Here is a 1,102,437-nt window from a genome sequence, read left to right on the forward strand (position 1 = left end):
GAGCCCCAGGGACAGGAGTCTCAGATGTTTATTTTTCACCTTGCCTGGCATCCTATCAAAAACTGGCTTACCCTAGACAACCCCTTTAAGTTGCCCTACGGCAAATTTTGTTAACGTGTTTTTATCTGCCATTTTAGTATACTGTGTACAGATGTTATATTAGCAGGGTTACTTAAAGGGAACATTTTTAGGGCCCCCATCCAGCACCAGGAACTATGGTATCCAGGGTAGTATATCCGAATCCTGTCCCACTGCAGAAATCCAAAAGCCAAAGTTATTACCTTATTAAAAAGTCATCTTGGCTTATGCACATTGGCCTCAGGTAGCCTGGTGGGCGGGGCCTCTGTGCTCCTAGTCACGGTCCTGGGCGCTCCAGTTGTGATTGACAAGCAGGCCCCATCCTGTCTCGAGTCGAGCGCTGTGCGTTGCGAGGGCGGCGCATGCTCACAAACATACAAGAAGCCTTGAGAACTTCGGGCAGAAGTGGTGGTGCAGGATTTCTGATAGAAGGGGCCCGGCTGCTGGAGGATACAGTGTGAGCACAGAGGTGCCGTCCGCCAAAAAAGTTCGGCTAGGGTCACCTCTGTGCTGGGCTGTTAAAAGAGTGGTTACACGTGGATCCCAATGACTGTAATGGGGTCTGCCGGGTGTCCACTGTTCTCATACTAAAAGCCACGGAGAGAAAAGTCCTTTGTGCAGGACCTTTATCTCCACCAATTTTTGGCGGTTTCTGCAGCGGGGGTCCCAAAATAACCCCCAGGTTCCCTTTAAGTCCAAAAAACCCACATTTGATGGTATAAAAATGTAAAATAAAGCTAAAGCGCGCAGATGACCCCATCCAGAGGCGGTCACGTGATAACACGCCGTCATAGTCTCACGTGGCACGAAGCTCCCCACCCCCATTGAGTTGTGTGCGAATGCCGGCTGTCTGACGCACCCTCCAATCCTCTGTTTATCACCGGTGCGGATGATCCAATGTTGCATCATGTGTCTTTCTGCCATATTGCATCATGTCTCCTATGACGTTACATCAGGCTTTGTATCTGCAGAGTATCTTTCTATCGAACACCTTGCACATTACAATAACGTCTGCGCTTCTTATATTCCAGGGAAAGGCAGGAGCAAATTCTGGGTTACAGAAAACGTGGCCCCAAACCGAAGCACCACATCTTATCAGTAAGTTCATAGCTGTATATTAGAAATACCATTTTCTATAGAAGCTTCCCATACACTGGTTATTTACTGCCCCATACACATGCACACTTGGCCTGGCTGCATGCGTTCTGAAAGGGGGGAAGATTCTTCTCCCTGAGATCAAAAATCGAACATGTTGAAATCCAATTACCCTCTTCTCAGCATTTACAGCTATATCCATAGGAACGATATGTGTCACAACTCTTAGGGCCCGTTCACACGGGCACAGAGGGGGCGGATTATGGCGCGTAATCCACGTCCTAATCCGCCCCTTCACAATGGTGGTCTATGGAGACCGCCAGGCTACTTTTTTCCGTGAGGGGCAACAAGCGGGCTGCCCTTTCTTCAGGCGGATTCTGCGGTGTGTGCGCCTGGCGGCAGCAACCTCCGGGGTCGGCCCATTCGTTTGAGCTGACTCCGGAGGGGGAAGCTGTGACCACGACAGTCGTGGCAGGCGGGTTTTGACCCAAGAGTGACGCAGCTCCCTGCATCCCTCTCGGTGCCAAAATCCATCCCACCACCCCCCCGTGTGAACTTAGCCTTATCTTGACAGTGGGGCCAATTGAATAACAGTGGGTCACATATGCCTGATTATCTCCAATCACTTGTATAGTTCCAAAAAGAGCCAGGGGGTGCGGCCCGCATCTATCAGGCCTTATACTGAGCCTATAGCCATAACTGCCAAAATAGGAATACCCCTTTAAGGCTCTACTGTGCAGTAGTAGTGGTGCACTTTTTCAGCGAGCGTTGTGCTTGGTCTTAAAAGGGTTGTCCCACGTCGCATACTCACCAGTCTTCGATGCTATAAAATCTTCTGTCTTCCAGCTTTGTTGCGTCATTGGTGGGCGGGGTCACATATGCAAAGTCAAGCGGCGAGATGCCGCTGGCCCTGCGTGCGCGCTCATAGACCAGTCTAGCCTTCATAATGCGAATACAGACCCGACATCCGCCTCTCTATTACAGCGGATGCCGGGGTCTGTATTCGCATTGTGAAAGCTAGACTGGTCTCACCATCTATGAGCGTGCATGCAGGGCATCTCGCCGCTTGGCTTTGCATATGTGAATACAGACCCGGCATCTGCTGTAATAGAGAGGCGGATGCCGGGGAGGGTTAGACGCCAGCACAGATGCCTGCAACATCGCTATGCTCCTGCCCTGCATGAAGCCAGCAGCAGCAGAGGCGATGCTGTTATTCCGCTCCTCCGCCCCCCCCCCCCCCCCCGGAATAGCAGCACCGCTCCCGCCGCTGCTGGCTTCATGCAGGGCAGGAGCATAGCGATGTTGCTGGCATCTAACCCTCCCCGGCATCCGCCTCTCTATTACAGCGGATGCCGGGTTTGTATTGGCGGCCCCTTCCCCCCCCAAAGGGTAAACTACCCCCCCCCCCCCCAGGCTCGTTCCCGTGCACATAGCCCCTCCTCCCTCTCCCCTCAGAGCAGCAGATACATCACTTGACTTATGACCAGATAAGTCAAGGGATGTGTCCCAAAAAAAATGAATAAAGTAAGATAGTGGACAAACAAAGCAGTTTTGCCGAAGCAGTGTATTTAGGAAAAGTCTTACATTCACATTATCAAGCAGTATAGATAGGATCCTTGTGACGGGACAATGCCTTTAAGGAGGATTCTGTTTGAGATCTCACAGGGACATGAATGGGAGGCGTAAAAATGCACCTTTTACATCGGATCAGAACTAGACGCGGAATTTCGAATTTGGCCCTGCCCAATAAAAGCAAAATATAGCCGCACTTTTCTACAAATTCAGCGTCAAAATCCACTTCCATATGAGCGTCAAATTCTGACGTGTGGACACCCTTTCAGGGATAAGCTTGGATTAACAGGGCTCTTCTCTTCTATTCTAGATACCCTCTTTTGCACGAAGGTCTAATATTCTGAGTGGCCTTCAGGACTCCTCCGTGGACCACCGCCCCAAACTGGATCTAACATCCGTCAAAAAGAGCCAACCTCATCAATATCAGCTGAACAGCAAAAAGCATCACCAGTATCAGCCCAATGATCACCACGATCACGCCGAGAAGCATCACCCGAGCGGCCAGAGGAAATATTACTACCAGCTGAACAGTAAGAGGCACCATCATTACCAGCCGGATCCCAAAATGTATGATCAACAACCCTCAGGGAAAGATCAGCAGCTGGGCGCGGACCGTAACAAGGACTCATCGTGGCATCACAGTCAGTACGTGGATTTTGGCGTTCACGTAAAGAATGGTTCAGGAACCGCCTTAAACGGGGTGGATAAGACCAGTTCATCCGTCGGCACCTCCACCAGTCCGGCCAAGGAGGTGCCGGTCAATGGAATTGGGGGTAAAATGAAAATTGTGAAGAATAAAAATAAAAACGGAAGGATTGTCATAGTGATGAGTAAATACATGGAGAACGGATTGCAATCCGTCAAAATTAAATCATCGGAGGAAGATTGTGGGGCGGGCACTCCCGGAAACGGGGTGGAAACCCTGGAATCTTGTAACGGGGAAAGGACTAAGGTCTTAGAGGGAAAACAGGAACACTGGAAGAAAAGAGTGGAGTCTAAAATAAGGATAAGCGCGGCCAATGATTTTGGGAACAAAGCTGCGGCACCTCTTGCCGGCCTCCAGAGAACCTACTCCAACGTGGACCCTGCCAGTGATAAACCGCTGCAGCTCACCACCAAAAAAGAGGTCACTGGCACCAATGGGTGCAAATTTGCGGTCAGTGAGCCCTCAAAAGATATAGTGTACACAAATCCTCGAAAGCGCTGCTTGTCCCAGCTGTCTGAGCCCAACCGGTCTGGCAAACAAATGGTCACTTCTCGGAGCGTCGGCACTTCCGATAGACCGGAGAACCAGCAGAACTCTCCTGTATCTCCACAAGAGCCAGACATCATCCTCCTGGACTCCGACTTGGATGAACCTATAGACTTGCGTTGTGTAAAGTCCAGGTGTGATAGTGACCAGGACGTAGCCAAGGAAGGGGTGCAAGTGACACCCCAGGAGTTACAACCCAAGGACACGGACTGTGCAAAGGAGGAGCCACAGACTATGTTCAGGCCGTTTTTTGGGAATATTGTTATCACAGATGTCACTGCCAACTGTCTTACGGTCACTTTCAAGGAGTATATAACAACATGACCGCGCAGAGCGAATTCCTTCGTGTAACCCGCCATATTTTGGATCAGGGATAACCGCAGCGAGGGATACTTCATACTGGATTATATTTCTGCTTTCCAAACTTGACTGCCGTGAGAGAGTCGATATCCTAAAGCACTTAGCATAGAGACAGAACCGCTATATCATGTGACCCCCTCCCCCCCATCCCCCGGAAAGGTTCTGTATTTATTTGTGATATTTATATGGGTAGAGCTGACCTGGTTTTTCATTGGTTAAACCTATTTTTCTGTACAGTCCCTATTCTGTTGCTCGGAGTGTCCGCATTTACACTGTTGTACGATAATGTGTATATATTTGGTGTATTCTTGGGATACAGGAACAATGTAAATCCAGAGTGTTTGATAGGAATCTGCTGCTATTAGTCTAGGCCTAGTGCTTCCAGCAACTGAATGGATGTGAATGTACAGTGGAGAAACGTTACGGAAACGGTGTAAGCCACGGGCTTAGCCAACCTTCAGCCACGGATAATACTAGTACTAATACTGTGTAATAAAGAAAATAAAACTGCTATATAGAACGACCGATGGCTCTGGTTTGTCACTGATATGTGAAGCAGCATGTGGGAAAAAAGCAAAAAAAAAAATTGATGCATGTTTAAGGGGAAAAATCGCAGTGTTTTACAGTATCTGTAAAGTGAATGGGATTCATGTGAATCCTAAGTTCATTTTGCGTTTAAAACCGCAGTGCGGACACGCTGCGACTTCTAAAACCGGCGCAGTTTTGGAAATTGCAGAATGTCAATTATAGCTATGGAAACTGTAGATATAATGGTAACAGAAAGGCCGCGGAGGAAAACTCTGAACTTTCTGTTCAAAGCGCTGCGGGAAGAACTGTGATACGTTCCTGCCGCGGTTTTTCTTGCAGCGCTTTACCGCTGCGGATCGTCCCTTAGCCTTAAATGGATCCTATCTTTAAAACTCAATTGTTTGTGACTAACAAGAAAGGCTATTCTTCTCCTACCTTTAGATGTCTTCTCTGCGCCACTGTTCGGTATAAATCCCGGTTTTCGTCTGTATGCAAATGAGTTCTCTCGCAGCACTGGGGGCGGGCCCCAGCTTTCAAACAGCACTGGGGGCATCCCCAATGCTGTGAGAGAACTCTCCAGCGCTGCCTCCATCTTCTTCTGGAACGGCCTCTTCACGCGTCTTCTTCCGGTGCTGGGGGTCAAACTTCTAGGCCTCGGGCAGAGCCGACTGCGCATGCCCACAGGCCACAAGAAAATGGCTGCTTACTTACTGTGTAAGCGGACATTTTTCTTGTGGCCTCGGGCAGAAGCGACCTGAGGCCTAGACATTTGACCCCCAGCGCCGGAAGAAGATGCGTGAAGAGACCGTTCCTGAAGAAGATGGAGGCGGCGCTGGAGAGTTCTCTCGCAGCATTGGGGACGCCCCTAATGCTGTGAGAGAACTCATTTGCATACCAACGAAAACTGGGATTTATACCGAACGGCGGCGTGGAGAAGATATCTAAAAGTAGGAGAAGAATAACCTTTCTTAAGGCTATTCCTAGATGTTAGGGACAAAAAAATTATGTTTTAATGATGGGATCCCTTTAAGCGTTTTTTTTTTTTAGGCAAACTGGAAAAACCCTGGTGGGCAGCAGGGGTGGTGTCCGTAAAATAAGTAAGAACTGATATTCACCTGCCCTAATTCTCTGTTCCGGCCTTGAGTCCTCAGCCCGGGACTGTTTGGTCACCCCAGCCACTTCACTTCTGGGCCAATCATTGATGTGCCACGGCTAATACATCCCTGGTATGAAATATGTGACTGCTGAGGCCAATGAATGGCCGCATTGGTCACCTGATCCACTAAACTTTCAGCCTGGCAAGTGCTGGAGGGAATGGGGAACCCAATGTCGAAACGGGATCAGGCTAGGTGAACATTGCTTCTTTTTTATTTTACCCCATCCCTGGTTTCACCTGGATTTTCCAATTTGCCCCTTATGGTCACTCATAAAAGACAATAGAGTTTTTGTAAGATTTTGAAATGTAAGGGTAAGTTCATACATGGGAATTTTTGACTCTGATTTTTTTATGGAATTTGAAGCAGTTTTTTTTTTTTTTTTTTTCTACTTGTCAAAAAACAGACAGAAACTTTCATGCTAAATTTGAAGCGGAATTTGGAGAAGAGTGCCACTATATCTTGCCTATTGGTCAGTGCCAAATTCCATGAGCAGATTTTGACAAATTTTGTGCCGGTGGTGATAGTGGTATTTCCTTCCCAATTCAGTTTAATGGGATTTCTCAGGTAGGACAAGCAGGACACTTATTTTTCTATGAGTTTTTGGTGAGGATTTTGGCGCTGAAAATTCACGTGGAACCCATTGAAGTCATTGGGAGCCTTTTTTTCCCATGTGGATTTTCAGCACCAAAATCCTCACCAAAAACTCAGTGCGAATGGACCCTACTAGAATAAAAATCGGCTACTGCCTTCCATTGAAATGAATGGGAGATGACTCACATGATACTCACATGAAGGAGCCGGTTCTTGGCCTTGTGTTTAATGGTTTCATGTGGGATCCTCCTTTTTCATGGATCCTTTATCTCAATGGGTAAATTAGGTCTGTGAAAATGGACCCGAAAATCCAATCTGTTGTAGAGGTGGTCTTGAAGTCAGACCAATCGGTATATTGGATGGATTCCAAATTACGTCACACCCCGGGGCTTCGGCGATGCAATGACACAGAAACAAGATGAAGTATCGCATGTCCTATTATTTCATGGATCATGGACAACCCATGGCTGAGGATGACGGTCATGTGAATAGGCTCCTAAAGGGAATCTTATGCCTAATAAAGCAATGACAGCGCCGGGATTAGACCTACATAGAACAAACATTATTCCGGTATGCAAATGAGCTTGCAAGTGCACAGTGGGTGGTCCCATACATGGCAAGTGCTCTGGTCCTCCTTACTGACCCCGCCACAACCACTTCCCGTTATCACGATGTTGTGAGTAGATACGAAACGAGGAAGCGTCATGGCAGGTTCAGTGAGAACAGCCGGGGCATCGGTCACGCTGGGACCACTTGTTCTGCAATGGTGGTCCTGTCTTCATACAGGAGTTTGTTTTGTCTGGGGCTACTCAGTGATTCTGGCCGTAACCCTGCAACATATGAAATAATGTAAGTGAATGGGGTCACATGACCCTGAGATGCGCTGGGTCTCAAAATAATGGGTCGGGGGTTGACTTTATTTTTCTCTTACGTCACTTCGGATGTTACATGGTGACGGGACGATCTTAGCGCCCACAATGGCCTCCATTGCTGAGTAGTCCCAGCCTAATGTTATCAATGGCCACAAGTCTCTGTTTCCTCTTGTGTTTTACGTCTTCTACCCCTGTAAGTGTTTTATTGTCATTGTATTCTCACTACTAGGGGTAAAGACATTATTAGGCCTCATTTATCAAAACAAATCCTGTCTGTGTTGTCCACGGCAACCAATCAGATCTCGGCTTTCATTTTGTAGCCTGCTCTAATAATATGAAAGCTGAGCTGTGATTGGTTGCTATGGGCATCATAGACAGTTTTAACAAATCTGCCCCACTGAGGGCCTCTGGGGTATGACCGCCCATAGGCTGCGTTGCCTGTCACAAGTTGTTCACACTTAGGAGTTTGACACTGATTTGGGGGCAGATTTATTTATTTATTATGCTTACTTATATAGCGCCATCATATTCCGCAGCGCTTTACAGATATTGTCAGTCACTGTCCCATATAGGGCTCACAATCTACATTCCCTATCAGTATGTCTTTGGTGTGTGGGAGGAGACCGGAGCACCCGGAGGAAACCCACTCAAACGCGGGGAGAACATACAAACTCCTTGCAGATGTTGTCCTTGGCAGGATTTGAACCTAGGACTCCAGCGCTACAATGCTAACCACTGAGCCACCGTGCTGCCCAATTTAGATTTAGTCCTGAAACAGCAGCAGGTTCTGCTCAGACTCTGTCTTCCATTGTTTTCAATGGGAGGCAGAAATCTCAGCAAGACGCAGAAAAAATGATCATCCTGTTTGATCTTGCTCGGGCCGAGTCCACGAGATTCCTCGTTCATCGTGCCCAGCCGCGACGGAACGCCAATCATGTTCATTTTCCGTAATGTGAACGGTCCCTAACAGTTTTCACTTCCTTTCCTGGCGTTCTCCACATCCCAGCGGTGACCCTAGGCTGTAAGGTCTGCCCTTCTGACAGTGGGGAGATATCGGTGCCGAAACAAATGGTGCTGATATCTCCAGCTTCAGGGTACAGAATACCGCCAATTTCTCTGGACAAGAAAGGTCCTCTTTAAGGCTAAAGCCCATCGTAGCGAGCCAAAGCCAAAAAGCTCTGCAGAAAAGACTGCAGTTTTTTCTGCAACATTTTTCCCAGAAAGTCTGCAAAGGTTTCCTAATGTATGAGCATAATTGACTCTATATATTGTATATAAAGGGCAGCTGAAGGAAGGTAACCTCCCCGGACAGGCGACCGATGTTATATTAAGGTATTACCCGCAACATTGTGCATTCATTGGCTAGCGTGGGTGGGCGGAGTTGTACCATGTGCGGCTACACAGCAGCGGTTATGTGTGCTTACTGGTTCGGTAACAGCCCCCCCAAAAAAAAAAACAAAAAAAAAAACATGAAAATTGGGGCAACACGGTGGCTCAGTGGTTAGCACTGCAGCCTTGCAGCGCTGGAGTCCCGGGTTTGAATCCCGCCAGGAACAACATCTCCCCGGTATGTTCTCCCCGTGTTTGTGTGGATTTCCCCCCATTCTATAAAGTCATACTGACAGGGAAAAATGTACATTGTGATCCCTACATGGGGCTCACAATCTACAAAAACAAAAAATAGAGGTTGCAGGGGATACAGTGGACCCTGCAACCTCTATAAAAAAACAAAAACATAAATCCAAATAATAATAATTTTTTTTTTTTTAATAATATCACAATCGAAATTTGGTTTTTACCCTATAATAGGGTACCCAACGTACCCTATTATAATCATTACATGGAGTCCATCAGGATCTGTTAGTGTCCGTCTTATGACGCAATTTCTGTTTTCCTCGTCCTATAGGGAATAGAAATGTAAATCCAGACGGGTATGTGAACACAACCCTACTTGCCTATTTCGGTTTGTATCACCATTCCACCTCCCACCCCCTTCTGCTGGTCTGGGCACATTTTTCTCGGTGTCTGCTTGAGTTTCCCTGTTCTTTTCTGCCTGCTCAGATGTCGACCCCCTGCTGTAAGCGTTTATACAGGGCCTGCGGGCAGGGAAAAAGCCGCTGTGAGGTGCGAAGACCCCGGGAAAATATCCACTATGATCATCTGTGGACTTCATCCCTACACAATAAAGGGATTTTGGCAACAGATTGAGGATTCTGCAGGTCTTAATTTCATCAGCATACGTTTTTTGCATAAGTCTGTAGCATGTGGAATCACACAGATGGGGCGTGCAATATACACTCACCGGCCACTTTATTAGGTACACCTGTCCAACTGCTCGTTAACACTTAATTTCTAATCAGCCAATCACATGGCGGCAACTCAGTGCATTTAGGCATGTAGACATGGTCAAGACAATCTCCTGCAGTTCAAACCGAGCATCAGTATGGGGAAGAAAGGTGATTTGAGTGCCTTTGAACATGGCATGGTTGTTGGTGCCAGAAGGGCTGGTCTGAGTATTTCAGAAACTGCTGATCTACTGGGATTTTCACGCACAACCATCTCTAGGGTTTACAGAGAATGGTCCGAAAAAGAAAAAACATCCAATGAGCGGCAGTTCTGTGGGCGGAAATGCGTTGTTGATGCCAGAGGTCAGAGGAGAATGGCCAGACTGGTTCGAGCTGATAGAAAGGCAACAGTGACTGAAATAGCCACCCGTTACAACCAAGGTAGCCAGAAGAGCATCTCTGAACGCACAGTACGTCGAACTTTGAGGCAGATGGGCTACAGCAGCAGAAGACCACACCGGGTGCCACTCCTTTCAGCTAAGAACAGGAAACTGAGGCTACAATTTGCACAAGCTCATCGAAATTGGACAATTGAAGATTGGAAAAACGTTGCCTGGTCTGATGAGTCTCGGTTTCTGTTGCGACATTCGGATGGTAGGGTCAGAATTTGGCGTCAACAACATGAAAGCATGGATCCATCCTGCCTTGTATCAACGGTTCAGGCTGGTGGTGGTGGTGTCATGGTGTGGGGAATATTTTCTTAGCACTCTTTGGGCCCCTTGGTACCAATTGAGCATCGTTGCAACGCCAAAGCCTACCTGAGTATTGTTGCTGACCATGTCCATCCCTTTATGACCACAATGTACCCAACATCTGATGGCTACTTTCAGCAGGATAATGCAATGCCATGTCATAAAGCTGGAATCATCTCAGACTGGTTTCTTGAACATGACAATGAGTTCACTGTACTCCAATGGCCTCCACAGTCACCAGATCTCAATCCAATAGAGCATCTTTGGGATGTGGTGGAACGGGAGATTCGCATCATGGATGTGCAGCCGACAAATCTGCGGCAACTGTGTGATGCCATCATGTCAATATGGACCAAAATCTCTGAGGAATGCTTCCAGCACCTTGTTGTATCTATGCCACGAAGAATTGAGGCAGTTCTGAAGGCAAAAGGGGGTCCAACCCGTTACTAGCATGGTGTACCTAATAAAGTGGCCGGTGAGTGTATATTGATGTATATATTGGATATTTATACACGATCCCTATAGACCATTGCTTTTCATATCTTGTGCACCATATTACTGTGTGCATTAGGCCATAGGATGCTTCATAAGCAGACAACAGGCTGCCATAATACTTCTCTATTGCTGCCATGGGATTGGATGTATAGGACGGGCAATAAATATTGGGGGGGGGGGGGGGGCCAGCATGGATCCCATGCACTGGCTGAAGGTGCTTCTCATTTATGTATCTTGTAGCTGTCAGCAGGCATAAAGAATCAGGTCACCTTCCAGGAACATGGCAAGGGCAGAGCAAAAGTGAAAAATGTTGCAAATTTTTGTCCAACTGGGAAGGGAACACAGCACAGAATTGGCCCCATACTTGGGATCAGTAAACAAGAATGTAGCAGTCTAAGCAATCGTCTGTACAAAAACCTATTCTAACCTTGCACAGACCAGCGTGCGGGGTCAGCCTATCAAGTATCAAAAATGACACAAAAAGACATCAGGCGGGAACCCTGAAGGAGCCAAAGATCATAAGGATAGTGATTCTGGCTGCAGTGTGTGAATCCAGCCCAACACCTGCTCATGTGCAGGGTGGTAAGTTCTAGAAATATGAGGTTACCAGTGATAAAGATGACCACAGAGTCCGGGCTGGACAGGGCGAACCTCGTGTGGTAAATGCCCTTTATTTCATGCACCGCGGCTGGATGCGCCAGTCATTCCTATGCCAGTGCCTTTAGGCTTGTATATAATAGAACCAGTTTATCGGGCAGCAAATACTGTTTGTCTAAGGAAGTGCCCAATGCTCATAAAAATGCAGGTACAGGTGCAGAGCTACAAAGAACATACAGTACTTGTCAGGTCACCATCCAGGATGTACTGAACAGAAAGGATGGGTGGATGGATAGACAGATAGATAGATAGATAGATAGATAGATAGATAGATAGATAGATAGATAGATAGATAGATAGGTAGAACATTAGGGAAGACATATTGCTAGATGACTGGATATAACAGCTGACTATTGGATACAGACTGCTAGATAATAGGGAGAGATGGATATATAGATCGATAGACTGCTGGATGAATAGATATTATAAGATGGATGAGAGAGCGGCAGATACACAGCCTGACACATAGTTATTATACAGAGGACAGGCAGATATTAGGGAGGTATACAGCCGATATATAACACGGGCAGCTGAGGAGATATTCGGGTTATCCTCCATAGACAGTGCGGGGACACATGATGGCGCCTCCTCTCTGCCGCTTCCTCTCCTTATAAGGTCGCACATGGTCGCAGGCTTTGCTTTGCCTATTTGTCGCTTCTCTTCTCTCTTATTGTCGGGCTCTTCGTTTCCCTGCCGGTCATGGTGTATATATATATATACTGTATATCTCCCTGTATATTACTACTAGGAGTCCGTGTGACTCGCACTTCAGGCGGTTTGCTAGAACTGCACCGTGTGGATGATGTCCTTACATGGTATTGCCGCGGTGTCCTCTAGCCCCCGGCTCACACACGTAAGCCCCTGGTTTTGCTTAGTCTTCGTCTTGTAGCTATAACATGGAGTAGGGAACTACAAATCCCAGCACAACCTGGAGCATAGAGGAGTCCTGTCTATATATATATAGTGGGTGTTAGATCTGTACAATTAGAACTAAATCAGCCATGGTGAAGATTTTCCCATAGAAGAATTGTATATTTTGTGGTACAAGATTGTGGCGATACAATGTAATACAAGGTGACCGAAATGTACAATCAGGACATGGTCATACAAAGGAATGCAGAGAAATGCACGACGCGTTTCCACCATGGTCTTTTGGCTACGATACGGTACGGGATGAGGTTATTGCAGATTTGCCTCAATTCTCACTGCAAAATCCTGAAATTCGGCATTTTTTGTTACAGAATTCATTGTGTCATCGTTGTATGCTGAGCTGCCAAATGGTGAAAATTGCAGTAAAAAATGACAGCGTGAATTTACGTAAAAAAACTGCAGCCGTCGGGCGAAAATGGCGAATAAGGTCAATCAGAAATATAATGACTTGTACTGAACGACAAAACGACAACTGTACTTGTGATGTAAAATTGGACAAACACGGCAGCGGATGGCAAAAACATTAAAAAGCAAAACTGGATGTACAAAATGACGCGCGGTTTTTCTGTATCTGGATGTGAACAGCCCTGAAGAGAAAATGAGAGCAGTAGTAGTGTGCAGGGTGTAGTGTGAATTTACCTAAATAAATAGTGCTGCAAATGGGAGCAGACAGCCCGACACACATGGGGACCCAGCGCTCATGTCACCTGCACCTCAAAAACATCTCCAGAATACACCCTTTCCTCACCAGAGATACATTAAAGACACTTATTGTCTCTCTGATTCATTCTCGCCTTGACTACTGTAACTCCTTACTAATCGGTCTTCCCCTCACTAAAGTCTCCCCTCTACAATCTATTCTGAATGCAGCGGCCAGGCTCACCTATCAGGCTAGACCAGTGATGGGGAACCTGTTTGAGACCGAGTGCCCAAACTGCAACCCAAAACCCAATAAAGTATAGCGGAGAGCCAACACGGCAATTTAACCTTATTACTCTGTGGATCCACAATTGCAGACAGTTATGGACCCACAAATTGTCGTGTGAATGGGGCTTTACAGAGTTTGTACTGAAATGTAAAGGTCTCAGTATTTGAACAATTACATTGCACAGGATCTGTTTTATAGTGACTGTGCAATGTAATTACATCCTGAACTAATATTGTGTCTTCTATAATACAGATACTGTGTGATATAAATAGTGAGGGGACCCCACACACTACAATCTGCCCCACAGTGGCCCCCACACACACTACAATCTGCCCCACAGTGGCCCCCACACACACTACAATCTGCCCCACAGTGGCCCACACACACACTACAATCTGCCCCACAGTGGCCCCCACACACACTACAATCTGCCCCACAGTGGCCCCCACACACAGTACAATCTGCCCCACAGTGGTCCCCACACACAGTACAATCTGCCCCACAGTGGTCCCCACACACAGTACAATCTGCCACACAGTGGTCCCCACACACAGTACAATCTGCCACACAGTGGTCCCCACACACAGTACAATCTGCCACACAGTGGCCCCCACACAAAGTACAATCTGCCCCGCAGTGGCCCCCACACACAGTACAATCTGCCACACAGTGGCTCCCACACACTACAATCTGCCTCACAGTGGCCCCCACACACAGTACAATCTACCCCGCAGTGGCCCCCACAAAGGATTATACCTGTATACTCCACAGTAGTCCCCCTCCCCACACAGCATGAAATGGTCCACAGTAGCCCCCTCCCCAGACAGTACATACAAATACACGTCCTCTCTTCTGTTCAGTGCGCGCGCTGATGACTTACGTCATCACGTCAGATTGTACTGTGTGTGGGGGCCACTGCGGCGTAGATTGTACTTGTGTGGGGGCCACTGTGGGGCAGATTGTACTGTGTGTGGGGTCCCCTCACTATATCACAGAGTATCAGTTTTATAGGTGACATGATATTAGTACAGGATGTAATTACATTGCACGGTCAGTATAAAACAGATCTTGTGCAATGTAAATAGTGAACATTAATTGTTCAAAAGTACCAAATGCAAAGGCTTTTACCTTTCAGTACAAGCTCTGTAAAGCCCCATTCACACGACTGTAATTGTCCACAATTGTGGGGAATCCTGTATCGGGCGACCGCACGCATGCCATAGGTTCGCCATCACTGGTCTAGACGCTACAGCGATGCCTTGGATCTGTGCCGGTAATTACATTGGCTATCCATTATAGAATACAATATAATCTTATCCCCCTCATCCACAAGGCTCTCCGCAATGCCGCACCTCCATACATTTCCTCCCTCATCTCTGTCTACCGCCCAACCCGTGCTCTCCGTTCACTCAATGACCTAACACTTACATCCTCTATTATCAGAACCTCGCACGCTCGTATACAAGACTTCTCCCGAGCTGCACCACTTCTCTGGAATGCTCTACCCCGGACAATCAGATTAACTCCCAATTTCTACAGCTTCAAGCGCAAACTAAAGACACATCTTATCAGACTGGCCGATCAGCAGTTAGAATCCCTAAATCTATCTCTCCTCTGTTCATGCCCCCACATTATGGCTCAGAACATGACGCCTTTATCTGAGTTTAACCCTGTAGGCTCAGGTGCCTTGGACCTGCACATATAACCTCCTCAGACCTCGCATACACTGTACAACGACTTTAAACAATATAATTTCAAGGTCAAGTGAACATATTTTTTTTACATTTCTAGACTATAAATAATCTTACTTGTCCTCGTTCTATTATATTTTTACGTTGAACATAAAATATTATAAGACTTCTGGGTCTGAGGGGGTAAGAACATGGCTGGTAAGAGCTCTTGTGAGCAGGGCCCTCCCTCCTATTGGGTGAAGTGGTTTTTACTCTGTAATGTCTCATTTTGTCTGTACGATAACCCTACGATTTGTACAGCGCTGCGCAATATGTTGGCGCTATAGAAATAAAATGTATTATTATAAGATATTAGTTTTGTATTAACCATGCAGTTATGTCACACAATATCCATTGTATCCTATCATTTAATGTGCACAGCTCTTATTTCACATTTTATATTGTACAATACTTACTGACCACACACTGCACTGTATATATAGTATATTCACCACACTGTATGGGGATAAATATAACAGTCCATGGAGTCTCATCTTCCTCTTATTTCACTATACTGTATATAGTAAATGCATCACACTGTACACTATACTGTATATATAGTACATTCACCACACACTATCCTGTATATATAGTACATTCATCACACTGTATATATACCGTAGTACATTCATCACACTGTACACTATACTGTATATAGTAAATGCACCACATACTGTATACTACACTGTACTGTATATATAGTACATTCATCACACTCTATACACTATACTGTATATATAGTACATTCATCACACTGTACTGTACATATCGTACATACACCACACACTGTACTATATATATAGTACATACACCATACACTACACTGTATATATAGTACATACACCACACACTGTACTATATATATAGTACATACACCATACACTACACTGTGTATATATAGTACATACACCATACACTATACTGTATATATAGTACATACACCATACACTACACTGTGTATATATAGTACATACACCATACACTATACTGTATATATAGTACATACACCATACACTACACTGTACATATAGTACATACACCATACATTACACCGTATATAGTACATACACCATACATTACACTGTATATATAGTACATACACTACACTGTACATATAGTACATACACCATACATTACACCGTATATAGTACATACACCATACATTACACCGTATATAGTACATACACCATACATTACACCGTATATAGTACATACACCATACACTACACTGTATACAGTACATACACCATACACTACACTGTACATATAGTACATACACCATACATTACACCGTATATAGTACATACACCATACATTACACCGTATATAGTACATACACCATACTGTATATATAGTACATACACCATACACTACACTGTATATATAGTACATACACCACACACTGTACTATATATATAGTACATACACCATACACTATACTGTATATATAGTACATACACCACACTGTATACAGTACACACACCATACATTACACCGTATATAGTACATACACCATACATTACACCGTATATATAGTACATACAATACACTGTATACATAGTACATACACTACACCGTATATAGTACATACACCACACACTATACTGTATATATAGTACACACACTACACTGTATATACAGTACATACACCACACACTACACTGTATATATAGTACATACACCACACACTACACTGTATATATAGTACACACACTACACTGTATATATAGTACATACACCACACACTACACTGTATATATAGTACACACACTACACTGTATATATAGTACATACACCACACACTACACTGTATATATAGTACACACACTACACTGTATATATAGTACATACACCATACACTACACTGTATATATAGTACACACACTACACTGTATATATAGTACATACACCATACACTACACTGTATATATAGTACACACACTACACTGTATATATAGTACATACACCATACACTACACTGTATATATAGCAATACAAAGGCACCCTCAGGGAGAAGAAACAGAGGTACCTCTCCCACAAAATAGAGCAACTAGAGGACTCCCTCCAGGACAGCTCATTCTGGGAGACCTGGCACCACATGGGCACAAAGCCCAAGAAAAACTCTCTCCACATCCAAAATGGCAATATCTGGCTCAACTACTTCAGAGGTCTCTACAAAAACATCCCAGAAGAAGAACTAACTCCAGAACAGCAACAGATAATCACCAAACTGAGGGACATGGAGAAAGTCATCAAAGACTTCCAGAACCCTCTGGACTCGCCAATCACCATAAAAGATATACAGGAAAGAATTGCCCTGCTGAAAGGCAAAAAGGCCAGTGGCCCTGACGGCATCCTACCAGAGATGATCAAATACAGCCCTCCAGCAATACATGCAGCGCTGGCAAAGCTATTCACCCTCGTGCTCAATGCTGGACACTTCCCCGAAGACTGGAACAAAGGGCTCATAACCCCCATCTACAAGAATGGGGACCAATATGACCCCAACAACTACAGAGGGATCTGCGTCAGCAGCACGCTGGGGAAACTGTTCAACAGCATCATCAACAACAGAATCCTCACCTTCCTCACACAACACGGGGTCCTCAGCAAGAGCCAAGCAGGGTTCATGCCAAACCACCGCACCACAGACCATATCTACACCCTGCACAGCCTCATCAAGACGCACGTCCACAACACCAGAAGAGGCAAGATATTCGCCTGCTTCGTGGACTTTAAGAAGGCGTTTGATTCAGTATGGCACCCAGGCCTGCTCCTAAAACTCCTAGAGAGTGGAATAGGAGGAAGAACGTACGACGTCATCAAGAGCTCCTACACCGGAAACCAGTGCAGTGTGAAGGTGAATGGGAAAAGGACAGCATACTTCCAACAGGCCCGAGGGGTCAGACGAGGCTGTAGCCTGAGCCCAACGCTCTTCAACATCTATATCAATGAACTGGCTACAGCCCTGGAGGCCTCACCAACCCCAGGCCTCACCCTGAACAATCGAGAGGTGAAGTTCCTGCTATACGCCGATGACCTCCTACTCCTGGCCCCCACCGAGAAAGACCTCCAAGAAAGCCTGTCAGTGCTGGAAAAATTCAGCACCACATGGGCCCTACCCATCAACCAGAAGAAGACCAAAATCATGGTATTTCAGAAGAAGGGCCACAATAAAGCCTCCACCACCTCACAATTCACACTGAACGGCTCCACACTGGAGAAAACCAACAGCTACACCTACCTGGGGCTGGAGCTCAGCCAATCAGGAAGCTTCAAAGCAGCAATAGAAACCCTGAAAGCAAAAGCCTGCAGAACCTTCTACGCCATCAGAAGACATCTGTACCACCTCAAACCACCGGTGAGGGTCTGGCTGAAGATATTTGACGCAGTCATCTCCCCGATCCTTCTCTATGGCAGTGAGGTTTGGGGCCCAGCCACCTACCCAGACCAGTTAAAGTGGGATTCCAGCCCAACAGAGAATTTCCACCTGGAGTTCTGCAAATACCTGCTCCATGTCCATCGCAACACCACCAACATAGCCTGCAGGGCAGAGCTAGGCAGACTCCCCCTATGGCTCACCATACAGAAGAGGGCGCTAGCTTTCCAGGCACACATCCAGGGGAGCAAGCCAGACTCCTACCACCACCAAGCATGGCTAAGCCACCCAAGCAAACCAGACATTCAACAACCAAACAACAGCCAACCACCAAACCAAAAACACCAACAGATGATAACCAAGGCCGAAATAAAGGCGACCACAGAGGCAAACAGAGAGCGGTACATTGAAGAATGGAGAAACGAAATAAATAACTCCAAGAAACTCACCGTGTACCAATCCCTACAAAGGGACTACACCATGGCCACCTACCTGGAGAGAATACGCCACCCCAAGCACAGACAGACCCTGAGCCGGTACAGACTGAGCGCCCACAACCTAGAGATAGAGACGGGGCGATACAGACAGACGTACAAGCCACGGGAGAAGAGACTGTGCCAGCACTGTGACCAGGGGGTCCTAGAAGACGAGACCCACTTCCTGCTACACTGCACCAAATACTCAGCTGTGAGGGCCGTCTACTACCAAAGACTCTCTGCCCACATCCCAGACTTCATATCTGCAGACGAGAAGAGGAAACTCTACATCCTACTGAGAGAAGAAGAGGCCACTGTGGAGATCGCTGCCCAATACGTGTCCAGCTGTCACCAAACAAGAGGAAGATGAGACTCCATGGACTGTAATACTTATCCCAAAACACCCCCCCACCCCCCCCCATATAGCAGTCACCAACGAAGAGGAACACGAGACTCCACGGACTGTTATACCCCAAACCAACCGCCCCACCCCACCTCCAACCCCCCCCCATATAGCAGCCACCAACGAAGAGGAAGATGAGACTCCATGGACTGTTATAACCCAAACCCCCCCCCCCATACCCCCCCCCCCCCCCCGCCCACTTTACTAGCTTTGGCAATGCCAAATACCTATTCGGACGTGCCAATAAAGCATTTTTTATTTGATTTGATAGTACATACACCACACTGTATACAGTACACCGTATATACAGTACATACACCACACACTACACTGTATATATAGTACACACACTACACTGTATATATAGTACATACACCATACACTACACTGTATATATAGTACATACACCACACTGTATATAGTACATACACCATACACTACACTGTATATATAGTACATACACCACACTGTATATAGTACATACACCATACACTACACTGTATATATAGTACATACACCACACTGTATACAGTACACACACCATACATTACACCGTATATAGTACATACACCATACATTACACTGTATATAGTACATTACACCATACAATACACCGTATATAGTACATTACACCATACAATACACCGTATATAGTACATACACCACACACTACACTGTATATATAGTACATACACCACACACTGTATACAGTACACACACCATACAATACACCGTATATAGTACATACACCACACACTGTATACAGTACACACACCATACATTACACTGTATACAGTACACACACCGTACAATACACCGTATATAGTACATACACCACACACTGTATACAGTACACACACCATACATTACACCGTATACAGTACACACACCATACAATACACCGTATATATAGTACATACATCACACACTGTATACAGTACACACACCATACATTACACCGTATACAGTACACACACCATACATTACACTGTATATATAGTACATACACCACACACTGTATACAGTACACACACCATACATTACACCGTATACAGTACACACACCATACATTACACTGTATATAGTACACACACCATACAATACACCGTATATAGTACATACACCACACACTGTATACAGTACACACACCATACATTACACCGTATACAGTACACACACCATACAATACACCGTATATATAGTACATACACCACACACTGCATACAGTACACACACCATACATTACACTGTATACAGTACACACACCATACATTACACTGTATATACAGTACACACACCATACAATACACCGTATATATAGTACATACACCACACACTGTATACAGTACACACACCATACATTACACTGTATACAGTACACACACCATACATTACACTGTATATATAGTACATACACCACACACTGTATACAGTACACACACCATACATTACACCGTATACAGTACATACACTATACATTACACTGTATATACAGTACATACACCACACACTGTATACAGTACATTACACCATACATTACACCGTATATATAGTACATACACCATACATTACACTGTATATAGTACATTACACCATACATTACACTGTATATAGTACATTACACCATACATTACACTGTATATATAGTACATACACCACACACTGTATACAGTACACACACCATACATTACACTGTATATATAGTACATACACCACACACTGTATACAGTACACACACCATACATTACACCGTATACAGTACACACACACCATACATTACACTGTATACAGTACACACACCATACAATACACCGTATATAGTACATACACCACACACCGTATACAGTACACACACCATACATTACACTGTATATATAGTACATACACCACACACTGTATACAGTACACACACCATACATTACACCGTATACAGTACACACACCATACATTACACTGTATACAGTACACACACCATACAATACACCGTATATAGTACATACACCACACACTGTATACAGTACACACACCATACATTACACCGTATACAGTACATACACCACACACTGTATACAGTACACACACCATACATTACACTGTATACAGTACACACACCATACATTACACTGTATATATAGTACATACACCACACACTGTATACAGTACACACACCATACATTACACCGTATACAGTACATACACCATACATTACACTGTATATACAGTACATACACCACACACTGTATACAGTACATTACACCATACATTACACCGTATATATAGTACATACACCATACATTACACTGTATATAGTACATACACCATACATTACACTGTATATATAGTACATACACCATACATTACACTGTATATAGTACATTACACCATACATTACACTGTATATAGTACATTACACCATACATTACACTGTATATATAGCACATACACCATACATTACATTGTATATAGTACATTACACCATACACTACACTGTATATATAGTACATACACCACACACTGTATACAGTACATTACACCATACATTACACCGTATACAGTACATACATTACACCACACACTACACTGTATATAGTACATTACACCATAGACTACACTGTATATAGTACACACACCATACATTACACCGTATATAGTACACACACCATACATTACACCGTATATAGTACATACACCATACATTACACCGTATACAGTACATACATTACACCACACACTACACTGTATATAGTACATTACACCATACACTACACTGTATATAGTACACACACCATACATTACACCGTATATAGTACACACACCATACATTACACCGTATATAGTACATACACCATACATTACACCGTATACAGTACATACATTACACCACACACCACACTGTATATAGTACATACACCATACACTACACTGTACATATAGTACACACACCATACATTACACCGTATATAGTACATACACCATACACTACACTGTACATATAGTACACACACCATACATTACACCGTATATAGTACATACACTACACTGTACATATAGTACACACACCATACATTACACCGTATATAGTACATACACCATACACTACACTGTACATACAGTACACACACCATACATTACACCGTATATAGTACATACACTACACTGTACATATAGTACACACACCATACATTACACCGTATATAGTACATACACCATACACTACACTGTACATATAGTACACACACCATACATTACACCGTATATAGTACATTACACCATACATTACACCATACATTACACCGTATATACAGTATATTACACCATACATTACACCGCATATAGTACATACACCATACATTACACTGTATATACAGTACATTACACCATACATTACACCGTATATAGTACATACACCATACACTGTATATACAGTACACACACCATACATTACACCATACATTACACCGTGTATATATAGTACATTACACTATACATTACACCGTGTATATATAGTACATTACACCATACATTACACCATACACTACACTGTATATAGTACATACACCATACATTACACCGTATATACAGTACATTACACCATACATTACACCATACATTACACCGTGTATATATAGTACATACACCATACACTACAGTGTACATATAGTACACACACCATACATTACACCGTATACAGTACATACACCACACACCGTATACAGTACATACACCATACACTACACTGTATATATAGTACATACACCATACACTACACCGTATATAGTACATACACCATACATTACACTGTATACAGCACATACACCATACACCACACTGTATATAGTACATTACACCATACATTACACCATACATTACACCGTATATAGTACATACACCATACACTACACTGTATATACAGTACATACACCATACATTACACTGTATATATAGTACATACACCATACATTACACTGTATATATAGTACATACACCATACATTACACCATACATTACACCGTATATAGTACATACACCATACACTACACTGTATATACAGTACATACACCATACATTACACCGTATATACAGTACATTACACCATACATTACATGTATATAGTACATACACCACACACTGTATACAGTACATACACTACACTGTATACAGTACATACAGCACACACCGTATATACAGTACATACACCATACACTACACCGTATATACACCATACATTACACCGTATATAGTACATTACATCATACATTACACTGTATACAGTACATACACCATACATTACACTGTATACAGTACATACACCATACATTACACCGTATATAGTACATTACACCATACACTACACTGTATACAGTACATACACCATACATTACACCGTATATATAGCACATACACCATACACTACACTGTATATATAGTACACACACCATACAATACACCGTATATATAGTACATACACCACACACTGTATACAGTACACACACCATACATTACACCGTATACAGTACACACACCATACATTACACTGTATATACAGTACACACATCATACATTACACTGTATACAGTACACACACCATACATTACACCGTATACAGTACACACACCATACATTACACTGTATACAGTACACACACCATACAATACACCGAATATAGTACATACACCACACACTGTATACAGTACACACACCATACATTACACCGTATACAGTACACACACCATAAAATACACCGTATATATAGTACATACACCACACACTGTATACAGTACACACACCATACATTACACTGTATACAGTACACACACCATACATTACACTGTATATACAGTACACACACCATACAATACACCGTATATATAGTACATACACCACACACTGTATACAGTACACACACCATACATTACACTGTATACAGTACACACACCATACATTACACTGTATATATAGTACATACACCACACACTGTATACAGTACACACACCATACATTACACCGTATACAGTACATACACTATACATTACACTGTATATACAGTACATACACCACACACTGTATACAGTACATTACACCATACATTACACCGTATATATAGTACATACACCATACATTACACTGTATATAGTACATTACACCATACATTACACTGTATATAGTACATTACACCATACATTACACTGTATATATAGTACATACACCACACACTGTATACAGTACACACACCATACATTACACTGTATATATAGTACATACACCACACACTGTATACAGTACACACACCATACATTACACTGTATACAGTACACACACACCATACATTACACTGTATACAGTACACACACCATACAATACACCGTATATAGTACATACACCACACACCGTATACAGTACACACACCATACATTACACTGTATATATAGCACATACACCACACACTGTATACAGTACACACACCATACATTACACCGTATACAGTACACACACCATACATTACACTGTATACAGTACACACACCATACAATACACCGTATATAGTACATACACCACACACTGTATACAGTACACACACCATACATTACACCGTATACAGTACATACACCATACATTACACTGTATATACAGTACATACACCACACACTGTATACAGTACATTACACCATACATTACACCGTATATATAGTACATTACACCATACATTACACTGTATATAGTACATTACACCATACATTACACTGTATATATAGTACATACACCACACACTGTATACAGTACACACACCATACATTACACTGTATATATAGTACATACACCACACACTGTATACAGTACACACACCATACATTACACCGTATACAGTACACACACCATACATTACACTGTATACAGTACACACACCATACATTACACTGTATACAGTACACACACCATACATTACACTGTATACAGTACACACACCATACAATATACCGTATATAGTACATACACCACACACCGTATACAGTACACACACCATACATTACACTGTATATATAGTACATACACCACACACTGTATACAGTACACACACCATACATTACACCGTATACAGTACACACACCATACATTACACTGTATACAGTACACACACCATACAATACACCGTATATAGTACATACACCACACACTGTATACAGTACACACACCATACATTACACCGTATACAGTACACACACCATACAATACACCGTATATATAGTACATACACCACACACTGTATACAGTACACACACCATACATTACACTGTATACAGTACACACACCATACATTACACTGTATATATAGTACATACACCACACACTGTATACAGTACACACACCATACATTACACCGTATACAGTACATACACCATACATTACACTGTATATACAGTACATACACCACACACTGTATACAGTACATTACACCATACATTACACCGTATATATAGTACATACACCATACATTACACTGTATATAGTACATACACCATAATTACACTGTATATATAGTACATACACCATACATTACACTGTATATAGTACATTACACCATACATTACACTGTATATAGTACATTACACCATACATTACACTGTATATATAGCACATACACCATACATTACACTGTATATAGTACATTACACCATACACTACACTGTATATATAGTACATACACCACACACTGTATACAGTACATTACACCATACATTACACCGTATACAGTGCATACATTACACCACACACTACACTGTATATAGTACATTACACCATAGACTACACTGTATATAGTACACACACCATACATTACACCGTATATAGTACACACACCATACATTACACCGTATATAGTACATACACCATACATTACACCGTATACAGTACATACATTACACCACACACTACACTGTATATAGTACATTACACCATACACTACACTGTATATAGTACACACACCATACATTACACCGTATATAGTACACACACCATACATTACACCGTATATAGTACATACACCATACATTACACCGTATACAGTACATACATTACACCACACACCACACTGTATATAGTACATACACCATACATTACACTGTATATAGTACATACACCACACTGTATATAGTACATACACCATACACTACACTGTACATATAGTACACACACCATACATTACACCGTATATAGTACATACACCATACACTACACTGTACATATAGTACACACACCATACATTACACCGTATATAGTACATACACCATACACTACACTGTACATATAGTACACACACCATACATTACACCGTATATAGTACATTACACCATACATTACACCATACATTACACCGTATATACAGTACATTACACCATACATTACACCGTATATAGTACATACACCATACACTGTATATACAGTACACACACCATACATTACACCATACATTACACCGTGTATATATAGTACATTACACCATACATTACACCGTGTATATATAGTACATTACACCATACATTACACCATACACTACACTGTATATAGTACATACACCATACATTACACCATACATTACACCGTATATACAGTACATTACACCATACATTACACTGTGTATATATAGTACATACACCATATACTACAGTGTACATATAGTACACACACCATACATTACACCGTATACAGTACATACACCACACACCGTATACAGTACATACACCATACACTACACTGTATATATAGTACATACACCATACACTACACCGTATATAGTACATACACCATACATTACACTGTATACAGCACATACACCATACACCACACTGTATATAGTACATTACACCATACATTACACCATACATTACACCGTATATAGTACATACACCATACACTACACTGTATATACAGTACATACACCATACATTACACTGTATATATAGTACATACACCATACACTACACTGTATATATAGTACATACACCATACATTACACCATACATTACACCGTATATAGTACATACACCATACACTACACTGTATATACAGTACATACACCATACATTACACCGTATATACAGTACATTACACCATACATTACACTGTATATAGTACATACACCACACACTGTATACAGTACATACACTACACTGTATACAGTACATACACCACACACCGTATATACAGTACATACACCATACACTACACCGTATATACACCATACATTACACCGTATATAGTACATTACATCATACATTTCACTGTATACAGTACATACACCATACATTACACTGTATACAGTACATATACCATACATTACACCGTATATAGTACATACACCATACATTACACCGTATATAGTACATTACACCATACACTACACTGTATACAGTACATACACCATACATTACACCGTATATAGTACATTACACCATACACTACACTGTATATACAGTACATACACCATACACTACACTGTATACAGTACATACACCACACATTACACCGTATATAGTACATACACCACACACTGTATACAGTACACACACCATACATTACACTGTATATATAGTACATACACCATACATTACACCGTATATAGTACATACACCATACATTACACTGTATATATAGTACATACACCATACATTACACTGTATACAGTACATACACCATACACCGTATATACACCATACACCGTATACAGTACATTACACCATACACCACACACTGTATACAGTACACACACCATACACTACACTGTATATATAGTACATACACCATACATTACACTGTATACAGTACATACACCATACACCGTATATATAGTACATACACCGTATATACACCATACACCGTATACAGTACACACACCATACATTACACTGTATACAGTACACACACCATACATTACACTGTATACAGTACACACACCATACATTACACTGTATATATAGTACATACACCATACATTACACTGTATACAGTACATACACCATACACCGTATATAGTACATACACCATACACTACACTGTATATATAGTACATACACCACACACCGTATACAGTACATACACCATACACCGTATATAGTACATACACCATACACTACACTGTATATATAGTACATACACCACACACCGTATACAGTACATACACCATACACCGTATATACACCATACACCGTATATACACCATACACCGTATACAGTACATACACCATACACCGTATACAGTACATACACCATACACCGTATACAGTACATACACCGTATATACACCATACACCGTATATACACCATACACCACACACCGTATATACACCATACACCACACACTGTATACAGTACACACACCATACATTACACTGTATATATAGTACATACACCATACATTACACTGTATACAGTACATACACCATACATTACACTGTATACAGTACATACACCGTATATATAGTACATACACCATACACCGTATATACACCATACACCACACACCGTATACAGTACATTACACCATACACTACAAGCTGCCAGCACTAGGGAGAATATTGGTTGCCATGATACGGAGCGGCCAATCAGAGCGCTCCAGCGCACACCACAGCCCTCCGCCACTGCCTTATAAGGCGCTGTTCTCGCGCGGCCCTTCTGCCACTACCATATAAGGGCGGGAGTCCCGTCAGTACCTCAGAGCGCGGCTCAGGCACAGGATGAGCAGGGTGTGCGGCGGGACCGGAGGAGGAGCAGGGCCTCTACCTCCCGCCATCCCGGGGGGGCACTGCACCTATAGCAGACACAATGAGCCGCTGACTGATCCGGGCCGACCATTAAATGGTTAATGAGAGCTCAGTGCTGGTGGGCGGGGCCAGGGGGTGACAGGATCGCACCGTGCTGTGTGAACCATAGCCAACAGTAATCACCTCAGGATGGGAGGCCAATAACCCCGTCATGTAGGAAAATAGCCTCAGTCATTTCTAGAATTAAGGGTGTGTTCACACTTCAGGTCAAATTGATAGAAAACGTATTGTCACCATGAATGGCGTAGTGCGAGGGATGTGGCAGAGCGTTGTGGCTTCTGGAATTAACCATATAATGTGAACAGGGGTTGTCCAACTGGTTGTGAACGCCCCCTTATATTTACCTCAGAGTCACCTCACAACATGTGCAGTGAATCCGGGGTGTACTGACCCAGCGCAACTACACGTGTATGGATTATGACCGTCATCAAATGGCTCTAAAATTACTTTTATTACTATTATTTTGCTTACTTATATAGCGCCATCATATTCTGCAGCGTTTTACAGATATTGTCAGTCACCGTCCCATATAGGGCTCACAACCTACAGTCCCTATCAGTACGTCTTTGGAGTGTGGAAAGAAACCTGAATACCTGGAGGAAACTCACCAAACACAGGGAGAAATACAGACTCCTTAGGGCGGGTTCACACCTGTGCCCGGTCTCCACTTTGTGGGTTTCCGTCTTCTGCCTGAGAACCTGGACAGGAGACGGAAACCGGGCAGTCAGTGTGCACCCGTGAGCGTCTTCGTGGTGAAACCGTTTTTCTTGAACTGGACACAGTCCTGCATGTCCGGTTAAAAAATCCGGTCCACCACGGAGAGGCAAAAGACGCTCACGGGCGGACACTTTGCAAACCCATTCAAGTGAATGGGTTAGAAAACTGACTGCTGATTTCCGTCTCCTATTCAGTTTCTCCGGCAGAAGACAGAGACCGGGCGCAGGTGTGAGCCCACCCTCACAGATGTTGTCCATGGCAGGATTCGATTCCCAGGACTCCAGCTCTGCAAGACAACAGTGATAGCCACTGAGCCACCATATTGCCCACTGCTTCATCTAATTAATTTTTTTTAAAAAAATGTGACAAATTTCTCAAATAGTCACACGTGCTGGATACCCCTTCACGAGATCTGCTGTAATTGTACAACGGATGCCGGGTATCCAAATATGGCGGCCACTCAGGAGCTGAGTGTATTACATAGCAAAGACCTGTACACGATCCGTTCCTGCATTGATCGTGGGCATTAAGATTGCCGACAGCTCAGTCAAAATTAAGCAAGTTGCCATTTTCCCGACGTCGCCATTCTGGTCAGCATCGGCTGCTTGTCTGGCATGCATTTGCTTTATGCAGTCTGTCATATAAATGCCGGTATTTTGCAATGTGTTACTGATCAGATCTTTTGGGGTTCAAGACCCAAAGGTTGTGTAATAAATACAGTATTTTAAAAAAGACTAAAAATGCAAATCACCTCCTTTTCCCTGGAAACATGGGGGGGGGGGGGGGGAGCGGAATAACAGCATCGCTCCTGCCGCTGCTGGCTTCATGCAGGGCAGGAGCATAGCGATGTTGCAGGCACCTGTGCCGGTGTCTAACCCTCCCCGGCATCCGCCTCTCTATTACAGCGGATGCCGGGTCTATATTCGTATTGTGAAGGCTAGACTGGTCTCACCATCTATGAGCGTGCTCGCAGGGCCAGCGGCATGTCGCCGCTGGCTTTGCATATGTAACCCCGCCCACCAATGACGCAACAAAGCAGGAAGACAGAAGATTTTACAGCAACAAAGACTGGTGAGTATGCGACGTGGGAATACCCCTTTAATGGGTGTATTCCTATGTCCTATATTTGTCTGTTGTGAACACATCCCTAGACTTTTGTGGGATATAAAATGGCCTTGTGATAGTTCAAACAACAGGAGGAGCCCCCCGAACGGAATATCAGCGCAAGCGCTGTGCAGTTAAAGCGCACGGACCCCATAGACTATAATGGAATCCGTGCACTTTAACTGCACAGCACTCCTCCTAAACACTCTCCTCCTGCTATTCCTGGACTTGGTGACTCTCCTTTAGTCGAATAGTGGTTTCCCCTCAAACGAGCATTTTTTTCCCATAGACCATAATGGGATTCGATCGCGTAGTTGAATATTGATGCTCTACTCGAATCTTGAATATTTCACTGCTCGCTCATCTCTAATGTAATATTAGGCTGCCCATACACAGTGTGACACAGTCACATGCGATGACTTTGGCCAATTCGCACCGTGTATGATCTTGGGGCAAATTTATTATATCTTCTTTTTACACCAGTTTTCTGGTATAGAAAGACATAAAAAAAAGTTGCAATTTTTTGCTTAAATCCCTGAAAAGGGGGCGTGGTGAGAGGATGCGGTCTAGCTAGATTTCATATCGTTTATGCTAGAAATATGGCGTAAAAGATTCAGAAGATTTACTCCAGCAATGAGCTAGCATACATTTCCCTCCAGTCACACAGCCCAGGTTATTCTGACTGCGGTTAATAACTTCCCCATTTCACCTCTTCAGGACTGAGCCAATTTTAGTTTTTGCATTTCCGTTTTTTTCCTCCCCACATTCCAAGAGCCAAACTGTGGGGAAACTTTTTCAGTTCACAGAGTCACATGATGGCTTAGGTTGGGTTCACACTCCCGTTTGTGTCCGCTCAGAAGGTGTCCGTTTTAAAAAAACAAAAACGGACAGTGACTGATGGCTATCAGTTACTGTCCGTTATATGTCTGTTGCCCATAGACCTCAATGTTAAAAAAATAACAGGCACTTGCTGCCCGTTTTTTCAAACGGACAGAAAAATCCTGCATGTAGGATTTTTTTTGTCTGCTTGAAAAAACCTACATGGTTGTAAACGGACACAAGATAAAATCCCATTAAAATGAATGGAAATTGCAAACGGACCATAATCTTATACGGACACTAGCCCCGGACACTGCTGAGCGGACACCATCGGTAGTGTGAAAGCCCCCTTATTGTTTGTGGGACAATTTGTACTTTGTAAAGACCATTCAATATCCTATACAAAGTACTGGGAAGCTGGAAAAGTAATTCAGAATTAGGCGGAATTCGAAAAAAAAAAACGCATTTTCGCCAAATTCTTCTGGGTTTAATTTGTATGCATTCATTGTGTGGTAAAAATGACATGGTACCTATATTCTGAGGGTCAGGACGATCACGGCGATATCAAATATATACAGTATTTGTAATGTTTGATAACTTTAAAAATTAAAAACTTCTTTAAAATATTTCTTTTGTCGCCAAATTGTGACACATGTAACTTTTTTTTTTTATATTCATGTGTATGGAGCTGGGTGCAGCGTCTTTTTTATGCAGGACGAGATGGCGTTTTTATTGATACCATTTGGGGGAAGGTCTGATGGTTTGGTCTCTTTATTCAATTTTTTTTGGCAGGCTAAGTGTTGAAAAAACAGCCATTTGGCAATTTCATTGTTTTTCCTTGCTACGCCGTTCACCATATGGGATATATATTTTTATATTTTAATAGTTTGGGCATTTTTGAGCACGGGGTTACCTGACTTGTTTATGATCAGTTTTGTTTATTTTTATATGTGATCTAGGGAATGGGGGGAGATTTATATTTTTGTGTTTTTTTCTTATACTTTTAAAAACGTTTTACTTTTTTTTTTTACTTTTATTTTCAGACCCCTTAGGGATCTTGAACTCTAGGAGGTGTGATCGCTCATACTATACATTGCAATACTGATGTATTGCAGTGTATAGTAAAATCCATTGACTTCTATTACATGCTGCCTATGGCGTTTATTGAGTTTATTTCCCACTCTCTAGGCTCCTCCTCTTTCCCCTCTTCATATACTTCTATGTAATCTTATCTGTCTATGAACTGCAATTGTCCACCCTGAATCTCAGAGAATTGAGCAATTTAGCAGGCAGGAGAGGAGCTGATAGGAGCACTTTTCTCTGGTAAGATATATTCCAAAGATTATTATGTTGACCGAAACTATTAATTTACAAAAGCAAACTGAAGCTACAACAAGAAATTTGATCATCTTAAAACTTTATCACGTTCTTAAAGAGGACCTTTCACCACTTTTGGGCACAGGCAGTTCTATATACTGCCAGAAAGCCGACAGTGCGCTGAGTTCAGCGCACTGTCGGCTTTCCCGATCTGTGCCCAGTGTGAAGAGCTTACGGTGCCGGTACCGTAGTGCTCTATGGTCAGAAGGGCGTTTCTGACCATTAGCCAGAGACGTCCTTCTGCCTCGCGGCGCCAATCACGCTGTGCTGTGGAGCAGGGAGGAACGCCCCCTCCCTCTGCTCACAGCGCTCGCCCATAGACGAGCATTATCAGGAGCGGGAGGGGGGAGTTCCTCCCGGCTCCACAGCACAGCGTGATAGGCGCCGCGAGGCAGAAGGACGTCTCTGGCTAATGGTCAGAAACGCCCTTCTGACCATAGAGCACTACGGTACCGGCACCGTAAGCTCTTTACACCGGGCACAGATCGGGAAAGCCGACAGTGCGCTGAACTCAGCGCACTGTCGGCTTTCTGGCAGTATATAACACTGCATGTGCCCAAAAGTGGTGAAAGGTCCTCTTTAAGGGTGATACACTGCTGAAATGTACAGTACAATATACACCGAATGGCCAATTTATTAGAGACACTTGCCCCTTTCTCTATATGGAATGTAGACTCGTGACCCTGGAGTGCAGAGACCCCAAAGGCTACATACATGAATGTGTGCGTATACTGGTAAGTGAGAAAATGGCGTGGATGGCACACAGGTGGGATCCGTGTGCTATTTATATTCTCCATCTCTTCTCTTATGTAGATATAAAAATAAGTTTCTGTCTGTTCTTTATGCATGACCAAACGACTGGACCGATTTTCACCAAATTTGGCAAACAAGTACATCAGATGTCAGGGAAGGTTTTAAACAGGGTCTCAGCTCTCTAGGACGTAACATTCCTAAGATACAATATTCTCAAAACAATGACCTGCATTAGCCAATACAAACCTGCGGGTCTTTCACTCATATTCCAGCTGCTATACACACGGTCACTTATCAGCTAATAGAAGCTCGCAGGCACTTAGTCTCCATATGCACACAGCTTTACTCCAGGTTTCCATAACAACCCAGCCATTTTTCTTCACTGTTGTAGGTCAGCTTTAAAGGAGCAGGGCGCTGTGGAGGACACTGTTACACAAGGTTACATACACACAGCTTTACTCCATACACCTGTGGAAAACTGGGCAATTCTTATGGGGCCACTACACAAACAATAAATGAAATATACCCGTGTGAAGCCGGGGCCTCCTGCTAGTAGATTGATAACTTTCAATTAATACGCCTGGATCACAAAATGGACTTTTGCTTCTTGGCTACAGATGTGTTTATGGGGCTCGAAGAAATGAAAAGGTGAGTGTGCTATGCGCTAAAAACACAGCTAGCACACTGACAAAGCACACGATTGTGTGCATATAGCCTAAGCAGGAGAAAATCTAGCAATCTCAGTGACTTTGAACAAGGCCTGATCATAGGTGCTAGACTGGCCAGTATTTCAGTATTAAACAAACTGGCACCATGTGGGTTGTTCTCATTCTACGAAGTAGAGAGTATACCAAGAAAAACATCCAGCGAAAAAGGGATCCTTTGTTTGTAAACAACTAGACAGCGAAAGGGGTCAGAGGAGGTCAAGAATCGTTCTGATGATCACAAGGTACAACGCTGGTGTCCAACCAATGTGTCCGAATATACAGCTCCTCATTCCTAGCATATAGCACGGAGGGGTTATAACAGTAGATGACCAGCACAAGCGCCATAGCAGATTAGGGAAAACAGAAAGCCAAGACTCCAGGAGGAAAAAGAAGTAAACACTATCACTGAGCAGTGGAAAAACCTGGCCCTGGTCAGATGAATCCAGATTTTTCTTCATCATGCTGAAACAGGGTCAGAATTCGGCACAAGACTTATGAAACAGGTGCCAACAGTTCAGGCTGGTAGAGGTGGAGTAATGATGTGGGAAATGTTTTCTTTCCACACCCCGGTGTCAATAGTTCAAGCTGGTGGAATTCGAGTAGGGAATGTTTTTTTGGCACCTGTTTACACTATGGCAGAAGGTCATTTTCTGCAGAAGGATGCACCATGCCTCAAGAGTTGTATGGTCATGGTTCTTAGAAGAAGACAACATGTTTTCCTTGCTCCAACGACCTCCCAGTTCTTAATCCTACAGAGCATCTTTCGGAAGAGATAGGACAACCAGGTTAGAGCAGGTCAGGACAGGAGCAAGAACTGTAAGACGTAAGGTGCACAGTATGTCTAAAGTCTGTACAATTTGGGGGTATAATTCACAAATTTTTGAAACTAGAGACAATTGGATGACCATGAAAACATTTGACCACTCCATAATTCAGAGGGGCAATAGAGATGACTTGGACCGGCTGATCTGTAGCCCTAATATATTTGGTTATCATAGTGAAGTCTTTATAATGAACAGTAGCAAGGAAACGAGAACCCCTAATGGGTTAATCCCCTTCTCAGGACGTGACGTTACCGAGCCAATAATATTCTGTGGGTATTTCATTTTTGTGTGTTTCTATAAAACAAAGACCAATTTAATAAAATATTCACCAACCCACTTCTGTACACGGAGAATGTCTAACGCCTCCGTCTAATAAGATAAGATAATGCTTTAATAGTCCCACAGTGGGGAAATTTCAGCATGTTACAGCAGCATAGTAATACAGATACAGGATAATACACAGTAATATATTACAGACATAGACACACATAAGCTGAGAAGAGAAGATATACTAGGAGCCCATAGCAGCTAAGGAACAGAAGAGAAAGAAGGAGGACTTCAGGATCATTTAGTTTTCTGTGCGGAGTGATCTTCACTTGGACTGATGTAGATTATACAGCCTGGTCGCGGTTGGAAGGAAGGACCTGCGATAGCTCCTTCTCACACTTGGGGTGAAGCAGTCGGTCACTTACAGTGCTGCCAAGTCCCATCAAGGTCTCATACATGGGGTGGGATTTGTTCTCCAGCATGGAGCTCACCATGGACAGTATCCTTCTGTCACCCACCACCTGTACTGGGTCCAGGGGGCTCCCCAGGACAGAGCTGGCCCTCCTGATCAGCTTGTCAAGTCTATTTCTGTCCCTGGTTGATATACTGCTCCCCCAGCAGGCCACGATCGCCCGTCAGCTTGTTGCTGACAGGAAATAATACAAGAAACCAAAACCTTATCTCAGCTTACACATCACATTGTGACTTCTCCTAGTAGAATGTTTAAAAAAAAAAAGTTCACCGTAATAAGAACAATTCTAGAGAACAAAAAATTTCTGTATTTGCTACAGTCGCAACTTCAAGAACCAGTATAATAAAGATAACACATTACTTAAACCACACGATGAATGTAGAAAATTGGCCAAAAAATTGGCTTTTTTCATTATTCTATCAAAAAATACTAAAAGTTAATAACTAATAAGAATTTTAAGCTGGTTCTAGTAACAATGTGATTTGTTCCAAAAAGAATTAGCAAATTGGTGACAACATTGATGAAAAAATAACGTTATGGCCCATAAAAACTATTTATTTTCCCTTGAAATTTTCTATAATAGTGCAAAAATATTAGGGCCTGTGCCCACGGAGTTAACGCGAGCGTATTTTAGCATAATACACGCCCATTGACTTCAATGAAATCTTTTACACGTGTAAAAAACGTGTTGTGTTATTTTTACACACGTGTAATATGCTAAAAAACGCTCGCGTTAACTCCGTGTGCACGGGCCCTTAAAGTGTTGTAAAACCTAAACATATTTTGCAATGCCATAACTCTTCTGACCTAATGAAGGTCATGTAATTGACGTAATGTATGTTGCACGGACATCAAAAAATTGAAAACATTGGAATTGCCGTACCCCAAAATGTTGCCAATGAAAATCGAAACTTATAAAGCAAAAGAAAAAAAAATCCTCACATACCGACATAGCGGGGGAAAACAGAAAGTTATGCATCTCTGAATTTGTTCACCACAAAAATGACGGAATTCTGGCGGTCCTTAATACCAAAATAGGCTCAGCCCTTAAAGGGTTAATTCTCCATTGAATAAATTTTAGTCTTAAATTATTAAAATCCCTATTGAAGGCGAGGATTAAAAAATGTATCAAATGGATCGGTCATTAAATAACAAATAGGCCTTGTTAAAGGGTTAATGAAATGTTTAGACACCCGCAAGGAGTGTTAAATAGCACAAGCAGTAGAGGAAAGATAGGCTCTAAAGTGTTAGTAGGGGGAACAGTGACATCTAGTGTTCAGTCTTTGTAACTGCTGTAAAGAGTTGGGCAGAGATGTAATAATAGAACATTGTATTTTTATAGCGTCACCATATTCTGCAGCACTTTATTTAGAATAGATTGTAAGGGGAAGGTTTAATTAGGGAAAGACCGATTAGTAAGGAATTACAGTAGGCAAGTCTAGTGTTAGGAGTATCAGTTTTGCCGCTGTTGCTGTAAGGTTACCATGTTCACCTGGGAAGCTTTTGCAATGTAACTGGCCTTGTCCAATTACCAGCTCAGGAGACGTATTTAAAGGGATTCTACCATTACAACCTCTTTTTTTTGTAGATAAGTCGTTGGAATAGCCTTTAGAAAGGTTATTCGTCTCTTACCTTTAGATGTGATTGCCGCCGCGCCGTTCCTTAGAAATACCTTTTTAGCGGTATGTAAATTAGTTCTCTGGCAGCGATGGTGGCGGGCCCCAGTGCTGAAAATACGATGAGGGCGTCCCCACAGCTGCCCGAGAACACGATCCTGCGACGCCTCTATCTTTGGCTGGATCCTCCCCTTCTCTGTGTTCTTCCTCCGACGCCTGCGCAGTTGGCTCTGTCAGTGAGACACCAGCAGAGCCGAGTGCGAATGGCAGCCGGCGGCCATTTTTGGAAGGCCGCTCTTGCTCTTGTAGTTCAATGCAGGAGCGGCCTCCCAAAAATGGCCGCCGGCTGCCATTCGCACCCGGCTCTGCTGGTGTCTCACTGGCAGAGCCAACTGCGCAGGCGTCGGAGGTGACGCAGGAGGAAGACGACAGAGAAAGAGAGGATCCAGCCGAAGATAGAGGCGTCGCAGGATTGTGTTCTCGAGCAGCAGTGGGGACACCCCCATCGCATCTTCAGCACTGGGGCCGCCCCCGTCGCTGTGAGAGAACTAATTTGCATACTGGTAAAAAACGGTATTTCTAAGGAACGGCGCGGCGGAGATCACATCTAAAGGTAAGAGACGAATAGCCTTTCTAAAGACTATTCCGACGTCTTATCCACAAAAAAGAGGTTTTAATGGTAGAATCCCTTTAAACTTCCTTCCTCCTCAGCTCGCTGCCTGCAGTTATTTACCTTGTTTGGCTTTGTGACCTGACTCTTTGTGTATCGCCGCTTCAGACTGATCTCTTAGAAACTGAACTTTGTGACTACAATGCCCTTGTCTTCTGATTTAAACTCTGATGTGATCTCTTTGGATAGCAAACCATGAGCTTTAACCCTTTTGTTACCAGATACTACTTGATCTCTTAGAAAACTATTTTAAGATTTGTTATCCGAATATTGCTTATCTCATAGCCAGAGCCGCACCTCCCATGAGGCGACCTAAAGCTGTCCTGGACTGGCTTAGCGTCACCGTCTTAGCAGCCCGGCACGGGAAGCGAGCGGTGGCCCTGTGGACGCAGCGCTGCTCCAGCGGCCGCCCCTCACGCTTAGCAGAGAGCAGCTCCTCTCCCTGCCTGCTCTCTGTCTGCTAACGATGCTCGCTCCGCCCCGCCCCCTCCTCCGGGGGGGGGGGGTGGCTTTCTGACGTCTGCCTCAGGCGGCACAAACCCTTGGTTCACCCCTGCTCATAGCACACATCTCTTCATTAACAGTACCTGGACATTACTGCCCTGATTCATCCTCCGCATCATCCTAGTACGTTAATGGTGGATACTGGTTTTGTTATTAGATAGTGGAGTGTTTATTTCCCATACAGTTTCTGGTGGTGACAGTTTTGGTCCCCCAAATTCAGGTAAGTCCATCTGGCCACGCGCCTGGCTCAAGTAAATGCATTTGGGGGTCTGGGCCTATCTTGCAGCTCAGTATTGAATTTTACTGGAGTTGTACTTTTATTTGTCGCCATTTTTGGTTTTTATTTCCGTGTTTTGGGGTCCATGTGAAGTAACACACAATCCTATAGTATTGTTTTGCATTTTGTTTTTACGATGTTCACTCTACATTATAGATGACATGGCAGCTTTGTCCGGCGGGTCTTTACGATTACGTCGATACCAGATTTATATTAGCTTATATTACGTTTTACCACGTTTACAAATAAAACGCTACTTTTTGCTAATGAAGGATTTTCCTGCGGTCTCCGTATTCTGACGCTTATAACTTTTTTATTGCACTGTTATGTGTCAGGACTCTTTATTTGCGGGGCAAGTTCTAGTTTTTATTGGTACCAGTGTTTGGTGTGTAGGACTTTCAGATCACTTTTTATTGTTATATTTTTGGGAAAGCAAAGTGACAGAGATGAGCGAGTAGAGTTCGATCGAGTAGGTGTTCGATCAAATACTACGGTATTCGAAATACTCGTACTCGATCGAACACTACTAGCTGTTCGAAGTTTAAGGTTCGATGCAGAACCAGCGTTGATCGGCCGAATGCTATACATTGCCAATCAACGCTGGTTCTTCTCTTACCTTTCCGAAGTCTTCTCCGCGCTGCGTCCCCGTGTCTTCTTCCGGGTGGAATTCACTCTGCCTAGGCATCTGACCTAGGCAGAGCCAACTGCGCATGCACGCGCATACCCGCACATGCGCAGTCGGCTCTGCCTAGGCCAGATGCCTAGGCACAGTGAATTCCACCCGGAAGAAGACACGGGGATCCTGCAACGGGAGAAGACTTCAAGCAGAATCCAGCCCGACCGTCACTCGTGGACTTGGTAAGTATGATTTTATCGAATTTTGCGTATCCCTAAAACAAGCATTTCCCCCCCATAGACTATAATGGGGTTCGAAATCCGTTAGAACAGTTGAACAGTGTGCGGCTGTTCGAATCGGATTTCGAACCTCGGACATTTTAGTGTTCGCTCATCTCTACAAAGTGACTAAAATATGTTAATTTGCGCAATGCAGTATTTTTTTTTTTTTTTGTACAGCTTCACCGTACTGGATAATTAACTCTAATTTTGGATAGTGGTGACTCAGGCGGAATCCACCTCAAAATCTCTCAAAAAACACCTCCCATTCATTTCAATGGGAGTCAGTAGCACTTTTTTTTTCCTCTAGCTGATTTTTTCTACTAGAGAGGAAAAAAAGCGACATGACTTATTTTCAGACCAACTTTTTTTTAATAAAAATCATAATGTTTTTTTTTAGGACGAGGCCCCACGGGATGGAAACGCCACAATTTGCCGCCCATGGCAGCCCCTTGGAACCTGCAACCTTGTCACTGGGGGGTCCAATGACGATCTTGCCCCTGGATTCCCTGGATGCTGTTTCGGATAAGACGATGATAGAGACAGTCAGGTCAGATTCACGTCCATAGGAGACTCTGCCCCAGATTCCATCGAATAACAGTGGAGAGAAAAGTCCTGCATGGACTTACAGTCATTATAGTTTATGGGGTCCATGGGTCACCACTGTTTTAGTGGACGGGCTCTTTGACCTTTATATTCCCATGTGGACGCGAATGACGGAGAGCTGAACGCTAGTGTTGAACCTAAAGTCACCGGTGTTCTGTAGCAGAGTAGGAGTGATGTCACAGAATGAGGTATATAGCCGGGTGTCATCAGTATAAAGACTGTATAGAAGAAAATCCATTATACTGTGAGTGACTGCTTTATCTCATAACGGAGCATTCAGTACCACTGATAGATTAGATGGCGGTGTTCTGGGGGCCGCAATAGATGAAACCTTTCCTAGATGTTTCCCTTAAAATGAGTTAAGTGACATAACAGACAGAAGTGTGAATGATCTGGAAACCTCCGGCTGTCACTTTCCTGGCTCCGCCCACCTGACACGCCCCCATTTCCAGTCTATGCTGGAGGTTTCTTGCTCCGCCTCCGCCCCGCCCTCATGTATCATTCAGTGTTTGTATGTCCAGTCCCCTCCCTTACACTCCATATACAGAGAGCACATGGAAGTGTCCGGAAGACGCCAGAAGACACAGCAGTGAATATATAAGAAGCTGCGCTGCAGCAGCCGGCAGTACTGAGCAGCCAGAAAGCAGCCGCTGACAAACACATCGCCTCTACTCAACCAAGACAAGGAGCTTCAGCAAAACCCGCAGCAGAAGATGATTCCTGTGAGCCTTGTGCAGCCATCATACAGCCCTCTGTGTGTCTGCAGTCATCCTGCCCGCACTCTCTGGCCGGATACACAACTCATGTTTGGCCTGCTGGAAGGTGACATGACCAGCATGTGGAGAGACATGGAGAGGAGGAGGCAGCGGGCCAACCAGGCTTACCATCTACTGGCCCAGGACATGGAACGGAGGCTCCATCTGAACAGCCGCTCTGGAGACACCGACAGAAAGGCTTCCACCTCAGGAGAAGAGGGCAAGGAAAACTTTCAGCTCACCCTGGACGTCAGTGGCTTCTCTCCTGAGGAGCTGACAGTCAGAACGCAAGGCAGGAGACTCATTGTCTCAGGAAAACATGAGAAGAAGAAGGAGACAGAGAATGGCGTCTCTTTCCATGAGTCCAGAGAGTGGAGGAGTGAAGCTGAGCTCCCGCAAGACGTCAGCCCTGAGGACCTCCTGTGCTCCCTGTCCAAGGACGGCCAGCTCTGCTTTCAGGCTCCTAGACTGGCACTGCCGGCGTCTGAAGAAAGAGCCATACCTATCAATGTTACCCCCAGCCCCGCAAATGGAGAACAAAACCCCCCGGAGACCCCAACCAGTGACCCCGAGGGCCAGACAGGACTCAGCTCTTCCTGACACATCCGGACACTTCTCCTCCTTACAGTCTTGTGCACCAGATCTTTCTATTTATCTCTGTAAATTCTCCGCTCATTTTTATAGAAACTTAGAAGGAATTCTTGTACAATGAAGGATTTTTAATTTTCTTAATAAATGGTTAAAGATATTTTATTTTGGTGTCTTTCTTGTGTGGAGTGAGATACAGAATATCTTCCCGGCTGCTTTATTTCACTTTGTAGTCTAGAGCGCCATCCGGTGGCCATAACTGTGAACTACATATTGATCTTTATAAATCAGAGCTATACAATAAATCTTCCTGTCTGTTTAGTCACATTATATACAGCTCTGTATATCCTATTAATATTATAAATGTGAAAGTTTGTGAGTTTGGATGTTTGTGGGTTTGTGTGTTCGGATGTTTGTTAGTCAATCACGCAAAACCCGCTTGACCGATTTGGCAGAAATTTTCCACAAACATAGTTAATACACCCCATTGCGCAATAGGCTACTTTTCGTCACAATAGCGCACATACGTTTTTCCCAGGACCCCCACAAACCCCAAACTCACATCACTATCTCTGCAATCTCACACACTTTGGACCCCGATTTGGCTGAAATTTTCCACAAACATAGTCCCTACACTCGATTGCGCAATAGGCTACTTTTCGTCACAATAGCGCACATACGTTTTCCCCAGGACCCTTTGGATGTTCGGATCTTTGGCGGTCAATCACGCAAAAACCGCTCCACCGATTTGGCTGAAATTTTCCACAAACATAGTCCCTACACTCGATTGTGCAATAGGCTACTTTTCGTCACAATAGCTCACATACGTTTTTCCCAGGACCCCCACAAAACCCAAACTCACATCACTATCTCTGCACTCTCACACACTTTGGACCATAGCAAGCCACAAAATTCATTTTACCCCCTACAGCAGAGGTCAGCAACCCCTGGCACACATGCCAAGAGTGGCACTCCTGCCATATTTCACTGGCACGCCAGCAGCACAGGACCTGCAAGAGTTAAATGAAGTCTCTGCTAGAGCTGAGGCATAAGGACACTCCCCTTTGCGAGATGTGCAGGAAACCCAGGGGGTGGAGCTTAGTCGCTCAAGTCTCTGCCTGCTATAGTGATAGCTCCTGCCGAAGCTGCTAGCAAACTGAAAGTAAGAAACACACAGCTCCCTTCCTGTAGTTCCTATTCTCATTAATGTCAGTATTGGGGTTATCAGTTTAGTGTTAGTAACTCCATGTACCTCACATTAATAGGAATAACCCCCATCATGTCCCTCATATTAACCCCTGTGTGCCCCATATAAAGGTTACTAATATGTGAGACATGGAGGTACTAATAAAAGACCTCAGTAATAAAGATACTTAATTATTACCTCCAAGTCTCTCACATATCAGTAACTAGAGATGAGCGAGTACTGTTGGGATCAGCCAATCCGAACAGCACGCTCCATAGAAATGAATGGATGCACCTGGTACTTCCGCTTGGACGTAGCCAGCGCGCTTAACCCCCCGCGTGCCGGCTACGTCCATTCATTTCTATGCGAGCGTGCTGTTCGGATCGGCTGATCCCAACAGTACTCGCTCATCTCTATCAGTAACTCTTACACTGGGGTTAATGTGAGGGACATGATGGGGTTAATTGCTATTAATGAGAGGCGCATGGAGTTACTAAACTGTCATGCACAGGGCCAGACTTTATGTTGCTTACTCAAGAGTATCCTGTGCCCAAAACTTACATGTACTGGCGGAAAATAACAAATCATACAATGTCGTATATCGAAGTATATTAACCTGAAATACCTCTGTCCCAAAGTCACTATGTACAGTTTATACCAACACCGTATAGCGGCTGAAATACAAATTACATTCAACACAAAAGTCTCATGTGCTCTCAGAATTACAGTAACAACAAGATACACAGTTACATTTCATATCCCATACCTTATACACACTACGAAAACCTTACCCGCGCCTGTATATACCCACTTCTACAATCACCGCAGACGAAGTCGCGGGTACCAGCTACTACTTCTATAATGTACAGGGACTTATAATAGTAATCCTCCTTACATGTAGACACGCACTTAGCCTTATGGTTCATCTACACAAATAACAGACACATTGGGGAAGATTTAGTAAGTCCGGCATCGGGACGGTCTCGCAGAATCCAGGACGGTTGGGAGGTTTGGCTCTGTCTGCCCGCTCTCCGCTTCTATGTCATCCAGACTGATAATAAATGGTGTGTGAAGTGGAGAATGGGGGATGTGTTACATCTTTGGCACAAAAAAGGGAGCAAAAAAAATCTGGAGTAGATGGACTGATAAATGTCCCCTATTTGGCTATAGAGAATTTTCAGTCTGGCTGCAATGTTTTTAAAAACAGAAAAAAAGGAGTAGAAAATATCCAAGAAATAAAAATACCAAAACATCATGAATGCTGCAGTGGGATATACTTTGGCGCTCTTTCTTCCCCCAGTAGATCTGGTATAACACCCAACTGTCTCAGATTCTGGGTCCTGTCCTGGTTGGTGTGTCCCGGTATCAACTCATCTGCATCTGTAGGACATAAATCAGTTAAACACAATGGTGGTGCAGGAGCCATCCTCAGACAGCCCCTGGTTTACTATTGTGTGTGACGCACATCCCTGTGTGCTCCGGCCCCGGTAGCTGTAGGTGCGATGTGATGACGTCACTCACATCGCGCCTGCAGATTACTGAACAGTCTGAGACAAGAGACTGCACAGAGCGGGCAAGGAGAGGTAAGTATCTGTGTTTACTTATGTTAAACTGTGGGGGCAGATGAAGGTGGGTCAATTAAACTGGGGGCAGATGGAAGGGGCATTATACTAGGTGAATATGGAAGGAAGGACATTAAAATGGGGTCAGATAAATAGGAACATGAAACTAGGGGGGCAAATGAAGGGGGGGCATTAAACGGGGGGAAACTGGAGGAGGACATTAAGCCATGGGGTAACTGGAGAGGGACATATTTGCCTCTAGTTGCCCCAGTTTAATGTCCCCCTCCAGCTAACTCCATGGGTTTAATGTCCCCCTCCAGGTGCCCCAGTTCATGGTCCTCCTTTCTTCATACTGTGAGGCAACTGGAGGGGAACATCATAATGTGGGGGCATATCATATTAGGGTGACTGTAGGAAATTTATACTGAGCGGGGGAACAAAGAGAAATGGCGGAGTCAACATATCAGTGGGTGGAGCTAAATTTGCATAGCGTGCCACACTTTGTGTTCCTCTTTCTATCTTATGACAGTTGGGGGTCCGGAGCTGGTATTGGAGCTTTCCTCATCAGTGTAAATTACACCCGGTGCATTCATTATATGGGGAGTCGTAAGATTTATCTCCAGGGGAATTATACACCAAAAAGATGGGAGAGGGTTTCATCTTTGTCTTCAAAAAGTTTCAGGGTTTCTTTCCTGAGGAAAAATCGAGATATGGTGAGATGGCGCAATCCTAATAAGTGTATATGGTTAGATCTCATCTCTATTATCCTATTAATATTATAAATGTGAAAGTTTGTGGGTTTGTGTGTTTGGATGTTTGTTCCTCAATCACCGAAAAACCGCTCCACCGATTTGGCTCAAATTTTCCACAAACACAGCTAATACACAGGATTGCGCAATAGGCTACTTTTCGTCACAATAACGCACATACGTTTTTCCCACGACCCACACAAACATCCAACTCACATCACTATCTCTGCAAAATCACACACGTTGGCCCATAGCAAGCCCCTAAACTTCACATTCCTCTCTACAACCTAGCCCCTAACCACACACAATCACATTCACATATACTTCAGCACTCTCACACTCACCTTCACCATCCTGCAGGAGCCAACCTGTTTCACTCTCCGGCTCAGCCATCTTTACCGACCCCACCACTGGGAGGATCCGCGGCTCCGCCCACCAGACTACTCCACTCTCTTCACACACTGTCACAAACATGGCGGCTGGGCACATGGTTCCATACGCCGCTCATATGCCGGCCACCACACATTGCCTCCGGCCGGCATATCATACAGCAGCGGAACCCGGCCGAACACGGCTCCCAGTACTCTGCGGCTGGGAACACAGACGCCTCGGGTAGCACCACGCATGACTGCTGAAGCTGCAGCCGCGACACACACAGCTCCCCGGCATCATCATGGTAAGTGTTGTGGGGACACTGATCGACAGGTTGCTTAGCGGAGGTGGTGGGTTACAACAGGTGGTGTGTAATGGGGGGGGAGGTGGTAGTGGTTAGGGAGGGGTTCTGCTGGGGGGGAAATGGTACCACAGGGCCGAGGGTGCGTAGAGGAGGGGGCCCAGATTGCACATGTGGAAGGGAGGGTGGAGGGTTACGGTCATCGGAGTCACGGGTGGCTGGTGCTGGGTGGAAGGGGGAGATGTAGGAGGTCACTGTAATCTCAATATGGGGGCAGGGGGAGCGGGTTGTGGGTAAGGGCAGGGCCGGGGACGCAGGAAGCGGGAAAGAGGGGGGGGCTGAGGCGCAGCAGCAAGGCCGTTGCCTCCCGACCCACCATCCTGTAGGAGGGGCCCACCGCAGCCGCAAGGAAAGGGACGTGGGGGTGGCGCTGCAGGTGGTTCGCGCCAGGGTCAGGGGGCTGCGAAGGAATTCGCGGGTAGGAGGGGACAACAAACTGAGGGCAGAGATGGGGGAACAAGAAATATAAGCAGTTCACCGCCAACCCGTAGACGAAGTCGCGGGTAACTGCTAGTTACATATAATGTTCACTATTTCATACTATGTCCTATTTATTATTATATACAGTGACCTCCTTATTATTATTATATACAGTGTCCTCCTTATTATTATATACAGTGACCTCCTTATTATTATATACAGTGTCCTCCTTATTATTATATACAGTGACCTCCTTATTATTATATACAGTGTCCTCCTTATTATTATATACAGTGACCTCCTTATTATTATATACAGTGTCCTCCTTATTATTATATACAGTGACCTCCTTATTATTATATACAGTGTCCTCCTATTATTATACACAGTGACCTCCTTATTATTATATACAGTGTCCTCCTTATTATTATATACAGTGTCCTCATTATTATATACAGTGTCCTCCTTATTATTATATACAGTGACCTCCTTATTATTATATACAGTGTCCTCATTATTATTATATACAGTCTCCTCATTATTATATACAGTGTCCTCATTATTATTATATACAGTCTCCTCATTATTATATACAGTGTCCTCCTCATTATTATATACAGCGACCTCCTTATTATTATATACAGTCTCCTCCTTATTATTATTATTATTATATACAGTGACCTCTTTATTATTATATACAGTGACCTCCTTATTATTATATACAGTGACCTCCTTATTATATACAGTGTCCTGATTATTATATAGTGCCCTCCTTATTATTATGTACAGTGTCCTCCTTATTATTATATACAGTGTCCTCCTTATTATTATATACAGTGTCTTCCTTATTATTATTATATACAGTGACCTCCTTATTATTATATACAGTCTCCTCCTTATTATTATATACAGTGTCCTCCTTATTATTATATACAGTGTCTTCCTTATTATTATTATATACAGTGACCTCTTTATTATTATGTACAGTGACCTCCTTATTATTATGTACAGTGACCTCCTTATTATATACAGTGTCCTGATTATTATATAGTGTCCTCCTTATTATTATGTACAGTGTCCTCATTATTATATACAGTGACCTCCTTATTATTATATACAGTCTCCTCCTTATTATTATATACAGTGCCCTCATTATTATATAGTGACCTCATTATTATATACAGTGTCCTCCATATTATTATATACAGTCTCTTCCTTATTATTATATACAGTGTCCTCCTTATTATTATATACAGTCTCCTCCTTATTATTATATACAGTGTCCTCCTTATTATTATATACAGTGTCCTCCTTATTATTATATACAGTCTCCTTCTTTATGATTATATACAGTGTCCTTACTTATTATTATATACAGTGACCTCCTTATTATTATATACAGTGACCTCCTTATTATTATATACAGTCTCCTCCTTATTATTATATACAGTGTCCTCCTTATTATTATATACAGTGTCCTTACTTATTATTATATACAGTGACCTCCTTATTATTATATACAGTGACCTCCTTATTATTATATACAGTGTCCTCCTTATTATTATATACAGTGACCTCCTTATTATTATATACAGTGACCTCCTTATTATTATATACAGTGTCCTCATTATTATATACAGTCTCCTCCTTATTATTATATACAGTGTTCTCACTTGTCATTATATACAGTGACCTCCTTATTATTATATACAGTGACCTCCTTATTATTATATACAGTCTCCTCCTTATTATTATATACAGTTTCCTTACTTATTATTATATACAGTGTCCTCCTATTATTATATACAGTGACCTCCTTATTATTATATACAGTGTCCTCCTTATTATTATATACAGTGTCCTCCTTATTATTATATACAGTGACCTCTTTATTATATACAGTCTCCTCCTTATTATTATATACAGTGTTCTCACTTGTCATTATATACAGTGACCTCCTTATTATTATATACAGTGACCTCCTTATTATTATATACAGTCTCCTCCTTATTATTATATACAGTGTCCTCCTTATTATTATATACAGTTTCCTTACTTATTATTATATACAGTGTCCTCCTATTATTATATACAGTGACCTCCTTATTATTATATACAGTGTCCTCCTTATTATTATATACAGTGTCCTCCTTATTATTATATACAGTGACCTCTTTATTATTATATACAGTGACCTCCTTATTATTATATACAGTGTTCTCATTTGTCATTATATACAGTGACCTCTTTATTATCATATATAGTGTCCTTACTTATTATTATATAACACTGTATACATAACAGACAGAAGTGTGAATGATCTGGAAACCTCCGGCTGTCACTTTCCTGGCTCTGCCCACCTGACACGCCCCCATTTCCAGTCTATGCTGGAGGTTTCTTGCTCCGCCTCCACCCCGCCCTCATGTATCATTCAGTGTTTGTATGTCCAGTCCCCTCCCTTACACTCCATATACAGAGAGCACATGGAAGTGTCCGGAAGACGCCAGAAGACACAGCAGTGAATATATAAGAAGCTGCGCTGCAGCAGCCGGCAGTACTGAGCAGCCAGAAAGCAGCCGCTGACAAACACATCGCCTCTACTCAACCAAGACAAGGAGCTTCAGCAAAACCCGCAGCAGAAGATGATTCCTGTGAGCCTTGTGCAGCCATCATACAGCCCTCTGTGTGTCTGCAGTCATCCTGCCCGCACTCTCTGGCCGGATACACAACTCATGTTTGGCCTGCTGGAAGGTGACATGACCAGCATGTGGAGAGACATGGAGAGGAGGAGGCAGCGGGCCAACCAGGCTTACCATCTACTGGCCCAGGACATGGAACGGAGGCTCCATCTGAACAGCCGCTCTGGAGACACCGACAGAAAGGCTTCCACCTCAGGAGAAGAGGGCAAGGAAAACTTTCAGCTCACCCTGGACGTCAGTGGCTTCTCTCCCGAGGAGCTGACAGTCAGAACGCAAGGCAGGAGACTCATTGTCTCAGGAAAACATGAGAAGAAGAAGGAGACAGAGAATGGCGTCTCTTTCCATGAGTCCAGAGAGTGGAGGAGTGAAGCTGAGCTCCCGCAAGACGTCAACCCTGAGGACCTCCTGTGCTCCCTGTCCAAGGACGGCCAGCTCTGCTTTCAGGCTCCTAGACTGGCCCTGCCGGCGTCTGAAGAAAGAGCCATACCTATCAATGTTACCCCCAGCCCCGCAAATGGAGAACAAAACCCCCCGGAGACCCCAACCAGTGACCCCGAGGGCCAGACAGGACTCAGCTCTTCCTGACACATCCGGACACTTCTCCTCCTTACAGTCTTGTGCACCAGATCTTTCTATTTATCTCTGTAAATTCTCCGCTCATTTTTATAGAAACTTAGAAGGAATTCTTGTACAATGAAGGATTTTTTATTTTCTTAATAAATGGTTAAAGATATTTTATTTTGGTGTCTTTCTTGTGTGGAGTGAGATACAGAATATCTTCCCGGCTGCTTTATGAGATTGGAGGTTTCCCATGAAAAGCCGTCACTATAGAATTCTATTCCTCACTGACACTCGTAACTCTTATCCGCAATAATAAAAGGGACTCCAGTTTTCTAGATGTAAATGTAAGATGTGACTGGGTTGTCTTGGGCACAGAAAAGGAAGATATTCCCAACCCCAAAGTATCAGCTGCCCAGGACTAGCGCGTGTCCGCTTTATTAGGTCTTGTCCAGGACGTTTGTATACTTATACACATAGAGCGGATTATCACACAGGCCCGACTGGAAATAATCCAGAAAAGTCTAGAACATATAACACAATGCAGGCGCTTTATCCAGGAATATTCTCCTTGCACATCATTTTGTAATCTAGAGCGACATCCGGTGGCCATAACTGTGAACTACATATTGATCTTTATAAATCAGATCTATACAATAAATCTTCCTGTCTGTGTAGTCACATTATATACAGCTCTGTATATACTTCTATAATGTACAGGGGCTTATCATAGTAATACTCCTTACATGTAGACACGCACTTATCCTTATGGTTCATCTACACAAATAACAGACACATTGGGGCAGATTAGTCAGACTGGCATCTCGTACAATAGGCTTAATTCTAAATTCCTGTAACCTTAAAGGGGTTTCCGGGATTAATTAAAAAATAAACACTAAATTACCCCCTCCCCTGTCTAGTTTACTTAGTAAAAAAAAATATATCTTTACATACAGTATATCCCTGAGGTGATGACATTTTCATCTTTGTCTCCAAAAAGTTTAAGGGCTTGTTCCCCGAGGAAGCCTCAAGATATGGTGAGATGGTGCAATCCTAATAGGTTTATATGGTTAGGTCTCATCTCTATTATTACATATAATGTTCAGCTTAGTGTCATCACTGGGTGGTAAAGAAGCCCCCTTTTAGAGTACAGGGCTCTGAATGAGTACTGTCAGGAGGACATTCTATACAGCCCAGCTAGACTGTCAGGAATGCCCTTCTGACAGTGGGCTGAAATTGGTAACGGCACCGATACCTCCAGAAAGGGGAACATACCAGGAAAGCCAAAAGTGTACTGAATTCAGTGCACTGTCAGCTTTCTAGCGGTATATAAAACTGCATGTGCCTAAGGACATGAAAAATCCTCTTTAAAGCTAGCCTACAGCAGTGCAGAAAAATGGCTGGGTTGTTATTGAAACCTTGAGTAAATCTGTGTGCATGTGGGGACTGTGCCTGTGAGCTTCTATTGGCTGATAAGCAGTGGCGTAACTAGGAATGGCGGGGCCCCGTGGCGAACTTTTGACATGGGGGCCCCCCCCCATCCCAACTGACGCTGAAGACCTCGACCGACCCCTCCTCCGCACTCTATTATGTCCCTTACTGGCCCCTGCACACAGTATTAACCCCAATAGTGGCCCCTGCACACAGTATTAACCCCAATAGTGTCCATCTGTGGACACCCATAAACAATTATTATACTCTGGGGTCTTTTCAGACCCCAGAGTATAATAATCGGAGACCCGGGGAATAAAAACATTAAAAAAAAAAAAAACACTGTTGCTTCTTACCTGTTCCCCGGCTCCTGTGCTGTGCTGTCCTCCTGTGCTGACCATCGCTCGCGTCCTTCGTTAATGACGTCGGACGTCACATGACCCGGGAAGCATGCCGGGTTCATGTGACGTCAGAGACGTCAGACAACAGTAGGACGGAGGCCTGGCAGGATCGCGGAGAGGTAAGTAACAGTTTTTTATGTTCCTTTACCTCTCCCGATCCGCCGGTCATTATACTCGGGGGTCTGCAAAGACCCCCGAGTATAATGATAGCCCCTGTGGGGCCCGCGGTGTCACTTGCCGATCCCAGCCCAGCCAGGATCAGCAAGTGAATAGGGCCCGTAACAGCCTATTTAAAAAAAACCGCAGCGGTAGCGGCTGTCACCGGGCCCCCTAATGGCCCGTTCCCTGTGGCAGCTGCTACTGCTGCTACCACGGTAGTTACGCCACTGCTGATAAGTGACATGTAACCATGTATATGGCAGTTGGAATATGAGTGAAAGACTTGCAGGCTTCTATTGGCTAATGTAGGTCATTTTTGGGGAATACTGTATCTCAGGAACGGTACATCCGAGAGAGCTGAGACCCAGTCTAAAACCTTCCTGGACACCTGATGAACCAGTATGCCAAATTTGGTGAAGATCGGTCCAGTCGTTTGTTTGCATATAAAGAACAAACAGACAAAAACTCATATATATATATATATATATATATATATATATATATACTAGCAGGAGGACATGGCTTTGCACGGGTATATTTAATTTTTTGCTTGTGTAGTGGCCCCATTAGAATTGCCCAGTTTTGCACTGGTGTATTTTATATGACATTTGTGTATGTGTCCATATGTGTTATGTGATCATGTGTATGTCAGTTTGGATATCAGTGAAAAACCTGTGATTGGTTGTTATGGATACCTGGAGTAAAGCTGTGTGTATGTGACTTTGTGTAACAGTGTCCTCCACAGCTTCCTGCCCCTTTACTGCTGACATACAGCAGTAAAGAAAATGGCTGGATTGCTATGGAAACCTGGAGTAAAGCTCTGATATGTGTTACTCTTTGCAGAGGCTCGTATCTAATCCTCTGATGTGTGGTACTTTGTGCAGATGCGCATATCCAATCATCCGGCTTGTGGTACTGTGTGAAGACGCACGTATCTAATCCTCCGGCGTGTAACACTGTGTGCAGATGTGTGTATTTGATCCTCTGGTGTGTGGTACTGTGTGCACGTATCTAATCCTCCGGCGTGTGGTACTGTGTGAAGAGGCATGTATCTAATCCTGCAACATATGGAAATGTGTGTAGACGCGCGTATCTAATCCTTTGGCATGTGATACTTTGCTCTGAGGCGCATATATATAATCCTCACGTGTGTTGTACTGTGTGCAGACCTGTGTATCTAATCCTAAGATGTGTGGTACTTTGTGCAGACGCGCATATCCAATCATCCGGCTTGTGGTACTGTGTGCAGACACGCGTATCTAATCCTCTGATGTGTGGTACTGTGGGTAGATGTGTGTAGCTAATCCTTCAGCATGTGGTACTGTGGACAGATGCGCGTATCTAATCCTCCTGCATGTGTTTCTGTGTACAGACGCACGTATCTAATCCTCCGGCATGTAACACTGTGTGCAGATGTGTGTATCTGATCCTCTGGTGTGTGGTACTGTGTGCTTAGGCACGTATCTAATCCTCCGGCGTGTGGTACTGTGTGAAGAGGCATGTATCTACCTGCAACATATGGAAATGTGTGTAGACGCGCGTATCTAATCCTTTGGCATGTGGTACTTTGCGCTGAGGCACATATATAATCCTCACGTGTGTGGAACTGTGTGCAGACCTGTGTATTTAATCCTCCAGCGTGTGCTACTGTGTGCAGATGTACGTATCTAATCCTCGGGCATGTGGTACTGTGGGTAGATGCGCGTATCTAATCCTCTAACGTGTAGTACTTTGTGCAGAGGCGCGTATCTAATCCTCTGATACGTGTATCTCAGTGTGGATATCAGTGTTGGATTGCGCATATGAAGTGACCATGTGTATGGCAGTTGGAATATGAGTGAATGACTTGCAGGTTTGTATTGGCTAATGGGGGTCATTGCTTTGGGAATGCTGTATCTCAGCAACGGTACGTCTGAGCGAGCTGGGACTTGGTTGTAAACCTTCCCGGACACCTAAAGTATCTGTGTGCCAAATTTGGTGAATATCGGTCTAGTCGAGTGGTCGTCCATAAAGAACATACAGATAGACAGAAACTAATTTTTATAATATAGAGATAGTGCCCTATCTATTATTATATACAGTGTCCTCATTATTGTATATAGCATCATATTGTTATGTACAGTACTCTCCTCATTATATACATATATACAGTGACTTATTTATTATAATATACAGTGTGCTCCTTTTTATATAAAGTGTCCTATTTATTAATATATACAGTGTCCACCTTATTATTATATATAGTGACCTCCTTATTATTATATACAGTGTCCACCTTATTATTATATACAGTGACCTCCTTATTATTATATACAGTGACCTCCTTATTATTATATACAGTCTCCTCCTTATTATTATATACAGTGTCCTCCTTATTATTATTATATACAGTCTCCTCCATATTATTATATACAGTGTCCTACTTATTATATACAGTGACCTCCTTATTATATACAGTGTCCTCCTTATTATTATATACAGTGACCTCCTTATTATTATATACAGTTTCCTCCTTATTATTATATACAGTGTCCTCCTTATTATTATATACAGCCTCCTCCTTATTATTATATACAGCCTCCTCCTTATTATTATATACAGTGACAGCCTTATTATTATATACAGCCTCTTCCTTATTATTATATACAGCCTCCTCCTTATTATTATATACAGTGACCTCCTTATTATTATATACAGTGTCCTCCTTATTATTATATACAGTCTCCTCCTTATTATTATATACAGTGACCTCCTTATTATTATATACAGTGTCCTCCTTATTATTATATACAGTCTCCTCCTTATTATTATATACAGTGACCTCCTTATTATTATATACAGTGTTCTCACTTGTCATTATATACAGTGACCTCTTTATTATCATATATAGTGTCCTTACTTATTATTATATAACACTGTATACATAACAGACGGGGAGTGTAAATGATCTGGAAACCTCCGGCTGTCACTTTCCTGGCTCCGCCCACCTGACACGCCCCCATTTCCAGTCTATGCTGGAGGTTTCTTGCTCCGCCTCCACCCCGCCCTCATGTATCATTCAGTGTTTGTATGTCCAGTCCCCTCCCTTACACTCCATATACAGAGAGCACATGGAAGTGTCCGGAAGACGCCAGAAGACACAGCAGTGAATATATAAGAAGCTGCGCTGCAGCAGCCGGCAGTACTGAGCAGCCAGAAAGCAGCCGCTGACAAACACATCGCCTCTACTCAACCAAGACAAGGAGCTTCAGCAAAACCCGCAGCAGAAGATGATTCCTGTGAGCCTTGTGCAGCCATCATACAGCCCTCTGTGTGTCTGCAGTCATCCTGCCCGCACTCTCTGGCCGGATACACAACTCATGTTTGGCCTGCTGGAAGGTGACATGACCAGCATGTGGAGAGACATGGAGAGGAGGAGGCAGCGGGCCAACCAGGCTTACCATCTACTGGCCCAGGACATGGAACGGAGGCTCCATCTGAACAGCCGCTCTGGAGACACCGACAGAAAGGCTTCCACCTCAGGAGAAGAGGGCAAGGAAAACTTTCAGCTCACCCTGGACGTCAGTGGCTTCTCTCCCGAGGAGCTGACAGTCAGAAGGCAAGGCAGGAGACTCATTGTCTCAGGAAAACATGAGAAGAAGAAGGAGACAGAGAATGGCGTCTCTTTCCATGAGTCCAGAGAGTGGAGGAGTGAAGCTGAGCTCCCGCAAGACGTCAGCCCTGAGGACCTCCTGTGCTCCCTGTCCAAGGACGGCCAGCTCTGCTTTCAGGCTCCTAGACTGGCCCTGCCGGCGTCTGAAGAAAGAGCCATACCTATCAATGTTACCCCCAGCCCCGCAAATGGAGAACAAAACCCCCCGGAGACCCCAACCAGTGACCCCGAGGGCCAGACAGGACTCAGCTCTTCCTGACACATCCGGACACTTCTCCTCCTTACAGTCTTGTGCACCAGATCTTTTTATTTATCTCTGTAAATTCTCCGCTCATTTTTATAGAAACTTAGAAGGAATTCTTGTACAATGAAGGATTTTTTATTTTCTTAATAAATGGTTAAAGATATTTTATTTTGGTGTCTTTCTTGTGTGGAGTGAGATACAGAATATCTTCCCGGCTGCTTTATTTCACTTTGTAGTCTAGAGCGCCATCCGGTGGCCATAACTGTGAACTACATATTGATCTTTATAACTCAGAGCTATACAATAAATCTTCCTGTCTGTGTAGTCACATTATATACAGCTCTGTATATACTTCTATAATGTACAGGGGCTTATAATAGTAATCCTCCTTACATGTAGACACGCACTTATCCTTATGGTTCATCTACACAAATAACAGACACATTGGGGCAGATTAGTCAGACTGGCATCTCGTACAATAGGCTTAATTCTAAATTCCTGTAACCTTAAAGGGGCTTCCGGGATAAATTAAACACTAAACTACCCCCTCCGCTGTCTAATTTACTTAGCTAAAAAAATATATATCTTTACATACAGTATATCCCTGAGGTGATGACATTTTCATTTTTGTCTTCAAAAAGTTTAAGGGCTTGTTCTCCGAGGAAGGCTTAAGATGTGGTGAGATGGCGCAATCCTAATAAGTTTATATGGTTAGGTCTCATCTCTATTATTACATATAATGTTCAGCTTAGTGTCATCACTGGGTGGTAAAGAAGCCCCCTTTGAGAGTACAGGGCTATGAATGAGTACTGTCAGGAGGGCATTCTATACAGCCCAGCTAAACTGTCAGGAATGCCCTTCTGGGCTGAAATTGGTAGCGGCACTGATACCTCCAGCCCTGGGGCACATACCAGGAAAGCCAAAAGTGTACTGAATTCAGTGCACTGTCAGCTTTCTAGTGGTATATAAAACTGCATGTGCCTAAGGACATGAAAAATCCTCTTTAAAGCTAGCCTACAGCAGTGCAGAAAAATGGCTGGGTTGTTATTGAAACCTTGAGTAAATCTGTGTGCATGTGGAGACTGTGCCTGTGAGCTTCTATTGGCTGATAAGTGACATGTAACCATGTGTATGGCAGTTGGAATATGAGTGAAAGACTTGCAGGCTTCTATTGGCTAATGTAGGTCATTTTTGGGGAATACTGTATCTCAGGAACGGTACATCCGAGAGAGCTGAGACCCAGTCTAAAACCTTCCTGGACACCTGATGAACCAGTATGCCAAATTTGGTGAAGATCGGTCCAGTCGTTTGTTTGCATATAAAGAACAAACAGACAAAAACTCTTTTATATATATATATATATATATATATATATATATATATATTAACAGGAGGACATGGCTTCGCACGGGTATATTTAATTTTTTGCTTGTGTAGTGGCCCCATTAGAATTGCCCAGTTTTGCAGTGGTGTATTTTATATGACATTTATGTATGTGTCCATATGCGTTATGTGATCATGTGTATGTCAGTTTGGATATCAGTGAAAAACCTGTGATTGGTTGTTATGGATACCTGGAGTAAAGCTGTGTGTATGTGACTTTGTGTAACAGTGTCCTCCACAGCTTCCTGCCCCTTTAGAGCTGACATACAGCAGTAAAGAAAATGGCTGGATTGCTATGGAAACCTGGAGTAAAGCTCTGATATGTGTTACTCTTTGCAGAGGCTCGTATCTAATCCTCCGATGTGTGGTACTTTGTGCAGATGCGCATATCCAATCATCCGGCTTGTGGTACTGTGTGAAGACGCACGTATCTAATCCTCCGGCGTGTAACACTGTGTGCAGATGTGTGTATCTGATCCTCTGGTGTGTGGTACTGTGTGCTTAGGCACGTATCTAATCCTCCGGCGGGTGGTACTGTGTGAAGAGGCATGTATCTAATCCTGCAACATATGGAAATGTGTGTAGACGCGCGTATCTAATCCTTTGGCATGTGATAGTTTGTGCTGAGGCGCATATATATAATCCTCACGTGTGTTGTACTGTGTGCAGACCTGTGTATCTAATCCTAAGATGTGTGGTACTTTGTGCAGACGCACATATCCAATCATCCGGCTTGTGGTACTGTGTGCAGACACTCGTATCTAATCCTCTGACGTGTGGTACTGTGGGTAGATGTGTGTATCTAATCCTTCAGCATGTGGTACTGTGGACAGACTCGCGTATCTAATCCTCCGGCATGTAAAACTGTGCAGATGTGTGTATCTGATCCTCTGGTGTGTGGTACTGTGTGCTTAGGCATGTATCTAATCCTCCGGCGTGTGGTAATGTGTGAAGAGGCATGTATCTAATCCTGCAACATATGGAAATGTGTGTAGATGCGCATATCTAATCCTTCGGCATGTGGTACTTTGCGCTGAGGCACATATATAATCCTCAAGTGTGTGGAACTGTGTGCAGACCTGTGTATCTAATCCTCCAGCGTGTGGAACTGTGTGCAGATGCACGTATTTAATCCTTCAGCGTGTGCTACTGTGTGCAGATGTACGTATCTAATCCTCGGGCATGTGGTACTGTGGATAGATGCGCGTATCTAATCCTCTAACGTGTAATACTGTGTGCAGAGGCGTGTATCTAATACTCTGATACGTGTATCTCAGTGTGGATATCAGTGTTGGATTGTGCATGTAGAGTGACCATGTGTATGGCAGTTGGAATATGAGTGAATGACTTGCAGGTTTGTATTGGATAATGGGGGGGTCATTGCTTTGGGAATGCTGTATCTCAGCAATGGTACGTCTGAGCGAGCTGGGACTTGGTTGTAAACCTTCCCGGACAGCTAAAGTATCTTTGTGCCAAATTTGGTGAATATCGGTCTAGTCGAGTGGTCGTCCATAAAGAACATACAGATAGACAAACTCATTTTTATAATATAGAGATAGTGCCTTATCTATTATTATATACAGTGTCCTCATTATTGTATATAGCATCATATTGTTATGTACAGTACTCTCCTCATTATATACATATATACAGTGCCTTATTTATTATTATATACAGTGTGCTCCTTTTTATATAAAGTGTCCTATTTATTATTATATACGGTGTCCTCCTATTTATTATATATAGCCTAATATTTATTATTCTATACAGCGTCCTCTTTCCTATTATCTGCAGTGTCCTGCTTATTATATACAGCGACCTCCTTATTATTATATACAGTGACCTCCTTATTATATACAGTGACCTCCTTATTATATACAGTGACCTCCTTATTATTATATACAGTGACCTCCTTATTATATACAGTGTCCTCATTATTATATACAGTAACCTCATTATTATATACAGTGTCCTCCTTATTATTATTATATACAGTGTCCTCCTTATTATTATATACAGTGATCTCCTTATTATTATATACAGTGACCTCCTTATTATATACAGTGACCTCCTTATTATTATATACAGTGACCTCCTTATTATATACAGTGTCCTCATTATTATATACAGTAACCTCCTTATTATTATATATACAGTGACCTCCTTATTATTATATACAGTGACCTCCTTATTATTATATACAGTGACCTCCTTATTATATACAGTGTCCTCATTATTATATACAGTGACCTCCTTATTATTATATACAGTGACCTCCTTATTATTATATACAGTGTCCTCCTTATTATTATATACAGTGTCCTCCTTATTATTATATACAGTCTCCTCCTTATTATTATATACAGTGACCTCCTTATTATTATATACAGTGTCCTCCTTATTATTATATACAGTCTCCTCCTTATTATTATATACAGTCTCCTCCTTATTATTATATACAGTGTTCTCGCTTGTCATTATATACAGTGACCTCTTTATTATCATATATAGTGTCCTTACTTTTTATTATATAACACTGTATACATAACAGACAGAAGTGTGAATGATCTGGAAACCTCCGGCTGTCACTTTCCTGGCTCCGCCCACCTGACACGCCCCCATTTCCAGTCTATGCTGGAGGTTTCTTGCTCCGCCTCCGCCCCGCCCTCATGTATCATTCAGTGTTTGTATGTCCAGTCCCCCTCCCTTACACTCCATATACAGAGAGCACATGGAAGTGTCCGGAAGACGCCAGAAGACACAGCAGTGAATATATAAGAAGCTGCGCTGCAGCAGCCGGCAGTACTGAGCAGCCAGAAAGCAGCCGCTGACAAACACATCGCCTCTACTCAACCAAGACAAGGCGCTTCAGCAAAACCCGCAGCAGAAGATGATTCCTGTGAGCCTTGTGCAGCCATCATACAGCCCTCTGTGTGTCTGCAGTCATCCTGCCCGCACTCTCTGGCCGGATACACAACTCATGTTTGGCCTGCTGGAAGGTGACATGACCAGCATGTGGAGAGACATGGAGAGGAGGAGGCAGCGGGCCAACCAGGCTTACCATCTACTGGCCCAGGACATGGAACGGAGGCTCCATCTGAACAGCCGCTCTGGAGACACCGACAGAAAGGCTTCCACCTCAGGAGAAGAGGGCAAGGAAAACTTTCAGCTCACCCTGGACGTCAGTGGCTTCTCTCCTGAGGAGCTGACAGTCAGAAGGCAAGGCAGGAGACTCATTGTCTCAGGAAAACATGAGAAGAAGAAGGAGACAGAGAATGGCGTCTCTTTCCATGAGTCCAGAGAGTGGAGGAGTGAAGCTGAGCTCCCGCAAGACGTCAACCTTGAGGACCTCCTGTGCTCCCTGTCCAAGGACGGCCAGCTCTGCTTTCAGGCTCCTAGACTGGCCCTGCCGGCGTCTGAAGAAAGAGCCATACCTATCAATGTTACCCCCAGCCCCGCAAATGGAGAACAAAACCCCCCGGAGACCCCAACCAGTGACCCCGAGGGCCAGACAGGACTCAGCTCTTCCTGACACATCCGGACACTTCTCCTCCTTACAGTCTTGTGCACCAGATCTTTCTATTTATCTCTGTAAATTCTCCGCTCATTTTTATAGAAACTTAGAAGGAATTCTTGTACAATGAAGGATTTTTTATTTTCTTAATAAATGGTTAAAGATATTTTATTTTGGTGTCTTTCTTGTGTGGAGTGAGATACAGAATATCTTCCTGGCTGCTTTATGAGATTGGAGGTTTCCCATGAAAAGCCGTCACTATAGAATTCTATTCCTCACTGACACTCATAACTCTTATCCGCAATAATAAAAGGGACTCAGTTTCCTGGATGTAAATGTAAGATGTGACTGGGATGTCTTGGGCACAGAAAAGGAAGATATTCCCAACCCCAAAGTATCAGCTGCCCAGAACTAGCGCGTGTCCGCTTTATTAGGTGTTGTCCAGGGCAGAGGGGGCGGCTGCCCCTGGCCCACTGACTCTGGGGGGGCCATGCCCAGGCCGCCATTAATGCTTTACTTTTAACTACATTGATCTAGTTAAAACCCATCCTTGTCTTGTAAAGCGCAAACCAGCTCAGGCCTGTGGTTTACAAAACTCCTAGAGCAGACAAACCACATCTGCTCATGACATGGGCCAGCGCGATGATGTCATCGTGCGTCCTGCGTCGGGATGGAGGCGTCCTATGCGTGGACTCTGCTCATAGAGAAGAGAAGGCGGCAGCGGCTCCATTCAGCAAAGGATCACAGGTAGGTGAGTATAACTTTTTAAAAAAACATTTTCAGCACCGTTATGGGTGTTGTAATAGTATAGGAGGGTGACATATAAGGGAGGATTCGTTAGAGGGCGTTAGGACAATGGGGTGGTCATTTATATAAGGATTATATTAGGGGCATTACAAGGGGGGAGGTCATTTATATAAGGGGTCACTAGGGGTGCAGTATTTATGTCAGGGGGAATCAGGGACATAATATAAGGGGGGAATACATTTAGTTAAGGTGGCACTTGGACTTCATTAAGACTACGGCCCCACATAGCGAGCGGCAGCAAGAAAATGCAGGATAAACCATGGTAGAATCGAATCACGTTTTTTCCTGCAACGCTTTTCACAGTAAGGGGGCATTCACACTCGTAAACGCCGCCATTGAAGTGAATGGGAAGTGTTCGGCAGTCTGCCGTAACGCCGGCGTGTACGGCTGTGATACACGCCCGGCGTTACTCCGTAGTGAATGCCCCCTAAGTCTGCAGAGGTAGGAGAGAACATATCATTTGTCTGATGGATCATGTCTGGCCCTATGAGGTTTCTATTTTCGCTCATCTCTAGTAAGAAACATAAAAAACACTGTTACTTACCTCTCCACGATCCGGGCAGGCTTCGGCCTAGTCGTCTGATGTCTCATGACCCCGGCCTGCGTCCCGGGTCATGTGACGTCTGACGTAATTGAAGATAGACTACTTCGGAGGCCGACAGCGTAGAAGCCGGAAGATAGGTGAGTAACTTGAGTTTTTTTTATGTTTTTCTCCCCCTGGATCTCCGATTATTATACTCTGGGGCCACTATGGAGTACAATACTGTGTGCAGGGGCCACTATGGGGTACAATACTGTGTGCAGGAGCCACTATGGGGAATAATACTGTGTGCAGGGGCCACTATGGGGGATAATACTGTGTGCAGGCGCCACTATGGGGGAAAATACTGTGTGCAGGGGCCACTATGGGGGATAATACTGTGTGCAGGGGCCACTATGGGGGAAAATACTGTGTGCAGGGGTCACTATGGGGGATAATACTGTGTGCAGGGGCCACTATGGGGGATAATACTGTGTGCAGGGGCCACTATGGGGGATAATACTGTGTGCAGGCGCCACTATGGGGGAAAATACTGTGTGCAGGGGTCACTATGGGGGATAATACTGTGTGGAGGGGCCACTATGGGGGATAATACTGTGTGCAGGGGCCACTGTGGGGTACAATACTGTGTGCAGGGGCCACTATGGGGCATAATACTGTGTGCATGGGCCACTATGGGGTATAATACTGTGTGCAGCGTCCACTATGGGGCATAATACTGTGTGCAGGGGTAACTATGGGGCATAATAGAGCGCGCAGGTCTTCGGTGTTGGTCGGGGGGGGGGGGGGGGCATGTCAAAAGTTAGCCACGGGACCCCGCCATTCCTAGTTACGCCACTGTGCAGAGCCCTGTGTAGAGCCGATATTTACCTCTATACAGTCACCACAAAGTGATAATATCGGTATACGTAAGTTGGGGGCCCACTTGGACATATTCGCCCACTCTGGGCCGAACCCCTAGCTACGCCTCTGGTCCAGGACGTTCTTATACTTGGACACATAAAGCAGATTATCACACAGGGCCAAATGGAAATAACCCAGAAAAGGAGAGAACATATCATTTGTCTGATGGATCATGTCTGGCCCTATGAGGTTTCTATTTTCCTTTCCTATATATTCTATTTTCTATGTACACTTAGTATTTAACATTAACTTTTTTTAATAATGTATAGCGGTGTTGTCAGGGATTATTTGAATAGGAGGAGACCAGGTTTTGTATAGAGTCCAGGTGTCAGATCTTCACAGATCAGATACTAATGATCCATACCTCCCAACCATCCCTTATTCAGCAGGAAAGTCCCAGATTTCGGGTCCTGTCGCACTATCCCGGTCAGCGGAAAATATGTCCTGGCTTCAACCCATCTGCGTCTGTGTGCTCCGGGAGTAGTAAGTGCAATGTCATGACATCACTCACATCTCACCTGCAGCTCCTCGAAGCCCCTGGGAGCAGAGACTTCAGACAGAGCATCAGAGGAGTGAGGAGAGGTGAGTATTAGGTTTTTTTTTATGTTAAACTGTGGGGGTGATTGGGTGGGGACAGTAAGCTGGGGGCAACTAGAAGGGGGGCATAAAACCTGTGGTAGCTGGAGGGGAGCATTAAACTGGGGGGGGGGTCACTGGACAGGGACATTAAGTTGGGGGCAACTAGAAGGGGACATTAAACTATAGCAGTTGAAGGAGGACAATAAACTGGGGGCAGCTGGAGGGGGACATTAGTGTCATTCTTTCCAGTTCATATACCGTCATGGCAGGCCATTATAGCTTCTACTAGTTCTCTTCCTCCATATTCACTTTAATGTTTTTTTTCTCATTGCTGGCGGTATAAGTGATGATATCATGCCAAGCACTTTCCTACTAACTAGGCTTCATGTAGTCTTCTTTTCTTATTTCCTGCCCAGATTTCACTGTGGTTCTGCTTCATTTGCTCTTCACATGTACATATCAATGAGGAATTCACTAAGTCTGGTGCATAGTACGCTGGTGGCATATTAAGAAACTCTGCGCTCTAAAAGTGGTTGTCCAGGTTAACCCATTTTTGGTAAGGAAGTTGACGAAGGTGAAAAACAAAACACTCGCCTATCTCCCACCATGGTCTGGTCCTACTGTTCTGGTGCCTTGTTTTGGTAGAAGTCTTCGATGCACATGACCGCTAAGTGTAAGAAACGTGATGTCACATATATCACCTGTAATGTCCTGCGTCTGTTCCTCGGGCAATTGATTGCTCACACGCAACAGGGACTTCCGCCAAAACAGATCTGCCAACAAATATTGAATGTGTATGTTTAGCCTTAGTCTCCCATCTCTGTCTCACCGGTTGGTGGTCTTGCTTACCATTCATTTCAAGGTGTCATTTAGATCTATTTCCTGACCTTGACTTGTCTTCAACTCTCCTTCTCTCCATTGTCTTGTATCTACACTTGGTTCTTCTTGGTTGTACTTGACCTCAGCTTTGTTCTCGGCTTTGACCTCTCTCCATGTTTACTGTTTATCTTGCTGACCACCATCAATAGCTTTTGATTTGCCCCTTCTGCTACAGCTATCAGTCTGAGAACACTTTGTGGGGAATACCTGCAACAATGTTCAGATCCCTGTATAAAGGATGTGGGAGAACACCAGGGAATCACTAAGGCTAGGTTCACATCTGCCTCGGAGTCTCTGAATGGAGGACTTTTCTCTTCACCAGTTTCAGAATAAAAATGGAGGAAACACAAAGGATACCCAACAGACCCCATTATAATCGGCACATCTGAACGATGGAGAGCCCAGATGCCTAGCTCTAGACTCCGCACCTTGGTCTGGCCAGTGCCAATCACATTATGGTTTATGGGATTCATTTCCAGCATGGTCGTTCATAACATTTCCTTATATCCTATCCTATCATCCTATCCTCCTACTAATATTATAAATGTGAAAGTTTGGATGTTTGTTCCTCACGCAAAAACAGCTGAATGGATTTGGATGAAGTTTGGCACATAAGGTAGTTTGCAACCTCGTTTTAACACATAGGCAAATTACATGGCTTCACGACTGTTATGAATTTATGTTCACATACTATATTACATTGCTCTTGCAGCAGCTTATCTCAGCTTCAGATAATGCTAGGTCTGATATCTCTCTATGTAAACACACAGATAACATTGAGTCCATTGTGTACATGCATTTGCATATTATCTAATCTGCTCCAGGCAGCGTACTGACAAACATGGAAAAAGAAAATCGAATTTGTTGCAAAAATTTTAAAACAACAAGAGCTATGAAGGTAGCCAGAAGTCAACAGATTTCTCCTTAAGTGGAGCTCAGAGGAAATCGAATTTGTCGCAAAATTTCTAAATCAACGAGAGCTATGAAGGTAGCCAGAAGTCAACAGATTTCTCCTCAAGTGGAGCTCAGAGGGATTATTGTCGCCAACAACACGCTCATTATATGGTGTCCCAGCGAGCTGCTGAGATTCCAGAACAATCACAGGCACGGTACGAGAAACAAGTTCAGCGTCGGGCCAGCTTGATAGCTGCCAAATCGCCGGAGCATGCGGATCATCGACATTAACAACACACTCATTATATGGCATCCCAACAAGCTGCTGAGATGCCGGAACAATCACAGGCACGGCGCAAGGAACGAGTTCAGCAGCAGGTCAGCTTGACAGCTGCTGAAACACCGGAGCAGGCGAACCATCGACGGCAGCAATTTGCTGAATATAGGCGTATCATCGATGCCGACAACACGCAGACGAAGTTGCGGGCAGAGGCTAGTACAACATAAATTGTTGATGTCTTTGTTATTTCGATATCACTAGACAAGAAATGGAAGGGTAAGTGTAAGAGAAAGTGTAAAAGTAATGCTCTAATAACATCGTAACCCTTGTATACGTGATATATCGTGTGAAATGAAAGGCCAGGATTTAGGAATATTCATAGGGTAGACAATGAATTGTACTTGTCATCAATGTACTGTATATGACAGCAGTGCAGAAACATGTCACCCATGATCCATCTATCGGAGTATCCAGCTGGCCGTGCACAGGAAAACGTTTTGCTCACACCTACAATCAGTGAGATACAAACATGAGCAATGACGGGCAGGAGGACTGACAAATAGGACACCGTGCACACTCCCTTCTGTCTGCTCTTCATTAGTCAGCCAAACCACAGCTTAACCAATAGGAAAGAGGAATCGAGCCGAATATTCAGAAGTGCCAAGAAGAAAGTCTTTAACTCTCTAAGGACTCTCTTGTTTAGCGCAGTCACGTGGCTGTGACATCACAACGCCTTGTGTAGATCAGTTCTGTACGCCCAGGGGCGCTCTCGAGGTATTTCGGCAAATTGCTTCCTGTTGGGGGAGTATAACATTTGTTAGTGATCAGACTTCACAGCGCTGAGCAAATAATTGTAGCCTCATCTCAACTATAAGAAATATGCGAAGGCAGATGTGTCTCGCACTGAGGCCCCGACATCTCGCACAGATGTTCTGTGTTATGAAAGGCTCGAACCGGTTTATAAAATCTTGTACGTCAACTTGATTAAAACCAGGCGCCCTTATAACACTGAATGTGTTGGGGATGATTTGTGTAAGGTCTTCGCTCTTATAGACCTCTTACTGACCAGAGAGTTGGTGCCTTAAACCATGAGCCTTAGTAAACCTTACAAATATGAAGAGTGCAGAGAATTATAAGGAACTTTCTAATACCGTATTTTACGGACTATAAGGCGCACTGGACTATAAGCCGCATTGCCCATGAGCGCCTTATAGTCCGTCTCGGTTCATATATAAGGCGCACCGGACTATAAGCCGCAGTCCAGTGCGCATTATATCTTATTGAAAGCGGCGGCAGGCAGACTTTGCCAGCGGCCGCTTAACCCCCCGCGTGCCAGCCGCTTCTATTTGAAGCGCTCGGCAGGCGAGGAGGGGCTCTATCAGCAAAATCATGCTGATAGAGCCCAACCGTAAACGTTAGGTTAAACTACCCCCCCCCCCCCCCCCCGTTTTAAAATAAAAGCCTGAAACAAAATGTCAAACTTACCGAGCGGTGTAGGGTGGGCGGGCATTCAGGCCTCCTCTTCCTCCGATGTTCCGTCCTCCTCCGGCGCTCGCAAGCTGATAATGGCCAGGGCACATGCGCAGTAGAAGCATTATGATATTGCGCATGCGCCCCGGCCATTATCAGCGAGCGCCGGAGGAGAAGGACGGAACATCGGAGGCAGAGGAGGCCTGAATGCCCGCCCGCCCGCCCTGCACCGCTGGGTAAGTTTCACGTTCTGTTTCAGGCCGGCGTGACAGCAGGGCTGCCGGACACTTCCTATTCATTTCTATGGGAGCCGACATGCGAGCGCTCCCCATAGAAATGAATGGACTGCTTTTTTCCATTCATTTCTATAGGGAGCGCTCGCATGCCGGCTCCCATAGAAATGAATGGGAAGTGTCTGTCCATTCATTTCTATGGGGAGCGCTCGCATGCCTGCTCCCATAGAAATGAATAGGAAGTGTCCGGCAGCCCTGCTGTAACGCCGGCGTGTACGGCTGTGATTACACGCCGGCGTTCGGTAGTGTGAATGCACCCTTACGGTGCCTTTTATGTATGTATGGAAGCGGCATGCAGTCTTTGCCGCCGCTTCCATCCATATATAAGCCGCACCGGACTATAAGCCGCACTTACGATTTCTGAGGAAATCGTAGGTTTTTATGTGCGGCTTATAGTCCGGAAAATACGGTATATTGTATCAGAGGAAAATCACTCTCTGCTGTTTCCCTGCTTCTCCTCCCTTTCCTAAAATGACTTTCACTCTGAAAATTCTGCTGTCCTGATCAGTGGGAGATATGTCCTAACTTCAACTCATCTGTGTCTTCCAGATATTGCAATGTGAGGGCACCAGGAGGGGGACATTATAATTTGGGTCATAGTCACAGGGACATTATAATGTGGGGACATGTTCAGGTGAAGGTATAATGTGGCTGCATATATAGGGGATAGTATAATGTTGGGGCATAATTAAGGAGACATTATAATCTGGGGGCAACAGGAGAAAGGACATTATAATGTCTGGGCATATTCCGGGGGCATTATTATGTGGGGGGCACTAGAGGGGGGACATTATAAATGGGGGTGTATTCAGGGGGTACTTTAATGTTCAGGGGATTTTATAATTGTTGGGTATATTTAGGGGGATAATATAATGTGGGGGAAAATACAGGGTGATATTATAAAGTGGTGTCATATACAGGGGGATATTATAATGTGGGAACATATGCAGGGGGATCATATAATATGGAGGAATATTCAGGGGGACATAGTAATGTGTGGGTATATTGAGGAGGATATTTTAAGGCTGAGGTATATTCAGGGGGATATTATAATGCTGGTGTATATTCAGGGGGATATTATAATGCTGGGATATATTCAGGGGGATATTATAATGCTGGTGTATATTCAGGGGGATATTATAATGCTGGGGTATATTCAGGGGGATATTATAATGCTGGGGTATATTGAGGAGGATATTATAATGCTGGGGTATATTGTGGAGGATACTATAATGCTGGGGTATATTCAGGGGAATATTAGAATGCTGGGGTATAATCAGGGGGATATTATAATGCTGGGGTATATTGAGGAGGATATTATAATGCTGGGGTATATTGTGGAGGATACTATAATGCTGGGGTATATTCAGGGGGATATTAGAATGCTGGGGTATATTCAGGGGGATATTATAATGCTGGGGTATATTCAAGGATATTATAATGCTGAGGTATATTGAGGAGGATATTATAATGCTGGGGTATATTCAGGGGGATATTATAATGCTGGGGTATATTCAGGGGGATATTATAATGCTGAGGTATATTGAGGAGGATATTCTAACACGAGGGACATAATTGGGGGCATTATATCATAGTAATTTCAAGGGAACATTATACAGTTTGGGACAAGGGATAAGATACAGGGTCAGGGCCTCTATAGAGGTGCTATACTGTGTGGGGGCACTAAGGGACATGCTATCATATTTAGCTACTGTATAATATTCTGCTATATATTCTATAGATCTTTCAGCTTCACACTGTATGTTATGTTCCGGGGCTTATGGGAGCTCCACTAGGGATGGCTGATGGACAGAAAGCTCAGACCTGCCCCCTGTGGTGAGTCTGGTCAGTTATATAATGTGTTTGCCCCATATAATGTATTTTTTGGTCTAATTAGTTCTATGTCATTATTTATTTTGTAGGGGTTAATCATTATCCAGGTGATGGATACAACAAACGATGATTGTTACTAATACTCATCATACATTGTGGACATCTTTGGGTTTATAATGTGATTGTCCACCAGGGGGTGGTATATACATAACAGTCCACAACTGCCATCTTCATGGACTAAACTAGTTCAACAAAATGCCTGCACTATGATGAATGTTTAATCGCACTATTTTTAGGACGTGTTGTGTTAGTCATCGCTTGTGTTACGGTATTTTTATATTTCTCGTTGACGCGGACACTTTTAGCCCCCGATGTCTGTTGTGGAAGAGTTCAGAGATTGACTTTCACTTGCAGATGGGAGAAACTTTCCGACTATGAGAGGGGCCGAGAAGATGCTGCAATTTTGGCATCTGTTACTCACAGCATTATTATTACACTGACTGACACTCTGACCTGATAGAATCGTGAGGTGCCGCAGTCGGGCCGACACGCGCAGCACTCACTCTCTTATCCCCTGGACTTGAATGGTGTCTTTACACTGTAGACTTAAAGGGGTTGATCAGGATATTTTATTATTGCGGCAGGAGGCCAGGGGAAGGTGAGTAATAAAAAAAAAAAAAATATTCACCTCTCCCTGGTAAGCCGCTGTCCAGTCCCTTCAGTGTTCAGGGCCCCACCGCATGTGACCGCGGGATGTCACTCATGGACATCACAGGTGACGCCCTGGATCATTTCTTTAGGTCGCTGATTGTGTGTCCTCAGTACCACGTGCGGTGGAGACTTCCACCAGCATGGGACATCAGGGACAAGTGAGTATTTTTTTTATTACTTTCCCCGCCCTCCTAGAAAGTTGACAGTGTGTTGAATTCAGTGCACTGCTGGCTTTCCCGGTATATGCCCCGGTGCTGGAGATTTCAGTGCGGCACCAATATCTACCCACTGTCAGAAGGGCGGGGCTTACAGTCTGGCATCATCACTGGGCTGTGAGGAGCCTCCCCCCTGACAGTACAGGTCTATGGAAGAATCCTGTCAGGGGTTGCGCTCCTCAGAGCCTAGTGATGATGCTAGGCTGTAAGGCCCACCTCTCTGACAGTGGGTAGATATCAGTGCCGAAATTAACGGCATTGATATCTCCATCGGGGCACATGAATTCAGCACACTTTCAGCTTTCTAACGGCATATAATACCGCACATCTATGAGGACATGGAAAGGTCCTCTTTAATATCAGGCCCTCTAGGGGTGGCCCATCCCGCCCGTTCTCCTCTGTGTTCCTGCACCGTTGCTGCATTTTTAGAACCCCCATAGATGCATCCAGGCATGGAGGGTCATGTGAACTACCTTGCCCATCAGTAGTCCCCATTGGCTAACACTATATATCATATACCTGTATAATCCCTAATTTAGTGTAATTGTACAGTTACTCCTGGCAGACTTACCAGTAGTAGTAATAATGCCAACTCTTTGAAATTTGTGTCAGAAAGTTGTTTCTGAGCCTCTAGTTCCTGGCGTCGGTTTGGACACAGGTTTGGCCACTATACCACAGGCTGCGCTCTCAGTACTGACTCTGCTGCAGAAACTTTATTTCATGTGAGTGTCCATCACTGCCTTCCACTAAACAGAGGGAGACAGAATATAGCTGATTACAGCCGTCTTATAGTCCTCCACAAGAGTACGGAGAGATGGCGGAGCACTAAATTATTATACTGTATGTCTGCCATATATCCATGTACTCTAACTAGCTAAATAGCACAACCACGCCGTGACTGTCTTTATGGTCAGAATAGGGGCTCGCTCACTTATGGGGGCACCTTGGCTATCTTATGGGTACCTTGTGGCTCTCTCATGGGGATACCATGTATCACTTATAGGGGCATTGTGGCTGTCTTTTGGGGCATTGTCTGTATAATGGGGCACTATAGCTTTATCTTATGGAGCACTGTCTGTATTATGGGGCACTATGGTTCTATTAAGGGGGCACTATGGCTTATCTTACGGGGTACAATGAGTTGCTGTCTCACTGGGACACTGTGGGGAAGAATTATCAAAATGGTCTAAAAGCAAAATTATTAGTTCTTCTCAGCACAATTTCCAATTATCTGGAGAATCCACAATGGAAGCTGCTGTGACTGGTTGCTCTTGCGACTGAGACAGTTTTAATAAATTTGCCCCTGTGGATTGTGTCTTTGGGGACCATGTGGCTGTATTATGGGGCACAGTAGCTGTCTAATGGGGACGCTCTACAACGTGCAGACTTATGTGGTACTATAGCTGTATTATGGGCACTATGGCTGTTATTATGGGTACTGTGGATGTATTATGGGGTACTATGGCTGTATTATGAGATACTATGGCTGTATTATTGGGGTACTAGGGCTGTATTATGGGGCATTATGGTTGTATTATGGGATATTATGGGGTACTATGGCTGTATTATGGGGTACTATGGCTGTATTATGGGGTATTATGGGATATTATGGGGTACTATGGCTGTATTATGGGGTATTATGGCTGTATTATGGGGTACTATGGCTGTATTATTGGGTAGTATGGCTGTAATATGGGGTATTATGGCTGTATTATGGGGAACTAGGGAAGTATTATGTGGCACTATGGCTGTATTTTGGGGTACAATGGCTGATTTCCAGGGTCCCTTGCCTATATATTTTGGGGCACTAGGACTTGCTCTCTGTTTATGGAGAATATCGCAGATTATCGGACAGTGTGTATGGGGCCAGTATTCTGTGACAGAAGAGACTATCGTGATGACTGTCAGTCTATCGTGACATGTCCCCCCTCAGTGAGAGGACATTATTGTGCCCGGGGTGTGACTGTCCCCCCCTCAGTGACAGGACATTATTGTGCCCGGGATGTGACTGTCCCCCCTCAGTGACAGGACATTATTGTGCCCGGGATGTGACTGTCCCCCCCTCAGTGAGAGGACATTATTGTGCCCGGGATGTGACTGTCCCCCCCTCAGTGACAGGACATTATTGTGCCCGGGATGTGACTGTCCCCCCCTCAGTGACAGGACATTATTGTGCCCGGGGTGTGACTGTCCCCCCTCAGTGACAGGACATTATTGTGCCCGGGATGTGACTGTCCCCCCCTCAGTGACAGGACATTATTGTGCCCGGGGTGTGACTGTCCTCCCCTCAGTGACAGGACATTATTGTGGCCGGGATGTGACTGTCCCCCCCTCTGTGACAGGACATTATTGTGCCCGGGGTGTGACTGTCCCCCCCTCAGTGACAGGACATTATTGTGCCCGGGGTGTGACTGTCCCCCCCTCAGTGACAGGACATTATTGTGTCCGGGATGTGACTGTCCCCCCCTCAGTGACAGGACATTATTGTGCCCGGGGTGTGACTGTCCCCCCTCAGTGACAGGACATTATTGTGCCCGGGGTGTGACTGTCCCCCCTCAGTGACAGGACATTATTGTGCCCGGGGTGTGACTGTCCCCCCCTCAGTGACAGGACATTATTGTGCCCGGGGTGTGACTGTCCCCCCCTCAGTGACAGGACATTATTGTGCCCGGGGTGTGACTGTCCCCCCCCCTCAGTGACAGGACATTATTGTGCCCGGGATGTGACTGTCCCCCCTCAGTGACAGGACATTATTGTGCCCGGGGTGTGACTGTCCCCCCCTCAGTGACAGGACATTATTGTGCCCGGGGTGTGACTGTCCCCCCTCAGTGACAGGACATTATTGTGCCCGGGGTGTGACTGTCCCCCCCTCAGTGACAGGACATTATTGTGGCCGGGATGTGACTGTCCCCCCCTCAGTGACAGGACATTATTGTGCCCGGGGTGTGACTGTCCCCCCCTCAGTGACAGGACATTATTGTGCCCGGGGTGTGACTGTCCCCCCTCAGTGACAGGACATTATTGTGGCCGGGATGTGACTGTCCCCCCCTCAGTGACAGGACATTATTGTGCCCGGGGTGTGACTGTCCCCCCCTCAGTGACAGGACATTATTGTGCCCGGGGTGTGACTGTCCCCCCTCAGTGACAGGACATTATTGTGCCCGGGGTGTGACTGTCCCCCCCTCAGTGACAGGACATTATTGTGCCTGGGGTGTGACTGTCCCCCCTCAGTGACAGGACATTATTGTGGCCGGGATGTGACTGTCCCCCCTCAGTGACAGGACATTATTGTGTCCGGGATGTGACTGTCCCCCCTCAGTGACAGGACATTATTGTGCCCGGGGTGTGACTGTCCCCCCCTCAGTGACAGGACATTATTGTGCCCGGGATGTGACTGTCCCCCCTCAGTGACAGGACATTATTGTGCCCGGGATGTGACTGTCCCCCCTCAGTGACAGGACATTATTGTGGCCGGGATGTGACTGTCCCCCCTCAGTGACAGGACATTATTGTGGCCGGGATGTGACTGTCCCCCCTCAGTGACAGGACATTATTGTGCCCGGGATGTGACTGTCCCCCCTCAGTGACAGGACATTATTGTGGCCGGGATGTGACTGTCCCCCCCTCAGTGACAGGACATTATTGTGGCCGGGATGTGACTGTCCCCCCTCAGTGACAGGACATTATTGTGCCCGGGATGTGACTGTCCCCCCCTCAGTGACAGGACATTATTGTGTCCGGGATGTGACATGTCCCCCCTCAGTGACAGGACATTATTGTGCCCGGGATGTGACTGTCCCCCCTCAGTGACAGGACATTATTGTGCCCGGGATGTGACTGTCCCCCCCTCAGTGACAGGACATTATTGTGCCCGGGGTGTGACTGTCCCCCCCTCAGTGACAGGACATTATTGTGCCCGGGATGTGACTGTCCCCCCCTCAGTGACAGGACATTATTGTGCCCGGGATGTGACTGTCCCCCCCTCAGTGACAGGACATTATTGTGCCCGGGATGTGACTGTCCCCCCCCCTCAGTGACAGGACATTATTGTGCCCGGGATGTGACTGTCCCCCCCTCAGTGACAGGACATTATTGTGTCCGGGATGTGACATGTCCCCCCTCAGTGACAGGACATTATTGTGCCCAGGATGTGACTGTCCCCCCCTCAGTGACAGGACATTATTGTGGCCGGGATGTGACTGTCCCCCCCTCAGTGACAGGACATTATTGTGTCCGGGATGTGACATGTCCCCCCTCAGTGACAGGACATTATTGTGCCCGGGATGTGACTGTCCCCCCCTCAGTGACAGGACATTATTGTGGCCGGGATGTGACTGTCCCCCCCTCAGTGACAGGACATTATTGTGGCCGGGGTGTGACTGTCCCCCCTCAGTGACAGGACATTATTGTGCCCGGGGTGTGACTGTCCCCCCTCAGTGACAGGACATTATTGTGCCCGGGGTGTGACTGTCCCCCCCTCAGTGACAGGACATTATTGTGCCCGGGATGTGACTGTCCCCCCCTCAGTGACAGGACATTATTGTGCCCGGGATGTGACTGTCCCCCCCTCAGTGACAGGACATTATTGTGTCCGGGATGTGACATGTCCCCCCTCAGTGACAGGGCATTATTGTGCCCGGGATGTGACTGTCCCCCCTCAGTGACAGGACATTATTGTGCCCGGGGTGTGACTGTCCCCCCCTCAGTGACAGGACATTATTGTGCCCGGGATGTGACTGTCCCCCCCTCAGTGACAGGACATTATTGTGCCTGGGGTGTGACTGTCCCCCCTCAGTGACAGGACATTATTGTGCCCGGGATGTGACTGTCCCCTCTCAGTGACAGGACATTATTGTGGCCGGGATGTGACTGTCCCCCCTCAGTGACAGGATATTATTGTGCCCGGGATGTGACTGTCCCCCCCTCAGTGACAGGACATTATTGTGTCCGGGATGTGACATGTCCCCCCTCAGTGACAGGACATTATTGTGCCCGGGATGTGACTGTCCCCCCCCTCAGTGACAGGACATTATTGTGCCCGGGATGTGACTGTCCCCCCCTCAGTGACAGGACATTATTGTGTCCGGGATGTGACATGTCCCCCCTCAGTGACAGGACATTATTGTGCCCGGGATGTGACTGTCCCCCCCTCAGTGACAGGACATTATTGTGCCCGGGGTGTGACTGTCCCCCCCTCAGTGACAGGACATTATTGTGCCCGGGATGTGACTGTCCCCCCCCCCTCAGTGACAGGACATTATTGTGTCCGGGATGTGACATGTCCCCCCTCAGTGACAGGACATTATTGTGCCCGGGATGTGACTGTCCCCCCCTCAGTGACAGGACATTATTGTGGCCGGGATGTGACTGTCCCCCCCCTCAGTGACAGGACATTATTGTGTCCGGGATGTGACATGTCCCCCCTCAGTGACAGGACATTATTGTGCCGGGATGTGACTGTCCCCCCCTCAGTGACAGGACATTATTGTGGCCGGGGTGTGACTGTCCCCCCTCAGTGACAGGACATTATTGTGCCCGGGGTGTGACTGTCCCCCCCTCAGTGACAGGACATTATTGTGCCCGGGATGTGACTGTCCCCCCCTCAGTGACAGGACATTATTGTGCCCGGGATGTGACTGTCCCCCCCTCAGTGACAGGACATTATTGTGTCTGGGATGTGACATGTCCCCCCTCAGTGACAGGACATTATTGTGCCCGGGATGTGACTGTCCCCCCTCAGTGACAGGACATTATTGTGCCCGGGATGTGACTGTCCCCCCCTCAGTGACAGGACATTATTGTGCCCGGGATGTGACTGTCCCCCCTCAGTGACAGGACATTATTGTGGCCGGGATGTGACTGTTCCCCCCTCAGTGACAGGACATTATTGTGCCCGGGATGTGACTGTCCCCCCCTCAGTGAGAGGACATTATTGTGCCCGGGATGTGACTGTCCCCCCTCAGTGACAGGACATTATTGTGCCCGGGGTGTGACTGTCCCCCCCTCAGTGACAGGACATTATTGTGGCCGGGATGTGACTGTCCCCCCCTCTGTGACAGGACATTATTGTGCCCGGGGTGTGACTGTCCCCCCCTCAGTGACAGGACATTATTGTGCCCAGGGTGTGACTGTCTCCCCCTCAGTGACAGGACATTATTGTGCCCGGGGTGTGACTGTCCCCCCTCAGTGACAGGACATTATTGTGCCCGGGGTGTGACTGTCCCCCCTCAGTGACAGGACATTATTGTGCCCGGGGTGTGACTGTCCCCCCCTCAGTGACACGACATTATTGTGGCCGGGATGTGACTGTCCCCCCCTCAGTGACAGGACATTATTGTGCCCGGGGTGTGACTGTCCCCCCTTCAGTGACAGGACATTATTGTGCCCGGGGTGTGACTGTCCCCCCCTCAGTGACAGGACATTATTGTGCCCGGGATGTGACTGTCCCCCCCTCAGTGACAGGACATTATTGTGGCCGGGATGTGACTGTTCCCCCCTCAGTGACAGGACATTATTGTGCCCGGGGTGTGACTGTCCCCCCCTCAGTGACAGGACATTATTGTACCCGGGATGTGACTGTCCCCCCTCAGTGACAGGGCATTATTGTGCCCGGGGTGTGACTGTCCCCCCCTCAGTGACAGGACATTATTGTGGCCGGGATGTGACTGTTCCCCCCTCAGTGACAGGACATTATTGTGCCCGGGGTGTGACTGTCCCCCCTTCAGTGACAGGACATTATTGTGCCCGGGGTGTGACTGTCCCCCCCTCAGTGACAGGACATTATTGTGCCCGGGATGTGACTGTCCCCCCCTCAGTGACAGGACATTATTGTGGCCGGGATGTGACTGTTCCCCCCTCAGTGACAGGACATTATTGTGCCCGGGGTGTGACTGTCCCCCCCTCAGTGACAGGACATTATTGTACCCGGGATGTGACTGTCCCCCCTCAGTGACAGGGCATTATTGTGCCCGGGGTGTGACTGTCCCCCCCTCAGTGACAGGACATTATTGTGGCCGGGATGTGACTGTCCCCCCTCAGTGACAGGACATTATTGTGCCCGGGGTGTGACTGTCCCCCCTCAGTGACAGGACATTATTGTGCCCGGGGTGTGACTGTCCCCCCTCAGTGACAGGACATTATTGTGCCCGGGGTGTGACTGTCCCCCCTCAGTGACAGGACATTATTGTGTCCGGGATGTGACATGTCCCCCCTCAGTGACAGGGCATTATTGTGCCCGGGATGTGACTGTCCCCCCCTCAGTGACAGGACATTATTGTGCCCGGGATGTGACTGTCCCCCCCTCAGTGACAGGACATTATTGTGTCCGGGATGTGACATGTCCCCCCTCAGTGACAGGACATTATTGTGCCCGGGATGTGACTGTCCCCCCTCAGTGACAGGACATTATTGTGCCCGGGATGTGACTGTCCCCCCCTCAGTGACAGGACATTATTGTGCCCGGGGTGTGACTGTCCCCCCCTCAGTGACAGGACATTATTGTGCCCGGGATGTGACTGTCCCCCCCCCTCAGTGACAGGACATTATTGTGCCCGGGATGTGACTGTCCCCCCCTCAGTGACAGGACATTATTGTGTCCGGGATGTGACATGTCCCCCCTCAGTGACAGGACATTATTGTGCCCGGGATGTGACTGTCCCCCCCTCAGTGACAGGACATTATTGTGGCCGGGGTGTGACTGTCCCCCCCTCAGTGACAGGACATTATTGTGCCCGGGGTGTGACTGTCCCCCCCCCTCAGTGACAGGACATTATTGTGCCCGGGATGTGACTGTCCCCCCTCAGTGACAGGACATTATTGTGCCCGGGATGTGACTGTCCCCCCCTCAGTGACAGGACATTATTGTGCCCGGGATGTGACTGTCCCCCCCTCAGTGACAGGACATTATTGTGCCCGGGGTGTGACTGTCCCCCCCTCAGTGACAGGACATTATTGTGCCCGGGATGTGACTGTCCCCCCCTCAGTGACAGGACATTATTGTGCCCGGGATGTGACTGTCCCCCCCTCAGTGACAGGACATTATTGTGCCCGGGATGTGACTGTCCCCCCCTCAGTGACAGGACATTATTGTGCCCGGGATGTGACTGTCCCCCCCCCTCAGTGACAGGACATTATTGTGCCCGGGATGTGACTGTCCCCCCCTCAGTGACAGGACATTATTGTGTCCGGGATGTGACATGTCCCCCCTCAGTGACAGGACATTATTGTGCCCGGGATGTGACTGTCCCCCCTCAGTGACAGGACATTATTGTGGCCGGGATGTGACTGTCCCCCCCTCAGTGACAGGACATTATTGTGGCCGGGGTGTGACTGTCCCCCCTCAGTGACAGGACATTATTGTGTCTGGGATGTGACATGTCCCCCCTCAGTGACAGGACATTATTGTGCCCGGGATGTGACTGTCCCCCCCCCTCAGTGACAGGACATTATTGTGCCCGGGATGTGACTGTCCCCCCCTCAGTGACAGGACATTATTGTGCCCGGGATCTGACTGTCCCCCCTCAGTGACAGGACATTATTGTGCCCGGGATGTGACTGTCCCCCCTCAGTGACAGGACATTATTGTGTCCGGGATGTGACTGTCCCCCCTCAGTGACAGGACATTATTGTGTCCGGGATGTGACTGTCCCCACTCAGTGACAGGACATTATTGTGCCCGGGGTGTGACTGTCCCCCCCTCAGTGACAGGACATTATTGTGCCCGGGGTGTGACTGTCCCCCCCTCAGTGACAGGACATTATTGTGTCCGGGATGTGACTGTCCCCACTCAGTGACAGGACATTATTGTGCCCGGGGTGTGACTGTCCCCCCCTCAGTGACAGGACATTATTGTGCCCGGGGTGTGACTGTCCCCCCCTCAGTGACAGGACATTATTGTGCCCGGGATGTGACTGTCCTCCCCTCAGTGACAGGACATTATTGTGTCCGGGATGTGACTGTCCCCACTCAGTGACAGGACATTATTGTGCCCGGGGTGTGACTGTCCCCCCCTCAGTGACAGGACATTATTGTGCCCGGGGTGTGACTGTCTCCCCCTCAGTGACAGGACATTATTGTGCCCGGGATGTGACTGTCCCCCCCTCAGTGACAGGACATTATTGTGCCCGGGGTGTGACTGTCCCCCCCCCTCAGTGACAGGACATTATTGTGCCCGGGGTGTGACTGTCCCCCCCTCAGTGACAGGACATTATTGTGCCCGGGGTGTGACTGTCCCCCCCCCCCTCAGTGACAGGACATTATTGTGCCCGGGATGTGACTGTCCCCCCCTCAGTGACAGGACATTATTGTGCCCGGGGTGTGACTGTCCCCCCCCCTCAGTGACAGGACATTATTGTGCCCGGGGTGTGACTGTCCCCCCCCCCCCTCAGTGACAGGACATTATTGTGCCCGGGATGTGACTGTCCCCCCCCCTGCTTATTATCGGGGTGAGAGCAGATTATTCGCCGCCTTCAGGAGGAGATGAAGCGGCAGCAGTACCGGACAGGCCCCCGGGCAGACATCTTGGGCTGAGGGGCATCTGTGGTCACCTCCGCCCGTCCCTCCTCTCAGTCATCCCCGTGACTCTCGCCCTCTCTCCGCGCTCCATCTGGCCGTCTGCCCAGGAGGAGGCGGAGTCTGCGCCCCCAAAGCCCCTCTCACTTCAGGCAGGCGAGGCGTAGACACAAGGCACAGCCCGGGACAGCCAGCGATCCGCTCTCCGACAACCTGGTCCTACATGCGGCTTTGAGAATGCGGACGGCCCCGGTTTCCGGCCTCCTGGCCCCCGTGGCCCTTCTGCTTCTCCTGTGGCCCTCGGAGCGAGTGACTGACGCCTGCAGCTGCTCCCCGGTCCATCCTCAGCAGGCCTTCTGCAACGCTGACATAGGTGAGGCCGCCCGGGGAGGGTGCGCGGGCTGTCGGGTGATGGGCAGCGGCTGTCGGGTGTCAGCAGCGGGCACGGGGAGATGATGGGGCTTTGCTATGGAGCCGAGGTGGGTGCTGGGCTGGGATGAGAGAAGGCTGTGCTGGAAGCTCTGTACCTCTGCCAAACATTCCTGGCACCGAGCGGTGTGGGTATAAAGTTTCTATAAAGAATGAACCTATAAGGGACATCAGAGGGTAGTGGTCCTGGGGGCATCAGGGGGTAGTGGTCCTGGGGGCATCAGGGGGATAGTGGTCCTGGGGGCATCAGGGGGATAGTGGTCCTGGGGGCATCAGAGGGTAGTGGTCCTGGGGGCATCAGAGAAAGTGGTCCTGGGAGGACCAGAGGTGGTGGTCCTGGGGGCATCAGGGAATAGTGGTCCTGGGGGCATCAGGGGATAGTGGTCCTGGGGCATCAGGGGTAGTGGTCCTGGGGGCATCAGAGAAAGTGGTCCTGGGAGGATCAGAGGGTAGTGGTCCTGGGGGCATCAGGGGGATAGTGGTCCTGGGGGCATCAGGGGGATAGTGGTCCTGGGGGCATCAGGGGGATAGTGGTCCTGGGGGCATCAGAGGGTAGTGGTCCTGGGGGCATCAGAGAAAGTGGTCCTGGGAGGACCAGAGGTGGTGGTCCTGGGGGCATCAGGGGATAGTGGTCCTGGGGGCATCAGGGGATAGTGGTCCTGGGGCATCAGGGGTAGTGGTCCTGGGGGCATCAGAGAAAGTGGTCCTGGGAGGATCAGAGGGTAGTGGTCCTGGGGGCATCAGGGGGATAGTGGTCCTGGGGGCATCAGGGGGATAGTGGTCCTGGGGGCATCAGAGATAGTGGTCCTGGGGGCATCAGGGGGTAGTGGTCCTGGGGGCATCAGAGATAGTGGTCCTGGGGGCATCAGAGATAGTGGTCCTGGGGGCATCAGGGGGTAGTGGTCCTGGGGGCATCAGGGGGATAGTGGTCCTGGGGACATCAGAGAAAGTGGTCCTGGGAGGACCAGAGGTGGTGGTCCTGGGGGCATAAGAGGGTAGTGGTCCTGGGAGAATCAGATGGTAGTGGTCCTGGGGGCATCAGGGGGTAGTGGTCCTGGGAGAATCTGAGGGTAGTGGTCCTGGGGGCATAAGAGGGTAGTGGTCCTGGGAGAATCAGATGGTAGTGGTCCTGGGGGCATCAGGGGGTAGTGGTCCTGGGAGAATCTGAGGGTAGTGGTCCTGGGGGCATAAGAGGGTAGTGGTCCTGGGAGAATCAGATGGTAGTGGTCCTGGGAGAATCAGAGGGTAGTGGTCCTAGGAGAATCAGAGGGTAGTGGTCCTGGGGCATCAGGGGTAGTGGTCCTGGGGGCATCAGGGGGTGGTGGTCCTGGGAGAATCTGAGGGTAGTGGTCCTGGGAGAATCTGAGGGTAGTGGTCCTGGGGGCATAAGAGGGTAGTGGTCCTGGGAGAATCAGATGGTAGTGGTCCTGGGAGAATCAGAGGGTAGTGGTCCTGGGAGAATCAGATGGTAGTGGTCCTGGGGGCATAAGAGGGTAGTGGTCCTGGGAGAATCAGATGGTAGTGGTCCTGGGGACATCAGAGGTAGTGGTCCTGGGGGCATCAGAGGGTAGTGGTCCTGGGAGCATCAGGGGGTAGTGGTCCTGGGAGAATCTGATGGTAGTGGTCCTGGGGGCATAAGAGGGTAGTGGTCCTGGGAGAATCAGAGGGTAGTGGTCCTGGGAGAATCAGAGGGTAGTGGTCCTGGGAGAATCAGAGAGTAGTGGTCCTGGGGGCATAAGAGGGTAGTGGTCCTGGGAGAATCTGATGGTAGTGGTCCTGGGAGAATCAGAGGGTAGTGGTCCTGGGAGAATCAGAGGGTAGTGGTCCTGGGGGCATAAGAGGGTAGTGGTCCTGGGAGAATCTGATGGTAGTGGTCCTGGGAGAATCTGATGGTAGTGGTCCTGGGAGAATCAGAGGGTAGTGGTCCTGGGGGCATAAGAGGGTAGTGGTCCTGGGAGCATCAGAGGGTAGTGGTCCTGGGGACATCAGATGGTAGTGGTCCTGACGGCATCAGAGGATAGTGGTCCTGGGAGAATCAGAGGGTAGTGGTCTTGGGAGAATCAGATGGTAGTGGTCCTGGGGACATCAGATGGTAGTGGTCCTGACGGCATCAGAGGATAGTGGTCCTGGGAGAATCAGAGGTAGTGGTCATGGGGGTATCGGGGGGGGGTAGTGGTCCTGGGGCATCAGGGTGTAGTGGTCCTGGGAGAATCAGAGGGTAGTGGTCCTGGGGGCATCATAGGGTAGTGGTTCTGGGAGAATCAGAGGGTAGTGGTCCTGGGAGAATCAGAGGGTAGTGGTCCAGGGAGAATCAGAGGTAGTGGTCCTGGGGGCATAAGAGGGTAGTGGTCCTGGGGGTATCAGATGGTAGTGGTCCTGGGGGCATCAGGGGGTAGTGGTCCTGGGAGAATCAGAGGATAGTGGTCCTGGGGACATCAGAGGTAGTGGTCCTGGGAGAATCAGGGGGTAGTGGTCCTGGGGGTATCAGATGGTAGTGGTCCTGGGAGAATCAGAGGTAGTGGTCCTGGGAGAATCAGAGGTAGTGGTCCTGGGAGAATCAGATGGTAGTGGTCCTGGGGGCATCAGAGGGTAGTGGTCCTGGGGGCATCAGAGGATATCAGTGAGCAGGGGACCTCCAGGGTTTGGGCACCTCCATGGTCTCATCCTTTATGTCAGGGCTGGACCATTTGCTATAGATTTTAGGAGCAGGACACCTTGATCAGACTATACAGTCACACTCCGCCGCTGCACCGACTGCGATTTGTCCTGCATTTCACATAAACCCCTGTCCTCAGTTGGGGTCTGTTCACATTTGCAGGTTTTCATTGGTTTTGGTTGAGGTTTTCCATTGGAGGTTTGGATGGTAGAAGGACATTATAAAGCACTGCTGCGACTTATACGGAATCTGCTCTTAATCCTGGGCTTGTGTGAATATGGCCTTGTTGCCCCCAGGGTTTGCTGCAGCACTGTGCTGATTCTTGTGCACTGAGGGACACTTGTAAAATCTTCCTTATTTTTGGGTTTGTACCTGTGACTGTCTCAGACTATCTGCATTGCTGCTCTTCATCCTTAGAGGTGGTGGCGCCGAGGTTCTTATCGTTTCCTGTTATTTATTAAAAAAATGTCACCATTTTATTTGTGTATTGCTGATATATACCGCAGCGCTGTACTCCGGTTAATTTGGAATTTACTCTCTATCAGTATGTTTTTTGGGGTGTGGGAGGAATCCAGAGTACCCCAAGGAAACCCATGCAACATGGAGGGAACGTACAAACTCCTTACAGGTGTTGTCCTTGGTCATTTTCACACCCAGGACCCCAGCGCTGCAAGGCAACAATGCTAACCACTGAGTCACCGTGCTAACCACTGAGCCACCGTGCTAACTACTGAGCCACCGTGCTAACCATTGAGCCACCGTGCTAACTACTGAGCCACTGTGCTAACCACCGAGCCACCGTGCTAACTACTGAGCCACCGTGCTAACCACCGAGCCACTGTGCTAACTACCGAGCCACTGTGCTAACCACCAAGCCACCGTGCTAACTACTGAGCCACCGTGCTAACCACCGAGCCACCATGCTAACTACTGAGCCACCGTGCTAACCACTGAGCCACCGTTCTAACCACTGAGCCACCGTTCTAACCACTGAGCCACCGTGCTAACCACTGAGCCACCATGCTAACTACTGAGCCACCGTGCTAACCACTGAGCCACCGTTCTAACCACTGAGCCACCGTGCTAACCACTGAGCCACCGTTCTAACCACTGAGCCACCGTGCTAACCACTGAGCCACCGTTCTAACCACTGAGCCACTGTGCTAACCACCGAGCCACGTGCTAACCACCGAGCCACTGTGCTAACCATCAAGCCACCGTGCTAACCACCGAGCCACCATGCTAACCACCGAGCCACCATGCTAACCACTGAGCGCCATATTGAATTGACACTAAACCTAGGGTCGGACAACCCCCCGATTCCAGGCAGCCATTGTGCCTAAAAATTTACTACTGGAACCGAAGTTGTTTTCGGTTTTAAGAAAGTTCTCCCTGCCCGACTACTAAACACGGTATAACCGGTCCCTGAAATGGGGTAACCGGCTCCTAAAACTCGCAGCCTTCAGTCCACGCCATCCTCAACCTAGTTCTGCTGTTATTTTTAGGGTAGATCCTGCTGCGTTTCTTGCCAGAAGTTTGGAAGTCGAGGCAGGAGACGCAGCACGGAGAGCGGTCGGTCCGGTTGCCTAGTCAACTGTGCAGCTCCCGAAGCCTCTCCTGGTAAGGAGTAGGAGGCCTCAAGAGTTTGGGCGTCCTACGGTTGCCTAGTTAACCTGATAACCCGCTCTTTCATCTCTATCTCCTGCCTCCATTTTTAAACTTCTGGGTGAAGACGCCGCTGAGCTCGGAGACGGACTATAAACGGTTAATACAATATCAGTGCTGTTAAAGGGGTTGTCCAGTTAATCTTATAGACCTGTCCTTGAGGATGTCACCAGTAAAGTGAGCCTTTAAAATACCAGTGACCCCCCAGTCTGTTTTCTCTTCCTGTCTTGTCTAGTTTCAGGCTGCAGAGAGGCGGGATCTACTACCCCAACCCCCCTCCCCCCACCACCACCAATCCCATACATATTGGGCAGACACTTTATGGTGTCCAGCATTTACAACTTATTTATGAACAGCGAATTATTGGAAAAAACAAACAAACCGAACTTATAAAACAGAGTTCCTCACCTCTCCTGGGCTCCGGCGCAGCTCCCTGTTCTCTTTGGCACTTGTGCCTGATGTCAGGGACCGCTGTGTCTATGCGTCACAACTCCATGTGACCATTGTGGCCCAATCACATGGCCCCGGATGTCATTCAGAAGACCGGAAGACACCGGAACCCAGGAGAGGTGAGTATCACTTTTTTTTTATCACCTCCCCTGGGCCTCTGGCTATTATATTCTGGACCCCACAGTATAATAGAAATTTCGGTTCAAGTTGGGCGAACCTTGTTAGGCGAATCTCTACGGCCTGTTCTTTGTTTGCCTTGGCAGTCAGATCCTCCACCCATCCCTAGGATAACCCGATAATGTCAGGCAGTGGCCATGTTGTACTTATCGGGTTGGATTATAGTACCTCTATACTGGTGCACATGCAGTTTGTACGCCTGATAGCCGCCAGCTCTGGCTAGGTCCCACCTTAGCACAGTAATGATATCCAGATGGGGGGGGGGGGGTGCTGACTTCAAGGAAACATTCCATGTTTAGAAGTGGTAGTCACGCTTCCTTAAATGGGCAGTCACACATATGGGCACGGTTTATTCTGCCAGGTCAGCGGGTCTGTATTTTCACATATGTGGACATGCTTTGTGGACATTTCTAGCCTTGGAAGGAATCCAGATAGAAAGACAATCTGCAAAAACATTTCTACAAACAATAATCAGAACTTTGCTGATGAAGTGAAGAGGAAATGGTAACCTGGAAGACGTTTGGTTACGCTGTAGCCGTAGAGGATACGCTGTTTCCGGGGTACTTTATAGCATAGCATTGGGGCATCTTACTGGTCTGGTCTCACACCCAGAAAATACCTGCTCAGCCAATCCCGGCCTGATATTGTGCCGTCAGTACAGCGAGGACTTGGCGGGTCCTCTGAAGGTGTCTTGTGGTGTCCGGCAGCAGATCCTTTAAGTCCCGGTCATTGCTCGGTGGGGCGTCTACGGATGAGACTTGTTTTTTCAGAACATTTTAGAGTGGATTTTAGAGGAACTTTTTGTCAGTTCCTCAGACCGTTCCTGAACAATTCTTCTAGTCTGGCACGGGCATTAGAGGTCACGGCCATTAGGGGTGTAGTCAGTCATTGACTTTGTTTAGGGACCATCCCCATAGATGCTCATTCCACCGCCTGCTCCAGGTCACCTCCCATAGTATCATCTCTTCCCCAGGTAAGCAATGTTCTTGCACCATCTACAGACCAGGCGACCGTCTCGCGTTGCTCCATGCGCCATTTCTGCAGCTCACAGGCCCACCGTAAGTAGTGGATGGGGTCAGTCTGATCACACTATATACCCAAGCCCATTGTATGCTATCGTGTAGGATCAGACCTGATGGTTCTACTACTAAGCCACATGTTGTCCTTCCTTGGACCACGTCAGGTAGCTACTAACCCACCATTTTGGAGATACCATCACAATTTGGCCCTTGTCACGTCACATCCGCATCTTACAACACGTACTCGCCTCCGTGAGCCTGATATATACTTACAAGGTGATATTAGCTCCACTGGCAGTCTATTATATCCCAGGGTGACATTGATGGGGGGGTGTTAGTGAGCTGGGGAGGTCCGCTTGTTTTTGCTAATCTTCGATTGCCTCACGTCATGTAGCTGCACGGGTCGCTGCACCTCTCAGGGTGAACCTCTTGTGCTCGCCCGTACATTCCTCAGATCTGACTGACGAGAATCCGGCCTTGCCCGCGTCTTGTTTATACATGTCACAAAGTCCTGAAAACGAGAGGAAGTTTTCCAGGTCCATCCAGGACAAAAAGAAAGAACATTGGGATGTAATACGGGCCGGAGAGTGTTTAGATGAGAGGGGTTGTCCCCTCTCCGGCCTCTGCGATAATGGGGCCACATCATGGGTGTCCACAACAAGTCATAGCCGGGAAGGGGGTGGGGGTGTTGATACCCGAATTTTAGCAACGTCATAGCAGGCAGCAAGACAATAGTTCTCGAAGCTGATGTGCTGGAAGTAGAAAAACGGAGAAGTGGAAGAATCTGAGCGACTGCGACAAGGGCCAGATTGTGATGGGGATGTCTGGGTCAGCATTTGGATGATCTTGTGGGTGTTCCCAGTGTAAGTTGGGACCTGCCCAAAGTGGCCCAAAGAAGGATGACTAGTGAACCGTTGACTCTTTGAGGTGTATAAGGAGCACTTGCCCAAGGCTCATTGATGTGTATGGAGAGCGCTAGCACAAGGTTCATTGATGTGTATGGAGAGTGGTAGCAAAAGGTTCATTGATGTGTATGGAGAGTGGTAGCACAAGGTTCATTGATGTGTATGGAGAGCGCTAGCACAAGGATCATTGATGTGTATGGAGAGTGGTAGCACAAGGTTCATTGATGTGTATGGAGAGCGCTAGCACAAGGATCATTGATGTGTATGGAGAGTGGTAGCACAAGGTTCATTGATGTGTATGGAGAGTGGTAGCACAAGGCTCATTGATGTGTGTGGAAAGCGGTAGCACAAGGCTCATTGATGTATATGGAGAGCACTAGCACAAGGCTCATTGATGTATATGGAGAGCACTAGCACAAGGCTCATTGATGTGTATGGAAAGCGCTAGCACAAGGCTCATTAATGTGTATGGAGAGTGGTAGCACAAGGCTCATTAATGCTTATGGGGAGCGCTAGCACAAGGCTCATTGATGTGTATGGAAAGCGCTAGCACAAGGCTCATTGATGTGTATGGGGAGCGCTAGCACAAGGCTCATTGATGTGTATGGAGAGCGCTAGCACAAGGCTCATTGATGTGTATGGAGAGTGGTAGCACAAGGCTCATTGATGTGTATGGAGAGTGGTAGCATAAGGCTCATTGATGTGTATGGAGAATGTTAGCACCAGTCTCATTGATGTGTATGGGGAGCGCTAGCACCAGTCTTATTGATGTGTATGGAGAGCGCTAGCACAAGGCTCAATGATGTGTATGGAGAGCGCAAGGCTCATTGATGTCTATGGAGAGCACTAGCACCAGTCTCATTGATGTGTATGGAGAGCGCTAGCACAAGGCTCATTGATGTGTATGGGGAGCGCTAGCACCAGTCTCATTGACGTGTATGGAGAGCGCTAGCACCAGTCTCATTAATGTGTATGGAGAGTGCTAGCTCCAAAAAATGTTTCCTTTTCGGGCAGATTAGCTCACATCTTATCATTATTTCTCTTTCTTATGGATCAGCAGGTAAATAAACTTCTAGTATCCCCCCTGCCCCTCACCCACATCCTCTTCCTTCCCCCGGCTTCTGGACATGGGTCTTTCTTCATCCGTACTGTGTAATTTTCTTATAAAGGATCGGCTTCCTCGTGATCTCCTCTTCAGCAGTACGTCGAGTATTTTCAATGATTCCTTGTTTTCTCGCCTGAAACCTAAATATATTTCTCAGGAAGTATCTAAACCACATTGTGGCCAGGAGGGAGACCAGCTCATGCTAACCGGCAGCCCTGGCGCCAATAGAAAACACGCCAAAAACCTTACCGACCCCCACACACAGGCAACTTATTACTGCTCAGCTCTTTATGAAAAACAAGCATCAGGACTTATTCTTCATGTAAAGTGATATGTGCGGTAGTGGCTGAGATGAAGTCAGCGGTAGTATGGCAGATGAAGTCAGCGGTAGTATGGCAGATGAAGTCAGCGGTAGTATGGCAGATGAAGTCAGCGGTAGTATGGCAGATGAAGTCAGCGGTAGTATGGCAGATGAAGTCAGCGGTAGTATAGCAGATGAAGTCAGCGGTAGTATGGCAGATGAAGTCAGCGGTAGTACGGCAGATGAAGTCAGCGGTAGTACGGCAGATGAAGTCAGCGGTAGTATGGCAGATGATGTCAGCGGTAGTATGGCAGATGAAGTCAGCGGTAGTACGGCAGATGAAGTCAGCGGTAGTACGGCAGATGAAGTCAGCGGTAGTACGGCAGATGAAGTCAGCGGTAGTACGGCAGATGAAGTCAGCGGTAGTACGGCAGATGATGTCAGCGGTAGTATGGCAGATGATGTCAGCGGTAGTATGGCAGATGAAGTCAGCGGTAGTATGGCAGATGATGTCAGCGGTAGTATGGCAGATGAAGTCAGCGGTAGTACGGCAGATGATGTCAGCGGTAGTACGGCAGATGATGTCAGCGGTAGTATGGCAGATGATGTCAGTGGTAGTATGGCAGATGAAGTCAGCGGTAGTATGGCAGATGAAGTCAGCGGTAGTACGGCAGATGATGTCAGCGGTAGTACGGCAGATGATGTCAGCGGTAGTACGGCAGATGAAGTCAGCGGTAGTACGGCAGATGATGTCAGCGGTAGTATGGCAGATGATGTCAGCGGTAGTATGGCAGATGAAGTCAGCGGTAGTATGGCAGATGAAGTCAGCGGTAGTATGGCAGATGATGTCAGCGGTAGTATGGCAGATGAAGTCAGCGGTAGTATGGCAGATGATGTCAGCGGTAGTATGACAGATGATGTCAGCGGTAGTATGGCAGATGAAGTCAGCGGTAGTATGGCAGATGAAGTCAGCGGTAGTATGGCAGATGAAGTCAGCGGTAGTATGGCAGATGAAGTCAGCGGTAGTATGGCAGATGAAGTCAGCGGTAGTATGGCAGATGATGTCAGCGGTAGTATGGCAGATGAAGTCAGCGGTAGTATGGCAGATGAAGTCAGCGGTAGTATGGCAGATGAAGTCAGCGGTAGTATGGCAGATGATGTCAGCGGTAGTATGGCAGATGAAGTCAGCGGTAGTATGGCAGATGATGTCAGCGGTAGTATGGCAGATGATGTCAGTGGTAGTATGGCAGATGAAGTCAGCGGTAGTATGGCAGATGAAGTCAGCGGTAGTACGGCAGATGATGTCCCTGGTTGTATGGCAGATGATGTCAGCGGTAGTACGGCAGATGAAGTCAGCGGTAGTATGGCAGATGATGTCAGCGGTAGTATGGCAGATGAAGTCAGCGGTAGTATGGCAGATGAAGTCAGCGGTAGTATGGCAGATGAAGTCAGCGGTAGTACGGCAGATGATGTCCCTGGTTGTATGGCAGATGATGTCAGCGGTAGTACGGCAGATGATGTCAGCGGTAGTATGGCAGATGATGTCAGCGGTAGTATGGCAGATGAAGTCAGCGGTAGTATGGCAGATGAAGTCAGCGGTAGTATGGCAGATGATGTCAGCGGTAGTATGGCAGATGAAGTCAGTGGTAGTATGGCAGATGAAGTCAGCGGTAGTACGGCAGATGATGTCCCTGGTTGTATGGCAGATGATGTCAGCGGTAGTACGGCAGATGATGTCAGCGGTAGTACGGCAGATGATGTCACTGGTTGTATGGCAGATGAAGTCAGTGGTGGTGTCTCAGGTGATGTCAGTGGTGTCTCAGATAATGTCATTGTACTATAACTTCTATACTGCCGATTTTACTATAACTTCTGTTTCAGTGGTAGTATCTCAGATAATGTCAGCAGTAGGATGTCAATGATGTCAGTCTATTATACTCTATCTTCTATACCTTCTATATTACTATATCTTCTATACCTTCTATATTACTATATCTTCTATACCTTCTATATTACTATACCGTCTATACCTTCTATATTACTACACATCCTATAGCTTCTATTTTACCGTATGTTTGTGGATATCCAAACTAGGACGGTAGAATGCTCCAGGGGAGACCAACAAGTGTTATGTTTGTTGAGGATCTTACACAAAGGAAGTGATTCTGTGGGTCGCGGCTCATCGTGTATACCATCCCAATTGCCCACCGTATCTGTTATACCCACAAACATCTGTAGCTTTGTCTCTTTACAATCCTCCAGGTGTCAGGGACTCGGATGGATGGATGGATTGTGTTTGTGACATCCCAACTGGGACAGCTGGAAGCTCCAAGAGAGGATGGTGCACAAAGGGACTGGTCCTGTGGGTGATAAAGATCAGCTCACTGTATATACCATGCCAATAGCCCACCATATACAGAAACACTTCCATACCTTGTGTATGATATACAATCGTATATATGTATTTGTACACTTCCCTTTATACTTTCTAAATTACTCTACCTTCTATACCAGTATACTTTATTTACCTTCTAGAGCACTATACCTTCTTTACCTTCTATATTACTATATATTCTATATTCTTATACCTTCTATTTTATTACAACCCTAGAGTATAATAATAGTTTGTGGGTGGCAAAACCCAAAAATTTGTAAAATTTGTACCAAAAAGTGTATGGGGAATTGTGAGACATTATACCGTGTGCAGGGGCCTGTAGGAGACAGTCTACTGTGTGGAGGGGCCACTATGGGACATTATACTGTGTGCAGGGGCCACTATGGGGCATTATACTGTGTGGAGGGGCCACTATGGGACATTATACTGTGTGGAGGGGCCACTATGGGACATTATACTGTGTGCAGGGGCCACTATGGGGCATTATACTGTGTGGAGGGGCCACTATGGGACATTATACTGTGTGGAGGGGCCACTATGGGACATTATACTGTGTGGAGGGGCCACTATGGGACATTATACTGTGTGGAGGGGCCACTATGGGACATTATACTGTGTGGAGGGGCCACTATGGGACATTATACTGTGTGGAGGGGCCACTATGGGACATTATACTGTGTGCAGGGCCCACTATGGGGCATTATACTGTGTGGAGGGGCCACTATGGGACATTATACTGTGTGCAGGGGCCACTATGGGGCATAATACTGTGTGGAGGTCCACTATGGTCCTCTGCTGCAGTCTGTTCTGTCTCGCAACGTGCCAATATCCCCAGAAGTCCTGCGCCGCATGTGATCACTGAGGCCAGTCAGCAACATCACACCAGCAATTGCTGGCGAGGGACCAGTGATTTTCCTGGTAACATTCAACCAAGCACGCCGACTTTGTCTCAACTAGTGATTTTATAGGTCTCCGCTTATAACGTATATTATAGAAAATGTTCAGCAATCCCCTCCTTATACAATAGAAATAACATTTTCTGGTGACACATCCCCTTTAAGCTTGTGGTACATGTAGACTTTTTGTAGGAAAACTTAAAGGGATATTCTGATAATTACTATCCACTATTACTATCGATACTATCCACAGGATAGTGGGTAATTGTCTGATAAGTAGGGGTGCAAACACTGAGACCACCGATCAGGAGAATAGGGGATCCTGTGTACTCCATATGAATGGATCGGCAGGTCACGCACATTGTCTCTTCATTCAGTTCTTTTTGGCTGCAGGAAATATCATTCAGGTTTTGTTCAGTAAATGGAACAGCAGTGTCCACACGTGGCATCTACATCCACACGTGGCATCTACATCCACATGTAGCATCTACATGCACATGGGCCATCTACATCCACATGTGGCATCTACATTCATATCCGCCATCTACATCCACACGTGGCATCTACATCCACACGTGGCATCTACATGCACATGCGCCATCTACATCCACACGTGGCATCTACATCCACACGTGGCATCTACATGCACCATCTACATCCACACGTGGCATCTACATCCACACGCGCCATCTACATCCACACGCTCCATCTACATCCACACACAACATCTACATCCACATGCGCCATCTACATGCACGCGTGGCATCCATATATGATGTATATGGATGTAGATCCCACACATGGATGTAGACACTTCCCTGACCATAACGCTTCCTGTAGGTGGGCACATACTGGATATACAATATACTGTTTATAGCCAGCATTGAATCTGGCCCTCAGGACTGCTTGCACCACAGTGATCTATACCCTCCTCCCCCATGGCCCTACTACCCCACACTACAGGGCAATAGAGATATGAGGAGCAGGAACATAGATCACTATGATGCACGGAGTCCCGGTCTACAGAGCACATTCAGTCTGGGAGGTGCCTCAAGCTCCGGGCTGTATTTGCCCATGTGCAGTCAGTCTTATTGTTAGCATTTTGTTACCTGGGGCAGGTTTTCTTACATCATTACGGTGGCTCACTGCTTTGTAGCGCTGCAATCCTGGGTTCAAAAAAGCTCTACGGAATAGGGTGATAAATAATTCTGCCACATACAGGCCATATATCGGTCTAGGATGCGGGGAGACACTTTCTGACTGTTTTAGCTGCTTGGGTACATGTATTTGCCCTGTATTCACTGACCAGTGTTCCCGGATCACCTCTACTATGGTCACTTGGACTTTCCTCAGCTACTTGTTAATCACATTATGGCTGCCACTTGACAGAGTAGCTGAGTTCTTACCAGGTAGATTGTATAGTCAGATTGTCACCGGTGGCCATCAAAGACAGACAGGCGTGTTGATCTTTTTGGTCATCAGGACAGGGCTCTTTGTATAGTTACACCCCAGAAACTGTTTATTTTATAAGCTGGAATACACAAAGTACATCGATCAAAGTATAACAGGTCATTGGCATCACACTGAGAAATTAGGCAAAAATACATGTCAAAATAACCTTTATGGGTTGACATGACCCTTTTTCTAGGGTCACATTGTATGACAATGATAACATCTGATTTCCTAAATAGGACAAGGTTCAAGATTACAAACTGGACAAGAATGTCTGGTATATCAGTATCTTCAGTAGCCATATTATACTAAAATGGAGACCGAAACCTTGGTTCAGACCTTTTTCATACAAGAATATAAGTACATATACGTATAAGGAACTTTAAGGGTAAGTTCACACAGGGTTTTTTGGATCGGAACCTGAGGCGGAGGACACCTTAGGTTCCGATCCAAAAACCGGGTAGCCACAACTGAAAGCCGGTGCACTGCACTGGCATCCAGCCGCGCACTCCGCTCCGGATTAGGTCCAATGAATGGGCCTAGTTCAGAGGAGGGAGTGTCTTCAGGTCGAATTGCGAGGTGACTCGGCCTGAAGAATGAGCATCTCGCTTCTTTTTTCCGGGAGCCGGAAGAAACGGTTCCCGGAAAAAAGACCTGACCGGCTCCCATTGATTTCAGTGGGAGCCATCTTTTTGGTCAGGGTTTTGAGGCGGATACGGACTCAAAACCCTGACCAAAAAACTCAGTGTGAGCTTACCCTAACGTACACATTTTTCATTTCTCTCTGAGATGGGGGCAGACTGCTTCTTATTGCACACGCCCCCTGTCTCAGAGAGAAATGTAAAATGTACGGCAGCCATAATGTGGTTATGACAGCAGCATGAAAAATGATAGGACAACATGCTTATAAGCTTATACAGTCATAGCCCAGCAAGAGCCTGCAGAGGTTTCATTAAATACTCAAGTACCTTTTAAATTGTTTTTATTATTATTTTATAAATCCATAGTGTAAGTGAAGAGACAAACCTTGTAATATACTTTATTAGGGAAAAATGTCTGTTTTCATTTTTTTGCCTCTTTTTGCCACTGACCAGATTTGTACAATAGAAGTCTATAGAGAGGGGAGGAAGAGGAGACAGAGAAACATCTGCACAATAGAGAGACAGTTCTCTTTCACAACACAGCCGGGTTATCAGAAATGATAGACTCCTATTATCTCTCTGTCTCCTCTTCTTTTCCTACTCCCCTCTCCATAGACTTAATTGTAAACTGACATTGCTTGTCTATGGGGTACGGACTGCGATCACTCAGATAAGGAGTAATAAAGACATAAGCATGTATATTGTAATGTATCTTCCCTTCACTTGCCTTACAGATTAATGAAATACTCAATAAAAGTCACTTACACTTTAAACCGTAGCTAAACTTTCAGACAACGTTTGGTTTTCTGGCTGTATTTGTGACATTAATACATTTTGTAATATACTTTATTAATAAATTTTATCTCCTTTCTGTGAAATCCTGAATTTATTCAGACTTTCCCTATCTTCTCTATTGAGAGCTGGCCCTGCTTCTCCTGGTGTACAGTGTAGAGTCTGCGGCTGTCTATAAATATTCCAATCCTGATTGTTTTAACCAATTATATATCTTTTAATCATACAGATATGATATATACAGACCTGTATCCTTCGTGTGATGAGAATCTCCTCTTTCTATGACACCAGAAGCCAGTTTCTATGTTGTATAGAGCCTGAGATATAGCCGGGTAACCATATTTTCTATTCACACAGCCCCTATACTGTACACAATGAGAAGCAGAACAGCTCTCAGTAGGGAAGCAAGGTAAATAAAATGCAGGATTTCATAGAAAGAAGATACAATGTGTTAATATAAAATGTATTAATGACACAAATACTGCCAGAAAATCAAAAGTTGTCCAAAAGTTTAGTTAATGCTTTAAAAGATAGAGTCTTATTGCCTGAAGCCACCACTAGGAGGAGCTATTGAGTGTACTGCCTACAGGTCTATTAGTGTCCTATGTAATACTATGTCTATATAGGGGACTTTTATAGGAAATTTCTTTTTTTAAAGGGGTTTTCCAGGAGTTATGGTATATCAGTATCATAGGTCATTGGTGGGGAGCTGACACCAGGCACCCCCACAGATCAGTTGCTTGTAGTGGCAACAGCAGTCAGGTGATCATCGCTTCCACTACACAAGCCGTGTGATGTCACCTTCATCAGTCATGTGGCCTGTCTTCACCTCCGTCCATTCAAGTGACTGCAATACCAGGCACTGCCACTATACAATGTATATGTATGGGTCCTATATAGCACCCTGTAAGTCCTACAACGTCATAGACTGCACTCTATAAGCTCTATACAGTACCCCGTAAGCCCTACAGTGTCATAGATTGCACCCTATCAACCTTACACATTGCACAGACAATACCTCCATGTGTATATATCAGGGTTATAGGTGAAAGTGGTTGTGATCCAGTATTGTATACTTACTACATATGCTATGTATATGTGGTTATGACACATTATTGTATAGTTACTACGTATTCTATATATATATATATATATATATATATATATATATATATATATATATATGTGTGTGTGTGTGTGGTTGTGATCCAGTATTGTATAGTTACTGTATAATATATATATATATATATATATATATATATATATATATATAATGTATCAGGGTTATAGGTGTGGATGGTTGTGATACATTATTGTATAGTTACTATGTATTCTATGTATATGTATCAGATGTATAGGTGTAGATGGTTCTGATACAGTATTCTACAGTTACTATGTATTCCATATATATGTATCAGGCTTATAGGTGTGGATGGTTGTGATACAGTGTTGTACAGTTACTATGTATTCTGTGCATATGTGGTTGTGATACAGTATTGTATATATGTATCAGGGTTATAGGTGTGAATGGTTGTGGTACTGTAATATACAGTTCCTATATATTCTACGTATTGTGTCTATATCCTCTCGCTCTCCGTTCCTCGGCTTCCATTTACATTTCGCACTGGTTACTGGCTCTGAGTCTTTGGTTTTGGCTTGGAAATTGCAGACTCGCAGATCCCTCCACAAAGCTTCTCTGTTTCCAACAAATCCTCTCAGAGTTTGATGCATATTTGTCTAATGATTCAGCAGCACATGAGAGGGCGAGAGCTGGATCGTACTGTTACCCGCCACCATCATGTGCCTGTGCCACCCACCGCCCATCATTACCCCCCAGGCCACCCCCTTATTCATGTCGTCCTACACACCTGGACCCCCCCGCTCTATATGTCGTCTTGTATCTTTATTCCAATCTGTTTTAAGCTTTTGGATAGAACAGGAAAGAAAGATCAAGTTACTTACAGACGTGTGGAAATGCACTTAGCTATTGTCACGAGTTACCTGGAGTATGACGTGTCCTTCTCACTACAAGGGCCAAGTATGGATGAAACGCCCCTCGTACATCTATACAACCCCTTCCCATAGTAAATCTATACATCCCCTTCCTATAATAAATCCATACAACCCCTTCCCATAGTAAATATATACATCCCCTTCTCATAATAAATCTATACATTCCCTTCCCATAGTACATCCATACATTCCCTTCCTATAGTAAATCTATACATCTCCTTCTCATAATAAATCTATACATTCCCTTCCCATAATGAATCTATACATCCCCTTCCTATAGTACATCCATACAACCCCTTCCCATAATAAACCTATACATTCCCTTCCCATAGTAAATCTATACACCCATTCCCATAATGACTCTATACATCCCCTTCCTATAGTACATCCATACATCCCCTTCCCATAGTAAATCTGTATATCCTCTTTCCATAATAAATTTATACAACCCCTTCCCATATTAAATCTATACTTCCCTTTCCATAGTAAACCTATACATCCCCTTCCTATAGTAAATCTATACATTCCCTTCCCATAGTAAATCTATACATCTCCTTCCTATAGTACATCCATACATCCCCTTCCCATAATAAATCTGTATATCCTCTTTCCATAATAAATTTATACAACCCCTTCCCATAGTAAATATATACATCCCCTTCCTATAGTAAATCTATACATCCCATTCCTATAGTAAATCTATACATCCCCTTCCTATAATAAATCTATACATTCCCTTTCCATAGTAAATCTATACACTCCCTTCAGAGACTCGGTTGCAGTTCTATTTATGGGTATGGTGATGTTCGCCAAAATCATTGTAATCTTTTCTTCCCCTTACAGTGATCAGAGCGAAAGCCATTGTGGGTAAAGAGGTCGACAACGGGAATGACGTCTATGGAAACCCCATCAAAAGGATCCAGTATGAAATCAAGCAAATTAAGGTAAGAAGGCAGACGGGTGTCATGGCAGACGGGCGCGGCACCAGTTGAGTAGGGTCACGTTAGGGATTTAACGCACATTATCAAAATCCACATCAGATGAGGTGACGGTCTCCATAGACAAGGTACAGAGAACGTCACACGGACAGGAGGAAGCCAAAAATGATATCATTTCAAGCAAAACTCCAAAAATGGGCCGGACAAAATTACTGGCACCCTCAACTTGATATTTGGAAAACAAATCAATGGCTTTCTATGACCATCCACCACTCAGCTGGAATTTTGGGCCCCTCTTCTTGTGCAGACTGCTCCGGGTCTCTTATATTTGGAGACGCCTTCTTTTCTCCCAACAGCAATTTTAAGATCTCTCCATAGGCGTTCAATGGGATTTAGATCTGAGCTCATTGTTGGCCATCTCCGAACTCATCAGTGCTTTGTTTCCATCCATTTCTGAAGTATGTTTGGGGTCATTGACCCATGATCTAGGACGCAAACAAAGCTTTCGGACACTTGGGCCTACATTGAGACCCCAAATCCTTTGGTAATCTTCAGATTTCATGATGCCATGCGCACAGTCCAGGAACCAAGTGCCAGAGGCAGAAAAACTACCCCAAAACATCTTTGACCCTTCACCATGTTGGTTCTGTGTTCCTTTCTTTGTAGGCCTCATTCCAACAGTAGAATGATTGGCTTTACCAAAAAGATCTGACTTGGTCTCATATGCTCATAAGACGTTTTCCCAGAAGGTTTTTGGCTTACACACATATATTTTGGCAAACTGCAGACTAGCTTTTTATGTCTTTGTGTTAGCAGTGGGGTCCTGGTGGGTCTCCTGACAGATAGCTTGCGCTGATACTGATGCCTCCTGAGCCTGCAGGATGGCTTGAATTTCTTTGGAAATTGGGGTTGCTTATCCACTATCCTGACTATCCTGCGTTGCACCTTTCATCAATTTTTCTTTTCCATCCACGTCCAGGCAGATTAGCTACAGTGCCATGGGTTGTAAACTTCTTGATTATGTCGCACCCCTTGGACAAAGGCACATCAAGATCTCTGGAGATGGACTTGTAACCTTGAGATTGTTGATATTTTCCACAATTTTGGACAGTTCTCTTTTCTTTCTGGCTTAGTGTGGCACACACAGGCACACAATACAAAGATTGAGTCAATTTCTCTCCTTTTTATCTGGTTTCAGATGTGATTTTATATTGCCCACACCTGTTACTTGCCACAGGTGAATTAGAAGGATCATCACATGCTTGAAACAGAGTTATTTACCCACAATTTTGAAAACTATCCAACGATTTTGTCTGGCCCAGTTTTGTTTGAAATTATGTCCAATTTGGCAATTTTTGTGCTGTTCCAATACACACAAAGGAAATAAACATGTATAGATCAAAACGTGTAATTGCAGTAATTTTCTGAGAGAAATACTGGAATATTTTCTTGGAAAAATTTCAGGGATGCCAACACTTTGGGCCATGCCTGACTTTACATGGTTGAGGGGATATTGTCACTCCTTAGGGAGAGACCACCATATAGGTGTGTGGAGACTTATTAAGCCTTTAGCACTCCACTTCGCAAAGGACCATGGGAAGAATATGCAAATCTGTCTTCCATGATGTAATCAGGAAGTCAACTGCTGCCTCAGTGTTGCAAACCAATAGAGGGCGCTCACTGGAATGTGCAAGCCTGTCTTCCCTGATGTAGTTAGGAAGACAGTAGTTAGAAGTTGGTGAGGCTTAAAGAACACTAAATTGTTTCTATTCATCCTATTTCCCTAAAGTCCAGTTTGTCCAGAGGAAGGCAAATCTCTCACAAGGTAGAAGCAAATGTTTCTCGTGTTAAAGTGTCATACCAAGTAGAAAACCTCTTGCTATAAATGAATGGTGTGGGTGAAAATAAGAAGCTTTCGGATATACTTTATTAAAGAAATGTGTTTTCTTCTTCAATCACCAGGCCCCTCTCCTCCTCCTCCTCCTCACTCAGATTGTTGTCTCCAAGACAATCCACACCTGTAGAGTCATATCTTAAAGTTTCAACAGTGTTAGAAGAGCTTCCTTTATTTACAGTGTAGCAACTGAAGTTATTAGTGTGTCTTTTACTGCAGCCTCCTCCTCCTCCTCTCTCCTTAGACTTCTATGTAAAAATTCAGTTTGCTAAGTGGAAAAGAAAACTGATTTCATGAATAAGATATATTATGAAGTTTCTTATATTCACCTGGACTATTCATTTATGACAAGTGGTTTTATAATTGGAGGTGCACTTTAAAGAAAAAATCCAAATCCAGAATAAATCCACAACCCATGTCCAGTGATGTAGCTATTATAACATTCTCACACGTATATCACACATATGATGGACCTTGAGGATATTTTTAAGCTCTTTCAGTACATGATGGTGTCCTATGGTAGACAGACTCATGAAGTCACTGCTTGGACAGGGATCTCCGTCTTGCCTTCTTCTCGAAGATTTATTGCTGTATACTCACGACTACCGGGCATAAGCGTTCTGATATATAATATTATATTAGGTCCACTTGACTATATCTAATATATACCACTTGAATTCCTTTTTTTATATTTATTACTAGCCTCTGCCCGCGACTTCGTCTGCGGGTTGTTGAAGTGGATGATCCACCTATATTCAGCAAATTGCTGCTGTTGATGGTTTGCCTGTTCCGGCGTTTCGGCTCTCAAGCTGTCCTGCTGCTGAACTTGTTCCTTGCACCGTGCCTGTTATTGTTCCGGCATCTCAGCAGCTCGCTGGGACTCCATATAATGAGTGTGTTGTTGGTATTGATGATCCACCTGCTCTGGTGTTTGGACAGCTGTCAAGCTGGCCTGTCACTGAATGCGTTTCTGGCTCTGTGCCCGGATTGTTCCAGCATCTCAGCAGCTCGCTGGGATGCCATATAATGAGCGTGTTGATGGCGTTGATGATCTACATGCTCCGGCGTTTTGGAAGCTCTTAAGCTGGCCTGTTGCTGAATTCTTTCCTCACGCTGTGCTCGTGATTGTTGCGGCATCTCAGAAGCTTGCTGGGATGCCATATAATGCATGTGTTGTTGGCGTCAAAGATCCCTCTCAGCTCCGCTTATGGAGAACTGTGTGACTTCTGGCTTCCTTCATAGCTCTCGTTGTTTGCGACAAATTAAGATTTTCTTTTTCCAGGCATGTTTAAAAATCTGGGGCAGATCAGATAATATGCAAATGTGTGTACACAAACCACTGAGGGTTAGCTGAGTGTTTACACAGAGAGATAACAGCCGTGGCTGAGATAAGCTGCTGCAGGACCAGTGTAACATAGTATGTGAACATAAATTCATAACAGTCACGAAGCCATGTCATTCACCGGGATAAAAAGTAGCCTATGTTTTAATCGAAGTTACAATCTATGTATGTGCCACATTTCGTTCAGCCGTTTTTGTGTGATTGAGGAACAATATATGGTTTGTACATTTTATGGTTTTTCAGGTAATACAAATACATTTTTAGTTGAAAGAAATTCCTCCTCAATGGAAAACCTCCGTCTTGCTCCCGCATATAAGAATCACAATCAGTTATTTTTTTTCTTGTGGTTTTCAGAACTTTGTTTTTTTCCATTGAAGTCACAAGGGTGAGAGGCACGGAAAATGTGCGCGACGCCCTGAGATCAGCAGATTTTTTTTTTGGGGGGGGGGGGAGATTTTTTTTTTTTGAGTAAATAAAGGTTGCCCAATACTGGACGACCAGGTTAACCCTTCACTGCCAGAATAATGTAATTGGATAACCACTTTTAACCCTTCACCGCCAAGATGATATGATTGGATAACCAGGTTAACCCTTTGCTGCCAGGATAATGTGATTGGTTAACTCTTCACTGCCTCACTAATATTCACACTTTTGACTAACACAAATAAAACCTGATTTATAAAATGCAAAAGAAAAAAAAAAAATCATGTTCTATCTTAACTGAGCTAATGTGATGTATACAACATACCGCTAGTAAAGGCTGAAGCTGTGCAGATTCCCTCCATCTTGCCGCTGTCTACGTCTATACGTACTGAACATAACGTATCTACATGTCCCGACATGACAACATTTGGGGCTCCGATTTGATCAGACATCATATCTTCTCATATTTTCACTACTTTAGTAGAAATAAAGACCCCCCGATCCTCATAAATGGGACAGTCAGGGGAATCATCTCCTTTCTAATTTCAGCTTGAAGATGGTAGTGAAAGTCTGAGCGTCCGCGAACATTATCCAGTAGTATCTGCTCGTTGTATTCCAGAATATATTCATTATTCATGTTCCAGACAATCCTATCAGCCATTCATAGCAGCTACATCTCTTGTATGTCTCTGTAGATGTTCAAGGGACCTACGAAGGACATTGAGTACATCTTCACAGCGCCCTCCTCTGCTGTCTGCGGAGTGACACTGGAGACCGGAGGCAAGAAGGAGTATCTGATCGCAGGTTTGTTCTTCTTTTCTGGTTGTGATTGTATTGCCTTGATGTTATATTACTACTAAGGGCTCGTTCACATCTGCAGGTTTCCATTTCCTGCACGAAACAGGGCAGGAGATGGAAACCTGCAGGACTCTTTCAAAAGTGTCCGGCTGTGAGCGCCGGTGAGCGTTTTATGCGCTCTGCGTCGAAACTGTTTTTTTTTTTAACCAGACACAGAATCGGAGATGCAGTACTCTGTGTCCAGTTTAAAAAAAAAAAAACGGTTTCGCCGCAGAGCGCATAAAACGCTCACCAGCGCTCACGGCCGGACACTGTCTGACAGGTTTCCATCTGCAAGCAGAAGACGGAAACATCGGAACGGAGTCCAGACGCTGGTGTGAACCTAGCATCAGTCTCTTATAGTATCTGCCCATGACATAACTTATAAGCACCCAACTATCTCACTGCCGCTGCCGTCCCATGATCCATCGCGGGTCTCCAGTTCCCTCCAAGTCAATCACTGAAGACCACAAGATGGCGGTCACTATAGAGGATTTAGAAGGTCTGACCTGTGATTAGTTATGATTAATAGAAAAATAAGTCAAAACATCAGTAGTAGCAGGTATCCATGTCCGGGTTTGGAACCTCCAGTTGGTATAGTTTTCATTTACAGAGGACGGTCAGCTCTCCTACAACAGGGGTATACCCCTCTTATAAAGTAATGGCTTTAACGTTATGACTGGTTAGGATTTGTCCCCTGGGACCCCCACCTATCCTGGAATGAAGGGACCACAGCAGCCCTGATTCCGTCTGACTCTGCACAGTGGTGTCCATGTCCCCTGCTTCATGGGGAACCTGCAGGACAGTTGCCAGATCTGGCACAGTTGGGTGGGCAGGGCACCACTGCGAAGGGGCTGTGACCCTTCATTCCCAGGAACCAGTAGACCCCATAATCATAAGGTGATCGGTAAGGGTTCATTCTCTGGGACCTCACCAATCTTGAGAATGAAAGGACCACAACACTGAGTTTCTTCCTGTGCCTTGGTGTCCTGGCCCCCACTTCATTTAAGTGAATAGAGCTGACTAGTTCCTGCCACAGCTGGACGGCCGGGGCACCATTCTGCAGGGTCCGTGGCCCTTTATTGCTACCATCAGTGGATAAAGCAAAAGTTGGACTCCATCACCGCTGGGTGGCCGGGGCTGTGGTGCCACAATGCAGGAATAAATAGTGTAGGTCCTGGGGCTCCTTCATACACCTTTAAGAGCTCTATGGCATGTGAGTTGTTATTTACAGGGTAGGCCACATTGTATTCAGTTCATGGAAGTATTTATTTATTTTTTTAGCCAAAAACTTGGCAAAGCCGAACAAAGGCAGCTGGACGAGCAATGGAAAGGATTGCACAATCGGTTTTTAGACATCTTCAGTTTTGCTGCTGAACAGGTGGCTTGTGTTTTGTTGTGTACAGCGCCTACGCCGCTTGTCATACTCTGCCATGATAAAAATAGATCTAACATAGACCTTAGAAAATATATTATATACCCCCCTCTAATACACGTACAGATTATATACAAGGGTACGTGTAACCTTTGAAATGCAGAGGTAGCGTGTTATAGGGCCTGGAGTACGGTTGGGTTCACGTATTACAGAGCCGTTGTACTCGAGCTGTGCCCAGGTTTTCTAATATAGCTTCAAGTACTTTCATAGCCACATTGTACTGTGTAATCGTATGGCCATTAAAGGGGTGGTCCAGGATATACAGTTTCCCGCAAGGAGGCCAGGAAAGGTAGAAGGAGTCATACTCTCCTGTCCCCGGTGCTGCGGTGTCTCCCACCATGGTCTGGTTCACGTCATAGGTAGCGTATGTGAGTGACATCCCGAGTTCGTTCCTCACATTTTGCACTTTTCCTGGCCTAACTATATCCTGGACAACCCCTTTAAACATGAAGGGCGTCCTCAATGTGTAAATGCGGTTTCTAAATATTGTGCAGTAAAAAGAAGAAAAAAACAAACAAACTGGGGGGGTACAAAGTTTTTTTTTCTGACGTTTTGCAAGGCCTTGTACAGTAGAAAATTCTATAGGAAAAGCCATCCCACCAGGCCACAATGCATTACAACATAAAAAAGTCAAAAATTCTGCAAACCAAAATGTAATACTTTAAGCCTTTTAGACCACGGCATATCTTACCTCAATAAAACACGGTGGAAATGCCGCAAGATACAGCAAAACTCTGTGTTAATCCCGACTGACTTGGCTCTTGTGTGTATCATCAGACTTTCCGAGGTTATCCCACATTTTATATGTTCTGGGGATGGGAAAAAACAATTAGGATTAGTTTTGTGGCGGCTACTTGGAGTAAATCTGGAATAAATCTGCATTACATCTGAGGTCAGGTCTGTCCTGGAATATTACACCCATCATCCGAATGGTCCAGTTTGTCTCCAGTAAGAATCTAGTTTAAGTTTCGTCACCGATTCTTGTTTTCCAGGTAAAGCAGAGGGAGATGGAAAAATGCACATCACATTGTGTGACTTCATTGTGCTCTGGGATTCGCTCACCCAAACCCAAAAGAAGAGTCTCAACCAGAGATACGAGATGGGATGCGAATGTAAGGTAAGTCATCGGCGGAAAGGAAGGATCGTCTACTGACAATCTATGACGGGGGCGTGGAGTAGGGAGATGTATACTTTCGAAGCTCTCACTACAAGTATTGTAGAGTTTTACATGTGACATAAACCAGTCATTAAAGGGATTTAATGACTGGTTTATGCCTGATAGTTGTGGGCGCCACCTCTGGCACCTATCTCTTTAAAAAATCCCCCAACATCCATGCTCTGCTACTTACCCAGCTGTGACTTCTCGATGGTTGGGCTTTACAGAATCTGGTTATGAGCTTTGCTGTTTTCCATAACTCACATTGAACTGGATGGGAAACAGAGTACAACAGTACAGAAACAGAGCAAAACAGTACAGAAACAGAGCACAACTGTACAGAAACAGAGTACAACCGTACAGAAACAGAGCATAATCGTACAGAAACAGCACAACAGTACAGAAACAGAGCACAACAGTACAGAAACAGCACAATAGTACAGAAACAGAGCACAACAGTACAGAAACAGAGCACAACAGTACAGAAACAGAGCACAACAGTACAGAAACAGAGCACAACTGTACAGAAACAGAGTACAACCGTACAGAAACAGAGCATAATCGTACAGAAACAGCACAACAGTACAGAAACAGAGCACAACAGTACAGAAACAGCACAACAGTACAGAAACAGCACAACAGTACAGAAACAGAGCACAACAGTACAGAAACAGAGCACAACAGTACAGAAACAGAGCACAATAGTACAGATACAGAATGCAACAGTACAGAAACAGAGTACAACAGCACAGAAACAGAGCACAACAGTACAGAAACAGAGCACAACAGCACAGAAACAGAGCACAACAGTACAGAAACAGAGCACAACAGTACAGAAACAGAATACAACAATACAGAAACAGAGCACAACCGTACAGAAACAGAGCACATCACTACAGAAACAGAGTACAACAGTAACTCCCATTAACTATGGGAGTTACAGAAACAGTGTGATTTGGAACCATGCTGTTTCCATAAAGCCCAACCATAACTTAAAGTCTTCTCAACAAGGTCATGTCCATGTAAGTATCAAGGAACAGAGCCTGGGGGGCTCATTTAAGAGTTCGGTTCAGGATCCAGAGGTGGCACACACATTTATAAAGGTCTTTTGTTGGAAAACCCCTCTAATGCCTTAGATTTGGCTTTTACTGCGAGATCAATGTTTGCCCTTTCAACTAATACCAATAAATCGTGAATTTTCAAAAAAGTGAGATTATACTTCAATACTATATAGTGGAGACCTCTATGGAGCTGTGTAAGAGCTCTTTTTTTTTGGACAAGCTGTAGTTTCCTCTCCCACATGCTTTCCCTTATACAGACATAGAACCAGGACAACAACATGTCATGTTCCTTTTCATGGGCTTTAACTCTTTCACACTCAGCTCGGTACTATTATACTGTGCTAAGCATCAGTTATTTCATACAAAGAGTTGGGGTGGTGAAAGGTCTCCTTTAAGTTGGCCACGCACATTAGATGAACGTCAACCCAAACAGCCACCAATCTAATTCGCATTATGCAGTCCCGAGTCTTCCTTTATGGCAAATTTGTGGTCATGACTGACCCCTAGTTGTCAAAAGAGACGTTAGTACATAGGTTAGAAATCCCATTAAAACCTCTGGTTGTAGGTTTCTTATGTAGAATAGCATGGAGATGAGTCAGTGCAACCCAACGAACTCACAATACAAAAAAGTCAGCCATTACTGGGAGGGCCGAGTCTCACATTACACACACAGTTACCCCTTATTAAAAGCATGTGACAAAAGGTTTTGTGGTCGGGCGAGACGAAATTGGAACATTTTGTTCTGAGTTCAAAGTGCAACATCTGGAAGAATCTTTACAACTGTGTACGAGAAGAAAGTGTGTGAGAACGTGAAATTGTCCTTGCTCTACTGTCGTGTACCATAAATGATCGTGTTATCTGATGCCTTAAGGGGACTTCTTCACAGGATAGGTGATCGGTGTCTGAGGGCCGGGACCCCGACAGTCATGAGAACAGGGATACCATGTCCCTTATTTAAATGGACTGGTGACCAAGTATGCTCGCTGCTCGTCTGATGGACTGTCGGAGATTGCTTAGTACTTTGTATGTTCCATAGAAGTTGGTTCAAGTAGTAGCTCATAGGCTCGACAGCGTCTCCAATCAACCACCAGAACCCTTGTTCTCAAGATCAGGAGCGTCCCAAAGTTGACTAGAGATCTCGTTTTGTTGGAGCCTTCTGTCTGGGAGATTTGCCACTCTTTCCAGGACTCTAGGAGGTCATCCCTTTTAGCAGGAGCCTTCTGCAGGGCGAACCTTTTAGAGACCGAGTGCCCAATCTGCAACCCAAAACCCACTAAATTATCACAAAGAGCTAACACAGCAATTTAAGCGTAATACTGTGCGGATCCACAATTGCGGACAATTATGGACGTGCAAAATACAGTCGTGTGAATGGGGCTTTGCAGAGCTTTCAATTATTCAAGCAACTTTGAATTGCATTTGGTATAATTTTGAATAATTAATGTTCAATATTTACATCATACAGTTCTGTTTTATAGGACCATGCAATGTTATTATGACCTGTAATAATATCACATGTCTGCTATAAAACAAATACTATGTGATATAAATAGTAAAGGGTCCACACTCAGTACAATCTGCTCCACAGTGACCCCACACACAGTACAATCTGCTTCACAGTGGCCCCCACACAGTACAATCTGCTTCACAGTGACCCCCACACAGTACAATCTGCTCCACAGTGACCCCCACACAGTACAATCTGCTCCACAGTGACCCCCCACACAGTACAAACTTCTTCACAGTATCCCCCACACAGTACAATCTGATTCACAGTGGCCCCCACACAGTACAATTTGCTCCACAGTGGCCCCCACACTGTACAATCTGCTCCATATAGTGACCCCCACACAGTCCAATCTGCTTCACAGTAGCCCCCACACAGTACAAACTGCTCCACAGTGGCCACCACGCAATACAATCTGCTCCACAGTGACCCCCACACAGTACAATCTGCTCCACAGTGGCACCACACAATACAATCTGCTCCACAGTGGCCCCCACACAGTACAATCTGCTCCACAGTGGCCCCCACACAGTACAATCTGCTCCACAGTGGCCCCCACACAATACAATCTGCTCCACAGTGGCCCCCACACAGTATAAACTGTTCCACAGATGGGTGCCCACAGAGAGGGATCTGAGTGCCACCGCTCGCATCTGTGCCATAGGTTCGCCATCATGGGTCTAGGAGATTTGCCCACTCTTCCAGGACTTCTGAGGTCACTCCCATTTTCAGGGAGCCTCATAGAGGTTTCTGGAGAGTTGACAGGTTTGGCCTTATGTAGTAGAAATAATAGTAAAAAAATAATATGTAATATTTGTAATTGTCATCTATTTTGTTCCCTTAGATCTCGCGCTGTCCTTCCATCCCCTGCTATGTCTCTTCCCAAGATGAGTGTCTCTGGACAGACTGGATGACAGAGAAGAGCATAAACGGACGGCAGGCCAAACATTATGCCTGCATTAAACGTAGCGATGGATCCTGCTCCTGGTACCGGGGAACTGCCCCTCCGAAACAGGAGTTCCTCGACATAGAGGACCCATAAATCTCATTTTTGTGCAAGTCCCACTCACCAGTTCTGAGATTTTTGTTTTTTTGGTCCAGGTAAAACATCAGTTCCTGCAAGTCACATGGCTGAACAGAAGAAGCTGGACTGCAAGCTGTCATGGGACAGGGGGTTTAACCCCTTCATTGCTGAACACTGCAGCACTGAAAGGATTAAATGGATGAGAATGAGGATGGACTCTGCTTCCGGCCTAGTTCTTCGCCTTCCTTTCGCCACTTTCCCTGTCATGCAGTTTGTTGGAGCGCACAAGGCCACCTGTAGAATCCCTTTATTCTGTGTAGCTGGTCTACAGTCCTTTCCTTGACTTTCCCCAAGTGCCCTATTCCCTTGCCAAAAAGGATAAACCTGCAAAGCGAGGTCCGAGCTCTGAGTTGTTTGCCCACCTTCCCCGCTAGTGTTCTCGTGTAATGTAAGCAGGGACCGGCTTTCTGTGTCATTCCGAGAACGCTTTTATTGTACAATTTGCACCAATTTCTTCACGTTTTCAGTACCTGGTGTTCTTATTTCTGAGACTGTCTGGGGGGGTTCTTAAAGGGGCGCTAATGCTAAACTAAAGGTCGCTGTCGTAAAGATGAAGTAGGAATTTGAGGAGAGCTGACACATCCTCTCTAAAAAAAATATCATTTAGATCACATGATGGTTTCGAGAGAAAAAGCGTTTACACCAACATACAGAGATTGTATTGAGACCGGCCATTTTTGTTTTCTAGAATATACCATTCTATATTCTTCTATAGGAATTGTGAATTTACATATCAAGTGGGGCCGTTTTTCCAGCGATGCCCTCTGTGGACCATAAATAGAATTTTCTCTCGTACAGGGGTTGTCTCATGAAAGACATTACTGGCATGAAAGTGTCTGAATGAAGTCGTAAGCTCCTTGACACTTTTCCGCATGGAAAAAAAACAGAGCTCACGCGAGATGAGGTAGTGTATTGTCTCCCTAGTACGGCGTACCCATGCTGCCAACTTAAAGCATACACTACCCCACTGAAGTGCTATGAATCTTTTTGCAAATTAGCTCTTTTTCCAAAAAATGAATGCTGTGCCCCTAGTTGGAAGGCCTTGCTGGACAGTCGGCTCTCTGCATAACCTTCATACAGTGAGTACTATCAGACTCCCCGCTATTAGCCCCATGATGGCTGCAGCACATTTGCATTCTTCTCTGAGACGGGGGGCGTGTACAATACAGAACAACCTGCCCCTCCCCATCCATTATTACTACTTCTAGTTTCTTTACATGTAATTCTGCCAGGAGTTACTGTAAAATAGCAAACAGCTGAGATACGCCACGTGACGGTAATATAAGAGAACCAGAGACAACAGACTGCAAGACCAGGTTATAATGCAGCTAAAAAGATCTGTAACACAGTAAAAGAGAAATCTGAGCACAATCACGAAAGATCCTTAATATCTATGGCTAACATCACATCAGTAACAGCATAAGCAGCTAGTCAGACGTAGACAGACTCTTCTTGTACTTAGTGTAAGTTATAAGAAACTGCAGACTTCTCTCTGAGCAGTGTACACGCAGGGAGCACAGATAGGCAGTAGAGATGAGCGAACACTGTTCGGATCAGCCGTTCCGAACAGCACGCTCCCATAGAAATGAATGGAATGAAGTGTACGTGCCAGGTGCTTCCATTCATTTCTATGGGAGCGTGCTGTTCAGAACGGCTGATCCGAACAGTGTTCGCTCATCTCTAATAGGCAGATGTGTGTGTTAACAAGCAGAGGCAGTGAAGAGAGACCAGCCCCTCCACTTCCTGTGTTTCCATCTTGACCTTTTTTTTTTTTTTTTACTAAAGACGGATCTTCCCTAGTAACAGGAAGTGGACAGCAAATGAGTTAAAAGGGAGACAGTGGCAAGTACATTACATTTTTGACCCAGAATCATGCAACATGACTGCCTAGAAAGAGAGCTAATATGCATACCATAACCCCTAGGAGTACTGCATTGTCCTTAGGACAAACAGCGAATTTCTTTGCTGAGACAACCCCTTTAAATCTTGGCTGTTTCCATGGTGAACTGCCGTATGGACATTCCTCTATGCTTACTTATGTCGTTGTGCTTTCCGCCGCTTTCTATATGGAAGCAATTCAGACCAAAGCTTTAGCATTAGTGTTCCTTTAAGTGGATTGCGGTGTAAATGTGTGGCATTGTGACAGCAGCCATAAAAGCCATGTGCACTCTGCATCATATTTCAGCAGTATTCATCGTCGTAATAATATAGGACTAAACCTTGTGGAAAAAACCTGTAGATACAAGAACCTGCAATATCCTAGCCTCAGAGTACACAGGACACATAGCGCACCCCACTCTATACACTGTACCCTCTGTATTAACACGTGGTCCAATGTGCACAGGATACTCTGCCCCCTTGTGGAGTGTACACAGACCATAGCACCAAACCCTTGAAGGAGAGAATGTTAAACGTGCCTGATGTACTGTATAGCTTTTGGGACTATTTAATCCCTCATTACTAGAAATCTTTTTATCATATTTATATCATACTATTTGGTATTTCCCTTTTTATTCCTGACATGGCTTTCTGGTCCTTGTGTCGAGCCACTCCCCTTTGTACAAACAAGTATACTGTAAAGCACAGTAATGCTACTTGTAGAGTTCTTGCTTGGTAAGTATAAGACGGAATGTGTATTTTTTTTCTGCTGCAAGTATTAATTTAAAGCTTTTTTGTTATCTTTTTTTTGTGTTTTTATTAAAATTATTATTATTATTATTTTTTTGCTGAAAATAAAGTCTGAGACTTGTGGAGAGAGAAGGGGAAAGTTGCATGTTCCGTGCTTTGCACTCATTCCGATGCTCGATGACAAATTCTGTATGTGAAAGTTTCATCGGTGCCATTAAAAAAGTATTATCTGCCAATAGGAGAGGCCTTTGACCCGTTATTGTGTCACCCATCACGAAGGGTTTTTTTTTCAGTCTAGGCTTTACTCTGCACTATTACGCCAGCAGATCAGACTTTACGCCATCTTGAAGGGTTATTTCCGTATCAGAAAATTGCTTCCAAGATAAGAATAACAGCTCCGAAGCCCCGCCCCCGAGGAGTAGCAAAGCATTGCTGCTCAACACTGTTCCAGTAACTCCCATAGAGACGACAACTAGCCACGCTGCTTTTGTAACTGTGTAGTAGGGCTGGGCGATTAACCTCATTTACGATTAATGGTGATTATTTAGGTCATACCCCGCATAAACCATGCCCACTTTACAGTATGGTTAGTATGGTTAAGTGTTGGGCAAACCCTGCGAGGTCTCTGCACCTCATCCCTCCTATCCCATGTTTACTGCTAGTTACTTGTATCATGAGCATAGAAGAGGAGGGAGGAATCGGTGCAATTTGGGACTTGGGTGTTAGGTCTGATCACGTGACCCTGGGTTGCAACCAGCCCAGAGCCCAGTGGGTTCATTGCATACAAGGAAGAAGCAAACACTGATAGACTTCCTAGAGAACATAAAACCTAGAAATAAATACGGGTTTCCGTTCTTTGAGTCCGCTTGTTGATCCGCAAAAATGGAAACCCAATTTGCTTAAAAAGCGGTTACCCACGGATCCTATAGACTGTAATGGAGTCTGCCTGAAAAATGCAGGGGACTTTTCTTTCCATATTTTTCAAGTGGAATGGGGGACGGAATCCCCGAACTGTCATTGAACGCAGGTGAGAACCTGGTCTAACATACATAATAACTGCCGGGTACATGAGCTCATAGCAAAGCACTGATTCCAATTCTGTTAAAAAAAAAATGGAGGACACCTGCATGAATGGACTCTATGGCAGCTGCTCCAGACAGTTGTCCTACAGCCAGACACAAGACTGTGAGGAGGGAGCATGGCGGAGTTTCGGGGATACACAGAGGATTTTTTTATATATATATTGCAGTTTTCAATGTAATACGAGACAACATATGAATTAACGAAAGGAGGAGATGACGGAAGAAAGGGATATATATATATATAGTTTTTTAAAAATTTTGCACATTCTGTGTTCAGTAACCCTTTCATAGTCAGACTCTCTATAGTGTTGTTATTTTAGGGTTAGGCTAGGTTCACATTTGCTCTGGGCTCTCAGTCGTTCAGATCCGTCAGGGGACCTAGACGACATAGAGCCTGTCTAAAACAGAGGTTCGCCGCAGACCCCATAGACTATAATGGGGTCCAGCGGTTAGCTAAGAAACCACATGGACCCCATAGACTATAATGGTGTCCATCGGGTTTCTACCATTATTATACTGAATCCGATGGAGAGAAAAGTCCTTTGTGCAGGACTTGTCTGCTACAGAGACTCGGACGCAGATGTGAGCCTAGCCTAAAACATTTTACTATTGTATGTCTTAGGCCCGTTTCACATCTGTGTTCGGTATTCCGTACGGCGAGTCCACTTGGGGACCCTTCCAAATACGACCTATACGCATTAAAAAGTGGTTAGCAAAGAAACCATACGGACCCCATAGACTCTAATGGGGTCCGTGTGGTTTCTTAGCAAACTGCTTTTTAATGCATATAGGTTTCTGTTCGGGGGTTCCCCAAGTGGACTCGCCGTACGGAATACCAAATGCAGATGTGAACCGAGCCCGACACTACTGTTTCATACTGACCGCTATAGCAGTGCTGTCTTATTCCTGTCTTGCAGTGTACAATTCCTCCCGGGACATAAATCCATAATCCTTCTCTTCTAACTTTTCTCACGAATATTTGCTTCCGTCCAAATCTGTTGACAGAGAAATAAAAGTGTGAGCTTGTTCCCTCTGTCCTATATAAAGAGAACGCAGACCTTCAGGCGTAGACGTGATGTGTTCTGTGTATTATAGAGCGGCTGTCGTGTACCAAACGCAGCATAGTATTACTATTATTAATGCATGGAGATAAGCTGGGAGGACGGAGTCACAAGAAGCGACGGATTATGTGCCAGGGTATATCCATGTACGACAGACACGCTGCACCTTGCTGAAAATCTCTATCATATCTTCTACAGAGACAAAAACCACACTAAATACAGTCGCTTGGTGTGAAACTAATGTGGATTTGCCCCAAATTTCACCTTATTGCAAAGGGTGAAGTCTGCAGCAAAAATGACAGCTCTTATACTCCGGATACCCCAGGGAATAATAAGGTATCCCTGTGTGCAAAAACGCCCATATTTCCAGTACGGCCATTGCGGGGAAACAAAATGCCAAACCACTGTTTTCTTGCTGTTTCATTTCTGAAAAAAAATTAGAATAAAAAATTATCAAAGCAATAGACATTCCCCAAAATGGTAGAACTAAAAAGTACACCTGGCCCCGCAAAAACAGACGTCTATACATCCCCATACACGGAAATATAAAGAAGTTCCGAGTGTCATACTATGGTGACTTTAAGAAAAAAAAAATTTTTTGCAAAGTTTTAGATTTTTGTTACGTGTAATATAAATAAAACCATAATATGGTTTTATTTATATTACATTATTAATAGGGGTGCCCAAACTTTTTCATAGGACTGTATATTATACAGTCTTATGAAAAAGTTTGGGCACCCCTATTAATCTTAATCATTTTTAGTTCTAAATATTTTGGTATTTGCAACAGCCATTTCAGTTTGATATATCTAATAACTGATGGACACAGTAATATTTCAGGATTGAAATGAGGTTTATTGTACTAACAGAAAATGTGCAATATACATTAAACCAAAATTTGACCGGTGCAAAAGTATGGGCACCTCAACAGAAAAGTGACATTAATATTTAGTAGATCCTCCTTTTGCAAAGATAACAGCCTCTAGTCGCTTCCTGTAGCTTTTAATCAGTTCCTGGATCCTGGATGAAGGTATTTTGGACAAACAATTCGCGTTCAGTTCAGTTAGATGGTCGCCGAGCATGGACAGCCCGCTTCAAATCATCCCACAGATGTTCAATGATATTCAGGTCTGTGGACTGGGATGGCCATTCCAGAACATTGTAATTGTTCCTCTGCATGAATGCCTGAGTTGATTTGGAGCGGTGTTTTGGATCATTGTCTTGCTGAAATATCCATCCCCGGCGTAACTTCAACTTCGTCACTGATTCTTGAACATTATTCTCAAGAATCCGCTGATACTGAGTGGAATCCATGCGACCCTCAACTTTAACAAGATTCCCGATGCCGGCATTGGCCACACAGCCCCAAAGCATGATGGAACCTCCACCAAATTATACAGTGGGTAGCATGTGTTTTTCTTGGAATGCTGTTTCTTTTTGGACGCCATGCATAACGCCTTTTTGTATAACCAAACAACTCAATCTTTGTTTCCAAAATGAAGTTGGCTTCTCCAAATGTGCTTTTTCATACCTCAGGCAACTCTATTTGTGGCGTACATGCAGAAACGGCTTCTTTCTCATCACTCTCCCATACAGCTTCTCCTTGTGCAAAGTGCGCTGTATTGTTACCGATGCACAGTGACACCATCTGCAGCAAGATGATGCTGCAGCTCTTTGGAGGTGGTCTGTGGATTGTCCTTGACTGTTCTCACCATTCTTCTTCTCTGCCTTTCTGATATTTTTCTTGGCCTGCCACTTCTGGGCTTAACAAGAACTGTCCCTGTGGTCTTCCATTTCCTTACTATGTTCCTCACAGTGGAAACTGACAGGTTAAATCTCTGAGACAACGTTTTGTATCCTTCCCCTGAACAACTATGTTGAACAATCTTTGTTTTCAGATCATTTGAGAGCGGGCTGTCCATGTTCGGCGACCATCAAACTTAACTGAACTTGTATTGTTTTGTAGAAAGAAATGGTCCAAAATACCTTCATCCAGGATCCAGGAACTGATTAAAAGCTACAGGAAGAGACTAGAGGCTGTTATCTTTGCAAAAGGAGGATGTACTAAATATTAATGTCACTTTTCTGTTGAGGTGCCCATATTTTTGCACCGGTTAAATTTTGGTTTAATGCATATTGCGCATTTTCTGTTAGTACAATAAACCTCATTTCAATCCTGAAATATTACTGTGTCCATCAGTTATTAGATATATCAAACTGAAATGGCTGCTGCAAACACCAAAATATTTAGAACTAAAAATGATTAAGATTAATAGGGGTGCCCAAACTTTTTCATAGGACTGTAAATTTGGTATCCCCGGAATCACATCAAACACAGGTGACAGGTCATTTTGGCTGCCGAGTGAATGCTGTTATGACGAAGCCCGTAAGAAAGTCGCACAAATGCACTTTTTTTTTCCAATTCCACCCCATTCTGAATTTTTTTCCTACTTCCCAGTACATTGTACAGAATAAGAAATGGACCATTATGAGGAACAATTTGTATAAGCAAATATTAAGTCCTCAAATGGCTCTGTGGATGGAAAAATCAAAAAGTTATGGGGTTTGGAAGGCAGGGAGTCAAAAAGAGAAATCAAAAAATGTCACTGGCGGAAACATCATTAGAATCCAGTTTTAAGCTAAACCCACGTCGGAATAGCCTGAAGAAAGGCTATTCTTCCCTTACCTTTAGATGTCTTTTCCGCGTCAGCGTTCCTTAGATATCCTGTTTTTCGTCCATATGCTAGTTTTCTCGCAGCACTGGGGGCGGTCCTTAGTGTGCAAACAGCACTGGGGCATCCCTTGTGCTGCGAAAAAACTAGCACAGTTTTCTAGCACACTAGCGGCACCTTCTTCTTGTTCGGCTCCTTCGCCTCTTCTTCCTTGTCCCGTCATGTCTTCTTCAAAAAGCGCCAACGGCGCATGTCCATTGCCATCTCCATTTCGGCCACTGGAAAATGGCCAATGGACATTCGCAGTCGGCCATTTTCCTGTGGCCGAAGAGGAAAGAAGAGGAGGAGGAGCCGAACAAAAAAGAAGGTGGCACTGGAGATTTTTCTTGCAGCATTGGGGATGCCCCCAGTGCTGTTTGAGCACTGGGGACCACCCCCCGTGCTGTGAGAAAACTAATTAGCATATGTACGAAAACTGGGATATCTAAGGAACGGCGGCACGGAGAAGACATCTAAAGATAGAGGAAGAATAGCCTTTCTTAAAGAGATTCTATACTCAAAATCACATTTTTTCCTCGATCACATATAGGAATAGCCTTAAAAAAGGCTATTCTTCTCCTACCTTTAGATGTCTTCTCCGCACCGCCGTTCGATAGAAATCCCGGTTTTCGTCTGTATGCAAATGAGTTCTCTCACAGCACTGGGGGCGGTCCCGAGTGCTCAAACAGCACTGGGGGCATCCCCAATGCTGCAAGAAAAATCTCCACCATCGCCTCCATCTTCTTCAGGGCGCCTTCTTCCGGAGCTGGGTTCAAACTTCTAGGCCTCGAGCCAACTGCACATTTATTTATTATGCTTACTTATATAGCGCCACAGCACTTTACAGATATTGTCAGTCACTGTCCCATACAGGGCTCACAATCTACATTCCCTGTCAGTATGTCTTTGGTGTGTGGGAGGAAACCAGAGTACCCAGAGGAACCCCACGCAAACACGGGGAGAACATACAAACTCCTTGCAAATGTTGCCCTTGGCAGGATTTGAACCTAGGACTCCAGCGCTGCAAGGCTAACCACTGAGCCACCGTGCTGCCCACAGGCCACAAGAAAATGGCCGCTTACACAGCTTACGTCCCTTTAAGGCTATTCCGACGTGGGTTTAGCTTAAACTGGGATTCTAATGATAGAATCCCTTTAAACTGACTGAAATTGCCCCATCAGAGATTAAAATTCCATCCCAACTACAAATATGGCAACTGGACTAAGTCCTTCGATCAACATCCTATCCCAAAAAATATCTAGCTTTCAGGCCCCTCATGGACGTACAAGTTATCATGTGGCAGTGCGGACCCTAGTACATGTAGTCAATGCTGCAACCCTCCTGCTGTGAGGACATCTCATGTGCACATGCCCCGATACCTAAGATATTAATCAGACATGTTATTATTACCTACCTACCTAAACCTTTAGTTTGATGTCACCTTGTTCTAATCTCAGATTTTATAAGGCCGTCCCTATTTGCTGTGTGCAGAATTCCTGGCACATTTTGCGATCGGCGCCCATCATAGACCGTGTTATTTGGAATATATTAGAAAATGCTTTTGAAGATATTACAATGAAAATATTTGACTAAAAATAAACGTGTTTTTCTTTCTTCTCTTCGGCGCGGCTCTTGGAACCAGATTTTACACATTATCCATCTGTTGTATATCTTAGATTTCTGAAATTGTTGCTATGAGACGTTATAGTCGTCCTGGAAGAGCGAAAAAAAGGAAAACCGACGCTGGATAAATGAGGAGAAATAAGTAATAATGGGGTCCGCGGGTTTCCTACGGTAACCGCTTTTTTATGTGGATTAGGTTTCCACTTGGGGACCCCACCAAGGGAAACCCCGAACAAAGATGTGAACTGGGCCTAAGGCTGAATTCACACGGAGTATTTTGGTCAGGATTTTGAGGCCGTATCTTCTAGAGATGAGTGAACACTTTTTGGATCAGCCGACCCGAACAGCACGCTCCCATAGAAATGAATGGAAGCACCTGTGACGCTGACTTTGCCGGCGGCCGGCCGGCGTCACAGGTGCTTCCATTCATCTCTATGGGTGCGTGTTGTTCGGATCGGCTGATCCAAACAGTGTTCGCTCATCTCTAATCATTAGTATCTGATCTGGGGGCTTGAAGCTACTGCTGTGAATGGGGCCAGAATCAGCTCTGTGTCTTAAAGTAACAGGTGCATCTCTCCGCACTGGGTGCACTCCGACAAAGCTGACGGTGCGCTGAATCCTACTTTCTAGCAGTATATGTAACACCGCCTATTGCCAGAGGACGTGAAAGTTTCCCTTTAAAACAATGAAATTTATTTGGTTTGAAAAAGAGACGTCTAAGGGACATGAACAACCTGGACAAACATAGAAATGGCCCTCTGAAAAGACAAGGGGGCGCTACCGCTAACTAGAGAAAAAAGGTTTAGTCTACAGCAGTGACAAGGATTCAATACCATAAAGACTATGAATCGGTGGAATAGTCACCTCCGGAACTATCACAGCAGAAACATACAAAAGCTTCAATAAAGGCTTCTTACTGACAAACAACACTTCTATGTAGGGAGCAACACGGTGGCTCAGTGGTTAGCACTGCAGCCCCGGAGCTCGAATCCCGCCAGGAACAACATCTGCAAGGAGTTTGTATGTTCTCCCCGTGTCTGCATGGATTTCCTCCCATTCTATAAAGACATACTGATGGGAAAAAAATGTACATTGTGATCCCTATATGGGGCTCACAATCTACATTTATAAAAATAAATAAATAACAACACTTCCATGTAAATCTATTGTATAGACTTCTGTATACATGTATAGACTTCTATGTAAATGTATAGACTTCTATATAAATGTATAGACTCCTATATAAATGTATAGACTCCTATATATATAGACTTTTATGTAAATGTATAGACTCCTATATACCCTGTTTCCCCGAAAATAAGACAGTGTCTTAAATAAATTTTTGCTCCCAAAGGTGTGCTACGTCTTATTTTCAGGGGATTTCTTATCTTTTTTCAATGAAGAAGAATTCACATTTATTGCTGAACAAAAAAAATGAACATTCCTGCGTGCACTGTTATGCCCCATATTATATCCCACAGTGCCCCCTGCACACAGTATTATCCCCATAGTGGCCTATGCACACAGTATTATCCCCCATAGTGGCCCCTGCAAACAGTATTATCCCCAATAGTGGCCCCTACACACAGTATTATGCCCCATAGTGGCTCCTGCACACAGTATTATACCCCATAGTGGCTCCTGCACACAGTATTATACCCCATAGTGGCCCCTGCACACAGTAGTATGCCCCATAGTGGCCCCTGCACACAGTATTATCCCCCATAGTGGCCCCAGCACACAGTATTATGCCCCATAGTGGCCCCTGCACACAGTATTATCCCCCATAGTGGCCCCTGCACACAGTATTATTCTCCATAGTGGCCCCTGCACACAGTATTATCCCCCATAGTGGCTCCTGCACACAGTATTATCCCCCCATAGTGGCTCCTGCACACAGTATTATCCCCCATAGTGGCCCCTGAACACAGTATTATACCCCATAGTGGCTCCTGCACACAGTATTATCCCCCATAGTGGCTCCTGCACACAGTATTATCCCCCATAGTGGCCCCTGCACACAGTATTATGCCCCATAGTGGCCTCTGCACACAGTATTATGACCCATAGTGGCCCCTGCACACAGTATTATGCCCCATAGTGGCCTCTGCACACAGTATTATCCCCCATAGTGGCTCCTGCACACAGTATTATGACCCATAGTGGCCCCTGCACACAGTATTATCCCCCATAGTGGCTCCTGCACACAGTATTATCCCCCATAGTGGCCCCTGCACACAGTATTATGACCCATAGTGGCCCCTGCACACAGTATTATCCCCCATAGTGGCTCCTGCCCACAGTATTATCCCCCATAGTGGCTCCTGCACACAGTATTATGACCCATAGTGGCCCCTGCACACAGTATTATCCCCCATAGTGGCTCCTGCACACAGTATTATCCCACAGTGCCCCCTGCACACAGTATTATCCCCATAGTGGCCCTTGCACACAGTATTATCCCCCATAGTGGCCCCTGCAAAGAGTATTATCCCCATAGTGGCCCTTGCACACAGTATTATGCCCCATAGTGGTCCCTACACACAGTATTATTTCCCACTGTGAACACCCATGAACAAATATTATACTCGGGGCTCTTTTCATACCCCAGAGTATAATAATCAGAGACCCAAGGGGGATACCAACATAAAAAAAACACTGTTACTTACCTATCCCATGCTCTGCTGCACTCCTCGGTGTCGGCCATCTTAACTGACGTCACATGACCTGGGACACAGGCCCCGGTCATGTGACATCAAACATGTCTCACAACTAGGCCCGAAGCCTGTCTGGAACCCGAAAAGGTAAGTAACACTGTTTTTTATGTTCCCTTACCTCTCCCAGGCCTCCAATCATTATTCTCAGGGGTCTGAAAAGACCCCCCGAGTATAATAATAGTGTTTTTGGGGCCCGCGGCGTCACTCACCGATCCCGGCCACTGCCAGGAGGAGGGCCTATTACTGTCTGGAGTAACTCCAGCTGGTAACAGCCTTTTAAAAAAAAAATAAAAAAAAAAATTGCAGCGGTAGCGGCTGTCGCCGGGCCCCTAATGTCCTGGGCCCTGTGGCAGCTGCTACCTCTGCTACCCCGGTATTTAGGCCCCTGCAAATGAAAACTACTATGTCTTACTTTCAGGGGGTGCCTTATATTAGGCAAATCAACAAAACTCCTGCTATGTCTTACTTTCGAGGGATGACTTATTTTCGGGGAAACAGGGTATATATATACAGTATATATATATATATATATATTTATATATAGACTTCTATGTAAATGTATAGACTTCTATATAAATGTATAGACTCCTATATAAATATATAGACTTCTATGTAAATATATAGACTCCTAGATAAATAGACTTCTATGTAAATGTATAGACTCCTATATAAATGTATAGACTCCTATATAAATATATAGACTTCTGTGTAAATGTATAGACTACTATATACTTTTATGTAAATGTATAGAATTACTGCAATGAAACTTGGGATCACAAGTGATATTTCCCTTTTTAGGGCAGATTGGTCCATGTTTTAAGGGCTTCCAACTTTTTTTTTTTGTATCAAAAGGAAAAACAATTTTGTCCGGTTAGTCATACCCTTCCCTGTATCCACATCCTCTTCCTTCCCCAGTTGGACTTGATGCATGTATTGCCTTTATAAACCGTTCTACATAACTATGTAATGTTCACGGAAAAACAACCATTTTATATGGCCACAAAAACCCTTTAACTACTTCATCCCCACTGCAGAGTGAATCAGGATCTACAAGACACCAAATGTTAATCCTGCAGAGCGCCTTTTAGTTATGGTGAGACTGGCCGTTCCGAAAAAGGAATAGAGGTGTCCACAATTACAGGACCGTATCAAGTCTAAGGAATGTGTAGACTGCGCCACAAAGAACCTTTATAGGGTTTACAAAACCGTGAATGTTGTGTATTAACCTAATTTTCCATTGTTTTTTGTATGAGATCGCCACCTAGAGGTGAGGTTTGGATGGTTTTTAACATTTTTTTTCAGATCAATACAATTCCACTCACTACTGAGCTTCTCAATATCAACGTCAAACTACAAATTTCCAGCTTTTTTACATATTCTCATATTTGAATTTCCGGAATCGCTCTACAAAGCCTGCTGATGGGGACAAAGGGGGTGGGGAATTCATGAAGCTTTTTTACCAGATTTTTGGTGTATCTAGTGCCAAATCCTTATCTTTTTAGTCCTTGAATTTATTTTGGACTTTAGAAGGTTTACAAGTCTATCAGCAGCAATCTTCTAAATTTACAAGAAAATTTTCCAAACTCATTACGTAGGGGCCACTTCAGTTTTGAATAAGATTTTAAAGGTCTGTGTAGTAGAACCCCCCCCCCCCATAAATCACCACGTTGTCAAAACTGCACCCCTCAAAGAATTAAAACTCAAAATTTGGGAGGCTTGTTACATTAATGTTTGCAACTTTTTGCATATTCTTCTTCCCTGTCTTCCAAAATTCAGAACTTTTTTTTATTTTTCTGTCGACATAGCTAATTTATACTTTGTGTGATAAGTTGTAAATGTAATGATGTTTTTTTTAAAAAAAACCTTTTTTTTATTGTAAATAAATTTTCATTGCTTTGCTGCATGTCCCACAGCGGGACTTGAACCTGGGATCTCAGATACCCAGTGCAATGTCCTGCAATACATAACATTGCTCAACATCACTAATAGGCCGCCTATGGGAATTGTGCTTCGGCAGTGAGGAGGCTGTGGCCCGGCCTCCTGGCTGCCATAGTAACCCCTTAAAGGGGTTGTCCCATCACAAGGATCCTATCTATACTGCTTGTTAATGTGAATGTAAGGCCGGGTTCACACGATGTATTATGGCACGTAATGTGGTACGTAGACGGCGTGGGAGCTTTTGCGGGCCATATATGCTCCCATTGTTTTCAATGGGAGCCGGTACCGTATACGTGGCGCTAAATAGCGCCGCGTATACGGTACCGCTCCCATTCATTCCTATGGAGCGAGGTATTCGAAACTGCAGTTTCGAATACTATTCGCTCCTCTCTATCAAGCAGTATAACGACCATTTTGACCCAAAAGCGGTTTCACAGCTTTTATTAACATTGGGACGTGAAAATGAAAAATTACTTCATCAATGAAAAAACCACTCACTTTAACCCCAAATTTTTCATTTTCGAAACTATACACCTCAAAAAAATTAATCAAGGGGAATAACGATCTTTTTGACCCCAGACCGGACCACACTGGGAGACACCAAATTTAACTCCAGGGGATAAAGGTCCATATTTACTTACCAATCCCTGCTCCTGCCCACACCTACCTCTACTCCCCTTTTAGCCATCCAGGGGGCCCTTTGCATCACATATCACGTTGCTGACACTGAACAGCCTCAGGACATTGCTGACAGCGACATGATATGGAACACAAGGGGCCCTCTGAAGGGGAAGCGGAGGTGGCTGTGGGCAGGAACTGGGATCATCTCAATGTAAAGGTTGTTAAGGATGTAGTGCGACCAAATATGTGCTTTTTTTTATTATTTTTTCTTAAAAAAAAATTATATATATATATATATATATATATATATATATATATATATATGGGAGAGGGGCATGGGGGGGGTATTTATTTATTCATATTTACTTTTTACTTCTTTTTTTTGGGTCCCACTTGGCACCAATTATAGCTTGGTCCAGTAATATACACTGCTCTACTCATGTACTGCGGTGTGTTTAGGCTGACGTCTATGTACCGTATATACTCGAATATAAGCCGACCCGAATATAAGCCGATCCCCCTAATTTTACCACAAAAAACTGGGAAAACTTATTGACTCGAGTATAAGCTGACGGGGGGAAATGCAGCAGCTACTGGAAAATTTCAAAAATTAAAATGGTCGGCGTTTTTGGGTGCAGTAGTTGCTGGGGAAGGGGAGGGGGTGTCTTGGTTGTCTGTCTGCCCCTTCCCTGAGCTTGAGGACTGGGATTTTTCCCCCCCACTTGGAATTCAGTCTCGCTGACTATAGGGGATCTGCAGTGCTCCTATTAACCCCTTCCCGATGGAACAGGAGCACTGCAGATCCTCTATATTCAGTAGACCGGGCACTTTCAGACAGGGATACCTAATGTGTATTTGTTTCACAGTAATTTTCTTTTGCATATATTCTAGGGAAAGGAGGGATTTAGAACTTTTTTTTTTTTTTTTTTAAAGCTTCTTTTTTCCCCCCACTATTTTATAGGAAATTCTATACATTGATATTGCGGCTGGTCATAGATCCCCCCCTCCTAAAATTTTTTTTTTTTGCTAACTCGAGTGTAAGCCGAGAGGGGCTTTTTCAGCACAAAATCTGTGCTGAAAAATTCGGCTTATACTCGAGTATATATGGTAATCAATCCTGACTCCAGCCAAAAGTGGACAAAAAAACAACCATGGGGCTACCATGACAGCAAATTGGCACCACTTCAGAAAAAGCCCTTAGATGTTGTGGTCATGACTGACTATGGCATCTGAGGCGCTTAGTTGACACCTGCTCAGCTACTGAGTGGGGACATTGTCATGTGGTAAATATTAGAGTTGGGCAAATTTTTCAAGAATTCGATTCGACTGCTTTGCCGAATTTTCCCAAACTATTTGATTTGATTTCATTTGCTGCAAATCGCATTAAAATACAGCTATTTCCTGGCTGCAGACAGTCTGTATAATGGTGTAGAACATTGTGCCTTGTAGCACCTTGACAGAGTGGGGAGGTGGGTGGCAAAACAGTACCCGCTGACAATGGTGGCTGTAAGAAGGAGCACTTGGCATCAGAATAGTAGCTGAGGCAGGTAGCCAGGAGAAACCGATCTCTTTCGTCAAGGTTTGGGTGAGGCAGCATGGATCATTTAATCTGATGCATGAGGCATTGGTGGGTGGAAATCCTGGCTGGTCCACGCTTGATTCATCTTGACAAAGGTCAGTCTCTCCACACTTTGGGTGGACAGGGGTGTTCTCCTTGTGGTAACTAGGACTCCTACCGGACTAAACACCCACTCGGATGCCACACTACTGGCTGTGCAGGACAGCTTTTCCAGGTCAAACTCAACCAGATGAGGCCACAAATCCAGTTAGACTGCCCAGTAGTCCAGTGGATCTTCAATGACGGGTGGCAGGGTGCACTCTAAGGGTCAGTTCACACGTGAAAACCGCCTAGCTTATTTGTGCGAGGTAAAAAACCTCGAGGAGTTTTTTTGACGCTGTTTTTTGCATTCCACGCGGTTTTTGACGCGGTTTTCGCTAGGGTTTTTTTTTTTCCTATATGTGCTATAGAAACTGCAGGCGAAAACCGCGCGGTTTTTTGCAAAAAACCGCGCGGTTTTGTGTGCAAAAAACCGCGCGGTTTTTTACCGCGCGGTTTTCGCCTCCCATTCACTTCTATGCAATTCTTCAGGCGTTTTCCGCCTGAAGAAAGGTCATGTCGCTTCTTCAGGCGGAAAACGCTAGGAGGAAAAAAAAAGCTAGTGGTCTACATAGACCACCATGTTAAAGGAGAGGTTTTTGAAGCGAATTCCGCTGTCAAAAACCTCCCCTTTGCCCACGTGTGAACTAGCCCTAAGTATGCCACCACCTGCTGGTTCAGGTTACAGATGGTGATGCATAATCCCTGCAGTTATCTGTTCTAAATCCTTTTCTTGGTCCAACCAAGGGTTATGTCTGACAAACCCATCGACTCTTGGCTGGGGGTGTCTGAGGTGACTTGGGATGAAGTGGATGTCCAAGTCAACCATTCTAGAACCGCTGGGTTGCTGGTCAAGACACGACCACTAGCTGACACTGAGAGCTCAGGCTTCTGGAATTGACCCCTGCTGCCACAGCCCCTTACTCTGCTGCAACCCGTGCCAGAAAAATTTAGGCCTGTATCCCTCCCCTGTGCAGGGCCTGTCACTTCTCTGTCCGGCAATACTGTTAGCTCAAAGAAGTAAATGAAAAGGAAATTAATACAATGGTAAATAAGCCCCTTATTTTTCCCCCCATTAATAAACGCCAAGAAAAGACTTTACAACATATAACTGCACCGCACAAGGACTAATAAGACCCCGAGAATTTGAATTAGGCGAAGGCCCCACGGGACGACCCACAGCTATAAAGCACTGTTGCAAAAAACGCGGCGGCAACGCATTGCGGTTCTTCTTGCAGCACTTTAAACAGAATGTTCGCAGAGTTTTCCTCCGCGGACTTTCTGTTTCAATATCTATGGGGAACCCGCTGGCGTCTACATAGATATAATTGACATGCTGCAATTTCCAAAACCGAACCAGTTTTGGAAATCGCATTTTTTACCGCAAAGCGGGCTTGGGATTCGCAAAATCTATTTTGCAGTAACTTGAAAACGCCACGATTTGTAAAATGCTAACAAATAGATGTTAAAGGCAGATGCTGATTGTTAGCCATTAGTAATCTGTTTGTATTCCGCTTTAAATAGACCTCAATTTAACCAAAAAACATGGACTGGCTGCTGTCCGTCTGGTATCCTTATTTTTTGGATGGAGAAAAAGTGCTACAACTACTTTTTTTCTCAGCCCAAAACAGCGGATACCAGATGGAAATACTCCAAACGCTCACCTGCAGATAGTGCGAACAAGTCACTGAAACCAGCTTATGAGGATTTTTAGACGGCATCAAAAACTGATTATGCATGGAAAGCCAAATCCGTTGGACGAAAAGGGCAAAAAATGCGGAGAGAAAAGTGCTGCTAGGGGGAACGAAATCCCCCAGTGGAGAGCAGGTGTGAACATAGCCTTAGGAAGACATTGGCTCAGCTGCGGTTTTTATTGTCTCCATTGACCAGGCTGTAGAAACGGACACGAGACCTGGAAATTGCAGGAACGGGGTCTGGTGAGGGGACGGGAGACCTGGGAATAGACAGGGGTCTGGTGAGGGGACGCGAGACCTGGGTATAGACCGGGGTCTGGTGAGGGGACGCGAGACTTGGGAATAGACAGGGGTCTGGTGAGAGGAAGGGAGACCTGGGAATAGACGGGGGTCTGGTGAGGGGACGCGAGACCTGGGAATAGACAGGGGTCTGGTGAGGGGACAGGAGACCCGGGAATAGACAGGGGTCTGGTGAGGGGACGCGAGACCTGGGAATAGACAGGGGTCTGGTGAAGGGACCCGAGACCTGGGAATAGACGGGGGTCTGGTGAGGGAACGCGAGACCCGGGAATAGACAGGGGTCTGGTGAGGGGACGGGAGACCTGGGAATAGACGGGGTCTGGTGAGAGAACGCGAGACCTGGGAATAGACAGGGGTCTGGTGAGAGGACGAGACACCTGGGAATAGACAGGGTCTGGTGAGGGGACCCGAGACCTGGGAATAGACAGGGGTCTGGTGAGGGGACCCGAGACCTGGGAATAGACAGGGGTCTGGTGAGGGGACCCGAGACCTGGGAATAGATGGGGGTCTGGTGAGGGGACGCGAGACCTGGGAATAGATGGGGGTCTGGTGAGGGGACCCGAGACCTGGGAATAGATGGGGGTCTGGTGAGGGGACGTGAGACCTGGGAATAGTCAGGGGTCTGGTGAGAGGACGAGACACCTGGGAATAGACAGGGGTCTGGTGAGGGGACCCGAGACCTGGGAATAGATGGGGGTCTGGTGAGGGGACCCGAGACCTGGGAATAGACAGGGGTCTGGTGAGGGGACCCGAGACCTGGGAATAGATGGGGGTCTGGTGAGGGGACGCGAGACCTGGGAATAGATGGGGGTCTGGTGAGAGGACGAGACACCTGGGAATAGACAGGGGTCTGGTGAGGGGACGTGAGACCTGGGAATAGTCAGGGGTCTGGTGAGGGGACCCGAGACCTGGGAATAGACAGGGGTCTGGTGAGGGAACGTGAGACCTGGGAATAGTCAGGGGTCTGGTGAGGGGACCCGAGACCTGGGAATAGACAGGGGTCTGGTGAGGGAACGTGAGACCTGGGAATAGACGGGGGTCTGGTGAGGGGACGCGAAACTTGGGAATAGACAGGGGTCTGGTGAGGGGACGTGAAACTTGGGAATAGACAGGGGTCTGGTGAGGGGACCCGAGACCTGGGAATAGACAGGGGTCTGGTGAGGGGACGGGAGACCTGGGAATAGACAGGGGTCTGGTGAGGGGACCCGAGACCTGGGAATAGACGGGGGTCTGGTGAGGGGACGGGAGACCTGGGAATAGACAGGGGTCTGGTGAGGGGACCCGAGACCTGGGAATAGACGGGGGTCTGGTGAGGGGACCCGAGACCTGGGAATAGACGGGGGTCTGGTGAGGGGATGGGAGACCTGGGAATAGACAGGGGGGCAGATTCATATTTTTTTTAACCATTTAAAACTTATGGCGTTCAGAAAGCAACGACACAAAAATGGAAAAAAATTTGCACTGTCCACAAGAGATTAAATGTCATAAAGCAAATCTTAGCAAAAGTGACTTTTATCCCCAAAATTCATCCCTGTCATCCTGACTACCCTGAGGTGATTCTGTCCCTCTCAGGACGGCCGCCATGTTTATCCCTGCGGACACAGGGGGCGTCCTTGTATTACATTGCAGTAATACTTGATCTCATCGCCTCAGCCTGCCAGTAAACAGAGCTCTCAGCTCCACACACAGCCCACAAGATGGCGGCGGGCACAGACTCCTCATACATGTCCCCCAGCAGCAGCAGCTGACGACATCATCCACCAGGGGTCGCGCTGAAGCGTCATATTCCTGTCCGCACCAGCTGTGCCTCCGCCGTCTCTCGCATTGGATAGCATAGAACTCCGGGCTCCGCCATCATGGCCGCGGCGCGACCGCTCTAAAGGAGCTATTCTGGTGGCTCCGAATCGGTCTGGAGCGTTTCGGTTCCCGGGACCTCACGTTTATGTCCGGTGTACAGCCTCGGTGCCATGTGGTAGCCCTCAGCCCCGAGAACGGATATTACCAGAGCCGGAACAGGAAGTAAAAGAATCTGGAGCGGAGAAAGTGGGGACGGGTAAGTGCTGGAGCCTGGAACTAACATGTGTCTGCTGGTATATGTGTCCCGTCTCTATAGCGCCCTACTAGGGCCAGGCTGGGCTGCTGGTGACCCCGGGACCGGTCCTCTGCACCCCGGCCTGGCCGCTCATAGTGTCCGCACATGTGCACCGGAACTCTATGGCTGCATCATGTGCTCCATGTGAGCGCAGGTCCTAGGAGAGGCCACAAATACATCCCCAGGGTCTGAGACCCCCCTGTATACCTGGGGGGAGGCTTGTAGACCAGGACTCCTATAAGACCCTGTTCTCACACATATACACTGCAGGGATCACCTGTCCTGACTGCCGTGTGTAGGATTAACCCTATGATCATTCACGGGGCGAATCCTCGCCGTTACCACCCTTATATACCTACGGTTTTCGGAGACTGTCCATTTTTTCAGAAACCACATGGCGATTGTTGTCAGAGTTAGAGCTTATTCACACTGCACGCTTTCACGGCCATGTGCGAGCTGTTTGTTAACAGACGGCCCCTTAGAAAGTATTGGATATATTCACACCGGTCCGTTATCTCATAGAATGTGTCGACTGATCTTTTTAGGAAGGTTTTTTTGGACCTCGCCAAGCTTTTTTTTTGTAAAAACAGCTTAAAAAAAAAAAGCCAGGCTGTTTTCCCCTCCTGTAAAGTCAATGGGCTGAAAAAACCGCGTCACGTTTTTTTCCAAAAAAAAAGCGTCGCTTATTTTTGCAAAAAAACCACACGGTTTTCGCCTCCCATTCACTTCTATTGCTTTCTTCAGGCGGAAAACGCCTGAAGAAAGGTCATGTCGCGTATTTTTCTCTGCTAGCAGTCTACATAGACTGACGCTGGGTTCACACCTGCATTCTGGTCTCTGTTCTATGGTTTCCGTCTTCTGCATGCCAAAAGACGGAAACCATAGACCGGGTCCGGCCGTGAGCGGCGGTGAGCGTTTTATGCTCTCCGCCGTGAAACCAGATTTTTTAATCCGGACACAGAGTACTGCATGTCCGACTGTGTCCGGATTACAAAAACCCGGTTTCGCGGCGGAGAGCATAAAACGCTCACGGCCGGACATCTTTCTCACCCATTCAAATGAAAGAGTCCTGCAGGTTTCAGTCTCCTGCTCTGTTTTATGCAGGAAACGGAAACCTGCATAACGGAGAGGAGAACGCAGATGTGAACAAGCCCTGACATTGTATGGAGGAGGATTATGACATGGATTCCGCTGTCAGAATCCTCCTCCATGTCCCCGTGTGAACTAGCCCTTAGGGCCCGTTCACATGGCGTAAAAGCGCGTGTAAAAATAAGACTTCCATTGACTTCAATGACATCTTTTTACATGTGCTTTTACTCCATCTGAACGGGCCCTTAGACTCCAATGTATGAGAGATCCAAGAAACCGGCCATGAAAACCGTACAGGACCCTATAGTCTGAATAAGAACTGAAAGGGGTTCCTTGGAGGAAGTAATCTGGACTTGAGGTTCTGACCCCAGGTCGTGAGATCAGAACCAGCTCTGTCTCTTCCATGGACTGGTGGCTTTATTTTAGTCAGCCTGGCCCCCATAGCACAGGAGGCGAGTGATTTGGGTCGGAACCAGCCTGGAATCCTTGGGTCCAGTTTAATCACTGGACCAGTTCTCCTTTCTGGTGTTGGGTTCCCAATTCCATTCCGGGCCAATGGCTGGGCCCAGGGGACCACTTAAGCCAATCATATATCTTAGTGGAGATGCCTTAGCAGTGACATCACTAGTACTACACATGTGGCCGCTGGGGCCAGTGATGGATGGATGATGGTGGCCATCTGAGCTGCTCATGTCTGGCCAGTGCAGGCACGGAATGGAATGGAGAACCAGGCGTAGGTGAATATTACTTTTTTCTCTGGGTTTTCCAGCTTGAACCCCTTAAAGGGATTCTACTATTAAAACTTTTTTTTTTTTGTGGATAAGACGTCGGAATAGCCTTTAGAAAGTCTATTCGTCTCTTACCTTTAGACGTTGTCTCCGCTGCGCCGTTCCTTAGAAATACCGTTTTTTACTGGTATGCAAATGAGCTCTCTCACAGCGATGGGGGCGGGCCCCAGCGCTCAAACAGCGATGAGGGCGTCCCCACCGCTGCCAGAGAAGTGTCTCCAAGCGCCACCTCCTTCTTCGTCCGCCGCATCATGTTCAATGTCTTCTTCCAGCGCAGGCTCGTAACCTAACAGAGAAGAGCAGGCGCACAGGCCACGGGAAAATGGCCACTAACAATACTGTGCAAGTGGCCATTTTCCTGTGCGCCTGCGCAGTCTGCTCTTCTCGAAGTTACGAGTCTTCGCCGGAAGAAATTGAAGATGACGTGGTGGACGAAGAAGAAGGCAGCACTTGGAGACACTTCTCTGGTAGCGGTGGGGATGCCCCCAGTTCTGTTTGAGCGCTGGGGCCCGCCCCCCATCGCTGCGGGAGAACTCATTTGCATACCGGTAAAAACCGGTATTTCTAAGGAACGGCGCAGCGGAGACCACGTCTACAGGTAAGAGACGAATAGCCTTTCTAAAGCCTATTCCGATGTCTTATCCACAAAAAAAACGGTTTTAATGGTAGAATCCCTTTAAGACTAGGCATACACACAGAGTACTCGCAGCAGGTTAGTCGCCATGTGTTTTTTTTTTTTTTGCCATGTCTGGTTCTGCTATGGAAATCCTGCAGTGAACCCGTCCTGTAAGGCGTCTGGGTTTTCCGGGCCACGTTTCGGCTGAAAGTTGCCTCTTTGCCAAAGGTCACATGACCTAATCTTCAACAATGGGGGTCTATTTGCAGCAAGATCAGGTCATTAGATTCGGTCCACAACGAGATGTGTGACTGTAATATAGTCCGGGTAATCCAATGCAGGAGCCTTAGGGTACGTCCACATTGGAGTTATAGGCGTTAGAACTGGAGGTGCAAAATCTTCAGTGTTTACAGTAAAATGTATGGGCTATAAGAAGGTGTCACCCGCTCGCTCCAAACTAACAATGCAGTTTAAGGCTGAGGCCCCACGTTGCGGAAACGCAGCTTTTTCTGTTGCAGATTTTGCTGCGGTTTTTTTAGCCAAAGTCAGGAGCGGATTGAGCAGAAGGGAGAAAATTAAGAGCTTTCTCATAATTTAGTTTTCTCTCCCATTCTAGAGCAAGCATGCCGATTGTGGAGAAACTGAAGGATGCCCTGAAGCCGGGCCGCAAGTACTCCGATGATGTGGAGCTGGGGAAGCTGCTCACGTCCTCGGCTAAGAAGATCCTTCTACAGAAAATCGAGTTTGAACCTGCGAGTAAAAGCTTCTACTATCAGCTGGAGACCCTGAAGAGCAAATATATCCTGCTGAGCCCCGCACTACAGCCCAGCACGTCGCAGAGGTGTCTGGAGGGCGGCCAGAAACAGAGTACGTCATTGTAACATAGTAGCCCTCCATATGGGCGTATAGTGAATTAGGTTCTATATAGGGAATACAAGCTCCTGTGCTCCTTGTGTATATGGACCTGTGGTCACACATCCGCCCTACAGCTCCAAGTCTATGGGACTGACAGATGGCCGATGGCTATCCCCATCAATCCCATAGAGAGGGAATGAAGTAGCCTGTACACAGGGACACGGGGCCTGGTGATTGGTGGCGATCCCAGTGATCCTCCTACATTTCGCACCAATATCAGTGTTGCGGCTCCTGGCACCCTCACCGATCAGCTGGTTGTTAGTTCCTACACAGCTCCATACACTTTGTAGCAGCCAGCAAACGGACGTAGAGCTTAGGCCCCCCCCGCCGGTCTGATACTGGTGACCTATACTGAGAACCGAATTAACTGAAGAGACTGCAGCATTTGGCCTCGTCAGCCCTTACAAGCGTAACGTCGTACGTTGTATAGTGGTTGTGTTTAATATCGGAGCTCAGCCCATTCACTTCAATGAAAATTAGTGTGTGGTCGAACCATGTGACAGATGGCCATGACGTCGCAGGCGGACACCATGCAGACCTCACAGTTGCCTCGTTTTAAGCGGACAAGGTCTCCATCTTTTGGGTCCCCGTGCAGACTCAAACGATGGAGACCCAAACTCTAGTGTGAACCTACTATTAGTTGTACAACTTTTCATTTACAGTGATTAAAGGGGTTGTCCATCCATCTGCCCTATTCATATAGGAAGTCCCTTCTTGGGCCCCACCACTGATCCAGATTGTGGGGGGAGCAGCCTGTAGGAGTGGTGTCAGGGCTGGTGGACATGGCTATCCATCGTCACATAGCTGGCCCTCCTTGTAGTATTAAGTTTATCAGTCTGGCCACTGCTTCCACAAGCAAACATAAACATAGGCGCGTTACTGTGTGAACGTAGCCATGTGGTGCAGTTTTACTCCAAGGTTAGGTGACGTGTCACTTCCATTCTACAGACAGGCGGGTTTTTCATTACTTCATTTCTCTATCTGAATACGTTTTTTGTATTATTATTATTGTGTGAATATGCCTATGAATATATGCCAGGCCCCTATCTGCCTGTAGACCTGTGGCCTGCCAAGCCCCTAGCCACCTGTAGCCCGCCAAGCCCCTAGCCACCACTAGACCTGTAGCCCGCCAAGCCCCTAGCCACCACTAGACCTGTGGCCCGCCAAGCCCCTAGCCACCACTAGACCTGTGGCCCGCCAAGCCCCTAGCCACCACTAGACCTGTGGCCCGCCAAGCCCCTAGCCACCACTAGACCTGTGGCCCGCCAAGCCCCTAGCCACCACTAGACCTGTGGCCCGCCAAGCCCCTAGCCACCACTAGACCTGTGGCCCGCCAAGCCCCTAGCCACCACTAGACCTGTGGCCCGCCAAGCCCCTAGCCACCACTAGACCTGTGGCCCGCCAAGCCCCTAGCCACCACTAGACCTGTGGCCCGCCAAGCCCCTAGCCACCACTAGACCTGTGGCCCGCCAAGCCCCTAGCCACCACTAGACCTGTGGCCCGCCAAGCCCCTAGCCACCACTAGACCTGTGGCCCGCCAAGCCCCTAGCCACCACTAGACCTGTGGCCCGCCAAGCCCCTAGCCACCACTAGACCTGTGGCCCGCCAAGCCCCTAGCCACCACTAGACCTGTGGCCCGCCAAGCCCCTAGCCACCACTAGACCTGTGGCCCGCCAAGCCCCTAGCCACCACTAGACCTGTGGCCCGCCAAGCCCCTAGCCACCACTAGACCTGTGGCCCGCCAAGCCCCTAGCCACCACTAGACCTGTGGCCCGCCAAGCCCCTAGCCACCACTAGACCTGTGGCCCGCCAAGCCCCTAGCCACCACTAGACCTGTGGCCCGCCAAGCCCCTAGCCACCACTAGACCTGTGGCCCGCCAAGCCCCTAGCCACCACTAGACCTGTGGCCCGCCAAGCCCCTAGCCACCACTAGACCTGTGGCCCGCCAAGCCCCTAGCCACCACTAGACCTGTGGCCCGCCAAGCCCCTAGCCACCACTAGACCTGTGGCCCGCCAAGCCCCTAGCCACCACTAGACCTGTGGCCCGCCAAGCCCCTAGCCGCCACTAGACCTGTGGCCCGCCAAGCCCCTAGCCGCCACTAGACCTGTGGCCCGCCAAGCCCCTAGCCGCCACTAGACCTGTGGCCCGCCAAGCCCCTAGCCGCCACTAGACCTGTGGCCCGCCAAGCCCCTAGCCGCCACTAGACCTGTGGCCCGCCAAGCCCCTAGCCGCCACTAGACCTGTGGCCCGCCAAGCCCCTAGCCGCCACTAGACCTGTGGCCCGCCAAGCCCCTAGCCGCCACTAGACCTGTGGCCCGCCAAACCCCTAGCCATCAGTAGACCTGTGGCCCGCCAAGCCCCTAGCCATCAGTAGACCTGTGGCCCGCCAAGCCCCTAGCCACCACTAGACCAGTGGCCCACCAGACCTGTTTCCAGTATACTGTATCTCACTTTACTGCTTTGCTTTGTAGACTGAATCATCTCAATGTATAAAGGAGTTAAACATGACCTTCCCCACCCCTGACAGTAATTCTGCAGCGTTTCTCTTACCGCTCCCTTTGTTATTCTTGCTGGTATTACCATTCCCTTGTCCGACCCATGCCGACACATAAGACTTGTTAATAGCGTGTTATTACTGTTGTCAGCTTATTTATAAATTTCCAGGAGGAATAACAAAGAGAAGCTGCACAATATGGAATTCTAAGAAGAAGAATGCTTCAGAATTGTTATTTGGTGGGGAATGTTATCCAATATGATTTATCCCGATTTCGGCAATTTAACTTCCTACTTGTTGTGATGAATATGGACGGAGGAATCTGCGATGGATTTGGGAGCAGATTCCACCCCAAATTCGTCTTCCGTTGTTGTCAATCGGAGGCAGGAATCGCAGCAGGACGAAGAAAAATTCAACGTCCTGCTGGATCTTGTGTCGGATTCCTTGAGAGTCTCTACCAGTTAGGCCTCTACCAATTACCAAAGACGCGCTGGAATGCCGATGCCCTTCTAGACAGTGGCGGAAAATGAAGAGGAATTTCTCTTATTTTCCGCTGTGTGAACGCACCCTCATAGGTTAGAGATGGGGGGGGGGATGAATGTGACACTGCTCTAAGCGTTCAGCATTTTACATCTTTTAATAGCTGCTGCTCCACTGACTCCATCACAGTTGGAATTTTTTCTCTAGCTCCGACCGTTCCTGAGTTAGTTTTGGTGCCTGATATGCTAACTAGACTCTCTAATGGCAAGTGGGTGGTGTCAGGCAGGAGAGGGGTGTGATTCTGACACTCTCTACCTGTAAGATCCTGATCGGATCTTAATCAGGATCTTACAGGTGGACAGTGTAAGAGCTCAGGATCGCACCCCCCTTGCGTGTTCCTGCCTGGCACCACCCACTTGACATTAGAGAGATTAGTTATCATATCAGGCACCAAAACTAACTGCACTGATTACTCAGGAACGGTGAAAAAAAACCCCCCAACTCTGCCAGTGGAGAGGAAGCTATTGAAGGATGACATGACTTTGACGTGGTGAAAGGTGAAGACCCCACAATCATTTCCAGTTACTACAGCTGCCATAAAGCATGGCCACCTTGCTGCACTGGTGCGGGACAGAGAAGTTCTGGATAGGAGAGAAGGATCTTCTGGCCGCTCTCCCTGTGTAGGATGATGTTTCCATGGTGTTGGTGATTTATATTCATGGAGCAGAATATTATAAGATTTTATGATGTAGACGATTAGCTTCTGTGGGATTCTTCAGGAGGTCACGCGTGATAAGTGCTTGGTGTATATTTTAGGTTGCTGCTGATTCTCACCCTTCAGGTTTGTCTAAATTCTGGTATAGCAGAAAACACCTGAAATGGGATCAAATTAAAAAACACGGCTTTGTTTTACTGTAGTGCTGTACGTCGAGCCTGTTGCTGCCGGGGTGATGCCTCCATGTACAGCACCAGACTGCTGAGGCCTGTGATTGGCTGCTGTGGTCACATGCATGTACGTGACATCATCCCCCCCCCCCTCTGCCTAGTACCCAAGCAGTAGCCGTATCGCCAGAGTCCAACTGCGTTTTATGTAACACTGAAGGGTTTGGGTTCTGTTTTAATTCACTCCTCTTATTCTTGTTGTCGTAGTCGGAGACCCTCCCTCGAGCAGCTCAGATGGGATTCCACATCCTCAGAAGGTCCTCTTTCCAGTTGAGAAGTTATCCATGAAATGGGAGCGAATCTCCAGGGTGGGGGCAGGCCTCCAAAATCTGGGAAACACCTGCTTTCTAAATTCTACAGTTCAGTGTCTGACGTACACTCCTCCGCTCGCGAACTACCTATTGTCGAAGGAGCATAGTCGCAACTGTAAGTATATTCACACCTACTGCCTGCATCACGTTCTGCGATATTTGACTACGCCACGTGCCTAAACCCTGGTCTGTGATATTTTTCTTTACCTTTCCGTCTTCTCTCAGGCCAGCAGGGCGGATTCTGTATGCTGTGCATTATGCAGAACCATCTGATTCAGGCCTTCGCGAACAGCGGGAATTCTATAAAGCCGGTTTCTTTTATTCGTGAACTGAAAAGTAAGAACATGTAAAATGTGATGTAACAGGGAATAGACTAGAGCCGTGATGGCGAACCTATGGCACGGGTGGCACTCGGAGCCCTCTCTTTGGGCACCCATCTGTGGAACAGATTATATTGTGTGGGGGCCACCGTGGAGCAAATTGTACTGTGTGGGGACCACTGTGCAGCAGATTATACTGTGTGGGGGCCACTGTAGAGCAGATTGTACTGTGTGGGGGCCACTGTGGAGCAGATTGGACTGTGTGGGGTCCACTGTGCAGAAGATTATACTGTGTGGGGGACACTGTGGAGCAGATTATACTGTGTGGGGGGCCACTGTGCAGCAGATTATACTGTGTGGGGGCCACTGTGGAGCAGATTATACTGTGTGGAGGCCACTGTGCAGCAGATTATACTGTGTGGGGGCCACTGTGGAGCAGATTATACTGTGTGGGGGCCACTGTGGAGCAGATTATACTGTGTGGGGGTCACTGTGGAGCAGATTGGACTGTGTGAGGGTCACAGTGGAGCAGAAATCTCTAGAAAGCCCCATTTGTATGCCCATATTTTGCAGGTCTGTAATTGTGTGCAATTGTGGATCCGCACATTTTTAAGGTTAAATTGCCGTGTTGGCGCTTTGTGATAAATTAGTGGGTTTTGGGTTGCAGTTTGGGCACTTGGTCTCTAAAAGGTTCGCCATCACTGGACTAGAGGATAAGCAGATCTCAGGTCTTGCTGCTGGGACCTTCAGTGACTGACTGGTTGTGATCAGTTCCTCTACAATGCCACCCCAGGGAAAACTAAGCATTAAAACAACCTTCCAGGCTCCCTGATAGTAGGACTCATTCTCCATATATATATATATATATATGTATTCTGCCGTAGCTATAATAGAAACCAGCTCTCCATATACTGAGTTAGTGAGCCTGTGATGGGCTTGTGTTTGTAAGCAGGAGCCGATCACAATAGGCAGAGCTGCAGGAGGAGGGATAGATCAGCGGACACATGAGGCTTGTCCCAGACTACCAGAGACTCCCTGTAGACACTGTAGCTAAGCTGAAGTCACCGATCACATTTCTGTCCCAACCAGCAGAACAGTAAATAGCGGGTAACGTCCCTTATAGGTTCTGACTTATAGTCACTGCAGGTATCGGCGTTATTCCAGCACTTTCTATTACATGTCTGCCTTGTATTCCTCTCTAACCTACCCTTCTACTTTTATCATTCTTCATTTAGAAATCGCCCGGCATTTCCGTTTCGGGAGCCAAGAAGACGCTCATGAGTTCTTGCGGTACACAATTGACGCCATGCAAAAGGCTTGTCTAAATGGATATGCCAAGTAAGGCCCCCCACTTATCATATTTTTTATGGATATGTTATCAATATAGGGTTGAGGCTGGTAGCACCCCCTCCCCATTCATCAGCTGTTCTCAGCATCTGTTTAATGGAGAGTGTCACAGGAAGCGGACAGCACTGTTCTCTGTGTAGTGGTGGAACAGAGTCACTACAGCTTAGATTCATGAATAGAAGCTGACCTGCTGTACCTCGTCTGAAAATGTCACGTTCTTCCTAGGCTGGATCGCCAGAGTCAAGCAACAACGTTAGTTCACCAGATATTTGGGGGCTACCTGCGCTCACGAGGTGAGTAAGACAATGAGGCTTCTTACAATATACACATGGCAAGTATCTGGGTCCTATAAAGTCAATAACTATAAATGTTTCCTACTTTTTCTTTCTTTTTTAGTAAAATGTTCAGTTTGTAAGAGCGTCTCTGACACGTTTGACCCCTATCTGGATATTGCGCTGGAGATTCGGGTAAGTTTCTGTATTCTTTGAATCGGTATTCAAAGTGGGGAGTGGTAATAGCGCTGTCTGCCATCTCTACTAGTCAGTGGGGCGGAGCTGCAGCACTGGCTGGTCACGGTCGTAAGCGCAGTCTTGGCTGTTATCACTCCCAGTCTTAGGGTATGATCACACTGCGGAAAATGAGAAATTCCTCTTCATTTTCCACCATTGTATTCGGCTGCGGTATAGCTGGGACGGAGCATCGGCATTCCATCGTGGCTTTTCACTGCTGACTAGGCCCAAGTTAATAGGCCTGATCAGCAGGGAGTATCAAACCACGGAATCCACAGTAAGAGTGAGCTGCGATCTCTGCCTCCCATTGAAAACAATTAATTTGGGGTGGAATCCGACCCCAAGATCGCAGCAAATTCCTGTGTCAACCTGCCTTTACTGATCAATATCGTGCACACTGCACACGTTTGAGAGAATGTTTCCGCTCTGTTTTGTATCATGATCCAATTCATCTTATCGCTGAACTTAAACTGAAGCAAAAAATCTGCATAATTTATGGTGGAAATCCAACACAGAAAAGAATGCCACCATTGCTGAGGTTTTTGTTGGCGTAATAGCAAATTTTAATTTTTTTTGCAGTACAAAGGGAGCGAATGATATAAAAATCAAAAGAATTGATGCTCGCCTGTTACATGTGCTTTTTGGTGGTCTTTGTTTCCTTGGCTGGCGCCCATTTTCCTATGTACCTGCTGCACTGTGCACTGTCTGCAGAAGTCACATTGGTAGACGGGCACATCATTGCTGTCACCGGGAAGTGTTGAGAGTCAGGCGATATAAGGGCTCGTTCACACAGAGTTTTTTGGCAGTGGATGTTGAAGCGGAATCCGCCTCAAAATTCGCTGCCAAAAACGGCTCCCGTGTACTTCAATGGGAGCCGCTCGCTTCTTTTTTCCGCCAGCTAGTAGCGGGAATACAGTAGCGAGCTGCCCCTTCTTCCCGCGGTTTCAGCCGCGGCGTCCGCAGTGCGAGACTCCCTCCCAATTAGGCTCATTCATTCGGCCTAATCCGGAGCAGGATGCCGGTGCACTGCACCGACATCCTATCGCGGCTAACCACGCAGACTGTTGACATGTGGAATGCAAATTCCGCTGTGTGAACATACCCTAATAGCTTCATACTGTTCTTTTACTTTAATGTGGTTATCTGGTTTCTAACATCTTAAGGCTAGGCCATCAATATTAGATCTGTTGGGGTCCAACACCCAGGACCCCCACAGATCACCAGTACAGAAGCAACGTGACTCTCGGCATTGTTTACATACTGAGAACCACGTGGCTCGCTCGCCGTACAAACCATGGTGGTGAGTTTAGGTACTGCAGCACTGTCCCATAGATTTTTGGTGGTGGACCGCACACGTCTAATATCCTTTAGGATAGGTCATCAATGTTAGAAACCAGATAAACCCTTTAAGAAAATCACTTAAATATGTCTATACCAGAAAATGTAAAGTTTGTCTGCTGGAGAGATATGAGCAGTCCAGGGGCGTAATTGGAGGGGGTGCAGTTGCACCGGGGCCCAGGAGCCTTAGGGGTCCCATAAACACTGACATCAGTACTGAGGTTGCAGCTTCCATCTGGCCCATAACCCAAGGAGACCCACAGATTACCCAAACCACACTAAGGTGGATTAAACTCCTTAGCCCCTGTAACCATCACTATCAAGAATTCAGTGTAGGGATGAGGTAGGGGCCCGGACAAAAGATTGCAGCGGGGCCCACAAGACTCTAGTTACGCCACTGGAGCAGTCACACGTTTACTTAGAGCAGACAGCGTTGAGTAAGCAGGAAACAAACAAAGTAGGTCCATGGGAGCGAAACTGCAAAGTCCGTCTTGGTGACATTGAGATTATATACTTGAACTTGAAGCGAGGAAGTCAATAAAGTCCATGTTGGTTTACTTTACATACAAACAAAGCTCATATCATCACCATCCATATCATTATTTGATATTTTGTGTTATTACTATTGGATTTTTTAGTAAATTTTTTTTTTTTTTTCTTAACAGCACTCGGCAAACATAATTCGCGCCCTGGAGCTGTTTGTGAGATCAGATGTTTTAAGTGGAGAAAATGCCTACATGTGCGCAAAGTAAGAAGAGACCTACGACGGGTTCACACTTCATTCATAATGGTCTTGTACAGATGGCACAATATATAAAATAAGCAAATCCACAATAAAACAGGGCAAAGTATTATTAAAATACAGTATAAAATGATTACGGTGACCTTTTTTGCTAGTCCGCCTGAGTTTACAGTATATTTAATGATAATGCTGTATAGAGTTATGGATCTGCACATTACTAGCTGCATTGTATAGTTATATAATTGTTACTAAACTAAAGCAATCAAATCCCCTAGGGCAGTGATGGCGAACCTTTTAGAGACTGAGTGCCCAAACTGCAACCCAAACCCCACTAATTTATCACAAAGTGCCAACAAGGCAATTTAACCTTAATAATCTGCGGCTCCACAATTGCACACAATTACAGACCTGCAAAATATGGTCATACGAATGGGGCTTTATAGAGCTTTCTGCTCCACTGTGACCCTCATACAGTCCAATCTCCTTCACAGTGACCCCCACACAGTATAATCTGCTGCACAGTGACCCCCACACAGTATAATCTGCTGCACAGTGACCCCCACACAGTATAATCTGCTGCACAGTGGTCCCCACACAGTATAATCTGCTCCATAGTGGCCCCCACACAGTACAATCTGCTCCACAGTGGCCCCCACACAGTACAATCTGCTGCACAGTGACCCCTACGCAGTATAATCTGTTCCACGGATGGGTGCCCAAAGAGAGGGCTCTGAGTGCCACCTCTGGCACCCGTGCCATAGGTTCGCCATCAGGGCCCTAGGGAGGCTAAAAATTATTGTGGGAAAAATTTTAAGTATTTAAAAATAATTAAAAAACAAAACCTAAATAAACCTATCAAAATATAATAGTATATATCCCATGATTCGCGGTTACCACCCTCCAAACAATACGAAAAAATATATACAAAATAACATAATTAAATATATATTTATTAATAACTATATGTAATATAATAAAAAATAAATATATTTTATTTATTTGTGTGTGTGTGTGTATAAATTTATTAGTTTATTATTACTTTATAAAATGTATTTTTTCCATTAAAGTAATCAAACAGTAATTTGTACCCCATGATATTACTTATAAAAACATCAGCTTGTCCTGCAAAAAAAAGAGCCCTTATGCAGCTTGGTAGATGGAAACATGAAAAGGCTGTGGAAGACAGAATGAGGAGATGGGAAGAAAATTTTGTAATTAAAAAAAAAAAAAAATTGTATTACAGCATATTAAATACTATTCAAATTTAATATTGCCATGATCCGACCAATCCACAGAATAAAGGAACCATCATTTATATCGCACAGCGAATGTCTTAAAAACAAAGCCCATAAGATACTGGCATCGCTGCATTTTTTTCCCCCAATTAAACCCCTTTAAAAAATTTTTTTACTGTCTTCCAAGTACTTTGTGTAGAATACTAAATGGTGCGGATAGAAAATACAATCTGTCCCACAGAAAACAAGCCTTAGTACAACAATGTGGATAGAAATAAACAGTTTAATAGTGACTCTGACTACTTACAGTTGGACATCGCTGCTCTTTCTGTCATGTCTTACATCTGTTGTTCTTCTGTTCCTTGTAAGATGTAAGAAGAAAGTTCCGGCCACCAAGAGGTTCAGCATCCATCGCGCCTCCAACGTCCTCACTCTGTCACTGAAAAGATTCGCCAACTTCAGTGGGGGTAAAATAACCAAGGTGAGAAATGGGAATTTTTTTGTATTTTCCAGTAGTTTATCATGGAGATCGTTTACGTTAATCATTGGCCGTCTTTCTATCGTAGGATGTCGGATACCCAGAATTTTTAAACATCCGTCCGTACATGTCGCAGACCAATGGTGACCCGGTCATGTACGCGCTGTATGCCGTTCTTGTCCATTCTGGGTACAGCTGCCATGCTGGGCACTACTATTGTTATGTAAAGGTTAGTATATGCACTGGATTGTGTTATTGGTACACTGTATGTGACAACCTCGTCTCTTTACAATGTCAGCCGACCCTTTCTTACTAAGCCACTGTTTCTACTGTCATTGTAAGCAGACCTTCTTTACCCCCCTGTACACACTTTCCACACGCTCCAGATAGATGCTCCTTGACCACTGTGTTCAGCAGTTAGGTGGTGCATTATACAGTGTGCAGAGCTGTAAGCCGATAACTCCGTGCCCTATATAGTGGTGGGGCACCAATACTGCAGCTTCACTCCCGTTGTCTTCTGTTAGAGAAGAGTTGCAGTAACAACCTCCAGCCACACTGGCACTATCTGCTTCCAGCTCTGTGCACTGTATAATACACAATCCCAAAACACCTCCAAACAGCTGACCTTTGAGAGGCTGGTTGTCACTCTCCAAACAATCACATATGTATGGCCTATCCTAATAAAATAAAAATTGAAAACCCCTATAAAGTCACTACGAATAGGAGTGTATGGAATACAATCAAAAATGTATCTTCGCCATAAGAACAGTTACCTTAAACCGTACAATAGCAAGTCTGTTGACAATTCAGATGTTACAGTGAATTTCCCAATATTTTATAGCCGCCACCTTTAAGCAGTACTGTATAATCTATGTGACTCTTTGTGCCGCAGGCTAGCAATGGACAGTGGTATCAGATGAACGACTCGCTGGTACATGCCAGTAACATCAAGGTGGTGCTGAATCAGCAGGCTTACGTTCTGTTCTACTTAAGGTAGGCGTTTCTTCAGATATCTGGGTTATCATGATAGCCAACCTATAAAAGGCTCACAGGTCTGTTGTTTATATGAGCCTATTAAACTCTGCTTGAGGCAGGACCTAATAGGCTGCTTGTCTGGATAACACTGTCAGGCGTAATACACTGCAGTGCAGAAGTAATGCAGTGTATTGTAGAATGTATTTGCAAATGTTACCAAAAAACATGTCGGTAATTCTAGAACAGGGGTGCCCAATACGTCGATCGCGAAGGAAGTATGGGTCGATCACGTGATGCAGCCAGAAGCGTTCATTGCAGGTGCGGTTTGCTGTGTGGGTGGGGCCTGGGCCACAGCCCCGCCTAGTTTCCGTGTCTGACAGGAGAGCGGGGAGTGCGTCATGCCCTGGAGCTGCTGCTGCTTCTGTCCCGTGTATCTCGGTGGCGGAGCGGCCGCAGCCTTCCAGGCTGGGGGTCTGTGCTGCGGGCACTGGCATTACTGGCAGTGGTGTCGGCTCTGTGCTGGGTGCCCGGGCAGTGCCATGTGAGCTCTGAGCCAATCAGAACATCTGCATCAGAGCAGGCCCCGCCCCTTAGACTTGTTAAGCCCTACCCAGTATTGTTAGACTTGTGGGCCCCGCCCACGCAGTAGATCATTTTGTCAATTTATAAGTAGCTCAACCCCTGTACAAGTGTGAGCACCCCTGTTCTAGAACATGAGCACCATGAAACAAAATCTATAGGGTGTGTTTTGCAATCTACTTATATAGGGTCTTGTCTGGGGACTGTAATAGGTTTAGGGGGTTTGTATTTGTTTACAGGTTTTTGTCGGGGTCTGAATTTAATTACTAGTATGGTTAGTAGTCTGAATTTATTTAGGAGCATGGTCTGAATTGATGTAGAGGTCTGGGATCTGAATATCTGTGTTGCTATAGAGTCTGGCAATGGCGGAAGAAGCGAAGGGTCAAAAATATCTCTGCACCAGGAGAAGTCACCATGGAGGTCTGGGCTGGATAGATAAAGAAAGGAAGTGAGGGGTGGCAAGTGTGCGGGAACAGCTCTGGGCCCATGACTTGCTTATATATAATGTTTTGGGCATAATATCACTCCTTGAGGAGAGAGCGCCTTTGCAGGCCTGTGGAGACTTACAAAGCCATTTTTGCTCCACTGGGGGATTATGGGAAATATGTAAATCTGTTTTCCAGGATGTAATTAGGATTGATGACATTAACTGAATTCATTACCCTCCTGTAACAAAACAAGGCGCTATATGGCTAGAGCTACAGAAAAATGGCAAAGCGATGGCCAGGCTGTACAGCTCTGTATTGATCAATGTGGAAGTCCGAGTAGGGACCAATCTGTTCCCGTCCGACTCCGGTCACCGTTTTTTTTTTTTTTTCATGTCCTTAGTTTTTATCGTCTTCTTTTCTACAGGGTTCCGGAGTCCAAGAAGAGTTTTGATGCCTCAATCTGTAAAGTGTCACAAAATCAAATTCCTCGACCCAGCTCTGTCCCTCCGACCTTAAAGAAGACCCCATCCAATGGCAGCCTGTCATCCCCTCTTATTGGGAAGGTGAGTAATCCAGAGATCACGTGAAATTTTCTATTTTTTAATTTAATATTCCTCTCCCTCCATGTTGACTTGCATATATATATTTTTTAATGAATTAGCTGTGCCTGAATAGCCTTTTTAAAGGCTATTCATGCATATGTGGGGCTCATACAGCATCATTTTGCTGATAGAGCCCCTTTAACAGGAAATTTAATGAGAAATCCTGCTTAGAAAACAGGACTGTTCCTGCTGATCATTTTCATCATCTGCGGGAAGGACAGGGGACCATCTAAGGGGCAGGTCTAAATTGTACTACTGCAGAGGGGGCCTGGGGGGGAGGCTCCTGCTGCAGCCAGTTGTCTTATCTCCACCCACAGGACAGTGAGGAAAGGGAAGATAGCGACTAGAGATGATTTCTTTATACGCTGCTTAGTTTTAACTGTAATACAGGACCAAAGCACAGGAGGTGATGGAAGAACGAGATACTTGGGTATTTTTATGTATCTTTTTAAAATTTTCCATGTGTGTTTTCTGTGCTCCTTTAAAGGGGTTGTCCAGGATATTTTAGGTGAAAAATAAAATTTAAAAAAACCCAAAACATACTGACCTGTCCCAGATGCTCCGGTGTCTCAGGCCACTAGCCAGTCCCGTGGTACCCCAGGGCTTTTCTGGCAGAAATCCTAGCTGCTTGTGACCACAGAGGCCAATCAGCAGCTTAAGGAAAGGAGTCAGGATATCCACCAGAAAAGCCCCCTGGAACCGGAGAGCGGCCTGGGACACCAGAGCACCAGGACAGGTGAGTATATGGTTTTTTTTGTTTGTTGTATGTTTTTTTATTTTTTTTCGCTCTCTTTTGACGCTGTTGGCAAAGGGGATTCCTGCATTTCCATCACTGCTGGGTCTGACCTCGTGTGTCCTTGTCTTGAATTTCAGAAACCAGAGGGGTTCCATGAGAAGAAGCCGCTCAAAGTGGAAGACATTGGGATCCCGGTCAGTCACGCACACGCTTTGCCTTGCAACAGGGACCACAATGGTGTTAACCGTTCGCGGCCTCTCAGCGCGGGCCCGTCTCCTAAGCTGAGCTGTAAGACGTCCTATGCCCCTTGTTTTTTGGACGATCAGTTGAATAGAATGAAAAAACCTCTTCATGCCAAGTTAAAAACCTCTCCTGCCACTGGGCCTGCCACGAATGAAGCCGCCATGCAGGAGGATTCCAAGAACAGCTGGGATCAGGAGGATCTGTCCTCGTCTTCATCATCTGCTGCTAAATCCGGAAGTCTCGAAACTCAGGAAAGTAACAAGTCAAAGCAAGAAGATATGGAAAATGGAAAGCAGCAAGAAGCTCACATGAATGGCCAGGCCTCGACGCCAAGCACCCCCACAGCTACAAACCTGTCTCCTCCATGCTGCTCGCCAACCATGGAAGCGGAACAACCTGGGACAAGCAGCACTCTGAAGTCTAAGTCGCCCACGCTGGCTAGTGTATGTGAAGCTCTGACTACAATGTCACCACCACCTGCCAAAAAACTAGCGCTATCCGCTAAAAAGGTGAGTTTGTGACGCACTCACTATACATAATAGTCAGCTGGAGGCAATCGGGATATGGGGGGTGGGGGGTGGCTGTGGCTAAAATTACAACAGCGGTTTTGCTGTGAACAGCGCCTAGGGTGCATGTAGTTTTGGCGCACATGCATGCACAGTCACGCTCGACGCTGCAGTGAACACAGGATCCCTACCCAGCTGCTAGAAATCATGTTCTGCCCTGGGAAGCGCCTGTGTAGTAGCATGGCGGTATAGCTGAGAACCCTAAGAAGGGACTGTATTGTCAGCTGCCAGAGGGAGGAGTCGTCTGATTCTGTTCTGTGGGTCTTATCCAGGAGGGAGGAGGTTAACAATGGTTTTGTCTTGCTGCAAACAGGAAAGGGCAGAACAGAAAAGCTCCTACTCCAGCCAGTTATCTTACCTGACATAGGACGAGGGAAGGGGGCACAGAACTTTTGGGAAACACAGAGAAGACTTGTTATATATCTGTTTTAACTGTAATAGGCAACAAAATTGGGGGTGGGTGGGAGGAAGGATCTGCGATTTGTGTGTTGCTTCTTTCTTTATATCCTTTTATGTAATTTATTGATATTTTTTGTTTTAGAATTTTTTATTTTTTTTAACCCCCATCCACTCTGTATTGATTTTGCTCTGGCTGTGACCTTCCATCTCCATCTGTCTCCGTCCTTTCTCCGCACCCCTATACACATATATTTCATCTCTTCTGTGGCTGATATTAGTATATATAAAATCTCTATTTTCCCCCCCCCCCTTCTTTTTCATTTGTTTTAATTTGCCTCAAACCTCCCTTTTTTTTCTTTACACCACCAAGATTTTATTTATGTCAATAACTACAGGGCAGCATGCCGCCGAAGGGAAGCAGAAATGACGCCCGCTCCCTTCCGCCCCACTCCATCACTGCTGGCTCCTTCCATCCCATCTCTGTTTTCCCCGGTCCCACCACAGCCAAGCTGCTCCATACACATCGGTAAGTGACGCGCAGAGAATGGATTTCCTACAGATCCCGCATCATGCTTTTCACTTTTCTGATTAGTAAGATTGTCACGTGATCTGCTACATGCAATGTCGTATGTAATGTTATGTATAATGTCATATGTAATGTCATGCCATATTTTGCTTATTAGCGTAACGCTAAGTCCTGATGGATCTGAACAACTGAGATGTGGACCGCTAAAGCTGCGATTACACACAGAGCACGGCAGACCCCATTCACTATAATAGGAGTCCATCAGGTGTTCATTGTTTTTAACCAGAGGAGGAAAAAGTCCTCTGTGCAGATGTGAACGGGGCCTTAGATCTGAGATTCTTGTATATTAAAGGGATCCTATCATTGAATACCCTTTTTTTTTTTTCTCCCTAACATGTAGGATTAGCCTTAAGAAAGGCTATTCGTCTCCTACCTTTAGATGTCTTCTCCGCGTCGCCGTTCGGTAGAAATCCCGATTTTCTTCGGTATGCAAATGAGTTCTCACACAGCACTGGGGGCGTCCCCAATGCTGCGCGAGAACTCTCCAGCGCCACCTCTGTCTTCTTCTGGAACGCCCTCTCTTGTGTCTTCTTCCGTCCTCGCTTTCAGTCTTCTAGGCCACGGGCAGAGCTGACCGCGCATGCCCGGGCCACAAGAAAATGGCCGCTTACACCAGCTTACTGTGTAACCGGCCACAAAGAAATGGCCGCTTACTTTGTAAGGCCTAGAAGATTGAAACCTAGGACAGAAGAAGACACATGACGAAGCTGTTCTTAAAGAAGATGGAGGTGGCGCTGGAGATTTCTCTCAGAGCATTGAGGACGCCCCCAGTGCTGTTTGAGCGCTGGGGACCGCCCCCAGTGCTGTGAGAGAACTCATTTACATACCGAAGAAAATCGGGATTTCTACCGAACGGTGGCACGGAGAAGACATCTAAAGGTAGGAGAAGAATAGCCTTTTTTAAGGCTATTCCTACGTGTTAGAGACAAAAAAGGGTATCCAATGATAGGATCCCTTTAACCAGATTTTACTGACACGTGCCCTCCAATAATGGGGAGCGATGGCCGAGGGTGCACAGTGTCGCTCTGTTCGTGCTGCTGCTGATGTAGATAGCCAAGCTCTGTACCCAATCTGTTTGGCAGGATAGTGGACTTGTCCCCAACTAGTAGGGAGGGGGGGTGGTCTGACACCTAAACTCCATTGACCAGCGGTGACCTTTGCACTCTTTACATCGCACTCCATTCACATCAGTGACACCAGACTGTAAGTTCGTGAATCAGACCGTGTGCAATATAAACATTACAGAGGTCAGGGTGCAAGCATCGATGTACCAACATGCAGCTGATCAGCGGGGGTCCTGGGTGTCTCTTATTAATGAGCCATCCTGAGAATGTCATTTCTTCCTGGAACTCTTCCAGTAAGACCTTTTATTGGGAACGATTATGGTGCCCATGGTCATAGCTATAGGTCTCCATTCACACAGTGTTTCCCAAGTGCTGCAGGTAATGTTACTATGTAGAAGAGTATACAAGGTTTTTTATTTTGTTTTTTTTCTTGCCTTGCAGAGAATCACTTGCAGACAACTCTCCTGGGACTTGTAGCAATACCTCTAAGCATAAATCCTTCAGATTCAATGTACAGCATACACCGCACAGTGTGGACACATCCCAACACCTCCCTCCTGCCGGCCCGTCACACAGCACATCATCGCCAACCATGTCACTCCATGACACTGCAAGGGACAGATCCGAAGAAACTCCGCATACCAACTCCTCCAATGGAAAAGACAAATCCCAGTTTCAAGCACATACCTGCAATGGGGACACTGGGGTCAGTGGGGGGCGCAATGTCGTGAAGAAAAACAAGAAGAAAAAGAGGAAAGCTTTGGAAAAGGAAGGACAGACGGAAAGTGTCATCTCTCACCTGGAAACACGGACTATAACCAGTCATGAAATAAAGGAAGGTAAAATAAAACCTAAGAAATGTCAAACCCTGCAGGGCGATCGATGGACAGAACCGGGATCGGGAGCTGCACAGGACACCATAGGGAAGAAAAAGAAGAGGGAGAGTTTACAGTCTGGTCAGTCCATGGAGGACAAGCCCCACATCCAAATCAATGGGTAAGAGCTGGAATATTCCTGGTGGTGTTGTGGATTGTGTTCTTGCCTGGTCAATATTCAATATGTATGGAGAGGGTGAAATCTGCAGAGTTATTGTACAAGGATAGGTATGGGTGGGATCAGTGAGTAGGGAGCAGCGGTTGTGTCCCACCTCACCCCAGTGCTTTTGTTATGGCCCCAAAATTGGATCTCACCGTGTTGCCTGTGAGCCTTGTATTCTTAAATTACCTTATGGGGGAACAACTAGGCATAAGAAATCACACAAGTATTGCTTACTGAACCATATAGACCTGTGGTACATGTATCCTGGAGTACACGCCATGGCTGAGAACCAGTGCTCAGCTTCCAAAGTTCTTGTGAGGAGCTAATGCTGCCCAAACTATCCAGATTTTCTTCCCCACTTGATATTGGGAGCAGGATCTGTCACATGACTGACACTACAGGGTTAGTACTTGGTTTAACTTTTTTCACAAGAGGGTACTTGTACTGATATAGATGATAACAGATGGTTAACACACGGATAGGGGGGAGAGCTGCTGAGATATTGTTCAGCATAAGTGAAATTGGGTTTAACTAAATGCACTGAACAGACTTTTTCACTATATTCACAGCTACACTGCTCAGTACTTCTGTGTAATGTCCTCCATGCTGCTACTGGGAGATATGGGAGACCTCATAGGACCTTGATGGCGAACCTATGGCATGGGTGCCAGAGGTGGCTCTCAGAGTCCTCTCTTTGGGCACCCATCCGTGGAACAGATTATACTGTGTGGGGGCCACCGTGGAGCAAATTGTACTGTGTGGGCCACTGTGCAGCAGATTATACTGTGTGGGGGCCACTGTGCAGCAGATTATACTGTGTGGGGGCCACTGTGGAGCAGATTATATTGTATGGGGGGCCACTGTGGAGTAGATTGGACTGTGTGGGGGCCACTGTGCAGCAGATTGGACTGTGTGGGGGCCACTGTGCAGCAGATTATACTGTGTGGGGGCCACTGTGGAGCAGATTATATTGTATGGGGGGCCACTGTGGAGTAGATTGGACTGTGTGGGGGCCACTGTGCAGCAGATTGGACTGTGTGGGGGCCACTGTGCAGCAGATTATACTGTGTGGGGGCCACTGTGGAGCAGATTATATTGTATGGGGGGCCACTGTGGAGTAGATTGGACTGTGTGGGGGCCACTGTGCAGCAGATTGGACTGTGTGGGGGCCACTGTGGAGCAGAAGGCTCTATAAAGACCCATTCGTATGACCATATTTTACAGGTCTGTAAAGTGATAAATTAGTGGGATTTCGGTTGCAGTTTGGGCACTTGGTCTCTAAAAGGTTCGCCATCACTGTCATAGGAGCTAGTCACCATGCCAACTAGATATGGAGCTTCATGAGGGGTACACTACTAAAAATAGTCTTATAATGCTTACACATAGTCTTACTCTTCATGAACGCACATGACATCTTATTCTGAAGGGTCACCTGATAAGCTTTTATTTAAAGGGGTTTTCCAGACTAAATAATTTCTTTAGGATAGGTCATCCATGAAAGATTTTTTTTTTTTTTTTTTTACAACAAAAAGGTGTTTATAAATTTCCCCCTTGAAAATAGAAAATGTATTCTGAAATATATTGTCATCGGTTTATTACACTGATATTAATGTACACCCTCACCCCTCCTCAGTACCGCTGACCAACACCACGATGACAAGGACGTGGATCATGTGACTAAAAAAGCAAAGAAAAGAAAGCTAAAGCTGCAAGAGCAGGACAGCGGCAAGATTGTGGAAAGCGAAGCTAGTGCTAAACAGAAGCAGACGCCACAGGAAGTGAATTCTGGTAAGATGGCGCTACGGAGGATCCCTGACGGACTTTAAAATGTTTATAGATTAAGAAGCACCTATTGACCTGGCGGAATTTGGTGCTGATTTTTGTTTCAGATTCTGCCGTCCATTGCAGGGAATCGGGGACAGGGGGTAGAAAATGTCTAGGTTATCTGAGGTGGATGTCTGCCTCAAATTCCTCTTCATTTTTTGCCATGTAGCTTAATACTGTATAGTTAACCGTCCCTATGGACTAACAGCTAAAAACACCTATCACAGGGATCACAAATGTATAAAGGTAACGCGCCATATTTCTCACACACTGATGCTGGGAAAAGAAAACCTGTACGAAAAAGGTGCGACTGAATTTTTCTAGGTTCCTAGTAAATCGTATGGAAAACAAATGGTGCCAATAGAAAGTAGAGTTTGTCCTGCAGAAAACAAGCCCTCGCTGTGTGATCAGTAAAACGTATAAGTTTTGGAAGACAGAGCCAGAAGAAAGGAAAGTTGAAAGTTTGCTGCAGCAGGGGGGAGGGGATCAGATCTGTGTATGTAGTCTATATAATAATTATTGTTCACTCCCCGCTTAGATTCTGTGTTTATATGGGACACCCACATCAAAGATGGCTACAAGCGATCAAACTCAGTTAATGGTGCCGAAAAGAAGTTTCGCCCCTCTTGGGATGGTACAAAGAATTCGTCTGTTGTCCAAGAACTGCTGAAAAATTCCAACAATAAGGCATACGGGGCAGAAGGTGAGAAACGTCTGTATACACGTACGTGCCTATATGTTTGTAACACTTGGAGTAAGTTCACACTACTCATAGTAACGTCCATTTCTCAAAGTATCAGAGTAATGGATTTTAACGGGAGTAGAATGACTGATGCAGAACTGTGAAACTGCCTGACTTCTTTCCTTCCTTTTGCCTTTTTCTTTCTTTAGTTTTCTTATATTCCTTTTGCCTTTCTTCCTATTGCCTTGCTTCCTTTTTTCCTTCCATCCTTCTGCCTTTGTTCCTTCCATCTTTCTGTCTACCTTCCTTCCTTCCTATTGCCTTCCTTCCTTCATACTCCTATTAATGTCCTTTTGCTTTCCTTCCTCCCTTCCTTCCTTTTTCTTTTTTTATTCCTTTCGCCTTCCTTCCTTCCTTCCTTCGGTCATTATGGTAATGTCCGTTGCTTTCCTCCAGTTACCCATCAGAGCAACGGACACCCATAATGGTTGTCTGAACCTCCCTGAATGCCGCCATATTGGAGGGCACCAGTCTAGTGTCATTTTGTGGGATTACAGTTGCGTTTTCTTTCACAGTGCGCACTTGGGATGGAGAAGTGTCTGCTGTGAGCAAAGATGCTGCGAACTACGCAGAAGAGGCGCAGTGCAGCACCGTTATCGATGACTGGGATGAAGATTTTGACAGAGGAAAGGTAATAAAGCTGATCTAGTGAGACGATCTTAAGCGAAGTTTAGAGTCTAAGCCATTAATGGGGTTGTCTGAACAATGTCACAACCTGTAATGGCCTTTATGATGGTTGTCAAGATCTATCTATCTATCTATCTCTCTATCCATCTATCTATCTATCTATCTATCTATCTATCTATCTATCTATCTCTCTCTCTATCTCTCTATCTATCTATCTATCTATCTATCTATCTCTATCTATCTCTCTATCTATTAAGCTGGCACTGCACTGAATTCAGCAGGCTGTTGGCTTTCTGGTCGGGCCCAGAAGCAACACAGTCATCAGATCCCAAAAAGATCCTGGACTCATCACTAAACTATACGGGTCCACTCTGTACAGTCCAGGTTTCTTGTTCACAACAACCATTGAAAACGAAGGCGATAGTGTCTAGGTGTCAATAGCAGGACATGTAATGGATGACAAGACGCCAAATTTCCTCCCGCTAAGCCCTTCTATACGTCAGTAATAGTAATAAGAGGGGTTTGACGTTACGACTATTTATGGCCTTTTTTTCCCCCTTGAATTTCAGGTGAAAAAGATCAAATTTCGACGGGACAAATGGAGGATCAAAAATGGTTTTCAGTCTCTGCAGAACCGCCGTAACTTCTGGTCAGTCACTCAGTCCCCACAGTTCTCCCGGATGGCCTACAAGTACTGACAACAATATGGAGTATTACGTGTGTGACGTCCTCTTCTGTACCAATTATGAGTTACGCCAAATGGAGTAATAAAATGCAGAACTTTGGGGAGCTGTGCGACGTGTCCTAGCTCCGTTACGGGGACGGTCCATAGGATTCTGCCCTTTACCGAACATTGGCAAGAAGATAGCAATGAAAACCTAGTGATGCACTGCCATGTGATGAGCAGAAAGGGTTAACATATCCTTCAGAAGCAATATGTCCTTGTCCCATAGACCAGGTGCTAACCACGTACTCTTACCCATCATGCCACGCAGTCTGTGAGGATATCTACAAGCCCCCACGTAAATGAGTATATACTCTGAATGTATAATATACAGGTACATACCTCCGCTATGGATTCTCATGGGTTAAAAAAAATTGTATACAGCGAGTATGGGGTGAGTGATGACATTCTCCTTACTAATGTTCTCTTGAACATTTCAGATGTTGGTGCGCAGACACGGTTGCGATCTTGTACGGTCGGTGTTTCTTCCACAAAGACCTACTGTACAAAATTGACAACAAGGCAGCTAGAGGGTTAAATCTGATCGTCAATATGGGATCAGTGGGGCGGCCCTGACTATCGGTAGCCCCACCAGTCAACTGTTTGTAGGTGCTGCAGCTCTGCCCGTGCACTACCATGGACGGCCACTAGAGAACGGGACAGCACTGTGCCCGACTAATGCAGCCCCTTCACCCAGCTGATCGGTGGGGGTGCCAAGAGTCAGATCGTCCAATCCCCTGTCCTAATCCTAAAGATTGGCCCTCCATATCCCGAAAGACCCCCTTTAATAAAAAAGTTATCATAACTTTCAGCGAGGTGTTTGCGATCACACTCCGAGGATAATGTATATGCAAATGTCAGCAATATTTCCCCCCACATTGAGATCTCTTAAAGGGGTCATTCAGGAGTGTGTCAGTACTTGTTGCCCTTTGGTCCTCAGGTTGGTTCCAGCGCTTGATCTCGTCATCAGAACCATCAATGGAGTCGATCTGTATCATGTCCCATATACCCGGTAGTGATCTATAGTACGGTTTTACTATTCTAATGATGAAGTCTGCCGGCCTCCCACAGTACAGGCCCCTTGGTTGTCAGGTGCTGGTTCTGATCACATGATCACTCTTCCTGGATATTCCTCTTTAAATCCCGGACCCCTCCTTCCCTTTGGTTGAGGGTTTACGAGGAGCGGAGTCGGACGTGTCCCCGCTGCTTTACATCATGTCATTCATCGTATTGTAGGGCCTGCCCCGTATCAGGTAGTCGGGTGTGCTGTGTTTTTTCCTCCTCTTATATTTCTAGGGAATGGATTTATTTTGCAGGTATATTTTGTTTGTTGGGCTAAATCTATTTATTTTTTTATTCACTTTTACAATAAGGTTCTCATTATGGCGGGTTAATGTGACGCCAGATACAGGGTGATGAGTTCTTACAACCCGTAGACCTTTTCTCTACTTTGTCTCATCCACTATTGCACGTTCTTGGAGATTCCTCCATCTTTCAGGTTCAGTGGACGATACATTTCATTGGGTTGGCTTATAGAGACAGCCCCTGATCATGGACCCCATGAGGGTATGTGGGCAACATAGGGGGGGTGAAAGCCGATCCCGTTCCGGTATACTCAGCCCGACCACGTCTAAATAGGCTCCATGTAATACTACATGTCTCATGCATGAAATGTGTGGCTGAGTGCAATTTCCCTTAAAGGGATCCTATCATTGGATACCCTTTTTTTTCTCGATTATATGTAGGAATAGCCTTAAGAAAGGCTATTCTTCTCCTACCTTTAGATGTCTTCTCCGCTCACTAGAAAACCCGGTTTTCTTCGGTATGCAAATGAGTTCTTTTGCAGCACTGGGGGCGTCCCCAATGCTGCGAGAGAACTCTCCAGCGCCGCCTCTATCTTCTTCTGAAACGGGCTCTTCACACGTCTTCTTCCGTCCTGGTTTTCAATCTTCTAGGCCTTGGGCAGAGCTGACTGCGCATGCCCGGGCCTCAAGAAAATGGCTTACACAGTATGTTGGTGTAAGCGGCCATTTTCTTGTGGCCCGGGCATGTGCAGTCAGCTCTGCCCAAGGCCTAGAAGATTGAAAACCAGGATGGAAGAAGACGGAGGTGGCGCTGGAGAGTTCTCTCGCAGCATTGGGGACGCCCCCAGTGCTATGAGAGAACTCATTTGCATACAGACGAAAACCGGGATTTCTACAGAACGGTGGCGTGGAGAAGACATCTAAAGGTAGGAGAAGAATAACCTTTCTTAAGGCTATTCCTACGTGTTATCGAGAGAAAAAGGGTATCCAATGATAGGATTCCTTTAATAATAATAATGGCTGATCATTGGTGGTTCCATGAGCCGGACCCCTATTTGTAAGCTGACTGTGTGGCTGTTTTATAAAGATGTTATCTTCGTAAGACGAGCCTTAAAGGAGCTTTCCAGCATTCAAATATTAACAACCTATCCTTATATGTCATGTCATCATTAGCTTGGTGGGGATTACACACCTGGGACCCCCACCGATCAGCTCTTATTAGCATTGCGGCCTCTTCCCTTTGCCAGTGACATCACATTCTTTGGTCACGTGGTACAGATGCAGCTCAGTCCTATTCAAGTGAATGGGACTGAAATGCAATACCAAGCACCGCCACTATGTAATAGACGACACTGTGCTTTGTATTGAAAGAAGAGACCACGTTGCTTACCCGAATGCGTTCTCTCCCAGGTGTCGGACCCCACCAGAACTATTTGAGAATGGTATTGTATCTGCTGCTACACTGCATCTTCAGTGTACATATCATATCATAGATATTGTAAGCGAATATTGGATGTATTAGGAAGAATATGGATTCCTTTTTAGACATTAGAAACCTTAATATATCATTCTATTCTACTATATTATTAAAAAAAAAAAATACTTTATACATGTAAAAAAAATTAATATAAAAATGATGGAAAATTTAATATGAAATTTAAATAATGAAAATTGTTAAATGTGGGAGGAGCCGATCCTAGACTATGAGGAGTATTCTGTCTATATACCTGTGCTACAATGACTGGAGTGTGTGTGTGTATATATGTAATATATCTATCTATAGAAATCGATAGATATCTCTATAAATATATATATTAGTGAGTATGTGCACTCAAGGTTTAGTATCTGTCTCATTCTGCTGCCAACTCTGCTCTACTCCAGCTGCCATAGAATAGAGCAGAGCTGGTCATGTGACCGAGAGGCGGAGCATTAGCAGAGGAGACGGGAATGAGACTACTAGCCCTGCCTGCACTCTACAAAGCAAATCATCAGGGCGTCAGGGGACCGTCTGCAATACAGTGAGCATGTTTGTACTGCGCCCTGACCGCTCTGAAAAAAAAAAAAAACCTTTAAGGCTAAGGCCCCATGGGCATAATCGCAGCGCTATAGCGCTGTGGAAAGAACCGCTGCGTGAACACATTGCGGTTCTTTCCGCAGCGCTTTTAAGAGAAAGTTAAGAGTTTTCCTCCGCGGACTTTCTCTTAACATTATATCTACGGGAAAGCTGCTGGTGTTTCCGTAGATATAATTGACATGCTGCGATCTTTTCCGCAAAGTGGGGATGAGATTCGCATGAATCCCATCCACTTTGCCTGCACTGTAAAACGCCGCAATTTTTCCCGCATCGTCTCCGCTGCGGGCAAATTGCGCTGTTTACGCCCCGTGGGGCCCCGGCGGAAATGACAGCTTTTTTTTGTTGTGTTTTTTTTGCGCCAAGGCCAAGAGTGGATTGAGCAAAAGGTAAGAAGTATAAGAACTTCCTATATATTTCCCATTCCTTTTGTAACCATTTTTGGCTTTGGCTCCGAAAACCATAGCAAAATCTGCAACAAAAAAAGCTGCGTTTCCGCAACGTGGGGCCTCGGCCTAGAGGGGTTGAATGGAGCAGGTCACTAGTAGAAGGCAGCGGCAGAGCTAGGAAGCGTCACACCACTATCCAGGCTGCCATATGGGTGTTAGATCTTTTTGTTTTGATTATTTATTTTTTTTCAGACATCAGGCTCAGAATGCGTCAAAAACATTTCAGAAAGTTGTGTCTCACCATCGCCCCCCCAAGTCCCCGCTGCCCCTGCCAGGTTTCTACTGTGTATGATACACAGAAAATGCCACTCAGATGGTGGTGGTGGAGGTCAGCACTAGAGAGGAGTGAATACTATTCGAAACTCTAGTTTCAAATACCTCGCTCCATAGGAATGAATGGGAGCGTCCGTGCGCCGGCGCTTACCCCTTTGCAGTTCGCCCGCTCCCATTCTTTCCTATGGGAGCAAGGTATTTGAAACTAGAGTTTCGAATAGTATTTGCTCATCTCTAGTCAGCACATCGGCCTCTGGTTTGCGGAGTTGTCAGCCATTTTCTTTGTGTCAAGGCAGACCAGGAAGTGGACACTGGCAAGGGACCGGGTACCGTCAGAGGATCAGGAAGGGAAATGTGGCAACTTATTTTATTCTGCATTTTGAGTCTGTTGATTATATATATTTTCCATATCAGCTGGGACTATGATCTTGGCTCCACCAAGTCTTCTCAGGCCAATGGTCATGTCGCAGCTCAGTTCCAGTAAAATGAATAGGACCGAGCTGCAGTACCAGGCGCAGCCACTATAGAATGTGTGGTGCTGTGCTTTGGTCAGTAGTGAAGAGGCTACAGCAATCTATACCCTGGTCAACCGCTTTGACAGTCTTACAGACTGGTGATAGTATTGGCCTTCATAGCACTGACCCGCCTGCCTTCAGACTGTAAAGGTTGCTGTGACTTGTAGTGCTGGTGAGTAAACTCTAGATCTGGCGTCTATGGTGCCGTAGATCATAAACCAGGTGGGGTAAGATGGAGGATTGGCTCGGTCCCGTTGCATTTGATAGTCGGCCTCAGCCAGATTTTATTAGCTTATACATTTAACAATACTAAGACGTCCACAGATTTGAAGATTTCCTCTGACTTCTTGGATTTTCCCTTTCAGCTTTATGACAAGAACCACTAAGTTTTGGTTTTTTTTAAGGATGTGAATAATAAATCCTGAACAGATATAATATATAATATAATCTGCCCTTTATTCATCAAAGGGAGACTCGCTCATGTTTTCAGTGTTTTGTATTGCACAATTGTACAGGGATTGTAACTTACCCGACTGTCCCTCCAGTGGATCCCCCTCCTCCTGTGTACTCCACATACTGTACCACAGCACATCTGTAAAAATACCAATAAATATTCAACTTTACACACCTCGCCTTGTTGGGGTTTTTTTTTTGTATATTTTTATTTATTTTTTATTCTTTCATTAGTTGGCACTGTCGTAAGCTAAGAATCCTGTTCGTAGTTTTGTACGTACCAGAACGGGAGCATTTGGAGCAGTGTTGGACACCCATCGATCTGATATGGATGACCTGTTCTAGGGATAGGCATTCGATAGTGTCAATTCTTTGAATTCAATTATTTATTTTTAATATATCAATCTCCTAACCCTGAATTCGCACTCTAATGTACATCTTTGAAATATCCAGTAGATGGCGCTGTAACATGCCACTCTTATATAGTCATAGCGAAAAACCTGGACCATATTTTCATGGTGCATTTTTTAAATATGATATATTTGTTATCAACCAGTTTTACTGGTTTTACCCAAATTTATAAAACACTTGTGGCTTTGCAGTGCGGCCTGTGTGAGTAACAATAATAATTAGGCTAGGGGTCAGTGTATGTAGCAGTGAATGCCCAGCTGGGCCGGGAATGGGTCCTTTATAGAGATGAGCGAACACTGTTCGGATCAGCCGATCCGAACAGCACGCACCCATAGAAATGAATGGAAGCACCTGTGACGCTGACTTTACCGGCGGCCGGCCGGCGTCACAGGTGCTTCCATTCATTTCTATGGGTGCGTGCTGTTCGGATCGGCTGATCCGAACAGTGTTCGCTCATCTCTAGTCCTGTGTAAGTAACATTATTTGTACCTAAGGCTAAGGCCCCACGGGCCGTAAACGCAGTGATAAAGCGCTGCAGGAAGAACCGCGGCGTGATTGCATTGCAGTTCTTTCCGCAGCGCTTTGAAGAGAAAGTTCACAGAGTTTTCCTCCATGGACTTTCTCTTCCCATTATATCTACGGGAAAGCCGCTGGCGTTTCCGTAGAAATAATTGACATGCTGCGATTTGCAAAGCTGCAACGGCTTTGCAAATCGCAGCGTGTCCGTGCTGCAGTCTTTTCCACAAAGTGGAGATGGGATTCGCATGATTCGCATTCCACTTTGCCTGCACTGTACAACGCTCCGATTTTTCCTGCAGCATCTCCGCTGCAGGCAAATTGCGGCGTTTACGTCCCGTGGGGCCCCAGCCTAAAAGTCTCAGATCGGGAAAGTTCTTTTATTAGCTCTCTCACTGGACTCCTCTCCTTCATCTATACCTGTAGCCTAAGACTGATCAGTAACGTAATATCATCTATAAAATGACAGCAGAAAAAAATACTGTTTGGACCAGATCATTTATACATGTAGGTATCAATGTCCTCCAGATTCTTTTAACGTTCTAAGGCCGGGTTCACACGGGGTTTTTTGGCCCAGAACCATCAGACTGCACATACATGATCGCCCCTTTCAGGTCGCACATCAAAGACTATTCAAACCACAAATCCAAGACTTTCCAGACCGCATATCCAAGATATTTTAGACAACTACTCCTAGACGGTTCAGAGCGCACTTCCATGAAAGGGATTCTCCTGAATCTGATTATTAATGGCCTATCATTGGAATAAGTTAATATCAGATCTGTAGGTCTCACTCTTAGCCCTACAACAATTACTTATTTAGCGCTCTTCATTGAACTCCTCGGCCTCTTTATTGTTTACATTGGTCCATATATCTCCTTCTTTGACCTGGACATCCCCTCTAACTGCTTCTTGCTTCCTTCAAGTCAAACATTTCTTGTATCTTCTCCTCTTCCAGTCATGAGTTAACCAGACTGACCACCTCCTGTGCAGCCATATAGTCCTTGTAAATATCCCCGTCTCCTCCTCCTCCCATGTTTCAGTTTAGAATTCGCCCTTCAGAGCTGTAATCTCCAGACACCAGGCTCTCCGCTCCACCCATCCTCACACCTCCCCTCCTGACAAACTAACTACTAAATCTTTAACTTAAAAACCCCAAATCCACATAACCTGCAGTCACCCCGCACCATACGAGGCGTCCTCCTTACTCGTTGTCCTATTACTACACCTTCTGATTATTTTGTGCCTAGATTCTTCTGTAACCCTCGATGTTATGCTATACATTTCTATAACCTTAGTATTACATACAAATCATTTTATTTGGCATTATACAGCACATAGAAGTTACTAGTGCTATATCAGGTAGTAAAATTAGGCCCACATCTGCGTTCGGGGAGTCCAGTTAGGGACCCCCCAAACGGAAACCTATACCCATAACATTTTTGTCTACACCTGCCTAAAACTTCTGCACACACTGTATGTCAACGACCAGGTAACAAATAGATTTACTCTCAAAAAAGTTGAGATTTAGTTCACTTTAGGGAAAAAAAAGAATTCCAATACGGAGTAGTCCAATCCTGCCAGAACTAAGTGGACATTGACAAAGGGGATGTTAAAGGGATGATCCAGTTCATAAGTCCTGACAAACACTGTCCTCACCTCTCTCCGTTCAGCCGGAGACCCAGGAAAGAGTCTCTATTTGGTTCCCCGATGTTCCTGACCTGTGGCCCGGTGATGCAGACAGTGGTAGTGAGTCCATGTTCACACGGAGCTGCACCAGTGACTCGCTGTATCACACATGTGCGGGTCTTATGTCAACAAAGGTCAAAGGTCCAAATGGAGACTCTTCGCTGGATCCCCGGATGAACGGTAAAGTGAATTCAGTGCACTGTTGGCTTTCACGATCTGTGCCCCAGATGAAGGGCTATTGGTGCCGGTACTGTCGCTCTTCACAGTCAGAAGGGCCCCCTCCCCTCCTGATAGTGCTCGTCTATAGACACATACTGTGAGGAGAGGGAGGGGCGTTCCTCCATACTCTCACAGTACAGCGCTATAGGCGCTGCTGTGAAGAAGGGCGTTCCTGACTGACTGTTAGGAACACCCTTCTGACGGTGAAGAGCTACGGTACCGGCATTGATAGCTCTTCACCCGGATCGTGAAAGCCGACAGTGCGCTGCCTTTCTGTCGTCCGCCTCAGGCAGCCTCAGGCTAGGTTCACCACTGGGGAGGGGTATGGAATAGCACAATATACCTTGATATTTCCAAAAAAGAAAAAAAGTTTTAATACATGTTGCTTTTTTTGCCCATTGGGATCTTATTGGTGTCATATCTCACTGCATGTCTATCACAGTGCGATATGTCCTGGTAAGTATACGTCTTGTTGACCTGGCCATTATTGTGCAGGTACAAAGTTTCCTTCCCCTATGAGGATTAAGTAGCCGGTGACTCAGAGAGAGGATCTATAAACACATTAATATCTGATTATGATCATCGGCACATTCTTGTTTTTCAGCCATTGTAAATGTTTAACTACCTCTTTGTAGAAGATGTAACATTAATATTACTGCATCCAGTATCGTCTCATCAGGCCTGTGACTGTCTCTCAGTGCCACATGGCGTTATGGTGCATACATGTAAGCGCCGCAACACCGTGAATCACAGGCCTAAGCGTTCCCTGAAGAGCCGAAGACCAAACATAAAAACCACTGTTACCTCTCCTGGGTTCTGGTGCGACCCCCTGTTGCCTTTGGCTCTTCAGGGACCGCTTAGGCCTGTGATTCACGGTGTTGCGGCGCTCACATCTATGCACCATAACGCCACGTGGCACTGAGACAATCACAGGCCAAAGTGATCCCTGACATCGGTCAGAAGACAGCAGGGAGTCTCACCAGAGCCCAGGAGAGGTAAGTAACTGTTTTTTTTATGTTTGTCACCTCCTCTTGGCCCACAATCCCCAGAGTATAATAATAGCAGATTCAAAAATCCTATCTAGGATGATACTACACCCATAGAAAGATTAACATCACAAACATCATGCGTTTGGGCCCTTATATACCTGGACACCTCACTGCCCTCTGCAGGGGCAAAATGGACATTGGGGCTGGAGGTGGATATCGACTCAGGCTTTCATGCAGAGGAACAATTACAATGTTCTGGAATGGCCATCCCAGTCCCCAGACCTGAATATCATTGAACATCTGTGGGATGATTGGAAGCGGGCTGTCCATGCTCGGCGACCATCAAACTTACCTGAACTGGAATTGTTTTGTAAAGGGGAATGGTCCAAAATCCCTTCATCCAGGATCTGATTAAAAGCTACAGGAAGCGACTAGAGGCAAAAGGAGGATCTACTAAATATTAATGTCACTTTTCTGTTGAGGTGCCCATACTTTTGCACCGGTCAAATTTTGGTTTAATGCATATTGCACATTTTCTGTTAGTACAATAAACCTCATTTCTATCCTGAAATATTACTGTGTCCATCAGTTATTAGATGTATCAAACTGAAATGGCTGCTGCAAAACCCAAAATATTTAGAACTAAAAATGATTAAGATTAATAGGGGTGCCCAAACTTTTTCATAGGACTGTAAATATACTACCCTAATATTCTCTATTGTGTATTAAGTAACATACATTGTGTAACAGCTTACTATAAGGCCCCTTGCAGCCGACTGTGGGCAAGTTCAGTGTGTTATCCGGGTTCTTTTGGTGCTTATAAAATATAATTCTTCATGATTTATTACTTTTTGTGATGTTACTCTTTATGTGGGTGAAGTATCATCCTAGATAGGATTTTTGTTAGTTTTGGGGGGTATGACACACTGTTACAAGTAAAAGAAGTTGTTCACTTAAAAGTAATTTCAGTTTGGCCGTGTTTGTTCCAAACGAAACCATTGAGCGAACCTCATGAGATAAATCACCCTATGCATAGTCATACTGTAAAAGAGGTGTGGTTTATAAGGGGTGTGACCTAAATAACCGCCATTAATCGTAGATAAGGTAAAATATCGGATTAATCGCGCTGCACCTATTGATTATTAAGACGCTCCAACCTCTTAGTACAGTCACGCTCCTGTGCGCCATTCACGAACTTGAGTAGATTTCAGGTATAATTTACACCAGTTATCGTAAATTTATCAGGTCAAGGCCTCTCTGTGCTGTAAAAGTGGCGAGTGGGCATAACAGGAAGGATGTGCCACGTTTACACCAATCTACACTAGAAAGCTGAAGGATTAGTAAATTTCCTCCAATATTGGGGGTTAAGCCAGGCTTAGCTTAATACCCGGCCTACAGGTAGTGCAGTGAAGAGGCGGCTATGCTCCACAGACGGTCTTCATCATTCTGCTCACTGTAGTCCAGTCCTAGAGGTCAGACCACTGCCGGTCAAACCACTGACATATTGAAAATCCACCCCAAAAAATCCCTTTAGCACCAAAAAACTGAACTGACGTGGCAAAAACATTCAACCCTACTTTCATAATGAGACAAAGCGTGTGAATCTGTTCATTAAGATTTTATCCTTCCTCATTCAGGGGACAAAGATTCACAGTTTCACATTCTCTGCTGATCTGCAGACTGGTAATTGTGCCCAGAATCTTACAGCAATGTGAAAAACAAATAGCCATCGGCCGGCGGGTATTTGTCCGACTCTGCTGTAATTGGTAAAGAAACAGCGGAATGTGCGGAGTGGCCCGGGATCTCCAAGTGAGCTGCAAGATGTGGGGTCTCTAAAAAGTAAGTGGCAGGTTATTTTATTTATGTCAGTATAGGTAACAATGGTATGCTCACTTTATAAAGAGGTTCTTCAGCAGCTGCAGCTGCAGTGTGCATCACAGAGTCGATTCTTAGTGTGTGCTAAATATCATAGCACACCTCAGCTGCTGCAGAGAGGATGAGAGGCCGCTCTCGTCAAAATCTTGTATTCACTAGGAAACTAACAAAGGACTTATATGGTCCTATATCCTCCAATTTCCCCAATAATCAGGAAGACAGTGGCCCAAAAGTCCCCCTTGTAATTGGATCATCAGTGCACTTGTGTGACTAGCGCTGTATTCACTGTAATGTGCCAGCAGCCCTATAGAAGTGAATGACGCGCCGGTCAGACAAGCGCACTGGTGCTCCATTTACAAGGAGACCTTAGGGGGACTTTCATTTCCTCATTCTCCTGATCATTGGGGGACACTTATCCCCTCTCCTGCCATAGTGGCACAAGCCCTTTAAGCCACCAGGGTCTCATTATGCTTTCTTTAAACTATGTCAATATATGCATGCTAGAATTTATATAGCATTGAAATGGAGAACTCCAACCCTCCTGTTGTCGGAGGTCATCAGACGAGTCCACGCCTGCGTTTGGGTTTGCTTTCTTCAGGTCCACTTGGGGACTCGAAAAACGGAGACCCAATCCAATTAAAAACAACAACCCTACTCACCTGTCCCCGGTGTCTCCCGCCGCGTTTGGGTCCTGCTGCTCCGGGGTTGTTTTGCCAAAACAAGACCCTGGAGAACCAGCAGCACTGGACTGTGGTGGGAGACACCGGGGACAGATGAGTATGTGTTTTTATTTTTCACCTTCCCCGGTCTCTTTACCAAAAACAGGTTATCCTGGACATCCCCTTTAATGTTACACTATCTTTGAGTTTTTGGTATTGTATCTGACACCACCTTATTTCATGATATGCCTATATTTCATGCCTATGTGACTACTGGCTTTATAATAATGTCTGGTCGCTGCGTTTTCTAACCACAAAAATAGCAAAGACTGCAGTGAAGTGCAGGAAAATACTGAGATGAATATTTCATACCCTGGTAAATCTGCCAAAATGATCCGGCCTGTGGATAAATTTGTGGCATCACTTCCTGGCCATGTGCCACAAGAGTAACTGAACACCTGCTATCCGTAGGCGTAGATTTGCGGTATAATTTTTACCATTATCTGGAGTAAATTATAATAATCTGTTAAACGGACGACAGCGTCATTACCTTTCCATGAAAAACATATCTGATAGGTCTGGGTCACCCCCTCCCCCCCGTATCCACCCCTGATATACAGATCAAAATGACCAGTCAGTGACATCATGTTCATTTAGCCACCTCTCAGTTCCATTCAAGTGAATGGGGCTTAGCTGCAATACCAAACACAGCCACTATACAAAGTATGGCGCTGTATGATGAGGCTGCACCACTCACCCAAACGCTGTGGCCTTCCCCTTTTATACGGGGTCTTGGAACAATGTTTTAATTGCCTTCCGACAATGGTGTTTGTCAAATGAGGAGATGTATCAGATGGCAAGTAAATGATCAATTCTTGATGAGTGGAAAAGCAGGAAAAAGGAGCAAGTCTAAGGATGTGAGTGACCTTCACAAAGGTCAAAAATCTTAATCAAATTTTCCAGGTCTAAATCCGATTAAGCATGTGGGGAATAATATTGTTAAAAATAGTGTGGCACAAGCCTGCCCCTCACAAATGCTCCTATCTAACCTCTTTCCTAGACTATCTATTGCCGAAACAAGAACTATTCCCGACCACCATCCTGAAAAGTTCAGAGGGGCCCCCTCTTGGCTTCCATCAGGTAAATACCGTGACTATGTTTATCATACACACCAGGAACTTCCCTGGCACATATGCCAACCATAGCTACCCAAACATATCCGAATATACCCTAAAACCAGACGCGCAAGTTGAAGCCCCAATGCAAAATCTGTAACGGGGCCCCCATTCATCATGAGCCATTTGTAATATTGCTGTTTTCTTATAAGGGTGCATTCACACTACGTATAATGAAGCTTATTCTGAACGTAAAACACGTTCAGAATAAGCGGCGTATAAAGCAGCTCCATTCATTTCTATGGGAGCCGGCATACGAGCGCTCCCCATAGAAATGAATGAGCTGCTTCTTTCAGTACAAGCAGTCCCATTGAAGTGAATGGGAAGTGCCGGCGTATACGGCAAGCTCTGCTCATACCGAGCCGTACACGCCGGCACTTCCCATTCACTTCAATGGGACTGCTCGTACTGAAAGAAGCAGCCCATTCATTTCTATGGGGAGTGCTTGTATGCCGGCTCCCATAGAAATGAATGGAGCTGCTTTATACGCCGCTTATTCTGAACGTGTTTTACGTTCAGAATAAGCTTCAGTATACGTAGTGTGAATGCACCCTAACGTAGATTTTGGGCCCCCTCAGGCTCCAGGGACGGGCAGAGATTACAACCTCCGCACTCCTGATAGCTGCACCTGCCCACACAGATCCCCGAATTTCTCCATTACAATATGTTCTGTGGGGCCTGGCGGTGTTTCGTACCGTGATATAACGCCACTAATCTATATGGTCTAGTGTCAGGCATGGCGGTGTTTCGTACCGCGATATAATGCTACTATTCTATACAGTCTAGTGTAGGGCCTGGAGATGTTTCGTACCGTCATATAACGCCACTATTCTATACAGTCTAGTGTAGGGCATGGCGGTGTTTCGTACTGCAATATAACGCCACTAATCTATACGGTATAGTGTAGGGCCTGTAGATGTTTTGTACCGTGATATAACGCCACTAATCTATACGGTCTAGTGTAGGGCATGGCGGTGTTTCATACTGCGATATAACGCCACTATTCTATACAGTGTAGTGTAGGGCATGGCGGTGTTTCGTACTGTGATATAACGCCACTATTCTATACGGTCTAGTGTAGGGCCTGGAGATGTTTCGTACCGCAATATAACGCCACTATTCTATACAATGTAATGTAAGGCATGGCGACGTTTCGTACTGCGATATAACGCCACTATTCTATATGGCATAGTGTAGGGCCTGGAGATGTTTTGTACCGCCATATAACGCCACTATTCTATAGTCTAATGTAGGGCATGGCGGTGTTTCGTACCGCCATATAACAACACTATTCTATATGCCATAGTGTAGGGCTTGCGGTTTCTCTCAGTTTCCTGACAGCTCAGTCTATGGTCCATACAGGAAGGATGTCTCTCACCACAGTGTGGGTGCAGCTCAATATCTGAAGCCTACTAGCACCATTCCTGTCACAGGCCTATGGCTTCCTGTCACAACTACCTATGTTTCCCGCCTATATCTCACGGTTCCGGGCCGCAGTCCAGTCTGTGGGATTCTCTCCGCTCACAGCGCTTTATATACCCGGCGCTCAGGTGTTACAGCGAGGCTCCTCCCCCTCCTGTACGTCACAGGCCACGTCCAGACCTGCAGGGGTTAAGCGGTGCGGGTGACAGGCTCAGGGTGTGACAGCTTCACCCTCCCCCCGGGCTGACGTGTACGCCCGGCCCCGCCTCCTCGCCCTGCCGGGACTTGCAGCAGCTGTCATTACACTAAGTCCTAGTTAGCGGAGCCGCAGTGTCTGCAGGAGCCCCACAACACCTAGCCGGCAGGATGGTGCTCAATACAGATGGTGAGTGGTGAGAGATGGTGCAATTGGGAATTGTATGGAGGTGTATCACCTGTACACGGTATATACTAGCTGTACACAGTATATACTAGCTGTACACAGTATATACTACCTGTATACTATATACTACCTATACACAGTATATACTACCTGTATATACTACCTGTACACAGTATATACTACCTGTATATACTACCTGTACACAGTATATACTACCTGTATACTATATACTACCTATACACAGTATATACTACCTATACACAGTATATACTACCTGTATATACTACCTGTACACAGTATATACTGTGTACAGGTAGTATATGCTGTGTACAGTTAGTATATAACATCTACAGGTAGTAAATAATACCTGTTCATGTTATATACTACCTGTATACTTTATATACTACCTATATACTACCTGTACACAGTACATACTACCTGTAGATGTTCTATATTACTTGTACACAGTATATACTACCTGTATACTATATACTACCTGTACACAGTATATATTACCTGTATACTATATACTACCTCTACACAGTATATATTACCTGTATACTATATACTACCTGTACTCAGTATATATTACATGTATACTATATACTACATGTACACAGTATATATTACTTGTATACTATATACTACCTGTACTCAGTATATATTACCTGTACACGTCCTTGGTATTACATTGTATGTATACATGTGTTGATATATATTATTCGCACACTGTTTATGTTGCCTATAGATAATTATAAATTACCTGTATATGTTCTTTATATTTCCTGTATGGTGTGTGTGTGTGTATATACATATATATATATATATATATATATATATATATATATATATATATATATATATATATATGTCTATGGGCTCAAACACCCACACTTTTAACCCTTGATGTGCCATATGGTCTATAATTTCGCCAAGCACAGATGATCTATTTTGTGATGTGTAATCTGCAACCGATTGATCCTCAGCCAAGCAGTCAACAATTAATGATCGGTTAGAGAACGCGTCGCTCTAGCAGGGATTGTTCTTGACGTCACGATCAGTAAATGACTGGTGACGGAAATAAACTGGTTTCATAATTTATTTTTTTCCCCTCATCCAGCCTATTTTTTTTTCTTCCTCTTTTTTTTTGTTTTATATTTTTGGTTGTTTTGTCCGTCAAATAGGTTTTCTCCAATAGTGCTAAAAAATTTTTTTTTTTTCAAATTGTGGTATTTTGTAGGGGTACGTTCACACCATGCAGTCAGATTACTTTTTTGTTGTTGTTTGTGATTACCACAAATTTGTCAAAATGACCTAGCTCTTGCAAAAACTGCATCACTTTACTTCGGTTTTGCAAAAAATTTCCGTTTTTCTCAGTAACTTTATGTAGGTCAGCTCTAGGACTACTCGGGAGCAGAGAGATTGCAGTATGCTATTATGGCATTGCATCTAGTCATTGTCTGCGTGGGCACGTTGTGGTCACAGCAGGAGGCCGAGTGTCGCAACACCACTGTCACCAGAAAAATCTGAACCTGTTGTTGCACACGAGTCTGCCATCATGGACCTCACCACAAGTCACTTGTGACCTGCCTTATATGCCATGAGCTTGGCCTGTAATTGCAGGACCCCCCCCTAGGGTTTTGTCACCTGAGAGACTTGGCATAGTGTGACTACATTCATCGTGTACCCCTAACCTTATACATGGATACAAGCGGCCGCAGCGGTGGTATATATAGGAAGGTGTATGAATTTACAAGTCGATAAAAATATTGCGTGTATACATCAAGGTATATTTATTTTTATCTATTATGTTTAGTGGTCACCCAGCTTTTCCAGAAACTGAACTGGCTGAATAGCTTGTACCAATTTAGCCGGTACGGTGTATACAACTTTCCTCATGTATATAGCGATTACCTAGTACGGTGTATACAACTTTCCTCATGTACATAGCACTCACCCAGTACGGTGTATACCACTCGCCTCATGTACATAGCACTCACCCAGTACGGTGTATACCACTCGCCTCATGTACATAGCACTCACCCAGTATGGTGTATACCACTTACCTCATGTACATAGCACTCTCCTAATACGGTGTCTACCACTTACTTCATGTACATGGCACTCCCCAATACGGTGTATACTACTTACCTCATGTACATAGTGCTCACCCAATATGGTGTATAGCACTCACCTAATACGGTGTATACCACCATGTACATAGCGCTCACCCAGTACGGTGTATACCACTTACCTCATGAACATAACACTCACCTAATACGGTGTATACCACTTACCTCATGAACATAGCACTCACCTAATACGGTGTATACCACTTACCTCATGTACATGGCACTCCCCAATACGGTGTATACCACTTACCTCATGTACATAGCACTCACCTAATACGGTGTATATAACTTACCTCATGTACTTAGCGCTCACTTAATATGGTGTATATGGCCAAAGATGTTTATAACAATTTTATGCCTTTTATATTGAGAGTCCGGATGTTTCTGTATAAACAACGCTGCAGCGTTTTGTTTACTCGGTGGCCATATATCATGGTCTGGCAGCAGGTGAAGAAATCCTCCAGCAATCCATAGGATATTAGCATAACATGGAGAATGAATAGTGTAAGTCCCTGCGCTTCCTATTCAGTCCCTGGATTCACCAGTTCCCGTCCCCTTCTTCATTTATCTACAGTTGTCTCCATTTTCTCAGACTGTCCTTCACTATGTGAGCTTTGGTAGTCTAAGACACGCCCCCCTACTCTGGGATTGGCCGGTGCAGGTGGTTTTGTGATGGGTGACATTACATCAATGTAACCTCTATATGGACTTTACATAAAGGGCACCCACAAATGTGCTGCGCTTCTTATATACGTTCTGTGTGTGAACATATTACCAAGCCACATAAAGCAACAGAACCTAAAATATGTCTGGGGGACCCAAACGACTGCGATATGCGATAAAACGGTAAAGACTAAGCGTCATCTACATCAGACACTCTGTCAATAGCCTCATAGAAGATGACAAGAATTGCACAGCGTGCAGCAATATTTCTCCCATCAAAATTACAGTCTCCACGGTGAAACCCAATGGACTCCATTGTGGTCGGAGAAAGCGGTAATTGCTGCGTTATATCTACATCAGATGCCCCGTCAATAGCCTCATATTAGACGGTAAGAATTGCACAGCGTGCAGCACTATTTCTCCCTTTAGGATTACAGACTCCATGGTGAACAAAAAACCTGAAATGCCAGCACACATGTGAACTCGACCTTACTGGAAATGATGTTAAACCTTTTTAGAATTACAAATTGGTTAGGACATAGTTGTGCCATCGCACTTCTGCTTTTGTGGGCGGCTGGTGTATGACGGGCCAGATGTTACCACATCTCTGGAGCCACTGACGTCTGCAGTATAGGGAGGAGATGGATGCAGCTTCATACTACGTGAATGAGGGTTTTATGAAGCCTGTACGACGATACAAAGACTCTCTGTGGAGTTGTAGGCTGTCCAAGTATCGCCATGTGGTGCCCCAAGGTTCCTCTTGAATCAATGGCCCGTATTATAACCTGTATTTTCTTTCTGGGGAACTTTGCACGAAATATGGCGGTACGATAGGGCTGACTACATTGCTGTGGGTCCCGTATTAGCCCTCTGTTCAACTCAGAGGTTGGGAACTTTAAATGGGTTGGTCCACAAATAAACATTTATGACTTATCCACAAGTTACTGGTGTCCTGTGCCCCCCTTTTGACTGGAGCAGCGGTGAAGCATACACAATACCTCCGCATTTACTCTCTGAGATAGCCAAGCATTGTACTTGGCTATCTCCATGTGTTAGTGCATCCTTAGTGCTCCATTGTTCTCGTGACCTCTGGGGGGTCCTAGCTGTCAGACGAAAAAAAAAAATCTCAGAAAATTGTACCAAGACAAGAATAACTGGTCATAAGTCTTGGTCACCGAGGTGTGACGTACAGAAGCAGACAAGCGTCAGTGCTTTGTACTATTCCTATAACTCCCATAGAAGTGAATGAACCCACAGAAACAGTATAGCTCTGCTGTGTTACACTGTTTCTGTGGCTCCCTTTCACCTCTATGGGAGTTATAGGAATAGTACAAAGCACTGCTCACCTGTTTCCCTAAATCCTTCCCTAGTGGTCGGGACGTGAAGCCAGTTATTCCCATTTCGACATTGAAATCCCAAGTTAGAAATTGCCCTTTAAACACCCACATAAAAAAATAGTTTTTCTTATGTGGCCCATCCCCTATAATGTTCCTTTGTATACAGTGAAGTAAAACACAGTGACTTTTTGGTTTGGGTCTAAAGTGGTTTTCTGCATTTACTCATCTTAATCTTGAGGGCACTCTTAGGGTAAGTTCACACGGGGTTTTTTGGACTGGAACCTGAGGCGGAGGTCGTCTCAGGTTCCGGTCCAAAATACGTGTAGCTGCGACTGGATGCCGGTGCAGTGCAGTGCACCAGCATCCAGTCGTGCACTCCGCTCTGGATTAGGCCCCATGAATGGACCTAGTCGGGAGGAGGCAGTGTTTTCAGGCAGAGTCACGAGGCGACTCCAACTGAAGAATGAGCACGTCTGTTCTTTTTTCCGGGAGTCGGAACAAACCGCTCCTGTAAAAAAGAATTGACCGGCCCCCATTGAAATCAAAATACCAAAATACCCCGTGTGAACCCGGCTTCACTCCAATAGAGGTGTATGGACCCACAGAAACAGTATAGCTCTGCTGTGTTACACTGTTTCTGTGGCTCCTTTTCACCTGTATGGAAGTTATCTAAATAGCTGCTCACTAGTTTCCCTAAATCCTTCCCTGGTGGTCGGGACTTGAAGCCAGTTATTCCCATCTCGACATTCATATCCCAAGTTGGAAATAAGAACCCTTTAAACACCCGCATAGTGGGTAGGCACAATAGTTTTTCTTGTGTGGACCATCCCCTATAATGTGCTCTTGTATACAGTGAAGTAAAACACACTTGGGTCTACAGGGGTTTTCTGCATTTAACCCTCTTAATCTTGAGGCCACTCTTAAGGCACTTCTAAGGCTACGCGCACACGACCATGCAAAATGACTTGTATAGATCCACTACACTGGTCTGTGCTGCAAATGTAGACAAATATAGGACATGCTTCATAACGTGCAAACCCCTTCTATGGCCCTAGACAAACGTCCACAAAAAATATGGACGTATGTATGGGCCCATAGAAATGTAGGTCTTGCAAATGCCGATAAAATTACAGCCGTCTGTATGGGGCTTAAATGCTGGTTACCGAGCCGTGTCCAAAAAATGAGTTACCGATCGGATGGGAGTGGGCATACTAGGATCAGACCTGTCCAACCATTGGAATTGGACTGTTCAAAATATCAGATGTTCCAGATTACAGGGTGCCCTCTATCCAGATTATGGCCTTAGTTTCCACGAGTGCTTGACCGTTTGACTTTGGGATTTACTTAATCTGAAACACACCCGTAAATCCTTCTAGGTGGAGCCAGCTATTAGTAAGACACTGACTGAGACCGGAGTCATAAAGTTTCCTGCTTCTTTGGAAAAATGACAACCCAATACCTATTACCAGCCAAGTGGAGTTAGTCGTTGCATTATAATGTGTCTTGTGTCCCCCAAATCCTTGTCTGCACTGTCCTACATACTGGGATCTCCTAAGCAGTGAGGTTGGTTACTGGCAGACCTCGTATTACTCTCCGTGTTACACAATCGGGGGATGCCGTGTTAATCCTCTCTGTAAGATTGTCTCCTGTACGCTGAATGTCTAAGACTAATATGTCTGTACTTGTCTTAGAGGGCGGTGGAAGGAAACGTCTAATAACCACCTGGGAGTTTCCAGCTTGTTGTGTATCCTTCGGGCCCAGGTACATTACTGCAGATCTCTAGTGCGGAAGAAAACAAGGCCTTAGTGTGCAGTACATGTGTCTCCTCTAACCCAAACATTACAACTGAGAACTGCTTGAAAGCTAAACCTATAAATTCCCATCACGTGCTTATCTCCCTTGGTTGCATTTCGTTGAAATCAATGGGAGCCGGTCAGTCCTTTTTTCCGTGAGCTGTTTCTTCCGACTCCCGGAAAAAAAGAAGCGACATGCTCATTCTTCAGGCCGATTCGCCTCGTGATTCTGCCTGAAGACGCTCCCTCCTCCCGACTAGGCCCATTCATGGGGCCTAATGCGGAGCGGAGTGCACGACTGGAAGCCGGTGCAGTGCATGGGCATTCAGTCGCGGCTACCCGTTTTTTTTGGTCCGGAACCTGAGGTGGCCCCCGCCTCAGGTTCCGAACCAAAAAACTCTGTGTGCACTCAGGCTCTCTCCTGATGACCATGGTGCAAATTGTCCCTGAAAAAGGGATATTTCTCATAGCCATTTTACATCCATCGGGCCCCCCATTTTCACCGATCCCTTATAGACTTGAAGGATCCGTGAAAACTGGCAAAATTTGTTAATTTCAATAGCTCGGACCTATGGGTGGTTCAATTTTGCAATTTTGCAAGATGACTTTAATACAATTGTGAAATATGTATAAATTAGCCTTTGATAGTTACGTCATTGTATGTCATAACAGTGACCTATATCGGCCTAACCAGCTTGATGGGGCGACCTGGTTACACCCCAAATTTGTAAGTTCAGTAAATGCTTTGTTCTAGTACTAGGTGAGGCTAAGGACTCATTCACACTGTTCTATCAAACAGGCTATACAGATACATATTTTTTCCACTTTTGGTGTTAACTTTGCATGTTATTGTCCTATATTCTTGGCTCGCTAAAAAAGAAATATATCGTTTTTGTAATGTTGCTGAAGTACGGATGATAAACGACGGAACGTGAGCTTGTTAAAGGAGTATTCCCATGATGCTTGTTCACTAACCTGCAGGCTGTTGTGCTCTCTTCACTTCCTGCTTTTCTCAGCACATAGGTGGGCGGGATTTCACTTGAACAGGATTGGTTGTAAATGAATTACCAGAGTGTGAAGCTGAAGTAGCAGAGCTGGATTTGAGTCAGTTTGCATTACATACAGAGGTAACGGACTCCCTATCTCAGCCCTTATCAGCCAAATTAGATTAAACCGACTGATAAGAGCTCAGAAATCCCAGAGCTCTCACCTCCCCTATCTGAGAAGCTCGGCTACTTAAAAGACACAAACATCTCAGAGCTGCAACAATGAAGTGAATAAATTAAGATAGTGGCCAAACAAAGCAGTTTTGATAACGCAATGCATTTAGGAAAAGTCTTAAATCCACATAAACTAGCAGTATAGATAGGATCCTTGTGATGGGACAACCCCTTTAAGTAAAAAAATAAAAAATAAAAAAATTAAAGATAAAAAAATAAAAATGTGAATAAAGCCATTAAATATATTTGGGTTTATTTTTCATTGGCTATTTGAGTAGTGGGCTCTAAAACTACACATGATGTGGATGAATCCGTATCTCTACCCTGAGGACCGCGTCGTCTCCTTAGTATATTATACTGTTGCCCCTTCCGCTGTTCTGGACTTTTTGGCTTACAATGTGAATAAGGCCGTGATGGTGAACCTCTTTGGGCACACATCCGTGGAGCAGATTACACTGTGCGGGGGCCACCGTGTTGCAAATTATACTGTGTGTGGGCCACTGTGGAGCTGATTATACTGTGTGGGGGTCACAGTGGAGTAGAAAGCTTCTATAAAGCTCCATTCATATGACCATATTTTTCAGGTCTGTATTTGTGTGCAATTGTGGATCCGCACATTAATATGGTTAAATTGCCGTGTTGGCACGTTGTGATAAATTAGTGGGTTTTGGGTTGCAGTTTGGGCACTGTCTTTAAAAGGTTCGCCATCACTGGAATAAGGTTTTAGCCTGCATTCAGAGGACTGTTTTTTTCATGTCTGCTTTGGACCCAAAGGGCGGCCCTTTTCACAGATCCCTCAAAAAAGCATGACCTATATTTCAATGTACCATCAATATTTCAGAAATGTGAATAGCCCCTCTTTACATTCATTACTATGTGATGGCAGTTTCCGCTGTGCATGTGAATATAGGGTTAGTGTCAGGATCCTGTAGAAATCACTTCAGACTGACACACTGTGACACAGCTACAGCTCTGGTTTACTATTGTTCATCTACACTCACCGGCCACTTTATTAGGTACACCATGCTAGTAACGGGTTGGACCCCCTTTTGCCTTCAGAACTGCCTCAATTCTTCGTGGCATAGATACAACAAGGTGCTGGAAGCATTCCTCAGAGATTTTGGTCCATATTGACATGATGGCATCACACAGTTGCCGCAGATTTGTCGGCTGCACATCCATGATGCGAATCTCCCGTTCCACCACATCCCAAAGATGCTCTATTGGATTGAGATCTGGTGACTGTGGAGGCCATTGGAGTACAGTGAACTCATTGTCATGTTCAAGAAAGCAGTCTGAGATGATTCCAACTTTATGACATGGCGCATTATCCTGCTGAAAGTAGCCATCAGATGTTGGGTACATTGTGGTCATAAAGGGATGGACATGGTCAGCAACAATACTCAGGTAGGCTTTGGCGTTGCAACGATGCTCAATTGGTACCAAGGGGCCCAAAGAGTGCCAAGAAAATATTCCCCACACCATGACACCACCACCACCAGCCTGAACCGTTGATACAAGGCAGGATGGATCCATGCTTTCATGTTGTTGACGCCAAATTCTGACCCTACCATCCGAATGTCGCAGCAGAAATCGAGACTCATCAGACCAGGCAACGTTTTTCCAATCTTCAATTGTCCAATTTCGATGAGCTTGTGCAAATTGTAGCCTCAGTTTCCTGTTCTTAGCTGAAAGGAGTGGCACCCGGTGTGGTCTTCTGCTGCTGTAGCCCATCTGCCTCAAAGTTGGACGTACTGTGCGGCGTTCAGAGATGCTCTTCTGGCTACCTTGGTTGTAACGGGTGGCTATTTGAGTCACTGTTGCCTTTCTATCAGCTCGAACCAGTCTGGCCATTCTCCTCTGGCATCAACAACGCATTTCCGCCCACAGAACTGCCGCTCACTGGATGTTTTTTCTTTTTCGGACCATTCTCTGTAAACCCTAGAGATGGTTGTGCGTGAAAATCCCAGTAGATCAGCAGTTTCTGAAATACTCAGACCAGCCCTTCTGGCACCAACAACCATGCCACGTTCAAAGGCACTCAAATCACCTTTCTTCCCCATACTGATGCTCGGTTTGAACTGCAGGAGATTGTCTTGACCATGTCTACATTCCTAAATGCACTGAGTTGCCGCCATGTGATTGGCTGATTAGAAATTAAGTGTTAACGAGCAGTTGGACAGGTGTACCTAATAAAGTGGCCGGTGAGTGTATAGGGTTAGTGTTTCTTTAAGTGTGCGTGCTCTGTATATGCAGGAACAAGCAGATGTTTCCTTTAGATTTTCTTCCACCACACATTGATGTGCATACGGTATATGTGGAGCATTTGGCTTTCTCCGGGGTCGTCTGGTTGGTTTATTTCAGTCTGTGCTGACCCCCAGTGATTGGACGCAGGGGGCCTATCCTAACCATGGGGCACCCGTGTAAATACTGCGATGGCCTCTGTTACCGGCAGACTGACTACTTCTTGTTAGTGGTTTTTGCACTTTTCGATGACACAATGCGATGTACCAGGTCATTGAACTTCTGCTCTAAATCTTAATTCGAAACGCTTGCCTTAGGAATTTCCTGTGTCTTATGTTCGGAGCAGATCTGTCACACTCAGCAGTTTTTGCAGCTTTCACATCCCAAACGGCATTTACTGTAATTTGATAGAAATTTTTAAAGGTCAGGGCCCGGTGGTTACCTTATGGACCCGTGTCTTAGTGTCCCAAATAGCCTCCTCTTAGAGCTGTTCGTGGCCAAGATAACACATAGAAATACAGTCTGTAGGTCCATGGACCCGGCTTTTCCTGGCACCTGCGCAGATCTTTACTAAAGATGGAGAAGTCATTGCGCGTGTGCCGGACCTCAGGCTCATGTACACTGAAGACAATATGTACGTTCTTGGCTTTTGAAGAGCCAGGTAGACTCCGGAAAAGGGTTGTATTTTTTCTTATGGTTACATACAGGGTTAAATTAGAAGTGTGTGATCGATCGGCGTTGGTTCCTTCGTGTGTGTGTGAACTGTGCCTCAGTTAGGTTTCTTGGATTATGGACAGAGCAGTCAAAGACTGGGGGTTATTTATTAAGGCTGATGTGTCCTATACCAGTCTTAAAGGGATCCTATCGTTGGATACCCTTTTTTTCTCTCCCTAACACTTAGGAATAGCTTCTCCTACCTTTAGATGTCTTCTCCGCGCCGCTGTTCAGTAGAAAAACAGGTTTTCATCGGTATGCAAATGAGTTCTCTCGCAGCACTGGGGGCGGTCCCCAATGCTGCAAGAGGACTCTCCAGCACTGCCTCCATCTTTGTCTGGAACGCTCCCTCCCTGTGTCGTCTTCCGTCCTGGGTTTCAATCTTCTAGGCCTTGGGCAGAGCCGACTGCGCATGCCAGCGGTCACAAGAAAATGGCCGCTCACACAGTAAGCTGGTGTAAGCGTCTATTTTCTTGTGGCCGCTTACACAAGGCTATTCCTACATGTTAGTCAGGAAAAACGGGTATCCAATGATAGGATCCCTTTAATAAAATTCCCGACTGGCACAAGGCACGCCGGCATTACTTATCGTGTTCTTCCTCTTGATAGATCAGACGCACTGCCATGTGCCCGTCAGGACCTAGCATAGATCTCCAATGTAACGCACTAGTTTTTTGGCATTCGTTGTAATAAATATTTCAGGCCGCGGTGTCCCCACACACTGACCCTCTCTTTCCCTCTTCACAAAAAACCTTGATTGAGACACATTGTGCCGCAATGGTTACTTATGTACACAGGACAGAGAATAAGGGGCCGATCACTGGGGGCCCAAGTAATCGGGAGGACAGGGGACTGAAAGTTTCGCTTAGGCCTTCTTGTGAATAGAAGTGCGCTTATGTCACTGGCTCTCCATTTACTTCTATGTAATATTCAGTAGTATCCGCAGCCCACATGTGAATAGGGCGCCGGTCACACGAGAGCACTGGCGCTCCATTCTCAAGGAGGCCTTAGAGGGACTTTCGGTCCATCCTATTGATAACTGGTGGACCAAGCAACCCCCGTAGCGATATATGACACTGTGTTTTGATGGGGGGGTAAGTGTCCATTGATCCACAAACCTTTTAGCACCCATCTATGCCAGAAAACTGGTGTAGATGGGCTAATAAAGTCCATGTTGGGTGATGGGTAAGGAATTGGTGTAAACGTGGATGAAAGGGCTTGTAGGAATATCAGTCATGGCCTCCTTCGTCCACGGGGCCTTATGGCGGAGATTCTAGGCCTATAAATAGCCTCTCTGCATACAATGATGATAATGTGATATTACCAAATAATAATTTGTGCTTCTCCCGGCAGAACGGAGATGACACAGAACATTTCTGACGTTCTTCTGCCTCATCTTAGCTAACACTTCCCCTTTTCTGTTTTCACTTCTGCACAAGCACATGAAGACGCCGCCGCTCCTGTATAAGTCAGTGTAATAAAGGTTGTGTTCAGTGCAGGATGTTATTAGCGGGATATTATCTCCTCGGTAATGACACTGGTTATGGCCACTAATCACATAGTCCTATAATAATAATAGCAAAGGACGGAAATGACCAATGATTAATCTCCCTGACAATACAATATTACATATTAGATCGTGAACGTTTCCATGTGATCTACAGATTCTATTATACACAGTCCAGTTATATTAATGTGATCACCGCCTACATTTGACATCAATGTTAAATAACCAATGGCAGAAGGCACATGTCTTCAGCCATCTGGGTGCACTCATCATTGCGGAAGGCACGATGGATCAGCACAAGTATGCATCTATCCTTGCGGACCATGTTCACCCCTACATGCAAATTGTTTTTCCTCAGGATGATGGCATCTACCAGCAGGACAATGCGACGTGTCATAAAGCTCGCAGTGTACGTGCGTGGTTCGAGGAGCACCAGGATGAGTTTACCGCACTCCCTTGGCCAGCAAATTCCCCAGACTTGAACCCAATCAAGAATCTGTGGGACCACCTCAATCGGGTTGCTCGCGCCATGGATGCTCAACCGCAGCTGGCCACGGCACTGGAGTCGGCATGGCTCAACATCCCAGTGAACATCATCACAACATCCTCTCTCTTCCTGCACGTCTCGCAGCGCTCCGCTCTGCCCAAGATGGTTACTGGACGGTGTATATTAGATCACGAAAGTTTCCGTTTCACCTCCAGACAATGTTTGGTTTCCTCTAAGATCTTGTGCTGTATCTTAGAGTAGGGTGTATCCACTAATAACACATCCCCTACCCTCAGGAGACCCCCTGATTATGAGAACAGTGGTCCCGGGGCCCCCACATTAATGGAGTGGTAGTGTACATGTGTGACCACCAGTAGGCTATGGCATTACTCAGAGATCCAATGACTGGGCCTCTGTCCCCCACCCACTCTGAGAATGAAGGGGCTGTAGCACAATGGCAGCTACACAGTTTTCTTCTCCACCTTTTCAGTCTCCGTCCCTTCCCCATTCCCTTACACATAGGTGTGTTGAAGTTACCGGGAGCCGTGCGGTGATAGGACCCGGAGCCAAACCAGATCTATGGCCTCTTTGTTCTTCGGATAAATGGACCGTCACCGAAAAGTGATGTCATATCCGAGCAGAATGCCAACACGTGATCGGAATAAACCTAATATTCCCCCTAGTGGAGACTGTCGGCAGAATTGTATCATCGTCACAAAGAACATGATGGTTTTTTATTTTGTGTTATTTTTCACATGTAAACTTGCTTATACATATGTAAGTTATGCGTAAAAAGACATACATTGTGTGCTCATAAAACGTAAACCGCGCCTCGACCTGGATGTGAACAGAAGGTCATTGATCTCCTCGCCTCCTAATCTATATCTGTGGTCAAACAATAGCCAGCGTCTATCTTACAAACGTATGAGGGTAAAGGGTAATGGCTGAATTATACCGAGTTTTCTATTATGTGTTGTGTCAATTCCTCTGTTGAGGTTTATGGGGAAGTGAAAATCTGCGGCCCATTTGTTGCAGATGTAGCTTGTAGATTATCTGCAGGTCCTGAGAAAATTCCACAGTCCAGATAAGATTAGATAAAAACAATACTCACTATATACAGTATAATCCTTATAAATACTCATTATCAATCCTATCCTATCCTACTCCTACTATAATAATACTAATATATATATATATATATATATATATATATATATATATATATTTATTTATACTAATATTATAATAATACATACATACATACACTAATATTATAAATGTGCAACCCTCAATCACGCAAAAAACAGCTGAATGGATTTGAATGAAATTTGGCACATAGATAGTTTGTAACCTCGATTTAGCACGTAGGCTACTTTTTATCCCAGTAAATGACATGGCTTCAAGACTGTTATGAATTTATGTTCACATGGCTTCAAGACTGTTATGAATTTATGTTCACACTAGCCTCTGCCCAACGACTTCATCTGCGGGTTGTTGGTATCGATAATCCGCCTATATTCAGCAAATTGCTGCCATTGATGTTTTGCCTGCCCTGGCGTTTTGGCAGCTCTTAAGCTGTCCTGCTGGACTTGTTCCTCACGCCGTGCCTGTGATTGTTCTGGCATCTCAGCAGCTCGCTGGGACACCATATGATGAGTGTGTTGTTGGCGTTGATGATCCGCCTGCTGTGGTTTTTCGGCAGCTCTCAAGCTGTCCTGTTGCTCAACTCATTCCTCGTGCTGTGCCCGTGATTGCTCCAGCGTCTCAGCAGCTGACTGGGACACCATGAAATGAGTGTGTTGCTGGTGTAAATGATCCACCTGCTCCGGCGTTTCATCAACTGTCAAGATGGCCTGCCACTGAACTCGTTCCTTGCGCTGTGCCCGTGATTGTTCCAGCATCTCAGCAGCTCGCTGCTTGCAGGACTTTTCTCTCTGCATTTTTCATGCAGCGAGGGGAACGGAATGGCCCGAATGCAGATGTAAACCGGGCCTTACCCCAGTGGATTTCCCTGTGGCTTTTTCTGGCTTTGCTCTGTACATTTTCTGGAGCAAATCCAGCATATGTGAATGTAGGCCAAGGAAGCCTGCAGCTGTGTAAGCACGATGTGGTTTTCAGTCCTTCCTCTGCAGGTATACCATGATTCTGTCACAGTACACACTAGACAGGTTTTGCGATGACGTTACACATGAGGTCACCCGGTGATATGGATGCGACAACATTGCAGCAGCGATATCTGGTGGAGCGTATCGGTGAGTCAGGAGACTTGTATAGAACATGAGCGGATGTTATTAGGGTTTGGACTGTTGAACCAGTTTTAATAGCAAACATAGTGACACATACATGTGATATTGTTGGATGCGTGTGAATAAACAATTATAACTTTTCTCTAGTGCCCAGCGACTTGACGCCTCAAGAGAGAGAAGAATTGGAGAACATCCAGCGCAGGAAACAGAAACTGCTGGAAGATATTCAGGTGAGTGTCATCTTCACCTTGGAAAAAGTTCATTCATGTGTTGCAGCCTTAAAGGGGTTTTATATACTGATGATCTATCCATAGGATCAGTCTTCAGTCTCTGATCTGTGGGGGTCTAAGACCCAGACCCTGCACACATCTGCTATAGCAGTGGATGGGGAGCAGAAGCAGCTGTACTCCTATTCAAGTAATAGTAGTGTAGTTGTCGTTCCTCAGTGACCCTGCCATAGACTGGACGGAGCTGCAACGCTTGTCGTATTGCTTGCTGGAATAAGAACAGACTGAGTCCACTCCCTGACTCCTGACAGCGGATCAGCAGATACGAGCAGGGTCCAGGTGTCAGACCTCCACAGAGCAGATCATGATGACCTAAAACATGCATTTGGCACCAGAAACCCCCTTAAGGGTATGTTCACACAGAGCTTTGTGCAGGCCGAAAAAAAAATCTGCTTTAGGGAATGATTTTTACATGTGGTTTTTGCCATATTTTCTTATTCCAGCACACCGTTGTGTTTTTTCCACCTCCCATTGATTTTTTTTAAATGGGTTTTTCAGAGCAGAATCCTCCTGAAGATACGTTGTGTCCCTTTTATTTCCACTAGCTGAAAATATCTGCAAATCTATAGCCTGCAAAAAAAACTGTGTGTGGACATACCCTAAGGATAGGTTCACACAGGGTTTTTTTGGTCCGGAACCTCAGGTTCCGGTCCAAAATATGGGTTGCTGCGACTGGATTCCAGTGCACTGCACCAGCATCCAGTCGTGCACTCCGCTCTGGATTAGGCCCAATGAATGGGCCTAGTCGGGAGGGAGTGTCTTCAGGCGGATTCGCGAGGCGACTCCACCTGTAGAATGAGCATGTCCGTTCTTTTTTCCGGGAGCCAGAACAAACGGGAGCTGTCTTTTTGGTCCGCCTCAAAATCCTGACCAAATTACCTGTGTGAACTCAGCCTTAAGGGATTAATCAGGAAATGTTTTACCTAATAGCAGGGAATGTTTTTAAATGAAGAAAAAAATAAATAAATGACCTTTATAGCTCTTTGCTCCTTCATTGCCTCCATTCCAGGGGCCCCTGGTACTTAGAGGACCTTTCACGTCCTCGGGCACATGCAGTATTATATACCGCTAGAAAGCAGACAGTGCACTGAATTCAGCGCACTGTCATTCCGTTACCGATGTCTACCCACTGTCAGAAGGGTGTTCCTACATTTTAGCTGGGCTGTGAGGAACGCCCCTCAGAGTGTACTTGTCCATAGACTAGTACTGGGGGGGGGGGGGCGTTCCTCGTATCTTAGCGACATTGTTGGGCTGAAGGAACACCCCCTCTGACAGTACAAGGCTATGGACAAGTACAGTCAGGAGGAGCGTTCCTCACAGCCCATAGACTGTCAGGAACGCCCTTCTGACAGTGGGTAGACATCAGTAACGGCACCGATATCTCTGAATTCAGCGCACTGTCAGCTTTCTAGAGGTATATAAAACCGCATGCGCCTGAGAACATGAAAGGTCCTCTTTAAGCCGCTGTAGAGTGGTTCATTAAACTAAGCAAAAAAAACAAAACATACTAATACATATATCCTGGATAACCCTATAAAATTGCTGTACTTTGGGTATCTCCAGCACTCTAATTGAAATGAATGGAGCAGTGCATGCGCTGCCTGACCACTGCGCAACCGCAAAAATCCCCAATCCTCCTAATGCGTGAGGGTCTGAGAAATCAGGCCTTTACCATTCTATCCTATCCTAGTCTCTGGATAGTGGGTCACTTACCCGGCTAGGAAATCCCCTTTAATCTATTGCATGTATATAAAATTTTAAAGAGGACCTTTCACCAACTCCAACTCTTTGCATCATTGAATAGGCGCTATTCCACTGAATTTGGTAAAGTTGGATTTTTTTTCTGTAGTCCTTACTATTGCCGAGCAATCATTTATGTTAGTACCGTAATTATGCTCTTAGCTGTCAAGTGGGTGGTCCTACGCTAGAGCAGAAGGACAAGGACCGCCCACATGACAGTAGAGAGCATAATAGTGCTAAAACTAATAGCAATGATTGGTCTGAAACAGTGAGGGCTGGAGAGACCTGTATATATAATAAACATACACGAGACATTGGTGGCATAGGCCATTGGAGACCTTTCAAGCGAAGGAATGTTCTGTATAGTGGGCCATTGCATTATCTTGTCTGCCAGTTGGGTTGTGCTTTTTTAAATTTTATTAAATTTTTTTTCTTTTTTCTTTCTGATTTTTATTTTTTATTTTTTTAATTTTCTTTATTTTATAATTTTGCAGAGACTTAAGGAGGAGATAGCAGAAGTTACAAATGAAATTGAAAATTTGGGAACTCTGGAGGAGAGGTGAGCAAAAAGTTTCTCGCTATTGTCACGTGTAGGACGTTTTTTGGTGGTGTCTAATGTTTGCATAATTATACATATAGCTAGCATTACTATGTACTAGATCGTGTTTGTATTCCTATTTCTATTAGTTGAATGACTAGGAATAATCTATTACTTAGTTATATCCAGGACTGTTTGAATGTTTTAGGCAGATGTGGGGAAAATGATGCACAGGTTAAAAAAACAAACAAAAAACCTTCAGAAATAGAAGGGGTCATAGTTTAATTTCAACGGGTGACACCAAATATTGATGAGATTGACATTTCGGTCTTTTGTACATTGAGAAAAGTAAACCATTTACTCTTCTATTTCCAAAAGCATATAGAATTAATTTTTCCACAGCTGCCTAAAACTTTTGCACAGTACTGTTTAGCACATTGCATCTTGGTTACTGTACTGGCAAAAGATAATCTGAGCGGGGTGATTGGGCTCTGATTATTAGCTGTGTGTTGTCTTCTGTGATACTAACCATCCACTGCTCAACAGGAAAAATATGCAAAAGAATAAACAGATTGCAATGGGAAGAAAAAAATTCAATATGGACCCTAAAAAGGTACGGAGCGTGTGAAGTGTCCTATTAGTAGGGTATGTGCGGTCCATTATGTGCAGTTAGTCATGGACATACAAATAAAGTTGTTTTTGTTTTTTTGCTAGAGGATTTATTTTTTTAAACTTTTCGTCATCTCCACCAACCAAGGTTCTTTCCATCCTTCAATAGGCTCCACTTCACTGATTCCAGCACAGCTGGAATTTTTTCTCTAGCCCCCACCATTCCCGAGCAATTATTTGTGTTAGTTTCAGCACAGTTATGCTCTGTACTATCAGGTGGGCGGTCCTAGACTAGAACCGCCCACCTGACACTAGAGAACATGAAAGTGCTGAAGCATGTAACAGCATTGATTGCTCGGGAATGGTGGGGGCTAGAGAAAAAATTCCAACTGTGTCGGAATCAGCGAGGCAGCGCCTATTGAAGGATGCTAAGAGGTGGAGATGGTGAACGGTGCCCTTTAATGCAAGATGCTCTTGTTCAGGGGCATCACCTTTTTATCGTAGCCCATCCATCCTAAACACGTTTCAATTTTTGCACATTTTTTTACTGTGTTGTAGGTTATTGGGAATGAGCTGGATACAGGAGGATATACTAGTACATTCAGTGAAGATAACCCACCGCGCTTCGTTCCTGTGTCCAGAACATTCTTGTTAAAGGGGTTTTCAGAGATACTTAAAAAATGTAGGGAATTGCATTAAAACAGTAACCAAGACTTACCCGTTACATCCCCAGACACACCAGGGTCACCATTCTGGGGGTACTCGGCTGTAGAGGTAACGGGTAACGTCCCCATCTACACACGTGACCCTCTGCAGCCAATGATAGACTGTAGAAATCTGTAGTCACATCAGCAATGATCGGCAGGGGGGACCAGAGAGGTTTGGGGGGGTTACTAAGAAGTCTTGATTCTTTAGTTATGATATGCAGTTTCCTTCCTTCAGCCATTTTTGTCATCTTGTATATTTGAAATACTAAAGTCTGGATTTTGGATGACAGATTAAGGGGTTTTATCATGACCCTGTACACACACGACATCACCGAGGGATACCTGCGCTATATTAACCCTGTATCTACATCTTCTGTAGGGTATCCAGTTCTTGATTGAGAACGAACTCCTGACAAATACATGTGAGAGCATCGCCCAGTTCTTGTATAAAGGGGAAGGCTTAAACAAAACTGCTATTGGAGATTACTTGGGGGAACGGTAAGTGTTTTTTTTTTTTTTTTTTTTTTTTTTGTTTTTTTTTTTTAAAAAACCACTTCCGGACCGCACATAGAGTATAAACGTCCGGGAAGTGGTTGCCTAGTTCTGACAGGACGTACCGGTACCGGTCAGAACACAGCAGCTGCACGGAGATCGTGCAGCTGCTTTCACTGAGAGCCGGCTGTAACTTCAGCCGGAGCTCCCAGAGAGATGGCAGGGAAGGTTTATTCCTGTCCCTGCCTTCTCGATTGCTGTGTATACAGCGCTCAATGAGCGCTGTATACACGGCTATGGGCGACGCCGTGATGCCGCCACCCTCTGACCCGGCGGTCACGTGATCCGCCAGGCTCAGTGGCTTATAAGAGCTGCTGGGTCCTACAGGACCCAGATCAGCTCTGTAAGTCTAAAGAACAGTGGGCAGGAGGCTGGATTCCTCCTGCAACTGAGGCTAAATGTACCAAACTCATTTATAGGGGAAATCAGCCTCCCTAACAAAAAAAAAAAAGTGATCAGATGTCCCCAAAGGTCTCTTATGACCTTATGGGGACACAGTCTGAAAAAAAAAAAAAAAAATTAAAATAAAATAATTTTAAAAAATAAATAATATAATACACTAAGAAAACACCGTTATTAAAGGTTATCGCCCCACCCCCGACAACACCATACAAAATAAAAATTACCGTAACGGAGAGGAAAAGCTATTTTATAAAGTTTTTTAGTAGCACTTTGTGTTATTAAATAAAAAAAAAAAATAATAAAGTGAAAACCAGACACAATTTCTTCCTATTATGTTTATATTTTCCTGGATATAAAAAAAATTAAAACAAATTCGAAAATAAAAGCAACATGAAAATAAAACCCTATGTGTCCCCGAAAAAAGACGCAGAAATTAGTTGGAGAGATACGGGAAAAATGTTGCAGACCTCAAAACCGCACATACAAAAAAAAACCAAGAATGTGTCTGGTCCTGGACGACAAATTGGCCTGGTACTGAAGTGGTTAACCCCCCCCATCCTTTTTTTTTCTTTTTAGTGGGGGGAGGCTGATTTTCCCTGCAGCCTCCTGCCCATTACTGCTGAGCTGGTCTGGATCCTCTAGGACCCAGCAGTTCCAACAGTCTCTGATCCCCGGTGGATCACATGACCGCCGCATCATGGCGGCTCCCATAACTGTGTATAGAGCTCTCATTCAGACAGTGCAGTAATAAAACTTTGCTGCCTTCTCTAGAGGAGCTCCGGCTGTAGGTACAGCTGACTCCCCACTTTTGCAGGTGCAGGATTTCGTGCAGCTGCTTAAAACTGCAATGACGTAGGGGTACATCCTTGCAGAACATGAATCTGACTGCCCGGGTGTAAGTACCCAATGGGTGGTCTTGAAGTGGTTAAATCATCTTAGGTTGCTTCTTCATGAGCTGGCAAATCTGGATATGTACTAATCACTATAAAATAGCATCGGCGTCACCAAGAGCTGATCTCGGCATCACCCCAAAAACCACTTCCTGGCGGCCATTATGACTGCAGACTGTAGCATGTAGATAAGAGCAGATCACCAACGCGATTGTGAAATTTTCTAAAATTCTCTGAAAATTGATGTAATATTACAACTGAAATGGTGACTCGTACAATCTTGATATTTTTTTTTAATGCTTTTTGTATCATTTGCTCGTCTTCAGAGATGACTTCAACATCCGGATCCTTCATGCGTTCGTGGAGCTTCACGAGTTCACAGACCTTAATTTGGTGCAGGCGCTTCGGTGAGTTAATTAAATGTAATAGCTTAATAGCCTCTCATATAACATTCCCCTGGACCGTGTACTCAGTATCTGGCACTGATCTATATTACACTCAATGGCAAAAAAAAAAAAAAAAAAAAAAAACCAGCACCAAGAATTAGTTGTTGTCCTGGCCTGAAGCTTTCTTTGTGTTACGATCATCTTTAGAAGCGAATACAATATTACAGCCAAAAGAAAGGATTATTGGGGAAAACTGGACAATTGAGCACAGGCTCTAGGACCCTGTTGGCACCACTAGCCTGGATACAAGATGAAATATGGTTGGGCATGGAGGTATATACAGGATCTGTATGGTATATAGCAGTACATTTACCACAGATGTTACACCTGTAGCCTGGATACAAGATGAGATACGGCAGGACATGGAGGTATATACAGGCTCTGTATGGTATATAGCAGTACATTTACCTATACGTCAGAATGTCTTGGGGGAATATCTAGGAGTCAATGATCTCTCACCAAGAAGTACACTGCCCAAAAGTTGCCTCTGAGAGCCTTTTAGCAGCAATCCAACATTTATAATTATTTTTTATATATTTTTTTAATAATATTTTTATTTTATTATATATTTTTTGTCAATGACTGTATATTTATGTAATAACATCCTTGCAGTAAAATATCCATATAATCCCTATTGTTATTGTCTTATCTTGTCTATTTGTGCATTTCATAATACCAGCCAGATTTACGCTGTTACTTACTATGTTATTCCTCACATTATTCTGTTTTGCCTCCTTCAGTCAGTTCCTGTGGAGCTTCCGCTTACCCGGAGAAGCCCAGAAGATCGACCGCATGATGGAGGCATTTGCCCAGCGTTACTGTCAGTGTAACCCAGGAGTCTTCCAGTCCACAGGTCCATAGTTTATTTGCTGCCTTGTTTTTTTCAGTCTTCTTACATATTTTGCATGTAAACCCTAAGACCTCATATTAACCCTTGGACATAATTGTGTGTCTTGCTGTAAATGGGCATACAGTTAAATCCAGAGCTCTTGTGCTCGCACCATCCGCAGCAAGTCCTGGCTATTACATAGGGCTGATATCTGCAACCACTGGGACTGGAGATGACTCCGATCCACTATAAATTATATGCGCTCCAAGTTGGTGCCATTGAAAAATGCAGCTTACTCTCCAAAAAAAAACAAAAAACAAGCCCTCATACAGCAAGGTCACCAAATCAATACAGAGATTATGGCTCAAAAATTTTAGTTCACGCTTAAAGGGATTCTACCATTAAAAAAACCTTTTTTCTGTGGCTAACACGTTGGAATAGCCTTTAGAAAGGCTATTCGTCTACTACCTTTAGATGGGATCTCCGCCGCGCCGTTCCTTAGTAATACCGTTTTTTACCGGTATGTAAATTAGTTCTCTGGCTGTGATGAGGGCCGCATGCGCAGTCGGCTCTACTAGTGTAAGAGCTGACAGAGGGACGCTGCTGAAGAAAGAAGGGGAGGATCCAGCAGAAGACAGAGACGGCGCAGGATCCTGTTCTTGGGCAGCGGTGGGTACGCCCTCATCGCATTTTCAGCGCTGGGGCCCGCCCCCATCGCTGCCAGAGAGCTAATTTACATACCGGTAAAAAATGGTATTACTAAGGAATGGCGCGGCGGAGATCCCATCTAAAGGTAGGACATGAATAGCCTTTCTAAAGGCTATTCCGACGTGTTAGCCACAGATAAAAGTTTTTTAATGGAATCCCTTTAAGGCCGGCTTTGTTTTTAAAGGGTTAATATACCATTTCTATCTCTTATTCTGACCCCTGCGATCTGGTTTTCTTTGCCCGCAGACACGTGTTACGTGTTATCCTTTGCTATCATCATGTTAAATACCAGCCTGCACAATCCCAATGTGAAGGATAAACCAAACGCCGACCGGTTTATTGCTATGAACCGGGGTATAAACGATGGCGGCGACTTACCCGAGGATCTCTTAAAGGTTCGTACAAATAAGGAAAAAAAATCTACAGTAGAAAATATAGATTTAATATCCGTAAGAATCCAATATTTCCGCTGACGATTTGTCTCATTATATTGGGTTCTCCTGTACTATATATTTTACTTATTGACCTTTATTTTGTCTTTCTAGAATTTATACGACAGTATAAAGAACGAACCATTTAAGATTCCGGAAGATGACGGAAATGATCTCACGCACACGTTCTTCAACCCTGATCGGGAGGGCTGGCTATTAAAGCTGGGTGCGTTAGATTTGGTTCTGTATTTATTAACTGTGTAGGACATCAGAGAGGTCGGGGGGAGGAGGAGAGGAGACTGTGCACTTTATAGACAACTCCTTATATCCGCTCCAGAGTCTTAAAGGGACGGTAAACAAAGTATCTCAGTACTTCCCTTCAAACAACTTGTAATTTTTAAATTTCTATGTCTTGTTTTTCTTTTTCTATGTCTTCTCCATTTGGTCTTCACGGGTTGCTCCCCATTACAGGAGGTAGGTACCTGTAGGTTGTCTGTTCATTATATGTACACGCTGATATAGTGTTCTGACTTCTCTGCTATTTATATATTTCTTTGCATTATAAGAAGTGGTTTAAAATGACAGAAGAGAATAAAATATCTGAACGGGGAATTACAAAACTTTTAATTCTTCCAGATGTTTATGACCAAATATAATAGTTACTGGAAAATAGATGTTACATGGAAGCGATAGGTTAGGTTACTGTCACCAGAACCAGCATATCACCCCAGGCCTGCAGATAGATAGGTTAGTGTCACCAGAACCAGCATATCCCCCCAGCCCTGCAGATAGATAGGTTACTGACACCAGAACCAGCATATCACCCCAGCCCTACAGATAGATAGGTTACTGACACCAGAACCAGCATATCACCCCAGCCCTGCAGATAGATAGGTTACTGGAGTATTCCAAAAAGTAGTGGCTGCTATTTTACTCTCCCATGACCCCTTCTGTCCACCTGGGTTGACCCGGCCTCCAGGGGACACCACATAAATGTCTGGACGTCACGTCCTGATGTTGTGTGCCACTCCCTGTAGACCTATGCATATGTGGCCCTAAACACTAGTAGGGATGGATGAGTGAATAGCAAGCTTTACCTGTTGGAATAATTCAATAGGTAGCGGCCTAATGTGGGGGCCATAAAAGGGAACAGTGTACTGTGTGGGGGAGGTTTTTTTTTGACCTGTAAATGGGGAGGCATGAAAGGGGGCATAGCCTAAAAATTTTGATCAGGAGTGGGGGCTTCAAACATAATTTTGCTTTGGGCCCTGAAATGACAAACATGTCTCTGACTGTGCCTGGCAGTGACAGGGTTATCTGCTTGCCTGTCCCGCACCTTTTCCTTCTGCATTCTTCTTGCATTACTAATGCACCTTCCATATCTGACAGTCGTCCATGTTTGTCAGCAATTAATTGGCCGTCACTTTGTTTGTGCTCAGTCAGAGAACATTTCCGCTTATCTCCTTGTGTCAGATGTCTCTTCCACGGCTGAAAACCTAGACCTGAACCCTGTGGGGTTTTTTTTTGCTTTTGTTTGTTTTTTAGCACCGAATAATTTTTTGATCTACTTATGCCCTATTGTCTTGCAGGTGGCCGTGTTAAGACGTGGAAAAGACGCTGGTTCATTCTGACAGATAACTGCCTGTACTATTTCGAGTATACCACGGTGAGCGGAGCCTGTGTATATGAGACCACAGGGTATAACGTGTACTAGTCTGTATCCACACAGTGAGGTTAATCCTATATAAAGGGCTTTTCTGAGGTTTTACATTAATGGGGTCACGCTGGCGGACTTTAAATGTTTCCCTATACGCTGTAGGGGCAGGAGATTCTATATAGTCTACAATAAAAGTGCGAAACAACAACCAGCCTTATGTAGGGTGGGCTGGACAAGGATAAACTTGCCAGAGTCGACCCCATGGGAGGCCAGAACACGTTCTCTGAGTCACCGTCTGTAGAGACATTTGTAGGACTTGTGATTTACTGAACTGAAATGCAAGATCAGCGGAATAGTGAAGGCGCAGATGTCTGGACATGATCCGTGTGCTCAAGAATTTGGGACGTAACTGCTGCAAAGAAACCATGGTTACATAGACCAAAGAAAAGACACATCGGGACTTAGCCGAGGAACATGGAGGGAGAGGATTTTACTAAACAAAATGCACTAAAACACCCAGGGCACATGCCATGAACCGCATGGTGTAGACATGTTTTGTCATTGGTTGGTGTAGCTTGCATCAGCCACTGTGACCGACAACAGGAAGATATTTAGACTGTGTACAGGCTGGCTGCAGACGACTGTGGTCGTATTCAGTGTGCTATCCGTGTATTTAACACTGACCCATTCATTTCAGTGGACCTATACACACTACCGAGAATTACACGGACCCGTGTGTGGGCCGACAGTCCAGGCCGCAAAATATAGAACAGGTCCTATTCCTGTCCTATTTTATGGCCCTTGCTTCCGTGGCTCCTATTCATTGAATGAAAGGAGCCATGGAAGCGTGACCAGTGCATGGGCAACACACAGGCTTTTAATTCACGGCTGGTCGTCTGCAAACGGCCTCAGTCTAACCCCTCGTTCACATCTGCGTCGGTAATCTGTTCGGGGGAGTCCGCATGGGAACCGCCCGAACCTATTTCCGAACGCATTTGAAAGCGCTGTGCAGTAAAAGCACATGCATCCCCTAGACTATAAAGGGGTCCGTGTGCTTGCTGCCACATCTCCGCAGGGGACATTCGGACAGGAAAGTACTTCACAATTTACTTTCCTGTCCACATGTTCGATGCGGAGATCTGGCGGCAAGCACATGGACCCCATTATAGTCTATGGGGATCTGTGTGCTTTTATTGCAGCACTCGCAAATGCCTTCAGTAGTCCGGGCGGGCCCCAATCCGAACGGATTACCAAACGCAGATGTGAACGAAGGGTAAGACTCTAGAAATATTAAACAGGATAAGTAAATCCACACCTGTGAATTTATAGGCTCAGATTTACTAATAGTTAGACAGGCAGTGTGAACATGCACCAGATTTATCACAGAGACTGGTGCTGGATGATTAATCTGGATGATAATTTTTTTGTTAAATATATATAATATACACACACAATCTGGTAAGCCCTGTAACATTTGGTACCCTTCAGTGTATTTATTTTTGCATCCACTACATTTCCTATTATAAGTACTATACTGCACTATATAGAATATTAGTTATATGATGTATGGAGCAATGTACACTATCCACATAGTATGACAAGCCCTTGGATGATAAGTAACTTGCAGCACCTCCTTAGCGTATTTTAGTTTTGCATCCAGTGTAATACTATACTGCACTATATGTTGGATATTTTCCTCCGTCTCCTATTGGAGTGCATAAAGCATAAAGATGATGTTTACCCAGATGTGCCCCCTACAAGCCGCAGCAGGTCCAGCATAGTCTGCTGATTCCAGTGATGTCTGAAGCATTCCACATACATTACACTACAGGCTTTGCGGCTCTCTATGTATACAATGTACACAAACATGCTAACTATTCCTAATAAGATCATATAGGTTTTAAGCAATGTGTGTGATATATATATATATACAGTCCTATGAAAAAGTTTGGGCACCCCTATTAATCTTAATCATTTTTAGTTCTAACTAACAGCCATTTCAGTTTGATATATCTAATAACTGATGGACACAGTAATATTTCAGGATTGAAATGAGGTTTATTGTACTAACAGAAAATGTGCAATATGCATTAAACCAAAATTTGACCGGTGCAAAAATATGGGCACCTCAACAGAAAAGTGACATTAATATTTAGTAGATCCTCCTTTTGCAAAGATAACAGCCTCTAGTCGCTTCCTGTAGCTTTTAATCAGTTCCTGGATCCTGGATGAAGGTATTTTGGACCATTTCTTTCTACAAAACAATTCAAGTTCAGTTAAGTTAGATGGTCGCCGAACATGGACAGCCCGCTCTCAAATGATCTGAAAACAAAGATTGTTCAACATAGTTGTTCAGGGGAAGGATACAAAACGTTGTCTCAGAGATTTAACCTGTCAGTTTCCACTGTGAGGAACATAGTAAGGAAATGGAAGACCACAGGGACAGTTCTTGTTAAGCCCAGAAGTGGCAGGCCAAGAAAAATATCAGAAAGGCAGAGAAGAAGAATGGTGAGAACAGTCAAGGACAATCCACAGACCACCTCCAAAGAGCTGCAGCATCATCTTGCTGCAGATGGTGTCACTGTGCATCGGTCAACAATACAGCGCACTTTGCACAAGGAGAAGCTGTATGGGAGAGTGATGAGAAAGAAGCCGTTTCTGCATGTACGCCACAAATAGAGTTGCCTGAGGTATGCAAAAGCACATTTGGACAAGCCAGCTTCATTTTGGAAACAAAGATTGAGTTGTTTGGTTATAAAAAAAGGCGTTCTGCATGGCGTCCAAAAAGAAACAGCATTCCAAGAAAAACACATGCTACCCACTGTAAAATTTGGTGGAGGTTCCATCATGCTTTGGGGCTGTGTGGCCAATGCCGGCATCGGGAATCTTGTTAAAGTTGAGGGTCGCATGGATTCCACTCAATATCAGCAGATTCTTGAGAATAATGTTCAAGAATCAGTGACGAAGTTGAAGTTACGCCGGGGATAGATATTTCAGCAAGACAATGATCCAAAACACCGCTCCAAATCCTCAGGCATTCATGCAGAGGAACAATTACAATGTTCTGGAATGGCCATCCCAGTCCCCAGACCTGAATATCATTGAACATCTGTGGGATGATTGGAAGCGGGCTGTCCATGCTCGGCGACCATCTAACTTAACTGAACTTGAATTGTTTGTCCAAAATACCTTTATCCAGGATCCAGGAACTGATTAAAAGCTACAGGAAGCGACTAGAGGCTGTTATCTTTGCAAAAGGAGGATGTACTAAATATTAATGTCACTTTTCTGTTGAGGTGCCCATACTTTTGCACCGGTCAAATTTTGGTTTAATGCATATTGCGCATTTTCTGTTAGTACAATAAACCTCATTTCAATCCTGAAATATTACTGTGTCCATCAGTTATTAGATATATCAAACTGAAATGGCTGTTGCAAATACCAAAATATTTAGAACTAAAAAAAGATTAATAGGGGTGCCCAAACTTTTTCATAGGACTGTATGTATATATATATATATATATATATATATATATATATATATATATATATAATCTGGGCCAGATATGGTAATACTAGCATTACCCGCGACTTCGTCTGCGCCGCCCTTAGTCCCTTCCTAAGATGTATGTGTTTCACAGTATGTAATGAGTTTTTTAATGTGTTTGGGGAGGTTTTTATTTTTGGTCATTTTTTTTTGTAAATTTTGTTTCTGCATTTATTGCACTCTCTAGGGGTCTCGAACCCCAGGGTGTGTGATTAGTAATGCAATGCATAATACTGGCACTTTGATTGCAGGCTACGTAGCATAGGGTGCAATAGAAGCGCCGGTGTTATGCAATGCATAGGCTGCAATAGAACCGTGGGTTTTATGCTATGCTTTGCATAATACCGGTCGGTGGGCGCAATGATCGTCCACTTTAACCCTTCCAGCGCCTCAGTCACAGCTGACCGAGGCACCATTTCCTCCACCGGCGCGTGGGCGCTGCTATATTCCTTCTCCGCGCCGCCGCCCGGACCAAGCTCCGGGGTCGGCGTCACATTTCTATGGCAGCCGGGAGCGTTGCGCAGGGTCCCTGTCCTGTCGGTCTTACGCTCCTACTGCAGCCTATGCTACGTAGTCTGCAGTAGAAGTGCCGGCTTTATGCTATGCATTGCATAATAGCAGTTTCTGTTGCAGGCTACGTAGCATAGGCTGCAGTAGGAGCGAAAGACCGACAGACCGGGAACTGTGTGCAAGGCTCCCTGCTGCCATAGCAACGTGATGCCGGCCCCGGAGCTTAGTCCGGGTGCCGGCACGGAGAAGGAACATCGCAGCGCCCACGCGCTGGCGGAGGAAATGGCGCCTCGGTCAGCTGTGACTGATTCGCTGTTAGGGTTAATGGGGATTATCGTTGCGGACACCGGACACCCCCCACCCCGCTGGACTCACCTTGTGCATGCTGTCTAGGCCGCAACATCTACCGGCATGAGCAGTCCTGTGTAGACGGCCTGGGATGGTAGCGGCAGCCGGAACATGCGGGCTGCCGCCGTGTTGACTACCGTCTCCCCGGTCAATCGCCCTGCCCACATTCCGCCGGCAATGTATGGTGCCGCAGCACTGGCTCCATAGCCCGCCCATACCCTGCCATGCACCAATAGGAGGTGCGTGGAAAGACCTGGGCTGGCATAATGCCAGCGCCTACAGCAGACCCGGAGTGAACTTTTGAGGGTTGCGGTGGCGATTTGGGGTGAGTGACCCACATTTAGAGTAGCCTATCCTTCCTTCCTGGCCAATATGTTGGTGTGGGTGAAACTTCAACAAAATCCATTCAGCTGTTTGGCTGTGATTGAGGAACAAACATCCAAACTCACAAACTTTCACCTTTATAATATTAGTAGGGTTCTGTTATTGATTTATCTTTATATTTTCACTCTTTGTTCCTGCAGGACAAGGAGCCTCGGGGGATTATACCCTTAGAAAATTTGAGCATTCGAGAAGTTGAAGATTCTAAAAAACCTGTAAGTTTATTCAAAATCAACTATTACTAATCATCGTGTACACTATGCCGCAAAAAGTATTGGAGTGAGTTCACACACAGGGTTTTTGCAGGCGGATTTAGAGGTAGAATCTTCCACAAAAAAAACAACAAACATCTCCCATTCTTTTCTATGGGAGTCAGTAGCAGATTATTTTCCTCTAGTTGTTTTTTCCACCTGTCTTCTATCTGTGAATGAGAGGTGGAAAAAATGCAACACCGTATGGTTTTTGCAAAAACCGCTAATGTTTGCAGGGGATTTTCCAGGACCGTCTACAAATCTGTGTTGGAGGTAAAAAAAAAAAACGCGTCCCATAATAATTCCTTCAGCCTGCAAAAAAATTCCGTGTGAACATACCTTTTCCTAGATGTTCCGTAGGATTGGTCAGTCAAAGGGTTTACGCAGCACACTCCTCCTGGTTGCATATACATACTTGGGACTGACCACTTTCCCAATTGTTGTAGTATTCTGCAACATATAAGAAGTAGAACAGCGCACCGATTCTGGAGTTACTTGTTAAAGGGGACCTTTCATGTCCTCAGAGATGTGTGCTATTGTATACCACTAGAATGCCAACAGTGCATGGAATCTGGCTCACTGTCCGCTTACTCAGTATGCGCCCTGGTGCTGGAGATGCACCGCTATGTGTCCTGGTGCTGTTAGTTTCCGCACTGATATCTCCTCACTGTCAGAAATGCGGCCCTTACAGGTTAGCAACATCTCTAAATTGTGAGGAACATCACTCCCTTCCCCTGACAGTATGACGCTAGCCTGGAAGGCTCACCTTTCTGACAGTGGAGGGATATCGGTGCTGAAACTAACAGCACCGATTTCTCCAGCACCCAGGCACATACCGCCAAAGCTAAAAGTGCCCTGAATTCAGCACACTGTCGGCTTTCTAGCGCTATATAATACCGCCCATCTGCGAGGACATGAAAGGTGCTCTTTAAGGCTAAGGCCCCACGTAGCATCCTGCAGCAAAAAGGTGTTGAGGGTAAAACCATGGCGTTTTTTTCCGCAGCGCTTTCCTTTCCGGACTTTCTGTTTCAAATATATCTATGGGGAAATCTCCGTAGGTATGATTGACACAACGGTTTTGGAAATTGCAGCGTGTCTACTGCATGTATTTTTCCACAAAGTGGGGATGGGATTTTCTAGAATCTCATTCACTTTGTTGTGACTATATAAGGCTGTTTTTTGAAGGGGGGTTTCCGCAAACCACGGAGTTTACACCACCTGGGGCCCTGACCGTACTCAAGTTTTATTGTAGTCTCATCAAACGCCGTACAAATACAATATTTATTGTCAAATATAATGCCAACGTTTCACATGACAACCCTTCGTCAGGCAGAATTATAGATCTAAGTGGCCACTGTTGAGACTAAGGAAAGGGGTTTCTGACCACGAATGGTGGGTGTGGGAGCGGGTAAGTGGTAGCGCGGTGTAGAGCCAGTAGGTGTGTTACTGTCATAAGACAGTTACATATAGAACATGATATATATGTCTTCTGCTCTTTCTTGATGCTGATCATCATCTTCCGTTTTTCTTCAGAACTGTTTTGAGTTGTTTATACCGGACAACAAAGACCAAGTGATCAAGGCGTGCAAGACCGAGGCGGATGGGAGGGTGGTAGAGGGGAACCACACGGTGTATCGAATTTCCGCACCAACGCCTGAAGAGAAAGAGGAATGGATGAAGAGTATAAAGTAAGTATCAGTCTGATGTACCGACCATGTGAGAAGAGAATGGGGGTGACACTGTGACCACAGGAAGGGGGTGTTGATGTTCAGCGACTCCCAATGGGAAAGGGAGGGGGGGGGCGGGGGAGTCCATTGACCTTCCTAGTATAGGCCATCTATATCAGCGGTGGGTTGTAGAAAGATGGACCCCCAGTCGCCATTGCTTGTGCAGGCTCTTCTGCCTCTTCGTAGAATACACAGCCCCTTATACCGTATGGCAGTCTGTGAGCAATGTGGCACCTACAAACAGCCGATTTGCTAGAGATAGTGTTGTGAATCCAGTCATTCTCTACTTATTTTTACAGAAGTTGTAGATCAATTTTCAATTTCAATGTTCAATTTTGGAAAAATTTCATTGCATATAAACCCAGTGTGAACATACCTTAAGTAAATGGTGATGCAAGAGATCTCTGATGGTCGTCAGACTAAGCGTATCTCATCGAAGGGGGCAGCATGTTTCTGCAGGACTGTCAGTAGGCAAGCACTGTCTAACCCAAGATGACGGACTGATTTTTGTATGTGTGATTCATCGTCTCTGCCTAGAGTTCTCCTTTAACAGGTCCCAAATATTGTATATTGTACTCCTAACTCTGTCCGTGGCTGCAAAGACAACAAATAAACCTTTGGGGTAAGTTCACATGGAGGAATTTGCCGGGGATTTTGCCCCCATGGCAGAATTGGCCCAGATTGTAGCAGGACAGGGAAAAAAAAAAATTAGTCTCCTGCTCAATCTTGTCATGGATTCTGCAGCTCGAGTCTCCCCGCAGATCAGGTCCATTTATCTGGGTCAAAGCTGTGAATAAATGCCGATGTCCTGCATCCCGTCACGGGTAGCCGATGACTCTGAAAATGACGAGGAATTCCTCCTCCGTGTGAACTTACTCTTATACTTACCTAGGGATAGATCAAATAAGTCTCTTGTGCTCCCGGCACCTGTACAGCTCTTCACAGAAGATGGAGGAGGGCACCTTTGGCTTCATCGCACGTGCAAATGATGTCCAACACATGTACTGAAGCCGAGGTCACCCCCTCCCAAATACAGTAAGGAGCTGTAATAGGCATACAGGAGCTGGGTAAGTACAAAGGTTTTCTTTTAGATGCTAAATCACTGGTCTATAAGGACTTCTAGGTGGTTGAGTGGTCCAGAAAGATTGCCCTTTACGCTTTGCATTGCAAGTGTGTCTGGATATGATGAGTGATACAGGAAAGTGTGCGATACACCACGTCTGCAGGTCTGTTTGGATCCGAGTCTCATCCCAACTTGTTCGCCGTCTTCTCCTCCTTGCAGAGCTGCCATCAGCAGAGACCCCTTCTATGAGATGCTGGCCGCCCGAAAGAAGAAGGTGTCGTCTACAAAGAGACATTAGACCCATTCTGTGCAAGGCAGGAGGTGTGCGGTACACAATACAAGGGTGACCTGGCTGTCCTGGAATATTGCCATTACGTGCCTTCATTACCTATTTATTTCTATGAGTGTTTTTCATGTTCTATATGTACTGCCATATGATGTTCTATATGTACTGCCATATATATATGTACTGCCAGTTCTGTTCCAACAATTCTTCAGTGCAGTGGAGGTTTTATTGTACTTGGTGCAGTACCCTTAAAGGGGTGGTCCAGGAAATAAAGTTTTTTTTCCTGGAGGCTAGGGAACGTGAAAATTAAAAAAAACAAAAAGAAAACCTACTCTCCTGTCCTCAGTGCTCCAGTGTCCCAGGCTGCTGTCAGGTCCTGTCCCCGAACTGGACCGCGGTGGGAGACATTGGAGCATCAGAGACAAGTGAGTGTGTATGTGATTTTTTTTTTTTTTTTAACCTTCCCTGGCCTCCAGGAAAAAAACTTTATTTCCTGAACAACCCCTTTAAGTTTTACCTTAAAGTGCAAGCCACTTGCCATGAAGCAGACTGCAAGGCTAAACGACGCCCATAGTATAGCGGATGCTGTAGATAAAATGCCATGTTCGCTTCATTGACTCTGCACCACCAGGCCCAGCATGGGCAGGTCCTGAGGTCCTCAATGATGTTTTGGTGACCAAGGACCATGGTGTCTTATGACACTGTTGTGTGTTCTTACAGCTTGCACAGTTTCTTGGTCCGGTATCCTCGGCCTTTCTCCTCTCCTGTTTAGGGGAACCTGTCAGGTGGGTTTCGACTTCCAAACTTGGACAGTAAAAGGTTAACAATATTATCCTTCTGTATTCTGGCCAAAGTAGCATCACTGAAAAAGTACTTTGAGGATGGCGCCCCCTGTATTCTATTGACCCGTAAACAGTCATAGGGGTGGAGCTGCTCCTTTGAAGAGTCACGCTGGCCATGCCCCCTATCCTGACTTGAATGCCATTCCACAGGGCCCGCAACGTCTGCCCAATGCATATTGTCAGTGTCACTGGAGATGGATTGTGATCTGGCCTGTGGGATGGAGACGGGGCTGGACAGTGTTACGGATCAGACGAGTGGCTCCACCCCTATGACTACTTAGAGGTCATTAGAATTAGACAGTGCACGCGGCTTTTATAGTACATTTTCTTAGTTGTGCTGCATTGGCCAGACAAGAGAATGACGCCATCAGTCTGGGGACCTTGGTTCTCCCAACAGGTTCCCTTTAAGATGCGGAGACAGATGTAGTTATGTAACTGTGACTTATGTTATGTCTTCTAGGTATAGACTGTGTAAAATCTTGCCGCAATTTGTAGGTGGCAATGAGCGACGTCTTTTCTATATGTAGCACATACATGAATGAATAATAAACTATGTGTATAATAACCCAGTGCTTTTATGTATACTGTACAGTCACCGGCATCTCTGCAGGGGGCGCTCCTTCACCTTTTTAGCCATCGCTGTGTTCTGCATTGACCCTGCTGAAGTATACATACATACATACATACATACATACATATGTACAGTCCTATGAAAAAGTTTGGGCACCCCTATTAATCTTAATCATTTTTAGTTCTAAATATTTTGGTGTTTGCAACAGCCATTTCAGTTTGATATATCTAATAACTGATGGACACAGTAATATTTCAGGATTGAAATGAGGTTTATTGTACTAACAGAAAATGTGCAATATGCATTAAACCAAAATTTGACCGGTGCAAAAATATGGGCACCTCAACAGAAAAGTGACATTAATATTTAGTACATCCTCCTTTTGCAGAGATAACAGCCTCTAGTCGCTTCCTGTAGCTTTTAATCAGTTCCTGGATCCTGGATGAAGGTATTTTGGACCATTTCTTTCTACAAAACAATTCAAGTTCAGTTAAGTTTGATAGTCGCCGAACATGGACAGCCCGCTCTCAAATGATCTGAAAACAAAGATTGTTCAATATAGTTGTTCAGGGGAAGGATACAAAACGTTGTCTCAGAGATTTAACCTGTCAGTTTCCACTGTGAGGAACATAGTAAGGAAATGGAAGACCACAGGGACAGTTCTTGTTAAGCCCAGAAGTGGCAGGCCAAGAAAAATATCAGAAAGGCAGAGAAGAAGAATGGTGAGAACAGTCAAGGACAATCCACAGACCACCTCCAAAGAGCTGCAGCATCATCTTGCTGCAGATGGTGTCACTGTGCATCGGTAACAATACAGCGCACTTTGCACAAGGAGAAGCTGTATGGGAGAGTGATGAGAAAGAAGCCGTTTCTGCACGTACGCCACAAATAGAGTTGCCTGAGGTATGAAAAAGCACATTTGGAGAAGCCAACTTCATTTTGGAAACAAAGATTGAGTTGTTTGGTTATAAAAAAAAGGCGTTATGCATGGCGTCCAAAAAGAAACAGCATTCCAAGAAAAACACTTGCTACCCACTGTAAGATTTGGTGGAGGTTCCATCATGCTTTGGGGCTGTGTGGCCAATGCCGGCACCGGGAATCTTGTTAAAGTTGAGGGTCGCATGGATTCCACTCAGTATCAGCAGATTCTTGAGAATAATGTTCAAGAATCAGTGACGAAGTTGAAGTTACGCCGGGGATGGATATTTCAGCAAGACAATGATCCAAAACACCGCTCCAAATCCTCAGGCATTCATGCAGAGGAACAATTACAATGTTCTGGAATGGCCATCCCAGTCCCCAGACCTGAATATCATTGAACATCTGTGGGATGATTTGAAGCGGGCTGTCCATGCTCGGCGACCATCTAACTTAACTGAACTTGAATTGTTTGTCCAAAATCCCTTCATCCAGGATCCAGGAACTGATTAAAAGCTACAGGAAGCGACTAGAGGCTGTTATCTTTGCAAAAGGAGGATCTACTAAATATTAATGTCACTTTTCTGTTGAGGTGCCCATACTTTTGCACCGGTCAAATTTTGGTTTAATGCATATTGCACATTTTCTGTTAGTACAATAAACCTCATTTCAATCCTGAAATATTACTGTGTCCATCAGTTATTAGATATATCAAACTGAAATGGCTGTTGCAAATACCAAAATATTTAGAACTAAAAATGATTAAGATTAATAGGGGTGCCCAAACTTTTTCATAGGACTGTATATATGAACAAAGCCACAGACCAAAATGTATCATATGTTGAAGAATTCTAGAAAGATGTTAAAGGGGTTGTCCTGGAATCGCCTATGTACAAGCTGATAGGGGGTCCATCAGCAGAATGATACCTATTGAGCTATAAGAACAGTCAGATAAACAGGTTCACATGGATCAAAAGCTTTTTTGTGTTCTGATCGGCACCTCCGTTCAATGGCGTACCTAAAGCCTTGTGGGCCCCGATGCAGTCTTTTGTCCGGGGCCCCCTACCTGATCCCTACAGTGAATTCTTGATAGTGATGGTTACAGGACCTAAGGAGTTTAATCCACCTTAGTGTGGTTCGGGTAATCTGTGGGTTTCCTTGGCTTATGGGCCAGATGGAAGCTGCAGTCTCAATACTGATGCCAGTGCTTATGGGCCCCCTAAGGCTCCCGGGCCCGGTGTGACTGCACCCCCTCAAGTTACACTCCTGCCTCCATTGCTCATTTGGGTGCAACGAGGATGTCTCTGTTACTCTATGTCCCCAAACAGTAATGCTGTCCGGCCTCCAGTCCAACCATCCCTCCCTGCCATGACTGACATGTACACTGTCTGACCCTGTCAATCATAGTATGAAGGTAGATCTATGGCCCAGGGAGAGCGATGGTGACTCTCTTGTTATTCCAAATGGCTCATGAACATATCAGGAAAAAAGCGAATATCTCAGCAGCGGAGACAGCGATTGGGAAGGAGAAAAAAAACGTATTCATGTGAACTCTGAACATCTGACTGTACAATAGTTACTGTACTGGCTGCCTTTTTTAGGAACAATATCTGTTTGGGTTTTTTTAGGTAAAATTTATAATAAAATATGTGGTGGGGTTTTGGAAAATACATCTGCGTTCTATTGAAGTATTGGCACCAAAGACTTAGGATCTGTCATCAGTATCAGCAGATCTGTGAGGGTCCAGCACCCGGCACCCCCACCTATCATTTGTTCTCCGCAGCTCCCAGGCCTGTAGACCAGCCTCTTGGCTGTGGGACCCGGCCTGTTGTTTGTTGAGGGATTTGAAGATGTTGGAAGTTTGAGATAACAAGGGAAAAACTCTGTAAGGCCCCACAAATTTCTTTCTGCAATGTCTGCACTTCACAGGTACTGTAATACGCATCATTTTTTTGCCGCTTTGTTTCCACCGTGGCCAAAACACTGCGTGTTTGCAACATGGAGCCCTGGCCTAATATGGATAAAGATGTTAGCAGAGACTAGGGAAAAAAACAGCTTGTGGTGAGGAAATGAACAGTCAAGAGTTCTTAAGGTAAGTATGTAATAATATTATTTAAAGGTTCTAAGGCTATATTCACACATGTTGCAGATAATGGGCCCTATTTACTTACCTTTCCTGGCTCCAGGCCTACTTGTGTGACATCCCTTATGTCAGATGGTCGGGGCCTGCATCCTTATGCGTCATGACGTAGGCCTGGGTCAAGTGACATCTCGTACGTCATTGAAGATGGCTGACATCAGCAGGAACTGCACCGAAGCCAGAGATAGGTAAGTAGCTAGCGCAAAAAAGAAGCGAGCGGATCCCATTGAAGTCAATGGGAGCCCTTTTTGGCAACGGATATTGAGGCGGATTCTGTAGCAAAATCCGCTGCCAAAAAAGCCTGTGCGAACGAGCCCTAAGACAATAAAGAGGACAGTTTATATAATAATAAAGAAAAGATGATAAATAATGATGAAGAGGACACTATATAATAATAGGACACTATATAATAATGAGGGTACTGTAAATAATAGGACACTATATATAATAAGGAGGGTACTGTATATAATAAAACACTGTGTAATAAAGACACAATATAATAGAACAATGTATATATTAGTGCACTATATATAATAATGAGAACACTAATAAACGGGCAACGTACATAATAAGGAGGACACAATAATAATAACTGAATAAATGAACCATAAGGCTAAGTGCATGTCTACATGTAATGAGGATTACTATTATAAGCCCCTGTACAATATAGAAGTATATACAGAGCTGTATATAATGTGACTACACAGACAGGAAGATTTATTGTATAGCTCTGATTTATAAAGATCAATATGTAGTTCACAGTTATGGCCACCGGATGTCGCTCTAGACTACAAAGTAATAATAATAATACATTTTATTTATATAGCGCCAACATATTCCGCAGCACTGTACAATTTATAGGGTTCAGATACAGACATACATAACAAAGAACATCATTTCACACAATGGGACTGAGGGCCCTGCTCAAAAGAGCTTACAATCTATGAGGTAGAGGGGGTGACACAAGAGGTACAAGAGGTAGCAGGGGCGGCATTGCTTATACAGTGTTCAGACAATTTTGTGCATTAGGAATTGTGATAGGCTTGTCTGAAAAGATGCGTCTTTAGTTTGCGTTTGAAACTGTAGAAGTTGGGAGTTAATCTTATTGTCCGGGGTAGAGCATTCCAGAGAAGTGGTGCAGCTCGGGAGAAGTCTTGTATACGAGCATGGGAGGTTCTGATAATAGAGGATGTAAGTGTTAGGTCATTGAGTGATCGGAGAACACGGGTTGGGCGGTAGACAGAGATGAGGGAGGAGATGTAGGGAGGTGCGGCATTATGGAGAGCCTTGTGGATGAGAGTAATAACTTTATATTTTATTCTATAATGAATAGGCAGCCAATGTAGCGACTGGCACAGACCAGAGGTATCGCTGTAGCGTCTAGCCTGATAGATGAGCCTGGCCGCTGCATTCAGAATAGATTGTAGAGGAGAGAGTTTAGTGAGGGGAAGACCGATTAGTAAGGAGTTACAGTAGTCAAGGCGAGAATGAATCAGAGAGACAATAAGTGTCTTTAGTGTATCTCTGGTAAGGAAAGGGCGTATTCTGGAGATGTTTTTGAGGTGGAGGTGACTTGAACGTGTGAGTGATTCAATATGAGGGGTGAAGGAAAGGTCTGCGTCAAATCTGACCCCGAGGCAGCGGGCCTGCTGCCTAGGAGTTATAGTAAGGCCTGAAACTGCAATGGATATATCAGGGACAGATCTGTTAGATGGTGGAAACAGTAGTAGTTCAGTCTTAGAGAGATTTAGTTTCAGATAGAGCGAGGACATGATATTAGAGACAGCAGAGAGACAGTCACTGGTGTTCTGTATGAGTGCAGGGGTGATGTCACGGGAAGATGTGTATAATTGGGTGTCATCAGCATAAAGATGGTACCTGAAGCCAAATCTGGCGATGGTTTGTCCAATGGGGGCTGTGTAGAGAGAAAAGAGCAGGGGGCCGAGGACCGAGCCCTGAGGAACCCCAACAGCAAGGGAAAGAGGGGAGGAAACAGAGCCCGCGAATGATACACTGAAAGTGCGGTCTGAGAGATAAGAGGAGAACCAGGAGAGCGCAGTGTCATTGAGCCCGACTGAGCGGAGCATAGTGAGGAGAAGTTGATGGTCAACAGTGTCAAAAGCTGCAGAGAGGTCCAGAAGAATAAGAAGAGAGAAGTCACCATTGGATTTAGCCTTTAGTAGATCATTAGAGACTTTTGTGAGAGCTGTTTCAGTAGAGTGCAGAGCGCGGAAACCAGATTGTAAGGGGTCAAGCAGAGAGTTAGCAGAGAGATAACGGATTAACCGAGAATAAACCAGGCGTTCCAAAAGTTTAGAGATGAAGGGGAGGTTAGAGACAGGTCAATAGTTAGCAGCACAGGATGGGTCCAGGGAGGGTTTTTTCAGTAGCGGGGTTATAACAGCATGCTTGAAGGAGGATGGGAAGATTCCAGAAGAGAGAGAGAGAGGTTAAATATTTTAGTAAGGTAAATAGTGACAGCAGGGGACAGAGATTGGAGAAGGTGTGAGGGGAAGGGGTCACTACTGCAGGTTGTGGGGCGAGATGAAGAAAGTAGCTGGGAGACTTCCTCTTCTGTGACCGGTTCAAAAGATGAGAATGGACAGTCTGAAGTGTGGCTGGTGAGGGGAACAGTACTATCGTAGGTGTGGGAGTCAATGCCACCTGGGGCTTGGGCAGTAATTTCCTGACGGATCTTATCAATTTTATCATGGAAATACATGGCCAGGTCATCAGCACTAAGGTCTGTGAATGGCGTCTGCACCTTGGGTGTGAGTAAGGAGTGAAAGGTTTCAAAAAGCCTTTTAGGGTTGCTGGAGAGAGAAGAGATGAGGGCGGTGAAATAGTCTTGTTTGGCGAGGTGAAGGGCAGAGCTATATGTTTTAAGCATAAACTTGAAGTGGAAGAAATCTGCAGGTGAGCGTGATTTTCTCCAGAGACGTTCGGCACACCTAGAGCAGCGCTGAAGAAATCGTGTCTGTGGCGTGTGCCAGGGCTGCTGCCTCCTATGTGGGACTTTACGAGTGGAGGGGGGAGCAACCTCATCCAATGCATTTTTGAGGGTTTCATTATAGTGACTGGTGGCCAGATTGGGACAGGAGATTGAGGAGATGGGGGACAGGGAGGACTGTAGAGTATCTGAGAGGTGCTGGGTGTCAATAGCACGCAAGTTCCTATATGTGTGATGGGTAGGGGCGTCTTGTGAAGGGGAGAGAGCACTGATGGTGAGAGATAGAAGATTGTGGTCAGAAAGCGGCAGAGAAGAGTTAGAAAATTTAGAGACTGTGAGGAGTCGATGGAAGACTAGATCAATCGTGTTACCGTCTATATGTGTGGCGGAAGAAGAACATTGTGAGAGACCAAGAGAAGTGGTTAATGAGAGAAACTGTGAGGCAGCCGGGGAGTGAGGGGGGGCAATAGGGATGTTAAAGTCAGCCATGATGAGGGTAGGAATGTCACTGGATAAAAAGTGGGGAAGCCAAGAAGCAAAGTGGTCCAAAAATTGGTAGGGTGAGCCAGGTGGACGGTAGATCACGGCTACACGTAAGGAGAGTGGGCGGAAAAGTCTGATAGCATGGACTTCAAATGAGGAGAACGTCAGTGAGGGGACCGGGGGAATGGACTGAAAAATGCACTGTGGTGACAGGAGTAAGCCTACCCCACCACCCTGCCTATTATCAGGCCTAGAGGTGTGTGCGAATTGTAGGCCACCATGACACAGAGCAGCAGGGGAGGCTGTATCTGACTGCTGGAACCAAGTCTCAGTAAGGGCGAGCAGGCCGAGGGATTTACTAAGGAATAAGTCATTAATGTATTCTAGTTTGTTACACACTGAGCGGGCGTTCCAGAGAGAGCAGTTATAAGAGACAGGGGAGAGATGAGGGGAAGGAACACGGTAAATATTGATGAGGTTTGTAGGCCTTCTATGTGTGCAGGGAGAAGAGTTAGTGAAGGAAGGAATGCCGGGGTTAGGAGAGATGTCCCCAGCAGCCAGGAGGAGTAACATGGACAGAGACAGAAGGTGGTTCAGGGATTTATGTGGGTGCTTCTGTTTGGTGTCACTGCTAAAAGAAATAAAGGGATGATTACAGAGTGTGAAAAGTGTGTGAGAGCTGTACATGGGAGAAGGAAGAAAAGAGGGACTGATATGGATGGTGTGTACTGGTGGTAGAGGTGGAGGAGAGATCTGCAGGAAGACAATGGCTAAGATAGTAAGAGACAGTGCAGCTACAGGATACCATGTGGTAAAACTTGTTGTTTTAGGTTGAAATTTACCTGGTGTTCTGCCATGGTTAGCCTGATCCGTGCCCTGTTGAAGTGCCATGTATAAGTGCACTTTGGTTAATTTGCACTTCGGTTAAGATGCATGCTGCAGATGAGATGCCCCCGCATATGAGATGCACCCCATAAGCTATATCTACTTATATAGGAAAGCACAGCTTCAGACTAGCACTAATTTAAGTCGTTAACTAATTAATCTACAAACTGTGACACATGAGGAGACTGGCAGTGTGGATCCAAGTAAACACTTGGCCAGAAACACCAATAAAATCAGTGAAGATCAAAAGACTGACACTAGTGCAGATAAGAAGACATGGAAGTGCAAAAAATATACAGCCTGGATGAAATGCTAGGATATAGTTCAGTAATCAGGCAGAGGTGAAATACAGGATTATATACCATTGAATATTACAGCAGATGATCGAAGGGAGAATTCAGACAGCAAGCAGAGGTGGGTTCAATAGCAGATTATATAGTGAAATAAAGCAGCCGGGAAGATATTCTGTATCTCACTCCACACAAGAAAGACACCAAAATAAAATCTCTTTAACCATTTATTAAGAAAATAAAAAATCCTTCATTGTACAAGAATTCCTTTTAAGTTTCTATAAAAATGAGCGGAGAATTTACAGAGGTAAATAGAAAGATCTGGTGCACAAGACTGTAAGGAGGAGAAGTGTCCGGATGTGTCAGGAAGAGCTGAGTCCTGTCTGGCCCTCGGGGTCACTGGTTGGGGTCTCCGGGGGGTTTTGTTCTCCATTTGCGGGGCTGGGGGTAACATTGATAGGTATGGCTCTTTCTTCAGACGCCGGCAGGGCCAGTCTAGGAGCCTGAAAGCAGAGCTGGCCGTCCTTGGACAGGGAGCACAGGAGGTCCTCAAGGTTGACGTCTTGCGGGAGCTCAGCTTCACTCCTCCACTCTCTGGACTCATGGAAAGAGACGCCATTCTCTGTCTCCTTCTTCTTCTCATGTTTTCCTGAGACAATGAGTCTCCTGCCTTGCGTTCTGACTGTCAGCTCCTCGGGAGAGAAGCCACTGACGTCCAGGGTGAGCTGAAAGTTTTCCTTGCCCTCTTCTCCTGAGGTGGAAGCCTTTCTGTCGGTGTCTCCAGAGCGGCTGTTCAGATGGAGCCTCCGTTCCATGTCCTGGGCCAGTAGATGGTAAGCCTGGTTGGCCCGCTGCCTCCTCCTCTCCATGTCTCTCCACATGCTGGTCATGTCACCTTCCAGCAGGCCAAACATGAGTTGTGTATCCGGCCAGAGAGTGCGGGCAGGATGACTGCAGACACACAGAGGGCTGTATGATGGCTGCACAAGGCTCACAGGAATCATCTTCTGCTGCGGGTTTTGCTGAAGCGCCTTGTCTTGGTTGAGTAGAGGCGATGTGTTTGTCAGCGGCTGCTTTCTGGCTGCTCAGTACTGCCGGCTGCTGCAGCGCAGCTTCTTATATATTCACTGCTGTGTCTTCTGGCGTCTTCCGGACACTTCCATGTGCTCTCTGTATATGGAGTGTAAGGGAGGGGACTGGACATACAAACACTGAATGATACATGAGGGCGGGGTGGAGGCGGAGCAAGAAACCTCCAGCATAGACTGGAAATGGGGGCGTGTCAGGTGGGCGGAGCCAGGAAAGTGACAGCCGGAGGTTTCCAGATCATTCACACTTCTGTCTGTTATGTATACAGTGTTATATAATAAGTAAGGACACTATATATGATAATAAGGAGGTCACTATATATAATAATAAGGAGGATACTGTATATAATAAGGAGGTCACTGTATATAATAATAAGGAGGACACTATATAATAAGGAGGAGACTGTATATAATAATAAGGAGGACACTGTATAGAATAATAAGGAGGTCACTGTATAGAATAATAAGGAGGAGACTGTATATAATAATGAGGAGGTCACTGTATATAATAATAAGTAAGGACACTATATCCTACTAATATTATAAGTGTGAAAGTTTGTGTGTTTGGATGTTTGTTCCTCAATCACGCTAAAACGCCTGGACGGATTTGCGTGCAATTTTCCACAAACGTAGTTTTCCCTCAGGATGGAGTCACAGGCTACTTTTGGTGCCACTAAACAACATGGCTTCCTAGCAGGAGACTCACAAAAGCAGGACTCCTAGCCCCAGCTATAGACTCACACACACTGCCTGGCATTTCCTGCCTCAACCTGCCTGCACACTCCTTACTGTCACCTCAGGAGTAGCCCTCACTCTACTCACTCACATTTACATATAGCTTTCCACTATATAACACATCACATACACAATACAACACATCACATCACATTTGCTAGCCCACCAAACTTTTTAAAGCACTTTTACAGTTTCACACGTCTGTGTCCGCCCAATTCTCAAATCACCGCAGACGAAGTCGCGGGTAAAAGCTAGTATATAATAATAAGGAGGTCACTGTATATAATAATAAGGAGGACACTGTATATAATAATAAGGAGGTCACTGTATATAATAATAATACGGAGGACACTGAATATAATAATAAGGAGGTCACTGTATATAATAACAAGGTGGACATTGTATATAATAAGGAGGTCACTGTATATAATAATGAGGAGAACACTGTATATAATAATAAGGAGGTCACTGTATATAAAAATAAGGAGGACACTGAATATAATAATAAGGAGGACACTGTATATAAGGAGGACACTGTATATAATAAGGAGGACACTGAATATAATAATAAGGAGGTCACTGTATATAATAATAAGGAGGTCACTGTATATAATAATGAGGAGGACACTGTATATAATAAGGAGGACACTATATAATAAGGAGGACACTGAATATAATAATAAGGAGGTCACTGTATATAATACTGTATATAATAAGGAGGACACTGTATATAATAATAAGGAGGAGACTGTATATAATAACTAAGGAGGACACTGTATATAATAATGAGGTCACTGTATATAATAATAAGGAGGTCACTGTATATAATAATAAGGAGGAGACTGTATAAAATAATAAGGAGGAGACTGTATATAATAATGAGGAGGTCACTGTATATAATAATGAGGAGGACACTGTATATAATAAGGAGGACACTGTATATAATAATAAGGAGGAGACTGTATATAATAATGAGGTCACTGTATATAATAATAAGGAGGAGACTGTATATAATAACTAAGGAGGACACTGTATATAATAATGAGGAGGACACTGTATATAATAAGGAGGACACTGTATATAATAAGGAGGACACTGTATATAATAAGGAGGACACTGAATATAATAATAAGGAGGTCACTGTATATAATAATAAGGAGGACACTGTATATAATAATAAGGAGTTCACTGTACATAATAATAATACGGAGGACACTGAATATAATAATAAGGAGGTCACTGTATATAATAATAAGGTGGACATTGTATATAATAAGGAGGTCACTGTATATAATAATGAGGAGAACACTGTATATAATAATAAGGAGGTCACTGTATATAAAAATAAGGAGGACACTGAATATAATAATAAGGAGGACACTGTATATAAGGAGGACACTGTATATAATAAGGAGGACACTGAATATAATAATAAGGAGGTCACTGTATATAATAATAAGGAGGTCACTGTATATAATAATGAGGAGGACACTGTATATAATAAGGAGGACACTATATAATAAGGAGGACACTGAATATAATAATAAGGAGGTCACTGTATATAATAATGAGGAGGACACTGTATATAATAATAAGGAGGAGACTGTATATAATAATAAGGAGGTCACTGTATATAATAATAAGGAGGTCACTGTATATAATAATAAGGAGGAGACTGTATAAAATAATAAGGAGGAGACTGTATATAATAATGAGGAGGTCACTGTATATAATAATGAGGAGGACACTGTATATAATAAGGAGGAGACTGTATATAATAATAAGGAGGTCACTGTATATAATAATAAGGATGAGACTGTATATAATAACTAAGGAGGACACTGTATATAATAATGAGGAGGACACTGTATATAATAAGGAGGACACTGAATATAATAAGGAGGACACTGAATATAATAAGGAGGTCACTGTATATAATAAGGAGGACACTGTATATAATAATAAGGAGGAGACTGCATATAATAACTAAGGAGGACACTGTATATAATAATGAGGTCACTGTATATAATAATAAGGAGGAGACTGTATATAATAATAAGGAGGAGACTGTATATAATAAGGAGGTCACTGTATATAATAATGAGGAGGACACTGTATATAATAAGGAGGACACTGTATATAATAATAAGGAGGACACTGTATATAATAATAAGGAGGAGACTGTATATAATAACTAAGGAGGACACTGTATATAATAATAAGGAGGTCACTGTATATAATAATAAGGAGGTCACTGTATATAATAATGAGGAGGAGACTGTATATAATAATAAGGAGGAGACTGTATATAATAATAAGGAGGTCACTGTATATAATAATGAGGAGGACACTGTATATAATAAGGAGGACACTGTATATAATAATAAGGAGGAGACTGTATATAATAACTAAGGAGGACACTGTATATAATAATAAGGAGGACACTGTATATAATAATAAGGAGGTCACTGTATATAATAATAAGGAGGAGACTGTATATAATAATAAGGAGGAGACTATATATAATAATGAGGTCACTGTATATAATAATGAGGACACTGTATATAATAATAATGATGATACTATATCCTATTAATATTATAAATGTGAAATGTTTGTGAGTTTGTGACTTTGGATGTTCGGATGTTTGGCGGTCAATCACGCAAAACCCGCTCCACCGATTTGGCTGAAATTTTCCACAAACATAGTTAATACACACGATTGCGCAATAGGCTACTTTTGGACACAATAACCCACATACGTTTTCCACACGAACCCCACAAAAAACAAACTGACATCACCATCTCTGCAATCTCAAACACTTTGGACCATAGCAAGCCCCTAAACTTCACATTACCCCCTACAGCCTAGCCCCTAACCCCACACATTCACATTCACATATACTTTCCCACTTTCACCCTCACCTTCACCATCCTGCAGGAGCCTACCTCTGTCACTCTCCGGACCAGCCATGTTTGCCGACCCCCACCGCTGGGAGGATCCGCGCCACCGCCCACCACACTACTCCACTAGCTTCACAGGAGCATGCGCACTTTGCACACATAAACAACGTGTTACTAGCACACCACCATTTTGCCCCTCTACCTTAGGCCGCAGCACACGAAATCCTGCCTCCAGCCCGCAACAGTACCCGACGCCGCTATCACCTCCCTGCTGTTTCCTCTGCACGATCCATCCACCAGCTCGACACTGGTAAGTTCACGTACACCATAGCCCTTCCCTTACACAATCGCGCATACACTGCGCTACCCCCGTCATGTCTCCGGTTCCTGCCAACTTTGCGTCCTCCGCCGCCTTCTCTTACCTGTCCCGCGGCTCCCGTCTGTCCCTCGCTGTGCGGAGGCATCCTCCTGCTCATCTCCGCTGCCTACACTGGGCTAGGCTGCCGCCGCGAAGGTTCTTATAGCAGCTGCTAGCTCTCCCACACAGCTCAGTGTGTCCAGGCTGCTGCAGGCTATGCTACGTAGCGTGCAATAGCACTGGCACGATTATGCACTACATAGCAATACATTACGATTGCAATGCATTGCATTGTTCAGGACACCCCCTGCTGGTGTACAACGGTATTGTTTTGCAAGCTGCTGAATGCAGCCTGCAACCCTCATTAGCATTAAAATAAAAAAACACAAAAATAATACTGTGAAACACACACATTACCTATCCCCGCCTCCGAAATCCCCCACTCTACTAACTAAGCTAAACATTACGCCTGCATACACTCACACTATTAGGCAATGCATTGCAATACATTACTATTAGGCAATGCATTGCATTATTCAGTGCACCCCCCTGCTCTTCTTCACACCCACTAAACGCCCATGTAGTTGCTGAAAATACACGTCTACAAATACACGTGTAAGGGTCCATTCACACGGCGTAACGCAGCGCTCATTTGGTGCTTATTTTTACGCCGAGCTCAGCGTTATGGGAGCGTTTGCGCTGCGCTATTTACAGTGCGCGTTTACGGTCGCGTGTACACGGCGTTAACGCCGCGTAAACCCGATCGTAAAATTTCACCCGCGACTCGATTTACACACTTCTACAATCACCGCAGACGAAGTCGCGGGTAGCAGCTAGTATAGAATAAAGATATAGGACACTGCAAATAATAGGAAGGAGAACATAACAAAAAAATATGAATAGGACACTATATAATAACAAGGAGGAGACTGTATATAATAATAAATATGATACTGTATATAATAATGAGGACACTGGATATAATTAGATGGTGAACATTATATGTAACCAGGGCTGGCGTAAGGGGGAGGGAAACTGGGCAATTGCACAGGGCCCCCATCCCGAACCGGGCCCCCAGGATCCGAAGCCTGATGACTTTGGATCCCCGAGTCATGCCCGGCCATATCAATAACAGAAAAGGATCCAGTGTCATGTGCTGCAGGGCCCATTTCCAAGTTGAGTATATATCAAACATTTTTACTCACCTGTCCTAGGCATCCAACGCCATCTTCTGGTGTTCCAGACGTCACCTGGCAGTGTGCCCCATGCAACTGCTTAGGCCCAATCACAGGGCTCAGTGGTGACGTCCAGAATGTGTGACTTCAGCTGCAGTTGATAACAGTAATAACAGTTTGTTATTTTCCCCCTACCTCCCCTGGGACTTTGATTATTATACTCTGGAGTCTGAAGAGACCCCAGAACATAATATAATAATAGCACTGAGGAAGTCTGTAAGGCCACTTTGGAGCATTATACTGGGTTGACCCCTCTGGAGAGCATATTATACTGTTTTGGCCCACTGTGGAGCATAGTGGGGAAACATCTCTGGGCAGTATAATATACTATGTGCAGGCAATTGTGGAGCATGTTATACTGTGTGGGGTCACTGTGGAGCATTATTTTGAGGGGGCCCTCTGTAAAGCATATTATACTGCGTGGTGCCCACTGTGGAGCATTATACTGGGGGGCCCCTCTGGAGAGCATATTATACTGCGTGGTGCCCACTGTGGAACATTATACTGGGGGGCCCCTCTGGAGAGCATATTATACTGCGTGGTGCCCACTGTGGAACATTATACTGGGGGGCCCCTCTGGAGAGCATATTATACTGTGTGGGGCCACTGTGGGGCCCCTCTGGAGAGCATATTATACTGTGTGGGGCCACTGTGGGGCATACTAGGGGAATGTCTCTGGGCAGTATATTATACTATGTGGAGGCAATTATGGAGCATATTATACTGTGTGGAGCCTTATATACCATGTGAGACCAAAGATGTGACACATCCCCTGCCCTGCACCTCGCTCACCACGTTTTGCCAGTGTGGGTGAAGTAGGGCGGAGAGCGGGCAGACAGAGCTGGAGACGTCTTAGCCTGATATACTTATTATATCTCAGGACAGTTTTCTGGCATTAATATTACAGGAATTCTCTGCCGGTTCCTGGCTGTTGTAGATTTCCATTCTTGCATCGGTTGGGCCCTTTATTAAGCCTATTGTACGAGATGCCAGTCTGACTAATCTGCCCCAATGTGTCTGTTATTTGTGTAGATGAACCATAAGGTTAAGTGCGTGTCTACATGTAAGGAGGATTACTATGATAAGCCCCTGTACATTATAGAAGTATATACAGAGCTGTATATAATGTGACTACACAGACAGGAAGATTTATTGTATAGCTCGGATTTATAAAGATCAATATGTAGTTCACAGTTATGGCCACCGGATGGCGCTCTAGACTACAAAGTGAAATAAAGCAGCCGGGAAGATATTCTGTATCTCACTCCACACAAGAAAGACACCAAAATAAAATATCTTTAACCATTTATTAAGTAAATAAAAAATCCTTCATTGTACAAGAATTCCTTCTAAGTTTCTATAAAAATGAGCGGAGAATTTACAGAGATAAATAGAAAGATCTGGTGCACAAGACTGTAAGGAGGAGAAGTGTCCGGATGTGTCAGGAAGAGCTGAGTCCTGTCTGGCCCTCGGGGTCACTGGTTGGGGTCTCCGGGGGGTTTTGTTCTCCATTTGCGGGGCTGGGGGTAACATTGATAGGTATGGCTCTTTCTTCAGACGCCGGCAGTGCCAGTCTAGGAGCCTGAAAGCAGAGCTGGCCGTCCTTGGACAGGGAGCACAGGATGTCCTCAGGGCTGACGTCTTGCGGGAGCTCAGCTTCACTCCTCCACTCTCTGGACTCATGGAAAGAGACGCCATTCTCTGTCTCCTTCTTCTTCTCATGTTTTCCTGAGACAATGAGTCTCCTGCCTTGCGTTCTGACTGTCAGCTCCTCGGGAGAGAAGCCACTGACGTCCAGGGTGAGCTGAAAGTTTTCCTTGCCCTCTTCTCCTGAGGTGGAAGCCTTTCTGTCGGTGTCTCCAGAGCGGCTGTTCAGATGGAGCCTCCGTTCCATGTCCTGGGCCAGTAGATGGTAAGCCTGGTTGGCCCGCTGCCTCCTCCTCTCCATGTCTCTCCACATGCTGGTCATGTCACCTTCCAGCAGGCCAAACATGAGTTGTGTATCCGGCCAGAGAGTGCGGGCAGGATGACTGCAGACACACAGAGGGCTGTATGATGGCTGCACAAGGCTCACAGGAATCATCTTCTGCTGCGGGTTTTGCTGAAGCGCCTTGTCTTGGTTGAGTAGAGGCGATGTGTTTGTCAGCGGCTGCTTTCTGGCTGCTCAGTACTGCCGGCTGCTGCAGCGCAGCTTCTTATATATTCACTGCTGTGTCTTCTGGCGTCTTCCGGACAGTTCCATGTGCTCTCTGTATATGGAGTGTAAGGGAGGGGGACTGGACATACAAACACTGAATGATACATGAGGGCGGGGCGGAGGCGGAGCAAGAAACCTCCAGCATAGACTGGAAATGGGGGCGTGTCAGGTGGGCGGAGCCAGGAAAGTGACAGCCGGAGGATTCCAGATCATTCACACTTCTGTCTGTTATGTATACAGTGTTATATAATAATAAGGAAGGACACTATATATGATAATAAAGAGGTCACTGTATATAATGACAAGTGAGAACACTGTATATAATAATAAGGAGGTCACTGTATATAATAATAATAAGGTAATGAAGAAGATCCCACCACGAGACAAATATACTTTGTTTAGAATGCTTATTTATTTTTCAAAGGATTCAATAATGCTTGGTGAAATTCACCAAGCATTATTGAATCCTTTGAAAAATAAATAAGCATTCTAAACAAAGTATATTTGTCTCGTGGTGGGATCTTCTTCATTATATGATAAGGATTGGGACCCTATCTCACCATCCTCCCAGCCAAATCCGTTGCACTCCTGCACTAATAATAATAAGGAGGACACTGTATATAATAATGAGGAGGAGACTGTATATAATAATAAGGAGGACACTGTATATAATAATAAGGAGGTCACTGTATATAATAAGGAGGAGGACACTGTATATAGTAATAAGGAGGAGACTGTATATAATAATAAGGAGGTTACTGTATATAATAATGATGAGGACACTATATAATAAGGAGGAGGACACTGTATATAATAATAAGGTCACTGTATATAATAATAAGGAGGTCACTGTATATAATAATAAGGAGGAGACTGTATATAATAAGGAGGAGACTGTATATAATAATAAGGAGGTCACTATATATAATAATAAGGAGGAGACTTTATATAATAAAGAGGAGACTGTATATAATAATAAGGAGGAGACTGTATATAATAAGGAGGAGACTGTATATAATAATAAGGAGGTCACTGTATATAATAATAAGGAGGAGACTGTATATAATAATAAGGAGGTCACTGTATATAATAATAATAAGGAGGACACTGTATATAATAATGAGGAGGAGACTGTATATAATAATAAGGAGGACACTGTATATAATAATAAGGAGGTCACTGTATATAATAAGGAGGAGGACACTGTATATAGTAATAAGGAGGAGACTGTATATAATAATAAGGAGGTTACTGTATATAATAATGATGAGGACACTATATAATAAGGAGGAGGACACTGTATATAATAATAAGGTCACTGTATATAATAATAAGGAGGTCACTGTATATAATAATGAGGAGACTGTATATAATAAGGAGGAGACTGTATATAATAATAAGGAGGTCACTATATATAATAATAAGGAGGAGACTTTATATAATAAAGAGGAGACTGTATATAATAATAAGGAGGAGACTGTATATAATAAGGAGGAGACTGTATATAATAATAAGGAGGTCACTGTATATAATAATAAGGAGGAGACTGTATATAATAATAAGGAGGAGACTGTATATAATAATAAGGAGGTCACTGTATATAATAATAATAAGGAGGAGACTGTATATAATAATAAGGAGGAGACTGTATATAATAAGGAGGAGACAGTATATAATAATAAGGAGGACACTGTATATAATAATAAGGAGGAGACTGTATATAATAATAAGGAGGAGACTATATAATAAAGAGGACACTGTATATAATAATAAGGAGGAGACTTATAATAAGGAGGAGACTGTATATAATAATGAGGAGACTGTATATAATAATAAGGAGGTCACTGTATATAATAATGAGGTTACTGTATATAATGAGAAGGAGGACACTGTATATAATAAGGAGGAGGACACTATATAATAATAAGGAGGAGAATGTATATAATAATAAGGAGGTCACTGTATATAATAATTAGGAGGAGACTGTATATAATAATAAGGAGGACACTATATATAATAAGGAGGACACTGTATATAATAAGGAGGACACTATATATAATAAGGAGGACACTGTATACAATAATAAGGAGGACACTATAATAAGGAGGAGACTGTATATAATAAGGAGGAGACTGTATATAATAATGAGGTCACTGTATATAATAATAAGGAGGAGACTGTATATAATAATAAGGAGGAGACTATATAATAATAAGGAGGTCACTGTATATAATAAGGAGGAGGACACTGTATATAATAATAAGGAGGAGACTGTATATAATAATAAGGAGGTTACTGTATATAATAATAAGGAGGATACTGTATATAATAATAAGGAGGTCACTGTATATAATAATAAGGAGGAGACTGTATATAATAATAAGGAGGAGACTGTATATAATAATAAGGAGGAGACTGTATATAATAATGAGGAGGACACTGTATATAATAATAAGGAGGACACTGTATATAATTAGATGGTGAACATTATATGTAGTAATAGAGATGAGACCTAACCATATACACCTATTAAGATTGTGCCATCTCACCATATCTTGAGCATTCCTTGGGCAACAAACCCTAAAACCTTTTGAAAGCAAAGATGGATTGGGGTAAATATAGATTTTTTTTATAATGAAATTAGAAGTTAGGTGGGGGAGGGGGTAGTTTAGTGTTTAGTTTTTAATTTATCCCCGACAACCCCTTTAATATTACAGGAATTCTCTGCCGGTTCCTGACTGTTGTAGATTTTCATTCTTGCATCTGCCCCAATGTGTCTGTTATTTGTGTAGATGAACCATAAGGATAAGTGCGTGTCTACATGTAAGGAGTATTACTATGATAAGCCCCTGTACATTATAGAAGTATATACAGAGCTGTATATAATGTGACTACACAGACAGGAAGATTTATTGTATAGATCTGATTTATAAAGATCAATATGTAGTTCACAGTTCTGGCCACAGGATGTCGCTCTAGATTACAAAATGATGTGCAAGGAAACTATTCCTGGATAAAGCGCCTGCATTGTGTTATATGTTCTAGACTTTTCTGGATTATTTTCAGTCGGCTCTGTGTGATAATCCGCTCTATGTGTAAAAGTATAAGAACGTCCTGGACCAGACCTAGTAAAGCGGACATGTGCTAGTTCTGGGCAGTTTATGACGATGGGCTGTAAGGCCCGCCTTTCTGACAGTGGAGGGATATTGGTGCTGAAACTATCTTTATCGATATTTCTGAGCGCACTGAATTTTTCACATTTTTTCACAATTTTTTGCATTTTCACTTTATTTGGTAATAACTTTAGAAACCCTTCAAGTGATTGTTTTATTAACAAAACTCGACATTAATGATAAATTGTGGTTGAAGTGTTTTTACATTTATTTACTTTAAAAATTACAACATTTGCAGAAAATTTAAAAAAAATAGACATTTCATGCTGAAAACTCAATAACAGTCTACTTTACGTTGCCATCGTTTCGTAGACATCTTTGTATTTTTTCAGGGTGTTTTTTTTTTTTTGGGAAGTCTCACAATGTTAAATATTATTTCATTATTTTCAAGAAACATTTCTGGAATCTTCTTTTTCAGGGACCAAGTCAGGACTGAAGTGACTTTGAGAGGCCTATGTAATAGAAATCCCCCATATTTTAGACACTGAAGCCCTCAATTTTTCTTAACTTTGATTTTAGGAACATTGTTAACCCTTTAGATGTTGCATGGTAATTCAAGCTAAATGGAGGTGAAATTGAAAATTTTTTTTTTTCTTCAGATTTTCCATTTTTACACTATTCCCTCAAGGATTAGTCACAAGTTAAATATTTATTAGGCTTTATTCATATCATGTTTTTGATATCCGTTTAACGGATGCAACAAACAAACGCAAGCAGATGGTCGTTCATTTACATAGACATCGACGTGATTTTTGGGAGGACACAGAAACGGAGTGTACCATACTTTTGTCTGTCCAAAAAGAAACAGACATGATTTTGGGGGGGAAGGGGGAGGGGAGTGACAAATCACCTAAAATATATGTGGCCTCTCAATTCTACCTTGATGGCTGATGTTGGGGGAGAGAAGGGTTGGTCGTGCTGGTTTTCGACATTCCGTTCTGTTCTCTTCCCTTTAAGAACATAAATAGGAACAGTGGGAGCTATCGAATGTGTATGACCAGCCTGACTCAGTATTAGCTATATCATGTGTGTGATCGGCCTCACTCGATGTTAGCTATCTGATGTGTATGATCGGCCTCACTCGATGTTAGCTATCTGATGTGTGTGATCGGCCTCACTCGATGTTAGCTATCTGATGTGTATGATCGGCCTCACTCGATGATAGCTATCTGATGTGTGTGATCGGCCTCACTCGATGTTAGCTATCTGATGTATGATCGGCCTCACTCGATGTTAGCTATCTGACGTGTGTGATCGGCCTCACTCGATGTTAGCTATCTGACGCGTATGATCGGCCTCACTCGATGTTAGCTATCTGATGCGTATGATCGGCCTCACTCGATGTTAGCTATCTGATGCGTATGATCGGCCTCACTCGATGTTAGCTATCTGACGTGCGTGATCGGCCTCACTCGATGTTAGCTATCTGATGCGTATGATCGGCCTCACTCGATGTTAGCTATCTGACGTGCGTGATCGGCCTCACTCGATGTTAGCTATCTGACGTGTGTGATCGGCCTCACTCGATGTTAGCTATCTGATGCGTATGATCGGCCTCACTCGATGTTAGCTATCTGATGTGTGATCAGCCTCACTTGATGCGAAATATCTCATGTGTATGACCAGCCAGGGAAAATGAATTTATATACAGATAGATATATAACACAAACAAATGCAGAAACACTCTGTAGTGGGCGCTACGACCATAGGCAAACATTAGTATATGAAGCTTAACTTATTATAAATGTGAGGTTCTTGGTGCGCCATTTGTGAGAACCCATCTGCCAAGGTGAACTCATTTAGGCTGGGGGCCCATGTGACGTAAATGCCGCGGTTTGGCTGCGGTGGAAAAAAACCTGAAGTTTTACAGTCCCTGCATAGTGGATGGGATTCTGGCGAATCCCATACCCACACTACAGAAAAATACACACAGCAGACACACTGAGATTTCTAAAGCCATTATGGTTTCTCGAAATCGCAGCATGTCAATTATACCTAAGGATACAACGGTGGTTTCCCTTATAGGTTTTTCCTGCACTGCTTTTACTACATCGGGCCTTAACCTCAGATGGGAACCTACACTATACAGACTTGCCCGTCTAGATTATGGTATTAGGCCTATAAAGTGAATTTACTGGAAACCGGATCCAGTGACAAATCCCATATCCACAATCCAAAAGTCAAAAAGTCAGACCGCACCTCCATAGCAAAATACAGTTGCAAGTTGCTACAACGACAATACAAACACAAAGGGTGCAGCCTCATTGTTTAGAGGGCACTAAGACATATGCAAATAATAAGTGTATGAAGTTTAACCCTTTCCTGATGCATTTTAGATTTTTTTTACTCCATGTCTTCTACAGACTGTAACTTTTTTTAAAAAAAAATTCCATTCACAGTGTTGTGAGACTGGCTTATTTTTTTGCAGGACAGATTGTACCAAAAAAAATTCACTAGGCAGCCAAAATGGCGTGTTACCTGTATTCTGCGGGTCTTTATGATACAAAGATACCAAATAGTTGTAGTTTTTGTGATGTTTTAATACCTGAACAAAAATTCTAAAAACATTCTTGGAGAATTTTAAGTATTTTTGTTATATTTTTGCATATGGGGCTGCTTAAGGAGTCTTTTTTTTAAGGCTGGGTGTACTTTTTATTTTTATAATTTTGGGAAGAGACATATTTAGGGACACAAAAAGAAGCTACTGTATATGGAGACTGTGAAACATCTACGACTGATGTAATGGGCAATGGTTTGGCACATTAAAATTGCAGAACGTTAAGCTTATAACTAGAGATGGTTCGCAACAAATCACATTCAACCCAAATTTTCCAAATTTAGAGTTTGATTGCAGAGTATATACCCCAGAATATAAGAATTTCACTTCTAGTTCTATCCAAACAAGTTCAGCCGAACTCGGAGATTGCTTCGTCTGAACACAGCACGAAGAGGATCTTCTGAAGGTTCACCCATCTTTACTTATAGCACAGTCTTTTCGATATTTTACTTATCAATTTTAATCCAGGCTTTCTCGTTTAAGTAAAAACCTGCAAAAAGAGGTTCCGTGAAAGTAGCAGAAAATGTATGAAGGTGTTGGATTGAGTCGGACACTTCATAAAAGGACACAACCCCGCCATCGTAATCCAGGTATATCCCGATATCTGGACTGGCTCTAGAGGAATGTACATAATAATATTCCTCATTATGATCTGCTGTAAGTTCTTCATCAGACCAGTTCAAGCACCAGGATTTCGGGTTATCGCCGATAAGAGAACCATCGCCCTTCCTCCTCACACTGTTATAGGTGACTCCGGCAGACCATTCTCCATGATCACTGGTCTTAATTTCCCAGTAATGTTTTCCAGACGTGAACCTCTTGGTGGATAAAACTTGCTGCGTGACGAATCTTTCCGGGTGGTGGGGGAGGGATTTTTCTCTATCGGTGTCGGTGGCTTTTTTCAGATCATACGATAGAGCGATATAGTTGTTTGCGGTATTGGCATTGAAGATCATGTCGGTAGAGTCTCCCAGATTGAAGTCATATCTAGTCTTCACTTGAGGAATAAGGTCAGACAGCTTGTATAAAGCCCGCGCCAAGGTCACACTTATTAATTCTTCATTCAGGCCATTGGCATTAAATGGAGGCACTTGCTCGAGATCCGCGCTTATAGCGTCTTGCTTCAGGAACGTCAGGGGATCTGGGATCTTACAGACGTCTTCCATGTGACTTTTTCTCTTGTATATTTCATGGATGTGTTTCTCGAGTTTCTGAATGTGTTCGGAGTAGGAGGCTGAAACACAAGTTTCCTGCTTCGTGATTTCTTCAAGGACTTTATTTTCCAGATCATTCAGTTCATTTCTAATGGCTCCAAAAAGACTGCTGGCTCTTTCTTTAAGACTGGCAGACTTTTTCTGGAGGTTGCTCTTGTCTTCCTCTAGACAGTGAAATGTTTTTTCGCTGTTGTTTGCTTTTGAGGACAACATTTTAATCATTTCCTTCAGTTGTACTTTCCCCTTCTCACTCGCCTCGTGCAGCAGCTCGGTTTTATGGTCTTTGTGCTTCCAGCTTATAGTACAACTGGTGCAAAGCAAGGAAGAGTCCTGGACACAAATATATTTTATGACTTCATGGTGGACAGGACATCTTCTGTCCTCTGGAGAACTAATGGCGTCAATCATGGTGTGGTTTGTAGACTTACTGTGGTTCTTCAGGTGAAGGTCACAAAAAGAGGCTTCACAATGTAGACATGTCTGAACGGCAAGCACTCGAGAGGAAACACAATATGTACAGAAGATCTTGGGCTCTCCTGGGTTCTCGTAAGTGGAGCGATAATGTTCAACAATATTGCACAGCTTCAGGTTCTTCTGTAACACAGGACGAGGCGCAAACTCTGCTCTGCATTCAGGACACGAGTAAGATCTCCTCTGGCCCATCCATGTTTTTGTAATGCAGTCCTCACAGAAGTTATGGCCGCAGGTTAGCATTACAGGGTTGGTGTATATGCTGAGGCAGATGGAGCAGCTCAGCTCTTCACTTAGGTCAGACAAAGCCATTATTACCCGCACCAAGAGGAAACGAAACTTACAATAACCTCACAGCTTAGGGTGGAGCAAAACTCAACATTAGTAAAAGAGTTAACTCCTAAATACCCATGAACTTGGACGGCCAAGAACACGGCATACAGAACCTGTCCCTGTCAGTAAAAAACAATACATAGTAAAAATACGGCACACAGCATAAAGTATGTATAGTAAATAGTAAGAATACAGCGCACAGTAAGAATGCAATACACAGTAAGAATGCAATACATAGTAAGAATGCAATACACAGCATACAGTACAGTATGCAGGGGCGTAACTATCGAGGTAGCAGCTGCCACAGGGCCTGGGACATTAGGGGCCCGGCGACAGCCGCTACCGCTGCGTTTTTTTTTTTCCTTTTCTTAATAGGCCGTTTACTGGCTAGAGTTACTCCAGTCGGTAACGGGCCCCATTTACTTACCAATCCTGGCACGGGCCCCACAAACACTATTATTATACTTGGGGGTCTTTTCAGACAGCTGTTTATGTGATAGGGGTCACTTTCATTACACATATATAGAACTGTATGAGCCCTCACCAGTCAGTATGCATTAATGTGCAGATGGTGCTTGGACATATAAAGTTAGCCAGAAATGGCATCATATTGTGTGGGGTAATGTGGGAGCGGGGACAGAGGAGGGTTAATTATAGGGATTCTAATTATAGTATGGAAGGGTTTACATTAGGAATTGTGATCGGCCTGTCTGATAAGATGTGACTTTAGTTTGCGCTTGAAACTGTAGAAATTGGGAGGTAATGTGATTGTCCGGGGTAGCTGCATTCCAGAGAAGTGGTGCAGCTCGGGAGAAGTCTTGTATACGAGCGTGGGAGTTTCTGATAATAGAGGATGTAAGTGTTAGGTCATTGAGTGAACGGAGAGTATGGGTTGGGTGGTAGACAGAGATGAGGGAGGAAATGTATGGAGGTGCGGCATTATGGAGAGCCTTGTGGATGAGGGGGATAACTTTATATTTTATTCTATAATGAATAGGCAGCCAATGTAACGACTGGCACAGACCAGAGGCATCGCTGTAGTGTCTAGCCTGATAGATGAGCCTGGCCGCTGCATTCAGAATAGATTGTAGAGGGGAGACTTTAGTGAGGGGAAGACCGATTAGTAAGGAGTTACAGTAGTCAAGGTGAGAATGAATCAGAGAGACAATAAGTGTCTTTAATATAACTCTGGTAAGGTAAGGGTGAATTCTGGAGATGGTTTTAAGGTAAAAATGAAATTAGCGTGCGAGTGCTTGGATATTGGGGGGGGGGGGGAGGTCTGAGTCAAACACAATGGGCATTCTGCCTAGGAATTATAGTAAGGGATGAGGTATTTAGTTGGGTGTCGTCAGCATAAAGATGGTAACGGAAGCCAAATCTGAAGATAGTTCGTCCAACAGGGGCAGTATAGAGAGAAAAGGACTGAGCCCTGAGGAACCCCAACAGCAAGGGGAAGGGACAGAGCCTGCAAATGATAAGAGGAGAACTGAGAAATAAGAGGAGAACCAGGAGAGCACAGTGTCCGTGAGGCCGACTGAGCGGAGCATAGTGAAGAAGAGTTGATGGTCATCAGTGTCAAATCCTGCAGAGAGATCCAGAAGAATAAGAAGAGAGAAGTCACCATTGGATTTAGCAGCCAGGAGATCATTGGAGACTTTTGTGAGGGCCGTTTCAGTAGAAACAGATTGTAAAGGCTCAAGAAGATGGCAAAAGATAATAAACGAGAATAGACCAAGTGTTCCAAAATTTTGGAGATGAAGGGGAGGTTAGAGATGGGTAATAGCTAACAACACGAGACGGGTCAAAGGAAGATTTCTTCAGTAGCGGGGTTATGACAGCGTGTTTGTAAGAGGATGGAAAAATTCCAGATGAGATTGGTATGAGGGGAAGGGGTCACTACTGCAGGTTGTAGTGTGAGAAGAAGAAAGGAGCCGGGAGACTTCCTCTTCTGTAACAGGTTCAAAGGATGAGAATGAACAGTCTGAAGTGCAGTAGGTGAGGGGATCGGTACTATGGTAGGTGTGGGACTCAATGCCACCGGGGGATTGGGCAGTTATTTCCTGACGGATCTTATCAGCACTAAGGTCTGTGAATGGCGTCTTCACCTTGGAAGTATCAGAGTATTTTAGGGTTACAGGAGAGAAATGAGAGCGGTGAGGAAGCTTGTTTGGCGAGATAAAAGGGCAGAGTTATAGGACTTGAGCATAAACTTCTAGTGGAGGAAATCTGCTGCTGGTGTCTGCGATTTTCTCCATATACGTTTAACACACTGCACAGATTATACGCTGAAGAAAATGTGCTTGTGGCACGTGCCAGGGTTGCTGCCTCATGCATCGAAATTTTTGAGTTTAGGGGGGCCGCCTCATTCAGTGCACTTTAAAGAGTTTCATTATAGTGACTGGTGGCCGGATTGGGACAAGAGAGAGCAGAGATGGGGACAGAGAGGACTGTAGAGTGTCTGAGAGGTGCTGGGTGTCAATAGCACATAAATTCCTATATGTATAATAGGTAGGTGTGTCCTGCGAAGGAGAAAAAATACTGATAGAGAGACAGAGGTTACGATCAGAGAGCGGCAGATAAACCTTAGTAAATTTAGAGTCAAAGGAAGACAATATTTTTTTCCACAATTTTGGTTCTCAGACAGTTCTCTTCTCCTCTTTCTGTTCTCCAGGCTTAATGTGACACACACAGACACGCACTACAATTTCTCCCCCTTTTATCTGGTTTCAGGTGTGATTTTTATATTGCCCACACCTGTCACTTGCCACAGGTGAGTTTGAGTGAGCATCACATGCTTGTGAGGGCAGGTTCACACCAGCACTCAGTCTTCGCTTTGCAGGTTTCCGTCTTCTGCCTGAAAAACTGGACAGGAGACGGAAACCTGGCAGTCAATTTTTGAACCCAATCACTTGAATGGGTTTGCAAAGTGACTGCCCGTGAGCGTTTTGTGTACACACACAGCTCTGCTCCATACGTGGCACACGGCCCTGCTCCGTACACATCAAACGCAGACGGCCCTGCTCTGTACATGTGACGGCCCTGCTCCATACGCGTCACAAGTAGAGATGAGCGAACACTGTTCGGATCAGCCGATCCGAACAGCATGCACCCATAGAAATGAATGGAAGCACCTGTGACGCCGGCCGCCCGCCTGCAAAGTCAGCGTCACAGGTGCTTCCATTCATTTCTATGGGAGTGTGCTGTTCGCTCATCTCTAGTCACAAGCACATGGCCCTGCTCTGTACGCGTCACCCGCACACGGCCCTGCTCCTTACGCGTCACATGCACACGGCCCTGCTCCGTACGCGTCACACGCACACGGCCCTGCTCCGTACGCGTCACACGCATACGACTCTGCTACGTACGCGTCACACGCAAATGGCCCTGCAACGAACGCGTCATACGCATACGACTCTGCTACGTACGCGTCACACGCATACGACTCTGCTACGTACGCGTCACACACACACGGCCCTGCTACGAACGCGTCATACGCACACGGCTCTCCTACATACATACACGTCATACGCACACAGCTCTGCTCCGTACACGTCATACGCACACAGCTCTGCTCCGTACACGTCATACGCACACAGCTCTGCTCCGTACACGTCATACGCACACAGCTCTGCTCCGTACACGTCATACGCACACAGCTCTGCTCCGTACACGTCATACGCACACAGCTCTGCTCCGTACACGTCATACGCACACAGCTCTGCTCCGTACACGTCATACGCACACAGCTCTGCTCCGTACACGTCATACGCACACAGCTCTGCTCCGTACACGTCATACACACAGCTCTGCTCCGTACACGTCACACACACACAGCTCTGCTTCGTACACGTCATACACACACAGCAATGCTCCGTACACGTCATACACACACAGCTCTGCTCCGTACACGTCATACACACACAGCAATGCTCCGTACACGTCATACATACACAGCTCTGCTCCGTACACGTCATACACACAAAGCTCTGCTCCGTACACGTCAAACATACACAGCTCTGCTCCGTACACATCATACACTCTGTAACTACACCCATATCCTGTCACGCGTCCTGTGTACACTGAGCATATAACCAAATAACACCTCATAATAATGCAATCTCTTGACTCCTCCCACATATGTTGATTAATCACATGACTATGACATTTCACAGGTCCTTTAGCTGTTCCAGCAAAATAACGAGCAGTCTGACTCCTCCCACACTGACTGATGACATGATCATGACATCATCACAGGTCCTTTAGTTCTTGCAGCACAACAGCAGTAGGATTACTCCTCCCCTATATATATAGTGACCAGGCGGAGGTATGTGTGTGTATATATATAATGTGTATGTACAGTCATTGTGTGTCAGGGTTACAGAGCCACATTTTATCGCTGGCCCAGACATGGTTATGTGCTCAGCACACAGTGTATTGTCCCTCTCAGCCCCAATGTACAAGCTTCTCCTTATTCTGCTCCCCACAGTATAATGTCCCCTCATTGAGGTCCCCATACAGTATCATGTCCAGGTCATTGTTGTCCTAGATAGAATAATCCCCCTCCCCCCTCAGATGAGGTTTCCTCACTATAATGTTCCCTCATTGTGGTCAGCACAGAGAAATGTACAAACAAAAAGAAGTAATACACCCCCCCATCTACTGTGAGCAGAGACAGGGACTGAATGATCCTTCACCATTGTCCTCCATCTGCATTGTACAGGACACAGATGGGGCTGAAGTCCCTTCCTTTCTTCTTTATTAGTGAGCCTATTATGGAGATTTTACATTACTGTGTTGCAGCAGCCAGAACTGTATTACTCATCCACTGTAGATGTATGAGGACTTGTTTATCACAGGACAAGTTGTAATTTTTAATGGCGATATTGTCTGGTACATATAATTTATTGATTGACTTTTTTGGGGAATGGTTGGGGGACGAAAAACAAACAAACCATGTACAGTGAAGCAGTAAAAAAAGAACCTGATCCATTTTCCTGTGGGTCAGGTCTATCATGGTAAATAATATTATATTCTCCTGTTGCAGTAATCCAAGAGCTGCACATGGGCTTGGTTTTTGTGTAGAACGAGTTATAGTTTTTCATGAATTATTCTGGGGTATATTACTATTTTTCAAACCATTCACCATGTAGCTTAAAGCAAAATCTTTGTCGTACTAGGGGCCCCTCATACTGTATCAGTAATAAACTGACAGTCTATTAGACCACAAACTGTCATGGCCACCTACTTGCTGTGGCCACTATTGATCTCAGCGCTTAAAGGGGGAGTCCAGCTGTTATTTACTGCCATGATAAGTGTGTGCATACTAAGACCAGGAATTAGCTTCAGCACAAGCCAGGTTCGACTTGGATATCACAAATTATCATCTCGAGTGAACTAAAATGGCCACCGCAACATGCACTTTGGTAAATTATTATACTCAGACTCCAAAGTATAAAAGGTGGAGGCCCAGGAAGGTGAAAAAAAATTATATTCACCTTTCCTCACCACTTTTGGACCTCCTCGTAGCATCTGATGCTCTCCTGGTGATATCATGGCTCAGGGTCACCACTGAGGCCTGTGATTTGGGTAAAGCAGTCACATGGGCATAAAATGATTTATATTTTGTATGCCTCCCCTGGGCCTCCACCTATTATATCTGAAGAGACCTAAAAGTGTAATAATTTTATTTCCTTTTCCACCCAAAACAAATGTTGGGTAAGTAAGACCATATAGTGACAGTGATGCAATAATATGTCATCATTGAAGTGAGATACAGTTACTTCAAGCTGTAAGAAGGGGTTACAGGAGCTTATTCACATTACACTTTGTCAACTATCCACAGGAGAGAGCTGAATGGAGCGACTGTCAGGTACGTGTTCATTTACCCAGCACATATCCACACAAACTGCTGTAAAGAGTTATTCAGCTCCTGCCCCAATCCATGTACAGAGAGAGAATATACAAGATCTACCCGTATTATCTCCTCATGTTATATCTTATTATCTCCAGGAATTGTCTATATTTACATGGGATTTTGTATGACTTTATATTGACTTAATGTCTTTCCAATCATGTTCCTACAGTATAGGCTCCTCTCAGTGGAGATCTTTTAATCAACCCATCAAGGGTGGATAGCGATCAGGACAAGATGGTGGAAAATATATTAAATCTGACCCTAGAGATCCTGTACCAGCTTACAGGAGAGGTGAGAGATTCTGATGATGTCACATTACATCATTCTTACCTATAGTAATAACAGATGATATGACTGGAGAGGTGAGGGACTCTGGGAATGGATGGAGTGATATTTATTAATGTGTCTCTCCATAAACAGGATTATACAGTAGTGAAGAAGACCTCTAGTGGGCGCTGTCAGGTTCCTGTATCTGAAGGATGGGGGAGAACCCTGAGCCCAATCCCGGGGCCTCCACCTCACTCCCTGATACATGAGGAGATCAATGGACAGAAGATCCTAGAACTCACCAACAAGATGATTGAGCTGCTGACTGGAGAGGTGACACTGCTGGGAATGCTGGGACATTATACAGGAGCGCTATGAAGGGATCTGGTGATGACTGTATCATTGTGTTGTCAGGTTCCTATAAGGTGTCAGGATGTCACTGTCTATTTCTCCATGGAGGAGTGGGAGTATTTAGAAGGACACAAAGATGTGTACAAGGAGGTGATGATGGAGGATCAGCAGCCCCTCACATCAGCAGGTAATAGACATGACTAAATACACACGGCCTCTCATTATCTGTATGGAAAGAATGAATTCAGTCCCTGTATGTGTTTCCTCCAGTTCCATCCAGTAAGAGAACATCACCGGAGAGATGTCCCAGTCCTCTTCTACCACAGGACTGTAAGGAAGAAAATGTCCTCCAGGATGATCAGGTAGATGGAGATAAGGTGACATGAAATCTTCCTCTGCCCTGTAGAAGGGCTGTGAAGGTCTCGTGGTCAGTCTGGTTTTATCCCACAGTATTAGATGTTTTCTACTTGTGTAATGAGAAAGGTGGAGATGGCAGGATAAAGCTGACCATAGACATGACATGTTGTTTGGATCTTCTCACAGTTTTCTGACTATGGAGGCTGCTGGATGAGTAGTCGAACTCCAGAGAGATGTCCCAGTCCTCTTCTACCACAGGACTGTAATGAAGAAAATGTCCTCCAGGATGATCAGGTAGATGACAACATGGTGGATTTATCCAGGAGACCTGCAGCTATTTGGTCAGATATCTCCTGCTATCACTTTTGGTGGTCATGATAATGAATTATCTTTTCTTATCCTATAAAACATCCCACGTGACTTCTCCATCCGTCTGGTGACTTTTACAATATTTGCTTCACAGCTTTTGTATCCGGGTGAAGATCTGAACAATATTAATGTTCCGGAGACTTATGTGAGGGGTGATGAGGAGAGTAAGGAGGACATTCCTACAGGTGATTGCCCAGGTGAGTAGTAACTAGAGATGAGGAATTGGTTCATAATAAGCCAGTTCGTTATGAATTTTCAAACAAACACTTTGGGTTCAGCCAAACTTGATATTTTTTTTTTAGAGTCCTCAACCTGCAAACCAAAGTATTGCAAAAATTACTGCACATTTATTACAGGCTGCATAAGATAAGATAATCCTTTAATAGTCCCACCATGGGAAAATTCAATATGTTACAGCAGCATAGATAATACAATAATATATTTCAAGAAAGAACACATGTAAAAGCTCAGAATAGCAGATAGAAAGATACTAAGAATCATAGCAACTAAGAAGAAGAAAAAAGACTCAGGATCATTTAGTTCTCTGTGCAGAGTGATCTCTGTTTAGCCTGATGTAGATTATACAACCTGACCGCGGTTGGGATCAAGGATCTCCAATAGCGCTCCTTCTCACACGTGGGGTGAAGCAGTCGGCCACTGACAGTACTGCCCAGTCCTATCATGGTCTCATACATGGGATGGGAGTTGTTCTCCAGCATGGAGCTCACTACGGACAGCATCCTTCTGTCACCCACCACCTGTACTGGGTCCACCTGGCCCTTCTAATCAGTCTGTCAAGTCTATTTCTGTCCCTGGCTGATATACTGCTCCCCCAGTTGACCACTCTGAAGAAGATGGCTGATGCTACCACAGAGTTGAAAAAGGCCCTAGAAAGTGGCCCCTGGACTCCAAAGACCCTCAGCCTCCTGAGCAGGTAGAGCCTGCTGTGACCATTTCTGTGCAGCGCATCCAGGTGATCTGCCCAGTCCAGCTCCAGCCTGTAATAGAAGTAATACAAAGACAAGGCTGGGAGGCTTAAATAAGCTATTATAACTGTCATCACAATGCATTGCCATCCCAATTTACTGTTCTAGGGGCCAGCAATTCACCCTAAAACGGTGGCACCCATGCACCCCTTAGAAAATGACATCCAAGTCCGCTTTGACTGAGGTGCTTGGGGGAGTGTTAATGTGAGCGAACACTGTGGGCATTAATGCCAGGTCTCTCTATAATACAGCTGAGTCTTGATGACTAAATCTATTGTCACAACAGACCCTGTTTTTGGAAATTCCAACTCGCAGAATGCTTTTTCTGACTTTGCTTTCACCATCTTATGTCACACTATGTAAGCACATTTGGCTCTTGAAAAATGAAAGTTACTTTGATGGTTACTCTGGACAATAAGCCAGTCTTGCTTTGATTTTTAGCCTCTGACCATTTACCACTGATGTTCCTAGAAGTACAGGCCGCTGCTTTTGCACCTTCCTTTTTGAATCACCCTGTAGTAAGGACTATGTAGCAGAATACGGCAAAAATGCTTGTAAAATGCCAGACTAGTGGGGGAAAGTCATTGGACCCAATTATAGTCAGTGGGATTGGTCAGACACAGTTGGGATTCATCATCTTAAGAATCCAATGTTTCAGTTATAGTTTCATTGTTCTTCTCCTATAATGGAGCAAAACAAGTGGAATAACAATGCTTATGTGAACAGAGCCTAAGTCAGGTAGTCGCTGAATTTATGGGCTTTGTAATTTTTTTGGACATTATTATAAAGAAATGCTATAAAATCTCAATATAATGTTAATGATATAATATTCATACATTATAAAATCAGTTTTCTTCTTCACAGATGACTGTACCAGGAGCTCAGAGGGACATCTCATATCTTCAGATTATAATGCAGATGATGGCGGTATCACACAAGATACATATGAAGAACATGTCATTACCCCAGATATTCCCTCAGCCCTTTACAGCCAAGGTCTGTCATCTGATCCTTCTATACAGGTCCTATCTTCTGATCCATCACAGACTGTGATACAAGATAAAAGACACAGAATGGGTGTTAAACATCAAATAATTAATGCAGGGAAGAAGCCATATTCATGTTCAGAATGTGGGAAATGCTTTGATGCTCAGTCAAAACTTGCTAGACATAAGAGAATTCACACAGGGGAGAAGCCATATTCATGTTCCGAATGCGGGAAATGTTTTAAACAGAAATCAGGGCTTGAAATACATAGGAAAATTCACACAGGAGAAAAACCTTATTCATGTTCTGAATGTGGGAAATGTTTTGTAGCCCAGTCAAATCTTCTTAGACATGAGCGGATTCACACAGGAGAGAAACCATATTCATGTTTAGAATGTGGAAAATGTTTTGCTTGGAAAGCCATTCTTATTGCACATCAGACAAGTCACACAGGGGAAAAACCATTTTCATGTTTAGAATGTGGGAAATGTTTCAAACAGAGATCATCTCTTGCGAAACATCACAAAAGTCACACAGGGGAAAAACCATATTCTTGCTCAGAATGTGGGAAATGTTTTAAACAGAAGTCAGATCTTGTCATTCATGATAGACGTCATACAGGGGAGAAGCCTTATTCATGTTCAGAATGTGGAAACTGTTTCAAACAGCGATCATCTCTTATGAAACACCAGAGAATTCACACAGGGGAAAAACCATTTTCATGTTCAGAATGTGGGAAATGTTTTAAACAGAAGTCAGATCTCGCCATTCATGAGAGAATTCACACAGGGGAGAAGCCATATTCATGTTCAGAATGTGGGAAATGTTTTAGCCGTAAATCAGGTCTGCTTAAACATGATAAAAGTCACACACGGGAGAAACCACTTTCATATTCAGAAATCAGAATGTTGGAAACATTTTAAAAATGGATCAGATCTTGTTAAACATCAGAGAAGTCACGCAGGAGAGACGTATGTTATGTTCATGTAACAAATGTTTTCAGCATGTGTAAAGGGAAAAATGAATTGCAAAATGGACATAAACTGACTAGGGAGCTTTCACACCTGCGCTCGTTGTCCAGTTTGTGCAATCCGTCCGTTTCTGTCTTCTGACCCGCGAAACTGGACTGGAGATGGAAACCCGGCGGTCAGGTTTTAAACCCATTCACTTGAATGGGTTTGCAAAGGTTATCGCCCGTGATCGTCTTCTGCCTGTCCGCGGGGAAACCGTTTTTTTTAGTCGGACATTCAGGACTTTGTGTCCGGTTAAAAAAAACAGTTTCCCCGCGGACAGGCAGTAGACTTACATGGGCGATCACCTTTGCAAACCTATTTGAGTGAATGGGTTTGAAAACTGACTGCCGGGTTTCCGTCTCCAGTCCAGTTTCACGGGGCAGTAGACGGAAACTGGTCGGATTGCACAAACTGGACAACGAGCGCAGGTGTGAAAGTGCCCTTACAATCGGCCTTCCATAGACCGCAAAACGGTTTTGATGTGGTCCGTCATGTATCTGTTTTTTTTCGATCTAAGACAAAGTGTTGCAAGTCAGAGTTTGGTCTCCGTCCAAAAGAGCGGATACATGGCAGAAATGCTCAAAACGCAGACCTGTGGATTGTTTTAAAAACTCATTGAAATCAATAGTGTTTTTTTTTTTTTTTTTTTTTTTACAAACTGTTTTGAATCAGTGTTTGTGATCTTTAGATGGATTACCAAAAATTGATTACATGCGAAGAGCGCAACGCATGTGTGAACTCATCCGATGAAGAAGACCAAGAACTTAGGCACTGTTTTACTCCAAAACTTTTTGTTGGTACCATATTGGGCGACATAAAATGTTTGGATTAGGTGTTTTATTATATTTTATTTGTGTGGGGTTTATTACAGCAATATCACATTTATATAAATTTTATTATGTTTTACCACTGTTATTGAATAAAACACAATGTAGCTGTATTAAACTATTTACTAGGGGTCAGTGTTTTCTGATGTCCTTAGCCTTTTTACTTTTTTGATGATGGACCTATGTTGGTTTTTTTTTTTTGCGGGACAACCTGTAGTTTTTGGGGTCCAATCAACATTTTATTAAACTTTTTTTTTTTTTTTTTCATTTTTCTTTAACAAACCTGAGATGTCTTGATCACTTGTATAATACAGTGTAATACTTCTGTAACACCGATATTCAGTCTTTTAGCCTTTGGCAGGGCCTAATAGGCTTTCGTACATGGCAGTATAGGAGAGCATGGCCAGATCTCTATGGTTTCCATGGCATCCTTTCAGCACCCCATGGGAGGCCTAGGGGTTAGCAGAAGGAACCTCTTTAAGGGTTAATAAGGGATCTGAGTCATCCATCTGTGGCAGGAACATGGCTATGTGTATCAGCCGCAGTCCTGCTGGTGATCGTAGGGGTTCACTGCCAGGGCCTTCAGAATCACAATGATGAATATACAGTAGTTTTTATGGAGCAGAAGGGGGATAAATGGTACAGATTAAAAAAAAAAAAAATCTGACTGACTGTTTCACAAGGGGACTTGGGATTTTTTGATCCCCTGTATCGTGTACTTCAATACTCCTGCATTGCAGTACATTGCTGATATATTCGCTATCTTATTGGGAATGTCATTCAGACTAAGAAACCAAATGGTGTAAAGGACAGCGCTGTACTATAAGGCCGAGTTCACACGGGGTATTTTGGACTGGAATTTGACGCGGAGGCCGCCTCAAATTCCGGTCCAAAAAACGGGTAGCCGCAAGTGGATGCCGGTGCAGTGCACCAGCATCCAGTTGCAGCACTCCACTCTGAATTAGGCCCAAATGAATGGGCCTAGTTGAGAGGGAGAGTGTCTTCAGGACATCCGGCCGTGGCATCCGCCTGAAGAATGAGCATGTCTCTGGGAGCTGGAACAAACCACTTGCTGAAAAAAGAACTGACCGGCTCCCATTGATTTCAATGAGAGATGTTTTTTTGATAAGGATTTTGAGGTGGAGTCCGTCTCAAAATCCTGACCAAAAAACCCAGTGGGAACTCAGCCTTATGGCCCAGCACATTAACTCTCCACGCAGCACCATGTAATATTACAACACTCATTGGGAATGGTGTAACCTCAGGAGTTACCTAAGGTTACACCTATTTACCTCTACAGAAGTTAGAGAAACTGTAGAACAGCCGCATTTGGCTGTCTGTGCCACATCTGGTCTGAGCCACGAGACGGTGAAATGGAATAACCTTTTAATTTTAAGGATGCCTTAATGTTAGTGTGTTTTGGTCCTCATGAACTCACTCATTTAGAATCTTTGGGGTCTTATATTTCATAAAATACCGTTGGTGTACCTATTGGTGGTTAACCTGAAGGCACAATACAGAACATTTAAGCTATCCCACTATATTTTGTTAGCAGCCCCTGTATGAATAACCTATTTATAAGTGAAACATAGAGTGGCTATCATAACTACTGTACATATGAAAAAACTGAAGCTATTTGATAAGGTATGGCAGCCTTACAACCCCTGGCAAAAAATATGGAATCACCAGTCCCTGAGGTTATTCCTTCAGTTGTTTAAGTGTGTAGAAAAAAAGCAGATCACAGCCATGAAAAAAAACCAAAACCTAAAGGCCTTTCATATGGCAACTTTCTGGCTTTAAGAAACACTAAAAGAAATCAAGACAAATAATTGTGGTAGCCAGTAACAGTTAGATTTTTAGAACAAGCACAGGGTATAAATTATAGAATCACTGAATTCTGAGGAAAAAATGACTGAATCGTGAAAAACAAACAAAATAAGACTCCAACACATCACCAGTACTTTGTTGCACCACCTCTGGCTTTTATAACTGCTTGCAGTCTCTGAGGCATCGACTTTATGAGTGATAAACAGGACTCTTCAAAGATGGGATTTACATACAGAAAAGCTAATAGAAAGCCATCACTAACACCTAAACAGAAAAAAACAAGGTTACAGTGGGCTAAGGAAAGACAATTGTGGACTGTGGATGAAAGTCATATTTAGTGATGAATCTTGAATCTGCATTGGGCAAGGTGATGATGCTGGAACTTTTGTTTGGTGCCTTCCATTGAGATTTATGCAGACAACTGCCTGAAGAAAACATGCAAATTTCTACAGTCATCTATGATATGGGGCTGCATGTCAGGTAAATGCACTGGGGAGATGGCTGTCATCAAATCTTCAATAAATGCACAGGTTTACATTGACATTTTGGACACTTTTCTTATCTCATCTATCGAAAGGATGGGGATGATGAAATCATTTTTCAAAATGATAATGCATCTTGCCTTAGAGCAAAAACTGTGAAAACACTCCTTGAAGAAAGACACATAAGGTCAATGTCATGGCCTGCAAAAAGTCCATATCTCAATCCAATTGAAAATCTGAAAATGGTCCATGACAAGGTTCCAACCTGCAAAGCTGATCTGGCAACAGCAATGGCTGCAGCCAGACTGATGAAGAGTACTGTTTACCACTCATGAAGTCAATGCCTCAGAGGCTGCAAGCGGTTACTAAAGCCAGAGGTGGTGCAACAAAGTGTTAGTGATGTGTTGGCGTTATTTTGTTTGTTTGTTTTTCATGATTCCATATTTTTTCCTCAGAATTGACTGATTCCATAATTTATTCCATGTGCTTGTTCTAAAAATCTAACTGTTACTGGCTACCACAATTATTTTTCTTGATTTATTTTTGTGTTTCTTAAAGCCAGAAAGTTGCCATTTGAAATCTGCTTTTTTACTACACAATTAAATAACTGAAGGAGGCGGGGGCGTGGCTTGGCATGCACGCGAGCGGTCGCATGGTTTAAGTGCTCCGCTCCGTGCTCCGACTCTTGTGGACTTCTCTGCACACCGATGGACAAAACTAGGGGCAAAAAGGCTCAGGGGGACTCCCTACATCCAGAGGGTCCCATCTCCAACTTCTTCACCCCAAGGACGGGACACCGCCAGCCGGGGGCCTCTGTGGCCTACTTCGGCGTGCGAGCGCCATCTCCTCCGCCGGCTCCCACGCGCTCCAGGGCTCAGCAACGCCCCTCCTCCTCTGCCTCTCTGCCTGGTCTCCGGCGCCGAGACACTACTGATGCCAGGCCTGTTGTTACTGAACCGGACCCGACTCAGGTACCGGTTCCCTCCGCTTCTACTCCTGCCCTGTCTCCTGGTCCCATGCGGTCCCCCCCTCAACAGGCAGCAGTTACCCAGCAGGGATCAGGGGCGCCGCTGATCTCCACCGTCTCACCTCCCCCAACCGATGCTGGAGGCTCTCAGAGGTCACTACTAATGACCCCCCGTTTACTCCACCAGGGGGATTGGCATAATGGGGTGGCTGCTACTCACCAAGATTGGGGAATGGACCCCCCCTGTATAAGAGATCCCTATTAGCCACCCCGGGCATAGCCCATGGATCCCACTCGCAGACTCCTGACCTCTCCTCTGAGGAATATTTGCCCCCCCCCCCCCCTGAAACCTGCAGGAAGGTCCCTGAATCCGGCGTCACTGCGGCGGCCCTGCGTGCTGAGACACCTGCCTTTGTTTCCTGTCTCCCACCACCTGAGGAAGCGGCCCTCACTCTGCAGAGATTTCCAGAACAACAGGCTGTTCTTGCCCTGAGTAGGAGAGATATGGACGGTCTTGCTAGTGATTTGAAGAGGGCCTGGCGACAGGACTTGAGAGTGGCAAAGTCTGATATCTTTGATCTTCAGCAGTGGGTGCAGGCCTTGGAGGACTTCTGTTCCTCTGTCACCACCTCCATGGACTCTCTGCGACAGCAATCCACTGTACACTCTGCCCAGGTCGGTCACCTCGTCTTACACATGGACGATTGAGAACTGTAACCGCCGCAATAACATCTGGATACGCAGTCTGCCTGAATCTGTGCAAACGGCGGATCTTGTCCCCACGCTTACTGGCATCTTCAATTCCTTGCTCGGCCAGCCGCCTGCCTCGTATATTGAGATGGACCGGGCTCACCGTGTCCTGCACCCGCGCAGCTCTGACCCTTCCAAACCCAGAGATGTGATCTGCAGGATTCATTTCTATGCAATTAAGGAGGAAATTATGCACAGGGTCCGTAATAGTAGAACTGTAGACTTTGAGGGTGCGTCCCTATCTATTTTTCTGGATTTGTCCAGATACACCCTCAGACAACGGGCCGCTCTGAAACCCCTGCTCTCCATGCTGCAGGACCGCAAAATCCCCTATACTTGGGGCTTCCCGTTTGCTCTCCAAGTACGCCGGGGTGACCGGATCCTCTCTCTGGCCCACCCGGAGGACCTACCCAGATTCTTCCACTCCCTGGGCCTTCCAACTGTGCAACTGCCTGAATGGACTTTGCTATTGGCTAACCCCAACTGCTCCAGCCCACTTCTCCTGCGTTGGGATGCCTTGGACGCGACTGTTCCTGGTTCTTCTCGGCCTCGGAAATCTCATCGTCCTAGGGAGCCGCTTCCGGATCATGAACCTCCAACCTGAGTACCTTCCCTGTACAGGCTCCCTCCCCGGATGGACTTTGTGAGTTTGTTCCATGCTGCATATCTCTGTTTTGATGTGACTTCTCGTTCATGGATGTGCCCATTGTTATTTAACACTCTTTAGTTGCAGGTTCCTCTGTTTATTGTCTGTATATTACCTTCATTCTGTTGTGGAGTCGGAGCCGGAGTGGTTCTTGTTTATGTTACTTTTCTGCTCTACTGTCTCTTACGATTGTGCCCTGTCTTGTGGCTCGCCTTCTTCATTCCCACGTAATTTGGTGCCGCTTAGCGGAACCGCTTGGAGACCTGTGCTCCGACTTCCTCTAGTTACTCCCGTGGGCGTAATTTGCCTTTCGTGCCCACTCTTATTTGTTTTGTTTGTTGCTTTTTGTGGTTTGTTTTTGTTGGTCTTCCCTGTTCGTCTTTGCCTGTTCCTTGTGCTCTTTCCTCCTCCCCCTGTTCCCCTCCCACATATCTCTATCTCCTCATTTAATGTCAAGGGTCTTAATGTCCCTGAGAAGCGGTCCCAGATTTTGTATTATGCGCACAAGCGGAAAGTGCAGGTACTGTGTTTGCAGGAGATGCATTTTGCTTCTGATCGTATCCCAGTGATCAGGAATCGGTATTTTCCGCAGTGGTTCCATTGTAGTAGTCCCTCAGGCAAGGTTCGTGGAGTGGCCACTTTCTTTCACAAGAATTTGCCTGTAAAAGTGCTAGACTCCAAGTCTGATGGGGAAGCTAGATATTTGTTCTTGATCTGTGAAATTTATGGCTCAGTCTATACCATTGCTAATATTTATGCCCCCAATTCTGACCAGGTACCCTTGCTTTTGTCTGCCCTGGCTTCGGTCTTTCAGTTGATTGTGGTGACTTTAATCTCCCTCTTAACCCCGTAATTGATACTTCCTCAGGTAGGTCTTCCATTTCTTATGGTGCGCTGAACAAAGTGAGGAGACTCCTAAACTCCATGTTGCTGTGTGATGTATGGCGGATCCTTCGTCCGCTTGATATAGACTACTCCTTCCTTTCTCTGCCTCATAACGCGTATAGTAGAATCGCTTATGTTTTCATCTCGCATAACCTCTTTTCATTTGTTACCTCAGCTAAGATCGATTCTGCTTTCCTTTCTGACCACTCTTCGGTCACCTGTGCTTTCCGCCCCCCTTCTTCCTCTGGTCCCCGTGCCAATACCTGGAGACTTAACGAGTCGCTCCTTCTTGACATCCAGTGCTTGGAGGATTTGAAGCTTTCGGTTTCCCACTTTCTTCAGGACCACATGGAAGACGACACCGCTCCGCATACTCAATGGGAAGCTCTGAAATGTGTCCTCCATGGTGTCCTGATGAAACATGGGGCACGCTTGAAGAGAGAGGCTGGGCAGCGATTCCGGACCCTTCTGAGTGACTTGGCATCCCTGGAGGCCCACCATAAACAGACTCTGACGGCCACCCGACAGGAGCTCAAGTCTTTGTTTGAGTGCAAGCAGCAGCGGTTGCGGCAGTTGGGCAAGCGTTTCTTCTATGAATGGGGAAACAAGGCGGGACGACTCCTGGTGGGGGTGGTGAGGGAGCGCCAGGTGGCCTCCCATGTGCTCGCGGTCAAAACATCCTCAGGGATGCTCACTCACCTTACTGCTGATATCGCCTCTGCTTTTCAGGAGTGTTATGCCTCGCTTTATCATCTGCCCCTGCCAGGATCTGTCCATCCGGCCCCCGCTCTCTCGCTTTCACAGTACGTTGCGGCTACGGCCCTTCCTTCCCTTCCTCCCGGAGACGTGTCTCTGCTTGAGGCACCTTTTTTGGCTCAGGAGTTAGAACAGGGTATCTCCTCTCTTCAGAGTGGTAAAAGTCCCGGACTGGACGGTGATACCACTCGATTTTTTTAAGAGCTTGAAGTCAGAACTGATCCCCCACTGTTGAAGGCGTTAATCATACAAATCCTTTTTTTTCTGAGTAACATGTCGGAAAGGGTATTCTTCTTCTACCCTTCATTGTTTTCTCAGCGCCGCTGTTCCATAGGAATCCCGGTTCTTGTCAGTATGCAAATGAGTTCTCTTGCAGCACTGGGGGCGTCCCCAATGCTGCGAGAGAAATCTCCAGCAACGCATCCACCTTCGTCAGCAGCGTCCTCTTCTTCCGGTGGTGGCTTGTAACTTCTAGGCCTTGGGCAGAGCAGACTGCGCAAGCCCACAGGCCATGAGAAAATGGCCACTTGCAATACTGTGGAAGCGGCCATTTTTCTTGTGGCCGTGGGCATGCGCAGTCGACTTGCCCTAGGCCTGAGGCCTAGAAGTAAGAAGACGCCGCCGGAAGAAGGTACGGTGAAGACCTCGCTCCAGTAGAAGATGGAGGTGGCGCTGAAGAGTTCTCTGGCAGCATTGGGGACGCCCCCAGTGCTGCGAGAGAGCTCATTTACATACCGAGAAAATCTGGGATTGCAGGCGAACAGCGGCGTGGAGAAGAAAAGGAAAGGTAGGAGAAGAATAGCCCTTTCTTAAAGCTATTCTGACATGTTAGTGAGAAAAAATTGTGTTTAAAAGATAGGATCGCTTTAAACTGTGGGGAAGATGAAGGAGGACATTAAAGTGTGGGTACATATCATATTAGGGTGACTGAATGGGTTTTATACTGTGAGGGATACAAAGAGAAATGGATGGGAGTATGTGGATTCAAAGTGGAAGAGGATTCGGGCTAAAGTCGCCGCAACACACACAGCACAACGCACATTCTTTCCCGCTTTCAGTCCTTTAAAGGTTGCGAGGTATAACACAGTAACAATATCGTATTTTTCGGACTATAAGACGCACTTTTTTCCCCAAAATCTGGGGGGAAAATGAGGGTGCGTCTTACAGTCCGAACGTGGACTATCGCTATGTTCCTGCTGCTGCTGGCTTCCTGCAGCGACAGCAGCGTGGCAATGCTGCAGGCCCGGCACCTGTGCCGACGTCTAAAACCCCCTTCCCGGCATCCACTGTTCTATTGCTGGGATGACGAGTCTGTAAGAATAATGGCGGCCGCTCTGCTGCAGAGCGGTCACCATAGCAACCGGGTCTCAGCTATACGCGGAGGCCCAAAGCTAATGCCTGCAATTAGAATGCATTCTAATTGCGGGCATTAAAACTTAACCCCCCCTTCCCCCCAAAGTGTAGAATACCACCCCTATACCTGTTCTGCGGCGAGGTCGCAGGAGCCGACCTGTTCTGGTGATAGCCGGGAGCCAACTGAAGGCTTCCAGGCCTGTCACTGCTATATTACTATTGCGGTTGGTCTATGACCAGCCGTAATAGTAATGTAGAGAATCTCTCATAGAAGTGTATTGCCGTCTATAGGACTTGCAATCAAATGATTGCAGGTTCAAGCCACCTAGGGGGAAGGGGTAATAAAATAGTGAAAAAAAAAAAAACTTTAAAAAATAAATAAATAAATAAAAGTTGTAAATCCCTCCTTTACCTAGAATACATATAAAAGTAGAAAATGACTGTGAAACACAAACACATTAGGAATCCCTGTGTCCGAAAATGCCCGCTCTACTGATATTTTTCAAACCGCCGTGTTTTTTTTTCCCACCATTTTGCCTTTGATTTAAATAAAGGGTGATCTAAGCAATAGACATTCCCCAAAGTGGTATAAACTAAAAAGTACATCCGGCCCCGCAAAAAAAACACTCTATGCATCCCCGTACAGAGGCAGGGTGACCTGTCAATGTGGCCTTGCAGCTGTTGCAAAACTACAACTCCCATATATTAAATAATTTACCCTTTTTTTTTTTTTGCTTCAAAATTCCCCCCCCCCCTATCTTCCTCCTCTAAAACCTAGATGCGTCTTATAGTCCGAAAAATACGGTACATCCTGATCCTGACACGTACACTTCAGTTCATCCAGCACCGACCACAACTAGCACAGCAGAGTCCTCTATACAGTGAGTACGTAACCCGGTAAGACATCATGTGATCCTTTGACTCCTCCCAGATGTGACTGATCACATGACTATGACATCATCACAGGTCCTTTAGCTCCTCTGGCAGTGTAACATGGAGCCTGACTCCTCCCACACATGATCACATGGTCATGACATCATCACAAGTCCTTTAGCTCTTCCAGCAGTCGGATTCCTCCCTCCCATGTGTGGAGTGTACAGGTGCAGGTAAGTATATATATATATTATATATATATATATATAGCGTGAACCCAGGGTCAAATCTAAATCCTTTAATCGTCCCACAATGGGGAAATTTCAGTGATACAGCATCATGGATAGTACAGTAGTATATAGCAAGAGAGAACACATACAGGCTCACGGCAGATAAAGAGATACCAGGAGTCCTAGCAACAAACTAAAGAAAGAAAGGGGAAAAAACTTCAGGATCATTTAGTTCTCTGTGTGAAGTGATGTTGATAACACAGCCCGACTGCGGTTGGAGGACACGAGGGTGGGCACAGCATGTAGACATAGGTGGGGGACATATGCAGCTATCCCGATAACATGTGATAGCTCCTTTGCTAGGTAGTAGGATCTCAAACATACCTTTATACTGTATCAGTAATAAACTGACAGACAATCTATTAGACTATGGCTTAGACCACAAACTGTCATGGCCACCTACTTGCTGTGGTCACTATTGATTCCAGCACTTCCAGTTTTATCCAAACTTGTTGAAACTCAAATGCGTTGTTAGGTTTACCCATTTCTAAGTAAGACCATGTAGTGACAGTGATGCAATAATATGTCACCATGTGCTACATAGACGTGAGATACAGTTACTTCTGCTGTAAGAAGGGGTTACAGGAGCTTATTCACATTACACTTTGTCAACTATCCACAGGAGAGAGCTGAATGGAGCGGCTGTCAGGTATGTGTTCATTTACCCAGCCCATATCCACACAAACTGCTGTAAAGAGTTATTCAGCTCCTGCCCCAATCCATGTACAGAGAGAGAATATACAAGATCTACCCCGTATTATCTCCTCATGTTATATCTTATTATCTCCAGGAATTGTCTATATTTACATGGGATTGTATATGATCTTACACTGACTTAAAAGGGTTGTCCCATCACAAGGATCCTATCTATACTGCTTGTTAATGTGAATGTAAGACTTTTCCTAAATACACTGCTTCAGCAAAACTGCTTTGTTTGTCCACTATCTTACTTTATTCAATTTTTTGTGGCCAAAGCCCTGACCTAGCTGCTCCTGAGTCAAGTGATGCATCTGCTGCTCTCAGGGGGGAGGGAGGAGGGGCTAAGTGCAGGGAGCGAGCCTGTGTATCTAGCTATTCCTGTGTCTACACCACCTGACCTAGGTCCTGCACTCAGATAGAGGAGAGGAGCTGCTTTCATTTCTTCTGTTCTCCCAGTTATCAGGCTAGCTAATTCAATTGTGTTCATTATGGCAGAGACAGGCAGTCTCTGTATGTAACACAGAATGGAGTTGCTGCTGCCTGTACTTCATAGTCCAATGTGGGTAGGCGGAGCTACATGCGAATTTGGGGGCGGAGCTAAACGGCAGGTTGCCTGTGAACCCCGCCCACCAAATGATGCAAGAAACCAGGAAGAAAGAAGATTTTAAAAGAGTGAAGACTGCTGAGTATGTAAGGTGGGAATACCCCTTTAACATTGATCCAATCATGTTCCTACAGTATAGGATCCTCTCAGTGGATAAGGACAAGATGGCGGAGAAAATATTACATCTCACCTTAGAGATCCTGCACCAGCTTACTGGAGAGGTGAGAGATTCTGATGATGTCACATTACATCATTCTTATCTATAGTAATAACAGATGATATGACTGGAGAGGTGAGGGACTCTGGGAATGGATGGAGTGATATTTATTAATGTGTCTCTCCATAAACAGGATTACACAGTAGTGAAGAAGACCTCTAGAGGGCGCCGTCAGGATCCTGTATCTGAAGAATGGGGGAGAACCCTGAGCCGAATCCCAGGGCCTCCACCTGATTCCCTGATACAGGAGGAGATCAATGGACAGAAGATCCTAGAACTCACCAACAAGATGATTGAGCTGCTGACTGGAGAGGTGACACTGCTGGGAATGCTGGGACATTATACAGGAGCGCTATGAAGGGATCTGGTGATGACTGTATCATTGTGTTGTCAGGTTCCTATAAGGTGTCAGGATGTCACTGTCTATTTCTCCATGGAGGAGTGGGAGTATTTAGAAGGACACAAAGATGTGTACAAGGAGGTGATGATGGAGGATCAGCAGCCCCTCACATCAGCAGGTAATAGACATGACTAAATACACACGGCCTCTCATTATCTGTATGGAAAGAATGAATTCAGTCCCTGTATGTGTTTCCTCCAGTTCCATCCAGTAAGAGAACATCACCGGAGAGATGTCCCAGTCCTCTTCTACCACAGGACTGTAAGGAAGAAAATGTCCTCCAGGATGATCAGGTAGATGGAGATAAGGTGACATGAAATCTTCCTCTGTCCTGTAGAAGGGCTGTGAAGGTCTCGTGGTCAGTCTGGTTTTATCCCACAGTATTAGATGTTTTCTACTTGTGTAATGAGAAAGGTGGAGATGGCAGGATAAAGCTGACCAAGACATGACATGTTGTCTGGATCTTCTCACAGTTCTCTGGCTATGGAGGCTGCTGGATGAGTAGTGGAGCAACAGAGAGATGTCCCAGTCCTCTTCTACCACAGGATTGTAAGGAAGAAAATGTCCTCCAGGATGATCAGGTAGATGACAACATGGTGGATTTATCCCGGAGACCTTCAGCTATTTGGTCAGATAACTCCTGCTGTCACTTTTGGTGGTCATGATAATGAATGATCTTTTCTTCTATAAAACATCCCACGTGACTTCTCCATCCGTCTGGTGACTTTACAATATTTGTTTTGCAGTTTTTGTATCCGGGTGAAGATTTGAACAATATTAATGTTCCAGAGACATATGTGAGGGGTGATGAGGAGAGTAAGGAGGACATTCATACAGGTGACCACCCAGGTGAGTAGTGACTAGAGATGAGGAATTGGTTCATAATGAATTTTTTCAAACACTTTGGGTTCAACCAAACCTGAAATTTTCGGGATCTTCACCCACAAACCAATGCATTGCAAAACTTACTGCATATCTATTACAGGCCGCATACACCAGCTTGTAATAGAAGCAGTACAAAGACAAGCCTGGGATCCTTCAGTAGACTTCTAGCTGTCATGGCAATGGATACTGTTTCAAGGGCCGCCAATCTACCCCAAAACGGTGGTGCAAGAAGCGTAGCTAGTAGAGATGAGCGAACAGTAAAATGTCCGAGGTTCGATATTCGTTTCGATTAGCCCCTCAATATCTGACTACTCGAATCGAATATCGAACCCTATTATAGTCTATGGGGGGGAAAATGCACGTTTCAGGGGTAGGCAACGTTTGATCAAATTATACTTACCAAGTCCAGGAGTGAGGGTCGGGCTGGATCCTCCGTGCAGTCTTCTCCTTGCAGCGTCCCCGCGGAGTCTTCTGGCTCTTCATTCATTCTTCCAGGCATCGGGCCTGGGCAGAGCCGACTGCGCATGCCCGCACTACAAGCGGACATGCGCAGTCCTCTCCTTCTTTCGTCGTCTTTCTTCAGCATCACCTTCGACGCCTGCGCAGTTGGCTCTGCCAGTGACTGTGCATGCCGGCTGACGGCCGTAGTTCCGAGGCCGCAATTGCGCGCATGTGCAGTCGGCTCTACTAGTGTCTCACTGGCAGAGCCAACTGCGCAGGCGTCGAAGGTGACGCTGAAGAAAGACGACGAAAGAAGGAGAGGATCCAGCCGAAGATGGAGGCGGCGCTGGAGCCTGTTCTCGAGCAGCAGTGGGGACGCCCCCATCGCATTTCTAGTGCTGGAGCCCGCCCCCATCGCTGCAAGAGAACTAATTTGCATACCGGTAAAAAACGGTATTTCTAACGAATGGCGTGGCAGAGATCACATCTAAAGGTATTAGATGAATAGCCTTTCTAAAGGCTATTCCAACGTGTGATCGCCAAAAAAAAGGGTTTTAATGGTAGAATCCCTTTAAATAAGTTGGGGGCATTGAATGAAAAAAAAAGCATACTCTCCTGTTTCTGTTGCTCCAGTGTCCTCCCACGGCTCCTGGTTCATCTGCTTCAGCAGCGTCTTCTGGCGTTGAGCTGAAGCAGCTGATCAGTGAAGGGTCTGGATGTCACTGTGACATTGGAGGTCCTCTTCCTGAGGTTGCTAATTGGCCTCAGCGGTCACAGGGACAGGTGAGTATCCTTTTTTTTTTTTTTTATTACTGCCACCAGCAGATTTAAACATTAAAAGTTTTGCCTGGACAACCCCTTTAAATGACTATAGCCCAATACCCATAAGTTAATACTACCTTAAATGCCGCTTCTCAATTCCCCCTTATATTAATAATACCCCCTAATGGCCTATTACCTCTGTTAGCCCCGATGACTCCTTATATTAATAAACCTTATATTGTTATTGGCCCTAATATTAAGTTTCCCCCACCCAACCTAAAAAATAAAAAAAAATACTTACCTGCCTTCAATCCCTGATGCACGGACTTGCCGCTGTCACTTCTTCGCTACCCATTCCAGTTACCGTCAGCGTCCTGGCTCAGGAGGCACAGTGTAGTGATGTCATCGCGCCCTGGGTCAGGATGCTGACGTCTTTAGTGGTTACAAGTATACCTGGAGGCCACAAGCTCCTACATGCCTGCAGCCTCCAGGTTAACAGAATAGTAGAGCAGGAAGCTGTTTTTCCTGCTCTACTATGTACTTCATCTGTATCGGTGTCCTGAAGAGGCCAATACAGATGAAATACCTGCTGTATAATACAGCGGAGACTCGATGACTATGGTGGCCACTCATCTCCTTAGTGACTTCCATATTTAAATACCCGACATCTGCCGTACTATAGTGGATATCAGGAAAGGGTTAAGTGCCTTAAATGTGAATAAATAGAAAACAGACACTGAAGTTTTTTCCTCCTATAAATCCTGAGCAGATTATACAGCAATAGGAAATGAAGTGATAGCACATTTACTAAATTTATTCTGGCACAAGAGACCCTATTTTTGGAAATTCCAACTCGCAGAATGCTTTTTCTTACTTTGTTGCTTTCACCATCTTATGTCACACTATGTAAGCACATTTGCCTCTTACAAAATAAAAGTTACTTTGGTGGTTACTCTGGACAATAAGCCAGTCTTGCTTTGATTTTTAGCCTCTGACCATTTACCACTGATGTTCCTAGAAGTACAGGCCGCTGCTTTTGCACCTTCCTTTTTGAATCACCCTGTAGTAAGGACTATGTAGCAGAATACGGCAAAAATGCTTGTAAAATGCCAGGCTAGTGGGGGAAAGTCATTGGACCTAATTATAGTCAGTGGGATTGGTCAGACGCAGTTGGAAGTCATCATCTTAAGAATTCAATGTTTCAGTTATAGTTTCATTGTTCTTCTCCTATGATGGAGCAAAACAAGAGGAATAACAATGCTTATGTGAACAGAGCCTAAGTCAGGTAGTCGCTGAATTTCACTCAATGCCTTGTAATTTGTTTGGACATTATTATATAGAAATGCTGTAAAATCTCATATAATATTCATACATTATAAAATCAGTTTTCTTCTTGGCAGATGACTGTACCAGGAGCTCAGAGGGACATCTCATATCTTCAGATTATAAAGCAGATGGTGGTATCACACAAGATACATATGAAGAACATGTTGTTATCTCAGATATTCCCTCACCCCTTCACAGCCAAGATCTATCATCTCTTTCTTCTATACACATCCTATCTTCTAATCCATCACAGACTGTGACACAAGAAAAGATTCAAACAGAGGAAAAGCCATATTCATGTTCAGTATGTGGGAAATGTTTTACATGTAAATCAAATCTTGTGATCCATATGAGAATTCACACAGGGGAAAAGCCATATTCATGTTCAGAATGTGGGAAATGTTTTAAACATAAATCAGCTTTCGTGATCCATAAGAGAGTTCACACAGGGGAGAAGCCTTATTCATGTTCAGAATGTGTAAAATGTTTTGCATCTAAATCAGGTCTTGTTAAACATCAGAATACTCACACAGAGGAGAAGCCATATTTATGCTCAGAATGTGGAAAATGTTGTAAACGTAAATCAGCTCTTGTGATCCATAAGAGAATTCACACAGGGGAGAAGCCATATTCATGTTTAGAATGTGGGAAATGTTTTCCATATGAATCACAATTTTTGATGCATAAGAGAATTCACACAAGAGAGAAGCCATATTCATGTTCAGAATGTGGGAAATGTTTTGCACGTAAATCAAATCTTTTTAAACATCAGAAAACTCACACAGGGGAGAAGCCATATTCATGTTCAGAATGTGGGAAATGTTTTACATGTAAATCAAGTCTTGTTAAACATCACAGATCTCACACAGGGGAGAAGCCATATTCATGTTCAGAATGTGGGAAATGTTTTACATCTAAATCAGATCTTGTTAAACATCAGAGATATCATACAGGGGAGAAGCCATATTCATGTCCAGAATGTGGGAAATCTTATACAAGTAAATCAGATCTTGTTAAACATCAGAGAACTCACACAGGGGAGAAGCCATATTCATGTTCAGAATGTGGAAAATGTTTTACAAGTAAAGCAGATCTTGTTAAACATCAGAGAACTCACACAGGGGAGAAGCCATATTCATGTTCAGAATGTGGGAAATGTTTTACATGTAAATCAAATCTTGTTACACATCAGAGAATCCACACTGGGGAGAAGTTACATTCATGTGCAGAATGTGGGAAATATTTTAGGCTGAAATCAGGGCTTATTAAACATCAGAGAAGTCATTGTAAACCATTGTCGTGTTTGGAAATTTGAACCTGGGAGATATTCAACAAAAATTTCTGGTTATACAGCAGAGAAGTCTTTTATGTTCAGAATGTGGGACATGTTTAATTTATATCTTCCCCCCCCCCCCCTATCAGTATGTCAGAGTGTGGGAGGAAATCCACGCAAAAACGGGCAGTAGATAGAAACTCTTTGCAGGGGGGAAGTGTATAATTTATATGGTGATTTTCATGTTTTATTAATCTTGCATGATAGAAACATTTTTGTAAATATAAAAAAATAAATAAAAATAAATATTTTGTTTTTGCAGCACCATATTCTAAGTGCTACAACTTTTTCATTTTTCAATCGATCAAGCTTTACACGGGGCATATATTTTGCAGGACAAGCTGTAGTTTTCATCTCTGGGGCACATTCAACATTTTATTAAACTTTTTTTTTTTTTTTACATGATTTACATTTTTTTTTAGTCCCACTAGGGGACAAACCTGAGATGCCTTGATCACTTGTATAATACAGTGTAATACTTCTGTAACACTGATATTCAGTCTATTAGGCATAATAGTCCTATGTACATGGCAGTCCAGGAGGCTACAGCTAGACTTCAGGCTGGCATGGCTACTGCAGTACCCCACGGTAGGCCTATGGGCTGGCAGAGGGAACTCCTTTAACCCCTTCCTGACGGTAAACACCCAGTGCTAATGCCCCTGGTTGGTGCCAGCACCGATCGCGGGCATTAACCACTGCGGCGTCTTGGTTAAAGGTGACCGAGATGCCATTTTCCTGACGGCGCATAGGCGCCTCCATTTTCCCTTTTATCGCCGGCTCACGTTGCCATGACAGCGGGTAGCCTTGTCAAGGCTCTCTGGCCTATCATGCAATGGATTCTATTGCAGGCTACTCTATGTAGCCTGCAATAGAAGCCCAGCTATTTTCAATGCATTAGCATTGTAATGCATTGCATTAGTGCTCAGATCCTCCTGGAGTTCAAGACCCCAAGGCGGTATCTCAAATGCAAAAAAAAGTTTTTAAAAAGTAAAAAAAGTTAAACATATTAAAAGTTCAAATCACCCCCCCTTTCCCTAGAACACATAAAAGTACTTAAATACTGTCAAACACATACCCTGTTTCCCCCAAAATAAGTCATCCCCCAAAATAAGACATAGCAGACATCCCCCAAAAAACCATTGCAGCCGGCTGAACACTGTGCGCGATGTTCCGTGTGCACAGGAAAGTAAACTGCTGCCTCTGCTGTGATACCGTATGTTGTATCCACTGTTTCTGCTGCTGTAGGATGAGCTGGGAGATGCCCGCTGTGCATACACTAAGCATCGTATGCTGTGGGGAGTCCACTCTCCCAGCTTATCCCATAGCAGCAGGAACAGTGGATACAACTTACGGTTTCACAGCAGAGGCAGCAGCCGATTTTCCTGTGCTCATGGAGCACAGTGTTCAGTCGACTGCAATGTTTTGCTTCATACAGTCTTTGCACCGCAACTACATCTCAGCGTAGCACAGTGGTGGCAGCAGCACACAAAAATAAAATAAGACATCCCCAGAAAATAAGACATAGCATATCTTTAGGACCAACATTTAATATAAGACACTGTCTTATTTTCAGGGAAACACGGTACTCATTAGTTATCTCTGTGTCCGGAAACTCACGGTCTACAAATCTATAAAAATATTTTTCCCGTACGGTAATCACTGTAATGGGAGAAAAAGTAAAAAGTGCCAAACTGCTGTTATTTCACTGTTTTGCCTCTGATAAAAATAGCAAAAGCTATTCCCCAAAATGGTATAATTAAAAAAGAACCCCCGGCCCCGCAAAAAAACCCAAAAAACGCCCTATGTATTCCCATTCACGGAAGTATAAAAAAGTTACGGGTGTCAGAATGTGGCGACTTTAATAAAAAAAAAAAAAAAAACTTTTGAACACAGTTTTGGATTTTTGTTAAGGGGTTGAGATGTAAATAAAACCATATGAATTTGGTATCCCTGGAATCGTACCGAAACATAGAATACAGGTGACATGTGACTTTGGCTGCACAGTGAACACCGTAAATACGAAGCCCGTAAAAAAGTCGCAAAAATTTACTTTTTCTTCAGATCCACCCCATTCTGTATTTTTTTCCAGCTTCCCAGTACATTATATAGAATACTTAATGGCGGCATCATGAAGAACAATTTGTCCCGCAAACATTAAGACGTCATATGGCTCTGAGAGTGGAGAAATAAAAAAAGTTATGAGGTTTGGAAGGAGGGGAGTCAAAATTGAATATCGAAATTTGCTGTCGGTGGGAAGGGGTTAAGAAATCAGATTCATTCATTCACGATAGTTGCGACAGGGATAATAATAATAAAGACATACTTTATATATAGCACCAACATATTCCGCAGCGCTGTACAATTTGTAGGGTTCAAGTACAGACAAAAGGATACATTACAAAGAAATAGTCACTTCACACAATGGGACTGAGGGCCCTGCTCGCAAGAGCTTACAATCTATGAGGTAGAGGAGGTGACACGAGGTAGCAGGGGCGGCATCAGAAGTAGCATTGCTCATACAATAGTCAGACAATTTTATAATAGAGGTTACTGTCATTACACAAACATAAATCTATGAGCCGCACTAATCATGTCCTTAAACATGCAGCTTGTGCCTGGACATATATATACCGTGTATACTCGAGTATAAGCTGAGTTCTTCAGCACAGTTTTTATGCTGAAAAAGCCCCCTTGGCGTATACTCGAGTCAGGGTATATTCAGCACAGAGAACTGAAGGACCTGCATAAATTAAATGAAGGGGGGGGGGGGGTCCTTTAGTGCTACTGCTCTGTGATTGGCTTTGTCATGTAGGTCACGTGACTGTGATGTCATCAAAGGTCCTGTAGCCACTAGTATGTAACATCTACAGATAAGTCAGTGGCCACTATGTGCAGGACTCATTATGTCTTATAGAAGATGTCTGTCGTATGGAGGAGAGGAAGCTACAGTACAGTGAAAGTAAAACACACAGGTACCTGCTGGAGTTACTATGCCTATAAATGTTAGGCATTTGGGGTTATTAATTTAGTTTCAGTAACTCCATGTGCCTCACATTAATAGCAGTTAACCCCATCATGTCCCTCATATTATCCCCTGTGTACCCTATATAAGGGTTACTAATATGTGAGACACATGGGGCTACTAATAAAGGACCTTAATTATGAAGATACCTAGTTATTACCTCCATATGTCCCACATATTAGTAACTGTTATGTGAGGCACACAGGGGGTTAATGTGAGGGACATAATGGGGTTAACTGCTATTACTGTGAGGCACATGGAGTTACTAAGCTGTAATGCACATGACCAGACTTTTTATCTGCAATGGTGGATTTCCCCCCCCCCCTCGGCTTATACGTGAGTCACTAAGTTTTCCCAGTTTTTTGTGGTAAAATTAGGGGCCTTATATTCGGGTCGGCTTATACTCGAGTATATACCGTAGTCTGAGATGGCATCATATAGTGTGGGGTTATGTGGGAGTGTGAACAAAGAAGGATTTATTTTAGGGATTCTAATTACGCTACGAAGGGTTTACATTAGGAATTGTGATCAGTCTGTCTGTGTCTTTAGTTTGCCCTTAAAGCTGTAGAAATTGGGAGTTAATCTGATTGTCCAGGGTAGAGCATTCCAGAGAGGTGGTGCAGCTCGGGAGAAGTCTTGTATACGAGCGTGGGAGGTTCTGATAATAGAGGATGTAAGTGTTAGGTCATTGAGTGAACAGAGAGCACGGGTTGGGCAATAGACAGAGATGAGGGAGGAAATGTGGGGAAGTGCGGCATTGCGGAGAGCCTTATGGATGAGGGTGATAAGATTATATTGTATTCTGTAATGAATAGGCAGCCAATGTAGTGACTGGCACAGACTGAAGGCATCGCTGTAGCGTCGAGACCAGTGATGGCAAACCTTTTTGAGATTGAGTGCCCAAACTGCAACCCAAAACCCACTAAATTATCGCAAGGTGCCAACACGGCAATTTAATCTTACTACTCTGTGGATCCACAATTGCGGACAGTTACGGACCCACAAATTACAGTCGTGTGAATGGGGCTTTACAGAGTTTGCACTGAAAGGTAAAATTCTTTGCATTTGGTACTTTTTAACAATTAATGTTCACTATTTACATTGTACAGGATCTGTTTTATAGTGACCGTGCAATGTAATTACATCCTGTACTAATATCATGTCTTCTATAAAACAGATACTGTGTGATATAAATAGTGAGGGGACCACACACACTACAATCTGCCCCACAGTGGCCCCCAGACAGAATTATATGCTCCACAGTAGGGCCCCCCCATAGTATTATATGCTCCACAGTAGCCCCTCCCACAGTATTATATTCTCCACTTTGGGCCCCACACAGTATTATATACTCCACAGTAGCCCCTTCCCCACACAGTATTAAATGCTCCACAGTAGCCCCTTCCCCACACAGTATTAAATGCTTCACAGTAGCCCCTTCCCCACACAGTATTAAATGCTCCACAGTAGCCCTCTCCCTACACATTATTAAATGCTCCATAGTAGCCCCCCCTCCCCACACACACAGCAGACACACACAATTATACTTACCTCAAGTCCCATGAAGAGCCGCCAGACGTCCTCCTGCTTTTGTCTGCAGTCACTGATGACTTACGTCATCACGCCTGCATCGGGGCAGAGGTCACACTCTGCATATACATTTGAAAGAAGGGATCGTTCACTAACGTGGAATCCTGTACCGGATTCCCTGTTAGCGAGCGATGGTGAGCGTGCCAAGTGAGAGAGCCCTGCATGCCCTCTCTGGCATGTGTTTCATAGGTTCGCCATCATGGGTCTAGACTGATAGATGAGCCTGGCCACTGCATTATGGAATCATGTGGATACACTGGCACGATCACCATGACAAATTGTCATGAATCAGGAAGGGTACTTTAACCTGGGATTTTCAAATCTTCTGTATCATGTACTGCAATACTCCTGCACTGCAGTACAATGCCGATATATTCGCTATTTTATTGGGATTGTTAGTCAGACCTCATCGCAGGGAACCGAGTGGTGAATACGATTATATTGTATTCTGTAATGGATAGGCAGCCAAAGTAAGTGCCTGGTACAGTCCGGAGGGATCGCTGTAGCGTCTAAACCTAAATCTAAATTTGCACAGGCGCCTTGGCCTCTTTAATCAGAAGAGTGGAGTCCACTGAGAATAGATCATCAAATAAAAATGAGTTGAAAAGCCCTTTTAAGAAAGCCTATGTGCACCCTAATTATATTAATTGCCCCTTATATTATGACCTCTGACATAAATACAGTCGATCCCCTAATGATCTTTATATAATTGATGCTCCTTCTATTCACAATGGCCCCTTATATAAATGATCCCTTATGTTCACAATATCCCCTAATGAGCCCTAATATAAATGTTCCTTTTATAGCCATAATGCCCCATAATTACCCTTTTTATATTAGGCCGGGGAAGGTAAAAAAAAATTCTTAAAATCACACTCGCCTGTCGCCAGTGCTCCGGTATCTTAGGGAGCGTTCACAGACAGCCACCAAACCTCAGGAATATGGTTACTAGCAGCTCACTGTCACCTCCAACTAACAAAGGAACATTTCCATGTGGACAGAAGAGGTACAAAACCTGCCCTCACATACTGACTACGGACAAAATAAAGATCCCGAACTCTGATCAACACTACAAGATCCCAGGTAACTTCACCTGCAGCACACCTAATGTGGTGTATTTAATAATGTGTACCAAGTGTCCTGGGGGCCTGTATGTAGGTGAGACAGGACAGACACTTAGGATGAGGATGAACTCACATAGACATATGATTAGAGAGCAGAGAATGGACCTCCCTGTGACAAAACATTTCTGCAATGAAAATCATAATATCACCAAGGATATGAAGATCCTGATACTAAGAAGAAATTTCAGAAACAGAAAGGATCGCCGCATATGGGAGATTAAACTCATGATGACCTTCAACACTCTCCAAAGGGGATTAAATCAGGCACAGGGTTTTATGACGTTTTACAACAACTAGACACCACGTAACTGATCAAATGAAGCAATAAACCCAGAGAACTTTTCCTGTGAACTGATATACTGTATATGGTTTTTTAAACTGTTTATTCACATGTTCTATTTTGCATCTAACACTCCATTCCTGTATATATATATATATATATATATATATATATATATATATATATATATATGCCTACCTTCAGGAATTGTGTTATACCATCCTGATGAAGGGACCTAGTAGTCCGGAAAGCTCGATATGTCATCAGAATTTTTTTAAGTTAGCCATTAAAAAAGGTATCAACTACTGAAGACTTCTCTAAAAAAATTTTTTTCATTTCATATCCACTGGCTAACATGGCACAAGGATATTTTTTCTTATATCGAATATCCAGATAATCTATTTTTGGTTGGCTGTTGTTAAATATTCTGTATTTGCGGTGAGATTTGTGCCACGTGTTGTAGGCCTTATCCACGATGGGAAGAAGTCAGCTTGTTATAAATCAGTGTAGGGGTTTATTAAGATGTTGAAGGAAAACACAGGAACAGGGAAAATGTCCAAAATAACACAAATATCAGTCAATGTCAATATAGCTTACATCTTCAGAGGAGTTAAAGTTCTTCATCTGGATATCCTGTAGTTACAGCTTGGTTCATGCTTGTCATTTGGTTGGTGGACTTGGGCTGCTTATGGCATCCATGGATGTCCATCTGCCTGGACCACCCACCCTGGTCTTCCCAAGGATAGACCTAGACATGTGTATTTCTTACTCATTTATATTCATGGGGTGGGTGTTACCCATTATTCTGTGCTTGTTTCTTCTATATTAGGATAACTCTAAAATAGTGTACCCTTATCACACCCATGTAGCATGAAGTCAGCAGACTGGAATGTTAACCCAATGTATGCCAGGAATATTGTAATATCATACTATTTAACAGCTGTGTGTTTAATTTTTTTTTCTATGAAGATTATGGAATAAAGTTTTTCATACATTGAATTTTGGTCTGAAATGTATTATATTACAATTTGTGATGGGACTACCCAAATACTTTTGGCATCCATTTATTGGAATAATTTGTTCCCCTGTAAGGAGTGCATATCTTTTGTATATATTTGCCTCCTCTTCTTAAGCTGCGATCTATGCGCCATAATCACATATAGGACGTCTGTGTCTCAGCTCAGGAGGAGCGATGTTGTGACGTTATCGCGCCCGTCTGTGCTGAGGAGCAGACATCTTGTCTTTTCCCTTGGCAACTTGTAAAGTGCAATCCTGAAGTGTCTTGTGGTTTACAAGATAACAGTAGGATGCATCTTACCTAGATCAGTGTCCTGGAGATGCCGATCTAGTTAAAAGTACCGAGAGTATTAATGACGGCCCCGGAAGCAGAAGAGGAGAGGCCACGAGCAGGAGCGGGGAAAGGTAAGTGAACAGGATCCGTTACTGGACCTCAGCAGAGGACCGGTAGAGCCCCCTAAAGACATGGTGCCCAGCAGGGGGATTTACCGGTACGCACGCGCAATACAGACAACTAATGAGGGGGTCTCGGTGTCTCTCTCTTTCCCTCCCTCAGGCGCTTACACTTCGTTCAGCAGCAGCATCTCCGATGATCTCTCTGTCTCTCTCACGTGCGCGCTTTGTGATACCCGATGGTGTTCTCTGCTCTGCCGTTGCCTCAGGAGTTTTAGTTCGGTCGGTTTTGTTTGTGAAGGAAAATGTGGGAAGGGGGGCGGGAGGAGGAGCAAGCTGGAGAGTCGGAAAGGGACACGAAACAACGATTTGACGAGGAACTGTCCAAAATTCAAGGGAACGCTGACAAATCCAGTATTTGCTTAAGCCAAACTACTTACCAGAAGTTAATCAATGATATCTAAAACACGCACACCAAAACATGACTACTAAGGAGGAACCCAGGGACTATCGGTTGCTGAATCGCTACGTATGTGATGATGAGGAAACAAAAGCAACTCATTGATCCTGTTACAGAAGGAGTCAGTACTATCCAGTATGATGTCACGGACTGTTATCACTACATTTCACGCCACTTCATGGAGCAGCTCGTTTTGGTTCATACTTTGCCTAAATAGCATTCGGCCTTCTATACAATGTCTAGGCAACGTACGGAACGATTCTCTCATCTCATACATTGCCTACAAATGCCGGGCACTGACTATGACATCATCACAGGTCCTTTAGCTGTTCCAGCAGAGTAACAAGGAACCTGACTCCTCCCACATATGATCACATGGTTATGACATCATCACAGGTCCTTTAGCTCTTCCAGGACAACAGCAGGACGATTCCTCCTCTCCTATATATATAGTGTACAGGTGGAGGTCAGTGTGTATATATCTATATATATAATGTGTGTGTATAGTCACGGTCATTGTTAGGATTACTGAGCCACATCAACCCGCACATGCCCCAATATGCCCCTTTAGTAGCCCAGACATGGCATTGTGACCAACACACAATGTAATGTCCCAGTCATTCATATCCCAGATACTATAATGTCCTGCCTTGTTTAGTTCCCCACACGGTATTAAGCCCCCTCATTGTGCTCCCTGCAGTATAATGCCCTCTCATTGTGTTCCCTGCAGTATAATGCCCCCTCATTGTGCACCCTGCAGTATAATGCCCCCTCATTGTGCTCCCCACAGTATAATGCCCCCTCATTGTGCTCCCCGCAGTATAATGTCTTCTCCTTCTGTTCCCCACAGAAAAATACACAAATAAAAACTAACACTCCCCTTCCCCCTCCACAGTCCACTCTGATCTCTACTTCCGGTGGTTTGGGAGCAGAAGGTACAATGTCACTACATCTCCTCTGCTGCTTCTAATCTGCTGTGAGCAGAGACAGGGACTGAATGATCCTTCACCATTGTCCTCCATCTGCATTGTACAGGACACAGATGGGGCTGAAGTCTCTTCCTTTCTCCTTTATTACTGAGCCTATTATGAGAGATTTTACATTACTGTGTTCCAGCAGCCAGAACTATATTACTTGTCCACTGTAGATGTATGGGGACTTGTTTTTCACAGGACAAGTTGTAATTTTTAATGGCAATATTGTCTGGTACATATAATTTATTGATTGACTTTTTGGGGAATGGTTGGGGGACAGAAAACAAAACAGAACATTATTTCCACCATTACTTTACACTATTTACAGAGCAGCAGAAAACAAAAACCTGATCCTTTTGCCTCTGGGTCAGGTCTATCATGGTAAATAATATTAGATTTTTGTGTTCCAGTAAGAGCTGCACATGGGCTTGGTTTTTTTTGCAGATCGAGTTAATTTTTTTCATTAGCTATTCTGGGGTATACTATATTGTTTTACAATTTTTTTTTAGGACAAGATGGCGGAGAAAATATTACATCTCACCTTAGAGATCCTGCACCAGCTTACTGGAGAGGTGAGAGATTCTGATGATGTCACATTACATCATTCTTATCTATAGTAATAACAGATGATATGACTGGAGAGGTGAGGGACTCTGGGAATGGATGGAGTGATATTTATTAATGTGTCTCTCCATAAACAGGATTACACAGTAGTGAAGAAGACCTCTAGTGGGCGCTGTCAGGCTCCTGTATCTGAAGGATGGGGGAGAACCCTGAGCCCAATCCCGGGGCCTCCACCTCACTCCCTGATACATGAGGAGATCAATGGACAGAAGATCCTAGAACTCACCAACAAGATGATTGAGCTGCTGACTGGAGAGGTGACACTGCTGGGAATGCTGGGACATTATACAGGAGCGCTATGAAGGGATCTGGTGATGACTGTATCATTGTGTTGTCAGGTTCCTATAAGGTGTCAGGATATCACTGTCTATTTCTCCATGGAGGAGTGGGAGTATTTAGAAGGACACAAAGATGTGTACAAGGAGGTGATGATGGAGGATCAGCAGCCCCTCACATCAGCAGGTAATAGACATGACTAAATACACACGGCCTCTCATTATCTGTATGGAAAGAATGAATTCAGTCCCTGTATGTGTTTCCTCCAGTTCCATCCAGTAAGAGAACATCACCGGAGAGATGTCCCAGTCCTCTTCTACCACAGGACTGTAAGGAAGAAAATGTCCTCCAGGATGATCAGGTAGATGGAGATAAGGTGACATGAAATCTTCCTCCGCCCTGTAGAAGGGCTGTGAAGGTCTCGTGGTCAGTCTGGTTTTATCCCACAGTATTAGATGTTTTCTACTTGTGTAATGAGAAAGGTGGAGATGGCAGGATAAAGCTGACCATAGACATGACATGTTATCTGGATCTTCTCATAGTTTTCTGGCTATGGAGGCTGCTGGTTGAACAGTGGAGCAACAGAGAGATGTCCCAGTCCTCTTCTACCACAGGACTGTAAGGAAGAAAATGTCCTCCAGGATGATCAGGTAGATGACAACATGGTGGATTTATCCCGGAGACCTTCAGCTATTTGGTCAGATAACTCCTGCTGTCACTTTTGGTGGTCATGATAATGAATGATCTTTTCTTCTCGTATAAAACATCCCACGTGACTTCTCCATCCATCTGGTGACTTTACAATATTTGTTTCACAGTTTTTGTATTCGGGTGAAGATCTGAACATTATTAATGTTCCGGAGACATATGTGAGGGGTAAGGAGGAGAGTAAGGAGGACATTCCTAGAGGTGACCGCCCAGGTGAGTAGTAACTAGAGATGAGGAATTGGTTCATAATGAATTTTTTCAAAAACTTTGGTTTCAACCAAACCTGAAATTTTCGGGATCTCCACCCACAAACCAATACATTGCAAGAATTTCTGCATATCTATTACAGGCCGCATACACCAGCTTGTAATAGAAGCAGTACAGAGACAAGCCTGGGATCGTTCAGTAGACTTCTAGCTATCATGGCAATGGATACTATTTCAGGGGCCAGCAATCTACCCCAAAACGGTGGTGCGAGAAGTGTAGCTAAGGGTTTGGCACAGGGGGACAAACGTATCCAAGTGGGCCCCCAAACAGTTCTATTGATATTATTACTATGCACAGTGGTAGATATCGGCTCTACAGACCATTTGGGTGAATACAGCGCAGTTACATTTTGTGAGTTACATGTGATGTCTTGTTCACATTTCTCGTCTCTTCCCTCTGGACCGCCATGAACAATTCTTCCAGCAGTGACTTGTCTCTGTAAAGTTTTCAGCACAGACTTCTTTGGCTTCTCACTTTTCCAGGCACCTGACCCACATTATCCTCACCTACATAAAGTCCCCATCCTGCTACTACCCCAATGCTAAAATATAATGTTCTGTATACATACAAGGTGACAGCCAACCCAGCACAGGTAAAGAGGGAACAATAGGTTATAACCCTCCCCTGCTGCAAGCGTTAGAAGTTATGACCTGGGAAGAAGATTTGATTGATTTGGTTTAAGTATTGATTTGGACAAACTATCTCGTAATCTGATTGGTCCCTTATCTGGAATAGAGGGTCTAAAACCGCGAGCTACTTTATCCATAAGGAAAACTTCTTTAAGATGCTGATGCACTGGTACCACACACCAGCCCTCCTGCATTCCATTGAAAGGTCTCTCCCGGATTGCTGCTGGTGTTGTGGTGCCCGTCCCGCGCACATCTTTCATTTGTTTTGGTTCTGTCCTTCGCTTGTCCCTTACTGGTGCTGGGTTCGGGATCTCTTGGACCGGGTGTTAGGAGTGTGTTTCCCTCTTTCTCCTAGGACGTACCTCCTTAATCTCCCCCCAGTTAAACTGCGTAAACCAGCCCTGCGTCTCTTCTCACCTCTGCCAGGTGCTTTATTGCTAAGCACTGGCGCCAATCGGCTCCCCCATCTCTCGAAGAATTATACTGCAGGATCAGGAACAAGCGTTCTCTAGAATATCTGACAGCTGTGCTTAAAGGGGCTCGATCATTGGGAAAAGTCATTTTTAACTAATCACATCTTTGCATAAGCTTTAGAAAGGCTATTCCACACCTACTTTTAGTATGTAGATTGCTTCAGTGGTTTCTGAATAAGTCCATTTTTATTCATATGCTAATTAGACTGGTGCACGATACATCGTGCACTCCTCTCCTGTTGTTTCCTATGGGAGGCTGCTGCTGCTGATGACTCAGCTTCCTGTTGCACACACACATTGGAGATAATAGAAAAGAGAAGGCTGCTGGGAACTTCCTGTACTGGCTGGAAGCTCATTAGCATATGAATAAAAACGGACTTATTCAGAAACCACTGAGGCAATCTACATACTAAAGGTAGGTGTGGAATAGCATCTCTAAAGCCTATGCAAGGATGTGATTAGTTAAAATTGACTTCCCAGTGATAGAGCCCCTTTAATAATGAGGAGGAGCGATTTTGTACCGTTTGGAATTTGTGGGACACATTTTGGGTTACCCAGCCCTTGTGATTATGCTGACCCTTGGAGTCTCACGGTATCCCTTTGTTGTTTCCCCCCCCCCCCCCCCCCTGTTTCTTTGTCTTGTCTTCGTCTGTTAATCCCGTTTAGTTTTTGTTATTCCTGGATTATTTCTAGTGTTCTTAATGTGTAAACGATATATTTGACCATTTCCAAACCGGTACTGGTGTATCGGTCTTGTTGTACTCTCTTATTGTTAAAACCTTTCAAAATAAACAATTTAAAAAAAAAAGTTTTGCCTGGACAACCCCTTTAAATGAATATAGCCCAATACCCATAAGTTAATACTACCTTAAATGCTGCTTCTCAATTCCCCCTTATATTAATAATACCCCCTAATGACCTATTACCTCTGTTAGCCCCGATGACTCCTTATATTAATAATACCACCTTATATTGTTGTTGGCCCTAATATTAAGTTTCCCCCACCCAACCTAAAAATAAAAAAATACTTACCTGCCTTCAATCCCTGATGCACGGACTTGCCACTGTCACTTCTTCACTATCCACTCCAGTTACCGTCAGCGTCCTGGCTCAGGAGGCACAGTGTAGTGACCTGATCGCGCCCTGGGTCAGGATGCTGATGTCTTTAGTGGTTACAAGTATACCTGGAGGCCTCAAGCTCATACATGCCTGCAGCCTCCAGGTTAACAGAATAGTAGAGCAGGAAGCTGTTTTCCTGCTCTACTATGTATTTCATCTGTATCGGTGTCCTGGAGACGCCAATACAGATGAAATACCTGCTGTATAATACAGCGGAGACTCGATGACTATGGTGGCCACTCATCTCCTTAGTGGCTTCCATATTTAAATACCAGACATCTGCCATACTATTATAGTGGATATCAGGAAAGGGTTAAGTGCCTTAAATATGAATAAATAGAAAACAGACACTGACGTTTTTTCCTTCTATAAATCCTGAGCAGATTATACAGCAATAGGAAATGAAGTGATAGCACATTTACTAAATTTATTCTGGCACAACAGACCCCGTTTCTGGAAATTCCAACTCGCAGAATACTTTTTCTTACTTTGCTTTCACCATGTTAGATAAGATAAGATAATCCTTTAATAGTCCCACAATGGGGAAATTTCAATGATACAGTTTCATAGATGGTACAGTAGTTTATAATGAGAGAAACACATACAAGATCATGGCAGATAGAGAAATCCTAGGAATCATAGCAACTAAAAAAGAAAGAAACAAAGACACACTGCAGGATCATTTAGTTCTCTGTGTGAAGTGATGTTAATAATACAGCCTGACCGTGGTTGGAGGACATGAGGAGGGGTCACAGCATGTAGATATAACAGGTAGAAACATTTTTTGCAGAGGTGGGGGACATAGGCAGCTATCACAATAACATGTGGTAGTTCTTTGGTAGGTAGTGAGATCTCCTGCTCACAGCTGATAGTTTGGTATCTTGTATCAGCACTATTGTCCATTAACCACAAAAAATGCTGCAAATGTCCTTCATCACAGCCCTCCTCCTTTCTTCTTACGACTGTGTTCTACTGCTCAAAGATGTCTGAAGCCATCCCGGTAAACGGCGTGCTGCACTCTTGCCAAGCTTCCATAAACACATGGGGTAGGTGGGTGATGGTAGGTTCCCAGGCTGTAACAGAGTCCCAGGTGTCCACAGTAATAGAAAGAAATACCAGTCAGCTGTAGGCATCTTCACACATCAACAATAGACTCCAGAAATCATCTCCTTGAGAGAAGAAGTCCACACGTCCATGCAGGTTTCTCCTCCATGCCTCATGGTGAAACATGCTGTCCTTAGCTCCTGGGGGGATGGTAACAGGCACATGTGCAAACAGGAAAACTCCAGCTGATTCAGGTCTTGGGTCTTGTCCATGCTTAATAATAGAAACAAAAGGAAAAATATACTCCACAGGGTCTTCCATTCGATTTATAGTTGTTAATTCATAGTGCTAGTTTGCTTGGTTAGAGGATTCTTGAAGATAAAGACAAAAACAGTGAAAAAGGAAGATAAAGGTTGCTCCCAGCTTGGAGCTCTGTATCGAGGCAGCCACTCAAGGCGGTGCCATGATAAGAATGTCACACTATGTAAGCACATTTGGCTCTTGAAAAATGAAAGTTACTTTGGTGGTTACTATGGACAATAAGCCAGTATTGCTTTGATTTTTAGCCTCTGACCATTTACTATTGATGTTCCTAGAAATACAGGCCGCTACTTTTCTGCTTTTGCACCTTTACCAGGCTAGTCGGGGAAAGTCATTGGATCCAATTATAGTGAAAGGGATTGGTCAGACGCAGTAGGGATTCATCATCTTAAGAAACCAATGTTTTAGTTATAGTTTCATTGTTCTTCTCCTATAATGGAGCAAAACAAGAGGAATAACATTGTTTATGTGAACAGAGCCTAAGTCAGTTAGTCATTGTATTTCGCTTAATGCCTTGTAATTTGTATGGACATTTTTATATAGAAATGCTATGAAATCTCAATATAATGTTAATGATATAATATACATTATAAAATCAGTTTTCTTCTTGGCAGATGACTGTACCAGAAGCTCAGAGGGACATCTCATATCTTCAGATTATAAAGCAGATGATGGTGGTATCACACAAGATACATATGAAGAACATGTTGTTATCTCAGATATTCCCTCACCCCTTCACAGCCAAGATCTATCATCTTTTTTTTCTATACACATCCTATCTTCTAATCCATCACAAACTGTTACACAAGAAAAGATTCAAACAGAGGAGAAGCTATATTCATGTTCAGTATGTGGGAAATGTTTTACATGTAAATCAAATCTTGTGATCCATATGAGAATTCACACAGGAGAGAAGCCATATTCATGTTCAGAATGTGGGAAATGTTTTACATCTAAATCAGGTCTTGTTAAACATCAGAAAAGTCACACAGGGGAGAAGCCATATTCATGTTCAGAATGTGGGAAATGTTTTAAACATAAATCAGCTATTGTGTTCCATAAGAGAATTCACACAGGGGAGAAGCCATATTCATGTTCAGAATGTGGGAAATGTTTTACATCTAAATCAGAGCTTGTTAAACATCAGAAAACTCACACAGGGGAGAAGCCATATTCATGTTCAGAATGTGGGAAATTTTTTCCATATGAATCACAATTTTTGATGCATAAGAGAATTCACACAGGGGAGAAACCATATTCATGTTCACAATGTGGGAAATATTTTACACGTAAATCAAATGTTGTTAAACATCAGAAAACTCACACAGGGGAGAAGCCATATTCATGTTCAGAATGTGGGAAATGTTTTACATGTAAATCAAATCTTGTTAAACATCACAGAACTCACACAGGGGAGAAGCCATATTCATGTTCAGAATGTGGGAAATGTTTTACATGTAAATCAGATCTTGTTACACATCAGAGAATCCACACTGGAGAGAAGTCATATTCATGTTCAGAGTGTGGGAAGTCTTATACAAGTAAATCAGAGCTTGTTAAACATCAGAGAACTCACACAGGGGAGAATCCATATTCATGTTCAGAATGTGGGAAATGTTTTACATCTAAATCAGATCTTGTTAAACATCACAGAACTCACACAGGGGAGAAGCCATATTCATGTTCAGAATGTGGGAAATGTTTTACATGTAAATCAAATCTTGTTACACATCAGAGAATCCACACTGGGGAGAAGTCACATTCATGTGCAGAATGTGGGAAATGTTTTCTACATAAATCAAACCTTTTGACACATAAGAAAACTCACACAAGGGAGAAGCCATATTCTTGTTCAGAATGTGGTAAATATTTTAGGCAGAAATCAGGGCTTATTAAACACCAGAGAAGTCATTGTAAACCATTTTAATGTTCGGAAATTTAAATCTGGGAGATATTCAACAGAATTTTCTTGTTATACATCAGAGAAGACTTTTATGTTCAGAATGTGGGAAGAGTATAATTTATATATTTTTTCCCCCCTATCAGTATGTCTTTGGAGTCTGGGAGGAAACCCACGCAAAAACGGGGAGAACATAGAAACTCTTTGCAGGGGGGAAGTGTATAATTTATATGGTGATTTTCATGTTTTATTAAACTTGCATGATAGAAACAATTTTGTAAAATAAATATTTTCTTTTTGCCTCATCATATTCTAAATGCTCCAACTTTTACATTTTTCAATCGATCAAGCTTTACACGGAGCATATATTTTGCAGGACAAGCTGTAGTTTTTATCTCTTTGGGGCACATTCAACATTTTATTAAACTTTTTTTTTTACATGATTTACATTTTTCTTTAGTCCTACTAGGGGACAAACCTGAGATGCCTTGATCACTTGTATAATACAGTGTAATACTTCTGTAACACTGATATTCAGTCTTTTAGGCATAATAGTCCTTGTACATGTAATGTACATGGCAGTCCAGGAGAGTACAGCCAGGCTTCAGGCTGGCATGGCTACTGCAGTACCCTGCGGTAGGCCTATGGGCTGGCAGAAGGAACTCCTTTAACCCCTTCCTGACAGTAAACATCCAACGCTAATGCCCCTGGTCGGTGCCAGCACCGATTGTGAGCATTAACCACTCCATTTTCCTGGCAGCGCATAGGCACCACCATTTTCCCTGTTATCGCCGGCTCACTTTGCCATGACAGCAGGTAGACTTGTCAAGGCTCTCTGGCCTATCATGCAATGGATTCTATTGCAGGCTATTCTATGTAGCCTGCAATAGAAGCCCAGGTATTTTGCAAAGCATTAGCAGTGTAATGCATTGCATTAGTGATCAGATCCTCCTGGAGTTCAAGACCCCAAGGGGATATATCAAATGCAAAAAAAAAAAGTTTTTTAAAAGGAAAAAAAAAATTAAAATATTAAAAGTTAAAATCACCCCCCTTTCCCTCGAACACATATAAACCTACTTAAATACTGTGAAACAGATACACATTAGGTATCTCTGTGTCCGGAAACTCACACTCTACAAATCTATGTAACCCCTATGTGCAGTTCAAAGCAACGAGGTGTTAACAGTTTGCAGACATTATGCATGTGGGATGAAAGCAATTGTGTTTGTTTATCAAATCCTTGAAGGATAGGAGGGGCTGCTTTGCAAGGAAGACCATGTGCTCAATCTGTCTGCAGGATAGAGGGATCACAGGTGGATGCAAGTGGAGGATCTCTTGAGCTCACAGAGACTGAAAGCAAAAGGAAAGAGGATTTAATACCTTCAGAGAAAAGGTTACCGGCTTCACAGGAGGATCTGCTGAAGAGACTGGGTGTTTATACCTTCCACAACGGACGGAGGCGCTTCCCAGCTACACCTGAACGTTCTTCCAGACTTATCCCTTTGGCAGCCTGTTGGATGGGACGTGGTTAATCCCTCTGGGACTGTAAGTGTACCACCAGCATTCTTATTTTGACTGAATCCTATGATCCAGGAGTAAATGGTTCTTGCTAGAGTAATCTTCCTCTCTGAGTAAGAGACTTGTTTCATGCAGATATATGCTGTGCTGCCATGTCATATTACAAGGGTAGAGCTTGCTGCTGCTGATAGATGATTGTAGCCAGTATTGGATTTTCTGCAGTGTACTAAATCATCTGCACTAAAGAATCTCACCCTGCTAAGATTTAAAGGAGCATTATTAACTTCTGATATATTTCATGTGCACCAACGAACGAAGACCTTGTATTAAGACTGAGTTTTTTGTGATTGTTATACATTGTCCTAGGGCTTTGCCACATAGACTTGCCATTTTCTAGATAGGTTTATCGCTTAAAGAGGTTGTCCCATCACAAGGATCCTATCTATACTGCTTGTTAATGTGAATGTAAGACTTTTTCTAAATACACTGCTTCAGCAAAACTGCTTTGTTTGTCCACTATCTTGCTTTATTCAATTTATTGTTGACACAGCCCTTGACTTATCTGCTCAAAAGTTTTTTGTGGTAAAATTAGGGGCCTCGGCATACATTCGGGTTAGCTTATACTCGAGTATATACAATAGTCTGAGACGGCATCATATAGTGTGGGGTTATGTGGGAGTGTGAACAAAGATGGATTAATTTCAGGGATTCTAATTACGGTACGGAAGGGTTTACATTAGGAATTGTGATCAGTCTGTCTGAAAAGATGCGTCTTTAGTTGAAGTTGTAGAAATTGGGAGTTAATCTGATTGTCCGGGGTAGAGCATTCCAGAGAAGTGGTGCAACTTGGGAAAAGTCTTGTATATGAGCGTGGGAGGTTCTGAAAATAGAGGATGTAAGTCTTAGGTCATTGAGTGAACGGAGAGCACGGGTTGGGCAATAGACAGAGATAAGGGAGGAAATGTAGGGAGGTGCGGCATTATGGAGAGCCTTGTGGATGAGAGGGATAAGATTATATTGTATTCTGTTATGAATAGGCAGCTAATGTAGTGACTGTCACAGACTGGAGGCATCGCTGTAGCGTCTAGACCAGTGATAGTGAATCTTTTTGAGATTGAGTGCCCAAACTGCAACCCAAAACCCACTAAATTATCGCAAGGTGCCAACACCACAATTTAACCTTACTACTCTGTCGATGCACAATTGTGGACAGTTACGGACCCACAAATTACATCCTGTACTAATATTGTGTGTGATATAAATAGTGAAGGGACTCCACACAGTACAATCTGCCCCACAGTGGCCCCCAGAGAGTATTATATGCTCCACAGTAGACCCCCACACACAGTATTATATGCTCCACTTTGGGCCCCCCACAGTATTATATACTCCACAGTAGCCCCCTCCCCACACAGTATTAAATGCTCCACAGTAGGCCCCCCTCCCCACACACAGCAGACACACACAATTATACTTACCTCAAGTCCCATGAAGAGCTGATAGACGTCCTCCTCCTTTTGACTGCAGTCACTGATGACTTATGTCATCACGCCTGCATCGGGGCAGAGGTCACACTCTGCATATACAGCTGAAAGAGGGGATCGCTCACTAACGTGGAAGCCTGTACCAGATTCCCTGTTAGTGAGCGATGGCGAGCGTGCCAAGTGAGAGAGCCCTGTGTGCCCTCTCTGGCATGCGTGTCATAGGTTCGTCTTAATGGGTCTAGACTGATAGATGAGCCTGGCCACTGCATCTTGGGATCATGTGGATACATTGGCACGATTACCATGACAAATTGTCATGAATCAGGAAGGGAACTTAAACCTGGGATTTGCAGAGCCCCTATATCATGTACTGCAATACTCCTGCACTGCAGTACAATGCCGATATATTCCTTATGTTATTGGGATTGTTAGTCAGACCTCATTGCAGGGAACCGAGTGGTGAAAAGGACAGCGCCGTACTATTATCGGATTCATTGGGAAGAGCTTATCCTCAAGAGTTACGTAAAGTTACTACCATTTACCTCTCCTGGAGTTAAAGAAATGTTGTAGAACAGCCGCATTTGGCTGTCTGTGCCACATCAGGGAGGTAGAGACAGGACTATTCCCATCTGAGCCATGAAAGGCTACTTACGTTTCTTTAAGCTCAAACTCCTCTTGCTATTAGGTAAAAACTTTTTTCTTTTTTCATTTCCTGTTATTGCAGAATATTATTTTTTTTTATTTTATTTAAATAGATGTCATCCTCGGCCTCTGGTGATGGGGAGTCCTTTAGAAGAAAAACATCTTCCAAATGGAAATATCTCTCCTGCAGAGTTTTTCAGATACCGCTACCTGACAGATATGATCAGTATCGTGCCAATGGTCCCTCTGATGAACTGCCCATCATAGATATGGTAATTTGGGTAAAGGAATATGTCCAAGACTCAACGAAGGAGCTAAAGGATTCTACATCCTAAAAATCCCAGACGCGCTTAGCTTAGATCAGTATTACATTTGGATGAGGAGTTCCAAGTTCTAGATGAAACCTATTCTTCAGAAGCTTATTAAATCTATCAGCCCAGGCAACCTTGATGTTGATCCTGGGGAAGCTTCAGCATCCACCTCTAGGTGTTTCCTAATTAGGGCTAAGACTCCACATTGCAGAAACGCAGCTTTTTTTTGTTGCAGATTTTGCTGCGTTTTTTGAGCCAAAGACAAGAATGGCTACAAAAGGAATGGGAAATATATTGGAAGTTCTTTTACTTCTCCTTTCTGCTCTATCCACTCTTGGCTTTGGCTCAAAAAACCTCAACAAAATTTGCACAGGCGCCTTGGCCTCTTCAATCAGAATAGTGGAGTCCACTGAGAATAGATCATTAATAAAAATGAGTTGGAAAGCCCCTTTGATAAAGCCCATGTGCACCCTAATTATATTAATTGCCCCTTATATTATGACCTCTGACATAGATAAGGTCGACCCTTAATGATCTTTATATAATTGATGCTCCTTCTATTCACAATGGCCCCTTATATAAATGATCCCTTATGTTCATAATATCCCCTAATGAGCCCTTATATAGATGATCCTCCCTTTTATAGCCATAATGCCCCATAATTACCCTTTTTATATTAGGCCGGGGAAGGTGAAAAATTTTTCTTAAAAAAATCATACTCGCCTGTCGCCAGTCCTCTGCTATGTTAGGTGGCGTTCACACTACCGTTGGTGACTGTCAACAATGTCCGTGGCTATTGTCCCTTACAAGATTTTGGCAACAAACACTAGCTGAACTGTCAGAAATAAAATTTCCAGTTAAAATTTCCATTCATTTCAATGGGATTTTATCTTGTATCTGTTTACACCCAAGTCTGTTTTTTTCCAGCGAACAAAAAAATCCTGCACGCAGGACTTATCTGTCCATTAGAAAAAACGTACGGCAAGTGTCTGTTATTTTTTTTTTAACGTTGAAGTCTATGGGCAACAGACTTATAACGTACAGTAACTTATAGCCATCAGTTACTGTCTGTTTGTGTCCGTTATAATAGGTGCTTGTTTTTTGTTTTTTTTTTAAATGGACACCTTCATAACGGAATCCAACAGAGGTCATTGATTGGCCTCAGAGGTCATGTGCTGCAGGAACTTTCCCCACAAGAAAACACTAGAGCAGCAGGACTGGATCGAGCTGGGTAAAATCTGAGCAGCGGGAACGGGTGAATGGGTTTTTTTGTTTGTTTTTTCACCTTCCCTGGCCTTTGAAGGACGGGGACAGAGCAGCCGCCTCCTCTTCTAGTTGTAGTATAATACATCAGCACACCAAAATTCAATGTATCAAAAACTTTATTCCATAATCTTTGTTTTTTGTCTCACTGCTGTACTTCATTTGAATTCTATAGTATTTGTATATTGTGTGACTTTTTTATATACTTGATGATTATGGTGTTATACTTTTATATTAACACCCAAATTTTGAAGTCACATGGTTTTTATTACTTTATCTGATTACACTAAATATGATAATATATGGCTAATGTATATTCTAATTTTAGATGTCATGCAGATGAAGGTCCTTGAGACCAAAACATTCAGACTTTGACATCGAATATCCAGATACTCTATTATTGATTGGCTGTGTGCTTAACTTTTTTCTATGAAGATTGTGGAATAAAGTTTTTCATACATTGAATTTTGGTCTGAAATGTATTATATTACAATTTGTGATGGGACTACCCAAATACTTTTTGGCATCCATTTATGGGAATAATTTGTTCCCCTGTAAGGAGTGCATATCTTTTGTATATATTTGCCTCCTCTTCTTAAGGTGCGATCTATGCGCCATAATCACATATAGGACGTCTGTGTCTCAGCTCAGGAGGAGCGATGTTGTGACGTTATCGCGCCCGTCTGTGCTGAGGAGCAGACATCTTGTCTCTTCTCTTGGTAACTTGTAAACCGCAAGCCTGAAGCGTCTTGCGATTTACAAGGTACCACATCAGCAGGATGCATCTTACCTAGATCAGTGTCCTGGAGATACCAATCTAGTTAAAAGTACCGAGAGTATTAATGACGGCCAGGGGTGGACACCCACAGAGTCACATGGGGGTCCCTGGCAGCTGAAGAGGAGAGGCCACGTGCAGGAGCGGGGAGAGGTAAGGGAATAGGGTCCGTTACTGGACCTCAGCGGAGGACCGGTAGAGTCCCCTGAAGACATGGTGCCCATCAGGGGGATTTACCAGTACCCTGGTGGCCAGTCTGACCCTGGCTCTGCTCCATACACATCATACACACACAGCTCTGCTCCGTACACATCATACACACACAGCTCTGCTACATCCACACTGTAACTACATCCTGATTCTGACACGTACACTTCAGCTCATCCAGCACCGACCACAACCAGCACAGCAGAGTCCTGTATACACTGAGCACGTGACCTGGTAACACCTCACCATGTGATCACTTGACTCCTCCTACTGATCACATTACAGTGACATCATCACAGGTCCTTTAGCTCTTCCAGGACTACAGTAGTAGATTCCTCCTCTCCTATATATGGTGTACAGGTAGAGGTAAGTGTCTATATATATATATATATATATATATATATATATTAATAAATAATAAATTTTATTTATATAGCGCCAACATATTCCGCAGCACTGCACAATTTGTAGGGTTCAGATACAGACAGATACAAAACAAAGAACGTCATTTCACACAATGGGACAGAGGGCCCTGCTCACAAGAGCTTACAATCTATGAGGTAGAGAGGATGACACAAGAGGTAGCAGGGGCGGCATTGCTTATACAGTGTTCAGACAATTTTGTAATAGAGGTTACTGTCATTACACAAACAAAGCTTTATGGGCCGTCATTAGTAGTGTCCTTTAACATGTGGATAGAGCATGGACAAATATGTTAGGCTGAAAAGGCATCAAGAAGGGTTTGCATTAGGAATTGTGATAGGCCTGTCTGAAAAAATGCGTCTTTAGTTTGCGTTTGAAACTGTAGAAATTGGGAGTTAATCTGATTGTCCGGGGTAGAGCATTCCAGAGAAGTGGTGCAGCTCGGGAGAAGTCTTGTATACGAGCGTGGGAGGTTCTGATAATAGAGGATGTAAGTGTTAGGTCATTGAGTGAGCGGAGAACACGGGTTGGGCGGTAGACAGAGATGAGGGAGGAAATGTAGGGAGGTGCAGCATTATGGAGAGCCTTGTGGATGAGGGGGATAACTTTATATTTTATTCTATATTGAATAGGCAGCCAATGTAGCATATATGTATATCTACATTTGTACTTGAGAAACGTTCCGGTGAGGACCGATACGTGGTGTAATGCTTTTTCCAATAAAAGGACATTTTTCCATCCATACAAGTTGTTGACAGACTGGATTTTTTTTTTTTTTGTATATATCTGATGTGTGTGTATAGTCACGGTCATTGTCAGGCTTCCTGAGCCACATCAACCTGCACATGGCCACCTACTTGCTGTGGTCACTATTGATCTCAGCGCTTAAAGTGGGAGTCCAGCTGTGATTTACTGCCATGATAAGTGTGTGCATACTAAGACTAGAGATGGGTGAACTGATTCTGGGCCTCCACCTATTATATCTGAAGAGACCCAATAGTATAATAATTTCACTTCCAGTTTTATTCGAACTTGTTCAATCTGAAACGCGTCTTGTGAGATTCGCCCATCTCTAAGTAAGACCATGTAGTGCAAGGATGGACCAAGTTGCCGATTTTGCAGTTACAAATCCGGAACAAGAAGGACCCGCGCTGAATGGTTAGGTGAATAACGACTTTTTATTGAACAACACACTACGCGTTTCGGGCATTCACTCTGCCCTTCCTCAGGTGCAATAGTTCTGATGGAAAATGTGGAATAAACAGGCCAGACCGACCCTGCTTAGCTTTACGTCTCAGAGCCAAAGTATGATAAGGACCTTTGTTGCGATGTTCCCTGATGGAAAACAGGCCAAACCCAATACTTCAGAGATTAGCTCTTTTTTTTAAAAAATTCTTTATTTAAATATAAACCAAAACAAATACAACAAAAAGGCAGGGGAAGGCCGAAAGACCAACCCAGCCAGAGTCGAAACAAAAAAGAGCACGGCCAGTATGAATGGGAATAACAAGGGAAGCAGCAAGGGGAAGATCAGAACGAGACAAAACACAGTAAATAAATTACAATCACAGTATGAAGAACCAGTGAGGAAGGGGAAGAGAAAGAGAAAAAAAAAAAAAAAAGGGGGGGACCCAGGGCTCTGGGAGCAAAATCTCACTAACTGTTCGCCGAGGGTCTCAACCAACAATATCTCTGTAGGATTGAGTGCCCTGGAAAAGAAACCAGGGCATCCAGGCAACCATATAGGCCACATATACGTCACGGAGAGAAGCAGTGAGGTCCTCCATGGTCCTGATATCTTCCACTTTATGAACCCAATAGCGGAGGGAGGGGGGATTAGTAGATTTCCAGAGGGCCAGAATACACACCCTAGCTGCATTAAGCATATGGCTCATAGAGGATTTGCGATATGAGCGAAGAGGAAGATCCGACAAATGGAGCAAAAAGAAGGCCGGGATGAAGGGAAGAGTGGAAAACTTGACAGAGAACCCTGTGAACTCCAGTCCAGAAATCAGTGAGAGCAGGACAATCCCAAAACACATGTAAGAGGGTCCCCTCCCCAGAGCCACAGCACCAATAAACAGAAGAAGAGGCGAGAAAAATTTTATGCAGCCTCGAGGGGACGAGGTACCATCGGACTTGGACTCTGTAAAACAACTATGGTAAGCATCAGGGAACCTAGAGGAGGAAAGAGAGGGTGAAGGCCCCCTCACGGAAATGGGTTTCCTGGATAAAGGCAACCTGGGTTCTCTTACCCCAGAGCATGCGGAGCAAGGAGGACCGTTTCTCGGGAGTGTTGAGGCCGTTGGCTATCATTTGTGTGAAATGACTTTCTTTGTAATGTATCTTTCTGTCTGTATTTGAACCCTACAAATTGTACAGCGCTGCGGAATATGTTGGAATATCTATAAGTCCCGCCTGAATCCAGGATGCGTTGTAAGGTAGGTTTCAGAAGCCGTCTCATGGCCAAAGTACGGCGGGAAACGTCTGGGAGGAGGGAGACTTGGCCATCTAAGAAAGGAACCGGACCATGCTTCCAAGCCGCTTGGAGGATCTCTTCCTTCTCCCTATAAAAGTGTACCCTGCAAAGGACATATCGGGGTTCCAAAGAGGTGGCACGTCTGCACCCTGTCAATATTTATCTCCGAGTCCATCGGGCAGGAGAGGACAGTGTTAAAGATGGAGACCGCAATAGAACACAACTCAGCAGTACCAACAGCGTCTGGGATACCACGCAGCTTTATATTATTTCTTCTGCCCCTGTTTTCCTGATTGTCCACCTGAAGCAAGATATGTCGGTTAAAGTCACGCTGGGAGGCCAAGGATTTTTCAACCGCCTCCAGGCGGTGATCAATGGAAACGGTATTTTGTTGTTGGACAGTGACTTGCTCAGACAATGACTGGAGCTTGGCCTTAAACCCAGAGAAAATCTTATCTTGCCTCTCCTCCACTCTGCGTACAAACCCCTCCAGGTCACTTTTAGTAGGCATGTTGTGAAGAAGCTGCCAGATGTCAGACAATTTAGGACGCTTGGAGCGGCAAGCGGCCGATAAGGAATCCTGTTGGGAAGAGTCAGAAGAGCGAGGGGTGTGCTGTTTCATCTAGATGTAATCATACCGTTCATACATACTGTAGATTGTATCCTTTGTAATCCATGCTGCCACCTGCTGTCCTTTTTTTCGTATGACAACCTGTAGTTAATTAATTCTGTACATGCCTTCGCTTCCTGGTTCAAGGGTAACTGTTTTCTGTTTTCACTATCACTAGTCTCCATTTTCTCTGGGAGAGAAACACTTGGACTGAGCAGCAGAAGGCATCAGTTTTCGACCACACTCACACTTATCACAAACTACACTTATAAGTAGTTGCCTGCATTCCTGGAGAAGTGCTGCATTACCATCACATGCTGCATGTCCAGTCTTCCAAATAAACAAGCCTGAACTTCACCATTCCTGATGTGCATCATCTCTCTGGACTCTGAGCAACATGGTCCTGTCTGCCCTGCATTGAGGAAACGAAGGTAGGACCTCTCCCAGCCCCTATCCACCTGCCACATCTTCATTCACCTCATGTGGGGACAGAACAAGGGGCGCGAAGGACTGCTGGAGTAGAAGAAAAGTCCATCTCCTGTCCGGATGTTGACGCAGCAGTAGAAGCCAACTGCGGCGGTATGGAGGTCAGAGGCTCCTCAGTAAGGGCCAGGGGGTCCAAGGAGACGCAGGGTAGAACAGGTACCCCCACGTGGAGGGATACAGACCCAGGAGGCCGGGGGGAGGCCTTGGACTCAGGACAAACAGCAGCTATGGATCCCCTGCAGGTTTGGAGAGGCTATGGAGCAGGGATGCACTGTAGAGCATGAGGGAGCACAGGAGACTGCAGGGGGGCGACAACAGGCAGTAATACAGAGTCCTCAGGAGCAGGTAAGACAGAAGCACCTGTGAGGGGCTGGGAGGCGACAGATGTAGGACACAGTTCAGTGGGCTGAAGGAGGAGGGCAGGAGGAACAGAGCAGCCGCCATTTTGAGTGCCAGAGGGGGAGACAGATGGTACCTGCATATCCATGGGCGCAGAGCCAGGCACAGTGGAGGGCGAAGGGAGCCGATCTCCGGGTCCCTGGGAGTTCCGCTGCAGGGATCCCGTCTGCGCAAACACAGAGGAAGCTGTCGGCAGGACCGGAGCATTGGCGGAAGAGGCGCGCGCCGTCGCCATTTTGGAGCGGAGAGGCTGCGCTGTCGGCATCGAAATGGGCCATTTGCGGCTCTAATCGGGCTGAAGAGGGAGCCTTTCGTCCCAGGCGACGCACCATCGCTTGGCAAGGCTTGTGGAAAGGCTGTTGGGGTCCGGGAGCTCCTGTAGGACACGTCTTCACGCTTGCATGTCTAGGCCACGCCCCCCGAAAAGCAGACATCTTGTCTCTTCTCTTGGCAACATGTAAAGTGCAAGCCTGAAGTGTTACAAGATAACAGTAGGATACCTCTTACCTAGATCAGTGTCCTGGAGATGCCTAGATGATCTAGTTAAAAGTACCAAGAGTATTAATGACGGCCCCTGGAAGTAGAAGAGGAGAGGCCACGAGCAGGAGTGGGGAAAGGTAAGTGAATAGGATCCGTTACTGGACCTCAGCAGAGGACTGGTAGAGCCCCCTAAAGACATGGTGCCCAGCAGGGGGATTTACCGGTACGCACACGCGCAATACAGACAACGAATGAGGGGGTCTCGGTGTCTCTCTCTTTCCCTCCCTCAGGCGCTTACACTTCGTTCAGCAGCAGCATCTCCGATGATCTCTCTGTCTCTCTCACGTGCGCGCTTTGTGATACCCAATGGTGTTCTCTGCTCTGCTGTTGCCTCAGGAGTTTTTGTTCGTGAAGGAAAATGTGGGAAGGGGGGCGGGAGGAGGAGCAAGCTGGAGAGTCGGAAAAGGACACAAAACAACGATTTGACGAGGAACTGTCCAAAATTCAAGGGAACGCTGACAAATCCAGTATTTGCTTAAGCCAAACTACTTACCAGAAGTTAATCAATGATATCTAAAACACGCACACCAAAACATGACTACTAAGAAGGAACCCAGGGACTATCGGTTGCTGAATCGCTACGTATGTGATGATGATGATTGTAGGAAACAAAAGTCAACTCATTGATCCTGTTACAGAAGGAGTCAGTACTATCCAGTATGATGTCACGGACTGTTATCACTACATTTCACGCCACTTCATGGAGCAGCTCGTTTTGGTTCATACTTTGCCTAAATAGCATTGGGCCTTCTATACAACATCTAGGCAACGTACGGAACGATTCTCTCATCTCATACATTGCCTACAAATGCCGGGCACTGACTATGACATCATCACAGGTCCTTTAGCTGTTCCAGCAGAGTAACAAGGAACCTGACTCCTCCCACACATGATCACATGGTCATGACATCATCACAGGTCCTTTAACTCTTCCAGGACAACAGCAGGACGATTCCTCCTCTCCTATATATATATAGTGTACAGGTGGAGGTCAGTGTGTATATATCTATATATATAATGTGTGTGTATAATCACGGTCATTGTTAGGATTACTGAGCCACATCAACCCGCACATGCCCCAATTTGCCCCTTTAGTAGCCCAGACATGGCATTGTGACCAACACACAGTGTAATGTCCCAGTCATTCATGTCCCAGATAGAATAATGTCCCGCCTTGTTTAGTTCCCCACACGGTATAATGCCCTCTCATTGTGCTCCCCGCAGTATAATGCCCCCTCATTGTGCTCCCTGCAGTATAATGCCCCCTCATTGTGCTCCCCGCAGTATAATGCCCCCTCATTGTGCTCCCCGCAGTATAATGCCCCCTCATTGTGCTCCCCGCAGTATAATGCCCCCTCATTGTGCTCCTTCCCTGCGGCTGACAGCCTTTTTTGCTGCGCATTACAACTATTCATATTTTAATTTCTTCTCCACGGAGAGAGCGGGCCTCGGAACGGTGGCGGCAGAGGTTTTTGGATTTCTCCCCACCTCCAGACCATAGTCATCTGTGACCTTTACCAACATCATACAGAGCCTGAGGAAGGTCTACTCGGACCGAAAACGTTTGCTCCATTAAGCTCTACTAGAGATGAGCGAACACTAAAATGTTCGAGGTTCGAAATTCGATTCGAACGGCCGCTCACTGTTCGAGTGTTCGAATGGGTTTCGAACCCCATTATAGTCTATGGGGAACATAAACTCGTTAAGGGGGAAACCCAAATTCGTGTCTGGAGGGTCACCAAGTCCACTATGACATCCCAGGAAATGATACCAACACCCTGGAATGACACTGGGACAGCAGGGGAAGCATGTCTGGGGGCATAAAAGTCACTTTATTTCATGGAAATCCCTGTCAGTTTGCGATTTTCGCAAGCTAACTTTTCCCCATAGAAATGCATTGGCCAGTGCTGATTGGCCAGAGTACGGAACTCGACCAATCAGCGCTGGCTCTGCTGGAGGAGGCGGAGTCTAAGATCGCTCCACACCAGTCTCCATTCAGGTCCGACCATAGACTCCGCCTCCTCCGGCAGAGCCAGCGCTGATTGGCCGAAGGCTGGCCAATGCATTCCTATGCGAATGCAGAGACTTAGCAGTGCTGAGTCAGTTTTGCTCAACTACACATCTGATGCACACTCGGCACTGCTACATCAGATGTAGCAATCTGATGTAGCAGAGCCGAGGGTGCACTAGAACCCCTGTGCAAACTCAGTTCACGCTAATAGAATGCATAGGCCAGCGCTGATTGGCCAATGCATTCTATTAGCCCGATGAAGTAGAGCTGAATGTGTGTGCTAAGCACACACATTCAGCACTGCTTCATCACGCCAATACAATGCATTAGCCAGTGCTGATTGGCCAGAGTACGGAATTCGGCCAATCAGCGCTGGCTCTGCTGGAGGAGGCGGAGTCTAAGGTCGGACCTGAATGGAGACTGGTGTGGAGCGATCTTAGACTCCGCCTCCTCCAGCAGAGCCAGCGCTGATTGGCCGAATTCCGTACTCTGGCCAATCAGCGCTGGCCAATGCATTCTATTAGCCCGATGAAGTAGAGCTGAATGTGTGTGCTTAGCACACACATTCAGCTCTACTTCATCGGGCTAATAGAATGCATTGGCCAATCAGCGCTGGCCAATGCATTCTATTAGCTTGATGAAGCAGAGTGTGCACAAGGGTTCAAGCGCACCCTCGGCTCTGATGTAGCAGAGCCGAGGGTGCACAAGGGTTCAAGTGCACCCTCGGCTCTCCTACATCAGAGCCGAGGGTGCGCTTGAACCCTTGTGCAGCCTCGGCTCTGCTACATCAGAGCCGAGGGTGCGCTTGAACCCTTGTGCACACTCTGCTTCATCAAGCTAATAGAATGCATTGGCCAGCACTGATTGGCCAGAGTACGGAATTCGGCCAATCAGCGCTGGCCAATGCATCCCTATGGGAAAAAGTTTATCTCACAAAAATCACAATTACACACCCGATAGAGCCCCAAAAAGTTATTTTTAATAACATTCCCCCCTAAATAAAGGTTATCCCTAGCTATCCTTGACTGTACAGCTATCCCTGTCTCATAGTCACAAAGTTCACATTCTCATATGACCCGGATTTGAAATCCACTATTCGTCTAAAATGGAGGTCACCTGATTTCGGCAGCCAATGACTTTTTCCAATTTTTTTCAATGCCCCCGGTGTCGTAGTTCCTGTCCCACCTCCCCTGCGCTGTTATTGGTGCAAAAAAGGCGCCAGGGAAGGTGGGAGGGGAATCGAATTTTGGCGCACTTTACCACGCGGTGTTCGATTCGATTCGAACATGGCGAACACCCTGATATCCGATCGAACATGTGTTCGATAGAACACTGTTCACTCATCTCTAAGCTCTACCAATAAACACATTTGTTGGGTTGACACGTACACCTGTTTGAAGCTCTTTCTTTGTCCTCTTATTGTGCTCCCTGCAGTATAATGCCCACTCATTGTGCTCCCCGCAGTATAATGCCCCCTCATTGTGCTCCTTGCAGTATAATGCCCCCTCATTGTGCTCCCCACAGTATAATGCCCCCTCATTGTGCTCCTTGCAGTATAATGCCCCCTCATTGTGCTCCCTGCAGTATAATGCCCCCTCATTGTGCTCCCCGCAGTATAATGCCCCCTCATTGTGTTCCCCGCAGTATAATGCCCCCTCATTGTGCTCCTTGCAGTATAATACCCCCTCATTGTGCTCCCCGCAGTATAATGTCTTCTCCTTCTGTTCCCCACAGAAAAATACACAAATAAAAACTAACACTCCCCTTCCCCCACTGCAGTCCACTCTGATCTCTACTTCAGGTGGTTTGGGAGCAGAAGATACAATGTCACTACATCTCCTCTGCTGCTTCTAATCTGCTTTGAGCAGAGACAGGGACTGAATGATCCTTCACCATTGTCCTCCATCTGCATTGTACAGGACACAGATGGGGCTGAAGTCCCTTCCTTTCCTCTTTATTACTGAGCCTATTATGGAGATTTTACATTACTGTGTTCCAGCAGCCAGAACTATATTACTTGTCCACTGTAGATGTATGGGCACTTGTTTTTCACAGGACAAGTTGTCATTTTTCATGGCAATATTGTCTGGTACATATAATTTATTGACTGACTTTTTGGGGAATGGTTGGGGGACAGAAAACAAAACATTATTTCCACCATTACTTTACACTATTTACAGAGCAGCAGAAAAAACCTGATCCTTTTTCCTCTGGGTCAGGTCTATCATGGTAAATAATATTAGATTTTTGTGTTCCAGTAAGAGCTGCACATGGGCTTGTTTTTTGTTTTTGCAGATTCAGTTAAATATTTTCAGGAACTATTCTGGGGTATACTATATTGTTTTTACAATTTTATTTATACCATTCACCATGTGATTTAATTGCAAAATCTTTGTCATACATAGAGGCCTCTTGGGGTATGTTCACATGGCAGAAATTGGATTCCACGTGTGAACCATACCACGCAGTTAGCCACAATGCAGTGCACCAGCATCCCGTTGTTGCATTCCGCTCCAGATTAGGCCTGAATGAATGGGCCTAATTGGTAGGGAGTCTCGCGCCACGGACGCTGTGGCTGAGTCAGCCGCGGAATCCACAACAAGATAGATCATCTCGCTTTTTTTTCCCACTACTAGTTAGCAGAAAAAAGAAGTGAGCGGCTCCCACTGAAGTCAATAATAATAATTTCACTTCCAGTTTTATCCGAACTTGTTCAACCTGAAACACATCTTGTTAGGTTTGCCCATCTCTAAGTAAGACCATGTAGTGACAGTGATGCAATAATATGTCACCATGTGCTACATAGCGGCTGTCAAGTACGTGTTCATTTACCCAGCCCATATCCACACAAACTACTGTAAAGAGTTATTCAGCTCCTGCCCCAATCCATATACAGAGAGAGAATATAAAAGATCTACCCCGTATTATCTCCTCACATGTTATATGTTATTATCTTCAGGAATTGTCTATATTTGCATGGGATTGTATATGACTTTACATTGACTTAAATTCTTTCCAATCATGTTCCTACGGTATAGGAGCCTCTCAATGGATAAGGACAAGATGACGGAGAAAATATTACATCTCACCCTAGAGATCCTGCACCAGCTTACTGGAGAGGTGAGAGATTCTGATGATGTCACATTACATCATTCTTATCTATAGTAATAACAGATGATATGACTGGAGAGGTGAGGGACTCTGGGACTGGATGGAGTGATATTTATTAATGTGTCTCTCCATAAACAGGATTACACAGTAGTGAAGAAGACCTCTAGTGGGCGCTGTCAGGCTCCTGTATCTGAAGGATGGGGGAGAACCCTGAGCCCAATCCCGGGGCCTCCACCTCACTCCCTGATACGTGAGGAGATCAATGGACAGAAGATCCTAGAACTCACCAACAAGATGATTGAGCTGCTGACTGGAGAGGTGACACTGCTGGGAATGCTGGGACATTATACAGGAGCTCTATGAAGGGATCTGGTGATGACTGTATCATTGTGTTGTCAGGTTCCTATAAGGTGTCAGGATGTCACTGTCTATTTCTCCATGGAGGAGTGGGAGTATTTAGAAGGACACAAAGATGTGTACAAGGAGGTGATGATGGAGGATCAGCAGCCCCTCACATCAGCAGGTAATAGACATGACTAAATACACACGGCCTCTCATTATCTGTATGGAAAGAATGAATTCAGTCCCTGTATGTGTTTCCTCCAGTTCCATCCAGTAAGAGAACATCACCGGAGAGATGTCCCAGTCCTCTTCTACTACAGGACTGTAAGGAAGAAAATGTCCTCCAGGATGATCAGGTAGATGAAGATAAGGTGACATAAGATCTTCCTCTGCCCTGTAGAAGGGCTGTGAAGGTCTCGTGGTCAGTCTGGTTTTATCCCACAGTATTAGATGTTTTCCACTTGTGTAATGAGAAAAGTGGAGATGGCAGGATAAAGCTGACCATAGACATGACATGTTGTCTGGATCTTCTCACAGTTCTCTGGCTATGGAGGCTGCTGGTTGGAATAAGAAACCAACATGGTGGATTTATCAAGGAGACCTACAGCTATTTGGTCAGATAACTCCTGCTGTCATTTTTGGTGATCATGATAATGAATGATCTTTTCTTCTCCTATAAAATATTCCATGTGACTTCTCCAACCGTCTGGTGACTTTACAATATTTGTTTCACAGCTTTTGTATCTGGTTGAAGATCTGAACAATATTAATGCTCCGGAGACATATGTGAGGGGTAAGGAGGAGAGTACGGAGGACATTCCTACAGGTGACCGCCCAGGTGAGTAGTAACTAGAGATGAGGAATTGGTTCATAATGAGCCAGTTCTTTATGAATTTTTTCAAACAAACACTTTAGGTTCAACCAAACCTGAATTTTTTTTGGTTCTCCACCCACAAATCAATGCATTGCAAAAATTACTGCACATCTATTGGAGACTGCACAGAGGAGCTTGTAATAGAAGCAGTACAAAGACAAGCCTGGGATCCTTCAGTAGGCTTCTAGCTGTCATGGCAATGGATACTGTTTCAGGGGCCAGCAATCTACCCCAAAACAGTGGTGCCAGAGGCGTAGCTAAGGGTTTGGCACAGGGGGACAAACATATCCACGTGAGCCCCCAAGCAGTTCTATCGATATTATTACTATGCAGTGACCGCACAGTGGTAGATATCGGCTCTACAGACCATTTGGGTGAATAAAGCGCAGTTACATTTTGTGAGTTACATGTGACGTCTTGTTCACATTTCTCGTCTCTTCCCTCTGGACCGCCATGAACAATTCTTCCAGCAGTGTCTTGTCTCTGTAAAGTTTTCAGCACAGACATCTTTGGCTCCTCACTTTTCCTGACACCTGACCCACATTATCCTCACCTACATAGAATCCCCATCCTGCTACTACCCCAATTCTAAGGGTCCTTCCCACGATGTGACGCAGAGTTGATTCTGACATGTAAACTTGTGTCAAAGTCAGCGCTGCAAAACAGAATCCCATTGATTTCAATGTGTTACGTGCGCTAAATGGGGTGCGTTAAGGACAAAACCGTATAGGGTAAAAATAGGGATTTTCTGTTCTTCCCTATGATGCTCCACCAATGTGGATACCCCGCCTATTGACATTGGTAAGACTTCCAATTTCTTTTATTCTATGTTCACCATTATACTGCTGTAGTGACAATTGGAATTGAGGGTATTTTAAGGATCCAGTTTTAGTAATTAATATTAACAATAACAATGGACAATAAGCCAGTCTTGCCTTGATTTTTAGCCTCTGACCATTTACCACTGATGTTCCTAGAAGTACAGGCCGATAGTTTTGCACCTTCCTTTTTGAATCACCCTGTAGTAAGGACTATGTAGCAGAATACGGCAAAACTGCTTGTAAAATGCCAGGCTAGTGGGGGAAAGTCATTGGACCCAATTATAGTCAATGAGATTGGTCAGACACAGTTGGGATTCTTCATAGAAACCAATGTTTCAGTTATAGTTTCATTGTTCTTCTCCTATAATGGAGCAAAACAAGAGGAATAAAAATGTTTATGTGAACAGAGCCTAAGTCAGTTAGTCACTGAATTTCACTCAATGCCTTGTAATTTGTATGGACATTTTTATATAGAAATGCTATAAAATCTTAATATAATGTTAATGATATAATATTCATACATTATAAAATCAGTTTTCTTCTTGGCAGATGACTGTACCAGGAGCTCAGAGGAACATCTCATATCTTCAAATTATAAAGCAGATGACGGTGGTATCACACAAGATACATATGAAGAACATGCCATTATCCCAAATATTCCCTCACCCCTTCACAGCCAAGATCTATCATCTCTTTCTTCTATACACATCCTATCTTCTAATCCATCACAGACTGTTACACAAGAAAAGATTCACAAAGAGGAGAAGCCATATTCATGTTCAGAATGTGGGAAATGTTTTACATCTAAATCAGATCTTGTTAAACATCAGAAAACTCATAAAGGGGAGAAGCCATATTTATGTTCAGAATGTGGGAAATGTTTTTCATATGAATCAAAATTTTTGATGCATAAGAGATCTCACACAGGGGAGAAGCCATATTCATGTTCAGAATGTGGGAAATGTTTTACATCTAAATCAGATCTTGTTAAACATCAGAGAATTCACACAGGGGAGAAGCCATATTCATGTTCAGAATGTGGGAATTGTTTTACAAGTAAATCAAATCTTGTTACACATCGCAGATTTCACACAGGGGAGAAGCCATATTCATGTTCAGAATGTGGGAAATGTTTTACAATTAAATCAGATCTTGTTAAACATCACAGATCTCACACAGGGGAGAAGCCATATTCATGTTCAGAATGTGGGAAATGTTTTACAAGTAAATCAGATCTTGTTAAACATCACAGTTCTCACACAGGAGAGAAGCCATATTCATGTTCAGAATGTGGGAAATGTTTTACAAGAAAATCAGTTCTTGTTAAACATTACAGATCTCACACAGGGGAGAAGCCATATTCATGTTCAGAATGTGGAAAATGTTTTATATCTAAATCAAATCTTGTTACACATCAAAGAATTCACACAGGGGAGAAGCCATATTCTTGTTCAGAATGTGGGGAATATTTTAGGTGGAAGTCACATTTTGTTACACATCAGAGAATTCACACAAGGGGTAAACCATTGTCATGTTCAGAAATTTGAACGTGGGAAACATTCAACAAAAATTTCTTGTGGGAATGTGGGAAGTATTTAATTTATATCTTTTTTTTTATTCAAGTATTTTTATTAGGGTTTTCAAAAGTACATAAGGGGGGGGAACAGATCAAGAAATTGTGCTCACGTCACATCACAAGGTGAAAGTGAGCAGGCTAAACAATTTATACAAAGAAAAAGGTAACAATGTCGTATAAACAGGGCAGAACAATTTCTCTAGTAAGTCAGATATATAGCAGTGCAAACTGTAAGAACACAAAATAGGGAAAACATTCGGGCCGCTAATAACCCATAACTTGAGTCTATACGACTGAGACATGAGTCTCAACGAAAACGCATGTAGAGAAAGGCACAATAAGGGGATTAATTTATATCTTTTTTCCCCTTATCAGTATGTCTTTGGAGTCTGGGAGGAAACCCACGCAAAAACGGGCAGTACATAGAAACTCTTTGCAGGGGTGAAGTGTATAATTTATATGGTGATTTTCATGTTTTATTAATCTTGCATGATAGAAACATTTTTGTAAAATAAATATTTTCTTTCTGCGGCGTCATATTCTAAATGCTACAACTTTTTAATTTTTCAATCGATCAAGCTTTACACAGGGCATATATTTTGCAGGACAAGCTGTAGTTTTTATCTCTTTGGGGCACATTCAACATTTTATTAAACTTTTGTTTTTACATGATTTACATTTTTCTTTAGTCCCCCTAGGGGACAAACCTGAGATGCCTTGATCACTTGTATAATACAGTGTAATACTTCTGTAACACTGATATTCAGTTTATTAGGCATAATAGGACTATGTACATGGCAGTCCAGAAGGCTACAGCTAGGCTTCAGGCTGGTAGAGGGAACTCCTTTAACCCCTTCCCGACAGTAGATACCCAGCACTAATGCCCCCGGTCGTTGCCAACACCGATCGCGGGCGTTAACCACTCCGGCGCCACGGTCAAAGCTGACCAAGGCGCCATTTTTCTGGCGACGCATGGGCGCCACCATTTTCCCTGTGATCGCCGACACCCGATACAAGGTCCGGAGCCGGTGTCATGTTGCCATGACAGCAAGGAGCCTTGTGAAGGCTCCCCGGGATGTCATACAAAGGATTAGCATTCTTCTGCATTGCATTAGTGATCAGATCCCCTGGTGTTCAAGACCGCAAGGGGGTATATGAAATGCAAAAAAAAGTTTTTAAAAAAGTAAAAAAAAAAAAAAATATATATACAGTCCTATGAAAAAGTTTGGGCACCCCTATTAATCTTAATCATTTTTAGTTCTAAATATTTTGGTATTTGCAACAGCCATTTCAGTTTGATATATCTAATAACTGATGGACACAGTAATATTTCAGGATTGAAATGAGGTTTATTGTACTAACAGAAAATGTGCAATATGCATTAAACCAAAATTTGACCGGTGCAAAAGTATGGGCACCTCAACAGAAAAGTGACATTAATATTTAGTACATCCTCCTTTTGCAAAGATAACAGCCTCTAGTCGCTTCCTGTAGCTTTTAATCAGTTCCTGGATCCTGGATGAAGGTATTTTGGACAAACAATTCAAGTTCAGTTAAGTTAGATGGTCGCCGAGCATGGACAGCCCGCTTCAAATCATCCCACAGATGTTCAATGATATTCAGGTCTGGGGACTGGGATGGCCATTCCAGAACATTGTAATTGTTCCTCTGCATGAATGCCTGAGGATTTGGAGCGGTGTTTTGGATCATTGTCTTGCTGAAATATCCATCCCCGGCGTAACTTCAACTTCGTCACTGATTCTTGAACATTATTCTCAAGAATCTGCTGATACTGAGTGGAATCCATGCGACTCTCAACTTTAACAAGATTCCCGGTGCCGGCATTGGCCACACAGCCCCAAAGCATGATGGAACCTCCACCAAATTTTACAGTGGGTAGCATGTGTTTTTCTTGGAATGCTGTTTCTTTTTGGACGCCATGCATAACGCCTTTTTTTTATAACCAAACAACTCAATTTTTGTTTCCAAAATGAAGCTGCCTTGTCCAAATGTGCTTTTTCATACCTCAGGCAACTCTATTTGTGGCGTACGTGCAGAAACGGCTTCTTTCTCATCACTCTCCCATACAGCTTCTATTTGTGCAAAGTGCGCTGTATAGTTGACCGATGCAGTGACACCATCTGCAGCAAGATGATGCTGCAGCTCTTTGGAGGTGGTCTGTGGATTGTCCTTGACTGTTCTCACCATTCTTCTTCTCTGCCTTTCTGATATTTTTCTTGGCCTGCCACTTCTGGGCTTAACAAGAACTGTCCCTGTGGTCTTCCATTTCCTTACTATGTTCCTCACAGTGGAAACTGACAGGTTAAATCTCTGAGACAGCGTTTTGTATCCTTCCGCTGAACAACTATGTTGAACAATCTTTGTTTTCAGATCATTTGAGAGTTGTTTTGAGTAGCCCATGATGCCACTCTTCAGAGGAGAGTCAAATAGTAGAACAACTTGCAATTGGCCACCTTAAATACCTTTTCTCATGATTGGATACACCTGGCTATGAAGTTCAAAGCTCAGTGAGGTTACAAAACCAATTTTGTGCTTCAGTAAGTCAGTAAAAAGTAGTTAGGAGTATTCAAATCAATAAAATGATAAGGGTGCCCATACTTTTGCACCGGTCAAATTTTGGTTTAATGCATATTGCGCATTTTCTGTTAGTACAATAAACCTCATTTCAATCCTGAAATATTACTGTGTCCATCAGTTATTAGATATATCAAACTGAAATGGCTGTTGCAAACACCAAAATATTTAGAACTAAAAATGATTAAGATTAATAGGGGTGCCCAAACTTTTTCATAGGACTGTATGTTTAAATATATTAAAAGTTCAAATCACCCCCCTTCCCTAGAATGCATATAAAAGTACTTAAATACTGTGAAACACATAGACATTAGTTATCCCTGTGTCTGTAAACTCATGCGCTAGAAATCTATAAAAGTATTTGTCCCGTACGATAAACGCTATAGCGGGACAAAAAGTCAAAAGTGCCAAACCGCCAGTTTTGCCTCTGATAAAAATCGTAATAAAAAGTGATCAAAGCAAAAGTTATTCCCCAAAATCATATAATTTAAGACACCTTATGCATCCCTATTCACGGAAGTATAAAAAAGTTACAGGTTGTTAAGGGGTTGAAATGTAAATAAAACCATATAAATTTGGTATCTCTGGAATCGTACTGAAATATGGAATACAGGTGACATGTCATTTAGGCTGCACAGTGAACGCCGTAAAAACGAAGCCCGTAAGAAAGTCGCACGAATGCACCTTTTCTTCAGATCCACCTCATTCTGACTTTTTTTTCCAGCTTCCCAGTACGTTATATAGAATAATTAATGGCGGCATCATGAAGAACAATTTGTTCCGCAAACATTAAGACGTCATATGGCTCTGAGAGTGGAGAAATAAAAAAGTTATGGGGTCTGGAAGGAGGGGAGTCAAAAACGAAAATCGAAATATGCCGTCGGGGAAGGGGTTAAGAAATCAGATTCATTCATTCACTATAGTTGCCACAGGGATAATAATAATAGATTTTATTTATGGGATACAGCGCCAACATATTCCGCAGCACTGTACAATTTGTGGGGTTCAAGTACAGACATAAAGATTAGAGATGAGCGAACACTGTTCGGAACAGCACGCTCACAGCACGTTCCCATAGAAATTAATGGAAGCGGCCGGCACGCGGGGGGTTAAGATAAGATAATCCTTTAATAGTCCCACAGTGGGGAAATTTCAGTATGTTACAGCTGCATAGTAATACAGATACAGGATAATACACAGTAATATATTACAGAAATAGTAGACACACAAATGCTGAGAAAGATATCCTAGGAGTCCATAGCAGCTAGGGAACAGAGAAGAAAGAAGGAAGACATTCATAGTCATTTAGTTCTCTGTGCGGAGTGATCTTCGCTTGGTCTGATGTAGATTATACAGCCTGATCGCGGTTGGAAGGAAGGACTTGCGATAGCGCTCCTTCTCACACTTGGGGTGAAGCAGACGGTCACTTACAGTGCTGCCAAGTCCCATCAAGGTCTCATACATGGGGTGGGATTTGTTCTCCTGCATGGAGGTCACCACAGACAGTATCCTGTCACCCACCACCTGTACTGGGTCCAAGGGGCTCCCCAGGACAGAGCTAGCCCTCCTGATCAGCCTGTCAAGTCTATTTCTGTCCCTGGTTGATATACTGCTCCCCCAGCAGGCTACACCAAAAAAGATAGCTGAAGCAACCACCGAGTTGAAAAAGGGCCTAAGAAGTGTCCCCTGGACTCCGAAGGCCCTCAGCCTCCTGAGCAGGTAGAGTCTGCTGTGGCCCTTTCTGTGCAGCGCCTCCAGGTGATCAGCCCAGTCTAGTTTATTATTGAGGATCACGCCCAGATACTTATAGGTCCTGACTATCTCAATGCATGTCCCCTGGATCTCCACCAGGGTTGGAGCACTCCTCCATTTCCCAAAGTCCACCACCATCTCCTTGGTCTTCCCAGCATTAATCCTGAGATGGTTCTGCTGGCACCATTCAACAAAATCCCGGTTTAAGTCTCTGTATTCCCTATCGTCGCCATCAGTGATAAGGCCGACTATAGCAGAGTCATCAGAGTACTTCTGTAAGTAACAGCTGGATGAGTTGTGCCTAAAGTCAGCAGTATACAGTGTGAAGAGGAATGGGGCAAGAACTGTACCTTGTGGTGCCACCGTACTACAGATCACAGTGTCAGACACACAGTCCTGGGCTCTCACATACTGAGGGCGGTTTGTCAGGTAGTCTAGTATCCAGTTGGACAGGTGATGGTCCACTCCACCAAGGTTCAACTTCTCCCTCAGTAGCTCTGGCTGAATGGTGTTGAAAGCACTGGAGAATTCAAAGAACATTATTCTCACAGTGTTCCCGGGTTTCTCCAGGTGAGAGAGAGCTCTATGAAGAAGGTGGATAATGGCGTCATCTACCCCAATGCCCAGCCGATAGGCAAACTGGAGGGGGTCCAGAGCGGAGCACACTAGAGGGCGTAGGTGTGTCAGAACCAGTCTCTCTAGGACCTTCATCAGGTGGGATGTCAGTGCTACAGGTCGGTAGTCATTGTAGTCCATTGGGTTGGGTTTCTTTGGGACTGGTACCACACAAGATGTTTTCCACAGTTGAGGTACCACTCCCAGCTTTAGACTCATATTGTACATGTGCGTAATAATACCACACAGCTGGTCACTGCACATTTTCAGAACTCTTGCGCTTATCCCATCGGGTCCGCCGGCCTTGTCTGCTTTAATCCTCTTGATTTCCCGACACACCAGAGACTCCTTGAGGATCAGGCATTCGGATTGCAATTTACTGCCAGTCAGTGGGGGTTGGGTCTTGGTGTGTGGGGGGGAGGGGGGTTGCTTGTGAGGGGGGAGTTGGTTTGGAGTCAAATCTATTGAAGAATAGATTAAGCTCATTAAGCCACTTCCTTTCACCTTCTATCTGATGAGCTGTCTTTTGTTTGTGTCCGGATATCACCTTCAGGCTGTCCCAGACCTTTGAGACTCTACCCTCCCCCATCTGTAGTTCCATCTTCCGCCTGTAGTTGGCTTTCCCTTCTCTGATCAATTGTCTTAGCTGTTTTTGCATCTCCCCCAGGGCATTTCTGTCCCCAGACCTAAAGATTTTTTTTTCTGCTTGAGGAGGGTTTTAATTTCAGAGTTGATCCATGGTTTGTTATTGGAGAAACACCTCACCTTGCTAGTTGGTACCGTGCTGTCCACGCAGAAATTAATGTAGTCTGTTATGCACTGTGTGAGCCCCTCAATGTCCTCTGGAAATGAGTCTTGAAATACTTCCCATAAAGTTATATTAAAACAGTCCTTTAGAGACTCGACACTTCCCTCTGACCAAATCTTCACTGTACGGGTAACCGCTGGTTCTCTGCGCACCAGTGGAATGTATGTGGGTCGCAGATGTACCAGGTTGTGATCTGATCTGCCTAGGGGTGGTAGGGCACATGAGTTATATGCATCCCTTACATTGGCAAAGAGCAAGTCCAGTGTTTTGTTGTCTCTTGTATGGCAGGATACATACTGGGTGAAGCCTGGTAAAGTGGATGCTGGGGAGACGTGGTTGAAATCTCCCGACACTAGGAGCAGGGCATGGGGGTGAGATGATTGCAGCTCGCTTATAGCAGCATAGAGGACTTCACAGGCAGCATCAGTTTTTGCAGAGGGGGGTATATAGGCAGCTAGTACGATAACATGTGATAGTTCCCTTGGCAGGTAATAAGGTCTCATGCTCACGGCTAGCAGTTCAATATCCTTTCCACACAATTGTTTCTTAACTACAACATGTCCTGGATTACACCATCTCTCATTCACAAATATTGCGATCCCTCCTCCCTTGCGCTTACCACTCTCCAGCGTCCTGTCCGCACGAAGAAGCTTGAAGCCCGCCAAGGAGGCGAGTGTGTCCGGAGTGATTTCAGTAAGCCAAGTCTCTGTACAAACCATCATACTGCACTCACGAAACTCCTGTTGATGTCTGGTCAGTGCTGTCAGTTCATCCATCTTATTCACAATTGATCTCACATTCCCCATGATAGCTGGAATCACATGCTTGTTGCGATTTTTCCTTGCCTGTTTTGACACACCGGCCCGCCGTCCACGTTTCCTAAATCGCCTGAGTTTTCTTCTTAGCTCATGTGGGATGATGAGACCATGCTTGCTGTCCTGTGGCATGTCTGCAGCCATAAGCTGTAACAAAGCCTGCTTTGTGTACACAAGCCTCCCCTGTGTGTGTGAAGGCATTGTCCCGCACAAACAAAGGCTCAAAAGATTCCTTTGAAAAAGTGTTCTGCCGCAATTTCAGTCCAGCAATATTAGTCCAGCAGATCCAGCATACTAATGTTCCTTATAGTGATAGACAAGGAGTGTAAGATAGGAAAGGAGAGAGAAAGATCAGTTTAGTTTGTAGCAGCTGAAACAAAGGCTGCCACACATGAGGGCGCCTGGTTACAGCGACCGGCCGCCGTCAAAGCGTACGTGCCAGGTGCTTCCATTCATTTCTATGGGAGCGTGCTGTTCGGATTGGCTGATCCGAACAGTGTTTGCTCATCTCTAGTAAAGATACATTACAAAGAAGTAGTCACTTCACACAATGGGACTAAGGGCCCTGCTCGCAAGAGCTTAGAATCTATGAGGTAGAGGGGGTGACACATGAGGTAGCAGGGGCGGCATTGCTTATACAATAGTCAGACAATTCTGTAATAGAGGTTACTGTCATTACACAAACATAAAACTGTATGAGCTGTCACCAGTCGTGTCCTTTAATGTGCAGATGGTGCCTGGACATATAAAGTTAGTCTGAAATGGCATCATATCATGTGGGGATATGTGGGAGCTGAAACAGAGAAGGGTTCATATTAGGGATTCTAATGATGGTACAGAAGAGTTTACATTAGAAATTGTGATAGGCCTGTCTGAAAAGATGTGTCTTTACTTTGCACTTGAAGCTGTAGAAATTGGGAGTTAATCTGATTGTCCGGGGTAGAGCATTCCAGAGAAGTGGTGCAGCTAGGGAGAAGTCTTGTATACGAGCGTGCGAAGTTCTGATAATAGAGGATGTAAGTGTTAGGTCATTGAGTGAACGGAGAACACGGGTTGGTAGACGGAGATGAGGGAGGAAATGTAGGGAGGTGCTGCATTGTGGAGAGCCTTGTGGATGAAGGTGATAAGATTATATTGTATTCTATAATGGATAGGCAGCCAATGTAAGTGACTGGCACAGCCCTGAGGGATTGCGGTAGCGTCTAGACCAGTGATGGCGAACCATTTTGAGACCGAGTGACCAAACTGCAACCCAAAACCCACTAAATTATTGCAAGGTGTCAACACGGCAATTTAACCTTACTACTCTGCGGATCCACAATTGCAGACAGTTACGTATCCACAAATTACAGTCATGTGAATGGGGCTTTACAGAGCTTGTACTGAAAGGTAAAAGTCTTTGCATTTGGTACTTTTGAACAATTAATGTTCACTATTTACATTGCACAGGATCTGTTTTATAGTGACCGTGCAATGTAATTACGTCCTGTAGTAATATTATGTCTGCTATAAAACAAATACTGTGTGATATAAATAGTGAGGGGGACCCACACAGTACAATTTGCCCCACATTCTTCCTCACACAGTACAATCTGCCCCACAGTCTTCCCCACACAGTACAATCTGCCCCACAGTCTTCCCCACACTATACAATCTGCCCCACAGTGGCTCACACACAGTATTATATGCTCCACAGTAGCCCCTCCCCACACAGTATTAAATGCTCCACAGTGGCCCCCCTCCCCACACAGTATTAAATGCTCCACAGTGGCCCCCCTCCCCACACAGTATTAAATGCTCCACAGTGGCCCCCCTCTCCACACAGTATTAAATGCTCCACAGTAGCCACCTCTCCCCACACACACAGAGCAGACACACACAATTATACTTACCTCAAGTCCCATGAAGAGCCGCTAAACATGCTCCTCCTTTTGACTTAGGTCATCACGCCTGTATTGGGGCAGAGGTCACACTCTGCACATACAGTTGAAAGAAGGGATCTTTCCCAGATTCCCTGTTAGTGAGCGATACGGGCAATGGTGAGCGTGTCAAGTGAGATGGCTCTTTGTGCCCTCTCTGGCACGCGTGTCATAGGTTCGCCATCATGGGTCTAGCCCTTTTCTTTCCAAGGACGTAGCTCTACATCCTCCCAGCGTGTCACTTGCCTAGCTGAGGACGTAGCTGCTACGTCCTTACTTCTAATACCCATATCGCTGGACTTGTTTGGACTATAAAGATAATTTTAGATTCATTTTAAAGGTGAGAGTCTCATCTGTAAAATGATATCAAGTTCTTCATGTTAATCTTTACTGTGCCAAAGGGATTCACTGTTGAAAACGCTATTGGAGATTGAGATCTCATTGAAGATCTCAATTCCCGACAGAGTTTTTAACAGCAATGCGCTAAAAATCTGTTATTAAGATCTTTAAGAGATTCTCATCTTTAAAATGAATCTAAAATTATCTTCATAGCCCAAACGAGTCCTGAGATACAGGACTTTAAATTGTCCCCCCCTCCTGTCTCAGAAAGCATTAGTGAAACAGGAAAGGGGGAGGAGGAGCAGCCTGCACAGAGACAGAGAGACAGAGAAGCATTTTCTCTGTTCCTGTGCACAACCTGTATGCGACCCTGGGGGGGGGGGGAGGGGTGATTCAGTCCCTATTTCCCCCCCTTCTGTCAATCAAAGAGCATACTGTACTTTTGCTCTTTGATTGTCACATACAGGTATAATATAATTCCCCCTAGCTTTACTAGTGGGATATTCTTATGTTATACCCCCTTAACATAACCATTATTATTGTTTATTTATATAGCACCATTAATTCCATGGTGCTTTACATTTGGGGGTTTACATACAATACACAAAATATACAGGTAGATATAATACTAACAGTGACCGACTAGTACGGTGGGGTAGAGGGCCCTGCCCGCGAGAGATTACAATCTATGGGGGAAGGGGGTAGACACAGAAGGAGAGGGGGAGACAGTTCAGATGGTGGTGTGGTGATAGTGTTATTGGAAGTTGTAGGCCTTCCTGAATAGGTGAGCCTTCAGGGCCTTCTTGAATCCTGTGATTGTGGGGATCAGTCTTATGTGTCTTGGTAGGGAGTTCCAGAGTATGGGGGATGCACAGGAGAAATCTTGGAGGCGGTTGTGTGAGGAACGGATGAGAGCAGAGCGGAGTAGGAGGTCATTGGAGGATGTGAGGTTACGTGTGGACAGGTTGTGGATGAGGTCAGAGATATATGGAGGGGACAGGTTGTGGATCGCTTTGAATGTTAACGTTAATAGCTTGAACTCAATTTGCTGGGCTATAGGTAGCCAGTGGAGGAACTGGCAGAGGGGAGCAGCCAATGAAGATTAGGGGGGGGGGGTTAGGTGGATTAAGCGAGCAGCACAGTTTAAGGTGGACTGGAGGGGGGCGAGGGTGTTTGCTGGGAGTCCATGGAGAAGGGTGTTGCAGTATTCTAAACGGGAGATTATGAGGGCCTGGACGAGCATCTTGGTAGTGCAACACTCAGGAGGGGCCAGGGCTGGTATCACGGTAATATATCCGATGTGGCCGGCTTGCAGGGAGTCCCTGGGTCCCGAATGTGCACCAAATCTCCCTTTTGATGTCCCCGACTACCCTCCCCTGCGTGATATCTGACAATGACAACAGACAACCAGGCTTCGGGGGTAATCGTTGCTTTTCCTTTTTTTTACTAGCAGGACAAAGTAATACACATGTACATATGGAGGACTTCTTCACATACAATACAGCGATCTTTGTAGGTAGTGTCCAATTAGCAGAGGATGGGGCAGAATGCTTTGGATAGTAGTTGCTTGGCAGTTAACTTGTATATACTTGTAAAGATGGCCTGTATCCAGGGGGTTAGTCCTCAACAAACTGGGTACACGTATATAGAAGAGGAGATACAATTTGGCAGCGGGATACCCTCAATTTCTGCCAGACTAACTATGGGTTTCTTAACGATAGATTTGTCCCAAAGACTTACTTGGATAGAGATATACGTGTGAGGTCCCAGATGTACGGATAAGACAAGTCCATCAACTTCAGCGCTTGTAAGATTAGAGCTTCAGAGGAAAACACTCTCTGAGAAGGGCCTTGAGGACAGAGGAGAAGGCATCTCTGCTTGGTGTACCCTGATAGTGGGCAGCCATCATCCGTGCTCCATGTGCTCAGTCTGCTAGCTGTATCATGTCTTAGACTTGTAGCCCCACACAAAAGAAATCAGCCAAAAACGTCCCCAACCCCCTCTAGAGAGGGTGGTCACTCAACTCTCCCTCCAGGCCAGTCAAGGGAGCCTGATTGGTCCTGGAGGTCAGCTAATCATAATGGACACTCCCTTTACAGTAACAACTCAAATTACAATGGCAAAGTATAGGCAGGTGCAGTTCACAAAAAACATCCACAAGATGGCGCATTAATAGACCCCCTGTGTGCTGGCTCTGGAAGAATAGAAATATATAGAAGGAATGAAGGGGGAGGAAAATATTTACCTTATATGAAAATGTCCATGCTATCTCGGTCTGCAGTAGAGCGAATTGGACTAGCAGTACCGGGACATTACATACACCCCCACTAAGAAAAGAGCCGTCCTCGGCGACTAACCAGCGCGGAGGAACCTAGAGAGATGGGATGCGCACAGGTAGTAGGGCTGGATACCTGAGGAACAATAAACAGAATAATGGCAAACAACAATGTGACATGACTTATGTACAAGAACGATACCCCGTGATTATATGCAAAACCAAAACATAATAAACAGTGGAAACATAATGCCAATAGGTGAGTAGAGTCTCTTTCAGCAATAGGGCATTGTCCATGGAAAGGCTCAGGGTAGGCACCATGTGGCAAAAATACAGTCCTCAGTAGTCCATAGGCTGTAAAGAAATATGTAATGCAAAACAAGAACATAACAAAATGCTTGGGATTACCCAGGTACGGAGGCTTAAACGGTTGTTAACTAACTAATTAATAAGAACATAGGTATATGAAAGAGGCAAAGTATATATACATGAAAGGATATGGTTGCTCAGTCTCTATAGCGAGCTGGTAGAGTTCCCTTGGTACTTCGCTCTGATCGCCTCAGCACTTGGTCTTCTACTTGCGTAGGAACACTGGAAACTGGAACTCCATCTTGTGCTGGTTCAGGAGCAGCAATTGGAGCAGCAACACTGGAGTCCGGAATTTCATCTGGTGTTGATTCAGGAGCAGCAACACTGGAGTCCGGAATTTCATCTTGTGTTGGTTCAGGAGCAGCAATTGGAGCAGCAACACTGGAGTCCGGCATTCCCTCTTGTGTTGGTTCCGGGGCAACAATTGGAACCGGAACATGAGTCGGGATAGGAACTGGAACAGGGACAAACTGGTAAAAGCCAGGGATAAGAAATTGAGATCTGAAGATCGATTCATCTATAGAAGGCTGTCTTGGAGGAGTTGCCATCACAGGAACTGGTTGGTAGACAGTTGTAGCTTGTGGTGGTGCTGACATCCTCAGTGAGTCCTCTCTGGTGCACAATTTGATATGGTTCCGATGCACTGTTTGTGGAGCCATGCCTGGTTTCTTTACTTCATAAACATCGGACTCTGGATAGGGAATTGCTGTAATGGTGTATGGCTCTGTTTCCCAAAGGGAATCAAGTTTTCCAGTTCTGTGGTACTTCTTTAACCATACTTTGTCACCAATGTGTAAAGGTGTAGCATTAGCTCTTTGGTTGTAGTTCTCTTCTTGTCGTCTGTGAGCTTCCTTCATGCGACAGTCGACTATCTCTTGCGCTTCTTGCATTCGGCGCTGATGTTCTAGAACCCAATCAGTCTTTGGCAGAGGGTTGATCACATCTGGTATCTGAATTCCTAAAGCACGGTCTTTTGGAAGTTGACCTTGTCTTCCAAACATTAAGAAGTATGGTGAATAGCCTGTAGAACAGTGGGTAGTGTTATTGTAGATCTCCACTAATTCATCAAGTAGTTGAGGCCATTCTGCTTGTTTGGTGACAGATGCCGTTCTCAGCATGTTGATGAAGATCTGGTTAACCTTCTCACAAAGTCCATTCCCTTGGGGATGGTAGGCAGTTGTTCTCAGCTTTTTGCATTCATGGAACTGGCATAGTTCTTGGAAAAGCTGTGACTCGAATGCAGGTCCTCTGTCAGTTAGGACTGCTTCAGGACACCCGTAGTGTCTCACATATTCGCGGTAGAATGTGATGGCTGTGGTACGTGCGGTGAGGTCTTTAACTGGCACAACGACAACCCACTTGGAGTAGTGGTCCACCATGGTAAGGGCATATGAGTAGCCTGAATGAGTCGGGGCCAACTTCACATGGTCAAGAGCAACTAGTTCGTTTGGTCTCTGAGTATGGATGGGATGTAGTGGTGCTCTAGCATCCTTCTTACCAGTCTTTGTAAGGTTGCAGGCTGGGCATTCACTACACCAACTCTCAATGTCAGCACGCATTCCAATCCAATAGAAGCGTTGGCGTATGGTGGCTTCAGTTTTCTGCACTCCAAAGTGTCCAGATTGATCGTGGTAGGCATCAAGAATGATCTTGGCATCCCGCCTAGGAATGGGAATTTGGTGCAACCTCTCACCGGAAACAGGATCTAAGGTGTTGCGCAGAATCAAGCCTTTCTGGATGAAAAGTCTTTTGCGCTGCCTCCATAGGCGTTTGAGCTCAGTATCCGTATACCGTCTTCTGAGTCTGACAGGTATTCTTCCAGTGATTAGGTAATCATAGATTTCACCTATGACACGAGATTCTTTCTGGAGGGTTTGCCATCTAGATAGTTCTTGAAGTGGGTCAGATTTCTCTTGAGGACCTTCTTCAGGCTGTGTAGCAGCAATGACGTCCTGCGTAGCAAACTTCTGATAGAAGGGAGGCATCTCAACATCTTCCCACATGTCTTCTTCAGGAGGTTCCTCTGCTATAGGCAAACGGGATAACGCATCAGCGTTTACGTTGGTCTTACCACTGCGGTATTTGAGGTTGAAATAATAGTTCGCCAATCTGGAAGCCCATCTCTGTTCGAGAGCACCTAGCCGTGCTGTGTTTAGGTGAGCTAGAGGATTGTTGTCTGTGTAAACGGTAAATGGTGTAACCGCAAGGTAGTCTTTGAATTTCTCTGTGACGGCCCACACAACAGCAAGTAGCTCTAACTTGAACGAACTGTAATTGTGATCGTTCTTCTCAGCACCTCTCAAGCTTCGGCTGGCATAAGCGATAACTCTCTCTTTGTTGTCCTGGACTTGTGACAGTACAGCTCCTAGGCCTTGATAGCTGGCATCTGTATAGAGACGGAAAGGATGGCTGTAGTCAGGATAAGCCAGAATTGGAGGAGAAGTCAATAAGGCTTTCAAAGTCTGGAATGCAATTTCTTGTCTTTCAGACCAATCAATTAGGAGTCTTCTGTTTGAGTTTTCTTTAGGACAACCACGTAGCAATTCTGTCAGTGGTTCCGCTACCTGTGCAAAGTGAGGTATAAAGCGGCGGTAGTAGCCCGCGAATCCTAGAAAACTTCTGACTTCCTTTACTGTCCTTGGAGTTTCCCAGTCTTTGACAGCAGAGATCTTGTCAGGATCAGGCTGGATACCTTCAGCACTGACTACATGGCCTAAGTAATTGACCTTTGGTTTTAGCAGGTGGCATTTTGAAGGTTTTATCTTCAGGCCGTGTTCAATAAGAACCTGGAACACTTCTGCTAGGTTGTTCAGATGGTCTTCATAAGTGCGAGAATACACAACAACATCGTCAAGATACAGCAAAACACTCTGGAAATTGAGGTGGCCAAGACATCTCTCCATGAGTCGCTGGAATGTTGCTGGGGCGTTGCACAACCCAAAAGGCATGCTATTAAACTCATAAAGTCCCATCGGGGTGGTAAAAGCTGTCTTTTCTCTATCCTCAGGAGCCATGGGGACCTGCCAGTAGCCACTGGTTAGGTCGAGAGTTGAGAAGTATGCAGCTGAACCAAGAGCAGTGAGGGATTCTTCAATCCGTGGAAGAGGATAGGCATCTTTATGTGTGATGTCGTTCAATCTTCTGTAGTCAACACAGAATCTGATGTTACCATCCTTCTTTCTTACCAAAACGATAGGTGCTGCCCAAGGACTTTGACTTTCTTGGATGACTTTGGTGTCTTTCATCTCCTTTATCAGCTTCTTTACTTGCTGGTAGTTAGCAGGAGGTATTGGACGGTATCTTTCCTTGATAGGAGGATGATCACCTGTGTTGATTTTATGCTGGATCAAAGAGGTTTTCCCAAAATCAAGTGGATGCTTGCTGAAAGCTTGGCTGTGCCGTTTCGCAACTTTGATGACACCATTGATGTGTTCCCTAGGGGTATTCGCATCCCCAATGTTGAGTTCATTCCACCAGAAGGTAGTAGGTTTGTGAGTACCTCCGGCAGGGACATGAATTGACTTTTGATAAGCAAGTGCTTCATCATCTAGGATGTCTTCTGAATCGAGTTGATACAGTTGAGCAACGGACTTAAACTTGTGCAATTCGATAGGTGCATCACTTAGGTTGACTAGCCGTACTGGTACTTTACCGTTGGAGACGGTGACGATGCTTCTGGCGGCTTTCACCAGCGGCTGTCCTTCAATCTGAATAGGATCAAGAAGAGCTTCGTAATCTTCGTTGTTAATGCCTGGACGAACTCGGCACCAGATGAGAGTCTCACTGTTAGGAGTCAGAGTGACGGGTCGGGCATCCTGGATACGGACACGACAGATTTCACCATTACGGTTAGCAAACTTCTGCTGGGCACAGAGCACTTTGATGGTACGTTGTACAGCTTGCCTGTAAGAAAGAGTAGCAGTAGGGAGAGAAGCATGCAAAGCATCTAGCAATTCAGTGAATACATGAATTGTATTCACATGTATTCACATTGTATTCAGTATGTAACAATTACACCTTGTCGTGGTAATTCACGATCACCAATACGAATGGTAGGTTCCCAGTAACCTAGTTGGGATATAGGCTGACCATTACTTGCAATCAAACGTAACTTCGCTTTACCCCCTGAATTTAGTATGTCAGAGTCCCAATATTTCTCAAAGGCTTGTTGCCCAATAGTTGTTACTTGTGACCCAGTGTCCACTAAAGCTTCTAATGGTACACCCTCAATCCAAATAGTTATGTACGGGCACTTGGAGACGAATCTGGATGTCCATGGCGATTGTCCCCCTGGGCCTTTGGATTCACCTCCCAAGGGGCGGCCCTTGGCCTCGGTGGTGTCCCGTTTAACTTAAAGCACTGGTATTTGTAATGCCCAACACGCTCACAGTAAGTACAATAAGGACGTTCACGTGGTGAAGACCGGTCAGGAGGAAGTCTATCAGGACTTGGGCGGCTAGAGTGAGGCTCTGCAGGCAATGTTCTAGATAAAGAGGACTCACATGATGTAGACTGGCCTTTTAATTCCTTTAGGGCTTGGCAAAGAGATTCCACTACCTGAGCAAGAACATCGGTGGTAGAGGGCGTAGTGGCAGGAGTAGGAGCCTGTACAGTCTGAGTGGCCTGCATGGGCACAATAGGAGGTAATTGAGATGCAGCGGAGATTCCACCAGCCAGGTCTGGGGAATATGTGGCAGAGTAATAATTAGCACAAGGTGCATCAGTTCCCACTATTCATAAGGCCAAAGTCTTAAAATATAGAAAAGACATGTCTGGATTTTGGGCTGCTAGCATGCGGAGTTGACTCTGTATTAGTCGTGAGTCCACACCTTCTATGAACCTGTCTGTAATAATGCTTTCTGCAGCAGTAGGATCAATGTTGTCAACTTGGCGCAGAGCCCTATATGCTGACTGGAGGGCAAGTGCATAGTCTCTGAGGGTCTCACCTGGTATCTGACGTCTGTCATAGAATTTAAGACGAACCTCAGTTGGTGATTGGACTTCGAATTCTTTTCTCAGACGAGTGAGGATCTGGTCAACGGTGGTCTTTTCTGTCGGTGGCCAGGAACGAACTTCCTCAGCAGCTGGACCTTCAAGTTGTCCTAAGAGAAGCTGTACCTGCTGCTTGGGAGAAAGTGATACAAGTTCAAGAGTACGCAATATCTTTTCCTGAAACTCAGCAAGGGTATGAGGATCCCCTCTGTAACTTGGAAGACTGGAGGGTCCTATAAAGAAAGGCAAGCCTGTCGCTATAACAGGAGTTGAAGCAGAGATGGTAGCTGTCTCCTGAGGTGCAGGAGAACTGGAGGATGATGTTGTATGGTTATCTGCTTCAAGCAGGTCATCTTGAGACGATGTAGACATTTTTGCAAAGATTAGGATACTGTCTCTTTAAGTAAAATAATAAGGCTTCTGTTCCTTTTATGAAATGCAAATCTCAGCAAATACAAAGTCACTTTATAAAATGCACTTATCTGTATCCCAGGAATGGCAGGTAACAGCAGACAATGGCAGTGGAGGTTCTGGTAGGAGCTGCAGGCAGGATGAAGGTCACTTTGATCCTTGAAGAGATAAGGAGTCTTTGCAAAAAAAAAAAATTGGGGGCAGGGGAGCTGGAGTCCTGTTACAGTTTAGATGGATTTGGATTCAGTGCTTTAGTAAAGATGGCAACACCCAGTTTTGGCACTTGGGGGAAGTTTGGTGGGTGGAGTTTACTCCTGCTGAATTGCTCAAGTAGCTAGTCAATCCAAAATGGTGGAATATACAGTCTTTGAGGCAGGCACAGAAATACAATGCTTTAACCCCCGCTTTGTAGAGAGTACTGGTGATCAAGGTTATGCTGGGAGCAGTACTTCTACAGAGATAACATACAGTTTTTATTAGGCAGGCACAGAGGCACAATCCTGTTCGTGATGCCACAAAAAGGAATAGGGTTGCAACACTCAGGAGGGGCCAGGGCTAGTATCACGGTAATATATCCGATGTGGCCGGCTTGCAGGGAGTCCCTGGGTCCCGAATGTGCACCAAATCTCCTTTTTGATGTCCCCGACTACCCTCCCCTGCATGATATCTGACAATGACAACAGACAACCAGGCTTCGGGGGTAATCGTTGCTTTTCCTTTTTTTTACTAGCAGGACAAAGTAATACAAATGTACATATGGAGGACTTCTTCACATACAATACAGCGATCTTTGTAGGTAGTGTCCAATTAGCAGAGGATGGGGCAGAATGCTTTGGATAGTAGTTGCTTGGCAGTTAACTTGTATATACTTGTAAAGATGGCCTGTATCCAGGGGGTTAGTCCTCAACAAACATCATGTCTTAGACTTGTAGCCCCACACAAAAGAAATCAGCCAAAAATGTCCCCAACCCCCTCTAGAGAGGGTGGTCACTCAACTCTCCCTCCAGGCCAGTCAAGGGAGCCTGATTGGTCCTGGAGGTCAGCTAATCATAATGGACACTCCCTTTACAGTAACAACTCAAATTACAATGGCAAAGTATAGGCAGGTGCAGTTCACAAAAACATCCACAAGATGGCGCATTAATAGACCCCCTGTGTGCTGGCTCTGGAAGAATAGAAATATATAGAAGGAATGAAGGGGGAGGAAAATATTTACCTTATATGAAAATGTCCATGCTATCTCGGTCTGCAGTAGAGCGAATTGGACTAGCAGTACCGGGACATTACAGTAGTTTCAGGGGTGAGGAATGAGCAGATTCGATGGATGTTCTTGAGCTGGAGGCGGCAGGAGGTGTTGAGGGTTTGAACGTTTGACTTGAAGGATAGGTCAGAGTCCAGGGTTACCCCAAGACATCGGGCCTGTGAGACAGGGGTAATTGTGGTTCTGTTAACTTTGATAGATGGGTCAGGTGGAGGGGCCACATGGGGTGGGATGAAAATGATGAACTCCGTTTTCTCCATGTTCAGTTTGAGAAAGCGGGAGGAGAGGAAGGAGACTACAGCCGCTAAGCAATCTGGAACTCTGGCCAGCAAGGAGGTAATGTCTGGTCCAGAGATGTATATTTGGGTGTCATCGGCATAGCAATGGTGTTGAAAACCATGAGATTCTATGAGCTGGCCTAGGCCAAGGGTGTAGATGGAGAACAGGAGGGGTCCTAGGACTTGGGGGACACGTACAGAGAGAGGGCGTGGTGAGGAGGTGGTGTGCGAGGAAGTTTATTGGTGCTGTGACCCACACATTTACCATTGTCCAGGTCGCAGCGCAAAAAAAAAAAGTCGCACCAAACACTTAAACTACAAAATCATGAATAAAATCATGGATAAAGTTTAAATTTCACTCAATCCCTGTTCTGTCCATACCTGAACTTTTTAGAGTAAAATGCATCTCTAGTGATATCTGTTACATGCTAAAATAATAGTGATAACGATTATCACTAGAGATGAACGTATAGGTTACTAAAATTTTTATAGGGGATGGAAAATAATATTTTTATGTAAAGTCCTATTTAATTTGCATGCACAAAATGGGTTGGCGCATTTCTGCGATTTTGGCGTTTATTTAACTCCCGCCCCTGTAAATCTATACATGTATGGTGTATATGAATTCCTCACATATTGCAGTTTTTTAGAAAGTACATTTTGTTTGCAGAAAGGGATTGCTTGGGTCACACTTTAGCGGAAAGATTGAATTTTTGCGCAATTTTTGCTAGCAAGCTCTGTTTGCCACAACATTGCATGAAGGTGGTTGTATATATGAAACATTAAGTTGTGTTTTTATATATGGTATATATGGTATGCTGTGCAATCTCAAAAAAGTTAGATTTTTTAGGTGCAGTATAGATTTTTATCGTATTAGTGAATAACAACAAAATCCTGCTTATCTTTTGTATTCATGTTTTTGGGAGTCCGAGCTCTTGTTGTAGTTGATGTTTGCGGTACATATAGTATATATACACATTGTACACACCATAAGCTATTATTATAATTGTATTTAGTATACGAATGTGAGATTGAACATGAGTTTTAAGCACAAATATGTGTTTTAGTGCATTTTTTCAAAAAATGTTTTGTGTTTGTCACAAAGTTGCATGAAGGTGGATGTGGCTATTGATGACCTATTGAGACATATGTAATCTTCAAGTTGTCTACTTTCTAAAAATATATAGGGTTTAGGGGTTCACTTACTTTTCACAGTGTGTATTCCCTACATTTTATAGGATGATACTTTTTAACATTTCTAGCTTCAAAGCAGTTTTTTGTTCCTTCCGGTTCTGGTGATTTTCTGAAGACACGTGCATGCGGGTGCAGGCTATAGTGATATGTATGAACTCTACACATGTTGAACTGTTAGGAGGTTTTGTGCATATAATTTATTGTTTGGTTTCCACTTTTAACAACTAATATACATTTATTTGCATTTTTTCATAAAACATTCATTTTGAATCAAAATTGCATGAAGGTGCCTGTTCGTAAACAGTACCAAGTGGCATTGAGACAATGCTGCAGGTGTCTACTTTAAGAAAATATATAGGTATGGGGGGTTGGATGCTTTTTTAATGTTGCAATTTAGCTTTGATTTACCCATCTCAAAACTGTGAAAATTGCTCTGGCTAATGGAGGTGCAAAATTTCCAGAGACCCTTGGCAGTGAAAGGGCTAGATTGATAGATGAGCCTGGCTGCTGCATCATGGGATCATGTGGATACATTAGCATTACCTGCACGACCACCGTGACAAATATATTTGTCATGAATCAGAAAGGGAACTTAAACCTGGGATTTGCAGAGCCCCTATATCATGTACTGCAATACTCCTGCACTGCAGTACAATGCCGATATATTCGCTATGTTATTGGGATTGTTAGTCAGACCTCATCGCACGGAGCCGAATGGTGAAAAGGACAGCGCTGCACTGTTATGGGAATCATTGGGAAGGGCTTAAACTCAGGAGTTACGTAAAGTTACTACCATTTACCTCTCCCAGAATTAAAGAAATGTTGTAGAACAGCCGCATTTGGCTGTCTGTGCCACATCAGGGAGGTAGAGACAGGACTTTTCCCATCTGAGCCATGAAAGGCCACTTACGTTTCTTTAAGCTCAAACTCCTCTTGCTATTAGGTAAAAACTTTTTTCTTTTTTAATTTCCTGTTATTGCAGAATATTATTTTTTAATTCTATCTAAATAGATGTCATCCTCGGCCTCTGATGATGGGGAGTCCTTTAGAAGAAAAACATCTTCCAAACGGATATCTCTCCTGCAGAATTTTTGAGATTCCGCTACCTGACAGATCTGAGTAGAACACCTGCCTTCAGTATCGTCCCAAGGGTCCCTCTGATGAACAGTCTATCAAAGATGTAGTAATTTGGGTAAAGGAATATGTCCAAGACTGAACAAAGGAGCTAAAGGATTCTACATCTTAAAAAGCCCAGACGCGCTGAGCCATTTAGATCAGTATTACACTTGGATGAGGAGTTCCAAGTTCTAGATGAGACCTATTCTTCAGAAGCTTATTAAATCTATCATCTCAGGTGACCTTGATGTTGATCCTGGGGAAGCTTCAGCATAGGGGGCTTAGGGCATTTACAGTGGATGCAAGTTGCAAAAAGCAATGATGGCTGAATGAAAGCACCCGGAGAGAGCCGTTGTACTATCCAGGAATTTTTAAACCTTATTTCCTAGGACAAGTTTGTGAAATGGGGTTCACCACCAATAGTCTATATTGAGGTAATGAAGATTTCTTGCTGCCTATACTACCCTCGGATGATGGATCCAACCTACAGGATCCGATGGACAGGAGGGCAGAATGCTTTCTTAGGTGATCTTATTCAGCTGCTTCTGACCATTGCTCTGTTGGGGTCACTTCCAGTGAGGGAGCTATGCGGAAGGTCAGGTTATCATCTGCTAGGAAGTACTTCAAAAATCAGTTACAGAAGATCTGCAGAAATATGTAATGAAGGAGGTCCCAGTTCTTCATCGAGGGTCTGGCATCTATTCTCCAGATTTCTTGGTGCCAAATTCTTCAGGGGACTGGAGAATGATAATCAACTTAAGATACTTCAACAGACATAGCCTCAAAAGAAGACTCCGCATGGAGACAGTAAGATCTGCCATATCCATTCTGCAGCAGGGAGATTACATGGTCACACTCGATCTCAAGGACGCTTATTTGCACATCCCAATTTTTCCTCCACACAGAAAGTATTTGAGAAGCACTGGGGTCATAGAAGGTCACCTAAGGCATCTTGAGTTTACCTCTCTCCCTTTCGGCATAACTTCAGCTCTGTACGTTTTCACCAGTCGCTGTGGCCCTCAGAATCCAAGGGGTTTCCATAGTCCCATATCTGGACAACTGCTAATAAAAGCTTCCTCCAGACTAGGCCTTCAACATCACCTACTGATTGCTTTAGGTAAATAGTGAATTGGGACAAGTATATTAAAAGTTCCGTTCTGTCCTACCAGCACACAGGGGCAGAAATACCCCATCATTGTGCTGCTGCTGGGACTAAGGAAAAACAGATTAATATCATAATCAATGTTCATTTTGGTCCTGGCCGCCTCAGGGGTAGCTCCAATTTATAGCCAACATCTTTAAAGGGGTTGTCTGGGCCTAATTTTTTATGGCCACTTCACTGGTCCAACTTATTGTAGTGTTGGGTCACCGCACTGAGACGTCCCGTGTCCCTTTCCTGTGGTCGCTGATTAGCCTCAGAGGTCATGTGCGGCAGGAACTTTCCCCACAAGAAAACACTAGAGCAGCAGGACCGAATCGAGCTGCGAGAAACCAGAGCAGCAGGGACAGGTGAGTGTTTTTGCTTAATTTTTTTTATTTTTTCACCTTCCCTGGCCTAATATAAAAAATTGTTATTCTGGACAACCTAATGATTCCATCTTTTATAGCCATAATGCCCCATAATTACCCTTTACAGTCCTATGAAAAAGTTTGGGCACCCCTATTAATCTTAATCATTTTTAGTTCTAAATATTTTGGTGTTTGCAGCAGCCATTTCAGTTTGATATATCTAATAACTGATGGACACAGTAATATTTCAGGATTGAAATGAGGTTTATTGTACTTACAGAAAATGTGCAATATGCATTAAACCAAAATTTGACCGGTGCAAAAGTATGGGCACCTCAACAGAAAAGTGACATTAATATTTAGTAGACCCTCCTTTTGCAAAGATAACAGCCTCTAGTCGCTTCCTGTAGCTTTTAATCAGTTCCTGGATCCTGGATGAAGGGATTTTGGACCATTCCTCTTTACAAAACAATTCAAGTTCAGTTAAGTCTGATGGTCGCCGAGCATGGACAGCCCGCTCTCAAATGATCTGAAAACAAAGATTGTTCAACATAGTTGTTCAGGGTAAGGATACAAAACGTTGTCTCAGAGATTTAACCTGTCAGTTTCCACTGTGAGGAACATAGTAAGGAAATGGAAGACCACAGGGACAGTTCTTGTTAAGCCCAGAAGTGGCAGGCCAAGAAAAATATCAGAAAGGCACAGAAGGACAATGGTGAGAACAGTGAAGGACAATCCACAGACCACCTCCAAAGAGCTGCAGCATCATCTTGCTGCAGATGGTGTCACTGTGCATTGGTCAGCAATACAGCGCACTTTGCACAAGGAGAAGCTGTATGGGAGAGTGATGAGAAAGAAGCCGTTTCTGCACGTACGCCACAAATAGAGTTGCCTGAGGTATGCAAAAGCACATTTGGACAAGCCAGCTTCATTTTGGAAGAAGGTCCTGTGGACTGATTGAGTTGTTTGGTCATACAAAAAGGCGTTATGCATGGTGTCCAAAAAAAACAGCATTCCAAGAAAAACACATGCTACCCACTGTAAAATTTGGTGGAGGTTCCATCATGCTTTGGGGCTTTATGGCCAATGCCGGCACCGGGAATCTTGTTAAAGTTGAGGGTCGCATGGATTCCACTCAGTATCAGCAGATTCCTGAGAATAATGTTCAAGAATCAGTGACGAAGTTGAAGTTATGCCGGGGATGGATATTTCAGCAATACAATGATCCAAAACACCGCTCCAAATCCTCAGGCATTCATGCAGAGGAACAATTACAATGTTCTGGAATGGCCATCCCAGTCCCCAGACCTGAATATCATTGAATATCTGTGGGATGATTTGAAGCGGGCTGTCCATGCTCGGCGACCATCTAACTTAACTGAACTTGAATTGTTTTGTAAAGAGGAATGGTCCAAAATACCTTCATCCAGGATCCAGGAACTGATTAAAAGCTACAGGAAGCGACTAGAGGCTGTTATCTGTGCAAAAGGAGGATCTACTAAATATTAATGTCACTTTTCTGTTGAGGTGCCCATACTTTTGCACCGGTCAAATTTTGGTTTAATGCATATTACACATTTTGTGTTAGTACAATAAACCTCATTTCAATCCAGAAATATTACTGTGTCCATCAGTTATTAGATATATCAAACTGAAATGGCTGTTATAAACACCAAAATATTTAGAACTAAAAATGATTAAGATTAATAGGGGTGCCCAAACTTTTTCATAGGACTGTATATAAATGATCCTCTTTATAGCTATAATGCTCCATAAATACCCCCCCACAGAAAAATTCATAGTTGTACTCGCCTACCTGCGATCCTTTGAAGGACGGGGACAGAGCAGCCGCCTCCTCTTCTAGTTGTAGTATAATACATCAGCACACCAAAATTCAATGTATCAAAAACTTTATTCCATAATCTTTTTTTTGTCTTTTGTCTTACTGCTGTACTTCATTTGAATTCTATAGTATTTGTATATTGTGTGACTTTTTTATATACTTGATGATTATGGTGTTATACTTTTATATTAATACCCAAATTTTGAAGTCACATGGTTTTTATTACTTTATCTGATTACACTAAATATGATAATATATGGCTAATGTATATTCTAATTTTAGATGTCATGCAGATGAAGGTCCTTGAGACCGAAACATTTAGACTTTGACATTGAATATCCAGATACTCTATTTTGTGTGTTTAACTTTTTTCTATGAAGATTATGGAATAAAGTTTTTCATACATTGAATTTTGGTCTGCAATGTATTATATTACAATTTGTGATGGGACTACCCAAATACTTTTTGGCATCAATGTATTGGAATAATTTGTTCCCCTGTAAGGAGTGCATATGTTTTGTATATATTTGCCTCCTCTTCTTAAGCTGCGATCTATGCGCCATAATCACATATAGGACGTCTGTGTCTCAGCTCAGGAGAAGTGATGCTGTGACGTTATCGCGCCCGTCTGTGCTGAGGAGCAGACATCTTGTCTCTTCTCTTGGCAACTTGTAAAGTGCAAGCCTGAAGTGTCTTGTGGTTTACAAGATAACAGTAGGATATGTGGGGGGCTAATAATATCTTATGAAAAATTGTGTATAGAGGTGGGGGCTGAGATTGTTCTATCTGTCCAGAGATGAGCAATTTGGAGACTTGCCAGACTGGTTATGTAAATACTATGCTCTGTGTATTGGGTGATGCTATCTTACAAAGGTAGGAGACAGATCATCTGGAACCAGGGGCATTGTTAGGAAAGGATCAAAGACCAAAGACCCTTTTAAAGATAAAGGGACAAGAGAAGGGTAATTAAGCTAATTGTCTCCAACAAGGATGTCTATTGTCTTTAGAATACCATGAGATAGACATCTAGGGTGTGTATTTGAGACATGTGCTGTTGGCTGCCATTTTGATACCATGCAACCACCATGCGGTCACTGACTCCATTTTAGAGTAGCGCTAGCCCTTAGGGGGGTGTGACCTCTCTACAGTTTCTTATCCAATAGGTATGCATCAGGGCTATTGTTACAAACTTCTCCACCAATAGATGTTACGTTAATTATACTAGCCAATCCTGTTTTGTCTATGCCATGGGATATATACTGTTGTTCTAGCCACCATTAAACAGAATCCATTTTGATACACCACCACCATGTGTCTTCGTGATTCTCCAGGCTAAAGATGGCTGTAGCCAATCTTGGCCTGTTAATTAATTTTCCTTTACAGACAGCATATCTCTGGGGTATTATGATTCCCCCAACAGATACCTCTTACCTAGATCAGTGTCCTGGAGATGCCGATCTAGATAAAAGATAAAAGAGTATTAATGAAGACCCCGGAAGCATGTGGGCCCCTGAAAGCAGAAGAGGAGAGGCCACGAGCAGGAGCGGGGAAAGGTAAGTGAATAGGATCCGCTACTGGACCTCAGCAGAGGACCGGTAGAGCCCCCTAAAGACATGGTGCCCAGCAGGGGGATTTACCGGTACGCACACGCAATACTGACAATGAGGGGGGGGGGTGTCTCGGTGTCTCTCTCTTTCCCTCCCTCAGGCGCTTACACTTCGTTCAGCAGCAGCATCTCCGATGATCTCTCTGTCTCTCTCACGTGCGCGCTTTGTGATACCCGATGGTGTTCTCTGCTCTGCCGTTGCCTCAGGAGTTTTAGTTCGGTCGGTTTTGTTTGTGAAGGAAAATGTGGGAAGGGGGGCGGGAGGAGGAGCAAGCTGGAGAGTCGGAAAGGGACACGAAACAACGATTTGACGAGGAACTGTCCAAAATTCAAGGGAACGCTGACAAATCCAGTATTTGCTTAAGCCAAACTACTTACCAGAAGTTAATCAATGATATCTAAAACACGCACACCAAAACATGACTACTAAGGAGGAACCCAGGGACTATCGGTTGCTGAATCGCTACGTATGTGATGATGAGGAAACAAAAGCAACTCATTGATCCTGTTACAGAAGGAGTCAGTACTATCCAGTATGATGTCACGGACTGTTATCACTACATTTCACGCCACTTCATGGAGCAGCTCGTTTTGGTTCATACTTTGCCTAAATAGCATTCGGCCTTCTATACAACATCTAGGCAACGTACGGAACGATTCTCTCATCTCATACATTGCCTACAAATGCCGGGCACTGACTATGACATCATCACAGGTCCTTTAGCTGTTCCAGCAAAGTAACAAGGAATCTGACTCCTCCCACACATGATAACATGGTCATGACATCATCACAGGTCCTTTAGCTCTTCCAGGACAACAGCAGGACGATTCCTCCTCTCCTATATATATAGTGTACAGGTGGAGGTCAGTGTGTATATATCTATATATATAATGTGTGTGTATAGTCACGGTCATTGTTAGGATTACTGAGCCACATCAACCCGCACATGCCCCAATATGCCCCTTTAGTGGCCCAGACATGGCATTGTGACCAACACACAGTGTAATGTCCTAGTCATTCATGTCCCAGATACTATAATGTCCCGCCTTGTTTAGTTTCCCACACGGTATTAACCCTTTCTCGCCGATGGCATTTTTTGATTTTCGTTTTTGACTCCCCTCCTTCTAAACCCCATAACTTTTTTATTTCTCCGCTCTCAGAGCCATATGAGGTCTTAATTTTTGCGGGACAAATTTTTCTTCATGATGCCACCATTAATTATTCTGTAGAATGTACTGGGAAGCTGGAAAAAAAATCAGAATGGGGTGGATTTGAAGAAAAAATGCATTTCTGCGACTTACTTACGGGCTTTGGTTTTATGGCGTTCACTGTGCAGCCAAAATGACATGTCCCCTGTATTCTGTGTTTCGTTATGGGTCCAGGGATACCAAATTTATATGGTTGTATTTACATTTTGATCCCTTAAAAAAAATCCAAAACTGTGTTAAAAAATTTTTTTCTAAAAGTCGCCACATTCCGACAGCCGTGACTTTTTTATTCGTCAGTGTACGGGGATGCATGGGGCGTCTTTTTTTGCGGGGCCGGCTGTACTTTTTAGTTCTACCATTTTCAGGAAATGTTATTGCTTTGATCACTTTTTATTCATATTTTTATCAGAATCAAAACAGTGAAAATATGTCGGTTTGGCACTTTTGACTATTTTTCCCGTTATGGCGTTTACCGAACAGGAAAAATATTTTTATAGATTTGTAGAGCGGGCGATTTAGGACACAGTGATACCTAACATGTATGTGCTTCAGTTTTTAACTACTTTTTTTTTTTAAAAAACTCGTTTTATTGAAGGAGGTGTAACAAATTGAACAATACAATCAGGAGAACACATATACAGAGTAAAAATAAGGTAACAGTAAAAAAAAAAGGCATCAAACAAACAGAGATCCGTCACAGCACCATCCCCACCCATGTCCAACCATACCACACACAAGAGAAAGAACAAGAACAAAACACCTTGGTGTCAAAAGTCACACAGGGATCCAACCCAAAAGACTCAGCTCCATTCAGCAAATCACCCATTCAGGACTCAAAGGCGCCCAGAGCTGAGCACATCAAGGGGGCGGAGTACTGGGTAAGAGGAGAATCGCACCACGTTCCTTAAACCTTGATGAATTTCTGGGGGCAGCCCCTACCTTTATATATGATTTGGTTGAACGGAAGGATGGAATTAACCACCTTCCGCCATTGAGACACAGACGGGGATCGCGAGGCCATCCACCGCAAGGCGATGGCTTTTCTGGCGTAGAATAAACATTCCCTAAGAAAAATTCGGACATGGTGTTGCCACATCTCCTCGTCCAATACACCGAACAAACAAACTTCAGGAGAAAACAGGACAGGGCCATGTAGGACATCTGTTAGGAGGTCCACCACCTCGCCAGAAGTTATATATAACCGAGCAACTCCACATCATGTGCCAAAAATCTGCCCGGGGGTGCGAACATCTAAGGCAACTAGGACTCGGCAGCTGACCCATCTTGTAAAGACGGGCTGGGGTCAAGTAACATTGATGTAGAATAAATATTTGAATCAGCCTGTTATTGGCTGAGGGTAAAATGTACAGGGGGATTCCAAAATATCCTGGAACGTCTTCTCCGTCAGCTCAGGAATATTGGTGCGCCAACGTGTCAGGTCCGGGACCTCAGATGCAGACACCTTAGCATGGATTAAATGATCATAGAGAGCCGAAATGAGGCCCCCCGGACCCTGAGAGCGCAGCACCCCAATCAGCGGATATTCGGAGATAGCACACGGCTGGGTGGGGAATAAAGAGAGGGCATGACGTATTTGGAGGAAACGGAAGAATTGGTGGCAAGGAATTTCACGGGAGGCGGCTAAAAAATCAAATGTGACAAAAATACCCTGCACGTATAAGTCCGTCAGAAAGGACACACCAAAACGGGACCAAGAACGAGCATCAGGTAACTCATACAGGTCAGGCAGACTAGGATTGTCCCATAGGGGGGTCTCCGCAGGGGTGTCAGAATAGGAAGACACCACCCGGGCCTGTTGCCAGACCCGCGCCGCCAGAGTGTGGAGGGGCAAAAGCTTGCCTCTAAACAATTGAGGGCGAGCCAGCACCGGCCACAAAATATGCAAGTCCAGGTGGTGAGCCAAATGCGCCTCAGGGCCCCGGAGAGACTCCGAAGAAAGCCAAGGCTTAAGGAAACGAAGCTGGCCGGCTAAATCGTAAAGGAACAGGTCAAGAAGAGAAGCCCCCCCAAGCTGTTTCGGCCTCTGTAGGGCGGACAATCTCAGTTTGGGTCTGGAGTGGCCCCACACAAAGGAAGACATCAAAGATTCTAGCTGTTTAAAAAACCGGAGAGGCACAGGCATGGCCGAGTGACTCAAGACACACAAGCAATTGGGTAAGACGATCATCTTAATCAAATTAATCCGACCCGCTACAGACAGGGGCAGAGCAGCCCAGGTATGGAACTTAGCTCTAAAGTATGAAATAAGCGGGAATATATTCAGGTCTAAAAACTTCCCATGGTCGCTAGAGAGTATTATACCCAGATACTTGGAGGAAGATACTACCGGCAATCCACATAGCATTCCTCCCCCCACCGCCGCTGAAGCACGGCCAATATGCATGAAAGAAGATTTGGCCCAATTGGTACGTAAACCTGAATAATTGCCAAATTCATCTATGAGCGCCATAGCGCGGGGCAAGGATACAGAAGGGTCAGACATGAAGAAGAGGAGGTCGTCATCATACAGTGCGACTCTTTCTTCTCGAGGGCCAATGAGTATTCCCCGATAAACAGGGTTACGTCTAAGGAGAATGGCTAGGGGCTCTACAGCTAAAGCAAACAGCAGCGGTGAGAGTGGACAGCCCTGCCGTGTGCCCCTACCTAGGGAGAAGTATGGAGAAAGCGAACCATTAATAGATAACGCTGCCCTAGGGGCATGATATAAAAGGGATACCCAAGTCGTGAAGCCATCACCAAACCCATATCTACGTAAGGACTGCAAAAGAAAAGGCCATTCAACTGAATCAAAGGCTTTGGTCGCATCAAGGGAAGCTAATGCCCAGTCCCCAGAAGAGACCGATCCAATCTGGGTCACCACCTGGACTCGTCGCAGATTATCAAAACACCGCTCCAAATCGACTCAGGCATTCATGCAGAGGAACAATTACAATGTTCTGGAATGGCCATCCCAGTCCCTAGACCTGAATATCATTGAACATCTGTGGGATGATTTGAAGCGGGCTGTCCATGCTCGGTGACCATCAAACTTAACTGAACTTGAATTGTTTTGTAAAGAGGAATGGTCCAAAATCCCTTCATCCAGGATCCAGGAACTGACTAAAAGCTACAGGAAGCGACTAGAGGCTGTTATCATTGCAAAAGGAGGATCTACTAAATATTAATGTCACTTTTCTGTTGAGGTGCCCATACTTTTGCACCGGTCAAATTTTGGTTTAATGCATATTGCAAATTTTGTGTTAGTACAATAAACCTCATTTCAATCCTGAAATATTACTGTGTCCATCAGTTATTAGATATATCAAACTGGAATGGCTGTAGCAAACACCAAAATATTTAGAACTAAAAATGATTAAATTTAATAGGGGTGCCCAAACTTTTTCATAGGACTGTATAACACTCCAGCAGCACAGGGAGAAGCAAATCTTTATACAGGGCGTACACCTCCACTGGGATGCCATCTGGGCCCGGAGATTTCCCCCTTGCCATACCTGACAGCGCCTCCGTCAACTCCTCCAGAGTAAAGGGGAGTCCAAAAAAGCGCGCTGCTCAGCAGACAAGGTGGGAAAAGGAACGGAATCGAGATAGGTAGACATCTCCAGATCGCTAACCCTAAGTTTGGAACAATACAGCTCACTGTAGTATTGGTGAAATCTATCACAGATATATCGGCTATTGGATACAGTGTCGCCCGTGTCCGAGCGTACACGAAGGATAGCGGGGGAAGCTGTATTCTGGTGCACCAGGTGGGCTAGTAAACTGCTCGATTGATTGCCCAATTCATAAAACCTCTGCTTATTAAAGAACAGGGATATACGAGCTTTATCATGTAGAGCATGCAGATACTGTCTACCCGCATGTAACCATTGAGATCTAGTCTCGTCAGTTGGGTTGGCAACATATGCCGCCTCTAGATCGGTACACTGGGTAGCCAGGGTAGTCTCCAGGTGTGAAGATTCTCATTTGATAAAAGAAATGGAAGACTTAATGCAGCCTCTAAGGAAAGCCTTAGTGGTTTCCCACAAAAGGGATGGGGGAGTGGCCGGGGAGTTAATCTCCAGAAACACCTGAAGTTGGTCCGGAATCCTATCATTAGGTAAGAACAATTTGAGCCAGAGGGGTGTATGCGACTGCTCCGGTGCGTCCCAACAGTGTCACCATGGTTCAGCGTAACTAACAGGGGAGAGTGGTCAGAGACCGCCCTAGGTAGGTAGGATGCTGAGTGTAAAATAGAACATGCTTTCACATTCCCAAAGACATAATCTATACGGGACAGGGCGTGTCTATGGGCGGAATGACAGAAGAAGACTTGAGAGTCGGGGGACAGTATCCTCCACAAGTCCTGCCAACCCAACCGCGCCATAGGAGTGGGGCGAGAGGAGGGCGGAGGATCCGAGCTAACATGAAACCTGTCCAGAGCATTATTAATCACTTTATTAAAGTCTCCTAGGCAAAGTACTACTGCGCCAGGAAATTTAGATACAAATTGGGCCGCTGTTTGTAGCACAGAGAGGTCAGACGCAAGAGGCAAATAGACACCCAGAATTACATACAAAGTCGAATCAATCCATGCCTGAACATACACATACCGGCCCTCAGGATCTCTCTCAACCACTCGTAGCCACTTTTCCACAATAGAACGAGGCTCAGCACCCTCTGCCCACTCCGGAAGACCCAAGATACGAAGGTTATTGCGGCGCAGTCTGTTCTCCAAGTCATCTGCCCTCTGTGTCCAGAGGCTAGCCGCCCACTCCAGTTCCTGAATTTTAGCAGGGAGAGGTTGAATGGAATCCTCAGCCCGGGATACACGGTCCTCCACCTCACTGACTCTACCCCGCAAAGTTTGAAAGTCTTGGCGAAGGAGACCAAGGTCAATTTTAACCTCCTCAGTTTTGCCAGTCAGAGAAGTAGTTCCGGCCTGGATCGCCTCCAGAAGCTGAGCAGTCACTTGCGCCATGAAGGGGTCAGGAGGGGAGGCCTCTGGTGAAGCAGGGGCTGGGGGTGGGGGTGGCGGACCTAGCAAGCCCCCGTAAGCGTTCAGAAGCAGAGGTTGACTGTGAACGATTCATCTGGGAGGGCTTGCTGCCGCCCTTCTTGCGTGTTGCGGAGGTAGGTATGGTGGCGGATACACAGGACCAATCCACAAGGGACGAGGCACACCAAGCTCAGTAATATAAACAAATAACACAGGATGAAGCTTGTAGCAGGCGTATATAGATATATGCACAAAGAAGTCTGAAGAAACGGTGCAAAATGCAGTCAATATGGAAAGAAACTAAGGACCGCCGTATAACGCCTGAGGGCCAGTAGGGACAACAGTAGGTGCAGGTCAAATCCACAGGAAGAGAGGGACCACTAGGCAGGCAAGGAGGTAGATGGGGCAGCACATTACCTCAGATGGGGACACAAAAATCCGCAGGCAGCACAGACGGGCACAGAGAGCAGGTCCCAGCAAGCTGACCAGAGAGGCTGATGGAGGGTCACCAACACAGGCAGGCCAAGGATGCTGGAGGAGACCAGGCACATCTCAACAGGAAACAACAGGTCTCGTGGATGCAGGAGAAGATGGGCCCCAGCCGGAGCTACTCACACCAGCGACTGCAGGAGGACAGGCTAGCTGTGGACCAAGAACCACCGGAGCCGCGGAGCTTGTCCCAGGAAGAAACAGGAAGTCGGGAGGCCGAGAAGCGTGGCAAACCCGGGAAGCAGCTGTGAGGCCGCACCGCGCCACCCTACCGGAAGTGGAGAAGATGGCCGACGGGCCGGTGAGGAAGGAGTAGGCCGCAGTCTTCACAGGCGTATCCCGCGGTGGAATCGCCGTTCCAGAGGTCCCAGGGAAACGGTTCAGCTCTGGAGGTAAGGAACTTGGGATAGAAGGCCCAGGACACCGAATGGCAGGATGGAAGCAGGATTATGTAGTTGGCTCAGGACGGAGCTCTAACTACATGCTGCCGTCCAGCTCCGTGCGCAAGCCACGCCCCCGTTTTTAACTACTTTTATATGTGTTCTAGGGAAAGGGGGGTATTTTTTTTTTGCCTTTATTAAACCCCCCCAGGGGTCTTGAACCCCAGGGGGTCTGATCGCTAATGCAATGCATTACAATGCTAATGCATTGCAATGCATTGCAAAAAATCATCCTCTCTTTTGTAGGCTGCATTGACCAGCCTGCAAAAGATAGAGATTGCAGACCGGCCGGGGAGCCTTGTAAAGGCTCCCAGCTGTCATGGCAACATGACGTCGGCCCTGGAGCATGCTCCAGGAGCCGGCGATCACTGACAAAATGGCGGCACCCATGCGCCGCCGGGAAAATGGCGCCTCTGGCGCATTTGACTGTGGCGCCGGAGGGGTTAATGCCTTAGAGCCGCTTGTCTACTGCTTAAAGCAGTAGACACCCGGCGACTATGGCGGTCGCCATAGTTACACATCCGACATGCACCGTACTATTACGGCGGATGTCGGGAAGGGGTTAAGCCCCCTCATTGTGCTCCCTGCAGTATAATGCCCCCTCATTGTGCTCCCCGCAGTATAATGCCCCCTCATTGTGCTCCCCGCAGTATAATGCCCTCTTATTGTGCTCCCTGCAGTATAACCCCCACCGCAGTCCACTCTGATCTCTACTTCCGGTGGTTTGGGAGCAGAAGATACAATGTCACTACATCACCTCTGCTGCTTCTAATCTGCTTTGAGCAGAGACAGGGACTGAATGATCCTTCACCATTGTCCTCCATCTGCATTGTACAGGACACAGATGGGGCTGAAGTCCCTTCCTTTCTCCTTTATTACTGAGCCCATTATGGAGATTTTACATTACTGTGTTCCAGCAGCCAGAGCTGTATTACTTGTCCACTGTAGATGTATGGGGACTTGTTTTTCACAGGACAAGTTGTCATTTTTCATGGCAATATTGTCTGGTACATATACTGTAATTTATTGATTGACTTTTTGGGGAATGGTTGGGGGACAGAAAACAAAACATTATTTCCACCATTACTTTACACTATTTACAGAGCAGCAGAAAAAAAACTGATCCTTTTTCCTCTGGGTCAGGTCTATCATGGTAAATAATATTATAATTTTGTGTTCCAGTAAGAGCTGCACATGGGCTTGGTTTTTTTTGCAGATTCAGTTAAATATTTTCAGGAACTATTCTGGGGAATCCTATATTGTTTTACAATTTTTTTTATACCATTCACCATGTGATTTAATTGCAAAATCTTTGTCATACTAGAGGCCCCTTGGGGTATGTTCACATGGCAGAAATTGGATTCCACGTGTGAACCATACCAGGCGGCTAGCCACAATGCAGTGCACCAGCATCCCGTTGTTGCATTCCGCTCCAGATTAGGCCTGAATGAATGGGCCTAATTGAAAGGGAGTCTCGCGCCACGGACGCTGTGGGTGAGTCAGTTGCAGAATCTGCAACAAGATAGATCATCTCGCTTCTTTTTTCCACTACTAGCTAGCAGAAAAAAGAAGTGAGCGGCTCCCACTGAAGTCAATAATAATAATTTCACTTCCAGTTTTATCCGAACTTGATCAACCTGAAACACATCTTGTTAGGTTTGCCCATCTCTAAGTAAGACCATGTAGTGACAGTGATGCAATAATATGTCACCATGTGCTACATAGCGGCTGTCAGGTACATGTTCATTTACCCAGCCCATATCCACACAAACTACTGTAAAGAGTTATTCAGCTCCTGCCCCAATCCATATACAGAGAGAGAATATACAAGATCTACCCCGTATTATCTCCTCATGTTATATCTTATTATCTCCAGGAATTGTCTATATATACATGGGATTGTATATGACTTTACATTGACTTATATTCTTTCCAATCATGTTCCTACAGTATAGGATCCTCTCAGTGGATAAGGGCAAGATGGCGGAGAAAATATTACATCTCACCTTAGAGATCCTGCACCAGCTTACTGGAGAGGTGAGAGATTCTGATGATGTCACATTACATCATTCTTACCTATAGTAATAACAGATGATATGACTGGAGAGGTGAGGGACTCTGGGAATGGATGGAGTGATATTTATTAATGTGTCTCTCCATAAACAGGATTACACAGTAGTGAAGAAGACCTCTAGTGGGCGCTGTCAGGCTCCTGTATCTGAAGGATGGGGGAGAACCCTGAGCCCAATCCCGGAGCCTCCACCTCACTCCCTGATACATGCGGAGATCAATAGACAGAAGATCCTAGAACTCACCAACAAGATGATTGAGCTGCTGACTGGAGAGGTGACACTGCTGGGAATGCTGGGACATTATACAGGAGCGCTATGAAGGGATCTGGTGATGACTGTATCATTGTGTTGTCAGGTTCCTATAAGGTGTCAGGATGTCACTGTCTATTTCTCCATGGAGGAGTGGGAGTATTTAGAAGGACACAAAGATGTGTACAAGGAGGTGATGATGGAGGATCAGCAGCCCCTCACATCAGCAGGTAATAGACATGACTAAATACACACGGCCTCTCATTATCTGTATGGAAAGAATGAATTCAGTCCCTGTATGTGTTTCCTCCAGTTCCATCCAGTAAGAGAACATCACCGGAGAGATGTCCCAGTCCTCTTCTACTACAGAATTGTAATGAAGAAAATGTCCTCCAGGATGATCAGGTAGATGGAGATAAGGTGACATGAAATCTTCCTCTGTCCTGTAGAAGGGCTGTGAAGGTCTCGTGGTCAGTCTGGTTTTATCCCACAGTATTAGATGTTTTCTACTTGTGTAATGAGAAAGGTGGAGATGGCAGGATAAAGCTGACCATAGACATGATATGTTCTATGGATCTTCTCACAGTTTTCTGTCTATGGAGGCTTCTGGTTGAACAGTGGAGCAATGGAGAGATGTCCCAGTCCTCTTCTACTACAGGACTGTAAGGAGGAAAATGTCCTCCAGGATGATCAGGTAGATAACAACATGGTGGATTTATCCAGGAGACCTGCAGCTATTTGGTCAGATAACTCCTGCTGTCACTTTTGGTGGCCATGATAATGAATGATCTTTTCTTATCCTATAAAACATCCCACGTGACTTCTCCATCCGTCTGGTGACTTTTACAATATTTGTTTCACAGCTTTTGTATCCGGGTGAAGATCTGAACAATGTTAATGTTCTGGAGACATATGTGAGGGGTGATGAGGAGAGTAAGGAGGACATTCCTACAGGTGACCGCCCAGGTGAGTAGTAAGTAGAGATGAGGAATTGGTTCATAATGAATTTTTTCAAAAACTTTGGGTTCAACCAAACCTGAATTTTTTAGGGTTCTCCACCCACAAACCAATGCATTGCAAAACTTACTGCACATCTATTATAGGCCGCATACACCAGCTTGTAATAGAAGCAGTACAAAGACAAGCCTGGGATCCTTCAGTAGACTTCTAGCTTTCATGGCAATGGATACTGTTTCAGGGGCCAGCAATCTACCCCAAAACGGTGGCACTAAGGGTTTGGCACAGGGGGACAAACATATCCACGTGGGCCCCCAAGCAGTTCTTTCGATATTATTACTATACAGTGACCGCACAGTGGTAGATATCGGCTCTACAGACCATTTGGGTGAATACAGCGCAGTTACATTTTGTGAGTTACATGTGACGTCTTGTTCACATTTCTCGTCTCTTCCCTCTGGACCGTCATGAACAATTCTTCCAGCAGTGTCTTGTCTCTGTAAGGTTTTCAGCACAGACATCTTTGGCTCCTCACTTTTCCAAACACCTGACCCACATTATGCTCACCTACATAAAGTCCCCATCCTGCTACTACCCCAAATCTAAGGGTCCTTCCCACGATGTGACGCAGAGTTGATTCTGACATGTAAACTCGGTGTTAACACCGCGTTAAATCGTGGGAACGGACCCTTAAATATATAGTACGAAAATCCCCTGTAAATGAATAATGCCCCTGTGTGCTTCCTCAGTTAATAATACCTCCTGTGTTTCCTCTTAGAGGTTGCCCAGGATCAGACATTTTAATGCACGCAGCATGGGAGGCTTATAAAATAATAATGCACTAACACTTACCTGCATGCTCGGCTCTCCCCCACCTGGTTACCACCGGTCACCTTCACTCCCCTGTATATGAAGCGGCTGCAGCATTGATGTCAAACTAATGGGACCTCTACAGCCAATCCCCACTCTCAGCAGTCCAGCAGTATACAGTGTTTGGCTGCCTATGCTCTTGTCGACATCACCACTGCAGTTGTTCTGTATACATACAAGGTGACAGCCAACCCAACACAGGTAAAGAGGGAATAATACGTTATAACCCTCCCCTGCTGCCTGCATTAGAAGTTATGACCTGGGAAGAAGAGTGCCCATCAATTAATAATGTCCATTGTGTTCCCCATAATTAATAATACTCCTGCATATCCCCTATAAAGAGGTTGACCAGGATAAACCATTTTTGGCAAGGAGGCTAGTGAAGGTGAAAAAAAAAACATATTCACCTGTCATCAGAGTCTCCCACCGCCGTCTGGTCCTGCTGCTTCTAGGGTCTTTTTCCAGTGAAAGTCCTCGCTGCAAGTGACGGCGGACACCAAATAGCGGCCTAACTAAAGGAAACGGGATGTTACATGTGACGTGTGCAAGTGACTTTCCAGTTCCTTTTCTCAGTGGTCACATGCGGTGAGGACTTCCACTTGTAGAGGCACTGCAGCGCTGCTGGAGTGGACTATGGTGGGAGACACCGGAGACAGGTGAGTATGTTCATTTGTTTGGTTTTTTTACCTTGCCAAAAACAGTTTATCCTGGACATCCTCTTTAAAAAGGGTTGACCCAGAATTTCAGAAGTCAGGGAGGAAGTCGGGGAAGGTGAAACATAAAAAACAAAAAAACATACTCCCATATCTCCAGTGCCCCAGCCAGCACATGCCATGCCTTTGCCGACAGAAGTCTTACACTACATTTGACTACTGAGTCCAGTCAGCGGCCACAGGAAAGGAACGGGTGACATATGTAAGTGACCTGTGAGCTGATTGACCTAAGCAGTCATGTGCAGTGCCAGACTTCCACCTGGCAAAGGCAAAACGCACACGGACAGGACAATGGTGGTGGTCATCGAAGCGCCAGAGACAGGTATCCTCCTCTCTGAAATTCCTGGACCCCCTTTAAATCAATAATGCTTATCTTAAAGTTTAAATAGGTTGGGGACATTGAAAAAAAAAGTATGCTCACCTGTCTCTGTTGCTCCAGTGTCCTCCTGCGTCTCCTGGTTCATCTGCTTCAGCAGCGTCCTTCGGCGTTGTGCTGAAGCAGCTGATCAGCGAAGGGCCTGGATGTCACTAACCTCTTACTGAGGTTGCTAATGAGATGAGACTAATCAGTGGCTTCAGCACAATGCCGGAACAGACGCGGGAGAGCAAACAAACCGGAAGGCGCGGGAGGACACCGAGGCAACGGGGACAGGTGAGTATATATTTTTTTTTTTCACTGCCCCCAACAGATTTAAACATTTTAAAGTTTTGCCTGGACAACCCCTTTAAATGAATATAGCTCAATACCCATAAGTTAATACTACCTTAAATGCTGCTTCTCAATTCCCCTGTATATTAATAATACCCCCTAATGGCCTATTACCTCTGTTAGCCCCGATGACTCCTTATATTAATAATATCACCTTATATTGTTATTGGCCCTAATATTAAGCTACTCCCCCCCCCCCACAACCAAAAAATAGGCAGGCAGGAATCACCGGTGAGGGCCGTCACGAGTCGAGGCCCAGAACGGCCACCACCAGGGCAAAATAACCTTTCGAGTCAGAGAAAAGAAGAGAGAATGCAAAAAGAAGAAGAAAACATTAGATAAGGCACAAAATAGTCCAACTGTATATCAAAGTCCCAGCTAGGGAACCACAGGAAAAAAGATATCTTCCTCAGTACAATGGAGAAAGTAACTTCCCGGAGCGTAATGTTTGGCGGGCCAGTGAGGAGGAAGAGGAGCTCTCCAGTGGCAGGGCAGAGGGAAGAGGATAGTCCAGCCAGTCCGGCAGGGTAATGTCAGGAAGATCCAGGAACTGAGCAGAGGAGGACACTTGGTCTGGAGAATGAAGGGTAAACAAGGCCCCATTGCGACGTATTTGGAGATGAAAAGGGTGGCCCCACCGGTAAGTAGCCCCAGAGTCCAGGACAACTCATAGAACTGGTTTCAAAAGCCTCCTCATGGCCAAGGTGCGGCGGGAGACGTCTGGGAGCAGTTCCACGGGATTGTCCTTGAAAGTCACAGGACCGTGTCTCCAAGCAGCCTGAAGGATATCCTCCTTCTCCCTGGGGGGAGGGAGCAGACACAGCTCCAGGAGGATACAGCAAGGCAGGAGAGGGTCCCAGGAGCCTGTAACAGGGCTTTGCTTTCACCATCTTATGTCACACTATGTAAGCACACTTGGCTCTTCAAAAATTAATGTTACTTGGTGGTTACTATGGGCAAACATAGCCAGCAAAAACAAATCTAGCAGCAGTGTATTTACTAGAGTCCCAGAAAAACACCTGTTTGCAGCAAACAAATATAACATGTCTTTCAAGCACTGTTGCAACAAATAAAACTTAACATTTAATATTAATTATTAAAACTGGATCCTTAAAATACCCTCAATTTCAATTGTCACTACAGAAGTATAATGGTGAACATAGAATGAAAGAAATTGGAACAGTCTTACCAATGTTAATAGGTGGGGTATCCACATTGGGGGTGCATCATAAAGAAGAATAAAAAAATCCCTATTTTTACCCTGTATGGTTTTGTCCTTAACGCTCCCCAAATACTCCCGACCTTATAACGGCCGTACCAAACTGACCCCTAAAATGTCCCTGCACGTTTCCTGGTACAGTGATGCACCATTTATCAGGGGACCTATTATATACTTACTGATGTATATTCAAAGAATACTGTCTGCAGTGGCAAGAAACAGTATAAACAACCCCATGGTGGGGGAAATTAGATGACTACCTAACTCTCCCTGCAGTAACAGAAGTAGCACTGAATATAGGCGCTGACTCACCTTAAATAAAGTGGAGTAACTCCATCCTCTCATATGCAGTGCCATTACAAACCGAGGACCCGATCATCTGGCGCAAAAACGGCGCATCCCGATAATATCACAGAGGCCGCGTCATCTTACTGCATCCCACAGGCCTCAGTGTGACTGGCCGCGTACGCACATGCACGTGATGACGTCACCCGCCTGCGTTCCGGCTCGACGGCACGGTGTGATGACCTCACGCCCATATGCCATCTCACTGGTGAGGATCACGCTCCTTATACCAACATCTCAATGGGAGGGGGCTCATCCAAACCACAATTCCTCCATTCATATCCTCGGTTATTATTATTATTATTATTATATTCTTTTAATATACATCAGTAAGTTTATAATAGGTCCCCTGATAAATAGTGCATCACCGTAACAGGAATCGCGTAAGGGCATTTTAGGGTCATCTGAAGGGTCAGTTTGGTACTGCTCTTGTAAGGGCGGGAGTATTTGGGGTGCGTTAAGGACAAAACTGTACAGGGTAAAAATAGGGATTTTCTATTCTTCCCTATGATGCACCTCCAATGTGGATACCCCGCCTATTGACATTGGTAAGACTTACAATTTCTTTCATTCTATGTTCACCGTTATACTGCTGTAGTGACAATTGGAATTGAGGGTATTTTAACCACTTCTGGACCGCCCATAGACTTTATACGTCCGGGAAGTGGTTGCCTAGTTCTGACAGGACGTACCAGCTATGGACGCTGCCATGATTCAGCCACGCTCTGTCCCGGCGGTCACGTGATCCGCCGGGAGAAGCGTCTTGCAAGAGCTGCTGGGTCCTACAGGACCTAGATCAGCTCAGTAAGCTGTATATACAGCGTGCAGGAGGCTGTATTTCTCCTGCAACTGAGGCTAAATGTACCAGCCCCAGTTATAGGAGAAATCAGCCTCCAGTACAAAAAAAAAAAGTGATCAGATGTCCCCAAAGGTCTCTTATCACCTTATGGGGACACAATCTGAAAAAAAAAAAAAAAAAAAAAAATATATATATATATATATATATATATATATATATATATATATATATAATAAAAAAGTTTAAAAAATAATGTAAATAAAATAATAATAGAAAAAAAAATGCTAATAAAACGCCATTATTAAAGGTTATAGCCCCACAATGCTTATGTGAACAGAGCCTAAGTCAGTTAGTCACTGAATTTCACTCAATGCCTTGTAATTTGTATGGACATTTTTATACAGAAATGCTATAAAATCTTAATATAATGTTAATGATATAATATTCATACATTATAAAATCAGTTTTCTTCTTGGCAGATGACGGTACCAGGAGCTCAGAGGAACATCTCATATCTTCAGATTATAAAGCAGATGACGGTATCACACAAGATACATATGAAGAACATGTTGTTATCTCAGATATTCCCTCACCCCTTCACAGCCAAGATCTATCATCTTTTTTTTTCTATACTCATCCTATCTTCTAATCCATCACAAACTGTTACACAAGAAAAGATTCAAACAGAGGAGAAGCCATATTCATGTTCAGTATGTGGGAAATGTTTTACATATAACTCAGCTCTTGTGATCCATAAGAGAATTCACACAGGAGAGAAGCCATATTCATGTTCAGAATGTGGGAAATGTTTTACATCTAAATCAGGTCTTGTTAAACATCAGAAAAGTCACACAGGGGAGAAGCCATATTCATGTTCAGAATGTGGGAAATGTTTTACATGTAAATCACATCTTGTTACACATCACAGATTTCACACAGGGGAGAAGCCATATTCATGTTTAGAATGTGGGAAATGTTTTACAATTAAATCAGATCTTGTTAAACATCACAGATCTCACACAGGGGAGAAGCCATATTCATGTTCAGAATGTGGGAAATGTTTTACAATTAAATCAGAGCTTGTTGAACATCACAGATCTCACACAGGGGAGAAGCCATATTTATGTTCAGAATGTGGGAAATGTTTTACAAGAAAATCAGATCTTGTTAAACATCACAGATCTCATACAGGGGAGAAGCCATATTCATGTTCAGAGTGTGGGAAATGTTGTACAAGAAAATCAGATCTTGTTAAACATTACAGATCTCACACAGGGGAGAAGCCATATCCATGTTTAGATTGTGGGAAATGTTTTACAATTAAATCAGATCTTGTTAAACATCACAGATCTCACACAGAGGAGAAGCCATCATGTTCAGAATGTGGGAAATGTTTTACGTCTAAATCATATCTTGTTACACATCAGAGAATTCACACAGGGGAGAAGCCATATTCATGTTCAGAATGTGGGAAATATTTTGGGCGGAAATCACATCTTGTTGCACATCAGAGAATTCACACAAGGGGTAAACCATTGTCATGTTCAGAAATTTGAACGTGGAAAACATTCAACAAAAATTTCTTGTTATACATCAGAGAAGTCTTTTATGTTCAGAATGTGGGAAGTGTTTAATTTATATCTTTTTTTGGAGTGTGGGAGGAAACTTACGCAAAAACGGGGAGAACATAGAAACTCTTTGCAGGGGCACATTCAACATTTTATTAAACTTTTGTTTTTACATGATTTACATTTTTCTTTAGTTTCACTAGGGGACAAACCTGAGATGCCTTGATCACTTGTATAATACAGTGTAATACTTCTGTAACACTGATATTCAGTCTTTTAGGCATAATAGGAGTATGTACATGGCAGTCCAGAAGGCTACAGCCAGGCTTCAGGCTGGCATGGCTACTGCAGTAGCCCGCGGTTGGCCTATGGGCTGGTAGAGGGAACTCTTTTAACCCCTTCCTGACAGTAGACACCCAGCACTAATGCCCCCGGTTGTTGCCAACACCGATCGCGGGCATTAACCACTCCGGCACCTCGGTCAAAGATGACCAAGGCACCATTTTCCTGGTGACGCATGGGCGCCACCATTTTCCCTGTGATCGCCAGCACCCGGAGCAAGGTCCGGAGTCGGCGTCACATTGCCATGACAGCAAGGAGCCTTGTGAAGGCTCCCTGGGATGTCATACAATGGATTAGCATTCTTCTGCATTGCATTAGTGATCAGATCCCCTGGAGTTCAAGACCGCAAGGGGGTATATGAAATGCAAAAAAAAGTTTTTTAAAAAGTAAAAAAAAATAATAATATATAGGTGAAAGTTTGTGGGTTTGTGTGTTTGGATGTTTGTTCCTCAATCACAGCCAAACGGCTGAATGGATTTTGGGGAAATTTCACACACACCTACATATTTTCCAGGAAAAGGTAGTAGGCTACTTTAATTGAGGTCACTCACCCCAAATCGCCACTGTGACCCTCCAAAGATTCCTCCGGCACGGGCTGTAGAAGCTGGCATTCGGCCAGCGTTGGTCTGTCCATGCACCTCCTATTGGTGTATGGCAGGCTGTGGGCGGGCTCTGGAGCCAGGGCTGTGGCACCATAGGTTGGGGGCTGAATGTGGGCATGCCGATTAAGCAGGGGAAGACGGAGTAACATGGCGGCAGCACACATGCTCCCGGCGCCGCAGCTACACCAGGCCCCCTACACAGCTCGCGTACGGAGGAGGCTGCTGTACCCGACACACCACAGGTCAGTGCAGCGGGTACAGTGGGTTGGGGAGGGGAGGGGGTGTCCCGGAGGGGGGGGTCACCTCTTGCCCCAGCTTCATGCCCCAGCTTCGATGGACTCACCTTGCCGCGTTCCCCCGATGCTCTCTCCCCTTGCTCGCTGCACGTAGGTGTCGGGCGGCTGGCTGCGTATGGCAGGTACACTGCAGTCTACCTGCCTAGGCTGCAATACAAGCGCACGCCTGACAGGCCAGGGAGGCAGCGCGAGGCTCCGGCTGTCATAGCAACATGGCGCTGGCCCTCGCTCTGCCTCCTATACGCCACACGCGGCCAGCCGCCCGACACCGTTGTGAAGCGAGCGAGCGGAGAGAGCGGCGTGGGAGTGTGGCAGGGTGAGTCCAACTACACTGGGGATGAGGTGCTGGTGGGGGGGAATGAAGCTGGGAGCAGAGATGGGGGACCATGAATCTGGGGGCAGAGATGGGGGGCCATGAATCTGGGGGCAGAGATGGGGGGCCATGAATCTGGGGGCAGAGATGGGGGGCCATGAATCTGGGGGCAGAGATGGGGGGGCCATGAATCTGGGGGCAGAGATGGAGGGGACATGAATATGGAGGAAGAGATGGAGAACATGAATCTGGGGGCAGATGAATGGGGGAACAAAACCTGGTGGAAGATGAAGGGGGGACAAGCACCTAGAGGCAGAGATGTGGGGGGGGGGACAACAAACTGGGGGCAGAGATACAGGGAGACAAGAAACTGGGGCCAGAAATGGTGGGAAAAAAAATTGCGGGCAGGGATGGGGGTACAAGAAACTGGGGGCAGAGCTAGGGGGACAAGAAACTGGGGGCAGATGCAGGGAGGGAAAAGAAACTGGGGGCAGAAATAGGGGCACAAGAAACTGGGGGCAGAGCTAGGGGGACAAGAAACTGGGGGCAGATGCAGGGAGGGAAAAGAAACTGGGGGCAGAGATAGGGGCACAAGAAACTGGGGGCAGAGCTAGGGGGACAAGAAACTGGGGGCAGAGATAGGGGCACAAGAAACTGGGGGCAGAGCTAGGGGGACAAGAAACTGGGGGCAGAGATGGGGGTAATGTGGGTAACTGCTAATATATATATATATATATATATATATATATATGTATACATATATATACACTCACCGGCCACTTTATTAGGTACACCATGCTAGTAACGGGTTGGACCCCCTTTTGCCTTCAGAACTGCCTCAATTCTTCGTGGCATAGATACAACAAGGTGCTGGAAGCATTCCTCAGAGATTTTGGTCCATATTGAAATGATGGCATCACACAGTTGCCGCAGATTTGTCGGCTGCACATCCATGATGCGAATCTCCCGTTCCACCACATCCCAAAGATGCTCTATTGGATTGAGATCTGGTGACTGTGGAGGCCATTGGAGTACAGTGAACTCATTGTCATGTTCAAGAAACCAGTCTGAGATGATTCCAGCTTTATGACATGGCGCATTATCCTGCTGAAAGTAGCCATCAGATGGACATGGTCAGCAACAATACTCAGGTAGGCTTTGGCGTTGCAACGATGCTCAATTGGTACCAAGGGGCCCAAAGAGTGCCAAGAAAATATTCCCCACACCATGACACCACCACCACCAGCCTGAACCGTTGATACAAGGCAGGATGGATCCATGCTTTCATGTTGTTGACGCCAAATTCTGACCCTACCATCCGAATGTCGCAGCAGAAATTGAGACTCATCAGACCAGGCAACGTTTTTCCAATCTTCAATTGTCCAATTTCGATGAGCTTGTGCAAATTGTAGCCTCAGTTTCCTGTTCTTAGCTGAAAGGAGTGGCACCCGGTGTGGTCTTCTGCTGCTGTAGCCCATCTGCCTCAAAGTTCGACGTACTGTGCGTTCAGAGATGCTCTTCTGGCTACCTTGGTTGTAACGGGTGGCTATTTGAGTCACTGTTGCCTTTCTATCAGCTCAAACCAGTCTGGCCATTCTCCTCTGACCTCTGGCATCAACAACGCATTTCCGCCCACAGAACTGCCGCTCACTGGATGTTTTTTCTTTTTCGGACCATTCTCTGTAAACCCTAGAGATGGTTGTGCGTGAAAATCCCAGTAGATCAGCAGTTTCTCAAAATACTCAGACCAGCCCTTCTGGCACCAACAACCATGCCACGTTCAAAGGCACTCAAATCACCTTTCTTCCCCATACTGATGCTCGGTTTGAACTGCAGGAGATTGTCTTGACCATGTCTACATGCCTAAATGCACTGAGTTGCCGCCATGTGATTGGCTGATTAAAAATTAAGTGTTAATGAGCAGTTGGACAGGTGTACCTAATAAAGTGGCCGGTGAGTGTGTATATATATATATATATATATATATATATATATATATATATATATATATATTTTGGTAAAGTGTAAGGTGGTGGATGGAGTGTATATCTCTCCTCATCTTCTAGCAGAGCATAGTCTGCTGGAGCTCTTGTTCCTTATTATGGGCTGGCTTTTCTGGACTGGTGGGCAGGTTGGTAGTGGGAGCCTTCCAGTCCACACCCTTACTCCACCACGGGTTTTGCCCTGAGTCCAGGGCATTCACAGGTGAGCTTCCTTAGGGCTATTTACGGGGGAAGGAAGCTCAGTTATGCCTGATACACACAAGGAGTGTGTGAGGAAAACACTCCTGAGGAAAACAGGTACCTTGTGGACTTTGACCGGCTAATATGGTGACTCAACCTGCTGTAGGTCAGAGAGGTAACCTGCTGTATAGGTAGAGCCGGACAAGGCTTAGGGTTTTTTGTTGTTTTGTTTCTTTGCGGGTACAGTGTTTTATGCTGAAAACCCAAATAAAACACTGGACTTGTTTATCGTACTACTTGTCTGCATGGTGTCATTGCCGTTCCCAACCGTGTGAGCTGAACCCCTTACAATATATATATATATGTTTAAATATGTTAAAAGTTCAAATCACCCTCCTTCCCTAGAACGCATATAAAAGTACTTAAATACTGTGAAACACATAGACATTAGTTATCCCTGTGTCTGTAAACTCACGCTCTAGAAATCTATAAAAATATTTGTCCCGTACGATAAACGCTATAGCGGGAGAAAAAGCCAAAAGTGCCAAATCGGGTGTCAGAATATCGCAACTGTTAAAATAAAAAAATTTTTTAACACAGTTTTGGATTTTTGTTAAGGGGTTGAAATGTAAATAAAACCATATAAATTTGGTATCCCTGGAATCGTACTGAAATATGGAATACAGGTGACATGTCATTTTTGCTGCACAGTGAACGCCGTAAAAACGAAGCCCGTAAGAATGTCGCACAAATGCACCTTTTCTTCAGATCCACCTCATTCTGACTTTTTTTTCCAGCTTCCCAGTACATTATATAGAATACTTAATGGCGGCATCATGAAGAACAATTTGTTCCGCAAACATTAAGACCTCATATGGCTCTGAGAGTGGAGAAATAAAAAAGTTATGGGGTCTGGAAGGAGGGGAGTCAAAAACGAAAATGAAATATGCCGTCGGGGGAAGGGGTTAAGAAATCAGATTTATTCATTCACTATAGTTGCGACAGGGATAATAATAATACATTTTATTTATGGTATATAGCGCCAACATATTCCGCAGCGCTGTACAATTTGTGGGGTTCAAGTACAGACATAAAGATACATTACAAAGAAGTAGTCACTTCACACAATGGGACTGAGGGCCCTGCTCGCAAGACCTTACAATCTATGAGGTAGAGGGGGTGACACATGAGGTAGCAGGGGTGGCATCGGAGGTAGAATTGCTTATACAATGGTCAGACAATTCTGTAATAGAGGTGACTGTCATTACACAAACATAAAACTATGAGCTGTCACCAGTCGTGTCCTTTAATGTGTAGATGGTGCCTGGATATATAAAGTTAGTCTAAAATGGCATCATATCATGTGGGGTAATGTGGGAGCTGAAACAGAGGAGGGTTCATTTTAGGGATTCTAATGATGGTACTGAAGAGTTTACATTAGGAATTGTGATAGGCCTGTCTGAAAAGATGTGTCTTTAGTTTGCGCTTGAAGCTGTAGAAATTGGGAGTTAATCTGATTGTCCGGGGTAGAGCATTCCAGAGAAGTGGTGCAACTCGGGAGAAGTCTTGTATACGAGCGTGGGAGGTTCTGATAATAGAGGATGTAAGTGTTAGGTCATTGAATGAACGAAGAGCACGGGTTGGTAGACGGAGATGAGGGAGGAAATGTAGGGAAGTGCAGCATTATGGAGAGCCTTGTGGATGAAGGTGATTGTATTGTATTCTGTAATGGATAGGCAGCCAATGTAAGTGACTGGCACAGCCCGGAGGGATTGCGGTAGCGTCTAGACCAGTGATGGTGAACCTTTTTGAGACCGAGTGACCAAACTGCAACCCAAAACCCACTAAATTAGTGCAAGGTGTCAACACGGCAATTTAACCTTACTACTCTGCGGATCCACAATTGCAGACAGTTACGTATCCACAAATTACAGTCGTGTGAATGGGGCTTTACAGAGTTTGTACTGAAAGGTAAAAGTCTTTGCATTTGGTACTTTTGAACAATTAATGTTCACTATTTACATTGCACAGGATCTGTTTTATAGTGACTGTGCAATGTAATTACATCCTGTACTAATATTATGTCTGCTATAAAACAAATACTGTGTGATATAAATAGTGAGGGGAACCCACACAGTACAATCTGCCCCACAGTCTTCCCCACACAGTACAATCTGCCCCACAGTCTTCCCCACACTGTACAATCTGCCCCACAGTGGCTCACACAGTATTATATGCTCCACAGTAGCCCCTCCCCACACAGTATTAAATGCTCCACAGTAGCCACCTCTCCCCACACACACAGCAGACCCACACAATTATACTTAGCTCAAGTCCCATGAAGAGCCGCTAAACATGCTCCTCCTTTTGACTTACGTCATCACGCCTGCATCGGGGCAGAGGTCACACTCAGCACATACAACTGAAAGAAGGGATCTGTCCCAGATTCTCTGTTAGTGAGCGATCCGGGCAATGGCGAGAGTGTCAAGTGAGATGGCTATTTGTGCCCTCTCTGGCACGTGTGTCATAGGTTCGCCATCATGGGTCTAGCCCTTTTCTTTCCAAGGACGTAGCTCTACATCCTCCCAGCGTGTCACTTGCCTAGCCGAGGACGTAGCTGCTACGTCCTTACTTCTAATACCCATATCTCTGGACTCTTTTGGACTATGAAGATAATTTTAGATTCATTTTAAAGGTGAGAATCTCATCTGTAAAATGATATCAAGTTCTTCATGTTAATCTTTACTGTGCCAAAGGGATTCACTGTTGAAAACGCTATTGGAGATTGAGATCTCATTGAGATCTCAATTCCCGACAGCGTTTTTAACAGCAATTCGCTAAAAATCTGTAAGGGCTATTATTAAGATCTTGGTATTATTTTAAAAATGAGATTCTCATCTTTAAAATGAATCTAAAATTATTTTCATAGCCCAAACGAGTCATGAGATACAGGACTTCAAATCCCCCCCCCTCCTGTCCCAGGAAACATCAGTGAAACAGGAAGGGGGAGGAGGAGCAGCCTGCAGCATGCACAGAGACAGAGAAGCATTTTCTCTGTCCCTGTGCACAACCTGTATGTGACCGGGGGGGGGGCTGATTCAGTCCCTATTTCCCCCCTTCTGTCAATCAAAGAGCATACTGTACTTTTGCTCTTTGATTGTCACATACAGGTATAATATAATTCCCCCCTGAGCTTTACTAGTGGGGTATTCTTATGTTATACCCCCTTAACATAACCAGGAAGTTTATTGGTGCTGTGACCCACACATTTACCATTGTCCAGGTCGCAACGCCAAAAAAAAGTCGCACCAAACACTTACACTACAAAATCATGAATAAAGTCATGAATAAAGTTTACATTTCACCCAATCCCTGTCCTGTCCATACCTGAACTTTCTAGAGTAAAATGCGTCTCTAGTGATATCTGTTACACGCTAAAATAATAGTGATAACGATTATCACTAGAGATGAACGTATAGATTGCTAAAATTTTTATAGGGGATGGAAAATAATATTTTTATGTAAAGTCCTATTTAACCACTTCAATACCGGGCCAATTTGTGGTCTAGGACCAAACACATTTTAGGTTTATTTTGTATGTGCGATTTTGGGGGCTGTAACATTTTTCCCGTATGTCTCAGTCAACTAATTTTTGCGTTTTTTTTCGGGGCTTTATTTTTATGTTGCTTTTATTTTCAAATGTGTTTTAATTTTTTTATATCCGGGAAAATATAAACATAATAGGAGGGAAATTGTGTCTGGTTTTCAATTTTTTTTTTTTTTTTTATTTAACCCCTTCCCGACATGCGCTGTAATAGTATGGCGCATGTCGGGTCTGTAACTATGGCGACCGCCCGGGAGCCGGGCGGCCGCCATAGCCGCCGGGTGTCCCCGGACCGATCGGAGGCATTAACCCCTCCGGCGCCGCGGTCAAAGGCGCATGGGCTCCGCCATTTTGGCCGGGATCGCCGGCTCCTGGAGCATGCTCCAGGGCTGACGTCCCGTTGCCATGACAGCCGGGAGCCTTGTACAGGCTCCCAGGCTTGTCTGCAAAGCCTCTCTTTTGCAGGCTGGTCTATGCAGCCTGCAAAAGAAAGGATGCTTTTTTGCAATGCATTGCAATGCATTAGCATTGTAATGCATTGCATTAGTGATCAGACCCCCTGGGGTTCAACACCCCTAGGGGGTCTAATAAATGCAAAAAAATAAATAAAAAAAAGTAAAAAAAAATATAAAAAAATATAAAAAGAATTAAAAGTTCAAATCACCCCCCTTTCCCTAGAACACATATAAAAGTAGTTAAAAACTGTGAAACATATACATGTTAGGTATCCCCGCGTCTGAAATCGCCCGCTCTACAAATCTATAAAAATATTTTTCCTGTTCGGTAAACACCGTAGCGGGAAAAATAGTCGAAAGTGCCAAACCGCCGTTTTTTCACTGTTTTGATTCTGATAAAAATTTGAATAAAAAGTGATCAAAGCAATAACATTTCCCGAAAATGGTAGAACTAAAAAGTACACCCGGCCCCGCAAAAAAGACGCCCTATGCATCCCCGTACACTTACGTATAAAAAAGTTACGTCTGTCGGAATATGGCAACTTTTAGAAAAAAATTTTTTTAACACAGTTTTGGAATTTTTTTTATGGGTCAAAATGTAAATAAAACCATATAAATTTGGTATCCCTGGAACCATACCGAAACACAGAATATAGGGGACATGTCATTTTGGCTGCACAGTGAACGCCGTAAAACTAAAGCTCGTAAGAAAGTCGCAGAAATGCATTTTTTCTTCAAATCCACCCCATTCTGAATTTTTTTCCTGCTTCGCAGTACATTATATAGAATAATTAATGGTAGCATCATGAAGAAAAATTTGTCCCGCAAAAATTAAGACCTCATATGGCTCTGGGAGCGGAGAAATAAAAAAGTTATGGGGTTTAGAAGGAGGGGAGTCAAAAACGAAAAACGAAAATCAAAAAATGCCATCGGCGGGAAGGGGTTAATAACACAAAGTGTCACTGAAAAACTTTATAATATAGTTTTTCTTCTCCGGTTACGGTAATTTTTATTTTGTATGGTGTTGTTTTGGGTGGGGCTGTAACCTTTAATAACGGCGTTTTATTAGCGTATTATTCATTTTTTTTAATTATTATTTTATTTACATTTTTTTTTAACTTTTTTATTGTATATTTATTTATTTATTTTTTCAGATTGTGTCCCCATAAGGTAATAAGAGTCCTTTGGGGACATCTGATCACTTTTTTTTTTGTACTGGAGGCTGATTTCTCCTATAATTGGGGCTGCTACATTTTTTTTTTTAATTGTAATTTTTATTGAAAGGATTTTTGTAAAATACAATACAACACAAGAGTTGAAAACCTAAAAAACATAAACATGAAGCAATGCATATACCGTCAAATAGACTGGAAATGTATACACATCACAAAAAACTGAGAGTAGAAATGAGGGGGTGGGGGAGGAAGGGAAGGGGAAGGAGTCAGCAGAGATCATTCAAAATACAGTATGCGTCCCAAGATGACCATATAGCCTGGAACGCTTCAACAGTATGGTTAAGTGTGGCTGTCAAGTTCTCCATGCTACGGACATCCTTAACTCGGGCTACAAGATCAGAGCCAGAGGGAGGAGAGGCACTCTTCCATCGGAGAGCGATGAGAGTTTTGGCTGCGGTACAGAGATAAAGAAACAAATTAGAGGTGTGCTTACCCAGATGAGCAGGGGGGAGATTGAGGAGATAGATGAAGGGGTCTAAAGGGACACCTTGAATAAATAGAGACTTGACCTCCAGCCAGAACAGACGGATCCCTGGACAGTCCCAAAAAATACGATACAGGGTACCCACTCCTGCCCGGCAACGCCAATACTGGGAAGAAATGTTAGGATTAAGGGAGTGGAGCAAGGCTGGGGTATGGTACCAGTGCATAAGTAGCTTGTACCGAGTCTTCCTGAACGTAACACAGGTGGAGGATTTAGCTGCACGGGACCAGATCATTTGCCATTGGTTTGGGGAGATCTGCCTGTTCAAGGCCCCAGACCACCATTTCCATATATTTATGCGATATGGGGTCCTGCCGTCCAGAGGAGGAGAGGATACCATAAATGCCAGAGATAAGGCCTGCAGTAGAGGTGCCCGCAGTTTTTCAAAGACAGTCGGTGGGGACACCATCAGAGAGCCGTACTGGGTAAAAGCAAAATGGACAATCTGCTGGTAATGCAACCATTCAGTGGCAGGTAGATGTAGATGTAGTTCTGACACAAAATACTCAAAGGGCCTAAGCACCAACGTCAGCGGGTCTATTAAGTCAGCAACACGGAAAAGGCCAAGCCTACTCCATGGTCGCACCAAAGCTGACGTATGTCCCTCCGGTAAGAGGGGGTTGTACAAAAAGGAAATCATAGACGAACACTGGGAGGCCAGGGGAAAGATTTTAGAGCAGGTAATCCAAATGGCCCTTGTGAAGCGTATAGGACCCAAAAGAGGAGTGGACGGAAGGAGAGAGGAACGGGACCACAGAAACGCATTGGGATGCATCGGAGCCATCCAGAGTTTCTCTATCTCAACTCATTTGGTATAGGCCTGCCGGGCTGACCAAAATGGTAGGCAGCGCAAGTGAGTAGCCCAATAATAATGCAATACGTGCGGTACCGCCAATCCCCCCTCCTCCCTACCAGGTATGGTATGTATGAACTCCTCATATATTGCAGTTTTTTAGAAAGTACATTTTGTTTGCAGAAAGGGATTGCTTGAGTCACACTTTAGTGGAAAGATTGAATTTTTGCACAATTTTTGCTAGGAATCTCTGTTTGCCACAACGTTGCATGAAGGTGGTTGTATATATGAAACATTAAGTTGTGTTTTTATATATGGTATATATGGTAAAAGTTAGATTTTTTAGGTGCAGTATAGATTTTTATCATATTAGTGAATAATAGAGATGAGCGAACAGTGTTCTATCGAACACATGTTCGATCGGATATCACACTGTTCGCCATGTTCGAATCGAACACCGCGTGGTAAAGTGCGCCATTACTCGATTCCCCTCCCACCTTCCCTGGAGCCTTTTTTGCTCCAATAACAGCGCAGGGTAGGTGGGACAGGAACTACGACACCGGTGACGTTGAAAAAAGTAGGCAAAACCCATTGGCTGCCGAAAACACGTGTCCACTGATTTAAAAGAACAGCGACGCCCAGGTTTGCGTCATTCTGAGCTTGCAATTCACCGGGGACGGAAGTTTCCGTCCAGTTAGCTAGGGCTAAGATTCTGGTAGGCAGGGGTAGAATAGGATAGGAAGGAGAAGATAACCAACAGCTCTTGTAAGAGCTAAATTCCAGGGAGAAGCTTGTTAGTGTAACGTGGCACTGACGGGCTCAATCGCCGCAACCCAGCTTTCCCAGGATCCTGAATGGAATACACTGACAGTGTATTCCCGTATACCCTATATATACCCCCGATCCACGTTCCAATGGTGAGCCCCCCCACCTTCACCCCAGAAATACACTGGAAGTCCCCTAGCAATAGAATTGGGGGTATATACACCCACTATGTTTGCTACTGCCATATAGTGCCATTGTCTGACTGGAAATTCAAAGAATATATTGGGGTTATGTGCACCCACAATTTTTGCTACTGGTATATAGTGCCATTTTCTGACTGGGAATTCAAAGACTATATTGGGGTTACGTGCACCCACAATTTTTGCTACTGCCATATAGTGCCAGTTTCTGAGTGGAAATTCCCCAAATAATTTGGGGATACATTCACCCTACATCTCAGGCTCTTTCCATATTCACCCAGGTTGTCAGTGCTGCACCAGCTCGTTCCCAGACAGGCCCCAGGTGTAGCAGGGAAAAAAAAATGCCATCTCAGCCAGGATGGCATCCCTGACCTCGGAGGCACTGTGCTGTCTGTCCCCCAAGCTGATGAGCTTCAGCACGGCCTGCTGATGTCTCCCCACGCCAGTGTTCTGGGGTGGAGGTTGCAGCGTCGTAGGGTTTCAGTCTACCCCTGCCATGAATTTTGGCCTGGGAGAGGAGATAGGGTACCTCAGTTTGCACCCCGGGACCAGACTCCACCACATTCACCCTGCCTGTCCTTAAAGATAAGCAGCATCCCTGACCACAGGCGCTTGTCCAAGTGTCGGTGGTCAAGTGGACCTTGCAGCAAAGCGCGGAACTAATGGCTCACCTGATGTTGAGTGACACGTGCTGGTGCAAGGCGGGGACGCCACACCGGGAGAAGTTGTGACGGCTAGGGACGGCATAGCGAGGTGCCACAGTTACCATCAGGTCCGGGAAGGCCGGAGTTTCAACAAGCCGGAACGCCAACATCTCCTGGGCTAGCAGTTTAGCGATGTTGGCGTTCAAGGCTTGCGTGGGTGGGTGGTTAGCGGTGTATTTCTGCCGGCGCTCCAATGTCTGAGAGATGGTGGGTTGTTGTAAAGAAGCACCTGATGGTGCCTTTGATGGTACAGGAGAAGGAGATAAGACAGGAACAGGGGAGGATGAGGGAGAAGTCAACAAAGTGGCGGAGGCAGATGAAGTGATGTCCTGGCTTGTCCTCTGGAGTGCATCGCCAGCACTGTGAGCAGAGGCAGTGGCATGAACGGTGGGCGACGTTTGTCCTGCCGTTGCTGCCTGCCACTGATTCCAGTGCTTGGATTCCAAATGACGGTGCATTGAAGTGGTGGACATATTGCTCTTCTCAGAGCCCCTACTCGATTTCGAGAGGCAAATTGTGCAGACGACACTATATCTGTCCTCGGCGCATTCCTTGAAAAACTCCACACCTTCGAGAAACGTGCCCTCAAGGCGGGAGTTTTTCGGGGCTGAGTACAAACTGGAACATCTTGGGAGATTCCGGGTGTGGCCTGGCTTCGCCTAAGCTGCTGACGTCTGCCTCTAGCTACCCTTTTTGGTGCTGCACCTGCCTCAACATCCACACTACTTTCCCAGCTTGACATCCGCCTTGTCCAGGTGGGGTCGGTGTCCTCGTCGTCCACCACCTCCTCTTCCAACTCCTGTCTCACCTCCTCCTCCTGCACAATGCGCATGTCAACTGGCTGCCCTGACAGCAACTGCGTCTCATCGTCGTCGATGAGGGTGGGTTGCTGGTCATCCGCCACCAAATCGACCGGAGATGGAGGAGACTCTAGTGTTTGAGCATCTGGACACAGATACTCGTCTGTTAGGTCCGTGGAATCACGAAATGGAGGGGCAGGTTGCGGTACAGTCAAAGGAAGGGAGAACAGCTCTGGGGAGCAGGGACAGTTGGGGTTATTGTTCTGGGAAGATTGGGAATTTTGGGTGGAAGGAGGACAAGACTGTTGGGTAAGAGGAGGAGAGGAGGTAGAGGCTGACTAGCTGGTGGACAATGTGCTTTAAGCGTTATCCGACAGCCATTGCAAGACCTGTTCCTGGTTCTTGGGCCTACTAAGGTTTGTACCATTCAGCCTAGTTAATGTGGAACTTTTGTGCAAAGCGCAGAACTTAGGGCCCGCCTGATGTTAAGGGACACACGCTGGTACAAGGCTCAACTCACCCTAAGGGCCAAAAACACTGCTGGTGCAAGGCTCTACTCATGCCAAGGGCCTCAATCTCTGCTGGTAGCTCAGTTTAAGGTCCTGTAACTTTGTTTGGAAGGGCTCATGTTAAGGGCTAGAAAAGTCAATTTTGGAAGGTCTTACCACATCACACACACACACACACACACACACACACACACACACTCAAAATGACAGTTAAGGGTGAGGGCTTTTGGATTTCCCATTGACTATTCCATCCGTGGTTGTCATGGGGAACGTGATTTAAAGGGGTGGTTGTTACTGTTTGTTGAGCTTAAATTGGGGTTTGTGTCCATCCATTTGGGGAGTAAAGAAGGTTTCCAGGTATTTTCCCACTTTGATAGAGGTTTTTTGGAGTGTGTAAAGTGTGTAGTTGTTAGGCTGTGATGTTGGGGTAATAGAGGGTCTTTGGTGTGTTAGATGCCCCCAGACATGCTTGCCCTGCTGTCCCAGTGTCATTCCAGAGGTGTTGGCATAATTTCCTATGGTGTCATAGTGGACTTGGTGACCCTCCTGAGACGGATTTGGGTTTCCCCCTTAACGAGTATATGTTCCCCATAGACTATAATGGGGTTTGAAACCCGTTCGAACACTCGAACAGTGAGCGGCTGTTCGAATCGGATTTCGAACCTCGAACATTTTAGTGTTCGCTCATCTCTAGTGAATAACAGCAAAATTTTGCTTGTCTTCTGTATTCGTGTTTTTGGGAGTCCGAGCTCTTGTTGTAGTTGTTTGCAGTACATATAGTATATATACACATTGTCTATACCTTAAACTATTATTATAAATGTATTTTGTATATGAATGTTAGATTGAATATGAGTTTTAAGCGCAAATATGTGTTTTAGTGTATTTTTTCAAAAATGTCACAAAGTTGCATGAAGGTGGAGGTGGCTATTGATGATTCATTGAGACATATACCGTGTTTCCACGAAAATAGGACGTACCCCGAAAGTAAGGCATGGAAGACATTTTGCTGCCTTGCCTAATATAAGGCGCTCCCCCGAAAATAAGGCGTACTGAATAGAAATGAATGGAAGTAGCCGGCAAGCGGGGGGTTAATCGGCGTGCCGGGCGCTTCCATTCATTTCTATGGGAGCGTGTGTGGGCACCGACCGGAGGCATTAGCGCTGGGTGTCTGCTGACACCAGCAGACACCAGGCGGCTATGGCGGCCGCCCGACTCCCGGGTGGCCGGCATAGTTAAACACCCGGATCCTGCCGGGTGTTTAACTATGCCAGCCACTCGGGAGTCGGGCGGCCGCCATAGCCACCTGGTGTCAGCAGACATCCAGCGCTAATGCCTCCGGTCGGTGCCCACACCGACCGTGGGCATTAACCCTTCTGGCGCCGGTGATCGCCGGCACCTGGAGCATGCTCCAGGGCCGACATCATGTTGGCATGACAGCCGGGAGCCTTGTAAAAGCTCCCCGGCCTGTCTGCACTGCTTTTCTTTTGCAGGCTGCTCTATGCAGCCTGCAAAAGAAATGATGATTTTTTTGCAATGCAATTGCAAAGGTCTGATCACTAATGCATTACATTGCATTAGTGATCAGACCTTTATAATTGCATTGCAAAAAATCGTCATTTCTTTTGAAGGCAGGTTGCCTGTCTGTAATGTATTACAGGGGGTTAATAAATGCAAAAAAAGAAAAAAAAATATATATATAAAAAAATAAAAGTATTAAAAATTCAAATCAACCCATTTCCCTAGAACACATATAAAAGTATGTAAATACTGTGAAACACATACCGTACATGTTAGGTACCCCTGTGTCCAAAATCGCCTGCTCTACAAATCTATAAAAATATTTTTATACTGTACAGAATTTAATAAATTTTAATTTTTATATTTAGCAATATATGTGAATTCTTCTTTGAAAAAAAATAAGACACCCCCTGAAAATAAGACATGGCGCATCTTTGGGAGCAAAAATTAATATAAGACACCGTCTTATTTTCGGGGAAACAGGGTATAATTTTCAAGTTGTCTACTTTCAAAAAATATATAGGGTTTAGGGGTTCACTTACTTTTCACAGTGTGTATTCCCTACATTTTATAGGATGATACTGATAGGGACATATGGATCCCTCCGTATGTTGTAGAGGCCCTAATTAGATAATTAATTAACAGGCCTAGATGGACTGAAGCCATCTTTCTTTTAGGCCTGGAGAACTGATTAAGACACAAGATGATGGTGTATTAAAAGAGTTCTGATTTTATTGTAAGAAAAAGGTAGTTTAAATACATTACAGACAAAGAGCTGGCTTGGCTATTCTAATCAGTACAATCATGATTGGTTATAGAGATATAAGACAAGCCTGGCACATGGCTATTGGCTGAGGCTCATTATAATCTGCATCTCATTATAGCTTTCCACACTGGGATGGACTTTCCCATGAAACAAAGAAGGATTCAAAATACTTATGTGTGAGCTAACATCCCAGACTATGTCTATATGTATATATCATGGCAAAAGAGATAAGATGACACGTTCCATAGACTCTGTGTCTATACACACACTAAGTGACCTTCATATACCATAAAATATGACAGAGTGCCCAGATACCATAAGATTAATACTTTTGTTGGTTATGTGTCCATACATCATGTAAAGGAGATAAAAGATATACAAAATCAGCTGCATCTTCTCAAAATGAGGCCCTTGAGAGATAAGGATTAGCAACCTATGCATTAACGTTCATTATCACATTCCTTAAAGTCTAACAAGGGGCCTCCTTGACTTAAGCAGAAAAATACATACTTATACAGTTTATATGTGAAAGATTACAAGATGGCTGCCAAAATACAAAGATGGAGGACTTAACTCTAACAATACTTCTTAACATTTCCAGCTTCAAAGCAGATTTTTGTTCCTTCCAGTTCTAGTGATTTTCTGAAGACACGTGCATGCGGGTGTAGGCCATAGTGATATGAATGAACACTGCACATGTTGAACTCTCAGGAGGTTTTGTGAATATAATTTATTGTTTGGTTTCCACTTTTAACAACTAATATACATTTATTTGCATTTTTTCATAAAACATTCACTTTGAATCAAAATTGCATGAAGGTGCCTGTTCGTAAACAGTACCAAGTGGCATTGAGACATTGCTGCAGGTGTCTACTTTAAGAAGATATATAGGTATGGATGCTTTTTTAATGTTGCAATTTAGCTTTGATTTACCCATCTCAAAACTGTGAAAATTGCTCTGGCTAATGGAGGTGCAAAATTTCCAGAGACCCTTGGCAGTGAAAGGGCTAGACTGATAGATGACCCTGGCCGCTGCATCATGGGATCATGTGGATACATTAGCATTACCTGCACGACCACCATGACAAATATATTTGTCATGAATCAGAAAGGGAACTTAAACCTGGGATTTGCAGAGCCCCTATATCATGTACTGCAATACTCCTGCACTGCAGTACAATGCCGATATATTCCTTATGTTATTGGGATTGTTAGTCAGACCTCATCGCAAGGAGCCGAGTGGTGAAAAGGACAGCGCTGCACTGTTATGGGAATCATTGGGAAGGGCTTAACCTCAGGAGTTACGTAAAGTTACTACCATTTACCTCTCCTGGAGTTAAAGAAACGGTGTAAACCTGTCGCATTTGGCTGTCTGTGCCACATCAGGGAGGTAGAGACAGGACTATTCCCATCTGAGCCATGAAAGGCCACTTACGTTTCTTTAAGCTCAAACTCCTCTTGCTATTAGGTAAAAACTTTTTTCATTTCCTGTTATTGCAGAATATTATTTTTTATTCTATTTAAATAGATGTCATCCTCGGCCTCTGGTGATGGGGAGTCCTTTAGAAGAAAAACATCTTCCAAACGGAAATATCTCTGCAGAATTTTTGAGATTCCGCTACCTGACAGATCTGAGTAGAACACCTGCCGTCAGTATCGTCCCAAGGGTCCCTCTGATGAACCGTCTATCAAAGATGTAGTAATTTGGGTAAAGGAATATCTCCAAGACTGAAAGAAGGAGCTAAAGGATTCTACATCTTAAAAAGCCCAGACGCGCTGAGCCATTTAGATCAGTATTACACTTGGATGAGGAGTTCCAAGTTCTAGATGAGACCTATTCTTCAGAAGCTTATTAAATCTATCATCTCAGGTGACCTTGATGTTGATCCTGGGGAAGCTTCAGCATAGGGGGCTTAGGGCATTTACAGTGGATGCAAGTTGCAAAAAGCAATGATGGCTGAATGAAAGCACCCGGAGAGAGCCGTTGTACTATCCAGGAATTTTTAAACCTTATTTCCTAGGACAAGTTTGTGAAATGGGGTTCACCACCAATAGTCTATATTGAGGTAATGAAGATTTCTTGCTGCCTATACTACCCTCGGATGATGGATCCAACCTACAGGATCCGATGGACAGGAGGGCAGAATGCTTTCTTAGGTGATCTTATTCAGCTGCTTCTGACCATTGCTCTGTTGGGGTCACTTCCAGTGAGGGAGCTATGCGGAAGGTCAGGTTATCATCTGCTAGGAAGTACTTCAAAAATCAGTAACGGAAGATCTGCAGAAATATGTAATGAAGGAGGTCCCAGTTCTTCATCGAGGGTCTGGCATCTATTCTCCAGATTTCTTGGTGCCAAATTCTTCAGGGGACTGGAGAATGATAATCAACTTAAGATACTTCAACAGACATAGCCTCAAAAGAAGACTCGATCTCAAGGACGCTTATTTGCACATCCCAATTTTTCCTCCACACAGAAAGTATTTGAGAAGCACTGGGGTCAGAAAGGTCACCTAAGGCATCTTGAGTTTACCTCTCTCCCTTTCGGCATAACTTCAGCTCTGTACGTTTTCACCAGTCGCTGTGGCCCTCAGAATCCAAGGGGTTTCCATAGTCCCATATCTGGACAACTGCTAATAAAAGCTTCCTCCAGACTAGGCCTTCAACATCACCTACTGATTGCTTTAGGTAAATAGTGAATTGGGACAAGTATATTAAAAGTTCTGTTCTGTCCTACCAGCACACAGGGGCAGAAATACCCCATCATTGTGCTGCTGCTGGGACTAAGGAAAAACAGATTAATATCATAATCAATGTTCGTTTTGGTCCTGGCCGCCTCAGGGGTAGCTCCAATTTATAGCCAACATCTTTAAAGAGGTTGTCTGGGCATAATTTTTTATGGCCACTTCACTGGTCCAACTTATTGTAGTGTTGGGTCACCGCACTGAGACGTCCCGTGTCCCTTTCCTGTGGTCGCTGATTGGCCTCAGAGGTCATGTGCGGCAGGAACTTTCCCCACAAGAAAACACTAGAGCAGCAGGACCGGATCGAGCTGCGAGAAACCAGAGCAGCAGGGACAGGTGAGTGTTTTTGCTTAATTTTTTTTATTTTTTCACCTTCCCTGGCCTCATATAAAAAATTGTTATCCTGGACAACCTAATGATTCCACCTTTTATAGCCATAATGCCCCATAATTACCCTTTATATAAATGATCCTCTTTATAGCTATAATGCTCCATAAATACCCCCCCAACAGAAAAATTCATAGTTGTACTCGCCTACCTGCGATCCTTTGAAGGACGGGGACAGAGCAGCCGCCTCCTCTTCTAGTTGTAGTATAATACATTGAATTTTGGTGTGCTGATGTATCAAAAACTTTTATTCCATAATCTTTGTTTTTTGTCTCACTGCTGTACTTCATTTGAATTCTATAGTATTTGTATATTGTGTGACTTTTTTATATACTTGATGATTATGGTGTTATACTTTTATATTTATACCCAAATTTTGAAGTCACATGGTTTTTATTACTTTATCTGATTACACTAAATATGATAATATATGGCTAATGTATATTCTAATTTTAGATGTCATGCAGATGAAGGTCCTTGAGACCAAAACATTCAGACTTTGACATCGAATATCCAGATACTCTATTATTGATTGGCTGTGTGTTTAACTTTTTTTTCTATGAAGATTATGGAATAAAGTTTTTCATACATTGAATTTTGGTCTGAAATGTATTATATTACAGTTTGTGATGGGACTTCCCAAATACTTTTGGCATCCATTTATTGGAATCATTTGTTCCCCTGTAAGGAGTGCATATCTTTTGTATATATTTGCCTCCTCTTCTTAAGCTGCGATCTATGCGCCATAATCACATATAGGACGTCTGTGTCTCAGCTCAGGAGGAGCGATGTTGTGACGTTATCGCGCCAGTCTGTGCTGAGGAGCAGACATCTTGTCTCTTCTCTTGGCAACTTGTAAACCGCAAGCCTGAAGCGTCTTGTGGTTTACAAGATAACAGTAGGATGCCTCTTACCTAGATCAGTGTCCTGGAGATGCCGATCTAGTTAAAAGTACCGAGAGTATTAATGACGGCCCCGGAAGCAGAAGAGGAGAGGCCACAAGCAGGAGCGGGGAAAGGTAAGTGAACAGGATCCGTTACTGGACCTCAGCAGAGGACTGGTAGAGCCCCCTAAAGACATGGTGCCCAGCAGGGGGATTTACCGGTACGCACACGCGCAATACAGACAACTAATGAGGGGGTCTCGGTGTCTCTCTCTCTTTCCCTCCCTCAGGCGCTTACACTTCGTTCAGCAGCAGCATCTCCGATGATCTCTCTGTCTCTCTCACGTGCGCGCTTTGTGATACCCGATGGTGTTCTCTGCTCTGCCGTTGCCTCAGGAGTTTTAGTTCGGTCGGTTTTGTTTGTGAAGGAAAATGTGGGAAGGGGGGCGGGAGGAGGAGCAAGCTGGAGAGTCGGAAAGGGACACGAAACAACGATTTGACGAGGAACTGTCCAAAATTCAAGGGAACGCTGACAAATCCAGTATTTGCTTAAAGAGGACCTTTCACCATATCTGGGCACATGCAGTGTTATATACTGCCGGAAAGCTAACAGTGCGCTGAATTCAGCACACTGTCGGCTTTCCCGATCTGTGCCCGGTGTGAAGAGCTTACGGTCCAGTACCGTAGCTCTTCTATGGTCAGAAGGGCGTTTCTGACCATTAGCCAGAGACGTCCTTCTGCCTCGCGGCGCCTATCGCGCTGTACTGTGGAGCGGGGAGGAACGCCCCCTCCCTCCCTGATAATACTCGTCTATGGACGAGCGCTGTGAGCAGAGGGTTCCTCCCCGCTCCACAGCACAGCGTGATAGGCGCCGCGAGGCAGAAGGACGTGGTAAAGGCTAAATACTAGACACCGTAAGGACCTTCTGACATCACAAGGTCACATGACCGGATAGGCGTGTCTTTAATTGTAAGCAGGACCTTCCACTGTATCCTGTGTAGTGGAGCGACATGGAGAGCTGCTGTGAGGTGCACGAGGTAGTGAAGGGGGAAGATACAGTAGGTGGCCTGCAACGAGTAGTGGAGAGGGGGAGAGATGTGGGGTGCAGGGTGTAGTGTGGGGGAGAGATGGTGGGGTGCAGGGTGTAGTGTGGGGGCAGGGTGTGGGTGCAGGGTATAGTGTGGGGGAGAGATGTGGGGTGCAGGGTGTAGTGTGGGAGAGAGATGGTGGGGTGCAGGGTGTAGTGTGGGGGAGAGATGGTGGGGTGCAGGGTGTAGTGTGGGGGAGAGATGGTGGGGTGCAGGGTATAGTGTGGGGGAGAGATGTGGGGTGCAGGGTGTAGTGTGGGGGCAGGGTGTGGGTGCAGGGTATAGTGTGGGGGAGAGATGGTGGGGTGCAGGGTGTAGTGTGGGGGCAGGGTGTGGGTGCAGGGTATAGTGTGGGGGAGAGATGTGGGGTGCAGGGTGTAGTGTGGGAGAGAGATGGTGGGGTGCAGGGTGTAGTGTGGGGGAGTGCAGGGTGTAGTGTGGGGGAGAGATGTGGGGGCAGGGTGTAGTGTGGGGGAGAGATGTGGGGGCAGGGTGTAGTGTGGGGGAGAGATGTGGGGGCAGGGTGTAGTGTGGGGGAGAGATGTGTGGGGGAGAGATGGTGGGGTGCAGGGTGTAGTGTGGGGGAGTGCAGGGTGTAGTGTGGGGGAGAGATGTGGGGGCAGGGTGTAGTGTGGGGGAGAGATGTGTGGGGGAGAGATGGTGGGGTGCAGGGTGTAGTGTGGGTGCAGGGTGTAGTGTGGGGGAGAGATGTGGGGTGTAGTGTGGGGGAGAGATGGTGGGGTACAGGGTGTAGTGTGGGGGAGTGCAGGGTGTAGTGTGGGGGAGTGCAGGGTGTAGTGTGGGGGAGTGCAGGGTGTAGTGTGGGGGAGTGCAGGGTGTAGTGTGGGGGAGAGATGGTGGGGTGCAGGGTGTAGTATGGTGGGGTGCAGGGTGTAGTGTGGGGGAGTGCAGGGCGTAGTGTGGGGGAGAGACGGTGGGGGGCAGGGCGTAGTGTGGGGGAGAGAGGGTGGGGGGCAGGGCGTAGTGGGGGGCAGGGCGTAGTGTGGGGGAGAGAGGGTGGGGGGCAGGGCGTAGTGTGGGGGAGAGAGGGTGGGGGGCAGGGCGTAGTGTGGGGGAGAGAGGGTGGGGGGCAGGGCGTAGTGTGGGGGAGAGACGGTGGGGGGCAGGGCGTAGTGTGGGGGAGAGACGGTGGGGGGCAGGGCGTAGTGTGGGGGAGAGACGGTGGGGGGCAGGGCGTAGTGTGGGGGAGAGACGGTGGGGGGCAGGGCGTAGTGTGGGGGAGAGACGGTGGGGGGCAGGGCGTAGTGTGGGGGAGAGACGGTGGGGGGCAGGGCGTAGTGTGGGGGAGAGACGGTGGGGGGCAGGGCGTAGTGTGGGGGAGAGACGGTGGGGGGCAGGGCGTAGTGTGGGGGAGAGACGGTGGGGGGCAGGGCGTAGTGTGGGGGAGAGACGGTGGGGGGCAGGGCGTAGTGTGGGGGAGAGAGGGTGGGGGGCAGGGCGTAGTGTGGGGGAGAGAGGGTGGGGGGCAGGGCGTAGTGTGGGGGAGAGAGGGTGGGGGGCAGGGCGTAGTGTGGGGGAGAGAGGGTGGGGGGCAGGGCGCAGTGTGGGGGAGAGAGGGTGGGGGGCAGGGCGCAGTGTGGGGGAGAGAGGGTGGGGGGCAGGGCGCAGTGTGGGGGAGAGAGGGTGGGGGGCAGGGCGCAGTGTGGGGGAGAGAGGGTGGGGGGCAGGGCGCAGTGTGGGGGAGAGAGGGTGGGGGGCAGGGCGCAGTGTGGGGGAGAGAGGGTGGGGGGCAGGGCGCAGTGTGGGGGAGAGAGGGTGGGGGGCAGGGCGCAGTGTGGGGGAGAGAGGGTGGGGGGCAGGGCGCAGTGTGGGGGAGAGAGGGTGGGGGGCAGGGCGCAGTGTGGGGGAGAGAGGGTGGGGGGCAGGGCGCAGTGTGGGGGAGAGAGGGTGGGGGGCAGGGCGCAGTGTGGGGGAGAGAGGGTGGGGGGCAGGGCGCAGTGTGGGGGAGAGAGGGTGGGGGGCAGGGCGCAGTGTGGGGGAGAGAGGGTGGGGGGCAGGGCGCAGTGGGGGAGAGAGGGTGGGGGGCAGGGCGCAGTGTGGGGGGCAGGGCGCAGTGTGGGGGGCAGGGCGCAGTGTGGGGGGCAGGGCGCAGTGTGGGGGGCAGGGCGCAGTTTGGGGGAGAGAGGGTGGGGGGCAGGGCGCAGTGTGGGGGAGAGAGGGTGGGGGGCAGGGCGCAGTGTGGGGGAGAGAGGGTGGGGGGCAGGGCGCAGTGTGGGGGAGAGAGGGTGGGGGGCAGGGCGCAGTGTGGGGGAGAGAGGGTGGGGGGCAGGGCGCAGTGTGGGGGAGAGAGGGTGGGGGGCAGGGCGCAGTGTGGGGGAGAGAGGGTGGGGGGCAGGGCGCAGTGTGGGGGAGAGAGGGTGGGGGGCAGGGCGCAGTGTGGGGGAGAGAGGGTGGGGGGCAGGGCGCAGTGTGGGGGAGAGAGGGTGGGGGGCAGGGCGCAGTGTGGGGGAGAGAGGGTGGGGGGCAGGGCGCAGTGTGGGGGAGAGAGGGTGGGGGGCAGGGCGCAGTGTGGGGGAGAGAGGGTGGGGGGCAGGGCGCAGTGTGGGGGAGAGAGGGTGGGGGGCAGGGCGCAGTGTGGGGGAGAGAGGGTGGGGGGCAGGGCGCAGTGTGGGGGAGAGAGGGTGGGGGGCAGGGCGCAGTGTGGGGGAGAGAGGGTGGGGGGCAGGGCGCAGTGTGGGGGAGAGAGGGTGGGGGGCAGGGCGCAGTGTGGGAGGAGAGAGGGTGGGGGGCAGGGCGTAGTGTGGGAGGAGAGATGCAGGGTGTACTGTGGGGGGGGGGGGTGTAGTCCTCCAGACTAGGCCCATTCATTTGGACCTAATACGGAGCGGAGTGCGCTTCACTGACATCCAGTTGCGGCTACCCGTATTTTGTACCGAAACCTGAGGCAGCCTTCGTCTCATGTTCCGGTCCAAAATACCCCATGTGAACCCGGCCTAAGGTTTGCATAAGAGGCGCAAAGAAACTCCTCCATTGGTGGTGCAGAGGTGATTGACAATGTGCTTTAGGTTAAAGACCCACATAGGGGGCCACAGCCAAAAAGTCCTGCAGGAAAAACCTCTATGGAAACACATTGCGATCTTCCCACAGCGCCATAAAATGCGCAGTTTTCCTCTGTGGACTTTCCACTTTCGATTTACTTATAGGGAGTCTGCCAGCGTTTCCATAGATATAGTTTCCATTGCTGCAACGTCCATAAACTCCCCAGGTATTTTCTGATATTTGTGGATGGGATTCGCTAGACTCCTATCCACTTTGCAGGGCCTGTAAACGCTGCGGTTTTTGCTGTGGTGTTTCTGCCACGTTGGGCTTCAGCCTTAATAGACACATGGGGAGCTGTGGGAAACTTGTTTGGGGGGCTCTGAGCTGTGGAGTGCTTAACCCTATGGGGGTGCACTAGAGAGCTGTAGACTGCTTGTGAGGGGGTGCACAGGAAATATATGGATATTGGTGAAATGCTAGCATTGCGGGGGCAGGCTTAAAGGAGCTATCTGGTCACCACAAGGTAACCCCTCCCCGTGGGCATCATGCACAGGGGTGATAAGAGTTTGGGTGTTTTGCACACCAGTCTGAATGGAATGGCTGCTCTTTAAGGTTCATGGGGGATAGTAACAGTGTGGGGGCAAACTGGAAGGACATGGAGGACAGTGCGGTGCTTGTTAGTAATGTGGGGTACACTGGAAGGACATGGAGGACAGTGCGGTGCTTGTTAGTAATGTGGGGTACACTGGAGGGACATGGAGGACAGTGCGGTGCTTGTTAGTAATGTGGGGTACACTGGAGGGACATGGGGGATAGTGCGGTGCTTGTTAGTAATGTGGGGTACACTGGAAGGACATGGAGGACAGTGCGGTGCTTGTTAGTAATGTGGGGTACACTGGAGGGACATGGGGGATAGTGCGGTGCTTGTTAGTAATGTGGGGATACACCGGAGGGACATGGAGGATAGTGCGGTGCTTGTTAGTAATGTGGGGATACACCGGAGGGACATGGGGGATAGTGCGGTGCTTGTTAGTAATGTGGGGTACACTGGAGGGACATGGGAGATAGTGAGGTGCTTGTTAGTAATGTGGGGATAGTGCGGTGCTTGTTAGTAATGTGGGGATACACCGGAGGGACATGGAGGATAGTGCGGTGCTTGTTAGTAATGTGGGGTACACTGGAGGGACATGGAGGACAGTGCGGTGCTTGTTAGTAATGTGGGGATACACCGGAGGGACATGTGGGATAGTGCGGTGCTTGTTAGTAATTTGGGGTACACTGGAGGGACATGGAGGACAGTGCGGTGCTTGTTAGTAATGTGGGGTACACTGGAGGGACATGGAGGACAGTGCGGTGCTTGTTAGTAATGTGGGGATACACCGGAGGGACATGGAGGATAGTGTGGTGCTTGTTAGTAATGTGGGGTACACTGGAGAGACTTGGGGGGGGGGGGGATAGTAGGATGATTGTTAGTAATGTGGGATACACTGGAGGGACATGGAGGACAGTGCGGTGCTTGTTAGTAATGTGGGGATACACCGGAGGGACATGGAGGACAGTGTGGTGCTTGTTAGTAATGTGGGGTACACTGGAGGGACATAGGAGATAGTGAGGTGCTTGTTAGTAATGTGGGGTACACTGGAGGGACATGGAGGACAGTGCGGTGCTTGTTAGTAATGTGGGGTACACTGGAGGGACATGGAGGACAGTGCGGTGCTTGTTAGTAATGTGGGGTACACTGGAGGGACATGGAGGACAGTGCGGTGCTTGTTAGTAATGTGGGGTACACTGGAGGGACATGGAGGACAGTGCGGTGCTTGTTAGTAATGTGGGGTACACTGGAGGGACATGGAGGACAGTGCGGTGCTTGTTAGTAATGTGGGGTACACTGGAGGGACATGGAGGACAGTGCGGTGCTTGTTAGTAATGTGGGGATACACCGGAGGGACATGGAGGATAGTGTGGTGCTTGTTAGTAATGTGGGGTACACTGGAGGGACATGGAGGACAGTGCGGTGCTTGTTAGTAATGTGGGGTACACTGGAGGGACATGGAGGACAGTGCGGTGCTTGTTAGTAATGTGGGGTACACTGGAGGGACATGGAGGACAGTGCGGTGCTTGTTAGTAATGTGGGGTACACTGGAGGGACATGGAGGACAGTGCGGTGCTTGTTAGTAATGTGGGGTACACTGGAGGGACATGGGGGATAGTGTGGTGCTTGTTAGTAATGTGGGGTACACTGGAGGGACTTGGGGGGGGGGGGGGGGGATAGTAGGATGATTGTTAGTAATGTGGGATACACTGGAGGGACATGGGGGATAGTGGGATATACCTGGATGTAGTTATATCTGCACTCATTAGTATCGGGTCTCCATTATACAATACTGTGAAGACCCAGTGGCTATGATGGCCGCCATCTTTAAAGGTCCAACATGTACTATTACGGATGTCGGGAAGGGGTACAATTATTTAAAGGGATCCTATCATTCAAACGCATTTTTTATGACTAACATGTCGGAATAGCCTTAAAGGGATCCTATCATTTAAACACTTTTTTTTCTAGCTGACACGTCAGAATAGCCTTAAGAAAGGCTATTCGTCTCCGGCCCGCCATTCGGTAAAAATAGTTTTTTACCGGTATGCAAATGAGTTCTTTCGCAGCAGCGCTCAGACAGCACTGGGGGCGTCCCCAATGCTGCCAGAGAACTCTCTCCAGCGACGCCTCCATCTTCAACAGCAACCGCCTCTTCTGCGTCTTCTCTTGGGTCACACTCCGGCGCCTGCGAAGTCGGTTCTGCCAATGGGACGCAGGCAAGAGCGGAGTGCACAGGCCGGCTGGCAGCTATTTTTTTGGAGGCCGCTACGCACGCATATGCAGTAGGCTCCTGTTCTCCATACAACTACAGGAGCGTACTGTGCATGCGTGCGTAGCGGCCTCCAAAATAATGGCCACCGGCCAGCCTGTGCACTTGCATTTGAATGATAGGATCCCTTTAAAAAGTGACCTTGAGTTTGTTCATGTTTTGCTGTTATTTTGTTGTTTTTACTTTATGTATGTTTTATTTTTTTGCCCCCAAAATAAAATTTTACAAAAATAAAAGTGTAAATAGTGTTTTCTGAGTGTCATAGCTTTAATAGTAAGAAATCCAACAATTAGCCATAACTTACCCCACCCCCACCTCTTGTGTCACCAAAGCGACTCTGACCCATCAAGGCACAACAAGATCTCTGCATACAGTAGTGGAAGACCTAGAACATGATGGAGTAAGGTTACGTTCACACTACTGTTATACATGTCCGTTACTGTCATCTGTCATAGGATGAGAGCAACAGACATAGATGGAGCCTCCTCATCCTCCTGTGTCTGTTCCCATTGACTAGAATGTTACAAAAAACCCATTAAGGACGCCGTCTTCTTATCCTTTTTCTGTCTCTTGTGTTTCTTCCGTTATTTTTGTAAAGGAAGGAAAATGTCCGGTGCGGCCAACTTATTCTACAGTCAGAAAACTAAACGTAAATGATGGAAGATGGAGGAGAGACGGAGGACAGATGGGAGACAGCGTCCATCATGTTCTTTACATTAGTGTTAATGGGAATGGTCACTGACTGTCTCTGTCCATTTCTCTGCTGCAGTTTATGTTCGTTGCTGTCGGCCATCAATGGACATTAACAAGGGCAGCCTGAACCCGCCCTAGGGCTGCTATTACACAGGTGGGTTTTTGATCAGCGTAGAAACAGCAGCACATGCGCTAATGTGAATAAAGACCACACGTGTAATGGCACCCTAAGGCCGGCTTCACATGGATACATTTTGTTGTCAGCAGTATAGTTGTTAATGATGTTAGGAGTCTCTGCTTCATCGCAGCTTCAGTGTCTCATACTGTAATGTCTGTGTGAAGCCGGCCTAAGGGTGAGTAAACACGGAGTAAAGTGCCGCGTGATGTGGCATGTATATGCCGTGTGAGCTTTTGTGGGCCGTATACGCTCCCATTGATTTCAATGCAGTTATCTACTACATATAAGCAGTATACAGTACTCATATTATAAGCCTACATTCACACCACACTGAATAATGGCCATGTCGTCTCATGGCAGTCTTACATTCAATGAGGGGATTCACATTATCTGGGTCACGGACCGTCAAACAATACAACATGTTCTCTTTCCTCACAGATCTCTTCATACACTGACTATATACTATCTTATACCATCTGACACCTCCTAAGTACAGTATATGATACATGGATACAGTGTGAGACATAAGAAAAGGTCCTTACGGAGTATAGTAAATAGCCAGTTCAGTGTGAGACAGCTAAATACTATCACTGGAAAGGACCTCACCGGTATGAAACCTTGTAAGTATAGGATACATGGAAAAGGTCCTTACGGAGTATAGTAAATAGCCAGTTCAGTGTGAGACCGCTAAATACTATCTCAGTTAAGGACCCGACCACTAGGGGGCATAAAGGTCCTTACCAGTAATGGGAAATAGACAGCTCACACTGAGCTGGCTAAATACTAGACGCCGTAAGGACCAGGTCCTTACGGCGTCTAGTATTTAGTCACAACCATTCATACATTGCCTACAAACGCCGGGCACTGACTATGACATCATCACAGGTCCTTTAGCTATTCCAGCAGAGTAACAAGAAACCTGACTCCTCCCACATATGATCACATGGTCATGACATCATCACAGGTCCTTTAGCTCTTCCAGGACAACAGCAGGACGATTCCTCCTCTCCTATATATATAGTGTACAGGTGGAGGTCAGTGTGTATATATCTATATATATAATGTGTGTGTATAATCACGGTCATTGTTAGGATTACTGAGCCACATCAACCCGCACATGCCCCAATATGCCCCTTTAGTAGCCCAGACATGGCATTGTGACCAACACACAATGTAATGTCCCAGTCATTCATGTCCCAGATATATAACGTATATAACGTCCCGCCTTGTTTAGTTCCCCACACGGTATTAACCCTTTCCCGCCGATGACATTTTTTGATTTTTGTTTTTTGACTCCCCTCCTTCTATACCCCATAACTTTTTTATTTCTCCGCTCTCAGAGCCATATGAGGTCTTAATTTTTGCGGGACAAATTTTTCTTCATGATGCCGCCATTAATTATTCTGTAGAATGTACTGGGAAGCTGGAAAAAAAATCAGAATGTGGTGGATTTGAAGAAAAAATGCATTTCTGCGACTTACTTACGGGCTTTGGTTTTACGGTGTTCACTGTGCAGCCAAAATGACATGTCCCCTGTATTCTGTGTTTCGGTACGGTTCCAGGGATACCAAATTTATACGGTTGTATTTACATTTTGACCCCTTAAAAAAAGGGCGTCTTTTTTTGCGGGGCCGGGTGTACTTTTTAGTTCTACCATTTTCGGGAAATATTATTGCTTTGATCACTTTTTATTCAAATTTTTATCAATCAAAAGAGTGAAAAAACGGCGGTTTGGCACTTTTGACTATTTTTCCCGCTACGGTGTTTACCGAACAGGAAAAATATTTTTATAGCTTTGTAGAGCGGGCGATTTCAGACAAAGGGATACCTAACATGTATGTGTTTCACAGTTTTTAACTACTTTTATATGTGTTCTAGGGAAAGGGGGGTGATTTTAATTTTTAATACTTTTTATAATTTTTTATATTTTTTTTTTACTTTTTTTAACATTTTTTTTTGCATTTATTAGACCCCCTAGGGGTCTTAAACCCCAGGGGGTCTGATCACTAATGCAATGCATTACAATGCTAATGCATTGTAAAAAAATCATCCTCTCTTTTGCAGGCTGCATAGACCAGCCTGCAAAAGATAGAGCTTGTAGACCGGCCGGGGAGCCTTGTAAAGGCTCCCGGCTGTCATGACAACGTGATGTAGGCCCTGGAGTATGTGCCGCCGGGAAAATGGCGCCTCTAGCGCCTTTGACCATGGCGCTGGAGGGGCTAATGCCTCCGATCGGTTCGGGGACCGATCAGATACATTAGAGCCGGTTGTCTACAGCTTAAAGCAGTAGACACCCGGCGGCTATGGCGGTTGCCATAGTTACACACCCGACATGCGCCATACTATTACGGTGGATATCGGGAAGGGGTTAAGCCCCCTCATTGTGCTCCCCGCAGTATAATGCCCCCTCATTGTGCTCCCCGCAGTATAATGCCCCCTCATTGTGCTCCCTGTAGTATAATGCCCCCTCATTGTGCTCCCCGCAGTATAATGCCCCCTCATTGTGTTCCCCGCAGTATAATGCCCCCTCATTGTGCTTCTTGCAGTATAATGCCCCCTCATTGTGCTCCTTGCAGTATAATGCCCCCTCATTGTGCTCCTTGCAGTATAATGCCCCCTCATTGTGCTCCCTGCAGTATAATGCCCCCTCATTGTGCTCCTTGCAGTATAATGCCCCCTCATTGTGCTCCTTGCAGTATAATGCCCCCTCATTGTGCTCCTTGCAGTATAATGCCCCCTCATTGTGCTCCCCGCAGTATAATGCCCCCTCATTGTGCTCCCCGCAGTATAATGCCCCCTCATTGTGCTCCCCGCAGTATAATGCCCCCTCATTGTGCTTCTTGCAGTATAATGCCCCCTCATTGTGCTCCTTGCAGTATAATGCCCCCTCATTGTGCTCCCTGCAGTATAATGCCCCCTCATTGTGCTCCCTGCAGTATAATGCCCCCTCATTGTGCTCCCCGCAGTATAATGTCTTCTCCTTCTGTTCCCCACAGAAAAATACACAAATAAAAACTAACACTCCCCTTCCCCCACCGCAGTCCACTCTGATCTCTACTTCCGGTGGTTTGGGAGCAGAAGGTATAATGTCACTACATCTCCTCTGCTGCTTCTAATCTGCTGTGAGCAGAGACAGGGACTGAATGATCCTTCACCATTGTCCTCCATCTGCATTGTACAGGACACAGATGGGGCTGAAGTCCCTTCCTTTCTCCTTTATTACTGAGCCCATTATGGAGATTTTACATTACTGTGTTCCAGCAGCCAGAACTATATTACTTGTCCACTGTAGATGTATGGGGACTTGTTTTTCACGGGACAAGTTGTCATTTTTCATGGCAATATTGTCTGGTACATATAATTTATTGATTGACTTTTTGGGGAATGGTTGGGGGACAGAAAACAAAACAGAACATTATTTCCACCATTACTTTACACTATTTACAGAGCAGCAGAAAACAAAAACCTGATCCTTTTTCCTCTGGGTCAGGTCTATCATGGTAAATAATATTAGATTTTTGTGTTCCAGTAAGAGCTGCACATGGGCTTGGTTTTTTTTTGCAGATTCAGTTAAATATTTTCATGAACTATTCTGGGGTATACTATATTGTTTTACAATTTTATTTATACCATTCACCATGTGATTTAATTGCAAAATCTTTGTCATACTAGAGGCCCCTTGGGGTATGTTCACATGGCAGAAATTGGATTCCACGTGTGAACCATACCACGCAGTTAGCCACAATGCAGTGCACCAGCATCCCGTTGTTGCATTCCGCTCCAGATTAGGCCTGAATGAATGGGCCTAATTGGTAGGGAGTCTCGCGCCACGGACGCTGTGGCTGAGTCAGCCGCGGAATCCACAACAAGATAGATCATCTCGCTTTTTTTTCCCACTACTAGTTAGCAGAAAAAAGAAGTGAGCGGCTCCCACTGAAGTCAATAATAATAATTTCACTTCCAGTTTTATCCAAACTTGTTCAACCTGAAACACATCTTGTTAGGTTTGCCCATCTCTAAGTAAGACCATGTAGTGACAGTGATGCAATAATACGTCACCATGTGCTACATAGCGGCTGTCAAGTACGTGTTCATTTACCCAGCCCATATCCACACAAACTACTGTTATTCAGCTCCTGCCCCAATCCATATACAGAGAGAGAATATACAAGATCTACCCGTATTATCTCCTCATGTTATATCTTATTATCTCCAGGAATAGTCTATATATACATGGCATTGTATATGACTTTACATTGACTTATATTCTTTCCAATCATGTTCCTACAGTATAGGATCCTCTCAGTGGATAAGGACAAGATGGCAGAGAAAATATTACATCTCACCTTAGAGATCCTGCAGCAGCTTACTGGAGAGGTGAGAGATTCTGATGATGTCACATTACATCATTCTTATCTATAGTAATAACAGATGATATGACTGGAGAGGTGAGGGACTCTGGGAATGGATGGAGTGATATTTATTAATGTGTCTCTCCATAAACAGGAATACACAGTAGTGAAGAAGACCTCTAGTGGGCGCCGTCAGGATCCTGTATCTGAAGAATGGGGGAGAACCCTGAGCCGAATCCCAGGGCCTCCACCTGATTCCCTGATACAGGAGGAGATCAATGGACAGAAGATCCTAGAACTCACCAACAAGATGATTGAGCTGCTGACTGGAGAGGTGACACTGCTGGGAATGCTGGGACATTATACAGGAGCTCTATGAAGGGATCTGATGATGACTGTATCATTGTGTTGTCAGGTTCCTATAAGGTGTCAGGATGTCACTGTCTATTTCTCCATGGAGGAGTGGGAGTATTTAGAAGGACACAAAGATGTGTACAAGGAGGTGATGATGGAGGATCAGCAGCCCCTCACATCAGCAGGTAATAGACATGACTAAATACACACGGCCTCTCATTATCTGTATGGAAAGAATGAATTCAGCCCCTGTATGTGTTTCCTCCAGTTCCATCCAGTAAGAGAACATCACCGGAGAGATGTCCCAGTCCTCTTCTACTACAGGACTGTAAGGAAGAAAATGTCCTCCAGGATGATCAGATAGATGGAGATAAGGTGACATGAAATCTTCCTCTGCCCTGTAGAAGGGCTGTACAGGTCTCGTGGTCAGTCTGGTTTTATCTCACAGTATTAGATGTTTTGTACTTGTGTAATGAGAAAGATGGAGATGGCAGGATAAAGCTGACCATAGACATGAGACATAGACATCAGGTAGATGACAACATGGTGGATTTATCCCGGAGACCTGCAGCTATTTTTTCAGATAACTCCTGCTGTCATTTTTGGTGGTCATGATAATGAATGATCTTTTCTTCTCCTATAAAACATCCCACGTGACTTCTCCATCCGTCTGGTGACTTTACACTATTTGTTTCACAGCTTTTGTATCTGGGTGAAGATCTGAACAATATTAATGCTCCGGAGACATATGTGAGGGGTAAGGAGGAGATTTCTACAGGTGATTGCCCAGGTGAGTAGTAACTAGAGATGAGGAATTGGTTCATAATGAGCCAGTTCTTTATGAATTTTTTCAAACAAACACTTTGGGTTCAACCAAACCTGAATTTTTTATGGTTCTCCACCCACAAATCAATGCATTGCAAAAATTACTGCACATCTATTATAGGCCGCATACACCAGCTTGTAATAGAAGCAGTACAAAGACAAGCCTGAGATCCTTCAGTAGACTTCTAGCTTTCATGGCAATGGATACTGTTTCAGAGGCCAGCAATCTACCCCAAAACGGTGGCACTAAGGGTTTGGCACAGGGGGACAAACATATCCACGTGGGCCCCCAAGCAGTTCTATCGATATTATTACTATACAGTGACCACACAGTAGTAGATTTCGGCTCTACAGACCATTTAGGTGAATACAGTGCAGTTACATTTTGTGAGTTACATGTGACGTCTGGTTCACATTTCTCGTCTCTTCCCTCTGGACCGCCATGAACAATTCTTCCAGCAGTGACTTGTCTCTGTAAAGTTTTCAGCACAGACATCTTTGACACCTGACCCACATTATCCTCACCTACATAAAGTCCCCATCCTGTTACTACCCCAATTCTAAAATATAATGTTCTGTATACATACAAGGTGACAGCCAGCCCAGCACAGGTAAAGATGGAACAATACGTTATATCCTCACCTACATAGAATCCCCATCCTGCTACTACCCCAATTCTAAGGGTCCTTCCCACGATGTAACGCAGAGTTGATTCTGACATGTAAACTCGTGTCAGAGTGAGCGCTGCAAAACAGAATCCCATTGATTTCAATGGGTTCTGTTTAGCGCGTGTAACACATTGAAATCAATGGGAAGCTTTTTAACCCATTGATTTCAATGTGTTACGTGCGCTAAATGGGGTGCGTTAAGGACAAAACCGTATAGGGTAAAAATAGGGATTTTCTGTTCTTCCCTATGATGCTCCACCAATGTGGATACCCCGCCTATTGACATTGGTAAGACTTCCAATTTCTTTCATTCTATGTTCACCATTATACTGCTGTAGTGACAATTAGAATTGAGGGTATTTTAAGGATCCAGTTTTAATAATTAATATTAACAATAACAATGGACCATAAGCCAGTCTTGCCTTGATTTTTAGCCTCTGACCATTTACCACTGATGTTCCTAGAAGTACAGGCCGATAGTTTTGCACCTTCCTTTTTGAATCATCCTGTAGTAAGGACTATGTAGCGGAATATGGAAAAAATGCCAGGCTAGTGGGGGAATGTCATTGGACACAATTATAGTCAATGGGATTGGTCAGACGCAGTTGGGATTCATCATAGAAACCAATGTTTCAGTTATAGTTTCATTGTTCTTCTCCTATAATGGAGCAAAACAAGAGGAATAACAATGCTTATGTGAATAGAGCCTAAGTCAGTTAGTCACTGAATTTCACTCAATGCCTTGTAATTTGTATGGACATTTTTATATAGAAATGCTATAAAATCTTAATATAATGTTAATGATATAATATTCATACATTATAAAATCAGTTTTCTTCTTGGCAGATGACTGTACCAGGAGCTCAGAGGAACATCTGATATCTTCAGATTATAAAGCAGATGATGGTGGTATCACACAAGATACATATGAAGAACATGCCATTACCCCAGATATTCCCTCAGCCCTTCACAGCCAAGATCTATCATTTCTTTCTTCTATACACATCCTATCTTCTAATCCATCACAGACTGTTACACAAGAAAAGATTCACAAAGAGGTGAAGCCATATTCATGTTCAGAATGTGGGAAATGTTTTACATCTAAATCAGATCTTGTTACACATCAGAGAATTCACACAGGGGAGAAGCCATATTCATGTTCAGAATGTGGGAATTGTTTTACAAGTAAATCAAATCTTGTTACACATCACAGAATTCACACAGGGGAGAAGCCATATTCATGTTCAGAATGTGGGAATTGTTTTACAAGTAAATCAAATCTTGTTACACATCACAGAATTCACACAGGGGAGAAGCCATATTCATGTTCAGAATGTGGGAAATGTTTTACAAGAAAATCAGTTCTTGTTGAACATTACAGATCTCACGCAGGGGAGAAGCAATATTCATGTTCAGAATGTGGGAAATGTTTTATAACTAAATCAAATCTTGTTACACATCAGAGAATTCACACAGGGGAGAAGCCATATTCTTGTTCAGAATGTGGGGAATATTTTAGGTGGAAGTCAAATTTTGTTACACATCAGAGAATTCACACAAGGGGTAAACCATTGTCATGTTCAGAAATTTGAATGTGGGAAACATTCAACAAAAATTTCTTGTGGGAAGTATTTAATTTATATCTTTTTTTTATTCAAGTATTTTTATTAGGGTTTTCAAAAGTACATAAGGGGGGGGAACAGATCAAGAATTTGTGCTCACGTCACATCACAAGGTGAAAGTGAGCAGGCTAAACAATTTATACAAAGAAAAAGGTAACAATGTCGTATAAACAGGGCATAACAATTTCTCTAGTAAGTCAGATATATAGCAGTGCAAACTGTAAGAACACAAAATAGGGAAAACATTCGGGCCGCTAATCCAACTAATATGTTTGTTCCTTAATCACGCTAAAACGGCTGAACGGATTTTCCTCAAATTTTCCACAAATATACTTTATAGTCAGGATTGAAACATAGGCTACTTTTCCGGAGGCTAAAGGACATGGCTTCTTGCCAGGAGGGTCACAAAACCAGGACAGATTACAGCAGCTCCACAATCACACACACTTCTTAGTAGTTCCACCCACAAACTCTGTATTGTCGCCTCTCAGGTAGCCCCTAACCCCACTGACTGGCATTTACTGATATTTAAAGACCTTTCAGACTGAGTTTCGGGTCACATACTTCAGCAGCCTACCTCCCCCACGCTCCGGGAATGGCATGTTTGATGAAGACCAGCACACTACGCGCCCTAGAGAATTTTCTATCCGCTCCACTTTTTAAAGTACGCAAACATTTAACAAATCTGTATCCACCCAATTCTCAAATCACCGCTGACGAAGTCGCGGGTAACAGCTAGTAACCCATAACTTGAGTCTATACGACTGAGACATGAGTCTCAACGAAAACGCATGTAGAGAAAGGCACAATAAGGGGATTAATTTATATCTTTTTTCCCCCTATCAGTATGTCTTTGGAGTCTGGGAGGAAACCCACGCAAAAACGGGCAGTACATAGAAACTCTTTGCAGGGGGGAAGTGTATAATGTATATGGTGATTTTCATGTTTTATTAATCTTGCATGATAGAAACATTTTGGTAAAATAAATATTTTCTTTTTGCGGCGTCATATTCTAAATGCTACAACTTTTTAATTTTTCAATCGATCAAGCTTTACACGGGGCATATATTTTGCAGGACAAGCTGTAGTTTTTATCTCTTTAGGGCACATTCAACATTTTAGTAAACTTTTGTTTTTACATGATTTACATTTTTCTTTAGTCCCCCTAGGGGACAAACCTGAGTTGCCTTGATCACTTGTATAATACAGTGTAATACTTCTGTAACACTGATATTCAGTCTATTAGGCATAATAGGACTATGTACATGGCAGTCCAGAAGGCTACAGCTAGGCTTCAGGCTGGCATGGCTACTGCAGTACCCTGCGGTAGGCCTATGGGCTGGTAGAGGGAACTCCTTTAACCCCTTCCCGACAGTAGATACCCAGCACTAATGCCCCCGGTCGTTGCCAACACCGATCGCGGGCATTAAAGAGGACCTTTCACCATTTTTCCCAAAGGCAGAGTTATATACTGCCGGAAAGCTGACAGTGCACTGAGTTCAGTGCACTGTCGGCTTTCCCGATCTGTGCCCGGTGTGAAGAGCTTACGGTCCGGTACCGTAGCTCTTCTATGGTCAGAAGGGCGTTTCTGACCATTAGCCAGAGACGTCCTTCTGCCTCGCGGCACCTATCGCGCTGTACTGTGGAGCCGGGAGGAACGCCCCCTCCCTCTGCTCACACAGCTCGTCTATAGACGGGTATTATCAGGAGAGGGAGGTGGCGTTCCTCCCGGCTCCACAGTACAGCGCGATTGACGCCGTGAGGCAGAAGGACATTCCTGGCTAATGGTCAGAAACGCCCTTCTGACCATAGAAGAGCTACGGTACCGGACCGTAAGCTCTTCACACCGGGCACAGATCGGGAAAGCTGACAGTGCGCTGAACTCAGCGCACTGTCAGCTTTCCGGCGGTATATAACACTGCCTTTGGGAAAAATGGTGAAAGGTCCTCTTTAACCACTCCGGTGCCTCGGTTAAAGGTGGCAGCACATAGGCACCACCATTTTCCCTGTTATCACCAGCTCATGTTGCCATGACAGCAGGTGGACTTGTCAAGGCTCCCCGATCTCAAGGCGCCATTTTCCTGGCGACGCATGGGCGCCACCATTTCCCTGTGATCGCCGACACCCGGAACAAGGTCCGGAGCCGGCGTCATGTTGCCATGACAGCAAGGAGCTTTGTGAAGGCTCCCCGGGATGTCATACAATGGATTAGCATTCTTCTGCATTGCATTAGTGATCAGATCCCCTGGAGTTCAAGACCGCAAGGGGGTATATGAAATTCAAAAAAAAGTTTTTAAAAAGTAAAAAAAAATATATAGTTCAAATCACCCCCCTTCCCTAGAACGCATATAAAAGTACTTAAATACTGTGAAACACATAGACATTAGTTATCCCTGTGTCTGTAAACTCACGCTCTAGAAATCTATACAAATATTTGTCCCGTACGATAAACGCTATAGTCAAAACTGCCAAACCGCCAGTTTTGCCTCTGATAAAAATTTTAATAAAAAGTGATCAAAGCAAAAGTTATTCCCCAAAATCATATAATTTAAGACACCTTATGCATCCCTATTCACGGAATTATAAAAAAGTTACGGGTGTCAGAATATCGCAACTGTTAGAACAAAAAAATTTTAACACAGTTTTGGATTTTTGTTAAGGGGTTGAAATGTAAATAAAACCGTATAAATTTGGTATCCCTGGAATCGTACTGAAATATAGAATAATAATAATAAAATTTTTTATTTATATAGCGCCAACATATTCCGCAGCACTGTACAATTTGTAGGGTTCAAATACAGACAGAAAGATACATTACAAAGAAAGTCATTTCACACAATGGGACTGAGGGCCCTGCTCACAAGAGCTTACAATCTATGAGGTAGAGGGGGTGACACAAGAGGTAGCAGGGGCGGCATTGCTTATACAGGGGTCAGACACTTTTGTAATAGAGGTGACTGTCATTACATAAACCGTCGACAGTCGTGTAAGTTAACATGTGGATGGAGCTTGGACCTATAAAGTTAGCATGAGATGACATCATATCATGTGGGGAAATGTGGGAGCGGGGACAGAAGAGGGTTAAGGGTTTACGTTAGACATTGTGATAGGCCTGTCTGAAATGATGCGTCTTTAGTTTGCGTTTGAAACTGTAGAAATTGGGAGTTAATCTGATTGTCCGGGGTAGAGCATTCCAGAGAAGTGGTGCAGCTCGGGAGAAGTCTTGTATACGAGCGTGGGAGGTTCTGATAATAGAGGATGTAAGTGTTAGGTCATTAAGTGAACGGAGTACACGGGTTGGGCGGTAGACAGAGATGAGGGAGGAAATGTAGGGAGGTGCGGCATTATGGAGAGCCTTGTGGATGAGGGGGATAACTTTATATTTTATTCTATAATGAATAGGCAGCCAATGTAGCGACTGGCACAGACCAGAGGCATCGCTGTAGCATCTAGACTGATAGATGAGCCTGGCCGCTGTAACAGGTTCAAAAGATGAGAATGGACAGTCTGAAGTGCGGTTGGTGAGGAGATCAATGCCACCTGGGGCTTGGGCAGTAATTTCCTGACGGATCTTATCAATTTTATCATGGAAATAAGTGGCAAGGTCATCAGCACTAAGGTCTGTGAATGGCGTCTGCACCTTGAGTGTGAGTAAGGAGTGAAAAATTTCAAAAAGCCTTTTAGGGTTGCTGGAGAGAGAAGAGATGAGGAAGGTGAAATAGTCTTGTTTAGCGAGGTAAAGGGCAGAACTATATGTTTTAAGCATAAATTTGAAGTGGAGGAAATCTGCAGGTGAACGTGATTTTCTCCAGAGACGTTCGGCACACCTAGAGCACCGCTGAAGAAATCGTGTCTGTGGCGTGTGCCAGGGTTGCTGCCTCCTACATGGGACTTTACGAGTGGAGGGGGGAGCCACCACATCCAATGCATTTTTAAGGGTTTCATTATAGTGACTGGTGGCCAGATTGGGACAGGAGATTGAAGAGATGGGGGACAGAGAGGACTGTAGAGTATCTGAGAGGTGCTGGGTGTCGATAGCACGTAAGTTCCTATATGTGTGTTGGGTAGGTGTATCTTGTGAAGGGGAGAGGGCACTGATGGTGAGAGACAGAAGGTTATGATCAGAGAGGGGCAGAGCAGAGTTAATAAATTTAGAAACTGTGAAGAGTCGATGGAAGACAAGATCAATCGTGTTACCATCTATATGTGTGGCAGAAGAAGAACATTGTGAAAGACCAAGAGAAGTGGTTAATGAGAGAAACTGTGAGGCAGCTGGGGAGTGAGGGGTGTCAATAGGAATGTTAAAGTCACCCATGATGAGGGTAGGAATGTCACTGGATAAAAAGTGGGGAAGCCAAGAAGCAAAGTGATCCAAGAATTGGTAGGGTGAGCCAGGTGGATGGTAGATCACAGCTACACGTAAGGAGAGTGGGCGGAAAAGTCTGATAGCATGGACTTCAAATGAGGAGAACGTCAGTGAGGGGACCGGGGGAATGGACTGAAAAATGCACTGTGGTGACTGAAGTAAGCCTACCCCACCACCCTGCCTGTTGTCAGGCCTAGAGGTATGTGAGAATTGTAGGCCACCATGAGACAGAGCAGCAGGGGAGGCTGTGTCTGCTTGCTGGATCCAAGTTTCAGTAAGGGTGAGTAGGCTGAAGGAATAACTCATTAATATATTCTAGTTTGTTGCACACTGAGCGGGCATTCCAGAGAGAGCAGTTAAAAGAGACAGGGGAGGGGTGAGGGGAAGGAACACGGTAAATATTGATGAGGTTTGTAGGCCTTCTATGTGTGCAGGAATAAGAGTTAGTGAAGGAAGGAGGGCCGGGGTTAGGAGAGATGTCCCCAGCAGCCAGGAGGAGTAACATGGACAGAGACAGAAGGTAGTTCAGGGATTTATGTGGGCGCTTCTGTTTGGTGTCACTGCTAAAAGAAATAAAGGGGATATTAAAGAGACTGAAAAGTGTGTGAGAGCTGTACATGGGAGAGGGAAGAAGAGAGGGACTGACATGGATGGAGTGTACTGGTGGTAGAGATGGAGGAGAGGTCTGCAGGAAGACAATGGCTAAGATAGTAAGAGACAGTGTAGCTATAGCATACCATGAGGTAAAACTTATTGTTTTAGGTTGCAATTTACCTGGTGTTCTGCCATGGTTAGCCTGATCCGTGCCCTGTTGAAGTGCCATGTATAAGTGCACTTTGGTTAATCTGCACTTCGGTTAAGATGCAATTTGGTTAAGATGCATGCTGCAAATGAAATGCCCCTGCATGAAATGCTTCCCATATGCTATATCTACTTATATAGGAAAGCAGAGCTTCAGAACTAGCACTAATTTAAGTTGTTAACTAATTAATCTACAAACTGTGACACATGAGGAGACTGGCAGAGTGGCTCCAAGTAAACACTTGATCAGGATCAGCCATAAAGTCAGTGAGGGTCAAAAGAATGACACTAGTACAGATAAGAACACATGGAAATGCAAATATACAGCCTGAGTGAAATGCTAAAATATAGTTCAGTGATCGAGCAGAGGTGGATGAAATAGATGATCATATACCATTCAGTAGTACAGCAGATGATTGAAGGGAGATGCAGAACAGCAAGCAGAGGTGGATGAAATAGATGATCATATACCATTCAGTATTACAGCAGATGATTGAAGGGAGATGCAGAACAGCAAGCAGAGGTGGCATATCATTTTGGCTGCACAGTGAACGCCGTAAAAACGAAGCCCCTAAAAAAGTCGCACAAATGTACTTTTTCTTCAGATCCACCTCATTCTGACTCTTTTTTTTGCAGCTTCCCAGTACATTATATAGAATAATTAATGGTAGCATCATGAAGAACAATTTGTCCTTGTCATGAGATACAGGACTTTAAATTGTCCCCCCCTCCTATCTCAGGAAGCATTAGTGAAAGAGGAAGGGGGGAGGAGGAGCAGCGTGCACAGAGACAGAGAAGCATTTTCTCTGTCCCTGTGCATAACCTGTATGTGACCCCAGGGGGTGGGGGGGACTGATTCAGTCCCTATTTCCCCCCTTCTGTCAATCAAAGAGCATACTGTACTTTTGCTCTTTGATTGTCACATACAGGTATAATATAATTCCCCCCTGAGCTTTACTAGTGGGGTATTCTTATGTTATACCCCCTTAACATAACCAGGAAGTTTATTGGTGCTGTGACCCACACACTTACCATTGTCCAGGTCGCAGCATCAAAAAAAGTCGCACCAAACACTTACACTACAAAATCATGAATAAAGTTTAAATTTCACTCAATCCCTGTCCTGTCCATACCTGAACTTTCTAGAGTAAAATACGTCTCTAGTGATATTTGTTACATGCTAAAATAATAGTGATAACGATTATCACTAGAGATGAACGTATAGATTGCTAAAATTTTTATAGGGGATGGAAAATAATATTTTTATGTAAAGTCCTATTTAATTTGCATGCACAAAATGGGATGGCGCATTTCTGCGATTTTGGCGTTTATTTAACACCCTCCCCTGTAAATATATACATGTATGGTATGTATGAACTCCTCACATATTGCAGTTTTTTAAAAAGTACATTTTGTTTGCAGAAAGGGATTGCTTGGGTCACACTTTAGTGGAAAGATTGAATCTTTGCGCAGTTTTTTCTAGCAATCTCTGTTTGCCACAACGTTGCATGAAGGTGGTTGTATATATGAAACATTAAGTTGTGTTTTTATATATGGTATGCTGTGCAATCTCAAAAAAGTTAGATTTTTTAGTTGCAGTATAGATTTTTATAAAGCAGATTTTTGTTCCTTCCGGTTCTGGTGATTTTCTGAAGACACGTGCATGCGGGTGTAGGCCATAGTGATATGAATGAACTCTGCACATGCTGAACTCTTAGGAGGTTTTGTGCATATCATTTATTGTTTGGTTTCCACTTTTAACAACTAATATACATTTATTTGCATTTTTTCATAAAACATTCACTTTAAATCAAAATTGCATGAAGGTGCCTGTTTGTAAACAGTACCAAGTGGCATTGAGACAATGCTGCAGGTGTCTACTTAAAGAAAATATATAGGTATGGATGCTTTTTTTTTTTTTTTTTAGTTGTTTATTTATGAGATTTAAACAATAAAGTAGAACAGCAAGACCGACAAACCAGTATCAGTCCAAAAACATTACAATGCAAATACAAATAGTAAACCGCTAATAAAATAAAAGGACATGGATGACAAACACGGACAAGATAAGACAGGGAAACGGGAAGGGTAGAAACAACAAGGGCAAAACCAGAGGTTCCAGGGGTTGGTACAATCATAAAGGCTGAGTGGCCCAAAACAAGTCCCATAGATTCCAGACAGTATGAAACCGCTCCTCTTCATCATTAAGCACAGCCATCAGGTATTCCAGAGATCGCACATTCCTGATCCTGTGGTATAGCTCCTCTAAAGATGGGGGAGCCGGCTGACGCCAATGTTTAGCAACCAAGCATCTAGCAGAGGTGAGAAGAAATAGAAAAAGTCGCAGGGCTGGTTTACGCAGCTTCACCAGGGGGAGATTAAGGAGATACGTCTTGGGGGATCAAGACACCAATAGGGGACCAGGGAGGGGCAGGACCAGAACAAATGGAAAATATGTGCAGGACGGGCACCACAACGCCAGCAGCAGTCTGGAATAGATCTATCAAAGGAATGGAGAAATGCTGGCGTGTGGTACCAATGCATCAGCATTTTAAAGAAATTTTCCTTATGGACCACACAGCTCGAGGTCTTAGAACCTCTTTTCCAGATAAGAGACCATTCTACTTTCGAGATAGGTTGTCCCAGGTAGGTCTCCCAACGTGACATATACGGGTGTGCGGGCAGGACGTCAGGCTCGGGATCAGATAGGAGATGATATATATCCGAGACCAACCCCCTCATTCTAGTACCAGCTTTACAAATTCTCTCAAACAACGTAGGGACAGGCGCTACAGGACCCCGGAAAATAAAAGAAGCAAGGTGGGAAATCTGGATATATGTGAACTCACTGGACCCGGGAAGACCAAATCTGGATCGGATCTCAGCAAAGGGTAGTACAGTGCGGGTCCTATAATCAATGATATCAGCGAGCCGAAAGAGGCCCGCCTTCAGCCAAGGTCCAGCCACAGGCCCAGTGAGTCCAGGTGGAAAGTGAGGATGCAGAAGGAAGGCTGTCATGGAAGAGCCAGAGGAAGAAATAGGAAAGCGGGCCAGGCAGGTGCGCCAAACATCTCTAGTGAGCGCTATGGGGCCCAATAGGTTATCTTTAGGGGGTGAATGTGGATTAGACCAAATCAGCGAACTGGGGTGGTGCGGAGCCAACCATAATTTTTCGATTTCCATCCATTTGGAATAGGCATGAAGAGCAGACCAAGCCGGGATTCTACGCAACTGGGCAGCCCAGTAATATAATACCAGATTTGGAAAAGAGAGACCACCTCTCGATTTTGGAGTCATCAGATGCCGTGAAAGCCGATGTCTCCCTCCGGCCCACACAAACTGAAGAAGCGAGCCCTGCAGCGCCCGAAGATCCTTAAGAGGGACAGGAATCGGGAGGGTCTCGAAGAGATAAAGCAACTTAGGCAACACAGTCATCTTAACTGCGGCTATGCGGCCAAAGAGGGACAAAGGCAGACTCCGCCACCTGGAAAGGAGAGCCTGAACATGCCTATAGAGTGGAGGAAAGTTTGCCTGATATAGTTGAGAGAAAGACCCAGTCAAATATATGCCTAAATATTTTAAGGAGGAAGACCTCCATGTATACGGGAAGGAAGCCTGAAGGCCAGCCAAAGTAGAGGGGGGAACACGAATAGGGAGCGCCTCAGTCTTGGAGGTGTTAACTTTGTAACCGGATAGATGACTAAATTTAGATAGGATGACATGGAGGTTGGGGAGGGAGACATGAAGATTAGTGAGGGTAAGGAGAATATCATCTGCGAACAGGGAAAGCTTAAACTCCTTGTCACGAACCCGGACCCCAGAAATATCAGGGCATAGCCGAATGGCCGCCGCTAGGGGCTCAATACAGAGGACAAAAAGAAGGGGGGACAACGGACAGCCCTGCCTAGTTCCATTGCCTAGACGGAATGGGGGAGACGAAGCGTGAGGAAGCTTAATCGTAGCGGAGGGGGATGAGTAGAGGTTCTTAACGGCCGATAGAAAGGGCCCCTGAAAGCCATAAGAGGCAAGAGTGTCAAAGAGGAAAGGCCAACCCAGACAATCAAATGCCTTTTCTGCATCTAAACTGAGGACCAGCAGCTCTGACTCAGATCGCGAAACTACGTCAATAAGATCAATAGTTCTAGTATTATCGCCGCCTTGGCGGCAGGGTACAAATCCAACTTGATCCTTATGGACCAGAGAGGAAAGACACATATTCAGTCTAGAGGCCAGGAGCTTGGTGAATAGCTTAAAATCCGTGTTCAAAAGCGAGATAGGCCTATAATTACGACAGTCAAGGTGATCTTTACCGGGTTTCGGGATAAGTGTGAGAAAGGAGTGAGAGAAGGAGTCCAGGATGGACTCACCTGCCATAAAAGCCGAGAAAAGTGAGACAAGATGGGGGAGAAGCTCTGTCCCAAATACTTTGTAATATAGGTAAGTAAGACCGTCAGGACCCGGAGATTTCCCATTAGGAAGTTCCTGAAGGAGATGAGAGACCTCATCAGCTGAGATAGGCATATTAAGGCAGGCCAGGTCATCAGAAGAAAGAGTGGGGAGGCAGCAGGAGGACAAAAAATCTTGGAGGAGTGTAGAACGTGTTTGGGGATCTGCAGGAAGATCTGATGGGAGGGAATATAAGTCGGAATAATAAGCGTGAAATAGACAGGCTATTTCCTCCGGGTCATAGACCACCGCGCCATCAGAGCGTCACAGAGCGTATGCCGAACTCCCTTCCCGTTGATCACGTAACTGGCGGGCTAGGAGGGTATAGGGTTTATTAGCTCGATCATAGTAACGCTGCCTAGTGTACAGTAGCAATTTGGAAGTTTTCTGCAATAGGGCTTCTCGGATTTGGGCTCGTAGATCAATGAGAGTCCTGAGAAGAGCCCTAGATGGGCGAGAAGCCAAATCATCCTCCACTCGGCGCAACTGGGACCTCAAGTGCACAAGGCGGGCATTAGCATCCCTTTTAAGGTGAGTGCCAACAGCAATGCAATGCCCTCTCATCACAGCCTTATGGGCTTCCCACAACATCGCAATCGAGGAAACCGAGCCCATATTAAGATAAAAAAAAGGTTTTAAGGTGCTGGCGAAGCTCCTCACGGGTCTGCGCCTTCTGAAGGAGGCTCTCATTAAGCCGCCAATGGAAAAGTTGGGTATGGACAGGGCCCGCGCGGAGCTCTACAGAGACTGGTGCGTGGTCCGACCAAGTAATAGAGCGAACTGAGGCGTCCCTAAGGAGGCGCAGAGCTAAGGCATTGCCAAAAAATAGTCAATCCTGGAGTGAGATATGTGTGGAGCCGAGTAGAAGGTGAATGAGCGAGTAGACGGGTAGTTAATCCTCCAGAGATCATACAGGGAATACCGCTGAATAATACGACGGAATTGAGTCGAGAGTCTACGCCGGGTAAGACGCCGCGAGTTCCCGGAGAAGGATTGATGGTCCATACAATCCGAAAATGACATGTTAATGTCCCCTCTGACAAAAAGAGCAGCAGGGGGAAGCGAGTCTAGCTTATTGAGGACCTTGACTAAAAAATCAGGTTGAGAGGAGTTAGGGGCATAAAGATTGCATAGAGTAATTGGCTGGCCCGCAAACTTCCCATGTAAAATAACATATCTACCTTTGGGGCCAAGGACGGAGGTAACAACTTCGAAGGGGCAAGAGGAGGAGATAAGGATAGCCGTCCCTCCCCGTTTCTTAGAGTGAGTGGCAGAATAAACAGTAGGGTAAAAATGGAGAGCAAAGTTAAAGGTACAGGAACTATCGAAGTGGGTCTCTTGTAAAAAAAAAAAGCTATATATGCCTTAAGGGTGCGGAACTCCGTCAAGGCTAACTTACGTTTGATATGCAAGCCGGCTTGCTGTATAAGCCAGCCGGATATTGAGCGGCCGTTAGTGACCTATGCCCTTCCCCTCAAGGGGGTTTTCTTTCCCATTCATTGGTGGCCCGGGGAGGGGGGCGGGGCCTCCCACAGGATTATCCAGGGCAGCTCTGGGTGGGGAATTCCTTTTGGAATCCGGCCAGAGCTGACAAAGCAACCCTACTCTCCCTGCTGACCCCTTTTGTCTGCCTTCCAACCACATGCTATGCTATGGAGCCTGCACAGGACTATCAACGGCTATTAGATCAGCTGCTGCTTAAAGTAAGTCAGAAAGGAACAGCATGGCTTGAGTCCCTGCTCCAGGAGAGCGAGGATTCAGCCCAGACACCCTCCCTCCCTCAGCAGACAGTGGAGCACATGGCCCGTCCAGCAAGGACAGCCAGGCAACCAGCTCGCCTATCCCCAAGCCCCCCAGCTAAAGCCCCCAAAAATAGAGCAACCCGGGCCCGTAAAGGGAGGGTGGTTAGACGGAAACAATGCCAGCCATCTGACCCTGCCTCAATAAGGGCACAGGCCAGAAAGGCCAGGCGGACCAAGGGCCTGGTAGGCCCTGGGGTCAGCACATGGCAGCCAGCAGGAAGCCAGATGCAAATAGCTTTACCCCCTCCTAGCCAGCCCCAATGTAGTCCACCCTCCACACAGTTATATTTACCCCCACACCCCCAGGCCCAGTATGATAGGAACCCAAGGGAGGCGACTATTTTGGGTTCAATAGCCAACGGCCCCCTGGAAAACTCAGTGCTGATTGGCACAGACCACGGTGGTGGGGAGCTATTGTTGGGCAATAATGCCCCATGCACCTAGACGATCCAGAAGGACCACTAGGTCCTGCAACTCCCAGCGCCAGGCTGAAACAGCTATTAGGTCCAGCACCCCAACACATAACAGTAGGAGCCCCCACCGCAGTCGGCATAGATCCTTCAGAGGATCATCTGCTGGGAGTCCCTTAAGTCAGCTTAGCATGAGGTCCCGAATGCAAGGCGGCAGGCGTCATCGTGGTTATAGCAGGGAGAGGTCAGCATCACACTCATCTGGCACATCTTCGTGGGATTCAGACGTGGAAGGAAGGCCACATGGCCAGGTGGAATCCAAAAATCGGAGTATGGAGCCCACAGCCACCCAGGAACCGTTAGCAAATGGATCAATGCTGCTGCAGCCACCCGCAGACAACGCACATCCGACCATCATTCCAACCGGTGAGTTTGCTTGCTCGAAAGCTTGGTCTGCACAGACCTCAACTGGTGGGGATGTCTTGGATATGTGTAAGGCTATGCTAGCTAAGCTGGAGGGGAGGGCACCGCTTACAACTAGTGAGGCCACACAGCACCAGAATAATGGCGTTGTGATACAGATGTTGAAGGCAATCCTAGATAAGCTGGAAACTACACCCCCCCCTCCTAAGTCTGCAACGGGTGTGGCTGCGCAGCTGCCAGAAAGTTGGTTATGGAATGATACATTCTTCTGTGGAGTGGCACCACTGGGTACGCACGTGCCAGGGGACGTGCGGGAAAAAATTATAAAAGGGGAATTCTTGGATATATGGTCGCTGATATCTCAGGACCAACCTACAGTGGATAAAGAGCGGGAGTACAGGAGAGGAGAGGACAAAAAGCCCAGGGTGGCAAAGACTTTTAACAATTGGATCCAGGCCTTTAGCACAATGTCATGTATACTTTGCCAGGCTAAGCCAGAGAAAGCACCTGAGCTGTTTGTATATCAGAATATCATTCTCTCAGCATATAATGTGTATGGTGGTTCAACATGGTGGAGGTATGACGAGGAATTTCGGCGGCGCTTGGCTCTGCGCCAAGAGGTAGGATGGGCCTCAAAAGCTACTGATGTATGGTTTCAAATAATGATGAACCCCAAGCTGGCAAGGAATCCCTTTCGGCCCGCAGCCGCTGCAGGAGCATGGGTGCCCGCAGCGGCAACACACAAGACGGGTTCATATTGGATGTATAATGAAGGGTACTGTAGATTCCATGCCTCCTGTCGTTTTAAACATGAATGCACCACCTGTGGGGGGGCCCATGCAGACTTGCGATGTGCAAGAAGGTTTAAGTCCCCCAAAAGGGTGCAGTGTCAGCCGGAGGACACCGGTGATCGTAGAAAGGATGCGCCCCTGGCTCGACAGATACCCAAGGAGGCGAGAGGCAGATATGCTCATTAATGGTTTCACGGTTGGTTTCTACATACCCCATTTACAAAGTTCATCTGTTACACTAGCGGACAATCTACGTTCAATTAAAAGGGACATGAGCACAGCACGTGCAAAAATTGAGAAAGAGGTGACCTTGGGCCGCATGGCGGGCCCCTTTACCGAACCCCCATTTAAAAACCTGAGAGTGTCGCCACTGGGCCTGGTTCCCAAAAAAGAGGAAGGAAAATTCAGACTTATCCATCACCTATCCTTCCCACATGGAGAATCTGTCAATGATGGTATCCCTAAGGAGGAAACAGCAGTGTCCTATGTATCCTTTGACAAGGCAGTGTCCCTGGTAGTGAGTGCAGGACGCGGCGCTCTGCTTGCAAAAACAGACATAGAATCTGCCTTCCGGCTCCTACCTGTACACCCAGAGTGTTTTCACTTGCTGGGTTGTCAGCTTGAAGGGAGTTTCTACTATGATATGTGCTTACCCATGGGGTGCTCCATCTCTTGCCGTTATTTTGAGGTTTTCAGTACTTTCCTAGAGTGGGTACTGCGGCAGGAGGCAGGCTCCTCTTCGGTAATACATTACCTGGATGATTTTCTATTTGTCGGTCCTAAGAGCTCCCCACAATGCCTTTATTTACTCAACATGTTCCGTTTCCTTGCAGATAAGTTCGGAGTCCCTTTGGCCAGTGGAAAAACGGAGGGACCAGCGTCGTGCCTCTCTTTCCTGGGAATCCTGATTGACACTGACAGGATGGTTCTTCAGCTCCCGCAGGACAAGCTCATCAGGTTAAAACAGGACATAGAGGTGTGCCGCAGTGCAAAGAAAGTTCCATTGGTCCGGTTGCAGTCGCTACTGGGGCAATTGACCTTTGCATGCAGAATATTTCCTATGGGCAGGGTTTTTTCCAGGCGTCTGGCCATGGCCACCGCCGGAAAGAGAATGCCCCACCACTATGTCCATATAACCAGTGTCATGCGGGATGATTTGGAAGTCTGGAAGTCCTTTCTGTCTGACTATGTGGGCATATCATGCTTCCCAGAGAAGGAGTTGTCGAACTCGGACCTCCAGTTATATACCGACGCGGCTGGCTCAACAGGCTATGGTGCAGTGTTTGGCGAATGTTGGTCAGCGGCCCCATGGCCACAGGGTTGGGTAACTGCCGGTGCAACAAAGAACATGACCCTGCTGGAGCTGTTCCCAATAGTGGTATCGCTGGAGCTATGGGCGCCAGCCATGACTAACAAGCGCATTTTGTTTTGGTGTGACAATGAAAGTGTCGTCCTGGCAATTAACCACTTGTCTTCCAGCTCCCTACCAGTCCTAGCTCTTTTGAGGCACCTGGTATTACGTTGCCTGCAATTTAACATAGTGTTTAAAGCAAGACATGTCCCTGGTGTTGAAAACGTTGTTGCTGACTCTCTCGTTTCCAGTTGGAGCGCTTCAGGGATTACCATCCGAAGGCGGAGTTGGAGGGCTCCCCGTGCCCGCCTTTCCTATGGGACTTGGGGCTCCAATATTGACACGGCTACTGAAGGACGCGATAACAGCCTCTACCTGGGCAGGCCACGAGAAATCGTGGAGAGAGTGGTTATCATTAGGCCCTCCTGGCAGGGCAATGGACGCAGCGGGCTGCAGGGTTTTGACGTATGAGTACGTTGCTCATTTAGCAGCAGCAGGGGTGTCCGCCGCAACCGCGGCAAGGCGCCTATCTGGCGTGGCATTTGGGTTAAAATTGCTAGGCCTCCCCGATGTAACAAAAGAGTTCCCAATTCAGCTGATACTAAAAGGGCTAAAAAAGGCCAGGAGAAAGAAGGATCACCGGCGGCCAGTATCATTCCTCCTATTGCGGCGCCTGGTGGACGTCACTATAACGGTTTGCACAACACCATACGAAGCAGTCCTTATGTCCTGTGCCTTTGTTTTAGCCTTTTTTGGAGCACTAAGAATTGGGGAGCTAGTAGCTAGATCCCGGCGGGTAGCAACAGGTTTAGCAGCAGAGGACGTAGTCATTCTCCCGGAGTCACTCAGGCTTAGGGTCCGCCGATCTAAAACTGACATTTACGGCCAAGGGGCATGGTTATCAATAGCTAAGCTCAGCGGGCCATTGTGCCCGGTCAAAACGGTTAAGACATATGCGGTATCCCGACCAGCCGCTACCCAGTTTTTAGTCCACAAGGATGGTTCCCCCTTAACAAGGTTCCAGTTTGAAGCAGTGTTCAAGAAGTGTCTAGAAGCCAATGGGGTATCGCCAACAGAGTTTGGTACCCACTCCTTCCGCATCGGGGCTGCGACGGCTGCCGATGCGGCAGGCCTGGCAGAGGAAGAGGTGAAACGCATAGGACGATGGCGCTCCAACTGCTATAAGCGTTACGTCAGACCTGGTTTAATCATCAGTTTAAAAAAAAAAAAAGGGGGGGTTTATATATATAAAGGGGGGATGGGGGGGCCCCAAAAGTTTGGTTTGCTTGATGATTCGTTGTTTTTAACCCATGTTGTTGTTCACATGGTCCCCCACCGTGGTTTGGATCATCGGACACTCCTATGTCTTTTGGGCCGCAAAGCGAGCAGCAGTCCAGCCGATGGGCCTCCAGCTGGGTTTCAGAAACGTCCAGGTGCAGTGGCTCGGCATACGGGGCATGAAGTGGGAACAAGTCTTTCCGGAGGTCCTCAACGCTAGTAGAGCCACTCAGGTCCCGGTGGTGTTAGTAATCCATGCAGGTGGCAACGACATGGTCTCCATCCGGCGGCCGGAACTAATTGCCAGGATGCGAGCGGATTTCTGCAGGTTTCCCAGCCCTAGTCCCCGTATGGTCTGAGATGATTCCGAGGTCACAGTGGCACGGCGCTGTTAGTCCGCCCGCGCTTGAGAGAACAAGAAAAGCCCTCAACAGAGTAATATCACACCACATACAGACACTGGGCGGGGTAGTGGTCAGGCACTACCAGCTTGAAGGGGACAATCGGATGCTGCTGCGAAAAGATGGGGTACACCTGAATAATACTGGGTTGGACCTTTTTCTTTCCGGGATTCAAGGTGGCATAGAAAGGGCGCTGTTCCTGCTAGGGGGGGTCGGACCTCGTTGTAGGTTACACCGAGATCCGGTGGCATAGTAGCAGGACCTTGGCCCCCTTTCTCAGCGAGGTAGAGTACCAGCGACGTGCCCCACCGGGGGGCACACACCAAAACGTTCGCTGAGGAGGAGGGGAACAGGGGTTACTGCTTATGTCAGATAATATATACTTAATAAAGCTGTGGCCGACCCCACCCATTCAAAGGTAACTTGGTCTGTATTTATGAGAAGATCACACACAAGGGGTTTAGTGAGGGGAAGGGGGGTTTTGGTTTGGTCTTGATAAAGTCAAATACGGCCGGTCTGCAAGCCGGCTTGCTGTATAAGCCAGCCGGATATTGAGCGGCCGTTAGTGACCTATGCCCTTCCCCTCAAGGGGGTTTTCTTTCCCATTCATTGGTGGCCCGGGGAGGGGGGCGGGGCCTCCCACAGGATTATCCAGGGCAGCTCTGGGTGGGGAATTCCTTTTGGAATCCGGCCAGAGCTGACAAAGCAACCCCCCACCCACCCACACCTAAACCGAGCCGCTAAGTTATTTTCTTTTCAATTATGATTGTACCCCTCTTTCCTTGGATGCCCCTTTTTTCTTGAAGAGTAAAATATAACAGGTTATGGACTCTAGAATTTTAAGGACATGTTGATCTAGGGTTTCATACTGACTGCCAGATTTGGAGTCGGAAAGCAATTTTCCCCCTGAAATAGGGCAAATTGGCATGAGCCTCATGGGGTTTTTCGCCTTCCTCTGGATCAACACTGTAGCATTTATAGGGAATAATGTCCTTATCCAACCTCATTGACTATGTAACTATGTACCGTGCAGATAAAAGTTTTATTTGTTTTCTTCTTTATGTTAGCAAAATGACATGCTGTAAATATATATTTGCATTAAATTGTTGTCACAGCAGGCATAGTAGCAGGACCTTGACCCCCTTTCTCAGCGAGGTAGAGTACCAGCGACGTGCCCCACCGGGGGGCACACACCAAAACGTTCGCTGAGGAGGAGGGGAACAGGGGTTACTGCTTATGTCAGATAATATATACTTAATAAAGCTGTGGCCGACCCCACCCATTCAAAGGTAACTTGGTCTGTATTTATGAGAAGATCACACACAAGGGGTTTAGTGAGGGGAAGGGGGGTTTTGGTTTGGTCTTGATAAAGTCAAATACGGCCGGTCTTAGAATTAAGGCCCTTAACATTGAGGGAAACTATCTTAGCCATGGAATAATAAGGGAAAGGCAGGCGCAAATGAGGCAAAACTCACCACAGGATCCAGGAATTGCCGGGCCAGCAAGGTTGAAGAAGGCAATAAGGAGGATCTGCAAATCACAGCGATGCGTACAAGGAAGCAATCTGGAACGCAAAAGGAAAGAACACCAAGGAGGGGAGGGGGAGACAAGACAACAAAAACAACACAAAAAAACCATATTATCCAATACTATCATTAGAACAGGGGAGAAAACCCCCACAGGGGGCACAGAGGGCCTGCGGGGGCGCAAAGCCACCGCAAGTCCAACCAAAACAAAAAGTCGTGCATAAAAACAATAGCCACGGCAAAAAGCCCCCCTGGGGGGGGGGGAGGCAAGGGCGGAAGGAGAGGCACCCAGAGCAAAACAGTCATCAATTCAAGGGCCCCAACCACCCGACCCCCCCCACCACCACCGTGCACCTGTAGAAAATGACCACAAAGTAAAGAAACAAGCGTGAAACCATTATAAACAAGTAAGCAAGAATATAAGCAGTGAAACAGGGAAAAACAGGAAATACAATTTCAAAGCATTTTAGCAAGGAGATCCCCGGTGTTGCAAGCGGGGGGAGCCAGAACCCGAATCCAGAGAGGGCAGGCGACGCCGCTTAGACTGCACCACAGTCCATACAGGGGGAGGAGGGGGAGGAAGAGCGGCAGAGTCCCAGTCCTCGACATGGGGGGTCGGAATGTCCAAGAATGAATAAAAGCCCTCCAAATCCGCATGGGATTTCAGAGTGGCAGTGCGACCATTCTTATGAACTGTCAAGGCGAAGGGGAACCCCCATCTATACTGAAGCTGATTATCTCTTAGGACTGAGAGAAGGGGGCGGAGCATGCGTCGCTTCTGCAAGGTAATCCAGGATAAATCAGGGAATAGTTGTATCTTGACGCCATCAAAATCAAAATCCCGTTTAGTGCGAGCCTGCTGCATAATGGCCTCCTTTATTTCAAAGTCCTGATGATGTCTCTCGGGGTGGTAGTAGCGCCTTTGGGGCGGAGGGCCCTATGTGCCCTATCAAGCTTAATACGATGTTCATGCGGTTTACCAAGAAGCATATTGAAGATGGCTGCCAGGGTAATTTTCAGGTCTTCTTCATTTGTGGCTTCCGGGAGGCCACGAACTCTAATATTATGACGTCTACCACGATTGTCCAGGTCCTCAAGGTGTCTAGTTGTAGCCTTGAGGATTTCAGAATGAGTCGAAACCACCTCCTGGACTTGAGAAACATAGGTACGAGTCTCGTCTTGGGAGGATTCCACGGAGTCCACTCGAACAGATAGCTGACGTAAATCAGCGCGGACACCCGCCAGCTCCTGTTTAAAAGTTGACTTAACTTCATCAATGAGAAGCTTGAAATCCTGTTGAAAATCCTGTCTGGTAGAAAGTTGTTGAAGAAGAAAGCGCCAGTCTATGGGAAGGTCGGGGAGGGAAGTGGGAGGTTGACACGGGACCTGATGTTTGCGTATCCCCAGGGCTCTCCACCACTGCCAAGCCCCCCACCTCCCCAGATGTTGAAGGCGTGGGCGATCCCGTCACCTGAAGGTCGGCCGGACCAGAAAAATTAGAGGGGGCACCCCAGGAAGGAGGGGCACTAGCCCGGGCATCGCCAGAGTCCATAGTGCAATCCGAGAACGAAGCGTCCAGTAAAGAGTTGCTGAAAGAGGAATTACTGTCCTCACCAGTACAGGGGTAAGAGAGAGAGCGCACGGATCCCCTGGTTGTCGGGGTCGGCACTGAAGTTTGGGGCCGGCGCTGTAGGAAAGGATCAATTGTGGAGGGGGTTCTACTGCTCCCCACGGTAGTAGAGGATTTCTTAATAACAAGCTTCCTCCCCATAGGGGCCGTCTGGTTTCACAGCAAATGTAGGTACAGGCAGGGAGGGACAGGCTGCAAAGTCTATGCAAACATGGCAGCTAACAGGTTAAAGACACAAGGGAATTCCAGGGCTGGCTGCTATTCACAGCTAGTGAAGCAGGGGGTGTCGTCCAGCAGGCACACAGGAGCACTCAGCAGACCAGGAGAATGGAGGAGCTGGAGAGGTGCCGAGGAGGAAAGAGTCCCTGTAGAGCTGCAGGAGAAGGACAAACGGACCCAGGATAGATGCTGGATAGATGCTGCAGGCTCCAAGATGGCGGCACCACACACTGCAGCAGGGAGTGAACCGCAGGTCCCAGCCAGAGGTCTGAGGAGGATTGAGCAGGGTACCGGCACCCAGCGGAGGAGCACAGAATCCAGCCCAGAAAGCGGAGGTACCCGGGAAGCAGTGTCCTACACTCACCAGCCACTTTATTAGGTACACCTGTCCAACTGCTGGTTAACACTTAATTTCTAATCAGCCAATCACATGGCGGCAACTCAGTGCATTTAGGCTTGTAGACATGGTCAAGACAATCTCCTGCAGTTCAAACCGAGCATCAGTATGGGGAAGAAAGGTGATTTGAGTGCCTTTGAACGTGGCATGGTTGTTGGTGCCAGAAGGGCTGGTCTGAGTATTTCAGAAACTGCTGATCTACTGGGATTTTCACGCACAACCATCTCTAGGGTTTACAGAGAATGGTCCGAAAAAGAAAAAACATCCAGTGAGCGGCAGTTCTGTGGGCGGAAATGCGTTGTTGATGCCAGAGGTCAGAGGAGAATGGCCAGACTGGTTCGAGCTGATAGAAAGGCAACAGTGACTCAAATAGCCACCCGTTACAACCAAGGTAGCCAGAAGAGCATCTCTGAACGCACAGTACGTCGAACTTTGAGGCAGATGGGCTACAGCAGCAGAAGACCACACCGGGTGCCACTCCTTTCAGCTAAGAACAGGAAACTGAGGCTACAATTTGCACAAGCTCATCGAAATTGGACAATTGAAGATTGGAAAAACGTTGCCTGGTCTGATGAGTCTCGATTTCTGCTGCGACATTCGGATGGTAGGGTCAGAATTTGGCGTCAACAACATGAAAGCATGGATCCATCCTGCCTTGTATCAACGGTTCAGGCTGGTGGTGGTGGTGTCATGGTGTGGGGAATATTTTCTTGGCACTCTTTGGGCCCCTTGGTACCAATTGAGCATCGTTGCAACGCCAAAGCCTACCTGAGTATTGTTGCTGACCATGTCCATCCCTTTATGACCACAATGTACCCAACATCTGATGGCTACTTTCAGCAGGATAATGCGCCATGTCATAAAGCTGGAATCATCTCAGACTGGTGCCACGAAGAATTGAGGCAGTTCTGAAGGCAAAAGGGGGTCCAACCCGTTACTAGCATGGTGTACCTAATAAAGTGGCCGGTGAGTGTAGAGCTGACGAGCTGCTGCAGAGTCCGGGAGCAGGTAGGCCGCAGACCCAAGATGGCGGGCGGAGCAACCGGTGGAGAAGGCCGCGCTGCAGATAAAGGCAGGGTACAGCACGGGGAAGCTCCAAAAAGCCATGGGGGGAACGCATGGGAGCCGGGGGGACACCGTGGTGTCGGTGTAGCAGGGCCTCGGATGACGGAGGTTGCCGCCGGAATCCAATACAGTCCAGCGGAGCTCAGGAGAAGCACGTCTGGTCCCTTTGCACGCTAGCCACGCCCCCCCCCCCCCCCCCCCCCCCGGATGCTTTTTTAATGTTGCAATTTAGCTTTGATTTATCCATCTCAAAACTGTGCAAATTGCTCTGGCTAATGGAGGTGCAAAATTTCCAGAGACCCTTGGCAGTGAAAGGGCTAGACTGATAGATGAGCCTGGCTGCTGCATCATGGGATCATGTGGATACATTAGCATTACCTGCACGACCACCATGACAAATATATTTGTCATGAATCAGAAAGGGAACTTAAACCTGGGATTTGCAGAGCCCCTATATCATGTACTGCAATACTCCTGCACTGCAGTACAATGCCGATATATTCGCTATGTTATTGGGATTGTTAGTCAGACCTCATCGCAAGGAGCCGAATGGTGAAAAGGACAGCGCTGTACTGTTATGGGAATCATTGGGAAGGGCTTAAACTCAGGAGTTACGTAAAGTTACTACCATTTACCTCTCCTGGAGTTAAAGAAACGGTGTAAACCTGTCGCATTTGGCTGTCTGTGCCACATCAGGGAGGTAGAGACAGGACTATTCCCATCTGAGCCATGAAAGGCCACTTACGTTTCGTTAAGCTCAAACTCCTCTTGCTATTAGGTAAAAACTTTTTTCTTTTTTCATTTCCTGTTATTGCAGAATATTATTTTTTATTCTGTTTAATTAGATGTCATCCTCGGCCTCTGGTGATGGGGAGTCCTTTAGAAGAAAAAGATCTTCCAAACGGAAATATCTCTCCTGCAGAATTTTTGAGATTCCGCTACCTGACAGATCTGAGTAGAACACCTGCCTTCAGTATCGTCCCAAGGGTCCCTCTGATGAACAGTCTATCAAAGATGTAGTAATTTGGGTAAAGGAATATATCCAAGACTGAACAAAGGAGCTAAAGGATTCTACATCTTAAAAAGCCCAGACGCGCTGAGCCATTTAGATCAGTATTACATTTGGATGAGGAGTTCTAAGTTCTAGATGAGACCTATTCTTCAGAAGCTTATTAAATCTATCAGCTCAGGTGACCTTGATGTTGATCCTGGGGAAGCTTCAGCATAGGGGGCTTAGGGCATTTACAGTGGATGCAAGTTGCAAAAAGCAATGATGGCTGAATGAAAGCACCCGGAGAGAGCCGTTGTACTATCCAGGAATTTTTAAACCTTATTTCCTATTTCCTAGGACAAGTTTGTGAAATGGGGTTCACCACCAATAGTCTATATTGAGGTAATGAAGATTTCTTGCTGCCTATACTACCCTCGGATGATGGATCCAACCTACAGGATCCGATGGACAGGAGGGCAGAATGCTTTCTTAGGTGATCTTATTCAGCTGCTTCTGACCATTGCTCTGTTGGGGTCACTTCCAGTGAGGGAGCTATGTGCGGATCTTTCCCAGTTATGGAAAGATATTGATTCTGGAGTTTCCAGAGATGACTTGTTGTCATCAATGAAGAACATCTTTTTAGGAGCTGACTTTATGAACAAAGCTTCCATGCGAAAGGTCAGGTTATCATCTGCTAGGAAGTACTTCAAAAATCAGTTACGGAAGATCTGCAGAAATATGTATTGAAGGAGGTCCCAGTTCTTCATCGAGGGTCTGGCATCTATTCTCCATATTTCTTGGTGCCAAATTCTTCAGGGGACTGGAGAATGATAATCAACTTAAGATACTTCAATAGACATAGCCTCAAAAGAAGACTCCGCGTGGAGACAGTAAGATCTGCCATATCCATTCTGCAGCAGGGAGATTACATGGTCACACTCGATCTCAAGGACGCTTATTAGCACATCCCAATTTTTCCTCCACACAGAAAGTATTTGAGAAGCACTGGGGTCATAGAAGGTCACCTAAGGCATCTTGAGTTAACCTCTCTCCCTTTCGGCATAACTTCAGCTCTGTATGTTTTCACCAGTCGCTGTGTCCCTCAGAATCCAAGGGGTATCCATAGTCCCATATCTGGACAACTGCTAATAAAAGCTTCCTCCTGTCTAGGCCTTCAACATCACCTACTGATTGCTTTAGGTAAATAGTGAATTGGGACAAGTATATTAAAAGTTCCATTCTGTCCTACCAGCACACAGGGCCACAAATACCCCATCATTGTGCTGCTGCTGGGACTAAGGAAAAACAGATTAATATCATAATCAATATTCGTTTTGGTCCTGGTCGCCTCAGGGGTAGCTCCAATTTATAGCAACCTCTTTAACCCCTTAACGCTCTGGTCAGTAATAGTACGTCCTGGCAAGTAGCACGTTCGCGCTCAGGTCAGTACTATTACTGACCAGTAATGGCGCCGGCACAGAAGCTGTGCCGGCGCCATTACACCCGGCACTCGGCTGCATTACACAGCCGAGGGCCAGGACAAGCTGCCCATGTGAACTGCCGGTCGGAGCTCCGCTCCGATCGGCGGTATTAACCCTCCCGATGCCGCGGACACATGTCCGCGACATCAAGAGCGTTTTCTGTGACATCACACCCCCCCGGGCACCCCCCGCAGCGAGATCGGGGGGTGCCCTGATGAATTTTATGTAGCCCGGGGTCTGGTTAGTGACCCCGGGCTGCTAGGACCCCCACTTACCTGGTGATCCTGCCTTGATGCCCGGAAGTGTGTCTGTGCGTCTGCAGAGTAGGAGAACTCTGCTCTACAGAATAAATTTATGTTTCCTCGCATTCTCCAAGTGTGTCGTTCCATTCAATACCATACATTGGGTTGGGACCCTACGACCACGAAGCTCCACTTTACTGGACCTTGCATCCCTTTTGTGCGTCTGCAGAGACACACTTCCTATATAGCCTGCAATACACGTGTATTGCAGGCTATAGTACTGGACCAGCAATCAGAGTATTGCTGGTTCAAGTACACTAATAGGACAAGTGAAAAATAAATAAAGTGTGTGAAATAAATTAATAAAGCCCAAAAATTCACTTTTTCTATAGCAAATGAGTTATTAAAAAAAAAACACCTAAAAAATAATAAAAACAATGCATATTTGGTATCGCCGCGTCCGTAACAACCTGTACCATAAAACTAAAACATTATTTCACCTATATGGTAAATGTCAAAAAAAAAAACGCCGGAAATAATGATTTTTTTGCCATCTCACCTTAAAAAATATGCTATAAAAAGTGATCAAAAAGTCATATGTACACCAAAATAGTACAAATGAAAAGCACAGATTGTCTCGCAATAAATAAGCCCTCAACCAACTCTTTCAATCGAAAAATAAAAATGTTACGCATCTCAGAAGATGGCGATGCAAAAAACATTGATTTATGTCCTCAAATGAGTTTTTGTTCGGCAAAATTACTAACGCATAAAAAAACCTATAAATGAGGTATCGCCGTAACCGTACCGACCCGCAGAATATAGTTCACATGATACTTATGCTGTACGCCATGTGGAAAAACATTTAAAAAGTAAAATGCAATGCCAGAATTAATTGATTTTTTTTTTATCCAGCAAAAAAAGAGTTAATAAAAAATAGCCAATAAGCTATAGGCACCCAAAAATGGAGTCATTACAAAATGCATCATATCCCAGAAAAATAAAAGCACTCATATGGCCACATCAACACAAAAATAAAAAAATATAGCTTGAATAATGTGAAGACAAAAAAATCCCCAAAATCGCCAAATGTGCCAGGAGGGGAATGTGTAAACGGTGTGAGCGTATATCAGGGTACAGACCAGTTTTGCAGCTTACAAGAAAAAAAACAATAGAAGAGACCCCCAAAGTGACCCCCCCCCCCCAATCATAGGAGCTACTGGGACATAGTAGGGAATTTGGTGCTTCCAATGTCCTCCGCACCGCTTACATATTCCCTCTTCACCATCCGCTGTGCATTCACGTCTGGGATACTAATACTCACTACACCCCCTGATAAATTCTTTGAGGGGTGCAGTTTCCAAAATGGGGTACTTGTAGGGGTTTCCCACTATTGTGGTACTTCTAGGGCTCGTTAAATGCAACATGGGATCTAAAATCCATCCTAATGAAATTGCTGCCTGAAATCCCTAAAGGTGCTCTTTGATTTTGAGGACACGTATTGAGTCACGTTGCACAGAAGGGCCACATATGGGATATTTCTACAAACTGCAGAATCAGAGAAATCAATATTATGGTATGTTTTGCTGTTAACCCCTTCATTGTTACGGAAAAATGTGGTTTGAAATGGAAAATGTGCATAAAAAAAGTGACTTTTGGAAATTTCACCTTCATTTTGCATTAATTCCTGTGGAACACCTAAAGGGTTAATAAAGTTCTTATATACAATTTTGCATAGTTTGAAGACTACCGTTTCAAAAATGGGGTAATTTATGGGTCTTTTCTATTATATAGGCCCTTCAAAGTCACTTCACAACTAAATAGGTCCCTAGAATACAAAATCTTAAAATTTCTTGAAAATCTGACAATTTGCTACTAAAGTTATAAGCCTTCTAACTTCCTAGGAAAGTAAAAGGACATTGAAGAAACAATGCCAATATAAAGTAGACATATGGGAAATGTTAATTAGGAAGAATTTTGTGTGATAGGACTGTCTGTGTTTTCACGAGAATAACAGAAACTTTCAAAATTGATAATTTTATGTAATTTTCAGTATATTTGTCCTTTTTTTAACAAACAAGCGCAAAGTAAAATGACCAAAATTTACCACCAACATAAACTACAATGTGTCACGAAAAAACAATCTTGGAATCACCTGGATAGGTAAATGCATTATGAAGCTATCCTCACATAAAGTAAAAGAAGTCATATTTGAAAAACAGGTTCTGAGCCTTAAGGCCCAAAGTACCCTGCGTCCTTAGGGGTTGTCTGGGCCTAATTTTTTATGGCCACTTCACTGGTCCAACTTATTGTAGTGTTGGGTCACCCTAATGATCTTTATATAATTGATGCCCCCTTCTATTCACAATGGCCCCTTATATAAATGATCCCTTATGTTCATAATGTCCCCTAATAAGCTCATATATAAATGTTCCTCTCTTTTATAGCCATAATGCCCCATTACGTCCCTTTTTATATTCGGCCAAGAAAGGTGAAAATTTTTCTTAAAAAAACCCACACTCACCAGTCTCCGGTGCTCTAGTATCTTAGGGGGCATTCACACTACCGTGACCGTCAGCAATGTCCGTAGCAAGATTTTAGCAATGTACACTAAATAAACCATCAGAAATCCATTATAATTTCCATTCATTTCAATGGGATTTTATCTTGTGTCCATTTATACCCAAGTCCTTTTTTTTCCTGCGGACAAAAAAAATCCTACATGCAGGACTTTTCTTTCCGTTAGAAAAAACAGACGGATGTGTCTGTTATTTCTTTAATGTTGAAGTCTGTTTGTGTCCATTACAATAGTTGTTCGTTTTTTGTTTTTTTTTAAAAGAACACCTTCATAACAGAATCCAACGGCTGTGTGAACCCTTCCTTACAGCGCGTTCTGGTCCGCTCTGGTGTTTTCATGTGGCGGAAATTCTCGCCGCACTGAGACGTCCCGTGTCCCTTTCCTGTGGTCGCTGATTGGCCTCAGAGGTCATGTGCGGCAGGAACTTTCCCCACAAGAAAACACTAGAGCAGCAGGACCGGATCGAGCTGCGAGAAACCAGAGCAGCAGGGACAGGTGAGTGTTTTTGCTTATTTTTTTTTTATTTTTTCACCTTCCCTGGCCTAATATAAAAAAATTGTTATCCTGGACAACCTAATGATTCCACCTTTTATAGCCATAATGCCCCATAATTACCCTTTATATAAATGATCCTCAGTGGCGGATCCAGGCTTTGCGGGGCCCTGGGCAATTGACTGTCGCGGGGCTCTACTTACAAAAAGCCGACATGTAAGTTTTTTCTGTCCGCTTGAAAAGTCGGACATCTTTAGGACAGGCACGGAGTGTAAAACAATGCACCCGATGTCCATTTAAAGGGTCTCTATCAGCAAAATTATGCTAATAGAGCCCCACATATGCGTGAATAGCCTTTAAAAAGGCTATTCAAGCACCGTAAATGTTATATTAACCCCCAGTCCCGTTTTTAAATAAAAGCATAAAAACATATATGCAAATCTTACTGAACGTGCACCGGAGGCGGTGATGCACGATGCAGCGTCATCTTCGGGCACGCCTGCCTCTTCTGTCTTCTTGGAGCGATGCCCTCTGGTCCCGTCTCTTCTGCTGGCTTCCTATTGGTCTTCTTCCGGCTTGAGGTCTTCAAATCTCACGCCTGCGTAGTAGCGCTTCCCTCCGGATCGCTACTGCGCAGGCTCACTCACCATTTTACTTAATGGCAGTTCGCAAGAGTGCAGTACGCTCGTGTAGTTCTACGGGGACTGGCAAGTGAGCCTGCGCAGTATTGCTCCGGAGGGAAGTGCTACTATGCAGGCGTGGGATTTGAAGACAAGAAGACGGAAGAAGACACGGAACCAGAGGGTGTAACTACAAGAAGACAGAAGAGGCAGGCGTGCCCGAAGATGACGTAGCATCGTGCATCCCCGCCCATGGTGCACGTTCAGATACGATTAGCATATATGTTTTAATGCTTTTATTTAAAAATGGAACCGGGGTTTAAAGGGATTCTACCATTAAAAAACTTTTTTTTCTAGGTAACACGTCGGAATAGCCTTTAGAAAGGCTATTCGTCTCCTACCTTTGGAAGTGATATCCGCCGCGCCGTTCATTCAAAATACCGGTTTGCTAATTAGTTCTCTCGCAGCGATGGGGGCGTCCCCATTGCTGCTCGAAAACCGACTCCAGCGCCGCCTCTATATTCTTCTGCATCCTCCCCTTCCTTCTTCAGCTTGACGTCGGACGCTCTGTTCGACGAACTTGCGGTGTCGGAGTTCACCGACGTCAAGCCGAAGAAGGAAGGGGAGGATGCAGAAGAAGATAGAGGCGGCGCTGGAGTCGGTTTTCGAGCAGCAATGGGGATGCCCCCATCGCATCTCCTGCACTGGGGGACGCCCCCATCGCTGCGAGAGAACTAATTAGCATACCGGTACAAACCGGTATTTTGAACGAATGGCGCGGCGGAGATCACTTCCAAAGGTAAGAAACGAATAGCCTTTCTAAAGGCTATTCCGACGTGTTACCTAGAAAAAAAAGTTTTTTAATGGTAGAATCCCTTTAATATAACATTTACGGGGCCTGAATAGCCTTTTTAAAAGCAAAGTAACAAGGAACCTGACTCCTCCCACACATGATCACATGGTCATGACATCTTCACAGGTCCTTTAGCTCTTCCAGGACAACAGCAGGACGATTCCTCCTCTCCTATATATATAGTGTACAGGTGGAGGTCAGTGTGTATATATCTATATATATAATGTGTGCGTATAGTCACGGTCATTGTCAGGATTACTGAGCCACATCAACCCGCACATGTCCCAATTTGCCCCTTTAGTAGCCCAGACATGGCATTGTGACCAACACACAGTGTAATGTCCTAGTCATTCATATCCCAGATAGTATAATGTCCTGCCTTGTTTAGTTCCCCACACGGTATTAAGCCCCCTCATTGTGCTCCCTGCAGTATAATGCCCCCTCATTGTGCTCCCTGCAGTATAATGCCCCCTCATTGTGCTCCTTGCAGTATAATGCCCCTCATTGTGCTCCTTGCAGTATAATGCCCGTTCATTGTGCTCCCCGCAGTATAATGCCCCCTCATTGTGCTCCCCGCAGTATAATGCCCCCTCATTGTGCTTCTTGCAGTATTATGCCCCCTCATTGTGCTCCTTGCAGTATTATGCCCCCTCATTGTGCTCCTTGCAGTATTATGCCCCCTCATTGTGCTCCTTGCAGTATTATGCCCCCTCATTGTGCTCCCCACAGTATAATGCCCGTTCATTGTGCTCCCCACAGTATAATGCCGTTCATTGTACTCCCCGCAGTATAATGCCCCCTCATTGTGCTCCCCGCAGTATAATGTCTTCTCCTTCTGTTCCCCACAGAAAAATACACAAATAAAAACTAACACTCCCCTTCCCCCACCGCAGTCCACTCTGATCTCTACTTCCGGTGGTTTGGGAGCAGAAGGTACAATGTCACTACATCTCCTCTGCTGCTTCCAATCTGCTGTGAGCAGAGACAGGGACTGAATGATCCTTCACCATTGTCCTCCATCTGCATTGTACAGGACACAGATGGGGCTGAAGTCCCTTCCTTTCTCCTTTATTACTGAGCCTATTATGGAGATTTTACATTACTGTGGTCCAGCAGCCAGAACTATATTACTTGTCCACTGTAGATGTATGGGGACTTGTTTTTCACGGGACAACTTGTAATTTTTCATGGCAATATTGTCTGGTACATATAATTTATTGATTGACTTTTTGGGGAATGGTTGGGGGACAGAAAACAAAACAGATCATTATTTCCACCATTACTTTACACTATTCACACATTCACATGGCGGAAAATGGATTCCGTGTGTGAACCATACCACGCGGTTAGCCACAATGCTGTGCACCAGCATCCCGTTGGGGCATTCCGCTCCAGATTATGCCTGAATGAATGGGCCTAATTGGTAGGGAGTCTCGCGCCACGGACGCTGTGGCTGAGTCAGTTGCGGAATCTGCGGCAAGATAGATCATCTCGCTTCTTTTTTCCGCTACTAGCTATATAATAATAATAATTTTACTTCAGTTTTATCCAAACTTGTTCAACCTGAAACACATCTTGTTAGGTTTGCCCATCTCTAAGTAAGACCATGTAGTGACAGTGATGCAATAATATGTCACCATGTGCTACATAGCGGCTGTCAGGTACGTGTTCATTTACCCAGCCCATATCCACACAAACTACTGTAAAGAGTTATTCAGCTCCTGCCCCAATCCATATACAGAGAGAGAATATAAAAGATCTACCCCGTATTATCTCCTCATGTTATATCTTATTATCTCCAGGAATTGTCTATATATACATGGGATTGTATATGACTTTACATTGACTTATATTCTTTCCAATCATGTTCCTACAGTATAGGATCCTCTCAGTGGATAAGGACAAGATGGCAGAGAAAATATTACATCTCACCTTAGAGATCCTGCACCAGCTTACTGGAGAGGTGAGAGATTCTGATGATGTCACATTACATCATTCTTATCTATAGTAATAACAGATGATATGACTGGAGAGGTGAGGGACTCTGGGAATGGATGGAGTGATATTTATTAATGTGTCTCTCCATAAACAGGATTACACAGTAGTGAAGAAGACCTCTAGTGGGCGCTGTCAGGCTCCTGTATCTGAAGGATGGGGGAGAACCCTGCGCCCAATCCTGGGGCCTCCACCTCACTCCCTGATACATGAGGAGATCAATGGACAGAAGATCCTAGAACTCACCAACAAGATGATTGAGCTGCTGACTGGAGAGGTGACAGTGCTGGGAATGCTGGGACATTATACAGGAGCGCTATGAAGGGATCTGGTGATGACTGTATCATTGTGTTGTCAGGTTCCTATAAGGTGTCAGGATGTCACTGTCTATTTCTCCATGGAGGAGTGGGAGTATTTAGAAGGACACAAAGATGTGTACAAGGAGGTGATGATGGAGGATCAGCAGCCCCTCACATCAGCAGGTAATAGACATGACTAAATACACACGGCCTCTCATTATCTGTATGGAAAGAATGAATTCAGTCCCTGTATGTGTTTCCTCCAGTTCCATCCAGTAAGAGAACATCACCGGAGAGATGTCCCAGTCCTCTTCTACCACAGGACTGTAAGGAAGAAAATGTCCTCCAGGATGATCAGGTAGATGGAGATAAGGTGACATGAAATCTTCCTCTGTCCTGTAGAAGGGCTGTGAAGGTCTCGTGGTCAGTCTGGTTTTATCCCACAGTATTAGATTTTTTCTACTTGTGTAATGAGAAAGATGGAGATGGCAGGATAAAGCTGACCATAGACATGACATGTTCTCTGGATCTTCTCACAGTTCTCTGGCTATGGAGGCTGCTGGTTGAACAGTGGAGCAACAGAGAGATGTCCCAGTACTCTTCTACCACAGGACTGTAAGGAGGAAAATGTCCTCCAGGATGATCAGGTAGATGACAACATGGTGGATTTATCCAGGAGACCTGCAGCTATTTGGTCAGATAACTCCTGCTGTCACTTTTGGTGGTCATGATAATGAATGATCTTTTCTTCTCCTATAAAACATCCCACGTGACTTCTCCATCCGTCTGGTGACTTTTACAATATTTGTTTCACAGCTTTTGTATTCGGGAGAAGATCTGAACAATATTAATATTCCGGAGACATATGTGAGGGGTGATGAGGAGAGTAAGGAGGACATTCCTACAGGTGACCGCCCAGGTGAGTAGTAAGTAGAGATGAGGAATTGGTTCATAATGAATTTTTTCAAAAACTTTGGGTTCAACCAAACCTGAATTTTTTTGGGTTCTCCACCCACAAACCAATGCATTGCAAAACTTACTGCACATGTATTACAGGCCGCATACACCAGCTTGTAATAGAAGCAGTACAAAGACAAGTCTGGGATCCTTCAGTAGATTTCTAGCTATCATGGCAATGGATACTGTTTCAGGGGCCAGCAATCTACCCCAAAACGGTGGCACTAAGAGTTTGGCACAGGGGGACAAACATATCCACGTGGGCCCCCAAGCAGTTCTATCAATATCATTACTATACAGTAACCGTACAATGGCAGATATCGGCTCTACAGACCATTTAGGTGAATACAGTGCAATTACATTTTGTGAGTTACATGTGACGTCTTGTTCACATTTCTCGTCTCTTCCCTCTGGACCGTCATGAACAATTCTTCCAGCAGTGACTTGTCTCTGTAAGGTTTTCAGCACAGACATCTTTGGCTCCTCACTTTTCCAAACACCTGACCCACATTATCCTCACCTACATAAAGTCCCCATCCTGCTACTACCCCAAATCTAAGGGTCCTTCCCACGATGTGACACAGAGTTGATTCTGACATGTAAACTCGTGTCAGAGTCAGTGCTGCAAAACAGAATCCCGTTTATTTCAATGGGTTCTAAAACCCCATTTAGCGCACGTAACACATTGAAGTCAATGGGATTCTGTTTTGCAGTGCTGACTCTGACATGAGTTTATGTGTCAGAATCAACACCGCGTTAAATCGTGGGAACGGACCCTTAAATATATAGTACGAAAATCCCCTGTAAATGAATAATGCCCCTGTGTGCTTCCTCAGTTAATAATACCTCCTGTGTTTCCTCTTAGAGGTTGCCCAGGATCAGACATTCTAATGCACGCAGCATGGGAGGCTTATAAAATAATAATGCACTAACACTTACCTGCATGCTCGGCTCTCCCCCACCTGGTTACCACCGGTCACCTTCACTCCCCTGTATATGAAGCGGCTGCAGCATTGATGTCAAACTAATGGGACCTCTACAGCCAATCCCCACTCTCAGCAATCCAGCAGTATACAGTGTTTGGCTGCCTATGCTCTTATCGACATCACCACTGCAGTTGTTCTGTATACATACAAGGTGACAGCCAACCCAACACAGGTAAAGAGGGAATAATACGTTACAACCCTCCCCTGCTGCCTGCATTAGAAGTTATGACCTGGGAAGAAGAGTGCCCATCAATTAATAATGTGCATTGTGTTCCCCATAATTAATAATACTCCTGCATATCCCCTAAAAAGGGGTTCACCAGGATAAACCATTTTTGGCAAGGAGGCTAGTGAAGGTGAAAAAAAAACATATTAACCTGTCACCAGAGTCTCCCACCTTCCAGTGAAAGTCCTCGCTGCAAGTGACGGCGGACACCAAATAGCGGCCTAACTAAAGGAAACAGGATGTTACATGTGACGTGTGCAAGTGACTTTCCAGTTCCTTTTCTCAGTGGTCACGTGCGGTGAGGACTTCCACTTGTAGAGGCACTGCAGCGCTGCTGGAGTGGACTATGGTGGGAGACACCGGAGAGAGGTGAGTATGTTCATTTGTTTGGTTTTTTTACCTTGCCAAAAACAGTTTATCCTGGACATCCTCTTTAAAAAGGGTTGACCCAGAATTTCAGAAGTCAGGGAGGAAGTCGGGGAAGGTGAAACATAAAAAACAAAAAAACATACTCCCATATCTCCAGTGCCCCAGCCAGCACATGCCATGCCTTTGCCGACAGAAGTCTTACACTACATTTGACTACTGAGTCCAGTCAGCGGCCACAGGAAAGGAACGGGTGACATATGTAAGTGACCTGTGAGCTGATTGACCTAAGCAGTCATGTGCAGTGCCAGACTTCCACCTGGCAAAGGCAAAACGCACACGGACAGGACAATGGTGGTGGTCATCGAAGCGCCAGAGACAGGTATCCTCCTCTCTGAAATTCCTGGACCCCCTTTAAATCAATAATGCTTATCTTAAAGTTTAAATAGGTTGGGGACATTGAAAAAAAAAGTATGCTCACCTGTCTCTGTTGTTCCAGTGTCCTCCTGCATCTCCTGGTTCATCTGCTTCAGCAGCGTCCTTCGGCGTTGTGCTGAAGCAGCTGATCAGCGAAGGGCCTGGATGTCACTAACTGTGACATTACAGGTCCTCTTCCTGAGGTTGCTAATGAGCTGAGACTAATCAATGGCTTCAGCACAACGCCGGAACAGACGCGGGAGAGCAAACAAACCGGAAGGCGCGGGAGGACACCGAGGCAACGGGGACAGGTGAGTGTATATTTTTTTTTTTTTCACTGCCCCCAACAGATTTAAACATTTTAAAGTTTTGCCTGTACAACCCCTTTAAATGAATATAGCTCAATACCCATAAGTTAATACTACCTTAAATGCTGCTTCTCAATTCCCCCTTATACTAATAATACCCCCTAATGGCCTATTACCTCTGTTAGCCCCGATGTCTCCTTATATTAATAATACCACCTTATATTGTTATTGGCCCTAATATTAAGCTACTCCCCCCCCCCCACAACCAAAAAATAAAAAAATACTTACCTGCCTTCAATCCCTGATGCACGGACTTGCCACTGTCACTTCTTCACTATCCACTCCAGTTACTGTCAGCATCCTGACTCAGGAGGCACAGTGTAGTGATGTCATCGCGCCCTGGGTCAGGACGCTGATGTCTTTAGTGGCTACAAGTATACCTGGAAGCTGCAAGCTCCTACATGCCTGCAGCCTACAGGTTAACAGAATAGTAGACAAACAAGAAACGCAGAACCAAAGAGGGTCGCATAAAAATTACAAAAAAGATATTTATTAAATATTCCAAAAGATAAAAAAACATGTAAGACAATGGAGGACAACAGAGGAGGGTCCACCTAGATGTTTGGCGGACAAATACGTCAACCCTCCCACTAATGGCCAACTGGAAGTAACCCCTAAATATATAAGATATATATGTAAACCCAAATAATACAGAAGAAAATATACAAATACATGTACACTGTCTTCAAAAAAATATTGTTCAAATGTCAGCATACATACATAGTACAGTATAGTGGCTGGTCCAAGTAATAGACAATAATTACCTAGGCATCATACAAATACCAAAAATCAGGCACTTGTAGCACAGAATTAGATATTTTCAATAAGAGAACCTACTACAATCAATATTGATACATACCAATTGACATACTGACAGTGTAACACTATACAGGGGAAGACTCCCAGGGTGCCACTCGTGGGACAAGAGAAACGCGCGTCGGGCATTCTCTCTTTGGGGGGGAAGAGGGAATGGGGTACAGCTCTGATCACCGGCCAGGCAACCAGCAAACACATAAGTCACAACAACCAGCCAGGTCTATGTACCTATGGGTACCTTTAAAGAAAATCCATGAGGTCCAATCCTCCACATAAGCCTCTCGAGCAGTTGTCTAACAATACTAGGGGAACTCGGGATGGAGATGAGGAAGTGTGACACTGACAAAAAGAAACCTACACGAAGCATCCATGAAAGCCGCAGTAAGCTACCAGGTAACGGAGCAAGTAAGCAGTACTTCTACCCCCCTGAACTGAGAGTCAGGGCAACAACTACGATACAAATCAGGAGATCTAGAGGACGATAGTACAGGGGCCGAACCTCCTCTAAAAGGCGGTACACGAGCAAAGGCTACGTAGATTCACACCTCCCCCAAAGTAGATTAGGCAAAAAAGGACGTTACCCCGGGGTATTAAGACCATAAGAGTGGATGAGGCTACGTAGTCCATGGACGGCAGCGGGGGCGGGAGTGAGAAGAGGAAGTAGGAAAAGGGTCGGAAGAGGGGAAGAAACAGGACGGAAAACGCAAGGGGGAAAGGAGGCAAGACGAACAGCAAATTAAAGGAACACACACAAGACACCAAAAGCCAAACAAATAGCCGGACCAAACCCAGCTAGCCCGGGTCAGACCACAAAAAAACAGTGGGAAACTACCCACTAATGCAGGTCTTGAGGGCACACCGCAGTACACCCTCAAAGAGCTGCCAAATCTAACTAGCTGAAACTAATTAGCGGGGGAGAGGTAGAACGACAATAAAGTGCCACTCATTCCCCCAGCAGTATAACTGAGTGCCCGAAGGCAAGAAATAAGAAGGGGTCTAGAACCAAAGATGCAAAACCAACGTAATGGAGCCAACAAGGCTCAAAGAACTAGGACAGAAGGGCTGCACATCGGAGAGCCGGCAACCAAAAAAAAAAAGGGGGAAGTGACCCACTGACCGAGGCACAACCCTCCGTGCGAAGGGCAGGCAGGAATCACCGGTGAGGGCCATCACGAGTCGAGGCCCAGAACGGCCACCACCAGGGCAAAATAACCTTTTGAGTCAGGGAAACGAAGAGAGAATGCAAAAAGAAGAAGAAAACATTAGATAAGGCACAAAATAGTCCAACTGTATATCAAAGTCCCAGCTAGGGAACCACAGGAAAAAAGATATCTTCCTCAGGACAATGGAGAAGGTAACTTCCCGGAGCGTAATGGTTGGCGGGCCAGTGCGAAGGAAGAGGAGCTCTCCAGTGGCAGGGCAGAGGGAAGAGGATAGTCCAGCCAGTCCGGCAGGGTAATGTCAGGAAGATCCAGGAACTGAGCAGAGGAGGACACTTGGTCTGGAGAATGAAGGGTAAACAAGGCCACATTGCGACGTATTTGGAGATGAAAAGGGTGGCCCTACCGGTAAGTAGCCCCAGAGTCCAGGACAACTCATAGAACTGGTTTCAAAAGCCTCCTCATGGCCAAGGTGCGGCGGGAGACGTCTGGGAGCAGTTCCACGGGATTGTCCTTGAAAGTCACAGGACCCTGTCTCCAAGCAGCCTGAAGGATATCCTCCTTCTCCCTGGGGGGAGGGAGCAGACACAGCTCCAGGAGGATACAGCAAGGCAGGAGAGGGTCCCAGGAGCCTGTAACAGGGCTTTGCTTTCACCATCTTATGTCACACTATGTAAGCACACTTGGCTCTTCAAAAATTAATGTTACTTTGGTGGTTACTATGGGCAAACATAGCCAGCAAAAACAAATCTAGCAGCAGTGTATTTACTAGAGTCCCAGAAAAACACCTGTTTGCAGCAAACAAATATAACATGTCTTTCAAGCACTGTTGCAACAAATAAAACTTAACATTTAATATTAATTATTAAAACTGGATACTTAAAATACCCTCAATTCCAATTGTCACTACAGAAGTATAATGGTGAACATAGAATGAAAGAAATTGGAACAGTCTTACCAATGTCAATAAGTGGGATATCCACATTGGGGGAGCATCATAAGGAAGAATAAAAAATCCCTATTTTTACCCTGTATGGTTTTGTCCTTAACGCTCCCCAAATACTCCCGACCTTATTCATCCTGAAATTAGATGACTACCTAACTCTCCCTGCAGTAACAGAAGTAGCACTGAATATAGGCGCTGACTCACCTTAAATAAAGTGGAGTAACTCCATCCTCTCACATGCAGTGCCATTACAAACCGAGGACCCGATCATCTGGCGCAAAAATGGCGCATCCTGATGACGTCACAGAGGCCGCGTCATCTTACTGCGTCCCACAGGCCTCAGTGTGACTGGCCGCGTACACACATGCATGTGATGACGTCACCCGCCTGCGTTCCGGCTCGACGGCACGGTGTGATGACCTCACGCCCATATGCCATCTCACTGGTGAGGATCACGCTCCTTATACCAACATCTCAATGGGAGGGGGCTCATCCAAACCACACTTCCTCCATTCATATCCTCGGTTATTATTATTATATTATTATATATATAATTATTATTATTATTATTATTATTATTATATTCTTTTAATTATTATATTCTTTTAATATACATCAGTATATATAATAGTGCATCACCGTACCAGGAATCGCGTAAGGGCAATTTAGGTTCATCTGAAGGGTCAGTTTGGTACTGCTCTTGTAAGGGCGGGATTATTTGGGGTGCGTTAAGGACAAAACCGTACAGGGTAAAAATAGGGATTTTCTATTCTTCCCTATGATGCACCTCCAATGTGGATACCCCGCCTATTGACATTAGTAAGACTGTTCCAATTTCTTTCATTCTATGTTCACCGTTATACTGCTGTAGTGACAATTGGAATTGAGGGTATTTTAACCACTTCCGGACCGCCCATAGACTTTATACGTCCGGGAAGTGGTTGCCTAGTTCTGACAGGACGTACCAGCTATGGACGCTGCCATGATTCAGCCACCCTCTGACCTGGCGGTCACGTGATCCGCCGGGAGAAGCGTCTTGCAAGAGCTGCTGGGTCCTACAGGACCCAGATCAGCTCAGTAAGCTGTATATACAGCGTGCAGAAGGCTGTATTTCTCCTGCAACTGAGGCTAAATGTACCAGCCCCAGTTATAGGAGAAATCAGCCTCCAGTACAAAAAAAAAGTGATCAGATGTCCCCAAAGGTCTCTTATCACCTTATGGGGACACAATCTGAAAAAAAAAAAAAAAATATTATATATGTATATATATATTAAAAAAGTTTTAAAAAAATGTAAATAAAATAATAATAGAAAAAAAATACGCTAATAAAACGCCGTTATTAAAGATTATAGCCCCACCCCCGACGACACCATACAAAATAAAAATTACCGTAACAGAGGGGAAAAACTATATTATAAAGTTTTTCAGTGACACTTTGTGTTGTTAAATAAAATAAAAATAATAAATTGAAAACCAGACACAATTTCCCTCCTATTTTGTTTATATTTTCCCGGATATAAAAAAAATTAAAACACATTTGAAAATAAAAACAAGATAAAAATAAAGCCCTACGTGTCCCCGAAAAAAGACGTAAAAATTAGTTGACTGAGACATACGAGAAAAATGTTACAGCCCTCAAAACCGCACATACAAAATAAACCTAAAATGCGTCTGGTCCTGGAGCACAAATTGGCCCGGTACTGAAGTGGTTAAGGATCCAGTTTTAGTAATTAATATTAATAATAACAATGGACAATAAGCCAGTCTTGCTTTGATTTTTAGCCTCTGACCATTTACCACTGATGTTCCTAGAAGTACAGGCCGCTACTTTTTCACCTTCCTTTTTGAATCACCCTGTAGTAAAGACTATGTAGCAGAATACGGCAAAACTGCTTGTAAAATGCCAGACTAGTGGGGGAAAGTCATTGGACCCAATTATAGTCAGTGGGATTGGTCAGACACAGTTGGGATTCATCATAGAAGCCAATGTTTCAGTTATAGTTTTATTGTTCTTCTCCTATATTGGAGCAAAAAAAGAGGAATAACAATGCTTATGTGAACAGAGCCTAAGTCAGTTAGTCACTGAATTTCACTCAATGCCTTGTAATTTGTATGGACATTATTATATAGAAATGCTATAAAATCTTAATATAATGTTAATGATATAATATTCATAAAATATAAAATCAGTTTTCTTCTTGGCAGATGACTGTACCAGGAGCTCAGAGGAACATCTCATATCTTCAGATTATAAAGCAGATGACGGTGGTATCACACAAGATACATATGAAGAACATGCCATTACCCCAGATATACCCTCAGCCCTTCACAGCCAAGATCTATCATCTCTTTCTTCTATACAAATCCTATCTTCTAATCCAAAACAGACTGTTACACAAGAAAAGATTCACAAAGAGGTGAAGCCATATTCATGTTCAGAATGTGGGAAATGTTTTTCATATGAATCTAAATTTTTGATGCATAAGAGATTTCACACAGGGGAGAAGCCATATTCATGTTCAGAATGTGGGAAATGTGATACATGTAAATCACATCTTGTTAAACATCAGAGAATTCACACAGGGGAGAAGCCATATTCATGCTCAGAGTGTGGGAAATGTTTTACATGTAAATCAAATCTTGTTATACACCACAGATTTCACACAGGGGAGAAGCCATATTCATGTTTAGAATGTGGGAAATGTTTTACAATTAAATCAGATCTTATTAAACATCACAGATCTCACACAGGGGAGAAGCCATATTCATGTTTAGAATGTGGGAAATGTTTTACAATTCAATCAGATCTTGTTAAACATCACAGATCTCACACAGGGGAGAAGCCATATTCATGTTCAGAATGTGGAAAATGTTTTATAAGAAAATCAGATCTTGTTAAACATCATAGATCTCACACAGAGGAGAAGCCATATTCATGTTTAGAATGTGGGAAATGTTTTACAATTCAATCAGATCTTGTTAAACATCATAGATCTCACACAGAGGAGAAGCCATATTCATGTTCAGAATGTGGGAAATGTTTTATGTCTAAATCAAATCTTGTTACACATCAGAGAATTCACACAGGGGAGAAGCCATATTCATGTTCAGAATGTGGGAAATATTTTAGGCGGAAATCACATCTTGTTGCACATCAGAGAATTCACACAAGGGATAAACCATTGTCATGTTCAGAAATTTGAACGTGGAAAACATTCAACAAAAATTTCTTGTTATACATCAGAGAAGTCTTTTATGTTCAGAATGTGGGAAGTGTTTAATTTATATATTTTTTTGGAGTCTGGGAGGAAACTTACACAAAACCGGGGAGAACATAGAAACTCTTTGCAGGGGCACATTCAACATTTTATTAAACTTTTGTTTTTACATGATTTACATTTTTCTTTAGTTCCACTAGGGGACAAACCTGAGATGCCTTGATCACTTGTATAATACAGTGTAATACTTCTGTAACACTGATATTCAGTCTATTAGGCATAATAGGACTATGTACATGGCAGTCCAGAAGGCTACAGCCAGGCTTCAGGCTGGCATGGCTACTGCAGTAGCCCGCGGTTGGCCTATGGGCTGGTAGAGGGAACTCTTTTAACCCCTTCCTGACAGTAGACACCCAGCACTAATGCCCCCGGTTGTTGCCAACACCGATTGCGGGCATTAACCACTCCGGCGCCTCGGTCAAAGATGACCAAGGCGCCATTTTCCTGGCGACGTATGGGCGCCACCATTTTCCCTGTGATCGCGGTACCCGGAGCAGGGTCCAGAGTTGGCGTCATGTTGCCAAGACAGCAAGGAGCCTTGTGAAGGCTCCCCGGGATGTCATACAATGGATTAGCATTCTTCTGCATTGCATTAGTGATCAGATCCCCTGGAGTTCAAGACCGCAAGGGGGTATATGAAATGCAAAAAAAAGTTTAAAATATATATATATATATATATATATATATATATATATATATATGTATATATATATATATATATATATATATTTTAAAATATATTAAAAGTTCAAATCACCCCCCTTCCCTAGAAAGCATATAAAATTACTTAAATACTGTGAAACACATAGACATTACTTATCCCTGTGTCTGTATACTCACGCTCTAGAAATCTATAAAAATATTTGTCCCGTACGATAAACGCTATATCGGGAGAAAAAGTCAAAAGTGCCAAACTGCCAGTTTTGCCTCTGATAAAAATCTTAATAAAAAGTGATCAAAGCAAAAGTTATTCCCCAAAATCATATAATTTAAGACACCCTATGCATCCCCATTCACGGAAGTATAAAAAAGTTACGGTGTTAGAATATGGCGACTTTTAGAAAAAACATTTTTTAACACAGTTTTGGATTTTTGTTAAGGGTTTGAAATGTAAATAAAACCGTATAAATTTGGTATCTCTGGAGTCGTACTGAAATATGGAATACAGGTGACATGTCATTTAGGCTGCACAGTGAACACCTTAAAAACTAAGCCCGTAAGAATGTCGCACAAATGCACCTTTTCTTCAGATCCACCTCATTCTGACTTTTTTTCCAGCTTCCCAGTACATTATATAGAATACTTAATGGCGGCATCATGAAGAACAATTTGTTCCGCAAACATTAAGACCTCATATGGCTCTGAAAGTGGAGAAATAAAAAAGTTATGGGGTCTGGAAGGAGGGGAGTCAAAAACGAAAATCAAAATATGCCGTCGGGGGAAGGGGTTAAGAAATCAGATTTATTCATTCACTATAGTTGCGACAGGGATAATAATAATAGATTTTATTTACGGTATATAGCGCCAACATATTCTGCAGCACTGTACAATTTGTGGGGTTCAAGTACAGACATAAAGATATATTACAAAGAAGTAGTCACTTCACACAATAGGACTGAGGCCCTGCTCGCAAGACCTTACAATCTATGAGGTAGAGGGGGTGACACATGAGGTAGCAGGGGTGGCATCGGAGGTAGCATTGCTTATACAATAGTCAGACAATTCTGTAATAGAGGTGACTGTCATTACACAAACATAAAACTGTATGAGCTGTCACCAGTCGTGTCCTTTAATGTGCAGATGGTGCCTGGACATATAAAGTTAGTCTGAAATGGCATCATATCATGTGGGGATATGTGGGAGCTGAAACAGAGAAGGGTTCATATTAGGGATTCTAATGATGGTACAGAAGAGTTTACATTAGGAATTGCGATCGGCCTGTCTGAAAAGATGTGTCTTTAGTTTGCGCTTGAAGCTGTAGAAATTGGGAGTTAATCTGATTGTCCGGGGTAGAGCATTCCAGAGAAGTGGTGCAGCTCGGGAGAAGTCTTGTATACGAGCGTGCGAGGTTCTGATAATAGAGGATGTAAGTGTTAGGTCATTGAATGAACGAAGAGCACGGGTTGGTAGACGGAGATGAGGGAGGAAATGTAGGGAAGTGCAGCATTATGGAGAGCCTTGTGGATGAAGGTGATAAGATTATATTGTATTCTGTAATGGATAGGCAGCCAATGTAAGTGACTGGCACAGCCCGGAGGGATTGCGGTAGCGTCTAGACCAGTGATGGAGAACCTTTTTGAGACCGAGTGACCAAACTGCAACCCAAAACCCACTAAATTATTGCAAGGTGTCAACACGGCAGTTTAACCTTACTACTCTGCGGATCCACAATTGCAGACAGTTACGTATCCACAAATGACAGTCATGTGAATGGGGCTTTACAGAGCTTGTCCTGAAAGGTAAAAGCCTTTGCATTTGGTGCTTTTGAACAATTAATCCTATTAATATTATAAAGGTGAAGGTTTGTGAGTTTGGATGTTTGTGGGTTTGTGTGTTTGGATGTTTGTTCCTCAATCACAGCTGAATGGATTTTGGGGAAACTTCACACACACATTTTTGCCAGAAAACGGTAGTAGGCTACTTTAAATGTGGGTCACTCACCCCAAATCGCCACCGTGACCCTCCAAACAATCCTCCGGCTCGGCTGCAGCAGCTGGCATTCTGCCAGCGCTGGTCTGTGCAAGCACCTCCTATTGGTGCATGGCAGGCTGTGGGCGGGCTCTGGAGCCAGGGCTGCGGCACCATAGGTTGAGGCTGAAGGTGGGCGTGCCGATTCAGCAGGGAAGCACTGAGGAAGATGGCGGCAGCCCACATGCTTCCGGCGCCGCAGCTGTCCCAGCCCACCTACACAGCTCTCGGAAGGAGGAGACTGCTGCACCCGACATACTACAGGTACGTGCAGCGGGTACAAGGGATTGGGGTGTCCTGGGATGGGGGAAACAACATTCCCCTGCTTCATTGGCCCCAGTGTAGTTGGACTCACCTTGCCACACTTCCCCGACGCTCTCTCCGCTTGCTCGCTGCACATAGGTGTCCGGCGGCTGGCTACACATGGCAAGGAACCCTGCAATCCAGGCGCCGGTATTCGGAAATGCACTGTATGATACCAGCGCCTGGATTGCAGTGTACCTGCCTAGGCTGCAATACAAGCGCATGCCTGACAGGGCAGGGAGGCAGAGCGAGGCTCCGGCTGTCATAGCAACCTGACGCCCTCGCTCTGCCTCCTATACGCCACACGCAGCTAGCCGCCCGACACTGATGAACAGCAAGGGAGCGGAGAGAGCAGCGCTGGAGTGTGACAAAGTAAGGCCAACTACACTGGGGACGATGTGTGTGTGGGGGGGGGGGCAGAGGCTGGGAGCAGAGATGGGGGGGAGGGGGCCTGAGGCTGGGAGCAGAGATGGGGAGGGGGGCCTGAGGCTGGGAGCAGAGATGGGGGAGGGGGGGCCTGAGGCTGGGAGCAGAGATGGGGGAGGGGGGGCCTGAGACTGGGAGCAGAGATGGGGGAGGGGAGAGGCCTGAGACTGAGAGCAGAGATGGGGGAGGAGGGGCCTGAGACTGGGAACAGGATGGGGGAGTAGGGGCCTGAGACTGGGAACAGAGATGGGGGAGGGGGGGCCTGAGGCTGGGAGCAGAGATGGAGGAGGGGGGGCCTGAGACTGGGAGCAGAGATGGGGGAGGGGGGCCTGAGGCTGGGAGCAGAGATGGGGGAGGGGGGCCTGAGGCTGGGAGCACAGATGGGGGGTGGCCTGAGGCTGGGAGCAGAGATGGGGGGCCTGAGGCTGGAAGCAGAGAATTGGGGGTCCTGTGGCTGGGGTCAGATGAAGGGGGGACAAGCATCTGGGGGCAGAGATGGGGGTACAAGCAACTGGAGGCAGAGATGGTAGGACAACTGTCACGGGATGGTTAGAGTCTATACTATAGGCAATGTGTAATATATATTTCATGTGGAATGTATTCTCTAACCTGTTGTAAACATCAGTGTGTAGTTGGCTGATTCGGGTCTAGTGTGTTAGCACATTGTATGCAAATACCTCTAACTAGTGAGGACAATGGGTGGAGATAATCTGATCAGTGTCTCCAAGAAGATGTTGGATGGTGCATTGTCCATAGTAGACAGGGAGTCTGCTCTCCTTGGCATAGGTGAGGGGGGAAGGATCTGTGGCTCAGCCCTTCCCACCCCCAGGTATAGGTGTAACAGTTTAGTATATAGTATATAGCTAGCAGTTAGTATGTGTTAGCCGGCCTGTGCACAGCTCTGCAGAGAGCCAGAATTTAGTTACAGGACCAAGGAACCAAAGCTATCATTGGATTGTGACTTCTGTGGACTTATTGTTATTACGGTTGATGTGACCGCCGCCGGCTACTAACTTTGTGGATTACAATAAATTGCTGTTGTCTCCCGACCTCTTGCGTCCCTGTTGATTCAAAAGACCATCCGGAGGAAGACGTATACCTTTGCTCCGTGACAACTGGTTGGCAGCGGTGGGATCAACAGCGGATAGCGAGATGGACTACAGCAGCCCAGCGATTAATGGAGCCACAACCTCAGAATACAGGAACTGGACTATGGCAAGTCTACAAGTAAGGGCCCGGGAACTAAACCTGAGTTACCAGGGAAGAACGAAAGAGCAACTGATCGAGGCACTGGAGGAGATGACCCTGCAAAGCGACCATGAGGAGGGCTGCCCCCAGGAGACAGTAGAGATACAGGAGTGGCAGGTACAGACCCAAAAGAGCAGATGGGTTGTTTTGTATGAGGAGGAATTGGCAGTGCTGGGGCTAGGAGCAACTGCAGAGCAAAGGAGTAGAGCATTACAGAGGGCTCAGGAAACGGAGAAGGAGGAACAGAGAATGGCGCATGAAAAGGAAAGAATGGCGCATGAAATGCGAATGGCTGAGATAACTATGAGGAATTATAATCAAACGTCGACCCCCAGCCCAACAGTGAGAGAACCACCATATGTCTCCCATAAACACTTCAAGACCTTTGAGGAAGCGGCTGGGGATGTTGATGGATATTTTCAGGACTTCGAACACCAGTGCCACCTGATGGAAGTCCCAGAGAAGGATTGGGTCCGGTATCTGGTGGGGCACCTACGAGATGGGGCTGCGGAAGCTCTCAGAGCCATGGACCCTAGTGATCAGCGGGACTATGAGGCCATTAAAAGAGCGGTGCAGAAGTATTATGCAGTCACTCCAGAGACCTACCGAGTTCAGTTCCGCTCTTTGTCTTACAATGGGGGAAGCTCCTTCCACATGTTCGCCCACAAGTTGAAGCAAGCATGCAAGCGCTGGCTAGAAGGAGAGGAGGCTGTCACAGTCGATAAGATCCTCCAAGTCATACTTAAGGAACAGTTCTTTTCCCAGTGCCCCGCTGAGATCCGTGAGTGGGTGCTGGAACGGAACCCAGCCACAGTTGAGCAAGCTGCTTCTCTTGCAGATGAGGGCCTGACCATCAAGCCGCAGTGGAAGAGGTTGTTTGCAGAGGAGCGGAAAACTACCACAGTCCGCCAGACACCCTTCAGCCAGCCAACCACCTTTCGTGCCCGGCCTCAGGATTACAATTCCCCCTCTACCCCTGCCCCAGCCCATCGGCCTCCAGCTATGAACAACCCTGTCCCTAGACAACGACCTACTGGAAGAATGCTAGAGCGCAGATGTTTTGGGTGCGGGCGGCCTGGACATTTGCAAGCTAGTTGCCCTGTTAACATGGGGGCACGGGCCACCGTGGCATCCCGGCCTATTCACTACCTGGGAACCACTCCTAGGACAGAAAGTTTGGCCCCATTTCCAGATGACTCCATGAATGACACATCTGTTCCACCTCCAGGGGTCTATGGGATTCAGCCTTCCGCCACACATCCCGCAAACCTTCAGAGGAAGCACTTGCAGGAGGTCCTACTGGATGGCCGAACAGTTGTTGGATTCCGGGACTCGGGAGCTTTCCTAACGGTAGCGGACCCCCGAGTTGTGCGACCCGAGGCCCTAGAGGAGGGTCCTGGCATTTCTATCAAGTTGGCAGGGGGTACTCAAAGACGTATTCCTAAAGCTACCGTGGAACTCGACTATGGTTATGGACCAAAACGATGCACAATTGGTGTGATGAGCGGGCTGCCGGCCGATGTTCTGTTAGGCAACGATGTTGGAAATCTACAGTGCCACTTTGTGGGAGCAGTGACCCGAAGCCAAGCTCAGGGAGAAGCCAACATGGATCCACCGGATTTTCTGACAGATGCCAGCCCTTCAACCCTACAACTTTACCATTCAGTACCGCCGAGGGAACCAACACCAGAACGCGGATGGGTTATCCCGGCAGGAGGACATATGAGCTATAGAGACTGATGTGCATTCCCCAATTTACCTGTGTAGGCCAATTGTGTCATGCACATGTTTTGAGAGGGGGAGGGGTTGTCACGGGATGGTTAGAGTCTATACTATAGGCAATGTGTAATATATATTTCATGTGGAATGTATTCTCTAACCTGTTGTAAACATCAGTGTGTAGTTGGCTGATTCGGGTCTAGTGTGTTAGCACATTGTATGCAAATACCTCTAACTAGTGAGGACAATGGGTGGAGATAATCTGATCAGTGTCTCCAAGAAGATGTTGGATGGTGCATTGTCCATAGTAGACAGGGAGTCTGCTCTCCTTGGCATAGGTGAGGGGGGAAGGATCTGTGGCTCAGCCCTTCCCACCCCCAGGTATAGGTGTAACAGTTTAGTATATAGTATATAGCTAGCAGTTAGTATGTGTTAGCCGGCCTGTGCACAGCTCTGCAGAGAGCCAGAATTTAGTTACAGGACCAAGGAACCAAAGCTATCATTGGATTGTGACTTCTGTGGACTTATTGTTATTACGGTTGATGTGACCGCCGCCGGCTACTAACTTTGTGGATTACAATAAATTGCTGTTGTCTCCCGACCTCTTGCGTCCCTGTTGATTCAAAAGACCATCCGGAGGAAGACGTATACCTTTGCTCCGTGACAACAACAAACTGGGGGCAAAGATGGGGGGCAAGAAACTGGGGTCAGAGATAGGGGGACAAGAAACTGGGGTCAGATGAAAGGAAGGGACAAGAAACTGGGGGCAGATGAAGGGGGGGACATGAAACTGGGGGTAGAGATAGGGGGGACAAGAAACTGGGGGCAGACATGGGAGAACAAGAAATATAAGCGGTTCAGCGCCACCGCCAACCCCCGGACGAAGTCGCGGGTAACTGCTAGTGTTTACTATTTACATTGCACAGGATCTGTTTTATAGTGACTGTGCAATGTAATTACATCCTGTACTAATATTAGGTCTGCTATAAAACAAATACTGTGTGATATAAATAGTGAGGGGAACCCACACAGTACAATCTGCCCCACAGTCTTCCCCACACAGTACAATCTGCCCCACACAGTACAATCTGCCCCACAGTGGCCCACACACAGTATTATATGCTCCACAGTAGCCCCCTCCCCACACAGTATTAAATGCTCCACAGTAGCCACCTCTCCCCACACACAGAGCAGACCCACACAATTATACTTACCTCAAGTCCCATGAAGAGCCGCTAAACATGCTCCTCCTTTTGACTTACGTCGTCACGCCTGTATTGGGGCACACTGCACATACAGTTGAAAGAAGGGATCTGTCCCAGATTCCCTGTTAGTGAGCGATATGGGCAATGGTGAGCGTGTCAAGTGAGATGGCTCTTTGTGCCTTCTCTGGCACGCGTGTCATAGGTTTGCCATCATGGGTCTAGCCCTTTTCTTTCCAAGGATGTAGCTCTACATCCTCCCAGCGTGTCACTTGCCTAGCCGAGGACGTAGCTGCTACGTCCTTACTTCTAATACCCATATCGCTGGACTAGTTTGGACTATGAAGATAATTTTAGATTCATTTTAAAGGTGAGAATCTCATCTGTAAAATATCAAGTTCTTCATGTTAACCTTTACTGTGCCAGAGGGATTCACTGTTGAAAACGCTATTGGAGATTGAGATCTCATTGAAGATCTCAATTCCCGACAGCATTTTTAACAGCAATTCGCTAAAAATCTGTAAGGGCTATTATTAAGATATTGGTATTATTTAAAGATGAGATTCTCATAGCCCAAACGAGTCCTGAGATACAGGACTTTAAATTGTCCCCCCCCCCTCCTGTCTCAGGAAGCATTAGTGAAACAGGAAGGGGAGAGGAGGGGCAGCCTGCAGCGTGCACAGAGACAGAGAAGCATTTTCTCTGTCCCTGTGCACAACCTGTATGTGACCGGGGGAGGGGGGGGGGCTGATTCAGTCCCTATTTCCCCCCTTCTGTCAATCAAAGAGCATACTGTACTTTTGCAGTCTGATTGTCACATGGAGGTATAATATAATTCCCCCCTGAGCTTTACTAGTGGGATATTCTTATGTTATACCCCCTTAACATAACCAGGAAGTTTATTGGTGCTGTGACCCACACATTTACCATTGTCCAGGCCGCAGTGCCAAAAAAAAGTTGCACCAAACACACTACAAAATCATGAATAAAGTTTAAATTTCACTCAATCCCTGTTCTGTCAATACCTGAACTTTCTAGAGTAAAATGTGTCTCTAGTGATGTCTGTTACACGCTAAAATAATAGTGATAACGATTATCACTAGAGATGAACGTATAGGTTGCTAAAATTTTTATAGGGGATGGAAAATATTTTTATGTAAAGTCCTATTTAATTTGCATGCACAAAATGGGTTGGCGTATTTCTGCGATTTTGGCGTTTATTTAACACCCGCCCCTGTAAATATATACATGTATGGTCTGTAGGAACTCCTCACATATTGCAGTTTTTTAGAAAGTACATTTTGTTTGCAGAAAGGGATTGCTTGAGTTACACTTTAGTGGAAATATTGAATTTTTGCGCAATTTTTGCTAGCAATCTCTGCTTGCTACAACGTTGCATGGAGGTGGTTGTATATATGAAACATTAAGTTGTGTTTTTATATATGGTATATATGGTATGCTGTGCAATCTCAAGAAAGTTAGATTTTTTAGGTGCAGTATAGATTTTTATCATATTAGTGAATAACAGCAAAATCCTGCTTGTCTTTTGTATTCATGTTTTTGGGAGTCCGAGCTCTTGTTGTAGTTGATGTTTGAGGTACATATAGTATATATATACACATTGTACACACCATAAGCTATTATTATAAATGTACTAGCTGGTACCCGCGACTTCGTCTGCGGTGATTGTAGCAGTGGGTATATACAGGCGCGGGTAAGGTTTTCGTAGTGTGTATAAGGGATGGGATATGAAATGTAAGTTTGTATCTTGTTTTTGCTGTAATTCAGAGAATACGTGAGACTTTTGTGTTGAAGGTAATTTGTATTTGAGCTGCTATATATACGGTGTTGTGAGAAACTTTACATAGTGACTTTGGGACAGAGGTATTTGAAGTTAACCCTTTCCCGCCGATGGCATTTTTTGATTTTCGTTTTTGACTCCCCTCCTTCTAAACCCCATAACTTTTTTATTTCTCCGCTCCCAGAGCCATATGAGGTCTTAATTTTTGCGGGACAAATTTTTCTTCATGATGCCGCCAATAATTATTCTATATAATGTACTGGGAAGCAGGGAAAAAATTCAAAATGGGGTGGATTTCAAGAAAAAATGCATTTCCCCGACTTTCTTACGGGCTTTGGTTTTACGGCGTTCACTGTGCAACCAAAATGACATGTCCCCTGTATTCTGTGTTTCATTACGATTCCGGGAATACCAAATATATATGGTTTTAGTTACATTTTGACCCCTTAAAAACAAATCCAAAACTGTTAAAAACATTTTTTTCTAAAAGTCGCCATATTCCAACAGCCGTAACTTTTTTATACGTGCATGTACGGGGATGTATATGGCGTCTTTTTTTGCGGGACTGGGTGTACTTTGTAGTTCTACCATCTTCAGGAAATGTTATTGCTTTGATCACTTTTTATTCAAATTTTTATCAGAATCAAAACAGTGAAAAAACGGTGGTTTGGCACTTTTGACCATTTTTCCCGCTACAGCGTTTACCGAACAGGAAAAATATTTGTATAGCTTTGTAGAGCAGGTGATTTTGGACGCGGGGATACCTAACATGTATGTGTTTCACAGTTTTTAACTACTTTTATATGTGTTCTAGGGAAAGGGGGGTGATTTGAATTTTTAATCCTTTTTTTTTGTTTTTAATATTTTTTTTACTTTTTTTAAAAAAATTTTTTTGCATTTATTAGACCGCCTAGGGGTATTGACATGGGTTGGTGGTGTCGCGGATTGTCATAGCGGTGGGGGTTGGCAAACATGGCTGCTCCGGAGCGTTAAAGAGAGCCTCCTGGAGTATCGTTAAGGTGAGGGGCAAAGTGGTAAAGTATATGTATATGAGATTGTGTGGGGTTAGGGGCGAGGCTGCAGAGGGCAATATGAATTTTGTGGCTTGCTATGGTCCAAAGTGTGTGAGATTGCAGAGATGGTGATGTGAGTTTGGGGTTTGTGGGGGTCCTGGGAAAAACATATGTGCGCTATTGTGACGAAAAGTAGCCTATTGCGCAATGGGGTGTATTAACTATGTTTGTGCAAAATTTCAGCCAAATCGGTCGAGCGGGTTTTGCGTGATTGACTAACAAACATCCGAACACACAAACCCACAAACATCCAAACTCACAAACTTTCACACTTATAATATTAATAGGATTTTGTATATGAATGTGAGACTGAACATGAGTTTTAGATGCAAATATGTGTTTTAGTGCATTTTTTCAAAAAATGTTTTGTGTTTGTCCAGGGCTGTGGAATTGGAGTCGTGGAGTCGGAGTTAGTTTTGGTTGGAGTCAGAGTCGGAGTCGGCAGAAATGTACCGACTCCGACTCCAGCTTTAAAATAAAGTATTAATATTTCATAATTGAATTTTCATATGAATTTTATAAATGTTACTCAAATATATATGTTCTATCAAACTATGAACAACAGTGATAAGCAGTTCTTCTGGAGATAGAGACATTTCTTACTTCTTGTGTGTCACTGTTCTACACTGCCCTTATGTATTTTTATACTTGGTTAACCTTGCTGCCCCAACCCCCCTACTTACAATGTATGAAATGAAACTGAAAGTGATAATGTGTTGCAAATTCTTAGTAGTAAAGCTCCTCCTCTAGACTAGATGTTTACTAGGTGTGCGTCTTCCAAACATCTCACAGCTGCCTGCTACTCAGAACAGGAAGATTGTAAGAAGTATTATCCTTTCAACAGCTTTGCATCAGTTAACGGTAAGTACATGAGGAATAATAACAGTATTACTGACCACTATATCAGTTGTACGACCTGGCAATAATTTTGTACAATTGTTTTTAGGAAAAACAATTGTCATTTGGATTGTGAAAGCAGAATTAACCCCTTCCCGCCGATGGCATTCTTTGATTTTCGTTTTTCGTTTTTGACTCCCCTCCTTCTAAACCCCATAACTTTTTTATTTCTCCGCTCCCAGAGCCATAGGAGGTCTTAATTTTTGCGGGACAAATTTTTCTTCATGATGCTACCATTAATTATTTTATATAATGTACTGGGAAGCAGGAAAAAAATTCAGAATGGGGTGGATTTGAAGAAAAAATGCATTTCTGCGACTTTCTTACGGGCTTTGGTTTTACGGCGTTCACTGCAGCCAAAATGACATGTCCCCTATATTGTGTGTTTCGGTACGGTTCCAGGGATACCAAATTTATATGGTTTTATTTACATTTTGACCCCTAAAAAAAATTCCAAAACTGTGTTAAAAAATTTTTTTTCTAAAAGTCGCCATATTCCGACGGCCGTAACTTTTTTATACGTAAGTGTACGGGGATGCATAGGGCGTCTTTTTTTGCGGGGCCGGTTGTACTTTTTAGTTCTACCATTTTCGGGAAATGTTATTGCTTTGATCACTTTTTATTCAAATTTTTATCAAATCAAAACAGTGAAAAAACTGCGGTTTGGCACTTTCGACTATTTTTCCCGCTACGGCGTTTACCGAACAGGAAAAATATTTTTATAGATTTGTAGAGCGGGCGATTTCGGACGCGGGGATACCTAACATGTATATGTTTCACAGTTTTTAACTACTTTTATATGTGTTCTAGGGAAAGGGGGGTGATTTGAACTTTTAATTCTTTTTATATTTTTTTATATTTTTTTTTATCGTTTTTTTTAAATTTTTTATTTGCATTTATTAGACCCCCTAGGGGTGTTGAACCCCAGGGGGTCTGATCACTAATGCAATGCATTACAATGCTAATGCATTGCAATGCATTGCAAAAAAGCATCCTTTCTTTTGCAGGCTGCATAGACCAGCCTGTAAAAGAGAGGATTTGCAGACAAGCCTGGGAGTCTGTACAAGGCTCCCGGCTGTCATGGCAACGGGACGTCAGCCCTGGAGCATGCTCCAGGAGCTGGTGATCCCGGCCAAAATGGCGGCGCCCATGAGCCGCCGGGAAAATGGCGCCTCCGGCGCCTTTGACCGCGGCGCCAGAGGGGTTAATGCCTCCGATCGGTCCGGGGACCGATCGGAGGCATTAGAGCCGGTTAAAGCTTAAAGCAGTAGACACCCGGCGGCTATGGCGGCCGCCCGGCTCCCGGGCGGTCGCCATAATTACAGACCCGACATGCGCCGTACTATTACGGCGCATGTCGGGAAGGGGTTAAAAACCTGAGAATGTCAAAGAAGCGTCACATTAAATCATCTGTATTTGAACATTTCACCATCACTCAAGATAGAAAACATTATGTCTGTCAGTGTATAACAAATGATCCAGGCGAAAACAAATGCTGTGAAGCCAAGATTAGTGCATATTCAGGCAAAGATAAAAATGCTCCTACCAGAGCTTCTAATCTAAAGAGACATTTACAGCGCTTTCATCCAGAAGTACTGAAAGCAGTGGATGAGAAAGACTGCATCCAAACCAATGAACCAGTGCCCAGCTCTTCCAGCCAAACAAAGGAGCAGAGAACTTTGCAGCCATCAGTTGCAAGATATTTTGTCAGTGACAAAGTTACTGTGACAATGACAGTACATACATTTAAAAAACAGATCATAGAGCTTGTTGTAAAGGATAGTGTGCTGCCTATTTCATTATTTTCACGACCAGGTTTTATGTGTCTAAATGGGGAAATGGCCCGCAAGCTTGGTGTTTCTCTGGAGAGAGAGAGTATTCGAAAATTAGTAACCGAAGAAGCTTTTAAACAAAAGGAAGAGCTTAAAAAAACTCTCAAGGGACGCTTTCTGTTTCTTAAAATGGATGCCTGCACACGTCACAGAGTGAACTATTTTGCCATCAATGTCCGATTTGTTTGTGACAAAAATGAAATAGTTACCAAGACATTGGCAGTAAAAGACACCAAAGCTCATCACACCAGTGAGTTTCTCCAGGTCTTGGTGGAAATGGTTCTGCAAGACTATGAACTTAAAAAAGAGCAAGTTCTTTCTGTCGTAACTGACAATGCTTCAGATATGATAAGTACTATTAAGCTAATGAATGAGAGTAATGATGGTGACCAGCAGCTAGAAGAACATTCTGGGTTCACAGACACAGAAATGTTTGAAATAGAGAAACACAGTATTGTAACTGAGGAGCAAACTGAAGTTGCTTCAGATGAACAGCAACATGATAGCTTAGATGATCTTGTTGAAACTGTGTCAATACGTTCTTTCATTCATCACATGCGCTGTGTTGTGCATACGCTACAGCTGGCTATAAGAGACAGTCTGCAAGAAGGACATGCTGCTGCACTGATTGGCAAGGTGAGAAAATTGGCTACTGTTGCCAGAACCCCTAAAGTTGACTCAATTTTGAAGAGACGTGCTGGAAAAGGGGCAATTATTGATCAAGCCACACGATGGGGCAGTACTTACTTAATGATTCAGCGCTTGGTTGAACTGAAACCCTTTCTTGTAGACATGGCTAACCCTCAACTGACGCTAAATGAAAGTCAGTGGAATCAGGTGACTGAGCTGGAAAAATTGCTAGAGCACCCATTTACAGTGACTAAAAGATTACAAGCAGAGGACTTTACTCCAGGTATTTTCTTAAAGGAGTGGAAGAACCTGATGTTTCGCCTGTCCCAAAGAGGAGGGTTAATTGCAAGTGGCATTGCTACATCAATGAAACGGAGAGAGGAGCTCCTATTACAAAATAACGTCCCTTTGGCAGCTGTTTATGTAGACCCAATGCATCGGATTCTTCTAGATGATCAACAGCTAACTAAAGGTAAAGAAGCTCTGCTTGAAATAGCAGTAAGGATCCTCTTGTAGTTCTATAGAGGAGCATAGAGAGGCCACCCCAAAATGGCCACCGGCAGGCTCCTGTATTGAACTGCAAGAGCGGCTCTTGCAGTTTAATTCAGGAGCTGGCCGGCGGCCATTTTGGGGTAGCCGCTCTTGCAGTTCAATAAAGGAGCTGGCCGGCGGCCATTTTGGGGTGGCCTCTTTATGCTCCTCTATAGAACTACAAGAGCAAGAGAAGCCAGAAGAGGCGGAGTTGCTGCAGAAGAAGGAGGCGGCGCAGGAAAGAGCTCTCTGGCAGCAATGGGGATGCGCTCATCGGCCTTTCAGTGCTGGGGCCCGCCCTGATTGCTGCGGAGAGCTCATTTGCAGACCGGTTAAAACCGGTATTTCTACGGAATGGTGCGGCGGAGACCACGTCTAAAGGTAGGAGACAAATAGCCTTTCTTAAGGCTATTCCGACGTGTTCATTAGAAAAAAAAGTAGTTTAATGGTAGAATCCCTTTAACCTCAGGAGTTACGTAAAGTTACTACTAGAGATGAGCGAACACTAAAATGTTTGAGGTTCGAAATTCGATTCGAACAGCCGCTCACTGTTCGAGTGTTCGAATGGGTTTCGAACCCCATTATAGTCTATGGGGAACATAAACTCGTTAAGGGGGAAACCCAAATTCGTGTCTGGAGGGTCACCAAGTCCACTATGACACCCCAGGAAATGATACCAACACCCTGGAATGACACTGGGACAGCAGGGGAAGCATGTCTGGGGGCATAAAAGTCACTTTATTTCATGGAAATCCCTGTCAGTTTGCGATTTTCGCAAGCTAACTTTTCCCCATAGAAATGCATTGGCCAGTGCTGATTGGCCAGAGTACGGAACTCGACCAATCAGCGCTGGCTCTGCTGGAGGAGGCGGAGTCTAAGATCGCTCCACACCAGTCTCCATTCAGGTCCGACCTTAGACTCCGCCTCCTCCGGCAGAGCCAGCGCTGATTAGCCGAAGGCTGGCCAATGCATTCCTATGCGAATGCAGAGACTTAGCAGTGCTGAGTCAGTTTTGCTCAACTACACATCTGATGCACACTCGGCACTGCTACATCAGATGTAGCAATCTGATGTAGCAGAGCCGAGGGTGCACTAGAACCCCTGTGCAAACTCAGTTCACGCTAATAGAATGCATTGGCCAGCGCTGATTGGCCAATGCATTCTATTAGCCCGATGAAGTAGAGCTGAATGTGTGTGCTAAGCACACACATTCAGCACTGCTTCATCACGCCAATACAATGCATTAGCCAGTGCTGATTGGCCAGAGTACGGAATTCGGCCAATCAGCGCTGGCTCTGCTGGAGGAGGCGGAGTCTAAGGTCGGACCTGAATGGAGACTGGTGTGGAGCGATCTTAGACTCCGCCTCCTCCAGCAGAGCCAGCGCTGATTGGCCGAATTCCGTACTCTGGCCAATCAGCGCTGGCCAATGCATTCTATTAGCCCGATGAAGTAGAGCTGAATGTGTGTGCTTAGCACACACATTCAGCTCTACTTCATCGGGCTAATAGAATGCATTGGCCAATCAGCGCTGGCCAATGCATTCTATTAGCTTGATGAAGCAGTGTGTGCACAAGGGTTCAAGCGCACCCTCGGCTCTGATGTAGCAGAGCCGAGGGTGCACAAGGGTTCAAGTGCACCCTCGGCTCTCCTACATCAGAGCCGAGGGTGCGCTTGAACCCTTGTGCAGCCTCGGCTCTGCTACATCAGAGCCGAGGGTGCGCTTGAACCCTTTTGCACACTCTGCTTCATCAAGCTAATAGAATGCATTGGCCAGCACTGATTGGCCAGAGTACGGAATTCGGCCAATCAGCGCTGGCCAATGCATCCCTATGGGAAAAAGTTTATCTCACAAAAATCACAATTACACACCCGATAGAGCCCCAAAAAGTTATTTTTAATAACATTCCCCCCTAAATAAAGGTTATCCCTAGCTATCCCTGCCTGTACAGCTATCCCTGTCTCATAGTCACAAAGTTCACATTCTCATATGACCCGGATTTGAAATCCACTATTCGTCTAAAATGGAGGTCACCTGATTTCGGCAGCCAATGACTTTTTCCAATTTTTTTCAATGCCCCCGGTGTCGTAGTTCCTGTCCCACCTCCCCTGCGCTGTTATTGGTGCAAAAAAGGGAAGGTGGGAGGGGAATCGAATTTTGGCGCACTTTACCACGCGGTGTTCGATTCGATTCGAACATGGCGAACACCCTGATATCCGATCGAACATGTGTTCGATAGAACACTGTTCGCTCATCTCTAGTTACTACCATTTACCTCTCCCGGAGTTAAAGAAACGGTGTAAACCTGTCGCATTTGGCTGTCTGTGCCACATCAGGGAGGTAGAGACAGGACTATTCCCATCTGGGCCATGAAAGGCCACTTACGTTTCTTTATGCTCAAACTCCTCTTGCTATTATTTTTTCTTTTTTCATTTCCTGTTATTGCAGAATATTATTTTTTATTCTATTTAAATAGATGTCATCCTCGGCCTCTGGTGATGGGGAGTCCTTTAGAAGAAAAACATCTTCCAAATGGAAATATCTCTCCTGCAGAATTTTTGAGATTCCGCTACCTGACAGATCTGAGTAGAACACCTGCCGTCAGTATCGTCCCAAGGGTCCCGCTGATGAACCGTCTATCAAAGATGTAGTAATTTGGGTAAAGGAATATGTCCAAGACTGAACGAAGGAGCTAAAGGATTCTACATCTTAAAAAGCCCAGACGCGCTGAGCCATTTAGATCAGTATTACACTTGGATGAGGAGTTCTAAGTTCTAGATGAGACCTATTCTTCAGAAGCTTATTAAATCTATCAGCTCAGGTTGATGTTGATCCTGTGGAAGCTTCAGCATAGGGGGCTTAGGGCATTTACAGTGGATGCAAGTTGCAAAAAGCAATGATGGCTGAATGAAAGCACCCGGAGAGAGCCGTTGTACTATCCAGGAATTATTAAACTTTATTTCCTATTTCCTAGGACAAGTTTGTGAAATGGGGTTCACCACCAATAGTCTATATTGAGGTAATGAAGTTTTCTTGCTGCCTATACTACCCTCGGATGATGGATCCAACCTACAGGATCCGATGGACAGGAGGGCAGAATGCTTTCTTAGGTGATCTTATTCAGCTGCTTCTGACCATTGCTCTGTTGGGGTCACTTCCAGTGAGGGAGCTATGTGCGGATCTTTCCCAGTTATGGAAAGATATTGATTCCGGAGTTTCCAGAGATGACTTGTTGTCCTCAATGAAGAACATTTGTTTAGGATCTGATTTTATGAACAAAGCTTCCATGCGGAAGGTCAGGTTATCATCTGCTAGGAAGTACTTCAAAAATCAGTTACGGAAGATCTGCAGAAATATGTATTGAAGGAGGTCCCAGTTCTTCATCGAGGGTCTGGCATCTATTCTCCAGATTTATTGGTGCCAAATTCTTCAGGGGACTGGAGAATGATAATCAACTTAAGATACTTCAACAGACATAGCCTCAAAAGAAGACTCCGCATGGAGACAGTAAGATCTGCCATATCCATTCTGCAACAGGGACATTACATGGTCACACTCTAGATCTCAAGGACACCACAAAAACCACACTCGCCAGTCTCCGGTGCTCTAGTATGTTAGGGGGCATTCACACTACCGTGACCGTTAGCAATGTCCGTAGCAAGATTTTAGCAATGTACACTAAATAAACCATCAGAAATCCATTAAAATTTCCATTCATTTCAATGGGATTTTATCTTGTGTCCATTTATACCCAAGTCCGTTTTTTTTCCAGCGGACAAAAAAAATCCTACATGCAGGACTTTTCTTTCCGTTAGAAAAAACAGACGGATGTGTCTGTTATTTTTTGAATGTTGAAGTCTGTTTGTGTCCATTACAATAGGTGTTCGTTTTTTTAAAAAGAACACCTTCATAACAGAATCCAACGGTGGTGTGAACCCTTCCTTACAGCGCGTTCTGGTCCGCTCTGGTGTTTTCATGTGGCGGAAATTCTCACTGCACTGAGACGTCCCGTGTCCCTTTCCTGTGGTCGCTGATTGGCCTCAGAGGTCATGTGCGGCAGGAACTTTCCCCACAAGAAAACACTAGAGCAGCAGGACCGGATCAAGCTGCGAGAAACCAGAGCAGCAGGGACAGGTGAGTGTTTTTGCTTAATTTTTTTTTATTTTTTCACCTTCCCTGGCCTAATATAAAAAATTGTTATCCTGGACAACCTAATGATTCCACCTTTTATAGCCATAATGCCCCATAATTACCCTTAATATAAATGATCCTCTTTATAACCATAATGCTCCATAAATAACCCCCCCCAAACAGAAAAATTCATAGTTGTACTCGCCTACCTGCGATCCTTTGAAGGACGGGGACAGAGCAGCCGCCTCCTCTTCTAGTTGTAGTATAATACATCAGCACACCAAAATTCAATGTATCAAAAACTTTATTCCATAATCTTTGTTTTTTGTCTCACTGCTGTACTTCATTTGAATTCTATAGTATTTGTATATTGTGTGACTTTTTTATATACTTGATGATTATGGTGTTATACTTTTATATTAACACCCAAATTTTGAAGTCACATGGTTTTTATTACTTTATCTGATTACACTAAATATGATAATATATGGCTAATGTATATTCTAATTTTAGATGTCATGCAGATGAAGGTCCTTGAGACCGAAACATTCAGACTTTGACATCGAATATCCAATCGGTTGCTGAATCGCTACGTATGTGATGATGATGATTGTAGGAAACAAAGTCAACTCATTGATCCTGTTACAGAAGGAGTCAGTACTATCCAGTATGATGTCACGGACTGTTATCACTACATTTCACGCCACTTCACGGAGCAGCTCGTTTTGGTTCATACTTTGCCTAAATAGCATTCGGCCTTCTATACAACATCTAGGCAACGTACGGAACGATTCTCTCATCTCATACATTGCCTACAAATGCCGGGCACTGACTATGACATCATCACAGGTCCTTTAGCTGTTCCAGCAAAGTAACAAGGAATCTGACTCCTCCCACACATGATAACATGGTCATGACATCATCACAGGTCCTTTAGCTCTTCCAGGACAACAGCAGGACGATTCCTCCTCTCCTATATATATAGTGTACAGGTGGAGGTCAGTGTGTATATATCTATATATATAATGTGTGCGTATAGTCACGGTCATTGTTAGGATTACTGAGCCACATCAACCCGCACATGCCCCAATATGCCCCTTTAGTAGCCCAGACATGGCATTGTGACCAACACACAGTGTAATGTCCCAGTCATTCATGTCCCATTTTTGTTTTTTGACTCCCCTCCTTCTAAACCCCATAACTTTTTTATTTCTCCGCTCTCAGAGCCATATGAGGTCTTAATTTTTGCGGGACAAATTTTTTTTCATGATGCCGCCATTAATTATTCTGTAGAATGTACTGGGAAGCTGGAAAAAAAATCAGAATGGGGTGGATTTGAAGAAAAAATGCATTTCTGCGACTTACTTACGGGCTTTGGTTTTACGGTGTTCACTGTGCAGCCAAAATGACATGTCCCCTGTATTCTGTGTTTCGGTACGGTTCCAGGGATACCAAATTTATATGGTTGTATTTACATTTTGACCCCTTAAAAAAGGGCGTCTTTTTTTGCGGGGCCGGGTGTACTTTTTAGTTCTACCATTTTCGGGAAATATTATTGCTTTAATCACTTTTTATTCAAATTTTTATCAGAATCAAAAGAGTGAAAAAACGGCGGTTTGGCACTTTTGACTATATTTCCTGCTACGGCGTTTACCGAACAGGAAAAATATTTTTATAGATTTGTAGAGCGGGCGATTTCGGACAAACGGATACCTAACATGTATGTGTTTCACAGTTTTTAACTACTTTTATATGTGTTCTAGGGAAAGGGGGGTGATTTTAATTTTTAATACTTTTTATAATTTTTTATATTTTTTTTTTACTTTTTTTAACATTTTTTTTTGCATTTATTAGACCCCCTAGGGGTCTTAAACCCCAGGGGGTCTGATCACTAATGCAATGCATTACAATGCTAATGCATTGTAAAAAAATCATCCTCTCTTTTGCAGGCTGCATAGACCAGCCTGCAAAAGATAGAGCTTGTAGACCGGCCGGGGAGCCTTGTAAAGGCTCCCGGCTGTCATGACAACGTGATGTCGGCCCTGGAGCATGCTCCAGGAGCCGGCGATCACCGGCAAAATGGCGGCGCCCATGTGCCGCCGGGAAAATGGCGCCTCTGGCTCCTTTGACCGTGGCGCTGGAGGGGTTAATGCCTCCGATCGGTTCGGGGACCAATCGGATACATTAGAGCCGGTTGTCTACAGCTTAAAGCAGTAGACACCCGGCGGCTATGGCGGTTGCCATAGTTACACACCCGACATGCGCCATACTATTACGGAGGATGTCGGGAAGGGGTTAAGCCCCCTCATTGTGCTCCCCGCAGTATAATGCCCCCTCATTGTGCTCCCCACAGTATAATGCCCCCTCATTGTGCTCCCTGCAGTATAATGCCCCCTCATTGTGCTCCCCGCAGTATAATGCCCCCTCATTGTGCTCCCTGCAGTATAATGCACCCTCATTGTGCTCCCCGCAGTATAATGCCCCCTCATTGTGCTCCCCGCAGTATAATGCCCCCTCATTGTGCTCCCTGCAGTATAATGCACCCTCATTGTGCTCCCCGCAGTATAATGCCCCCTCATTGTGCTCCCTGCAGTATAATGCACCCTCATTGTGCTCCCCGCAGTATAATGCCCCCTCATTGTGCTCCCCGCAGTATAATGCCCCCTCATTGTGCTCCCTGCAGTATAATGCACCCTCATTGTGCTCCCCGCAGTATAATGCCCCCTCATTGTGCTCCCCGCAGTATAATGCCCCCTCATTGTGCTCCCCGCAGTATAATGTCTTCTCCTTCTGTTCCCCACAGACAATACACAAATAAAAACTAACACTCCCCTTCCCCCACCGCAGTCCACTCTGATCTCTGCTTCCGGTGGTTTGGGAGCAGAAGGTACAATGTCACTACATCTCCTCTGCTGCTTCCAATCTGCTACGAGCAGAGACAGGGACTGAATGATCCTTCACCATTGTCCTCCATCTGCATTGTACAGGACACAGATGGGGCTGAAGTCCCTTCCTTTCCTCTTTATTACTGAGCCCATTATGGAGATTTTACATTACTGTGTTCCAGCAGCCAGAGCTGTATTACTTGTCCACTGTAGATGTATGAGGACTTGTTTTTCACGGGACAAGTTGTCATTTTTCATGGCAATATTGTCTGGTACATATAATTTATTGATTGACTTTTTGGGGAATGGTTGGGGGACAGAAAACAAAACATTATTTCCACCATTACTTTACACTATTTACAGAGCAGCAGAAAAAAAATGATCCTTTTTCCTCTGGGTCAGGTCTATCATGGTAAATAATATTAGATTTTTGTGTTCCAGTAAGAGCTGCACATGGGCTTGGGTTTTTTTGCAGATTCAGTTAAATATTTTCAGGAACTATTCTGGGGTATACTATATTGTTTTACAATTGTATTTATACCATTCACCATGTGATTTAATTGCAAAATCTTTGTCATACATAGAGGCCTCTTGGGGTATGTTCACATGGCGGAAATTGGATTCCACGTGTGAACCATACCAGGCGGCTAGCCACAATGCAGTGCACCAGCATCCCGTTGTTGCATTCCGCTCCAGATTAGGCCTGAATGAATGGGACTAATTGAAAGGGAGTCTCGCGCCACGGATGCTGTGGCTGAGTCAGTTGCGGAATCTGCGGCAAGATAGATCATCTCGCTTTTTTTTCCCACTACTAGTTAGCAGAAAAAAGAAGTGAGCGGCTCCCACTGAAGTCAATAATAATAATTTCACTTCCAGTTTTATCCGAACTTGTTCAACCTGAAACACATCTTGTTAGGTTTGCCCATCTCTAAGTAAGACCATGTAGTGACAGTGATGCAATAATACGTCACCATGTGCTACATAGCGGCTGTCAAGTACGTGTTCATTTACCCAGCCCATATCCACACAAACTACTGTAAAGAGTTATTCAGCTTCTGCCCCAATCCATATACAGAGAGAGAATATACAAGATCTACCCGTATTATCTCCTCATGTTATATCTTATTATCTCCAGGAATAGTCTATATATACATGGCATTGTATATGACTTTACATTGACTTATATTCTTTCCAATCATGTTCCTACAGTATAGGATCCTCTCAGTGGATAAGGACAAGATGGCGGAGAAAATATTACATCTCACCTTAGAGATCCTGCACCAGCTTACTGGAGAGGTGAGAGATTCTGATGATGTCACATTACATCATTCTTATCTATAGTAATAACAGATGATATGACTGGAGAGGTGAGGGACTCTGGGAATGGATGGAGTGATATTTATTAATGTGTCTCTCCATAAACAGGATTACACAGTAGTGAAGAAGACCTCTAGTGGGCGCTGTCAGGCTCCTGTATCTGAAAGATGGGGGAGAACCCTGAGCCCAATCCCGGGGCCTCTACCTCACCCACTGATACAGGAGGAGATCAATGGACAGAAGATCCTAGAACTCACCAACAAGATGATTGAGCTGCTGACTGGAGAGGTGACACTGCTGGGAATGCTGGGACATTATACAGGAGCTCTATGAAGGGATCTGCTGATGACTGTATCATTGTGTTGTCAGGTTCCTATAAGGTGTCAGGATGTCACTGTCTATTTCTCCGTGGAGGAGTGGGAGTATTTAGAAGGACACAAAGATGTGTACAAGGAGGTGATGATGGAGGATCAGCAGCCCCTCACATCAGCAGGTAATAGCCATGACTAAATACACACGGCCTCTCATTATCTGTATGGAAAGAATGAATTCAGTCCCTGTATGTGTTTCCTCCAGTTCCATCCAGTAAGAGAACATCACTGGAGAGATGCCCCAGTCCTCTTCTACCACAGGACTGTAAGGAAGAAAATGTCCTCCAGGATGATCAGGTAGATGGAGATAAGGTGACATGAAATCTTCCTCCGCCCTGTAGAAGGGCTGTGAAGGTCTCGTGGTCAGTCTGGTTTTATCTCACAGTATTAGATGTTTTGTACTTGTGTAATAAGAAAGGTGGAGATGGCAAGATAAAGATGACCATAGACATGACATGTTGTCTGGATCTTCTCACAGTTCTCTTGCTATGGAGGCTGCTGGTTGGAATAAGGAACCAACATGGTGGATTTATCCAGGAGACCTACAGCTATTTGGTCAGATAACTCCTGCTGTCATTTTTGGTGGTCATGATAATGAATGATCTTTTCTTCTCCTATAAAACATCCCATGTGACTTCTCCATCTGGTGACTTTACAATATTTGTTTCACAGCTTTTGTATCTGGGTGAAGATCTGAACAATATTAATGCTCCGGAGACTTATGTGAGGGGTGATGAGGAGAGTACGGAGGACATTCCTACAGGTGATTGCCCAGGTGAGTAGTAACTAGAGATGAGGAATTGGTTCATAATGAGCCAGTTCTTTATGAATTTTATCAAACAACCACTTTGGGTTCAACCAAACCTTAATTTTTTTTGGTTCTCCACCCACAAATCAATGCATTGCAAAAATTACTGCACATCTATTGGAGACTGCACAGAGGAGCTTGTAATAGAAGCTGTACAAAGGCAAGCCTGGGATCCTTCAGTAGGCTTCTAGCTGTCATGGCAATGGATACTGTTTCAGGGGCCAGCAATCTACCCCAAAACGGTGGTGCCAGAGGCATAGCTAATGGTTTGGCACAGGGGACAAACATATCCACGTGGGCCCCCAAGCAGTTCTATCGATATTATTACTATACAGTGACCGTACAATGGCAGATATCGGCTCTACAGATCATTTAGGTGAATACAGTGCAGTTACATTTTGTGAGTTACATGTGACGTCTGGTTCACATTTCTCGTCTCTTCCCTCTGGACCGCCATGAACAATTCTTCCAGCAGTGACTTGTCTCTGTAAAGTTTTCAGCACAGACATCTTTGACACCTGACCCACATTATCCTCACCTACATAAAGTCCCCATCCTGTTACTACCCCAATTCTAAAATATAATGTTCTGTATACATACAAGGTGACAGCCAGCCCAGCACAGGTAAAGATGGAACAATACGTTATATCCTCACCTACATAGAATCCCGATCCTGCTACTACCCCAATTCTAAGGGTCCTTCCCACTATGTAACGCAGAGTTGATTCTGACATGTAAACTCATGTCAGAGTCAGCGCTGCAAAACAGAATCCCATTGATTTCAATGTGTTACGTGTGCTAAATGGGGTGCGTTAAGGACAAAACCGTATAGGGTAAAAATAGGGATTTTCTGTTCTTCCCTATGATGCTCCACCAATGTGGATACCCCTCCTATTGACTTTGGTAAGACTTCCAATTTCTTTCATTCTATGTTCACCATTATACTGCTGTAGTGACAATTGGAATTTAGGGTATTTTAAGGATCCAGTTTTAATAATTAATATTAACAATAACAATGGACTATAAGCCAGTTTTGCCTTGATTTTTAGCCTCTGACCATTTACCACTGATGTTCCTAGAAGTACAGGCCGATAGTTTTGCACCTTCCTTTTTGAATCACCCTGTAGTAAGGACTATGTAGCAGAATACGGCAAAACTGCTTATAAAATACCAGGCTAGTGGGGGAAAGTCATTGGACCCAATTATAGTCAGTGGGATTGGTCAGACGCAGTTGGGATTCATCATAGAAACCAACGTTTCAGTTATAGTTTCATTGTATAGTTTCAATGTTTTACATCTAAATCAGATCTTGTTAAACATCACAGATCTCACACAGGGGAGAAGCCATATTCATGTTCAGAATGTGGGAAATGTTTTAAAATTAAATCATATCTTGTTAAACATCACAGATCTCATACAGGGGAGAAGCCATATTCATGTTCAGAATGTGGGAAATGTTTTACAAGAAAATCAGTTCTTGCTAACCATTACAGTTCTCACACAGGAGAGAAGCCATATTCATGTTCAGAATGTGGGAAATGTTTTACAAGAAAATCAGTTCTTGTTAAACATTACAGATCTCACACAGGAGAGAAGCCATATTCATGTTCAGAATGTGGGAAATGTTTTACAAGAAAATCAGTTCTTGTTAAACATTACAGATCTCACACAGGGGAGAAGCCATATTCATGTTCAGAATGTGGGAAATGTTTTATATCTAAATCAAATCTTGTTACACATCAGAAAATTCACACAGGGGAGAAGCCATATTCTTGTTCAGAATGTGGAGAATATTTTAGGTGGAAATCACATTTTGTTACACATCAGAGAATTCACACAAGAGGTAAACCATTGTCATGTTCAGAAATTTGAACGTGGGAAACATTCAACAAAATTTTCTTGTGGGAAGTATGTGGGAATGTGGGAAGTATTTAATTTATATTTTTTTTTTTTCAAGTATTTTTATTAGGGTTTTCAAAAGTACATAAGGGGGGGGACAGATCAAGAAATTGTGCTCACGTCACATCACAAGGTGAAAGTGAGCAGGCTAAACAATTTATACAAAGAAAAAGGTAACAATGTCGTATAAACAGGGCAGAACAATTTCTCTAGTAAGTCAGATATATAGCAGTGCAAACTGTAAGAACACAAAATAGGGAAAACATTCGGGCCGCTAATAACCCATAACTTGAGTCTATACGACTGAGACATGAGTCTCAACGAAAACGCATGTAGAGAAAGGCACAATAAGGGGATTAATTTATATCTTTTTTTTTCCCCTATCAGTATGTCTTTGGAGTCTGGGAGGAAACCCATGCAAAAACGGGCAGTAGATAGAAACTCTTTGCAGGGGGGAAGTGTATAATTTATATGGTGATTTTCATGTTTTATTAATCTTGCATGATAGAAACATTTTTGTAAAATAAATATTTTCTTTTTGCGGCGTCATATTCTAAATGCTACAACTTTTTAATTTTTCAATCGATCAAGCTTTACACGGGGCATATATTTTGCAGGACAAGCTGTAGTTTTCATCTCATTCAACATTTTATTAAACTTTTGTTTTTACATGATTTACATTTTTCTTTAGTCCCCCTGAGATGCCTTGATCACTTGTATAATACAGTGTAATACTGATATTCAGTCTTTTAGGCATAATAGTACTATGTACATGGCAGTACAGAAGGCTACAGCCAGGCTTCAGGCTGGCATGGCTACTGCAGTATGTGGAAAAATATGGCATGCACTCAGCCCCTTAATAATGAAGCAGTTGTTAGACAGTGCCAAAATAAAAAAGAAGAAAAACTGTTGACTTACAGTTCCATTTTTACGGTGTTCTCCTGGAGAGTCCTCCTGGATGCACAGGTAATGGGATCCCTCCGGCTGGAGCCGTAGCAATTGCAGTAGAGGAAAAAGGATCCAGCACCCAGAACTCTTGTAAATGATAATTGGATTAAAACTTCGCTTTTATTGTTCACATTAAAAGTTCGGACATCTCAAAGTGATCATAGCCATGATTAAGGTGACACGGCACTGAAATGCGTCGGCGTTAAACAGTACCACCTCTGCATATGGACTATATCACTTTGAGATGTCCGAACTTTTAATGTGAACAATAAAAGCGAAGTTTTAATCCAATTATCATTTACAAGAGTTCTGGGTGCTGGATCCTTTTTTTCCTCTACTGCAATGGCTACTGCAGTACCCTGCGGTAGGCCTATGGGCTGGTAGAGGGAACTCCTTTAACCCCTTCCCGACAGTAGACACCCAGCACTAATGCCCCCGGTCGTTGCCAACACCGATCGCGGGCATTAACCACTCCGGCGCCACAGTCAAAGCTGACCAAGGCGCCATTTTCCTGGCGACGCATGGGCGCCACCATTTTCCCTGTGATCGCCAACACCCGGAACAAGGTCCGGAGCGGGCGTCATGTTGCCATGACAGCAAGGAGCCTTGTGAAGGCTCCCCGGGATGTCATACGATGGATTAGATCAGATCCCCTGGAGTTCAAGACCACAAGGGGGTATATGAAATGCAAAAAAAAGTTTTTAAAAAAGTAAAAAAAAATATATATGTATATATATTTTTAAATATATTAAAAGTTCAAATCACCCCCCTTCCCTAGAACGCATATAAAATTACTTAAATACTGTGAAACACATAGACATTAGTTATCCCTGTGTCTGTAAACTCACGGTCTAGAAATCTATACAAATATTTGTCCCGTACGATAAACGCTATAGCGGGAGAATAAGTCAAAAGTGCCAAACCGCCAGTTTTGCCTCTGATAAAAATCTTAATAAAAAGTGATCAAAGCAAAAGTTATTCCCCAAAATCATATAATTTAAGACACCTTATGCATCCCTATTCACGGAAGTATAAAAAAGTTACGGGTGTCAGAATATCGCAACTGTTAGAGCAAAATTTTTTTAACACAGTTTTGGATTTTTGTTAAGGGTTTGAAATGTAAATAAAACCATATAAATTTGGTATCCCTGGAGTCGTACTGAAATATAGAATACAGGTGACATGTCATTTAGGCTGCACAGTGAACACCGTAAAAACTAAGCCCGTAAGAATGTCGCACAAATGCACCTTTTCTTCAGATCCACTTCATTCTGACTTTTTTTTCCAGCTTCCCAGTACATTATAAGATAATCCTTTTAATAGTCCCACAGTGGGGAAATTTCAGTATGTTTCAGCTGCATAGTAATACAGATACATGATAATACACTGTAAATATTACAGAAGTAGTAGACACACATATGCTGAGAAAGATATACTAGGAGTCCTAAGTAAGGGCTAGTTCACACGTGAGTATAAGGGGAGGTTTTTGACAGCGGATTTCGCGTCCAAAACCTCCCCTTATAATGGTGGTCTATGGAGACCGCCGGGCTTCTGTTCTCCGCTAGCGGCGAGCTGCTGCTTCCGCCCCCCGCAGCTCCCTCCTATGTCGGCTCATTCATTTGAGCCGACAGCAGAGGGTTAAGCCGCGACAGCGATGGTCGCGGCGGGCGGGTTTTGACAAGAGAGAGACGCGGCTCGCCGCGTCTCTCTCTGTGTCAAAACCCGCGCGGGCAGTTCACGTGTGAACTAGCCCTAACAGAGCAGCTAAGGAACAGAGAAGAAAGAAGGAGGACATTCATAATCATTAGTTCTCTGTGCGGAGTGATCTTCGCTTGGTCTGATGTAGATTATACAGCCTGGTCGCGGTTGGAAGAAAGGACTTGCGATAGCGCTCCTTCTCACACTTGGGGTGGAGCAGACGGTCACTTACAGTGCTGCCAAGTGCCATCAAGGTCTCATACATGGGGTGGGATTTGTTCTCCCACATGGAGGTCACCACGGACAGTATCCTTCTGTCACCCACCACCTGTACTGGGTCCAAGGGGATCCCCAGGACAGAGCTGGCCCTCCTGATCAGCCTGTCAAGTCTATTTCTGTCCCTGGTTGATATACTGCTCCCCCAGCAGGCCACACTGAAAAAGATGGCTGAGGCAACCACAGAGTTGAAGAAGGCCCTAAGAAGTGTCCCCTGGACTCCGAAGGCCCTCAGCCTCCTGAGCAGGTAGAGTCTGCTGTGGCCCTTTCTGTGCAGCGCCTCCAGGTGATCAGCCCAGTCTAGTTTATTATTGAGGAGCACACCCAGATACTTATAGGTCCTGACTATCGCAATACATGTTCCTTGGATCTCCACCGGGGTCGGAGCACTCCTCCGTTTCCCAAAGTCCACCACCATCTCCTTGGTCTTCCCAGCATTAATCCTGAGATGGTTCTGCTGGCACCATTCAACAAAATCCCGGGTAAGTCTCTGTATTCCTTATCGTCGCCATCAGTGATAAGGCCGACTATAGCAGAGTCATCAGAGTACTTCTGTAAGTAACAGCTGGAGGAGTTGTGCCTAAAGTCAGCAGTGTAGAGTGTGAAGAGAAATGGGGCAAGAACTGTACCTTGTGGTGCCCCCGTACTACAGATCACAGTGTCAGACACACAGTCCTGGGCTCTCACATACTGAGGGCGATTTGTCAGGTAGTCTAGGATCCAGTTGGACAGGTGATGGTCCACTCCACCAAGGTTCAGCTTCTCCCTCAGTAGCTCTGGCTGAATGGTGTTGAACGCACTGGAGAAATCAAAGAACATTATTCTCACAGTGTTCCCGGGTTTCTCCAGGTGAGAGAGAGCTCTATGAAGAAGGTGGATGATGGCGTCATCTACCCCAATGCCCGGCCGGTAGGCAAACTGGAGGGGGTCCAGAGCGGAGCTCACTAGGTGGCGTAGGTGTGTCAGGACCAGTCTCTCTAGGACCTTCATCAGGTGGGATGTCAGTGCTACAGGTCGGTAGTCATTGTAGTCCATCGGGTTGGGTTTCTTTGGGACTGGTACCACACAAGATGTTTTCCACAGTTGAGGTACCACTCCCAGCTTTAGACTCATATTGTACATGTGCATAATAATACAACACAGCTGGTCACTGCACATTTTAAGAACTCTTGCGCTTATCCCATCGGGCCCTCCGGCCTTGTCTGCCTTAATCCTCTTGATTTCCCAACACACCAGAGACTCTTTGAGGATCAGACATTCGGATTGCAAATTACTGCCAGTCGGAGGGGGTTGGGTCTTGGTGTGTGAGGGGAGGGGGATTGCTTGTGAGGGGGGAGTTGGTTTGGAGTCGAATCTATTGAAGAATAGATTAAGCTCATTAAGCCACTTCCTGTCAGCTTCAATCTGATGAGCTGCCATTTGTTTATGTCCGGATATCACCTTCAGACTGTCCCAGACCTTTGAGACTCTACCCTCCCCCATCTGTAGTTCCATCTTCCGCCTGTAGTTGGCTTTCCCTTCTCTGATCAGTTGTCTTAGTTGTTTCTGCACCGCCCCCAGGCCATTTATGTCCCCAGACCTAAAAATTCGCTTTTTCTCCTTAAGAAGAGTTTTAATCTCAGAGTTGATCCATGGTTTGTTATTGGAGAAACACCTCACCTTTCTAGTTGGTACCGTGCTGTCCACACAGAAATTAATGTAGTCTGTTATGCACTGTGTGAGCCCCTCAATGTCCTCTGGAAATGAGTCTTGAAACACTTCCCATAGAGTTATATTAAAACAGTCCTTTAGAGACTCGACACTTCCCTCTGACCAAATCTTCACTGTACAGGTAACCGCCGGTTCTCTGCGCACCAGTGGAATGTATGTGGGTCACAGATGTACCAGGTTGTGATCTGATCTGCCTAGGGGCGGTAGGGCAGATGAGTTATATGCATCCCTTACATTGGCAAAGAGCAAGTCCAGCGTTTTGCTGTCTCTTGTATGGCAGGTTACATACTGGGTGAAGCCTGGTAGAGTGGATGCTGGGGAGACGTGGTTGAAGTCTCCAGACACTAGGAGCAGGGCATGGGGGTGAGATGATTGCAGCTCGCTCACAGCAGCATGGAGGACCTCTCAGGCAGTGTCAGCTTTAGCAGAGGGGGGGACATATGCAGCTAGTACGATAACATGTGATAGTTCCCTTGGCAGGTAATAAGGTCTCATGCTCACGGCTAGCAGTTCAATATCCTTTCCACACATTTGTTTCTTAACTACAACATGTCCTGGATTACACCATCTCTCATTCACAAATATTGCGACCCCTCCTCCCTTGCGCTTACCGCTCTCCAGCGTCCTGTCCGCACGAAGAAGTTTGAAGCCCACCAAGGAGGCGAGTGTGTCCGGAGTGATTTCAGTAAGCCAAGTCTCTGTAAAAACCATCATACTGCACTCACGAAACTCCTGTTGATGTCTGGTCAGTTCATCCATCTTATTCACAATTGATCTCACATTCCCCATGATAGCCGTAATCACATGCTTGTTGTAATTTTTCCTTGCCTGTTTTGACACACCGGCCCGCCATCCATGTTTCCTAAAACGCCTGAGTTTCCTTCTTAGCTCATGTGGGATGATGAGACCATGCTTGCTGTCCTGTCCTGCAGCCATAAGCTGTAACAAAGCCTGCTTTGTGTACACACGTCTCCCCTGTGTGTGTGAAGACATTGTCCCACACAAACAAAAGGCTCAAAAGATTCCTTTGAAAAAGTGTTCTGCCGCAATTTCAGTCCAGCAATATTAGTCCAGCAGATCCAGCATACTAATGTTCCTTATAGTGATAGACAAGGAGTGTAAGATAGGAAAGGAGAGAGAAGATCAGTTTAGTTTGTAGCAGCTGAAACAAAGGCTGCCACACATGAGGGCGCACAGAGAAAAAAAATAAAATAGAATATATATAGAATAATTAATGGCGGCATCATGGAGAACAATTTGTCCCGCAAACATTAAGATGTCATATGGCTCCGAGAGTGGAGACATAAAAAAGTTATGGGGTCTGGAAGGAGGGGAGTCAAAAACGAAAATCAAAATATGCCGTCGGGGGATGGGGTTAAGAAATCAGATTCATTCATTCACGATAGTTGCGACAGGGATAATAATAATAAAGACAGATTTTATTTATATTGCACCAACATATTCCACAGCACTGTACAATTTGTGGGGTTCAAGTACAGACATAAAGATACATTACAAAGAAGTAGTCACTTCACACAATGGGACTGAGGGCCCTGCTCGCAAGAGCTTAGAATCTATGAGGTAGAGGGGGTGACACATGAGGTAGCAGGGGCAGCATCGGAGGTAGCATTGCTTATACAGAGGTCAGACAATTCTGTAATAGAGGTTACTGTCATTACACAAACATAAAACTGTATGAGCTGTCACCAGTCGTGTCCTTAATGTGTAGATGGTGCCTGGATATATAAAGTTAGTCTGAAATGGCATCATATCATGTGGGGTAATGTGGGAGCTGAAACAGAGAAGGGTTCATTTTAGGGATTCTAATGATGGTACTGAAGAGTTTACATTAGGAATTGTGATAGGCCTGTCTGAAAAGATGTGTCTTTAGTTTGCGCTTGAAGCTGTAGAAATTGGGAGTTAATCTGATTGTCCGGGGTAGAGCATTCCAGAGAAGTGGTGCAGCTCGGGAGAAGTCTTTTATACGAGCGTGCGAGGTTCTGATAATAGAGGATGTAAGTGTTAGGTCCTTGAATGAATGGAGAGCACGGGTTGGTAGACGGAGATGAGGGAGGAAATGTAGGGAAGTGCAGCATTATGGAGAGCCTTGTGGATGAAGGTGATAAGATTATATTGTATTCTGTAATGGATAGGCAGCCAATGTAAGTGACTGGCACAGCCAGGAGGGATTGCGGTAGCGTTTAGACCAGTGATGGTGAACCTTTTTGAGACCGAGTGACCAAACTGCAACCCAAAACCCACTAAATTATTGCAAGGTGTCAACACGGCAATTTAACCTTACTACTCTGCGGATCCACAATTGCAGACAGTTACGTATCCACAAATTACAGTCATGTGAATGGGGCTTTACAGAGCTTGTCCTGAAAGGTAAAAGCCTTTGCATTTGGTACTTTTGAACAATTAATGTTCACTATTTACATTGCACAGGATCTGTTTTATAGTGAGCGTGCAATGTAATTACATCCTGTACTAATATTATGTCTGCTATAAAACAAATACTGTGTGATATAAATAGTGAGGGGAACCCACACGGTACAATCTGCCCCACAGTGGCCCACACACAGTATTATATGCTCCACAGTAGCCCCCTCCCCACACAGTATTAAATGCTCCACAGTAGCCACCTCTCCCCACACACAGAGCAGACACACACAATTATACTTACCTCAAGTCCCATGAAGAGTCGCTAAACATGCTCCACTTTTGACTTACATCGTCACGCCTGTATTGAGGCAGAGGTCACACTCTGCACATACAGTTGAAAGAAGGGATCTTTCCCAGATTCCCTGTTAGTGAGCGATCCGGGCAATGGTGAGCGTGTCAAGTGAGATGGCTCTTTGTGCCCTCTCTGGCACGCGTGTCATAGGTTCGCCATCACGGGTCTAGCCCTTTTCTTTCCAAGGATGTAGCTCTACATCCTCCCAGCGTGTCACTTGCCTAGCCGAGGACGTAGCTGCTACGTCCTTATTTCTAATACCCATATCGCTGGACTCGTTTGGACTATGAAGATAATTTTAGATTCATTTTAAAGGTGAGAATCTCATCTGTAAAATATTATCAAGTTCTTCATGTTAATCTTTACTGTGCCAAAGGGATTCACTGTTGAAAACGCTATTGGAGATTGAGATCTCATTGAAGATCTCAATTCCCGACAGCGTTTTTAACAGCAATTCGCTAAAAATCTGTAAGGGCTATTATTAAGATCTTTAAGAGATTCTCATCTTTAAAATGAATCTAAAATTATCTTCATAGCCCAAACGAATCCTGAGATACAGGACTTTAAATTGTCCCCACCTCCTGTCTCAGGACGCATTAGTGAAACAGGAAGGGGGGAGGAGGAGCAGCCTGCACAGAGACAGAGAGACAGAGAAGCATTTTCTCTGTCCCTGTGCACAACCTGTATGCGACCCGGGGGGGGGGGGGTGATTCAGTCCCTATTTCCCCCCTTCTGTCAATCAAAGAGCATACTATACTTTTGTCTTTGATTGTCACATACAGGTATAATATAATTCCCCCTAGCTTTACTAGTGGGATATTCTTATGTTATACCCCCTTAACATAACCATTATTATTATTATTGTTGTTTATTTATATAGCACCATTAATTCCATGGTGCTTTACATTTGGGGGTTTACATACAATACACAAAATATACAGGTAGATATAATACTAACAGTGACCGACTAGCACGGTGGGGTAGAGGGCCTTGCCCGTGAGGGATTACAATCTATGGGGGAAGGGGGTAGAAACAGAAGGAGAGGGGGAGACAGTTCAGATGGTGGTGTGGTGATAGTGTTATTGGAAGTTGTAGGCCTTCCTGAATAGGTGAGTCCTCAGGGCCTTCTTGAATCCTGTGATTGTGGGGATCAGTCTTATGTGTCTTGGTAGGGAGTTCCAGAGTATGGGAGATGCACGGGAGAAATCTTGGAGGCGGTTGTGTGAGGAGCGGATGAGAAAAGAGCGTAATAGGAGGTCATTGGAGGATCTGAGGTTACGTGTGGGCAGGTAGTGGACATTAGTTCAGAGATATATGAAGGGGACAGGTTGTGGATCGCTTTGAATGTTAACGTTAATAGCTTGAACTCAATTCGCTGGGCTATAGGTAGCCAGTGGAGGGACTGGCAGAGGGGAGCAGCCGATGAAGATGGGGGGGTTAGGTGGATTAAGCGAGCAGCACAGTTTAAGGTGGACTGGAGAAGGGCGAGGGTGTTTGCTGGGAGTCCATGGAGAAGGGTGTTGCAGTAGTCTAGGCGGGAGATTATGAGGGCCTGGACGAGCATCTTGGTAGTTTCCTGGGTGAGGAAGGGGCGAATTCGGTGGATGTTCTTGAGCTGGAGGCGGCAGGAGGTGTTGAGGGCTTGAATATGTGGCTTGAAGGATAGGTCAGAGTCCAGGGTTACCCCAAGGCATCGGGCCTGTGGGACAGGGGTAATTGTGGTTCCATTAACTTTGATAGATGGGTCAGGTGGAGGGGCCATACAGGATGGGCTGAAGATGATAAACTCTGTTTTCTCCATGTTGAGTTTGAGAAAGCGGGAGGAGAAGAAGGAGGCTACGGCCGCTAAACAATCTGGAATTCTGGCCAGCAGAGAGAGGGCGAGGTGAGGAGGTGGTGTGCGAGTGGGAGACGCTGAATGTGCGGTCGGTGAGGTATGAGGAGATCCAGGAATGGGCCTGGTCTGAGATACCAAGGGATGAGAGAATTTCTAACAGGAGGGAGTGGTCAACTGTGTCAAAGGCAGAGGAGAGGTCGAGGAGAAGGAGGACAGAGTAATGGCGCTTGGCTTTGGCAGTTAGCAGATTATTAGTGACTTTTGTTAGGGCAGTTTCAGTGGAGTGCCGGCGTCTGAAGCCTGACTGTAGTCTGTCAAAGAGCAGGTTGGATGAGAAATAGGAGGAGAGTTCGGATTGGACATGCTGCACAAGAAGTTTTGAGGCGTACGGGAGCAGTGAGATGGGACGATAGTTGGCAGGAGAGGACGGGTATATTAAAAGTTCTGTTCTGTCCTACCAGCACACAGGGGCAGAAATACCCCATCATTGTGCTGCTGCTGGGACTAAGGAAAAACAGATTAATATCATAATCAATGTTCGTTTTGGTCCTGGCCGCCTCAGGGGTAGCTCCAATTTATAGCCAACATCTTTAAAGGGGTTGTCTGGGCCTAATTTTTTATGGCCACTTCACTGGCCCAACTTATTGTAGTGTTGGGTCACCGCACTGAGACGTCCCGTGTCCCTTTCCTGTGGTCGCTGATTGGCCTCAGAGGTCATGTGCGGCAGGAACTTTCCCCACAAGAAAACACTAGAGCAGCAGGACCGGATCGAGTTGCGAGAAACCAGAGCAGCAGGGACAGGTGAGTGTTTTTGCTTAATTTTTTTTTATTTTTTCACCTTCCCTGGCCTAATATAAAAAATTGTTATCCTGGACAACCTAATGATTCCACCTTTTATAGCCATAATGCCCCATAATTACCCTTTATATAAATGATCCTCTTTATAGCTATAATGCCCCATAAATAACCCCCCCCAAAACAGAAAAATTCATAGTTGTACTCGCCTACCTGCGATCCTTTGAAGGACGGGGACAGAGCAGCTGCCTCCTCTTCTAGTTGTAGTATAATACATCAGCACACCAAAATTCAATGTATCAAAAACTTTATTCCGTAATCTTTTTTTTGTTTTTTGTCTCACTGCTGTACTTCATTTGAATTCTATAGTATTTGTATATTGTGTGACTTTTTTATATACTTGATGATTATGGTGTTATACTTTTATATTAACACCCAAATTTTGAAGTCACATGGTTTTTATTACTTTATCTGATTACACTAAATATGATAATATATGGCTAATGTATATTCTAATTTTAGATGTCATGCAGATGAAGGTCCTTGAGACCAAAACATTCAGACTTTGACATCGAATATCCAGATACTCTATTTTGTGTGTTTAACTTTTTTCTATGAAGATTATGGAATAAAGTTTTTCATACATTGAATTTTGGTCTGAAATGTATTATATTACAATTTGTGATGGGACTACCCAAATACTTTTTGGCATCCATTTATGGGAATAATTTGTTCCCCTGTAAGGAGTGCATATCTTTTGTATATATTTGCCTCCTCTTCTTAAGGTGCGATCTATGCGCCATAATCACATATAGGACGTCTGTGTCTCAGCTCAGGAGGAGCGATGTTGTGACGTTATCGCGCCCGTCTGTGCTGAGGAGCAGACATCTTGTCTCTTCTCTTGGTAACTTGTAAACCGCAAGCCTGAAGCGTCTTGCGATTTACAAGGTACCACATCAGCAGGATGCATCTTACCTAGATCAGTGTCCTGGAGATACCAATCTAGTTAAAAGTACCGAGAGTATTAATGACGGCCAGGGGTGGACACCCACAGAGTCACATGGGGGTCCCTGGCAGCTGAAGAGGAGAGGCCACGTGCAGGAGCGGGGAGAGGTAAGGGAATAGGGTCCGTTACTGGACCTCAGCGGAGGACCGGTAGAGTCCCCTGAAGACATGGTGCCCATCAGGGGGATTTACCAGTACCCTGGTGGCCAGTCTGACCCTGGCTCTGCTCCATACACATCATACACACACAGCTCTGCTCCGTACACATCATACACACACAGCTCTGCTACATCCACACTGTAACTACATCCTGATTCTGACACGTACACTTCAGCTCATCCAGCACCGACCACAACCAGCACAGCAGAGTCCTGTATACACTGAGCACGTGACCTGGTAACACCTCACCATGTGATCACTTGACTCCTCCTACTGATCACATTACAGTGACATCATCACAGGTCCTTTAGCTCTTCCAGGACTACAGTAGTAGATTCCTCCTCTCCTATATATGGTGTACAGGTAGAGGTAAGTGTCTATATATATATATATATATATATATATATATATTAATAAATAATAAATTTTATTTATATAGCGCCAACATATTCCGCAGCACTGCACAATTTGTAGGGTTCAGATACAGACAGATACAAAACAAAGAACGTCATTTCACACAATGGGACAGAGGGCCCTGCTCACAAGAGCTTACAATCTATGAGGTAGAGAGGATGACACAAGAGGTAGCAGGGGCGGCATTGCTTATACAGTGTTCAGACAATTTTGTAATAGAGGTTACTGTCATTACACAAACAAAGCTTTATGGGCCGTCATTAGTAGTGTCCTTTAACATGTGGATAGAGCATGGACAAATATGTTAGGCTGAAAAGGCATCAAGAAGGGTTTGCATTAGGAATTGTGATAGGCCTGTCTGAAAAAATGCGTCTTTAGTTTGCGTTTGAAACTGTAGAAATTGGGAGTTAATCTGATTGTCCGGGGTAGAGCATTCCAGAGAAGTGGTGCAGCTCGGGAGAAGTCTTGTATACGAGCGTGGGAGGTTCTGATAATAGAGGATGTAAGTGTTAGGTCATTGAGTGAGCGGAGAACACGGGTTGGGCGGTAGACAGAGATGAGGGAGGAAATGTAGGGAGGTGCAGCATTATGGAGAGCCTTGTGGATGAGGGGGATAACTTTATATTTTATTCTATATTGAATAGGCAGCCAATGTAGCATATATGTATATCTACATTTGTACTTGAGAAACGTTCCGGTGAGGACCGATACGTGGTGTAATGCTTTTTCCAATAAAAGGACATTTTTCCATCCATACAAGTTGTTGACAGACTGGATTTTTTTTTTTTTTGTATATATCTGATGTGTGTGTATAGTCACGGTCATTGTCAGGCTTCCTGAGCCACATCAACCTGCACATGGCCACCTACTTGCTGTGGTCACTATTGATCTCAGCGCTTAAAGTGGGAGTCCAGCTGTGATTTACTGCCATGATAAGTGTGTGCATACTAAGACTAGAGATGGGTGAACTGATTCTGGGCCTCCACCTATTATATCTGAAGAGACCCAATAGTATAATAATTTCACTTCCAGTTTTATTCGAACTTGTTCAATCTGAAACGCGTCTTGTGAGATTCGCCCATCTCTAAGTAAGACCATGTAGTGCAAGGATGGACCAAGTTGCCGATTTTGCAGTTACAAATCCGGAACAAGAAGGACCCGCGCTGAATGGTTAGGTGAATAACGACTTTTTATTGAACAACACACTACGCGTTTCGGGCATTCACTCTGCCCTTCCTCAGGTGCAATAGTTCTGATGGAAAATGTGGAATAAACAGGCCAGACCGACCCTGCTTAGCTTTACGTCTCAGAGCCAAAGTATGATAAGGACCTTTGTTGCGATGTTCCCTGATGGAAAACAGGCCAAACCCAATACTTCAGAGATTAGCTCTTTTTTTTAAAAAATTCTTTATTTAAATATAAACCAAAACAAATACAACAAAAAGGCAGGGGAAGGCCGAAAGACCAACCCAGCCAGAGTCGAAACAAAAAAGAGCACGGCCAGTATGAATGGGAATAACAAGGGAAGCAGCAAGGGGAAGATCAGAACGAGACAAAACACAGTAAATAAATTACAATCACAGTATGAAGAACCAGTGAGGAAGGGGAAGAGAAAGAGAAAAAAAAAAAAAAAAGGGGGGGACCCAGGGCTCTGGGAGCAAAATCTCACTAACTGTTCGCCGAGGGTCTCAACCAACAATATCTCTGTAGGATTGAGTGCCCTGGAAAAGAAACCAGGGCATCCAGGCAACCATATAGGCCACATATACGTCACGGAGAGAAGCAGTGAGGTCCTCCATGGTCCTGATATCTTCCACTTTATGAACCCAATAGCGGAGGGAGGGGGGATTAGTAGATTTCCAGAGGGCCAGAATACACACCCTAGCTGCATTAAGCATATGGCTCATAGAGGATTTGCGATATGAGCGAAGAGGAAGATCCGACAAATGGAGCAAAAAGAAGGCCGGGATGAAGGGAAGAGTGGAAAACTTGACAGAGAACCCTGTGAACTCCAGTCCAGAAATCAGTGAGAGCAGGACAATCCCAAAACACATGTAAGAGGGTCCCCTCCCCAGAGCCACAGCACCAATAAACAGAAGAAGAGGCGAGAAAAATTTTATGCAGCCTCGAGGGGACGAGGTACCATCGGACTTGGACTCTGTAAAACAACTATGGTAAGCATCAGGGAACCTAGAGGAGGAAAGAGAGGGTGAAGGCCCCCTCACGGAAATGGGTTTCCTGGATAAAGGCAACCTGGGTTCTCTTACCCCAGAGCATGCGGAGCAAGGAGGACCGTTTCTCGGGAGTGTTGAGGCCGTTGGCTATCATTTGTGTGAAATGACTTTCTTTGTAATGTATCTTTCTGTCTGTATTTGAACCCTACAAATTGTACAGCGCTGCGGAATATGTTGGAATATCTATAAGTCCCGCCTGAATCCAGGATGCGTTGTAAGGTAGGTTTCAGAAGCCGTCTCATGGCCAAAGTACGGCGGGAAACGTCTGGGAGGAGGGAGACTTGGCCATCTAAGAAAGGAACCGGACCATGCTTCCAAGCCGCTTGGAGGATCTCTTCCTTCTCCCTATAAAAGTGTACCCTGCAAAGGACATATCGGGGTTCCAAAGAGGTGGCACGTCTGCACCCTGTCAATATTTATCTCCGAGTCCATCGGGCAGGAGAGGACAGTGTTAAAGATGGAGACCGCAATAGAACACAACTCAGCAGTACCAACAGCGTCTGGGATACCACGCAGCTTTATATTATTTCTTCTGCCCCTGTTTTCCTGATTGTCCACCTGAAGCAAGATATGTCGGTTAAAGTCACGCTGGGAGGCCAAGGATTTTTCAACCGCCTCCAGGCGGTGATCAATGGAAACGGTATTTTGTTGTTGGACAGTGACTTGCTCAGACAATGACTGGAGCTTGGCCTTAAACCCAGAGAAAATCTTATCTTGCCTCTCCTCCACTCTGCGTACAAACCCCTCCAGGTCACTTTTAGTAGGCATGTTGTGAAGAAGCTGCCAGATGTCAGACAATTTAGGACGCTTGGAGCGGCAAGCGGCCGATAAGGAATCCTGTTGGGAAGAGTCAGAAGAGCGAGGGGTGTGCTGTTTCATCTAGATGTAATCATACCGTTCATACATACTGTAGATTGTATCCTTTGTAATCCATGCTGCCACCTGCTGTCCTTTTTTTCGTATGACAACCTGTAGTTAATTAATTCTGTACATGCCTTCGCTTCCTGGTTCAAGGGTAACTGTTTTCTGTTTTCACTATCACTAGTCTCCATTTTCTCTGGGAGAGAAACACTTGGACTGAGCAGCAGAAGGCATCAGTTTTCGACCACACTCACACTTATCACAAACTACACTTATAAGTAGTTGCCTGCATTCCTGGAGAAGTGCTGCATTACCATCACATGCTGCATGTCCAGTCTTCCAAATAAACAAGCCTGAACTTCACCATTCCTGATGTGCATCATCTCTCTGGACTCTGAGCAACATGGTCCTGTCTGCCCTGCATTGAGGAAACGAAGGTAGGACCTCTCCCAGCCCCTATCCACCTGCCACATCTTCATTCACCTCATGTGGGGACAGAACAAGGGGCGCGAAGGACTGCTGGAGTAGAAGAAAAGTCCATCTCCTGTCCGGATGTTGACGCAGCAGTAGAAGCCAACTGCGGCGGTATGGAGGTCAGAGGCTCCTCAGTAAGGGCCAGGGGGTCCAAGGAGACGCAGGGTAGAACAGGTACCCCCACGTGGAGGGATACAGACCCAGGAGGCCGGGGGGAGGCCTTGGACTCAGGACAAACAGCAGCTATGGATCCCCTGCAGGTTTGGAGAGGCTATGGAGCAGGGATGCACTGTAGAGCATGAGGGAGCACAGGAGACTGCAGGGGGGCGACAACAGGCAGTAATACAGAGTCCTCAGGAGCAGGTAAGACAGAAGCACCTGTGAGGGGCTGGGAGGCGACAGATGTAGGACACAGTTCAGTGGGCTGAAGGAGGAGGGCAGGAGGAACAGAGCAGCCGCCATTTTGAGTGCCAGAGGGGGAGACAGATGGTACCTGCATATCCATGGGCGCAGAGCCAGGCACAGTGGAGGGCGAAGGGAGCCGATCTCCGGGTCCCTGGGAGTTCCGCTGCAGGGATCCCGTCTGCGCAAACACAGAGGAAGCTGTCGGCAGGACCGGAGCATTGGCGGAAGAGGCGCGCGCCGTCGCCATTTTGGAGCGGAGAGGCTGCGCTGTCGGCATCGAAATGGGCCATTTGCGGCTCTAATCGGGCTGAAGAGGGAGCCTTTCGTCCCAGGCGACGCACCATCGCTTGGCAAGGCTTGTGGAAAGGCTGTTGGGGTCCGGGAGCTCCTGTAGGACACGTCTTCACGCTTGCATGTCTAGGCCACGCCCCCCGAAAAGCAGACCTCTTGTCTCTTCTCTTGGCAACATGTAAAGTGCAAGCCTGAAGTGTTACAAGATAACAGTAGGATACCTCTTACCTAGATCAGTGTCCTGGAGATGCCTAGATGATCTAGTTAAAAGTACCAAGAGTATTAATGACGGCCCCTGGAAGTAGAAGAGGAGAGGCCACGAGCAGGAGTGGGGAAAGGTAAGTGAATAGGATCCGTTACTGGACCTCAGCAGAGGACTGGTAGAGCCCCCTAAAGACATGGTGCCCAGCAGGGGGATTTACCGGTACGCACACGCGCAATACAGACAACGAATGAGGGGGTCTCGGTGTCTCTCTCTCTTTCCCTCCCTCAGGCGCTTACACTTCGTTCAGCAGCAGCATCTCCGATGATCTCTCTGTCTCTCTCACGTGCGCGCTTTGTGATACCCAATGGTGTTCTCTGCTCTGCTGTTGCCTCAGGAGTTTTTGTTCGTGAAGGAAAATGTGGGAAGGGGGGCGGGAGGAGGAGCAAGCTGGAGAGTCGGAAAAGGACACAAAACAACGATTTGACGAGGAACTGTCCAAAATTCAAGGGAACGCTGACAAATCCAGTATTTGCTTAAGCCAAACTACTTACCAGAAGTTAATCAATGATATCTAAAACACGCACACCAAAACATGACTACTAAGAAGGAACCCAGGGACTATCGGTTGCTGAATCGCTACGTATGTGATGATGATGATTGTAGGAAACAAAAGTCAACTCATTGATCCTGTTACAGAAGGAGTCAGTACTATCCAGTATGATGTCACGGACTGTTATCACTACATTTCACGCCACTTCATGGAGCAGCTCGTTTTGGTTCATACTTTGCCTAAATAGCATTGGGCCTTCTATACAACATCTAGGCAACGTACGGAACGATTCTCTCATCTCATACATTGCCTACAAATGCCGGGCACTGACTATGACATCATCACAGGTCCTTTAGCTGTTCCAGCAGAGTAACAAGGAACCTGACTCCTCCCACACATGATCACATGGTCATGACATCATCACAGGTCCTTTAACTCTTCCAGGACAACAGCAGGACGATTCCTCCTCTCCTATATATATATAGTGTACAGGTGGAGGTCAGTGTGTATATATCTATATATATAATGTGTGTGTATAATCACGGTCATTGTTAGGATTACTGAGCCACATCAACCCGCACATGCCCCAATTTGCCCCTTTAGTAGCCCAGACATGGCATTGTGACCAACACACAGTGTAATGTCCCAGTCATTCATGTCCCAGATAGAATAATGTCCCGCCTTGTTTAGTTCCCCACACGGTATAATGCCCTCTCATTGTGCTCCCCGCAGTATAATGCCCCCTCATTGTGCTCCCTGCAGTATAATGCCCCCTCATTGTGCTCCCCGCAGTATAATGCCCCCTCATTGTGCTCCCCGCAGTATAATGCCCCCTCATTGTGCTCCCCGCAGTATAATGCCCCCTCATTGTGCTCCTTCCCTGCGGCTGACAGCCTTTTTTGCTGCGCATTACAACTATTCATATTTTAATTTCTTCTCCACGGAGAGAGCGGGCCTCGGAACGGTGGCGGCAGAGGTTTTTGGATTTCTCCCCACCTCCAGACCATAGTCATCTGTGACCTTTACCAACATCATACAGAGCCTGAGGAAGGTCTACTCGGACCGAAAACGTTTGCTCCATTAAGCTCTACTAGAGATGAGCGAACACTAAAATGTTCGAGGTTCGAAATTCGATTCGAACAGCCGCTCACTGTTCGAGTGTTCGAATGGGTTTCGAACCCCATTATAGTCTATGGGGAACATAAACTCGTTAAGGGGGAAACCCAAATTCGTGTCTGGAGGGTCACCAAGTCCACTATGACATCCCAGGAAATGATACCAACACCCTGGAATGACACTGGGACAGCAGGGGAAGCATGTCTGGGGGCATAAAAGTCACTTTATTTCATGGAAATCCCTGTCAGTTTGCGATTTTCGCAAGCTAACTTTTCCCCATAGAAATGCATTGGCCAGTGCTGATTGGCCAGAGTACGGAACTCGACCAATCAGCGCTGGCTCTGCTGGAGGAGGCGGAGTCTAAGATCGCTCCACACCAGTCTCCATTCAGGTCCGACCATAGACTCCGCCTCCTCCGGCAGAGCCAGCGCTGATTGGCCGAAGGCTGGCCAATGCATTCCTATGCGAATGCAGAGACTTAGCAGTGCTGAGTCAGTTTTGCTCAACTACACATCTGATGCACACTCGGCACTGCTACATCAGATGTAGCAATCTGATGTAGCAGAGCCGAGGGTGCACTAGAACCCCTGTGCAAACTCAGTTCACGCTAATAGAATGCATAGGCCAGCGCTGATTGGCCAATGCATTCTATTAGCCCGATGAAGTAGAGCTGAATGTGTGTGCTAAGCACACACATTCAGCACTGCTTCATCACGCCAATACAATGCATTAGCCAGTGCTGATTGGCCAGAGTACGGAATTCGGCCAATCAGCGCTGGCTCTGCTGGAGGAGGCGGAGTCTAAGGTCGGACCTGAATGGAGACTGGTGTGGAGCGATCTTAGACTCCGCCTCCTCCAGCAGAGCCAGCGCTGATTGGCCGAATTCCGTACTCTGGCCAATCAGCGCTGGCCAATGCATTCTATTAGCCCGATGAAGTAGAGCTGAATGTGTGTGCTTAGCACACACATTCAGCTCTACTTCATCGGGCTAATAGAATGCATTGGCCAATCAGCGCTGGCCAATGCATTCTATTAGCTTGATGAAGCAGAGTGTGCACAAGGGTTCAAGCGCACCCTCGGCTCTGATGTAGCAGAGCCGAGGGTGCACAAGGGTTCAAGTGCACCCTCGGCTCTCCTACATCAGAGCCGAGGGTGCGCTTGAACCCTTGTGCAGCCTCGGCTCTGCTACATCAGAGCCGAGGGTGCGCTTGAACCCTTGTGCACACTCTGCTTCATCAAGCTAATAGAATGCATTGGCCAGCACTGATTGGCCAGAGTACGGAATTCGGCCAATCAGCGCTGGCCAATGCATCCCTATGGGAAAAAGTTTATCTCACAAAAATCACAATTACACACCCGATAGAGCCCCAAAAAGTTATTTTTAATAACATTCCCCCCTAAATAAAGGTTATCCCTAGCTATCCTTGACTGTACAGCTATCCCTGTCTCATAGTCACAAAGTTCACATTCTCATATGACCCGGATTTGAAATCCACTATTCGTCTAAAATGGAGGTCACCTGATTTCGGCAGCCAATGACTTTTTCCAATTTTTTTCAATGCCCCCGGTGTCGTAGTTCCTGTCCCACCTCCCCTGCGCTGTTATTGGTGCAAAAAAGGCGCCAGGGAAGGTGGGAGGGGAATCGAATTTTGGCGCACTTTACCACGCGGTGTTCGATTCGATTCGAACATGGCGAACACCCTGATATCCGATCGAACATGTGTTCGATAGAACACTGTTCACTCATCTCTAAGCTCTACCAATAAACACATTTGTTGGGTTGACACGTACACCTGTTTGAAGCTCTTTCTTTGTCCTCTTATTGTGCTCCCTGCAGTATAATGCCCACTCATTGTGCTCCCCGCAGTATAATGCCCCCTCATTGTGCTCCTTGCAGTATAATGCCCCCTCATTGTGCTCCCCACAGTATAATGCCCCCTCATTGTGCTCCTTGCAGTATAATGCCCCCTCATTGTGCTCCCTGCAGTATAATGCCCCCTCATTGTGCTCCCCGCAGTATAATGCCCCCTCATTGTGTTCCCCGCAGTATAATGCCCCCTCATTGTGCTCCTTGCAGTATAATACCCCCTCATTGTGCTCCCCGCAGTATAATGTCTTCTCCTTCTGTTCCCCACAGAAAAATACACAAATAAAAACTAACACTCCCCTTCCCCCACTGCAGTCCACTCTGATCTCTACTTCAGGTGGTTTGGGAGCAGAAGATACAATGTCACTACATCTCCTCTGCTGCTTCTAATCTGCTTTGAGCAGAGACAGGGACTGAATGATCCTTCACCATTGTCCTCCATCTGCATTGTACAGGACACAGATGGGGCTGAAGTCCCTTCCTTTCTCCTTTATTACTGAGCCTATTATGGAGATTTTACATTACTGTGTTCCAGCAGCCAGAACTATATTACTTGTCCACTGTAGATGTATGGGCACTTGTTTTTCACAGGACAAGTTGTCATTTTTCATGGCAATATTGTCTGGTACATATAATTTATTGACTGACTTTTTGGGGAATGGTTGGGGGACAGAAAACAAAACATTATTTCCACCATTACTTTACACTATTTACAGAGCAGCAGAAAAAACCTGATCCTTTTTCCTCTGGGTCAGGTCTATCATGGTAAATAATATTAGATTTTTGTGTTCCAGTAAGAGCTGCACATGGGCTTGTTTTTTGTTTTTGCAGATTCAGTTAAATATTTTCAGGAACTATTCTGGGGTATACTATATTGTTTTTACAATTTTATTTATACCATTCACCATGTGATTTAATTGCAAAATCTTTGTCATACATAGAGGCCTCTTGGGGTATGTTCACATGGCAGAAAATGGATTCCACGTGTGAACCATACCACGCAGTTAGCCACAATGCAGTGCACCAGCATCCCGTTGTTGCATTCCGCTCCAGATTAGGCCTGAATGAATGGGCCTAATTGGTAGGGAGTCTCGCGCCACGGACGCTGTGGCTGAGTCAGCCGCGGAATCCACAACAAGATAGATCATCTCGCTTTTTTTTCCCACTACTAGTTAGCAGAAAAAAGAAGTGAGCGGCTCCCACTGAAGTCAATAATAATAATTTCACTTCCAGTTTTATCCGAACTTGTTCAACCTGAAACACATCTTGTTAGGTTTGCCCATCTCTAAGTAAGACCATGTAGTGACAGTGATGCAATAATATGTCACCATGTGCTACATAGCGGCTGTCAAGTACGTGTTCATTTACCCAGCCCATATCCACACAAACTACTGTAAAGAGTTATTCAGCTCCTGCCCCAATCCATATACAGAGAGAGAATATAAAAGATCTACCCCGTATTATCTCCTCACATGTTATATGTTATTATCTTCAGGAATTGTCTATATTTGCATGGGATTGTATATGACTTTACATTGACTTAAATTCTTTCCAATCATGTTCCTACGGTATAGGAGCCTCTCAATGGATAAGGACAAGATGACGGAGAAAATATTACATCTCACCCTAGAGATCCTGCACCAGCTTACTGGAGAGGTGAGAGATTCTGATGATGTCACATTACATCATTCTTATCTATAGTAATAACAGATGATATGACTGGAGAGGTGAGGGACTCTGGGACTGGATGGAGTGATATTTATTAATGTGTCTCTCCATAAACAGGATTACACAGTAGTGAAGAAGACCTCTAGTGGGCGCTGTCAGGCTCCTGTATCTGAAGGATGGGGGAGAACCCTGAGCCCAATCCCGGGGCCTCCACCTCACTCCCTGATACATGAGGAGATCAATGGACAGAAGATCCTAGAACTCACCAACAAGATGATTGAGCTGCTGACTGGAGAGGTGACACTGCTGGGAATGCTGGGACATTATACAGGAGCTCTATGAAGGGATCTGGTGATGACTGTATCATTGTGTTGTCAGGTTCCTATAAGGTGTCAGGATGTCACTGTCTATTTCTCCATGGAGGAGTGGGAGTATTTAGAAGGACACAAAGATGTGTACAAGGAGGTGATGATGGAGGATCAGCAGCCCCTCACATCAGCAGGTAATAGACATGACTAAATACACACGGCCTCTCATTATCTGTATGGAAAGAATGAATTCAGTCCCTGTATGTGTTTCCTCCAGTTCCATCCAGTAAGAGAACATCACCGGAGAGATGTCCCAGTCCTCTTCTACTACAGGACTGTAAGGAAGAAAATGTCCTCCAGGATGATCAGGTAGATGAAGATAAGGTGACATAAGATCTTCCTCTGCCCTGTAGAAGGGCTGTACAGGTCTCGTGGTCAGTCTGGTTTTATCCCACAGTATTAGATGTTTTCCACTTGTGTAATGAGAAAAGTGGAGATGGCAGGATAAAGCTGACCATAGACATGACATGTTGTCTGGATCTTCTCACAGTTCTCTGGCTATGGAGGCTGCTGGTTGGAATAAGAAACCAACATGGTGGATTTATCAAGGAGACCTACAGCTATTTGGTCAGATAACTCCTGCTGTCATTTTTGGTGATCATGATAATGAATGATCTTTTCTTCTCCTATAAAATATTCCATGTGACTTCTCCAACCGTCTGGTGACTTTACAATATTTGTTTCACAGCTTTTGTATCTGGTTGAAGATCTGAACAATATTAATGCTCCGGAGACATATGTGAGGGGTAAGGAGGAGAGTACGGAGGACATTCCTACAGGTGACCGCCCAGGTGAGTAGTAACTAGAGATGAGGAATTGGTTCATAATGAGCCAGTTCTTTATGAATTTTTTCAAACAAACACTTTAGGTTCAACCAAACCTGAATTTTTTTTGGTTCTCCACCCACAAATCAATGCATTGCAAAAATTACTGCACATCTATTGGAGACTGCACAGAGGAGCTTGTAATAGAAGCAGTACAAAGACAAGCCTGGGATCCTTCAGTAGGCTTCTAGCTGTCATGGCAATGGATACTGTTTCAGGGGCCAGCAATCTACCCCAAAACAGTGGTGCCAGAGGCATAGCTAATGGTTTGGCACAGGGGACAAACATATCCACGTGAGCCCCCAAGCAGTTCTATCGATATTATTACTATGCAGTGACCGCACAGTGGTAGATATCGGCTCTACAGACCATTTGGGTGAATAAAGCGCAGTTACATTTTGTGAGTTACATGTGACGTCTTGTTCACATTTCTCGTCTCTTCCCTCTGGACCGCCATGAACAATTCTTCCAGCAGTGTCTTGTCTCTGTAAAGTTTTCAGCACAGACATCTTTGGCTCCTCACTTTTCCTGACACCTGACCCACATTATCCTCACCTACATAGAATCCCCATCCTGCTACTACCCCAATTCTAAGGGTCCTTCCCACGATGTGACGCAGAGTTGATTCTGACATGTAAACTTGTGTCAAAGTCAGCGCTGCAAAACAGAATCCCATTGATTTCAATGTGTTACGTGCGCTAAATGGGGTGCGTTAAGGACAAAACCGTATAGGGTAAAAATAGGGATTTTCTGTTCTTCCCTATGATGCTCCACCAATGTGGATACCCCGCCTATTGACATTGGTAAGACTTCCAATTTCTTTTATTCTATGTTCACCATTATACTGCTGTAGTGACAATTGGAATTGAGGGTATTTTAAGGATCCAGTTTTAGTAATTAATATTAACAATAACAATGGACAATAAGCCAGTCTTGCCTTGATTTTTAGCCTCTGACCATTTACCACTGATGTTCCTAGAAGTACAGGCCGATAGTTTTGCACCTTCCTTTTTGAATCACCCTGTAGTAAGGACTATGTAGCAGAATACGGCAAAACTGCTTGTAAAATGCCAGGCTAGTGGGGGAAAGTCATTGGACCCAATTATAGTCAATGAGATTGGTCAGACACAGTTGGGATTCTTCATAGAAACCAATGTTTCAGTTATAGTTTCATTGTTCTTCTCCTATAATGGAGCAAAACAAGAGGAATAAAAATGTTTATGTGAACAGAGCCTAAGTCAGTTAGTCACTGAATTTCACTCAATGCCTTGTAATTTGTATGGACATTTTTATATAGAAATGCTATAAAATCTTAATATAATGTTAATGATATAATATTCATACATTATAAAATCAGTTTTCTTCTTGGCAGATGACTGTACCAGGAGCTCAGAGGAACATCTCATATCTTCAAATTATAAAGCAGATGACGGTGGTATCACACAAGATACATATGAAGAACATGCCATTATCCCAAATATTCCCTCACCCCTTCACAGCCAAGATCTATCATCTCTTTCTTCTATACACATCCTATCTTCTAATCCATCACAGACTGTTACACAAGAAAAGATTCACAAAGAGGAGAAGCCATATTCATGTTCAGAATGTGGGAAATGTTTTACATCTAAATCAGATCTTGTTAAACATCAGAAAACTCATAAAGGGGAGAAGCCATATTTATGTTCAGAATGTGGGAAATGTTTTTCATATGAATCAAAATTTTTGATGCATAAGAGATCTCACACAGGGGAGAAGCCATATTCATGTTCAGAATGTGGGAAATGTTTTACATCTAAATCAGATCTTGTTAAACATCAGAGAATTCACACAGGGGAGAAGCCATATTCATGTTCAGAATGTGGGAATTGTTTTACAAGTAAATCAAATCTTGTTACACATCGCAGATTTCACACAGGGGAGAAGCCATATTCATGTTCAGAATGTGGGAAATGTTTTACAATTAAATCAGATCTTGTTAAACATCACAGATCTCACACAGGGGAGAAGCCATATTCATGTTCAGAATGTGGGAAATGTTTTACAAGTAAATCAGATCTTGTTAAACATCACAGTTCTCACACAGGAGAGAAGCCATATTCATGTTCAGAATGTGGGAAATGTTTTACAAGAAAATCAGTTCTTGTTAAACATTACAGATCTCACACAGGGGAGAAGCCATATTCATGTTCAGAATGTGGAAAATGTTTTATATCTAAATCAAATCTTGTTACACATCAAAGAATTCACACAGGGGAGAAGCCATATTCTTGTTCAGAATGTGGGGAATATTTTAGGTGGAAGTCACATTTTGTTACACATCAGAGAATTCACACAAGGGGTAAACCATTGTCATGTTCAGAAATTTGAACGTGGGAAACATTCAACAAAAATTTCTTGTGGGAATGTGGGAAGTATTTAATTTATATCTTTTTTTTTATTCAAGTATTTTTATTAGGGTTTTCAAAAGTACATAAGGGGGGGGAACAGATCAAGAAATTGTGCTCACGTCACATCACAAGGTGAAAGTGAGCAGGCTAAACAATTTATACAAAGAAAAAGGTAACAATGTCGTATAAACAGGGCAGAACAATTTCTCTAGTAAGTCAGATATATAGCAGTGCAAACTGTAAGAACACAAAATAGGGAAAACATTCGGGCCGCTAATAACCCATAACTTGAGTCTATACGACTGAGACATGAGTCTCAACGAAAACGCATGTAGAGAAAGGCACAATAAGGGGATTAATTTATATCTTTTTTCCCCTTATCAGTATGTCTTTGGAGTCTGGGAGGAAACCCACGCAAAAACGGGCAGTACATAGAAACTCTTTGCAGGGGTGAAGTGTATAATTTATATGGTGATTTTCATGTTTTATTAATCTTGCATGATAGAAACATTTTTGTAAAATAAATATTTTCTTTCTGCGGCGTCATATTCTAAATGCTACAACTTTTTAATTTTTCAATCGATCAAGCTTTACACAGGGCATATATTTTGCAGGACAAGCTGTAGTTTTTATCTCTTTGGGGCACATTCAACATTTTATTAAACTTTTGTTTTTACATGATTTACATTTTTCTTTAGTCCCCCTAGGGGACAAACCTGAGATGCCTTGATCACTTGTATAATACAGTGTAATACTTCTGTAACACTGATATTCAGTTTATTAGGCATAATAGGACTATGTACATGGCAGTCCAGAAGGCTACAGCTAGGCTTCAGGCTGGTAGAGGGAACTCCTTTAACCCCTTCCCGACAGTAGATACCCAGCACTAATGCCCCCGGTCGTTGCCAACACCGATCGCGGGCGTTAACCACTCCGGCGCCACGGTCAAAGCTGACCAAGGCGCCATTTTTCTGGCGACGCATGGGCGCCACCATTTTCCCTGTGATCGCCGACACCCGATACAAGGTCCGGAGCCGGTGTCATGTTGCCATGACAGCAAGGAGCCTTGTGAAGGCTCCCCGGGATGTCATACAAAGGATTAGCATTCTTCTGCATTGCATTAGTGATCAGATCCCCTGGTGTTCAAGACCGCAAGGGGGTATATGAAATGCAAAAAAAAGTTTTTAAAAAAGTAAAAAAAAAAAAATATATATATACAGTCCTATGAAAAAGTTTGGGCACCCCTATTAATCTTAATCATTTTTAGTTCTAAATATTTTGGTATTTGCAACAGCCATTTCAGTTTGATATATCTAATAACTGATGGACACAGTAATATTTCAGGATTGAAATGAGGTTTATTGTACTAACAGAAAATGTGCAATATGCATTAAACCAAAATTTGACCGGTGCAAAAGTATGGGCACCTCAACAGAAAAGTGACATTAATATTTAGTACATCCTCCTTTTGCAAAGATAACAGCCTCTAGTCGCTTCCTGTAGCTTTTAATCAGTTCCTGGATCCTGGATGAAGGTATTTTGGACAAACAATTCAAGTTCAGTTAAGTTAGATGGTCGCCGAGCATGGACAGCCCGCTTCAAATCATCCCACAGATGTTCAATGATATTCAGGTCTGGGGACTGGGATGGCCATTCCAGAACATTGTAATTGTTCCTCTGCATGAATGCCTGAGGATTTGGAGCGGTGTTTTGGATCATTGTCTTGCTGAAATATCCATCCCCGGCGTAACTTCAACTTCGTCACTGATTCTTGAACATTATTCTCAAGAATCCGCTGATACTGAGTGGAATCCATGCGACTCTCAACTTTAACAAGATTCCCGATGCCGGCATTGGCCACACAGCCCCAAAGCATGATGGAACCTCCACCAAATTTTACAGTGGGTAGCATGTGTTTTTCTTGGAATGCTGTTTCTTTTTGGACGCCATGCATAACGCCTTTTTTTATAACCAAACAACTCAATTTTTGTTTCCAAAATGAAGCTGCCTTGTCCAAATGTGCTTTTTCATACCTCAGGCAACTCTATTTGTGGCGTACGTGCAGAAACGGCTTCTTTCTCATCACTCTCCCATACAGCTTCTATTTGTGCAAAGTGCGCTGTATAGTTGACCGATGCAGTGACACCATCTGCAGCAAGATGATGCTGCAGCTCTTTGGAGGTGGTCTGTGGATTGTCCTTGACTGTTCTCACCATTCTTCTTCTCTGCCTTTCTGATATTTTTCTTGGCCTGCCACTTCTGGGCTTAACAAGAACTGTCCCTGTGGTCTTCCATTTCCTTACTATGTTCCTCACAGTGGAAACTGACAGGTTAAATCTCTGAGACAGCGTTTTGTATCCTTCCGCTGAACAACTATGTTGAACAATCTTTGTTTTCAGATCATTTGAGAGTTGTTTTGAGTAGCCCATGATGCCACTCTTCAGAGGAGAGTCAAATAGTAGAACAACTTGCAATTGGCCACCTTAAATACCTTTTCTCATGATTGGATACACCTGGCTATGAAGTTCAAAGCTCAGTGAGGTTACAAAACCAATTTTGTGCTTCAGTAAGTCAGTAAAAAGTAGTTAGGAGTATTCAAATCAATAAAATGATAAGGGTGCCCATACTTTTGCACCGGTCAAATTTTGGTTTAATGCATATTGCGCATTTTCTGTTAGTACAATAAACCTCATTTCAATCCTGAAATATTACTGTGTCCATCAGTTATTAGATATATCAAACTGAAATGGCTGTTGCAAACACCAAAATATTTAGAACTAAAAATGATTAAGATTAATAGGGGTGCCCAAACTTTTTCATAGGACTGTATGTTTAAATATATTAAAAGTTCAAATCACCCCCCTTCCCTAGAATGCATATAAAAGTACTTAAATACTGTGAAACACATAGACATTAGTTATCCCTGTGTCTGTAAACTCATGCGCTAGAAATCTATAAAAGTATTTGTCCCGTACGATAAACGCTATAGCGGGACAAAAAGTCAAAAGTGCCAAACCGCCAGTTTTGCCTCTGATAAAAATCGTAATAAAAAGTGATCAAAGCAAAAGTTATTCCCCAAAATCATATAATTTAAGACACCTTATGCATCCCTATTCACGGAAGTATAAAAAAGTTACAGGTTGTTAAGGGGTTGAAATGTAAATAAAACCATATAAATTTGGTATCTCTGGAATCGTACTGAAATATGGAATACAGGTGACATGTCATTTAGGCTGCACAGTGAACGCCGTAAAAACGAAGCCCGTAAGAAAGTCGCACGAATGCACCTTTTCTTCAGATCCACCTCATTCTGACTTTTTTTTCCAGCTTCCCAGTACGTTATATAGAATAATTAATGGCGGCATCATGAAGAACAATTTGTTCCGCAAACATTAAGACGTCATATGGCTCTGAGAGTGGAGAAATAAAAAAGTTATGGGGTCTGGAAGGAGGGGAGTCAAAAACGAAAATCGAAATATGCCGTCGGGGAAGGGGTTAAGAAATCAGATTCATTCATTCACTATAGTTGCCACAGGGATAATAATAATAGATTTTATTTATGGGATACAGCGCCAACATATTCCGCAGCACTGTACAATTTGTGGGGTTCAAGTACAGACATAAAGATTAGAGATGAGCGAACACTGTTCGGAACAGCACGCTCACAGCACGTTCCCATAGAAATTAATGGAAGCGGCCGGCACGCGGGGGGTTAAGATAAGATAATCCTTTAATAGTCCCACAGTGGGGAAATTTCAGTATGTTACAGCTGCATAGTAATACAGATACAGGATAATACACAGTAATATATTACAGAAATAGTAGACACACAAATGCTGAGAAAGATATCCTAGGAGTCCATAGCAGCTAGGGAACAGAGAAGAAAGAAGGAAGACATTCATAGTCATTTAGTTCTCTGTGCGGAGTGATCTTCGCTTGGTCTGATGTAGATTATACAGCCTGATCGCGGTTGGAAGGAAGGACTTGCGATAGCGCTCCTTCTCACACTTGGGGTGAAGCAGACGGTCACTTACAGTGCTGCCAAGTCCCATCAAGGTCTCATACATGGGGTGGGATTTGTTCTCCTGCATGGAGGTCACCACAGACAGTATCCTGTCACCCACCACCTGTACTGGGTCCAAGGGGCTCCCCAGGACAGAGCTAGCCCTCCTGATCAGCCTGTCAAGTCTATTTCTGTCCCTGGTTGATATACTGCTCCCCCAGCAGGCTACACCAAAAAAGATAGCTGAAGCAACCACCGAGTTGAAAAAGGGCCTAAGAAGTGTCCCCTGGACTCCGAAGGCCCTCAGCCTCCTGAGCAGGTAGAGTCTGCTGTGGCCCTTTCTGTGCAGCGCCTCCAGGTGATCAGCCCAGTCTAGTTTATTATTGAGGATCACGCCCAGATACTTATAGGTCCTGACTATCTCAATGCATGTCCCCTGGATCTCCACCAGGGTTGGAGCACTCCTCCATTTCCCAAAGTCCACCACCATCTCCTTGGTCTTCCCAGCATTAATCCTGAGATGGTTCTGCTGGCACCATTCAACAAAATCCCGGTTTAAGTCTCTGTATTCCCTATCGTCGCCATCAGTGATAAGGCCGACTATAGCAGAGTCATCAGAGTACTTCTGTAAGTAACAGCTGGATGAGTTGTGCCTAAAGTCAGCAGTATACAGTGTGAAGAGGAATGGGGCAAGAACTGTACCTTGTGGTGCCACCGTACTACAGATCACAGTGTCAGACACACAGTCCTGGGCTCTCACATACTGAGGGCGGTTTGTCAGGTAGTCTAGTATCCAGTTGGACAGGTGATGGTCCACTCCACCAAGGTTCAACTTCTCCCTCAGTAGCTCTGGCTGAATGGTGTTGAAAGCACTGGAGAATTCAAAGAACATTATTCTCACAGTGTTCCCGGGTTTCTCCAGGTGAGAGAGAGCTCTATGAAGAAGGTGGATAATGGCGTCATCTACCCCAATGCCCAGCCGATAGGCAAACTGGAGGGGGTCCAGAGCGGAGCACACTAGAGGGCGTAGGTGTGTCAGAACCAGTCTCTCTAGGACCTTCATCAGGTGGGATGTCAGTGCTACAGGTCGGTAGTCATTGTAGTCCATTGGGTTGGGTTTCTTTGGGACTGGTACCACACAAGATGTTTTCCACAGTTGAGGTACCACTCCCAGCTTTAGACTCATATTGTACATGTGCGTAATAATACCACACAGCTGGTCACTGCACATTTTCAGAACTCTTGCGCTTATCCCATCGGGTCCGCCGGCCTTGTCTGCTTTAATCCTCTTGATTTCCCGACACACCAGAGACTCCTTGAGGATCAGGCATTCGGATTGCAATTTACTGCCAGTCAGTGGGGGTTGGGTCTTGGTGTGTGGGGGGGAGGGGGGTTGCTTGTGAGGGGGGAGTTGGTTTGGAGTCAAATCTATTGAAGAATAGATTAAGCTCATTAAGCCACTTCCTTTCACCTTCTATCTGATGAGCTGTCTTTTGTTTGTGTCCGGATATCACCTTCAGGCTGTCCCAGACCTTTGAGACTCTACCCTCCCCCATCTGTAGTTCCATCTTCCGCCTGTAGTTGGCTTTCCCTTCTCTGATCAATTGTCTTAGCTGTTTTTGCATCTCCCCCAGGGCATTTCTGTCCCCAGACCTAAAGATTTTTTTTTCTGCTTGAGGAGGGTTTTAATTTCAGAGTTGATCCATGGTTTGTTATTGGAGAAACACCTCACCTTGCTAGTTGGTACCGTGCTGTCCACGCAGAAATTAATGTAGTCTGTTATGCACTGTGTGAGCCCCTCAATGTCCTCTGGAAATGAGTCTTGAAATACTTCCCATAAAGTTATATTAAAACAGTCCTTTAGAGACTCGACACTTCCCTCTGACCAAATCTTCACTGTACGGGTAACCGCTGGTTCTCTGCGCACCAGTGGAATGTATGTGGGTCGCAGATGTACCAGGTTGTGATCTGATCTGCCTAGGGGTGGTAGGGCACATGAGTTATATGCATCCCTTACATTGGCAAAGAGCAAGTCCAGTGTTTTGTTGTCTCTTGTATGGCAGGATACATACTGGGTGAAGCCTGGTAAAGTGGATGCTGGGGAGACGTGGTTGAAATCTCCCGACACTAGGAGCAGGGCATGGGGGTGAGATGATTGCAGCTCGCTTATAGCAGCATAGAGGACTTCACAGGCAGCATCAGTTTTTGCAGAGGGGGGTATATAGGCAGCTAGTACGATAACATGTGATAGTTCCCTTGGCAGGTAATAAGGTCTCATGCTCACGGCTAGCAGTTCAATATCCTTTCCACACAATTGTTTCTTAACTACAACATGTCCTGGATTACACCATCTCTCATTCACAAATATTGAGATCCCTCCTCCCTTGCGCTTACCACTCTCCAGCGTCCTGTCCGCACGAAGAAGCTTGAAGCCCGCCAAGGAGGCGAGTGTGTCCGGAGTGATTTCAGTAAGCCAAGTCTCTGTACAAACCATCATACTGCACTCACGAAACTCCTGTTGATGTCTGGTCAGTGCTGTCAGTTCATCCATCTTATTCACAATTGATCTCACATTCCCCATGATAGCTGGAATCACATGCTTGTTGCGATTTTTCCTTGCCTGTTTTGACACACCGGCCCGCCGTCCACGTTTCCTAAATCGCCTGAGTTTTCTTCTTAGCTCATGTGGGATGATGAGACCATGCTTGCTGTCCTGTGGCATGTCTGCAGCCATAAGCTGTAACAAAGCCTGCTTTGTGTACACAAGCCTCCCCTGTGTGTGTGAAGGCATTGTCCCGCACAAACAAAGGCTCAAAAGATTCCTTTGAAAAAGTGTTCTGCCGCAATTTCAGTCCAGCAATATTAGTCCAGCAGATCCAGCATACTAATGTTCCTTATAGTGATAGACAAGGAGTGTAAGATAGGAAAGGAGAGAGAAAGATCAGTTTAGTTTGTAGCAGCTGAAACAAAGGCTGCCACACATGAGGGCGCCTGGTTACAGCGACCGGCCGCCGTCAAAGCGTACGTGCCAGGTGCTTCCATTCATTTCTATGGGAGCGTGCTGTTCGGATTGGCTGATCCGAACAGTGTTTGCTCATCTCTAGTAAAGATACATTACAAAGAAGTAGTCACTTCACACAATGGGACTAAGGGCCCTGCTCGCAAGAGCTTAGAATCTATGAGGTAGAGGGGGTGACACATGAGGTAGCAGGGGCGGCATTGCTTATACAATAGTCAGACAATTCTGTAATAGAGGTTACTGTCATTACACAAACATAAAACTGTATGAGCTGTCACCAGTCGTGTCCTTTAATGTGCAGATGGTGCCTGGACATATAAAGTTAGTCTGAAATGGCATCATATCATGTGGGGATATGTGGGAGCTGAAACAGAGAAGGGTTCATATTAGGGATTCTAATGATGGTACAGAAGAGTTTACATTAGAAATTGTGATAGGCCTGTCTGAAAAGATGTGTCTTTACTTTGCACTTGAAGCTGTAGAAATTGGGAGTTAATCTGATTGTCCGGGGTAGAGCATTCCAGAGAAGTGGTGCAGCTAGGGAGAAGTCTTGTATACGAGCGTGCGAAGTTCTGATAATAGAGGATGTAAGTGTTAGGTCATTGAGTGAACGGAGAACACGGGTTGGTAGACGGAGATGAGGGAGGAAATGTAGGGAGGTGCTGCATTGTGGAGAGCCTTGTGGATGAAGGTGATAAGATTATATTGTATTCTATAATGGATAGGCAGCCAATGTAAGTGACTGGCACAGCCCTGAGGGATTGCGGTAGCGTCTAGACCAGTGATGGCGAACCATTTTGAGACCGAGTGACCAAACTGCAACCCAAAACCCACTAAATTATTGCAAGGTGTCAACACGGCAATTTAACCTTACTACTCTGCGGATCCACAATTGCAGACAGTTACGTATCCACAAATTACAGTCATGTGAATGGGGCTTTACAGAGCTTGTACTGAAAGGTAAAAGTCTTTGCATTTGGTACTTTTGAACAATTAATGTTCACTATTTACATTGCACAGGATCTGTTTTATAGTGACCGTGCAATGTAATTACGTCCTGTAGTAATATTATGTCTGCTATAAAACAAATACTGTGTGATATAAATAGTGAGGGGGACCCACACAGTACAATTTGCCCCACATTCTTCCTCACACAGTACAATCTGCCCCACAGTCTTCCCCACACAGTACAATCTGCCCCACAGTCTTCCCCACACTATACAATCTGCCCCACAGTGGCTCACACACAGTATTATATGCTCCACAGTAGCCCCTCCCCACACAGTATTAAATGCTCCACAGTGGCCCCCCTCCCCACACAGTATTAAATGCTCCACAGTGGCCCCCCTCCCCACACAGTATTAAATGCTCCACAGTGGCCCCCCTCTCCACACAGTATTAAATGCTCCACAGTAGCCACCTCTCCCCACACACACAGAGCAGACACACACAATTATACTTACCTCAAGTCCCATGAAGAGCCGCTAAACATGCTCCTCCTTTTGACTTAGGTCATCACGCCTGTATTGGGGCAGAGGTCACACTCTGCACATACAGTTGAAAGAAGGGATCTTTCCCAGATTCCCTGTTAGTGAGCGATACGGGCAATGGTGAGCGTGTCAAGTGAGATGGCTCTTTGTGCCCTCTCTGGCACGCGTGTCATAGGTTCGCCATCATGGGTCTAGCCCTTTTCTTTCCAAGGACGTAGCTCTACATCCTCCCAGCGTGTCACTTGCCTAGCTGAGGACGTAGCTGCTACGTCCTTACTTCTAATACCCATATCGCTGGACTTGTTTGGACTATAAAGATAATTTTAGATTCATTTTAAAGGTGAGAGTCTCATCTGTAAAATGATATCAAGTTCTTCATGTTAATCTTTACTGTGCCAAAGGGATTCACTGTTGAAAACGCTATTGGAGATTGAGATCTCATTGAAGATCTCAATTCCCGACAGAGTTTTTAACAGCAATGCGCTAAAAATCTGTTATTAAGATCTTTAAGAGATTCTCATCTTTAAAATGAATCTAAAATTATCTTCATAGCCCAAACGAGTCCTGAGATACAGGACTTTAAATTGTCCCCCCCTCCTGTCTCAGAAAGCATTAGTGAAACAGGAAAGGGGGAGGAGGAGCAGCCTGCACAGAGACAGAGAGACAGAGAAGCATTTTCTCTGTTCCTGTGCACAACCTGTATGCGACCCTGGGGGGGGGGGGAGGGGTGATTCAGTCCCTATTTCCCCCCCTTCTGTCAATCAAAGAGCATACTGTACTTTTGCTCTTTGATTGTCACATACAGGTATAATATAATTCCCCCTAGCTTTACTAGTGGGATATTCTTATGTTATACCCCCTTAACATAACCATTATTATTGTTTATTTATATAGCACCATTAATTCCATGGTGCTTTACATTTGGGGGTTTACATACAATACACAAAATATACAGGTAGATATAATACTAACAGTGACCGACTAGTACGGTGGGGTAGAGGGCCCTGCCCGCGAGAGATTACAATCTATGGGGGAAGGGGGTAGACACAGAAGGAGAGGGGGAGACAGTTCAGATGGTGGTGTGGTGATAGTGTTATTGGAAGTTGTAGGCCTTCCTGAATAGGTGAGCCTTCAGGGCCTTCTTGAATCCTGTGATTGTGGGGATCAGTCTTATGTGTCTTGGTAGGGAGTTCCAGAGTATGGGGGATGCACAGGAGAAATCTTGGAGGCGGTTGTGTGAGGAACGGATGAGAGCAGAGCGGAGTAGGAGGTCATTGGAGGATGTGAGGTTACGTGTGGACAGGTTGTGGATGAGGTCAGAGATATATGGAGGGGACAGGTTGTGGATCGCTTTGAATGTTAACGTTAATAGCTTGAACTCAATTTGCTGGGCTATAGGTAGCCAGTGGAGGGACTGGCAGAGGGGAGCAGCCAATGAAGATTAGGGGGGGGGGGTTAGGTGGATTAAGCGAGCAGCACAGTTTAAGGTGGACTGGAGGGGGGCGAGGGTGTTTGCTGGGAGTCCATGGAGAAGGGTGTTGCAGTATTCTAAACGGGAGATTATGAGGGCCTGGACGAGCATCTTGGTAGTGCAACACTCAGGAGGGGCCAGGGCTGGTATCACGGTAATATATCCGATGTGGCCGGCTTGCAGGGAGTCCCTGGGTCCCGAATGTGCACCAAATCTCCCTTTTGATGTCCCCGACTACCCTCCCCTGCGTGATATCTGACAATGACAACAGACAACCAGGCTTCGGGGGTAATCGTTGCTTTTCCTTTTTTTTACTAGCAGGACAAAGTAATACACATGTACATATGGAGGACTTCTTCACATACAATACAGCGATCTTTGTAGGTAGTGTCCAATTAGCAGAGGATGGGGCAGAATGCTTTGGATAGTAGTTGCTTGGCAGTTAACTTGTATATACTTGTAAAGATGGCCTGTATCCAGGGGGTTAGTCCTCAACAAACTGGGTACACGTATATAGAAGAGGAGATACAATTTGGCAGCGGGATACCCTCAATTTCTGCCAGACTAGCTATGGGTTTCTTAACGATAGATTTGTCCCAAAGACTTACTTGGATAGAGATATACGTGTGAGGTCCCAGATGTACGGATAAGACAAGTCCATCAACTTCAGCGCTTGTAAGATTAGAGCTTCAGAGGAAAACACTCTCTGAGAAGGGCCTTGAGGACAGAGGAGAAGGCATCTCTGCTTGGTGTACCCTGATAGTGGGCAGCCATCATCCGTGCTCCATGTGCTCAGTCTGCTAGCTGTATCATGTCTTAGACTTGTAGCCCCACACAAAAGAAATCAGCCAAAAACGTCCCCAACCCCCTCTAGAGAGGGTGGTCACTCAACTCTCCCTCCAGGCCAGTCAAGGGAGCCTGATTGGTCCTGGAGGTCAGCTAATCATAATGGACACTCCCTTTACAGTAACAACTCAAATTACAATGGCAAAGTATAGGCAGGTGCAGTTCACAAAAAACATCCACAAGATGGCGCATTAATAGACCCCCTGTGTGCTGGCTCTGGAAGAATAGAAATATATAGAAGGAATGAAGGGGGAGGAAAATATTTACCTTATATGAAAATGTCCATGCTATCTCGGTCTGCAGTAGAGCGAATTGGACTAGCAGTACCGGGACATTACATACACCCCCACTAAGAAAAGAGCCGTCCTCGGCGACTAACCAGCGCGGAGGAACCTAGAGAGATGGGATGCGCACAGGTAGTAGGGCTGGATACCTGAGGAACAATAAACAGAATAATGGCAAACAACAATGTGACATGACTTATGTACAAGAACGATACCCCGTGATTATATGCAAAACCAAAACATAATAAACAGTGGAAACATAATGCCAATAGGTGAGTAGAGTCTCTTTCAGCAATAGGGCATTGTCCATGGAAAGGCTCAGGGTAGGCACCATGTGGCAAAAATACAGTCCTCAGTAGTCCATAGGCTGTAAAGAAATATGTAATGCAAAACAAGAACATAACAAAATGCTTGGGATTACCCAGGTACGGAGGCTTAAACGGTTGTTAACTAACTAATTAATAAGAACATAGGTATATGAAAGAGGCAAAGTATATATACATGAAAGGATATGGTTGCTCAGTCTCTATAGCGAGCTGGTAGAGTTCCCTTGGTACTTCGCTCTGATCGCCTCAGCACTTGGTCTTCTACTTGCGTAGGAACACTGGAAACTGGAACTCCATCTTGTGCTGGTTCAGGAGCAGCAATTGGAGCAGCAACACTGGAGTCCGGAATTTCATCTGGTGTTGATTCAGGAGCAGCAACACTGGAGTCCGGAATTTCATCTTGTGTTGGTTCAGGAGCAGCAATTGGAGCAGCAACACTGGAGTCCGGCATTCCCTCTTGTGTTGGTTCCGGGGCAACAATTGGAACCGGAACATGAGTCGGGATAGGAACTGGAACAGGGACAAACTGGTAAAAGCCAGGGATAAGAAATTGAGATCTGAAGATCGATTCATCTATAGAAGGCTGTCTTGGAGGAGTTGCCATCACAGGAACTGGTTGGTAGACAGTTGTAGCTTGTGGTGGTGCTGACATCCTCAGTGAGTCCTCTCTGGTGCACAATTTGATATGGTTCCGATGCACTGTTTGTGGAGCCATGCCTGGTTTCTTTACTTCATAAACATCGGACTCTGGATAGGGAATTGCTGTAATGGTGTATGGCTCTGTTTCCCAAAGGGAATCAAGTTTTCCAGTTCTGTGGTACTTCTTTAACCATACTTTGTCACCAATGTGTAAAGGTGTAGCATTAGCTCTTTGGTTGTAGTTCTCTTCTTGTCGTCTGTGAGCTTCCTTCATGCGACAGTCGACTATCTCTTGCGCTTCTTGCATTCGGCGCTGATGTTCTAGAACCCAATCAGTCTTTGGCAGAGGGTTGATCACATCTGGTATCTGAATTCCTAAAGCACGGTCTTTTGGAAGTTGACCTTGTCTTCCAAACATTAAGAAGTATGGTGAATAGCCTGTAGAACAGTGGGTAGTGTTATTGTAGATCTCCACTAATTCATCAAGTAGTTGAGGCCATTCTGCTTGTTTGGTGACAGATGCCGTTCTCAGCATGTTGATGAAGATCTGGTTAACCTTCTCACAAAGTCCATTCCCTTGGGGATGGTAGGCAGTTGTTCTCAGCTTTTTGCATTCATGGAACTGGCATAGTTCTTGGAAAAGCTGTGACTCGAATGCAGGTCCTCTGTCAGTTAGGACTGCTTCAGGACACCCGTAGTGTCTCACATATTCGCGGTAGAATGTGATGGCTGTGGTACGTGCGGTGAGGTCTTTAACTGGCACAACGACAACCCACTTGGAGTAGTGGTCCACCATGGTAAGGGCATATGAGTAGCCTGAATGAGTCGGGGCCAACTTCACATGGTCAAGAGCAACTAGTTCGTTTGGTCTCTGAGTATGGATGGGATGTAGTGGTGCTCTAGCATCCTTCTTACCAGTCTTTGTAAGGTTGCAGGCTGGGCATTCACTACACCAACTCTCAATGTCAGCACACATTCCAATCCAATAGAAGCGTTGGCGTATGGTGGCTTCAGTTTTCTGCACTCCAAAGTGTCCAGATTGATCGTGGTAGGCATCAAGAATGATCTTGGCATCCCGCCTAGGAATGGGAATTTGGTGCAACCTCTCACCGGAAACAGGATCTAAGGTGTTGCGCAGAATCAAGCCTTTCTGGATGAAAAGTCTTTTGCGCTGCCTCCATAGGCGTTTGAGCTCAGTATCCGTATACCGTCTTCTGAGTCTGACAGGTATTCTTCCAGTGATTAGGTAATCATAGATTTCACCTATGACACGAGATTCTTTCTGGAGGGTTTGCCATCTAGATAGTTCTTGAAGTGGGTCAGATTTCTCTTGAGGACCTTCTTCAGGCTGTGTAGCAGCAATGACGTCCTGCGTAGCAAACTTCTGATAGAAGGGAGGCATCTCAACATCTTCCCACATGTCTTCTTCAGGAGGTTCCTCTGCTATAGGCAAACGGGATAACGCATCAGCGTTTACGTTGGTCTTACCACTGCGGTATTTGAGGTTGAAATAATAGTTCGCCAATCTGGAAGCCCATCTCTGTTCGAGAGCACCTAGCCGTGCTGTGTTTAGGTGAGCTAGAGGATTGTTGTCTGTGTAAACGGTAAATGGTGTAACCGCAAGGTAGTCTTTGAATTTCTCTGTGACGGCCCACACAACAGCAAGTAGCTCTAACTTGAACGAACTGTAATTGTGATCGTTCTTCTCAGCACCTCTCAAGCTTCGGCTGGCATAAGCGATAACTCTCTCTTTGTTGTCCTGGACTTGTGACAGTACAGCTCCTAGGCCTTGATAGCTGGCATCTGTATAGAGACGGAAAGGATGGCTGTAGTCAGGATAAGCCAGAATTGGAGGAGAAGTCAATAAGGCTTTCAAAGTCTGGAATGCAATTTCTTGTCTTTCAGACCAATCAATTAGGAGTCTTCTGTTTGAGTTTTCTTTAGGACAACCACGTAGCAATTCTGTCAGTGGTTCCGCTACCTGTGCAAAGTGAGGTATAAAGCGGCGGTAGTAGCCCGCGAATCCTAGAAAACTTCTGACTTCCTTTACTGTCCTTGGAGTTTCCCAGTCTTTGACAGCAGAGATCTTGTCAGGATCAGGCTGGATACCTTCAGCACTGACTACATGGCCTAAGTAATTGACCTTTGGTTTTAGCAGGTGGCATTTTGAAGGTTTTATCTTCAGGCCGTGTTCAATAAGAACCTGGAACACTTCTGCTAGGTTGTTCAGATGGTCTTCATAAGTGCGAGAATACACAACAACATCGTCAAGATACAGCAAAACACTCTGGAAATTGAGGTGGCCAAGACATCTCTCCATGAGTCGCTGGAATGTTGCTGGGGCGTTGCACAACCCAAAAGGCATGCTATTAAACTCATAAAGTCCCATCGGGGTGGTAAAAGCTGTCTTTTCTCTATCCTCAGGAGCCATGGGGACCTGCCAGTAGCCACTGGTTAGGTCGAGAGTTGAGAAGTATGCAGCTGAACCAAGAGCAGTGAGGGATTCTTCAATCCGTGGAAGAGGATAGGCATCTTTATGTGTGATGTCGTTCAATCTTCTGTAGTCAACACAGAATCTGATGTTACCATCCTTCTTTCTTACCAAAACGATAGGTGCTGCCCAAGGACTTTGACTTTCTTTGATGACTTTGGTGTCTTTCATCTCCTTTATCAGCTTCTTTACTTGCTGGTAGTTAGCAGGAGGGATTGGACGGTATCTTTCCTTGATAGGAGGATGATCACCTGTGTTGATTTTATGCTGGATCAAAGAGGTTTTCCCAAAATCAAGTGGATGCTTGCTGAAAGCTTGGCTGTGCCGTTTCGCAACTTTGATGACACCATTGATGTGTTCCCTAGGGGTATTCGCATCCCCAATGTTGAGTTCATTCCACCAGAAGGTAGTAGGTTTGTGAGTACCTCCGGCAGGGACATGAATTGACTTTTGATAAGCAAGTGCTTCATCATCTAGGATGTCTTCTGAATCGAGTTGATACAGTTGAGCAACGGACTTAAACTTGTGCAATTCAATAGGTGCATCACTTAGGTTGACTAGCCGTACTGGTACTTTACCGTTGGAGACGGTGACGATGCTTCTGGCGGCTTTCACCAGCGGCTGTCCTTCAATCTGAATAGGATCAAGAAGAGCTTCGTAATCTTCGTTGTTAATGCCTGGACGAACTCGGCACCAGATGAGAGTCTCACTGTTAGGAGTCAGAGTGACGGGTCGGGCATCCTGGATACGGACACGACAGATTTCACCATTACGGTTAGCAAACTTCTGCTGGGCACAGAGCACTTTGATGGTACGTTGTACAGCTTGCCTGTAAGAAAGAGTAGCAGTAGGGAGAGAAGCATGCAAAGCATCTAGCAATTCAGTGAATACATGAATTGTATTCACATGTATTCACATTGTATTCAGTATGTAACAATTACACCTTGTCGTGGTAATTCACGATCACCAATACGAATGGTAGGTTCCCAGTAACCTAGTTGGGATATAGGCTGACCATTACTTGCAATCAAACGTAACTTCGCTTTACCCCCTGAATTTAGTATGTCAGAGTCCCAATATTTCTCAAAGGCTTGTTGCCCAATAGTTGTTACTTGTGACCCAGTGTCCACTAAAGCTTCTAATGGTACACCCTCAATCCAAATAGTTATGTACGGGCACTTGGAGACGAATCTGGATGTCCATGGCGATTGTCCCCCTGGGCCTTTGGATTCACCTCCCAAGGGGCGGCCCTTGGCCTCGGTGGTGTCCCGTTTAACTTAAAGCACTGGTATTTGTAATGCCCAACACGCTCACAGTAAGTACAATAAGGACGTTCACGTGGTGAAGACCGGTCAGGAGGAAGTCTATCAGGACTTGGGCGGCTAGAGTGAGGCTCTGCAGGCAATGTTCTAGATAAAGAGGACTCACATGATGTAGACTGGCCTTTTAATTCCTTTAGGGCTTGGCAAAGAGATTCCACTACCTGAGCAAGAACATCGGTGGTAGAGGGCGTAGTGGCAGGAGTAGGAGCCTGTACAGTCTGAGTGGCCTGCATGGGCACAATAGGAGGTAATTGAGATGCAGCGGAGATTCCACCAGCCAGGTCTGGGGAATATGTGGCAGAGTAATAATTAGCACAAGGTGCATCAGTTCCCACTATTCATAAGGCCAAAGTCTTAAAATCTAGAAAAGACATGTCTGGATTTTGGGCTGCTAGCATGCGGAGTTGACTCTGTATTAGTCGTGAGTCCACACCTTCTATGAACCTGTCTGTAATAATGCTTTCTGCAGCAGTAGGATCAATGTTGTCAACTTGGCGCAGAGCCCTATATGCTGACTGGAGGGCAAGTGCATAGTCTCTGAGGGTCTCACCTGGTATCTGACGTCTGTCATAGAATTTAAGACGAACCTCAGTTGGTGATTGGACTTCGAATTCTTTTCTCAGACGAGTGAGGATCTGGTCAACGGTGGTCTTTTCTGTCGGTGGCCAGGAACGAACTTCCTCAGCAGCTGGACCTTCAAGTTGTCCTAAGAGAAGCTGTACCTGCTGCTTGGGAGAAAGTGATACAAGTTCAAGAGTACGCAATATCTTTTCCTGAAACTCAGCAAGGGTATGAGGATCCCCTCTGTAACTTGGAAGACTGGAGGGTCCTATAAAGAAAGGCAAGCCTGTCGCTATAACAGGAGTTGAAGCAGAGATGGTAGCTGTCTCCTGAGGTGCAGGAGAACTGGAGGATGATGTTGTATGGTTATCTGCTTCAAGCAGGTCATCTTGAGACGATGTAGACATTTTTGCAAAGATTAGGATACTGTCTCTTTAAGTAAAATAATAAGGCTTCTGTTCCTTTTATGAAATGCAAATCTCAGCAAATACAAAGTCACTTTATAAAATGCACTTATCTGTATCCCAGGAATGGCAGGTAACAGCAGACAATGGCAGTGGAGGTTCTGGTAGGAGCTGCAGGCAGGATGAAGGTCACTTTGATCCTTGAAGAGATAAGGAGTCTTTGCAAAAAAAAAAAATTGGGGGCAGGGGAGCTGGAGTCCTGTTACAGTTTAGATGGATTTGGATTCAGTGCTTTAGTAAAGATGGCAACACCCAGTTTTGGCACTTGGGGGAAGTTTGGTGGGTGGAGTTTACTCCTGCTGAATTGCTCAAGTAGCTAGTCAATCCAAAATGGTGGAATATACAGTCTTTGAGGCAGGCACAGAAATACAATGCTTTAACCCCCGCTTTGTAGAGAGTACTGGTGATCAAGGTTATGCTGGGAGCAGTACTTCTACAGAGATAACATACAGTTTTTATTAGGCAGGCACAGAGGCACAATCCTGTTCGTGATGCCACAAAAAGGAATAGGGTTGCAACACTCAGGAGGGGCCAGGGCTAGTATCACGGTAATATATCCGATGTGGCCGGCTTGCAGGGAGTCCCTGGGTCCCGAATGTGCACCAAATCTCCTTTTTGATGTCCCCGACTACCCTCCCCTGCATGATATCTGACAATGACAACAGACAACCAGGCTTCGGGGGTAATCGTTGCTTTTCCTTTTTTTTACTAGCAGGACAAAGTAATACAAATGTACATATGGAGGACTTCTTCACATACAATACAGCGATCTTTGTAGGTAGTGTCCAATTAGCAGAGGATGGGGCAGAATGCTTTGGATAGTAGTTGCTTGGCAGTTAACTTGTATATACTTGTAAAGATGGCCTGTATCCAGGGGGTTAGTCCTCAACAAACATCATGTCTTAGACTTGTAGCCCCACACAAAAGAAATCAGCCAAAAATGTCCCCAACCCCCTCTAGAGAGGGTGGTCACTCAACTCTCCCTCCAGGCCAGTCAAGGGAGCCTGATTGGTCCTGGAGGTCAGCTAATCATAATGGACACTCCCTTTACAGTAACAACTCAAATTACAATGGCAAAGTATAGGCAGGTGCAGTTCACAAAAACATCCACAAGATGGCGCATTAATAGACCCCCTGTGTGCTGGCTCTGGAAGAATAGAAATATATAGAAGGAATGAAGGGGGAGGAAAATATTTACCTTATATGAAAATGTCCATGCTATCTCGGTCTGCAGTAGAGCGAATTGGACTAGCAGTACCGGGACATTACAGTAGTTTCAGGGGTGAGGAATGAGCAGATTCGATGGATGTTCTTGAGCTGGAGGCGGCAGGAGGTGTTGAGGGTTTGAACGTTTGACTTGAAGGATAGGTCAGAGTCCAGGGTTACCCCAAGACATCGGGCCTGTGAGACAGGGGTAATTGTGGTTCTGTTAACTTTGATAGATGGGTCAGGTGGAGGGGCCACATGGGGTGGGATGAAAATGATGAACTCCGTTTTCTCCATGTTCAGTTTGAGAAAGCGGGAGGAGAGGAAGGAGACTACAGCCGCTAAGCAATCTGGAACTCTGGCCAGCAAGGAGGTAATGTCTGGTCCAGAGATGTATATTTGGGTGTCATCGGCATAGCAATGGTGTTGAAAACCATGAGATTCTATGAGCTGGCCTAGGCCAAGGGTGTAGATGGAGAACAGGAGGGGTCCTAGGACTTGGGGGACACGTACAGAGAGAGGGCGTGGTGAGGAGGTGGTGTGCGAGGAAGTTTATTGGTGCTGTGACCCACACATTTACCATTGTCCAGGTCGCAGCGCAAAAAAAAAAGTCGCACCAAACACTTAAACTACAAAATCATGAATAAAATCATGGATAAAGTTTAAATTTCACTCAATCCCTGTTCTGTCCATACCTGAACTTTTTAGAGTAAAATGCATCTCTAGTGATATCTGTTACATGCTAAAATAATAGTGATAACGATTATCACTAGAGATGAACGTATAGGTTACTAAAATTTTTATAGGGGATGGAAAATAATATTTTTATGTAAAGTCCTATTTAATTTGCATGCACAAAATGGGTTGGCGCATTTCTGCGATTTTGGCGTTTATTTAACTCCCGCCCCTGTAAATCTATACATGTATGGTGTATATGAATTCCTCACATATTGCAGTTTTTTAGAAAGTACATTTTGTTTGCAGAAAGGGATTGCTTGGGTCACACTTTAGCGGAAAGATTGAATTTTTGCGCAATTTTTGCTAGCAAGCTCTGTTTGCCACAACATTGCATGAAGGTGGTTGTATATATGAAACATTAAGTTGTGTTTTTATATATGGTATATATGGTATGCTGTGCAATCTCAAAAAAGTTAGATTTTTTAGGTGCAGTATAGATTTTTATCGTATTAGTGAATAACAACAAAATCCTGCTTATCTTTTGTATTCATGTTTTTGGGAGTCCGAGCTCTTGTTGTAGTTGATGTTTGCGGTACATATAGTATATATACACATTGTACACACCATAAGCTATTATTATAATTGTATTTAGTATACGAATGTGAGATTGAACATGAGTTTTAAGCACAAATATGTGTTTTAGTGCATTTTTTCAAAAAATGTTTTGTGTTTGTCACAAAGTTGCATGAAGGTGGATGTGGCTATTGATGACCTATTGAGACATATGTAATCTTCAAGTTGTCTACTTTCTAAAAATATATAGGGTTTAGGGGTTCACTTACTTTTCACAGTGTGTATTCCCTACATTTTATAGGATGATACTTTTTAACATTTCTAGCTTCAAAGCAGTTTTTTGTTCCTTCCGGTTCTGGTGATTTTCTGAAGACACGTGCATGCGGGTGCAGGCTATAGTGATATGTATGAACTCTACACATGTTGAACTGTTAGGAGGTTTTGTGCATATAATTTATTGTTTGGTTTCCACTTTTAACAACTAATATACATTTATTTGCATTTTTTCATAAAACATTCATTTTGAATCAAAATTGCATGAAGGTGCCTGTTCGTAAACAGTACCAAGTGGCATTGAGACAATGCTGCAGGTGTCTACTTTAAGAAAATATATAGGTATGGGGGGTTGGATGCTTTTTTAATGTTGCAATTTAGCTTTGATTTACCCATCTCAAAACTGTGAAAATTGCTCTGGCTAATGGAGGTGCAAAATTTCCAGAGACCCTTGGCAGTGAAAGGGCTAGATTGATAGATGAGCCTGGCTGCTGCATCATGGGATCATGTGGATACATTAGCATTACCTGCACGACCACCGTGACAAATATATTTGTCATGAATCAGAAAGGGAACTTAAACCTGGGATTTGCAGAGCCCCTATATCATGTACTGCAATACTCCTGCACTGCAGTACAATGCCGATATATTCGCTATGTTATTGGGATTGTTAGTCAGACCTCATCGCACGGAGCCGAATGGTGAAAAGGACAGCGCTGCACTGTTATGGGAATCATTGGGAAGGGCTTAAACTCAGGAGTTACGTAAAGTTACTACCATTTACCTCTCCCAGAATTAAAGAAATGTTGTAGAACAGCCGCATTTGGCTGTCTGTGCCACATCAGGGAGGTAGAGACAGGACTTTTCCCATCTGAGCCATGAAAGGCCACTTACGTTTCTTTAAGCTCAAACTCCTCTTGCTATTAGGTAAAAACTTTTTTCTTTTTTCATTTCCTGTTATTGCAGAATATTATTTTTTAATTCTATCTAAATAGATGTCATCCTCGGCCTCTGATGATGGGGAGTCCTTTAGAAGAAAAACATCTTCCAAACGGATATCTCTCCTGCAGAATTTTTGAGATTCCGCTACCTGACAGATCTGAGTAGAACACCTGCCTTCAGTATCGTCCCAAGGGTCCCTCTGATGAACCGTCTATCAAAGATGTAGTAATTTGGGTAAAGGAATATGTCCAAGACTGAACAAAGGAGCTAAAGGATTCTACATCTTAAAAAGCCCAGACGCGCTGAGCCATTTAGATCAGTATTACACTTGGATGAGGAGTTCCAAGTTCTAGATGAGACCTATTCTTCAGAAGCTTATTAAATCTATCATCTCAGGTGACCTTGATGTTGATCCTGGGGAAGCTTCAGCATAGGGGGCTTAGGGCATTTACAGTGGATGCAAGTTGCAAAAAGCAATGATGGCTGAATGAAAGCACCCGGAGAGAGCCGTTGTACTATCCAGGAATTTTTAAACCTTATTTCCTAGGACAAGTTTGTGAAATGGGGTTCACCACCAATAGTCTATATTGAGGTAATGAAGATTTCTTGCTGCCTATACTACCCTCGGATGATGGATCCAACCTACAGGATCCGATGGACAGGAGGGCAGAATGCTTTCTTAGGTGATCTTATTCAGCTGCTTCTGACCATTGCTCTGTTGGGGTCACTTCCAGTGAGGGAGCTATGCGGAAGGTCAGGTTATCATCTGCTAGGAAGTACTTCAAAAATCAGTTACAGAAGATCTGCAGAAATATGTAATGAAGGAGGTCTCAGTTCTTCATCGAGGGTCTGGCATCTATTCTCCAGATTTCTTGGTGCCAAATTCTTCAGGGGACTGGAGAATGATAATCAACTTAAGATACTTCAACAGACATAGCCTCAAAAGAAGACTCCGCATGGAGACAGTAAGATCTGCCATATCCATTCTGCAGCAGGGAGATTACATGGTCACACTCGATCTCAAGGACGCTTATTTGCACATCCCAATTTTTCCTCCACACAGAAAGTATTTGAGAAGCACTGGGGTCATAGAAGGTCACCTAAGGCATCTTGAGTTTACCTCTCTCCCTTTCGGCATAACTTCAGCTCTGTACGTTTTCACCAGTCGCTGTGGCCCTCAGAATCCAAGGGGTTTCCATAGTCCCATATCTGGACAACTGCTAATAAAAGCTTCCTCCAGACTAGGCCTTCAACATCACCTACTGATTGCTTTAGGTAAATAGTGAATTGGGACAAGTATATTAAAAGTTCCGTTCTGTCCTACCAGCACACAGGGGCAGAAATACCCCATCATTGTGCTGCTGCTGGGACTAAGGAAAAACAGATTAATATCATAATCAATGTTCATTTTGGTCCTGGCCGCCTCAGGGGTAGCTCCAATTTATAGCCAACATCTTTAAAGGGGTTGTCTGGGCCTAATTTTTTATGGCCACTTCACTGGTCCAACTTATTGTAGTGTTGGGTCACCGCACTGAGACGTCCCGTGTCCCTTTCCTGTGGTCGCTGATTAGCCTCAGAGGTCATGTGCGGCAGGAACTTTCCCCACAAGAAAACACTAGAGCAGCAGGACCGAATCGAGCTGCGAGAAACCAGAGCAGCAGGGACAGGTGAGTGTTTTTGCTTAATTTTTTTTATTTTTTCACCTTCCCTGGCCTAATATAAAAAATTGTTATTCTGGACAACCTAATGATTCCATCTTTTATAGCCATAATGCCCCATAATTACCCTTTACAGTCCTATGAAAAAGTTTGGGCACCCCTATTAATCTTAATCATTTTTAGTTCTAAATATTTTGGTGTTTGCAGCAGCCATTTCAGTTTGATATATCTAATAACTGATGGACACAGTAATATTTCAGGATTGAAATGAGGTTTATTGTACTTACAGAAAATGTGCAATATGCATTAAACCAAAATTTGACCGGTGCAAAAGTATGGGCACCTCAACAGAAAAGTGACATTAATATTTAGTAGACCCTCCTTTTGCAAAGATAACAGCCTCTAGTCGCTTCCTGTAGCTTTTAATCAGTTCCTGGATCCTGGATGAAGGGATTTTGGACCATTCCTCTTTACAAAACAATTCAAGTTCAGTTAAGTCTGATGGTCGCCGAGCATGGACAGCCCGCTCTCAAATGATCTGAAAACAAAGATTGTTCAACATAGTTGTTCAGGGTAAGGATACAAAACGTTGTCTCAGAGATTTAACCTGTCAGTTTCCACTGTGAGGAACATAGTAAGGAAATGGAAGACCACAGGGACAGTTCTTGTTAAGCCCAGAAGTGGCAGGCCAAGAAAAATATCAGAAAGGCACAGAAGGACAATGGTGAGAACAGTGAAGGACAATCCACAGACCACCTCCAAAGAGCTGCAGCATCATCTTGCTGCAGATGGTGTCACTGTGCATTGGTCAGCAATACAGCGCACTTTGCACAAGGAGAAGCTGTATGGGAGAGTGATGAGAAAGAAGCCGTTTCTGCACGTACGCCACAAATAGAGTTGCCTGAGGTATGCAAAAGCACATTTGGACAAGCCAGCTTCATTTTGGAAGAAGGTCCTGTGGACTGATTGAGTTGTTTGGTCATACAAAAAGGCGTTATGCATGGTGTCCAAAAAAAACAGCATTCCAAGAAAAACACATGCTACCCACTGTAAAATTTGGTGGAGGTTCCATCATGCTTTGGGGCTTTATGGCCAATGCCGGCACCGGGAATCTTGTTAAAGTTGAGGGTCGCATGGATTCCACTCAGTATCAGCAGATTCCTGAGAATAATGTTCAAGAATCAGTGACGAAGTTGAAGTTATGCCGGGGATGGATATTTCAGCAATACAATGATCCAAAACACCGCTCCAAATCCTCAGGCATTCATGCAGAGGAACAATTACAATGTTCTGGAATGGCCATCCCAGTCCCCAGACCTGAATATCATTGAATATCTGTGGGATGATTTGAAGCGGGCTGTCCATGCTCGGCGACCATCTAACTTAACTGAACTTGAATTGTTTTGTAAAGAGGAATGGTCCAAAATACCTTCATCCAGGATCCAGGAACTGATTAAAAGCTACAGGAAGCGACTAGAGGCTGTTATCTGTGCAAAAGGAGGATCTACTAAATATTAATGTCACTTTTCTGTTGAGGTGCCCATACTTTTGCACCGGTCAAATTTTGGTTTAATGCATATTACACATTTTGTGTTAGTACAATAAACCTCATTTCAATCCAGAAATATTACTGTGTCCATCAGTTATTAGATATATCAAACTGAAATGGCTGTTATAAACACCAAAATATTTAGAACTAAAAATGATTAAGATTAATAGGGGTGCCCAAACTTTTTCATAGGACTGTATATAAATGATCCTCTTTATAGCTATAATGCTCCATAAATACCCCCCCACAGAAAAATTCATAGTTGTACTCGCCTACCTGCGATCCTTTGAAGGACGGGGACAGAGCAGCCGCCTCCTCTTCTAGTTGTAGTATAATACATCAGCACACCAAAATTCAATGTATCAAAAACTTTATTCCATAATCTTTTTTTTGTCTTTTGTCTTACTGCTGTACTTCATTTGAATTCTATAGTATTTGTATATTGTGTGACTTTTTTATATACTTGATGATTATGGTGTTATACTTTTATATTAATACCCAAATTTTGAAGTCACATGGTTTTTATTACTTTATCTGATTACACTAAATATGATAATATATGGCTAATGTATATTCTAATTTTAGATGTCATGCAGATGAAGGTCCTTGAGACCGAAACATTTAGACTTTGACATTGAATATCCAGATACTCTATTTTGTGTGTTTAACTTTTTTCTATGAAGATTATGGAATAAAGTTTTTCATACATTGAATTTTGGTCTGCAATGTATTATATTACAATTTGTGATGGGACTACCCAAATACTTTTTGGCATCAATGTATTGGAATAATTTGTTCCCCTGTAAGGAGTGCATATGTTTTGTATATATTTGCCTCCTCTTCTTAAGCTGCGATCTATGCGCCATAATCACATATAGGACGTCTGTGTCTCAGCTCAGGAGAAGTGATGCTGTGACGTTATCGCGCCCGTCTGTGCTGAGGAGCAGACATCTTGTCTCTTCTCTTGGCAACTTGTAAAGTGCAAGCCTGAAGTGTCTTGTGGTTTACAAGATAACAGTAGGATATGTGGGGGGCTAATAATATCTTATGAAAAATTGTGTATAGAGGTGGGGGCTGAGATTGTTCTATCTGTCCAGAGATGAGCAATTTGGAGACTTGCCAGACTGGTTATGTAAATACTATGCTCTGTGTATTGGGTGATGCTATCTTACAAAGGTAGGAGACAGATCATCTGGAACCAGGGGCATTGTTAGGAAAGGATCAAAGACCAAAGACCCTTTTAAAGATAAAGGGACAAGAGAAGGGTAATTAAGCTAATTGTCTCCAACAAGGATGTCTATTGTCTTTAGAATACCATGAGATAGACATCTAGGGTGTGTATTTGAGACATGTGCTGTTGGCTGCCATTTTGATACCATGCAACCACCATGCGGTCACTGACTCCATTTTAGAGTAGCGCTAGCCCTTAGGGGGGTGTGACCTCTCTACAGTTTCTTATCCAATAGGTATGCATCAGGGCTATTGTTACAAACTTCTCCACCAATAGATGTTACGTTAATTATACTAGCCAATCCTGTTTTGTCTATGCCATGGGATATATACTGTTGTTCTAGCCACCATTAAACAGAATCCATTTTGATACACCACCACCATGTGTCTTCGTGATTCTCCAGGCTAAAGATGGCTGTAGCCAATCTTGGCCTGTTAATTAATTTTCCTTTACAGACAGCATATCTCTGGGGTATTATGATTCCCCCAACAGATACCTCTTACCTAGATCAGTGTCCTGGAGATGCCGATCTAGATAAAAGATAAAAGAGTATTAATGAAGACCCCGGAAGCATGTGGGCCCCTGAAAGCAGAAGAGGAGAGGCCACGAGCAGGAGCGGGGAAAGGTAAGTGAATAGGATCCGCTACTGGACCTCAGCAGAGGACCGGTAGAGCCCCCTAAAGACATGGTGCCCAGCAGGGGGATTTACCGGTACGCACACGCAATACTGACAATGAGGGGGGGGGGTGTCTCGGTGTCTCTCTCTTTCCCTCCCTCAGGCGCTTACACTTCGTTCAGCAGCAGCATCTCCGATGATCTCTCTGTCTCTCTCACGTGCGCGCTTTGTGATACCCGATGGTGTTCTCTGCTCTGCCGTTGCCTCAGGAGTTTTAGTTCGGTCGGTTTTGTTTGTGAAGGAAAATGTGGGAAGGGGGGCGGGAGGAGGAGCAAGCTGGAGAGTCGGAAAGGGACACGAAACAACGATTTGACGAGGAACTGTCCAAAATTCAAGGGAACGCTGACAAATCCAGTATTTGCTTAAGCCAAACTACTTACCAGAAGTTAATCAATGATATCTAAAACACGCACACCAAAACATGACTACTAAGGAGGAACCCAGGGACTATCGGTTGCTGAATCGCTACGTATGTGATGATGAGGAAACAAAAGCAACTCATTGATCCTGTTACAGAAGGAGTCAGTACTATCCAGTATGATGTCACGGACTGTTATCACTACATTTCACGCCACTTCATGGAGCAGCTCGTTTTGGTTCATACTTTGCCTAAATAGCATTCGGCCTTCTATACAACATCTAGGCAACGTACGGAACGATTCTCTCATCTCATACATTGCCTACAAATGCCGGGCACTGACTATGACATCATCACAGGTCCTTTAGCTGTTCCAGCAAAGTAACAAGGAATCTGACTCCTCCCACACATGATAACATGGTCATGACATCATCACAGGTCCTTTAGCTCTTCCAGGACAACAGCAGGACGATTCCTCCTCTCCTATATATATAGTGTACAGGTGGAGGTCAGTGTGTATATATCTATATATATAATGTGTGTGTATAGTCACGGTCATTGTTAGGATTACTGAGCCACATCAACCCGCACATGCCCCAATATGCCCCTTTAGTGGCCCAGACATGGCATTGTGACCAACACACAGTGTAATGTCCTAGTCATTCATGTCCCAGATACTATAATGTCCCGCCTTGTTTAGTTCCCCACACGGTATTAACCCTTTCTCGCCGATGGCATTTTTTGATTTTCGTTTTTGACTCCCCTCCTTCTAAACCCCATAACTTTTTTATTTCTCCGCTCTCAGAGCCATATGAGGTCTTAATTTTTGCGGGACAAATTTTTCTTCATGATGCCACCATTAATTATTCTGTAGAATGTACTGGGAAGCTGGAAAAAAAATCAGAATGGGGTGGATTTGAAGAAAAAATGCATTTCTGCGACTTACTTACGGGCTTTGGTTTTATGGCGTTCACTGTGCAGCCAAAATGACATGTCCCCTGTATTCTGTGTTTCGTTATGGGTCCAGGGATACCAAATTTATATGGTTGTATTTACATTTTGATCCCTTAAAAAAAATCCAAAACTGTGTTAAAAAATTTTTTTCTAAAAGTCGCCACATTCCGACAGCCGTGACTTTTTTATTCGTCAGTGTACGGGGATGCATGGGGCGTCTTTTTTTGCGGGGCCGGCTGTACTTTTTAGTTCTACCATTTTCAGGAAATGTTATTGCTTTGATCACTTTTTATTCATATTTTTATCAGAATCAAAACAGTGAAAATATGTCGGTTTGGCACTTTTGACTATTTTTCCCGTTATGGCGTTTACCGAACAGGAAAAATATTTTTATAGATTTGTAGAGCGGGCGATTTAGGACACAGTGATACCTAACATGTATGTGCTTCAGTTTTTAACTACTTTTTTTTTTTTAAAAAACTCGTTTTATTGAAGGAGGTGTAACAAATTGAACAATACAATCAGGAGAACACATATACAGAGTAAAAATAAGGTAACAGTAAAAAAAAAAGGCATCAAACAAACAGAGATCCGTCACAGCACCATCCCCACCCATGTCCAACCATACCACACACAAGAGAAAGAACAAGAACAAAACACCTTGGTGTCAAAAGTCACACAGGGATCCAACCCAAAAGACTCAGCTCCATTCAGCAAATCACCCATTCAGGACTCAAAGGCGCCCAGAGCTGAGCACATCAAGGGGGCGGAGTACTGGGTAAGAGGAGAATCGCACCACGTTCCTTAAACCTTGATGAATTTCTGGGGGCAGCCCCTACCTTTATATATGATTTGGTTGAACGGAAGGATGGAATTAACCACCTTCCGCCATTGAGACACAGACGGGGATCGCGAGGCCATCCACCGCAAGGCGATGGCTTTTCTGGCGTAGAATAAACATTCCCTAAGAAAAATTCGGACATGGTGTTGCCACATCTCCTCGTCCAATACACCGAACAAACAAACTTCAGGAGAAAACAGGACAGGGCCATGTAGGACATCTGTTAGGAGGTCCACCACCTCGCCAGAAGTTATATATAACCGAGCAACTCCACATCATGTGCCAAAAATCTGCCCGGGGGTGCGAACATCTAAGGCAACTAGGACTCGGCAGCTGACCCATCTTGTAAAGACGGGCTGGGGTCAAGTAACATTGATGTAGAATAAATATTTGAATCAGCCTGTTATTGGCTGAGGGTAAAATGTACAGGGGGATTCCAAAATATCCTGGAACGTCTTCTCCGTCAGCTCAGGAATATTGGTGCGCCAACGTGTCAGGTCCGGGACCTCAGATGCAGACACCTTAGCATGGATTAAATGATCATAGAGAGCCGAAATGAGGCCCCCCGGACCCTGAGAGCGCAGCACCCCAATCAGCGGATATTCGGAGATAGCACACGGCTGGGTGGGGAATAAAGAGAGGGCATGACGTATTTGGAGGAAACGGAAGAATTGGTGGCAAGGAATTTCACGGGAGGCGGCTAAAAAATCAAATGTGACAAAAATACCCTGCACGTATAAGTCCGTCAGAAAGGACACACCAAAACGGGACCAAGAACGAGCATCAGGTAACTCATACAGGTCAGGCAGACTAGGATTGTCCCATAGGGGGGTCTCCGCAGGGGTGTCAGAATAGGAAGACACCACCCGGGCCTGTTGCCAGACCCGCGCCGCCAGAGTGTGGAGGGGCAAAAGCTTGCCTCTAAACAATTGAGGGCGAGCCAGCACCGGCCACAAAATATGCAAGTCCAGGTGGTGAGCCAAATGCGCCTCAGGGCCCCGGAGAGACTCCGAAGAAAGCCAAGGCTTAAGGAAACGAAGCTGGCCGGCTAAATCGTAAAGGAACAGGTCAAGAAGAGAAGCCCCCCCAAGCTGTTTCGGCCTCTGTAGGGCGGACAATCTCAGTTTGGGTCTGGAGTGGCCCCACACAAAGGAAGACATCAAAGATTCTAGCTGTTTAAAAAACCGGAGAGGCACAGGCATGGCCGAGTGACTCAAGACACACAAGCAATTGGGTAAGACGATCATCTTAATCAAATTAATCCGACCCGCTACAGACAGGGGCAGAGCAGCCCAGGTATGGAACTTAGCTCTAAAGTATGAAATAAGCGGGAATATATTCAGGTCTAAAAACTTCCCATGGTCGCTAGAGAGTATTATACCCAGATACTTGGAGGAAGATACTACCGGCAATCCACATAGCATTCCTCCCCCCACCGCCGCTGAAGCACGGCCAATATGCATGAAAGAAGATTTGGCCCAATTGGTACGTAAACCTGAATAATTGCCAAATTCATCTATGAGCGCCATAGCGCGGGGCAAGGATACAGAAGGGTCAGACATGAAGAAGAGGAGGTCGTCATCATACAGTGCGACTCTTTCTTCTCGAGGGCCAATGAGTATTCCCCGATAAACAGGGTTACGTCTAAGGAGAATGGCTAGGGGCTCTACAGCTAAAGCAAACAGCAGCGGTGAGAGTGGACAGCCCTGCCGTGTGCCCCTACCTAGGGAGAAGTATGGAGAAAGCGAACCATTAATAGATAACGCTGCCCTAGGGGCATGATATAAAAGGGATACCCAAGTCGTGAAGCCATCACCAAACCCATATCTACGTAAGGACTGCAAAAGAAAAGGCCATTCAACTGAATCAAAGGCTTTGGTCGCATCAAGGGAAGCTAATGCCCAGTCCCCAGAAGAGACCGATCCAATCTGGGTCACCACCTGGACTCGTCGCAGATTATCAAAACACCGCTCCAAATCGACTCAGGCATTCATGCAGAGGAACAATTACAATGTTCTGGAATGGCCATCCCAGTCCCTAGACCTGAATATCATTGAACATCTGTGGGATGATTTGAAGCGGGCTGTCCATGCTCGGTGACCATCAAACTTAACTGAACTTGAATTGTTTTGTAAAGAGGAATGGTCCAAAATCCCTTCATCCAGGATCCAGGAACTGACTAAAAGCTACAGGAAGCGACTAGAGGCTGTTATCATTGCAAAAGGAGGATCTACTAAATATTAATGTCACTTTTCTGTTGAGGTGCCCATACTTTTGCACCGGTCAAATTTTGGTTTAATGCATATTGCAAATTTTGTGTTAGTACAATAAACCTCATTTCAATCCTGAAATATTACTGTGTCCATCAGTTATTAGATATATCAAACTGGAATGGCTGTAGCAAACACCAAAATATTTAGAACTAAAAATGATTAAATTTAATAGGGGTGCCCAAACTTTTTCATAGGACTGTATAACACTCCAGCAGCACAGGGAGAAGCAAATCTTTATACAGGGCGTACACCTCCACTGGGATGCCATCTGGGCCCGGAGATTTCCCCCTTGCCATACCTGACAGCGCCTCCGTCAACTCCTCCAGAGTAAAGGGGAGTCCAAAAAAGCGCGCTGCTCAGCAGACAAGGTGGGAAAAGGAACGGAATCGAGATAGGTAGACATCTCCAGATCGCTAACCCTAAGTTTGGAACAATACAGCTCACTGTAGTATTGGTGAAATCTATCACAGATATATCGGCTATTGGATACAGTGTCGCCCGTGTCCGAGCGTACACGAAGGATAGCGGGGGAAGCTGTATTCTGGTGCACCAGGTGGGCTAGTAAACTGCTCGATTGATTGCCCAATTCATAAAACCTCTGCTTATTAAAGAACAGGGATATACGAGCTTTATCATGTAGAGCATGCAGATACTGTCTACCCGCATGTAACCATTGAGATCTAGTCTCGTCAGTTGGGTTGGCAACATATGCCGCCTCTAGATCGGTACACTGGGTAGCCAGGGTAGTCTCCAGGTGTGAAGATTCTCATTTGATAAAAGAAATGGAAGACTTAATGCAGCCTCTAAGGAAAGCCTTAGTGGTTTCCCACAAAAGGGATGGGGGAGTGGCCGGGGAGTTAATCTCCAGAAACACCTGAAGTTGGTCCGGAATCCTATCATTAGGTAAGAACAATTTGAGCCAGAGGGGTGTATGCGACTGCTCCGGTGCGTCCCAACAGTGTCACCATGGTTCAGCGTAACTAACAGGGGAGAGTGGTCAGAGACCGCCCTAGGTAGGTAGGATGCTGAGTGTAAAATAGAACATGCTTTCACATTCCCAAAGACATAATCTATACGGGACAGGGCGTGTCTATGGGCGGAATGACAGAAGAAGACTTGAGAGTCGGGGGACAGTATCCTCCACAAGTCCTGCCAACCCAACCGCGCCATAGGAGTGGGGCGAGAGGAGGGCGGAGGATCCGAGCTAACATGAAACCTGTCCAGAGCATTATTAATCACTTTATTAAAGTCTCCTAGGCAAAGTACTACTGCGCCAGGAAATTTAGATACAAATTGGGCCGCTGTTTGTAGCACAGAGAGGTCAGACGCAAGAGGCAAATAGACACCCAGAATTACATACAAAGTCGAATCAATCCATGCCTGAACATACACATACCGGCCCTCAGGATCTCTCTCAACCACTCGTAGCCACTTTTCCACAATAGAACGAGGCTCAGCACCCTCTGCCCACTCCGGAAGACCCAAGATACGAAGGTTATTGCGGCGCAGTCTGTTCTCCAAGTCATCTGCCCTCTGTGTCCAGAGGCTAGCCGCCCACTCCAGTTCCTGAATTTTAGCAGGGAGAGGTTGAATGGAATCCTCAGCCCGGGATACACGGTCCTCCACCTCACTGACTCTACCCCGCAAAGTTTGAAAGTCTTGGCGAAGGAGACCAAGGTCAATTTTAACCTCCTCAGTTTTGCCAGTCAGAGAAGTAGTTCCGGCCTGGATCGCCTCCAGAAGCTGAGCAGTCACTTGCGCCATGAAGGGGTCAGGAGGGGAGGCCTCTGGTGAAGCAGGGGCTGGGGGTGGGGGTGGCGGACCTAGCAAGCCCCCGTAAGCGTTCAGAAGCAGAGGTTGACTGTGAACGATTCATCTGGGAGGGCTTGCTGCCGCCCTTCTTGCGTGTTGCGGAGGTAGGTATGGTGGCGGATACACAGGACCAATCCACAAGGGACGAGGCACACCAAGCTCAGTAATATAAACAAATAACACAGGATGAAGCTTGTAGCAGGCGTATATAGATATATGCACAAAGAAGTCTGAAGAAACGGTGCAAAATGCAGTCAATATGGAAAGAAACTAAGGACCGCCGTATAACGCCTGAGGGCCAGTAGGGACAACAGTAGGTGCAGGTCAAATCCACAGGAAGAGAGGGACCACTAGGCAGGCAAGGAGGTAGATGGGGCAGCACATTACCTCAGATGGGGACACAAAAATCCGCAGGCAGCACAGACGGGCACAGAGAGCAGGTCCCAGCAAGCTGACCAGAGAGGCTGATGGAGGGTCACCAACACAGGCAGGCCAAGGATGCTGGAGGAGACCAGGCACATCTCAACAGGAAACAACAGGTCTCGTGGATGCAGGAGAAGATGGGCCCCAGCCGGAGCTACTCACACCAGCGACTGCAGGAGGACAGGCTAGCTGTGGACCAAGAACCACCGGAGCCGCGGAGCTTGTCCCAGGAAGAAACAGGAAGTCGGGAGGCCGAGAAGCGTGGCAAACCCGGGAAGCAGCTGTGAGGCCGCACCGCGCCACCCTACCGGAGGTGGAGAAGATGGCCGACGGGCCGGTGAGGAAGGAGTAGGCCGCAGTCTTCACAGGCGTATCCCGCGGTGGAATCGCCGTTCCAGAGGTCCCAGGGAAACGGTTCAGCTCTGGAGGTAAGGAACTTGGGATAGAAGGCCCAGGACACCGAATGGCAGGATGGAAGCAGGATTATGTAGTTGGCTCAGGACGGAGCTCTAACTACATGCTGCCGTCCAGCTCCGTGCGCAAGCCACGCCCCCGTTTTTAACTACTTTTATATGTGTTCTAGGGAAAGGGGGGTATTTTTTTTTTGCCTTTATTAAACCCCCCCAGGGGTCTTGAACCCCAGGGGGTCTGATCGCTAATGCAATGCATTACAATGCTAATGCATTGCAATGCATTGCAAAAAATCATCCTCTCTTTTGTAGGCTGCATTGACCAGCCTGCAAAAGATAGAGATTGCAGACCGGCCGGGGAGCCTTGTAAAGGCTCCCAGCTGTCATGGCAACATGACGTCGGCCCTGGAGCATGCTCCAGGAGCCGGCGATCACTGACAAAATGGCGGCACCCATGCGCCGCCGGGAAAATGGCGCCTCTGGCGCATTTGACTGTGGCGCCGGAGGGGTTAATGCCTTAGAGCCGCTTGTCTACTGCTTAAAGCAGTAGACACCCGGCGACTATGGCGGTCGCCATAGTTACACATCCGACATGCACCGTACTATTACGGCGGATGTCGGGAAGGGGTTAAGCCCCCTCATTGTGCTCCCTGCAGTATAATGCCCCCTCATTGTGCTCCCCGCAGTATAATGCCCCCTCATTGTGCTCCCCGCAGTATAATGCCCTCTTATTGTGCTCCCTGCAGTATAACCCCCACCGCAGTCCACTCTGATCTCTACTTCCGGTGGTTTGGGAGCAGAAGATACAATGTCACTACATCACCTCTGCTGCTTCTAATCTGCTTTGAGCAGAGACAGGGACTGAATGATCCTTCACCATTGTCCTCCATCTGCATTGTACAGGACACAGATGGGGCTGAAGTCCCTTCCTTTCTCCTTTATTACTGAGCCCATTATGGAGATTTTACATTACTGTGTTCCAGCAGCCAGAGCTGTATTACTTGTCCACTGTAGATGTATGGGGACTTGTTTTTCACAGGACAAGTTGTCATTTTTCATGGCAATATTGTCTGGTACATATACTGTAATTTATTGATTGACTTTTTGGGGAATGGTTGGGGGACAGAAAACAAAACATTATTTCCACCATTACTTTACACTATTTACAGAGCAGCAGAAAAAAAACTGATCCTTTTTCCTCTGGGTCAGGTCTATCATGGTAAATAATATTATAATTTTGTGTTCCAGTAAGAGCTGCACATGGGCTTGGTTTTTTTTGCAGATTCAGTTAAATATTTTCAGGAACTATTCTGGGGAATCCTATATTGTTTTACAATTTTTTTTATACCATTCACCATGTGATTTAATTGCAAAATCTTTGTCATACTAGAGGCCCCTTGGGGTATGTTCACATGGCAGAAATTGGATTCCACGTGTGAACCATACCAGGCGGCTAGCCACAATGCAGTGCACCAGCATCCCGTTGTTGCATTCCGCTCCAGATTAGGCCTGAATGAATGGGCCTAATTGAAAGGGAGTCTCGCGCCACGGACGCTGTGGGTGAGTCAGTTGCAGAATCTGCAACAAGATAGATCATCTCGCTTCTTTTTTCCACTACTAGCTAGCAGAAAAAAGAAGTGAGCGGCTCCCACTGAAGTCAATAATAATAATTTCACTTCCAGTTTTATCCGAACTTGATCAACCTGAAACACATCTTGTTAGGTTTGCCCATCTCTAAGTAAGACCATGTAGTGACAGTGATGCAATAATATGTCACCATGTGCTACATAGCGGCTGTCAGGTACATGTTCATTTACCCAGCCCATATCCACACAAACTACTGTAAAGAGTTATTCAGCTCCTGCCCCAATCCATATACAGAGAGAGAATATACAAGATCTACCCCGTATTATCTCCTCATGTTATATCTTATTATCTCCAGGAATTGTCTATATATACATGGGATTGTATATGACTTTACATTGACTTATATTCTTTCCAATCATGTTCCTACAGTATAGGATCCTCTCAGTGGATAAGGGCAAGATGGCGGAGAAAATATTACATCTCACCTTAGAGATCCTGCACCAGCTTACTGGAGAGGTGAGAGATTCTGATGATGTCACATTACATCATTCTTATCTATAGTAATAACAGATGATATGACTGGAGAGGTGAGGGACTCTGGGAATGGATGGAGTGATATGTATTAATGTGTCTCTCCATAACCAGGATTACATAGTATTAAAGAAGAACATTAGTTGGCGCTGTCAGGCTCCTGTGTCTAAAGGATGGGGGAGAACCCTGAGCCCAATCCCGGAGCCTCCACCTCACTCCCTGATACATGCGGAGATCAATAGACAGAAGATCCTAGAACTCACCAACAAGATGATTGAGCTGCTGACTGGAGAGGTGACACTGCTGGGAATGCTGGGACATTATACAGGAGCGCTATGAAGGGATCTGGTGATGACTGTATCATTGTGTTGTCAGGTTCCTATAAGGTGTCAGGATGTCACTGTCTATTTCTCCATGGAGGAGTGGGAGTATTTAGAAGGACACAAAGATGTGTACAAGGAGGTGATGATGGAGGATCAGCAGCCCCTCACATCAGCAGGTAATAGACATGACTAAATACACACGGCCTCTCATTATCTGTATGGAAAGAATGAATTCAGTCCCTGTATGTGTTTCCTCCAGTTCCATCCAGTAAGAGAACATCACCGGAGAGATGTCCCAGTCCTCTTCTACTACAGAATTGTAATGAAGAAAATGTCCTCCAGGATGATCAGGTAGATGGAGATAAGGTGACATGAAATCTTCCTCTGTCCTGTAGAAGGGCTGTGAAGGTCTCGTGGTCAGTCTGGTTTTATCCCACAGTATTAGATGTTTTCTACTTGTGTAATGAGAAAGGTGGAGATGGCAGGATAAAGCTGACCATAGACATGATATGTTCTATGGATCTTCTCACAGTTTTCTGTCTATGGAGGCTTCTGGTTGAACAGTGGAGCAATGGAGAGATGTCCCAGTCCTCTTCTACTACAGGACTGTAAGGAGGAAAATGTCCTCCAGGATGATCAGGTAGATAACAACATGGTGGATTTATCCAGGAGACCTGCAGCTATTTGGTCAGATAACTCCTGCTGTCACTTTTGGTGGCCATGATAATGAATGATCTTTTCTTATCCTATAAAACATCCCACGTGACTTCTCCATCCGTCTGGTGACTTTTACAATATTTGTTTCACAGCTTTTGTATCCGGGTGAAGATCTGAACAATGTTAATGTTCTGGAGACATATGTGAGGGGTGATGAGGAGAGTAAGGAGGACATTCCTACAGGTGACCGCCCAGGTGAGTAGTAAGTAGAGATGAGGAATTGGTTCATAATGAATTTTTTCAAAAACTTTGGGTTCAACCAAACCTGAATTTTTTAGGGTTCTCCACCCACAAACCAATGCATTGCAAAACTTACTGCACATCTATTATAGGCCGCATACACCAGCTTGTAATAGAAGCAGTACAAAGACAAGCCTGGGATCCTTCAGTAGACTTCTAGCTTTCATGGCAATGGATACTGTTTCAGGGGCCAGCAATCTACCCCAAAACGGTGGCACTAAGGGTTTGGCACAGGGGGACAAACATATCCACGTGGGCCCCCAAGCAGTTCTTTCGATATTATTACTATACAGTGACCGCACAGTGGTAGATATCGGCTCTACAGACCATTTGGGTGAATACAGCGCAGTTACATTTTGTGAGTTACATGTGACGTCTTGTTCACATTTCTCGTCTCTTCCCTCTGGACCGTCATGAACAATTCTTCCAGCAGTGTCTTGTCTCTGTAAGGTTTTCAGCACAGACATCTTTGGCTCCTCACTTTTCCAAACACCTGACCCACATTATGCTCACCTACATAAAGTCCCCATCCTGCTACTACCCCAAATCTAAGGGTCCTTCCCACGATGTGACGCAGAGTTGATTCTGACATGTAAACTCGGTGTTAACACCGCGTTAAATCGTGGGAACGGACCCTTAAATATATAGTACGAAAATCCCCTGTAAATGAATAATGCCCCTGTGTGCTTCCTCAGTTAATAATACCTCCTGTGTTTCCTCTTAGAGGTTGCCCAGGATCAGACATTTTAATGCACGCAGCATGGGAGGCTTATAAAATAATAATGCACTAACACTTACCTGCATGCTCGGCTCTCCCCCACCTGGTTACCACCGGTCACCTTCACTCCCCTGTATATGAAGCGGCTGCAGCATTGATGTCAAACTAATGGGACCTCTACAGCCAATCCCCACTCTCAGCAGTCCAGCAGTATACAGTGTTTGGCTGCCTATGCTCTTGTCGACATCACCACTGCAGTTGTTCTGTATACATACAAGGTGACAGCCAACCCAACACAGGTAAAGAGGGAATAATACGTTATAACCCTCCCCTGCTGCCTGCATTAGAAGTTATGACCTGGGAAGAAGAGTGCCCATCAATTAATAATGTCCATTGTGTTCCCCATAATTAATAATACTCCTGCATATCCCCTATAAAGAGGTTGACCAGGATAAACCATTTTTGGCAAGGAGGCTAGTGAAGGTGAAAAAAAAAACATATTCACCTGTCATCAGAGTCTCCCACCGCCGTCTGGTCCTGCTGCTTCTAGGGTCTTTTTCCAGTGAAAGTCCTCGCTGCAAGTGACGGCGGACACCAAATAGCGGCCTAACTAAAGGAAACGGGATGTTACATGTGACGTGTGCAAGTGACTTTCCAGTTCCTTTTCTCAGTGGTCACATGCGGTGAGGACTTCCACTTGTAGAGGCACTGCAGCGCTGCTGGAGTGGACTATGGTGGGAGACACCGGAGACAGGTGAGTATGTTCATTTGTTTGGTTTTTTTACCTTGCCAAAAACAGTTTATCCTGGACATCCTCTTTAAAAAGGGTTGACCCAGAATTTCAGAAGTCAGGGAGGAAGTCGGGGAAGGTGAAACATAAAAAACAAAAAAACATACTCCCATATCTCCAGTGCCCCAGCCAGCACATGCCATGCCTTTGCCGACAGAAGTCTTACACTACATTTGACTACTGAGTCCAGTCAACGGCCACAGGAAAGGAACGGGTGACATATGTAAGTGACCTGTGAGCTGATTGACCTAAGCAGTCATGTGCAGTGCCAGACTTCCACCTGGCAAAGGCAAAACGCACACGGACAGGACAATGGTGGTGGTCATCGAAGCGCCAGAGACAGGTATCCTCCTCTCTGAAATTCCTGGACCCCCTTTAAATCAATAATGCTTATCTTAAAGTTTAAATAGGTTGGGGACATTGAAAAAAAAAGTATGCTCACCTGTCTCTGTTGCTCCAGTGTCCTCCTGCGTCTCCTGGTTCATCTGCTTCAGCAGCGTCCTTCGGCGTTGTGCTGAAGCAGCTGATCAGCGAAGGGCCTGGATGTCACTAACCTCTTACTGAGGTTGCTAATGAGATGAGACTAATCAGTGGCTTCAGCACAATGCCGGAACAGACGCGGGAGAGCAAACAAACCGGAAGGCGCGGGAGGACACCGAGGCAACGGGGACAGGTGAGTATATATTTTTTTTTTTCACTGCCCCCAACAGATTTAAACATTTTAAAGTTTTGCCTGGACAACCCCTTTAAATGAATATAGCTCAATACCCATAAGTTAATACTACCTTAAATGCTGCTTCTCAATTCCCCTGTATATTAATAATACCCCCTAATGGCCTATTACCTCTGTTAGCCCCGATGACTCCTTATATTAATAATATCACCTTATATTGTTATTGGCCCTAATATTAAGCTACTCCCCCCCCCCCACAACCAAAAAATAGGCAGGCAGGAATCACCGGTGAGGGCCGTCACGAGTCGAGGCCCAGAACGGCCACCACCAGGGCAAAATAACCTTTCGAGTCAGAGAAAAGAAGAGAGAATGCAAAAAGAAGAAGAAAACATTAGATAAGGCACAAAATAGTCCAACTGTATATCAAAGTCCCAGCTAGGGAACCACAGGAAAAAAGATATCTTCCTCAGTACAATGGAGAAAGTAACTTCCCGGAGCGTAATGTTTGGCGGGCCAGTGAGGAGGAAGAGGAGCTCTCCAGTGGCAGGGCAGAGGGAAGAGGATAGTCCAGCCAGTCCGGCAGGGTAATGTCAGGAAGATCCAGGAACTGAGCAGAGGAGGACACTTGGTCTGGAGAATGAAGGGTAAACAAGGCCCCATTGCGACGTATTTGGAGATGAAAAGGGTGGCCCCACCGGTAAGTAGCCCCAGAGTCCAGGACAACTCATAGAACTGGTTTCAAAAGCCTCCTCATGGCCAAGGTGCGGCGGGAGACGTCTGGGAGCAGTTCCACGGGATTGTCCTTGAAAGTCACAGGACCGTGTCTCCAAGCAGCCTGAAGGATATCCTCCTTCTCCCTGGGGGGAGGGAGCAGACACAGCTCCAGGAGGATACAGCAAGGCAGGAGAGGGTCCCAGGAGCCTGTAACAGGGCTTTGCTTTCACCATCTTATGTCACACTATGTAAGCACACTTGGCTCTTCAAAAATTAATGTTACTTGGTGGTTACTATGGGCAAACATAGCCAGCAAAAACAAATCTAGCAGCAGTGTATTTACTAGAGTCCCAGAAAAACACCTGTTTGCAGCAAACAAATATAACATGTCTTTCAAGCACTGTTGCAACAAATAAAACTTAACATTTAATATTAATTATTAAAACTGGATCCTTAAAATACCCTCAATTTCAATTGTCACTACAGAAGTATAATGGTGAACATAGAATGAAAGAAATTGGAACAGTCTTACCAATGTTAATAGGTGGGGTATCCACATTGGGGGTGCATCATAAAGAAGAATAAAAAAATCCCTATTTTTACCCTGTATGGTTTTGTCCTTAACGCTCCCCAAATACTCCCGACCTTATAACGGCCGTACCAAACTGACCCCTAAAATGTCCCTGCACGTTTCCTGGTACAGTGATGCACCATTTATCAGGGGACCTATTATATACTTACTGATGTATATTCAAAGAATACTGTCTGCAGTGGCAAGAAACAGTATAAACAACCCCATGGTGGGGGAAATTAGATGACTACCTAACTCTCCCTGCAGTAACAGAAGTAGCACTGAATATAGGCGCTGACTCACCTTAAATAAAGTGGAGTAACTCCATCCTCTCATATGCAGTGCCATTACAAACCGAGGACCCGATCATCTGGCGCAAAAACGGCGCATCCCGATAATATCACAGAGGCCGCGTCATCTTACTGCATCCCACAGGCCTCAGTGTGACTGGCCGCGTACGCACATGCACGTGATGACGTCACCCGCCTGCGTTCCGGCTCGACGGCACGGTGTGATGACCTCACGCCCATATGCCATCTCACTGGTGAGGATCACGCTCCTTATACCAACATCTCAATGGGAGGGGGCTCATCCAAACCACAATTCCTCCATTCATATCCTCGGTTATTATTATTATTATTATTATATTCTTTTAATATACATCAGTAAGTTTATAATAGGTCCCCTGATAAATAGTGCATCACCGTAACAGGAATCGCGTAAGGGCATTTTAGGGTCATCTGAAGGGTCAGTTTGGTACTGCTCTTGTAAGGGCGGGAGTATTTGGGGTGCGTTAAGGACAAAACTGTACAGGGTAAAAATAGGGATTTTCTATTCTTCCCTATGATGCACCTCCAATGTGGATACCCCGCCTATTGACATTAGTAAGACTGTTCCAATTTCTTTCATTCTATGTTCACCGTTATACTGCTGTAGTGACAATTGGAATTGAGGGTATTTTAACCACTTCTGGACCGCCCATAGACTTTATACGTCCGGGAAGTGGTTGCCTAGTTCTGACAGGACGTACCAGCTATGGACGCTGCCATGATTCAGCCACGCTCTGTCCCGGCGGTCACGTGATCCGCCGGGAGAAGCGTCTTGCAAGAGCTGCTGGGTCCTACAGGACCTAGATCAGCTCAGTAAGCTGTATATACAGCGTGCAGGAGGCTGTATTTCTCCTGCAACTGAGGCTAAATGTACCAGCCCCAGTTATAGGAGAAATCAGCCTCCAGTACAAAAAAAAAAAGTGATCAGATGTCCCCAAAGGTCTCTTATCACCTTATGGGGACACAATCTGAAAAAAAAAAAAAAAAAATATATATATATATATATATATATATATATATATATATATATATAATAAAAAAGTTTAAAAAATAATGTAAATAAAATAATAATAGAAAAAAAAATGCTAATAAAACGCCATTATTAAAGGTTATAGCCCCACAATGCTTATGTGAACAGAGCCTAAGTCAGTTAGTCACTGAATTTCACTCAATGCCTTGTAATTTGTATGGACATTTTTATACAGAAATGCTATAAAATCTTAATATAATGTTAATGATATAATATTCATACATTATAAAATCAGTTTTCTTCTTGGCAGATGACGGTACCAGGAGCTCAGAGGAACATCTCATATCTTCAGATTATAAAGCAGATGACGGTATCACACAAGATACATATGAAGAACATGTTGTTATCTCAGATATTCCCTCACCCCTTCACAGCCAAGATCTATCATCTTTTTTTTCTATACTCATCCTATCTTCTAATCCATCACAAACTGTTACACAAGAAAAGATTCAAACAGAGGAGAAGCCATATTCATGTTCAGTATGTGGGAAATGTTTTACATATAACTCAGCTCTTGTGATCCATAAGAGAATTCACACAGGAGAGAAGCCATATTCATGTTCAGAATGTGGGAAATGTTTTACATCTAAATCAGGTCTTGTTAAACATCAGAAAAGTCACACAGGGGAGAAGCCATATTCATGTTCAGAATGTGGGAAATGTTTTACATGTAAATCACATCTTGTTACACATCACAGATTTCACACAGGGGAGAAGCCATATTCATGTTTAGAATGTGGGAAATGTTTTACAATTAAATCAGATCTTGTTAAACATCACAGATCTCACACAGGGGAGAAGCCATATTCATGTTCAGAATGTGGGAAATGTTTTACAATTAAATCAGAGCTTGTTGAACATCACAGATCTCACACAGGGGAGAAGCCATATTTATGTTCAGAATGTGGGAAATGTTTTACAAGAAAATCAGATCTTGTTAAACATCACAGATCTCATACAGGGGAGAAGCCATATTCATGTTCAGAGTGTGGGAAATGTTGTACAAGAAAATCAGATCTTGTTAAACATTACAGATCTCACACAGGGGAGAAGCCATATCCATGTTTAGATTGTGGGAAATGTTTTACAATTAAATCAGATCTTGTTAAACATCACAGATCTCACACAGAGGAGAAGCCATCATGTTCAGAATGTGGGAAATGTTTTACGTCTAAATCATATCTTGTTACACATCAGAGAATTCACACAGGGGAGAAGCCATATTCATGTTCAGAATGTGGGAAATATTTTGGGCGGAAATCACATCTTGTTGCACATCAGAGAATTCACACAAGGGGTAAACCATTGTCATGTTCAGAAATTTGAACGTGGAAAACATTCAACAAAAATTTCTTGTTATACATCAGAGAAGTCTTTTATGTTCAGAATGTGGGAAGTGTTTAATTTATATCTTTTTTTGGAGTGTGGGAGGAAACTTACGCAAAAACGGGGAGAACATAGAAACTCTTTGCAGGGGCACATTCAACATTTTATTAAACTTTTGTTTTTACATGATTTACATTTTTCTTTAGTTTCACTAGGGGACAAACCTGAGATGCCTTGATCACTTGTATAATACAGTGTAATACTTCTGTAACACTGATATTCAGTCTTTTAGGCATAATAGGAGTATGTACATGGCAGTCCAGAAGGCTACAGCCAGGCTTCAGGCTGGCATGGCTACTGCAGTAGCCCGCGGTTGGCCTATGGGCTGGTAGAGGGAACTCTTTTAACCCCTTCCTGACAGTAGACACCCAGCACTAATGCCCCCGGTTGTTGCCAACACCGATCGCGGGCATTAACCACTCCGGCACCTCGGTCAAAGATGACCAAGGCACCATTTTCCTGGTGACGCATGGGCGCCACCATTTTCCCTGTGATCGCCAGCACCCGGAGCAAGGTCCGGAGTCGGCGTCACATTGCCATGACAGCAAGGAGCCTTGTGAAGGCTCCCTGGGATGTCATACAATGGATTAGCATTCTTCTGCATTGCATTAGTGATCAGATCCCCTGGAGTTCAAGACCGCAAGGGGGTATATGAAATGCAAAAAAAAGTTTTTTAAAAAGTAAAAAAAAATAATAATATATAGGTGAAAGTTTGTGGGTTTGTGTGTTTGGATGTTTGTTCCTCAATCACAGCCAAACGGCTGAATGGATTTTGGGGAAATTTCACACACACCTACATATTTTCCAGGAAAAGGTAGTAGGCTACTTTAATTGAGGTCACTCACCCCAAATCGCCACTGTGACCCTCCAAAGATTCCTCCGGCACGGGCTGTAGAAGCTGGCATTCGGCCAGCGTTGGTCTGTCCATGCACCTCCTATTGGTGTATGGCAGGCTGTGGGCGGGCTCTGGAGCCAGGGCTGTGGCACCATAGGTTGGGGGCTGAATGTGGGCATGCCGATTAAGCAGGGGAAGACGGAGTAACATGGCGGCAGCACACATGCTCCCGGCGCCGCAGCTACACCAGGCCCCCTACACAGCTCGCGTACGGAGGAGGCTGCTGTACCCGACACACCACAGGTCAGTGCAGCGGGTACAGTGGGTTGGGGAGGGGAGGGGGTGTCCCGGAGGGGGGGGTCACCTCTTGCCCCAGCTTCATGCCCCAGCTTCGATGGACTCACCTTGCCGCGTTCCCCCGATGCTCTCTCCCCTTGCTTGCTGCACGTAGGTGTCGGGCGGCTGGCTGCGTATGGCAGGTACACTGCAGTCTACCTGCCTAGGCTGCAATACAAGCGCACGCCTGACAGGCCAGGGAGGCAGCGCGAGGCTCCGGCTGTCATAGCAACATGGCGCTGGCCCTCGCTCTGCCTCCTATACGCCACACGCGGCCAGCCGCCCGACACCGTTGTGAAGCGAGCGAGCGGAGAGAGCGGCGTGGGAGTGTGGCAGGGTGAGTCCAACTACACTGGGGATGAGGTGCTGGTGGGGGGGAATGAAGCTGGGAGCAGAGATGGGGGACCATGAATCTGGGGGCAGAGATGGGGGGCCATGAATCTGGGGGCAGAGATGGGGGGCCATGAATCTGGGGGCAGAGATGGGGGGCCATGAATCTGGGGGCAGAGATGGGGGGGCCATGAATCTGGGGGCAGAGATGGAGGGGACATGAATATGGAGGAAGAGATGGAGAACATGAATCTGGGGGCAGATGAATGGGGGAACAAAACCTGGTGGAAGATGAAGGGGGGACAAGCACCTAGAGGCAGAGATGTGGGGGGGGGGACAACAAACTGGGGGCAGAGATACAGGGAGACAAGAAACTGGGGCCAGAAATGGTGGGAAAAAAAATTGCGGGCAGGGATGGGGGTACAAGAAACTGGGGGCAGAGCTAGGGGGACAAGAAACTGGGGGCAGATGCAGGGAGGGAAAAGAAACTGGGGGCAGAAATAGGGGCACAAGAAACTGGGGGCAGAGCTAGGGGGACAAGAAACTGGGGGCAGATGCAGGGAGGGAAAAGAAACTGGGGGCAGAGATAGGGGCACAAGAAACTGGGGGCAGAGCTAGGGGGACAAGAAACTGGGGGCAGAGATAGGGGCACAAGAAACTGGGGGCAGAGCTAGGGGGACAAGAAACTGGGGGCAGAGATGGGGGTAATGCGGGTAACTGCTAATATATATATATATATATATATATATATATATATGTATACATATATATACACTCACCGGCCACTTTATTAGGTACACCATGCTAGTAACGGGTTGGACCCCCTTTTGCCTTCAGAACTGCCTCAATTCTTCGTGGCATAGATACAACAAGGTGCTGGAAGCATTCCTCAGAGATTTTGGTCCATATTGAAATGATGGCATCACACAGTTGCCGCAGATTTGTCGGCTGCACATCCATGATGCGAATCTCCCGTTCCACCACATCCCAAAGATGCTCTATTGGATTGAGATCTGGTGACTGTGGAGGCCATTGGAGTACAGTGAACTCATTGTCATGTTCAAGAAACCAGTCTGAGATGATTCCAGCTTTATGACATGGCGCATTATCCTGCTGAAAGTAGCCATCAGATGGACATGGTCAGCAACAATACTCAGGTAGGCTTTGGCGTTGCAACGATGCTCAATTGGTACCAAGGGGCCCAAAGAGTGCCAAGAAAATATTCCCCACACCATGACACCACCACCACCAGCCTGAACCGTTGATACAAGGCAGGATGGATCCATGCTTTCATGTTGTTGACGCCAAATTCTGACCCTACCATCCGAATGTCGCAGCAGAAATTGAGACTCATCAGACCAGGCAACGTTTTTCCAATCTTCAATTGTCCAATTTCGATGAGCTTGTGCAAATTGTAGCCTCAGTTTCCTGTTCTTAGCTGAAAGGAGTGGCACCCGGTGTGGTCTTCTGCTGCTGTAGCCCATCTGCCTCAAAGTTCGACGTACTGTGCGTTCAGAGATGCTCTTCTGGCTACCTTGGTTGTAACGGGTGGCTATTTGAGTCACTGTTGCCTTTCTATCAGCTCAAACCAGTCTGGCCATTCTCCTCTGACCTCTGGCATCAACAACGCATTTCCGCCCACAGAACTGCCGCTCACTGGATGTTTTTTCTTTTTCGGACCATTCTCTGTAAACCCTAGAGATGGTTGTGCGTGAAAATCCCAGTAGATCAGCAGTTTCTCAAAATACTCAGACCAGCCCTTCTGGCACCAACAACCATGCCACGTTCAAAGGCACTCAAATCACCTTTCTTCCCCATACTGATGCTCGGTTTGAACTGCAGGAGATTGTCTTGACCATGTCTACATGCCTAAATGCACTGAGTTGCCGCCATGTGATTGGCTGATTAAAAATTAAGTGTTAATGAGCAGTTGGACAGGTGTACCTAATAAAGTGGCCGGTGAGTGTGTATATATATATATATATATATATATATATATATATATATTTTGGTAAAGTGTAAGGTGGTGGATGGAGTGTATATCTCTCCTCATCTTCTAGCAGAGCATAGTCTGCTGGAGCTCTTGTTCCTTATTATGGGCTGGCTTTTCTGGACTGGTGGGCAGGTTGGTAGTGGGAGCCTTCCAGTCCACACCCTTACTCCACCACGGGTTTTGCCCTGAGTCCAGGGCATTCACAGGTGAGCTTCCTTAGGGCTATTTACGGGGGAAGGAAGCTCAGTTATGCCTGATACACACAAGGAGTGTGTGAGGAAAACACTCCTGAGGAAAACAGGTACCTTGTGGACTTTGACCGGCTAATATGGTGACTCAACCTGCTGTAGGTCAGAGAGGTAACCTGCTGTATAGGTAGAGCCGGACAAGGCTTAGGGTTTTTTGTTGTTTTGTTTCTTTGCGGGTACAGTGTTTTATGCTGAAAACCCAAATAAAACACTGGACTTGTTTATCGTACTACTTGTCTGCATGGTGTCATTGCCGTTCCCAACCGTGTGAGCTGAACCCCTTACAATATATATATATATGTTTAAATATGTTAAAAGTTCAAATCACCCTCCTTCCCTAGAACGCATATAAAAGTACTTAAATACTGTGAAACACATAGACATTAGTTATCCCTGTGTCTGTAAACTCACGCTCTAGAAATCTATAAAAATATTTGTCCCGTACGATAAACGCTATAGCGGGAGAAAAAGCCAAAAGTGCCAAATCGGGTGTCAGAATATCGCAACTGTTAAAATAAAAAATTTTTTTAACACAGTTTTGGATTTTTGTTAAGGGGTTGAAATGTAAATAAAACCATATAAATTTGGTATCCCTGGAATCGTACTGAAATATGGAATACAGGTGACATGTCATTTTTGCTGCACAGTGAACGCCGTAAAAACGAAGCCCGTAAGAATGTCGCACAAATGCACCTTTTCTTCAGATCCACCTCATTCTGACTTTTTTTTCCAGCTTCCCAGTACATTATATAGAATACTTAATGGCGGCATCATGAAGAACAATTTGTTCCGCAAACATTAAGACCTCATATGGCTCTGAGAGTGGAGAAATAAAAAAGTTATGGGGTCTGGAAGGAGGGGAGTCAAAAACGAAAATGAAATATGCCGTCGGGGGAAGGGGTTAAGAAATCAGATTTATTCATTCACTATAGTTGCGACAGGGATAATAATAATACATTTTATTTATGGTATATAGCGCCAACATATTCCGCAGCGCTGTACAATTTGTGGGGTTCAAGTACAGACATAAAGATACATTACAAAGAAGTAGTCACTTCACACAATGGGACTGAGGGCCCTGCTCGCAAGACCTTACAATCTATGAGGTAGAGGGGGTGACACATGAGGTAGCAGGGGTGGCATCGGAGGTAGAATTGCTTATACAATGGTCAGACAATTCTGTAATAGAGGTGACTGTCATTACACAAACATAAAACTATGAGCTGTCACCAGTCGTGTCCTTTAATGTGTAGATGGTGCCTGGATATATAAAGTTAGTCTAAAATGGCATCATATCATGTGGGGTAATGTGGGAGCTGAAACAGAGGAGGGTTCATTTTAGGGATTCTAATGATGGTACTGAAGAGTTTACATTAGGAATTGTGATAGGCCTGTCTGAAAAGATGTGTCTTTAGTTTGCGCTTGAAGCTGTAGAAATTGGGAGTTAATCTGATTGTCCGGGGTAGAGCATTCCAGAGAAGTGGTGCAACTCGGGAGAAGTCTTGTATACGAGCGTGGGAGGTTCTGATAATAGAGGATGTAAGTGTTAGGTCATTGAATGAACGAAGAGCACGGGTTGGTAGACGGAGATGAGGGAGGAAATGTAGGGAAGTGCAGCATTATGGAGAGCCTTGTGGATGAAGGTGATTGTATTGTATTCTGTAATGGATAGGCAGCCAATGTAAGTGACTGGCACAGCCCGGAGGGATTGCGGTAGCGTCTAGACCAGTGATGGTGAACCTTTTTGAGACCGAGTGACCAAACTGCAACCCAAAACCCACTAAATTAGTGCAAGGTGTCAACACGGCAATTTAACCTTACTACTCTGCGGATCCACAATTGCAGACAGTTACGTATCCACAAATTACAGTCGTGTGAATGGGGCTTTACAGAGTTTGTACTGAAAGGTAAAAGTCTTTGCATTTGGTACTTTTGAACAATTAATGTTCACTATTTACATTGCACAGGATCTGTTTTATAGTGACTGTGCAATGTAATTACATCCTGTACTAATATTATGTCTGCTATAAAACAAATACTGTGTGATATAAATAGTGAGGGGAACCCACACAATACAATCTGCCCCACAGTCTTCCCCACACAGTACAATCTGCCCCACAGTCTTCCCCACACTGTACAATCTGCCCCACAGTGGCTCACACAGTATTATATGCTCCACAGTAGCCCCTCCCCACACAGTATTAAATGCTCCACAGTAGCCACCTCTCCCCACACACACAGCAGACCCACACAATTATACTTAGCTCAAGTCCCATGAAGAGCCGCTAAACATGCTCCTCCTTTTGACTTACGTCATCACGCCTGCATCGGGGCAGAGGTCACACTCAGCACATACAACTGAAAGAAGGGATCTGTCCCAGATTCTCTGTTAGTGAGCGATCCGGGCAATGGCGAGAGTGTCAAGTGAGATGGCTATTTGTGCCCTCTCTGGCACGTGTGTCATAGGTTCGCCATCACGGGTCTAGCCCTTTTCTTTCCAAGGACGTAGCTCTACATCCTCCCAGCGTGTCACTTGCCTAGCCGAGGACGTAGCTGCTACGTCCTTACTTCTAATACCCATATCTCTGGACTCTTTTGGACTATGAAGATAATTTTAGATTCATTTTAAAGGTGAGAATCTCATCTGTAAAATGATATCAAGTTCTTCATGTTAATCTTTACTGTGCCAAAGGGATTCACTGTTGAAAACGCTATTGGAGATTGAGATCTCATTGAGATCTCAATTCCCGACAGCGTTTTTAACAGCAATTCGCTAAAAATCTGTAAGGGCTATTATTAAGATCTTGGTATTATTTTAAAAATGAGATTCTCATCTTTAAAATGAATCTAAAATTATTTTCATAGCCCAAACGAGTCATGAGATACAGGACTTCAAATCCCCCCCCCTCCTGTCCCAGGAAACATCAGTGAAACAGGAAGGGGGAGGAGGAGCAGCCTGCAGCATGCACAGAGACAGAGAAGCATTTTCTCTGTCCCTGTGCACAACCTGTATGTGACCGGGGGGGGGCTGATTCAGTCCCTATTTCCCCCCTTCTGTCAATCAAAGAGCATACTGTACTTTTGCTCTTTGATTGTCACATACAGGTATAATATAATTCCCCCCTGAGCTTTACTAGTGGGGTATTCTTATGTTATACCCCCTTAACATAACCAGGAAGTTTATTGGTGCTGTGACCCACACATTTACCATTGTCCAGGTCGCAACGCCAAAAAAAAGTCGCACCAAACACTTACACTACAAAATCATGAATAAAGTCATGAATAAAGTTTACATTTCACCCAATCCCTGTCCTGTCCATACCTGAACTTTCTAGAGTAAAATGCGTCTCTAGTGATATCTGTTACACGCTAAAATAATAGTGATAACGATTATCACTAGAGATGAACGTATAGATTGCTAAAATTTTTATAGGGGATGGAAAATAATATTTTTATGTAAAGTCCTATTTAACCACTTCAATACCGGGCCAATTTGTGGTCTAGGACCAAACACATTTTAGGTTTATTTTGTATGTGCGATTTTGGGGGCTGTAACATTTTTCCCGTATGTCTCAGTCAACTAATTTTTGCGTTTTTTTTCGGGGCTTTATTTTTATGTTGCTTTTATTTTCAAATGTGTTTTAATTTTTTTATATCCGGGAAAATATAAACATAATAGGAGGGAAATTGTGTCTGGTTTTCAATTTTTTTTTTTTTTTTTATTTAACCCCTTCCCGACATGCGCTGTAATAGTATGGCGCATGTCGGGTCTGTAACTATGGCGACCGCCCGGGAGCCGGGCGGCCGCCATAGCCGCCGGGTGTCCCCGGACCGATCGGAGGCATTAACCCCTCCGGCGCCGCGGTCAAAGGCGCATGGGCTCCGCCATTTTGGCCGGGATCGCCGGCTCCTGGAGCATGCTCCAGGGCTGACGTCCCGTTGCCATGACAGCCGGGAGCCTTGTACAGGCTCCCAGGCTTGTCTGCAAAGCCTCTCTTTTGCAGGCTGGTCTATGCAGCCTGCAAAAGAAAGGATGCTTTTTTGCAATGCATTGCAATGCATTAGCATTGTAATGCATTGCATTAGTGATCAGACCCCCTGGGGTTCAACACCCCTAGGGGGTCTAATAAATGCAAAAAAATAAATAAAAAAAGTAAAAAAAAATATAAAAAAAATATAAAAAGAATTAAAAGTTCAAATCACCCCCCTTTCCCTAGAACACATATAAAAGTAGTTAAAAACTGTGAAACATATACATGTTAGGTATCCCCGCGTCTGAAATCGCCCGCTCTACAAATCTATAAAAATATTTTTCCTGTTCGGTAAACACCGTAGCGGGAAAAATAGTCGAAAGTGCCAAACCGCCGTTTTTTCACTGTTTTGATTCTGATAAAAATTTGAATAAAAAGTGATCAAAGCAATAACATTTCCCGAAAATGGTAGAACTAAAAAGTACACCCGGCCCCGCAAAAAAGACGCCCTATGCATCCCCGTACACTTACGTATAAAAAAGTTACGTCCGTCGGAATATGGCAACTTTTAGAAAAAAAATTTTTTAACACAGTTTTGGAATTTTTTTTATGGGTCAAAATGTAAATAAAACCATATAAATTTGGTATCCCTGGAACCATACCGAAACACAGAATATAGGGGACATGTCATTTTGGCTGCACAGTGAACGCCGTAAAACTAAAGCTCGTAAGAAAGTCGCAGAAATGCATTTTTTCTTCAAATCCACCCCATTCTGAATTTTTTTCCTGCTTCGCAGTACATTATATAGAATAATTAATGGTAGCATCATGAAGAAAAATTTGTCCCGCAAAAATTAAGACCTCATATGGCTCTGGGAGCGGAGAAATAAAAAAGTTATGGGGTTTAGAAGGAGGGGAGTCAAAAACGAAAAACGAAAATCAAAAAATGCCATCGGCGGGAAGGGGTTAATAACACAAAGTGTCACTGAAAAACTTTATAATATAGTTTTTCTTCTCCGGTTACGGTAATTTTTATTTTGTATGGTGTTGTTTTGGGTGGGGCTGTAACCTTTAATAACGGCGTTTTATTAGCGTATTATTCATTTTTTTTAATTATTATTTTATTTACATTTTTTTTTAACTTTTTTATTGTATATTTATTTATTTATTTTTTCAGATTGTGTCCCCATAAGGTAATAAGAGTCCTTTGGGGACATCTGATCACTTTTTTTTTTGTACTGGAGGCTGATTTCTCCTATAATTGGGGCTGCTACATTTTTTTTTTTAATTGTAATTTTTATTGAAAGGATTTTTGTAAAATACAATACAACACAAGAGTTGAAAACCTAAAAAACATAAACATGAAGCAATGCATATACCGTCAAATAGACTGGAAATGTATACACATCACAAAAAACTGAGAGTAGAAATGAGGGGGTGGGGGAGGAAGGAAAGGGGAAGGAGTCAGCAGAGATCATTCAAAATACAGTATGCGTCCCAAGATGACCATATAGCCTGGAACGCTTCAACAGTATGGTTAAGTGTGGCTGTCAAGTTCTCCATGCTACGGACATCCTTAACTCGGGCTACAAGATCAGAGCCAGAGGGAGGAGAGGCACTCTTCCATCGGAGAGCGATGAGAGTTTTGGCTGCGGTACAGAGATAAAGAAACAAATTAGAGGTGTGCTTACCCAGATGAGCAGGGGGGAGATTGAGGAGATAGATGAGGGGGTCTAAAGGGACACCTTGAATAAATAGAGACTTGACCTCCAGCCAGAACAGACGGATCCCTGGACAGTCCCAAAAAATACGATACAGGGTACCCACTCCTGCCCGGCAACGCCAATACTGGGAAGAAATGTTAGGATTAAGGGAGTGGAGCAAGGCTGGGGTATGGTACCAGTGCATAAGTAGCTTGTACCGAGTCTTCCTGAACGTAACACAGGTGGAGGATTTAGCTGCACGGGACCAGATCATTTGCCATTGGTTTGGGGAGATCTGCCTGTTCAAGGCCCCAGACCACCATTTCCATATATTTATGCGATATGGGGTCCTGCCGTCCAGAGGAGGAGAGGATACCATAAATGCCAGAGATAAGGCCTGCAGTAGAGGTGCCCGCAGTTTTTCAAAGACAGTCGGTGGGGACACCATCAGAGAGCCGTACTGGGTAAAAGCAAAATGGACAATCTGCTGGTAATGCAACCATTCAGTGGCAGGTAGATGTAGATGTAGTTCTGACACAAAATACTCAAAGGGCCTAAGCACCAACGTCAGCGGGTCTATTAAGTCAGCAACACGGAAAAGGCCAAGCCTACTCCATGGTCGCACCAAAGCTGACGTATGTCCCTCCGGTAAGAGGGGGTTGTACAAAAAGGAAATCATAGACGAACACTGGGAGGCCAGGGGAAAGATTTTAGAGCAGGTAATCCAAATGGCCCTTGTGAAGCGTATAGGACCCAAAAGAGGAGTGGACGGAAGGAGAGAGGAACGGGACCACAGAAACGCATTGGGATGCATCGGAGCCATCCAGAGTTTCTCTATCTCAACTCATTTGGTATAGGCCTGCCGGGCTGACCAAAATGGTAGGCAGCGCAAGTGAGTAGCCCAATAATAATGCAATACGTGCGGTACCGCCAATCCCCCCTCCTCCCTACCAGGTATGGTATGTATGAACTCCTCATATATTGCAGTTTTTTAGAAAGTACATTTTGTTTGCAGAAAGGGATTGCTTGAGTCACACTTTAGTGGAAAGATTGAATTTTTGCACAATTTTTGCTAGGAATCTCTGTTTGCCACAACGTTGCATGAAGGTGGTTGTATATATGAAACATTAAGTTGTGTTTTTATATATGGTATATATGGTAAAAGTTAGATTTTTTAGGTGCAGTATAGATTTTTATCATATTAGTGAATAATAGAGATGAGCGAACAGTGTTCTATCGAACACATGTTCGATCGGATATCACACTGTTCGCCATGTTCGAATCGAACACCGCGTGGTAAAGTGCGCCATTACTCGATTCCCCTCCCACCTTCCCTGGAGCCTTTTTTGCTCCAATAACAGCGCAGGGTAGGTGGGACAGGAACTACGACACCGGTGACGTTGAAAAAAGTAGGCAAAACCCATTGGCTGCCGAAAACACGTGTCCACTGATTTAAAAGAACAGCGACGCCCAGGTTTGCGTCATTCTGAGCTTGCAATTCACCGGGGACGGAAGTTTCCGTCCAGTTAGCTAGGGCTAAGATTCTGGTAGGCAGGGGTAGAATAGGATAGGAAGGAGAAGATAACCAACAGCTCTTGTAAGAGCTAAATTCCAGGGAGAAGCTTGTCAGTGTAACGTGGCACTGACGGGCTCAATCGCCGCAACCCAGCTTTCCCAGGATCCTGAATGGAATACACTGACAGTGTATTCCCGTATACCCTATATATACCCCCGATCCACGTTCCAATGGTGAGCCCCCCCACCTTCACCCCAGAAATACACTGGAAGTCCCCTAGCAATAGAATTGGGGGTATATACACCCACTATGTTTGCTACTGCCATATAGTGCCATTGTCTGACTGGAAATTCAAAGAATATATTGGGGTTATGTGCACCCACAATTTTTGCTACTGGTATATAGTGCCATTTTCTGACTGGGAATTCAAAGACTATATTGGGGTTACGTGCACCCACAATTTTTGCTACTGCCATATAGTGCCAGTTTCTGAGTGGAAATTCCCCAAATAATTTGGGGATACATTCACCCTACATCTCAGGCTCTTTCCATATTCACCCAGGTTGTCAGTGCTGCACCAGCTCGTTCCCAGACAGGCCCCAGGTGTAGCAGGGAAAAAAAAATGCCATCTCAGCCAGGATGGCATCCCTGACCTCGGAGGCACTGTGCTGTCTGTCCCCCAAGCTGATGAGCTTCAGCACGGCCTGCTGATGTCTCCCCACGCCAGTGTTCTGGGGTGGAGGTTGCAGCGTCGTAGGGTTTCAGTCTACCCCTGCCATGAATTTTGGCCTGGGAGAGGAGATAGGGTACCTCAGTTTGCACCCCGGGACCAGACTCCACCACATTCACCCTGCCTGTCCTTAAAGATAAGCAGCATCCCTGACCACAGGCGCTTGTCCAAGTGTCGGTGGTCAAGTGGACCTTGCAGCAAAGCGCGGAACTAATGGCTCACCTGATGTTGAGTGACACGTGCTGGTGCAAGGCGGGGACGCCACACCGGGAGAAGTTGTGACGGCTAGGGACGGCATAGCGAGGTGCCACAGTTACCATCAGGTCCGGGAAGGCCGGAGTTTCAACAAGCCGGAACGCCAACATCTCCTGGGCTAGCAGTTTAGCGATGTTGGCGTTCAAGGCTTGCGTGGGTGGGTGGTTAGCGGTGTATTTCTGCCGGCGCTCCAATGTCTGAGAGATGGTGGGTTGTTGTAAAGAAGCACCTGATGGTGCCTTTGATGGTACAGGAGAAGGAGATAAGACAGGAACAGGGGAGGATGAGGGAGAAGTCAACAAAGTGGCGGAGGCAGATGAAGTGATGTCCTGGCTTGTCCTCTGGAGTGCATCGCCAGCACTGTGAGCAGAGGCAGTGGCATGAACGGTGGGCGACGTTTGTCCTGCCGTTGCTGCCTGCCACTGATTCCAGTGCTTGGATTCCAAATGACGGTGCATTGAAGTGGTGGACATATTGCTCTTCTCAGAGCCCCTACTCGATTTCGAGAGGCAAATTGTGCAGACGACACTATATCTGTCCTCGGCGCATTCCTTGAAAAACTCCACACCTTCGAGAAACGTGCCCTCAAGGCGGGAGTTTTTCGGGGCTGAGTACAAACTGGAACATCTTGGGAGATTCCGGGTGTGGCCTGGCTTCGCCTAAGCTGCTGACGTCTGCCTCTAGCTACCCTTTTTGGTGCTGCACCTGCCTCAACATCCACACTACTTTCCCAGCTTGACATCCGCCTTGTCCAGGTGGGGTCGGTGTCCTCGTCGTCCACCACCTCCTCTTCCAACTCCTGTCTCACCTCCTCCTCCTGCACAATGCGCATGTCAACTGGCTGCCCTGACAGCAACTGCGTCTCATCGTCGTCGATGAGGGTGGGTTGCTGGTCATCCGCCACCAAATCGACCGGAGATGGAGGAGACTCTAGTGTTTGAGCATCTGGACACAGATACTCGTCTGTTAGGTCCGTGGAATCACGAAATGGAGGGGCAGGTTGCGGTACAGTCAAAGGAAGGGAGAACAGCTCTGGGGAGCAGGGACAGTTGGGGTTATTGTTCTGGGAAGATTGGGAATTTTGGGTGGAAGGAGGACAAGACTGTTGGGTAAGAGGAGGAGAGGAGGTAGAGGCTGACTAGCTGGTGGACAATGTGCTTTAAGCGTTATCCGACAGCCATTGCAAGACCTGTTCCTGGTTCTTGGGCCTACTAAGGTTTGTACCATTCAGCCTAGTTAATGTGGAACTTTTGTGCAAAGCGCAGAACTTAGGGCCCGCCTGATGTTAAGGGACACACGCTGGTACAAGGCTCAACTCACCCTAAGGGCCAAAAACACTGCTGGTGCAAGGCTCTACTCATGCCAAGGGCCTCAATCTCTGCTGGTAGCTCAGTTTAAGGTCCTGTAACTTTGTTTGGAAGGGCTCATGTTAAGGGCTAGAAAAGTCAATTTTGGAAGGTCTTACCACATCACACACACACACACACACACACACACACACACACACACACACACACTCAAAATGACAGTTAAGGGTGAGGGCTTTTGGATTTCCCATTGACTATTCCATCCGTGGTTGTCATGGGGAACGTGATTTAAAGGGGTGGTTGTTACTGTTTGTTGAGCTTAAATTGGGGTTTGTGTCCATCCATTTGGGGAGTAAAGAAGGTTTCCAGGTATTTTCCCACTTTGATAGAGGTTTTTTGGAGTGTGTAAAGTGTGTAGTTGTTAGGCTGTGATGTTGGGGTAATAGAGGGTCTTTGGTGTGTTAGATGCCCCCAGACATGCTTGCCCTGCTGTCCCAGTGTCATTCCAGAGGTGTTGGCATAATTTCCTATGGTGTCATAGTGGACTTGGTGACCCTCCTGAGACGGATTTGGGTTTCCCCCTTAACGAGTATATGTTCCCCATAGACTATAATGGGGTTTGAAACCCGTTCGAACACTCGAACAGTGAGCGGCTGTTCGAATCGGATTTCGAACCTCGAACATTTTAGTGTTCGCTCATCTCTAGTGAATAACAGCAAAATTTTGCTTGTCTTCTGTATTCGTGTTTTTGGGAGTCCGAGCTCTTGTTGTAGTTGTTTGCAGTACATATAGTATATATACACATTGTCTATACCTTAAACTATTATTATAAATGTATTTTGTATATGAATGTTAGATTGAATATGAGTTTTAAGCGCAAATATGTGTTTTAGTGTATTTTTTCAAAAATGTCACAAAGTTGCATGAAGGTGGAGGTGGCTATTGATGATTCATTGAGACATATACCGTGTTTCCACGAAAATAGGACGTACCCCGAAAGTAAGGCATGGAAGACATTTTGCTGCCTTGCCTAATATAAGGCGCTCCCCCGAAAATAAGGCGTACTGAATAGAAATGAATGGAAGTAGCCGGCAAGCGGGGGGTTAATCGGCGTGCCGGGCGCTTCCATTCATTTCTATGGGAGCGTGTGTGGGCACCGACCGGAGGCATTAGCGCTGGGTGTCTGCTGACACCAGCAGACACCAGGCGGCTATGGCGGCCGCCCGACTCCCGGGTGGCCGGCATAGTTAAACACCCGGATCCTGCCGGGTGTTTAACTATGCCAGCCACTCGGGAGTCGGGCGGCCGCCATAGCCACCTGGTGTCAGCAGACATCCAGCGCTAATGCCTCCGGTCGGTGCCCACACCGACCGTGGGCATTAACCCTTCTGGCGCCGGTGATCGCCGGCACCTGGAGCATGCTCCAGGGCCGACATCATGTTGGCATGACAGCCGGGAGCCTTGTAAAAGCTCCCCGGCCTGTCTGCACTGCTTTTCTTTTGCAGGCTGCTCTATGCAGCCTGCAAAAGAAATGATGATTTTTTTGCAATGCAATTGCAAAGGTCTGATCACTAATGCATTACATTGCATTAGTGATCAGACCTTTATAATTGCATTGCAAAAAATCGTCATTTCTTTTGAAGGCAGGTTGCCTGTCTGTAATGTATTACAGGGGGTTAATAAATGCAAAAAAAGAAAAAAAAATATATATATAAAAAAATAAAAGTATTAAAAATTCAAATCAACCCATTTCCCTAGAACACATATAAAAGTATGTAAATACTGTGAAACACATACCGTACATGTTAGGTACCCCTGTGTCCAAAATCGCCTGCTCTACAAATCTATAAAAATATTTTTATACTGTACAGAATTTAATAAATTTTAATTTTTATATTTAGCAATATATGTGAATTCTTCTTTGAAAAAAAATAAGACACCCCCTGAAAATAAGACATGGCGCATCTTTGGGAGCAAAAATTAATATAAGACACCGTCTTATTTTCGGGGAAACAGGGTATAATTTTCAAGTTGTCTACTTTCAAAAAATATATAGGGTTTAGGGGTTCACTTACTTTTCACAGTGTGTATTCCCTACATTTTATAGGATGATACTGATAGGGACATATGGATCCCTCCGTATGTTGTAGAGGCCCTAATTAGATAATTAATTAACAGGCCTAGATGGACTGAAGCCATCTTTCTTTTAGGCCTGGAGAACTGATTAAGACACAAGATGATGGTGTATTAAAAGAGTTCTGATTTTATTGTAAGAAAAAGGTAGTTTAAATACATTACAGACAAAGAGCTGGCTTGGCTATTCTAATCAGTACAATCATGATTGGTTATAGAGATATAAGACAAGCCTGGCACATGGCTATTGGCTGAGGCTCATTATAATCTGCATCTCATTATAGCTTTCCACACTGGGATGGACTTTCCCATGAAACAAAGAAGGATTCAAAATACTTATGTGTGAGCTAACATCCCAGACTATGTCTATATGTATATATCATGGCAAAAGAGATAAGATGACACGTTCCATAGACTCTGTGTCTATACACACACTAAGTGACCTTCATATACCATAAAATATGACAGAGTGCCCAGATACCATAAGATTAATACTTTTGTTGGTTATGTGTCCATACATCATGTAAAGGAGATAAAAGATATACAAAATCAGCTGCATCTTCTCAAAATGAGGCCCTTGAGAGATAAGGATTAGCAACCTATGCATTAACGTTCATTATCACATTCCTTAAAGTCTAACAAGGGGCCTCCTTGACTTAAGCAGAAAAATACATACTTATACAGTTTATATGTGAAAGATTACAAGATGGCTGCCAAAATACAAAGATGGAGGACTTAACTCTAACAATACTTCTTAACATTTCCAGCTTCAAAGCAGATTTTTGTTCCTTCCAGTTCTAGTGATTTTCTGAAGACACGTGCATGCGGGTGTAGGCCATAGTGATATGAATGAACACTGCACATGTTGAACTCTCAGGAGGTTTTGTGAATATAATTTATTGTTTGGTTTCCACTTTTAACAACTAATATACATTTATTTGCATTTTTTCATAAAACATTCACTTTGAATCAAAATTGCATGAAGGTGCCTGTTCGTAAACAGTACCAAGTGGCATTGAGACATTGCTGCAGGTGTCTACTTTAAGAAGATATATAGGTATGGATGCTTTTTTAATGTTGCAATTTAGCTTTGATTTACCCATCTCAAAACTGTGAAAATTGCTCTGGCTAATGGAGGTGCAAAATTTCCAGAGACCCTTGGCAGTGAAAGGGCTAGACTGATAGATGACCCTGGCCGCTGCATCATGGGATCATGTGGATACATTAGCATTACCTGCACGACCACCATGACAAATATATTTGTCATGAATCAGAAAGGGAACTTAAACCTGGGATTTGCAGAGCCCCTATATCATGTACTGCAATACTCCTGCACTGCAGTACAATGCCGATATATTCCTTATGTTATTGGGATTGTTAGTCAGACCTCATCGCAAGGAGCCGAGTGGTGAAAAGGACAGCGCTGCACTGTTATGGGAATCATTGGGAAGGGCTTAACCTCAGGAGTTACGTAAAGTTACTACCATTTACCTCTCCTGGAGTTAAAGAAACGGTGTAAACCTGTCGCATTTGGCTGTCTGTGCCACATCAGGGAGGTAGAGACAGGACTATTCCCATCTGAGCCATGAAAGGCCACTTACGTTTCTTTAAGCTCAAACTCCTCTTGCTATTAGGTAAAAACTTTTTTCATTTCCTGTTATTGCAGAATATTATTTTTTATTCTATTTAAATAGATGTCATCCTCGGCCTCTGGTGATGGGGAGTCCTTTAGAAGAAAAACATCTTCCAAACGGATATCTCTCCTGCAGAATTTTTGAGATTCCGCTACCTGACAGATCTGAGTAGAACACCTGCCGTCAGTATCGTCCCAAGGGTCCCTCTGATGAACCGTCTATCAAAGATGTAGTAATTTGGGTAAAGGAATATCTCCAAGACTGAACGAAGGAGCTAAAGGATTCTACATCTTAAAAAGCCCAGACGCGCTGAGCCATTTAGATCAGTATTACACTTGGATGAGGAGTTCCAAGTTCTAGATGAGACCTATTCTTCAGAAGCTTATTAAATCTATCATCTCAGGTGACCTTGATGTTGATCCTGGGGAAGCTTCAGCATAGGGGGCTTAGGGCATTTACAGTGGATGCAAGTTGCAAAAAGCAATGATGGCTGAATGAAAGCACCCGGAGAGAGCCGTTGTACTATCCAGGAATTTTTAAACCTTATTTCCTAGGACAAGTTTGTGAAATGGGGTTCACCACCAATAGTCTATATTGAGGTAATGAAGATTTCTTGCTGCCTATACTACCCTCGGATGATGGATCCAACCTACAGGATCCGATGGACAGGAGGGCAGAATGCTTTCTTAGGTGATCTTATTCAGCTGCTTCTGACCATTGCTCTGTTGGGGTCACTTCCAGTGAGGGAGCTATGCGGAAGGTCAGGTTATCATCTGCTAGGAAGTACTTCAAAAATCAGTAACGGAAGATCTGCAGAAATATGTAATGAAGGAGGTCCCAGTTCTTCATCGAGGGTCTGGCATCTATTCTCCAGATTTCTTGGTGCCAAATTCTTCAGGGGACTGGAGAATGATAATCAACTTAAGATACTTCAACAGACATAGCCTCAAAAGAAGACTCCGCATGGAGACAGTAAGATCTGCCATATCCATTCTGCAGCAGGGAGATTACATGGTCACACTCGATCTCAAGGACGCTTATTTGCACATCCCAATTTTTCCTCCACACAGAAAGTATTTGAGAAGCACTGGGGTCAGAAAGGTCACCTAAGGCATCTTGAGTTTACCTCTCTCCCTTTCGGCATAACTTCAGCTCTGTACGTTTTCACCAGTCGCTGTGGCCCTCAGAATCCAAGGGGTTTCCATAGTCCCATATCTGGACAACTGCTAATAAAAGCTTCCTCCAGACTAGGCCTTCAACATCACCTACTGATTGCTTTAGGTAAATAGTGAATTGGGACAAGTATATTAAAAGTTCTGTTCTGTCCTACCAGCACACAGGGGCAGAAATACCCCATCATTGTGCTGCTGCTGGGACTAAGGAAAAACAGATTAATATCATAATCAATGTTCGTTTTGGTCCTGGCCGCCTCAGGGGTAGCTCCAATTTATAGCCAACATCTTTAAAGAGGTTGTCTGGGCATAATTTTTTATGGCCACTTCACTGGTCCAACTTATTGTAGTGTTGGGTCACCGCACTGAGACGTCCCGTGTCCCTTTCCTGTGGTCGCTGATTGGCCTCAGAGGTCATGTGCGGCAGGAACTTTCCCCACAAGAAAACACTAGAGCAGCAGGACCGGATCGAGCTGCGAGAAACCAGAGCAGCAGGGACAGGTGAGTGTTTTTGCTTAATTTTTTTTATTTTTTCACCTTCCCTGGCCTCATATAAAAAATTGTTATCCTGGACAACCTAATGATTCCACCTTTTATAGCCATAATGCCCCATAATTACCCTTTATATAAATGATCCTCTTTATAGCTATAATGCTCCATAAATACCCCCCCAACAGAAAAATTCATAGTTGTACTCGCCTACCTGCGATCCTTTGAAGGACGGGGACAGAGCAGCCGCCTCCTCTTCTAGTTGTAGTATAATACATTGAATTTTGGTGTGCTGATGTATCAAAAACTTTTATTCCATAATCTTTGTTTTTTGTCTCACTGCTGTACTTCATTTGAATTCTATAGTATTTGTATATTGTGTGACTTTTTTATATACTTGATGATTATGGTGTTATACTTTTATATTTATACCCAAATTTTGAAGTCACATGGTTTTTATTACTTTATCTGATTACACTAAATATGATAATATATGGCTAATGTATATTCTAATTTTAGATGTCATGCAGATGAAGGTCCTTGAGACCAAAACATTCAGACTTTGACATCGAATATCCAGATACTCTATTATTGATTGGCTGTGTGTTTAACTTTTTTTTCTATGAAGATTATGGAATAAAGTTTTTCATACATTGAATTTTGGTCTGAAATGTATTATATTACAGTTTGTGATGGGACTTCCCAAATACTTTTGGCATCCATTTATTGGAATCATTTGTTCCCCTGTAAGGAGTGCATATCTTTTGTATATATTTGCCTCCTCTTCTTAAGCTGCGATCTATGCGCCATAATCACATATAGGACGTCTGTGTCTCAGCTCAGGAGGAGCGATGTTGTGACGTTATCGCGCCAGTCTGTGCTGAGGAGCAGACATCTTGTCTCTTCTCTTGGCAACTTGTAAACCGCAAGCCTGAAGCGTCTTGTGGTTTACAAGATAACAGTAGGATGCCTCTTACCTAGATCAGTGTCCTGGAGATGCCGATCTAGTTAAAAGTACCGAGAGTATTAATGACGGCCCCGGAAGCAGAAGAGGAGAGGCCACAAGCAGGAGCGGGGAAAGGTAAGTGAACAGGATCCGTTACTGGACCTCAGCAGAGGACTGGTAGAGCCCCCTAAAGACATGGTGCCCAGCAGGGGGATTTACCGGTACGCACACGCGCAATACAGACAACTAATGAGGGGGTCTCGGTGTCTCTCTCTCTTTCCCTCCCTCAGGCGCTTACATTTCGTTCAGCAGCAGCATCTCCGATGATCTCTCTGTCTCTCTCACGTGCGCGCTTTGTGATACCCGATGGTGTTCTCTGCTCTGCCGTTGCTTCAGGAGTTTTAGTTCGGTCGGTTTTGTTTGTGAAGGAAAATGTGGGAAGGGGGGCGGGAGGAGGAGCAAGCTGGAGAGTCGGAAAGGGACACGAAACAACGATTTGACGAGGAACTGTCCAAAATTCAAGGGAACGCTGACAAATCCAGTATTTGCTTAAAGAGGACCTTTCACCATATCTGGGCACATGCAGTGTTATATACTGCCGGAAAGCTAACAGTGCGCTGAATTCAGCACACTGTCGGCTTTCCCGATCTGTGCCCGGTGTGAAGAGCTTACGGTCCAGTACCGTAGCTCTTCTATGGTCAGAAGGGCGTTTCTGACCATTAGCCAGAGACGTCCTTCTGCCTCGCGGCGCCTATCGCGCTGTACTGTGGAGCGGGGAGGAACGCCCCCTCCCTCCCTGATAATACTCGTCTATGGACGAGCGCTGTGAGCAGAGGGTTCCTCCCCGCTCCACAGCACAGCGTGATAGGCGCCGCGAGGCAGAAGGACGTGGTAAAGGCTAAATACTAGACACCGTAAGGACCTTCTGACATCACAAGGTCACATGACCGGATAGGCGTGTCTTTAATTGTAAGCAGGACCTTCCACTGTATCCTGTGTAGTGGAGCGACATGGAGAGCTGCTGTGAGGTGCACGAGGTAGTGAAGGGGGAAGATACAGTAGGTGGCCTGCAACGAGTAGTGGAGAGGGGGAGAGATGTGGGGTGCAGGGTGTAGTGTGGGGGAGAGATGTGGGGTGCAGGGTGTAGTGTGGGGGAGAGATGGTGGGGTGCAGGGTGTAGTGTGGGGGCAGGGTGTGGGTGCAGGGTATAGTGTGGGGGAGAGATGTGGGGTGCAGGGTGTAGTGTGGGAGAGATGGTGGGGTGCAGGGTGTAGTGTGGGGGAGAGATGGTGGGGTGCAGGGTATAGTGTGGGGGAGAGATGTGGGGTGCAGGGTGTAGTGTGGGGGCAGGGTGTGGGTGCAGGGTATAGTGTGGGGGAGAGATGGTGGGGTGCAGGGTGTAGTGTGGGGGCAGGGTGTGGGTGCAGGGTATAGTGTGGGGGAGAGATGTGGGGTGCAGGGTGTAGTGTGGGAGAGAGATGGTGGGGTGCAGGGTGTAGTGTGGGGGAGTGCAGGGTGTAGTGTGGGGGAGAGATGTGGGGGCAGGGTGTAGTGTGGGGGAGAGATGTGGGGGCAGGGTGTAGTGTGGGGGAGAGATGTGTGGGGGAGAGATGGTGGGGTGCAGGGTGTAGTGTGGGGGAGTGCAGGGTGTAGTGTGGGGGAGAGATGTGGGGGCAGGGTGTAGTGTGGGGGAGAGATGTGTGGGGGAGAGATGGTGGGGTGCAGGGTGTAGTGTGGGTGCAGGGTGTAGTGTGGGGGAGAGATGTGGGGTGTAGTGTGGGGGAGAGATGGTGGGGTACAGGGTGTAGTGTGGGGGAGTGCAGGGTGTAGTGTGGGGGAGTACAGGGTGTAGTGTGGGGGAGTGCAGGGTGTAGTGTGGGGGAGTGCAGGGTGTAGTGTGGGGGAGAGATGGTGGGGTGCAGGGTGTAGTATGGTGGGGTGCAGGGTGTAGTGTGGGGGAGTGCAGGGCGTAGTGTGGGGGAGAGACGGTGGGGGGCAGGGCGTAGTGTGGGGGAGAGAGGGTGGGGGGCAGGGCGTAGTGGGGGGCAGGGCGTAGTGTGGGGGAGAGAGGGTGGGGGGCAGGGCGTAGTGTGGGGGAGAGAGGGTGGGGGGCAGGGCGTAGTGTGGGGGAGAGACGGTGGGGGGCAGGGCGTAGTGTGGGGGAGAGACGGTGGGGGGCAGGGCGTAGTGTGGGGGAGAGACGGTGGGGGGCAGGGCGTAGTGTGGGGGAGAGACGGTGGGGGGCAGGGCGTAGTGTGGGGGAGAGACGGTGGGGGGCAGGGCGTAGTGTGGGGGAGAGACGGTGGGGGGCAGGGCGTAGTGTGGGGGAGAGACGGTGGGGGGCAGGGCGTAGTGTGGGGGAGAGACGGTGGGGGGCAGGGCGTAGTGTGGGGGAGAGACGGTGGGGGGCAGGGCGTAGTGTGGGGGAGAGACGGTGGGGGGCAGGGCGTAGTGTGGGGGAGAGACGGTGGGGGGCAGGGCGTAGTGTGGGGGAGAGACGGTGGGGGGCAGGGCGTAGTGTGGGGGAGAGACGGTGGGGGGCAGGGCGTAGTGTGGGGGAGAGACGGTGGGGGGCAGGGCGTAGTGTGGGGGAGAGACGGTGGGGGGCAGGGCGTAGTGTGGGGGAGAGACGGTGGGGGGCAGGGCGTAGTGTGGGGGAGAGACGGTGGGGGGCAGGGCGTAGTGTGGGGGAGAGACGGTGGGGGAGAGAGGGTGGGGGGCAGGGCGTAGTGTGGGGGAGAGAGGGTGGGGGGCAGGGCGTAGTGTGGGGGAGAGACGGTGGGGGGCAGGGCGTAGTGTGGGGGAGAGACGGTGGGGGGCAGGGCGTAGTGTGGGGGAGAGACGGTGGGGGGCAGGGCGTAGTGTGGGGGAGAGAGGGTGGGGGGCAGGGCGTAGTGTGGGGGAGAGAGGGTGGGGGGCAGGGCGTAGTGTGGGGGAGAGAGGGTGGGGGGCAGGGCGCAGTGTGGGGGAGAGAGGGTGGGGGGCAGGGCGCAGTGTGGGGGGCAGGGCGCAGTGTGGGGGGCAGGGCGCAGTGTGGGGGGCAGGGCGCAGTGTGGGGGAGAGAGGGTGGGGGGCAGGGCGCAGTGTGGGGGAGAGAGGGTGGGGGGCAGGGCGCAGTGTGGGGGAGAGAGGGTGGGGGGCAGGGCGCAGTGTGGGGGAGAGAGGGTGGGGGGCAGGGCGCAGTGTGGGGGAGAGAGGGTGGGGGGCAGGGCGCAGTGTGGGGGAGAGAGGGTGGGGGGCAGGGCGCAGTGTGGGGGAGAGAGGGTGGGGGGCAGGGCGCAGTGTGGGGGAGAGAGGGTGGGGGGCAGGGCGCAGTGTGGGGGAGAGAGGGTGGGGGGCAGGGCGCAGTGTGGGGGAGAGAGGGTGGGGGGCAGGGCGCAGTGTGGGGGAGAGAGGGTGGGGGGCAGGGCGCAGTGTGGGGGAGAGACGGTGGGGGGCAGGGCGTAGTGTGGGGGAGAGACGGTGGGGGGCAGGGCGTAGTGTGGGGGAGAGACGGTGGGGGGCAGGGCGTAGTGTGGGGGAGAGACGGTGGGGGGCAGGGCGTAGTGTGGGGGAGAGACGGTGGGGGGCAGGGCGTAGTGTGGGGGAGAGACGGTGGGGGGCAGGGCGTAGTGTGGGGGAGAGACGGTGGGGGGCAGGGCGTAGTGTGGGGGAGAGACGGTGGGGGAGAGAGGGTGGGGGGCAGGGCGTAGTGTGGGGGAGAGAGGGTGGGGGGCAGGGCGCAGTGTGGGGGAGAGAGGGTGGGGGGCAGGGCGCAGTGTGGGGGAGAGAGGGTGGGGGGCAGGGCGCAGTGTGGGGGAGAGAGGGTGGGGGGCAGGGCGCAGTGTGGGGGGCAGGGCGCAGTGTGGGGGGCAGGGCGCAGTGTGGGGGGCAGGGCGCAGTGTGGGGGAGAGAGGGTGGGGGGCAGGGCGCAGTGTGGGGGAGAGAGGGTGGGGGGCAGGGCGCAGTGTGGGGGAGAGAGGGTGGGGGGCAGGGCGCAGTGTGGGGGAGAGAGGGTGGGGGGCAGGGCGCAGTGTGGGGGAGAGAGGGTGGGGGGCAGGGCGCAGTGTGGGGGAGAGAGGGTGGGGGGCAGGGCGCAGTGTGGGGGAGAGAGGGTGGGGGGCAGGGCGCAGTGTGGGGGAGAGAGGGTGGGGGGCAGGGCGCAGTGTGGGAGGAGAGAGGGTGGGGGGCAGGGCGTAGTGTGGGAGGAGAGATGCAGGGTGTACTGGGGGGGGGGGGGGTGTAGTCCTCCAGACTAGGCCCATTCATTTGGACCTAATACGGAGCGGAGTGCGCTTCACTGACATCCAGTTGCGGCTACCCGTATTTTGTACCGAAACCTGAGGCAGCCTTCGTCTCATGTTCCGGTCCAAAATACCCCATGTGAACCCGGCCTAAGGTTTGCATAAGAGGCGCAAAGAAACTCCTCCATTGGTGGTGCAGAGGTGATTGACAATGTGCTTTAGGTTAAAGACCCACATAGGGGGCCACAGCCAAAAAGTCCTGCAGGAAAAACCTCTATGGAAACACATTGCGATCTTCCCACAGCGCCATAAAATGCGCAGTTTTCCTCTGTGGACTTTCCACTTTCGATTTACTTATAGGGAGTCTGCCAGCGTTTCCATAGATATAGTTTCCATTGCTGCAACGTCCATAAACTCCCCAGGTATTTTCTGATATTTGTGGATGGGATTCGCTAGACTCCTATCCACTTTGCAGGGCCTGTAAACGCTGCGGTTTTTGCTGTGGTGTTTCTGCCACGTTGGGCTTCAGCCTTAATAGACACATGGGGAGCTGTGGGAAACTTGTTTGGGGGGCTCTGAGCTGTGGAATGCTTAACCCTATGGGGGTGCACTAGAGAGCTGTAGACTGCTTGTGAGGGGGTGCACAGGAAATATATGGATATTGGTGAAATGCTAGCATTGCGGGGGCAGGCTTAAAGGAGCTATCTGGTCACCACAAGGTAACCCCTCCCCGTGGGCATCATGCACAGGGGTGATAAGAGTTTGGGTGTTTTGCACACCAGTCTGAATGGAATGGCTGCTCTTTAAGGTTCATGGGGGATAGTAACAGTGTGGGGGCAAACTGGAAGGACATGGAGGACAGTGCGGTGCTTGTTAGTAATGTGGGGTACACTGGAAGGACATGGAGGACAGTGCGGTGCTTGTTAGTAATGTGGGGTACACTGGAGGGACATGGAGGACAGTGCGGTGCTTGTTAGTAATGTGGGGTACACTGGAGGGACATGGAGGACAGTGCGGTGCTTGTTAGTAATGTGGGGTACACTGGAGGGACATGGAGGACAGTGCGGTGCTTGTTAGTAATGTGGGGTACACTGGAAGGACATGGAGGACAGTGCGGTGCTTGTTAGTAATGTGGGGTACACTGGAGGGACATGGAGGACAGTGCGGTGCTTGTTAGTAATGTGGGGTACACTGGAGGGACATGGAGGACAGTGCGGTGCTTGTTAGTAATGTGGGGTACACTGGAGGGACATGGAGGACAGTGCGGTGCTTGTTAGTAATGTGGGGTACACTGGAGGGACATGGGGGATAGTGCGGTGCTTGTTAGTAATGTGGGGTACACTGGAAGGACATGGAGGACAGTGCGGTGCTTGTTAGTAATGTGGGGTACACTGGAGGGACATGGGGGATAGTGCGGTGCTTGTTAGTAATGTGGGGATACACCGGAGGGACATGGAGGATAGTGCGGTGCTTGTTAGTAATGTGGGGATACACCGGAGGGACATGGGGGATAGTGCGGTGCTTGTTAGTAATGTGGGGTACACTGGAGGGACATGGGAGATAGTGAGGTGCTTGTTAGTAATGTGGGGATAGTGCGGTGCTTGTTAGTAATGTGGGGATACACCGGAGGGACATGGAGGATAGTGCGGTGCTTGTTAGTAATGTGGGGTACACTGGAGGGACATGGAGGACAGTGCGGTGCTTGTTAGTAATGTGGGGATACACCGGAGGGACATGTGGGATAGTGCGGTGCTTGTTAGTAATTTGGGGTACACTGGAGGGACATGGAGGACAGTGCGGTGCTTGTTAGTAATGTGGGGTACACTGGAGGGACATGGAGGACAGTGCGGTGCTTGTTAGTAATGTGGGGATACACCGGAGGGACATGGAGGATAGTGTGGTGCTTGTTAGTAATGTGGGGTACACTGGAGAGACTTGGGGGGGGGGGGGGGATAGTAGGATGATTGTTAGTAATGTGGGATACACTGGAGGGACATGGAGGACAGTGCGGTGCTTGTTAGTAATGTGGGGATACACCGGAGGGACATGGAGGACAGTGTGGTGCTTGTTAGTAATGTGGGGTACACTGGAGGGACATAGGAGATAGTGAGGTGCTTGTTAGTAATGTGGGGTACACTGGAGGGACATGGAGGACAGTGCGGTGCTTGTTAGTAATGTGGGGTACACTGGAGGGACATGGAGGACAGTGCGGTGCTTGTTAGTAATGTGGGGTACACTGGAGGGACATGGAGGACAGTGCGGTGCTTGTTAGTAATGTGGGGTACACTGGAGGGACATGGAGGACAGTGCGGTGCTTGTTAGTAATGTGGGGTACACTGGAGGGACATGGAGGACAGTGCGGTGCTTGTTAGTAATGTGGGGATACACCGGAGGGACATGGAGGATAGTGTGGTGCTTGTTAGTAATGTGGGGTACACTGGAGAGACTTGGGGGGGGGGGGGGGATAGTAGGATGATTGTTAGTAATGTGGGGTACACTGGAGGGACATGGGGGATAGTGGGATATACCTGGATGTAGTTATATCTGCACTCATTAGTATCGGGTCTCCATTATACAATACTGTGAAGACCCAGTGGCTATGATGGCCGCCATCTTTAAAGGTCCAACATGTACTATTACGGATGTCGGGAAGGGGTACAATTATTTAAAGGGATCCTATCATTCAAACGCATTTTTTATGACTAACATGTCGGAATAGCCTTAAAGGGATCCTATCATTTAAACACTTTTTTTTCTAGCTGACACGTCAGAATAGCCTTAAGAAAGGCTATTCGTCTCCGGCCCGCCATTCGGTAAAAATAGTTTTTTACCGGTATGCAAATGAGTTCTTTCGCAGCAGCGCTCAGACAGCACTGGGGGCGTCCCCAATGCTGCCAGAGAACTCTCTCCAGCGACGCCTCCATCTTCAACAGCAACCGCCTCTTCTGCGTCTTCTCTTGGGTCACACTCCGGCGCCTGCGAAGTCGGTTCTGCCAATGGGACGCAGGCAAGAGCGGAGTGCACAGGCCGGCTGGCAGCTATTTTTTTGGAGGCCGCTACGCACGCATATGCAGTAGGCTCCTGTTCTCCATACAACTACAGGAGCGTACTGTGCATGCGTGCGTAGCGGCCTCCAAAATAATGGCCACCGGCCAGCCTGTGCACTTGCATTTGAATGATAGGATCCCTTTAAAAAGTGACCTTGAGTTTGTTCATGTTTTGCTGTTATTTTGTTGTTTTTACTTTATGTATGTTTTATTTTTTTGCCCCCAAAATAAAATTTTACAAAAATAAAAGTGTAAATAGTGTTTTCTGAGTGTCATAGCTTTAATAGTAAGAAATCCAACAATTAGCCATAACTTACCCCACCCCCACCTCTTGTGTCACCAAAGCGACTCTGACCCATCAAGGCACAACAAGATCTCTGCATACAGTAGTGGAAGACCTAGAACATGATGGAGTAAGGTTACGTTCACACTACTGTTATACATGTCCGTTACTGTCATCTGTCATAGGATGAGAGCAACAGACATAGATGGAGCCTCCTCATCCTCCTGTGTCTGTTCCCATTGACTAGAATGTTACAAAAAACCCATTAAGGACGCCGTCTTCTTATCCTTTTTCTGTCTCTTGTGTTTCTTCCGTTATTTTTGTAAAGGAAGGAAAATGTCCGGTGCGGCCAACTTATTCTACAGTCAGAAAACTAAACGTAAATGATGGAAGATGGAGGAGAGACGGAGGACAGATGGGAGACAGCGTCCATCATGTTCTTTACATTAGTGTTAATGGGAATGGTCACTGACTGTCTCTGTCCATTTCTCTGCTGCAGTTTATGTTCGTTGCTGTCGGCCATCAATGGACATTAACAAGGGCAGCCTGAACCCGCCCTAGGGCTGCTATTACACAGGTGGGTTTTTGATCAGCGTAGAAACAGCAGCACATGCGCTAATGTGAATAAAGACCACACGTGTAATGGCACCCTAAGGCCGGCTTCACATGGATACATTTCGTTGTCAGCAGTATAGTTGTTAATGATGTTAGGAGTCTCTGCTTCATCGCAGCTTCAGTGTCTCATACTGTAATGTCTGTGTGAAGCCGGCCTAAGGGTGAGTAAACACGGAGTAAAGTGCCGCGTGATGTGGCATGTATATGCCGTGTGAGCTTTTGTGGGCCGTATACGCTCCCATTGATTTCAATGCAGTTATCTACTACATATAAGCAGTATACAGTACTCATATTATAAGCCTACATTCACACCACACTGAATAATGGCCATGTCGTCTCATGGCAGTCTTACATTCAATGAGGGGATTCACATTATCTGGGTCACGGACCGTCAAACAATACAACATGTTCTCTTTCCTCACAGATCTCTTCATACACTGACTATATACTATCTTATACCATCTGACACCTCCTAAGTACAGTATATGATACATGGATACAGTGTGAGACATAAGAAAAGGTCCTTACGGAGTATAGTAAATAGCCAGTTCAGTGTGAGACAGCTAAATACTATCACTGGAAAGGACCTCACCGGTATGAAACCTTGTAAGTATAGGATACATGGAAAAGGTCCTTACGGAGTATAGTAAATAGCCAGTTCAGTGTGAGACCGCTAAATACTATCTCAGTTAAGGACCCGACCACTAGGGGGCATAAAGGTCCTTACCAGTAATGGGAAATAGACAGCTCACACTGAGCTGGCTAAATACTAGACGCCGTAAGGACCAGGTCCTTACGGCGTCTAGTATTTAGTCACAACCATTCATACATTGCCTACAAACGCCGGGCACTGACTATGACATCATCACAGGTCCTTTAGCTATTCCAGCAGAGTAACAAGAAACCTGACTCCTCCCACATATGATCACATGGTCATGACATCATCACAGGTCCTTTAGCTCTTCCAGGACAACAGCAGGACGATTCCTCCTCTCCTATATATATAGTGTACAGGTGGAGGTCAGTGTGTATATATCTATATATATAATGTGTGTGTATAATCACGGTCATTGTTAGGATTACTGAGCCACATCAACCCGCACATGCCCCAATATGCCCCTTTAGTAGCCCAGACATGGCATTGTGACCAACACACAGTGTAATGTCCCAGTCATTCATGTCCCAGATATATAACGTATATAACGTCCCGCCTTGTTTAGTTCCCCACACGGTATTAACCCTTTCCCGCCGATGACATTTTTTGATTTTTGTTTTTTGACTCCCCTCCTTCTATACCCCATAACTTTTTTATTTCTCCGCTCTCAGAGCCATATGAGGTCTTAATTTTTGCGGGACAAATTTTTCTTCATGATGCCGCCATTAATTATTCTGTAGAATGTACTGGGAAGCTGGAAAAAAAATCAGAATGTGGTGGATTTGAAGAAAAAATGCATTTCTGCGACTTACTTACGGGCTTTGGTTTTACGGTGTTCACTGTGCAGCCAAAATGACATGTCCCCTGTATTCTGTGTTTCGGTACGGTTCCAGGGATACCAAATTTATACGGTTGTATTTACATTTTGACCCCTTAAAAAAAGGGCGTCTTTTTTTGCGGGGCCGGGTGTACTTTTTAGTTCTACCATTTTCGGGAAATATTATTGCTTTGATCACTTTTTATTCAAATTTTTATCAATCAAAAGAGTGAAAAAACGGCGGTTTGGCACTTTTGACTATTTTTCCCGCTACGGTGTTTACCGAACAGGAAAAATATTTTTATAGCTTTGTAGAGCGGGCGATTTCAGACAAAGGGATACCTAACATGTATGTGTTTCACAGTTTTTAACTACTTTTATATGTGTTCTAGGGAAAGGGGGGTGATTTTAATTTTTAATACTTTTTATAATTTTTTATATTTTTTTTTTACTTTTTTTAACATTTTTTTTTGCATTTATTAGACCCCCTAGGGGTCTTAAACCCCAGGGGGTCTGATCACTAATGCAATGCATTACAATGCTAATGCATTGTAAAAAAATCATCCTCTCTTTTGCAGGCTGCATAGACCAGCCTGCAAAAGATAGAGCTTGTAGACCGGCCGGGGAGCCTTGTAAAGGCTCCCGGCTGTCATGACAACGTGATGTAGGCCCTGGAGTATGTGCCGCCGGGAAAATGGCGCCTCTAGCGCCTTTGACCATGGCGCTGGAGGGGCTAATGCCTCCGATCGGTTCGGGGACCGATCAGATACATTAGAGCCGGTTGTCTACAGCTTAAAGCAGTAGACACCCGGCGGCTATGGCGGTTGCCATAGTTACACACCCGACATGCGCCATACTATTACGGTGGATATCGGGAAGGGGTTAAGCCCCCTCATTGTGCTCCCCGCAGTATAATGCCCCCTCATTGTGCTCCCCGCAGTATAATGCCCCCTCATTGTGCTCCCTGTAGTATAATGCCCCCTCATTGTGCTCCCCGCAGTATAATGCCCCCTCATTGTGTTCCCCGCAGTATAATGCCCCCTCATTGTGCTTCTTGCAGTATAATGCCCCCTCATTGTGCTCCTTGCAGTATAATGCCCCCTCATTGTGCTCCTTGCAGTATAATGCCCCCTCATTGTGCTCCCTGCAGTATAATGCCCCCTCATTGTGCTCCTTGCAGTATAATGCCCCCTCATTGTGCTCCTTGCAGTATAATGCCCCCTCATTGTGCTCCTTGCAGTATAATGCCCCCTCATTGTGCTCCCCGCAGTATAATGCCCCCTCATTGTGCTCCCCGCAGTATAATGCCCCCTCATTGTGCTCCCCGCAGTATAATGCCCCCTCATTGTGCTTCTTGCAGTATAATGCCCCCTCATTGTGCTCCTTGCAGTATAATGCCCCCTCATTGTGCTCCCTGCAGTATAATGCCCCCTCATTGTGCTCCCTGCAGTATAATGCCCCCTCATTGTGCTCCCCGCAGTATAATGTCTTCTCCTTCTGTTCCCCACAGAAAAATACACAAATAAAAACTAACACTCCCCTTCCCCCACCGCAGTCCACTCTGATCTCTACTTCCGGTGGTTTGGGAGCAGAAGGTATAATGTCACTACATCTCCTCTGCTGCTTCTAATCTGCTGTGAGCAGAGACAGGGACTGAATGATCCTTCACCATTGTCCTCCATCTGCATTGTACAGGACACAGATGGGGCTGAAGTCCCTTCCTTTCTCCTTTATTACTGAGCCCATTATGGAGATTTTACATTACTGTGTTCCAGCAGCCAGAACTATATTACTTGTCCACTGTAGATGTATGGGGACTTGTTTTTCACGGGACAAGTTGTCATTTTTCATGGCAATATTGTCTGGTACATATAATTTATTGATTGACTTTTTGGGGAATGGTTGGGGGACAGAAAACAAAACAGAACATTATTTCCACCATTACTTTACACTATTTACAGAGCAGCAGAAAACAAAAACCTGATCCTTTTTCCTCTGGGTCAGGTCTATCATGGTAAATAATATTAGATTTTTGTGTTCCAGTAAGAGCTGCACATGGGCTTGGTTTTTTTTTGCAGATTCAGTTAAATATTTTCATGAACTATTCTGGGGTATACTATATTGTTTTACAATTTTATTTATACCATTCACCATGTGATTTAATTGCAAAATCTTTGTCATACTAGAGGCCCCTTGGGGTATGTTCACATGGCAGAAATTGGATTCCACGTGTGAACCATACCACGCAGTTAGCCACAATGCAGTGCACCAGCATCCCGTTGTTGCATTCCGCTCCAGATTAGGCCTGAATGAATGGGCCTAATTGGTAGGGAGTCTCGCGCCACGGACGCTGTGGCTGAGTCAGCCGCGGAATCCACAACAAGATAGATCATCTCGCTTTTTTTTCCCACTACTAGTTAGCAGAAAAAAGAAGTGAGCGGCTCCCACTGAAGTCAATAATAATAATTTCACTTCCAGTTTTATCCAAACTTGTTCAACCTGAAACACATCTTGTTAGGTTTGCCCATCTCTAAGTAAGACCATGTAGTGACAGTGATGCAATAATACGTCACCATGTGCTACATAGCGGCTGTCAAGTACGTGTTCATTTACCCAGCCCATATCCACACAAACTACTGTTATTCAGCTCCTGCCCCAATCCATATACAGAGAGAGAATATACAAGATCTACCCGTATTATCTCCTCATGTTATATCTTATTATCTCCAGGAATAGTCTATATATACATGGCATTGTATATGACTTTACATTGACTTATATTCTTTCCAATCATGTTCCTACAGTATAGGATCCTCTCAGTGGATAAGGACAAGATGGCAGAGAAAATATTACATCTCACCTTAGAGATCCTGCAGCAGCTTACTGGAGAGGTGAGAGATTCTGATGATGTCACATTACATCATTCTTATCTATAGTAATAACAGATGATATGACTGGAGAGGTGAGGGACTCTGGGAATGGATGGAGTGATATTTATTAATGTGTCTCTCCATAAACAGGAATACACAGTAGTGAAGAAGACCTCTAGTGGGCGCCGTCAGGATCCTGTATCTGAAGAATGGGGGAGAACCCTGAGCCGAATCCCAGGGCCTCCACCTGATTCCCTGATACAGGAGGAGATCAATGGACAGAAGATCCTAGAACTCACCAACAAGATGATTGAGCTGCTGACTGGAGAGGTGACACTGCTGGGAATGCTGGGACATTATACAGGAGCGCTATGAAGGGATCTGGTGATGACTGTATCATTGTGTTGTCAGGTTCCTATAAGGTGTCAGGATGTCACTGTCTATTTCTCCATGGAGGAGTGGGAGTATTTAGAAGGACACAAAGATGTGTACAAGGAGGTGATGATGGAGGATCAGCAGCCCCTCACATCAGCAGGTAATAGACATGACTAAATACACACGGCCTCTCATTATCTGTATGGAAAGAATGAATTCAGCCCCTGTATGTGTTTCCTCCAGTTCCATCCAGTAAGAGAACATCACCGGAGAGATGTCCCAGTCCTCTTCTACTACAGGACTGTAAGGAAGAAAATGTCCTCCAGGATGATCAGATAGATGGAGATAAGGTGACATGAAATCTTCCTCTGCCCTGTAGAAGGCCTGTGAAGGTCTCGTGGTCAGTCTGGTTTTATCTCACAGTATTAGATGTTTTGTACTTGTGTAATGAGAAAGATGGAGATGGCAGGATAAAGCTGACCATAGACATGAGACATAGACATCAGGTAGATGACAACATGGTGGATTTATCCCGGAGACCTGCAGCTATTTTTTCAGATAACTCCTGCTGTCATTTTTGGTGGTCATGATAATGAATGATCTTTTCTTCTCCTATAAAACATCCCACGTGACTTCTCCATCCGTCTGGTGACTTTACACTATTTGTTTCACAGCTTTTGTATCTGGGTGAAGATCTGAACAATATTAATGCTCCGGAGACATATGTGAGGGGTAAGGAGGAGATTTCTACAGGTGATTGCCCAGGTGAGTAGTAACTAGAGATGAGGAATTGGTTCATAATGAGCCAGTTCTTTATGAATTTTTTCAAACAAACACTTTGGGTTCAACCAAACCTGAATTTTTTATGGTTCTCCACCCACAAATCAATGCATTGCAAAAATTACTGCACATCTATTATAGGCCGCATACACCAGCTTGTAATAGAAGCAGTACAAAGACAAGCCTGAGATCCTTCAGTAGACTTCTAGCTTTCATGGCAATGGATACTGTTTCAGAGGCCAGCAATCTACCCCAAAACGGTGGCACTAAGGGTTTGGCACAGGGGGACAAACATATCCACGTGGGCCCCCAAGCAGTTCTATCGATATTATTACTATACAGTGACCACACAGTAGTAGATTTCGGCTCTACAGACCATTTAGGTGAATACAGTGCAGTTACATTTTGTGAGTTACATGTGACGTCTGGTTCACATTTCTCGTCTCTTCCCTCTGGACCGCCATGAACAATTCTTCCAGCAGTGACTTGTCTCTGTAAAGTTTTCAGCACAGACATCTTTGACACCTGACCCACATTATCCTCACCTACATAAAGTCCCCATCCTGTTACTACCCCAATTCTAAAATATAATGTTCTGTATACATACAAGGTGACAGCCAGCCCAGCACAGGTAAAGATGGAACAATACGTTATATCCTCACCTACATAGAATCCCCATCCTGCTACTACCCCAATTCTAAGGGTCCTTCCCACGATGTAACGCAGAGTTGATTCTGACATGTAAACTCGTGTCAGAGTGAGCGCTGCAAAACAGAATCCCATTGATTTCAATGGGTTCTGTTTAGCGCGTGTAACACATTGAAATCAATGGGAAGCTTTTTAACCCATTGATTTCAATGTGTTACGTGCGCTAAATGGGGTGCGTTAAGGACAAAACCGTATAGGGTAAAAATAGGGATTTTCTGTTCTTCCCTATGATGCTCCACCAATGTGGATACCCCGCCTATTGACATTGGTAAGACTTCCAATTTCTTTCATTCTATGTTCACCATTATACTGCTGTAGTGACAATTAGAATTGAGGGTATTTTAAGGATCCAGTTTTAATAATTAATATTAACAATAACAATGGACCATAAGCCAGTCTTGCCTTGATTTTTAGCCTCTGACCATTTACCACTGATGTTCCTAGAAGTACAGGCCGATAGTTTTGCACCTTCCTTTTTGAATCATCCTGTAGTAAGGACTATGTAGCGGAATATGGAAAAAATGCCAGGCTAGTGGGGGAATGTCATTGGACACAATTATAGTCAATGGGATTGGTCAGACGCAGTTGGGATTCATCATAGAAACCAATGTTTCAGTTATAGTTTCATTGTTCTTCTCCTATAATGGAGCAAAACAAGAGGAATAACAATGCTTATGTGAATAGAGCCTAAGTCAGTTAGTCACTGAATTTCACTCAATGCCTTGTAATTTGTATGGACATTTTTATATAGAAATGCTATAAAATCTTAATATAATGTTAATGATATAATATTCATACATTATAAAATCAGTTTTCTTCTTGGCAGATGACTGTACCAGGAGCTCAGAGGAACATCTGATATCTTCAGATTATAAAGCAGATGATGGTGGTATCACACAAGATACATATGAAGAACATGCCATTACCCCAGATATTCCCTCAGCCCTTCACAGCCAAGATCTATCATTTCTTTCTTCTATACACATCCTATCTTCTAATCCATCACAGACTGTTACACAAGAAAAGATTCACAAAGAGGTGAAGCCATATTCATGTTCAGAATGTGGGAAATGTTTTACATCTAAATCAGATCTTGTTACACATCAGAGAATTCACACAGGGGAGAAGCCATATTCATGTTCAGAATGTGGGAATTGTTTTACAAGTAAATCAAATCTTGTTACACATCACAGAATTCACACAGGGGAGAAGCCATATTCATGTTCAGAATGTGGGAATTGTTTTACAAGTAAATCAAATCTTGTTACACATCACAGAATTCACACAGGGGAGAAGCCATATTCATGTTCAGAATGTGGGAAATGTTTTACAAGAAAATCAGTTCTTGTTGAACATTACAGATCTCACGCAGGGGAGAAGCAATATTCATGTTCAGAATGTGGGAAATGTTTTATAACTAAATCAAATCTTGTTACACATCAGAGAATTCACACAGGGGAGAAGCCATATTCTTGTTCAGAATGTGGGGAATATTTTAGGTGGAAGTCAAATTTTGTTACACATCAGAGAATTCACACAAGGGGTAAACCATTGTCATGTTCAGAAATTTGAATGTGGGAAACATTCAACAAAAATTTCTTGTGGGAAGTATTTAATTTATATCTTTTTTTTATTCAAGTATTTTTATTAGGGTTTTCAAAAGTACATAAGGGGGGGGAACAGATCAAGAATTTGTGCTCACGTCACATCACAAGGTGAAAGTGAGCAGGCTAAACAATTTATACAAAGAAAAAGGTAACAATGTCGTATAAACAGGGCATAACAATTTCTCTAGTAAGTCAGATATATAGCAGTGCAAACTGTAAGAACACAAAATAGGGAAAACATTCGGGCCGCTAATCCAACTAATATGTTTGTTCCTTAATCACGCTAAAACGGCTGAACGGATTTTCCTCAAATTTTCCACAAATATACTTTATAGTCAGGATTGAAACATAGGCTACTTTTCCGGAGGCTAAAGGACATGGCTTCTTGCCAGGAGGGTCACAAAACCAGGACAGATTACAGCAGCTCCACAATCACACACACTTCTTAGTAGTTCCACCCACAAACTCTGTATTGTCGCCTCTCAGGTAGCCCCTAACCCCACTGACTGGCATTTACTGATATTTAAAGACCTTTCAGACTGAGTTTCGGGTCACATACTTCAGCAGCCTACCTCCCCCACGCTCCGGGAATGGCATGTTTGATGAAGACCAGCACACTACGCGCCCTAGAGAATTTTCTATCCGCTCCACTTTTTAAAGTACGCAAACATTTAACAAATCTGTATCCACCCAATTCTCAAATCACCGCTGACGAAGTCGCGGGTAACAGCTAGTAACCCATAACTTGAGTCTATACGACTGAGACATGAGTCTCAACGAAAACGCATGTAGAGAAAGGCACAATAAGGGGATTAATTTATATCTTTTTTCCCCCTATCAGTATGTCTTTGGAGTCTGGGAGGAAACCCACGCAAAAACGGGCAGTACATAGAAACTCTTTGCAGGGGGGAAGTGTATAATGTATATGGTGATTTTCATGTTTTATTAATCTTGCATGATAGAAACATTTTGGTAAAATAAATATTTTCTTTTTGCGGCGTCATATTCTAAATGCTACAACTTTTTAATTTTTCAATCGATCAAGCTTTACACGGGGCATATATTTTGCAGGACAAGCTGTAGTTTTTATCTCTTTAGGGCACATTCAACATTTTAGTAAACTTTTGTTTTTACATGATTTACATTTTTCTTTAGTCCCCCTAGGGGACAAACCTGAGTTGCCTTGATCACTTGTATAATACAGTGTAATACTTCTGTAACACTGATATTCAGTCTATTAGGCATAATAGGACTATGTACATGGCAGTCCAGAAGGCTACAGCTAGGCTTCAGGCTGGCATGGCTACTGCAGTACCCTGCGGTAGGCCTATGGGCTGGTAGAGGGAACTCCTTTAACCCCTTCCCGACAGTAGATACCCAGCACTAATGCCCCCGGTCGTTGCCAACACCGATCGCGGGCATTAAAGAGGACCTTTCACCATTTTTCCCAAAGGCAGAGTTATATACTGCCGGAAAGCTGACAGTGCGCTGAGTTCAGCGCACTGTCGGCTTTCCCGATCTGTGCCCGGTGTGAAGAGCTTACGGTCCGGTACCGTAGCTCTTCTATGGTCAGAAGGGCGTTTCTGACCATTAGCCAGAGACGTCCTTCTGCCTCGCGGCACCTATCGCGCTGTACTGTGGAGCCGGGAGGAACGCCCCCTCCCTCTGCTCACACAGCTCGTCTATAGACGGGTATTATCAGGAGAGGGAGGGGGCGTTCCTCCCGGCTCCACAGTACAGCGCGATTGACGCCGTGAGGCAGAAGGACATTCCTGGCTAATGGTCAGAAACGCCCTTCTGACCATAGAAGAGCTACGGTACCGGACCGTAAGCTCTTCACACCGGGCACAGATCGGGAAAGCCGACAGTGCGCTGAACTCAGCGCACTGTCAGCTTTCCGGCGGTATATAACACTGCCTTTGGGAAAAATGGTGAAAGGTCCTCTTTAACCACTCCGGTGCCTCGGTTAAAGGTGGCAGCACATAGGCACCACCATTTTCCCTGTTATCACCAGCTCATGTTGCCATGACAGCAGGTGGACTTGTCAAGGCTCCCCGATCTCAAGGCGCCATTTTCCTGGCGACGCATGGGCGCCACCATTTCCCTGTGATCGCCGACACCCGGAACAAGGTCCGGAGCCGGCGTCATGTTGCCATGACAGCAAGGAGCTTTGTGAAGGCTCCCCGGGATGTCATACAATGGATTAGCATTCTTCTGCATTGCATTAGTGATCAGATCCCCTGGAGTTCAAGACCGCAAGGGGGTATATGAAATTCAAAAAAAAGTTTTTAAAAAGTAAAAAAAAATATATAGTTCAAATCACCCCCCTTCCCTAGAACGCATATAAAAGTACTTAAATACTGTGAAACACATAGACATTAGTTATCCCTGTGTCTGTAAACTCACGCTCTAGAAATCTATACAAATATTTGTCCCGTACGATAAACGCTATAGTCAAAACTGCCAAACCGCCAGTTTTGCCTCTGATAAAAATTTTAATAAAAAGTGATCAAAGCAAAAGTTATTCCCCAAAATCATATAATTTAAGACACCTTATGCATCCCTATTCACGGAATTATAAAAAAGTTACGGGTGTCAGAATATCGCAACTGTTAGAACAAAAAAATTTTAACACAGTTTTGGATTTTTGTTAAGGGGTTGAAATGTAAATAAAACCGTATAAATTTGGTATCCCTGGAATCGTACTGAAATATAGAATAATAATAATAAAATTTTTTATTTATATAGCGCCAACATATTCCGCAGCACTGTACAATTTGTAGGGTTCAAATACAGACAGAAAGATACATTACAAAGAAAGTCATTTCACACAATGGGACTGAGGGCCCTGCTCACAAGAGCTTACAATCTATGAGGTAGAGGGGGTGACACAAGAGGTAGCAGGGGCGGCATTGCTTATACAGGGGTCAGACACTTTTGTAATAGAGGTGACTGTCATTACATAAACCGTCGACAGTCGTGTAAGTTAACATGTGGATGGAGCTTGGACCTATAAAGTTAGCATGAGATGACATCATATCATGTGGGGAAATGTGGGAGCGGGGACAGAAGAGGGTTAAGGGTTTACGTTAGACATTGTGATAGGCCTGTCTGAAATGATGCGTCTTTAGTTTGCGTTTGAAACTGTAGAAATTGGGAGTTAATCTGATTGTCCGGGGTAGAGCATTCCAGAGAAGTGGTGCAGCTCGGGAGAAGTCTTGTATACGAGCGTGGGAGGTTCTGATAATAGAGGATGTAAGTGTTAGGTCATTAAGTGAACGGAGTACACGGGTTGGGCGGTAGACAGAGATGAGGGAGGAAATGTAGGGAGGTGCGGCATTATGGAGAGCCTTGTGGATGAGGGGGATAACTTTATATTTTATTCTATAATGAATAGGCAGCCAATGTAGCGACTGGCACAGACCAGAGGCATCGCTGTAGCATCTAGACTGATAGATGAGCCTGGCCGCTGTAACAGGTTCAAAAGATGAGAATGGACAGTCTGAAGTGCGGTTGGTGAGGAGATCAATGCCACCTGGGGCTTGGGCAGTAATTTCCTGACGGATCTTATCAATTTTATCATGGAAATAAGTGGCAAGGTCATCAGCACTAAGGTCTGTGAATGGCGTCTGCACCTTGAGTGTGAGTAAGGAGTGAAAAATTTCAAAAAGCCTTTTAGGGTTGCTGGAGAGAGAAGAGATGAGGAAGGTGAAATAGTCTTGTTTAGCGAGGTAAAGGGCAGAACTATATGTTTTAAGCATAAATTTGAAGTGGAGGAAATCTGCAGGTGAACGTGATTTTCTCCAGAGACGTTCGGCACACCTAGAGCACCGCTGAAGAAATCGTGTCTGTGGCGTGTGCCAGGGTTGCTGCCTCCTACATGGGACTTTACGAGTGGAGGGGGGAGCCACCACATCCAATGCATTTTTAAGGGTTTCATTATAGTGACTGGTGGCCAGATTGGGACAGGAGATTGAAGAGATGGGGGACAGAGAGGACTGTAGAGTATCTGAGAGGTGCTGGGTGTCGATAGCACGTAAGTTCCTATATGTGTGTTGGGTAGGTGTATCTTGTGAAGGGGAGAGGGCACTGATGGTGAGAGACAGAAGGTTATGATCAGAGAGGGGCAGAGCAGAGTTAATAAATTTAGAAACTGTGAAGAGTCGATGGAAGACAAGATCAATCGTGTTACCATCTATATGTGTGGCAGAAGAAGAACATTGTGAAAGACCAAGAGAAGTGGTTAATGAGAGAAACTGTGAGGCAGCTGGGGAGTGAGGGGTGTCAATAGGAATGTTAAAGTCACCCATGATGAGGGTAGGAATGTCACTGGATAAAAAGTGGGGAAGCCAAGAAGCAAAGTGATCCAAGAATTGGTAGGGTGAGCCAGGTGGATGGTAGATCACAGCTACACGTAAGGAGAGTGGGCGGAAAAGTCTGATAGCATGGACTTCAAATGAGGAGAACGTCAGTGAGGGGACCGGGGGAATGGACTGAAAAATGCACTGTGGTGACTGAAGTAAGCCTACCCCACCACCCTGCCTGTTGTCAGGCCTAGAGGTATGTGAGAATTGTAGGCCACCATGAGACAGAGCAGCAGGGGAGGCTGTGTCTGCTTGCTGGATCCAAGTTTCAGTAAGGGTGAGTAGGCTGAAGGAATAACTCATTAATATATTCTAGTTTGTTGCACACTGAGCGGGCATTCCAGAGAGAGCAGTTAAAAGAGACAGGGGAGGGGTGAGGGGAAGGAACACGGTAAATATTGATGAGGTTTGTAGGCCTTCTATGTGTGCAGGAATAAGAGTTAGTGAAGGAAGGAGGGCCGGGGTTAGGAGAGATGTCCCCAGCAGCCAGGAGGAGTAACATGGACAGAGACAGAAGGTAGTTCAGGGATTTATGTGGGCGCTTCTGTTTGGTGTCACTGCTAAAAGAAATAAAGGGGATATTAAAGAGACTGAAAAGTGTGTGAGAGCTGTACATGGGAGAGGGAAGAAGAGAGGGACTGACATGGATGGAGTGTACTGGTGGTAGAGATGGAGGAGAGGTCTGCAGGAAGACAATGGCTAAGATAGTAAGAGACAGTGTAGCTATAGCATACCATGAGGTAAAACTTATTGTTTTAGGTTGCAATTTACCTGGTGTTCTGCCATGGTTAGCCTGATCCGTGCCCTGTTGAAGTGCCATGTATAAGTGCACTTTGGTTAATCTGCACTTCGGTTAAGATGCAATTTGGTTAAGATGCATGCTGCAAATGAAATGCCCCTGCATGAAATGCTTCCCATATGCTATATCTACTTATATAGGAAAGCAGAGCTTCAGAACTAGCACTAATTTAAGTTGTTAACTAATTAATCTACAAACTGTGACACATGAGGAGACTGGCAGAGTGGCTCCAAGTAAACACTTGATCAGGATCAGCCATAAAGTCAGTGAGGGTCAAAAGAATGACACTAGTACAGATAAGAACACATGGAAATGCAAATATACAGCCTGAGTGAAATGCTAAAATATAGTTCAGTGATCGAGCAGAGGTGGATGAAATAGATGATCATATACCATTCAGTAGTACAGCAGATGATTGAAGGGAGATGCAGAACAGCAAGCAGAGGTGGATGAAATAGATGATCATATACCATTCAGTATTACAGCAGATGATTGAAGGGAGATGCAGAACAGCAAGCAGAGGTGGCATATCATTTTGGCTGCACAGTGAACGCCGTAAAAACGAAGCCCCTAAAAAAGTCGCACAAATGTACTTTTTCTTCAGATCCACCTCATTCTGACTCTTTTTTTTGCAGCTTCCCAGTACATTATATAGAATAATTAATGGTAGCATCATGAAGAACAATTTGTCCTTGTCATGAGATACAGGACTTTAAATTGTCCCCCCCTCCTATCTCAGGAAGCATTAGTGAAAGAGGAAGGGGGGAGGAGGAGCAGCGTGCACAGAGACAGAGAAGCATTTTCTCTGTCCCTGTGCATAACCTGTATGTGACCCCAGGGGGTGGGGGGGACTGATTCAGTCCCTATTTCCCCCCTTCTGTCAATCAAAGAGCATACTGTACTTTTGCTCTTTGATTGTCACATACAGGTATAATATAATTCCCCCCTGAGCTTTACTAGTGGGGTATTCTTATGTTATACCCCCTTAACATAACCAGGAAGTTTATTGGTGCTGTGACCCACACACTTACCATTGTCCAGGTCGCAGCATCAAAAAAAGTCGCACCAAACACTTACACTACAAAATCATGAATAAAGTTTAAATTTCACTCAATCCCTGTCCTGTCCATACCTGAACTTTCTAGAGTAAAATACGTCTCTAGTGATATTTGTTACATGCTAAAATAATAGTGATAACGATTATCACTAGAGATGAACGTATAGATTGCTAAAATTTTTATAGGGGATGGAAAATAATATTTTTATGTAAAGTCCTATTTAATTTGCATGCACAAAATGGGATGGCGCATTTCTGCGATTTTGGCGTTTATTTAACACCCTCCCCTGTAAATATATACATGTATGGTATGTATGAACTCCTCACATATTGCAGTTTTTTAAAAAGTACATTTTGTTTGCAGAAAGGGATTGCTTGGGTCACACTTTAGTGGAAAGATTGAATCTTTGCGCAGTTTTTTCTAGCAATCTCTGTTTGCCACAACGTTGCATGAAGGTGGTTGTATATATGAAACATTAAGTTGTGTTTTTATATATGGTATGCTGTGCAATCTCAAAAAAGTTAGATTTTTTAGTTGCAGTATAGATTTTTATAAAGCAGATTTTTGTTCCTTCCGGTTCTGGTGATTTTCTGAAGACACGTGCATGCGGGTGTAGGCCATAGTGATATGAATGAACTCTGCACATGCTGAACTCTTAGGAGGTTTTGTGCATATCATTTATTGTTTGGTTTCCACTTTTAACAACTAATATACATTTATTTGCATTTTTTCATAAAACATTCACTTTAAATCAAAATTGCATGAAGGTGCCTGTTTGTAAACAGTACCAAGTGGCATTGAGACAATGCTGCAGGTGTCTACTTAAAGAAAATATATAGGTATGGATGCTTTTTTTTTTTTTTTTTAGTTGTTTATTTATGAGATTTAAACAATAAAGTAGAACAGCAAGACCGACAAACCAGTATCAGTCCAAAAACATTACAATGCAAATACAAATAGTAAACCGCTAATAAAATAAAAGGACATGGATGACAAACACGGACAAGATAAGACAGGGAAACGGGAAGGGTAGAAACAACAAGGGCAAAACCAGAGGTTCCAGGGGTTGGTACAATCATAAAGGCTGAGTGGCCCAAAACAAGTCCCATAGATTCCAGACAGTATGAAACCGCTCCTCTTCATCATTAAGCACAGCCATCAGGTATTCCAGAGATCGCACATTCCTGATCCTGTGGTATAGCTCCTCTAAAGATGGGGGAGCCGGCTGACGCCAATGTTTAGCAACCAAGCATCTAGCAGAGGTGAGAAGAAATAGAAAAAGTCGCAGGGCTGGTTTACGCAGCTTCACCAGGGGGAGATTAAGGAGATACGTCTTGGGGGATCAAGACACCAATAGGGGACCAGGGAGGGGCAGGACCAGAACAAATGGAAAATATGTGCAGGACGGGCACCACAACGCCAGCAGCAGTCTGGAATAGATCTATCAAAGGAATGGAGAAATGCTGGCGTGTGGTACCAATGCATCAGCATTTTAAAGAAATTTTCCTTATGGACCACACAGCTCGAGGTCTTAGAACCTCTTTTCCAGATAAGAGACCATTCTACTTTCGAGATAGGTTGTCCCAGGTAGGTCTCCCAACGTGACATATACGGGTGTGCGGGCAGGACGTCAGGCTCGGGATCAGATAGGAGATGATATATATCCGAGACCAACCCCCTCATTCTAGTACCAGCTTTACAAATTCTCTCAAACAACGTAGGGACAGGCGCTACAGGACCCCGGAAAATAAAAGAAGCAAGGTGGGAAATCTGGATATATGTGAACTCACTGGACCCGGGAAGACCAAATCTGGATCGGATCTCAGCAAAGGGTAGTACAGTGCGGGTCCTATAATCAATGATATCAGCGAGCCGAAAGAGGCCCGCCTTCAGCCAAGGTCCAGCCACAGGCCCAGTGAGTCCAGGTGGAAAGTGAGGATGCAGAAGGAAGGCTGTCATGGAAGAGCCAGAGGAAGAAATAGGAAAGCGGGCCAGGCAGGTGCGCCAAACATCTCTAGTGAGCGCTATGGGGCCCAATAGGTTATCTTTAGGGGGTGAATGTGGATTAGACCAAATCAGCGAACTGGGGTGGTGCGGAGCCAACCATAATTTTTCGATTTCCATCCATTTGGAATAGGCATGAAGAGCAGACCAAGCCGGGATTCTACGCAACTGGGCAGCCCAGTAATATAATACCAGATTTGGAAAAGAGAGACCACCTCTCGATTTTGGAGTCATCAGATGCCGTGAAAGCCGATGTCTCCCTCCGGCCCACACAAACTGAAGAAGCGAGCCCTGCAGCGCCCGAAGATCCTTAAGAGGGACAGGAATCGGGAGGGTCTCGAAGAGATAAAGCAACTTAGGCAACACAGTCATCTTAACTGCGGCTATGCGGCCAAAGAGGGACAAAGGCAGACTCCGCCACCTGGAAAGGAGAGCCTGAACATGCCTATAGAGTGGAGGAAAGTTTGCCTGATATAGTTGAGAGAAAGACCCAGTCAAATATATGCCTAAATATTTTAAGGAGGAAGACCTCCATGTATACGGGAAGGAAGCCTGAAGGCCAGCCAAAGTAGAGGGGGGAACACGAATAGGGAGCGCCTCAGTCTTGGAGGTGTTAACTTTGTAACCGGATAGATGACTAAATTTAGATAGGATGACATGGAGGTTGGGGAGGGAGACATGAAGATTAGTGAGGGTAAGGAGAATATCATCTGCGAACAGGGAAAGCTTAAACTCCTTGTCACGAACCCGGACCCCAGAAATATCAGGGCATAGCCGAATGGCCGCCGCTAGGGGCTCAATACAGAGGACAAAAAGAAGGGGGGACAACGGACAGCCCTGCCTAGTTCCATTGCCTAGACGGAATGGGGGAGACGAAGCGTGAGGAAGCTTAATCGTAGCGGAGGGGGATGAGTAGAGGTTCTTAACGGCCGATAGAAAGGGCCCCTGAAAGCCATAAGAGGCAAGAGTGTCAAAGAGGAAAGGCCAACCCAGACAATCAAATGCCTTTTCTGCATCTAAACTGAGGACCAGCAGCTCTGACTCAGATCGCGAAACTACGTCAATAAGATCAATAGTTCTAGTATTATCGCCGCCTTGGCGGCAGGGTACAAATCCAACTTGATCCTTATGGACCAGAGAGGAAAGACACATATTCAGTCTAGAGGCCAGGAGCTTGGTGAATAGCTTAAAATCCGTGTTCAAAAGCGAGATAGGCCTATAATTACGACAGTCAAGGTGATCTTTACCGGGTTTCGGGATAAGTGTGAGAAAGGAGTGAGAGAAGGAGTCCAGGATGGACTCACCTGCCATAAAAGCCGAGAAAAGTGAGACAAGATGGGGGAGAAGCTCTGTCCCAAATACTTTGTAATATAGGTAAGTAAGACCGTCAGGACCCGGAGATTTCCCATTAGGAAGTTCCTGAAGGAGATGAGAGACCTCATCAGCTGAGATAGGCATATTAAGGCAGGCCAGGTCATCAGAAGAAAGAGTGGGGAGGCAGCAGGAGGACAAAAAATCTTGGAGGAGTGTAGAACGTGTTTGGGGATCTGCAGGAAGATCTGATGGGAGGGAATATAAGTCGGAATAATAAGCGTGAAATAGACAGGCTATTTCCTCCGGGTCATAGACCACCGCGCCATCAGAGCGTCACAGAGCGTATGCCGAACTCCCTTCCCGTTGATCACGTAACTGGCGGGCTAGGAGGGTATAGGGTTTATTAGCTCGATCATAGTAACGCTGCCTAGTGTACAGTAGCAATTTGGAAGTTTTCTGCAATAGGGCTTCTCGGATTTGGGCTCGTAGATCAATGAGAGTCCTGAGAAGAGCCCTAGATGGGCGAGAAGCCAAATCATCCTCCACTCGGCGCAACTGGGACCTCAAGTGCACAAGGCGGGCATTAGCATCCCTTTTAAGGTGAGTGCCAACAGCAATGCAATGCCCTCTCATCACAGCCTTATGGGCTTCCCACAACATCGCAATCGAGGAAACCGAGCCCATATTAAGATAAAAAAAAGGTTTTAAGGTGCTGGCGAAGCTCCTCACGGGTCTGCGCCTTCTGAAGGAGGCTCTCATTAAGCCGCCAATGGAAAAGTTGGGTATGGACAGGGCCCGCGCGGAGCTCTACAGAGACTGGTGCGTGGTCCGACCAAGTAATAGAGCGAACTGAGGCGTCCCTAAGGAGGCGCAGAGCTAAGGCATTGCCAAAAAATAGTCAATCCTGGAGTGAGATATGTGTGGAGCCGAGTAGAAGGTGAATGAGCGAGTAGACGGGTAGTTAATCCTCCAGAGATCATACAGGGAATACCGCTGAATAATACGACGGAATTGAGTCGAGAGTCTACGCCGGGTAAGACGCCGCGAGTTCCCGGAGAAGGATTGATGGTCCATACAATCCGAAAATGACATGTTAATGTCCCCTCCGACAAAAAGAGCAGCAGGGGGAAGCGAGTCTAGCTTATTGAGGACCTTGACTAAAAAATCAGGTTGAGAGGAGTTAGGGGCATAAAGATTGCATAGAGTAATTGGCTGGCCCGCAAACTTCCCATGTAAAATAACATATCTACCTTTGGGGCCAAGGACGGAGGTAACAACTTCGAAGGGGCAAGAGGAGGAGATAAGGATAGCCGTCCCTCCCCGTTTCTTAGAGTGAGTGGCAGAATAAACAGTAGGGTAAAAATGGAGAGCAAAGTTAAAGGTACAGGAACTATCGAAGTGGGTCTCTTGTAAAAAAAAAAAGCTATATATGCCTTAAGGGTGCGGAACTCCGTCAAGGCTAACTTACGTTTGATATGCAAGCCGGCTTGCTGTATAAGCCAGCCGGATATTGAGCGGCCGTTAGTGACCTATGCCCTTCCCCTCAAGGGGGTTTTCTTTCCCATTCATTGGTGGCCCGGGGAGGGGGGCGGGGCCTCCCACAGGATTATCCAGGGCAGCTCTGGGTGGGGAATTCCTTTTGGAATCCGGCCAGAGCTGACAAAGCAACCCTACTCTCCCTGCTGACCCCTTTTGTCTGCCTTCCAACCACATGCTATGCTATGGAGCCTGCACAGGACTATCAACGGCTATTAGATCAGCTGCTGCTTAAAGTAAGTCAGAAAGGAACAGCATGGCTTGAGTCCCTGCTCCAGGAGAGCGGGGATTCAGCCCAGACACCCTCCCTCCCTCAGCAGACAGTGGAGCACATGGCCCGTCCAGCAAGGACAGCCAGGCAACCAGCTCGCCTATCCCCAAGCCCCCCAGCTAAAGCCCCCAAAAATAGAGCAACCCGGGCCCGTAAAGGGAGGGTGGTTAGACGGAAACAATGCCAGCCATCTGACCCTGCCTCAATAAGGGCACAGGCCAGAAAGGCCAGGCGGACCAAGGGCCTGGTAGGCCCTGGGGTCAGCACATGGCAGCCAGCAGGAAGCCAGATGCAAATAGCTTTACCCCCTCCTAGCCAGCCCCAATGTAGTCCACCCTCCACACAGTTATATTTACCCCCACACCCCCAGGCCCAGTATGATAGGAACCCAAGGGAGGCGACTATTTTGGGTTCAATAGCCAACGGCCCCCTGGAAAACTCAGTGCTGATTGGCACAGACCACGGTGGTGGGGAGCTATTGTTGGGCAATAATGCCCCATGCACCTAGACGATCCAGAAGGACCACTAGGTCCTGCAACTCCCAGCGCCAGGCTGAAACAGCTATTAGGTCCAGCACCCCAACACATAACAGTAGGAGCCCCCACCGCAGTCGGCATAGATCCTTCAGAGGATCATCTGCTGGGAGTCCCTTAAGTCAGCTTAGCATGAGGTCCCGAATGCAAGGCGGCAGGCGTCATCGTGGTTATAGCAGGGAGAGGTCAGCATCACACTCATCTGGCACATCTTCGTGGGATTCAGACGTGGAAGGAAGGCCACATGGCCAGGTGGAATCCAAAAATCGGAGTATGGAGCCCACAGCCACCCAGGAACCGTTAGCAAATGGATCAATGCTGCTGCAGCCACCCGCAGACAACGCACATCCGACCATCATTCCAACCGGTGAGTTTGCTTGCTCGAAAGCTTGGTCTGCACAGACCTCAACTGGTGGGGATGTCTTGGATATGTGTAAGGCTATGCTAGCTAAGCTGGAGGGGAGGGCACCGCTTACAACTAGTGAGGCCACACAGCACCAGAATAATGGCGTTGTGATACAGATGTTGAAGGCAATCCTAGATAAGCTGGAAACTACACCCCCCCCTCCTAAGTCTGCAACGGGTGTGGCTGCGCAGCTGCCAGAAAGTTGGTTATGGAATGATACATTCTTCTGTGGAGTGGCACCACTGGGCACGCACGTGCCAGGGGACGTGCGGGAAAAAATTATAAAAGGGGAATTCTTGGATATATGGTCGCTGATATCTCAGGACCAACCTACAGTGGATAAAGAGCGGGAGTACAGGAGAGGAGAGGACAAAAAGCCCAGGGTGGCAAAGACTTTTAACAATTGGATCCAGGCCTTTAGCACAATGTCATGTATACTTTGCCAGGCTAAGCCAGAGAAAGCACCTGAGCTGTTTGTATATCAGAATATCATTCTCTCAGCATATAATGTGTATGGTGGTTCAACATGGTGGAGGTATGACGAGGAATTTCGGCGGCGCTTGGCTCTGCGCCAAGAGGTAGGATGGGCCTCAAAAGCTACTGATGTATGGTTTCAAATAATGATGAACCCCAAGCTGGCAAGGAATCCCTTTCGGCCCGCAGCCGCTGCAGGAGCATGGGTGCCCGCAGCGGCAACACACAAGACGGGTTCATATTGGATGTATAATGAAGGGTACTGTAGATTCCATGCCTCCTGTCGTTTTAAACATGAATGCACCACCTGTGGGGGGGCCCATGCAGACTTGCGATGTGCAAGAAGGTTTAAGTCCCCCAAAAGGGTGCAGTGTCAGCCGGAGGACACCGGTGATCGTAGAAAGGATGCGCCCCTGGCTCGACAGATACCCAAGGAGGCGAGAGGCAGATATGCTCATTAATGGTTTCACGGTTGGTTTCTACATACCCCATTTACAAAGTTCATCTGTTACACTAGCGGACAATCTACGTTCAATTAAAAGGGACATGAGCACAGCACGTGCAAAAATTGAGAAAGAGGTGACCTTGGGCCGCATGGCGGGCCCCTTTACCGAACCCCCATTTAAAAACCTGAGAGTGTCGCCACTGGGCCTGGTTCCCAAAAAAGAGGAAGGAAAATTCAGACTTATCCATCACCTATCCTTCCCACATGGAGAATCTGTCAATGATGGTATCCCTAAGGAGGAAACAGCAGTGTCCTATGTATCCTTTGACAAGGCAGTGTCCCTGGTAGTGAGTGCAGGACGCGGCGCTCTGCTTGCAAAAACAGACATAGAATCTGCCTTCCGGCTCCTACCTGTACACCCAGAGTGTTTTCACTTGCTGGGTTGTCAGCTTGAAGGGAGTTTCTACTATGATATGTGCTTACCCATGGGGTGCTCCATCTCTTGCCGTTATTTTGAGGTTTTCAGTACTTTCCTAGAGTGGGTACTGCGGCAGGAGGCAGGCTCCTCTTCGGTAATACATTACCTGGATGATTTTCTATTTGTCGGTCCTAAGAGCTCCCCACAATGCCTTTATTTACTCAACATGTTCCGTTTCCTTGCAGATAAGTTCGGAGTCCCTTTGGCCAGTGGAAAAACGGAGGGACCAGCGTCGTGCCTCTCTTTCCTGGGAATCCTGATTGACACTGACAGGATGGTTCTTCAGCTCCCGCAGGACAAGCTCATCAGGTTAAAACAGGACATAGAGGTGTGCCGCAGTGCAAAGAAAGTTCCATTGGTCCGGTTGCAGTCGCTACTGGGGCAATTGACCTTTGCATGCAGAATATTTCCTATGGGCAGGGTTTTTTCCAGGCGTCTGGCCATGGCCACCGCCGGAAAGAGAATGCCCCACCACTATGTCCATATAACCAGTGTCATGCGGGATGATTTGGAAGTCTGGAAGTCCTTTCTGTCTGACTATGTGGGCATATCATGCTTCCCAGAGAAGGAGTTGTCGAACTCGGACCTCCAGTTATATACCGACGCGGCTGGCTCAACAGGCTATGGTGCAGTGTTTGGCGAATGTTGGTCAGCGGCCCCATGGCCACAGGGTTGGGTAACTGCCGGTGCAACAAAGAACATGACCCTGCTGGAGCTGTTCCCAATAGTGGTATCGCTGGAGCTATGGGCGCCAGCCATGACTAACAAGCGCATTTTGTTTTGGTGTGACAATGAAAGTGTCGTCCTGGCAATTAACCACTTGTCTTCCAGCTCCCTACCAGTCCTAGCTCTTTTGAGGCACCTGGTATTACGTTGCCTGCAATTTAACATAGTGTTTAAAGCAAGACATGTCCCTGGTGTTGAAAACGTTGTTGCTGACTCTCTTTCTCGTTTCCAGTTGGAGCGCTTCAGGGATTACCATCCGAAGGCGGAGTTGGAGGGCTCCCCGTGCCCGCCTTTCCTATGGGACTTGGGGCTCCAATATTGACACGGCTACTGAAGGACGCGATAACAGCCTCTACCTGGGCAGGCCACGAGAAATCGTGGAGAGAGTGGTTATCATTAGGCCCTCCTGGCAGGGCAATGGACGCAGCGGGCTGCAGGGTTTTGACGTATGAGTACGTTGCTCATTTAGCAGCAGCAGGGGTGTCCGCCGCAACCGCGGCAAGGCGCCTATCTGGCGTGGCATTTGGGTTAAAATTGCTAGGCCTCCCCGATGTAACAAAAGAGTTCCCAATTCAGCTGATACTAAAAGGGCTAAAAAAGGCCAGGAGAAAGAAGGATCACCGGCGGCCAGTATCATTCCTCCTATTGCGGCGCCTGGTGGACGTCACTATAACGGTTTGCACAACACCATACGAAGCAGTCCTTATGTCCTGTGCCTTTGTTTTAGCCTTTTTTGGAGCACTAAGAATTGGGGAGCTAGTAGCTAGATCCCGGCGGGTAGCAACAGGTTTAGCAGCAGAGGACGTAGTCATTCTCCCGGAGTCACTCAGGCTTAGGGTCCGCCGATCTAAAACTGACATTTACGGCCAAGGGGCATGGTTATCAATAGCTAAGCTCAGCGGCCCGTTGTGCCCGGTCAAAACGGTTAAGACATATGCGGTATCCCGACCAGCCGCTACCCAGTTTTTAGTCCACAAGGATGGTTCCCCCTTAACAAGGTTCCAGTTTGAAGCAGTGTTCAAGAAGTGTCTAGAAGCCAATGGGGTATCGCCAACAGAGTTTGGTACCCACTCCTTCCGCATCGGGGCTGCGACGGCTGCCGATGCGGCAGGCCTGGCAGAGGAAGAGGTGAAACGCATAGGACGATGGCGCTCCAACTGCTATAAGCGTTACGTCAGACCTGGTTTAATCATCAGTTTAAAAAAAAAAAAAGGGGGGTTTTATATATATAAAGGGGGGATGGGGGGGCCCCAAAAGTTTGGTTTGCTTGATGATTCGTTGTTTTTAACCCATGTTGTTGTTCACATGGTCCCCCACCGTGGTTTGGATCATCGGACACTCCTATGTCTTTTGGGCCGCAAAGCGAGCAGCAGTCCAGCCGATGGGCCTCCAGCTGGGTTTCAGAAACGTCCAGGTGCAGTGGCTCGGCATACGGGGCATGAAGTGGGAACAAGTCTTTCCGGAGGTCCTCAACGCTAGTAGAGCCACTCAGGTCCCGGTGGTGTTAGTAATCCATGCAGGTGGCAACGACATGGTCTCCATCCGGCGGCCGGAACTAATTGCCAGGATGCGAGCGGATTTCTGCAGGTTTCCCAGCCCTAGTCCCCGTATGGTCTGAGATGATTCCGAGGTCACAGTGGCACGGCGCTGTTAGTCCGCCCGCGCTTGAGAGAACAAGAAAAGCCCTCAACAGAGTAATATCACACCACATACAGACACTGGGCGGGGTAGTGGTCAGGCACTACCAGCTTGAAGGGGACAATCGGATGCTGCTGCGAAAAGATGGGGTACACCTGAATAATACTGGGTTGGACCTTTTTCTTTCCGGGATTCAAGGTGGCATAGAAAGGGCGCTGTTCCTGCTAGGGGGGGTCGGACCTCGTTGTAGGTTACACCGAGATCCGGTGGCATAGTAGCAGGACCTTGGCCCCCTTTCTCAGCGAGGTAGAGTACCAGCGACGTGCCCCACCGGGGGGCACACACCAAAACGTTCGCTGAGGAGGAGGGGAACAGGGGTTACTGCTTATGTCAGATAATATATACTTAATAAAGCTGTGGCCGACCCCACCCATTCAAAGGTAACTTGGTCTGTATTTATGAGAAGATCACACACAAGGGGTTTAGTGAGGGGAAGGGGGGTTTTGGTTTGGTCTTGATAAAGTCAAATACGGCCGGTCTGCAAGCCGGCTTGCTGTATAAGCCAGCCGGATATTGAGCGGCCGTTAGTGACCTATGCCCTTCCCCTCAAGGGGGTTTTCTTTCCCATTCATTGGTGGCCCGGGGAGGGGGGCGGGGCCTCCCACAGGATTATCCAGGGCAGCTCTGGGTGGGGAATTCCTTTTGGAATCCGGCCAGAGCTGACAAAGCAACCCCCCACCCACCCACACCTAAACCGAGCCGCTAAGTTATTTTCTTTTCAATTATGATTGTACCCCTCTTTCCTTGGATGCCCCTTTTTTCTTGAAGAGTAAAATATAACAGGTTATGGACTCTAGAATTTTAAGGACATGTTGATCTAGGGTTTCATACTGACTGCCAGATTTGGAGTCGGAAAGCAATTTTCCCCCTGAAATAGGGCAAATTGGCATGAGCCTCATGGGGTTTTTCGCCTTCCTCTGGATCAACACTGTAGCATTTATAGGGAATAATGTCCTTATCCAACCTCATTGACTATGTAACTATGTACCGTGCAGATAAAAGTTTTATTTGTTTTCTTCTTTATGTTAGCAAAATGACATGCTGTAAATATATATTTGCATTAAATTGTTGTCACAGCAGGCATAGTAGCAGGACCTTGACCCCCTTTCTCAGCGAGGTAGAGTACCAGCGACGTGCCCCACCGGGGGGCACACACCAAAACGTTCGCTGAGGAGGAGGGGAACAGGGGTTACTGCTTATGTCAGATAATATATACTTAATAAAGCTGTGGCCGACCCCACCCATTCAAAGGTAACTTGGTCTGTATTTATGAGAAGATCACACACAAGGGGTTTAGTGAGGGGAAGGGGGGTTTTGGTTTGGTCTTGATAAAGTCAAATACGGCCGGTCTTAGAATTAAGGCCCTTAACATTGAGGGAAACTATCTTAGCCATGGAATAATAAGGGAAAGGCAGGCGCAAATGAGGCAAAACTCACCACAGGATCCAGGAATTGCCGGGCCAGCAAGGTTGAAGAAGGCAATAAGGAGGATCTGCAAATCACAGCGATGCGTACAAGGAAGCAATCTGGAACGCAAAAGGAAAGAACACCAAGGAGGGGAGGGGGAGACAAGACAACAAAAACAACACAAAAAAACCATATTATCCAATACTATCATTAGAACAGGGGAGAAAACCCCCACAGGGGGCACAGAGGGCCTGCGGGGGCGCAAAGCCACCGCAAGTCCAACCAAAACAAAAAGTCGTGCATAAAAACAATAGCCACGGCAAAAAGCCCCCCTGGGGGGGGGGGAGGCAAGGGCGGAAGGAGAGGCACCCAGAGCAAAACAGTCATCAATTCAAGGGCCCCAACCACCCGACCCCCCCCACCACCACCGTGCACCTGTAGAAAATGACCACAAAGTAAAGAAACAAGCGTGAAACCATTATAAACAAGTAAGCAAGAATATAAGCAGTGAAACAGGGAAAAACAGGAAATACAATTTCAAAGCATTTTAGCAAGGAGATCCCCGGTGTTGCAAGCGGGGGGAGCCAGAACCCGAATCCAGAGAGGGCAGGCGACGCCGCTTAGACTGCACCACAGTCCATACAGGGGGAGGAGGGGGAGGAAGAGCGGCAGAGTCCCAGTCCTCGACATGGGGGGTCGGAATGTCCAAGAATGAATAAAAGCCCTCCAAATCCGCATGGGATTTCAGAGTGGCAGTGCGACCATTCTTATGAACTGTCAAGGCGAAGGGGAACCCCCATCTATACTGAAGCTGATTATCTCTTAGGACTGAGAGAAGGGGGCGGAGCATGCGTCGCTTCTGCAAGGTAATCCAGGATAAATCAGGGAATAGTTGTATCTTGACGCCATCAAAATCAAAATCCCGTTTAGTGCGAGCCTGCTGCATAATGGCCTCCTTTATTTCAAAGTCCTGATGATGTCTCTCGGGGTGGTAGTAGCGCCTTTGGGGCGGAGGGCCCTATGTGCCCTATCAAGCTTAATACGATGTTCATGCGGTTTACCAAGAAGCATATTGAAGATGGCTGCCAGGGTAATTTTCAGGTCTTCTTCATTTGTGGCTTCCGGGAGGCCACGAACTCTAATATTATGACGTCTACCACGATTGTCCAGGTCCTCAAGGTGTCTAGTTGTAGCCTTGAGGATTTCAGAATGAGTCGAAACCACCTCCTGGACTTGAGAAACATAGGTACGAGTCTCGTCTTGGGAGGATTCCACGGAGTCCACTCGAACAGATAGCTGACGTAAATCAGCGCGGACACCCGCCAGCTCCTGTTTAAAAGTTGACTTAACTTCATCAATGAGAAGCTTGAAATCCTGTTGAAAATCCTGTCTGGTAGAAAGTTGTTGAAGAAGAAAGCGCCAGTCTATGGGAAGGTCGGGGAGGGAAGTGGGAGGTTGACACGGGACCTGATGTTTGCGTATCCCCAGGGCTCTCCACCACTGCCAAGCCCCCCACCTCCCCAGATGTTGAAGGCGTGGGCGATCCCGTCACCTGAAGGTCGGCCGGACCAGAAAAATTAGAGGGGGCACCCCAGGAAGGAGGGGCACTAGCCCGGGCATCGCCAGAGTCCATAGTGCAATCCGAGAACGAAGCGTCCAGTAAAGAGTTGCTGAAAGAGGAATTACTGTCCTCACCAGTACAGGGGTAAGAGAGAGAGCGCACGGATCCCCTGGTTGTCGGGGTCGGCACTGAAGTTTGGGGCCGGCGCTGTAGGAAAGGATCAATTGTGGAGGGGGTTCTACTGCTCCCCACGGTAGTAGAGGATTTCTTAATAACAAGCTTCCTCCCCATAGGGGCCGTCTGGTTTCACAGCAAATGTAGGTACAGGCAGGGAGGGACAGGCTGCAAAGTCTATGCAAACATGGCAGCTAACAGGTTAAAGACACAAGGGAATTCCAGGGCTGGCTGCTATTCACAGCTAGTGAAGCAGGGGGTGTCGTCCAGCAGGCACACAGGAGCACTCAGCAGACCAGGAGAATGGAGGAGCTGGAGAGGTGCCGAGGAGGAAAGAGTCCCTGTAGAGCTGCAGGAGAAGGACAAACGGACCCAGGATAGATGCTGGATAGATGCTGCAGGCTCCAAGATGGCGGCACCACACACTGCAGCAGGGAGTGAACCGCAGGTCCCAGCCAGAGGTCTGAGGAGGATTGAGCAGGGTACCGGCACCCAGCGGAGGAGCACAGAATCCAGCCCAGAAAGCGGAGGTACCCGGGAAGCAGTGTCCTACACTCACCAGCCACTTTATTAGGTACACCTGTCCAACTGCTGGTTAACACTTAATTTCTAATCAGCCAATCACATGGCGGCAACTCAGTGCATTTAGGCTTGTAGACATGGTCAAGACAATCTCCTGCAGTTCAAACCGAGCATCAGTATGGGGAAGAAAGGTGATTTGAGTGCCTTTGAACGTGGCATGGTTGTTGGTGCCAGAAGGGCTGGTCTGAGTATTTCAGAAACTGCTGATCTACTGGGATTTTCACGCACAACCATCTCTAGGGTTTACAGAGAATGGTCCGAAAAAGAAAAAACATCCAGTGAGCGGCAGTTCTGTGGGCGGAAATGCGTTGTTGATGCCAGAGGTCAGAGGAGAATGGCCAGACTGGTTCGAGCTGATAGAAAGGCAACAGTGACTCAAATAGCCACCCGTTACAACCAAGGTAGCCAGAAGAGCATCTCTGAACGCCGCACAGTACGTCCAACTTTGAGGCAGATGGGCTACAGCAGCAGAAGACCACACCGGGTGCCACTCCTTTCAGCTAAGAACAGGAAACTGAGGCTACAATTTGCACAAGCTCATCGAAATTGGACAATTGAAGATTGGAAAAACGTTGCCTGGTCTGATGAGTCTCGATTTCTGCTGCGACATTCGGATGGTAGGGTCAGAATTTGGCGTCAACAACATGAAAGCATGGATCCATCCTGCCTTGTATCAACGGTTCAGGCTGGTGGTGGTGGTGTCATGGTGTGGGGAATATTTTCTTGGCACTCTTTGGGCCCCTTGGTACCAATTGAGCATCGTTGCAACGCCAAAGCCTACCTGAGTATTGTTGCTGACCATGTCCATCCCTTTATGACCACAATGTACCCAACATCTGATGGCTACTTTCAGCAGGATAATGCGCCATGTCATAAAGCTGGAATCATCTCAGACTGGTGCCACGAAGAATTGAGGCAGTTCTGAAGGCAAAAGGGGGTCCAACCCGTTACTAGCATGGTGTACCTAATAAAGTGGCCGGTGAGTGTAGAGCTGACGAGCTGCTGCAGAGTCCGGGAGCAGGTAGGCCGCAGACCCAAGATGGCGGGCGGAGCAACCGGTGGAGAAGGCCGCGCTGCAGATAAAGGCAGGGTACAGCACGGGGAAGCTCCAAAAAGCCATGGGGGGAACGCATGGGAGCCGGGGGGACACCGTGGTGTCGGTGTAGCAGGGCCTCGGATGACGGAGGTTGCCGCCGGAATCCAATACAGTCCAGCGGAGCTCAGGAGAAGCACGTCTGGTCCCTTTGCACGCTAGCCACGCCCCCCCCCCCCCCCCCCCGATGCTTTTTTAATGTTGCAATTTAGCTTTGATTTATCCATCTCAAAACTGTGCAAATTGCTCTGGCTAATGGAGGTGCAAAATTTCCAGAGACCCTTGGCAGTGAAAGGGCTAGACTGATAGATGAGCCTGGCTGCTGCATCATGGGATCATGTGGATACATTAGCATTACCTGCACGACCACCATGACAAATATATTTGTCATGAATCAGAAAGGGAACTTAAACCTGGGATTTGCAGAGCCCCTATATCATGTACTGCAATACTCCTGCACTGCAGTACAATGCCGATATATTCGCTATGTTATTGGGATTGTTAGTCAGACCTCATCGCAAGGAGCCGAATGGTGAAAAGGACAGCGCTGTACTGTTATGGGAATCATTGGGAAGGGCTTAAACTCAGGAGTTACGTAAAGTTACTACCATTTACCTCTCCTGGAGTTAAAGAAACGGTGTAAACCTGTCGCATTTGGCTGTCTGTGCCACATCAGGGAGGTAGAGACTGGACTATTCCCTCTGAGCCATGAAAGGCCACTTACGTTTCGTTAAGCTCAAACTCCTCTTGCTATTAGGTAAAAACTTTTTTCTTTTTTCATTTCCTGTTATTGCAGAATATTATTTTTTATTCTGTTTAATTAGATGTCATCCTCGGCCTCTGGTGATGGGGAGTCCTTTAGAAGAAAAAGATCTTCCAAACGGAAATATCTCTCCTGCAGAATTTTTGAGATTCCGCTACCTGACAGATCTGAGTAGAACACCTGCCTTCAGTATCGTCCCAAGGGTCCCTCTGATGAACAGTCTATCAAAGATGTAGTAATTTGGGTAAAGGAATATATCCAAGACTGAACAAAGGAGCTAAAGGATTCTACATCTTAAAAAGCCCAGACGCGCTGAGCCATTTAGATCAGTATTACATTTGGATGAGGAGTTCTAAGTTCTAGATGAGACCTATTCTTCAGAAGCTTATTAAATCTATCAGCTCAGGTGACCTTGATGTTGATCCTGGGGAAGCTTCAGCATAGGGGGCTTAGGGCATTTACAGTGGATGCAAGTTGCAAAAAGCAATGATGGCTGAATGAAAGCACCCGGAGAGAGCCGTTGTACTATCCAGGAATTTTTAAACCTTATTTCCTATTTCCTAGGACAAGTTTGTGAAATGGGGTTCACCACCAATAGTCTATATTGAGGTAATGAAGATTTCTTGCTGCCTATACTACCCTCGGATGATGGATCCAACCTACAGGATCCGATGGACAGGAGGGCAGAATGCTTTCTTAGGTGATCTTATTCAGCTGCTTCTGACCATTGCTCTGTTGGGGTCACTTCCAGTGAGGGAGCTATGTGCGGATCTTTCCCAGTTATGGAAAGATATTGATTCTGGAGTTTCCAGAGATGACTTGTTGTCATCAATGAAGAACATCTTTTTAGGAGCTGACTTTATGAACAAAGCTTCCATGCGAAAGGTCAGGTTATCATCTGCTAGGAAGTACTTCAAAAATCAGTTACGGAAGATCTGCAGAAATATGTATTGAAGGAGGTCCCAGTTCTTCATCGAGGGTCTGGCATCTATTCTCCATATTTCTTGGTGCCAAATTCTTCAGGGGACTGGAGAATGATAATCAACTTAAGATACTTCAATAGACATAGCCTCAAAAGAAGACTCCGCGTGGAGACAGTAAGATCTGCCATATCCATTCTGCAGCAGGGAGATTACATGGTCACACTCGATCTCAAGGACGCTTATTAGCACATCCCAATTTTTCCTCCACACAGAAAGTATTTGAGAAGCACTGGGGTCATAGAAGGTCACCTAAGGCATCTTGAGTTAACCTCTCTCCCTTTCGGCATAACTTCAGCTCTGTATGTTTTCACCAGTCGCTGTGTCCCTCAGAATCCAAGGGGTATCCATAGTCCCATATCTGGACAACTGCTAATAAAAGCTTCCTCCTGTCTAGGCCTTCAACATCACCTACTGATTGCTTTAGGTAAATAGTGAATTGGGACAAGTATATTAAAAGTTCCATTCTGTCCTACCAGCACACAGGGCCACAAATACCCCATCATTGTGCTGCTGCTGGGACTAAGGAAAAACAGATTAATATCATAATCAATATTCGTTTTGGTCCTGGTCGCCTCAGGGGTAGCTCCAATTTATAGCAACCTCTTTAACCCCTTAACGCTCTGGTCAGTAATAGTACGTCCTGGCAAGTAGCACGTTCGCGCTCAGGTCAGTACTATTACTGACCAGTAATGGCGCCGGCACAGAAGCTGTGCCGGCGCCATTACACCCGGCACTCGGCTGCATTACACAGCCGAGGGCCAGGACAAGCTGCCCATGTGAACTGCCGGTCGGAGCTCCGCTCCGATCGGCGGTATTAACCCTCCCGATGCCGCGGACACATGTCCGCGACATCAAGAGCGTTTTCTGTGACATCACACCCCCCCGGGCACCCCCCGCAGCGAGATCGGGGGGTGCCCTGATGAATTTTATGTAGCCCGGGGTCTGGTTAGTGACCCCGGGCTGCTAGGACCCCCACTTACCTGGTGATCCTGCCTTGATGCCCGGAAGTGTGTCTGTGCGTCTGCAGAGTAGGAGAACTCTGCTCTACAGAATAAATTTATGTTTCCTCGCATTCTCCAAGTGTGTCGTTCCATTCAATACCATACATTGGGTTGGGACCCTACGACCACGAAGCTCCACTTTACTGGACCTTGCATCCCTTTTGTGCGTCTGCAGAGACACACTTCCTATATAGCCTGCAATACACGTGTATTGCAGGCTATAGTACTGGACCAGCAATCAGAGTATTGCTGGTTCAAGTACACTAATAGGACAAGTGAAAAATAAATAAAGTGTGTGAAATAAATTAATAAAGCCCAAAAATTCACTTTTTCTATAGCAAATGAGTTATTAAAAAAAAAACACCTAAAAAATAATAAAAACAATGCATATTTGGTATCGCCGCGTCCGTAACAACCTGTACCATAAAACTAAAACATTATTTCACCTATATGGTAAATGTCAAAAAAAAAAACGCCGGAAATAATGATTTTTTTGCCATCTCACCTTAAAAAATATGCTATAAAAAGTGATCAAAAAGTCATATGTACACCAAAATAGTACAAATGAAAAGCACAGATTGTCTCGCAATAAATAAGCCCTCAACCAACTCTTTCAATCGAAAAATAAAAATGTTACGCATCTCAGAAGATGGCGATGCAAAAAACATTGATTTATGTCCTCAAATGAGTTTTTGTTCGGCAAAATTACTAACGCATAAAAAAACCTATAAATGAGGTATCGCCGTAACCGTACCGACCCGCAGAATATAGTTCACATGATACTTATGCTGTACGCCATGTGGAAAAACATTTAAAAAGTAAAATGCAATGCCAGAATTAATTGATTTTTTTTTTATCCAGCAAAAAAAGAGTTAATAAAAAATAGCCAATAAGCTATAGGCACCCAAAAATGGAGTCATTACAAAATGCATCATATCCCAGAAAAATAAAAGCACTCATATGGCCACATCAACACAAAAATAAAAAAATATAGCTTGAATAATGTGAAGACAAAAAAATCCCCAAAATCGCCAAATGTGCCAGGAGGGGAATGTGTAAACGGTGTGAGCGTATATCAGGGTACAGACCAGTTTTGCAGCTTACAAGAAAAAAAACAATAGAAGAGACCCCCAAAGTGACCCCCCCCCCCCCCCAATCATAGGAGCTACTGGGACATAGTAGGGAATTTGGTGCTTCCAATGTCCTCCGCACCGCTTACATATTCCCTCTTCACCATCCGCTGTGCATTCACGTCTGGGATACTAATACTCACTACACCCCCTGATAAATTCTTTGAGGGGTGCAGTTTCCAAAATGGGGTACTTGTAGGGGTTTCCCACTATTGTGGTACTTCTAGGGCTCGTTAAATGCAACATGGGATCTAAAATCCATCCTAATGAAATTGCTGCCTGAAATCCCTAAAGGTGCTCTTTGATTTTGAGGACACGTATTGAGTCACGTTGCACAGAAGGGCCACATATGGGATATTTCTACAAACTGCAGAATCAGAGAAATCAATATTATGGTATGTTTTGCTGTTAACCCCTTCATTGTTACGGAAAAATGTGGTTTGAAATGGAAAATGTGCATAAAAAAAGTGACTTTTGGAAATTTCACCTTCATTTTGCATTAATTCCTGTGGAACACCTAAAGGGTTAATAAAGTTCTTATATACAATTTTGCATAGTTTGAAGACTACCGTTTCAAAAATGGGGTAATTTATGGGTCTTTTCTATTATATAGGCCCTTCAAAGTCACTTCACAACTAAATAGGTCCCTAGAATACAAAATCTTAAAATTTCTTGAAAATCTGACAATTTGCTACTAAAGTTATAAGCCTTCTAACTTCCTAGGAAAGTAAAAGGACATTGAAGAAACAATGCCAATATAAAGTAGACATATGGGAAATGTTAATTAGGAAGAATTTTGTGTGATAGGACTGTCTGTGTTTTCACGAGAATAACAGAAACTTTCAAAATTGATAATTTTATGTAATTTTCAGTATATTTGTCCTTTTTTTAACAAACAAGCGCAAAGTAAAATGACCAAAATTTACCACCAACATAAACTACAATGTGTCACGAAAAAACAATCTTGGAATCACCTGGATAGGTAAATGCATTATGAAGCTATCCTCACATAAAGTAAAAGAAGTCATATTTGAAAAACAGGTTCTGAGCCTTAAGGCCCAAAGTACCCTGCGTCCTTAGGGGTTGTCTGGGCCTAATTTTTTATGGCCACTTCACTGGTCCAACTTATTGTAGTGTTGGGTCACCCTAATGATCTTTATATAATTGATGCCCCCTTCTATTCACAATGGCCCCTTATATAAATGATCCCTTATGTTCATAATGTCCCCTAATAAGCTCATATATAAATGTTCCTCTCTTTTATAGCCATAATGCCCCATTACGTCCCTTTTTATATTCGGCCAAGAAAGGTGAAAATTTTTCTTAAAAAAACCCACACTCACCAGTCTCCGGTGCTCTAGTATCTTAGGGGGCATTCACACTACCGTGACCGTCAGCAATGTCCGTAGCAAGATTTTAGCAATGTACACTAAATAAACCATCAGAAATCCATTATAATTTCCATTCATTTCAATGGGATTTTATCTTGTGTCCATTTATACCCAAGTCCTTTTTTTTCCTGCGGACAAAAAAAATCCTACATGCAGGACTTTTCTTTCCGTTAGAAAAAACAGACGGATGTGTCTGTTATTTCTTTAATGTTGAAGTCTGTTTGTGTCCATTACAATAGTTGTTCGTTTTTTGTTTTTTTTTAAAAGAACACCTTCATAACAGAATCCAACGGCTGTGTGAACCCTTCCTTACAGCGCGTTCTGGTCCGCTCTGGTGTTTTCATGTGGCGGAAATTCTCGCCGCACTGAGACGTCCCGTGTCCCTTTCCTGTGGTCGCTGATTGGCCTCAGAGGTCATGTGCGGCAGGAACTTTCCCCACAAGAAAACACTAGAGCAGCAGGACCGGATCGAGCTGCGAGAAACCAGAGCAGCAGGGACAGGTGAGTGTTTTTGCTTATTTTTTTTTTATTTTTTCACCTTCCCTGGCCTAATATAAAAAAATTGTTATCCTGGACAACCTAATGATTCCACCTTTTATAGCCATAATGCCCCATAATTACCCTTTATATAAATGATCCTCAGTGGCGGATCCAGGCTTTGCGGGGCCCTGGGCAATTGACTGTCGCGGGGCTCTACTTACAAAAAGCCGACATGTAAGTTTTTTCTGTCCGCTTGAAAAGTCGGACATCTTTAGGACAGGCACGGAGTGTAAAACAATGCACCCGATGTCCATTTAAAGGGTCTCTATCAGCAAAATTATGCTAATAGAGCCCCACATATGCGTGAATAGCCTTTAAAAAGGCTATTCAAGCACCGTAAATGTTATATTAACCCCCAGTCCCGTTTTTAAATAAAAGCATAAAAACATATATGCAAATCTTACTGAACGTGCACCGGAGGCGGTGATGCACGATGCAGCGTCATCTTCGGGCACGCCTGCCTCTTCTGTCTTCTTGGAGCGATGCCCTCTGGTCCCGTCTCTTCTGCTGGCTTCCTATTGGTCTTCTTCCGGCTTGAGGTCTTCAAATCTCACGCCTGCGTAGTAGCGCTTCCCTCCGGATCGCTACTGCGCAGGCTCACTCACCATTTTACTTAATGGCAGTTCGCAAGAGTGCAGTACGCTCGTGTAGTTCTACGGGGACTGGCAAGTGAGCCTGCGCAGTATTGCTCCGGAGGGAAGTGCTACTATGCAGGCGTGGGATTTGAAGACAAGAAGACGGAAGAAGACACGGAACCAGAGGGTGTAACTACAAGAAGACAGAAGAGGCAGGCGTGCCCGAAGATGACGTAGCATCGTGCATCCCCGCCCATGGTGCACGTTCAGATACGATTAGCATATATGTTTTAATGCTTTTATTTAAAAATGGAACCGGGGTTTAAAGGGATTCTACCATTAAAAAACTTTTTTTTCTAGGTAACACGTCGGAATAGCCTTTAGAAAGGCTATTCGTCTCCTACCTTTGGAAGTGATATCCGCCGCGCCGTTCATTCAAAATACCGGTTTGCTAATTAGTTCTCTCGCAGCGATGGGGGCGTCCCCATTGCTGCTCGAAAACCGACTCCAGCGCCGCCTCTATATTCTTCTGCATCCTCCCCTTCCTTCTTCAGCTTGACGTCGGACGCTCTGTTCGACGAACTTGCGGTGTCGGAGTTCGCCGACGTCAAGCCGAAGAAGGAAGGGGAGGATGCAGAAGAAGATAGAGGCGGCGCTGGAGTCGGTTTTCGAGCAGCAATGGGGATGCCCCCATCGCATCTCCTGCACTGGGGGACGCCCCCATCGCTGCGAGAGAACTAATTAGCATACCGGTACAAACCGGTATTTTGAACGAATGGCGCGGCGGAGATCACTTCCAAAGGTAAGAAACGAATAGCCTTTCTAAAGGCTATTCCGACGTGTTACCTAGAAAAAAAAGTTTTTTAATGGTAGAATCCCTTTAATATAACATTTACGGGGCCTGAATAGCCTTTTTAAAAGCAAAGTAACAAGGAACCTGACTCCTCCCACACATGATCACATGGTCATGACATCTTCACAGGTCCTTTAGCTCTTCCAGGACAACAGCAGGACGATTCCTCCTCTCCTATATATATAGTGTACAGGTGGAGGTCAGTGTGTATATATCTATATATATAATGTGTGCGTATAGTCACGGTCATTGTCAGGATTACTGAGCCACATCAACCCGCACATGTCCCAATTTGCCCCTTTAGTAGCCCAGACATGGCATTGTGACCAACACACAGTGTAATGTCCTAGTCATTCATATCCCAGATAGTATAATGTCCTGCCTTGTTTAGTTCCCCACACGGTATTAAGCCCCCTCATTGTGCTCCCTGCAGTATAATGCCCCCTCATTGTGCTCCCTGCAGTATAATGCCCCCTCATTGTGCTCCTTGCAGTATAATGCCCCTCATTGTGCTCCTTGCAGTATAATGCCCGTTCATTGTGCTCCCCGCAGTATAATGCCCCCTCATTGTGCTCCCCGCAGTATAATGCCCCCTCATTGTGCTTCTTGCAGTATTATGCCCCCTCATTGTGCTCCTTGCAGTATTATGCCCCCTCATTGTGCTCCTTGCAGTATTATGCCCCCTCATTGTGCTCCTTGCAGTATTATGCCCCCTCATTGTGCTCCCCACAGTATAATGCCCGTTCATTGTGCTCCCCACAGTATAATGCCGTTCATTGTACTCCCCGCAGTATAATGCCCCCTCATTGTGCTCCCCGCAGTATAATGTCTTCTCCTTCTGTTCCCCACAGAAAAATACACAAATAAAAACTAACACTCCCCTTCCCCCACCGCAGTCCACTCTGATCTCTACTTCCGGTGGTTTGGGAGCAGAAGGTACAATGTCACTACATCTCCTCTGCTGCTTCCAATCTGCTGTGAGCAGAGACAGGGACTGAATGATCCTTCACCATTGTCCTCCATCTGCATTGTACAGGACACAGATGGGGCTGAAGTCCCTTCCTTTCTCCTTTATTACTGAGCCTATTATGGAGATTTTACATTACTGTGGTCCAGCAGCCAGAACTATATTACTTGTCCACTGTAGATGTATGGGGACTTGTTTTTCACGGGACAACTTGTAATTTTTCATGGCAATATTGTCTGGTACATATAATTTATTGATTGACTTTTTGGGGAATGGTTGGGGGACAGAAAACAAAACAGATCATTATTTCCACCATTACTTTACACTATTCACACATTCACATGGCGGAAAATGGATTCCGTGTGTGAACCATACCACGCGGTTAGCCACAATGCTGTGCACCAGCATCCCGTTGGGGCATTCCGCTCCAGATTATGCCTGAATGAATGGGCCTAATTGGTAGGGAGTCTCGCGCCACGGACGCTGTGGCTGAGTCAGTTGCGGAATCTGCGGCAAGATAGATCATCTCGCTTCTTTTTTCCGCTACTAGCTATATAATAATAATAATTTTACTTCAGTTTTATCCAAACTTGTTCAACCTGAAACACATCTTGTTAGGTTTGCCCATCTCTAAGTAAGACCATGTAGTGACAGTGATGCAATAATATGTCACCATGTGCTACATAGCGGCTGTCAGGTACGTGTTCATTTACCCAGCCCATATCCACACAAACTACTGTAAAGAGTTATTCAGCTCCTGCCCCAATCCATGTACAGAGAGAGAATATACAAGATCTACCCCGTATTATCTCCTCATGTTATATCTTATTATCTCCAGGAATTGTCTATATATACATGGGATTGTATATGACTTTACATTGACTTATATTCTTTCCAATCATGTTCCTACAGTATAGGATCCTCTCAGTGGATAAGGACAAGATGGCAGAGAAAATATTACATCTCACCTTAGAGATCCTGCACCAGCTTACTGGAGAGGTGAGAGATTCTGATGATGTCACATTACATCATTCTTATCTATAGTAATAACAGATGATATGACTGGAGAGGTGAGGGACTCTGGGAATGGATGGAGTGATATTTATTAATGTGTCTCTCCATAAACAGGATTACACAGTAGTGAAGAAGACCTCTAGTGGGCGCTGTCAGGCTCCTGTATCTGAAGGATGGGGGAGAACCCTGCGCCCAATCCTGGGGCCTCCACCTCACTCCCTGATACATGAGGAGATCAATGGACAGAAGATCCTAGAACTCACCAACAAGATGATTGAGCTGCTGACTGGAGAGGTGACAGTGCTGGGAATGCTGGGACATTATACAGGAGCGCTATGAAGGGATCTGGTGATGACTGTATCATTGTGTTGTCAGGTTCCTATAAGGTGTCAGGATGTCACTGTCTATTTCTCCATGGAGGAGTGGGAGTATTTAGAAGGACACAAAGATGTGTACAAGGAGGTGATGATGGAGGATCAGCAGCCCCTCACATCAGCAGGTAATAGACATGACTAAATACACACGGCCTCTCATTATCTGTATGGAAAGAATGAATTCAGTCCCTGTATGTGTTTCCTCCAGTTCCATCCAGTAAGAGAACATCACCGGAGAGATGTCCCAGTCCTCTTCTACCACAGGACTGTAAGGAAGAAAATGTCCTCCAGGATGATCAGGTAGATGGAGATAAGGTGACATGAAATCTTCCTCTGTCCTGTAGAAGGGCTGTGAAGGTCTCGTGGTCAGTCTGGTTTTATCCCACAGTATTAGATTTTTTCTACTTGTGTAATGAGAAAGATGGAGATGGCAGGATAAAGCTGACCATAGACATGACATGTTCTCTGGATCTTCTCACAGTTCTCTGGCTATGGAGGCTGCTGGTTGAACAGTGGAGCAACAGAGAGATGTCCCAGTACTCTTCTACCACAGGACTGTAAGGAGGAAAATGTCCTCCAGGATGATCAGGTAGATGACAACATGGTGGATTTATCCAGGAGACCTGCAGCTATTTGGTCAGATAACTCCTGCTGTCACTTTTGGTGGTCATGATAATGAATGATCTTTTCTTCTCCTATAAAACATCCCACGTGACTTCTCCATCCGTCTGGTGACTTTTACAATATTTGTTTCACAGCTTTTGTATTCGGGAGAAGATCTGAACAATATTAATATTCCGGAGACATATGTGAGGGGTGATGAGGAGAGTAAGGAGGACATTCCTACAGGTGACCGCCCAGGTGAGTAGTAAGTAGAGATGAGGAATTGGTTCATAATGAATTTTTTCAAAAACTTTGGGTTCAACCAAACCTGAATTTTTTTGGGTTCTCCACCCACAAACCAATGCATTGCAAAACTTACTGCACATGTATTACAGGCCGCATACACCAGCTTGTAATAGAAACAGTACAAAGACAAGTCTGGGATCCTTCAGTAGATTTCTAGCTATCATGGCAATGGATACTGTTTCAGGGGCCAGCAATCTACCCCAAAACGGTGGCACTAAGAGTTTGGCACAGGGGGACAAACATATCCACGTGGGCCCCCAAGCAGTTCTATCAATATCATTACTATACAGTAACCGTACAATGGCAGATATCGGCTCTACAGACCATTTAGGTGAATACAGTGCAATTACATTTTGTGAGTTACATGTGACGTCTTGTTCACATTTCTCGTCTCTTCCCTCTGGACCGTCATGAACAATTCTTCCAGCAGTGACTTGTCTCTGTAAGGTTTTCAGCACAGACATCTTTGGCTCCTCACTTTTCCAAACACCTGACCCACATTATCCTCACCTACATAAAGTCCCCATCCTGCTACTACCCCAAATCTAAGGGTCCTTCCCACGATGTGACACAGAGTTGATTCTGACATGTAAACTCGTGTCAGAGTCAGTGCTGCAAAACAGAATCCCGTTTATTTCAATGGGTTCTAAAACCCCATTTAGCGCACGTAACACATTGAAGTCAATGGGATTCTGTTTTGCAGTGCTGACTCTGACATGAGTTTATGTGTCAGAATCAACACCGCGTTAAATCGTGGGAACGGACCCTTAAATATATAGTACGAAAATCCCCTGTAAATGAATAATGCCCCTGTGTGCTTCCTCAGTTAATAATACCTCCTGTGTTTCCTCTTAGAGGTTGCCCAGGATCAGACATTCTAATGCACGCAGCATGGGAGGCTTATAAAATAATAATGCACTAACACTTACCTGCATGCTCGGCTCTCCCCCACCTGGTTACCACCGGTCACCTTCACTCCCCTGTATATGAAGCGGCTGCAGCATTGATGTCAAACTAATGGGACCTCTACAGCCAATCCCCACTCTCAGCAATCCAGCAGTATACAGTGTTTGGCTGCCTATGCTCTTATCGACATCACCACTGCAGTTGTTCTGTATACATACAAGGTGACAGCCAACCCAACACAGGTAAAGAGGGAATAATACGTTACAACCCTCCCCTGCTGCCTGCATTAGAAGTTATGACCTGGGAAGAAGAGTGCCCATCAATTAATAATGTGCATTGTGTTCCCCATAATTAATAATACTCCTGCATATCCCCTAAAAAGGGGTTCACCAGGATAAACCATTTTTGGCAAGGAGGCTAGTGAAGGTGAAAAAAAAACATATTAACCTGTCACCAGAGTCTCCCACCTTCCAGTGAAAGTCCTCGCTGCAAGTGACGGCGGACACCAAATAGCGGCCTAACTAAAGGAAACAGGATGTTACATGTGACGTGTGCAAGTGACTTTCCAGTTCCTTTTCTCAGTGGTCACGTGCGGTGAGGACTTCCACTTGTAGAGGCACTGCAGCGCTGCTGGAGTGGACTATGGTGGGAGACACCGGAGAGAGGTGAGTATGTTCATTTGTTTGGTTTTTTTACCTTGCCAAAAACAGTTTATCCTGGACATCCTCTTTAAAAAGGGTTGACCCAGAATTTCAGAAGTCAGGGAGGAAGTCGGGGAAGGTGAAACATAAAAAACAAAAAAACATACTCCCATATCTCCAGTGCCCCAGCCAGCACATGCCATGCCTTTGCCGACAGAAGTCTTACACTACATTTGACTACTGAGTCCAGTCAGCGGCCACAGGAAAGGAACGGGTGACATATGTAAGTGACCTGTGAGCTGATTGACCTAAGCAGTCATGTGCAGTGCCAGACTTCCACCTGGCAAAGGCAAAACGCACACGGACAGGACAATGGTGGTGGTCATCGAAGCGCCAGAGACAGGTATCCTCCTCTCTGAAATTCCTGGACCCCCTTTAAATCAATAATGCTTATCTTAAAGTTTAAATAGGTTGGGGACATTGAAAAAAAAAGTATGCTCACCTGTCTCTGTTGTTCCAGTGTCCTCCTGCATCTCCTGGTTCATCTGCTTCAGCAGCGTCCTTCGGCGTTGTGCTGAAGCAGCTGATCAGCGAAGGGCCTGGATGTCACTAACTGTGACATTACAGGTCCTCTTCCTGAGGTTGCTAATGAGCTGAGACTAATCAATGGCTTCAGCACAACGCCGGAACAGACGCGGGAGAGCAAACAAACCGGAAGGCGCGGGAGGACACCGAGGCAACGGGGACAGGTGAGTGTATATTTTTTTTTTTTTCACTGCCCCCAACAGATTTAAACATTTTAAAGTTTTGCCTGTACAACCCCTTTAAATGAATATAGCTCAATACCCATAAGTTAATACTACCTTAAATGCTGCTTCTCAATTCCCCCTTATACTAATAATACCCCCTAATGGCCTATTACCTCTGTTAGCCCCGATGTCTCCTTATATTAATAATACCACCTTATATTGTTATTGGCCCTAATATTAAGCTACTCCCCCCCCCCCACAACCAAAAAATAAAAAAATACTTACCTGCCTTCAATCCCTGATGCACGGACTTGCCACTGTCACTTCTTCACTATCCACTCCAGTTACTGTCAGCATCCTGGCTCAGGAGGCACAGTGTAGTGATGTCATCGCGCCCTGGGTCAGGACGCTGATGTCTTTAGTGGCTACAAGTATACCTGGAAGCTGCAAGCTCCTACATGCCTGCAGCCTACAGGTTAACAGAATAGTAGACAAACAAGAAACGCAGAACCAAAGAGGGTCGCATAAAAATTACAAAAAAGATATTTATTAAATATTCCAAAAGATAAAAAAACATGTAAGACAATGGAGGACAACAGAGGAGGGTCCACCTAGATGTTTGGCGGACAAATACGTCAACCCTCCCACTAATGGCCAACTGGAAGTAACCCCTAAATATATAAGATATATATGTAAACCCAAATAATACAGAAGAAAATATACAAATACATGTACACTGTCTTCAAAAAAATATTGTTCAAATGTCAGCATACATACATAGTACAGTATAGTGGCTGGTCCAAGTAATAGACAATAATTACCTAGGCATCATACAAATACCAAAAATCAGGCACTTGTAGCACAGAATTAGATATTTTCAATAAGAGAACCTACTACAATCAATATTGATACATACCAATTGACATACTGACAGTGTAACACTATACAGGGGAAGACTCCCAGGGTGCCACTCGTGGGACAAGAGAAACGCGCGTCGGGCATTCTCTCTTTGGGGGGGAAGAGGGAATGGGGTACAGCTCTGATCACCGGCCAGGCAACCAGCAAACACATAAGTCACAACAACCAGCCAGGTCTATGTACCTATGGGTACCTTTAAAGAAAATCCATGAGGTCCAATCCTCCACATAAGCCTCTCGAGCAGTTGTCTAACAATACTAGGGGAACTCGGGATGGAGATGAGGAAGTGTGACACTGACAAAAAGAAACCTACACGAAGCATCCATGAAAGCCGCAGTAAGCTACCAGGTAACGGAGCAAGTAAGCAGTACTTCTACCCCCCTGAACTGAGAGTCAGGGCAACAACTACGATACAAATCAGGAGATCTAGAGGACGATAGTACAGGGGCCGAACCTCCTCTAAAAGGCGGTACACGAGCAAAGGCTACGTAGATTCACACCTCCCCCAAAGTAGATTAGGCAAAAAAGGACGTTACCCCGGGGTATTAAGACCATAAGAGTGGATGAGGCTACGTAGTCCATGGACGGCAGCGGGGGCGGGAGTGAGAAGAGGAAGTAGGAAAAGGGTCGGAAGAGGGGAAGAAACAGGACGGAAAACGCAAGGGGGAAAGGAGGCAAGACGAACAGCAAATTAAAGGAACACACACAAGACACCAAAAGCCAAACAAATAGCCGGACCAAACCCAGCTAGCCCGGGTCAGACCACAAAAAAACAGTGGGAAACTACCCACTAATGCAGGTCTTGAGGGCACACCGCAGTACACCCTCAAAGAGCTGCCAAATCTAACTAGCTGAAACTAATTAGCGGGGGAGAGGTAGAACGACAATAAAGTGCCACTCATTCCCCCAGCAGTATAACTGAGTGCCCGAAGGCAAGAAATAAGAAGGGGTCTAGAACCAAAGATGCAAAACCAACGTAATGGAGCCAACAAGGCTCAAAGAACTAGGACAGAAGGGCTGCACATCGGAGAGCCGGCAACCAAAAAAAAAAAGGGGGAAGTGACCCACTGACCGAGGCACAACCCTCCGTGCGAAGGGCAGGCAGGAATCACCGGTGAGGGCCATCACGAGTCGAGGCCCAGAACGGCCACCACCAGGGCAAAATAACCTTTTGAGTCAGGGAAACGAAGAGAGAATGCAAAAAGAAGAAGAAAACATTAGATAAGGCACAAAATAGTCCAACTGTATATCAAAGTCCCAGCTAGGGAACCACAGGAAAAAAGATATCTTCCTCAGGACAATGGAGAAGGTAACTTCCCGGAGCGTAATGGTTGGCGGGCCAGTGCGAAGGAAGAGGAGCTCTCCAGTGGCAGGGCAGAGGGAAGAGGATAGTCCAGCCAGTCCGGCAGGGTAATGTCAGGAAGATCCAGGAACTGAGCAGAGGAGGACACTTGGTCTGGAGAATGAAGGGTAAACAAGGCCACATTGCGACGTATTTGGAGATGAAAAGGGTGGCCCTACCGGTAAGTAGCCCCAGAGTCCAGGACAACTCATAGAACTGGTTTCAAAAGCCTCCTCATGGCCAAGGTGCGGCGGGAGACGTCTGGGAGCAGTTCCACGGGATTGTCCTTGAAAGTCACAGGACCCTGTCTCCAAGCAGCCTGAAGGATATCCTCCTTCTCCCTGGGGGGAGGGAGCAGACACAGCTCCAGGAGGATACAGCAAGGCAGGAGAGGGTCCCAGGAGCCTGTAACAGGGCTTTGCTTTCACCATCTTATGTCACACTATGTAAGCACACTTGGCTCTTCAAAAATTAATGTTACTTTGGTGGTTACTATGGGCAAACATAGCCAGCAAAAACAAATCTAGCAGCAGTGTATTTACTAGAGTCCCAGAAAAACACCTGTTTGCAGCAAACAAATATAACATGTCTTTCAAGCACTGTTGCAACAAATAAAACTTAACATTTAATATTAATTATTAAAACTGGATACTTAAAATACCCTCAATTCCAATTGTCACTACAGAAGTATAATGGTGAACATAGAATGAAAGAAATTGGAACAGTCTTACCAATGTCAATAAGTGGGATATCCACATTGGGGGAGCATCATAAGGAAGAATAAAAAATCCCTATTTTTACCCTGTATGGTTTTGTCCTTAACGCTCCCCAAATACTCCCGACCTTATTCATCCTGAAATTAGATGACTACCTAACTCTCCCTGCAGTAACAGAAGTAGCACTGAATATAGGCGCTGACTCACCTTAAATAAAGTGGAGTAACTCCATCCTCTCACATGCAGTGCCATTACAAACCGAGGACCCGATCATCTGGCGCAAAAATGGCGCATCCTGATGACGTCACAGAGGCCGCGTCATCTTACTGCGTCCCACAGGCCTCAGTGTGACTGGCCGCGTACACACATGCATGTGATGACGTCACCCGCCTGCGTTCCGGCTCGACGGCACGGTGTGATGACCTCACGCCCATATGCCATCTCACTGGTGAGGATCACGCTCCTTATACCAACATCTCAATGGGAGGGGGCTCATCCAAACCACACTTCCTCCATTCATATCCTCGGTTATTATTATTATATTATTATATATATAATTATTATTATTATTATTATTATTATTATATTCTTTTAATTATTATATTCTTTTAATATACATCAGTATATATAATAGTGCATCACCGTACCAGGAATCGCGTAAGGGCAATTTAGGTTCATCTGAAGGGTCAGTTTGGTACTGCTCTTGTAAGGGCGGGATTATTTGGGGTGCGTTAAGGACAAAACCGTACAGGGTAAAAATAGGGATTTTCTATTCTTCCCTATGATGCACCTCCAATGTGGATACCCCGCCTATTGACATTAGTAAGACTGTTCCAATTTCTTTCATTCTATGTTCACCGTTATACTGCTGTAGTGACAATTGGAATTGAGGGTATTTTAACCACTTCCGGACCGCCCATAGACTTTATACGTCCGGGAAGTGGTTGCCTAGTTCTGACAGGACGTACCAGCTATGGACGCTGCCATGATTCAGCCACCCTCTGACCTGGCGGTCACGTGATCCGCCAGGAGAAGCGTCTTGCAAGAGCTGCTGGGTCCTACAGGACCCAGATCAGCTCAGTAAGCTGTATATACAGCGTGCAGAAGGCTGTATTTCTCCTGCAACTGAGGCTAAATGTACCAGCCCCAGTTATAGGAGAAATCAGCCTCCAGTACAAAAAAAAAGTGATCAGATGTCCCCAAAGGTCTCTTATCACCTTATGGGGACACAATCTGAAAAAAAAAAAAAAAATATTATATATGTATATATATATTAAAAAAGTTTTAAAAAAATGTAAATAAAATAATAATAGAAAAAAAATACGCTAATAAAACGCCGTTATTAAAGATTATAGCCCCACCCCCGACGACACCATACAAAATAAAAATTACCGTAACAGAGGGGAAAAACTATATTATAAAGTTTTTCAGTGACACTTTGTGTTGTTAAATAAAATAAAAATAATAAATTGAAAACCAGACACAATTTCCCTCCTATTTTGTTTATATTTTCCCGGATATAAAAAAAATTAAAACACATTTGAAAATAAAAACAAGATAAAAATAAAGCCCTACGTGTCCCCGAAAAAAGACGTAAAAATTAGTTGACTGAGACATACGAGAAAAATGTTACAGCCCTCAAAACCGCACATACAAAATAAACCTAAAATGCGTCTGGTCCTGGAGCACAAATTGGCCCGGTACTGAAGTGGTTAAGGATCCAGTTTTAGTAATTAATATTAATAATAACAATGGACAATAAGCCAGTCTTGCTTTGATTTTTAGCCTCTGACCATTTACCACTGATGTTCCTAGAAGTACAGGCCGCTACTTTTTCACCTTCCTTTTTGAATCACCCTGTAGTAAAGACTATGTAGCAGAATACGGCAAAACTGCTTGTAAAATGCCAGACTAGTGGGGGAAAGTCATTGGACCCAATTATAGTCAGTGGGATTGGTCAGACACAGTTGGGATTCATCATAGAAGCCAATGTTTCAGTTATAGTTTTATTGTTCTTCTCCTATATTGGAGCAAAAAAAGAGGAATAACAATGCTTATGTGAATAGAGCCTAAGTCAGTTAGTCACTGAATTTCACTCAATGCCTTGTAATTTGTATGGACATTATTATATAGAAATGCTATAAAATCTTAATATAATGTTAATGATATAATATTCATAAAATATAAAATCAGTTTTCTTCTTGGCAGATGACTGTACCAGGAGCTCAGAGGAACATCTCATATCTTCAGATTATAAAGCAGATGACGGTGGTATCACACAAGATACATATGAAGAACATGCCATTACCCCAGATATACCCTCAGCCCTTCACAGCCAAGATCTATCATCTCTTTCTTCTATACAAATCCTATCTTCTAATCCAAAACAGACTGTTACACAAGAAAAGATTCACAAAGAGGTGAAGCCATATTCATGTTCAGAATGTGGGAAATGTTTTTCATATGAATCTAAATTTTTGATGCATAAGAGATTTCACACAGGGGAGAAGCCATATTCATGTTCAGAATGTGGGAAATGTGATACATGTAAATCACATCTTGTTAAACATCAGAGAATTCACACAGGGGAGAAGCCATATTCATGCTCAGAGTGTGGGAAATGTTTTACATGTAAATCAAATCTTGTTATACACCACAGATTTCACACAGGGGAGAAGCCATATTCATGTTTAGAATGTGGGAAATGTTTTACAATTAAATCAGATCTTATTAAACATCACAGATCTCACACAGGGGAGAAGCCATATTCATGTTTAGAATGTGGGAAATGTTTTACAATTCAATCAGATCTTGTTAAACATCACAGATCTCACACAGGGGAGAAGCCATATTCATGTTCAGAATGTGGAAAATGTTTTATAAGAAAATCAGATCTTGTTAAACATCATAGATCTCACACAGAGGAGAAGCCATATTCATGTTTAGAATGTGGGAAATGTTTTACAATTCAATCAGATCTTGTTAAACATCATAGATCTCACACAGAGGAGAAGCCATATTCATGTTCAGAATGTGGGAAATGTTTTATGTCTAAATCAAATCTTGTTACACATCAGAGAATTCACACAGGGGAGAAGCCATATTCATGTTCAGAATGTGGGAAATATTTTAGGCGGAAATCACATCTTGTTGCACATCAGAGAATTCACACAAGGGATAAACCATTGTCATGTTCAGAAATTTGAACGTGGAAAACATTCAACAAAAATTTCTTGTTATACATCAGAGAAGTCTTTTATGTTCAGAATGTGGGAAGTGTTTAATTTATATATTTTTTTGGAGTCTGGGAGGAAACTTACACAAAACCGGGGAGAACATAGAAACTCTTTGCAGGGGCACATTCAACATTTTATTAAACTTTTGTTTTTACATGATTTACATTTTTCTTTAGTTCCACTAGGGGACAAACCTGAGATGCCTTGATCACTTGTATAATACAGTGTAATACTTCTGTAACACTGATATTCAGTCTATTAGGCATAATAGGACTATGTACATGGCAGTCCAGAAGGCTACAGCCAGGCTTCAGGCTGGCATGGCTACTGCAGTAGCCCGCGGTTGGCCTATGGGCTGGTAGAGGGAACTCTTTTAACCCCTTCCTGACAGTAGACACCCAGCACTAATGCCCCCGGTTGTTGCCAACACCGATTGCGGGCATTAACCACTCCGGCGCCTCGGTCAAAGATGACCAAGGCGCCATTTTCCTGGCGACGTATGGGCGCCACCATTTTCCCTGTGATCGCGGTACCCGGAGCAGGGTCCAGAGTTGGCGTCATGTTGCCAAGACAGCAAGGAGCCTTGTGAAGGCTCCCCGGGATGTCATACAATGGATTAGCATTCTTCTGCATTGCATTAGTGATCAGATCCCCTGGAGTTCAAGACCGCAAGGGGGTATATGAAATGCAAAAAAAAGTTTAAAATATATATATATATATATATATATATATATATATATATATATATATATGTATATATATATATATATATATATATATTTTAAAATATATTAAAAGTTCAAATCACCCCCCTTCCCTAGAAAGCATATAAAATTACTTAAATACTGTGAAACACATAGACATTACTTATCCCTGTGTCTGTATACTCACGCTCTAGAAATCTATAAAAATATTTGTCCCGTACGATAAACGCTATATCGGGAGAAAAAGTCAAAAGTGCCAAACTGCCAGTTTTGCCTCTGATAAAAATCTTAATAAAAAGTGATCAAAGCAAAAGTTATTCCCCAAAATCATATAATTTAAGACACCCTATGCATCCCCATTCACGGAAGTATAAAAAAGTTACGGTGTTAGAATATGGCGACTTTTAGAAAAAACATTTTTTAACACAGTTTTGGATTTTTGTTAAGGGTTTGAAATGTAAATAAAACCGTATAAATTTGGTATCTCTGGAGTCGTACTGAAATATGGAATACAGGTGACATGTCATTTAGGCTGCACAGTGAACACCTTAAAAACTAAGCCCGTAAGAATGTCGCACAAATGCACCTTTTCTTCAGATCCACCTCATTCTGACTTTTTTTCCAGCTTCCCAGTACATTATATAGAATACTTAATGGCGGCATCATGAAGAACAATTTGTTCCGCAAACATTAAGACCTCATATGGCTCTGAAAGTGGAGAAATAAAAAAGTTATGGGGTCTGGAAGGAGGGGAGTCAAAAACGAAAATCAAAATATGCCGTCGGGGGAAGGGGTTAAGAAATCAGATTTATTCATTCACTATAGTTGCGACAGGGATAATAATAATAGATTTTATTTACGGTATATAGCGCCAACATATTCTGCAGCACTGTACAATTTGTGGGGTTCAAGTACAGACATAAAGATATATTACAAAGAAGTAGTCACTTCACACAATAGGACTGAGGCCCTGCTCGCAAGACCTTACAATCTATGAGGTAGAGGGGGTGACACATGAGGTAGCAGGGGTGGCATCGGAGGTAGCATTGCTTATACAATAGTCAGACAATTCTGTAATAGAGGTGACTGTCATTACACAAACATAAAACTGTATGAGCTGTCACCAGTCGTGTCCTTTAATGTGCAGATGGTGCCTGGACATATAAAGTTAGTCTGAAATGGCATCATATCATGTGGGGATATGTGGGAGCTGAAACAGAGAAGGGTTCATATTAGGGATTCTAATGATGGTACAGAAGAGTTTACATTAGGAATTGCGATCGGCCTGTCTGAAAAGATGTGTCTTTAGTTTGCGCTTGAAGCTGTAGAAATTGGGAGTTAATCTGATTGTCCGGGGTAGAGCATTCCAGAGAAGTGGTGCAGCTCGGGAGAAGTCTTGTATACGAGCGTGCGAGGTTCTGATAATAGAGGATGTAAGTGTTAGGTCATTGAATGAACGAAGAGCACGGGTTGGTAGACGGAGATGAGGGAGGAAATGTAGGGAAGTGCAGCATTATGGAGAGCCTTGTGGATGAAGGTGATAAGATTATATTGTATTCTGTAATGGATAGGCAGCCAATGTAAGTGACTGGCACAGCCCGGAGGGATTGCGGTAGCGTCTAGACCAGTGATGGAGAACCTTTTTGAGACCGAGTGACCAAACTGCAACCCAAAACCCACTAAATTATTGCAAGGTGTCAACACGGCAGTTTAACCTTACTACTCTGCGGATCCACAATTGCAGACAGTTACGTATCCACAAATGACAGTCATGTGAATGGGGCTTTACAGAGCTTGTCCTGAAAGGTAAAAGCCTTTGCATTTGGTGCTTTTGAACAATTAATCCTATTAATATTATAAAGGTGAAGGTTTGTGAGTTTGGATGTTTGTGGGTTTGTGTGTTTGGATGTTTGTTCCTCAATCACAGCTGAATGGATTTTGGGGAAACTTCACACACACATTTTTGCCAGAAAACGGTAGTAGGCTACTTTAAATGTGGGTCACTCACCCCAAATCGCCACCGTGACCCTCCAAACAATCCTCCGGCTCGGCTGCAGCAGCTGGCATTCTGCCAGCGCTGGTCTGTGCAAGCACCTCCTATTGGTGCATGGCAGGCTGTGGGCGGGCTCTGGAGCCAGGGCTGCGGCACCATAGGTTGAGGCTGAAGGTGGGCGTGCCGATTCAGCAGGGAAGCACTGAGGAAGATGGCGGCAGCCCACATGCTTCCGGCGCCGCAGCTGTCCCAGCCCACCTACACAGCTCTCGGAAGGAGGAGACTGCTGCACCCGACATACTACAGGTACGTGCAGCGGGTACAAGGGATTGGGGTGTCCTGGGATGGGGGAAACAACATTCCCCTGCTTCATTGGCCCCAGTGTAGTTGGACTCACCTTGCCACACTTCCCCGACGCTCTCTCCGCTTGCTCGCTGCACATAGGTGTCCGGCGGCTGGCTACACATGGCAAGGAACCCTGCAATCCAGGCGCCGGTATTCGGAAATGCACTGTATGATACCAGCGCCTGGATTGCAGTGTACCTGCCTAGGCTGCAATACAAGCGCATGCCTGACAGGGCAGGGAGGCAGAGCGAGGCTCCGGCTGTCATAGCAACCTGACGCCCTCGCTCTGCCTCCTATACGCCACACGCAGCTAGCCGCCCGACACTGATGAACAGCAAGGGAGCGGAGAGAGCAGCGCTGGAGTGTGACAAAGTAAGGCCAACTACACTGGGGACGATGTGTGTGTGGGGGGGGGGGGGCAGAGGCTGGGAGCAGAGATGGGGGGGAGGGGGCCTGAGGCTGGGAGCAGAGATGGGGAGGGGGGCCTGAGGCTGGGAGCAGAGATGGGGGAGGGGGGGCCTGAGGCTGGGAGCAGAGATGGGGGAGGGGGGGCCTGAGACTGGGAGCAGAGATGGGGGAGGGGAGAGGCCTGAGACTGAGAGCAGAGATGGGGGAGGAGGGGCCTGAGACTGGGAACAGGATGGGGGAGTAGGGGCCTGAGACTGGGAACAGAGATGGGGGAGGGGGGGCCTGAGGCTGGGAGCAGAGATGGAGGAGGGGGGGCCTGAGACTGGGAGCAGAGATGGGGGAGGGGGGCCTGAGGCTGGGAGCAGAGATGGGGGAGGGGGGCCTGAGGCTGGGAGCACAGATGGGGGGTGGCCTGAGGCTGGGAGCAGAGATGGGGGGCCTGAGGCTGGAAGCAGAGAATTGGGGGTCCTGTGGCTGGGGTCAGATGAAGGGGGGACAAGCATCTGGGGGCAGAGATGGGGGTACAAGCAACTGGAGGCAGAGATGGTAGGACAACAAACTGGGGGCAAAGATGGGGGGCAAGAAACTGGGGTCAGAGATAGGGGGACAAGAAACTGGGGTCAGATGAAAGGAAGGGACAAGAAACTGGGGGCAGATGAAGGGGGGGACATGAAACTGGGGGTAGAGATAGGGGGGACAAGAAACTGGGGGCAGACATGGGAGAACAAGAAATATAAGCGGTTCAGCGCCACCGCCAACCCCCGGACGAAGTCGCGGGTAACTGCTAGTGTTTACTATTTACATTGCACAGGATCTGTTTTATAGTGACTGTGCAATGTAATTACATCCTGTACTAATATTAGGTCTGCTATAAAACAAATACTGTGTGATATAAATAGTGAGGGGAACCCACACAGTACAATCTGCCCCACAGTCTTCCCCACACAGTACAATCTGCCCCACACAGTACAATCTGCCCCACAGTGGCCCACACACAGTATTATATGCTCCACAGTAGCCCCCTCCCCACACAGTATTAAATGCTCCACAGTAGCCACCTCTCCCCACACACAGAGCAGACCCACACAATTATACTTACCTCAAGTCCCATGAAGAGCCGCTAAACATGCTCCTCCTTTTGACTTACGTCGTCACGCCTGTATTGGGGCACACTGCACATACAGTTGAAAGAAGGGATCTGTCCCAGATTCCCTGTTAGTGAGCGATATGGGCAATGGTGAGCGTGTCAAGTGAGATGGCTCTTTGTGCCTTCTCTGGCACGCGTGTCATAGGTTTGCCATCATGGGTCTAGCCCTTTTCTTTCCAAGGATGTAGCTCTACATCCTCCCAGCGTGTCACTTGCCTAGCCGAGGACGTAGCTGCTACGTCCTTACTTCTAATACCCATATCGCTGGACTAGTTTGGACTATGAAGATAATTTTAGATTCATTTTAAAGGTGAGAATCTCATCTGTAAAATATCAAGTTCTTCATGTTAACCTTTACTGTGCCAGAGGGATTCACTGTTGAAAACGCTATTGGAGATTGAGATCTCATTGAAGATCTCAATTCCCGACAGCATTTTTAACAGCAATTCGCTAAAAATCTGTAAGGGCTATTATTAAGATATTGGTATTATTTAAAGATGAGATTCTCATAGCCCAAACGAGTCCTGAGATACAGGACTTTAAATTGTCCCCCCCCCCTCCTGTCTCAGGAAGCATTAGTGAAACAGGAAGGGGAGAGGAGGGGCAGCCTGCAGCGTGCACAGAGACAGAGAAGCATTTTCTCTGTCCCTGTGCACAACCTGTATGTGACCGGGGGAGGGGGGGGGGCTGATTCAGTCCCTATTTCCCCCCTTCTGTCAATCAAAGAGCATACTGTACTTTTGCAGTCTGATTGTCACATGGAGGTATAATATAATTCCCCCCTGAGCTTTACTAGTGGGATATTCTTATGTTATACCCCCTTAACATAACCAGGAAGTTTATTGGTGCTGTGACCCACACATTTACCATTGTCCAGGCCGCAGTGCCAAAAAAAAGTTGCACCAAACACACTACAAAATCATGAATAAAGTTTAAATTTCACTCAATCCCTGTTCTGTCAATACCTGAACTTTCTAGAGTAAAATGTGTCTCTAGTGATGTCTGTTACACGCTAAAATAATAGTGATAACGATTATCACTAGAGATGAACGTATAGGTTGCTAAAATTTTTATAGGGGATGGAAAATATTTTTATGTAAAGTCCTATTTAATTTGCATGCACAAAATGGGTTGGCGTATTTCTGCGATTTTGGCGTTTATTTAACACCCGCCCCTGTAAATATATACATGTATGGTCTGTAGGAACTCCTCACATATTGCAGTTTTTTAGAAAGTACATTTTGTTTGCAGAAAGGGATTGCTTGAGTTACACTTTAGTGGAAATATTGAATTTTTGCGCAATTTTTGCTAGCAATCTCTGCTTGCTACAACGTTGCATGGAGGTGGTTGTATATATGAAACATTAAGTTGTGTTTTTATATATGGTATATATGGTATGCTGTGCAATCTCAAGAAAGTTAGATTTTTTAGGTGCAGTATAGATTTTTATCATATTAGTGAATAACAGCAAAATCCTGCTTGTCTTTTGTATTCATGTTTTTGGGAGTCCGAGCTCTTGTTGTAGTTGATGTTTGAGGTACATATAGTATATATATACACATTGTACACACCATAAGCTATTATTATAAATGTACTAGCTGGTACCCGCGACTTCGTCTGCGGTGATTGTAGCAGTGGGTATATACAGGCGCGGGTAAGGTTTTCGTAGTGTGTATAAGGGATGGGATATGAAATGTAAGTTTGTATCTTGTTTTTGCTGTAATTCAGAGAATACGTGAGACTTTTGTGTTGAAGGTAATTTGTATTTGAGCTGCTATATATACGGTGTTGTGAGAAACTTTACATAGTGACTTTGGGACAGAGGTATTTGAAGTTAACCCTTTCCCGCCGATGGCATTTTTTGATTTTCGTTTTTGACTCCCCTCCTTCTAAACCCCATAACTTTTTTATTTCTCCGCTCCCAGAGCCATATGAGGTCTTAATTTTTGCGGGACAAATTTTTCTTCATGATGCCGCCAATAATTATTCTATATAATGTACTGGGAAGCAGGGAAAAAATTCAAAATGGGGTGGATTTCAAGAAAAAATGCATTTCCCCGACTTTCTTACGGGCTTTGGTTTTACGGCGTTCACTGTGCAACCAAAATGACATGTCCCCTGTATTCTGTGTTTCATTACGATTCCGGGAATACCAAATATATATGGTTTTAGTTACATTTTGACCCCTTAAAAACAAATCCAAAACTGTTAAAAACATTTTTTTCTAAAAGTCGCCATATTCCAACAGCCGTAACTTTTTTATACGTGCATGTACGGGGATGTATATGGCGTCTTTTTTTGCGGGACTGGGTGTACTTTGTAGTTCTACCATCTTCAGGAAATGTTATTGCTTTGATCACTTTTTATTCAAATTTTTATCAGAATCAAAACAGTGAAAAAACGGTGGTTTGGCACTTTTGACCATTTTTCCCGCTACAGCGTTTACCGAACAGGAAAAATATTTGTATAGCTTTGTAGAGCAGGTGATTTTGGACGCGGGGATACCTAACATGTATGTGTTTCACAGTTTTTAACTACTTTTATATGTGTTCTAGGGAAAGGGGGGTGATTTGAATTTTTAATCCTTTTTTTTTTGTTTTTAATATTTTTTTTACTTTTTTTAAAAAAATTTTTTTGCATTTATTAGACCGCCTAGGGGTATTGACATGGGTTGGTGGTGTCGCGGATTGTCATAGCGGTGGGGGTTGGCAAACATGGCTGCTCCGGAGCGTTAAAGAGAGCCTCCTGGAGTATCGTTAAGGTGAGGGGCAAAGTGGTAAAGTATATGTATATGAGATTGTGTGGGGTTAGGGGCGAGGCTGCAGAGGGCAATATGAATTTTGTGGCTTGCTATGGTCCAAAGTGTGTGAGATTGCAGAGATGGTGATGTGAGTTTGGGGTTTGTGGGGGTCCTGGGAAAAACATATGTGCGCTATTGTGACGAAAAGTAGCCTATTGCGCAATGGGGTGTATTAACTATGTTTGTGCAAAATTTCAGCCAAATCGGTCGAGCGGGTTTTGCGTGATTGACTAACAAACATCCGAACACACAAACCCACAAACATCCAAACTCACAAACTTTCACACTTATAATATTAATAGGATTTTGTATATGAATGTGAGACTGAACATGAGTTTTAGATGCAAATATGTGTTTTAGTGCATTTTTTCAAAAAATGTTTTGTGTTTGTCCAGGGCTGTGGAATTGGAGTCGTGGAGTCGGAGTTAGTTTTGGTTGGAGTCAGAGTCGGAGTCGGCAGAAATGTACCGACTCCGACTCCAGCTTTAAAATAAAGTATTAATATTTCATAATTGAATTTTCATATGAATTTTATAAATGTTACTCAAATATATATGTTCTATCAAACTATGAACAACAGTGATAAGCAGTTCTTCTGGAGATAGAGACATTTCTTACTTCTTGTGTGTCACTGTTCTACACTGCCCTTATGTATTTTTATACTTGGTTAACCTTGCTGCCCCAACCCCCCTACTTACAATGTATGAAATGAAACTGAAAGTGATAATGTGTTGCAAATTCTTAGTAGTAAAGCTCCTCCTCTAGACTAGATGTTTACTAGGTGTGCGTCTTCCAAACATCTCACAGCTGCCTGCTACTCAGAACAGGAAGATTGTAAGAAGTATTATCCTTTCAACAGCTTTGCATCAGTTAACGGTAAGTACATGAGGAATAATAACAGTATTACTGACCACTATATCAGTTGTACGACCTGGCAATAATTTTGTACAATTGTTTTTAGGAAAAACAATTGTCATTTGGATTGTGAAAGCAGAATTAACCCCTTCCCGCCGATGGCATTCTTTGATTTTCGTTTTTCGTTTTTGACTCCCCTCCTTCTAAACCCCATAACTTTTTTATTTCTCCGCTCCCAGAGCCATAGGAGGTCTTAATTTTTGCGGGACAAATTTTTCTTCATGATGCTACCATTAATTATTTTATATAATGTACTGGGAAGCAGGAAAAAAATTCAGAATGGGGTGGATTTGAAGAAAAAATGCATTTCTGCGACTTTCTTACGGGCTTTGGTTTTACGGCGTTCACTGCAGCCAAAATGACATGTCCCCTATATTGTGTGTTTCGGTACGGTTCCAGGGATACCAAATTTATATGGTTTTATTTACATTTTGACCCCTAAAAAAAATTCCAAAACTGTGTTAAAAAATTTTTTTTCTAAAAGTCGCCATATTCCGACGGCCGTAACTTTTTTATACGTAAGTGTACGGGGATGCATAGGGCGTCTTTTTTTGCGGGGCCGGTTGTACTTTTTAGTTCTACCATTTTCGGGAAATGTTATTGCTTTGATCACTTTTTATTCAAATTTTTATCAAATCAAAACAGTGAAAAAACTGCGGTTTGGCACTTTCGACTATTTTTCCCGCTACGGCGTTTACCGAACAGGAAAAATATTTTTATAGATTTGTAGAGCGGGCGATTTCGGACGCGGGGATACCTAACATGTATATGTTTCACAGTTTTTAACTACTTTTATATGTGTTCTAGGGAAAGGGGGGTGATTTGAACTTTTAATTCTTTTTATATTTTTTTATATTTTTTTTTATCGTTTTTTTTAAATTTTTTATTTGCATTTATTAGACCCCCTAGGGGTGTTGAACCCCAGGGGGTCTGATCACTAATGCAATGCATTACAATGCTAATGCATTGCAATGCATTGCAAAAAAGCATCCTTTCTTTTGCAGGCTGCATAGACCAGCCTGTAAAAGAGAGGATTTGCAGACAAGCCTGGGAGTCTGTACAAGGCTCCCGGCTGTCATGGCAACGGGACGTCAGCCCTGGAGCATGCTCCAGGAGCTGGTGATCCCGGCCAAAATGGCGGCGCCCATGAGCCGCCGGGAAAATGGCGCCTCCGGCGCCTTTGACCGCGGCGCCAGAGGGGTTAATGCCTCCGATCGGTCCGGGGACCGATCGGAGGCATTAGAGCCGGTTAAAGCTTAAAGCAGTAGACACCCGGCGGCTATGGCGGCCGCCCGGCTCCCGGGCGGTCGCCATAATTACAGACCCGACATGCGCCGTACTATTACGGCGCATGTCGGGAAGGGGTTAAAAACCTGAGAATGTCAAAGAAGCGTCACATTAAATCATCTGTATTTGAACATTTCACCATCACTCAAGATAGAAAACATTATGTCTGTCAGTGTATAACAAATGATCCAGGCGAAAACAAATGCTGTGAAGCCAAGATTAGTGCATATTCAGGCAAAGATAAAAATGCTCCTACCAGAGCTTCTAATCTAAAGAGACATTTACAGCGCTTTCATCCAGAAGTACTGAAAGCAGTGGATGAGAAAGACTGCATCCAAACCAATGAACCAGTGCCCAGCTCTTCCAGCCAAACAAAGGAGCAGAGAACTTTGCAGCCATCAGTTGCAAGATATTTTGTCAGTGACAAAGTTACTGTGACAATGACAGTACATACATTTAAAAAACAGATCATAGAGCTTGTTGTAAAGGATAGTGTGCTGCCTATTTCATTATTTTCACGACCAGGTTTTATGTGTCTAAATGGGGAAATGGCCCGCAAGCTTGGTGTTTCTCTGGAGAGAGAGAGTATTCGAAAATTAGTAACCGAAGAAGCTTTTAAACAAAAGGAAGAGCTTAAAAAAACTCTCAAGGGACGCTTTCTGTTTCTTAAAATGGATGCCTGCACACGTCACAGAGTGAACTATTTTGCCATCAATGTCCGATTTGTTTGTGACAAAAATGAAATAGTTACCAAGACATTGGCAGTAAAAGACACCAAAGCTCATCACACCAGTGAGTTTCTCCAGGTCTTGGTGGAAATGGTTCTGCAAGACTATGAACTTAAAAAAGAGCAAGTTCTTTCTGTCGTAACTGACAATGCTTCAGATATGATAAGTACTATTAAGCTAATGAATGAGAGTAATGATGGTGACCAGCAGCTAGAAGAACATTCTGGGTTCACAGACACAGAAATGTTTGAAATAGAGAAACACAGTATTGTAACTGAGGAGCAAACTGAAGTTGCTTCAGATGAACAGCAACATGATAGCTTAGATGATCTTGTTGAAACTGTGTCAATACGTTCTTTCATTCATCACATGCGCTGTGTTGTGCATACGCTACAGCTGGCTATAAGAGACAGTCTGCAAGAAGGACATGCTGCTGCACTGATTGGCAAGGTGAGAAAATTGGCTACTGTTGCCAGAACCCCTAAAGTTGACTCAATTTTGAAGAGACGTGCTGGAAAAGGGGCAATTATTGATCAAGCCACACGATGGGGCAGTACTTACTTAATGATTCAGCGCTTGGTTGAACTGAAACCCTTTCTTGTAGACATGGCTAACCCTCAACTGACGCTAAATGAAAGTCAGTGGAATCAGGTGACTGAGCTGGAAAAATTGCTAGAGCACCCATTTACAGTGACTAAAAGATTACAAGCAGAGGACTTTACTCCAGGTATTTTCTTAAAGGAGTGGAAGAACCTGATGTTTCGCCTGTCCCAAAGAGGAGGGTTAATTGCAAGTGGCATTGCTACATCAATGAAACGGAGAGAGGAGCTCCTATTACAAAATAACGTCCCTTTGGCAGCTGTTTATGTAGACCCAATGCATCGGATTCTTCTAGATGATCAACAGCTAACTAAAGGTAAAGAAGCTCTGCTTGAAATAGCAGTAAGGATCCTCTTGTAGTTCTATAGAGGAGCATAGAGAGGCCACCCCAAAATGGCCACCGGCAGGCTCCTGTATTGAACTGCAAGAGCGGCTCTTGCAGTTTAATACAGGAGCTGGCCGGCGGCCATTTTGGGGTAGCCGCTCTTGCAGTTCAATAAAGGAGCTGGCCGGCGGCCATTTTGGGGTGGCCTCTTTATGCTCCTCTATAGAACTACAAGAGCAAGAGAAGCCAGAAGAGGCGGAGTTGCTGCAGAAGAAGGAGGCGGCGCAGGAAAGAGCTCTCTGGCAGCAATGGGGATGCGCTCATCGGCCTTTCAGTGCTGGGGCCCGCCCTGATTGCTGCGGAGAGCTCATTTGCAGACCGGTTAAAACCGGTATTTCTACGGAATGGTGCGGCGGAGACCACGTCTAAAGGTAGGAGACAAATAGCCTTTCTTAAGGCTATTCCGACGTGTTCATTAGAAAAAAAAGTAGTTTAATGGTAGAATCCCTTTAACCTCAGGAGTTACGTAAAGTTACTACTAGAGATGAGCGAACACTAAAATGTTTGAGGTTCGAAATTCGATTCGAACAGCCGCTCACTGTTCGAGTGTTCGAATGGGTTTCGAACCCCATTATAGTCTATGGGGAACATAAACTCGTTAAGGGGGAAACCCAAATTCGTGTCTGGAGGGTCACCAAGTCCACTATGACACCCCAGGAAATGATACCAACACCCTGGAATGACACTGGGACAGCAGGGGAAGCATGTCTGGGGGCATAAAAGTCACTTTATTTCATGGAAATCCCTGTCAGTTTGCGATTTTCGCAAGCTAACTTTTCCCCATAGAAATGCATTGGCCAGTGCTGATTGGCCAGAGTACGGAACTCGACCAATCAGCGCTGGCTCTGCTGGAGGAGGCGGAGTCTAAGATCGCTCCACACCAGTCTCCATTCAGGTCCGACCTTAGACTCCGCCTCCTCCGGCAGAGCCAGCGCTGATTAGCCGAAGGCTGGCCAATGCATTCCTATGCGAATGCAGAGACTTAGCAGTGCTGAGTCAGTTTTGCTCAACTACACATCTGATGCACACTCGGCACTGCTACATCAGATGTAGCAATCTGATGTAGCAGAGCCGAGGGTGCACTAGAACCCCTGTGCAAACTCAGTTCACGCTAATAGAATGCATTGGCCAGCGCTGATTGGCCAATGCATTCTATTAGCCCGATGAAGTAGAGCTGAATGTGTGTGCTAAGCACACACATTCAGCACTGCTTCATCACGCCAATACAATGCATTAGCCAGTGCTGATTGGCCAGAGTACGGAATTCGGCCAATCAGCGCTGGCTCTGCTGGAGGAGGCGGAGTCTAAGGTCGGACCTGAATGGAGACTGGTGTGGAGCGATCTTAGACTCCGCCTCCTCCAGCAGAGCCAGCGCTGATTGGCCGAATTCCGTACTCTGGCCAATCAGCGCTGGCCAATGCATTCTATTAGCCCGATGAAGTAGAGCTGAATGTGTGTGCTTAGCACACACATTCAGCTCTACTTCATCGGGCTAATAGAATGCATTGGCCAATCAGCGCTGGCCAATGCATTCTATTAGCTTGATGAAGCAGTGTGTGCACAAGGGTTCAAGCGCACCCTCGGCTCTGATGTAGCAGAGCCGAGGGTGCACAAGGGTTCAAGTGCACCCTCGGCTCTCCTACATCAGAGCCGAGGGTGCGCTTGAACCCTTGTGCAGCCTCGGCTCTGCTACATCAGAGCCGAGGGTGCGCTTGAACCCTTTTGCACACTCTGCTTCATCAAGCTAATAGAATGCATTGGCCAGCACTGATTGGCCAGAGTACGGAATTCGGCCAATCAGCGCTGGCCAATGCATCCCTATGGGAAAAAGTTTATCTCACAAAAATCACAATTACACACCCGATAGAGCCCCAAAAAGTTATTTTTAATAACATTCCCCCCTAAATAAAGGTTATCCCTAGCTATCCCTGCCTGTACAGCTATCCCTGTCTCATAGTCACAAAGTTCACATTCTCATATGACCCGGATTTGAAATCCACTATTCGTCTAAAATGGAGGTCACCTGATTTCGGCAGCCAATGACTTTTTCCAATTTTTTTCAATGCCCCCGGTGTCGTAGTTCCTGTCCCACCTCCCCTGCGCTGTTATTGGTGCAAAAAAGGGAAGGTGGGAGGGGAATCGAATTTTGGCGCACTTTACCACGCGGTGTTCGATTCGATTCGAACATGGCGAACACCCTGATATCCGATCGAACATGTGTTCGATAGAACACTGTTCGCTCATCTCTAGTTACTACCATTTACCTCTCCCGGAGTTAAAGAAACGGTGTAAACCTGTCGCATTTGGCTGTCTGTGCCACATCAGGGAGGTAGAGACAGGACTATTCCCATCTGGGCCATGAAAGGCCACTTACGTTTCTTTATGCTCAAACTCCTCTTGCTATTATTTTTTCTTTTTTCATTTCCTGTTATTGCAGAATATTATTTTTTATTCTATTTAAATAGATGTCATCCTCGGCCTCTGGTGATGGGGAGTCCTTTAGAAGAAAAACATCTTCCAAATGGAAATATCTCTCCTGCAGAATTTTTGAGATTCCGCTACCTGACAGATCTGAGTAGAACACCTGCCGTCAGTATCGTCCCAAGGGTCCCGCTGATGAACCGTCTATCAAAGATGTAGTAATTTGGGTAAAGGAATATGTCCAAGACTGAACGAAGGAGCTAAAGGATTCTACATCTTAAAAAGCCCAGACGCGCTGAGCCATTTAGATCAGTATTACACTTGGATGAGGAGTTCTAAGTTCTAGATGAGACCTATTCTTCAGAAGCTTATTAAATCTATCAGCTCAGGTTGATGTTGATCCTGTGGAAGCTTCAGCATAGGGGGCTTAGGGCATTTACAGTGGATGCAAGTTGCAAAAAGCAATGATGGCTGAATGAAAGCACCCGGAGAGAGCCGTTGTACTATCCAGGAATTATTAAACTTTATTTCCTATTTCCTAGGACAAGTTTGTGAAATGGGGTTCACCACCAATAGTCTATATTGAGGTAATGAAGTTTTCTTGCTGCCTATACTACCCTCGGATGATGGATCCAACCTACAGGATCCGATGGACAGGAGGGCAGAATGCTTTCTTAGGTGATCTTATTCAGCTGCTTCTGACCATTGCTCTGTTGGGGTCACTTCCAGTGAGGGAGCTATGTGCGGATCTTTCCCAGTTATGGAAAGATATTGATTCCGGAGTTTCCAGAGATGACTTGTTGTCCTCAATGAAGAACATTTGTTTAGGATCTGATTTTATGAACAAAGCTTCCATGCGGAAGGTCAGGTTATCATCTGCTAGGAAGTACTTCAAAAATCAGTTACGGAAGATCTGCAGAAATATGTATTGAAGGAGGTCCCAGTTCTTCATCGAGGGTCTGGCATCTATTCTCCAGATTTATTGGTGCCAAATTCTTCAGGGGACTGGAGAATGATAATCAACTTAAGATACTTCAACAGACATAGCCTCAAAAGAAGACTCCGCATGGAGACAGTAAGATCTGCCATATCCATTCTGCAACAGGGACATTACATGGTCACACTCTAGATCTCAAGGACACCACAAAAACCACACTCGCCAGTCTCCGGTGCTCTAGTATGTTAGGGGGCATTCACACTACCGTGACCGTCAGCAATGTCCGTAGCAAGATTTTAGCAATGTACACTAAATAAACCATCAGAAATCCATTAAAATTTCCATTCATTTCAATGGGATTTTATCTTGTGTCCATTTATACCCAAGTCCGTTTTTTTTCCAGCGGACAAAAAAAATCCTACATGCAGGACTTTTCTTTCCGTTAGAAAAAACAGACGGATGTGTCTGTTATTTTTTGAATGTTGAAGTCTGTTTGTGTCCATTACAATAGGTGTTCGTTTTTTTAAAAAGAACACCTTCATAACAGAATCCAACGGTGGTGTGAACCCTTCCTTACAGCGCGTTCTGGTCCGCTCTGGTGTTTTCATGTGGCGGAAATTCTCACTGCACTGAGACGTCCCGTGTCCCTTTCCTGTGGTCGCTGATTGGCCTCAGAGGTCATGTGCGGCAGGAACTTTCCCCACAAGAAAACACTAGAGCAGCAGGACCGGATCAAGCTGCGAGAAACCAGAGCAGCAGGGACAGGTGAGTGTTTTTGCTTAATTTTTTTTTATTTTTTCACCTTCCCTGGCCTAATATAAAAAATTGTTATCCTGGACAACCTAATGATTCCACCTTTTATAGCCATAATGCCCCATAATTACCCTTAATATAAATGATCCTCTTTATAACCATAATGCTCCATAAATAACCCCCCCCCCCAAACAGAAAAATTCATAGTTGTACTCGCCTACCTGCGATCCTTTGAAGGACGGGGACAGAGCAGCCGCCTCCTCTTCTAGTTGTAGTATAATACATCAGCACACCAAAATTCAATGTATCAAAAACTTTATTCCATAATCTTTTTTTTGTCTTTTGTCTTACTGCTGTACTTCATTTGAATTCTATAGTATTTGTATATTGTGTGACTTTTTTATATACTTGATGATTATGGTGTTATACTTTTATATTAATACCCAAATTTTGAAGTCACATGGTTTTTATTACTTTATCTGATTACACTAAATATGATAATATATGGCTAATGTATATTCTAATTTTAGATGTCATGCAGATGAAGGTCCTTGAGACCGAAACATTCAGACTTTGACATCGAATATCCAATCGGTTGCTGAATCGCTACGTATGTGATGATGATGATTGTAGGAAACAAAGTCAACTCATTGATCCTGTTACAGAAGGAGTCAGTACTATCCAGTATGATGTCACGGACTGTTATCACTACATTTCACGCCACTTCACGGAGCAGCTCGTTTTGGTTCATACTTTGCCTAAATAGCATTCGGCCTTCTATACAACATCTAGGCAACGTACGGAACGATTCTCTCATTTCATACATTGCCTACAAATGCCGGGCACTGACTATGACATCATCACAGGTCCTTTAGCTGTTCCAGCAAAGTAACAAGGAATCTGACTCCTCCCACACATGATAACATGGTCATGACATCATCACAGGTCCTTTAGCTCTTCCAGGACAACAGCAGGACGATTCCTCCTCTCCTATATATATAGTGTACAGGTGGAGGTCAGTGTGTATATATCTATATATATAATGTGTGCGTATAGTCACGGTCATTGTTAGGATTACTGAGCCACATCAACCCGCACATGCCCCAATATGCCCCTTTAGTAGCCCAGACATGGCATTGTGACCAACACACAGTGTAATGTCCCAGTCATTCATGTCCCATTTTTGTTTTTTGACTCCCCTCCTTCTAAACCCCATAACTTTTTTATTTCTCCGCTCTCAGAGCCATATGAGGTCTTAATTTTTGCGGGACAAATTTTTTTTCATGATGCCGCCATTAATTATTCTGTAGAATGTACTGGGAAGCTGGAAAAAAAATCAGAATGGGGTGGATTTGAAGAAAAAATGCATTTCTGCGACTTACTTACGGGCTTTGGTTTTACGGTGTTCACTGTGCAGCCAAAATGACATGTCCCCTGTATTCTGTGTTTCGGTACGGTTCCAGGGATACCAAATTTATATGGTTGTATTTACATTTTGACCCCTTAAAAAAGGGCGTCTTTTTTTGCGGGGCCGGGTGTACTTTTTAGTTCTACCATTTTCGGGAAATATTATTGCTTTAATCACTTTTTATTCAAATTTTTATCAGAATCAAAAGAGTGAAAAAACGGCGGTTTGGCACTTTTGACTATATTTCCTGCTACGGCGTTTACCGAACAGGAAAAATATTTTTATAGATTTGTAGAGCGGGCGATTTCGGACAAACGGATACCTAACATGTATGTGTTTCACAGTTTTTAACTACTTTTATATGTGTTCTAGGGAAAGGGGGGTGATTTTAATTTTTAATACTTTTTATAATTTTTTATATTTTTTTTTTACTTTTTTTAACATTTTTTTTTGCATTTATTAGACCCCCTAGGGGTCTTAAACCCCAGGGGGTCTGATCACTAATGCAATGCATTACAATGCTAATGCATTGTAAAAAAATCATCCTCTCTTTTGCAGGCTGCATAGACCAGCCTGCAAAAGATAGAGCTTGTAGACCGGCCGGGGAGCCTTGTAAAGGCTCCCGGCTGTCATGACAACGTGATGTCGGCCCTGGAGCATGCTCCAGGAGCCGGCGATCACCGGCAAAATGGCGGCGCCCATGTGCCGCCGGGAAAATGGCGCCTCTGGCTCCTTTGACCGTGGCGCTGGAGGGGTTAATGCCTCCGATCGGTTCGGGGACCAATCGGATACATTAGAGCCGGTTGTCTACAGCTTAAAGCAGTAGACACCCGGCGGCTATGGCGGTTGCCATAGTTACACACCCGACATGCGCCATACTATTACGGAGGATGTCGGGAAGGGGTTAAGCCCCCTCATTGTGCTCCCCGCAGTATAATGCCCCCTCATTGTGCTCCCCACAGTATAATGCCCCCTCATTGTGCTCCCTGCAGTATAATGCCCCCTCATTGTGCTCCCCGCAGTATAATGCCCCCTCATTGTGCTCCCTGCAGTATAATGCACCCTCATTGTGCTCCCCGCAGTATAATGCCCCCTCATTGTGCTCCCCGCAGTATAATGCCCCCTCATTGTGCTCCCTGCAGTATAATGCACCCTCATTGTGCTCCCCGCAGTATAATGCCCCCTCATTGTGCTCCCTGCAGTATAATGCACCCTCATTGTGCTCCCCGCAGTATAATGCCCCCTCATTGTGCTCCCCGCAGTATAATGCCCCCTCATTGTGCTCCCTGCAGTATAATGCACCCTCATTGTGCTCCCCGCAGTATAATGCCCCCTCATTGTGCTCCCCGCAGTATAATGCCCCCTCATTGTGCTCCCCGCAGTATAATGTCTTCTCCTTCTGTTCCCCACAGACAATACACAAATAAAAACTAACACTCCCCTTCCCCCACCGCAGTCCACTCTGATCTCTGCTTCCGGTGGTTTGGGAGCAGAAGGTACAATGTCACTACATCTCCTCTGCTGCTTCCAATCTGCTACGAGCAGAGACAGGGACTGAATGATCCTTCACCATTGTCCTCCATCTGCATTGTACAGGACACAGATGGGGCTGAAGTCCCTTCCTTTCCTCTTTATTACTGAGCCCATTATGGAGATTTTACATTACTGTGTTCCAGCAGCCAGAGCTGTATTACTTGTCCACTGTAGATGTATGAGGACTTGTTTTTCACGGGACAAGTTGTCATTTTTCATGGCAATATTGTCTGGTACATATAATTTATTGATTGACTTTTTGGGGAATGGTTGGGGGACAGAAAACAAAACATTATTTCCACCATTACTTTACACTATTTACAGAGCAGCAGAAAAAAAATGATCCTTTTTCCTCTGGGTCAGGTCTATCATGGTAAATAATATTAGATTTTTGTGTTCCAGTAAGAGCTGCACATGGGCTTGGGTTTTTTTGCAGATTCAGTTAAATATTTTCAGGAACTATTCTGGGGTATACTATATTGTTTTACAATTGTATTTATACCATTCACCATGTGATTTAATTGCAAAATCTTTGTCATACATAGAGGCCTCTTGGGGTATGTTCACATGGCGGAAATTGGATTCCACGTGTGAACCATACCAGGCGGCTAGCCACAATGCAGTGCACCAGCATCCCGTTGTTGCATTCCGCTCCAGATTAGGCCTGAATGAATGGGACTAATTGAAAGGGAGTCTCGCGCCACGGATGCTGTGGCTGAGTCAGTTGCGGAATCTGCGGCAAGATAGATCATCTCGCTTTTTTTTCCCACTACTAGTTAGCAGAAAAAAGAAGTGAGCGGCTCCCACTGAAGTCAATAATAATAATTTCACTTCCAGTTTTATCCGAACTTGTTCAACCTGAAACACATCTTGTTAGGTTTGCCCATCTCTAAGTAAGACCATGTAGTGACAGTGATGCAATAATACGTCACCATGTGCTACATAGCGGCTGTCAAGTACGTGTTCATTTACCCAGCCCATATCCACACAAACTACTGTAAAGAGTTATTCAGCTTCTGCCCCAATCCATATACAGAGAGAGAATATACAAGATCTACCCGTATTATCTCCTCATGTTATATCTTATTATCTCCAGGAATAGTCTATATATACATGGCATTGTATATGACTTTACATTGACTTATATTCTTTCCAATCATGTTCCTACAGTATAGGATCCTCTCAGTGGATAAGGACAAGATGGCGGAGAAAATATTACATCTCACCTTAGAGATCCTGCACCAGCTTACTGGAGAGGTGAGAGATTCTGATGATGTCACATTACATCATTCTTATCTATAGTAATAACAGATGATATGACTGGAGAGGTGAGGGACTCTGGGAATGGATGGAGTGATATTTATTAATGTGTCTCTCCATAAACAGGATTACACAGTAGTGAAGAAGACCTCTAGTGGGCGCTGTCAGGCTCCTGTATCTGAAAGATGGGGGAGAACCCTGAGCCCAATCCCGGGGCCTCTACCTCACCCACTGATACAGGAGGAGATCAATGGACAGAAGATCCTAGAACTCACCAACAAGATGATTGAGCTGCTGACTGGAGAGGTGACACTGCTGGGAATGCTGGGACATTATACAGGAGCTCTATGAAGGGATCTGCTGATGACTGTATCATTGTGTTGTCAGGTTCCTATAAGGTGTCAGGATGTCACTGTCTATTTCTCCGTGGAGGAGTGGGAGTATTTAGAAGGACACAAAGATGTGTACAAGGAGGTGATGATGGAGGATCAGCAGCCCCTCACATCAGCAGGTAATAGCCATGACTAAATACACACGGCCTCTCATTATCTGTATGGAAAGAATGAATTCAGTCCCTGTATGTGTTTCCTCCAGTTCCATCCAGTAAGAGAACATCACTGGAGAGATGTCCAAGTCCTCTTCTACCACAGGACTGTAAGGAAGAAAATGTCCTCCAGGATGATCAGGTAGATGGAGATAAGGTGACATGAAATCTTCCTCCGCCCTGTAGAAGGGCTGTGAAGGTCTCGTGGTCAGTCTGGTTTTATCTCACAGTATTAGATGTTTTGTACTTGTGTAATAAGAAAGGTGGAGATGGCAAGATAAAGATGACCATAGACATGACATGTTGTCTGGATCTTCTCACAGTTCTCTTGCTATGGAGGCTGCTGGTTGGAATAAGGAACCAACATGGTGGATTTATCCAGGAGACCTACAGCTATTTGGTCAGATAACTCCTGCTGTCATTTTTGGTGGTCATGATAATGAATGATCTTTTCTTCTCCTATAAAACATCCCATGTGACTTCTCCATCTGGTGACTTTACAATATTTGTTTCACAGCTTTTGTATCTGGGTGAAGATCTGAACAATATTAATGCTCCGGAGACTTATGTGAGGGGTGATGAGGAGAGTACGGAGGACATTCCTACAGGTGATTGCCCAGGTGAGTAGTAACTAGAGATGAGGAATTGGTTCATAATGAGCCAGTTCTTTATGAATTTTATCAAACAACCACTTTGGGTTCAACCAAACCTTAATTTTTTTTGGTTCTCCACCCACAAATCAATGCATTGCAAAAATTACTGCACATCTATTGGAGACTGCACAGAGGAGCTTGTAATAGAAGCTGTACAAAGGCAAGCCTGGGATCCTTCAGTAGGCTTCTAGCTGTCATGGCAATGGATACTGTTTCAGGGGCCAGCAATCTACCCCAAAACGGTGGTGCCAGAGGCATAGCTAATGGTTTGGCACAGGGGACAAACATATCCACGTGGGCCCCCAAGCAGTTCTATCGATATTATTACTATACAGTGACCGTACAATGGCAGATATCGGCTCTACAGATCATTTAGGTGAATACAGTGCAGTTACATTTTGTGAGTTACATGTGACGTCTGGTTCACATTTCTCGTCTCTTCCCTCTGGACCGCCATGAACAATTCTTCCAGCAGTGACTTGTCTCTGTAAAGTTTTCAGCACAGACATCTTTGACACCTGACCCACATTATCCTCACCTACATAAAGTCCCCATCCTGTTACTACCCCAATTCTAAAATATAATGTTCTGTATACATACAAGGTGACAGCCAGCCCAGCACAGGTAAAGATGGAACAATACGTTATATCCTCACCTACATAGAATCCCGATCCTGCTACTACCCCAATTCTAAGGGTCCTTCCCACTATGTAACGCAGAGTTGATTCTGACATGTAAACTCATGTCAGAGTCAGCGCTGCAAAACAGAATCCCATTGATTTCAATGTGTTACGTGTGCTAAATGGGGTGCGTTAAGGACAAAACCGTATAGGGTAAAAATAGGGATTTTCTGTTCTTCCCTATGATGCTCCACCAATGTGGATACCCCTCCTATTGACTTTGGTAAGACTTCCAATTTCTTTCATTCTATGTTCACCATTATACTGCTGTAGTGACAATTGGAATTTAGGGTATTTTAAGGATCCAGTTTTAATAATTAATATTAACAATAACAATGGACTATAAGCCAGTTTTGCCTTGATTTTTAGCCTCTGACCATTTACCACTGATGTTCCTAGAAGTACAGGCCGATAGTTTTGCACCTTCCTTTTTGAATCACCCTGTAGTAAGGACTATGTAGCAGAATACGGCAAAACTGCTTATAAAATACCAGGCTAGTGGGGGAAAGTCATTGGACCCAATTATAGTCAGTGGGATTGGTCAGACGCAGTTGGGATTCATCATAGAAACCAACGTTTCAGTTATAGTTTCATTGTATAGTTTCAATGTTTTACATCTAAATCAGATCTTGTTAAACATCACAGATCTCACACAGGGGAGAAGCCATATTCATGTTCAGAATGTGGGAAATGTTTTAAAATTAAATCATATCTTGTTAAACATCACAGATCTCATACAGGGGAGAAGCCATATTCATGTTCAGAATGTGGGAAATGTTTTACAAGAAAATCAGTTCTTGCTAACCATTACAGTTCTCACACAGGAGAGAAGCCATATTCATGTTCAGAATGTGGGAAATGTTTTACAAGAAAATCAGTTCTTGTTAAACATTACAGATCTCACACAGGAGAGAAGCCATATTCATGTTCAGAATGTGGGAAATGTTTTACAAGAAAATCAGTTCTTGTTAAACATTACAGATCTCACACAGGGGAGAAGCCATATTCATGTTCAGAATGTGGGAAATGTTTTATATCTAAATCAAATCTTGTTACACATCAGAAAATTCACACAGGGGAGAAGCCATATTCTTGTTCAGAATGTGGAGAATATTTTAGGTGGAAATCACATTTTGTTACACATCAGAGAATTCACACAAGAGGTAAACCATTGTCATGTTCAGAAATTTGAACGTGGGAAACATTCAACAAAATTTTCTTGTGGGAAGTATGTGGGAATGTGGGAAGTATTTAATTTATATTTTTTTTTTTTTCAAGTATTTTTATTAGGGTTTTCAAAAGTACATAAGGGGGGGGACAGATCAAGAAATTGTGCTCACGTCACATCACAAGGTGAAAGTGAGCAGGCTAAACAATTTATACAAAGAAAAAGGTAACAATGTCGTATAAACAGGGCAGAACAATTTCTCTAGTAAGTCAGATATATAGCAGTGCAAACTGTAAGAACACAAAATAGGGAAAACATTCGGGCCGCTAATAACCCATAACTTGAGTCTATACGACTGAGACATGAGTCTCAACGAAAACGCATGTAGAGAAAGGCACAATAAGGGGATTAATTTATATCTTTTTTTTTCCCCTATCAGTATGTCTTTGGAGTCTGGGAGGAAACCCATGCAAAAACGGGCAGTAGATAGAAACTCTTTGCAGGGGGGAAGTGTATAATTTATATGGTGATTTTCATGTTTTATTAATCTTGCATGATAGAAACATTTTTGTAAAATAAATATTTTCTTTTTGCGGCGTCATATTCTAAATGCTACAACTTTTTAATTTTTCAATCGATCAAGCTTTACACGGGGCATATATTTTGCAGGACAAGCTGTAGTTTTCATCTCATTCAACATTTTATTAAACTTTTGTTTTTACATGATTTACATTTTTCTTTAGTCCCCCTGAGATGCCTTGATCACTTGTATAATACAGTGTAATACTGATATTCAGTCTTTTAGGCATAATAGTACTATGTACATGGCAGTACAGAAGGCTACAGCCAGGCTTCAGGCTGGCATGGCTACTGCAGTATGTGGAAAAATATGGCATGCACTCAGCCCCTTAATAATGAAGCAGTTGTTAGACAGTGCCAAAATAAAAAAGAAGAAAAACTGTTGACTTACAGTTCCATTTTTACGGTGTTCTCCTGGAGAGTCCTCCTGGATGCACAGGTAATGGGATCCCTCCGGCTGGAGCCGTAGCAATTGCAGTAGAGGAAAAAGGATCCAGCACCCAGAACTCTTGTAAATGATAATTGGATTAAAACTTCGCTTTTATTGTTCACATTAAAAGTTCGGACATCTCAAAGTGATCATAGCCATGATTAAGGTGACACGGCACTGAAATGCGTCGGCGTTAAACAGTACCACCTCTGCATATGGACTATATCACTTTGAGATGTCCGAACTTTTAATGTGAACAATAAAAGCGAAGTTTTAATCCAATTATCATTTACAAGAGTTCTGGGTGCTGGATCCTTTTTTTCCTCTACTGCAATGGCTACTGCAGTACCCTGCGGTAGGCCTATGGGCTGGTAGAGGGAACTCCTTTAACCCCTTCCCGACAGTAGACACCCAGCACTAATGCCCCCGGTCGTTGCCAACACCGATCGCGGGCATTAACCACTCCGGCGCCACAGTCAAAGCTGACCAAGGCGCCATTTTCCTGGCGACGCATGGGCGCCACCATTTTCCCTGTGATCGCCAACACCCGGAACAAGGTCCGGAGCGGGCGTCATGTTGCCATGACAGCAAGGAGCCTTGTGAAGGCTCCCCGGGATGTCATACGATGGATTAGATCAGATCCCCTGGAGTTCAAGACCACAAGGGGGTATATGAAATGCAAAAAAAAGTTTTTAAAAAAGTAAAAAAAAATATATATGTATATATATTTTTAAATATATTAAAAGTTCAAATCACCCCCCTTCCCTAGAACGCATATAAAATTACTTAAATACTGTGAAACACATAGACATTAGTTATCCCTGTGTCTGTAAACTCACGGTCTAGAAATCTATACAAATATTTGTCCCGTACGATAAACGCTATAGCGGGAGAATAAGTCAAAAGTGCCAAACCGCCAGTTTTGCCTCTGATAAAAATCTTAATAAAAAGTGATCAAAGCAAAAGTTATTCCCCAAAATCATATAATTTAAGACACCTTATGCATCCCTATTCACGGAAGTATAAAAAAGTTACGGGTGTCAGAATATCGCAACTGTTAGAGCAAAATTTTTTTAACACAGTTTTGGATTTTTGTTAAGGGTTTGAAATGTAAATAAAACCATATAAATTTGGTATCCCTGGAGTCGTACTGAAATATAGAATACAGGTGACATGTCATTTAGGCTGCACAGTGAACGCCGTAAAAACTAAGCCCGTAAGAATGTCGCACAAATGCACCTTTTCTTCAGATCCACTTCATTCTGACTTTTTTTTCCAGCTTCCCAGTACATTATAAGATAATCCTTTTAATAGTCCCACAGTGGGGAAATTTCAGTATGTTTCAGCTGCATAGTAATACAGATACATGATAATACACTGTAAATATTACAGAAGTAGTAGACACACATATGCTGAGAAAGATATACTAGGAGTCCTAAGTAAGGGCTAGTTCACACGTGAGTATAAGGGGAGGTTTTTGACAGCGGATTTCGCGTCCAAAACCTCCCCTTATAATGGTGGTCTATGGAGACCGCCGGGCTTCTGTTCTCCGCTAGCGGCGAGCTGCTGCTTCCGCCCCCCGCAGCTCCCTCCTATGTCGGCTCATTCATTTGAGCCGACAGCAGAGGGTTAAGCCGCGACAGCGATGGTCGCGGCGGGCGGGTTTTGACAAGAGAGAGACGCGGCTCGCCGCGTCTCTCTCTGTGTCAAAACCCGCGCGGGCAGTTCACGTGTGAACTAGCCCTAACAGAGCAGCTAAGGAACAGAGAAGAAAGAAGGAGGACATTCATAATCATTAGTTCTCTGTGCGGAGTGATCTTCGCTTGGTCTGATGTAGATTATACAGCCTGGTCGCGGTTGGAAGAAAGGACTTGCGATAGCGCTCCTTCTCACACTTGGGGTGGAGCAGACGGTCACTTACAGTGCTGCCAAGTGCCATCAAGGTCTCATACATGGGGTGGGATTTGTTCTCCCACATGGAGGTCACCACGGACAGTATCCTTCTGTCACCCACCACCTGTACTGGGTCCAAGGGGATCCCCAGGACAGAGCTGGCCCTCCTGATCAGCCTGTCAAGTCTATTTCTGTCCCTGGTTGATATACTGCTCCCCCAGCAGGCCACACTGAAAAAGATGGCTGAGGCAACCACAGAGTTGAAGAAGGCCCTAAGAAGTGTCCCCTGGACTCCGAAGGCCCTCAGCCTCCTGAGCAGGTAGAGTCTGCTGTGGCCCTTTCTGTGCAGCGCCTCCAGGTGATCAGCCCAGTCTAGTTTATTATTGAGGAGCACACCCAGATACTTATAGGTCCTGACTATCGCAATACATGTTCCTTGGATCTCCACCGGGGTCGGAGCACTCCTCCGTTTCCCAAAGTCCACCACCATCTCCTTGGTCTTCCCAGCATTAATCCTGAGATGGTTCTGCTGGCACCATTCAACAAAATCCCGGGTAAGTCTCTGTATTCCTTATCGTCGCCATCAGTGATAAGGCCGACTATAGCAGAGTCATCAGAGTACTTCTGTAAGTAACAGCTGGAGGAGTTGTGCCTAAAGTCAGCAGTGTAGAGTGTGAAGAGAAATGGGGCAAGAACTGTACCTTGTGGTGCCCCCGTACTACAGATCACAGTGTCAGACACACAGTCCTGGGCTCTCACATACTGAGGGCGATTTGTCAGGTAGTCTAGGATCCAGTTGGACAGGTGATGGTCCACTCCACCAAGGTTCAGCTTCTCCCTCAGTAGCTCTGGCTGAATGGTGTTGAACGCACTGGAGAAATCAAAGAACATTATTCTCACAGTGTTCCCGGGTTTCTCCAGGTGAGAGAGAGCTCTATGAAGAAGGTGGATGATGGCGTCATCTACCCCAATGCCCGGCCGGTAGGCAAACTGGAGGGGGTCCAGAGCGGAGCTCACTAGGTGGCGTAGGTGTGTCAGGACCAGTCTCTCTAGGACCTTCATCAGGTGGGATGTCAGTGCTACAGGTCGGTAGTCATTGTAGTCCATCGGGTTGGGTTTCTTTGGGACTGGTACCACACAAGATGTTTTCCACAGTTGAGGTACCACTCCCAGCTTTAGACTCATATTGTACATGTGCATAATAATACAACACAGCTGGTCACTGCACATTTTAAGAACTCTTGCGCTTATCCCATCGGGCCCTCCGGCCTTGTCTGCCTTAATCCTCTTGATTTCCCAACACACCAGAGACTCTTTGAGGATCAGACATTCGGATTGCAAATTACTGCCAGTCGGAGGGGGTTGGGTCTTGGTGTGTGAGGGGAGGGGGATTGCTTGTGAGGGGGGAGTTGGTTTGGAGTCGAATCTATTGAAGAATAGATTAAGCTCATTAAGCCACTTCCTGTCAGCTTCAATCTGATGAGCTGCCATTTGTTTATGTCCGGATATCACCTTCAGACTGTCCCAGACCTTTGAGACTCTACCCTCCCCCATCTGTAGTTCCATCTTCCGCCTGTAGTTGGCTTTCCCTTCTCTGATCAGTTGTCTTAGTTGTTTCTGCACCGCCCCCAGGCCATTTTTGTCCCCAGACCTAAAAATTCGCTTTTTCTCCTTAAGAAGAGTTTTAATCTCAGAGTTGATCCATGGTTTGTTATTGGAGAAACACCTCACCTTTCTAGTTGGTACCGTGCTGTCCACACAGAAATTAATGTAGTCTGTTATGCAGTGTGTGAGCCCCTCAATGTCCTCTGGAAATGAGTCTTGAAACACTTCCCATAGAGTTATATTAAAACAGTCCTTTAGAGACTCGACACTTCCCTCTGACCAAATCTTCACTGTACAGGTAACCGCCGGTTCTCTGCGCACCAGTGGAATGTATGTGGGTCACAGATGTACCAGGTTGTGATCTGATCTGCCTAGGGGCGGTAGGGCAGATGAGTTATATGCATCCCTTACATTGGCAAAGAGCAAGTCCAGCGTTTTGCTGTCTCTTGTATGGCAGGTTACATACTGGGTGAAGCCTGGTAGAGTGGATGCTGGGGAGACGTGGTTGAAGTCTCCAGACACTAGGAGCAGGGCATGGGGGTGAGATGATTGCAGCTCGCTCACAGCAGCATGGAGGACCTCTCAGGCAGTGTCAGCTTTAGCAGAGGGGGGAACATATGCAGCTAGTACGATAACATGTGATAGTTCCCTTGGCAGGTAATAAGGTCTCATGCTCACGGCTAGCAGTTCAATATCCTTTCCACACATTTGTTTCTTAACTACAACATGTCCTGGATTACACCATCTCTCATTCACAAATATTGCGACCCCTCCTCCCTTGCGCTTACCGCTCTCCAGCGTCCTGTCCGCACGAAGAAGTTTGAAGCCCACCAAGGAGGCGAGTGTGTCCGGAGTGATTTCAGTAAGCCAAGTCTCTGTAAAAACCATCATACTGCACTCACGAAACTCCTGTTGATGTCTGGTCAGTGCTGTCAGTTCATCCATCTTATTCACAATTGATCTCACATTCCCCATGATAGCCGTAATCACATGCTTGTTGTAATTTTTCCTTGCCTGTTTTGACACACCGGCCCGCCATCCATGTTTCCTAAAACGCCTGAGTTTCCTTCTTAGCTCATGTGGGATGATGAGAGTGTGCTTGCTGTCCTGTCCTGCAGCCATAAGCTGTAACAAAGCCTGCTTTGTGTACACACGTCTCCCCTGTGTGTGTGAAGACATTGTCCCACACAAACAAAAGGCTCAAAAGATTCCTTTGAAAAAGTGTTCTGCCGCAATTTCAGTCCAGCAATATTAGTCCAGCAGATCCAGCATACTAATGTTCCTTATAGTGATAGACAAGGAGTGTAAGATAGGAAAGGAGAGAGAAAGATCAGTTTAGTTTGTAGCAGCTGAAACAAAAGGCAGCCACACATGAGGGCGCACAGAGAAAAAAAATAAAATAGAATATATATAGAATAATTAATGGCGGCATCATGGAGAACAATTTGTCCCGCAAACATTAAGATGTCATATGGCTCCGAGAGTGGAGACATAAAAAAGTTATGGGGTCTGGAAGGAGGGGAGTCAAAAACGAAAATCAAAATATGCCGTCGGGGGATGGGGTTAAGAAATCAGATTCATTCATTCACGATAGTTGCGACAGGGATAATAATAATAAAGACAGATTTTATTTATATTGCACCAACATATTCCACAGCACTGTACAATTTGTGGGGTTCAAGTACAGACATAAAGATACATTACAAAGAAGTAGTCACTTCACACAATGGGACTGAGGGCCCTGCTCGCAAGAGCTTAGAATCTATGAGGTAAAGGGGGTGACACATGAGGTAGCAGGGGCGGCATTGCTTATACAGAGGTCAGACAATTCTGTAGTAGAGGTGACTGTCATTACACAAACATAAAACTGTATGAGCTGTCACCAGTCGTGTCCTTAATGTGTAGATGGTGCCTGGATATATAAAGTTAGTCTGAAATGGCATCATATCATGTGGGGTAATGTGGGAGCTGGAACAGAGGAGGGTTCATTTTAGGGATTCTAATGATGGTACTGAAGAGTTTACATTAGGAATTGTGATAGGGCTGTCTGAAAAGATGTGTCTTTAGTTTGCGCTTGAAGCTGTAGAAATTGGGAGTTAATCTGATTGTCCGGGGTAGAGCATTCCAGAGAAGTGGTGCAGCTCGGGAGAAGTCTTTTATACGAGCGTGCGAGGTTCTGATAATAGAGGATGTAAGTGTTAGGTCCTTGAATGAATGGAGAGCACGGGTTGGTAGACAGAGATGAGGGAGGAAATGTAGGGAAGTGCAGCATTATGGAGAGCCTTGTGGATGAAGGTGATAAGATTATATTGTATTCTGTAATGGATAGGCAGCCAATGTAAGTGACTGGCACAGCCAGGAGGGATTGCGGTAGCGTTTAGACCAGTGATGGTGAACCTTTTTGAGACCGAGTGACCAAACTGCAACCCAAAACCCACTAAATTATTGCAAGGTGTCAACACGGCAATTTAACCTTACTACTCTGCGGATCCACAATTGCAGACAGTTACGTATCCACAAATTACAGTCATGTGAATGGGGCTTTACAGAGCTTGTCCTGAAAGGTAAAAGCCTTTGCATTTGGTACTTTTGAACAATTAATGTTCACTATTTACATTGCACAGGATCTGTTTTATAGTGAGCGTGCAATGTAATTACATCCTGTACTAATATTATGTCTGCTATAAAACAAATACTGTGTGATATAAATAGTGAGGGGAACCCACACGGTACAATCTGCCCCACAGTGGCCCACACACAGTATTATATGCTCCACAGTAGCCCCCTCCCCACACAGTATTAAATGCTCCACAGTAGCCACCTCTCCCCACACACAGAGCAGACACACACAATTATACTTACCTCAAGTCCCATGAAGAGTCGCTAAACATGCTCCACTTTTGACTTACATCGTCACGCCTGTATTGAGGCAGAGGTCACACTCTGCACATACAGTTGAAAGAAGGGATCTTTCCCAGATTCCCTGTTAGTGAGCGATCCGGGCAATGGTGAGCGTGTCAAGTGAGATGGCTCTTTGTGCCCTCTCTGGCACGCGTGTCATAGGTTCGCCATCACGGGTCTAGCCCTTTTCTTTCCAAGGATGTAGCTCTACATCCTCCCAGCGTGTCACTTGCCTAGCCGAGGACGTAGCTGCTACGTCCTTATTTCTAATACCCATATCGCTGGACTCGTTTGGACTATGAAGATAATTTTAGATTCATTTTAAAGGTGAGAATCTCATCTGTAAAATATTATCAAGTTCTTCATGTTAATCTTTACTGTGCCAAAGGGATTCACTGTTGAAAACGCTATTGGAGATTGAGATCTCATTGAAGATCTCAATTCCCGACAGCGTTTTTAACAGCAATTCGCTAAAAATCTGTAAGGGCTATTATTAAGATCTTTAAGAGATTCTCATCTTTAAAATGAATCTAAAATTATCTTCATAGCCCAAACGAATCCTGAGATACAGGACTTTAAATTGTCCCCACCTCCTGTCTCAGGACGCATTAGTGAAACAGGAAGGGGGGAGGAGGAGCAGCCTGCACAGAGACAGAGAGACAGAGAAGCATTTTCTCTGTCCCTGTGCACAACCTGTATGCGACCCTGGGGGGGGGGGGGGGGTGATTCAGTCCCTATTTCCCCCCTTCTGTCAATCAAAGAGCATACTATACTTTTGTCTTTGATTGTCACATACAGGTATAATATAATTCCCCCTAGCTTTACTAGTGGGATATTCTTATGTTATACCCCCTTAACATAACCATTATTATTATTATTGTTGTTTATTTATATAGCACCATTAATTCCATGGTGCTTTACATTTGGGGGTTTACATACAATACACAAAATATACAGGTAGATATAATACTAACAGTGACCGACTAGCACGGTGGGGTAGAGGGCCTTGCCCGTGAGGGATTACAATCTATGGGGGAAGGGGGTAGAGACAGAAGGAGAGGGGGAGACAGTTCAGATGGTGGTGTGGTGATAGTGTTATTGGAAGTTGTAGGCCTTCCTGAATAGGTGAGTCCTCAGGGCCTTCTTGAATCCTGTGATTGTGGGGATCAGTCTTATGTGTCTTGGTAGGGAGTTCCAGAGTATGGGAGATGCACGGGAGAAATCTTGGAGGCGGTTGTGTGAGGAGCGGATGAGAAAAGAGCGTAATAGGAGGTCATTGGAGGATCTGAGGTTACGTGTGGGCAGGTAGTGGACATTAGTTCAGAGATATATGAAGGGGACAGGTTGTGGATCGCTTTGAATGTTAACGTTAATAGCTTGAACTCAATTCGCTGGGCTATAGGTAGCCAGTGGAGGGACTGGCAGAGGGGAGCAGCCGATGAAGATGGGGGGGTTAGGTGGATTAAGCGAGCAGCACAGTTTAAGGTGGACTGGAGAAGGGCGAGGGTGTTTGCTGGGAGTCCATGGAGAAGGGTGTTGCAGTAGTCTAGGCGGGAGATTATGAGGGCCTGGACGAGCATCTTGGTAGTTTCCTGGGTGAGGAAGGGGCGAATTCGGTGGATGTTCTTGAGCTGGAGGTGTTGAGGGCTTGAATATGTGGCTTGAAGGATAGGTCAGAGTCCAGGGTTACCCCAAGGCATCGGGCCTGTGGGACAGGGGTAATTGTGGTTCCATTAACTTTGATAGATGGGTCAGGTGGAGGGGCCATACAGGATGGGCTGAAGATGATAAACTCTGTTTTCTCCATGTTGAGTTTGAGAAAGCGGGAGGAGAAGAAGGAGGCTACGGCCGCTAAACAATCTGGAATTCTGGCCAGCAGAGAGAGGGCGAGGTGAGGAGGTGGTGTGCGAGTGGGAGACGCTGAATGTGCGGTCGGTGAGGTATGAGGAGATCCAGGAATGGGCCTGGTCTGAGATACCAAGGGATGAGAGAATTTCTAACAGGAGGGAGTGGTCAACTGTGTCAAAGGCAGAGGAGAGGTCGAGGAGAAGGAGGACAGAGTAATGGCGCTTGGCTTTGGCAGTTAGCAGATTATTAGTGACTTTTGTTAGGGCAGTTTCAGTGGAGTGCCGGCGTCTGAAGCCTGACTGTAGTCTGTCAAAGAGCAGGTTGGATGAGAAATAGGAGGAGAGTTCGGATTGGACATGCTGCACAAGAAGTTTTGAGGCGTACGGGAGCAGTGAGATGGGACGATAGTTGGCAGGAGAGGACGGGTATATTAAAAGTTCTGTTCTGTCCTACCAGCACACAGGGGCAGAAATACCCCATCATTGTGCTGCTGCTGGGACTAAGGAAAAACTGATTAATATCATAATCAATGTTCGTTTTGGTCCTGGCCGCCTCAGGGGTAGCTCCAATTTATAGCCAACATCTTTAAAGGGGTTGTCTGGGCCTAATTTTTTATGGCCACTTCACTGGCCCAACTTATTGTAGTGTTGGGTCACCGCACTGAGACGTCCCGTGTCCCTTTCCTGTGGTCGCTGATTGGCCTCAGAGGTCATGTGCGGCAGGAACTTTCCCCACAAGAAAACACTAGAGCAGCAGGACCGGATCGAGCTGCGAGAAACCAGAGCAGCAGGGACAGGTGAGTGTTTTTGCTTATTTTTTTTTTATTTTTTCACCTTCCCTGGCCTAATATAAAAAATTGTTATCCTGGACAACCTAATGATTCCACCTTTTATAGCCATAATGCCCCATAATTACCCTTTATATAAATGATCCTCTTTATAGCTATAATGCCCCATAAATAACCCCCCCCAAACAGAAAAATTCATAGTTGTACTCGCCTACCTGCGATCCTTTGAAGGACGGGGACAGAGCAGCTGCCTCCTCTTCTAGTTGTAGTATAATACATCAGCACACCAAAATTCAATGTATCAAAAACTTTATTCCGTAATCTTTTTTTTGTCTTTTGTCTCACTGCTGTACTTCATTTGAATTCTATAGTATTTGTATATTGTGTGACTTTTTTATATACTTGATGATTATGGTGTTATACTTTTATATTAATACCCAAATTTTGAAGTCACATGGTTTTTATTACTTTATCTGATTACACTATATATGATAATATATGGCTAATGTATATTCTAATTTTAGATGTCATGCAGATGAAGGTCCTTGAGACCGAAACATTCAGACTTTGACATTGAATATCCAGATACTCTATTTTGTGTGTTTAACTTTTTTCTATGAAGATTATGGAATAAAGTTTTTCATACATTGAATTTTGGTCTGAAATGTATTATATTACAATTTGTGATGGGACTACCCAAATACTTTTTGGCATCAATTTATTGGAATAATTTGTTCCCCTGTAAGGAGTGCATATCTTTTGTATATATTTGCCTCCTCTTCTTAAGGTGCGATCTATGCGCCATAATCACATATAGGACGTCTGTGTCTCAGCTCAGGAGGAGCGATGTTGTGACGTTATCGCGCCCGTCTGTGCTGAGGAGCAGACATCTTGTCTCTTCTCTTGGCAACTTGTAAACCGCAAGCCTGAAGTGTCTTGCGATTTACAAGGTACCACATCAGCAGGATGCATCTTACCTAGATCTGTGTCCTGGAGATGCCAATCTAGTTAGGGCTAGTTCACACGTGGGCAAAGGGGCGGATTTTGACAGCGGATTTCGCTTCAAAATCCGCCCCTTTACAATGGTGGTCTATGCAGACCGCCAGGCTTCTTTTTTCCGCTAGCGGCGGGCTGCCACTAGCGGAGAAAAGAAGCGACCTGCCCTATCTTCAGGCGGAAGCCGTGCGGCTTCCGCCCCCGGCAGCACCCTCCTATGTCGGCTCATTCATGTCAAAACCCGCGCGGGCAGTTCACGTGTGAACTAGCCCTTAAAAGTACCGAGAGTATTAATGACGGCCAGGGGTGGACACCCACAGAGTCACATGGGGGTTCCTGGCAGCTGAAGAGGAGAGGCCACGTGCAGGAGCGGGGAGAGGTAAGGGAATAGGGTCCGTTACTGGACCTCAGCGGAGGACTGGTAGAGTCCCCTGAAGACATGGTGCCCATCAGGGGGATTTACCAGTACCCTGGTGGCCAGTCTGACCCTGGCTCTGCTCCATACACATCATACACACACAGCTCTGCTCCGTACACATCATACACACACAGCTCTGCTCCATACACATCATACACACACAGCTCTGCTCCGTACACATCATACACACACAGCTCTGCTCTGTACACATCATACACACACGGCTCTGCTACATCCACACTGTAACTACATCCTGATCCTGACACGTACACTTCAGCTCATCCAGCACCGACCACAACCAGCACAGCAGAGTCCTGTATACACTGAGCACGTGACCTGGTAACACCTCACCATGTGATCACTTGACTCCTCCTACTGATCACATTACAGTGACATCATCACAGGTCCTTTAGCTGTTCCAGGACTACAGTAGTAGATTCCTCCTCTCCTATATATGGTGTACAGGTAGAGGTAAGTGTATATATATATACACTCACCGGCCACTTTATTAGGTACACCATGCTAGTAACGGGTTGGACCCCCTTTTGCCTTCAGAACTGCCTCAATTCTTCGTGGCATAGATTCAACAAGGTGCTGGAAGCATTCCTCAGAGATTTTGGTCCATATTGACATGATGGCATCACACAGTTGCCGCAGATTTGTCGGCTGCACATCCATGATGCGAATCTCCCGTTCCACCACATCCCAAAGATGCTCTATTGGATTGAGATCTGGTGACTGTGGAGGCCATTGGAGTACAGTGAACTCATTGTCATGTTCAAGAAACCAGTCTGAGATGATTCCAGCTTTATGACATGGCATTGCATTATCCTGCTGAAAGTAGCCATCAGATGTTGGGTACATTGTGGTCATAAAGGGATGGACATGGTCAGCAACAATACTCAGGTAGGCTTTGGCGTTGCAACGATGCTCAATTGGTACCAAGGGGCCCAAAGAGTGCCAAGAAAATATTCCCCACACCATGACACCACCACCACCAGCCTGAACCGTTGATACAAGGCAGGATGGATCCATGCTTTCATGTTGATGACGCCAAATTCTGACCCTACCATCCGAATGTCGCAGCAGAAATTGAGACTCATCAGACCAGGCAACGTTTTTCCAATCTTCAATTGTCCAATTTCGATGAGCTTGTGCAAATTGTAGCCTCAGTTTCCTGTTCTTAGCTGAAAGGAGTGGCACCCGGTGTGGTCTTCTGCTGCTGTAGCCCATCTGCCTCAAAGTTGGACGTACTGTGCGTTCAGAGATGCTCTTCTGGCTACCTTGGTTGTAACGGGTGGCTATTTGAGTCACTGTTGCCTTTCTATCAGCTCGAACCAGTCTGGCCATTCTCCTCTGACCTCTGGCATCAACAACGCATTTCCGCCCACAGAACTGCCGCTCACTGGATGTTTTTTCTTTTTCGGACCATTCTCTGTAAACCCTAGAGATGGTTGTGCGTGAAAATCCCAGTAGATCAGCAGTTTCTGAAATACTCAGACCAGCCCTTCTGGCACCAACAACCATGCCACGTTCAAAGGCACTCAAATCACCTTTCTTCCCCATACTGATGCTCGGTTTGAACTGCAGGAGATTGTCTTGACCATGTCTACATGCCTAAATGCACTGAGTTGCCGCCATGTGATTGGCTGATTAGAAATTAAGTGTTAACGAGCAGTTGGACTGGTGTACCTAATAAAGTGGCCGGTGAGTGTACATTGGCTGCCTATCCATTACAGAATACAATATAATCATATTCACCACTCGGTTCCCTGCGATGAGGCCTGACTAACAATCCCAATAAAATAGCGAATATATCAGCATTGTACTGCAGTGCAGGAGTATTGCAGTACATGATACAGAAGATTTGAAAATCCCAGGTTAAAGTACCCTTCCTGATTCATGACAATTTGTCATGGTGATTGTGCCAGTGTATCCACATGATTCCATAATGCAGTGGCCAGGCTCATCTATCAGTCTAGACCCATGATGGCGAACCTATTAGAGATGAGCGAACAGTGTTCTATCGAACACATGTTCGATCGGATATCAGGGTGTTCGCCATGTTCGAATCGAATCGAACACCACGTGGTAAAGTGCGCCAAAATTCGATTCCCCTCCCACCTTCCCTGGCGCCTTTTTTGCACCAATAACAGCGCAGGGGAGGTGGGACAGGAACTACGACACTGGGGGCATTGAAAAAAATTGGAAAAAGTCATTGGCTGCCGAAATCAGGTGACCTCCATTTTAGACGAATAGTGGATTTCAAATCCGGGTCATATGAGAATGTGAACTTTGTGACTATGAGACAGGGATAGCTGTACAGTCAGGGATAGCTAGGGATAACCTTTATTTAGGGGGGAATGTTATTAAAAATAACTTTTTGGGGCTCTATCGGGTGTGTAATTGTGATTTTTGTGAGATAAACTTTTTCCCATAGGGATGCATTGGCCAGCGCTGATTGGCCGAATTCCGTACTCTGGCCAATCAGTGCTGGCCAATGCATTCTATTAGCTTGATGAAGCAGAGTGTGCACAAGGGTTCAAGCGCACCCTCGGCTCTGATGTAGCAGAGCCGAGGCTGCACAAGGGTTCAAGCGCACCCTCGGCTCTGATGTAGGAGAGCCGAGGGTGCACTTGAACCCTTGTGCACCCTCAGCTCTGCTACATCAGAGCCGAGGGTGCGCTTGAACCCTTGTGCACACTCTGCTTCATCAAGCTAATAGAATGCATTGGCCAGCGCTGATTGGCCAATGTATTCTATTAGCCTGATGAAGTAGAGCTGAATGTGTGTGCTAAGCACACACATTCAGCTCTACTTCATCGGGCTAATAGAATGCATTGGCCAGCGCTGATTGGCCAGAGTACGGAACTCTGGCCAATCAGCACTGGCTAATGCATTGTATTGGCTTGATGAAGCAGTGCTGAATGTGTGTGCTTAGCACACACATTCAGCTCTACTTCATCGGGCTAATAGAATGCATTGGCCAATCAGCGCTGGCCAATGCATTCTATTAGCGTGAACTGAGTTTGCACAGGGGTTCTAGTGCACCCTCGGCTCTGCTACATCAGATTGCTACATCTGATGTAGCAGTGCCGAGTGTGCATCAGATGTGTAGTTGAGCAAAACTGACTCAGCACTGCTAAGTCTGCATTCGCATAGGAATGCATTGGCCAGCCTTCGGCCAATCAGCGCTGGCTCTGCCGGAGGAGGCGGAGTCTAAGGTCGGACCTGAATGGAGACTGGTGTGGAGCGATCTTAGACTCCGCCTCCTCCAGCAGAGCCAGCGCTGATTGGTCGAGTTCCGTACTCTGGCCAATCAGCACTGGCCAATGCATTTCTATGGGGAAAAGTTAGCTTGCGAAAATCGCAAACTGACAGGGATTTCCATGAAATAAAGTGACTTTTATGCCCCCAGACATGCTTCCCCTGCTGTCCCAGTGTCATTCCAGGGTGTTGGTATCATTTCCTGGGGTGTCATAGTGGACTTGGTGACCCTCCAGACACGAATTTGGGTTTCCCCCTTAACGAGTTTATGTTCCCCATAGACTATAATGGGGTTCGAAACCCATTCGAACACTCGAACAGTGAGCGGCTGTTCGAATCGAATTTCGAACCTCGAACATTTTAGTGTTCGCTCATCTCTAGAACCTATGAAACACATGCCAGAGAGGGCACGCAGGGCTCTCTCACTTGGCACGCTCGCCATCGCTCACTAACAGGGAATCTGGTACAGGATTCCACGTTAGTGAGCGATCCCTTCTTTCATCTGTATATGCAGAGTGTGGCCGCCATGTGATTGGCTGATTAGAAATTAAGTGTTAACGAGCAGTTGGACAGGTGTACCTAATAAAGTGGCCGGTGAGTGTATATATATATATATATATATATATATATATATATATCTACATTTGTACTTGAGAAACGTTCCGGTGAGGACCGATACGTGGTGTAATGCTTTTTCCAATAAAAGGACATTTTTCCATCCATACAAGTTGTTGACAGACCGGATTTTTTTTTCTTTTATATATCTAATGTGTGTGTATAGTCACGGTCATTGTCAGGCTTCCTGAGCCACATCAACCCGCACATGGCCACCTACTTGCTGTGGTCACTATTGATCTCAGCGCTTAAAGTGGGAGTCCAGCTGTGATTTACTGCCATGATAAGTGTGTGCATACTAAGACTAGAGATGGGTGAACTGATTCTGGGCCTCCACCTATTATATCTGAAGAGACCCAATAGTATAATAATTTCACTTCCAATTTTATCCAAACCTGTTCAACCTGAAACGCATCTTGGGCGGTTCGCCGATCTCTAAGTAAGACCATGTAGTGACAGTGATGCAATAATATGTCACCATGTGCTACATAGACATGAGATACAGTTACTTCTGCTATAAGAAGGGGTTACAGGAGCTTATTCACATTACACTTTGTCAACTATCCACAGGAGAGAGCTGAATGGAGCGGCTGTCAGGTACGTGTTCATTTACCCAGCCCATATCCACACAAACTGCTGTAAAGAGTTATTCAGCTCCTGCCCCAATCCATGTACAGAGAGAGAATATACAAGATCTACCCCGTATTATCTCCTCATGTTATATCTTATTATCTCCAGGAATTGTCTATATTTACATGGGATTGTGTATGATTTTATATTGACTTAACATTGATCCAATCATGTTCCTACAGTATAGGATCCTGTCAGTGGATAAGGACAAGATGGCGGAGAAAATATTACATCTCACCTTGGAGATCCTGTACCAGCTTACTGGAGAGGTGAGAGATTCTGATGATGTCACATTACATCATTCTTATCTATAGTAATAACAGATGATATAACTGGAGAGGTGAGGGACTCTGGGAATGGATGGAGTGATATTTATTAAAGGGATTCTCCTATTAAAACTTCTTTTTTTTTGGCAATCACACGTCAAAATAGCCTTTAGAAAGGCTATTTGTCTCTTACCTTTAGACGTGGTCTCTGCTGCGCCGTTCCTTGGAAATACCGGTTTCTACCGGTATGCAAACAAGTTCTCTGGCAGCGATGGGGCGGGCCCCAGCGCTCAAACAGCGATGAGGGCGTCCCCACCACTGCCAGAGAAGCGTCTCCAAGCGCCGCCTCCTTCTTCATCCGCCGTGTCATCTTCAATGTCTTCCGGCGCAGGCTTGTAACTTCTAGCAGAGCAGACTGCACAGGCGCACAGGTCACGGGAAAATGGCCGCTTGCACAGTATTGTTAGCGGCCATTTTCCTGTGGCCTGTGCAGTCTGCTCTGCTAGGTTACGAGCCTGCGCCGGAAGAAGACATTGAAGATGACGCGGTGGACAAAGAAGGAGGCGGCGCTTGGAGATACTTCTCTGGCAGCGGTGGGGACGCCTCCATCGCTGTTTGAGCGCTGGGGCCCGCCCCCATTGCTGCGGGAGAACTCATTTGCATACTGGTAAAAACAGTATTTCTAAGGACCGGTGCAGCGGAGACCACGCCTAAAGGTAAGAGATGAACAGTCTTTCTAGAGGCTATTCCGACGTGTGATCGCCGAAAAAAAAAAGTTTTAATGGTAGAATCCCTTTAATGTGTCTCCATAAACAGGATTACACAATAGTGAAGACCTCTAGTGGGCGCTGTCAGGCTCCTGTGTCTGAAGGATGGGGGAGAACCCTGCGCCCAATCCTGGGGCCTCCACCTCACTCCCTGATACATGAGGAGATCAATGGACAGAAGATCCTAGAACTCGCCAACAAGATGATTGAGCTGCTGACTGGAGAGGTGACACTGCTGGGAATGCTGGGACATTATACAGGAGCTATGAAGGGATCTGGTGATGACTGTATCATTGTGTTGTCAGGTTCCTATAAGGTGTCAGGATGTCACTGTCTATTTCTCCATGGAGGAGTGGGAGTATTTAGAAGGACACAAAGATGTGTACAAGGAGGTGATGATGGAGGATCAGCAGCCCCTCACATCAGCAGGTAATAGACATGACTAAATACACACGGCCTCTCATTATCTGTATGGAAAGAATGAATTCAGTCCCTGTATGTGTTTCCTCCAGTTCCATCCAGTAAGAGAACATCACCGGAGAGATGTCCCAGTCCTCTTCTATCACAGGACTGTAAGGAAGAAAATGTCCTCCAGGATGATCAGGTAGATGGAGATAAGGTGACATGAAATCTTCCTCTGTCCTTTAGAAGGGCTGTGAAGTTCTCGTGGTCAGTCTGGTTTTATCCCATAGTATCCAGGCTGTCAGGTTGAGTCTCCTTGGATCCTGGCATCTCAGCTCTCCTTGACTTACCAGGTCCGAGAGGGGAGGAAGCCTCCAGTATATGCCTTGACTCATCTGTTTGAGCTGGGCAAACCAAGCCCTTTTTGGCCAGAACGGGATTATGGCAATTCCCAAGTCCTGTCTTATTTTTATCAATACCTTCGGTATGATTGATATTGGAGGGAAGATGTAGAACAGCCCTTCTTCTGCTAAAATCCGGACTGACGCATCTCCACACGGAGAAAGCTCCGGATCACCCGAAAATCCAGAGAGACAAGGCTGCAGGCCACGGCACTTCCGGTCCACGCAGACCGGCCGGGACTCAACAGAGCCGCCACAAACTAAGAAGCCAGCAGCACGACGCCACTGGCATCCTGCCGGCAACCAGGGCCGGACAGGCACTCTCATAGAGGGGAGAGGGGATGGAGCGTCCCCTATCTTCCAGGGGAAAGACGACGAAAAGAAAGAGAAGAATAAGATCAAGAAAAAAGGGCCAGAATGAGGTAAGCTCTGAAAAGAGAAAAAACAACCTCAGACTGGTAACCCCAGAAGGACACAAGTCCTCCGCACCTGTCCCTGTCCACACAGGACAGAAAAAAACACGCAGGGGGAGGTCCTTGTGCCCTCTTATAGGGCAAGCCATGTATTTAATTGGCTAATTAAAGAATTCCGCCTGTCCTACCAGCACACAGGGGCAGAAAATACCCCATATTGTGCTGCTGGACTGGACGACAGGGAACAGATGTTTTCTACTTGTGTAATGAAAAAGGTGGAGATGGCAGGATAAAGCTGACCATAGACATGACATGTTGTCTGGATCTTCTCACAGTTTTCTGGCTATGTAGGCTGCTGGTTGGAATAAGGAACCAACATGGTGGATTTATCCAGGAGACCTGCAGCTATTTGGTCAGATAACTCCTGCTGTCATTTTTGGTGGTCATGATAATGAATGATCTTTTCTTCTATAAAACATCCCACGTGACTTCTCCATCCGTCTGGTGACTTTACAATATTTGTTTCACAGCTTTTGTATCCGGGTGAAGATCTGAACAATATTAATGCTCCGGAGACATATGTGAGGGGTAAGGAGGAGAGTACAGAGGACATTCCTACAGGTGATTGCCCAGGTGAGTAGTAACTAGAGATGAGGAATTGGTTCATAATGAGCCAGTTCTTTATGAATTTTCTCAAACACACACTTTGGGTTCAACCAAACCTGAATTTTTTTGGGCTCTCCACCCACAAACCAATGCATTGAAAAAAATACTTCACATCTATTACAGGCTACATAGAGCATTTTAATGATAGGATCCCTTTAATGTTACTTTGGTGGTTACTACGGGCAATAAGCCAGTCTTGCTTAATTTTTAGCCTCTGACCATTTACCACTGATGTTCCTAGAAGTACAGGCCGCTGCTTTTGCACCTTCCTTTTTGATTCACCCTGTAGTAAGGACTATGTAGCAGAACATGGAAAAAATGCTTGTAAAATGCCAGACCAGTGGGGGGAAATTATTAAACCCAATTATAGTCAATGGGATTGGTCAGACTCAGTTGGGATTCATCATCTTAAAAAAAAACAACGTTTCAGTTATAGTTTCATTGTTCTTCTCCTGTAATGGAGCAAAAAAGAGGAATTACAATGCTTATGTGAACAGAACCGAAGTCAGTCACTGATTTTCGCTCAATGCCTTGTAATTTGTATGGACATTTGGACAGAGAAATGCTATAAAATCTCAATATAATGTTAATGATATAATAGTCATACATTATAAAATCAGTTTTCTTCTTCACAGATGACTGTACCAGGAGCTCAGAGAAACATCTCCTATCTTCAGTTTATAAAGCAGATGATGGTGGTATCACACAAAATACATATGAAGAACATGTTGTCATCCCAGATATTCCCTCACCCCTTCACAGCCAAGATCTATCATCTTTTTCTTCCATACACATCCTATCTTCTAATCCATCACAGACTGTGACACAAGAAAAGATTCACACACAGGAGAAACCATATTCATGCTCAGAATGTGGGAAATGTTTTATATATAAATCAGCTCTTGTGATCCATAAGAGAATTCACACAGGGGAGAAGCCATATTCATGTTCAGAATGTGGGAAATGTTTTCCATCTAAATCAAATCTTGTTAAACATCAGAAAACTCACACAGGGGAGAAGCCATATTCATGTTCAGAATGTGGGAAATGTTTTACCTCTAAATCAGATCTTATTAAACATCAGAAAACTCACACAGGGGAGAAGCCATATTCATGTTCAGAATGTGGGAAATGTTTTACATGTAAATCAGATCTTGTTAAACATCACAGATCTCACACAGGGGAGAAGCCATATTCATGTTCAGAATGTGGGAAATGTTTTCCATCTAAATCAAATCTTGTTAAACATCAGAGAACTCACACAGTGGAGAAGCCATATTCATGTTCAGTATGTGGGAAATGTTTTGCATGGAAATCAAATCTTGCCAAACATCAGAAGAATCACACAGTGAAGAAGTTATATTCATGTTCAGAATGTGGGAAATGTTTTACATATAAATCAGCTCTTGTGATACATAAGAGAATTCACACAGGGGAGAAGCCATATTCATGTTCAGAATGTGGGAAATGTTTTACATGTAAATCAAATCTTGCTAAACATCAGAAAAATCACACAGGGGAGAAGCCATATTCATGTTCAAAATGTGGGAAATATTTTAGGCAGAAATCAGGGCTTATTACACATCAGAGAAGTCACACAAAGGGTAAACTATTGTCATGTTCAGAAATTTGAACGTGGGAGACATTCAACAAAAATTTCTTGTTATACATCAGAGAAGTCTTTTATGTTCAGAATGTGGGAAGTGTTTAATTTATATCTTTTTTCCCCCCTATCAGTATGTCTTTGGAGTGTGGGAGGAAACCCACGCAAAAACGTGGAGAACATAGAAACTCTTTTCAGGAGGGAAGTGTTTAATTGGTGATTTTTTATGTTTTATTAATCTTGTATGATAGAAACATTTTTATAAAATAAATATTTTGTTTTTGCAGCGCCATATTGTAAATGCTACAACTTTTACATTTTTCAATTGATCAAGCTTTATACGGGGCATATATTTTGCAGGACAAGCTGTAGTTTTCATCTCTACTCTTTGGGGTACATTCAACATTTTACTAAACTTTTCTTTTCCATGACGTCCACCATGAAGGAAACACAAGGAATGTTGACCTCTGATTCTCTGTAGGGACAGGAACTGAGAGACTCGTTAAAGGGACTCTAGCGCTGGATTTTCGTTATTTTAGATAAACATATGCCTGAATAGCCTTTAAAAAGGCTATTCAAGTCCTGCTAATCGTTTGTTGAAAGACTCCCCCGTTTTAGTGAATTACCTTTTAAACGTATATGTAAATGAGCCCTACCGTGCACCGTGGGCGTTCCCATGCACTCCTCATGTCATACTCTGTTCACACCTTCCTCTCTTGGTTCTTCTATGTAAGTCCCTCTTCCTGCTTTGGATTCACCAGCGCCAACTCTCTCTTCCCGGACGAGTGGAAAAGCAGGTTTTCAATACTGCTCTGTGATTGGCCTGTCCCTGTGATGACGTTACTACAAGGTCCTTTGTCGTCTTCTAAGTAGTGATCTATGCAGAGCTGGGGCTGCAGCTCCCTGTATCTATTATAGCATAGATCTACTGTGCATATCCCCATAGCGGTAGAGTCCCAGCAGTATCTGAGATTTGCGATTTAGTCCCACTCTTCAGAGGTCCTCCAATATCAGTTCGTGGCTCTACCCTTAGGGATCTCTTCCGCCAAGAGGGTGTTCACCAAGGTGGAGGTGGCATCCTCTCTAATACAGCAAGACTGTCTCATTATCCCATATCTAGATGACCTTCTGATAGTAGCAGAGTCATCCAAGGACTTAATCAAGGAAAGAGATTTTGTAATCCAGTTCTTGAAGGTCCTAGGTTGGATTATAAATTATCCAAATTCAGATCTTCTCCTTCAGAAGGAAAAGAGGTTCTTAGGGGTACTCCTAGACTCGGGAAGGCAGGAATCCTTTCTGCCCCTGGAAAAAAGCCAGCATTCTATCCTTTCAAAAGGCAAGAAGGTGCAGGATAAGACAGGCCATGAGTCTTCTGGGACAGCTATCAACCTGTATCCCTTGCGTCAGATGGGCTCAAAATCACACTCGGTGTGTTCAGAGGTAAAACCTAGATTCCTGGAACCGTTCTCCATCCTCCCTAGATACCTTTATCCACATCCCTCAAAGAGTGAAGGACTCCCTGGGCTGGTAGGTAAAAAAGAAGCAATTTAGTTGTAGGGGCTCCATGGCATTTCTGGCCAGTCACTTTGGTTTAGACCAACGCAAGTTTACAAGGTTAGGGGGCAAAGATAGGCCCAGTTTACCTTCAGGGGACTTGGTCCTGCACAGTAAGGGTGCAGTCGTCAAACTAAAGAGAGTTAAGGGCAGTTTGGGAGACGTTAAAAGCAGGGGCATTTATGCTTCAGGGTCAGAATGTCCGGATTCTCTCAAACAACATCACAACTGTGTCTTATATCCACAGACAAGGAGGCACAAGATCCTCTTCCCCATCTTCTTTGTCTTACAAGATCCTCGGTTGGGCAGAAGAAAACCTCAGCTCCCTATCTGCTACTCATCTGAACGATCCAGAAAATCGGGAGGTGGACTTCTTGAGTCGCCAAAGACTTGATCCAAACGTTTGGAGCCTAAACCATCAAGTTTTTCTGATGCTGGCTCAACACTGGGGTCTTCCTCAGGTGGACTTGGTGTCGAACCCTGACAGATTACATACTGTCATACCAATGAGCTGTCCTGTGGATATTATCAGTGTAAAAAAAATAGGCTGGAAAAACCCCTATACTCATACCTCGCAACGTTTGAAGAACAGAAAGAGGGACATAGTGCGCCACGGCAAATTTAGCTCTGCCCATTTTTCTGTTGACTCCACCCATTCTCATTCATTTTTCATGTGCCCCCACACAGTATAATCCTACAGTCACCCGTACATTATATGTCCCCACATTATAATGTTCCCTTCCAACTGCAGTATGCAACACAGTATTAAGTCCCTTTCCTGGTGCCCCAGTTTAAGCTGGGGTAAACTACTGTAGAGGGGACATGAAACTGGGGTAGTTGGAGGGGGACATGAAACTGGGGGCAACTAGAGGGAGACATTAAACTCGGGCAGCTAGAAGCAGACATTAAACCGTAGGTGTAGCTGGAGGGTGACATTAAACTGGAGGCAACTAGAGGCAGACATGTCCCCTTTCAGCTACTCCCACAGTTGTCCCCAGTTTAATGTCCCCCCAGTTTCATGTCCCCCCTCCATGCCCCCAGTTTAATCTCCCCCCAAGTTTCATGCTCCCCCTCATCTCTGCCCCAGTTTCTTGCTCCCCCTCATCTCTGCCCCCAGTTTCATGTCCTCCCCTCCATCTCTGCCCCCAGTATAATGTTCCCCTTCTATCTGTGCCCCCAGTTTCATGTGCTACACACACACTCACTCTCTCCCTCCACCCTGCATCTCTTATCCCCCTCCCCTCAGTACCATCTCTCTATCTCTCCATGTCTTGACTGCACTGGACACTGACACACCCACCTAGTCATGTGATCGGGTGATGTCACACAGGTCCTTGTACAGTAGTGAAGCTTCCCTTCTCTTGTACAGTAGTAAAACACTTCAGGGACAGAGTGGGACATGCGGTAAGCTGCGCGGGACTGGAGCTTAAAATCATGACTGTCCCACTAAATGCGGGACAGTTGGGAGCTATGCCTATACTTGATCTGATGCTTGTTAGGATAAAAGTCTGTGCAGTGCACAACTACCTCATGGGGACCATCACTGTGTCGAGGTAGTGTGCTACCGGGCCTAATATAGAGGTATTACAGGTCTTTATATGATGTGTTTTGTTTGGTAATCATCTGTATAGTAGTAATAATTCTCCCCAGTATTGGGGTACACACATAGTGGTGGATACATGGTGGTTTCACAACTAGATATATATGTTTACATTTTTCCCCCCTGATCTTTTAAGACTATATCAATGCCACTGGAAATGCAGCCCTGACTTCTGAAATGACTACATGTGACAATGTTGTTGGTATGTCAGGATTTGGGCCCCGCTTTTAATTTTGACCAGGGCCCCATTTTGGCTACAACTGGCCCTGATTGTACGGACACTATAAAACAGACAGCCTCAGGCGTCCACTAATCTCTTATTGATGATCTATCCTGAAACTCATGTTCAAGCTTACATTCATATACAAAACATATTTAAAATAATAGCTTAAGGTGTGTACAATGTGTATATATACTATATGTACTGCAAACATCAACTACAAGAGCTCGGACTCCCCAAAACAGTAATACAGAAGATAGGCAGGATATTGCTGTTATTCACTAATATGTTAAAAATCTATACTGCACCTACCAAACGTGACTGTGATACCAAAATCTAGCTTTTTTCATATTACAAAGCATACCATATATAAAAACACAATTTAATAATTCATATATACAACCACCTTCATGCAACTTTGAAGCAAACAGAGATTGCAAGCAAAAATTGCACAACAATTCAAATTTGCCACTAAAGTGCTCAAGAAATCCCTTTCTGCAAACACATTGTACTTTCCATAAAACTGCAATATGTGAGGAGTTCCTACATACCACACGTGTATATATTTACAGGGGCGGGTGTTAAAGAAATGCCAAAATCGCAAAAATGCGCCGTCCCATTTTGTGCATGCAAATTAAATAGGAATTTACATAAAAATGTTATTTTCCATCCCCCTATAAAATTTTTTAGCAAAACAGACTTTCATATCTAATGATAATCGTTATTACTATTATTTTAGCGTGTAACGGACATCACTAGAGACGTATTTTACTGTAGAACGCTCAGGTATGCACAGGGATTGGGTGAAATGTAAACTTTATTCATGACTTTGTGTGTGTGTGTTTGGTGCGCCTTTTTTTTTGGCGCTGCAACCTGGACAATGTTGATCGTCTGGTCACAGCGCCAATAAACTTCCTGGTTATGTTTAGAGGGTATTACATAACAATACCCCACTAGTAAAACTCAGGGGAAATTACATTATACTTGTATGTGACAATCAGAGTGCAAAGGAATAGTATGCACTCTGGTGTCACATACAAGTTATGCACATATAATGATGATCATTAATTATCTCTGTGCACACTGCTGGGCTGCTCCCCCCCCCCCTCCCGTTCTGCTACAGTTCACTCATACTTCCCAAGACAGGAGGGGGGGGGGGCATTTTAGAGCCCTATATCTCTGGGCTACATGAAGATATTTCGATTCTTTAAAATGCATTTTAAACATGAGAATCTCATCTTTGAAATTATATCATAATAGCATTTGATGTTAGAACTTATAGTTTTGGAGCGAATCACTGTTGAAATGCAGTCGGGAATTGAGATCTGCAGTTGTGTATTCAACAGTGAATTGGTCCAAAACTATAACTTCTATCAGCAAGTGCTAGGTATCATTTTAAAGATGAGATTCTCATCTTTAAAATTAATCTTAAACCATCCAGATATCTGCATGCAGTCATGAGATATCGGCATTAATAGGGAGGATGTAGTAGCTACGTCCTCCGCTACTGAAGTGCCACCCTGGGAGGATGTAGAGCTGATGTCCTTGGCAGGGAAAGGGTTAATGACGGCCCCAGAGTAGACACCCACAGTGTCGCATGGGGGTGCTGGAAGATGAAGAGGAGAGGTCACGAGCAGGAGCAGGGAGAGGTAAGTGAATAAGATCTATTACTGGACCTCAGCGCAGAACTGGTAGAGCCCCTTAAAGGCACAGGGCCCACCAGGGGGATTTAACGGTACCCTGGTGGGCCAGTCTGACCCTGCCCCATACACATCATACAAACACAGTTCTGCTTTGTACACATCATACACACACAGCTCTTCTCTGTACACATCATACACACACAGCTCTGCTCCATACACGTCATACACACACAGCCCTGCTCTGTACACGTCATACACACACAGCTCTGCTCCATACACGTCATACACACACAGCCCTGCTCTGTACACGTCATACACACACAGCTCTGCTCCATACACGTCATACACACACAGGTCTGCTCAATACACATCAGATACAAACAGCTCTGCTCCGTACACATCAGATACAAACAGCTCTGCTCCGTACACATCATACACGTACAGCTCTGCTCCACACACATCATACACGTACAGCTCTGCTCCGTACACATCATACACACACAGCTCTGCTCCGCACACATCATACACGTACAGCTCTGCTCCGTACACGTCATACACGTATAGCTCTGCTCCGTACACGTCATACACACACAGCCTGCTCCATACACATCATACACACACAACTCTTCTCCATACACATCATACACACACAGCTCTGCTCCATACTGTTGGTATATACATATATGCGACAGATATAGACTTATTGTGTTATACTGTGTTGGAGGAACTTACAGCTTCCGGACATTAGCTGGCGATGTTATTATTGTTATGTGCTGAATACATGTAATGATATGCTATGGAGACTTGTCTGTATCTCACATTGCTGCATCTATTCTATGGTTAGTTCTTTACAGTGTATTCCTTGTATATTGCTGTATGGACATGCTGATGTATGTTACCTCATGTTCTGAGAAGTAAACTGAAGATTAACCCATATAATCTACTCTGAAGCTTTCCTTCCCCTCAAACCAGGGACCTCTAAAGCAAATGGGGAGGACCTGGCCTGGTAACTTAGTATAGCAGAGAATTTGGAGACTAAATAACCCTGGGGCCATGCTGCATCTGGGCTCCTATGAAGCTGTAGGGTAGACAATTGTTTAACACTACACAGGGAGAGATGGAACTACGGCTTGTGGCTAGGCTGCAGTGATAGGAAGTGCTCCACACAGGCTCCACAATATAGAAATACCTAGCAGCATATGTGAACATCACTGCAAAACGTGATGAATGGAGCTATTTAAGGTCTGGCTGGGACCTATTGTGCCACAGCCAGCCTTGCATATGTAGTAAATAGACCACAGAGCTTTCATTCACCTGTTGGGAGATGTTGATTGCTACCTGATCAACTGGGTCTCTGTTCTCTGCATTTGTTAGTATCCAGATATCAAGGGGTAAACTGTGTGGTTCTCAACAAACTATCTGAGAGCTACATATGGGAAAAAAGATATTTTGTAGATGACTGTATAGGGAAGGCAATAAAAATATTAATTGTTGCCTGATAATAGTGAAGTCATACTGCAATTGTGTTATTATTTTATTTAGGCTAATTTTAAAGAAATATCAGTAAAAGTTATGTTTTAGTATTATTTACTCCTACAGTGATCTAGTTAAGTCACATGACAAGTAATAAATGTTTCTTTACTGAGCTTGATTTGGATAAGAAGGAAGCAATTTATCTTGCAGATGGGAGCAGAATAACAGCAGAAGGTATTGAATAAGGAATGTTGATCTGTTCTGATAAATCTGGAAATAATGTAAAAGTACTATTAAAGGATATATTGTATGTTCCAGAACTAGAAGGAGGGTTGTTATCCGTTAAATGTCTAACAGCTAAAGGACTTACTGTAAAATTCAAAGATGATAACTGTACAATCCTAGCAGGAGACAAGGTTATAGTCAACGTAAATGCAGGAGACCAATTATATCATCTAGACACAGTACAGGAACAGTTGAAGTTATGTACACATGATGATCACAAGAATTGTATTCATGTATGGCATAGACGTCTAGGCCACAGACATCCTGAAAGTATAATGGCATTACAGAAGAAACATTTGACAAAAGATGTATTATCTAATTGCTCAATGACCATGAAGTGTGAATGTTGTATAAAATCAAAAGCTACAAGAGTGTCAATATCTAAAGAAAGTGAAACAAAAAGCAAAAGACCACTTGACTTGGTACATACTGACGTATGTGGACCCATGAAAGTGACCACATCAGGAGGCAATAGATACATGGTGACCTTCATAGATGACTATTCAAGATACACAGTCACGTACTTGATAAAGAACAAAAGTGAAGTTTTCAGTAAATTACAAGACTATGTGACAAAGTCAAGTAACAAGTTTCAAAGGAAGCCAATCATCATTAGAAGTGATAATGGAGGTGAATTTACAGGACACCAAATAGAAAACTACTTAAAACAGAATGGAATAGAGCATCAAAAGACTGTTCCATACACACCCGAGCAGAATGGGGTAGCAGAAAGAAAAAACAGAACTTTCGAGTGAAATGATAAGATGTATGCTGACAGATTCCAAACTACCAGAGAAATATTGGGGTGAAGCAGCAATGACGGCCACTTATCTGCAAAACAGACTTTTTTCAAGAAAACTGAAAAAGACCCCATATGAGCTATGGCAAGGTAATAAACCAAGTGTGAAGCATTTAAGAGTTTTTGGTTGTAAAGCCTTTGTGTTTATTCCAGAAGAGAAACGATCCAAACTTCAAAACAGAGCCGTAGAAGGAATATTTGTTGGATACAGTGAAAACTGCAAAGGATACAGACTCCTAGATCCCAAGACAGACAGAGTTACAGTGAGTAACAGTGTGACATTTATTGAGGATCTAAATGATGACATAATGACATCACTGGAAATGAGAAATGATGAAAGCAGTGATATCAATGCAGGAATATCTGATGAGAAAGAAGTGGAAATTGACAAAAATCAAAACACTGAAAGTAAAGAGATACAACAACAGACAAACAATGAACCAAGACGTTCAATAAGAGAGAACAAGGGAAAACCACCTGTACGTCTTTCATACAAGGCGAGTACAAACAAGATATATGAACCTACATCTTGGGAAGACATGTCAAAACTTTCAGAAGAAGAAGCTAACAAATGCATAAAAGCAACAGAAATGAAATCCATGCACGATAATAAGGCCTGGCACAGCTGAACGATATCGAGCGAGACTCGTAGCTAAAGGTTATACTCAGAAATATGGAGAAGACTATGATGAAGTTTTTGCACCAGTCGTCAAACATACTACAATTAGAACCTTGTTTGCAGTTGCAGCAACAAAACAAATGCAATTGAAACATGTGGATGTAAAGACAGCGTTCCTAAATGGAGATTTAACAGAAGATATCTACATGGAACAACCTCCAGGATACAAAGATAAAAGAAAACCAAACATAGTTTGTAAGCTACAGAAAAGTATCTATGGTTTAAAGCAAGCCGCTAAAGCCTGGAATGATAAAGTCACAGAAGTGCTCACAAATGAACATTTTCAAAGAAGTAAAGCAGATCCGTGTCTATACACAAAGAAACTGGGAGACAGATGGATCTATGTACTGATATATGTGGACGATATTTTAGTTTGTTTTGAAAAAGAAAGGGATGTAACAGAAATACTGAAAATTCTGGATCAACACTTTGAGATCAAAGATTTGGGAAATGTGAAACAGTACCTAGGGATACAGATAGAAAGAGAAGAAGATGGAAGTTATCTTCTTAACCAAAGTCACATGATTCAAGACATTATTGAAACATTTGGATTGAAAGATGCGAAACCAATAAAAACTCCAATGGAAATCAACTATCTGAAGGAGATGAACAGTGAACAAAATATGTTACCAGACAACGAACAGTACAGAAAGGCAATGGGAAAATTACTGTATCTTGCGACTGTTACAAGACCAGACATTGCAGCAGCAGTAGGAATCTTGAGCAGAAAAGTGTCAAAACCAAATAAAATGGACTGGAATGCCATGAAGAGAGTAATACATTACTTGAAAGGAACTATTGATGTTAAACTAAAACTACCTGCAAGTGACAAATGCATTTTAACTGGATACGTGGATGCAGACTAGGCTGGAGATACACTTGACAGAAAATCTACCAGTGGTTATATTTTCTTACTCTCAGGTGGGCCAATTAGTTGGGCTAGTAAAAAACAATCAATAGTGACACTGTCGACAACAGAAGCAGAGTATGTTGCCGCAGCACAAGCAGCTCAAGAAGTCTTATGGTTGAGACAACTACTGACAGACTTAGGAGAACAACTGTTGGAACCAACAAAGTTGTATGAAGACAATCAAGGTTGTATTGTTCTTTCTCAGATGGAAAGAGTCAATCCAAGAACAAAACACATTGATATAAAGTTTCATTTTTTGAGGGATTACCAGGAGCAAGGAATGCTGAAGTTAGAATATTGTCCAACTGAAGATATGACAGCCGATATTCTTACTAAGGCATTGAATGCTGAAAGACATCAGAAACTGATGAAGAAATTAAGTTTGACTGAATAAGTCTTTATTGTTGAGAAAGGGTGTTGGTATATACATATATGCAACAGATATAGACTTATTGTATTATACTGTGTTGGAAGAACTTACAGCTTCCGGACATTAGATGGCGATGTTATTATTGTTATGTGCTGAATACATGTAATGATATGCTATGGAGACTTGTCTGTATCTCACATTGCTGCATCTATTCTAAGGTTAGTTCTTTCCAGTGTATTCCTTGTATATTGCTGTATAGACATGCTGATGTTGTTACCTCATGTTCTGAGAAGTAAACTGAAGATTAACCCATATAATCTACTCTGAAGCTTTCCTCTGTGACTACACTGTCACTTTCCACTGTGACACACACAGCTCTACTCCATACACATCATAAACACACAGCTCTGCTCCGTACACATCATACACACACAGCTCTGCTCTGTACACATCATGCACACACAGCTTTGCTCCATACATGTCATACACAAACAGCTCTGCTCCGTACACGTCATACACACACAGCTCTGCTCCGTACACGTCATACACACACAGCTCTGCTCCGTACACGTCATACACACACAGCTCTGCTCCGTACACGTCATACACACACAGCTCTGCTCCGTACACGTCATATACACACAGCTCTACTCCGTACACATCATACACATACAGCTCTGCTCCGTACACGTCATACACACACAGCTCTGCTCCGTACACGTCATACACACACAGCTCTGCTCCGTACACGTCATAAACACACAGCTCTGCTCCGTACACGTCATACACACACAGCTCTGCTCCGTACACGTCATACACACACAGCTGTGCTCCGTACATATCAGACAATACACAGCTCTGCTCCGTACACGTCATACACACACAGCTCTGCTCCTTACACGTCATACACACACAGCTCTGCTCCGTACACGTCATACACACACAGCTCTGCTCCGTTCACGTCATACACACACAGCTCTGCTCCATACATATCAGACAATACACAGCTCTGCTCCGTACACATCAGACAATACACAGCTCTGCTCCATAAAATTCTGCACCGACCACAATCAGCACAACAGAGTCCTGTATACACTGAGTTTGTAACCCAGTAGCACGTGATCATGTGATCACTTGACTCCCCCCACACACATGATCACATGACTATGACATCATCACAGGTCCTTTAGCTCCTCAGCACTACAATAGAAGGATTCCTCCTCTCCTACATATATAGTGTACAGGTGGAGGTAAGTGTATATATATATATAGTGTGTGTGTGTGTGTGCGCGCGCGTGTGTGCGCGTGCCACATCACACCGCACAGTCCCACTTTGTTCCTTTAGTAGCCCAGACATGGCATTGTGATCAACACACGGTGTAATGTTCCAGTCAGGGGCGTAACTACCGGGGTGGCAGTGGCAGTAACTCCAAGAAACTCACCGTGTACCAATCCCTACAAAGGGACTACACCATGGCCACCTACCTGGAGAGAATACGCCACCCCAAGCACAGACAGACCCTGAGCCGGTACAGACTGAGCGCCCACAACCTAGAGATAGAGACGGGGCGATACAGGCAGACGTACAAGCCACGGGAGAAGAGACTGTGCTAGCACTGTGACCAGGGGGTCCTAGAAGACGAGACCCACTTCCTGCTACACTGCACCAAATACTCAGCTGTGAGGGCCGTCTACTACCAAAGACTCTCTGCCCACATCCCAGACTTCATATCTGCAGACGAGAAGAGGAAACTCTACATCCTACTGGGAGAAGAAGAGGCCACTGTGGAGATCGCTGCCCAATATGTGTCCAGCTGTCACCAAATAAGAGGAAGATGAGACTCCACGGACTGTTATATTTATCCCAAAACACCCGCCCCACCCCACCCCACCTCCCCATATAGCAGTCACCAACGAAGAGGAAGATGAGACTCCACGGACTGTTATACCCCAAACCAACCGCCCCACCCCACCTCCCCATATAACGGTCACCAACGAAGAGGAAGATGAGACTCCATGGACTGTTATACCCCAAACCACCCACACCACCCCCACCACTCACCCACCCGAGTCCAACTCTCCCCCCCCCCACTCTACTAGCTTTGGCAATGCCAAATATCTATTCGGACGTGCCAATAAAGCTTTTTTGATTTGATTTGACCCAGGACATTAGGGGGGCCCCTCTTTTTTTCTTTTTGTTAAATATGCCGTTACCTGCTAGAGAACATGGACCCCGCCTGTCATTTGGGGGGGGGGGGGACTCCGTGTCAGGTGTTTGCCTTGTGGACCTGACTTTCCACATTCCAGTGACATTATGCCACTGGTCCCAGTCATTCATGTCCCAGATACTATAATGTCCTGCCTTGTTTAGTTCCCCGCACGGTATAATGCCCCCTCATTGTGCTCCCTGCAGTATAATGCCCCCTGATTGTGCTCCCCACAGGTAATGCCCCCTCATTATGCTCCCCACAGTATAATGCCCCCTCATTATGCTCCCCACATTATAATGCCGCCTCATTGTGCTCCCTGCAGTATAATGCCTCCTCATTGTGCTCCCAACAGTATAATGCCCCCTCATTGTGCTCCTCACAGTATAATGTCTTCTCCTTGTGTTCCCCACAGAAAAATGCACAAATAAAAAAGACGCAATACTCACCTCACCTTGTTCCCCGCAGTCCACTCTCATCTCTGCTTCTGGTGGTTTGGGAGCAGAAGATACAATGTCACTACATCTCCTCAGCTGCTTCCCATCTGGTGCGAGCAGAGACAGGGACTGAACAATCCTTCACCATTGTCCTCCATCTGCATTGTACAGGACACAGATGGGGCTGAAGTCCCTTCCTTTCTCCTTTATGGGCCTATTATGGAGATTTTACAATACTGTGTTCCAGCAGCCAGAACTATATTACTTGTCCACTGTAGATGTATGGGGACTTATTTTTCACAGGGCAAGTTGTAATTTTTAATGGCGATATTGTCTGTTACATATAATTTATTGATTGACTTTTTTGGGGAATGGTTGGAGGACAAAAAATAAGCAAAAAAAGCCAAACAGCATTATGTCCAGTGGCGTAACTACCGCCATAGCAGTAGAGGCAGCTGCCACATGGCCCGGGACATTAGGGGCCCGGTGACAGCTGCTACCACTGTGTTTTTTTTTAATACCGATCCTGGCTGGGCCGGGATTGGTAAGTGACACCACGGGCCCCATAAAGACTATCATTATACTCGGGGGTCTTTGTAGACCCCCGAGTATAACCCTCGGAGGCTTGGCGGAGGTAAGAAACATAAAAAACACTGTTACTTACCTCTCCACGATCCGGGCAGGCTTTCAGGCCTAGTCGTCTGACATCTCTGACGTCACATGACTCCGGCCTGCGTCCTGGGTCATGTGACGTCTGACGTCACTGAACAAGGACGGCAGCGGAGGCCGACAGCATAGATGCCGGAGGACAGGTAAGTAACAGTAGTTTTTTATGTTTTTATTCCCCTGATCTCCGATTATTATAGTATATGATCAGACCACAGCAGCCTCCATTGTGGTCCGATCTTAGACTCCGTCTCCTCACAGACGAGCCTCTGGCAGAACCAGTGTTGATTGGCCGAATGCTGTACACTGGCCAATCAACGCTGGTCAATTCATTCCTATGAGAAAAAGTCAGCTCACTCGTAACAGCAAGCTGCCAGCTCTTCCGACTAGTAAGGATGAGCCTGCTGCAGATCCAGTGTTGATTTGCCGAATGCTATACACTGTATAGCATTTGGCCAATCAATGCTGGTTCTGAATCGAATATTTACTGCGAATAGCTAGTAGTATTCTATCGAGTATGAATATTTTGAATACTGTAGTATTCAATCGAATACCATAACTCTACCATAACATAACATAACCTACTCGATCGAATACTACTCGCTCATCTCTATTATTATCTATAATATTTTTGTGTTCCAGTAATACAAGAGGTGCACATGGGCTTGTTTTTTTTTGCAGAACGAGTTATATTTTTTCATTAATTATTTTGAGGTATATTACAATTACCATTCACCATGTGGTTCACTACAAAATCCTTGTTGTACTTGGGGCCCCTTATACTGTCTCAGTAATCTTAGGCTATGGCTTAGACCACAAACTGTCATGGCCGCCTAGTTGCTGTGGTTACTAATGATTAGAGATGGGTGAACTGATTTGACACAAGCCAGGCTCGACTTCAATATTGCAAATTGTTCAGTTTTTAACAAATCCAAAAAAATTGGGAATTTGTCTCAAACAAACTAAAATCGTTGCCGTAAAATGCATTGTGGTAAATTATTATACTTTGGGGACTCTTCAGTTTGGATAAAACTGGAAGTGAAATTATTATACTTTTAGGCCTCTTCAGATACAACCCCTGGCAAAAATTATGGAATCACCAGTCCCTGAGGATGTTCCTTCAGTTGTTTAATTTTGTAGAAAAAAAGCAGATGAAAAAAAACGGCCATGAAAAAAAACTAAAGGCATCTCATATGGCAACTTTCTGGCTTTAAGAAACACTAAAAGAAACCCAGAAAAATAATTGTGGTAGCCAGTAACAGTTAGATTTTTAGAGCAAGCACAGGGAATAAATTATGGAATCACTCAATTCTGAGGAATAAATATGGAATCATGAAAAAAAAAAAAAAAAAATAACACTCCAGCACATCACTAGGACTTTGTTGCACCACCTCTGGCTTTTATAACTGCTTGCAGTCTCTGAGGCATTGACTTCATGAGTGATAAACAGTACTCTTCATCAATCTGGCATCAGCCATTGCTGTTGCTAGATCAGCTTTGCAGGTTGGAGCCTTGTCATGGACCATTTTCTTTCACTTCCACCGCAGATTTTCAATTGGATTGAGATCTGGACTGTTTGCAGTTCATGACATTGACCTTATGTGTCTTTTCACAGTTTTTGCTCCATGGCAAGATGCAATATCATCTTGAAAAAATGATTTTATCATCCCCAAACATCCTTTCGATAGATGGGATAAGAAGTGTCTAAAATGTCGATGTAAACCTGTGCATTTATTGAAGATTTAATGACAGCCATCTCCCCAGTGCATTTACCTGACATGCATCCCCATATCATAGATGACTGTAGAAATTTGCATGTTTTCTTCAGACAGTTGTCTGCATAAATCTCATTGGAAGGCACCAAACAAAGGTTCCAGCATCATCACCTTGCCCAATGCAGATTCCAGATCATCACTGAATATGACTTTCATCCACAGTACACAATTGTCTTTCCTTAGCCCACTGTAACCTTGTTTTTTTCTGTTTAGGTGTTAGTGATGGCTTTCTATTAACTTTTCTGTATGTAAATCCCATCTTTGAAGAGTCCTGTTTATCACTCATTAAGTCAATGCCTCAGAGACTGCAAGCAGTTATAAAAGCCAGAGATGGTGCAACAAAGTACTTGTGATGTGTTGGAGTATTATTTTATTTGATTTTCATGATTCCATAATTTTTTCCTCAGAACTGAGTGATTCTATAATTTATACCCTGTGCTTGTTCAAAAAATCTAACTGTTACTGGCTACCACAATTAATTTTCTTAATTTCTTTTAGTGTTTCTTAAAGCCAGAAAGTTGCCATTTGAAATGCCTTTAGTTTTTCTTCATGGCTGTGATCTACTTTATTTCTACAAAATTAAACAACTGAAGGAACATCCTCAGGGACTGGTGATTCCATCATTTTTGCCAGAGGTTGTATAATAGGTGAAAGCCCAAGGGAGGGGTAAAAACAATTAATACTCCCCTTCCTTCACCACTTTTGGGCCTCCTCACAGCATCTGGTTCTCTCCTAGTGATCGCCACTGAGGCCTGTGATTTGGTCACAGCAATCACATGGGCATAAAAATGTTTGTATTTTTTTACCTGGGCCTCCACCTATTATATATGAAAAAGACCTAAAAGTATAATAATTTCACTTCCAGTTTTATCCAAATTTGTTCAACCTGAAATGCATTTTGGGAGGTACGTAAGACCATGTAGTGACAGTGATGCAATAATATGTCACCATGTGCTACATAGACGTGAGATACAGTTACTTCAAGATGTAAGAAGGGGTTACAGGAGCTTATTCACATTACACTTTGTCAACTATCCACAGGAGAGAGAATATACAAGATCTACCCCGTATTATCTCCTCATGTTATATCTTATTATTAGAGATGAGCGAACAGTAAAATATTCGATGTTCGTTATTCGTTACGAATAGCATCTCAAAATTCGACGGTTGGGAGTTATGCTATTCGAACAAATATCGAACCCCATTATAGTCTATGGGAGAAAATTCTTTGTTTCAGGGGATCCCACCATTCGACTCAAGAGGGTCACCAAGGCCACTATCACACCTCAGCAAATGATGCCAACACCTCTAAAATGCAACTGGGACAGCAGGGGAAGCATGCCTGGGGGCATCTAACACACCAAAGTCCCTCTATTACCCCACTATCACAGCCTAACAACTACACACTTTCCACATTAAAAAAAAAAACCTCTATCAAAGTGGGAAATTACCTGGAAACCTTCTTTACTCCCCAAATGGATGGACACAAACCCAAATTTAAGCTCAACAAACATTAACAAGCACCCCTTTAAATCACGTTTCCCATGACAACCACAGATGGAATAGACAATGGGAAATCCTTCAGTCCCCACCCTGAACTGTCATTGTGGATGTGTGTGATGTGGTAAGACCTTCCAAAATTCACTTTTAAGGCCCTTAACATGAGCCCTTCCAAACAAAGTTACAGGCCCTTAAGCTGAGCTACCAGCAGAGATTGAGGCCCTTCAGGTGACTTTAGTCTTCTACCTGCAGAGTTTTAGGCCCTTTAACTTAGTTCAGCCTTGCACCAGCAGAGATTTCTTGGTTCTTTGGTTGAGTAGAGCCTTTAAAATACAGTGTTGTTGGCCCTTGGGGTGACAAGAGCCAAGGCAGCAGCAGTTTTTCATTTTTTGGCCCTTGAGGTGACTAGAGCCTTGTAGCAGTATTGCTTTATTTTTTGGCCCTTGGGGTGACCCCTAAAAAATTAGATTTCAGGCCCTTGGGGGTGAGCCCTAAAACATTAATTTTTCATGACCTTTGGGGAGCCCCAAAACATAAATTTTCAGGCCCTTGGGGGGAGTCCTACAACATTAATTTTCAGGCCTTTGGGGGAGCCCTAAAACATTAATTTGCAGTCCCCTGTGGGGGGATCCCTAAAAAATTGTTTTGCATGCCCCTGTGGGGGGTATGCATGAAAAAAATTATTTTAATTAAAAAAAAAAAAAAAAAAAATTTCCAACATTCAGTAGTAGGGGAGGAGGAAGAGGATGAGAAGGATGAGGAAGAGTAAATTGGTTGCTGACTGAATCTCTCCAGTACCTGGGCTATGGAGTGAATACCCAGCTGGATATCCATGTCCTCACCCATGTCCCCTGCTGCTGCTGACAGCCTCTCTCCAGTACATCGACTCTGGAGTTGATACCCAGCTGGGTATCCACTTCCACGTCCTCTCCTACGTCCCCTGCTGCTACCGGCGAGAGGCACTTCTGGCAGTCTTTCTCCAGTACCTGGACTCTGAAGCTGATACCCAGCTAGGTATCCACATCCATGTCCTCGCACCCTGGTGCTGGCAAGGGGCACTGCTGGCAGCCCCTCTCCAGTACGTGGAATCTGGAGCTGATACCCAGCTGGGTATCCACGTCCTCTCCCACGAACCCTGGTGCTGGCGAGGGGCACTGCTGGAAGCCCCTCTCCAGTACCTGGACTCTGGAACTGATACCCAGCTGGGTATCCACGTCCACGTGCTCGCACCCTGGTGCTGGCGAGGGGCACTGCTGGCAGCCCCTCTCCAGTACGTGAACTCTGGAGCTGATACCCAGCTGGGTATCGACTTCTACGTCCAAGTACCCTGCTGCTACGCTGCATGATTTTCTAGCTAGCTAGCTATTATTGAGCTCTGAAAAGAGCTGTTATTATTGACAATTCCTGCCTAACCAAAGCACTGTATCGCACTGACAGTCTGACACCACACTCTCTCTATCACTCCAAAATGAGAATGAGATGAAGATGGCCGACGCTATTCTTATGAATTGGGAGGTCACATGTTTTCGGCAGCCAATGGGTTTTTCCAATTTTTTTCACTGCCTCCGTTGTCGTAGTTCCTGTCCCACCTGCCCTGCACAGTTATTGATGCAAAAAACACGCCAGGGAAGGTGGGAGGGGATACGAATTTTTACTGCGTATGCAGCCTTGTATTCGATTGTGAACGAATACATCGAACGCCATGATATTCGATCGAATACCTATTCGATCGAACGGCGTTTGCTCATCTCTACTTATTATCTCCAGGAATTGTCTATTTTTACATGGGATTGTGTATGATTTTACATTCTCTTATATTCTTTCCAATCATGTTCCTATAGTATAGGATCCTCTCAGTGGATAAGGACAAGATGGCAGAGAAAATATTACATCTCACCTTAGAGATCCTGCAGCAGCTTACTGGAGAGGTGAGAGATTCTGATGATGTCACATTACATCATTCTTATCTATAGTAATAACAGATGATATGACTGGAGAGGTGAGGGACTCTGGGAATGGATGGAGTGATATTTATTAATGTGTCTCTCCATAAACAGGATTACACAGTAGTGAAGAAGACCTCTAGTGGGCGCTGTCAGGCTCCTCTATCTGAAGGATGGGGGAGAACCCTGAGCCCAATCCTGGGGCCTCCACCTCACTCCCTGATACATGAGGAGATCAATGGACAGAAGATCCTAGAACTCACCAACAAGATCATTGAGCTGCTGACTGGAGAGGTGACACTGCTGGGAATGCTGGGACATTATACAGGAGTGCTATGAAGGGATCTGGTGATGACTGTATCATTGTGTTGTCAGGTTCCTATAAGGTGTCAGGATGTCACTGTCTATTTCTCCATGGAGGAGTGGGAGTATTTAGAAGGCCACAAAGATGTGTACAAGGAGGTGATGATGGAGGATCAGCAGCCCCTCACATCAGCAGGTAATAGACATGACTAAATACACACGGCCTCTCATTATCTGTATGGAAAGAATGAATTCAGTCCCTGTATGTGTTTCCTCCAGTTCCATCCAGTAAGAGAACATCACTGGAGAGATGTCCCAGTCCTCTTCTACTACAGAATTGTAATGAAGAAAATGTCCTCCAGGATGATCAGGTAGATGACAACATGGTGGATTTATCCAGGAGACCTGCAGCTATTTGGTCAGATAACTCCTGCTGTCATTTTTGGTGGTCATGATAATGAATGATCTTTTCTTCTCCTATAAAACATCCCACATGACTTCTCCATCCGTCTGGTGACTTTTACAATATTTGTTTCACAGCTTTTGTATTCGGGTGAAGATCTGAACATTGTTATTGTTCCGGAGACATATGTGAGGGGTGATGAGGAGGGTATGAAGGACATTCCTACAAGTGACCGCCCAGGTGAGTAGTAACTAGAGATGAGGAATTGGTTCATAATGAGCCAGTTCTTTATGAATTGTCTCAAACAAACCCTTTGGGTTCCACCCACAAACCAATGCATTGCAAAAATTACTGCACATATATATTCTCCCTGTGTTTGGGCCCCTTCACACGGCGTAAGCGCACCGCTCATTTAGGCCCGTACACGCGAGCACTTCAAACACATCCCATAATGGAGCAAAACAAGAGGAATAACAATGTTTATATGAACAGAGCCTAAGTCAGGTAGTCACCAAATTTCGCTCAATGCCTTGCAATTTGTATGGACATTTTTATATAGAAATGATATAAAATCTCAATATAATGTTAATGATATAATATTCATACATTATAAAATCAGTTTTCTTCTTGGCAGATGCCTGTACCAGGAGCTCAGAGGGACATCTCATATCTTCAGATTATAATGCAGATGATGGTGGTATCACACAAGATACATATGAAGAACATGCCATTATCCCAGATATACCCTCAGCCCTTCACGGCAAAGGTTTATCTTATGATCCATCACAATCTGTGACGCAAGATAAAAGTTATGGAGTGGATGTTAGGTATCAAAAAATTCACACAGGGGATCCGACATATTCATGTTTAGAATGTGGGAAATATTTTACATGTAAATATAATCTGGTTACTCATCAGATAGTTCACACAGGGGAGAAGCCATTTTCATGTTCAGAATGTGGAAAATGTTTTGCACGTAAATCAAATCTTGTTAATCATCAGAGAATTCACACAGGGGAGAAGCCATATTCATGTTCAGAATGTGGGAAATGTTTTGCATTTACATCATATCTTGTTAGTCATCAGAGAATTCACACAGGGGAGAAGCCATATTCATGTTCAGAATGTGGGAAATGCTATACAACTAAATCAACGCTTGTGGTTCATAAGAGAACTCACACAGGGGAAAAGCCATATTTATGTTCAGAATGTGGAAAATGTTTTATATGTAAATCAGAACTTGTTAAACATCAGAGAACTCACACAGGGGAGAAGCCACATTCATGTTCAGAATGTGGAAAATATTTTAAGAAGAAATCAGATCTTGTGATACATCAGAGAATTCACACAGGAGTGAACCCATATTCATGCTTCGTATGTGGGGAATGTTTTAACCTGAAATCAGATCTTGACGTACATCAGAGAATTCATACAGGAGAGAGCCATATTCATGCTCAGAATGAGGGAAATGTTTTACATGTAAATCACATCCTGTTAACCATCAGTGAAGCCATATAGAGGAGAAGCCATATTCATTTTCATGAATGTGGTAAATATTTTAGGCATTAATCAGGGCTTCTTAACTGGTTGATAACCGCCGGCTGTAAATTTACGGCCGGTGGTCCTAGTCTCTGAAGTACAGTCAATAGTAAAAATATGGCCGGCACTTGAGAGACACCTTGACGGGGATCTGGAGCGGGTGTTAGCTATTACTGACAGCTCAGCTCCAACTGGATGTTTTAACCCTTTGACATCCAAGGGTTTCTGCATCTAGCCTTTTCCCCCTAGCACTTCCCTTGGCGAGATCAGGGAGGTGCCAGTATCTATAATCTGCAGTCTGGCCAGTGACCCCAGGCTGCCTGAAGCCCTCCAGTACCTTGTTGATCCTGCCAGGACCAGAGGAAGTCAGCATATGCATCTGCATGTGTTGACTTCCTCTATATACTGCAAGACACGTGTATGCCGTGTGTTGCAATCTAGTACTGAATCATCAAGTAAAGGATCGCTGGTTCAAGTGTCCTAAAGGGACATATAAAAAAGTGAAAAAAATAAAGTGTATGAAAAAATTTTATAAAGTTATAGTTTTTTCTTGTCCTCTTCCTCTGCCTATTCTAGAATTGATTTATTTTTGACTGATAAAATTTGGCTGCTGCAGACAGAATCATCTCAAATTGGGACTATTACCTGGACAGACCATGCTCCAATATCCCTGACTCTTTGTGAAAAGTTTTCCACAGCCTTCCCTTCCCACACCATGACACCTGAGCGAGTACATTTTAGACTACCCTTCCAATAGTACTCGCCTCCAGGAGGCCCTTGTGGAGTATTTTACTCTTAACGCCCCTACTACTGCAGACCCTTACACCCTCTGGAATGCCCATAAGGCGTATATGCCCGGGATTCTTATCCAGGCCTGCGCTAGAGCTAAGAAGGAGCAGTCTAAGGAGGTGGACAGGCTGCTTCCCTTTCCTCTTTATCAACGTCTAACAAGTTAAACCTCACCCCCATCGTTTCTGCTGAAATCCAAAAATGTAAGCTGCAATTACAGGGACTGCTGACTCACCAACATGATCTCGCCTTCAAAAGGTTTCAGTGCTAAGTGTATGTCCACAATAAGGCTAGTGCTTTTTTGGCTAGGAAGATAAAGCAGGCCCAACCTAAGTCACGTATAGCTTATCTGCTGAATTTTCAGGGTGAGAATGTTATCGACCCCCGTCTAATTGCAGAACAATTTCATTCCTATTACAATTCCCTATACAATCTTAGAGAGGACCCGGGAACGTATCAACCATCTACATGGGAAATTGATGAGTTTTTGGATTCGTGTCCCTCTCCCGCCTTTCCCCTGCGCAGGCACAATCATTAGCTACACCTAATCACCCTATTGGAGATTCATGGCGCTATATCTTCATTGAAACCATTAAAATCTCCTGTCCCCGATGGATTCTCCAGAATCTACTGTAAGAGATTTGCGGAGGCCCTATCCCCCCATCTTCTGCAGGTATTTAGGAAGGCTGCGGAGGATCAGTGTTTCCCAGCTGAGATGTTGACTGCTACCGTTGTAACCCTCTCAAAACCAGGCAAAACTTCCACTGTACCCGCTAATTTCAGGCCCATCTCACTCCTAAATGTGGATGCTAAATTATTTGCCAAAATTCTAGCTGAAAGGCTGTTGCGACTCCTCCCTCACTTGATTAAGCCGGATCAGGCGGATTTTGTTCTTGGCAGGCAGGCCCCGGATGGCACTCGCAGGTTTATCAACCTTATATAAAAAGCGGAGCAGGATGGAATACTGTCCTTGCTTCTAGCCTTAGATGCCGAAAAGGCATTCGATAGAGTCCATTGGAGCTATCTGGACTGACTTTTAGATAAATTTGGCATGGGCCTGGTTTTCAGATCTGCTATATTAGCTCTATACTCGTGCCCATCTGCACATGTTTTATCCTCAGAGTTCCAGGCAAATGCATTAGAGCGGACGATGATATCAAAGGTATCACAGTTGGCCGTCATCATCACAAAATAGGATTGTATGCTGATGATGTCATTCTCTCCCTGACCTGCCCGGATACCTCCCTAAGTGCTGCTACGAATGCTCTTGACAATTTTGGGAAAATTTCCTACTACAAGGTAAACCCCTCCAAATCCCAAATCCTCCCTATTATTAGCTCTCCTGCTCTACGAGCTGACCTGGGTAATACTTTCCCCATCAGTGGAAAGCTGACTGTATTACTTACTTAGGTATCTCTCTGACATCACCTAGTTCTAGTCTGTTCTCCTCAAACTATACCCCCCTCTTGTCTAAGGTGTCCTCCCTGCTGACCACATTCTCAAAACCCATGCTTTCCTGGGCGAGCAGAATCGCTATTGTCAAGATGATGGTGCTGCCCATAATTTTATACTTGTTTCGTATAGTGATCATCCCTATTCCCGACTCCTAGCTAGCTAAGCTCCAACGTAATCTATCTCAATTTATTTAGGAGGGGAAAAAATCTAGGGTCTGTTTTCAGATCATGACCAGACCTTGGACTAGGGGAGGGGCTGGGGTGCCAGATGTCAGGAGGTATTATGTGATTATGTGGCTATGGTTTTGAAGCAGCTTAGAACTTGATGGGACGAATCTTCTAATTGGTGCTCGGCGGAGATTGAAGAGGATATGCTAAGGGTACCGCTTATCAGTTTATTATGTCCAAAGGAGTTGTTGGGCCCTCCTCCTGTGCCGACCCCCTTTTAAGTGTGCAAACCTCAATTTGGTCGTGGCGATACTTACTATTGTAGACCTCTTTGGAAGATCTAGCTCCCCTGATAAAACTCCCGCTACTCTATTTGGTTACATATACCCCACAATTGGAGATACGGGGGTCTTTGCAAAATTGCTCAATTGTATGTGGATGGACATTTCAAAACATTTTCTATGCTGGAGGAGCAGTTTGATCTTCCAAAGAACGACTTCTTTAAATACTTACAAATCAGGCATCTCTTCCAGACCTATGATGTATCAAGGCTTGAATTCCCCAGGGTGGCCCTACGTCTGTGGAGACAGCTTAACCCCACAAAAAGTGGCACCTCAACGCTTTACAGTTTCCTCTCTGTACCATCCACTTAGTCCATACCTGTATATCTGCTGAGGTGGGAATCCGACCTCGCGAGACCTATCTTTCTTCAAGAGTGGTATGACGCCAGTGGTTTTGTTAAGAGCGTATCGAAAGGTGCAGCTCATTGGGAGACGGCGCTAAAAATTTTGCTGCGCTAGTATAGGACCCCTAACCAGCTGACACATGTAGATCCCACTTACTCGAAGTTTTGCTGGAGAGGATGTGGTCAGGTAGGCTCCCTCATCCATATGTGGTGGTGTGGAGGATGTCAGCTTGTGTAACTTCCATTTTGTATTTGAGATGTGTGCTGACGGCCACCATTTTCTGAGACCATGCAGACACCATGCAGTCACCGTACCATGTGCTCACAGACTCCATTTTGGATTTTGAGGCAATGTGGTCTTTTACAACTCTCTCCAGTTTCTTATCCAATAGACATGCATCAGGACTATTGTTATAACTTCTCCACCAATCATGTTATGCTAATTATGCAAATCCAACCTGTTTTGTCTATGCAATGTGTTATATACTGCCTCATTGTTACCATTAAAGACAAAATACACTTCACACACAGAAGCTGTTTGTGGAGTGAGTTTCTCTGAGCCTGGCTTATGAAAAGGAAAAGACAACTTTATTAATTTGGACTTCAATAGTGATACTTAGAGTGAATTGCGCTCACAGTGGGAATGCCTCCCGATTCAGGCCTTTTGGGTGGCTGTTTTTCAACTCATGTCTTCTGTGTTTGGCCTCACTATCTCACCATCACCAAGTCTGGCACTCTGTTTCCTAGATACTGGTACATTCCCAGACGGTTCTCACACTGTCATAGGTCAGATTATCTTAGTGGCCAAGTTCATGATTTTTGGCCAGTGGTGGACTTTGCCTTGTTTAACTGTGAACGAATTGGTCCATCATGTCAATTTAGCCTGTACTCTGGAAAGAATGCTAGCCTCTAAAAATCATACCTTTCCCAAATTCCGCTCTAGGGAGCCTTCACGTGGAGTTACGCTGCGCTCCTTCTGAACGTAAAAACACGTTCAGAATGAGCGCGTAAAAAGCAGCTCCCATTGACTTGAATGGGAGCCGGCATACGTGCGCTCCCCATTGAAATCAATGGCAGGCTTTTTTCCCTATCGCTTTCAATGTATTACGCGCATATGAACAGTAAAGGAAATCCCCCCACCCTGCCCATACTGCTCTCCCTACTAGATACTGACCTCTGTTTTTTGCGGGTCCTGAAATACTCTATCGGGCACACATCTGTACCAGTTTAAGGCAGGGTATAACTTTGTATTGAGCTATGCATTGTTGTACTATGCATTATTAATGTAACTTGTTTGTGTTTTTTACCCCCTATTATTGTCACTGTTTACCCCCCTCTCTTATTTTACACTTGGACTGTATGATTGCATGAATAATACAGTAGTAATGTATTTTGTTCTTGTTTTCTCTTTCATTTTCTTTCTCTGTATGATGTACAGTTTTGCTATTTCTATATCTTCAAAAAATTCAATAAAAACTAAATTTAAAATAATAAAGTTATAAAGCCTAAAAATTCCCTTTTTCTATATAAAAAATATTATATAAAAAAAACCTAAAAATTAATAAAAACAATACACATTTGGTATTGCTGCATCTGTAACGGCCTGTACAATAAAACTGAAACAATATTTAATGTACACAGTGAATGCCGGGGAAAAAATATTTTAAAAAAAACCAAAAACGCCAGAAGTAGTGATTTTTCGCCATCTCACCTTACAAAATATGCTATAAAAAGTGGTCAAAAAGTCTTAGGTACTCCAAAAGTACCAATAGAAAGCACAGGTTGTCTCGCAAAAAATAAGCCCTCAACCAATGCTGTCAACTGAAAAATAAAAATGTTACACCTCTCAGAAGATGGCGATGCAAACACAACTGGCTGCGGCAGGAAAAGAATGTATAAGCTGTGCATGCGTATATCAGGGGACACCCCATATTTAGAGCTTACGAGGGAAAATAAACTAACCCCCCCCCCCCCCCGAAGAAATGTATCCAAGAGTTACTAACAGGGGCGCACTGCTAATGAGGTAAGGTGAGGTGAGGCGGCAGGTGGAACATTGGAGGGGCGGCAATTGTACAATTTTTTTTTTTTTTTACATTTTTTTTCTAAACCAGTCCAACACAGGCTGTCAAGCCAAACTGAGCGGACCTGTCCTGGGCTGACTTAGATCTCTGCGTCTAAAACATCGTCATGCCCTACTGCGCTGAGAAGCAGACGTCTGCACGGGTGAATGAAGAGGAGGCGACAACTCCATCTCCATCAAGGGATCGCAGGTAATTGATACCTTTTTTTTTTTTTATCCCCAGCAAGTAGCGGCTTATTTCCCTACCTCCCCGATCCTGCTCATGGCTGCCCCACTCTTCCCCTTCTTCTATATGATGCAGAAGAGGGGGAGCAGAAATTGTTGTGAGCAGGAGCAGGCCTGCTAACCCCAACAACTACCACAATTATTATACTCCGGGGTCTTTTCAGGGTCCGGAGGAGGAGACTCGGGGGAGGTGAAGAAACATACTAAACACTGTTACTTACCTCTCCTAGATCCAATGTTACTCCTGAAAAGACCCCTAGAGTATAATAATAGTTCATGGGTGGGCCACAATGGGGCATGATAGAGGTTGGCTGAGTCACTGCAACCTCTATTATGCCCCACACCGGCCCCTGCAACCTCCATTATGCCCCACAAATGGTGTGTCATTGGAAAGATTGCAATTTTCCCTTTTCAGTATCAGCTGCCCAATCATTTATTGAAATTAAATGAATGCAATTCTCAAGGGTTAAAAATGCTCATTACCCACCTTAATTAATCCCTTGAGGGGTGTAGGTTCCAAAATAGGGTCACAAGTCTGCAGAATCCACTTTACTGGCAATTCAGGGGCTCTGCATAAGTGGCATGATGTCCAACCAAAATAGCGCTCTTTCCCTTCTGTGCTCAGCTAAGCCCAAACAGCCATTTATACCCACCCTTATAATTGCCTCTACAAAATGGGTTCACCTCTTGCAAAATTCCAATTTACTGGAATCTCCTGGGCTTTGCAAAATAAACATGGGGTCCAGAAAGTCCTTCTAAATCTGTACTCCAAAAACGAAAAAGTGCAGCGCTCCTTCCCTTCTGAGGCCTGTTGTGTGCCCAAGCAGAAATTTATGTATGTATGAAGGTGTGATGGATGTGGTCTTGGGTATAGATGGGATAGGGTCCCAACCCGTATCTGATATTATAAAGGATCCCACCGGGAGACAGTAATTCTATATGCGTGATTCTTTTATTCTCAAGATTTTAACAATGCTTGGTGCAAAACGAAAATGAATAAACGTTTTCGGCCTATCGGGCCTTCGTCAGACTCATATCCGTTTAAGAGTATTCCTGGAAATAAGAAAGGTTTTTCCAAGGGAATGTAGAAGCCCGAAGTTAATTGTATAGGTAGTGGGCTGTCAATTGTATATATTTTTACAGGTATGGTACCCGAAGTATTTCCTTGCTGAGGTGCCTAATGGAGAAGCGTAAAGCAATGCCAAGCTTGGTTGACCAGGAGGCTGGTATATTAAATGATGCAAGTTTGAAGTGGCCTTCCTTACAGGGGTAGTAACATTAGTTGTGCTGTGTCCCCTGTTTGTGGAGGTCTGGGGTGGCTCCCCTTACAGGGGCAGTTGCATTGGTGGTGCAGTGTTCCCTATGGTGGAGGTCCGTGATGCGTCCTCTCTCATACCACCAATGAGAGAGGACGCATCACGGACCTCCACCATAGGGAACACTGCACCACCAATGCAACTGCCCCTGTAAGGGGAGCCACCCCAGACCTCCACAAACAAGGGACACAGCACAACTAATGTTACTACCCCTGTAAGGAAGGCCACTTCAAACTTGCATCATTTAATATACCAGCCTCCTGGTCAACCAAGCTTGGCATTGCTTTACGCGTCTCCATTAGGCACCTCAGCAAGGAAATACTTTGGGTACCATACCTGTAAAAATATATACAATTGACAGCCCACTACCTATACAATTAACTTCGGGCTTCTACATTCCCTTGGAAAAACCTTTCTTATTTCCAGGAATACTCTTAAACGGATATGAGTCTGACGAAGGCCCGATAGGCCGAAAACGTTTATTCATTTTCGTTTTGCACCAAGCATTGTTAAAATCTTGAGAATAAAAGAATCACGCATATAGAATTACTGTCTCCCGGTGGGATCCTTTATAATAACAAGCAGAAATTTACACCCACATATATAACTTTTTTTTTCCTTGATTCTGCCTGTTATGTCTACATGCTGTGCCCACCCTCGTGTCCTCCAACCGCAGTCGGGCTGTGTTATCAACATCACTTCACACAGAGAACTAAATGATCCTGAAGTTTTTTTTTCTTTCTTTCTTTAGTTTGTTGCTATGACTCCTAGTATTTCATCTGCCATGAGTGTGTATGTGTTCTCTCTTGCTATATAGGACTGTACTATCCATGATGCTGTATCACACTGAATTTCCCCATTGTGGGACTATTAAAGGATTATCTTATCTTATGGTTTACAAGATAACACATCAGCAGGATGCATTTTAACTAGATCAGTGTCCTGGAGATGCCAATATAGTTAAAATTACAGAGCGTATTAATGACAGCCCCGGGATGGACACCTACAGAGTCACATGTGGGCCCCAGGAAGATGAAGAGAAGCCGTGAGCAAGAGTGGGGAGAGGTAAGTAAATGGGGTCCGTTACTGGACCTCCACTAGTCTGGTAGGGCCCCCTAAAGGCACAGGGCCAACCGGTACCGGATTTACTGCTACCCAGGTGGGACAATCCGACCCTGGCTCTGCTCCATATACGTCATACACACACAGCTCTGCTCCATACACGTCATACACACACAGCTCTGCTCCGTACACGTCATACACACACAGCTCTGCTCCTTACACGTCATACACACACAGCTCTGCTCAGTACACGTCATACACACACAGCTCTGCTCCGTACACGTCATACACACACAGCTCTGCAACATACACATCATACACACACAGCTCTGCTCCGTACACATCATACACACACAGCTCTGCTCAGTACACGTCATACACACACAGCTCTGCTCCGTACACGTCATACACACACAGCTCTGCAACATACACATCATACACACACAGCTCTGCTCCGTACACATCATACACACACAGCTCTGCTCCGTACACGTCATACACACACAGCTCTGCTCCGTACATGTCATACACACACAGCTCTGCTCCGTACACATCATACACACACAGCTCTGCTCCGTACACATTATACACACACAGCTCTGCGCTGTACACATCAGACAATACACAGCTCTGCTCCATAAAATTCTGCACCAACCACAATAAGCACAGCAGAGTCCTGTATACACTGAGTTTGTAACCCAGTAACACCTGATCATGTGGTCACTTGACTCCCCACACACATGATCACATGACTATGACATCATCACAGGTCCTTTAGCTCCTCAGCATTACAATAGAAGGATTCCTCTTCTCCTACATATATATAGTGTACAGGTGGAGGTAAGTATATATATATATATATATATATATATATATATATATATATATATATATATATATATGTTAGTGTGTGTGTGTCAGCCACATCAGACCGCACAAGTCCCACTTTATTCCTTTAGTAGCCCAGACATGGCATTGTGATCAACACACATGTAATGTCCCAGTCATTCATGTCCCAGATACTATAATAAGAGAAGAAGAAAAATATGGAACCGAGCCGACCCTAGTGTAGTAAATTCAGCACAAGTATGAGTAAAGGTAAGCAAATGGAAAGCCGCTCACCTTAGGGGGTTATGTAGGACACAACAACCCCAACATTTAAAAATATGTTAGAAACCGAGAGGGAAGCAGCTGGAAGAAACGTCACTGGGTTGAAGAGGCATCAACAGACTGGAATCTTCAGAAGGTTTGGCAAGGAGAAGTGCTCACCCAATTGGATAACGATATGTTTATTAAGGCACGACGCGTTTCAGGCACTTAGGACATTTATCAAGTGCAATAAATCACCTTCCCAGAGCAGCTGGAGTCTCAATGAGGGTGCATTATACTGTGGGGAGCACAATGAGGGGGCATTATACCGTGCGGGGAACTAAACAAGGCAGGACATTATAGTATCTGGGACATGAATGACTGGGACCAGTGGCATAATGTCATATTGTGCACTTTTCTGTTACTGGCTACCACAATTAATTTTCTTGATTTCTTTTAGTGTTTCTTAAAGCCAGAAAGTTGCCATTTGAAATGCCTTTAGTTTTTCTTCATGGCTGTTATCTGCTTTTTTTCTACAAAATTAAACAACTGAAGGAACATCCTCAGGGACTGGTGATTCCATCATTTTTGCCAGGGGTTGTATAATAGGTGAAGGCCCAAGGGAGGGGTAAAAACTAGAGATGAGCGAACAGTGTTCTATCGAACACATGTTCGATCGGATATCAGGGTGTTCGCCATGTTCGAATCGAATCGAACACCGCGTGGTAAAGTGCGCCAAAATTCGATTCCCCTCCCACCTTCCCTGGCGCCTTTTTTGCACCAATAACAGCGCAGGGGAGGTGGGACAGGAACTACGACATCGGGGGCATTGAAAAAAATTGGAAAAAGTCATTGGCTGCCGAAATCAGGTGACCTCCATTTTAGACGAATAGTGGATTTCAAATCCGGGTCATATGAGAATGTGAACTTTGTGACTATGAGACAGGGATAGCTGTACAGGCAGGGATAGCTAGGGATAACCTTTATTTAGGGGGGAATGTTATTAAAAATAACTTTTTGGGGCTCTATCGGGTGTGTAATTGTGATTTTTGTGAGATAAACTTTTTCCCATAGGGATGCATTGGCCAGCGCTGATTGGCCGAATTCCGTACTCTGGCCAATCAGTGCTGGCCAATGCATTCTATTAGCTTGATGAAGCAGAGTGTGCACAAGGGTTCAAGCGCACCCTCGGCTCTGATGTAGCAGAGCTGAGGCTGCACAAGGGTTCAAGCGCACCCTCGGCTCTGATGTAGGAGAGCCGAGGGTGCACTTGAACCCTTGTGCACCCTCGGCTCTGCTACATCAGAGCCGAGGGTGCGCTTGAACCCTTGTGCACACTCTGCTTCATCAAGCTAATAGAATGCATTGGCCAGCGCTGATTGGCCAATGCATTCTATTAGCCCGATGAAGTAGAGCTGAATGTGTGTGCTAAGCACACACATTCAGCTCTACTTCATCGGGCTAATAGAATGCATTGGCCAGCGCTGATTGGCCAGAGTACGGAATTCGGCCAATCAGCGCTGGCTCTGCTGGAGGAGGCGGAGTCTAAGATCGCTCCACACCAGTCTCCATTCAGGTCCGACCTTAGACTCCGCCTCCTCCAGCAGAGCCAGCGCTGATTGGCCGAATTCCGTACTCTGGCCAATCAGCACTGGCTAATGCATTGTATTGGCGTGATGAAGCAGTGCTGAATGTGTGTGCTTAGCACACACATTCAGCTCTACTTCATCGGGCTAATAGAATGCATTGGCCAATCAGCGCTGGCCAATGCATTCTATTAGCGTGAATTGAGTTTGCACAGGGGTTCTAGTGCACCCTCGGCTCTGCTACATCAGATTGCTACATCTGATGTAGCAGTGCCGAGTGTGCATCAGATGTGTAGTTGAGCAAAACTGACTCAGCACAGCTAAGTCTCTGCATTCGCATAGGAATGCATTGGCCAGCCTTCGGCCAATCAGCGCTGGCTCTGCCGGAGGAGGCGGAGTCTAAGGTCGGACCTGAATGGAGACTGGTGTGGAGCGATCTTAGACTCCGCCTCCTCCAGCAGAGCCAGCGCTGATTGGTCGAGTTCCGTACTCTGGCCAATCAGCACTGGCCAATGCATTTCTATGGGGAAAAGTTAGCTTGCGAAAATCGCAAACTGACAGGGATTTCCATGAAATAAAGTGACTTTTATGCCCCCAGACATGCTTCCCCTGCTGTCCCAGTGTCATTCCAGGGTGTTGGTATCATTTCCTGGGGTGTCATAGTGGACTTGGTGACCCTCCAGACACGAATTTGGGTTTCCCCCTTAACGAGTTTATGTTCCCCATAGACTATAATGGGGTTCGAAACCCATTCGAACACTCGAACAGTGAGCGGCTGTTCGAATCGAATTTCGAACCTCGAACATTTTAGTGTTCGCTCATCTCTAGTAAAAACAATTAATACTCCCCTTCCTTCACCACTTTTGGGCCTCCTCACAGCATCTGGTTCTCTCCTAGTGATCGCCACTGAGGCCTGTGATTTGGTCAAAGCAATCACATGGGCATAAAAATGTTAGTATTTTTTTTTTTACCTGGGCCTCCACCTATTATATTTGAAGAGACCTAAAAGTATAATAATTTCACTTCCAGTTTTATCCAAATTTGTTCAACCTGAAACGCATTTTGGGAGGTACGTAAGACCATGTAGTGACAGTGATGCAATAATATGTCACCATGTGCTACATAGACATGAGATACAGTTACTTCAAGCTATAAGAAGGGCTTACAGGAGCTTATTCACATTACACTTTGTCAACTATCCACAGAATAGAGAATATACAAGATCTACCCCCTATTATCTCCTCACATGTTATATCTTATTACTAGAGATGAGCGAACAGTAAAATATTCGATGTTCGTTATTCGTTAGGAATAGCATCTCAATATTCGACGGTTGGGAGTTATGCTATTCGAACGAATATCGAACCCCATTATAGTCTATGGGAGAAAATGCTTTGTTTCAGGGGATCCCACCATACGACTCAGGACGGTCACCAAGGCCACTATCACACCTCAGCAAATTATGCCAACACCTCTAAAATGCAACTGGGACAGCAGGGGAAGCATGTCTGGGGGCATCTAACACACCAAAGACCCTCTATTACCCCACTATCACAGCCTAACAACTACACACTTTCCACACTCAAAAAAAACCTCTATCAAAGTGGGAAAATACCTGGAAACCTTCTTTACTCCCCAAATGGATGGACACAAACCCAAATTTAAGCTCAACAAACATTAACAAGCGCCCCTTTAAATCACGTTGCCCATGACAACCACAGATGGAATAGACAATGGGAAATCCTTCAGTCCCCACCCTGAACTGTCATTGTGGATGTGTGTGATGTGGTGAGACCTTCCAAAATTCACTTTTAAGGCCCTTAACATGAGCCCTTCCAAACAAAGTTACAGGCCCTTAAGCTGAGCTACCAGCAGAGATTGAGGCCCTTCAGGTGACTTCAGTCTTCTACCTGCAGAGTTTTAGGCCCTTTACCTTAGTTCAGCCTTGCACCAGCAGAGATTTCTTGGTTCTTTGGGTGAGTGGAGCCTTTAAAATACAGTGTTGTTGGCCCTTGGGGTGACTAGAGCCTTGTAGCAGCATTGCTTTATTTTTTGGCCCTTGGGGTGACTCCTAAAAAATTAGATTTCAGGCCCTTGGGGGTGAGCCCTAAAACATTATTTTTTTATGACCTTTGGGGAGCCCCAAAACATTAATTTTCAGGCCCTTGGGGGAGCCCTAAAACATTAATTTGCAGGCCCCTGTGGGGGGAGCCCTAAAAAATTGTTTTGCATGCCCCTGTGGGGGATATGCATGAAAAAAATTATTTTAATTAAAAAGAAATATATATTTTTTTTCCAACATTCAGTAGTAGGGGAGGAGGAAGAGGATGAGAAGGATGAGGAAGAGTAAATTGGTTGCTGACTGAATCTCTCCAGTACCTGGGCTATGGAGTGAATACCCAGCTGGATATCCATGTCCTCACCCATGTCCCCTGCTGCTGGCAGCCCCTCTCCAGTACCTGGACTCTGGAGTGGATATTCAGCTGGGTATCCACGTCCTCACACCCTGGTGCTGGCGAGGGGCACTGCTGACAGCCTCTCTCCAGTACATCGACTCTGGAGTTGATACCCAGCTGGGTATCCACTTCCACGTCCTCTCCTACGTCCCCTGCTGCTACCGGCGAGGGGCACTTCTGGCAGCCTTTCTCCAGTACCTGGACTCTGGAGCTGATACCCAGCTGGGTATCTACGTCCTCTCCCACGAACCCTGGTGCTGGCGAGGGGCACTGCTGGAAGCCCCTCTCCAGTACCTGGACTCTGGAACTGATACCCAGCTGGGTATCCACGTCCACGTCCAAGTACCCTGCTGCTACGCTGCATGATTTTCTAGCTAGCTAGCTATTATTGAGCTCTGAAAAGAGCTGTTATTATTGACAATTCCTGCCTAACCAAAGCACTGTATCGCACTGACAGTCTGACACCACACTCTCTCTATCACTCCAAAATGAGAATGAGACGAAGATGGCCGACGCTATTCTTATGAATTGGGAGGTCACATGTTTTCGGCAGCCAATGGGTTTTTCCAATTTTTTTCACTGCCTCCGTTGTCGTAGTTTCTGTCCCACCTGCCCTGCACAGTTATTGATGCAAAAAACACGCCAGGGAAGGTGGGAGGGGATACGAATTTTTACTGCGTATGCAGCCTTGTATTCGATTGTGAACGAATACATCGAACGCCATGATATTCGATCGAATACCTATTCAATCGAACGGCGTTCGCTCATCTCTACTTATTATCTCCAGGAATTGTCTATTTTTACATGGGATTGTGTATGATTTTACATTTGCTTATATTCTTTCCAATCATGTTCCTACAGTATAGGATCCTCTCAGTGGATAAGGACAAGATGGCAGAGAAAATATTACATCTCACCTTAGAGATCCTGCACCAGCTTACTGGAGAGGTGAGAGATTCTGATGATGTCACATTACATCATTCTTATCTATAGTAATAACAGATGATATGACTGGAGAGGTGAGGGACTCTGGGAATGGATGGAGTGATATTTATTAATGTGTCTCTCCATAAACAGGATTACACAGTAGTGAAGAAGACCTCTAGTGGGCGCCGTCAGGATCCTGTATCTGAAGAATGGGGGAGAACCCTGAGCCCAATCCCGGGGCCTCCACCTCACTCCCTGATACATGAGGAGGTCAATGGACAGAAGATCCTAGATCTCACCAACAAGATCATTGAGCTGCTGACTGGAGAGGTGACACTGCTGGGAATGCTGGGACATTATACAGGAGCGCTATGAAGGGATCTGGTGCTGACTGTATCATTGTGTTGTCAGGTTCCTATAAGGTGTCAGGATGTCACTGTCTATTTCTCCATGGAGGAGTGGGAGTATTTAGAAGGACACAAAGATGTGTACAAGGAGGTGATGATGGAGGATCAGCAGCCCCTCACATCAGCAGGTAATAGACATGACTAAATACACACGGCCTCTCATTATCTGTATGGAAAGAATGAATTCAGTCCCTGTATGTGTTTCCTCCAGTTCCATCCAGTAAGAGAACATCACCGGAGAGATGTCCCAGTCCTCTTCTACCACAGGACTGTAAGGAAGAAAATGTCCTCCAGGATGATCAGGTAGATGACAACATGGTGGATTTATCCAGGAGACCTGCAGCTATTTGGTCAGATAACTCCTGCTATCACTTTTGGTGGTCATGATAATGAATGATCTTTTCTTCTCCTATAAAACATCCCACATGACTTCTCCATCCGTCTGGTGACTTTTACAATATTTGTTTCACAGCTTTTGTATTCGGGTGAAGATCTGAACATTGTTATTGTTCCGGAGACATATGTGAGGGGTGATGAGGAGAGTATGAAGGACATTCCTACAAGTGACCGCCCAGGTGAGTAGTAACTAGAGATGAGGAATTGGTTCATAATGAGCCAGTTCTTTATGAATTGTCTCAAACAAACCCTTTGGGTTCCACCCACAAACCAATGCATTGCAAAAATTACTGCACATATATATTCTCCCTGTGTTTGGGCCCCTTCACACGGCGTAAGCGCACTGCTCATTTAGGCCCGTACACGCGAGCGCTTCAAAACACATCCCATTCACTTCAATGGGAGCGCGTGTAAAGCCGGCTTTACGTGCGCTTCCTTTGAAGTGAATGGGATGTGTTTTGAAGCGCTCGCCCGTACGGGTCTAAATGAGCGGCGCGCTTACGCCGTGTGAAGGGGCCCTTTGCGTGGATTTCCTCCCATTTTACAAAAAGACATACTGATAGGAAAAAATATACATTGTGATCCCTATATGGGGCTCACCATCTACATTAAAAAAAAAAAAAATACTGCACATGTATTTCAGGCCGAATAGACCAGCTTGTAATAGAAGTAATAAAAAGACAAACCTGGGAGCCTTCAATATGCTTCTAGCTGTATCAACAATGGATTGCCACCCTGGATACTGTTTCAGGGGCCAGCAATCTACTGCAAAGCTTTGACTGAGGTGCTGGGGGGAGAGTTAATGCTAACAATCAGTGTGGGCATTGCTGCCAGGTCTCTGCTGTATAATACAGTTGAGACTCGATGACTATGGTGGCCGCTCATCTCCTTAGTGTCTTCCATATTTAATTACCGAACATCTACGGTAATGTTACAGTGGATGTCAGGAAAGGGTTAAGTGCAGAGAACAGATACTGACGTTTTTTCTTCATATAAATCCTGAGCAGATTATACAGTGATAGGAAATGAAGTGATAGCACATTTACCAAATTTATTCTGGCACAGCAGACCTCATTTTTGGAAATTCCAACTCGCAGAATGCTTTTTCTTACTTTGTTGCTTTCACCATCTTATGTCACACTATGTAAGCACATTTGCCTCTTGAAAAATAGAAGTTACTTTGGTGGTTACTCTGGACAATAAGCCAGTCTTGCTTTGATTTTTAGTCTCAGACCATTTACCACTGATGTTCCTAGAAGTACAGGCCGCTGCTTTTGCACCTTCCTTTTTGAATCACCCTGTAGTAAGGACCATGTAGCAGAATACGGCAAAAATGCTTGTAAAATGCCAGACTAGTGGGGGAAAGTCATTGGACACAATTATAGTCAATGGGATTGGTCAGACACAATTGGGATTCATTATCTTAAGAATCCAATGTTTCAGTTATTTTCATCATTCTTCTCCTATAATGGAGCAAAACAAGAGGAATAACAATGTTTATGTGAACAGAGCCTAAGTCAGGTAGTCACTAAATTTCGTTCAATGCCTTGTAATTTGTATGGACATTTTGTTATAGAGAAATGCTATAAAATCTCAATATAATGTTAATGATATAATACTCATACATTATAAAATCAGTTTTCTTCTCGGCAGATGACTGTACCAGGAGCTCAGAGGAACATCTCATATCTTCAGATTATAAAGCAGATGATGGAATCACACAAGATACATATGAAGAACATGCCATTACCCCAGATATACCCTCAGCCCTTCACAGCAAAGGTTTATCTTATGATCCATCACAATCTGTGACGCAAGATAAAAGTTGTGGAGTGGATGTTAGGTATCAAAAAATTCACACAGGGGATCCGACATATTCATGTTTAGAATGTGGGAAATATTTTACATGTAAATATAATCTGGTTACTCATCAGCTAGTTCACACAGGGGAGAAGCCATATTCATGTTCAGAATGTGGAAAATGTTTTGGACGTAAATCAAATCTTGTTAATCATCAGAGAATTCACACAGGGGAGAAGCCATATTCATGTTCAGAATGTCAGAAATGTTTTGCATCTACATCAAATCTTGTTAGTCATCAGAGAATTCACACAGGGGAGAAGCCATATTTATGTTCAGAATGTGGGAAATGTTATACAAATAAATCAACGCTTGTGGTTCATAAGAGAACTCACACAGGGGAAAAGCCATATTTATGTTCAGAATGTGGAAAATGTTTTATATGTAAATCGGAACTTGTTAAACATCAGAGAACTCACACAGGGGAGAAGCCATATTCATGTTCAGAATGTGGAAAATATTTTAAGAAGAAATCAGATATTGTGATACATAAGAGAATTCACACAGGAGTGAACCCATATTCATGCTTCGTATGTGGGGAATGTTTTAACCTGAAATCAGATCTTGAGGTACATCAGAGAATTCATACAGGAGAGAGCCATATTCATGCTCAGAATGAGGGAAATGTTTTACATGTAAATCACATCCTGTTAACCATCAGTGAAGCCATATAGAGGAGAAGCCATATTCATTTTCATGAATGTGGTAAATATTTTAGGCATTAATTAGGGCTTCTTAACTGGTTGACGACCGCCGGCTGTAACTTTACAACCGGTGTTCCTAGTCTCTGAAGTCCGGTCAATAGTAAAAATATGGCTGGCACTTGAGAGACACCTTGACGGGGATCTGAAGCGGGTGTTAGCTATTACTGACAGCTCATCTCCAACTGGATGTTTTAACCCTTTGACATCCAAGGGTTTCTGCATCTTGCCTTTTCCCCTAGCACCTCCCTTGGCGAGATCAGGGAGGTGCCAGTATCTACAATCTGCAGCTGGGGTCTGGCCAGTGACCCCAGGCTGCCTGAAGCCCTCCAGTACCTTGTTGATCCTGCCAGGACCAGAGGAAGTCAGCATATGCGTCTCACCAACATGATCTCGTCTTCAAAAGGTTTCAGTGCCAAGTGTATGTCCACAATAAGGCTAGTACTTATTTGGCTAGGAAGATAAAGCAGGCCCAACCTAAGTCACGTATAGCTTATCTGCTGAATTTTCAGGGTGAGAATGTTATCGACCTGCGTCTAATTGCAGAATAATTTCGTTCCTATTACAATTTCCTATACAACCTTAGAGAGGACCCGGGAACGTATCAACCCTCTACACGGGAAATTGATGAGTTTTTGGATTCAGTGTCCCTCTCCCGCCTTTCCCCTGCGCAGGCACAATCGTTAGCTACACCTATCACCCTATTGGAGATTCATGGAGCTATATCTTCATTGAAATCTCCTAGGCCCCGATGGATTCTCCAGAATCTACTATAAGATATTTGCGGAGGCCCTATCCCCCCATCTTCTGCAGGTATTTAGGAAGGCTGCGGAGGATCAGTGTTTCCCAGCTGAGATGTTGACTGCTACCGCTGTGACCCTCCCAAAACCAGGCAAACCTCCCACTGTACCCGCTAATTTCAGGCCCATCTCACTCCTAAATGTGGATGCTAAATTATTTGCTAAAATTCTAGCTGAAAGGCTGTTGCAACTCCTCCCCCACTTGATTAAGCCGGATCAGGTGAATTTTGTTCTTGGCAGGCAGGCCCCGGATGGCACTCGCAGGTTTATCAACCTTATATAAAAAGCGGAGCGGGATGGAATACTGTCCTTGCTTCTAGCCTTAGATGCCGAAACGGCATTCGATAGAGTCCATTGGAGCTATCTGGACCGACTTTTAGATAAATTTGGCATGGGCCTGGTTTTCAGATCTGCTATATTAGCTCTATACTCGTGCCCATCTGGACGTGTTTTATCCTCAGGGTTCCTGTCCGAACCCTTCCTAATTTCAAATGGAACCCGCCAGGGCTGCCCCCTTTCCCCCATCATATTCGCATTGGCAAATGCATTAGAGCGGACGATGATATCAAATGTATCACAGTTGGCTGTCATTATCACAAAATAGGATTGTATGCTGATGATGTCATTCTCTCCCTGACCTGCCCGGATACCTCCCTATGTGCTGCTACGAATGCTCTTGACCATTTTGGGAAAATTTCCTACTACAAGGTAAACCCCTCCAAATACCAAATCCTCCCCATTATTATCCCTCCCACTGTGCGAGCTGACCTGGGTAATACTTTCTCCATCAGTGGAACTCTCATCCAATAGACATGCATCAGGACTATTGTTACAACTTCTCCACCAATCATGTTATGCTAATTATGCAAATCCAACCTGTTTTGTCTATGCAATGTGTTATATACTACCTCAGTGTTACCATTAAAGACAAAATACACTTCACACACACACAAGCTGTTTGTGGAGTGAGTTTCTCTGAGCCTGGCTTATGAAAAGGAAAAGACAACTTTATTAATTTGGACTTCAATACGGTGATACTTAGAGTGAATTGCGCTCACAGTGGGAATGCCCCCGGTTCAGGCCTTTTGGGTGGCTGTTTTTCAACTCATGTCTTCTGTGTTTGGCCTCAATATCTCACCATCACCAAGTCTGGCACTCTGTTTCCTAGATACTGGCACATTCCCAGACGGTTCTCACACTGTCTTAGGTCAGATTATCTTAGTGGCCAAGTTCATGATTGTTGGCCAGTGGTGGACTTTGCCTTGTTTAACTGTGAACAAATTGGTCCATCATGTCAATTTAGCCTGTACTCTGGAAAGAATGCTAGCCTCTAAAAATCATACCTTTCCCAAATTCCGCTCTAAGGGAGCCTTCACACGGAGTTACGCTGCGCTCATTGTGAATGTAAAAACACGTTCAGAATGAGCGCGTAAAAAGCAGCTCCCATTGACTTGAATGGGAGCCGGCATACGTGCGCTCCCCATTGAAATCAATGGGAGGTTTTTTTTCCCTATTGCTTTCAATGTATTACGCACGTATGCCGGCACCCATTCAAGTCAATGGGAGCTGCTTTTTACGCGCTCATTCTGAACGTGTTTTTACATTCAGAATGAGCGCAGCGTAACTCCGTGTGAAGGTTCCCTTAATGGACCCTTTGGCTCTCCCTTATGAACAGTAAGGGAAATCCCCCCACCCTGCCCATACTGCTCTCCCTACTAGATACTAACCTCTGTTTTCTGCGGGTCCTGAAGTACTCTATCGGGCACACATCTGTACCAGTTTAAGGCAGGGTATAACTTTGTATTGAGCTATGCATTGTTGTACTATGCATTATTAATGTAACTTGTTTGTGTTTTTTACCCCCTATTATTGTCACTGTTCCCCCCCCTCTCTTATTTTACTACTGCCGAAGATGCCAATTGCCCATCTTGTAGGTCAAACATTGCGGATTGTACACCCCCGCTGTCTGTTGCGATTTCCGCAAATTTTGATTTTGATTGCTATTTTCGGTTCTGCACTTGGACTGTGTGATTGCGGACCTGTTTATTTTCATTCGCATGTCTAATACCATAGTAATGTATTTTGTTCTTGTTTTCTCTTTCATTTTCTTTCTCTGTATGATGTACAGTTTTTCTATATCTTCAAAAAATTTCAATAAAAACTAAATTTAAAATAGTTATAAAGCCTAAAAATTCCCTTTCTATATAAAAAGTATCATATAAAAAAAACCTAAAAATTTATAAAAACAATACACATTTGGTATCGCTGCATCTGTAACAGCCTGTACAATAAAACTGAAACAATATTTAATGTACACAGTGAATGCCAGGGAAGAAATATTTTTTTAAAAAAACGCCAAAAGTAGTGATTTTTGCCATCTCACCTTACAAAATATGCTATAAAAAGTGATCAAAAAGTCTTAGGTACTCCAAAAGTACCAATAGAAAGCACAGGTTGTCTCGCAAAAAATAAGCCCTCAACCAATTCTGTCAACTGAAAAATAAAAATGTTACACCTCTCAGAAGATGGCGATGCAAACACAACTGGCTGTGGCAGGAAAAGAATGTACAGTCCTATGAAAAAGTTTGGGCACCCCTATTAATCTTAATCATTTTTAGTTCTAAATATTTTGGTATTTGCAGCAGCCATTTCAGTTTGATATATCTAATAACTGATGGACACAGTAATATTTCAGGATTGAAATGAGGTTTATTGTACTAACAGAAAATGTGCAATATGCATTAAACCAAAATTTGACCTGTGCAAAAGTATGGGCACCTCAACAGAAAAGTGACATTAATATTTAGTAGATCCTCCTTTTGCAAAGATAACAGCCTCTAGTCGCTTCCTGTAGCTTTTAATCAGTTCCTGGATCCTGGATGAAGGTATTCTGGACCATTCCTCTTTACAAAACAATTCAAGTTCAGTTAAGTTTGATGGTCGCCGAGCATGATGGTCGCCGAGCCCGCTTCCAATCATCCCACAGATGTTCAATGATATTCAGGTCTGTGGACTGGGATGGCCATTCCAGAACATTGTAATTGTTCCTCTGCATGAATGCCTGAGTCGATTTGGAGCGGTGTTTTGGATCATTGTCTTGCTGAAATATCCATCCCCGGCGTAACTTCAACTTCGTCACTGATTCTTGAACATTATTCTCAAGAATCTGCTGTGACCCTCAACTTTAACAAGATTCCTGGTGCCAGCATTGGCCAAACAGCCCCAAAGCATGATGGAACCTCCACCAAATTTTACAGTGGGTAGCAAGTGTTTTTCTTGGAATGCTGTTTTTTTTGGACGCCATGCATAACGCCTTTTTGTATGACCAAACAACTCAATCTTTGTTTCATCAGTCCACAGGACCTTCTTCCAAAATGAAGCTGCCTTGTCCAAATGTGCTTTTGCATACCTCAGGCGACTCTGTTTGTGGCGTGCTTGCAGAAACGGCTTCTTTCTCATCACTCTGCCATACAGCTTCTCCTTGTGCAAAGTGTGCTGTATTGTTGACCGATGCACAGTGACACCATCTGCAGCAAGATGATGCTGCAGCTCTTTGGAGGTGGTCTGTGGATTGTCCTTGACTGTTCTCACCATTCTTCTTCTCTGCCTTTCTGATATTTTTCTTGGCCTGACACTTCTGGGCTTAACAAGAACTGTCCCTGTAGTCTTCAATTTCCTTACTATGTTCCTCACAGTGGAAACTGACAGGTTAAATCTCTGAGATAACGTTTTGTATCCTTCCCCTGAACAACTATGTTGAACAATCTTTGTTTTCAGATCATTTGAGAGCGGGCTGTCCATGCTCGGCAACCATCAAACTTAACTGAACTTGTATTGTTTTGTAAAGAGGAATGGTCCAAAATACCTTCATCCAGGATCCAGGAACTGATTAAAAGCTACAGGAAGCGACTAGAGGATGTTATCTTTGCAAAAGGAGGATCTACTAAATATTAATGTCACTTTTCTGTTGAGGTGCCCATACTTTTGCACCGGTCAAATTTTGGTTTAATGCATATTGCACATTTTCTGTTAATACAATAAACCTCATTTCAATCCTGAAATATTACTGTGTCCATCAGTTATTAGATATATCAAACTGAAATGGCTGCTGCAAACACCAAAATATTTAGAACTAAAAATGATTAAGATTAATAGGGGGGCCCAAACTTTTTCATAGGACTGTATAAGCTGTGCATGCATATATCAGGGGACACCCCATATTTAGAGCTTATGAGGGAAAATAAACTAAAAGTGACCCCCAGAGTGAACACCCGATCATAGAAGCTATCGGGGACATAGTAGGGAGTTTGGTGTACCCAATGTACCCCGCACAGCGTATGTATTCACTTTTCACCATCCGCTCTGCAGTCACGTCTGGGATACTAATACTCTCTGCACCCCCTGATAAATTATTTGAGGGGCTCAGTTTTCAAAATGAGGTCATTCCTTAGAGGATTCCACTTTTCTGGTACCTTACAGGCTCTGCAGACATGACATGGCGTCCAGATACCAAACATTTGAATCTGCACTCCAAAAGCCACATAGTGCTTCTTCCTTCTGCGCCCTGCTGTGTGCCCAAACTGCAGTTTATGCCCCATGTATATCACTGGTGTACCCAGGATAACGTACGTAATGTAGTATGTGGGTATAAACTGCAACCTCTATTATGCCCCACAGCGGCCCCTGCAACCTCTATTATGCCCCACAAATGGTGTATCATTGGAAAGATCGCAATTTTCCCTTTTCAGTATCAGCTGCCCCATCATTTATTGAAATTAAATTAATGCAATTCTCAAGGGTTAAAAATGCTCATTACCCACCTTGATTAATCCCTTGAGGGGTGTAGGTTCTAAAATAGGGTCACAAGTCTGCAGAATCCACTTTACTGGCAATTCAGGGGCTCTGCAAAAGTGGCATGATGTCCAACCAAACCAAAATAGCGCTCTTTCCCTTCTGTGCCCAGCTAAGCCCAAACAGCCATTTATACCCACATATGACATTAAGTATGTTATCCTGGGTACACCAGTGTCATACATGAGGGCGTATACTGCCATTTGAAGCATAGCAGGGCGCAGATGTGAAATAGCGCTATGTGGCACTTGGAGCATAGATTTAGTTGGTTGGACTTTGGACGTTATAATTGCCTCTACAAAATGGGGTCACTTCTTGGAAAATTCCAATTTACTAGCATGGCTAGTAAAGGGCTTTGCAAAAACAACATGGTATCCAGAAAGTCCTTCTAAATCTGTACTCCAAAACCTAAAAAGTGCAGCGCTTCTTCCCTTTTGAGGCCTGTTGTGTGCCCAAGCAGCAATTTACACCCACATATATAACTTTTTTTCCTTGATTCTGACTGTTATGTCTACATGCTGTGCCCACCCTCGTGTCCTCCAACCGCAGTCGGGCTGTGTTATCAACATCACTTCACACAGAGAACTAAATGATCCTGAAGTTTTTTTTCCTTTCCCCCTACGCCCAACAGCAGCACAACTGGGGTATTTCTGCCCCTATGAGCTGTTAGGACAGGTGGAATTTTTAATTACCTAACAGCTTTTGACCCCTATAAGAGGCCGGAAGACCTGCTCCTCCCTTGTGTTTTTTTCTGTCCTGTGGGACACAGGTGGTCAGGGGGGAGCAGGTGTTCTGACCTCTCATAGGGGTCCACTGCTCTCCCCCTTCCTTACCTGACAGCGGAAGACCTTCATTTTTTCCTTTTCATTAGGAGGTTTCTTCTTCTTCCTGGCGGGGGAACCTGCCGCTTCATGCGCGCTTCTGAGCTCTGTCGCGTCCTCGGGTCCGCCGGCTAACTGGTCCGCCGCGCATGCGCAGTGCGCAGTCTCGTGGCAGACATAGAAAGAAACCCCTAGACGCGAGCATTTGCCGTGGAGATTTGGGGGGGGGGGGGCCCTCCCTGTTCCTGGGGATCCCAGGCCTGAGTTGGATCCCCCTGCCCCCCCCTCTCTTTTTTAGATTCATATTGCCTCCTTTGCAGTCCCCGCCCGCTTTGGGCGTTGCTCCGAACAAACCCCGCCCCCTGGCCTATTTAAAGTCCCACTAGACCATCATTCAGTGCTTGTCGCTCCGGTTACAAGCACATCAACTGGAGAAGCTCCTCGGTCATTCATTTGCTCTGGAAAGCTGTGCTTCGTTGATTAAGGTTTGGTGGACATGGCCAGGGGGGGAGGGGAAAAGCAGGTGTTGGTGTTATCCCTGGGAGCAGTAAGTTGTTAGTGGATCTCTCTTTCTTCCTCCTCAGAATGTCTTCCTCTTCCTCCTCCACTATTCCTCCTCGAAGGAAAGTTGCATCCAAAAGGAAGCATCTGGCGTGCGCTACCTGTAAGGTTCCGCTTCCTGACGACTCCCAGTACCGGTTCTGTCAGGGGTGCAGAGCCCCCCCCTCTGAAACAACTCCCATGTGAGAGATGGTTTCCTGTGTGAAGGGGTATGTCCAGGACTCCATGAAGAGGATGGAATCCGTCTCCCTGCCCAAGAGACCGCGCCTGGACTGTGAGTTGACCCTGCCGCCCCTGGAAAAATTGCGCCTCAGGGACGTGGAATCGTTATCAAGTACTGAGGAGGAGAAGGAGATTTTTCCCCTGGACAAGATGTCCAGAGTATTCAGGACCCTGAGAATCAGAGACCGGGAAGGCGGGGAAGGTTCAAGCCGCAGGTCCCGCACTTTCAGGCCCTCTTCGGAGATGCTCCGCCTGATGGAGCGTGAATGGAGGCACCTGGAGAGATCCTTTGCGCCATCCAGGCGTTTTAAGTTGCTTTTTCCCGTCTCTGAGAGTCAGCTGAAGACGTGGGGTCCTCCACCAAAAGTGGACATCACCGTGGCCAAATTATCAAGGTGCACCGTCCTCCCATCTGAGGACGGGTCTGGTCTCAGGGATCCCATGTATCGTCGAGTGGAAGGATCTCTGAGGCGGGTGTATTCGGCCGCCTCTGCCCAGGCCTCTTTGGGTATTGTCATGAATGAGGTAGCGACTGGCTTACGGGCAGAGCTTTCATCTCTTGCCAAGGACATCGATTCCAGCGTGGATCGAGATGATCTCCTCGCGGCAATGTCGGACATCACTTTACTGGTGGATCACCTGACCGAGGCTGCCCATTTCCAGACCCGTCTGGCGGCCAGATCCATGGCGCTGGCTACTGTGGCTCGCCGACCCCTGTGGCTGAAGCCCTGGAAGGTTGATCTCACCTCCAAAAACAGTCTGTGTGGTCTCCCCTTTGAGCCCGCACGGCTGTTCGGGAGGGAGCTCGACCACATCATGGAAGGATTGGCCGACTCCAAAGGCAAGAATCTGCCACAGTCTCTTGAAGGTCGGAGTTCCTCCTTTCGAGGAAGAGGCGCCACCAGGAGAGGAACCAGAGACCAGCGGCGATCCGGCAGAGGAAGAGGTCGGGGCTTATCTCGTGGGCGTAAGAATGCCCCCTTCTAACTCCCCCACATTACCCCTCCCTCCCCCCCCCCTCCCCTGTGGTGGGCGGTCGTCTTTCCCACTATGTGGATGCCTGGCGCCAGAATATTCGGGACCCCTGGGTCATCCAGACGATCCAGGAGGGCTATAAAATTAATTTTGTTTCCCAGCCGCCAGAGAAGATGGTAAGAACCCGCCCTCTTCAGGGCCCCAAACAACTTCATCGGGAGAAATTGAATCAGGAGTACGTGGACAAAGCCGCGCTGGAGGTGGTTCCTCGCGCAGAGCAAGGCACAGGCGTCTATTCTCCAGTCTTCTTGGTCCCCAAGTCATCAGGCGAGTGGCGTATGCTCATCGATCTCAGGTATCTGAATCGCTTCATCCGCAAGCTGCGGTTCCGCATGGAGACCATCAGGTCAGTGCTACCTTTCCTGCACCCTGGAGATCACTTTGTCACTCTGGACCTGAAGGAGGCCTATCTCCACGTACCCATCTTTCCCGCACACCGAAAGTTCCTAAGGATTGCCGTATACATAGAAGGGAAAGAGGCGCACTTCCAGTTCGCAGCCCTCCCGTTCGGCATATCCTCCGCCCCCCACACCTTCACAAAGGTTATAGCTCTGGTCGCTGCCGCCCTGCTCCCTCAAGGCATATTCATATTCCCGTACCTGGACGACTGGCTTCTGAAGGCTCATTCAAAGGAGGTTCTTACCAGGCAGGTGCAGAGCGTCGTAGCTCTACTAGACAAGCTGGGGTGGCTGGTAAACTGGCAGAAGTCAGTAATGGTGCCATCAACACAAGTTCAGTTCCTGGGACTTATTGTAGACTCTCTCAACATGATGGTCTCTCTACCCTCTCCTCGCAAAAGGAAAATCGCTCGGGCAGCACATCATTTGTCTTCTACACAGAAGGTCACCATCAGGACGGCTATGAAGGTCCTTAGATTGATGTCTGCTACCCTAGATGCAGTTCCTTGGGCCCTATGGCATATGCGCCCTCTACAGAACGAGATCTTGAGAGTCTGGAATCACAGTCCTTCAGGTTTACAGAAGCCAATCCAGTTAACCATCAGCAAACCTTGCCCTGGTGGACCCATCTGCGAGATGGGAAGTCCTCGGTCCAGCCCGCCTGGACCCTGTTGACGACAGATACCTCCCTCACAGGTTGGGGAGCTCATCTGGGGGAGACCCCGGTTCAAGGTACATGGAATCAGCGGGAGAGGACGCACTCATCCAACTGGCGCGAGCTTACCGCAGTTCATCGAGCCCTTCTGTCATTTGCACCACTTCTACGAAGGAAAGCGGTCAAAGTAAGATCAGACAATCTGACGACAGTCCACTATATCAACAAGCAGGGAGGAACCAGGTCCCCCTCGCTCCTGCAAGTCACCAACCTGATCTTCTCCTGGGCAGAACGGAACCTCTCCCAGCTGGCCGCGGTACATATCCTGGGCCGCCTAAACATCCTAGCGGATCAACTCAGCAGAGGCCGCCCGACCGCAGGCGAATGGTCCTTGAATCAGGACATCTTCCACTACCTGACCAGGAGATGGGGTCTCCCTGAGGTGGATCTGATGGCCACCCAACACAATGCCAAAGTAGAAAGGTTTTGCTCCCTGTACCGGGAAGACAACCCTTTGGCTGTGGATGCCCTGTCAATACCATGGAGGTTCGAACTGGCATACGTGTTCCCTCCCATCCCATGATCCCAAAGGTATTGGCGAAACTCAGGCAGGACCAGACTTCGGCAATAGTGATCATGCCGTTCTGGCCAAAAAGGGCATGGTTCACCAACCTTATCCTTATGAGTCGGGGGAACTACTGGAGGCTTCCACCAGTCAGGAACCTGGTGTCACTGAACAGTCGGCCGTGCCTGGGCCTAGACAAATTCAACCTCACTGCCTGGAGGTTAACCGCGCCATACGCGCAGACAGAGGATTGTCCCAGGGAGTTCTAAGTCCCTAAGTCCCATTCAAGAGCAGAGGCAACCAATCAGAGCTACCAAAGGATCGCCCGGATATTCCGAGATTGGTGTACAGGCAGCCACCGAGATCCAGACAGAGATGCAGTCCTAGAGTTCTTACAGAACGGCCTGGAGAGAGGACTAGCACCTGCCACCCTCAAGGTTCAAGTGTCAGCTCTATCTGCTCTCCTGGAGACACGGTTATCACAAGATCCTCTTGTCAAACAGTTCCTTAGGGGGGCTACCAGGCTCCGCCCCCAGGTACGGCCCCCTGTCCTCAGGTGGGACCTGGCCGCGGTTCTACAAGGGCTGTGTGCGCCCCCCTTCAAACCATTATCTGAAGTGGACTGGAAGTACCTGTCATTTAAGGTGACTTTCCTGCTGGCAATAACCTCCACCAAGAGGGTTGGCGAATTGCAGGCCCCAACGGCCTCTGAACCTTTCATAACCTTCTTCCCTGACAGGGTACAGCTAAGGTTCGTTCCGGGATTTTTGCCAAAGGTACCAACACTTCAGAACACCAACCAAGTGATCACCCTACCGGGTTTCTTTCCCTCTCCTGCTACGGAGCAGGAGGAGAAGCTACACACACTGGATCTGGTAAGAGCACTACGTATTTACCTAGACCGTACAGCACCGTTCCGAAGATCAGAGAATCTTCTAGTTAATGTGTTTGGCCACAATAGAGGCGCTAAAGCATCAAAGGTAACCCTGTCGAGATGGATCGGAGAAGCTATCAGCTGTTCCCTGCGGGCCCAGAATCTTCCTGTTCCAGATTTCCTATGAGCCCATGCCACCCGAGCAGTGGCGACATCATGGGCAGAGACACGGTTCCTCTCTCTAGAGCAGATATGTGCTGCAGCCTCCTGGAGCTCACAGCTGACTTTTGCCAAACATTACAGACTGGACTGGCGTACGGCCGATGCTACAGCATTTGGGCACTCCGTCTTGGCATCAGCCTGCCAGGAGGACCCGCCCTAGGGGGAACAATACTTGCTAAATCCCCAGTTGTGCTGCTGTTGGGCGTAGGGGGAAAGAAGGATTATGAATGATAATCTGTTTTCCCTTAGCCCAAACAGCAGCACAAGGCTCCCTCCCTAGGAGGTACTATTGTACAAATATGTTGTGTATTATATAAATATGTGTGTGTATCACCTTTATAAATTATGCTTTGTATATCATACATGTTACTAACACAAGGGAGGAGCAGGTCTTCCGGCCTCTTATAGGGGGTCAAAAGCTGTTAGGTAATTAAAAATTCCACCTGTCCTAACAGCTCATAGGGGCAGGAATACCCCAGTTGTGCTGCTGTTTGGGCTAAGGGAAAACAGATTATCATTCATAATCTTTCTTTCTTTCTTTCTTTAGTTTGTTGCTATGACTCCTAGTATCTCTTTATCTGCCATGAGCCTGTATGTGTTCTTTCTTGCTATATACTACTGTACTATCCATGATGCTGTATCACACTGAATTTCCCCATTGTGGGACTATTAAAGGATTATCTTATCTTATCTTGTGGTTTACAAGATAACACATCAGCAGGATGCATTTTAACTAGATCAGTGTCCTGGAGGTGCCAATATAATTAAAATTACAGAGTGTATTAACCTTTTCGCTGCCAAGGGTCTCTGGAAATTTTGCACCTCTAGTAGCCAGAGCAATTTTCACAGTTTTGAGATGGATAAATCAAAGCTAAATTGCAACATTAAAAAAGCATCCAACCCCCCATACCTATATATTTTCTTAAAGTAGACACCTGCAGCATTGTCAGAATGCCACTTGGTACTGTATACGAACAGGCACCTTCATGCAATTTTGATTTAAAGTGAATGTTTTATGAAAAAATGCAAATAAATTTATATTAGCTGTTAAAAGTGGAAACCAAACAATAAATTATATGCACCAAACCTCCTAAAAATAAGAGTTCAACATGTGCAGAGTTCATACATATCACTATGGCCTGGACCCGCATGCATGTGTCTTCAGAAAATTGCTAGAACTGGAAGGAACAAAAATCTGCTTTGAAGCTGGAAATGCTAAAAAAGTATCATCCTATAAAATGTAGGGATTACACACCATGAAAAGCAAGTGAACCCTAAACCCTATATATTTTTTGAACGTAGACAACCTGAAGATTACATATGTCTCAATGGGTCATCAATAGCCACATCCACCTTCATGCAACTTTGTGAAAAACACAAAACATTTTTTTTTTTAAAAAAAAAATGTACTAAAACACATATTTGAGTCACTGACGGGTAATTTACTCAAGGTACTAAACTAGATCACTGTAGGAGTAAATACTAAAACATAACTTTTACTAATATTTGTTTAAAATTGGCCTAAATAAAATGATAACACAATTGCAGTATGACTTCACTATTATCAGGCAACAATTAGTATTTTTATTGCCTTCCCTATACAGTCATCTACAAAATAACTTTTTCCCATATGTAGCTCTCAGTTTGTTGAGAACCACACAGTTTACCCCTTGATATCTGGGTACTAACAAATGCAGAGAGCAGAGACCCAGTTGATCAGGTAGCAATCAACATCTCCCACCAGGTGAATGAAAGCTCTGTGGTCTATATACTACATATGCAAGGCTGGCTGTGGCACAACAGGTCCCAGCCAGACCTTAAATAGCTCCATTCATCACAACGTTTTGCAGTGATGTTCACATATGCTGCTAGGTATTTCTATATTGTGGAGCCTGTATTTAGCATTGCATCCACAGTATACCAATAATAAGGTCTGGAGCACTTCCTAGCACTGCAGCCTAGCCACAAGCCGTAGTTTCATCTCTCCCTGTGTAGTGTTAGTCAAACTGTCTACCTTACAGCCTCATAGGAGCCCAGATGCAGCACGGCCCCAGAGTTATTTAGTCTCCAATTTCTCTGCTATACTAAGTTACCAGGTCCTCCCCATTTGCTTTAGAGGTCCCTGGTTTCCCCTCTACGCAGCGTTTCGCTAGGGTAACTAGCTCATCAGGAGGATATTGATATGGGAAACGATGTCTCTGCAGTTAAAACTGCAATTCCCGTGCCCCTGATGGTGGGACACGGTACCTCTGTACTGCGTAGAGGGGAAACCAGGGACCTCTAAAGCAAATGGGGAGGACCTGGTAACTTAGTATAGCAGAGAAATTGGAGACTAAATAACTCTGGGGCCGTGCTGCATCTGGGCTCCTATGAGGCTGTAAGGTAGACAGTTTGACTAACACTACACAGGGAGAAATGAAACTACGGCTTGTGGCTAGGCTGCAGTGCTAGGAAGTGCTCCAGACCTTATTATTGGTATACTGTGGATGCAATGCTAAATACAGGCTCCACAATATAGAAATACCTAGCAGCATATGTGAACATCACTGCAAAACGTTGTGACTGGTATAATGTGGATGCAATGCTAAATCTAGGCTCCACAATATAGAAATACCTAGCAGCATATGTGAACATCACTGCAAAACGTTGTGATGAATGGAGCTATTTAAGGTCTGGCTGGGACCTGTTGTGCCACAGCCAGCCTTGCATATGTAGTATATAGACCACAGAGCTTTCATTCACCTGGTGGGAGATGTTGATTGCTACCTGATCAACTGGGTCTCTGCTCTCTGCATTTGTTAGTACCCAGATATCAAGGGGTAAACTGTGTGGTTCTCAACAAACTGAGAGCTACATATGGGAAAAAGTTATTTTGTAGATGACTGTATAGGGAAGGCAATAAAAATACTAATTGTTGCCTGATAATAGTGAAGTCATACTGCAATTGTGTTATCATTTTATTTAGGCCAATTTTAAACAAATATTAGTAAAAGTTATGTTTTAGTATTTACTCCTACAGTGATCTAAAACACATATTTGCACCTAAAACTCATGTTCAATCTCAGATTCATATACAAAATACATTTAAAATAATAAGTTAAGGTGTGTACAATGTGTATATATACTATACTGTATGTACCGCAAACATCAACTACAACAAGAGCTCGGACTCCCAAAAACCCTAATACAGAAGATAGGCAGGATTTTGCTGTTATTCACTAATATGTTATAAAGCTATACTACACCTACCAAACTGTGACTGTGATACCAAAATCTAACTTTTTTGTGATTGCACAGCATACCGTATATAAAAACACAATTTAACAGTTCATATATACAACCACCTTCATGCAATGTTGTGGCAAACAGAGATTGCTAGCAAAAATTGCGCAATAATTCAATCTTTCCACTAAAGTGTGACCCAAGCAATCCCTTTCTGCAAACAAAATGTACTTTCCAAAAAACTGCAATATGTGAGGAGTTCATACATACCACACATGTATATATTTACAGGGGCGGGTGTTAAAGAAACGCCAAAATTGCAGAAATGCGCCATTCCATTTTGTGCATGCAAATTAAATAGGACTTTACATAAAAATAGTATTTTCCATCCCCCTATAAAAATTTTAGGAAACTATACGTTCATCTCTAGTGATAATAGCTATTAGGGTGCATTCACACTGAGTAAACGCTAGCTTATTCTGAACGTAAAACACGTTCAGAATAAGCGGCGTCTAAAGCAGCTCCATTCATTTCTATGGGAGCGGGGATACGAGCGCTCCCCATAGAAATGAATGGGCTGCTTCTTTCACTCCGTGCAGTCCCATTGAAGTGAATGGGGAGTGCCGGCGTGTACGCTCCGGCATGAGCAGAGCTTGCCGTATACGCTGGCACTCCCCATTCACTTCAATGGGACTGCACAGAGTGAAAGAAGCAGCCCATTCATTTCTATGGGGAGCGCTCGTATCCCCGCTCCCATAGAAATGAATGGAGCTGCTTTAGACACCGCTTATTCTGAACGTGTTTTACGTTCAGAATAAGCTAGCGTTTACTCAGTGTAAATTCACCCTTACTATTATTTTAGCGTGTAACGGATATCGCTTGAGGCGTATTTTACTCTAGAAAGCTCAGATATAGACAGGGATTGGGTGAAATGTAAACTTTATTCATGACTTTGTATTTGTTGTGTAAGTGTTTGGTGCGACTTTTTTTTTTGGCGCTGTGACCTGGATAATGGTAAATGTCTGGGTGACAGCGCCAATAACCTTCCTGGTTGTGTTCAGGAGGTATAACAAAAGAATACCCCACTAGTAAAGCTCAGGGGGAATTATATTATACCTGTATGTGACAATCAGACTGCAAATCAGTATGCTATCTGATTGACAGGAGGGGGGAAATAGGGACTTAATCCCTCCTCCCCCCTCCTCCTAGGGTCAAATAGAGGTTGTCCACAAAGATCAGAGAAAAAGCTTCTCTATCTCTGTGTCTCCGTACAAGCTGCTGCAGCTGCAAGTCCTTCTCCCCTTCCTGTTTCACTAATACTTCCCGAGACAGGAGGGGGGCAGGACAATTTAAAGTCCTGTATCTCACGACTCGTTTGGCCTATGAAGATAATTTTAGATTCATTTTAAAGATGAGAATCTCATCTTTAAAATGACACCAAGAGCTTCATAATAGCACTTACAGATTTTTAGCGAATTGCTGTTAAAAACGCTGTCGGGGATTGAGATCTTCAATGAGATCTAAATCCCCAATAGCGATTTCAACAGTGAATCGCTTTGGCACAGTAAGGGTTAACATGAAGATCTTGGTGTCATTTTAAAGATGAGATTCTCATCTTTAAAATGAATCTAAAATTATCTTCATAGGCTGAACGAGTCAGGAGATATGGTCATCAGAATTAAAGCACGTACCTCTACGTCCTCGGCTATGCAAGTGACACCCTGGGAGGACGTAGAGCTACGTGCTTGGCGACAAAAGGGTTAATGACAGCCCCGGAGTGGACACCTACAGAGTCACATGTGGGCCCCAGGAAGATGAAGAGAAGCCCTGAGCAAGAGCGAGGAGAGGTAAGTAAATAGGGTCTGTTACTGGACCTCCATTATAAACAGCAGCAGAAGTCTGGTAGGGCCCCCTAAAGGCACAGGGCCAACCGGTACCGGATTTACTGCGACCCAGGTGGGACAATCCGACCCTGGCTCTGCTCTATACATGTAGTACACACACAAAACTTTGCTCTATACACATCATACACACACAGCTCTGCTCCATACACATCATACACACACAGCTCTGCTCCATACACATCATACACACACAGCTCTGCTCAGTACACATCAGATACAAACAGCTCTGCTCCGTATACATCATACACACACAGCTCTGCTCTGTACACATCATACACACACAGCTCTGCTCCGTACACATCATACACACACAGCTCTGCTCCGTACACATCATACACACACACAGCTCTGCTCCATACACGTCATACACATACAGCTCTGCACCGTACACGTCATACACGCCCAGCTCTGCACCGTACACGTCATACACGCCCAGCTCTGCTCCGTACACGTCATACACATACAGCTCTGCTCCGTACACGTCATACACATACAGCTCTGCTCCATACACGTCATACTCGTACAGCTCTGCTCCGTACACGTCATACTCGTACAGCTCTGCTCCGTACACGTCATACACGCACAGCTCTGCTCCGTGCATGTCATACACGTACAGCTCTGCTACGTACACGTCATACTCGTACAGCTCTGCTCCGTACACGTCATACACGCACAGCTCTGCTCCCTGCATGTCATACACGTACAGCTCTGCTACGTACACATCATACACACACAGCTCTGCTACGTACACATCATACACACACAGCTCTGCTACGTACACATCATACACACACAGCTCTGCTACGTACACATCATACACACACACATCAGACACACACAGCTCTGCTCCGTACACGTCATACACACACAGCTCTGCTCCGTACACATCATACACACACAGCTCTGCTCCGTACACATCATACACACACACATCAGACACACACAGCTCTGCTCCGTACACGTCATACACACACAGCTCTGCTTCGTACACGTCATACACATACAGCTCTGCTCCGTACACGTCATACACATACAGCTCTGCTCCGTACACGTCATACACATACAGCTCTGCTCCGTACAGCTCTGCTCCGTACACGTCATACACGCACAGCTCTGCTCCGTACATGTCATACACGTACAGCTCTGCTACGTACACATCATACACACACAGCTCTGCTCCGTACACGTCATACTCATACAACTCTGTTCCGTACACGTCATACACCTATAGCTCTGCTCCGTACACGTCATACACGTACAGCTCTGCTCCATAAAATTCTACACCGACCGCAATCTTCACAACAGAGTCCTGTATACACTTAGTTTGTAACCCAGTAACACCTCATCATGTGATCACTTGACTCCCCCCACACACATGATCACATGACTATGACATCATCACAGGTCCTTTCGCTCCTCAGCACTACAATAGAAGGATTCCTCCTCTCCTATATATATATATATATATATATATATATATATATAGTGTACAGGTGGAGGTAAGTGTATATATATCTCGCTATATATATTGTGTGTGCGTATAGTCATGGTCATTGTCAGGATCACTGAGCCACATGAACCCGCATATGGCCCAATCTGCTCCTTTAGTAGCCCAGACATGGGATTGTGGTCAACACACAGTGTAATGTCCCAGGTAGGGAGGGTTCACACCTGCGCCCGGTCTCCGCTTTGCGGGTTTCCATCTTCTGCCCTGAGAAACTGGACAGGGGACGGAAACCTGGCAGTCAGTTTTCAAATCCATTCAAGTGAATGCCCGTGAGCGTTTTGTACCACTCCGCGGCGAAACACATTTTTTTTAACTGGACACAAAGTTGGGCATGAAGAAAAAAACGTTTCGCCACGTGGATGTCTGGATCGGCGCATAGAACTGATTCAGGAGATAGAACCTTTTTGCTCTGAACAGATAAATTTGGAGATGGAACCATTATGCATTCACATTTTCTCAGTGTATATCACAGATAATGCTATACCACTCAGACAGCATGTAGATTGATGCACAAAGAACCATGTGCCATTGTTAACTAATTTTTGACAAAAAGTGGCGATAGAACCTTTTTGATCTAAACGCGGTGATTCCCTAAAATGGTACAACTAACAAGTATATCTGGACCTGCAAGAAAAGTCGCCCTATGCATTGGCTTTGCATCTGTGGCAAAACTACAACTCCCATATAATAAATATTTTACCATTTTTTTACTTCAATTTTTTTTCCTTATTTTCCTCCTCTAAAACCTAGGTGCGTCTTCTGGTCTGCTGCATCTTATAGTCTGAAAAATACGGTAATTTATCAATCAATTTTTTGGGGGAGAATGGGGGGGACGACAACCCCCCCCTCCCCCCTTATTTCCACCATTATTTTTGCCATTTTACACCATGAACAGAGCAGTGGCAAAAAAAAACCTGATCCTTTTTCCTCTGGGTCAGTTGTATCATGGTAAATAAAATTATACTTTTCTGTTCCAGGAATCCCAGAGGTGCACATGGGCTTGATTTTTTTTTTTTTTTTTTGTAGAAAGAGTTATATTTTTTTCATGAACTATTCTGGGGTATATTACTATTTTTTCATACCATTCACCATGTGGTATAACTGCAAAATCTTTGTTGTACTATAGGCCCCATATACTGTATCAGTATTAACCTGCAGACAATCTATTAGGCTGTGAGAGAAAAAATATCTGTGAAAAGAGAGAGAGATTAGTTTTCCGCCATCTCGGTCTGCAATTTGTTCTCATATTCTCCATTATATAACAAGTTGTCTCTCGTGAAGTTTGCTTAAACCTTGAGATTTGCAGTTCTGCTCTCTCGTCTTATTTAGAAGAAAAGGTTGGAATGTTCTCAAGATATGGAGTCAGTCTAAACCAGTTCTAATAGATCAAGGACAGACCATCCATCTTAGAGGTCTGTGCAAATACTTTCATAAGACTAAAATGGTGGACACGGACAATCATGAGTTGCCTCATGGATTATGTATGAACATATTTATCATTTGTAAATGCCCATTCTATACTCTGACCAATGATAATTCATATTTCTATGTGATGTAGTTTGTTATGCCTAAATTAGCGTACAGCCATTATTCCTCTATTAAAGCTAAGGGCTCGTTCACATCAGCGTTGTGAACTCCGTTATGCAGGTTTCCGTTTCCTGCATAAAACAGAGGCAGGAGACGGAAACCTGCAGGAGTCTCTCTCACCCATTCATTTGAATGGGTGAGAGAGATGTCTGGCCGTGAGCGGCGGTGAGCGTTTTATGCTCTCCGCCGCGAAACCGGGTTTTATAATCCGGACACAGAGTCGGACATGCAGTACTCTGTGTCCGGATAAAAAAAATCCGGTTTCGCGGCGGAGAGCATAAAACGCTCACGGCCGGACCCGGTCTGTGCTTTCCGTCTTCTGGCATGCAGAAGACGGAAAGCACAGAACGGAAAGAAGAACGCAGGTGTGAACCTAGCGTCAGTAACATGTAATAAACTTCTGAACACTTTGATATACAGTATCTGAGTATGTGTGTCTTTGTGTTCCCTGAGCTCGGCAGCCATTTTGTTTTTATTTGGAACCTACAGCATGTACTCACTGGGGTGTTCCCCCAACAAGGCTATGGCTTAGACCATAAACCGTCATGGCCACCTATTTGCTGTGTGTCACTATTGATCGCAGCGCTTAAAGTGGGAGTCCAGCTGTTATATCTGAAGAGACCTAAAAGTATAATACTTTCACTTCTAGTTTTATCAGAACTTATTCAACCTGAAACACATCTTGTTAGGTTCGCCGATCTCTAAGTAAGACCATGTAGTGACAGTGATGCAATAATATGTCACCATGTGCTACATAGACGTGAGATACAGTTACTTCAAGCTGTAAGAAGGGGTTACAGGAGCTTATTCACATTACACTTTGTCAACTATCCACAGGAGAGAGAATATACAAGATCTACCCCGTATTATCTCCTCATGTTATATCTTATTATCTCCAGGAATTGTCTATATTTATATGGGATTGTATATGATTTTACATTGACTTATATTCTTTCCAATCATGTTCCTACAGTATAGGATCCTCTCAGTGGATAAGGACAAGATGGCGGAGAAAATATTACATCTCACCTTAGAGATCCTGCACCAGCTTACTGGAGAGGTGAGAGATTCTGATGATGTCACATTACATCATTCTTATCTATAGTAATAACAGATGATATGACTGGAGAGGTGAGGGACTCTGGGAATGGATGGAGTGAGATTTATTAATGTGTCTCTCCATAAACAGGATTACACAGTAGTGAAGAAGACCTCTAGTGGGCGCTGTCAAGCTCCTGTATCTGAAGGATGGGGGAGAACCCTGAGCCCAATCCCGGGGCCTCCACCTCACCCCCTGATACATGAGGAGATCAATGGACAGAAGATCCTAGAACTCACCAACAAGATCATTGAGCTGCTGACTGGAGAGGTGACACTGCTGGGAATGCTGGGACATTATACAGGAGCGCTATGAAGGGATCTGATGATGACTGTATCATTGTGTTGTCAGGTTCCTATAAGGTGTCAGGATGTCACTGTCTATTTCTCCATGGAGGAGTGGGAGTATTTAGAAGGACACAAAGATGTGTACAAGGAGGTGATGATGGAGGATCAGCAGCCCCTCACATCAGCAGGTAATAGACATGACTAAATACACACGGCCTCTCATTATCTGTATGGAAAGAATGAATTCAGCCCCTGTATGTGTTTCCTCCAGTTCCATCCAGTAAGAGAACATCACCGGAGAGATGTCCCAGTCCTCTTCTACCACAGGACTGTAAGGAAGAAAATGTCCTCCAGGATGATCAGGTAGATGGAGATAAGGTGACATGAAATCTTCCTCTGCCCTGTAGAAGGGCTGTGAAGGTCTCGTGGTCAGTCTGGTTTTATCCCACAGTATTAGATGTTTTCTACTTGTGTAATGAGAAAGGTGGAGATGGCAGGATAAAGCTGACCATAGACATGATATATTGTCTGGATCTTCTTACAGTTTTCTGGCTGTGGAAGCTGCTGGTTGGAATAAGGATCCAACATGGTGGTTTTATCCAGGAGACCTGCAGCTATTTGGTCAGATAACTCCTGCTGTCACTTTTGGTGGTCATGATAATGAATGATTTTTTTTCTCCTCTAAAACATGCCATGTGACTTCTCCATCCGTCTGGTGACATTTACAATTTGTTTCACAGGTTTTGTATCCAGGTGAAGATCTGAACATTATTATTGTTCCGGAGACATATGTGAGGGGTGATGAGGAGTGTATGGAGGACATTCCTACAGGTGACCGCCCAGGTGAGTAGTAACTAGAGATGAGGAATTGGTTCATAATGAGCCTGGTTCATTATGAATTTTTCAAACAAACACTTTGGGTTCAACCAAACCTGATTTTTTTGGGCTCTCCACCCACAAACCAATGCATTGCAAAAATTACTGCACATGTATTTCAGGCTGCATAGAGCAGCCTGTAATAGAAGTAATAAAAAGACAAGCCTGGGAGCCTTCCATATACTTCTAGCTGTAATAGCAATGGATTGCCACCCCGGATACTATTTCAGGGGCCTGCAATCTACTGCAAAGCTTTGACTGAGGTGCTGGGGGGAGAGGTAATGCTAGCGATCAGTGTGGGCATTGCTGCCGGGTCTCTATATAATACATCTATATTGGACAAGGAACTACCATAATCTCATAAAAATACAAAAGGGGTACCCTCAATTGGATCAAAATGGATAAAATATAACTTTTATTATTTAAATTAAAATCAGAGTAGGCGAACGGAGTGATCTCGGATTTTTTTCCGGTCCGCAATGGTACCCGCCAAGGTTGCCCCCTCTCGCCTTTGCTCTTTGCCTTGGTGATGGAGCATCTGGCGGTGGCGTTGTGTCGTTGCCCCGATGTCCACGGTATACAGTTGGGTTCCCGTATGGTCAAGGCGGCACTATATGCGGATGATCTTCTGCTGTATGTCTCTGAACCACGGGTTTCGTTTCCGGCTGTCTTACGTGAATTCTCCCGCTTTGGTGCCCTTAGCAATTTTAAGGTCAATTTATCTAAGAGCGAGGCTCACTTCCCCCTTCTGAGGCTGAGTTCCTGTCTCGGTCTTTTCCGTTTCGGTGGCAACCCTCTTCTTTCAAATACTTGGGGATCCGTATTTCTCCTGATCCTGCTTCCCTGTTCCAACTTAATTATCTCCCGCTTTTGGATACTATTACCTCTGATCTTCGTTCCTATGGAGCTCGTCTCCCCTCTTGGTTTAGTCGCATTCATGCCCTTAAGATGGATGTCCTCCCTCAGTTCCTGTACCTATTCCAGGCCTTGCCCATCCCTCTTCCCCGCGCTTTTTTAGCCAGGGTACAGTCGTTGTTCGGGAAGTTTGTGTGGGGTTCCTCTCGGAGCAGACTGGGGTTCAGTACTCTTGTCCGGCGTAAATATAGGGGTGGCGTTGGTCTCCCGGATGTGCGCCTTTACTATCGTGCCTCGGTTTTGCTTCGTCTGTTCGATTGGCAGTTCCGTCGCCATGATAAGCAGTGGGTTTCCATCGAATTTGATCTGATTTCGTCTTCGCTTTCCTCTTGGCCATGGATCCCTCCGCACTTTCGTCCTAAATCCCCTGGCCTCTACGTTCTCCCTTCGCATTTTTTGAAAGTATGGGATCTGGTCTGTTCTTCTGGCCGCTTGGCCCGTGTCCCGGGCACTTTGACTCCCCTCTTTGACAACCCTATGTTCCCTCCTGGTTGCTCGGTTGACCGGTTCCTCTGCTGGGACCGAGCGGATTCTACTTGTCTTCAGGAGGTGGCGGATGATTCTCCGCTCCTTCCGTTCGCCCAGCTGTGTAGTTCTCACCCTGACCTGCGCCTCTCGTGGTTGGAGTACGCTCAACTCCAGTCCTTTCTGAAGCAGTTTTCGCTCACTCCTCGCCTCTCTTCTCCTCCATTAGCCCTTGAATCCTATGTCGGGCGTCAGACCTCCCCCTCTCGCGCCCTTTCGCTTCTGTATGATGTTCTCCTCTCGGATGTCACTGCGGAACTCCCTCCCTACGTCGCCGCTTGGAACGCCGACCTTCCTGTGGGTTTGTCATCTGCGGATTGGGACCGGTCCTTTTTGCTCTCTCACAAGCTGGCCCTCCCTTGTAGTGCTCAGGAGAAGAATTATAAGATTCTGTCCCGGTGGTATAGGTGTCCAGTGCTTCTCCATAGGATTTTTCCCACTGTTCCGGACTTATGTTGGTGCTGTGGCTCCGCTAGGGGTACTATGTTGCACATATGGTGGGACTGTGACGTTCTGCGCCCCTTTTGGGACGCGGTGTTTTCTTTGTATTCCAGGGTCAGTGGGCGCTCGGTGACTGTCTCTCCCCAGCTGGCACTTCTGTCGGTTATCCCTGGTAAGCTGTCGGAGATTAAGAGGGACCTCCTGGGGCACTTTCTCGTGGCCGCCAGGACCGTCATCCCCAGACACTGGCGCAGCCCTACCCCTCCCTCCTTGATTGAGTTCCTCCAGGAGTTCCTTCTTATTCAGCGAATGGAGACCTTGGTGGCGGAAGATTCCCCTGACTATTCCAAGTTTGAACTTCGTTGGCGTCCCTGGGTTATGTTCCAGGAGTCGTCTGCCTTCTCTTCTGCCTTTGCTTGAGTGTGACATGGCCATCTGTTTTCTTCTCCTTTTCTTCTTTTGCTTCCGTTGTGGTTCTTTTAGTCTTCGTCTTGTGTTTGTTTGTTTGTTTCTTGTCTATTCCTTTTCCCTTTTTCCCTTTCTCGTTGGGCTGTATTTGATTTGTGCGGAGGGGGGTCTTTTTGGCCTCCCTGTCCCCGGACTGTTATGTTTTTTCATTATTGCTCGACTTCATGTTTGTTGTTTGTTCTGTATTATTTTGAAAAATCTTTAATAAAACCCGTTTAAGCATAAAATCAGAGTAGGCAAACAACAGCCCCCTAAAATATGTAAATATACAATTTGGCCTAATACTGGTATTGAGCTAAGTTCTGATGCAGCAGTAAATTCTCCTATAAGAGAGAGGCAAGGGGAAAAAGAAAGGTTAAATTGACCCACCTCGGTGGTTGCTGCAATACTGTTTCTATGGTGCAGCGGACACCCAATGTTGCTGTAGAGAGGTCAGCCTCTACTAAGTATTGGGACCCACCATCGGGATCCCAAGAACTACTGTTTTGACCGCAACAATCTTTAGGGTGGAACACTGAATTAGGTCTCCTGATAAGCTAGGACATACTAGCGAAACGCGTAGAGACGCTATCAGACCTATACAGGCATGTTATCTTAGGAATTCACTGTCAGGGGGATGGTGAACTTTTGATGCGGGTGGATATAGCTCATCATCAGCTGAATGATCAAGCTAATTTGACTGAAGCCACACACAGGGTGAGTACTGCAGGCAGCAGAGGTTCACTACTAGGCCAATAGGATTCATTAATCTACCAGGATGTATTGGTATGAACGAGGATATGGGTGGCCCTAGTGTACATCACTCAGTATTGTGGCACATATATCTTAAGCTTACATACCTCTCTATCTAATATCGCTCTCTCCCACCCATATTCACCACCCTCTTTTTGAGTGCAGCCGACAATATCATATAATTGTGCAACTGTCTGCCCTTTTAGAACACCCTTCTTATTAGTAAAAAGGTACAGGAGGCGGGGGATATCTGAATATATACGGCAACATTGGGTGTCCGCTGCACCATAGAAACAGTATTGCAGCAACCAACAGGGCGGGTTAATTTAACCCTTCTTTTTCCCCTTGCCTCTCCCTTATAGGAGAATTTACTCCTGCATCAGAAATTAGCTCAGTACCAGTATTTGGCTAAGTTGTATATTTACATATTTTAGGGGGCTGTTGTTTGCCTACTCTGATTTTAATTTAAATAATAAAAGTTATATTTTATCCATATAGATCCAATTGAGGGTACCCGTTTTGTATTTTTATGTCTCTGTATAATACAGTTGAGACTCGATGACTATGGTGGCCGCTCATTTCCTTAGTGGGTTCCATATTTAAAGAGGACCTTTCACCGATTTGGGCACAGGCAGTTCTATATACTGCTGGAAAGCTGACAGTGCGCTGAATTCAGCGCCCCCTCCCCTCCTGATAATTCGCGTCTATGGACGAGCACTGTGAGTCAATGGGATTGGTCACACACAATTGGGATTCATCATCCTAAGAATCCAATGTTTCAGTTATATTCCTTGTTATTCTCCTATAATGAAGCAAAACAAGAGGAATAACAATGTTTATATGAACAGAGCCTAAGTCAGGTAGTCGCTGAATTTCGTTCAATGCCTTGTAATTTGTATGGACATTTTTATATAGAAATGCTATAAAATCTCAATATAGTGTTAATGATATAATATTCATACATTATGAAATCCGTTCTCTTCTTGGCAGATATCTGTACCAGGAGCTCAGAGGAACAACTCATATCTTCAGATTATAAAGCAGATGATGGTGGTATCACACAAGATACATATGAAGGACATGTCATTATCCAAGATATACCCTCAGCCCTTCACAGCAAAGGTCTATTTTATGATCCATCACAATCTGTGACGCAAGATAAAAGTTATGGAGTGGATGTTAGTTATCAAAAAATTCACATAGGGGATCCAACATATTCATGTTTAGAATGTGGGAAATATTTTACATGTAAATATAATCTGGTTACTCATCAGATAGTTCACACAGGGGAGAAGCCATATTCATGTTCAGAATGTGGAAAATGTTTTGGACGTAAATCAAATCTTGTTAATCATCAGAGAATTCACACAGGGGAGAAGCCATATTCATGTTCAGAATGTGGAAAACGTTATAACCATATATCAAATCTCATAAAACATCAGAGAATTCACACAGGGGAGAAGCCATATTTATGTTCAGAATGTGGGAAATGTTATACAAATAAATCAACACTTGTGGTTCATAGGAGAACTCACACAGGGGAGAAGCCATATTTATGTTCAGAATGTGGAAAATGTTTTCCATGTAAATCAGAACTTGTTAAACATCAGAGAACTCACACAGGGGAGAAGCCACATTCATGTTCAGAATGTGGAAAATATTTTAAGAAGAAATCAGATCTTGTGGTACATCAGAGAATTCATAGAGGAGAGAAGCCATATTCAATCTCGGAATAAAGGAAATGTTTAACATGTAAATCACATCTTGCTAACCATCAGAGAACTCACATAGAAGAGAAGCCATATTCTTTTTCATGAATGTGGTAAATATTTTAGGCATTAATCAGGGCATTACTCAGGGCTTCTTAACTGGTTGACGACCTACAGCTGTAAATTTACGGCCGGTGGTCCTAGTCTTTGAAGTCCGGCCAATAGTTAAAATATGACCGGCACTTCAGAGACACCTTGACGGGGATCTGGAGCAGGTGTTAACTGTTACTAACAGCTCGGCTCCAACTGGATGTTTTAACCCTTTGACATCCAAGGGTTTCTGCATCTTGCCTTTCCCCCTGGCACCTCCCTTGGCGAGATCAGGGAGGTGCCAGTATCTATAATCTGCAGCTCGAGGTCTGGCCAGTGACCCCAGGTTGCCTGAAGCCCCCCCAGTACCTAGTTGATCCTGCCAGGACCAGAGGAAGACAGCCTATGCGTCTGCATGTGTTGACTTCCTCTGTAGACTGCAAGACACATATATGCTGTGTTCAAATGTCCTAAAGGATCATTAAAAAAAGGGGGAAAAAAATTAGTGTATGAAAAAATTTTTATAAAGTTATAAAGCCCCAAAATTCCCTTTTTCTATATAAAAAGTATTATATATAAAAGACCCTAAAAATTTATAAAAACAATACATATTTGGTATCGCTGAATCTTTAAAACCTGTACAATAAAACTGAAACAATATTTAATGTACACGGTGAACATCAGGAAAAACATTAAAAAAAAAAAAAGTAGTGATTTTTCGCCATCTCACCTTACAAAATATGCTATAAAAGTGATCAAAAAGTCTTAGGCACTCCAAAACAGTACCAATAAAAAGTACAGGGTGCCCCGCAAAAAATAAGCCTTCAACCAATGCTGTCAACTGCAAAATAAAAATGTTACGCCTCTCATAAGATGGCAATGTAAAAAACACTGATTTATGTCCCTAAATGGGTTTTTGTTCTGCAGAATTAGTAAGGCATAAAAAAATAATATAAATGAGGTATCGCAGTAATCACACTGACCCGCAGAATAAAGGTCACATGTTACTTATACTGTACACTGCATGGCGAAAAATTAAAAGGTAAAAAGCAATGCCAGAATTGATGTTTTTTGTTTGTTTTTTTAAATCCACCCAGAAAAAGTTAATATAAGTTATTCAATAAGTTCTAGGCACCCAAACATATGGTGTCATTAAAAAATACATCTCATTCCTCAAAAAATTAGCCCTCATATGGCCACATCACCAGAAAAATAAAGAAAATATAGCATCTAGCAATGTGAGAACAAAAACCAAAAAAATCTCCAAATCATTAGAACACAACTGGCTGCAGCAGGAAAAGAATGAACAAGCTGTGCGAGCGAATATCAGGGGACACCCCAGATTTACAGCTTACGAGGGAAAATAAACTAAAAGTGACCCCCAGAATGAACCCCCGATCAGAGGAGCTATTGGGGACATAGTAGGGAATTTGGTCTTCCCAATGTACTCCACACAGCTTATGGATTCACTTTTCCAATTTTCCAATTTTTTTTTCTAAACAAGCCTAACACAGGCAGCTCTGAAAACCAAACTGAGCGGACGTCTGCGTCTCATTGCAGACCGTGACGATAAGACGTCATCACACCTGCTGCGCTGAGAAGCAGACGTCTGCACGGGTGAATGTAGAGAAGGTGGCAACTCCATCTCCATCAAGTAATTCACAGAGAGGGGGAATGGTGTACATAGACAAAATATAAATGAAATAAAATAGAACTTTTAATGTCTATTAAAATGGTGCAAAAATAGGACATCTACACACAAACACACATATGGAGACTCAGGGTAATGTGTAAAAAGCACAGGACTCATAATGATGGGGGTGTAGAGTAATTGTTTTGCGCCAGGATAGTGTACTGTTTCTATATACCTGGTGCCATCCTACCCTCTGTGAGAAAGTGAAGGGTGTGGTCTGGGAAGACAGATATGTTCCGGCCAGGAAGCTAAAGGGTGTTTGGTATGACCCACACCAGGGAGGTTAGCTGACTAATCAGAGTCTGATAATAGTCTGTATGTGAAGGCTAGGAGTGTGGCACCACACTGACAGAGCTGACCTGTCCAGACCAAACCTACAAAGCAGGAACTGTGTCACATGTTGTTGCCAAGGCGGGAGTCTGGTAGCCAGGCTCCTGTATAGTCAGGGAACAGTTTTCTTATGTTTAGTTAGTTCTCAGCCGAGAAGGTTTTTGTTTTGTTTATTTGTGCCTTTGCAAAGGCAATGTACATACTACAAGTGAATAAAGACTGAACTTATTTGCAACCCAGTGTCTGTGTCCCTGTTTACTGCACTGCTACCGAGCATCTACCTGAGCGGTTCCCCACATCTCCTTCTTAATCCACCCTAAACCACCCAACTAATAATTCTAAATCAAAAGTGACAAGTGATATCGTATATTGTGTCACTAAAACTCATAGACATGGAGATTATAGTCAGATTATTGCTCTCTCTAACAAATAGCAATATATTCCCATTTAATATTCACAATTGAAGGAACATATAAACTGTATTAAAAAATGGAGTGGTGAAGAAACTGTAACCACTACCCCTATAAATGCTTTAGCCCTTGATTACAGAGTCTCCATACAAACACTGTGTCGCTGTTTAACCATCCATTTCAGCCTAGTGTAACAGTGTATATAAAACAGGGATAATCACTGGACGATACGCTGAAAATTAAACCTCAAAGCCAGCGATCGCCGAATAGTGTAATTTCAGACACATATGAGGCACTGCTGACTCTTAAGGCCTTGAATCCCGGCGTGCTACTCCGAGTTAGTAGGGACACAAAAAAGACTAGCTACGTTGTCATGCTAATCTCTTAACAATAGCTTATTAAACCTTTACGTGTTTATCCCGAATTTTAGGGGTCATCAGGATTGTATAAGGCTAACACAAGATCCCTATCAGTTGCAAACGAAGATATAGCCATACATTTGCAGTGAAAACTGCATTTTCCGATAGACTCTGATGGTGAGTCTTGGATATGGTTCTTGCATTGTCTGTCCTGGCGCAATACAATTACTCTATCCCCCCATCATTATGAGTCCTGTGCTTTTTACACATTACCCTGAGTCTCCATATGTGTGTTTGTGTGTAGACATCCTATTTTTTACACCATTTTAATAGACAATATTAAAAGTTATATTTTATTTCATTCATATTTCGTCTATGTACACCATTCCCCTCTCTGTGAATTACTCAATTTTGAATGACTGGTGATCCACTGTGAGTTCCATCTCCATCAAGGGATCGCAGGTGAGTGATACCTTTTTTTTTTTTTTTTTTAAATAGGCTGCTAGCGGCCTATTTCCCTACCTTCCTGATCCTGCTTATGGTTGCCCCCCGCTTCCCCTTTTGCTATAGAATGCAGAAGAGGGGAGCAGAAGCGGCTGTGAGTAGGAGTGGGCCTGCTAACCCCAACAACTACCACTATTATGAGACCGGGGGAAGTGAAGAAACGTAATAAATACTGTTACTCACCTCTCCTGGATCCAATGTTACTCCTGAAAAGACCCCAGAGTATAATAATAGTTCATGGGTGGGCCACTAAGGGGTATAATAGAGGTTGGGTGGGCAACTGTGGGGCATAACAGAGGTTGCAGTGGTTCCTGCAACCTCTCTTATGCCCCACAGCGCCCCGTGCAACCTCTATTTTGCCCCACAAATGGCATTTCTCTGGAAAGACTGCAATTTTTCCTTTTCAATATCAGCTGCACATTCATTTATTGAAATTAAATGAATGCTATACTCAAGGGTTAAAAATGCTCGTTACCCACCTTGATAAATCCCTTGAGGGGTCTAGGTTCCAAAATGGGGTCACAAGTCTGCAGAATCCACTTTACTGGCAATTCAGGGGCTCTGCATAAGTGGCATGATGTCCAACCAAACCAAAATAGCACTCTTTCCCTTCTGTGCATAAACAGCAGTTTATACCCACATATGACATTAAGTCCATTATCCTGGGTACACCAGTGACATACATGTGGGTGTAAACTGCCATTTGGGCACATAGCAGGGCTCAGATGTGAAGCAGCGCTATGTGGCTTTTGAAGCATAGGTTTAGATGGTTGGATTTTGGACACCATGTCACATTTGCAGAGACCTTATAATTGCCCCTACGAAATGGAGTCACTTCTTGGAGAATTCCAGTTTACTGGCATCTCCAGGGCTCTGCAAAAACAACATGGCGTCCAGAAAGCCCCTCTAAATCTGTACTCCAAAAATTAAAAAGTGCAGTGCTCCTTCCCTTCTGAGCCCTGCTGTGTGCCCAAGCAGCAATTTACACCCACATATAACTTTTTATACCCAGGATGGCCCACTTAATATTTTTAGGAGTGCAGGTCTCTGATGACTCAAAGTGGATACAATGTATTGGACACCAAAATGGCATATTTCTTTAAAAATGTAAATTTTCATATGGTACATTAATTTTTGGGAAGCATTTTTGGGCTGAAAATGATAATACGCCTTGGGAAATTCCTTGAGGGGTGTAGTCTCTAAAATGGCGTCACTTTTGACAGATTTACATTGTATTGGTACTTTAGGGGCTCTGCAAATACAATATGGTACCTGAAAACTATTCCAGCAAAATCTGCTTTCTAAAAGCAAAATAGTGCTCTTTCCATTCTGATCCCGACCATGTCCCCATACAGCAGATTACAACCACACATAGGGTATTGCTGTGTTCAGGAGAGATTGTGTAACAAGCTTTGAGGGGTTTTCTCTTTTTTAACCCCTTGTGAAAATGAAAACTTTGGGGATAAGTGATGTTTTAGAAATTTTCAATTGTTGTACTTCCTGAGAATGAACTGTAAGCCGATGGCCAGCAAAATAATGGAGGGGGTGTATATCTCGCCAAGACTACTCAGGTGGGCAAGATGAGAGAAAGTCCAGGAATGACTTGTTCTCAGCAGACAGCTTTTGTCTGCTGAGCATTTTGTTACATGCTCAGTATTGGGCTGGATTTTTTAGGAATGGCAGGTAGGATTGGCAGTGGGACCTGTCATTCCACACCCACTCCAGTCCACACATTGTGGATGTTTCTGCAGCGTGTCAGCTGTTGTGGATTGCCCTCATCAAGGAGGTTTAAAAGGTCAGCTCCAGCAGCAAGACTTTGGACAGAGATGGGCTACAGGGCCAGCTGGAAGGTCACACAGTGGGAGCTGTGTCTTATACCATTCAATTTTGCTATTGAATCTGCCATTATAGGTGAGATAACCTATTTATGTGTGTAATTAGAGCCTAGCCGGGCAGGTATTTATTTTGTATTGTTTTTTTGTCTTTTTTTGTTGCTATACTGTTTCTTGTGGAGTAAAAATAAAACTAACTTTTTGGACTAAGAATCTGTACTTCTGTGTCCATGCCACCCCACCTAGCAACCTCAGACCCTGACAGAACATAAAGTTTTTGATGACTTAGCTCGCACATTTCAGTCTCAGGCATATATTGCATCCAAGAGTGATGTGACCTTGAATCAGGCTTTAATGTGTTCCTCCTCTTGTAATTTACCACAGGTCCTTTCTGGACTGTCAACCATGTTTCCTTCATCTTCTTCAAGATCTTTATAGTAGTGAGGTGGTGTCTGCAGAGAAACTTATTTCTCCTAGTCAGAACAGTCTTCCTCCTTTTTTTGATGAACTAGCTGAGAACAGCCGGCATTGTTTGCAGTAAAGGAGACATAGAGAGACATGACTGTTAGTAAAAATGATGAAGGTGTGCAGTAATCCCATGGCTTTTGTGGATAGAACCTGTTTATCAGGTCAGGGTGACAAGGTGACATCAGAGATATAGGGTGGCAGCAGTGATGATAGTAACGATTTCAGCTAATTCGCAGTCCCAACAACCCAAAGGCCTGCTTGGGACAGAAGCTCATGGATGGGAGTTGAGACACTGGTGTTGGTAGCAGCAACTACATACAGTTATCAATTTTTTTGAGCAAGGACAAATTTAGGAACAACATCTCTACGTACTCCCATGAAAAGGCATCACCAGCTTATTTAGCAAAATAGACTTAGCAGTGGCATTGACAGGACAAGTGAGCAAAACCGTCATAGTCCTTGTCCCCGTGATCTTACTTGTAGACAGGCCTTGTAGTTACGTAGCTGCCATTATATCACCAGACTGCCAAAAGTGGAAGTCGGGGGTCATCTAAGTAATAGTGACCTCAAGATGCTAAGTTTTCATGTACACTTTAAAAAGCTGTTTAGTAGAGTGGTACAAAACCACAAAACTTTGGACTTTTTCATAAACATCCTAAATAGGGCCAGCGAGAGACATATTTTTAATTCCCAATTTGTATTGATTTTTTTTTTTTTACACTAACAAAGAAGAAAATGCAACATAAAATGAAGTCACCATTTAGAAGTATAGGAAAGTTTGAACATAAATTGTACATTAATGGAGTATGTCGGAGATCCTAATTTATCCGCATAGAGTCACACAAATAACACAATCTCAGCATGTAGGAGTAACTGGTTCCAGAACAAAAAGCTGCAAAACAGCAGTCTTAGATGTGACTAAAATAAGACAGTTTCACGGCCAAACGTACACCCCCCAGGGAAAAGAGACAGGGAGGGGAGGTGGGTGAATAGGGTGATAATGGGGAGAGGTGGGAAAAAAAGAGACCAAGATAGAAACAAGCGAAGTATTAGAAAAGGAAGAAGAAAACCGAAAGTAAGAAGAAGAGAGAGAGATATGCCAACCAAGGAGACCAGATCTTTAAGAAGCGGTCAAGTGTTCTATTAGCCCAACTCAACAGCTCTTCAAACCTGGCTATCTGATTAACTTTCTCCTTCCACTGGACTATCATAGGGGCAGTGGTTTGCAACCAATAGAGTGGTACTAGGGCTTTCGCAGCTGTCAAAAGATGAGAGATAAGGAGATGCTTCTTCGGTTTATAAACAGCAGATGGAAGGGATAGGAAGAGACTAGCCCCAGTGAGTTCAAAGTCCAGGTCACCCAAGTTCCTGATGGTATCCTGGATCTTATCCCAATAGGGTCAGATCTCAGGACAGGTCCACTAGATGTGGAGATAAGTCTCCAAGGGGCCTGAACATCTCCAGCAATTGTCTGAAGCACATAGATTCAGCCAGTGATGCCACGTCAGTGTTCTATACCAGTGAGATAGCAACTTATAATGGCACTCTTGGATCCATATGCACCTAGAGAAGCCATGAGAATGATTAAGGACGAATTCAATTTTCTCTTCAGTTAGAGAAATCTGCAGGTCCTCCTCCGATGCAAATATGAATGTTGGCTTGCGGTGGGCATATGGGTCAACATAATGACGAAGTAGTCTGGAGGTTTTCCTCAAGAGTGAAGTTTTAGATACGAGCATTTTCTCAAATTCCGTGAGCTGATGGAGTATCTTATACTGTTGGGCGAATGAGTCCAAATAGGCTTTTATATGATGCCTATGTAGGAATGACAAAGAAATGTCTGGGAGCAATCCCAAAATGTCTTTCACAGACATGAGGCCAGAGTCTGTGGTGATATCACGTAAGGTTAAGGAGTTCAATCTGGTCCATAGAAAGCCATAAGGATTGGCTCCCTTCCCTAAGAGAGATGGAATCAAGCCTACAGGCATAAGTGGAGAAGGGCATAGAGCTAACGGTGCACCCAGTTCTGACCAAACCTCCTGTGGGCCCTGTAGAAGTGAACAAGAGTCGAGTCCTCTCCCTGAGGTGAACGATGGGATCCAGAGGTCGGCAAGGAAAGATGTTGACCACGATTGCCGAAAGAGACTAGCTAGGAGCAAGGACCTAAGGGGAGCCACTAATTCTATCCAACATGACAATTGAACGACTATGTAGAATTTGTGCATGTCTCGGAGACCAATGCCACCCTCATGACTGCTTTTAGTTAATTTATTCCAAGCCTAGGGATTTTCATGGAATTGAAGAAACAGCACGGAAGTGGAATTGGCAACATGGAAATTTTATAGAGTATCTTTGGAACTAAATAAGTCAGAACCAAGTTCTTCCTCCCGAACCATGACAAAGGAAGAGTGGTATGAGCCAGCAAATAATGAGAGACATATACCATATGGGTATAAGGGGGTTAGAAATCAGAGAAAACCAATGTGGTTGACGTAAATGGTAAAGAATGCAATGAGGAATAAAAATGAAAAAGTTTTCAATACTAAAACAAGAAAGTAATGAGTAAAAAATTATACAGAAAAATAAATTGTGTAAAAGACAAAGGTGGCAAAATTCAAGGCAAAGTCAATAATAGGCAATGAAAGTAAAAATAATCCCAAACTTATAACTACATAAAAATTAATAAACTCAAAACTGACAATGTGGGCATTCTCAATGTGCTCCATACACATAATATACATCATACACGCACAGCTGTGCTCCATACACATCATACACACATGGCTCTACTCCGTACACATCATACACACATGGCTCTGCTCCGTACACATCATACACACATGGCTCTGCTCCGTACACATCATACACACATGGCTCTGCTCCGTACACATCGTACACACACGGCTCTGCCCCATACACATCTTACACACAAGGCTCTGCTCCATACACATTATACACACACGGCTCTGCTCCATACACATCATACACACACAGCTCTGCTCCATACACATCATACACACACGGCTCTGCTCCATACACATCATACACACACGGCTCTGCTCCATACACATCTTACACACACGACTCTGCTCCGTACACGTCATACACTCACAGCTCTGCTCCATACACATCATACACACACAGTTCTGCTCCAATGGCTACCGACCTGTAGCATTGACATCTCACCTGATGAAGGTCCTAGAGACATTGGTCCTGACACATCTATGCCCTCTAGTGTTTTCTGCTCTGGACCCCCTCCAGTTTGCCTATCGGCCGGGCATTGGGGTGGATGATGCCATCCTCCACCTTCTTCACAGAGCTCACTCTCACCTAGACAAACCATGAAAAAAAATATTGAGAGAAGGCCTCAGTAGTTGATACCTTTTTTAATGGCTAACTTAAAAAAAATTTGATGACTTATTTTGAGCTTTCGGGACTACTAGGAAATATGTCATCAAAATTTTTTTTAAGTTAGCCATTAAAAACGGTATCAACTACTGAGGACTTCTCTCAAAAAATGTTTTCATTTCATATCCACTGGCTAACATGGTACAAGGATATTTTTTCTTATACTAGATAAACCAGGGAACACTGGTACAGTTCTTTCCCCTTTCTTCTTCCCACTGTACACTGCTGACTTTAGGCACAACTCATCCAGCTGTTACTTACAGAAGTACTCCGATGACTCTCCAATAGTAGGCCTCATCACTGATGGTGACGATAGGGAATACAGAGACTTAAACCAGGATTTTGTGGAATGGTGTCAGCAGAACCACTTCAGGATTAATGCTGGGAAGACCAAGGAGGTGGTGGTGGACTCTAGTAAGCGGTGACGTCACTACATCGCTTCATCTGCACCGGGCACGAGAATGCAACTACTGGAGAAAATGTCAGCTGCTCCAGTCATCGGGGGATTGGGATAAGGTGAGTATAAGATTTATTGTTTTTTGTTTTAAAGGCAAAGGGGGCACTTACTTCTTTACATGGACACATTATTTATAGGAGGGTATTATCTATAATGGGGGAACTATTATTTTTAAGGAGGCCGATTATAAAGGGGGAATTATTATTTCTAAGGGGAGTATATTATTAAAATGGGAAAATATTATAAACAATAGTTCCCCCTTAAAAAAGTCCTTAAAAATAAGTTTGTCCCACATAAAAGTTCTCTAGTAAATGTAGAACTATTATTTATAACAGGGAGGGGGGCTATTAGTTATAAAAGGGGACTATTATTTAGAAGAAGCCTTGCAGCGTTTTTTTCTTTGCATTTTTCAAGCAGAAAGGGAACAGAATCCTCGAACGGAGTTCCAGCACTGGTGTGAATATAGCCTTAGGTTCCCTTTTAAATAATTGCCCCTGCTTATAAATAATGACCGCCTTATAAATACTATCGATAAGGGGGCAGTTACCTGTGAACAGGAAATATTATTTATAAGGGGGGGCTATTATTTATAAGTGTAGGGTCATGGCCACATATACTGTATGGGGACAGTAAGAAGGAATTATACTATGTGGGGGCCATTTTTAATTTTGGTGGGTCGGGTATGTTTCAAGCTGAGTTCACACGGGGTATTTTGGTCAGGATTTTGAGGCTGTATCTGCCTTAAAATCCTAACCAAAAAGACGGCTCCCATTGAAATTCCGGACCAAAAAACCCCGTATGAACCCGGCATAAGTGTTGGTGATGAGGGGGGCCCACTTATAAAACTTTTGCACTGGGACCACCAGTGGGTTAAAATGGCCCTGACTGACACGTACACTGCAGCTCATCCAGCACAGCAGTAACTCGGTAACATCTTATCATATGATCACTTGACTCCTCCCACTGATCACATGTCTATGACATCATCACAGGTCCTTTAGCTCTTCCAGGACAACAGCAGTAGATTCCTCCTCTCCTATATATATATATATAGTGTACAGGTGGAGGTAAGTGTGTATATATATATATATATATATATATATATATATATATATATATATATATATATATAATGTGTGCGTATAGTCACGGTCATTGTTAGGATTACTGAGCCACATCAGCCCACACATGTCCAAATTTGCCCCTTTAGTGTAACATCTCTGCCTGTTCGGGTCACTGCGCCGCCCTCTGCTCGCATGCTGCGGCGCCGGAGGCGTGTGCAGTTTGACAATCTGCTTAAGGTTTTTAGTTGCACTGTGTGAACACGGCTCTAGTCCTTGTTTAAAGTGAGCCTTTAGCGCGGACTCACACCAACCTGCCGTTACACTGTACTTACGGAACTCAGAGCAATACTCCTCTGCAGAGCGTTTTCCCTGCCGCATGGTGAGGAGTTGCGATTCCGCAAGCGCAATGTGGTCTGGCTCAGCATAGATAGAGCCCAGGGACTTAAAATTTTTTTTCCAGATCAACCCACTCCTCAGCCTCAGCAGGGAGTTTAAGGGCCCAAGCTTGTGGGTCCCCCTGTAAAAGAGATAGGTACTATTCCGTTATCGGGCCAGCAGCAGCGCAGTTCAGCAGCAGCTTTCGGGACAGCAGTTCAGCAGCGGGAATTACAATGACATCCGAGGACTGCTGGCCCGATGCTTGTGCCCAGTAACCAGTACATCGATGACCCCCCTCCCCCATCCTTCTCCTCCTGCCAGTGCTGCCCCCCAGCTCTCCTTACATCTTCCCCGTACCCTCTCCCCGCCACACGACTAGGCCTCACCTCAGCGCTAGTACCGAGACCGAAAGGAAAGACACCGGGGCTCAATCCAGGCCCTGACAAGAAACACGCCGACTATAGGAACGGTGAGCTACAGCGAGCCGGAGGGACAAACTTTCTGCAGCGTCCGGCGGCTATCTAGTAGCATTCATTGCTCAAGATTTACGGTGAGGCCTATTACAGGGAGAGGGTACGGGGCAGATGTAAGAAGAGCTGGGGGGCAGCACTGGAAGGAAGAGGAGGATGAGGGCATCGATCGATGTACTGCCTACTACACACAAGCACGGCCTCTATCATCGGGCCAGCATCGGCTTAGTCATGTGGCGGGGAGAGGGTACGGGGTAGATGTAAGGAGAGCTGGGGGGCAGCACTGGAAGGAGGAGGAGATGGAGGGGGGGTCATTGATGTACTGGCTACTGGGCACAAGCATCGGGCCAGCAGTCCTCGGATGTCATTGTAATTCCCGCTGCTGAACTGAACTGCTGTCCCGAAAGCTGGTGCTGAAATGCGCTGCTGCTGGCCCGATAACGGAATAGTACCAAGAGATATAACCACTCCCACCATTTGGGCCTGAGTAGCATGTGGATTAACACGGAAGTACAGGCGACAAGACTCCCTGAAAGTTTCAAATTTTGCACGGTCCCCTGAAAAACGGTCCGGGAGTAGCATCTTGACCTTATAAGGTGCCAAAACAGCTGGGGATGGTGCAGCAGCCTCAGTTAGGGTCTGAACCTGTTTAGCAAGCTCAGCTACCAGGCCTGTCAATCCCTCCAACTTTGCTGCAAGGCACTGGATAGGATCCATGCTTATCTGTAGGGAAGCAATGGATGTAGGTTTTAGGCCAGTTATTCTGTTAGGGAATAGCAGATGATAATTCCCCAGAAGCTGCTGGTGAACCCTGGAGGGAGGGGCACAAGCGACAGTGAGCCCTAAACTGAAGCCCCCCGCTTTCCCTTCCTATTGCCAGACCCTATCCTAGGTGATAGGCGACAACCACGAGGACAAACCCTCCCTGAATACGTGAAACACAAAACGCAGACAAGACGCACAACAACAAAGGGAGGTCAGGTAGCCAGGGTTCGGTAACAAGAGAGCGATGCAGTGCCAAATCGGAGTCAAGAGGATAGTCAGTAGGAAAGCCAGAGGTCAAGGATCAGCATACAAGTAAATAAACGCAAGAGAAACCAGAAAGCTAGAGGCAATAACCGGCACCAGTGTGACTGTGAGCCAAGACTAAATAGGGAAGGAAGAACCCGCCCAGAACCTGACAGGAAGAAAAGCTGTCAATCACAGGCAAGACAGATTAACCACTTAATGAACAGAGGGAACCTTGGCAGAAGACGGGTGTGGTGCAAATCCAATTAAGGACTAGAGCCGTGTTCACACAGTGCAACTAAAAACCTTAAGCAGATTGTCAAACTGCACACGCCTCCGACGCCGCAGCATGCGAGCAGAGGGCGGCGCAGTGACCCGAACAGGCAGAGATGTTACATTTAGTAGCCCAGACATGGCATTGTGGTCAACACACAGTGTAATGTCCCAGTCATTTATGTCCTAGATATTATAATGTCCCGCCTTGTTTAGTTCCCCATAGTATAATGCCCCCTCATTGTGCTCCCCACAGTATAATGCCCCCTCATTGTGCTCCCCACAGTATAATGTCTTCTCCTTGTGATCCCCATAGAAAAATGCAGAAATAAAAAAATAACTAACAATCCCCTCACCCTATTTCCCCCCATTTCCCCTCCTCCCTGCAGTCCACTCTGATCTCTGCTTCCGGTGGTTTACGAGCAGACGGTACAATATCTTGACATCACCTATTCACAACGTAGTTTACCTGCAAAATCTTTGTCATACTAGAGGCCCCATATACTGCGTCAGTAATAACCTGTCAGACAATCTATTAGGCTATGGCTTAGACCACAAACTGTCATGGCCACCTACTTGCTGTGCTGTGTCACTGTTGATTCCCATGCTTAAAAGGGCTCTATCAGCAAAATTATACTAATAGAGCCCCACACATGCATGAATAGCCTTTAAAAAGGCTATTCAGGCACCGTAAATGTTATACAAGTTGTACAAAAATATATTCCAGTCCGCACTCCTGAGATGTCCTTTTAAAATTTAACTTTTAATCTTTTATGTAAAAATGGGCAGGTACAATGCAAACAAACGTGACAGTGAAGACACACAAAAAGTGTTTTTAAAAACCCATAATATGGATCTGGCTGACGCGTTTCTGGGTATGCTTACCCCTTAGTCATAGCCTCATAAACTACTAACATTCTCTGTCTTAAAGGGGTATTCCCACCTCGCATACTCACCAGTCTTCACTGCTGTAAAATCTTCTTTCTTCCTGGTTTCTTGCATCATTTGGTGGGCGGGATTTCACACGCAACCTGCCGTTTAGCTCCACCCCCAAATTAGTGTGTAGCTCCGCACACCCATATTGGACTATGAAGTAAAGGCAGTACCAACTCCATTCTGTGTTACATACAGAGACTGCCTGTCTCTGCCATAATGAACACAATTGAATTAGCTAGCCTGATAACTGGGAGAACAGAAGAAATGAAAGCAGCTCCTCTCCCCTATCTGAAAGCAGTAAGCTAGGTCACATGGTGTAGACACAGGAATAGCCAGAAACATAGGCTCGCTCCCGTGCACTTAGCCCCTCCTCCCTCCCCCCTGAGAGCAGGCAGATACATCACTTGACTTTTGAGCAGATAAGTCAGGGCTGTGTCAACAATGAATTGAATAAAGTAAGATAGTGGACAAACAAAGCAGTTTATTTAGGAAAAGTCTTAAATCCACATTAACAAGCAGTATAGATAGGATCCTTGTAATGGGACAACCCCTTTAAAAAAGGCTATTCTTCTACCTTTAGATGTCTTCTCCACGCCGCTGTTCGGTAGAAATTCCACCATCTCTATCTTCACCTTGAACAGCCTCTTCCTGCATCTTCTTCTGGTGCTCGCTTCAAACTTCTAGACATGCGCAGTTGACTCTGCCATCAGGCCTCGGGCAGAGCCGACTACGTATTCCTGCAACCATTTTCTTGTGGCCGCTTACCCCAGCTTACTGTGTAAGTGGCCACAGGAAAATTGCCGCAGGCATGCGCAGTAAGCTCTGCCCAAGGCCTGATGGCAGAGCGGACTGTGCATGCCTAGAAGTTTGAAGCGAGTGCCCAAAGAAGACAAAGGGAGAGGCTGTTCGAGGTGAAGATAGAGGCGGCGCTGGAGATTTCTCTCAAAGCATTGGGGACACCCTCAGTGCTATGAGAGAACTCATTTGCATACAGAAGAAAACTGAGATTTCTACCGAACGGTGGCACGGAGAAAGCATCAAAAGGTAGCAGAAGAATAGCCTTTCTTAAAGCTATTTCTACATTTTTAGGGAGAAAATATTGCATTTTAATGATTGAATCCCTTTAAACACGCCCCGACGCGTGTTTCGCCATCTCTTGACTTATCTTCTTTTCATTCATGTTTCATTCACGATCCTCTCAGTGGATAAAGACAAGATGGCGGAGAAAATTTTACATCTCACCTTAGAGATCCTGTACCAGCTTACTGGAGAGGTGAGAGATTCTGATGATGTCACATTACATCATTCTTATCTATAGTAATAACAGATGATATGACTGGAGAGGTGAGGGACTCTGGGAATGGATGGAGTGATATTTATTAATGTGTCTCTCCATAACCAGGATTACACAGTAGTGAAGAAGACCTCTAGTGGGCGCTGTCAGGCTCCTGTATCTGAAGGATGGGGGAGAACCCTGAGCCCAATCCCGGGGCCTCCACCTCACTCCCTGATACATGAGGAGATCAATGGACAGAAGATCCTAGAACTCACCAACAAGATGATTGAGCTGCTGACTGGAGAGGTGACACTGCTGGGAATGCTGGGACATTATACAGGAGCGCTATGAAGGGATCTGCTGATGACTGTATCATTGTGTTGTCAGGTTCCTATAAGGTGTCAGGATGTCACTGTCTATTTCTCCATGGAGGAGTGGGAGTATTTAGAAGGACACAAAGATGTGTACAAGGAGGTGATGATGGAGGATCAGCAGCCCCTCACATCAGCAGGTAATAGACATGACTAAATACACACGGCCTCTCATTATCTGTATGGAAAGAATGAATTCAGTCCCTGTATGTGTTTCCTCCAGTTCCATCCAGTAAGAGAACATCACCGGAGAGATGTCCCAGTCCTCTTCTACCACAGGACTGTAAGGAAGAAAATGTCCTCCAGGATGATCAGGTAGATGGAGATAAGGTGACATGAAATCTTCCTCTGCCCTGTAGAAGGGCTGTGAAGGTCTCGTGGTCAGTCTGGTTTTATCCCACAGTATTAGATGTTTTCTACTTGAGTAATGAGAAAGGTGGAGATGGCAGGATAAAGATGACCATAGACATGACATGTTGTCTGGATCTTCTCACAGTTTTCTGGCTATGGAGGCTGCTGGTTGGAATAAGGAACCAACACGGTGGATTTATCCAGGAGACCTGCAGCTATTTGGTCAGATAACTCCTGCTGTCACTTTTGGTGGTCATGATAATGAATGATCTTTTCTTCTCCTATAAAACATCCCACGTGACTTCTCCATCCGTCTGGTGACTTTTACAATATTTGTTTCACAGCTTTTGCATCTGGGTGAAGATCTGAACATTATTATTGTTCCGGAGACATATGTGAGGGGTGATGAGAAGTGTAAGGAGGACATTCCTACAGGTTACTGGCCAGGTGAGTAGTAACTAAAGGTGAGGAATTGGTTCATAATGAGCCCGGTTCATTATTAATTTTTCAAACAAACACTTTGGGTTCAACCAAGCTTAAATCATTTAAAAAATTACTGCACATCTATTACAGGCTGCACAGAGCAGTAATACAAAGACAAGCCTGGGATCCGTCAATAGGCTTCTAGCTGTCATGGCAATGGATTTCCACCCCGGATACTGTTCCAGGGGCTTGTAATCTACCGCAAAACAGTTCCGTCCATGCACCCCTGAGAAAATAACATCTAAGTCAGCTTTGACTGAGGTGCTGGGGGGAGATTTATTGCTAGAGATCAGTATAGGCATTGCTTCTGGGTCTTTGTATAATACAGCGGAGACTCGATGACTATGGTGGCCGCTCATCTCCTTAGTGTCTTCCTTATTTAATTACCAGACATCTGCCGTACTGTTATAGTGGATATCGGGAAAGGGTTAAGTGCCTTAAATGTGAATGAATGGAAAACAGACACTGACGTTTTTTCTTCATATAAATCCTGAGCAGATTATACAGCGATAGGAAATGAAGTGATAGCACATTTACCAAATTTATTGTCACAACAGACCCCGTTTTTGGAAATTCCAACTCGCAGAATGCTGTGTCTTACTTTGTTGCTTTCACCATCTTATGTCACACTATGTAAGCACATTTGGCTCTGGAAAAATGAAAGTTACTTTGGTGGTTACTCTGGGCAATAAGCCAGTCTTGCTTTGATTTTTAGTCTCTGACCATTTACCACTGATGTTCCTAGAAGTACAGGTTGTTTGCTCACAATCGGGTAATAACAGAATTTGGGAACATGCTTTGTAATTTGTAGGAACATTTTCTATTACAAGTGTATAAAATATTAATACAATTTTTGAAGTTGCATTATTCATAAATAATAAAATATTTTTTGTTCTCGGCAGATGACTGTACCAGGAGCTCAGAGGGACATCTCATATCTTCAGATTATAAAGCAGATGATGGTGGTATCACACAAGATACATATGAAGAACATGTCATTATCCCAGATATACCCTCAGCCCTTCACAGCAAAGGTTTATCTTATGATCCATCACAATCTGTGATGCAAGATAAAATATGTAGAGTGGGTGTTGGGCATCAAAAACTTCACATAGGAGAAAAACCATATTCATGTTCAGAATGTGGGAAATGTTTTACATGTAAATATAATCTTGTTAATCATCAGATAGTTCACACAGGGGAGAAGCCATATTCATGTTCAGAATGTGGAAAATGTTTTAGACGTAAATCAAATCTTGTTACACATCAGAGAATTCACACAGGGGAGAAGCCATATTCATGTTCAGAATGTGGGAAAAGTTATAACCATATATCAAATCTCATTAAACATCAGAGAATTCACACAGGGGAGAAGCCATATTCATGCTCTGAGTGTGAGAAATGTTTCACACAGAAATCGGAGCTTGTAATACATCAGAGAATTCACACTGGAGAGCAGCCATTTTCATGTTCAGAGTGTGGGAAATACTTTATATGTAAATCAAAGCTTTCTAAACATCACAAAACTCACACAGGGGAGAAGCCATATTCATGTTCAGAATGTGGGAAAAATTTCAATAAGAAATCAAATCTTGTGATACATCAGAGAATTCACACAGGAGTGAAACCATATTCATGCTTAGTTTGTGGGAAATGTTTTAACCTGAAATCAGATCTTGAGATACATCAGAGAATTCATACAGGAGAGAAGCCATTTTCATGCTCAGAATGTGGGAAATGTTTTACATGTAAATCTCATCTTGTTAGTCATCAGAGAATCCACACAGGGATGAAGCCATATTCTTTTTCATGAATGTGGTAAATATTTTAGGCATTAATCAGGGCTTCTTAACTGGTGGACGGCTGGTAGTCCTAGACTCTGAAGTTCGGCCAATAGTAAAACTATGGCCGGCACTTCAGAGACACTTTGGTGGGGATCTGGAGCGAGTATTAGCTGTTACTGATAGCTCAGCTCCGACCGTACGTTTCAACCCTTTGGCATCCCAGGGTTTCTGCCATCTTGCCTTTCCCCTTGGCACCCCCCTCGGCGAGATTAGAGGAAGTGAGCCTATGCAGCTGCGTGGGTTGACTTCCTCTGTAGACTGCAAGACATGTCTATGCCGTGTCTTGCAGTCTATAGTACTGAACCATGAATTAATGGATTACCGTATATACTCAAGTATAAGCCAACTTTTTCAGAACAGGTTTTATGCTGAAAAAGCCCCCCTTGTCTTATACTCGAGTCAGGGTCTAACCAGCACCGCCCTGGAGACAACGCTGCTTCACCATTCACCTATCGGCAGCAGCGCTGCTCCAGCGGCCGCCCACAGTCAGCAGCGGGCCACGTAAGCTCAGGCCCGCACCCGACGTGTGTCTGCTTCCTGCCCAGTCTCCAGTCTAAAATCTCCAGACCACTTCTGCAGTTTGAAAATAATAGTAAGAGTGATTTTTCAAGTATTTATCCCTATCCTTGATGTAGTTTTCAGGCGCTATGTCTCATTTGCAAAGCCCCTAGAGTACTAAAACAATTGCATAACAAACTGTGAGATGTATTTTCTACTTTAACCCTTTGTGAATGTGTTAGTTTTAGCTCTAAATGAATGTGTTAGTGAAAAAAAATTAATGTCTAAATTTCAGCTCCATGTTATTTTTATTCTTATATAAAATTCTTAAAGGGTTAACAAACATCCCAAATGCTGTTTTGAATTATTTGAGGGGTGCAGTTTGGAAAATGTGGTGCTTTATGGGGGTTACTAATATATAAGCTTTTATAATCCTCTTCAGATCTGAAGTGGTCCCTAAAAAATTAGCTTGGGGAATTTTCTTGTAAATCTAGAAAATCGCTGTTACACTTGTAAGCTTTATAATGTCCAAAATAAATTAAAAGACAATCAAAAGATGATGCCAATGTAAAGCAGAGATATGGGAGATAATGTTTATTCATGTATTTGGTTGGTATGACTATCTGCCTGAAAAGCAGAGAATTTCACATTTTGAAAATTGCGACTTTTTTTCCAAATTTTCATCAAATTTCATCAAATGGAGGAGCGGAATAACAGCATCGCTTCTGCCACTGCTGGCTTCATGCAGGGCAGAAGCATAGCGATGTTGCTGGCTTCACCTGTGCCGGCGTCTAACTGTCCCCAGCATCCGCTGTAATAGAGAGGCGGATGCCGGGGACAGAGACGCCGGCACAGGTGAAGCCAGCAACATTGCTATGCTTCTGCCCTGCATGAAGCCAGCAGTGGCAGAAGCGATGCTGTTATTCCGCTCCATTCCGGGGTCACATATGCAAAGCCAAGCGGCGAGATGCCGCCGGCCATGCGTGCACGCTCATAGTCCAGTCTAGCCTTCACAATGTGAATACAGACCCGACACCCTGTCGGGTCTGTATTTGCATTGTGAAGGCTAGACTGGTGTATGAGCGCGCACGCAGGGCCGGCGGCATCTCGCCGCTTGGCTTTGCATATGTGACCCCGCCCACCAATGACGAAACAAAACCGGAAGACAGAAGATTTCAAAGAAACGAAGACTGGTGAGTATGCGATGTGGGAATACCCCTTTAAGGAGTTAAATAGATGTCATCCTCGGCCTCTGGTAATGGTGAGTCCTTTAGAAGAAAAACATCTTCGAAACGGAAACATCTCTCCTGCAGAGTTTTTGAGATACTGCCCCCTGACAGATATGAGTAGAACACCTGCCGTCAGTATCGTCTCAAGGGTCCCTCTGATAATCCATCCATAAAAGATGTGATAATTTGGGTAAAGGAATATGTCCAAGACTCAATGAAGGAGCTAAAGGATTCTATATCCTAAGAGGCCCAGACACACTGTACCATCTAGATCAGCAGTACAATTGGATGAGGAGTTCTGAGATCTAGATGAGATCTATTCTTCCTCTATAGATTCCTACCTGGAAACGCTCTTAAAAAAATTCAGAAGCTTATTAAATCCGTCAGGTCAGGTGACCTTGATGTTGATCCTGGGGAAGCTCCTGCGTCCACTTCTAGGGGTCCTAGGGCAATTACAGTTGATGCAAGTTTCAAAAAGCATTGATGGCTGAATGGAAGCACCTGGAGAAAGCCTTTGTACTATCCAAGGAATGTGAAACCTTTCTTTTTCTTATTTCTGAGGAACAATTTGAGAAATGGGATTCACCGCCAATAGTTGATCTGGAGATAACAGAATGCTCTCTTAGGTGATCTTATTCAGCTGCCTCTGTCCAATGCACTGTCGGGGTCATTTCTAGTGAGGAAGCTATGTTCCTCCCCTTTATAGCCATAACACCCGATAATTACTCTTTTTATAGTAGGCCAGGGAAGGTGAATTTTTATTTTTTTTAAAAAACACACTCGCCTGTCTCCAGTGCTTCAGTGTCTTCCAGTGGGTTCCGATGTTGCCACTCCGGGGGTGGAAGTCCTCGCCACACTGAGACGTCTCCTGTCCCTTTCCTTGGGCCACTGATTGGCCTCAGTGGGAATATGCGGCAGGGACTTTCCCAGGAAGAAAACACTAGAGCAGCAGGACAGGACCGAGTCGGGAGAAACCAGAGCAGTAGGGACAGGAGAGTGTTTTGTTTATTTTTTTTTCCCCTTCCCTGGCTTAATATAAAAAAAAAGGTTACCCTGGACAACCCTTTTAATGATTCCACCTTTTATAGGTATAATGCCCCACACTTACCCTTTATATAAATGATTCCCCCCTTTATATCTATAATGCCCCATAAATACTCCTCCCATCCTCCTTACAAAGAAAAAAAAATAAAAGTTGTATTTGCCTGTCTGCGATCCTTTGAAGGAGGGGGACGGAGCAGCCGCCTCCTCTTCTTAAGCTGCGCTCTATGCGCCGTAATCACACACAGGACGTTTGTGTCTCAGCACAGGAGGAGTGATGTTGTGACGCTATTGCATCCGCCTTTGCTGAGAAACAGACATCTTATCTCGTCTCTTGGCATCTTGTAAACCACAAGTCTGAGGTGTCTTTCTTTCCAAGATGGCACCATGTGAGTGACAGCCTGATGCAGATGCTGCAAGCTGAAGGCCACCTTTATCTTTCCTTTTCACTCTTTTTGTCTGTATTTCAAGAATCCTCTACTCAAGTACCCTTGCACTATGAATAGCTAAGTATTTGGAATGATAACACCTGCGGAGTTATCCTTTGTGTCTATTGTTTATGCTTGGAAGATGCCTGCAGTTGTCTAAATGGAACTTCCTGTGTACATGCAGAAGGCTTTGTTATAGCCTTGTTACCATCCCCCCACAAGCTAAGGGGAGCATGGACAACGAGAGGCAGACAAAGCATGGAGGAGACACTAGCATGAAATTGCAGACTCCTTCTTTCAAGGAAATCTTTAGGCGTCTATTGTTTATGCTTGGAAGATGCCTACGGTCAGCTGACTGGAAGTTCTTTTTCCTGTGGACACGTGGAGACTTTATTATAGCCTTTGTTACCATTCCCCCCATGAGTTAAGGAAGCATGGCAAGGAGATGCAGATAGTATGAAGGAATAATCAGCACCCTGTCTCCCTGTATGGCTTCAGCCTTCTTCTGGCGGCTAGAACATGTGACAGCGTAAGAGGATAAGAGGGGGATTGCAATGAAACATGGTGCACTTTTGGGGGATTTTTTTTGGTTAAGGAACAATAGTGCTGATACAAGATATCAAACTATCAGCTGTGAGCATGAGATCCTACTACCTACCAAAGGAACTACCACAAGTTATCATGATAGCTGCATTTGTCCCTCACCTCTGCAAAATAACTGATTCTACCTGTTATGTCTAAATACTGCCACCCTCCTCGCGTCCTCCAACACAGTTGGACTGTATTATCAACATCACTTCGCACAGACCCTACCCCAACGCACGTTTCGGCGATGCCCCGGAAGAAGGCATCGCCGAAATGTGCGTTGGGGTAGGGTCTCCCCTCACTGGTCTCTGATTAAGTCATCCACGGGTATGTGTCATTGCTATTTAGGGCCACTTAACTGACTCTATCCTACAACCTTGTTTTATACTTCTGCCTGTGGTTACGCTTTACCCTATATGCTGCCATTTACCCAGTAAGTCTATACACCATTATATACCGTTACTGTTGACTTTATGCAGCTCTTTTCTCACCACAGGCTTGCTATACCTTATGTAGGTAGCTGGCTATACACTGCTCATTTGCTACCATGCTGATTTAACCCTTACTTTGGACTATTGTACTGATTCTTACACTGTTAGGGTGCATTCACACAATGTCTTTTGGCACGTAACCTGGCACGTTTACGCCGTGGGAGCTTTTGCGGGCCGTATACACTCCCATTGATTTCAATGGGAGCCGGGATCGTATACGCGGCGCTATTTTGCGGTTGCAAAATCACGGCCGCAAAATAGCGCCGCGTATACGATCCCGGCTCCCATTGAAATCAATGGGAGCGTATACGGCCCGCAAAAGCTCCTGCGGCGTAGACGTGACACATTATGCGCCAAAAGACATTGTGTGAATGCACCCTTAGGCTGCCTTCACATGGAGTAACGCCGGGCTTGTAAAAATCTTCATTCACAGCCGTACACGCGAGCGCTGCGGAAGGCTCCCGAACACTTCCCATTCACTTCAATGGGAGCGCTCGTAACGCCGGCTTTATATTACTCCATGTGAAGGCAGCCTTATACTAATTCCTGTATTTGTATTATATGCTCATATTGTCACACTATATATTATATATTGGTACACTTGTCATGTTCCATTTGGAACTTTTGATAGCTCTGAATAACCGGCTATTTACTATACTTTAGCACTGATTATAACAGTTATTTATCCGGTAATCCATTGATTCGATGGTATTGCATGTCAGTTGACACCTACCTGGTTACCGGTCTCCAGTGTTTAGGTTGACCCCTTTTGTCTTTTGGTTACTTTCCTTCCCTGCTTTTAACATTATATTAATAAAGTATATTTAAATCTATATTGAGTATTCTTTTCAGTTTTTTATTTTTCTCTAGTTTATCCTGTATAGAAATACACTGGTCATGATGTGACCCATACAGAGGGAACGTGGTATGCTTTATGATTTTTCTGTTCCTTTGATGTTATGTTTGTCTTATAACTAGTATCTCTCTATCTGCCATGAGCGTGTATGTGTTCTCTCTTGCTATATACTACTGTACTATCCATGATGCTGTATCACACTGAATTTCCCCATTGTGGGACTATTAAAGGATTATCTTATCTTTCGGTTTTACAAGATAACACATCAGCAGGATGCATTTTAACTAGTGTCCTGGAGATGCCAATATAGTTAAAATTACAGAGAGTATTAATGACAGCCCCGGGGTGGACACCTACAGAGTCACATGTGGGCCCCTGGAAGATGAAGAGGAGAGGCCGTGAGCAAGAGCTGGGAGAGGTAAGTAACTAGGGTCTGTTACCAGACCCCCACTATAAAATGCAGGGGAAGTCCAGTAGGGCTCCCTAAAGGCACAGGGCCAACCGGTACCGGATTTGATGGTACCCCAGTGGGTAAATCTGACCTGGCTCTGCTCCATACACATACAGCTCTGCTCTATACACATCATACACACACTGCTCAGCTCCGTACACATCATACACACACAGCTCTACACCATACACACAGCTCTGCTCCGTACACATCATATACACACACAGCTCTGCTCTGTACACATCATATACACACAGATCTGCTCTATACACGTCATACACACACAGCTCTGCTCCATACACATCATACACACACAGCTCTGCTCTAAACACATCACACACACACAGCTCTGCTCCGTACACATCATACACACACAGCTCTGCTCCATACACATCATACACACACACAGCTCTGCTCTGTACACATCATATACACACACAGCTCTTCTTCGTACACATCATATACACACAGCTCTGCTCTATACACGTCATACACACACAGCTCTGCTCCATACACATCATACACACACAGCTCTGCTCTAAACACATCACACAAACACAGCTCTGCTCCGTACACATCATACACACACAGCTCTGCTCCATACACATCATACACACACAGCTCTGCTCTAAACACATCACACACACACGCAGCTCTGCTCCGTACACATCACACACACAGGTCTGCTCCATACACGTCATACACACACAGCTCTGCTCCATACACATCATACACACACAGCTCTGCTCCTTACACATCATACACACACAGCTCTGCTCCTTACACATCATACACACACAGCTCTGCTCCATACACAACATACACACACGGATCTGCTCCTTACACATCATACACACGGCTCTGCTCCTTACACATCATACACACATGGCTCTGCTCCTTACACATAATACACACACGGCTCTGCTCCTTACACATCATACACACACGGCTCTGCTCCTTACACATCATACACACACGGCTCTGCTCCTTACACATCATACACACACGGCTCTGCTCCTTACACATCATACACACACAGCTCTGCTGCATACACATCATACACACACAGCTCTGCTCCATATACATGATCAGGGCCAGCATTAAGGGGGGGCAAAATGGGCATTTGTCCAGTGCCCCAGCACATACAGGGGCCCCCTGGCGGTGGAATATTTCCCCTATTAATATAGAGAAAGTATATGTCTGGAGAACAGAGTGTGCAGCTGAAGCATCAAAGCAGGGGTTGGAAATCTGCAGATATTGATAGAGCACCAATGAGGGGGGTGAGGAAAACCCAGGAGGTGGAGCTTATCACTATACAGCACAAGGACTCTGCTGAGCTCCTGCCATTACATACTGCACAGAAGAGAAGGAGCAGAGGGGAGCTCTGAGGTAAAGTGAAAGTAAACAAAAGACACCAGGTACATGCTGGAGTTACTATGCCTATTACTGTCAGGCATTTGGGGTTATTTATTTAGTTTTAGTAACTCCATGTGCCTCACATTAATGGTAATTAACCCCATCATGTCCCTCACATTAACCCCTGTGTGCTTAACATAAGGGCTACTAATATGTGAGATATATGGAGGTACTAATAATGAAGATACCTTATTATTACCTCTATGTCCCTTACATATCAGTAACTCTTATTGAGGCACACGGGGGTTAATGTGAGGGACATGATGGGATTAAAGGGATCCTATCATTTAAACTCAATTTTTTCTGCCTATCACGTAGGAATAGCCTTAAGAAAGGCTATTCCTCTCCTACCTTTAGATGTCTTTTCCACGCTGCCATTCCGTAGAAATCCCGGTTTTCGACAGTATGCAAATTAGTTCTCTAGGAGCACTGGGGGCGTCCCAATGCTGTGAGAGAACTCTCCAGCGCCAACTTCATTCCTGGGCTGTGAGGAACACCCTCCTGACTGTACTGCTCCATAGCCTTGTACTGTCAGTGGGCGTTAGAGATATCGGTGCTGAAACTAACTGAACCAATATCTTGATGATGGCGAATACCAACAAAGTTGACACTTCACTGAATTCAGTTGGTTTTCTAGCAATATATAATACCGCACATCTCTGAGGACATGAAAGGTTCTCTTTACATGCACTTCAACTCCTTCAGTTCCCTGTTTGGGGAATCTTGCAGTAAGTGGCTGACGTGACAGTATTTAGTCCTGGTATAGCGGGTGATGTGACAGTATTTAGTCCTGGTATAGCGGTCAGCGCGTGACGTGACAGTATTTAGTCCTGGTATAGCGGACAGTGGGTGACATGACAGTATTTAGTCCTGGTATAGCGGTCAGCGGGTGACGTGACAGTATTTAGTCCTGGTATAGCGGGTGATGTGACAGTATTTAGTCCTAGTATAGCAGTCAGTGGGTGACGTGACAGTATTTAGTCCTGGTATAGCGGGTGACGTGACAGTATTTAGTCCTGGTATAGCGGTCAGTGAGTGATGTGACAGTATTTAGTCCTGGTATAGCGGTCAGTGAGTGACGTGACAGTATTTAGTCCTGGTATAGCGGTCAGTGGGTGACGTGACAGTATTTAGTCCTGGTATAGCAGTCAGTGGCTGATGTGACAGTATTTAGTCCTGGTATAGTGGTCAGTGGGTGACGTGACAGTATTTAGTCCTGGTATAGTGGTCAGTGGCTGACGTGACAGTATTTAGTCCTGGTATAGTGGTCAGTGGCTGACGTGACAGTATTTAGTCCTAATATAGCGGTCAGTGGCTGACGTGACAGTATTTAGTCCTGGTATAGCGGTCAGTGAGTGACGTGACAGTATTTAGTCCTGGTATAGTGGTCAGTGGCTGACGTGACAGTATTTAGTCCTGGTATAGTGGTCAGTGGCTGACGTGACAGTATTTAGTCCTGGTATAGCAGTCCTATTTGATAACTCTGTATGTATACAAATATTTTTTAGTATATAGGGAAGGGCATCTGCCTTGTTGCTTTAGCACCTGATCTTTAAAGATAAGGCTCACAAGCAACTAGTTTGCCAAGGCAAAAAAAAACTTACAATTTTACAAACAACCACTTAAACTACATTAAGAACACCCCTGTAAGTACCAGTGATAGGAAGCGCAACACATTGAATTAACAGAATGTGACTATGTTGTATGTACAATATTTCATTATTTGGGGTCCCACTTTTAATTTTGCCCAGGGCCTCATTTTGTCTAAAACCGGCCCTGCACATCATACACACACGGCTCTGCTACATCCACTCTATAACTAGATACTGATCCTGACACGTACACTTCAGCTCATCCAGCACAGCAGAGTCCTGTACACTGAGCACGTAACCTGGTAACGCCTCATTATGTGATCACTTGACTCCACCCACTGATCACATGATTGTAACATCATCACAGGTCCTTTAGCTCTTCCAGGACTACAGCAGTCGGATTCCTCCTCTCCTATATATATATATATAGTGTACAGGTGGAGGTAAGTGTATATATATATATATAATGTGTGTGTATAGTCACAGTCATTGTCAGGATTACTGAGCCACATGAAACCGCACATGTCCCATTTGGCCCCTTTAGTAGCCACACAAGGTATTGTGGTCAACACACAGTGTAATGTCCCAGTCATTCATGTCCCAGATACTATAATGTCCCTCCTTGTTTATTTCCCCACACAGTATAATTCCCCCTCATTGTGCTCCTAGACCCCCTGCTCTTTTATCTCTACACAGCCCCCATTGGACAACCTATCACCAGATTTGGCTTCCGGTACCATCTTTATGCTGATGACACCCAATTATACACATCTTCCCGTGACATCACCCCTGCACTCATACAGAACACCAGTGACTGTCTCTCTGCCGTCTCTAATATCATGTCCTCGCTCTATCTGAAACTAAATCTCTCTAAGACTGAACTACTACTGTTTCCTCCATCTAATAGATATATCCATTGCAGTCTCAGGCCTTACTATAACTCCTAGGCAGCAGGCCCACTGCCTCGGGGTCATGTTTGACGCAGACCTTTCCTTCACCCCTCATATTGAATCACTCGCACGTTCATGTCACCTCACCTCAAAAACATCTCCAGAATACACCCTTTCCTTACCAGAGATACATTAAAAACACTTATTGTCTCTCTGATTCATTCTCGCCTTGACTACTGTAACTCCTTACTAATCGGTCTTCCCCTCACTAAACTCTCCCCTCTACAATCTATAATGCTGTCGCCAGGCTCATCTATCAGGCTAGACGCTACAGCGAAGCCTCTGGTCTGTGCCAGTCGCTACATTGGCTGCCTATTCATTATAGAATAAAATATAAAGTTATCCCCCTCCTCCACAAGGCTCTCCATAATGCCGCACCTCCATACATTTCCTCCCTCATCTCTGTCTACCGCCCAACCCGTGCTCTCCGTTCACTTAATGACCTAACACCTACATCCTCTATTATCAGAACCTCCAACGTTCGTAAACAAGACTTCTCCCGAGCTGCACCACTTCTCTGGAATGCTCTACCCCGGACAATCAGATTAACTCCCAATTTCTACAGCTTCAAGCGCAAACTAAAGTCACATCTTATCAGACAGGCCTATCACAATTCCTAATATAAACCCTTCCGTACTATAATTTTAATCCCTAAAATTTGACCCTCCTCTGTCCCCACTCCCACATTTCCCCACATGATATGATGCCATTTCAGGCTAACTTTATATGTCCAAGCTCCATCCACATGTTACAGGACACGACTGGTGACAGCTCATAAAGTCTTATGTTTGTGTAATGACAGTCACCTCTATTACAAAAGTGTCTGACCACTGTATAAGCAATGCCGCCCCTGCTACCTCTTGTGTCACCCCCCCCACCACCACCACCTCATAGATTGTAAGCTCTTGCGAGCAGGGCCCTCAGTCCCATTGTGTGAAATGACTTTCTTTGTAATGTATCTTTCTTGTCTGCATTTGAACCCTACAAATTGTACAGCGCTGCGGAATATGTTGGCGCTATATATAAATAAAATGTATTATTATTATTGTTATCCTAGTGTTCCCCATAGAAAAATGCACAAATAAAAAAGACGCAATACTCACCTCACCCTGTTCCCCGCAGTCCACTCTGATCTCTACTTCCGGTGGTTTGGGAGCAGAAGGTACAATGTCACTACATCTCCTCTGCTGCTTCTAATCTGCTGTGAGCAGAGACAGGGACTGAATGATCCTTCACCATTGTCCTCCATCTGCATTGTACAGGACACAGATGGAGCTGAAGTCCCATCCTTTCTCCTTTATTACTGAGCCTATTATGGAGATTTTACATTACTTTTTTTTTACAACAGGCAGAACTGTATTACTCGTCCACTGTAGATGTATGGGGACTTGTTTTTCACAGGACAAGTTGTAATTTTTAATGGTGATATTGTCTAGTGCATATACTATATTTTTTGGACTATATGACGCATTTTTTTCCTCCAAATTTGGGAGGAAAATGTGAGTGTGCCATATAGTCTGAATGTGTGTTGGGGAGAGGAGCAGCGTGGGCGCAGCATCGCCCAACTCCTGCCACTGCTGGCTTCCTGCAGCGGAAGGACTGGGACGATGCTGCGGACCATGGGATTGTCCAGTACGAACCCTCCTCGGCATCCGCCATGCATTTACAGCGGATTCTGGTCGCCATAGCTATCGAGAATCCGCTGTAATGTATACTGGAGACCCAAAGCTAATGCCTGCGATCAGAGTGGCTTTAGTACCTGTAACACCCCCCCAAAGGTATTAGATTTCCCCCCTGGCCTGTTGCTATCTTTTTAGTTGCAGGCCGGCTCCTGAGCGGCGAGTTCGCAGGAGCCAACCAATTTCCTAATGAAGGCTCCCAGGCCTATCATAGTAATATTACTATTGGGACTGGTCTGTGACCAGCCACAACAGTAATGTATAGACTCTCCCATAGACTGCAATACACTTGTATTGCAGTCTATGGGACTTGCAATCAAATGATTGCAGGTTCAAGCCCCCTAGGCGGGGGCTAATAAAATAGTAAAAAAAGAAAAATAAATAAAAAATTAAAAGTTCTAAATAACCCCTTTGCCTAGAATACATATAAAAGTAGAAAATTACTGTGAATCACATGCATACTAGGTACTCCTGTGTCCGATAATGTCCGCTCTACAAACCTATAAAATATTTTACCCTTGGGGTGAACTTCGTAGCTGGAAAGAAAATCAAAAGTACCGAACTGCCATTTTGTTTCGATGTTTCACCTCTGATTTAAATAAAAAGTGATGTAAGCAATAGACATTAGCTGTGTTAGAGCAGATGGGTTCTATCTCCACACAACCTGTTTTTCGGAAAATTGATCTTGAAGTTTTAAACATTATAATTGTTAAATAAGTACATAAGTAATGAAAGTAATTATAGGAAGAGTTTTTTCATCTAAATTGTTTATACTTTAATATAAGCAATGACTTTTGGGGATAGAACCTTATTGTTTCAGAAAATATCAAATGTCGTCACTTTTACTGTGGAAATAGAACCTTTTTGCTTTGTAATAACATAATTAATGAGAAAACTAGGCTCAGATAACCTTTAGAGGAATCCTATCATTGGATACCCTTTTTTACTGACTAACACGTAGGAATACCCATTTGAATGGGTTTGAAAAGTGTCCGCCCATGAGCGTCTTCTGCTCTCCGCCTTACTGCCATGATAAGTGTGTGCATACTAAGACTACAGTCATGGCCAAAAGTTTTGAGAATGACACAAATCTTCTATTTTCACATGATCTGCTGCCTTCTAGTTTTTATGTGTGTTTGTCAGATGTTTTTATCACATACAGAAATATAATTGCAATCATATTATGAGTAACAAAAGCTTATATTGACAGTTAGAATGAGTTACTGCAGCGTTGCAATATTTGCAGTGTTGCCCCTTCTTCTTCAGGACCTCTGCAATTCTCCCTGGCATGCTCTCAATCAACTTCTGGACCAAATCCTGACTGATAGCAGTCCATTCTTGCACAATCAATGCTTGCATTTTGTCAGAATTTGTAGGTTTTTGTTTGTCCACCCGTCTCTTGATGATTGACCACAAGTTCTCAATGGGATTAAGATCTGGGGAGTTTCCAGGCCATGGACCCAAAATCTCTATGTTTTGTTCCCTGAGCCATTTAGTTATCACCTTTGCTTTATGGCAAGGTGCTCCATCATGCTGGTAAAAGGCACTGTTGATCGCCAAACTGCTCTTGGACGGTTGGGAGAAGTTGATCTTGGAGGACATTCTGGTCCCATTCTTTATTCATGGCTGTGTTTTTAGGCAAGACTGTGAGAGAGCCGATTCCCTTGGCTGAGAAGCAACCCCACACATGAATGGTTTCAGGATGCTTTACAGTTGGCATGAGACAAGACTGGTGGTAGCGCTCACCTCGTCTTCTCCCAATAAGCTGTTTTCCAGATGTCCCAAACAATCGAAAAGGGGATTCATCAGAGAAAATGACTTTACCCCAGTCCTCAGCAGTCCACTCCCTGTACCTTTTGCAGAATATCAGTCTGTCCCTGATGTTTTTTCTGGAGAGAAGTGGCTTCTTTGCTGCCCTCCTTGAGACCAGGCCTTGCTCCAAGAGTCTCCGCCTCACAGTGCGTGCAGATGCACTCACACCTGCCTGCTGCCATTCCTGAGCAAGCTCTGCACTGCTGGTAGCCCGATCCCGCAGCTGAAACACTTTTAAGAGACGGTCCTGGCGCTTGCTGGTCTTTCTTGGGCGGCCTGGAGCCTTTTTGCCAACAATGGAACCTCTCTCCTTGAAGTTCTTGATGATGCGATAGATTGTTGACTGAGGTGCAATCTTTCTAGCTGCGATACTCTTCCCTGTTAGGCCATTTTTGTGCAGTACAATGATTACTGCATGTGTTTCTTTAGAGATAACCATGGTTAACAGAAGAGAAACAATGATGCCAAGCACCAGCCTCCTAAGTGTCTAGTAGTGTCATTCTTACTTAATCATGACAGATTGATCTCCAGCCCTGTCCTCATCAACACCCACACCTGTGTTACTGGAGCAATCACTGAAACGATGTTTGCTGGTCCTTTTAAGGCAGGGCTGCAATGATGTTGAAATGTGTTTTGGGGGATAAAGTTCATTTTCTAGGCAATTATTGACTTTGCAAGTAATTGCTGTTAAGCTGATCACTCTTTATAACATTCTGGAGTATATGCAAATTGCCATTAGGAAAACTGAAGCAGTAGACTTTGTAAAAATTAATATTTGTATCATTCTCAAAACTTTTGGCCATGACTGTAGAGATGGGTGGAACCGATTTGGCACGAGCCAGGCTCGGCTTGAATATTACAGATTGTTTTGTTTTTAACAAATTCTGAATAAATGAAGATTTGTCTTGGACAAACTAAAATTGCCGCCGTAACATGCGTTGTGGTAAATTATTATATGCTAGGGACTCCAGACCTAAGAGTATGATAGGCGGAGGCCCAGGGGAGGTGGCAAAACTTAACACCCACCACTTTCCCTCACCACTTTTGGGCCTCTTCACAGCATCTGGAACTCTCCTGGTGATGTCATATGCCTAGGGTCACCACTAAGGCCTGTGATGTGACCAGAGCAATCACATGGGTATAAAATGTTTTGTATTTTTTACCTGGGCCTCCACCTATTACATCTGAAGAGACCTAAAAGTATAATAATTTCACTTCCAGTTTTATCCAAACTTGTTCAACCTGAAACGCTTCTTGAGAGGTTCGCCGATCTCTAAGTAAGACCATGTAGTGACAGTGATGCAATAATATGTCACCATGTGCTACATAGACGTGAGATACAGTTACTTCAAGCTGTAAGAAGGGGTTACAGGAGCTTATTCACATTACACTTTGTCAACTATTCACAGGAGAGAGAATATACAAGATCTACCCCGTATTATCTCCTCATGTTATATCTTATTATCTCCAGGAATTGTCTATATTTACATGGGATTGTGTATGATTTTACATTGACTTATATTCTTTCCAATCAAGTTCCTACAGTATAGGATCCTCTCAGTGGATAAGGACAAGATGGCGGAGAAAATATTACATCTCACCTTAGAGATCCTGCACCAGCTTACTGGAGAGGTGAGAGATTCTGATGATGTCACATTACATCATTCTTATCTATAGTAATAACAGATGATATGACTGGAGAGGTGAGGGACTCTGGGAATGGATGGAGTGATATTTATTAATGTGTCTCTCCATAAACAGGATTACACAGTAGTGAAGAAGACCTCTAGTGGGCGCTGTCAGGCTCCTCTATCTGAAGGATGGGGGAGAACCCTGAGCCCAATCCCGGGGCCTCCACCTCACTCCCTGATACATGAGGAGATCAATGGACAGAAGATCCTAGAACTCACCAACAAGATGATTGAGCTGCTGACTGGAGAGGTGACACTGCTGGGAATGCTGGGACATTATACAGGAGCTCTATGAAGGGATCTGGTGATGACTGTATCATTGTGTTGTCAGGTTCCTATAAGGTGTCAGGATGTCACTGTCTATTTCTCCATGGAGGAGTGGGAGTATTTAGAAGGACACAAAGATGTGTACAAGGAGGTGATGATGGAGGATCAGCAGCCCCTCACATCAGCAGGTAATAGACATGACTAAACACACACAGCCTCTCATTATCTGTATGGAAAGAATGAATTCAGTCCCTGTATGTGTTTCCTCCAGTTCCATCCAGTAAGAGAACATCACCGGAGAGATGTCCCAGTCCTCTTCTACCACAGGACTGTAAGGAAGAAAATGTCCTCAAGGATGATCAGGTAGATGGAGATAAGGTGACATGAAATCTTTCTCTGCCCTGTAGAAGGGCTGTACAGGTCTCGTGGTCAGTCTGGTTTTATCCCACAGTATTAGGGCTTGTTCACATCTGAGCCCCAGTCTCCGCTCATACAGGTTTCCGTTTCCTGCCCGAAACGGGCCAGGAGGCAGAATCTTGCAGGCATTTTTCAAACCCATTCATTTGAATGAGTTTGAAAATTGTCCGGCCGTGAGCACTGGTGAGCGTTTTGAGCTCTCCGTGGCGAAACCAGTTTTTTTTTAACCGGACATGCAGGACTTTGTGTTCGGTTTAAAAAACGGTTTTGCCGCGGAGAGCTCAAAACGCTCACCAGTGCTCACGGCTGGACCTGGTCTGACAGGTTTCCGTCTTCTGCCGGCAGAAGATGGAAAACCTGACTACAGACACCGAATGCTGGTGTGAACCCGGCGTCAGATGTTTTCTACTTGTGTAATGAGAAAGATGGAGATGGCAGGATAAAGCTGACCATAGACATGACATGTTGTCTGGATCTTCTCACAGTTTTCTGGCTATGGAGGCTGCTGGTTGAACAGTGGAGCAACAGAGAGATGTCCCAGTCCTCTTCTATTACAGGATTGTAAGGAAGAAGATGACTCCCAGGATGATCAGGTAGATGACAACATGGTGGATTTATCCAGGAGACCTGCAGCTATTTGGTCAGATAACTCCTGCTGTCACTTTTGGTGGTCATGATAATGAATGATCTTTTATTATCCTATAAAACATCCCACGTGACTTCTCCATCCGTCTGGTGACTTTTTCAATATTTGCTTCACAGTTTTTGTATCCGGGTGAAGATCTGAACATTATTATTGTTCCAGAGACATATGTGAGGGGTGATGAGGAATGTAAGGAGGACATTCCTACAAGTTACTGGCCAGGTGAGTAGTAACTAGAAATGAGGAATTGGTTCATAATGAGTCGGGATCATTATGAATTTTCCAAACAAATACTTTGGATTCAACCAAAACTGAATTTTTTTGGACTCTCCACCCACAAATCAATGCATTGCAAAAATTACTGCACATCTATTACAGACTGCATAGAGCAGCCTGTAATAGAAGTAATACAAAGACAACCTTGGGATCCCTCAATAGGCTTCTAGCAGTCAAGGCAATGGATTGCCACCCTGTATACTGTTTCAGGTGCTAGCAATCCACCACAAAACGGTGGTGCCCATGCACCGCTGAGAAAATTACATCTAAGTCAGCTTTTTTTAAAAAAAAAAAATAATAATAATAATGTAGATTGTGAACCACATATAGATCACAATGTACATTTATCCCTATCAGTATGTCTTTGGAGTATGGGATGGAAATCCACGCAAACACAGGGAGAACATATAAACTCCTTGCAGATGTTTTTTTGCCCTTGGCGGGATGCGAACCGAGGACTCCAGCGCTGCAAGGCTGCAGTGCTAGCCACTGAGCCACCGTGTGGCCCCTATCTAAGTCAGATTTGACTGAGGTGCTGGGGGGAGCGTTAATGCTAGCGATCAGTGTGGGCATTGCTGCTGGGTCTCTGCTGTATAATACAGTTGAGACTCAATGACTATGGTGGCCGCTCATCTGCTTAGTGGCTTTCATATTTAATTACCAAACATCTACCGTACTGTTACAGTGGATGTCGAGACATGGCAAAGTGCCTTAAATGTGAATAAATAGAAAACAGATACTGAGCAGATTATACAGTGATAGGAAATGAAGTGATAGCACATTTACCAAATTTATTCTGGCACAATAGACCCCAGTTTTGGAAATTCCAACTCGCAGAATGCTTTTTCTTACTTTGTTGCTTTCACCATCTTATGTCACACTATGTAAGCACATTTGGCTCTTGAAAAATGAAAGTTACTGTGGTGGTTATTATGGACAATAAGCCAGTATTGCTTTGATTTTTAGCCTCTGACCATTTACCACTGATGTTCCTAGAAGTACAGGCCGCTGCTTTTCCACCTTCCATTTTGAATCACCATGTAGTAAGGACTATGTAGCAGAATACGGCAAAAATGCTTGTAAAATGCCAGGCTAGTGGGGGAAAGTCATTGGACCTAATTATAGTCAGTGGGATCGGTCAGACGCAGTTGGGATTCATCATTTTAAGAAACCAACGTTTCAGTTATTTTCATTGTTGTTCTTCTATAATGGAGCAAAACAAGAGGAGTAACCATGCTTATGTGAACAGAGCCTAAGTAAGGTAATCACTGAACTTCGTTCAATGCCTTGTAATTTGTATGGACATTTTTATATAGAAATGCTATAAAATTTCAATATAATGTTAATGATATAATATTCATACATTATAAAATCCTTTCTCTTCTTGGCAGATGACTGTACCAGAAGCTCAGAGGAACATGTCATATCTTCAGATTATGAGGCAGATGATGGTGGTATCATACAAGATACATTTGAAGAACATGTCATTATCCCAGATATACCCTCAGCCCTTCACAGAAAAGATCTATCATTGGTTCCTTCTATACAGGAACTATCTTCTAATCCATCACAGACTGTGACGCAAGAAAAAAATCACACAGGAGAGAAGCCATATTCATGCCCAGAATGTGGGAAATGTTTTACATGTAAATCAAAGCTTGTGAAACATCAGAGAACTCACACTGGCGAGAAGCCATATTCATGCTCAGAATGTGGGAAATGTTTTACATGTAAATCAACACTTGTGAAACATCACAGATCTCACACTGGGGAGAAGCCATATTCGTGTTCAGAATGTGAGAAAAGTTATAACCAGAAATCAGATCTTGTGATACATATGAGAATTCACACAGGGGAGAAGCCATATTCATGTTCTGAATGTGGGAATAGTTTTAAACAGAAATCAGAGCTAGTGATACATCAGAGAATTCACACTGGAGAGCAGCCATATTCATGTTCAGAGTGTGGGAAATATTTTACATGTAAATCAAAGCTTGTGAAACATCAGAGAACTCACACTGGGGAGAAGCCATATTCATGTTCAGAATGTGGGAAATGTTATACAAATAAATCAACGCTTGTGATTCATAAGAGGATTCACACAGGGGAGAAGCCATATTCATGTTCAGAATGTGGAAAATGTTTTCCATGTAAATCAGAACTTGTTAAACACCAGAGAATTCACACAGGGGAAAAGCCATATTCATGTTCAGAATGTGGGAAATGTTTTGCATATAAATCAGATCTTGTAGCACATCAGAGAATTCACACAGGAGAGAAGCCATATACGTGCTTCGTATGTGGGAAATGTTTTACACAAAGATCAGAGCTTGTGGTACATCAGAGAATTCACACAGGGGAGAAGCCATATTCATGTCCAGAATGTGGGAAACGTGTTGCATGTAAATCAAATCTTATTAAACATCGTAGAATTCACACAAAGGAGAGGCCATATTCATGTTTATGAATGTGGGAAATATTTTAGGCAGAAATCAGGGCTTATTAAACATGAGTGAACTCACACAAGGAGGTAAACCATTGTCATGTTCCGAAATTTGAATGTGGGAGATATTAAACAAAAAGTTTTTGTTATACATCAGAGAAATCTTTTATGTTCTGAATGCGGGAAGTGTATAATTTATATAGTGTAATAAAACTCTTGCATGATAGAAACATTTTGATAAAATAAATATTTTGTTTTTGCAGCGCCATATTCTAAGAGCTATAACTTTTTAATTTTTCAATCGATCAAGCTTTATACGGGGCATATATTTTGCAGGGAAAGCTGTAGTTTTCATCTCTACTCTTTGGGGTACATTATATTTTATTAACCCTTTTTTTTTTTTTTTTTTGCATGTATTACATTTTTCATTAGCCCCACTAGGGGACAAACCTGAGATGCCTTGATCACATGTATAATACAGTGCAAAACTTCTGTAACACTGATATTCAGTCTTTTACGCATAATAGGCAGTGCAGGAGGCCACAGCCAGGCTTCATGCTGTCATCGCAACTGTTCAGCACCCTGCGGGAGGCTTATGGGCTGGCAGAGGGAACTCCTTCAGAGTCATTCATCCGTGGTAGTTGCGACAGGGACATTGCTGTGTGTGCCACTCGACTTCCTGCTGGTGATCATGCGGATACACTGGCATTACCTGGACAATCACCATGACGAATTTATTTTTCATGGAGCAGGAAGGAAATTTAAACCTGGGATTTGCAGATCCCCGGTATCATGTACTGCAATACTCCTGCATTGCAGTACAATGCCGATATATTCGGTATGTTACTGGGAATGTCAGTTAGACCTCATCACAGGGAGTGGTGAAAAGCACAGCGCCGTAATGTTATGGTGCAGAACATTAACTATCCACGCAGCAAAATGTAATTTTATGGCAATCATTGGCAAGGGCTTAACCTCAGGAGTTACGTAAAGTTACTCCTATTTACCTCTCCCGGAGTTAAAGAAACGATGTAGAACAGTTGCATTTGGCTGTCTGCGCCACATCAGGGAGGTAGAGACAGGACTATTCCCATCTGAGCCACAAAAGGCCACTTACATTTCTATATGATCAAACTCCTCTTGCTATTAGGTAAAAAGGTTTAATTTTTTTTCCCGTTATTGCAGAATATTTTTTTTAAAAAATTCTATTTAAATAGATGTCATCCCCGGCCTCTGGTGATGGGGAGTCCTTTAGCACAAAAACATCTTCCAAACGAAAACATCTCTTCTGCAGAACACCGGCCGTCAGTATCGTCCCAAGGTTCTCTCTGATAAACCGTTCATCAGAGATATGGTAATTTGGGTAAAGGAATATGTACAAGACTCAACGAAGGAGATAGAGCATTTCATATCCTAAAAAGCCCAGATGCACTGAGCCATTTAGATCAGTAGTACACTTGGATGAGGAGTTCCGAGTTCTAGATGAGACCTATTCTTCAGGAGGTTAATAAATCCATCAGCTCAGGCAACCTTGATGTTAATCCTGAGGAAGCTCCAGCGTCCACCTCTAGGGGGCCTAGGGCCTTTACAGTGGATGCAAGTTTCAAAAAGCAATGATGGCTGAATGGTAGCATCCAGAGAAAGCCGTTGTACTATCCAGGAAATTTAAAACCAGTTTGAGAAATAGGATTCAACACCAATAGTTGATATGGAGGTAGTGAAGTCTCTTTCCTGCCTATACTACCCTTGGATAATGGATCCAACCTATAGAATCCAAAGGACAGGAGGGCAGAATGCTCTCTTAGGTGATCTTATTCAGCTGTCTCTGCCTAATGCTCTGTTGGGGTCACTTCCAGTGAGGAAGCTATGTGCGGATCTTTCCCAGTTACAGAAAGATATTGAGTCCAGAAATGACTTGATGACATCCATGAAGAACATCTGTTTAGGAGGTGATTTTCTGAACAAAGCTTCCTTGCAGCAGGTCAAGTTGTCATTTAAGGCCATGGCGTTGCTAACTACTGCTCGTAGACCCTTGTGGCTCAAGCCACGGATGGCCAATAACACATCCAAATTTTGTATTTCTGGCTTTCCATATGAACCAGGTAAACTGTTTGGACAAGAGCAGGACAGGATAATGGAGGGTTTAGCATACAAGAAGTCTTCCTCAGTTGTTTAGTGGATGAGATAGGCAATGAAGGAGAGGTTGTCACCTCAGAGACCTCAGCAGTCCATGGGCCAATACCAAGAATGTACAAGATTTCAAAGAAGTCCTGCCTTACGATTCCCGGAGATTATGGAGAAAAAACTGTTTTGATGCTCAACTACGTCCTCCAACTCAGATATTCCTGTAGGAGGCTGACTTTCTTTCTTTCTAAATACCTGGGAAGGAGAAATTTAAGACTATAGGGTCGTAGAAATATTTCACTTGTCTTCCTACCATCCGCCAGGAAGTACTTAAAAAAATGGTAATGGAAGATCTGCAGAATCATGTATTGGAGGAGGTCCCAGTTCTTCATCGAGGGTCTGGCATCTATTCTCCAGTTCTCCTGGTACGAAATTCTTTAAGGGACTGGAGAATGATAATCGACTTAAGATATCTCAATAGACATATCCTGAAAAGAAGACTCCGCATGGAGACAGTAAGATCTGTCAAATCCATTCTGCAGCAGGGAAATTACATGGCCACACTCGATCTCATGGATGCTTATCTTCTCCTCCACACAGAAAGTATTTGAAGAGCACTGGGGTTATAGAAGGTCACCTAAGGCACCTTGAGATTACCTCTCTCCCTTTTTGCATAATTTCAGCTCCGTACATTTTCTCCATTCGCTGTGGCCCTCAGAATCAAAGGGATGTCCATAGTTCCATATCTGCACAACTGGCTAATAAAAGCTTCCTCCAATCTAGGCCTTCAACATCACCTACGGATTGCTTTCGATGTTATCCAATGTTTAGGTTAAATAGTGAATTGAGACAAGTATATTAAAAGTTCCAGTCTGTCCTACCAGCACAGTGGGGCAGAAATACCCCATCATTGTGCTGCTGCTGGGACTAAGGAAAAACAGATTAATATCATTATCAATGTGTGTTTTGGTCCTCCATAAGCTCAGTCCTTTAGAATCTTTGGGGTCTTACTTTTAATAAAATACCGTTGATGTACCTAATGGTGATAAACCTGAAGGCACAAGACTTTCTTTCTTTACAAGAAGAACTTTCACCACTTACATCAACTCCTATGGTTTGCATTCCTTAGTAAGTTCTCCTCCCCATTGATTCTGATATAGCTGGAACTTTTTCTCTAGTGCCAGCAGGGAAAATTAATTAAGAGTGGTGGAAGAAACAGTGGTCTTATAGGATTTTTCCAGCCCCAAATTGATTTTTCATACCAATGACCTATCCACAGAATCTGTTGGACTCAGAGTCCCAGACACCACAGCGATCAGTTGTTGTGCTGCCTCCCGGTGCCATAAACTGCTAGTGGACTTGAGGTGCATGCAGCACTACTCTTACTCAAATAAGGTATAAGATGATATAAGTACATACTGTAAGATGCTGTGGGCAGGAAGACGAAGGCATTCTAGTGATACCCAAGGGATGAACGAGTTATATATCACGGTATGATCCAAAGCACTCATGTGTAACACAGCAGCAAAACTTGTAACATTTCCTTCCTCATCTCTGTCTACCGCCCAACCCATGCTCTCCGTTCACTCAATTACCTAACACTTACATCCTCTATTATCAGAACCTCGCACGCTCGTATACAAGACTTCTCCCGAGCTGCACCACTTCTCTGGAATACTCTATCCCAGACAATCAGATTAACTCCCAATTTCTACAGCTTCAAGCGCAAATTAAAGACATCTTTTCAGACAGGCCTATCACAATTCCTAATGTAAACCCTTCCGTACCATCATCAGAATCCCCAACATTTAACCCTCCTCTGTTCCAGCTCCCACATTACCCCACATGATATGATGCCATTTCAGACTAACTCTATATGTCCAAGCACCATCCACATGTTAAAGGACACGACTGATGACGGCTCAAAGTTTTATGTTTGTGTAATGATAGTAACCTCTATTACAAAATTGTCTGACTATTGTATGAGCAATACCGCCCCTGCTACCTCTTGTGTCACCCCCTCTACCTTATAGATTGTAAGCTCTTGCGAGCAGGGCCCTCAGTCCCATTGTGTGAAATGACTTTTCTTGTAATGTATCTTTGTCTGTATTTGAACCCTACTAATTGTACAGTGCTGCGGAATATGTTGGCGCTATATAAATAAAATGTATTATTATTATTAACAGAGCTTCAAAGGAGTAGGAGAAGTAGAAAGAAGTTTAGTCAGACTTAGTCAATTAAAGCAATTTAATCTGTAACTGTCTACAAAGTATCTTAAATTTTCGAGACAAATTTAGTCCCAAATCTCTATTTCTTAACATTTATTTTGTTACCCAATAAATAGTGATGCAGCCTGCTAATCTGAAAAAGATCTTTGTTAAAGGATTTTATTTTGTTTGGCTACCTAATAATCAAGAGTATTGCCACTCAAGCTCTCTGTTGGTTTATTGCCTAATCTGTGTTGTTCTATACCTTCCTTGTTTGAAAGGTCAGAATTTTCTTTTATGGTCTTTTTTTCTGGGTATTAACCCTTTGTCTCCCTTTTTTTTATTTGTTTACTAGTAAAGATGAGCGGATGGCATTCGATCGAATTGATGTTGGATCGAATATCAGGCTGTTCGAGGTGTTCGATTCCAATCAAACACCAGGTGGCAAACTCACTAAAAATTCGATTCCCCTCCCACCTTCCCTGGTACGTTTTTTGCACCAATAACTGCGCAGGGGAGGTGGGACAGGAACCACGACAACGGAGGCAGTTAAAAAAATTGAAAAAACCCATTGGCTGCCGAAAACATGTGACCTCCAATTTAGACGAATGGTGAATTTACCATTCGTTTAATTTGGAGCAGTGAACTATATGAATGTGAGACAGGGACAGATCTACAGGCAGGGTTAGCTAGGGATTACCTTTAGGGAATGTCACTCACCCAGCTCTTTTGGGCTCTATCTTGTTGGGATCCCTGTCAGCTTGCTGACATTTTCCCATAGGAATGCATTGACCAGCGTTGATTGGCCAAATGCCCGTACAGTGGACAATCAACGCTGGTCAATGCATTCCTATGGCTCGGAACTACTAAAGGAATAGCTGAGCTGAACGTGTTAGTACTACTAAGGAATAGCCGTGATGAGTGTTCAGTATGGGACAATACTGTGCGAGATTATCCTATTCACTACACAGCACCACATATACCCCATGCTATGTAGTGATTAACACCCTCCCCCCCACCTCCAACAGTGTCCGCTTACCTGCAGCTCCCTGCTCTTGGTCCACTTCGGTCCATGGTCCCGGTTTCAGAGCGCCCTGCCGCCCTGCCACTCTCCTAAGCCCCGCCTTCTCTATAATACGAGTCTGGAGAGGGGTGGGGCTTAGAAGAGTGTGGGTGGGGAGACAGTACCCGCCCACAGTCTCCTAAGCCCGCCTTCTCTATAATAATAGTCTGGAGAGGGGGGCAGGGCGCTCTGAAACCGGGACCATGGACCGAACTGGAGCAAGAGAAAAGAGTTGCAGGTAAGCGAACACCGGGGAGGGGGTTAATCACTGCACAAAGTGGGGTCCAACAATTTTTGGACTACATTCTGTGTAATGTATAGGATCATCTTTAAAATCCCAGCTCTGCTTCATCGCCCACTTAACACTGCACACTCAGCTCAACTATTCCGGATGTAGAGCTGGACTGCTAACATCGGCCAGCTCTGCACTACACCCAACCATCCCTCCATCTACTCCTCTTGTCACACACATCTCATATGTAGCCAAGCTCAGCACACACTCAGCTCTACTACATCTCTACAAAAGAGTGTATAGATGTAGCAGAGCTGAGTGTGTGTTGAGTTCTGTTACACCAGAGATGTGTGTGACAGGAGGAGGAGCTGGAGGGATGGTTGGGTGTAGTTCAGAGCTCTTTCATCTCCGGTGTCCGAAGTAGCTGGGCTAACCGCACGGGCTCTGCTATATCTCACTATAGAAATGCATTGACCAGCGTTGATTGGCCACTGTATGGGCATTCGGCCAATCAACGCTGGTCAATGCATTCCTATGGGAAAAAGTTAGCTCTGGCATATCGCAAGCTGACGGGGATCCCGACATAATAAAGGTACTTGATGCCCCCAGACATGCTTCACCTGCTGTCCCAGTTACTTTCCAGGGTGTTGGCATCATTTCCTGGGATGTCTTAGTGGACTTGGTGACTCTCCTGAGTCGAATGGTGGAATCCCCTGTAGCGAAGCATTTTCTCCCATAGACTATAATGGGGTTCGATATTCGTTCGAATAGTCGAATATTGAGATGCTATTCGTAACAAATATTGAATCTCGAACATTTTACTGCTTGCTCATCTCTATTTACTAGATGTCGTCCTCATCCTCTCCCTCCCAGGAGAAAACCAGGAGGAAGACGTCTTCTAAGCGCAGGCATCTTGCCTGCAGAAAATGTGACATACCATTATGATTATCAGTGTTGGTATCCGTGCCGTGGGCCCCCTACCGAGGATATGTCTGTCTGTGACGTGTTTGGATGGGTAAGGGACTTTGTAGAGGAGTCCATGAGGGAGGTGAAGAAATCCATATCCCATATCATTGATGAGGTTTCCTCTGAAGAAGATACAGAGGAGTTTGAAAGACCCATCTTTCTAGTAGAAAAGATGTCGAAATTGTTGAAGGGTATATGGGCCACTGACTGGGATGGTGATTTTTCTGAGCCCAGGTCCTCTAGAGGCCCCTGGATCTTTAGGGTCAATACTGATTTGGTTACTAAGATGGAGGCTGAGTGGAAGCGTCCTGAGAGGGCATTTAACGTCTCTAGACGTTTCAGAGCCTTATTCCTCATTCCTGAATCCCAGCTGGGGTCTTGGGGGTTCCCTCCTCACGTTGATATGGCTGTAGCCAAGCTTACAAAGTGAATGGAGGTTCCGGCTGAAGATGAATCCAATCTTCAGGACGCTATGGATCGCCGCACCGAAGGTTCTCTCAGGCGTATATATACTCCACCTCAGTTGCCCAAGCCTCTGTGGGCATGGCCTCCTCTGAAGTGGTAACTAAATTATACTGTCTACAGCGGTGAGACGTCCCCTATGGCTCAAGCCATGGCGGGCTGATAACGCCTATAAATTTAACCTCTGTGCTCTCCCGTTTGAGCCGGGCAGGCTATTTGGTTCAGAACTAGACCACATCATGGAGGGTCTGTCATATTCTAAAGGAAAGAGTCTTCCCCAGTACTCTAGAGGAAGACAACGTTCTTCCTTTCGGGGCCGTGGGTTCTCAAGAGGAGCACCTAGAGGTCAATCTCAATGGCGTCCCGGAGGCCAGAGGTGGCGGTCATGGGGCCTCCCGCAACGCTGACAAGAAGAGTCCCTTCTGACTCTTTCCATCTCCCCCGTGAATTTGTGGCGGTAGGAGGTCATCTTTCTTTCCATTTTCTCACCTGGCTTCGTTTAATTCAAGATCCCTGGGTCCTCCAACTCAGTGGTCCCCAACCTTTTTTCCACCAGGGACCAGTTTTAGCAAGACAATTTTACTATGGCCTGGTGGGGGCGGGGAAGGGTTTGGTTGGGGGCAGGGTTAAGCATGGGGGTGTAGATTACTGATGACGGACAGTGCAGGTTATGAAGATGGTTACTGATGACAGACACTGTTATGAAGATGGATACTGATGACGGATATCACTCCTAATGCTGCTATTAACTTCACTACAGCCTCACTACAGCTACCTTACATGTCACAGGGACAAGTGACGTGTAATGTAGTTGCCCAAAGTTTGGTAGGTAGTGCGGGGTTGGAGCCAAGACCTGCTGCATGTCCTGCATAGTACTAGTATCCCGGACATACAGCGGGTCCCGGCTCAAACCCGCACTTTGCTCACCTTATCTCAATAAGCAACAACCAAGTGCCAGTGTTGCAGCTGCTGACTCCTCGCCGCTGGTACGCGGACCGGTGCAACATACCCCGAGGCCCAGTACTGGTCCGCAGACTGGTGGTTGGGGACCCCTGCTCCAACTGGTACAGTATGGTTACAAGATCAGTTTTTCTTCTCCTCCAGGAAGATACGTAGAGACCCACCCTCTTCGTGAAAAACAGTGGGTTCCTCTGATGAGGAAAAAAAAGGAGGAAAAACTGCGATGACTCCTGAAACTCCACCTAGGGCGCCAGAAAGTATCAAACTTGGAGGGATCAGGGGAGTCCTCCGCGACCAGGGCCCCCATTCTTCTTAGGAGGATACGCTTCTGTAGGAATTTAACCAGGGAGGGCGGAGCAGTGCTACGCCAATGACTGTGAATGACGGTTCTAAACCTTTAATTGATGTGATGTTTATTAGGTTAGGAGTCTGTGTAGTGCTCGGCTATGGGCTTTGATTCACTATATAATGTAATGGCGGTAGTCACAGTAAGTACTGTCCGGGCCTTGCGTAGAGGTGGTGTTGGTCTATACATGATGTGTATTGTCTGGTAATTATCTGTATGGTGGTAATAATTCTCCGCAGTATAGCGGACACACAGAGCAGTTTCACATCTATATATATATTTACAAATTTTTTTTTTGTACTACTGATTTTTTGAGACTATATCACTTCTGCTGGTAGTGCAGCCCTGACTTCCGAAATAACCGAATATGATGGTGTTTGTATGTCAGGATATGGGGGCCCCACTTTTCGTTTTGCCCAGGGCCCCACTTTGTCTGAAACCAGCCCTGCCAGCACCGACCACAACCAGCACAGCGGAGTCCTGTATAGCCTGAGCACATAACCCGGTAACACCTCATCATGTGATCGCTTGACTCCTCCCACTGATCACATGATTGTGACATCATCACAGGTCCTTTAGCTCTCCCAGGACTACAGTAGTAGAATTCCTTCTCTTCTGTGTGTATATAGTGTGCAGGTGGAGGTAAGTGTCTATATATATCTAAGGTGTGTGTGTATAGTCATTGTCAGGGTTACTGAACCACAACAACCCGCACATGTTCCATTTTACCACTTTAGTAGCCCAGACATGGTATTGTGGTAATGTCCCAGTCAGGGGCGTAACTACCAGGGTATCAGCTGCCACATGACCTGGGACATTAGGGGTCCCAGTGGGCCCCCGATGTGTTTTTTTTTTAAATAGGCCATTACCTGCGGGAGTAACTCTAACAGATAACAGGCCCTATTTACTTACTGATCCTCGCTCCTGCTCACGGCCGCTGGTGTTTCCCCTTCTGCGGAGGCGGCTCTGAGCAGGAGGGAGATCGGTAAATAAGGTCATGGGCCCCGCAAACACCGCTATCATTATACTAGGAGACTCATTTCAGACCCCTGAGTATAAGGTTAGGAGGGCTATGAAAGTTGAGGTGCCATGTCAAATGTTTGCCTTGGGGCCCCGCCATTTTTTAGTTATGCCACTGGTCCCAGTCATTCATATAGTATAGTAGTATAATGCCCCCCGTTGAGGTTTCTATAGTATAATGCTCCCTACAGTATAATGCCCCCTCATTGTGCTCCCCATAGTATAATGCCCCCTCATTGTGCTCCTTGCAGTATAATGCTCCCTCATTGTGCTCCCTACAGTGTAATACCCCCTCATTCTGCTCCCCGCAGTATAATGTCTTCTCCTTGTGTTCCCCACAGAAAAATACACAAATAAAAAAAGACGCAATACTCACCTCACCCTGTTCCCCACAATACACTCTGATCTCTACTTCCGGTGGTTTGGGAGCAGAAGATACAATGTCACTACATCACCTCTGCTGCTTCTAATCTGCTGCGAGCAGAGACAGGGACTGAATGATCCTTCACCATTGTCCTCCATCTGCATTGTACAGGACACAGATGGGGCTGAAGTCCCTTCCTTTCCTCTTTATTACTGAGCCCATTTTGGAGATTTTACATTACTGTGTTCCAGCAGCCAGAACTATATTACTTGTCCACTGTAGATGTATGAGGACTTGTTTTTCACAGGACAAGTTGTAATTTTTAATGGCGATATTGTCTGGTACATATAATTTATTGATTGACTTTTTTGAGGAGGCAAAAAACAACACAACAAAACAAACAGCAGCAGTAAAAAAAATCTGATCCTTTTACCTCTGGGTCAGTTCTATCGTGGTAAATAAAATTATATTTTTGTTTTCCAGTAAGCTAAGAGGTGCACATGGGCTTGGTTTTTTGTAGAAAGAGTTATATTTTTTTTTCATGAACTATTCAATATCACACAATATCAAATATAACACAATATCAAATACACTACATTAGGTGTGCTGCAGGTGAGGTTACCTGGGATCTTGTAGTGTCGATCAGAGTTCGGGATCTTTATTTTATCCATAGTCAGTGTGTGCAGGCAGTATTTTATTCCATTTACCATGTGGTTTAACTCGTACTAGAGGCCCCTTATACTGTATCAGTAATAAACTGACAGACAATCTATTAGGCTATGGCTTAGTTAGACCACAAACTGTCATGGCCACCTACTTGCTTTGGCCATTATTGATTCCAGCACTTAAAGTGGGAGTCCAGCTGTTATTTATTGCCATGATAAGTGTGTGCAAACTAAGACTAGAGATGGGTGAACCAATTTGGCATGGGCCAGGCTCGATTTGAGTATTACAAATTGTTCAGTTAACAAATTCAAAATAAACGGGGATTTGTCTCGGACAAACTAAAACAGCTGCCATAAAATGCATTGCAGTAAATTACTATACTCTGGGGACTCTTCAGACCCAAAAGTATAAGAGGTAGAGGCCCAAGGAAGGTGAAAAAAATAATAATACTCCCCTTCCCTCACCACTTTTGGGCCTCCGCACAACATCTGGCACTCCTGGTGATGTCATACGCCTATGATTTGGCCACAGCTGTCACATGGGCATAAAATGTTTTGGTTTTTTCACCCCTCCCCCTGGGCCTCCACCTATTATATCTGAAGAGACCTAAAAGTATAATAATTTCACTTCCAGTTTTAGGGTGCATTCACACTGAGTAAACGCTAGCTTATTTTGTAGAGTAAAATTACACTTGTAAATTTTGCTATCCCATTGACTTCAATGACATTTTACAGGCGTATTTTTTAGACTTGTAAAAAAATATCATTGAAGTCAATGGGATTATACTGTCCTCATACACGTGACTGAGGTGTGTAATAGACATGTAGCTAAACCCCCTGTCTTCTTAAGAAAAAGGCTTGTGACGTGGTAAACCTCTTTATTGGAAGTTGATGAGAAGACAGGAAAGGTGAAACTATAGGAAGAAATAATGGCACTTAGAATACAATCTGTACAGTGCATATACAGTATATGAGATACATATACAGATACAGATAATCTCAAGTAAGGTATAACATGAGGTAGTAATACAGGATATACAGGCTATGAACAGAACTATGTAATGCATGAAACAAACAGTAAAACAAGGCATAGTGACAGAAGTATAACTCTCTTACCGACTATGCTTGAAACAGGCTTGAGATAGCAAACAACATGGCACAGGTGGAATGGAGTGACCTCCTCACTCAGAGAGATGATGTAAAATGGTGGCTGGAGAGGAAGGAAGTAGAAAAAACCCGGGCACTACCCATAATGCATAGGGCTAGAACTGAGAAGAGGTTACAGTGAATGACCAGTAGATGGTGCTGTTACCACACAATACAAATTTTGCCTATGAGGGCAGAACACTCCCCGCTTGACGTCGGTCGACGTCACTACTAGGTTCGTTAGATGAAAACAAAGGAACAAGTTCTCCCACTAGTCTCAAGAACAATTTGGTCTCACCTTGTTTCCGAATTTTAACCTCTACCTTACGTATAATTCCATCTGTACTCTTGAATGTTTTGGTGATGAAGACACCAAGGGGCCACTCATTACGGTGTGTCTGACAATCTTTCATTAACATCACATCACCAAGCTGGAGGTTAGACTCGCCAGTTTGCCACTTTTTCCTAGGTTGTAGGGTAGGAATGTATTCCTTTTTCCACTTGCCCCAGAAGGCGTTGGAAAGACTTTGTACTACTTGGGCAATTACATTCTTAGGTTGCTCCAGATCAAGAGCTGTGTAAACACGTTTACAATGGTGCCAGCCTGTGTAGACTTTCTCTTTAACCAAGGAGGTAGTCTTGTATGACCAAAATAAGTGAGTCAGGCAGGTGATGGCAAGGATAAGGAATCTCCAAGTAAAGACATTACTGAAGCGATGGGATCCTAGCTGACAGTCTACAGTCTCTGTGTTCAGTACAGATACCTGAGGGCGTAACTCAACATCAGCATGGGGGTCTATGAGCTCAAACATGGTGGTTCTTCTAATGCTGGACTTTGGTCTATACAAGAACGTAGGTCCAGTAAACCACATCGTGTCTTTGAGGCGATTGGCGGCAACGGATCTGGTTGCTAGATCTGCTGGGTTGAAATGTATAGGCACATACTGCCATTGTCCGGAAGAGGTAGACCTTCTGATCCTTAAAACTCTGTTGTTGACGTATACGTAGAAACGTCTAGCTTCATTATAGATGTATCCTAAAACTATCTTGCTGTCAGTATAGAACTTGGCTTCTTTAATGTCCAGATTCATCTCTGCTGTGACCAATTCAGCCAACTCTACTAACACAGCGGTACAAAGTTCCAGACGTGGTATCGTGTGTTCATGGAGCGGCGTCAGCTTTGCTCTGCTCATGATGAACCCTACATGGCATTGTCCACTGGTGTCTATTGTCTTCAAATAAGCTACGGCAGCAATCGCCTTGACTGATGCATCAGAGAAGACACAAAGGGTTTGTGTTGCAACCTTGACAGTTGATACAGAAACATAAGAGCGTCCAATGTGAAGATTTGATAAGGCTGATAGGGAATTCCTCCAGGACAACCAGTTGGCTTTTTCCTGTATGGGGAGAGGAGTGTCCCAGTCCGTCACCTCTTTGGTGAAGTCTCTTAACATAGCTTTGCCTTCGATGATTACTGGAGCTGCAAAACCCAGTGGGTCGTATAGACTGCTTATAGTCGATAGCACTCCTCTGCGTGTGAAGGGCTTTTCGTCTTTGCCAACCTGGAAGGTAAAGGTGTCAGCTTTAATGTCCCAGAGTAGGCCAAGACTTTGTTGCATAGGAAGGGGATCGACACCTAGATCCAAATCCTTTAAATCATTTGAACGGTCCTGAGAAGGAAAGGCTTCCATCAATTTCTGGCAGTTAGAAGCAATTTTGTGTAACCTTAAGTTATATAGAGCAAGCGTTTCCTTGGCTCTCTTTAGAAGACTAATCGCGGACTCAATTGTGGGCATGGATTTCAAACAGTCATCCACATAGAAATCCTTTTCTACGAAGAGTCTGACATCTGTTCCGTACTCTGCTTCGACTTCCTGAGCCGCGCGTCTCAGCCCGTAGATGGCGACCGCAGGAGAAGGGCTATTACCAAAGATGTGTACCTTCATCCGATATTCCGTAATGTCTTTAGACAGGTCGCTATCCTCGAACCACAAGAATCTCAGAAAATTCCTATGTTCTTTCTTGACAAGAAAACAATGGAACATCTGTTGGATGTCGGCTGTAAATGCAATGGAATCTTGGCGAAAGTGTAAGAGTACTCCTATGAGCTTGTTGTTCAGATCTGGGCCTGACAGCAGGACGTCATTCAATGAGACACCTTCGTATTTGGCGCTTGAATCAAACACCACTCTGATCTGACCAGGCTTCTTTGGGTGATAGACCCCGAACATGGGCAGGTACCAGCGTTCTTCAGAGTCTGGAAGAGTAGGTGCTAACTCTGCGTGACCATTCTGGAATATCTTTTCCATGAAGGTAAAGAAATGATCTCTCATCTCTGGCTTGCTTTGTAGTCTGTGCTTGAGGGAGACAAATCGTTTGTACGCTTGTCCTCTATTGTCCGGTAAGCGTTGCCTCTGAGGCTTGAATGGTAGGGGTGCAACCCAACTCTTTGTTTCATCTTGCACCATTCCGTTATCCATTATATCAAGGAACAGTTTATCTTCAAATGACATTGCTATATGATCGTCTTTTCTTGTCTTGTGAAAAACTGTGCACCCTAAGTGATCTTGATTGCTTTCCCATATGCAGTCATCACAGGCAGGACTACACATGATATTTGGTGGTGAAGTGCTATGTGGCAGTTCCTTCATGAAGAAGTGATTTTCACATGGTTGGAGGAGAGATGGACGTCCACACTCGAGTGTATTGGTAAGCATGCTGTTGACTGTTGTGGGTTTGTGTAGACCTCCCAAACAGACCTCTCCTACGATGACCCATCCTAGGTCCAGTCTCTGGGCATAAGGAGTGTTGTGGGGACCATTGATCTGTTGTCTAACCTTGTGGACTTGCAGAATATCTCTACCAAGGAGCAAGACTATCTGAGCCTCTGGATCAAGGTTCGGAATCAGATGTGCAATATGCTTCAGATGAGGTTGATGCACTGCTGCCTCAGGGGTGGGTATCTCAGGTCTATTGTCTGGAATTTGGTTGCATTCCAGTATAGTTGGCAGGGGCAGACACACCTTGCCATCTATGGACTCTACTACGTAGTCTCTTGCTCTCCTTCCAGCCGTCTGTACCATACCGGCACATGTTTTCAGAGAGTAGGGTGCACTGGGTCCTTCAATATTAAAGCTATCAAAGAAGGCAGACTTGGCTAACGACCTATTACTTTGATCGTCCAGAATTGCGTACACTTTGATGGCCTTGTTCCGGTCACTTGCTGGGTAGATTCTCACTAGAGAGATTTTAGAGCAGGACCTGCCTCCTCTGAGGCCTCCACATACCTCTGTACATTTAGAAGTGACTGCTGGAGTGTCCGTATTAATGTCTTTTGACTCCCCGCTATGCTCTTGGGTTTGGGGAACAGTCCGCTGTGGTGGTCCAGGGTGTATAGCTGAGTTATGTTCTGAGCTGTCACATTCGGAACACTTTGGATTGACCTCGCAGTCTCTAGCGAAATGTGAAGTTGAAGAGCAGCATTTGAAGCAGATGTTGTTCTCCTTAAGGAAGGCTTTCCAGTCCTCCAGTGACTTTTCCCTGAAGGTTCTACACTTAAGTAGGGAATGTGGCTTCTTGTGTAAGGGACACTGTCTGCTTGGGTCCTTGTCTAGACATGGGCTAGACTCTTGGCTGACTGAACCTGTGGAGGAAACGTTAGTTTTGTGCACTTCAACCAATGCTCTATGAGGTTTACTAACATGGGTGGTACCACATGACAACATGAAATCAAAGCTTGGATCATTTCTGATTTTTGCTTGTTCAGAGACAAAATCTACAAATACATCAAATGGGGGAAATGGCACTTTGTGAACCTGTTTATAGTGAGAACCATGCATAACCCACTTCTCTTGTAAATTATATGGGAGTTTCTGAACTATGGGGTTAACACCTCTGGCAGTATCAAGAAATGTCAATCCTACCAAATCTCCTCCTGCCTTTGCTACACACAACTCCGATAACAAGTCACTTAACCCTCTAAGCTTTGGATAGTCTCTGTTAGCTATCTTAGGAAAGTCCTTGATTCTTTTGAATAAGGCACTTTCTATGACCTCAGGTGAGCCATAGCACTCATTAAGTCTATCTCAGACTGTCACGGAGCAAAGGTATACGTCTTCCTTTGGATGGTCTTTTGAATCAACACGGACGCAAGAGGTCGGGAGACAACAGCAATTTATTGTAATCCACAAAGTTAGTAGCCGGCGGCGGTCACATCAACCGTAATAACAATAAGTCCACAGAAGTCACAATCCAATGATAGCTTTGGCTCCTTGGTCCTGTAACTAAATCCTGGCTCTCTGCAGAGCTGTGCACAGGCCGGCTAACACATACTAACTGCTAGCTACAACTATATACTAAGACTGTTACACCTATATCTGTGGGTGGGAAGGGCTGAGTCACAGATCCTTCCCCCCTCACCTATACCAAGGAGAGCAGACTCCCTGTCTACTATGGACAATGCACCCTCCAACATCTTCTTGGAGACACTGATCAGATTATCTCCACCCATTGTCCTCACTGGTTCTCACTAGTTAGAGGTATTTGCATACAATGTGCTAACACACTAGACCCTAATCAGCCAACTACACATTGATGTATATAACAGGTTAGAGAATACATTCCACATGAAATATATATTACACATTGCCTATAGTATAGACTCTAACCATCCCGTGACAACCCCTCCCCCTCTCAAAACATGTGCATGACACAATTGGCCTACACAGGTAAATTGGGGAATGCACATCAGTCTCTATAGCTCATATGTCCTGCTGGGATAACCCATCCGCGTTCTGGTGTTGGTTCCCTCGGCGGTACTGAATGGTAAAGTTGTAGGGTTGAAGGGCTGGCATCTGGCAGAAAATCCGGTCGATCCATGTTGGCGTCTCTCTGAGCTTGGCTTCGGGTCACTGCTCCCACAAAGTGGCACTGTAGATTTCCAACATCGTTGCCTAACAGAACATCGGCCGGCAGCCCGCTCATCACACCAATTGTGCATCGTTTTGGTCCATAACCATAGTCGAGTTCCACGGTAGCTTTAGGAATACGTTTCCGAGTACCTCCTGCCAACTCGATAGAAAGGCCAGGGCCCTCCTCTAGGGCCTCGGGTCGAACTACTCGGGGGTCCGCTACCGTTAGGAAAGCTCCCGAGTCCTGGAATCCAACAACTGTTCGGCCATCCAGTAGGACCTCCTGCAAGTGCTTCCGCTGAGGGTTTGCGGGATGTGTGGCAGAGGGCTGAATCCCATAGACCCCTGGAGGTGGAACAGATGGGTCATTCATGGAGTCATCTGGAAATGGGGCCAAACTTTCTGTCCTAGAGGTGGTTCCCAGGTAGTGAATAGGCCGGGATGCCACGGTGGCCCGTGCCCCCATGTTAATAGGGCAACTAGCTTGCAAATGTCCAGGCCGCCCGCACCCAAAACATCTGCACTCTAGCATTCTTCCAGTAGGTCGTTGTCTAGGGACAGGGTTGTTCATAGCTGGAGGCCGATGGGCTGGGGCAGGGGTAGAGGGGGAATTGTAATCCTGAGGCCGGGCACGAAAGGTGGGTGGCTGGATGAAGGGTGTCTGGCGGACTGTAGTAGTTTTCCGCTCCTCTGCAAACAACCTCTTCCACTGCGGCTTGATGGTCAGGCCCTCATCTGCAAGGGAAGCAGCTTGCTCCACTGTGGCTGGGTTCCGTTCCAGCACCCACTCACGGATCTCAGCGGGGCACTGGGAAAAGAACTGTTCCTTAAGTATGACTTGGAGGATCTTATCGACTGTGACAGCCTCCTCTCCTTCTAGCCAGCGCTTGCATGCTTGCTTCAACTTGTGGGCGAACATGTGGAAGGAGCTTCCCCCATTGTAAGACAAAGAGCGGAACTGAACTCGGTAGGTCTCTGGAGTGACTGCATAATACTTCTGTACCGCTCTTTTAATGGCCTCATAGTCCCGCTGATCACTAGGGTCCATGGCTCTGAAAGCTTCCGCAGCCCCATCTCGTAGGTGCCCCACCAGATACCGGACCCAATCCTTCTCTGGGACTTCCATCAGGTGGCACTGGTGTTCGAAGTCCTGAAAATATCCATCAACATCCCCAGCCGCTTCATCAAAGGTCTTGAAGTGTTTATGGGAGACATATGGTGGTTCTCTCACTGTTGGGCTGGGGGTCGACGTTTGATTATAATTCCGCATAGTTATCTCAGCCATTCGCATTTCATGCGCCATTCTTTCCTTTTCATGCGCCATTCTCTGTTCCTCCTTCTCCGTTTCCTGAGCCCTCTGTAATGCTCTACTCCTTTGCTCTGCAGTTGCTCCTTGCCCCAGCACTGCCAATTCCTCCTCATACAAAACAACCCATCTGCTCTTTTGGGTCTGTACCTGCCACTCCCGTATCTCTACTGTCTCCTGGGGGCAGCCCTCCTCATGGTCGCTTTGCAGGGTCATCTCCTCCAGTGCCTCGATCAGTTGATCTTTCGTTCTTCCCTGGTAACTCAGGTTTAGTTCCCGGGCCCTTACTTGTAGACTTGCCATAGTCCAGTTCCTGTATTCTGAGGTTGTGGCTCCATTAATCGCTGAGCTGCTGTAGTCCATCTCGCTGTCCGCTGTTGATCCCACCGCTGCCAACCAGTTGTCACGGAGCAAAGGTATACGTCTTCCTTTGGATGGTCTTTTGAATCAACACGGACGCAAGAGGTCGGGAGACAACAGCAATTTATTGTAATCCACAAAGTTAGTAGCCGGCGGCGGTCACATCAACCGTAATAACAATAAGTCCACAGAAGTCACAATCCAATGATAGCTTTGGCTCCTTGGTCCTGTAACTAAATCCTGGCTCTCTGCAGAGCTGTGCACAGGCCGGCTAACACATACTAACTGCTAGCTACAACTATATACTAAGACTGTTACACCTATATCTGTGGGTGGGAAGGGCTGAGTCACAGATCCTTCCCCCCTCACCTATACCAAGGAGAGCAGACTCCCTGTCTACTATGGACAATGCACCCTCCAACATCTTCTTGGAGACACTGATCAGATTATCTCCACCCATTGTCCTCACTGGTCCTCACTAGTTAGAGGTATTTGCATACAATGTGCTAACACACTAGACCCTAATCAGCCAACTACACATGGATGTATATAACAGGTTAGAGAATACATTCCACATGAAATATATATTACACATTGCCTATAGTATAGACTCTAACCATCCCGTGACACAGACCATTTTGAGACCGACATCTGGGCGATATATATTGATGTCTCTGATTCTCTTAGCATGTTCTGCAGATTCATTTCCCAACCACTTTACCAGGAGATCCAGTTCCTCACTACATGATAGACCTATGTCTCTGGTGGCGTTTTGGAAAGAGGCTCGCCAGGCTCTGTAGTTTTCAGCACGATCAGTGAACTTTACAAGTCCCTGGGTGACCAACTCACGTCGAGCAAGGAACCTGGCAAAGTTCATGGTGGCTGGAACAGCATTAGAACCAGCTGCTGGTGTGTTGTCAAAGTACCTGCGTGGTGTGTGGTCATACCTGGTGGATGTCTCTGGTTTAGTCCAATCTGTGTAGTACCTTTCAGAAGCAAAGGGTGTCTCTCTAAGTTGGGAAGTATTTCGGATCTTCCGTTCTGGGGGGCAGTTGTTGTAGCCAGTCTTGCATTGATGTGCGTTCTCTGGTTTGTAGTAAGCAGAGTGGTAGTAGTCTTCCTGGCGATCTGAATAATCAGGTTCACTTGGTCTGTTAATGAAGGGCTTTGTATCACGCTCTGCATCTAAGTCGTCATCTGACTTGGAATATTGATAGACGTATTGTGAAGTACGTTGATCTGGATCTTGGAGTTCAAGTTCTGGCTGGAGAACGTCGCGATGAATCTCGGATTCTGAAAGTTCTGCGGCTTCTAAGAATTCAGCTTTTGCTAAGGCGGCTGCTGTCTCTTTCTCAGCATCAAGGCGTGCTTTCTCGGCGTCAAGGCGTGCATTTTCCATCCTTAACTGTATCTCTTTTTCTGTGAAGCTAGCTTTCGCTTTTGCTGCTTCCGCTTCTGCACGGGCAATGGTGGCAGCTTCTCTGATAGATGTCCTGCTAGAGCCATTTGTCAGGGACCTTGTCTTAACTGAAGATGCTCGGCTTTGAGACATGATGTGACCGTTAGGAGGTAGCTGTGTTACCCGTATGCTGACTCTGCGTGGATAATGGCGGGCTCCGTCTGGTCGGATCTCCTCAGCTTGTAATCAGCAGTCGTTTCACTGATCTCGTGAGTCTGCTATAAGCAGTCGTTTCACTATACTGTCCTCATACACGTGACTGAGGTGTGTAATAGACATGTAGCTAAACCCCCTGTCTTCTTAAGAAAAAGGCTTGTGACGTGGTAAACCTCTTTATTGGAAGTTGATGAGAAGACAGGAAAGGTGAAACTATAGGAAGAAATAATGGCACTTAGAATACAATCTGTACAGTGCATATACAGTATATGAGATACATATACAGATACAGATAATCTCAAGTAAGGTATAACATGAGGTAGTAATACAGGATATACAGGCTATGAACAGAACTATGTAATGCATGAAACAAACAGTAAAACAAGGCATAGTGACAGAAGTATAACTCTCTTACCGACTATGCTTGAAACAGGCTTGAGATAGCAAACAACATGGCACAGGTGGAATGGAGTGACCTCCTCACTCAGAGAGATGATGTAAAATGGTGGCTGGAGAGGAAGGAAGTAGAAAAAACCCGGGCACTACCCATAATGCATAGGGCTAGAACTGAGAAGAGGTTACAGTGAATGACCAGTAGATGGTGCTGTTACCACACAATACAAATTTTGCCTATGAGGGCAGAACACTCCCCGCTTGACGTCGGTCGACGTCACTACTAGGTTCGTTAGATGAAAACAAAGGAACAAGTTCTCCCACTAGTCTCAAGAACAATTTGGTCTCACCTTGTTTCCGAATTTTAACCTCTACCTTACGTATAATTCCATCTGTACTCTTGAATGTTTTGGTGATGAAGACACCAAGGGGCCACTCATTACGGTGTGTCTGACAATCTTTCATTAACATCACATCACCAAGCTGGAGGTTAGACTCGCCAGTTTGCCACTTTTTCCTAGGTTGTAGGGTAGGAATGTATTCCTTTTTCCACTTGCCCCAGAAGGCGTTGGAAAGACTTTGTACTACTTGGGCAATTACATTCTTAGGTTGCTCCAGATCAAGAGCTGTGTAAACACGTTTACAATGGTGCCAGCCTGTGTAGACTTTCTCTTTAACCAAGGAGGTAGTCTTGTATGACCAAAATAAGTGAGTCAGGCAGGTGATGGCAAGGATAAGGAATCTCCAAGTAAAGACATTACTGAAGCGATGGGATCCTAGCTGACAGTCTACAGTCTCTGTGTTCAGTACAGATACCTGAGGGCGTAACTCAACATCAGCATGGGGGTCTATGAGCTCAAACATGGTGGTTCTTCTAATGCTGGACTTTGGTCTATACAAGAACGTAGGTCCAGTAAACCACATCGTGTCTTTGAGGCGATTGGCGGCAACGGATCTGGTTGCTAGATCTGCTGGGTTGAAATGTATAGGCACATACTGCCATTGTCCGGAAGAGGTAGACCTTCTGATCCTTAAAACTCTGTTGTTGACGTATACGTAGAAACGTCTAGCTTCATTATAGATGTATCCTAAAACTATCTTGCTGTCAGTATAGAACTTGGCTTCTTTAATGTCCAGATTCATCTCTGCTGTGACCAATTCAGCCAACTCTACTAACACAGCGGTACAAAGTTCCAGACGTGGTATCGTGTGTTCATGGAGCGGCGTCAGCTTTGCTCTGCTCATGATGAACCCTACATGGCATTGTCCACTGGTGTCTATTGTCTTCAAATAAGCTACGGCAGCAATCGCCTTGACTGATGCATCAGAGAAGACACAAAGGGTTTGTGTTGCAACCTTGACAGTTGATACAGAAACATAAGAGCGTCCAATGTGAAGATTTGATAAGGCTGATAGGGAATTCCTCCAGGACAACCAGTTGGCTTTTTCCTGTATGGGGAGAGGAGTGTCCCAGTCCGTCACCTCTTTGGTGAAGTCTCTTAACATAGCTTTGCCTTCGATGATTACTGGAGCTGCAAAACCCAGTGGGTCGTATAGACTGCTTATAGTCGATAGCACTCCTCTGCGTGTGAAGGGCTTTTCGTCTTTGCCAACCTGGAAGGTAAAGGTGTCAGCTTTAATGTCCCAGAGTAGGCCAAGACTTTGTTGCATAGGAAGGGGATCGACACCTAGATCCAAATCCTTTAAATCATTTGAACGGTCCTGAGAAGGAAAGGCTTCCATCAATTTCTGGCAGTTAGAAGCAATTTTGTGTAACCTTAAGTTATATAGAGCAAGCGTTTCCTTGGCTCTCTTTAGAAGACTAATCGCGGACTCAATTGTGGGCATGGATTTCAAACAGTCATCCACATAGAAATCCTTTTCTACGAAGAGTCTGACATCTGTTCCGTACTCTGCTTCGACTTCCTGAGCCGCGCGTCTCAGCCCGTAGATGGCGACCGCAGGAGAAGGGCTATTACCAAAGATGTGTACCTTCATCCGATATTCCGTAATGTCTTTAGACAGGTCGCTATCCTCGAACCACAAGAATCTCAGAAAATTCCTATGTTCTTTCTTGACAAGAAAACAATGGAACATCTGTTGGATGTCGGCTGTAAATGCAATGGAATCTTGGCGAAAGTGTAAGAGTACTCCTATGAGCTTGTTGTTCAGATCTGGGCCTGACAGCAGGACGTCATTCAATGAGACACCTTCGTATTTGGCGCTTGAATCAAACACCACTCTGATCTGACCAGGCTTCTTTGGGTGATAGACCCCGAACATGGGCAGGTACCAGCGTTCTTCAGAGTCTGGAAGAGTAGGTGCTAACTCTGCGTGACCATTCTGGAATATCTTTTCCATGAAGGTAAAGAAATGATCTCTCATCTCTGGCTTGCTTTGTAGTCTGTGCTTGAGGGAGACAAATCGTTTGTACGCTTGTCCTCTATTGTCCGGTAAGCGTTGCCTCTGAGGCTTGAATGGTAGGGGTGCAACCCAACTCTTTGTTTCATCTTGCACCATTCCGTTATCCATTATATCAAGGAACAGTTTATCTTCAAATGACATTGCTATATGATCGTCTTTTCTTGTCTTGTGAAAAACTGTGCACCCTAAGTGATCTTGATTGCTTTCCCATATGCAGTCATCACAGGCAGGACTACACATGATATTTGGTGGTGAAGTGCTATGTGGCAGTTCCTTCATGAAGAAGTGATTTTCACATGGTTGGAGGAGAGATGGACGTCCACACTCGAGTGTATTGGTAAGCATGCTGTTGACTGTTGTGGGTTTGTGTAGACCTCCCAAACAGACCTCTCCTACGATGACCCATCCTAGGTCCAGTCTCTGGGCATAAGGAGTGTTGTGGGGACCATTGATCTGTTGTCTAACCTTGTGGACTTGCAGAATATCTCTACCAAGGAGCAAGACTATCTGAGCCTCTGGATCAAGGTTCGGAATCAGATGTGCAATATGCTTCAGATGAGGTTGATGCACTGCTGCCTCAGGGGTGGGTATCTCAGGTCTATTGTCTGGAATTTGGTTGCATTCCAGTATAGTTGGCAGGGGCAGACACACCTTGCCATCTATGGACTCTACTACGTAGTCTCTTGCTCTCCTTCCAGCCGTCTGTACCATACCGGCACATGTTTTCAGAGAGTAGGGTGCACTGGGTCCTTCAATATTAAAGCTATCAAAGAAGGCAGACTTGGCTAACGACCTATTACTTTGATCGTCCAGAATTGCGTACACTTTGATGGCCTTGTTCCGGTCACTTGCTGGGTAGATTCTCACTAGAGAGATTTTAGAGCAGGACCTGCCTCCTCTGAGGCCTCCACATACCTCTGTACATTTAGAAGTGACTGCTGGAGTGTCCGTATTAATGTCTTTTGACTCCCCGCTATGCTCTTGGGTTTGGGGAACAGTCCGCTGTGGTGGTCCAGGGTGTATAGCTGAGTTATGTTCTGAGCTGTCACATTCGGAACACTTTGGATTGACCTCGCAGTCTCTAGCGAAATGTGAAGTTGAAGAGCAGCATTTGAAGCAGATGTTGTTCTCCTTAAGGAAGGCTTTCCAGTCCTCCAGTGACTTTTCCCTGAAGGTTCTACACTTAAGTAGGGAATGTGGCTTCTTGTGTAAGGGACACTGTCTGCTTGGGTCCTTGTCTAGACATGGGCTAGACTCTTGGCTGACTGAACCTGTGGAGGAAACGTTAGTTTTGTGCACTTCAACCAATGCTCTATGAGGTTTACTAACATGGGTGGTACCACATGACAACATGAAATCAAAGCTTGGATCATTTCTGATTTTTGCTTGTTCAGAGACAAAATCTACAAATACATCAAATGGGGGAAATGGCACTTTGTGAACCTGTTTATAGTGAGAACCATGCATAACCCACTTCTCTTGTAAATTATATGGGAGTTTCTGAACTATGGGGTTAACACCTCTGGCAGTATCAAGAAATGTCAATCCTACCAAATCTCCTCCTGCCTTTGCTACACACAACTCCGATAACAAGTCACTTAACCCTCTAAGCTTTGGATAGTCTCTGTTAGCTATCTTAGGAAAGTCCTTGATTCTTTTGAATAAGGCACTTTCTATGACCTCAGGTGAGCCATAGCACTCATTAAGTCTATCTCAGACTGTCACGGAGCAAAGGTATACGTCTTCCTTTGGATGGTCTTTTGAATCAACACGGACGCAAGAGGTCGGGAGACAACAGCAATTTATTGTAATCCACAAAGTTAGTAGCCGGCGGCGGTCACATCAACCGTAATAACAATAAGTCCACAGAAGTCACAATCCAATGATAGCTTTGGCTCCTTGGTCCTGTAACTAAATCCTGGCTCTCTGCAGAGCTGTGCACAGGCCGGCTAACACATACTAACTGCTAGCTACAACTATATACTAAGACTGTTACACCTATATCTGTGGGTGGGAAGGGCTGAGTCACAGATCCTTCCCCCCTCACCTATACCAAGGAGAGCAGACTCCCTGTCTACTATGGACAATGCACCCTCCAACATCTTCTTGGAGACACTGATCAGATTATCTCCACCCATTGTCCTCACTGGTTCTCACTAGTTAGAGGTATTTGCATACAATGTGCTAACACACTAGACCCTAATCAGCCAACTACACATTGATGTATATAACAGGTTAGAGAATACATTCCACATGAAATATATATTACACATTGCCTATAGTATAGACTCTAACCATCCCGTGACAACCCCTCCCCCTCTCAAAACATGTGCATGACACAATTGGCCTACACAGGTAAATTGGGGAATGCACATCAGTCTCTATAGCTCATATGTCCTGCTGGGATAACCCATCCGCGTTCTGGTGTTGGTTCCCTCGGCGGTACTGAATGGTAAAGTTGTAGGGTTGAAGGGCTGGCATCTGGCAGAAAATCCGGTCGATCCATGTTGGCGTCTCTCTGAGCTTGGCTTCGGGTCACTGCTCCCACAAAGTGGCACTGTAGATTTCCAACATCGTTGCCTAACAGAACATCGGCCGGCAGCCCGCTCATCACACCAATTGTGCATCGTTTTGGTCCATAACCATAGTCGAGTTCCACGGTAGCTTTAGGAATACGTTTCCGAGTACCTCCTGCCAACTCGATAGAAAGGCCAGGGCCCTCCTCTAGGGCCTCGGGTCGAACTACTCGGGGGTCCGCTACCGTTAGGAAAGCTCCCGAGTCCTGGAATCCAACAACTGTTCGGCCATCCAGTAGGACCTCCTGCAAGTGCTTCCGCTGAGGGTTTGCGGGATGTGTGGCAGAGGGCTGAATCCCATAGACCCCTGGAGGTGGAACAGATGGGTCATTCATGGAGTCATCTGGAAATGGGGCCAAACTTTCTGTCCTAGAGGTGGTTCCCAGGTAGTGAATAGGCCGGGATGCCACGGTGGCCCGTGCCCCCATGTTAATAGGGCAACTAGCTTGCAAATGTCCAGGCCGCCCGCACCCAAAACATCTGCACTCTAGCATTCTTCCAGTAGGTCGTTGTCTAGGGACAGGGTTGTTCATAGCTGGAGGCCGATGGGCTGGGGCAGGGGTAGAGGGGGAATTGTAATCCTGAGGCCGGGCACGAAAGGTGGGTGGCTGGATGAAGGGTGTCTGGCGGACTGTAGTAGTTTTCCGCTCCTCTGCAAACAACCTCTTCCACTGCGGCTTGATGGTCAGGCCCTCATCTGCAAGGGAAGCAGCTTGCTCCACTGTGGCTGGGTTCCGTTCCAGCACCCACTCACGGATCTCAGCGGGGCACTGGGAAAAGAACTGTTCCTTAAGTATGACTTGGAGGATCTTATCGACTGTGACAGCCTCCTCTCCTTCTAGCCAGCGCTTGCATGCTTGCTTCAACTTGTGGGCGAACATGTGGAAGGAGCTTCCCCCATTGTAAGACAAAGAGCGGAACTGAACTCGGTAGGTCTCTGGATGACTGCATAATACTTCTGTACCGCTCTTTTAATGGCCTCATAGTCCCGCTGATCACTAGGGTCCATGGCTCTGAAAGCTTCCGCAGCCCCATCTCGTAGGTGCCCCACCAGATACCGGACCCAATCCTTCTCTGGGACTTCCATCAGGTGGCACTGGTGTTCGAAGTCCTGAAAATATCCATCAACATCCCCAGCCGCTTCATCAAAGGTCTTGAAGTGTTTATGGGAGACATATGGTGGTTCTCTCACTGTTGGGCTGGGGGTCGACGTTTGATTATAATTCCGCATAGTTATCTCAGCCATTCGCATTTCATGCGCCATTCTTTCCTTTTCATGCGCCATTCTCTGTTCCTCCTTCTCCGTTTCCTGAGCCCTCTGTAATGCTCTACTCCTTTGCTCTGCAGTTGCTCCTTGCCCCAGCACTGCCAATTCCTCCTCATACAAAACAACCCATCTGCTCTTTTGGGTCTGTACCTGCCACTCCCGTATCTCTACTGTCTCCTGGGGGCAGCCCTCCTCATGGTCGCTTTGCAGGGTCATCTCCTCCAGTGCCTCGATCAGTTGATCTTTCGTTCTTCCCTGGTAACTCAGGTTTAGTTCCCGGGCCCTTACTTGTAGACTTGCCATAGTCCAGTTCCTGTATTCTGAGGTTGTGGCTCCATTAATCGCTGAGCTGCTGTAGTCCATCTCGCTGTCCGCTGTTGATCCCACCGCTGCCAACCAGTTGTCACGGAGCAAAGGTATACGTCTTCCTTTGGATGGTCTTTTGAATCAACACGGACGCAAGAGGTCGGGAGACAACAGCAATTTATTGTAATCCACAAAGTTAGTAGCCGGCGGCGGTCACATCAACCGTAATAACAATAAGTCCACAGAAGTCACAATCCAATGATAGCTTTGGCTCCTTGGTCCTGTAACTAAATCCTGGCTCTCTGCAGAGCTGTGCACAGGCCGGCTAACACATACTAACTGCTAGCTACAACTATATACTAAGACTGTTACACCTATATCTGTGGGTGGGAAGGGCTGAGTCACAGATCCTTCCCCCCTCACCTATACCAAGGAGAGCAGACTCCCTGTCTACTATGGACAATGCACCCTCCAACATCTTCTTGGAGACACTGATCAGATTATCTCCACCCATTGTCCTCACTGGTCCTCACTAGTTAGAGGTATTTGCATACAATGTGCTAACACACTAGACCCTAATCAGCCAACTACACATGGATGTATATAACAGGTTAGAGAATACATTCCACATGAAATATATATTACACATTGCCTATAGTATAGACTCTAACCATCCCGTGACACAGACCATTTTGAGACCGACATCTGGGCGATATATATTGATGTCTCTGATTCTCTTAGCATGTTCTGCAGATTCATTTCCCAACCACTTTACCAGGAGATCCAGTTCCTCACTACATGATAGACCTATGTCTCTGGTGGCGTTTTGGAAAGAGGCTCGCCAGGCTCTGTAGTTTTCAGCACGATCAGTGAACTTTACAAGTCCCTGGGTGACCAACTCACGTCGAGCAAGGAACCTGGCAAAGTTCATGGTGGCTGGAACAGCATTAGAACCAGCTGCTGGTGTGTTGTCAAAGTACCTGCGTGGTGTGTGGTCATACCTGGTGGATGTCTCTGGTTTAGTCCAATCTGTGTAGTACCTTTCAGAAGCAAAGGGTGTCTCTCTAAGTTGGGAAGTATTTTGGATCTTCCGTTCTGGGGGGCAGTTGTTGTAGCCAGTCTTGCATTGATGTGCGTTCTCTGGTTTGTAGTAAGCAGAGTGGTAGTAGTCTTCCTGGCGATCTGAATAATCAGGTTCACTTGGTCTGTTAATGAAGGGCTTTGTATCACGCTCTGCATCTAAGTCGTCATCTGACTTGGAATATTGATAGACGTATTGTGAAGTACGTTGATCTGGATCTTGGAGTTCAAGTTCTGGCTGGAGAACGTCGCGATGAATCTCGGATTCTGAAAGTTCTGCGGCTTCTAAGAATTCAGCTTTTGCTAAGGCGGCTGCTGTCTCTTTCTCAGCATCAAGGCGTGCTTTCTCGGCGTCAAGGCGTGCATTTTCCATCCTTAACTGTATCTCTTTTTCTGTGAAGCTAGCTTTCGCTTTTGCTGCTTCCGCTTCTGCACGGGCAATGGTGGCAGCTTCTCTGATAGATGTCCTGCTAGAGCCATTTGTCAGGGACCTTGTCTTAACTGAAGATGCTCGGCTTTGAGACATGATGTGACCGTTAGGAGGTAGCTGTGTTACCCGTATGCTGACTCTGCGTGGATAATGGCGGGCTCCGTCTGGTCGGATCTCCTCAGCTTGTAATCAGCAGTCGTTTCACTGATCTCGTGAGTCTGCTATAAGCAGTCGTTTCACTATACTGTCCTCATACACGTGACTGAGGTGTGTAATAGACATGTAGCTAAACCCCCTGTCTTCTTAAGAAAAAGGCTTGTGACGTGGTAAACCTCTTTATTGGAAGTTGATGGGAAGACAGGAAAGGTGAAACTATAGGAAGAAATAATGGCACTTAGAATACAATCTGTACAGTGCATATACAGTATATGAGATACATATACAGATACATATACAGATAATCTCAAGTAAGGTATAACATGAGGTAGTAATACAGGATATACAGGCTATGAACAGAACTATGTAATGCATGAAACAAACAGTAAAACAAGGCATAGTGACAGAAGTATAACTCTCTTACCGACTATGCTTGAAACAGGCTTGAGATAGCAAACAACATGGCACAGGTGGAATGGAGTGACCTCCTCACTCAGAGAGATGATGTAAAATGGTGGCTGGAGAAGAAGGAAGTAGAAAAAAACCCGGGCACTACCCATAATGCATAGGGCTAGAACTGAGAAGAGGTTACAGTGAATGACCAGTAGATGGTGCTGTTACCACACAATACAAATTTTGCCTATGAGGGCAGAACAGGAATATCAAAATTTACAAGTGTAATTTTACTCTACAAAATAAGCTAGCGTTTACTCAGTGTGAATGCACCCTTATTCGAACTTGTTCAATCTGAAACACATCTTGTTAGGTTCACCCATCTCTAAGTAAGACTATGTAGTGACAGTGATGCAAAAATATGTCACCATGTGCTACATAGACGTGAGATACAGTTACTTCAAGCTGTAAGAAGGGGTTACAGGAGCTTATTCACATTACACTTTGTCAACTATCCACAGGAGAGAGAATATACAAGATCTACCCCGTATTATCTCCTCATGTTATATCTTATTATCTCCAGGAATTGTCTATTTCTACATGGGATTGTATATGATTTTACATTGACTTCCAATCATGTTCCTACAGTATAGGATCCTCTCAGTGGATAAGGGCAAGATGGCGGAGAAAATATTACATCTCACCTTAGAGATCCTGCACCAGCTTACTGGAGAGGTGAGAGATTCTGATGATGTCACATTACATCATTCTTATCTATAGTAATAACAGATGATATGACTGGAGAGGTGAGGGACTCTGGGAATGGATGGAGTGAGATTTATTAATGTGTCTCTCCATAAACAGGATTACACAGTAGTGAAGAAGACCTCTAGTGGGCGCTGTCAAGCTCCTGTATGTGAAGGATGGGGGAGAACCCAGAGCCCAATCCCGGGGCCTCCACCTCACTCCCTGATACATGAGGAGATCAATGGACAGAAGATCCTAGAACTCACCAACAAGATGATTGAGCTGCTGACTGGAGAGGTGACACTGCTGGGACATTATACAGGAGCGCTATGAAGGGATCTGGTGATGACTGTATCATTGTGTTGTCAGGTTCCTATAAGGTGTCAGGATGTCACTGTCTATTTCTCCATGGAGGAGTGGGAGTATTTAGAAGGACACAAAGATGTGTACAAGGAGGTGATGATGGAGGATCAGCAGCCCCTCACATCAGCAGGTAATAGACATGACTAAATACACACGGCCTCTCATTATCTGTATGGAAAGAATGAATTCAGTCCCTGTATGTGTTTCCTCCAGTTCCATCCAGTAAGAGAACATCACCGGAGAGATGTCCTAGTCCTCTTCTACTACAGGACTGTAAGGAAGAAAATGTCCTCCAGGATGATCAGGTAGATGGTGTCAGGGTCTGGGGTTGCTAGGTGGGGTGGCATAGACACAAAAGTCCAGATTCTTTAGTCCAAAACAAGGGTAGAGTTTATTTTCACTCATAAAGGTAGTGCAGCAACTAAAGGAAACAATAAAAAAAATAAATACCTGCCCGGCTAGGCTCTAACTCAACATAGGTTACCTCACCTATAATAGCAGACTCAACAGTAGGTTGCATCAACCAGGACAGCTCCAACAGTCTGACCTTCCTGCTGTGTCTCCAGCCAAGTTCTCTCCACAGTCTTGCTGCTGGAACTGACCTTTTAAACCTCACTGATGAGGACAATTGACAGCAACTGACACACTGCAGAAACATCCACAATGTGTGGACTGGAGGGGGTTGGAATAACAGGTCCCACTACCAACCTATCTGCCATTCCTAAAAATCCAGCCCAATAGAGAACTTGAATAACGCTCAGCAGACAAAAGTTATCTGCTAAGAACCAGTCTTTCTGGAGTTTTTCATCTCACCCACCTGAGTAGTCTGGGTGATATGTACATCCCCTCCATTATCTGACCAGCCATCGGCTTACAATGGAGATAAGGTGACATGAAATCTTCCTCTGCCCTGTAGAAGGGCTGTGAAAGGGCCCTGTGAAGGGCTCGTGGTCAGTCTGGTTTTATCCCACACTATTAGATGTTTTCTACTTGTGTAATGAGAAAGGTGGAGATGGCAGGATAAAGCCGACCATAGACATGACATGTTGTCTGGATCTTCTCACAGTTTTCTGGCTATGGAGGCTGCTGGTTGGAATAAGGAACCAACATGGTGGATTTATCCAGGAGACCTGCAGCTATTTGGTCATATAACTCCTGCTGACATTTTTGGTGGTCATAATGAATGATCTTTTCTTCTCCTATAAAACATCCCACGTGACTTCTCCATCTGTCTGACTTTTAAAATTCTTGTTTCACAGCTTTTGCATCTGGGTGAAGATCTGAACATTATTGTTGTTCCAGAGACTTATGTGAGGGGTGATGAGGAGTGTAAGGAGGACATTCCTACAGGTTACTGGCCAGGTGAGTAGTAACTAGAGATGAGAAATTGGTTCATAATGAGTCAGTTCTTTATTAATTTTTTCAAACAAAAAATCTCATCTCCTTAGTGGTTTCCATATTTAATTACCAGACATCTGCCGTACTATTACAGCAGATATCGGGAAAGGGTTAAAGGGGTATTCCCACGTCGCATACTCACCAGTCATCACTGCTGTAAAATCTTCTTTCTTCCTGGTTTCTTGTGTCATTTGGTGGGCGGGGTTTCATGCAACCTGCCATTTGGCTCCGCCACAAATTAGTGTGTTGCTCCGCCCACCGCATAGCGTGATCCTATGGGACAACTGAAGGACCTGTGATGTCATCAAAGGTCCTCAAACAACACAATATGCACAATACTGCCTGTATTGCCATAATGAACACAATTGAATTTGCTAACCTGAGAAATGGGAGAACAGAAGACAAGTCCAGAAATGCAAGCAGCTCCTCTCCCCTATCTGATAGCAGGGATGTAGGTCAGGTGGTGTAGACATAGGAATAGCTAGAAACACAGGCTGGCTCCCGTGCACTTAGCCCCTCCTCCCTCCCCCCTGAGAGCAGCAGATACATCACTTGACTTTTGAGCAGATAAGTCAAGGGCTGTGTCAACAATGAATTGAATAAAGTAAGATAGTGGACAAACAAAGCAGTTTTGCTGAAGCAGTGTATTTAGGAAAAGGTGGTTACTATGGACAAAAAGCCAGTCCTGCTTTGCTTTTTAGCCTCTGACCATTTACCACTGATGTTCCTAGAAGTACAGGCCGCTGCCTTTGTGCCTTCTTTTTTGAATCACCCTGTAGTAAGGACTATGTAGCAGAATACGGCAACAAATGCTTGTAACATGCCAGGCTAGTGGGGGAAAATCATTGGACCTAATTTCAATTAATGGGATTGGTCAGACGCAGTTACGGTCATCATTGTTTCATTGTTTTTCTACTACAATGGGGCAGAAGAAGAGGAATAACAATGCTTATGTGAACAGAGCCTAAGTCAGTTAGTCACTGAATTTCTCTTAATGCCTTGTAACTTGTATGGGCATTTTGAGATACAAATGCTATAAAATCTCAATATAATTTTTATGATAGGTTGTATTATTGAAAAATCTAAATCTTGATAGAATTGTAATGTTATATTTTTCGTAAATAATCCGTTCTTTTCTTGGCAGATGACTGTACCAGGAGCTCGGAGGGACATCTCATATCTTCAGATTATAAAGCAGATGATGGTGGTATCACACAAGATACATATGAAGAGCAAGTCATTATCCCAGATATACCCTCAGCCCTTTGCAGTAAAGGTCTATCTTATGATGCATCTCAATCTGTGATGCAAGATAAAAGTCGTACAGTGGGTATTAGGCGTCAAAAAATTCACAAAGGAGAGAAGCCATTTTCATGTTCAGAATGCGGGAAATGTTTTGCATTAAAATCAACACTTGCTAAACATCAGAGAGGTCACACAGGGGAGAAGCCATATTCATGTTTAGAATGTGGGAAATGTTTTACATGTAAATCAAATCTTGTTACTCATCAGAGAATTCACACAGGTGAGAGGCCATATTCATGTTCAGAATGTGGGAAATGTTTTACATGCAAATCAAATCTTGTTACTCATCAGAGAATTCACACAGGGAATAAGCCATATTCATGTTCAGAATGTGGGAAATGTTATATCCAGAATTCAGATCTTGTGATACATATGAGAATTCACACAGGAGAGAAGCCATATTCATGTTCAGAATGTGAGAAATGTTTTAAACAGAAATCAGAACTTGTGATACATCAGAGAATTCACACTAGAGAGCAGCCATTTTCATGTTCAGAGTGTGGGAAATATTTTACATGTAGATCAAAGCTTTCTAGACATCACAGAATTCACACCGGGGAGAAGCCATATTCATGTTCAGAATGCGGAAAATATTTCAACAAGAGATCAGATGTTGTGATACATAAGAGAATTCATGCAGGGGTGAAACCGTATTCATGCTCAGTATGTGGGAAATGTTGTAACCAGAAATCGGATCTTGAGATACATCAGAGAATTCATACAGGAGAGAAGCCATATTCATGTTCAGAATGTGGGAAATGTTTTACATGTAAATCAAATCTTGTTAATCACCAGATAATTCATACAGGGGAGAAGCCATATTCATGTTCAGAATGTGGGAAATGTTATAACCATATATCAAATCTTGTTAAACATCAGAGAATTCACACAGGGGAGAAGCCATATTCATGTTCAGAATGTGGGAAAAGTTATAACTATTCATCAGATCTTGTTATACATAAGAGAACTCACACAGGGGAGAAGCCATATTCATGTTCAGAATGTGGGAAGTGTTATATAAGTAAATCAGCGCTTGTGATTCATAAGAGGATTCACACAGGGGAAAAGCCATATTCATGTTCATGAATGTGGTAAATAGTTTAGGCATTAATCATGGTTTCTTAAACTTGAGAGAAGTCACACAAGGGGAAAACCATTGTCATGTTAAGAAATTTTATATGGGAAACATTCAACAAAAAATTCTTGTTATACATGATAGAAGTATTTTATGTTCAGAATGAGGGAAGTGTATACAGGTAGTCCTTGGGTTACGATGGTCTCGGGTTACGACGTTTCGTGGTTACGACTAGAGATGAGCATAAAAAGTAAAGCTCCCTCGTAACAGAAAGCTGCCAGCACTCCCGACTAGCAAGGACGAGCCTGCGGCAAATCAACGCTGGTTCTTCAGCAGGCTCGTCCTTGTTCGTCAGAAGAGAGCTGGCAGCTTGCTGTTACAAGGGAGCTTACTTTTACTCATAGGAATGAATTGACCAGCGTTGATTGGCCAGTGTACAGCATTCGGCCAATCAATGCTGGTTCTGCCGGAGGCTCGTATGTGAGGAAGCAAGTCTAAGATCAGACCACAGCAGTCTCCATTGTAGTCCGATTTTAGACTCCGCCTCCTAGCCAGCGTTGATTGGCCAAATGCTGTACACTGGCCAATCAACGCTGGCCAATGCATTCCTAAGATAAAAAGTAAGCTCCCGCATAAACGCAAGCTGCCAGCTCTCCCTGTACAGTACGTGATTTAGTGTGCAGCGGCTTGGAACCGAGGAAGACTGTACTGTACATTGATCCGTTCCTACGCGTCGTCGTATGGTATGTTTCCGACTTACGCCGAAATTCGGTTTACGACACCTCGTAAGAACGCGGACTACCTGTAATATATATGGTGATTTTTTGTTTTATTACTCTTGCATGATAAAAACATTTTTATTATAAAATAAATAATTTCTTTTTGCCACACCATATTCTAAGAGCTACAACTTTTTCATTTCTCAATTGATCGAGCTTTGTAGGGGCATATATTTTGCAGAACAAGGTGTAGTTTTCATCTTTACTCTTTGGGGTACATTCAACATTTAATTAAACTTTTTTTTTACATTTTTACTAGGGGACAAACCTGCGATTGATCACTTGTATAATACAGTGCAATACGTCTGTAACATGGATATTCAGTCTTTTAGGGCTTTGAACATGGCAGTGCAGGAGGCCACAACCCGGCTTCAGGCTGTCATAGAAACTGTTCAGAACCCCCTGGGAGGCCTATGGGCTGGCAGAGGGAACGCCTTTAAGAAATCAAAGTCATTCATCCGCAGTAGTTGCGGCAGGGACATTGCTGTGTGTGTCAGAGTTCCTGCTGCTGATCATACGAATAAACTGGCATTACCTGCACGATCACCATGACGAATATATTTGTCATGAAGCAGGAAGGGGACTTAAACCTGGGATTTCCAGATCCTCTGTATCATGTACTGCAATACTCCTGCATTGCGGTACAATGCTGATATAGTCGCTATGTTATTGGGATTATTAGGGCCCCTTCACACGGAGGATACGCTGGCTGATTCTGAACGTGAAAAAAGCAGCCCATTCATATTTATGGGGAGCACACGTCTCTCAGACTCACTACGAGCACTGCAGCCCACCACCAGGGCTGCAGGAATTGTGGTTTTCACCGCAGCTCTTTATTATTTTATTTACTACTCCACTCTGCTATTAAGTATCGCTCTCCTGATGAACCTTTTTGAGGCGAAACGCGTCGAGAGATAGAGAGATAAATGAGAAATATGATGTATTGATAGACAACTGTAGCACTGTTAGACTGGCCAGGAATTAGCTGGGCTGCATGAATATGGTTTTTTTTGTCTAGTCCTGCATATAAACAGGCCACTTGTGTTACTGACCCACAAGAGACACTATGGGTGTTGCCCCCATTGCAGTTAACCCTTAGCAATTAACCCTTTGTTGGCCATACAGTGCTGTTTGTCCGGTTTTACATGGTGTGGTATTAGGAAGGGGTCACATGGAAAGGGGTTTCTTGACAGTTAAAATAATCCAGTGAAACCACCAACTGGATTCTAAACCCTTGAACTGATAGGAACCAACCCCCTCCTAAGTTATTTTCACTTATAGGGACCAGGTGGAATATAGGGTCCTGGGTGTGTATGTGTTTGTGTAGTGGGAATATTAAGAATGAATTTTAGCAAATTATTTAATAAAAGTTAGGTTTTAGCCATCAAGTAAGGGGTACCCTTTGTGATAATAGTTGAATTTTGGTACCACCAACCCAGTGCATGTCTCAGTCCTTATCAGCCAAATTCAATTAAACCGGCTGATAAGTGGAAAAGCTGAAGATAGACAGCACAGTAATCCCGGAGCTCTCCCCTCCTCCTATATGAGGAGCTCCGTTGCTTGTCAGCCCCTCCCCCCTGAGAGCAGGCAGCTACGTCACTTGTCAAATGAGCAGATAATCCCAAGGGCCAGTGTCAACAATGAAGTGAATAAATTAAGATAGTGGCCAAACAAAGCAGTTTTGATAAAGCAATGTATTTAGGAAAAGTCTTATGTCCTCATAAACTAGCAGTATAGATAGGATCCTTGTTACGGGACAACCCCTTTAACACTGTTGGATGATACAATCACAGACATAAATTAAAATGAAAAGTATAGGCAGTTGCAGTTCACCAAACTTCCACAAGATAGTAAATTAATAGACCCCAATGTGTGCTGGTTCTTGTGAAATAAATAATATACCGTATTTTTCGGACTATAAGACGCACTTTTTTCCCCAAAAATTTGGGGGGAAAAGAAGGGTGCGTCTTATAGGCCGAATGTGGCGCCTGGCATCCGCTGTAATAGAGAGGCGGAAGCCGGAAAGGGATAGACGCCGGGGCCTGAGACATCGCTGTGCTCCTCTACCCTGCATGAAGCCAGCAGCGGGAGGAGTCATGCTATTCGGCTCCTCCGTCCCCCCGCCGCTGGCTTCATACAGGGCAGGGCAGCGATGTCTCAGGCCCCGGCGTCTATCCCTCCCCGGCATCCGCCTCTCTAGTACAGCGGATGCCGGGTCTGCAGTCTGTATCAGCGGCCTCTTCTCCCCCAGGGCCGGTCCCCACCGGCCCCGTACCTGTGAAGTTGCAGGCCGGCTCCTGCACGGCGATATCGCAGGAGCCGACCTGTTCGGGTGACAGCCGGGAGCCTAATGAGGCTCCCCGGCCTGTCACTGCTATATTAGTATTGCGGCTGGTCTCTATGACCAGCCGTAATACTAATAGACAGAATGTCCCATAGACGGCAATACAGTTGTATTGCCCTCTATGGGACTTGCAATCAAGTGACCGCAGGCTCAAGCCCCGGGGGGGGGAATAAAATAGTAAAAAAAAAAAAAGCTTTAAAAATATGAAATAAATAAAAGTTCTAAATCACCTCCTGTCCCTAGAATATATATATAAAAGTAGAAAATCATATATCATAAACCACCGGGTTTTTTTTTTCAATACAAGGTGATCTAAGCAATAGATATTCCCCAAAATGGTATAACTAAAAAGTACTTCTGGCCCCGCAAAAAAAACCACTCTATGCATCCCCGTACAGCTGCAGGGTCACCTGTCAATGTGGCCTTGCAGCTGTTGCAAAACTACAACTCCCATATATTAAATATTTTACCAGTTTTTGCTTCAAAATTTTTTTCCCCTATTCTCCTCCTCTAAAACCTAGGTGCGTCTTATAGTCCGAAAAATACGGTATATATATATATATATATATATATATATATATATGTATATACATATATACCTCTTTACCTCATATGCAAATGTCCATACCATCTAGGTCTGCAAGGACTATTAATGGGAATGGGACAAGCAGTACTGGGACATTACACAAGTTTCAAAAAACGCAATGATGGCTGAATGGAAGCATCCAGAGAAAGCCTTTGTACTATCTAGGAAATTTGAAAAAATTACTGTATTTTCTATTTCTGAGGACCGGTTTAAGACTTGAGATTCACCACCAATAGTCGATTTGGAGATAGCAGAATGCTCTCTTAGGTGATCTTATTCAGCTTCCTCTGCCCAATGCACTGTTGGAGTCACTTCCAGTGAGGAAGCTATGCATCTGGAAAGATATTGATTCCAGAGATGACTTGTTGTCATCCATGAAGAACATCTGTTTAGGAAATGATTTTTTGAACAAAGCTTCCTTGCAGTAGGTCAAGTGTTGTCTACTACAGCTCATAGACTCTTGTGGCTCAAACCAGTGGCGTAACTAGGATTGGCGGGGCCCCGTGGCGAACTTTTGACATGGCCCCCCACAAACCGACGCCGAAGACCTCAACCGACCCCCTCCTCCGCACTCTATTATGTCCCTTAGTAAACCCTGCACACAGTATTATGTCCATTAGTGGCCCCTGCGCACAGTATTATGTCCCTTAGTGGCCCCTGCACACAGTATTATCCCCAATAGTGTCACCTGCACACAGTATTATCCCCCATAGTGTCCCCTGCACACACAGTATTATCCCCAATAGTGTCCCCTGTACACACAGTATTAACCCCAATAGTGTCCCCTGCACACAGTATTATCCCCCATAGTGGCCCCTGCACACAGTATTATCCCAATAGTGTCGCCTGCACACACAGTATTATCCCCAATAGTGTCCCCTGCACACACAGTATTATCCCCAATAGTGTCCCCTGCACACAGTATTAACCCCAATAGTGTCCCCTGCACACAGTATTATCCCCCATAGTGGCCCCTGCACACAGTATTATCACAATATTGTCCCCTGCACACACAGTATTATCCCCCATAGTGTCCCCTGCACACACAGTATTAACCCCTATAGTGTCCAATGCACACAGAATTAACCCCAATAGTGTCCCCTGCACACACAGTATTAACCCCAATAGTGTCCCCTGTGCACAGTATTAACCCCAATAGTGTCCCCTGCACACAGTATTATCCCCAATAGTGGCCCCTGTGCACAGTATTAATCCCAATAGTGTCCCCTGCACACAGTATTATCCCCAATAGTGTCGCCTGCACACAGTATCAACCCCAATAGTGGTCCCTGCACACAGTATTAACCCCAATAGTGTCGCCTGCACACACAGTATTATCCCCCATAGTGTATGTCCCACTGTGGACACCTATAAACAATTATTATACTCTGGGGTCTGAAAAGAACCCAGAGTATAATAATCGGAGACCCGGGGGAATAAAAACATCAGAAACAGTTGCTTACCTGTTCCTGTCGGCCGCCGCTCTTGTCCTGCTTTAATGACGTAGGACGTCACATGACCCGGGAAGCAGGCCTGGGTCATGTGACGTCAGAGATGTCAGACACGAATGACGGAGGCCTGACAGGATCGAGGAGAGGTAAGTAACACTGTTTTTTATGTTTCTTACCTCTCCCGGTCCGCCGATCATTATACTCAGGGGTCTGCAAAGACCCCCGAGTATAATGATAGTGTTTGTGGGGCCCGCGGTTCACTTACCAATCCCGGCCCAGCCAGGATCGGGAAGTGAATAGGGCCCGTAACGGACTATTGAAAAAAAACAAAAAAACCCGCAGCGGTAGTGGCTGTCACCGGGCACCCTAATGGCCCGGGCCCTGTGGCAGCCGCCTCCGCTGCCTCTGCGGTAGTTACGCCACTGGCTCAAACCATAGATGGCCAATAACATATCCAAATTTAATATTTGCGACTTTCCATATGAGCCAAGCAAACTGGCCAAGAGCAGAACAGGAAAATGGAGGGTCTAGCGTACAAGAAGCCTTCCTCAGTTGTTTAGTAGATGTGATAGACGACAAAGGAGAGGTCATCACCTCATAGACCTCAGCAGTCCAGGGGCCAATACCAAGAGTGTACAAGATTTTAAAGAAGAAATCCTGCCTGACGATTCCCAGAGATGATGGGGGGGGGGGGGGGGAACAGTTATATTGATCAACTACATCCTCCAAATCGGATATTCCTGTAGGCGGTTGTCTTTCTTTCTTTGTAGGTAACTGGGAAAAAGAAATTTCAGACCATTGGGTCTTAGAAATTTTTCACCTATCTTTCTAACATGCATCAAGAACTACTTCAAAAAAAGTACTACCACAGAATAGAACAGAGCAGGCCTCGCACACGGATCTGTTTTCACGGTCGTGTGCGGGAAGCCTTAAGTATATTAGTCCGGCCCTCTGAAACCATTCCAATTTCTAATGTGGCCCCATGGGAAAATTAGCTTGGAGAGCTACAAAATGCTTGGTTGCAACATGAGCGTCAAGTTGCATTTTCTGCATAGTCATCTTGCTGCCTTCCCACAAAACCTGGGTGCAGTCAGTGATGAGCAAGGAGAAAGATTCCACCAAGATTTGAAGGTCATGGAGGCACGGTATCAGGGTAGATGGGATGTTCATATGATGGCTGACTATTGTTGGAGCATCAGGCGAGATTGTCCACAGATGGAACATTCCAGGAAAAGTTATAAGCGTAAATTTCTACCTTAATATATCTGCTTTGTATCAAAACTTTACTACTTCTAAAACAATAGACCAAACTGAGCAATAAATAGCAATTGTAGGAATAAAATAACTCTAGTATATTAAGATTAATTTCTGCTTCATTGTCATCTAAGTGTATATTTTGTAAGATTTTCACGAAAAATGGAGGGTATCCTGTATCTTAAAAACTTGACGTGCTAGAGAAAAACAGGGGTCATTTTTGGAAGCAAGAGCTAAAAGTAAGTCTGAAACAAGTGTCAGATCTAAGTCAACAAAAATTGTGTTCCCCTAATTGTCCCTGCCTATAAATAATGACCGCCTTATAAATACTATCGACCCTGCTCCGGGTTGTGCTCTCTGTTTGACCTTCCTCCCTCTCCCTTTGATTCTGTTACACCTTCTGTTTGTTCCCCCCCTGTGTCCTGTGCTTTCGACTTGTCCTGTCCTCCCCCCCTTCTTGCCTCTTGGTTTGAAGCTTTTTTATTTTTTGGCCCATGTTCTTCCTGTTGGGGTTTTTCCCACGTTCTGTGCCTTTTCTTTCGACCCTGCGCGGTCGTTTTGTCATGTTCCTGAGACTTGTTTCCCCCTCCCTGTGGTTCTGTTATATTGTATGTTTGTTTTCTTTTACTGCAAAAACCTTAATAAAATCTGATTACACATGATTACATTGCTGGTTGTTGCCTGATCTGCGCTGAAAAAAAAAGCCTCCCATTGACTTCAATGGGTTCCTTTTTCTGCAAAGCAACCCATTGAAGTCAATGGGAGGCTTTTTTTTAGCGCTGAATCTAATGCAGATTCCACACCAAATTCACCAGTATTTTCCGCTGTGTGAATGCACCCTAACAATAACAACACAATGACAAGAGACCGGGAGCAGGTAATCATAAGCAGACAGGCCTCCTGCACTGTACAATGCGGCAAGAGAATGGTGCAGGAGTTCGAACGGGTGAGGACGTAACATGAGTATAATTTTTTTAATTATGATGTGTTTTTTCTCTTTCAGGTTACGATGATCCATTGGATTATGTTGGATTCCATCGATGATCATCATTTTTGTTTTATTTTTTTAAAATTCTTTAATAAAATGGTCAATGATTTGTCTATTGCAATAAAAACAAATTTCTTTCATGTCTCGAGTTTTTATAAATACTTTCTTACCCCTTAGTAATGGCGACTGATAGACGGCATCCATTACTAAGGTGTGGCTTAGCATTAGTGGTGAATATTCTAGCACTAACCCTACAATTATTATCCCACTACCTAATTCTGAGAAGAATTGGTTATCATCCAATATCCGGCTGTTTAAAAGAGACTGCTGAGGATTGGGGCAGTCGCAGGCTGGAATTATTAGGTTCAGTGCACACTGAATTTTTTGGTGCTTATTTTGATGCTGAATCTGCCTCAAAATCAGCCTCCAAAAAAAGCCTCACAATAGAACTCAACATGAGCACCAAAAAACTCAGTGTGCACTGACCCTTAGGCTGGAAAAGACTGAAAACAACAGGCTGGTATTATAAGGCTGGGAAGGGCCAAAAACCATGCCATTTCCACCCTTGTAATGTCAGGATACTGCTTGTTATATCTGTCTGGCTCAGATATATTGGGGGGATTTTTTGTCACCAGCCAGATATAACAAGCAGCAGCAGCAGCCTGACATTACAAGGGTGGTAAGGGCCATATTTTTTGGCCCTTCCCAACCTTATAATACCAGCCTGCGACCACCCCAATCCCCAGAAGTCTCTTTAGACAGCTGGGTATTGGCCGATGCCCAGCTCTTCCCGGCACCCCTGATGGTGTTGGGTGTCGGGGTAATAATTGGAGGGTTAGTGCTAGAATATTCACCAGCTAACACTAATCCACACCTTAGTAATGGATGCTGTCTATCAGACAGTCGCCATTTCTAAGGGGGTAAGAAAGTATTTAAATAAAAAAAACAAGAGACATGAGAGAATTTTTTTTTACTGAAATAAAAACTCCATCAAAAAACCCTCGTTGACCATTTTATTTTTAAAAAAAATAAAAAAATAATGATCATCGATAGAGTCCAACGAATCCGATGTAATCCAAGCGATCCATCATAACCTGAAAGATAAAAAAAAAGCCTGGATGACGGAGAGATTGCCGCTGATGTGAACGTAGCATAAGGCTATGGCTACACTACTACTTCCGTCATGCAACCAAAGATCGCAGTGTTGCTTTGGGACTCTTTCACATTAGTGAATGGAGTCGCATTGGGTCCCTCAGGTTGCATTGTGACTCGATTCACTAACATAAGTGAAAGAATCACAGGGCGACACATCTTTGGTTGTATGACAGAAGTTACAGTGTAGCCATAGCCTAATGCTAGGTTCACAACAGCAGCAAGCTCTCAGTCATACAGGTCCACCATGGGACCAGAATGACGGAGAGGTGGACTGTCAAAATGGCGGTTACACACAGACAGTGGCAGACCTCATTAACATAATGAGGCCTGCCAGGTGTCAGCCATTTTCAAAATGACAGGCAGATAAGTCCTCAGATAAGGGCACCAGCATAACAATAGTGGGACATTATCTATGGGGTGGGTGGACTACAACTCTCAGCAGCTCCAGGGCATCTGGAGCTGCTGAGAGTTGTCCCCTATTTTGCCCCCAAATCTTTCAATTACTACAACTCCCAGCAGCTCACAAAACTGTTTTTTGTGTTTGTAAAATTGGTACTTACCTTCTCACTGCAGGTCGTCTGGCCTCCGCTGCAGGAATACAGCCGCCGCACTCAGCGTCAGGACATCGATGACGCTTGAAGAAAAGAGATGAAACTGGATTGGCTGATCACAGCTGCCAATCCGGAGTTACTAGGTTACAGGGGGCGGGCCCAAATTGCTAGGGACATTCTCCTGCCGCTGCACTACGCCGGCAGCCGGCCATTTTTATGTAGCGTAGCTGCCCGCCTCACCTGTCAAATCTCCTCTGACTTAGGCAGAGGCCCGATTGAAATGTCAGGGCCCCGATCGGGCCCCTAACCATCCTGATCCAGCCCATAATCATGCAGATCGGGCCCCTGCCTATGCTTTTGCTAAATTAATTTGAACAGCAGTATAGTCGGGGCCCGGAGCCCACCAGGGCATTCCCCGGCGCCCCAGCGGGCCAGTCCGACTCTGACCCAGGGTGCCAGAAAGTGTCAAACTTGGAGGGATCGGGGGAGTCCTCCGCGACCAGGACCCCCATTCTTCTTAGGAGGATATGCTTCTATAGGAATTTAACCAGGGAGGGCGGAGCAGTGCTACGCCAATGACTGTGAATGACGGTACTAAACCTTTAATTGATGTGATGTTTATTAGGTTAGGAGTCTGTGTAGTGCTCGGCTATAGGCTTTGATTCACTCTATAACAGGGGTAGGCAACCTTTTTTGTTCAGCGTGCCGATTTAAATAAAAAAATCAAAGATGAGGTCCTCGGAGTGCCGGGCAATAATTGTAAAGCTGACGACATTGAACTAAAGTCATATAACACAAACCACAACATAGGGGTGCTGTCATACTGCGCTCCCAGCCACATGCGCTTACTACTATTTGCCTGGATACACATGTTCTTTTCCATTAGAAGCAATGTAACATATGTAATCCACAATTAGTGGTAATGTATGTGACTGGGAGCAGAGTGAGGTCATACCTGTAAGGGCTCGTTCACATCTGCGTTCATCTGTCCTTATTGCAGGTTTCCGTTTCCTGCATAAAACAGATGCAGGTGACGGAAGCCTGCAGGAGACTTTCTTACCCATTCATTTGAATGGGTGAGAAAGCTGTCCGGCCGTGAGCGGCGGTGAGCGTTTTGCGCTCTCCGCCGCAAAACCGGGTTTTATAATCCGGACACAGAGTCGGACATGCAGTACTCTGTGTCCGGATAAAAAAATCCAGTTTCGCGGCGGAGAGCCTAATACGCTGACCGCCGCTCACGGCCGGACCCGGTCTATGGTTTCCGTCTTCTGCCATGCAGAGGCCCCACATTACAAAAATGCAGCTTTTTTTGTTGCAGATTTAGCTGCGTTTTTTTTCCGTCAAAACCAAGAATGGCTAGAAAAGGAACGGGAAATATATAGGAAGCTTCTTATATGTCTCCCTTCTGCTCAATCCACTCCTGGCTTCGGCTCAAAAAACACAGCAAAATCTGCAACAACAAAAAAAAAGCTGTTTCTGCAACGTGGGGCTTTAGCCTAAGGCTGAGGCCCCCACGTTGTGAGAACACAGCTTTTTTGTTGAATATTTTGCTGCGTTTTTCTGAGCCTAAGGGCTCGTTCACATCTGCGCCCGGTCTCCGTTCTGCAGGTTTCCGTTTCCTGCACAAAACAGAGGCAGGAGACGGAAACCTGCAGGACTCTTTCATACCCATTCATTTGAATGGGTATGAAAGATGTCCAGTTGTGAGCGGCGAGGCGCGTTTTATGCTCTCCGCCGCCAAACCGTTTTTTTTAAATCGGACACAGAGTCGGACATGCAGTACTCTGTGTCCGATTTTAAAAACCGGTTTCGCAGCAGAGAGCATAAAACGCTCACCGCCGCTCACGTCTGGACCCAGTCTGACAGCTTTCCGTCTTCTGCGTGCAGAAAGCTGAGAACGGAGATTGAACGCTAGTGTGAACCTAGCGAAAGCCAGGAGTGGATTGAGCAGAAGGGAGACATATAAGAAGCTTCCTATATATTTCTCATTCCTTCTGTAGCCATTTTTAGCTTTGGTTGAAATAAACTGCATCAAAATCTACAACAAAAACGCTGCGTTTCTGCAACGTGGGGCCTCAGCCTTACGCCTCCTGCACACAAATGGCACGGATGTGGTTTTCACTGACCTATATGTTAAAAATGAATTGACAAGGCGGAAAATGCAGACAGATATAGGGGATGTATAGGACAGATATAGGTTACGTATAGGACAGATATAGGACCTGCTCCATAATTTTTAGCTCTTCATTTTGGCCCAGATACACAGCCACAAAAAATTGCTGTATATATGGGTCAATTGAAATGTATAGGTCTGTACTCTTATCCAAAGTTGTGGATAAAAAGTCTGGTCATGTATATTACAGCTTAGTAACTCATATTAATAGCAGTTAACCCCATCATGTCCCTCACATTAACCAACTGTGTGCTTTACATAAGGGATACTGATATGTGAGACATATGGAGGTAATAAGTGAATATCTTCATTATATAGGTCCTTTATTAGTACCCCCATATGTCTCATACATCAGTAATAGAGATGAGCGAACAGTGTTCTATCGAACTCATGTTCGATCGGATATTAGGCTGTTCGGCATGTTCGAATCGAATCGAACACCGCGTGGTAAAGTGCGCCATTACTCGATTCCCCTCCCACCTTCCCTGGCGCCTTTTTTGCTCCAATAACAGCGCTGGGTAGGTGGGACAGGAACTACGACACCGGTGACGTTGAAAAAAGTAGGCAAAACCCATTGGCTGCCGAAAACATGTGACCTCTAATTTAAAAGAACAGCGACGCCCAGCTTCGCGTCATTCTGAGCTTGCAATTCACCGAGGACGGAGGTTTCCGTCCAGCTAGCTAGGGCTTAGATTCTGGGTAGGCAGGGACAGGCTAGGATAGGAAGGAGAAGACAACCAACAGCTCTTGTAAGAGCTAAATTCCAGGGAGAAGCTTGTCAGTGTAACGTGGCACTGACGGGCTCAATCGCCGCAACCCAGCTTTCCCAGGATCCTGAATGGAATACACTGTCAGTGTATTCCCGTATACCCGATATATACCCCGATACCCGTTCCAACGGTGTGCCCCCCCACCTTCACCCCAGAAATACCCTGCAAGTCCCCTAGCAATAGAATTGGGGCTATATACACCCACAATTTTTACTACTGGTATACAGTGCCATTGTCTGACTGGGAATTCAAAGAATATATTGGGAATACAAATACCCTCATTTCTTGCTACTGCCATATAGTGCCAGTTTCTGACTGGTAATTCAAAGAATATATTGGGGTTACGTGCACCCACAATTTTTACTACTGGTATACAGTGCCATTGTCTGACTGGGAATTCAAAGAATATATTGGGAATACAAATACCCTCATTTCTTGCTACTGCCATATAGTGCCAGTGTCTGACTGGGAATTCAAAGAATATATTGGGGTTACGTGCACCCACAATTTTTACTACTGGTATACAGTGCCATTGTCTGACTGGGAATTCAAAGAGTATATTGGGAATACAAATACCCTCATTTCTTGCTACTGCCATATAGTGCCAGTTTCTGACTGGGAATTCAAAGAATATATTGGGGTTACGTGCACCCACAATTTTTACTACTGGTATACAGTGCCATTGTCTGACTGGGAATTCAAAGAATATATTGGGGTTATAAATACCCTCATTTCTTGCTACTGCCATATAGTGCCAGTTTCTGACTGGGAATTCAAAGAATATATTGGGGTTACGTGCACCCACAATTTTTACTACTGGTATACAGTGCCATTGTCTGACTGGGAATTCAAAGAGTATATTGGGAATACAAATACCCTCATTTCTTGCTACTGCCATATAGTGCCAGTTTCTGACTGGGAATTCAAAGAATATATTGGGGTTACGTGCACCCACAATTTTTACTACTGGTATACAGTGCCATTGTCTGACTGGGAATTCAAAGAGTATATTGGGAATACAAATACCCTCATTTCTTGCTACTGCCATATAGTGCCAGTTTCTGACTGGGAATTCAAAGAATATATTGGGGTTACGTGCACCCACAATTTTTACTACTGGTATACAGTGCCATTGTCTGACTGGGAATTCAAAGAATATATTGGGGTTATAAATACCCTCATTTCTTGCTACTGCCATATAGTGCCAGTTTCTGACTGGGAATTCAAAGAATATATTGGGGTTACGTGCACCCACAATTTTTACTACTGGTATACAGTGCCATTGTCTGACTGGGAATTCAAAGAATATATTGGGGTTATAAATACCCTCATTTCTTGCTACTGCCATATAGTGCCAGTTTCTGACTGGTAATTCAAAGAATATATTGGGGTTACGTGCACCCACAATTTTTACTACTGGTATACAGTGCCATTGTCTGACTGGGAATTCAAAGAGTATATTGGGAATACAAATACCCTCATTTCTTGCTACTGCCATATAGTGCCAGTGTCTGACTGGGAATTCAAAGAATATATTGGGGTTACGTGCACCCACAATTTTTACTACTGGTATACAGTGCCATTGTCTGACTGGGAATTCAAAGAGTATATTGGGAATACAAATACCCTCATTTCTTGCTACTGCCATATAGTGCCAGTTTCTGACTGGGAATTCAAAGAATATATTGGGGTTACGTGCACCCACAATTTTTACTACTGGTATACAGTGCCATTGTCTGACTGGGAATTCAAAGAGTATATTGGGAATACAAATACCCTCATTTCTTGCTACTGCCATATAGTGCCAGTGTCTGACTGGGAATTCAAAGAATATATTGGGGTTACGTGCACCCACAATTTTTACTACTGGTATACAGTGCCAATTTCTAACTAGGAATTCAAAATGCGCAAGGCTCCCGGAAAGGGACGTGGACGAGGCCGTGGGCGAGGTCGGGGGAATGGTTCTGGGGAGCAAGGTAGCAGTGAAGCCACAGGGCGTCCCGTGCCTACTCCTGTGGGGCAGCAAGCATTGCGCCACTCCACAGTGCCAGGGTTGCTTGCCACATTAACTAAACTGCAGGGTACAAACCTTAGTAGGCCCGAGAACCAGGAACAGGTCTTGCAATGGCTGTCAGAGAACGCTTACAGCACATTGTCCAGCAGCCAGTCAGACTCTGCCTCCTCTCCTCCTATTACCCAACAGTCTTGTCTTCCTTCCTCCCAAAATTCCGAAGCTTTACAGAACAATAACCCAAACTGTCCCTGCTCCCCAGAGCTGTTCTCCGCTCCTTTCATTGTCCCTCAACCTGCCTCTCCACGTCACGATTCCACGAACCTAACAGAGGAGCATCTGTATCCAGATGCTCAAACACTAGAGTCTCCTCCATCTCCGTTCGATTTGGTGGTGGATGACCAGCAACCCACCCTCATCGACGATGATGTGACGCAGTTGCCGTCAGGGCATCCAGTTGACCGGCGCATTGTGCGGGAGGAGGAGATGAGACAGGAGTTGGAAGAGGAAGTGGTGGATGATGAGGACACTGACCCGACCTGGACAGGGGGGATGTCAAGCGGGGAAAGTAGTGTGGATGTTGAGGCAGGTGCAGCACCAAAAAGGGTAGCTAGAGGCAGAGGCAGAGGTCAGCAGCTTAGGCGAAGCCAGGCCACACCCGGAATCTCCCAAGATGTTCCAGTTCGTACCCAGCCCCGAAAAACTCCCACCTCGAGGGCACGTTTCTCGAAGGTGTGGAGTTTTTTCAAGGAATGCGCCGAGGACAGATATAGTGTTGTCTGCACAATTTGCCTCTCGAAATTGATTAGGGGCTCTGAGAAGAGCAACCTGTCCACCACTTCAATGCGCCGTCATTTGGAATCCAAGCACTGGAATCAGTGGCAGGCAGCAACGGCAGGACAAAGGCCGACTGCCGTTCACGCCACTGCCACTGCCTCTGCCTCTGCCTCTGCCACTGCCACTGCTGACTGTGCTGGCGATGCACTCCAGAGGACGAGCCAGGACACCACTTCATCTGCCTCCGCCACTTTGTTGACTTCTACCTCATCCTCCCCTGGTCCTGTCTTATCTCCTTCTCCTGCACCATCAAAGGCACCATCAGGCGTTTCTTTACAACAACCCACCATCTCTCAGACATTGGAGCGGCGGCAGAAATACACTGCTAACCACCCACACGCGCAAGCCTTGAACGCCAACATCGCTAAACTGCTGGCCCAGGAGATGTTGGCGTTCCGGCTTGTTGAAACTCCCGCCTTCCTGGACCTGATGGCAACTGCGGCACCTCGCTATGCCGTCCCTAGCCGTCACTACTTCTCCCGGTGTGCCGTCCCCGCCTTGCACCAGCACGTGTCACTCAACATCAGGCGGGCCCTTAGTTCCGCGCTTTGCACAAAGGTCCACTTGACCACCGACGCGTGGACAAGTGCATGCGGACAGGGACGCTACATTTCACTGACGGCACACTGGGTGAATGTAGTTGAGGCTGGGACTGCTTCCCAAACTGGCCCGGTGTACCTCGTCTCCCCGCCTAACATTCCTGGCAGGGACACGAGAAGAACACCCCCCTCCTCCTCCTCCTCCTCTACCGCCTCCTCCTCCGCCACCGCCTCCTCCTCCGCCACCGCCTCCTCCTCCGCTGTTAGATTGACCCCAGCTACGAGTTGGAAACGTTGCAGCACTGGCGTTGGTAGACGTCAGCAGGCTGTGCTGAAGCTGATCAGCTTGGGGGACAGACAGCACACTGCCTCCGAGGTGAGGGATGCCCTCCTCGATGAGACGGCAATATGGTTTGAGCCGCTGCACCTGGGCCCAGGCATGGTCGTTTGTGATAACGGCCGGAACCTGGTAGCAGCTCTGGAGCTTGCCGGACTCCAACATGTTCCATGCCTGGCCCACGTCTTCAACCTAGTGGTGCAACGTTTCCTAAAGAGCTACCCCAATGTTCCAGAGCTACTGGTGAAAGTGCGGCGCATGTGCGCCCACTTTCGCAAGTCGACAGTAGCCGCTGCTAGCTTAAAATCTCTCCAGCAACGCCTGCATGTGCCACAACACCGGCTTTTGTGCGACGTCCCCACACGCTGGAACTCAACGTTTCAGATGTTGAATAGAGTGGTTGAGCAGCAGAGACCTTTGATGGAATACCAGCTACAAAACCCTAGGGTGCCACAAAGTCAGCTGCCTCAGTTTCACATCCATGAGTGGCCATGGATGAGAGACCTTTGTGACATCCTACGGGTCTTTGAGGAGTCCACAAGGAGGGTGAGCTCTGAGGATGCGATGGTGAGCCTTACAATCCCGCTCTTGTGTGTTCTGAGAGAATCCCTGATTGACATCAGGGATAACTCAGATCACACAGAGGAGTTAGGGATAGCATCCGATCCGTCACAGCTGGAGAGTAGGTCCACACATCTGTCCGCTTCACTGCGTTTAATGGAGGAGGAGGAGGAGGAGGAGGAGGAAGAAGAGTTGTCCGATGATGTGATGGTGATACAGGAGGCTTCCGGGCAACTTCGAATCGTCCCATTGTTGCAGCGCGGATGGGTAGACATGGAGGATGAGGAGGAAATGGAGATTGAACTTTCCGGTGGGGCCAGAGGAGTCATGCCAACTAACACTGTGGCAGACATGGCTGAGTTCATGTTGGGGTGCTTTACAACCGACAAGCGTATTGTCAAAATCATGGAGGACAACCAGTACTGGATCTTTGCTATCCTTGACCCCCGGTATAAAAACAACATCTCGTCTTTTATTCCGGTAGAGGGGAGGGCCAATCGCATCAATGCTTGCCACAGGCAATTGGTGCAGAATATGATGGAGATGTTTCCAGCATGTGACGTTGGCGGCAGGGAGGGCAGTTCCTCCAGTAGGCAACCAAGTTCTCACCGGTCCACACAAACGAGGGGCACACTGTCTAAGGTCTGGGACACCTTGATGGCACCCCCTCGCCAAAGTGCCGCCACGGAGGGTCCTAGTGTCACCAGGCGTGAGAAGTATAGGCGCATGTTGCGGGAATACCTTTCCGACCACAGCCCTGTCCTCTCCGACCCCTCTGCGCCCTACACGTATTGGGTGTCGAAGTTGGACCTGTGGCTTGAACTTGCCCTATATGCCTTGGAGGTGCTGTCCTGTCCTGCCGCCAGCGTCCTATCTGAGAGGGTGTTCAGTGCAGCCGGTGGCATCATCACTGACAAGCGCACCCGTCTGTCAGCTGAGAGTGCCGACCGGCTCACTTTGATAAAAATGAACCACCACTGGGTAGAGCCGTCATTTTTGTGCCCACCTGTGTAAAGCACCCCAACATGAAACTCCATGTCTGTACTCAACCTCTCCAATTCCTCCGCATCCTCATACTCATCCACCATAAGCGTTGCACAATTCTGCTAATACTAGGCTCCCTCCACCCTGATTTCCCCCAACTCTGCTGGTTAGAGGCTCCCTCCACCATGAATTTGCCCAAACTGGGCTGTTTAGAGGCTCCCTCCACCATGAATTGGTCCAAACTGGGTTTTTTAGAGGCTCCCTCCACCATGAATTTGCCCAAACTGGGCTGTTTAGAGGCTCCCTCCACCATGAATTGGTCCAAACTGGGCTGGTTAGAGGCTCCCTCCACCATGAATTTCCCAAAACTTGGCTGTTTAGAGGCTCCCTCCACCATGAATTTGCCCAAACTGGGCTGTTTAGAGGCTCCCTCCACCATTAATTGGTCCAAACTGGGCTGGTTAGAGGCTCCCTCCACCATGAATTTGCCCAAACTGGGGTGGTTAGAGGCTCCCTCCACCATTAATTGGTCCAAACTGGGCTGGTTAGAGGCTCCCTCCACCATGAATTTCCCAAAACTTGGCTGTTTAGAGGCTCCCTCCACCATTAATTGGTCCAAACTGGGCTGGTTAGAGGCTCCCTCCACCATGAATTTGCCCAAACTGGGCTGTTTAGAGGCTCCCTCCACCATTAATTGGTCCAAACTGGGCTGGTTAGAGGCTCCCTCCACCATGAATTTGCCCAAACTGGGCTGTTTAGAGGCTCCCTCCACCATGAATTGGTCCAAACTGGGGTGGTTAGAGGCTCCCTCCACCATGAATTGGTCCAAACTGGGGTGGTTAGAGGCTCCCTCCACCATTAATTGGTCCAAACTGGGCTGGTTAGAGGCTCCCTCCACAATTAATTGGTCCAAACTGGGCTAATTAGAGGCTCCCTCCACCATGAATTGGTCCAAACTGGGTTTTTTAGAGGCTCCCTCCACCATGAATTTGCCCAAACTGGGCTGTTTAGAGGCTCCCTCCACCATGAATTGGTCCAAACTGGGCTGGTTAGAGGCTCCCTCCACCATGAATTGGTCCAAACTGGGGTGGTTAGAGGCTCCCTCCACCATTAATTGGTCCAAACTGGGCTGGTTAGAGGCTCCCTCCACCATTAATTGGTCCAAACTGGGCTGGTTAGAGGCTCCCTCCACCATGAATTTGCCCAAACTGGGGTGGTTAGAGGCTCCCTCCACCATTAATTGGTCCAAACTGGGCTGGTTAGAGGCTCCCTCCACAATTAATTGGTCCAAACTGGGCTAATTAGAGGCTCCCTCCACCATGAATTGGTCCAAACTGGGTTTTTTAGAGGCTCCCTCCACCATGAATTTGCCCAAACTGGGCTGTTTAGAGGCTCCCTCCACCATGAATTGGTCCAAACTGGGCTGGTTAGAGGCTCCCTCCACCATGAATTTCCCAAAACTTGGCTGTTTAGAGGCTCCCTCCACCATTAATTGGTCCAAACTGGGCTGGTTAGAGGCTCCCTCCACCATTAATTGGTCCAAACTGGGCTGGTTAGAGGCTCCCTCCACCATTAATTGGTCCAAACTGGGCTGGTTAGAGGCTCCCTCCACCATGAATTTCCCAAAACTTGGCTGTTTAGAGGCTCCCTCCACCATTAATTGGTCCAAACTGGGCTGGTTAGAGGCTCCCTCCACCATGAATTTGCCCAAACTGGGCTGTTTAGAGGCTCCCTCCACCATGAATTGGTCCAAACTGGGTTTTTTAGAGGCTCCCTCCACCATTAATTGGTCCAAACTGGGCTGGTTAGAGGCTCCCTCCACAATTAATTGGTCCAAACTGGGCTAATTAGAGGCTCCCTCCACCATGAATTGGTCCAAACTGGGTTTTTTAGAGGCTCCCTCCACCATGAATTTGCCCAAACTGGGCTGTTTAGAGGCTCCCTCCACCATGAATTGGTCCAAACTGGGCTGGTTAGAGGCTCCCTCCACCATGAATTGGTCCAAACTGGGGTGGTTAGAGGCTCCCTCCACCATTAATTGGTCCAAACTGGGCTGGTTAGAGGCTCCCTCCACCATTAATTGGTCCAAACTGGGCTGGTTAGAGGCTCCCTCCACCATGAATTTGCCCAAACTGGGGTGGTTAGAGGCTCCCTCCACCATTAATTGGTCCAAACTGGGCTGGTTAGAGGCTCCCTCCACAATTAATTGGTCCAAACTGGGCTAATTAGAGGCTCCCTCCACCATGAATTGGTCCAAACTGGGTTTTTTAGAGGCTCCCTCCACCATGAATTTGCCCAAACTGGGCTGTTTAGAGGCTCCCTCCACCATGAATTGGTCCAAACTGGGCTGGTTAGAGGCTCCCTCCACCATGAATTTCCCAAAACTTGGCTGTTTAGAGGCTCCCTCCACCATGAATTTGCCCAAACTGGGCTGTTTAGAGGCTCCCTCCACCATTAATTGGTCCAAACTGGGCTGGTTAGAGGCTCCCTCCACCATGAATTTGCCCAAACTGGGGTGGTTAGAGGCTCCCTCCACCATTAATTGGTCCAAACTGGGCTGGTTAGAGGCTCCCTCCACCATGAATTTCCCAAAACTTGGCTGTTTAGAGGCTCCCTCCACCATTAATTGGTCCAAACTGGGCTGGTTAGAGGCTCCCTCCACCATGAATTTGCCCAAACTGGGCTGTTTAGAGGCTCCCTCCACCATTAATTGGTCCAAACTGGGCTGGTTAGAGGCTCCCTCCACCATGAATTTGCCCAAACTGGGCTGTTTAGAGGCTCCCTCCACCATGAATTGGTCCAAACTGGGGTGGTTAGAGGCTCCCTCCACCATGAATTGGTCCAAACTGGGGTGGTTAGAGGCTCCCTCCACCATTAATTGGTCCAAACTGGGCTGGTTAGAGGCTCCCTCCACAATTAATTGGTCCAAACTGGGCTAATTAGAGGCTCCCTCCACCATGAATTGGTCCAAACTGGGTTTTTTAGAGGCTCCCTCCACCATTAATTGGTCCAAACTGGGCTGGTTAGAGGCTCCCTCCACAATTAATTGGTCCAAACTGGGCTAATTAGAGGCTCCCTCCACCATGAATTGGTCCAAACTGGGTTTTTTAGAGGCTCCCTCCACCATGAATTTGCCCAAACTGGGCTGTTTAGAGGCTCCCTCCACCATTAATTGGTCCAAACTTGGCTGTTTAGAGGCTCCCTCCACCATGAATTTGCCCAAACTGGGCTGTTTAGAGGCTCCCTCCACCATTAATTGGTCCAAACTGGGCTGGTTAGAGGCTCCCTCCACCATGAATTTGCCCAAACTGGGGTGGTTAGAGGCTCCCTCCACCATTAATTGGTCCAAACTGGGCTGGTTAGAGGCTCCCTCCACCATTAATTGGTCCAAACTGGGCTGGTTAGAGGCTCCCTCCACCATGAATTTGCCCAAACTGGGCTGTTTAGAGGCTCCCTCCACCATGAATTGGTCCAAACTGGGCTGGTTAGAGGCTCCCTCCACCATGAATTTCCCAAAACTTGGCTGTTTAGAGGCTCCCTCCACCATTAATTGGTCCAAACTGGGCTGGTTAGAGGCTCCCTCCACCATGAATTGGTCCAAACTGGGGTTTTTAGAGGCTCCCTCCACCATGAATTGGTCCAAACTGGGGTTTTTAGAGTCTCCCTCCACCATGAATTGGTCCAAACTGGGGTTTTTAGAGTCTCCCTCCACCATGAATTGGTCCAAACTGGGGTTTTTAGAGGCTCCCTCCACCATGAATTTGCCCAAACTCTGCTGGTTAGAGGCTCAATCCACCCTGATTTTCAAAACAAATGTTGGTGCCAACCTCAACTTACTACAAGGGCCAAATTCACTGCTGGTGACAAGCTCTCCTCACTGCAAGTGCCAAATACACATGTTTCAAGGTGTTTTCCTACTGTCAGAGAGGTGGTATTGAGTGTGTAAAGTGTGTAGTTGTTAGGCTGTGATGTTGGGGTAATAGAGGGTCTTTGGTGTGTTAGATGCCCCCAGACATGCTTCCCCTGCTGTCCCAGTGTCATTCCAGAGGTGTTGGCATCATTTCCTGGGGTGTCATAGTGGACTTGGTGACCCTCCAGACACGGATTTGGGTTTCCCCCTTAACGAGTATCTGTTCCCCATAGACTATAATGGGGTTCGAAACCCGTTCGAACACACGAACATTGAGCGGCTGTTCGAATCGAATTTCGAACCTCGAACATTTTAGTGTTCGCTCATCTCTAATCAGTAACCCTTATGTGAGCCACACAGGGGTTAATATGAGGGATATGATGGGGTTAACTGTTATTAATGTGAGGCACATGGAGTTACTAAAACTAAATTAATAACCCCAAATGCCTGACATTAATAAGAATAGTTAGTAACACACACGTACCTGGTGTTTTTACTTTCACTTTGCTTCCTCTCCTCCTCAGGGCTGCAGACGGCAGGAGCTCCTCACGTGTAGCAGCAGGTCCAGGGATCCCTTATCCTGTGCAGTGAGAGGCTCACCTCTGATTGGTGGCAGGGAGAGAAGGGGGCGTGTCCTACACCTCGGCTTTAGCCGAGCTTCTGAAGGGACGCTCTCTCTCTCAATTTAGTGCATGAAGGTTGCAGGCTGGCTGCCGTGCCAGCAAAATATGCCTCGCATGCCACTCTTGGCACGCGTGCCAGGGGTTGCCGACCCCTGCTCTATAATGTAATGGCGGTAGTCACAGTAAGTACTGTCCGGGCCTTGCGTAGAGGTGGTGTTGGTCTATACATGATGTGTATTGTCTGGTAATTATCTGTATGGTGGTAATAATTCTCCACAGTATAGCGGAACACACAGAGCAGTTTCACATCTATATATATCTTTACATTTTTTTTTTCGTATTCCTGATTTTTTGAGACTATATCACTGATGCTGGTAGTGCAGCCCTGACTTCTGAAATAACCGAATATGATGGTGTTTGTATGTCAGGATATGGGGCCCCACTTTTCATTTTGCCCAGGGCCCCACTTTGTCTGAAACCAGCCCTGCCAGCACCGACCACAACCAGCACAGCGGAGTCCTGTATAGACTGAGCACGTAACCCGATAACACCTCATCATGTGATCACTTGACTCCGCCCACTTATCACATGATCGTGACATCATCACAGGTCCTTTAGCTCTCCCAGGACTACAGCAGTAGATTCCTCCTCTCCTATGTATATAGTGTGCAGGTGGAGGTAAGTGTCTATATATATATCTAAAGTGTGTGTGTATAGTCATTGTCAGGATTACTGAACCACAACAACCCGCACATGGTCCATTTTACCACTTTAGTAGCCCAGACATGGTATTGTGGTAATGTCCCAGTCAGGGGCGTAACTACCAGGGTATCAGCTGCCACATGACCTGGGACATTAGGGGTCCCAGTGGGCCCCGATGTGTTTTCTTTTTTTTTTTAAATAGGCCATTACCTGCGGGAGTAACTCTAGTAGGTAACAGGCCTTATTTACTTGTTGAGGTGCCATGTCAAATGTTTGCCTTGGGGCCCCACCATTCTTAGTTATGCCACTGGTCCCAGTCATTCATGTCACAGATATTATAATGTCCCTCCTTGTTTAGTTCCGCACACAGTATAATGCCCCCTCATTGTGCTCCCCATAGTATAATGCCCCCTGTTGAGGTTTCTACAGTATAATGCCCCCTCATTGTGCTCCCTACAGCAGGCATGTCAAACTCGGGGTACCCCGAGGGCCACATGAGTAACAAGAGGTTGTTGCGAGGGCCGCACACAGCAGCTAATGTCACACACGTATTTTAACAGCAGTCATGAAAACAAGATATGAAGAAGTAATATGTAACAGCAACTAATATATTTAACAAAAATACAGCAATTAAAAACTAAACATTTATTTGCTATCATTTTATTCAATCATTTTTAGTGTTTTGTCCTGAGGCTTGACACCTCTTTGTGCTAACAATTGTTGGTGTATCAGGCTGAAATGACAACGCGGTGCCTACTTTGATCAAAGATGATCAGTGGTGATCAGTCAGCCTTGTTCTCTGAGAAGATTTTGTTAGTTTCATAAAAGAAAATAACTGTTCGCAAACATAGGTTGAACCAAACATTGCCATAATCTTTGTGGCAAACTTTTTAAAGTTGTTAAACTTTTCAGGAAGGTATGAAAAGAAACCAGGTATTCCCACTTCAAGATACTTTGCTCTGAGTGTAGAATCAGATTGTATTTCTAAAAGTTCCATCTGCAGGCTTTCTTCTGCCTTTTGCAACATCAAAGGTGAATGGTGCTGAGAATAAGCCTAAGCACACAGCTTCCCAAAATGCAGTTAATGGTCACATACAGGAGGGCCACTCACTTCCTTGGACTTTGCCTGTGCGGCAGTGGGTCCCTTCTTCCTCAGCACGGTCACAGTATCCCAGTCACTCTCAGCCACGACTCTTCCTCCGCTCACAACAAAACTGACTTAGGTGCATCAGCAGCCACAGATGTACAAAACTCACGATCAGCACTTCCGGCTCTTCATTCATTGGCCCATATCCCTGCATATGACCTGCTTACGTGATCAGCAGCCAACCAAAGTACACATGTCATGGATCGACACGGAGCTAGTTGGTGGGCTGCTGATCACGTAAGCGGGTCATATGCAGGGATATGGGCCAATGAATGAAGAGCCGGAAGTGCTGATTGTGAGTTTTGTACATCTGCGGCCCGCACAAAAGTCTCAATTTTAGAGACAAAGTTTGAGACTTTTGTGCGGGCCGCAGATATGCCTGTAAAGGGCCGCATGCTTGACATTCCTGCCCTACAGTATAATGCCCCCTCATTGTGCTCCCTACAGTGTAATACCCCCTCATTCTGCTCCCCGCAGTATAATGTCTTCTCCTTGTGTTCCCCACAGAAAAATACACAAATAAAAAAAGACGCAATACTCACCTCACCCTGTTCCCCGCAATACACTCAGATCTCTGCCTCCGGTGGTTTGGGAGCAGAAGGTACAATGTCACTACATCACCTCTGCTGCTTCTAATCTGCTGTGAGCAGAGACAGGGACTGAATGATCCTTCACCATTGCTCCATCTGCATTGTACAGGACACAGATGGGGCTGAAGTCCCTTCCTTTCCTCTTTATTACTGAGCCCATTATGGAGATTTTACATTACTGTGTTCCACAGCCAGAACTATATTACTTGTCCACTGTAGATGTATGAGAACTTGTTTTTCACGGGACAAGTTGTAATTTTTAATGGCGATATTGTCTGGTACATATAATTTATTGATTGACTTTTTTGAGGAATGGTTGGGGGACAAAAAACAACACAAAACAAAAAAACAAACAGCAGCAGTAAAAAATCTGATCCTTTTACCTCTGGGTCAGTTCTATCATGGTAAATAAAATAATATTTTTGTTTTCCAGTAAGCTAAGAGGTGCACATGGGCTTGGTTTTTTGTAGAAAGAGTTATATTTTTTTCATGAACTATTCTGGGGTATATTACTATTTTTTTTTATACCATTTACCATGTGGTTTAACTCGTACTCGGGGGCCCCTTATACTGTATCAGTAATAAACTGACAATCTATTAGGCTATGGCTTAGTTAGACCACAAACTGTCATGGCCACCTACTTGCTTTGGCCATTATTGATTCCAGCACTTAAAGTGGGAGTCCAGCTGTTATTTACTGCCATGATAAGTGTGTGCAAACTAAGACTAGAGATGGGTGAACCGATTTGGCATGGGCCAGGCTCGATTTGAGTATTACAAATTGTTCAGTTTTTAACAAATTCAAAATAAATGGGGATTTGTCTCGGACAAACTAAAACAGCTGCCATAAAATGCATTGTGGTAAATTATTATACTCTGGGGACTCTTCAGACCCAAAAGTATAAGAGGTGGAGGCCCAAGGAAGGTGAAAAAAAAATAATACTCCCCTTCCCTCACCACTTTTGAGCCTCCTCACAACATCTGGCACTCCTGGTGATGTCATACGCCTATGATTTGGCCACAGCCGTCACATGGGCATAAAATGTTTTGTTTTTTTCACCCCTCCCCCCTGGGCCTCTACCTATTATATCTGAAGATATGTCAGGTTTTTCTGTCCACTTGAAAAGTCGGACATCTTTACATGTGGACAGTGAAGGAAGGGCACGGAGTGCAAAAGAACGCACCCGATCGCCATTTAAGTGAATGACAAGTGTCACGGACACATTTAGTGTCCGCTCCTAATGTCCTTGCAAGATTTTGAACGGACACTAGGAGCGGACACTGCCTGTCGGACACTGACGGTAGTGTGAACGCCCCCTTATATCTTATTATCCCCAGGAATTGTCTATATTTACATGGGATTGTGTATGATTTTACATCGACTTATATTCTTTCCAATCATGTTCCTACAGTATAGGATCCTCTCAGTGGATAAGGACAAGATGGCGGAGAAAATATTACATCTCACCTTAGAGATCCTGCACCAGCTTACTGGAGAGGTGAGAGATTCTGATGATGTCACATTACATCATTCTTACCTATAGTAATAACAGATGATATGACTGGAGAGGTGAGGGACTCTGGGAATGGATGGAGTGATATGTATTAATGTGTCTCTCCATAACCAGGATTACACAGTAGTGAAGAAGACCTCTAGTGGGCGCTGTCAGGCTCCTGTATCTGAAGGATGGGGGAGAACCCTGAGCCCAATCCCGGGGCTTCCACCTCACTCCCTGATACTTGAGGAGATCAATGGACAGAAGATTCTAGAACTCACCAACAAGATGATTGAGCTGCTGACTGGAGAGGTGACACTGCTGGGAATGCTGGGACATTATACAGGAGCGCTATGAAGGGATCTGGTGATGACTGTATCATTGTGTTGTCAGGTTCCTATAAGGTGTCAGGATGTCACTGTCTATTTCTCCATGGAGGAGTGGGAGTATTTAGAAGGACACAAAGATGTGTACAAGGAGGTGATGATGGAGGATCAGCAGCCCCTCACATCAGCAGGTAATAGACATGACTAAATACACACGGCCTCTCATTATCTGTATGGAAAGAATGAATTCAGTCCCTGTATGTGTTTCCTCCAGTTCCATCCAGTAAGAGAACATCACCGGAGAGATGTCCCAGTCCTCTTCTACCACAGGACTGTAAGGAAGAAAATGTCCTCCAGGATGATCAGGTAGATGGTGTCAGGGTCTGGGATTGCTAGGTGGGGTGGCATAGACACAAAAGTCCAGATTCTTTTGTCCAAAACAAAGGTAGAGTTTATTTTCACTCATAAAGGTAGTGCAGCAACAAAAGGAAAAAATACAAAAATAAATACCTGCCCGGCTAGGCTCTAACTCAACATAGGTTACCTCACCTATAATAGCAGACTCAACAGTAGGTTGCATCAACCAGGACAGCTCCAACAGTCTGACCTTCCTGCTGTGTCTCCAGCCAAGCTCTGTCCACAGTCTTGTTGCTGGAGCTGACCTTTTAAACCTCATGAGGACAATTGACAGCAGCTGACGCTGCAGAAACATCCACAATGTGTGGACTGGAGGGGGTTGGAATGACAGGTCCCACTACCAACCTACCTGCCATTCCTAAAAATCCAGCCCAATAGAGAGAACTTGAATAATGCTCAGCAGACAAAATATATCAGCTGAGAACCAGTCTTTCTGGAGTTTTCTTATCTCACCCACCTGAGTAGTCTGGGTGAGATGTACACCCCCCTCCATTACCTGACCAGCCATCGGCTTACATATCGACCCCTCTTCTCCAGACCGGAGGGCTGAGCATTTGTGGCCATCATACAATGCACCCTTGACAGTGCATCAGCTTTTCCTATTAATTTCCCTTGCCTGTGTCCTTCATCAAACACAAAATTTTGCAGAGACAGGAACCATCGGGTAACCCTAGCATTTCTGTTCTTATTGATTTTCATCCATGTCAGGGGAGCAGGTTCAGTGATCAATTTAAACTTTCTCCACAGGAGGTAATACCTCAGAGCATTCAGCGCCCTCTTAATAGACAAACATTCTCTTTCCACGATGGCATAATTTTTCTCTGCATTAGACAGCTTCCTGCTCAGGTACATCACTAGATGCTCCTCACCTTAGCTTCTGGAATGCCTCCTCTGCCTCTGGTGTCCAGTGGATCATCACTGACTTCCCACCTTTTGTCAGGTCAATGAGATGAGCTGTAATAGAGGCAAAGTTTGGCACAAACCTCCGATAGTAGCCTGCAATGCCAAGAAACACTCTGACCTGCTTCTTGGTCAGTGGTCTTGGCCAGTTTTGTATTGCCTCCACCTTATTGATTTGGGGCCAATGACATAGCCCAGGTACTTGGCTTCCTCTAGCCCTAAAGCACATTTCTCAGGGTTGATAGTAAGGCCTGCCTCTCTTATGGAGTCTAGTACTGCCTGCACCTTACAGAGGTGACTTCCCCAGTCTGGGCTATGAATGACCACATCGTCCAGGTAAGCCGCTGCGTAGTCACAATGTGGCCGCAAGATCTGGTCTATCAACCTCTGAAAGCTCCATGCAAACCAAATGGCATAACCCTGTACTGAAACAACAAAGGCAAACAATCCCCGGACCGATCGGAGGCATTAACCCCTCCGGCGCCGCGGTCAAAGGCGCCGGAGGCGCCATTTTTCTGGCAGCGCATGGGCGCCGCCATTTTGGCCGGGATCGCCGGCTCCTGGAGCATGCTCCAGGGCTGACGTCCCATTGCCATGACAGCCGGGAGCCTTGTACAGGCTCCCAGGCTTGTCTGCAAATCCTTTCTTTTGCAGGCTGGTCTATGCAGCCTGCAAAAGAAAGGATGCTTTTTTGCAATGCATTGCAATGCATTAGCATTGTAATGCATTGCATTAGTGATCAGACCCCCTGGGGTTCAACACCCCTAGGGGGTCTAATAAATGCAAAAAAAAAAAAAAAGTTAAAAAAAAATATAAAAAAATATAAAAAGAATTAAAAGTTCAAATCACCCCCCTTTCCCTAGAACACATATAAAAGTAGTTAAAAACTGTGAAACATATACATGTTAGGTATCCCCGCGTCTGAAATCGCCTGCTCTACAAATCTATAAAAATATTTTTCCTGTTCAGTAAACTCCGTAGCGGGAAAAATAGTCGAAAGTGCCAAACCGCCGTTTTTTCACTGTTTTGATTCTGATAAAAATTTGAATAAAAAGTGATCAAAGCAATAACATTTCCCGAAAATGGTAGAACTAAAAAGTACACCTGGCCCCGCAATAAAAAGACGCCCTATGCATCCCCGTACACTTACGTATAAAAAAGTTACGGCCGTCGGAATATGGCGACTTTTAGAAAAAAAGATTTTTAGCACAGTTTTGGAATTTTTTTTTAGGGGTCAAAATGTAAATAAAACCATATAAATTTGGTATCCCTGGAACCGTACTGAAACACAGAATATAGGGGACATGTCATTTTGGCTGCACAGTGAACGCCGTAAAACCAAAGCCCGTAAGAAAGTCGCAGAAATGCATTTTTTCTTCAAATCCACCCCATTCTGAATTTTTTTTCCTGCTTACCAGTACATTATATACAATAAATAATGGTGGCATCATGAAGAAAAAATTGTCCCGCAAAAATTAAGACCTCATATGGCTCTGGGAGCGGAGAAATAAAAAAGTTATGGGGTTTAGAAGGAGGGGAGTCAAAAACGAAAATCAAAAAATGCCATCGGCGGGAAGGGGTTAAGCATATGCTTGAGAGTCTTATTAAAGCGCTCCACTAACCCATCTGTTTGGGGGTGATACACAGAGGTCCGTATGTGGGTAATTTTAAACAGCTTGCATAGCTCTTTCATCACCTTTGACATGAAGGGCGTGCCTTGGTAGGTCAGTATCTTTTTAGGTATGCCTGTCCTTGAGAACATGTAGAACAACTCACGGGCAATACTCTTTGATGTCGTATTACGCAAGGGAACCGCCTCAGGATAGCGAGTAGCGTAATCTAAGACAACCAGAATATATTGGTGACCTCTAGCTAACTTGACTATTGGATCGACCAAGTCCATACCAATCCTTTCAAAAGGCACTTCAATGATGGGCAGGAGAACCAAGGGACTACGGAATGTGGGGCTGGGGCATGTACCTGACACATAGGACAGGACGCACAGTAGTCCTTCACTTACCTGTGCACGCCTGGCCAATAAAATCTTTGGAGAATCCTCTCCTGTGTTTTCTCCGCCCCTAGTTGTCCCCCAAGGACATGATTATGGGCAATATCAAGTACCACACAGCGGTATGGCTTTGGTACCAGAAGCTGCTCCACAATTTCCCCATTACTTTTTGCAACCCGATACAACAGGTCATTATTCATAGCAAAATATGGGAATTGGTGGTCAGCATCAGGTTCCTGAGGCACATTGTTAACAACTGTCACATTATCACGAGCATTAGCAAGAGTGGGATCTCTCAACTGTGCAGTACCAAAATTTTCCTGTGAGACCTCAAATTCAGGTATATTAGGCTCAGGGGATGGGGAAGAGGATTCATCTTCCTCTCCAGCTAGGACCTGTAACAGAAAGGGGTCACTCTCCTCATGCACTTTGGGTGTAGGTGGGGTTTCCACATTAGATTTTGTAGTTTTACCTTTTCCCCACAAATTCCAGAACAACGTGAAGTCATGTCCCAAAATTACATTATGCATAAGGTTTTTTACAACACCCACTTCATAATAAACAGATCCTACTATAGTCTCTATTTTGACATTAGACACGGGGTAGTCCTTGGTATCGCCATGAATGCAAAGTACACTCATACGTTTCTTTGGAACAAAGTCCCCAGCTATCAAGCTAGCATGCACCAGAGGGACCAGGCTACCAGAATTCAGCAACACCTGGACAGGACAAACATTCACTGCAATGTTACAGACCTGCGGCTCAGTCTCTAGTCCCTGTGCCGCAGCACAGGCAGGAACTGCAAATAATGGTTGACGCTTACTAGCGTCACAATCCATTGGCTCAGAGGTGACTGGGCACTGGGCAGCAATATGTCCCTGCTCATGGCATCTCCAACATTGTATCAGCCCTAGTTTCTCCAACCGAGAGTCCCTTTTTGGGCTGGTGGACTGCCTGGAAGACACATCTAGAGCTTTTTTCCCTCACTCTCAAACATCGGAACAGTCTTACCAGGGGGTGCCCTCCACCAGGTGTTCCTGGGAGATGGTCGCTCTGTATGATCACCACAGAGTTCAGCCTCAGTCGCCAGGTACCTCTCCAGAAGGCTGACAAGTTGGTTGGCATCTTTGGGGTCTCCATGTCCAACCCAGCGGTGCAACGCAGGAGGAAGAGCTCTGGTGAACCGGTCTAGGACCATCTTCTCAACCATTTTTGCAGGGGTACAGGTGTGTGGTTCCAGTCACTTTTTCACCAGGTGAATCAGGTTGTACATCTGGGATCTGGCAGGCTTGTCCATATGGTAGCTCCAGGTATGTACCCACTGGGCATGGACAGCAGTGGTTATCCCCAGCCGAGCAAGAATTTCCACCTTTATTTTGTCATAGTCCTGGACATCTTGCTGGCAGAGGTCATAATAGGACTTCTGGGGTTCACCGATCAAATAGGGTGCAATGACGTCTACCCAGTCAGCAGCTGGCAGTGTCTCCCGTTCGGCCACTCTCTCAAACACAGTCAGGATGGCCTCCACGTCATCATCTGGGGTCATCTTCTGCAAAGCTCTTTGCACAGCCCGCTTCTCATCTCTGTGCTCCACAGGTCTCTGCAGGCCAGTGACACCAGTCTCTTTAAGGAGCGCAATTTGCTCCATCAGCAAACGATTCGTTTCTTGTTGCTGCAGCTTGGACTGCACGAGATGCTTCAGTATCTCCTCCATAGTCTGGGTCTGTATAGTGGCAGCAGCCTTCACCCAGGACATTAAAAAAAAAAAAATTTCTCCAGCAAGGAGTGGACGTGTCGTTGCCCCTAGCAACCGCTGTCTGCCCGTGTCCTCCACCAATTCAGGGTCTGGGGTTGCTAGGTGGGGTGGCATAGACACAAAAGTCCAGGTTCTTTAGTCCAAAACAAGGGTAGAGTTTATTTTAACTCATAAAGGTAGTGCAGCAACTAAAGGAAACAATAAAAAAATAAATACCTGCCCGACTAGGCTCTAACTCAACATAGGTTACCTCACCTATAATAGCAGACTCAACAGTAGGTTGCATCAACCAGGACAGCTCCAACAGTCTGACCTTCCTGCTGTGTCTCCAGCCAAGTTCTGTCCACAGTCTTGTTGCTGGAGCTGACCTTTTAAACCTCACTGATGAGGACAATTGACAGCAGCTGACACGCTGCAGAAACATCCACAATGTGTGGACTGGAGGGGGTTGGAATGACAGGTCCCACTACCAACCTACCTGCCATTCCTAAAAATCCAGCCCAATAGAGAAAACTTGAATAACGCTCAGCAGACAAAAGTTATCTGCTAAGAACCAGTCTTTCTGGAGTTTTTCATCTCACCCACCTGAGTAGTCTGGGTGATATGTACATCCCCTCCATTATCTGACCAGCCATCGGCTTACAATGGAGATAAGGTGACATGAAATCTTCCTCTGCCCTGTAGAAGGGCTGTGAAGGTCTCGTGGTCAGTCTGGTTTTATCCCACAGTATTAGATGTTTTCTACTTGTGTAATGAGAAAGGTGGAGATGGCAGGATAAAGCTGACCATAGACATGACATGTTGTCTGGATCTTCTCACAGTTCTCTGGCTATGGAGGCTGCTGGTTGGAATAAGGAACCAACATGGTGGATTTATCCAGGAGACCTGCAGCTATTTGGTCAGATAACTCCTGCTGTCATTTTTGGTGGTCATGATAATGAATGATCTTTTCTTCTCCTATAAAACATCCCACGTGACTTCTCCATCCATCTGGTGACTTTTACAATATTTGTTTCACAGCTTTTGTATTCGGGTGAAGATCTGAACAATATTAATGCTCCGGAGACATATGTGAGTGGTGATGAGGAGTGTAAGGAGGACATTCCTACAGGTTACTGGCCAGGTGAGTAGTAACTAGAGATGAGGAATTGGTTCATAATGAGTCAGTTCTTTATGAATTTTTTCAAACAAACACTTCGGGTTCCACCAAACCTTATTTTTTGGGGGGCTCTCCACCCACAAACCAATGCATTGCAAAAAAAGCTGCACATCTATTACAGGCTGCATAGAAAAGCCTCTAATAGAAGTAATACAAAGACAATCCTGGGATCCTTCAATAGGCTTCTAGTTGTCATGGCAATGGATTGTGACCCTGGATACTGTTTCAGGGGCCAGCAATCTACCGCAAAACGGTGGCACCTATGCACCACTGTGAAAATTACATCTAAGTCAGCTTTGACTGAGGCGCTGGGGGAAGAGTTAATGCTAGAGATCAGTGTCGGCATTGCTGCCGAGTCTCTGCTGTATAATACAGTTGAGGCTCAATGACTATGGTGGCCACTCATCTCCTTAGTGGTTTCCATATTTAATTACCAGACATCTGCCGTACTATTACAGCAGATATAGGGAAAGGGTTAAAGGGGACTTCCCAGGTCGCATACTCACCAGTCTTCACTGCTGTAAAATCTTCTGTCTTCCTGGTTTCTTGCATCATTTGGTGGGCGGGGTTTCATGCAACCTGACGTTTGGCTCCGCCCCGCCCCCAAATTAGCGTGTAGCTCCGCCCACCGCATAGCGTGATCCTATGAGGCGGCTGAAGGACCTTTGATGTCATCAAAAGTCCTCAAACAACACAATATGCACAATACTGCCTGTCTCTGCCATAATGAACACAATTGAATTTGCTAACCTGATAAATGGGAGAACAGAAGACAAGTCCAGAAATGCAAGCAGCTCCTCTCCCCTATCTGATAGCAGGGATGTAGGTCAGGTGGTGTAGACATAGGAATAGCTAGAAACACAGGCTGGCTCCCGTGCACTTAGCCCCTCCTCCCTCCCCCCTGAGAGCAGCAGATACATCACTTGACTTTTGAGCAGATAAGTCAAGGGCTGTGTCAACAATGAATTGAATAAAGTAAGATAGTGGACAAACAAAGCAGTTTTGCTGAAGCAATGTATTTAGGAAAAGTCTTACATCCACATTAACAAGCAGTATAGATAGGATCCTTGTGATGGGACAAGTCCTTTAAGTGCCTTAAATGTGAGTGAATGGAAAACAGACACTGATGTTTTTTTCCTATAAATCCTGAGCAGATTAAACAGCAATAGGAAATGAAGTGATAGCAGATTTAGCAAATTTATTCTGTCACAACAGACCCCGTTCTTAGAAATTCCAACTCGCAGAATGCTTTTTCTTACTTTGTTGCTTTCACCATCTTATGTCACACTATGTAAGCACATTTGGCCCTTGAAAAATGAAAGTTACTTTGGTGGTTACTATGGACAATAAGCCAGTCTTGCTTTGATTTTTAGCCTCTGACCATTTACCACTGATGTTCCTAGAAGTACAGGCCGCTGCTTTTGCACCTTCCTTTTTGAATCACCCTGTAGTAAGGACCATGTAGCAGAATACGGCAACAAATGCATATAAAACAACATGCTAGTGGGGGAAAAATCATTGGACCTAATTTCAATTAATGGGATTGGTCAGACGCAGTTACGGTCATCATTGTTTCATTGTTTTTCTACTATAATGGGGCAGAAGAAGAGGAATAACAATGCTTATGTGAACAGAGCCTAAGTCAGTTAGTCACTGAATTTCGCTTAATGCCTTGTAACTTGTATGGGCATTTTGAGATACAAATGCTATAAAATCTCAATATAATTTTTATGATAGGTTGTATTATTGAAAAATCTAAATCTTGATAGAATTGTAATGTTAGATTTTTCATAAATAATCCGTTCCTTTCTTGGCAGATGACTGTACCAGGAGCTCGGAGGGACATCTCATATCTTCAGATTATAAAGCAGATGATGGTGGTATCACACAAGATACATATGAAGAGCATGTCATTATCCCAGATATACCCTCAGCCCTTTGCAGTAAAGGTCTATCTTATGATCCATCACAATCTGTGATGCAAGATAAAAGTCGTACAGTGGGTATTAGGCATCAAAAAATTCACAAAGGAGAGAAGCCATTTTCATGTTCACAATGTGGGAAATGTTTTGCATTAAAATCAACACTTGCTAAACATCAGAGAGGTCACACAGGGGAGAAGCCATATTCATGTTTAGAATGTGGGAAATGTTTTACATGTAAATCAAATCTTGCTATTCATCAGAGAATTCACACAGGTGAGAGGCCATATTCATGTTCAGAATGTGGGAAATGTTTTACATGCAAATCAAATCTTGTTACTCATCAGAGAATTCACACAGGGAATAAGCCATATTCATGTTCAGAATGTGGGAAATGTTTTATCCAGAATTCAGATCTTGTGATACATATGAGAATTCACACAGGAGAGAAGCCATATTCATGTTCAGAATGTGAGAAATGTTTTAAACAGAAATCAGAACTTGTGATACATCAGAGATTTCACACTGGAGAGCAGCCATTTTCATGTTCAGAGTGTGGGAAATATTTTACATGTAGATCAAAGCTTTCTAGTCATCACAGAATTCACACCAAGGAGAAGCCATATTCATGTTCAGAATGCGGAAAATATTTCAACAATAGATCAGAGGTTGTGATACATAAGAGAACTCATGCAGGAGTGAAACCGTATTCATGCTCAGTATGTGGGAAATGTTGTATCCAGAAATCAGATCTTGAGAAACATCAGAGAATTCATACAGGAGAGAAGCCATATTCATGTTCAGAATGTGGGAAATGTTTTACATGTAAATCAAATCTTGTTAATCACCAGAGAATTCATACAGGGGAGAAGCCATATTCATGTTCAGAATGTGGGAAATGTTATAACCATATATCAAATCTTGTTAAACATCAGAGAAATCACACAGGGGAGAAGCCATATTCATGTTCAGAATGTGGGAAAAGTTATAACTATTCATCAGATCTTGTTATACATAAGAGAACTCACACAGGGGAGAAGCCATATTCATGTTCAGAATGTGGGAAATGTTATACAAATAAATCAACACTTGTGATTCATAAGAGGATTCACACAGGGGAGAAGCCATATTCATGTTCAGAATGTGGAAAATGTTTTGCATGTAAATCAGAACTTGTTAAACATCAGAGATCTCACACAGGGGAGAAGCCATATTCATGTTCAGAATGTGGAAAATGTTTTCCATTTAAATCAAGTCTTGTTAAACATCAGAGAACTCACACAGGGGAAAAGCCATATTCATGTTCATGAATGTGGTAAATAGTTTAGGCATTAATCATGGTTTCTTAAACTTGAGAGAAGTCACACAAGGGGAAAACCATTGTCATGTTAAGAAATTTGAATATGGGAGACATTCAACAAAAAATTCTTGTTATACATGATAGAAGTCTTTTATGTTCAGAATGTGGGAAGTGTATACAGGTAGTCCTTGGGTTACGACGTTTCATGGTTACAACTAGGGATGAGCTAAAAAGTAAAGCTCCCTCGTAACAGAAAGCTGCCAGCACTCCCGACTAGCAAGGACGAGCCTGCGGCAAATCAACGCTGGTTCTTCAGCAGGCTCGTCCTTGTTCGTCAGAAGAGAGCTGGCAGCTTGCTGTTACAAGGGAGCTTACTTTTACTCATAGGAATGAATTGACCAGCGTTGATTGGCCAGTGTACAGCATTCGGCCAATCAACGTTGGTTCTGCCGGAGGCTCATATGTGAGGAGGCGGAGTCTAAGATCGGACCACAGCAGTCTCCATTGTAGTCCGATTTTAGACTCCGCCTCCTGGCCAGCGTTGATTGGCCGAATGCTGTACACTGGCCAATCAACGCTGGCCAATGCATTCCTAAGATAAAAAGTAAACTCCCGCATAAACGAAAGCTGCCAGCTCTCCCTGTACAGTACGTGATTTAGTGTGCAGCGGCTCGGAACCGAGGAAGACTGTACTGTACGTTGATCCATTCCTACGCGTCGTCGTATGGTATGTTTCTGACTTACGTCGAAATTTGGTTTACGACGCCGCATAAGAACCCGTACTACCTGTAATATATATGGTGATTTTTCTGTTTTATTACTCTTGCATGATAAAAACATTTTTATTATAAAATAAATAATTTCTTTTTGCCACACCATATTCTAAGAGCTACAACTTTTTCATTTCTCAATTGATCGAGCTTTGTAGGGGCATATATTTTGCAGAACAAGATGTAGTTTTCATCTTTACTCTTTGGGGTACATTCAACATTTAATTAAACTTTTTTACATTTTTACTAGGGGACAAACCTGCGATTGATCACTTGTATAATACAGTGCAATACTTCTGTAACATGGATATTCAGTCTTTTAGGGCTTTGAACATGGCAGTGCAGGAGGCCACAACCCGGCTTCAGGCTGTCATAGAAACTGTTCAGAACCCCCTGGGAGGCCTATGGGCTGGCAGAGGGAACGCCTTTAAGAAATCAAAGTCATTCATCCGCAGTAGTTGCGGCAGGGACATTGCTGTGTGTGTCAGAGTTCCTGCTGCTGATCATGCGAATACACTGACATTACCTGCACGATCACCATGACAAATATATTTGTCATGAAGCAGGAAGGGGACTTAAACCTGGGATTTCCAGATCCTCTGTATCATGTAATGCAATACTCCTGCATTGCGGTACAATGCTGATATAGTCGCTATGTTATTGGGATTATTAGGGCCCCTTCACACGGAGGATACGCTGGCTGATTCTGAACGTGAAAAAAGCAGCCCATTCATATTTATGGGGAGCGCACGTATGCCGGCTCCCATAGAAAGCAATGGGATCTGTTTTAAACGCCGCTGATTTGGAACGTTTACACGTTCAGAATCAGCCAGCGTATCCTCCGTGTGAAGGGGGCCTTAGTTAGACCTCAATGTGCGGAGTCGAGTGGTGAAAAGGACAGCGCTGTACTGCTATGGGAATCATTGGGAAGGGCTTAACCTCAGGGGTTACGTAAAGTTACAACTATTTACCTCTACCGGAGTTAAAGAAACGGTGTAGAACAGCCGCATTTTGCTGTCTGTACCACATCAGGGAAGTAGAGGCAGGAGTATTCCCATCTCAGCTATGAAAGGCCACTTGTGTTTCTTAATGCTCAAACTCCTCTTGCTATTAGGTAAAAACAATTTTCTTTCTTTTCAAGTTTTTGCAGAATATTATTGTTTTTTATTCTATTTAAATAGATGTCATCCTCAGCCTCTAGTGATGGTGAGTCCTTTGGAAGAAAGATATTTTCCAAACAAACGTCTCGTCTGCATAATTTTTGAGATACCGCTACCTGACAGATATGAGTAGAACACAAGGGTCCCTTTCATGAACTGTCTATCAAAGATGTGATAATTTGGGTAAAGGAATATGTCTAAGACTCAATGAAGAAGCTAAAGGATTCTATATCCTAACAGGCCCAGACACGCTGTACCATCTAGATCAGTAGTACAATTGGATGAAAATTTCTGAGATCTAGATGAGACCTATTCTTCCTCTAAAGATTCTAACCAGGATGTAGGGCAAGCGCTCTTTTCTGTTGACATAATTCAGAAGCTTATTAAATCCATCTGCTCAGGCAACCTTGATTTTGATCCTGGGGGAGCTTCTGCGTCCACCTCTAGGGGTCCTAAGGCATTTACAGTGGATGCAAGTGCAACACTCAGGAGGGCCAGGGCTGATGTCACGGGTAGTATGTAAGATGTGGCCGACTTATAGAATGACCCTTGATCCCAAATGTGCACAAAGCCTTTTTAATGTTTCTTGACTACCCGCTTCCACGTGGTACCTGACAATGACAACAGGCAACCAGGTCTTGGGGGTAGTCGTTGCGCTTTTACTAGCAGAACGAAGTAATACAAATGTACAGATGATGGAGTAATTCTTCACATAAAATACTGTGATCCCTGCAGGTAGTATCCAGTTAAGTAGGTGATGTAGCTTGGAGCAAAGATACTTGATTAACTAGTAGTTGCTTGGGTAGTTTAACTTGTATATACCTTTAGATATGGCCTGTATCCAGGGGGTTATTCCTCAACAAACTGGGTACATGTATGTAGAAGAGGAAACAGGAGTGTTGACAACGGGAGATCCTCAAATTCTGTCATACTAGCTATGGGCTCCTTGAATATCTATTTGTCCTAAAGACTTACTTGCAGAGAGATACGTGCGGAGTTCCCAGATGTATGGATAACAGGTCAGTATACTTTAGTACTTGCAGACTTGGGATTTCAGAGAAAAACACTCTCTGAGAAGAATCTTTAGCACAGAGGAAGAGACATCTCTGGTTGAAGTGCACTGATGCCTGACTAACATGTTCAACTCTGCTTCACATGTGCAGATCTCTGCACACACCGATCAACAGGGTTTTCCAACCCAGAGAGGACTGTAACTCGACTCCTCCTCCAGGCCAATCAAGGGAGCTTGATTGGTACTGAAGGTCACTTGATCATACTGGACACTCCTTTACATTAAAGGGGTATTCCCGTAACTCTTGTTCTGCAGCCTGAAGGCTCTGTACTCTCTTCACTTTCTGGATTTCTTGCACATTGGTGGGTGGGGTTTCACTTGCTCTATCTGCTATGATCCACAGTATGACGCCGATGTGGAAACTGATGTAGTAGAGCTGGATTTGAGTCAGCTTGCATTACATAGAGAGGTAACAGACTCTTATCTCAGTACTTATCAGCCAAATTCAATTAAACCGGCTGATAAGTGGAAAAGCTGAAGATGGACAGCACAGTAATCCCGGAGCTCTCACCTCCCCTTCCCCTATATGAGGAGCTCTGTTGCTTGTCAGCCCCTCCCCCCTGAGAGCAGGCAGCTACGTCACTTGACAAATGAGCAGATAATCCCAAGGGCCAGTGTCAACAATGAAGTGAATAAATTAAGATAGTGGCCAAACAAAGCAGTTTTGATAAAGCAATGTATTTAGGAAAAGTCTTATATCCACATAAACTAGCAGTATAGATAGGATCCTTATTATGAGACAACCCCTTTAACACTGTAGGATGATACAATCACAGACATAAATTAAAATGAAAAGTATAGGCAGTTGCAGTTCACCAAACATCCACAAGATGGTGAATTAATAGACCCCAATGTGTGCTGGTTCTTGTGAAAGAAATATATATATTAAATATATCAGAAGAAATGGGGAGATACCTCTTTACCTCATATGCAAATGTCCATACCATCTAGGTCTGCAAGGACTATTAAAGGGAATGGGACAAGCAGTACTGGGACATTACACAAGTTTCAAAAAACGCAATGATGGCTGAATGGAAGCATCCAGAGAAAGCCTTAGTACTATCTAGGAAATTTAAAAAAATTACTGTATTTCCTATTTCTGAGGACCGGTTTAAGACTTGAGATTCACCACCAATCCAAAGTAAAAATATGTAAATTTCCAGCTCACCCTGCTGTGATAACTAATTTTTCGTCCTGTGTTGCACGGATAGAGGATGAACTGTATCCCCAAGAAGCCAACCAATTCCAGACCGAAGAAAATCCAGCATCCAACAGGCGAAATTCTTAAAATTCCAGCTTTATTGATTCATTTAAAATACCATCACAGGTTCATCCAAGATACATGCAGATATTGTAGCATGGTAAACGACTGCGCGCTTCGGGACTGCAACACGTCCCTTCTACTTGCCAAGTAGAAGGGACGTGTTGCAGTCCCGAAGCGCCCAGCCGTTTACCATGCTACAATATCTGCATGTATCTTGGATGAACCTGTGATGGTATTTTAAATGAATCAATAAAGCTGGAATTTTAAGAATTTCGCCTGTTGGATGCTGGATTTTCTTCGGTCTGGAATTGATTCACCACCAATAGTCAATTTGGAGATAGCAGAATGCTCTCTTAGGTGATCTTATTCAGCTTCCTCTGCCCAATGCTCTGTTGGAGTCACTTCCAGTGAGGAAGCTATGCATCTGGAAAGATATTAATTCCAGAGATGACTTGTCATCCATGAAGAACATCTGTTTAGAAAATGATTTTTTGAACAAAGCTTCCTTGCAGTAGGTCAAGTGTTGTCTACTACAGCTCATAGACTCTCGTGGCTCAAACCATAGATGGCCAATAACATATCTAAATTTAATATTTGCGACTTTCGATATGAGCCAGGCAAACTGTTTGGCCAAGAGCAGGACAGGGAAATGGAGGGTCTAGCGTACAAGAAGCCTTCCTCAGTCGTTTAGTGGATGTGATAAACAACAAAGGAGAGGTCATCAGTCCTGCCTTACGATTCCCAGAGATGATGGAGAAAAAACCTGTTTTGATGATCAACTACATCCTCCAACTCGGATATTCCTGTAGGTGGTTGCCTTTCTTTCTAAATATCTGGGAAGGAGAAATTTAAGACTATTGGGTCATAGAAATATTTCACCTGTCTTCCTAGGAAACAGAGGAGAGGTTGTCATAGTCCTCAGCAATCCATGGGCCAAAACCAAGGGTATACAAGATTTTAAAGAAGAAATCCTGCCAGATGATTCCCAGAAATGATGGGGGGGAACAGTTATATTGATCAACTACATCCTCCAAATCGGATATTCCTGTAGGCGGTTGTCTTTCTTTCTTTGTAGGTAACTGGGAAAAAGAAATTTCAGACCATTGGGTCTTAGAATTTTTTCACCTATCTTTCTAACATGCATCAAGAAGTACCAGCGCCGCACCTCCCATGAGGCGACCTGAAGCAAGCGCTTCAGGCGGGGCTATGTCAAGGCCCCAGGGAGGGCGGCATTTTTGCTTCCCTAAGCCAGTCCAGGACAAGCTGTCCTGGACTGGCTTAGCACCGAGCGGTGGATTGAGGAGGCCACTGGAGCAGCGCTGCTCCAGCAGCCTCCCCTCACGCTCAGGCAGAGAGCAGGTCATCTCCGTGCCTGCTCTCTGCCTACAAACGGCGCTAAGCCCCGCCCCCTCCGCTCGGCCACGTCCCCTCCTCTTGGGGGGGGGGGGGCGGCTTTCTGTAGTTCGCCTCAGGCGGCGAAAGGAGAAGGTTCACCCCTGAGAAGTACTTCAAAAATCGGTAATGGAAGTTCTTCATCGAGGCAGACCTTGGGAACTGACAATTGTTTACTTGTATGTACCAATAACATTGTACTCCTATGTGCCCATTTGTACATAAATATGCATCCTTCAGAAATTGTTTTTAAATATACCTGAGGAAGAAGCCGAGAGCTTAGAAAGCTTGTAATCTGGCATCATTATTAGTTATCCATTAAAAAAGGTATCAACTAGTGAAGACTTCCAAGTTTTGTTTTTTTATATTTGATACCCACTGGCTAACATGGTACAAAAACAAACTTTTTCCTAAATTTTCCCTTTTTACTAAATAGGGCCAGTGAGAGACATATACCTTATGGGAATAAATGGGTTAGAAATCATAGAAAACCAATGTGGTTAACTTAAATGAATAGTGAGAGATAAAAAAAGAAAACGTTTTCAATACTAAAACAAAGTAGTGATGTAGGATTAAAAAATTATACAGAAAAATTAATTGTGTAAAAGACACAGGTGGCAAAGTTCAAGGCAGAGTCAATAATAGACAATGAAAGTAAAAATAATCCAAAGTTATTCTTCAACTACATAAAAATTAATAAATTTAAAACTGAGAATGTGGGACTTCTCAATGTGTCGTCATAGTTACATAGTAGATGAGGTTGGATGAAGACATCAGTCTATCAACTCCAACTTATAACCCTACAATCGCCTACAGTGTTGATCCAGAGGATGCCAAAAAAACCCATGAGGAACATGCCAATTGACCCATTTCGGGGGAATAAAATTCCTTCCCGACTCCAACCTGGCAGTCAGTATAAAAAACCTGGATCGACTGGGACTCCGACCTGTGCTCCCGTTTATCTGCTGCTGATTGGGAACGCTCCTTTATCTTGACTCAAAAACTGCCTATGCCCTGTAGTACGCAGTAGAAGAATTATAAGATCTTGTCTCGCTGGTACTGTTGTCCAACCCTTTTGCATCGCATTTTTCCTTCTGTGTTGGAGGAATGTTGGCGCTGTGGATCCGCGGTGGGATCCCTCCTTCATATTTGGTGGGACTGCAGAAAGATTCAGGAGTTTTGGTCGTCTGTCTTCTCCCTGTATTCTAAGATTAGTGGTTGCAATGTGTCCCCCTCCCCCCAATTGGCCCTCCTCTCTCTTATTCCTGGAAAGATTTCCAGGGTAAAGTGTGACTTGCTACGCCACGTTCTTACGGCTGCCAGAACGGTCATTCCACGCCATTGGCGCAGCACAGTAACTCCCTCCTTGTCAGAGTGGCTCCGTGAATTCATCCTAATTAGGAGGATGGAAGCTTTAGTCACGGAGGACCTGGTGGACTCGTCTAAATTTGAGTCCCTCTGGCGGCCGTGGATCATATTTCAGGATTCGTCTGAGTTTTCCTCTCTTTTCCCCTAACTTTTTTGGTTTGTTCCTTCTTGGGGTCTCTCTTGGCGTCTTATTGTCCTTCTTGCTTCTATGTCATTTGTTGTTTTCTTTCTCCCTTTTGTTTTCTGTCCTTGTGGTGTATCGTCGCTCCTCAGTTTTGTGTCTTGTTGTTCCTGCCCTCGGGGCCGTGTTGCGCCTGTGGATGCGCCTTCTGTGTTGTTTGGTGTTGTATGCTCATGGTGAATGTTCATCTTATTTGGCCCACTTCAGGCGATGTGTGGTTGTTCCCGTGATATTAGACCTGCCCATGGTTGGTTCTCATTTTGCATTATTGCAATACCCTGTGACTTTGTTTGTTCCTTTTTTTTTGAAAAATTTTCAATAAAATACAGTTTACACATAAAAAACCTGGATCAACGTGTCCTTATACGAGGGGAGTTCAATGTATTCTCGGTATAGGCATGAAGGAAAAAGCCAAAAATTCTGAATAAATTTTATTCTTCAATGTAGCCCCCCATAACCTCAATACATTGGTTTGATCCATAGATGTCATACACACACAGCTCTGCTTCATATACGTGATACACAGACAGCTCTGCTCCATAAATGCCATACACACACAACTCTGCTCTATGCACATCATACACACACAGCTCTGCTTCATACATGTCATACACACACAGCTCTGCTTCATACATGTCATACACACACAGCTCTGCTCCATACACATCATACACACACAGCTCTGCTTCATACATGTCATACACACACAGCTCTGCTCCATACACATACACACACAGCTATGCTCCGTACACATCATACACACACAGCTCTGCTCCGTACACATCATACACACACAGCTCTGCTCCGTACACATCGTACACACACAGCTCTGCTCCGTACACATCATACACACACAGCACTGCTCCGTACACATCATACACACACAGCTCAGTTCAGTGTCAGACCGGGATGTCTAAGGGCTAGTTCACACGGGGCACGGAATGGTGTATTATGATCCTGATTCTGATGCGGGAACCCTTCAAAATAAGTTTCCCTTTCATAAGAGTTCTCCCTAGTAAATGTAGAACTATTATTTATAACAGGGAGGGGCTATTAGTTATAAAAGGGGGCTAGTATTTAGAAGAGGCCTTGCAGCGCTTTTATTCCCAAACGGCATCCCCTAACGGAGTTCCAGCACTGGTGTGAACCCAGCCTTAGCCCCTTTTTAAATAATTGCCCCTGCTTATAAATAATGACCGCCTTATAAATACTATCAATAAGGGGGCAGTTACCTGTGAACAGGAAATATTATTTATAAGGGGGGGCTATTATTTATAAGTGTAGGGTCATGGCCACATATACTGTATGGGGACAATAAGAAGGAATTATACTATGTGGGGGCATATTCATTTTGGTGGATCGGGTATGTTTAAGTGTTGGTGATGAGGGGGGGGGCACTTACGAAACTTTTGCACTGGGACCACCAGTGGGTTAAAATGGCCCTGACTGACACATACACTGCAGCTCATCCAGCACAGCAGTAACCCGGGAACATCTTATCATGTGATCACTTGACTTTGACTCCGCCCACACATGATCACTTGACTATTACATCATCACAGGTCCTTTAGCTCTTCCAGGACTACAGCAGCAGGATTCCTTCTCTCATATATATATATATATATATATATATATATATATATATATATATATATATATATATATATATATATAGTACAGGTGGAGGTAAGTGTGTGTGTGTGTATATATGTGTGTATATATATATATATATTTATAATGTGTGTGTGTATAGTCACAGTCAGGATTACTGAGCCACATCAATCCACACATGCTCCATTTGGCCCCTTTAGAATATGACGTTTCGAAGCTTCCTCTGAGCTTCTTCTTCAGATATATCTAAAAACACTTTCTGCAGGCTGCATATATATATATATATATATATATATATATATATATCTGGATACAGGGATAGGATTACAGGAGGAGGGGGGGGGAAGAGGCTTATTACTATATACATATAAAGAAGAAGAAGCTAGCCATTAAAGAAGGTATCACCTACTGAAGACTTGCAAGTTTTTTGTTTTTTATATTTCATAATCACTGGCTAACACGTTTTCCTTTGCCCAGACATGGCATTGTGGTCAGCACACAGTGTTATTTCCCAGTCATTCATGTCGCTGATACTATAATGCCCCTCCTTATTTACTTCTCCACACAGTATAATACTCCCTATTGAGGTTTACACAGTATAATGCCCCCTCATTGTGCTCCCCGCAGTATAATGCCCCCTCATTGTGCTCCCCGCAGTATAATGCCCCCTCATTGTGCTCCCTGTAGTATAATGCCCCCTCATTGTGCTCCCCGCAGTATAATGTCTCCTTGTGCTCCCCATAGAAAAATACACAAAAAATAACTAACACTCCCCTTCCCCCTACAGTCCATTCTGATCTCTGCTTCCAGTGGTTTGGGAGCAGACGGTACGATGGTTCGACATCACCCATTCAACATGTAGTTTACCTGCAAAATCTTTGTCGTACTAGAGGCCCCTTATACTGTATCAGTAATAACAAGCTATTATGGCTTAGTTAGACCACAAACTGTCATGCCCACCTAGTTGCTGTGGTCACTATTGATCCCAGTGTTTAAAGTGGGAGTCCAGCTGTTATTTACTGCCATGAAAAGTGTGCGCATACTAAGATTAGAGATAGGTGAACTGATTCCGCACGAAACAGGCTCGACTTGAATATTCCAAATTGTTCAGTTTTTAACAAATTCAAACAAATGGAAATTTGTCTCGGACAAACTAAAATAGCTGCTGTAATATGCATTGTGGTAAATTATTATATTCTGGGGACTCTTCAGACCCAAGAGTATAATAGGTGGAGGTCCAAGGGAGGTGAAAAAGAATATATACTTCCCTCACCACGTTTAGACCACCACATCTGGTGCTCTCCTGGTGATGTCATATGCCTAGGGTCACCACTAAGGCCTGTGCCTCATGGGCATAAAATGTTTTGTATTTTTTACCCCTCCCCTGGGCCTCCACCTATTATATCTGAAGAGACCTAAAAGTATAATAATTTCACTTCCAATATTATCCAAACCTGTTCAACCTGAAACGCATCTTGGGAGGTTCGCCAATCTCTAAGTAAGACCATGTAGTGACAGTGATGCAATAATATGTCACCATGTGCTACATAGACGTGAGATACAGTTACTTCAAGCTGTAAGAAGGGGTTACAGGAGCTTATTCACATTACACTTTGTCAACTATCCACAGGAGAGAGCTGAATGGAGCGGCTGTCAGGTACGTGTTCATTTACCCAGCACATATCCACACAAACTGCTGTAAAGAGTTATTCAGCTCCTGCCCCAATCCATGTACAGAGAGAGAATATACAAGATCTACCCCGTATTATCTCCTCATGTTATATCTTATCTCCAGGAATTGTCTATATTTACATGGGATTGTGTATGATTTTACACTGACTTAACATTGATCCAATCATGTTCCTACAGTATAGGATCCTCTCAGTGGATAAGGACAAGATGGCAGAGAAAATATTACATCTCACCTTAGAGATCCTGCACCAGCTTACTGGAGAGGTGAGAGATTCTGATGATGTCACATTACATCATTCTTATCTATAGTAATAACAGATGATATAACTGGAGAGGTGAGGGACTCTGGGAATGGATGGAGTGATATTTATTAATGTGTCTCTCCATAAACAGGATTACACAGTAGTGAAGAAGACCTCTAGTGGGCGCTGTCAGGCTCCTGTATCTGAAGGATGGGGGAAAACCCTGAACCCAATCCCGGGGCCTCCACCTCACTCCCTGATACAGGAGGAGATCAATGGACAGAAGATCCTAGAACTCACCAACAAGATCATTGAGCTGCTGACTGGAGAGGTGACACTGCTGGGACATTATACAGGAGCGCTATGAAGGGATCTGGTGATGACTGTATCATTGTGTTGTCAGGTTCCTATAAGGTGTCAGGATGTCACTGTCTATTTCTCCATGGAGGAGTGGGAGTATTTAGAAGGACACAAAGATGTGTACAAGGAGGTGATGATGGAGGATCAGCAGCCCCTCACATCAGCAGGTAATAGACATGACTAAATACACACGGCCTCTCATTATCTGTATGGAAAGAATGAATTCAGTCCCTGTATGTGTTTCCTCCAGTTCCATCCAGTAAGAGAACATCACCGGAGAGATGTCCCAGTCCTCTTCTACCACAGGACTGTAAGGAAGAAAATGTCCTCCAGGATGATCAGGTAGATGGAGATAAGGTGACATGAAATCTTCCTCTGCCCTGTAGAAGGTCTGTGAAGGTCTCGTGGTCAGTCTGGTTTTATTCCACAGTATTAGATGTTTTCTACTTGTGTAATGAGAAAGGTGCAGATGGCAGGATGAAGCTGACCATAGACATGACATGTTGTCTGGATCTTCTCACACTTTTTTGGCTATGGAGGCTGCTGTTTGGGATAACAAACCAACATGGTGGATTTATCCAGGAGACCTGCAGCTATTTGGTCAGATATCTCCTGCTGCCATTTTTGATGGTCATGATAATGAATGATCATTTCTTCTCCTATAAAACATCCCACGTGACTTTTCCATCCATCTGGTGACTTTTTCAATATTTGCTTCACAGCTTTTGTATCTGGGTGAAGATCTGAACATTATTGTTGTTCCGGAGACATATGTGAGGGGTGATGAGGAGTGTAAGGAGGACATTTATGCAAGTGACCGCCCAGGTGAGTAGTAACTAGAGATGATGAATTGGTTCATAATAAGTCAGTTCTTTATGAATTTTTTCAAACAAACACTTTGGGTTTCACGAAACCTGAATTTTTTTGGGCTCTCCAGCCACAAACCAATGCATTGCAAAAAATTACTGCATATCCATTACAGGCTGCATAGAGCAGTCTGTAATAGTAGTAATACAAAGAGAAGCCTGGGATCTTTCAATAGCCTTTTAGCTGTTATGACAATGGATTGCCAATCTGGATACCACAGAAATCTACCACAAAACAATGATGCCCATGCACCCCTGAGAAAATGACGTCTATGTCAGCTTTGACTGAGGCACTGGGAAAAGAGTTAATGCGAGTGAACACTGTAGGCATTGATGTCAGGTCTCTGCTGTATAATACATTTGAGACTCGATGATGGTAGCAGCTCTCTTTAGTGGCTTCCATCTTTAAATTCCAAACATCTGACGTACTACTACAGCAGATGTCAGGAAAGGGATAAGTGTCTTAAATGTGAATAAATGAAAAACAGATACTGACGTTTTTTCCTCCTATAAATCCTGAGCAGATTATAAAGCAATAGGAAATGAAGTGATAGCACATTCACCAAATTTATTCTGTCACAAGAGACCCTTTTTTGGAAATTCCAACTCGCAGAATGCTTTTTCTTACTTTGTTGCTTTCACCATCTTATGTCACACTATGTAAGCACATTTGCCTCTTGAAAAATGAAAGTTACTTTGGTGGTTACTCTGGACAATAAGCCAGTCTTGCTTTGATTTTTAGCCTCTGACCATTTACCACTGATGTTCCTAGAAGTACAGGCCGCTGCTTTTGCACCTTCCTTTTTGAATCACCCTGTAGTAAGGACTATGTAGCAGAATACGGCAAAAATGCTTGTAAAATACCAGGCTAGTGGGGGAAAGTCATTGGACCCAATTATAGTCAATGGGATTGGTCAGACGCAGTTGGGATTCATCATCTTACGAAACCAAAGTTTAAGATAAGTTTAATTGTTCTTTTGTTATATTGGAGCAAAAGCAGAGGAATAACAATGCTTATGTGAACCGAGCCTAAGTCAGTTAGTCACTGAATTTTGCTCAATGCCTTGTAATTTGTATGGACATTTTTAGCTAGAAATGCTATAAAATCTTAATATAATTTTAATGATATAATATTCATTCATTATAAAATCCATTTTCCTCTTTGCAGATGACTGTACCAGGAGCTCAGAGGAACATCTCATATCTTCAGATTATAAAGCTGATGATGGTGGGAACACACAAGATACATATGAAGAACATGTCATTATCCCAGATATTCCCACAGCCCTTCAAAGCCAAGATCTATCATCTCATCCTTCTATACACATCCTATCCTCTAATCCATCACAAACTGTGACGCAAGTAAATGTTCACACAGGGAAGAAGCCATTTTCATGCTCAGAATGTGGTAAATGTTTTTCAAGGAAATCATCGCTTGTGATACATAAGGTGATTCACACAGGGGAAAAGCCATTTTCATGTTCAGAATGTGGGAAATGTTTCATATGTAAATCAGAACTTGTTAGACATCAGAGAACTCACACTGGGGAGAAGCCATATTCATGCTCAGAATGTGGGAAATGTTTTTCAAGGAAATCATCGCTTGTGATACATAAGGGGATTCACACAGGGGAAAAGCCATTTTCATGTTCAGAATGTGGGAAATGTTTTGCATATAAAGCAGATCTTGTGGCACATCAGAGAATTCACACAGGAGTGAAACCATATTCATGCTTAGTATGTAGGAAATGTTTTACACAGAAATCAGAGCTTGTGGTACATCAGAGAATTCATACAGGGGAGAAGCCATATTTATGTCTAGAATGTGGGAAATGTTTTACGTGTAAATCAAATCTTGTTAAACATCAGAGAATTCACACAGGGGAGAAGCCTTATCCATGCTTAGTATGTGGGAAATGTTTTACACAGAAATCAGAAGTTGCGGTACACCAGAGAATTCACACAAGGGAGAGGCCATATTCATGTTCATGAATGTGGGAAAATTTTCGGCAGAGATCAGAGATTATTAAACATGAGAGAAGTCACACAAGGGGGACATGACACATTGTCATGTTCAACAATTTGAATGTGGGAGACATTCAACAAAAAGTTCTTGTGATACATCAAAGCAGTCTTTTATGTTCAGAATGTGTGAAGTGTTTAATTTATATGGTGATTTTTATGTTTTATTACCCTTGCATGATAGAAACTATAAATAAATATTTTGTTTTTGAAATACCATATTCTTTTTTTTTTTTTTTTTTTTTAAACTGTAATTTTTATTAAGAAATATATATATATATATATATATATATATATATATATATATATATATATATATCAAACAGAGAAATCAAATTAAATCAACATAACAAAGAGTGATCCAAAAGACAATAAAGGTGAAAAAAGAGAAAAAACAAAAGGAAAGGCATGGGCGGGGAGGAGAGGGGAAGGAAGGGGGGGAGGAGTCAGAGACCTTGGAGAATACAATATGTGTCCCAGGAGGACCACACAGCCTGGAAGGCGTTCAATGTATGGTTAAGGGAAGCAGTCAGGAATTCCATACTGCGCACATCTTTCATTCTAGCTATGAGGTCTGAGTCTGTGGGAGGGGAGCGTCTCTTCCAATGAAGAGCTATAAGTGTCTTAGCAGCTGTCCAGAGATATAGAAACATCTTTGAGGTCTGTTTGCCCAAATGTCTAGGGGGAAAGTTCAGTAGGTAGACAAGGGGGTCCAGAGGAACACCCTGAATGAAGAGGGCTTCAGTAATGGATTGGACTGTAGACCAGAAAGGGCGAAAACACGAGCATTTCCAAAAGATATGATACAGTGAACCTATTTCTGTTGGGCACTGCCAACACTGAGGGGGGATACTAGGGTTCAGGGAATGGAGAAGGGTAGGAGTATGGTACCAGTACATAAACAGGTTATATTGGGTTTCACAAAACAAAATGCAAGTGCTTGAGTTAGCCGCACGGGACTAAATAATCTGCCACTTATCGGGTGAGATCTGCCTATCCACGGCCCCGGACCATGTATCCATGTACCTGTGGGGAACAAAAGGTCTCCCCTCAGGGAAAGAAAGCAGTCTATAAATATCAGAAATAAGGCCAACCGTGGAGGTACCCACCCAACACACTTTGTCAAAAGTGTTGGGTGGAGAAACCCTCAAGGAGCCAAACTGGGAAAACACAAAATGAACAATCTGCTGGTAGTGTAGCCATTCAGAGGCAGGCAAGCGTAGTTCAGAAGTCAAATATTGGAAGGGCCTGAGCTCCAAAGTCTGAGGGTCCACAAGATCAGCAATATGGAAGAGACCAAGTTTACTTAACCATAGCCTACGCAAGACCCCTGGTGAGGAGTGGATTATACAAAAATGAGATCATCGAAGAGTATTGGGATGCTAAGTGGAAAAGTTTAGTACAAGTCAGCCAAATAGCTCGCGTGAATCAGATGGGACCTAAAAGAGGGACGGAGGGAGAGGGTGGAGAGCGGGACCACTGAAAGGCATTAGGATGGACCGGAGCCAGCCAAAGCTTCTCAATTTCAACCCACTTCGTATAAGAGTGATGAGAGGCCCAAAAGGGAATACAGTGTAAGTGGGAGGCCCAATAATAATGTACAAGGTGAGGGACCGCCAACTCCCCCTCACTTCTGCTCGAAAGCATCACCGAACAGGGGATGCAATGACACTTACCATTCCAAATAAACTGGAAGATCGATCTCTGAAGGGCACGCAACTCTGATTGTGGAACCACCACTGGGAGCGTCTCAAAAAAATATAGGAGTTTAAGGAGAAGGGTCATTTTCACAGCTGCAATGTGGCCTAGAAGGGAGATGGGCAGAGGACGTGGCGTCAAGGAGAGCCTGCAGGTCACTAAACAGGCGGGGGAAGTTGACCGAATATAGGGTCAAGTAGGAAGAGGAAAGCTGGAACCGTAGGTAACAGAGAGAGAGAGAGAGAGCGCCACTGAAAGTCAAAGTTGGATTGGAGAAGCCGGAGAGTCGCACTAGGGACATTAAGAGGGAGAGCCTCAGTCTTAGTAGGGTTTACCTTGTAGCCAGAAAGATCCCCATAGGTCTTTAGTTCTCGCATGAGGACAGGGAGGGTGGTATAAAGGGTGGTGAGTGTTAGAAGGACATCGTCCGCAAAGAGGCTAATCTTATCATGAATCTGCGAGGCTAATGGTTCAATACACAGTGCAAATATAAGGGGAGAAAGACGACACCCCTTTTGCGTCCCGTTATGAATAGGAAATGTTGAAGAAGTGGAGCTGGGAAGTTTCACCACAGCCGAAGGAGAGGAATACAGAGCTCCGACTGCTGTGAGGAAAGCCCCCAAAAATCCAAACCTAGTGAGAGTAGCAGACATAAAGGACCAATCTAGATGTTAAAAGCCTTTTCTGCATCAAGGCTCAAGAGGAGTGCAGGAGTAGTTGAGCGGTTGACTACATCAATCAAATCCACAGTCCTTATAGTGTTGTCTCAACCTTGGTGACAAGGGACAAAGCCCACTTGGTCCTTGTGGATCAACGATGGAAGCCAAGAGTTGTGTCTATTAGCTAGAATTTTGGTGAAAAGTTTCAAATCAGTGTTCAACAAGGAAATAAAACGATAATTACAGCACTCCTGATGGTCACGCAACGTTTTAGCTAACAGGGAGTGGGCGTTATTGCCTCTCTCATAATAGTGTTGGTGACTATACAGCAGGAGGCGCTGAACATTCCGATTAGCTAATTCAGCTCTAGCCGTGACTAGGTGGTGAAGGATAGATAACGAAGGAGATGAAGACAGGCGAGCCGACAGGGCCCATACTTGAGACACCAAAGCGGCTTCCCTAGCCTTTCTATCCTTTTTCTGTAGCCAATGCTATGCAGTGACCCCTGCGACAGAGACAGATTGGGTATTAAGAGTAAAGTACTCCTGGAGATGGGCACGGAGGGTGTCGCAGGAAGCCTGGGAGTGTAGGAGAGATTCATTCAATCTTCAGTGGCAATGTTTAGTGTGGGTGGAGGCCGAGGACAACGACAACAAAACAGGGGAATGATCTGACCACGAGATGGGGCCAATCTCAGCGTCTGCGAAAAGCCTGAGGGACAGAATATTACCGAAAAAGTAGCCTATCCTGGTATGAGTCTTATGAGGATGGGAATAGAAGGTGTACGACCGGCCAGTGGGGTTGCACACCCTTCGGAGATCAAAGAGAGAGGAAGACCTAATTAAGCGGCGAGAGTCTCTGGCAAAGCGAAGCTACGGGGCAGAAGAAGGAACACCAGACATGGTCAGTCTATTGGAATGTTCGGAGGACAATAGGCTAGCCATGAAGAAGACCCTCAAGAATAATATAACGCCCGTCAGGATCTAAGTGTGAGGCAGAGATCAAAAACGGGCAGGATCGGGTGAGCAAAATGGCCACCCATCCCTTCCTGTGGGGTTGTAAGCAGAGTATGCATTTGGAAAGTAGGGGCGAGCCCTGACCCAGCATGAAATTGAGGCTTTGGAAGCCTTAAGCCCCTTGTGTCTCCCCAGAAAGTTGATGAGGAGGTTTCCTGACTTTCTGAAGGAACGTGTATGCTGGAGGTAGATCCTCAGGCATCTCATGAGGTCCAGTGTATGGAACTTTTCTTCGTCAGCAGAGGAAGGAGCTGGAAAAAAGCTGGTAAGGTGATCAGCTGGTTTATATTTATGGTGGAAGGAATTTTGGGTCTGAAGCCCGTAAGGAACCTAAGCGGAACCTGATCCGGAAGGAGGAGATATATAGCTTCTCCGAAGACAGAGCTTGTAGCTCACTGACCCTTTTGGCTGATGCTATAGCCAGAAGAATTGCTGTTTTGTAGGTCAGGAACTTTAGTTTGACCTCTTCCAGCGGCTCAAAAGGCTTTGTGAGTAGTGCCGAAAGGACCGTATTAAGGTCCCACTGGTGGACAAGTGTGGTAACCACAGGTCTCAGCCTAGTTGCCCATTTCATAAAGGTGCTTACTAAAGGATCTTGAGACAAACGCCTCCCCAGATAGGTGGACAAAGCGGCTACATGTACCTTTAGGGTGGCAGCAGCGAGCCCTCTGTCTAGTCTGTTTTGAAGAAAATCCAGGATCACCCTCACTGGGGAATCGGAGGAGTCCACTTCATGTTCAGACACCAGGCATTGAAGATTTTACCAATTCTTCTATAGATGGTTTTAGTAGGCCCAGCTCGGGTGCTTGCGAGAATCTTCAGAACGGCTTGAGACAGTCTTCTATTCCTTAATAGGGACTGGTCAACCTCCAGGCTGTCACGTTGAGTCTCCTCAGATCCTGGCATCTCAGCTCTACTTGGGTTACCAGGTCTGGGAGGGAGGGGAAGCCTCCAGTATATGCCTTGACTCATCCACATGAGCTGGGCAAACCAAGCCCTTTTTGGCCAGAACGGGATTATGGCAATTCCCGAGGCTTGGTCCTGTCTTATTTTATCAATACCCCATGGTATGATTGGAATTGGAGGGAGATGTATCAGCCTGAACCTCCATGGGATGGACAGGGCATCCACTGCCAAGGGATTGTCCTTCTGGTACAGAGCGCAGAAGGTCCCCACCTTGGCGTTGAGTCAGGTTGCCATAAGATCGACCTCTGGGAGACACCATCTCTGGATGATCAGTTGAAATATGTCTGAACTGAGTGACCATTCACCACATACAGTGATACCCCGACTCAACTGATCCGCTACTATGTTCAGGGAGCCTTTGATGTGAATAGCGGATAACTGGGTCAAATTCTTTCCTGCCCAGGAAATATACAAGCTTCGCCTTTCTCAGCAGGGCTGGAGATCTAGTGCCATCTTGTTTGTTCATGTAGATTACAGTGGTCATGTTGTCTGAACAAACCTTCACAGCTTTGCAAAGTGAAGAATAGCCAGATAGACTGCTCTGGGCTCTTTGATTGGACGTTCCCAACTCCGGTCTACTCCAACGACCTTGCACAGTCTTGTCTTCCAGATGGGCTCCCCATCCCAAATGAGATGCATCTATTGTCAACAGGGTCCACACTGTCAGGACCGAGGACCTTCCGTCTTTTGGGTGTATCACCATCTGAGGGAAAGACGGGTACTGGGAGAAAAGCAGATCTTCTTGTGCAATCCCTGTGGAGAGCCATTCCAGGTTCTCAACACTTCAGTCTGAAGGGTACGCAAATTCCATAAAGCCCAAGGGACCGCCCTGGCCGAGGATGACATCAGGCCGAGGACTCTCATGGCGGTGCGGATGGTAACTCGCCGGGTCCGAAATAGGTAGCAGGCGGCAGCCTCTATACACAACCTCCTTGGGCTGGAAGGAAGATCTGCATCAACTCTGGATCCACAATAAAACCCAGGAACCTCTTCCGGGTAGCTGGCACGATCTCTGATTTCTGCCAATTGACTATCCAACTTAACTTCTGTAGGAGGTTGATAGCTATCTGGAGGTGTTGGAGGATTGCAGCAGACTGAGCTTTTATGAGCCCGTTGTTCAAGTAGGGAACGATGAATAGGCCTTGTAGCCTGAGGGCGGTGGCGACCGGAGCGACCACCTTGATGAATACGAAAGGGGCTGAGAAAATGCCAACTGGCAGTGCGGTGACTTGATAATGCTCTCTGTAGTGGGCCATATAAATGGCGATTCTGGTGATGCTTCCTGTGAGAACTAAAATTAGGGACCTAGAGATACGCGTCTTTGAGATCTAGAGTGATCATTACTTCTCCCTGCTGTAGATAAAATGTTACAGTGTCTACCAACTCCAACCGGCCAGTCGGAAGGTAGATGATCGAACTCTATAGAATAACCGCGTTCTACCACCAGTAGAACCCAAAGATCTTCTATGTGGGTTCTCCATACCACAGAAAAAAACGGAAAGACGTCCTCCAACATGAATGATGGCCACAGAGAGCGGTGCCCCATAACAATTCAGGCTTCTTTTTGGGGTCATCCCCAGATTACCACTACCCGCGCCTCTAGGACGATATCTAGACCGCCGTTGTTGCTGGCGACTAAGGCCAGATGTTGACCCTCGACCCCTAGGAGGGGGAGGTCTCCTTCCTCTGGAGGCTTGCGGCAGGGATTCCCCTTTGCCCTCAACTAGATCTTCCATGAGGTCATCCAGCCCTCAGCCGAATACTTTCCCAGGCTCAAAGGGAAGGGAGCAGAGTGCGAATTTTGAGGCGAGATCAGCTCTCCAAAGTTTTAACCATAGAGGCCTCATGCGGCCGTAGACATAGCCATGGAACTGGAGGCGAGCCTTAGCTGTTGTCTAGACGAGATGTAGTCCACTGCTCTGTGGAGGCTTCCGTTCAAGTTGAGAAAGACGGGTCCGCAGATAATCGGACACAGCAGTTGAGGCTATGGCTACTGAGGCCTGAGCTGACCAGGCGGAATACACTTTCTTTAGGTTGAAGTCCGCTTTGCGATCCCAGAGGTCCTGAAAATTTGAGCCATCTTCTAAGGTCTATCTTCGGGGAAGGCCCCCACTTGTCCCATTGTGATGGGTCCTGGGGAACAGGGACCTGACTCTCATAGAGGAAGGTCCCTTCTCAGGTTGTTTCCATTGCTGAAGCATGATGCTGGCCAGAGATGCGTCTGCATGGAAGGTAATTTACCCCCACAGGTAGACATGGAGGCTTCCCCGTCAACATCCTTAGTCCACTGTAGACTGGATGGACTTCAGCAGCCTGGTCTGGTCCTAATAGGAGATAGGTCTGCTGGAATGAGTCATCGTCTTCCTGGAGCCTCATAGAGGGGAGCGACAGGGAAAGCCTTCCAGGGCATGGCTTCTTTGCGAGCTGAGACAAGGAAGTACGGATGTCTACTAGAAGTGAGGAAATGCTTTCACTTTATTCCAGATCCGTACTCACCAAACCACCTCCTTGAGGAGGGTCTATAATCTGCACCAGCAATGTGCTTCTGCTCATGATGCTCCTACAGGAGCAGAGGTAGCAGGTACTCAAGGCAGGTATCCCTCACTAGGAGGCCAGTAGCCGAGTCAGGCAGATGCTGCAGATGGCTGCCCAAGTAGGCAGCAGTGCGATGAGCCAGGTAGTCAAGGAAGCCCACAGGCAGATGGTGCAGATGGCAGCAGGCAGGTCCAACCTTCGGATAGAGTACAAACAGTATAGAACTCTAGACCCGGTGCACTCAACATAAAAGTCTGTTTCCTTACAGACAGAAGCAAAAAAAAAAAAAAAAAAAACCTTTTATTTTTTTATTTTTTAAAGGGCCTTGTTCACTCACAAAAGTAGTCTTGATGCACCTTCAGCTTACCTCACCAGAGCTGTGGGAGTTGCTGGAAAACTCACTGCCATCTCATAGGCTGCTGTTCCCATTAGCTGCGCTTTATAGCAGCGGGCGAAACCCGGCCAGCTAGGTGCGCACAAGCCCTAGCAATCGCACAGGCCATCGCAATAGACATGCACAATTCCATGCTTGACTGTAACACAGACAGACATATACAGGCCATCTCAATAGACATAAGTGCTCAGACTATGCATTAAGCATAAAGGGAACGCTGTAAGCTGCCACACCATTTCCATGCCTGTGAATGTAACACAGACAGGCACATACAGGCCATCGCAATAGACATAAGTGCTCAGACTATGCACTAAGCATAAAAGGGAACGATGGAAGCTCCCACAATTTCCATGCCTGTGACTGTAACACAAACAGGTACATACAGGCCATTGCAATAAACATAAGTGCTCAGACTATGCACTAAGCATAAAGGGAACGCTGGAAGCTCCCACACCATTTCCATGGCTGTGAATGTAACACAGACAGGCAGATACAGGCCATCTCATAACAAAGTGCCCATAGCAAAAGTATTAGTGCTTTTAGTTTGCACTAAACACAGAGGAAAGCTGGAGCTAGGACTCAGCTTACCTTACTGGGCAGTGAATGAGCTGTGCACAGCTGAGCCATCAGAACACCCTGCAGAGCAGGTAAGACAAAACCTAAATCTTTCTCTCAGGAGGAAAGAAAAGGGAAAGAGAAAAAAGGGGGAGAAGAAGGGTTAACAGAAACCTTCTTCCTACCCCTACAGGAGGCCACAGGCCTCCTCACCACCTGTCCAGTCACACAGGACAGATAAAAACACGCGGGGGGGGGTTCTTGGGCCCTCTTGTACGGCAAGCCATGATTAATTAATTGGCTAATTAAAAATCCGCCTGTCCTACCAGCACACAGGGGCAGAAATACCCCATATTGTGCCACTGTAGGACGACAGGGAATGTAGATTGTAAGACCCAATGTATGTAAGACCCATATAGGAATATATATATATGTACATTTCCCCCCATTTACCCCCTCCCCCTATCAGTATGTCTTTTGTAGTATGCGAGGAAATCCACGCAAACACGGGGAGAACATACAAACTCCTTGCAGATTTTGTTCCTGGCGGGATTCAAACTCTGGACTTCAGCACTGCAAGGCTGCAGTGCTAACCACTGAGCTAACGTGTTGCCCCTGTTTTGTTTTTTGCACATTTCACATTTTTCTTTAGTCCCACTAGAGGACAAACGTGCGATGCCTTGATCACCGAAGCCTTAACACAGTGCAATACATTTGTAACACTGATATTCAGTCTTTTAGAGGAAATAGGCTTTTATACAGTACATGGCAGAGCAGGAGGCCACAACCTGACTTCAGGCTGTCATAGCAACTGTTCAGCACCCCGCTGAAGGATACTTAAACCTGGGATTTCCAGATCCCCTGTATCATGTACTACAATACTCCTGCACTGCAGTACAATGCCGATATATTCGCTATGTTATTAGTATTGTTAGTCAGACCTCATCGAGCTGAGTGGTGAAAAGGACAGCACTGTACTATTATCGGAATCATTGGTAAGAGCTTAACCTCAGGAGTTATGTAAAGTTACTCCTATTTAGCTCTACCGGAGTTAAAGAAATGGTTTAGAACAGCCGCATTTGGCTGTCTGAGCCACATCAGGTAGGTAGAGACAGGACTTCCTATCTGAACCATGAAAGGCCACTTACGTTTCTTTATGCTCAAACTCTTCTTGATATTAGGTAAAAACATTTTTATTTTTCTGTTATTGCAGAATATTATTTTTTTTATTTCTATTTAAATAGATGTCATCCTCAGCCTCTGGTGATCGGGAGTCCCTTAGAAGAAAAAACATCTTCCAAACGGACACATCTCTCCTGCAGAGTGTTATGGAATTGCTAGGACAACAATTCCCCAGTAGCTGCTGGAAACCATGGGGCGGGGCACAAGAGACAGTGAGCCCTAAGCTGAAGCCCCCCACTGTCCCTTTCTATTGCCAGGCCCTATGCTACGTAATAGGCGGCAACTCGAAGACGATCCCTTCCTATATATATGATATACAAAACGCAGACAAGACGAACAACAACAAAGGGAGGTCAGCTAGCCAAGGGTCAGGAAACAGTCGAGCAATGCAGTGCCAAATCGAAGTCCAAAAGAATAGTCAGTAGGTAAAGCCAGAGGTCAAGGATTAGAATTCAAGTAATAACAGCGACAGAAAAAAGCAAGTATTCACAAGGCAATAGCAAGCACCAATGTGAATGTAAGCCTAGAATAAATAGGGAGGAAAAACTCGCCCTGGAGAGGATAGGCGGATAGGCTGTCAATCACAGGGCAAGACTGAAATTATCTATTGGAGGAGCAGAGGGAAATGAAGTTGAAGGAGATGGGTGTGGTGGAAAATCAATTACCAAGGTGAAAGAATAGGACAGTGTTCAGACGATGCAAGAAGAACCCAAGGAAAGAAATCACAGCCGAACACGCCTCTTGTGCCGCAGCATGCGGCCAGACAATGACGCCAAAGCCCGAACAGGCAAAGATGTTACGCAAAGTTTTTGAGATACTGCTACATGACAGATATGAGTAGAACACCTGTCGTCAGTATCGACCTAATGGTCCCTTTGATGAACTGTTCATCAGAGATGGTAATTTGGGTAAAGGAATATGTCCAAGGGTCAACGAAGGAGCTAAAGGATTCTATATCCAAAGAAACCCAGGCGCACTGAGCCATTTAGATCAGTAGTACACTTGGATGAGGAGTTCCGGGTTCTAGATGAGACCTATTCTTCAGAAGCTTAATAAATCCGTCTGCTCAGGTAACCTTAATGTTGATCCTGAGGAAGCTCCAGCATCCTCCTCTAGGGGTCCTAGGGCCTTTACAGTGGATGCAAGTTGCAAAAAGCTGAATGGAAGCCTCTGAAGAAAGCCTTTGTTCTATCCAGGAAATTTAAAACCTTTGAAACCAGTTTGAGTAATAGGATTCACCACCAATAGTCGAAATTGAGGTAGTGAAGCCTTCTTGCCACATTATACAACTCTTGAATGGTGGATCAAACCCATAGGATCCAATGGACAGGAGGGAAGAATGCTCTCTTATACAGCTGCCTCTGACCATTGCTCTGTCTGGGTCACTTCTACGGTGAGGAAGCTATGTGTGGATCTTTCCCAGTTACAGAAAGATATTGATTCTGGAGTTTCCAGAGATGACTTGTCATCCATGAAGAACATCTTGTTAGGAGATGATTTTCTGAACAAAGCTTCCTTGCAGCGGGTCCAGCTGTCATCTAAGGCCATGGCGTTGTCTACTCCTGCTCGTAGACCCTTGTGATTCAAGCCACAGATGATCAACAATACATCGAAAGTAAATATTTGTGGCTTTCCATATGAGCCAGACAAACTGTTTGGCCAAGAGCAGGACAGGATATTGCCTTCCCCAGTCATTTGGTGGATGTGATAGGCAACGGAGGTGAGGTCATCGCCTCAGAAACCTCAGCAATCTATGAGCTAATACCAAGAGTGTACAAAATTCCTGCCTTGCAGACTTGCAGTGCTGGAGTCCTGTATTTGCATCCCGCCAGGAACAACATGTGCAAGGAGTTTGTATGTTCTCCCCATGTTTGTGTGGCTTTCCTCCCATTCTACGAAGACATAATAATAGAAAAAAAATGTACATTGTGATCCCTATATGGGGTTCACAATCTACATTTGCAAAAAAACATCGGTAATGGAACATCTGAAGAATCATGTATTGGAGGAGGTCCCAGTTCTTTTTTCATCAATTCTTAATTTATAACAGTAAACAGTTACAGAATGCTGAAACAGTGGTGAAGTACAAGTGATTATGAAGATAATCTTGTTTCCCTTAGTCCTAACAGCGGAACAACTGCGGTATTTTCTGCCCCTGTGTACTGGTAGGACAGGCAGATTTTTGATTAGCCAGTATTAATTTCACATGTCTAGGATCCCTTAACCCTTTCGCTGCCAGGCATGTACGCTATACGTGCTCCCAAGGTGGCACTTCAGTAGCGGAGGATGTAGTTACTACATCCTCCCTACTAATGCCCATATCTCTGGACTACATCAACATATCTTGATGCTTTAAAATGCATTTTAAAGAAGAGACTCTCATCTTTAAAATTATACCAGGGACTTGATGATTTTACTTACAGTCTTGGAACGATTCACTGTTGAAAACACTATTTGGCATTGAGATCCAACTGCAGATCTCAATTCCCGACAGCGTTTCAACAGTGAATTTCTCCAAAACTGTACATCCAATCATCGAGTTCTTGATACCATTTTAAAGATGAGATTCTCCTCTTTAAAATGCAATTGAAAGCATCAAGATATGTTGATGCAGTCCAAAGATATAGAGCTCCAAATTGTGCCCCCCCCCCTCCTGTCTAAGCGAGCAATTTGCGATCTATAACAGGAAAGGGAGAGGGACAGGAGCAGTTCAGAAGAGAGAGACAGACTCTGTACATACCCTGTATGTGACAGCAGGAGGGGGGTGGCAGGGACTCTATTGTCCCTATTAACCCTTCTCCTGCCAATCAGAGCGTATACTATACATTTGTCTCTGATTGTCACATACAGTTATAATGTAATTCCCCCCTGAGCTTTACTAGTGGGGTATTCTTATGTTATGCCTCCTGAACATAACCAGGAAGTTTATTGGCGCTGTGACCCAGACGTTTACCATTGTCCAGGTCGCATCGCCAAAAAAAAAAGTCGCACCAAACACTTATACAACATATACATAAAGTCGCAAATAAAGTTTACATTTCACCCAATCCCTGTCCTGTGTATACCTGAGCTTTCTACAGTAAAATACGTCTCTAGTGATGTCCGTTACACACTAAAATAATAGTAATAACGATTATCACTAGAGATGAACGTATAGGTTGCTAAAATTTTTATAGGGGGATGGAAAATAACATTTTTATGTAAAGTCCTATTTAATTTGCATGCACAAAATGGGATGGCGCATTTCTGCGATTTTGGTGATTCTTTAACACCCGCCCCTGTAAATATATACATGTGTGGTATGTATGAACTCCTCACATATTGCAGTTTTATGGACAGTACATTATGTTTGCAGAAAGGGATTTCTTGAGCCGCACTTTAGTGGCAAATTTGAATTTTTTGCGCAATTTTTGCTAGCAATCTCTGTTTGTGGCAAAGTTGAATGAAGGTGGTTGTATATATAAACTATTAAATTGTGTTTTTATATACGGTATGCTGTGTACTCTGAAAAAAGTTAGATTTTGGTATCACAGTCACAGTTTGGTAGGTGCAATATAGCTTTTTAACATATTAGTGAACAACAGCAAAATCCTGCTTGTCTTCTGTATTCGTGTTTTTGGGAGTCTGAGCTCTTGTTGTAGTTGATGTTTGCAGTAGATATAGTATATTTACACATTGTATACACCATAAGCTATTATTTTAAAAGTATTTTGTATATGAATGTGAGATTGAACATGAGTTTTAGGTGCAAATATGTGTTTTAGCGTATTTTTTCAAAAAATTATTTGTGTTGGTCGCAAAGTTGCATGAAGGTGGATGTGGCTATCGATGACCCATTAAGACATTTGTAATCTTCAGATTGTCTACTTTCAAAAAATATATAGGGTTTAGGGGTTCACTTACTTTTCATGGTGTGTAATCCCTACATTTTATAGGATGATACTTTTTTAACATTTCCAGCTTCAAAGCAGATTTTTGTTCCTTCCAGTTCTAGCGATTTTCTGAAGACACGTGCATGCGGGTTCAGGCCATAGTGATATGTATGAACTCTGCACATGTTGAACTCTTATTTTTAGGAGGTTTGGTGCATTTAATTTTTTGTTTGGTTTCCGCTTTTAACAACTAATATACATTTATTTGCATTTTTTCATAAAACATTCACTTTAAATCAAAATTGCATGAAGGTGCCTGTTCGTATACAGTACCAAGTGGCATTCTGACAATGCTGCAGGTGTCTACTTTAAGAAAATATATAGGTAGGGGGGGGGGGGGTTGGATGCTTTTTTTAATGTTGCAATTTAGGTTTGATTTGTCCATCTCAAAACTGTGAAAATTGCTCTGGCTACTAGAGGTGCAAAATTTCCAGAGACCCTTGGCAGCGAAAAGGTTAAAAGGACACAGCTTCCTCCCCCAAAACGTGTACATACCAGAGTAATATCAGGTAATATATACAACATCAAGCATAAGCATATAACACATTTTGTGGTTTTCCCCCTTTTTTATTTATTTATTTTTTTTAATAGGGTGGGAAGTCTTGTGCCGCTGTTAGAACTAAGGGAAACAAGATTATCTTCATAATCACTTGTTCCCTGTCGTCCCTACCAGCGGCACAACTGGGGAGATACCATGTAATCCCTTCAGGGCGGGAGTTGACTGCAGACCGAGCTTAAGACAGCTCGCCCGAAGGCAGTAGATTCGGTAGAGCGAGAGCTCAGACGGTAGTGGCTTATGAACGTGGTCTCTGAAGACCAGGAAGCAGCTGTGCAAATCTGGTCCAGAGATAGCGCCTTATTCTCTGCCCAGGAAGTAGCCACAGCCCTGGTTGAGGCGGTAACCCTAGGTCTGTAAATGAAGCTTTTATGACTTCTCTTACCCAGCATGCTATAGACGCTTTTGATGCCTTGAGGCCTTTCCGGCTACCAAGGTAGTTGATCAGAAAGTTTTCAGACCTTCTGAAGGGGTGAGTGCGCTGCAAATAAATTTGAAGGCATCTGACCACATCTAAGGTGTGAAACGTCTGCTCTTCCGGAGAGGAGGGAGATGGGTAAAAGACAGGCAAACAAATGAGCTGATTTATGTTTGTACTTGAAGGCACTTTGGGCTTAAACCCCGGGAGGAACTGGGGTTGAACCTGGATCTCAAAGAACGAGGTGTAGGGTGGTTCTGAGGAAAGTGCCTGGAGCTCACTCACTCTCTTTGCAGATGTTATTGTGAGGAGAAATGCGACTTTGTAAGTCAAAAATTTTGGTCCACCTCTTCCAGAGGTTCGAAGGGAGCGATGCACAGTACCGAAATGACCGAAGTAAGGTCCCATTGGTGGATGGGAGCAGTAACTGATGGTCTCAGCCTAGTTGCCCCTTTAATAAAGGTGCTCACCAAAGGATCCTGAGACAAACGCCTCCCCAGATAGGCGGACAAAGTGGCAACATGTACCTTCAGTATGAGGCAGCCAGTCCTTTGTCTAGACCGTCCTGAAGAAAGTCCAGGATCACCCTCACTGGGGGATCGGAGGAGTCCACTTCATGTTCAAGACACCAGGCATTAAAAATGTTACCGATCCTACGGTAGCTCCGGTTTGTAGATTCAGCTCTGGCGCTAGCAAGGGTCTTCAGGACGTTCCGGGACAGTCCTCTATTCCTTAATAGGGACTGGTCAACCTCCAGGCTGTCAGGTTGAGTCTCCTCAGATCCTGGCATCTCAGCTGTCCTTGGGTCACCAGATCTGGGAGGGGGGGAAGCCTCCAATACATGCCTTGACTCATCCACATGAGCTGGGCAAACCAAGTCCTTTTTGGCGAGAACGGGATTATGGCGTTTCCCGAGACTTGATCCTGTCTTATTTTTATCAATACCCTCGGGATGATGGAAATTGGAGGGAAGATGTATACCAGCCTGAACTTCCAAGGAATGGACAGGGCATCCACTGCTAAGGGATTGTCCTCCTGGTACAGAGAGCAAAAGGTCCTTACCTTGGTGTTGAGTCGGGTTGCCATAAGATTGACCTCTGGGAGACTCCATCTCTGGACGATCTGTTGAAATACGTATTGATTGAGAGACCATTCTCCTGATACCGTAATACCCCGACTCAACTGATGCACTACTATGTTCAAGGAGCCCATGATGTGAACAGCGGATAAGTGGGACAGGTTCTTTTCTACCCACATAAAAATAAGGTTCGCCTCTTTCAGTAGGGCTGGAGATCTGGTGCCGCCTTGTTTGTTGAGGTATATCACGGTGGTCATATTGTCTGACCGCACCTTCACAGCATTCCCTTTGAGAAAACAAGAAAAAGAGAGCAGCACCGAGCAGTATCTAGTGTAGTAATTTCGGTGAGAGACAGCACAATGAAAGTACATTAAAACTCTCACCTGGACAGGTTGTGAAACTACTACTACAACTACTACTACTACTGTTCACAACTACTTATAGCGCTTAGGAATCGATCATAGAGGGTTCCCTCCCTGGGTGGATTGTAGCAGCAGATATCTCATCACTGGTGGTGAGGACAAACAATGCAAGGACCAAAGAACAATCTGCACTTCACCCGTTGAACAAATTCTTTTATTAGTTCGGACACACAACACGTTTCGGGCACGAATTTGCCCTTTCTCAAGTGCAATGAACTGAAGTCTCTTTGCTGTTTTTGAACTATCTGGCCTGGTTGCAAAAAAACACCTTTTTATTCCTTACACGAGTTTATTGGTGCACCGGGGTGTCTGCTCTTCATGCCTCACTCCTGTGGTATCAGAGGATGGGTCAACCGAAGAGGCCCCCTCATCATCGACCTGGAGCCTCTCCAGGGATGGCAGGGACTCAGAGGGCTTATCCAGCCTTTATTTTTTTTGTCAGCTGAGAAAAAGACTAACGGATGTCCTTCAGGGAATCATCCTGAAATAGAGGGAATGTAATAACAGTTTGAGCGGAAATCAAGGTTCCGTGTTGCAAATATGGTTACTCACCATGTACTCCTTGACCCATGTCACTACTTCAGAGGTGGAGGAATAATCATAGCCTTAATGAAAACAAAAACCAGACATAGAGTAACCAGGAAAATAATTTTTTTTTCTTTACTAAAGAAAATAAGACAGAAACCACCACCTACCATTCACTTGCTTGGAGCCTGTAGCAGCCAGACTAGGCGACTTAGGCAACCCGCCAGAGATTCTGGAAAGCAAGGAGGAGACAAACCGATGCCTCTTTAAGGTGTAGGGGAGGAAGGGGAGGGCTAAGCATCCGTCAGTTTTTAGGATTCCACATATCCCTTATTATAGGAGCCCAACTTTCAGGGCTTCCTAGGAACACACTAAGCATCCGTCCCCCTGATCTTTCTATTCCCTGCAGCCTAACCAGCAGCGGGGAGAACTTAATTCATGTGACCGTCCGGAAACAGGGAAGCTCAATGAGGTTCAGCCTGAGAACAAGCACGGTCGGCTCCTGAGGGAGGGAGGAGAGCCGGCATAAGCTCTGAAAACGGCCGACATGACTCCAAAGCAAGGTAAGCGGCCGTAGGTCTGCTGGGAGCCTTTTAGAAAAGTATCTTAATAATCTTTGTTTGAAGCATGTCGCAAGGAAGCTGTGGAACAAACACCTGGCCAGGTAACTGTTCAGACCTGATCCCTTAGGAAGACACAATGTCCTCTCCACCTGTCCTGGTCCACACAGGACAGAAAAAAACACGTTTTGGGGGAGAAAGCTGTGTCCTTTTAAGGGATCCTAGCCATGTGAAATTAATACTGGCTAATTAAAAATCCGCCTGTCCTAACAGTACACAGGGGCAGAAAATACCCCAGTTGTGCCGCTGGTAGGGATGACAGGGAACAAGTGTTACTGCACGAGAAAAAGCCTGAACTGCCTCTTCTCAAACAAGATTTTTTTTTCTTTTTTTTAAATTTTACAAACATAAATACATTGGGGGAGGGGGAAGATGGTGGAACAGGCGGTACAGGCACCAATAGTAAATGAAATTGAATTAAATTTAGCTAGATTAAATAAAATTAAGTTAAACATTAAAAAATAAACCCGTATTAAATGTAAATTAACATGTTTGAGACCCAGTAATAATCCTGCTGCCGAGTGGTGACAATTCAGTTGTCACTGTGCAAGCAAATGAGCATGTATCAGGCCATTTGCACAAGTGACTCCAAGGTACTTCCTGCATCCATCTGCACTGTATACTGCCATGGTGAGTCTGGGTCATCTGCCACATCCTCCTCATGCCCCTCTTGCTGTTTTGATTGCTTCTGATCCCCCTCTCCACCCATTTGGCTACACATTGCTTGTGCTCTAATATCCTCCACTTCCACCTCCAGGAAAGCCCCCACAAAGCTCGTGTAGCCTCATGTTGGCACCACATCTTTAGTCCCCTGACCAGCCAGATCGAAAAGCATCTTTTCCAAGATGTGATTCAGTGAAATGATGTTGTTCATCCTGGCGACTGACTAACAAAGTGGCCTCTTCAAAAGGAATGAGCAAACAGCAAGTGTCACGCATGAGCTGCCACTGGGTAACATTAAAGGGGCTCTATCATTGGGAAAAGTCATTTTTAACTAATCACATACTTGCACAGCCTTTAGAAAGGATATTCCACACCTACCTTTTGTATGTAAATTGCCTCAGTGGTTTTTGAATAAGTCATTTTTTATTCATATGCTAATTAGCTTCCAGCCAGCACAGGAAGTTCCCAGCAGCACTCGTCTCTGCTATTCTCTCCTATCTGTGTGTGCAAGCAGGAAGTCATCAGCAGCAGCAGCCTGTGCTGTATACACCCATAAGAAACAATAGCAAAGAGGGTGGAGATGGTGCATCAAGAGTCTAATTAGCATATGAATAAAAATGGACTTATTCAACAACCACTGAGGCAATTTACATACTAAAGGTAGGTGTGAAATAGCCTTTCTAAAGGCTATACAAGTAAGTGATTAGTTAAAAAATTTTCTCAATAATAGAGCCCCTTTAAAGTTACACAGGGGGATATGTTTGTCCGCTTCTATCATCAAGAAATCATTTATGGCTTTTCTCTGTACATATAGTCGATCCAACATAAGTAGGGTTGAATTCCAATAAGGGAAAACATCGTATATCAGCCTATGTTGTTGAAGGCCGTTCTTCTGCTGCAGCTCAAAGAGGGTGTTCTTCGCTGAGTACAAGTGGCTGAAGTGCATGCAAAGTTTCCTTGCCATTTTTCGATGTCTTGAAGATGAGTGGAACACTTAAGGAAACGTGTGCCATTCCTCGGCCGAGAGGAAGGGACATTTTGTTCCCGAAACATGTCGCTATGTTTGGATATTTATCTGCTCTATTGGTGACCATGTAAACCGTTTTTATGGATTTCTAAATAAAAGTTAAATTTTATATATTCATCGCAATTTTGGATTTCATCACCGGGTTGAAGCTGGAGTGTGTTTTATATTCGTTTGCTGCATTGATCCAGGAGTAGTCCACCTGATATCCGGGCTTCCCACGGTGACTGTGTTATGTTACGGTGAGCTGAAAAAGTTTTTTTGTATCTGCCATATGGCATAAACCTCTGAGTTCTGAGGGAATTATTCACAGAGATAGACAGATCCTTATATCTAATATTTAAGTATTCAGTAATAACCAGGTTTTTTCTACACAATTGGTACATGGCAAATATGGTGTCAACTTTTTAAAAGAAGTTTAAAAGTGATACTGGAAACTTTTGGGTTAGTTCACACGGGGGGGCGGTATAGTGGGTTTTGGCATCGAGAGTGACGCGGGGAGCCGCGTCACTCTTGGTTCAAAACCTGCCTGCCACGACTGCTGCGGCTTCACCCCTGGAGTCGGCTCCAATAAAAGGGCTGACTCCAGAGGTTGCTGCCACTAGGCCTGAAGAAAGGATCCGCCTGAATAAAGGGCAGCCTGCTTCTTTTTTCAGTGAGTGGCAGCATGCCGCTCACGGAGAAAAGAAGCCTGGCGGTCTACATAGACTACCATTGTGAGGGGGTGGATTATGATGTGGATTACGCACCATAATCCACCCCCTCTGTGCCCATGTGAAAGGGCCCTTTAAGTTTGACTTCAGTGGTGGAAAAAATATTTGTAATTTTTCTAACACTAGTTTCACACCTGCGCTTGGGTTTTTGTTCTTTGTGTCTGCTTAGAGAACTGAAAACAGAAACCCAACTCGCTTAAACAACATTCTGACAGGTTTCCAAACAAAAAATGCGAAGAGACAAGTGCTGCTTTCAGCAAATTTCTCTCTGCATTGTTCAAGTAGAATGAAGGATGGAATCCCCAAATGGAAATGGGTATTTCAATAAGACAATGACCCTAAACACACCATTAAATGAGCAAAATCTTGGTTCCAGTCCAACAACATTGAAGTTATGGAGGGGTCAGCCCAATCCCCAGACCTTAATCCAATAGAACACTTGTGGGATGATGTAAAAAATGACGTTTTTGAGGCAAAACCAAGAAATGCAAATAAATTATGGGAAGAAGTCAAAGCATCCAGGGCTGGAATACCAGGTGACAGGCGCCGGAGGTTGGTTGACTCTATGCAACATGGATGCGAAGCAATTCTAAAAAAGTGTGGTTATACAACTAAATATTATGTTAGTAATTCACAGGAACGCTAAAAATGCCATCTTTTGAGTTTGTAAAAAGAAATGTAGGCACTGCTATTTTTTATAACACCCCAATATTAATTTTTTGTTATTTTCTGTAAAGTAATTAACAATTATCTACATCTCTCTTCATGTTTTGATTTAGAAAACCATGAGCAATGTTCCCAGTGCAAGGAAATAAAAACTAGTATAAAGATTCTGTGCTTAACTCAAGTTTTTGAACACAATGCTATTATTTTGAACAATACTGTAACTCTCACAGCTCTGCTCCACTCACATCGACACATCAGCTAATATGATCTCCAATGTTTTAAAATGGAAAGAAAACCCGAGAGACGAGGAATAAAACGGAAGATTTCCATTCGAATAAATCGAAGACTATCTAGAATGGCAAAAGCTCAGCCAATGATCAGCTCCAGGATGATCAAAGACAGTCTCAAGTTAACTGTGAGTACTGTGACAGTTAGAAGACTCCTTTGTGAAGGTAATCTATTAGCAAGAAGTCGCCGCAAAGTCCCACTATTAAAAAATAGACACGTACTGAAGCGGATACAAGTTGCCAAAGAACACATTATCTGTATGATTCTAGTCTATTCTGAAGTGTCTTGCAGTTTACAAGATACCACATCAGTAGGATGCATTTTAACTATATCAGTGTCCTGGAGATGCCAATTTAGTTAAAATTACAAGAGTATTAATGATGGCCCTGGGGGGGACACCCACAGAGTTGCATAGGGGGCCCCTAGAACTGAAGAGGAAAAGGCCATGAGCATGTAAGTAAATAGGGTCCGTGACCGGACCTCCACCGCCGATTATAAAAACTGCAGAGATCTGGTAGGGCCCCACATAGGCATGGGGCCCACCGGGGGATTTACTGGTACCCAGGTGGGTGAGTCTGACCCTGGTTCTGCTCCGTACACATCATACACACACAGCTCTGTCCCGTACACATCATACACACACAGCTCTGCTGCATCCACACTGTAACTACATCCTGATCCTAACACGTACACTTCAGCTCATCCAGCACCAACCACAACCTGCACAGCAGAGTCCTGTATACACTGAGCACGTAACCCAATAACACCTCATCTGATCACTTGACTCCTCCCACACATGATCACATGACTATGACATCATCACAGGTCCTTTAGCTCTTCCAGGACTTCAGCCGTCGGGTTCCTCCTCTCCTATATATATAGTTTACAGCTAGAGGTAAGTGTATATAATATAATATATATATAAATATATATATATAATGTGTGCGTATAGTCACGGTCATTGTTAGGATTACTGAGCCATATCAACCCACACATGCCCCATTTGGCCCCTTTAGGGTAAGTTCACACAGAGATTTTTGTCAGGATTTTGAGGCCGTATCTGCCTCAAAATCCTGACCAAAAAGACGGCTCCATTGATATCAATGGGAGCCGCTCAGGAATTTTTGTCCAGAAGCCATTCTTCAGGCCGTTTCGCCTTGCAATTTGGCCTGAAGACACTCCTGACCAGGCTCATTCATTGGGCCTAATCTGGAGCGGAGTGCGCGGCTGGATGCCGGTGAAGTGCACCAGCTTTCAGTCGCGGCTACCCGGCTTTTGGTCCGGAACCTGAGGCGGCCTCCTCCTCAGTTTCCGGACGAAAAAACTCCGTCTGAACTTAGTCTTAGTAGCCTAGACATGGCCTTGTAGTCAACACACAGTGTAATGACCAAGTCATCAATGTCCCAGATAGTATAATGTCCCGAGTTGTTTAGTTCCCCACACAGTATAATGCCCTCCGTTGAAGTTTCCACACAGTATAATGCCCCCTCATTGTGCTCCCCGCAGTATAATGTCTTCTCCTTCTGTTCCTCACAGAAAAATGCACAAATAAAAAATAACTAATACTTCCCTCACCCTGTTCCCAGCAGTCCACTCTGATCCAACAGCCAGAACTATTTTCCTTGTCCACTGTAGATGTATGGGGACTTGTTTTTCACAGGACATGTTGTAATTTTTAATGGCAATATTGTCTGGTACATATAATCTATTAATTAACTTTTTGGAGAATGGTTGGGGGACAAAAAAAATAAAAAACTCAAAAAAACCAAAACATTATTTCCGCCATTATTTTATACCATTTGCTGAACAGCAGAAAAAACATGATTCGATTTCCTCTGGGTCAGTTCTATCACGGCAAATAAAATTATAATTTTGTGCTGCAGTAATCCAAGAGGTGCACATGGGCTTGGTTTTTTTTGCCGAATGAGTTATATTTTTTTCATGAACTATACTGAGGTATATTACTATTTTTTTTATACCATTCACCATGTGGTTTCACTAAAAATTCTTTGTCGTACTAGGGGCCCCTTATACTGTATCAGTAATAAACTGATAGACAATCTATTAGGCTATGGCTTAGTTAGACCTCAAACTGTCATGGCCACCTAGTTGCTGTGGTCACTATTGATTATTTACTGCCATGATAAGTGTGTACATACTAAGACTAAAGATGGGTGAACAAATTTGACAGGAGCAAGGTTCGACTTCAATATTCAAAATTTTTCAGTTTTTAACAAATAATCTCGGATAAACTAAAATAGCTGTCATAAAATTCATTTTGGATGAAAAAAATTATGCTCTCCTTCCCTCACCACTTTTGGGCCTTCTCACAACATTTGGCACTCTCCTGGTGATGTAATATGCCTAGGGTTACCACTGAGGCCTGTGTGCGGGTTCAGCACCAGTACCACTATGATAGATATTGTAAATGAAAAGGGGCCCCGGCAAGTCACCAGGCACCTTTTCAATAGATACGAGCCAGGGGCGATGGCTTAAAATAATAAATAGATATACTCACCTCTCCAATGTTTTCCATCATGTGATCAGGCCCCAATGGTCACATGGGACACAGTGGCGTAATGACGGTCAGTGTGCCTCCATGTGACTGCTGAAGAATCACACGCAGCCGGAGCCAGGATGCCCAGGAAAGGTGCAGCAAGGTGAGTATCAGTGTTTGTTATTTTTATTCTCCTTCCCAGGGCCTCCGATTATTATACTCTGGGGTCTGAAGAGACCTCAGAGTATAATAATAGCACCAGAGCGGAGGAGGGCTGATGGGAGCATATAATACGGTGTGTGGGGGGACACTGCTGGGCATGTAATACTGTGTGTTTGGGGGGGAAACTGCTGGGCATGTAATACTGTGTGTGCGTGGGGGGGAAACATTGCTAGGCATGTAATACTTTATGAGGAGGGGCACTGCTGGGCATATAATACTGTGTGTGCGGCACTTCTGAGCATATAATACTGTGGGGGGGCACTGCTGGGCTTATAGTACTGTGTGGAGGGCACTACTAGGCATATAATATTGTGTGGAGGGGCACTGTGTGTGGGTCCACCAGGCCCACAAGACACTTGTTACGCCACTGGCCACAGCAGTCACATTGGCATAAAAAGATTTGTATTTTTTACCCCTCCCCTGGGCCTCCACCTATTATATCTGAAGAGACCTAAAAGTATAATAATTTCACTTCCAATTTTATCCAAACCTGTTCAACCTGAAACGCATCTTGGGAGGTTCGCCAATCTCTAAGTAAGACCATGTAGTGACAGTGATGCAATAATATGTCACCATGTGCTACATAGACGTGAGATACAGTTACTTCAAGCTGTAAGAAGGGGTTACAGGAGCTTATTCACATTACACTTTGTCAACTATCCACAGGAGAGAGCTGAATGGAGCGGCTGTCAGGTATGTGTTCATTTACCCAGCACATATCCACACAAATTGCTGTAAAGAGTTATTCAGCTCCTGTCCAAATCCATGTACAGAGAGAGAATATACAAGATCTACCCGTATTATCTCCTCATGTTATATCTTATTATCTCCAGGAATTGTCTATATTTACATGGGATTTTGTATGATTTTACACTGACTTAACATTGATCCAATCATAAGAACGTCTGAAAAAACTACCACACAATCAAATTTTTCTTAATACAATAATTTTTATTAAATACTTATTAAAACGTTGACAAAACAGTATCATAATAATTACATATATAAATAAATATTGGGGGATATAGTCATCAATTAGTACCAGAGACCAATAACTGGTATTCAGGTAGTGGAAAGCCAATAACTATTGAAGCATATTATAACATAGATAGGTTTCACATACTACAAACTATATTATTATTTAATAGAGGACGAAGCCCACTGGTAGGTGGGTGAAACGCGCGTCGGGCGTTTTTTTTACTTGGTACGGGTATGTGTGGATGATAGCCATCGTTACTTCTTCCTACATATTATATTTAGAATGGTGGGTTTTTTCACTAATCTATATGTCTGTTTATCTGGAGAGGTGTCCTCTATTAAATAATAACATAGTTTGTAGTATGTGAAACCTATCTATGTTATAGTATGCTTCGATAGTTATTGGTCTCTGGTACTAATTGATGACTATATCCTCCAATATTTATTTATATATGTAATTATTATGATACTGTTTTGTCAACGCTTTTAATAAGTATTTAATAAAAAATTATTGTATTAAGAAAAATTTGATTGTGTGGTAGTTTTTTCAGACGTTCTTAGGTGTTCCCACAAATATATTGGTAATGTTTCCTCTGTTGGTGTTATAACATTGATCCAATCATGTTCCTACAGTATAGGATCCTCTCAGTGGATAAGGACAAGATGGCAGAGAAAATATTACATCTCACCTTAGAGATCCTGCACCAGCTTACTGGAGAGGTGAGAGATTCTGATGATGTCACATTACATCATTCTTATCTATAGTAATAACAGATGATATGACTGGAGAGGTGAGGGACTCTGGGAATGGATGGAGTGATATTTATTAATGTGTCTCTCCATAAACAGGATTACACAGTAGTGAAGAAGACCTCTAGTGGGCGCTGTCAGACTCCTGTATCTGATGGATGGGGGAGAACCCTGAACCCAATCCCGGGGCCTCCACCTCACTCCCTGATACAGGAGGAGATCAATGGACAGAAGATCCTAGAACTCACCAACAAGATCATTGAGCTGCTGACTGGAGAGGTGACACTGCTGGGAATGCTGGGACATTATACAGGAGCGCTATGAAGGGATCTGGTGATGACTGTATCATTGTGTTGTCAGGTTCCTATAAGGTGTCAGGATGTCACTGTCTATTTCTCCATGGAGGAGTGGGAGTATTTAGAAGGACACAAAGATGTGTACAAGGAGGTGATGATGGAGGATCAGCAGCCCCTCACATCAGCAGGTAATAGACATGACTAAATACACACGGCCTCTCATTATCTGTATGGAAAGAATGAATTCAGTCCCTGTATGTGTTTCCTCCAGTTCCATCCAGTAAGAGAACATCACCGGAGAGATGTCCCAGTCCTCTTCTACCACAGGACTGTAAGGAAGAAAATGTCCTCCAGGATGATCAGGTAGATGGAGAGAAGGTGACATGAAATCTTCCTCTGCCCTGTAGAAGGGCTGTGAAGGTCTCGTGGTCAGTCTGGTTTTATCCCACAGTATTAGATGTTTTCTACTTGTGTAATGAGAAAAGTGGAGATGGCAGGATAAAGCTGACCATAGACATTATTATTATTATTATTTATCTATATAGCCATTAATTCCATGGTGCTTTACATTTGGGGGTTACATACAGTACACAAAATATACAGGCAGATATAAAACTAACAGTGACCGACTGGAACAGTGGGGTAGAGGGCCCTGCCTGCAAGGGTTTACAATCTATGAGGGAAGGGGGTAGAGACAGAAGGAGAGGGGGAGACAGTTCAGATGGCGGTGTGGTGATAGTGGTATTGGAGGTTGTAGGCCTTCCTGAATAGGTGAGCCTTCAGGGCCTACATGTGACATGTTGTCTGGATCTTCTCACAGTTTTCTGGCTATGGAGGCTGTTGCTTCAAATAAGTAACCAACATGGTGGATTTATCCAGGAGACCTGCAGCTATTTGGTCAGATAACTCCTGCTGTCATTTTTGGTGGTCATGATAATGAATGATCTTTTCTTCTCCTATAAAACATCCCACGTGACTTCTCCATCCATCTGGTGACTTTTCCAATATTTGTTTCACAGCTTTTGTATCTGGGTGAAGATCTGAACATTATTATTGTTCCAGACACATATGGGACAGGTGGTGAGGAGTGTACGGTGGACATTCCTACTGGTGACCGACCACGTGAGTAGTAACTAGAGATGAGAAATTGGTTTCTTATGAGCTGTGCTCGCTATGAATTTTTCAAACAAGCACTTTAAGTCCAACCAAATCTGAATATTTTTGGGCTCTCCACCCACAAACCAATGCATTGCAAAATTACTGCACATTAATTACAGGCCGCATAGAGCAGACTTTAATAGAAGTAATACAAAGACAAGCCTGAGATCCTTCAATAGGCTTCTAGCTGTAATAGCAATGGGTTTCCACCCCAGATACTGTTTCAGGGGCCAGCAATCTACCACAAAACGGTGGTGCCTATGCACCCTTGTTAAAATTACATCTAAGTCAGCTTTGACTGAGGCATTGGGGGAGATTAAATGCTAGGGATCGGTGTGGGCATTGCTGCCAGGTATGTGCCAGGTATGTGCTGAGACTTGACTCCTTAGTGGCTTCCATCTTTAAATTGCAGACATCTGCTATACTATTACATCGGATGTCGGGTCATTCCGTGTCAAGTGAACCAATGATTTTTCCCTCTATATTTTTAATTCTTTTGAGATTTTGTTATTTGGTAATAGTGTGTCAGAGAATGCAAAATGTGAAGAAAAAAAAATTCTAGAAATTTTTTTTGATTTTTAATTGATTTTCAAAGTTCAGAAAAAGTGCGAATTTCTGTGTTGCCTGCCTTTACATTTCTCCTCATAACTTAGGCTAGAAAAAAGATAGAGAAACAAAATAAACGCCATTCTACTCAGAACTATACAGGCTTTCACCAAATATGTCACAAGAGTATCTTTGTTTACCCATGTGAACGCAAAATTTTAAAACGCATTTCCGAAAAAAAACCTTTTATTTAAAAATTTCAATAAAATGCACATGGGCCTGCTATGCCCTTAGCCACATCTGTACCAAAATTCAAGTTGGGATCGCGATGGGATATTTTAAATTATAACTATTACAGTGTCATTCTGAAAATCTTGAATTCAGATCTGTTCAGCCTGTGGTCTAAAAGTGTGGGGTCTATATGTGAGATATGTACAGAGAATGATCCACCTCACAAAATGTTAATGTTAACTAGTGTCAGACTAGCAGTATACAGGTCCTGTAATATGACACTAGAGTGGGACCATCTCTCTCAGAGGTGTGTTTCTGGTGGGACACTTATTGTAGTTCACCTCAGATAATCACAAGAAGGGAGGTCCTAATCTTCATGTTTGATGCATGTCCCTTATTATTAAAGGTAGAGTAGAGTAATTAATACAGAAGTCATGTTGTTATGTTCTCATATTGCATTGCTCAGTATATGTTGATGCAGTCACTGATGTAAGCAATGACTGAGGACTTGATGCTAATGTACAATTACTAGGTAGTATGGAAGGACACTTATTGTAGTGCACCTCAGATAACAAGGAGAAGGGAGGTCCTAATCTCCATGTTTGATGCATGTCCCTTATTATTACAGATGAATGTTAATAAAGGATATAACCCCCCCCCCCCCCAACCACACCAGTGTCAACTCATTAGGTGTGCAACATATAATTACCAAATAATCCATGATTTTTAGATATCACTGTATTATTTTATTATGTTACAGCTTAGAAGCAGGAGAGGACAGAGGAGAAAGCTTTGTTAGGGCTCAACCTGAGAATGAACAGGGGTAGACAGTGAATGCAGAGCAGATGACAGGCCAGCAACTCTGTCAGTCATGTGAAGTATCTGTCCACCGCAGAGTCAGGAAGTCAGACAGAGCTTCAGAACTTTCATGTCCTAACAGGCCTGGCCATGTTCACTCTTGCTCAAACAGTAGTCTCTACACAGGCATCAAGGGAGTCTGTGTACAATATTGGTGTGTGTGTTTAAAGGGGCTCTATCAGCAAAATTTTGCTGTATGAGCCCCACATATGCATGAATAGCCTTTAAAAAGGCTATTCAGGCACTGCTAGCAGGGACGGACTGGCCCTCCGGAGCACCGGGGAATCCCCCGGTGGGCCCCGGGCCCCGACTATACTGCTGCTCATTTTACATAGCATAGGCAGGGGCCCGATCTTGATGATCATGGCCTGGATCGGGATGGTTAGGGGCCCGATCGGGGCCCTGACATTTCAATCGGGCCCCTGCCCATGTCAGAGAAGGATTAGGGGAGGCGCTTAGGGCAGCAAACCGGGCGTTTTTTGTTTTTTTTCCCTCCAGCGCCAGGAGAGCTGCCGCTCTCCTTGTGCTGGTTCAGACATCTAAGTATCAGCGTAGGCGGCGTCATCACGCCGCCTACGCTGATACACAGATGTCTGAGAGAAGAGGATACGGCAGCGGGAGCAGCAGCAGCGCACGGTCGGTAAGTATAACTTTTTTTGTTTTATAATAGGCCGCTGCCTGCTGGAGTATCTACCAGCAGGCAGCGGCCTATTTACCAACCCGGACCTGTTCACTGCCGCCCCCGCTTCCCCTTGTACTTTAGCCCGCGGTGGGCAGTAGTGAATAGGCCCGGGCCAGGCCGTGATCCCACTGCCACTGATATTATACTCGGGGGTCTTTTCAGACCCCCGGGTATAATAATCGGAGCCCCAGGGGAGGTGAGAGAACATAATAAACACTGTTACTCACCTCTCCGGGATCCGGTGTTAATCCAAGCAGGCTTCGGGGCTATATGGTAATGTCCCAGACGTCACGTAGTCTGGGATATTACCATATAGGCCCGAAGCCTGTGCTAGCAGTACCATACAGGCCCGAAGCCTGTGGTAGTAGTAATAACCTGTTACTGCGAGCACAGGCTTTTGGCCTGTATGGTAACAGGCTGTTACTGCTACCACAGGCTTTGGGCCTATATGGTACTGCTAGCACAGGCTTTGGGCCTATATGGTATTATCCCAGACCACGTGACGTCTGACACATTACCATATAGGCCCGAAGCCTGCTAGGAGTAACATCAGATCCCGGAGAGGTGAGTATCAGTGTTTATTATGTTCCCTCACCTCCCCTGGCGCTCCGATTATACTCGGGGTCTGAAAAGACCCCTGAGTATAATAGTTCATGAGTGTGCAACTGTGGGGCATAATAGAGCTTGAAGGGTCCACTGTGGCCCCTGTAGCCTCTATTATGCCCCAACAGCGCCCCCCCTGCAACCTCTATTATGCCCCACAGTCTATTGTGCCACTGTGGGGCATAATATAGGCTGCAGCGGCTGCTGTGAGATAATATTATATACTGTGTATATATCTATAGGGGTTGGATGTGTGGAGAAGTGAGGAGTCAAAGATGTCTGTGTTTCAAACTTTACAGAGTCAAGTCACAGCTGGAAGAAGTGGTCATGGCGGTCCAAAGGGAAGAGACGGGAAATGTGGGAAGACGTCTCCTGTGAGTATTACTGCACAAAATATCACATTGCATTGTATTTATTGTAATGTTGTAATTTATTGTAATGGTACTGCTAGCACCCCCAATCCCCCCGCTGTCTGAGGCGGACGATAAAAAGATGAACAACCCCCCCAACGTGCATAATGGCAAAAACTGGAGGGGCGATATTACATATGGCAGTAGGGTAGGCCCCTGGAAATAATCCCACTGGTGGGCCCTAGGCACGCCAGTCCGACCCTGACTATTAGTCTTACTTTAAACCTCCCCATCCTTTTAAAATAAAACTATAAAAACATAGATGTAAATCATACCTATGTATATATTTTATAAAAAGCCACCATCGTTTTCACTAGCGATTTAAAAAAAAACAAAAAACTAATGCAGATATTGTGAAAACTCGGTAGAAAAATGCTGCCAAAACCGCAGCGTTTATCCGCAGACAGAAAAAGCTGTGTATGCGCTAGCCCTAATACTCACTTTATAGTAACACAGTTATATCTCAAGTGTACTATAAATCTTTATTTTTACTACCCATCTTCTTTACTTAATATTAACTGTATTTTTCTCACACAGCAATGGCTGCTTCTTCTGAAGGAAGAGCATTTTATAATATATGTTGTTGCAATCCTTTTGAAAAATCTGCACACACAACAAGAAAAAATCTTAGGCCGGTACAAGATTGGATGTTACATATAAATCCATCAATCAATGCCGGCATGAAAATTTGTGACAGTTGTAGAAAGCAACTTGCAAAAGAGAAAAATACTCTACAGTCAGAAAATTTCGAACAACCTGTTACTTCCAATACAGAGGATTTTATAAATCCTGATTTAACAATAGTATTTAAATAAATCACTTTCTAGCATCGAAGAATCACCCATTGCAAAAAAAAGAATGCATTATCCAGGTTATTGCCTAAACCAGGCAAAACATTAGATGAAGCTATAGTGGGTAAAGTAAAAGATTTTTACAATAGTGATGAAGTGAGCCGAATTATGCCTGGCAAGAAAGATTGTGTGTCTTGGAAAGTGGACGGTAAGAAAACTCATGTCCAGAAGAGGCTTGTTCTTACCAATTTGAAAGAAACCTATGAACTTTTTAAAGAAAAAAATTCCACTTCTGCTAAAATAGGATTTTCAAAATCTTAAGAAACACTCATTTATAGCTCCCCAACAGTCTGACTACTACAATCACCTCAAAGAAAGCATGAAACAGAATGAGGCAGTAATAAGCTTAGACTTTTCAGAGAACTATTCCTTTGTTGTTCAGGATGAAGCACAGTCATTTCACTGGAACAATGAACAAGCAACTGTGCACCCTTTTGCGATTTATTATAATGAGAATGGAGAAATAAAGTACAAAACTTTAGTTATGATATCCGAGTGCTTACGTCATGATTCAATAGCTGTTAATTTGTTCCAAAAAAAATTGATTTCAGTGATAAAAACGGACATCTTACCAAGTTTGAGCAAGGTCTACTACTTCTCGGATGGCTCTTCTGCACAGTATAAAAACAGGAAAAACTTTATAAATGTATGCCACCACAAGAAAGATTTTGGAGTGGAAGCTGAATGGCACTTTTTTTGCCACCACTCATGGCAAAGGTGTATGTGATGGTTTAGGAGGCACCGTGAAACGCCTTGCAGCTCGAGCTAGCCTCCAGAGGCCATATTCAGACCAAATCTTAACACCCATGCAACTTTTCAAATGGAGTGAGAGAAATATTCTTAACATCCAGTTCATGTATTGTACAAACCAGGACTATGAAGAGGAGGAGAGTTTGTTAAAACATCGGTTACAGGAAGCAGAACCCATCCAAGGGACTCATTAATACCACACTTTCATTCCATGTAGTGAAACAGAAATAAAAACAAGGATTTTTTCATTCAGCAATGACAGTGAAGTCCATGAAGTGGTAGAAGGCGGCACAAGATTGGCAATGGATGACATAACTGGTTATGTGACCTGTGAATATGATCGGCGCTGGTGGCTGGCTACTGTACTCTCCAAAGATTGTGAAAATGAAGACATAAAATTGACTTTTTTGCATCCTTCTGGTCCAGCACCATCATTTGTGTATCCAAGAAAACCAGACATTTTACAAGTCAACGAAAATCAGATATTAACTCAGGTGGAGCCTAACAGCATGACAGGCCGTACATACTCTTTGACACAAAAGGAAATGGTCATTGCTAGTAAGCGCTTATGGACAAGATTACATTTCACTCACTAGAAAGGACAAATTGATGATAAAAGGCCAGTAGTTTAAAAATGTCCTATTAATTGTTTGATTAGTTCTTATTTTATAGAATGAGGATTTATCTACTGGACTATTTTTCTTAATAAATTACATGTTTAGTGATATAATAAAAAACAATTGTTACATGTAGAAATAGGTGTTATAAATATTGGTTCTTGTACTCTTGTTAACATATAATTAGGATGAGACTATTTAGAAAATCGCACTTGAGGATATGAGCAGCTTTTTTCTTTCGGTTTGTTCAATGCATTCAGGTTGAAAATGCTGAACAAGCTGTGTTCTGATGATAAGATGTATTTGTTCTGGCACTTACAGTATTTGTTTTTTATGTTTTTTTATTGTTGCATATAAATGTTGAATTCAGCAAGTTGTAATTTGAAAAGAAAAAAGGAAGAAGCTCACACAAACATAAAATCAGATGATTCAAGGCTTAAAAAAAAAATAAAAAAAAATTGATCCCAATTTGGTCCCAAGTTGAAAACCTGTACAAATATAACCGAGAACACAAGTAACACAAATGCATTTTTTTCACAATTTTAAAACATACGTTTTTTTCACAATTGCGCATCAAAATTTTGAATTTGATTTTTCCAAAACAAAATATAAAGAAACATCGTCTTGTGACATATCAAATGAAAGCCGGTACCGCTCTGAGAAAAATGATGCCTCTCCCACCTATTTATCTTAATTCTAGCCCAAGATATGTTAAAAAATGTAAAGCCATACCAGGCCAAAATTCACACTTTTTCAAAACTTTCGAAGTCTATAAAAAATTAACTGATGAAACTTTTTATTTGTAATTAACTTAAGTTGTACTTCATAAAAAATAAAAAAAAATCTAAAGACGTCAGGTAAAAAAAATATTCCTATTTGGATCACTTGATATGGAATGACCCTGTCCGGAAAGGGTTAAGTACCTTAAATGTGAATAAATGGAAAACAGATACTGACGTTTTTTCCTCAAATAAATCCAGAGCAGATTATGCAACAATAGGAAATAAAGCAATAGCAGATTTATTAAATTTATTGTCACAACAGTCCCTGTTCTTGAAAATTCCAAAATGCAAAATGCTTTTTCTTAATTTGTTGCTTTCACCATCTTATATCACACTATGTAAGCACAATTGGCTCTTCAAAAATTAAAGTGACTTTGGTGGTTACAATAGGCATTATGTTGGGTAAGCAATGTTTCAGTTATTTTCACTGTTCTTCTCCTATAATGGACCAAAGCAAGAGGAATAACAATGCTTATGTAAAACAAGCCTAAGTCAGTTAATCACTAAATTTCGCACAATGCCTTGTAATTTGTATGGAAATCTTTTTATAGAAATGCTATAAAATTTCAATATAATGTTAATGATATAATAGTCATACATTATAAAATCCATTTTCTTCTTAGCAGATGACTATACCAGGATCTCAGAGGACCATCTCATATCTTCAGATTATAAAGCAGATGATGGTGGTATCACACAAGATACATATGAAGAACATGTCATTATCCCAGCCCTTCATATCAAAGATTTATCATTTGTCCCTTCTATACAGGAACTATCTTCTAATCCATCACAAACTGTGACACAAGAAAAAATTCATACAGGGGAGAAGCCATATTTATGTTCAGAATGTGGGAAATGTTTTACATGTAAATCAAAGCTTGTGAAACATCAGAGAACTCACACAGGGGAGAAGCCATATTCATGTTCAGAATGTGAAAAACGTTATAACCAGAAATCAGATCTTGTGATACACAAGAGAACTCACACTGGGGAGAAGCCATATTCATGTTCAGAATGTGAGAAATGTTTTAAACAGAAATCAGAGCTTGTGCTACATAAGAGAATTCATACAGGGGAGAAGCCATATTTATGTTCAGAATGTGGGAAATGTTTTACATGTAAATCAAAGCTTGTTAAACATCAGAGAACTCACACAGGGGAAAAACCATATTTATGTTCAGAATGTGGAAAATACTATAACCAGAAATCAGATCTTGTGATACATAAGAGAATTCACACAGGAGTGAAACCATATTCATGCCTAGTATGTGGGAAATGTTTTACACAGAAATCAGAGCTTGTGATACATCAGAGAATTCATACAGGGGAGAAGCCATATTCATGTCCAGAATGTGGAAAATGTTTTACATGTAAATCAAATCTTGTTAAACATCAGAGAATTCACACAGGGGAGAGGCCTTATCCATGCTTAGTATGTGGGAAATGTTTTAAACAGAAATCAGAGGTTGTGGTACATCAGAGAATTCACACAGGAGAGAGGCCATATTCATGTTCAGAATGTGGGAAATGTTATAATCAGACATCAGATCTTGTGATACATAAGAGAACTCACACAGGGGAGAAGCCATATTCATGTTCAGAATGTGGGAAATGTTTTACATGTAAATCAAATCTTGTTAAACATCAGAGAACTCACACGGAGGAGCAGCCATGTTCATGAATGTGGGAAATATTTTACTCAGAAATCAGGGCTTCTTAAACATTAGAGTCACACAAGGGGTAAATCCTTGTCATGTTCAGAAATTTGAATATGGTAGAAATTCAACAAAAAGTTCTAGTTCTACATCAGAGAACTCTTTTTCAGAATGTGGTAAGTGTATAAATTATATAGTAATTTTATGTTTTATTATTCTTATATAATAAAAACATTTTTATAAAATAAATATTTTGTTTTTTCAATGTCATATTCTGAGCTACAACTTTTTAATTTTTCAATCGATTGAGCTTTGTAGGGGCATATAGTTTACAGGACAAGCTGTAGTTTTCATCTGTACTCTTTGGGGTACATTCAACATTTTATTTAAACTTTTTCTTACATGTTTTACTGGAAGTGGACTTAAACTTCTAAATGGCAAAAATGTGAATTAAAACTCAACTTTTATTGGAAATATTAAAACTACATATATATAGTGTGGTGTGATATCAACTCCCAAATTCAATAAACCTCACAGCCTAGTGTTTTAAGATATCTTCCACATCAGTGAGGATTTTAGGAGTCAATTAAAGCACACCCATTCCTGGTTTGCTTCTTCAGTGAGATAAAAAAACACTCTGATAAAAGTATTTTATATCCACGTGACTTGAGTGTTTATGCACAGGGAAATTTAAGATATCAATCCTCTACCAAGTGACTCTAGTCATAAAATCAGAGTCAGCAGTCTTAGGATAGGATACCATATGAGTCCTGTATAGAGGAATTGATATTTTGTCCTCTCAGCAATTATAGGTCACATACATAACCTTCTTCCCCTGACTGAGTTTACCACTTAGTGAGCCACCTGCTCAACTGGTCATAATATATTCTGCATCAAATAGCAGGTTTCACTGTGGTTTGTTTCCTACAGCATAAATAATGACTATTACAATCTACATCCTAGTCATTCACTCACACGTTAGATATTATACAAAATAAGGGGTTGAATAGAGATACAAAGTTGCTATTCATCCCTATTCAAGAACATATAGTTCAGCAGTTCACATAGCACCAATACATCCCACTGGCTATTAATATTCAAGCCTAGGTGAATTCAGTCTATGCTCAGCTCATTGATGTCTATTGTTAATAGAGGTTACTGTCATTAGACAAACATAAAACTGTATGAACCGCACCAGTCATGTCCTTTAACATGCAGATGGTGCCTGGACATATAAAGTTAGTCTGAAATGGCATCATATCATGTGGGGTAATGTGGAAGGTGGAACAGAGGAGGGTTTGTTTTAGGGATTCTAATTACAGTACGGAAGGGTTTACATTAGGAAGTGTGATAGGCCTGTCTGAAAAGATGTGTCTTTAGTTTGAGCTTTAAGATGTAGAAATTGAGAGTTGATCTCATTATACGGTATAGAGCATTCCAGAGGAGTGGTGCAACTCGGGAGAAGTCTTGTATGTGAGTGTAAGAGGTTCTGATAATAGAGAATATTAGTCTTAGGTCATTGAGTGAAAAAAGAGCACAGGTTGGGTGGTAGACAGAGATGAGGGAGGAAATGTAGGGAGGTGCGGCATTATGGAGAGCCTTGTGGATGAGGGCGATAACTTTATATTGTATTCTGTAATGAATAGGCAGCCAATGTAGTGACCGGCACAGACCACAGTTATTGCTGTAGTGTCTAGACTGATAGATGAGCCTGGCCGTTGCATATGGAATAGATTGTAGGGGAAAGAGTTTAGTAAGTGGAAGAGCGATTAGTAAGGAGTTACAGTAGTCAAGGCGAGAATGAATCAGAGAGACAATAAGTGTCTTTAATGTATCTCTGGTAAGGAAAGGGCTTATTCTGGAGATGTTTTTGAGGTGGAGATGACATGAGGTTATTAATTTTTAGGTGGCTGAGGGGACATTACAATTTAATATTTCCGATTTAAAGGTATTAAGCTTAAGACTCGAGAGTCAGACAAACAAATAAAGGGGAGTGTAATAAGGGGTCGCATGATAGTAAGCAATATATTGTCAGCAAACAAGTTGGTTTTATTTTTATAACTTCCGATCTGTACACCTGCAATATCAGGATGAGATCGAATAACAATAGCTAAGTGTTCTGGTTCTATGGCAAGGGTGAATAATGCTGGAAATGGGTGACAACCTTTCCAAGTGCCACGGCTTATCTGGATAGGGTGCGGAAAGTTAGTGTTTCAGATTGGCTATGGAGTCCCAGTAAAGTGTTCAAAGGGCTTGTTGTAAGTGGCCAGTTATTCCCATAAACCTCAAAAATGGCTAAGGTAGTGCCATGATAGACTGTCAAAAGCTTTTTCAATGTCTAAGGACAGAAGGAAGACCAGCTCCATGTGGAAATTGACCCAATGAATAATGTTGCACAGTTTCCTGACATTATCCAAGGCTTGTATACCTGGACCACTTGGTCAGGATGTATGAAGGATGGGAGTAGGCCATTCAAGTGAGTGGTGAGGATGGAGCAGAATAACTTTGTGTCCAAATTTAGAAGTGACATGGGTCTATAGTTGGTGGGAGTAATGGTGTCTTTACCCGGTTTGGGAATAATTGTTATGTATGAGAATGTCTTAGGGGAATTTGTTGCCCTGTAAGACAATCTCTTCTATACCTATTAAGGTTGCTACAAGTATTAGCTACAGTAAGGGACTGGAAAGCAGTATGAATCTCTCCCTTGGCCTTAGATGAGAAGATCTGAAGAGGTGAAGGAGCAGATCTGAAGAGGTGAAGGAGCAGTCCAGGATCCCTGCACCAAACTAAAAAAAAAAAAAAAAATGACGCAACACAGCGCTCTGCTTGTGGAAAAACTCATTGGAACCATAGGAATTGGCTAAGTATACTTGTTGACCATAATGTTGATATTGAATGATAATGTATCGCTTTTGAGGATCTACCGTCATAGAAAGGGGGCAGAATCCCTAGGGGGCAACACGGTGGCTCAGTGGTTAGCACTGCAGCCTTGCAGCACTGGAGTCCTGGGTTCATATCCCGCCAGGAACAACATCTGCAAGGAGTTTGTATGTTCCCACCATGTTTCCGTGGATTTCCTCCCATTCTACAAAGACATACTGATAGGTAAAAAAGTACATTGTGATCCCTATATGGGGCTCACAATCTACATTAAAAAAAAAAAAAAAAAAAAAAAGGAGACAGAATTCCTGACTAGGTCACTACTTGTTTGCTATTGGATTCATTGGGAGCATGAGCAACAAGGGTATAACTAGAATGGAAGAATTTAGAGAACAAGGTGGAGGTAATATGGAATTCTTGTATGAAGAAAATACCAGGTTGCAGTTTCTCATTTTGTAGAAACGCCTTACGACATTTCTGAAGAGAATTATATCCCTTAAATTATGTGAGATAATTTGCCACTCTGTGAGATATGTACATTTGTAAAATGTGCGGCAAAAGGATGGAACTCATTTGACCCACGAACCTTCCTATTCTTGAGGGCATTGATAGCTGAATCTAATTCTATTGTAATAGAGTTATTAAATTAGTTTACTTACCTAATTACAGTCGCTACCTTTGGAAGAGGGAGGGATCAGAGAAAGGAACTCTCCAAGGGACTGGTGGAGGTGGGGCGGAGTATAAATTCTGGTAAAACTGGTGGAAATGTGAATAAATAGAATTGTGTTTAGAAGTACGGTAAGTCTGTCACCAGACTTTTGTGTTTGGTATATAACGTTCAGTCTCTGACGAGCTCATAACTTAGAGGCTAATAGTTTATCAGGTTTATTTGCAAGTTTATAAAATCTTGCCTGGTTCCAAGGAATAGGAATAAGGATGGAATCAAGTTGGAGTATAATATGTCTGATACAGTTAGACAGGTAGCGGAAGGGGTGGAGCTGATTAACAGTTTCTAATTTTAAAAGTTTGTGCTCTAAGTCCATCTGTACTTTAGATCGTTCTTTTTTCAAGCGGGAATCCTCAGCCATAAGGGTGCTCTAATTGTAGCCTTACGGGCTGCCCAATTAATAGCTGGGTCAGTGTCCGATGCAAAGACCTGGGTGAGAGCGTTAGATGTAAGTCAGTTATAAACCCCCCACCATGCCTCATTCCCTGACTTCATTGATCAAATATAGAACATCCACAATCTGGAATTTCTGACGGCTAGTCTAAACAATATGGTGCCAACATTTGATGCAATCTGGTCCCTATGTGACACCTATTGTATGCTGCATGACCTCTGATCTGCTTCTCCTCCACTTTTTACTTGCCCTAGTGTTTTATCTGTTTTGCCTCCTTCTTTTTATTCATTTTCCACTTTATTGTATTTCTCCTAAGCACTTTTGTATTTACTGATTGTTTATTATATCGTAAACTTGACTAAAAATTACAGTTTAAAAAAAAGAAATAAGATGACAGTATGACAGTGCTATATGGCAGTGTCCATTTCCATAGCTTGAGAGGTATTCACATACAGCATAGCCCTTTCAGGCTTCTTTTCTGTAGATCATTTCTCTCTCTCCTGAGGGTATAACAAGCTCTTCCATCTCATATAAGTAAGCCAGTAGTGATATGGAGTGACACAAATCAGATTCACATAACGTCTTAAGTCTTCTTTGGGCTATTGATAAAGAAGTAATTGCTTCATTTTCCTCAGAAATGACAACTGAGCTCAATTGAGCATCTGAGGTGTTTAGATGATATAAACCAATAATGGAGCAACCACTTTGATCACAGACAGCAGCCATAGCATCATGGAAATGACTCTTTAAACACTTCTGGACCACCCATAGACTATAAACGTCCGGAAAGTGGTTGCCTTGTTCTGACAGGACGTACTGGTACATCCCGTCAAAACACAGCAGGAGCACGAGATCGTGCAGCTGCTGATACTGGGAGCTCCGGCTGAAGTTACAGTATATTACCTTCTCTGCCTTCTCGATCGCTGTGTATACAGCGCACAATGAGCGCTGTATACATAGCTAAGTGCGCCGCCATGATGGGGCCACCTTCTGACCCGGAGGTCACATGATCTGCCGGTGTCAGTATCTTACAAGAGCTGCTGGGTCCTACAGGACCCAGGTCAGCTTTGTAAGTGTAATGAACAGCGGGAAGGAGGCTGTATTCCTCCTGCAACTGGCGCTAAATGTACCAGCCACAGTTGCAGGGGAAATAAGCCTCCATAACAAAGAAAAAAAACGTGATCAGATGTCCCCAAAAGGTCACTTATGACCTTATGGGGACACAATTTGAAAATAAAAATAAATAAATAAATAAATAAATGTTTTTTTTTAAAAAAAAGTAAATAAAAGAATTTAAAAAAATGACTAAAATAATAAAGCTCTGTTATTAAAGGTTATAACCCCACCCCCGGCGACACCATACAAAATAAAAATTGCCGTAACGGAGAGGAAAAACTATTTTATAAAGTTTTTCAGTAGCACTTTGTGTTATTAAATTAAAAAAAAAAAAGTGAAAATCAGACACAATTTCCTTCCTATTTTGTTTATATTTTCCAGGAAATAATAAAAATTAAAACACATTCAAAAATAAAAAGAACATAAAAATAAAGACCTATGTGTCCCCGAAAAAAGACGCAAAAATTAGCTGAATGAGACAAATGAGAAAAATGTTACAGCCCTCAAAACTGCATATACAAAAAAAAACTAGAATGTGTCTGGTCCTGGAGCACAAATTGGCCCAGTACTGAAGTGGTTAAACTTCAACCATTCATCTTTTTGGGGAATATCCACAGAGAATTAGGGTCCATTGACACTATTGTGCTCATTTAGGCACAATACACATGTAAAGAATACACGTGTAATAATAAGACTCCCATTGACTTCAATGACATTTTTTACGCGTGTCAAAAAACACGTTGCGTTTTTTGGCTCATTTTTTTACACGTGTAAAAAATATCATTAAAGTCAATGGGAGTCTTATTATTACACGCGTATTCTTTACATGTGTATTGTGCCTAAATGAGCGCGCGTTTACTCCGTGTGAATGAACCCTTAGTCATATCAGAGGTTAAACCAAACAGAGAGCTGGACCTCTGCTTTAGCGGTTACACATGGACACCGGCAGACCCCATATAATGGATGGACATCCCCATGAAGGATTTACCTCAGAAACCTGTGGTAATAATCTGCAGGTGTGGGTAATAATCTGCAGACAACAGTCACAGCCACCCCTTGGATGTATGGCGGTAGTACAGTTAGGCTCGGTTCACATCTGCCCATGGGTTTCCGTTTGGGGAGTCTACATAGGGTACGGAATGGCCCAAATGCTGACTCTAATGTAGTATATAGCCAACAACACAGATCAAACTGGTTACTGTCATATATTAGTCAGAATTACCTCAGGCATAAATACACAAGAAATTCCCTCAGTAATTCTGGTCCAGCCGTCTGACTAGAGATTTCCCAGGATATTAGTAAAGAGCTGACAACAAATATACATTGCTGGTTACACATAAACAACATGTAGTAAATTAGGAACAATTGTGAGGTAAAAATCCTCAGAATTTGCTGCTCTACCTCAGGACACATCTGTACCTGAACCCGCCAGAAACATTCTGAGGAGAAGCCTTGCCTGGGCGGAGTCTCACCAGAGGGAAGCTCCGCCCTAATCAGGGCTAACGCAGCGATCACAGTATGTAGTCAGGCGTCTGTACCAGCTCTTGCTAGGTGACTGTCTCCTCATCATGTGATTCCTGCCTCCTCCCAAACATGTGACTGGTCACATGACTGTGACATCATCACAGGTCCTTTAGCTCCTCCAACAATATAGCCTGAAGCCTGACTCCTCCCACACATGGTTATGACATCATGACAGGTCCTTTACCCCAGTAGGATCCTTCCTCACCAATATATGACCACAGTGTACAGCTTTGCAGGTGGAGGTACGTCCATAGTCACCAATTACTGGGCCACAACACCCCAAGCATGCCATGTTTGCCCCAACCCAATCCCAGCCATGTTCTTTTGTGCTCCTACAGAGTATGATACCCCTTTAGTGGCCCAGACATGGTATCGTGCTCCCTTGTGGTGCCCACACATTATAATAACCCCATTATTGTGTTTCCTAAACCGTATAATGCCACGTTATTATGGTCTCCAAAGAGTATAATGTCATCCTATATGTGGCCCTCACACAGTATAATGCACCTATCATTGCGGTACCCACTCAGTATAATGCCCACTTTACTGCGGTCCCCACACAGTGTAATACCCCCCCGCATTGTGGAGCCCCACATAGTATAATGCCCCCCCTCTTTGTGGACCTCACACTGTATAATCCCTCCCTCATTGTAGTTATTTACTGCCAGGCTCTCTGTATGTGCATACTAAGACCATGTAGTGACAATGATGCAATAATTTGTCACCATGTAGAACATGCCGTTACTTCAGAGTGCAAGAAAGGTTATAGGGGCTTTTGCACTTTTGTGTCCACACATATTATGTGCCAGTCTAGTCACAAAGAGAGAATATACATCTACACTTTATTATCTCCAGTAATTGTATATATTTATATTGATTTATCTTCTTTCCATTCAGGTTCCTACAGTATAGGATCTTCTCAGTGAATAAGGACAAGATGGCGGAGAAAATATTACATCTCACCTTAGAGATCCTGCACCAGCTTACTGGAGAGGTGAGAGATTCTGATGATGTCACATTACATCATTCTTATCTATAGTAATAACAGATGATATGACTGGAGAGGTGAGGGACTCTGGGAATGGATGGAGTGATATTTATTAATGTGTCTCTCCATAAACAGGATTATACAGTAGTGAAGAAGACCTCTAGTGGGCGCTGTCAGGTTCCTGTCACTGAAGGATGGGCGAAGACCCTGAGCCCAATCCTGGGGCCTCCACCGCACTCCCTGATACATGAGGAGATCAATGGACAGAAGATCCTAGAACTCACCAACAAGATGATTGAGCTGCTGACTGGAGAGGTGACACTGCTGGGAATGCTGGGACATTATACAGGAGCGCTATGAAGGGATCTGGTGATGACTGTATCATTGTGTTGTCAGGTTCCTATAAGGTGTCAGGATGTCACTGTCTATTTCTCCATGGAGGAGTGGGAGTATTTAGAAGGACACAAAGATGTGTACAAGGAGGTGATGATGGAGGATCAGCAGCCCCTCACATCAGCAGGTAATAGACATGACTAAATACACACGGCCTCTCATTATCTGTATGGAAAGAATGAATTCAGTCCCTGTATGTGTTTCCTCCAGTTCCATCCAGTAAGAGAACATCACCGGAGAGATGTCCCAGTCCTCTTCTACCACAGGATTGTAATAGTCAAAATTATATTCTTGTACATTCAGGCTCCTACAATACAGGATCCTCTCTCTGGACATCTAGGATACGTAAGCCAATATTCCCAAATGACCCATCAAGGATGGATAGAAAAAGGAACAAGATGGCCGAAAGTATATTAAATCTCACCTTAGAGATCCTGCACCAGCTTACTGGAGAGGTGAGAGATTCTGATGATGTCACATTACAGCATTCTTATCTATAGTAATAACAGATGATATGACTGGAGAGGTGAGGGACTCTGGGAATGGATGGAGTGATATTTATTAATGTGTCTCTCCATAAACAGGATTACACAGTAGTGAAGAAGACCTCTAGTGGGCGCTGTCAGGCTCCTGTCACTGAAGGATGGGCGAAGACCCTGAGCCCAATCCTGGGGCCTCCACCTCACTCCCTGATACATGAGGGGATCAATGGACAGAAGATCCTAGAACTCACCAACAAGATGATTGAGCTGCTGACTGGAGAGGTGACACTGCTGGGAATGCTGGGACATTATACAGGAGCGCTATGAAGGGATCTGGTGATGACTGTATCATTGTGTTGTCAGGTTCCTATAAGGTGTCAGGATGTCACTGTCTATTTCTCCATGGAGGAGTGGGAGTATTTAGAAGGACACAAAGATGTGTACAAGGAGGTGATGATGGAGGATCAGCAGCCCCTCACATCAGCAGGTAATAGACATGACTAAATACACACGGCCTCTCATTATCTGTATGGAAAGAATGAATTCAGTCCCTGTATGTGTTTCCTCCAGTTCCATCCAGTAAGAGAACATCACCGGAGAGCTATCCAAGTCCTCTTCTACCACAGGACTGTAAGGAAGAAAATGTACTCCAGGATGATCAGGTAGATGGAGAGAAGGTGACATGAAATCTTCCTCTGCCCTGTAGAAGGGCTGTGAAGGTCTCGTGGTCAGTCTGGTTTTATCCCACAGTATTAGATGTTTTCTACTTGTGTAATGAGAAAGGTGGAGATGGCAGGATAAAGCTGACCAAGACATGACATGTTGTCTGGATCTTCTCAGTTTTCTGGCTATGGAGGCTGCTGGTTGGAATAAGGAACCAACATGGTGGATTTATCCAGAAGACCTGCAGCTATTTGGTCAGATAACTCCTGCTGTCACTTTTGGTGGTCATGATAATGAATGATCTTTTCTTATCCTATAAAACATCCCATGTGACTTCTCCATCCGTCTGGTGACTTTTACAATATTTGTTTTACAGTTTTTGTATCTGGGTGAAGATCTGAACATTATTGTTGTTTCGGAGACATACGTGAGGGATGATGAGGAGAGTAAGGAGGACATTCCTACAGGTGACCGCCCAGGTGAGTAGTAATCACTAAATAGGGGCCTGTTCGTATTATATTTCTCTGTCCTGTTATAATTTCTTTGTGAATCCAATAACAGATCCATACTCCATCTTTCATGGGGATTCCATCATATTTTTTAGCACCATTTTTTCCATTTGTCAAGTTTACATCAGGATCTTCAGTCTTCATCAGTGTCTTAGGATAGACCATGTTATGAGGACTAGCTAGCCCTGCCTGGTTTATTTGGGTGTACTTGCTGATGGCTGAGCCTATTTCTATCCAGAACTTGTTCCATTCTGGTTGTCGGGTATATTCCTTGCCATGTATATTTCCTTCCAGACTCCAGTATTCTGATCTTACATAGTGTTTTTACTGTGCATTCTGGAATCTGACCTGTAGATCTATGGAGTCTAGCGTCTTTGCTTTATATTCTTAGATCTGTAGTTCCACAGGGTTGACTTTGGTTCTGGCCGTAGCTTTGCTGCTGTTCATTGTTCATTATGGCATATATCTACCTTCAACTTTTCTACCAGTATGGCTGCATGCTTCAATAATGTGGTTTTTTTGATCATCTGGTTGTTATGCATCTTATCCTCTCTATAACTACTGGGATACTTGAGTACCATATGGCAACGTTAGAAAGTGTGAAAGTCGACTTTGCTAGGTCCTTACCGAAGATTGGCATGTCTAGTTGTTTTGTGTATGTGTTTGTACTCTGTGTGTCCTATTGTGCATTGTTTTTTTGTGCAATATGCTGTATATTGCTGTATATGCTGGTGACTTGCTGCACTGTATGATACAACTTTAGAGGTATTGGGTCAGTAGGGACTGGCTCCGGGGGACTATTTTTACACTTTGGGGGGGAGGTGTCTATGAAATATTAATGCCCGCGATCAGAGTGCTATGGTGACCCCTCTGCAGCAGACCATCCGCCGTTATCTTTACATACCCAGCATCTGCTGTAATAGCACAGCAGATGCCGGGGAGAGAGAGTGCTGCCCTAACAAGCGCCAGGACCACAGCATTGCTCCATTCCTGCCACTGCAGGAAGCCAGAGGCAGCAGGAGCATGGCAATATAGCGATCCCACTCCTCTGCCCCCCTTCCCCTGCCAAAACTACCTACACTTACCATATACCCGGCGTATAAGATGACCTCCGACTTTACAGAAGATTTTCAGGGGTTAAAAAGTCATCTTATAAGCCAGAAAATATGGTATATGGTTTTGCAACACAAATCGCTGCATTCCCTCAACGTAGGGCCGTAGCCTTGGAGGGTGAGATACTTGGAGAGATTTCCAAGAACACAGAGTTTATATACATAAAGCAATCACAGGCAACAATTTATCTAAGTATGAAGGATATTGTATAATTAGATGTATAGTTTGTTACATGTTTTCTCCATAGAAATTTAAACAGTAGGTTTTTTTTGTATTAGAGAGGTTTTACGTCTTCTGTCTGACTATGGCAGTCAGCCTGCCATTTATGAAAGAGTTGAAGTCCAGCTGAGAAAATGCTGAGCAATTCAATAAGTCTTGCCTAGGGTTGAGCCGATCTTGAGATTTCAGGATCGTTTTTAAAATCCGATTTCCGATCATTTTCCATCCGATCCTGATCCCAATTCTGATCTTATGCAAGTCAATGGGATCAAAGATCGGATTTTAAAAACGATCCTATTCACTACACAGCATGGGGTCCAAAAGTTGAAGGCTTTATTTTATGGACTCCACGCTGTGTAGTGATTAAAAAAAAATCCGCCGGCTACTTAGTCCCCCCTGGTGTCTGCTTACCTGCACAGATCCGCTGCCAGTCCCCGTTTTTCTCGCTCCTTGTCTCTCTCATTCACATATCTTCAGAGCGCCGTGCGTGCCCCCGCCTCTCATTCTAGTGTTAGATGCTGGCAGTAGGCGGGGCTTGTTGTGGCTTAGGAGAGTGTGGGTGGGTACAGGGCGGGGAGATGTGAGTGCATCACTCACGTCTCCACTCCCAGTACCTGCCCACACTCTCCTAAGCCTCAAGCCCCGCCTTCTCCCAGCATCTCTAACACTAGCCTAGGGAGACGGGGGCGTGCCTGCGCTCTGAAGACATGTGAATGAGAGAGAAGAGGATCAAAAAGAACAAGGAGCGGCAGCAGCAGTGGATCTGTGCAGGTAAGTTGAGCGATCGGGATCAGAATTCCGTTCCCGATCTTTTTTTAGGCGGGATCAGATCGCGATCGTGAAATTTACTCGATCGCTGATCGGGATCCGATCTTTTCCGATCCCGATCGCTCAACCCTAGTCTTATCTGCTCAAATTAATCTAGATTTCTGTTGCGCCATGCTGCTGGAAGGATCAGAATTTGGAAACACCATGAATGTATGAATCCTTCCAGTCAGGTGTCAACAGTTCAGGCCAGTGAAGGTGACATGATGGTGTTTGGTGGAATTTTTGGTGGTGTGTTTTCTTGGCACAAACGATTCATCTGATACCTGTGCATGCCTTGAGGAATTTTTGTGGCCTCAAATGTCAAAGAAGGTGGAATTAAATAGGTATCTCTTAACACATTCATTGTCTGTAACTATCTGGGGTTGTGAAATGGACGCCAACTAATAGATTCACTATAAGAGAGAGATAACGAGCAGTGACACATGAACCTAGGAAGATGTTGACTGTAAGACAGAAGAGGAGAACAGCCTGGTGGCCAAACATCATCATCTACTGGTCCAAGCTCTGAGGTCAACTGTTACATTGTCATCTGTTTGGTCATATTGGGTAATAACAGAATTTGGGAACATGGTTTGTAATTTGTATGGACATTTTCTATTGCAACTGTATAAAATATGAATACAATTTTTGAAGTTGCATAATTCACAAATAATAAAATATTTTTTGTTCTCGGCAGATGAGTGTGCTAGAAGATCAGAGGGACATCTCATATCTTCAGATTATAAAGCAGAGGATGGTGGTATCGCACAAGATACATATGAAGAACATGTCATTATCCCAGATATACCCTCAGCCCTTCACAACAAAGATCCATCATCTGTTCCTTCTATACAGGTCCGATCTTTTGATCCATCACAGACTGTGACGCAAGATAAAATTTGCAAAAAGAATGTAAAACATCAGAGAACTCACACAGAGGATAAGCCATATTCATGTTCAGAATGTGGAAAATGTTTTAAATTGAAATCCGTTCTTGTTAGACATGAAAGACGTCATACAGGGGAGAAGCCATTTTCATGTTCAGAATGTGGAAAAAGTTATAACGATAAATCAGTGCTGGTTAGACATCAGAGGATTCACACAGGACAGAGGCCATTTTCGTGTTCAATATGTGGGAAATGTTTTCATCAGAAATCAAGTCTTGTTGAACATAAGAGAATCCACACTGGGGAGAAGCCATTTTCATGTTCAGAATGTGGGAAATGTTTTTCAAGCAAAACAAACGTCCTTAAACATGAGAGACGTCACACAGGGGAGATGGCATTTCCATGTCCAGAATGTGAGAAATGTTTTCAACATAAATCTGAATTTGTTAGACATCAGAGAATTCACACAGGAGAAAAGCCATATTCATGTTCAGAATGTGGGAAAAGCTTTATCTACAAACCAGATCTTGTTAAACATCAACGAATTCATTCCGGGCAGACACCATTTTCGTGCTTAGAGTGTGGGAAATATTTTTACTGTAAATCAGATCTTGTTACACATCATAAAATTCACACAGGGGAGAAACCGTTTTCATGTTCCGAATGTGGTAAATGTTTTTACCATAAATCAGACCTTGTTAAGCATCATAGAAGTCACACAGGGGAGAAGCCATATTCATGTTTAGAGTGTGGGAAATCTTTCAGTGATACATCAGTGCTTGTTAGACATCAGAGAATTCACACAGGGCAGAAACCATTTTCATGTTCAGTATGCGGGAAATGTTTTCATCAAAAATCAAGTCTTGTACAACATCAAAAAATTCACACAGATGAGAAGCCGTTTACTTGTTCAGAATGTGGAAAATGCTTTCATCAGAAACCAAGTCTTGTTGCGCATCAAATGATTCACACTGGAGAGAGGCCATTTTCTTGTTCAGAATGTGGGAAATGTTTTACACACAAATCAAATCTTGTTAAACATGAGAAATGTCACACAACTCAGGGAATTCATAATGGGGAGAAGCCATTTTCATGTACGGTATGCGGGAAAAGTTTTAACCGGAAATCAACTCTCGTTATGCATCTTAGAATTCACACAGGAGAGAAGCCATATTCATGTTCAGAATGTGAGAAATGTTTTTATCAGAAATCAGATCTTGTGAAACATTGGAGAATTCACACAAGGGAGAAGCCACATCCATGTTCATAATATGGAAAATATTGTATTTAGTAAGCTATCATTTAGAAATATACAGTCTCAATAATTAATAAAATACATTGTCAACCCTTTCTGTTTCCCAGTGGCTATTCTAATCACTGCCCTACCACGTCAATATTTTGCTCCACTGCTTCCCTGGAGTCTGACCAGTTTTAGCATAATCTGCCAGGGAGTAATAAAGCATATCAGTGCATTATTACTAATGTAAACCCCAGAGTTTCATACATTACTTTTGTGGATGGCAGTGGGGAGGCTATAACTCTTGTTCCTGTCTCCCCTGCCGCTGCTCTGACTCTTGATCACATGAGCAACTCCATTCTACTAAATGGATCTTGGCAAGCAGATGCCAAGACAGAATGTCCAAAATCTACGGCCTCGGAACTGCGCCAATCTAATCTGTAATGCCTCGCGAACGTCAGGTGAGAACTCCAGGATGCGGCAGAATACGCAAGAATTCAGGTACTGGTAGGTCTTGAGCCCGACGAGAGCAAGCAATGGCCTCCCTGATCCATCTTGACAGGGTGGTCTTAGAGGCCTTGATACCTTTGTTATGACCGTAGGTATTAATAAGCAGATTCTCTGATCTTCGGAAAGAGGTTGTACGATCCAAATATATGCGCAATGCTCTTATCAAGTCCAACTTGTGCATTCTCTCCTCCAACTCAGAAGTGGGAGAGGGAAAGAAGGTTGGTAAAGTTATAACTTGATTTATATTACCAAAGGTAGGGACCTTAGTTAAAAACCCCTGGACAAACCTAAGTTGAACTCTATCTGGGAAAAAAGTAATGTATGGCTCAGAGGCAGCCAAAACTTGTAATTCACCAATCCTCTTGGCAGAGGTAATAGCCAGCAAGAAGGTCACCTTGTGGGAAAGATATCTCCAATCCACATCCGTTAATGGTTCAAAGGGAGGAGAACATAGCCCCTGTAGGACCGAGGCCATGTCCTATTGCGGGACAGCGGGCTGTACCTGAGGGCGGAGCCTAGAGGACCCTTTAAGGAATTGCTATATCAGAGGATTTTGAGATAACCGGGTCCCCAGAAGAGTGGAAAGTGCCGAATCATGAACCTTTAGGGTAGTTGGAGTCAATCCCTTATCCAGGCCACTTTGCAGAAACTCCAGGACTGATTCGATAGCAGAATTGTTAATCTGCCTATCAGTGCACCAATCCTGTATATTCGGGAAATCCTCTGGTAGCTCCGGTTAGTGGAATCCGCTCTTGAGTGTGCCAATGTCCTTAGGACGGCCTGTGACAATCCGCTATCTCCACATACGGTGCGGTCAACCTCCAGGCACTGAGGTTGAACCTGTCCAGGTCCTGGCAGAACTGTCTGTTTAGAGTTACCAGGTTTTGGACTTATGGAAGCCTCCAGTAGGTCCCTCAACTCATCAGAATGAGGTGGGTAAACCATGCCCTTTTTGGCGAGAATGGGATGATCAATATTGCCAAAGTCTGGTCCTGCCTGAGTTTCTCCAATAACTTCGGGATCATGGGAATCGGAGGAAAAATGTACGCCAGTTTGAACCTCCAAGGTATTGACAGGGCATCTACTGCCAAAGGATTGTCTTCCAGGTAGAAGGAGCAAAACTTCACTTTGGCATTGTACTGGGTGGCCATCAGATCCACCTCAGGAAGACCCCACATCTCGGTGAGATGATGAAAGATGTCCAGATTCAGGGACCATTCGCATGACGTGACCAAGCCTCTGTTTAGCTGATCCGCAAGGATATTCAGCCGACCCTGAATATGAACTACTGAAAGTTGACAGATTCTTCTCCACCCAGGAGAAAATTAGGTTCGTCACCTGCAGAAGTGAGGGGGATCTGGTTCCTCCCTGTTTGTTGATATAACAGACTGCTGTTAAGTTGTCTGTTCTCACTCTCACAGCTTTTCTCTGCAGGTGGGGTGCAAACATCAGAAATGCCCGGTGCACTGCAGTGAGTTCTCGCTAGTTGAATGAATGTGACCTCTCCAGCTGGTTCCAGGTCCCACAAACTGGGGTCTCCCCCAGATGCGCTCCCCATCCTGAGAGGGAGGCATCCGTGGTCAACAGGGTCAAGGATGTCTGGACTGTGGACCTCCCGTCTCTGAGCTGGGGCCACCAAGCAAGTGATCGACGGGTTCTGATGGATAACTGGATAGGCTTCTGTAGCCCGAAGGGCTGTGGTTCCAGACTCTCAGGATCTCGCATTGTAATGGGCGCATATGCCACAGGGCCCAAGGAACTGCCTCAACGGCTGAGGACATGACCTAGGACCTTCATGGCGGTCCTGATAGTTACCTTCCGTGTTATGGACAGGTGATGAGCCGCTCAACCAATCTTCTCCTTCTGAGGAGAGGGCAGGGAGATCGTCAAGCTGAGAGAATCCTGGATGAACCCTAGAAATTGAATCCAGGTAGATGGAACCACTACTGACTTCTGCCAGTTTACTAGCCAGCCCAACTCACTTAGAAAAACCACTGTGGACTCCAACTGCGTGGTAAGAACCTTCTTTGACCGGGCTTTTAGGAGCCAGTTATCTAGGTATGAGACAATAAAAATCCCTTGGAGGCACAGGGTGGCTACGACCGGGGCCACTACCTTTGTAAAGGTGTGGGGGGGCCAAAGATATGCCGAATGGGAGAATCGTAAACTGGAAATGAAGTAATCTTCCGTTTAGGTAAACAGCAATTCTTAAAAATTTCCTGTGAGGAGGGTAGATGGGTAAGTAGAGCATCCCTTAGGTCTAGGGTGACAAAATAATCTCCGGGTTGCAGGAAGGGAAGCACTGATCTGATGGTTTCCATACGAAACCGTACCCTGTGAATAAATCGATTCAGATACCGGAGATCGTTAATCATGCGCCATCCTCCTGATGACTTTGGTACCAGAAATACCGGAGAATACACGCCTTGACCTTTTTCTGCGAAGGGAACAGGCTCCAATGCACCATACCGTTTTGCGTGACAATTTTTTCACCGCAAGATCCACTTTCGGGGGAGGTCCCCACGGATCCAGTTGGGATGGTACAATTGGAAACTCTAGTGGCCAACTGGGCCCTTTTAGGCTGTTTCCACTCATGCTCCATGACCGTAGACAGAGCAGTGTCCACTTGGAAGGCGCTTTGCCTCTAGAGGTGGACGCAGAGGCTTCCCCATCAACATCCAGGTCCCAATGGAAAATAGGTCTGCTGGAAACAATAGACTCCTCGTTGTCCGGAACCATGGAGTCCTCCTCTACATGAAGTCTTTCCGTGGAGGGTAAGGAAAGTGAGTGTCTTCCTGTACCTGTTTTTTTGTGAGCTGAGCCAGATAAGAGAGAGAGGATGCTTACCAGAAGTGAGGAAGATACTTTCACTATTATTCCGGATCCGTACTTACCAAACCACCTCCTTGTGGAAGGTCTTTAATCTGCGCCTGCAAGATGCTTCTGCTCATGATGCTCCCCACAGGAGCAGAGGTAGCAGGTACTCAAGGTAGGTAGCCACCCCTAGGAGGCCAGTAGCCAAGTCAGACAGATGCCACAGATGGCTGCCCAAGTAGCCCACAATGAGATGAGCGCAGGTAGACAAGCAGACACAATAGGTGTCAGTAGGTAAGTGGCAGGCAGATGTTGCAGATGGCAGCAGGCAGATCCAGTCTTTGGGTAGAGTACAAACAGTATTGAATCCTAGAGCCGGTGCACCCAACATAAAAGTCTGTTTCCCTACAGACTGAACTACATAAAAAACATCCTTTTTTTTAAAAAAAAAAAAAAAAAAGGGGGGACTTTCTCACTCACAAGAGTAGACTAGGTGCACTAAACATAAAGGGAAGCTCTCTTATAGGGGAATCTGTTAGTTAATTAAAAGTTCCACCTGTCCTAACAGCACACAGGGGCAGTAATATCCCATCTTGTGCTGCTGTTGGGCGTAGGGGGAATGATAATGTCTGTGGCCTCACTTACCAATCCTGGCTCCTGCTCGCAGCCTCCGCAGAAGAAGAAGCGTGGCAGAACCCAAGATCGGTAAGTAAATAGGGCCCGTTATCTGCTAGAGTTACTCCAGCAGGTATCGGACTATTAAAAAAATAATAATCTGCAGCAATAGCGGCTTCCACCAGGCCCCCCAATGTCTTGGGCCCTGTGGCAGCTGCTACCCCAGAAGATACGCCCATGTTTCTGTTTTATACACATCATATACACACAGCTCTGCTCCATACACATCATACACACACAGCTCTGATCCATACACATCATACACACACAGCTCTGCTCTGTACACGTCATACACACACAGCTCTGCTCTGTACACATCATACACACACAGCTCTGCTCCGTACACGTCATACACACACAGCTCTGCTCCGTACACGTCATACACACACAGCTCTGCTCTGTACACATCATACACACAGAGCTCTGCTCCGTACACGTCATACACACACAGCTCTGCTCCGTACACGTCATACACACACAGCTCTGCTCCGTACACGTCATACACACACAGCTCTGCTCCATACACATCATACACACACAACTCTGCTCCATCCACACTGTAACTACATCCTGATCCTGACACGTACACTTCAGCTCATCCAGCACCGACCACAACCAGCCCAGCACAGCCTGTATATACTGAGCACGTAACCAGGTAACACCTCATCATGTGATCACTTGACTCCTCCCACACATCTGATTGCTCACATGACAGTGACATCATCACAGGTCCTTTAGCTCTTTCCTGCTGTACTATGTATACAGTGTACAGCTGTATATGTGGAGGTATGTGTGTGTATATATATATGTGTATAGTCTTGTCACTTCTCATCCCATATAGATGTCTGAGGGCTTTTTGCAGGATGTTTGTAATTTTTAATGTCACAATTTTAAGGTACATAAAACGTATTCATTAATATATTTGGTTTGGGTTCACGGACAGTGACAAAATAAACTGAAATTCTGACATTGTTTTGACAATTTACACCGATCAAAGAGCCGGCAGTGACCTCAGGGTCAGTGTGAGGAAACTGATTAACAAATATATACAGGGGTTTTTGACTTTTATGACTTTTGTAAAATGGAAACATCCAAGCCCTGAAACCGCTCAATTTATTCTTCTTGTCACTACGGTTAGGCGGTGAGGAGGAACAGGGAAAATGGAAGCCCCAAAAAACTATCCTTGGAAACTTCAAAAGTTATTCATCTCCTGCCCCAATCCATTTACAAAGAGAGAATATACAAGATCTACCCGTATTTTCTCCTCATGTTATATTTTATTATCTCCAGGAATTGTCTATATTTACATGGGATTGTGTATGATTTTATATTGACTTAACGTTGAGCCAATCATGTTCCTACAGTATAGGATCCTCTCAGTAGATAAGGACAAGATGGCAGAGAAAATATTACATCTCACCCTAGAGATCCTGCACCAGCTTACTGGAGAGGTGAGAGATTCTGATGATGTCACATTACATCATTCTTATCTATAGTAATAACAGATGATATGACTGGAGAGGTGAGGGACTCTGGGAATGGATGGAGTGAGATTTATTAATGTGTCTCTCCATAAACAGGATTACACAGTAGTGAAGAAGACCTCTAGTGGGCGCTGTCAGGCTCCTGTATCTGAAGGATGGGGGAGAACCCAGAGCCCAATCCCGGGGCCTCCACCTCACTCCCTGATGCATGAGGAGATCAATGGACAGAAGATCCTAGAACTCACCAACAAGATGATTGAGCTGCTGACTGGAGAGGTGACACTGCTGGGAATGCTGGGACATTATACAGGAGCGTTATGAAGGGATCTGGTGATGACTGTATCATTGTGTTGTCAGGTTCCTATAAGGTGTCAGGATGTCACTGTCTATTTGTCCATGGAGGAGTGGGAGTATTTAGAAGGACACAAAGATGTGTACAAGGAGGTGATGATGGAGGATCAGCAGCCCCTCACATCAGCAGGTAATAGACATGACTAAATACACACGGCCTCTCATTATCTGTATGGAAAGAATGAATTCAGTCCCTGTATGTGTTTCCTCCAGTTCCATCCAGTAAGAGAAAATCACCGGAGAGATGTCCCAGTCCTCTTCTACCACAGGACTGTAAGGAAGAAAATGTCCTCCAGGATGATCAGGTAGATGGAGATAAGGTGACATGAAATCTTCCTCTGCCCTGTAGAAGGGCTGTGAAGGTCTCGTGGTCAGTCTGGTTTTATCCCACAGTATTAGATGTTTTCTACTTGTGTAATGAGAAAGGTGGAGATGGGAGGATAAAGCTGACCATAGACATGACATGTCTGGATCTTCTCACAGTTTTCTGGCTATGGAGGTTGCTGGTTGGAATATGGAACCAACATGGTGGATTTATCCAGTAGACCTGCAACTATTTGGTCAGATAACTCCTGGTGTCACTTTTTGTGGTCATGATAATGAATGATCTTTTCTTCTCCTATAAAACATACCACGTGACTTCTCCAGCTTTTGTATCTGGGTGAAGATCTGAACGTTATTATTGTTCCGGAGACATATGTGAGGGGTGATGAGGAGTGTAAGGAGGACATTCCTACAAGTGATCGCTCAGGTGAGTAGTTTTATCATAGGGATTCCATCATGTTTTTCGCATCAGTTTTTTTCCATTTGACAAATTTCATTAGAATCTATGTTTTGGGATAGACAATGTTGCGAGGACTTTCCACTGCTTTATAATTCTTAGTTACCATTCTGCTTGGACATTGCTATATTATGTCTTGCACCTGAATCTGGATTTGGTTGTTCATTGGGTTAGAGTTACTTATTTTATTTATTTTTCCTGTACGATGAACGTAGCAGAAAAAAAAAAGCACCGAGCCACCATTTTTTTGCTGTTTTGCCTCTGATAAAAATTTTAATAAAACGTGATCAAAGCAAAAACCATTCCCCAAAATAGTACAACTAAAAAGTACACTTGGCCCTGCAAAAAAGACGCCCTATGCATCCCTGAACACAGAAATATAAAAAAGTTACAGGTGTCTGAATATGGCGACTTTTAGAAAATACAAATGTTATTATTGATATTATTATTATATGTGTTGGATTTTTGTTAAGGGGTTAAAGTGTAAATAAAACTATATAAATTTGGTATCCCCGGAATTGTACCCAAACATAGAATACAGGCGATATGTCATTTTGGCTGCAGTGTCAACACTATAAAAATAAAGCCCGTAAGAAAGACGCACAAATGCAATTTTTTTTTCCTATTCTACCTTACTCTATTTTCCAGCTTCAAAGTATATTGTAGAGAATAATAAATGCTACAATTATGAAGAGCAATTTATCCGGCAAACATTAAGCCCTCATATGGCTCTGAGAACGGAAAACTAAAAAAGTTATGGCGTTTGGAGGGCCAACGAAAATCCAAAAATGCCACCAGTGGGAAAGGGTTAAATATAAATAACATTAACATTTTTTTACTCCAATAAAGGCATCAAACTTGAGACCATTTTTTCAGTAAACTATGTAGAAGCTGTCAAGAAATGGGGATGAGGAAACCAATTAAGTCAATTCTGAGTGGTAGAGATGGTATCAAGTACTCCATCAGAGACCTCACTAGTTGTTACACAAAGGCTCCATTAGTTATGGTTTTGAGTGAATTAAACTAGATTGGAGGGGGGGGGGGGGTAATTGTATTTACCAAATTTCACAAGCTAAATCCCGGTGGATATTTATTCTAAACACTTTGGTACTAATAGAGTTAAACAGTGATATCGAATTGTTTGCATTCTAGCCCCTTAAGTAATGATAGGGTTACTATGATGATGAGATTTTGGTGGGAGTTTGTATTTATTTATTGCATGTTGAAAGTGGCTACCGACAATGTAGAGATAACTCTTCATGTCCTCCTGCACATGTGGTTTTACACACCGCTAGAAGGCCAACAGTGCCCTGAATTCAGCGCACTGTCTTCTTTTCCGCTATGCGCCCGGATACCAGAGATATCGGTGCTCTTAGTTTCGGCACCGGCATCTCCCCACTATCAAAAAGGTAGATAGGTTCATCACTGGACTGAGGAAGGCCCCACCCTGACTGTACTCTAACATAACCTTGAAATGTCAGGGGGACATTTCTCCCAGGCCAGGAATGATGCTAGGCTGTAAGGCCCACCTTTCTAGCAGTGGAAAGAGTTTTGTGCAGCGTTTTTTTGTTGCAGTCTGCTACATGGGGCTTTAGCCCAAGATAGTTTTTCTTTCTTTAAATCTCTTCAATAAATAATCAGTTTTCTTCTTCACAGATGACTGTATCAGGACCTCAGAGGGACATCTCATATCTTCAGGTTATAAAGCAGATGATGGTGGTATCACACAAGATACATATGAAGAACATGTCATTATCCCAGATATACCCTCAGCCCTTCACAGCAAAGATCTATCATCTGATCCTTCTACACAGGTCCAATCTTCTGATGCATCACAGACTGAGAAGAAGGATAAAAGCCACAGAAGGAGTGGTGTACATTGGAGAAATTACTCAAAAACATATCCTTGTTCTGCATGTGGAAAATGTTTTATCCAGAAATCAGATCTTGCTAGACATGAGAGAATTCACACAGGAGAGAAGCCATATTCATGCTCAAAATGTGGGAAAATATTTAGCTATAAATCAGTGCTTGATAGACATCAGAGAATTCACACTGGGGAGAAACCATTTTCATGTTCAGTATGCGGGAAATGTTTTAATCACAAATCAGGTCTAGTTGAACATCAGAGCATTCATACAGGAGAGAAGCCGTTTTTGTGTTCAGTATGTGGGAAATGTTTTTATCACAAAGCAGGTTTAGTTAAGCATCAGAGCATTCATAAGTTGGAGAAGCCATTTTCGTGCTCAGAATGTGGGAAATATTTTCGACAGAAATCAGAATTACTTAAACACCAAATAATTCACACAGGGGAGAAACCATTTTTGTGTTCAGCATGCGGGAAGTGTTTTTGTTACAAATCAGGTCTAGTCAAACACCAGAGAATTCACACAGGGGAGAAGCCATTTTCATGTTTAGTGTGTGGAAAAACTTTTAATGATACCTCAGTGCTTGCTAAACATCGAAGAATTCACACAGGACAGAAACCATTTTCTTGTTCAGAATGTAACAAATGTTTTTACTCTAAATCAGATCTTGTCAAACATCAGAGAATTCACACAGGGGAGAAGCCATATTCATGTTCAGAATGTGGGAAATGTTTTAATACTACATCATCACTTGTTAAACATCAGAGGATTCACACAGGGGAGAAGCCATTTTCATGTTTAGAATGTGGGAAATGCTTTACAAACAAATCAACACTTGTTAGACATCAGAGTGTTCACACAGGAGAAAAGCCATATTCATGTTCAGAATGTGGAAAATGTTATACTAACAAATCAAATCTTGTTCAACATGAGAAACGTCACATAGAGAAGAAACCATATTCATGTTCCATATGTGGGAAATGTTTTAACCATAAATCAGTTCTTGTTAAACATCGGAGAAGTCACACAGGAGAGAAGCCATATTCATGTTCAGAGGGTGGAAAACATTTTAGTTATACATCAGTTCTTGTACACCAGAGAATTGATGCAGGAGAGAAACCGTTTTCATGTTCAGAATGTGAGAAATGTTTTTCACAGGAATCAGATCTTATTAGACATGTGAGGACACACACAGAGGATCAGCCATCAGCCACGTAAACTATCTTTGTTGACATCAAAACAACCTCACACAAAGTGACGCAATCATGTACTTTTTTCTAAACTTATTTTCACATGAAATTAAACATTGTCAACTTACTCTAATCCCGATTGGTCTTTCTGGTTATTGCTCTCCCATAGGGTTGAGCGATTGGGATTGGAAAAGATCGGATCCCGATCGGTGATTGAGCAAATTTCACGACCAGGATTGGCTGGAAAATGATCGAAAATCGAATTTTGAAATCTCAAGATCGGCTCAACCCTACTGTATATATAATATACAATTAGGGTTGAGCGATCGGGAAAGATCAGATCCCGATCGTCGATTGAGCAAATTTCACGATCGGGATCGGCTGGAAAATGATCGGAAATTGGATTTTAAAATTGATCCTGAAATCTCAAGATCGGCTCAACCCTACTCTCCCACTAAATGCGTAAATCTTTTGCTCCACCACTCCCCTCGGGCTATGAGCATTCTCTGTATATAAGATCCAAAAATATGTTATGGTAGCTCCCTCTAATGGTCTTTTTGTTAAAGGGATTTTACCATTAACCTTTTCGCTGCCAAGGGTCTCTGGAAATTTTGCACCTCCAGTTGCCAGAGCAATTTTCACAGTTTTGAGATGGACAACTCAAACCTAAATTGCAACATTAAAAAAAAGCATCCAACCCCCCCATACCTATATATTTTCTTAAATTAGACACCTGCAGCATTGTCAGAATGCCACTTGGTACTGTATACGAACAGGCACCTTCATGCAATTTTGATTTAAAGTGAATGTTTTATGAAAAAATGCAAATAAATGTATATTAGTTGTTAAAAGCGGAAACCAAACAAAAAATTAAATGCACCAAACCTCCTAAAAATATGAGTTCAACATGTGCAGAGTTCATACATATCACTATGGCCTGAACCCGCATGCACGTGTCTTCAGAAAATCGCTAGAACTGGAAGGAACAAAAATCTGCTTTGAAGCTGGAAATGTTAAAAAAGTATCATCCTATAAAATGTAGGGATTACACACCATGAAAAGTAAGTGAACCCCTAAACCCTATATATTTTTTGAAAGTAGACAACCTGAAGATTACAAATGTCTTAATGGGTCATCGATAGCCACATCCACCTTCATGCAACTTTGCGACCAACACAAATAATTTTTTGAAAAAATACGCTAAAACACATATTTGCACCTAAAACTCATGTTCAATCTCTCACATTCATATACAAAATACTTTTAAAATAATAGATTATGGTGTATACAATGTGTAAATATACTATATCTACTGCAAACATCAACTACAACAAGAGCTCGGACTCTCAAAAACACAAATACAGAAGACAAGCAGGATTTTGCTGTTGTTCCCTAATATGTTAAAAAGCTATACTACACCTACCAAACTGTGACTGTGATACCAAAATCTATCTTTTTTCAGAGTACACAGCATACCGTATATAAAAACACAATTTAATAGTTTATATATACAACCACCTTCATTCAACTTTGCCGCAAACAGATTGCTAGCAAAAATTGCGCAAAAATTCAAATTTGCCACTAAAGTGCGGCTCAAGAAATCCCTTTCTGCAAACATAATGTACTGTCCATAAAACTGCAATATGTGAGGAGTTCATACATACCACACATGTATATATTTACAGGGGTGGGTGGTAAAGAATCGCCAAAATCGCAGAAATGCGCCATCCCATTTTGTGCATGCAAATTAAATAGGACTTTACATAAAAATGTTATTTTCCATCCCCCTATAAAAATTTTAGCAATCTATACGTTCATCTCTAGTGATAATCGTTATTACTATTATTTTAGTGTGTAACGGACATCACTAGAGACGTATTTTACTGTAGAAAGCTCAGGTATAGACAGGACAGGGATTGGGTGAAATGTAAACTTTATTTGCGACTTTATGTATATGTTGTGTAAGTGTTTGGTGCAACTTTTTTTTGGGGGGGCTGCGACCTGGACAATGGTAAACGTCTGGGTCACAGCGCCAATAAACTTCCTGGTTATGTTCAGGAGGTATAACATAAGAATAGCCCACTAGTAAAGCTCAGGGGGGAATTACATTATAACTGTATGTGACAATCAGAGACAAATGTATAGTATACGCTCTGATTGGCAGGAGAAGGGTTAATAGGGACAATAGAGTCCCTGCCACCCCCCTCCTGCTGTCACATACAAGTTATGCAGAGAGTCTGATCGTTTCTCTGTCTCTCTCTCTCTCTCTGCTGAAATGCTCCGTGTCCCTCTCCCTTTCCTGTTATAGATCGCAAATTGCTTGCTTAGACAGGAGGAGGGGGGGGGTACACTTTGGAGCTCTATATCTTTGGACTGCATCAACATATCTTGATGCTTTCAATTGCATTTTAAATAGGAGAATCTTATCTTTAAAATGATATCAAGTACTCGATGATTGGATGTACAGTTTTGGAGCAATTCACTGTTGAAACGCTGTCGGGAATTGAGATCTGCAGTTGGATCTCAATGCCAAATAGTGTTTTCAACAGTGAATCGTTCCAAGACTGTAAGTAAAATCATCAAGTCCCTGGTATCATTTTAAAGATGAGAGTCTCTTCTTTAAAATGCATTTTAAAGCGTCAAGATATGTTGATGCAGTCCAGAGATATGGGCATTAGTAGGGAGGATGTAGTAACTACGTCCTCCGCTACTGAAGTGCCACCTTGGGAGCACGTACAGTGTACGTGCCTGGCATTGAAAGGGTTAAAACCTCTTTTTTTTGTGGATAAGACGTAGGTTTAGCCTTTAGAAAGGCTATTCGTCTCTTACCTTTAGACGTAGTCTCCGCTGCGCCGTTCCTTAGAAATACCAGTTTTTACCGATATGCAAATGAGTTCTCTTGTAGCGATGGGGGCGGGCCCCAGTGCTCAAACAGCGCCCCCACAGTATAATAATACGAGTTTAGTTTCGGCTGTGTTTGGTCCGATCAAAACTGCTGAATGAGGACTCAGGCTGCCCATGTCAGGTAAATAAGCCTCACGTGCCAAGAGTGGTTGCGACCCCTGCCCTATACTAATGTTGTAAATCTTCCATCCATATGTGGCGTATCCCTTTTCTCAGCATGAACCTTGCCGATCACCATCCTATGTAGAAGTGAGCAGTTTGTATACTGTAAGCTCGTTCTATGCAGGTGCCTTCATTGTGAAGTCATCAAGGTTGGGGATGTCATAATGATTTTAGAATTCCAATGCCAAAGGTCAATCTCATTTTTATTTTAAATTTAATTTAATATTTATTGAGAAAAAAAAATTTCAAATAAGGGAAAAAGAATGCAGGGGAAATAACATGATCCTACAACAGACCATGGAAGGAGTGACATCATACATATAATACCAGTGTACAGTTGAAGAATAAGAACAACTGCACACCACATGAGTAAGTACGACTCTTTCCGTCGACAACTCAAGGTCGCGTCAACTGGATCTGGGAGCTGAGAAAAAAGAAAGGGAGGGAAGGAAGGGGGAGGGAGGATGTGAGAAAACAGTAAAATAATAACAACCGCAACAACATAATAGAATGAACACTTATCTACGTCCAACTTATCTACGTCCACAGCATATAAAATTTAAATCTCGGTCAAGAGACTAAGGAGGTGCCCAGCGGTACAGTCACCACTAACTCAATTAAGAAAAGCTGCTATCAGGGAGCTCCAGAGGAAGGAGGCAAAATCCGGGGTTGGGAGTCCCTTTTGTTCCTTACATAAGAAGACCAAAGGGTCCGTTTGGTCTGAAATTTAGAAAAAGTGTGCCCTTTACTGGCCAGCATACATTCCAGTATAAAAGCTAGGTTGACATGATGGAACAGCTCATTTACAGTCAAACATAATGCTGATTTCCATTGCCGGGCAATCATGGACCTAGCCGCTAGGATTATGTGGCCCAAGACAACCTGCGTACCCGTTGGAAAAGAGCCGGGATCCAAGAAACACAGCGCTAATCCTGGGGAGGGAGGAATAGGGAGACCAACAATGGAAGACATGAACTGAAACACTGCTACCCAAAACGCCTGAATTGGGGGACACTCCCACCACATATGAATAAATGAGCCTACACGACCCCAGCCCTGCCAACATAGCCTTGAGGTAGAGGAATTCATTTGACCCAATTGAACAGGAGTCCTCTACTAGTGCAGCCTAATTTTTTGTGCCGTCTCCCAATGGGAAGCACCCCTGGACACCTTCTTAACAAATCCAAAGGCCTCATGCCACTCCGTCAGGGGAATGGTTCTGGCTAGGTCAGCTTCCCAACGCAATAGGCAAAGGGGTTTGACCTGCGTAGATGGAGTCGAGAGAACACTATAGAATGCAGAGGTGCCACCTCGGGCAGGAGGAGACTGTCTTCATAACCGAAAGGCAGGTCAAATTCATTTTTATAATTAGCAAAACATTTGATTTTTTTAAACTAAGAGAAACCCTTTAATAATCCTTAGACATGTCCTTGTATTTATTTTTTTTCTATTACGTTATATTTCTATAGCCCTGAGTTAAGAAATATAGAACAAGTCTGTTATATATAGAACTTCCTATAAGCTATAACATGAAACCCCTAGACAGTACTGAGTACACATCCAGGGAACAGGCATTGAGATAGTCAGGACCTATACAGTCCTATGAAAAAGTTTGGGCACCCCTATTAATCTTAATCATTTTTAGTTCTAAATATTTTGGTGTTTGCAGCAGCCATTTCAGTTTGATATATCTAATAACTGATGGACACAGTAATATTTCAGGATTGAAATGAGGTTTATTGTACTAACAGAAAATGTGCAATATGCATTAAACCAGAATTTGACCGGTGCAAAAGTATGGGCACCTCAACAGAAAAGTGACATTAATATTTAGTAGATCCTCCTTTTGCAAAGATAACAGCCTCTAGTCGCTTCCTGTAGCTTTTAATCAGTTCCTGGATCCTGGATGAAGGGATTTTGGACCATTCCTCTTTACAAAACTATTCAAGTTCAGTTAAGTTTGATGGCCCGCATAATTCATTCGTATGGGCAGTGTGCGGCAAGCACACGAAGCCCATTATAGTCTATGGGCTCCATGTGCTTTGCAAGCACATCGCTTGCAATTGCGATTACATTCCGTCCGTGGGGTTCTCCATGCGGATGGAATACAAGCGCTAGTGTGAACCAACCCTTAGGGCCTTTTTCAACTCTGTGGTAGCATTAGCCATTTTCTTCGGAGTGGCCTTCTGGGGGAGCAGTATATCAGCCAGGGACAGAAATAGACCTGACAGGCTGATTAGAAGGGCCAGCTCTGTCCTGGGGAGCCCCGTGGTCACAGTACAGGTGGTGGGTGACAGAAGGATACTGTCTGTGGTGACTTCCATGCTGGAAAACAACTGCCATCTCATGTATGAGACCGTGATAGCACTGGGCAGTACTGTCAGTGACTGACTGCTTCACCCCAAGTGTGAGATGGAGCGGTATCGGAGATCCTTCCTCCCAACCGCGGTCAGGCTGTATAATCTACATCAGACCAAGGGGAAATCACTCCGCACAGAAAACTAAATTATCCTGAGTCTTTCTTTTTCTTCTTAGTTGCTATGACTCCTAGTATCTTTTCTATCTGCTATGAGCTTGTATGTGTTCTTTATTATAATATACAATTACTGTATAATCCATGGTGCTGTAACACACTGAATTTCCCCATGGTGGGACTATTAAAGGAAAGGGATTATCTTATAACAGCTCTGCAAATACCCATTACACACATACAACACATATATGTGTGCATTACAGACAGTGCCCTGTAGAAGGCTTATATAATACACACACAGCTCTGCTACGTACACATCATACACACACAGTTCTTATCCATACACATCATACACACACAGCTCTACTCCGTACACATCATACACACACGGCTCTGCTCCATACATGTCATACACACACAGCTCTGCTCCGTACACATCATACACACACAGCTCTGCTCCGTACACATCATACACACAGAGATCTGCTCCATACACATCATACACACACAGCTCTGCTCCGTACACATCATACACACACAGCTCTGCTCCGTAAACATCATACACACACAGCTCTGCTCCGTACACATCATACACATACAGCTCTGCTCCATACACGTCATACACACACGGCTCTGCTCCGTACACATCATACACACACAGCTCTGCTCCGTACACATCATGCACACACAGCTCTGCTCCATACACATCATACACACACAGCTCTGCTCCGTACACATCATACACATACAGCTTTGCTCCATACACGTCATACACACACAGCTCTGCTCCATACACATCATACACACACAGCTCTGCTCAGTACACATCATACACACACAGCTCTGCTCAGTACACATCATACACACACAGTTCTGCTCCATCCACACTGTAACTACATCCTGATCCTGACACGTACACTTCAGCTCATCCAGCACCGACCACAACCAGCACAGCAGAGTTCTGTATACACTGAGCAGAGTGCATAACCCTGATCATGTGATTGATTGACTCCTCCCACACGTGACTGATCACATGACTATGACATCATCACAGGTCCTGTAACCCCAGAGTGAGTATATTCTTAGTATATAGCTGTACAGGTGGAGGTATGTGTGTGTGTATATGTATACCTATATATCTATAGTTACCGTTGCTGGCTTTCAGGATATTTACTGGACCAAATGTCGCATTAACCCTTTCATTACTGGAGTGGTAACCTCCATCTTTTATTACTGAATCTATTTTGGCGCATTCCAAGAGCCAGAAATTTTCTTTCCTTGTGTAGCCGTATGAGAGAGATTTCCCGCGTTCCTTGTGCGTTGTATATTCAGGTCAGTATTGTTGTAGTAATTCCATATATATGTAAGTTTTATCTATTTTACTAAATAATATTGTAAGTTGGCGGGTCCAGTATTTGGCAATGTCTTTGTTCTTTGAGACTGGTCATTTGTATTAACTTTTTAACCTATTGTCAGCCAAAATCTGCCATTCGTGAAGAGTTGTATGTGTATGACCAGATTAAGAGGGTAATTGGTACTGAAGACCAATCCACAGGACAGGTCATCTGTATCAGACTGGTCGGGGTGCGATATCTGGACCCCGTTCCGATTATCTGTTTGAGCTGCTGGAATCCATATAATAGGTCTACAGCTGGAAGCAGCGACCGGAGCAGGGCTACTTCTGGTCATGTGTTACGGCCAGAGTAAGAAGCAAGATATAGAAAAAAAAATCCTAAAAATGTTTCCTTCTCCAGGAGATCAGGATTAAAAAAGGTATAACAATTGAGACATAAGTATATCCCGATGTTACCTATATATGCCTCAAGGAGGTCTGTCTGTCCCTCAACTCAAGTAACGTAATTTTCGTATCTAATTTGGTTTATTGTGATAATGAAGGTAAGATAATACTAAGTAATCCTAAAGATCAGACACACAATAAGATATCCTGTAGGTATAAAAAGACTCAGAAGACTAGGGCCACATGTGTGTCGGGCTCTCTGTTGTTGGGATCCACTGGGAGAGCGGGTTAGCTGGACAGCAAAAACAGTGGTTACCCGTAGATATCGGACGACTCTATTGGCTCTAATAATTATAGCTGTTATGTTCTCATTTATGTTCAGGTTCCTAGAATACAGGAGTCTCTCTGTGGACATTCTCCTGATTGACCCATCAAGGATGGAGAGAGACAGGGGCAAGAAGGCAGAAAGTATATTAACTGTCACCCTAGAGATCCTGTACCAGCTTACTGGAGAGGTGAGAGATTCTGATGATGTCACATTACATCATTCTTATCTATAGTAATAACAGATGATATGACTGGAGAGGTGAGGGACTCTGGGAATGGATGGAGTGATATTTATTAATGTGCCTCTCCATAAACAGGATTACACAGTAGTGAAGAAGACCTCTAGTGGGCACTGTCAGGTTCCTGTATCTGAAGGATGGGGGAGAACCCTGAGCCCAATCCCAGGGCCTCCACCTCATTCCCTGATACATGAGGACATCAATGGACAGAAGATCCTAGAACTCACCAACAAGATTATTGAGCTGCTGACTGGAGAGGTGACACTGCTGGGAATGCTGGGACATTATACAGGAGCGCTATGAAGGGATCTGGTGATGACTGTATCATTGTGTTGTCAGGTTCCTATAAGGTGTCAGGATGTCACTGTCTATTTCTCCATGGAGGAGTGGGAGTATTTAGAAGGACACAAAGATGTGTACAAGGAGGTGATGATGGAGGATCAGCAGCCCCTCACATCAGCAGGTAATAGACATGACTAAATACACACGGCCTCTCATTATCTGTATGGAAAGAATGAATTCAGTCCCTGTATGTGTTTCCTCCAGTTCCATCCAGTAAGAGAACATCACCGGAGAGATGTCCCAGTCCTCTTCTACCACATGACTGTAAGGAAGAAAATGTCCTCCAGGATGATCAGGTAGATGGAGATAAGGTGACATGAAATCTTCCTCTGCCCTGTAGAAGGGCTCTGAAGGTCTCGTGGTCATTCTGGTTTTATCCCACAGTATTAGATGTTTTCTACTTGTGTAATGAGAAAGGTGGAGATGGCAGGATAAAGCTGACCATAGACATGACATGTTGTCTGGATCTTCTCACAGTTTTCTGGCTATGGAGGCTGCTGGTTCTAACAAGGACCCAACATGGTGGATTTATCCAGGAGACCTGCAGCTATTTGGTCAGATAACTCCTGCTGTCACTTTTGGTGGTCATGATAATGAATGATCTTTTCTTCTCCTATAAAACATCCCACGTGACTTCTCCATCCGTCTGGTGACCTTTACAATATTTGTTTCACAGCTTTTGTATCTGGGTGAAGATCTGAACATTATTAATGCTCCGGAGACATATGTGAGGGGTGATGAGGAGAGTACGGAGGAGATTCCTACAGGTGACCGCCCAGGTGAGTGGTTATCATTAAATAGGGGCCTGTTTACATTATATTTTAATATGGTTTTTTTTTCAGTGATTAATGTATCTATAGGTTTTCACTGGGAATTCCATCATGTTTCTAAGTGTCTTGTTCTCATTCATGAAGTTGTCTGTGTCTATCAGGATATTTCTACGTAATAGAACAGACAAATTGTAAAGTGAGGCTACAATAACATCTGCCTAGGATTGTCTATGCAAATCGTCCATTGCAGATTCTTTTAACAATTATTAGAAAAAAAAATTAGCGCAGCTTCTTGGTTAAGGGCATGTAAACTTGCAATAGGTAAAACAAGCCATTGTATCAATTCCCAGTAGAAAAGTCCACTGTAATCTGCCAGCATCTGCCCCATCATGGAGGATGCCATGGTAAAGTCCATTGAGAGGAAACTTCTGCTATAGCTGCCTTGGTGTGATGGTATATTGTGCTTCCTGTCATTCTTGCTAAGGAATCCAACACTATTCCCCCCCATCCTAGGGGCTTTGACGCTAAGATATCTGGTGGCCAGACATCATCATCTACTGGTCCTCACTCCGAATTCTACTGATAGATCGTCATCTGTTTTGTAACTACTGTTAAAATTCTTTGATCCATGCCATGTTATACAATATCTACAGTTATAAAAAAAAAATGACTTTTGTCTTTTTAGCAGGTGACTGCACCAGGAGAACAAAGGGATATCTCACTTCTTCAGATTATAAAGCAGATGATGGTGGTATCACACAAGATACATATGAAGAACAAGCCATTATCCCAGATATACCCTCAGCCCTTCACAGCAAAGATCCATCATCTGATCCAAGTCACAAAATGAGTATTGTATATCCAAAAAATTGCACAAAGGAGAATCCATATTCATGTTATGAATGTGGGGAATGTTTTGATGCTCAATCAAATCTTCTTGTACATCAAAGAAGTCACACAGGGGAAAAACTATTTAGATGTTCCGAATGTGGTAAAAGTTATAGCAACAAAGCAGCTCTTGTTAGACATCAGAGAATTCACACAGGGGTGAAACCATTTTCATGTTCACAATGTGGGAAATGTTTTTATCAGAAATCAGATCTTGTTAAGCATGAGAGAATTCACACTGGGGAGAAGCCATATTCATGTTCACAATGTGGGAAACGCCTTGGTGATAAATCGGCTCTTGCTAGACATGAAAGAATTCACACAGAGGAGTGGCCATTTTCATGTTCACAGTGTGGAAAATGTTATAGTGATAAACCAAATCTTATTAGGCATCAGAGAATTCACACAGGTGAGGAGCCATTTGCATGCCAAGAATGTGGGAAATGTTTTAACCAAAAAGCATATCTTCTTGCTCATCAAAGAAGTCATGCAGGGGAAAAGCCATTTACATGTTCAGAATGTGGGAAATGTTTCATTCAGAAATCGGATCTTGCTAAACATGAGAGAATTCACACAGGGGAGAAGCCATATTCGTGTTCAGTATGTGGAAAATGTTTTACAGACAAATCAAATCTTATAAAACATGAGAGAAGTCACATAGGAGAGAAGCTATTTTCATGTTCAGAATGTGGGAAACGTTGTTGCAATAAATCAGCTCTTGTTATACATCAGAGAATTCACACAGGAGAGAAGCCATTCTCATGTTCACAATGTGGGAAATGTTTTAGCAACAAACCAAATCTTGTTAGACATCAGAGAACTCACACAGGGGAGAAGCCGTTTTCATGTTCTGAATGTGGGAAATGTTTTATCCAGAAATCAGATCTTGTGAAACATGAGAGAATTCACACAGTAGAGAAGCCATTTATATGTTGATAATTTGAGATCTGATTTATATAGTAAGGCCTCGTTTAGTTGCAATCAAGGCGAATGTGCCAAGTGCGAGCGCTGATTGACTTACTAATAGTCCATGGCAATACTGGCAGAAAATCTAAAATTTTAAAGGGCAAAGCCAAATTTACATTCTGAGTTTAAGAATGTTCAGCCACATTGTCTCATACGTCGATAAACGAGAAGTAGCTATTTATTTTTTTTCAAATTTCTTTTTTTCTTGTCAAATAACACAGTGGCCGCTTACTCTTCTTCCCGCTGACCATTCTGCTTACTGCCTTAGTGCTACAGATTTCATCATTATTCCCCAGCGCCGGGGCTCTGAGCTGTCTCACTATACTGGACCCCAAAACATTTTACGGCAGTTCTGTCTAATGATTTCTTTGTTGGCACTGCAGTGAGTACCCGAGGTATAACATGACAGTCTATAGAAATATGTTATGTTATAATTTGCATGTATAGAGGATCAGTTCTATATTTGCAATACTTTGTGAGTTATTGAAATTCTGCTTCATGTGATATTTTTGGGAAAAAGAAGATATCGGCGCAGAAAAGCCCAAATTTAGATTGGACGTTTACCATTGAAGTATTTATGACGTGGTCTGTGTACTCGTATTCCTCCAGGATAATAAAGGCAGATAACTCACTGTTGTCCTCTTTATCCTCATCATTATTAGAGATGAGCGAACAGTGTTCTATCGAACTCATGTTCGATCGGATATTAGGCTGTTCGGCATGTTCGAATCGAATCGAACACCGCGTGGTAAAGTGCGCCATTACTCGATTCCCCTCCCACCTTCCCTGGCGCCTTTTTTGCTCCAATAACAGCGCAGGGTAGGTGGGACAGGAACTACGACACCGGTGACGTTGAAAAAAGTAGGCAAAACCCATTGGCTGCCGAAAACATGTGACCTCTAATTTAAAAGAACAGCGCCGCCCAGGTTCGCGTCATTCTGAGCTTGCAATTCACCGAGGACGGAGGTTTCCGTCCAGCTAGCTAGGGCTTAGATTCTGGGTAGGCAGGGACAGGCTAGGATAGGAAGGAGAAGACAACCAACAGCTCTTGTAAGAGCTAAATTCCAGGGAGAAGCTTGTCAGTGTAACGTGGCACTGACGGGCTCAATCGCCGCAACCCAGCTTTCCCAGGATCCTGAATGGAATACACTGTCAGTGTATTCCCGTATACCCGATATATACCCCGATACCCGTTCCAACGGTGTGCCCCCCCACCTTCACCCCAGAAATACCCTGCAAGTCCCCTAGCAATAGAATTGGGGCTATATACACCCACAATTTTTACTACTGGTATACAGTGCCATTGTCTGACTGGGAATTCAAAGAATATATTGGGAATACAAATACCCTCATTTCTTGCTACTGCCATATAGTGCCAGTGTCTGACTGGGAATTCAAAGAATATATTGGGGTTACGTGCACCCACAATTTTTACTACTGGTATACAGTGCCATTGTCTGACTGGGAATTCAAAGAATATATTGGGAATACAAATACCCTCATTTCTTGCTACTGCCATATAGTGCCAGTTTCTGACTGGTAATTCAAAGAATATATTGGGGTTACGTGCACCCACAATTTTTACTACTGGTATACAGTGCCATTGTCTGACTGGGAATTCAAAGAATATATTGGGGTTATAAATACCCTCATTTCTTGCTACTGCCATATAGTGCCAGTTTCTGACTGGTAATTCAAAGAATATATTGGGGTTACGTGCACCCACAATTTTTACTACTGGTATACAGTGCCATTGTCTGACTGGGAATTCAAAGAGTATATTGGGAATACAAATACCCTCATTTCTTGCTACTGCCATATAGTGCCAGTTTCTGACTGGTAATTCAAAGAATATATTGGGGTTACGTGCACCCACAATTTTTACTACTGGTATACAGTGCCATTGTCTGACTGGGAATTCAAAGAATATATTGGGGTTATAAATACCCTCATTTCTTGCTACTGCCATATAGTGCCAGTTTCTGACTGGTAATTCAAAGAATATATTGGGGTTACGTGCACCCACAATTTTTACTACTGGTATACAGTGCCATTGTCTGACTGGGAATTCAAAGAGTATATTGGGAATACAAATACCCTCATTTCTTGCTACTGCCATATAGTGCCAGTTTCTGACTGGTAATTCAAAGAATATATTGGGGTTACGTGCACCCACAATTTTTACTACTGGTATACAGTGCCATTGTCTGACTGGGAATTCAAAGAGTATATTGGGAATACAAATACCCTCATTTCTTGCTACTGCCATATAGTGCCAGTGTCTGACTGGGAATTCAAAGAATATATTGGGGTTACGTGCACCCACAATTTTTACTACTGGTATACAGTGCCATTGTCTGACTGGGAATTCAAAGAATATATTGGGGTTATAAATACCCTCATTTCTTGCTACTGCCATATAGTGCCAGTTTCTGACTGGTAATTCAAAGAATATATTGGGGTTACGTGCACCCACAATTTTTACTACTGGTATACAGTGCCATTGTCTGACTGGGAATTCAAAGAGTATATTGGGAATACAAATACCCTCATTTCTTGCTACTGCCATATAGTGCCAGTTTCTGACTGGTAATTCAAAGAATATATTGGGGTTACGTGCACCCACAATTTTTACTACTGGTATACAGTGCCATTGTCTGACTGGGAATTCAAAGAATATATTGGGGTTATAAATACCCTCATTTCTTGCTACTGCCATATAGTGCCAGTTTCTGACTGGTAATTCAAAGAATATATTGGGGTTACGTGCACCCACAATTTTTACTACTGGTATACAGTGCCATTGTTTGACTGGGAATTCAAAGAGTATATTGGGAATACAAATACCCTCATTTCTTGCTACTGCCATATAGTGCCAGTTTCTGACTGGGAATTCAAAGAATATATTGGGGTTACGTGCACCCACAATTTTTACTACTGGTATACAGTGCCATTGTCTGACTGGGAATTCAAAGAATATATTGGGGTTATAAATACCCTCATTTCTTGCTACTGCCATATAGTGCCAGTTTCTGACTGGTAATTCAAAGAATATATTGGGGTTACGTGCACCCACAATTTTTACTACTGGTATACAGTGCCATTGTCTGACTGGGAATTCAAAGAGTATATTGGGAATACAAATACCCTCATTTCTTGCTACTGCCATATAGTGCCAGTTTCTGACTGGTAATTCAAAGAATATATTGGGGTTACGTGCACCCACAATTTTTTCTACTGGTATACAGTGCCATTGTCTGACTGGGAATTCAAAGAATATATTGGGGTTATAAATACCCTCATTTCTTGCTACTGCCATATAGTGCCAGTTTCTGACTGGTAATTCAAAGAATATATTGGGGTTACGTGCACCCACAATTTTTACTACTGGTATACAGTGCCATTGTCTGACTGGGAATTCAAAGAGTATATTGGGAATACAAATACCCTCATTTCTTGCTACTGCCATATAGTGCCAGTTTCTGACTGGTAATTCAAAGAATATATTGGGGTTACGTGCACCCACAATTTTTACTACTGGTATACAGTGCCATTGTCTGACTGGGAATTCAAAGAATATATTGGGGTTATAAATACCCTCATTTCTTGCTACTGCCATATAGTGCCAGTTTCTGACTGGTAATTCAAAGAATATATTGGGGTTACGTGCACCCACAATTTTTACTACTGGTATACAGTGCCATTGTCTGACTGGGAATTCAAAGAGTATATTGGGAATACAAATACCCTCATTTCTTGCTACTGCCATATAGTGCCAGTTTCTGACTGGGAATTCAAAGAATATATTGGGGTTACGTGCACCCACAATTTTTACTACTGGTATACAGTGCCATTGTCTGACTGGGAATTCAAAGAATATATTGGGGTTATAAATACCCTCATTTCTTGCTACTGCCATATAGTGCCAGTTTCTGACTGGTAATTCAAAGAATATATTGGGGTTACGTGCACCCACAATTTTTACTACTGGTATACAGTGCCATTGTCTGACTGGGAATTCAAAGAGTATATTGGGAATACAAATACCCTCATTTCTTGCTACTGCCATATAGTGCCAGTTTCTGACTGGGAATTCAAAGAATATATTGGGGTTACGTGCACCCACAATTTTTACTACTGGTATACAGTGCCATTGTCTGACTGGGAATTCAAAGAATATATTGGGGTTATAAATACCCTCATTTCTTGCTACTGCCATATAGTGCCAGTTTCTGACTGGTAATTCAAAGAATATATTGGGGTTACGTGCACCCACAATTTTTACTACTGGTATACAGTGCCATTGTCTGACTGGGAATTCAAAGAGTATATTGGGAATACAAATACCCTCATTTCTTGCTACTGCCATATAGTGCCAGTTTCTGACTGGGAATTCAAAGAATATATTGGGGTTACGTGCACCCACAATTTTTACTACTGGTATACAGTGCCATTGTCTGACTGGGAATTCAAAGAATATATTGGGGTTATAAATACCCTCATTTCTTGCTACTGCCATATAGTGCCAGTTTCTGACTGGTAATTCAAAGAATATATTGGGGTTACGTGCACCCACAATTTTTACTACTGGTATACAGTGCCATTGTCTGACTGGGAATTCAAAGAATATATTGGGGTTATAAATACCCTCATTTCTTGCTACTGCCATATAGTGCCAGTGTCTGACTGGGAATTCAAAGAATATATTGGGGTTACGTGCACCCACAATTTTTACTACTGGTATACAGTGCCAATTTCTAACTAGGAATTCAAAATGCGCAAGGCTCCCGGAAAGGGACGTGGACGAGGCCGTGGGCGAGGTCGGGGGAATGGTTCTGGGGAGCAAGGTAGCAGTGAAGCCACAGGGCGTCCCGTGCCTACTCCTGTGGGGCAGCAAGCATTGCGCCACTCCACAGTGCCAGGGTTGCTTGCCACATTAACTAAACTGCAGGGTACAAACCTTAGTAGGCCCGAGAACCAGGAACAGGTCTTGCAATGGCTGTCAGAGAACGCTTACAGCACATTGTCCAGCAGCCAGTCAGACTCTGCCTCCTCTCCTCCTATTACCCAACAGTCTTGTCTTCCTTCCTCCCAAAATTCCGAAGCTTTACAGAACAATAACCCAAACTGTCCCTGCTCCCCAGAGCTGTTCTCCGCTCCTTTCATTGTCCCTCAACCTGCCTCTCCACGTCACGATTCCACGAACCTAACAGAGGAGCATCTGTGTCCAGATGCTCAAACACTAGAGTCTCCTCCATCTCCGTTCGATTTGGTGGTGGATGACCAGCAACCCACCCTCATCGACGATGATGTGACGCAGTTGCCGTCAGGGCATCCAGTTGACCGGCGCATTGTGCGGGAGGAGGAGATGAGACAGGAGTTGGAAGAGGAAGTGGTGGATGATGAGGACACTGACCCGACCTGGACAGGGGGGATGTCAAGCGGGGAAAGTAGTGTGGATGTTGAGGCAGGTGCAGCACCAAAAAGGGTAGCTAGAGGCAGAGGCAGAGGTCAGCAGCTTAGGCGAAGCCAGGCCACACCCGGAATCTCCCAAGATGTTCCAGTTCGTACCCAGCCCCGAAAAACTCCCACCTCGAGGGCACGTTTCTCGAAGGTGTGGAGTTTTTTCAAGGAATGCGCCGAGGACAGATATAGTGTTGTCTGCACAATTTGCCTCTCGAAATTGATTAGGGGCTCTGAGAAGAGCAACCTGTCCACCACTTCAATGCGCCGTCATTTGGAATCCAAGCACTGGAATCAGTGGCAGGCAGCAACGGCAGGACAAAGGCCGCCTGCCGTTCACGCCACTGCCACTGCCTCTGCCACTGCCTCTGCCACTGCCACTGCTGACTGTGCTGGCGATGCACTCCAGAGGACGAGCCAGGACACCACTTCATCTGCCTCCGCCACTTTGTTGACTTCTACCTCATCCTCCCCTGGTCCTGTCTTATCTCCTTCTCCTGCACCATCCAAGGCACCATCAGGCGTTTCTTTACAACAACCCACCATCTCTCAGACATTGGAGCGGCGGCAGAAATACACTGCTAACCACCCACACGCGCAAGCCTTGAACGCCAACATCGCTAAACTGCTGGCCCAGGAGATGTTGGCGTTCCGGCTTGTTGAAACTCCCGCCTTCCTGGACCTGATGGCAACTGCGGCACCTCGCTATGCCGTCCCTAGCCGTCACTACTTCTCCCGGTGTGCCGTCCCCGCCTTGCACCAGCACGTGTCACTCAACATCAGGCGGGCCCTTAGTTCCGCGCTTTGCACAAAGGTCCACTTGACCACCGACGCGTGGACAAGTGCATGCGGACAGGGACGCTACATTTCACTGACGGCACACTGGGTGAATGTAGTTGAGGCTGGGACTGCTTCCCAAACTGGCCCGGTGTACCTCGTCTCCCCGCCTAACATTCCTGGCAGGGACACGAGAAGAACACCCCCCTCCTCCTCCTCTACCGCCTCCTCCTCCGCCACCGCCTCCTCCTCCGCCACCGCCTCCTCCTCCGCTGTTAGATTGACCCCAGCTACGAGTTGGAAACGTTGCAGCACTGGCGTTGGTAGACGTCAGCAGGCTGTGCTGAAGCTGATCAGCTTGGGGGACAGACAGCACACTGCCTCCGAGGTGAGGGATGCCCTCCTCGATGAGACGGCAATATGGTTTGAGCCGCTGCACCTGGGCCCAGGCATGGTCGTTTGTGATAACGGCCGGAACCTGGTAGCAGCTCTGGAGCTTGCCGGACTCCAACATGTTCCATGCCTGGCCCACGTCTTCAACCTAGTGGTGCAACGTTTCCTAAAGAGCTACCCCAATGTTCCAGAGCTACTGGTGAAAGTGCGGCGCATGTGCGCCCACTTTCGCAAGTCGACAGTAGCCGCTGCTAGCTTAAAATCTCTCCAGCAACGCCTGCATGTGCCACAACACCGGCTTTTGTGCGACGTCCCCACACGCTGGAACTCAACGTTTCAGATGTTGAATAGAGTGGTTGAGCAGCAGAGACCTTTGATGGAATACCAGCTACAAAACCCTAGGGTGCCACAAAGTCAGCTGCCTCAGTTTCACATCCATGAGTGGCCATGGATGAGAGACCTTTGTGACATCCTACGGGTCTTTGAGGAGTCCACAAGGAGGGTGAGCTCTGAGGATGCGATGGTGAGCCTTACAATCCCGCTCTTGTGTGTTCTGAGAGAATCCCTGATTGACATCAGGGATAACTCAGATCACACAGAGGAGTTAGGGATAGCATCCGATCCGTCACAGCTGGAGAGTAGGTCCACACATCTGTCCGCTTCACTGCGTTTAATGGAGGAGGAGGAGGAGGAGGAGGAGGAGGAAGAAGAGTTGTCCGATGATGTGATGGTGATACAGGAGGCTTCCGGGCAACTTCGAATCGTCCCATTGTTGCAGCGCGGATGGGTAAACATGGAGGATGAGGAGGAAATGGAGATTGAACTTTCCGGTGGGGCCAGAGGAGTCATGCCAACTAACACTGTGGCAGACATGGCTGAGTTCATGTTGGGGTGCTTTACAACCGACAAGCGTATTGTCAAAATCATGGAGGACAACCAGTACTGGATCTTTGCTATCCTTGACCCCCGGTATAAAAACAACATCTCGTCTTTTATTCCGGTAGAGGGGAGGGCCAATCGCATCAATGCTTGCCACAGGCAATTGGTGCAGAATATGATGGAGATGTTTCCAGCATGTGACGTTGGCGGCAGGGAGGGCAGTTCCTCCAGTAGGCAACCAAGTTCTCACCGGTCCACACAAACGAGGGGCACACTGTCTAAGGTCTGGGACACCTTGATGGCACCCCCTCGCCAAAGTGCCGCCACGGAGGGTCCTAGTGTCACCAGGCGTGAGAAGTATAGGCGCATGTTGCGGGAATACCTTTCCGACCACAGCCCTGTCCTCTCCGACCCCTCTGCGCCCTACACGTATTGGGTGTCGAAGTTGGACCTGTGGCTTGAACTTGCCCTATATGCCTTGGAGGTGCTGTCCTGTCCTGCCGCCAGCGTCCTATCTGAGAGGGTGTTCAGTGCAGCCGGTGGCATCATCACTGACAAGCGCACCCGTCTGTCAGCTGAGAGTGCCGACCGGCTCACTTTGATAAAAATGAACCACCACTGGATAGAGCCTTCATTTTTGTGCCCACCTGTGTAAAGCACCCCAACATGAAACTCCATGTCTGTACTCAACCTCTCCAATTCCTCCGCATCCTCATACTCATCCACCATAAGCGTTGCACAATTCTGCTAATACTAGGCTCCCTCCAACATGATTTCCCCCAACTCTGCTGGTTAGAGGCTCCCTCCACCCTGATTTCCACCAACTCTGCTGGTTAGAGGCTCCCTCCACCCTGCTTTCCCACAACTCTGCTGGTTAGAGGCTCCTTCCACCATGAATTTGCCCAAACTGGGCTGTTTAGAGGCTCCCTCCACCATGAATTGGTCCAAACTGGGCTGGTTAGAGGCTCCCTCCACCATTAATTGGTCCAAACTGGGCTGGTTAGAGGCTCCCTCCACCATGAATTTGCCCAAACTGGGCTGTTTAGAGGCTCCCTCCACCATGAATTTGCCCAAACTGGGCTGTTTAGAGGCTCCCTCCACCATGAATTGGTCCAAACTGGGTTTTTTAGAGGCTCCCTCCACCATGAATTGGTCCAAACTGGGCTGGTTAGAGGCTCCCTCCACCATGAATTGGTCCAAACTGGGGTGGTTAGAGGCTCCCTCCACCATTAATTGGTCCAAACTGGGCTGGTTAGAGGCTCCCTCCACCATTAATTGGTCCAAACTGGGCTGGTTAGAGGCTCCCTCCACCATTAATTGGTCCAAACTGGGCTGGTTAGAGGCTCCCTCCACCATGAATTTGCCCAAACTGGGCTGTTTAGAGGCTCCCTCCACCATGAATTTGCCCAAACTGGGCTGGTTAGAGGCTCCCTCCACCATGAATTGGTCCAAACTGGGGTTTTTAGAGGCTCCCTCCACCATGAATTGGTCCAAACTTGGCTGTTTAGAGGCTCCCTCCACCATGAATTGGTCCAAACTGGGGTGGTTAGAGGCTCCCTCCACCATTAATTGGTCCAAACTGGGCTGGTTAGAGGCTCCCTCCACCATTAATTGGTCCAAACTGGGCTGGTTAGAGGCTCCCTCCACCATGAATTGGTCCAAACTGGGTTTTTTAGAGGCTCCCTCCACCATGAATTTGCCCAAACTGGGCTGTTTAGAGGCTCCCTCCACCATGAATTGGTCCAAACTGGGCTGGTTAGAGGCTCCCTCCACCATGAATTTCCCAAAACTTGGCTGTTTAGAGGCTCCCTCCACCATTAATTGGTCCAAACTGGGCTGGTTAGAGGCTCCCTCCACCATGAATTGGTCCAAACTGGGGTTTTTAGAGGCTCCCTCCACCATGAATTGGTCCAAACTTGGCTGTTTAGAGGCTCCCTCCACCATGAATTGGTCCAAACTGGGGTGGTTAGAGGCTCCCTCCACCATTAATTGGTCCAAACTGGGCTGGTTAGAGGCTCCCTCCACCATTAATTGGTCCAAACTGGGCTGGTTAGAGGCTCCCTCCACCATGAATTTGCCCAAACTGGGCTGTTTAGAGGCTCCCTCCACCATGAATTTGCCCAAACTGGGCTGGTTAGAGGCTCCCTCCACCATGAATTGGTCCAAACGGGTTTTTAGAGGCTCCCTTCACCATGAATTGGTCCAAACTTGGCTGTTTAGAGGCTCCCTCCACCATGAATTGGTCCAAACTGGGGTGGTTAGAGGCTCCCTCCACCATTAATTGGTCCAAACTGGGCTGGTTAGAGGCTCCCTCCACCATTAATTGGTCCAAACTGGGCTGGTTAGAGGCTCCCTCCACCATGAATTGGTCCAAACTGGGGTTTTTAGAGGCTCCCTCCACCATGAATTGGTCCAAACTTGGCTGTTTAGAGGCTCCCTCCACCATTAATTGGTCCAAACTGGGCTGGTTAGAGGCTCCCTCCACCATGAATTGGTCCAAACTGGGTTTTTTAGAGGCTCCCTCCACCATGAATTTGCCCAAACTGGGCTGTTTAGAGGCTCCCTCCACCATGAATTGGTCCAAACTGGGTTTTTTAGAGGCTCCCTCCACCATGAATTGGTCCAAACTGGGCTGGTTAGAGGCTCCCTCCACCATGAATTGGTCCAAACTGGGGTTTTTAGAGGCTCCCTCCACCATGAATTGGTCCAAACTTGGCTGTTTAGAGGCTCCCTCCACCATGAATTGGTCCAAACTGGGGTGGTTAGAGGCTCCCTCCACCATTAATTGGTCCAAACTGGGCTGGTTAGAGGCTCCCTCCACCATTAATTGGTCCAAACTGGGCTGGTTAGAGGCTCCCTCCACCATGAATTTGCCCAAACTGGGCTGTTTAGAGGCTCCCTCCACCATGAATTTGCCCAAACTGGGCTGGTTAGAGGCTCCCTCCACCATGAATTGGTCCAAACGGGTTTTTAGAGGCTCCCTTCACCATGAATTGGTCCAAACTTGGCTGTTTAGAGGCTCCCTCCACCATGAATTGGTCCAAACTGGGGTGGTTAGAGGCTCCCTCCACCATTAATTGGTCCAAACTGGGCTGGTTAGAGGCTCCCTCCACCATTAATTGGTCCAAACTGGGCTGGTTAGAGGCTCCCTCCACCATGAATTGGTCCAAACTGGGGTTTTTAGAGGCTCCCTCCACCATGAATTGGTCCAAACTTGGCTGTTTAGAGGCTCCCTCCACCATTAATTGGTCCAAACTGGGCTGGTTAGAGGCTCCCTCCACCATGAATTGGTCCAAACTGGGTTTTTTAGAGGCTCCCTCCACCATGAATTTGCCCAAACTGGGCTGTTTAGAGGCTCCCTCCACCATGAATTGGTCCAAACTGGGTTTTTTAGAGGCTCCCTCCACCATGAATTGGTCCAAACTGGGCTGGTTAGAGGCTCCCTCCACCATGAATTGGTCCAAACTGGGGTGGTTAGAGGCTCCCTCCACCATTAATTGGTCCAAACTGGGCTGGTTAGAGGCTCCCTCCACCATTAATTGGTCCAAACTGGGCTGGTTAGAGGCTCCCTCCACCATTAATTGGTCCAAACTGGGCTGGTTAGAGGCTCCCTCCACCATGAATTTGCCCAAACTGGGCTGTTTAGAGGCTCCCTCCACCATGAATTTGCCCAAACTGGGCTGGTTAGAGGCTCCCTCCACCATGAATTGGTCCAAACTGGGGTTTTTAGAGGCTCCCTCCACCATGAATTGGTCCAAACTTGGCTGTTTAGAGGCTCCCTCCACCATTAATTGGTCCAAACTGGGCTGGTTAGAGGCTCCCTCCACCATGAATTGGTCCAAACTGGGTTTTTTAGAGGCTCCCTCCACCATGAATTTGCCCAAACTGGGCTGTTTAGAGGCTCCCTCCACCATGAATTGGTCCAAACTGGGGTGGTTAGAGGCTCCCTCCACCATTAATTGGTCCAAACTGGGCTGGTTAGAGGCTCCCTCCACCATTAATTGGTCCAAACTGGGCTGTTTAGAGGCTCCCTCCACCATGAATTTGCCCAAACTGGGCTGGTTAGAGGCTCCCTCCACCATGAATTGGTCCAAACTGGGTTTTTTAGAGGCTCCCTCCACCATGAATTTGCCCAAACTGGGCTGGTTAGAGGCTCCCTCCACCATGAATTGGTCCAAACTGGGGTTTTTAGAGGCTCCCTCCACCATGAATTTGCCCAAACTCTGCTGGTTAGAGGCTCAATCCACCCTGATTTTCAAAACAAATGTTGGTGCCAACCTCAACTTACTACAAGGGCCAAATTCACTGCTGGTGACAAGCTCTCCTCACTGCAAGTGCCAAATACACATGTTTCAAGGTGTTTTCCTACTGTCAGAGAGGTGGTATTGAGTGTGTAAAGTGTGTAGTTGTTAGGCTGTGATGTTGGGGTAATAGAGGGTCTTTGGTGTGTTAGATGCCCCCAGACATGCTTCCCCTGCTGTCCCAGTGTCATTCCAGAGGTGTTGGCATCATTTCCTGGGGTGTCATAGTGGACTTGGTGACCCTCCAGACACGGATTTGGGTTTCCCCCTTAACGAGTATCTGTTCCCCATAGACTATAATGGGGTTCGAAACCCGTTCGAACACACGAACATTGAGCGGCTGTTCGAATCGAATTTCGAACCTCGAACATTTTAGTGTTCGCTCATCTCTAATCATTATATCATGGTATAACCTAGAGGAAATATTGTATAATATGAGTACTTTATTTTTTGTTATCACGTTATTCTCATTTCGCTTTATTTATTTTTCTTTCGGCAGGATATGTCATCAATAAAAAAATTAATTAGAATATCCCTTTAACGGGGGTTGTACAGCATCTACAAATAAATGTTATTGTTTGTGTAATTAAAAGTTGTACAATTTTCCAATATACTTCTTGTATCACTTCTTCACGGTTTTCTAGCTCTCTGTTTGCTGTAGTTTATTTTTTTTTTTTATTTCCAGTGATAAACAGTCCATAGTCATGTGATTTCTATCCACCACAAACTGAAAAATTGTATAAAATTTCAATACACACAAAATAACATTTATTTGCTGAAACTGGACAACCCTTTTAAGGACGCAGAGTATTTTGGACGTTAATGCTCCACGACTTTTTTTCACAGTTTCCTTCCCCCACCTTCAAGCACTGTCAGGCGGGTCGTTACAATTAAAGCGATACCATTTTTATATTGGTTTAACCACTTCAGTATCGGGCCAATTTGTGGTCCAGGACCAGACTCTTTTTAGGGGTTTTTCTATGTGCAGTTTTGAGGGCTTTAATATTTTTATCATTTGGATTATTCAACTCATTTCTGCGTCTTTTTTTGGTGACACATAGGGCTTTATTTATTTTAAAATGTAGATTATGAGCCCCCATATAGGGACCACAATGTCCCTTTTTTCCCCCTATCAGTATGTCTTTATAGAATGGGAGGAAATCCACGCAAACACGGGGAGAACATGCAAACTCCTTGCATATGTTGTTCCTGGCGGAATTCAAATCCAGGACTCCAGCGCTGCAAGGCTGCAGTGCTAACCACTGAGTCACCATGTTACTGAGTCTACACATAGTGCTTTATTTTTATGTTTTTTTATTTTTGCAGGTGTTTTAAAAAAAATAAAAATAATTTCATATCCGATAAAATATAAACAAGAGGAGGGAAATCCTGTCTGTTTTTCACTTTTCTTTTTTTTTTATTTAATAACACAAAGTGCTACTAAAAAAACTTTTAAAATAGTTTTTTCTCTCCGTTACGGCAATTTTTAGTTTGTATGGTGTCGGCGGGAGTGGGGCAAGAGAACATGTAAAACAACTCCTGAGCAATATTTTTGGATGCCATATTTAAGGGTACTGCCTCTGGGTATTGGGTGGCATAGTCCAATACAACCAGAAAGTATTTGTGCTCCCTAGCAGATTTGACTATGCGCTCCACCAGGTCCATTGCGATTCTCTCAAATGGCACTTCAATGATGTGAAGAGGTACCAAGGGGCTACCAAAATGTGTTGTTGGGGCACTTAACTGGAATGTGGGACCTGACTCACAGTACCTCCTCACTTCTTCATGTACCTCAGGCCAAAAAAAAAATTTGGAGGACCCTATTATACGTTTTGCTAGTCCCCAAATGTCCGCCAAATACATGGTTATTAGCTATGTCTAGCACCATGCATCAGTTTGGACTTGGCACCAGAAGCTGTTCCACAATTTCATTGCTAACCATGGTGACCTGATACTCCAGATCCCCATTCATGGCAAAATGTGGAAATTTCTGGTCAGCCTCTGATTCCTGTGGTACACCACTTATTACCGTAACATTGGCCCGGGCAGTACTCAGAGTGGGGTCTTTCACTTGCTTTGTCCCAAAGTTTCCCCGACATATTTCTAAATCTAACACCTGCTGACCAGGTAGGGAAGTTTCTTTTTCTTCCCCAGCTAACACCTGCAGGGGGAAAAAGTCATCAACATACATTTCAGGGAAATTCACTTTTCCATTTTCCCCTCATTGGCATTACTGTTTCCAATGGTCATTTCACCTCACCCATTAGTTACAGGGGAATGTACAGATTGTGCTGGAGTTTCTTCACTGGCAGCAGAAATATTACCCTTCATCCACAAGTCCCAGAGCAGCAGGAAATCACAGCCTAATATTATGTCATACGCTTTTTTACAACCCTGACTTTGTAAGTCACAGTTCCAGAGTTACCAATTTAACAGGGGCCACGGGGTAAGTTACAATATCCCCATGGATGCATAACACTTTTAGGCACATAGTCCCCAACCACAAGGTTGGCCCGAACCAAAGTCACCAGGCTACCAGAGTCCAGAAGGGCCTTCACGGAGCGGTCATTTCACTTCTCCATACAAACATGGAGCTCTCTTCTCCATACACATCATACAGACAGCTCTGCTCCAAACACATGATACACACACAGCTCTGCTCCATACAAATGATACACACACAGCTCTGCTCCATACAAATGATACACACACAGCTCTGCTCCATACACATGATACACACACAGCTCTGCTCCATACACATGATACACACACAGCTCTGCTCCGTACACATGATACACACACAGCTCTGCTCCGTACACATGATACACACACAGCTCTGCTCCGTACACGATACACACACAGCTCTGCTCCGTACATATGATACACACACAGCTCTGCTCCGTACACATGATACACACACAGCTCTGCTCCGTACACATGATACACACACAGCTCTGCTCCGTACACGTCATACACACACAGCTCTGCTCCGTACACATGATACACACACAGCTCTGCTCCGTACACGTCATACACACACAGCTCTGCTCCGTACACATGATACACACACAGCTCTGCTCCGTACATATGATACACACACAGCTCTGCTCCGTACACATCATACACACACAGCTCTGCTCCATACATGTCATACACACACAGCCTGCTCCATAAACATAATACACACACAGCTCTGCTCCATACACATCACACAGCTCTGCTCCATACACATCATACACACACAGCTCTGCTCCGTACACATGATACACACACAGCTCTGCTCCATACACATCATACACACACAGCTCTGCTCCGTACATATCATACACACACAGCTCTGCTCCGTACATCATACACACACAGCCTGCTCCATAAACATAATACACACACAGCTCTGCTCCATACACATCACACAGCTCTGCTCCATACACATCATACACACACAGCTCTGCTCCATACACATCATACACACACACAGCTCTGCTCCATACACATCATACACACACAGCCCTGCTACATCCACACTGTAACTACATCCTGATCCTGACACGTACACTTCAGCTCATCCAGCACCGACCACAACCAGCACAGCAGAGTCCTGTATACACTGAGCACGTGACCTGGTAACACCTCATCATGTGATCACTTGGCTCCTCCCACACAAGTGACTGATCACATGACATCATTACAGGTCCTGTAACCCCAAACCTACCAGATATATAGTGTACAGACAGAGGTATGTGTGTTCATATATATATATATATATATATATATATATATATATATATATATATATATATATATATATATATTTGTATATGTATATAGCTTACAGGTGGGAGTATATCTGTGTGTTTGTACTGTGTATATATATATATTTATTTATTATGTATATATTTAGTGTATAGGTGGGAGTATATGTGCCTATATATATATATATATATATATATATATACTGTATGTATGCTTTAACCCCTTCCCACCGCAGCCATTTTTCGATTTTGTTTTTTACGCTCAACCTTACATATGCGATAACCGTGTGTTTGTAGAACATGTAGTACTTTGTAATGGTAATGATCTACTGAGAAAGCTGGAAAAACGGGGGAATTAGATTTTCTTACAGCGTTCATTTTATAGATGTTACCTGAGTTCTGGTGGTCACAGTAATACCAAATTTATATCGGTTTTGGAACATATAAAGCCTTAAAAAATATAAAAACAATTTTTTTGGACCCATATTCTGACACCTGTATCTTTTTAATATTTCCATATATGAGGTGGCATAAGACTTTGTTTTGTGAGGCCCGATGCACTTTTTATTTAGGCCAATTTTGGGAATGTTCAATGTTTTTCATTAAAATTTTTATGGGAGCTGAAACGATACGATTTGGTTCATTGGATTTTTCCCTTTTCCCATGACTGTACCAAAGAGAGAGGATTCGCCCAGGAAACCTACAGGATGGAAAAAAGGTGGTGCCCTCTCTCCTATCAGTAGTTTCCTGTCACCAGAGAGTAGATCTACCTGGGTCCTATCGTGGTCGCCCAAAGGATGTGTTATAGTCTATGGGGTCCTTTTGCTTTCACTGGCACACCGCTTGCAGTTGCGTCCGGTATTCCGTTCGGGGGATCCTCATGCGGACTCCCCTAGACGGAATACCAATGCAGATGTGAACGAGGCCTTACAGAGCATGAGGACATTAGTCCTTGATCTGCCTCCAAGAGTAGTCTGGCCAGATGGGCTAGGTTGGCTATTTCTTTTGCCTACAGTTCCTCTGAGGTGTCCCAAGGTGCAAAAGGAATTGAGAATTGTAAACACACAGACAGAAAACTCATCGAAAACAGAAATGTGAAGGTTAAGGGTGCATGCACACTACGTAACGCCGGGCGTGTATGAGAGCCGTACACGCCGGCATTACAGCAGACTGCCGAACACTTCCCATTCACTTTAATGGGAGCGCTCGTAACAGCGGCGTTTACGAGCGCTCCCATTGAAGTGAATGGGAAGTGTTCGGCAGCCCTGCTGTAACGCCAGCGTGTACGGCTCTCATACACGCCCGGCGTTACGTAGTGTGCATGCACCCTAAGGCTGTGTTCACACAGAAGAATATGGTTCAGGAAATCTAATACTTTATAAAGTATGGGACAGTGCAGCCTGGGACTGTGATGCAAAGAGTCTTGGTCTCCTGACTGGATCCAGGCCAGAAAATTATGCCAATGTACAGATCTGATTTTCCAGAATGTATTTTGAAGTGTGGATGGGGTCCAAAGGTGCCTTCACTTGCAACAGGCTTTCTTGCAGAAATGTTTAGGGTTTAAAATCTGCAACATTTATCCAAACTGCCAGAGAAGGAGTCCTTCATGAGTACAAGCCCAAGCAGTCCGATGATGAAGCAGGGGTAGTATTAAGATACTGAGCAAATCTATGTAATGGGTTGTCCACTTGTTAAAAAATATTACATTGAAGCTGATTTTTTGTTCAGGTTCCTACAATAAATGGTCCTCCCTGTGGACCTCTTGGACACATGAGATCAGCTTCCTATTTAACCTTCTAAGGATGGAGAAAGATAAGGGCACAATGGCCAAAAGTATCATAAATCTTACCCTAGAGATCCTGCACCATCTTACTGGAGAGGTGAGAGATTCTGATGATGTCACATTACATCATTCTTATCTATAGTAATAACAGATGATATGACTGGAGAGGTGAGGGACTCTGGGAATGGATGGAGTGATATTTATTAATGTGCCTCTCCATAAACAGGATTACACAGTAGTGAAGAAGACCTCTAGTGGGCGCTGTCAGGCTCCTGTGTCTGAAGGATGGGGGAGAACCCTGAGCCCAATCCCGGGGCCTCCACCTCACTCCCTGATACAGGAGGAGATCAATGGACAGAAGATCCTAGAACTCACCAACAAGATGATTGAGCTGCTGACTGGAGAGGTGACACTGCTGGGAATGCTGGGACATTATACAGGAGCGCTATGAAGGGATCTGGTGATGACTGTATCATTGTGTTGTCAGGTTCCTATAAGGTGTCAGGATGTCACTGTCTATTTCTCCATGGAGGAGTGGGAGTATTTAGAAGGACACAAAGATGTGTACAAGGAGGTGATGATGGAGGATCAGCAGCCCCTCACATCAGCAGGTAATAGACATGACTAAATACACACGGCCTCTCATTATCTGTATGGAAAGAATGAATTCAGTCCCTGTATGTTTCCTCCAGTTCCATCCAGTAAGAGAACATCACCGGAGAGATGTCCCAGTCCTCTTCTACCACAGGACTGTAAGGAAGAAAATGTCCTCCAGGATGATCAGGTAGATGACAACATGGTGGATTTATCCAGGAGACCTGCAGCTATTTGGTCAGATAACTCCTGCAGTCACTTTTGGTGGACATGATAACGAATGATCTTTTCTTCTCCTATAAAACATCCCATGTGACTTCTCCATCCGTCTGGTGACTTTTACAATATTTGTTTCACAGCTTTTGTATCCGGGTGAAGATCTGAATATTGTTATTGTTCCAGAGACATATGTGAGGGGTGATGAGGAGGGTAAGGAGGACATTCCTACAAGTGACCGCCCAGGTGAGTAGTGTCCACTAAATATGGGCCTGCTCATTTCATATGCGTTTGTCTTGTAATTTTTTTTTTTTTTTCAAATTGATTAACCCCTTCCTGTCAAAGCCATTTTATAAAAGCCATAACTTTAAAAAATAACTTTTTTTGTACACAGAGCCATATGACCATTGGTAGATTGTACATTGTAATGGAATTAGAGAAAAACTGCGTTTGCTCAAATTTCTTACAGACTTTGTTTTTACAGTATTCACTGTGCAGCCAATGACATGCCACCTGTATTTTATGGGTCAGTACAATTACAGGAATCCCAAATTTATATAGTTTTTTTTTTTTATATTTTAACCACCTAAACAAAATCCATAATTTTTTTATTTATTTAAATCTTGGATTTGCAATATTCTGACACCTGTAACTTTTTTTTATATTTCCATGTACGGGCCCAGATGTATTTTTTATTTACACTATTTTGAGTAACGTCTATTGTTGTGATTGCTTTTTCTTCAAATTTTTTTTTTTTTTTTTTTTTAATGTAGATTGTGAGCCCCACATAGAGCTCACAATGTACATTTTTCCCTATCAGTATGTCTTTTTTGGAAGATGGGATGGAAATCCATGCAAACACGGGGAGAACATACAAACTCCTTGCAGATGGTTTTTTGCCCTTGGTGGGATTTGAACACCAGGACCCCAGCGCTGCAAGGCTGCAGTGCTAACCACTGAGCCACCATGTGGCCCCGCTTTTTCTTCAAATTTTATGGGTGGTGAGACAGAGAAAAAATGGCGGTTCAGCTCTGTTGATTTTTTTTGGTTTTGTAACAGTGTTCACCATATGGGAAACATATTTATATAATGTTGTTTTTGGACAGAGATATATCTAATGTGAAGGTGTTTTACATATTTTCTTTTACTTTTATATGTGTTTTATGGATTTGAATTTTTACTTTTTAGTTTTCTTTGTTTTTAGATTTTCTTTTCTTTTGTTTTTTTGTTTCTAAATTTATACTTTTATTTTTAGACCCCTCCAGAGTTCTTGAATCCCAATAGGACAGATCTCTAATTCAATACACTGCAATGCTAATGTACTGAGAAATATCTATACTTCCTATTCCTATAGAATATCGATAGGGCATAATAGAAAACTGCATGTACTAATCCAGCCTTATACCTGCCATGACATCTTTACACTTGACCACACTTTTCCTACCCATGTCATGTCTGTATTAAAGTGCATGTAGTCAGGGGGTGTATGAGATGAATCCTGCTTAATAGAACTGACTCACAGGAGCCTTTATGATGATATAAAATATCAATATAATTGTAAAGTTGTAATACTCCTAAATAATTAAATCAGTTTTCTTCTTGGCAGATGGCTGTACCACAAGCTCAGAGGGACATCTCATATCTTCAGATTATAAAGCAGATGATGGTGGTATCACAAAAAATACATATGAAGAACATGCCATTATCCCAGATATACCCTCAGTCCTTCATAGTAAAGGTTTATCATCTGACCTGTCAATTCAGGTCCTATCTTCTGATCCATCACAGAGAAACAAAAGTCACAGATGGAGTGTTGAACATCAAAGTACACAACAATTAAGTATTTTTAATCATCAAAAAACTCACACCAAGGTGAGGCCGTATTCATGTCCTGAATGTGGAAAATGTTTTAAGGGTCAGTCCAATCTTGCTATTCATCAGAGAATTCACACAGGAGAGAAGCCATATTCATGTTCAGAATGTGGAAAATGTTTTAACCAGAAATCAGATCTTTCGAAACATAAGAGGACTCACACAGGAGAGAAGCCATTCTCATGTTCAGAATGTGGGAAATGTTTTAACCAGAATTCAGATCGTATTACACATGAGAGAATTCACACTGGAGAGAAGCCATATTCATGTCTGGAATGTGGAAAATGTTTTACAGATAAATCAAATCTTGGTAAGCATCAAAAACGTCACACTGGGGAGAAGGCGTATTCATGTTCAGAATGTGGGAAATGTTATGAGAAAAAATCAGATCTAGTTATACATCAAAGAAGTCACACAGGGGAGAAGCCATTTTCATGTTCAGAATGCGGGAAAACCTATAATGATAAATCATCACTTGTTAGACATCACAGAATTCACACTGGAGAGAAGCCATTTTCATGTTCAGAATGTGGGAAATCTTTTTACCAGAGATCAGATTTTGTTAAACATCAGAGAATTCACACAGGGGAGAGGCCATTTCCGTGTACAAAATGTGGGAAATGTTTTTATCAGAAATCATATCTTATTAGACATGAGAGAGTTCATACAGGGCAGAAACCATATTCATGTTCACAATGTGAGAAATGTTATAGTGATAAACCAGCTCTTGTTAAGCATCAAAGAATTCACACAGAGGAAAATTCATTTTCATGTCCATAATTTGCCCCAAGTGGATAAAACTAGACAGGACCCAACTGCATATCTTTTGGAGCTGCTGCTGGCTCAGATGATTCTGTATTGATGTAGAAATGATCATCCATGACATTACGGATCGCTCCCTAGATAATACGTCCTGGATATTTCTCCATCACCATAACATTTCCCTTGGTGGATACAATTGATCTCTTATTAGACAACATCACTTCGAGATGGAGATCTTCTGAGTCCCCAATGATACCTCATTGGTTGGAAAGAGTGAACAAAATCCACCACATGAAAAATCTACTCTTTATCATTCCTAGAAGTGCGAAACTATTTGAGAAGACATGGCATTGCTGGACCACCTGTCGCCAAGCTCCTGGGTCTTGCCTCGGATTCCCCATGTGCTGACTGAGAATCTCACTCCACCTTGAAATTCCCTTCCTTTTTGTTTTCTCACTTCTCTCCTTTCCTCTTTCTTTCCTTCTTCCCCTCCTTGTCCTATTTTCCCGACCCCACCGTACTCCATTCCCTTGGTCCTTTTCTTTCGCTACTTCCCTTTGAGGCACGACCTGTATTCATTCATGTCGGTTAACCAGTGTTGGATGAGGCGGAGATACATCTTAAATATCGACAATGACATCCTCACTCCTGCCATTCTTCCAGAGACATATCACGGTCTAAGCGTTACTGATTAACTTTCTTGGTGGACTCCGCGTTGATTTGCCATATTCTTAACCCTATGTGTTATGTTCCCTTCTCTCCCTGGTTTCTTGTACACTGTTCATAAAAAACCAATAAAATCGTATAATGTAAAAAAAAAAAAAGGTAGATAAAACTAGATATAAGTGAATCTTTCAGACCTCAACTTTGAGATTTGTACTATTATTTTAACCTTTTTATTGATTTTCAAAAATAATAATTTCAAAACCAAAAGTAAATAAATACACGTTGTCGAGCTCCATCGGTGGTAGAACACATTCTGTGTTTCCTGGCTTCCCATTATGCCAGCCGTTTTGGTATATTAGAGAGACGTGTAGAAGAGCTGCGAAGGGCTATGGGCATGTCAGCTCCTTTTCGAGTGGCGTATTTGAGCGGAAACTAGTATTATTTAATATACGATAAGATAATCCTTTATTATTTCCACAATCGGGAAATTTCAGTATGTTACAGCAGCATAGTAATAAAGATACAGGATAATACACAGTAATATATTACAGAAGTAGACACATATGCTTAGATAAAGAAGATATACTAGGAGTCCATAGCAGGTAAGTAAGAGAAGAAAGAAGGAAGACTTCAGGGTCACTTAGTTCTCTGTGCAGAGTGATCTTCGCTTGGTCTGATGTAGATTATGTAGCCTGATCACGGTTGGGAGGAAGGACCTACGATAGCGCTTCTTCTCACACTTGGGGTGAAGCAGTGCTGCCAAGTGTCGTCAAGGTCTCATACGTGGGGTGGGATTTATTCTCCCACATGGAGCTCACCACGGACAGTGTCCTTCTGTCACCCCCCACTTGTACTAGGTCCAGGGGGCTCCCCAGGACAGAGCTGGCCCCTCTGATCAGCCTGTCAAGTCTGTTTCTGTCCCTGGTTGATATACTGCTCCCCCAGCAGGCTACACCAAAAAAGATGGCTGAAGCAACCATTTCTGTGCAGCGCCTCCAGGTGAGCAGCCCAGCCCAGTTTATTATTGAGGAGCACACCCAGGTACTTATAGGTCTTGACTATCTCAATGAAAGTCCCTGGGTTTGGAGTAATTCTCCGTTTACTAAAGTCCACCACCATCTCCTTGGTCTTCCCAGCATTAATCCTGAGCTAGTTCAGCTGACACAATTCAACAATATCTCAGTTTAAGTCTCTGTATTCCCTATCACCACCATCAGTGATAAGGCCTACTATTGCAGAGTTATCGGAGTACTTCTGTAAGTAACAGCTGGATGAGTTGTGCCTAAAGTCAGTAGTGTACAGTTTAAAGAGAAATGGGGCAAGAACTTACCCATTTATTATTTACACAAACCCCCTGCCTTTATCTTGGGCAACATTGGCTTCCTTTTGGTGGTACTCGGGAGCTTACGTGCCTACAGAAAAGTCGTAAAAGCGCATACAACATTTTTAACATCCCCATGTTTGGGCAAAAGAGGAATAGTCTGCAGATGTTGAAGGAGAAAATCGACATCTTTATAAGGTGATAGTTTGCCAGCAGGGAAAGCATAAAGGTCAATTCACATGGAGGAAAATAGTGAGGAATTTGGTGTGGAGTTTCAGTGCTGAAAAAAAATCCTCCCATTAACTTCAATGGGTTCTAGCTAGTAGTGTTGGTCAGTATTTACGGTGAGGCCTAGTCGTGTGGCGGGGAGGGTAAGGGGCAGATGTAAGGAGAGCTAGGGGGCAGCACTGGGAGGATGGATGGATGGGGGCATCGAAGTACTGGCTACTAGTGACAGGGCACAAGCATCAGGCCAGCAGTCCTCGGATGTAAGTCCCGATGCTGCTGACTGCTGCTGGCCCAATAACGGAAAAGTATCATCCGTTTTTTCAAGCAGACAAAAAAATCCTACAGGCAGGACTTTTCAGTCCGTTTCAAAAAACGGACAAGTGTCCGTTATTTTTTTAAGGTCATAGATATAATACAATACAACACAAGAGTTGAAAACATAAAAAACATGAACGTGAAGCAATGCATATACTGTCAAATAGACTGGGAATGTATACACATCACAAAAACCTGAGCGTGGAAATGAGGGGGTGGGGGAGGAAGGGAAAGAGTCAGCAGAGACCATTCAAAATACAGTATGCGTCCCAAGATGACCATATAGCCTGGAACGCCTCAACAGTATGGTTAAGTGTGGCTGTCAAGTTCTCCATACTACGAACATCCTTAACTCGGGCTACAAGATCAGAGCCAGAGGGAGGAGAGGCACTCTTCCATCGGAGAGCGATGAGAGTTTTGGCTGCGGTACAGAGATAAAGAAACAAATTAGAAGTGTGCTTACCCAGATGAGCAGGGGGGAGATTGAGGAGATAGATGAGGGGGTCTAAAGGGACACCTTGGATAAATAGAGCGTCTGTAAGGGACTTGACCTCCAGCCAGAAAGGATGGATCCCTGGACAGTCCCCAAAAAATATGATAAAGGGTACCCACTCCTGCCTGGCAACACCAACCCTGGGAAGAGATGTTAGGATTAAGTGAGTGGAGCAAGGCTGGGGTATGGTACCAGTGCATAAGTAGCTGGGTCTCCCGGAACTTAACACAGGTGAATGATTTAGCTGCACGGGACCAGATCATTTGCCATTGGTTCGGTGAGATCTGCCCCAGACCACCTCTCCATATATTTATGCGATATGGGGTCCTGCCGTCCAGAGGAGGAGAGGATACCATAAATACCAGAGATAAGGCCTGCAGTAGACAGTCGGTGGGGACACCTTCAGAGAGCCGAATTGGGTAAAAACAAAATGGACAATCTGCTGGTAATGCAACCATTCAGTGGTGGGTAGATGTAGTTCTGACACAAAATACTCAAAGGGCCTAAGCACCAACGTCAGCGGGTGTATTAAGTCAGCGACACGGAAAAGGCCAAGCCTACACCGAAGCTGACGTAACTCCCTCCGGTAAGAGGCGATTGTACAAAAAGGAAATCATGGACGAATACTGAGAGGCCAGGGAAAGATTTTAGAGCAGGTAATCCAAATGGCCCTTGTGAAGCGTATAGGACCCAAAAGGGGAGTGTACGGAAGGAGAGAGGAACGGGACCACAGAAACGCATTGGGATGCATCGGAGCCAACCCGAGTTTCTCTATCTCAACCCATTTGGTATAGGCCTGCGGGGCTGTCCAAAATGGTAGGCAGCGCAAGTGAGTAGCCCAATAATAATGCAATACGTGCGGTACCGCCAATCCCCCCTCCTCCCTACCAGACAGCATCACCAAACGGGGTATGCGGTGACACTTGCCATTCCATGGATGGCTTTTTATGTCAGCGTTAGTAACTTGGTGTGCGTGGGGAAGACGACTCGCATATCTTCTACTACCTTCGCTGGCTAGGATAGAAAGGTGTCGAAGGTGTCGGAATTGCACGTTAATGAGCGCTGTACACACTGAGCTCATAACCCTGTCACATCTCATCATGTGATCACTTGACTCCTCCCCCTACTTGGTTATGACATCACCAAAAGGTCCTTTAGCACCTTTAGTAGCACAGTCTGACTCCTCCCATATCTGTGCCTGATCACATGACAGTGACATCATCACAGGTCCTGTAGCCCCAGAACAAGTAATCTATATATATATTCAGTATACAGCTGGAGGTAAGTGTATAGTCTCACTTATTATTAACCTCTTCATTAGTGGCGAAATTGACTTATGTAGCCTTATGAATGATATTTCTTTCCATGTTTGTTGCGTTTTTTTTGTTTGTTTTTGAGACTGAGGATACATGTTGGGTTTTTGTTGCTTTTTTTTAATGCAGATTTTTACTGCTTTGTTTTGAGCCAAAGCCTGGAGCGGATTCCAGAAGAATAAGTCATCTCAAGGAAGGATTTCTGCTTCGCCCTTCTGCTAAATCCACTCCTGCCTTTGGCTCAAGAAAAAAATAGCAAAATCTGCATAAAAAAAGCATTGTGTGTCTTCAACGTGATACCATTTAGTATTTCTAGGGCATTAGGGCATAAGGTTTATGGGAAAAAAAATATTTTACTGTTGTAAATTTTACAATTTATTCATAATATTTCTATTTTTGATTTTGATTATTTTTACCATTACTTATTTACCCAATGAGTATGTATGCTACAATGTGATCTCCCGATGTCATATGGTACGTCACAATAGTGTTGCCTCTTTGTTGTTTGGGTCTGTCAGGAGACAGACAGATTTTTGGTGGATACTGCAACTCCGCAGCTGTGAATGCAGCCTTATCTAATCCTTTATTCTCCTCAGTATACCTGTTTAAGGCCGGGTTCATACCTGTGCCCGATCTCCGCTTTGCAGGTTTCTGTCTTCTGCCCAAGAAATTTGGACCAGTAATGAAAGGGGAGTAAATAAAGTTGTTTTTTTTTTGTTTTTGTTTGTTTTTTTTTTAATTCAGGTTCCTACAATAATAGATGCTCTCTGTGGATGTCTTGGACATATAAGATAATCTTCCTATTTGACCTTTAAAGGATGGAGAGAGACAGAGGCCCAATGGCAAAAAGTATAATAAATCTGACCCTAGAAATCCTGCACCAACTTACTGGAGAGGTGAGAGATTCTGGTGATATCACATTACATCATTCTTATCTATAGTAATAACAGATGATATGACTGGAGAGGTGAAGGACTCTGGGAATGGATGGAGTGATATTTACATACCTCCCAACTTTTGAAGAACCGAAAGAGGGACAAAATGTGCTTAGCGCGCCGCTGCAAATTTAGCCCCACCCACTTTTGTGTTGACCGCCCATTCTCATTGATTTTTCATGTGCCCGCACACAGTATAATCCTCCTACAGTCACCCGTAAATTATATGTCCCCCCTCCATCTCTGCCCCAGTTTCATATACACCCTTTATCTGCCCCCAGTTTCATGCACCCCTCCATCTCTGCCCCCAGTTTCATGTCCCCTCCATCTCTGCCCCCAGATTCATGTCCCCCCATCTCTGCCCCCAGATTCATGTCCCCCCATCTCTGCCCAGATTCATGTCCCTCCATCTCTGTCCCCAGATTCATATCCCCCATCTCTGCCCACAGATTCATGTCCCCCCTCCATCTCTGCCCCCAGATTCATGTCCCTCCATCTCTGCCCCCAGATTCATGTCCCCTCCATCTCTGCCCCCAGATTCATGTCCCCTCCATCTCTGCCCCCAGATTCATGTCCCCTCCATCTCTGCCCCCAGATTCATGTCCCCTCCATCTCTGCCCCCAGATTCATGTCTCCACATCTCTGCCCCCAGATTCATGTCCCTCCATCTCTGCCCCAGATTCATGTCTCCACATCTCTGCCCCCAGATTCATGTCCCCACATTTCTGCCCCCAGTGTCATGCTGTCCTCTCCTTCATCTGCCCCCAGTTTCACGTTCCACCTCTGTGTACACATTACACTTACCTTCTCCTTGTTCCCTCACTGCTCTCTCTCTCACGCGCACAGTTGTAGACACGATGTGACATCATCACATCGCGTCTACACAGCCAGTAGGCGGCGTGCAGCGGCGAAGCAAGGAGCTGAACTGTGACAGCTCCTTGCTTCAGTCGCATATGTGTTCAACTCAGATCTGCGTCCTCTGGGACCGGGGGACACGTCACCGGAATCGTGAATGTCCCGCGGAAATCGAGACGGTTGGGAGGTATGTATTTATTAATGTGTCTCTCCATAAACAGGACTACACAGTAGTGAAGAAGACCTCTAGTGGGCGCTGTCAGGCTCCTGTGTGTAAAGGATGGGGGAGAACCCTGAGCCCAATCCCAGGGCCTCCACCTCACTCCCTGATACATGAGGAGATCAATGGACAGAAGATCCTAGAACTCACCAACAAGATCATTGAGCTGCTGACTGGAGAGGTGACACTGCTGGGAATGCTGGGACATTATACAGGAGCGCTATGAAGGGATCTGGTGATGACTGTATCATTGTGTTGTCAGGTTCCTATAAGGTGTCAGGATGTCACTGTCTATTTCTCCATGGAGGAGTGGGAGTATTTAGAAGGACACAAAGATGTGTACAAGGAGGTGATGATGGAGGATCTGCAGCCCCTCACATCAGCAGGTAATAGACATGACTAAATACACACGGCCTCTCATTATCTGTATGGAAAGAATGAATTCAGTCCCTGTATGTGTTTCCTCCAGTTCCATCCAGTAAGAGAACATCACCGGAGAGATGTCCCAGTCCTCTTCTACCACAGGACTGTAAGGAAGAAAATGTCCTCCAGGATGATCAGGTAGATGACAACATGGTGGATTTATCCAGGAGACCTGCAGCTAACATGAACTTCGAAATTCCCATTGCCCTGCAGATTAGTGGGACAACACCCTAAATGGCATTCTGTTTTTTTCTTTTATTTGAGTTTATTATTGCTTCATGCCTATGTGCCTTCATGTTCTATAATCTGATGCCTTCGGTCAGGGACGCTCTCCTGTTATGTTGATTTTTGTAGGCCGGGGGAGCGTTTGCCCTCTTATGTGGTGCCTTATCCGGATCTGTGTCTTTGGACTTTATGGGGCATGGATCCGCCCCTATCCTCGGAGTTGTAGAGGACTGTTTAAATCTTTTTTTTGTGTTAATGTTTTTGTTGTGTAATACCTTCTGCTCTTTTTTTATTGGAGACATGTTTCTGATCTATACTATGCTAAAGCCTTCTTTTGGGTCAGGATATAGTGGGGGTGGTGAGTTCCTATTGCATATCCTTACATTTCTATATCTATGGCTCCAGCTGTTAATGTAGTGGCCTGGAATGTGAGGGGCCTTGGTGATGCCACAAAGAGATGTGCTATATTCTCCTGGCTCCAGCAGTTCCAGCCGGCGATAGTATGTCTCTCTGAGACTCACTTGGTGAAGGATTCTGTACGGTTGATACACCGGGTGTGGATAGGACACTCATTCCATTCTACGTTCTCGGCTCATGCCCGTGGGGTTAGTGTCTTAGTTCACAAGAATATCCCCTTTCAGTGTACGAAGGTGGTGGAGGATGAGGAGGGGTAGATATGTTAGTATTATTTGTACAATCTATTCCCAGCCATTACATCTTATAGCATTATATATACCACCGCCTTATTCAGGTTTGGCTATTAAACGCATACTTCCACTGCTCTCAGGTGCTCCTGGGGTTCCTGTCCTTCTTATTGGGGATTTCAATTCATACCTTTCTCCTCATTTAGATAAGTTCCACACGGGCTCTATCCCCCAAACTGCAACTCCTACTTCTCTATATAAGTTAATTGCAGAGGTCGGGTTGGTTGATATATGGCGCTTGCGATACCCAGGAGACCTGCAGCTATTTGGTCAGATAACTCCTGCTGTCACTTTTGGTGGTCATGATAATGAATGATCTTTTCTTCTCCTATAAAACATCCCACTTGACTTCTCCATCCGTCTGGTGACTTTTACAATATTTGTTTCACAGCTTTTGTATCCGGGTGAAGATCTGAACAATATTAATTTTCCGGAGACATCTGTGAGGGGTGATGAGGAGAGTAAGGAGGACATTCCTACAGGTTATTGGCCAGGTGAGTGGTGATCATTCAATACTCGTCTTATACATATGTATATGGCTATGAGTAAGAGGCTCGAGGGCCTTGAAACACGTAAGCAGAAATTCATGGATATGTTTCCACCATTTTAAATGAGTAAATAAAAGTTTTTAGCTGTAACTGTTTTCAATACTGGACACAACTATTGTAACTGACCCTATGAAGATACTGGCTGCACTACAGAACACCGAACACCAGGATCTGCTTCTTCTCACTCTGATGTCTACTTTTACATTGTCACCTGTTTTGTCACCATTTTCTTAATTACGTTTTGCTCCATGCCTTGTAATCTGTATGGGCATTTTATATAAAAATGATATAAAATGTCAATATAATTTCAGAATTGTAATATTCATAAATAGTAACATCAGTTTTCTTCTTGGCAGATGACTGTACCAGGAGCTCAGAGGAACATCTCATATCTTCAGATTATAAAGCAGATGATGATGGTATCGCACAAGATACATATGAAGAACATGTTATTATCCCAGATATACCCTCAGCCCTTCACAGCCAAGATCCATCATCTGATCCCTCTATACAGGTCCTATATTATTATGATCCGTCACAGAGAGATAAAAATCACAGATGGAATGTTATACATCAAAGAACTCATATGGAACAACCATTTTTTCCCTCAGAATGTTTTACTCAACATCTTTTTGATCACCACAAAACTCACACAGAGGTTAAACCATTTTCATGTCCTGAATGTGGGAAATGTTTTAGAGCGCGATCAAATCTTGTCATACATCAGAGAGTCCACACAGGAGAGAAGCCATATTCTTGTTCTGAATGTGGGAAATGTTTTAAAGCTCATTCCATTCTGGTTACACATCAACGAATTCACACAGGGGAAAAGCCATTTTTCTGTTCAGAATGTGGGAAATGTTTTAACCAGAGATCAGATCTTGTGAAACATAAGAGAATTCACACAGGAGTGAAGCCATATTCATGTTCAGAGTGTGGAAAACGTTTTACAGATAAATCAAATCTTCTTAAACATGAGAGACGTCACACCGGGGAGAAGCCATTTTCTTGTTCAGAATGTGGGAAAAGTTTTCGAAAAAAATCAGATCTTTCTATACATCAAAGAAGTCACACGGGCGAGAAGCCATATTCATGTTCAGAATGTGGGAAATGTTATAATGATAAATCAGCTCTTGTGAGACATCAGAGAATTCACAAAGGGGAGAAACCATATTCGTGCTCAGAATGTGGGAAATCTTTTTATCAGAAATCAGATGTTATTAAGCATCAGAGAATTCACACAAAGGAGACACCATTTTCATGTTCAGAATGTGGGAAATGTTATAGCGATAGACCAGCTCTTGTTAGACATAAAAAAATTCACACAGTAGAGAAGCCATTTTCATGGCAATAATTTGTCATATGCAGTCACAATATTTGCTCCAAGTGGATAATGCTAGTGAGCGCTATAAATGGCTGAACCTATTTGGACCCGAACGTTCCAAAAACTTGAGCTTTGTTCTAGTCTGAATTTGCATGAGCCATCTGAAATGGTAGCTGCCTTGACCTCAGGGATCAGAAGGGCTTCCGTATATTACCCTGTGGTAAGGGACAGCCAGTCATGAGGAACCTAGGTCTAAGGTCATTCATGACTCATAATTAAAAAACAAAGAGGTGGTGCCCATTTTATAGGGACAAATTAGGGAGATAGGAACATCTTGGGCACTCCAAGAACAGCTTATTTAGTCCCACCACATGGATTCTTTTTGTACATATCTGGATATCGTCTTCTTTTCCAAACACCAAAACCCAGTGAAGATATATACTCCATCTTTAACTTTTTTCCCCTGAAAGCGCTACGTAAAATGTGGCCTGTTTTTTCTCTTACCAAAGACAAAAATACTCCCCAGTGAACATATTGACTCTAGATTAGTCTGACTTTTGAATTTATGATGCATAAACATGATTCTGTAAAATTTGGCTTGTTATTTTCTTTGCCAAACAAAAAAGGTGATGTTATATACACTACACTATTACCTCTTTTATTGAATTTTTGCTGTATAAAAGTGCCTGAATAAAAAATGTCTGGTAAATCTGGATGGCAAAATGTGGAGTAATGTAGGTTTTTCGTCTTCCCTGACCCCTTGTGAGGTTCTATTTTCCCAGAATGGACAATACTTAAGTGGCTGATGCAAATTAGGATATTCCTTAAGGTATTGTTCTGAAGTTTGATGAGCTTGATAAGAAATGTCAGGATTTGGACTGTGAGGGAAGTTGGATCATGCAGAGGTGGAGGACATGACTTGTTGCTGGTACTAGTGGAACTTGTTGGTCTGTTAGGGTTGGTACTGGTTGGGACACATGTTGAGCTAATGTTGGAAAAAACAAATTGGCAGTGGGTGAAAAGACCCCAGAGTATAGTAATTTACTGCAGTGCAGCCATTTTAGTTTTACCTAGATGTATCCCAAATTGTTCGGTTTTGTTAAAAACCAAACAATTTGGGAAATTCGGCTTGAGCATTGCTTGTGCCGAAGCAGTTCGCCCATAGATCAGTTTTTAAACGGACTACAAGTCTTTGGAATCACTTGTCTATAGACATCTATGGAGTGGAGAAGAGTGAGCAGTGGAAGATAGAGATGGCATCAGAAACACAGGTTTAGTCGGATACTGGGGCTAGATTGAAAGATTATGAATGATAATCTGTTTTCCCTTAGCCCAAGCAGCAGCACAACTGGGGTATTCCTGCCCCTATGAGCTGTTAGGACAGGTGGAATTTTTAATTACCTAACAGCTTTTGACCTCTATAAGAGGCCGGAAGACCAACTCCCCCTTGTGTCAGTAGCAAGTATAAAGTACCACGTATATTTCACAGAAATTATACAAAGTAATACAACCTAGTACAAAATACAGCATAGGGAGGGAGCCTTGTGCTGCTGTTTGGGCTAAGGGAAAACAGATTATCATTCATAATCTTTCATTCCCCCTACGCCCTTTGGTAGCTCTGATTAGTTGATTCTGCTCTTAAATGTGCTAGGGTCCTTACCACTCCCTGGGACAATCCTCCTTCTCCGCATATGGCATTGTTAACCTCCAGGCAGTGAGGTTGAACTTGTCCAGGCCCTGGCACGGACGGCTGTTTAGAGTTACCAGGTTTTGGACTGTTGGAAGCCTCCAGTAGTTCCCCCGACTCATAAGGATGAGGTCGGTGAACCATGCCCTTTTTGGCCAGAACGGCATGATCACTATTGCCGAGGTCTGGTCCTGCCTGAGTTTCGGCAATACCTTCAGAATCATCGGAATGGGAGGAAAAACATATGCCAGTTTGAACCTCCAAGGTATTGACAGGGCTCCACCGCCAAAGGGTTGTCTTCCTGGTACAGGGAGCAAAACCTTTCTACTTTGGCGTTGTATTGGGTGGCCATCAGATTCACCTCGGGGAGACCCCACATCCTGGTGAGATGGTGAAAGATGTCTTGGTTTAGAGACCATTCTCCTGAGGTTGTCAAGCCTCTGCTGAGTTGATCCGCCAGGATGTTCAGACAACCTCAGATGTGTACTGCCAACAACTGGAGAAGATTCTGTTCTGCCCAGACAAAGATCAAGTTGGTGACCTGCAGAAGAGAGGGGGACCTGGTTCCCCCTTGCTTGTTGATGTAATGGACTGCCGTCAGGTTGTCCGTCCGTATCTTGACTGCTTTCCCCCGCAGAACAGGCGCAAATGTCAGAAGTGCTCGGTGAACTGCCGTAAGCTTGCGCCAATTGGATGAGCGCATTCTCTCCAGATGGTTCCATGTACCTTGCGCCGGGGTCTCCCCCAGATGAGCTCCCCATCCTGTGAGGGAGGAATACCCCAGTTGTGCTGCTGTTAGGCGTAGGGGGAAAGGAGCTTTATATCACAACCAAAGTACTTTCACATCAGTACAGGTCAGTACTTCTCTAAATGTGATCCTGGATGAATGTAGAAAGTTATGAAGTAGATTCTTCTCTACTTGCCTTAGCAAGTTATTTGGTGCTCACTACAGATGAGTCAAGACTTAAAAATTCATCTTGTTTTGATTTCTGCTGGTTGAGACCAAAAGTTCTAATGGGGTCTGAACAGGAACAGAAAATTGCCTTAAACAGTTTTATATGGTACTCTGAGGACTTCCTAAGACTCTGTTCATTACCATGGCTGTGCATCATTGGGTTGGTGATAATTAGCCAGGGCTACCCTCACTGTCAGCAATGGCAGAACCTATAGGGGCATCAGCCATAGGTGTGTAGAAATCCTCCTGGATCCATGCCTGATTCATCTTCACAAATGTAAGTTTTTCCCGACAACTTTACCCACTTTGGTGTGATGATGCCAGTTGCCATGCTGATTAACCTCTGACATTATACTGGAGGTTGGACCAAGATATTTCACCTGCAACATAGTGGGACAGTTCCTGCTACTGGTCCAAACTGCTGCCCCCGAAGTCAATAGAATTAGGGTTCTAGGCATCTGCCAACAACTGAGCAGGGTGGGCCACTGCTTTGTTTGTTCATCTGCATCAGGTTCGCATTGTGGATCAGAAAGCAACTGGTTCATGTAGAAACTGTATAACTGCTTGTAGTAGTACCACTGCCATAGGTAGTAATTTGTAGAGAAATTCACAACACTCCTATTGGTTCTAAGGGGTTCTGATAGGGTTTCACCCCACTCACTTAGGAAAATATTTCAGCACTCAAGTACTTAGTAATAAAGCAATGACTCAATGGGGAGCAGAGAAGGGTCTACTGTGGAGTTCCCAGTTGGTAGTGGTCATTGCCTACTGAAATGAATAACATGGTTATAGGCATCAAGACTCTTTGATGTGTGTAGGGCAAAGAACATGCAACCATCACCCATAACCTTAAGAAAGCATCTCTTGACCCATCTTCTATGTCAAACTACTGTTTCATCTCATTCGTCTCATTTGCCTCAAAACATGTCCACCTCAAGCTATCTTCTTAAACTTGCTGCTTGAAAAGTTACAATCTAGCTTAATGTTCCATTACTTCATGGAGGCCACCCTCACCAAAGTCACAAATGATCTACTTTTAGCCAAAGGCAAATAATTCTACTCTGTTTTCCTCCTCCCTGATCTTTCCTTTGTTCATTTCCTCCTGCTAGACACTCTCTCATCCCTTGGTATCACAGAATTTGCCAACTCCTGGATCTCTTCATAACTCACCTATAGCACTTTTAGTGTCTATCACTCACACCCCACCTCTACACCTCCCCCTTTCTCCGTCGGTGTCCCACCAGGCTCTGTCGTATGACTTCTACTCTTCATCTACACATTGTAATTAGGACAGCTTATAAAATTCCATATCAATGCTATGTTGATCACTCTCAAATGTGTTCATGTGGCCCAGACATCGCCCCTCTGATACCCCGAGTTACAGAGTCTCTATCAGCTGTAACCTCTCACTTGTCCTCCCGCTTCCAAAAACTCAACTTGGTCAAACTGAGTTCATCACCTTTCCCCTTTCTCACTTAACCCCCCTACACAACCTATCAGTCACAGATGATGGTTCCACCAGTCTCACAATTCCGGTGTCTCTGACTTCTCGGAATTCTGCTCTCTCTCTCTCAAGCCAATCACCCAAACTCTTAGTACTTCTTTCCACCTACACCTCAAAAACATCTCTTGTACCCACTTCTTCCTCACCCCAGAGCCTACAAAAATTCTAGTCAATGCCGTTATCATCTCACATCTAGACTATTGCAACTTCCTTCTCTGTGGAGTCCAAGCTAAATATCTTACACCCCTCAAATCCATCCTTAACTCTGCTGCCTGGTTAGTTCCTTTGTTATTCATCATCCTCTCCACTCTCACTGGTTACTCTCACCAAATTCAATTATAGATATGTTACAACGCACAAAGCTGTCCACAACTTGTGCCCTCCATACATCTCTGACCTAATCTCCCGCTACCTCCCCACACCTAATCTCCTCTGCTATGATTTGATCTTCACACAATCACCTCCAAAATTTCTCAAGTGCATCGTTCTCCATGATAACAAACCCCTTGTAAAAGCTACCTCTTTATAATAGCGTAAAAACACAGGGTAACCCTTCTATCACTATACTGCCATACGTGTAACTATTACCCTCCACCTAACTTCCCACATAGATTGTAAGCCTGTGGGCAGGGTGCTCCTTACTTCGTGTATTAAAGTGGTCATCTTCTTAGTTTTGAGTTTATTGTACTTGTTATCTGTACTATCCATGTAAACCCCTTCAATAAATATACAGCACCATGAAATTAATGGAATAAATAGTAATAATAATACACTCGATAATTACATCCTCATCCTGACGCCCAATATTGAGCCTTCTGTTACCCATATGACGTGCCACACTAAAAAAGTGCACAATAATGCGGTCTATTGCAAGCCCTCTCTTATAAGAAAAGAGGCCCCGACCACCCCTACCCTCCGAGCCAAAAGAAGACTATAATTTCGCCACGCTGAAACAAGCTAGACCCAACTTTCTCCTAACCTCCACATGGATTCTCATCCCAGTGTACTACCAGGTGCCTACAACTAGGTGAGCCTAACTCGACAGAAGCAGAGGTGGGCCAGGGCACAGGGAACCTCACGGGCACACAACTCCTGCACCTGAAGCTCAGGAGGGTCCCAAAAGGGCATCCGTATCCTTCAATCTAAGTGATAAACGTGACAGAAAAGAGTGAAAAAACACATAAATAAATGGGAGGAGTGCTCTGTAATACGGCCCGATATTCCCGCCTTGACCAAACAAAAATAACTACATCCTGATCCTGACACGTACACTTCAGCTCATCCACCACTGACCACAACAGAGTCCTGTATACACTGAGCACGTAACTCGGTAACACCTCACCATGTGATCACTTGACTCCTCCCATATATGAGACTGATCACATGGTCATGACATCATCACAGGTCCTGTAACCCTAAAGCGAATATATATTTAGTATACAGCTGTACAGGTGGAGGTATGTGTGTGTATATATGTGTACAGTCACCGTCATTGTCTGTCAGGATTATTGGGCCACATGTACCATTAACCCCTTCATTATCAAGAAGTTTACCGCCTCCATCTTTGATTATAGAGTCTATTGTGGGGTTTTTGTATTGCCGCATTCTAAGGGACAGAACTACTTTACTTGTGTAGTCTGTGTCGTTCTACCCGGGAGATTTTTTTGCAAATTTTTTTGTGGTTTTTTTTTTTTTTTTGTTCCTTTTATGAAGATTTTGAGGGGTTTTTTTTAGCCAAAGCTAGGAGTGGGTTAAATAGGATTGTGGGATCTAATGTGTTAATAGGTATGAGATGTGAATACTCCAGTATTGGTGTCCTATAGGACAGTCTTACATGACTAATAGCTTCAACATTAGACGTTATATTATAGATGAGTGGACACAATGTATAATGTCTGCTAATAGCAGTTGAATTGTAAAAGTGAGCAGAATGCAGACAGGGGAACCTTGGACTGACATCTTGTTATAACTAGAGATGAGCGAACACTGTTCGGATCAACCGTTCCGAACAGCACGCTCCCATAGAAATGAATGGATGTAGCCGGCACGCGGGGGGTTAAGCAACCGGCCGCTGGCAAAGTGTACATGCCAGCTGCTTCCATTCATTTCTATGGGAGCGTGTTGTTCGGAAAGGCTGATCCGAACAGTGTTCGCTCATCTCTAGTTATAACTCACAATAGGGTAAACTGTCCAATGGCCATGTGATAGGATTGTCCACTTCTTAAAAAAAAAGATGTAAGCTGAATGTGTTGTAAATCCCTCTTCACTGCTTGGTCCACATCAAAATGGTGTACAGTGAACCCTGACAGTAAATAAAATCTTTTTTTTCAGGTTCCTACAAGTCGGGATCCTCTCTGTAGACATTTTGGACGTCTAAGATAAACTTCCTATTTGACCTTTTAAAGATGGAGAGACACAAAGGCACGATGGCAAAACATATAATAAATCTCACCCTAGAGATCCTGCACCAGCTTACTGGAGAGGTGAGAGATTCTGATGATGTCACATTACATCATTCTTATCTATAGTAATAACAGATGATATGACTGGAGAGGTGAGGGACTCTGGGAATGGATGGAGTGATATTTATTAATGTGTCTCTCCATAAACAGGATTACACAGTAGTGAAGAAGACCTCTAGTGGGCGCTGTCAGGTTCCTGTATCTGAAGGATGGGGGAGAACCCTGAGCCCAATCCCGGAGCCTCCACCTCACTCCCTGATACATGAGGAGATCAATGGACAGAAGATCCTAGAACTCACCAACAAGATGATTGAGCTGCTGACTGGAGAGGTGACACTGCTGGGAATGCTGGGACATTATACAGGAGCGCTATGAAGGGATCTGGTGATGACTGTATCATTGTGTTGTCAGGTTCCTATAAGGTGTCAGGATGTCACTGTCTATTTCTCCATGGAGGAGTGGGAGTATTTAGAAGGACACAAAGATGTGTACAAGGAGGTGATGATGGAGGATCAGCAGCCCCTCACATCAGCAGGTAATAGACATGACTAAATACACACGGCCTCTCATTATCTGTATGGAAAGAATGAATTCAGTCCCTGTATGTGTTTCCTCCAGTTCCATCCAGTAAGAGAACATCACCGGAGAGATGTCCCAGTCCTCTTCTACCACCGGACTGTAAGGAAGAAAATGTCCTCCAGGATGATCAGGTAGATGACAACATGGTGGATTTATCCAGGAGACTTGCAGCTATTTGGTCAGATACCTCCTGCTGTCATTTTTGGTGGCCATGATAATGAATGATCTTTTCTTCTATAAAACATCCCACGTGACTTCTCCATCCATCTGGTGACTTTTACAATATTTGTTTCACAGCTTTTGTATCCGGGTGAAGATCTGAACATTATTATTGTTCCAGAGACATATGTGAGGGGTGATGAGGAGTGTATGGAGGATATTCCTACAGGTAAGTAGTCACCACTAAGTAGGGATCTGTTCCTATTATACTTGATCTAACACTGCAGATATATGTTTATTGCTCATTTCACTCTCTCAGCCTAGCTATTACTTTGTTGATAGAAGGTTTTGGATAAACTAAAGGCAATACCTAAATTTGCTAAATTTTCAAAATCTAATTAGAAAGTGTGAACATGTCAGATGAATATTTTCGGGTACCATGAAGTCCCACCACTTTTGAGCAGCCAGTTTGTTATCAGGGTAAGCCATTTAAGGAAATAAAATGTGGCATTCGTTGTCCACAACAACCCAAATGGTATCCTACCCCCAGATTTGGGCAACTCAATAAATATGTGTGTCCATGGTTTCTTGGGAGTGGACAAAGGTCTTCATTAGAGATGAGCGAACACTAAAATGTTCGAGGTTCGAAATTCGATTCGAACAGCCGCTCACTGTTCGAGTGTTCGAATGGGTTTCGAACCCCATTATAGTCTATGGGGAACATAAACTCGTTAAGGGGGAAACCCAAATTCGTGTCTGGAGGGTCACCAAGTCCACTATGACACCCCAGGAAATGATACCAACACCCTGGAATGACACTGGGACAGCAGGGGAAGCATGTCTGGGGGCATAAAAGTCACTTTATTTCATGGAAATCCCTGTCAGTTTGCGATTTTCGCAAGCTAACTTTTCCCCATAGAAATGCATTGGCCAGTGCTGATTGGCCAGAGTACGGAACTCGACCAATCAGCGCTGGCTCTGCTGGAGGAGGCGGAGTCTAAGATCGCTCCACACCAGTCTCCATTCAGGTCCGACCTTAGACTCCGCCTCCTCCAGCAGAGCCAGCGCTGATTGGCCGAATTCCGTACTCTGGCCAATCAGCACTGGCTAATGCATTGTATTGGCGTGATGAAGCAGTGCTGAATGTGTGTGCTTAGCACACACATTCAGCTCTACTTCATCGGGCTAATAGAATGCATTGGCCAATCAGCGCTGGCCAATGCATTCTATTAGCGTGAACTGAGTTTGCACAGGGGTTCTAGTGCACCCTCGGCTCTGCTACATCAGATTGCTACATCTGATGTAGCAGTGCCGAGTGTGCATCAGATGTGTAGTTGAGCAAAACTGACTCAGCACTGCTAAGTCTGCATTCGCATAGGAATACATTGGCCAGCCTTCGGCCAATCAGCGCTGGCTCTGCCGGAGGAGGCGGAGTCTAAGGTCGGACCTGAATGGAGACTGGTGTGGAGCGGTCTTAGACTCCGCCTCCTCCAGCAGAGCCAGCGCTGATTGGTCGAGTTCCGTACTCTGGCCAATCAGCGCTGGCCAATGCATTCTATTAGCCCGATGAAGTAGAGCTGAATGTGTGTGCTTAGCACACACATTCAGCTCTACTTCATCAGGCTAATAGAATACATTGGCCAATCAGCGCTGGCCAATGCATTCTATTAGCTTGATGAAGCAGAGTGTGCACAAGGGTTCAAGCGCACCCTCGGCTCTGATGTAGCAGAGCTGAGGGTGCACAAGGGTTCAAGTGCACCCTCGGCTCTCCTACATCAGAGCCGAGGGTGCGCTTGAACCCTTGTGCAGCCTCGGCTCTGCTACATCAGAGCCGAGGGTGCGCTTGAACCCTTGTGCACACTCTGCTTCATCAAGCTAATAGAATGCATTGGCCAGCACTGATTGGCCAGAGTACGGAATTCGGCCAATCAGCGCTGGCCAATGCATCCCTATGGGAAAAAGTTTATCTCACAAAAATCACAATTACACACCCGATAGAGCCCCAAAAAGTTATTTTTAATAACATTCCCCCCTAAATAAAGGTTATCCCTAGCTATCCCTGCCTGTACAGCTATCCCTGTCTCATAGTCACAAAGTTCACATTCTCATATGACCCGGATTTGAAATCCACTATTCGTCTAAAATGGAGGTCACCTGATTTCGGCAGCCAATGACTTTTTCCAATTTTTTTCAATGCCCCCGGTGTCGTAGTTCCTGTCCCACCTCCCCTGCGCTGTTATTGGTGCAAAAAAGGCGCCAGGGAAGGTGGGAGGGAAATCGAATTTTGGCGCACTTTACCACGTGGTGTTCGATTCGATTCGAACATGGCGAACACCCTGATATCCGATCGAACATGTGTTCGATAGAACACTGTTCGCTCATCTCTAGTCTTCATTGACAAAATTGTAAGCATCTGAATGTCTTATTTTGGGCTCAGATGTTACATTCCCTAATTTACTGATAGATTATCATCTGTTCTGTTACCACAGTTTGTATGGAAATTTAAAATATATAAATATTGTAAAATATCAATATAATTTAAGGTTATGTTATGCAAAAATAATAATCTGTATAATTATTGGCAGATGACTGTATCAGGAGCTCAGAGGAACATCTCATATCTTCAGGTTATAAAGCAGATGATGGTGGTATCACACAAGATACGTATGAAGAACATGCCATTGTCCCAGATGTATCCTCAGCCCTTTACAGCAAAGATCTATCATCTGATCCTTCTATACAGGTCCTATCTTCTGATCCATCACAGACTGAGAACTCCTACAGAACAGGTGTCCTACATCTAAGTGTTCACAAAATGGAGAAGCCATATTCATGTTCAGAATGTGGTAAAAGTTATTGCGGTAAAAAAGCTCTTGTTAAACATCAGAGAATTCACACAGAGGGGAAAACATTTTCATGTTCAGAATGTGGGAGATGTTTTTATCAGAAAGCAAATCTTATTACACATGAGAGAATTCATACAGGAGAGCGGCCATATTCATGTTCAGAATGTGGAAAATGTTATAGCTTTAAATCAGCCCTTGTGAGACATCAGCGAGTTCATACAGGTGAAAAGCCGTTCTCATGTTCAGAATGCGGCAAATGTTTTTATCAGAAATCAGATCTTGTAACACATTGGAGAATTCACACAGGAGAGAAGCCTTATTCATGTTCAGAATGTGGGAAATGTTATAGCGATAAACGAGCCCTTGTAAAACATCAGAGAATTCACACAGAGGAGAAAACATTTTCATGTTTAGAATGTGGGAAATGTTTTTATCAGAAAGCAAATCTTGTTACACATGAACGAAGTCACACAGGGGAGAGACCATATTTATGTTCAGAATGTGGGAAATGTTATAGCAATAAAGCAGCGCTTGTTAGACATCAGAGAAGTCACACAGGGGATAAACCATTTTCATGTTCAGAATGTGGGAAATGTTTTTATCAGAAATCAGATCTGGTTAAACATCAGAGAATTCACACAGGAGAGAAGCCATATTCATGTTCAGAATGTGGGAAAAATTATAACGATAAACCAGGTCTTATTAGACATCAGAGAATTCACACAGGGGAGAACCATTTTCATGACCAGAATTTGTATATTTTAGATACATACAGTCATGACGACTCTTCCATGTAGTTTATGCTGACCATCAGTTATTGTAATCACCAATTGACTTGTTAATATTGTCAGTACTCATTAACCCCTTTCCACAACAGCAATTTTTCAGTTCAGTTTTTTTTTTCCATTACAGATACATATCAGAATTTATTTTGTGCCATCTTCTTATGGGTTTAATTTATATGGCATTCACGAAGCGGTAAAAATGAAGTTTCTTATATTCTTTGTGTCAGCATGATCACAGCAATTCCAAATCTATATAGTTTATATCATGTTTTAATACCTTCAAAAAAATCCAAAACTTTGAAAAATGCAAAAATGTATTTTAGTTGCCATATTAACATGTTGTTTTTTTGTATGCTGTCTTATTTGTGGTACAAGGTGTATTTTTTTATACTAATTTTGGGAATGTACAACTTTTTGATCGCTCTTTATTCAATTTTATTTGGGAGGCAAAATGGAATGATGATTGTGATTTTTTTAATGTTTTTTAGTTTAGGTTTAAAAAAAAAATTTTTTTTAGAAAAACTTAATTTTTTTTAGCCCCTCCCCTATCCAGGAAGCTTGAAACTGTGATCATTAGCTAGTATAACTACATAACTATTAAAGGGATCCTATCATTAGAATCCTTTTTTCTGACTAACATGTAGGAATAGCCTTAAGAAAGGCTATTCTTCTCCTACCGTTAGATGTCTTCTCTGCGCCGCCGTTCGGTAGATATTCTGTTTTCCGTCTTTATGCAAATTAATTCTGTCACAGCACTGGCGGCGGTCCTCAGCAATCAAACAGCACTGAGAGTGTCCCCAATGCTGCAAGAGAACTCTCCAGCGCCACCTCCATCTTCTTCAGGAACCGGTCTCTACGGGTCATCTTTCGGCCTGGCTTTCAACCTTCTATGCATGCGTAGTCGGCTCTGCCAGCGGGCCTTGGGCAGAGCCGACTACACCTACGCGCGGCCATATTTTTGTGGCCGCTTACTACAAGAGCTCGCGTAAGCGGCTACAAAAAATAGCTGGCCAAGGCCCACTGGCAGAGCCGACTGCGCACGCATAGAAGATTGAAAGTCAGGCCGGAAGACGATGCGTAGAGGCCGGTTTCTGAAGAAGATGGAAGCGGCGCTGGATAGCGTTCTCTTGCAGCATTGGGGACGCCACCAGTGCTGCGAGATAACTCATTTTCATAAAGACAGAAAACGAAATATCTACCGAACGGCGGCGCAGAGAAGACATCTAAATGTAGGAGAAGAATAGCCTTTCTTAACGCTATTTCGACGTGTTAGTTAGAAAAAAAGGGATTCTAATGATAGGATCCCTTTAACGCCTGCCCTGCTACAAGGCTCCTGGCTGTCAGGCCGGTTCCAAATGATCATGCTGCAACCAACCTAACATAAATTAGAGGCATGGACTGCAGACGGGGGACACGAGGAAGTCCACCGGTGTCGCCCGTGCACGGGCCTTGGGGCCTTGCTTTCGCAGTTCCTTTTATTACATGAATAAGAGCCACGAAAGCATGGGTTGCAAAATAGGGCAAGAATAGGAGCTGTCCTATCTGATGTGGCCAGGACTATCGGCCCGCACATGGGACCATGAAAATTATGGTCGTGTGTACAGACTCATACAAAAATGGGTCAGTGTGTTATCCGTGAAATACACGGATAGCACATTGACCCACACCATGGTTATCAACAAAGGGCCTTATGGGAATAGTGGGGACAGCACCAGGGACATAATTCAGATAACTTGATATGCTTCCCACTAACCCTTCTATTTACTGCCCTCCCCCACTCCACTTCAGGGGGTATATTAGTCAGCATACACTTGAAGTAACATGACAGCCTATAGAATTATTACATGTAGTAGTGTATATATATAGAGAAGGGCAGTTCTATATTTGCCATACATTGTGTGTTATTGCAATCCTATTTCATATGAATTTTTTTGAAAAAGAGAAACTAATCTTGGTGCAGAGGTAGCCGAAATGTAGATTGGACATTTATCACTGCAGTATGTATAGCCCAGTCTTTGTATAATCCCATTCTTCCAAGATACATAAGGATGGATAACTCACTGTTGTCCTCTTTATCCTCTGCTCATTACAGTAGTCCGATATCACCGTATGGCCCAGGCGAATACAACATGAATATTGTATAATGTGAGACGTGATTTGTCATGTTATGTTCAGTCCACGGGTTCTATTATTTTTGTTCTTTTAGCTCAGGTATTGGGTACTGCCTTTGTCATTTATTACATCTACATGTATTCTTATATACGGTATCTTTACTGGACATATTTGCAACAGTTTCATACTTTTCAATAAAAAAAGATTGTGTTGAATTTAGAATGTAAATCTGTGTTCCCATAGCCCTGTCAACAGCACGATATATGGTAATTCTATGCCAGCGAGCTGATGAGACAGGTGAAATTTTTAGGAACACTTTCACACTATATAGGGTGTGACAATCTCTGCCCCCTTTGTGTATTTGAAATAAATTTGTGCATTGACCTGGGAAAGGGCCTGATATGTGTATTTGTAAACTACACTAATAAAGGATCTTACAAAATTAATCTACTGTATCTACTACATGCGAAGGTTTGATGGTCGGTGCCGCCGGGAGAGAGGTGTTTTTTTATAACAAATTCTAGCCTTGTGCTGCTGATCAGACTGAGGCTTTGTTCACATCTGTGTCAGAGTCTCTGTAAGGCCTCGTTCTCATCTGCAATCCGTTCGCATGGGGACCCTCCCGAACGGTCTACTCCACGCATTGGCAAGTGGTGTACAGTAAAAGCACACAGACCCCGTAGACTATAAAGGGGTCCATGTGCTTTCCGCACAGAACATGCGAACAGAAAAGTACTTCACGATCTACTTTCCTGTCCGCATTACTCGTGCGGCAAGCACTCGGACCCCATTATATAGTCTATGGGGTCCGTGTGCTTTCACTGTACACCGCTTCCCAATGCGTTTGGTAGTCCGTTCGGGGAGGGGGGTCCCCATGCGGACTCCCCCGAATGGATTACAGACGCAGATGTGAACAAGGCCTAAGAGACTCCATCGCCGAGTCTTCCATTAACTGATTAAGAGAAAAGTCATGCACATAGGACTTTTTTCTCCCCATTATAGTCTATGGGATCTGCGGGTGTTCGTGGGTAACTGATGTCTTAGCGAGTGGGCTCTCTGTCGTTTGGATCCCACGGCCGATACAAATGACTAAGAGCATGTCACAAGTGTTAACCTAGCTTAAAGAGGACAGGTTTACATTGTTAATCTAACACGTTTCTTCTATACCTTACAGCAGCACAATGCATAGGAAGTAGCCAGTAGGGTGAACCTAATCTCAAAATTGACTGCCAAAGTAGTCTCTTTGTAGATCTGAAGTCTAAGGGACCATTCACACAGAGTTTTTTTTACGAGGATTTTGGCGCTAAAAATCCAGGTGGAAAAAAAGCCTCCCATTGACTTTAGCGGAAAAAGGAACCCATTGAAGTCAATGGGAGGCTTTTTTCCACGTGGATTTTCAGCACCAAATCCTCGCCAAAAAACTCTGTGTGAATGGACCCTTATCCTGAGTAGGGAAATGAATAAGTAATGGTCTCAGAACACCTTAAACTTTGATACATCTATATGTGAGATTGCACTCAGGCCCCACGTTGCAGAAAAGCAGCTTTTTTTGTTGCAGATTTTGCTGCTGTTTTTTTTAAGCCAAAGCCAAGAATGGCTACAAAAGGAATGTGAAATATATAGGAAGTTGTTATATGTCTACCTTCTGCTCCATCCACTCCTGGCTTTGACTCTATATCTTTCATTGGCTTTTTTTGCATAATACAACGCCACAGCATACCATCAGATCCAAATCAAAGACCACCTGTCAAATCTTGTGGAGAAGGCTTTAGGCCTCGTTCACATCTTTGTTGGTATTCTGTACGGGGGAGTCCGCAGGGCTCATGTAGGTAAAACATAGGGTAAGACATCTATGAGCACAGTCAGTAAAGCTGCTGCTTTCTGTGAATAATATCCCACCTGTAATGACTAGAATATTCCATGCGTTTAACCCCTTGGTGTTCGGCCGCTTACACGCACACCTATGGCGGGGAGGTATTCGATTGAATACTACTCGCTCATCTCTAGTAACCACACAAGCATACAGGAGAATTTTCTTACAATGTAAGCTGTGAGATTTGCAGAATGTTTAGTCCTTTGCATAGAGCAAGCAGTTCACAGACGTTTGTGTGCAAGCTGTGAGGAAAACAACTTCTCCCATCTGCATTCACTGTATGAAGAGACCAGCCCACCCTTCACTCACATTAGATAAGTATCCATGTCCAAATCTTGCCTAACAACAGGGAATGAACTGTAAATGAGCTAGAAGAGAGATATCTAGAGGCAGGTACTTTAGGCCGGGGCCCCACGGTCCAGAAACGCCTGCGGGAAAAATTGCGGTATCAATTTAATCTTACTGACCCAGGGAATAAGTTTATCAAGATTTTAAGCCACATGGTGAAGAGAGCAAAATTTATAGCATAAAAATAGTAATGGCAAAGTTGCTGGGTTTCTTTTTCTATTCCTTCAAGAAATAGTTAATTAACGAAGTATATCTATGCCAATAAACACAACAACTTGTCCCCCAAAAAACACATACCCTCATAGTGTTACATTGACGGAAAAATAAAACAAAAGTATAGGGCTTGGTATGTGATGATGGGGAAAAAAAAACGCAAAAAATGGTTTGGTCATCAAGGCCTAAATCGGGCCGGTCACCGAAGGGTTAACATTCTCCCCAAAGGTCTACTATGGGGAGCACAACTTACAAAAAAAAAAAATCAATGAAAAAAACCCCAGAGCTTCACTAGATCCACATCACAGGTTCCAGCCCTACTCATGGTGACACAAAGTGTGTGGCAAATGCAGTAAAATCTCTAAAAAAAAAAACAAACAAACAAAAAAAAACACTATTAAAAAATAATTTTTTTGTAGTATTTTGTGCTATTAAAAAGAGAATAATGTGAAAAACAGCCATTTTCCTATACTTGTTTTCTACTTTTATATGGATATTTCGAAGAAAAATAAAAAATGACAAATATAAATCTGTGTATTACCAAAAAAAATTACGTATTGACTTGTGATGACTTATTTCATAGAATTATTTGAATGAACAAAATAAAAAAATTATACAGCTCTGCCCCATACACATCATACACACACAGCTCTGCCCCATACACATCATACACACACAGCTCTGCTCCATACACGCCATACACACACAACTCTACTCTGTACACGTCATACACACACAGCTCTGCTCCATACACGTCATACACAGACAGCTCTGCTCCGTACACATCATGCACACACAGCTCTGCACCATACACGTCATACACACACAGCTCCGCTCCATACACGTCATACACACACAGCTCTGCTCCATACACGTCATACACACACAGTTCTACTCCATACACATCATACGTACACAGATCTGCTCTATACACATCATACACACACAGCTCTGCCCCGTACACGTCATACACACACAGCTCTGCTCCATACACATCATACACACACAGTTATGCTCCATACACATCATAAACACACAGCTCTGCGCTGTACACATCATACACACACAGCTCTGCTCCGTACACATCATACATACACATCCCTGCCCTGTATATGCCATACGCACACAGCTCTGCTCCATACACATCATACACACACAGCTCTACTCCGTACACATCATACACACACAGCTCTGCTCCGTACACATCATACACACACAGCTCTGCTCCGTACACATCATACACACACAGCTCTGCTCCGTACACATCATACACACACAGCTCTGCTCCGTACACATCATACACACACAGCTCTGCTCCGTACACATCATACACACACAGCTCTGCTCCGTACACATCATACACACACAGCATCGACTGCAACCAGCACATGTGATCACTTGACTCCTCCCACTGATCAAATGACAGTGACATCATCACAGGTCCTGTAGCCCCAAGTATAAATACAGTGTGCAGCTGTACAGGTGGAGGTATGTATGTAGTCACCGCCATTGTCTAACTGACTAGTAGGGCACATATATCATTAACCCCTTCACTACTGGACAGTTCACCCCCGCATCTTTTATTTTTATACTGCAGTTTTACATGTCCACATTCTAACAGACAGGTCATAGCTATATGCTATTGTTATTTTTTTTATATTTTTTTGTTTTAAGGTTGAAAGCTCATGTCATGGTTTTTTCGGTGCACATTTTATTTAGTTTTTTCATGCCAAAGACAGGAGTGTATTCAATAGGAAAGGGAAATCTCAAGGAATGGCGTATATTTCTTTGTTCACTCCTGGCTTTGTCTCTAGAACACGCCCTAAAATTTTCATTAAAAAGCCACAAAAATCAGGGCTGTGGAGTTGGAGTTGGAACTAATTTTGGTTGGAATTGGAAAAAATTTACTGACTCAAAATAAAACAATCAGAATAAAATGATTATTTTGAATTATATTGTAGAATTATTAATTAATATTATATTATTACATGTATAGTTTGTTACATATTTATTGTCATAGGAATCAATCATTGGCTTTTTAATAAATTAGAGGATCTTTACTGCTTCGGTCCCAAAATCGAAGCGTCACAGTCAGTGGTTTGGCCTAGCGATTCTACAGAACTGACAAAAACTGAATGGGGCTGTGATCTGGAGAGGAAGAGTTGGAACAAAAAATGTGGACTGAGAGAAAATCTGTCCTCGAAAACTGGCTACAAGACCTATCCCTTTAAAAGCTGAGTTCACACAGAGTTTTTCGGAACGGATTTTGACTCAGAATCCGCCTTCGAAAAATGCCTCCCATGGCTAGCCATGACCAGATGCCGGTGAAGTACAAAATATTCTTTTATCTGCCCATGTGTGTATCTCCAGCCTAATTTTTTTGTTTTTTGTTTTTTTCCCCCACTTTTTTTCCTGCATTTATTTCCATCGAATCTCATGCCCACTTTGCGGTTAAAACCACAGCGCGGGCATGCTATGATTTCCAAAACCGGTGCGGTTTTGGAAATCGCAGCATGACAACTATATCTACAGAAAAGCCGGCGGCTTTCCCGTAGATATAATAGTAACAAAAAGTCAGCGGAGGAAAACTCAGTGAAGTTTCTTTTCAAAGTGCTGCGGGAAGAAATGCGATGCGTTCCCGCTGCAATTTTTCCCACAGCGCTGTGTATTGTCCCGTACAGCCTTAGCCCTAAGGTGTAAACTCTTCTCCCTTCTTTACAGTGTGCAGAGGACCAGGTGTTATAGCATCCCCAAAAGACAGCCTGTGGTCTGGAGAGGAAGAGTTGGAACAAAAAGTGTCAACTGAGAGAATATCTGTCCTGGGAACTGGCTACAAGACCTATCCCTTTAAGACTGCTAGGGTGAGAAGAATGGTGGGACATGGGGAAAATTATAGTAAATTCTTCTTCTACCTTCTAAGTACTTGAAGCAAATGTGTATAGAATTATACTTTATATCCTACAAGTCCTTCCTGCATGTTTACTATTAAGTATACTTGAGTAGATGCCACAGACCTCCAATGTCCGCTCACTAAGTGTCTCTGTCAGTGGATTCTCTATGTGTCAAAAAAAAATTGTAAACTGAATATGTGTTAAATCCCCCATTACTCCTATTTGGCCCTCTTTAATCTATTTTCATCACTGACCAACATCACGTGACCAGTCATGGTCACAACTGTCACAGAAATAGATTTGTTTCTACATTCATGTTCCTACAGGATCCTGGAAGTGAAAGATAATGTTCCTGATTGACCCATCAAGGATGGATAGAGACAGAGATAAGATGGTAGAAAGTATAATAAATCTCACCCTAGAGATCCTGCAGCAGCTTACTGGAGAGGTGAGAGATTCTGATGATGTCACATTACATCATTCTTATCTATAGTAATAACAGATGATATGACTGGAGAGGTGAGGGACTCTGGGAATGGATGGAGTGATATTTATTAATGTGTCTCTCCATAAACAGGAATACACAGTAGTGAAGAAGACCTCTAGTGGGCGCCGTCAGGATCCTGTATCTGAAGAATGGGGGAGAACCCTGAGCCCAATCCCGGAGCCTCCACCTCACTCCCTGATACATGAGGAGATCAATGGACAGAAGATCCTAGAACTCACCAACAAGATGATTGAGCTGCTGACTGGAGAGGTGACACTGCTGGGAATGCTGGGACATTATACAGGAGCGCTATGAAGGGATCTGCTGATGACTGTATCATTGTGTTGTCAGGTTCCTATAAGGTGTCAGGATGTCACTGTCTATTTCTCCATGGAGGAGTGGGAGTATTTAGCAGGACACAAAGATGTGTACAAGGAGGTGATGATGGAGGATCAGCAGCCCCTCACATCAGCAGGTAATAGACATGACTAAATACACACGGCCTCTCATTATCTGTATGGAAAGAATGAATTCAGTCCCTGTATGTGTTTCCTCCAGTTCCATCCAGTAAGAGAACATCACCGGAGAGATGTCCCAGTCCTCTTCTACCACAGGACTGTAAGGAAGAAAATGTCCTCCAGGATGATCAGGTAGATGGAGATAAGGTGACATGAAATCTTCCTCTGCCCTGTAGAAGGGCTGTGAAGGTCTCGTGGTCAGTCTGGTTTTATCCCACAGTATTAGATGTTTTCTACTTATGTAATGAGAAAGGTGGAGATGGCAGGATAAAGCTGACCATAGACATGATATGTTGTCTGGATCTTCTCACAGTTTTCTGGCTATGGAGGCTGCTGTTTGGAATAAGGAACCAACATGGTGGATTTATCCAGGAGACCTGCAGTTATTTGGTCAGATAACTCCTGCTGTCACTTTTGGTGGTCATGATAATGAATGATCTTTTCTTCTCCTATAAAACATCCCACGTGACTTCTCCATCCGTCTGGTGACTTTTACAATATTTGTTTCACAGTTTTTGTATTCGGGTGAAGATCTGAACATTATTATTGCTCCGGAGACATATGTGAGGGGTGATGAGGAGTGTAAGGAGGACATTCCTACAGGTGACCACCCAGGTGAGTAGTCACCACCGAATAGGGGCCTGTTCATATTATGTTTGGATATTCTTTTGTGATTTATTTAGTTTATAATCATATGCTGTGCATGACTGTGTGTTTGGAGGTTGTACTTTTAAGAAAAGTTAGCCCTCTAAAGTTTTATTGATTTAGTTTACTTCTATAGCGGCATTATATTCCACAGCACTTTACAGGCATTGTCAAAAGTTAGGGTAAGTTCACACGATGTAACATGCTGCGTGATCTGGCACGTATACGGCGTGTGAGAGTTTGCGTCCCGTAAAAGCTCCCATTGATTTCAATGGGAGTTAGGAGCGTATACGCCGCGTTATTTTGCGGCCGCAAAATCACGGGCGCAAAATAACGCAGCGTATACGCTCCTAACTCCCATTGAAATCAATGGGAGCTTTTACGGCGCGCAAACTCTCACACGCCGTATACGTGCCAGATCACGCGGCATGTTACATCGCGTGAACTTACCCTTAATCTTTTAAGGACTCGGGGTAGTTTGTACATCGCCTTCCAAAATTCATAACTTGTTTATTTTTCTGTTGTCATAGCTATGTGAGATATTATTCTTTGCATGACGAGTTGTATTTTTATTTGACAACTTAAAAAGGACATAGCAGCTTTGTCATTACGTTTACGGCGATACCAGATTTATATTAGTTTTATTATCATTTTCTCAGGAAGGATTTTCCTGGGGTCACTGTATTCTGACGCCTATAATATTTCTACTGTTTAGTTGATGGAGATATTTCAGGGCTCTTTATTTGCGGGCAAGTTGTAGTTTTTATTGTTAGCAATTTTTGTTATTTATGACTTTATGATCACTTTTTATAGCTATTTTAGAGGGAAGCAAGGTGTCCAAAATACATTATTTTGTTTATTGCGGTATATTCTATATACAACGTTCACCATATGGAATAAGTAATGCTAGTATTTGGATAGTGGGATGTATAAAAACATAGTGATACCTAACATGTTTGTTTGCATTATGTGTTTTCTGTTTTATTCTTGGCAGACAAATGTATTAGGAACCCAGAGGAACATCTCATATCTTTAGATTATAAAGCAGATGATGGTGATGTCACACAAGATACATATGAAGAACAAGCCATTATCCCAAATATACCCTCAGTCCATCTATCATCTGATCCTTCTATACAGATCCTATCTTCTGATTCAAAACAACAACAAAGAATTCACATGGGAGAGAAGTCATATCCATGCTCAGAATGTGGGAAATGTTTTGCTCAAAAATCAAAACTTACCCGCCATCAGAGGATTCACACAGGGGAGAGACCATATTTATGTACAGAATGTGGTAGATGTTTTAATGTTAAATCAATCCTTGTTACTCATCAGAGAATTCACACAGGGGAGAGGCCATTTTCATGTTCGGAATGTGGGAAACATTGTATCGATAAATCAACTCTTGCTAGGCATCAGAGAGTTCACACAGGGGAGAAGCCGTATTTATGTTCAGAATGTGGGAAACGTTATAGCGATAAACAAACTCTTCTTAGACATCAGAAAATTCATACAGGAGAGAAAGTATTTTTGTGCCTAGGATGTGGAAAAAGCTTCAATTGGAAATCAGATTTTCTTGTTCATAAGAGAAGTCACACAGGTGAAAAAACGTTTTCATGTTCAGAACGTGGGAAAAGTTTTACAGACAAATCAAATCTTGTTAAACATGAGAAATGTCACACAGGGGAGAAGCCATATTCATGTTCAGAATGCAAGAAATGTTTCTATCAGAAATCAGATCTTGTTAAACATCAAAGAATTCACACAGGAGAGAAGCCATATTCATGTTCAGAATGTGGGAAACATTGTAGAGATAAATCAACTCTTGTTAGACATCAGAGAAGTCACACAGTGGAGAAGCCATTTTCATGCCAAGAATGTGGAAAAAGTTTTAAACATAAATCCGATCTTGTTATACACCAGAAAAGTCACACAGGAGAGAAGCCATATTCATGTTTACAATGTGATAAACGTTATAGTGTTAAATCAGATCTTGCTAGACATCTGAGAATTCACACAGGGAAGAAGCCAGTTTCATGTCAATAATCTGGAACGTCATTAAGCAGAATTTCAGCATTCCGCTATGGCTTTCTGCTAGATAAGACCCAAATGAATGGACCTTATCAGTGAAACTGCCTGGAGTTGAGTCATGGACTCTGCAGCTGAAACAGTTGCAGCAAGATCAAACTGGCCTCTTATTTTGGCCTCTTATTTTTTCAGAGTTCTGTCTTATGGGAGACAGAACCAGAGTGGAATTTTGGGGTAGAATACGCCTCCGTGGAATCAAAATCAGCGGCAAATTTTGCCATGTGCAGGCCCTTAAGGTCTTTAGTGGGAACAGTAAGCAGATTGTATTATACTCAGAACCAAAAAAAAATAACAATTCAACTATGTTAAAAATACTTGTAAAATAGGTTTTCCCATTTTTTGGAATGATCCTAAAATACCATATTATATGCACATGAGACAATAATATATAATTAAATCTCAAAAATGCTAATCGTCTCACAGGTATCATTCCAAAATATGGCAAAAATATAATTTTGAAATATTCTTTTCAATGAATTAACATTTTCAAAGTGGTGTTTTTTACTTAGTTCTGAAATTTATTTTTGGGTTTTATTGTATTAGTAGAGTGCTCTGTTATTTAGTGTATTGTGTGGTTTGTCTCAGTGGCGTAATGAGGAATGGCAGGGCCCCGTGGCGAACTTTGACTGAAGACCTTGACCGACCCCCTCCTACACATTCCTGCGCATTCTATTATCCCCATAGTGGCCCCTGCACACAGTATAATGTCCCATAGTGGCCCCTGCACACAGTAATATCTCCAATAGTGGCCCCTGCACACAGTATTATGCCCCATAGTGGCCCCTGCACACAGTATTATCCCCAATAGTGGCTCCTGCACACAGTATTATCCCCCATAGTGGCCCCTGCACACAGTATTATGCCCCATAGTGGCCCTGCACACAGTATTATCCCTCCCCCATAGTGGCCCCTGCACACAGTATTATCCCCCATAGTGGCCCCTGCACACAGTATAATGTCCCATAGTGGCTCCTGCACACAGTATTATCCCCCATAGTCGCCCCTGCACACAGTATTATGTCACACTGTGGACACCCATAAACAATTATTAGAGATGAGCGAACACTGTTCGGATCAGCCGATCCGAACAGCACGCTCCCATAGAAATGAATGGAAGCACCTGTGACGCTGATTTTGCCGGCGGCCGGCATCACAGGTGCTTCCATTCATTTCTATGGGAGCGTGCTGTTCGGATCGGCTGATCCGAACAGTGTTCGCTCATCTCTAACAATTATTATACTCTGGGGTCTTTTCAGACCCCAGAGTATAATAATCGGAGACCTGCGGGTATAAAAACATAAAAAACTGCTGTCTCTTACCTGTCCCCCGGCTCCTACTCTGTCTTCTCCGCTGCTGTCATTCTTCTATGACATCGGACGTCACATGACCCGGGACGCAGGCCGGGTTCATAGGACGTCAGGAAGGAGGCCTGGCCAGGATTGTGGAGAGGTAAGTAACAGTGTTTTTTATGTTTCTTACCTCTCCCAGTCCGAAAAGACCCCCGAGTATAATGATAGCAGCGGAAGCGGCTGTCACCGGGGCCCTAATGTCCCGGGCCCTGTGGCAGCTGCCTCCGCTGCCTCAGCGGTAGTTATGCCCCTGGTTTGTCTCTAGACTAGTTACTTTGGGTATTCATTTGTACACTCTTAAAGGGAATCTGTCACCAGACCAGCATATCATCCCAGCCCTGCAGATAGGTTAGTGTCACCAGAACCAGCATATCATCCAGCCCTGCAGATAGTTAAATAGTGTTTCACAAGGTTGAAACACTGAGTCAGGTGACCCTGACCAATCTATTTGCCGGCTTGGGTTGATATGCTGGTGAAACACTCCCTTTAAGAGCTTCATGTCATTCTTTCTCTGTAAGAGTAGGTTCACATTTGCGTCGTTGTCTCTGTAGTTCTCAGCAGAGAGAAAAGTTCTGCACAGACCTCATTCTAGTCCATGAGGTCTGTGGGTGTCCATGGGTAACTGCTGCTTTAGCTAGGGAGCTCACTGTCATTTGGTGGACCTGAACAATGGAGAGCCTAAGTATAAACCTAGCCTAAGGACAGGATGAGGGATCTCCGTCTATGTTCTACCTTTAATGGAGTCTTAGATAAGTTGTGGATGATAATGTGAATATATAAAGATGATATTAATTCTTTAGGTCCCTGTATGTGTAATATGTATGTTCATTGCTCCTGACCCAATGGTTTCATCCCTAATGGGATTTCACCAAATGTTGCATCGTTCTATAACTTCTTCACTCCATGACTTCTTCCTTACAAGTTGTGTCTGATGAAGGGTTTGTAACCTGAAATTTTGCATTCTGTTTTTAGATATACTTGAATTACATTGACATTCCTGATGTGATCCTTTATTTTCTTACTAGCCTCTGCCCGCTACTTCGTCTGTGTGTTGTTGGCGTCGATAATCCACCTATATTCAGCACTATGGGCAGCACGGTGGCTCAGTGGTTAGCACTGCAGCCTTGCAGCGCTGGAGTCCTGGCTTCAAATCCCGCCCAGGACAACATCTGCAAGGAGTTTGTATGTTCTCCCCATGTTTGCGTGGGTTTCCTCCAGGTACTCCGGTTTCCTCCCACACATCAAAGACATACTGATAGGGAATTTAGATTGTGAGCCCTATATGGGACAGTGACTGTTAATGTCTGTAAAGCGCTGTGGAATATGATGGCGCTATATAAGTAAGCATAATTAAATAAATAAATTGCTGCTGTCGATGGTTTGCCTGCTCCGGCATTTCGGCATCTCTTAAGCTGGCCTGCTGCTGAACTTGTTCATCACTCTGTGTCTGTGATTGTTCCGGCATCTCAGCAGTTCACTGAGACACCATATAATGAGCGTGTTGTTCATCCGCCTGCTCCGGCATTTCGTCAGCTGTCAAGCTGGTCTGCCGCTGAATTCATTCCTCACGCTGTGCCCGTATCCGGTATCTCAACAGTTCTCAGGGAAGCCATATAATGAGCGTATTGTTGGCATCGATGATCCACCTACTCTGGCGTTTCATCAGCTGTCAAGCTGGCTTGCCGCTGAACTCGTTCCTTGCGCTGTGCCCGTGATTGTTCCAGCATCTCAGCAGCTCGCTGGGACGCCATATAATGAGCATTTTGTTGGCGCCGATGATCCCCCGTTAGCTCCGCTTGAGGAGAACTCTGTGACTTCTGGCTACGTTCATAGCTCTCGTGGTTTTAGAAATTTGTGACAAATTAGATTTTCATTTTCCCAGCATGTTTAAAAGTAGCAAACTGCCAATTTGGATTAAAGGTGTTTTCCCTTTCATTGTGTCAGCATGTTACCTGGAGCAGATCAGATAATATGCAAATGCATGTACAGAATGGACTGAGTGTTTACATAGAGAGATAACAGACTTGGCTTTGTTAAAACCTGAGATATGCTTCTGCAAAAGAGCAGTTTAATATAGTATGTGAATTCATAACAGTCGTGAAGCCATGTCATTTACTAGGATAAAAAGTAGCCTATGTATTAATCAAGGTTACAAACTATCTATGTGCCAAATTACATTCAAATCCGTTCAGCTGTTTTTGCGTGATTGAGGGACATAATATTAGTAGGATTAGTAAGATACAAGCAGAGAATCCCTTGGAGTCCTGTTCCATTTCTTCTTTATTGGATTGTTACTTGGCATTTGGTCAGCCCTCCTCAGGAACATACACCTAGTAGCCATATACTGCCAAAAAGATTTAAGGAGATAGTACTGTAAATTACACTCATATTGGGGAAAAAAATTAAAATTCTGCACCCAGGTAGAAATATTAGAATTGCTGCAAAACTCCCCCTGCAGTTCTGTCTCAGTCAGATATGTAAATTATTACAGGTGTGGTCTGATCAGACACTGAGTCTTGCCACGGAAGAGCATAAAAGTGCTTCCCCTGTTGCTCAATAAAAAGTATATCAAAGGCTACTTTTGGGTAGTGTATCTCTTGGTGAGAGGTCGTTGACTGCTGCAGTAGACATGCTTCCATGATGCCCTTGAAGACATTTTGCCCAGTTTAAGAGGGGGAACATCATTGGTTTGCGAGAAGCAGGATCATTATTTCAACAAACTGCTTGCCAACTACGAAGTCCGGAAGACCCCCACACACCACCAGTTGGGAGGATCTTATGATCCGCCAACAAGTACGTGTAGCTTCTTTACTTGCCCATCAGCCAGACACAGCTGGAACTTGTATTATACACCACTGTCTCTACAGTGACCATTTTCAAGCACTTGAGAAGGAATTTTGGTATCACAGACCCTATTACATATCCTGCCATTGACAGTCAGCCAGTGTTACCTTTGTTTACAGTGCTGTTATTTTTGTGATCTGATGACAGTCGGATGCGAGTATGAAGGCCTTATGGTGAGCGTGTTAGAGATAATTCTCCATGAGTAGTCCTCTATTTTGTATCTATCATCCATTTTGTATTCTAATATATATACTAACAATTATATATAAATGCTACGAGGTGAGGTCACTCTGAATGTGAAAGGATGTAGACATGGACATGTCTGTAAGCTGCTGATTCTTATCTTGGAGGCCTGGTTGTGAGAGGACACATCTGTGTCCTCAGTATTGTTCTTATCTTCTTTTTTTTGTCAATGAAACCTACACCTATTAATCTTGAATGTCTAGACAGTTTCCCAGGAAAGCACTATAAGAATTGGACATATTGATAAAATAAACAGAATTCATGTGATTCACTAGCAGAGTTGTTTGTGTGAGATGTTTTTCCCTTCAGGCCTGAATAACCTATATTAATTTGGAATTCTACAGCCTAGGCCAGAGGGAACATCTTGTCCCTAACAAGCGCTTTTATCTTGCCTTTGCTATGGAGTGGCATAATGCCCCAACTACTATTGTGATGAAGGGGGGGGCAGATGAAGATGTGGGGGGGGGGGGGGCATGACACTGGGGCAGATGAAGGGGGGGAGAACGGCATGACACTAAGGCAGATGAAGGGGGGGGAGAACAGCATGACACTGGGGCAGATGAAGGGGGAGAGAACGGCATGACACTGGGGCAGATGAAGGGGATAGAACAACATGACACTGGGGCAGATGAAGGGGGGAAGAATGGCATGATACTGGGGCAGAGACGGGGGGGACATGAAACTGTGGGCAGATGAAGGGCGGGAGAATGGCATGAAATTGGGCAGAAACGGGAGGACATGAAACTGGGGACAGAGATGGAGGGGGGACATGAAACTAGGGGCAGATGAAGGGTGTATATGAAACTGGGGGAGAGATGGAGGGGGGACATATAATTTACGGGTGACTGTAGGAGAATTATACTGTGTGGAAGTACATGAAAAATGAATGAGAATGGGCGGAGTTAACTTAAAAGTGGGCGGATCAAGTTTGCCGCTGCGCACGCCGCACATTTTGTCCCTCTGTCTAATCTTCAAAAGTTGGGAGGTATGGGTTAGAAGCGCGAGGCCCTTAAAGGGGTATTCCCATGTCCCTTACTCACCAGTCTTCGCTGCTGTAAACTCTTCTTTCTTCCTGGTTTTCTTGCGTCAATTGGTGGGCGGGGTTTCATATGCAAAGCCAGCAGTGAGATGACGTCGCTTCTATGCCACTGGCCTTGCATGCGCGGTCCCAATGCAGCTAATACCCCCCAGACCCCCTGGTAAGTAGGGCCCCGACAAAGTCAATTGGCCAGAACCCCGCAAAGCCTGGATCCGCCACTGTGTCCAGTAATACTAGATAATAAATAATACTTAACATTTATTTGGTCCATATAAAATACCAAGATACTCCCAACAAAACCACCACATACAATCGATAGATAGTAAACACTCTATTTGAGATCAATGTAGGTATCAAACACATCAAACCAGGGGAAGAGAAAAGCCCATAGTCTAGAGATGAGAAGCAGCGATCCCTACACTGCCCCTCAGACAACTACCCTGTCACCCACTATTGACTTCTGATTGTACAAGGGCAGCACCACAATCGCACGTGACCCTACAAGTTCCTACGCGTTTCCTGGCACTTCTGTGCCATTCATCAGGTGACCTCACTATCTGGGGGCTTCAGAGTAAAAAGTTACCACAATGGTGGATCGTTCCAAGAATAAATAAAGGGATACTACCCCCACAGTGGTAGGTTAAGTTACTATATTTGCAAAAGAGACCCCGCTGTTTATTTGCTCTCAAATTTTTTATTTAATCCCGAAGATTTTTTTGATCTCCAACTCCTCATTTTCATTATTTAGAATTCCTAAAAAAAAAAATAAAATAAAATAAATCCTTTCCCCAGCATGATGCTGACCCCTATGTGTCACAGTGGGGATGGTGTGTTCAGGGGAATGAGTAGGGTAACTTTTCTGCCACATATAGGGCTTTGCATTTAGTCCAAAAAGTTCCCTTTTGGTCTCCTCTGGCCAGATCACCTTCTTCCACATTTGCTCTGTCCCCTATATGGCTTGTGGATTTCCTATGTCTTTTCTTTCAAATATGATTTTCTTCTCGCCACTCTTCCAGATTTGTGGAGTGCACAACTTATAGTTGTCCTGTGGACAGATTCTCCCCGTACCTGAGCTGTGGATTTCTGCAGAGCGACCAGGGGCCTCTTGGCTGCTTCTCTAACCAATGCTCTCCTTGCTCGATCTGTCAGTTTAGGTGGATGACCATGTCTTGGTAGGTTTGCAGTTGTAGAATACGTTTCCATTTTTGGATGATGGATTGAACAGTGCTCCTTGGGATGCTCAAAGCTTGAGATAATTTTTTTTTTTATAATCTAACTCTGCTTTAAACTTCTCCACAACTTTATCTCTGACCTGTCTGGTGAGTTCCTTGGTCTTCAAGATGCTGTTTGTTCACTAGTGTTTTCTAATAAACCACTGTGGTCTTCACAGAACAGGTGGATTTATACTGAGACTACATTACACACAGCCTGACTTTATTAACTCATTCAGGGACTTCTGAAAGAAATTGCGCTTGTGTGCACTGGAGTTTATTTAGCGGTATCAGAGTGCAGGAGGCTGAAGACTTTTGCATGTCACGCTTTTCAGATTGTTATTTGATTAAAATGTTGAAAACCAGGAATCAATTTCCTTCCACTTTACAATTACCAGCTACTTTGTGTTGGTTATCACTGAAAATCTCAATAAAATACATTTGTTTGTCTTTGTAAAAAGTTCAAGGGGTGTAAATATTTTTGCAAGCCAGTGTTCATGTACACAACACCTCTGCTGTGTATATATATACAGCCCTCTACATAAACATTACACACATACAGCAACCATATTTCATATACACAGTTCTGATTTTACACGCCATACACACGCAGCTCTGCCCCGTACACATTATACACACTCAGCTCTGCTCCACACACACACAGCTCTGCTCCACACACACACAGCTCTGCTCCACACACACACAGCTCTGCTCCACACACACACAGCTCTGCTCCACACACACACAGCTCTGCTCCACACACACACAGCTCTGCTCCACACACACCATACACACACAGCTCTGCTCCGTACACATCATACACACACAGCTCTGCTCCACACACACCATACACACACAGCTCTGCTCCGTACACATCATACGCACACAGCTCTGCTACATACACATCATACACACAACTCTGCTCCATACACACACAGCTCTGCTCCGTACACATACACACACAGCTCTGCTCCGTACACATCATACGCACACAGCTCTGCTACATACACATCATACACACAACTCTGCTCCATACACACACAGCCCTGCTCCGTACACATACACACACAGCTCTGCTACATACACATCATACACACAACTCTGCTCCATACACACACAGCCCTGCTCCGTACACATACACACACACCTCTGCTCCATACACATCATACACACACAGCACTGCTCCTTACACATCATAGACAGCTCTTCTCCATACACATCATACACACACAGCTCTTCTCCATACACGTCATACACACACAGCTCTGCTCCATACACGTCATACACACACAGCTCTGCTCCGTACACACTGTAACTACATCCTATACACTGAGCATGTAACCCGGTAACACCTCATCTTGTGATCATTTAACTCCTTCCACTTGTGACTGATCACATGACTATGACATCATCACAGGTCCTTTAGCTCCACCAGCTATTTAACAAGAAATCTGACTCCTCCCACACAGTAGGAATTCTCCTTCCCCATATATATATATATATATATATATATATATATATATATATATATATATATATATATATCTACCTAGTGTACAGCTGGAGGTATGTGTATATGTATCTAGTGTGGTGTACAGTATACGGGCTGAGGTATATGTAGATATATAAGATAAGATAGTCCCACCATGGGGAAATTCAGCGTTGGACATATAGTGTGTACAGGCGTTTTTAGATGTAGATTTAGATAGTGTACTAGCAGGAGGACCCATGGGTCGCACGGTTATATTCCATTTTTTGTTTGTGTAGTGGCCCCATAAGAATTGTCCAGTTTTGTACTGGTGCATTTTGTATGTTGTTTGTATGTGTCCATAAGCATCATGTGTATCTCAGTTAGGATATCAGTGAAAAACCTGTGATTTTTATGTTGTTTTTTCCAGGTTGTTATGGATACCTGGAGTAAAGTTTTGTGAATGTGACCTTGTGTAAAGTGTCATCCACAGCGCACTGCCTCTTTAATCACTTCAGTACTGGGCCAATTTGTGGTCCAGGACCAGACACATTTTAGGTTTATTTTGTATTTGCGGTTTTGAGGGCTGTAACGCATACCTCCCAATCGTCCCGATTTCCGTGGGACAGTCACGATTTGGGTGACATGTCCCGCGGTCCCGGTTGGAGGGAGGTATGTCCCGATTTCAACTCAGATCTGCGTCCAGAGGACGCAGATCTGAGTTGAACACATATGCGGCTGAAGCAAGGAGCTGACACAGGTCAGCTCCTCGCTTCGCCGCTGCCCGCCTCTCTCCCTGACATATGCGGCTGAAGCTGCTCGCGTGCTCGCTTCGCCGCTGCGTCTCTCTCTCTCGCTGACACATGCGGCTGAAGCGAGGAGCTGACCTGTGTCAGCTCCTCGCTTCGCCGCTGCCGCCGGCTCCTGGCTTGTAGACGTGATGTACAAGCCAGGAGCCGGCGGCAGCAGCGAAGCTTCAGCGAAGCTTCGCTTCAGCCGCATGTGTCAGCGAGACATGAATCTGGGGGCAGAGATGGAGGGACATGAATCTGGGGGCAGAGATGGAGGGACATGAATCTGGGGGCAGAGATGGAGGGACATGAATCTGGGGGCAGAGATGGAGGGACATGAATCTGGGGGCAGAGATGTGGGACATGAATCTGGGGGCAGAGATGTGGGGACATGAATCTGGGGGCAGAGATGGAGAGGACATGATTTTGGGGGCAGAGATGGAGGGACATGAATCTGGGGGCAGAGATGGAAGAGGGACATGAAACTGGGGGCAGATGAAAGGTGTATATGAAACTGGGGGAGAGATAGAGAGGGGACATATAATTTACGGGTGACTGTAGGAGGATTATACTGTGTGCGGGCACATGAAAAATTAACAAGTGGGCGGGGTCAACACAAAAGTGGGCGGGGCTAAAATGCGCGCCGCACATTTTGTCCCTCTTTCGGTTCTTCAAAAGTTGGGAGGTATGCTGTAACGTTTTTCTCTTACAGCTCATTCAACTAATTTTTGGGTCTTTTTTCGGCGACACATAGGGCTTTATTTTTATGTTGTTTTTATTTTCGAATGTGTTTTAATTTTTTTTTTTTATATCCGGGAACATATAAACAAAATAGGAGGGAAATTGTGTCTGGTTTTCACTTTTCTTTTTTTATTTCATAACACACAGTGCTACCGAAAAACTTTATAAAATAGTTTTTCCTCTCCATTACGGTAATTTTTATTTTACATGGTGTCATTGGGGGGTGGGGCTATAACCTTTAATAACGGCATTTTTATTGCCGGATTATTTTGCTTATTTTTTTAAATTATTATTTATTTTTTTTTACTTTTTTATTAATTTTTTTTTTATATATATATTTTCAGATGGTGTCCCCATAAAATCATAAGAGACCTTTGGGGACATCTGATCACTTTTTCTTTGTTAGGGAGTCTGATTTCCCCTGCAACTGGGGCTGGTACAATTAGCCCCAGTTGCAGGAGAAATACAGCCTTCTGCACGTTGTATACACAGTATACCCAGCAGCTCTTGCAAGACACTGCTCCCGACGGATCACGTGACTACCAGGTCAGAGGGCAGCCACATGATGGCAGCGCCCATAGCTATGTATACTGTCAGAACAAGGCAACCACTTCCCGGATGTATATAACCTATGGGCAGTCCGGAAGTGGTGATGACATACAGCAGTGAAGAAAAAAGGCAATGGAAACCTGGAGTAAAGCTCTGATGTGTGATACTGTGTGCAGAGCATATCTAATCCTCCGGCATGTGGTATTGTGTGCTGACGCACGTATCTTATCCTCTGGCATACAGTACTGTGTGCTGATGTGTGTATCTATTGCTCAGGCATATAGAACTGTGTGCAGACCCAGATATATAATCCACCGGCATGTGGAACTATGTGCAGATGCTCATATCTAATCCTCTGACATGTAGATCTGTTGTAGATGGGCGCATCTAATCCTCCGATGTGTGGTATTGTGTGCTGAGCCATGTATCTAATGCTCTGATGTGTGTATCTCAGTTTGGATATAAGTGTTAGATGGTACATGTGGGGTGACTGTCTATATGGCAGTTGGAATATGAGTTAAAGACTTGCAGGTTTGTATCGGCCAATTGGGGTCATTGTTTTGGGAAAGCTGCATCTCCGGAACGGTACATCCGAGCAAGTTGAGGCCTCGTCTTAAACCTTCCCGGACACCTGAAGTATCTGTGTGTCAAATTTGGTGAAGATTGGTCCAGTCGTTTGGTTGCGCACGCATAAAGAACAGACAGACAGAAACTCATTTTTATAATATATAGAGATAAGATAATCTTTTAATACAAATTAAGCTATATGTAGATATACATAATGTGTACAGGCAGAAGTGTATGTATATATATATATATAATATATATATATATATATATATATATATATATATATATATATATATATATGAAAACATATGTATAGTGTACAGGTGTCTGTTTATAGTCATTGTCATTATCTGTCCATATCACCCTGGCAACATGTAGCATTAACCCTTTCATTACCAGGGAGTTTACTCCCCTTCTTTTATTACTGACCCATTTTTGTCATCACCAAGTCGTAAGAGTAGCCATAGCATGGACATGGTGTCATGTGATTTTTTTGATTTATTTGATATGGGGGGTAAACTCTTCTTCCTCTTTCCACTCATTTCTTTCCTCTCTCTTTACATATATCTTGTGTCTCTTTGTGATGCTCTTTTCCCTCATGTCAGGTGTTCGGTTTTGGGCCCAGCCATTCCTAGTTACGCCACTGACTAAGACTTTTGTTGGTTTTTCATAAATCAGATTTCTGTAGAAATAATCTCCTATTTTGTTGATTTTTTTTTGGAAAAAAACATTTCAGTGCAAGTAATATGATGTACTGTCTGTTTTTAAAACAAAACATGATGGAAATTGTTAGAGAAGCCGCTTTATACAAGGAGAAAATATACAACGTATAAACTGTATTATCTCCTCACAAGTTGTGTCTAGAATTGTATTTTTTTCACATTTAGGATTCGACAGTATTGCATCTCCTCTGTGGACATCTTTGATAGATAGAGACAGAGGCAAGATGGCAGAAATTATATTTAATCTGACCCTAGAGATCCTGCACCAGCTTACTGGAGAGGTGAGAGATTCTGATGATGTCACATTACATCATTCTTATCTATAGTAATAACAGATGATATGACTGGAGAGGTGAGGGACTCTGGGAATGGATGGAGTGATATTTATTAATGTGTCTCTCCATAAACAGGATTACACAGTAGTGAAGAAGACCTCTAGTGGGCGCTGTCAGGCTCCTGTATCTGAAGGATGGGGGAGAACCCTGAGCCCAATCCCGGAGCCTCCACCTCACTCCCTGATACATGAGGAGATCAATGGACAGAAGATCCTAGAACTCACCAACAAGATGATTGAGCTACTGACTGGAGAGGTGACACTGCTGGGAATGCTGGGACATTATACAGGAGCGTTATGAAGGGATCTGGTGATGACTGTATCATTGTGTTGTCAGGTTCCTATAAGGTGTCAGGATGTCACTGTCTATTTCTCCATGGAGGAGTGGGAGTATTTAGAAGGACACAAGGATCAGTACAAGGAGGTGATGATGGAGGATCAGCAGCCCCTCACATCAGCAGGTAATAGACATGACTAAATACACACGGCCTCTCATTATCTGTATGGAAAGAATGAATTCAGTCCCTGTATGTGTTTCCTCCAGTTCCATCCAGTAAGAGAACATCACCGGAGAGATGTCCCAGTCCTCTTCTACTACAGGACTGTAAGGAAGAAAACGTCCTCCAGGATGATCAGGTAGATGACAACATGGTGGATTTATCCAGGAGACCTGCAGCTATTTGGTCAGATAACTCCTGCTGTCACTTTTGGTGGTCATGATAATGAATGATCTTTTCTTCTCCTATAAAACATCCCACGTGACTTCTCCATCCGTCTGGTGACTTTTACAATATTTGTTTCACAGCTTTTGTATCTGGGTGAAGATCTGAACAATATTAATGCTCCGGAGACATATGTGAGGGGTGATGAGGAGAGTAAGGAGGAGATTCCTACAGGGAGCCACTCAGGTGAGAAGTAATGTCTAAATAGAGGCCAGGAAGTTTTTGGTAGTCTGATCACTCAGTTGCTACTTATGGTGGAATTTCGGTGCAGGAGAAGATGAGTGTTGGTCCCATGTGATGCAATCCACTGACGTTAGATACCACTTCGCTTGGGCAGTCTTTATACCATATATTGGTCCTTGCTCCATTTCGTTTGTCGGATATGAGTGTATGGCAATGTGTATTTCTTTGCAGATTCTTTTACTCTGATCTTTTTAGCCATATCATATGTGATCACAGAATTTAGCTGATCAGATTTAGGCCAGGGGGTGTGATTCTGAGCTCTGACACTGGCTGCCTCTGACAGGGACTTTGAATTACGCCCCCTACCTGACACCGCCATTCTGACATTAGAGAGCCTAAATAGCACATCAGGCACCAAAACTAACTGTGCTTGTTGCTCAGGATTGGTGGGGGCTAGAGAGAAAATTCCAACTGATTTCAGTGGAGTGGCATCTATTAATAGAGGCTAAATACTTGAATTCCTTGAGGTGGTGAAATATATTCTTTAAGCAGCAACAACCCCAATAGACCTTGAAGAATGAACTGTATTGACCCTTTAGGGAGCTCTTACATCATAAACCTAGGAAGATGGTAGCTACTGCACAGAAGAGAAAAAAAACTACAAGAGAACGGCCTGGTGCCCGAACATCATGATCTACTAGTGCTCACTCTGAGGTCCACTGTTAAAATTTCTTTTTCTTTTTTGTCACCACTGTCGTAGTTTAATGTGGCTATATGATTTCATACATATATGGGCATATTTTTATAGAAATGTAGTTAAATATCAATATAATTTTAAGTTTTACTATACAGAAGTGTTAGGGTAAGTTCACACGGAGTAAAATGGAGTGTATTATGGAGTGTAATTTTACACGTGTAAAAAATTTACGCGCGTATTTTGGAGTGTTTTTTCACACGTGGCGTTTACGGAGCGTTTTTTGGACCGTTTACAGAAGCGTGTTTTTCTACATGCGTAAACGCTCCCGAAAACACTCCGTAAACGCCACGTGTAAAAAAAAAACGCTCCAAAATACGCGCGTAAATTTTTTTACACTTGTAAAATTACACTCCAAAATACACTCCATTTTACTCCTTGTGAACTTACCCTTAAGATAACTATTCTTCTTGGCAGATGACTGTACCAGGAGCTCAGAGGGACATCAGTTATCTTCAGATTATAAAGCAGATGATGGTGGTATCGCACAAGATACATATGAAGAACATGTCATTATCCCAGATATACCCTCAGCCCTTCACGGCAAAGATCTGTCATCTGATCCTTCTATACAGGTCCGATCTTCTGATTCAGCACAGACTGAGAAGCAAAATGAAAGCCACAGACGAAGTCACACAGGGGACAAACCATATTCATGTTCAGAATGTAGGAAATGTTTCAAACAAGAATCAGATCTTGTTAGACATGAGAGAATTCACACAGGGGAGAAGCCATTTTTATGTTTAGAATGTGGAAAATGTTTTACCCAAAAATCAGACCTGGTTAAACATGAGAGAATTCACACAGGGGAGAAGCCATTTTTATGTTTAGAATGTGGGAAATGTTTCAACCAAAAATCATCTCTTATCGGACATCAAAGAATTCATACGGGTGAGAAACCATTTTCATGCTCAGAATGTGGGAAATGTTTTATCCAGAAATCAATTCTTGTTGCACATCAGAGAATTCATACCAAGGAGAAGCCATATTCTTGTTCACAGTGTGGAAAAGGTTTAGCAAACAAGCTGAATCTTATTAACCATGAGAGAAGTCATACAGGCGAGAAACCATTTTCATGTTCACATTGTGAGAAATGTTACAGCGCTAAATCAGATCTCGTTAGACATGAGAGAATTCACACAGGACTGAAGCTATTTACATGCTCAGAATGTGGGAAAAGTTATAACCAGAAATCAGACCTTGTAATACATCAGAGACTTCACACAGGAGAGAAGCCATTTTCATGTTCGGAATGTGGGAAATGCTTCACAGACAAATCAAGCCTTGTTAAACATGAGAGAATTCACACAGAGGAAAAGCCATTTTCCTGTTCAGAATGTGGGAAATGTTTCAAACAAGCATCAGATCTTGTTAGACATGAGAGAATTCACACAGGGGAGAAGCCATATTCATGTTTAGAATGTGGGAAACGTTTCAGCCAAACATCAGATCTTGTTAAACATGTGAGAAGTCACACTGGGGAGAAACCATTTCCATGTTCAGAATGTGGAAAATGTTATAGCGCTAAATCAGATCTTGTTAGACATCAGAGAATTCACACAGGGGTGAAACCATTTTCGTGTTCAGAATGTGGGAAATGTTTTTATCAGAAATCAGATATGATTAACCATCAAAGAACTCACACAGGGGAGAAGCCACTTCGTGTTCAGGATGTGGGTAACATAGAGCTAAATCAGGTCATCAGCGAAATCACACAGGATTGAAGCCATTATCATGTTACGAATGTGGGATTTTTTTTTATTTTTATTAGAATTAGAATAGACTTGTTAAACATCCAAGAAGAACAGGATAAGCTATGCTTATAATTTGGGAATTATTGTATGTAGTGAACTGCTACCCTGGGACCTCTACAATCTCACTAAATGGGGTCCAAAAATATTTCATTACGAGGCACCATGATCTTCTCTTTTTACGACATTTCGATTCAAAATATTTCATAGCATACTGAAATCCTTCATATTATATTTGCGAAAATGAGGAAACCTCTGCAGACTTTCTGTGAAAATTGCTGTGGGAAAAACTGCAATGCGTTGACACTGCGGTTTTTCCCACAACGCTTTTTTGCTGCTACATGGAGCCGTAGCCTAATAATGAAATTCTCAGATGGATCCAATGTGTGTGAATTTTGACACTGCAACTCACAATGTACAGGTATATGGCCTACATGTGTCTGCATACACTAACAGCTGTGTCCTGAAGGATCTCCCAGACCTGAATTGGTATCAGTGAAATCCTGAAAAGTTTTTGTGGTACTATTTCGTAGTGTTCCAGAGGTTCTCAATTAAACTTAGGTCTAGGGCCAGTCACAGGTATCAGGACCGATTAGACTACCATAAGGTCTGAAATTGGCTCTTAAGATGTCATCCAACTACCAAAAAGCATTCAGATTACTGTTGGCCGTTACGTGAAAGTTTGTGTAACCACCAGTCAATATTCCCCTTCAAACCATTACTGATCCACCACCAAACTGGTCCTACTGCATGAAGTTTAAGTTAGCGTCAGATCTTATGGTATAACCTAGGCGAATTTAACTGTATTTCTTTACATTGACTTGAATTCTTACATATATCTTTACTGGAAATATTTTCTACATTGTCTGGGAACTATTGAAAAATGTTTTTAATAAAGGAGGATACAATATAAATAATGAACTCCGTAAGTAGAGATGAGCGAACCAATTGAAGCTATTATCGTCACTTTCACGCTTGAGGTATATACGTGGGTTGAGATTTTAATAGTGGCATCTATTTATTTATAATGTATAAAAATATATACAGGTATGAAAATTTTATTGTCCTTTAATGCAGTAACCAGTATGGTGTACAACTCGGTGCCAAACTGTGGAAATCATAGGATACCTATAGCTGTGCCTTTTCTGTTGATAGTTAGATGTTCCTGACAGAAATGCTAAAACACTCCTTACCGTTATTTTACGCGTGGTTCGCCCAGGTTCGATGGTGCACAGTGATTCCTAGTCCGCCTATAAGAATATTTAACCACTGCTGAATTTGAGTCATGAACGCGTTACTTACAGGGATCAAAATTGTGTTATTATTTTGAGATTATTTCATTAGTTTTGTCACCTTCTAAAGCTCTTTGAGGAGGCCACCAGATTTGTCAATAGAGATAAATATATCATCACTGATGTCATCTCCTGATGGAGGAACAACAATAATACATCATACGTTTTATCTCTTTGACCAAAATGCATGACCTTATATTTGTCTACAATAAACTTTATTTACCAGGTCTCCGCCCAAGCTTCCAGCTTCTCTAGATCCCCCTGTACTATTCTAGTATTTGCCTCAATTTTGATTATTTTACCGAGCTTAGTGTTGTTGGGGTCATAATAGCCCCAGAGCTTATGTTGTTGTAGTTTCAAATTAAATAACAGGCCAAGATCGGCTACAGCCATCCTTAGCCTGGAGAACCACAAGACACAGATGGTAGTGTATCAAAATGGATTCTGATTTATTGTTACAGAAAGTTAGCATTTATACAGACAAAAGCAGGTTGGACTTTGACATGATTGGTTATAACATAAGCTGTGGCACATGACTATTGGATAAGGTCTGCATCTCATTATTACACTCCAACCTGGGATGACCTTTCTCATGACATACAGAAGAATCTATGATATTTATGTGTAAACCAACATCTTACACTAATTCTAGATGTATATATCACAGCACGAGAGATAATGATCACATGCTATCTGACCAGTCCGGTTTGTGGCTAAGGATCACCACAAACAGATAAGGAGTTATAACCCAACCATCAACATTCCACATGCCTTATCCCCTAAATGGGTCTCTTAGACTCTAAACTGACATCCTTATGAAGCTTATATAAGAAAAAGGTTACAAGATGGCTGACAAAAATACAAGATGGAGGATGTGATCCTAACAGTGTCATCTGCAAATATGGATATGGGCAACCAGACTAAGCCAGTCTTAAAGAGACATACACAAGTTGTTGTTTTTTTTTCCTTCTCTCTCCTTATGTCCTGGGTGAAGGCTGCAGGAGCTTAAAAAGGAAACTGACAATTGGAGGACTTTGTTAAGTAGTTTGAGCAGGTCATCCTTCAGGAACAACACATGTTATTGCAGAAGCAAGCCCAGGAGGAAGTTGAGAAATGAAAGCAGCAAGCCCTGGCAGAGGCCGAAAAATGGCAGCAACAGACCCAAGCTAAATAGCAGGAGCAGATCTTAATCCTGAAGCTGGCAATGCTTAGTGAGGCTTTGGTCACTCAGAGGACAGCAGGGAAAAGTTCTGGTGAACAAGAGACTCAAAGAGTGCTAACAGCTGGTCGAACTGTCATAAAAATTTCTTTGCAAAAGATGATGTCCACAGATGATGTGGGGTGTATCTCAGGGGATTTGAGAGAGTTGCCAAGTGAGAGAAGTTGCCAGTGGATCAGTTGGCAGATGTGGTGGCACATTTGTTGACCAGAAAACCTCAATAAGCCTACTATGACCTATGTGAGTAGGAGGCTAAAGACTACTCAAAGTTGAAAGGAGAGATATTGGCACATCTTGGTGTGAGTATGTATGTACAAGCTGGGAGAGTGTACCACTGGACTTTCTCGAGAGTCTGCTGCCTCAGTCAAAGATGCATGACTTGGTGTATCTAGTAAAAAAGTGGCTGCAACCTGAGGAGACCACTACAGGCTAATTAGTGGAAAGAGTTGTCATGAACAAGTTCACCAGATGTCTACTGTCTAAGATTCAGCACTGGGTTGGACAAGCAGGACCTACAATGGCTGACCAGGTGTTGAGCTATGTGGAACGATACAGAGCCACAGAAGAACTACTCCATATGTCTCCCAGACATGATACCCTCAGGAACAACAAATTCCCCAGGACTAATAAGACAGTACCAACCACAAGGGGCGTGGTGAAAAAACTTGGGGAGGAAGTTTAGAGGGGGAACAGGCAGCTGGGACTATAATAACTAGGCCTAGGTTTCCAAATGGAGACCAATACTGCATCCAATGTTGGAGGAACTTGGACATGTCGCTCCTTATTGTCCCCTGACAACTGAACCCATGGAATGAAGTAATTCTAGGCATGTATTTCTTTTTGCTGATCCTGCTTGTTCTGCAGAAACTGTGATTGAGCTAGAACCAAAAATGTGTACTATAACCATGGGGAAGGGACTTACTCTCCTGGACTCTGGAAGCTTGTTAACCCTGGTGCATAATACTTTAGTAGAACCTGCATCATAAAGTGAACATATTGTACTGCTTAACCCAGGAAGAATTGCGGAGTTCTCTTAAAAACACTAGAATAGACAAATCACCAGGCCCCAATGGTTTGCAGCCCCAAGTTCTGAGGGAACATACAGACCTATGTATCTAATTATTTCAGTACTCTCTAGAAACAGGGTATGTCCTGCAAGACTGGCACATAGCAAATGTTGTGTCAATATATAAAAAAGGGTCAAAAGGTTATCTTGGAAACTATAGGCCAACAAGTCTTAACAAGTCTTACATCTGTGGTTTGTAAAATAATTGAAGTTTTTGAGCTATTCTGGAGTATCTTAGTGTAGATAACCTTATAACACCCAATCAGCATGGTATTATGAGGAATCAGTCATGTCAGACTGATCTGATCAGCTTCTATGAAGATAACAGGTTTGAACTGGACATGGGTAATTCGGGGGATGTGGAGCATCTGAACTTTTCAAAGGATTTTGATACTGTACCATATAAATGGTTGGTATTCAAAATGAGAATGTTGGGACTGGGGGAAAACCTATGCCTTTGGGTTTGTAACTGGATCATTGATAGGAAACAGAGGGTACTTGTTAATGGTAAATACTCAGACTGGGTCACAGTCACCAGTGGGGTGCCACAGGGGTCAGTATTGGCAGGGTCACAGTCACCAGTGGAGTGAGTATTGGGCCCTGTCCTTTTTACTATGTTTATTAATGACTTGTGTGGGAAATTAGCTTGGGAGCAGCAACAGAGCGGACCCGAACAGGCAAACAGCGTCTGGTGAAAACAGGGTTTTGCCGCTGTGTTTTATTTTGGAAAAAAAAATAAACAAATAAATAAAATACAACCTTAAGGCCTAGTTCACATCAGCATTCGGTATTCCGTTCGGGGAATCTGTTTGGGGACCCCCTGAACAGAATACCAAACGCATTTTCCGTGTGTTTTCCGCACAGTGTCCACTGAGTCATGCAGAGAGAAAAGTATTTCAAGAACTACTTTGCTCTCCGCATGACTTGGGTGGACACCACACAGAAAACACACACGGATCTCATTATAGTCTATAGGGTCTATTTGCTGTATTCTATTTGGGGAGTCGACTTGGAGACTCTTCCTCCAGCGTTGCAGCACTGGGTTGGACATGGAGACCTCAAAGATGCCAACCAGCTCGTCAGCCTTCTGGAAAGGTACCTGGCGACTGAGGCGGAACTCCGTGATGACCCTACAGCACGACCATCCCCCAGGAACACCCGGCGGAGTGCACCTCCCGGTAAGACTGTTCCGTTATTTGAGAGCAAAGGGAAAAGAGCTGGAGATGTGTTTTCTAGGCAGTCCACCAACCCAAGAAGGGACTCCCTGCTGGAGAAACCAGGGCTGGTACAGTGTTGGAGATGCCATGAGCGGGGACATATTGTTGCCCTGTGCCCAGTCACCTCTGAGCTAATGGACTGTGATGCTGGTGGGCGTTGATCATTATTTGCCAGACCTGTCTGTGCTGCGGCACCTGGACTAGAGACTGGGCCTCAGGTCTGTTGACTTCAAGTGAATGGCCATTCTGTCCAGGCGTTGTTGGACTCTTGTAGCCTGGTCACTCTGGTGCATGCCAGCTTGATAGCTGGGGACTTTATCCCGGACAAACGTATGAGTGTTTGTTGCATCCATGGGGATATCAAGGACTACCCCATGTCCAATGTCAAAATAGAGACTATATTAGGATTTGTTTATTATGAAGTGGGTGTTGTAAAAAACCTTATGCATAATGTGATTTTGGGACCTTTCCGTTACAGGTCCTAGCTGGAGAGGAGGATGATGCCTCTTCCCCAGCTCCTGAACCTAACATACCTGAATTAGAGGTCTCACGGGATAATTTTGGTACTGCACAGTTGAGAGAGCTCACTCTTGCTAATGTTTGTGATAATGTGACAGTTGTTAACAATGTGCCTCAGGAACCTGATGCTGACCACCAATTCCCACATTTTGCTATGAATAATGATCTCTTGTATCAGGTTGCAAAAAGTAATGGCGAAATTGTGGAGCAGCTTGTAACAAAGCCATACCGCCATGTGGTACTTGATATGGCCCATAATCATGTCCTTGGGGGACACCTAGGGGCAGGAGAGGATTCTCCAAAGATTTTATTGGCCAGGCGTGTACAGGTAAGTGAAGGACTGTCCTATGTGTCAGGTACATGCCCCAGCCCCACATTTCCGTAGTCCTTTGGTTCCCCTGCCCATCATTGAAGTGTCTTTTGAAAGGATTGGTATGGACTTGGTTGGTCCAATAGTCAAGTCAGCTAGAGGTCACCAATATATTCTGGTTGTCTTAGATTACGCTAATCGCTATCCTGAGGTGGTTCCCTTGCGTAATACGACATCAAAGAGTATTGCCCGTGAGTTATTCTATATGTTTTCAAGAAGAGGCACACCTAAAAAGATACTGACCTACCAAGGCACGCCCTTCATGTCAAAGGTGATGAAAGAGCTATGCAAGCTGTTTAAAATTACCCACATACGGACCTCTGTGTATCACCCCCAAACAGATGGGTTAGTGGAGCGCTTTAATAAGACTCTCAAGCATATGCTTAAAAAGGTGGTAGAAAAAGATGGTCGTGACTGGGATTCTCTGCTGCCATACCTGATGTTCTCTATTAGAGAGGTTCCACAAGCATCTACAGGTTTTTCCCCTTTTGAATTAGTAATGGTAGACACCCCAGGGGCTTACTAGATATAGCCAAAGAAACCTGGGAAATGGAGGCTACCCCATACCGTAGTGTCAGAGAGCATGTAGCTCAAATGCAGGACCGCATTTCAACAGTCATGCTAATTGTAAAAGAACATCTGCAAAGAGCAACAAGAGGCCCAAAGCAGAATTTACAATTGTTCTGCCAGAGTCCGAGAGTTTATCCCAGGGGACAGGGTCCTTATTTTGGTGCCTACTGTGGAGAGCAAGTTTTTAGCGAAATGGCAAGGCCCATATGAAATTGTGGAAAAAGTAGGGCCAGTTAACTATAAGGTTCACCAACCAGGGAAAAGGAAGCCTTTTCAAATCTACCATGTGAACTTGATTAAGCCCTGGAACCAAAAGGAATCCTTGGTGGCCTCAAATACAGAGGTGGGTGATTCGTTGCCACCAATCCCTCCAGTCCGTGTGAATGAGACCCTCTCAGTGCCCCAGCAACAGGAGGCAAGAGAGTTCCTCCAGAAAAATAGACGCAAGTTCTCTGATCTACCAGGGCGTACACACCTGATAGAGAACCATGTAGAGACAGAACCTGGGAGGAAAGTAAACCTCAAACCCTACAGAATACCAGAGGCACGTAGGGAGGTGGTGTCAGCTGAGGTTAAACATTTGCTGGAATTAGGTGTAATTGAGGAATCCAAAAGTGAGTGGTATAACCCAATTGTATTGATAGCAAAGCCCAATGGTACTTGGCGTTCTGCAATGATTTTAGAAAATTTAATGAGAATTCCAAGTTTGACGCTTATCCCATGCCCAGGGTTGATGAGCTGATTGAGAAGTTGGGTAATGCCAGGTACATAACCACACTGGACCTTACAAAAGGTTACTGGCAAATACCTTTGTTTAAAGAAGCCAAGGAGAGAACTGCCTTTGTTGTTCCCGAAGGTCTGTTACAGTACAGGGTTATGCCTTTTGGTTTGCATGGAGCTCCTGCTACCCTTCAGAGGTTGATGGACCAAAATTACGCGCATTATACGCCCATAACGACCAATTGAAATTAATGGGATCTGTTTTGAGCACTCACATTGTGACACGTGTATACATGCCAGAATGCGCGCCCGTAAACTCCGTGTGAACTGGCCTTAATGGCGGTAGTCACAGTGCGGAGGTCGTGTACTGTCTGGGCCTTGTATGGTCTATAAATTATGTGTATTGTCTGGTAATTGTCTGTATGGTGGTATTAATTCTCCACAGTATAGCGGAACACACAGAGCAGTTTCACAACTATATACATCTTTACATTTTTTTTTTTGTATTCCTGATCTTTTGAGACTATATCACTGCAGCTGGAAGTGCAGCCCTGACTTCTGAAATGCCTGAATATGATGGTGATGGTATGTCAGGATATGGGGCCCCGCTTTTAGTTTTGCCCAGGGCCACACTTTGTCTAAACCCGGCCCTGGCTATGCTCCATACACATCATACACACACAGCTCTACTTCTTACACATCATACACACACAGCTCTGCTCCATACACATCATACACACACAGCTCTACTCCATACACATCATACACACAGCTCTGCTCCATACACCTCATACACACACAGCTCTGCTCCATACACGTCATACACACACAGCTCTGCTCCATACACGTCATACACACACAGCTCTGCTCCATAGACGTCATACACACACAGCTCTGCTCCATACACATCATACACACACAGCTCTGCTCCATACACGTCATACACACACAGCTCTGCTCCATACACATCATACACACACAGCTCTGCTCCGTACACATCATACACACACAGCTCTGCTCCGTACACGTCATACACACACAGCTCAACTCCATACACATCATACACACACAGCTCTGCTCCGTACACATCATACACAGCTCTGCTCCATACACATCATACACACACAGCTCTGCTCCATACACATCATACACACACAGCTCTGCTCCGTACACATCATACACACACAGCTCTGCTCCGTACACATCATATGCACACAGCTCTGCAACATACATATCATATGCACACAGCTCTGCTCCGTACACATCATACACACACAGCTCTGCTCCATACACATCATACACACACAGCTCTGCTCCGTACACATCATACACAGCTCTGCTCCATACACATCATACACACACAGCTCTGCTCCGTACACATCATACACACACAGCTCTGCTCCGTACACATCATATGCACACAGCTCTGCAACATACATATCATACACACACAGCTCTGCTCCATACACATCATACACACACAGCACTGCTCCTTACACATCATACACAGACAGCACTGCTCCTTACACATCATACACAGCTCTGCTCCATACACAGGTCTGCTGTATACACATCATACACACACAGCTCTGCTCCGTACACACTGTAACTACATCCTATACACAGAGCATGTAACCCGGTAACACCTCATCCTGTGATCATTTAACTCCTCCCACTTGTGACTGATCACATGACTGTGACATCATCACAGGTCTTTTAGCTCCACCAGCTGTTTAACCAGAAATCTGACTCCTCCCACACAGTAGGAATTCTCCTTCCCCATATATATATATATATATATATATATATATATATATATATATATATATATCTCTACCTAGTGTACAGCTGGAGGTATGTGTATATGTATCTAGTGTGGTGTACAGTATACGGGCTGAGGTATATGTAGATATATAAGATAAGATAGTCCCACCATGGGGAAATTCAGCGTTGGACATATAGTGTGTACAGGCGTTTTTAGATGTAGATTTAGATAGTGTACTAGCAGGAGGACCCATGGGTCGCACGGTTATATTCCATTTTTTGTTTGTGTAGTGGCCCCATAAGAATTGTCCAGTTTTGTACTGGTGCATTTTGTATGTTGTTTGTATGTGTCCATAAGCATCATGTGTATCTCAGTTAGGATATCAGTGAAAAACCTGTGATTTTTATGTTGTTTTTTCCAGGTTGTTATGGATACCTGGAGTAAAGTTTTGTGAATGTGACCTTGTGTAAAGTGTCATCCACAGCGCACTGCCTCTTTAATCACTTCAGTACTGGGCCAATTTGTGGTCCAGGACCAGACACATTTTAGGTTTATTTTGTATTTGCGGTTTTGAGGGCTGTAACGTTTTTCTCATACATCTTATTCAACTAATTTTTGGGTCTTTTTTCGGCGACACATAGGGCTTTATTTTTATGTTGTTTTTATTTTCGAATGTGTTTTAATTTTATTTTTTTTTTATATCCGGGAACATATAAACAAAATAGGAGGGAAATTGTGTCTGGTTTTCACTTTTCTTTTTTTTTTTTTCATTTAAAACACACAGTGCTACTGAAAAACTTTATAAAATAGTTTTTCCTCTCCATTACGGTAATTTTTATTTTATATGGTGTCATTGGGGGTGGGGCTATAACCTTTAATAATGGCATATTTATTTATTTATTAAGATTATTTTACTTATTTTTTTAAAAAATTTTAATTTAAAAATTTAATTTTTTTAAATAAATCTTTTTTTTCAGATGGTGTCCCCATAAAATCATAAGAGACCTTTGGGGACATCTGATCACTTTTTCTTTGTTTAGGAGGCTGATTTCCCCTGCAACTGGGCTGGTACAATTAGCCCCAGTTGCAGGAGGAATACAGCCTCCTGCACGTTGTATACCCAGCAGCTCTTGCAAGACACTGCTCCCGGCGGATCACGTGACTGCCGGGTCAGAGGGCGGCCGCATGATGGCGGCGCCCATAGCTATGTATACTGTCAGAACAAGGCAACCACTTCCTGGTTGTATGTAATCTATGGGCAGTCCGGAAGTGGTTAAAGATGACATACAGCAGTGAAGAAAAATGGCAATGGAAACCTGGAGTAAAACTCTGATGTGTGATACTGTGTGCAGAGCATATCTAATCCTCCGGCATGTGGTATTGTGTGCTGACGCGCGTATCTTATCCTCTGGTGTACAGTACTGTGTGCTGATGTGTGTATCTATTGCTCCGGCATGTGGAACTGTGTGCATACCCAGATATATAATCCACCGGCATGTGGAACTGTGTGCAGATGCTCATATCTAATCCTCCGACGTGTAGAACTGTGGTAGATGCGAGCATCTAATCCTCCGATGTGTGGTATTGTTTACTGAGCCATTTATCTAATGCTCTGATGCGTGTATCTCAGTTTGGATATAAGTGTTGGATTGTACATGTGGGGTGACTGTGTATTTGGCCGTTAGAATATGAGTGAAAGACTTGCAGGTTTGTATTGGCTAATGGGGGTCATTGTTTTAGGAAAGCTGTATCTCTGGAACGGTACATCCGAGCGAGTTGAGGCCTCATCTTAAACCTTCTCGGACACCTGATGTATCTGTGTGTCAAATTTGGTGAAGATCGGTCCAGTCGTTTGGTTGCGCATAAAGAACAGACAGACAGAAACTCATTTTTATAATATAGAGAGATAAGATAATCTTTTAATACAAACTAAGGTATATGTAGATATATATAGTGTGTACAGGCAGAGGTGTGTGTGTGTATTTATATGAAAATATATGTATAGTGTACAGGTGTCTGTTTATAGTCACTGTCATTATCTGTCCATATCACCCTGGCAACATGTAGCATTAACCCTTTCATTACCAGGGAGTTTACTCCCCTTCTTTTATTACTGACCCATTTTTAAATTTTGTCATCACCGAGTTGTAAAAGTAGCCATAGCATGGACATGGTGTCATGTGATTTTTTTTTATTTATTTGATATGGTGTAAACTCTTCTTCCTCTTTCCACTCATTTCTTTCCTCTCTCTTTACATATATCTTGTGTCTCTTTGTGATGCTCTTTTCCTCTATGTCAGATGTTCTTGATGCTTTTGGGCCCAGCCATTACTAGTTACGCCACTGACTGGAAAAAAACATTTCAGTGCAAGTAATATGATGTGCTGTCTGTTTTTCAAATAAAACATGGTGGAAATTTTTAGATAAACCACTTTATACAAGGAGAAAATATACAACGTCTACACTGTATTATCTCCTCACAAGTTGTGTCTAGAAATTGTATTTTTTTCACATTTAGGATTCGACAGTATTGCATCTCCTCTGTGGACATCTTGGATGGATAGAGAAAGAGGCAAGATGGCAGAAAGTATAGTAAATGTCACCCTAGAGATCCTGCACCAGCTTACTGGAGAGGTGAGAGATTCTGATGATGTCACATTACATCATTCTTATCTATAGTAATAACAGATGATATGACTGGAGAGGTGAGGGACTCTGGGAATGGATGGAGTGATATTTATTAATGTGTCTCTCCATAACCAGGATTACACAGTAGTGAAGAAGACCTCTAGTGGGCGCTGTCAGGCTCCTGTATCTGAAGGATGGGGGAGAACCCTGAGCCCAATCCCGGAGCCTCCACCTCACTCCCTGATACATGAGGAGATCAATGGACAGAAGATCCTAGAACTCACTAACAAGATGATTGAGCTGCTGACTGGAGAGGTGACACTGCTGGGAATGCTGGGACATTATACAGGAGTGCTATGAAGGGATCTGGTGATGATTGTATCATTGTGTTGTCAGGTTCCTATAAGGTGTCAGGATGTCACTGTCTATTTCTCCATGGAGGAGTGGGAGTATTTAGAAGGACACAAAGATGTGTACAAGGAGGTGATGATGGAGGATCAGCAGCCCCTCACATCAGCAGGTAATAGACATGACTAAATACACACGGCCTCTCATTATCTGTATGGAAAGAATGAATTCAGTCCCTGTATGTGTTTCCTCCAGTTCCATCCAGTAAGAGAACATCACCGGAGAGATGTCCCAGTCCTCTTCTACTACAGGATTGTAAGGAAGAAAATGTCCTCCAGGATGATCAGGTAGATGACAACATGGTGGATTTATCCAGGAGACCTGCAGCTATTTGGTCAGATAACTCCTGCTGTCACTTATGGTGGTCATGATAATGAATGATCTTTTCTTCTCCTATAAAACATCCCATGTGACTTCTCCATCCGTCTGGTGACTTTACAATATTTGTTTCACAGCTTTTGTATCCGGGTGAAGATCTGAACATTATTAATGCTCCGGAGACATATGTGAGGGGTGATGAGGAGAGTAAGGAGGAGATTCCTACAGGGAGCCACTCAGGTGAGAAGTAATGTCTAAATAGAGGCCAGGAAGTTTTTGGTTGTCTGATCACTCAGTTGCTACTTATGGTGGAATTTCGGTGCAGGGGACGATGAGTGTTGGTCCCATGTGATGCAATCCTTTATACGATATATTGGTCCTTGCTCCATTTCGGTTGTCGGATATGAGTGTATGGCAATGTGTATTTCTTTGAAGATTCTTTTACTCTGATCTTTTTCTTGCCCTGAGTGTTCTCTGCATATATTGGCACCCGTAGTTCTCGCAGTGCTTAGTGCCTGTTGCTGTGCTTCTTTTCATACTTCCTGTTTTCTGGGTTGTATTCAGATTGGGACAGTTCAGTATTGCTTCTTTTCTATTTCCTTTCATCTGGTATTACCTATATGTCATCTATCTGCCATCCATTGTTGTCCATCCATACCATCTTCAGCTTCCGCAACCCTCAGCATTTGATTCTTCTCATCTATCTGTGAGCTGTTCATGTGTCATCCTATTTTCCAGTATTGATGTGCGCTCTGATGATGTGGTTTTGCAACTATTCAGTCGTACATTTTACCCTCACTGTAAATCCTGGGGGTATCTGAGTATTATCAAGCACGGATAGGGTGTGGGGAAGTCAACTGCTATAGCTAAAGTCCACATTTACTTTTGAGCAGTACCAGCACTGTACAGTGTAGTCGACCCTAGTGGAAGCCATATCATATGTGATCACAGAATTTAGCTGATCAGATTTAGGCCAGGGGGTGTGATTCTGAGCTCTGACACTGGCTGCCTCTGACAAGGACTTTGAATCACGCCCCCTACCTGACACCGCCACTCTGACATTACAGAGCCTAAATAGCACATCAGGCACCAAAACTAACTGTGCTTGTTGCTCAGGATTGGTGGGGGCTAGAGAGAAAATTCCAACTGATTTCAGTGGAGTGGCGTCTATTAATAGAGGCTAAGTACTTGAATTCCTTGAGGCGGTGAAATATATTCTTTAAGCAGCAACAACCCCACTAGACCTTGAAGAATGAACTGTATTGACCCTTTAGGGAGCTCTTACAACATAAACCTAGGAAGATGGTAGCTGCTGCACAGAAGAGAAAAAAAACTACAAGAGAACGGCCTGGTGCCCGAACATCATGATCTACTGGTCCTCACTCTGAGGTCCACTGTTAAAATTTCTTTTTCTTTTTTGTCACCACTGTCGTAGTTGAATGTGGCTATATGATTTCCTACATATATGGGCATATTTTTATAGAAATGTTAAATATTAATATAATTTTAAGTTTTACTATACAAAAGTGTTAAGATAACTATTCTTCTTGGCAGATGTCTGTGCCAGGAGCTCAGAGGGACATCAGTTATCTTCAGATTATAAAGCAGATGATGGTGGTATCACACAAGATACATATGAAGAACATATCCTTATCCCAGATATACCCTCAGCCCTTCACGGCAAAGATCTGTCATCTGATCCTTCTATACAGGTCCGATCTTCTGATTCAGCACAGACTGAGAAGCAAAATGAAAGCCACAGACGAAGTCACACAGGGGACAAACCATATTCATGTTCAGACTGTAGGAAATGTTTCAAACAAGAATCAGATCTTGTTAGACATGAGAGAATTCACACTGGGGAGAAGCCATATTCATGTTCAGAATGTGGAAAATGTTTTAACCAAAAATCAGACCTGGTTAAACATGAGAGAATTCACACAGGGGAAAGGCCATTTCTATGTTCAGAATGTGGAAAATGTTTCACAGACAGATCAAATCTTGTTAAACATAAGAGACTTCATACAGGTGAGAAGCCGTATTCATGTTCAGAATGTGGAAAATGCTTCAACCAGAAATCAGATCTTGTGATCCATAGGAGAATTCACACAGGAGAGAAACCATTTTCATGTCCAGAATGTGGGAGTTATTTTACAGACAAATCAAACCTTGTTAAACATGAAAAATGTCATTCAGGGGAGAATCCATTTATATGTTCAGAATGTGGAAAAAGTTATAATGGAATATCTGCGCTTGTTAGACATCAGAGAACTCACACAGGAGAAAAAACATTTTCATGTTCAGAATGTGGGAAATGTTTCAGAGACAAATCGGATCTCATTAGACATGATAGATGCCACACAGGGGAGAAGCCATTTTCATGTTCAGAATGTGGAAAAAGTTATAATTGTATATCAGCGCTTCATAGACATCACAGAATTCACACAGGGGAGAAGCCATTTTTATGTTTAGAATGTGGGAAATGTTTCAACCAGAAATCATCTCTTATCGGACATCAAAGAATTCATACGGGTGAGAAACCATTTTCATGCTCAGAATGTGGGAAATGTTTTATCCAGAAATCAATTCTTGTTGCACATCAGAGAATTCATACCAAGGAGAAGCCATATTCTTGTTCACAATGTGGAAAAGGTTTAGCAAACAAGCTGAATCTTATTAACCATGAGAGAAGTCATACAGGCGAGAAACCATTTTCATGTTCACATTGTGAGAAATGTTACAGCGCTAAATCAGATCTCGTTAGACATGAGAGAATTCACACAGGACTGAAGCTATTTACATGCTCAGAATGTGGGAAAAGTTATAACCAGAAATCAGACCTTGTAATACATCAGAGACTTCACACAGGAGAGAAGCCATTTTCATGTTCGGAATGTGGGAAATGCTTCACAGACAAATCAAGCCTTGTTAAACATGAGAGAATTCACACAGAGGAAAAGCCATTTTCCTGTTCAGAATGTGGGAAATGTTTCAAACAAGCATCAGATCTTGTTAGACATGAGAGAATTCACACAGGGGAGAAGCCATATTCATGTTTAGAATGTGGGAAACGTTTCAACCAAACATCAGATCTTGTTAAACATGTGAGAAGTCACACTGGGGAGAAACCATTTCCATGTTCAGAATGTGGAAAATGCTTTAGCGATAAATCAGATCTTGTTAGACATCAGAGAATTCACACAGGGGTAAAACCATTTTCGTGTTCAGAATGTGGGAAATGTTTTTATCAGAAATCAGATATGATTAACCATCAAAGAACTCACACAGGGGAGAAGCCACTTCGTGTTCAGGATGTGGGTAACATAGAGCTAAATCAGGTCATCAGCGAAATCACACAGGATTGAAGCCATTATCATGTTACGAATGTGGGATTTTTTAATTTTTATTAGAATTAGAATAGACTCTTGTTAAACATCAAAGAAGAACAGGATAAGCTATGCTTATAATTTGGGAATTATTGTATGTAGTGAACTGCTACCCTGGGACCTCTACAATCTCACTAAATGGGGTCCAAAAATATTTCATTACGAGGCACCATGATCTTCTCTTTTTACAACATTTCGATTCAAAATATTTCATAGCATACTGAAATCCTTCATATTATATTTGCGAAAATGAGGAAACCTCTGCAGACTTTCTGTGAAAATTGCTGTGGGAAAAACTGCGATGCATTGCCACTGCGGTTTTTCCCACAACGCTTTTTTGCTGCTACATGGAGCCGTAGCCTAATAATGAAATTCTCAGATGGATCCAATGTGTGTGGATTTTGACACTGCAACTCACAATGTACAGGTATATGGCCTACATGTGTCTGCATACACTAACAGCTGTGTCCTGAAGGATCTCCCAGACCTGAATTGGTATCAGTGAAATCCTGAAAAGTTTTTGTGGTACTATTTCGTAATGTTCCAGAGGTTCTCAATTAAATTTAGGTCTAGGGCCAGTCACAGGTATCAGGACCGATTAGACTCCCGTAAGGTCTGAAAATGGCTCTTAAGATGTCATCCAACTACCAAAAAGCATTCAGATTACTGTTGGCCGTTACGTGAAAGTCTGTGTAACCACCATTCAATATTCCCCTTCAAACCATTACTGATCCACCACCAAACTGGTCCTACTGCATGATGTTTAAGTTAGCGTCAGATCTTATGGTATAACCTAGGCAAATTTAACTGTATTTCTTTACATTGACTTGAATTCTTACATATATCTTTACTGGAAATATTTTCTACATTGTCTGGGAACTATTGAAAAATGTTTTTAATAAAGGAGGATACGATATAAATAATGAACTCCGTAAGTACAGATGAGCGAACCAATTGAAGCTATTATCGTCACTTTCACGCTTGAGGTATATACGTGGGTCGAGATCTTAATAGTGGCATCTATTTATTTATAATGGATATAAAATATATACAGGTATGAAAGTTTTATTGTCCTTTAATGCAGTAACCAGTATGGTGTACAACTCAGTACCAAACTGTGGAAATCATAGGATACCTATAGCTGTGCCTTTTCTGTTGATAGTTAGATGTTCCTAACAGAAATGCTAAAACACTCCTTACCGTTATTTTACGCGTGGTTCGCCCAGGTTCGATGGTGCACAGTGATTCCTAGTCTGCCTATAAGAATATTAACCAGCAATGAATTTGAGTCATGAACGCGTTACTTACAGGGATCAAAATTGTGTTATTATTTTGAGATTATTTCATTAGTTTTGTCACCTTCTAAAGCTCTTTGAGGAGGCCACCAGATTTGTCAATAGAGATAAATATATCATCACTGATGTCATCTCCTGATGGAGGAACAACAATAATACATCATGCGTTTTATCTCTTTGACCAAAATGCATGACCTTATATTTGTATACAATAAACTTTATTTACCAGGTCTCCACCCAAGCTTCCAGCTTCTCTAGATCCCCCTGTACTATTCTAGTATTTGCCTCAATTTTGATTATTTTACAGAGCTTAGTGTCATCTGCAAATATGGATATGGGCAACAAGACTAAGCTAGTCTTAGAGACATACACAAGTTGTTTTTTTTTTTTTCATACGCCAATACTGTGGCCAGTGACATTTATAATAAGAGCAGGGACTACAGCTCTCTGCTCTGCATAGATCACTGAACAGAAGACGGAGAAGGACCTGTGGTGACGTCATTACAGATCCTTCTACGGTGTCCACAAGCAGGGAGAGACTTTAGCATCAGGACACAGCAGGGAGCTTGGGAAGGTAAGTTAAACTGTTATTGTTTTTCTGAGACATTACATGGCTTTATTACTGATAAGGGGGCACATAATTACTAACAGGGATTAGTTTTAATCATTTCAGGGTAATTTATAAGGAGGATTTATTGCTAATAGCCCTATTGGAGCTGTTATGTACGGATGGGGGGAATGGGATAATTCACCTAGCTTTTTTTAACAATAGATCATCCTTCTAATCCCTCCTTACATTTAATACGAATAGTTCCTTTTATACAAACCCCTCCCTTATATAATTGTTCCCCAGCTTTATTATTAATAATAGTTATAGTTATTCTAGTTCATACATATATATAATATAATAATAATAATAATAATAATAAACTATTATTAATAAAGTTGGGAGAACTAGTAGCCCCCCTCATTAATAATAATTCCCCCAGCCTTATTAACCCCTTCCCGCCGATGGCATTTTTTGATTTTCGTTTTTGACTCCCCTCCTTCTAAACCCCATAACTTTTTTATTTCTCCGCTCCCAGAGCCATATGAGGTCTTAATTTTTGCGGAACAAATTTTTCTTCATGATGCTACCATTAATTATTCTGTAGAATGTACTGGGAAGCAGGAAAAAAATTCAGAATGGGGTGGATTTGAAGAAAAAATGCATTTCTGCGACTTTCTTACGGGCTTTGGATTTACGGCGTTCACTGTGCAGCCAAAATGACATATCCCCTATATTGTGTGTTTCGGTATGGTTCCAGGGATACCAAATTTATATGGTTTTATTTACATTTTGACCCCTAAAAATTTTTCCAAAACTGTGTTAAAAATTTTTTTCTCTAAAAGTCACCATATTCCGACAGCCGTAACTTTTTTATACATAAGTGTACAGGGATGCATAGGGCGTATTTTTTTGCGGGGCCGGGTGTACTTTTTAGTTCTACCATTTTCGGGAAATGTTATTGCTTTGATCACTTTTTATTCAAATTTTTATCAGAATCAAAACAGTGAAAAAAAGGCGGTTTGGCACTTTCGACTATTTTTCCCGCTACGACGTTTACCGAACAGGAAAAATATTTTTATAGATTTGTAGAGCGGGCGATTTCGGACGCGGGGATACCTAACATGTATATGTTTCACAGTTTTTAACTACTTTTATATGTGTTCTAGGGAAAGCGGGGTGATTTGAACTTTTAATACTTTTTATATTTTTTTATATTTTTTTTAACTTTTTATTTATTTATTTTTTTTGCATTTATTAGACCCCCTAGGGGTGTTGAACCCCAGGGGATCTGATCACTAATGCAATGCATTACAATGCTAATGCATTGAATTGCATTGCAAAAAATCATCTTTTCTTTTGCAGGCTGCATAGACCAGGGCGGTCGCCATAGTTACAGACCCGACATGCGCCGTACTATTACGGTGGAGGATGTGGGCATACAGCGGTTGCTAGGAGCAACGACACGTCCACTCTTTGCTGGAGAATTTTTTTTTTTATGTCCTGGGTAAAGGCTGCTGCTATACAACCCGGACTATGGAGGAGATACTGAAGCATCTCGTGCAGTCCAATGTGCAGCAGCAGGAGACCAACCGTTTGCTGTTGGAGCAGATTACGCTCCTTAAAGAGACTGGTGTCACTGGCCTGCAGAGACCTGTGGAGCACAGAGATGAGAAGCGGGCTGTGCAAAGAGCTTTGCACAAGATGACCCCAGATGATGACGTGGAGGCCTTCCTGACTGTGTTTGAGAGAGTGGCCGAACGGGAGACACTGCCAGCTGCTGACTGGGTAGACGTCATTGCACCCTATTTGACCGGTGAACCCCAGAAGGCCTATTATGACCTCTGCCAGCAAGATGTCTAGGACTATGATAAACTAAAGGTGGAAATTCTTGCTTGGCTGGGGGTAACCACTGCTGTCCGTGCCCGGCGGGTACATACCTGGAGCTACCATATGGACAAGCCTGCCAGATCCCAGATTTACGACCTGATTCACCTGGTGAAAAAGTGGCTGGAACCAGACACCTGTACCCCTGCAAAGATGGTGGAGATGGTCCTAGACCGGTTCACCAGAGCTCTTCCTCCTGCGTTGCAGCGCTGGGTTGGACATGGAGATCTCAAAGATGCCAACCAGCTCATCAGCCTTCTGGAAAGGTACCTGGCGGAACTCCGAGATGACCCTACAGCACGACCATCCCCCAGGAACACCCAGCGGAGGGCACCTCCCGGGAAGACTGTTATTTGAGAGCGGAGGGAAAAGAGCTGAAGATGTGTTTTCTAGGCAGTCCACCAGCCCAAGAAAGGACTCTCTGCTGGAGAAACCAGGGCTGGTACAGTGTTGGAGATGCCATGAGCGGGGACATATTGTTGCCCTGTGCCCAGTCACCTCTGAGCTAATGGACTGTGACGCTGGTGGGCGTCGATCATTATTTGCCAGACCTGTCTGCGCTGTGGCACCGGGACTAGAGACTGGGCCTCATGTCTGTCGACTTGAAGTGAATGGCCATTCTGTCCAGGCGTGTTGGACTCTGGTAGCATGGTCACTCTGGTGCATGCCAGCTTGATAGCTGGGGACTTTATCCCGGACAAACGTATGAGTGTTTGTTGCATCCATGGGGATATCAAGGACTACCCCATGTCCAAGGTCACAATAGAGACTATATTAGGATCTGTTTATTTTGAAGTGGGTGTTGTAAAAAACCTTATGCATAATGTGATTTTGGGACGTGATTTCCCTTTGTTCTGGGATTTGTGGGGAAAAGATACAACCACACAGCCAAAGGTGTAAACCCCGCCTACGCCCAAAGTACATGAGGAGGGCGACACCTTTCCGTTACAGGTCCTAGCTGAAGAGGAGGATGATGCCTCTTCCCCAGCTCCTGAACCTAACATACCTGAATTAGAGGTCTCACGGGATAATTTTGGTACTGCACAGTTGAGAGATCCCACTCTTGCTAATGTTTGTGATAATGTGACAGTTGTTAATGTGCCTCAGGAACCTGATGCTGACCACCAATTCCCACATTTTGCTATGAATAATGCCCTCTTGTTTCGGGTTGCAAAAAGTAATGGGGAAATTGTGGAACAGCTTCTTGTAACAAAGCCATACCGCTGTGTGGTACTTGATATGCCCCATAATCATGTGCTTGGGGGACACCTAGGGGCCGAGAAAACACAGGAGAGGATTCTCCAAAGATTTTATTGGCCAGGCGTGTACAGGTAAGTGAAAGACTGTCCTATGTGTCAGGTACATGCCCCAGTCCCACATTTCCGTAGACCCTTGGATCCCCTGCCCGTCATTGAAGTGCCTTTTGTAAGGATTGGTATGGACTTGGTTGGTCCAATAGTCAAGTCAGCTAGAGATCACCAATATATTCTGGTTGTCTAAGATTACGCTACTCGCTATCCTGAGGTTCCCTTGCATAATACGACATCAGAGTATTGCCCGTGAGTTGTTCTACATGTTCTCAAGAACAGGCACACCTAAAAAGATACTGACCTACCAAGGCACGCCCTTCATGTCAAAGATAATGAAAGATCTATGCAAGCTGTTTAAAATTACCCACATACGGACCTCTGTGTATCACCCCCAAACAGATCGGTTAGTGGAGCGCTTTAATAAGACTCTCAAGCATATGCTTAAAAAGATGGTAGAAAAAGATACCCCAGGGGCTTACTAGATATAGCCAAAGAAACCTGGGAAATGGAGGCTACCCCATACCGTAGTGTCAGAGAGCATGTAGCTCAAATGCAGGACCGCATTTCAACAGTCATGCCAATTGTAAAAGAACATCTGCAAAGAGCAACAAGAGGCCCAAAGCAGAATTTACAATTGTTCTGCCAGAGTCCGAGAGTTTATCCCAGGGGACAGGGTCCTTATTTTGGTGCCTACTGTGGAGAGCAAGTTTTTAGCGAAATGGCAAGGCCCATATGAAATTGTGGAAAAAGTAGGGCCAGTTAACTATAAGGTTCACCAACCAGGGAAAAGGAAGCCTTTTCAAATCTACCATGTGAACTTGATTAAGCCCTGGAACCAAAAGGAATCCTTGGTGGCCTCAAATACAGAGGTGGGTGATTCGTTGCCACCAATCCCTCCAGTCCGTGTGAATGAGACCCTCTCAGTGCCCCAACAACAGGAGGCAAGAGAGTTCCTCCAGAAAAATAGACGCAAGTTCTGCAATGATTTTAGAAAATTGAATGAGAATTCCAAGTTTGACGCTTATCCCATGCCCAGGGTTGATGAGCTGATTGAGAAGTTGGGTAATGCCAGGTACATAACCACACTGGACCTTACAAAAGGTTACTGGCAAATACCTTTGTTTAAAGAAGCCAAGGAGAGAACTGCCTTTGTTGTTCCCGAAGGTCTGTTCCAGTACAGGGTTATGCCTTTTGGTTTGCATGGAGCTCCTGCTACCCTTCAGAGGTTGATGGATCAAAATTACGCGCATTATACGCCCATAACGACCAATTGAAATTAATGGGATCTGTTTTGAGCACTCACATTGTGACACGTGTATACATGCCAGAATGCGCGCCCGTAAACTCCGTGTGAACTGGCCTTAATGGCGGTAGTCACAGTGCGGAGGTCGTGTACTGTCTGGGCCTTGTATGGTCTATAAATTATGTGTATTGTCTGGTAATTGTCTGTATGGTGGTATTAATTCTCCACAGTATAGCGGAACACACAGAGCAGTTTCACAACTATATACATCTTTACATTTTTTTTTGTATTCCTGATCTTTTGAGACTATATCACTGCAGCTGGAAGTGCAGCCCTGACTTCTGAAATGCCTGAATATGATGGTGATGGTATGTCAGGATATGGGGCCCCGCTTTTAGTTTTGCCCAGGGCCACACTTTGTCTAAAACCGGCCCTGGCTATCAGGGGTGAACCTACCCCTTTCGCCGCCCGAGGCGAACTACAGAAAGCCGCCCCCCCGGAGGGGGCGGAACGAAGGGGCGTGGCTGAGCGAAGGGGGCAGGGCTTAGCGCCGTTTGCAGGCAGAGAGCAGGCACGGAGAGGACCTGCTCTCTGCCTGAGCGTGAGGGGAGGCTGCTGGAGCAGCACTGCTCCAGTGGCCTCCCCAAACCAACGCTCGGTGCTAAGCTGTCCTGGACTGGCTTAGGTAATCAAAAATGCCGCCCTCCCTGGGACCCTGACATAGCGCCGCCTGAAGCACTCGCTTCAGGTCGCCTCATGGGAGGTGCAGCGCTGCTGGCTATGCTCCATACACATCATACACACACAGCTCTACTTCTTACACATCATACACACACAGCTCTGCTCCATACACATCATACACACACTGCTCTGCTCCATACACATCAAATACACACAGCTCTGCTTCATACACATCATACACACACAGCTCTGCTCCATACATATCATACACACACAGCTCTGCTCCATACACATCAAATACACACAGCTCTGCTCCATACACGTCATACACACACAGCTCTGCTCCATACACGTCATACACACACAGCGCTGCTCCATACACATCATACACACAGCTCTGCTCCATACACGTCATACACACACAGCTCTACTACATCCATACTGTAGTTACATCCTGATCCTGACACGTACACTTCAGCTCAACCAGCACAGCAGAGTCCTGTATACACTGAGCACGTAACCTGGTAATACCTCATCATGTGCAACAACAATCTCTTGACTCCTCCCACATGTGACTGATCACATGACGATGACATCATCACAGGTCCTGTGGCCCCAGAGTAAGTAGATACATAGTATACAGCTGTACAGTTAGAGGGATGTGTGTAGCCGCTGTCATTGTCTGGCATGGTTACTGGGCCACCTATCATTAACCCCTTCACTACCATATCTGGAACGTCTTTCGATTGTGAAGCCGTACGAGCTACGATTTTCTGCAGTTTTCTGTGCGGTGTAAATCCAGGTCGGTATGATTCCAGTAAATAATACCAGTGTTATGGCAAAAAATATTTTTTTTACTATATTTTACTATGAATTTCACACCTACGGGTCGGTCACTGTAATAACGGGGCCTATCAGCTCCATCAGCAACCCCCCCTCCCCCCCCCCCGGTTTTAAAATAAAACCATAAAAACGATTTTAAAAACGATTAGTATAATTGACATATATGTTTTTATGGTTTTATTTTAAAATGGGGAGGGGTTAAAATAACATTAGTGGTGCCTGAAAAGCCTTTTTAAAGGCTATTCACGCATATGTGGGGCTCATACAGAATAATTTTGCTGATAGAGCCCCTTTAAAGGGCATTGAATTCATGGTCCTCTGCTTGTGTCTCTAGCATGGTTTATTGTGATGTTGATCTCAATGTTAAGATAATGCTATGTATTCCTCAAGTCCAGACACACTATAGGTTATCATGAAGGTATAAAGGGACTCAAAATAAGACACAAGGCCCAAAATAAGACACAGATGGATGATATGGCCAACTATTCATCTCATGTCACAATTACTGTTTATGAAAAGCGAGAATATACAAGATCTACAGAATATTATCTCCTCTCAAGTTTTATCTTGTTATACCTATTATGTCTTCTTTTAGATTCAGGTTCCTACAACACAGAATCCTCCGTGTGGACATCTTAGACATATAAGAGACTTCTCCTGATTGACCTGTCAAGGATCGACAGAAACCGAGACAAGATGTCAGAAAGTATATTAAATCTCACCCTAGAGATCCTGCACCAGCTTACTGGAGAGGTGAGAGATTCTGATGATGTCACATTACATCATTCTTATCTATAGTGATAACAGATGATATGACTGGAGAGGTGAGGGACTCTGGGAATGGATGGAGTGATATTTATTAATGTGTCTCTCCATAAACAGGATTACACAGTAGTGAAGAAGACCTCTAGTGGGCGCTGTCAGGCTCCTGTATCTGAAGGATGGGGGAGAACCCTGAGCCCAATCCCGGGGCCTCCACCTCACTCCCTGATACATGAGGAGATCAATGGACAGAAGATCCTAGAACTCACCAACAAGATCATTGAGTTGCTGACTGGAGAGGTGACACTGCTGGGAATGCTGGGACATTATACAGGAGCACTATGAAGGGATCTGATGATGACTGTATCATTGTGTTGTCAGGTTCCTATAAGGTGTCAGGATGTCACTGTCTATTTCTCCATGGAGGAGTGGGAGTATTTAGAAGGACACAAAGATGTGTACAAGGAGGTGATGATGGAGGATCAGCAGCCCCTCACATCAGCAGGTAATAGACATGACTAAATACACACGGCCTCTCATTATCTGTATGGAAAGAATGAATTCAGTCCCTGTATGTGTTTCCTCCAGTTCCATCCAGTAAGAGAACATCACCGGAGAGATGTCCCAGTCCTCTTCTACCACAGGATTGTAAGGAAGAAAATGTCCTCCAGGATGATCAGGTAGATGGAGAGAAGGTGACATGAAATCTTCCTCTGCCCTGTAGAAGGGCTGTGAAGGTCTCGTGGTCAGTCTGGTTTTATCCCACAGTATTAGATGTTTTCTACTTGTGTAATGAGAAAGGTAGAGATGGCAGGATAAAGCAGACCATAGATATGACATGTTGTCTGGATCTTCTCACAGTTTTCTGGCTATGGAGGCTGCTGGTTGGAATGGGGAACAAACATGGTGGATTTATCCAGGAGACCTGCAGCTATTTGGTCAGATGACTCCTGCTTTCATTTTTGGTGGTCATGATAATGAATGATCTTTTCTTCTCTTATAAAACATCCCACGTGACTTCTCCATCCATCTGGTGACTTTTTCAATATTTGTTTCACAGTTTTTGTACCTGGATGAAAATCTGAACAATATTAATGCTCCGAAGACATATGTGAGGGGTGATGAGGAGTGTGAGGAGGACATTCCTACAGGTGACCGCCCAGGTGAGTAGTCACCACTAAATAGTGGCCTGTTCACATTATATTTTAGATGAAGACACCAATCCATCAAGTCCAACTGATAACCCTACAGTGTTGATCTAGAGGAAGGCTAAATAAACCCATGTGGCTTATGGCAATTGTCCTATGCCCAGTGAAAAGATTCCTTCCTGACTCCAATCTGGCAATCAGTATAAAATCCTGACTCACCTTTTCCTTACCAAAGTCTAAAACCCGTAATATTTTTCGGTTCCAGAAAAGCATCCAGGCCCTCTTTGGGCTTGAACGATGAATCCATTATTGCCACATCCTATGCTAGTGAGCTCCACAGTCTCACTGCTCTTACAGTAAAGAATCTCTGTCTATGCTGCTGGTGCAATGTTCTTTCCTCTAGACATAGTGGATGTCACCTTGTCACTGTCACAGGGCTAGGTCTAAATAGACCATCAGAAAGTTATTTTTGCTGTTCCTTCATGTATTTGTGCATTTTTATTATGTCTCCGTTTAGATGTCTTTTTTTTAAACGGAATAACCCCAAATTAGTTAATCTGTCTTTGTCCTCAAATTTTCCCATTCCCCTAATAAACTTGGTCACCTTCTCTGCTCTTTCCGGTTCAGTGATGTTCTTGTTGTACACTAAGGCCCAAAATTGTGCACAATAGTCTGTGTGGCCATACAAGGGATTTTGATAGAGACATAGCTATGTTCTTGTCATGAGCGTATAGGCCCGTTTTGATGCATCCCATAATTTTATTTGCCTTGGCAGCAGCTGCTTGGCACTGGTCACTAAAGGTAAACTTACTGTCCACCAAAATCCCCAAGTCTTTTTCAGTGGCAGTCTTACCCAGTAATTTACTATAAAGTACATAATCTTTTGTGGATGTAGGGTTGCTCCAATCCTTCTTTCTCTTCATGTCATCCCAGACAAACTAAATGAAGTTGAGGTCAGGGCTATTTGGGGACCATATCATCACTTCAATGACCTTTTGTTTTTCTCTACACTGAAGATAGTTCTTAATGACAATGACTGAATTTTTGGGATCGTTTTCCTGCAAAAGAATTGATTTGGAGCCAATCTGATGCCTCCCTGCCAGTATTGCATGATGGATATATGTAAGTAAGAATGATGTTTCTTTCATCTGCTACGCCAAGTTTCTTGGCGGCCCACTTCAATTCCCAGCATTGCCTGTTTCTTTGTGCTTCTTCAAAGGAGCTTGAACAGCACATCTTGAGACCCACATTTGCTTTGAATTGTTTTCCTAGGATAGACCTTTCTATTCCTGAGAAAAACGCCAAATATACAATCAATGTCATGAAGAACTGTCTTCAGTGTCAAGAGCAAGGAGACCTGGAAGCGAACAAGAGCTATTATCTGAATGCAATCCAGTCTGTCTGGGATTGCACTAAGAGACAGAAGGATTAGAGCAAGCCTACATCCACAAAAGCATTTTTCTGACCCTGCCTAAAACGTTTGCACAATGCTTAAATTTTAAGGTAATATTATTCAAAAATAATACAGTGATTTTTCTTCTTAGCAGATAACTTTACCAGGAGCTCAGAGGAACATCTCATATCTTCAGATTATAAAGCAGATGATGGTGGTACCACACAAGATACATATGAAGAACATGTCATTATCCCAGATATAACCTCAGCCCTTCACAGCAACGATCCATCATCTGATCTTTATATACAGGTCTTATCTTCTGATTCATCACAGTCCATGATGGAAAATGAAAGTTACAGAATGGGTTTTGTATATCAGAGAATGCACACAGAGGAGAAACCATACTCATGTTCACAATGTGGAAAACGTTATAGCAATGAATCAGCATGTGTCAGGCATCAGAGAATTCACACAGGGGAGAAGCCGTTTTCATGTTCACAATGTGGGAAGTGTTTTTATCAGAAATCAGATCTTGTTATACATCAGAGACGTCACACGGGAGAGAAACCATTTTCATGTTCAGAATGTGGGAAATGTTATAGTGATAAACCAAATCTTGTTAGACATCAGAGAATTCACACAGGCGAGTGGCCATTTTCATGCCCAGAATGTGGGAAATGTTTTAGTGATAAACCAAATCTTGTTAGACATCAGAGAATTCACACGGGAGAGAAACCATTTTCATGCTCAGAATGTGGAAAATGTTTTAACCAGAAATCAGCTCTTCTTACACATCAAAGAAGTCACACAGGAGAGGAGCATCCATTTTCCTGTTCAGAATGCGGTAAATGTTTTATCCAGAAATCACATCTTGTTACACATCAGAGAATTCACACAGGTGAGAAGCCATTCTCATGCTCGCAATGTGGGAAATGTTTTGCAGACAAATCAAATTTTCTAAAGCATGAGAGAAGTCACACAGGGGAGAAGCCATTTTCATGTTCACAGTGTGGGAAATGTTGTAGTAGTAAGTTAGGTCTTGTTATACATCAGAGAATTCACACAGGCGAGAAGCCATTTTCATGTTCAAAGTGTGGGAAATGTTTTAGCAATAAATCAACTCATATTAGACATGAGAGAAGTCACACGGGGGAGAAACCATTTTCATGTTCAGAATGTGGAAAGTGTTTTATCCAGAAATCAGATCTTGTTAAACATGAGAGAATTCACACAGGAGAGAAGCCATATTCATATTAACAATGTGGAAAACATACTGTACATCTTCTTTACTTTTGTATTCATGTTCAGATTATGGGAAATGTTTCATGTAGAAAACCATTGTTCTATCATATCTGGTTGCAATAAAGTGGCTACTTGCTCTACTTCCCGCTGATAATTTTGCTTACTGCCCTCCAGCTAAAAACTGGAAAAACTTCTTTCATCCACTTCCCTGGGGCTCTGACCAGTCTATCTGTATGGGATCCTGAAATATCTCATAGCAGCTCTGTCTAATGGTCACTTTTTTGATACTGAACATTGTTGATAAGAATGGATAAAGATACAGGTCCATTAAGTCTTACTTATAAACTCACCAATTAGACCCATCAGGAAAAAAAATCTGCTGAGGGTTTGTCCCCACATAGACTTTACGATTATGGGATTGAACTCTTTCCTGAAACTCCAAACCCTGAAGGAAGGCTCTTCAATCTTTCTGCTCCTGAAAGTGAGACTATGCGGAAATACGTTTAGGATAGTCTTCTTAAAGGTCATATCCGTCCATCTAAATCCTCCATGGGGGCTGGGTTAATTTTTGTTAAAAAAAAAAAAAAAAAGATGGCTAATTGTGGCCATGCATTGACTATTGGGAATTAAAATTATGGTAAAAAATAAGTAGCCTCTTCCTCTTATCCCTGATCTTTTTAATCAGATAGTGGGTGACCGCTGGTTTTTTAAAATCGATCTCCACAGGGCCTTCAATATAATTCGGATTAAAGAAGAAGACGAATGGAAGACTGCCTTTAACCCCCTGAAATTTACTTTGAATATTTGGTAATGCACCCACATTTTTTTAAACATGTTGTTAATGATATTTTTAGAGATTTGCTCGGCCATTATGTGGTTGTCTATCTGGATGTCATTCTGATTTTCTCTCCTGATTGGGCTACACACATTGAACATGTTAGGAGTGTTTTGCTACTTTTGCGTCAAAACTGTCTCTTTGCTAATCTGTCCAAATGTTGGTTCGGAGTCCAAAGGGTCACCTTCCTCAATTACTCCAGACTCTTTTTGTATGGAACCAAAGAAGGTCTTGACTATTAATAACTGGGAATGCCCCTCCAACCTTAGGGCCATACAATGTTTCTTGGATTTTCCAATTGTTATTGAAAATTTATTAAAAATTTCTTTACCATATTCAAGCCGTTGACAGATCTCGTGAAGAAAGGTGCCAATCTGACCAATTGGACTTCTGAGGCTGAACAAGCATTTGTGTGACTCAAGGAATGTTATGTTGAGGCTCCTGTTTTAGTGCCTCCAGACTTAGATCGCCCATTTGTTATTGAGGTTGATGTCTCTGAAGTGGGGGTTGGTGCAGTGTTGTCTCAGGGCTCTGAAAAATTTTCACGTTAACAACCTGTGGCTGCCTTTTTGAAGAAATTCTCACCTTCACAGCACAACTACTGTGTAGATAATCGGGAACTTCTAGCCATTAAATGAGCGTTTGAGGAGTGGAGACATTTCCTTGAGGGGGCCAAACACCAGATCACTGTATTAACTGATCACAAGAACTTACCGTATCTGGACAGCGCTAAGCAACTGTCTCCCAGGCAGGCTCGTTGGGCACTGTTCTTCACACATTTTAACTTTGTTGTGACTTATTGTCCAAGCACAAAAAATATACTGGCAAATCCCCTATCTTGTATTTTTGGGGCAAGAGATGCCCCAAAGGATGTCCCAGAAAATATCCTGCTCCCTGGAGTGGTTCTTGCCACTATTACTCATGTTCTTGCTGATTCAGTTGTTTTATTCGGCAGATCTTAAAAAATTGTTTGTGCCACCTAATCTTAATTTTTTGTGTTTTGGAAGAAAGTCATGGTTAAACCGTAGCGTAACATCACGGCTTCGTTGGTGCTAAATACCTTCTCTCCCGCTCTTACTGGTGGTCTTCTTGGTTTTGAGATGTTCATGAATTTGTTTCTGCCTGTGAGATGTGCGCTAGGAAGAAGGTACTTAGAAGGTAAACAGAGGGCTTTCTCCATCCTCTTCCGATACCTAAAAAAACTTGGTTCAAAAACATTGATATGGTTGGTTGTGAACAGGTTCTCTAAAATGTGTCATTTTATACCCCTAAAGAAACTTCCAATTGCTCGACTCCTAGCCTCGCTCCTCATTAATCACATACTTCTCCTGCATAGTATACCAGAAAATAATGTATGTGATCGGGGTGTACAATTTGTCTCTAAATTCTGGAAGGAATTTTGTGGTTGTCTGGGGGTCTCTCTCTGTCTTTCTCTTTCGCATTTCACCATGAGACCAATGGTCAGACGGAGAGACTCAATTAGACTCTTGAACAATATTTGAGATGTTTTGTGTCCGATGCTCAAGAAAAGTGTAGCAGAGTTTGCGATAAATAGAGTGAATGCAGCCAATAAAACTTCTCCATTTTATTGCAACAATGGTTTTAATCTCAGGTACTTGTCTCTCCAGAGTACTGAATAGGTTAATCCCACCATCGAACAAACTTATGAACAACTGTACTTTGCTGAGCCTCGAAAAAACCCAGGAGTATCACAATGCATTTATCAACAGGCAAATAAAAGACGTTTAGCTGGTCCTGAGTACAAGGTGGGAGATCGAGTTTGGTTGTCCACTAAGAATCTGCATCTTAGGGTTGCGTTTGGGAAATTTCTACCATGTTACATTGGGCAGTTTGTCATTACCGAGTTCACAAATCCAGTCTCATTTAAATTACAACTTCCCAGTTCTTTCCATATTCGCCATATTTTCTACAAGTCTCTTTTGAAAAAATATGTCACACCTGTCCTAACATCGTCCAGTCCATCAGGTGGTTCAAGGAGAACTTAAGTACGAGGTGGAGAAGACCCTAGATTCCTGGGTGCAGAATTCTGTCCAGCACCTCATACACTGGAAGGGTTATGGCCCTGAAGAGCGAATTTGGGTTTCTGGTAAAGATCGTCATGCCCCACATTTGATTAGACTGTTCCATCGACAGAACCCTTTGAAAGCTGGTTTATCTTGTGAGGGCTGGTGGTCGCATGCTTCGGCGCAGGAGGTATGTTCATTTTTGATCCTTTGCCTATCCTTGACCCTTGGCTTTTTCTTGTGACTACTCTCTTGGATTCTGATTCTGTACTTCGCTGCTCAACTGGTTCCGACCCCCTTGGCTAGCCTGACCACCCATTTGTGGTTGTTTATCTTCTCTGTATTCTGTGTACTCACATCATAGGAAGAGACTATCACTAAGTTGTCTTCTACCGAATAGGGTAATTGAGGCAAATAGGCAGGGACTGGGGGTGGGTTCAGTACTAGGACTCACCGTCTCTGTCATTCCCCTTCCTTCCAGGCTCCAGCAGTAGTTACTGGGGAATTGCTCATCTAGCAATTCCCTAAACATTTATATAACAGTCTCTGTATAATCCCATCCTTCCAAGATACATAAATGCAGATACCTTCTCTTTTATCATCTGTCGTTGCAACAATTGGGTAACTTAACAAATTTGACATTAGGAAATATTGTATAACTAGCTTTTACCCGTGGAATCCCGACCTCCTGCAGGACTCACCTGGAGCGGTGCGCAGGCTTGTTCCTTTGTCTTTTGTCCGCAGCAGGCCTTTCCTACACCTGTGGGTCCATGGACCCTCGGGGCCCACCCTGCAGCCCGCTGGAACTGTTTACCTCCTCTCCCTCCTGGCGCCCACCACCCCCCCTTTCTCCCTACCCACTTCCCCATGTGGTCACTCCTTCCTCCTACCCTGTGCCCCCCAGGAACGTGCCCCCTTCCCCCCAACCCCATGCCCCCTTCTCCCGTGTTACCTACTCCGTGCCCCCTTTTTCCCCCTACCTCATGCCCCCTTCCCCCTGTCTTACCTACCCCGTGCCCCCCCACCCTGCGGCCCGCTGGAATTATTTACCTGGTCTCCCTCCTGGCGCCCGCCACCCCCCTTTGTCCCTACCCGCTTCCCCATGTGGTCACTCCTTCCTCCTACCCCATTCCCCCGTCTTACCTACCCCGTGTTCTCTTTTCCCCCCACCAGACCCTGCCGATTGTGTGTCCCCTTTCCTCCTACCAGCCTGTGGCCCCGTCCTCATCACACCCTGGGCTTCCCGTGCACCAATGTTCCGACTTGTAGTGTCCAGAGACTGCAGACGCTGCAGGACAGCTGGCCGAACTGGTGTTCCAGAGCGCGGCGCAGGTGACCCCCTGTCCGGCGGTCCCGTGGTGAGGCCACACAGGTGGGGCAGCGTATGGACTTGTTGCTGCCCCAGAGTAGAGGCCCTTGTGCAGTACGCGCCGGACCTCTCAGAGACGCCATGTTGGTGTGGACAGCGGCCGGACGATAACTCCGCCCACATAGAGAAAAGGCACCCAATGAGGTGAGCTGCTGAAAGGCCTGGGATGATGTCATCCCAGGTCCTACAGTGTGCCAGGTTCTGCAGCGAATTGAGCCGTGAGAAGCACTGGGCATGGGAGTGAATTACAGTGGTGTATGGGAATTCCATGTAGTCAATCGTTCAATCCGAGACCCAAGGTGTGTATGTGCGCAATTTCAGACAAATCCTTTCGCCCGTATAGGTGTGATTGAAGAACAAACATCCAAACACACATACTTACACTTTTATAATATTAGTAGGACATTAGTAGGATATGAGAAGTGATTTGTCATGTGACTTTAGTTTTCTTTTATATCTACATTCTTTTTCTTTTGGTAGAGTTGGAAGGGACCTCAAGGGCCATCGAGTCCAACCCCCTGCGAGTGCAGGTCTTCCTAAATCATCCCAGCTATATGTTTATCCAGATTCCGCTTGAAGATTTCCATTGATGGAGCGCCCACCACTTCCCGTGGCAGCCTATTCCACTCTCTCACTACCCTCACTGTCAGAAAGTTTTTCCTAATGTCTAATCTGTATCTCTTTCCCTTTAGTTTCATCCCATTGCTTCTTGTACTTCCTTGTGCTAATGAGAATAGGGTAGATCCCTCTGCACTGTGACTACCTTTCAGATATTTGTAGACTGCTATTAAATCTCCCCTCAGCCTTCTCTTCTGCAAACTAAACAATCCCAGTTCTTTTAGCCGCTCCTCATAGGACATGGTTTGCAGACCTTCCACCATTTTGGTTGCTCTTCTCTGGACTTGCTCCAATATATCGATGTCTTTCTTGAATTGAGGCGCCCAGAACTGTACACAGTATTCCAGGTGTGGTCTGACCAGGGAAGAGTACAGCGGAATAATGACCTCTCTTGATCTAGATTCAATGCTTGTCTTAATACATCCCAGAATTTTATTAGCTTTTTTTGCAGCAGCACCGCACTGTTGGCTCATGTTGAATTTGTGATCTACTATTATGCCCAAGTCCTTTTCCCCTATGCTATCACTTAGTTCTATTCCTCCCATACTATATATGTTTTTTACATTTCTGTTACCCAGATGTAGAACTTTGCATTTGTCCCTGTTAAATACCATTTTGTTCGCCTCAGCCCATTGTTCCAGTGTGTCTAAGTCCTTTTGAATACACTCTCTCTCCTCTCTAGTGTTGGCTCTTCCTCCTATCTTCATATCATCTGCAAATTTTATGAGTTCCCCAATAATTTCATCGTCCAGATCATTTATAAAGATATTAAAAAGTACTGGGCCCAGAACAGAGCCCTACATGTATTCTTATACTCAAAATAATCTTGAGTAAACTTTACTCAAAATAATTTCTACGTTTTCATGAAGCTGTTAAACATTTTTCAATAACAAGAACGTGCTAAAATACTAACGGGCCAATTACCAGAACTTGGCACAAGAGATGATAAGTTATTTATCTGTTATCACAATCTTGAATAAAAAAGTTAATCCATTTTTCATTTCTTTAAAGTTTCTTTGGGTTTAAGAAAAATGGGAATTTTTTTCCTTTCCAAAATGGGGGCAAACTGGCAAATGATCGGGATGGGTGCCGCGGGTGGTGTCGTCACACTGAAGCAGTCATGGTTGTTCTCTGCAAATGTGGAAGACATTACATTGGAGAAAAAGAATCTGGCTTTGATCTGAGAACACTTACACAAACCTTCCCAAAAGGTCTCTTCAAGAACAACAGAGGGAGAAAAATTTGGGAATTCAAGCGGACCACAACCAGCACAGCAGAGTCCTGTATACACTCAGCATGTAACCTCGGTAACACCTCATGTGAGGCGTCAACCCCATGGGAGGAGTCAACCACATGTGACTGATCACATGACATCATCAAAGGTCCTTGTGCTCCTCCAGCAGCACAGCCTGACTCCTCCCACATATGTGACTGATCACATGGTCATGACATCATCACAGGTCCTTTACCAAGTATATATAGTATACAGTCTGTATAGGTGGAGGTATGTCACTGCCTGGATTACTGGGGCGCATGTAGCATTAACCCTTTCATTACTGGAAAGTCTTATTACTAAGCCTATTTTGGATTTTATTCTTCGCCGTATTCCAAGAGCCAGAACTTTTTCACTTATATGGAGTATAATGTCAGTGATATATTGTGTTGTGAATATTTTTTTGACTTTCCGTTAATGTTATGCAATTTTAACTAATCCCATCATTTTAAATCCGTTACCTCTCCCGAAGAAATCCATTCTTCTGTTTTTCCAAAAAACAATTGCTCCTATATGCAAATGAATCTTCTTGGATCACAGGGGGTGTTACCCCAGAGCTCCGAGCACACCCACGTCATCAGCAATGCTCCTTCTTCACTGCCCCTTCTTCAGGTTCGGCCTCTTCCTCTTTACTATGTCTTACAATTATTTTTGAACTACACAAGCAAGCACAGTAAGTTTGTATAAGAAGAAATCTAAGGTGGCGCACGGAGCATGCACTGTATGCTGGCCCGAAGCCAAAGTGCTAACTCCCCCCTGTGCTCCAAGAAGATTAATTTGCATATAGGACAAAGTGTTTAGTTTTTTTTTTAAAACAGAGGAATGGATTTCTTCTGGAGACGTATGTCTAGAATAGACTTTCTAAGGGCTGTATACTGATGGAATTAGTTAAAATTGCATAATACTAATGATAGACTCCCTTTAAGGCTACATTCACATCCACATCGGAGTCTCCATTCATGGATGAAAAACTTAATGCAAGTTTGGCTTTTTCATCTGGTGATATCTATTACGGCTAGTTCATACGAGCAAAGAGGGGATGGATTAGGGCGCTGAATCCTGTCATAATCCACCCCCTCACAATGGAGGCCTATGTAGACCACCAGGCTACTTGCCACTCACGGAAAAAAGAAACAAGCTTGAGCTTGATTCAGCCCTGCCATCCGCCTTGCGGCAGCACCCTCCGGAATAGGCCCATTCATTTGAGCCTACTCCAGAGGGGGAAGCCGCGACCATTGTGGCAGGCGCATTTTGGCCCGAGAGTGACGCGGCTTGCCGCGCCACTCTCGGGGCCAAAATCCGCCCATCCGCTCCCCGTGAGAGTGGGGCCTTAAAAAACAATGACCCCATTTTAGTTGGGATCCGTTGCTATCTGTCATTTTAAGGACCATATTTCAGTTCTTCTTTTTAACCCCTTCCCACTCAGGGCTCAGACAACAGAAATTTATTTCTATATATACTGCTATAGCAGGGTGCATTAGAAGATTAAAATGACCATTCTGAAAGCTTTCAATAAGAGTTCTTTCAAATGCCAAGAAATGTATACAGTGCATTAAAAAAAATAACATGGAAATGTTCTTACGTGGTGTCCAAAGGAGCAAGGAAAGAGATGAAAATGTAATACCACACTGTACTGTAGAGAGGCGCTACTAGTCAGCCAATCAGTGCATGTGCTATAGTAATACATGGATAACCAGAGACATGACCATGAAGATTTATTGCTACCTCCAGCCAAATATTGTATGTGGAGTTTGGTTTCAAGGTACAGTGGACCAGAAAAGACCACTGTGTGGTGAAAAAATTATATCCTGAGGCCCGACCCCAGCGATCACTTACCCTCTGTTCTGTGGATAGTGGATAAGTGTCCTTAATGGAACAATTCCTTTAATGCTAAGTGTTTTGTGGTCAAACACACTATGGGATATCTTGGGACATAAAGGGACTCAAAATAAGAAACAAAGTCCCAGGAGATATTAGGGCTGTACTTATTATGTTCTTTATCACTTTCAGGTTCCTACAATATAGCATCCTCTCTAAGGACACCTTGGAGACAAGATGGCAGAGAATATATTAAATCTTACCTTAGAGATCCTGTACCAGCTTACTGGAGAGGTGAGAGATTCTGATGAGGTCACATTACAGCATTCTTATCTATAGTAATAACAGATGATATGACTGGAGCAGTGGCGTAACTAGGAAGGGCGGGTCCCCGTGGCAAACTTTTGTCATGGGGCCCCCCCCCAACCAACGCCGAAGACCTCGATCGACCCCCTCCTCTGCACTCTATTATGTCCCTTAGTAAGCCCTGCACAGAGTATTATGTCCATTAGTGGCCCCTGCACACAGTATTATGTCCCTTAGTGGCCCCTGCACACAGTATTATGTCCCTTAGTGGCCCCTGCACACAGTATTATGTCCATTAGTGGCCCCTGCACACAATATTATGTCCCTTAGTGGCCCCTGCACACAGTATTATGTCCATTAGTGGCCCCTGCACACAGTATTATGTCCCTTAGTGGCCCTGCACACAGTATTATCCCCCATAGTGGCCCCTGCACACAGTATTATCCCCCATAGTGGCCCCTGCCCACAGTATTATCCCCAATAGTGGCCCCTGCACACAGTATTATCCCCAATAGTGTCCCCTGCACACAGTATTATGTCCCACTGTGGACACCAATAAACAATTATTAGAATCTGGGGTCTTTTCAGACCCCAGAGTATAATAATCGGAGACCCGGGGGAATAAAAACATTAAAAAAAACAGTTGCTTACCTTTCCCCTGGCTGCTATGCTGTCGGCCGCCGCTCTCGTCCTTCTTTAATGACGTCAGACGTCACATGACCCGGGAAGCAGGCCGGGTGCATGTGACGTCAGAGACGTCAGACAAGTATGAAGGAGGCCTGGCAGGATCGTGGAGAGGTAAGTAACAGTATTTTTTACGTTCCCTTACCTCTCCCGGTCCGCCGATCATTATACTCGGGGGTCTGCCAAGATCGGAAAGTAAATAGGGCCTGTAACGGCCTATTAAGAAAATAATAATAATCCGCAGCGGTAGCGGCTGTCACCGGGCCCCCTAATGGCCCGGGCCCTGTGGCAGCTGCCTCCGCTGCCTCTATGGTAGTTATGCCCCTGGACTGGAGAGGTGAGGGACTCTGGGAATGGAAGTAATGATATTTATTAATGTGTCTCTCCATAAACAGGATTACACAGTAGTGAAGAAGACCTCTAGTGGGCGCTGTCAGGCTCCTGTATCTGAAGGATGGGGGAGAACCCTGAACCTAATCCCGGGGCCTCCACCGCACTGCCTGATACATGAGGAGATCAATGGACAGAAGATCCTAGAACTCACCAACAAGATGATTGAGCTGCTGACTGGAGAGGTGACACTGCTGGGAATGCTGGGACATTATACAGGAGCTCTATGAAGGGATCTGGTGATGACTGTATCATTGTGTTGTCAGGTTCCTATAAGGTGTCAGGATGTCACTGTCTATTTCTCCATGGAGGAGTGGGAGTATTTAGAAGGACACAAAGATGTGTACAAGGAGGTGATGATGGAGGATCAGCAGCCCCTCACATCAGCAGGTAATAGACATGACTAAATACACACGGCCTCTCATTATCTGTATGGAAAGAATGAATTCAGTCCCTGTATGTGTTTCCTCCAGTTCCATCCAGTAAGAGAACATCACCGGAGAGATGTCCCAGTCCTCTTCTACCACAGGACTGTAAGGAAGAAAATGTCCTCCAGGATGGTCAGGTAGATGGAGATAAGGTGACATGAAATCTTCCTCTGCCCTGTAGAAGGGCTGTGAAGGTCTCGTGGTCAGTCTGATTTTATCCCACAGTATTAGCGCTCGTGCACACGGAGTTAATGCGAGCGTATTTTAGCATAAATACGTGTATAGAATACTCGTGTAAAAATAACACTCCCATTGACTTCAATGAAATCTTTTACACGTGTAAAAAAAGGCGTCAAAAAATGCACCAAAAAACGTGACACATTTTTTAAACGTGTAAAAGATTTCATTGAAGTCAATGGGACTGTTATTTTTACACGAGTATTCTATACATGTGTTTTATGCTAAAATACGCACGCATTAACTCCGTGTGCACGAGCCCTTAGATGTTTTCTACTTGTGTAATGAGAAAGGTGGAGATGGCAGGATAAAGCTGACCATAGACATGACATGTTGTCTGGATCTTCTCACAGTTTTCTGGCTATGGAGGCTGCTGGTTGGAATAAGGAACAAACAAGGTGGATTTATCCAGGAGACCTGCAGCTATTTGGTCAGATACCTCCTGCTGTCAATTTTGGTGGTCATGATAATGAATGATCTTTTCTTCTCCTATAAAACATCCCACGTGACTTCTCCATCCATCTGGTGACTTTTACAATATTTGTTTCACAGCTTTTGTATCCGGGTGAAGATCTGAACAATATTAATACTCCGGAGACATATGTGAGGGGTGATGAGGAGTGTATGGAGGAGATTCGTACAGGTGATCGCCCAGGTGAGTAGTATCCACTAAATAGGATCCTGTTTACATTATAAGTTGGATTAAGACACCAGTCCATCAAGTCCAACCAATAACCCTACAGTGTTGATCTAGAAGAAGGCAAAATAAACCCATGAGGCTTATGGCAATTGTCCTATGCCCAGTGAAAAGATTCCTTCCTGACTACAATCTGGCAATCAGTATAAAATCCTGGATCACCTTTTCCTTACCAAAGTCTAAAACTCGTAATATTTTTCTGTTCGAGAAAACCATCCAGGCCCTCTTTGAGCTTGAACTATGGATCCATTATTACCACTATCCTGTGTTAGTGAGCTCCACAGTCTCACTGCTCTTACAGTAAAGAATCTCTGTCTATGCTGCTGGTGAAATGTTATTTCCTCCAGATGTAGAGTATGTCACCTTGTCACTGTCACAGGCCTAGGTGTAAAAAGAGCATCGTAAAGTTCTTTGTGCTGTCCCTTCATGTATTTATACATTGTTATTAGGTCTCCCTTTAGATGTATTTTTTTTCTAAATGTAATAACCCCAAATTAGTTAATCTGTCTCTGCCCTCTAGTTCTCCCATTCCCCGTAATAATCTTGGTGGCCTTCTCTGCTCTTTCTGGTTTAGTTATGTCCTTCTTGTACACTAAGGCCCAAAATTGTGCACAATAGTCAGTGTGGCCTTACAAGGGATTTTCATAGAGGCATAACTATGTTCTTGTCATGAGCGTATAGGCCCATTTTGATGAATCCCATAATTGTATTTGCCTTGGCAGTAGCTGCCTGGCACTGGTCACTAAAGGTAAACTTACTGTACACTAGGGTTGAGCGATCGGGATTTGAAAACATCAGATTCTGATCGGCGATCGAGTAAATTTCACAATCGCAATCGGAATTCCGACCCGATCTTTTCCAGCGGGATCGAGGTTGGAGATTATTTCAAGATTGGCTCAACCCTCACGTGACTTTTCCCATAGAGAAGCATTGACTAGGGTTGAGGATCAGAATCAGAAAAGATTGGATCCCGATCGGAGACCGAGCAAATTTCACGATCGGGATCGGCTGGAAAATGATTGGAAAGCAGATTTTGAAATAGATCCTGAAATCTCATGATCGTCTCAACCCTACTGTCCACCAAAATACTCAAGTCTTTTTTAGTGGCAGTCTTACCCAGTAATTTACTATTAGGTACATAATCTTCTGTGGATGTAGGTTTGCTCCAATCCTTCTTTCTCTTCATGTCATCCAAGACAAACTAAATGAAGTTGAGGTCAGGACTCTTTGGGGACCATATCATCACTTCGAGTTCCTTTTGTTCTTCTCTACGCTGAAGATAGCTCTTATTTAGAGATGAGCAAACACCGTTCGATCGAATATCAGGCCTTTCGAGGTATTTGATTCCAATCGAATATCACGCGGCAAACGCAGTAAAAATTCGTATCCCCTCCCACCTTCCCTGGCGCTTTTTTTGCACCAATAACTGCGCAGGGGAGGTGGGACAGGAACTACGACAACGTAGGCAGTGAAAAAAATTGAAAAAACCCATTGGCTGGCGAAAACATGTGACCTCCCATTTATAAGAAAGGCTGCCGCCCTATTCGCCATTTTTGCATTCAGAGATAGGGAGAGAAACATATATGCTGAGGGCTAGATAGCGATTAGCTCCAGATAGGCAGGGAAGAACTAAAGAAGAAAACAAACAGCTCTTCTCAGAGCTATACACTGCAGGGACATCAGTCCAGCTTTCCCCGGACAGTGGAAAACGGGGACACAGAACAGTTACAACTTCATATATAGTGGAGAAGCAGCTTTCATTTTTGGCTGTCCACACACAGAATAGCCGGAATACACAGCAGTTACAAGTTCATATAAAGCTGAAAAAAGCCGTTCATTTTGGGGTTTCTTGAAAAATAGCAGCAATCCACTGCATTTACAAGCTCATATAGCTGAAAAAAGCTGAAAAAAGCCTTGAATTTTGGGGGGGCCTGAAAAATAGCAGCAATCCACTGTATTTACAAGTTCATATAGCTGAAAAAAAAAACTTGCATTTTGGGGTTTCTTGAAAAATTGCAGCAATCCACTGCATTTACAAGTTCATATAGCTGATAAAAACCTTCCCAGCAACCTAATCCCACCTTTCCCACCTCCCAGGAGCTGTTTTCGGCTCCATTCACTGTCCCTCTCTCTGTCCCACCACGTCCTGAATCACCAGAGGTAACAGATGAGTTACCTGATGCACAAACACTGGAGCATCCGTTATCTCCTGTTGTTGTTGTTGACCAGCAATCGTCCCTCAGTGACGACGATGACGAGACACAGTTGCCATTAGGGCAGTCTGTTGCCGTCGTCGGTGCGCAAGAGGAGGAGGAGGAGGAGCCGTCAGAGAATTTGGAAGAGGAGGTGGTGGACGATGAGGCCACTGACCCGACCTGGACAGGGCGGATGTCAAGCGAGGAGAGCAGTGGAGATGTGGAGGGAAGTGCAGCACCAAAGAGGGTGGCTAGAGGCAGAGGTATGTCCAGAGGCAGAGGACAACTGCTTCACTGAAGCCAGGCCACAGCCAACAGAGCCTAAAATGTTCCCTCTTGTAGCCAGCCTAGAAAAACTCCCACATTGAGGCCACAGTCTTCGGTGGTATGTAATTTTTTTTTATGTATGTGCTTTGGACAAATATAGTGCCGTTTGCACACTCTGCAACGAAAAATTGAGTAGGGGCTCTGAAAAGAGCAACCTTACAACCACTGCCATGCGCCGTCATTTGGAAGGCAAGCACTGGGCTCAGTGGCAGAGAGAAAATGCAGGACAAGGACGGGGACACTACATTTCACTGACGGCACACTGGGTGAATGTAGTTGAGGCTGGGAGCGGGTCACAATCTGGAGCGGTCTACCTCATTTCCCCGCCCAACATTCTTGGCAGGGGCTCTGAACCACCACCCTCCTCCTCTTCCACTTCCTCTGCCATGACATTGACCCCAGCTACCAGTTGGAAACGGTGCAGCACTGGCATGGGGAGACATCAGCAGGCCGTGCTGAAGCTCATAAACTTGGGGGACAGACAGCACACTGCCTCAGAGGTGAGGGATGCCCTCCTTGATGAGACAGCAACATGGTTTGCACCTGGGCCCAGGCATGGTCATGTGTGATAACGGCCTCAACCTGGTAGCGGCTCTGGAGCTTGCCAACCTCCGACACATTCCATGCCTGGCATATGTGTTCAATTTAGTGGTGTAACGGTTTTTGAAAACATACCTCAATGTAGCCGAGCTACTGGGGAAAGTGCGGCGCTTGTGTGCCCACTTTCGCAAGTCCACAGTAGCTGCTGCTAGCCTCCGAAGCCTCCAGCCAAGCCTCCATCTGCCAGAACACCGGCTGATGTGCGACGTCCCCACACGCTGGAACTCGACGTACCACATGTTGAGTAGAGTGTGAGCAGCGAGACCCTTGATGGAGTACCATCTCCAAAACCCAAGGGTTCCTCAGAGTCAGCTTCCGCAGTTTCTGCACCATGAGTGGCCATTAATGGCAGAGTTATGCGAGATCTTGCGTGTCTTTGAGGAGTCAACCATGAGGGTCAGTTGTGATGACGCAATTGTGAGTGTCACAATCCCCCTCCTATGTGTGATGCGAGAATCCCTCATCGCCATCAGGGATAACGCATTGGACACTGAGGAGTCGGGCATAGGTTCTGAAACATCCCAGCAGGATATTCATGGCACACTCCTGTCCGCTTCACAGCGTACATTGAGGGAGGAGGAGGAGGATGAAGTGGCAGATCTCATTGTCACACAGGAGGCTAGCAGGGCAGTTCATTGCGTCCCATTGCTGCAGCGCGGTTGGGGCGAAATGGAGGAGGATGAGGAAATGGAGAGTGAGCATTTCGGTGGGGGCAGCCAAGTGACGCCAAGTAACACTCTGGCACACATGTCTGAATACATGTTGGAGTGCTTTGCAACTGACAAACGCATTGCCAAAATCCTGGAGAGCAACGACTACTGGATTTTTGCAATCCTCAGCCCTGTCCTCTCTCCGATCCCTCTGCGGCCTATACTTATTGGGTCTCCAAGTTGGTGGATTTGTGGCTGGAACTTGCACTGTACGCATTGGTGGTCCTTTCCTGCCCTGCCACCAGTGTGCTTTCGGAAAGGGTCTTCAGCGCTGCCGGTGGCATAATTATGGATAAGCGCAGCCGACTGTCAGCTGACAGTGCTAACCGGCTGACGCTCATAAAATTAAATAGCCACTGGATAGACACATCATTTTCATGTCCACCGGTGTCAAGCACCCCGACATGAAATTGCATGTGTGTGCTCAAGCTCTACAATTCCTCCTCCTCCTCATACTCCTCCACCATCAGCGCTGCACAATTCTGATCCCACTAGGATCAATCCACCCTGATTCCCCCCAACTCTGCTGGTTAGAGTCCGAATCCACCCTGATTCCCCCCAACTCTGCTGGTTAGAGTCTGAATCCACCCTGATTCCCCCCAACTCTGCTGGTTAGAGTGTCAATCCACCCTGATTCCCCCAACTCTGCTGGTTAGAGTGTCAATTCCCCCTGATTCCTCCAACTCTGCTGGTTAAAGTATCAATCCACCCTGATTCCCTCCAACTCTGCTGGTTAGAGTCTGAATCCACCCTGATTCCCCCCAACTCTGCTGCTTAGAGTGTCAATTCACCCTGATTCCCCCCAACTCTGCTGGTTAGAGTGTCAATCCACCTTGATTCCCCCCAACTCTGCTGGTTAAAGTATCAATCCACCCTGATTCCCTCCAACTCTGCTGGTTAGAGTCTGAATCCACCCTGATTCCCCCCCAACTCTGCTGGTTAGAGTCTCTACTCACTCCAAGTGCCAAAAACACTGCTGGTGCAAGGCCCTACTCACTCCAAGGGCCAAAAACACTGTATTTTAAAGGCTCTACTCACACCAAGGGCCAAAAACACTGCTTTTTAAAGGCTCTACTCACTCCAAGGGCCAAAAACACTGCTGGTGCAAGGCCCTACTCACTCCAAGGGCCAAAAATACTGTATTTTAAAGACTCTACTCACTCCAACGGCCAAAAGCACTGTATTTTAAAGGCTCTACTCACACCAAGGGCCAAAAACACTGCTTTTTAAAGGCTCTACTCACTCCAAGGGCCAAAAACACTGCTGGTGCAAGGCTCTACTCACTCCAAGGGCCAAAAGCACTGTATTTTAAAGACTCTACTCACTCCAAGGGCCAAAAACACTGCTGGTGCAAGGCTCTACTCACTCCAAGGGCCAAAAACATGGCTTTTTAAAGGCCCTACTCACTCCAAGGACCAAAAGCACTGTATTTTAAAGGCTCTACTCACTCCAAGGGCCAAAAACACTGCTGGTACAAGGCTATTCTCGCTCCAAGGGCCCAAAACACAGTTTTTTAAAGGCTCTACTCATTCTAAGGGCTCAAGTAAAGAACTAAAGAAGGTTTCCAGGTATTTTCCCACTTTGATACAGGTTTTTTTGAATGTGGAAAGTGTGTAGTTGTTAGGCTGTGATAGTGGGGTAATACAGGGACTTTGGTGTGTTAGATGCCCCCAGGCATGCTTCCCCTGCTGTCCCAGTTGCATTGCAGAGGTGTTGGCATCATTTGCTGAGGTGTGATAGTGGACTTGGTAACCCTCCTGAAGCAAATCCCCTGAAATGAAGCATTTTCTCCCATAGACTATAATGGGGTTCAATATTTGTTCGACTAGTCGAATATTGAGCGGCTATTCGAAACGAATATCGAATATTTTACTGTTTGCTCATCTCTATTCTTTTTGACATTGACTGAATTTTGTGGTCATTGTCCTGCAGCAAAATGAATTTGGAGCTAATCTGATGCATCCCTGACAGTGTAGGTATGAGCTAAGTTTTAAGGTATGAGCTTACACCACTCCATAGTACTTTTTGATATTGTATTCACTTTGTCACTTATTCCTACATTGTTTTGGTATACTAGTACATTGATTTATTCCCCTGTATGTATTCTGAATTCAATTTTTCTGTATGCTACGTGCCTTTTATAGATTTTTAGTGGATATTAATAACATTTATTTTATTTTATTATAATTCTATGTGTGGTAGTTTCTTTGGATATTTGATACAGTAGTTCCCACATATGTTTTTCATATTAGCCTCTTTTGTGTATTATTGACTACTAGCTTTTACCCGCGACTTCGTCTGCGGTGATTTGAGAATTGGGCGGACACAGACGTGTGAAACTGTAAAAGTGCTTTAAAAAGTTTGGTGGGCTAGCAAATGTGATGTGATGTGTTATATTGTGTATGTCGTGATAGAGACAATGTGATGTGTTGTATTGTGTATGTCGTGATAGAGACAATGTGATGTGTTGTATTGTGTATGTCGTGATAGAGACAATGTGATGTGTTGTATTGTGTATGTCGTGATAGAGACAATGTGATGTGTTGTATTGTGTCAGACAATGTGATGTGTTGTATTGTGTAAGTCGTGATACAGACAATGTGATGTGTTGTATTGTGTCAGACAATGTGATGTGTTGTATTGTGTCAGACAATGTGATGTGTTGTATTGTGTCAGACAATGTGATGTGTTGTATTTTGTCAGACAATGTGATGTGTTGTATTGTGTCAGACAATGTGATGTGTTGTATTGTGTATGTCGTGATAGAGACAATGTGATGTGTTATATAGTCATACCTCCCAACTTTTGAAGAACCGAAAGAGGGACAAAATGTGCGGCGCGCGTAGCGTGCCGCGGCAAATTTAGCCCCGCCCACTTTTGTGTTGACCCCGCCCACTCGTTAATTTTTCATGTGCCCGCACACAGTATAATCCTCCTACAGTCACCCGTAAATTATATGTCCCCCCTCTATCTCTCCCCCAGTTTCATATACACCCTTCATCTGCCCCCAGTTTCATGTCCCTCTTCCAGCTCTGCCCCCAGATTCATGTCCCTCCATCTCTGCCCCCAGATTCATGTCCTCTCCATCTCTGCCCCCAGATTCATGTCCCTCCATCTCTGCCCCCAGATTCATGTCCCTCCATCTCTGCCCCCAGATTCATGTCCCTCCATCTCTGCCCCCAGATTCATGTCCTCTCCATCTCTGCCCCCAGATTCATGTCTCCCATCTCTGCCCCCAGATTCATGTCCCCCATCTCTGCCCTCAGATTCATGTCCCTCCATCTCTGCCCCCAGATTCATGTCCCCCATCTCTGCCCCCAGTTTCATGTCCCCACATCTCTGCCCCCAGATTCATGTCCCTCCATCTCTGCCCCCAGATTCATGTCCTCTCCATCTCTGCCCCCAGATTCATGTCCTCTCCATCTCTGCCCCCAGATTCATGTCCCCCATCTCTGCCCCCAGTTTCATGTCCCCACATCTCTGCCCCCAGATTCATGTCCCCTCCATCTCTGCCCCCAGATTCATGTCCCCCATCTCTGCCCCCAGTTTCATGTCCCCACATCTCTGCCCCCAGATTCATGTCCCTTCATCTCTGCCCCCAGATTCATGTCCCCTCCATCTCTGCCCCCAGATTCATGTCCTCTCCATCTCTGCCCCCAGATTCATGTCCTCTCCATCTCTGCCCCCAGATTCATGTCCACCCATCTCTGCCCCCAGATTCATGTCCCCTCCATCTCTGCCCCCAGTTTCATGTCCACTCCATCTCTGCCCCCAGATTCATGTCCCTCCATATCTGCCCCCAGATTCATGTCCCTCCATCTCTGCCCCCAGATTCATGTCCCCCATCTCTGCCCCAGATTCATGTCCTCTCCACCTCTGCCCCCAGTGTCATGCCATCCTCTCCTTCATCTGCCCCCATATTCACTTTCCACCTCCACATTAAACTTACCTTCTCCTCCGCTTCCTCGCCGCTCTCTGCCCGCCTCTCTCCCTGACACACGCGGCTGAAGCTGCTCACGTGCTCGCTTCGCCGCTGCGTCTCTCTCTCGCTGACACATGCGGCTGAAGCAAGGAGCTGACCTGTGTCAGCTCCTCGCTTCGCTGCTGCCGGCTCCTGGCTTGTACATCGCGTCTACAAGCCAGGAGCCGGCGGCAGCAGCTAAGCGAGGAGCTGACACAGGTCAGCTCCTCGCTTCAGCCGCATGTGTCAGCGAGAGAGAGAGACGCAGTGGCGAAGCGAGCACGCGAGCAGCTTCAGCCGCGTGTGTCAGGGAGAGAGGCGGGCAGCGGCGAAGCGAAGAGCTGACCTGTGACAGCTCCTCGCTTCAGCCGCATATGTGTTCAACTCAGATCTGCGTCCTCTGGACGCAGATCTGAGTTGAAATCGGGACATACCTCCCTCCAACCGGGACCGCGGAACATGTCACCCAAATCGGGACTGTCCCGCGGAAATCGGGACGGTTGGGAGGTATGTATAGTGGAAAGCTATATGTAAAATGTGAGTGAGCAGAGTGAGGGCTACTCCTGAGGTGACAGTAAGGAGAGTGCAGGCAGGTTGAGGCAGGAAATGCCAGGCAGTGTGTGTGAGTGTGTATGTAGTGATACAGACAATGTGATGTGTTGTGTATGTAGTGATACAGACAATGTGATGTGTTATGTGAGTGAGTAGAGTGAGGGCTACTCCTGAGGTGACAGTAAGGAGTGTGCAGGCAGGTTGAGGCAGGAAATGCCAGGCAGTGTGTGTGAGTCTATAGCTGGGGCTAGGAGTCCTGCTTTTGTGAGTCTCCTGCTAGGAAGCCATGTTGCTTAGTGGCACCAAAAGTAGCCTGTGACTCAATCCTAAGGGAAAACTATGTTTGTGGAAAATTGCATGCAAATCCGTCCAGGCGTTTTAGCGTGATTGAGGAACAAACATCCAAACTCACAAACATCCAAACACACAAACTTTCACACTTATAATATTAGTAGGATTTTTCTGCCCCTGCCTAAAACGTTTGCACAATGCTTAAATTTTAAGGTAATATTATTCAAAAATAATACAGTGATTTTCCTTCTTAGCAGATAACTTTACCAGGAGCACACAAGGACATCTCATATCTTCAGATTATAAAGCAGATGATGGTGGTATCATACAAGATACATATGCAGAACATGCCATTATCCCAGATATACCCTCAGCCCTTCACAGCAAAGATCTATCATCTGATCCTTCTATACAGGTCCGATCTTCTGATCCATCACAGTCCATGATGGAAAATGAAAGTTACAGAAAGAGTTTTGTATATCAGAGAATGCACACAGAGGAGAAGCCATATTCATGTTCACAATGTGGAAAACGTTATAGCAATGAATCAGCATGTGTCAGACATCAGAGAAATCACACAAGAGAGAAGCCATTTTCATGTTCACAATGTGAGAAGTGTTTTTATCAGAAATCAGATCTTGTTATACATCAGAGACGTCACACGGGAGAGAAGCCATTTTCATGCCCAGAATGTGGGAAATGTTTTAGTGATAAACCAAATTTTGTTAGACATCTGAGAATTCACACGGGAGAGAAACCATTTTCATGCTCAGAATGTGGAAAATGTTATTTCCAGAAATCAGCTCTTCTTACACATCAAAGAAGTCACACAGGAGAGGAGCATCCATTTTTATGCTCAGAATGTGGGAAATGTTTTATACAGAAATCACATCTTGTTACACATCAGAGAATTCACACAGGGGAGAAGCCATATTCATGTTCGCAGTGTGGGAAATGTTTTGCAGACAAATCTTATCTTCTAAAGCATGAGAGAAGTCACACAGGGGAGAAGCCATTTTCATGTTCGCAGTGTGGGAAATATTATAGCAGTAAATCAGCTCTTGTTAAACATCAGAGAATTCACACAGGCGAGAAGCCATATTCATGTTCTGAATGTGGGAAATGTTTTAGCAGTAAATCATCTTATGTTAGACATGAGAGAAGTCACACTGGGGAGAAGCCATTTTCGTGTTCAGAATGTGGGAAATGTTTTATCCAGAAATCAGATCTTGTTAAACATGAAAGCATTCACACTGGGGAGAAGCCATATTTATATTAACAATGTGGAGAACATAAAACTTCTTTACTTTTGCATTTCTTGGTCAGTTTTTGGGAGATGTTTCATGTAGAAAACCATCGTTCCATCATATATGGATGCAATAAAATGGCTACTTGCTCTGCTTCCCGCTGATCATTTTGCTTACTGCCCTCCCACTAAAGACTGTCAAATTTCTTTCCTCCACTTCCCTGGGGCTCTGACCAGTCTGTCTGTATGGGATCCTGAAATATCTCATAGCAGCTCTGTCTAATGGTCACTTTGTTGATACTGAACATTGTAGATAAGGATGGATAAAGATACAAGTCCATCAAGTCTTACTTATAAACCCACCGAGTTGACCCAGCAGACGAAAAAAATCTGCTGAGGGTTTGTCCCCACATAGACTTTACGGTTATGGGATTGAACTCTTTCCTGAAACTACATACCCTGAAGGAAGGATCTTCAATCATTCTGCTCCTGAAAGTGAGGCTATGCGAGAATACATTCAGGATAGTCTTCTTAAAGGTCATGTCCGTCCATCTAACACCCCCATGGGGGCTGGGTTCTTTTTTGTTAAAAAAAAATAAAAAAAATGGCGGATTGCGTCTATGCATTAACTATCGGGAATTTTAATAACATTACGGTCAAAAATCTTCCTCTTATCCCTGATCTTTTTAATCAGATAGTGGGTACTCGCTGTTTTTTTTTTTTTTTACTTGATCTCTGTGGGGCCTACAATCTGATTTGGATTAAAGAAAAAGATGAATGGAAGACTGCCTTTAACACCCTGAAAGGTTACTTTGAATATTTGGTAAGGCCTTTCAGGTTGTGTAATGTACGCGCACTTTTTCAACACTTTGTCAATGATATTTTTAGAGATTTGCTCGGCCATTATGTGGTTGTCTATCTGGATGACATTCTGATTTTCTTTCCTGATTGGGCCACACACATTGAACATGTTAGGAGTGTTTTGCTACTTTTGTGTCAAAACTGTCTCTTTGCTAAACTGTCCAAATGTCTCCAAAGGGTCACCTTCTTCGGTTACGTCATTACTCCCGACTCTTTTTTGTATGGATCCACTCAAGGTCACGACTATTCGACTATTAATAACTGGAAATACCCCTCCAACCAATATTTCTTGGGTTTTTCCAATTATTATCAAAAATGTATTAAAAATTTCTCTACCATAGTCAAGCTGTTGACAGATCTCATGAAGAAAGGTGCCAATCTGACCAATTGGACTTCTGAGGCTGAACAGGCATTTGTGCTACTCAAGAAATGTTATGTTGAGGCTCCTGCTTTAGTGCCTCCAGATTTAGATTGCCCATTTGTTATTGAGGTTGATGTCTCTGAAGTGGGGGTCGGTGCAGTGTTGTCTCAGGGCTCTGAAAACTTTACACGTTTACAGCCTGTGGCCTTCTTATTGAGGAAATTCTCCCCTTCGCAGCGCAACTACTATGTAGGTAATAGGGAATTTCTAGCCATTAAAGAGGACATTTCATCAGATTGGGCACAGGCAGTTCCATATACTGCTGGAAAGCTGACAGTGCGCTGAATTCAGCTCACTGTCGGCTATCCCGATCTGTGCCCCGGGTAAAGCGCTATCAGTCTCCGTACCGTAGCGCTTAACAGTCAGAAGGGCGTTTCTGACAGTTAGCCAGGGACGCCCTTCTCCACAGCAGTGCCTATCACGCTGTACAGTGTGAGCGGGGAGGAACTCCCCCCTCCCCTCCTGATAATACTCGACTATGGACGAGCTCTGTGAGCACAGGGAGGGGACATTCCTCCCCGCTCACACAGCACAGCGCGATAGGCGCTGATGTGGAGAAGGGCGTCCCTGGCTAACTGTCAGAAACGACCTTCTGACTGTAAAGCGCTACGGTACCAGGACCGATAGCGCTTTACCCAGGGCAGAGATCAGCGCACTGTCAGCTTTCCAGCAGTATATGGAACTGCCTGTGCCCAATCTGATGAAAGGTCCTCTTTAAATGAGCGTTCGAGGAGTGGAGACATTTCCTTGAGGGGGCCAAACACCAGATCACTGTATTTACTGATCACAAGAACTTACTGTATGTGTACAGCGCTAAGCGACTGTCTCTCAGGCAGGCTCGTTGGGCACTGTTCTTCACACATTTTAACTTTGTTGTGACTTATTGTCCAGGCACTAAAAATATACTGGCAGATCCCCTATCTTGTAGTTTTAGTGCAAGAGATGCCCCAAAGGATGTTTCAGAAAATATCCTGCTCCCTGGAATGGTTCTTGTCACTATTACTCCTGTTCTTACTACTTTAGTTGTTTAATTCGCAAGATCTTGCTCCCAGAAAAACCCCCACTGGAAAATTGTTTGTGCCACCTAGTCTTCATCTTCCTGTTTTGGAAGAAAGTCGTGGTTCAACTGTAGCGTGACATCACGTCTTCCCTGGTGCTAAATACCTTCTCATTCGCTCTTACTGGTGTGGTCTTCTTGGTCTCTAGATGTTCATGAATTTGTTTCTGCCTGTGAGACGTGTGCTAGGATGAAGGTACTGAAGGCCTTCTCCATCCTCTTCCAATACCTAAAAAACCGTGGTCCAAAAACATTGATATGGTTCGTTGTGGACAGGTTCTCTAAAATGTGTCATTTTATACCCCTAAAGAAACTTCCAATTGCCCGACTTCTAGCCTCACTCCTCATTAATCACATACTTCTCTTGCATGGTATACCAGAAAATATTGTATCTGATCAGGGTGCACAATTTGTCTCTAAGTTCTGGAAGGAATTTTGTGGTTGTCTGGGGGTCTCTCTCTGTCTTTCTCTTCTGCTTTTCAACCTGAGACTCAATCAGACTCTTGAACAATATTTTGAGATGTTTTGTGTCCAATTCTCAAGAAAAGTGAAGAAGGTTTCTCCCCCTAGCAGAGTTGGCAATAAATAACAGAGAGAATGCAACCACTAAAATGTCTCCATTTGGGGGGCGTGGCTTGGCCATGGAGGAGTGAGGACGTGTGTTGCCTCTGCTCCGTCTCTGGCCCTCGGTGAAAAGCCGTTTTGCAGCTGACCAGCACGACTTTCACTCACCTGGAGATGGGGAAGAACCGTAGGCCTTCCCAGCGGTCCTCTTCTACCCCTCCTGGATCTTCTGGACCGACGTCTATTGCCCGCTTCCTCCGGGTACCGCGCTGTGAAGAGGTCTTCTCCCCGGCCGGATCCAAGATGGCGCCCGTCACTGCAGCTGCTCCACGCGGCCGGCCTGCCGCATCGCCGACTTGCTATCCGGCTGCCTCCGAAGACGCTGGCTGCTGTTCCTCTGCCTCCCATGATGGTCCGGTCGTCTCGCCTTCGGATGAATCCCGTCCACCGGCGCTTCTCTCCTGCGGCTCTGCTCTCCTCTCCCCTGGAGTGACTGATGTCGGTCAGGTAGGCCGCGACTCTCCCCTGCCTTCCCTCCTGCCTGCACATGGTGCGGATAGCTCCTGGCCGTCTCTGCCGCCCTCTCCTGCAGCCCCACTTCTGTCCCCCACTCTGGAGCCTATGCAGGTCGCCCCTGGGGCCCCTGCTTGGGGTGAGAACAGGCCTGCCTGGCTTTCTACTCTGTCCCCCCCCTCACAGCTGGACCCTGCATCCCCTCCAGGCTCTACTGGTCTGTCCCTGGATCCTGGGACTGTACCCCGGTGTCACTCGGCCCTGGACTGTGCCCCTCCTGAGGACTATGGCCTATCCTCCTCGCCTGCTGATCCCAGGGGTTCTGGCTCCCCTCCTGTTGCTCCTTCCCGGCCTCCCCAAAGTCATCTTGCCTCTACTGCTTCCTTGCCGGTCCCTCCTGGATTATCTTCTGTTGTTGTGGATTGTGGGCCGCGTTCTTGTATTGCTAATGGGCCTGCTAGTGCTTCCCCTGCCTCCATTGCTGATACTCTTGAAGAGTTACGCCGCCTTAGTGCCCACTTGGCGGCTGTCCCCACTAAGTCGGATATGGAGGACTATGTGGTACGACTCGAGCAGTCTTACAAATCGGAACTCTCCGCTGTCCGTTCTTCTGTACAACAACTGGAGACCAAAGTGGATTCCCTTGAGGCGGCCTCTGCTTCCCACGATTCACGACTCTCCACCCATGAAGCGACCATTGCTTCTCACACTCAACAGCTGCGGTTTCTGTCCGACATGTTGGATGACCTGGAGAATCGTAACCGGCGTAATAACATTAGAGTGCGGGGCCTTCCTGAATCCGTTGAGTCGCAACATCTGGATACTACCCTGCGCACCATCTTCAATTCCATTCTGGGAGCCCCCCTTGATTCGCCCGTTGAACTTGACCGCGCGCACCGCTCTCTGGGTGCACGCCCTCCTGATGACAATCGGCCTCGAGATGTTATTTGCAGGGTTCACCGCTACCAGCTGAAGGAGGCAATTATGTGCAAAGTCCGGGAAGCCCCGAAGGTTCTGTTCCAGGACACGGAGATACAGTTACTTCCGGACTTGTCTCGCCTTACCCTTGCTAAGCGGAGGGCACTGAAGCCTCTCTTGGAAGTTCTCAACCAGCAGCAAGTACCGTATACCTGGGGCTTCCCCTTCCGTCTGCAGGTCCGTCATGGTGGTCGTGTTGTCTCCATGTCCCATCCGGATGAACTTTACAATTTTGCCTCTACCTTGGGCCTCCCATCGGTCCCTGCCCTTTCTTGGCCTCCGTTCCCTGGTGATCTCCTGTCGGCTCCACCTGCTCGCCCCCAGAGGCGCTCTAGGAGGCATCGTAAGACCCGCTCCCCGGAGGGGGCGGATCTATCTCTGGTTGCTTCTGGTGCTCCCACCTGATTGCTATTGTTGCTGGAGCCGTTCCTGTTTGTTTGCAGTGGACTCTCTTTCTGTTTTTGGGACATTTATGGGAGGGTACTGGGATATGTCTTGTTGGTGATTTTTCTTTTGCAGGGTTCCCACCCTCTCCACGGAACAGTTTTTTCGTATGGTCTGCTCTCTCCATCTTCTCTGTTTTTGTTTTTGCAGAGACGCCTTGGGGAGCGTCATGCGGACCTCTGAGGTTCTATTTCGCTTCTGGTTCCTACCCTCTCTAAGGTTTGGTTGTTTTTGTTTGGTCCGCCTGTATTTTTCTTTCCTTTTTGCTAAGCTGCCCTGAGCGGCGTTGTGCGGACCCCTGATGTGCTATTTTGTTGGTCAGCATTTTATTTCGTATTAGATTGTTCATGGTATTGGTGTTTTCGCCTGGGGGCCCGGGATGGGGTGCCGGCTTCTTTATTTGGAAAAGCCCGTTTCCCACCGGGGTCTCCACGCTTTCTGTTTGCGTGGTCTTTGGCAACTCTTTTCTTTGCCGTTTCCCCACCCTTCTTTTGTGTGGAGTTCTTCCCTCCACCCCACTTAGTTGGTCTTGTTTGTCTATTTCTCGTTTATTTTCCTTCTCCTTTTTCTTTTCTCATTTGTTTCCTTTGCTTGTTCTTCGTTTGTCCCTTTGTGGTCTCGTTCTTTTTGTTCCTCTTCTTTTTTTTCCTTGGCCATGTCCTCTGTTAACTTTTGTACCCTCAATGCTAGGGGTCTCAATGTCCCCCAAAAACGTAATCAGATTTTGTATCAGTTGCATAAACAGCGCTCACATGTCCTTGTTTTGCAGGAAACTCATTTTAAGAAGGACCACGTCCCGGATATCCGCAGCCGTTACTTCCCTAAGTGGTTCCACAGTGTCAACCCAGTTGCTAAGTCCAAGGGGGTCTCGATTGCTATCCACCGTTCGCTGCAGCATGAGGTTCTGGACACCTGTATCGACTCCGAGGGTAGGTTCCTCTTCCTGAAATTGCGCACCGGTGGTACGATTCTCACCGTGGCGGGTTGCTACCTTCCAAATCAGGGTCAGTTGGCGTATTGTAGGTCCCTTATCCGCAGATTGGCAGACTTTAGTGAGGGGGTCGTGGTTTTGGGTGGTGATTTTAATTTTGTCCTGGACCCTCAGGTTGACTCCTCCCCCCCGCGCCCCTCCCACGCTCCCTCGCAATTGCGCCGCTTGTTGTCGGCTCTTCATAACTCCCAATTGGTCGATGTTTGGCGCATTCTAAATCCTCAGGGTCGAGATTATACTTATTTCTCCCCGGCTCATAACTCGCATAGTCGCATTGATTTTTTCCTGACTAGCCATCATGCCCTTTCATGGTCCCCGGTAGTTCGTATTGATTCAGTTCTTTGGTCGGACCATGCTCCAGTCCTTTTGTCCCTGGACATTCCTGGCCTGTCACGGCGCCCCTTTAACTGGCGCTTGAATGAGGGCCTTTTGAAAGACATCCCCTGTAAGGAGGCTGTCGGGGAGACCATTCGGAATTTTTGGCTAGACTATGCTCTTGATCCCACTTCTCTCCCTATGCAATGGGAGGCTATGAAGTGCGTGGTGAGGGGTGTTCTTATCCAACACGGCGCTCGTCTTAAGAGAGAGCGAGCCGCTGGGGTTACCGCCCTTTTAGACCGTATTCATGGCCTGGAGCTGTCCCACAAACAGTCTGGCTCCCGTTAAACCTTTACGGAGCTTCTTAATGCGAGGGAGGAACTTCGCGCCCTCTTGGACGGGAAATATCTGCGCTTTAGGGACCGCGTTAAGAAACACTACTATGAGTTTGCTGATAAATGTGGTCGCTCGCTGGCTCGTCGTCTTCATCCGCGAGATTCCCCTGCGTATGTTCCGCGCTTGCGTACTGGGTCGGGTGGTCTTGTTCATAACCCCACTGATATTGCTGCGGAGTTCCGCTCGTTTTACTCAAACTTGTATGATATTCACGGTCATTACGCGGATTTGGACCCGTCGGTGCTTAAAGACAAGATCCGACAGTATGTAGCCGACACTGCTCTTCCCTCTCTTTCTGGCTCTGACGCGGAAGCCCTTGAGTCGCCATTTACGTTAGAAGAAGTCGTCGCGGTAATTCAGTCTACACCCGCGGGTAAAGCGCCGGGACCGGACGGGTTCTCTGCTCGCTTTTATAAATGTTTCAGTTCCCTCCTTTCCCCGAATCTGGCGCGGGTGTTTAATAGTGTGGGGGATTCGTCTCCGTTCTCTGCGCAATCCTTGTCTGCCCTGATCACTGTGCTTCCTAAGCCTGGTAAGGACCCTGTATGCCCGGGGAGTTACCGGCCTATTTCCTTAATCAATATTGATGTGAAATTATATGCGAAATTGTTGGCGAATCGCCTCTCTTCCTTCATGCCTGCTTTGGTTCATAGTGATCAGGTCGGCTTTATCCCGGGTCGGGAAGCGCGTGATAACGTTTGCAAAACTGTTCTGGCCATCTCTATAGCCCGCTCCTCTAAGGTTCCTCTTTGTTTGCTCTCAATCGATGCCGAGAAGGCGTTTGATCGCATTCATTGGGGTTTTCTTCGGGAGACCCTTGCACAGATCGGGGTTGGCTCCGGTTTCCTGGGCAAGATTTTAGCTCTATATGGGACTGCGTCGGCGCGAGTCCGGGTGAACGGAGTGATCTCGGATTTTTTTCCGGTCCGCAATGGTACCCGCCAAGGTTGCCCCCTCTCGCCTTTGCTCTTTGCCTTGGTGATGGAGCATCTGGCGGTGGCGTTGCGTCGTTGCCCCGATGTCCACGGTATACAGTTGGGTTCCCGTATGGTTAAGGCGGCGTTATATGCGGATGATCTTCTGCTATTTGTCTCTAAACCGCGGGTCTCGTTTCCGGCTGTCTTACGTGAATTCTCCTGCTTTGGTGCCCTTAGCAATTTCAAGGTCAATTTATCTAAGAGCGAGGCTCTTAATGTCTCACTTCCCCCTTCTGAAGCTGAGTTCCTGTCCCGGTCTTTTCCGTTTCGGTGGCAACCCTCTTCCTTCAAATACTTGGGGATCCGTATTTCTCCTGATCCTGCTTCCCTGTTCCAACTTAATTATCTCCCGCTTTTGGATACTATTACCTCTGATCTACGTTCCTATGGAGCTCGTCTCCCCTCTTGGTTTAGTCGCATTCATGCCCTTAAGATGGATGTCCTCCCTCGGTTCTTGTACCTATTCCAGGCCTTGCCCATCCCTCTTCCCCGCGCCTTTTTAGCCAGGGTACAGTCGTTGTTCGGGAAATTTGTGTGGGGTTCCTCTCGGAGCAGACTGGGATTTAGTACTCTTGTCCGGCGTAAATGCAGGGGTGGCGTTGGTCTCCCGGATGTGCGCCTTTACTATCGTGCCTCGGTTTTGCTTCGTCTGTTCGATTGGCAGTTTCGTCGCCATGATAAGCAGTGGGTTTCCATTGAATTTGATCTGATTTCGTCTTCGCTTTCCTCTTGGCCATGGATCCCTCCACACTTTCGTCCTACATCCCCTGGCCTATCCGTTCTCCCTTCGCATTTTCTGAAAGTATGGGATCTGGTCTGTTCTTCTGGCCGCTTGGCCCGGGTCCCGGGCCCTTTGACTCCCCTCTTCGACAACCCTATGTTCCCTCCTGGTTGCTCGGTTGACCGGTTCCTCTGCTGGGACCGAGCGGATTCTACTTGTCTTCAGGAGGTGGCGGGTGATTCTCCGCTCCTTCCGTTCGCCCTGCTGTGTAGTTCTCACCCTGTCCTGCGCCTCTCGTGGTTGGAGTACGCTCAACTCCAGTCCTTTCTGAAGCAGTTTTCGCTCACTCCTCGCCTCTCTTCTCCTCTATTAGCCCTTGAATCCTATGTCGGGCGTCAGACCTCCCCCTCTCGTGCCCTCTCGCTTCTGTATGATGTTCTCCTCTCGGATGTCACTGCGGAACTCCCTCCCTACGTCGCCGCTTGGAACGCCGACCTTCCTGTGGGTTTGTCATCTGCGGATTGGGACCGGTCCTTTTTGCTCTCTCACAAGTTGGCCCTCCCTTGTAGTGCTCAGGAGAGGAATTATAAGATTCTGTCCCGATGGTACAGGTGTCCAGTGCTTCTCCATAGGATTTTTCCCGCTGTTCCGGACTTGTGTTGGCGCTGTGGCTCCGCTAGGGGTACTATGTTGCACATATGGTGGGAATGTGACGTTCTGCGCCCCTTTTGGGACGCGGTGTTTTCTTTGTATTCCAGGGTCAGTGGGCGCTCGGTGACTGTCTCTCCCCAGCTGGCACTTCTGTCGGTTATCCCTGGTAAGCTGTCGGAGATTAAGAAGGACCTCCTGGGGCTCTTTCTCGTGGCCGCCAGGACCGTCATCCCCAGACACTGGCGCAGCCCTACCCCTCCCTCCTTGATTGAGTTCCTCCAGGAGTTCCTTCTTATTCAGCGGATGGAGACCTTGGTGGTGGAGGATTCCCCTGACTATTCCAAGTTTGAACTTCGTTGGCGTCCCTGGGTTATGTTCCAGGAGTCGTCTGCTTTCTCTTCTGCCTTTGCTTGAGTGTGACATGGCCGTCTGGTTTCTTCTCCTTTTCTTCTTTTGCTTCCGTTGTGGTTCTTTTAGTCTTCGTCTTGTGTTTGTTTGTTTGTTTCTTGTCTATTCCTTTTCTCTTTTTCCCTTTCTCGTTGGGCTGTACTTGATTTGTGCGGAGGGGGGTCTTTTTTTTGGCCTCCCTGTCCGCGAACTGTGATGTTTTTTTTCATTTTTGCTCGACTTCATGTTTGTTGTTTGCTCTGTATTATTTTGAAAAATCTTTAATAAAACCCGTTTAAGCATAAAATGTCTCCATTTTATTGCAACTATGGTTTTAATCTCTGGTACTTGCCTCTCTGGAGCACTGAATAGGTTAATCTCATCACAAAACAAATTTATGAACAACTGTGCACAGTCTGGGCCCAGGATCTGCTGAGCCTGGTAAAAGCCCAGGAGTATCACAAAGCATTTATCAACAGGCAAATAAAAGACGTTTAGCTGGTCCTGAGTACAAGGTGGGAGATCGAGATTGGTTGTCCACTAAGAATCTGCATCTTAGGGTTCCGTTTTGGAAATTTCCACCATGTTACATTGGGCCGTATGTCATTACCGAGGTCATAAATCCAATCTCATTTAAATTACAACTTCCCAGTTCTTTCCGTATTCACCATGTTTTCCACAAGTCTCTTTAGAAATAATCTGTCACACCTGTCCCAACATCATCCAGTCCATCAGGTGGTTCAAGGAGAACTTGAGTACGAGGTGGAGAAGACCCTAGATTCCCATTGGGTGCAGAATTCTGTCCAGTACCTCCTACACTGGAAGGGTTATGGCCCTGAGGAGCGAACGTGGGTTTCTGGTAAAGATAGTCATGCCCCACATTTCATTAGAATGTTCCATCGACAGAATCCTTTGAAAGCTGGTTCATCTTGTGAGGGCTGGTGGTCGCATGCTTCGGCGCAGGAGGTATGTTCATTTTTGATCCTTTGCACTTGTTGTAGCACAGCTGAGTATTCGTTGCTGTATGTCAATCTAGCCAGTGCTCTATTTCCTTTGGTCATTTTGGAGTTAACTTAGTAGATTTTGATTGACATTCCTCCTGGCCAATCAAGTCTATTGCCGATTCCTTTATGTACATTTCCAGACTACTCCCTAATGCTTGCTATTGCCTTTCTGTGCATGGTGGCTGTTTATATGTATATCCTTGACCCTTGGCTTTTTCTTGTGACTACTCTCTTGGATTCTGATTCTGTACTTCGCTGCTCATCTGCTTCCGACCCCCTTGGCTAGCCTGACCACTCGTTTATTGTTGTTTATTTTCTCTGCATTCTATGTTCTCACTCACATCATAGGAAGGGACTTTCACCAAGTTGTCTTCTATCGAATACAGTAGTTGAGGCAAATAGGCAGGGACTGGGGGTGGGTTCAGTACTAGGACTGACCGTTTCTGTAATTTTCCTTCCTTCCAGGCTCCAGCAGCAGATACTGGGGAATTGCTCATCTAGAAATTCCCTAACAATTTATGTAACAGTCTCTGTATAATCCCATCCTTACAAGATACATAAATGCAGATACCTCCTCTTTTATCATCTGTTGTTGCAACAATCGGGTAACTTAACAAATTTGACATTAGGAAATATTGTATAATGTGAGAAGTGATTTGTCATGTGACTTTTGTTTTCTTTTATATCTACATGTATTCTTATTCATCCTCACTCAAAATAATTTCTACGTTTTCATGAAATCAATTTAAACATTTTTCAAAATAATAACGGGCCAATTACCAGAACCTGGCACAAGAGATGATAAATAATAGTTACTTATCTGTTATCACAATCTTAAAAGAAAAAGAACAGTTGATCCATTTTTCATTTTCACTACTTTATATTTTCTTTGGGTTTAAGAAAAATGGGAATTCCCCCTTTCCCAAATGGGGGCAAACTGGCGAATGATCGGGATATTTTCTCATCTGTCACCAAGCAGACGCCTGACAGCTGCAGGTCTGATCAGATACCGTGAGCTTCGGCCCCATGGTCTTCTGCTTCACCTTGCACTGTCTTCTCTGCTCTCCAGTGTCAGAGAGGATATTCAGCGCCGCGGGTGGTGTCGTCACACTGAAGCAGTCATGGTTGTTCTCAAATGTGGAAGACATTACATTGGAGAAAAAGAATCTGGCTTTGAGCTGAGAACACTTACATAAACCTTCCCAAAAGGTCTCTTCATCAACAACAGAGGGAGAAAAATTTGGGAATTCAAGCTGATAAAATTCAGATTATTAACATAAGGATTCAATTTCTGAGCCCCTACATGGACACAATTCACCCCCTCCATCAAACTATCTCCAGCTCATCCAGCACCAACCACAACCAGCACAGCAGTCCTGTATACACTCAGCATGTAACCTCGATAACGCCTCATGTGAGGTGTCAACCCCATGTGACTGACCACATGACATCATCAAAGGTCCTTGTGCTTCTCCGGCAGCACAGCCTGACTCCTCCCACATATTTGACTGATCACATGGTCATGGCATCATCACAGGTCCTTTACCAAGAATATATAATACTAGCTGGTACCTGCGACTTCGTCTGCGGTGATTGTAGAAGTGGGTAAATACAGGCGCGGGTAAGGTTTTAGTAGTGTGTAAAAGGTATGGGATATGAAATGTAACTTTGTATCTTGTGTCTTTTTTTGTGGGGCCGGGTGTAGTTTTTAGTTGTAGCATTTTCTGGAAATGCTATTGGTTTGATCACTTTTTATTGATATTTGTATGATAATGAAAATAGTGAAAAAATGGCGGTTTGGGACTTTTCAGTATGTTTGCGGCTACGGCGTTAAGTGTCCAGGAAAAATAGTTGTATAGCTTTGTAGAGCGGGCGATTTCGGACACAGGGATACCTAACATGTATGTGTTTCACAGTATTTAAGTACTTTTATATGTGTTCTAGGGAAAGGGGGGTGATTTGAATTTGTAATACTTTTGACGCCGGCAGGGTAGCTCAGTGTGAGTGGCGGAGATCAACAGGAGGATGCCTATGCACAGCGGGGGACAGACCGGAGGCGCAGTACAGGTATGTGGTAGGCGCAGGAAAGGGTAATGTCCACGCTTGCTGTGGGCACCGACTGGGGACATTACGGCGGCTTGACAACTGTATGAAATATTAGGAAACCGGAGGGCTATGGCGACCTTCCGACTCCCGGGCGGCTGCCATAGCGAAAACCGCCGCCATGCACCGTAGTACAACGGCATATGTCGGCAAGGAGTTAAGTGAGCGGCAGTAGCGAACCATCCAGCGGCTATGCCAGGCGCTTGCTATAGCAACACAGCCAGCATGGGCCGTAGTACTACGGCGTATGTCGGCAAGGGGTGAAGTGAGCTTCAAGTGAATGTGTGGTGTTTTTCGGAGGAGAAATTGATGGAGAGGGCAGAAAGGCAGATAGGCAGATTGGTGAGATATTATGGGCCGTAACGTGTCTGTGGTGTGTTGAAAGGGTACAGCGGAGTATAGAGGAGAGAAGGAGTGATCGCGGATGTGGAGCCGCTGTCCCAATGCAAGTATGTTTGGGAACTTACCAGTGTGGCGTGGACACCTACGGAAGGTGGATGGATCGTGAACACGAAACAGCAGTGAGGTGAGAGTGCCGTCGGGGAGTGTGGCGGCCTGGAGAGAGTATTTCGGGCGTGCAGCCTACGGTGGAGGCACAAAATGGTGGCGTGCAGGAAGACATTCTGTAGGTGGATAAGATGCGCATGCTCCTGCCAACACAGTGGAGTGGCTGGGTGGGCGGTGTCGCAGATCGTAAAAGGGGTGGAAGGTCGGCAAACATGGCTGCTCTAGAGCATTAAAGAGGTAGCCTCCTGGAGTATCGTTAAGGTGAGGGCAAAGTGGTAAAGTATATGTAAATGTGATTGTGTGGGGTCAGAGGCTAGGCTGTAGAGGGCAATAGGAATTTTAAGGTTTACTATGGTCCAAAGTGTGTGAGATTGCAGAGATAGTGATGTGAGTTTGTGTTTTGTGGGGGTCCTGGCAAAAACGGATGTGAGCTATTGTGACGAAAAGTAGCCTATTGCGCACTCCAGTGTAGTAACTATGTTTGTGGAAACTTTCAGAGTTTTGCGTGAACAAACATCCAAACTCACAAACTTTCACCTTTATAATATTAATAGGATACAGCTGTATAGGTGGAGGTATGTCACTGTCTGGATTACTGGGGCACATGTAGCATTAACCCTTTCATTACTAGAAAGTCTTATTACTAAACCAATTTTGGATTTAATTGTTCGCCGTATTCCAAGAGCCAGAACTTTTTCACTTATATGGAGTATAATGTCAGTGATATATTGTGTTGTGAATATTTTTTTATGACTGTTCGTTAAAGGGAGTCTATCATTGATATTATTCAATTTTAACTAATCCCATCATTATAAAGCTGTTACCTCTCCCGAAGAAATACATTCCTCTGTTTTTCCAAATTTACCAATTGCTCCTATATGCAAATGAATCTTCTTGGATCACAGGGGGTGTTACCCCAGAGCTCCGAGCACACCCAAGTCATCAGCAATGATCCTTCTTCACTGCCCCTTCTTCAGGTCGGGCCTCTTCATCTTTACTATGTCTTACAATTATTTTTGAACTACACAAGCAGGCACAGTAAATTCGTATAAGAAAAGATCTAAGGTGGCGCACAGAACATGCACTGTATGCTGGCCCGAAGCCAAAGTGCTAACGCCCCCCTGTGTTCCAAGAAGATTAATTTGCATATAGGACAAAGTGTTTAGTTTTTTTTTTAAAACAGAGGAATGGATTTCTTCTGGAGACGTATGTCTAGAATAGACTTTCTAAGGGCTGTATACTGACGGAATTAGTTAAATAAGTTGCATAATACTAATGATAGACTCCCTTTAAGGCTACATTCACATCCACATCGGAGTCTCCATTCATGGATGAAAAACTGAATGCAAGTTTGGCTTTTTCATCTGGTGATATCTATTAGGGCTAGTTCACACGGGCAAAGAGGGGGCAGATTATGTCGCTGAATCCATGTTGTAATCCACCCCCTCACAATGGACGTCTATGTAGACCACCAGGCTACTTGCTACTCACGGAAAAAAGAAATGAGCTTGATTCAGCCCCGTAGTCCGCCTTGCGGCAGCACCCTGTAGAATGGGCCCATTCATTTGAGCCTACTCCAGAGGGGGAAGCCGCGACTGTCGGAAGCCGCGACAGTCATGGCAGGCGTATTTTGGCCCGAGAGTGACCCGGCTTGCCGTGCCACTCTCAGGGCCAAAATCCGCCCATCCGCTCCCCATGCGAATGGGGCCTTAAAAAACAATGACCCCATTTTAGTTGGGATCCGTTGCTATCTGTCATTTTAAGGACCATATTTCAGTTCTTCTTTTTAACCCCTTCCCACTCAGGGCTCAGACAACAGAAATTTATTTCTATATATACTTACAGCTATAGCAGGGTGCATTAGAAGATTAAAATGACCATTCTGAAAGCCTTTAATAAGAGTTCTTTCAAGTGCCAAGAAATGTATACAGTGCATAAAAAAAAAAAAAAAACATGGAAATGTTCTTACGTGGTGTCCAAAGGAGCAAGGAAAGAGATGAAAATGTAGTACCACACTGTACTGTAGAGAGGCGCTACTAGTCAGCCAATCAGTGCATGTGCTATAGTAATACATGGATAACCAGAGACATGACCATGAAGATTTATTGCTACCTCCAGCCAAATATTGTATGTGGAGTCTAGTTTCAAGATACAGTGGACCAGAAAAGACCACTGTGTGGTGAAAAAATTATATCCTGAGGCCCGACCCCAGCGATCACTTACCCTCTGTTCTGTGGATAGCGGATAAGTGTCCTTAATGGAACAATGCCTTTAATGCTAAGTGTTTTGTGGTCAAACACACTATGGGATATCTTGGGACATAAAGGGACTCAAAATAAGAAACAAAGTCCCAGGATATATTAGGGCTGTACTTATCATGTTCTTTATCACTTTCAGGTTCCTACAATATAGCATCCTCTCTAAGGACACCTTGGAGACAAGATGGCAGAGAATATATTAAATCTTACCTTAGAGATCCTGCAGCAGCTTACTGGAGAGGTGAGAGATTCTGATGAGGTCACATTACAGCATTCTTATCTATAGTAATAACAGATGATATGACTGGAGAGGTGAGGGACTCTGGGAATGGATGGAGTGATATTTATTAATGTGTCTCTCCATAAACAGGATTACACAGTAGTGAAGAAGACCTCTAGTGGGCGCTGTCAGGCTCCTGTATCTGAAGGATGGGGGAGAACCCTGAGCCCAATCCCAGGGCCTCCACCTCACTCCCTGATACAGGAGGAGATCAATGGACAGAAGATCCTAGAACTCACCAACAAGATCATTGAGCTGCTGACTGGAGAGGTGACACTGTTGGGAATGCTGGGACATTATACAGGAGCGCTATGAAGGGATCTGCTGATGACTGTATCATTGTGTTGTCAGGTTCCTATAAGGTGTCAGGATGTCACTGTCTATTTCTCCATGGAGGAGTGGGAGTATTTAGAAGGCCACAAAGATGTGTACAAGGAGGTGATGATGGAGGATCAGCAGCCCCTCACATCAGCAGGTAATAGACATGACTAAATACACACGGCCTCTCATTATCTGTATGGAAAGAATGAATTCAGTCCCTGTATGTGTTTCCTCCAGTTCCATCCAGTAAGAGAACATCACCGGAGAGATGTCCCAGTCCTCTTCTACCACAGGACTGTAAGGAAGAAAATGTCCTCCAGGATGGTCAGGTAGATGGAGATAAGGTGACATGAAATCTTCCTCTGCCCTGTAGAAGGGCTGTACAGGTCTCGTGGTCAGTCTGGTTTTATCCCACATTATTAGGGCTCGTGCACACGGAGTTAACGCGAGCATATTTTAGTACTTCAATTAAATCTTTTACACGTGTAAAAAAACGTGTCAAAAAACGCGACGTGTTATGTAATGAGAAAGGTGGAGATGGCAGGATAAAGCTGACCATAGACATGACATGTTGTCTGGATCTTCTCACAGTTTTCTGGCTATGGAGGCTGCTGGTTGGAATAAGGAACCAACATGGTGGATTTATCCAGGAGACCTGCAGCTATTTGGTCAGATGACTCCTGCTGTCACTTTTAGTGGTCATGATAATGAATGATCTTTTCTTCTCCTATAAAACATCCCACGTGACTTCTCCATCCGTCTGGTGACTTTTACAATATTTGTTTCACAGCTTTTGTATCCGGGTGAAGATCTGAACAATATTAATACTCCGGAGACATATGTGAGGGGTGATGAGGAGTGTAAGGAGGACATTCCTACAGGTGATCGCCCAGGTGAGTAGTATCCACTAAATAGGATCCTGTTTACATTATAGGTTGGATGAAGACACAAGTCCATCAAGTTCAACCAATAACCCCACAGTGTTGATCTAGAGGAAGGCAAAGTAAACCCATGTGACTTATGGCAATTGCCCTATGCCCAGTGAAAAGATTCCTTCCTGACTACAATCTGGCAATCAGTATAAAATCCTGGATCACCTTTTCCTTACCAAAGTCTAAAACTTGTAATATTTTTCTGTTCGAGAAAAGCATCCAGGCCCTCTTTGAGCTTGAACTATGGATCCATTATTACCACTATCCTGTGATAGTGAGCTCCACAGTCTTACTGCTCTTACAGTAAAGAATCTCTGTCTATGCTGCTGGTGAAATGTTATTTCCTCCAGATGTAGAGTATGTCACCTTGTCACTGTCACAGGCCTAGGTGTAAAAAGAGCATCATAAAGTTCTTTGTGCTGTCCCTTCATGTATTTGTACATTGTTTTTAGGTCTCCCTTTAGATGTATTTTTTTTCTAAATGGAATAACCCCAAATTAGTTAATCTGTCTCTGCCCTCTAGTTCTCCCATTCCCGTAATAATCTTGGTGGCTTTCTCTGCTCTTTCTGGTTTAGTTATGTCCTTCTTGTACACTAAGGCCCAAAATTCTGGACAATAGTCAGTGTGGCCTTACAAGGGATTTTCATAGAGGCATAACTATGTTCTTGTCATGAGAGTATAGGCCCATTTTGATGAATCCCATAATTGTATTTGCCTTGGCAGTAGCTGCCTGGCACTGGTCACTAAAGGTAAACTTACTGTCCACTAGCTTTGAGCAATTGGGATCTGAAAAGATCGGATTCTGATCGGTGATCAAGTAAATTTCACAATCGTGATCGGAATTCCGACCCGATATTTTCCAGCGGGATCGAGGTTGGAGATTATTTCAAGATCGGCTCAACCCTCAAGTGACTTTTTCCATAGAGAAGCATTGACTAGGGTTGAGGATCGGGATCGGAAAAGATCGGATCCCGATCGGAGATCGAGCAAATTTCACGATCGGGATCGGCTGGAAAATGATCGGAAATCGGATTTTGAAATCGATCCTGAAATCTCAAGATCGGCTCAACCCTACTGTCCACCAAAATTCCCAAGTCATTTTCAGTGGCAGTCTTACCCAGTAATTTACTATTAAGTACATAATCTTCTGTGGATGTAGGGTTGCTCCAATCCTTCTGTCTCTTCATGTATTTCCTGACAGACTTTATGAAGTTGAGGTCAGAGCTTTTCTAGAATCTCGGTACTTGCAGACAGTTTTTGAAGGAACTCGGCAGGGAGGTTGCTCTGCTCCCACCATCTTGGAGAACTAAGCACTGATCTTCTGTGGATGTAGGCTTGCTCCAATCCTTTCTCTTCATGTCATCCAAGACAAACTAAATGAAGTTGAGGTCAGGGCTCTTTGGGGACCAGATCATCACTTCGAGGACCTTTTGTTCTTCTCTACACTGAAGATAGTTTTTATTGACATTGACTGAATTTTTGTGGTCATTGTCCTGCAGCAAAATAAATTTGGAGCTAATCTGATGCATCCCTGACAGTGTAGGTGTGTGCTAAGTTTTATATGGAGGATATTACTGATGAAGTGGTGTTTCTTATTTATTCTACTATAATTGTGATGGCGTAGCATACACATTTTTGTGTTATAGACTTGCCGGTAATTACTTACACCACTCCATAGTACTTTTTGATATTGTATTCACTTTGTCACTTATTCCTACATTGTTTTGGTATACTAATACATTGATTTATTCCCTGTATGTATTCTGAATTCAATTTTTCTGTATGTTACATGTCTTTTGTAGATTTTTAGTGGATATTAATAAAATTTATTATATTTTATTATAATTCTATGTTTGGTAGTTTCTTTGGATATTTGATACAGTAGTTCCCATATGTTTTACATATTAGCCTCTTTTATGTATTATTGACTATTTTTCTGCCCCTGCCTAAAACGTTTGCACAATGCTTAAATTTTAAGGTAATATTATTCAAAAATAATACAGTGATTTTTCTTCTTAGCAGATAAGTTTACCAGGAGCGCACCAGGACATATCATATCTTCAGATTATAAAGCAGATGATGGTGGTATCACACAAGATACATATGAAGAACATGTCATTATCCCAGATATACCCTCCGCCCTTCACAGCAACGATCCATCATCTGATCCATCTATACAGGTCCGATCTTCTGATCCATCACAGTCCATGATGGAAAATGAAAGTTACAGAAAGGGTTTTGTACATCAGAGAATGCAGACAGAGGAGAAACCATATTCATGTTCACAATGTGGAAAACGATTTAGCAATGAATCAGCATGTGTCAGACATCGGAGAATTCACACAAGGGAGAAGCCATTTTCATGTTCACAATGTGGAAAGTGTTTTCATCAGAAATCAGATCTTGTTATACATCAGAGACGTCACACGGGAGAGAAGCCATTTTCATGCCCAGAATGTGGGAAATGTTTTAGTAATAAACCAAATTTTGGTAGACATCTGAGAATTCACACGGGAGAGAAACCATTTTCATGCTCAGAATGTGGAAAATGTTTTTACCAGAAATCACATCTTATTACACATCAAAGAAGTCACACAGGAGAGGAGCATCCATTTTCATGCTCAGAATGTGGTAAATGTTTTATACAGAAATCACATCTTGTTACACATCAGAGAATTCACACAGGGGAGAAGCCATTTTCATGTTCGTTTTGTGGGAAATGTTTTGCACACAAAACTAGGTTTCTAACGCATGAGAGAAGTCACACAGGGGAGAAGCCATTTTTATGTTCGCAGTGTGGGAAATATTATAGCAGTAAGTCAGCTCTTGTTATACATCAGAGAATTCACACAGGCGAGAAGCCATATTCATGTTCACAATGTGGGAAATGTTTTAGCTATAAATCAACTCATGTTAGACATGAGAGAAGTCACACTGGGGAGAAGCCATTTTCGTGTTCAGAATGTGGGAAATGTTTTATCCAGAAATCAGATCTTGTTAAACATGAGAGCATTCACATTGGGGAGAAGCCATATTCATATTAACAATGTGGAGAACATAAAACTTTCTTACTTTTGCATTTCTTGGTCAGATTTTGGGAGATGTTTCATGTAGAAAACCATTGTTCCATCATATATGGATGCAATAAAATGGCTACTTGCTCTGCTTCTCGCTGATCATTTTGCTTACTGCCCTCCCACTAAAGACTGTCAAATTTCTTTCCTCCACTTCCCTGGGGCTCTGACCAGTCTATCTGTATGGGATCCTGAAATATCTAATAGCAGCTCTGTCTAATGGTCACTTTGTTGATACTGAACATTGTAAATAAGGATGGATAAAGATACAAGTCCATCAAGTCTTACTTATAACCCCACCAAGTTGACCCAGCGAACCAAAAAAATCTGCTGAGGGTTTGTCCCTGCATAGACTTTACGATTATGGGATTGAACTCTTTCCTGAAACTACATACCCTGAAGGAAGGAACTTCAATCAATCTGCTCCTAAAAGTGAGGCTATGCAAGAAAACATTCAGGATAGTCTTCTTAAAGGTCATGTCCATCCATCTAAGACCCCCATGGGGGCTGGGTTCTTTTTTGTTAAAAAAACCAAAAAAAAAACGACAGTGGATTGCGGCCATGCATTAACTATCGGGAATTTTAATAAAATTACGGTCAAAAATCTTCCTCTTATCCCTGAACTTTTTAATCAGATAGTGGGTACTCGCTGTTTTTTTTTTTTTTTTTAAATTGATCTCCGTGGGGCCTACAATCTGATTTGGATTTAAGGAAAAAGACGAATGGAAGACTGCCTTTAACACCCTGAAAGGTTACTTCGAATATTTGGTAAGGCCTTTCAGGTTGTGTAATGCACGCGCACTTTTTCAACACTTTGTCAATGATATTTTTAGAGATTTGCTTGGTCGTTATGTGGTTGTCTATCTGGATGACATTCTGATTTTCTCTCCTGATTGGGCCACACACATTGAACATGTTAGGAGTGTTTTGCTACTTTTGCATCAAAACTGTCTCTTTGTTAAACTGTCCAAATGTCTGTTCGGACTCCAAAGGTCACCTTCTTCGGTTACGTCATTACTCCCGACTCTTTTTGTATGGATCCACTCAAGGTCACGACTATTCGACTATTAATAACTGGAAATACCCCTCCAACCAATGTTTCTTGGGTTTTTCCAATTATTATCGAACATTTGTTAAAAATTTCTCTACCATAGTCAAGCCGTTGACAGATCTCATGAAGAAAGGTGCCAATCTGACCAATTGGACTTCTGAGGCTGAACAGGCATTTGTGCTACTCAAGAAATGTTATGTTGAGGCTCCTGCTTTAGTGCCTCCAGACTTAGATTGTGCACTTGTTATTGAGGTTGATGTCTCTGAAGTGGGGGTTGGTGCAGTGTTGTCTCAGGTCTCTGAAAACTTTACACGTTTACAGCCTGTGGCCTTCTTCTTGAGGAAATTCTCCCCTTTGCAGTGCAACTATTATGTAGGTAATAGGGAACTTCTAGCCATTAAAGAGGACCTTTCATCAGATTGGGCACAGGAAGTTCCATATACTGCTAGAAAGCTGACAGTGCGCTGAATTCAGTTCACTGGTGGCTTTCCAGATCTGTGCCCCGGGTAAAGCGCTATCGGTCCCGGTACCGTAGCGCTTTACAGTCAGAAGGGCGTTTCTGACAGTTAGCCAGGGACGCCCTTCTCCACAGCAGTGCCTATCACGCTGTACAGTGTGAGCGGGGATCCAGGCACTAAACATATACTGGCAGATCCCCTATCTTGTAGTTTTAGTGCAAGAGATGCCCCAAAGGATGTTTCAGAAAATATCCTGCTCCCTGGAATGGTTCTTGCCACTATTTCTCCTGTTCTTACTACTTTAGTTGTTTAATTCGCAAGATCTTGCTCCCAGAAATACCCCCCACTGGAAAACTGTTTGTGCCAGCTAGTCTTCATCTTCGTGGTTCAACTGTAGCGTGACATCACAGCTTCCCTGGTGCTAAATACCTTCTCACCCGCAATTACTGGTGGTCTTCTTGGTCTCTAGATGTTCATGAATTTGTTTCTGCCTGTGAGACGTGTGCTAGGATGAAGGTACTGAAGGCCTTCTCCATCCTCTTCCGATACCTAAAAAACCGTGGTCCAAAAACATTGATATGGTTGGTTGTGGACAGGTTCTCTAAAATGTGTTATTTTATACCCCTAAAGAAACTTCCAATTACTCGACTGCTAGCCACACTCCTCATTAATCACATACTTCTCTTGCATGGTATACCAGAAAATATTGTATCTGATCAGGGTGCACAATTTGTCTCTAAATTCTGGAAGGAATTTTGTGGTTGTCTGGGGGTCTCTCTCTGTCTTTCTCTTCTGCTTTTCAACCTGAGACTCAATCAGACTCTTGAACAATATTTTGAGATGTTTTGTGTCCAATGCTCAAGAAAAGTGAAGAAGGTTTCTCCCCCTAGCAGAGTTGGCAATAAATAACAGAGAGAATGCAACCACTAAAATGTCTCCATTTTATTGCAACTATGGTTTTAATCTCTGGTACTTGCCTCTCTGGAGCACTGAATAGGTTAATCTCATCACCGAACAAATTTATGAACAACTGTGCACAGTCTGGGCCCAGGATCTGCTGAGCCTGTAAAAGCCCAGGAGTATCACAAAGCATTTATCAACAGGCAAATAAAAGACGTTTAGCTGGTCCTGAGTACAAGGTGGGAGATCGAGATTGGTTGTCCACTAAGAATCTGCATCTTAGGGTTCCGTTTTGGAAATTTCCACCATGTTACATTGGGCCGTATGTCATTACCGAGGTCATAAATCCAATCTCATTTAAATTACAACTTCCCAGTTCTTTCCGTATTCACCATGTTTTCCACAAGTCTCTTTAGAAATAATCTGTCACACCTGTCCTAACATCATCCAGTCCATCAGGTGGTTCAAGGAGAACTTGAGTACGAGGTGGAGAAGACCCTAGATTCCCATTGGGTGCAGAATTCTGTCCAGTACCTCATACACTGGAAGGGTTATGTCCCTGAGGAGCGTACGTGGGTTTCTGGTAAAGATAGTCATGCCCCACATTTCATTAGACTGTTCCATCGACAGAATCCTTTGAAAGCTGGTTCATCTTGTGAGGGCTGGTGGTCGCACGCTTCGGCGCAGGAGGCATGTTCATTTTTGATCCTATGCACTTGTTGTAGCACAGCTGAGTATTTGTTGCTGTATGTCAATCTAGACAGTGCTCTATTTCCTTTGGTCATTTTGGAGTTAACTTAGTAGATTTTGATTGACATTCCTCCTGGCCAATCAAGTCTATGGCGGATTCCTTTATGTACATTTCCAGACTACTCCCTAATACTTGCTATTGCCTTTCTGTGCATGGTGGCTGTATCCAGTTTGCTGTTTATATTTATATCCTTGACCCTTGGCTTTTTCTTGTGACTACTGTCTTGGATTCTGATTCTGTACTTTGCTGCTCATCTGCTTCCGACCCTCTTGGCTAGCCTGACCACTCGTTTATTGTTATTTTCTCTGCATTCTATGTTCTCACTTACATCATAGGAAGGGACTTTCACCAAGTTGTCTTCTATCGAATACAGTAGTTGAGGCAAATAGGCAGGGACTGGGGGTGGGTTCAGTACTAGGACTCACCGTTTCTGTAATTTTCCTTCCTTCCAGGCTCCAGCAGCAGTTACTGGGGAATTGCTCATCTAGAAATTCCCTAACAATCTATATAACAGTCTCTGTATAATCCCATCCTTCCAAGATACATAAATGCAGATACCTCCTCTTTTATTATCTGTCGTTGCAGCAATTGGGTAACTTAACAAATTTGACATTAGGAAATATTGTATAATCTGAGAAGTGATTTGTCATGTGACTTTCGTTTTCTTTTATATCTACATGTATTCTTATTCATCTTTACTCAAAATAATTTCTACGTTTTCATGAAATCAATTAAAGATTTTTCAATAAACGAGAACGTGCTAAAATAATAACGGGCCAATTACCAGAACCTGGAGATGATAAATAATAGTTACTTATCTGTTATCACAATCTTAAAAGAAAAAGAAAAAAAGTTGATCCATTTTTCATTCTCATTACTTTATAGTTTCTTTGGGTTTAAGAAAAATGGGAATTTTTTTTTCCTTTGCAAAATGGGGGCAAACAGGCGAATGATCGGGATATTTTCTCATCTGTCACCAAGCAGACGCCTGACAGCTGTAGGTCTGATCAGATACCGTGAGCTTCGGCCCCATGGTCTTCTGCTTCACCTTGCACTGTCTTCTCCGCTCTCCAGTGTCAGAGAGGATATTCAGCGCCGCGGGTGGTGTCGTCACACTGAAGCAGTCATGGTTGTTCTCTACAAATGTGGAAGGCGTTACATTGGAGAAAAAGAATCTGGCTTTGATCTGAGAACACTTACACAAACCTTCCCAAAAGGTCTCTTCATCAACAACAGAGGGAGAAAAATTTGGGAATTCAAGCTGATAAAATTCAGATTATTAACATAAGGATTCAATTTCTGAGCCCCTACATGGACACAATTCACCCCCTCCATCAAACTATCTCCAGCTCATCCAGCACCGACCACAACCAGCACAGCAGTCCTGTATACACTCAGCATGTAACCTCGGTAACACCTCATGTGAGGTGTCAACCCCATGGGAGGAGTCATCCCCATGTGACTGATCACATGACATCAAAGGTCCTTGTGCTCCTCCAGCAGCACAGCCTGACTCCTCCCACATATGTGACTGATCACATGGTCATGACATCATCACAGGTCCTTTACCAAGTATATATAGTATACAGTCTGTATAGGTGGAGGTATGTCACTGCCTGGATTACTGGGGCGCATGTAGCATTAACCCTTTCATTACTAGGAAGTCTTATTACTAAGCCTATTTTGGATTTAATTCTTCGCCGTATTCCAAGAGCCAGAACTTTTTCACTTATATGGAGTATAATGTCAGTGATATATTGTGTTGTGAATATTTTTTTATGGCTGTCTGTTAAAGGGAGTCTATCATTGATATTATTCAATTTTAACTAATCCCATCATTATAAAGCCGTTACCTCTCCCGAAGAAATACATTCCTCTGTTTTTCCAAAAATACCAATTGATCCTATATGCAAATGAATCTTCTTGGATCACAGGGGGTGTTACCCCAGAGCTCCGAGCACACCCAAGTCATCAGCAATGATCCTTCTTCACTGCCCCTTCTTCAGGTTCGGCCTCTTCCTCTTTACTATGTCTTACAATTATTTTTGAACTACACAAGCAGGCGCAGTAAATTCGTATAAGAAGAAATCTAAGGTGGCGCACGGAGCATGCACTGTATGCTGGCCCGAAGCCAAAGTGCTAACGCCCCCCTGTGCTCCAAGAAGATTCATTTGCATATAGGACAAAGTGTTTAGTTTTTTAAAAAAAAATAGAGGAATGGATTTCTTCTGGAGATGTATGTCTAATATAGACTTTCTAAGAGCTGTATACTGATGGGATTAGTTAAAATTGCATAATACTAATGATAGACTCCCTTTAAGGCTACATTCACATTCACATCAGAGTCTCCATTCATGGATGAAAAACTTAATGCAAGTTTGGCTTTTTCATATGGTGATATCTATTAGGGCTAGTTCACATGGGTAAAGAGGGGGCAGATTATGGCGCTGAATCCATGTCGTAATCCACCCCCTCACAATGGACGTCTATGTAGACCACCAGGCTACTTGCCACTCATGGAAAAAAGAAATGAGCTTGATTCAGCCCCGTCGTCCAGCACCCTCTGGAATGGGCCCATTCATTTGAGCCTACTCCAGAGGGGGAAGCCGCGACTGTCGGAAGCCGCGACAGTCATGGCAGGCGTATTTTGGCCCGAGAGTGACCCGGCTTGCTGTGACACTCTCGGGGCCAAAATCCACCCATCCGCTCCCCATGCGAATGGGGCCTTAAAAAACAATGACCCCATTTTAGTTGGGATCCGTTGCTATCTGTCATTTTAAGGACCATATTTCAGTTCTTCTTTTTAACCCCTTCCCACTCAGGGCTCAGACAACAGAAATTTATTTCTATATATACTTACAGCTATAGCAGGGTGCATTAGAAGATTAAAATGACCATTCTGAAAGCCTTTAATAAGAGTTCTTTCAAGTGCCAAGAAATGTATACAGTGCATATAAAAAATAACATGGAAATGTTCTTACGTGGTGTCCAAAGGAGCAAGGAAAGAGATGAAAATGTAGTACCACACTGTACTGTAGAGAGGCGCTACTAGTCAGCCAATCAGTGCATGTGCTATAGTAATACATGGCTAACCAGAGACATAACCATGAAGATTTATTGCTACCTCCAGCCAAATATTGTATGTGGAGTCTGGTTGTAAGATACAGTGGACCAGAAAAGACCACTGTGTGGTGAAAAAATTATATCCTGAGGCCCGACCCCAGCGATCACTTACCCTCTGTTCTGTGGATAGTGGATAAGTGTCCTTAATGGAACAATGCCTTTAATGCTAAGTGTTTTGTGGTCAAACACGCTATGGGATATCTTGGGACATAAAGGGACTCAAAATAAGAAACAAAGTCCCAGGATATATTAGGGCTGTACTTATTATGTTCTTTATCACTTTCAGGTTCCTACAATATAGCATCCTCTCTAAGGACACCTTGGAGACAAGATGGCAGAGAATATATTAAATCTCACCTTAGAGATCCTGCACCAGCTTACTGGAGAGGTGAGAGATTCTGATGATGTCACATTACATCATTCTTATCTATAGTAATAACAGATGATATGACTGGAGAGGTGAGGGACTCTGGGAATGGATGGAGTGATATTTATTAATGTGTCTCTCCATAAACAGGATTACACAGTAGTGAAGAAGACCTCTAGTGGGCGCTGTCAGGCTCCTGTATCTGAAGGATGGGGGAAAACCCTGAGTCCAATCCCAGGGCCTCCACCTCACTCCCTGATACAGGAGGAGATCAATAGACAGAAGATCCTAGAACTCACCAACAAGATGATTGAGCTGCTGACTGGAGAGGTGACACTGCTGGGAATGCTGGGACATTATACAGGAGCGCTATGAAGGGATCTGGTGATGACTGTATCATTGTGTTGTCAGGTTCCTATAAGGTGTCAGGATGTCACTGTCTATTTCTCCATGGAGGAGTGGGAGTATTTAGAAGGACACAAAGATGTGTACAAGGAGGTGATGATGGAGGATCAGCAGCCCCTCACATCAGCAGGTAATAGACATGACTAAATACACACAGCCTCTCATTATCTGTATGGAAAGAATGAATTCAGTCCCTGTATGTGTTTCCTCCAGTTCCATCCAGTAAGAGAACATCACCGGAGAGATGTCCCAGTCCTCTTCTACCACAGGACTGTAAGGAAGAAAATGTCCTCCAGGATGATCAGGTAGATGGAGATAAGGTGACATGAAATCTTCCTCTGCCCTGTAGAAGGGCTGTACAGGTCTCGTGGTCAGTCTGGTTTTATCCCACAGTATTAGGGTTCGTGCACACGGAGTTAACGCGAGCATATTTTAGTACTTCAATTAAATCTTTTACACGTGTAAAAAAACGCATCAAAAAACGCGACGCGTTATGTAATGAGAAAGGTGGAGATGGCAGGATAAAGCTGACCCTAGACATGACATGTTGTCTGGATCTTCTCACAGTTTTCTGGCTATGGAGGCTGCTGGTTGGAATAAGGAACCAACATGGTGGATTTATCCAGGAGACCTGCAGCTATTTGGTCAGATGACTCCTGCTGTCACTTTTGGTGGTCATGATAATGAATGATCTTTTCTTCTCCTATAAAACATCCCACGTGACTTCTCCATCCGTCTGGTGACTTTTACAATATTTGTTTCACAGCTTTTGTATCTGGGTAAAGATCTGAACAATATTAATACTCCGGAGACATATGTGAGGGGTGATGAGGAGTGTAAGGAGGAGATTCGTACAGGTGATCGCCCAGGTGAGTAGTATCCACTAAATAGGATCCTGTTTACATTATAGGTTGGATGAAGACACCAGTCCATCAAGTTCAACCAATAACCCCACAGTGTTGATCTAGAGGAAGGCAAAGTAAACCCATGTGGCTTATGGCAATTGCCCTATGCCCAGTGAAAAGATTCCTTCCTGACTACAATCTGGCAATCAGTATAAAATCCTGGATCACCTTTTCCTTACCAAAGTCTAAAACTTGTAATATTTTTCTGTTCGAGAAAAGCATCCAGGCCCTCTTTGAGCTTGAACTATGGATCCATTATTACCACTATCCTGTGATAGTGAGCTCCACAGTCTTACTGCTCTTACAGTAAAGAATCTCTGTCTATGCTGCTGGTGAAATGTTATTTCCTCCAGATGTAGAGTATGTCACCTTGTCACTGTCACAGGCCTAGGTGTAAAAAAAAAGCATCGTAAAGTTCTTTGTGCTGTCCCTTCATGTATTTGTACATTGTTATTAGGTCTCCCTTTAGATGTCTTTTTTTTTTCTAAATGGAATAACCCCAAATTAGTTAATCTGTCTCTGCCCTGTAGTTCTCCCATTCCCTGTAATAATCTTGGTGGCCTTCTCTGCTCTTTCTGGTTTAGTTATGTCCTTCTTGTACACTAAGGCCCAAAATTCTGGACAATAGTCAGTGTGGCCTTACAAGGGATTTTCATAGAGGCATAACTATGTTCTTGTCATGAGAGTATAGGCCCATTTTGATGAATCCCATAATTGTATTTGCCTTGGCAGTAGCTGCCTGGCACTGGTCACTAAAGGTAAACTTACTGTCCACTAGCGTTGAGCGATTGGGATCTGAAAAGATCGGATTCTGATCGGTGATCAAGTAAATTTCACAATCGTGATCGGAATTCCGACCCGATATTTTCCAGCGGGATCGAGGTTGGAGATTATTTCAAGATCAGCTCAACTCTCAAGTGACTTTTCCCATAGAGAAGCATTGACTAGGGTTGAGGATCGGGATCGGAAAAGATCGGATCCCGATCGGAGATCGAGCAAATTTCACGATCGGGATCGGCTGGAAAATGATCGGAAATCGGATTTTGAAATCGATCCTGAAATCTCAAGATCGGCTCAACCCTACTGTCCACCAAAAATTCCCAAGTCTTTTTCAGTGGCAGTCTTACCCAGTAATTTACTATTAAGTACATAATCTTCTGTGGATGTAGGGTTGCTCCAATTCTTCTGTATCTTCATGTATTTCCTGACAGACTTTATGAAGTTGAGGTCAGAGCTTTTCTAGAATCTCGGTACTTGCAGACAGTTTTTGAAGGAACTCGGCAGGGAGGTTGCTCTGCTCCCACCATCTTGGAGAACTAAGCACTGATCTTCTGTGGATGTAGGCTTGCTCCAATCCTTTCTCTTCATGTCATCCAAGACAAACTAAATGAAGTTGAGGTCAGGGCTCTTTGGGGACCAGATCATCACTTCGAGGACCTTTTGTTCTTCTCTACACTGAAGATAGTTTTTATTGACATTGACTGAATTTTTGTGGTCATTGTCCTGCAGCAAAATAAATTTGGAGCTAATCTGATGCATCCCTGACAGTGTAGGTGTGTGCTAAGTTTTATATGGAGGATATTACTGATGAAGTGGTGTTTCTTATTTATTCTACTATAATTGTGATGGCGTAGCATACACATTTTTGTGTTATAGACTTGCCGGTAATTACTTACACCACTCCATAGTACTTTTTGTTATTGTATTAACTTTGTCACTTACTCCTCCATTGTTTTGGTATACTAGTACATTGATTTATTCCCTGTATGTATTCTGAATTCAATTTTTCTGTATGTTACATGTCTTTTTGTAGATTTTTTGGTGGATATTAATAACATTTATTATATTTTATTATAATTCTATGTGTGGTAGTTTCTTTGGATATTTGATACAGTAGTTCCCACATATGTTTTTTCATATTAGCTTCTTTTATGTATTATTGACTATTTTTCTGCCCCTGCCTAAAACGTTTGCACAATGCTTAAATTTTAAGGTAATATTATTCAAAAATAATACAGTGATTTTTCTTCTTAGCAGATAACTTTACCAGGAGCGCACAAGGACATTTCATATCTTCAGATTATAAAGCAGATGATGGTGGTACCACACAAGATACATATGAAGAACATGTCATTATCCCAGATATACCATCCACCTTTCACAGCAACGATCCATCATCTGATCTTTATATACAGGTCCGATCTTCAGAGCCATCACAGTCCATGATGGAAAATGAAAGTTACAGAAAGGGTTTTGTATATCAGAGAATGCACACAGAGGAGAAGCCATATTCATGTTCACAATGTGGAAAACGATTTAGCAATGAATCAGCATGTGTCAGACATCGGAGAATTCACACAAGGGAGAAGCCATTTTCATGCTCACAATGTGGAAAGTGTTTTCATCAGAAATCAGATCTTGTTAAACATCAGAGACGTCACACGGGAGAGAAGCCATTTTCATGCCCAGAATGTGGGAAATGTTTTAGTAATAAAGCAAATTTTGGTAGACATCTGAGACTTCACACGGGAGAGAAACCATTTTCATGCTCAGAATGTGGAAAATGTTTTTACCAGAAATCACATCTTGTTACACATCAAAGAAGTCACACAGGAGAGGAGCATCCATTTTCATGCTCAGAATGTGGGAGATGTTTTATACAGAAATCACATCTTGTTTCACATCAGAGAATTCACACAGGGGAGAAGCCATTTTCATGTTTGCAGTGTGGGAAATGTTTTGCATACAAAACTAGTTTTCTAACGCATGAGAGAAGTCACACAGGGGAGAAGCCATTTTCATGTTCGCAGTGTGGGAAATGTTTTAGCGGTAAATCATATCTTGTTATACATCAAAGAATTCACACAGGCGAGAAGCCATATTCATGTTCAGAATGTGGGAAATGTTTTAGCTATAAATCAACTTATGTTAGACATGAGAGAAGTCACACTGGGGAGAAGCCATTTTCGTGTTCAGAAAGTGGGAAATGTTTTATCCAGAAATCAGATCTTGTTAAACATGAGAGCATTCACATTGGGGAGAAGCCATATTCATATTAACAATGTGGAGAACATAAAACTTCTTTACTTTTGCATTTCTTGGTCAGATTTTGGGAGATGTTTAATAAAATGGCTACTTGCTCTGCTTCCCGCTGATCATTTTGCTTACTGCCCTCCCACTAAAGACGGTCAGATTTCTTTCCTCCACTTCCCTGGGGCTCTGACCAGTCTGTCTGCTGAAATATCTCATAGCAGCTCTGTCTAGTGGTCACTTTGTTGATACTGAACATTGTAGATAAGGATGGATAAAGATACAAGTCCATCAAGTCTTACTTATAAACCCACCAAGTTGACCCAGCGGACGAAAAAAATCTGCTGAGGGTTTGTCCCCACATAGACTTTACGATTATGGGATTGAACTCTTTCCTGAAACTACATACCCTGAAGGAAGGATCTTCAATCATTCTGCTCCTAAAAGTGAGGCTATGCGAGAATACATTCAGGATAGTCTTCTTAAAGGTCATTTCCATCCATCTAACACCCCCATGGGGGCTGGGTTCTTTTTTGTTAAAAAAAAAAAAAAAAGACGGCGGATTGCGGCCATGCATTAACCATCGGGAATTTTAATAAAATTATGGTCAAAAATCTTCTTCTTATCCCTGATCTTTTTAATCAGATAGTGGGTACTCGCTGTTTTTTTTTTTTTAACTTGATCTCTGTGGGGCCTACAATCTGATTTGGATTAAAGAAAAAGATGAATGGAAGACTGCCTTTAACACCCTGAAAGGTTACTTTGAATATTTGGTAAGGCCTTTCAGGTTGTGTAATGTACGCGCACTTTTTCAACACTTTGTCAATGATATTTTTAGAGATTTGCTCGGCCATTATGTGGTTGTCTATCTGGATGACATTCTGATTTTCTCTCCTGATTGGGCCACACACATTGAACATGTTAGGAGTGTTTTGCTACTTTTGCATCAAAACTGTCTCTTTGCTAAACTGTCCAAATGTCTGTTCGGAGTTCAAAGGATCCACTCAAGGTCACGATTATTCGACTATTAATAACTGGAAATACCCCTCCAACCAATGTTTCTTGGGTTTTTTCAATTATTATCGAAAATTTATGAAAAATTTCTCTACCATAGTCAAGCCATTGACAGATCTCATGAAGAAAGGTGCCAATCTGACCAATTGGACATCTGAGGCTGAGAAGGCATTTTTGCGACTTAAGAAATGTTATGTTGAGGCTCCTGCTTTAGTGCCTCCAGACTTAGATTGCACATTTGTTATTGAGGTTGATGTCTCTGAAGTGGGGGTTGGTGCAGTATTGTCAATTTTACACAATTACAACCTGTGGCTGCCTTTTCGAAGAAATTCTCCCCTTCGCAGCACAACTACTGTGTAGATAATCGGGAACTTCTAGCCATTAAATGAGCGTTTGAGGAGTGGAGACATTTCCTTGAGGGGGCCAAACACCAGATCACTGTATTTACTGATCACAAGAACTTACTGTATGTGTACAGTGCTAAGCGACTGTCTCCCAGGCAGGCTTGTTGGGCACTGTTTTTCATACATTTTAACTTTGCTGTGGCTTATTGTTCAAGCACTAAAAATATATTGGCAGTTCCCCTATCTTGTAGTTTTGGTGCAAGAGATGCCCCAAAGGATTTTTCCAGAAAATATCCTGCTCCCTGGAATGGTTCTTGCCACTATTACTCCTGTTCTTACTACTTTAGTTGTTTTATTCACAAGATCTTGCTCCCAGAAATACCCCCACTGGAAAATTGTTTGTGCCACCTAATCTTCATTTTCATGTTTTGGAAGAAAGTCGCTGGTACTAAATAACTTCTCTCCCGCTATTACTGGTGGCCTTACTTGTCTCGAGATGTTCATGAATTTGTTTCTGCCTGTAAGACGTGTGCTAGGATGAAGGTACCTAGAAGGAAAACAGAGAGCTTTTTCCATCCTCTTCCGATACCTAAAAAATTGTGGTCCAAAAACATTGATATGGGTGGTTGTGGACAGATTCTCTAAAATGTGTCATTTTATACCCCTAAAGAAACTTCCAATTGCTCGACTCCTAGCTTCACTCCTCATTAATCACATACTTCTGCTGCATGGTATACCAGAAAATAATGCATGTGATCGGGGTGTACAATTTGTTTCTAATTTCTGGATGGAATTTTGTGATTGTCTAGGGGGTCTCTCTCTGTCTTTCTCTTTTGCGTTTCACCATGAGACCAATGGTCAGACGGAGAGACTCAATTAGACTCTTGAACAAGTGATTATGAAGATAATCTTGTTTCCCTTAGTCCTAACAGCGGCACAATGTGGGGTATTTCTGCCCCTGTGTGCTGGTAGGACAGGCGGATATTTAATTAGCCAATCAAATGCGTAGCAGGCCCTATAAGAGGGCACAAGAACCTCCCCTCTGCGTGTAAATACAAAAGTACCTCCATAACATTTATATACAGTTTTATACATAAGATATGATTCCCAGGGTGGGAAATCTTGTGCCGCTGTTAGGACTAAGGGAAACAAGATTATCTTCATAATCACTTGTTCCCTGTCGTCCGTACCAGCGGCACAATGTGGGGATATAGCAAGCAGGTCCCCAAGATGGGTGGGACAAACCCATGACCGAACTTAAAACGGTCTGGGCAAAGGCAGTGGAATCTGCCACTTGGTCCTTCAGGCGGTAATGCCGAATGAAGGTGGATTCAGATGCCCAAGAGGCAGCTGCGCATATTTGGTCCACAGACAAAGCACTTCTTTCTGCCCGTGAAGTGGACACTGCCCTGGTTGAATGGGCATGAAGGAAAGATGGAGCCGACAGCCCTTGGGCGGTATAGGCAACTCTAATAGTCTCGGTAACCCACTGGGATATTGTAGTTTTGGCGGCTTTGGCGCCCTTGTTTTTCCCCGTGTAGCTGATCAACAGGTTTTCAGTCCGCCTAAAGGGGCGAGTGCACTGCAAGTAGATCTGCAGGCATCTAACCACATCCAGCTTGTGCCATCTTTCTTCTTCAGCAGAAGAAGGGAACGGAAAAAATACTGGAAGGGAAATCAGTTGGTTCCTGTTTACAGCAGATGGCACCTTGGGACGAAACCCAGGGAGGAACCTAAGCTGTACATGGTCAGAGAAAAAGGTGGTATATGGCTCCTCAGCGGACAAAGCTCGTAGTTCACTAACGCGTTTGGCAGTTGTGACTGCCAATAGCAGCGCCATTTTAGCGACTTGAGGGAGACCTCTTCCAGAGGTTCAAATGGCTGGCCACATAGGGCGTTCAGGACCGGAATAAGGTCCCATTGGTGGACAGGGGTGTTTACCACCGGTCTCAGCCTAGTTGCCCCTTTAATAAAGGTGCTCACTAAGGAATCCTGAGACAAACGCCTCCCCAGATAGGCGGACAGGGCCGCTACGTGTACCTTGAGTGTGGCCGCAGCAAGACCTCTGTCTAGTCCGTCTTGAAGGAAGTCCAGGATCGCCTCCGTAGGGGGATCGGTGGAGTCCACTTGATTCTGCAGACACCAGGCATTAAAGATGTTACCTATTCGACGGTAGTTCCTGTTAGTCGAATCTGCTCTGGCGCTGGATAGGGTCTTCAAGACGGCTTGTGACAGTCCTCTATTTCTCAATAGGGACTGGTCAACCTCCAGGCTGTCAGGTTGAGTCTCCTCAGATCCTGGCATCTCAGCTCTCCTTGGGTTACCAGGTCTGGGAGTGGGGGAAGCCTCCAATATATGCCCTGACTCATTTGTATGAGCTGAGCAAACCAAGCCCTTTTTGGCCAGAACGGGATTATGGCTATTCCCGAGGCTTGGTCCTGTCTTATTTTTATCAATACCTTCAGTATGATTGGAATTGGAGGGAATATGTAAAACAGCCTGAACCTCCATGGGATGGACAGGGCATCCACCGCCAAGGGATTGTCCTCCTGGTACAGAGAGCAGAAGGTCCCCACCTTGGCGTTGAGTCGGGTAGCCATAAGATCGACCTCTGGGAGACCTCATCTCTGGACGATCTGTTGAAATACGTCTGGATTGAGAGACCATTCTCCTGATACGGTAATACCCCGACCCAGCTGATCCGCTACTATGTTCAGGGAGCCCTTTATGTGAACAGCGGATAACTGGACCAGATTCTTCTCCGCCCAGGCAAATATGAGATTCGTCTCTCTCAGCAAGGTTGGTGATCTGGTGCCCCCTTGTTTGTTTATATAGACTACCACTGTCATATTGTCTGACCGGATTTTGACAGACTTGCCTTTCAATTCTGGGGCAAAGTGTACTAGGGCCAGGTACACTGCTCTGAGTTCCTTGAGATTGGATGACCCCAGCTCCGGACATCTCCATCGTCCTTGTACAGTTTTGTCTTGACAATGGGCTCCCCATCCCCACTGGGATGCATCTGTTGTCAACAGGGTCCACACTGTCGGGACCGTGGACCTTCCGTCTTTCAGGTGTATCCACCATCTGAGGGAAAGACGGGTAGCGGGAGAAAGGCAGATCTTCTTGTGCAATCCCCGTGGAGATCTGTTCCAGGTTCTCAACACTTCCATCTGCAGAGGACGCAAATGCCATAAAGCCCAAGGGACCGCCCTGGCCGAGGATGACATCAGGCCCAGGACTCTCATGGCGGTCCGGATGGTTACCTGCCGAGTGAGCAATAGGAATCGTGCACTGGCTTGGATTCTTTCCTTCCTTGGACTGGAGAGGAAGATCTGCATCGCTTCTGAATCCACTATAAATCCGAGGAATTTTCTTCGGGTGGATGGAACGATTTCGGACTTCTCCCAATTGATAATCCTAACTCCTGTAGGAAGTTGATGGCAAGGTTGAGCTGCTGGAGGAGGGCAGCAGGAGACTGAGCTTTCAGTAGCCAGTCGTCTAGATAAGGGACGATGAAAAGACCCTGAAGTCTGAGGGCCGCGGCGACCGGAGCAATCACTTTGGTGAATACCAGTGGGGCGGATGTGATGCCGAATGGCAGAGCTGTGAATTGATAGTGCTCCCTGTGGCCGGCCATAGCGACGGCAATCCTGAGGAACTTCCTGTGGAAATGAGCAATGGGGACATGTAGATAGGCGTCCTTCAAATCGAGGGTAACCATCACCTCTCCTGGCTGAAGAAACACAGCCACGGAATCCACGGTTTCTATTCGAAATGACCTCTTCCTGATAAACCGATTGAGGTACCTCAGATCTATTATCATCCTCCAGCCCCCTTTTGGGGACCAGAAAGACGGGGGAGTAGACTCCCAGACCGTGGTCTGAGGCTGGTACCTTCTCCAGGGTGCCCTTGGTAACATATTCGGCAACCGAGGCTTCTAGACTGGCCTGCTGAGAAGGTGGAAGAGTTTGAAACGAACCGATCTGGAGGTGGAAGATGAAATTCGATGTGATACCCATGCTGTATGATCTTCAACACCCATGGGTCTTGGATATGGGTGAACCATGCTCTGGAAAAGGAGGAAAGACGTCCTCCCACAGGAAGGGGGGCCACAGGGAGCTGCCCCATGTCAAAACTCAGGCTTCCTCTTGGTGTCCTCTTTGGAAGCGCCATGACCAGCTCCCCTAGGGCGATATCTAGAACGCCGTTGTTGGGAAGGGAGTTTATAATTAGAGGAAGAACCTCTGCCTCTAGAGGGAGCACGTCTGCCCCTGGATGCTTGAGGTAGGGACCCTCCCCTACCTTCAGCTAATCCCTCCATAATGGCGTCTAAGCTTTGGCCAAACACCCTTCCCGGCTCAAAGGGGAGAGCACAGAGAGCTGCTTTAGACGCAAAATCTGCCCACCAAGGCTTTAGCCAAAGGGGTCTATGGGCCGCAGTAGACAACGCCATAGATTTGGCGGAGATTTTTAATTGATGGCGGGAGGATTCCGCCAAATAATCTGCAGCCCTATGAACTCTTTTCATAGAGGCCAGAATCTCATCTCTGTCTACGCCCGAGTCTATATCCCGCTCCAAGGCGGCTAAGCGGTTGCGCAAAAAGTCACCAAACGTAGAGGAGGCTATGGCCACAGAGGCTTGCGCGGAGGAAGCTGAGTAGACCTTCTTCAGAACGGAGTCCGCCCTACGATCCAGAGGGTCCTGAAGATTTGAACCATCTTCCAAGGGCACCAGGGTTCTGCGGGACAGCTTTGCTACGGCCAAATCCACCTTCGGGGGAGGCCCCCAGGAATCCCACTGGGAAGTGTAAACAGGAAACAAACTCATGAAGATCCTGGAAAGCGAATGTCCTTTCTCTGGCTGTTTCCACTGCTGCGCCATAAGGTCGGTCAGCGTGGCGTCCGCATGGAAGGCAATATGTCCCCCAGAGGCAGACGTGGAGGCTTCCCCGTCAACATCTCGGCCCACTGTAGACCGGATGGACTTCAGCAGCCTGCCCGTTTGTTCATAATGGAACGCAGGTCTGCTGGAAATGACTGAGTCGTCCTCGGAGGAATCATCCTCTGCCACCCGCAAGTGTTCCAAGGGGGGGAGAGACGAGGAACGGTGCTCAGAGCATGGTCTCTTGGTGAGCTGAGACAAGGTGCAATGGATCCCTTTGAGGGAATCATCCTGCAAAACAAAAAGGAGAGTACAAGCAAGGGAAAAACTATTTACCCAAGCGATGCCCAAACTCACCATCTCCTTGACCCAGGCCATCATATCTCTGGGAGAGGGCTCCACCGGTGGAGGACCTCTGCACCCGCGACAACGGGCCCACTCATAGCCTGAAAATAGGCAAGTTATAGGACCAGTAGTACCCCGCAGGGCACAACCTTTCAAGCCGCTACCTACCATCAGGGAGCTGTGTGTCGCAATCGAAGCAGGAAAGATGTTTCTTCTTGGAAGAGATTTTCCTCCTACCATCCCCAGGAGGGGTAGTAGAGGATGACATATCCTACAGAGAGAGATAATAGACCATGCAACACTGTCACCATGACATCATACCAGCTTTAAATCTTACCAGGTCCTGTAGACCGGACAGCGAGGTGACGGATCCCAATAAAGTTTGCAAACTGGCAAAGAGTTCAAGATCAATGAACACCACAATCGCACGCCTTCAGCAGATACTGCAGGAAGGTCTCTGACACCAGGCCAGCCAGCCTCTTAATTCTGGCCGGCTGGAAGTGGGCGGAGCCACAATCAAAGCAGGTGAGGCAACCTGCCCAGACAACTACTCCTGTAATCAGGGTTCTGCAAAGATATACATTCCCGCCCACCAAGAGGCCCCTAACCCGGGCACTTACCCCCACATCTCGCCATCTTTTCCGGCCTTTAATAAGGCCTGAATCTCCCCTGAGTGAGTGGCCGCCAGCGCCAGGTTGTTGCCATGGCGCCATGATACTTCCGGCGAAACCAGAAGTGCGCGCCTACCGCGGCCGGCGGGGAACAGGATACACAACAGTGTGGTTCCACCGGCCGGCAGTCCGCGCGGCCACCAGAGGCGGCATGCGGAGTCCCCGGACTCTCACCAAAATGTCAGGTAAGTCACAAGGAGAGGGGGAAGCGAAGGAGAGGGGGAAGCGGAGGAGAGGGGGGTAGCCACACATGGCTAACAAGCACCTTCTCCCCGCAGGGCACAGAAGGTGACAAGAAGAAAACAACCGCTCAGGAGGTGAGTGATCCTGCTGAGCTTCTCTAAGAGGACACAAGTCCTCCCACCTGTCCTCTGTCCACACAGGACAGAAAAAAACACGCAGAGGGGAGGTTCTTGTGCCCTCTTATAGGGCCTGCCACGCATTTGATTGGCTAATTAAATATCCGCCTGTCCTACCAGCACACAGGGGCAGAAATACCCCACATTGTGCCGCTGGTACGGACGACAGGGAACAATATTTGAGATGTTTTTTGTCCGATGCTCAAGAAAAGTGTAGCAGAGTTTGCGATAAACAACAGAGTGAATGCAGCCAATAAAACTTCTCAATTTTATTGCAACAATGGTTTTAATCTCAGGTACTTGTCTCTCCAGAGCACTGAATAGGTTAATCCCACCACCGAACAAACTTATAAACAACTGTGCCCTGCTGAGCCTGGTAAAAGCCCAGGAGTATCACAAAGCATTCATCCACAGGCAAATAAAAGACGTTTCGCTGGTCCTGAATACAAGGTGGGAGATCGAGTTTGGTTGTCCACTAAGAATCTGCGTCTTAGGGTTGCATTTGGGAAATTTCCACCAAGTTACATTGGGTCGTATGTCATTACTGAGGTCATAAATCCAATCTCATTTAAACTACAACTTCCCAGTTCTTTCCATATTCACCATGTTTTGCACAAGTCTCTTTTGAAAAAATATGTCACACCTGTCCTAACATCGTCCAGTCCAGCAGCGCCTGTGTTGGTTCAGGGAGAACTTGAGTACAAGGTGGAGAAGACACTATATTTTCGCTGGGTGCAGAATTCTGTCCAGTACCTTGTACACTGGAAGGGTTATGGCCCTGATAAGCGAATGTAAGCTTCTGGTAAAGATCGTCATGCCCCACGTTTGAGTAGACTGTTCCATTAACAGAATCCTTCAAAAGCTGGTTTGTCTTGTGAGGGATGGTGGTCACGCTTCGGCACAGGAGGCATGTTCATTTTTGATCCTATGCACTTGTTGTAGCACAGCTGAGGATTCATTGCTGTGTGTCAATCTAGCCAGTGCTCTAGTTCCTTTGGTCATTTTGGAGTTAACTTAGTAGATTTTGATTGACATTCCTCCTGGTCAATCAAGTCTATGGCGGATTCCTTTATGTACATTTCCAGACTACTCCCTAATGCTTGCTATTGCCTTCCTGTACATGCTGGTTGTATCCTGTTTTCTGTTTATATTTATATCCTTGACCCTTGGCTTTTTCTTGTGACTACTCTCTTGCATTGTGATTCTGTACTTCATCGTTCAACTGGTGCCAACCCACTTGACTTGCCTGACCACCCGTTTGTTGTTGTTTATCTTCTCTGCATTCTATGTTCTCAATCACATCATAGGAAGGGGCTGTCAGCCAGTTGTCCTCTACCACCTAGAGTAGTTGAGGCAAATAGGCAGGGACTGGGGGGGGGGGTTCAGTATTAGGACTCACCGTCTCTGTCATTCCTCTTCCTTCTAGGCTCCAGCAGCAGTTACTGGGGAATTGCTCATCTAGCAATTCCCTAACAATTTATATAACAGTCTCTGTACAATCCCATTCTTCCAAGATACATACATGCAGATACCTCACTATTGTCCTCTTTATCATCTGCTGCTGCAACAATCGGGTAACTTAACAAATTTGACATTAAGAAATATTGTATAATCTGAGAAGTGATTTGTCATGTGACTTTTGTTTTCTTTTATATCTACATGTATTCTCATTAATCTTTACTCAAAATAATTTCTACGTTTTCATGAAATCAATTAAACATTTTTCAATAAACAAGAATGTCCTTAACCCCTTAAGGACGCAGGGTACTTTGGGCCTTAAGGCTCAGACCCTGTTTTTCAAATATGACATCTTTTACTTTATGTGAGGATAGCTTCATAATGCATTTACCTATCCAGGTGATTCCAAGACTGCTTTTTCATGACACATTGTAGTTTATGTTGGTGATAAATTTTAGTCATTTTACTTTGCGTTTGTTTGTTAAAAAAAAAAAAGACAATATACTGAAAATGTCATAAAATTATCAATTTTGAAAGTTTGTTATTCTCGTGAAAACACAGACAGTCATAACACACAAAATTCTTCCTAATTAACATTTCCTATATGTCTACTTTATATTGGCATTGTTTCTTCAATGTCCTTTTACTTTTCTAGAATGTTAGAAGGCTTATAACTTTAGTAGCAAATGGTCAGATTTTCAAGAAAATTTCAAGATTTTGTTTTTGAGGGACCTATTTAGTTGTGAAGTGACTTTGAGGGGTCTCTATAATAGAAAACTCCCACAAATGACCCCATTTTCTAAACTGTAGTCTTCAAACCATTCAAAATTGTATATACAGTAGGAACTTTATTAACCCTTTAGGTGTTCCACAGGATTTAATGCAAATAGAGATGAGCGAACACTAAAATGTTCGAGGTTCAAAATCCGATTCGAACAGCCGCTCACTGTTCGAATGGGTTTCGAACCCCATTATAGTCTATGGGGAACATATAAGGGGGAAACCCAAATCTGTCTCTGGAGGGTCATGCAAATGCTTCATTTCAGGGGATCCCACCATTCGACTCAGGAGGGTCACCAAGTCCACTATCACACCTCAGCAAATGATGCCAACACCTCTGGAATGCAACTGGGACAGCAGGGGAAGCATGCCTGGGGGCTTCTAACACACCAAAGACCCTCTATTACCCCAACATCACAGCCTAACAACTACACACTTTCCACATTCACAAAAACCTCTATCAAAGTGGGAAAATACCTGGAAACCTTCTTTACTCCCCAAATGGATGGACACAAACCCAAATTTAAGCTCAACAAACAGTAACAACCACCCCTTTAAATCACGTTCCCCATGACAACCACGGATGGAATAGACAATGGGAAATCCAAAAGCCCTCACCCTTAACTGTCATTTTGAGTGTGAGTGTGTGTGTGTGATGTGGTAAGACCTTCCAAAATTCACTTTTCTAGCCCTTAACATGAGCCCTTCCAAACAAAGTTACAGGACCTTAAGCTGAGCTACCAGCAGAGATTGAGGCCCTTGGCATGAGTAGAGCCTTGCACCAGCAGTGTTTTTGGCCCTTGGAGTGAGTAGAGCCTTCAAAATACAGTGCTTTTGGCCCTTGGAGTGAGTAGAGCCTTGCACCAGCAGTGTTTTTGGCCCTTGGAGTGAGTAGAGCCTTCAAAATACAGTGCTTTTGGCCCTTGGAGTGAGTAGAGCCTTGCACCAGCAGTGTTTTTGGCCCTTGGAGTGAGTAAAGCCTTGCACCAGCAGAGTGTTAGCCCCTTTAAAACTCTTTGCCCCTAAAACAGTGGTTCCAGAACCATCACTCTCATTGTGTTGGATTGATGCAGTGGATTGGACTGAAGACCCAGACATTGACCTTCATTTTGACTGTCAAATTGATAACATTTTGGCATCAAATCCTGGGGGTAACTTTGATTTAGAGGACCGCAAAAGAGGAGAATTGGCTGCAACCACTACTAGCGGTAATGGTCCTCTAATATCGGACTCTACATTACCTATACAGGGTTCTGATCAGGTGTTAATTGTCCAAACAACACGCTCCAGTACTTTAGATGTAGATCAGAAACCACTTTCCCTTGCAACACCAGATTTAACCAAGCTTCACCATCATCATCCTGCTGAGATGGAGCCACTAAATGAAACCTTGCCTTCAAAGGCATGTCCTGGAGCTGCGACTGAGCCAAATGTAAACACAGAGTCCTTTTGAACTGAACAAAATTCACCAGCAGTGTTTTTGGCCCTTAGTGTGAGTTGAGCCTTGCACCAGTGTGTGTCCCGTAACATCAGGTGGGCCCTAAGTTCTGCACTTTGCACAAAAGTTCCACTTGACGAGGCGTGGACAAGTGCATGCGGCCAGGGATGCTACATCTCAATCACGGCACACTGGCTGAATGTAGTTGAGGCTGGGACCGGGTCGCAAACTGTGGCGGCCTGCCTTGTCTCCCCGCCCAATATTCCTGGCAGGAGTGCTGAAACACCACCCTCCTCCGCCCTTGAATCGACCCCAGCTACTGCCGTGGGGAGACGTCAGCAGGCCGCGATGAAGCTCATCAGCTTGGGGGACAGACAGCACACTGCCTCCGAGGTCAGGGATGCCATCCTGGCTGAGATGGCAATGTGTTTTTTCCTGCTGCACCTGGGGCCAGGCATTTTTGTCATGTGTGATAACGGCAGGAACCTGGTAGCGGCTCTGGAGCTTGCCAGCCTCCAACACATTCCATGCTTGGCCCACGTCTAACTTAGTGGTGCAACATTTTTCGAAAACATACCCAAATGTCTACGAGCTACTGGTGAAAATGCAGCGCTTGTGTGCCCACTTTCGCAAGTGTACAGGAGCCGCTGCTAGCCTCAAAACACTCCAGCAATGCCTACATCTGTCCGAACACCGGCTGTTGTCCATCGTCCACACACGCTGAAACCCTACATACCATATCTTGACCAGAGTGTGTGAGCTGCACAGACCTTTGATGGAGTTCCATCTATAAAACCCAAGGGTTCCTCAAAGTCAGCTCCCTCAGTTTATGCACCATGAGTTTCCAGGGGTGGCAGAGTTATGGCTAGAGGCAGAGGCATGGATAGGGGTGATGTCTAGGGGCAAAAGCAGTGTGGATGTGGAGGCAAGCTAAGCAGCAAAAACTGGGGATACAAGCATAGGCATGGACTGGGGTGATGTCTAGGGGCAAAAGCATTGTGGGTGTGGAGGCAAGCTAAGCAGCAAAAACTGGGGGTACAAGCAGAGGCATGGACTGGGGTGATGTCTAGGGGCAAAAGCAGTGTGGATGTGGAGGCAAGCTAAGCAGCAAAAACTGGGGGTACAAGATTAGGCATGGATTAGGGTGATGTCTAGGGGCAAAAGCAGTGTGAATGTGGAGGCAAGCTAAGCAGAGAAAAAGGTGGCTAGAGTCAGAGGCATGTCCAGAGTCATAGGACAGTTGCATGACAGAAGCTAGGCCTGAGCCAGCAAGGCCCAAGATGCTCTCTTTTCTAGCCTTCTTAGAAAAATTCCCCCATCGAGGCCACGTTCCTCGCTGGGGGAGATAATTTCTAAACGTATAGGTTGAGGACAAACTGAGTGTGGTTTACACACTTTGCAATGTGACTCCCCATCTCCCAGGCCTTTCATTGTAGGCTAAAGTACAGCGCAACCCACCCACATGCCCAAGGCTTCAACGGCCTCATTTCAAAAATTCTGGCCCAGGATATGTTGGGATCCCAGCTTGTGGACACTCTGCCCTTTTTGGGCCTGCTGGCTACTGCACCACCTCACTGTGCCGTCCACACTAGCACTTTTCCCCAAACATGAGGCGGTCCCTAAGTTCAGCGCTTAGCCCAAAAGTTCCACGTGACCAGCTACGCATGGACAAGTGCATGCGGACAGGGACGCTACCTTTCAATCTTGGCACAGTGGTTGAATGTACTTGAGGCGGGGACCGGGTCGCAAAATGTGGTGGACTGACTTGTCTCCCCACACAACATTCCTGGGAGGAGGGCTGAAACACCACCCTCCTCCTCCGCCGTTAAGTGGACCCCAGGTACGAGCTGGAAATGCTGCAACACTGGCATGGGGAGACGTCAGCAGGCCCTGTAGAAGCTCATCAGCTTTGGGGCCAGACAGCACACTGCCTACAAAGTGAGTCATGCCATCCTCGATGACACGGCAATGTGGTTTTTGCCACTGCACCTGGGCCCAGGCATGTTGTCATGTGTGATAATGGCCGTAACCTGGGATCGTCTCTGTAGCTTGGCAGCCTGCAACATGTTCCATGCCTGGACCACGTTTTTAACTCATTGCTGCTAATCTTTTTAAAAAAGTACCCCAATGTTCCTGAGCTACTGGTGAAAGTGCGGCGCTTGTGCGGATAGTTTTGAAAGTCTATAGTAGCCGCTGCTAGCCTCTATGCACTCCTACAACGCCTGTATCTGCCCGAACAATGGCTGTTGTGCGACGTCTCCACACTGCTGGAACTAAACATATCATCTGTTGAGCAGAGTGTGTGAGCAGCACAGACCTTTGATGGAGTTCCAACTCCAAAACCCTAGGGTTCATTAAAGTCAGCTCCCTCAGTTGCTCAACCATGAGTGGCCATGGGTGGCGGACTTATGTAAAATCCCATCCCATCCATTGCACTGGACACGAAACATTATGCACTCATCACAGCTCCGGATATGGCAGCTGCGTTAAGCAGGGTGCAGGGTACAACACAGACCAGGCCCGAGCACCAGGAACAGGTGTTAGAAATACTGCAGCATCCGCCATTTCCTTCAAATTTTGTGGTTGTGGACCCACCACCGACTTTTCTGGACCTCAGTGGGGATGATGAGACACAGTTGCCATCGGGGCAAGCTGTGGTTATGTGCGGTTTGCAGTAAGGGCACAGTGCGCAATTGGAAGAGGAGTTGGTGGACGACGAGGCCACCGACCCCACATGGACAGGGGTGATGTTTAGGGGCAAAAGCAGTGTAGATGTGGAGGGAAGCTAAATCAATAAAAAGAGCTGGGTAGAAGCAGAGGTATAAACTGGGGTGATGTTTAGGGGCAAAAGCAGTTTAGATGTGGAGGGAAGCTAAGCAGCAAAAATAGTGGGTAGAGGCAAAGGCTTGCAAAACTCTAGGCTGTTGGAAGACTTATTCCTAGGTCTGGGACACGTTAATGGCCCCCATGGACAAATTACCGCCACTCAGGGGCCTACTGTCACCAGGAGGGACACGTTAATGGCCCCCCCTGGCCAAATTACCGCCACTGAGGGGTCTAGTGTCACCAGGAGGGACAAGTATAGGCGCATTTTGTGGGAGTACCTGGCCGACCACAGCTCTGTCCTCTCCGATCCCTCTGTGCCCTACACTTATTTTCTAATAATTTTTTCTGCAATACACATGTCCTGTGAAGTTCCCTTGGGATCTCAGAGGAGTTGGCCTCAGTGCTGTTCATCTGAGTTCCCTTGGCAATTAGCTGTAAGAGAACCCTGGAGCTGTATTAAGTGACCATAGCATCCAGCATGGCTAAATGCATGACAAAAACGTGTACCACTTACATGCATGGTAACTTCAGTGCTGGAGTTGTCAATGGACAGTGTAACGGGATTAGCTGAGGGATCGCTGTCTTAACCACTTTTTGGCACAAAATGAAAGTCCAAAGCCAAGTATGGTGCAAGGATATGATGCAAGGATACGTACACATCTGTCTCTGACACATTGGGGAGTTCACCCTCATCCGCCCTTTTGGCCTGCACCATCATGCGCCTCTTTCGAGCCACTCCACATCTCCCAGGCTTTTCATTGCAGGCAGAAGTACAGCACAACCCACCCCCATGCCCAAGCCTTTAACAGCCTCATCAAAAAACTTCTGGCCCTTTAGATGTTGGCGTTTAGGCTTCTGGATACCCAGGCCTTCCGTCAGCAGATGGCAGCTGGGGCACCTCCCTATGCTGGGCCTAGCTGTTACTACTTCTCCTGGTGTGCTGTCCCTGCCTTGCACCTGCATGTGTCCCATAACATCAGTCGGGCACAGAGCTCCGCGCTTTGCTGCAAGGTCCACTTGACCACCGACACATGGGCAAGCGCCTGTGGTCAGGGATGCTGCTTATCTTTAATGACAGGCAGGGTGAATGTAGTGGAGTCTGGGCCCGGGGTGCAAACTGGGGTGGCCTATCTCCTCTCCCACGCCAAAATTCATGGCAGGAGTAGACTGAAACCCTACTACGCTGCAACCTCCACCCCAGCTACTAGCGCCTAACGCTGTAACACTGGCGTGGGGAGATGTCAGCAGGACGTGCTGAAGCTCATCAGCTTGGGAGACAGACAGCACACTGCCTCCGAGGTCAGGGATGCCATCCTGGCTGAGATGGCAATGTTTGTTTCCCTGCTAAACCTGGGGCCGGGCATTTTTGCGCCTGTGATAATGGCCGGAACCTGCTAGCACATGGTCCTGATAGGAACCTGGAGCTTGCCAGACGCAAACACGGTCCACACATGGCCCATGTTTTCAACTTGTTGGTGCCATGTGTTTTTGAAACTTACACCATTGTGACTGATATACAGGTCAAAGTGTGTCCATTTTCGTAAGTGAGACGTAGCCTCTGCTAGGCAGAAAACATTCAGAGCACACTCCTCTCATCTTCGCACCATTGGCTGGCGGAGGAAGACGAGGGGGATGGAGTGGCATCTGATGTCCCTGTCCCACACGAGGCTAGAGGGTGCACTTCAGTGCATCCCATTGCTTCACCACAGATGGTGTGAAGGGGAGTGGAAAATGGAGGAAATGTAGAGTGACCCTTACAGTTGGGGCCAGCAAAGGCATGCCAAGTAACACACTGGCACACATGGCTGACTTGATGTCTGGTTGCTTTTCAAGAGTCTAACGCATACTTCACATCATGGAGAGCAAATAATACTGGATTTTTGCAAGCCTCGAACCCCGGTATAGGTCTAATGTCTGTTCCTTTGTTATATTAGGGGAGAGGAAGAAAAAAAAAAAGTGATGCGTTTAGCGTACATAGACTGACTAACGACTATTAATGTGTATCCCACTTAGTGTTGTTGGGGTTACACACTGTCACAACCTGGCTAAAGCTTCTATAGCTGTTACTAAAGTCAACATAACTTTACAGTATCCAAAAAGACAGCTGGTACTGACAGAGAGCAATACAAATGTCAACAAAAGCTGTGAGCTCCGAACACCCACAGTGACTTTGGCGTCATCATTATAAGGGAGCAAGTGGTAATAAATAACTTGGCAGTGCCTAAAACCCAACAAGTTTACAACTATATTTACATTAAGATACACAAATGACACTTTTAAGGAGCATGTCATGAGACAAGCTGATAAGATCTTCCTTTGTGCAGTGCTATTTGAAAGTTAATAGCTGCCTTCATTTTAATTAAGGAGAAGGTGCAGACAGATTAGATTTAGAACATATTGTCTTCATTGTCAGAATCCTCTATATAGGTAATGGGTGTTTTGGGCCGAGCTGTCTGGGAATGAGCTGGTGCAGCACTGACAACCTGGGTGAATATGGCAAGAGCCTGAGATGTAGGGTGAATGTATCCCAAAAGTATTTGGGGAATTACCAGTCAGAAACTGGCACTATATGCCAATAGCAAGAATTGAGGGTGGCATGAAAGCCCCAATATATTTTTTCCATTACCAGTCAGATCCTGGCACTATATGCTAATAGCAAGAATTGAGGGTGTATGTAGCCCCAATATATGTTTTGAATTCCCAGTCAGACCCTGGCACTATATGGCAGTAGCAAGAATTGAGGGTGTATGTAGCGCCAATATATTCTTTGAATTCCCAGTCAGACCCTGGCACTATATGCCAATAGCAAGAATTGAGGGTGTATGTAGCCCCAATTCTATTGTTAGGGGAATTACAGTGTATTCAAGTTAGTTTCTGGGGTGGAGGTGGGGGGGCACACTGTTGGAACATGGATCGGGGGTATATAGGGTATATGGGAATACACTTTCAGTGTATTCCATTCAGGATCCTCAACACTGCGGAAAGCTGGGTTGCGCAGATTGAGCCCGTCAATGCCACGTTACACTGACAAGCTTCTCCCTGGAATTTAGCTCTTAACCCCTTCCCGACATGCGCCGTAATAGTACGGCACATGTCGGGTCTGTAACTATGGCGACCCCCCGGGAGCCCCGGACCGATTGGAGGCATTAACCCCCTCCGGCGCCGCGGTCAAAGGCGCCAGAGGCGCCATTTTCTCGGCGGTGCATGGACGCCGCCATTTTGCCCGGGGTCGCCGGCTCCTGGAGCATGCTCCAGGGTCGACGTCATGTTGCCATGACAGCCGGGAGCCTGTACAAGGCTCCCAGGCTTGTCTGCAAATTGTCTCTTTTGCAGGCTGGTCTATGCAGCCTGCAAAAGAAAGGATGATTTTTTGCAATGCATTACAATGCATTAGCATTGTAATGCATTGCATTAGTGATCAGACCCCCTGGGGTTCAACACCCCTAGGGGGTCTAATAAATGCAAAAAAAATTTTTTTTAAAAAGTAAAAAAAAATATAAAAAAAATATAAAAAGTATTAAAAGTTCAAATCACCCCCCTTTCCCTAGAACACATATAAAAGTAGTTAAAAACTGTGAAACACATACATGTTAGGTATCCCCGCGTCCGAAATCGCCCGCTCTACAAATCTATAAAAATATTTTTCCTGTTCGGTAAACGCCGTAGCGGTAAAAATAGTCGAAAGTGCCGTTTTTTCACTGTTTTGATTCTGATAAAAATTTTAATAAAAAGTGATCAAAGCAATAACATTTCCCGAAAATGGTAGAACTAAAAAGTAAACCCGGCCCCGCAAAAAAGAAGCCCTATGCACCCCCCTACACTTCCATATAAAAAAATTACGGCCGTCGGAATATGGCGACTTTTAGAAAAAAAATTTTTTAACACAGTTTCGGATTTTTTAAGGGGTCAAAATGTAAATAAAACCATATAAATTTGGTATCCCTGGAGCCGTACCGAAACACAGAATATAGGGGACATGTCATTTTGGCTGCACAGTGAACGCCGTAAAACCAAAGCCCGTAAGAAAGTCGCAGAAATGCATTTTTTCTTCAAATCCACCCCATTCTGAATTTTTTTCCTGCTTCCCAGTACATTATATAGAATAATTAATGGTGGCATCATGAAGAAAAATTTGTCCCGCAAAAATTAAGACCTCATATGGCTCTGGGAGCGGAGAAATAAAAAAGTTATGGGGTTTAGAAGGAGGGGAGTCAAAAACGAAAAACGAAAATCAAAAAATGCCATCGGCGGGAAGGGGTTAAAAGAGCTGTTGGTTCTCTTCTCCTTCCTATCCTATTCTATCCCTGCCTACCAGAATCTAATCCCTAGCTAAATGGACAGAGACCTCTGTCTCCGGTGAATTGCAAGCTCTCTCTGACTCGAAGATGGCCGCCGCTGTTCTTCTGAATCAGAGGTCACATGTTTTCGGCAGTCAATGGGATTTTAGTATTTTTTTCAATGTCCCTGTTGTCGTACTTCCTGACCTCAGGTGGGAGGGGAATCAAGTTTTCGCGCACTTTACCACGTGGTGTTCGATTCGAACATGGCGAACAGCGTAATATCCGATCGAACATGTGTTCGATAGAACACTGGTCGCTCATCTCTAAATGCAAAATGAAGGTGAAATTTCCAAATGCCACTTTTTTATGCACATTTTCCATTTCAAACCACATTTTTCTGTAACAAAGAAGGGGTTAACAGCAAAACATAGCATAATATTGATTTCTCTGATTCTGCAGTTTGTAGAAATATTCCATACATTCCCTTCTGTGCAATGTGACTCAATATGTGTCCTCAGAAATCAAAGAGCACCTTTAGGGATTTCGGGCAGCAATTTCATTAGGATGGTTTTTAGACACCATATTGCATTTACAGATCCCTAGAAGTACCACAATAGTGGGAAACCCCTACAAGTACCCCATTTTGGAAACTGCACCCCTCAAAGAATTTATCAGGGGGTGTAGTGAGTATTAGTATCCCAGACGTGAATGCACAGCGGATGGTGAAGAGGTAATATGTAAGCGGTGCGGAGGACATTGGGAGCACCAAATTCCCTACTATGTCCCAGTAGCTCCTATGATTGGGGGGGGGGTCACTTTGGGGGTCTCTTCTATTGTATTTTCTCTTGTAAGCTGCAAAACTGGTCTGTACCCTGATATACGCTCGCACCGCTTACACATTCCCCTCCTGGCACATTTTTTTGTCTTCACATTATTCAAGCTATATTTTTTATTTTTGTGGTGACGTGAGTGCTTGTATTTTTCCGGGATATGATGCATTTTGTAATGACACCATTTTTGGGTGCCTTTAACTTATTGACTATTTTTTATTAACTCTTTTTTGCTGGATAAAAAAAAAAAAAAAAATTCTGACATTGCATTTTACTTTTTAGATGCATTAAACTTTTTTCCACCCGGCGTACGGCATAAGTATCATGTGACCTTTATTCTGCAGGTCGGTACGGTTACAGCGATACCTCATTTATAGTTTTTTTTATGTGTTAGTAATTTTGCAGAACAAAAACCCATTAGGGGACATAAATCTTTTGCATCGCCATATTCTGAAATGCGTAACATTTTTATTTTTCGATTGACAGAGTTGGTTGAGGGCTTATTTTTTGCGGGACAACCTGTGCTTTTCATTGGTACTATTTTGGTGTACATACGACTTTTTGATCACTTTTTATAGCATATTTTTTAGGGTGAGATGGCAAAAAATCATTATTTCTGGCCGTTTTTTTACGTTGTTTTTTCTCAACGTTTACCATATAGGTGAAATAATGTTTTAGTTTTATGTTATAGGTTGTTACGGACGTGGTGATACCAAATATGCGTTGTTTTTATTAATTTTTAGGTGTTTTTTTATTTAACTAATTTGATATAGGAAAAGGGAATTTTGGGGCTTTATTCATTTATTTCATACACTTTATTAATGTATTTTTACACTTTTTTGGCATTTTTTATTTGTTCTATAAGTATACTTGGACCAGCAATACTCTGATTGCTGGTCCAGTACTATAGCCTGCAATACATGTGTATTGCAGACTATAGAGGAAGTGTGTCTATGGAGACGCATAGAAACACTTCCGGCATCACGGCAGGATCAACCAGGTACGAGGGGGTCCTAGCAGCCCGGGGTCACTAACCAGATCCTGGGCTACATAAAATTCATCAGGGCACCCCCTGATCTCACTGCGGGGGGTGCCCAGGGGAAACCACAAACAAAACAACTCTCTCGATGTCGCGGACATGTGTCTGCGGCATCAAAAGGGTTAATACCGCCGATTTTCTTTGGGTTTAAGAAAAATGGGATTTTTTTCTCCTTTGCAAAATGGGGGCAAACTGGCGAATGATCGGGATATGGTCTGAGCTGTCACCGAGCAGACGCCTGACAGCTGCAGGTCTGATCAGATACCGTGAGCTTCGGACCCATGGTCTTCTGCTTCACCTTGCACTGTCTTCTCCACTCTCCAGTGTCAGAGAGGATATTCAGCGCCGCGGGTGGTGTCATCACACTGAAGCAGTCATGGTTGTTCTCTGCAAATGTGGAAGACATTACATTGGAGAAAAAGAATCTGACTTTCATCTGTGAACACTTACACAAACCTTCGGCTGGTGCTAATGAATAGATCTGACAGCGAGGACTGAATAGTTATCATTCTCCGCCACTGCTGCCATCTCCTTGACGCTCATTTTCACTCTCACTACTGCCCCTATACAACTAGACTGCAGCCAGTCCTGATACCAAAAGGTTTCTTGAAGAACGACAGAGAAAAATTTGGGAATTCAGGCAGATAAAATTCAGGTCACTGACAAAAGGATTCAATTTCTGAGCCCCTACATGGACACAATTCACCCCCTCCATGAAACTAACTCCAGCTCATCCAGCACCGACCACAACCAGCACAGCAGTCCTGTATACACTCAACATGTAACCTCGGTAACACCTCATGGGAGGTGTCAACCCCATGTGACTGATCACATGACATCATCAAAGGTCCTTGTGCTCATCCAGCAGCACCGCCTGACTCCTCCCACATATGTGATCACATGGTCATGACATCATCACAGGTCCTTTAACCTGTATTATTCCTCCTTTCGTGTGTGGTAGAGTCTAAATCAGGGGTAGGGAACCTTTGGCTCTCCAGCTGCTGTGAAACTACAACTCCCAGCATGCTCCATTCACTTCCATGGGAGTTCCCAGAACAGCAGAGCCAGTATGCATGCTGGGAGTTGTAGTTTTGCAACAGCTGGAGAGCCGTACGTTCCCTACCCCTGCTCTATGCTATAGATGGGGCCTCTATTAGGAAACAAGGTGGGAGAGACATTCCCTTTAAGATCATTTTAAAGAGGGTTTTGATGACCAGGCATCTTTTACTGTTCCATCATACAAGATTCAGGGGAAATGTGCGCCATCTTGTAGCCGCCATACGTTTCCCCCATCATTTACGCCACATTTCAGGTGTAAATGATGGTAAATCTGATGGGGCCTCCTTGGAAAAGTGGCACGGGCAGCACAGAACCAAATAAAAAAAAAAAAAAATTGTGCAAATTGCCTTTTAAGGGTGCATGCACACTACGTAACGCCGGGCGTGTATACCCCTGGTATAGAGAATAAATACCTGATCAGTGGGGTCTGAACACTGAGACCCCCACTTATCCCAAGAACAGGAGATTATTTTCCCCTCCTGCACATTGAGGCATGAATGGTAGTGGACAGCGCCCCCATTCTCTTCAGTGGGTGCACCGGAGATAGCCAAAGTCCAACATTCAGTGATATCTGACGCCGTCCACCACCAGATACACCTACATTCAGCCTGACTTTGATCAGGCTCAATGCAAAGCAGGTGAAAAGAACCCCCTCAACTCTCGGGACCGGTGGGGGACGCAGCCGTCAGACCCACACCGATCAGATATTTGTCACTTATCCTGTGGACAGATATACTTTTCATGGCATAATCCTATTTACAAGGTTTTATTTTAAGCTTAGTACCTATTACAGCGGCCAATCCCCGCAGCTCTGACACTAATCTATCCTGACCACTAGGACCCCCACCATCATCAAAACAGGGGTCCTACATTTGTACTACTGCGCCATTCATCTCTATGGGACTGCTGAAAAGAAGTAGAGATCAGAATTATTATCTCTGGCATCTCAAAGAAATGAACGAATCAGCAGCGCACATTGTGGATCATATAGGGGGGAAACAGGACATGTGATCAGTGGGGGCCCAATAGACAGATCCCCAGTGATCGACTTCTTATTCCTAGAGGCAATAGAGGCCTCTGGTGCTGGAAGCCGACATCTGTGTCCCTGGTATAGCGGTGGTGCTGGAGGACTACAGCCCTGCCCCCAATGACTAGGAACACAGCTGCAGTATTCACCACCGCCTATATACAGTGAACAGAACTGTAGTATTAACCACCGTCTATATACAGTGAACACAGCTGTAGTATTAACCACCACCTATATACAGTGAACAGAACTGTAGTATTAACCACCACATATATACAGTGAACACAGCTGTAGTATTCACCACCACCTACATACAGTGTACAGAGCTGTAGTATTCTACCCCGCTTATATACAGTGTACAGAGCTGTAGTATTCTACCCCGCTTATATACAGTGTAAAGAGCTGTAGTATTAACCAGAAGCTATATAGTGTCTACAGAGCCTTCTAGGTTCTAGCACTGGAGACTGGCTGGAAGTGCTGAGCCCCACTGATCCAATATTGGTGACCCTATCCTAACAGGGGACATCAGCCCAGAAAACCTGTTTGATGAAAGTTTTTTTTATAAACTACAGAGAAAACAAAAATGAAAACAGAACAATGAATATTTTTAGTTAAAAATCGATTTTAATTACATATTTAGTATCAAAAAGATATTCATTAAAATACAAAGAAAACATTACATTGGTACAAGATATAGAAAACCCCGTGCAGGGGGCATACAAATAAAGATCACATATAAAAACCTATAATGTACAGCATAATTGAAGGTAAAAAATTTTTTTTACAAACCTACAAAAGAAAGACCGAGGAGGAGGGGAAGACCCAAATAAACAAGGAATAGGAAGGGGAGAGGCGGGGGAAGGGAATTCTAGACCACATCACGTTAAAGGAGTATATAGTATATACTTAATAATGGACATCTCATGGGGGTAACAGCTAGTGTCAGATCCTGAGGGGTCGCACCTACACTGCACTGGGATTGGTTGTTACTAGCAATAGGTGGATTCACACCTGCAATATTTCCATTGGGGGTCTCTGTCCCCGTTCCACTTGAAAAATGTGGAGAGAAATCCTACAAGCAGCACTTTTCTCTCCGCATGATTCGTGTGGAAATTACACAGACCCCATTATAGCCTGTGGGGTCCGTGTGGTTTCATTGCTCATCGCTTTTTAATGCGTTCAATATTTCATTCAGAGGGCATCCCCAAATGGAATACCAAACACTGATGTGAACCAGGCTTTAGCAAATGCATCATGGTACGTGTAGGCTGACTCGCACTACCTCAACCTCCATCTCTCTAGCTATCCTCCCAACTACTAGACCTTCTCAACTAACTTAGCCCACCGCCCCATCATACTTGCCTCTCTCTTACTTCCAGACTTCCTCCGGCGAGATAGCTCCTCCCTCTTTTCTGACTCTGCCGGAGCACGCAATAGTCCCGCCACTGCTCTTTGCTCTGCAGTCGGCAATCCACCTCTACAACACAAGCATGGGAGGCTATTGTTGTTTTAATGGCATTTACTCTGTAGCCAAAAATGACGTCACCTGTAGTCTATGTTTTGGTACAATTCCAAGGAAAACAAATTTATATGGTTTTATTTACATTTTAACCCCTTAACAAAACCCCAAAATTGTGCCAAATTTTTTTCCTTCTTAAAGTCGCCATATTATGACACTCATAACTTTTTTTTCTAATTCTGTGTATGGGGGTGCATAGGACAGGTGTACCCCCTGGGGGCCTTGAACCCCAGGGAGTCTGATCCCTAATGTAATGCATTACAAAATATTGGCACTTCTACTGCAGGCTGCATACATGTAGAGGCAGAGTAAGGGCCATTATATTACATGTTGGTCGGTGTGGGGCCATTATATTACACGTGGGCACTGAAGGGGGGGGGGGGCCATCAAATAACTGTTACTGAAGGCTCCAAACAAAGCCGTATTTTATAAACCTTTACAAGTGATGCCTATGTGGAGGTGCCCGGTTGAGACATTTGAGCACTAGGGGGCACTTCGCTTGGTCTAGAACACTGGCACCTAATGATCTTGTAGCGGGGTCTTCACACCATTGAGATCTCACATAAACCTAGAAACAAACAAAAACCTAGAGAAACATTGTTTTGAGATTTATTTTTAGTGAAATGTATAAAAAAACCAAAAAAAACAACAGAGGACATTCTGGAATTTGATGTGGCAGCAGAGACACAACCCCATGTAAAACAATGAATAACCCTCCCCCCCCATATGTTAAGTGTTCCCTTCATGAGACTGACCCATTTGTCACACATCCTGCACCTCTCCCTCTCACACAGCCTGAACCCCGCCCCCCTCTTGCTTACACATGCAGTCTCTTCTCTCCATCTTACTTTCCAGCCTCCATTCACTGCAGCCTTCTCTTCCTGTGTAACTCGGCACTGTCTTGAATAGCTCCGCCCACACCAGAGGCTGATCACATGGTCACGACGTCACCGGAAGTCCTTTAGCTCCCTAGGATTTAGCAGCGGTAGAGTCTAAATCCTAGTGGGCTAAAGGACCTGGACCCTCTGCTCACTTGGATTTAGCTTGTTCTATATAGAGCCGGCTATATCCTAGTGGGCTGAGGGACCTGCTCCTTCTATCCACTAGCTATTAGCCGGCTCTATATAAGAAAGCTAAATCCAAGTGGGCAGAGGGACCAGGTCCTTTAGCCCACTAGGATTTAGTCTGTTTTATATAAGAAAGCTAAATCGTATGTGGCAAAAGGACCTGTAATATATACAGAAATCTATTTTTTTTTTTAAATATAAAAATGTTTTATTTTCATTTATTTATATTTTTTGATGGCGCCAAAGTATTCCAACATATTTGTTTCATGTTCTTGGTCCATTTTATTGATGGATTATCTGATCAATTTATATTTCATGGGACTTTCATCAGCATTTTGGACCTGCAGTGACGTTCGCGAAAACCGTTTACAATTTATTGGCCGTATGACGTAAGTCACATGACTTGATTGCAACTCGGTCCCATTCAAATAAATAAGCTGAGCTGTAAAATCAAGCACAGTTCACGTGAACGCTGATCCGCTGTAGACTCCTGACAATCTGTAATTTCCCCCTAGAGATATAGTTTTCAGTAGAAGGACCAGGTCCCTTAGCCCACTAGGATTTAGCCAGCTCTATATAAGGATGCTAAATCCTAGTGGGCTAAAGGACCAGGTCCCTCAGCCCCCTAGATATAGCTAGTAGAAGGACCAGGTCCCTCAGCCCCCTAGATATAGCTAGTAGAAGGACCAGGTCCCTTAGCCCACTAGGATTTAGCCGGCTCTATATAAGGATGCTAAATCCTAGTGGGCTAAAGGACCAGGTCCCTCAGCCCCCTAGAGATACACAGTTTTCAGTAGAAGGACCAGGTCCCTTAGCCCACTAGGATTTAGCCGGCTCTATATAAGGATGCTAAATCCTAGTGGGCTAAAGGACCAGGTCCCTCAGCCCCCAAGAGATACACAATTTTCAGTAGAAGGACCAGGTCCCTTAGCCCACTAGGATTTAGCTAGCTCTATATAAGGATGCTAAATCCTAGTGGGCTAAATGACTAGGTCCCTCAGCCCCCTAGATATAGCTAGTTTTGAGTAGAAGGACCAGGTCCCTTAGCCCACTAGGATTTAGCCAGCTCTATATAAGGATGCTAAATCCTAGTGGGCTAAAGGACCAGGTCCCTCAGCCCCCTAGATATAGCTAGTAGAAGGACCAGGTCCCTCAGCCCCCTAGATATAGCTAGTTTTCAGTAGAAGGACCAGGTCCCTTAGCCCACTAGGATTTAGATGGCTCTATATAAGGATGCTAAATCCTAGTGGGCTAAAGGACCAGGTCCCTCAGCCCCCTAGAGATACACAGTTTTCAGTAGAAGGACCAGGTCCTTTAGCCCACTAGCATTTAGCCTGTTTTATATAAGAAAGCTAAATCTTATTTGGCTAAAGGACTTGTTATATACAGAAATCTAATTTTTTTATAGTTTTTTTTTTATTTGAATATAAAAACGGTTTATTTTGATTTATTTATATTTTCTGATAGCGCTGATGTATTCCAACACATTTTCAGGTTCTTGGTCCAGTTTATTGATGCCTTATCTGATCACTTTATATCCCATGGGGCTTTCATCAGCAGTTTGAAGCTGCAGTGACGCTCGCAGAAACTGTTTTCATTTTATTGGTCCTATGACGTAAGTCACATGACTTGATCGCAGCTCAGTACCATTCAAATAAATGAGCTGAGCTGTGAAACACGTGAACGCTGATCCGCTGTGGACTTCTGTCAGTCTGTATTTGCCAACTAGAGATAGTTTTCAGACTAAATCCTAGTGGGCTGAGGGACCTGGTCCTTCTACTCAAATCTAGCTATCTCTAGTGGGTAAAGGCACCAGGTCCTTCAGCCCACTAGGATTTAGCCTGCTGTATTTAAGAATGGCAAATCCTATGGGGGCTGAAGGACCAGGTGCCTTTACCCACTAGAGATAGCTAGATTTGAGCAGAAGGATCAGGTCCCTCTGCCCTCTTGGATATAGCCTGCCCTATATAGATAAGATAAATCCTACTACTTCGGTTTGTCTCCTTCTTCTTGCTCTGTATCTGCATCTCCTCTCACAATTTGAGCCTATTGGCAGATTTAGATGTCCACATATGGTCTGGACAAAATGGCTGATGTATTGGCTGCATTTCAGTGAGTGACCCTGGGTCAGATGAGCAAAACTCCCTCTAATATACATCACTATGACACAGTAAGTTTAGTTCAGATGAATTGCAGCTCAGCCTCAGCCACTTGAATAGGAGTGAACTGTAACCAGGCCATGTGATTGATGTGATGACCGGTGTCATACCGCCGATATGTGAGGGGGAGGGTGGTAACTTGGTGTCATACCACTGATATGTAAGTTGGGGCCCGGTGTCATATTGCTGATATATATTGGGGGACCCGGCGTCATACTGCCAATATGTGTGTGTGTGTGGGGGCCCGGTGTCATACCGCCAATACGTGAGGGAACCCAGTGTTATACCGCTGCTATAATACTGATGACCTATCCACACCCTGCCTTCTTTCCAGAAAGTGCTAATAGTGGTGTCAAAGAGGCGATTTGCAAATAAAAAAGTTTGCAACTTTTTTTCGCCATAAGCACAAGGGGTTGATGAATTTCCCAGTGAGTTCAAAGCAAGAAAAAAGCAAGAGTAAAAACACACACTGACGTGGGTCAAACTGTGGTGACCACATTTATGGGGGATGGGGGGCATCTCCAATATAGCTGGTTTTGTGGGATGTTCATGGTATATTTTAGTTAGTACCTACCAAAAGTGCTACAAGGAAGGACAACCAATGAAACAGCAACGGGGTCATAATGTCTTCTGTCCATCGTTAAACATTTCCATCAGAATTGTATGATGGAACAGTAAAAGATGCCTGGTCATCAAAACCCCCTTAAAGGATCTTAAAGGGAATGTCTCTCCCACCTTGTTTCCCAATAGAGACCCCATCTATAGTATAGAGCAGGGGTAGGGAACGTACGGCTCTCCAGCTGTTACACTACACTTTCACAGCAGCTGGAGAGCCGAAGGTTCCCTACCCCTGGTATAGAGAATAAATACCTGATCAGTGGGGTCTGAACACTGAAACCCCCACTTATCCCAAGAACAGGAGATTATTTTCCCCTCCTGCACATTGAGGCATGACTGGTAGTGGCCGGCGCCCCCATTCTCTTCAGTGGGTGCACCGGAGATAGCCAAAGTTCAGCATTTAGTGATATCTGACGCCGTCCACCACCAGATACACCTACATTCAGCCTGACTTTGATCAGGCTCAATGCAAAGCAGGTGAAAAGAACCCCCTCAACTCTCGGGACCTGTGGGGGACGCAGCCGTCAGACCCACACCGATCAGATATTTGTCGCCTATCCTGTGGACAGATAAATATTTTTCATGGCATAATCCTATTTACAGGGTTTTATTTTAAGCTTAGTACCTATTACAGCGGCCAATCCCCACAGCTCTGACACTAATCTATCCTGACCACTAGGACCCCCACCATCATCAAAACGGGTCCTACATTTGTACTACTGCGCCATTCATCTCTATGGGACTGCTGAAAAGAAGTAGAGATCAGAATTATTATCTCTGGCATCTCAAAGAGATGAACGAATCATCAGCGCACATTGTGGATCATATAGGGGAGAAACAGGGCATGTGATCAGTGGGGGTCCCAATAGACAGATCCCCAGTGATCTAATTTTTATTCCTAGAGGGAATAGCTTGTTGCCTCTGGTGCTGGAAGCCGACATCTGTGTCCCTGGTATAGCGTTGGTGCTGGAGGACTACAGGCCTGACCCCAATGACTAGGAACACAGCTGCAGTATTCACCACCGCCTATATACAGTGTACACAGCTGCAGTATTCACCACCACCTATATACAGTGTACACAGCTGCAGTATTCACCACCACCTATATACAGTGTACACAGCTGCAGTATTCACCACCGTCTATATACAGTGAACACAGCTGCAGTATTCACCACCGTCTATATACAGTGTACACAGCTGCAGTATTCACCACCGTCTATATACAGTGAACACAGCTGCAGTATTCACCAACACCTATATACAGTGTACAGAGCTGTAGTATTAACCACTGCCTATATACAGTGTACACAGCTGCAGTATTCACCACCACCTATATACAGTGTACACAGCTGCAGTATTCACCACCGTCTATATACAGTGTACACAGCTGCAGTATTCACCACCACCTATATACAGTGTACACAGCTGCAGTATTCACCACCACCTATATACAGTGTACACAGCTGCAGTATTCACCACCGTCTATATACAGTGTACACAGCTGCAGTATTCACCACCGTCTATATACAGTGTACACAGCTGCAGTATTCACCACCACCTATATACAGTGTACACAGCTGCAGTATTCACCACCGTCTATATACAGTGAACACAGCTGCAGTATTCACCACTGCCTATTTAGGCTGGTCTTACACGACCGTAATGATTCTACGGTCCGCATGTTGCTGATCGGCAACATACACTCCACAGATGTCCTGCTGCACTCGCCCATACAGTTCTATGGGCGAGTCCGTGCAGTGCCGCAATTCACGGGCATTACGGACATGCTCTACAAATTGCAGACCACGGTTTCAGCCCGGCCACACCATGGATAAAATATCCGGTGGTGTAAGAGGCCGCATTGAGTATAATGTGTCCGCAATTGAAAACCCTCAATTGCAGACCATTTGCACCAGCCATACAGTGAACAGAACTGTAGTATTAACCACCGCCTATATACAGCGATCAGAGCTGTAGTATTGTACCCCGCCTATATACAGTCTACAGAGCCTTCGAGGTTCTAGCACTGGAGACTGGCTGGAAGTGCTGAGTGCTGGGCCCCACTGATCGAATATTGGTGACCTTATCCTAAGGGGGGGTGGGGGGAACATCAAAATGAAAACAGTACAATGAATATATTTAGTTAAAAATCGATTTTAATTTCATATTTAGTATCAAAAAGGTATTCATTCATACAAAGAAAACATTATATATGTAAATATAGAAAACCCCGTGCAGGGGGCATACAAATAAAGATCACATATAAAAACCCATAATGTATAGCATAATTTATTTTTTTTTCTTTCTTTTTTTTAATGAAGATTGTGAGCCCCACATAGAGCTCACAATGTACATTTTTCCCTATCAGTATGTCTTTGGAATATGGGATGGAAATCCATGCAAACACGGGGAGAACATACAAGCTCCTTGCAGATGGTTTTATGCCCTTGGCGGGATTTGAACACCAGGACTTCAGCGCTGCAAGGCTGCAGTGCTAACCACTGAGCCACCGTGTGGCCCCTGTATAGCATAATTTAAGACAAAAAAAATTAAAAACCTACATAAGAAAGACCGAGGAGGAGGGGAAGACCCAAATAAACAAGGAATGGAAATAGGAAGGGAAGAGGCGGGGGAAGGGAATTCTAGACCACATCACGGCCAAAAGTATTGGCACCCCTGCAATTCTGTCAGATAATACTCGTGTTCTTCCAGATAATGATTGCAGTCACAAATTCTTTGGAATTATTATCTTCATTTAATTTGTCTTCAATGGAAAACCAGAAAAAGAATTGTCAAAAAGCCAAATTGGATATAATTCCACACCAAACATAAAAAAGGGGGTGGACAAAAGTATTGGCACTGTTTGAAAAATCATGTGATGCTTCTCTAATTTGTGTAATTAACAGCACCTGTTACTTACCTGAGGCACCTAACAGGTGGTGGCAATAATCACACTTGCAGCCAGTTGAAATGGATTAAAGTTGACTCCACCTCTGTCCTGTGTCCTTGTGTGTACCACATTGAGCATGGAGAAAAGAAAGAAGACCAAAGAACTGTCTGAGGACTTGAGAAGCAAAATTGTGAGGAAGCCTGAGCAATCTCAAGGCTACAAGTCCATCTCCAAAGACCTGAATGTTCCTGTGTCTACCGTGTGCAGTGTCATCAAGAAGTTTAAAGCCCATGGCACTGTGGCTAACCTCCCTAGATGTGGACGCAAAAGAAAAATTGACTTGAGATTTCAATGCAAGATTGTGCGGATGGCGGATAAAGAACCTCGACTAACATCCAAACAAGTCCAAGCTGCCCTGCAGTCCGAGGGTACAACAGTGTCACCCCGTACTATCCAGTGTCAGCGTCTGAATGAGAAGGGACTGTATCGTAGGAGACCCAGGAAGACCCCACTTCTTACCCACAGACATAAGCCAGGCTGGAGTTTGCCAAAACTTACCTGAGAAAGCCAAAAACGTTCTGGAAGAATGTTCTCTGGTCAGAGGAGACAAAAGTAGGAAAAGGCCTCAACATAGAGTTTACAGGGAAAAAAGAGGCCTTCAAAGAAAAGAAGACGCCCCCTACAGTCAGACATGGCGGAGGTCCCTGATGTTTTGGGGTTGCTTTGCTGCCTCTGGCACTGGACTGCTTGACCGTGTGCATGGCATTATGAAGTCTGAAGACGACCAACACATTGTGCAGCATCATGTAGGGCCCAGTGTGAGAAAGCTGGGTCTCCCTCAGATGTCAGGGCTCTTCCAGCAGGACAATGACCCAAAACACACTTCAGGTCAGCACTAGAAAATGGTGGTGAGAGAAAGCCCTGGGGACTTCTAAAGCGGCCAGCAATGAGTCCAGCCCTGAACCCCATAGAACACCTGTGGGGGAGGGGGAGAGATCTCTTGGTGGCAGTTTGGAGAAGGCCCCCTTCACATCTCAGGGGGGACCTGGAGCAGTTTGCCAAAGAAGAATGGTCTAAGATTCCAGCAGAGCCTTGTAAAAAACTCATTGCTGGTTACCGGAAGCGGTTGTGCGCAGTTATTGTGTCTAAAGGTTGTGCTACCAAGTATTAGGCTGAGGGGGCCAATACTTCTGTCCGGCCCAGTTTTGGAGTTTTGTGTAAAATGATCAATGATTTGACTTTTTTTCATTCTCTTTTGTGTTTTTTCATTGCAAACAAAATAAATGAAGATATTAATACCAAAGAGTTTGTGCTTGCAATCATTTTCTGGAAGACACCGAGGATTATCTGACAGAACTGCAGGGGTGCCAATACTTTTGGCCAACACTGTAATAATAATGGACATCTCATGGGGCCGGGGTAACAGCTAGTGTCAGATCCTGAGGGGTCGCGCCTACACTGCACTGGGATTGGTTGTTACTAGCAATAGGTGGATTCACACCTGCGATATTTCCTTTGGGGGTCTCTGTCCCCTATTCCGCTTGAAAAATGTGGAGAGAAAAATCCTACAAGCAGCACTTTTCTCTCCGCATGATTCGTGTGGAAAATACACAGACCCCATTATAGCCTGTGGGGTCCATGTGGTTTCATTGCTTATCGCTTTTTAATGCGTTCAATATTACGTTCAGAGGGCATCCCCGAGTGGACTCCCTGAATGGAATACCTAACACAGATGTGAACCAGGCCTTAGCAAATGCATCATGGTACGTGTAGGCTGACTCGCACTACCTCAACCTCCATCTCTCTAGCTATCCCGCCCACTACTAGACCTTCCCAACTAACTTAGCCCACCGCCCCCGCCCCATCATACTTGCCTCTCTCTTACTTCCAGACTTCCTCCGGCGAGACAGCTTCCCTCTCTTTTCTGACTCTGCCGGAGCACGCAATAGTCCCGCCGCTGCTCTTTGCTCTGCAGTCGGCAATCCACCTCTACAACGCAGCCATCAGAGGCTATTGCTCCCACACCTGCATAGTAGAGGTGGATTGACAGCAAAGAGGGAGAAGACATCCTGCAGGAGGATGTCTAAAAGGAGAGAGGTAAGTATGATGGGGTGGAGAGAGAAGGGGTGGGGGGAGTAGTACTAACGTTCTGTTTCCGGAAACGGAACGTCACCAGTAACCAGAAAATGTCCCTGGGGCGGTCACATGATCACCATAGGGATATGGGTAATTATGTATTTTTGATAAATTATGTAATTTAGAAAGTAGTCGGGGGTGGGTGTTTATATTAGTGTAGGAATTACATTTTATCCTGGACCACTCCTTTAATGTTTACGGGACAAATTTATTCTTCATAAAGGTGCCATTTATTATTCTGTACAATGTGCTGTGAAGCTGGAAAAAAAATTCAGAATGGGGTGGAATTTGAGAAAAACTGCATTTGTGCAACTTTTTTACGGGCTTTGTTTTAATGGCATTTACTCTGTAGCCAAAAACGACACATGCCCCCTGTATTCTATGTGTCCCCCCTGTATTCTATGTGTCCCCCCTGTATTCTATGTGTCCCCCCTGTATTCTATGTGTCCCCCCTGTATTCTATGTGTCCCCCCTGTATTCTATGTGTCCTCCCTGTATTCTATGTGTCCTCCTGTATTCTATGTGTCCCCCCCTGTATTCTATGTGTCCCCCCTGTATTCTATGTGTCCTCCTGTATTCTATGTGCCCCCCCTGTATTCTATGTGTCCTCCTGTATTCTATGTGTCCTCCTGTATTCTATGTGTCCCCCCTGTATTCTATGTGTCCCCCCTGTATTCTATGTGTCCCCCCTGTATTCTATGTCCGTCCCCCCCCGTATTCTATGTGTCCTCCCTGTATTCTATGTGTCCTCCCTGTATTCTATGTGTCCTCCCTGTATTCTATGTGTCCCCCCTGTATTCTATGTGTCCTCCTGTATTCTATGTGTCCCCCCTGTATTCTATGTGTCCCCCCTGTATTCTGTGTCCCTCCTGTATTCTATGTGTCCCCCCTGTATTCTATGTGCCCCCTGTATTCTATGTGTCCTCCTGTATTCTATGTGTCCCCCCTGTATTCTATGTGTCCTCCTGTATTCTATGTGCCCCCCCTGTATTCTATGTATCCCCCTGTATTCTATGTGTCCTCCTGTATTCTATGTGTCCCTCCTGTATTCTATGTGTCCCCCCTGTATTCTATGTGTCCCCCTGTATTCTATGTGTCCCCCTGTATTCTATGTGCCCCCCCCCCTGTATTCTATGTGTCCTCCTGTATTCTATGTGTCCCCTCCTGTATTCTATGTGTCCTCCCTGTATTCTATGTGTCCCCTCTGTATTCTATGTGTCCCCTGTATTCTATGTGTCCCCTGTATTCTATGTGTCCCCCTGTATTCTATGTGCCCCCCTGTATTCTATGTGTCCTCCCTGTATTCTATGTGTCCCCCCTGTATTCTATGTGTCCCCCTGTATTCTGTGTCCTCCTGTATTCTGTGTCCTCCTGTATTCTGTGTCCCCCCTGTATTCTATGTGTCCTCCTGTATTCTATGTGTCCTCCTGTATTCTATGTGTCCCCCTGTATTCTATGTGCCCCCCCCTGTATTCTATGTGTCCCCCCTGTATTCTATGTGTCCCCCCTGTATTCTATGTGTCCCCCTGTATTCTATGTGCCCCCCCTGTATTCTATGTGCCCCCCCTGTATTCTATGTGTCCCCCCTGTATTCTATGTGTCCCCCCTGTATTCTATGTGTCCCCCCCTGTATTCTATGTGTCCCCCCTGTATTCTATGTGTCCCCCCTGTATTCTATGTGTCCTCCTGTATTCTATGTGTCCTCCTGTATTCTATGTGTCCTCTGTATTCTATGTGTCCCCCCTGTATTATATGTGTCCCCCTGTATTCTATGTGTCCTCCTGTATTCTATGTGTCCTCCCTGTATTCTATGTGTCCTCCTGTATTCTATGTGTCCCCCCTGTATTCTATGTGTCCCCCCTGTATTCTATGTGTCCCCCCTGTATTCTATGTGTCCCCCCTGTATTCTATGTGTCCCCCCTGTATTCTATGTGTCCTCCTGTATTCTATGTGTCCTCCTGTATTCTATGTGTCCTCCTGTATTCTATGTGCCCCCCCCTGTATTCTATGTGCCCCCCCCCTGTATTCTATGTGTCCCCCCTGTATTCTATGTGTCCTCCTGTATTCTGTGTCCTCCTGTATTCTGTGTCCTCCTGTATTCTGTGTCCTCCTGTATTCTATGTGTCCCCCCTGTATTCTATGTGTCCCCCCTGTATTCTATGTGTCCCCCCTGTATTCTATGTGTCCCCCCTGTATTCTATGTGTCCCCCCCTGTATTCTATGTCCCCCCCCTGTATTCTATGTGTCCTCCTGTATTCTATGTGTCCTCCTGTATTCTGTGTCCTCCTGTATTCTATGTGTCCCCCCTGTATTCTATGTGTCCCCCCCTGTATTCTATGTGTCCTCCTGTATTCTTTGTGTCCCCCCCTGTATTCTATGTGTCCCCCCTGTATTCTATGTGTCCCCCCTGTATTCTATGTGTCCCCCCTGTATTCTATGTGTCCCCCCTGTATTCTATGTGTCCCCCCTGTATTCTGTGTCCTCCTGTATTCTATGTGTCCTCCTGTATTCTATGTGTCCCCCCTGTATTCTATGTGTCCCCCCTGTATTCTATGTGTCCCCCCTGTATTCTATGTGTCCCCCCTGTATTCTATGTGTCCCCCCTGTATTCTATGTGTCCCCCCTGTATTCTATGTGTCCTCCTGTATTCTATGTGTCCTCCTGTATTCTATGTGTCCTCCCTGTATTCTATGTGTATCCTCCTGTATTCTAGGTGTGTCCTCCTGTATTCTAGGTGTGTCCTCCTGTATTCTAGGTGTGTCCTCCTGTATTCTATGTGTCCCCCCTGTATTCTATGTGTCCCCCCTGTATTCTGTGTGTCTCCCCCGTATTATATATGTGTCCCTTGTATTCTATGTGTCACCTGTATTCTATGTTTCGGTACAATTCCAGGGAAAACAAATTTATATGGTTTTATTTACATTTTAATCCCTTAACAAAAATCCAAAACTGTGGCAAAATTTTTTTCTTCTTGAAGTCGCCATATTATGACACCCATAACTTTTTTCTAATTCTGTGTATGGGGGTGCATAAGGCAGGTGTACCCCCTGGGGGCCTTGAATCCCAGGGAGTCTGATCCCTAATGTAATGCATTACAAAATATTGGCACTTCTACTACAGGCTGCATACATGTAGAGGCAGAGTAAGGGACATTATATACCGTGTGGGCACTGAAAGGGGGGGGGGCACTGAGGGGGCCATCAAATAAATGTTACTGAAGGCTCCAAACAAAGCCTTGTTATATAAACCTTTATAAGTGTTGCCTATTTGGAGGTGCCCGGTTGAGACATTTGAGCACTAGGGGGCACTTCGCTTGGTCTAGAGCACTGGCACCTAATGATCTTGTAGCGGGGTCTTCACACCATTGAGATCTCACATAAACCTAGAAGCAAAAAAAATAAACCTAGATAAACATTGTTTTGAGGTTTAATTTTACTCAAATGTATTAAAAAAAAATCAGAGGACATTCTGCAATTTGATGTGACAGCAGAGACACAAGCCCCATGTAAAACAATGAATAAACCCCCCCCCCATATGTTACGTGTTCCCTTCATGAGACTGACCCATTTGTCACACATCCTGCACCTCTCCCTCTTCCCCTCACACAGCCTGAACCCCGTTTCCCTTTCTCACACAGAGCTATACTCTCAATGTACCCCTTTTATCACGCAAGCTGCAACCTCAATTCTCCATCTTGGGCAGCCTGCACCCCCATCTCCTCTTTATTTCTCAAGCATCCTGTACATCCCCCTCTATTTTTAACACAAAGTGCTCCCCACGCCCTCTTTTGCTCATACACAGCCTGAACCCCACTATCATGCTCACATATAGCCTGTACCGTTCTATCATGCTCATACACAGCCTGAACCCCACTATCATGCTCACATACACAGCCTGAACCCCACTATCATGCTCACATACACAGCCACACACAGCCTGAACCCCACTATCATGCTCACATACACAGCCTGAACCCCACTATCATGCTCACATACACAGCCTGAACCCCACTATCATGCTCACATACACAGCCACACACAGCCTGAACCCCACTATCATGCTCACATACAGTCTGAACCCCACTATCATGCTCACATACACAGCCTGAACCCCACTATCATGCTCACATACATAGCCTGAACCCCACTATCATGCTCACATACACAGCCTGAACCCCACTATCATGCTCATACACAGCCTGAACCCCACTATCATGCTCACATACACAGCCTGAACCCCGCTATCATGTTCACATACACAGCCTGAACCCCGCTATCATGCTCACATACACAGCCTGAACCCCACTGTCATGCTCACATACACAGCCTGAACCCCACTATCATGCTCACATACACAGTCTGAACCCCACTATCATGCTCATACACAGTCTGAACCCCTCTATCATGCTCATACATAGCCTGAACCCCACTATCATGCTCACATACACAGCCTGAACCCCACTATCATGCTCATACACAGCCTGAACCCCACTATCATGCTCACATACACAGCCTGAACCCCACTATCATGCTCACATACACAGCCTGAACCCCACTATCATGCTCATATACACAGCCTGAACCCCACTATCATGCTCACATACACAGTCTGAACCCCACTATCATGCTCATACACAGTCTGAACCCCACTATCATGCTCATACACAGATTGAACTCCACTATCATGCTCACATACACAGCCTGAACCCCACTATCATGCTCACATACAGTCTGAACCCCACTATCATGCTCACATACACAGCCTGAACCCCACTATCATGCTCACATACACAGCCTGAACCCCACTACCATGCTCACATACACAGCCTGAACCCCACTATCATGCTCATACATAGCCTGAACCCCACTATCATGCTCACATACACAGCCTGAACCCCACTATCATGCTCATACACAGCCTGAACCCCGCTATCATGCTCACATACACAGCCTGAACCCCGCTATCATGCTCACATACACAGCCTGAACCCCGCTATCATGCTCACATACACAGCCTGAACCCCAATATCATGCTCACATACACAGCCTGAACCCCACTGTCATGCTCACATACACAACCTGAACCCCACTATCATGCTCACATACACAGTCTGAACCCCACTATCATGCTCATACACAGCCTGAACCCCACTATCATGCTCACATACACAGTCTGAACCCCACTATCATGCTCATACACAGTCTGAACCCCTCTATCATGCTCATACATAGCCTGAACCCCACTATCATGCTCACATACACAGCCTGAACCCCACTATCATGCTCATACACAGCCTGAACCCCACTATCATGCTCACATACACAGCCTGAACCCCACTATCATGCTCACATACACAGCCTGAACCCCACTATCATGCTCACATACACAGTCTGAACCCCGCTATCATGCTCACACACAGCCTGAAACCCACTATCATGCTCACACACAACTTGAACCCCACTATCATGCTCACATACACAGCCTGAACCCCACTATCATGCTCACATACACAGCCTGAACCCCACTATTATGCTCACATACACAGCCACACACAGCCTGAACCCCACTATCATGCTCACATACAGTCTGAACCCCACTATCATGCTCACACACAGCCTGAACCCCACTATCATGCTCACATACACAGCCTGAACCCCTCTATCATGCTCATACATAGCCTGAACCCCACTATCATGCTCACATACACAGCCTGAACCCCGCTATCATGCTCATACACAGCCTGAACCCCGCTATCATGCTCACATACACAGCCTGAACCCCGCTATCATGCTCACATACACAGCCTGAACCCCGCTATCATGCTCACATACACAGCCTGAACCCCACTGTCATGCTCACATACACAGCCTGAACCCCACTATCATGCTCACATACACAGTCTGAACCCCACTATCATGCTCATACACAGTCTGAACCCCACTATCATGCTCATACACAGCCTGAACCCCAGTATCATGCTCACATACACAGCCTGAACCCCACTATCATGCTCACATATACAGCCTGAACCCCACTATCATGCTCACATACACAGCCTGAACCCCACTATCATGCTCACATACACAGCCTGAACCCCACTATCATGCTCACATACACAGCCTGAACCCCACTATCATGCTCACATACACAGCCTGAACCCCACTATCATGCTCACATACACAGCCTGAACCCCACTATCATGCTCACATACACAGCCTGAACCCCACTATCATGCTCACATACACAGCCTGAACCCCACTATCATGCTCACATACACAGCCTGAACCCCACTATCATGCTCACATACACAGCCTGAACCCCACTATCATGCTCACATACACAGCCTGAACCCCACTATCATTGCTCACATACACAGCCTGAACCCCACTATCATGCTTACATACACAGCCTGAACCCCGCTATCATGCTCACATACACAGCCTGAACCCCGCTATCATGCTTACACATGCAGTCTCTTCTCTCCATTTTACCTTCCAGCCTCCATTCACTGCAGCCTTCTCTTCCTGTGTAACTCGGCACTGTCTTGAATAGCTCCGCCCACACCAGAGGCTGGTCACATGGTCACGACGTCACCGGAAGTCCTTTAGCCCACTAGGATTTAGCAGCTTCCATCCCGGGACATTGCAGGCTCAGATCCTGGAGCTGTTCTGTCTGCTGGAGTAAGTGGTGTGCAGGGGATGTCATATCAGCCGGGTGATGGGATAGGGGAAGATGCCGGATAGAAATCACTTGGGTTTTCTGATTCCCCCTATAGTGAATATAAGACCTAATCTACCTGGTATTTCTCTGTCTCTGCCTAGCACTGTCTGTACTGAGCAATCTCCTCTCCTCCTACAAAAAGATCTATACTAGATATCAAACCTAGTTATATGACCTGCTCCATTACATTACTGCTTAAAGCTAAGACAAAGTCATTGTAATTTTTTACATGGAATTTTTTTATGATTTTACATTGACTCATCTTCTTTCCATTTAGGCCACTACAGTATAGAATCTCCTGAGTAGATGTCTTCGATATAAGATCATTTTCCTGATTTGCCCATCAAGGATGGATAGAGAGAAAGACAAGATGGCAGAAAGTATATTACATCTCACCCTGGAGATCCTGCACCAGCTTACTGGAGAGGTGAGAGATTCTGATGATGTCACATTACATCATTCTTATCTATAGTAATAACAGATGATATGACTGGAGAGGTGAGGGACTCTGGGAATGGATGGAGTGATATTTATTAATGTGTCTCCATAAACAGGATTACACAGTAGTGAAGAAGACCTCTAGTGGGCGCTGTCAGGCTCCTGTATCTGAAGGATGGGGGAGAACCCTGAGCCCAATCCCGGGGCCTCCACCTCACTCCCTGATACATGAGGAGATCAATGGACAGAAGATCCTAGAACTCACCAACAAGATGATTGAGCTGCTGACTGGAGAGGTGACACTGCTGGGAATGCTGGGACATTATACAGGAGCGCTATGAAGGGATCTGGTGATGACTGTATCATTGTGTTGTCAGGTTCCTATAAGGTGTCAGGATGTCACTGTCTATTTCTCCATGGAGGAGTGGGAGTATTTAGAAGGACACAAAGATGTGTACAAGGAGGTGATGATGGAGGATCAGCAGCCCCTCACATCAGCAGGTAATAGACATGACTAAATACACACGGCCTCTCATTATCTGTATGGAAAGAATGAATTCAGTCCCTGTATGTGTTTCCTCCAGTTCCATCCAGTAAGAGAACATCACCGGAGATATGTCCCAGTCCTCTTCTACCACAGGACTGTAAGGAAGAAAATGTCCTCCAGGATGATCAGGTAGATGGAGATAAGGTGACATGAAATCTTCCTTTGCCCTGTAGAAGGGCTGTGAAGGTCTCGTGGTCAGTCTGGTTTTATCCCACAGTATTAGATGTTTTCTACTTGTGTAATGAGAAAGGTGGAGATGGCAGGATAAAGCTGACCATAGACATGACATGTTGTCTGGATCTTCTCACAGTTTTCTGGCTATGGAGGCTTCTGGTTGAGTAGTGGAGGAACGGAGAGATGTCCCAGTCCTCTTCTATTACAGGATTGCAAGGAAGAAGACGACTCCCAGGATGATCAGGTAGATGACAACATGGTGGATTTATCCAGGAGACCTGCAGCTATTTGGTCAGATAACTCCTGCTGTCACTTTTGGTGGTCATGATAATGAATGATCTTTTCTTCTCCTATAAAACATCCCATGTGACTTCTCCATCCGTCTGGTGACTTTTACAATATTTCTTTCACAGCTTTTGTATCCGGGTGAAGATCTGAACATTATTAATGTTCCAGAGACGTCTGTGAGGGGCGATGAGGAGTGTAAGGAGGAGATTCGCCCAGGTGACCACCCGGGTGAGTAGTCTCCATTAAGTACACAATAATCACAGATTCTCCTCATTCTCCAGCTACAAATCATGTGATGCTTTTTTTAATGTGATTCCATTACATTGTGCATTTACAAACCTATATCAATATAAACTTACCCCTGCGATATGGGCATGAAATAATTCTAGGTACATGAGGCCTATTACTTTCTGCTCTCACAAGGGATAAGTAAAAAGCATTTGCCTGTTTTTAGGACCTGTATCAAATAACCAGTGGTCATTGACCTATAATTCTATATATCAGTGCCTGTGGGTGGCCTAGAGACCAGTATAACAATAAGTAGTTCACTATACAATACTTGCAAACCGTTTATCTAAAAACTTAATGTTTAATTAGTTGTTTAACAGCACTAAAGTAGAATAAAACACATCAGGTGATAGAAACCAAAATATAATGTTTCCAGAGGACACAGCGGTAACCCACCGGATGATGGAAAGAAGAAGAAAAACCGTTGACTATAATAACCGCATGACGTGTTTTTCAATTTGCCCTAGCCAGCTGAAATGGTTGCGGGTATGTGAAAGCATGGATAAAGCAGAGAAAGATCACATGACCTCGGGGAGCAGGAACGCTAACCCATAATGCCTAGTAAGCAGCCCTCCTGGCAATGGACAGCTGATTATGATCTATAGCTCTATGGTCATTGGTGACATATATCTTCGGGAGGAGAAGGTCTCCATTTTTGTGAGGAGAGATTAGACAGATAGGATAATTTCAGACAGTTAAAATGAGACAGATAATAGGTCACCAGTATGTAATATGTCGGGGTCCAACATCCGGACCCCGCACAGATCAGCTGTCGTAACAGCCTCTGGTGCTGAAGCTGGTAGTGGACAGACAGCAAGTAATTGGAGCTGTGATACAATTCCCCGGGGTTACTGCCATACAGTGGACAGATCTGCCGCTCCGCTCCCATTTAAGCAATAAACCTTAATAGGAGCGGTAAGTAAGGGTGGTAAACTAAGATACCAGGGTAATGTAGGAGAAGAAAACTATTGGAAGCAATTGTAGACTAGATTTTTTAAGTGTTTATTTTGGTGTATCGGTGGAGGCATCTCGTGGGTGGGATTTTTTTTTTTTTTTTTTACATTGCCACACAACAGCTCCTTCTCAGTGTGCCAAATCTGCAGGCAGAAAGTAAGGCGCGGTCCAAATACATGTGTAGGAAGTTTAGGAATCACAACTCGGAACATGTATCTGCATCTCATGGGCATATTGGAAACACAGATTGGTGGTGGAGGAGGCAAGGCAAACACGGTGACCATACTTCCCCCCCCCCCCCCCCCCTTCCCCCTACCTTTGATCATTCTTGTAGTCAGGGCACTTCCACATAATACATGGTTGTTATCATTGCTGTCCGCTTTTCCTAGTCCTTATCCTACTCCTTTACATTGTCAATCATCAATAACATAATGCAAAGAACAATGTACGCCCAGTCATCCATATATTCGTTGGTTGAGCTCATTATCTGGCCATGTTGCTGATAGTTCAGTCACTTGTGTTGAACTTAGTGCATTCTATTGCTTTTAACTCCTTAACAAACAGTGACATACCAGGAGCTCAGCCCTCTCCATACAAGGCAGTTACCGGCGGTCTAATATAGCCAGCGCCCACCGCTAACAGCCACGATCTTTGCCGACACAGATTGCGGCTGTTAACACTTTAGATGCCGCTGTAAAAGTGACCACAGCATCTAAAGTGCGCAGACACCATCAGTTGCTATGACAGCCAGGTGCCTATTGAAGGCTCCCAGGCTAGTCATTACCATAGTTCTATAGGCAGCATGTAATAGAAGGCAGTGGATGTTACTAGACATTGCAATACTAATAAACACTTTAGGTATCCCGGGGCTCAAATATGCAACAACTATTAAAATATAAAAATATTTATCCCATATGGTGAATATCAACAGGAAAAAAAATTGCCAAATGGCAGTTTCTTTTTTTTTTTTTTAACACTTTGTCTCCTAAAAAAAATGTAATAAAAAGTGATCAAATCATCAGACCTTCCCCCAAATGGTATCATCAAAACGACTTCCCGAATAGAAAGATGCCTCACCCAGCTAAACACATTTAAATTTGCTGAAGTTAGAGGTGTCACAATATGGCGACACAAATTTTTTTTTTCTATTTTGCAAAGTTTTTAAAATTTTTTTAAGGTATCAAAACATTACAAATACTATATAAATTTGGTATCGCCATGCTCGTATTGACCGACAGAATAAAGGTAACATCATTTTTACCACATAGTGAATGCTGTAAAATTGAAACCCATAAGAAATTGGTACAAATGCGTTTTTTTTTCCAATTCCACCTCATTCTAATTTTTTTTCCAGCTTTCCATTACATTGTACAGGGTATTAATTGATGCCATGACAAAGTACAATTTGGCCCATAAAAAATATGCCGTCATGTGAATCTGTGAACTTGTTAAAAAAAAAAAAAAAGGGTCTTTGAAGGCGGGGAGTTAAAAAACAGATATGCGAAAACGAAAATTGTCCCGGTCTTTAATGGGTTAAGCAACTGATGCCACATGCATAACTTCAATGGCGAATACCTATCTGCCGTTACTCCCTACCTTATACCATCTTGGCGGACAACCTGGGCCGCTACTTGGACCTTTTTTATAAAAAAAAAAAAAAAAAGTAAAAAAAACCTGTTACTTCTTGTTATCATCCATTTACACATAGCCTTATACCTTTTGCTGTCACTTTGACATTACTAAGCCTATGTTTGTGTTAGAGAGTTAAAAAGACCTAAGGAGCTCAAGATAGGTACGCTCATGTCTACCTCCATCTCACAGGAGCCTTTATGGTTCTCCACTGAGCATTACACGAAAAGAGAGAGGTGACAGGAGCAGTGACACATGAACCTAGGAAGATGGTGGCTGCAATATGGAGGAGAACCGCCTGATGGCCTACCATCATCATCTACTGGTCCTCACTCTGAGGTCTACTAGGTCATCTGTTTTGTCACCAATGTCTTAGAAATACAAATGTTGTCAATTGTTTTTTTAAAAATAATAAAATCAGTTTTCTTCTTATCAGATGTCTGTACATGGAGGTCAGAGGAACATCTCATATCTTCAGATTATAAAGCAGAGGATGGTGGTATCACACAAGATACATACGAAGAACAAGTTATTATCCCAAATATGCCCTCAGCCCTTCACAGCAAAGATCTATCATCTGATCCTTCTATGCAGGTCCGATCTTCTGATTTATCACAAAATGAAAGCCTCAAAAGGACTGTTATACATCAAAGAAGTCACACGAAGGAGAAATCATATTTATGTGTACAGTGTGGGAAATATTTTCACCAGAAATCGGCTGTTGATATACATCAGAGAATTCACACAGGGGAGAAGCCATTTTCATGCTCAGAATGTGGGAAATGTTTTAGACAGAAATCAACTCTTGTTACACACCAGAGAACTCACACAGGGGAGAGGCCATATTCATGCTCAGAATGTGGGAAATGTTTTACAAATAAATCCTATCTTGTTAAACACCAGAGAACTCACACAGGGGAGAAGCCATTCCCATGTTCAGAATGTGGGAAATTTTTTAGCGACAAATCAAATCTTGCGATGCATAAGAGAATTCACACAGGGGAGATGCCATTTTCATGCTCAAAATGTGGGAAACGTTTTACAAGTAAACCACAACTTGCTAAACATGAGTTAATTCACACAAAGAAGTGTCCCGATTACCGCAGACTGCTGCCCCGCGGTCCCGGACAGCTTACTACATGCCTTGCTATTCCCGTGATGCGTGTCTTCATGAATACACCTTAGTACACTATTGGATAAAAGCTAATACTACGATCCCGCAAGGACTTGCTGATGACATCAGACGTCACATGACGAGGGGGCGTGTCTATGCTTGTAACACGATCCTTTACATGAAGAAGAGTTACATCAGTGGAGGAAAATGGAGAAACCTCGAGTGCCTGGTGTACTGTGTGAGGGGGCAGAGATGTGGGGTGCAGGGTGTACTGAATATGATATGAAACTGGGGGCAGATGGAAGGGGGACTATTAAACTGGTAGCAGATGAAGGGGGGGTTATTAAACTGGTGGCAAATGGAGGGAGTGGGGACATTAACTAGGGGAGATTTAGAGGGACATTAAACTGGAGACAGCTGGAGAAGGACATTAAAAAATAAGGGTTAGTGGATAGAGACATTAAGCTGGGGGCAATTGGAAAGGGACATTAAACTGTGGACAATATGTCCGCCTCTAGTTGCCCCCAGTTTAATGTCCCCTTCCAGCTACCCCAGTTTAATCTCTTTCTCTAGTTGCACCCAGTTTAATGTTCACTCCAGCTGCCATTAATTTGTCCCCCTCCAACTACCCCATTGTTTAATGTCCCCTCCAGCTGCCTCCAATGACTGTAGAACGTAACAAAACCAATAAAACTCAATTTTCTTTTCATTTTTGTTACGATTGGTTAATGGTGTAATCTTTGGCGTCTCTCAAGAATTTGTTTTCTTCTTTTTCTCCTGTCCCTGTCTGTAGTTTGATAGAGTAGAATCCACTTTATTTTTCAATGTTGAAAATTCAGATTCAGTGAAGGTTGATTGGAGTTGTGATTCAATACTCTTGATTTTCTCCTGTTGTTCAGATATAGATTTCTGTAGGTAGTCAACTGTTAGGGTCACCAGGTCCAAAGAGCATTTGTTAAGGATTTGTTCAAACAACGAATAGTATTCCATATTTTCTCTGAAGATGGTGGGCCGAAGGTGAGACCGTATTCCCCTTGGGATCATCTGTGTCTTGAGGTACTCTGTGAGGGTCACACAGGAGGGTTTTTGATACCTTCTCATAATCCCTGGAACGTAGTTCAGTGGGAGCAATATGTAGAAATCCACCTATTCCCATTATGTCAGAGGGTGCTGGGTGCTCTTGGACTTGGGGCCATACCCCTTTTTGGGGGCGTGGCTCCCAGTCTGACGGTGCCAATACACCCCACTCCTCTCTACTATGATTACTCCATCTGACCTGGACGTCATACCATTTATTCCTTGGCTTCGACTTCACTCTTCCACCATTATACCGGTAAGATTGTACAGGATTTTATATTTGTATAGGACTTTACCCATTGTATTAGTAAGCTGGGCACCCTTCCTCTTATTACATTTGGTTCGCTATATTATCCAACATTGTATCCATCTGTGTTCATTTTGGTGCATGTTACATGATTTCCTATACACATTGATACTTAGGCTTTTTTATACCGTCCATTTATTGAGACACCTCCAACTTTTTGGGGGATTCTCAATTCTCAGATGTTAGAGTTATCGGTCATTATATGTATATCTATGCACTTGGTATAATCTTTTTTGTATTTGTTTCGTTATTCCTTTTCTATTATTATTTTTATATTGTGGACTGGTTTTTCTTATTTTCATTTTGTATGTTTATTTTGTATCTTTTAAAGTCACACTGAAGAAGGTCTATATCAGACTGAAACGTTTGTTCACTATTGTCGGATGTTAATAAATTACATACCTTGGAAGCTTGAATTTTGACTGCCGGAAATTCTTTCTACTGTATACTATGGCAGTGAAAAGCCGTTTCCTGGCACGTTACACCTAATACCGAGTGACAGTATATTATCACTACCAAGTATGGTATAAATCATTTATGGATTGCATGTTCAAATATAATACAAATATTGTAAAAAAAATTAACAGTAGAAGGAATGAAAATTTTACTCACCTCCCTTTCACAATTTTACAAATGAAAGTAAATTTTAAAAAATTTGAAAAAAAAAAACACATTGGGATCATCACTTCTGAAAGTGTCCAAAATAGAAATATAAAAGTGTTTATCCCTTATGCTTGGTTCACATCTGCATTGGTATTCCGTCCAGGGGAGTCTGCATGGGGACCCCAAAAGGAATACCAAACGCAATTGCAAGCGCTGTGCAGTAAAATCACACGGGGTCCGGGCTTGTCGCACACTGCCCACACAAATCATGCGGACAGGAAAGTAGATTGTGAACTACTTTCCTGTCTGCATGATCCCTGTGGAGATCTGGCGGCAAGCACACGGACCCCATTATAGTCTATGGGGTCCATGTGTTTCACAGGCACACCGCTTGCAGTTGCGTTCTGTATTCAGTTCGGGGGGGTCCTCATGCGTACTCCCCTGGATGGAATACCAACACAGATATGAACGAGGCTTTACAGCGAATATCTTAATGTAAAAAATCTAGATGTCTCTTCATACAAAAACACCTCACATTATATCAAAATATGGCTTGAAAATAGATCATACAGACAACACGAAAAAAGCACAAGCCAATCAATAATCAAACTACTAGGTAGTGTAAAAATCTCAAATATTTATGAAATACTAAGGAAATAGTTACCATTTAAAACCATAATACAGCAGGGCAGATGGATAAAGCCAAACAGACACAAAAATAGATACACAGAATAAAAGACTCAAGGCGCTGTGCTGCACCATATTAAATATCAATATTGAATACAGGTATATGGAATGTCCGGACTCTATGATAGTAATGATAAGGGGCTTTTACATATGCAACAACAATTACCGCACATCTCTCACATAAAAGGAGAATATATCTAAAAAATTAGTACACCATCAGTACCACACAAATAACAATGAGAGATGTGCCAAAAGGCAAATGCACATAAGGTATGAAAAGCACTCAAAAAATAATGCTATGGGAAATACCTGTCAATCACATAATAATATTAGTATATCACAACCCAGGTATTGCCCCAGCAACCTATACAGAGCCAAACAATCCGTATATAGTCATAGTCAATACAATGGTCGATTCAATTACCTGAAGTCATATTGCAGAGTTTGAAAGTGGTCAGCTAAGCACCCACATGTTACTGACATGTAGAAGGACCACCCCTACGCGTTTCACCAAAGACTGGCTTCCTCAGGAGGTGACCATTCTGGGTAAAAAATATGCAAATCTATTCTCCAGGATATAATTAGGACGGCGGCGGCGTACAGAGTGCACTGTTCTCCTAATTACATCCTGGAGAATAGATTTGCATATTTTTTACCCAGAATCCCTAGCGGAGCAGGAATGACTTGTAAGTCTCCGTACTGCCTATGTAGGCAAACACTCTCCCTGATGTGTACGATTATCCCCTGACCCTGGTCTATAGTCTCTCACTCTGCCAAATCAGTATCCCTGTACTATGCTGAGGAGACCCAATAGGCCAAAACAGCGCTGTCCATAGCTGGGAATCTGTTCCTTTTGGGACAGAAATACTAATTTGGCAATTAAATCCACATCATGATTAATTAGACTTATTAACTGAGTCATGCATGATGTTAAGGATGCTGCCCTCTAGAGGGTGGCGTACAGAGTGCACTGTTCTCCTAATTACATCCTGGAGAATAGTTTTGCATATTTTTTTACCCAGAGTCCCTAGTGGAGCAGGAATGACTTGTAAATCTCCGTACTGCCTATGTAGGCAAACACTCTCCCTGATGTGTACGATTATTCCCTGACTCTGGTATTGTATGAAAGAGAAGGATCTCATCTTATATATGACACTAAGGACAGGTTCACACAGGGCTTTTTGGTCCGGAATTTGAGGCGGAGGTCGCGTCAGTTTCTGGACCAAAAAACGAGAAGCTTCGACTTGAGGCCAATGCAGTGCACTGGCCTCCAGTTGCGGCACTCCGCTCCAGATTAGACCCAAATGAATGGACCTAGTTGGGAGGAGGGAGTGTCTTCAGGCGGATGCTGCGAGGCGAATCCAACTAAAGAATGAACATATCCCTTCTTTTTTCCGGGAGCCAGAACAAACCGCTCCTGAAAAAAAGATCTGACCATCCCCCATTGATTTCAATGGGAGCCGTTTTTTTGGTCAGGATTTTGAGGTCGATTCCGCCTCAAAATCCTGACCAAAATACCCCATGTGAACTCAGCCTAAGACTAAGGCGCAAGCAGCCAGTAAAAACAGAGTTTTTTTTTTAGTTAGGCTTCATGTCTGTTTGTATTGTCTGAACCTTGCTGTCTGGTGGGACATCCTTACCATCCTGTGACTGTCCAAGACAGGCATTAAAATGTCTCCATAGTCTACTAAGGTAACAATATTTGGCCCCTTGTATTAGAGCACTACTCTTCAGCCCCCAAGACTTGATCATATTTTCTTCAAGATTCTCAGTTGTCTTCAGCACATTGAACTTATTATGTTGGGCAGTTACGTCAAATACTAAGTGATTTGCATAATCCAGTCTTGCCTTCCTCACCTGAACACCATGTCTTTGTAACACAGTCTACATGCTGGTGATTGGATGGTGGTCAGATGACATCTTGCCAAGTCCTTTTAACCCAGATGGTAGGATCTTTTCCAGAAATTGCTGATGACATCTGCAGACAAGCTAGAGGGCAAGTCCACCTAGATCCATGCCTGTCACTGTGAAAAGTTTCCACTCTGTCCAAAAGACCGAAGAGGCAACATCCCCCTGCTGACTTCATGTTGATCTCAATATATAAAAAATTGTTTCTGTTGTCTGTTCATTATACACGGCCAAATAAAAGGTGCAATCGTCACCAAATTTAGCACATAGATAGATCAGGCACTTCCCAAAGGTTTTAGACCAGATTTCAATTCCCGAGAACCTACTATTCTCAAGATATTCACAGAACCAAAAGGAGCCCCACTGTCTTCAACAACAAGGACCTTCCTCCATCTCACATCACATGACGTGTATTAGCCAGCAGGTCCTTCATTCTTAGCCTCACTGACGTAACTATTATCAGAGGATCGCAATACTCATTGTTGTTCTCTGTTATCAGCCATTATCAAGAGGATTGAAAAATATATATGTATATGCTGCGATGCCTGTATTATACCACTGGGAAATTGGAATTCGTTTGGCATAGTCTGATATGCTGGTTTTTATTTTCTACATTTTACCAGTAGCATGTCGTGCACTTTACTACATAATCCTACATGGGCAGGTACAGCAGAGTCGTTGTTTTTAATTAAGAAGTTAGTTGCTAGGGTTGAGCCGATCTTGAGATTTCAGGGTCGATTTAAAAATCCGATTTCCGATCATTTTCCAGCTGATCCCGATCGTGAAATTTGCTCAATCGTTGAACAGGATCCGATTTTTTCCGATCCCGATCGCTCAACCCTAGTCAATGCTTCTCTATGGGAAGAGTCACTTTTAGGGTTGAGCCGATCTTGAGAGTTCAAAATCCGATTTCCGATCATTTTCCAGCTGATCGCAATTGTGAAATTTGCTCGATCGCCGATCGGGATCCAATCTTTTCTGAACCCGATCGCTCAACCCTATTATTTGCATTTTCCTTTCCCATATTATCCGCACTGTAACTACATCCTGACCCTGACACGTACACTTCAGCTCATCCACCACAGCACAGTCCTGTATACACCGAGCACGTAACCCGGTAACACCTCATCACATGCAACGACAATCATTTGACTCCTCCCACATGTGACTAATCACATGACTATGACATCATCACAGGTCCTGTAGCCCAAGAGCAAGTAGATACATAGTGTCCAGCTCTGTAAGTGGAGTTATCAGTGTGTATATATAGTGTACAGGTGGAGGTGTGTGTGTGTGTATATATATATATATATATATATATATATATATATATATATATATATATATTATACAGGGGTGTAACTAGGAGAGACTGGGTCCCATAGAGCATAGTTCCCCTTTCCTGGCCCCCACACAGTATAATGCCCCATTTACACATGCTATAATGTCCCAAAGTGGCCTTCAGACAGTATAATGTCCCATAGTGGCCCCTGTACACAGTATAATGTCCCATAGTGGCCCCTGCGCACAGTATTAAGCCCCATAGTGGCCCCTGCACACAGTATAATGTCCCAAAGTGACCCCTCCACAGTATAATGTCCCACAGTGGCCCCTTCACACAGTATTATGTCCCATAGTGGCCCCTGTGCACAGTATTAAGCCCCATAGTGGCCCCTTCACACAGTATAATGTCCCATAGTGGCCCCTGCACACAGTATTATGCCCCCGTAGTGGCCCCTGCACACAGTATTCCCTGTCGTCCCTACCAGCGGCACAATGTGGGGTATTTCGTGCCCCTGTGTGCTGGTAGGACAGGCGGAATTTTAATTAGCCATGTATTAATTTCACATGGCTTGTTCCCTTTAAGAGGGCACAGATACCTCCCCCCTGTGCGTTTTTTTCTGTCCTGTGTAAAGGATCGGACAGGTGGGGAGGACTCTGTGTCCTCCTAAAGAGAAAGAGTAAGAAGAAGTTTCAGGTACTTACCTGCTCAGACCTGTTCAGGTGTCTTCAATGATGCACTCTGCCCCTTTGGACTTCTGTCGGTCCTGCAAAGAGAATAGGTAAGATTAAAGTTACCTATTTTGCCCACCTCCCTCACGCAATCCTACCTCCTGTTCCCCGGCATCCAGTCCTGCTGGGCTTCGGAGCCGCGCGCAGCCAGCCGGCGTGTTCGCGCGGCTCCATGAGGGGAACTTCCGGTTTTCGCGGAACCTTTCCTCTGTGTAGGAGGGTTCCGGCCGGTCGTTTAGAAGTGTAACACCGGCAACTTCCGGTTTTCGGCATTCGCCGCTCCGGGACCACGCGAACAGCAGCGTTGGACACTGGAGGTCCTCAGGAGATTAAGGTACGTGCCAATGTAGTTGGCTCAAAGGGGGAGCGTGACTTGAAGGGCTAGGAGTGTTATGAAGGGCAAAGGAACGGAGCTTTTGACTAAGGCCACGCCCCTTCCGGATATGGGGCTGTAAAAAAGGGGGCAGGTTGCATCCCTCATTGCCTGCTAGTCTAATCCCTAGCTGGTTTCCCCCCCTCCCAGATCTGGTGACACAAGGAGAGCTGAGACACCACGATCTGAGGAGATTCAATCTGACAGCCTGGAGGTTGACCAGTCCCTATTAAGGAATAGAGGACTGTCTCAAGGCGTCCTAAGGACTTTAGCCAGCGCCAGAGCCACCTCGACCAATAAGAATTACCGTAGGATCGGTAATATTTTCCAGGCCTGGTGCACGGAACACGAAGTGGACTCCTCCGATCCCCCTGTGAGGGCGATCCTGGATTTCCTGCAGGACGGCCTAGACAGAGGGCTTGCAGCTTCTACCCTGAAGGTACATGTAGCCGCTTTGTCCGCCTATCTGGGGAGGCGGTTGTCTCAGGATCCTTTAGTGAGCACCTTTATCAAAGGGGCAACTAGGCTGAGACCAGCAGTTTCTGCTCCTGTCCACCAATGGGACCTCAGCAAGGTCCTAACGGCACTTTGTGTTGCTCCATTCGAACCTCTGGAGGAGGTGGATCTAAAGTGGCTGACCTATAAGGTATCTTTTCTCCTCGCTATCACCTCGGCAAAAAGAGTAGGGGAGCTTCAAGCACTCTCATCGGAAGCTCCTTACATTGCCTTCTTTGAAGACCGTGTTCAGTTGAGATTTCTGCCAGGATTCAGGCCGAAAGTTTCTTCTAGGGCGAATGTGAGTCAGCTCATTTGCTTGCCAACCTTTTTTCCCGTGCCCACTTCCCCTGAGGAGGAGAAGTGGCATACCCTAGATTTAGTCCGGAACCTGCAGATTTACCTTCAGCGCACACGCGCTTTCAGGAGATCTGAGAACTTGTTAATAAATTATGTAGGGGGCCATAAAGGCCGCAAGGCTTCTAAGGTCACCATCTCTCGCTGGGTGAAGGAAGCAATCAAGTTGGCGTTTGTGAGTCAGAACTTACCTCCGCCGACCGTCCTAAGGGCCCATTCGACGCGGGCAGTATCGACCTCTTGGGCAGAGGTCAAGGCTCTCACCTTGGACCAGATTTGTGCAGCAGCATCCTGGTCTTCAGAATTGACCTTTGTGAAGCACTACCGACTTGATCGGTATGGCTCAGAAGCTACTGCCTTCGGGCGTACTGTATTACATTCTGCTTGTGTTTAATCTCCCACCCTTGTGGGGATTACTTGCTATTTCCCCACATTGTGCCGCTGGTAGGGACGACAGGGAACAAAGGATTATGTAGATAATCTTGTTTCCCTTAGTCCTAACAGCGGCACAAGGATTCCCCCCCTATTGTTGTTTATTTTGGAATGTATGTATTATTACTTGTTATTTACGCACAGGGGGGAGGTATCTGTGCCCTCTTAAAGGGAACAAGCCATGTGAAATTAATACATGGCTAATTAAAATTCCGCCTGTCCTACCAGCACACAGGGGCACGAAATACCCCACATTGTGCCGCTGTTAGGACTAAGGGAAACAAGATTATCTACATAATCCTTTGTTATCCCCCATAGTGGCCCCTGCACACGGTATTATGCCCCATAGTGGCCCCTGCACACAGTATTATCCCCCATAGTGGCCCCTGCACACAGTATAATGTCCCATAGTGGCCCCTGCACACAGTATAATGTCCCATAGTGGCCCCTGCACACAGTATTATGCCCCCGTAGTGGCCCCTGCACACAGTATTATCCCCCATAGTGGCCCCTGCACACAGTATTATGCCCCATAGTGGCCCCTCCACAGTATAATGTCCCACAGTGGCCCCTTCACACAGTATAATGTCTCATAGTGGCCCCTGCACACAGTGTTATGTCCCATGGTGGCCCCTGCACACAGTATTATGTCCCATGGTGGCCCCTGCACACAGTATAATGTTCTATAGTGGCCCCTGCACACAGTATTATGCCCCATAGTGGCCCCTCCACAGTATAATGTCCCACAGTGGCCCCTTCACACAGTATAATGTCTCATAGTGGCCCCTGCACACAGTGTTATGTCCCATGGTGGCCCCTGCACACAGTATTATGTCCCATGGTGGCCCCTGCACACAGTATAATGTTCTATAGTGGCCCCTGCACACAGTATAATGTCCCTTACTGGCCCCTTCACACAGTATAATGTCCCATAGTGGCCCCTACACACAGTATAATTTCCCATAGTGACCCCTACAGTGTTTGTTGCAAATATTGCAAAAATGTTACTTTCGTCGGAACTCGAAATTTTGTGAGTACACACCCTTGAATTGTTGTTATACTTAGGTGTCTCTTCAGACCATGGCATATAATGATTGCAGGCCCATGGGGGAGGTGACAAACATAAAAACCAGTAATACTCACCTTTCCTGGGCTCCATCACAACTCCCTGCTGTTTTCATCCCACTTCAATGACGTAGGTTACGGCAGGGTCATTATGTGTCGCGACACCAACAAAGACATGACCAACATGACGCCTGTGACGTCACTATAGAGTCTTGAAGACAGCCTGGAGTTGTGCTGGAGCCCAGAACAGGTGAGTAACACTGGTTTTTATGTTTGCTCACCTCCCCTGGGCCTCCAAACATTATACCTTGAAATCTGAAGAGACTTCAATGTATGGTTTGTCCAACAAGTATCTTGCTGCGGGCACACGGCATTACTTTGCGATCCCTGCTTGTGCTCAAGCCGCCTCCGCTTCCCCTTCTTACCTCCAGGGAACCAAAGCAACGTGATATGAAATGCACGGGGCATCCTGGAGGGCAGAGGGGGAGCAGAAATGGCTGTGAGCAGGCGGTCGGTTAGTAAATAGGGCCCGTTACTTGCTGTGGGCCCTGTAGAAGCTTCTATGGCAGTACTTATGCCACTGTATATATTTAGTCTACAAGTGGAGGTATATGTGTGTATGTGAATATTCACCGATATTGTCTGTGAAAACCAGTTATTGTGATGTTGATATCCTGTCTTCTCTCTGTATTGTGTGGATGAAATCATGAATCTATCACGACAAGTCACTCATCAAATGTTCTCTCAACAAAGCAGTGTTGAAATTCAGATCCTAGGAAAGTTGGGTAGTTGTATGTGGAGCACTGCCTCTTAGTGTTAATACATAAGGAAATCCACTGAAGATAGATAATCATATCTTTATTATGATACACTGAGGAGTTGTTCACCCGGAGTGGATTTCTTCTTGTGAGGCTGCACTCCACTTATAACTGCCCAACTTTCCTAAGATCTGAATTTATGTAAAGGGAGAACACGAGATCAACACTTTATTACTTTATCATCTCCTCACATGTTTCCTCCTGTTATCTTATTATAGCTATTATGTTCTTTTTACATTCAATTTCTTATAATACAGGATCTTCTGTGGGGACATATGAGATCATTTTCTTAACTGACCGAACAAGATGGTGAGAGACAGAGATAAAATGGCAGAAAATATATTAACTGTCACCCTAGAGATCCTGCACCAGCTTACTGGAGAGGTGAGAGATTCTGATGATGTCACATTACATCAGTCTTATCTATAGTAATAACAGATGATATGACTGGAGAGGTGAGGGACTCTGGGAATGGATGGAGTGATATTTATTAATGTGTCTCTCCATAAACAGGATTACACAGTAGTGAAGAAGACCTCTAGTGGGCGCTGTCAGGCTCCTGTATCTGAAGGATGGGGGAGAACCCTGAGCCCAATCCCAGGGCCTCCACCTCACTCCCTGATACATGAGGAGATCAATGGACAGAAGATCCTAGAACTCACCAACAAGATGATTGAGCTGCTGACTGGAGAGGTGACACTGCTGGGAATGCTGGGACATTATACAGGAGCGCTATGAAGGGATCTGGTGATGACTGTATCATTGTGTTGTCAGGTTCCTATAAGGTGTCAGGATGTCACTGTCTATTTCTCCATGGAGGAGTGGGAGTATTTAGAAGGACACAAAGATGTGTACAAGGAGGTGATGATGGAGGATCAGCCGCCCCTCACATCAGCAGGTAATAGACATGACTAAATACACACGGCCTCTCATTATCTGTATGGAAAGAATGAATTCAGTCCCTGTATGTGTTTCCTCCAGTTCCATCCAGTAAGAGAACATCACCGGAGAGATGTCCCAGTCCTCTTCTACCACAGGACTGTAAGGAAGAAAATTATATTTTCAGAAATTTAGGCTCCTACAATACAGGATCTTCTCTGTGGCTGTATAACCAGTGGCTATATAACACAATATTTCTGAATGACCCATCAAAGATGGAGAGAAACAGTGACAAGATGGCAGAAAGTATAGTAAATCTCACCTTAGAGATCCTGCACCAGCTTACTGGAGAGGTGAGAGATTCTGATGATGTCACATTACATCATTCTTATCTATAGTAATAACAGATGGATCTGAGTAGAGATGGACGAACCTGTAAAAATTCGTTTCTTTTCGGTTTCGGATTAAAAAAGCTCTGTATGAATCACAACTTAAATTGGCTTACATAGTGAATAACACTACCTATCTATATATTTCTAGCTGTGTAAGGCAAACATAGCCAAGGTTATGTGAAAGTGACCTGTATGTCTATGGAAAAACATAGTAAGCAGAGGATACAAACTCTGCCTTCACTATACACTGTGCTGACACCTGCTTTTATGCATTTTAACATTTAAAATACTCCAAAAATGACTCATTTATTGGGGAAAGGTGCTTGTCTGGTTTTTATGGGAAGAATATGCAAATCTGCCTTCCATGATGTAATTAGGAAGACAGTTGCTGCCTCAGTATTGCAAACCAATAGAGGGCGCTCACTGGAATGTGCAAACCTGTCTTAAGACAGGATTCCAGTGAAATAACCCAATAATGGCTGCTCCCTTTAGCCTCATGCCCGACCTTCCAAGAGGCCTTTGTTTTGCAATGACGCTGGGATTATTACCAGGTATAGTCTCTCAATCGAGGACAGCTGTTTCGATCTACTTGGATCTCTTCAGCCCGATGTAGAGAGGACTATAACCTGGTAGAGGTGAGAGGCTTAGACAGGGTTAAGGGGATATTGTCACTCCTTAGGGAGAGACCACCATATACGTGTGTGGAGACTTGTTAAGCCTTTAGCACTCCACTTTGCAAGGAACTATGGGAAGAATATGCAAATCTGCCTTCCATGATGTAATTAGGAAGACAGTTTGCTGCCTCAGTGTTGCAAACCAATAGAGAGCGCTCCCTGGAATGTGCAAGCATGTCTGGTTTTTAGACACACATGCCAGTTATATTGCAAAAAGCAATGTTATTCTTTAGAAAAATTTGCCCATTTTGATGACTTGTATGTTTACAGGCTTGTTGTTATGTGGGAGACAAATTTGTGGCCACATGAAAAATGATGTGTTGGGCTTTCAAAAAAAAATAAAAACCCACCAGAAATTGTCACTTGATGGGAGCAGATGTAAAGTAAGCCATCCAGTACTCATCACTCTTCTTTATGCTAATAACACACTAGGAGATGAAACTGTTCCTCCTTTTTCATCGTGGTGCATGAATGTGTTTCCTGTAAAATATAGACTAGAGGAATCACATTGCTGATGCTGCAGTTGTCCCCAGTGACAAATTTGGTGGCTTCTTCAAAGGGCTTCAGAAGCTGACACACTTCCCATGATATCAAGTTGGAGCTGGCAAGGAGCCATCCAGCGGGATACTTTGAAGCAACTCCGCCACTGTAGAGCTTTTCTGATCCAGGCTCATTAATTGTAAAACCGTATGTCATTGCTTCACCTTACATCCATGAAACAAGGGGGGAAGAGGAGTGGAAACAACAACTTGCTCCTTTGAAGATGATTGCAGGAAAAGCTTCAGGGAGGAGGATCCAGAGGAGTTGGATGGGCCCTGCATGGTGTTGGAACTGGGCCTGGTCAATAAGGGTGGAAATAGCAACGGACCTTTCTGTGTTTCTGGAATGTGGTTGCTGCTGTTCAAAAAACTGACACAATGAGCTGTGGAAGCCATGTATTTTCCTTGCTGCGCCTCTTTTTGACAGTGGCATGCAGCTTTCCCAGACTGATATATCAAAGGAAAGGCCCACGTTCTCCCACTCATGATGATATAAAGTAGGATCAGCTCTCCTACAGAAATAATAGCGACTAAGTATCCTCCATCAAGGTTTATTTAATGCAATCAGTTGGCGAAATGCAATGAATCAACTAAGTGGTATGGTAGTGACTGCACGGCAAGGTGTTTGGCCAGGTGAGAGTTAAAGATGCAGAGCAGGCGGATGACTAGCGCATATTACTGTTTACTGACACACAGGTGAAATGATTGTAAAAAAAAATCTAAAAATGTGGAATACTCAAGACTACACTGGCTTCTGCTGAAGTAGTTTGACAATTTCTAGATATTACTGGATAGGTGAGGGACTCTGCAAATGTATGTAGTGATATTTATTAACATATCTCTCCATAAACAGGATTACACAGTAGTGAAGAAGACCTCTAGTGGGCGCTGTCAGACTCCTGTATCTGATGGATGGGGGAGAACCCTGAGCCCAATCCCGGGGCCTCCACCTCACTCCCTGATACAGGAGGAGATCAATGGACAGAAGATCCTAGAACTCACCAACAAGATCATTGAGCTGCTGACTGGAGAGGTGACACTGCTGGGAATGCTGGGACATTATACAGGAGCGCTATGAAGGGATCAGGTGATGACTGTATCATTGTGTTGTCAGGTTCCTATAAGGTGTCAGGATGTCACTGTCTATTTCTCCATGGAGGAGTGGGAGTATTTAGAAGGACACAAAGATGTGTACAAGGAGGTGATGATGGAGGATCAGCAGCCCCTCACATCAGCAGGTAATAGACATGACTAAATACACACGGCCTCTCATTATCTGTATGAAAAGAATGAATTCACTGTTATGGGTTTCCTCCAGTTCCATCCAGTTTTTCTACATCCCAGTCCTTTGTCACATCTCGACATTTATGTCGGATGTTGTGTTTGGTGCCCATTTAAAAACATGACAGGCACCAAAGCTCATGCGTAAATCTACTGGCAGTGTGATCAGAGATAACTAATCATGGATATTTAACTTCTCAGATGTAACTGCTGCTTCTAAGGGATTATTTTGAGGAAGGAAACTCCCTCTGGCATTATTCTGCCCCCTTTCTCATGCCGATATCACAGGAGCCATTTAGTTGCTATTGCATTCAATAGCTTAAAGGGTCCTAGGCTTGCCAAAAAGTTCTTCTTGGGCTTTATTCCAACTTTCTGTAACAAATTACTGTTATGGTTAGTAGAGATGTACTTGGCAGATCGAGACCCAGATTAAACTTGAAAAGAGATGCACATGCAAACTAGAGACCAGACCAGCCAAACAATGTAAGACATACAATCCAGATCAAATCCAGGAGAGAGCAAGAGTATAACAGAAGAAGAATAACAGGGTCCAAGCCAGGGTTAGGAGTTCATGGGTAATGCTAAATCAGCAAGAAATCAGATAACCAGGGAAACAAGCAAAACTCATTAACTAGAGATACAAAAGATGTTCAGATAAACTGAAGAAATATTTTTTTCTTCTTGGCAGATGACTGTTCCAGGAGCTCAGAAGAACATCTCATATCGTCAGATTATAAAGCAGATGATGTTGGTATCACAGAACATAAAAATGAAGAACATGTCATTATCCCAGATATACCCTCAGCCCTTCACAGCAAAGATCTATCATCTGATCCATCAAAAATTGTGAAGAAAAATAAAAGCCTCAGAAGGAGTGTTAAACATCAGAGAATTCACACAGTAGAGAAACAATGTTCATGCTCAGAATGTGGGAAATGTTTTAAATATAAAGCACATCTAGTGAAACATCAAAGAATACACACAGGGGAGAAGCCATATTCATGTTCAGAATGTGGGAAATGCTTTAATCAGAAATCACATCTTGTTAGACATATAAGAATTCATACAGGGGCAAAGACATATTCATGTTCAGAATGTGGGAAATGTTTTAGTGTTAAATCAAGTCTTGTCACACATCAGAGACTTCACACAGGAGAGAAGCCATATTCATGTTCAGAATGTGGGAAATGTTTTAGTGGTAAATCAGATCTTGTTCAACATCGGAGACTTCACACAGGGGAAAAGCCATATATATGTCCAGAATGTGGAAAATGTTTTAGTGGTAAAACAAGTCTTGTTACACATCAGAGACTTCATACAGGGGAGAAGCCATATTCTTGTTCAGAGTGTGGGAAATGTTTTAACCATAAACCACATCTAGTTACACATATGAGAATTCATACAGGGGAGAAAACATTTTCATGCTCAGAATGTGGAACATGTTTTAGTGTTAAATCAAGTCTTGTTACACATCAAAGAATTCACACAGGAGAGAAACCATATTCTTGTTCAGAATGTGGAAAATGTTTTAACCAAAAATCACATCTTGTTAAACATACGAGAATTCACACAGGGGCAAAAACTTATTCATGTTCAGAATGTGGGAAATGTTTCAGTGTTAAATCAAGCCTTCTAACACATCAGAGACTTCACACAGGGGAAAAGCCATACTCTTGTTCAGAATGTGGAAAATGTTTTCGTGGTAAATCTGATCTTGTTCTACATCAAAGACTTCACACTGGAGAGAAGCCATATTCATGTTCAGAATGTGGGAGCTCTTTTAGTGTTAAATCAAGTCTTGTTACACATCAGAGACTTCACACAGGGGAGAAGCCATATTCATGTTCAGAATGTGGGAAATGTTTTCGTATTAAAAGAGATCTTAATATACATCAGAGAATTCACAATGGGGAGAAAAGCTTTGAACAAAAGACAAATCTTATTATGAATCAAGGAAATCAAACAGGAGAAAAGCCATATGTATGTTCAGAATGTGGGAAATGTTTTAGTGTTAAATCAAGTCTTGATGCTCATCAGAGAATTCACAGAGGAGAGAAGCCATATTCGTGTTCAGAATGTGGGAAATGCTTTAACCAGAAATCACATCTTACGACGCATCAAAGGACTCACACAGGTGAAAAGCCATATATATGTTCAGAATGTGGAAAGTGTTTTTCACAAAAAGTAAATCTTATTAGCCATCAAAAAACTCACACGAGAAAAAGCCATATGTATGTTAATGTGAGAAATATTTTCATGTGAGAGCTCGTCTTCGTAAACATCAAAGAATACACACAAGGGAGAAGACAAATTTATGTTCAGAATGTGACAAATTATTTGTCTTGACATACAGTGACAGTAATTTGGGAATGTTTTATGTACTAAACACATACAATCTGGTAAAGGAAAGTAATCATTACTAATAATCGATGGCTAATACATTGGTATATATGTATACTGCTAATTCGTATATTACTGACTCACTTGTGGCCTTGTTATTCTTTTCAAGAATGTTCATCTATGAACTAATCATTCAGAACCTACCAAGCCCAGAAACCTTGGGTGAAGGCTTTCTTGGGAGAAAACAAGCCTTAAGTTTAGGCCACAAGATTTTTTATTTTTTTTTACAGTTAGAGTGAATAAAGTTTTTGAACAACTTTTGAGTTTCTGGCAGCATTTGTGACATTACGAAATTTTATAATATATTTTATTAACAATTTTTGTTTTCTTTCTGTGAAATCCTGAATTTCTTGATTCCTCCCCTTGCTGCTTCCTTCCCTCTCTTGAACTGTACAACTCCAGGCAAAAATTATGGAATCACCAGTCCCTGAGGATGTTCCTTGAGTTGTTTAAATTGTGTAGAAAAAAAGCAGATCACAGCCATGAAAAAGGCATTTCATATGGCAACTTTCTGGCTTTAAAAAACAACTAAAAGAAATCAAGAAAAATATTTGTGGTAGCCAGTAACAGTTAGATTTTTAGAACAAGCACAGGGAATAAATTATGGAATCACTCAATTCTGAGGAAAAAAATATGGAATTGTCAAAAACAAACAAAATAACACGCCAACACATCACTAGGACTTTGTTGCACCACCTCTGGCTTTTATGGACAGTATGGACATGAGAATTCGGAAAGATGACCCTTTTGGAAATGTACTCCTCAAGCCTGAGTTAGATCCTCCCAAACTAAAGCAGTACCCGTTATCCGGAGGAGGAGCTTACTAGGCCACTGATACTGGTATTTCTGACTTATTTACTGCATTTTAGAGGCAAACATATTTTTCTTTTTCGCCTGTAAAAGAGATCAGGTTTGTACAGGTTGTACTGGTTTCTACTAAGACAAGTGATACAGCCCCCTTTTTGCTGTTGTGCCCCGATCCCCACAAGTTGATATCCAGAATCCCCAAGAAATGGCAAGTAATTGATTTGGCTAATGCTTTCTTTTCTGTCCCTCTGTAAGACAAGACATCTTGGCTGGACTAGATAACCACAAGGGTGTGAAGCGGTTACGTCTTTCCCAGTTTTGGCTCTCCCTATACATACTAATCTTTTCATGTATTGCCAAAAAGTCAGCGGACACACATTTGCCGTTTTCACTCAGATACGAGCAAACTAAAGACATGACAGTTATCACAATTGGGCCGGTAGCTTTGGTTTTCTTCTCTTGTCTTTGGGCTGTAGCAGCTGCTGTGACAATGACTGAAAATTAGATGAAAAATGATCCTGGTAAATCGGCCGATGATATCTGGTGTCTTATTCTGTACCGGTAGGGTTATATGTTCTGTACCTTGCCATATTTGATTTTCAAGGAGAGACTCTGAGCACACAATTGTGCCCCATATGATGTGGACTCCACCTTTGGATCTTCAGTAGGTTTTAGGTGTAAAATCTGTATGTGACCTGAAAGTGTGAATGTGTGCAGTGTGTAGTTATACATCAGACTGTATGGAGTTGCATCAAACAACATACAGATGATAGAAGATGGTTGTATTGTGTTATAATAGATTAGTAGCTTAAAGGGCCTGAGGATAGACCATCAATATTAGATCTGCGGAGGGCCAACACCTGGATCCCCTGCTGATCACCAGTACTGAGGCAGCATGGGTGAGCCACGCTACTCACTTACTGTACAAACTGTATCGGTGAGTAATATGCAAGGGTCCGGATGTCGTCTCCCGCCGGTCTAATATTGATGGCCTATTATAAGGAAAGGATGTCCATCTTAGGGTTCGTTCACACGGGGCAGATTCTGACGCCGAATCCAGCTCAGAATAGAGGTCTATGTAGACCAGGCATGTGAAACTCAGGGTACCCCGAGGGCCACATGAGTAACAAGAGGTTGTTGCGAGGGCCGCACACAGCAGCTAATGTTACACACGTATTTTAACAGCAGTCATGAAAACAAGATATGAAGAAGTAATATGTAACAGCAACTAATATATTTAACAAAAATACAGCAATTAAAAACTAAACATTTATTTGCTATTATTTTCACATACAGGAGGGCCACTCACTTGCTTGGACTTTGCCTGTGCGGCAGTGGGTCCCTTCTTCCTCAGCACGGTCACAGTATCCCAGTCACTCTCAGCCACGACTCTTCCTCCGCTCACAACAAAACTGACTTAGGTGCATCAGCAGCCACGTGAGCCGCAGATGTACAAAACTCACGATCAGCACTTCTGGGTTGTCATTCATTGGCCCATATCCCTGCATATGACCTGCTTACGTGATCAGCAGCCCACCAAAGTACACACGTCATGGATTGACACAGAGCTAGTTGGTCGGCTGCTGATCACGTAAGCAGGTCATATGTAGGGATATGGGCCAATGAATGAAGAGCCGGAAGTGCTGATCGTGAGTTTTGTACATCTGCGGCCCGCACAAAAGTCTCAAACTTTGTCTCTAAAGTTTAGAGACAAAGTTTGAGACTTTTGTGCGGGCCGCAGATATGCCTGTAAAGGGCCGCATGTTTGACATGCCTGATGTAGACCGCTAGATTCCTTTTTTTCGTGAGTGGTATATTCCGGCTCACGGAAAAAAGAAATGAACTGTCCTTTCTTCAGGCGGATTCTGCGGCTGAGTCAGCCCCGGCGTCCGCCTCGCCACAGCACCCTCTGGACTAGGCCAATTCATTTAAGCCTACTCCGGAGGGGGAAGAATCACGACCAAAATACACCATGCCGTGCCTCGTGTGAAAATAGCCCTAAGAAACTGGATAACCCCTTTAAGAATAAATCCTACAATGTGACTAATGTATTAAATGTTGAAAGCAAGTTCTTCATATTCACCAATGAGGTATTATGTGTATGTTCCTTACCCAGAATTCTTAGCAGGGCATACATGGTCTTACAAGTCCCTGTATCATTTGTAGAAAAGAAAAAACCTTACTCAATATCTGTTAAAATAGTAGAGTGAAATAGAACTCAAAAGTATGGTGTATATGCTTGGCGTCTCGCCCACTTGGAGCCAAGCGAGAATACAGGACTACTGTCAGCACACTGTATGCTTTAAAAAAAGAAGCATACAATGTGCTGGCATAGAGACATCTATCTGTATGGATCAGTATATGATTACTACTGAAGCTGGAGATTTGGCTCAGGTATAATGTTATTGCCTTGTGTATACAAAACCGTAAGTTCAAGACCAAAATTATAACGCAGGGGAAACCAAGTACACATTGAAATCAATGGGTTACAAAGCCTCCCATTGATTTCAATGTGTTACGCGCGTAAGCTGGCACATATTGAAGTCTATGGGATCTATTTTGAAGCGCCGCGCTCTGACACGTGTATACGTGTCTAAATGAGCGGTGCGTTACTCTGTGAGAACGGAGCCTTACATGGGAAGGTGCAGCAAAGCCATTGTCTTTTACTTTTTCCATTAAGAAGAACTTATTTGCAAATTTCTTTCCCATTAGGGTTGAGCTGATCTTGAGATTTCATTATTGTTTTTAAAATCCAATTTTCAATAATTCTCCAGCCGATTCTCCAGCTCGATCACCAATCGGGATCCGATCTTTCCCAATCCCTCAGCCCTATTTCCCATACATCCACATCATACACACAGCTCTGCTCTATACACATCATACACACACAGCTCTGCTCCATACACGTCATACACACAAAGCTCTGCTCCGTACACATCATACACACACGGCTCTGCTCCGTACACATCATATACACACAGCTCTGCTCTGTACACGTCATACACACACAGCTCTGCTACATACACATCATACACACACAGCTCTGCTCCATACACGTCATACACACACAGCTCTGCTACATACACATCATACACACACAGCTTTCATCCTATTGCAAGTGGTAAGGTTAATGTTATAACTTTAGTCTGAAACACAAAATTGCTGATGTTTGTGAACACCAGTGGTCTAAAATGGCCTGAAGGATCCACTGACCAGGCACTAAGGTCTTTGAGACACACAACCGGCAAAGCTCTGAACTTGTCCTCCTTTGAGATACTCTTCAGCTCATAAGGGTCCATTCACACGGAGGAAAAAGGTGAGGAATTTGGTGTGGAATTTCAGCTCTGAAAAAAAAGCCTCCCATTAACTTCAATGGGTTCATTTTTACCTGCTAGAAGCAGGTTGTGCACTTTACGTCATAATCCTACATGGCATGGTACAGCAGAGCCATTGTCTTTTACTGTACTTTTTCCATTAAGAAGAATTTCATTGCATATTTTTTCCCATAAATCCACATCATACACACACAGCTCTGCTACATACACATCGTACACACACAGCTCTGCTCCATACACATCATACACACACAGCTCTGCTCTGTACACATCATACAGTCCTATGAAAAAGTTTGGGCACCCCTATTAATCTTAATCATTTTTAGTTCTAAATATTTTGGTGTTTGCAGCAGCCATTTCAGTTTGATATATCTAATAACTGATGGACACAGTAATATTTCAGGATTGAAATGAAGTTTATTGTACTAACAGAAAATGTGCAATATGCATTAAACCAAAATTTGACCGGTGCAAAAGTATGGGCACCTCAACAGAAAAGTGACATTAATATTTAGTAGCTCCTCCTTTTGCAAAGATAACAGCCTCTAGTCGATTCCTGTAGCTTTTAATCAGTTCCTGGATCCTGGATGAAGGGATTTTGGACCATTCCTCTTTACAAAACAATTCAAGTTCAGTTACGTTTGATGGTCGCCGAGCATGGACAGCCCGCTTCAACTCATCCCACAGATATTCAATGATATTCAGGTCTGGGGACTGGGATGGCCATTCCAGAACATTGTAATTGTTCCTCTGCATGAATGCCTGAGTCGATTTGGAGCGGTGTTTTGGATCATTGTCTGCTGAAATATCCATCCCCGGCGTAATTTCAACTTCGTTACTGATTCTTGAACATTATTCTCAAGAATCTGCTGATACTGAGTGGAATCCATGCGACCCTCAACTTTAACAAGATTCCCGGTGCCGGCATTGGCCACACAGCCCCAAAGCATGATGGAACCTCCACCAAATTTTACAGTGGGTAGCAAGTGTTTTTCTTGGAATGCTGTGTTTTTTGGATGCCATGCATAGCACCTTTTTGTATGACCAAACAACTCAATCTTTGTTTCATCAGTCCACAGGACCTTCTTCCAAAATGAAGCTGGCTTGTCCAAATGTGCTTTGCATACCTCAGGCGGTGACTCTGTTTGTGGCATGCTTGCGGAAACGGCTTCTTTCTCATCACTCTCCCATACAGCTTCTCCTTGTGCCAAGTGCACTGTATTGTTGACCGATGCACAGTGACACCATCTGCAGCAAGAGGATGCTGCAGCTCTTTGGAGGTGGTCTGTGGATTGTCCTTGACTGTTCTCACCATTATTCTTCTCTGCCTTTCTGATATTTTTCTTGGCCTGCCACTTCTGGACTTAACAAGAACTGTCCCTGTGGTCTTCCATTTCCTTACTATGTTCCTCACAGTGGAAACGGACAGGTTAAATCTCTGAGACAACTTTTTGTATCCTTCCCCTGAACAACTATGTTGAACAATCTTTGTTTTCAGATCATTTGAGAGCGGGCTGTCCATGCTCGGCGACCATCAAACTTAACTGAACTTGAATTGTTTTGTAAAGAGGAATGGTCCAAAATCCCTTCATCCAGGATCCAGGAACTGATGAAAAGCTACAGGAAGCGACTAGAGGCTGTTATCTTTGCAAAAGGAGGATGTACTAAATATTAATGTCACTTTTCTGTTGAGGTGCCCATACTTTTGCACCGGTCAAATTTTGGTTTAATGCATATTGCACATTTTCTGTTAGTACAATAAACCTCATTTCAATCCTGAAATATTACTGTGTCCATCAGTTATTAGATATATCAAACTGAAATGGCTGCTGCAAACACCAAAATATTTAGAACTAAAAATGATTAAGATTAATAGGGGTGCCCAAACTTTTTCATAGGACTGTATATACATACACAGCTCTGCTCCGTACACATCATATATACATACACAGCTCTTCGCCATACACAGCTCTGCTCCATACACATCATACACACACAGCTCTGCTACATCCACACTGTAACTAAATCCTCATCCAGCACAGCAGAGTCCTGTATACACTGAGCATGTAACCCAGTAACACTTTTTTAATGGCTAACTTAAAAAGTTTTTTGATGACATATCGAGCTTTCGGGATTGCTATAAAGGTCCCTTCATCAGGATGGTATAACACAATTTCTGAAGGTAGGCATATATATATACACAGAGAAATGGAGTGTTAGATGCAAAATAGATGGAGAACAGAACACCATGTAAATAAACAATGAAAACATACTGTATATATCAGTTCACAGGAAAGTTCTCTGGGTTTATGGCTTCTTTGATCAGTGACGTGGTGTCTAGTGGTTGTAAAACGTCATAAAACCCTGGGCCTGGTTTAACCCCTCTGAAGCGTGTTAAAGGTCGTCATGAGTTTAATCTCCCATATGAGGCAATCTTTTCTGCTCTTGAAATTCCCTCTCAGTACCAGGATCTTCATATCCTGGGTCATGTTATGACTTTCATTGCAGAAGTGTTTTGGCACAGGGAGGTCCATTCATTTTATAATCTAGACCCCTTAAAGAGGACCTTTCACCATTTTGCACACAGGCAGTTCTATATACTGCCGGAAAGCTGACAGTGCGCTGAGTTCAGCGCACTGTCGGCTTTCCCGATCTGTGCCCGGTGTGAAGAGCTTACGGTCTGGTACCGTAGCTCTTCTATGGTCAGAAGGGCGTTTCTGACAGTTAGCCAGGAACGTCCTTCTGCCTCGCGGCGCCTATCGCGCTGTGCTGTGGAGCGGGGAGGAACGCCCCCTCCCTCTGCTCACACAGCTCGTCCATAGACGAGCATTATCAGGGAGGGGAGGGAGCGTTCCTCCCCAGTCTTAGAGCACAGCGCGATAGGCGCCGCGAAGCAGAAGGACATTCCTGGCTAACTGTCAGAAACGCCCTTCTGACCATAGAAGAGCTACGGTACCAGGGGCGTAACTACCGTGGTAGCAGCAGTAGCAGCTGCCACAGGGCCCGGGCCATTAGGGGGCCCGGTGACAGCCGCTACCGCTGCGGTTTTTTTTCAATAGGCAGTTACGGGCCCTATTCACTTGCCGATCCTGGCTGGGCCGGGATCGGCAAGTGACACCGCGGGCCCCACAGGGGCTATCATTATACTCGGGGGTCTTTGCAGACCCCCGAGTATAATGACCGGCGGATCGGGAGAGGTAATAAACATAAAAAACTGTTACTTACCTCTCCGCGATCCTGCCAGGCCTCCGTCCTACTGTTGTCTGACGTCACATGAACCCAGCATGCTTCCCGGGTCATGTGACGTCCGACGTCATTAACGAAGGACGCGAGAGGAGGACAGCACAGGAGCCGGGGAACAGGTAAGAAGCAACAGTGGTTTTTTCTTTAATGTTTTTATTCCCGATTTAGTCTCCGATTATTATACTCTGGGGTCTGAAAAGACCCCAGAGTATAATAATGGTTTATGGGTGTCCACAGAGGGACACTATTGGGGTTAACACTGTGTGTGCAGGGGACACTATAGGGGTTAACACTGTGTGTGCAGGGGACACTATAGGGGTTAACACTGTGTGTGCAGGGGACACTATTGGGGTTAACACTGTGTGCAGGGGACACTATTGGGGTTAACACTGTGTGTGCAGGGGACACTATTGGGGTTAACACTGTGTGTGCAGGGGACACTATTGGGGTTAACACTGTGTGTGCAGGGGACACTATAGGGGTTAACACTGTGTGTGCAGGGGACACTATTGGGGTTAATACTGTGTGTGCAGGGGACACTATTGGGGTTAACACTGTGTGTGCAGGGGACACTATTGGGGTTAACACTGTGTGTGCAGGGGACACTATTGGGGTTAATACTGTGTGTGCAGGGGACACTATTGGGGTTAATACTGTGTGTGCAGGGGACACTATTGGGGTTAATACTGTGTGTGCAGGGGACAGTAAGTAAGGGACATAATAGAGTGCGGAGGAGGGGGTCAGTCGAGGTCTTCGGCGTCAGTTGGGATGGGGGGGGCCCCATGTCAAAAGTTCGCCACGGGGCCCCGCCATTCCTAGTTACGCCACTGTACGGTACTGTGATGTTGTTATAAGTATGTTCTGTTCTGCTTACTTATTCTGCTTTATCTGCCTAGCAACAGTGAGGTAGTAATGGAGGAGGAGCTGAGCTTAGGGGGAGGAGTTGTTAGACAGGGAGCCATGATGGAGCATGGAATAAAGTGTTCTGATCTACAAGAGTAACCATCTATAGTGGACTTATTCCAGAAGACCTGCATCCTCACTACAACACTACAATTGGCGACGAGGATTAAGAATAATCAGCTAAAGGTATTTCCCTGCTACAGAAAACTGTTTACAAGACTGCAATCCTAGCACCAGCCATGGCCGGCTTACCCTCCTTTGCTGTATTTGATGTGCACCAGCCCCAAGCAAACTTAGCAGCATGCTGAAATAAATGGCTGAAACGCTTTGAGATATTCCTGCAAGCAATGAACATTACTGACAATGCAAGAAAGAAAGCCATGTTATTGCACTATGCAGGGGAGCAAGTCTATGATATCTTCACAACTCTGCCCAATACAGGGGAGGCCAGTGACTATGAGCTAAGCAAAGCAGCACTAACTAAGCATTTCTCTCCAGACATAAATGCAGCTTTTGAAATTTTCAAGTTTAGACAGTCAAAACAGTCAGCAACAGAAACCATTGATGAATATCATGTCCGCTTAAGACAACTTGCAGCTTACTGTGAATTTGCTGATATAGACAAGGAAATTCTGATGCAAATCATACAAGGTTGTGTGTCCTCTAAGTTAAGGAGACAAGCACTCAGAGATCCCACCATGACTTTAGCAAAGATACTGGACATTGCACGTATTCATGATGCAGCAGAGAATCAAGCTAAACTTATAGAGAACACAGACTGTATACCAGAGCAGCCATCTTCTGTAGCAAAGCTCACTCAGAAGCCACATGTGCCTCACACACAGGCTGCAACCTGCTACAACTGTGGAGGTCCTTATCCTCATCAGAAACCATGCCCAGCAAAGGGAGTAACTTGTCGTAACTGTGGGAAACAAAATCACTTTGCAAAAGTCTGCAGATCAAAATCACAATCTTCTCTCTCTGCTAAACAAGCCTGGCCACAGAAAGTTCAGTCAGTGCAGTCAGTGTCCCCTGCTGATGAGCCCTGCAGCACCTGCTTATTCTCAGTGACTGAGGGGTCTCACAAGGTGCATGCAATGTCTAATCCCAAACAAGTCATCTTAATACATGGCAATCCGGTGGAGACACTGGTAGATACAGGGGCGTCTGTCAATGTTATTAGTCATGCCACTTATAGCCAGCTAAAGAACAAACCTGCTTTGCAATGTACTAACCTGAAGATATATCCTTATGGTTCAGCTACTGCATTACCTTTATGTGGCAAATTTCAGGCATTACTAACGGCTGATGGGAAATCCATCACGGACACTTTCTATGTAGTGGAGTGTTCTGCAGACACTCTTCTCAGCTGCAATAGTGCGGTATCTCTGGGCCTAGTGAAACTGGCAAACAGTGTAACACACTCTTCTGTCCAAACTATTATGCAGAAATATCCTCAACTCTTTCAAGGCATAGGAAAGCTGAAAGACTTTCAAGTGAAATTACACATTGACCAGTCAGTCCAGCCGTCAGTTCAACCTCACAGGCGCATCCCATTCCATGTCCGCAAGCTAGTGGAGAAAGAGCTACAAGACCTGGAGACAGATGATGTTATTGAACGTGTGGAGGGCCCAACTCCCTGGGTCTCACCAATTGTTGTTGCGCCTAAACCTAAGCAGCCTGGTAAAATCAGGTTATGTGTGGATATGCGACATGCCAATCGAGCCATTCAAAGAGAAAGGCACATTACGCCTACCATTGATGATATTCTCACAGATCTAAATGGTGCAAAAGTATTCTCAAAAATTGATCTAAAATCTGGTTATCATCAGCTTGAATTGCACCCAGACTCCAGATATATCACAACTTTTAGCACTCATGTCGGTCTAAGAAGGTTCAAGAGGCTGAATTTTGGCATTTCATCGGCTGCAGAAATCTTTCAGAATGTTATCAGGCAGGTTCTTTCAGGAATACCTGGAGTCCTCAATGTTAGTGATGACATCCTTATCTTTGGCACAACCCAAGAGGAACATGACAATCACCTAGAACAAGTCTTTCAGAGACTGCAAACCTGCAATTTAACTGTTAGGGTGCATTCACACTGAGTAAACGCTAGCTTATTCTGAACGTAAAACACGTTCAGAATAAGCGGCGTCTAAAGCAGCTCCATTCATTTCTATGGGAGCGGGGATACGAGCGCTCCCCATAGAAATAAATGGGCTGCTTCTTTCACTCCGTGCAGTCCCATGGAAGTGAATGGGGAGTGCCGGCGTATACGGCAAGCTCTGCTCATGCCGGAGCGTACACGCCGGCACTCCCCATTCACTTTAATGGGACTGCACGGAGTGAAAGAAGCAGCCCATTCATTTCTATGGGGAGCGCTCGTATCCCCGCTCCCATAGAAATGAATGGAGCTGCTTTAGACGCCGCTTATTCTGAACGTGTTTTACGTTCAGAATAAGCTAGCGTTTACTCAGTGTGAATTCACCCTTAATCCATCAAAATGCGAGTTCAACAAGACGTCATTGAATTTTTTTGGCTACATTTTTTCTGAAAATGGTGTTTCTGCAGACCCTGAGAAAGTAGCAGCCATAACCTCTGCTAGCCAGCCACAAAATGTCTCAGATGTTCGAAGTTTTCTTGGTCTGGTCACATACTGTGGACGATTCATACCTGATCTGGCTACTGTTTCTGAACCCCTACGACAACTCACTAAAAAGGATACTCCTTGGTCATGGACAGTTGAACATCAATCAGCATTTGATACACTTAAGTCCAGTCTTTCTAGTGACACGGTCATGGCCTATTTTGACCCACTAAAGTCTACTGAGCTCATTGTGGATGCCAGTCCTGTAGGCCTTGGTACAATTTTAACTCAGGTGTCTAAAACTGGCAGTATCTCTACAGTCTCCTATGCGAGCAAGGCTTTAACAGAAACGGAACAGCGCTATTCTCAAACTGAGAGGGAAGCTCTCGCAGTTGTATGGGGATGCCTTCATTTTCATCTTTACCTCTTTGGTCGTCCATTCACAGTGGTCAGTGATCATAAACCACTCATTCCAATCTTCAATAAACATTCATCAAAGCCACCCCCACGACTTGAACGCTGACTACTCCGCCTGCAGAACTATCGCTTTCACTTGAGATATGAGGCAGGAGCTGGGAACCCTGCAGACTATTTTTCAAGACACCCTTCACCACAGTCTACCAAAGATGACTTGCCTGCCACTGTCTTAGCTGAGGAGCATGTAAATTTCATTGTTACACACTCTGTGCCAAGAGCAATGACCCTCGAAGAAATTAAACATGCGGTGGATTCTGATCCCCAACTTCAGTTGGTAATTGACACTGTTCGGTCTAAGAACTGGAACTCTTTTCTAGCTGAGACTCGTCTTCAACCGCAGGGCCAAACAGCATATTTGCAGGCCTTCTTTAATGTAAGACACTCTCTTTCTGCATCTGACTCAAACATACTACTACGGGACAACCGCCTGGTCATTCCTCAGAAACTTCAGAGTAGAGTGATCGATCTGGCCCATGAGGCCCATCAAGGTATAGTTAAAACAAAGCAATTACTTAGGGAGAAAGTATGGTTTCCCGGACTAGATAAACAAGTGGAAGCACTTATTGCCACATGTATACCTTGCCAAGCAACTACGGTGGACCATAGCTGAGCACCAGTACAAATGACACCTCTGCCAGACAATCCATGGACTGCTGTGAGTGTTGATTTCTGCAATTTGCCAGATCATTCCTATTTACTGGTTGTCATAGATGATTTTTCTAGGTTTCCAGTCATTGAACCCGTTTCCAACACCTCTGCAAGAGCTGTCATACCAAAACTGGACAAAATCTTTTCTGCATATGGCATACCTGAAACAGTGAAGACTGACAATGGGCCACCTTTCAATAGTACAGATTTTCAGTCTTTTGCAACTTATCTTGGTTTTAACCACAGGAAAATAACTCCTTACTGGCCTCAAGCCAATGGTGAAGTGGAGCGCTTCATGCAATCAATCAACAAAACTCTTCGGATTGCTACCATGGAACACAAGGATTTGCAGCAAGAATTGTACAGATTCCTTAGACAGTACAGAGCCACCCCACACTCTACTACAAGAACTCCGCCAGCGACTGCGCTTTTCGGCAGGCCTTTGCGCATTAAGCTTCCAAACATCCCAGTAGTTCACGTCCAGACTCCATTGGTCCTCAATGATTCCCTTGCCAAAGGCAGGATGAAAAGATATGCAGATAAGAGAAGTTGTCACTTCAAACAGCTGGATGTGGGAGACTGGGTCCTTGTTAAAAGGCTGAGACCCAGTGACAAGTTATCATCCCCTTATCATCCAGAACCTTTTCAAGTCACACACGTCAAAGGTACCATGGTTACTGCTCAACGCCAGGGTCATCAAGTGACACGAATTGTCTCCCATTTTAAAAAGCTTCGTGACTACAATCCAGGAGCAAGTGCAGAGGAGACAGATGATGAGGAAGTTTCACCAGGTACAACTGGTTCAGCAACACCAACAAGAGATACCTCCGAAAATTCACAGACAGTTTCTGATAACGAGATGTCTCAACGCTACCCGACAAGGATAAGTCGAAGGCCACCAGCGCACCTCAGGGACTATGTTCTGCAGTAAAATTTTCTTTTCAGTTCGGACCTTTTATTTATTGTCCATTTATAATGTTTGCATTTTTTTTTTTTTTATAAGAAGGGGAGAGATGTGATGTTGTTATAAGTATGTTCTGTATGTTCTGTTCTGCTTACTTATTCTGCTTTGTCTGCCTAGCAACAGTGAGGTAGTAATGGAGGAGGAGCTGAGCTGAGGGGGAGGAGTTGTTAGACAGGGAGCCATGATGGAGCATGGAATAAAGTGTTCTGATCTACAAGAGTAACCATCTATAGTGGACTTATTCCAGAAGACCTGCATCCTCACTACAACACTACAGGTACTGGACCGTAAGCTCTTCACACCGGGCACAGATCGGGAAAGCCGACAGCTTTCCGGCAGTATATAGAACTGCCTTTGGGAAAAATGGTGAAAGGTCCTCTTTAAGGTATTCATTGAGGGGTATAGTGAGCATTTTGACTCCATAGATTTTGAAAGAAATTTTGCGTTAAACAAAAGATTTTCATATTTTTTACACAAAGTGTCATTTTAAAGGCAGTTTTATTTGCACACACCACATGAAAATGAAGAAAAACACCCCAAAATTGATGACCCCATTTCTGCTGTGTTCAGAAATGTACACTTTGTAGCCTTAATCCTATGTACGGATGCACGGTAGGGCCCAGAGAGAAAGGAGTACCAACTGGATTTCAAGACACAATTTTTGCTTCAAAATGTTTCAGGCCCATTGCACATTCAAACAAGATTTGAGTTATCCAGAGATTTGCCATTTCAGTGCACAATATGTTGTGCCCAACTTATGTCAGCAAAGATACACACTCCAAAAACTGGTAAGTGGGTATCCCGGGCACAACAGCTTTTAGAGCGCTCATCTCTGATACAAGTCGGGCACAACATATTGAGCACTGAAATGATGTATTCCTGGAAAAATGGTCATTTTCACCTCTCACAATCAGCTGCATATTCATTTATGGATAATAAGTTATAGAAACACTTGGGGGTTAAAAATGCTTTCTGTACCCCTGGATAAATCCTTCAGGGGTGTAGTTTCCAAAATAAGGTCTCAGATCAGGGGATTCCACTTCTGTGTCCAGCTGTGCCCTAATATCAGTTTATACCCACATATGACATTACGTCCGTTATCCTGGGTACACCAGTGTCAGACATGTGGCATAAACTGCAGTTTGGGCGCACAGCAGGGCGCAGATGGGAAGGAGCGCTATGTGGGATTTGGAGCGCAGATTCGAATGTTTGGTATCTGGACGCCATGTCATGTTTGTAGAGCCTGTAAGGTACCAGAAAAGTGGATTCCCCAAAGGAGTGACCTCATTTTGAAAACTGCACCCCTCAAAGAATTTATCAGGGGGTGCAGAGAGTATTAGTATCCCAGATGAGACTGCACAGCGGATGGTGAAGAGGGAATACATAAGCTGTGCGGAGAACATTGGGAGCACCAAATTCCCTACTATTCCCCAGTAGCTCCTATGATGGGGGGGTCACTTCTGGTGTCTTTTCCCTCATAAGCTGTAAATCTGGGGTGTCCCCTGATATTCGCTCGCACAGCTTATATATTCCGTTCCTGCTGCAGCCAGTTGTGTTCTAATTTGGCGATTTTTGTGAGTTTTTGTCTTCACATTGCTAGATGCTATATTTTCTTTATTTTTCTGGTGACGTGGCCATATAAGGACTTGTTGTTTGCGGGATGAGATGCATTTTGTAATGACACCATTTTTTGGTGTCTACATAATAATAATACAATAATAATAATAATACATTTTATTTATATAGCGCCAACATATTCCGCAGCGCTGTACAATTTGTAGGGTTCAAATACAGACAGATACATTACAAAGAGAATCATTTCACACAATGGGACTGAGGGCCCTGCTCGCAAGAGCTTACAATCTATGAGGTAGAGGGGGTGACACAAGAGGTAACAGGGGCGGTATTACTTATACAGAGGTCAGACACTTTTGTAATAGAGGTGACTGTCATTACACAAACATAAGACTTTATGAGCCGTCACCAGTCGTGTCCTGTAACATGTGGATGGAGCTTGGACCTATAAAGTTATCCTGAGATGACATCATATCATGTGGGGTAATGTGGGAGCGGGGACAGAGGATGGTTAAGGGTTTACGTTAGACATTGTGATAGGCTTGTCTGAAAAGATGCGTCTTTAGTTTGCGTTTGAAACTGTCCGGGGTAGAGTATTCCAGAGAAGTGGTGCAGCTCGGGAGAAGTCTTGTATACGAGCGTGGGAGGTTCTGATAATAGAGGATGTAAGTGTTAGGTCATTGAGTGAACGGAGTACACGGGTTGGGTGGTAGACAGAGATGAGGGAGGCAATGTATGGGGGTGCGGCATTATGGAGAGCCTTGTGGATGAGGGGGATAACTTTATATTTTATTCTATAATGAATAGGCAGCCAATGTAGTGACTGGCACAGACCAGAGGCATCGCTGTAGCGTCTAGCCTGATAGATGAGCCTGGCCGCTGCATTCAGAATAGATTGTAGAGGGGAGAGTTTAGTAAGGGGAAGACTGATTAGTAAGGAGTTACAGTAGTCAAGGCGAGAATGAATCAGAGAGACAATAAGTGTCTTTAGTGTATCTCTGGTAAGGAAAGGGCGTATTCTGGAGATGTTTTTGAGGTGGAGGTGACATGAATGTGCGAGTGATTCAACATGAGTGGTGAAAGAGAGGTCTGCGTCAAACATGACCCCAAGGCAGCGGGCCTGCTGCCTAGGAGTTATAGTAAGGCCTGAGACTGTAATGGATATATCAGGGACAGATCTATTAGATGGTGGAAACAGTAGTAGTTCAGTCTTGGAGAGATTTAGTTTCAGATAGAGAGAGGACATGATATTTGAGACAGCAGAGAGACAGTCACTGGTGTTTTGTATGAGTGCAGGGGTGATGTCATGGGAAGATGTGTATAATTGGGTGTCATCAGCATAAAGATGGTACCTGAAGCCAAATTTGGCAATGGTTTGTCCAATGGGGGCTGTGTAGAGAGAGAAGAGCAGGGGGCCTAGGACCGAGCCCTGAGGAACCCCAACAGCAAGGGAAAGAGGGGAGGAAACAGAGCCCGCAAATGATACATTGAAGGTGCGGTCTGAGAGATAAGAGGAGAACCAGGAGACTGCAGTGTCATTGAGGCCAATTGAGCGGAGCCTATTGAGGAGGAGATGATGGTCAACAGTGTCAAAAGCTGCAGAGAGGTCCAGAAGAATAAGAAGAGAGAAGTCGCCATTGGATTTAGCCATTAGGAGATCATTGGAGACTTTTGTGAGAGCCGTTTCAGTAGAGTGCAGAGCGCGGAAACCAGATTGTAAGGGGTCAAGCAGAGAGTTAGCAGAGAGATAGCGGATTAAACGAGAATAGACCAGGCGTTCCAAGAGTTTAGAGATGAAGGGGAGGTTAGAGACAGGTCGATAGTTAGCAGCACAGGATGGTTCCAGGGAGGGTTTTTTCAATAGCGGGGTTATAACAGCATGCTTGAAGGAGGATGGGAAGATTCCAGAAGAGAGAGAGAGTTTAAATATTTTAGTAAGGTAAGTAGTGACAGCAGGCGACAGAGATTGGAGAAGGTGTGAAGGGAAGGGGTCACTGCTGCAGGTTGTAGGGCGAGATGAAGAAAGTAGTTGGGAGACTTCCTCTTCTGTAACAGGTTCAAAAGATGAGAATGGACAGTCTGAAGTGCAGTTGGTGAGGGGATCCTTGCTATGGTAGTTGGTGGGATCAATGCCACCTGCGGCTTGGGCAGTGATTTCCTGACGGATCTTATCAATTTTAGCATGGAAATACGTGGCCAGGTCATCAGCACTAAGGTCTGTGAATGGCGTCTGCACCTTGGGTGTGAGTAAGGAGTGAAAAGTTTCAAAAAGCCTTTTAGGGTTGCTGGAGAGAGAAGAGATGAGGGCGGTGAAATAGTCTTGCTTGGCGAGGTGAAGGGCAGAACTATATGTTTTAAGCATAAACTTGAAGTGGAGGAAATCTGCAGGTGAGCGTGATTTTCTCCAGAGACATTCGGCACACCTAGAGCACCGCTGAAGAAATCGTGTCTGTGGCGTGTGCCAGGGCTGCTGCCTCCTACGTGGGACTTTACGAGTGGAGGGGGGAGCCACCTCGTCCAATGCATATTTAAGGGTTTCATTATAGTGACTGGTGGCCAGATTGGGACAGGATATTGAGGAGATGGGGGACAGAGAGGATGGTAGAGTATCTAAGAGGTGCTGGGTGTCGATAGTACGCAAGTTCCTATATGTGTGAGGGGTAGGTGTATCTTGTGAAGGGGAGAGGGCACTGATGGTGAGAGACAGAAGGTTATGATCAGAGAGGGGCAGAGCAGAGTTAGTAAATTTAGAAACTGTGAGGAGTCGATGGAAGACAAGATCAATCGTGTTTCCACCTACATGTGTGGCAGAAGAAGAACATTGTGAAAGACCAAAAGAAGTGGTTAATGAGAGAAACTGTGAGGCAGCTGGGGAGTGAGGGATGTCAATAGGGATGTTAAAGTCACCCATGATGAGGGTAGGAATGTCACTGGATAAAAAGTGGGGAAGCCATGAAGCAAAGTGATCCAAAAATTGGTAGGGTGAGCCAGGTGGACGGTAGATCACAGCTACCCGTAAGGAGAGTGGGCGAAAAAGTCTGATAGCATGGACTTCAAATGAGGAGAACGTGAGTGAGGGTACCGGTGGAATGGCCTGAAAAATGCACTGTGGTGACAGAAGTAAGCCTACCCCACCACCCTGCCTGTTGTCAGGCCTAGAGGTATGTGAGAATTGTAGGCCTCCATGAGACAGAGCAGCAGGGGAGGCTGTGTCTGCCTGCTGGATCCAAGTTTCAGTAAGGGCGAGCAGGCTGAGGGATTTACTAAGGAATAAGTCATTAATATATTCTAGTTTGTTACACACTGAGCGGGCATTCCAGAGAGAGCAGTTAAAAGAGACAGGGGAGAGATGAGGAGAAGGAACACGGTAAATACTGATGAGGTTTGTAGGCCTTCTATGTGTGCAGGGAGAAGAGTTAGTGAAGGAAGGAGGGCCGGGGTTTGGAGATATGTCCCCAGCAGCAAGGAGGAGTAACATGGACAGAGACAGAAGGTGGTTCAGGGATTTATGTGAGCGCTTATATTTGGTATCACTGCTACATCTTATTGAATACATTTTATTAACCCTTTTTTGCTGGATTTAAAAAAAAAAATCAATTCTGGCATTACGTTTTACCTTTTAAATTTTTTGCCATGCAGCGTACAGTATAAGTAACATGTGACCTCTGCGGGTCGGTACGGTTACGGCGATACCGCATTTATATTATTTTTATATGCGATACTAATTCTGCAGAATAAAACACATTTAGGGACTTAAATCAATTATTTTTGCATCGCCATCTTTTGAGAAGCGTAACATTTTTATTTTTTGGTTGACAGTGTTGGTTGGGGCTTATTTTTTGCAGGACAACCTGTGCTTTTTATTGGCACTGTTGTCGGGAGCATATGACTTTTTGATCACTTTTTATAGCATATTTTGTAAGGTGAGATGGCTAAAAATCACTTCTTCCGCCGTTTTTTTTCTGGGTTTTTTTTTTCTGATGTTCACCGTGTACATTAAATATTGTTTCATTTTTATTGTAAAGATTGTTATGGACATGACAATACCAAATATGTATTGTTTTTATAATTTTTTAGGATTTATTTTTTTTATATAATTCCATTTCTGTGGGCAGCACGGTGGCTCAGTGGTTAGCACTGCAGCCTTGCAGCACTAGAGTTCTAGGTTCAAATCCCACCAAGGGCAACATCTGCAAGGAGTTTGTATGTTCTCCCCGTGTTTGTGTCGGTTTCCTCCGGGTACTCCAGTTTCCTCCCACACACCAAAGAAATACTGATAAGGAATGTAGATTGTGAGCCCTATATGGGACAATGACTGACAATATCTGTAAAGCGCTGCGGAACATGATAGCGCTAATATAAGTAAGCATAATAAATAATAATAAATTTCCATTTTTATACAATTCCATGGTGCTGTACATTATTATATTAATTCCATGGTGCTGTACATTATTATATTAATTCCTTGGTGCTGTACATTTGAGGACTTAAATACAATACACAAAACAAGTACAATACTTATAGTGAACAACGAGAACAGCGGGATCGAGGGCCCTGCCCACAAGAGCTTACAATCTATAAGGGAAGAGGCATAGAGACAGTAGGCGAGGGTAGAAGATGTTCAGATGATGGTGTGGTGGTAGTAGTGTTATTGAAGGTTGTAGGTTTTCCCGAAGAGATGTCTCTTCAAGGTCTTGAAGATTGTGATTGTGGGGGACAGTCTTATGTGTCATGGTAGTGAGTTCCGGAGTAGGGGGATGTAAGTGAGAAGTCTTGGAGCAGAGTAGGAGGCCTTGAATGGATCGAGGTCATGTGGGAGCAGGTAGCAGGAGATTTGGTCAGTTAAGTGTGGAGAGGACAGGTTGTGGATGGCTTTGTATGTCAGCGTTTTGAACTCTATTCGCAGGTGATAGGTAGCCAGTGAAGGTATTTTTAGCGGAAAGAGGCTGATGAAAAATGGGGAGGGGAGGAGAGGTGGCTTAAAAGGCCATGAAGAAGGGTGTTACAATAGTTTAAGCAGGAGATTATGAGGGCGTGGACTAATATTTTTGTAGATTCGGGGTGAGGAAGCAGCAGATTGGATGTTTTTGAATTGGAGACAGAAGGAGTTGTTGAGAGCCTGAATATGTGGCCTGAAGGATAGGATACAATTGAAAGGGACCCCCAGGAAATGGAATTGTTGGACTGTGGTAAGTGTGGCATCAATAACTGTAAAAGATGGGTCGGGAAGAGGCACTGTGCTGGGGGAGGGGGGGAGAGAGATGATGAATTCAGTTTTCCCTATGTGGAATTTGAGAAAAGAGGAAAAAGGCAATGGCTGTCAGACACTGGACAAGAGAGCAGTAATGTCTGAGACGGAGAGATATATCTGAGTGTCCTCGGCATAACAGTGCTAGTGAAAACTGTGGGATTCTATGAGTTGGCCAGGCCAAGTGTGTACATGGTGACCAGGAGGGGTCCCAGGCCAGAGCCTAGAGGGACACCTTGCGGAGGTGGGAGATGCTGAATGTGCGGTTGGTGAGGTACAAGCAGAGCGTTTCTTCTTCCCACTCGCAGATCATCATCATCATCGCAGGTCCTTCATGTCCTTTAGTCGCACGGCCTTCAGCCAGACCCCTCCCCCACATGTGACTGATGACATGGTTGTGACATCTTCACAGGTCCTTTTGATTCTACGGCAGCACAGTCTGGAAACCGACTCCTCCCACATCATCACATGACATCATCACAGGTCCTTTTCCCAGTTGAATTCCTCCTCTCTCATATATACAGTATACACCTATGCAGCTGGAGGTATGTGTGTGTGTATATATATATGTGTACGTGTATAGTCACCTGGTTGCCTGTATTGCTTTGCACTTTTTTGTATTCACAAATAATTTTTCTGTTTTCTTTTCTGTTTTTTTTTCCTATAATAAAATGTTTTTATCAGTGTTTTTTCACAGTAAAAAAAAATTCTGTTAAAAAATCCCTTGTGTGAAACAGTTCTTAACCCCTCAAAGTAACGAGGCTACTTCTTCTACCACTATGACTTACACAAGAGGGTTGAAACTCAGATCCTGGGAAAGCTGGGTTGTATGTTGAGTGCTACCTCGAAGGAATAAGATAGTGAGAAATCTACTCACGGTGAACTATCATTTACTGTAATAGACAAATCAGAGAGGATTTCTCCCTCTATTATCCCTGTGAGGTGGCACTCTGCATATAACCCAGCTTTCCTAGGATCCAATTTTTATGAAGGAGTAAGGGTGCATGCACACTACGTAACGCCGGGCGTGTATGAGAGCCGTACACGCCGGCATTACGGCAGACTGCCGAACACTTCCCATTCACTTCAATGGGAGCGCTCGTAAACACCGCTCTCATACACGCCCGGCGTTACGTAGTGTGCATGCACCCTAATACAACATCTACACTTTATCTCTAGTTATCTTCTTTTATATTCAGTTTACTACAATACAGGATCCTCTCTGTGGATAAATGACAACCATCAAGGCAAGGACAAGATGGCAGAGGGAATATTACATCTCACCCTAGAGATCCTGCACCAGCTTACTGGAGAGGTGAGAGATTCTGATGATGTCACATTACATCATTCTTATCTATAGTAATAACAGATGATATGACTGGAGAGGTGAGGGACTCTGGGAATGGATGGAGTGATATTTATTAATGTGTCTCTCCATAAACAGGATTACACAGTGGTGAAGAAGACCTCTAGAGGGCGCTGTCAGGCTCCTGTATCTGAAGGATGGGGGAGAACCCTGAGCCCAATCCCGGGGCCTCCACCTCACTCCCTGATACATGAGGAGATCAATGGACAGAAGATCCTAGAACTCACCAACAAGATGATTGAGCTGCTGACTGGAGAGGTGACACTGCTGGGAATGCTGGGACATTATACAGGAGCGCTATGAAGGGATCTGGTGATGACTGTATCATTGTGTTGTCAGGTTCCTATAAGGTGTCAGGATGTCACTGTCTATTTCTCCATGGAGGAGTGGGAGTATTTAGAAGGACACAAAGATGTGTACAAGGAGGTGATGATGGAGGATCAGCAGCCCCTCACATCAGCAGGTAATAGACATGACTAAATACACACAGCCTCTCATTATCTGTATGGAAAGAATGAATTCAGTCCCTGTATGTGTTTCCTCCAGTTCCATCCAGTAAGAGAACATCACCGGAGAGATGTCCCAGTCCTCTTCTACCACAGGACTGTAAGGAAGAAAATGATATTTTTTCAAATTCAGGTTCCTACAATACAGGATCTTCTATGTGGACATCTATGACGTATAACACAATATTTGTGATTGATCCGTCAAGAATGGATAGGGACAAGATTACAGAAAGTATATTAAATTTCATGCAACAAATACTCTTCTGGCTTACTGGAGAGGTGAGAGATTTGATTATGTCACATTACATTATTCGGATGTATAGTTATCAGGGCTTTGGACTTGATAGGCCAAACCACCAACTCTCACTGCTATGTTTTTCCGCAGCCTGGCTCCCACTCCTGCTCCTTCATAAATGGATGATAACTATAGTCAGTCTGCAGAAGTAAAAATCCTCAAATTTATGAAAAAGATAGTGATTGAACTTCTAGGAAACAAATATGCAACAGACTATTCATCTAATTAATTACACAATATTAAAAATATTTGTCCAAGTATGACTTCATAATTGATCCCCACACCCAACTCCACAGCCCTGATAACAGATGAAATGACTGCAGAGGTGAGAGATTTTGATGATGTCACTTAATAATAATAATAATAATAATAAAACAATTTATTTATATAGTGCCAACATATTCCGCAGCGCTGTACAATTTGTAGGGTTCAAATATAGACAAAAATATACATTATAAAAGAAATAGTCACTTCACACAATGGGACTGAGGGCCCTGCTCGCAAGAGCTTAGAATCTATGAGGTAGAGGGGGTGACACAAGAGGTAGCAGGGGCGGCATTGCTTATACAGGGGGTCAGATAATTATGTAATAGAGGTTACTGTCATTACACAAACATAAAACTATATGATCCGTCACCAGTCGTGTCCTTTAACATGTGGATGGTGCTTGGACATATAAAGTTAGCCTGATATGCCATCATGGGATAATGTGGGAGTGGGAACAGAGAAGGGTTAATTTTAGGGATTCTAATTACAGTACAGAAGGGTTTACATTAGGAAGTGTGATCGGCCCATCTGATAAGATGTGTCTTTAGTTTGCGCTTGAAGCTGTAGAAATTGGGAGTTAATCTGATTGTCCGGGGTAGAGCATTCCAGAGAAGTGGTGCAGCTCGGGAGAAGTCTTGTATACGAGCGTGGGAGGTTCTGATAATAGAGGATGTAAGTGTTAGGTCATTGAATGAACGAAGAGCACGGGTTGGGCGGTAGACAGAGATGAGGGAGGAAATGTAGGGAGGTGCGGCATTATGGAGAGCCTTGTGGATGAGGGTGATAAGATTATATTGTATTCTGTAATTCTGTAATGAATAGGAAGCCAATGTAAGTGACTGGCACAGACCAGAGGCATCGCTGTAGCATATAGACTGATAGATGAGCCTGGCCGCTGCATTCAGAATAGATTGTAGAGGGGAGAGTTTAGTGAGGGGAAGACCGATTAGTAAGGAGTTACAGTAGTAATAACAGATGATATGACTGGAGAGGTGAGGGACTCTGGGAATGGATGGAGTGATATTTATTAATGTGTCTCTCCATAACCAGGATTACACAGTAGTGAAGAAGACCTCTAGTGGGCGCTGTCAGGCTCCTGTATCTGAAGGATGGGGGAAGACCCTGAGCCCAATCCCGGGGCTTCCACCTCACTCCCTGATACGTGAAGAGATCAATGGACAGAAGATCCTAGAACTCACCAACAAGATGATTGAGCTGCTGACTGGAGAGGTGACACTGCTGGGAATGCTGGGACATTATACAGGAGCGCTATGAAGGGATCTGGTGATGACTGTATCATTGTGTTGTCAGGTTCCTATAAGGTGTCAGGATGTCACTGTCTATTTCTCCATGGAGGAGTGGGAGTATTTAGAAGGACACAAAGATGTGTACAAGGAGGTGATGATGGAGGATCAGCAGCCCCTCACATCAGCAGGTAATAGACATGACTAAATACTCACGGCCTCTCATTATCTGTATGGAAAGAATGAATTCAGTCCCTGTATGTGTTTCCTCCAGTTCCATCCAGTAAGAGAACATCACCAAATTGTACTTCATAATGGTATCATTTGATATTCCGTATAATGTACTAGAAATTCTGGGGAAAAAAATCAGAATGGGGTGGTTTTAGTAAAAAAAACTGTGCTTGTGCAACATTCCTACGGGCTTTGTTTTTACAGCGTTCTCCAAGCAGTAAAAACAACATTGTACCTATATTCCGTTGGTCGATACAATTACAGGAATACCAAATTTATCCTCTTACTATACATTTTAATGCTTTTAAAAAAAATCCAAAACTTAAAAAAAATAAAAAAAAATAAATAAAAAAATACCTGGAATCACCATATTCTGACACCGTAACTTTTTTTTATATTTTCATATACAGGGCTGCATAGGGTGCCTTTTTTGCAGAGCCAGATGGAGGGGCACGGGGGTTATCTAATGTGTATGTGTTGTACATTGAGTATTTATTTTTACATCTGATATAGGGAAAAAGGGGGATTTGAACTTTTTGGGTTTTCTTTTTATATATTTTTTACTTTTTTAATTTTGATTTTTAGACCCCCTCAGTGACTTGAATCCCAGGGGTCAGATCAGTAATATAATACAATGCATTGTGAAATTTCAATACTTTTATTACAGGCAGCACTAAGTGTCCTGTAATAGAAGTAAAGTAATGAGAATCATCAGAGCCTTCAAAACACTCCTAGACGTCTTGATAATAGATCGCCACCCCTGGCCTTCTGGGGAATGGAGATCCATGCCAAAATGGAGGTGCCCATAAGCCACTGGGAAAATGGTGCCTCGAAAAACATTGACCTAAGCATCAGAAGGGTAAATGCCCGCGATCAGCTCCTGAGCAACTGCAATACTTATAAGTCTAGACATCCACTATAATAGTAAGAATAATATAAGAATATCTATTCTGGAGTTCCTTGTAAAGTAGCATTGACACCAGGCCTTCAAAAAAGATCTGCTCAGCTCTAAATAAATCTAAGTCCATCCAATCAATGACTACTGGTCAATGTAACATTTATTTCAAGGTATGACATTCACCTTCAGAAATTTGGCACTGAATTTGATGCGGATTTTGATGCAGAATCTGCCTGAAATTCCACTTGAAATCCATCTCCCATTCATTTCAATGGGAGGCAGCAGCAATTTTTTTTTTTTTTGTTAGTAGATTCTTCTTTTCAGCTGGTAATAAGCATCCTCCTCATTATTCATGCGGATTTCATTGAAATGAATGGGAAGTAGAAAATATATCTTATCTGACGGTGCAGAATTGGACACGGAATTTGGAATTTGGGCTGTACAAATGCTGCTTCAAATTCAGCTTCAAAATCCTTGTCAGAAAATTTCTGCTTTCCAAATTTGAAGAGGATTCTGCTTGGGAAATTCAGC

The 1,102,437-nt window shown here is 44.6% G+C and overlaps 19 protein-coding genes, 1 long non-coding RNA gene and 5 pseudogenes across 22 annotated transcripts in view; 21 read left to right on the forward strand and 4 right to left on the reverse strand.

The window, feature by feature from the left end:
- CBX4 (chromobox 4) overlaps positions 1–4,875 on the forward strand; it is a 7,381-nt gene extending 2,506 nt beyond the window's left edge. The window contains exons 4-5 of the mRNA XM_075279401.1: positions 1,110–1,176; positions 3,056–4,875. Coding sequence (XP_075135502.1) covers positions 1,110–1,176; positions 3,056–4,321 — 1,333 coding nt within the window. The 3' untranslated portion in view covers positions 4,322–4,875. The remainder of the gene's footprint in view (positions 1–1,109; positions 1,177–3,055) is intronic.
- A 36,647-nt stretch (positions 4,876–41,522) lies between these two features.
- Positions 41,523–42,425, forward strand: LOC142209284 (heat shock protein 30C-like). Its single transcript, XM_075278218.1, has one exon. It carries the CDS (start codon positions 41,676–41,678, stop codon positions 42,315–42,317), a length of 642 nt encoding a protein of 213 aa, XP_075134319.1. The 5' UTR covers positions 41,523–41,675; the 3' UTR covers positions 42,318–42,425.
- Positions 42,426–49,444: 7,019 nt separating this feature from the next.
- On the forward strand, positions 49,445–50,347 carry LOC142209285 (heat shock protein 30C-like). Its single transcript, XM_075278220.1, has one exon. It carries the CDS (start codon positions 49,598–49,600, stop codon positions 50,237–50,239), a length of 642 nt encoding a protein of 213 aa, XP_075134321.1. The 5' UTR covers positions 49,445–49,597; the 3' UTR covers positions 50,240–50,347.
- Positions 50,348–55,319: 4,972 nt separating this feature from the next.
- Positions 55,320–56,149, forward strand: LOC142209286 (heat shock protein 30C-like). The gene has a single exon (XM_075278221.1). The coding sequence runs from the start codon at positions 55,473–55,475 to the stop codon at positions 56,112–56,114; it is 642 nt and encodes a 213-aa protein (XP_075134322.1). The 5' UTR covers positions 55,320–55,472; the 3' UTR covers positions 56,115–56,149.
- A 4,070-nt stretch (positions 56,150–60,219) lies between these two features.
- LOC142209287 (heat shock protein 30C-like) lies at positions 60,220–61,122 on the forward strand. The gene has a single exon (XM_075278222.1). It carries the CDS (start codon positions 60,373–60,375, stop codon positions 61,012–61,014), a length of 642 nt encoding a protein of 213 aa, XP_075134323.1. The 5' UTR covers positions 60,220–60,372; the 3' UTR covers positions 61,015–61,122.
- An 18,801-nt stretch (positions 61,123–79,923) lies between these two features.
- Positions 79,924–111,353, forward strand: TIMP2 (TIMP metallopeptidase inhibitor 2). Its single transcript, XM_075279414.1, has 5 exons — positions 79,924–80,284; positions 97,651–97,751; positions 102,100–102,208; positions 104,669–104,793; positions 108,245–111,353. The coding sequence occupies exons 1-5, from the start codon at positions 80,149–80,151 to the stop codon at positions 108,440–108,442; spliced, it is 669 nt and encodes a 222-aa protein (XP_075135515.1). The 5' UTR covers positions 79,924–80,148; the 3' UTR covers positions 108,443–111,353.
- A 16,860-nt stretch (positions 111,354–128,213) lies between these two features.
- Positions 128,214–155,092, forward strand: USP36 (ubiquitin specific peptidase 36). Its single transcript, XM_075279402.1, has 19 exons — positions 128,214–128,569; positions 131,718–131,968; positions 136,141–136,359; positions 136,470–136,580; positions 137,800–137,902; positions 138,137–138,204; positions 138,308–138,378; positions 140,424–140,506; positions 142,105–142,216; positions 142,302–142,442; positions 143,106–143,206; positions 144,620–144,758; positions 145,671–146,285; positions 147,137–147,267; positions 148,833–149,387; positions 151,063–151,217; positions 151,792–151,956; positions 152,511–152,626; positions 153,192–155,092. Exons 2-19 carry the CDS (start codon positions 131,725–131,727, stop codon positions 153,318–153,320), a joined length of 3,258 nt encoding a protein of 1,085 aa, XP_075135503.1. The 5' UTR covers positions 128,214–128,569; positions 131,718–131,724; the 3' UTR covers positions 153,321–155,092.
- A 12,573-nt stretch (positions 155,093–167,665) lies between these two features.
- LOC142210341 (cytohesin-1) lies at positions 167,666–201,407 on the forward strand. The gene is made up of 13 exons (XM_075279420.1): positions 167,666–167,751; positions 182,239–182,321; positions 184,613–184,677; positions 185,203–185,269; positions 186,352–186,470; positions 188,143–188,223; positions 189,003–189,115; positions 190,046–190,194; positions 190,345–190,457; positions 191,818–191,896; positions 196,817–196,888; positions 198,458–198,612; positions 199,934–201,407. The coding sequence occupies exons 1-13, from the start codon at positions 167,733–167,735 to the stop codon at positions 200,010–200,012; spliced, it is 1,194 nt and encodes a 397-aa protein (XP_075135521.1). The 5' UTR covers positions 167,666–167,732; the 3' UTR covers positions 200,013–201,407.
- Positions 169,638–170,161, reverse strand: LOC142209288 (uncharacterized). Its single transcript, XR_012716939.1, has 3 exons — positions 170,131–170,161; positions 169,959–170,088; positions 169,638–169,856 (listed from the first exon to the last, which is right to left on the reverse strand). It is a non-coding gene; the product is annotated as an uncharacterized LOC142209288 (long non-coding RNA).
- A 7,945-nt stretch (positions 201,408–209,352) lies between the features above and the next one.
- Positions 209,353–210,236, reverse strand: LOC142209289 (heat shock protein 30C-like). Its single transcript, XM_075278223.1, has one exon. It carries the CDS (start codon positions 210,081–210,083, stop codon positions 209,442–209,444), a length of 642 nt encoding a protein of 213 aa, XP_075134324.1. The 5' UTR covers positions 210,084–210,236; the 3' UTR covers positions 209,353–209,441.
- A 6,511-nt stretch (positions 210,237–216,747) lies between these two features.
- LOC142209290 (heat shock protein 30C-like) lies at positions 216,748–217,559 on the reverse strand. The gene has a single exon (XM_075278224.1). The coding sequence runs from the start codon at positions 217,479–217,481 to the stop codon at positions 216,840–216,842; it is 642 nt and encodes a 213-aa protein (XP_075134325.1). The 5' UTR covers positions 217,482–217,559; the 3' UTR covers positions 216,748–216,839.
- Positions 217,560–223,762: 6,203 nt separating this feature from the next.
- Positions 223,763–225,322, reverse strand: LOC142209291 (E3 ubiquitin/ISG15 ligase TRIM25-like). Its single transcript, XM_075278225.1, has one exon. It carries the CDS (start codon positions 225,320–225,322, stop codon positions 223,772–223,774), a length of 1,551 nt encoding a protein of 516 aa, XP_075134326.1. The 3' UTR covers positions 223,763–223,771.
- Positions 225,323–231,434: 6,112 nt separating this feature from the next.
- Positions 231,435–751,455, forward strand: LOC142209930 (uncharacterized; annotated as a pseudogene).
- LOC142209074 (uncharacterized) lies at positions 232,639–235,765 on the forward strand (annotated as a pseudogene).
- LOC142209075 (uncharacterized) lies at positions 267,049–268,173 on the forward strand (annotated as a pseudogene).
- Positions 322,806–325,469, forward strand: LOC142209076 (gastrula zinc finger protein XlCGF66.1-like; the record flags this gene model as incomplete). The annotated part of the gene is made up of 5 exons (XM_075278018.1): positions 322,806–322,871; positions 323,001–323,180; positions 323,262–323,385; positions 324,038–324,109; positions 325,324–325,469. Coding segments are annotated over 5 exons (588 nt in total), but the record flags the coding sequence as incomplete, so codon positions are not given.
- Positions 348,900–366,465, forward strand: LOC142209077 (uncharacterized). Its single transcript, XM_075278020.1, has 7 exons — positions 348,900–348,984; positions 349,954–350,053; positions 350,347–350,459; positions 357,469–357,519; positions 362,716–362,822; positions 363,147–363,237; positions 364,787–366,465. The coding sequence occupies exons 1-7, from the start codon at positions 348,900–348,902 to the stop codon at positions 365,530–365,532; spliced, it is 1,293 nt and encodes a 430-aa protein (XP_075134121.1). The 3' UTR covers positions 365,533–366,465.
- Positions 751,456–777,049: 25,594 nt separating the features above from the next.
- LOC142210355 (uncharacterized) lies at positions 777,050–787,178 on the forward strand. Of its 2 annotated transcripts, XM_075279444.1 has the most exons (7): positions 777,050–777,181; positions 777,311–777,490; positions 777,572–777,695; positions 777,779–777,877; positions 783,625–783,708; positions 785,562–786,334; positions 786,410–787,178. In XM_075279444.1, the coding sequence occupies exons 1-7, from the start codon at positions 777,050–777,052 to the stop codon at positions 786,974–786,976; spliced, it is 1,959 nt and encodes a 652-aa protein (XP_075135545.1). In that variant the 3' UTR covers positions 786,977–787,178. The 2 variants fall into 2 exon arrangements, with proteins under 2 accessions (XP_075135545.1, XP_075135544.1); XM_075279443.1 differs by having other exon boundaries at positions 777,083–777,181; positions 785,562–787,178.
- Positions 787,179–820,943: 33,765 nt separating this feature from the next.
- On the forward strand, positions 820,944–834,936 carry LOC142209932 (uncharacterized). The gene is made up of 8 exons (XM_075278970.1): positions 820,944–821,003; positions 825,207–825,293; positions 825,423–825,602; positions 825,684–825,807; positions 825,891–825,970; positions 826,639–826,741; positions 833,734–834,526; positions 834,611–834,936. The coding sequence occupies exons 1-8, from the start codon at positions 820,944–820,946 to the stop codon at positions 834,789–834,791; spliced, it is 1,608 nt and encodes a 535-aa protein (XP_075135071.1). The 3' UTR covers positions 834,792–834,936.
- A 6,631-nt stretch (positions 834,937–841,567) lies between these two features.
- LOC142210367 (uncharacterized) lies at positions 841,568–869,591 on the forward strand. Of its 2 annotated transcripts, XM_075279472.1 has the most exons (12): positions 841,568–841,648; positions 842,304–842,400; positions 842,530–842,709; positions 842,791–842,914; positions 842,998–843,242; positions 843,372–843,551; positions 843,633–843,756; positions 843,840–843,931; positions 844,309–844,411; positions 847,278–848,720; positions 857,219–858,377; positions 868,205–869,591. In XM_075279472.1, the coding sequence occupies exons 2-12, from the start codon at positions 842,344–842,346 to the stop codon at positions 869,154–869,156; spliced, it is 4,659 nt and encodes a 1,552-aa protein (XP_075135573.1). In that variant the 5' UTR covers positions 841,568–841,648; positions 842,304–842,343; the 3' UTR covers positions 869,157–869,591. The 2 variants fall into 2 exon arrangements, with proteins under 2 accessions (XP_075135573.1, XP_075135572.1); XM_075279471.1 differs by lacking the exons at positions 841,568–841,648; positions 842,304–842,400; positions 842,530–842,709; ... (6 more) ...; positions 847,278–848,720; positions 857,219–858,377 and adding exons at positions 866,049–866,169; positions 866,299–866,478; positions 866,560–866,683; positions 866,767–866,858; positions 867,239–867,341 and having other exon boundaries at positions 868,021–869,591.
- Positions 852,167–856,230, forward strand: LOC142209078 (uncharacterized). Its single transcript, XM_075278021.1, has 8 exons — positions 852,167–852,203; positions 852,696–852,733; positions 854,068–854,154; positions 854,284–854,463; positions 854,545–854,668; positions 854,752–854,843; positions 855,187–855,289; positions 856,169–856,230. The coding sequence occupies exons 1-8, from the start codon at positions 852,167–852,169 to the stop codon at positions 856,228–856,230; spliced, it is 723 nt and encodes a 240-aa protein (XP_075134122.1).
- A 24,634-nt stretch (positions 869,592–894,225) lies between the features above and the next one.
- Positions 894,226–1,016,145, forward strand: LOC142209933 (uncharacterized). The gene is given in 44 exon segments (XM_075278971.1): positions 894,226–894,282; positions 895,059–895,210; positions 896,326–896,505; positions 896,587–896,710; positions 896,794–896,885; positions 906,026–906,061; positions 906,064–906,177; positions 906,307–906,486; positions 906,568–906,691; positions 906,775–906,905; positions 918,300–918,410; positions 918,540–918,719; positions 918,801–918,924; positions 919,008–919,099; positions 919,480–919,582; positions 950,621–952,425; positions 958,060–958,095; positions 960,907–961,011; positions 961,141–961,320; positions 961,402–961,525; positions 961,609–961,700; positions 962,081–962,183; positions 963,713–964,858; positions 967,620–967,748; positions 972,964–973,037; positions 974,129–974,308; positions 974,390–974,513; positions 974,597–974,703; positions 975,341–975,443; positions 984,379–985,459; positions 986,406–986,838; positions 988,415–989,344; positions 989,501–990,104; positions 991,558–991,732; positions 991,889–992,283; positions 995,374–995,505; positions 1,000,686–1,000,759; positions 1,000,889–1,001,068; positions 1,001,150–1,001,273; positions 1,001,357–1,001,448; positions 1,001,910–1,002,012; positions 1,004,072–1,004,980; positions 1,007,987–1,007,997; positions 1,015,369–1,016,145. Coding segments are annotated over 43 exon segments (11,997 nt in total). The 5' UTR covers positions 894,226–894,282; positions 895,059–895,132.
- On the forward strand, positions 907,050–910,599 carry LOC142210368 (uncharacterized). Its single transcript, XM_075279473.1, has 2 exons — positions 907,050–907,123; positions 909,480–910,599. Exons 1-2 carry the CDS (start codon positions 907,105–907,107, stop codon positions 910,535–910,537), a joined length of 1,077 nt encoding a protein of 358 aa, XP_075135574.1. The 5' UTR covers positions 907,050–907,104; the 3' UTR covers positions 910,538–910,599.
- Positions 920,671–937,442, forward strand: LOC142210386 (uncharacterized; annotated as a pseudogene).
- Positions 1,016,146–1,048,803: 32,658 nt separating the features above from the next.
- Positions 1,048,804–1,077,409, forward strand: LOC142209934 (uncharacterized; annotated as a pseudogene).
- The last annotated feature ends 25,028 nt before the right edge of the window (positions 1,077,410–1,102,437 follow it).

Source organism: Leptodactylus fuscus, chromosome 6, assembly GCF_031893055.1.
Source record: "Leptodactylus fuscus isolate aLepFus1 chromosome 6, aLepFus1.hap2, whole genome shotgun sequence".
NCBI lineage: Eukaryota > Metazoa > Chordata > Amphibia > Anura > Leptodactylidae > Leptodactylus > Leptodactylus fuscus.

Excerpts from the sequence above, each read along its gene's own strand:
- LOC142209287 (XM_075278222.1), top strand. The coding sequence starts at position 60,373 with ATGATTCCTGTGAGCCTTGTGCAGCCATCATACAGCCCTCTGTGTGTC.
- LOC142209291 (XM_075278225.1), bottom strand. The coding sequence starts at position 225,322 with ATGGCTTTGTCTGACCTAAGTGAAGAGCTGAGCTGCTCCATCTGCCTC.
- LOC142209290 (XM_075278224.1), bottom strand. The coding sequence starts at position 217,481 with ATGATTCCTGTGAGCCTTGTGCAGCCATCATACAGCCCTCTGTGTGTC.
- LOC142209285 (XM_075278220.1), top strand. The coding sequence starts at position 49,598 with ATGATTCCTGTGAGCCTTGTGCAGCCATCATACAGCCCTCTGTGTGTC.
- LOC142210355 (XM_075279443.1), top strand. The coding sequence starts at position 777,083 with ATGTTCCTACAGTATAGGATCCTCTCAGTGGATAAGGACAAGATGGCG. Across the intron at positions 777,182-777,310 it reads TGCACCAGCTTACTGGAGAG|GATTACACAGTAGTGAAGAA; the intron begins GTGAGAGATTCT and ends CTCCATAACCAG. Across the intron at positions 777,696-777,778 it reads GCAGCCCCTCACATCAGCAG|TTCCATCCAGTAAGAGAACA; the intron begins GTAATAGACATG and ends TGTTTCCTCCAG.
- LOC142210367 (XM_075279472.1), top strand. The coding sequence starts at position 842,344 with ATGGCGGAGAAAATATTACATCTCACCTTAGAGATCCTGCACCAGCTT. Across the intron at positions 843,552-843,632 it reads TTGAGCTGCTGACTGGAGAG|GTTCCTATAAGGTGTCAGGA; the intron begins GTGACACTGCTG and ends TTGTGTTGTCAG. Across the intron at positions 858,378-868,204 it reads ATTAGACATGTGAGGACACA|CACAAAGGAGAATCCATATT; the intron begins CACAGAGGATCA and ends TCCAAAAAATTG.
- LOC142209077 (XM_075278020.1), top strand. The coding sequence starts at position 348,900 with ATGTGCGGCAGGAACTTTCCCCACAAGAAAACACTAGAGCAGCAGGAC. Across the intron at positions 357,520-362,715 it reads CTACAGTCAGAAAACTAAAC|TTCCATCCAGTAAGAGAACA; the intron begins GTAAATGATGGA and ends TGTTTCCTCCAG. Across the intron at positions 363,238-364,786 it reads TTCTACAGGTGATTGCCCAG|ATGACTGTACCAGGAGCTCA; the intron begins GTGAGTAGTAAC and ends TCTTCTTGGCAG.
- USP36 (XM_075279402.1), top strand. The coding sequence starts at position 131,725 with ATGCCGATTGTGGAGAAACTGAAGGATGCCCTGAAGCCGGGCCGCAAG. Across the intron at positions 138,205-138,307 it reads GGGCTACCTGCGCTCACGAG|TAAAATGTTCAGTTTGTAAG; the intron begins GTGAGTAAGACA and ends TTTCTTTTTTAG. Across the intron at positions 142,443-143,105 it reads ACTACTATTGTTATGTAAAG|GCTAGCAATGGACAGTGGTA; the intron begins GTTAGTATATGC and ends TTTGTGCCGCAG.
- LOC142209078 (XM_075278021.1), top strand. The coding sequence starts at position 852,167 with ATGCTCCCCACAGGAGCAGAGGTAGCAGGTACTCAAG. Across the intron at positions 852,204-852,695 it reads AGAGGTAGCAGGTACTCAAG|CCTCCGCAGAAGAAGAAGCG; the intron begins GTAGGTAGCCAC and ends TCCTGCTCGCAG. Across the intron at positions 852,734-854,067 it reads CGTGGCAGAACCCAAGATCG|TATAGGATCCTCTCAGTAGA; the intron begins GTAAGTAAATAG and ends ATGTTCCTACAG.
- TIMP2 (XM_075279414.1), top strand. The coding sequence starts at position 80,149 with ATGCGGACGGCCCCGGTTTCCGGCCTCCTGGCCCCCGTGGCCCTTCTG. Across the intron at positions 80,285-97,650 it reads CTTCTGCAACGCTGACATAG|TGATCAGAGCGAAAGCCATT; the intron begins GTGAGGCCGCCC and ends TTCCCCTTACAG. Across the intron at positions 102,209-104,668 it reads GAAGGAGTATCTGATCGCAG|GTAAAGCAGAGGGAGATGGA; the intron begins GTTTGTTCTTCT and ends CTTGTTTTCCAG.
- LOC142209284 (XM_075278218.1), top strand. The coding sequence starts at position 41,676 with ATGATTCCTGTGAGCCTTGTGCAGCCATCATACAGCCCTCTGTGTGTC.
- LOC142210341 (XM_075279420.1), top strand. Across the intron at positions 184,678-185,202 it reads TTGGGAACTCTGGAGGAGAG|GAAAAATATGCAAAAGAATA; the intron begins GTGAGCAAAAAG and ends ACTGCTCAACAG. Across the intron at positions 186,471-188,142 it reads GGAGATTACTTGGGGGAACG|AGATGACTTCAACATCCGGA; the intron begins GTAAGTGTTTTT and ends GCTCGTCTTCAG.
- LOC142209932 (XM_075278970.1), top strand. The coding sequence starts at position 820,944 with ATGGCAAAAGCTCAGCCAATGATCAGCTCCAGGATGATCAAAGACAGT. Across the intron at positions 821,004-825,206 it reads AAGACAGTCTCAAGTTAACT|TATAGGATCCTCTCAGTGGA; the intron begins GTGAGTACTGTG and ends ATGTTCCTACAG. Across the intron at positions 834,527-834,610 it reads AGAATTCACACAGGGGAGAG|GCCATATTCATGTTCAGAAT; the intron begins GCCTTATCCATG and ends CACAGGAGAGAG.
- LOC142209286 (XM_075278221.1), top strand. The coding sequence starts at position 55,473 with ATGATTCCTGTGAGCCTTGTGCAGCCATCATACAGCCCTCTGTGTGTC.
- LOC142209289 (XM_075278223.1), bottom strand. The coding sequence starts at position 210,083 with ATGATTCCTGTGAGCCTTGTGCAGCCATCATACAGCCCTCTGTGTGTC.